Source organism: Tachypleus tridentatus, chromosome 8, assembly GCF_004210375.1.
Source record: "Tachypleus tridentatus isolate NWPU-2018 chromosome 8, ASM421037v1, whole genome shotgun sequence".
NCBI lineage: Eukaryota > Metazoa > Arthropoda > Merostomata > Xiphosura > Limulidae > Tachypleus > Tachypleus tridentatus.
The window spans coordinates 3,881,767-4,943,541 of NC_134832.1; the positions used below are offsets into that span (position 1 = coordinate 3,881,767).

The window sequence follows — 1,061,775 nt, forward strand, 5'->3', positions numbered from 1 at the left end:
CAAATATTCAAGCTATCATACCAAATGTCAAATGAACTTAATGATGCATACACAGAGAACCACTGGCAACAAGAAAGATGCAAGAAATATTGAAGACTGTGCTGGATGAGGCAGTGAAAGTGGATAATTTAAATTCAGAGACAGGCAATATGCACAAACAACTGTTCTTATATTCTCAAGTGGGTTGGCTATCTTGCAGAAAAGTACTTATCTACTTATTTGAGTTACATGATAAAATAAAAATATTTATTTGTGATATAATATTTCAAGGAAGCAAGTGTTTCAATAATTTTTCATGGCCAACAATGGTTGCATATTTCTCTGATATTTTTACATATTTGAATTGCTTAATTTGAGCAAACAATGGAGAGCTGTAACTAATTTTAAAGTCGAAGATAAAGTGAAAGCTATTATTATGTGATTACAGTTGTGGTCAAAATGTCTTTGAACGGGTGTGTCTGAATAATTTCCAACAAAACAATTTTCTTACAGCATCCAATAATGACCTCTCTCATGAAATAAGAAACCTTATCACTCATCACTTCCAGGGTAGGAGGAACAGCTTTAGAGATTATTTTCTTCTTTCTGATTCCAGTAACAAATGGATTAGGGATCCATTTAGTATAAATGAAACAAGTATCAAATATTTAACTGCAACTGATGAAAATAGCCTTGTTGAACTTCCATATGACATCTAATTGATTTGAAATTTCATTCAGTACATTGTATCAAAACTTTGGTTGCATGTGAAGAAAGATTACCTTGAATTGGCATACAAAGCACCAAGATATTTATTGCCCTTCCCAACACATAATTATGTTAGCACACTTTCTCCCAGCTGCCTTATATAAAATCAAAATACAAAAACCACATGAATATGGAACCTGATCTATGCTTAAAACTGTCTACAACTGAGCCTGAAGTTCTGAACACAGTATCAACCATCTCATTAAACAAGTAAGTTTTAATACTGCTGTTTGTTTAATTGTACACTTAGTTATATATTGTCTTTTAAACAAGTTAATTATTAATTAATAAAAACAGTTTGTTGGTTAAACAATATCATTAAGCAACATGGGGTCTGTGGGGAAAAAATAATAATAAATAGGATCCTTGGTGGTGGACCACTAGACTAGAAAAATATTATTGATAGAATAGGTTTACTAATAAATTTAATACAAGTAAAAAATAAATCATTTATAGCATGCCTTCTCTTGTTGAAACATTATGAAGCATATGTGGTTTGATTAGATAAAAATACATCTTCATACACTGCACTGACTTTTGTGTCACAGTATATATGGATGAAGTAATGACATAACTTGTGCATACTTTTAGGGTCCTTATTACAATAATCAAACAGTATATCATTGAAAACCTCTGGAGTATAATTTATAAGGCTAGAAAATTCCCTTTTAAGGGACATATTTCAACTTGTACAAGGCAAGTTTTAAATGTGGTTTTCTTATAAACTGCTCAAGAAAAGCATCATACCTTACAAAATTTACTACCACTTGAAAGTTTTACAGGTGAAGTAAGCTTTAAGATACATCTTTATATTAGTTTTCATTTAAAGAAGAAATGCCATACAGGTCTTGATGTAACCTTTATTTTGCCACAAATATGTTGTACAAAGTGTGTTTGAAAAGTTCTGAATTAGCTCTAACAATGTGAAGGATGGATTGTTTAAAATGCATTTTATATATTTACTTAATTAAGGTACTTGCTCTGTTTTATGAAAATATCATCCATCCTATTATATTACTGAATAACTTGGAAAGCACAAGTCAGCCACCCATCCTAGTGCCTTGCAGCATCTGTTCAGTGTGGTATATTTTACCAAGTACCAGGTACTCTCTGAGTATCTTGAAAAGTGTTGGGCAGTTCAGCAGCAGCATCAGAGCTGTAGAGACCATGTAGTTCCATTCAACTGATCGTATTAAGACTAATAGCTGCATAGTTATTAAAACCATCTGTAATCCTAGCAAGCCACTGATAGCTCCCATGGGGTCATTGAATACTCCCTAAGAAAAGGAAAAAAAGGCTCATATAGAAATAATATACTTACTATAACCAAAAGAACCTTATAAAAATAAACACACACGCACACACCATAATATATAATATTTTCATTAAAGTTAACAATTTACTTCTATATTTATGTCTGCCATTTTAGCACACAAATGTTCTTCATGGTGTAAATGCAATGAGCTGAGTCAATATTTTTCAATAAATAAAATAACAAGTCTCAAAATGAATCTACAATAAATATGTGAAACTTGTAACTTGCACCATAATATACTGCTCACTAGGTATAAGATCAATAAATATGCCTCTTAAATACACTCCTGATCCACATCAGTGATTACTCTACCAAGTATTCCTTTATTACATTTCAAGAGTAGTTGTGTAGTTACATTTTGTGGGTACTATCTATGTATCTCAAGTAATTTCTCTAATGCCTGTTAAGTAAACATGTACAAACACAAGTACAATATCTTTTCTTTCATGCAACTATGGCTCACATTCAATGTACTTTCTGATTCAGAAAACATAAACTGCTTATAATTCTCTCAATCTTCAGTTGTGATTAAGTCAGATACCTTATCTTTGCTTCAGCACCAAGACTGACCCAAAACATTATGGAAGCTAACCAAGTTCACATAACAAAGACAAGAGCAATCATTTTGGTACAAAAATAAGAAGTTCTTTGTCACACATGAGACTTTCCTTTAATGTTTGAGTTCATTAGAGTTTTTTAAAGCAAATCTCCTTTAATTCTTCCATTACTTTAATATTTAGTACTATCTGTTGAATATCAGTAAGTTTAAATGTCACAAAATAAGTTCATAGTTTGCCATTTAGATGCTACGAACACAACTTTTACATTTTATTTTAAGTATCCTTATTTGTTGTGCTTGACCATCTGGATACTGTAAAGTTTGCAAAATAATGATTAAGGGTAGGTACATTAAAAGATAATTCAGAACTATGGTGGGTATCTTAAGCTGCAGTTTAAGTTGTCACAACATCAGAATGTGAAAGAACAAAAATAGGCCCCTCATAGCCCAAGGATTTTACCAGCCGAGGAGAGAAACTGATGGAAAATCTGAATGTTTCAATAAATAGTTGAGTATAGTTAACAAGTACTGCTATACAAAGCCATGAGTCTCCCACTGGGACAGCAATAAGTCTATGGATTTACAAAGCTAAAATCAGGGTTTCATTTTCCAGTTGATCTTAGGCTGAGGTCAATCCCTGATATCTGTGATTTTTGCAGGATCAGTGTACACTTCACCCAAATTACCATATGACCAAGCAGTTCCACCTGAGATGGACATTATGGATGATTATTCTGGAACTTTGGGAAGAGCTGTTGCAGAAATCAAACACAATTTCAATAACTGGATTGCAGAAAAATCAAGTGCAACAGTCACAAACTATAGAACACAGTAATGGCACCAGCAGTTATAAGACAGGAGAGACTTTGGATACCACGTGACAGAAAGACTGAAGAACACTGGGAAGTGTTATGCACCATCAAAAATATGCAGAAGCATTTTTGTAGTTCCATTCATTAAAATATTTTGAGTTATGAAATGTGCATTACAAAGAAAAACCAACCATACTAGATAAAACTAATACAGAATTACAAGCTCTTCACTAAAGAACATCACCCTTGATATAGTTGATCTTCTAACTAAAACTAACAGGGATACATACTGATGTTTTTCTATTACTTCCTCAGGTGAATTAACACAAGTTCATCTACACATCTGCACATGTTAAACATTTGCAGTATAATTTTGATACAGCAGGTTAGTTTCACAAAATTTGATAGACTAAGTAAAGATTACATGTATACTGTATACCAAAAATATGATTTTTTAAAATAAATATTTTTACTAAAAATTTCTTTGTGAAAATAAAATCCGTTTCATTACTAGTATGAGTGCAAAGTGATTTTGTTATGATTCAAAAAAAACTATTCTTTCTCTCAAAATTCTCAAATGTTATTTGCATAATCTCTAAAACCTCTTTAATACATTTCAAATGTTTATTTTAAGCAAGATTTTATAATTTATGTTATTTTCTATACTCTAACCATGTGGGATCTGTCATTTGACCAACCTTATAACCACCATAAAGAAATAAGGAAATAAATATTGATTATGCTATTTTTGTGCTAGAGTGACTACATATTATAAACATAAAACTACAAATGTTTAGGTTAAGTGGCTTAAGTTTCATAACACTGTATATTTATAAATATATATAATGTATATTCATGCCATATACTGAAGTAAGTGTATTTTAGGGACTGATTTCAAAAATAGAAAGAGGTCAATAGGCTATAAACCCATACCTTGGCAAAATAAAAAGATACAAGGTTCTTATTTTATATTCTAGCTAGTTAAAATTAGTAGTTTGAGTATCTAATTTGTAAGAAACTACATACTTAATATTTTGGCATCACAAACACCTAATTTTAAACAATGCTGCATTCAACATACCATGCAGCTCACTAAAATCTATATTTAAATGTTCTTTGAATAATTACTTTTAAATTAAGAAATTAACTCATGTACAATTTTAAAATTTGAATTGTAATCTGCAATTTGATTCTAAACTTACTGACACATATCCAAAAAACAACAGTTCAATAATGCAATGACCCATTGCAAAAGGATTAAATCATGTCTACTGGTTGATACTTTAATACAGAGTATCACCATCACCCCTGATATAGCCAGTCCTCTGCCTAAACCTCACAAAGAAAATCAGTATATGCTGATTTTTACTGATTACTTCACTAAATGGACTGAAGCTTATGTATTAATTGATACTTTAGTACTGTCCATCATGAAATGTTGGCAGAGTAGGAGACAATACAATACAGAGCAAGTAAAGAGATCCATATGGATCAAGGAGCCAACTTCAACAGCTAGTTGTTTGCAAGGTTCAATGTTAAGTGTGTGCTTTATCATTTCCCCTTTGGCCTGACAACTTAGCTGAATGAGCAGTACAGATTATCAGGTAGGTATCTGCTCTGTTTCTTAACACTGAACACAAATTACAGATTCAATAGGGTCAGAGTTAAAATGCACATAAACCAACAAGACCTGGAGATATCAATTCTCTACAAGCTAAGCTTGTTCCAACTTCTCAGAATAGCATGAAAAAAATCCTAAAGAAACAGAGGAATCATAGAAAAATATTGTACGCAAAGTCTCATGAAAAGTAATATACACCACTGTAGGAATTTCAAAGTTTCAAATAGAATGTATAATATGGGAATTGAAATTGTATGAAGTTTATGTTTAATTAAGGCATCATCACTTGAACATTAATTAGAGGTTTTCATTAATACAATCAGTTACACCTACTCACATGTAAACACAATCAGCAATACTAATATCGGAACAATTAATACATTAACTGACATATTAAGATTTATTGTATTTTATTCAAAGCATGATGTATATATATCTGTCATGGAAACATTCTTTCTCAGGGCTTTTGAAGTAGTTAATTAATAATAAATTAAAGGTGATTGTATATGCTGCTAACAATATGAACATGTAAGTTTATAAAAATTAAATATATTTTCTTGTGAAAGTTTAACTACAGTAGACTGTATAAAGCATTACAATGAAAAACATTCAATTTTTGTTTAAATTGTAATACTACTAAACAATTTAAAAATTATACAACTTACAAAAAATCGGGAATGAGTTACATTTCCTGGTTCTGCAGCATTAGTCAGTCCTTCCGCTTTAAAAAGTCCTTTGGCGTGTTTTACCAAAGCTCCTTGGTGCCAAAGGGTTGAGTCTGACCAGCTGAGGGGTAAATATTCATAACATCATGCAATTCTGAAGTTTTATCAAATTCTTTACAGTATACATAGCACTGTATTATAGTACTAGTATAATAAATATAACTTAAGATTGGCTTTGACCCTCAAGCAATTTGCATTAAATATGTGCAAATAAAGTTACCATGTAATGAAATACATTTTAAAGATTGTAGTGATGAAAATAAAATAAAAAAATAACAATCAATCAATCAATCAGTTCCTCGAAATGTGACATGTACAAGAAAAACAAAGTGTTTCAGTTGTTTTCCCTATATTCAAACTTAGCCTCTTATGAAACAACAAAGTTAGAAACAAACAAATGTGATAGTGACATTTTGATTATTTGTATAGTTAGAATAATCAAAAACAGTAGTAACTGGAAACTCTAATTTCAATTAATCAGCTATTTTCATGACATTTAAATTAACTGTATTTTGGTTAAACAATAAAAGCAATAACCCAAAATACTAATTTTGATTAATATATTACTTTCTTAACAAATTATATAAACAGAATTTCAATTAATCATTTATTGGAATAAACAAAAACAGTTATAACTGAAAACACTATATTTGATTAATCATTATAATCATAAATTTCAGAGGTCAATTTATTTAAGTGGTACTAATTGATGTAATTACTACTTGTAAGCAGTCAATTATATCAATTAAATCATCAACCAAATATTGAAATAGGACTAATTACTTACTATTTAATTGTAATACCAGCATACATACACAGATTTTTATACCTAAACAAACCTAAATTTGTAAGTTATTTGAAGTTTCTTTAGCTAATCTTATATTTTTAAAAATTAGTTTGTATTATTTTATAAGCTGTATTGCAGAATACTATTTTGCAGTATCATTGCAAATATACTGTAGATGAGGCTAATACTAAAGTTAACATTAAAATTAATGCTGATGGTTAAATGTATAAAAGATCCATAAATACCTAAGTTCTTATGGTTAAATATTAAAGTAATAAATTGAAACTTCAAATAGTTAGATTGAATTATGGCTTGAATAGTATCATTGTTTAGTATGTGACCTCTAGATGTTGGTAAAACACTGATAAAGCTTCGTGCATTTGCAATGGACCAAGTATGGCCTAGTGGTTAATAAACTGAAATATGAAGGGTTCATAATAGTAATGACAATTAAGTCAACAATTCCTTTAAAATAACCCAAGATATACCAATGGGTATTACTGACTAGCTGCCATCGTCGAGTTCGTAAGGAGAATAACCCACAATAATACATCAGGTATTACTTACTAGTTGTCATCATCTGGTCCATAATTTATATAATTACACAAAGACACTGGTAGCACGGTTTATCAAAATATTTGCCAACATAAAAAAAATACATATTCAAAGTTTATAACAACAAAGTATGAGAACCACCACTTAATTCTAACAGTTCAAAATTAGAAACTGTTAATGCAAGTGGTTCTCTTGTAGGTTTGCATGGTTATATATATATATATGCTGTTGTAACCTTCTGTTTTTTTCTGTGTCATATATAAATTTCTAGATGCGGAGGTAATGAAACAATACAGTTGTTCATTTTCCCACCCAAATATTAGGTGGTTGGTAAGTAGACATCTGTTACAATGTGTTGTCTAGTTAACATTTTAATTTGTAACTGTTTTTCTGAACTATTGGGAAACAGGTTTTTGTAAAATATATTCTGTAAATTCTGAAAGACACAGAGATGTTACTTCATTTTCACAAATTATTATTTTAAATCATAAACCTGGTCTGTCAATTTTTTACTGTCTTTGAAACAGTTTGTCTGGCTGACAGGAAGTAACAACACAACTCCCAGTCTTCATTTGTGCATTTAAAGCTAGCACTTTCACAATAAATATACAGACAACTTTCCACTCTCTATAAACACATGCTAGAACTTCCACAATAAATATTCACACAACTTTTGACTCTCGATAAACATAAGTTAGGCTAGCACTTTCACAATAAATACAGACAACTTTCCACTCTCTATAAACATAAGCTAAAACTTTCACAATAAATATTCACACAACTTTCTACTCTCTATAAACATAAGTTATGCTAGCATTTTCACAATAAATATTCACACAACTTTCTACTCTCTATAAACATAAGTTAGGCTAGCACTTTCACAATAAATACAGATAACTTTCCACTCTCTATAAACATAAGCTAGCACTTTCACAATAAATATTCACACAACTTTCCACTCTCTATAAACATAAGCTAGCACTTTCACAATAAATATTCATACAACTTTCTACTCTCTATAAACATATGTTTGCACTTTCACAATAAATATTCACATAACTTTCTACTCTCTATAAACATATGTTTGCACTTTCACAATAAATATTCACATAACTTTCTACTCTCTATAAACATAAGTTACGCTAGCACTTTCACAATAAATATTCACATAACTTTCTTCTCTCTATAAACATAAGTTACACTAGCATTTTCACAATAAATATTCACACAACTTTCTACTCTCTGTAAACATAAGTTCAGCTAGCATTTTCACCATAAATATGGAGACAACTCTCCTCTCTCTATAAATGCATTTAAAGTTAGTACTTTTTTGCACAATAAATATGCAGACAGCTCTTCACTCTTCATAAACACATGTAAAATATAAAGCTAGCACTTTCACAAGAACTATGAAAACAACTCTCCCCTGTTGAGACACATATATTAAGCAAGCATTTTCAAAAGAAATATAGAGACAAAACTCTGCCCTTATAAATGTATGTTGAGCGAGTGATTTCATAAGGAATATAGTGAAATTCTCCACAAATAAATCCACAGTAAATACAGAGATAACTTTCCATTCTCCATAAACACATTAAACTGGTACTTTCACAACATATATGAAGAGAACTCTCCATATATGTATTTGAAGCTAGTAATTCTGTGAAAAACAGAGATAAATCTCCACTTCTCAGTACATGTAAATTTCTTGTCTTTCAGAGGTCTCTCAAAAAGTTAACTTATGACACCTTACATTTTAATGCAAAATCTCAATGTATTTTTCTCACACCTCAACTATTCATACATCTCAGTTTAATTACTGCCCATACAAATAGTGCTAAATTATTGTTTCTTTAAAAATGCATAAAGTGTTTACATTTGTGGAAGATAAATGAACTTTCTGTTAAGATAAACTAAAAATATCATAATAGTGATATATCCTTCTACATTATTGTTATACTCAAATTAGTATAGTTTAGTAGAAGCTAACTTCTTCATGTTGGATACACAAGACTTTTTAGTGTAAGAGTTATTATTTAGTTAATTTAATGATCTAATATATATATTTAATGATTATTTAGTTTTCACAACAAACGTGTTAAAAATAATTATTTTAAAAGAGATAGCTGTCACAAGTTTTGCTATGTAACTCGTTAGGAGTCATACATTTAAAGAAATATATAACAAACATAGTTACAAAAAAGAACTCACATATTATATGGAACATGAACATTTCTTGTTTCCAAATGTCGCCAACGGCCCAGATGTAGAGCAGATCTATGTAAAATATCACAATAACGAGGAGGGAAGCAGTGGACAACATACAATGTGAAAGTCCCCAGCCATACAAAAGCAACATGCTGAACAACCCACCAAAGATCATAATGTATGGCACCCTAGAAAAAAAAAAAAAAAAAAGAGCATTATTCTGTAGTGATATTAATGTTTTAATACCATGTATTCTTAAGATGGCTAGTATGGATATTAAAACTTTAATCAAAATAAAGTACAAAACAATGTTTCAAATTTCTTAGGTTACCTTCAGGTTAACTTAGAGAGTTTGCAACTGACCACTGACAGGCATGTCTTAGGGACAAGAGTGTAAATGGGTATGGGATTATAGGAGGCATTGCAGTTAGATATTAGGTTACTAATTAGTATAGATATAAAGTTGTTCTTTTATATTGGTTTAACTATGGTTTGAGTCGTTCTATAAGTAGGGCTTCTTTGATTCTGCCGTCTTCTTGAGAATACATTTTTACTTAAAATGGGTTTCTCATGATCACAAACACATCCATTTAGTAGTTCCCTTTCTTTTATCATTTTGTTTCTAAGCCCAATCAGCAGCTAAATATTACCTTTGTTACTTATTTCTACCTGTCCCAGTCTGTGCTCACTGTGGATGTATTTGAAAAGTATATAAGTATCAGGTTATCCCTTAAATAATGTCCAATTTTAGGTTCAGAAAAATGGAGAGGGTTTCAAACTCTTTTAATGTTATTTAAACAATAATGTATGTTGCATTATTATTAATTACTTCCTGCCAACGATTCACAAGCTTCTAAATACCACTTCTATAAAATTATTGGGGTTTGGAGGAAAAGAATGTTGAGATGGTAGTTTTGACATCTTCATGTGTTCCAAGCTCTTTTCCATCAAGATAGTTCTGCAAACTTTGGAATAGATGATAATCAGAAGGGGTAAGGTCTGGAGAATAAGGAGGATGCAGAAGTTTTTCCCAGTCTAGCTCTTCAATCATTGGAGATATGATCCTTGCATTATCTTGGTGTAACACAACACCTTTACAACTGAACAAAGCAGGCCTTTTTTTTTTTTCAGTGCAACATTCAAGCACTCTAACTATTGACAATAGAAGTCTGATGCAATCATTGCATTGAGTGGCAGCAACTCAAAGTGGATCACACCAGCAATATCCACCAAATGCTTAACAAGAGTTTCCTAGGGTGGAGGTCCATTTTTGGCTGTGTTTTAGCCAGTTTACCTGCACTGAACCATTGTCTGCAGTGCTTAACACTTTTAGAAAATATCCATTTTCCATCTCCAGTTACTAACCTGTCTAAAAAAGGTGAGTTATGTTCACAAGGGTGCAGAGAAGTGCAAATGTTCACTCTTGTTCTAAAGTTGGCTTCTGTTGAATAGGTTGAATTAAGCTTATGGGCTAGTTCTTCAACTGCTACAGCACAATCTTCATCAAGTGCAGCCAGCAATAGGTCATCATTAAACTCAACAGGACGACCTGAATATGGTGCATCACTTAAGCTGCAGTCACTTGATCTGAACTTCTGAAACCACCTTCAACATTTTCTTTCACTGAGAGACTCCGCACCATAAACACCTTGAATGTTTTGTATAATTTCTTCTGCACTATTGCCTTTTTTAAACTCATAAAGCATTATATGCCTAACGTGTTCCTAAGATACATCCATTTTCATAAGGGTTTATCAGATTAATGATCTGAAAAAGTGGAGTTGGGTTAGTTTCTTTTATTTGTCTGAACATTTTTATAAACGTCCTACTACATATTTTAGTCAATTAAAGCCTTCTACAAAGACAGAAATGATGATGCACTTTCTGTATTAAATTTTCAGACATTACTTATGGGATGACCTGATATTTAAGAGCTAATCTTATTTTAAATGTTTGAAAAGCATATACAGATAAGTATTCTGAATGTGTGTAACTATATATATACATTGATAGGTATACCTGCATCCATATAAAAACACATATATTGCATTTTTATTCTGTATTAATTTTTCTTTTGTATCACTGAAGGCTTTAATTTCATAGCCTTATACATTACATTGTATTATGATCTTACAGTTTGTAATATTGATTTTAATTTCAAAAGGGTTTTCATTCCTTTATTTGTTATATGATTAGTAAGCACTGTGTGTTAGGAAAGGAGACATGCATGTAAGTTTTGAATATGAATGACCATTTATTGTACTACCATACTATAACTTTTATTGTATTATATTTAATTTAGTTAAAGCCATCTTGGGGTTCAGACTAAGATAAGGAAGATAAAGGTTGTTATTTGCAAATGACACATACCTCACTCTCCCATACCATTTACATATCGACAAAACTTTTCCAAGTTTAATTTGGAGTTGGTTAAACGAGGTTGGGAAAAAGTACTTAAGTTCACCCTGGAGTACTACCTTCTGTTTACTGTCTGTCCAAGGAATATATCTGCTGTTTCATAAGGAAGTTGGGGTGTAAGGAATGGTGCAGAGACATTTTGGTGCATGTTTTCTGATTGGTTAACTAGGAAATATGTATTGTGGATGTAGGTTTAGATTCGTATTTGCCTCACCTCACCTCTAAGAATCAATATATGCTGTAAAAGTCCTATCACTGTTTTAGCATTTACTTAAATTTAATTTAACCTCTTCTATACAATAAAATAGTGACTACAACACAAGATCAGCTATTCTTATTTCAACTCAAGTTTCTTTTTTTCTTTGATTTCAACATATAAGATTTGTTTCTTTTCACTTGTAATTAATTTCTGCATGTGTTGTTGCACACACTTGATCCAAAAACCTTTAATTTCTGCATAGGTCTACTGTCTCTGTATTTACTATTTAGATTACCACAATACTGCCTGAAAAGACTACGAGCAGTGCTAAAGCAACTCAGTTCAAAAAGGTAAAAAACATTGAAGAGATACTGATCATTAGCTTTTATATCCTAAAACCATTTTTACGAGAAGACAGTTCTGTTACGAAATTGAGTACCAACAGCTTGACACATATGAAGCTATAGAGAAATTTTGTTCCCAATAGTTAATAAAAGAGCTTACAAATTGACACAGAAAAGCAGTAACATGGAAAAAGAACAAACAATGACAAAATATACATCACAACTTCAAATGTCAAGTCTGTCAGTAAAAATAAGTAAAAGTATAACATAAAAACTACAGCCAAGTGACTGCTTTATTATACTGCTCTGCATTGCATAAAAGACACAGACAATGTTGTTCTGAAATGTAATTTATTTACAAATGTTTGTAAGAAATTTGATGAGCAAATCTAAATAATCTCACAAGAAAAGATAAACCAGAACAAGTGTGAATTTATGAAACAATGACCACTTATAATAGTTGCTAAGACAAACTTTTTAACAATGCTGAAACACCGAATATTTTGCACTTAAAATTTATCATTTTTTTTATTTTCAGAGTTAACAGCACTTTAATGATAGTGACACTAAGTTTTGTGATTTGAAAAGAATAAATTCAGTGTTCAAAAACCAGATGCAAAACTGGAATCCATACTGTATGAAGACTGCACTAACAAGCCTAACAGCAACATTACTTATAAAGGGCAATGTAACATATGCCACAACTTCTGTATTGTAAAAGCAGGCAGGAGAATAGAATCCAGATTCAGGAAGCACAGGGGAACATCTTCCCATATTTTTGAGCACTGTAAATTAGATAAGTAGAGAACAGCCATGGAAAGCAGTGACATACTGGGTAAGGAGACAAATGCAAACAAATGTGGAATCAGGGAGGTTCTACTTGTACAGCAGCTCAAGCCAAGATTGAACCAATATAAAGAAACACCTGTATACCTATATTAATTAATAACCTAACATCTAACTGCAATGCCACCTACAATCTTGTACCTTTTACATTCTCATCCCTAAGACATGTACCCAGTAATATTCAGCTGCAAACTCTACTTTTAAACCTGAAAATAACCTAAGAAGGTCAAAATGTTCTGTGTACTTAACTTTAATTGAAGTCTTTAGAATACATTTTTACTTCAAATGGATTTCTCATCATCATGAACCACCAAATATTGGAAAGAGTGATAAGAAATATCATACAAAAATCACTAAAGGTAGATACATTTGGAAGACAATTTGTATCTATAATGATAAAAAATTATATGAGAATAAGCACTGAAAAGAAAAATGTCAATTAATAAGAATGCACCAAAGAAGAAAATACAAGTTTCAAATACATCTATAACTCAGCTGAAACAAATATTACCAAAGTAAATTAATATTCATTGGACAAAGTTGGAAAAATACAAAATTTTCAGACTATACAGTTTTTAACCTTTTTTGCAAATATGTAAAATTTTGCAAAAATATTAGGTTGTCCAGAAATAAATGTCATTTTTGAACTGTGGAGTTTGGAAAAGCATAAACCAGTGTTGTAAAACATGCTTTAACCAAAGTAAGCACTATTTGCTTCAACACACTTTTGTCAACACGTAAAAATGCTGTTTACACCACTGCTGTAGAAATCGGAGTTTCTATGGTCAGTGAGTTCCCTGAAAGCTTCTTCTGCAGCTGCCTGGTTTTGAAAGCATTTGTTATTCAAAAAGTTGTCAAAATGCTTGAAAAATGAAAATCTGTAAGGGAAAGGTCTGGGGAATAAAGTGGATGAGACAGAACATTGATTCCCAATTCATTCAATATTTGGAGCGTCATCCTTGACAGGTCTCATAATGCCAATTTTGTTGATTTTAAATTGCTCATGCAGAACCCACTTATCCAACTTTTTCGTCTTTCCAATTGCACTCAGGTGGTTGGCAATGCTCAATTTGCTTGTGCCTAGCTTTTCTACAAGCTTTCATGCTGTTGTGTGAGGGTCTGTCTCAACTGCTTCCCTTAATGTGTTTTAATCTAAGGATGGCTTCCTTTCACAATCTTTGTGGTCTCCATGTTGAAACCTTTACATTCAGTAACAGATCCATGACTAAATGCCTGGTTGGTATTCCGTGTAGTTTTGGTAGCTTTTTGTCCAAGTTTGAAGTCATAGCAGAAAATCGTACAAAAGTCCTTCTTGTCCATGCTGCCTTGGAGGTTGCAAAACTTACTCTGAGTAGAGTTGTAACAGCAACAACTAAGACACCTTGTAAGCAACAAATGTTGGATTAAACCAACCAACCAACCAATGATAAGTTACTCACACACTATTGGAGTCTTGAAATATTAACTGGTAAACACCACTGTTGTTGTACTTTTCTATTCTGTCTTTGTTGTTGGGCAACATTTTTCCTAGGTTGTTTTTACAGTAGAAGGCTAGTATGTAGATTTCTTTATTCAGTGTGTTATACATTTTGTGAGGTTTTCCAATGTAACTCATCTTAAACAATTTCTTTTTCTTTTTGATATTGTTTCATACATGTGGGTATATGGATTTCAAATTTTCCACTTTCAATTTTCAAACAACGTGCTAATTAACTTTGTTATATAATCACTGCTGACAACAATTTATATTATGATTTTAGATTCAGTTTTATAATCTTCACATGACAACAATGCATTGATAAATTTGTGTAAGAAACTATGGAACACAAGTTTGTGAGATATTGGATGGCTTAAAGAAGCATGTATGATGGTGTCACTCGAAGTCAAATTTACGAAGATTTTGAAAGAACATATACTGTTATGCGTGTTAATACTTAAGTCCAAAAAATTATATTTTCATTTCACCAAATTCCACAGTACATTTAATAAATTTGTTTTGGGAATTTAGAAAAGTTAAAAACTATTGAGTTGATGTTTGATTGTTGTCCAGAGACAAATAATGTCATAAACATATCTGTACAAATATTTAATGTTTTGTATTATTTCCATCACTAAACAATCTCTTTTCTAAATTATCCATGAAAACTTCTGCAAGGAAAGGAGACAAGGGAAACTCATAGATAATTCATTATTCTGTTTATATATTTGGTCATTAAATTTGAAGTTGTTCTAACTGACACAAGTGATTATTATTTTTTATACATTTTGGGCTTGAACAGGGTTTACTTTATCTATATCCATTACATTAATAATAATTTGTTTACATTTACTGATGGGTATATGCTGGTGAACAAACTATGAACATCAAAAGAAGCAATTTTGGCATTATTCAATATCCCTACATTTTTTTAGTTTTTCTACCAGTTGCCAAACAGATATTCACTTAAGTAAGCATGTGACTTTTCCAGACAAGAATACAGAACAAATGATGAACCTCATTGCTCTAACTATTTCACAGAACTCTTCCGTGTGAGGTTCCACTGATTTCTTCCTTGTACTGGAAAGGATATCATATATTTATATAAAATGAATGGTATGCTACTTTGAAAGTATAATTATATTTTAGGGTGCACTGGCAAAGATCCTGATCAGTAAATAAAATAAAATCCAGTATTGTGTTCCACACTTGGTATATAAGTTCTGACCTTCTTGTTTCAATACTTTTTGTAGCATTAAAACCTCCTGTATTATTATAGATAGCTAGATTATGAATACATCAATCCCTATTTATCTTTATAAAATTTAATCTTTTATTATGCCTGTTCAGTTTTGAAACTTTTCATGTTTCAAACATATAATGAGAAAGCAAAATGCTCATAATGATTTATTTTCAGACCTTATACTTATAAAACTAAAAATGACTGAAAATTCTTTCATACAATATTCCAAACGTTCACAAAAAATATGATCTTTTTTTATTTGTGACCTTGTTGCATTAACAAAATAACAATGACTAGTACAAAACAATCCTAGTTTGTAAATTACAACATTTCAATGTTATTAATGAAATGTTATTCATGCTACACATATGATTACTCATTTACTTAGACCTATCCACTTATATAAGGTGTATTCTACTAATACTAAATTATGTACAACTTCACACTTTACACACATAACCACGTACGAGTCCCAACAGTAAAGAGTGGACAATTTAAGAGTTATTAATTAACAATGATCTTGGTTATAAGTGAATGACTGAATACATTGATAACAAAAAGTGGGGATTTACCCATACTGTGAAGTTTCTCAAGTATAATAAACCTGCTTCTAAGTGAAGACCTGAGAATACAGATAAAAAAAAAAGGGGTGGGGGGGGCTTACACATATTGTGAAATTCTCCAAGTACAGTGATTCAACTTAAATATCTTAACTTAACACTACTACACTGATAATAAAGTAAGACATCTTGTTGCAGGGTATAAGATCATTACTTGTTTTACAGGGCACACAATTTTTAAAAATTGTAATTAATCAACTGTGTTGTAATATAGGTGCTGAGTTGCAGGTGAAATGTTTATATGGATGTCCATAAAAAGATACCAATACTGCCCATTAATCTGCTGAATGTTAACATTTTCCAACACCAAAAATATATTTCTGATAGATACTTACCTTTTCTCACCTAATAGCTTTTCCTAATTTTGTTCTGCCCTCAATACATCCAAATGTTTCACTACTCTTGAAGCTCCAACCTAAACTTGTGTTTCCACATGCTGTTGTTACACTGTAGCATGCAAATGAGCAGATAATAAGCCTCCACAAATAGAAGTGCAACACACGTAGTATATTTATTGTTCATTTTCACTTCAAAAATAGGCAAGAAAAGATGCACTGGAAGTAGGAAGTGTAGGCAGAAAAAATACGTTTTGAGCATTGGAAAATGTAACTTGCAAAATAGTATCTTACCCCATTCTCATATATTAGTTAGAATACCACACTGCAGTAGTAAAAGGACCAGTGCAAAAGTTAGATACATCAGCTCCCTTTCAGAAATGCCTGAATTTCTTCAGGAAAATGACATCCTATTCCATACAAAGTATAGGGACACAACTATGGGAGACAATACCCCTTTTGTACCAACATATACACTTTGCCTATAGTGAATACATGTCACTAAATCGGATGAAAAAGAAGCACTGTCACAATGAAAATGTGCCACATGATGCAGCATGAGAGCTCAGCATGGCTAGTGGAAATAATAATAATAAAAAAAAGGAATGTAGAGAGGGCAGCACAAAATCTGCCACATGATGTAGCATGAGAGCTCAGCATGGCTAGTGGAAATAATAATAATAAAAAAAAGGAATGTAGAGAGGGCAGCACAAAATCTAGAAAAGCTAATATGTGAACAGGGGTAAAGTATCATATCAGAAAAATGGTTAAAAAACAAAATAAATAGAGTAACACAATCTTCCCTTTTCAGTATTGACTATAAAGTTACAAAATTCTTATATTAACAATTTAAAACCTTTATTATTTTATCAAAGAAGTTTTTTTTATTTTACTATAATAAGCAGTAATCCCCTTGGACAATAAAAACTCAACACGAGCCATAACGCTGTGTCTGGCAAACCTTTTAGTTTTATCTCAGTAAAGTTTGAGTTTCGAAGGAAATTTACATTTTCTCAACAATATCTATAACACAAGCCACTTTTGCCAAACTCAAACAATCAAGGGGTTGAAGGAAAATAACGATATTTTGATGTGAGATATATGTAAAAATTGAGATTATAAATATTTCCTTTTGAAATTAAGAATTCAAACTTAAACAATATTAAAATTTGAATAATAACATGTTTTTATGTTAGGTTTATTGACACAGGTTCATTAATAAGGTGTGGATAAAAAAGTTGTGAGATGAGCAATTCGTAGTTCAATGGAATAATAGCATGTTCAGTAAACAAATGTGCAATGAATACCACTATTTTTGTCATATGCAAAGACATTTTTATTACTATATAATAGATAAGTATATATGTGTGTGTTTATATTGTTAGTATTTAGTCATAAATGCTTAAATTTTAGTTTTATTGAAACTTACATTTCTAGTACTTATGATGTTTTAAAATCCACCTGTGCTCATGAAACAGGAAATGTGGTTGCTAATCTTCATGCTAAGTCGTGTGATTCTCTCAAACTGAGGCAGACAAATTAATTTTTGTAAATTTTAAGTATGTATTTTAGAAAAGAATTATCACTCATTAAAAAAGAGCATAAAATATTACTACAGTAGATATAAACAATTTTAGTAAGCATGTTTCCATATCTTGTTATTAATTCTGGTTTTGCTTTCATTAAAATTGGCAAACAACTATAAGATTCATATAGCTTTGAATGAGCTCTTTCTATTGGATATGAGCATGTACTTAAAACAGGTAGGTATAAGTAAGTGGCTTCAACAGAATATAACGGATGGAAGCAGCTACTCTGATAGATTTGCTGAAAATACTGCCATCTCAGCAAACCTAAGATCTACTTCATTTCCATTGTATCATAATAAAAAACAACTTTAATATATGCAATAAAATAGTTGCAAATGTACTTCAGAAATTTATTCTACCCTTTTTTTTTAGGGGGAGGGGGGAGGTAGATTTATGATGAAATAACAAATTCTATATAAGTTATATATTTGGCAATAAATAGTGATGTATGCAAACAAAACTCAAAATGTAACTTAGAAAATCAAACAGTTTATCATTTAATTTAATGAGAAATATGTCATTTTTCATTATATGAATAATTCCTGCAGCATATCAACTCTTCTAAAATGAAAAACAAACTACTGCTTATTGTTAGACATTCCCTTATTTGTTAGCCTCAACCTACAAAATAGTAAGAAAAAAGGTTCGTATGATAAGTTAATTAACCTAAATATTCCAAACTCAGGCCAGACTTGATTTCATGCTTAAAAGGCAAAGACATTTTCATGTAATTTAGCTGTTACTTCAAATAAATAAGGAAGTTAAATAAACATTTCAGCATGTTTATAACAAACCAAATGCAACTGTTGTTTAAATACCTCATAAGCCATTTAACTGAGCTCATCTGGTTTCTTTCAGAGCTCCATTTTAATATTTACTGATGAGGTTACTTACCTGAACAAAGCAGCAAGGAACAAAACCAGCATAATATGCTACAAGAAATGAATGAAACAGGGCTTTCTTCAAGCGAGAGTTGAAATCACTCTTTAATATCTCAACTTCTTCACGTATAATTTCTGGCGAAGCAGAACAAATATGACTCAAAATGCACACTCCAATTCGGTGGGAAAGAGTTTTCCCTTTGCTGTGATTACACCGTTCCTGCTCATGTGTCCAAAGCTCAAAGAATGGAAGAAATTCAGCTCCAAAAACAACCATGTACACCACTATCCTGAAATAATCAGGCGAACATATTGTTGTTTTTTTTCTTTCTAAAATATCAATGAACTTAAGTAAAAACTGAAATTGTAGAACATTTGTAAGAAATGCACAACTGATATCTATACTATATCTGAGGAAGTATTTGTTGCAAATGAAATAAATCCTTAAAAACATCAACCAAAAAGTAAAATAATTTACCATTTCAGGTTAACTTTTATACAGAATTAATGCAATACTTATAAGTCAGAACTTTAGTTGATTGAATAAATTTCTTTAAAGCATTTGGTCAAAAGAAGGGTATAAGAAACATAAGACATTTGATTACTGCAACAGAGCACATTATTATAGATAAAAACACATTTCAATTCTTTTTGCTCAAACATGGTAAAATTGAGACCAAAATAAAATATCTTGTTTTATTCATTTTCATTTACAATTAAATCAAGAAATATGGGAAACATCATAAGATCAGCAGAAAAATATTTAAATTATTATACTGGACTTGGTAATTCACATAACAAGATAGGTTATACTGTAAATTAATTACTAAATATATACTTAGCTTAACAACAAAAGTACGATACAATACATTTAGAATCAGTAAACAACCTGTTTTTAGCAGTTTTAAAATCATGGATATTTTTTTCAGAATTGAGTAGCTGAAAAAAACCCACACATATCAGGTTAGTTGGTCATATTATTGAAACAAACAATAACCCTAGAAGATAGAAATGGAATAAATAATTGCCTTCACATATAATAACTAAATGTAACTATGGTTCGAGAAAAAGCTGAAAATAATCTTCTTTCTTTTGTTTTTAATTAGCCTCCTAAACTGATAAACACTATATACCTTTAAAAAAAAAAAAACTTTATTTTAATAATACTATTGTGCTGATGCATCCTTTCAATAACTAACCAGGGATGAAAGACACATTTAGTACAAATGACTATTTGACTTAACACTATATATAAAACAAGATAGGATAACCAAACATGTACAGGGTTTCACTCATTAACATCATGAAGTACTGAATGTCCTTTAGAAAGAAAAATGTCCATTTTATGGGAATGAGAAAAAAAAGCTTTTGATTTACTACTTGAATGATGAACGACTTTATAAAAGCACGTAAAAATGTAGTCAACTTATTGTCTTTATTATAATTGTCCTTGAAGAATGTAAATGTTCTCCTCACTACAGAAAAGTAAAACATTAGAAAAATTAACTTTCATGAATAAATATAACTATCTTAGATTCTGATCACACTTTTGAAGTAAGTGAAAATGATTCATATAACTTGTTCTGTTTTCTTTACTAACTACTGTATGGCTACAATAATTTACATGGATAGAGATTTATCCACTCTGAACTTATCCAATGATTCATTACCTGGTTATAAATTAACTTTTAACAAGCAAAACTATGATTCAGAGTAACCACGGATATACTGACATCCTACAGAAAAGTATCTAGATTTTTAAATGCATCAGGTTCCAGAAAATGTTAGAGTATAATCTTAAGCATGAGCAGCAAAGAAAAATCAAGAAAACAAATCTTTATTTATGCAATCAAATCTGTACTGAGGTTTTACCTGATACCTATAAGTCACTAAGTTTGTTGTAAATATTTCTAGCTGCAAAAACAGAGAAATTATTTATATATTTTGCCCTGTATGAAAGCCAAAATCAGAATAATGATGGCAATAAACTATTAAGTCAGATCAGAGTCCTAGTGCAGTATCTTACAATTTCTAGAAAACTATGATTGTTCTCATTATACATATACAAGATAAACCTCCAGTTCATACTAACTTATACAAGTCTCTAGTGCACCAAAAAAAACGAGTAAAACCTCAGTTCAGCAGGGAAAGATACAGAAACAGTGAGAGATAAGCATAAGCCCTATTTAATCATTGTGATATGGTTTGGTTTTAATTTCATGAAAACTACTTGTGAGCATTCTGTGATAACCATTACTAATTTAGCATTGATAAACTTGTTGGAAGGCACCTAGTCAACACCACCTATTGCTAATTTTTAGGTTACTCTTTTACTAACTAACAGTAGGATTCACCATTACATATAATGCCCCCATGGTTAAAAGGCTGAGCATGTTTGGTAATAAGGATACATGCCTGTAACCTACAGATTGTGAGTTGAGTACCCTAAACTCTAGGCTATGTCAAGCTATGTGATACGTAACCTTTGTCTAAGCTCAACGATTAGCATAAGTTTGTACCCAATGTACATCCAGTTTACAAGGATGTCACTAACAACATGCAGAACACCTGTACACACACACACATACACACACAAAAGACCAATTTATGTAAAACGTAAATTCAGCACTTCTTTCAACTACAGAAATTCTCTCTTACTCATCTCAGGGCCTTCCTCAATCTAAGCCTCAAAATTAAACATTAAAAAGCAAATTTCTAACAGGGTCATATTTTCTGGTAATCATATCAGTATTTATTCAACTCCTCCTCTCGTCTCCTCTCTACTGCATCAAAGCCCAGACCTAAAGTCAATTGACTGCCTGGACCTGACAATGATAAAAACAATGGTGAATGACAGAAAGGTTAAAGCTGGCTGTACTTCAGACTGTGATTGGAAATTTGTGAATTGTAGAACTTGTGATGAAATCCTCCCAATGGCCCAACCTTTCAGCTGGTGTTTCCCATTTATTCTTTTTCAAGATTCAATACTTCCTTTAAAGTCTTAGATACACTTCTCAAGTATGCAAGATCTGGTGCTCTTCTTGATGATGCATGACCACTTCCTCCTGTGCTGCTCTTGGTCCACAGTCATAATGGAAATTTATATTTTAAGGATGTGGCAGTAACTTGAGATGTCTAGATGATTTTATATTCTTGAATTGTCTAAGGAATAGGTTCAGCAGTGAAAGCAACTAGTTTTTCATTCCTTACAGCCTTGCACTGATTACAATGACTGTCCCTAAATGGTTCAAAGCCTGCAAGATCTCTTCTATTTACTTCAACCCCGTCTCTACTATTGAAGCTTCTGGAATCAAAGATAAGCTTTAAAAGCTATTGAGGTCTGTAGTCAGGTAAAGTTAGTGTTCATGACAGTAATACAGTAAGATAGTCAGGCTAGTCCAAAGTTAACTTCATGACACATCTTGTAGTCCCAACAGCTAAAATCCATCTTATTCATGTAACATTGATGCAAATTTTGAGTATTTTATCAACAATAATGGGTATCCAGACTATACTGTAAGCATTTTTTGGCTACTGTCAATGTTTTGGAGCTGACTTCAGTTCCATTACACTACAATAACCACCTAATGATAACATTAATAGAGGTTCAACCTAATGGGCAAACTCTCTACTAACAGCTTTCTTTGGGATCTTGCTAATATTTTACAGGATACTGATTAAATGGTCTTTAAGACTGGAGTAATCCTTCTTGGGTTTTGGAAAGAATTTCATAAATATTAGACCATATTTCAGGGATGCAACCTGATGCTCAGCTGTACAGATATTTTGACACTAATTTCAACAAGGTGGCTTGTTAAAGTAGGACACTGAAACTACATCTTTAGATGTATTTATAGTTGTGTGTATCTCATTCCAAGTTAAAAATGGTTTCCATATCCACAAGTAGTTGTAGCTTGTGTTTCTTCTGAAAATCATTATAATTACATTGGCTAACCATTTATTTAAGGGCAATCAATATGACAGACCCTGTATCTGTGAAACTATACAGAATGTTTTCTACAATTATGAATTTACAATGTGTATTGTTACCAACTCTGGTAAGTTTTTAGTGAGTATTCCAAGTCTGTTAAACACAAAAATCTTTTTTTTAATAAAGTATTTTTAATAAATATTTGTCTGTGAAATTATGAAGATTCCAACAAGGAAGTCTAAGTGAAAGGTGATTTTCATGTTAAGAATAAAAATTTCTTTATTATTAACTATAAAGGGCATATTCCCTGGGTCACTGCATTGAAAAATGTTTTTATGCTCTTTTTTTTTAAATAATGTTCAACAATATACATTGTTACATAGCAACAAAACTATCATGTGATTGTTCTTATGCTATCTATGGTGTTTATATTAAATGCTAAATATTTATGTTAATTTGTTAGAAAGGTTTGTTTTTTATTTGTTTGACAACTTCAGTGATATAAGAGCAAAATAGTTTAAAATTTCTACTATTGGTGGGTGGATTCTACCCAGTCCACATCCCCAAAAGTAGCCATAAACCAGTTATACTCTAACTTTAAAATATATACATATCTTCATGAGATTTGACAGATTATCAGTAAACATTACAAGGTATTCAATTTAAAAAAATTTATTCTTTGTATATAAGTGTTAACATTTTTAATTAATTATTTGCTTGTGCTTTTTGAATACTGATTATCCAACAGGCAAAATAGTTTTGATTGTAATATAAAAAATAATTTTATACATGAAAAAATTGTCAAATTTCACATGCAAAATATTGATAATCTCTAAATAATTATTGAATGTTTCTTTTAGAAAAAAACTTAATATTTTATCTATTATTTTCACTATTGTATCTTTATATGGGTTTGGTTGATTTGACTGATATCGTAACAACCATAAAAATTATGAAATAGATATAACTTATGTTTTTTGTTCTTCTAGAATGATTACAAATATTCAGTCTAAACTGCTCAAATTTCATAACATACCTATATGTAATTCTTATTTTATTGACCCTTCAGTCATGTCTGACTAATATTACATAAATTGTAATGACACAAAGCATGGGCACTCATGTTACAATGTCCAATATTATAAAAATGACCTTCACAAAATAGCCTGTTTTGTTTTGTGAAAAATAATCAAATTTCATTTATAATACATTATACTTGTATGTACGTTATTACTGTTATACTTAAGTTCTTGAGTTCCACTTATTCTTTTAAAAACAGAGAACAGTAAATAAAGAAGCATACAAAAGAATTATCTCTTCTAGTTACAAACTTTATACTCATTTTCTGCTTGCCATAATTTCCTAAAGCCTTGTCAAATTTTGCACATGAAGGATGTCAAACAAAGTAATTTTTGTTTGGTTTTATATAGAGTCAAACACCATTTATCTGATCAGTTGTGGGTCTAAGCAATTAATAGTTGCATAATGGGTTGGCCATACTACCAAGTGACACTGCATGGGGTCAAACCTGGGATTAGACTGAGGCCATAAAGGCACAGCACATACCTCTACAACTCACTCATAATATTCACTTTTCTATGTTCCTGTTTCATACAGAATGTTGTAAACCTTTAAATATCTGTTTATGAATTTCTTGTATATAAAATAAGATTCTTCACTGCATGTTTGATTGACAGATAGATAAATGCAAAACTCAGGACAAAAAACAATGAGCTTCATAAATTTTCCTTGTACCATATACGAGGGCTGTTCAAAAAATACGCAGACTATTTGAATTGTGTGGCTCCAGTTGGTTCCAGGGGAATCCGCTTGGAGTCGCTAGGTTCACACAGATCAGCTGATTACGACGCCATTTCCTGATTGCAGATATCTTCATTTGTGTATTAGCTACGCGGTTTTAAGTGAAGTATGAATTTTTCGTTTGGTGGATTTCAGAATGAATGACCTGAAGGAGCAATGACTTGCTGTGAAATTTTGTGTTAAACTTGGAAAATCTGCGACTGAAACTTTTGCTATGCTTAACACGGCTTACAGTGATGTTGCTATGAAGCGTACGGCATGTTTCAAGTGGCAGGAACGTTTTAAGGATGGTCGACAGTCCATTGAAGATGATGAGCGTCCTGGACGTCCTTCCACGTCAACTGACGTCCCACACACGTCGACAAAATCAACACCCTGGTGCGGGCAAATCGACGTCTGACTGTCAGGAAGCTTGCTGAAGAGTGTGGGATATCATTTGGATCTTGTTACGAGATTTTGACCGAAAATTTGAAGATGCACCGCGTTGCTGCGAAATTCAGTGCTCAGAACTCGTGAGTTTTTGGCCAAACACTCGATCACTGTTCTTCCCCACCCCCCCTACTCACCTGACCTTGCTCCTTGAGATTTTTTCTTGTTCCCCAAACTCAAAGACCCTTGAAAGGAAGAAGATTTGAGGCGATTCCGAGATTAAGGCAAATCGCGACGAAGGAGCTGGAGGACATTACAAAAGAAGCGTACCAGGACTGTTTCAACAAGTGGAAACACCGTTGGGATAAGTGTGCGCGTTGGGGAGGAGAGTACTTTAAAGGGGTCCCAGACCTGTAACTTCTAAATTAAGTACATTTTGTTTTATGACGTCAGTCCGCGTATTTTTTGAACAGACCTCATATAGTATCACAGGACAAGACACTGGTATTGTTGTATATGTGTTCATTACTGTGATAAAAGAAATAATCTTATTTGAGTTCTGGCAATTTTGAATTCTTGTGCCAAGATACAATGACTCTTGTCTTCACTCTTGCAGAAGAGTTGGACTTTCTTATGGAGGGTCAAGTTCCTTTCTCTTGGGATGCAATCAGACATAGATAAACCAGAAATGAATAATCCATGTCACAGTACATGTTGAGGAAACACTAAAGTCTCATAGGAAATAAGAATTCAACATAACCACAGTCCAAAAATGACTGCTTAGCAGTAATTCACAATATGTGCACAGTGTGGAAAAAAAAAAAAGAGACAAGTGATTTGACTGAGAAAGCAGAGTTCTATTTATTGCAAAATTGACAAAACTTGAAATGAATGTGCAAATTTTCCCCTTTGAGTAAATCTTTTGTTTACAAGAAGACTAAAGAGATGCCAAACTAGAAGTATCACAAATGACAAAGTTTAAAGAAGGGTTAAAAACATACTGTTTGATTGTGTATCTGTAATTATCAGTGCAGCTTGAAGTGCAAAGCATCAGGTAGGATTAGTGCACCATTAATAGTCACCTGTTTTGTAACACCTACAAGATATGGCTTATATCAGTCAACATATGGCAGTGGTTTCAACTGGACAGCAGCAGGTGAGTGCCAGTTTGGGTAGCCACAATACTGATTTCAAAGAGACTGGGAAACAAGCAACCACAGTTGACTGTAATATGAATGCCCATATTTTACAAACATAAAATTGCTCTAATTAAGTGTTGACCACTACATCGCGTTGACTGATATGCGAGGCTGAGCTGCAAGCATTTTGAAATAACAAAAAAAATCATAAATTACTATATCAATACCCCAAACTTCCACTATAAATGTATCAGATTTAGTGACTAAGCCATATTTAAGTCTAAAAAGTATGATTAGTTGAGCTCTATAATGTCTACCTCACTAGTTGGATTCTACCATGTAAAAAAAGGGTTTCACAAATAAATACATTGCAGGGGCTTAAAAAACCATGTAGAGGATAGTTTGAGCTTTCAAATGGTTACACACACACACACACACACATCACTGGATGAAGTAGGTATATGTAAGCAAGTACTTCTAAAAATGGAAGGGATGGGCAGGGCCACCTAGGCTGATTCACTAAATATGATAATATCTCAGGAAATAGAAAAGACAGGAGATTTTATCTTATATTCTTACTCATCAATACTGGTAATTTGATTTTCTAATTCATAAGAACCTACAGGAGCACAGCTACATTCAAGTGACATACAAAAACTGATATTTCATATTTTTTAATACATACTTTCAAATTAAGAAATTAACTATTGTATGGTTTTAAAACTTGTATTTTAATTTATAATTTTATACCAAATTTATTGACATACATTCTAAAATTGCAATCCAATAAAATTTTGAATGTAAGTCTACAAACATGATTACATGGCCTTTGATCCATGACCATAGGAAGACTCATCAGACCTGTCTCAGTGGGGTTTATTCAGAGGTTTTATGACATTGAGTTATAGCCAAAAGCATTTGAGTAAACATTCTTCCTTAAATCTCAATTGGATGTCCAAAACGAATTCATGTAGCTAACAAATATGCATTTTAGAATACAAAAATACATCAGTCTCCAGTACAGAATGTCACAAAATTAATGTGATATATCCAGCTTTCTAAGCAAATTATAAATAGGTTAAAAAATTTCTTTCACAGCAAAATATGGCAAGTAAAAATTACACATTTCCATTAACTAACAGTAAATATTGAAAAAACTACACAAAAACTTTAAAGATTTTCATAGAGGAGAATTTCCTTATCCAACTAATTATAAACATGACTATCTTTCATGTAAAATTGATCAGCAATCATTGAAGAAAATCAGAGTAAGAAAGGCTTCTCTGGCAAGTTTGGCAAAGTTTGATTTCTCAGTAAATTAAGAAGGAAGGAATAATTATGTAGTTTATGTTTCCAACTAGTTTGAAACTGTAGCAAGTCATCTTTGACATTACAAAATTTTATATGGGCAACATTGGAGCTCAGCTGTATCATTACAAAATTTTGTATGAGAGACATTGGAGCTCAGCTATATCAAATGACACAGAAAAATGAAGATTGATACTTTTCTAATTCTACTTTTTAAAATTAAAAATTAGAAAGTGAAAGAAAGATAATATACAAACTTGAATTATAAATACATTTTCATGCAAAGATAATAAACATACATTCCTAATAAAGTTGTTTAATTAAATTTTAGGGTGTCACTGTAAAAACCATAAAATCTGACATTGCCATAGTGAATTAGTTAAATGTTTTTCCACATTTCTCTTACCAGTTCAACATGGTCATTACAAACAGTAGCTATGATATTGTAATGATATATTATGTTTTCTCAATAAATACTGTTGAGCTGTACATCTTATGTATTTTCACTTTTTTAATGAAAAAATCAATTAGAGTTCAGAGAGAGTGAAACAAACCCATACTCTGTTGTGTGGTATCTGCAAAACCTCCTGTTAGCAAGCCCTAACTGACTGCTCTGCAAAAAATCCATGTGTAGAAAGAAGTACACCCTAACAAACTGCTCCTGCCAACAGAACTCAAAATACACAAACATCCTGGAGTAATGATCCAAGACTGTTTATTTTTGTAAATATAGTTGATATGATAATTATTGCCAATAAATTGAGTTTTAACCTCCTGGATACAGGTGTGTGAAGTAACATTTTCATTACCAGAAAATGAATTTCCAATAAGTATTTACCTCTCTTCACACAATAGTTATTCTTTGCACTGTTGCCTTTCAGATTTTGTGCATGTCACTAGCCTTGAGCTGTCTTCTACCCAATATGCATGTTTTAATATGAACTGCACTAGTGCACGATATAATCATCACACAACAACAGCCCTCCAACAACAGGAGGGGAACACATGAGAATTTATATTGAAAATTACCTTCATTCTTAGACAAGACAAGAATAATGTGTACCAGTAATGGGGGGAAAGATGCATAGAGTTAGGCATCTATAGGAAATGCATTTTCAGGTAAGAAAAATATTAACTTCCAAAACGATATCCATATCTCTCTTCACATGAAAAGTAGATTGAAAATCTAGATAAACTCCCTACAGAAAAGGCAACTGAAGCTTAAAGCCCATAGAGTGTTACACACTATAGTGGGAGCTTTACCACAGGAACAACACTTGTGGGGGACCTCATCCATTCTAAGCATCTCTTTGCCCATATATAAGTATGAAAGGAGGAAGGCAAAGAAGCTAATGTATCACAGGGGTGGGTAGAAAACAACTTCGCCATTTGATCATTCACACACAACTGGTAAGTTTCACATAAGGTGTAGTGTGGCTGGAGCATTGACCACATACAGTTTGGCATATGTTCTGAGAGGAATCAAATTCCTGATTTTATATTAAGTGAAAAACACAGAGTTGAGTATTTACATAGTTCATTTGTTTAAAGCTACAACACAGTAAAAAAGTCATCAACATACTTCTGCAAGACACCTGTCAAACCACAACGACAAACAAAACTTGCAAAGGCTGGCTACAGAGACAAAACTATCACCCATACTATCTATTTGATCATAGACCATCAAAATATAAATAATTATTCCAAAGCACTAGTTTGAGTAACAGTTAACGCTATTATTTGTTAAAACAAGTGTGAAAATTTAAATGGATATGAATATTTTTTTATCAGGATGTTTGTGCAAAGTAATGTATAATTTATTTATCACATACTCTTGATGTCTGACAAGTATTTGCTGATAATATTATAATAGATTTTTTAAGTTCTAAATGGCCAAAAATAACCTTTATTTGACTGTCATGATATTTCAATTTTTCAACTTCATCTTTGGTTGTATGTGAATAATTTTCAAAGATGGTAACCACAGACCCACTACAAGCAGCAATAACCTTGAAAAAAACGACATAGTAAAGAAGTTGTGATATAACCAATAATCACAGAGAAAAGTGCATGAGGGATAACAAAATTATGTAGAGATATAGTCAGTGTGCAGGGGAAATCAGGAAAATTCAAGTATGTATATGTACAGTAAACTAAAATACCTAGCAATGTATTACATAATTATGAGTTAACTTCATATTAAATTCCTTTACTTTTATCAATAAACAAACAGCAACAGTATCTCTTTAATCAAAGTGCTATATATAATACTAATAAAAATGCTAGTGCTGTATACAAAACTACATATCTATACGAGATAGAACACTGTTTACTTACGGATAACCCAAGCAAATAGTGAGGAAGCCATGTCTCAGTATAATGTTGTACACACACCACACCAAAGATATTATATGAGGAGTAATAACAATAGCTCGAAAAAACTGAACTGCCACATTGTAAGCTATTAATGGCACACACCATAAACATATCTGAAACAAATCAAAACCAAAACATCTGTGTGTATACTACAACAGTAAAGGTTTCATACCAAACTAAAAATTTTAATTTTTACATATAAACTGTATAAGGAAGTTACAAATTATTAAATATTTAATTTCCTAATTTACACCACTCCTTTTACCCAATCATAATACAGATTATACTCTTGTTAAGCTCTAGGATCTCTCTCATTTCTCTTTCTTTTTCTTTCTTTCTCAAACTAAATAATATTAATAGTTTCCAATGATCATACCTAATATGATTTACGTTTATTATCACTGCAATGTGTTAATTAACCCTCTCGCTACAGGTAGGCTAGAGTGTTCACATTACAATTTCATTAGTTACATTCAAAATTTAACTATACTTTATCATCACTGTATACAAATAAATTTGGTAGCAAAATGGAGTTAGCATTTCCACTTTTAATATTACATAATTTTAAGTTTTTACTTGCAGAAAGCAATAACTTAAAAAATCCTCAACCACCTCCAATATGAGAATTATGACATTTGTTCTCTGGGTTTTCTCCAAGTTATTTATTATCCTTTGAAAATTACAGAATTCAATATTAACCACTTATTATTATAAAAATATTATTAATGCAGAACTTAATTTTTATAACCTTCAATTTTATTCATTTAAAGAGTCATAAACAAAAAAGTTAGATCCACTTGCCATCCCTACTTTTCATGTCCTCTCTTTCACAAATTGCCAAGAGTTCTCACATTTTATACTATGTTACTTATAACCAGTGGAAAGCCAAACGTTTTATCTATCAAATAACATATTATATTATGTTGCTTTATGTACAAATAATTGTTCATTTCACCTCTCTTGCAGCATTCATATAAACAAGTTTAGCTAAATTTTAAGAGGCTCTTATTGCATAATTAGAAAGCCAGATAAATTGTGGAAGTTATAGGACATTGCTTTATATGTGTCATTATTCTGTATTCTCAGATACATTATGTAACTGAATAAAAATTATTTAGTACACAATTACTATTAGCATAAAAAAGTAGGCTTAACTTTCATCAACAGTCAACAGCAAAAAAACAGCAGGACACAGATAAGTATTTACTGTTTGCATAGATATGTTCTTTATTATTATAAAAGTATCTAAAATGTAAAGATAAAACACTTATTGAGTTAGATACAATCAGATTAGCTAAGATAATGAAAAAAATAAACATCAAAAAACAATAAAATTTAAGTATAAACACATGTATACTGTGAGAAACTTTAAGGTATTTAGGATAAAACAATTATTTGTAGTATCAATTTACAATTTACAGTTATTCTAAAAAAAAGATAATTTAGTTTTCTTTATGGTTGTTATGTGGTCTCAAAGTGACATTCACATATAGAATTTAGGTAAAGAAGATAACATAAAAAATAAGTTTTACTGAAAATAACGTTTGATATTTATTTAGGAGGTTTTAAAGATTTTGCAAATAAAATATAAAAATTTTCAGATGAAGAAAAGTATTTTTAACAAAATGCACTTTACACTTTAAGAAGTCAACACTGACTATATATATTCACAGACATATTTTAAGTAAGAATACTAAAAATAAATATAATCATTTGTACAAAAGAGTTTTAGTGCTTACTAAACTTGCCACATTTCATTAAGATACACAAAACATTAAATATTACAGTACAGAAACTCTGATAGTCATTACTGAGTCACAGTTTTGACAAAATGTATGAGGTCAGTAGCAAGAGAGTTAATTCAGCATTTTTTATGCTTCTTACAGTTTCTCTTTAAAAACATTCTAGTTATTAATTAAACCCATAAACTAAATGATGAGATGAGGTACAGCATTTGTTAACACTTGTTTTCATAAAAAAATGTTTAAAAAATTTACTTTGAAGTTTACATAAAACATGTAAGTCAGTGCAGGTCTAATACTTACTTGTTTAAAGACATTAAGAGGAAATCTTCTTCCTAACATCAGAAGGCTGAAAGCAACAACATATGGGTCAATGAGGTAGAAATTCTGCAAAGAAATTATTTATTGACTGTTTTGATAAGTTGTATTACATTCAAACAAAACTCAATGTAAATATATTAATCACTTCAAGTTATTCATATTACAAATGTAATTGAGAAAAACATGTTAGCGACTTGCACTTATGATTCCAATAAAATTTGGTAACACAGCAACAAAAATTCAAGCAAATTCAAGTTTGATTATGTTAACAGAAATATTAGATGCACTTTTAAAAGAAACAAATATATCTAATTATTAACTTATATTACAGATAAGTAGGTATGAAAATATTCCTCATAAAGCAATAAAAGTATAGCCTACTATCTCTTTCACTCAATAAACTCTGCTAATTCTTTTATAGTTATCAAAATTTGCTTAGTATTATTTAAAAAGTTAATAACCTTGACCTATCAGGTTAAAAAATAGTTTGTTGGAAATAAAGCACATTACAGAAACACCATCCACTCACTGGGTGCTTATAAAGAAACCTATACAACTATGATTTAAATAAATAAAGATACCGACTCGAAGAAAATAATTATTACCTATCCAACAATAATTTTTGTAACCAGCTGTACAAAACTGATGTTCAACAGCAGAGGAATTTTCTTTACAGTTTGTGTTATTTACAATTATATTAAGGTTTATATGTAGAAATAATATGAAAACAAATTTTAACATTTTCTACATACTTCGTAACTTTAGTATTTATCACAGAAAAACTATAAAAATAACTATAATTAAGATTAATATTCCAAATATATGTATAAATACACAAATTTATTCACTCACACACAAAACCACAAGGAAACCATGATAGCACTCTTTTATCTTACTTGTATTTAATTTCTCTATATTGTGGCTGAAAATAATATCATATAAAGGGTTAAAACAAAGATATTAAATTTTTTTCTCTTCAATTTCATTAATACTGTGTTGACAAATGTAATACTACCATATACTATTATTTCAACTTTCAAACTTGAAACACTTAAAATTCATGTTCCATAACCTTTTATGAACTAAGTATCATTCAGAACCATTAGAAATGACCACACAAGGAGACAACTTCTGTAAAACAGTCTTTTTCCAGTAAAGCAATACAAGTATTCTAATTCAACTAATTTAAAAGTAATGTGTGTGTGTGTGTGTGTGTGTGTGTGTGTGTATTCTAGTACAGAGAGTACAAATCAGAAAGCAATCATATGACATAAATGTTAATATTTGTCTGAACTGAAAAAGTATTTCTGATGGATATTTATATCTTCTCACAAAATACTTTCTTGACTTATACCACCTTATATTGGCACAAATTTTCACTTGCTGTTAGCCTTGATACTCCATCTTATTTATGCATGATAACATGCAAATGATTTTGAAGTAATTCTCCACCAACAGTGCCCCTACTGTAACTAGCATCCTCCCTAATCTTGCAGCTGTTAACCATTTTGAGGTTGGTCAGGTAGGTTTAGTTTAGTTGGTTTTAAATTTTGCAGAAAGCAACACTAGGGCTCTCTGCACTAACCGTCCCTAATTCTGGAGTGTAAGATTAGAGGGAAGGTAGCTAGTCATCACCACCCACCGCAAACTCTTGGGCTACTCTTTTACCAACGAATAATGAGATTGACCATTATATTATAATGCCCTCACAGCTGAAAGGGTGAGCATGTTTTGTGTGACAGGGATTCAAACTCGCAACCCTCATACTACAAGTCGAATGCCTTATCCACCTGGCACAGCTTCAACACCAGATCCACTAAAAAATGACATCCAGCTGACCTATGAAGAGCATCACACCATTTAACCTGCTGAATGTCACTGCCCTACTCTCAACTGAGTAGTATTGTACATGTTCAGGAGTACAGGTCTTCATGGTCCACCAACCAAGCAGTTAGAAACTAGTGAGTGGCAAGTGTAATGGTGTATGGGTAGCCCATGGGGTTCATCTTTGAGTTTGATGTCACATTCATTACAAAATAACTTAACTGGATTTTAATTGGCCTCAAGGACAGAATTAAACTGTTGAATTAAAAAAATTTATAAAAGCTAAAATTTAGTTTTATAAAATTTAAACTTCACAAGTAAGTTGTAAAAGAATCTAAGAAGACAAAAATCACTAGTTAAATTCTATCACAAAGTTAAACATTTTTAATGCCATGAGCCAGTGAACTCTTTACAATTTTAAAGCTACAAATTCATACAAATATCACACAGTACCCTGCAGAAAGCTTTTATGAAGTTTTAAATTATTTCATCCACTGGCTTTTTTTTTTTTTAACTTTTGTTGCAATATGATAAACTAGACATGTATGTTAAATCAATGCCCTGTCTCTCACAAAGTTAAAAGTGTGGTTATAATTTTGAAATAAACTATGCAAACAAAGTAAATGTAACTAATGTTTAAATATTATCAGTATTGTGTCTGGGAGTATTTAAGACTGCATGTTATAAGCAGGTTCACACATTGCAGCACTTATGTACTTAATCCATTTCTAAAGTTAATTTTATTCTTAAACAAGACAAGAATAATGTGCACTTGTAGTAAGGTGTGAAAAAATGTAGATCTCTACTGGAGATACATTTTCAAGTAAGAAAAATATCTTCAAAAAATGGGAGGTTTATCTCTTTGCACACAGTACCAAGAATCCAACTTTGATGTAAAGGGGTTCTGGTTGCAATTAAGAAAACCTAACTGAGCTACCTTCAGAGATGATAACTGAATGGTAGAGCCTATTGATAGTGACACCCTATAATGGGGACTTACTAGAAGAATAACACCCATGTGAAATCACATCAGATCTCATGCAGGGTATGCTCTTCAATTGGATGCAAATATAAAATGAGCTTAAATCAACCCAAATCACAGGTATGGTTGAAAAAAAAATGCTATGCCCAGCTAAGCATTTACACACAAGAAGTTTGTTGGACATGGCATATAGTGTAACTAAGGCAACGATCAGATGGTATGGTTTGGTATGTATTCTATTGTGTAATTGACTTACCTTACAGGAATAGGAAGTCCCTTTCTATCACATAAGGAGAACATTTTGCCCCATCTAGCTGGCCTAATCACCAGGAAATTGGCATATTATGTACAGAATGTGACCTGTACCACTTTGAAATGCATATCCTTCCCCACTTACCCTGGCATTGTGCTGCCAACTCAGACTTCTTCAAGATGGATTACATAACCAGTAAGAAAATCTCTAAGTCAACCATTTGAGTGCATAGGTGATAGTAGTAGCAAGGGTATGCCATGTTCCACTCAATGACCAGATGAGCAAAAAAGTTCATCTTGAGCAGACGCCAGAGGCACCAAACCAATTAGACCAAACCACCACAATTTTTTTTTTTTTTACCTGGAGAAAATCCAATAGGTTACTGCAAAACCTAATTTGAAAATCCTGCATGCACAAGGTGCTGGCATTTTCAATGGTAGTCCATGGAAGGCACATACACAGTACTGTTGTGGTCTTGTAACAAACCTAATTTCAACATTGGGCACTTTTTATGCCAGAGGACATAGGTTTTGATGCTTTTCATTACCTTTAAGTCAATATGTTTTTCAAGAAAGAAGTATATACTCTGAAGCAACAACAACAACCAGGTGGATTCTAAGAAGGTTACAGGTAGTGGACAATGGAGACTGGAGGAAGATGAAACTGTCAGATGGTGGAGATAGTTGGAGAGTAAGTGTTGGGTATAGTCTACATTACAGTCTAGAGTAACTTGTCCAAGGGGCATCAAATGTGTGAGGACAGAAAATGAGGCAAGTGGCTCATTTAACGTGGTGAGACATCACACAATGTGTGAGAATCTTCATATAGAAGAACAGATAAATATATCTGGTGAACATAAAGCAAAAAAGATCTATGAAAAAAAAAAGATCTCATGGCAAAAACTAAACAATTGTAGGATCCTTAAAATGAAAACATGAAAGCAAAGTAACTCCTGGCCACCTGAGCTGGACACAAAAGGTAATCAGGGTCATGAAGAACATAAAGGGTGAAGATAAACAGAAGAGATTTGGTAGAAAAGGTATAATCTTCCTTTCAAGCAACACAAGAGTAAGGAAGAAACAAATAGTCAAAAAATAAAATCAAGGAAAACCTGTCAAGCAAAGTATGAGAAGTGTCCAATGCACAAGTCAGATCTGCAGCAATCACTAGCAAGAAGAAGAATGTTGAGAGAAACAGTATAAGGAAAAAAATGGCAAGAATTTAAAAAGAACTTGTGAAACCACATGAAGATTAATGTTTGGCAAATGAACCAAACAAAGAAGACAACAATTTAAGAACTGGAACAATGTGTGAAGAACAGGGAAGGAAAAGATAGAATCACTGGAAATGAAGAAAAAGGTGGTCAACATAACTATCCATAGCCTACAACAGTAAAAACCAACAATCCCTGATCAAAGAACCAGGTAAAGAAGACAACAGCTGGATGATCTGGTGGAAGAGAGCAGTGAAGGATATGTTACTTTTCTTCATAGAGAGAGAGAGAGAAGGGCAACACAAGTTGCATAACAGAAGAGTTTTACAGTTATAGAAACCTTACCGGAAAACAAAGAACTAGACAAATCTCACACATGAAGATTAAACTCTGATGAAAGAGAGATGTACGAGATTAGAGCAAGAGTGACTGAGGAAGAAGCAGATCAAATACAAGTCCATGAAGAAGAGGAAATCAAAACTGAACAAGTCAAACAGTTGCTAGTGCTACTAACAGGACTTGATGAGTGTTGTGAATCAATGTCAAGACCTTTTGGAGAAGACAAAAAGAAAGGTACACAAACAGAAAGCGATGAAACCAGTTGTGGCTGAAAAGCTGCTGAATGAGGTATCAGGGATCAGAAAAAGGGGAAGTTTGGTATTGATAGTAGTAGCAAAGGCATTGATCACTGTTGTGCCAAACTGAAAAAGAAGTCCAAAGAAATACATGAGGATGAAGTAACCACTCCAAATGAAGAATCCTGTCCAGTTGAGAGAATCAATCAGACCCCAAATACAAAGTTCCCAGGACACAAGCCTTCAGATGAACCCAACAGATCTAAAACAGAAAGTCTAACATGCAAAAACAAAGGTCTTTGGAGTGTTTCCCATTATGACAATTGATACAGGAAACAATCATAAAGCTGTTAAAATTGATTGTAATCGAGTGATCCACAATATGAGGTAGGAAATAAGTACACAACCAGTGGACACTTAAGTGTTCCAGAACACTTATGTGGAAGGTACATTCCACAACAGACAAACTCATAAGAGCATGAAGCCATCCAAAAATACATTCTGGCCTGTAAGAGAATTACCAGTGAAGAGATGGAAATGTGGATCAAAGGGTAGCAGTGAGGTAGCAATATGGTACTGGCATAAGCCAGGCACAGAGACAGGTCCTTGTGAATAGGAAGAAGCAGCATCACAAGATTAGACCGAGTACTGAAAAGGATTTTCCTCTTGTCCACTGAAAAAGACATGTGAGCCCAGCCTAGAGAGACATGATGTTCCAGAGGTGCAAGAGTCCCAAATAATATAGAACTTTTCCTGTAGGAAGTATAGGAGAGGCATGAGTTGAGATAACTAGATGCACCATTAACCTCATACAAATGGGGGAAGACAAAATCCAATTGGATTTCAAATTGAAAGACTTCAGACCAAGCACTGAGTTAGAGTCAGGAACAATTTGGAAAACTTGACCGGACAAACAGCCACTTGGGAGAGAAGTAGAATGGCTGAGAAGTAGGCCTCCTGTTAGGAGGTGAGATGAGCCAGTCCTTCATATAATAATAGTAACAAAATCAAAGACTGAGAAAATACAAATCATGGGACACCAGTCCTTGGTCTTTTTGGGAACAACAATAAACAAGAATAAATCTTGGAGAATGTCAAACAAAACTCTAGATGGCTCTCTTTGAGACACAGAAGCCACTGAGGACTGGAAGGAGAGGAAAAAGAACACAGGAGGAAGAGACAAGAAATAAAAAGAAAGTTTGAAATAACCTGAATTTCCCACCAATTAGCTATGAAAGGTATAGATAGCACTGTAAAAAAAACAGATGAGCCCTTACAGGGACTGAGCTGACCTGGTATTAAGGGAGGAAATCATCAACAGGATGTGCAAAAGCCAATCTAATGAGAGAAACAACACAAATCTGTACAGTAGCAAGAAATGAGAAGAGAGAGAGGGAAGAAGGATTCATGACATTGAAAAATAGCAGTGGACACACAAGGTTGTGAGAAATGAGGCAACCAGGTAGGAAAGGAGGACTGATGTTAGGCAGCCTTGTCCTATCTCTCCAAGGTGTTAAGAAACACTTTAGAGCAAAGAAAAAGAGCCAGGTGGAAATCAAGATCAAGGAGGTTAGAATGAGAAAGACAAAAGGTGGAGAGAGAGAGAAGTATCACACCTCTCCAGACTTTTAGACAAACAGGTCACCTATAAACTCAGAGCTCTTTTGAATTTCTTCTGATGTCCATATGGCATTACACTTGACTACTTACCTTGCTTCCCAATTGAGAACCATCTTTGTATGGCAGAGTCAAGATTGTAGTTCATTAATGTGTAATCTGATAATTCAACACATATAAGATCGCAGAGTGTGCTTGGTTTGAGTTTGAATTGCAACTCTGATTTTATTCTTTTAATCAGATTAAATCTGCTTTTATATTCTGCAGATTTGATTGGTTGACAACACTAAAATCAACTTCTAAACAAGAAATATATTTGACAACCTGTTCCAAACATTGATGAGAATACTTTCCCCACAAATGTATGTAGTCTATGGTGATATCCTGTTCTTTCGGGTAGCTTTTCAGGATTATTTTATATATTATTTCAAATAGTTCATTTCACTTATAAAGACAATCTAAAACAACATAATTTCTCTTTTCCAGGATCTGCATGAAATGTGGGGTAAGTACCATAAATCCTAAATGTTTCTATATCCACAAGCTAACTGGATGCCCAAAAGACATCATCATAGGTGCATGAAAAATCTATGATCAAACGTACTAGTATTTTTTATTAACTGATATGTGCATGAAATATTTGCTGCTGATGAGATTGGATTCCATCACTTTTGTTTGTCATTGCTAAATACCTCCTATATGTGATATTCCCTTGTATTTGGTGAATTCATTGTTAAATTCTCTATTTGGTGTTTTCTGAATGTTTTCACAAATAATTATTTCCTGAAAATGTTCTTTAGTGGACTTCACATTTAACAGCAAAATTTGTATTGACACATCAATGCTCTGCAACAACAACAACAAAGGCAAAATTTTGCAAGCATTCTGTATATTAGAAGTAGGAAGTTCAGGAGTAGAATGGATGTAAAAGATTTCAAAATATTGAGTAACCCCTTCTTCTTAGCTTTATTGTCACTAGTGGATCTATGCATTATAATTTGTTCCAATATACAACTGTGGCAGGAAATGTTCTATTCACATCTTGTAATGTTCTCGTACGATGGACTACCCTTTGTGTGCCAGTGGCTTTTGTTGAATGCAGGAATTTCAAATTCAACAATTTCCTGAATCTTGCTCCACTTTAATGCCTGTTAATGGTAGAAATTATAAATATCACACCAGAATGACACAACAGTTTCATCCACGTATGTACCACAAAATGCATCTTTTACAGCTAATTCCAATGTGTACAGTGTAAAGCAATGGATACTGAATAAGAAAGAACACCTGCTTCAAGTTTTGCACCAATACCCTTTCAACAGCCAGTGTTCAATGATGCACCATCAACACCAATTATTTTGCATTCTGAAGTAATAAATTATAGTCTTGTACTTTGTGGAGTATCAGAAGGCAGTAAGAAAAATGTGTAGTAGATGCTAATACATTTTCATCATTATTGAATGAACTTTACAATCTTCTTTTCACCAAATACTTCACAAGAGCCTACAAAACAATAGAAGCAATTACACCTATAAATTATTACTGGAAAATGTTTTTTACACTTAGTGTGACTAAAGACAAAATTACTCACTATTCTGTGAGTAGAAATGAATAGTACAGAAGTAACCTAGTGATTTGAGGGTTAAATACTTTTCATGCTATTTTAATACAAGTTAAGTACATAGTATAACATTATAGCAATCACTTCAAAGTGCCAAAAGACAACAAATAAAAACCAAGTGTGTGTGTGTGTGTGTGTGTGTGTGTGTGTGTGTGTGTTTGTGTACTTTTTTTTCTCAAATACATTTCTTTTTTCTGCCATAAAATTAACATACTTGGCATTCTACAGACCTCTAAGTACATGGCCTTAACCCTAACTTTACAAACCATTAGCAAATGGTTGCCAGTTTTTGTATCCCACTAGTAAATTCAGAATTGCTGCTAGCAACACTATTATTATTCTCTACACATAACTGTAAATGTGTGATAATTATTTTATGCATTAAATATTAACAATATCTTAATTGTATATATAAACCTTCTGCATCACATTTTATTTTCAAATATCAAATCTTCAATTACAATTAAGAGTGTTTTCATTGTAATTATTTCACAAAGGCTAAGACACTTGATTTCAGTGAAACTACTCATCTAATTAATATGTACCTAGACCATCAAATGTGCAGTTGATGAGTTGATAGCTCATCCTATACAAAACCTGGAGAAGCATTAGAAGCCAATAAGCCTAAAGTTACATTTGTGTTAATCATGAACAAATTACAAGAAGTCTATAAAAATTCCTGCAGGTTGTAATTTCTATTTCATTACTACTTCCAATGAACACTCACTTAATCACAGTATTTTTAACCAAACTGTAGCAAAATTGCATTGTACAGGCAAGATGGTGTGTGTCTAGCTAGCTGACCATGTTAACTGTCTTGAAAACCATCAAACAAATTGAAGTTATGTTCCTGTTATTCCCATTTCCTGATACTTAGCCTGGGTATGCTGTGAATCACAAAGAGAAGGAAAGCAAAACAAAAATGGAGCCAGAAAATAAAACAATCTGAACCTTTTGCACCCATAATCTTGCAAAAATAAATGACTAACATACAAGTAACATAAGTGTATTGATAACAAATAGTAATAATCTGTGAATCTTTATTCTGGCATGAGTACAACCAATTTCATTTTCTTAACAAATCTCCAACACTAACCAGCAGTTTGCTAGCTTTAAGTTTGAACTTTGAATGCACACATTTACAAGCAATTACCAAAGATAAACATCTGCTGATTGGTTAATGATTATTTTATAAGAATTAATAAAAAGTGTGGATGCCTTCAAGTCGATGCAAAGAGAAGAGTGACAATGGAATATTACATGTTCCTGATAAAAATATTCTGTGATATAAATTACATCAAAAACAATTTTCTTACCAATCCTTCAAGAAAAGTTATTTCATAAAAGTCACAAAATTAAGCAGGGTAGAAAAGTTAATTAACAAAATTAACTGAGATTCAACCTCTTCAAAGGAGTACTGAAACATTAACTAAGATCCACAACACTGGTGAAAGCATAAGCCACAGCACAACCACTTCCATCATCAGTTGCAACCAGAGACCACAGTTGTTTTGGTGTCCATACAATATGACAGTCTCTGGTAGCCCCAGAAATCAAAGTCAAATGGATGGTGTTAGACACTGTGATGAATCCTAGTAATGTCACCTGGCCTGGCACCATACCTATGCACAGCCTGCAGCATCCTGAAGTGTCAATTCTCACTTTAGCTGCTAGTCTAATTCTATTTAAAAGGTATAGAGATGGCCAAGCAATGGAATATTTGCAACCAACCTCTGATGGAAATATTCCATACTTTCAACCCTGCTTCCTGCTTCAACTCTTTTTACCTTAATCTCTTATGCTCATGATAACGTTAGCTCTATCATCAATACTGCCTTAGTACTCTGTGCCCTCACAACTATGTCTGGCCATAGTCTTGTGACAGCATTATCTAATGGAAGAGTGAGACCACTGTCTAGATCTGTACAAACCTCCCAATCCCTTGCCTCTTCTAACACATCCTGTTTTCCTTGACTTATCACCTTATTACACAAAGCTAATAAACCTGATTATTTTGGTTCTTCTCTCTCTAGTGTTGATTTCCTTACATCTTTTCTTCATTATTCTTCCCAACACAGCTTGTACTTGATTATGTCACAATGTATACAGTTGCAGAAACATGGGATAACTAGATAATCTATGCTTCAATGTACAACAGCAGGTGCACCATTTGGTCTTAGTCACACCCCATCTCTTCAGAGTAAAAGTTGTTGCTAACTAATTTTATAATGAACCAAAAGAAAATTAATTCATGCTCATTCCATTTTGCACAGCATGTTTTGAGATATCTTGTAGTGCTTAATGCCTTCCCATTTCAATCACTCATCCTGCTGCCTGAGCTACCCTTCTTTATTATTGTTTTAATTTTACCTCATCATTTCATCGAGTCATCTTGATTTGAAAACCAGTTTGCAGGACTCCATGATAATCCTTTCCAATCTTGTTGTGTTGCTCCCAGAATCTCCTTAAACTTGAGCCTAATGCTTGCATTCTTTGCTGTATCTGAAGCTTTCCATTTACAACCTGTTACTATATCTGGATGGTATCCTCTCACCTTAGCATTATTTGGTTCTATGCCATTATCAGGTCACCGTTACATTTGCAACTCTGAATTCCTCTACCAGAGACTTCAGTGTTAAAACAAACTTAAATAATCTTGCATAAATATATTCTAAAGATGGCTGGTATGGATACTAAAACTTTAATTAATATAAAGTACAAAACAACATTTTGAGCTGCAAATCCAGGGACCCCTGCCTTCCGAGTCAATAAATCAATGTACTCTTTGTCCAACATATAATTTATCAATGACCTTGCAACTGTTGTGAAAATCTTCCCTTCAATACTTAGAAGTAAGATTGATTAAAACTGTGACAGTAGCTCAAACTTCTCTACATTAAAGATGTAAATCCCATTTGCCAAACACCACACTTCAGGTATATCTCCTTTCTTCTGTGTTTAGCTTTACAATCCCCACAACACTTTCCTTAGACCTAGACACTACTTACACACCTTATATGATATTCTATGAATACCAAGTGCACTCTTAGCTCTTGCTGTCCCAACTGCTGCCTCCACTTCCTCAAGCCTGATGTCACCTTGAGACAGCACCCTGGACATACTTGGAGCATATCTTTGAATCAGCTATGGTATCAAAATATATTGTGGAACTCTGTATGTCTGGCATAAGATTAAGCTCAATTACTTTTTTCACTAGCTTTCAACTCTTCTCCTTTGTTGGAATAACTGTTGTGCAAAGCTGTCTGGATTTCTAATAAACTTTCTAAACCATATTCTCTCTCTCCCTTGATTACCTACAGGAAACCTCTTCTCTTATTAGTCCTTTGTTTCCATTCAAATAACACCATCAGACCTGCCTTTTCCTCTTCAGCACAAGTTTCAAGTCACTCTTCATCATCCTCTGTTGTCCTTTCAATCTACCTTTCTTAATTTGGTTTGCCCTCTATTTGCTTATTTTGGCTTCAATGCTTTATCCTTCTATCCGAGCCATTCATAAGCAACAAGCCCAAGAAGAACTCCCATTTCTCTGTAACAAAACCATAGGCTTACCCATAGAAATGATACAATCTAACTGTCAAAGTTGCTCCAGATGCAGTCATTCATTTTTGCCCCTTCAGTTTCATGAACAGGATTCACTCAAGTACTGTGAGTTAGTTCCTGACTTTGCATCACCAGTGGTGCCTGATATTCCAGGAAACTGCAGTGTTCATTACAGACATTTAATCTTAGCTTGATGGATTATCATTCCTTGCTCTGTCTTAAAGCCTTCTACACACATACACCTGTCCATATTCAGTCCAGGTCCAGCTACACTGTATCAGTCTTTGTGGATTCATTATTCTCTCCTTCTCTCAGAGAATCCTGATGGAACTTGTTTCACCAATCTTTGTAACTTAATGTCAGTGTATGTATCACAAGTTGCCAGTTGTGATATCCCATACTGCCTTTTATCAGGATTTCAACAGTCTTTCTGTTTGTCAATTGGTTACCCAACATTTTGCATAAATCCATTACTTACAAAACACAGCACAACTGCTTTTATCATCAACTAGTACCACTGACCAAAGTCATTTTGGAGCCCACAAGTGAAGTCACATGGATGGAGTTGAGAACTGTGATGAAGCCTAGTAATTTCATCTGGAATTGTTCCATGTCCATGAAGATCCTTGATGACTTAACAAGTATAACTGGGCAATTAGGAAAATGCACCAAACTCTTCAAAAGAGGACTATAACAGTGACAAACCTGAGTGAAGGCAACACTACAAGTATAAATGGGAGATTAGGTAATTCCAACAATCTCTTCATAAAAAAATTTTAACTAACAAACCTGAGTGATGACAAAGCTACAAAATAACTTTGAGTCTTAGCACATGCATTCTTATAACAGTATCATTTATTTGTTTCACAAGCTAACAGATTAAAAAAACATTAAGTATACTATAGTAGTGAAATGGTAAATTTGAAAATAATTAAAATATCAATTAAAAAACCATGGCTCACAAGTGCCAGTACAATACTAGACAACAACATGTGTTAATACATTTTTTGTACTCTTACCATAGCTTGATCCATGTGTGAATGTGGTAGCCACCAAACTGTACGATAAATATTTAAGTATTGGCTAGCTAATGCCACTGCTGATAAAATGAGAGCAAGTAGTTCAAACAATGTCTCACCATCTGTGGGAATATCTGGAATATTTATATGTCGTGGCATTACCATGTGAGGTGAAGACAATCCTCCTCTATGACCTCCCAAGCCAGATCTGTTCAAGTAAAGAAATAATTTTATTGTCCATTACAAATGTATCACAAACAATAAAATATTCTACAGTACCAAAATATTTCAAATAAAAACAAGATTATTAAAATTGCTAATTTAAAAAGAGGGGGAACAGAGATCTTCAAAAAATTACAGAAACGAGATAGGTAGTTTAAAATGCAATTTCATAAACAAAAACAAACACACAAGCTTAAGGTTTTAGATATAGTGTTGATACTATTTCCAGAAGCTAAGTCCCTGTTTTGTCTCTCCTAAACATTATAGCTTTTAGACAAAGAGTTAAAATAAGGATTCGATGCTTGAAAATATTATGTCAAAACAATGTCTCAAACCTTTATACTACCTATCTTATTTCTTTAATTCTTTCAAGATCCTTATTTTCACTTTTAAAATTATTTTTGAAACAGTTTTGTTTAATGAAATATATAGTTGGTGAATGATGCTCTCTTGAAAAACAGTGACAACATTTGGAATTGTTTCATGCAGTTTGAATGACTATTGCTACCAATATCCATTGCTATAATGTTACCATTTAAAGTGACATTGCATGTGCAATCAATAAAATGCAGGGTGATCAATATACCACATTATGTATATGCTCATAAAATATATATAGTTACTGTATTTATACCCAGTAGCTATATGGGAAGATTGTAAACACTGGATTGGAAGGGCTACTAAACTATATTGGAATGGTGCACAGACTGGATTTTGTAACCACACAACTTTTGTACATGCATGCACATGCAATGAATGTTTTCTAGTATTTATATCCATATATATACAGATGTAAACTTTATAGTTTGTACAAGTTGTAAAGCAGTATATATATATATATATATACACACACACACACACACACACACACAATAAAGAAAACAGCTTCAAAACCTGTTTTTGTTAAAAATGCAGCAGTTTATACTTATATTTTAGACCTCCTTTATTATGTTTTCTCTTAACCTTCAATTAGTCATTTAGTAAAATGGAACATGCAGTTGCCTGTGGTCATCATGACCCTGTTAAAATTATTATAAAGCTCAAACTCTTATGTTTTTTGTCCAAACCCTTATTTTTAAACAAAATAGAATAATGAAAGAGTTAGGTTATGGTTTACTAAAATGTATTGCAAGACAGTATGTCCTTTTCCAGCCATTTGTGTAAAATAAAAGCTGAAATGACAATATGAAGATGTACAAGAAGTAACTTGAAATCACTAAAAAATAATTAAACAGAAAAATGGCAGAAAAGATTTTTTTTAATCTTTAAGCTATAAAAAAGAAAAAATAATAAAGTATATTAAATTACAGGAAAACAAATTGATCTTCCAGAGTTATAATTTTCCTATATTAAAAATATATTTCTGATAAGTACTTACAGATATAGTTATTCTCTTTCAATACTGCCCTTTATATGCAATATTTTTTGCATGCCACAAGCATTGGGCCCCCACATTCCCCACAATCATCATGACTCAACTATATCTTGCATGTAAATCATATGACAACCCTACACCAACAGAACTGCAACACACCCATCTGACACATCTGATTTGATTCTACCAATCAACCACTTTAAGTTCTGATAGAAAATGGAAGCACCAGGTTTTAGCCAGGACAAAAGGTGGAAAATGTTATGGGAGGTAAGTACCTATTGGAAATACATCTTCAATACAGGAAAATAACTTCTGATACTGTACATTACTTCCTCTGGCAGATATGACTGGAACCACTTGCTCAACAGATAAATGGACCAGGAAAAAAAAGAAGCATCTTTTGAAAGTGTCTGAAGAACACAAGAAAAGGGGAGATCCATACAGTAGAGGATGGGACATCATACCACTTCTACACTCAGTATGGAAAGAGGTGTAGCAAACATGGACAGAAAATGTGGAGAAACACATTTGAGAGAGAGAAAACACTGAATGAATATGGATTTGAACTACATGACATTGCAAGCTCAATCCCTTTGATGATAATAATGTTGATAAAAGTAAAAAGTGGCTTGGGTACAATGGATCATACACAGCAAGTAAACTGCATCCAAAACCCAACCACCATGAACCAACATCCATGTGGGGGTGTGAAATAGGATCATACCATCAACAAGTTGCTATAATCCAAATTCCAGCCACTGGGAATCAAAATCCACGTGAGGGTAGGAGAGAGGATCATACTGGTAGCAAATCAATTGCAATCCAAAACCCAGCCATCTGATGGGAGTAAAAAAAAAGGATAGTACCATCTTAACCTCAAATTAAGCAGGATAGAGTGAAATATCATACCTACCAATTTGCAAACAGGACACATGATAACAAAGTGATAAAATTTGTTTTCCAATTCAGGAACTAACATCCAGACAGTTGGAATAAAAAAGATATCTCCGTATTGTGAAGACATCCACTCAACACCAATCAGACATTGGTAATATTTGTAATATTAAATCATATAAATATATAAATCATATAAATATATTAAATATATAAATAAATTATTATATTTATATTATATTATAATATTTATAAATATTAATTTATAAATTATAAATAAATTATTATATATAAATAATTAAATATATAAATATATTAAATATATAAATCATTGGTAATATTTTTGATATGTAAAGATATCTAAGGAATAACACAAGAGGAAGAACCATAGCTACTAGCAAGTTCATCCACTGTGAACCACAACATAGTAGCAGTGAACATAAATCCAAATAATTGAAAGAATAAAAACACCTGTAACATGTGTGAAAACCAACAATAATTGATCTAGTTCTGAATTCAAAACCCAATCATTGGGAACCAACATCACATGAGGGTAGAATGAGGGATCCTAATCAAAGGAGAGAATGTTAATGGCTCACTACAAAGATACAACATCCTCTTGAATATACTCATTCAGAGATGGAGCATCAGACTGGAGAATATATAGTCATTTATACTAGTAAAATACTACCACCCCACTTTCAACTGAATGGATTTACTGTTTTTTGTATTGTATATCACTATCATATTATAAGGATCCTCCATGGTCCACCACCACAACTACTTGGAACTAGAAAGTAGTCAGGACAGCTGCATTCCCATGGAAGAAAAAGGGAAAGAAAATGTGGCAGAGTTTGAAGGAATATCAACACCACAGACAGTGCAATGGGTGACTATGAAAACTTTATTTTCAAAAGCAGACCATTTCTGATTCAATTTCAGAACTAAGCAAGGGCAGGGATGGGCAGCTATCCTCTTCTGCTTTAACCATGGCCACCATTTAGTGGCCATAGACAGTATAATTGTTAAGTCATCATGGCCTTACACTATTGTAAACTGTAGTGCTGGTCTAGGCAAAATACAGTATAAAGTGGTATCCTGAAAAATAAGAGGTATATATATATATACACACAAAAGATAACTGGGAAAGTTAAACACATCACAGTACCAGCAGGATACTGGACTCCAGCAATGAAGTTGGCTCACAAATACATTGTGGAAAAACACCTAAGAGCAAATAAGGCAGCAGACAATCACCAGCAACTTTTATTAGCTGGGGGTCATCAAAGATGTGACCAAATTCTGCAGGTCTTGTGATAACTGCCAAAGGACAGTATCTAGAGGGAAGGTAGGTGAGAAGCCACTGGGTGAGATGTCTCTCATAGAAGAGCCATTCAGAAAGTAGTTAAAGAATTGATTGGACCACTAGCACCTGTATCTAATAAGGGCAATTGGAACATGCTGACAGAAGTTTAGTATATAACAAGTACTTGCACTGAAAATAGAGACAGAAAGCAGCAGAAGCCCTCCTGGAAGTGTTCTGCAGAATAGGCTTTCCAAAAGAAATCTTGAGTGACAAGGGGGTCCAGTTTACCTCAGAATTGATGCAGGAAATGTGCAGACTTATCAGAACTAGGCAGCTCCTTACCAACCCATATAATTCCAGATATAAAGGAATTTGTGAGGAAATGATCAACAGAATGGAACATAAGGTAAAAGTGGATGAGAAGATAAGAATCTACCACATCAATCTGTTGAAGAGGTAAGTGTGAAAATCTAATGGGTGCAGTTGTTGAAGTACAGATGAACATTGCATGTGTGGACACAACAGATGCAGAACAAGAGTACAGTGGCCTTTTCATTGAAAATGAAGACCTATTAGATCTAAGCTCACTAGTAAAATATGCAGGAACATCAACATCAGTGAAGAACTGATTGGAAAGCAAAAGACAGAGCAACAAGATCTACTGAGACAGTATACATCACAGATGTACCATGCAAGACAGACCATGTACAACCAAAGATTGCGACTATGTCCAGGTATCCACTGAAACAAGAGACCTGATCAAGTAAGAAGTTAGAGTTATGTTAGAAGCTGGAATTATTGAGCCTTCAAATTCAGTCTACTGTTCACCAGCACTAATCAAGAAGAAAATGGACAGCTCAAACCACTTCTGCATAATTTCCAGAAATTAAACTCCAAACATATGAGCAACCTGAAGACTATCATGGTGAAACAAGACTAGGCCAAGTTCTTTACCAAGTGAGATCTCAGAAAAGATTATAAGTAGATCCTGATTGATAAGAATCTAAAGAGAAGACAGCATTCATGACACCAGACAGATACTACCAATTCACAAGGATAGTGTTTGAGTTAGTCAACTCCGCAGTAACATTCAACTGCAGAATAAGAAGGATTTTGCACAAAACCACCAAAAACGAGCATTATGTGGACAACATTCTAACACACAAGGTCAGATTGGAAGACCAACTGAAGAAATTCATAGCTCTTTTGGCAAGTGAGGGCAGTAGTGCTTCATCAATTATTCAGTGCTAGGCTTTGTTTGACACAAAGTGGGCAATTGACAAATAGTCAGAGTAGAGGAAATGCTGTAGAGGATAATGAAGTAAATGTTGTGCCACCAGTTCTGCAATCAGACCACCAAGGGAACTGCGACTACTAAAACACATTGTATGAGTAGTCTTTGTGTGTGAAAAGAAAATAGCCTTTGTATAAAATATTTAAAAATATTATAAATATTTTCATTGAAGAGATGTGTATTGTTAGATACACACAACTCTTTCAGTTTAAATTTGATGTGAGTTTTAAAATTTTGATAGTTTGTATGGCATGATTTATAAATGTAGTTATTTTGAGAAGCAATGGTTTATTGAAAGTTTGTTTACATAACTGCTTATGACTGGTACATTGTGTAGTTCACTAGTTATGAATTGGTGATTTTATAGTCTTGTATTCTGTTAGTAGAACCTTTCAAGTTTTTTGTTTAATTCATTATTATTGCATCACAACATCAAGTAGCATGTACAATGTTCTAAACTTTTGTCAAAGTATAAATACACATCAAAAATGTACTTTGAAAGACAGACTTAGACTGAGTGATTGTGAGTTTAGCCACAGAGGGCATTTTAAAGTAAAATTATCACAGACTGTATTGTAAAAAGAGAGTAAGAAAAATAAGTTGTGTTGTCATATTATAATCTAAAGTATCTGAATCAGCCTGTTGGATTTTAATGAAAAGGAAACAATTATTTAAAGCTCTGGATACAACTGTGATGATCAACAGTGTAAAAAACATTTGTACACACATGGCTTGTTTTATTAGATTATTTTAAAAATAAGTGGACTGTGTTTTTCTTTATTTATTGTTGAAATTTATTGCCAAAAAGTCACACACATCTACATAAAGAAGAGATGGAGGGTGGAAGATGATGCAGAAGAGCACATATATGTCTGAAATACATTTTCAAGAAAGGAAAATGTTAACTTCAGAAATTCTACTTACCTCCATGTACCACTAAGGGCTAGAATGCCATAATAAAGACAGTAGACGTCTAGTGATGGTCATTTACAAAGATGAGCTCCTTTCTGAAATAGTGAAAGAAAGGGAAAGCTCATGAGGTGCAACTTTCACAAGTGATGCAACACCTAGTGGAAGACCACATCTTTCTTGGGCAGAGAATACACTTTGCCCATTGGTTTTACATTTGTTATACTACTGAGACAGTAGAGGAAAGGACATGAAGAAAATCCAGTGCTGGCAGCTCTGTCTCACAAATGGTAGTGGAATGTTATAATGTGTATTACAAATAGAACTTCAAGCTATTCCCCCTCAGTTAAATACTTAACATAAAATAAATACTGTAACAAAAGGTCGAGAGAGAAGAAGCCCTCATCTACATCCTAGGAAAAATCTAAGCCTCACCTAACTGGATATATCCACCAAAAATTGCTTCATAGATATTGTAAAAAAAATGTCCTATAATACACTTTCAGTTAACACCTTAACCTTAGAACTCACAGTAGGGCTGGACCAAACTAGTCTCTTACCAGGTGAAAAGCACCACTAACAGACATAGCTCTCCATATCAACTTCCCCAGCATTTTCAATTTGGGAAGTAAGGATTCTCCTTTGCTCCACTAGAAATCATGTGTACATAGACCACCAGATGAACTGTTCCAGTAAAACTGGGACCACTCCAATTTTTTTCTTGTCTTTTTGTCCTGATCAAAAAAACAAAGTATTAAACTATCCCAATTTTTCTGTACAACAGTATAAATTTCATGTATATGTTTTGTCAATACAGTTAGGCTCTTTAAACTTTAGTTGAAAAATCATCTAATGAAGATCATACAGTACATTAATCTCTCTCTCTCTACTATGTTTCTTAACCTAACCTGTCATTGAACAGCTGTAAGAATTAAGATTTGAAGACCTACAAAGTCATAAAAAAGAAAATGAATAATCCTTTTTCAAGTCAAATCAAGACAACTTAGGCATCAAATTAGTTAGCAAATAGTAAAAATTTGGATTGTTGTAATTTAAATTTGTAATTTCAGAGCTGATAAGTGTCACTCTGCATGGAAAAAAGTTCCAGTTTTTCACTCTAGAAACCTGGTAACCCTAAGCCAGATTGACTGTTCTGTTGTGATGGAAATAATTTTGTTGTCATCTCTTATGTGGTTACTGTGTTGAACTGTATGTTAAAAGATGTGTTTTCTAGTTTATGTCACACATCATCATCTGGATAGACAAATACAACAGAAAGGGTCATTTGTGCTTATTAGAATCTGTAATTGTTCATACTTCTGTAATGTAACATCACTAGTTGGAGTAATCTAACCCTACGGGTAGTGCTTTTTTATTTGCTTTAGTACATACAAAATTTTAAACATGCTCAAATAAATTGCCATACAAACTGAACTAACTACTGAATGATAATGTCAAATACTGCAAGTATTCTTTAGTGAATATTAGACAAATAGATGGATATGCATGTGTGTGAGTGTGTACTTATGAGTATATAATGTTTTTGACTACATGTGGTCCAGTTTATGTAACAATATTTAATATACGACATCACATCTTTTTACACAAACAAAAATTTGGCATCAAATACTGATATGCAACATGTTTAATGACCAGTTACATCTGCACTGGGAAAAAAACAATGTAGTGTTAAGGCAAATAAAAAGATATTTTCAGTTTGGTTTCACACTGTAATATTCGTGAACATGGGATTTTTCATAATGAAAAAACCACACCAGGTAAGAAGCATGATGGATGCATTGCTCTCATTAGTGTTAGTGAAGGACTGTATTTCTTTGTCTTTATGAAGTGAAATCATTATTACTTGTCTCCTCCAAAATGGTGCACCTATTGTTTTTCAACAGTCTTTATTTACAAATATTTGATTTACATGATCAAACAATTTCTAAATTTTGCTATATATTACTGAATGTGTTGAACAAAATAGTCATTGTACATGAATTTTGTATTACCTGTATCAATTTATAGTGTTATAACAGCATTTTACTTACTTAGATTATATTTAACTTGTGTTATAAGGCAAGCTGAAGTTTGGGGTTGTTTGATCCCCAGGACTAAGGGCAGTTTCAAACTATTTGAAGTCTTACTTTCTTCAGTGGATCTGGGCTCTTCATAAGCAGTCTAACATTGGAAGGAGAATTCACATTCCAAAGATGCGAGCTGATCAATTTATTTATACCATTTATTTTTAGCCTTAAATTCTTACTTATATACATTTTTGTACAATAAAATTATAAATTTTATTTTTTAAATTTATACTACAACTTTAATTTAAAGGCATATAATATATTTTCCTAGTCACAACTGTAAAAGACTGCCAGTACCTCAAGAAGTAATTGAGTGATGTATGCAGCCACACAAGTTTTTCAGATTTATGTACTAGTTAACACAGATGCACTAAGTAATGTAATACAATAAAAAATGTGAAGTGTTCAGTAATATTTAATTTACAGGGATGTCCGAGTACTTGTAAATTATGTAACGAATAACGTAATACACACAATTCTATGTTTACACTTTAAATTACAGTATTTGGTTATACATTTTTTCCTGAATAATGGTAAAAGCACCAGTAACAATTTTTTGTAAGAATGGTAATAAAGTTCTTGAAATAAATAATGTCCTTCCTTCTCATAACCTCCATTAATTTAAAATAATATGAAATACTCACACAATACAATTAGCACATGCTAGCAAATTCTAAGTATAATGTAGTTATTAAGAAAAAGTGTATAAGCTATAATTTTAATATTACAGTGAGTTAGAGATGAAGATAAACTAACTTGATTTTACAGAAATGTGTATTCATTTTTTAGGTTACTGTTAATGTCCTTATCATGTGAAAACCTGGTAACTTAATTTTCTGCCACATAGATTTAACACTAAATAAACCTTAAATGCATTCACAAAAACCACTGACACTATATGTGTACACAATGTGAACTTCCACTGCATCAAACTAAATTTGAAAAATGACAATTAGAGCTTATGCATACATTTATTGCCTGCTGCAAATGAAAAACAACAACAAAAAAACAGTTAAGATTGCAGGAACTAACTACAATAAATAAGTTAGAAAACTGCTCAGTATTTCTGTTTTAAATTGAATATATTCAAATTAATTTTTACTTCCTCAAAGTAAGTGCATGTGCAATGATAGCTTTTAAAGAACAAATTGGTCCTTTTTAGTCATATGTTATCCTCAATGATGCCACAGTGATTAATAATAAATCTAATTTCCTTTTCCATCTTGTATAAGAAACCTCTGGATGAAGTTCAAGAGATCTCTCTTCTTCATTACTTTAGAATGGCACCATATATAGCCAAATCAATCAAAGGGATTACATCATTAACCCTGCCATTTCTTTTCAATATAACATGCCTTTTAGACTGCATGAGTTTATATTGGATAATGTAAAATTTAACCTTTAAAAACTCATATAATCCTTCTTAGATCTAAAATGATAAACAATCCAGGTCATTTTATGTAGTGGGATGAGTTGCACCTTAACATACCCATGAAATTTGGTACACATCCAGTCACACTTTACACTGCCTTATATTACAGTTATTAACCAAAAACTACAAAAATGCCCTATCCATCCATTATAAAAAAAAAAAAAAAAAAGAGGGAAATGTGTAACTTACTGACTTCCTACTCTATGTAAAATGTTCGTGTACACTGGTCTATTAGTATTACCACTAATTTTTGGGACACAAGCTTGGAAACACAGACATAGAAACATACAGACTTAATTTCAATATTCATGTACGTGGGTAATAATCATTCAAACCCACGTGTCAAGAGCTGTGTACTGTAATTATTAGTAATTGTCAAACTGTAAACATAGTAAGTAGCCCATATCTAGGGGCTAAGTATTAATACTTGCAATAATTATACATTATATCTTGCACTTATCACTAGTGGAAGTTTTAAATTTAAGACTTGATAATTGTAATAAATCTTAGGTCTTACTGAGTTTTAATTTTTGACTTCGAAAGAAAAGAACTTACAGAACACGTTATTCGAATATATCTGATAATGATATAAACAAAACTATAAATACAAATCGTATACCCACCTATCATCACTTGTATTTGGATGTACAACGGGCTTTGGAGTTCCAGCTTTTGGTACACTTCTTCGTCCTCCTGCCATTTTCGTGATTTCAAATCAATTCCAGTTATATTACGGATCTAAAGACTAAAGTATACTCCACGTAACAAATAAAATCAGTTATCTACGTTAATCGTCATTGCAGAAAACAAAAACAAAAAACGGTCGAGTTAAAACGATGGCGCTTTTTGTATTACATATATATATCCTTATCACTACGAGATTACAAATCTTAACAAATCGAAAAATAATATCGTTGAGTTTATAAAGTAAATTACCCAATTCAAAATGTAATAAATTTTATTTTAAACTTTTGTTACAGTTGAAAACGGTGTGTTGTTGTAAGTCTTATTTTCTGTGTTGTAATTTGTTTGTTTTATAGAGGAAATTGCGGGTCGTAATAATGACGTTTAAGATCCAAGGTTCAATAATACAGACATACAAAGTTCTAAAGATTTGAGTAAAGTTTCCCAGCAAATTCTAATGTAAATTATAAGTTTGTTTGTTGTTATCAAACAACTACGTAATGGTCTGTCAGTGCTCTTCCTACTGCAAGTATGGAAACTCGGTTTCTAGCAGTGTAAGTCCTCAAATATAACACTTTGTCCCTAGAGAGCGTAAATCATAAGTTTTGTTTTTGTTTTGAATTCCGCGCAAAGCTTTACGAGGACTATCTGCACTAGCCGTCCATAATTTAGCTGTGTAAGACTATAGGGAAGGCAGCTAGTCATCACCACCCACCGCCAACTCTTGGGCTACTCTTTTACCGACAAATAGTGGGATTGACCGTTAATTATAACGTCCTCACGGCTAAAAGGTCGAGCTTGTTTGGTGTGACTGGGATTCGAACTCACGACTCTCGGATTAAAAGTCGAGTGCCTTAACCACCTGGCCATACCGGACCGAATTATAAGTCCGAGATTCAGAAACGATAGTTAATAACACATAGAGTTGTTTAAAGCCGGGTTAATCAATCAGTCACTATAAAAATATATATATATATATATATATATTGATTTTTGCTAGCTATTACGCTTCCTGTGTTACTTTGCGCAGGTAAATTTATTTTTAAATCAGTCAGTTTGTCTGTTTCGAATTAAGCACAAAGCTACAAATGGTTATCTGTGTTTCGCCCACCAAGGGTATCAAAAGCAGATTTTAACGGTGTGAGTCTACAGAACTTGGTATATATATATATATATACACACACACTATGTTTCCTAACCAATTAATATAAAGTTATTTAAAAGTTCAAAACATGCTGTGCATGTACTCTTAGCATTAAATGCCCGTCTTCTAAACAGGGTGTTGGTTTTCATTTGTCTGCCACCATGTCTTGAGTTACTGCTTCGTCCGGAACTAAAGTTTGCCTAGTCTAATTAAAAAAGGTGGTATTGAATGCTGTGAATGTTATCACAACTAGTCTTCTTACCACTAGTACAAGATCCAAGCCTTTATCCATTTTGTGAATATGTTTTGCCAATGCCATTAGCAGCTTAGTAAAAAAGATTATCAGTACTACTGTGGTGATGGTTAGGAAGATCATTGGTATTTAACTCTCAGTTATCACTCAATTATCTTTTTGGACTTTTTAAAAAGAGGCTGTTCAGCTTTAATGTCCCAAGCTTGGTTGATCCTATGATAAGTGCCTTCATTTAAAGCTGGCCCAGCATGACTAGGAGGTTAAGGCACTCGACTCGTAATCTGATGGTCGGGAGTTCGAATCCCCATCGCACCAAACATGCTCGCTTTTTCAACCGTGGAGGCAATATAATGTCACGGTCAATCGCACTATTCGTTGGTAAAAGTATAGCCCAAAAGTTGGCGGTGGGTGGTGATGACTAGCTGCATTCCCTCTAGTCTTACACTGCAAAATTAGGGACGGCTAGCACAGATAGCCCTCGTGTAACTTTCAGCGAAATTTAAAATAAGCCAAACCAATAATTTAAAGCCATGATAGTAGCATTCTGACCAGTGGCAAAATCTTCATATCTTTAAACTAATCACAGGTGATGACTTCATGAATCACAATCGTTGTCACTGAAGTAGTGGTGATTGATTAATAATTGACATATTTTATTTCCTGCTTGCACTTGGTTGCTCATTATTCGTTTTCGTGTCTGATAAGATCTTCTTGTGTTTCAGGATGTAATGATCCTACCAGAGGTATGCACACATTTGAAGGGGTAAGAACTTAATGTGGATATACCCTCAAACAAAGCATCCGAGTGAGCTCTCCCAATGTCAAAGCAGTGGATCTTTCTCTTTCTTTGCCACTGGTGTCATAATTATTGTTGGCTGTGACTGAAAGGCTTGTCTTGACACTAATGATACGAAGCTACTATTGTAATGTGGTCCCTTGTGTTGTCACTAGCACTCTTTAAGACAAGATCAAAAGTCCATTGGTTATTCTAATACCTTAATGTCTTAATCACGACAGAAGTACATTCCTGGTGTCTTTTAACTGTGCAAAGTTCAAGCTTATTGAGTCTCTGGTTGATCAATACCTATTTAAGCATTCTATCCTCTATTGCTATACCTATGATAATGTCCGGCACATTAACTTTAAAAATCTAACACTTAAGTTTAACCATTAGCATTCATCAACTTTTCCATTTTCTTTCATCAGGGACCTTCTTTCACTTATAAGTTCATATGAGCAAATGTGCAATTTGCAAAGTTTTCGCCATGTAGATATTACATTCTTTCTTCCCTCAATAAATCCACAGTCTGTATTTACATGCATTGTTACTGTATCTTGTTTTCCAAATATATAATTAATATATTTTAAAAACTGTGAGTTTTTCTCAATGTTTATAATTATAATGAGTGATAATATTTTATCACAATCAAATACTGGGTATACCAAGTTTATATTTGTTATGTGTTTTAAATTATGGTCTGTAAATTTTATATACTACTCGTAAATTTACCTGCACAAACATATTGACTCAGAGCAATCAAAATCTTGCACTACTCTTACCGGAAAACAACAGATAAACTATATTCTGTCTTAAATGTGGTGTTATGTTTTTTGTTTTTGTTCACTGAAAAATAATAGATAAATTATGCTTTTCTTGGACACAGTATGAATTTTACCATCATTTTTATCCTTCTATGACAATTCAATACATGCTGAATATTTCAATGTCAAAATGTGAACATTTTCTCTTGGCTATTAATGAAAATAACATGTGCATTGTAGTTTTTCATAATACTTTAAACGTCAGTAATCACAGTTAATTTTATATTGCAAAGTCTTAACATACATGTCAGATTGTTTATTTCCATTAACATGTGACTTAATGTTTATGATTATTATGTAATTGGTTCATTCATGTTATACAACATTTACAAACTACTTTGTGTAATATTCCTTCACACATGTGAAACCACATACATTTATATATTTAAATATGTATGTATATTTCAATATACATCTATCTCCATAACATGTTGTCACGTACCCTAATACCCTTTCAAAATACTGTCTAGTTCCTGTTCAAATTACTTCATAACCATCTCAGGTAATGTTCTGAAGCTACTGTTTAAAGCTATCGTTCAGTAAGGTACTACAACCTATGAGCAATCAAATATGAGCGTTTTTTTTTCAGGCTTCATGAAGAAAGTACTCACAGACTGAGCTTGGCTAAACTCACACAATTCATTTGCTATGTATGAATAAGCATACATCTTTTAAAAATACTGGCAGCAAAGATCTATTAAAGATTGTGGAGAATTCTTCTTTATGAATCTCTTGATACTCTGCAAGAACAGGTGGATCAATCTTGTAAAGTTTCTCCAATGTTACACTTCGTAAAAACTCACTAAGGAGCATAGAAAGCAAGGATTAGAAGGCCCTTTGAACTGTGTTTTTATAATTCCTAGCTATCATTTTCAGTTATGCAAACTAACAATTCATTGGGTATTATGTCTACTGTCGCCAGTCTTTCTAAACTAATTTAATTGAGCAACAGTCCCATGTTTTATTACTATCTTATCATGGAATTCTATTATCGATAACTCTAACTCAGAATTTATTATTGCAAAGCCTTTTTATGTTAAGCTCGTGATTAACGAACCATCCCAATTCCATATGATTGAATGGTAATAGCTACACAGCGCACCTTCCTGCATTCATTATTGATTGTACAAGTGTCATAGGTTATTGCATCCATCGAAGATTGAGAAATGTAACAATTTACTTTACTAGATAGGGGGCAGCATCCATATCAGATTTACGTTATTTAGTTGCTATTCCAAGACCACCTATATCATTAATCATTGTATTCATTCACTAATAAAATTCCTTACTGTATGGTTTGTTGTTATGACAGAAATTGTCCTAGTTTGCACAAGGTATACAAGATTCATATATTAAATACATTGAAACGGTATACCTCTTTTTTCTATGTTCTGGGCATGGGTAATAGAGCACGTTATTGTGACACTTTATCCAATATATTATAAACGTTTCATACTTTTTTTTAACTTCATCAACCATTCCAACAATACATGGTTCACTCTAACAAAGTTGTGATGGAAGTGTTCTACTAAGACAAGACTTCAATCATATTTTTCTATATATACATCTTTAGGCTTGTGTTTTAGAGCAAAGCTATATTGAATTATGTGCTATATCTATTGTGGGAATATAAACCCAAATTCTAGTGTTGTAATTCTGTAAACATACCACTTTCCCACCGGAGAATCTTCTTTTAGGAGTCATAAGCATGTGACTAGTATACACAGTTTATTCCATCCTGCAAATGCAACAGTACGTTTATGACTTCATTTTTTCTGGCACCTGTGTCTAGTAGGAATCCAAAATACTGTAATGGGTATGCCAACACTATAGAGTTTCTACTAAAGCACATTTCTAGAACTGAAATGCTAGCTCACGTTCCTTACTCCACCTGAAGAACATTTCCACTTTAGTAAAAGCAGATAAATGCAAAACTGACAAATAAGTTCCAAAGCACATCCATTCCAAGAGCGCTCACCAGAACTGATTGTAAACAGCTCCCTTCCACAGAAGTGATCGAATTATTCTACACATAGTCGGAGCATGACTTCCCCATTTATGTGTAGTTTATCTCCATTTGCTAGAAAAAAGTTCTTGTTGACAGTCCAAAGCGGTGATTTTGTCCAGTTTACCTAATGTAGTGTGATATCTATTAATGTTTGGGCCTTTCCTGGCTGATACTTTATCCCCTATATCCTTATACTTTGATAAGTACAAACAAAAGCTAGTCTAACCCTAAAGAAGCTGGACTGATAACACATATTTTAGTGCAAGTTGTTCATCTAATTTCCTTCGAAGTCGGTAACTATATACGACTTGGCTACTCTAGTTTTCCAAAGCTACAACTGAAGTACTCATTGGCTGCTGTTAGCTTTCGTGATCGAGTTGCACTAACAGAAAAAATAATACTATCTCCACTCTTATCAAGGTGGGTACAGTTCACTTGAAAGTAATCCAACTTTTCACAAGCAAAACATGTGCTTTACTCCTTCTTTCTTGGCCAGAGACATCAGCATCATGTATTATAGTATAAATACTACTGAATGAATGAGATAGCATTGTCTATTCACAGAATACCAGATTGGCCATGTCACAATACAATGGTGCCCGGGATAGAGGGGTTGTCATAAGGGAAGAGTTTGAAATTTCTCAAATTGTTTTCTTTTGAAAAAAAAAAAGAAAAATGAAAGTTGAGAGATATTGGATTCAAATGATTAAGATTGTAAAAGGAATTTATAGTGTTGTTGAATCATCTTTTTTCATATTAAACAGTGATAACACTAGACCGAGGGGACATAAATATAAATTTTGGCCTGGTTGGGGTAATCTCCAGCTAAGACAGTTTTATTTTTATAACATGGTGGTTGACCTTTGGAATGGGTTACCTTTGGATGTTATAGATGAAGTAAATTTACTTGGGTTTAATAAAAAAAAAAAATTGTTAAGTATATGAATAATAATAACCAGTTTCAATATTCATTTATTTTAACTTAGTTTAGAGGATGGACCAGTAGAAATGAAACAATAGGTCCCATGTTGTTCAAAACTTTATGTTATGTTGATATTGACCATCTTATGTGCTTGCTATAAGCTTTCGAGAACGATCCTCTAAGTACTAGATATCCAGCAGTGCATAATTTAACGATCATGAATATTTATAAGTTTCAAATATTATAATTTATATTACATACTAATGATAATTTGAAAAATATATTATCACAAATTATTATATGTAGTTTTATTATTATAGTAGTTTATCAATATCCAAATTTTGAACTGTCAGGTTTTTGAAAGATCATTTCCAGCTGTCGGATGTCTGGTCCCAGCAGGGCCCGGCATGGCCAGGTGGTTAAGGTACTCGACTCGTAATCCGAGGGTCGTGGGTTCAAATCCCCATCGCACCAAACATGCTCGCCCTTTCAGCCGTGGGGGCGTTATAACGTATCGGTCAATCCCACTATTCGTTGATAAAAGAGTAGCCCGAGAGTTGGCGGTGGGTGGTGATGGCTACCTGTCTTCTCTCTAGTCTTACTCTTCTAAATTAGGGACGGCTATCGCAGATAGCCCTCGAGTAGCTTTATGCGAAATTCAAAACGAACTAAACAAAACTAGTCCCTGCAAACTTATATAACAAAAAGCTTTTTTACCAAGAAGTTTATTTTAGGGCAAAGCAACACAATAGACTAAACACGCTTTTTCAAATATATTTTCAACCACATATAGAATAAAACTAAAACAGGGATTTGTTTTCCGTCGGTGGGCTTAGCGGATAGCCCAATGTGGCTTTCCAACAAGAAAGTTAGTATAAAAAATAAATTTTCTTAAGTAATTAATAAGAACAAACAAAACTAACAACAGTATAAAAAACTCATTATAAGTTTGTAGTTAAGCGCAAAGCAACTTAATATATATATATATAAAGCGTGTTTTTTTATAGCAAAGCCACCTCGGGCCATCTGCTGAGCCCACCGATGGGAATCGAGCCCGTTGTAAATCCGTAGACTTACCGCTGTGTTAGCGGGAGCCGCAGTATAAAAAGCTATCTGTGCTTTACCTACTCAGTTTTTAGTATTGTAAGACTCCACACTTATCTCATTGCCATTTGGGGCGACCCGTTATAAAGGGTGGCCCGTAAGTCCCTACTCATCCATAAATCTTATGTATCCAGTGTATCTGTGTGCTGTCCCTCATTCTCGCTGCATAATATTATGCGACGCCATGTTCTGCGAAACATTTTCCTTAACATAGCAGGGGTTATTGTTCCAAATGCCGCGGTAACAGCAGCCTTCAACTCTTCATTAGTATTATTGAATATAGGCCTGGCATGGCCTAGCGCGTTAAGGCGTGCGCTTCGTAATCTGAGGGTCGCGGGTTCGCGCCCGAGTCGCGCCAAACATGCTCGCCTTCCCAGCCGTGGGGGCGTTATATTGTGATGGCCAATCCCACTTTTCGTTGGTAAAAGAGTAGCCCAAGAGTTGGCGGTGGGTGGTGATGACTAGCTGCCTTCCCTCTAGTCTTACACTACTAAATTAGGTACGGCTAGCACAGATAGCCCTCGAGTAGCTTTGTGCGAAATTAAAAAACAAACAAACATTATTGAATATAACATAATAACATATGGATGGGTAGGGACTTACGGGGCCTAGCGCGTAAGGCGTGCGACTCGTAATCCGAGGGTCGCGGGTTCGCGCCCCCGTCGCGCTAAACATGCTCGCCCTCCCAGCCGTGGGGGTGTATAATGTGACGGTCAATCCCACTATTCGTTGGTAAAAGAGTAGCCCAAGAGTTGGCGGTGGGTGGTGATGACTAGCTGCCTTCCCTCTAGTCTTACACTGCTAAATTAGGGACGGCTAGCACAGATAGCCCTCGAGTAGCTTTGTGCGAAATTCCAAAAAAACAAACAAGGGACTTACGGGCCACCCTGTATATCAAATAAAATACTGATCGCGCTAAATAATTAAAATACAAAATAAACACGTTGAAATAAATCCCAAAATTAAAATTTCAAAAATACAGAAGATGAATAAACCTCAATAAAGAATCAGAGGGGAAGAACGAAATAAAAATGCAGATGTGCACACAGAAGTTAAATTAAATTAACATTAAAAAAAAAAAACATACAAAGTTTCTCAGGAAAGTTATGAGATTACTATGATCATGAGTAGGAGGCTATTGATATCAAGAAATGATGATAATAGTGTGATAATTAATATAACTTAGTGTTTTTGAAAATTAAAGAAAATGTTGCATTGAATGTCGTGTATAACCATTAAATAACTGAATACGTAACCAGGTTCAGAATCCTAATTCTAAACAAGAAGTAAACTAGAGGTAGGTATTTTGGAGCTTTTATTTTAAAACAATGTTTAGCAACAAATGCAACTTACAAATTATCAAATAACATAATTGCAAGAGCATATTTGTTTTATATTATGACTTATTCAGAGAAAAATGCATAAACTATGACGAAATAGCTCACAGCTAACGTCAAAAATAGCGGAAAAGTTGCATTAAGTGTTTAATGTTTAATTAAACCGGTGGTGACACAACTATTAATACTAATTCGCGAAAGCCACAGTTCAAACTAAAATACTGAAATGAATAATCAAAAATGAAAGAAAAAATGTTGCTTCTAATTTGACTTGGTATTAATAACACAAAACTTAAACCTTTTTAACAACAACATACAGAAAATGTTACCATTATCTATATATTACCCAAGCTATGTAGTACCAGTCTGATGTTGTAGAGAACAATGTTTCACATTCACAAGTGACATTCCTACCCAAGTTATGTAGTACTAGTCTGATGTTGTAGAGAACAATGTTTCACATTCACAAGTGACATTCCTACCCAAGCTATGTAGTACTAGTCTGATGTTGTAGAGAACAATGTTTCACATTCACGTATAGTCTTTATGTTCAATTTCAAGGTTTGGTAACAAATAGTAAAAAACTCATCAGGTCCTATCATGGTTCCTCTCGATTTTTTTGTATCTACCTCATTCGAAGGCAAACTGTGACTCGGCACAGGCTGTGCATTTTAGAAGAAATATTGATAAAACATATAAAAACTGGTTTACTGAGATGATGTATTCAGTTAAAAAAGATTATATTAAATAATTTAAAAAAATTGTATTACTATTTTAGGAAGAAAGAAGTAATTGATTTTCTTTCCTCAAGAAAACAAGTGTGGAATGCTTGTTTGTAATTTGAATGTCTTTTGTGCTTTGGTCTTCACATCAAATGTCAACATAGTGACTAATAATACTATGTAACACAAATTTTGTTCCTGGATAGTATGTGTTATTTCTTAATTGCTTATGTTGTAAAAGTACAGAAAATGGCCATTATTCCCTTCAAACTTTGCTTAAGTTCCAGAACATTCTAGAAAGTTCTTGAAAATTCTTGTAAGTTTGAGAAAATTCTCTGTCAGCTACTCGGTACTGAAACTACCTGGAATGTTCTGGAAAATGGGTAAATTTGAAAATTTCATTACCCAGGTCACAAAAGCAAAGTTTGAAGAGAAAAATAGTTTTTTTTTTTCCATTTACTTTAGACATAAGCAATTGGGAAATAGCAGTTTCTACCCAGGAACAAGAAAAAGTAAAAATTTTATTACATCGTGTAATGTGATGTAAATGCAAGGGATATAGGGCATGGCTTCTTTCATTTTAGGTTAGTATATAGCCATAACGTAGATAGGTCTAAACTCCACAGACAGTACTGTTTAGAGCTTGAAATGTTTCAGAAGATGTGAAAATTGAGTTTGGAGAGATTCAAACCTATGACCCAGCTAATCTAGTAGGTGCTTTAACCACTTCATTATGACATCTTGAATTCTGCAGATGTTAGGTTTTTCCCATTGCTGGTTATTAAAGACAAAATCTAACAAGTTATGGATTTGTGACAGTTAGGTTTTAGAGTTCAGGTTGTAGAAGTTGTTTGGTAGAAGAATATTCTTTAAAGTGTTAGGAAGAGGAAGAAAATGTAATTGTTTGCAATATTACATGTGGACATCAAGGGACCATTTAGGTTTTTGAGGCTCTCCTTTCACATACTGTATAGGAAATAAGTAAAAATTTAAACCTGCCTTTTATGACTCAAGAAATTATCAATTTTTATCTTAAACTTTAAAAACTATTAACCTAAGAATTTTACTGTTTGCAATTTCTGTAATTATTTAAATTAATTAGTTTTGTGAATTATTTAATTTAGAACATATGAACAGTGTATTTTACAGATAAAGTTGATACTGAGGGCTTAGATAAGGCAGAATTTTATTTTTATTTTGTACATATATATACTGATACATGCAATCAATTTTTAGTCTTTACAAATTCCAATGTGCTCTAGGTTTTATAGGTAAAAATTATTCTAATATCAATTTGTATGTAAGTTACATAGATACAGTATAAAAGTACAAATTGCAGGCTTATGCAACATGTAATATAGGTTTTGTTAATGTAAGTTTTAATTTAAAATTAATATATGTTTAAATGACATTAAAACTATTCATGTGTACTAGCTAAAGTTCATTAAAGTAAATTTTATATGAGTTCAACATAATATTATTAGAAACTACCACATTTGAGTTTTATTTATTAAATGAGTTTAGTATTTGAAAGTCACTTGAAGTTGAACTGCAGTTTATGTAACATGTTAGTGCTGAGTTGGGTCACTTCTGTTTTGACAGTAAGTAATCACCAAACAACTGTCTTTTGATTTGTTTTAATCTCTCTAACATATTTACTCTGTAATACATTTTAAAATACATAAAATATCTCTGATCACATGCTACTGCATTTGACCATTTAGAATAAATTTAAATAGTTATTTAGAAATAAGTTTTGAATATTACTTTTATGCGAGAATTGGCCCATTTTTTTTTCATAAAGCTTCAGCTTAATCTTTGAGTGACAAGGATTTCTTCAACATTGCAGAATGGCAAAAAGACCCAAGTATCATCACATCATAAGTTCTGTACAGAAGATTGCTTTGTATGAGACAAAGGCTGTATGTATAAATGTGTCTGTAGTTGTAGTTTTGGATGTTTTTTATTTTGTTTACCTACATGTGAAGTAGAACTGATTAATTGTTGTTAAGGTGTGTAGAGTATAAGATCATAAAAGTCAGTTATTCATTTATTTATCAGTAACTAATTTTGTTATTTTTGATAACTCGATACTAAATGTTAATTAGTCTTTATCCTATTTTTTTATGTTAATTTGATCCTGCCTTCAAGGAAACATAGAGGATTAATTCTCCACTTCACTTAGGCCAAGCTTAAGAATGTTTCTGGTCGCTGTAATCTGACTGACCATCTGGAATTGGGGCTGAGTGAGATATTATTTCGATATTATGACGTAGGAAGTTATCATTTTCACCAATTTCTGCCAATATATCAACACATCTAAGAAAATTTACTGAAATTAAAATGTTTATTTCTGTACTATGGATAAAATATTTTTTCTTGGAAATTCATATAGTCTGTGATAATTGAGCAGGGCATGACCTGATCACCAGTCAACAGTTCAATGTTGATTGGTCAATGCACTGAGGTTTGACAGCATGGCTTATCTCATCCCCATGACCCTTCATGCTAAATTAATAAATGTATGACCTAACAGGGAAGAATTTACTATTCACTAGCATACATCAACAACATGGCAAACACAAGTCTGTTCAGTGTATGAATCTCTGAAAAATGTTCTCGTATATTGAGAATCAGAATAAAGAACAAATTTATTGTTTGGAGACTTATCCACATACTTGTAGATTTACTTGGCAAATGAGATGAAATAGAAAACAAACTATAAAATTGTTAGCAACAGTCAGTTTAACTCAATTGAGTGAGGTCGGTATTGACCAGTAAGTGTGTGTTGCAAAAGAAGTTGAAATTTTTGTAATTATTTTCATAGAATAAATATTCGTAGTAATTGTGTTGAGTTTTTGATGCATTATGTCTCAGGTGACAATGGAACTGGTAGTTTTTCCTTTTTTTTTTTTTTGCCAAGCAAGTTGAATAAATTTACCTTCCCACTCCTACCCACATTTTAAATCAAATTAGTGTTACAGCAAACAAAACTATTTTTAAGTTTGGCCTTTAGTCTATCTTGTTAGAATTTGAATTTGCTATGTGAATATTTTAAGAGGGGTATCCAGGTTTTGCTGACTTCTTTGCTAGGTTGACTGAGCGTGTTGTCAGTTGGGTTGATGTATAAGAATTATTTTCTTAATGACGAGAAACCCACTTGAAATAAAAATGTATCTCAGAATAGCTGGTATGGGTATTAAATACTTTTATTGATAAGGAGGTTGTTCTCTCCTTATCAATAAAAGTGTTAATACTTATACCATCTGTTCTGAGATACAGAATTATTTTCTGTTTTTTTCACGCAGATGTGGCAGTAGTTGTAAATGACCACTACACAAAAATCAAGACTAGTCCGGTTGCTACACAGAAAAAATAATTAACCAACTCCTCAAGAAACATCGGAAACATTTTGGAACAGAACTGTAAAATAAACTATATAACACACATCACCTCGTGCATCTATGATCTACCAAGAAATTGCAAATAAGATTGCTTTTTTTTTTATCTTGGGTAGTTTAAGTACAGAGATTCATCACATCATCTCTTAGCTAGGTATGTTGTGTGTATATATATATCACCATTAACAGCTAAAACATCTCTACATATTAAGATCTCATTCCACTTTCAGAGAACATGACAGTAACTGTAATAACCTTACCAGACACATTGATCAGCTTTGACTTATTCAATCTTTTCATTGATATATCGACTCTTGAAACATTACAGATACTTCACCAACAACTTGAAAATTATAGAACTCTCAAAGAATACAGCCAATCAACAATCACCACAATAATAAAACTTAAAACCTACTGTGTCAACAGAGCTTACTTTTAATACAAAGCTAAGTATTACCATTAACAAAAACTAGGCATGAGCTCACCCCTATATCATTGCTTAGAAATCATTATGTGGAACATTTTGAAGATAAAACTATAAGCTGCTCTGTATTGTAAGATTTGTTCAAGATGTGTTTGATACATTCATGATACATTAACACGGTACAGGCAAGATTAAAAAAATCACAAATTATCTGAATAGGCAACATCCAATAATACAATTCACAGCAAAAATAGAAAAAAGATAATGAACTCCCATTCCTAGATATAATGGTTACTAAGACATAACTTTTATACCACAGGAATTTATAGGAAATTCAAAAATATGAGAAAGCACCTTGACTGTAAACCAAACATTTACAATATTGTAAAGACAGGTATCATAATTGCTTAGTTTCCAAAATAAACAAGATATGTAATACTAAAGATTGAGAGCAAAGAAAAATAAATTGCAAAATATGAATCTCCACTTTTTGATTTCCTGAGACATCAGCATATTTTATATACCTTTGAGGATTGCCTTGCCAAATATTCCATTTTTTGAAACCTCTGTATGCTTGCCTACTTCTCTTTAGTATATGTTTATAATCAATAGAAAGAGCACATTCCAACTAATGTAAATATCACTGACAGTCACTTATAATTGGCTTGAGGAAACAACTTGTATACAGCTGTAAGTTTTGGATAAAATTGAATAAGCCATTGATCTGAACAGAAATTAGACTTCTTTTATCTCACATATATAGCCTAATTAGAACAACAAATAAATTACGATGGCTTTATGTGTACCAGTATAGTAATTTAATAACTTTGTAGTTGTGTGTGTGTGTGTATGTTCATAAGCACATGCACACTGTATATACATAACAAATTCCAAACACTCTGGGAGGATAACTAACAACCACATACCTACCAAATTTATTGTATCGGTACAAACTTTGTGCAGATCTATTTCATAAATGTGTTTTGGTACTTTTATTACTTCAGACAATTCTTTTTGCAACCACTGTAGTATAAGCAAGCCAATAAATCCTCAACCACCATGTTCTCAGAGCCAGAATTAAGATAAACCATGTAGGAAAGTTGTGCAGCATGAACTTATTTGTTACAATTGGTGTCACATTAACAATTTAATGGTAAGAGCAGTAACTTATTGCATTAAGATCAGCAGGTTACTACTTCAGCTACTAACAATAAAATATACATGGAAAATATATGTGAAAAGGTTAGGAGCAAAATCTCTTGGGAAAAGTATTTTGGAACTTCATGATTAGAAATAATGAGTATAGAATATTACTACTCACTTTATCTTGCATTTTTTAATATTTAATGTTTTATGGTGGTTAAAAGGGTTGTCAAGTTGACTGACCCTCTAAGTGATAAATGAAGTTTTTCTGATAAAAATATTTAATATTTAGAATGTTTTAGAGATTATGCAAATTAAATTTGAAAATTTTCAGATGAGGAAAATATTTTTAATTTTAACATAAAAATCACTTTACACCTGGAGCAATCAACACTTTGACTCCATATATTTATGGGCAAATGTTTTGTAAAAATATGTAATTAAAAATTTTGAATTTTTGTTTACAGAAGACTCGTAATGTTTAATGAAAGCTTATAACATATTTTGAAGATACACAGTATATGATAAACTTTATAGTATGGAAACTCCAATAGTCATTTGAAGGTCACTGGTTGGTTTAATCCACCAGAGCAGTAGCAAATGAGGTGAACACTTGAGATTTAATAACTCTGATCTAAAATAGCCTATCATGCCAGAGGAGAAGACCATGTGATAAAATGAAACAATATTAAAATAATAGGATATGAACCACACATGAGAAAAAGAAGTCAGAAATAAGCCTTCTACATCCACCTGGTAATACACTTAGTTGACCTAGCACAGAAATCAGCAAAACTTTAATACCTTTCTTGAAAATACTTAGTCACTTGTATCAAATTATGATGGTGGAATCCAACAGAAGGGACTTTTTATAAAAAAGAATCTAGCATCAAACCCCAGTCACTACCAACAAACGTATCATCCTACACAGGACTTTCCTGAAGAGACTAGCAGAATAGCAGGTGAAATTAAGTACAAAAACTAATTAATAATTAGTATCTAATTGTATAAAAATAAAATAATAATTATTAATTAGACTCGGGTGATCATACAGGCCACATCACCATTTGATATTTGATTTCAACAGTTTTACTCTAAGGTACTTACATACTTTTTCTCACAATAAACTGTTATTATTGTTCTTAGTAAAGTGTAACATGAATCATATTCATTTTGTTTATTAGTTAAGGTTATTAATCCCTTTTTAGTATACTGATTTTGTTTTTTATATTAGTTTTATATTCTTGCTTTTACTCCTTATAATGTATGCTTCCTTTGTTGTAAAGAAAAGCTGAGTTTATATGTATATATAAATATATACTTATTTTACATTGTTACTTTCTTATGCTGATTTGTCATATTCTGAGGATATTTATTTATTTGAAGAAAATTAACAAGAAGGAAAAAAAAGAAATGTTATTGAGCATAACAGTCTTACTGATAAAATAACAAACTGATGAATTCAGTGATTAAAATTCACAATAATTTGATTATAAAGTTAAAAGTAATAACAAAGCTAAACATCTTTCTACATGTTTCAGTGACATATTTTCCACTATCATCAGGAGACAAAAAAGACAATTTCATTTATATACTCATGTAAAGGTACATTTATATTTTGTACAGTGGTGCCATTTATGATACCAATTTTCAAAAATTTACTTCTATGGCACCAGTACCCAAATTTGTATTAAAAACAAATTTCTTTAGCAATTTGTAATGATTCTCTTATATTTAATTCATTTTTTAAACTACTTTAACTGTCTGTACATTGTCCAAACCAGTAAATATTTAAAATGTTTTCCACATTCTGACAAGGGTAAGTCACTAGTTTTTAATTGCTTCATCAAGTGAACTGTTAGTCTATAATCATAGTAAAGCATTATGATATCCACACATTAAAACTATATAGAAATGCTGAAAAAGCATACATCAAATTTCTAAAGAACATATTACTCATTGAGTTTCTAAAATAATACAAAACTTTGGAAGTATTTTCTAAATTCTTGCATTTCAAAGTTTCCAACATCTACCTCAAGTTTAGTAAACAACACTATGAACCCAGAAAAAAATTTTAAACAAAAAATTACTTAATCAAGTTAAAAACAGATTACTTGAGACATTTGTTTCCAGCCTCTTAACGTTAAAACAACACATTAATTGCTCAGATTGTGTGTGTGTAAACCAAGCCATTGAGGCTCGGAATAGGCAAAAATTATTACGGTGTAAACTAATCCAATTAAAAAAAATGCACAGGCTAAAAAGAGGCAATACACCCATAACTACGTTTACTTAGAACCCATCTGAAGTCTAGCATAACATAACCTCCCTGATCATGTTTTAAATGACCCTGAGAAATGTGCTTTTTCACATGGTTTAAACTTCACTATCACTCCTGAAAAATATCAGATAGTAATTTTTTTTAAATCTACAAAGAAATGAGTATAACTGGTGTTAAACCATTACACATTTGGACTGAAAATGTGTAAACTTTGATAACTTTGTTACAGATGTATGAAGATTAATTTTATCTTGATTATGTGACTGTCAATTAAAAAAAAACATAATAGTAACCTGTCCAGTGATAGAACAGCTGCCTTGAATAATCTAAAACCTTTAAATAATGTAGTGTTCTCTAATCTGTACAAAGGAAATGATGTTGTCAAGTCTGTCATCTTAAATGACTCCAGCATGTTTAAAGTTTCCGATAAAGATGCCACCCAACAGAGAGAAAATAAACTTGAAAGAACCCTATTAAAACTAAAGAAAGGGAATACCATTTCTAATCAAGTATACAGCCAGGTTAGACCTGTTGGATCACAAAATGGCATTATGTATGGTCTGCTTAATCCAGGTAAAGCAGATGTATCGATCAGTCCCATTGTATCTAACATAGGAGCACACAGTTATAAACTAACTGCTTGTAAGGAAGTTGTTACTTCCATTTACTAAAAATAGCTTTACTGGTAAAGACTCCTTTGATTTTTCTAATTTTATCAAATCCATGGAATTTGATTCATTTGTGTGTATCAAAAGTTTTGATATTAAGTCACTATACACTAACATTCCACTTGATGAAGTAATCAAATTAAGTAATGATTTAGTATTTCCTGATAACACTAGTTTTTAATTTATTAATAGTATTTTTATGTTATTTCTAGGTTTCAAATATGTACCAGTCTGTTCAATATAACTTAAAAATTACTACTAAAAGAATTTTATATAGTCCACATTTATTCTTTCACACCATTAGTAATATTAATCAGCTTTAATTGAGGGGTGAAGATTATTTGGCAACCTGTGTTTTGTTGTGAACATGTTGCATGTTTTTCTTGACAACCATGTAAGGTATGCCAAATATATTTTTTCTGTATTTCTCTTACCTATTATTTGTAATTTGGTACATCCAGAAATTCATAATTTATTACAATATTTTTGTGTAGATCCTATCTATTATATTAAATTCATAACCTCTATCAATTGCTATACATTTCAAGTAATTCATTTCTTGCATCATATCTTCATTACCAGAAGAGACGTTAATGCACTATGAACAAAGAACGAAAATGATGCATTTTTTTTGTGATAATGATTGACATGATTTTATGTATGGTAGCATGGCAACAGAAAACAGCTTCTTGTATCCTGGAAACAGAAAACCACCTTTTCTTTTTATAGAAACATCTAAAAAATTCAAACAACTCTTTCTTTAGCTTCTGAAGTGAATCTAATTACGATGTTTCTGGATATTTGTTAATGCAACATTGCTGTTGCACTGCATGAGAAATGTGTGTAATCTACAAATCTTTGTCATACTTCAGGTTTTTTCCACCAGTTTTCAACATTGAATATAAAAATTTCTTTTAACAAAGATGAACACAAGGGCAACATTCTATTTTATTTTTATCACTACCAACCTTAAAATAACTTTGTTATATTCATACTATCATGTACTTCTAGGTATGAAAAATTTGTTATTGTATAACCTATTTTCAACAGGCAGTTGCTGTCCATTCTACAAAGTTTCATTATTAATTATATTTCTAAACTAGCTGTTTCTTCATTAAACATAAATTTGGATGTTTCTTTGTTGTTAGGTGCAAAGAGATGCAATGGGCTATCTTTTCTATGTCCAATGGTGGTATCAAAACCCAATTATTTTTTTTTAACATTTCAAGCCTTCAGATTTACTGCTTAACCATGGAGGGACTAATTTCAAATAAACAAAAATAAAAATAATAATAAATCCATTACTGATATAAGAAGTAATTTTCAGTTAGTTTCCTATGATTTGATTAATTCTAACCACTTGATTTCTTTTTATCACAGGGCATGGTTTCTATACTGTAAAATATTCCCTGTACTTTAAGATGTGGATTCACTGTAAAAAAGACAGTCAGTTCCTTGGTATGGATGATGGGTTGTAGGATGCTGTTGTTTGATTAGTAGTTTAAATAAAATCAGGAATAATGACAAATAGATTTCAGTAGATTTGCCATAAATAGAAAATTTTGTTTAATATATATGAACTAAACTAGTCAAAACAATACTTCTTATTTCATTTTATAGGTGTTTTTCTAACAAAGGTTATTGGAACATTGTTTTAAGAGCTTTAGATAAACCTAAAAATTTGCACAATTTATGTAATATAGCTGCTGAAATAAGATATTAAGAAAAGATCAAAATGGTCTGGTAATATAACTATTTTTAAAATTGTATGAAACCGATTAACTACATCACTCTGAATTGTCCTACCAGTGAACAGCAGTATGATTATGAATTTACAATGCTAAAATCAGGGATATGATTCCCCTTAGTGGGCACAGCAGATAACCTAATGTGATTGTGCTATAAAACATACACACTTTCTCTCTAAATTTGATGTTTATAACTTTAGTTGAATTGTTAGTGGAGACGTAATTTGGGGTGAGACATCTGTTAGTTTATAAAATATATCTTACTACTGAAATTAAAATACCAAGAAAGGGTGAGAATCATGCAGTAATGTTCATATTTTTAAAATTATAGGAAAAGTAAAGACATATAAATCTAAATTTCATGTAAGTTATTTTTATGTGTAAATTTGTTATTTTGTTAACAAAATTTAAAGGTATGTTTATATTTTAACCTTTTCTAGGCTGCTTCAGTGTGATTAATAAATTTTATATCTAATAATTATATAACAGTTAATAGTAAACAACTTCAGGTACGGTTATCAAAACCTGGATACCAAAATATCGAGATAAAATATCCAATTTTCTTATTTAACTCGGTTAAATGTGATCAAGTTATCTGTAAACTGATAATAGTTTTTTGGCTAACTTTTTATGGAATGTTATTTCCTGCAACAACTGATTGAAAAAGCTGTACATATTGATATGACAAAATTATTACTAATTTACTATGTTATTTAAAACTAAGTGTTGTAACTGTCTCCTGGACAGAAGTTGTGTAAATTCATGATTAATAAAAGGTTATTTTAGGACATAAAAAGTTGCTTTTCTTATATGTAATTATAAAAAAAAATTCAAAACTGCCCATAAAAACTGCAAAACACAAAATGTGAAACTGCAAATTCACATGTATTTCCCCATTGACCCATGAACCTCAATAGCAAATTTGGTAAAGATCCATCTGCAGGGGGAAAGCAGTTACATGGAGATGCAACAGACGTACAATTATTATTCATATACATTCAGACAAATTAATTGTAAATGTATGAAGATATGTTGTAAAAATAATTTTTTTTAACAGTGAGTTTAGAAATAAGATGAAAACCCTTTGTCAGCAATAAGTGGGTGAAATGATTTCTCAATTTTATTTACTTTTGGAAGGCTTATTCCTTGTAGCAGTACAACAGGATTGTACAACTGTTTTTAGTTTACTCTGTACTATATTCATAGGGTCTTTTTGTTATCTAAATATATGAACCATCATTTAAAATATTTTTCATATTCTTCTTGTATTTACTTTTTTCTTAAATAAAAATCACATTTTTAAATCACATTGTTTTTATCATTTTTAATTGGATGAAGTTGTTTCATCATCATTATCATAGAAGTTGGTTTTTGGTTTTTTGGTATCAGAAGTTTGTTACTCTTATTTAAACAGTGAATTTTATATTATTATCATCAATGTAAGTTGTTTTAAACTGGTTTAAACAGGTATTGGATCTTCTTTCATTGATATATTGTTATATACAGAAAAATTCAAACTCATATAAAGAATTTTAATTTTCTTTGTTGTATTAGTTTCTTTGGACAGGTTTTATACTGTAGGATTATTCAGTAGTCCAGTGTACTTTTTATTTAGCACAATATTAGCATTTTGCTAGTTTATTTTAGAACATACATCTTTATTAATTACATTATTTAATTTATTTTCCAAACTGTTTTTAAAGTTTCAATCATACCTTTTCTCATTTCCACCAACTGGATGCTTCAAACCAAATGTATCTATTAACAACTTTTGTATATTCCTACCTAATTTTAATTGTGTAAGTATATATATTATAGATTAGCTTCAATTTTTGCAATTTCACTCCCTTTGTCTTGGGTAATGCCACTAAAAATTTCAAGCCACATTTTTTTTTATAATAATTTTAACACTATTATTTTTTTAAATTACATTTAACATTTATACTATAGTGTACAATATAATATTTATTGCAATTTTTCTCCCTTTTGGTATACAAGAAGCTGTTCTCTGTTGCCATGCTACCATAAGCAAGATTGTGTTTTCCATTTTCAGAAAAAAATATTCTAATGTTTGTATTTCATTCAAAGGACTATTATCATTTAATCTTGTAATGAAAATTGAATGTTAAAATTGTATTATTCAAAATGTGTAGAAACTGATAGAGGTTATCAATCTGATGTAATTGATAGGATCTGTAAAACATAATAAATTGTAATTTTTTAGATTTATCACATTACAGATAGTAAGTAAGAGAAATATGGAATTAATATGATAGCTGTACATTTCATCATTGTCAACAAAATTAGGTAGCATGTTCATGACAAATACAGGTTGTCAAATAACCTTCACTCCTCAGTTAAATGTAATTAATCTTATGAATGATATGAAAGATACAATTGATGTAAAGGATAAATGTGAAATATGCAAAATTCATGTTGTTGTAATTTAGGTTATCTCTTTCAGTGTAGGCTCAGGCAACTTGACTGATCATATAACCTATTTGTACTCCTTTCAAGTCTTTGTAGGTTTAGTACTTCTACTTTTCAATATAATGTATACATTTGGCAGCTTTTCAGTTAATATTACAAGTCTTTCTTATACAAAGAATCATGTTTATTCGTGAAGTATTTCTAATAAATTATAATACAAATTTGTCCATTAATACATTATTTTCAAAGTAATTTTCATGTTACAATACTTTTTCTCATCTTAGAATTCTCAAATGTCCTTTGTGTAATCCTTAAAACCTCATAAATAGATTTTAAACATTTTTTTTCTCATTACAACTTTATATTTATGTTTTCCCTACTCTACCATTGCAATAGGATCAGTCAATTTGATCGACCTTGTAACTACCAAAAAAACACAAAATAAATATAAATTACCCATTTTTGTTTTTAGGATGACTTCAACTCGTCACATGACAATAATATGTTTATCCTAAGTAGCTTTATGCTTGTAACGGTATACATCTGTTTATAATTATGTTATATTGTTTTCTGCCTTTTGATTATACTTTGAACAGTGGATTGTCAGCTAAGAATTTATATTATACTAATTGGTATAACTTAAAGAAAAAGTAGTTTAATAAAGTTTTGAATATAAGACATTAAAACTTTCTGTCATGTAGTAAAGGATACTTGGGTTGAAAGAGTTGTATTGGACACACAAGTATAAATCTTTGTTTTAGAATTAATGCACAAGAAATGCTGTTGATAAATTAAAAACTAGTCATCTAACCTTGGTGAAATGTGAAAAACACTTTACATATTTATTCATAGGAACAATGTACAAATAGTTAAAGAAGTAAACTTATTGTTACAAAAAGGAATTAAATATAAGATAATCATTAGAAATTGGTAAAAAACAAAATTAGAGATTTAGGTCCTAATACCACAGAAGTAAATATTTGTAAATCTGTGTCATAAATGGCACCACTGTACAAAATATATGTGTATGTTTACATTGATATATAAATGTAATTTTCAGTCTTTCTTGTCTCCTGATGATGGAGAATGTTACACAAGCATTTTTAGACACAGGTGCAGGACACCAGTCAGAGGGGATTTAGTATTCACAGAGAGATGAACTGTATGAAACATATGTTATCTTTTGTTTGTGCCCTTATTCTTCTTGTAGTTTTTTAACCTTTTAGTGGCATATGCTGACTTTTTAGCTTTTTATTGCTTTTAATATTATAGTTAAATTATTGTGAATTTTAAAACATTGGAATTGTCAACTTATTATCTTATTAAAACTTTGCACAAGAATTGTTAGTCAAAAGGATTGAACATTTCATTGAGTCTGGACAGGAAATGTGTGTTATATAATGGTTGTTTGTCTTATATCAAATTTTAAAGTTGCAGATACAGTGAACACACAATCAACTAGTTGTGTATCATGCAATGAATAAATATTTTCATTTCTGATATGGTCTGTCCCTCTGCTCACAAGATTAGCTTTTCTCATTTCATGCTGCCCTCTTTTGCATTTGCAAACACTTTTTTGAATGCATGCCACAAGCCTTCAACCCTCTCTCTGCTGGAATCCAAAGTTCCAACATGTTTCTCATGTTAATCACTATGTGTCATTTCTCCACCAACAGGAAAGCAATACTGTCACATCAAACATGCAACTCCTTCTGTGCAATACCACCAAACTACCACTTCTCTTCTGTGCAATACCACCAAACTACCACTTCTCTTCCGTGCAATACCACCAAACTACCACTTCTCTTCTGTGCAATTCTCTTCCGTTGCCATACCACCACTATCTCTTGCCAGTGCTACCAATACTACCACCAAACTTCTCTTCTGTGCAGTGCCCATAGGCTACCACTACCACCAAACTCTCTCTTCTGTGCCATGCCACCAACCACTACACTGTAATACCACCAAACTACCTCTTCTCTTCTCTGTTACCAGTGTGCCGCCATATTACTGCCAAACTATACTTTCTCTTCTGTAATGCCAACCACCAACTACTAAAAGCTACCTTCGTTCTGCCAAATACCACCAAACCACTATTTTCTAATACCTTAAATTCTAATGCCAATTAACCACCAACTACCAAACTACCAATTAAAGCTTCTCTTTGCCATCTACTGCTCTGCTTGTGCTATACCATAATACCATAGATACCATGTTTCTGGTCTGTGCAATACCACCAAAGCTATACCACCAAACTACCATTTCTCTTCTTTGTGCCACCAGACTACCACCATATTTCTTAATAGTACTACTCTGTGTGTGCCATAGTACCATAGACTAAACTATTCTTCTCTTCTGTGTTGCCAGTAATAGACTATTCACCACTACAAAAGCTCTCTTCTGTGTTCTGGTACCACCAAACTACCAGCTATCTTCTTCTGTGCAATACCACCAAACTACCACTTTTCTTCTGTGCAATACCACCAAACTACCACTTTCTCTTCCGTGCAATACCACCAAACTACCACTTCTCTTCCGTGCAATACCACCAAACTACCACTTCTCTTCTGTGCAATACCACCAAACTACCACTTCTCTTCTGTGCAATACCACCAAACTACCACTTTTCTTCTGTGCAATACCACCAAACTACCACTTCTTCTGTGCAATACCACCAAACTACCACTTCTCATTTGGCAGTGCTTTTTGAACCTACTACTGTGTATGCTGACTATAAGTTTGATCTACCCCCTGGAATTTTCTGTGCTCTCCCACAACTTTCTAAGGATTATGTATAACCCTTATTGTCTTTCCTCAGGTATATGTCATTTTGTTTTTCTATATATTTTTTGTTTCTCCATTCCTTTCTGTTTAGATTTATACTGTGCTTTTGCTGTCCCATATGGAGATGGCATTGATATACCTGTCTCCCATGGACTTCAGGTTAGTCCTCCCTTATGAATATTTGAGTGGGCTCCCACATTTTAGACAACCAGTTGTAAGTGATTTTTACCTATTAGGGGGAATGGGTACCAAAAATTTTTTGTTAATGATACTTCTGATCCATTTTCCGTGTTACTCTTCCTATTTGATGTTTTTCACCAGTATCCTCTGAGGTTTTTAGAGACCTTTCTTCTCTTTCCTTCCACTGTTGACTGCATGTTGTCTTTAGCTATGGCTCTATATACATGGTTCACTTCTCTTTAGCCCTTTCTTGGGCTACAATGTACTCACTTACCTGTCACCCAGTTCCACATGTATGGGTCATTATTATGGTCATTTTTTATGAAATTTCAAGTTTTACACAGTCACTGTTTCCTTGTTAATGTGGATGGCTTCTGTTCAACAAGGAACTACCTTTCCTTGTGAGAGATCCAAAGTTCTCCAGTGTGGCTCTGAGTTTCATTTCCTATCCTTATTTTTTCTGGCTCTAATAATCACAGTTTTCCATAGTACTGCAATTCATGATTAGTCACATCTCTTCCTTTATGTTTACCCTCCCATCCACTTCCTTCTTTGAGTTGTCTCCTTCAACTATGCATGGCCATTTTGGTTGCTCCTGCCTGGCTTGCTAAACCTTGGTTCCCTCAGTTCCTCCAACTACAGGTGGTTCTTCCTCTTCCCTTCCATCGTGACCTGTATCATCAATCTAGCTTTTGTCAAATCCTTGTTTAAATTTTCTGGTTTCTGTTGCAGAGTAGTTTGACATTTAGCCTGTTCCATTCACCCTTCTTTGACCATCTCTTCATGCAAGTCAGGAATTTTTTTTTTGCTCCTGGGCATTGACTTGGGGTTCCTGGCTTCCAACCCAACAGTTGCCTGTATCTCTGAGTGTTTCAAGTGGTTCTTTGATATCTTTGATTTCAGTTATTGAGTGGTGTTATCTCGTACATCCTGTTTTTCTCACTTTTGAATGATCCTTGCTTCCCTTGTCCTTTTCATGTTGATCCATTCCTTCTGATTCTGTTGGCCTGTTGCTCCTGGTCTGGAATATTATCATGGTCATTTCTGCTCTCATCTTACCTCTGCATACATCTCTATCTCTATGTTCCCTGTTTCACTACTCTTTGATGGTGTATTTCTTCCTTCTCCTGGCTTAAGGCCATTGTAGGTCAGGTAATTCCACTTTCATTCTTACTAGGTCCTTGTACTACTTCTTCCTCCTTATTCTTTATGAGGTTTATGGTTTCTTTCCTACAGCCTCTGCTGTTCCTGATGTTTAGGTCTTCTTTCTCAAGTCTGCCTATTCTCAGTTTTTCATTTCTTCCCTCCTCCTGATCTGGATGGACTCCTTTGTCCTGTCTGTGCTCTACATTGTTATACTGCCTGCTTTGCTTGCTTCCTTGGTCCTTACTCCCACCTGCTTTTCACTCTGCAACCTTCCTTTTCCCATAATCTTTCCCCAGTTAGCCTAATAACTGGGGTTCAATGTTTGATCCAGGTGGCTTCTTCCTTCTTGTCTCTTCCTAAGGTGATCTTCACATCACGTACATCACTGTTTTGTCTTCCTTGCCTCTTACCCTCATCAGCCACTTGAAGGAGATTTTATTATAGGGCATGTGCAAAGTAATCCACATTGTCTGGAGAAGAGCCAGACTTTGATGCAAAGTAAGTTTTTACTAATGCTTTCTTTTCTTTCAGGAGCCCCTGCTTCAGCTTCACATTAGACCACACTCTGTTATATGTGGTGCCTGACCAAGTATTCTATCTGTACTCTGAATAGATTCCACTTAAATGGCTATAACCATTCACAGACATCCTTCCATGAAATCCAAACTGTAGGTTATGTTGATTCCCATTTTTCCATAGCTATGTATGCTCACCCTTAAGATGGGGTGTTTCACAAGATTACTTGAGTGTAAATTCTTTGTGAGAGTTGCATCATAATATGCCCATCCTAGACTGTACCAGTGGTGTTCTGCTGATGAAGAGAGAGCTTCACGATCCTCCAGATGGGTGATTTTCCCAGAGTTTAGATGTCCAAATGCAGTTTACCCTCCATTTGGGTAGTCTTCTCCCACCCTTGCATGGATGTCAGTTCTTTCTGCGTGAAGTTTTGGAAATCAAGTGAATCAATCACATAAGTCCTCACACAGGTTTTGGGTTGTAAATCTTTTCCTTTTAATTGCTCTTCTACATAGTAGGATGCAGAAGGTCTTCATGGCATGCTTTCATGTCTGTCATGGGTTTTCCCTTATTATGAGGTTGTTGACAACCAGGGTAATTTTGGGCTGTTCTCCTTAATTAAGGGGTGTTCTTCTGATGCTTCCATAATATATGCCTGTGCTTCCCTCACACTGGTCTCTCCTCTAATTCAATGTGGGATTCAAGTTAACCTTGTGAGTGGAGGGAGAGTACTATATCAAAAATTATTTCCTAAATACATGTTCATTTAAGAAAAATGTATCCTTGGTTTAATAAATAGATATATATATATATATTCCTTTTTATTAAGATTCACCATATCCATTACAACTTTCTCTAATATCTTAAATATGTATAAAGATGAGAAGGTAATACAGGAAGAACTTTGTGTCAAATAAATTACTATATGTGTTTTGTCATGTAGTGAATTATTGTGAAAGATACAGACTGCTTGATATATAAAGAAGGAGGGCTAAACTGAGTTTTTTCTTCAGAGATATTTCTTGGTTGGTTCTAACAACACTCAGACAAAGTTTCGTGTTTTGAAGATAAATCGTATGGAGCCTACGGAGTTAAGTGTGACAGATGACAAGGTTGGTGTAATTTTTGTCTTACATTATTATGTAGTAGTGTATTAGCAGCTTAAATATGATTTAAAAGATTAAAGTCAGAAAATAATTATTACAAAAAACAAGATTTTTATAATTTTTGGATTTTATTTAAAGAAAATATCTAGTAAATACAAAATTTTATTGGTTAGTACAGTTTTATACTAATTTGTTTATATAAGTGTTATAGGTTCTGAATATTTACATTATCTTTCAAACAGCTAGAGTATGGACTGAAAGAAATAAGAGATCTACTTAAAATGCTAAATCTTGGAAACAGACAAAAGCAGGGACAGAAGACAAACACAGGGTTTAATCGTACTGTTTCAGCATTTGGAATTGTTGGTAGGTTTTAAGAGTTTGTATCTGATCAATTAAACATGATGTATGCTTCATATGAAATTTGTGTGAAGATTTTGTTTTGTGGAACATACTTTAATGAATACTGTTATCCTGGAGTATTGAGGAATTGAAATGAAAGCATTGCTCAGAGACTTATATGCCACTTAACCCCATAAGTTTTATCATTTGCTGACCACATTGAGTTTTCTGAATTATTTGTACTCTACAGATGCATCTGTATGTTTCTTTAATAAAACTTAGTGAAATATTTTATGCAAATAACATCATTTTCATATTTCTTTTCAACTTAGAAGTTAGCAACACAAATCATTTTTGTTATATTACAGTATGAAAAATAATGTGTATATTTTTTTGTAAACTAAATTACCAAAATGTAAACATGTTTTGGTGTGACTTTCACAGGTTTTGTAAAGTTTCTTGAAGGCTACTATATTATACTAATCACCAAAAGGCGTCGTGTAGCAGAGATTGGTCACCACACAATTTATAAAATTGAAGACACTTGTATGGTATACATCCCTAATGATGGAGATCGAAACACAAATCCAGATGAATCCAGGTTAGTCTGTAAATAATTATTAGCAGGTGATTCTGATTCACCAAATAATTTGAAGTAACGAAATCCTTTAGGTCAAATTATGTTCTGCTGGCTAAGACTAAAAAAATGATTTGAATGGAAGTGTTTTGTAGTTAAGGTAAAAAAACTTAAGAATTAGATAATGCATTTGCTGGCTGTAACTGAATAAAAATCAGCTTCAGGCTACCAAACTTGCTGCAGGTGGTAGTGAATAATGTTTCACTTCTTTTGGTTCAAATAATTTTTTTATTTGGTGTGAAACATCATAGTTTTTATTTCGTATTTAGGTTTGTTTTTAATGTAAGTAGGTATGTACATCTCTCTACTTTTTCAGATTTGAGTTTTAGTTATTTTTCTCAGTTAATTTTTGCAGAAATTCATACTTCATTATGTTACATATTTCCATCTTCAAGCATCACTCTTTTCAAGTTGTTAGGTTTGTATCTTCTTAGCTGTTTGTGTTATGTGTATTTTTAGTTGATTTTTTAAGAATACCAATTTCAGTGATTAGCTTTTTGGATTTATTTAGGGTTAATAACTGTTCTATTCTATGTAATGCATCTTGATGATTATCTTTGAAGATTAACTATTTTTGATGATGTTTATATTTTTCTAATGATTATTGTTTTAATTTATTACTTTTATATTATCATTAAAATACTTATTATTGTCAGTATATTAGTAAATATGGCTATGAAAAAAAACAGTCTGTATTTTTCTAAAACATGAGCAAGTCTAGGAAGGATACAAGTGCAGAAGATGATGGTATCTCTTTTTGTTTGTATGTGAAATTTAGATTTTGTACAAAGTATACAGAAAATGGTCCAAAGAAAATAACCTCAGAAACTAATTTATGTGCTTCACATTTATGGATATAAATTGTTAGTACACCTGTGTATCAAAAATGAAGTTATCTAGCACTCTGTTATGAAAACACAGTTTACAATATTTATCAAAGTGTTTAGGTTTTTCACATGTTCTATTTGTCCCATGCTGTCTTGAAACATTTAATTTTAAATATTAATATAAAAAATTTGCAAATTTTTTACTAACCTACTTTCACCAGTATTTTTTTATTGCAGACATGTTTTACATGTTTTTCACAGGTAGGTTTAACATTCTAGAACTGCAGAATAATTAAATATAGTTTTTAATTTATTTCAGATACCTGAAGATGTTCCAAAACATAGATCTTTCTAGTAATTTTTATTTTAGGTAAGAATTTTATTTATTTATTTTTCCTTTTTGTCTTTGGATTTAACTATTTGAGTGGTATTGCAGTTTCACCTTTTTGTTTTGTGCAGAAAGATATCAATTTTTTTACTGATATAAAAGATATACCTGTAACTTAAACATTTTTAAACACTATATTTTTTATCTAGTCCCTTAAAGATTTCCAAGAATTAAAAGAGTATATAATAATAGCATTCCAACCACATTATATTTGTCATATTCATTACTAATAGCATGTTTTGCTTAATCCAGGGTTTACTAGGCTGGATGGGATATAAGAAACACAGCAATGGTTTGAACTCTCTTTGTATAAGTCATTTAATACAACAACAGTTGTTAGGGTGTGTATACCTTTTACAAGTTGGCAAAGAATTATTACAGTTACACTTGTTATAAACCATTAGTATTAGGCCTATAACTAATTGAAAGGTTTAAGAATTTTTTTAATTTTAAAAATATAATTACTCATCATTATTTGATGGTATCAATAAATGTGTAAGGTATGCTCCTGTTTATCTCAAAACAAAATATGCATAGAATGCTGGTTTAATTTCTGATTTTCATTGTAAATGAGCCCTAATGAATTATTTTCACTGTACTGCAAAATACAGAAATCTGCAAAGTTTTGCTGTTTATATGACTCTCAAGTTTTTATCTCTAAGTGACTAAAATCTTACACATTATGCCCACATTCTTTTTATAGAGTTAAGCAAATTGTAATTAAGCCTAAATGGATTTGTGTGCTTTCAGTGTGCTGCAAAACATTGCCACTTATAAAGTTATCTTGTGATGTCTTGCATGTATCAATGTTGTCCAGCTTTTAAAGGAACAGTATAAAATGTCTTGCACCATATAATGCACTTGTGATCAGTCATGGTAAATAATTCATGCTGGGGGGTAGAATAATTGGAAATGCGGTTCATGGCTGACTTATATAAAAGATTTTCATCTTACACTTCTTAATAGTTCATGAATGTGAATATATTCTGTATTTTATACTGTTGCCATCAATTCTTGGTGCCATTTTGTGAGCTGTTGTTCCACTTAGTATGTAGGTGTGAACTTCATGCCCACCAATTATAGTGTTTGGGAGCATAGAATGCAGTTGCTAAAGCATTTTTTATGAACATGAATCAATTTTACTAAATAGTCAAATATAAATTTTGAATATTGAATTGTAATCCCCAGGAGCTCAAAATTTGGCCATTTTTTGTGTGCAAGAAGCTCTACATTATTGGGAACAAACCATCCTTTTTGGAAATTAGTTTGGCATGATACTTTCAAATTTGTTGTGAAACTATTTTCCTAAAACATATGAAATTTTCTTCCATTCAAATTTAGAATGGTACTTGTTAAAAAAAAAAAGAAAGTCATTACTTGCACTCTTTATTGAAAAAAATTGGTGGCAAACATTATTATGAACTTTAATTATTCAAATGCATGTTTTCAACTTATTAATAACAATATCAACAATATTAAAGGAACTGAGTTTTATGTTGTATTTAAAATCAGTATTATGGATATCTTGTGTTTTAACTACTAACCTCTTTTGTAAAGCACATAAATATCAACATGCAAGTTTTTACAACTTAGGAAAGAAGTTGAAGCTACATAGAATTATATCTCAATCTGTATTGGTGAAAAAGCCTGAGAATTTTGCAAGTTTGTTATAGTTTTGACATTAAAAAAACGTTTTAATTCTGCATTTTTGTTTTAATATACACATTCTCCCTCTTGTTACAAGCATCATTTTCTACACATGACACAACATTTTAGTGAGATGTAGTCAAAATTTAATTGAAGTACTTTCTTATCATGGTACACAAATAAATCTGGCTAAAAATCATAGCTAATAACTCAAATGTTAATAATATACAAGTTTTAAGTTCTTAATCTTATAAGGCAGTATTTAAAAAATATTCTGAATTTTCCCTAGCATGAGAATTCTGACATTTGCTCTCTAGGTATTTCTTCTTCTTTAATATGTTTACCTCCCTTCCAGAAAGTATTAAATTTAATGCAAATTACTCACAATATTGTCATCACTCAGGCAAACCATAATTTTTAAGGCTTTTCATCTTATTTGGTTACAGAGCCACAGAATAGAAAATAAGATCACTTGCTACACCCACCTTTCACATCCTCTCTTTCAGAAACTGCCAATAGTTCTTTCTAACATTTAAGACTATTATTTATAACCAATATAAAGCCAAAGTCTTAGTTTATTAAATTATGTATTATGTTACATTATTTGCTGTACAGAGAATTGTCTATTTCATTTCCAGTTCATACTTTATTCCCATGAGAAACACATTGATGAGCTTAGCTGAATTTTGAACAGCTCATGTTGTGTAGTTAGAAAGCTAGAGAAATTGTGTAAGTTATGAGACATTTTGCATTTTTTGCATGTTATTATTCTATGTTCTTTAGTGCATTGTTTAAACAAATAAAAAATATTTTGTGCAGTAATACAATTAGTATAAAAAAGTAGGTTAAATTTCCTTGACAGTTAACAGCATATAAAAAGGAAGTCTCAAGTAAGTACTACATTTATTGTTTTTCATGTGTATTCTTTATTATCATAAAGTAACTAAAATGTAAAAAAATTACAAGCTTCTTGGGTTAGATTAGGGAAAATAAATAATAATAATAAATATTTTTCATGGTATACTCACGAGCAACTCGTTAGTAGCCTTTGCTTAATATAATTCGATAGGGTAATGTGATCTCCGTGGTTGCCAAATGTAATTAAGTTTCTATTAATTAGTTAGTCTTATAGTGGTTTATGATACAAATCACTTCTAGTGGTACCACTTTAGTTTTAAAATAGATGTAACATTTAATTAATTATTTTTTAGTCTTGGTTTGTAATCTTCATTTTATTTATAGGCTGTTTTAATTACTGTTATACTGATGTGTACCATATAGTGAACCACCTTTTACAATAAATCTAAATAACTAAATTACTAAGATGTGATTTTAATAAAGCAGGTAACCTAAAGAAGGTTATGTTTTTTACACAATGCTGAAAAATACTTAATTCATCATAATAGTGAATTTTATAATTTTTCTTAGATTTCTTTAAGGTAAATCTAGTATTTAAGTGCAAACAAATTAATATTAGATTATAATATTTTATAAAGATATGTAGAAGAGGAAACATTATAACAAAATTTCTTTAAATTAGGTATTTCAGGCTTTAAAGAAAACAATACACATAGATCCAAATTCAGCTACTGAAACATGAAATAAGGAAAGAAATTTAAAAAATGATGTATTTAGGATTTTGAAATGAAACGAGAAAAATAGATAGATGAGATATGTTTAGTAAAATAGTAATACATAATAATGAAAAACTAAATAATAATAGAACCCTTTCGCAACAGGCTTGGTATAAAATACACAAGTTTTTCCACACACCTGAATGTGTTAAGTATTTTTACTACAACTTTTGATACAGCATGAGTATATTCACAAAATGTAGTAGACTTTGAGTGAAGAGTACAAATATTTTGTGTACAAAAATCATATTTTTTAATGAAATATTTTCACTAAAGATTTGTTTGTGGAAACAGAGTATGTTTTGTTACTTGTCTGAATGCAAAGTGATTTCATGTTATGATTTAAAAACTAATTTTAATCTGAAAAATCTCAAATATTATTTGTGTAAACTCTAAAACCTCCTAAATATATTTCAAGCATTTTTTTTCCAGCAAAATTTTATATTTTTTGTTATTTTATACACTCTAACTATGTGGGGTCTGTAGGAAATGTATAAAATGTAGGAAATAAATATAAATTATGCTTTTTTTGTGCTAGAATTAATACCTATTATAACATGAAAATACAAATGCTTAGTCTAAGTAGCTTAAGTCTTATAATACTATATATGAACATGTATATTTATTATTTTTTATTATATTGACCTTCCAGTCATACCTACCTAACATTACATAGCTTGCATTAACTCAGTGCACATACACTCAGACCACGTATCCAGTAATATAAAACTGACCTTTAGTCTTCCCTGTCTTTGCTGTGTGTTTGCAGACTAGTATTTTGTAATATAGTCAAATTTCAGTTATACATTATATATAAGTATATAGATTATTACTAATTAGAAATAAATTTTTAAACTTATTTTTCTTAAAGTATAGAACAATAAGTTAAGAAGTAAAGCAACCAAGTTCAAAGGCTGTAGGAAGAAGAGGTAATTGTTTGCTTTAATTCTTGATTTGTTAAGCTTTTTAAAATCTGCATGTGAAAGATATCAAAAACAATTTTTTTTGGGCTTTGTATAATAATTGATTAACCAAAAAATTGTAGATAACTACCCTCACACCATAGAATTCCACTATAATTTACTAGGCCTAGTAACTATGATTTATTTAGATGTAAAGAAATATTAAACTTTGAGTAGAGAATGCTTATCTAATTCAAATTTTTGATTGAAAGAACATTGCAGCATTTTCAAACATTAAAATGGTAGGAAAAACCACTCTAAAAACATTCTAAGGTGTTTATTGGTTACTCATATGTCATATATTGAAGTTAGTGTATATAAGGGACCATTTCAAAGAATGAAAAGAGATGAATGGAGCTACTGTATATGCTTTGGTACATAATCCATATCTCAGCAAAATAAAATGATGAGAGGTTCTAATTTTATATTCTACTTTAATAATATTACTAATTTGAGTTCCTAATTTGTATGAAACTATAGACTTAGTATTTTGACATTATAACTATCTAATTTTAAACAACGCTGCGTTCAACATATCGTGCAACTTACTAAAATCTATATTTAAATGTGTTCTTTTAACATTTACTTTTGAATTAAGAAATTAAGTTAAATTTATAAAATAGTAGTTCAATAAAATGTTGAATGCAAGTCAATAAATGCAGTGACATGACCATTGAACCCTGACCCATTGCGAAAGAGTTAACTTGAAAAGTACTAATACTGATTTTTTTATACGTTGCCCTGATCAGGTCGTCTTAAATTTTATTACACAGATTTCAAGTAATGTAAAAAAAATTAAACATTAGGATTACTATCTAAAGCTTGAGAAAGGCAGATTATTTGGTAAATTTTGAATAATTTCTGTTTCATTTTAAAACAGTTTAAAAAACTTGATTATATTAATATAACAATGAAGGAATTGATTTGTACTATTGAATAAAATAACTTGTATATCAAGAAATTCATTATATTTTGAAAGATAAACTAAATAAATAATGGTTAATAAATATTAGTAAGACTGATCACACATAGGCATCTTTTATGGGTTACCTAAAATAAAGAATATACAAAAAAAGATGAACTATGTTTAATAAAGGAGTATATAACCGTGTACTGGCAGATATATTTGTGAAATATACTAAGTCATTATATATTAATGAACTTCCTACTGTGATAGCTTCAATACTGAATCATTATTCTCAAGTAAATCATAGGATGAAATATTTGTTTTAGTTGTTAAACTGACTTATAATCAGGAAACACAAAATATATTTGCTAAAGAAGTACACATAAAGTTACAGAGTTTAGCTGTTAAACAGTTACTTTGTGTTTAATCAAGAGATGTAGTAGGTTTAGCACAGTTTAACACTTTATGTAAAAAAAAGCATCATGAACATTATAAAACAATAAAAAACTATCAGAAATTCCTGCTCCAAAAATTTGTTATACATTTAGTGGTCAGAAGTTTCTGTAGGAATTTGAAAAGTTTACTGAACAACCCAGCATGTTTGGTAAAGCATTCATTCACACGACCATTTTAAAGCCTATAGACTACTCACAAGGATAGTCATTGTTTACCTTGTATGCATTTTTGGAAGATGGCATTTAAATTAGTTAGTTGTTAATGGGTCACTGTTCTTCTGAGATATTTCTCCATGAGATTATTCCTCAAAAACACAACAATGATCTATCATAATGTTTGTTTATAATAACTTTAAAGTATAGGCTTTGTCCTTTATCTGTAAATTAAAAGCTCACAATATGCTTACAGAATATAACTAAATAAAATAAGACATAAACATTTGTCTGTTTTGACAACAAAATGTCAGTTGATTGTTTGTAAATTTTAACAGCTGTCTTGCATTATTTCAGTATCTTGTATCAGTTACTAATGAGAAAGTTCTGTTTATGATGCCTTGAAATAAAACATTTCTTTCACTCACTTCTTCAGCTACAGCTATGACTTGAGCCACACACTTCAGTATAACTTAGCACCATTAAAGGTATCATCTCATGCTCATTCCTGTGACACATTAGACCAAACTGAAACAGCTCTAACATGGAATCTGCAAATGAAGACCACCCAGAGTGCAACAGTAGAGGTTGCTGAAAATTTCTTAGCAAGTTTGCAGGTGGGATATGTAGATATTCCTAGTAACAGTGGTGTAAAACTGAAAACCTGCAGACTACAAACAAATTAGTGTAAATTTATAAGTTATAAGAACAAAGTGTTGGGATCTTAGGATTCTGGACGAGTCACAGCAGTAACACGTCTAAGTGGATGAATTCCAGTGTAAATTATTCAAAGGCTGTGAAAATGACCCTGAATGACATGTCTGTCAGAAAAAAAAAAGAGTATTTTTGTGTAAATGTATAAACTGCAATGATATGTGGTATAGAGAATTCAGCTGTGTAGATATGCAAATTAGAAGTTAAACCTGTGTAAGCTGTGTAAGTATATTATAAATAATTTTAAGCTGTGTATACATGTACTATGTAAACATGTTTTAAAAGTTGCAAACTGTGGGACTGACCTCATAACCATTTTTTGCTTGTTATAGTTTTCATACTATAACTTTTAATACCGTGTGTGTATATTTATAAAATTTCAAGTGTTCGTAAACCTAACAAGGGTTTCACACACAAAATTTCAGATTTAAAAAAAATAAGTTTTAAGTTTCTTTAAGTAATGATTTGCTTGTACATTTTTCTTTTTAAATGTTGGCAATCCAACATGCAAACTAATTTTGATTTTAAAATTAAAAATGCTTTTATACATGTTGGGAACTTGTCAGATTTCACTTGCAAAATCTCTCTAACATCCAGGTAATTATCAAACTTTTTATTTGTTTAAAAAAAAAAAAATTTTTTTTTATCTGGTATTTTCACTGTTGTATTTCTGCATGGGATTGGTTAATTTATCTGACCTCATAACCACCATAAAAAATTAGGAAATAGATATAAATTACGCTTTTTCCTTCTAGAATGACTTACAAATTATAATATGAAACTACAAATGCATAGCCTAAATGTCTTAAGTTTCATAACATTATACATCTGTTTATATTGATTATTTTTATTTTATTGACCTTTCTGCCATGTCTGAGTATCATTATGAAAGTTGCTACATTTAACATATCATGTGACATAAAAAAATCAGTATTTAGGATTATTTTAATATGTTAGTTTTAAATTAAAAAAACAACTAGTGTATAATACTAAAATTTGAATTGTAATCCACAATATAATACAACTTTAGTGACATGTGTACATTCATAAATTTGTACTTCAATAAAATTTTGAATGTAAGTCTATAAACATGAGGACATGCCCTCTGACCCCTGACCATAGCAAAATCTGTAGTGGTAAGGTTATGCTATTCATAATATAATTTGAATAGTTTTATGATATCTATAATGTTTAAACATTATATAATTTTATCTGGGGTGGGGGCATAGAAGGTTTTCTTTACATTATAGATAATGAAACACATAGTCTACAGAGTCTGTGTACATTAACTTTTTTGACATAAGCGTGGTTCAATTGACCAACCACATTATCACTTTCTTCTTATTTAAAGTCATTACAGTTTTGATACTACTATCTTTTAATATAGGATGTATATCTTCACAAAATTTGGTAGGATTTCAGTAAATGTTCTAAGTCTTTCACATACAAAAACTCAGAATTTTAGTGAAGTATGTTTAATAAACTAAGAAAAGATTGATCCATGAATAAATCAAGTAAAAAGTTAATTTCATGTTAAGCTTAAAAATACATTCTTTATTTAAACAATCTGAGAACACGAGATTTGTGTGATGTTTAAAATCTCCTAAATACATTTTAAACATTTTTCTGTCAACCTTTATATCTGTTGTTTTCTCCACCCTAACCCTAGAAAAAGTTGACCACTTTGACCAATCTCATAACTACCAAAACAAAAATTGAAATAAATCTAAATTGCCTTTTTTTTCTTTCCAGAATGTTATCAACTTGTAACACAAAACCACGTTCATTAATCCTAAATAGCATTAAACTTATAAGAGTATATATTTATTTATACTTACATTTTATTGTTTTATTGTCCTTTGACTGCCCTCTGAACCATATGTAATGACAATTCAGATCACTATAAGTTGTAAATCATGAGGAATGTGGAGCTCATATTATGCTCTCAAATTATCAGGTCATCCCTTAAGTAATGCCTGATTTTTGGTTCAGGAAAATAGAAAGATTTCAAACACGTTTAATGTTATTTAAACAATAATGCATGTTCCATTATTATTAATTACTTCCTGCCAACGATTCACAAGCTTCTGAATGCCACTTCTATAAAATTCATGGGGTTTGGAGGAAGAGAATGTAGAGAAGGGTAGTTTTGACATCTTCATATGTTCCAAGCTTTTTTTCATCAAGATTGTTCTGCAAACTTTGGAATAGATGATAATTAGATGGGGCAAGGTCTGGAGAGTAAGGAGGATGTGGAAGTTTTTCCCATTCTAGCTCTTCATTCTTTGCAGATATGATCCTTGCTGTAACACAACACCTTTATGACTGATCAAAGCAGGCCTCTTTTCTTTCAGTGCAACATTCAAGTGCTCTAACTGTTGACAGTAGAAGTCTGATGTAATCACTACATTGAGTAGCTGCATCTCAAAGTGGATCACACCAACAGTATCCCACCAAACACTTAACAAGACTTTCCTATTTTGGGCTGTGTTTTAGCCAGTTTATCTGCACTGAGCCATTGTCTGCAGTGCTTAACATTTTTATCAAATATATATTTTTCATCTCCAGTCACTAACCTGCCTTAAAAAGGTCAGTTACGTTCACGAGAGTGCAAATGTTTACTCTTAATTTAAGGTTAGCTTCTGTCAAATCATGGGGACCCATTTTCCAAGTTTAGACACCTTTCCAAGCTGTTGTAGATAATGGTGACCTTTTGAATGTGTTGAATTAAGCTTTTGGGCTAGTTTTTCAGCTGTTACAACACAATCTTCATCAAGTGCAGCCAGCAATAGGTCATCATTAAACTCAACAGGATGATCTGTACATGGTGCATCACTTGAGCTGTAGTTACCTGATCTGAACTTCTGAAAGCACCTTTAACATTTTCTGTATTAAATTTTCGGACATTCATTATGGGATGACCTGACACCTTACTCATGAGCTACTCCAGCTGCTTACGTATATACCTCATGAAATATTTTTATTATTTTATTATTACTTATTTTACTGAATCTAACTTTAATTCACCTAAAAAACTTCTAGTTGTTACATTTTATTTATTTTATAATAATAATCAAAGAAAATAAATGAAAAACAAGAAATAAATTATTTACCTGGGTATTATCTATTCTTGTTGTCAGATGTCAATTACAGTTAACCCTACTTTTATATACTACTGGTAGTAATGCACTAAATAATTTTTATGTAATTAAATGATATACCAAAGAACATAGATTAATAACGTAAAAAGTAAACAATTTCCCTTAACTCATATAGTGTTTAATTTCTTTAGTTTTGGTAGTCTTGCTGAAATTTGTAGGGAGAAACCCATGGTATGCTATTAATTATATATTCAGCTTGTTGCAGGTTTTTACTGTAACAGGCACTATGAAGAGGAAAGTTATTTATTATAAATAGTACTTATTTGAAAATACTAGGAATGGAGTCAATGGCATGTTCACACAGATCACCAACTTGAGAAGATTTTTGTGAGAATTAGAAATGAGTCAGAGGATTTTTACATGTAAAAATACATTTATTAATAATAATTAGCACTACAAATTTCTATCTTTGTGCATACAAATCTGTAAGGTTTTTACTTAAAAGGAATGTTTAATAATACTTTAAAAACTTTGTTACAAATGTACAAGACTCTTTGTGAAGCTAAAACTTGCATTGTGTAGAGGGCATAGTTAACTGTTAGCTCACCTCTTGTGCATGCTAGGCAGCTTATAGTGGCTCTCTGATGCATACTGGCTTACTCCAGGCTCTACTCCTTGTCTGTAGATGATGGAGGCAGATGTTTTGGATGCTTACCTCTATATTTGCATTTCCTCCAAAGCATCTGCCATTTCTGGGCTCTTCTCTTTGAGCTTGCTTTGGCTCTTTACATTTTTGTTGGGTGGTCAGGGCCTTTTTGTTCCACCATTACATGGATAACTGGCTGCTTGTAGCTTCTTTGCATGCTACACAAATAGGTTAGCTGATTAAGGTGGAGAAGTCCTTCCTTTCCCCTAATCAATACCTTGTCCATCTCAGTGTAATTTTCAGAAACTAGATACTAATAAGTAAGTTTGTATCTAGTTTCATGCTTTTCAGTTAAGTATACCTTCAGCAACATATCTTGAACCCAGAAAGGGTTAAATGCAAAGAGTTATAAAACTTTGCACAAATTTTGCTAATTGTTTACAGGATTTTGGTAAATTTTATACTTCAAGCTGAAAAAAATGCACAAACTACATGTAATTTGTTTTAAAGACAGTGCCAATGTGAACATTGTTTTTGGCTGCTTTAAGTATGTTTTTAGTTAAAATTTTGTGGTTACATTTCTTGGTTTTCTAACTATATTTGGTATTAAATGAAAGGTATTGATAAGAATGGCATATAAAAACGAATATGTAATTGAAGTGCTAATGTATGCAAATATATATTTCCCTTTTTCATTCTGAGAAAACTGTATATGGCTAATTAAAATGCTTTATTAAAACTTATTTTCTCTTATTTTGTAACAATATTATTTTGCAACAAATAAAGTTATTGTGCTTCATCAGTTTTTATTAATAGACCTTGAAAGTAATAGCAATATTTTAACAGTCTTCAGGCAACAAACATCATCAAAAAATTTGGCAGAGTAAATCCACTGGTCCAGAAGACTCTTACAGTTCTACTGGTAGTGAAAGTGAAGTCTGGTCAGAACTTCGACAAACAGATGAACATCAAGATTCTTCAACTAAAGATTCAGAAGAAGGTAAAATGTTGTGTTTCTGAAGTTCCATAATTTAGTGTCTGTGGGGTGCAGATTTTAGCTCATAAATATAACTTATCTTTAGGAATGTAACCTCTGTATACTAATCATTCACATTTTATGCACCAAACTGAATTGCCATTGTTCTATATCAAAAGCTTTGTATCTAAAAGTGCTAGAAAAGTTGAGTATGTTTTAATAAAACAATTTTAGGACCTCATCATGTCATTACATGTTGCTACATTTGGTAGTACTCAGTCTAATGACTGTGCATTTTAATTACAACCCAACAGTGTAGCTTCTATTGTAGAAGGATCTGCTGTAAGGCTGTCATGTCCAAAACAGGGTTTCCATAAATTCTTTAGTGTATGATGATGATTCATTTTCCATAGCCTGTTTCAACAGATGTGTTGCATAGAAATTCATAGACACTGTCTCGCAACTTGACCAGTATATCTTTCATATGGAAGAACATAAACACTCACTTCATTCTCTAGCTGCTTGAGGTATGTTATAGATAAATCTGAGGTATTACTGGAAGGCTTTTCTTAGTGAACCCATTCATTTTAGCCTTGTTCACAGGCAGAGATTTTTCTTCTTTGTTATACTGCATACATATAATACAGCTTTTGTCACTGATCTTTGTATTCATAGATATTTCACACAGGCTAATCATTTTAACCAACCTTGTAATTTCAATGGCTATTAGCTTCATCCCATTCAGTAAATTAATCTTCACTTCCATTGGTTATAAGTTATCTAATAGCAAATATACTAGAGAATTATTGACAATTTTAAAAGGAAAAGGATGTCCTAATTGAAGTGTGGCATTTAAGTAGAACTTTTTTTCTACACAAATATGTGTATGTAATTTCATATTTATATGCATTTTATCTCGTAAATCATAAATATAGGTGTTTGCTTGTCTTAAGATTATTTATCTTTGAGATTTGTTCCCTTGTTTTTAGCTGTACATCAAACAACGTTTTCAAAAACTTTCAAGTAATCCTTCATATTTCATCATGAACCATGATAGTGGTATATAATAGGAATTGGCCAGGAATTTCAGAGTGACCAATTAAACAGATTGGCAAAAAACGTAAAGGCAGATTTGTTCTTGAAAGAATAAAACTTCTGTCTCAATAGTTAAGGGTCCTAAGATATTGATAATAGCAAAAAAGTTAATTTTCTGATTGTTAAACAAAATTTGAAATTCATTCATTTGTTCTTCATATTGTTTTTTTCATTATTTGTATTATTCTTGTTCCACAAGTCTACAGCAAAAAATAGCTCTTCGATATTTTATTAAAACGTAGGCAAACCTACTAAAATGACTTTTTTTCAAGTCATGGGACTTATTTTAATGCTGATTCTTGAAAGAGAAGGAGGGATTTTATCAGCTTTTATCATTATAGATCAAACTTCTTTTCAAAGCCATTTAAACACCAAACCTACAGCAAAAATGGCTAGGCATACTGTGCCAAAATCTCTTCCAGCTGCTAAACAAACTTCTGCAAAGGTTGTAGAGCTATTTTTAGGTTGATTCATGAAATTCAAGATTTCTACCCTCTAAAATGTTTTGAGATCTTCACTATCAACATAATCTCTTTGAAGTCATTCAAGAATTGTGTAAATGTATAAGACATTTAACTACTATTATACTAGTCTGAAACAATTTTATTGGAGTATACAATGTGTGTACTTATAACAGTGTCTTAATCCTTATTTTTATCAATTCTAGTTTTACAAGCTACTACAGAAAAAACAGGAATGAATTTTTTTACTAAAACCAGGACAGTAGTAATGAATGCTGTATGAAGTGTGCCATAGGATAGTTTTTAAAATTAATTCAACCATCTTTGTTTAATTGCCCTGAAGAATTTGTCTAAATCCTCTACTTTCTGCCATTGAAAAAATCCAGTGTTTAAATAATGTGTATTAATTATAAAATAATTTGTGCAACTTATAACACATTAATCAAACTGCCACATTGAGGTTTCATCATTTCTCGAGATCACTGTACTTCATTGTTTGCTGTTCCACTTTGTTTCTGCATAGTTTTCTGTGACTATTTTAGTGAGTGTTTAATAACAGACAACTACCATAGTAGATTTCTGTACTCTTGTATGTAGTGATTTATTCTGGTATTTATTTCATTATTATTTTATTTTATTATTATTTATATTTTTTCTCTCACAAGCCTGGAGCAAAATTGGCTGGGTATTTTGCATAAACACTTGGGCAGAATTACTATGTGAAATTCTGTGAATGCTCATGACCTATTTAAAAAGTTGACTTATATGGCTATATACATACGTAACATGTTCGACTTTGTTGTGAGTGGAAGCCTTTGTACTCCAAACTTGTTTACATGAAACCTCAAGCACAAAACTACCTGGTTTAGTAAATATAATGGTTGTGTGGGGGAAAAAAGCAAATGCAACAGTAAAATATTGAAAAACAGCTGGCATTGATACTATATTTTTTAAGTATAACAAGTTACAACTTAATTTTATCTAAGATAAAAGGAAATTTTACTTCAAGGTATTCTTCACAGTATTTTTTTCCATTTTTTGCATTCCTTATGACATTCTAATTCATGCATGTTTATCTGATTTTTTAAAATTTTTCTATTTTTTATGAATTCCCAATTTATATTTATAAATTTTTATAAACTCTGGGAAACAATAAGCATTGAACTTTGTGTATGATTTGTTTTAACACTATTAAAACATCTTTTGCTTCATCTAGGGCATCATTATGGAGTCCGATGTAAACCTCATTGGAAATTTGTGTGGAACACAGAACTGTTAGAGCCTTTTGACATACATTCAGACTGGAAATTATATATCATTCATGGCTTTATTGGACAGTCAAGTATCCTTTGTTTAGTTTTAGCTATTAAGACATTACAGAGATCTAGTTTTTATTAAATTAAGAAATTCACAAAAATCAGTGAATAAACTATAAGATTACTGAAAGTAATATCTTTAAGATTCTGAGAAAAAGTAACCACCCATAAAACTTTTACATCTTTCTCCTAAGAAACTCAGAAGAGTACACTTAAAGTATATTCATCACAATACATTAATAAGGTAGTTTTTCTTCTAGTTACAGTTTATCCTTAAATTCTCATTACATGGGGTATTTGAAGTAGTTTAGAGAATGATAATTGTTTTGCCATTTATGAATTATAAATTATTCTTGTTCCGAGAATAAAATGATTTTTAACAAGTTTTGTATAAGTGTTAGAAAAGGAACATGTAGGATTCTGTACAATGTGGTTATCTAACCATAAAAAAGGATTATACATAAGCAAAACGTTAGATCACACTCAGAATTGTTCATTGTGCTCTGATAGAGTTCAGTGCCCCATAAACCCTTTCTAAACCACTGAGCACTTTTTAGGTGTTGCATAAAAATTTAAATATAAATACCAAATTTAAGCACACATAACCCTTATAATGCTCATTAAACAATGTTTATGAGTAAGAAAGATTAATAATTTGTCATTTTGTAATGACAATTTCAAAACATAGGTTTATAGTTGATATACATGTGTGATCCATTTACAATATTATTTTCAGAGTTGTGTTTCTCACATAATTTTCCTTCTCTTTCTGTCACTTTGAAAGGATTATCGTGTCTCCACCCATACATGACCTCATGTCACATGATTAGAAGAATTACTGTCTAGAGTAATTAGTGGTATTTGCAATTAAAACCCATTAATGGATTACTGCTGATTTAGCAGTGTAAGACTAGAGGGAAGGCAACTAGTCATCACCACCCACTGCCAGATCTTGGGCAACTCCTCTTTTACCAATGAATAGTGGGTTTGACTGTCACATTATTATGCTCCCACGGCTGAAAGGGTGAGCATGTTTAGTGTGACGTTGATTCGAACCTGTGACCCTCAGATTACGAGTTGAACGCCTTAACCAACCTGGATATGCTGGGCCTGTACAAAAAGAATTTATAATTGTAAAACAGAGCAGAGCAGTTATTGCCCATTATATAGTTTTGTGTTTAACAACAGACAAATGTAATAGCAGTATTTTGATAGGTTGAATAATTGAAAATAGCAATAATTAGAAACCATGATTTGGGTTAGCTGCCTAATTTTGTGACATTTATTTCAGTCATTAATTTCAGTTAATTGATTCTTGGAATAATGGAATAGGTAATAATCAAAAACACTAAATCTGGGATAATACCTCACTGGTATGGACAGAATAGCTATATCCCTTGCATGTCTGCCTATGAGATTTGTATGTTAGTAGCTTTGAGTTAACTCCTATCTAAAATGTGTGTGTTTAACACAAACTTTTCTTGTGCATGATGCATGATATCATCATGCTGCAAAAAAGTGTCCTCCACCAATAGGAATGTGACACTATCTTCATGCATAATAACACCTCTTAAGCATTTGCACTCATATTAACTTAATTCTTTTCCTTGGCATGGTCTTGTACATATGTTTTAATTCTCCAGTCTGAGTTACCTGAGATTTACATTTGTGAAAAGACCTTAAGTTTAATTGTATCTTATTTTTGTTTCCAAAGCATTGAAGATTATTATGAATTATCAAGCTAAGGTAAGGGTGATGAAGTTAAAAATACTTCTTCTGTTTCTAGTATGGCTTATGGAAGCTGTTGAGGATGTTACAGCTATTGTGCAACATGCGAGTTTTTTCATGCACACTGGGCCTACTCCCATTCTCCCTACCTGGGTTTGCCTAAAGTAGCACTTTGCATATTGAGGAAGATTCTCCCTCTCTCTTTTCCTGTTTTCTTTTATTCTCCTTCTGGTCCTTATCTTTTAACATCTTTAATTTGTGATTTTAGATCTGATCAAACATGCAGGTTCTTACTCTTGTGTCTTTGTAGTCCTCAAGAAGACCAAGAACTGACATCTGGTTATTTATCTATCAGCTCTCAACCAGTTACTAGTCTTTTCATAGTCTCAGATAGAGAATGTCTTTTATCTCCAGTTATCATTTTCACCTGATCTGTCCCTTGGTGTGGATTCCTGTACGTGGTGAGGGGACCTACCAGGGAAGGTTCTGTTCTTTCAGTTTACCTCCTCTGGGATCTAACCATCCACCCACATGTTTGCCATGCATGGTGACCCATGAAGGGGAGGAGAGGATCCTGGTGGTTGAGGGGTCCAACCCTAACAAACCACTTTGGCCTTGAATTCCTGTAGACGGTCGGCCTTGGGGTGACCCCTCTTGGGTCAGTCAGCTGCTCCACTTAGGCTAGGGTCAACCAAGTACTAGTGTTGAAAGTTTTCAACAGGTATTGTAGACATTGTATCTAATGCTGGTGTTTGGGTATAATGCTCACGAAACCCTGGTGTTGCTGCAGTGTCCTTGTTTGATATTGTTGTGCGTCCCCTTGTACGGCTCCATGATGGGTGGGGTTAGTAGGGACCAAAATATTCCTTTTTCATTATGGATCCTCCAAATAAAAATTTAAATAAAATAATAAAAAACAATCCATAGGTAAACGACCATGTCTTGAAAATTTTGAACAGCAATCTTCAGTATCTGTAACATCTATTGTATCTCATTTTCTTATACTACATTTTCAGACAAACCTTTATGGCAGATGTGTCCCTTTTTCATTCAGAAGGGACGAAAGGGACTTACTGGCTCTCCAAAGTCAGTAAAGAAGTTTCGAACTAGTGACATATTGGTAGAAACATCCATATCTCAACACAGTGAACTCCTGTTGCATTCAAAGGTAATTGGGGATATACCTATTGAGGTTACACCTCATGCTACTTTGAATTCGTCATGAGGAATTATTGTTGAGAGGAATTTGAAGAACATCCCAGAGTCAAAGATTCTTACTGGTTTTTCCACCCAAGGAGGTTCTGCAGTGAGGGATATCTCTACTTGCAAAGATGGAATTACAATGCTGACCAACGTCCTCATTCTGACGTTTACTTCACCACGTCCACCTGCCAACATTAAGGCAGGTTATCTCAATTGCAGGGTATGGCCATACAGTCCAAACCCTCTCTGATGTTTCCAGTGTCAGCAGTTTGGTCACTGAAAGACGTCATGTCGTAGTTCCTTGATGTGTGCTCGTTGAGGTGGCAAGGACCACGATGCCTATGAATGTGAAATGAACCCTCATTGCATCAATTGCAATGGCTATCACCAGTCCTACTTTTGTTCTTGCCCTAAATGGTTGGAAGAAAAAGAGGTGCAGCATTTGAAAATGATTCAAAATATTACATACCCTGAGTCTCAAAAGTTGCTGTCCACCACTTCATTTCGGACGTATGGTGCTGCACTTCATTCCACATCTACAGTGGGAGTGCAGATGCATTTCTCTGTGACTCCAAAAGAATCGTTCTCAAACCAAATGAAAAGTCTTTTGACCTCCATGGTTAAAAAGTTGAAGAATCAACTTCAACACCCATTTCTGTCCCTAACATACATTTCAGCAAATCCCAAGATCCACTTCCTTTGGTTTTGGGTACGGGCATTTCCTCGGGTACATCTTCTTCTTCCACCCCAAGATGCAAAACGATCATTCATTCATGTCCTCAGTCACTGGAATACTCTTCACAGCAAAGACCTGCCCAATCGACCCAGGGCAGTATCAATGGAGGTCAATCGGTCTCCCTGGTATAAAGACAGTAAAGGAAAAAGGCATGGTCCTGAACAGAAGAGTTCTCTACCAAATTTGTCTACACATAAATAAAAATGGCAACTTTGATACAATGGAACTGTCGAGGTTTACATTCTGATCTGGATGACATCAAAACATTGATTTCTTCCTACCACCCTGTATGTCTTTCCTCACAGGAAACATTTCTGAAACCTGCTGATACAGTCACCTTTCGACGGTTTTCTTTAAATAGAAATGACATCTAAGTGATGGACGAGTGCATAGAGGGGTTGCATTATTGGTTGATCAGCATGTGCCCACCCTGTCTTTGCCACTCGACACACCCTTACAGGCTGTAGCCATCCATGTTTGCTTGCGTCGTGCCATCACTGTTTGTTCTCTCTACCTATTTCCTGGAGAGACCTATGATCAATCAGACTTTGATGCCTTCATTGAACAATTGCCATCTCCTTTTTTAATCCTGGGGAACTTTAATGGACATCATCCCCTCTGGGGAAGAGCTGATATTGATAGGAAGGGTCACTCCATAGAGAGTATGCTCTCTGATCACAACCTTTCTCTTTTCAATAGCAGTTTCTCTACTTATTTACATATACCTAGTCTGTTCTTTACTACTATTGATCTCTCAATTTGCTCCCATTCACTATTCTCCCATTTTTTATGGAGGGTTGACAATAATTCACAAGACAGTGATCATTTTCCTATAATTTTGAGAGAGAATGGCTGTGGTCAATGCCACCCAACCTGCATGTCTCGGTGGAAGCTGAATCAAGCAAACTGGCCCTCTTTCACTGCTCTCACAGAACTTGATTCGTTCATTGTCTATAAGCCATCAATAGACGACTGTGTGGCAGCAGTAACTGGCTGTATTATAGAAGCAGCTGTTTAATGTATTCCTAAAACCTCAACATGTTTTCCACGATATTCTTGGCCATGGTGGAATCCTGCCTCCCACATGGCACAGAAGGCTCAAAAACGGATTTGGGATTCTTTTCATAGGTACCCCACACTCTCGCACTGCATCTCTTTTCAGCAGGCCCGTGCACATGCTTGGTGGGTAAGATGTCAAAGCCAGAAGGAATCTTTCATTAAGTTCACAACCAACATATCTTCTACCACCAGTTTCAAACTCATATGGGACAAGATTCGAAAGGTCAGTGGGCAGTGTAATTCTGTCCCCCTTTCGATCTTGCTCTCTGGTGGCTAGGAAGTAGCTGATACTCGGAGCATCACCGATACTCTAGGTGAAGGCTTTTGCCGAGTATTTAGCACATCTGTATCTTCCTCAATCTTCATAGCTATCAAGTCTCAGGCAGAGTGATCATCTCTTTTCTTTCGAACTGATCGTCTCTATCACTATAATCATCTCTTTACACTGGTGGAACTCAAACTGTTCCTTCATCGGTCTGGCAGTACATCGGCTTGACCTGATGATGTAAACTATGAAATGCTGCACCATCTATCTTCTGCTTCTTTTACTATTCTTCTGATTGTTTTTAACCACATCTGGCTTACTGTTCTACCTTTCTCTAAGCGTGGTAAGGATCCCAAGATTTCTTCAAACTACTGCTCATCTTGTTTGGTTCCTTAAATCAAACAACCTCCTCTTGCTCACCCAGCATGAGTTCCAATGATAGTGCTCCACCATTGACCACCTGATTCGACTTGAAACATCAGTCAGGGAAGCCTTTCTCAAATGACAACATCTTGTATCAATATTCTTTGACATTGAGAAGGCTTATGATAGAACATGGAGGTATGGCATTTTGCGAGACCTCCATATATATGGCCATTTACCCATTTTAATTAAACATTTTTTAATGTACAGTTGATTCCAAGTTTGTGTGGGTTTGACACTTTCCCGTTCTTTTCTACAGGAACTTGGAGTCCCCCAGGGCTGTTTTGAGTGTCACACTTTTCAGTATAAAGATTAATGGCCATCACTTAACAACTTCCTTGTACCATTGCAAACGGGCTTTACGTCAACAACTTTCACATTTCATGTCAGTCATCAAACATGAGGTTTATTGAGCAGTAGCTACAGACTGCCCTCAATCATTTACTGAAGAGGATCATAGCATATGGCTTTAATTTTTCTCTCTCTCTAAAACTGTTTGCATGCACTTTTGCTCCCAACAGGGTATTCACCCTGATCCTGAACTCTGTATTGGTAACGTTGTGCTGCTTGTGGTACATGAGTTTTTGGGGCTTATCTTTGACTGTAAGCTGACCTTTATACCTCACATCAAGCAGCTATGGGTCAAATGTACAAGAGCAGTGAACATCCTCCATGTCCTCTCTTCCACCTCTTTGGGAGTGGATTGATATTCTATGCTAAAGATATATCATGCTCTTGTTTGATTGAAACTCGACTATGAATCACTAGTCTATAGGTCTGCCAGGACCTTGGCCTTAAAGATGCTGGACCCCAATCATCATCAAGTACTTCGGCTCTGCACTGGGGCTTTACAATCTTTTCCAGTTCAGAGCTTATACATAGTCTCATGAACCTTCTTTGCACCTCCACTGTTTGCAACTGTCTCTACTATATGCTTTGAAACTTTGTTCCTGACCAAAGCATCCCAACTGGGGTTATGTTTTCCTTCCTCGATGGGCCATACTTTTTCAGAACAGACAATCTGCCATTGCTCCTTTCAATTTCATGAGTTATGCACTCTCAATTTCAACAACTGCTGTAGGAGAATTACTTATTTCTTCCAGTGGGTCAGAATCCTGACTCCATGAAGTGATGGCTCTGGTCTGTCAGTAGTTGACCAGTTTCATGCCACAAATTGATTATTGTCCTATTAATGTTTTCAATGATCTGAAAAATGTTGGATTTGGATAACTATTTTTCCTCTATTGAATATGCCTGTTAGAAGTGTGTCATTTTGGGGGACTTGCTCAGACCTCTTTCCCTTTTAGTGGATTTGATTACTGAGGTATGTTACGCCCTTATCTTACATTCCTTGTGTTCCACCTCTGCTCTTCTCAGGATCTGACCTTTGTGGCATTATTTTAGTTTTCTTCTTTCCTGGACATCAGTATTCATGCAAGTTATTTTGGAGAGCATTTGTATTTTGTGGTCGGTATGTCACGACCCCCATATAATGTAGACAATCCTGCTTTTGATTATCTTCATTCCAACTTCCCTTATTTGGATTCACAATGCTGGTGTCTCTTCTCCCTATGTGGGGATTGGACCACAATAATTTTATTACCTTTTCTTGTATATATATATATATATTACTCTAAGTACCCTTCTTGGGACAGGGCTGGGTTCTGAAATTTGTTTTAGTAAATATGGTCTTCTACTTCCACTCATTTTTCTCTCTTTCTCACAATTCCATTACCTTCCCTGCTCCTTGGGATCCAATGTTTTGCCCACCTGGTTCATTTCTGGGGGCCTTCATTTCCATTGTTTTATGAAGATATGGCTGTTTCTTGTTTCCTTACAAAATGACTCAGTTTTACATCCTCAGTTTCTTCTCCAGGACACTGTCATGGTAAGCTGACTTGTCAAAATGGAGTAGTATTTTGTTTCATCTTGGGGTGTTTTTCAACTTTCTCCTCCATCAGGACCTACATGTTCCATTTCTTTTGTGAACTATGGAATTTCTTGTATGCAGCATCTCATCATTTCCTTCTGTTACTATGTGAGAGGTTCTCTCTCTTTTTGAGACATGGGCTTCTCTCAAAGCTGTCATTCCTTTTTATCACACCTGTAATATTTGCACTGTCACTTTGTGTTTTATTTATAATGTATTTATATCATGTAAAACACATTGTTTACACTACTAGCACCACTTGGGCTTATGTATTACAGATATTTACCGAGACAGACAGTTTTTGAAGAGCACAGTGCCAAGAGCATATCCAGTGTGTGAGGGTCTTTACTGAGAAAACATTTCATTTGACAATGACAATGGGATTCAACTTTCTAGCTAAGTATGTCTAGAATATTAAATTTGACTTTTCTTGTGGCTTTTGACTGCATTAATCAAAACAGTATTTCTCAATTGTGGAAATGCTGGAAAGAATAGTTCACCTATTATTTGACTGCAATAGGTGATGTTTGGTAGAAAAGAGTTTTTATTCTCCTGCATGCCAGAACAGTTTCTTGATTTTCACAGACACCAGATTCGTTTGACACTTATTTTAACCTGCTAAAGAATAGCACATTTTAAATACATGTTTCAAAACATGTTCAGCAAAATGGCAAGAATATTGATGGTTATGTTACTTAACTTAGAATTTATCGTGTGAATACAGAAATGTAAATAATAACAGATCAGGGATCAAGTTATAGATAAGTGTAAATTTCATAGCTTATATAGAAGATTCTTGAGACAAGAAGGTATAACTTTAAAAAAGGTGCTACAGATCAGTTAAGTAGCAGACGAGCAGCCAGCTTGGATAGAAAGAACACAATGGAGTAGAAACTGTACAAACCACGAGTGTGTGTGATAAGCACAGTACGTCAAAGCTGCATTCTATTGCAATATATAAAACTGACTCATGCCAAAGGAAGATCACTGGTTTGTTGTTATCACTGTTATTGTACAAATCACGTAACTCACAATTGTCACATGGTTAAAGACAAGATTAACAATAAATATGCCATTTTTAAGAGCATTTCATGGCAAGACAAAGAATGTTTCAAAAGAGGATAACCATTCTCCTTATAATAAAAGTGGTGAATTATACGGCTGGTCATGATTTGCATGATGGTACAGGGTTACTAGAAAATGTGTTTGTTTTGTTAATCAATAATGACAAGACCTTGGTAGTGGTCAGAGTGTCATTGATAATACTTATAGACTCTAGTATGAGCTGTAATTCTGTAAATGAAAGCATTTAGAATTATCTCAGACAACATTATATTTCATGCATACCAGGTGTTGCTTGCAAGGTCCTTTATGTGTATGGAGGTAAAATTCTGATTGAAATAGGGAAAAGAATTCCCCAACAACACTTATGTTAAATCTCTTAAGAACAAAATGATTAAACAATGAGTTTTACATAGCTAAAGATCCAAGTCAGTCATTGTTGGGCTGTAATACTGTGTTACAATTAGATATTGGTAAATTAAGAGATTATCAATTAGAGCTACAAAATTGATGATACAGTGAAGCCTGTAGTACAATCAGTCCATTTAATTTTCATCAGAAAGTCAGATAAAAATTAAATGGGCTAGAAGAGAAGGATACAAGTGAAAAAGTATTAGGTCCTACTCTGAGGATTAGTCCTGTGATTGTTGTTCCCAAACCTTTGGGTAAGGTAAGGATATGAATAGATATTCAGAGATCTAATGAGGCACTGCATTGTGAGAAACATCTGATCCTGACATTAGATAAGGTGTTGCACAACATGAATGATGTGACTACTGTATTCAGTAAACTAGATCTCCTCTGGGTCTATCATCAGGCTGAGCTCAGTGAAAAATCCAGAGAGATAACATTTGTAACACAACAAAGGTCTTTATCATTACAAATTACTTTGTTCTTTATTCGTTCACATCCTAAAACTTATCAGCGTATTATGAAGCAAACTTTGCTGGGATGTGAAAGTGCTAAGAATATTGCATTCAATATTGTTATATGGATTTAGTAAACATGATCATAGACTTGAAAAGGTTTTTTGTCATCATAAAGAGAAAGATTTGATGCTAAACAAAGATAAGTACAGTTCAAACTTCCACAGTGCATGTTCATGAGACATTTGTTATTCAAGAAAAGTATTAGTCTAACCACTACTCGTGTTCAATCTGTCAAAGACATAAACATTTCCAAAACACTGGTGGAAGTTCATGGTTTTCTAGGCTTCATAAATTTCAGTGCTCATATTTCAGAACCATTGCATAGTTAACTTGCAAAAATATTAGATTTGTTTAGAACAGCCAACAACAGGAGACATTTGATGCATTGAAATCTAAAATGGCATTTACAGAATTTTGGGTGTATTTTCATCTAAACACTAAAACCAAAGTAATCTGTGATGAAAACCTAGTGGGCCTAGGGAGCATTTTAACTCAGGAAAAGCATGGTAAACTGAAAATCATATGACCAGGTGTTGGATACAGAACTCTACTATATATTGCAATTTGCCCCTCCAGCTGAGACAGTTTTTTTCCTACCATCTACTGGATGTCTTTCGTTTGTTATATATCAAGTGTTGGTTGAGGCTGGACCAGCCACATAAGTCCTTATGTGTATTTGGATAGTACCCTCTTCCTACTGCAGACTGGATTATTAGGTTTTGGACTGAAGGTGTAACCACAAATAGCAGTCTTTCTTCCTACTATCCTCAGGATGTCAGTTCCCTGTAGATCTGGTGTTGGTTATAGGTGGATGAGATTTATAAATTCTTGCATGTGTAAGCCTAGGTACCCCCTCCTTCTGCAGATTGAAAGAAAAACTCCTAATGCAGTCATGTTTTGGACTGAAAAGAACACCCATCTGAGCCACTTCTTACCATCTGCCAATTGTTGGTTCCCAGTGAATCTTGTGTTGGAGGTGAGTGCATGTGGATGAAATTTCTGGTACAAAAGCTCCTTTTTAATGCAATTACCAGTATTTTACATGAAAGGTAGAGAACCCTCTTCCTACAGCATACCTGATGTACAATTGCAGATGGTACCTGGTGTTGGTTGAGATTGAACTCGTATTTACAGTCTGTAAATATTTCTATAATTTTTTCTTAGGATCCCTCCATCTTTCCACCCATTACTAATGGACAAAGTGTATGCCTGGCTTAGAAGTGGTGCAGTCTCCTATCTGTGTGTGTGTTGTTTTTAATTCCTTGTACAGCATGGTTTCCTAAATGAAAATGTATTTCCATCAGATATTTATCTTTCCTCACATTTCCTACCTGCTTTTCCCACTTCCAGTGTGGCTTAGTATGATCTGACCAATCTCAAAGTGGTTAACAGCTACAAGATTGCAGAAGGCACTAGTTATCACCCTCCTATTGGTGTAAAGTTGCTGGATAATCATTTTAGTGTTATTATGCATAACTAAGTGGAAGTATCAAGGCTAGCAGTGCGCAAATATTTGCACCTATAGAGGGAACAGTATAAGTCAAGAAAGCTTTATTATGGGAGGGGGTAAGTATCTATTGGAAATACATTTTCAGCTTAGGAAAATATTCACTTTTTTCAACTATATGATAATCATTTACAAGTGAGAATCATGGTGAGAATTAATAACACAATTTTTTTTTTTTTACTTACTTATATACTTATTTCACAAATAAATTACTTACTTATTTACTTTGATTATTTACTTAATTATTAGTATTTTGTACAAAAATTGTCAACCACATTACTATATTCAATATTGACAAAATCTTTTGCCCAAATGGTAAGGATTTATTTATTTTAATAAATAGCCTAATATAAATACAATGTCTCCAACTTTTTTGGTGTCACTTATGTTCTTAAAGTTTTTCATTCTATCTGTGCAAGTGATGCTAACCAAATGGAATGAAAGTGTACAAACTTACTTAACAGTATCCTGTTTCCTCTGTAAGAAAATTAATATAACCTGACTAGTGTTATTATTATTGTTTGCATTGTGAGATTTCCAAAATATTGTGAGAGACTGTTCACAAAAAAAAAAGCATTTCTTTGTTTTAGAATTCAAATTATTGTTAATCAGAAATTATCAATTCAATTTTCAACTTCAACGAATTTCAGTATTATTTTTCTTTACATACTTTATTTTGCCAGTTTCAGTATTCATTGCTGCTGGCTATTAATCATAAAAGTACATGGTTTGCCACTAAAAAAAGATTTATGGTGACCTCAGTTTTCAAAATGGCGTCATCATTATCTGTAAGGCTAGGTATCTTGATTTTTGCTAAAGGTAATCTTGGTCAAGATATGTATATATATGTAATAAATACAGTTTGTTTTCAACTGGTTGTTAGCATTTTTTTGTGCTTTATTTGATTACAATAATTTTAACATTAAATAAGAATTTGGTTCATTAGATTATTTTGCCATCATTTATCATACAAAATCTAAATGAGCCTATCTAATGCCTTGCCATATATGAAAAAAATATTCTGCAGCTTCCATATATATATATATTTAAAATTTGTTTTAGTTATTTTTCAACACTGCTCTACATTACTGACATTTAGTAATATTATAAAAGGATGTTAATGGAAGGCTGAAGTGATTAAAATACTGACACTGAAGGATAATTATATATGAAAAACAAGACATGAATAAGCTATTCATACTTCTGATTGTTTTCTTAAGTTTTTTAAACTTACCGTTGAGGTCTTATCTTATCTGTGTAAAAGTTATGTCTAGTCACTTTCCTAAAAAAAAAATCGCATAAAATACTGCTTAACCACTTTATCAATTATACACTAAACAAGTGGTTTATAACTTGCTCTGTCAAAATATATTTAAATGTTGCTTGTAGCTGTTTTCAAAGCTGTTTTTCAGTAATTGTTCAGACATGTTGGGGCATCATAAAAAGGTAGGAATGAAACTTATAGTAATAATATCATTAACAGACAAGGATAATCATGTGAAAGAGATAGAGAATTATGTTCTCAAATGATGGTAATTAAATTTTGTAAGAAACCTAAGTCTATAATTTTAGATAGGCAGAAAATTTGTAAGTAAATTGATAAGTGTATTGTATACAGGCAAGATTTCTCAGAGTTATGCATAAATGAAAACTAGAATGACCACTTTTGTCATTTTTTAAAATTACACTGAATGTTTTAAAATTATAAAATGTCACTTTATTTTTAAATCATGCAATACTGAAATTGACTTTATTATGTATATGTTATCCTTAAAAAAAAAGATATTAGTGTTTATGGGAAACCACTATATCTGACTTTAATTGCCAGAAGATCTCAGAAGTTTGCTGGTACCAGATTTTTGAAACGAGGCTCCAACTGTGAAGTAGGTATACTTTGTGAATAAAAAATAATAGCATTTTGTGAAGTATTCTAGTTTAAGGAAATGTCAGAAGAAGTTCCAAATAAGAAACCACATTTAATTTTTTTCCACTGTGGTACTTCTCTCCATTCACAAGGTTAGCTGTTCCCTAAACTAACTAAACTAAACTAACGTGGTAGGGGTTCAGTTTAGAGAGAGAGAAATCAGAAGAGTTCTCTCTCCAACTGGGGTGTTCAGGAACCTTGTGGTTCCTCTTCGTCCCCTTTCGTGGATTGTTATTAAGATTAAGTGGTGGTTGTTTTTTTTTATTATTATTTTAATAAATTAATTATCACTATTATTCTTGACTTTTTGGGTGGAGGATGTCTCTCTAAATGTTGTTTTGGGTGGAGGCAAAGGCAGCAGTGGAAAGAAAGGCCGGGACCTGTCCCGAAAGGAAAAAGTTAGGCAGATGTGAACATGAATGTAATTCATTCAAATCCAGATCAAATCAAACGGCACGATTGAGGGTATGGCAAAAGAGTTGCCTGGGCTGGGATCTAGAAATCCAATGCCCAAAGATTTTGATGTGGAGGGAAACGGGAGTGCCCCGAGAAAACCCACTTTCACACGACAGGCACCGAAAGTTTTGCCTGTCGTGTGCCCTGTACCTGAAAAAAAAGGAATTCATGTTAATAACATGGATTTTATTTATTTAGATTCTTTGTTGAGTGGATTGTGATTCTTGAAATATGTTGTAAGGTGATATGTATTTTGTTGGTGCACTTGATAATTTGTGTAGTGATGCCGTTAGTTTGTTTCTATTTTCTGCTTTTAGATAATATTTGAGAGAAAGTTCTGTTATTCTATCTCTTATAGTTGGTAAATTACTAATTTGGTGTAGATAATTTGTTGGCGTAAATGATGGTAAACTGAATGCGGATTTTAATATTCTGTTTTGTTGCACTTGGATTTTTTGGAGTGTGTTGTTTGACATATTGTATGTTACTTGACATCCGTACTCTATTAGTGGACGGATGTAAGCCTTGTATATTTGTATAATGGTGTTCAGTGCGCATTTCGATTGTTTACCAGTTATAGTCTTTAGATATGAAATCCTTTTTCTGATTGATGAGTGTATATTGTTTAGGTGTTTTTTCCATGTTAGTTTTGTGTCGAAAGTGACGCCAAGGAATGTGATGTTTCTGCTCATGTTAATGGTTGTGTTTCCAAGTGATAGTTTTATTTTTAGAGCTGTTCCCATTTGTTGCTGCCCTCTATATGACAACTTTTTATTAAGTATGCCACAAGCCTTATGCATCCCTATTGAAATCAGATGGTTCTATCAATATATCTCATGCAAATCATTGTGCATCAGTTCTCCTCTAATAAGAGCATAATACACTCACGTGACTTCCTCTACTTGCATCTACTGAACTATCACTTCTCATTTGGCAGGGCTTGCACTCACACATCTTTCTTTTTTCATCTTAATTAGTGTTTTAGATTTAATTCACTCTTGAAGTGGTTTAATTTCACATACTCATTGTTTTTAAAGCATTTAGGGTCTATTGTCTTTATTCCAGTTGCATTTATTTCTTACTTCAAATGCTTTTTTTTGACTGATACAACATAAATTCCAAAGTTAATATCACCACATTGGGTGTCTCACAGGCTTCAGGTGCTGGTAACACATTGGGAGATTTATTTATGTTTATTCACAGTGGGATTGAATGTTATATGAGTTAATCTTTATCTCCAGACATTGCTGCACTTCCTGCTGTACATTTGGAACCTGGGCAGGCTGAGAAGGACTTTAATCATCTGCTTCCATCTCCTGGAATTACTGTGCCTTTCCATACCCTTCCTGAGGATTCTGTTTGGCTTTCTATGTTTTATTTAGAGTTTATTTTTCAGATATATCATGTTTTACTCCTTGTTTCTACATCTTATGACCCAATTTCTTCATTCTTGCACGAATTGTTTTTTTGTTCCACCTTCAATATTCAGGATCTTGCTGAATGATTTCTCCCTCAGTTGGGTAATTGTGTTATTATGCCTTGACCCCCCAGGCTTTGGATTGGTCTGCTCTCTCATATCATATAGCTGACTATCCATATCATGACCGACAATTGTTTAGATTGTTTTACCTATTTGGGGGAGCAGGACCCAAATCTTTCATTATGCTCATCCAGGACCAATTTTCCTGCCTCTGTCTTTCTGTCATGACTCTTTTGTGGTACCTTTCCACAATTTCTCTCCTGCCTGAGATTCTTCACAGAAATCCTGAGGGATTTTCTGGGGACATCTTTTCCCTCCATTTATCATCTTTGGCTCTGTATTTGTAAACATGATTTATCTGTTGTTGGGAATTTTTAAAATCATGATGGTGTCTTACTTCGAAATTATTTACCTGGTCCTTATCTCTGGGATTTGCATAGTGTCCTGCAACCCTTGGAGTTGCAGGAGCATCTGTCCAGCAACAATCTACCCTTTCACATCTGGTGTCTCATTTATCCCTTCCTTTCACAGTGCCAAGGTTTGTCATTTTTTTTGATGATTCATAGTACAGTTTCTGGTGTCTACATGTTGCTCATGTGGCTTTTCAACCAGAAGTCTTTTGTCTCTTTGATTTCCAATTATTAAGTGGTTTTATCCCAGCACTCACCATATTAATCCATTCCTTCAAGATTCAGTCACTTGCCCTTCCAGATTGGAATGTTAATGCGATCCTTTATTCCATTTTTTTACCTCTGTTCGAACCTGTTTCCTTGTGTAATTTGTTTCACCTGTCCCTCAAGGCATCTTTTCTTATTCTTTTGGCCTGTGGTTGTCTGACCGGTTTGCCATCTACGTTACATACACATGTTACCACCACATCTGCCTTCTTCTTTATCCTGATTGTTACTTCCTCCCATACCCATATGAGGATAACTCATCTTTTTTGCCTGTTTTTCTTCCCTCTATTTCTCATCTCTACCCACATCCCAATTTGACTATTATGTCCTTTGGATGCCCTTCATTGCTATATTGCACAAATGGCTTCCTTCTGTGGTTCCCACTCCCATTTCTTCATCCTACGGAAACTCTCTTCATTCAGAGATTGCTCCCCTTTAGCCTAACCATTTGAATTTGCTGTTTGATCCAGTTGGCTTATTCCTCTTTGTTCTTCTCTTCCCACTGCACTCGGTTCTGTGTTACTTTACCTTTTCCCTCATTCCTCATCTTTATTGGCCTTTGGAGTATATCTTACGATTGTTCATGTGGACAAACTGTAACACATTCTTTTCCCGTTAGGTACATCATATTGCAAATTTGGTTTCCACTGGTTTTTGTCTTCCACCTGTGGCTGTACTTTAGCCTTCAGTGTGACTCTAACAAAGGAGAAGTCTTTATTACTGCTTTCATCTCTTTGAGAGGCTCATTCTTCATCCCTTCACTACATAGATCCTGCTCTGTGATGAGTGGTGTCTGCCCAGGTATTCTTTAATGTTAAATCAGAACTGTATGCTATGTTGATTAGCACTTTCCTTTCCATGGCTTCAAATGTCCACTTTTGAGATTGAATGTTTCATAAGATTGCTTATAAGTGTTTAATGTTGTGATATTTGCATCAAAAATTGGCCTGATTCCAACTCTATCACCCATAACTTCATATTCATAGATAAAATGGAAAGGGATAGCTGCTCATTTCTGCCTTGATTGAATAAATTGGTATGGTCCACTTTTCAAAATAGAGTTTCTTGATCATTCATTGCACTGTCTTAGGTGCCAATGTTTCTTTGGCTCTCTAATGCTTTCTCAGCCCACCCTTTCTTCTAGTTGAGTACAGGAGTCCTTACCAGTTCCAAGTTGCTGGGGTGACTGATTATGAAGGCACTATGCTGTATTGGTTTCACATACAATGGCTATAACCATTCATTTCAGAGTAAGGTAGTAGTGTTCTGCCAGTGTAGATAACTTAATATCCTCTGATCTGCAGTTAACCATACAGTGGATTAAGATGTCAAAATGCAGTTCACCCCTTTGTTTAGGAGCCTTCATCCTACCCTTGCATGGATGTTTGTAAACTGCAGGCTTGATTTAGATTTAGACTGAGTCAATCAACTTAAGTTTTCATACAGTTTTGGGTTGACTATCTTCCTCTCTTAATTCTTTTTCTGTGTTGTGGGTCAAGCAAGGATACACGGGATTGTTTATTTCTATACTTTGCTCTCTCTCATTCTTTTATTGTGTGATTGTTATTGCCCTATGAATATTTTCAACCTGTTTCACAGTTGCAGGAGCTTATTGCATGCAGTAGACTTCCCAAATTGATTGCCCAGAGATTATCCTGTGTCATGCCTAGGAATCAGAGTGATTTTCAGTTTCCTGGTTCATGGGTTTGAGATGAAAATAATATGATCTTCTTCTTACCCTTGCTCAGATGTTGATACCCATGGTCTGCTTTACCATAGACACTCGACACCATCAGATGCATCCTCATTTACCAACTTATTGTGGGATTGAGTTACTGTATTTTTCTTCAGTTAGTATCACTTTTTTACTACATTTTCTCCCAATCAGATGTGCTCCTCTCATTTTCCACCTTTATTTCTTACATATTTACACAAATGGGTAAAAAGTATATGATCAGAAGTGTTCTGGTTCCCCTCTTTGGGTTTTCAGATCTGACTCTGTCATCTATAGAGATATTTTTGTTTCGATTCCCCTTGGTGGACTCAGCAGATAGCCCACTGTGGCTTTGCTATAAGAAAACACACACACATACATGCTTTAGATGGTATTCTTCCTTTACACTGGTCCCTCTCTCTAGTCAGTGAGTGATTGACAAGCTAATCTTGTGAAGGAAGAGAAGTACCATATTGGAAGCTATAATTTTCCTATACCAAAAATGTTTTTCTGATAGGTACTTCCCTACAGTCATACTACCCATACTTCCTCCACACTCATTCCAGCGTTTTCTTCATCTTCCAAAGTAATAGTTCAGTATAGAAGCATAGAGGGAGCTAAATGTGTCATATGAGTGTGCTATGCTCTTAATGGAGGAGAAGTGATGCATGATGATTTGCGTGAGAGACGCATTGGAATTATTTGATTCTGATAGGGATGTATGAAAGGCTTATGACATGCATAATAAAAAGTTTGAATATAGATCAGCAACAAATGAAAATAGCTAATCTTGTAAGCTGAAGGAAATACATATCAGAAATACATTTTCATTGTAGGAAAATTATAACTTTAGTTTATTTGTGAGTGGTTAGAAAGTCCGTATGTAATTCATAGAAACGGTGATGTATTTAAAACTGCTTGTATTACCATTTATAAAAGAATAATTATATCAATTCAATGATTGTTTGACAGTATTGATTTTCTGTCTTCTTTTCAGACCTGCAAAGGATAGAATGATAACATGTAAAAATGATAGTTATTCAACTTATAGATGTTATTACATTAAAACAAACTTAAAGAAAATTAAAGCATTCCTAAGGCTTTATTATGGAAAGTAGTTGTATAAATATGATTTTTAAAAGGTTCAATTATCTAATTGTTGGTTTTGAATTATTGTTTATAATATGTTTTATCTAGTTACTAAAATGAATGAAGATAACCAGTGTTTTTGAAGTTTATCACATGACCAACTTTGCATTATTTCATTAATTAATAGTAAGTTTGTGACAAGAAAATTGATGAAAGGTATTTGCTTTCAATAATATAAATAAAAGTACAGGAATATGCTAAAGAGAAGTAATAGAAGTGTAGGCTATGTTGACAGTGTTACAACTCCTCTGTTTAAATTAATTTACGTTTAGGATGGATAAACATATTTAAATGAGTATTTAATTACTAAGACAGTGATTAAGCAAAGAAATTGTTATTCCAGGGTCATGTTGCTAATGAAGTGGAAACTGAACAGATTATTCATGATTCTTCAGTTTCATCATTTACTTTGGGACATTTCACTGCTTTTGTCCAAATGAGAGGGTCTGTCCCTTCTCATTGGTCCCAGGATATTTCTAAGATGGTGCCCAAGCCTCCTATTTCCTGTAGGTTACATATAAGTTTTTAATTTTAATGTAACATTTTATATCAGTTACATTAAGGTTACTGAGGGAATTACTAATGGTTTTTCATTTTCATACACAAACTAACTACAGGACAATACTTTTTTCTTATCCATAAGATGTAGAGAAAAATGTTTATAAAAAAAAGTACTGATTTAAATTTTTCTTTAATGTGAAAAAGTAATGTGTAAGTCCATAAACATGCACTTTGTACCATTGTGCATACATTTCTGTTTCTAATTAACGATGTGAAATATCTTGCAGGAAATATCACATTGTGTAACATCTCTGTTACCATTCAATAATACAGAATACCACTTGGAAGTCATTACATGGTGCATACATCTTTGTTAGTAGTCAGTAATACAAAATATTATGTAGAAGTTGTCACATGGTGCATATGGCTCTCTTATCAGTCAATAATACAAAATGTCACTTGGAAGTTATCACATGGTGCATATGTCTCTATTATTGGCCAATTATACAAAATGTCACTTGGAAGTTATCACAATAATGCATGTGTCTCTGTTATTGGTCAATAATGCAAAATTATCACTTAAAAGTTATCGCATGGTGCATATGTCTGTTATTGGTCAATAATGCAAAATATCACTTAGAAGTTATCATATGGTGCATATGTCTCTGTTATCAGTCAATGATACAAAATATCACATGAATGTTATCACATTGTGCATATGTTTAGGAGGTTTAGAAATTATTCAAATGAAATTTGACAATTTTCAAATTTGTCAAATGAAAAGTATTTTTAATCTTAACTTAAATCACTCTACACTTGGAGTAGTCAACAGTTTTATTCCTTACATTCACAGAGGAAGTTTTTATGAAAATACTTCTGATATTTTGTCTAAAAAAGACTCGGTTGTTACTGAAAGCTTGTGGAACTTCATGAAGATATACAAAACATATTAGAAGTTCTAGTATGAAAATTATAAAGGTCAATTGGGGTCATGAACTTATTCAATTTGACTGAGTCAATAGTGAGAGTGTTAAATTATAATAGGTTTTGAATGAAACTTTGTATAATAGATGGCAACTGCCTGTTGTGGAGACACAAGTGTAGAGGATGACGTTTTGAAACTCTTCCACCTTTTATCGTCAGGTCAGTGAAGATGAAAGGCAGAAAAAAGACTTTTAATATGTCGTCCTCTACACTTGTGTCTTCATGCAAAAACATACAGACATCATCTTTTCAGCCAGCAAAAGATATTGCAGCTGTACTTAAATGAATCATAGATTAACATCTTCTCAGACAGATTAGATACTATCTGTTATATAGAGAATAAATGAATAAAGCAACTAAACAAGGTATAAAACATTTTATATGCCTGTATACCACAGTTTAGAAGCCTATAATTTGTTATTGTATTTGTCTTTATCAGTTTATGATTATATTCAAAACCCTTAGCGAAGGAAAACAGTGCCTATTCTGTTTTTTAATGGATTATAGAGTGAGCATGTTATGTTAAGATGGTATTGTAAAAAAAAATGTCTATTGGTGTTATTTTGAACAAACCTTATTTCCTGTCTTAAATATTGTATTCCTGGTTGATAATTATTTTGTTTTATAATTTATATGTTGAGTTTTAGTTCCATCTTACAATTAAAAAAGAATAAAACAAATTTGTTTTGACTTCCAGTGGACAAATGTGATCCCTTTTCATATACTGCTGGACAACATTTCAACCAATTGCTGCGTCGCTATGGAGCTCCTATTATCTGTCTAAATTTGGTGAAGAAACGAGAAACTAGGAGACATGAAAGCATTCTAGGAGATGAATTTACTTTTGCTATTGACTATCTCAACCAATTTTTACCTCCTCAACATCACATAAAACACATTTGGTTGGATATGGCTCGTGTTAACAAGCTGTAAGTAATTTGTTTGGCAAGATCATTTTGTTACTTAGCTGTTCGTATTATGTCTGAATACATTTGGCACCTAGAACATATCTGGCTCTATTCTTATTATACAGTGAGTTATATCATCTACCGTAACCACTCAACATAAATGAAAATGTGTGGAAAACAAACTAAAGTAAATACTTCTAGTAATAGATGTGCTTATAATAGTAACATTTCAGGCTACCACCCTTTTATAAAGCTAAGAGTAAGCTACAATTTGATCCTTATATTGTAAGTAATAAGCTTGACTAGATCAGGCCGCATCTGTTGTATTTATGTATGTAACTTGCTTATTGCAGCAAATTGTATGTTAAGTGTGGCTGGACTGGGATGGTATCGTTTGATTGTATGTAATTAATGAAACTGAAATACACACACACACAAAATACTTGAGTCACTTCAAAATAGATTTGCAAGGAAAACTAAACGGATATCAAAAATTTTTTTCATTCTCACATTGATTTAACATTAAAAACTTAACTTTTAAATATATGCACGTGGTGAGGGGACCTCCCAGGGAAGGTTCTGTTCTATCTGGTTACCTTCTCTGGGATCTAAACATCCACCCACGTGTTTGCCGTGCGTGGCGACCCGTGAAGGGGAGGAGAGGATCCTGGTGGTTGAGGGGTCCAACCCTAACACACCACTTTGGCCTCGAATTCTTGTAGACGGGCGACCTTTGGGTGGCCCCCCTTGGGTCAATCGGCTAGTCCACTTGGGCTAGAGTCAACCAAGCACCAGTGTTGGAAGTTCTCAACGGGTATTTTGGACATTGTGCCTGATGCTGGTGTTTGGGTATAGTGCTCACGAAACCCTGGCGTTGCTGCATTGTCCTTGCATGACTTTGTAGTGCGTCCCCTTGTAGGGCTCCATGGTGGGTGGAGTCAGTGGGTACCGAAATTTTTTCCTTTTTCCTATGGATCCTCTAAAAAATTTAAATAAAATTGTAAAAAAACAGTCAATGGGTAAGCGACCATGTCTTGAATACTCAGAACAGCAATCTTCAACATCAGTAACACACGTACCTCATTTTCTTATATTACATTCTCTTTCGGAAAAACCTGTAGGGCAAATGTCCCCTTTTTTTATTCAAAAGGGACTAGAGGGACTTGCTGGCTCTCCAAAATCAGTAAAGAAACTTCGATCTGGTGACATATTGGTTGAAACATCCACATCCCAACACAGTGAACTCCTCTTGAATTCAAAGGCAATTGGGGATATACCTATTGAGGTTACACCCCATGCTACCTTGAATTCTTCACGAGGAGGTATTGTTGAAAGGGATTTGAAGAACGTTCCTGAGTCAGAGATTCTCGCTGGTCTCTCCACTCAAGGAGTTTCTGCAATGAGGCATCTCCACTGCAAAGATGGAGTTACACTGCCAACAAATACCCTCGTTTTAACATTTACTTCACCACGTGCACCTGCCACCATCAAGGCAGGTTATCTCATTTGCAGGGTTCGGCCATACATACCAAACCCTCTTCGATGTTTCCAATGTCAGAGATTTGGCCACTCAAAGACATCTTGTCGTGGTTCCCTGACATGTGCTCGTTGTGGAGGCAAGGACCACGATGACTGTGACATGAACCCACATTGCGTAAACTGCAATGGTTCTCACCCCTCTTACTTTCATTCTTGCCCAAAATGGTTGGAGGAAAAAGAGGTGCAGCGTTTGAAAACGACACATAACACTAGTTATCCTGAGGCTCGGAAATTGCTGTCCACAACTCCATCTCGGACATATGCTGCTGCACTTCATTCCACAACTACAGTGGGAGTGCAGACAGGTCTCTCTGTGCCTCCAAGAGAATCGTTTTCAAAACAAATGAAAAGCCTTTTGACCTCCGTGGTTAAAAAAGGTTGATGAATCGACTTCCACACCCATCTCTGTTCCTCCCATACCTTCCAACAAACCTCAAGATCCACGTTTTTCAGTTTCAAACACAGGCATTTCTTCTGATACATCTTTTTCTCCCACCACAAGAGACAAAACAATTATTCATTCGCGTCCTCAGTCACTGGATTCCCCTTCCAATAACAAAAACCTGCCCACCCGACCCAGAGCAGGATCCATGGAGGTTGATAGACCTCCTCCGACTAAAGACAGTAAAGAAAAAAGACGTGGTCGTAAACCGAAGGGTTCTCCAGCCACTTCACCTACCCGTTCTTAAAAATGGCCACCTTGATGCAATGGAACTGTCGAGGTTTACGTTCTAATCTGGATGATATCAAAATGCTGGTTGCTTCCTACCATCCTGTTTGTCTTTCTTTACAAGAAACATTTCTCAAAACTGCTGATACTGTCTCCATTCGGCAGTTTTCTCTGTACAGAAATGACAGGTTGTGTGATGGTCGAGTACATGGAGGGGTGGCACTGTTGGTTGATCAGTATGTGCCCACCCTGTCTTTTTCATTCAACACACCCTTGGAGGCTGTAGCCATCCGAGTTTCCTTGGGTCATACCATACTGTTTGTTCTCTGTACCTGTCCCCTGGAAAGACACATGATCAATCAGATCTTGATGCGCTCGTTGAACAATTGCCATCTCCATTTCTAATCCTAGGAGATTTTAATGGACACCATCCCCTCTGGGGAAGTGCTATTATTGATGGGAGGGGCCGATCTGTAGAGCGGATGCTCTCTGATCACAATCTTTCTCTTTTCAATACTGGTTCTTCCACTTACTTTCATGCACCTAGTCAGTCCTTTACTGCTATTGATCTCTCAGTTTGCTCCCCTTCATTATTCTCCCATTTTTCATGGAGGGTTGACAGTAATCATTTTCCTATCCTTTTGAGAGAAACTGGCCGTGGTCGATGCCACCCTACCCGCGTGCCCCGGTGGAAGCTGGATCAGGCAGACTGGTCCACTTTCACTGCTCTCGAAGAACTTGATCCTGCCATCGTAAATCAGCCATCAATAGACGACTGTGTAGCAGCGGTAACTGACTGTATTACACATGCAGCTGCTCAGTGTATTCCTAAAACCTCGACACGTTTTCCACGATATCCTCGTTCGTGGTGGAATCCTGCTTGCCACTTAGCACGGAAGGCTCAAAAGCGGGCCTGGGATACTTTTCGTAGATATCCCACACTTTCAAACCGGGTTGCTTTCCAACGGGCCCATGCACATGCTAGGTGGGTAAGACGTCAAAGCCAGAAGGAATCTTGGATTAAGTTCACAACCAGCATATCTTCTACCACCAGTTCCAAGATAATATGGGACAGGATTCGAAAGGTTAATGGACACTACAATTCTATCCCCCTCTCGATCTTACTCTCTGATGGTCAGGAGGTGACTGATGTTCGGAACATCGCTAACACTCTAGGTGAAAGCTTTTGCCGGGTATCTATCACTTCTGCTTGTTCCTCCAACTTCCTGGCCATCAAGACTCGAGCAGAGCGATCACCTCTTTCCTTTCGAACTGACTGCTTCTTTGATTATAATTGTCCCTTTACCCTGGTGGAACTAAAAATGGCCCTTCATCGGTCTGCCAGTACGTCTGTTGGACCTGATGATATTCATTATGACATGCTGCACCATCTATCACCTGCTTCTCTTGATGTCCAGGAGAATGTTTTTCCTGATGCCTGGTGCCAGGCTATTATTTTACCTTTCTCTAAGCCAGGGAAAGATCCCAAGATTCCTTCAAACTACCGTCCAATTGCTTTGACGAGCTGTCTCTGTAAGACATTAGAAAGGATGGTTAATGCTCGTCTTGTTTGGTTCCTTGAATCACACAACCTCCTCTCGCCCACCCAGTGTGGGTTCCGTCGACAGCACTCCACCACAGACCACCTAATTCGTCTTGAAACATCTATCAGAGAAGCCTTTCTCAACCGCCAACATCTTGTATCAATATTCTTTGACATAGAGAAGGCTTACGACACAACATGGAGGTATGGCGTTTTGTGAGACCTCCATACCTATGGGTTACGTGGCCATCTACCCATGTTTATTAAAAACTTTTTAATGGACAGGAGATTCCAAGTTCGTGTGGGTTCGACACTTTCCCGTTCTTGTGTACAGGAACTTGGAGTCCCTCAAGGCTGTGTATTGAGTGTTACACTCTTCAGTATAAAGATAAATGCCATCACTGAACAACTCCCTCTCACTGTTGCGAATGGGCTGTATGTCGATGACTTTCACATCTCATGTCAGTCGTCAAACATGAGATATATTGAGCGGCAACTACAAACCGTCCTCAATTGTGTACGGAAGTGGACTCTGGCGAACGGCTTTAATTTCTCTCTCTCCAAAACTGTATGCATGCACTTTTGCAGTCGACGGGGTATTCACCCTGATCCTGAACTTCATATCGGTGAAGTTTTGCTGCCAGGGTCCTGGAGACCAAGTTCTTGGGGCTTATCTTTGATCGTAAACTGACCTTTATACCACACTTAAAGCAGCTTCGGGTCAAATGCACAAGAGCACTGAACATCCTCCGTGTTCTCTCTTCTACCAGTTGGGGGGCAGATCGCTGTTCAATGTTAAAGGTATATCGTGCTCTTATTAGATCGAAACTCGATTATGGATCAATGGTCTATGGCTCTGCCAGACCCTCGGCCTTAAAGATGCTGGACCCCATTCATCACCAAGGACTTCGACTCTGCACTGGGGCTTTCCGTTCCTCTTCAGTTCAAAGTTTATACATTGAATCTCATGAACCTTCTCTACACCTTTGCCGTTTGCAACTATCTTTACAATATACTTCAAAACTTCATTCCTTACCAAAGCATCCCACCTGGAAATGTGTTTTCCTTCCTCGGTGGGCAGTACTTTTTCAGAACAGACGATCTGTCATTGCTCCGTTTGGCCTTCACATCCGGGGCGCAATTGGATGAATCGGGTCTGTCCTTGGATAACATTGCAGGTTCCACAGGTTGGCCCATCCCACCATGGCTTATTACAGCTCCCAAATGTGACCTTTCTTTCAGTCACCTAAAAAAGGCAGATACTCCAGATTGGAAGTACCGTCTTTTATTCAATGAATATCTTTCAAACAATCATTCAGTTCCCATTTATACAGATGGTTCCAAATCAGGTAATTCAGTGGGCTCTGCTATGGTTTGCTCTGGGTCAGTAGTTGCGTGCAGAATCCCTTCTACAGCTTCTGTGTTCACTGCTGAACTGTATGCCATATCTCTTGCCCTGGATCATATTGCAGTGGAGCAGTACTCCAACTGCACTATTTATACTGATTAGCTTAGTTCTATACTTGCCTTGGAATCGCTACACGTTAGCTCACATCCTATTCTCGCTGATATTCGAAACCAACTGGCCCATTTCTCATTAGCAGCTACTTCAATCCAGTTTTTTCTGGATACCAGGCCACGTTGGTATTCGCGGGAACGAGCTTGCAGACACAACAGCTAAATCTATCTGTTCAGGCACTATCACCACTGTGCCTAATCCGTACATGGACTATGGTCCTGTATTCAAGGCTCGGCTCCGTGCCAGCTGGCAGTTTACTTGGAGTGAGCAACGTGATAACAAACTTTTTCAAATCAAACCCAAAATTGGACTTTGGCCATCTAGCTTCCGTAAAGTTCGGAAGGAGGAAGTTGTTCTCACTAGGCTATGCATTGGTCACAGTTTTTTTAACTCTTCATTTTCTTTTATCTGGAACTGATGCACCAATGTGTAGTTTGTGTAACACTCAAATCACTATCAGCCACGTTTTACTTTCTTGCCATCGTTACAATTCTCAACGACGGCAATATTTTAAACATATTTTTTCCCAGGGTCAGTCTGTAACATTGGACAGAGTTATTGGTGATGGTGACTCTGTCCACCTTGATAATGTTTTTAATTTTTTAATGGCCATTAATCTTTTTAATCTCATTTAAGTGTTGCATATTTATTCATTACACCTTTTTAATTGTGGTTCCTTTTTTACAGTTTTAATCTCTCTCCTTCAATTTGACATTGGACAATGGCCAGAACATTAAATAACTCGACACCAGGACTGGAAAGGCCAACTTCAGGTGACTAACGCTACTGTTTGAACTATCCGTTTGAACTACTCGTTAGTCATCCTGGCGAGTTGTTATTATACTTTTGCTGCATACCATTTCACACTTTTACTACTTAACTTTTTAGTACTGGACATATTGACTCATAACCCAGAACCAGGACTGGAAAGACCAACTTCAGGTGACTGATGGTGGTTTTTATACTGACCTGTTAGTCTTCCTGGCGGGTTATGATCATTACCATTCTGCTACAGGTAGTTCTTTACAACTTTGTTGACTGGATGTCAACATTGGTTTTTGCACCATTTTCTGTTTTAATTGCCGTTTTGCTTTTATCTTCAATTACTTTTACAAATTTTACTCCATTTACTTGACTTTTATCTTTTTACTGGACATTTGGCTACTCATTGTTACAATTTTGCTATGTATCTTTTAAAACTTCTATTCTTTTACATTTTGATACTGGTTGCTATGACACATAACCCGGAACCAGGACTGGAAAGACCAACTTCAGGTGACTGACGGTGGTTCTTGAACTTACCTGTTAGTCTTCCTGGCGGGTTATGATCATTACCTTTTTGCTAGAGTAAATACCTTACAACTTCTTATACTCTGCCTTCTATCTTAACATTGTAGACTAGGTGTCAACATTGGTTTTATACTTTTTTGTTTTACCTTCATTTCCATTTATGTCTATTACTACATTTATTTATTTTTATTTTTTTTACATTTTTACCGAATGTCTGGCGCAGATAGCCTTGCTGCTTTGTGCCATAAAACACTAAATCACTCACTCACTTTAAATATATTTCAGATATTGTTATTAGAGTTTTATTAACAAATCCTGAAATACTAATTTCAAATTCTATGCAAAGTTACACTATTATGAAGTAAACAAACAAGTGATAAGTTGTTTTATATATAAATTACAATTCTACATTTTGGTCTTTTTATGAAAGAAAAATTCAGAACAGGCGTACTCAATTCTGAAATACAAAAATCTTTTCCTTGGCTAATTGCTCTCATGCTGTTAACAGACATGTAATTAATTAAAGTTATAAAAGTCCCTTATGTGTTCTAGTGCATCCATCAAGTTGTCCATAGTTTCCCATTCTCCCACCTTTCACATAATTTACTGCACATGTATAAGGAATGTATATGAAAAGCTTTTCTTTCTTTGCATAATTCTGATTTTATGTTGACAGTCATGCTGTTATTTGCTGCAATGAATTAGAACTTTTATAACTTCTGTAGGGGCCTTACTCATGCAGTCTGCTTCTAGTATGCATGTGATCCTGTGTTTGCTCATTTGGGTTGATTATTCAGGTTCCTTAGTCAGTATTAATTTCCATTTAGTATCTGATGTATTATGACCTTATTTTTGGGTAATCTTAACCTTCTCCTTTACACTTCCAAAATATGAAACTTGTGGTTTTCAAAGCTCTCGTGTCTCCCTTTTTAGTATACATAAGGTTCTATCTCTTTTGGGATTTCTTACTGCAGATAATTGTGACAGATCAATGAAATATACCTTGTGATCACTGTCTACTCTCATTTTTTTAACCTCCATCTCTTTACCTTTCACCATCATAGTGGCTCTAAATTTTCCACTTGGCTGTAAAATTCAATTCATTCTCCACCCCTCCCAAACTTATCCCTGTTTATAGATATCTTTCTATTAGAGTGCAGTTTCATTCTATATACCTTCAGCCCTTTTAGTTTTTCATTTCTTGTTGAGCAGTCTTTCTATTTCACTGTCCATAAGGTATAGGCAGTTCAGTGGCCCAACTACCATCTGTCACTAAAATTGTTAGGACATCCTGTTTTGATCAATTTCAACAACTCCATTCTTATTTTTTATATCATTGGACTAGGATTTACACTCTATCATCACTGGTTATACTTCTTGACTTTCCCTTTTTGAATCATGAAAGTAATGTCTTGTGATTGGCCTTCATAATGCAAGTAGTTTTAAATTTGGAGGTATTCAGCTATCTTGCCCAAAACAACTTGTTGGGGTAGAATATTCTGTCATCTCCTGGTGTTTCTGTAGATTTGTTTCTAATTTGGGAGTTCTTTTATTAATACATTTGTGACTCCTCTTGTCATCAAACTTTCATAGTTTGGATCATCGTGTGCAAAATTTCCTGACTCTGGTAGTATTCCTTTTGTGTTTGTATCAGTTCACTTTCTTTTTCTATACCTATTTATCTTTTCGTCTTTTTTTCCAGGATGCTTTCTTGAATTCATAACCACCCTTTACCAGTTTTCATTATCACTCTTTGCCAGCTCAATCATAATTTGGGTTCTTTCATTGATTCCGAGGCCTCTTTTTCTTCAGAGATCTTTTTATGTTAGCCTCAGATTTCCATCTTTCACCATGATGCTCCACATTTTTATTTTCACTTGTAGCTTTTGTTTGATCATTTGCAAGATGGGCAGGATATTTCCTGCAGAGTAGCTTTATTCTTGCTTACTTCTGTTGGTCTTCCTTCACTTAAAATTATCAAAGCAAAATTAATAAAATGATAATGGTACTTTCACCATTCCCTACCTTATACTTTCTTATCTCCTTTTTTTCTTGGCTTTTTGAGGATAGTCTTTCCATTTCTTTGATCTCTTTTTATAGTGTGGCTTTGTCACTGACCTTTCATGATTTCTCTGATCATCTTTGTTTTTCCTTCAATTTCTAAAGACCTATTCTATGCCTTTATTATCAGTTTTCTTTATCTTTCTCACAGTCTTCTGGACTGGAACATTTCTTTAGTTCTCAAAGTTTTTGCATTTCATATTCTTTTCATTTTTGGGAGAAATAGCTTTGATTTTATGCCTTGGATGCCTCCAGAATTAGTGTCTAAGGGAAATGTTTATTTTCCTTCAATAATTACCACTTCTTCTGCAAGACTTAAATTAGTTGAATGAGTAACTCAGTTTTTTTCTTCAATTGGCCTTCCTTCCTCTATATAATCATTTAGATCCCATTTTTATCTTTTGTCAATTTGGTCAGTTTACAGTTATCTCACTTCTTCTTAGTGTCAAGTTAGGGCAGTTTACAGTTATCTCACTTCTTCTTAGTGTCAAGTTAGGGCAGTTTACAGTTATCTCACTTCTTCTTAGTATCAAGTTAGGGCAGTTTACAGTTATCTCCCAAGTACATCTTCCTTTCAAAATATCCAGCAGAGTTTTTTTGTTGTGGGATACCTCTTCTTCTGGTGAATTATCTTCAGCTGGTTGGGTTACACAACTAATCTGGTTTATTTATTCCCATACAGAAATTGACTCCTTTTGTTTTCTCCTGTAATTTTCATCACCTTACAGTTTCTCTTGAATCTGATCATTGGAATCTTCTAGATGTGATATTGCAGACAAGATGTATGCAACCCTCACATCATGTCATTCTTTATACCACATTTCAGTTTCTTCAACTTCTACGTTTCATCTCTCTCCAATTTATATTCTCTCTTCAATCTTTCCAGATGAGAGCTGTTGGTTATTTATTTTTCTTGCAGCTCCCAGTGTGAAAAACACCCAAAAATGAAAACAAATATTGGATACAGTTAAATCGCATGGCTTATGTTGCCTCACAAAGAATACTTCTCTTTCTTCCAAAATCCACATTTAATATGGAGGTGAACCAATGTTAAGCCCTTCTAGCTTTGCTCAGTGCTCACTGTTCAGATAAAGTTTTCCACAATATTTCATTGGAAGTATTTATATTTACAGTATCATGAAAGAGTGTTAGGACAAGATACTATTTAGTCATTCTTTCCATTTTATGGGGCTAATTCTTCCTTTCCATCAAATAATGTAAATTTCAACACTATGGTAATGTTTCAGTGATCCCTGTTGACAATTGAATGGGCTAGGGTGAGAATATGTATCATTCTCTAAAATTCCTATATACTTGTACCGATTGCACATCATAAAAGTTCTGCTTGAATGAACACACTGATCAAACTTAGGGTCTGAAATACCTCTTATGAAACCCCATGCAGTGTCTTAACTATATCGAAAAAACTAGCAAGGAGCTACTATAAGGTACTGGTATATGCTAGAAGAAATCAATTTAATAGCATCCCACAAATAAACCTTGATAAAATCAGTTATATATCAAGCTTTTTTGTCATGCCACATTTCAAAAAGCATAGGGAAGTGTCAGTAGAGCAGAGAGTTTGCATAAAAGCTTTATGTAATGCTGAACTCTCCAACAAATTGCTGCAGACTTGACGTGCTCCCCAAACATTGTCAAATACACCCTGTGTCTTGAAATTGAGACAGGTAGATATTGAAAAATAGGAAATCAAGAGATGGAATACCTAAACTGAATGATATGGATGTTAAGTACCTTTGTTTATGCAGCCTTCAGAACAGAAGAAAGGTTGCCAGTGGTCTCAGGCATGAAATTATTATCAATGTTTCAAATGACCGAAAAGTGTCCAGGTATTCAGTATTATTGGTAAATGTCTCTGCTGACAAGATATGGCTCCAAATACTCATTTAACCTATGCAGAAATTTATTAGCCAAGAAAGAAGCTGCTGGAGTTGTTCAAATAATGCAATGGCCTGCAGAGTTTCTGATTTCAACACAGTTAAGCATATCTGAGATTTGATTGATCAGAAACTTGACAAATCAAAATTTGCTTCCAAAGAAATTCTATGGGAATGTATGAGAGGCATTTAGAGTAAAATCTCAAACAAAACTTTGATTAGATATGTTGCAACAATGCCTTTCAAGTTGTACTGCTTCTTGAAGAAAAAGATCACAGCTGGTGTGGCTCTTGTCTTTACATCTGATTAGTGCCCAGTGTTCCTCTTTGTGGTAATCCATTGCACAGTCTGTCAGTTGTGATTCCTGTTTGGTTAGCACACCCTTTAAGTGTTCTCCCCTCTGCAACTTCCTCTCTCTTGTTTCTTGAAACAAATTGGGAAAGATTTTGCTTTTCCAGTCCCTAGCTGCAGGAAAGGTCAGTATTGGGATTTATCCTTTGGACTGGAGTATTTTATCTGTTATTAGACCAAGTGGATACACTCCTTGATCAGAATGAAGACTGGATTGTTTACCTAGACTGTTCTTAGTGTTTATGTTAGCCACTTGGGCCTTGCATTCTCTTGAGTATGCAGGTGTGAGATGATTCACCTTTGCACTAACTTATTCTGGTATTTCTAATGTACTATACAGCTAGAGTTATTGCTATAATCACAACATTCAAGCATTTCTGCGTAACTCCTGAAATATTCAGGGCAGTTGAGTAGTTGATACATTATGAACAACTGCATAACACTTTTTATAGTACTTTTTGCTGTAGTACTTTTATTTCACAAAAAGCATTCCTTGCACAATATGGATGTAGTCTCCTACCAAGTGAATCCCCATCAAATAAACCCCATCCTCTCCTTTGGTTAATACAGTGAGTTTTCCATTTCTGTTGCTATCTTCAGAAAGGACTTCTTTCTTTTGATTTATACCGGTACAGCTACCATTTTATCAATGTGAAATTTCTAGTAAATACATAGAGCTGTGCAAGTTAACATATTCTTCACCTGAAAATTTATTTTAGATATCATAGATACCATTAGGATATCATAGTTGTATCTAAAACTCCACATAAATTCTCTTTTCTTGTCAAAAGTCTACACAGACTGATTAAACTACTTTAGAAACCAAATAACAAAGTGAATTATTTTGTTCTACTCTGTTTCTTACAAAGCAGTCTGTGATAAACTCACTTACATTTCTCTGTGGGTTACCACAGTTGTATTGAGAACTTTAAATAGTTGTCTCCTTTTCATTAAAGACCACACAGGCAGATTCAGTTACCATAGAACACCATTTAACAAGACAAATTATTCTCCTTATCTCTGTTAAACTGTGAAACTCACTTTAAAATATCACTTGTTACAGCTAAACTAACAATTGTGCAGTTGAACTTCACTTTCACTTACTTAACTTCTTTTGATGGTTACCACAGTTGTATCCTGAGCTTTAAATAATTGTATCTTTTTCTTGTCAAAAGTCCACACAGGCTGGTTCAGTTACTTTAGAACTCACTTGACAAAATAGATTATTTTTCCTATCTCTTTGGCCCGGCATGGCGAGGTGATTAAGGCACTCAACTCATAATCTGAGGGTCACGGGTTCGAATCCCTGTTGCACCAAACATACTCGGCCTTTCAGCCATGGGGGCATTATAATGTGATGGTCAATCCCACTATTCGTTGGTAAAAGAGTAGCCCAAGAGTTGGCAGTGGGTGGTTGTGACTATCTGCCTTCCCTCTAGTCTTACACTGCTAAATTAGGAACGGCTAGTACAGATAGCCCTCGTGTAGCTTTGTGTGAAATTTAAACTAAATCTATCTCTCTTGTTATAATACAGCTGTGAAACTTTAGGAATCACCCGACAAGGCTAATCACTCACTCGCTGGCCAACTTCATGTTTTCCTTTGCAAAATAACTTTTTTTCTAACTGATCTTCACTTGCATCCATTTATTCATTTGTATATAGAACTTTCTACAAACTATGAGATGCTGTGATGTTACTATACTTACTTAGTGAGAAAAACGTACAGGCTTCAAGAAAGATGTCAACAGTACTACAGCAGTTAAAATGCATACACAATGCATGGCTCATGCTAAGTTACGTGACAAAGTTTGTCATAACTAATGCTTTTAAAACAGTCAACCTTCAACACTCCTGTCATGAAAATTAAACAACCATTAAATAATAAGTCACAAACCAAACAACAACATTTCTACTAAACAGTCTTGTATGTCCAACATCAACCTTTACCTGTTCCTTCAACATGAGGATCTTCTTATTTTATTTGACACCAAATGTCATGCTGCCAGCAGTATTGGTGACTACTACCCATTGGGTTCTGGTCTGGTAGTGGTTTGCTTATCCAAGTTTGTTCATCTGTAGTGAGATTTTGTCAGGGATCTGTGGATCTTTCATGTTCTATCCAAGGGACTTGTCCTCTGTTTCCTTCACTGCCTCAGATACCTGTTTTTTTTCAGTTGTCTTGGGATCCTTCCACATGTCAGAATCTGTCCAAGGCAGTAAAAGTTCCCTTCTCTGAGAATGCCACCAAACCTAATATTTTTATTCCAGGCTCTTTGTTATCCTCAAGAAAACTAGAGATGGGCAGGCTGTGATTGATCTGTCATACCTCAATCATTTTATGATGATACTTCATTTTACCATGGAGTTGTTTCTCTCTTTCAGGTAGGCTTTTTTTCAGGGTTTATCAATATCAGTCAATATCTTGAATGCTTATCTCCACATTCCCATATCATGACAGTCGAGAAGATACCTCTGATTTAAGGTTTGCAACGGCTCTGTGTATCTTTTATGTTGTAATCAAGACTTTAGCCAGACTTATGCAACCCTTAGGTTTGTGCTTCTACTATCACAAAGATTACTATCTTCCATTGGCTCATTCTGAACTGGAGCTCAACTGAAACACATATTTGCATCTTTTGGAAATGACTTGGGTCAGTTGGTTGATTATATTGGAGAAATCCTTCTTTGCTTCTACAAAATATGTTATCCATTTGGATGTTTTTTCAACACTCATCTCAGTTAGGCCCAACTTTGTCCTCCTTGTAAAGTCCTTTTTCTTTTCATGATGTGATCTTCTATGGTGTTAAGTATCTCTTAGGATCATGCTCATATGATATCTCTTAAATATACTCTTTATGATTAAGGAACCTTGTGTGTGATCCCTTAAATATTCCAAGTATCCCTCCTCCTTCCCTTGTAGATGATCTGCATTGGTGGTGGGAAAAGGTTAACACTTTGGCAAGAGTTCTTCTTCCTTCCCTTCATCCAAATTTATATATTTTTATGGATGCTTTGCCTCACAGCTGGAAGGAATGAGTCAAGCAGCAATAGTTTCATATCAATGATCTATTACCAAATGATCTTACCGTATTAATATCCTGGAACTTCTTGCTGTTCATTACACTTTGGATCTTTTTCTTCTTTTAGCCCAGAATAGTCTGATCGTGATACATGCTAGCAATACTAAGATAGTGGCATATATCAATTACCAGGAAGGCATTTGTTCTTATTACCTTGGTAATTAAATTTTAAATATCCTTTTTTTTTTGTTGCCCACGTGCTCAGTATTCATCTACTTGCATTTTATGCTCTGGGTGCTCTCAATTTTGTCACAAATCTTCTATCCTGCTCAGACAAAACTTATCTGATGGAGTGGTCTCTAGATTTTCAGGTTTTCTAGTAGTTATGTTCTTAGATGGATACCCTATGCCTAGATCATGGCATTTGCTACTATTCTCACAACAAACTTACCTCAGTTTTGGTCTCCAGTGCCCCATCCACTTACTCTGGATGTTGATGTGCTCAGTCAGAATTAGAAGACAAATTCCTTTATGTATATCCTCCCATCTGACTCCTACCAAGGGTGATTCCTGTCATCCATTCCATTCCATGTCCTTCTGATTTTTACCTTATAACCAGCCTAAATTTGATTTGTTTTGTATTTTTTTATAGTGGTTATGAAATTGGTCAAATTGATCTAGTTTATATTGAGTAAGAATAAAATAAAAACAAATCCAATATGAAGACTTTTCATAAAAAAAAAAAGAGAGGTAGTTTGACTGTCCAGATTGTCAGTGTTGGGTCTCCTTGTATCTTGGGGCCCTGCAGCACAGTTAATGCAACCTTAGATCTTGGTGTAACAGTTTGTTAGTCTCTTAAATCATCCAAGCAGTGTGCTCTTGCTAATGATAGGGCAAATAGGATTTTAGGTTGTATATACATAAATACTGAATACAAGCCAAAAAGAAGTTAAAACTTCATTGTATATGGCACTGGTTAGGCCACATTTGGAGTACTTTATCTAGTCCTGGGCTCCTTACCTTAGGAAGCACATTGAACTGTTTTAAAAGGCTCAAAGAAGGGTTACTAGAATGATGCCTGGGATAGAGAGGTTGTTACATGAGGAGAAATTGAAATCTCTCAAATTGTTTTCTCTTGGGAAAAAAAAGTTATGGGGAGGTCTGATTGAGGTGTATGAGATGATACATGGAATTATATTATCTTTTTTTAATATTTAATAGTGAGAATAGTAAGACTATGGAACACAGATATAAATTTTGGCATGGTTGGAGTTATCTTCAGCTAAGACAGTTTTTTTTTCCTTACAAGATGAATGGTATTTGGAATTAGTTACCTTCATATGTTGTGGAGGCAGTAAATTTAGTTGAGTTTAAGAGAAAGTTTAATAATTATATGAATGATAAGAGCTGGTTTGAATTTTTTTTTTAAATGTTTAGTTTAGAGCAGGGGTTCCCAACCTTTTGGCACTCGCAACCCCTTACCTAAAAGTTTAAAACCCATGTGACCCCCTACTTAGGGCTTACTATCAGCAGCTTAATTTTTTTTTTTTCTGTGAAGGAGAGGGAAAGAAACATCTATAAATATATTTAAAAATTATGTAATTATTTATTAGCAAATTAAATCACATTGGTCCAACCTGAATTCACAAAAAGAACATATATTTCTTAAAATAATATTAATATAGGTATGAACAGCTATCCAACCCAGCTAGTGAGATGCCTGATGTTGCATTTCAGCAGCAAGCTTTGAAATTCGTGGCCGAACGTTTGTTAGAGCCAGTCTCATGTCATCTCCAACATCCAATCTGTTCCTATTATTTGTTTTTATGTTGACAAGAGTGGAAAATCCTGCCTCACACAAGTAGGTAGAAGCAAATGGAACAAGGACACGTAAAGCTGACTTTGGAGTATGACTGATACATAGCGCACCAGAACTGAGTCACGGATTTCACCTTGAAGAGATCACGAGCTGAAGAGTCGTTCCTTAGATCCAGAAATTCATCTTGGATATCATATGGGATGCTGGATACATCAAGTTCAGTACAAAATGGGTTCCTTACCAGGGCCTCCTGTTCCTGTGATAGCTCAGGGAAGTAACGCTCGACTTCCTTTTCTAGAGACTGAAGATGTTCGGTAATCTCATCCTTGAGGAACTGATCCAGTTGGATCTGAGACTCATCCGTCACTCCACAAAGCTTTTCAAACATAGCGATGTTTCCAAGATTGGTTTTCCGATGCCAGTTCTGCAGTTTGGAAACAAAGGCCTGAAGACTATCTTGAAAAAGAAGAACATGTGTTTCCCTTCCTTGAAGCTTCAAATTGAGCTTGTTCAGCTGGTCAAAAATGTCGGCTAGGTACTCAACCCTTTTATTCCATGCTTCATCTTCGAAGTGAGCTACAAGATTTTTCCTTTCTTGAGTTTCCAGGAATAGCTTTATTTCATCTTTCATTTCAAAGACACAATTAATAACGTTTCCTTTCGACAACCAACATACTGCTGTGTAGAAGAGAAGGACTTCGTGGTCACCATTCATGTCTTTGCATAGTTCTTTGAATAGGCGAGTGTTGAGTGCTTGAGTCTTCACATAATTTACAATTTTGATTACAGATTCAAGCACTTTCTGCAGAGAGGCAGGGAGAGTCTTAATGGCGAGAGCATATCGGTGAATCATGCAGTGGATGCCCTTTGCTTGAGGTGCTAGCTTCTTCACTCTCGACTGGAATCCTGATTTCGATCCCAGCATAGCCGGTGCCCCCATCCGTACAAACCCTACACACGTTTTCCCATCGATGATCTTCATCTTGTTGAAAAAGTTGAAACTTTTTCCATGACATCATCAGCTTTCGTTGTGGTTTAAAGTGCACTGCAGAATAAGAATTCGTCTTTGATGTCACCTGTATCTCGCGAAGACAAGCAACCGAGAACATGAACTTACATCTGTTGACTCGTCGAGCTGAAAGGAGAACAAAGGGGAACCCTTGATTTCAGTCAAAACCTGTTTCTTCACATCCATAGACATTTTAGAAATGCGCCTCTGTATAGTATTATTTGACAGGGATACTTGCTGCATCTTCTTTGCATTGGCTTCTCCAAGAATAAGATTTACTGCTTTCATCGTGCAGGGTTTAAGAAGTGTTTCTCCAATCGTATGAGGCTTTTTTTGTTTAGCAATTTTGAATGCAATCTCATATGAAGCTTCCAGTATGGCTGCACTCTGCTGCTGAAACGACCCACTTCTATCGATTCTTTGGCTTTTAAGACACCGTTCATGCCGTTTGAAGAAATCCAAACCCTTCTTTGCGTGTTCTGGATGTTTCAAAACACTGTGGTTTCTCGATGCCGTCGTTGGCGAGCACAGTGGTGAAGCCAATGTTGAGGTAGCATTCTGAGTATCTGCGCCGTTTAGCCATGGACACAACTCACCTCTACTGCTTACTTATCTCCTTGTTAAAATAAAATAAAAATGTTGAATAATGAACGCTTTGGCAACTGTAGATCTTACACTGACTATTTGCGGGGGGTGCAGGTAGAGTAATGAAGGGGTAAGTATTGGGAGGGAAGGGAGCGTGGCCAGTCGCGCGATTCGTCATCCACCAATCAGCAACGGACATGTGACTCACGTGTTGACAGCGAGCACACACACACTTAATCACAGCTAAACAGACACACAAGCATACGTACATGCGCGTGCACTCACATACTCGCTACTCACTAGTACACACATACATACAGTTGCAGACACATACACATTCACACAGGCACATTCACTCATAGGCATGCATACATACACCCATAATATCACCTAATGACATTGAACTAACGTAGCACACGTTTTGCTTTGCACCGAAACAAAAAAATGTAAGAGCATGAAAATGTAATTGATGAAATAAAATTAATGTTATCCCAAGCTACTTCTAACAAGGCTACGCGACTCCCCTGCCAAGGCTTTGCGACCCCCCACCAGTTAGGAACCCCTGGTTTAGAGTGTGAAATACCTGAGATGGACCAATAGGTCCCTAAATGTCATATTAAAAAACTTTGAACACTGGCTGATTTTTTTAAAATTTCATTTATCAATAGTTTAGAGGATGGGACAGTCAAGATGGACCAGTAGGTCCCATATAGTCCTAGATTATTTTGCAGTGTTAAATATTCTAATCAACAGTGTGTGTCTGCACTACAGTAAAATTATCACATGTTTAAGCCAATACCCAAGTAAGAACTAACACAAGATGGTAAGTTGTACTTGGCCTGATTAGATTAGATTTAAGTTTGTCCCAAATTCATAAACTGAATAGTGTGGAATTAGTTATAATGAATATAATAACTGATACTGTTAATGTAAGTAACCTTAAATACAGGATAAGGTCTAAGTAGCCTACTTTTGTTGCTGGAAAATAAATAATTAAATCTGCCACTATTGAGATAGAATTACCCACTGTCAGAACACTGTCTTCACTTCCAAAGTGCATGCAAAACTTGTCACTTTTGATTTTTCCATTATAAATAACAGAAATATAGATATCTGCTGAAATCCATTCTGTTTCTGTACAAGTCTTGATACATAAACAAGTTCTGATACTTTTGATGTATTTTATTGCTCTTAAATACATTTTTTAGTTAACACTGCAGCTATATCTTATTTTCTGTGAGGCATACACTGCATCTTCTTTTAACTTTCTAAACAACTGTGGGTAATCCTACCAATACTTGAGTCTCAGAATTACAAATGCTGCATTGTTACTGAGAAAAGGATCTGGTCTGCTATGAAGTTGAGGATTGACAGCAGGAGTGATCAGGTGATGAAGGCTTTGTAGGGTGATGCCAGCTGGTTGGTCTGCAGTACGTTAGTATTCATAGTTGTCAAGTCCAGAAGTAAAGAAGAAAGAGTCTTATCATTCTTTATTTTATTTTCTACAGACGAATAGTAACTTAAGCAATTGTCATTCATATTCACCCTCATAAATTTATAGTTGTCACCATTTAACTGACAGGTCACGATACTAGAATATTAAGTAGAAAAGGTGTAAATGTCTTATTTATCAGTCCACTTTACAGCTGTGAAGTATCCACGTTTAAAATAATTGTGCTTCCCCTCTCTCTAAGTCTATATCTGTTGGTTCTTGTAGGAAATAAAGTTCATGTTTCCTGTATGTTTCACAAGTATGAGTTTCAACATCAAATAATTTGTCAAATAAATTAAGAGATATGTAAAAGTTATCTATGGAAATCCAGAGTCCTAGTTTGTTGTATTTGTCTGCTAGGCCTCTAGCTAGGTTTTCTCCCTCTTTGCCTATATAGATTTTAAATTTAAGACAGTAGCTACTCAAAGTTTCTGCCAGAGCTCATAACTTGGTACCTCATTTGATATGTTTATTTAGTAGGTACTGGAAGAAACCATTTCAACCCAAACCAGCCATTTTTACAGATATATTTTTTTCTACAAGTGGGTTTTCTCGTCATCACTAATTTCTATATTTTGTACCCAACTTTTGTTTATTTGTGGGAATTATTTTCTAGGGTAGAAGTAAATTACAATAAATTTCAGAAGAAAGGGTATGGTAGATACAAGTTCAAAGTTCTAATCAGTGTCATTGGTCCATCTGGCAGTTTTCTCTTTCCTATGTGGTTTACTCTCGTGTAACAGTTTATCATATGCACATTTATTGGTTTCTATTACTATACTCCACAAAATTTATATTTAAGGAAAAAAAAGTTTATAGAAATTCCTAACACTAATTACCTGACTAGCTTGCTGAGACACAGTCCCTCCCCTTGAAAATGACCTTATTTCATGATGCTCTTCCTCAGTGACTCCACCCAAGCCTATCTTGCTTTGAAGTTGCAGTCCTTCTTTACTAAGTCTCATCTCTTATTGTAGATGATGTTGGTGTAGTTTTCTTTGACATACGTGATCTGAATGATTTGGGAGAGTACTTCTAAATCACATAGTGAAACTGTCATGCACTTCAAATGGGTCCGTATTCAACAAAAATTAATTTAGCAACAATAATGACAAAGTGATTTCTTGATAAAATCTATAAAATCTAACATTGTAAAGATTGTATCTTCATTCTATCAAAGGATCCAAATTTTGCTACTTCTAAGTAACTAACATAAAAAACTAGACATCAGGTCATCTCTCTATCAGTATTTCTGTAAATTAAGATTTTGTAAAACATATGTTCTGATTGAAGATAACAGTCTTGTAAATAATTATAATGTTTTTCTGTTCCTTTGATTTTCCCAACCTGCAGCAGACTTGGAAACCGAAAGTTGTTTTTTAAATTATTATGTTCGACTAAATTTTTCTAAAAACAATGGTTTTCTATTAAAGACTTCAAAATAATTTTTTGTTTTTGTAAAAGTTAGTGATAAATGCACAGATTTTTTAATGTTATACCCAAGTTCTATACAATACAGATATTCAATCCTAATTTTTTGATACTTTTTGCATAAACGTTTAGTGAGGGGTTTGTTGATAAAGTTAAATTGGTTTCTAACTGTTGCGTGTAATATTTTTAGTTATCAGTTTCTTTTATATAAAATTGTAACCTTTGAGAAAGGCATAAACCTAAACATTAAGTTTGAAAAAAAAGTTTTGTGTGTAATGTAATTAGATTTATTTTTAAATATGAATATCCATAGCTATGCATAATTTGTGACTGAATTAACATAACATTTTGGAACAATGTGGTACCTACTGTTCTATCTCATCTGTTCCATCCTCTAAACTGCATTAAAATAATTACAAAAATAAATAAAAATTATTTAAGCCATCTCTTATCATTCATATACTTTTTTGTTTTGTTTTGAGTAGTAAAGAAGTCAATGTGATGGATAGGCTATCTAAAATTTCCTATGGAGTTTTGCGGAAAACAGGAATCTTTCAAAGTTGGCCTCGATATTATTGTCAAGATTTACCTTATAGTAAGCAGCATCGACTAACTGGAGGATTTATAACTGAGAGTGGATCTGTTCTGCAGACTGGAGTGGTTAGAGTCAATTGTATTGACTGTCTGGACAGAACAAATACAGCCCAGTTTGCTCTTGGAAAATGTGCTATGGCATTCCAGGTTGGTCTGTGACATTTTTCCAGAAATATTTCATGTTTACAAGTACACCTCATAAAGTTTTTCTGTAAAAGTGTCATTAATTACTTTGACCAGATAATAACTTATTTTATTTGCAGCCTTCATGAACAATATAAATTTCAAAAAATATTCTGAATATACTCAGTACCAAATAATTGGTATCTTGAAGTAGCTGTAAAAGCCATGTTATCAAATTCAAGATATAACTTTGCAGCACTTATTATCCAACTTGAAGTTTATTATACAACATTTTGAAACTAAGAAATTAAAACTTAGATAATGTATAAAGTTGAATTGTAAACTATATTCAAGTACTTTATTTTATTTATATTGCTAACAATGTTGCTTAATTAAATTTTGAATGTATTTCTGTAATATAAACATCATGACATGTGCAATCAATTGATGCCATATATAGAGGTTAAGTTTAAAATAATTTTATTAAAAGTAAACATTAAAATAAAAAAAAACTTAAAAGTTACTTAACTTTTTAAAAATTGCTCAAGTTATTAAGAATTAAATTAGTCATTAAAACCTTCTTATGAGAGAAAAATCTTCCTTTACAAAAGTACATTAATATCACACAAAGCCATGCTTGCACTTGACTTCACATTGTGCACGTTTCCTTCCTCCCCAGAAATCTGACAGTCTTAACCATTATCTGATTCACCTACAAAAAGAAAAGGACAACTGTTTGCATAAAAACTTTAAAGAGTTATTTTTCCTGTTAGAAAAAGCACAACTAATTGCCAATTAGTGAATTCACTAATGTTGTAGTTTCTCTACATCCAAACTGAATTGAAAGAAAATACAGAAATGTAAAAGAATTTTACATTGTTACTAAAGAGAGAACTAACACATAATACAGCCTTCAAGACGGCTGATATTTTTATTGAAATAAAGTAGAGAACAAAATTTCAACATCCTTAGGTCATCTTAAATTTAGTGAATTTCTTCCTGTTTTCATATTTCAGCTCTCACTCTTTCTTTATCCAGAGAAAGGAAACCAGATTTCTATAAAACTATGACACTTTTATTTCTCCTTATTTTGGCATGTTAAGTTTTTGTATTATATATTTTTAAATTATTTCAATCTTCTTGCTTTATTATGTGACCTTTTACACATACATTTACTTAAATTCCAACTTTTTCTCCATCTAGTTGTATGTCAAAAAAGACCTTGGGAGTCACTTATTTTTACTATGTAGATGATATCTTAGTTGTAAAATATATCATTAAATACTGCTCTTCTTTTTTTAGCTTTATGCTTTAGGAGTTTCAGAGAGTCCACACTTGGAATTTGATACAGACAGTGTCAGGTAAGGTCAAAATTTACATCTAAACTTTTAAGTTGTCATTTATTTTAATGTTTTCCCCACCCTCTTACAATTTATTTGTTTTTCTAACAACAGATGTTATATAATGACCTTACTCTTTAATGTACAATGTTATTAAAATGGATTAATGGTCTAGTCTCTTTATTAAAGTTTATATTAGCTTTGCACTTTTTTCTTTTTGTTTTAAACTGTCACTGGCATACTTTTTTGTACTATATAACTTTAAGACAATGATACTTTAAAATATAATATATATCATAATTAGATATTTCTACTAAGATATTGTTTATTCTTGCTTAGTTGTTCTTGCAGATTTCAGTAGTCTAACATTATTTTCTCTTTTTTTACAAACTCTGTTCTTCCAACATATTTTCAGTTATTCCTGTTTTACAACATGTTAACTGCCCCATGGTTCTGTATAAAAAGTCAATTTTTTTTAAAGAAGTTGCACAAGATTTTGTCAAATTAGCTGTCTGAATATTTTGTTCCTTGAAATTATGAACTCATAGACAATGGTTCTTTATAGAATTATTGCTCATATCATATTTTTTTTTCCCTCAATTGTAAAGTGTAATTGGAATCTACTTATACATAATTATCTTTTGTTCCTTTAAATATCTGCCAGTATATCTGCACATATAGCAAACGTAACTGCTTTACACTATTTTATTTCAGGTTATAAATCAACTCCATACAACTCTTTTCTCTCTTTTTACCAGAAATGAACAGTGTAATGTGAATTTTAAGATAATTTTTTTTAACAAGTTTAATGTATGTTTTTCCTAAGTCTTTCTTTATAGCTTAAACGCCTTGAAAGTATCTGAAACTTTTTGTTTTTTAACTTACATTTACTTTTCACCAGTGATGTTTTGAAAATGTCAAGAAATTAGTAACTTCTAATAAAAGTTGTGGGATGATGAACATCAATAACCCCTGACATGAAAATAATCTTCAGTTATTATTGGTCATTCATGAAATACAAGTCTGTAAATAACACTCTCTACTTAAGTTTGCTTGTATATAAAACTCATGGCATTTTTGTTAGTTAGACAGTTAATAAATTGCACAAAGATGTTTGAAATTCAAGCTGCTAGCATTATTTAAGATTTGCCTCATTATTTTTGTGATGAACAATTTTTAAAAATGTGGAAGGTCATTGTTATGTGGTATTAAAGTTTGGAACTGAAAGGTTTGAAATAAATAGGCATTTAAAGTATAGTTATTAATATTTCGGTAAAATGAATGACTAATGGATATAACTATTACTAAAGTTAAACTGATGTTCAAGAATGCACTTAAATCCTTTTTTTTCATGGATGATAGCCCCCTGCTAGTACAGCGGTATGTCTACGGATTTACAATGCTAAAATCAGGGGTTTGGTTCCCCTCGGTGGGCTCAGCAGATAGCCCAACGTGGCTTTGCAATAAGAAAACACATACACACCTTTTCATGGATGGTGAACATTATTGAATGACAAGTATGAATATATTGTTTAGAGTTGTCAAAAAAGGTTGTAAGCCCAAAAGCCTTTTGTATTACTGCTAATTTATGTAATCTAGGGTATATTTTTTATCTTTTAGTTTTTTATGAACAACTTTTTAAACTGTAGAATTTTGTTTTAAAAATTGATCATGAAATGCAAGTTATTTTAACATTTTGTCTTGAAAATATAATTAGAATATTAATTTGTTAAAATTATTTAAAAGACATTTTCATAACTGATCAACTAGAATGCTAGAAGAACTCTATGAAGACCATGGTGACACACTTGCTTTACAGTATGGTGGCTCGCAGCTTGTACACAGAATAAAGTCATACAGAAAAATTGCTCCTCTGTCCTCTCATTCTCGAGACATAATGCAAACTGTCTCCCGCTATTATAGCAATACTTTCTCAGGTGAGTTTACTGTCATACACCTGGAATATCAAGCTAATAATTTTATTCAGTTCAAAGTTGGCCATTGTTCTTTAAAGACCAGATACAAATGAACTGTCTGTTTTATGAAAAAGGAGAAAAACTGTTAAGTGAACTTTATATACATGCTATATTACAAGAAAAGTTATTTGTGTTGTTGGCACTGGATCGTATTAAAATTAGAATGAGGTTTATATGTTAGTAACAACTTGGAAAACTACATTCAAACTGACATCTTTTATTAATAAGTAGCATTACATCTAGTTTTTATATCAAGGAAACTAAAGCATCTTTAGAATGATTTGTGTTATTGACAGTTAATATTACATCTAGAAGCATTCACTAATTATATTTAAAATTCACAGGATTTGGGTGAGTGAGAGTGTACATGTCACTGATTTGGGTGAGTGAGAGTGTACATGTCACTGATTTGGGTGAGTGAGAGTGTACATGTCACTGATTTGGGTGAGTGAGAGTGTACATGTCACTGATTTGGGTGAGTGAGAGTGTACATGTCACTGATTTGGGTGAGTGAGAGTGTACATGTCACTGATTTGGGTGAGTGAGAGTGTACATGTCACTGATTTGGGTGAGTGAGAGTGTACATGTCACTGATTTGGGTGAGTGAGAGTGTACATGTCACTGATTTGGGTGAGTGAGAGTGTACATGTCACTGATTTGGGTGAGTGAGAGTGTACATGTCACTGCTTTTTTTTTTCACAGAGTTAGAAACGAAACTTAATTAAACAGCCTTATTATTAGTATATGTCATTTTAGCTTCAAAAATAAATTTATGATTCAAATTTGGTATTATCTAAGTTTTAATTTCAAAAGGAAATATTTAAATAAATTTTCAATCTTCATATTTAACACTCCTTCACTATGAATTGCAAATGCCCATTTTAGATCTCATTTCTACCCCTGTATGATCTTCTGAGTTTAGCACACTCATCATATAGGTATGATGTAAAGTTATATCCTCCAGACTTCTCAGTTTATTAAGATATAAACAAGAAGGTGAAACCAGCATGCTACACCACTCCTATTCTACTTTGTCTTTTAAAAAATGTTTATAATTCTTTCTGAAACATGATATTGAATTATTTGTAAGAACAGAAAAATAATTTTCTGCTCTACTGAATTCTTTACAAGGCTAGAATTCTGAAAAGACAAGTTTTGAAATAAAAACAAAATATTTATGCCAAAGTGAATTATCCCAGTGCAGAAGCTTTTTGCAAAGATGGCATCGAGTTATCAGTAAGCTCGGTACACTTGCAATATACTGTCTTTACAAGAGGTGCTTCTGCTATTAAGTAAAAAAAATACTTAATGACAGAGTAGTTACTTTTGTAAAATAAATAAACATATACATAAAAAAACAATAAATTTGGTAATTATTCATGTGTGTTGTACATTTTTGCTTAAAAAGTCTTAATGAATGTCAACACTACTTTTTACAGGGATATTATTAACACTAAAACATTTATAATTTAACTGGTATTCCTTCTTAACTATGAATGTATCAATATAATTTTCTTACTTTTGTTGAGGTAAGCTCAGTTATAGCAAACTACGAACTGTAATTTTGATTAATATTATTTGAAACTATGCAAAAGGTTATTAGAGTTTCCTTTAATCATATTTTAAGCCATATCTGTTCATTTAATGGTATTAAATCATAGTTGAACCTTTTATAGATGCAGACAAACAAAATGTTATCAACCTTTTTTTGCAAGTTTACCAACCATATAAGCACCACACTCCATTGTGGGACCTGCCAACAGATTATTATCTGCATAATCCTACTGCAGCTGGAAAAATTGTATGTCACAGAAATCTGTAAGTATTCAGTTTTTTGGTACAGAAACCAATAATTTCTTTTGTGCTATTGCAAATTCAAAGAGAAACAATGTAATTTTGGATGTTTATAAAATATTATTCATGTAGATAGCTAAAAAAAAAAAAGAGAGAGAGAGAAATTGTTTCACCATGTATTTAAATGTATCTATATATTTCTTTAGATTAGGCATACTACTCTGCCACTTATATTTCTTGGTTAATAAACAATAATTATAATTGGACCTAAACTTAGCTTATATCCTAGATCCCATATTTCTTTAGTACATTACCTCCTCTCATATAAATAGCTATTCTTGTTCAGTGCTTCCTTCTATATTCAAACATTTTTTGTATGCCACAAAACTCGAAGCTCCCGCCCATCTCTGAATTGACTGATTCCAAGCACATCTTGTATGGAAATCATTATGTGACAACCTTCCACTAATAAGAGTGTGACACACACTCTTGACTCATGTGATAGTACTCGTGTTATAATGTTTAGTTTGTGCTTTCTTCGAGTGTTTTTTTTCCATATCTTTGTATTCATGTCTCTATACATTTACGATTTATTATACAATAATGGTATGAGTAACTTGTTGAGTTATTCATAAGTGGAATTATTTTATATTTTTATCTGGTTATGGAACTTATTACTTCATTACAACAACTTTTTATTCCTTTCAGCCAGCACAGTGGTGTGTAGTTTTTCATTTTGAGGTATGAATTCTACATTACCACTTTGGAGGTTGTGTATTCTATCAGCATATTTACAAAGGCTTCAGATGGTAGTTTTCCTCTGGGAATTTATCAGCTGTAATTTGTTGGGAGATTGATCGTCTAATGAACCAACCTTTGTTTGGACCTTGTTTTGGGTTTTTGAACCCACACATTTTGAAACAACAGTCTGCTGACTTTAGAATGACAAGACCCTATATTGTTATGGTTTTTGAATAATTTATTTTCAACATTATTTGTAGTTATCTGAGTTCCATAACACAAGTTTCATTAGATTGGTCAATACTCAGACATGTTCATGTTGGGTATTATTCTTAATTCTATCTTTTCTACCATACCATTTGCTTTGGCTTACTATAACAGCAAACATATTTACATAATAAATACATATTAAAAACATTGTGGTTTGGTAGTGCTTGTGTAGTTAATTTACTTAACTTTTACGTAAAAGTGTGGAATACTAGAGAAGTTGTTATTACGTAATAATGTTACGTGTGGAACTATCAATATGCAATCCACTTGGTATGTTAAAATACCAACATCGTATATTTTTATTATCATCATACTCCATCGTAAATACCTTCCCACTATCTTTTCAGCAACTTGATGCAACATTCCATTTGCTTTATACCTTTTCTTAGTACCTTGTTTATACCTCTAAGCTCCACACAGAATACTTTCAATACATTCATTTGCATTTTTGTGTTTTCTTACAGCAAAGCCACATCAGGTTATCTGCTGTGTCCAATGAGGAGAATTTAACATGTTATTTTAGTAATGTAAATCTGAAGACTTACCACTGTCTCACCAGGAGATATATTCATTTGTGACAATAAGTAAAAAGTAATCTAATTTATACAGTATCGTTGTTATAACATTACAAAATCCAATTATATATTTGTTTGATACAACATTACAAATAACTTTTTTTTATACAATGTTACAAATTATGAAGACAAATTATATATTTTTTCCTCTCTGTAATTCTGATATACTATCTGTTCATCTGAATCAGATTGTATTGATGTGGGTGCCCTGGGAGGCATGTAAAACAGGTCATGCATGTAAATATAGAAAATCAATTCATTTTGACAGACCAATACAGCTATCAATAAAATCACAAATCAAAAGGTCTGAGATTTTTATTATCATCTTTCTCCCAAGCACTATGAGTATATTCCAAAATAATGTTGATAAAATTGACTCTCTCAACCTGGGCTGATCAAGTGGCCTCTATGTACTTGTATAAAGTCCTTATAAATTTGATACTATCAGGACATGCAGATAGCCCTCTTGTAGCTTTGTGTGAAATTCCAAATAAATACTATCAGGTCATCCCTTAAGTAATGTCCAATTTGAGATTCAGAAAAAGAGAAAGGATTTCAAACGTTTTTAATGTTATTTAATCAATAATGCATGTTCCATTATTATTAATTACTTCCTGCCAGTGATTCACAAGCTTCTGAATATCACTTCTATAAAATGTTTGGAGTTTAGAGGAAAATAATGTAGAGGGGGTAGTTTTGACATCTTCGTGTGTTCCAAACTTTTTTCCATAAGATAGTTCTGCAAATTTTGTAATAGATGATAATCAAATGGGGCAAGGTCTGGAGAATTAGAAGGATGCAGAAGTTTTTCCCATTCTAGCTCTTTATTCTTTGCAAATGTTATCTTTGCTGTAACAAAACACTGGTGGATCACACCAACAGTATCCCACCAAATGCTTAACAAGACTTTCCTAGGGTGGAGGTCCATTTTGGGCTATGCTTTAGCCAGTTTACCTGCACTGAGCCATTGTCTATAGTGCTTAACATTTTTATAAAATATCCATTTTTCATCTCCAGTCACTAACCTGTCCAAAAAAGGTGAGTTACATTCACAAGACTGCAGAGAAGTGCAAATGTCCACTCTTGCTCTAAGGTTGGCTTCTGCCAAATCATGGGTAACCCATTTTTCAAGTTTTGACACCTTTACAATCTGTTGCAAATGATGGTGAACTGCTGAATGGGTTGAATTAAGTTTCTGTTCTAGTTCTTCAACTGTTGTAGCACAATCTTCATCAAGTACAGCCAGCAACAAGTCATTAAACTCAACAAGGATGACCTGACCATAGCACATCGCTTAAGCTATAGTCACCTGACCTGAACTTCTGAAACCACCTTCAACATTTTCTTTTATTGAGAGACTCTACACCATAAACACTTTGAATGTTTCGTGTAGTTTCTGCTACACTATCTCCTTTTTTAAACTCATAAAGCATTATATGCCTAATGTGCTCCTTGGATGCATCCATCTTCATAAGGATTTATTTGATTAGTGATCTGAAAAAGTGAAGTTGGGTTAGTCTCTTTTATTTGTCTGAACATTTTATACACATCCTACTATATATTTTAGTCATTAAAGCCTTCTACAAAGATAGAAATTATGATGCACTTTTTGTATTAAATTTTCGGACATAACTAATACTAACTTTTAATATAGTGTGTATATCTTCACAAAATCTTTTAATTACAAAAAATCATACTTTATAGTGGAGTGTTTTAAATAATAATAAAAAATTGTCCATGAATATATCAAATTTTTGTTTTGAATAGACTATGTGCAAAGTAATTTTCGTGTTAAGATTAAATATACTTTCCTTGATCTCAAAAACTTCAGATTTGATTTTTGTAACCTCTAAAACCTGCTAAATATATTTCCAGTGTTTGTTTTCATTGAAACTTTTTATTTCATCTGTTACTTTTACCACTGTAACTCTTATACAAGTTTGGTGAATTTGATTGACCTCGGAAGTATACAAAAAAAAATCAACATAAATCTAAATTACCCTAGTTTTTTTTTCTTTCTAGAATGACTTTGAATTATAACATGAAACTACATTCGTTTATTTTAACTATTTTTAAGCTCATAACAATATACATCTGATTAAAATTAAATTTTATTGTCTTATTGCCCTTTGAACTGTCTAACTACTATCCCCACATTATAAATTGTAATTTACTTGGGGAACACATAGCTCACATTATGCTATCAAATTACCTTACCCACGAGCTGCTCATGAGCATGCCTCATTGAACATTTTTGTGTTATTATTTATTTTACTTAATCTAACCTTAACTATTATAAAATAACCTTATTTTTACATTTTAGTTACTTTTATAATAACCAGTAAATAATAACTGTGAAAAACATGAAATAAAGTACTTACCCAATCTCCTTTTTTCTTGTTGTCAATTATCAAGGACACTTAACCTTTTTTTCTTGTACTAATGGTAGTAATGTATTAAGTAACATTTATTTAGTTATATAATGTGCTAAAGAACATAGAATAATAACATTCAAAAAGTAGACAATTTTCTCTTACTCTCAAACGTATTCTAGCTTTCTGACTACGAGGCAAGAGTCATTACAAATTCATCTAATCTACTCATTAAATTTTTTACAGGAATAAAGCTTGTACAATAAGTCATTTGATAGATTAAAACCTTTCTCTTTGTATTGGTTACAGGTAATATTTAATTAATCTTAAGAAAGAAATATTAACAAAACCTGAAAGAGAAGATATGATGTGGATGTGGCAGGAAGGGTTTGATGTTTTTATTTGATGAAATATTAACAAATCCTGAAAGAGAAGATATGATGTGGATGTGGCAGGAAGGGTTTGATGTTTCTATTTGATGAAATATTAACAAATCCTGAAAGAGAAGATATGATGTGGATGTGGCAGGAAGGGTTTGATGTTTCTATTTGATGGCTCTGTAATCAAACGAAAGTAAAGGCAATGGAAATTATGGTTTATCTCAGCAATGGTGATTTTAGAAGGAGTAGTTTACATTTAATTTCATACTTTTTGGAGGGGTAGTGGATAAAATAGAGAAGACAAGATGTGTAGAGATAATGTGTCACGCTAAGGAAAATTCAGGATTTATTTTTAGAGTTAAGAACATAAAACTTGTATGTTATTAAGATATGGATCATTAGCTAACATTTTATGCTATACTAAGTAGTTTAATAAACCTTTGAATATAAGACACTAAGATTTCGTGTCATGTTCAGAAAAGGATACCCATGGTGACAGAACTGATTAAATAATGCCCTAAAGAACATAAAGATCATATGCAAAAAATAGACAATTTTCTTTAACTATAACAGTTGTTCTCTCCTATGGCACTCAGCACATCAATCTTATATTACACCATTTTATCAGATGGATGCTTGATTACATCTACAAATAGGCATACATTTGATATGTCCAAACTATTTATATGCATGACAATAACTATCAATGAAAAAAAAAAGTTATTCATTATAAGGCTGACCAATTTTGTTCCTCCTGGCCTGGGTTTTCTGATTTAATCCAGTTCTTCCCATGTATTCATTGGTTTGTCTACTGCTTCCAACTCTTGTACCTGGGCTTGTGAAACTACTCTCTTTTTTACCAGCAAGTTGTTGGAGAAGTTCTGTGTGCTTTTTGTGGTTGATGATAATTCCATATAGCCTCATTATGACTTGCCAGTAGTAATCTAGAGGAATAATACAGAAAAAGGAAAAGCAGCTGTACAGTTAACATAATATTGTGTGGAGATAAAGCCAGTGCAGCCATTAACTGGTGATCTGTGTGCTGATTTAGTTTTGATAAGCTTTAAGAATTTTTCTTTAATTGGTTCCGTAAGAGTTTGTTTTGGTTAAAATGTCTATTAATGTTAATTCTAATATTTTACTCACTGTTAGTGAAGTTTCTCTTTATTCCTTCATTATTCCCCATTGGTGTACCTACAAGCTTTGTCACAGGTGAAATATGTAAAACAAATTATCACATAATAGATCAATACCATATCATTAGTACTGACAGAAATGTATATAAATGTTGTTTATTGTGAAAACAGTTTCTTATGAAAATCCAATTATTCAAGTGATAGTAAGTTTATTTTTAATCTGAGCATTAGGGCTAATACGTAGACATAATGTGAGGCTTAGCTGAAACACTACCTGGTAAATTTTATTTTGCTTTTGATTATAACTCAGTGTCATAAAACTTTTGAACTAAACTATTTTGTTGTTATATCACTGAAGTTATCAAAAAATAAATAATAAAAAATAAACCTTCCTAATAAATCAACACAAATATTGATCATATAACATAAACACCATCACTAACTGTAAAAGGCTGATTTCCTCTGACCACATCAAGAACATTTTCACACTCCTTTTTTAGTTAGTGATTTTAAGCTTTCTACAAACTATAAGGTTGTTAGGAAGTGTATCTTGTTATGATATACTTATGGATGAAAAAGTATTTTAGAGAGTTAAAGTTACTATTCAAGAATGATGATCAGTTGATACTTTATTCAAACTTGGTATAATTAAGCTATGTGTATAATTCCTAAGTTTCACACTTATCCAAATTACAACAAATACACTGCTGGACAAAATCTTAAGGCCAATGAACATAAAGAAAAAATATGCATTTTGCATTGTTAGAATCAACCACTTACTTGAGTAGAGCTTCGAAAGTTTTTTTCATTCCATCAGTCATCTTCCCCAAATATTTGTACATCCCTGTCACTCTGGTTCAGGTCTTTCTGATTTATCTTTCGTGGCCAGCCCTTCAAGGTGGATTCCTGTATGTGGTGATGGGACCTCTCAGAAAAGGTTCTGTACTTTCAGTTTATCTCCTGCAGTATCTGAACATCCACACACGTGTTTGCAGTGTGTGGTGACCTACAAAGGGAAGGAGAGAGTGGTTGAGAGGTCCAACCCTAACACACCACTTTGGTCTTGACTTCCTGTAAAGGGGCAACCTTGGGGTGGTCTGCAAGGGTCAATTGGCTGGTCCACTTGGGCTAATGTCTACCAAGTACCAGTGTTGGACATCCTCAGTGGTTGTTGTGGACATTATGTCTGATGCTGGTGTTTGGGTATAGTGCTCATGAAACCCTTGTAGGGCTGTATGGAGGGTGGGGTCAGTGGGCACTGAAATATATTGCCTTTATTAAGGATACCCCCATTCATGAAAAAATAAATAAAAAAAGACAGATTATTGGAAAACGATCACACATAAATGACTGTTGTAGAGTCAGTATCACGGAGGCTTAGCATGGCTAGGTGGTTAAGGTACTCACCTCATAATCCGAGGGTCATGGGTTCGTATCTCTGTCACATCAAACATGCTCGCCCTTTCAGCCACAGAGATGTTATAATGTGCCAGTTAATCCCACTATTTGTTGGTCAAAGATTAGCTCAAGAGTTGGGGGTGAGTGGTGATGAATAACTGCCTTTCCTCTAGTTTTACACTGCTAAATTAGGGACGGCTAGCGCAGATAGCCCTTGTGTAGCTTTGTGCAAAATTTAAAAAGCAAGCAAACAATATCACAGTCCGGTTCTGTACCTCAATTTCTAATTATGCATAACTTATCTAAGAAATCCTTGGGACAGATGTCTCTCTTTTTCATTCAAATGGGATTAGAAGGGCTTGCTGGCTCCCCTAAGTCAGTGAAGAAGTTATGCTCTGGAGACATTTTGGTGGAAATGTCTTCACCACAACATACCAAACTCCTCTTATAATTGAAAGCCATTGGGAATATTCTCATCAGGGTCACTCTCTATGCAACTATGAATTCTTTAGGAGGAGTTACAGTTGAGAGGGATTTAAAGAACATTATTGAGTCAGAGATTCTTGCTGGTTTCTCCAGCAAAGTTGTTTCTCTGGTGTGCCAAATCTACACTTGCAAAGATGGAATTATGATGCTTACTAATGTTCTAATATTGACATTTACATCACCATGTCTTCCTACCACAGTCAAAGCAGGCTATCTTAACTGTAAGGTATGGCTTTACATTCCCAACCCTCTCAAATGTTTCCAGTGTTAGCAGTTCAGTCAGTCAAGGACATTGTATTGTGACTCTTTAATATGAGCTTGTTTTGTTAGCAAAGACCATGACACTTGTGAGTGTGAAGTGGATGCACTTTGTATTAACTATAGTGGTTCACACCCTTCTTACTCTATTTCTTACCCCAAGTGGGTGGAGGAGAAAGAGTTGCAATGATTGAAGATAATAAACAAGAGGGTTGGAAGTTATTGTCCCCCCACTCCATCTCAAACATATGCTAATGCGCTCCATTCCACTGCTGCAGTGGTTGTGCAGACATATCTCTTCGTGCCTCTAATTGGGTCGTTTGCATATCATCTGAAGAGTCTTTTGACCTCCATAGTTAAAAGAGTTGATGAATCTTCATTTGTTTCCATCTCTGTCTCTGCCATTCCTTCCAATGGCTGTCTGTGTCCACTTTCCTTGGCTTTGGGTGTTTCCTCAGGTCCATCTCCTCATGCAGCCCTGAGATGCAAAACAATTATTTGTTCATGCCCTCAGTCACAGAGACAAACCTGCCTACTCGACCCAGGGCAGAATCTAGGGATGTCTATAGACCTTCATCCAATAAAGAAAAAAACATGGTCAGACACAGAAGGGCTCCCCACCTCATTCTCCTCCACATTAATAAAAATGACCATTTTGACACCACAGAACTTTTGGGTTTTCGTTCGAATATAAATGTCATTAAGGATTTAATTGATTCTTACCATCCTCTGTGTGTCTCTTCTAAGAGGGAGTGTTTCTGAAACCTGCCAGTCCATTTGCCTTTCAGCAGTTTTCTTTGTACAGAAATGACAGGTTGTGTGATGGACAAGTGCATGGAGGGGGTGACACTGTTGGCCAGTCAGCATGTGCCCATTCTGTCTTTGCCACTCAATACACCCTTAGAGATTGTAGACATCAGTGTTTCCTTGGGTCATATCATCATTATTTGTTCTTTCTACCAGGGTTCTGAAGATACCTATGATCAATCAGACCTTGATGTCCTCAATGAACAGTTACCATCTCCTCTTTTAATTCTGGGGGATTTTAATGGACATAATTTCCTCTGGGGTGATACTAATATTGACGGGAGGAGTTGTTTCGTAGAATGTATGCAATTGGATCACAACCTACCGATCTTCAATTCTAGTCTTACACTTATTTTCATGCATCTAGTCAGTCTTTTACTGCTATTGATCTTTCTATCTGCTCCCCTTTACTTTTCATGGAGGTTTGATAGTAACTCACAGGGTAGTGATCATTCTCCTATCATTTTGAAAGAGACTGCTCATGGTCAGTGCCACCCGACCTATGTGCCTCGATGGGAGCTGGACCAGGCCAGTTGGCCCTCTTTCACTGCTCTCCTGGAACTTGACCCTGCCATCATCTGTAAGCTATCAATAGATGACTGCTTGGCAGCAGTGAATGACTGTATTGTCCAGGCAGCTACTCAGTGTATTCCTAAAACCTTGACTCATTTTCCACACTATTTTCATTCGTGGTGGAATCCTGCCTGCCACATGGCATGGAAGGCTCAAGAATAGGCCTGGGATACCTTTTGTAGGTATCCCACACTTTTATACTGCATTGCTTTGCAATGAATCTGTGCACATACTCAGCAGGTCAGATATCAAAGCCAGAAGGAATCTTGGATTGAATACATAACTAGCATTTCTTCTACCATCAGTTCCAAAGTCATATGGGACAAGATCCAAAAGGTTGGTGGACAGTATACTTCTGCCCCTCTTTTGGTCTTACTATCTGATGGCCAAGAAGTTGCTGATGCCCAGAGTATTGTTGGAAATCAGAGTAAAAATCTTTTCTTCTGCATGTAGCACTTCTGCTTCATCTCCCACCTTCTTAGCCATCAAGATACGGGCAGAGCAATCATCTCTTTCTTTTCAAGCTGATTGTCTCTGTGACTATAATTGCCCCTTTATGCTGGTGGAACTCAAACTTGATCTTCATCGGTTTAGCAGTAAATCCGTAGGACCTGATGATATTCACTACAAGGTGCTACGTCATCCCTTTTCTGCCTATCTTGCTATTCTTCTCGTTTTTAACCAGATCTGACAGGAGAATGCTTTTTCTGATGCTTAGCACCATGTTATTGTCCTCCCTTTTCCTAAGCCTGGGAAGGATCCCAAGATTCCTTTAAACAGCTGTCTAGTTGCTTTGATAAGCTGTCTCTGTAAGATTTTAGAAAAGATGGTTAATGCTTGTCTTGTTTGGTTCCTCAAATCAAACAACCTCCTTTTGCCCACCCTGTGGGGATTCCAATGACAGTGCTCCAACCATGCACCACCTTATTTGACTTGAAACGTCAGTTAGGGAAGCCTTTCTCAAGTGACAACATCTTGCTTCTGTATTTTTTGACCTTGAGAAAGCTTATGATACTACATGGAGATGTAGCATCTTGTGAGACCTCAAGTTGTACAGGTTACATGGCCATTTGCCCATTTTTAATAAACATTTTTTAATGGACTGGCAGTTCCAAGTCTGTGTGGGTTAAACCCTTTCCCGTTCTTTCCCATAGGCTGTGTCTTAAGTGTCACACTTTTCATTATAAAGATTAATGTTGTTAGTGGAGAACTTCCCCATAGAATTGCAAATGGTCTTTTTGTCAATGACTTCCACCTCTAGTGTCAGTTGTTGAGCAAGAAGTGTATTGAATGGCAGCTACAGACTGCCTTCAGTCATTTTCTGAAGTGTACCACGGTTTTACCTCTTCTCACTCTAAAACCATTTGCATGCACTTTTGTTGTCAATGGAGTATTTGCCTCGATCCTGAGCTCCATGGTGGGGAAGTTGTGGATCCCATGGTCTCAGAGACAAAGTTCTTGGGGCTTATCTATGACTGTAAGCTGACATTTATTCCCTATATCAAGCAGCTATGTGACAAGTGTATAAGATCACTGAACATCCTCCATGTCCTCTCTTCCACTTCTTGGGAAGAGGATCAGTGTTCTATGCTAAAAATCTATTGTACCCTCATTTGATTGAAACTGGACTGTGGGTCTCTATTCTATGACTTCACCAGAACCTCCGCCTTGAAGATGATGGACCTTGTTCACTATCATGGGCTTCAGTTCTGCACAGGGGCCTTCCAAGCTTCTTCAGTCCAGAGTTTGAACCTCTTGAACCTCCTCTAAATCATTGCTACTTGCAACTGTCTTTATGTTTCAAAACTTTAATCCTTACCACAGCATTCCATCTGGGGTTGTGTTTTCTTTCCTCAGTTGATTTGCTTTTTCAGAATAGATGGTCTGCCTTTGTTCTTTTTAGCCTGATCATCCAGGCACAGTTGGATGAATTCAGTCTGTCCTTGAATAACATTGCTGTATTTACTGGTCAGCCCATCCCACCATGGCTTATTACCATCCCCAAATATGATCTTTCTTTGAGTCGTCTGAAGAAAGTGGATACTCCTGATTAGAAGTACTGCCTTCTATTTGCTGAATGTCTTTCGAACCATCCTTCCATTCCTATTTATATGGATGGTTTGAAATCAGGTAATTCTGTGGGCTCTGCCATTGTTTGTTGTGGTTCAGTGGTTGCACATAGAATCCCCTCTACTGTTTTTATATTCACTGCTGAATTGTATGTCATTTGTTTTGCCCTAGATCACATAGAAGTTATGCAGTACATGAACTGTACTATTTATACCAAGTTGCTTAACTCTCTACTGTTGCTGGAATTGCCTCACATTAGTTTTCATCTTGTTCTCTTCTGTATTGAAAACCAACTGGCCCATTTTTCTCTATCATCTAGTTCTATCCAGTTTTTCTTGATACCAGGCCACATCTGTATTCACAGGAAATAGCTCGCTGTCACCACAGCTAATCTGTCTGTTTTTAAATTTTTAAGGACCAGTGGCCTTTTTAACTCTATTTAAGCTTATAATTTGAAAATTGGACTTTGTTTTGTTTTCCCATTATTCCTTTTTACATATTTTAATTTTCTTTTATTTTTACTTTTTACTAGTTGTTCGGCACAGATAGCCTAGTTGCTTTGTACTAATAAATACCAAATAATGAACCAACAAATCCTGGTCAACACTTCTTTAATGTTCTTGGGTCTTTTGGCTTGGTTTGTTTTTGTTATGGATTGATTTTATTAACCTAAATTTTAATGGCTTGTGTAATATTTTTTTTTTTGAATTTTTAATTTCTTACCATCTTTCATATTTCTTCTTGGTAGGATCCATGCTATGGGTTGCTTCATTGTTTTTAAGGTTTCTTTCTCTTGAATCCATTTTCCATTGTTTCCTTCTCTTACTCCACTACTTTATCTTTGATTTTTTTTCCCTTCTTTTCTTACCCATTGAGTTTAGATTGTGATTTGATTGGTCTTTTATTCCTTGTCTCTTACCTCCCCCCCCTTTTCACTCCAGTCATGCACCTTCCCTTTTCTCTTTATATCTACACTGTTCTGTGGGAGAACTTTTGTCAAGAACTGTGACTATATCTTATACATTCATCTTCCATTCACTGCTTAGATAGTTGTTTCCTCCTTTTCACAGTTCTGTCATCTTTCTGTTGCCATCTTTCACTCTTTCATAAGACTGTTATTTGGGTAAATTACTTTTCAGAAAAAATACCAGTTTTCTGCTTGTACAGCAGTAAGTCTATGGATTTACAATGCTAAAATCAAGGGTTTGATTCCTCTTGGTGGATTCAGTAGATAGCCCAATGTGGCTTTGTTATAAGAAAAGAAAAACACACACACACACAGAGTATATGTACCTCTTATTTTTAAGGGCATATCACTGTTTGTTTGTTTTTTCCTTCTGAAGCCTGCTCTGTGGTGAGTGATGCTTGTTCACGTGTACTTAAAGTAGACAAAACCATACTGTAAATCCTGTTGACTTGCATCTTACGATTTTCACAGTGTAGATGGGATGTTTCACAAGTTTATTTGTAGATTTATCCTTGTAGTATGTGTACTTCGTTAGTTTCTCCATTCTGGACCATACTCACTAATGGACTACATAAGTAAAGCAAAAGGGTATAGCTGTCCATTTTTGCCATGCTTTATACTGAGTATAAGGTATACTCAGTATACCTGAGTATACTGTATACTCCATACATAGATATGGAATGCTTTTTAGAATAGGGTTTCAAAGTCACCCATTGTCTCATGTGATGTCATTCCTCCAGAAGTCTCCACCATGCTTTCTCCCTCCTTTTATGAGTCCTTAACACTTTCCATTTCCAAGCCATTGGGGTGGATGGACTGTGGAGGCATCCTCTTCAATCTGTTAAAAATGTATATATAGGTTGGGGGTACAGGATTCTCTCCAGTCTCATTGAGAACTTGAGATGAAAATGGTATACTTTTCTTTCCTATCTCTACCAGATGGCTTGGTTTTTTGGATTGTAGTTGACTTGCTTTGTATGGTCTGTCATGCCATAGCCACTTTATGGCTAGGAGTATATACTTTTAATCTTATCCACTGTAATGTTTTCTGGGATTGAATGTAATAAATACTGTATGGTTTGGATCTCTGTCCTCCTATAATTCCTCCCATTTTAATGTACTCCTCCATCTTTTTGCCCATAAGTATTGCATCTTTCCACAAAGAATGAAGAGTATACCTGGTACAGAAATTATGCAATCTCCCACATTTGAACTTCTCCTTTAAGGATCTATTTTTTGGAAATATACATTGAGCACTTTCGAAAGATAGTTTGTTTGTTTTTTTCCTTGAATTGCTCCCTACGTGTTTTTTTTGTGTGGTTCCTAGCTATTTATATGAGAGGAGGTAATGTACTGTATTGGAAATTATAATTTTCCTATACTGAAAATGTATTGTTGACAGGTACTTACCTCTCTTCCTCCCCTTTAAAAACTGGTACATCAGTTTTCTGCCAAAGTGCAAAGTGATAGTTTGGTAGAACTGAGAAGAGGGAGTCCCACTTATTGTTGCATGGTGATTTGCATTCAAGACACATTTGAATCAGTTGATTACAAAATGAGTAGGAATTTCAAGGCAGGTGACATACAAATGTTTTTTGCAAAAAGAGGGCAGCACTGAATGGGAATAGCTATTTGTGTGAAATGAAGTAAGTACCTAATAGAGATATGTTTTCAGTATGGGAAAATGATGTTTTTTCAACTGATAATGTACTATTCTCTTCAGATTCAGAAATGAGTTATGTTTTGTAGTGGTAGTTGTCTGAATTCAATGCTGGGTTTTCTTGATAGAAAAGCTGGTTTATTGTTCAAGATCTCTTCTGTTATGAGTTTAATCTGGTTTTGCTGGCTTTGTAATACAGCCAGACATTATAGTCAAATTTCCAGATTTCTTGAATCACTTGGAAAGGCAATAACCACTAATACAATTCATAATAGAAATAAAACAAAAATGCCCATTCTTAAACGTAATGGTTACCAAAACACACTAATCACATTCCTTAGGGGCTTACAGGAGGCTTAGAGATATTGTTAAGTGCCTCAACTATAAATCAGACCAATTCGACAGGTTAACATAGGTATCACAGACTAATTGATTCCTAGACAGACCAAGATACTTCATGAGAAGATGGTAAGAATAAAGAAGAAAAACACATTTCTACTATCATTTTTGATAGTGGATACCCAGTGAACTTTATAGGAATAATTAAAAAAAAAAGATAAATGCCAAAAACAAGTTGGAAGAAAATTGCAGACTAATGCCATATCTATCTATGTCAAAGATCTTTCAAAAATATACAGAGCATATGGGGACAGAATAAATATATAACAGTGTTTAGAAGCCATTACAATGCAATGTGATTGTAGTTGCTACACATCACATCATCTAACAAAATAAATGGAGAGCAAATACACCATATACTACATCTCTTTTGAAAGTGGAGTCCTATTAACTGGAAAAACAAAACAGAGTGCCAAAAGTTCAAATTAAATAGAACTATAGACTTAAAAGAACTTGTAATACAAACCTGTATATAATAGTCCATCATACAAGAAAATATCATGCAGTTAAATGGAATAATATGAAAATAGTGGGTTATGAACCACACATCAAGAAAAGCTTTTTAGATTTACTTAAATGATGCACAAACAGGCAACCTAGTATAGAAGTTGGCAAAGCCTGGATGTCCCTTTTGAAACATTTATGTAATTACTTCAATCAGGTCCTAATGGAGGAGACACTAGATGAACAGGTAACATGCCCTTTCTATCAAGATGGCCCCAGATTGAATTCTGGCTAGCTACTAACACAACTAAAACAGTCTTTCTTAAGGATTTTCTGAAGTGTACAACAGATTAGTGGTTAAAATTTGAATTACAAACTAGTTAACAACTAGTAATTGATATTAAATTAGATTTAATAATTACATAGTGGTTAACTTCAATAGTGACATATTGTTTTATTTTTGGTTGAATACCTAATTGTATTACCTTTTATAAATAACATTTCAAATAAAAGCCTATCATTTTCTTAAAAGTAAAAGAGGTGATGTAATGTTCTTGTAGTTCAAGCTCTTGTTTTTTATGTTGTGTAGTTACACAAGGTGGTGGGACGAAGATGTAGCTGGTTGTTTGCCATTAGCACTTGATGAAGGTATGTTTTAATGTGGTTTTTGAAATTATACATAGTTATTTTGTTTTTTTACCATGTTTTATAAACTGTTACCTATCATTTTTTTTGGTATATAAATGAAAATTTTGTGTGAAACAATAGAGATTTGCAAATGTTACTAACAATGATATAATTATGCATATAAATAACAAACATAAATTGTTCTTTCCAGTATGGTGCACTACCTCTTCTCACATGTATAGTTATTCTCATTTAGTTCTGCCCTCTGTATGCAAAGAGTACAGCATAGTATGAAAAAAAGATGATGCATGTACACTGTTAATTCCTGTCACAATGTAACTTCCTTTTTCAAAATACAATTTTCAGGATCTTAATTTCTCCTCATATACAACCCCTCCATCCTAAGTATTCAGGGGCATAGCTGGGAGGGGTTACCCTCCCTCATGGACCCAAACTTTTTAGACAAGTTCAGTTGCCACTTGTAAAGTTTCATAAATATCCGTGATTGTATGGCAGACACAACAAGTGGTCAAATGCAAATTTATGATTGAACACACTTTTAATACAGCAAGTTTTGTCAGAACTAGAGAACTGCAATCGAATATCTATGAAAGGCTCAAACACCTGTTCGTTCTTGTCAGGACATCTACAACACAGTTTGGTTCAATTTTAATATCATGGTGCCCGAAAATTGTATTATTTTGAAAAAGGAAGGTATATTGCAACAGGATAATAATGATGGGATCCTCATCAGTTTCACCAACAAACATTGGACCAGAATCGTATTTTCCCCTCAAAGCTAAACACTGTCTCCCACACAGCAATACAGTATCAATAATAGGCATTAAATATTGCTGGTTCTGTTCAATTTCTTACTTATAAGTTGCATCAAGCTGCAAGTGCACAGAGGAACTTGTGTTTATGACCTGTAGAAAATTGTTAGCTTTTTCTTTGCTGTCTTGGTGGTACTGTTTCAATTCATGTGCCTTCAATAGCCTTCTTCCAGTTTGTGTATGGAAATTTCACTAGTTGTCTCAATATCTGGCTTCTAACACCAGTACCATCAGGAGCAAAAAGACAGCAATACTTGCAGAAAGCACCCTTTGCATGTTGACTGTAGAGTAGCCATCTCCACTGTGAAAGCCAATGATGCTAAAAACACTGCTATCTTGGACAACACTGGGGGAAAACATAATCACTCCCTGGCTTTCAGGCATTCTCAAGGAGACATTTTTTGGTTTCAGCATTTATCTAAAAGAGACAGAAAGACAGTTCTCATTAAGTTATTTTGCACATAGGAAAGTTTGTTATGAGAGTGCAATAACCTCGAAGAGAAAGGCTAAGAGCTGTACTTCACAGAGCAGGCCTAACATCCTGTGGCTGTAGGCCTACAATCACTAGCAGCAATGAATATTCAGTCTAAAACTCATCAGAGTGTTTGCATGATTTTTATTACAAAATTAATATAATGAGGAGTCGACGTACCTGTTTACCAATGCTGACATCATCAGAAATGTAATTTCTAACGTCCCAGACTGGACCTGAGGTGGTAGTGGCAGCACTGTTAGAAGGCGACGGTGATGACTGACAATTCTGATTCAACCTGATTGGCTGCAGCAGATTGATCAGGTTCAGCCTCATGAATGGGTTTAAAGAACCCATGCAGTGTCTTTTGCTTTTTCAGGCTTGACATAGTGAATGATTGTTTATCACAACCTCTGTTTGTCAACATCACATTCTTTTTGTCAACGTCACATTGACATTACCATTGGCACCATCTATAGTGAATCATTCACTATAGTTGGTGCCAATGGTACTAGGTTAGTGCCATGGTGCTGCCAGCCTGCCACGGTGCCACCCACTGTTTATTTGTGAAGTTAATTCTTAAAATTCGGGGAATCTGAACATACACTGTCCATGATATTTGAATACAGATTATAGACACTATACATATATTTTGCACTCTCCTGAGTGACTCTATATTTTATATCTTGATGACAGGACTGTAGGCCTATATATTTATTTATGATTAAAAAAATAAGACAAACACCTCAGTGTGCCATTTTGAAATTTGCCAAAAAGGTGGTCTCAGAATGCATAATTCAGGCTTTTTTTTTATGTTTTTACTAAAAGAACTTCCCAGGGGGCATGCCCCTGGACCCGCCTAGCATGACTTCACGCCTGCACGCTTGCATCAAGCACTCAAACTACCCCCCCATGGCCATTTTTGGCTATGCCCCTGCAAGTACCATTTTGTTAACCCTTATTTAAAAAGTTTTTACATTTGTCCAGTGTCTCCAAATAACTTGGCTATCCATTTTACAACTGATAATTATTGTTACTTCTCTTCAAAATTTGTAATCAAAATATCATTATTCTTGATCTCCACATGCAACAAAACATCAAATCTAATATAGCAATGATCACTTGTACCTAGGTGTTCCTCAATTTCCATTCTATCAACCATTTCTGTGTTAGAAGTTAACAATAAATCTCAAACAGCATTAATTCTAGTAGGTTTTTTGATCAATTGGTGAGGAAGTCCATCTTGAACAGTTTCCAGAAATCTTTCTTTCTCATAGTTTGATAATAGCATTTCCATATCAATATATATGAAATTAAAATCACCCATAATTATGACTAAGCAGCATGTACATTTTCTGATGATGCACGTGTGTATAAAAACTTACCATCAATAACAAACAAACACTGTGCAGGTGAAGACGTTTTCAAACAGATTTTATCTTTTATAACTTTATCAAAGAATAGACTAGGCCTCTATGTCACAAATTAAATTTTCAATTTTATCTTTCTTGAATAGAAACTTGTAATATCATCATAAGTTTTAAGGCATAGAAATACCAGTAACATGAATTTTAATTCATTAGCATAGAATGCCTAAACTTAATTTAAAATGAACCTTTTTAAGCTTAGCAAAATGGGTCAAATTAAAACACAACATGACCCAATAATCAATTTTTTTACTTTTTAACTCTTTAACTCTTTAAGCCCATATTTTTTTGTGCATTCTGATAGAATTATTTTCATTACTTCCTAATAATTATTGCAGTACCATAGTAAATTTGTTTTTTTTTTAATTTTGTTTTTCCTTCAACATTAAGGGTACCCACATGTAGCACCGTTGAGTGAATAGCCTCAAATCACGTCCTATTGGATATTTGGTGATAGAAAGGTGTGTAGAACATCAGGGGTATCCACATGTAGCACTGTTGAGTGAATAGCCTCAAACCACTCTCTGTTGAATATTTGGTGATAGAAAGGTCTCTAGAGCATCAAGTGTGTCCACATATAACATTGTTGAGTGAATAACCTCAAACCACTCCCTGTTTAACATTTGGTGATAGAAAGGTCTGTAGAGCATCGGGGGTACCCATATGTAGCACTGTTGAGTGAATAACCTCAAACAACTTCCTGTTCAACATTTGGTGATAGAAAGGTGTGTAGAGAGATTGGTTGGTGGCAAAGTAATCTCAAATACTAAGTAATTTGTCTATGCCTATTGATGTTGTTATCACAAGAAATTTCACAACTCATAGTCAGTAGAGGGAGTCCTGTTCAAATACCTTGTATCTCAATTGTTTCTAAGCATGTGTTTTCTTTGCAACTTGTGCTTTGGCATTGCTGTTAATAGCAGTGATAAGAGAATTGCTTATATCTTCTGTAGAAAGAGCTCTGAAACATTTGACAGACATTGAGGTTTTGCCAAATAACAGCAATGATCCTGGTGTACATACTGTCATCAATGATAACCCAAAGTCATTACTTATATCTTAACGGATTTACTTCAGACTAATCATTATATCTGGCTCTGGTAACAGATGTAGAATTAGGAAAAGGATTAGATCTAGCTGGGGTTTGCTTTTATGTCTTATTTGTACTAATAGGTCCTTGTTGGGGTGATTGAGAGGCACTGGAAATTGATCTTGATGACATTTTTGAGTTACTTTTGTCCCAGATTCTTTAACAAGGTCACATTCAAGATTAGAATCATCATTCTTATCACTCCTTCCTTCATCTAATTCATTAAATAAAGTCATAGCTTGCTCAGCAGTAAAACATTTTGGTAGCCTCTTTCCACTCACCATCTTTGTTTTACAACTGATGGAAACAATTTGTTATATTTTACAAGGAAACTCTGAAAATATTGGTCTCAAACACAGCTTCCTATCTGTTTATAAAAGAGGGATAATAATAAAATAGTTTGGATTAATTTTCAGCCAAACAGGTAATACTATTATAAGACACTGTTACCATCCAAGGGGTAAATTGGCATTTTTGGCTAAATAGTAACAGCTTACACTTAGGTTTATGGAGCTAAAATACCATGAAAAATATTTATATTTGAAAATGTTTTACCTCGCATCACAATTAACAAACAAACACCATAACAAAGTGGTTGAGCCAGCATTTTATTCACTAATTCAGTCACTTTTTTATGACTTGACAGTTCGTTTGCTTTTGTAATTTACTCTAATTTTATAAATTTATAGACTGAATTCTCTTATAATTTGATTGTTTTGGTTCTTTACAAAAACCGTTTTGTGTATTTTATCATCATCTGCAAGTGTTTCTTGCTTAGAATTTAGACTTGTATATATTTCAGTGTTCATTTTTGATTTTTGATAAAACATTATAAAGTTGACCATGAGAAAAACCTTATTCTGGAAAAAGAATTCCTACATCATCAAATATCAGAACCTGCAGTTTATTAATTGTGATGGTAGAGAATTGGAGAGTAGAGGGTAAATCCAAAGATGTATAACATTTCATAAAAAAATATTTATTAAACTTTGTACTGAATTTTTAATAAATCTTTAAAAAGTGAAAAACAACAAGAATAATGTATTTAGGTATTATCTGTTGGTACATAAAGATTTTTAAGTTGCATTTCATACAGACACACTAGTGTTTTTATATACGGTAATGAATATTTGTATCAGTGTGATTAGTCCTAATTAATTGATTTTCAGGTACTTTTTCACTTGATATTTGTGACCTCGACAGTAACTTTGACCTTATTGGTAAATAATTTGGTTTATAAATTTTTACTGCATTGGTTATTGACTCAAATTACTGGTTTTAGTAGCAAGTTTTTAGTGGGAAAAATTATTACTTCTAAAATATGTCTCTCAATATTTTAAATGCTGTTAAACTCTTCCTGTAATCTTAGTGAGTCAGTAAGACATCTTTATCATTTAACATTATATATGAGATTTTTGTTTGTTTGTCTAGTGATCAAAGGACACAAAAATACATTAGTTGAAGTTTATCAAGCTATGTTTCCTGATGAGAGAATTGATGGATTCTTTGAACATTATCGGCCATATGAGATGTCAGTTTTAAATGAAATATATTCCTTTATCATGGCTCATTCAATAAGGTTAGTCATAAGCAGTAATTAAATTTTGTATTAAAAACATAAGAACTTATTTCACGAACAAATTGTTTTCAACATAGTTAAAATTCAAAATATCTCTATCTCTAAAAAAAATTTCTATTAGATTTCTCTCTCAAGATTAGTAATGGTTTGATTAAAACATCAAATTTGTAATACATTGGGGTAAAACAAGAAAAAAAATTATTTATATGTTGTGTGTATATATATAACTTACTTACTGATATAAAACAAGCCTTAATAAAATGCTGCTCATCAAAACAATCACCAGAGCACAGGCTATAATGCAGGGCATAAGATGTATCCTGATGTTTGGAGATGACTGATGAAGTAAAACCTACATTGCTGTGGGGATACACTGTCTGTTAGTCTTAACCTCCATTTATGAAGCCTCACATCTAAAAAAAAATAGAGAAAAAAGAAGAAATTAAACAAAAAAAAAAGACATGAGGAAGATATGGGTGCTCAAGCCTAGTATATCACCCATCTATATTGCCTGACGCTTGTGTGAAGGTGACTGTTCTGAGAAAAAAAAATGAAAAATAAGTAAAAAGAGAAAAACCTGTCCTACCATTGCAGGTGGTGAATAAAACAGTCTTACCACTTGAAGATAGCATTCCAGTCTTCATTATAGTAGAAAAAATTCACATTCTTCTCAAGTGATCCATATTTATGTTGTTGTTTTTTTAAAAAATTAGGTTTCATGTAACTTTTCAAAATCCTGGTTTCATCTAGAGACTTCATGCCATCATTTACAAACAACTGTAGTCCTTTTTCTGTACGAGTCCAGCCAGGTAAGAGGCGAGAGTCAGGAGGAAGAACTAAACCTCCAAATCCATCAGTGTCGGGAATATCTTCCACATCTTCAACATCAAGTAGTACAGAGGACACCGATACAGATGAAAGTAGCGATGAAGATTTCATTCTTACAGATAGCAATGAATCAAACACTAGTGACTCAATACCAAAACACGTCACTTTTAGTGTGAGTACTTGTAATTTTTTAGCATGCACTTTAATGCACTCCACTGCAGTGTAATAATGCACTTCTTTATATGTGAATTTATATCAATATCATTGCTTTTAATTCTCTCCTTTCTTGAGTGACAAGGCTCATTATATTGGGTAATTTTTAAACTCTGCTCACAGTTGTATGTAGTTTAGTTTTTGTATTGGCAACAATAAATAAAGTTCTGAATGTTCTTGACATAATTCAGAGCATGCATTAACTTTCTTAAGGTTTTACCACTTCCACATTTTACATGATTTATTGCACCTACAATCATGATGATATTTAGATGGACAAGCTCTGTATTCTTGCCAAAATTCATATTTTCTTCTTGACAGTCATGCTGTTATCTTTTCTGGACAAGAAAGATAAAGTGAACATTAGCTCTTGATTTGAATACTTCCACCAGTATTGGAACATTACAACCTCTTTGGAGGTCTTACACATGGAGTCTGCCTCTAATGTCCAGAGAGATCTTTTGGGTACATATATTGCCAACACTTATTCATTGGTGTAATTGAGCAATTAATGCTGAATTATCTTTTAGTGTTTCTGGAAGATTTCACGTACATGTGGATATTTAAAGTGTGGAACACCCACCATATTCTCATGGTTAAATTTTGATTAGATCTACTTGTCTTAACCATCTGCAGAGCAAAATATGTTTTCAAGTGGTCACCTGCTCTTACTCATTATTCACTTTTTGCTTTGCATGCTATGATTTATCTATTTTTGAGACTATTATTTTGTGTAGTTATCAACTATTAGCTATTTACTTTTTCCTTGATCATTTATTCAGGATCAAATTTCTGTTACCTCATTTGTCACCGATGTAATTTCTTTTACCACCTGACTCCAATTTGCTGATTTGCATGATAATTGTCTTCCCAAACATTTCAGCTCACCTCTTTACAATGCTAAAATCAGGGGTTTGAGTCTCCTCAGTAGACACAGCATATAGCCCATTATGGCTTTGGTATAAGAAAAACACACATACCCAGCTCACCTTAGAAGAGCTTCTTTTCTTTGTAATTTTGCCTTTCCAGGAAATCCCTAACTAGTTTCCCATTTACAATAAGAATGCCTGTAGGGGCTACTTAGGATTTTATCATCTTGATTTACTCTCTGTCTTCATTCATCTTTTGAGATGATTATCTAGTTATGTTCTTACTCATACCTTGTCTTTCTCATCTAATTTTCAGCCAACATCTACTACTTCTATTCATTCCATTTTACCCTACAGAGTGGCCAGACATACTAGGTGAGCTGGATCTTGTCAATAAACTCATGTAATCTGTTCCTGATGCTTCCTCCATCAGAATTTTTGGATGTCATATTAGATTACTTGTTCATCTGTAGACTGTAGGTGTCCTCAGAATCAGCATATTTCTAGTCTCGTCTTTAATTACTTTTATTGTCCTTTTATTCCTTCTGTGCACCCAACATCTCTTCTTTCCATTCCAGTTTGCCTACATATTCTTGATCAGGAAGTCTCATCTCCTTTAAAAAGGAGCAGTTCAAAATTATTTTTCATACTTCTCCTGGGTTTTATTGCTGTCTGTTTGAGATTCTTAAGAAATCAAGAAATTGGGAACTTGTCACATAGACTTATTTCAGTGTAATCTTTACATGGAAACGCCTCATTTTATGATGAAAAATATGAGACGTTACAAAATATATTCATTTCAACCATTGAAAAATGAAGATGGAAGTAAAGAATGCCCGTCTTCGTATCCATGTTCGTCCGTTATCACGCCATATTCTTCATTTTTGCTGTCAGGAGCAGTTTTTCATTTCAGTTTTCTTACCTTCAACTTGTTTTTGGTTCTATTCATGTTTTAACAAATGGACAAAGCTACTGTTAGTCTTCTCCTTTCTCTCAATGGATAAGCTAACACTCAAACTTAATAATTTGATCTTGAGGCTGATATCAAGACTGAGACCTGGTCCAGTTATCCCATCTTTGCTGTACAACTTTATTTTTTCACAGATGCCTGTCTGAAAGATTGGGCTACTATGTTGGAGAATCAGAAGCTTAGGCAACAGCTCTTATGAATGTTAAAATCTTGTGCTGTATAGTGTGTTTGTTATATGTTTTTGTCCCTTCTACATAGCTTTTCTATTTTAGTTTGAATAGATAGTTCTATTTTGAAGGCTTACATCTGTAATCAACGTGGTACTCGTTTTTGGAGCTTTTGATTTGCCTACATTTTCTCTACTTCTTTAGCTTCATTCTTACCATTGTACCTGTCCTGGGAACTCTTTTACTCTCTTTCTATCAAAATCTCCATAAAATAGACTTTCCAATTTTTGATTGTTCAATGATCAATGTCTTTGCTACACCAAACAAACCTTTACTTCCACTGTATTTGTCTCCAGCTTTAGGTCTAAATCATTTGGCAATAGACACCCAAGAACTGTAAGCATAACTTCTATCCACTTTCTTCTTTGAGTACTTTTTATGGTAAATTAATTGAAGTATCACATTAGCAGCTAAACCTTAATTTCTTTCTATTACCACCATGGAATCGTCATCTACTTTGTCCTCAAATGTCTTTATGATTCTCTTCTGGTCTTTCCTTCATCTTATGACTGTTCTGGCTTTTTAGATGTCAGAGCTAAGTCTGGTCTTTTTGAATTTTAAATTTTAACAGTTAAAATGAATTTCAAACAGGTAATTACCTCTGAAATACATTCTCACCAACTTCCCCACAAGTAGTAGATATCCATAATGACTGTAACTACAAAATCTAGATTAAGACCAGAAAGTAGAACTTGTATACAACTTCATGTTATGGGTGAAACAAGTCAAATTGAACATGGTATAATGGAGAACTCTGGTTAAGTTCACGTGTACTGTATATTATGTCAAGGATAGTCAGAAGTTTAGTCACACAGTTGTTTGTAGCAACAAGGAAAAGTTTTCAGCATTTCAGGGATAATTACCTGTTGGAAATTAATTTTCATCTTTAAAATGTGAAATTTTATTTGCCATTGCAAGTAGTTGTGTTGCAGTTTTATTTCTCTTATCTTATTTCTTCATGATGTTCAGAGTTTTGTTTTCTGTTACATTTGTTTATGACACTTAAAATAATAAACATTAACTATTATTCTTATTAAGTATTTCAGTGTTCTTGAAGATAGTATTGTAGTATTTTTGATACTGTTACAATCCCACATACCATACTGTATAATACATAAAAACAAAAAAATGTCAGTTCTGCAATTTTGTAGTTATATATAAACTGCCCAGAAAAATTAAAGGAACAAGTATGTTTTCTTATATAATTTATCTTAGTGTTCCAAATGTGATTATAGTTTTATTTTTGTAGGAACAAGTATGTTTTCTTATATAATTTATCTTAGTGTTCCAAATGTGATAATATTTTTATTTTTTTAGGTAATTTGCTTCATTTCAGTTCCATCTGTATCCGTTTTTTAATGTGTGGTGAACAGTAAAACATGGAGAAATAAAATTTTTAAAAATGACCAATATCACCAAAACTGATATCCCATATGAAACAATACTTTAAACAGTTTACATACATTTATTCAAGAAATGTTTGAAACATTTAGTATCTAATATGGCTTCCATAGGCTGTGACACACTTCTGACACTGATTTGGCACACTTTGAATCAGTCTGTCGATGTTATCTTGGGGTATGGCAGCCCACTCATCTACTAGGGCTTATCGAAGTTCCTGTACATTCTGAGGAGGGTGCTGGCATTTATTAGCATGCCTCAACAACATATCCCAACAATATACAACCTGATTTAAATCTGGAGATCTGGGGGTCCACTCAAGTCTCTATTCCTTCCTCATCAAGAAAGTCCATACACAGTCTGGTGAAGTGGGCTCCACATTAACCTGCATAAAAATGAACCCACTGCAGATAGCACTGGCAAAAGGTCTCGCAGTGAGTTCCAGAATTTCATCTCTATATCATTGTGCATTCAAAGCACCCCTGTAAAGTATGAGTAAGTCCATGTGACCATACAAGCATGTGCCTGCCCAGACCATTACAGAACCTCCTCCATAAGCATCAACTTGCACAATGTTACAGGTGGAAAATCTCTCTCCTTGGTGTCTCCACACTCTTGCATGTCCATCATCTGTCCACAGCACAGTGGTCCATTGACGAAGTTCCCAGTCCAGGTACTGAGGAGCAAACTCCACCCAGGCTGCACAGTATTGTGCTGTCAGAATAACTCCTTTTGCAGGCTGTCTGGCCCTGAGGCATTCTTCTTGCAGAGGATTTGCAAACTATTTGGGTCGACGCACGAGTTCAAGTGAAATGCTGAAGGCCATTTTGCAGGGATCGAATCGTATCTAACCTGTCCCACAGAGCAATAGTCACAATGTAGCGATCCTCTCTGGCTGTTGTTCAGTGATGTTGGCCTTGACCTGGTCTCCTGGTAGCATCGCAAAAGTCGATTGATGACGCTTGGTGACACGCTAACCTGCTGTGCCAACCCTCCTTTAGGTTTGGCCATCCTCCAGCATCTGGACCACCCTGGCCACCTCGTTCTCTGTCAGATGGCACCTGACTGCTTGGGTACACACTAACAAAATGAGTCACAGAAGATCCATGTTGGTGTTTGTTTTGAAAATTAATGAGGAATGTGTAGTTTCACATAACAGCCTTATTTTGGGTACCTTTAGTTGTATTCTCCTTGAGTGAGGCGAGTTCGTTTGAGTTGCTTCAAACTTCATTCGTAACTTTAAAAAATACTTGTAGATGAGCAGATATGTTTTTCCAAAATAAATTTAGTTATGACAAAAATATATTGAAATATGTACTTGTTCCTTTAATTTTTTTGAGTCGTATATATATGTACATGTATATTTTAACATAAAAAAATACAAACATCAAATATTAACATATACACAGTAATGTACAAAGGTCACAATACCAAAAAAATCATTCTTTCTTGGTAGATCCACATAGAAACTCATTCTCCAGTTCGACACAATAACTTCAAACATAATACTTTGAAATTGAGATTCAGGTTGTAAATTCAAAGTTGTAATTCACAATAGATATACAGTTACAAAAGTTCACTGTTCCATTGTCAGTTGCATCAAAACTTATCAGTATTTTCCAAAATAGTTTTCAGTAGTTATCAATAAGCACAAGGCTTACAAAACTTAAGACTAAACCTCAAACTTATTAACCTTTTAGAGTTATAAACAAAAAGTTAATAATAGCTTACAACAAAAAACCTATGATTAATATCTAGGTTCAAAAATTCTTTTGAGTTTTATACAGAAAATTTCTGTCTGCAATGACCACTTAAAGTAAAACAAACCTCTCTCTTCTAATGGAAACTTGAGACTTTTTATGTAGAACCAAAGGAAAAAAAAACTGTTGAAGACAGTTAGTTATATTTCAGTGAACAAGTGATAACCTGCAGGTCCTCTCAAATAAATATTTTTTTACAAAAATTCAGAATTGTGACAGTACACAAAACATAAAATGTGTATTAAAAATTCCAATTTTGTATACATACCTGTGACTTGTCACTTTCATATTTTTATCATATTTTCTGTTGGTTGTTCTGAAATTGTGTAAAAAAGTCTAGTTTGTTAATATATTTTGATACAATAATACAGTTTTGTGGGCGTATGTGATAACTAAGATGAATAAATGCAAAATTAAGAACATAATGGAATAACATACATGATAAACATAATAACAAAAGATGTCTAAATAATATATTGCATTTTTTTTGTGTATGTGCATATATTCCAGTCTGTTTTCACTACAATGAAGGAAAGCTATGGAATTCACATTATGAATCCGTCTGTTCTTTCTGATTCATTATACAAAAGGTAAGTTATACCTGTTTCATCATTATAACAGTCTTACTTATCTCAAAGTTTAATGAAGTATGAGTTACACGAAACAATATTATCATCTGGGACTCTAAAAAAGATTATTAATTTCAATCAGTGCTTCACGATCATCATAAAGTACATTACACATGAAATGTTCATGTTTCAATGTCTGTAGAATCACCACAAATGATTAGTTTTAATGTTATACCCACCCTTTCAATGTAATTCAACATGCTATTACTAATGTGATAAGTTTATCTGGCCATCCCTTAGGTAATGTCCAATTTTAAGTTCAGAAAAAGAGAAAGGATTTTAAATGCTTTTAATATTATTTAATCAATAATGTATGTTCCATTATTATTAATTACTTCCTGCCAATGATTCACAAGCTTCTGAATGCCACTTCTATAAAATTCTTGGGGTTTGGAGGAAAATAATGTAGAGGGGGTAGTTTTGACATCTTCGTGTGTTCCAAACTTTTTTCCATTAAGATAGTTCTGCAAACTTTGGAGTAGATGATAATCAGATGGTGCAAGGTCTGGAGAATTAGAAGGATGCAGAAGTTTTCCCATTTCTAGCTCTTCATTCTTTGCAGATGTGATCCTTGCTGTAACACAACACCTTTATGACTGATCAAAGCTGGCCTCTTTTCTTTCAGTACAACATTCAAGTGCTTTAACTGTTGAAATTAGAAGTCTGATGAAATCGTTACATTGAATGGCAGCATCTCAAAGTGGATCACACCAACAATATTCTACCAAATGCTTAACAAGACTTTTATAGAATGGAGGTCCATCTTGGGCTGTACTCTAGCCAGTTTACCTGCTAGACTCCAATGCTTAACATTTTTATCAAATGCCTATTTTTCATCTCCAGTCACTAACGTGTCCAAAAAAGGTGAGTTACATTCACGAGAGTGCAGAGAAGTGCAAATGTCCACTCTTGCTCTAAGATTGGCTTCTGTCAAATCATGGGGGACCTATTTTCCAAGTTTTGATACCTTTTTAAGCTGTTGCTGATGATGGTGAACTGTTGAATGGGTTGAATTAAGCTTCTGTGCTAGTTCTTCAACTGTTATAGCACAATCTTCATTAAGTGCAGCCAGCAGCAAGTCATCATTAAACTCAACAGGACGACCTGAATGTAGCACACCACTTAGGCTGTAGCACCTGATTTGAACTTCTGAAACCACCTTTGACATTTGCTTTCATTGAGAGACTTCACACCATAAACACTTTAAATGTTTCATGTAGTTTCTGCTGTGCTATTTTGTTTTTTAAACTCATAAAGCATTATATGCCTAATGTGCTCCTCAGACACATCCATCTTCATATGGGTTTATTTGATTAATGATCTGAAAACGTGGAGTTGGGTTAGTTTAGTTTATTTGTCTGAACATTTTTATTCATGACCTACTACATATTTTTGTCATTAAAGTTTTCTACAAAGATAGAAATGGTGATGCACTTTCTGTGTTAAATTTTCAGACGTTACTTATGGGATGACCTGATATAACATGTTGATTGATGCTACTGTAAAAACCATTATAGGAACATAAATAAAATAACAATACTACTACATTCTCTTTTATTTCCAAAAAGACATCTAAACATTTTACAAATATAGAAATTAAAAATACAGAAACCTCGAAAGGAGTTTAAGACAAATGAGTACTCAAAGAAATTTTTGCTCATTTGAATTCAAGTTGACAGTTGCTTGTAGTAACAACTTCATGTTGCAAGTATGAATGGCATACAGAAATTGTACTTCTAACACAATACTTCACCTCTTCTTTCATAATAGCTTTTGTTGATTTCTGCTGCCCTCTACTTTCTATATTCACAATTGTACCTCACCACTAGCCTTAAGAATACTACCTAACATCACATATGTACATGTTGTATAGTTGCATTGTAGCATTCAACAACACTCCACCGATAAGAGTGCAGCATGTCATTCTTGTGCAACTGACTCCCTCTATACAGTCATCACTTCTTGATTTTACACTTGTGTGTAAAGAACTTTCTTTTTGCTCGTGAACTTTTTATATATGGATTTTTTTCTCCCTAAAGTATCTACAAAGACATAACCTGTTGTGAAAAAATATATATTGTTGGATTTTCATTTTCAACCATTTTTTTTTGTATCTTCATATTGTATGATCTTTTCTTTGTTCACTGTTACTCAACAAGTGTCAGTACATCCACTTTGTCTGGTTGGACAACAAGATAGTGGTCTTGCTAGACTAACAACTAAAATGGTGTCATGTATGTCTGTATCTGTTTCGGAAGTAATGACTTTTGCAAAGTTGGTGGTTGGGTGTGATGTGGACCTTCTATTGAATTTGAAATGCCTTCACCTATATTTCCCATTCATGACAGAAGGGATTTTTCCAGTTAATTTTTTTACCACCTGCTTTTGCTTAATCTTATACCCATGATGACATAAGTCACCTAAATATTTTTCATACTTTTTGACAGAGTTTCTCAGGTATATTTTTTTTACTCTTTCGCTTTGTAATTCATTCCCTCTTTGTGTTTTTGTTTTCTGTTTCTGTCCAGATATGTAAGTCCATATTAGATCAATTTTATCCAAATTTGTTTAGTGCATTTATGTTTCATCCTCCTTCCTTTGTTATGTCATATCCTGGACATAACATTGGGCTGTATTACCTTTCTTAGACTCCTAAAGTCTGTTATTCAGGCTTGATGGTCAGATCCTTTGCATTTTGTTTGACTTTTTGAAGTTTAATTCTTCCCACTGTCATCTTCCACTCTCTCCTGGTTTTTGCTATTTTTTCCCTACATTCACCTTATTTCCATGTTAGTCCATAATTCTACTGAGAGGTTTTTGACAGGTAATCGTTCTCTAATTTTCTGTACAATGGCATATTTATCTTCTTTGGCCTTCTTACTTCATATTTGGTTGATCTATTGCTAGACTATTGAGTTAACATGCTCTTTTTACTCTGGCTTTGCCTTCATTTTATCTACAAATACATTTGTCTGGCTCCTTCCTTCTGCCAGTGTGATTTTATTGAAGCTCTATTCTTCTGGAGTCATATTTTTTAGCTGCATTCCAATGTTTTTCTTTATCTACATTGGTTTTCCATCTCTCCTTTAGTTCCTTCTTTACCTCTTTCTGTTTCACATCATCCTGCTTCTTGTCCCCATTTCTCTCTTCTCATTTGTCCTTTCATTGTTCACAGACTTCAGTATTGTTAGTCTTGGTGGTGAATGTCCTATAGTCTCAAGAACAGTTAGGCCCACATAGATCAGTTTGTGTACTTTTGCCCTCCATTTGCAACTCAGGTATTCTTAAAGAACCTTATCCTTCAGTTTTTCATTTTTTTCCCTCTCTTCCTTCACTGTTTCACGTTTTTTTTACTTTCTCTCCTTCAGGGGATTTTGTTTATTGCCAGTGTCTGTCCATGGCATTGTTGGACTTAATGGCTATAGACACTATCAAATGGATTTCTGATCGTTTTTCATGATTTATTTTTGTCTTTTATGTTGTTCCTAAGGAATTAAGGGACTGATATCTGGTTATTGATATGACAAGTCTAAAGTGGTTTCTTAACCTCTATCAGCTTACCATGGAGACTTTTCTCACCTTATGGTGCTCTTTTGCTCCTAGTCTTGGTTGACAAAAATGGATGTATCAGAGTCTTATTTTCACATTTGATTCCATTCCAAAAGCCTCCTATAGTCACTCTTCTCATCCTTTGGGAGTTGCAATGTGTGGGTTTGTCATCCTGGAGAAGTTGCATCTCATTTTCACACAGTAACTTATTTATTTGGTTGTTTTTCAATTCACATCTTTGCAAAGTCAAGCTTTTACCTCTTTGTTTAAGGAACATGGATATATTAGTTTCTTATACCATATCCTCTCTTTCTGTCACTTAGTGGCAGGTTTTTTTTTTTGTTTTGGGAAATTCCATGGAATCCCTTTTCCTTTCAGGTCATGCTCATTTGTGACATTTAAAATGACATTTTTTTATCATGAAACTAATCGGTTACAGTCCTGTCAGTATGAATCTAAGCCTTTAGCTTATAAGAGATGTATTGATGACACTTTTATTGTATTCAGGGAAGAGAACCTTGTCAGAAAGTTTAAAAATTATTTAAATTCTAAACTGAGGAATATCAAGTGTACAGATGAAGAACAAAAATCATCTGAATTTCCTCTTTTAGATCTAGAATTCATTAACCTGAACAACTGGTTTTTAAAACCAGATACTATTATAGACTGTACTATTGTTTCACCATATTCACACCTGACTGTTCTAAAATTAATTTAATGAGCATTGTAATGCATAGAGCTTAAAACCTACAAGTTCTTATTGTAATTTTCATAATGAAGTTATAAGAAAGATTTTTTTTTTTTTATTAAGAATGCCTTCCATCTAGCATTCACCAACAAAAGTATTTTTGAATATATTAATAAATACCATCCCAAGATTCCAGACTTAAACATTTTCAAATATTCTATCACCTTGATGTTAGCCTTCACTGGTTCTTATGATATCAAACTAAAAAGGAAAATCAAGAACATTCTGCAATCAACTTACCCCCAAGTCAATCTAAAGTGATCTTCAAACTGAACAAACATTTTTTATTTGCTTTCTTTGAAGACAAAAAACCTTGAAAAATTTGCTGTGGGGTATCAATACACATTTTCTTACTGTAGGCATGACTATATATATATTGTGTCAGTGACACAAACTTTGTATACAAGAGTTAAGGAATATGTGTAAAAAGCCCTTCCAAGAACTTTGGAATTTACAACCATCTAAACAAAGGCTGTAGTGAGTATGCATGTTCCTCCCTATTTCCATTCTGTCCATTGATCATCTTTTTTTCTAGGTCTGATCCCAATCTTCCTTATCACATATGTGCTTTTCATTGTAATGTGACCTGCATTTTTCCTTCTCCAAAAGAGTACCCAGCACTTTATCCCATACAACCCCTATTTTACTTGATCTCTCTTTTGTTATTCTTACTGGTTGATTATGTCAACTTATCAGTCTGGCTTATAATACATTATTGGACAGGGATTCTCATTGCATATTCCAAATTTCTTCTCACCAAATTTGTCATCTTTCTTTCTCTCTCTGGTTCCTTACATCCATTGTCCATTACAATGAATCATACAAGCTAGAGTTTGGAATGTGAACTGCACCTCATGCTTTCATCACACATTATCAGCATCACATGACTGTTTCGTCTTTGTCTGGTTGTTGTTTGCCTCACATCACCTTTATCCATCCATCATACTGGCTGTGAATGGGCAAGTTCTTTTTCTATATATCTTATAATGGACTATTTCCATATCTTTGGATTTTGCTGAGTGGTATCTGTCAGGGTATAATTAACTTTTAATCTGCACTATGTAACCTTTAAGGTCTTTAACGCTTACTGGTAAGATGAGACATCCCACAAAAATGCTTGAGTTGGATCTTTTTTTGTATGATATACTTTTTCATAAGTAAGATCCATTCCAGAATGTACCAATTTGTGTATTGTCACAAGTTTTAGGGTTTTAAAGTCCCCCACTGTACAGTCTGCAAGTGTTGCATTTCTCTGGACTACTCACCCTATTCTAGTAGAGCGTAGGAGTCCTTATTGCTTACCAGTTCCTAGCCATTGCAATGGTAAAACATAGAAGCTTTACCTGAATGTGACTAATTTCACTCAGTGGTGTTCTGTTGGTATAGAGGTGTGTACTCTTTTCCTTTTTCAGAATGACTAAAATTCCTGATGCCAACTGGTTTTGGACTGAAGGAATCAACCACAAGCATTTCACCCCTCTTGATGTCTTCCCCCCCATTTTACCATTACCCAGATTTTGGTCCTTACATGTAGTTGATAGGGACCCTTATCCTACTGTGAACAGGACAAAACATTCCCAGTGCCACCTTCATATCATTGCCTGGATGTCAGGTTCTCAAGTGGCTTATTGAGAGTGTATTAAGTATTATACATGTGCCTCACCTAAATTGTCAGAACATAAGTTGCTTTTCCCTTTCGCTTCTTGGTGTTCAGGTGGACAGTTGGTACCCTCCTCTTACCCATACACCAGAAGACACATATCCAATGCAACTGGGTTTTAGATGGAGTTGACACACCACATACTGTCTATTGTGCCCTAGCTACTATTCACCATCAAACACATCCATTTCTTCCATTGGGCTTGCTTCCTTTTCATCCTGCTTGGTGGCACGTACCTGTACTGCAGGCAAAGAATATCATCTGGTACAGAAGTTACAGTCTCCAATGTATGTATCTCAATATTTTCATTATATAGTGTATTATGCTCCATGAGTTGTCTTCAGGCACCTTCAAAAGAGAGCTCATCTAGGTAGTTTTTGCATCAGTCCCTCCATTGTTTCAGTGTGGGATTTTAGCTTTATATATTAAAAGTTGACATTTTTCAACACTGAAAGTGTATTTTCAATAGATACCTCTTTTCATAGTTCCTACCCATCCTCACCATGCCAGACTGCCAGATAGTCAAGTATGATTCATCACTTCAGAGAACATGTTTCCACTGCTCCAGAGTCCAATGGCAGTGTGCTTTACAACACTCCAGCCAACACTTGACATTGCACATGGGGATTTTAGGCTTGTGTGGGGCTGCTCAGCCATGGAATCCCATTTTATGAAGCTCTCGATGAACAGTTCTTGTGCTGACATTGCTTCAAGAAGCAGTTTAGAACTCTGTAGTGAGTGTTGCAACTGTGGACAGATGATTTTTACAAGCTACATGCTTCAGCACTTGGTGGTCCTGTTCTGTGAGCTTGTGTGGCCTACTGCTTTGTGGCTGAGCTGTTGTTGCTTCTTGATGTTTCCACTTTACAATAACAACACTTACAGTTGACTGGGGCAGCTCTAGCAGGGCAGAAATTTGATGAAGTGTCTTGTTGGAAAAATGGCATCTTATGATAGTGTTATGTTGAAAGTCACTGAGCTCTTCAGTACAGCCCATTGTACTGCCAGTGTTTGTCTATGAAGATTGCATGGCTGTATGCCTGATTTTAAGCACCTGTTCGCAGTGGGTTTGGTTGAAATAGCCAAACCCACTAATTAGAAGGGGTGTCCACATACTTTTGGCCATGTGGTGTATCAAATGTCTCTAAATGTTTACAGAAATGAATGTTGAAACTACACATTTCTAACTTATACTTGAACAAGATAATTTCAATTTTAACTTTAATGCACTTGTTCACCTTTCATCATGCTTTATCTAACAATATTTTACTTTAATATAAAACCTACACTAAATAATGATGATCTGGTGCTGTTAGATATACACAGTTTCATCTAATGTGAGGACTGTGATTTAAATAGTTTAAGTATGGCATGAGTGTTAAATTTAATTATATTTAGAAGCGATAGTCTATTGCAAGTTTGTTTACATAACTAAATGGATCATAAGCTGTGTACTTTAATTGTTGTGAATTGGCATTTGTTGTGTTATTGTATCATACTACTTAAACTTTCTAAGTTTTTTCATTCTTTTGATTGAGTTTTATATCATCATAATATATTGTAGTGTGTAAAATGTTCTAGGCCACTGCCAAGCTATAAATATTCATACAAAATGGTGTTTGAGAGATATATTTAGGCAGAATTAGTTCGTTAGATAGATAGATCTAAACTGAATGTTTGTGAGTCCAACCATAAAGGGCATAAGTGTTGATTTCTAAAGTGAAATTATCACAGATTGTATTGTAATAACAGAGTAGATAAGAAATAATTTGTCTTGTCAGTTGTGTTTTAAAGTAATTAAACCTGTGTGGACTTTAATGAAAAGTATTAGAATTTAAAATTTATAAAAACATTATGTAAAAAATTCTAACATTTATTGAGTGTTAACAAACAATTGTTTAGTGTTTTAGTTTGCTTCAATTATGTTATTAAGATTGATATTAATTGTATAAAATTTTGCATTAGCAATCTGAAAATTTGAACAACTGTATTCTTGACAGGTTGTTTACAGCTCTTTCATATGCAAATGTCACAAAGTATAAACATATATGTACTTTTTTATAAGACAAGAATAGTTATAATCTATAAATAACAGTATTTAAATTGTAAACATGCATGTATTATATGTGTACCAACATTTGAAAGAGGAGGCATTAGAATGACCATCAAAATGGATTTGTTTTCTATTGTTTTTAGATGTGCATTGTATAAATATACACATATTTATATATACACAAACACACACACAAACTGACAGTTAAATGTCTTAATTATACGTGTATAATTAGTATTTCAGTTACAAGTGATAGTAAAGTCCAGGTAAGTTTTTAATGAGAAAACAGGTGATACCTGATTGGCTGTGAAAATGTTGATTCTTCTACATTTGTCCCTAACTTACAGATGGTATAGAACTGTTGTAGGCTTATCCTTTCTTCTGCTAATAATCTGTCTCTTGGTAACCTCAAGCTGTGAGTTAACCTCAACTAGTCACAAGTCTTGATAAACCTTTTTGCCTCGTGCACAATTCATAATTTTACTTTGTATTCTTTGCTATCTAAGAATCTAAGAAACATTCTATATTCTTATCTGTTATTCCATAAGCTATAGAATTGCATTTGTAATTGTTTTGTAACCATTCATTCTTGTGGGTGTTGGCATTACAAATAATAGCCTAAAACTTACAGGAACTGTTCACAGTGATGGGAGAGAAGGTGGTGTTCTTTAAATTTAATACATTTTTCTGTAACTTCCTTAACTCCTTATACTTTTCTACTTTTATCTCAATTGCATCTGTTGGTGATTGGCATAAATTCTTAATCTTGAAAGCACCTGGGGTGGTTTGTAAGAAACTGGTATTACTGTTATAATGATTACCTCTTCCAAATAATACTGGTTTAAAATATCTAGAAGATGCATTCATTGGCAAGTTATGCAGATCTAACTTGAGAAGATTTATACATAAAGAAAGTTGAACACAGAGTGAAGGTTTACAGCACAGAAATATTTGTTGAGATTCATCATTTGCAAAAGTCATGATTCTTAAATTGTATCCATTAACATTAATATATCTCACTTATAACACAAGTTTTTAAATTATTTCAGTTCTTTGTTATTCAAATTTAAAGATGTCCAATGAAACCATGGTCTTTTCAGCATGTGGTCTTGTCATTTTCAAAATATTGTATCCTTGTTCAGTGACTACATGAATCTTATTTCAGAGCTTACTATATAGTATAGTTTCAGACTTAAGGGCTTACTTTTTATTTAAGGCCTCCTAACTAATTTTGATCAAAATTAACTTTCATATCATTTTCTGGCACATTCATCCTCCATTACTGCCCAGTTACTTAATTACACCCAACAAAATTAGGACACATTCCACTCAGGAAATATGTCATATCCTTCTACAAGTTATCCATCAAACTCCTGATTAAATTGTACCCAAAGTAAATGTCATAACTACTGTTTAGTACTACCTTGTGTAGAATCAGGTTAAAATGTGGTCTTTGAGATGTTTATTCCTATCTCCACAGGATTAATCTCCCTTTGTATGTGATAGACAGTTTTATTTAAATCACTGAAATATTTTAAACACTTGTTAATTTATTGTAAGTGGTCACTCGTGTGAGATTAGCATAAGAATATTTGTGTGTTTGTTCACCAGTAGGAGCCTGGCATGGCCAGATGGTTAGGGCACTTGACTTGTAGTCTGAAGATTATGGATTCAAATCCCCATCACACCAAATATGCTTGCCCTTTTAGCTGTGGGGGTGTTATAATGTGATGGTCAATTCCACTTCATTGGTAAAAGAATAGCCCAAGAGTTGCTGGTGGGTAGTAATGACTAGCTACCTTCTCTCTAGTCTTACACTGCTAAATTAGAGATGGCTAGCAAAGATATACCTTTTGTATCTTTGCATAAAAATTCAAAAATAAACAAACAAATGTTCACCAATAGATGCTAATAACCACTTTGTTCTTCAGAAGTGTTTGTTCAGCATAGACTGATGATCATTGTGTTACTCTTATTAGAATTGTCTGCTTATATGGTAAAGATCACTAAGGTATTTTTATAAATTTTCCTGTTCTTCCACTTTATTAAAATAACTCGTACCTTCAAAACTTCTAAATAGTACACAAGTTAAGATTAAAATTGTTCCACAAGAACAAAGAAGTAATTTCTCTGATTATTGCCCAGAAGTTAATTCTTATTTGAATTGTACCCAAGTCATGTTATTTATATTCACTCATTTATAGAACATTAAATCAGCTCCATTTTTAAGTCGCTTTGTTTTTCCTTTAAAAAAAAAGAATATCTGTGGTTCCAAGGTTAGTTAGGCTAAATATTTTCTTTATACCTTTCTTAGGTATGTTACTATTGGTGAAAGGGCCATTCTGTACAAAACTGAAGAAGAAAGAAAAGATGAATATCCAAAAAATGCTAACCTCAGGAAAACGTTATGGTCCCAAGGTCACATTAATCTGTAAGTAAAAAGACAAACAAAAACATAGATCTTTCAGGGAAAGTATAAGAATTAAATTTTAACTTTTTTTTTTAAATTCCAGTGATTAAGATCATAAATATAAATTTGAAAGATTTGTTTCTAATTTGATATATAAATGATTCATTTGTTATTTTTATGGATTAACTTTTACAGAATGTTACTGTGTACGATTTGTTAATGGTTTAATTTACAAGAGATTATTATACAAGAATTTTTAATAGTGTAATCTATAATAATTTATTTTGTAAGTTTTTATAGTAGTGTATTTTATAAATGATTATCCTGTAGCATATGTTAGTCATTTAATTTACACAAGATTTGTGTGGTATAATTTACAAATATAAATGGCTTAATGTAGAAAAAAAATATAATTTTGAATATTCTACTTGTGGTTGAATTTATAAATGACTTATCTGTACGTTTTTGTGTCAGTTTATAGTAACCTTTATGGCATAGAAACTACCTTCATGAATGTACAATTATTATATACTGAGCGGCATTAAAAATGCAAGAAGTAATAAAATGAATTGTTTCATACAGGTTGAGCAGTAAGGGTGCAAACATGCCTGGATTTTAATCATGAGTATTCTCTGAAAACAGTTCAATAGTTCAGATAATTTTAATAAACGTGATCATGTGTCAGTATTTAATCTGGTCAAAACTCACCCATCCCTTGCTGTTGTACATAATATGATAGTATGGAAAAACTTTTGTAATGAGTACACACTGTTTTTTCAGCCTATAAAATGCCAGATTTTAAAAGTTTAATTTCACCACAAAGAAAGATGCCACAGCTGATGCAAGAAAGCAGAAATCAGGTGGTCGGGATGACACCAGCCAGGGTCACAGCACACTTAGGAGTGCACCTTCATGCACGTCTTCACATGGCAAGGATGTGTACAAATTGTTTTAATGAGAACAATGTGAATGTTCTGGACTGGCCTCCATATTCGCCTGATATGAATCCCATTGAGCATCTTTGGGACATTCTGGATCAGCACATCTGTCAACAGGATGCTGCCCCCAGCTCTCTCACTGCTCTATGTGCAGCACTTCTGGCTGCTGAGTGGGACATCATTCCCCAGAGGCAGATTGACAATCTGGTGACATCTATGCCACGCAGGATCCAGGCTCTTCTAGCGGCAAATGGAAGACATATCCGTTATTAGTGTTCTGGACATTGAAATCCTGATTAAACTGTGTGTGCAGTTTCTAATCAGATTTGAATATTGTGTAGTGCAAAGACATGATTTTATGATATGTACATTCAAAACTTATACTTAACCTAGCACATTAAAATTGTTTAACTGTATGTATGTTGTTGGGTTTTTAATGCCTCTCAGTATATGTTCAGATTAATTTTTGAGAACTCTAGATCAGAAGGTAATTACAGATATGTACTCCAGCATTCTATTGAATTAAAAGGTGAGTTATAAATTAATGAAGACGTTGTGTAAAGCAAATTCACAAGAAATACTTATTACCATAAATTAGTACATAAATGAAAACTTTTAATGATTAGAATGCACTGAATTATCAGTTATCATTGAATTAAATAAGCTATCATTGTAAGTATGCAGCTATTGTATAATTTATTATTTATTTTATGATTACCCATATGGAACATCAAAATTTAATGACTTGTCAGGTTAAACACCTGTCTAAGGGTCAACAATAATGCAGTTTAGTTATTTCTTTATATTGAAATTATTAGGTATTGGACTCTTTGTTAAATAATTTTCAGTTAATCCAGAGAATTGGGTATTTTTGTTATGGTAATTTTAAAGTTTATTTATTTCAGATTTCTTAATTGTTGTTATTATTCTTTCATGTTTGGAAGTATAGGGGGTAAATAGTAAAATTTCAATATGGTACTTAAACTCTACCCACATAAGTTTTTCTTATTCAGTGCTGCCCTCTATATGCAGATTTTTCTCATAACACTAGCCTTAGGTTCTCTGTTTGAGGATGTTTCATTTTTCATTCATCAAGAAATTGAACTTTACATGGGTCATCCCTCTTCTCCTGAACCTGACAAGGCATTTATAATACCAGTGGAACAACTTTTATGATAAGAATTTTAACAGCCTTTTTCCTCTACTTTCTGCCATGCGAGCCTTCTTCTATTTGATTTCGTAGGTACTTTACCTTTCATCAGTATTCCCAGTTTCATTTCCTACCTTTTCACTGTTATATGCCGTAACATTGTCCAAGTAATTTGTTTTTCCTTCTTCCAATTAATATTAAGGTCCATGCTGATCATTTCCTTTTTAAATTGAGAACAGGGGGTCTGCATGCCCTTGCCTCCACAAGATTTAGATAATTCTGACTTGCCTTACTATCAGGCTTATTCTCCTTTTCTATACTCTCAACAGTTTAAGTTTCTTCTGCGTGTGTGGGGGGTCTGGCCCTGCAAGTTTTGTGCTTCTCCCAAGCCCATTTTCCTGCCTTTTTCTTATCCTTACTTCTTTCCTTTCTACAGCTATCCACAGTTTCCCTATGCAGTTTTCAGAAAATACCTTTACCATAATTTTCTCACACATTGGTTTTTTTGTTGCTGGATTCTCTTGGGTGAGGATTCTGTCTTGTCTTGGGTTCACCTGCTATTTACATATTTTTGCAACCAGTTTCTGTGTGAATCTGTTTTTGTGGACACCTTTAACTCTCTGGAATCAAAGTCTGTGAGACAACACTTATTTTTCTTTCTTATGGTTGCTTATTTGTCTCAACCCACTCCCATTCCAGCTTCCAAACCTCTATTCCCTTCAGTTTAGGTTCTTTGGTGGGGCATTTACACAACCAGTGGAAACTCTGTTGGGATCCTTTAGACTCCATCATTACCCTCCCACCTTCCATTTTGGTTAATCTCAATTGGTGGTTGTGTGAAACATCATGATGTGGGTGTCACTACCTTCAGCTCACCAATCCTTCTATCTGTTGTGGGGTTAGTAGATCATCCATCAGAAGGCTTCTGGACAGTGTTTTCTAGTCAAACCTCTTTCTATATCAACATCTTGGAACATTTAGCAGCACATTATGCTTTGGATCTTCCCTTCCATTTGTTCCAAACAAATTGGTTATGATCCATTCCAACAACTCCACTGTTGTCTCCTTTATCAGTTGTAAAGGGATACCCATTCTCGTTCACCTTGTTCTTGGACATTAGAACTTTGCTATTGTAAAATAAAAATATTAAAGCTAAACTATGTCAGTTTTATTAATCTGTGTTTTGTTATGTGATATCACTGTACAAATTTGATGAGGAAATTAAACTAATTTAGTTCTGTAACTTTTTTTCAGTTCATGTCATTATCTTATAATCATGTCATTAATACTCTTTACACTAAAAACAAAACATTCGTCAGTTTTACTTTAATGTATAATTAATCTGTTTAACAGAATTTGTCATAATAAAAAATGTTATACTTTATGGATAGGTAATATAGGTGGAGAATCTATATTTTGATTATGTTTATATGATTCCTCTGTGATAGTTTTATATTTTAACTTTCTCAGAATTTGTCATAGTGCCCTGCCATTGGACAGCTCTTATGAAGTAGTTCCACCTACAGTCGCAAGAAAATACAAGGATATTTATCAAGACTATGTCTTTCGAGGACAAAAAGGAGCAAAGAAACCATCCCCACACAGCATTAATGTATATAAACGCTATGTGACTAGTAAATTCAAGTAAATTCCACTAATGTCAGCCATTTTGAATTTCAGTGCATTGAAAAAAAAATTAATTTAATGTAACTAGGCAATTTTTTATAATAAGTTTTAGTACACATTTACAAGTTGTACGATGTATTGTAAAAAATAATATACTTTATAATAAGAAAAACAATTAAATGAGACCTGGTTTTTAGAGTACCAATGCAATAGGTTTTGGAAAATTACTCTTATAAAAGGTTTAAAGAGTGAAAAATATTTTTACAGATTATTAAAATATTTTACTATAAAGCAGAGAAAACTTATTTTTTTTTAGTTTTTTTTATTCTGGACCATCTCATGTCATTCAGAAATTGTGAGTATTTTGATTTTAATTACTTATAAGTCATTGCAGGGAACTACCTTGCTTAAAATAATTTGAAAGTATCTAAGAAATTAATATTAAACATAACTTGATCAGTGAAATTTGAATTATAACATTTTATATTGCTTTTGATATTCTGTATTCAGGTTTATATGTGGAAATTATTAATGTCTCACATAGTTTTAACAGTTATGATTTCAAAATTTTATGTTCCAAATGGCTTAACTAATTTATCTGAAAATATTAATTCAAAATAATGAATTACGAGTACTTTAGAGACTTCACTGGGCTAGCTGAAAATGTGATTTTATATTAAGTGTATTTGAGTTGTATTCAGAAGTTAACTTGTAGTAAAATTTAGAAATAGAAATTTCTTATTTTTCATAATATGCTTGTCTTTTTATTTTACTTCTCTTTAACAAGGGTGCACCTTCATATTTTTCTTATTTTATTGTAAGTATGCTTGTAATACAAGTCTCTTTCTGACAGTATAAACACTAGGCATATTGAAATCAATCTTTATATGATGCTCATTCTGTATACTGATTTAATGTTAATTGAAATTAAGAGACTGATATTATGCCTAAGTAAGAAACTTAATCACACACCCAGATGTTGTAAAAATATTTCTGGTATACTTGTTTACAGAATTTACATGATAAACAGATTCAACAAATTAACTTAAGTTGAAGAAATTGTGTAACAGAACATATGTTTTATTTGTATAAAACACACACATTAAATAAAATGGATATTCTAAAACATAAATTAATTTTCATTGTCTACAAAACTGTTTGTTCAGCAGGCCTAGTTGAACACCAGTAAATTATAATTTAACTGTGAATGATGGGTGAAAGCAAAATTGTAAAATGGCATGATACTTATAGCTAAACATTTTTGTAAAAAAGATTTTTCACTAACAATATTTTCTTATACTGCAGAAGTACTACTACTCGTGGGTGCTAACCCAGGCCTATTGCCCCCTAGCTGCTCTCACAGAATCTTTCCATCTCTCCCTGTCTTGTGTCATCTCTGACAAGTCCTCTTATTCTACACCAGTACCAAAGATTTCCTGTGCAATGTCATCTCACCGTCTTTTTCTCAGTTTTCCTAATAGTTTCCTACTTATGATCTTCCAAACATAAAATTCGTGGGCAGTCTTCCATTCTGACAACAGAGTCAGCCCTTCTCATTTTTCTTGCCTTTATGTTATTTGTAACAGAAGTTAATCTGCTAATATCCATCAGCCCTTGATTGTTTTGCCTCCTCCCTCTGTCCTCATCTGTAACATAGACAGAACATAAAAGTCTTCATAAAACTACATTCATAAAATCCCAAACTTTCTCTTTTAAATATCTTGTAAGTGATGATACTTCAGGACAACTGGTGACATAATGGTGTTGCATATTCTAATATTTGTTTTTTTGCTAACACTCCATTTACTTAGTATATCTTTTAAGCTCCAGAACCTTCTAAATCTGCTTGCAATTTTATTTATCACTATTTTCATATTGTTATCTCTTATCACTGTGACTCCCTAATACTTAAACTCATTCACATATTCAGTATTCTCCCTTGTTGTCCAAGTGCATCACTTCTGCATAACTTCATAATCTTTGTTTTTTCTCATTTATGATTAGTTCCAACTTCTCAGCCATCTCTTTGAAAGACAATACTAATTCAGTAACTTCTTGTTCTATTTCAACTGTAATGTCTACATCATCTGCATAAGCAAGTAGATTCATAATTTGATTTTGATTATCCAAGCTCAGGATCTGCAGTATTGAAGAGCAGTGGTAACAGGAGACATCTCCTACCTTAGGCCTTAGGCCACTCTCCGTCTTGAAATAATTGGTTTGATTTTTGTTTTCTCATTTGCATTAAGCACTTACTTCTCTCATAACAAACCTTAACCATTTTTATTAGTTTGTTTGGAATTCCAAACTGTTACACGATCTTCTACATGGTTGTAGGTCTACATGAAATTGCTAAATAATGGTCACCTTTCCTTATCATAATCCAGTGTTTTCTCTAAAATCTTCCTCACCACAAAAATTTGATTTATAGTTGGTTTCTTGGCCTAAAATTATGCATGATATTCTGTGACAATTTCAACAATGTATTGCTTTAGCTTTTTGTTAATAATTTTAATGAGTATCTTGTACAATAATGATAATAATGTGATACTTCTTTAATTCTTACATTCCACTATATTTAATTTTATATATATGTTGGTATTAATAGTCATTTTCTAATCAAAAGTTATATTTTCTTAATTAATTTGGTGTGTGTTCCATTGTCATGTTACTACCATTTTTAATCAGTTCAGAATTGTATTATATATCCCTGTAGCTTTATAATTATTTCTGTACTTTCCTCACTTCAACTACAGTTATTATGTTTTCTCTTTCTCTCTTGATTTCCTTGCTGTTTTTTAGCAAAATAAAATATACATTGCAGTTCTGGTCCATTAAGAAATAATTCAAAAGAGTTTGACTGTGGGTTTGCGACTTCATTTTCATTTGTTTTTATATTGCCATTAGCATCATTAATCATTGTCAGTCTTCCCTTATATCCTTCTCTTAGCATTTTCAAAGCTCTTTAATGTTGTCTGATTCTTTTACAATTCAGATCATTTTCTGTTTTGTCTAACATGTCACTCAGTTCTTGTCTTTTCTTAATGGTTTTGTCTTTCTTACATGTCAACTTGTAATTTTTCTCTTTTCTTCATTTATTTCTATCACTTATCCATTTCAGTACAGCACATTTACTTTTCTTCTTAGCCTGTCTCTCTTCATCATCAAACCATTCTTCCCTTCTTCATAGGTGGTAATAATCTAATACAACTTCTACTGATTTTTAAGGTCTTCCCATTTCTTTTTGTTATAACTTACTTCTTCATCTTTGAAAATCTTCCTCCATTTGTTGGTTCTTCAATTTTTACAGATCCACCGACCTCATTTTTCTGACTGATTTTTCCCTTAATCTTGACTTTTAGAAGGTAATGATCTTTATTACAGACAGTTCCTCTGTGTGCCATTACATTGTCTAAAGTTCTAAACTTTTTATTTATTACAATATGATCTATCTGTTTGAAGATACCTAAGTTCATTTATGAACTTTCTTATGGGGAATTATCATACTACCAATGATGAAATCATTGATATTAGCAAATGAGGCCAGTTGTGATCCATTATCATTGCTTTTGTTTCTATTGATGGTGCATAAAAATATATACTTCTTTGGCTTTGAAATCTCCTATTGTCAAGGTAATATCATGTATTTAGATGCAATTGAAACATCCTGCAATTTCCCATAAAATTCAGCTTCACCTTCTGAATCCAGTGTCCATATGCTAAAATTATTGTCATTTTAAACTATCAACATAGTATTCTGATCTTGGCAGTTCTTTTATTGAATTCTGCAAATTCTTCCAAATATTTTTTAAATTTTAGTCCATCTGTTTTGCTACTGTAAAGAATTGTTTTGTCATCAATTTTATATCCTCCAGAGTCCATCCATCAGATTTATCACAGGGTAAAGTATCTACCTTACATTTGTGAATCATTTTCAACATGTTCTTTACATGACCTTTTTCTTTAGAGACTCCTAATAATCCATGATGCAAATTATAGATGCTACTGTATTTGTGTTGATTAAGCTCACCCATTTTGTCAACAATGGTTCCATAAATCTGAGGCTCAGCTTGAAATTTATTAACAAGTAAGATTTTTATGGAATAGAATTATTAGCCCTATTCCAACTTATTTCCAATCTATCTTGACTTTGATTGGTTTGGATCCCACACTGGGGTAAAAACCCAAAGCTGTGTTTCCTGTAATGCTTTAAACACTAGCTACAATTATGTCTAATAACTGGGACTGTAAACAACATGGAAAATCTGTAATGAATGTTTTACTAATAGGAAATATTTTTTACAGTTTTTTGTAAAAACAGTTTTATAAGCTGATATAAGATTTTAAAAACATTAAAAATCATTTACAGAAACATGCTGACTGTAGAATTAGAATAATCTGTGAAAGTAAAACAACAGTGTAGAATTAGGTTTTAAAAATATTTATATTAAATACAAATTATGTGAAGAGTAGTTAAAAAATCTGTTTCATAATGTTTGACTTTTTAAAGAAAATTATTAGAGTTTACTTATATTTACTAGTATTTAACATTTCTTTATTAGTGTGTAATGTATGTTAATGAGTAAAGTTCATTAGAGACCAGCTTTGAATTCCAAATTACTACTCTTCATGTTACTTTTGATAAGCTTGTTCCATCATTGTGTCAGTTTGATGTTTCAAACATACAATTTTTCTCCATCTTTTTTTTTTTTATCAGACTTTATACTGTAGAGACAAATTGATTTACTGAATAAAGTTGATGGGAAATCGGCTTTGACTTCCAAATTGGTGTTTGGAACATTCTTTAAAAAAAATTCTTATTCTAAATATTTTTAGATGTCTCTTGATCTGAAAAAAGTTTAGTACAAATAATTATTAGCTTTTGGAGAAAAACAAATTTGGGTTTGCTACCAGTTTATGTTTTTGTTTGGTTGGTTAATAAAACAACTAGCATTACAAAAAACAGTTTTCTACATTAGTTTAGCTACATACACCTAAAAACAGAAGGTGAATCAGTCACAGTTTGATTGGTAAATGGTTTGGACCCATTTAATTGTGTTAGGTTCAAGCAGAAGGAATAATCTTTAGTTAAATAAAGTAAATAATAAAACTTTTTAATGGAAGAAAATTTAAATATGCTTGTATTTTACTGTGGATTGAAAACTGTCAAGAATTAACTTTAAGGGAAATCATGATTAACACACTGAACAGCTAGAACAAAAATATTCACAATCTAGGCTTGGTTTCTTCACGTCGGAAATGAGTGACACCAGAAAATGTCGAAATTATTTTCAGAATTCACATTCCTACAACTGGTCAATCATACAATTTGATTACAAATATCCAGTGACATTTTTGCTCTATGTATAATTGAAAAAGAGTTTGACATAGAGAATGTAATATAAAATACAGTGTGCAACTTCCTTAACCAAATTCTCCTATATAAGGTAACATTAGCAAAATTATCATTTGGTGTTAACCACATTTACTGTGTTCCTAATGAAAGCTTTAATAAAATATAAAAATTGTCTGTGATATGATATATATATATATATACACACCATAAGATTGAGATATGTAATATTTGATGCCACAGTTTTTTTTTTACACAATGATAATGACAGGTATACATGTTTAATTAGTACTGTAATAATAAAAGAACTGAAATAGCTATGCACTGAAGTTTCTGTCAGTGCATTTCTTTACTGTTTTTACCTTAATGGAGAAACTGATTTATAATCAGACTATTTCACACAGCCAGATGTCATTGTGATTAAAACTAAATTTTGAGGTTCACATTCCCATCCCATCAACCATGTGGGCATTATAATGTTATGATTAATTACACTATTCATTGGTAAAAGCATTGACGGTGGATGGTGATGACTAGCTGCCTTCCCTCTAGTCTTACACTGCTAGACTAGAGCTGGATAATACAGATAGCTGTCAATTGTAGCTTTGCACGAAATTCAAACTAAACTTTCTCTCCAACATACAAACATGATCAAAGATTAAAGGTAAGTACATTTTATGAAGAGTTCTTATATTTTCAAATGTTAATATATAAGGCCTAAAATTAACATCCAAGATTATTATCTTCTGGTCCAGAAAAACATGGTACTTTATACTAAAAACATCATTGCCATTCTTATCAGATTATGAACCTTATACAGGTGACACATGGTCACTCTAACTACAAAATAAAGAACGTTGTATTGTTAAGGCTTCACCCTAGTTTCTAGTGGAAAAGATTGTTTTTGAATTTTGTGCAAAGCTACCCAGGGGCTATATGCACTAACCATCCCTAATTTAGCATGGTAAGACTAGAGGGAAGGCAACTAGTCATCACCACCTACTGCCAACTCTTGGGCTACTATTTTACCAACGAATAGTGGGATTGACCATCGCATTATAATGCCCCCATGGCTGAAAGCACAAACATGTTTGGTGTGATGGGGATTTGAACCCACGAACTTTGGATTTCTAGTTGAGCGCCTTAATCTGGCCATGCCAGGCCTGTGGAAATTATTACTGTCTATATAACAATACATCTTGTTCAACAGCCTTTCTCATGAGAAAGTATATACGTGGTACTCTAGTTATCTGACCTAGTTTCTTGAATTACTAGGATGACAGACATTTTATGGCTCTCTTGACCGATGTCCTATATTAAATATAACCATACTGTATATACAAATATTTGAAATAAAATTAAATAAGAAGGTAGGAAGAATATGGTATTTTTACAGTTTTCAATATATTGTTTCATCTTCATAAATGTTTGTTTTTTGTTGTACCATATGTCTACCTGTTCCTTCCATCGCTTCACCTTTCAGACTTTTGTCCCCTAGTTGGAGTGCAGTTTTATCTTTTGTATATTTTAATAGTATTAATTCTATATTTGTCGACGTTTCACATAACACGTGGTAGAGAAAACATTAATATCATTTTAACTGCTTTCGTTCTGTTGTTATTTTCTGTTTCGTCCAAGGTAGATATTACTGTAATCCTACACTTTGTTCAAGAATGTCAAAATCAGGGTATTTTTAACAGTAGAACTGATGGTATTTCAAGATCATGACCTGTGTTTTAATAAGAATGACTAGTAAAATGAGTTGCACTAGTTGATCTGGGTGAATATGTAATTTCTTTCAATGTTAGGTTTAAACAGTAGTATGTGATCGTGAAGAGTAAATACTCTGGAGGAAGGTCCAATAAAAGTAACAGTTCACCATCCAAAACAAGCACACATATTTCGTTTGTGTCTAGCGTTTTAATAAAAAAAATTATTTCATATTTATTTTGTGTCTAATCACTATTTAATTCAGTTATTCGGAGATCCAGTAGTATTCCATAATAATTATCTTCCTTGAATCTGTGGTTATTCTATGAAACTATCCTATGCTCTTAAATAATATAAGTTTGACCTACATATTAAATATGGCTACCAAAATATAAAAACAAACTTGTCATGGTAATTTATCTCGCATAGAAAGCTACTTTACATTTACACTATTCCAGTTGTTGGACTATCTTTTATCGCAAAATGTTGTTTGGAGGTATTTTGTGTAGTTTTGCTTTTACTGATTTCTACTTCTTCAAGAAATATTAAATCTACAATTGTACATGAAACGTAGGCAATATATAATCTATTATTCTTTATTAATGTTAATTAACAGTGTTTGTTTAACATTTTTAATTATTATAACTTTTATTTTGATTTCTGAACTTTATATGTGTATTTAGAATTAGCTTAAGCTCTTAGTTGACCCAATCTCCTAAGATATCAGTGGAATTATGGCCAAAAATATCGCTAACATCAATGCATTTTAATGCATCTTATGTATTGTAATGTGTCCCAGACGAGTTTCCGATTTCTTATGTTACGTATTATGCTATCAAATAGCCGGAAACCGAGGTAGCTTTTAATTTGGTTTAGAATTCCATTAAATGCCGATAAGTATCAAATTTATGGTATTTAATAACAGGATTGATACACACATTTTTTCTTGACACATGACTTTTAATATAGAAACTACAATATAATTTATAACAACAAATAATGATTTATATACAAACTTACGCTTTTCAACCTTCTTTCTGGTCTGGAACTGAATATTTTATCGACACTCACGATAATTGAGTGAATTTCGAGTTGACATCGGAACAGTTCGCTTAATAGCTTAGCTGCTTCACTATTCTGAAGTTATTTCTTTTAAGTTAAACGATTTATAATGTTTGAAATCTATAAACGTTCCCGGTCAAATATCTATTGTTAGTTGATTGGTAAATGATTATCACAGTTATAGGTTCTGAGGTTTATAGTATACTAACTGTAGCAAACTAACAGTATATATAATACTATCCCCCTCATGTTGCAATGACTACATTTTATAAACATAGGCCGAGGTTTCAGAAATTTCAATTGACAATAATACTGACAATCCCTAGTGTTTTACACACACACACACATATATATTGTTGATTCTTATGCTCGAGAATCTTCTACAAATTTAGAGAACAAGCGGGACTTTCACAAAACTCATTTAATTAACAGTACAAGTTATATGAATTTCTAAATATATTTTTAACTAAAACAAACATCGATATTAAAATAAATATATAATAGTAAATCCGTTACAATAAGTATTAACATGAGAGCAATGTATATGTCATATATATGCATATCACATATGTTATACTTCCGTTAGTAGTATAGAGCCACTTTAACTCTTTGTTTTCTACAATAACTGATGTTACTTGTACTTGAGAGAATATTACAGTATTATAATGCATCTATGTTAAAGGACTGGCACTTTAACGGCGTTTACTTTACGATCATTACGATGGCAAAATGTAACAGCCGGCTGGTGTTGTGAAAGAATAAAAATCACGAGGTGATGCTATCAACTGGCTGAAGACAAGTTTACTTGCTGAATTCAAGTGCGCTTTCTTTAAATAATTTCTCCTACGTAATCATCATGGGAAGAAGAATATTAAACTTGAGGGAGAAAAACCATGACTTTTAACTTTAGTTTCTGTGTGTTTGTAACAGTAAATAATCAGCTCATGTGTTTAGATTTATATAGATTTATTATTTTACAGGAAGAGGAACTAAGTCACACTATCTACTAAGGCGTGTGCGTGTTTTAAATTTTGCACAAAGCTACAGGAGGGCTATCTGTGCTAGCCGTCCCAAATTTAGCAGTGTAAAACTAGAGGGAAGGCAGATTGTCAACACCACCCACCACCAACTTTTGGGCTATTCTTTTCCCAACGAATAGTGTGATTGACGCCCCCATGGCTGAAATGGCGAGCATGTTTGGTGTGACTGGGATTCGAACCCGCCACCCTCAAATTATGAGTCGAGTACCTTAACCGCCGGGCCTTATTTGGAGATTTGTCTGTCCATCACTTCTCGGAAAATTGGCTTTACCTGAAAATGATAGATATGGTCGTTATTAGGTTGATTTTTAATTTTCATCTATGCAGGTAACTTGTTTTTATTAGATGACAGTACTGTTGTGGGCTATATTTTCATTGCATCATGTTAATATCAAGCTTATGGGAGTAGGCCTAGAGTGCTCTAAATTCTGCGTCATGAAAATCTAGTAAATTCAGACACTCAAGAGACGAGGTTAGGTTATAAATAGACAAATCAATGTTTTAATTTGAGCAATCAAGAAATATGGAATGAGTTTTGAGTCAGTAGTGTTTATTAGTCAGTTTGTAAAAGTATTTAGCTTTCGTGAAGTATTTGGATCAGCATTAGTTATTGTATATATCCAGTTACTTGATTGATTAGCTTCAGAAAATGCAAACGTGATTATAATTTTACGTCAGTCATATTCTCCTCAGCGAAATATTTCGGTTGAAATATGTAAGTTTATGTTCTTAGACATATAACATGTTACCGCCCGGCGTGACCGGGTGGTTAGGGCACTCGACTCGCAATTTGAGGGTCGCGGATTCGAATGCCCGTTACACCAAACATGCTTGCTCTTACAGCCGTGTGGGCATTATAATGTGACGGTCAGTCACGTTATACGTCGGTAAAAGAGTATCCCAAGAGTTGGTGGTAGGTGATGATGACTAGCTGTCTACCCTCTAGTCTCACACTCCCAAATTGGGGACGGCTAGCACAGATAGTACTCGTATAGCTTTGCGCGAAATTCAAAACAAACAAATTACAAAATAATACAAGTGAAAGATGTTCATGAGAATGTCAAGGAAGAAATAAACTAAACTAATTTGTTATGGTTAAGTGACTGGACTTGGCTTTATTTTCCCCTAATAATTAATAGAACCAGCCCAATGAAACTACACTGTTAAAACCCCAGAGTCAGAAATGGGATCATTTTAATAAAAACAAGATATAACTTTTACTCAATTTTAAACAAGTTAACACAGCAACTAGATGCAAAAGCAGAATGAAGCATTACCAGAACTGGTGAAATGGGTAAACAAGTAAAAATACTGAAACTTAGAGGGAAGAGACAGGAATTTAGAAACAGGTACTTAATATAAGAGTTAAAAGGAATAAAAGAATTAAACTAAATAATAAATCTGATTGAACGAATGATACCGATGAAGCCGTTGGAAATGTACAGAGATATTATACCATTAATATTGAAAAGTACAAAGAAGCGGTAATGTTTTGTTTTGAATTTCGCGCAAAGCTACACCAGGGCTATCTGCGCTAGCCGTCTCTAATTCAGCATAGTAAGACTAGAGGGAAGGCAGCTAGTCATCACCATCCACCGCAAACTCTTGGGCTACTCTTTTTACCAATGAATAGTGGGATTGACCGTAACATTAGAACGCCCCCACAGCTGATAGGGCGAGCATATTTGGTACGACGGGGATTCGAAATCCCGATCCTCAGATTACGAGTCGAACGCCTTAACCCACCTGGCCATGCCGGGCAGAAGCGGTAATGACAAAATTAATTAAGTAAAGAAAGATATCATCAAGGTAGAAGAGAAAATCAACCATATAATAGAACATTTTGAAAATAAATTTTTAAATTCAAAGACTAAATCAGCAATATATCGTTCTGCATCATCCTAAAACACCTTGTAATACAGAGTGTTGAATATAACTTATTTGGTCTACAGTCTACACCTATTGCCACTACTGCTGAGCCATCTGTTACTGCAGAATATTCTCTGACGACTATACCCATGTTACCATCAAATCTAGTTTTAGATTTGAACTGGACAGTTGAATATCAACATATCGAAAAATGAAGGACTTTGGTGGAAAAGTACAGTGTTAGGTATACCATGTTCATTTCAAAATAATTTCGAGAATGAACAGGTGGAATATTGAACAAGTATTATCCTACTGTTCATTTAAAAGAATTTGATTGAAAAACACTGAGTAGCCTTCAATTTAAAGATGTAACAACTATTAACGATTAGTAGCTGTCTTTTCCAATAGGTTTAAAGTGGCACACCAAAAGGAAGTACTCCAAGCAAAGTGCCAAAACAGGGTATCAAAAAAAGAAGAGACTTTAGCCAAATTTACAGAGGATTTGAAAAAAAAACTTACCCAGTTATATCCTACTAGATACTTCTTGTAAAGTGATGGATTTGTTGATATGTAACCAGTTTACTGATCCTTTACAGTTGACAACGGAACAAGAATCCATTAAAATCACAGAAAACATCTGAAAACAACTCTCGAAGTTACAGGATGATCAGATCAAACAGTATTGAAACATTAACTTCTGCTAACAGTAATCTATAAAGCTAAAAGGATTAGTTAGATAACTAGTTCTGCAAGATGGAGGGAATAAATCACAAGAAAACAAGTGTTTCAAGTGTAATTTGAAAGGAAATGTTGATAAACACTGCAGACAATTTCTAGTAAGTAACAAGAACCTTTCTCAATGGATATTGAGAAATTGTAAATTGTGTTATATTGTGAAACTTGGTCACTGCAATCACGATTGTGAGTAATCGAGAGCTGTTAAGACTAGCTTCAAATAGCTTCACAGTCTATAAAGAGGAAACTCTCTGTACTACATAACAATTATTACACAAGAAGTTAAATTTCAATAGTTGCAGAGGTCTAACAATTGTTTAGTGCTAAAAACGGTTCCATAAATTGCTCGTGGAATATCAAGACATTTTCTTCAGTGAACCATATAACTTAATACAAACAAGTAAAATATCTCATAGTATTTACACTGGCGATGCAATTCCAATAAGCAAATTAGCGAGACGACTCCCACTTACAAAACAGACTAAGGCTTTTAAAAAGGTAGAAATCATGAAGGAACGACGGATAATAAAATATCTTATACAGAACTTGTTACAAAGAAGGTTAGACTACTGTACGGTGAATGAACTTAAAAAAGGAGCATGTATTTCTACTGCCAAAGATTAATATCACTGTAAATATTTTGTCTCAAAATGTTTTCAACATTAAATCTTGAAAGTAGATATTGGCAAGGGGAAGTCAATAAAGAAAGTACAAAGAATACGGTATTCAGTGTAATAAAAGGATTGTGGCAATTTGTTGAGTTGCCATTTGGACTATGTAACTTAATTCAATGACTAACAGATTGTGTTGATTTTGAACTACCCAGGCCCTGCATGACCAGGTGGGTAAGGCGTTCGACTGGTAATTTGAGGGTCGCAGGTTCGAATCCCCTTCGCATCAAACATGCTCGTCGTTTCAACCGTGAAGGCATTATAAGTGACGGTCAATTTCACTATTCATTGGTAAAAGAGTAACTCAAGACTAACTGCCTTCTCTCTAATCTTACACTGCTAAATTAGGGATGGCTAGCGCAAAGCCCTAATGTAGCTTTGCACAAAATTCAAAACAAACAAACTGAACTACCCTAAACATTATACTCATCTACATGGGTGACACACTTGCATACTGTAAAATACGTAATAATCCTTGGGATGGGCTAAAAAAGCCTCTGGATTAAAACCTTAACCTAAATTCACAGAAGTGAACACATGAATTACATGAGACACATTTTCAGAATAGGAGAGTTTACAGAGCCCCCCAAAATTGACTCTGTCCAGAATTGATCAATATTGGAGAATCTGTGTAAGACAAAATGGTTTCAATTTCATGACTGTACCCTTAATACCTTTGTTTTGTAAAAAACATCCAGTGATGTGACTTGTCCTCTACAAAGATTTCTTGAAAAACCAAATATATTTTTGGGCTGTTTATTCGGAACAAAAATTTAAGAAACTGAATAATAAATAGACCTGTGTTGGCATATCTAAGTCTAGAAGACCCAATAATTTTAGATACATGTGCCACTAATTTTGCAGTAAGAGCAGTTTTATCACAAGCACAACGTAGGAAGAACACACTATTGCATACTAAGAGAAACAATGGATACTATAGAAGGATGTATTGTACAACTTAGAAATCATTATTAAATGTTGTTTAATCCATTTCTTCCAATACCTATATGGACAATTGAACATTGTCCAAACATGTAACATTGAAATAGCTAAAGAATTCTCACAGCTAAGAAGGTCAGACAGAAAGATGTCTCCAAAAACTCCAGGAAAAGAACTTTAACATCATTCATCACCCTGCTGATACATTTGTGAGATAGTAACTTCTATTTCTGTTTTGTTATCATTTTGTTTACTGGTAGTTTTTTTATTATTTCTAACATTTAGTTCAACAATGATATTTTAGTTATATTAAAATGCTAACTTACTAGGACACACTGAATTTGAATATATTTGTATTATGAATCTGACACAAACTTCCCCTATTGGTGACATACAAATATTAATAATGCAAAAGATTATGTAAATTAGCTATTCACATGAAATATAGCCTAGGGGTCTAAACACTAAATAAAAACCCTACTTTTGGCTTAAACGAATTAATTCATGAGATATAGTTAAAACAAGTATTTTCTTATGGCTCTTGGATAATATTATTGATCTTAAAATGGTTTAATTTTGAAATATTGTATGTTATCAGAATTAGGTTTTCCTTCATCTGATTCTTTAATAATTTCTTTCTTTATTAATTTCATAATTTGTTTTCTTATTAAAATTAATAATAGTGATATTTATATGGTGTTGCTCATTAATGCTAGTATCAAGTCCTGGCCATGCATGTACTTATTAACTGGTTTTTGTTTTAATTTTTGTAATTCATAAAAGTTGTATCCCAAATGTTTAATTTTGTTTTGTTTCTGTAATTGTTAAAGTTTAATAAATTCGTTTTATTGACCTTGATTGTAGTGGCATCTTGATTTAGTCTGTTACAAATTGTTTGGTCCCGCCACTGGTACAGCGGTAAGTCTTCAGATTAGCAACGCTCAAATTAGGGGTTTGATTCCTCTCGGTGGACTCAGCAGATAGCCAAATGTGGCTTTGCTATAAGAAAACACGCACATATTGTTTCAGCGCCATTTTATGAACTTAGGCTCTTAGATGTAAAGTTACAACAGCCTACAAGTGAAGAAAGTGTATAGGAACATCAAGAAAGAATAAATTATTTTTTTTAGTTAAATTAACTGATTTGGCCTGTTTTCATCCAAAAAATTAAAAGAATGAAATAAGCAAAAGAACAATGTTACAACAATATTAATTATGTATCTATGATTTCTATGTAATCGAAAAAAATGAAATACATTGGTTTATGTTTTGTATAACATTTTTAATGATGAAGTCAGTTTGTTAAGGACGTGTTATAATAACCAATAATACTAATAACTTTTGACAATAGTTAGACACAAAATGGCTTCCTATAATGTTTCACATTATTTAATCCTTAAGACATCCTGTTAGGAAAAGACTCTCGGATCACGAGATGAAACGTTACTCTCCACAAATTTGCGTGGATCGAAGTCACGAAAAATTTTCGATTACACTTCCATTAGACCATCGGTATCATTACTTGTTTAGTGTTATAACACAGAGAAGTAACGTATTGGAAACCATAATTTCAATTGTAACACTTTGTGAGATAAATAACAATTTGCAAAGGAGTAGAAACTTAATAATCAGAAAACAGATAAACGTCTATCGTGATTTTTATTATTTGTAAAGTAAGTTCTTTGTTTAATTTTGTAATAAATCTTAAATATGAATTTTATAGCAAATATCTGGAAGGGTACTGGTAGCAATAAAGAAACGCGTAAAGATGAGCAAGGGATAGGAGGAACTTCGTCAGAATCGAAAACCTGCAGTGAAGAATCATCTTCGTTGAAACCTAAAGGTAACACGGAAAATTTACTAAAGGAAGGTCGGACAGAAAGTAGTGGAAAGAAAAGAAGAGAGAGCGGTAGCTCTGGCTCTACTTCTGGGCCAGATTCTGATCTTCCAGAAACTCCAGACAGCCCAGCATTGAAGGATGCTGCTGATGGAACTGAAAACTCAAAGCAATCCACTGGTGCTAGTAGTAGTATTGCAGGTGACTTGGAAGAGGTATCACATAAAGCAATTGAATCAGCAAAGTCATTTGGAAGTAAGTTCAATACCTTTCCTGTACAATGAAATTTCTGTTCACAGGTTATGGAAAACTTATCATTAGGGAATTGAATAATGAGTTAAATATGATGTGGAACATATCTGGGAAATATTTAATAGTGAATTGATAATGAATTCACCCCAGGAACTTTAATCTTATTAATTTGTTATACTTTCAATTTTATTTTTTAAATCAAAGTGTTTAAGAAACTAATCCCTTAGAAATAAATAGAATTATCACATATGTGGGGGTTGTGTTGTGAAGTGATTAGATGAGGGAAATAACAGGTTATTATTGATGGAATCCACTCAGATCTACAAGACCCTTGTGTAGGGTACCTGCCTTGTTACTGATCGAATTCCTGCTTATTAGTAGTTGAGCGCCTTTGTTACAGATTGTCTTCCTTACTACTGATTGAGTGTTTACTATGTTACTAGTGGAGTACATCTGTTTTATTATTGATTGAGTGCTTGTCTTGTTACTTGTGGACTTTGTCCTTTGTTACAAGTTTAGTACTTGCAGTATTATTAGTTTAGTGCTTGCTCGTTATTAGTGAAGTGTCTAAGAAGTCATAGATTAAACTTTTGTTTTATTCTTATTTATACTAAAGATACTGATAATGGTGTAACTAGTAACATTGTATACTAAAATTCATAATTTTGAGGTAATACAGAATGACGTGGATCACATGAAAGTAGGGCATACATGTGGCATATGATATTTATAGTTAGTGCAAGATAGTGGATTTGGGTTATCATAATTTGGTTCATGTGTTTGATACAGGTGAAAACAAATTCAGTAGCATGAGTGAAGAAAATAATCATGGTATATTGGTGAATAAGTTACTCAAGCTACCAAATCAGTGCTCTGAAAGCTAGTGTAATTTTAGTGTGTCTTATATACATTAATGGCAAGTCATTAGAGGCAATCATCTCTGTACACAAACCCATATATGTTAGGGATTCACTTGAAATACAGTGCTATTCTGTGTTCTATTATTGGCACTTGATTTACAGGTGTAATTTATACTTGATACAGATGTTATGAGAATATATTTTATTGAAAGACACCTTGGTTTGCTCCAGATACATTCAAAGCACATCTTCCTTAAAATAAACCTTGCTGAAGAGATGGCAGATGATTGGTCAGTTATGTAGCTTGTTTGAATTAAATTCCTTATAGTCAAAAATAATTTAATGAAATGACATACTTCTTCTTAAGCAGTAGAAATTATATACTTGAGGAAGACAAGTAATTTTTGTCTAAAAGTAGTTAATTGTCAGATTAACATAACATACTCAAACTTGTCCTGATTTAGGCCTAAATTAATGCCATTGTGGCCTACCAAGTACCAACAAGTCTGTGTACCTTATAAACAATGAGTCAGTACAACTTTCTTTTTCTTCAGTTTTCCTTTAAAAAGTCATTACAGTAGAGGGAAAAGCTGTTAAACTGTGTTTTTTTTTTTATTTCTACATTTGTGAAGGTCAGGTTTGTTTGATATAACTTGCTTCAGAGATAAAACTACTGGGATTATGGGTATGTGATGTAATGCTACATGATTAGTTGACTAGTTTTCTCTTGTGGAGGAAAAGTATACGTACATGAGAAGCTTACTTATGTCAAGTTACATTAGTGACATTTGTTGATGGATTGGGTTTGGAAATATATGAACATCTTTTAAAACAGTTAAAAAATGATGTAAGAGGATTGAATTTGTATTCTTTTTTACAGGAAACTTTGTTTCATAAAGTATGGTCAACAAACTTTTAACTATAATACACAAAAAGAACAACAAGAGTTTTTATGTATGAAAGACAGATTATTTCTCATTTAAAAAAAATAAAGTAATATTTCTACCAAAGCTAAAGTGATAGAAGAATCATATGTCATCACTTTTGGGAAGTTGATAGAGAAATTAACTTTTTTCTCAAGCACTTACATATATAATTGGGTTTTAATATTTTTTAACAAATCAAAGATTCATTGAGTAGGTTTGTTTAAATGCCAGAAACATAGATTATCTTTACTAGCTAAGGAAACATTAATTATTACTCATGAAGAACATGATTAAAATTTGCCCTTAATTTATTGGGGAAATGTAATAGAGTTAGTATGTAAATTTTTATTGAGAGTTTGTAATGTGTATGTTTATGTACAGACTTTCTCTTCTCTGTGGCCAACAAAGCTGGAAAGACTGTATCAGAAACAGCTAAGCAGCTAAAGAACACCGTAGGAGAAAGTGTAAGTGCACTTGTTTGTAAAGGTTTTTTGTGTATTTGTGATTGATCCATGATGAAATGATGAAACCTCTTTAGTACAAGATGTTATCAATCATCATAGTGTGGTAGTTATGTGTTAAGACAGTATCACTGTTGTTAACTCATGTTTAGACATATATTGTTTTTGGTGCTCTTCCTGTGAATTATCATCATGTTTTTAATTGTTTAATTTCTGAAATGAGATTTCATGTGTTTTTGTTTTTTTTACATTGAAGAAATAGTTAATTTAACTTAAGTTTCTATTCTTATTTTTTCTCACACTTCCATATTTTACATCAACCACTTTTGTTTGACTTGTGTATGTCTACCATGAATCCTGAGTTTCATGTTCCCAATTTAGGCATTATAACTCTAGAAGTATTTTCACAGTCTACAGGTGTGTTTTTTTTTTTTCTTTGGCTATTACCCATTGTGAGATTGATGGTTACATGGGTCAACTGCCTACTCCTAAACTTGTCCCACTAATACTCTTGAGTAGGCCAAACCTGTTTATGCCCCTGAAGATTTGATAACCTTTTTGCAACACCAGATTTGGCTGTCTCTTTCTACCCTCTTGTAGAATCAACTAGGCCTAATACAGCATTTTTTGACATAATTTCTTGGATATGTGATGTTTTCTCCAATTTCCTAATTTTTTCTGTCATTCCTTATTACTTCCCTATTGGCTGTTTTGCCCTCTTCAGCTCTTGCTTTACATGTGAGGTTTCACAATTGTAAGGATATTATGGGTCAGAATGCAACCTTGTTCCAAGTTAATTTATCACTTTTTTCTTCTAGGGATTTACATGTGGCCTTTCTTTTCTATGTTTTTGATCACATATTTGAGACTTTGGGATTGTAATCTGTGTGTAAACATTCTACCCTTTCCTTTCTGGTTGCATGTTTGTCACAGTTCTCTGTTTCAGCTTCTGTGGGTTTCTTGTCTTGCTGTTTTATTCAGTGTTGATGGGTAGAGACAAACCAATAAGTTTTTGTCGAGTGAGAGCTGGACTGTATGATTGTTTTACCCTTTGGCATTTTTCACTACAGATCAATAGGTTTTCATATTTATCAAAGAGACTTGTACTATTTCTTTCCCCACCTCCTTTGTCTCTCATACTCTTTTCCTTCCCCATGGTTTGGGATCCTGCCACCATCCATTGTCTCTCTGAGGCAGTACCAGATTTTCTTTTTCAAAAGGCCATTGCATCTATTCATCATCTGTCTTCAGGATGCCCCATTTTACCTTGTAGTCATTTCTTACACTTGAATGTTCTTTTTCTTGTGGTTTATAGATGACAGCAAGGAATATTGAGAATGTTTATTTGCATATTCTGATATCTCATCATTCACAACCCTCTATATGGTTTGTTCATCTCAGTGTGGTCTACCAATTTTGGGCACTGATCTACAGACCTATCTTCGGACTTGCTTTGACTCTTTGTGCTTGTCGAGTGGTCAGAGCATTTGTGTGTCACTTATGTGCTCTTGGATTGTGCTTTCCTCTTTTTTTGATGACAGACTACTATTAGTTCATTCCAAACAGGAATCCAGCAGTTACTCTTATCACCTGCTCTTGAAGGCAGCTGTAGTGAGGTTAATGAGGTTGGAGAAGTCCTTACTGCTACTTATCCAATATCTTGTCCATTTGTGAGACTTTCTACACATCACAGTTGGGCCTATCCTTCTCCTCTTCAACTTTGAGCAAGGGGTTTTAAGTTGGATTACAGCTTGTGAAATTCATTGGCTATTGAGGATGTAGGCATTTCATGGCCAGTAGAATTTTACTGGGATTGTTTGTTGGCTCTTATTACCCTTCCTCATACTCTTGTCAACAATTAATGTTGGTGGTTAGACACGAATCACACATCACTGTACTGTATTGGGAGTTATTTTCTATGCTGAAAATATATTTCCAGTAGGTACTTACCTTTGCTTACCCTTCCCATCCTTTCTCACCACTGAAAAGTATTTCTCTCCTTTCTGCCTAATCTCAAAGTGATTGTTTGGTAGAATCATGTAGAGGGGAGTCAGATGCATCAAGAGGGTATGTCACACTCCTGTTGGTGGAAGGTTGTCACGTGATGATTCCATGCAAAACCCACTTGAACCATGTCGATTATGGGGTAAGTGGGAGCTCAAGGCTTATGGTAGGCAAAAAAATATTTTACATATAGAGGGCAGCACTGAATGAGAACAGATACACACACAAGAGGAGGTACGTACCTTTTACAAATCTATTTTCAGTATAGGTAAAGAATAACTTTATCAGGTTACATCTTGTTTTTCATGTTTTGTACATAAAACAAAATTAGAACTTTCATTTTTTAATTATAAACAGATATTGAACCCAAGCTTTAAAGTTACAAGTGCTTTAGAAAGCATGATTGGTTAATAACATGACTAAAATGCAGAATTAAACTTTGTACTTCACATGTATGTTCAAAAGTAAATCTCAATGTGTGTGTTATACAGCATGTTCAGTAAATAATGTACATGTGTGTTTTTTAAGTTTTTATATAGAAGGTAATTTATTTCTGTTCTAAAGATACTTCAGAAAGTATGACTTGATGGAAAAAATGTTAAATTATTGGTCTTGGTGAAGGCACATTCTTGCTAAAAGTTAACGATAATACTTATAGAGGTGAAAAGTATATTTTTTATTTATAATCATACCAAATATTATTAATCAGTACAGTATTTACTGAAGTTCATTAAAAGATTTGAGCAACAACAAAGAAAAAAGATTAAGTAGGAGCTGTTAGTTGCACACAGACATAAATATACAGGCACTGTTGTGAGAAAGTGATTTTTGTGTATGTATTAGTTCATGATATCACAGTTAATGTAACATCTGCACTGTCAGAAAATCCATGTGAACTTACATTTAAAATGTATGTTTTTCATCTGTAGAGCCTGATGGGGGACAAAGAACCTTCCAAGAAAACTAATTATTCAAGTCTTCAAGACACTTCTATACTTCCATGGGTTGGATGTGAAGATGAAGTAATGGTGAAAGAGCAGATTTTGTCTTTGTCTCAGGTGGTGTAATAGCTGTGTCATTATACATCAAGCTTTTATCATAGTATTCCAGCAAACTTATATCATCTGATAGAAATGTCTTCATTTTACTTGTTCTTGTCTGATTGTAGTTCTGGCATACTGAGTACATGTTTAGAGAAAAGTTCTAAAAAGCTGAAATACAAAACCTCATATCAGATGAATGACATTTGTTACAAACATTTTACACTTGTTTTTGCTGCAGTTTAAATAAGTAGTTGCTTATATTTCTAATGGCATGAAATTGCTAATACCTTTTAAATTACTTTTATTAGTTTCTGTTTAAAAATTTTTAATCCTTGCTTTTTGTCTTGTTTGAAATAAATAGCTAGTTTTATCATGAGTTTTCTAGTATAATTGTAGATAGAATTATGTAATATTTACTGTTGAAAGTTCTTGTAGTTAAAGAAAGAAGTCTGAAAAAATACAGTAAAAAGTTGACCTTACTTTTTCAGGATAAAAAGAATTTCTTACGTAGCCCTCCCTCTAGTGCTCAGTTTGACTATGACCATGATAGTTTTCTTCCTGTAACCAAAGCACTAATTGAAAATGATCCAAATTTGGAAAGCATGAAGCAGGATCTGGTTCCCAAATTGTAAGTTACTGGTATAAAATTAAAACTAGTGTGTCAATGTAGCATCAATATTGAGAACTTGCTATAATCTCAACTTTGCCATCTATCAGTGTAGTAAATTTATTGATAAATGTTTCTAAAATAAACTATGTATCATTCAGTTATTTCTGAAAACTTTAGGTACAAAATAAGTGTTTTGCAAATGTGAAGTTATCGAGACAAGTTAATTTTGGAAAAAATATCCTTCAACAGTGAGTATTCTAAGAGTAACAAACTATTAAAAAAAAAGTGAAATGCTTTTTATAAGGCTTTGACATTTCAATCCAGAAAAGAGTTAAAGTGAGTGACATACTCAGATAGTAAGTTCTGTTCATACAAACATAAAAACATTGTTGAAACTACATTAACTGGCCTCTTTATTTAAGACTCGTACCTACTTTTGAATTGTGCCCCCCAGTGGCTAAGCGGTTTGTCTGTGGATTTACAACACTATAAACCGGGTTTCAATATCCGTGGTGGGCAGAGCACAGATAGCCCATTACATAATGGGCTAAATTCAAAACAGTAACAATAGTACTGAATTGCACTATATCTTGCCACAGTAGTAATGTGGAATGAACAGATCATTGACTTTTTAAGATGACAGAAGGTGTTTTTTATATAAATGTAGCTTATCCATTAAGGAGTATGACTTGCAGTTGGTCCACAGGTGTTTACAAAAGGTTAAAGTGAAGAATGCAATGACTAAGCTGTTCATAGATAATGAACTTTATTAAGATTTGATAATTTGCATGCTGTAAAGGATGACTGAAGTCATTTGATTGTTCTTTGGATCAGTTTTGAATAATACAAACACAGATGGTTCTTGCATTGTTTTTTTGGAAGAAAATTTGCTCATTAGGGTACTGCATTTTGAGATGTATGTGATTCAACAACATTCGAGTTCACATAATTTTTTTATAATTTAAATAGGGTAGGGGCTGGCTTGTTTGCTATGGCTGTTAATTCAGCTGAAGGGAACTAGACAGTGGTGAGGACCAGGATAAGCTAAATGTAAAAAGGTGCAAAGAAAAGTTTAGCATAGGAAATTATTTTAGAAGTAATAATAAGTATAGACTTAATTGTTACTATTTTAATGCTGGAAATATAAGAAATAAAATTGAAGACTTTAGATCACTGGTAAGAATGGAATATTTGATACAATGGGTATAACTGAAACAGGGCTAAATGTAGATGATTTTGATTACAAAAATTTCTTTGAAATACAGGATTATAAGTTATTTAATAGGGATAGAGTACTAAAGAGAAGACAAGTAGTGGCTATGAATGCAAAATGTGAAAATCCTGTTGAACTTGAAGACGTCAAATATAACAGCAAGGAGACTGAATTCATTTTGATTTCTAGTTTTTTTGAATTGCTGTGTAAAATGCAAAAATCTCTGTCTGCTGTGTTCACTGTGCCGGTCACATTTCCTTCATGTGAAGGTACACAAAACAACAGTTTTTTGTTGATGTATGCTTGTATCATCTGCCAGCTGAAATGGCAATTTTATCATTAACATATATATTACACAAAAATTCTATGCAGACTTGACATTTTATGGTAACTTTGAGTTAACATTTAATCTAGAATATAGCATTATAGGCCCATTTATTTACAGATCTTTAACTATGCATCTACTAAAACATCATATATTTAACCTCATACACGAAAGAAATGTATTCAGAATTAGAATGTTATTTGTAAAAAAGCAAACAGTAGGCCTAGTGTACAAAATAAAATTATGCTGTATACCATGTATTGGACTATGTGAAAAGAGTAAGGTTTGATAAATCGCAAACACTTGTTGGAGTCAACTTGTATAGTTTGAGACTGTTTTTTATTCTACTTTTTTCTCTCCTAGAAGTGGGTGTTTTTTCTTTTGATATATTATTAAGTACAATATTGCATTTTCTTTGTACTGTATTTTATATATCAATGTCACAATGTGAATATGTTATCACATTCATAAAAATATGTTAAATTTACATTAAAGCAAATTCATTATAATGTTCCATACATATATTTGTGTTTGAAATTTTAAAATTTGAAGAGGGATGATGGGGGAAGAAGAAAATGGATACTTGTGTGTATAAGATAATCTAAATATTCTCCATAAGGGCCTATTTATGCTTGTCAGTGAAGGAAAGCAAAAACATTATTCAGAGGAATCTCTGATTTAAAGCAGGTTCATAGTTTATTATTGAAAATCAAACCTAGTGTTTTTTTTCACAAATTCTCAAAATATTTTTATGTATAAGAAACATAGAGAGTAGGTTTTTTCTTATTTAGAAAACTTGGGCAACACCAAGTAATGCTGATAGTAACTTATAATACATTACAATGTACTGTATATATAATACTGAAAATGAGAAGTAGTTCCTTCATGCAAGGAGTAGATGTTACTAAATTTCCATGCTTAGGAGAATCAGGTAGCACCTGAGCAGCATTTGACTCGAGTTGGTTATTGCTCTGGGTGTCTGCTCTGAGTTTTGCTTCTCCGTTTCTTCCTACCAGTCCTGGGCTCTGTTTCTTTAATTCCCAAATGTTAGTGGAATAATGCAACAATATTACAGCATAGCTGTGGACCATCATCAGCTGTGACAACCTTGGAAATCATAGCCCAAGCATAGGTCAAACTCAAGACCTCAGTATACTTTCATTGACTGATTTATTCAAAGATAGTACAGATCATGTTTGACAGGTAAGTTAAGTGTGAGCACACAGGAATCTATAGAAATAGAGCTTATCTATGGGTATATTTTTTTTAATTTTTGTATTTTGTCTTATCTGGGGCATTAAGACTGCAGTCCACTTTTTTTTTATTACTCTTTTCACCATGCATTTTTACTCCTAACTTTTCCTGTTTAAAAGTAAATTCTGGACCCCTTTGGGTATTTTACTTTTTCATCTGCTATTTGAAGTATTCTCTGTTGTTGCTTATTCTTTTCCATACTGCTGCATAAATCATGGAAGGAACTGATAGCAAATCATTTCCTTTTTTACTTTTCTGATGAATTCCTTCCATGCCTGGGTGAAAGCCTTACTTTTATATTAACAGATCCTATTGGATGAAAATAAATTATTAGATTGTGTGTTTGACATGTAACCTTTGGAGGCCTCTACTTTAGGGTTAGCTTTCAAGAACGTCAGAAATTGGCACCTGCTGCCTCACCATCAGTGGTCCTGAACATGGTGTCAGGGATTTTGGGTTCAGATAAGCCCATAATGTCTAGTATGCCAGCCATCTCTCAAATTCATCCCATGCTAGATTCACCCACCTTGGAATGAATGAGTGTAGTAAATCCTAGTAATTGAAGACCAAGTCAGTATCAAAGAACAAGATAGTGATGGAGCTCTTGGATAAAGAGACTACAAGGGCTCTATCAGAATGTATTTCAGGCAACAGACAATTGCCATGGAATGTTTATCCACCTTGATCAGAAACCATTACATCATTCATCCTGGTAAGACCTTCCCAGACCTCACAGATAGAAGTAAGGATGGAGAAGATGGTGTTCCCCACAGAACCCTGAATGAGGCAAAAGAGCATATTTTGTTCCATCAAGTGGCATTTTTAAGGTTGCATTGTCAAGAACAAGAAGCCAGGTTATTTCCTGGGGGTAGTATGTTTTCAAGGAAGACCAACTAAGAGGGATGCCAGAAGTGAGGGAGGAGGTGTATTGCTTTTGAAAAGATCTAGTGCTTACTTGATAAGTTCTTGTGAGAACCAGAAAGATCTTTCACTAGACCACCATTGCACATTTTAAATCCATGGCTGTTTTGGAGGCTTTACTGTCAGGGGTCCTTTACTGACAGTTCTAGTGTTCCTCCTAAATTGTAGATACATTTCTGCAAACTTGTATATATTTATATTCATAGAGGAAGAAGTTTCATTTATCTTTATACATATATATGCATATTTTATTGTTTCAAAGTTGTTTAGATGCAAAAACCCTGTGTACTGTGTGTGTGTGTCCCTGTAGTATATTTGTTTATTATTATAGTGTATTTCATGAATAGATGTATGTTAAAACATAGTGTATTAGGCAACCCACACTTAATGTGGTTAAGTAATGTATTTTGGATTATGTTTATATGATTTTCTTTGTTAAAGGGTTTATTTTTGCATTTCATTGATTTTATTTGTTAACCTTGTGTGCATAGGTAGGGATCAAAGTGTTCATGCTCTGTTCTTGTTCAGAGTGCCATTCAACATGGTATTATGCATTTGATGACAGAATTATCAGTATGTAATTTCACCCATATTGCCGATTGTGTAACAGTTTGTGATAAGAGTATGGAAGTACCAGCCAGAATATACTGGAATACTGAAAAAACTTCAGATATGCATTAAGAAGGTTGTTGAAGCTAGGTGAATGGAATTTGAAAACTGTACAATAGACAAAGTTATTTTTACTTTTCATCATTTTGCACTCCAGCTTTTCAACATTTGATTCACACTGATTTTAGTGTGTCACAGTCATATCTTTAATATAAGATCTAGTGATGCATCTAATTTTGTAATCCCCTCGGTGTGGATTCCTGTACGTGATGAAGGGACCTCCCAGGGAAGGTTCTGTTCTGTCTGGTTACCTTCTCTGGGATCAAAACATCCACCCACGTGTTTGCCGTGCGTGGCGACCCGTGAAGAGGAGGAGAGGATCCTGGTGGTTGAGGGTTCCAACCCTAACACACCACTTTGGCCTTGAATTCCTGTAGATGGGCGGCCTTTGGATGGCCCCCCCTTGGGTCAATCGGCTGGTCCACTTGGGCTAGAGTCAACCAAGTACCAGTGTTGGAAATTCTCAACGGGTGTTGTGGACATTTTGCCTGATGCTGGTATTTGGGTATAGTGCTCATGAAACCCTGGCGTTGCTACATTGTCCTTGCATTACATTGTAGTGCGTCCCCTCGTAGGGCTCCATGGTGGGTGGGGTCAGTGGGTACCGAAATTTTTCTTTTTTCCTATGGATCCTCCTTCAAAAAATTTAAATAAAATAGTGAAAACACAGTCAATAGGTAAACAACCACGTCTTGAAGACTCTGAGCAGCAATCTTCAACATCTGTAACACACGTACCTCATTTTCTTATATTACATTCTTTTTCAGAAAAACCTTTAGGGCAAATGTCCCCCTTTTTTATTCAGAAGGGACTAGAGGGTCTTGCTGGCTCTCCAAAGTCAGTAAAGAAGCTTTGATCTGGAGATATATTAGTTCAAACATCCACAACCAAACACAGTGAACTCCTCTTGATTTAAATGGCAATTGGGAATATACCTATTGCGGTTACCCCTCATGCTACCTTGAATTCATCACAAGGAGTTATTGTTGAGAGGAATTTGAAGAGCGTCCCCGAATCAGATATTCTTGCTGGTCTCTCCACTCAAGGAGTTTCTGCAGTGAGGCGCGCATCTCCACTTGCAAAGATGGAGTTACACTGCCAACAAATACCCTCGTTTTGACATTTACATCATCACGTGCACTTTCCACCATCAAGGCAGGTTATATAATTTGCAGGGTATGGCCATACATTCCAAACCCTCTCTGATGTTTCCAGTGTCAAAGGTTCAGCCACTCAAAGACATCATGTCGTGGTTCCCTGACATGTGCTCGTTGTGGTGGCAAGAACCACGATGCCTATGAATGTGACATGGACCCACATTGCATCAACTGCAATGGTTCTGACCCTTCCTACTTTCGTTCTTGCCCAAAATTGTTGGAGGAAAAAGAGGTGCAGCGTTTGGAAACGACTCATAACATTAGTTATCCTGAGGCTCAGAAATTGTTGCCCGCCACTCCATCTCAGACATATGCTGCTGCACTTCGTTCCACAGCTACAGTGGGAATGCAGACAGATCTCTCTGTGCCTCCAAGAGAATCGTTTTCAAAACAAATGAAAAGCCTTTTCACCTCCATGGTTTAAAAGGTTGATGAATCAACTTCCACACCTATCTCTGTTCCTCCCATACATTCCAACAAACCTCAAGATCTACATCCTTCAGTTTCAAATATAGGCATTTCTTCTGATACATCATTTTCTCTCACCCCAAGAAGCAAAACAATCATTTGTTCATGTTCTCAGTCACTGGAATCCCCTTCCAATAACAAAGACCTGCCCAATCAAACCAGGGCAGGATCCATGGAGGTTGATAGATCTCCTCCGACTAAGGACAGTAAGGAAAAAAGGCGTGGTCGTAAACAGAAGGGTTCTCCAACCACTTCACCTGCCCATCATTAAAAATGGCCACCTTTATACAATGGAACTGTCAAAGTTTACATTCTAATCTGGATGATATCAAAACACTGATTGCTTCCTCCCATCCTGTATGTCTTTCTTTACAAGAAACATTTCTGATACAGTCGCCATTCGGCAGTTTTCTCTGTACAGAAATGACAGGCTGTGTGATGGATGAGTACATGGAGGGGTGGCACTATTGGTTGATCAGCATGTGCCCACCCTGTCTTTGTCACTCAACACACCCTTGGAGGTCATACCCATCCGTGTTTCCTTGGGTCATACCATCACTGTTTGTTCTCTCTACCTGTCCCCTTGAGAGACATATGATCAATCAGACCTTGATGCTCTTGTTGAACAGTTGCTGTCTCCCTTTCTACTCCTGGGGGACTTTAATGGACATCATCCCCTCTGGGGAGGTGCTGTTATTGATGGGAGGGGTTGCTCTGTAGAGCATATGCTCTCTGATCACAATCTTTCTCTTTTCAATACTGGTTCTTCCACTTATTTTCACGCACCTAGTCAGTCCTTTACCACTATTGATCTCTCAGTTTGCTCCCCTTCATTATTCTCCCATTTTTCATGGAGGGTTGACAATAATCCACTAGGCAGTGATAATTTTCCTATACTTTTGAGAGAGACTGGCCGTGGTCGATGCCACCCTACCCGCGTTACCCAGTGGAAGCTCGATCAGGCAGACTGGTCCACTTTCACTGCACATGCTAGGTGGGTAAGACGTCAAAGCTAGAAGGAATCTTGGTTTAAGTTCACAACTAGCATATCTTCTACCACCAGTTCCAAGGTCATATGGTACAGGATTCGAAAGGTCAGTGGGCGCTACAATTCTGTCCCCCTCTAGATCTTGCTCTCTGATGGTCAGGAGGTGGCTGATGTCCGGAGCATCTCTGATACTTTAGGTGAAAGCTTTTGCCGGGTATCTAGCACTTCTGCTTGTTCCTCCACTTTCTTGGCCATCAAGACTCGGGCAGAGCGTTCACCTCTTTCCTTTCGAACTGACTGTCTCTTTGACTATAATTGTCCCTTTACACTGGTGGAACTGAAAATGGCTTTTCATCGGTCTGGCAGTACATCTGTTGGACCTGATGATGTACACTATGACATGCAGCACCATCTATCTGCTGCTTCTCTTGATGTCCTTCTAATTGTCTTTAACCAGATCTGGCAGGAGAATGTTTTTCCTGATGCCTGGTGCCAGGCTATTATTTTACCTTTCTCTAAGCCAGGGAAAGATCCCAAGATTCCTTCAAACTACCGTCCAATTGCTTTGTCGAGCTGTCTCTGTAAGACCTTAGAGAGGATGGTTAATGCTCGTCTTGTTTGGTTCCTCAAAATGACAGCACTCCACCACAGACCACCTAATTCGACTTGAAACATCAATCAGAGAAGCCTTTCTCAAACGCCAACATCTTGTATCCATATTTTTTGACATTGAGAAGGCTTATGACACAACATGGAGGTATGGCATTTTGCGAGACCTCCATACATATGAGTTACGTGGCTATTTACCCATGTTTATTAAAAAAATTTTAATGGACAGGAGATTCCAAGTTCGTGTGGGTTCAACACTTTCCCCGTTCTTTTGTACAGGAACTTGGAGTCCCTCAGGGCTATGTTTTGAGTGTCACACCTTTCAGTACAAAGATTAATGCCATCACTGAAGAACTCCCTCTCACTGTTGCGAATGGGCTGTGTGTTGACGACTTTCACATCTCATGTCAGTCATCGAACATGAGATATATTGAGCGGCCACTACAAACTGCCCTCAATCGTGTACTGAAGTGGATTATGGCGAATGGCTTTAATTTTTCTCTCTCTAAAACCGTTTGCATGCACTTTTGCTGCCAATGGGGTATTCACCCTGATCCTGAACTTCATATCGGTGAAGTTTTGCTGCCAGTGGTCCCTGAGACCAAGTTCTTGGGGCTTATCTTTGACTATAAGCTGACCTTTATACCACACTTGCAGCAGCTACGGGTCAAATGCACAAGAGCACTGAACATTCTCCTTGTCCTCTCTACTACCAGTTGGGGAGCAGATCGATGTTCTATGTTAAAGGTACATCGTGCTCTTATTCGATCAAAACTCGACTATGGATCAATGGTCTATGGCTCTGCCAAACCCTTGGCCTTAAAGATCCTTGACCCCATTCATCACCAAGGACTTCGACTCTGCATTGGGGCTTTCCGCACCTCTCCAGTTCAAAGTTTATATGTTGAATCTCATGAACCTTCTCTGCACCTTTGCCGTTTGCAACTATCTTTACAATGTTCTTTAAAACTTCGTTCCTTACCAAAGCATTCCACCTGGGGATGTGTTATCTTTCCTCAGTGGGCCGTACTTTTTCAGAACAGACGATCTGCCATTGCTCCTTTTGGCCTTCGCATCCAGGTGCTATTGGATGAATTGGGTCTGTCCTTGGATAACATTGCAGAATCCACAGGTCAGCCCATCCCACCATGGCTTATTATAGCCCCCAAATGTGACCTTTCTTTCAGTCATCTGAAAAAGGCAGATACTCCAGATTGAAAATACCGTCTTTTATTTAATGAACATCTTTCAAACAATCATTCCATTCCAATTTATACAGATGGTTCCAAATCAAGCTTCTGTGTTCATTGCTGAACTGTACGCCATATCTCTTGCCCTGGATCATATTGAAGCTGAGCAGTACTCCAACTGCACTATTTATACTGACTCGCTTAGTTCTCTACTGGCCCTGGAATCGCTACATGTTGGCTCACACCCTGTTCTCGCTGATATTCAAAACTGACTGGTCCATTTCTCGTTAACTGCTACTTCTATCCAGTTTTTCTGGATACCAGGCCATGTTGGTATTCGCGGGGACGAGCTTGCAGACACAGCAGCTAAATCTATCTGTTCAGGCACTATCACCACTGTGCCTAATCCGTACATGGACTATGGTCCTGTATTCAAGGCTCGGCTCCGTGCCAGCTGGTAGTCCACTTGGAGTGAGCAACTCGACAACAAGCCTTTTCAAATAAAACCCTATATTGGGCTTTGGCCATCTAGCTTCCGTAAGGTTCAGAAGGAGGAAGTTGTTCTAACTTGACTACACATTGGTCACAGTTTTTTAACTTATCGTTTTCTTTTATCTGGTACTGTTGCACCAGTGTGTAGTTTGTATAACACTCAAATGACTGTAAGCCACATTTTACTTTCTTGCCATCATTACGACTCTCAACGACGGCACTATTTTAAACATGTTTTTTCCCAGGGTTTATCTGTAATATTGGACAGTGTTATTGGTGATGGTGACACTGTCCACCTTGATAAAGTTTTTAGTTTTTTAATAGCCATTAATCTTTTTAATCTCATTTAAGTGTTGGATATTTATTCATTACACCTTTTTAATTGTGGTTCCCTTTTCAAAGTTTCAATCTCTCTAGTTCAATTTGAAATTGGAAAATGGCCAGGACATTAAATAACTCGACACCAGGACTGGAAAGGCCAACTTCAGGTGACTCACGCTGCTGTTTGAACTACCCGTTAGTCATCCTGGCGAGTTGTTATTCCAATTTTGCTCCATGTATTTTAAACTTTTATTACTTTACCCTTTGGTACCGGCCATAATGACACATAATCTGGAACCAGGACTGGAAAGACCAACTTCAGGTGACTGATGGTGTTTCTGGTACTTGCCTGTTAGTCTTCCTGGAGGGTTATGACCATTACCATTCTGCTACAGGAAGTCCTTTACAACTTTATAGACTGGATGTCCACATCGGTTTTATGCATTTTTCTGTTTTTAATTGCTGTTTTGTTTTTACCTTCGTTTACTTTTACAAATTTTACTACATTTACTTTACTTTTACCTTTTTATTGGACATTTGGCTACTCATTATTACAATTTTGCTATACGTCTTTTAAAACTTCTATTATTTTACATTTTGATAATGGCTGCTATGACACATAACCCAGAACCAGGACTGGAAAGGCCAACTTCAGGTGACTGACGGTGGTTCTTGAACTTACCTGTTAGTCTTCCTGGTGGGTTATGATCATTACCATTTTGCTAGATAAAGTACGTTACAACTTCTTTTACTCTGCTTTCTCTCTTAACATTGTAAACTAGTTGTCAACATTGGTTTTAAGTTTTTTTTGTTTTTCAATGATGTTTTATTTTACCTTCATTTCCTTTTCTGTATTTGACTACATTTAATTTGTTTTTACCTTTTTACCAGACATTTGGCACAGATAGCTTAGCTGCTTTGTGCCATAAAACACTAAATCAATCAATCAATCAATTTTGTAATATTATCTGAAAGCTTACCAGATTTGTAGTCAATATTTTCTCTCCAATATAGGGTTGATCTGTTGAACACATAGACCCCTTGCAAATTGCTTTGTGTGCAGTGTTTTTGTTCAACTGTATTTTTTGTTGCTTTTGTGTTTTTGGATTGTGAATGTACTGTGTTTATAAACTCCATTCCAAAAAAGGTAGGTGAACTTTGTTATCCTTTTTCGTTTAGCGCTTTGTTTTTGTGAAGTTGCATTTGCACACATTGGTATTGTTGGATGAATACTTTTACTGGGGCAAGGGTAAATTATTTTGGTTTTATTGAACAATACACAATTAAAATTTGAGGGTTTTTTTGTATAACTTTAAAATTTGTGACATCTTGAAGGAAGAGAGAAAAAGAAATGTGGTACAGGACTATGCCTTGTGTTAGGATTCCCTTCAACTTTTCTATGTTGCACACAAAAAGTGGAATCACTAATTAGCAACTAGCCTAGTTTTTTTGCAAAAAAAAGACAACTTGTAATAATTTGAGATTAACTGTTATCTTTTCTTTTGGATATTCAGATAATAATGAGGGTCTGCTCACCCTTTCACTCGAATCCCAGTGGATGAATGTCACATGTTTGAGGTGTGAGCATGTACAACCCTGATTTTGTGTTTTGTATATAAAACTAAGTTTACTCCAGTACAAGTAATATTTTTGTTTAAATGTCGACTTGTAGTACCTTTTTTAACTTCATACTTATTGACAGCCTAATTGTCAGTGTGTTGTAATTTATTTTCATTTGATGTATAGTTTAAGCTCTAGGGTTATTTCTCTTAGATTTTATGTTGGGATTTTAGTGTAGCTTAAAGAGAGGAGCACACTGAACCACTAATAGAAATCTATTCAATATATAAAGAAGTACTTTACAAAACTTCATAAAAAATTATAACAACACACCAGCATAATGCACAAATAATTATACAATCAACAAAGTGCACTAATTTTGTCATTTTCAAGGATTGGATTAAAGTAGTTCTCATCATTTGCATTGGTTGGAAGATTCAACATAGGTTATAAAAAATTTAAGAGGAGAGTTTGTGTAATTAAGTATTGCAGGATATTATAATTTTCAATGTTACTTGTGAAATTGCATTTATTCCTGGAGTTCATGAATATCTAAAGCAAAGTGCAAATAATTTGTGTGTTACATCACTGAAATAGTAAGTAAAAGTTCTGTGGAATGTTTTAAAACTGCCATGATCAAATGACTGTGTCATTCAGTGTTTTATTGTACTGAGAAAAGTTTTATGAATTGAAATTTTATGCTTATTGTAAACAGTTTTGTCTTATTTGCATACACCGTTATAGGCTTAATAATTGAAAATATTGTGAAAGAAGCCTAAAATTCCTTTTTTTGAAGATGTTATATGTATTATGTAAAACAACATTTTACAAATAACTTAAAATTATCACATTGAACAAATATTATCATTACGGTACAAAAATCAAAATCTGAATATCGTTTTTGTTCTGTTTGGTTTCCTATGCTTTCATACCTACATTGTAGCATTAGTACAGGCCTATACTGCATGTACTAATTCAGTTGAATGATTTGAACTAAACATGTATCTTTAAGTGTATTAAAATTTGTCACCAAGGTTTATTTCTTTATCTACCATCTAACTGAATTTAAGTTATAGGATCCATATGCATTGCCACGTTAGCAGCAAATGTTTGTGATGTTAACTGTAGTCTTATGTTTGCACTCGTAGGACTTTTTTTGTTTTGATAGATTTGTATCCAATATCTTTTAAAAAGAATCTTTAGTACATAATTTATCATTCACTAGATTCCCAGTTTGTTTATATTTTATTTTATTTTCATAATATTATATTAAGTAATTTCAGCTGAAAAGTCATAACCTTATTCATCTGAACAGTATTGTTATTATATGGTGACACTTAAATCTTTCACTTCTTTTAGAGCACTGCCATGGAAGTTTCAAACTTTGTACTACTTTGATAAAAAGTACTTGACCCCAAACTCCCCATAGATTACCATTTTTCATTTTCCGATAAGTATTTAAACATTAAATGGGTCTTTTTATTTTTGTTATTGCAAATGTGTTCAGTAGGTTTATTCACTTCATCCAATATGATAATGTTCTAGACATCATTAGTAGAACTTTTGACAATTAATCTTTTGCTTTGCTACGTGCAGTGGCTTGTGAACACAACTTTTGTGATGCTTAAATTCTGTATGAATTGAATTATTTCATTTATGCTTTTAAGAGAAATTCATTCTTTAGCTACAGTGGACTACTATGTTTTTGGGTTAACACTGCTTCTGGCATGTGAGTGGTAAATGACTGTGACATAGCCTGATTTTTCTCCTTGCTGGTATTACCTTTTCTTGCTTTATCAATATAGTGAAATACTACAGGCATCTTTCTTCTCTTTTTTTCAAAATACAAAAATTTCATATCATGCATTCTTTAATAATTGCAGAAGAGAAGAACATATAATTTCTTGGTCCTGTAATGTAATCTTCCCAGTAGAGGTTAATTTGAAGAACAGTCTGTCATACTTCAACTGAATTGCAACAATATGGCCAAGGCTTTTAACTTGTCTCAATACATGAGAATATCCCAGAGAATGGTTACTGGAGGTGCATTGTTATTGCAAATCTTTAGGCAACCCTTCAATATCCACTTGTCAACATATTTTTGTGGAAAATGTTTAAGCTCTTACTTATGAAACACAGTAAAAATGGTCCATGATACCTGTAACTATCTGTTAAATGTATCATATTAACACCTGTTGTAATAGTCAAATCTTAATAGTAAATATTATTGCATTTTACTGTGAAACTGGACTGGATTGTGATTTGGAACTGTAGATTTCTTGTAATGAGACTCATTTTTTCTTAAATGAATAAAAATGTCAATATGAATGGAGCTCAAAGTACCAAAGCTTCATAATACATTTTGTATTCCAAAAGTTCCAGTTAAGGCTGTTAAAATAATGTTACAGTACTTCACTTAATTGATTCAATTTAGGACCTAACATTGTAATGCTCTTTTATAACTAGGGTTCATTGTTTCTTTTATGTAATCTACATATCAATTTTGTTTTAAAACTCAATAACTGTTACTTTGCATTATTAGATCTAAGTATGGTAGTTTTTTTTTGTTTCACAAATCAAAATTTTTTCTTTTACCTCAGAGTCACAGAGGAATGTTTTTGGAAAAATTACTTTTATCGAGTGTCCCTGATCAAAAAGTCTTTCAAGACAGATGTTCAAGCTGAAGGCAAAGGTCAGTGTACCAATTCCAATAGAAATCAGATATTGCGTGTTAATGGAAATAACTTTGACATCTCTAGATGTAGTTGCTTTACTGTGTAATGAACTTTTGTATAGATAAGATATATTGTGATCAGAGAGACAGAAGTTATAAGCTTTTCATGTTAATATGAAAATACTTTTTAATATAATTTTTAATGTTTAATCAGTATTAGCTGCTTATATTGTGTTTTGTGTTTATTTGATTTATTTTGCAGATACGCGTTTTTGTCAATTTTTTTTTCTATTTGTATTAAAAACTAAAAATTTTTGTAGTTTTATTTTTACTTTGTGGTTTATGCTTAAATATTTTCTTTCAACATTTTTTCTTTATTTTGTGCTAGTGGAATTTTAAATACTGCCTTCATTAATGTCAATATTTTATAATTACTCAAACTTAAAGCTAAATATTTTGGTAATTTTTTCCTAGTTTCTTTTTAAAGACTGTTTTGAAATTAATGTTTCTGCAGTTTATGTTAATGTCATTGAACAGTGAATAATGTGATAATTTTGCTTATCATAATTTCAATCAGAATCAGTTGGATTCTACAGTTTGTATTAATTTTCACTAACCTTAATGACACAGGATCATGAATTTTACATTACCTTGTAACCACCAGAAACTACTTAATGTTTCTGCCTTTCGTCTTCAAGTGGAAGACTTTCAAAACGTCATCCTCTACACTTGCGTCTCCACAACAGGCAGTTGCCATCCATTCTACAAAGTTTCATCAAAAGTGTTGACTACTCTGAGTTCAAAGTGATTTTCGTGTTAAAATTAAAAATTGATCATATGATATATGTGTCAGGGGATTGCTAAAGCTCACTCACGATTGATATGGGTCTTACAGACCTTGGGAACCTTTATTATTGGGAATATATTTGAATTTATGGAACGTGTTAACTTTTGTACTTAGTTGTACATCAAGTTTTGTCAATTTCATTCATATTTGTACAATATGGTTAAAACTATGATAAAAAAAATCCTAGGAAAATAACTTTTAGATCACAGAACAAAAAAGTTCTTGAATGTCATGAAACTTATTAAACTTGAACCCTATAAAAGTGAGATGTATTCATTATCATAGCTATTCAGTAAATCATCAGTAAAAAACAATGCCTCATGTAGTACTGCTTTATTTGTTAGCTTCACGTACATCATTATATTGGTTGTGGGATAATCTTAGATCAGAGGTGAGATTAACTTTAGTTATTTTTATTGTCAAATTTTAATTACATGATTAAATAATACCCCAGGGTATGATGGTTATGGAAAAAGAATCTTCTGTATTGTGCAACCAAAAGCTGGGTTTTATTTCTAACTCAAAAACAGCAATCATTGTTTGTTACTTCATCAATTTAATAGTTACAAAAAATAATTTTTCAGTAATATTTTGGCCTTTCTGACAAAGTCCTGACCCTCCATTTTAGAACTTAAACTTATCTGAGAAATAGTCTTTTGGCCTCAAAAAAAGATGGAAATCTATGGAGCTGTAGTAAATTTATCAAAGAAGCTGAGCAGATGAAAGTAAGGGTAATTGTATTTTAACTGCCTTTCTCTTCCTGTGATAGGTTTCTATCATGTTGGTAATATGCTTATGATCATCATCCATGTAAAAGATTCCCGTGGCCAGTTAAGCACATACCTGATGCCAGTTTGTCTGTACTTCTCTGTTGTCAATCTTACTATGTCTTCAACATAAATGGAGTAAATGCTAGCTGCAAATTCACTCTAACACCTTCTACTTTGGTAGTGGCACTTTTCTCATTTCCTTTTTCTTAGCATTCTGCAGTTCATTATTACAAAGTTGGACATGCTTATTAAGAAAAAAAAAGTGAGGGGTCCTCTGTCAGGCTTGCTTATACCATTCTTTCATTAACTTATTTTTACTCCACATTTCCAATTGTTTCAACTAATCAAATAATTCAAACCCTAATGTAAACTGTCATGTTATTACGGCTTTTCCTAATATTGTACTACTCAAAGTGGATTTCTATACTTGATGAGGGGACCTTCCAGAATAAGTTCTGTACTTTCAATTTATCTCCTGTGGGATCTGGACATCCACCCACTTGTTTGCTGTGCATGGTGACTCATGAACAGAAGGAGAGGATCCTGATGGTTCAAGGGTCCAGCCTCAATATGCCATTTTGGCCTTTAATTCCTGTAAACAGTTAGCCAACGTTCATTTGGCTAGTCCTCTGTGGTTAGAGTTCACTGAGTACTAGTGTATTGAACATTGTGTCTGATGCTTGTGTTTGGGTATAGTACTCATGAAACCTGGTGTTACTGTAGTGTCCTTGTTTGGTATTGTAATGTATCCCCTTGTAGGACTTCATGGTGAGTGGGGTCAGTGGGGACTGAATCTTTCTTCTTTTGTTATGGACCCACCAAGTCCAAATAACAATAAAATAAAATAAACAGCTCATTGATAAACAACCATCTCTTGAAGAGTTTGAACAAAACTTCTACCTCATTTTCTCAGACTACTTTCTTTATCAGATGAATTTTTAGCATAAATGTCTCCTGTTTATTCAAAAGGGATCAGAGGGGCTTGCTGGCTCTTCCAAGTCAGTCAAGAAGCAATGTTTGGGGACATCTTGCTGGAACTACCAAGTAAACTCCTTATATTTGAAGACCATTGGAGATATACCCATTAATTTACTCCATATGCCACTTTGACTTCCTCATGATGAGTTATTGTTGGGAGAAATTTGAAGAACATCCCCAAGTCAAAGATCTTTTCTGGTTTCTCCAGGCAAGGAATTTCTGCAGTGAGGAGTACCAGGACTTGCGAGAATGGAGTTATACTGCTTACCAGTGTTCTAAATTTGATGTATTCATCACCACATCCACCTGCTGCTGTCAAGGCGGATTATGTAAGCTGTATGGTATGGCCATGTATACCCAACCCTCTTAGATGTTTTCAGTGCTAGCAGTGTGGACCCTCACTGTGTTAATTGTAGTGGCTCTCATCCCTGTTAATCTCATTCTTGCCCTAGGTGAGTGGAGGAGAAAGAGGTAGTGTTTTAAAATGGTTCACAACATTTCTTATCCCAAGGCTTGGAAGTTATTCTTCCCAGCAACATCTTGGACAAATGCTGCTGCACTACATTCCACTGCTATATTGGGAGTGCAGACAGATTTTTCTGTGCATCCAAGTTGTTCTTATACAGTGTCGTCAGTCTTTTGCCCTCATTGGATAGGAGTGTTGAAGATGGGCCTGAGATGTAAAATTATTATTCATTCTCACCCTCAGTCGCCGAAATCTACATCTACTGACAGAAACCTGCTTACTCTATCCAGGGGCAGAATCCATGGAGGTCATAAGACCTCCTCCTAATTAAAAAACAAAAAAAAGTGAGGTGGTCTAAAACCAAAGGGTTCTCCACCCAGTTCTCCTATATCTAAATAAAAGTGGCCACATTGATACAGTGTAACTGTTGAGGTTTCCATTCTAAACTGGATGACATTAAGGCCTTGATTGGTTCCTATCATCTTGTGTGTTTTTCCTTACAGGTAACTTTTCTGAAACTTATTGCAGTCATCGTTTGGCAGTTTTTGCAGTTTTCTCTATCAGTGAAGTAAATTCTGAATGTTTTGTGCATGGTCACTGATCCAGCAATTGTATTGTAGCTTTCCTTGTTTAGTTTGTGCAGTTTTCTCCACCTCTGAAGTAAATTCTGAAAATTTTGCATGTGGTTACTGATTTGGCAATTTTGTTGTACTTTTTGTACATTAGTATGTACACTTTTCTCCATCAGTGAAGTAAATTAGTACTAAAAACGTTTGAACTCTTATCAGATATAAATCTCAATAAAACACATGAATTAACCTTTCTTAATTAAAATCTGTGTGAGAGTAATAATTTTGTTGTATTCAGAAAATGTATCTCATCAGCATAAGCAGCTAATCAAGATTAAACATCTTGTATGCTTGTTTCTTAACAAATAAGGACCAGCAAAGATCAAAGGGCAAGAAAATCAATATATGAATTAAGTAGCATCTCATTGAAATATATAGAAAAAAAAAGACTTTTGCATCAATTTCAGGGCAGTGCAATCAACAGATACAGAATTTTTTTTTCATTTTTTATATTAATGAACTATTCAAATTTTTAGGAATAATAATGACAATAATAGTTGATTTTTTATATCTTTGACTTAAACAAGATCAACATACAGATGTATTTATTTGTTTATAATAATAAAAAACAAACATAAATCATACCTGAAAGATGATGAATTTAAAGATCAAGATAAGCATAATAATAAACTGGTCATTCAAAGTGACCTTTCTGACCCCAAGGGTGTATCATGTAAAGAGAATAAAACAAAAGCCACATAATATGAAATGCTTCTTAAACAAAGTTCACCTCTTGTCACATTCAGAACAATATATTGTCCTTGTGTTGTAAAATAAAGGATTCTGTCTGTGCATCTAAATGTGGAAAACAATCTATTACTCACATTATTGAGAAAGTTTAACACACCAACGTGGTTTAAATATCATGGACCAGTCAGTTGTCAACTAATTGTTTGATGTGCTGCATATATTTCTGAGATTGAATTCTTAATTGTTTTAATGTGTATGATTTATATTTGTGTACATTGCTTACAGTCTAAGAGATTGCTTGTAATTGTTTTTCTTGGCATCTTGAAAGACAAAAATTCTAAAATCTGCATCATGTCATTCAGAAAAATTTGTTTCAGTTTGGACATTCTGTTGTTTTTTTTTGTTTGTTTTTCTTCTTCTTCCTCTCTCACAGTTAAGAAGAGTTTATAAATGTGAATTGCATATTGGATATTTTATTACTTTGAATATTTTTATATTTATCTTACTATTTTGAATGTGGAAAGTTTCTGTAAATTAATGTTCATATGTGTGTGTAGTTTATTGTTTTAAATCTGAGTGTTCCAGTAATTTTCGTTACTTTTATTATAGTAGTATTTTATCAGTTTGAACTTGGTACTCTTAAAAATTTATTTTCATACATTAGTTAGGTGTCTACAGGAAGGTTAGTTATGCTGATTCAGTCAGCATTCTGATACAAATGTCTGCTCTATTCAAATTTTCAAATGCTTGCAATAAGAGTCAAGAGTATACTCATAAAATGAAGTTACGTTGTAGAAAGCATAGAAGTTTACACAGAATGAATTGATAATTCTAAATAAAAAATATGAAACACTTCCAAAATATTTTTAAACTGTTTTTAAGCCATAAACTCCCAGGTTTTATTATTTTTCACATATTCATAATTTTGCTGACTATATTGTAAGTAATACATTTATGCAAATTTTGCATTAGGTTTAGAGGTAATATTTTATAATCTTTACGTAGCTGATGTAAATGAATTTCTATTTAAAGTTCTGTATTTTCTGGATATAGATTTTTCATAATACATATTGTTAGCTCTAAGCCATCTACATTAAGTACTTCTACAAGTTTCACTTTGTACTTTCAATTTTCTAAATTCCAAAAATTACACATTTCCTTCCCATCTTAAAACTTTTAATTTATACATTATGAAATTGATTTTTACACTTCAAACATCTTCTGATTCCTCGACCAACATCTCTTATGCTATCAAATTTAGCAAGGTCCCTAACGTATGAAAATTACTTATTTATTTATTCCCTTCATGTTAGTATATTTCTAAAATTTTTACTTTATTGCAATTCCTCAAATATAATCATGCAACACTTCCAAAAGTGACTATTTGTCACATTTAACTTGTATTCAGAATAATTATGTAACTGTAAATTTGTTTCTCTACATTGTATAGAAATAAATGTGAGAGGTTGGTGCTTGGGCCTTTACTATTTCTTATTTTCATTAATGTTATTGATAGAGACATAATTGGTAAGCTATTAAAGGCTTACTTTATAGGATAGGTTGAGATATATTTAATTTATTTTCTCTGTACAGCAGAGTGATAAGAGTTGGCCTTACTGAAGTTTAACACATTATCTAAGAAATCAACAGAGTAAATTCCTATGATTTAGTTGTACTCTGAATATAGTTACATAAAAGTATAAAATTTGAAAACAAAAAACAGACTTAGCTCAATTTAAGTTTTATTTTTCTGATAGTGTAATTGTTTTATGGAATTAATTTCATAATGGAAGCAAATGTCCAAGAACTGGAGTAGGATATTGATGATTTCCATAAAAAAGTTGGTCTGCATACATAATTTGAAAGGCCAAATGGTACCTTGTTGCTTTGAATATATGATTATACAGTATCTCAATTTGCATTAATTTTCTTCTAGGTAGTAGCAGTGAAGGTTCTTACAGTTCTTACTCAGTTTCCAGTTCTTCTGAAGAAAGTGTTAAAGGTAACGTAGCTCTCATCGTTTCACTAATATATATTGTTTGATGAAAGCACATTTATTTGAAATATTGGCATTATTCTGTTTATCACAGCTTGTAGCTATCTTTTCTTATTTGTATTCCAGTAATATTCAATTCACATTAAACCTTCTTATAAAAACATAAGGATAAAAAGTTGTCCTTCCTGATATTTTGTGTTTGATTAATTGATCACGGTAGAATTAAGAAATTTGGTAATTTTTGTTTAAATTGTTAATTGTTGCTGCTTGAGAAGTAATTTAGAAAGTTCTTATAACTCTGACTTTTAATAAATAACTCTCAAAATTCAAAACAAGTTTAATGTGTTGTTACTAATGGGTAAAAATTTTACTGAATTTTGAAGCAGCCTTTATACTGTGATCAAAGTACTTCCTTTGTAACAAAGTAGTTATTTTTTTACATTGTTTCCGATGCAATATGTAACTTTTTTTTTCATCTAGTTTTTCCCAATTCATTGCTGCCATCTATATATGTGAACTTTTCCACTCTCTACCAGCTTTGAAGCATTGATTGAAATAGTTGATCCTTTATAGAAGTTAAAACATATCAAGAAAATTAGTATTATGATGGTGATTTGTTTTCATTTTTATACTTATTCAGATATTTAGATTACAGTTTGTTTTATCACTAGATGTAAGATACTAGAGAATGTTTTCAAGCTGCAGTAAAATGGAAAATATGTCAATGTATGTGTGAAATTTGTGGAAAATTTTGTTTTATATATTATAATGCATTGTTTTCATTTGTGGTAGAGAAGCAACAGAATATTCATGATTATGAGGAGGAAATGAAACTGCTTGGGAAAGAACCAACACCAATGGATGGTTAGTAAACATATCATTTAACCAACAAATTTATGATATGAAAATATTTCTCCAAGTTCACTATTGTATTTTGCTGGAAATAGATATTTGATGTTATGAAAAAATATAGTATTTAAAGGCTGTTGATCTTTCAAGAAAACAATGAAATTGCTCTGTTAGTTTTAGATAGTGTCTAAACATTGATTTGTGTCTGTAAATTGTTTGTGAAACATGGATATTTAAAGATTTTTGCTTTAACTTTTTGCAAACCGGGGAGTACTGATGGTGAGTACATATATGAAATATTCTTATTATTTGAGTAATAGAACTACACTAAGTTTAATATGTTTTCTTACATAGTAACTTTTTAGTACTAAAGTTTTTGTGTCTAGCTAAAAGATAAAATTCACTAGTTACTTAATTATATGTTGGCCCATAGTGGTACAAATTATAGGAAATATGTAATTGCTGAAAGCCCTCTAATACAACACATTTGTCAGGTTAATGAATTTCAACCACATAATATCTTCTGGTGTAAATAAACTAACAGACTGACAGCTTATTTTGTACTTTAATACACTTACTCTTCTTCTTACAAATAAAATTAAATTAGGAACATCAACTTATCATTTGCAAATACAAGTTTTGTTATTGACCAGAATAGTAGGCAAGTATACAAATATACAGAACAAAAGTAAAGGAGTAAAATACAAATTTCAATTTGTTTTATGCTTGGATGTGAATGACTCTTTACAGTAAGTGTCTGTGACTTGTTGGCAATAAATTTCAACAATAAACAAATAGCACACAATCCACTTGTTTTAAAATGATATATCAAATCAAGTCAAACATCTATACAAATATTCATTACACAATTAATTACCACAGTTGTATCCAAAGCTTTATATAATTATCTTTTTACATCAAAATCCTTAAAACACAATTGACAAGACATATTCTTCTCTAATCTTATGTTACAATACATTCTGCAAGAAGTTCACTCAAAAAAAAAGTGCTACTATAAGTTATCTACTGTTAAACCTGCAAACACACAATCTTACTCTAGTTGTCTGTTTAACTAATTTTTTATCTTAATTGAGCTACATTTTGTATGCATATTTATAGACTGGTAGAAACATAGAATGTCTTACACATTACTCAATAATATGATGCAATAACACTCTGTCAAAACAAGGAGAAAAACAAAAAAGCTTCTAGTAACACAATGCAATAATGTAACAAGCACCAATTCACGATGATTAAACTACACATTGTATAATTCATACACCTGGGATAAGCCATCTTTTCAAAAAATAACTAAATTTAACACTCATGCTATACTTAAATGGATGTAGTCTTCTATATCTACCAACAAGTGCCAGTATTAGAACTATAATTCTTATAAAGCAGGAAATATTTTTCATAAATTGAGCTTTGAGCTATAATTCAATCTAAGACTTACGAACTAAAAAAAATTTTGAACAAGAATGAGTAAGAACAGTCTGATGTTTAGAATTTGTACAAAAAGTTCTTTCATTAAAAAGTATTTTAGCACTGAGTGTTACACAACAACTTGTATAGTTTAATAAGAATGAATGAATTTATTTGTAATAAAATGCTACAGCTGTTTCAAAACACTATTTTAACCTTACATTGTTACTCAATATATTATTAAATATTTAATTAGTAAATACATTACTTAAACATTAATCATTTGAAACTTTTATTTTATGTTTTCATTATAGTTCAAGAATTGGAAGGTTTTGAGGTGATTCCTAAAAACTTGAAGCTGTGTGGTTATAACTGGAAGCAATGATTTCTTTAATTTTTGGGATGCATAACAAACATTTCTAAGGTTGTCTACATACATGTGATATTATATGTTTAACTTTTTCTGAAACTTCTTGTTTATAATATTATTACTTTGTATTATGAGGTCAGTGCATATTAATTATAGATAACTTATGAAATGACCTATGGGCATCATTCATGACTTCCATTTAACACATTTTGTTGAGAAATATTGTCACTTGAAAACAGAAGTTTAGAATTTTGGAAAGACTGTTTTGTTAACGAAGTGTCTGATTGTTTTTAGAATGTACTTAATGTACATATAACACATTTCCAACAGTGTGAGTATTTGCTATTTAGTTTGCCTATATCAGAATTGCTTTCAGAATAGTAGACAAAGACTGACTTTTATATTTATTGAAGTGATACAGTTACAGATTAGAATATATCTTTTGTTGTTGTTAATATACAAGTTTCTGCATTAAGTGAATGTATTTAACAGAATAATTGATCTCTATTTTGATTAGATATTGGAATGCACAGCAAGCCAGTAAATAGTGATCTTGTTAAAAAAAATAAACTATTTCATTGTCAATAAAGTATGTGGCACCACTTTATAACTGAAAACTTCCTGTTTGCCTAAATTTATAGCAATATTTTTTTCTTTTATAATTCATATTTAAATTCTAGTGTCTACCATTTTAGAATTATGATGTAGTTTGGGTTTTTAATTGTATTTGTTCTGCAAAAAGAACAAAAAACATTTCTCTCTTTAGAATTTTTTACAGAATGGATGTCAGCTGTTCATGTATTGAAAGTGGTTTTGTCACAAAAATGAGTGAACATTTCATGCTATCTAGTCAAGTTACAATCTTAAAATGTGATAGTTTTTTTTAATTTGAGTACATTTTTGTCCATTTTGTTTGTTTTTTATTTTACAACTATCAGAAGTGCTTTAAGAATAGTAGACAAGGATTAAATTATGTTTTATTTATTGATGTGGTACAGTTTAATAAAGTTTTAAGGAAGGTATTTTGTTTTAAATTTTTTTAATATGTCAAAATAAATTTTAAGAAATAACTTTGTTTTTCATTAAATTTTACTTTATATAATGTTTAAGAGTATTTTGAAGAATAAAATGTATGGCAAAAATATTTTTCTGTCCTAATGTCATTTGAAGTAATACTTAAGTTTCCATAAAATCAAGTGATTTGTTAGAGAAAAATTTCCCAGTTGGTACATTTTATGATTTGTTAATTTGTAGAAAAGTGAAAAAATGTGCACATAAGAATAAAATTGTGTGCTGTTTATAATGTTGAGTAATTATATTTGTGTGTGTTATCTGTAATCTTCAGTAACCATTTGTGGTTGCTGTATAAATGGTTATCTAGTCAATGGCAGTGCATCAAAACCTATAGATATTTAATTTGATGTTTATATACACCCACACACACATACAAAGACCCAGGTTTTTGTTACAATGGAGCTAGATGTTGTGTGTCATTTAGTACAAATGTTTGTATGCAATGGTTTTACAGACTTATCAAGCATCAAAAAGGTTAAATAAGTTCAGTCATACTGATGTTCTGCTATGAAAATTAAGAAGACTTTGTTTATGTACAATATATAAAAAATGTCATTGCAGATTTTATAGATTTATTGACAATGAATGGTTTTGAATTTAATTGGTGACTTTCTGATTAAGCCTACCTAATTTCTTTAACTAAAACAAGTTTATGTAATGAAAACCTGTTTATCCATCTTAGTAGCATTAAATAGTATGCATTCAAAGTTTAATGATATATGAAGTATCACTTTTGATAACTTATTACTGACTTAAAATCAAGTTATTTTTCAAATTTCATTTTCTAAGATAGGTTGCATTTTTTTTATGCATAGCTGTAGGTGGTGGCATGTGGAAGCATTGTTTTGATGTTCATGCTCCTGTTATTTGCATGTGAAATTGGATAGTCCTAGTATGTAATTGGTGATTACCTTCAGTTACATAAATTATTACCATATAAAGCTAAAATCCATACTTGAGGTTTAGATAATAGTTCCTTGTAACTGGTATTTTTTAAAGTTATTTTATATTTTCTTGTACTTGATAGTTTAATATATTAAACTGTTGTAATAATTAATTATAGATATGGTTTGGATGTGTTGTGTAGTATAAATGGATAAATATCAGTGTTTGTGTTATATCTTAAATGCATTTATTTTGTGTGGTTGAAATCAAACTGTCATTGGTAAAGAGAAAGGAATGGGTAACACATTACAAACCACTAATTGGTACAGAAGTGTATAATTTTCAGGTTTACTATTCATGCTTAATGGTTCCACTACATTACCTGTCTAAATATATGAAATGTACAACTAAGTAAAATGTTAAAATATTAAGTGTATCACCTTTTGTCTTGCATTCTTTGTTCATACTTTTCATATTTAAACAAAATTAAAGTCTGAATTTAAAATAACAAAATTTTATTATCCTGTAAATAACTTCAGTTACATTTTCTCAATGCATTTCCTTAGAGTATGTAGGGGCTAAGAGGAGAAGCAGGAATAGGCTACTAAGTGATTCCTCAGCATATTCCTCAAAGCATTTTTCTCTACAATACATAAAGATATGAGAGATCTGTCTTTTTATTTTTTACATTTTTGTATTACTTCTCCAGAAATTGGTGAGAAAGACACCAGCAATAGGCAACTCTGTCTGATGGGCAATAATAATACATGTAGTTTGAGGTTTTTGACTTCAGAGTAATATTAATAATAAGGTCATTAAATCACATAATCATGTAAGAGTTGATAATTTGTAATTATTTGATAAAATATATGTATGCATACGTATATAATTAGGAAATAAAACTGAAACACTCATTTGAGAGTGATATGGACTAAGGAACAGAAGTGATAATTCTTTCCATTGTCTTCACCTGTATGAAAAATAAATAGCTTATTTTAGCAAACAGAGTCAATTAGATACAGGTACGAGTTTCTTGGAACTAAATTCTTGCAGCTGGGATAAATATTGGTTCAGAATATGAATGTCTCAATATATCATTTAAGTGTATTAAGTATTTGTGACAATTTTCTTTATGTTAAGCTCCTTTTATTAAATGTAATGTTTCTATTGGATTTGGTGTAATATTTCTTCTATGAGTGTAAATAAAGAATTCAATCACTGACTGTGCATGTGCTTGTTTTAATTTTCTGCTGCTTTTAGCATTTGTGCTGAACAACATTACATCAAAGTTATATGCAAGATTTAGTTATATTTCAGTAATTTATACTCTGTACTGAATTTGCTATAAGTTATCAGTTGTTTCAGAATTAGTGTAGTACTAAAACACTGCTAACTATATGATTATTTATATTTTTAACATAAATAAAAAGGTGTAATGTACACAAATAATAATTCCTCTCAAATTAGATACAATCTATTATTTTTATATATTGTAGTGATATTGATGTACTCACATTTGTGTGTATTAATTTTTGTTGGCTTTTTATGTGGAATATTTTAGTAAAATAGCTTAGCAAATTGTTAAAAACAACCAAGTGATTTCCTTCTATAGTAAAAATATGGCGAGTGATAATAAGGGTTTGCCTTGATGAATTGTGGTATTTAACAAAAGGCCTTGTTCGCATTAGATAAAAGCAAATGTTATGTGGTTGACGTATAGGATGATATTCTTTATTTTCACCTGTTAGTTGTTAGAATTATTTTAAAAAGTTCGTGTTAATTTATCACAGATCAACTGATAACCTACACACCTTGAGTGGTCACCAGTAAAATGACATGTAACTGAGAAGAACACTTGATAATAATTACACTGAATACCAAGGGAAATACTTTTCCCTAATGCTGGGGAAAATATAACAGAAAAGATAGTATTAACTAAAAAAAAGTAATGAAGAGATTGAAATCATACAAAATCTGTGGCAAAAACTAATAAATGCCTCATCCAAAACATTGGAAGTGCCTAATGTACTCTTCAGGATCAAACACTGAAGAAAATTTTTTTTTCTTATAGAGAGTAATATATTTTATGTCAAAAAAGGTTTTGGAGAGGTTTTGTGTATGAAGTTGAGTGAGAAAAGGTTACTCCAAATAATTTATAAATCAGCTTATTTATGGAAAAGAACAAGAAGTATATATACCTGTTGTGACAGAAGTCAGTTTTTTTTATTGTTAATAAGAATAAGCCATGGATAACTATGTAACAATGCTCTGTTTCAGACCTGATAAAAGATTTGTAAATAATTCAAATTGTATGAAAATATATATTGGAGTTTTAATAGCAATTTTGAAAATATAACTCACTGTGACATTTTGCCATGTTATGCTGAATTACAATTAAAGTTAAATGTCAACCTAAAATTTAATAAGGAAGAGAAAAGTAAATTCTGTACCATCAAGGGAAAGTTTTATTTGAATTACAAGGATTAACGTGAGTTGTAAGGCAATGGTCTATAAGGTTCATGAGTCCCTAAAGCACTTTAAGTCATTAGTAATATTGTAATAACATGCACCACTGGTGTTCTGAGTAGGAAATGTTTTGAACACGAAGTGCCTCCAACAGATAGGCGAAAGTATCTGCAATACAACATTTAGGAAATATTTAGAAAATAATTTGCAACATATGTGGAAAGGAAATAAAAGTGATTTTAAAAAATATAAAATTATTGTTACTAAACGTGCTGGATGAAGAACTGAAAGACAAGAATAAATGAGAGCTCGAGATAAGAAACAGAACTGTGTGAATGTCCCATCTCAAATAGTCAGACCCAAGATCCTAGTGTGTTCTCTGTATTCCTTAGGTTCCATACCTTAATCATTGTTTTACATCCATATTCCAAACTAGTTTATAAATGTTTCTTAATACACTTGATAAGGTAAGCTTCTTAAAAGTCCATACATGAAAGATGCATGTGCAAACTTGAGACTTACAAAGAAAAGTTGTACTATATAACCTTACTTCTGTATGAGGAGTAATATATGTTTAAACTTTGTGACACATGGTTAACATACAAGTAATTAACACTCCTACGAAAAGTGGGGCCTAATAGGCCCCAGAGTAACTTGAAAGGTTATTAATATTAGGCTAATAATTTTGTATTTAAATGAAATTGCCATTTGAATGGATTAACGAGATTCCCACTGTCCCTATCTACTATCTAGCGAAACCACAGCCAGGGGAACGGGCTTGGAGAAATCAGGACTAGAAACGTCTTTTCGTAGGAGTGTTAACCTACAAGCAGAAACTGCATGGAAATTTAGAAAAATACATCCACATAAAGATTCTGCACCTGTTTAGAAAGAGTGAAGTGTGATGGCTTTAAACTACCACATGTAATCCTTCCATATCTTCAGGGTTTACCCAAACCTTAACTATAAAATAAATATGAGACTTCTTGTCATAAAATGCTCTAGTATCTCCTTTAAGTGACATCTAAAGACAATGAATAGAAACACAAAACTCCATCAGCCAACAAGAAACAAATATTAAAAAAATAATAATGATAATAACTTGAATATAATTATGGTTAAAGTTAGAAAAAGATGAAATTACAATTTAAGAGAGAATAAAATGAAAACTCAGCTTCAAATGAAATTACAGTATACAAAATTATGACAGTTTAAAATACTCATCAAAATAAGGATACAAATCACAGTTATATTTCCAATATTAAAAAAAAAAGATACATATTACAGACCTTTGACCTGACCAATGTATAACATACAACACAAAACTCCACTCAAGCAAAAAAAAAAGAAAAAAAATCAGAATTTAAATAAATTACAAAGCATTAATGCCAGTACAAATTTGGACGTGTATGAAGTATACATCATATAAATTAATTTTAATCCACACAAAATAATTTAACGTTAATAGAAAATTAAAAATAAAATATAGAAAGTTAATTGCAGAGTGAATATTAACAGCAAGCATAAAAAGAAACAATAGTTTATTTATATAGACTCCTGCCTCTTAGCATTGATTATATGGAAAACTTCTATACCCTTTGTTTGACTATCTGCAAATACATTATCTTTTTTTAGAGCTGAGCATTTCTTCTGAAGGCTCTTCACTGGCCAGTCACTTAACCATGACAACAGTCACTATTCAATGAATACAACAACATACATAAACGAAGTTTGGTTGCCACTGAGATTAATTCATATCCAGTGTAAATGGTATAGGATTGCAACAAACAATTTACAGTGATAACTGAAATTAACTATTTCACAAGTAGTGACAAATATTTCTAACCTCTAGTGATTTCATAACTTTGGATACAAGTTAAATATAATATGAATAAAAAAAGTGAGATCATGTTTGACTTCTCAAATCTGAAGTTATATTTGAGTATTTTATACAAAAAAAATGTTATGACACTATAATTAAATGTAGTTAATAAAATTTGTGGATAACAACTATTTTGTATAAAATAACACTAAGCTAAAATCATTCAGTAACATCTACAAAATGCAGAATGAGTTCAATGAAACTAACCAAAATATCTATAGATCAAAACCACTGAAAAATAATAGGTACCTTAACATCTCATTTGTTCTGAAAGAGTAAGTATTCATGATTTCAATCTACAAAACTAAGTCACAAAATATACAAATATTGTGGTATATGGAAAAGTACTTTCTTCCTTTCTTAGTTTAGAAAGAGAGATAACTGTTTAGTTTACTATAATTTTCAAAATGTTTCCGTTACAGATGCTTTCAGTGTGCTTACAGACTTTCAATACAGGAAATCCATCATGTACAGTTTCTACCTTATTTCATTTGCTAGATATACCTGGTCAAGGTATCTGTCCTCTTAGGTACAGTGGAGCGCCATTAAGCCGCGGACCAGTAAACCGCAAAATCGCTTAAGCCGTTGTAGCAAGTCTTGAGAGCGAGGATTATCGCGGCTCACCGCTAATTTAAGAACGTGTAAAAATGCGGCTTACGAATTTAATCCTGGCTTTATAACTTCAAGGGGATATTTAAAAAAGGATTTGCTTTAATTTGGGAAATAAATAAAATATATTACAATAGAAATCGACCGTTAATCTACCTCATCCGCTCTCTGTCAGCTTTATGGTGGCCACCTCTCCATACATTAAAGTTAATCCGCGGTAAATCCGTGAAAAAAGTGATCAATAATTAAAGTATTATTTTTAATTCGATAATCCGATATAATGATCACGCAATGGCCCGGATGAGGCTCCTTGGCGGAGCTGTTGGCGACTTCGACTTTTCAGTCACAAAGGTTTAAGCCGTGGTTAAGCAGGTTGACCCCCCTAAATACCGTGGCTTAACAGCGCTCCACTGTATTTTTATATGCTTCTCGTGGATAATGTTTGTGGAAATTCAGTTTCAGATCTTATATCTCTATTCCCTACAGCAGCATTGCTATGTTTAAGTTTAGAAGTCCCTAGGTGATAAACTCTTTATTTGGGATAACCAATAACTACACTGTGAGAGAAACTATTGTTTCCTTGTATATATCCTTTTTGATATAATGTCTTACTCTCTCATTCTAGAACAGAATATTGAAGTTTCTAGAAAATGTATTGAAGATTTCAAAATCTGCCTCACTTTGTTTTTTCAACTCATTTTAGTCAAATTTTCTGTTTTAATTCAATGAATATTGTCCTGTTTCATTTTAGTATAATTTGGATTACTATGTTTATCTGCAAGGGAAATTAATGACAATTTTTCTTATTTTGATGGGTGATACTTTCTATGTTCTTTGTACCTCTGTAATGTAAGTTTTGTACTTCATAAATGGTATTTTAAAGTTGAAAGACTTAATTCAGTGTTGAGGATAGACCATGATTCAATGAAATAATTAATAGGGTCCAGAAGTCCCCTTCTGAACATAGGTCTTTTACGAATGCTGCATAGAATACTATATACTATCTTCATCTTGCTATAAACTCAGGAAGAAAAGCTGTGACCAGGGGACCTTCAGAATTGCTTAACAGGATCTGTCCCTAAACAGTACTCTTGCACAGACAACTGAGGGATTATGAAATGACTTGCAGCTAGAGGTATTGAATCTAAATGGAGAGTACAAGAAGAATCTCAGATTGTTACTGATATGAGCAACCCAATACCAATCCTGGTTATTGATGTCTGTGACTAGCCAAAGAAGACTGGCAGTGCTGCTGGTTAATGAATCTCACTGTCAAGAGCAACAGCAAGCATTGGTAGTGTTGGTAATTCACAGTGCAGACAAAAACCTTTCCAAGATGAACGAAATGCAACTGGTACACATTGGTCATGAACTTTGAGGTCACATAAAGTTAAAAGACAAGTTTCTACAGCAACTTTTCATTCTGTCCACAGGAGCAGGAATCAAATGTTAGTCCAATTGTAGGTACCCCTAGTCACCAACACCACTATATGCCTTAGAAAACCATAAATGAGTCAAGTTGGTGTTGACATAAACTCCACTTTGACTTTTTCCTTATATATTTTAAATAGATCATTGCTTGCAATGTGTGGAATCATAGACTTTAATGCACACAAGATATTAACTCTTGGCATGCTAACTTTTACTCTATTGACCACTTAAATGATAAAAAACTTGTTAACTGGGGAATTTACCAGGATTGTAAAAGAGGCCTGCCTCAGAAAGTTTACCACTTATGTTGATGATTTTCTTTATTTTACTTTGGTGTAAGCAGATTACAATAATACCTCCATGGATGATTTTGAGAAGGAACTATCAAACAAAGCTATATAACATCACTTAGATGTTTGAGACATCTGCACCTTAAGGGAGGCTGTGTTTTAAATGACTAGGTTTGAAGAGGTAGCTTTGAACAAGGCACAGGAGTGGTAGAAATCTATTGCAGCTGTACATTAACCAGAATGCCATCCTGAGATGCCAAAATCATAAAAAGTCCATTTTACACTGAAGACTAGTCAGCTACAGAAACATCTCAGCATTATAACCACCACAATGTGAATAAGTGAGTGAACAATGCTTCTGAGGGCCTTTAATGGTGTTTGTACTGCAGCAAATGTTTCCAATACCTGTAAACAGACATTACTGCAGAAAGAATGACTGAAACATCTGCTTTGTTTGTGGGCTGGTAGAACACTGTATGTTAAACTAACCACAGCTTGCCACAGTAAAAGATGTGCAAAATCCACACCATTGTTCAGCAGAGCAGAAAAGTTGTAGGCAAGCTATAACTAGTATAACTCCTGCTTCAGGAAACTAATGGAACCTATGCCAGGCCTTGCCACCAACCAGGAGAAAAGAGAGGTGCATGGGTTAATTTACATCAAAAATTTTTAGGGCCAGTGCAGTTCATTTAAGCAGGACAGGATGGTACTTATTATATGCTAATAAAGATATATGGACATGAGCTGGATATCTGGCTAACACCAATGTTGCCACAATCTTGGTTGACCTTGCTGAACTACAAGTGTATCCACCACTTCATTTAGTTGATACTTACTTTATTTTGTTGAATAATGATCAACTACATGTGGATGGAGAAACAAAGTTACTCACAAAACAAAGGCAATTGCCTTCAATAGTGGTTCAGGTGTTGGAATCTTACAGATGGTCCTACAAAAAAAAACGTCTGTTTCAGCTGTGCAACAGATATATGGAGGAAAACTATCCAACGAATTAGAACAGGCCCAAGAACAGTGTACGGCATAAATGCATGTTGAAGAGAAAGTTACTGTATCTCCAAATACATAACTGATGTTTTGTGATGTACAATGGAGTATGTCTAGTGTGTTTTTATTATATTTATTATTCAGTAATAGAACAAATACATTAAATACCCTGTTGTTGTTTTTTCTCAGAAAGTAGGCTTCACTTCCACAAATACCTATCTATTCAATGTTGTCCTGTAATTATAGACATTTTTAAGATCAAATCTCTACTGAAGTGGCCATCAGCATTGTAAGCAAAGTGGAAGTAGCTGGAACTAGCTGAATAGCCAGGATGCTTCTTTCACACCATGTCCAAAAGATACACAGGGCTGCCAGAATATCTGAAATCCTTGGTTTATGATTATGCAAGTAATCTTAATTCGAAACTGTAATAGTAAATTTGTGAATTGCTGGTTGCATATGTTGATCTCTTTGGGAAATAAAAAGGAAATTTGGATTGGACACCATTAACTCACCAGCACATAAATGCAAAAGACACAGGTCAAATAAAACAATCACTGTGCAGGTTCCACTGACACACTAGGGATATAGCTAGTGCTGAGATAGAAAATTACCAGAAAGTGCCTGGTAATTACTAGTGATGATTGTCAGAAAGAAGGACACATCAGCGCTCTTACTGATCTTAAAAACGTGAACTTGTTGATCTGCAGTGATGCATTTACACTCCCACAGAAAGATGAATATCTGAATTCATTGGTATATGCCCAGTGGTTCAATACTTTAAACATGCCCTTCAAGTGCTGATAAGCTGAGTTGAATGAAACAAGCAGAGTCAAAACTGCTATGAGTGCCTAAAATTGTATGTACTAATTCCACATTGTGTCATTTGGCCTGTGTGTAATGTGTCTGCAACTTTTGAGTGGCTTATTCAGCTTACACTGAAAAGGTTGCAATGGGAAATGTGCCTTATCTGTGTCAAAAGCTTCTGTGTTTTGTTACACATTTGTTTGCTGCTGAGAACCTGGGCATGCCTCTTTAGCAGGTGAGAGAAGTTTTGAAATTCAAATCCGAGCAGTGTGTACTTACACACATAGAGGTATAATTCTTTGGTTATGTTGTTAGAAGGGATCAGGTCTCAAAAATTGCAGTAATTCAATACCGGCCATAACCAGGAAGGAAACAAGTTTGCCAGTTTTCTAGGTTTTAAGTTATGGCATTGGTGATTCTTGGTCAATTTCTCCAAGATTGATGAATAATTGTTCACTCTGAGTAAAGCTGAAATGCATTTTAGGTGGAGTGTGACCATGCATTTCACTCACTAAAATGTTCTTTAGGAGAAGCTGCAGTATTGGCTTACATCAAGAAAATATTGTATATTCCTTCTGGACACCGACATCAATGATAGTGGTTCTGGAGCATAATGTTATTGGTGCAGTATGAATTAGAATGTATATTGATACAAGCTAATCATATTCTTATGACTCCTAAATGCAGTTGTAGTATTTGTAAAAAATTACAGACACTACTTGTGCAGCAGAAAAGCACATCAATGAAATGGATTATGAACTTTAAAAATCCAAGAGAAATAATTTCATAGTGCATCACAATGTTTCAAGAGAGTTACCTCAATCGATTGTCTTTCCAAACACCTCTTCTATCTCCTAAAGGCCTGATCTTTGACATTACATTGGAGTGAAAGGCATTGCAATGGCAGTGACATCGAATCGTACAGCAAATGTTGATTCCAATGATGGATGCATACCACAAAAAACTCCTGGGAAAACATACAAAGGACCCAGATCTAGTTTGGGTGTTACTTGCCATGAAGCAAGGTGAAATTTGACCATTGAAGATCTAGGAATGTAGCCAGATGTAAGTAGCTTGTACTAACAATTACAAGTATAAAAAGGTGTGTTGTATTATTTTTGTGGGCCACCATAACGTCTTTCGTATTATGTGCTACAGTACTTTAATTGTCCTTGTAGTTCTTAGGCAGGTACATCATACCTAGAATAATACAAGGATTGGGGGTTACATGGGAACAACATGTGCATGTATTACTGTGTGAAAGTTTTTTTCTGAGTAGTATCATAACTTCTGTGGAGCAGGCCTACTGAACTATAAGTATAGATAATGATACATGATGTTTATATGCACATTTTTTGTGGCATTATACATACGTATTTATATGGGTACAGTGTATCACACACACCTGAACATTATATAAAATTGCTCATGAATGTCGTATCACTTACAAGGGTCACTTGCACAGATAACATCATTGTCAACCAATGAATGAAAAATAAAGAATTTCATCTGAATGTTAAAAGTGTTTTATATTTGAAGCAGAATTGGAAGTTACAGTGTACCCATAAGTTTCATTCATATCACTAAAAGGATAATTTTAGTTTTGACACTGAAATATTTGGCAGGTAGTGGAGCTTTGTATTAAAGAGATATAAGTAACGCATAAACTCTTAACAACATTTGAAGGAAGTAATAGTTTTACCTGGTGATTTGTTTGCAATGTCAGCAAATGATAGGTTTGTTTGGAATGAATGGAAATATTCAGGAGAAAGTGAAATTATCTATCAAAATGAAGCTCACTGAGAAATAGTTTCATGCATCCTACCAAAACTGAACTTGGTGTACTCAATGTTTTATTTAATTTTGCTATAATATGATCAATCTTGCAGATTGGAATATTTCATTAGCACACATTTTTCACTAAAAATTTTTAACATTTCCATTTTGGTACAAGTTGTAGTTAGAAAACACATTATGTGACTTGTACATGACCTGAAGCAGAAATCAACATTGTTTTATAGTTTATCTAAGTTCTACTTCATCTATATCCAGAAGTAATCATGTACAGATGGTGTGTTTTGCTTATGGTTAGAAGTTCTTACATGATATTAACCTCTACTGGTTATTTGTATAGGGATCAGTGCTTGCAACTTTATTTCCTTCTTTCCCCATTGGAATTAATATTTGTTATCCTAACAACTAGACAGCAATAGAAGGCTCACTCACATACAAGAGATAGATGTGTTAGCTGTAGTTGTTTGTTAATGAATCAGTGGGAAGCAAAGCTACATGCTTGTGACACTTGTATCACAGGTGCAAAGAATACATTTATCACAACTAATGCACACGTGAATAAATATTCGCTTACGAAAAGTACACCTGACAAGGGTGATTGTACTATAGTGTTACAAGTCAGCTAGAACACTCCATACATACACTTATGACAAATTAGTGTCCACATTGCTCAAGCACTTTATACTCTTAACATTTTTTCATTAAAAACTAAATTCTTTACTCTTCTGATCATTTCATCTTTTGACTTCATTTGCAGAAACTGCGTATCTAGAATCACGTAAAAATGTAATTTTCTATGCATTGAAATTATATTATAGAATAATATCATAACTTGATCTGTTTGATTGTTGAAACATTTCCCTTATTTCACAATACTATCATTGTGTTTATTGTAAGTTTTGTCAGGTGCAAGAAATATGTAGCTAAGAGAATTTGGCTGACAATAGTTTTTGAAAATATATTTTGTACTGTGGTATCGCGAAGATTCTCGGCAAAGCAGAGAAGTCCAGACCTGCCAAAATGGGAGGTCTGCGGCTCTCTTATGCAGATGTTTTTTTTTCCAAGGGTTGCAGTGGTTGAGTCACAAAGAATTAGACAGTAAATGCAAATTTACAAAATCTAATTTAAATCTGGACACTTTTACATAAGAACAACAAAATAAAACTGCACGATATATGACAAGATATCGTGCTTCTTTTTGCATATTAAAACAAAAACGTGTGTGACTAGCAACAAAGGCTATTAAATAATATGTTCTTGCTAGTGTGTGTGCTAACCCCTGAAATTTAAACCATCATATAAAATAGAATTACAAACAGAAATTGTCTACAAGTTGTAATGTAACACAACAAAAGCCCCGGCATGGCCAGATAATTAAGGCACTCGTCACACCAAACATGCTCGCCCTTTCAGCCGTGAGGGCGTTATAAGTTACGGTCAATCCCACATCTTACATTGCTTATTAGGGACGGCTAATGCAGCTAGCTCTCGTGTAGTTTTGCGCGAAATTCTAAACAAATCGAAACACAACAAACGTAACTATCGACTCAACCTCACCAAATAACTTCCCTCGCTGGAACAGCGGTAAGTCTAAGAATTTACAACACTAAAATCAGCAGTTCGATTCCCCTCGGTGGACTCAGAATATGGCCTGATGTGGCTTTGCTATAAAAAACACACACACACTACCTAACAATAACAAACCATGTACTTTTTATTTTCAAAATATTTTGTGTTCCACTATCTTGTGGAATAACTTTTACCCTATCCGCTCACTAGTGAACTTGACAATTACTTAAGCACATAACTAAATTATAGGCAAAATTCAAATGGCACCAACAAGAACAAAAAGGAAAATTATCTTTGAAGTTACAAAAAGCTTGGAGAGTTCTCGTTAAATAATAAAAAAAGTATAAACCTGTCTTTTACAATCACAAGTGGGTCCTTTAGAGTTCTCACTTAAAATGGTAAGATACAGTAGTACTGGGTGAAATCTGGTGAAAATCTATGTAGAATCTAAAACAAGCTCTTTAAAATTGCTGCAGGTAAATTCCTGTGTGAATTCTATGATAAAGTTGCTCTTTCAGGCCACAATACTATTTTAAATAAGAAAATAAACTCTTAAGTTTCTGATAAAAAGAAAACAGTATTGGATATACAAGACTGTTTAGTTTAAGAGTTACTATTTTATGTATTTAGTGATTTGAAATTTAATAATTATTTAGTTTTCATAACAACAGTGTTAAAAGTTATTTATTTTAAAAGCGATAGTTATGACAAGTTTCGTTACGTAATTATGTACGAATCTATGTAGTGTATGCAATTTCATTATACAGTTGTTTTTTCTAATGCCTTTTTTTGTACATACACTTGACTTGCTTTGAATACATAATTTTGAAACAAGTGGATTGTGTTCTGTCAGTTTATCATAGAAATGTATCGCCAACAAGTCACAGGCACCTATTTAAAGAATTCACGGCCCTATAAAACCTGTTTCTTCAGACAAATAAGTGGTAGCACTGGGCCTAGCAATGCAGATACATGTTTTAACTTTTTATATTTTCAGTTTTCCTGAATACTTTTACACGAACCTCATAATATTTGGTAATATTTTAATATTTATGCATAATATAGGTATTGTAACTATCATTACAATATTAATGTATAATGTACAATACTTCATAGATTTTAATGTATTGTATATAGCACTTATGTACTTGCACTGAAAGAAAAGAGACCTGCTTTGATCAGTCGTAAAGATGTTGTGGAAAATGCACGGCCTCATACAGCAAGGATCACATTTGCAAAGCCCAAAGCCCAAGAATATTGTAGAAGTGGCATTCAGAAGCGTGTGAATCGTTGGCAGCAAGTAATTAATAATAATAATGTTGCCCCATATGAACCCACACGACGATCACTGATGTTTAAATGGAATTTGATGTGACGAACTACATTCATACCATCCACACCGTGAAACTGTAACAATCAAGAATTAACAAGTTTAGTGACATCGCCAAAGTTCATATAAGCAAACACGAATACATATTTGAATTACAGGCCCATAGAAGATAATTGTACACAAAAGCCTTTTTGTTACTGGTACGACCACTGTTACAGCTTAACAGACATATTAATTCAACACGGGATCATGGCAAGATAGAAACAATGAATTAAGACCTCTACTAAATATCTTACACATTTCGACTCTTATGTTATCAAAATCAAGAAAATCTTTGAAAGTTTCCAAAAGACAAACAACTCAATACCTCGTTCGATCAGCAGGTACATGGGGAGTTCCTAATTCAAATTCCAAAGCCTCCAGTGTCTATTGTAAGAAATCCCACGTGATTTGTGACCGCGCTAAACGAAACAAAACGAAACGAACTTGGCAGGGGCTTAGTTTAAAGCAGGGGTCACCAAACTACGGACTGCGGGCCGGCTACGGCCCTCGTAGTCATTTTGTCCGGCCCGCCAGCAGCTAGCCGCTTGGAAATAAAAAGTGACATTTCATCAAATGTCCGACTGTCATAACAAAATAAATCACACCGATGAGCGTTTTAAGCTGACAAACACAAGACGTTATGATAAAAAGAAACAAGGCTGTCACGCGCATTTTTAACCAATAGGAAAATTCTTCTTTCGTCCTTGCTGCCCATTTATTCATATCGAGTCACGTACCTATGAAAGCATTAGGATTTCTAAAACAAGTATAGACTTAACCCTCGTCCTATCGACTCGTCTTGTAAATTCAGCGGCCTAGGGTTACCGCTTCAGCAAGCTCATTTCTCTTACTAGTCGGGTTATGCGCTTTTCGAAACTCGTTCTTAGGTAAGTGTCGTGGCAAACGTACGTTTCAATATATTTTGTTTGTGCGTTCTTGGACCAGTACAATACTTTTTTCACAGCGTTCTGCATTTTTCATTTTTAGGTCCTGTTTTTTTTTTCACCCATCGTTATGGCTGCTTTTAAAAGAAGAAAAGTGGACTCTGAGTGTCGTGCTTTCAATGAAGAATGGGGAGAAAAGTATTTCTTTGTGGAAACAAAACACCAGAAAGATACTTGTGTGATATGCACCGAACGAGTTGCCGTTTTGAAAGAGTACAATCTTCGGCGTCACTATGAAACAAAACATCTATCAACATATTTGAAATTTTCAGGAAAGTTCCGTTCTGAGAAATTTCAATCCATGAAACGTGTTTTTGAATCTCAAAAGAATCTCTTCACGAGAAAGTTTGCTGAAAATGAATCTGTCACTCGTACAAGTTGCATAATAGTGCATAGGATGGCAGAGCGAGGAAAACCTTTTACTGACGGCAACTTCATCAAAGAGTGTATGATGGAAGCAGCAAATGAGCTGTGTCAATTTCTTTGAAAGTATCAGTCTTTCAGCAACTTCAGCTGTACGAACTTGGAGAGCAGAAGAACTTGGAGAGAACATCGCATTACAGATATGTCAAAAACCTAGAAACTTTCTATGGTATTCTCTGGCACTGGATGAGTCTACTGATCTCTCGAGTACGTCACAACTTCTCGTGTTCATTCGTGGAGTTAATTTGGACTTTCAGATCACGGAAGAGTTGGTTTCAGTTTGCAGCATGCACGGAAGAACAACTGTAGAAGACATTTTCATGGAAGTGCATAAAACTTTGCAAGACTGTAACCTTCAGTGGAATCAGCTTAGAGGTGTAACGGTTGATGAAGGAAAAACATGGCTGGAGTAAAGAAGAGTCTGGTGGGGCTGATCAGGAAACAGTTGGAAGATATTCAACTCCCAAGCACTGTTCATACACTGCATCATACATCAGCAAGCACTCTGTGGAAAAAGACTTAGATATTTCTTGCGTACTGAAACCAGTCATTTCTGCAGTGAACTTCATTCGGGGTCAGGCAGTTAATCATCGCCAGTTCAAGGCATTTCTTGAAGAAATTGATTCGGATTTCTGTGACTTGCCTTATCACACGGCGGTGAGGTGGCTTAGCTGCGGTAAAGTCTTGTCTCGTTTGTATAAGCTGAGAAGAAAAATAAATATTTCTTATCGAGAAATATAGAGCCGATCCACTTCTGTCGGATCCAACCTGGTTGTCAAAGTTGTCATTTTTGGTTGACATCACATCCCACATGAATGAATTGAATTTGAAACTTCAGGAGAAGAATAACCTTGTCTGTGATATCTATAGAATCATTAAAGGATTTCGGAGAAAGTTGTCATTCTTTGAAGCACATTTGGAAGGAGGAAACCTCTCATTTTCAGTGTTTCAATGAGTTTCATGCTGGAACCACAGAAGATGTCAACATGGAGTTTTAGAAAAAGATTATTGGTGATTTAAATAAGCATTTAGAGAGAGAGGTTTGAGGAATTCTCTCCCTAACAGGGATGGTCAGAAACATTGTGGTTTCTCATGGAAGATTATTTACTTTTATGTGGAAGTTTTATTGTAATTTGATTTGGTTTGTCTAAGGTGATGAAGTGAGATGGGGCATTATGAAAATGATGGGTGAGACAGGGGGAGCGAGATAAAGGCGGCATAAGGGAAGTAGGCCAGGCCGGAGCCCACAGGCAGAAAAGCCGACGAGACATCAACTCAAACTGCACGATTCGAGGCCGGGCAAGAATATTGTCTTGGCTGGGATCTAAAGATCTAATGCCTGAGATTTGGATGTGGTGGAAACGGGAATGCCCAGAGAAAACCAACTTTCACAGGACAGGCGCCGAATATTTTACCTGTCTTGAGCCCGGATCTGAAAAAAAACGAAACATATAAACACAAACATATATTCACCTTATTTATAATTATGCATTTTGTTGAGTGGTTTGTAATTGTTGAAATATGTTATATGGTGAGATATATTTTGTAGGAGCGCTGGCTAATTTACATAATGACGCAGTTACTTCATTTCTATGTTCTGTTTTTAAGTAATATTTGAATGATATTTCTGTGACCCTGTTTCTGAGGGTAGGTAGATTACTGATTTTGTATAGATAGATGACATGTGTGTATGTTGGTAGTCGGTTTGCTGCTCGTAATATTTTATTTTATTGTATTTGGACCTTCAGTAGTGTGTTGTTAAACATATTGTATGTGACTTGACATTCATATTCAATCAACGGACGGATGTGAGCTTTGTATATTTGAATTATGATTTCTGCTGAGCATTTTGAGTGTTTGCTAGTTATGGTCATCAAATGTGAAATGCGTTTTTTAATGGATAAATGTATGATGTTAATATGTTTTTCCCATGTTAATCTGGAGGTGAAAGTAATGTGCTTGTTTATATTAATAGGCGTGTTGCCGAGTGAGATGTTTACTTTTTCTATAGTTTTTCTGTGCCTTTTTAATTTCTTATAAAAAGTGATTGCTTGCGTTTTTGATGGGTTTAAAACCACTCTCCACTTGCTGCTCCAGCTCACGACAGTATTTAGTGTTTCTTGAACGTGAGACATGGCCATTAGCGTATTTCTAGAAATACTCCAGATAGCAATGTCGTCTGCGTATTGTTAATTGTAAGTTAGACTAGGAAAAGGTAAATCACTGACGAAAATAATGTACAGGAGTGGAGAGAGGACGGATTTTTAGGGCACGCCTGCAGTTATTTTGCAAGATTTTGATAAGGTTTTGTTGACTTACTTGAGCTGTTCTATCTGTTAGGAAGTTTGGTATCCATTTGATAATAGTTTGATTTACTTTCAAATTAGTTAATTTATACTTAATTGCGTTATGCCAAACACTCTCAAATGATTTTTCAACATCTAAAAATACGCCTATGGTAACCTGATTGTATCCATTTGATAATAGTTTGATTTACTTTCAAATTAGTTAATTTATACTTAATTGCGTTATGCCAAACACTCTCAAATGATTTTTCAACATCTAAAAATACGCCTATGGTAACCTGATTGTATCCATTTGATAATAGTTTGATTTACTTTCAAATTAGTTAATTTATACTTAATTGCGTTATGCCAAACACTTTCAAATGATTTTTCAACATCTAAAAATACGCCTATGGTAACCTGATTGTTATTGAATGCTTTGTAAATTGATTCAGTGAGTCGTGTGAGGTGATCTATTTGTTTTCGTGGAAGCATTTTGAGATTCGGGGAGTATGTTATTTATTTCACAGAAATGAAGGAGTCAATTTGAAATTATTTTCTCCATCAATTTGCCAAGACAACTTAACAGACTGATAGGATGGAAGTTGTCAGGATTAGTCCTGTTTGTTTGTTTCTTTGGAATCGGTGATAAATAGCTTTTTCCAAGTGTCGGGGTAATAAGCTGGTGTTAGTGAGAGATTCATGATGTTTGTGAGATGTTGTAATGAATCTATTTGTATATTTGAGTGTTTTGTTATATTGACTTCATACATGTTATATGTTTTGTTATAATTATGCCATCATTGTTAACCAAGCGTGTAAGAATACCGATAAGTAGATTCACTCTGAGGTTAGCGTGGTCACAATCACGTAGGATTTCTTATAATAGACACTGGAGGCTTTGGAATTAGGAACTCCCCATGCACCTGCTGGTCGAACGAGGTATTGAGTTGTCTATCTTTTGGAAACTTTCAAAGATTTTCTTGATTTTGATAACGTAAGAGTCGAAATGTGTAAGATATTTAGTAGAGGTCTTAATTCATTGTTTCTATCTTGCCATGATCCCGTGTTGAATTAATATGTTTGTTAAGCTGTAACAGTGGTCGTACCAGTAACAATAAGGCTTTTGTGTACAATTGTATTCTATGGGCCTGTAATTCAAATATGTATTCGTGTTTGCTTATATGAACTTTGGCGATGTCACTAAACTTGTTAATTCTTGATTGTTACAGTTTCATGGTGTGGCTGGTATGAATGTAGTTCGTCACATTAAATTTCATTTAAACATCAGTGATCGTCGTGTGGGTTCATATGGGGCAACAGTGAAACTCGGACACCTATAGGATTCGTCACAACTTGTGGTAACTGAGACAGCCATCAATATTCTTCCTGCAGACACTGGATAGAAATCAGTTGCATGTGTCATCCCTCTTCAATCAGCAAGCCAAAATATGGAAAAGAATAACAATGAGAGAACACCAACAACCGCGTCTGCACACACCTCACAATCCTGCCTAGAATATATGGACATCATGAAACTAGCTGAGACATTGGCCACAACAGTTAGCCTCAGTCGCCTCCCATCTCCTGAACCCTCAGTATTCACAGGCGACCCACCCATCTATCATGACTGGAACATGACATTAAAGTCCCTCGTCAAAATAAAGAAGATGAGCAATGCAGAGAAAATATAATACCTCAAGAGATATGTTGGCAGAGCAGTGAGGAATGCGATCAGAGGTTATCTCATGCTCAGCTCAAACAATGCCTTCCAGCGAGCTAAGGCAGTCCTGGAAGATTGATATGGCAATCCATTTGCTGTAACTGAGGCATTCAGGAATAAGCTAGACAAATGACCCAAGATCACAGGAAGAGATGGAGAAGGACTCAGGAAGTTCTCAGATTTCTTGAATCAGTGCAAAGCAGTCATGACTGGAGTGAAAGGTCTGGGCATCTTGAATGACAGCAGAGAATACCAGAAGCTCCTCAGAAAACTATTAGATTGTGTCATGACAAGATGACTGAAGGTTGTGTATACAAAAACAAACAAACACCGATTGTGAATACCCATCATTTCACCAGTTTGTGAAATTCATGATGAGTGAAACACAGATGGCCTGTGATCCCATCACTTCACTAGGATCTTTGAGGACCAATGGAGATCAGTCATTAAACCAAAGAAGGAAACAGACTACAGCTGCCAAGTTTTTGCATCGACAACTGACACACTCAAAGAGAAAATGCAGAATGAAACCTGCCTCCACTGTGATGGTAAAAGTCACTTTATGGCTGAATGCAGGACTTTCTCCAACAAAGCCTTGTTAAAAAAAAGGACTACATTAAAAAAAATGGCTTATATTATGGATGCCTCACAGCGGGACACTTATCATGAAAATGCTCCCAGAAGTGCATTTGCCAAAAATGCAACAAGAAACACCCAACAAATCTTCACCATGAGACAACATCCAGTGAGACAAGGAACAGCTTGGTCGGAGACACATGAGACACTGGCAGAAGCCAGGTTAAGAAAGAAACTCAAAGTGCAGTGTGCCATAAAGTTTTGATATCCAGGAATGAACCTGTCATCTGCTCAATGTTTGTGCCTCTTTTGTTGCTAGTACACATGATCCAACCAGTATGCACTCCTGGACATGCAATTTGATACCACCTTCATTTTGAGAGACACAGCAGACAAACTTGGAGCTCAAGCAGAATCAATAACTTTGAGGCTCACAGCAATGCCGTCTAAGGACCAAAGGCTTAGCTGCCTCTGAGTCCAGAACATGACGGTACGTGGTTTGTACTCTTCCACAAAGGTATATTTGCCAACTGCTTACTTCAGGAACTACATCTCTATCGACGTGTCACATATTCTGACCCCCAAAACAGCTAGATCTTCGTAAAATAGCGCACAAAATTGTACCACTGCAAGACTGTGAGATTGGCCTTCTGATTGGGCACAACTGTCTACAAGCTTTGGCCCTGAAGAACTTTATTACTGGTGAGGGCAACCAGGCATTTGCCATAGAGACTGAATTGGGATGGAGCATTGTGGGGCACATAAACCTGGCAGAGGAGTCAGGGGACGTGATAGGAGTTTCTCACAGAATACTTGTGAGAAAAAATCCCAGAGGCATTTTAAGTGGCACATGGAGAGAGCAACAAATATGAAGTCCACTGCGTGTACAAAACATCCGTACGGGAAGAAATGTGCACCCCTCTAGAAACCAACAGGGCCCTTGAGTCAGATTTCAATGATATCAATGCAGAAAAAGGTCAACTATTTTCATAGGACCACTTGAAATTCAAGAAGATCATGGGTCAGTACATCCACCAAAATGAAGAAGGGTATTATGAAATGTCATTACCTTTCAAGGAGAATCTTAAATTTCCAAACAATAGAGCAATGGTCCTGAATCGCATGAACCATCTTTATAGAAGGTTTTCAAAGGACTCGAGGTACCTCTCAGATTATGCTTCATTCATGAACAACATGATCTGCAGCGAGGACGCCGAGAGAGTTCCAGACTCAGAAATTCCTGAAAAATTGGCTTGGTACATTCCCCATCATGGAGTGTACCACCCAAAAAAGCCAAGTAAGATTCGGGTCGTCTTAGACTGTGCAGCGAGTTTCAAGGACAAATGTGAGGAAGAATTTGGTGGAAGTGCTCTGTCGATTCTGAGAAGAAACTATAGACTTCACCTGTGACATTGAGAAAATGTTCCACCAGTTCTGGGTCTAGAAAAAGAACAGAGATTTTGTTTAGGTTTCTGGGGATTGAAGACTTGTCTGGGGATGTGGTGGACTACTGAATGAATGTGCACCTCTTTGGAACAGTGTCTTCACTTGCCTGTACCCGTTCAGGTCTCAGGCAGGAGGCATATGACATCACGGTAGAAAGCCCCCAAGCTGCTTGCTTCATTCAAGAAGGCTTTTATGTGGACGATGGCCTAAAGAGCGTGAAAACTGTCAGCAAAGCAATCCATTTCATAAAGGAGACTCAAAGAATCTGTGCAAAGGGAAATATCCATCTGCACAATTTATTATCTAACAAACAATTAGTTCTGGACGCAATTTCCCTAATAGGCAGGGCATCAAAAATGGAAAACTTTGATCTACCAGAGAAGGGGACCCTATTGGAAAGAGTGTTGGGCATACAGTGATGTTTTGAGTCTGATCTGCTTCCATTCCAAGTGACCCTCATGGGTCGACCCTTGACACGACGAGGCATTCTCTCTACAGTAGCCTCTGCATATGATCCACTGAGGTTTCTCGCTCCATTCATTTTGATCAGAAAACAGTTCTGCTGCAAATGTGCAGAGATGCTGCCAGATGGGACGACTCTCTCAGCAACGACTTGCATCCAAGATGGGAACAGTGGAGATCTGAACTCCATCATCTAGCCCAGGTTAAAATAAACTGCTGCTACAAGCCAGTAAACTTTGGTGGAGTTACACGTCGTGAGATACATCACTTTTCAAATGCTAGCATCTCCAGGTATGGTCAGTGCTCGTACCTAAGGCTCATCGATGAACTTGGAAATGTGCACTGTTCACTTTTGATGGGAAAGTGGCACTACTGAAGTTCGCCACCATGCCTAAACCAAAGCTCCAAGCAGCTGTGGTGTTCACAAGAGTCAGCAAACTCCTCAAGCGTGAGCTCACCTGAAAAAAACGTAGAAGAGTACTTTTGTACTGATTCAAAGGTCTTGCTTGGCTACATTAACAATGACATGCGTCGCTTTCACGTATTCGTGGCGAACCGAGACTCCAAGCCATCAGAGAAGCTTCGGTCCCTCAGCAATAGAACTATGTTCGAACAGATCAGAATCCGGCCAATCATGTATCACATGGTAAAACTATACATTATTTATGTGGTGGTAATTGGCTCAAGGGACCTTTTTTATGGGAAAAAGGTGATGTCAAGCCAACTCCAGAGGCTCACAATCTTGCATCATATGACCCCAAATTGAGAAAGGGTTAGTGCTCTTCTCTTCAGCCTAAAAGGTTCCTTCTTCCTCACACACTTTGAGAGGTTCTCTAGATGGTCAAAATTGGTAATGGCAGCATTAGCACTACTGAAAGTCATCCATTGGAAACAGACTGCTTCAACAGTAAACACTTTCATCAGGAAGCAAACATTAGAGCATGCGCATACTGCACATGGTACAAGAAGACCATTTCTATGAGGAGCTACAAACCCTGCAGGATCCCAAAGGAACACTGAAAATAAACAACCCCCTCTGCAAACTTGATCCATTTATTGCTCAAGATGGATTAAGTTGAATCGGGGGCTGCCTCAACAGAACAGATCTTGACTTTGAAATGAAGCATCCAGTCATCCTCCTTAAATGCAGTCATATAACAAAGCTCATCATCCGACACCACCATGAGAGAATTGGTCATCAGGGTCAAGTATTTACAGTCAATTGGCTCCATTTCAATGGGTATTGGATTGTAAACTGTACAGCTGCTGTCTCCTCCATGATATATAAATGCGTGAACTGCCATCGCTTATGGGGAGAGTGACAAACACAGAAGATGGCAGACCTGCCAGAAGAAAGAACAGAATCAACTCCTCCCTTCCATTTCATCGGGTTTGACTGCTTCAGCCCATTCATTGTGTAGGAAGGTCGTAAAGAATAAAAGAAGTACAGTCTGATCTTCACATGCATGGCATCATGCACTGTCCACGTGGAGATGCTAGACAACATGAGCACTGATGCATTCATCAATAGTTTGCAGTGCTTCATTGCACTGAGGGGGAAGTGCATTGACTGTACTCCGACTGAGGAAACAACTTCACTGAAGCCCATAGAGAATTTGCCAACCTTTTGGAGGAATGCAAGGAAGATAAACTCAAGAACGTTCTGATCAGCCACGGATGTGGAATTGTCCAGCATGTTCCCCAATCCACCCACATGGGTGGCATTTGGGAGAGACAGATCCAATTGATTCGAAGCATCCTTACAAGTCTCCTTCACAATGCCACTGGAAGAACTGACAGCTCGACACTGCAAAGTTTTTCTACGAGGCAATGGCAATTGTAAACAATCGCCCCTTGTCAGTGGAGAATATCAACAATCTGTGAGGTCAAATTCCCATCACCTCAAATCATATGCTCACTCTTAGAGACTGAGCCAGTGATTCCTCCCCCGGGAGAGTTTGTTCATAAAAATCTGTATGCCAGAAAAAGGTGGCAGAAAGTACAGTATCTTGAAGAAAGATTCTGGTAGCAGTGGCACAAAGAGTATCTGCTAAATCTTCAGATGCGTCACAAATGGACAACCAAGCATATAAACCTAAAGTTTGGTGATATAGTTCTACTCAAAGAGGAAGAACACCCAAGAGGACGCTGGAAATTGGCAAAAGTCGTGGACACTATGCCAAGCAAAGACGGTCTATTGAGGAAAGTGAAGATACTGGTGGGAGACTCAAGATTCAACAACCGAAGACTTCCAACTAGGAAAGCCAGCTGTTTGAAAAGACCCATGTATAATCTCATCCTGCTGTTGGACAAAATTTCTTCTGAATAATATGTAATTTAGTAAATTGAGTGATTTAGGTGAGAGTCCAGCCACAGCTAGCTCAATTTCATTTTTTTAATCTAAATCCTAACAATATCTTAGTTTTATGCCCTTCCAAACGAATCCAGTTTGATCCGAATTGGGGAACGATCCAGAAACTCAATCACACACATGTTCATCCCCATAGACAATTAATTCTCTCATGCACAATACTTGAATATATGAAAATTGATATTTACTCTTGAGGTAACGCATGCATTTGTATATTTGAGTGTTTTGTTATATTGACTTCATACATGTTATACGTCTTCACAATTTTGTTACCTTATAATTATGCCATAATTGTCAACCAAGCGCGTAAGAATACCCGACTAAGAATATCTATATGTAGATTCACTTTGAGGTTAGCGTGGTCACAACAACGTGGGATTACAATAGACACTGGAGGCTTTGGAATTTGAATTACGAACTCCCAAAGTACCTGCTGGTCGAACGAGGTATTGAGTTGTTTATCTTTTGGAAACTTTCAAAGATTTTCTTGATTCTTTTGGAAGGGCATAAAACTCAGATGTTGTTAGGATTTAAGATTCAAAAAAATAAAATTGAGCTAGCTGTGGCTACAGAATTTTACAGAAGTGACATTCACAAGCTTGTGAATCGTTGGCATGAAGTAATTAATAATAATGGAACACACATTGTTGATTAATATTAAAAGCGTTTGAAATCCTTTCTCTTTTCCTGAACCTAAAATCGGACATTACTTAAGGGATGACCTGATAATTTACAACATTTAGTATGTAACACAGTTGAGAATTAGGTGTGTTAGATTTTCGGTTCATTTAATGTTTCTTGTCTTTTCAAGTCATATAATAGTTGTTACTTATATCTCTTATTGAGTTTTATTACCAAAATAATTTTTAGGAGAGTACTGGATGGAGACGAGTATATGACAAAAGTAATGTCAAGCGTCTCAAGAAGTTAGTTGTGTTAACAGAAGTAATAACATTGATAACTTGGTGTTAAGTTGAAATGTAAAAATAGTAATATTATTAAAATAAATAATATACATACACAATAAATAAATAAAATGCCACTGCCTATGATCAGTGGCTCAGAATTATGAATAACACCGCGCCATCTGGACTACCTATTAGTTTGCTGTGAGAAAACTTCAAAACTGGAAGGAGAAGAACCTGTGCTAATTCATCTTACGTGTTAATCATCAATTATTAATCTATACCTTTATAATTATGCACAGTTTGCCGTGAGAGATTTTTGTCTTTTTGTATTTCTATTACAGGTACAAACTTGCCATATGATTGCATAGAATTTGTTTGTTTGTTTTTGAATTTTGCACAAAGCTACCAAGGGCTAGCTGGGCTAGCCATCCTTAATTTAACAACTCTTGGGGTCCTCTTTTACCAACGAATAGTGGAATTTACCGTAACATTATAACGCTCCCACAGTTGAGAGGGCGAGCATGATTGGTGAGAAGGGGATTAGAACCCGCGGTCCTCAGATTAGGAGTCGAGCGCCCTAACCATTTGGCCATGCCGGGCTCTGATTGTATAGCGATTTAATTCTACTGTTACCAACGTTTAAGTTATAAGTGTGAATATAATGTGTCATGTGCTTATTTTAAGTACACTGCAGAATTAATTACTAACAGATTTATTACAAGCTATCCTATGTTTGAAGTACAAAGTTGGTTAATTTTTGTTTTTCTAGTTACAATGCTATCATCAGTACAATGTCACTATGTGTTGGTTATAGCTCTAGTATTTAGTTTAACGTATGCTACAGTTACTGAGAGTTATTGTAGATATAAGTACAGGGTTATCACTAGTGTTAGAGTTAGCTTAGTTTGATGTATATATTTAGGGACTAATCTCTTGGCAAAATGGTAAAATCAGCGTCAACATTAATTATTTAGAACTTAGTTTTATGCAACATTAGGGTAGATGAAACCCTTGATATGGAATTTAGCCAACAGAACTTCGATCTGTAATTTGTACCAGATGGTGCTGCACATATTGGGTGGGTTGACAGATCATTGATCAGAGAGTATGCTTTACTATACTCTTTTTATTTTAAGGTGGAAACAATATAGAAATGCCTAGATAATTGCTTATTAGAAGAGCTGATAAGCATAAGGTGGGTTGACATCGTTACACAACACTAGATTGTGCAAGAATGGATATCCTATTACAATATGCTACTGGTTCTCCGTTATGCACTTACTTTGTTAGTGCAGATATTATTAGTATTTTAAAAGTGAGAAGTTAATGCATTGCCCAGAAACTGTGACACACTGAAAACACTGTTTTGATGGGAGCCACAACGAGAGCAAAAAAGACCTTGCATGCAACAGGGTACCTTAAATGTGTAGCAGGAGAATGGAGGGACTGAGAAAAAGAGACCTAAAGATTATGCTGTTAAGTAATGCATGCATACAAAGTGTACAAGACAATGTCAGTCTCATATTATGATAGATTACTGCAATGTCAAAGAGATCATAGCAAGCAAATATTGCAGTGAGAAGATCTCTGAATTTTATGACATTATACTCTTTTTGGAGAATAAAATCTCAGACCATGAAAAGTTTCCATCAAAATCTTTATATCAACCCAAAGGCTAAAATGGCCATTGTTGTTCGACAAGACAGCAACATCTGCAGTTAACATTACAACAACTCTTAGTAACACAATCATAACTGCAAGCTACAAACCATTCAGATAGCTCACTCAAACTTATGCACACAAATCTGAATAACCAATAAAAGGTAACACAGTACATTGGGATAAAGACTGCACATTCCATCTTAACCTGTCTGGCAACACTCTTATGTATGTAGTGGTAAGATACTTTGATGCCAGACACTCTACCTAGAAAGTATGTGGAAATACTGTCAAAGGATTTCATTCTTCTAGACTTTGATGAATCAACAAGAATTACTAAGCATACCAAGATAACAGTACCTCCTATAAGACGTTGTATCTGCAACCATATCATGACTGTGATCACTACCTGGCATTGGAGACATAATGTTTACAGTTATAATCTCATATACGAGGTGTATGTGAAGATTGGAAGACAAAGTGTGAGAAGACAATCCAGAAATCCACATAAAAATTTCAAAATTTCTGGTAGCACTCAAGCCCTCAAGCATCTCTTCATTATCAGTTAAGGTCAAATCAACAACTTATGCAAAAGAATTACCTCGTATTTATGAAATAGTGATAATGATAAAGCTTGAAGGTATTTGTGTGAATAATGCATAAAACATTCTGAGCAAAGGAAATAAGGATTGCACAGAATAAAGCCTCTGTTTTTGAAGGTGACGAAATTTCAAAGGATGCAACATAAACTGTAATGTACTATACAACAAAACCAATCTCATAAGCAATTCATTTACACATTAACCAGATGCTGTGTGTTAATTTTTATATATGATATTCTGGTGTATAGCATAGACTATCAAAGCTAAAATCTAAATCAAGATACAACTATTCTTTAACAGGGTAAAGTTTACTTATTTTCTTTTGAATTTTGTACAAAGCTATGTGGAGCCTATCTGCGATAGTCATCCCTAATGTAAGGCTAGAGGGAAGGCAACTAGTCTTCATCACCCATCATCAACTCTTGAGCTACTCTTTTACCAATGAATAGTTGAATTGACGGTCACATTATAACACTTTCACGGCTAAAAATGCGAGCATGTTTGGTGTGATAGAGATTCGAATCCGCAACTTTCAGATTACGAGTCGAGCGCCCTAATCAATTGGCCATACCGGGTCTAGTATGGTAAGAAAATTGTGTAATGATAAATGATAATTTGTACAGCCATTTCTGCACACTCAACAATACACATGCCATTACCACCCTTTGTAGGCACTTCTATCTCTCTGAAAACAATTAAAGTCATTGGAGGTTGCATTTCACAGATAACACAGCTTTATCAGTCACATTAATACCACGATAAAAAGATGTATCAATATATTGAAGATTGTAACAATAAATATAGTTGAAAAATAACATCTGCTTGTGTTAACAAGAATGTTATACAAATCATTCTGTATTATGTACTACTGGTAGTCAATATTTGTGCTATACAAGTAGATAAGGTACAAAACATTTACCTGTTTATGTTTGATCAAGGGACGTACATCTGCCACGCTTTTCAAAAATATGTTACATCTAAAATCCTAAGTAGCATCATAAAACACTAACAATGAGTACAAGGAAAATTCTTTACTAAGACTTTTTTTAGTATAAAAACCATTCATTCCGTATCCAAGCTGCTGTTATTTCCAGTTAGAACATTTCAGTACTAGAAAGGCCCACAAACATAAATCAAACAAAAAATTGCCTTAAAGGTGCATCAGGAGACAATCATGAATGGACAAGTACTATACAGCCACTAATTAGATAATTAATCACCACCAGATCTTAGATTTTCCACGTGGAATAAGCATATAGGTTAACTGGGATCAGTGAAAATCTGCCTATATAGAATATTGACCAGTTGGCAAAGTTGAAAATGTCTGTCAACATTTATTTAAAGATCATGGTTGACAGTCACTTGTCATTATATGCATAAATAGTTTCTACAATAATGATCGTGAGAGGACTAGTGGATATTCACCATCTCATAGAACAACAACATTGTGCATAAAACAAGGTGAATATTAAAGTTACCAGTAAAATGTAGAAAGATAAAGCTGGAAACAATAACCAACTTTCTTCTGAATCACTAAAAGCAATGAACTACAAATAGTCAATGCAAGAAACATATTATCTGCAGTTAGTTCACAGACTGTACCATTCAAAGTGACTGGTCGTTAGTTAAATGGCAGAAAGCAAAGCAATCGTATGGTAAATCTATGACTTGCCAAGCCTTTTAGTGCCAAAGGTAAATTGGAAAGTTGACAAACTCACAAGAGGAGTCATTTTGTCAATTTCAGAACATCTTTATTGGCAGGATATCGACCTATTCTGTTTAACTTGGATGAATTGGCAACGAAAAAGTTCTTCATCAGAATTTCACATGAAATAGTCAGACAAAGCAAAATCTGTGAAATTAACATAACCGTTTTCAACCAGAAGATTACTGGGAAAATCAGTAAAAGAGCTCCTCGTGAACCAGCTGGTCTTTATATGATATAGAGGGTCAGCATTTGTTATTGCAACTTCAAGGATTGTTACTTAGTGCTCAATAAATAAAATAATTATGCCCACTTGGATTCCTGAAAGTCCTTTACAGACGCTATACTGATGATACTTTTTTGCTGTTCCGACAATCAAGCTACGCCTCCAAACTCCTTTCTTACCTTAATTCCCAACACCCAACATCAAAGTCACATCCGAACCTGAAGAAAATGATTCTTTACCTTTCTAGATGTCATGATCACCAAAGGCGGCAAACATTTTTCTTTCTCTCTTTATCATAAAATAACCTTTACTGACCTCCACACCAATGTCAGTAGTTCTATCCCCAACTTAATAATCATGTTATTATATTATTATTTTAGTAATAATCATCTTTGTCACACAATATTTAGATTTCGCTGAAGATGAAATAAATTATTCCGAAACGTTTGAACCTGGTAAAAAAAAATGTTTTATCAACCGTCTTCATCTTCATTATTAAACTTCGTTTTACCCATCATGAATCCATAACTTGTAAATAAATACAAAACGTGTACTGAAATTTTGAAAAATTGTTCAAATAAATCGCAAATTTTTATTTTCATACTTATCCAATGCTATTAGATGTCGACTCTTGTAAACTGTTAAATTATTATTATTGCTTCATTCTGTACGACAAGTTGGCTGATTTATTTCCGTCTATAAGAATTATGTTTTTTGTGAAGTTAACTGTTACTGTATCTATTTCAAACTTTTCTTGTAAGAAAGATTTTTGGTAAAGCGTGTAGTATTATACTCGAATCATGAAAGACTGTATATACCTTGACAGTGTTTTGGTTTATGAAATGTCTATCATAGATTCACTAGACAAATGCAGTTCACAGGAACTTCAACTCTTAAAATTTTGGTATATCCAATCGATTAAACGCAGTTTAAGTGAATGAGAAAGTATTCTTTGGGTACGAGCATTTGCTTGATCAGCCTGCACTCTAGTGGTTGTCCTGTAGGCTTTTTGGCGAAAATGTTAGTTTTAAAATTTTATGATTAGACGATATATACTTTTTTCAATTAACTTTAACTGCTAACATTGTTAATTCGTCGGGCAGCAATAGAAGTTTAGAAATGAAGAAGAAGGAAAGTATATTCTTAAAGGTTTTGAATTTGCCAGTTGGAGGATGTCGTTCTCAAAATCCTCTGCAATTGTTTGACGTTTCTAAAGGTACGGCATAAAATTTCATTTTTAATTAACATTGGTTGTTATTTTTATCTCTTCAAAGGATTATGTTAGTTACCACCACTTAGTACTAATAATACAGCTACCTCATCCCCCCTAATAGTAGGTTAAACTTTATAAAATTGTCATTATTGATGCGCAGGTGTTTAGTAATGTTAATAATAACAAGTGGAATTGCATTCAGTATTTAAAATGTTAATAAGTATCTTTAGTACTAGTGTTCGTAGTCATACTGGAGTTGCTTAAACTCGTTACATTTAAATCCAGTACAGCTGATAACTCCTGACTTTGTTAGAACTGATATTATAGTATTATTAATAATAATAATAAATGTTACATTGATTCAAAAATACAATAACAACCATACTTAACTATGAAAGTTGTGATTTTAGTGACTACAATTTTTCAACAATAGTATTGAGTTATTTACCAGATGATGACTGATGTGGAGCAAAATATTATTAAAACAAAACTTGCCTTCTGTAAAAATTTATTGTCGTTGTATTTTTGAATTAATTATTCAGTTTATAAGGATAATCACTAAAAATAAAAATAAATTTTGTATTGAATAATGTTAATGAATTTTAATATTTCTTGAGAAGTTATACCTCTTGTTTGGTAGAAAAGATTTAAGGTACTGATAATTTTTAACTGTCAGAAGTTCATGAAAATACAATGAAGCTGTATGAACAACTCTTTATTTAAAGTAAATAAATGTAAAAAAAAATCTGCAGTGCAAAATGAAATACTTTCACACCAAATTAATAACTTTAATGACTTGGAAAAGGCTTAGAAAACAAAATTAATTTTCATATATAGGAAATGTATTTATGTTGCTACGTTAGTATATGAATTTAGAGATTTAGAGCTAACCTAACTTTTTTGAGGCATTTCAAAATCTTAAAATATTATTGGAATATTGGCAAAAATGAGCATTGATAACAAGTGTATGAAATTAGTGATTCAGTAATGTATTCTACTTATCATGGGTTTTAGTTTTCTTGTACATTGATTTGTGCCTTTATATCCTTGTAGTTTTTCATATAGAACTTGCAGTCTTAATATATATGTTAATTTCTAATTATGACCTATATCGCTTATTTTATATAAAATATATTAATAATTATGTTAGTAGAAATTATTAAATAAAATTACATTCACTTAAGGGAAAACTATTTGCCATATTACATTCTCTCATACAAAGTTGCATTTCCTTATCAATTGTTTTTTTAATTTTTTTTCATTTAATTCTTGCTATCTGTTCACTTTCATTGGTCATAATTAAAATAATTCAGATGGACCATGCATTTTCAGTTGGGAAAGTTAACTAGAAAGATAAAATTATTTAAGTATATTTAAATTCCTCAGGTATGTTGGAATGTAACATTCCATCCCTGAATTACTGTATTGCCTTTTCTATTCTCAAAATTCTTTTCATGTATACTTTCAAAATTGATGGAAAAATGTAGTGTTATATTTAAACAAAGATAATTTCACACTTCTCAATATTACTGTACTCAGGGGTATAGAATGTATATTGTCAGATACCCAAAACAATAAGATTTGTCTAATTAACATCAAGTTTTTGCCATTATGCTATTCCAGTTAGACAAATAATTTTATTGTTTCCCATTGTGTTTTGTTGTTAGAAAAACACTGGGTAGATTTCTATTAAACCCTGCAAGTTTCTGAAAATACTGAACTGAACAATGTGTAACCTGTATGCACAAATATACATATTTTTCTTATTTACAAATTATCATACACATATATGGTTACTAAAGTTGTTTCTAGATACAAGTTTTTTTAAGCATCCTCACAAAATGTGTTTGAAGAAGTGTACTGCATAAAATCAGTTACTGATGTGTTAGCTTTGTCAACATTCACTTCATCAAGATGTGTTATATGTGTACTGATATTTTTATACATAAAATTACATTGATAAATCACTGCAGTTACACCTGTATAAAAACTTTGGATGTTTTTTTTTAATTAATTGTGTTTGAGTTTGTTATATTTTAGTTAAGAGTAATTCATATTGAATTGGGTTGTATAGGTTGGTTACTATATTGAATATTTAAGATACATTTGAATACTTATTATTTTAAAAGTCTGAAATTAAAGTTGGATAGGTTATACTTTCAAACTGTTCATTAGTGTAGTTTTATAGGGATTTGTTGCAATGCATATTTGTATCAAAACATCTTGTTGCGATTAAATGTTATAACAGTTATTATATCCATAAATCTTACATGAATTTTGCTGTATAAAATGCATTTTTATATGAAAATATTTTGTAATTTTCACACAGAAAAAAACATTATTTTGTGAGAATTCCAGGAAAAAAAAAACCTTCAGGTATAATTTGATGAAAATATAACCTCAAGATATAGTGTCTTGAGAGGAATTACTTATATTTAACTAGTAAAAGTGTGAAAGGTGGCTATGTACTACAGGTATCTTGCTTTTTATTTTATTTGAATTACAGATATTTGCTTTGAAACTTTTGATACTTGTAATTTAATGATACTTATACATAACAAACAAAAACATTTTTCCATCTCGGAATATTATATTGCATTATTTATAAATGTTTCACTGTCATATTATGCACTGGTATGTATGTATATATTTTCTTATTGGCATATTTTCTGAATGGCAGAGAGCCAACTTTAGTTTAAAACAGGCTCTAGTGACTAAGAATGCTGACTTTTTTTTATTTTTGTTTACTTGTACATGTAAATGTAATGAAACCATTACCTTAGACGTATAGTTCTACATATGTATCAACACACTTAGTTTGATGAACATTTGAAATCTCAGGTGTCTGATGCAACAGTTTGGGCTCTTTCTTTTTTTTTTATTTACTCGTAGATATAACATACAATACCCAACAACAAGATTCTTCACAGTGAAACCATTTATTGGTGCAATTTTCCATTGTCTTTATTACTGAAGTTTACAACTAGGAATCATTTTCACAGACTTCTTTAACATCTGGTTTATACATCTTTTTCTTTAAATTTTTTTAGACAGACAAGACAAATGTTATAAAAAATTGTTATACTTGTAGCAGCAAATATAGTGTCAGTATGTTTCATTTGACTTTTAGATTCACAGATTTAACTCTTGTGTCGTGTAATGTCTGTTAGTTGCTAATATATGAGAATTCTCAAGTTTATGAATGATTGAAAGATTGCAGCTACTTTAGCTATATGTCAATATATATGTATGTTGCACTGTTTTGTTTAATTATTTACTTTATCAATATTGTCCTTTTTGTACATTTGAAGTGACTTGACTGTGAAGTAATAACATTTGTAATGGAACTACAATTTGATAGAGCAAGGTATTTGAATTTGCAGTTCTTTTTGTCAGATTTAATACTCATAGGTATATGTGATAGGTCTCAAACAAACTAAAATTATCAGAATGTTACCTGGGAGTTTATTTCTTTTCAAAATGGAGAACTATTCTATCTTTAAGAACCTTATAAAAACACTTTTTTTTAATTCCTATTCGGGACCTTATATTCAAGATTCTGACGAACTTCCTAAACTGAAATAATAAATCCTAGTAGTAGATGTGTATGATTGAGAAGTATTTGTATGTTCTGTCTTTTACTGAAACTTGTAAGTTACTATTCTAAGGACATAAGTGTACATGCATTATAAGCCTTTTTTGAATTTTGAATTATGAAATCAGATTTCCTACGTAAAACATTATTTTTGTAATTTTGAACTCTGTATTTATTACCTGATCATGTTCAATGAAAATCTTTCAAAATACCTTAAAAAATGTGTAAGTTAATTTTCTCTAATGCTGGAATTTTTGTTGTTTAACAACACAGTATATTTTGTAAAAGGTATTATGGTCACTTTTAATATATTTGATCATGTGTGTTATTATGATGTCATGAGATTCTAGTTGTTAAGCATATCTACTTTAACCCCCTTCTTTTTTTTCCTGTATACTGTCAACTGCCACAATAAAATAATCAGTGTATGTCATAGCTAAGGGTTGTTTGTTCTTAAAGTTAGGTAGACTCTATAATGTTACTTTCATTAATACTAATAGTACTGGTTAGAATGTTTAAAATATCTAGTCTTTTATTTCTTATTTTTCATTATTATATGTTTGTTATAGAGATTATTTTACAATGTTAGCTTCATATGTGGATTTGGGACTAACCTAAATCTCATAAGCTGGCCAAAGTTTGAGATATTGTTAGGTTTGTGGGCCAACATTTTGTTAACAGCAATAGTACCCAACTTATAAAACAAAGTATTCTGATCTTTATAAATAAGAACTTAAAGAAAGTATATTTGATTAGTTATTCAAAGAAAGAATATTTGATTAGTTATTCTGATTACCAGGTTGATGTTTAGTTTTGACCTAAGTAGGCAATTTGATCTCATCAGCAGCCAATATGAATATCTTCAATTTTGTGTTTAGTTAAAGAACTAATTTGGTTTTAGTTTACAGTTTGTATTTATAATTTTGACTTTTAAATTCAAAGCGGAATGTGCAGTTATTTGTAGTAGATTGTATACATCGGATCTACTTCTAGACTTAACATGTACCTGAAATAAAATGTTCATATAAAACAAAAGTAATATAAAAGTATTCATTGTTGTGTCCATGTATGAGTATAATATAATTTATTAGTAATTTATTTATTTATTAATAAGGGAAAATTAAATTGTGTGTAAGTGTTGAGTTTATAAACGTAAAATCATTTAGAATTAGACAAGTATGAACAAAAATTTCATTATGATGTGTATTGCAGAATCTGTATGTAAAATAGCTTTAAACTGTGCTTCATGTTTGAAAAATTGATGGGAGCTGTAAACAGCTTCCATGAAATAGTTCAGGGGGACAGCATTCTTTGATTTTTTTAGCTGTAGTTTTTAAGAGGTTTGGATGTTGTAGATGATAGATATACAACAGGTACTGAAGTGACACAGAAAGTACTTTGACAAGGTGACATAAATAGTTCATGTTTGAAGTTTGAAGTTTTCTTTAACCCTATTGAGACAGGTCTTCTAGGGGTTAAAGGGCATGTCATCATGTTTGTTGACTTACATTCAAAATGTTATTGAACTACCATTTTATGAATGTGCGTCAGTAAGCCTAGTATTAACTTATAGATTTTAATTCAAACCTTAGTATTGTATATTTGTTAATTTCTTAATCTAAGAGTAAAATTTAATAAGATATCTAGATATTGATTTTTGTATCACATGGTATGTTGAATGTAGCTTTGGTTAAAATTAGATGTTTGTGATGTTCAAATACAAAGTATATTCTTAACTGAAATTACCAATATTGACAAGCTAGAATATAGGGTAAGAACCTCCTACCTTTTCTGAAATATTTATTGAATCAAATAAGGTAGTCCCCATCTCGCTCTTCCATTTATGTAAATATGTGTTTATATATACCTGCTTTACCTAGTAAAGTGTGTATAACCATTTGAAAGCTCAGAATGTCTCCCATGTATTTCTCTCAACCTCTGCAAAGTAATGATACAGGGAACCCCCTATTTTCATGGTCCAATTAAAGAGATAAGACATTTATGGAACTTAAAAAAATCATTTTTAGACCCAAATACAGCTTAGTTACTAATCCTGATAAATCATGGTGGATGCATAAAAGTAATTTAATCTTAAAATAAAAAATTACTTTGCATGTTAGATGATCAACATTTGAAAAGAGAAAATGCAGAAACAAATAATTTAAAAACCTGATATTTTATGAATGCCTTGTAATGTTAACTGATAATCTGCAAAATGTTTTACATTTTAAAAAGTTGCAGAATAACTGCATTATGCTTACTTTGGAGGATGTGGGCTAGATGGAGTCCATCCACCCATTGTAAAAGGTTTAACATATCTTTTATTTTACGTTGATAAGGTATTACTACATTTTCTTCAAATAATTTCAATAAAATATAATGAACTGAAAACTGAACACCACTACAGACAATAATGTTTTCATGCATTTCAGGAAACTGGACCAATCAGAGTTGTGCTTGTAAAAACCAAGGGTCACGAAATGTACAAATTGCCACATTGCTGTGGAATGAAAATCTGTAATATAATTTGACACAAAATTATTTCCAAGATGTGCAGTATTATCATATTGTTTTTGTTTTTAAATCTTTCTTGGCTTTGGTGTGGCCAGGTCATTATGGCATTTGACTCGCAACCTGAAGGTCATTGGTTTAAATCCCTATCCCAACAAACATTATGGGGCATTATAATGTGATGGTCAATCCTACTATTCATTGGTAACGAGTAGTTCAAGAGTTGATGATGAGTGGTGATGATTAGCTGTCTTCTCTCTCGCTTTTCACTGCTAAATTAGTGATGCCTTGCACAAATAGCTCTTGTGTAGCTTTGTGTGAAGTTCAAAACAAATTAAACCACACTAATGTAAATCTCTCTCAGGACGTTAAAAGAAAACCCCAAACAAAACAGGTGTTATGACATTTATTGACAAAGGCTGTCAGTAAATGAAAAGCATTTAAATTGTATCTGAATATTATTTGAGATATTTACCAAATTTATTTATGCTATTTCAGCTTATTGCAACTGTTAGTAATACCAGCTATACTTGGAAAAAGGTTTTAGATAAGCATTTTATGGAGTAGATAGTTATATAATGCAGAATTTTATTATGTTTTTGTATTATTACATGAAATGTAAAAGTACCAATGCAATGCTTTGAAGACAGAGCTGTATCAGTGAAAGACTTTTATTACCATTAGATATTATTTATTAATAGATTTACAAATATCTCATAACACTGAGTTATTAAATAAAGATTGTATAGTTTTGAAGCAGTGTTATTTTCAGACAATTGTGTATACACTATAACCTCTAACTTGCATGTTAAAATAGACTGTTGGTTTATGATAATTTTATGTGGAAAATTTGCACAGCTTTTCACTGAAATTTGTATTTGTTTTTCTGTGAATACAACATTCCAGGCTACAGAAGTTCAAAGAACATTTTGATGACTATTATAGTATCTTATTTTTAGTTCCTACTCAACACTATTAAGGTAAATTTCTTCAAGGGCACTCTTACCTTATTTCTTCAGGCAAAAATGATTATGTAAAAAGAGTGAACATTAATGTTAGTTTTAATATTGTAAAACAAATACAACAAGATTATACTGTAATTATGAATTCCTCTGGAGGAATGTATAAACTTACCATTAATCACAAAATCTAAAAAAAACAACAAAATGAATGAAAATATGAAGTGTGAGACATCTTAGACAGTGAAATTGTGTTTTTATTTAAAATATTGCTAACTTAGACTTTTAAATGATTTGTTCAAATTGGCTAAATTTGGTAGAAAGGATTTTGACAGCCAGAAATCAAATGGGCCAGTTGTGGTAAATTTAGCTCACATTGATAGCGAATGTTTTTTTTCTTTCTTTCCAGATAGTAAAGACTTAGTTCAACGATTATGTCTTCAGACTAAATTACCAGTGCATAATGGTTGTGTAAGTTGGTCTTTCTAATCTATTTTATGTATCTGGTTTAAAAGTAACAGTTGTAATTATAAATTCATTTCACTTATATATTAAATGGCCAGTAGTAATGTAAGATTGTCACTTGAAAAGCTATACTGTTTTTACATGATTTGACATAAATCATTAAATGTTATAAAATAATAAGCAAATGTATGAATTTGAAGTATGTAGATATAACTTTCTAGTGCTCTCAGAATAACCAAAGAGAGGAGATCAGTTTTATTTCTCTTACAGTGATGGCTGTAGTTTGTTTACTTTTGTGGGTAGCTTAAATTTGTTTTTGTGATATGTTTTTCAATTAAGATCCAAAATATTAAATTAAGAAATTTTAGTTGGAAAACATTTCTGTAGAATATGAATACTTGTAAAATTAATCTGCTTGAATGTTTTTATAATAATAACTTATCTGCAAAAATATAAAACTGGAGATGTGAGGAACATTGAAACTAAATCATATCAGTAGATCAGGAAATTTTCTTGTGCATTTACTGACCAAAATATTAGAATATACTGCTCACCACATAAAAAGATATTTATGTTTTAGAGAAATAACATTATCAGGTGGCTGTAAATGTAGATGATAAATTTTGTAAGTATCATTTGTTGTTTGACCCTATCAAGACAGGTCGAGTTCAGAGGGCATGTCATCACATTTGTAGATTTACTTTCAATATCTTATTTAATTATAATTTCATAAATATGTCAATAAATTTGGCATAAAGTTGCAGACTGTAATTCAAAATTTATTATTGTACATTAGCTAATTATTTAATTGAAAAGTAAATATTTCAAAAAAGTATTAACATGCGAGATATTTGAATTGTGTCTTACGTTTTTGTTGTTTTTTTCTCTGTAAGTTATTGTTCAAATATTTAAGACATCAATACAGATATGTGACACTTAACTTGTGAGAAAGGGGAAAACGTAAACAGCTGATAATTCATGGTATTCACCTGTAAAATATGGTCATGTTTTAGTGAAGATGTTACTACAAATAATGCAGTTTTAGGTTTTATACTTATAATTGTCAGTTTTGTTCAACATACAGTATATATGTTCATCGAACCAAGGGTGGAGATTTTTATAATTTTTTTATGAATATAATTTTATACATCTATTTGAAAGTTGATTGCACAAAATTACAAATCAAAAGAAAGGAAAGAGGTTAGTGTAACTAGCAATGTTTCAAGGTCCTTTTGACGTAATTTTATCTGTTTTGCTACTTGTAGTTTTAGAGCCACCGAAACAGGTTATATATGATTTTATAATAAATTATCATTAAAGTCCATCAAAAATGATAGGAAATCACTGGAAACCAGAAGTATTTGATATAAAATACTGGTAATACATAAAAGAAATACAAAATTTTATTTCTCAAGAACATGCTATATATTGCCTCTGAATTCACTACATACAACTGAGCAAACATGCTACACTGTGGTGCCTTTGCATAAAATATTAAAACACACTATGACCATGTGATTACAAAAACACCTGATTTTCTTCTGAGGAAAACAAGGAGTTTTTCATAATTATTCCTGAGCTGAGATTTGTACTAAATTTTGGCTTATTTTTCACAGGTGTTGATTGTGTGTGAATTCACTTCCATGTCTTTCATCACCAGATTCTTCTTAGCTTTCATGTTTGGATCCTACCTAGCTTACTATCGTAATGATGTGCAGCAATATGTGTAATGCCAGGCCTGATTTGGTCCTGAAAACTTCCTTTTTGATTGGCTTTTATGTAGCAGAAAAATGTGTTAAAACCTATTTGCATCTACATTAACAATCAAATTTAACTAAAATGAGAATAGGCTGTTGAAACCATAAGTATTATAGGAGAAAAAGTGGAATTGGACTCAAGAAATTAGCAAAATTGAGCTCAACTAACCAACATTGCATTTGTGATTGTGGGTTTTTGTTTTATGAAAACATATTCAATCATTAATTTTTTTTAAAAGCTCTCAAAAGTTGCTTGCATTAAGTTTGTTGGTCTACTGCTTTCATTTAAGTAATTTGTTCATGTTGATATACACAAATAGTGCACACTTTACAGAGTATATTGAAAACTTGTAATAAATCTTGGGGTTCCTTAGTGCCCTAATTTTTATGGGATGATGTGGAAGGAACTTCTTGTGTGAGTAAATAAGTAAGTATATTCTGTTTTTTGTTTCACATATATTATGACAAATAGCAATACAGAGTCACAGAAATGAAGTGGTGAATGTTGGAGAAGGTCCAGGACTTAGTTCGAAACTTCTATGAAAGCATGTTATCCTGCTGAAGGTATTTAGTAGTTACATTACTTTATTATATACACAACATACATTGTAACTTCAAGAAAACTCGAAGATACATTATATTCATTGCCAAAGAAAATATATTTTACAAGGGTATATGGAAAGAAAGTTTGTAACTGCTTAAGATTATATAGACATGTGCACATTAGCAAGCAAATATCATGCTTTAGGCTTGATGGTACAATGTTCCAGAAGAGTGAACTGAACTAGTTTGGTGATCTAAAACAGTTTTGTGTTGCATTTAGAAAACTTCATATTTGCTATTCTTTTTTACATTACTTATTTTGAAAACTAATTCTCAATAGTACATGTATCTTGTAATGAATTGTTTGCAGGCAAATGCTACAAAGTTTTATTGGTAATTGCTAATGCATATTGTATTTTATGTTTTGCAGGTAAACACAATTTGCTGGAATGACACTGGATACTACTTACTTTCAGGGTCAGATGACCATCATCTAAGCATCACTCATGGATACACTTACAAGGTAAACTCTAGTTTCACTTTCAGAGTTTTTGCATTTTTTTTACACTGATTACATAAACATTTTTTAAGCTTCTCTTAGGACATGGAAAAAATAAACTTTGTTCTTATTATTTTCATGATGTGTTATGTGTTAACCCTATCATGACCCTTATGATCACATTCCTTACATAAAGGACCCTCTGTTCACTGTGTGTTAATTGCTGGTGGTCATAAGAATATTGGTTCAAGGTTAGTCCCCAATTCAGATTTTAGCCCATCACACATTGATTTATGTTGTTATTATGACTTCTATCACTTTTTCCCTTTTAAATTTTTGTTAGTCTCTCTAGCAGTCTTGTTAGTTATCTGTGGTTAACAAACTGTTAATAACTCTTTGGGCAATGAACTTATACTTTGCATTTGTTCTCACAAACTTTTTATATTTCTTTGCATTAAATAAATTTAATCTTGAAGTACATAATCTGCCTTCTTTGATGACAGATTGTTTAGGCTAAGTATTCCTGATGAAATTTGGTTGAATGGATGGAAATTGTTTGTTTAGGGATACAAGTGGAGTGGATGTTGTTTGAAAGTCTTCTGCCTTTCATCTTCAGGCCAGTGTTTGTATGATCATGTAGTCAGTCTTTGTAGTATTTTGGTGGATTCTGGAGAACTTGTTATGTGATTGGTTGGTTTATTTCTGTCTCTGATTGGTGGAGAGGCTCTTGTAGATTCAGTCATTGGTAGATACAGGTGAATTACTTTTAATCTGGAATCTCTGTATAGTTAGTTTTATTTTGTTAATGTAAAAGGATTCTTTAATTTTGCTTTTACAAAATTTGTCTGTGTTGATGATTCTAATTTTTTCCCAGTTTATTTTGTGTCCAGGTGACATGGCATGTTCTGCAATGGCTGAATTTTGTGTTTTAATGAGTCTTTTACTGTTTTTGTGATATTTTATTCCCATTATGAGTTTTGTTCCATTTATGCAGTGTATGCTTTGTTGCAGAAAGTAGAATTTTATAAATGAAATTTTTGTGTTTCTCATTGAAAGATTTATGTTTCTTTTTCACCATAATGTCTCTTAATGACTTGAAGGATTTCCACTGGATCTTGTGTATTGAACTTGACTCTGTGTTTCAGTTATTCACTAACATTTTGCAGACAGGGGAGGTAAATGGTAGTAGTGTTTTCATTATCTTTTCTTTTTGTTGTTGTTTTCAGGGAGTTTTTGATGAAGATGTGTAACTGTTTTGTTTAAAACACTAATCTTTTGACATGACATTCTGTGTTGATGAATGTGTTAAGGCAAATATTTTCTGCTCTCTTATTTAGGCATTAGATTATATCATGCATTATCGAGGTTGAATGGTAAGACTGGAAGTCTAGGTATCTGTTTGTATGGTGGGTTTTCTGTACACAGTTGTGGGGATTTTTCTTGTTTTTCTATACATATATCAAGAAATGATAGGTTGTTTTGTTCCTCAATTTATGTGGTGAAGTCAGTTCTTTTGTCTATAGAATTAAGATGTTCTCGGAAAAGCTGGTAAAATTTTATAACCATGGGGGCCAGCTAATTAAGGTTTCATCAACATAACATCAGTAGAAACTTGATTTTATATCTGATTCTCAACATTTTGGAGAGATTTTGGATTCACTTCTATCTTCTTTTTAATCTTGTGGATCTTTCAGTTCCCCTGTGCATCAGTGGTAAACTTATGGATTTGCAGCTCCTGGGTTTAATTCTCAAGGGTGGACGTAGCATATGACTTGCAGTTGGTTTAGTGTAACAAAACAACTTACTTTACCTTGGTTTTAAGTGACCCGTGAAAAATGAAAAAAAAAGGTCCCTCTGAGATAAGCAGCCTTTCACTTGTTTTTCTTCTATTGGTTCTATGAATGTGTGAGGTTTGGGATTTTTTGTTGTTGCTTTAAGCATACATCTTAATTGATGTCTGAAAGGTCTGGGAGCAAATTTTTATTTTTATTTCCATACATAGAAAGAAACTGTGATTCCTACTGGAAAGTTTATTTCTTAGTTACATAGTCTAAACATTGTGATTTTGCCTACTACCAATGTGTGGAGGCATTTTTCTGACACATATAATATTTATTCCTTGAATTTTTTGGGTTCTAAGACAGTTTATAGCTCATCTATAAATGTCTGTGTCTTCTAATAGGCCAGAGTAAGTCTAAACTTACAATTCAACTTCAACATTATTTTCTTTCACTTCACTCATTGAGGATGAGCTGGATCCATTGTTAGCATTCATGTTGGTTCAGTAATCAGTTTCTACATTTTTCTTGGTTATTATTGGAGTCTCTGATTTTGTGGGTTCCTACAGGGAGATTATAGTTCTACCCCTATTTGTGAGTATCTATCCTCAGCATCAGCTCCTTAGTGTATTAATACTGAGAATAGATTCTATCTATATCCAAGGTTTTCACTGCTTAGTTGGACGTATGGTAACCTTAACCATCGATTCAGAAACCCCACAGGTCACATCTTCACCACTATTATCTACCCAACCTGTAGGATTTTCACCTCTTGCACTTTATCAAGATTTGGATGTAGTGAGAGATTTGGGCTAGTTCTTCAGAATTTTTATTGCTATTAATTGTTGGTCCTATGAAGACAGTAGATTGAGGTCCAGTCATCAATCTTTCTTGTCTGTATCAATGACTACATTTTTACAAGGTTCACAGGTTAATCATCCTCAAGCTGTTTTGATTTTTTTACTGAGATTATGGATGTCCATGTTAGTTGTAGTCAGTTTCTATCTGTACTTGGTCTCAGCAGTTGAGTCCCACCACTACTGACATTTGTGGTTCACAAAGGTCAGGTACGGCAGTTCTGAATTTTTTCTTTAGGTCTGCTTATTGTATGAGTTTTTTCTTTCTTTCATTCCATTGTACTGTGTACACATCATTCCAAGGATGATTGGTTACTGCAGGCAATATATTTTCAATTATTAGATCATCGCATCTTGATTCTACTTTCGAATACAATCCAAATAGGCTTCTCTTTCAGGACTGCAACATCTTTTTTTTGCTCTAGCTTAATATGTCATTAGTCTGGATATTTTTTATTTTTCATCTCATCTCTCAGTTGAGCTTATCTGTTTCCCATCCTCCTTATCACTATAGAATAGGATGCCACACTTTTACTCATTTCTCCTTCTTCTATAGCACAGATGACTTTCTTTTCTGAGAATGCAGGCTCCACTTGAATCGTGGCTTTGGGACACGTACACAAGTGATACTTTTATTGGTCTTTAAGCAACCATAGACCATACACATTTATTTCTTTGTTTCCTCAGTTGTTGTTTTTTTAAGTCAGGATCATTCTTTGATCACCAGGGGTTAATTTGGGATGCTATTACAATTTGGGTTTCTCTACTGCCACTATCTAGAGTTCCATTCTCTTCATGAATGCTTTGCTTCAGGGATGTGGTACTTATATAAACAATTAAGAATTCCAGAGTCTTTGCATGAATGAGGATGGTTCTCTACACAATGTTTTTGTCCTTCTTGCTCTTCAACAGATAAGGTCTTGTGACCAAGGCTTTTTACAGGGAAATAGTCAGGTTTAATTCTGGCTGTTCCAAGGTGATGTTTTTCATCAAGAATGCATGTGGTCTAGGGCTCCTTATTTTTGAATTTTGGACTTTGGTTTTCGATAATAGTCTTTATCTTTTTGCTCTTCTAGCTTGCCATGTTCCACAGATGATGTTTGTGGTAGTAAACACAATGTCTCAATTTAGACAGATTTCCAAACAAAATAGAAGTTGCATTTCAAGGTTCTGTGGGATTGTCTCTCATTTTGTAATGCTAGTTGTTGGGTTGGCTTCTCATTGGATCACCCAACTACTTGCAGTTTGGTCTCCAGTACTTCATCTTTGGACTTTGGCAATAGATGCTTTCCATTTGGACATTTGATGTGTTATCTACAGATTTATTTGATTAGGATGTTGAAACAGGCACTGGGGAAGCACCATCCTTATATGTTAGATGTCTTGTGAGAACAATACAGATGGAAGTAGTATGCTTTGGAATGACAGCACTAAGCTAAGCTAGAACATTTTATAGTGAGATCTATGCTGCATTCATGTCAAAATTATGATACTGTTATTTTTTTCTTTCGTGTTGGAACATCAGACTTATAAAATTTGATTTATCAGACTCAGCTAGAAAAATGACTTATTACTTTTCTTGTGTAGAGGTAAGGGAAAAAATAATAAACTTTTGTTTTTAACTGAAATTTGCATAAAAGGTAGTAAATGAAAATTTCAAAGCCTATTATGAAATAATCCAGTTTAATTATATATAAAATTATTTGGATTACCTGATGCTTGTATGTGTAAAAATGGTGCTTAAAATATACAGAAATGAGAAATGAAAGTTTTAGATGTAATAGTGTTGGAAAAAACTTTAACTTTAGAACGATAATATATTAGTCAATTTGTTCGCTATCAGTACGAGACATTTCTACAGTATTTTCGTATTACATTTTTGGTTAACAAGATTTGCATAAGTGATAAAGTACTTCAGAATTAGCTACAATGTTTGTACAAACTACATACCGTAATTTAGGTGAAAGTAATATTTAGTATTTTGTCTTTTTTTTTCTCTTTTTAATAGGTCTTGGCTTCCATACGAACAGGCCATAGAGCTAATATTTTCAGTGCAAAGTTTTTGCCAAATACAAATGATCACAGAGTAAGTGTATTTATATTACTTTACATTAAATTTAAAAACAATTTCAAACATTTCAAAAATTAGAAATACATGAAATGAAGTTGTCTTGGTATTCTATGCTTGTATTAATTAACTGTAAAAAGTTGTTTTACTTTAAAATATTTTATCTGTGGATTTGAAAATGTGTAGTAAGAAAATGGGAGGTTGAGCATAGTGGTGTAGTTTGTATTTTGAATTGAGAATTGGAGGGCCAAGTCCTTCAGGGTTTGAAAAGTGATGTTACTGAATATGCTCTATACATTTATCTGTGGGTAGCAGTACAAAAGTGACTGTAAATCCTGTTATTTATTATAAATGGCCAGTATGTGCCAGAAGTTTTTGCTGGCTGAATATAAGCTGTCTCTGGTTAGTAATTCAAAATTAATAAATAATTTATTGAACTGTAAGGATTTCTGCTCTGGCTAATATGTAAGTAAGGTGCCACTTAACTTAAATTCAGAATTCCAGTCAGAAAATTTAAAAAGTGTTTCTTTTAAATCTTTCTGTAGTGATACTTTTTTAATAAATCAGAAACTAGTTTGTGAAGAGTATTTTGTATTGTCAAAACTATCAGTACTGTATCCTATTTAATAATATGCCAGTTTTACTTTTGGCATATATCTCAAAACATGACAGTATCTATCCTAATCCTGTTTTCAGTCCATTCATTAAGTTGGTGCCCATTCTTAGTGCTCAGAATGTTTATTTAATGCCTAAAACATTCAGTTACTTGTTACGTGATGATGCTGACGATGCAACATTTCTACACAAAGTTAATGTTGACAGTCAGTTCACCATTGAACTAAGTAATAGTATGTTCATAGTAATAAATATAGATTGCATATGCTTGTATATTTAAAGAAAAAGTTTACCATTTCATAAGTCTTTTATTAGTTATTGGTTTGAGTTTATCAATCAAAACCTTTTCCAAAGTTTTTTTTAAAATTTATATCTGGTTTCTTGCAACATATTCACTGTAGTTTAAAGGTAAGTCTGGTCTCTGTTGATCTTTATGTGTAGCTGGATAACATATTCTAAACAAATCACTGGGGTTAATCGATTCCTTAGTATGAAGTTATGGGTTGGTTTTGTGATTTCTTCAACATATCTGGAACCACACAATATTCAACATGGTTTTATTTAAAAACTGTTCTATGGGCCAGTTCTATAAACAGTACATTTTTGGCTAGCATTACAAACAGTAATGTTTAAAGCCAACTGTACAGTAATTTGTTTTCAAAGGAGTACCAGATTTTTTTAGGTGTCTAACACTAAGGCTGCTCTCTTTAATTTTATGATATACTTAGGCATTTGTAAAAGGTAAAAAAAAAAAGAAACCCATCATTACATGGAAGCTGCCCTCTGACATTTCATACTGGAGGGTGTAATATATGACTTGCCCCCTCTTATTTGCAATAAAAGAGTCGAAAATAGTTATATTTTTATTATTATTTTAATTTTTTAATGATCAACAAGTTTGAAATGTTCAGCTGAAAATATATTGATTTTGTGATAACTGATGGCTGTTTAAATATATTAATCTTGTGGCAGTGGGCACTGATGAATGTTTCATTCTGAAAGGGGGGATTCTGACTTGACTGTTTATTCTGTGAATTATAAAGGTGCTGTTCAGGTTGAATATAACAGTTCTAGTACCAGAACAAAAATTTCAAGAAGCAATGCAAGAAGATCTAAGCATTTGGGAATACTGCAGACTAAAGCAAGACTGGAAGTTAGAAAGAAATTGTACTTTTTTTTTCTGTGTTTGCTGGATATACAACTCATGAGTGAAATGTTTATCTCCCTTGTTTATATTTGATAGTGTATCACAGTAAGTGATTTGATTAAAGCTACTTGAACTTAATTTTCTTAGAATTCCAACATAGGTATATATATGAATGTAGTTCAATTTTAAGAGCATATTATGAATATTTCTGATGTAGTACATTACCTCCTTTCATATAAATCACTATTTTCAGTCAGTGCTGCCCTCTGTATGCAAACAGGTTTTTACACATGCCACAAATATTTTATTTTCCCTCGATTGGAATTGACTGATTCCAATGTGTGTATCAAGCAAATCATCATGCAACAATCATTCACCAAAAAGAGTGTGACACTCTCTTGATAACTCCCTCTATTCAATTCTTCCAAACTGTTACTTCTCGTTTGGCAGTACTTGTGCTCTAACATTTAGTTGTGCTCTCTTCAAGTGTTTTATTTTAATTTTCTTCCATATCATAATATAATGGAACTTATATTATATGATACTGGAAAAACTTTTTTATTACACAATGTGCAAACCCCAACTTCACAACATTTTTATCCTGTGTGCATGTAGATTTGTAACAGGGGTCACAATTTTGGATTTTGCTTTTGTTTCCTATCATGGAGAACTTTATTTTTCTTCATTCTCACTCTGCAGATATGAAATCATGGAGATCTAATGCACGAGTGCCATCTTTATTAATATATTAGTTCTGTCTGTTGTATGTCCATTTAAAATTTTGGAGAGTGTGGATGGATCTTTGCCAAAATTGGTATGGAGGTTATTAGGTCCTTGAGGAAATGCACAAAAATTTTCAATTTTGCAGTTTTTATGAGTGTTTTTGCAAGGGTTTTCTACCACTGCTTCACTCCTGTTGATAGATCTTCTCCAAATTTGATTTCATATTTGTTGTTTCTGTTTTTATATTCATTTCAGGGTTTTTTAAAAATTATATATATAAAGGAAAAACCTTTCATCTTCTAAGATAACCTTTTATTAATCATGAATTTACGTAACTTCTGTCCAGGGTACCGGTACTCCAGCTAGTCTTTTCATACATTTATCTCAACATGTTTACTCTTTATTATACAATTTTGATATTTATAACTTTTTGAGTTATTCCAAAGTGGAATTATTTTTTCAGCTTTACTTTATTGGAAAATTGCTTGTTCTGTGAACTGACTTTCTTTGGGCCTCACCACCAGTTTGGGAGCACACACATTTACAATACAGTTCACCAACTTTGGAAAGATAGAACATTATATTGTTACAGATTTTGTATATTTTTATTGTTAATATTATCGTTCATTATTAACATTGCATAAGTTTCTAAACATGTTTACCATCTGCTGACACTTATAGCTATTACTCATTCTCCAGGGTTTCTACTTCCTTGGCCATTTCTGCATTGCTTCACCTTTGTTTTTGCTTGCTTCAGTATTTTATAAACCTCTCATCTTTTTTTCTCAACAAGGGTTTTACATGGGTTTCTCTACAGGAGTGCTGTGATTTGTAACTTCTCAGATTGTGAGTCTAGCATCACCTTGTGGTTTTTCCACACCATTATATTTTACTAAGAAAAAAAAAGAAAGTATTTGACACATTGCTACTCCACCTCTGTTACATGGCATCTCTCAACAGTCAGGGATGGGGTCATTCTCAGTTGAGGCTATCTGTAATTTGATTCGTTGTAAGAAAGAGACATATTTGGACTGGAGGTGACTCTCCTGGGGGTTCTAAGGCTATTTTTGCCAGTGATCTTGGACAAACTAGGGAGAATTTCAACTCACTTTTTCCAGCACATTTGTTTACTATGTTGGATTGTCACAGGATCATTCTCGATCTGTCAACTCCTTCTCCTCTTTTTTCAGTTAGTCAGTTGCATTTGTGAGATTTCAGGCTTTCCCTGGTTACCTAGCACAATGTGTCTCCTGCAAATATACATGAATATTTTCTCACCGTCTTTATTCTTTGAGCCTGTATATATATCATTGTATGAATAATTAGTTAGTTCTGGCAACATCTTGCCATTTGGCAAATCAACACACCCAAGTTCATTTTTCCAAATCCACTAAGATAGATTTCCTTATCAGAGCCAAGAAATCCATTTTATTGCCAATTCAGTACTTTGTCCATCATGATTTCTTTTTCAACACATACATAAGTTGGCCTCAGCCAACTCCCATCAGATACAAAGCAATGGAATGAGTGGTCAGTCTTTTAGTCATGTCTACTCCTCCTACTGTGCAGATGGTTCTCTCTTTTTTGGATTGTGAGCATCCCTTGACTCTCTTTTTTTTTCTTAGGGATGAATACATGTGCAATCCCTTCAGTGGTCATTGCATGACTAATTAATCTTAAACTCTGATTCTTCTTACTTAGAAATGACTCCTTAGATTTTAAGTGGTGGTTGGATTGGAACAACACTGTCATTGATGTTTCCTTTATCACCTCCTTGTCCTAAGATGCATCTTTACACAGCAGCCTCACTTCAGGGATGGGGGTGTATACTGAAGATCAGAAATTCCAATGTATGTGGACAGATGACAGGTCTCCCCTCCACACCAACATTTTGGAATTCTTTGCTGTCCAGTGGGAGACAGTTCAAGATCTGCCTCTCTTGAGGGGAAAAACTGTCATGGTTCATTACAACAGTTTCATAGTGATATTTTTATATTTCACATCAAGGAGACGTGCATTCTCTGAATATGTGTTTTCAAACTTTGGATCTCGTCTGATGAGCTCACGCCCATATTATAAGTCTTCTGGCTTACCATGTTGTAGAGGTTAATGAATATAATAGCATATCTGTCTTGGCCCAACAGGATTCTTCTGAGGGAATGGATGCTACATCATAAGGTTTTCCAGTGAATTTACTTTCAGTTCAGGTCATCAATGATTTGTGCTTTCATCACCCATTTGAATTCCCATCTAAAGGTGCTTTAGTTCCTTGTATGTCATTCTTGGCCTTTGGCAATAGACATGTTCAGTCAGGACTGGATGGGTTTACATATACATGTCTTTCCTCTTCTGATCCTTCTGTTGCCCAGAGTTCTGGCTATGGTTTGTTCCACTCCTTGTCAAGTGCTTTTGGTAGCCCTGTATTGGCCAGCCCAAACATTGTTATCTATTTTTTGGTATCTTCAAGAGTGCCCTCCTCTGCCACTTCCTCTTTGGCCATCTCATTTCAGGCAACCTCAATTCAACATTCTACACTCAGACATTTCAAAACTAAAACTTCATGCTTGGAAGTTGCTGATTTTTTTGAAGATATATGGGTTTAACTTCTGAGGTGGTTTTGTATTTGCCTAAATCTCTGTAAACTCACTGTGGTCATGTATCAGTGGAAATGGCACACTTATTAGATGTGTATCAAAAGCAAACAAAACCCACTTTGCCTTAATGTGTGTACTATATCCAATTTTTTGACTTGGAACTTTGAAAAAGGCCTTACTGCTACTTCTCTTGCCTTATATAAGACATCCTTATCTCCTACTTTTTAGTAATCTGAACATACGAAGAATTTTAACTACCCAGTCATATCTGGTCCACTTCAACCTTTTTGTGTCCTTTGATCCAAAAGGTCTTTTCCATTGTCCAGCTGGGATTTTCTGGTAATTTTACCTGCATTCTGTCATTATAACTTTGAGCATTTAGGCTCTTGTTCTGTGTATTACCTTTCTCTTCAGGTGCATTTTTTGTTGTTGCTGTTGTGTGGATGTTGTTTGCACTGCATGTGTACAGGACTCTTTATCATTCTAGCTATACCCTGCTATACCAAGATAGGTCTTTCCTTCTAAAGACTGGTAGCTAGAAAAGGCAAAAAAATCTTTCCTGGCAATTTGTTTGCCTGGCATTTCTAACCTTTACAACCACTTGGATCCTGATCACTTGTTAAGACTGGTTAGGGTCCTTAGATGTTTTATGGATCTCACTAACTCTTTTCAAGGTACTAGGAATTGACTATTTATTCATCAGGATTCTACATATTTCTGTGAATTATTTCCAATTACCTTGACAAGGTGGCTTTGCAAATAGATCCACGTTGCTTATTCTAGACTGTCTTTATAGGAGAGGAATCTGTGAGAAACACATTTCATTAGATTTCTATATCATTAGTTGCCCATTTGATTTGTCTGCTGAAGAACATTGTGTGAGCTGGTATGTGGACTTGTCCCAATACTTTTCTCCCCCATTATTTACACAGTCTGGCAGTTTCTTCTTTTGTGGGTTTTTGCCTACCTTCAGTGGCTGTTTTTTTCATGTCTGTTAGATTCTAATGAGTCTTTTTTTTTTTATGGCTTCTTTTCTTTCTAGGGTCAAATTATTTTTTCACTGGATTCCACTTTGTGGCAAGTGTTTCCCAGACAAGTATGCTTTTATCATTCCAATTCTGCACTAGCAACCACTTTTTCACTATTATTAGTACCAGGTGCCAGAGACTGTAGAAATGAGGTGTTCCATGAAGCTACATAGGAACTCACCAAGTAATATTGCTATTTTATGGTGAACTTCCACTTGTATAAAGGGGATCCTCCCATCCCTGATCTTCGAATTGAATAAATCAAGGTCATTTTGCTTTTAAAAATTTGGGGAAGGTGGTTCATCTATTGTACTGTGCCTCAGGACTCCCCAGCATGCATTACCTCTTCAAATTCTACTAGTGGAGATAGGGAATCTTTACCATACCTAACTTCCAGTCACTGGTGTGGTAGACAGAAGTTTCCTCCAGAGTTTCAGAGTGAATTTCTACACTCTTGGAGAAGAGTGGAAAGTTAGTAGCTCTCCTACCCAGGTCTTCATGTGTTTTTTTCCTGGATGTTGATAGGAGCAGCATCAGTCTACATGGAATCCTACTTGTAATATTGGTTCAGATTTGACACTTAGCTATCTGATTGAGGTATACCTAGCACTTCTTTCTGATCAGTTTTAATTCAGTACTTTGATCATAATGGGGGGTACATTAACTCTTCATAATTCTGAATGTGGAGTGGTCTCCTTCTAGGTCATTAGTGGAGCACATTCTCTCCATAATTTTCCTTGCCCATTCACAGGGTAATGAGGATATAGGTTTATAATTCCGGATAAGATGAGTCCTATTCCTTTGGTTGACTAGGGCATACACAATCCCATCTTTTTTAGTCTGGGACGTTGCCTTTTGGACTTCTTCAAGTTGAGGAGAAGGTTTGCCCCCTTCATTGTTGCTCATCGTGATTCAGCTGGTTCAAAATACACCACTCTTTGGCTATAGGTTGGGGTCCACTCAAGCTTATATATAACATTGTGATTGAATTGTCTTAACCTCCAACATGAGATATAAGGACCAAGATTTCTCAATTCCAACCCTGAGTTGTGGAGTCTTGGCTATCTCTTTGGGGCTTTCCTATAATGATGATTACTTGTTACATGAACTGGATTCCAGGTGAAGATTATACCTGTTCTGCATGTAGTATAGTTCTTCTTCTCAGATAACACTCTTATCTGTGCTGAAGTTTTCTGTATGGGTAATGCCTTCACTGGCTTCTCCACCTCTTTAATATGAAATTCTAGCCATAAGTATCAGCAGATGCTAAGTATGTTTTGGAAGTTAACATTTTCCCAAATTGAAAATGTATTTCTAATAATATTTTCCTCCATGGTCACTATTCTGTCTTTGTTTCCCACTAAGATCCAGTGTTAGTCACTGCTAAATATCAGAGATTCAATTGGCCTCATGCTAGAAATATTAATTCAGGAATTCATACCATAATTGTCTTGCTGACTGGAAGGATGAAAAATTAAGTTATGAAATCAACTAGATTATAAAATAACATTCAAAGTATATCCAAATGACCATAATATGGGGAAGCCTGTTAGTGATGCTTTGTTGAGAAAAAGTGACAAAATTATCTGAGTGAGATACTTAGATACAATACCAGGTTAGAGAGCACATTGATGTAAATGGTAAGTATATTGCCAAGGACAGTTGAGTATAAAAGACTGGGGCAAGGGAGTAAAAATCAAAACATTGCTCACACGGGCAAGGAAGTAGCAACCATGGATGTCGAGTAATAGCTCTAAGTTTTACATTATACATTTTCAATTTGGGAAAACGTTAACTTTCATTAACTTGGTTAATACTTATAGTCAAATTTTACTCGTTACTCTTAGTTGTATTTTTCTACGATACCATTTGCTTAGGCTTACAATGGTCTGCTATTTTAGGAGTACCTGTAATTAATCTTACTGATATATCTATCATTAATTTTACTATACTGTTTTTCTTCATTTTCACTCATCCCAATATTATATATTCTTATTGTTTGGGTAAATTTTTCTTTTACTGGTTAGTGATACTCTTTGATATGTACTTCACACTTAAGGTTCACAAATCTTTTATTTTTGGGTCATTGGTATTTCTACTTCTGTCTTAATCAATTATAAGATTAAATATATTAGTTGATTAGGTTTAACTTTCTTAATGCAAGCTGGGTCAATTTGACTGACCACATGAACTTTTTGTACTTGATTAAATCTTTTTAAGTTTAGTACCTCTAACTTTCCATACTTTTTCTCATCTCAAAAATCTCATATTTCCTTTGTGTAATCCTTAAAACCTCCTAAATACATTTCAAACGTTGTTTTTTGTTTTTTTTAAAGTAAAACTTTATATTTCATTTGTTATTTTGTTACCCTAACTATGGATGGGATTGGTCAATTTGACCAACCTTACAACCACCAAAAAAGTCAAAATAAACCTAAGTTACCTTTTTTTATTTCTAGAATGACTTCAGATTGTAACATAAAACTACATTAGTTAATCTTAAGTAGCTAACTACTGTTTGCACCACAATAAGTTCCAAATTACTCAGGGCACATGCAGCTTATGTGATGCTATTGAATTACAATACCTACATGCTGCTTGCATGTGTGCCTCATGAAACATTTTTATTATGTTACTTTTTATTTTACCTAATATAATTTTATCTAACCTAAAAAAAGATTTGTAATTTTACATCTTAGATACTTTTATAATAATAAATTAAAAATAAAAATGAAAAACAGGAAATGAATTACTTGCCACATCTTCTTTATTCTTGCTGTCAATTGTCAATTATTTCTAAGCCTACATATTTTATACCAATGGTAGTACTGCATTAAAGTTTTTCTTTCTAATTGAATAATGCACTAATGAACATAGACTAATTACATGCAAAAATCATACAATTTCTCTTAACTCGAAATTTTTCTGGCTTTCTAACTTATGCGATAAGAGTCTACAAATTAATCCAAGCTAGTTGTTAACTTTCCTATGGGAATGAAGATTGTATCTTGAGTGAAAGTGATGGTTACCTGTTCAGAACATAATCTTATACAGTATGTCATTTGAAAGAAGAAAACTTTGATTTTCTAATATATAATTAAATAAAAGAGAATTATTAACAAAGCATGAATGAGAGGATGTGACAAATAGATATGGCAGGAGGATGTGATTTTCTATTAATAGCTTTGAATCAAATTAAAATTGAAGGGGATATAATTATAATTTGTCTGAAGGTATTATAGGAATAATATATGTTTAATTTTATACATTTTGAAGGGGTGGTGGGTAAAATAGAGAAGATGCCTAGAGAAAATGTGTATTGTGCAACACTAAGGGAAGTTCAACATTTGTTTAAAATTATTTCCTTATAAAATTAAGAATTTAAAACATGTTATTAAAATATGGATTATTAGATAAATATTTATACAATATTAATTGGTATGACATGAACAAAAAGTAATTTAAAAATTTTGAATGCAAAATACTAAATCTTCCTGTCATGGATAGTAAAGGAGAACTGGTGCCAAAGAGTTAGTGTCTGTTGTTTGTGGTTTACCCAATGTTCTTTTTTTGTGGTTTATCATTTTGTAGGTTATTTATCTTTTCTTCAACACAGAACATAACAGTCATTTGTTTATTTCACTGCACAATTTTGTAACATTTTTACTCGTTCTATTATTTCGTTTTTAATTTATACTTTTTACTCTTAATTTAATTTGTGAGGGCCTTTCGGGGCTAAGGCCTTCTCTACTTTTTCCTAGTACTGCTTCTCTTCCTCCTCTAAAGGTGGAACCCCTTCTCAGATGATACAGATTTTGTCAATTTTCCTCCACCTACTGATGGAATGCCTTCCAGGCCTCTTTAAGTTATTTTTTTCAACACATTTCTTCCACTTACTCCACTTCTTTCTCTGTTATTATATCCCTTCCATTCTTGCTTGTTGGTTTTTAGATTGTGATTTGGTTGGTCTTATCTTTATTGTATACATCTTCTCATCCTGATGTATTTGCTCATATTGTACACCTTCCTTTTTCCCTGCATGTCTGCTCTGTTATCAGTTGGAGGCACTTTGTCTTTCAAGCAGTAGGACTACAACTTGTACGTTATCTTCCATTCTCTGTTTTGATAGTTGTTATTTCTTGTCAGTGTCTCATCATTCACTATTCCATGAGACTGTGGTTGGGTTAGTTGCCTTTTCTTATATATACCTCTTTCTTTTTTTTTTCAAGGAGCATGTCCCTCTTTTTCTTACTGTGTGGTATTTTTCAGTGCTCAGATCTGCACTGTTAAGCTATGTCAATTTGCATATTACAATTCCATGGCCGCACAACACACATTGCAGAGATGGTGTTCCACAAGATCTCTTTTAGGTTTAGTTTCTTAAAAGAATTGCTTCATAAGTTTGCCAATCCTGGGCTGTACTCACACACAGACTACATGGGTAAAGCAGAAGGAGGTAGCTGCTTATCCCTGCCATGTCTTGTATTGAATAAATAAGTATGATCTGTTTTTCAAAGTAGGATTTCATGATTGCCCATTGCACTGTTTCAAATGTTGTCTTTTTCTTTTAGTGGAATTAGAGAGTCTTTACAACTTTCCATTTCCAAACTACTGGGGTGGTTGACCATGGAGGCATCTTTCTGAATGTGATAATGAAATACAAACAAAATATAGAAATTATTATAAATCATTCAGCTGATAGTTGGGTGGTAGTATTCTGGTGGTGCAGGTGACATGATATTCTCCAATACTTAAGATAAAAAACAAAAGAGTGAGAAGCCAAGTTGCAGTTTACCCCTTTAATTGTAATCTCTCATTCTCCTCACATATGAATGTTGGTTCTCAGTTGCCAGATTTTGGATAGTAGAACCAATCAATATAAATTCTCAGCATGTATTATGGATGTGTATATTTTTCCCTCAGTATTATGGGTTATGGTGGAAGTTCTTGGGATTGTTAATATTTGATATTTCTTATTCCAAGGATGTTAATGCACTTGGATTGATTCCAGTCAGTTTCACATTTGAAGGTTTTATTTATATTATGTAGACTTCTTTTTGATACTAGATAATTTTTACATATTAGTATATTATTAATTTTTATAATTTTTATATATTAGTACATTATTAATTTTTATAATTTTATCAATAATATTATTTATTTATATTAGTATAATTTTTAATTAAAATAGATTGATTTTTGCTTGATTTGTTTTTGCATTTAAAATAAAGATTACATCCCATCTATTAATGTAGTGGCATTATACATCAAATGTTTATTATACATGCAAAAGAAAGATTAGGATCTTTGCTTACATATTCTAATTAGAAGTTTTTAGTTGAGTAAGTATTAAAAGTGTTTGTGTTTTTTCTTAAATAGAATTTTAAAGAATTTATTGTTATACATTTATTTTAATGTCTATGTAGGTTCCAATTTATTGCATGTGATGTATGTTGTTAAGCATGCATTTCACATTTCCAACATATTCTCTAAACTTGTAGAAGATTCTCGAGCATAAGAATCAACAATACATGTTTTACAAAAACACAAGCGTATTGTTGGGCCAACTGAAATTTTGAGAATTTGATCTAATGAGTATAAAAGGTAGCCTTTGCAACATGGAGAGACAGTTTAATAAGCCTCGGAAGCTATAATTGTGATAAATGCTTATTAATCAGAAAATTAGAGATGTGTAACCAATAACATTTATAGATTTTGTAGATTACTACAAACTTCAGTGAATAAATTTTGGACATTAGATATTATTGTTGGGAAGAAACTCGCATGTTAAGAATAGAGATAGCTGACATTCTTGTCAAGTGAAGTGCATCAATGTATGAACATTTGCTTGTTGTGGGCCTGAACTACCAAAAAATATTCAGTGAAAACTTAGTATTGTTTCTAAGTTTGTAAAACTCTTGTATACAAATCATTATTTGTAATAACCAGTGGTAATGACCGTTATTATAAATCGTATTGTTGTTTCTGTATTAAAATATATTTGTGTTAAGGAAGAAAATTGTGTGTATCAATCTATTTGGCAAATGTTGTAAATTTTATATCACTGACATTTAATTAATTTCTAAATTCAAATTTAAAATTTTCAGTAGTTTGAAATTGTAATACATATATGTAACATAATAATCGAAGACTCATCTGGGATAAATTATAATGCATAGCAGAATGTATATTTGAAGTAAACAAGTTTAATTTGGTATTTTCAGTAGTTATAGGATGATGATAATGTTTGATTAGCAAGGTAGTGTTATACCTGTTTTAATAATATTATCATTGTTTCATTTTTTGAAAAGAAATTGTATTGGTTGAACTTGTTATATTGCAGGCAATAAGATAATCATTCTGTCTTTGTTTATAAGGTGGTGTCCTGTTCGGGAGATGGAGTTATAATTTTTTCTGAAGTTGAGAATCCTTCCACAAGTGTCAATAATGCCTTTAATTGCCATTTTGGAACTGTCTATGAGATTCAGACTGTTCCAAATGACCCCAACACATTTCTCTCATGTGGTGAAGATGGAACAGTACGTTGGTTTGACTTGCGTTTGAAAACTAGTTGTTCTGCAGAAGAATGCAAAGAGGTAATGCTAATATGTTTCTTAAAATATGTCTTTAAAAGGTTCTCCCAGATGACTATGTGAAGCATGGATCTGACCTCTTATTAACTTGAATTCTTGTTGTTATGCTGTTTTTCTAAGATGTTTCTGTAATAAACTGTTTTCTTTGTTTATATTTGCCTACTGAAATTTTATGATTTACATTGCACACACAAAAAGCACTGTCCTACTTCACATTTAACAGAAAACACATGGTGTGTTATGGACAGGTCAAGGATATATAAAACTTTAGATGTTGTTGCCTACATACATGCTATTTAGCAGTGAAATCACATGTGACTTCGAATCATTTTGAACACCAGAAGGATGTGAATATGTTCATTAGTAAAGTAGTTTTGTTTATGTTCAGGTAGTTGTTGTTCATGGTGAGTAACTCCCTGTTGCTGTTAAGTGAGATTCTTGTCAGAATCACTTAACGACTGGCTGAATCTAACAAATCACAGTTACATATGTCATGTTTTCAACAAGAGCGAAAACAGACAAAGTTTTGCTCTCAATGATACTTATATGGACTATATCACAGGCATAAACAGATAAGGGCATTTTTTGTGATGACTAAATCATAAAGTTGTCAATAATACAGCATATTTTGTAATCTTATATTTATGCCTTATCATATTTTTACACCTTACGCATAGAAAGCTAATAAATCACACTAAGATTTGATACTTCTATTAAACCACTTCTCAATAGAAAATACTATTACAACAATATCGTAAATGGTTCCTATAGCATTATCTGTTATTAATATCAGTGTAAATGTTTAATTTTGACAACTTTGTAATTGTAGTACATTATAGCATCATGATCTTCTGTAATACTGTATTATAATGTTTTAATTTTAAAAATAAATTGATTCATTTAAATATAATTTTTGTTGCAATGTTTGAAATAAAGATTTTATGTATGATAGTTTTGAACTGTGCAGAAAATATTTGTTTAAATAAAAATTAACAAATCTGTCGAGTACAGATACTCATTATTATCTTATACATTATACAGTAAATAAAACAAACCATTATTATGTATATGTAGGGTATATAATGCATGATTAAGAAACTATTTAAAAGTATTTCATGTGGAAAAAAATGTAATAGTAATTGTGTATGTGTCATTGATGACTACCACTTTTTGCTGCTGTTTGTTGTGTGTGTTTGGATTTGTAGTTGATTGTTTATCATTCATAAACTTAGTTATATATCTAACTATATGATAACACAATATGCATTCTGTATTACATATGAAATATTTTAAAAATTATTTTAACATTTAAACACATAAATAGATGAATTTCTCTATAAGATTATGGCAGTAATTGTAAAGGGATACAATACAAAAATTTGATTGAGAAGTAACAGTGAGATGGTAAATTGATTTTGGATAAAACTGTGCTTCACATTTGTATAATATCTAGAAAAATCTTAAATGTTTATGCTGTGACCACCTTAGTTGCATGGAAAAAAACTTGAAACTTAAATAAATTATGCTCATCTAATGTTTATTTAATTCTAGTCTGAAGATATATACTTACTATACTTACATTTAAAGTTCAGTTTTTATGATTTTTAAAACAGATTTGAGTGGAATATTATTACCTTTATTCTTAGGGTTTATCTGTATCTCAACAGTGTATGAATGCTACATTAGAATATATATATATATTATACACAAAGTAGTTGGATATGTTTATACAGGGTGTTCGGAAAGTCATTCTTATTTTATTAACAAGTACTTAACTTTTGATTTTGAACTTTCTTGATGCAAGTATCAGGCACTGCATCATCTTACCCAAAGTCTTCTAGTTTTCCACCTTCCAGTCACAACACAGAGTTTCTTGTTGCTAATTGTGTTGTAAAATTCTTGTTTTCATTTGACCTGTTCATAAATTTGGGACTCATTATCATCTGTCTTAGTGCTTTTGTTAATATAGAAATTTCTACACTTTTTCCAAATTCTTGAGAGGCTTTGTTTACACAGTTAATGACAAATTGTCTGTTGATGTTCCACTGGGTTTTCCAGTTATGTTGATGTTTCTTCTTTGGCTTAGGAGCAGGATGTTTCTACTTGTCCTAATGCTTGAGTATTTTCAGTTTGGGCAGACTAATGCTGTTGTTGTCAGTGTCTGTACCAGGGGCAGGGGGAGCATATTTACATTATTTCCTGGACATCTGGAGTTCCCTCACCAGGGATCAGTGGGTATTTCATGTTCTGGCTTCAGAGTTGGTCATTCAATTTACATCAATTTCACTATTGTCTGCTCAACTTGTTAGTTTTTGACCTCCAACAGATTTATGATGAGTGGAACTTCACTCCCAGGTCATAAGAAAGTTTTAGTCCAAAAGGCAGTAGAGAGTGTTGATATATGCATTTCTAAATACTAAGAAATTATAAATGACCATACTGATACCACAAAAATCTATTGTAATTTACAAGGCTTCAAAACTATGCTGTAATGGGATCTGAAACAATATCTGTTCAGAAAATAACACTTGTCCATAATATGCAAACTCTCCAATTGTATAAGAGCTTTTCTGTCATAAATAACTTAGAAAGATGAATAGAACTAGGTAGAGGAAATGTAGAACTCTTAGTTCGTTATAAACTTATAGGTATAAAAATGCACGTATAAATGTCTTCTCAAATGATGAAGTGGGAAGGTGTAGCCAATATAATGAATTTGTTAAATACTATGATATTTCACCAAATAGAAAAAGTAGGAGGTTCTTATTTTATATTACAGCTTGCCAATATCATACATTTGAGCTTGTAATTCATATGAAACTATAGATCTAATTTTGGTATCATAAAATGTAATCTGACCAAATCCAGAAGATGATGTTTCTGTATAACACACAAGAATTGATATTTAGTAATCTTGTTTTTATATTTACTTTCAAATTTAAATTAAAATCTACAATTTGATACCTAGTTTATTGATACATATTCATAAAATAGTAATTCAATAAAATTTTGAATGTAACTTTACAAATGTGATGATGAGCCTTCTGACTCAGAGCTACCCGTAACACTAGGATTAATGGAATTTCTGTATGTATGTTATTATTTTGTTCAAGTAATTGCTTTTGTAGTTCAGTTTCTACATACAAAAATTCTTGTTGTGATAATATGACACCCAGTGAAGAATATAATCATTTGTAATTGCAAAAGTCTTCAAAAAAGAAGAAAAACAGCATAGATCAGATGCTTCACTGTGTGCTCTAGTTCAGTGGTGCATGAAATCTTTTTCCTATGGCACTCACCATCTAAGCATGCATTTTATCATGCCAATCATAAAAACTGAGTATATACTGCACATGTCATTTCCCCTACATTAATTGGTGTTGCTGTATTTTTTTGTACTGCATTTTTAAAACTTTATTTTAAACTGGCATTTCAGATTATATGTTCCTACAGTCATAAATGCATGTTCCTCCACTAATTTTTTGTGCTCCCACAGGAGAGGCATGCTTCACAGCTTGCACACCAAGGCTTTAGCCTATAGTATTTGAAACAGTTGTATAGGACAGAGAAGTTTTATGTATAAGATAGAATAATATAAGTATTCTGTGTTTAAAGTAGTTCTAGTGATATAGAAGAAATTGCACAATTTTTTTTAACTGTTGGGGCTAATGCGTGATGTGTTACTTGTAACAACTACTTGTATTTGCTTGGAAATTTGTTTTATTCCTGTACAAACCTGTATTAAGTTTTATATGTGCTTATTAGAATGAAATAAGACATTTATTCCCATTGTATATAGATTTATTCAGAGTTTTTTTGTCTACAATGCCACTAAGCACTAAACATTTTTCAAAATGGAACTAGGACTTAGTTTAACATTTCTTAAATTTTCTTATTTTGAACAGTGAATGACATGTTCACTTTTTCAATTTTCTCATCAGACATATTTCATAGGTTTGCTTGCATTGAAAAAAAAGACATTCAGATATCTATGTCCTCAATGCATCACACATCTTTTTTCTTGGAAACTTCTATACCTGCATCCAAATTGAGCCTTTCAGTGTATGACATGGGGTTTGAATGAATGTAATCACCATTCCTCACCTGTTGTGTTACCTAATTTAACTGACTTGGAATGTTGTTTAGAAGATTGCCTTTTATGACATCTGAGGGCTATTTTTGTTATCGCACTTGTATCCAATCATTCAGAGGATCTCAAAACATTTTATGCCTTATGTTTTGATCAGATAAAATTGTCAGATTGGCTATTCATATGACCAGTCTTTTGATGAGTCTTGCATAATCTCGTTGTGATTACATTTTGGATTTTATTTATCCAAGTTTGACATTTGTTGATGTCTTTAACATTTCAGTCACAGTTTCCTTCAAAGGGCATTCTGTAGGCTGGTATATAAATGAAACTAAATACATTTTTAGATTTTTAGTTACATCATACTTCTTTCTTAAGCTTTAGGATTCTGTTTACCTCTTGTGGTAATTTTCCCAACAAGATGGGAATCCCTAACAGATATGTTCATTTACCCTCCTTGGAGGGGAAAAAAAAAAAAGAGTGGTTTCTCTCTTCTAACTTGAGATTGGTCTTCTTAGTTTCATATGATGGAGATCTAACCCTAAGAGAATGCTAAGTTTCTATTTAATTTTCTTGCTACAGGTTTAGTCGATTCGACTTAAAAATTTACCATTAGAATATTCATCCTATAACTTTTAGTATGTTTTTTTTACCTTCACAAAATTTTGCAAGCTTTCAGTAAGCATTAAGAGTCCATTTGTAGACACACACACACACAAAGTATTTTTACTAAAAATGTCTCTGCCAATGTATGGAGTCAGTGTTGACTGCTCCAAGTGCAAAGTGTTGAGATTAAAAATACTTCATCAGAAAAATTTCAAATTTTATTTATTTAATCTCTAAGCCCTCCTAAATAAATTTCAAATATTTTTAGTAAAGGTTTATAATTTGTTATTTTCTCTACACTAACCATAACCTCATACCCATCAAAACAAAATTCAAAATAAGTTTCAATTAACTTTATTTTCTTTCTAGAGTGATTTCAAATTGTAATACAAAACTTCATGTGCTTATCCTAAATAATTTTAGCCTTATAACATTATATATCAGTGTATGCTTAAATTTTGATGTTTTATTGTTTTTTAAACCATGTCCAACTAATATTTGCTCCATATGGGTTGTAAACTACTTAATGAACATGTAGCTCATGTTACACTATTGAATTACATTACTTGCAAGTTGCTCACTAGGCTACCTTGTGAAAAACTTTATTATTATTCTTTATTGTACTTAATGTATCTTAAAAAGTTTGTAAGTCTTATATTTTAGTTACTTTTGTAATAGTAAATTAATAACACACATTTAAAACAATTTATTTTTTTTGTTTTTATCTGCTCTGAAGGAAAACTTAACTGTACATTTTTATACTAATGGTACAGCTTCACTAATAATGTTTTATTAAATTAACTATTGCACCAACAAACACACAATACTAATAATACTGCACTAATATTTTTTTTAAATTATATATTGAACCAAGGAACACAGAACAATAATCAGTAGACAATGTCTGTGAGTATTACAGTTTTTGGCTTTTTAACTTTGTTTCAAAAGCTGTTAAAAATTCAGTCTCTTCGAATAAAGTTTGAACTGGAAATGAAAAGTTCTGTGTATGAAAAACAATGTAATATAATACATCATTTCATAGATTAAAACTTTGGCTTTTAGTTGGTTATAAATAATACAGTGTTAAATGTTCAAGAGAACTATTGGAATGTTTTTGAAATGGAGGGTGTAGCTAGAATGGTGCAATTTTATATTTTTTGGTTCTGTAACCACATAAGATTGAAGATTATGAAAACTATGCTTTGCTTGAGTGATTATAACATTCTAATGAATAATGTGCATTAAATTTTATTATTTTGGATGGTTGGTAAATAGAGAAGAGGACATACCTATAGAGAAAATGTTGTGAACCTCATACGAGAGCAAACTCAGAATCTTTATTAAATATTGCTTTATAAAATTAAGAATTTAAACCTCTTATACCAGTAGTTACATTTTTTAATCCAAATTTATTCATGTACCATGATAAGAAAGTAGTATAAATAAATTTTCAGTGTAATTCAGTAAAATCTTGTGACATGTGCAGAAGATGATGTCTGTGGAGAGAAGGTTAATTTCTGGAGTTTTCTCTTAGTCTTCTGCTAACAAGCACATTTGCACTCTGATCATGGTTATCTATCTAAACAGCATCTGGGACCACACCTAATAACTTGTATAAACGCCCTTGTATATCCATGCAGGCCACCTCTCCCTTATATATTTTGAAACAGAGGAATATAGATCTGAGGGCTACTCGTTTAAGAAGAATACTTTAAATTCTGAATTTCAGCTTTTTTTTAGTTTAACATTATTAGAGATTGGTCTTTTCTACTAAATAATTCCAAGCAAATTCAGTTCAATACCTGTTGCTATTGTTCTGGATTCTGCTGAAACTTTCTTATCACAACAACAATCAAGGTCTTTGTGGTTTGGGCTTACAAGTTGTCTTTTATTATGACAAGCTGTTATCTTCCTAAATGTCAGTTTGGGTATTCTGGTTTATGATATTTCAAAGGTAAGTCAATTGATTTGAATTGTTAGAATTAAAGTGAATTTTCAAATAGGTTTTCAGATCTGAAACATATTAATACCCACTTCACCACAACTGAAAGGAACATATTCCATCACAACTTCAAACAAAAGAATATGGCTTATGACAGAAAAATGGATTATTTAGTTTTCCTTGGTAATTGCATGATAAGTCACGTGGAAGAGTGAAAAACTTTGGGTAAGGTGATGCATGGAATGCATTGCATCAAGAACAGTTAGAACCAAAACTCGTGCAGTTTTTGACAGAGGAAGAATGACTTGACAACAACAGGCTTACAGATTTTATAGGTAAATAACTAATTAACGTTCATTTTAATGCTAAAAATGTAAAAATTTACATCTAAGCATTTAGTAGTCAAAGACAATATTTAAAATAGAAGTAGGATTAAAAAATAGATAAATATTTCAGAAATAGGAAAGTGTAATTATTCAAGTATAAGAAATAAAGAAAATTACTTTTGATCCAGTGGGTTTAAGTATGCTTCATACTGCACACTTTTCTGCCAATGGACTTTACAGATTTTAAAAAAGAAAATCTATAACAATAATAATTGCTTTATTAACCTGATAAACTCCTATATTTAGCTATATTCAACAGGAAAATTATTGGAAGTACATGTTTTTCAGTGCAGCTTGTAACCTAGGAAGTAAATTCACTTAGCTGTATCCACAGACAATAAAATTGATCTATCTGTAAAAACTCTATGGCCAGTACACAAAGATACGACCAAAATCATGGTGCATGCAGTGAGACAATTCTGTTTGAAAGTAGTTTATACACTATGCATTCTAAGTTGTTAATATGGTTAGTTGACTTATTTTCTAGTTGGGATATCTTGCATATATTAAGTAGTCCTCTAGTTCTTTACACCTATTAGATTTGTTATAATTGTGATAAGTTTATTTGTAAACTATAAATATAGTTACTAGTAAGATTTGAATTTTATAAGAAGGAAATGTTTACTGTATCTTAATTCAAAACGTATCATTTTCCTGGATACTTTCATTGTGGACTTTGAACAGTATAGTTTTACTGTATCTATGTCTGAATTACATGTTTGTCTTGTACAAATTAGTAGGATTGAAATGATCCAAGTAATGCTTTTTTGGTGTGCATGCCAAAGTCATTGTTTAATAAGTACTGACGAATAATGAAACTTTCAGGATATTCTGATCAACTGCCGGTGTTCTGTGACCTCTTTAGCAGTCAGTCCATTAACACCTTATTACTTAGGTGTCGGTTGCTCTGATGGTACAGCCAGAATCTTTGACAGAAGAATGTTAGGCACGAGAGCTACAGGTATGGTGCAATGTATTTTACTGATAGTCAAGATTGTGTGCATTAGTATATTCATGTATATGAGTTGTAAACTACTTACATATTTCTCTGTTGTGTGGTGGTTTTAAATTTTTAAAAACTGCAAGAATATTATGTGATACACTAGAATTTAGAAAAATTAGCTTTCAGCTGTTTTTTTATATTATATTTTTGCAGTTGTATTTGGACATATATACATGTAAATGTATTTTCTTTTTTTTCCCCCATTCAGGAAAAGCATACCAGTGGGATTTCAGTAGAATTTTAGCTTCTTGTTTTCTTCTGGTTGTTATTCCTGTTCTATGTGATGGACAAGTAATGTTTGTCCTTCTGTACTACTTTCATCACCTACTCCTCATTTGTTGCCTGGTCTTTTGATGGGTTACTTCAGATAGTTTTCTAATATTTGAAAATTTGGCTTCATGGTCCTTGGATTAATCATATTCTTCAGTTTGAATTTTCTATCCAGTTTTTTCATCCTCTTGCATTTTTTATTCTTTCCAGTTTCTTTTCTTCATTCATCTAATCCAGTTTGTATTCAACTTTTGGATCAGAAAGTTTCAAACCTTTAACAGAAAGAGACAATTCAAACAGTACTTCATATTTTCATGGATGTTTACCCTTTTGTTTTCATAGTGCTGAAGAAACCAGGAGATTTGAAAATGATAAAAAGTGTTATGTGGACATTTTTCATTTCAATATCAGTTTGTATTGCACATAAACCCTGACAAAGAATTTTTCGTAAGATTCTCATTATTTTCATTTTGAACATGCTTACTTGCATGCCCCAATTCACCTGTTCTTGAAAGTTTCTGAATATTCTGGTTTGTCAGTTTATGATCCATATTTTTGGTCTGGTTTCAGTACTTTTTATCTTCACAAAGTGTTTGTTGGTGCCCTACACACTCCTAGTATCAATTTTTCATGAATATATTACAGACAGTTTTATTATTCTCATTCAGTCATTGATTCAGTTAGCTTCTTCTCTGGGATGGTCTGTTCACAAATTCCAGTCTTAGATAGCACTTACTCTGTATCTGGTGGAACCAGGATTTTGGATAAACACTTTTCAAGGAACTTTTTAAAAGCTTTTTTGACTTTGCAATTCCTAAATTCTTGTTATGTCTACTTCTCTCCTTTGCCAAAAATGTCCTGTCACTATGAGTAATGTTTCTATGAGACATTTTCAGTAGGATCTTGCCTGTCAGTGGCATCCTTCTTCACTCAGATCCATTGTCTCGGGAGTTTTCCACTTCTTTTGCTACTCTCGGGTGCTTTCGTGTTTAGAGAATTTACCTTATAGAATCCTTCTTTGCTTTCACCTCATCAAGATATGTGCATTTTCGTAGATGTATTTCTTGAGGGTTGTGGTGCTGTATTATTTGAACGTTATTTTTCAAGTTTATGGCATCCTCCAAAACAACTTTCATTTTCACCTCAATATTTTGAAGCTTTGAGCAGTTGAGTATGTGTGTCTGGTATTATTACCATACCTTTATTACACCACCCATATTTTTACATCATATAGACAATTCTTTGTGATAGTATATATCAACACTTGAGGTGGTATTTAAGTCTGTTCATATGTTCAGCTTCTCCTCCTCTTAAACTATTAGCAACTTTTCACTTTTTCACTTTTTTTTTTTAAAAGACATTATTATACTGCTTGCTTTGTGTAGGAGACAGGTATTTTTTCCATTGATAATTCTTGCACTTTTTCTTCTTAGAATGCTTTATACTTATATTTATAATAAGAGTTTTTCTGCCAACATCTTGGGCTATATTGGAAACTAACTACTTTTTTTCTTCGAATTGTGTTATTCATCTTCACTGATCAAGGTTTTCATTCAGAAGAATGTCTTCTATCTTATGTCTCTTTTGTTTATATGATATTGGAAACCTCACTCCACAAATCTCGCTTCGTTTACATTAATAATTTGACTTGTGCAGCTTAATCATCATTGGTCAGTATGAACTTGAGTTAAATTGCATCTCCTATCATTTGACATCTTTTGGCTTCCCAATCTTGGTACCATTGAGAGAACATTTTACAGGCTGGCATGTTGATCATTTTAAACACTCTTCCTCAATTTTACCTTTTATCACATTGCATCTCTTCAGCTTTAGGGCTTCATTTATCTTCTATAGTTACTGTGTAAGACAGTGGTTCCCAACCTTTTTTATGCCCCACATCCCTAAAAACTTTTAATATGTTCTTGCACCCCTCACAGTAATTATTTGTTTAAGAATAAAGGTGAAGGTGGCCAAAACAAATTTTTATAATTAGTTTTTAATGATATATAAACAAAAACGAAACATTTGGAAAAGAAAAAATATTACAACAAACTAAACGTTTCATAAACCCTACGTGGCCTACAAAAAAATAAATTTTCATCCATGCATAAAATGAAATTTCTTTGAATTTGAAATGTTCAAATGTTCATAAGCCAATTTAAGTTTAATGACTCTTTTGTTCCTGTTTATTTCTTACAAGTTTTTTAAAGTATGGCACTTTGTTGCTGAAAGCAATCTGCAAGTCTGCTTGTGCACCCAAGCAATTTCTAGATTTTGTATTGATTGACCATAGGGCACTAAATCCAAACTCGCGTAAGTATGTCATTGCGAATTGGATGAGCACATTTAGTGCTTTTTCACAAAGTCTTGGAAACATGTCCATTGCTGAACACCAATATTGTTCCAAAGTTGTGCTTTCAAATTGCATTTCAAGAACTTGATTTGTGCACAGTTCAATAAGATCTTCCTTCAGTTCTTCATCATTCAACATATTATCCAAATTGAAGGAGTATGGATTCATAATCCATTCTTCAGATGTTTCCAGTTCTACTCTAAAGTATCCATCAAATAACTTTGATAGTATTTTCAAATGATCCACAATTTCTTCACACACACATGGAATTAGGGACTCATCTTCATCTATCATTTCTTTGAGTGATGGAAAATTTGAAAGATTCCCTCTTTTAACTTGTCAACACCAAAGATGTAACTTTTCTTTGGAAGCATTTAACTTTTCACAACACTTCAATATATTTATGTTTTTCCCTTGAAGAGCTACACTGGTCATTCATATGAGTGAAAATATCACTCAAATAGGCTAGTATTTGGTTGAATTCTTGTGATACTATTTCTCCAGGCAGATTATAGTCATGTTCTTTCAGAAAAGTTTTGACTTCTCGTAGTTCAAAGAAGCACGTTAAAGCTCTCCCACGTGACAGCCAGCGGACTTCTGTGTGGAAAAGCAAAACTGAATGCTCACTTCCAAAATCTTCAAGAGGCGGTGGTTCAGAGCGTGACCCCTAATCCGGTTGATGGTCTTCACAGAAGTGTGAAGGACCTTTTTCAATTTTGGAGGCAATGTTTTTGATGCCAAAGCATGTCGATGAAGAAAACAGTGAGTACCTTGCAAGTGCAGAATCTCTTGTTTCATCAATGCAAAAAATCCTGATTTATTTCCTAGCATAGCAGGGGCACTGTTGGTACACAAAGAACCAATAATTTGTATATCTAAATCATATTTCACCACACACTGGAAGACATCTTTCCCTTTTGTGGTTGTTTTCAGATCTTCACAGAACAGGAAATCTTCCATTATGGCACCATCATGGACATACCTCACTAGTGCGATGAGTTGACTGCAATTTGCAACATCAGTTATTTCGTCTAATTGGAGAGAGATTTTCAAGTGACTAGCCCTGATATCTGCAATAACTTGGTCCAAAATGTCTGAACTCAAATCACCAATTCGGTTTTGAATAACATTGTTTGGTAATGGCACTAATTTAAGCTTGTTTGAGGCTTTTTTTCCCAGAACAATTATAGCCATTTCTAATTCACACGGTTTTATCACCTCTTCTGAAATTGTATGGGGCTTCTTTGACTTTACTACTTTATACACCACGTGGTATGAAGCCATCAGCAGTGGTTTGTTAGCAGATATAAAACCTAATTTTGGAAGGGTTGCTCAAGAATCAGAGCGGGCCCTTCTATCTTTCAAAGATTCAACATCATCGCCTACAACAGCTGCTCCACCATGCTGGTTGTTGAAGTGTTCCTGCAGCTTAAATGGCTTCAAATTTGCGTTTGAAAGGACAGCGTTACAAAGCATGCACTGGGGTTTTTGCGGATCCTTAGTTATTCCAATGCAAGTGAAACCAAACTTCATATAATCATCATTCTATTTCCGTTTCTTTGACATAATGAAGTTGTTTTGCACGAACACAGAATCAACAATGCACTGACTACCATAGTGTCACACGTGGGTTTATATACTCTGCGAAACTTTCTGGAACATTCTCGAATATACATCACATGATGTCATTGATTAATTGTGTATACGATCATGTGAATACATAACATAAATAAATAATAGACACTTTAAGACGGCGTTCACGAACTTAACCTAATTAGTTGTGTTGAGTATTTAGGTCACGTTTATGTTTCATGTGTTGTTTGTTTACAGTTGTACATTAAGATTTCTATCTGCACTGGTGATAGTAGAAAGAATAGTTTATCATAACAATGTAAAATACTACATCTGTAACAAGAAAAATAAGAAATAAAAATCACACGTAATTTTTGAATATACAGGACAATATAAACAATAGATGCTATCTCGCACCCCTAGTTGGGAACCACTGGTCTATGACATACGAGCTACTTTCTGTTCTACCCACTATTAAACCTTTCTATGGTGTCTGGTATTATGAAATATTTTGGGAAATAAAATTAAAAAAATAAATACAACTTCTAGAGTATGTCCACCCATAACATTTGACTAGATTAGTCCCCCTAGAACCTTCTGCTACAGTAACATTACAGCACTCCTCCTAACTGTTTATGCCACCACCTGTGTTTCCATTATAGGCTTCACAGATAGAATAAACCATTACTATCCTTATTGAATGGCATCAAGAACAAGGATGTGCATTGCTGAGAATAATGCCTTGTTTCCGAGTATCTTTAGGTCCAGTCTTTCTATAAGGCTGGCCTGCTTTACTCCCACAGGCAAAATAAACCATTATTACCCTTATTGAATACTCTTTTATGAATTGAATGACAGTGAGGACAAGGATGTATCTTGCTGAGAATAATGCCTTATTTCTGAGTATTTTTAGGTCCAGGTATACCATATTTCTACTTGTAAAGATGGAATAATGCTGCCTACAAATGTTCTTATTGTGATGTTTACATAGCCATACCTGCCTACCACCATCAAGGCAGATTATTTGAACTATAGGATATGGCCATATATTCCCAACCCTCTCTGATATTTCTAGTGTCAGTGGTTTCGTCATTCAGAAACTTCTTTTTGTACTTCTTTGATGTGTGTTTATTGTGGTGGTAAAGACCACAATGCCTACGAATGCAAACTTGAACCCGAGTATATTAACAGTTGTGGTTCACACCACTCTTACTTTCATTCTTGTCCTAATCTGTTGGAGGAGAAAGAGGTCTTAGGTCCAATGTTTAAAAAATGGTGAACAATATTTCCTACACAGAGGGTTAGAAGTTACTGTCAACCACTCCAAAACAGACATATGCTGCACTCCATTCCACTGCTACAGTGGGAGTACAGCCACATCTTTCTGTGTCTCCAACAGAATCTTTCTCCAATAATGTGAAGAGTGTTTTGCTCTCCATGGTTAAGAGAGCTAGTGAGTCAAAGTCTACTCAAATCTCTGATCCCACCAGTCATACCAGTGGCTTCCAAACTCCAGTTTCTTTGGCTCTGGCTTCTGACATGTGTTTGGGTCCATTTTCTTCTTCAGCACTGAGATGAAGGACAATTATTCACTTACGTCCTCTGTCGGTGGACAAATATTCCAGTGAATGAATAATCTCACTAGATCCAGAACAGGATTCATGGAGGTCAAAAGACCTTCTCCTCCTAAAGGAAAATGACATGGTCATGAACCAAAAAGTTTTCCACCTAAATAAAAAATGACTACAGTGATACAGTGGAACTGTTGAGGTTTTTATGTTTGAATATAGATGATATAAAGGAATTGATTGGTTGTTATCATCCTGTGTGTTTCTCCTTACAGGAAATGTTTCTGAAATCTGCCATTGCAATCACCTTTTAGCAGTTCTCCTTGTACTGAAATGACAGGTTGTCTGATGAATGACTGAATGGAAGATTGGCACTACTGATCAGTTAGCATGTGCCTGCCCTGACTTTGCTACTTGATACTACTTTGGAGGCCATTACTAGTAGTGATTTTTTTTATCATACCACCGTTTGCTCTCTCTACTTGTCTTCTGGAGATACCTATGATCAGTCAGACCTTGATGCTTTCGTTGAATAGTTGCCATCTCTCTTTTTTAATCCTGTTGGACTTTAATGGACATAATCCACTCAAGGGTGGTGTTGATATTGGTGAGAGGGGTTGTTCTGTAGAGTATATTATTTCAGATCATGATCTATATCTATTTAACACCAGTTCTAATTTTCATGCACCAAGTCAGTCTTTTACTGCTATTGATCTATCTCCTCCCTCTTACTCTTCTCTCACTTTGTTTTTTGGGGTTGACAATGACCCAAAGGACAGCAATCATTTTACTTTCATTTTGAGGGAGACTGGCTGTGGTTGATATCACCCAACTCTGTGTACCTCAGGGGAAGCTGGACCATGCCAGTTGGTCCACTTTCACTGCTCTGCTGTTGTCTGTGAGCCATTGATAGCCGATTGCATGGCAGCAGTGACTGACTGTATTGTCCAGACATCTACTCAATCCATTCATAAAATCTTGACCTGTTTTCCATAGTATCCTTGTCCATGGTGGATCATTTTGCTAGAGTAAATACTTTACAACTTTGTAGACTGGATGTCACCATTGGTTTTTACGCCATTTTCTGTTTTAATTGCTGTTTTGTTTTTACCTTCATTTACTTTTACAAATTTTACTCCATTTACTTGACTTTTATCTTTTTATTGGACATTTGGCTACTCATTATTGCGATTTTGCTATGTGCCTTTTAAAACTTCTATTTTTTTACATTTTGATACTGGCTGCTATGACACATAACCCGGAACTAGGACTGGAAATGCCAACTTCAGGTGACTGACGGTGGTTCTTGAACTTATCTGTTAGTCTTCCTGGCGGGTTATGATCATTACCATTTTGCTAGAGTAAATACTTTACAACTTCTTATACTCTGCTTTTTCTCTTAACATTGTAGACTAGGTGTCAACATTGGTTTTATACTTTTTTGTTTTACCTTCATTTCCATTTATGTCTTTTACTACATTTACTATATTTTTACATTTTTACTGGATGTTTGGTGCAGATAGCCTCGCTGCTTTGTGCCATAAAACACTAAATCAATCAATCATTCAATCAATTGATCCAAACAGTACTATGGGTCTGTGGTCCATGGTTCTGCCAGGACAGTGGGGGCTTTCAGTACTTCTGCAGTCCAGAGTTTGTACACTGAGTCTCTTGAACTTCCTTTACACCTCTGCCTCTTGCAACATTTTTTATTCTATGGTTCAAACCTTTTGTGCTTTCCTTCCTCAGTGGGCTATGTTTTTTCAGAATAGATGGTCAGCCATTGATTCTTTTGGCCTTTGTATTTAGGCACAACTGGCTGAATTGGGTCTGCCTTTGGATGAAATTGCTGTCTCCACTGGTCTGCCCATCCCACTATGGCTTATCATCATCTCCAAATGGGACCTTTCTTTAAGTCATCAGAGGATGGCAGATACTCCTGATCAGAAGTATCATCTTTTATTTTTTGAATATCTTTTTAACCATCCTTTCATTCCAGTTTATATGGATGTTTTGAAATCAGATGACTCTGTGGGCTATGCCATGGTTTGTTGTGATTTGGTGATTGCACACAGGATACCCTTTACAGTTTCTGTGCTTGCTGCTGAATTGTATGCTATTTCTCTTGCTTTGAATCATATAGAAGCTATGCAACACACAAATTATACTATTTATACTGACTCCTTAGGTTTCTATTGGCTTTAGAATTGCTTCACATTAATTCTCACCCTGTTATTGTTGATATTCAAAACTGACTTGCCCTGCTTTTCATTCTCATCCATTTCTATCCATTTTTTTCTGGATACTGGGTCACATTGGTGGTATTCACAGGAATGAGCTAAGTCTCTCTGCTCTAGTGCTATCACTGCTGTGCCTGAACCATATACGGACTATGGTCCTGCATTAAAGACTGCTTCTCATCACTTGGCAGTCGACTTGATGTGAACTATGTGATAATATGCTTTTTACAGATCAAACCCTCTATTTTTATTTGGCTGTCTTGTTTCCATAAAGATCAGAAGGCGGAAGTTGTCCTGGCTAGGCTGTGCATTGATCACAGTTTTTTATTCATCATTTTCTTTTATCTGGGAATAATGCAACAATGTGTAGCCTTTGTGACACACAAGTCCCAATAGCCCACATTCTACTGTCATGTCATTGTTATGATGACACCATTTTAGATGTGTTTTTTCCATGGGTGTACCCCTGACATTGGACAGTGTCACTGGTGATGGTGACATTGCCCACCATACTGATGTTTTTGAATTTTTAAGGGCTATTGGCCCTTTCAGTTCTATTTATGTTTTATCTGCTATTTGAAGTTTATTTGGTTTTAACTTGATTAAGTTTTGCATTTTACAAGGATTTTAGTTTTTTACCAGTTGTTTGGTACAGATAGCCCACTTGATTTGTATCAATAAATGCCAAAGAACAAACCAACCAACCATTTTAACTGTGAAAAAAAATATATAGTTATTAGTTTTTAATATTTTGTCAAATCATTATAGTAAGTGATTAAATTAAAATATTGCATTTAATATATTCAGAGTTAATGTATCAGAATTTATCAACTTATAGAATGAATTGTATTATTGCAGATTAATTTTGAAAATAATAATTGAATGCAAATAGTTTCATTGTGTTTTTGCTATAAGCAGTAACTTGTATGCTGATCTGACTTGATTTAGTTATGGCTTTTACTTATTTATTAGCAAGTCCACTAATTATATAGATGTATTACTCATCATTGGCCTTAGTTAGATCTTAAAGTGATGACCATGCAACACTTTGATAATCAAGCAAGACTTGTGAAAACTTTTATTAAATTTTGACTTTACTATAATAGTGAGTTATTTGTTTAAAGAAAGCATTTACTTTTATTGTGCAGTAGTGGTAGTAATAAAATCTACCAAATGGGAATTACTTTGGCTTATAAAGCTATTGTTAGTTGTACTTTATTTACTTGAATATTGTAGTTATGTTTTGCAGAACTTGGATATGGTCTATGGTTATTCTGTATAACATTTGCCTTCATTTAGTAAATGTACATGCAATTTAGTCTTGTTGTTCATCTGAAATTGAATAAAGTAATAGTGAGACTTTGGAAATTTTGAGTGTCTTTTTGATATTATTGTTTCAATTTTTATATAATGCTTGAGTAGAAAAAATACTGAAAATTATTCTTTAAATAAAAATCAACTAGGCAGAGATGAAACTTTCATGGACTGCATTTGCCTGTAGAGTTTAGAAAAATGTTTAAAATTGACATTGCAGACTTAATATGATTAAACATACAGAGTTGTAGGGTGTGACATGGAAGGAGGATGCAGCTATGGGTGAAAGTTGATGAGAACAATGGAACCTAGAAAACTGTAAAATGCCAAGTAAAGGTAGATTTTAAAAGTGAAGAAAGTGGCTACAGAAGAAAGCAACAAAACTTTCCATGCAGACCAAATACTGACTAAAATCTGAAGTTGTCCTGCAGGCTAATTACTTGTGGGTTCTCTTCTAAGGCTTCTTCCTTCACTGTTTCATCTATCATTTTGTACTTTTACAGATTCAATGGTACTCTGCTAGCCACATCTTCTTCTGCATTATACCATAAAATTCATCATGTTTTATCTGATGAAGACCTTTTCTAGCATTTTATATTGTCCTTACCTAACATGGAAATGAAGCCCATAAAAGTTGCCAATCCATTTGATTAAAAATGTACTTAAAGTACTAATGAAAAATAACGTTTAAGATGTGAATTATTTTATTTATCTGCATTAGTTGTTGTAGTAGCTGTTACATTATTCTTACAAAAACTATAAAATACTTTGGATTGGAAAAAGAAATTAGATGGTGCTCATATTTTATTTGTGTAATATAAAATAATGTTACAGTAAATAATTACATATAATTCTAGAAACCATTTTATTTATGTATGATATTTTTACATGAAGTCTTTATCATAAATTTTAGCAACATCACACGTGTAACTGTAAGTTTTTAGAACATTTTAATAGATGGTGTATTTAATTTCTACAGTAGTCATTTATGAAAACAGCTAAAAGAACAGAGTTTAAAAGTAGCAAATCTTTAAGAAATATATTTTAAGGTTACTTCTGACTTCAGAAAATAATATTTTCAGAGTGACTGTTTATAAATTCTGTTACACTTGCAAAAGGCTAAAAATATTCATTGTGTTTAATTACATTTAACAATGAGGTTAAAATATCAATAATGTAGTAAACACAATATAACCTGACATATACAATAGAACTTTAAATAAATTTAAGTAAATAATAACCTGAATTCATTTGCTTTCTAAATAGATAAACAAAACGTTTTTTGAAAAGCTATGTAATGTATTGCAAAAATGAGCTCTCAACTGTCCAGTCTTTTCAAAACAGAATGAGCATGATTTATGTACACCCAGAAATAACTGCATTCAAATGCAAATTTGTGCTGTCATAGGTCTAATGAAACTTGATTATGTAAATTTCCAAAGCTTGTGTTTTTAAAGAACCAGTTAACTTGTATAGCTGCAGTGATAAAGGCCAGATTCATGTTTATAAATTAAAGTATCCTACTTTCATCTTCTGTGCATGGAGTTTTTCTTATATAATGATTATCTATCACATAGTCACTGAATATCTTCATTTTCTACTGGCTACCTTCAGCTATATAGATATTCTTGTTACTCTCAAGCTAGTTATTAGGTTATTCAAAAAATAATAGCAGATTTAAATTTTTAACTGTGGTAAAAAATTTATAAATTTCAAAAGCAACTTTATTAATTGAAATAGGAAACAAGTGGATCTATACACTTTTGCGAATGAGAAATGAGACTATTTATGCCATGACGATAAAACTGAAGTCCTAGAACTCAAAAATTCCACAAAGCCATTCTCTGCTGCTGCTCTGTTGTTGAATTTTTTGTCCTGTGAAAAGTTGTCCAGATGCTTGAAAACGTGGTAGCTGGTGGGTGACAGGACTTGAGAGAAAATATGATGAGGCAGTGTTTTGTAGCCTATTTTGTTGAGCTTCTGTAGCTCCATTTGAGCCATACGTGGTCGAGCATTATCATTAAGCAAGATTGTTCTTCTTCAAATGACTAATGCTGGTATTTTTTCATGCAACTTTCAGTGAATTTCTTCCAATTCTTGTTAGTAAACCTCTGCAGTGATATTCTGGCTCTGGCTGATCAAGCTGTAATGGATAATACTGGCTACAGACCACCATACAGTGAGCATAGTCTTCTGTTGGTGCAGCGTTGGCTTTAGGAAGCGTTTTGAAGCCTTGTCATGGCTGGAAAATCATGCAGATTGCTTTTTGTTGTTGTAAAGGTTCCACTTTTTGTTGAAAGTGACAATTGGACCAAAAATGGGTGATATGTGCAAAATCAGTATAGAGCACAGTTTAAATTGGCAATTTTTCCGATTTTCACTGAGTTTGTGTGGAACCCACTTGTTAGGCTTTTTCACTTTTACAATTTGCTCAAGATGGTTCAGAATTGTGGAAATACTAACACCCAATCCTTGTGCCATTTCTTGAACAGTTTGGCGTGGGTTTCTTTCCACTAATGCTCTCAGTTGGTTGTTTTCAATAGCAAAAGGAAGTTCTCTGCTCTCCTTATCTTCAAGACTCGCATTTCCATAATGAAACTTTTTAAACAAACATTGCTTTGTACATTTGTAGGTGGTTCCTTCACCTCATGCTTGATTGATGATGTGACCAGTTTGAATTCATACAAAAAATAATACAAAACTTTTTTTTTTCCATCATTAATTGTAAGGGTCTGAAATATTGGAAATAAAGTTGTAGAAAATAATAAAAGTACCAATTAATAGAAGAAAGTTTAGTTTTTCAATGATATATATGAAGTCAGGCCAGGTGATTAAGGCACTCGACTTGTAATCCGAAGGTCTTAAGTTCGAATCCCCATAATTCCAAACATGATAGCCATTTCAGCTGTGGGAGCATTATATGTGATCATCAATCCCACTATTTGTTGGTAAAAGTGTAGCCCAAGAGTTGGCGGTGGGTGGTGATTACTAGCTGCCTTCCCTCTTGTCTTACACTGCTAAGTTAGGGATGGCTAGTGCAGATAGCCCTCAAGTAGCTTTGCATGAAATTCAAAACAAAACAAACCAATATATGAAGTTGTAAAAAGGACAGGTTTCTTACCCCTATAAATGACAAATTTTAGTATAAAAATCTTCAATTATTTTTCAAACAACCTAATATCTTTATATTAATCATAAATATAATTTTTATTTCTTGTTCTGTAATAGAGGTAGCAGATTAAGTTTTCATTTCATCTTAATAAACATGCAATTCAACAACAACAATACAAGACTGAAGACTTTCTAAAAAATTTCATAAGAGATTGAAGCAAAGAACTAACATACTTGTTATAGGTAACAGTTTTATTTTGTTAACAAAATTATGTTAAAAACACTTACTGCAATATATTCAGGTATATAATTAAAACATCTCATTTGTCAGTTTTATTCATTTAAATTTTTTGCACATTTAGCACAAAAATGTAATATAAACATTGTTGGGGAAACAGATTAGAGCATTTACAGTTTCTCTTAAAATATTGCTTCTCAGTTAGAGGTATAAACCCATGTAGCTAACTGAACAACTCTGTACATGTGTTACTGTACTTCAGTTAAAATGTTTTGAAATATAAGATGTATCAAGAACTTTTTAACATCATCAAGGCTTTTTATAGTTAAATTATTACAGTTATGGTATGTACATTACGTGGCATTGAACTTGATGTAAGGCTATATAATTACACTGAAAACATAATTTTTAAGAAATATTTGATGAAAACATCTTAAACTGTTATCACTCAACAAGAACTGGGCTTCAGTTTGATGCAGTTTATGTTTTATGTGCTTGACGTGTAGCATAAAAGGTTCTAGGCATAAATTTCCACTACTACTGTTATATTCCTCCTGGAAGGTAAGAAAATGCATGAAGTATGTAATAATTTTATTGACTGAACATATACAAGTTTTAGTTAATCATTAGCATTTTTTAGATTAATAAAGCTAAACTAGTTGGAGGACAACAAACTGCGAAGTTCAGTATTTTATATCCTATAGTGGTACAGTAGTAAGACTATGGATTTATAATGCTAAAATAAGAGGTTTGATTCCCCTCATTAAGTAAAGTGGGTTGCGTGATGTGGCTTTGGTATAAAAAACACAGTAATGTATATAATAAAACATTTTTTTGTAGATTCTATACATTTGGTTCTAGTCATACCACTATTAAGATTTTTAAGAGGTGAAAGAAAAAGCTACATTAGGGAGTTTTGTGTTACACTTTCATTCTGTTGAGTATCTTACTCTTCATGATTTAGTTCCTTGATTCTGTTTATCAGGATTATATTGTACCATTTATAACTTTGATACATTACTTGATAAAAGCACTGCCTCTTTGAGCTCTTCCAGACACAGGAGTTTGACCATGTCTGTATGTACCAGTTGATTTTACATTCAAACAGCTTTGCATCTAGAGCACTTCACTGGCAAATTCATATATATATATATTTTTTTTTAATTCTGGGTATTAATAAAAAAAATTTGTCCTGTGATGTGGGTTACTAGGTTGTAGGTACTAATCAAAGCAGCAACTCTCACAGACCCATATTGGATATTCTACTGAAATAGGTCAAAATTAGAGCTTAAGAACTTAAGTAGTTACTAGAGGCATAAATGTCATTGTTAATAAGAATTGTTTATGTTACCACGTCATGAGTACTAATCAAATCAGCAGTTCCATTACCTTATGGCTATTCTATTTAAATAGCCCAGAAAGGAAACTTTAAGAATTTTGTAAAGCAGCAGTTCCATTACCTTATGGCTATTTTATTGAAATAGCCCAGAAAGGAAACTTTAAGAATTTCGTAAAGTAGTTTCTAATGACATAAATATAATTCTAAATAGGGAATGTTCAAGTTATAAGTATAGATTATTAACTTTCTCACCATGGTCTCATCCCAGAGACCAGTCTTATAAATAATTTGTAGTTGTTATAGTATTCATATTAGAACTGTTAATACAGTACGTCATCATAATGAAATTTTACAGATCATCAGTACACATCACAAGGCTTTCTTATGCAAAATATTAATTTTTAAATTACGTTTTAAGATTTTTTAAATAATGATTTATGCATTTTTTCTTTTCGAATGTTGACTTTCCAACATGCAAAGTAATTTTAATCTTAAGATTAAAAATACATTTATGCATCAGTAAATTATCAAATTTCACAGGACAAAATCCTTGTAACCTTCTAGTGTCCTTCAGATAATTATCAAACATTATTTGTTAAAAAAGAACTTTGTATTGTACTTGTTATTTTCACTTTTGTATCTCTGTATGGGTTTGGTCAATTCAGCTGACCATGTAACAACCATAAAAAATTAAATAAATAAAATGTATGCTTTCTGTGTTCTAGAATAACTACAGGTTATAACATGAAACTACAAATGTTTAGTCTAAATAGCTCAAATCTCTTAACATTATACATCCATGTATATGTATTTTTCATTTTATTGATCTTTCAGCCATGCTTGACTAACATTAGAGAAGTTAAACTTATATGGTTCATGCTCACTCACATTTCCATATTTGAGAACATAAAACTGGCCTTTACAAAGTGACTTGTTTTGGCTTTGTTCTAATGGACCAATATTTTGTAAAATACAGTCACATTTTGTTAATAATACATGATATAAATATATACATTGTTACTATTTATGAATAAATTCTTAAATTTCAGTTACTTTTCTAAAAAAATAGATCAGTTGATAAAGAAGTATAGAAAATAATTTCTCTTCTAGTTTAGAATTTTGTACTCATTTATTGCTTGCCATAAGTTGCTAAGCCTTATTAAATTTTTCACTTGATGGATGTAAAATAAAATAATTTTTTGAGGTTTATATATATGCATTTTGAATAACAAAAAATCAAATTACTATAACAAGATTCCACTATAATTTATCAAGCTTAGTAACTGAGCTGCATTTGAGTCAAAAATATTTTTCAAGTTCACTTATGCCTTACCTTATTTCTTGGAATCTGCTATGGAAAGAAAAGGCTTCCCTCATAAATACTTCACAGAGTCTGGAAAATCCACTAGGGAGAAATTCTGAGCTTGCAGTTGACTAAATGTATGTCACTGGGTGAAGTAGGTGTACAAAAGCAAGTATTTTCAAAAATGGAAGAGGTGGGCAGAGTCCCCTTGGTTGATTCACTAAGTATGTTAACAAATCAGAAAATAGAAATGTTAGGAGATTCTTCATTATATTTTAACACATTAATATTGTTCATTTGAGTTTCTAATTTATAAGAAATTACAGACTTCGTATGTGGACATCACAAATGTATAATTTGAAGTAATGCTGCATTCAGTATACCACATAACACACAAAAATCAATAATTTGGAATTTTTAAAATATTTACTTTTATATTATAAAAGTAATTAATGTATAACACTAAACGTTGAATTATTATTTGCAATACAATATCAAACTTTATTCATAAAATAATTTTTCAGTGATGACGAGAAAATCCACTTGTAGAGAAATATATATGTAAAATAGTACTTTAATAAAATTTTGAATGGGAATCTACAAACATGGTGACATGGCCTTTGATCTGTGATCATAGGAAGGGTAGGATTAATACAGAAACTTATTATAATTATATATAGCCTAAACACAGTTCCATAAAGTAGGTTAGGTTAAATCTGCCTGATGCATAAATTCACTGGTATTTTATATAGCTTAAATTCAGTTGTATGTAGCAGTTGACCAAGATGACCAAAGGTAGATCAGTTTGGTTTGAATTTAGTGCAAAGCTACATGAGGGCTATCTGCACTAGCCATTCCTAATTTTGCAGTGTAAGACTAGAGGGAAGGCAGCTAATCATCACCACCAACTTTTGGGCTTCTGTTTTACCAACAAATAGTGGGATTGGCTGTAACATTGGCTGATAGGGCAAGCATGTTTGGTGTGACAGGGATGCAAACCCGTGGCCCTCGGATTACAAGTTGAGTGCCTTAACCACTTGGCTATGCTGGGCTAGGTAGACCAGTATAGATAAGGTTAACTTAGTTAATTACCTCTTGAGAGAGAGGGATCAATACTGATTTAGTAATCAGAAATTTGTCAGAGCTTTCATAAATTATATTCATATTTTTCTTTATCCTAAAACATAAAACTAGACAACTATATAATTCATCTGAAATGAATGGAACAAAATACAGTAAAAACCTAAAAAAGCTTCTCAGCTTTCAGCATTCAGAAACATGCATTATGATTCATGTCAGTAGGTAATATGGGTACTAAAGTACACTGTTACCACACCACACACCATAAGATATGTTCATATAATCACATCAAAATAATCTTTTATGCTGTTCTTGTGTGAGATATGTATATGTATATACAGTGGCCAAACTAGAGAGCAGTGTAGGAGCACACATACCCCTATTACTTTTATGAGGATGAACACTTTATTGTATATAAAGGGTTGTGTAAGGTATGAAAATTGGTAGTTACTGGGGACTTAATTGGTGGTGGTTGAGAGATATAATAGTTCATTTAAATAACTTGCTTGGGCTTTTATTACTCTATACTAGTGTAATTTACTTACTGTGCTACTAATTAAGATAAATGAGTGCTTTACTACTATAATGGGGGCTGAAATGCCAACCCCAGGAGTTAAGTATTTCCTAAGTGGTAGTACCTGATTTCTTTTTTACTTTGGAGAACAGTCGCCTTCCCACAACTGTTTGCAGGCAGTTAAGAATGATGTACATATGGGACATTGTAGGCTTAAGCATCAACATTTCATTCTTTTAACTTTAATTTCTTTTGAAAACTTTATTTTTATGAATTTCTTCGTGTGATACTCGTGAATGGAGGTTAAGAAAAATAGACAGTGTATCTCCACAGTTACCTCCAAAACTTAGGGCACATTTTATATTCCACATTATAGCCTGTACCCTGGAGAACCTTTTAATTTATATAGCATCTTCAATTTAATTTTGTTTTGTGTTTGTATGTATATGTATGTGCTACAATCTAGTGGTAACAGTGTTTCAGATGCTAATATTTCCCAAACGTACTTGTGACAATATTTGGTTTTATCTTTTAAAATCTGTAACTTGAAATTTAAACATAGCAATTAATCTTGATACTGGAGTTAAGTTTTTTTTCCATTCGTGTTTTTCTTATCACCAGTGGTAAAAAGATAAAAGATATGTAATTACCACTTTAAAATGGCAGACTCCTTGAAAAGATAAAATATAGTGTTTTGTGGTACACTATTGAAGTAATGCTCTTAACTAATTTTTTAATTGCAAAAAGTTGTATTTCAAATGGAATCTTAATTTATTACTTGTACTCTGATACAATGACAAGAATGGAATCTACAAAAGGTTTACATATTTCTTACACTACGTATTGTTCAGTAATGGTTCTTTCATCTTAGTTATATTTGACCTTGCATTATTTTAATATCTCACTAGCCACATTTGTACATTATTCCTGAGTTTATAAAATATTTATAATTGCATGTAACATAAAAAATGTATCTCTTTTTGTAATATGATAATTTGAAAATTAGTTTGGTGTTTGATAAAACATACACTCAGTTAAGAATAATAAAGTCAGTTGTGAAAATTACACATGAAAGTCAGACAAAAGAACAAAAACCAATTGTTTGTTTTTGCTCATAGAACTGATGTTATTTTATTTGTTGGTAGAAGTGCAGTTTAAGGTAATTTAAACAGTTTGTTTTTAATTATGCATCATTCACTGTAAGTGTGGACAATGTAATTTTGATACGTAATAGAATATTGGACAAAGATATCAACATGTCTTTTGTGCTAAATAATTCAGAGTAGTAGATTGTTAGTAATTTATTTAATTACTTTATTTAAAATCTGATTGAGTGCATGTATTAAATTGGTCAAGATCATGATTTATGTGATAGAATTACTGTTCTGTGGTCAAGGTGTCAAAACATGCAGAGGTAGAAATGTTAAGATTACCAAATATTTTGCATTACTGATAATATTAGTAATTCATCATTGCAAAAAAGTTTCTTCTCTGCTTATTTGTCTATTATTTTCAGTATAGCTCACATGAATATCACTAATTGTAAAACAGTGTTATTGTTATTAATTATGGTGTATTGATTTAGCCCAAAGATAACATTTTGTTTGGTGAAACAAAACATTTGTTTCAAAATTAAATATGTCATAAAATATACAAAATCAAATTTGACCAAGGCTTACTTAATATGTTACAGTTTTCTACATGTACAGCTGTCCCTGTGATTTATGGATGCTTTATCTCTAGCTGTATATAATTTTGTGTCTTCTATATGCAGCTTTCTGTAGAAATATGAACTAAAACTAAATAATACAAATAAAGTAATTTTAGAAACCTAAGTTAAAACTCTGTTAACACACATTGTCATGTAATATGACAACAAGGTCTCGCTTAGTAACAAGTATATGTCATACGACAGTATTAGGCCTATTACATTTCTAAGCAATACATTCATTATATAAATTCATTAGGGATGTTCAGTAATAAGGAGGGTGTATATGTGATGAATGTAACATGGTCAAAAACCAATAAATAGTCAAGGATTAACTCATAGACATCCTCTTGACTATGTCCACATCTGTATGCTTTTGGGATTCCACTATTAAAAGGTAATTGGAAAGTTTGGTTGGCTTCCATTCTTTCTCTTATGGCTATGTTGTTTTATATATAGTTACCATCTAAGTTGAAATCAACATCTTGGCCCCTAAACTTTTATCTTTTCAAAAATAAGTGTATTATGCTCAGTTTTAAGTGCTTAGTTTTTGGTAATCCACATCTTGTTATACTACAGTTTTTGTAGTATTTGGGTGTCTTATGTGATTCTCAATGATTTGTACACACATGATCTTTATGCCTAATTTTGACAGTGGAACAGTTTTATCTTAGTTTGTCAGAGTCTCTCATTTTGTTATTTTGACAGTGTTGTTAGAAGTGAGATGTTATTAAAATATACTAAATATACTAAAATTTGTGGAATGTGATTGAAAAAATCTGCACGTCTCATGAATCACTCTCCTACTTCTTTGCTATTCATCAAAGTTAAATTACCTGAATGATCTTTCTTGGTTTTTAACCGAGAATCTTAGCATTACTAGAATAGTAATTAGCTATGTTTATATTTTGCTGATTAATTGATATAATCAATCATTTATGAAGATGAATTACATTCATTATCATAATGTAAAATAATCAGTTAACCAAAATTGTGATTAAATCAATTAGTGTTACAAAATAACAGACTAGTTTAAATTAGTGTGTATGATTGTCCAAGTATTGTGAAAATAATCAGTTAATTAGATGAATGTCTTTTTTCACAGTAATAAACTAAAACATATATATAAAGACAAGACAAACACATATTTTGATTTTTAAAACTTGTGTGGGTGAATCAGATGTTCAACATCTTGTACTGTGAATTTATTATTTTACATTATTAACAATGAGTAGGTCCATCATGGCCGAGTGGTTAAGATGCTTGGCTTGCAATTTGAGGGTTGCAGGTTCGAATACCTGTCACACCAAGCATGCTCATCCTTTCAGTTGCTGGGGAGTTATAAGATGATTGTCATTCCCACTATTCATTGGTAAAAGAGTAGCCCATGAGTTGGTGGTAGGTGGTGATGACTAGTTTCCTTTCTTGTAGTTTTACACTTCTAAATTAGGGATGGCTAGGTCAGATATCCCTCCTGTAGCTTTGCACAAGATTAAAAAACAAACAAACATTGGCACTGGGATTATTTAATTGTGAACTAAATTCTTATATTTCAGCTAGCATAATCTTACTGTAATATGTAGAGAGTTACTGATATTGCTGCAGCACAGTATTTAATTAGAGAAGGTGATTTAATATGATTATAAATCTTGTTTCTGATCATACTTTTTATAGGAAGTTTCACTGGTGAAGGTATACAAGCTGTTATTTCTCGGTTTACTGTCCCAGAGTTTGGAGGTCGCAGTCATCGTATCACTTCCTTGTCATATAGTCCAGATGGGCAGGAAATGCTTGTTAGTTATTCTTCCGATTACGTATATTTATTTAATGTTCAGGTATGAAAATAAATATTTTAAGTTTTTTCATCATTTCTGACAATTGTTTTTAATGCATTATCAAGTGGTTGTTGATTACAGTTTGAAAAAAAAGTTAATAATTGAAATAGATGGTGTTTTGTTTCTCATACAATAACATTTTACATCTTTTTATTATAATGTAAAATGTAATACTTATTATTTTTGCTTCTTTCTTTGTGTTATGAGTGCTTTAGATGGTAGTAAGGCACGTTTATTCTTTGTGCTTCATACTTAATTTATAGTATTTTCAACTGATCTTGTATAATATTTATCTAAGGAATTTTGCAGTAAGTAAACATAAAATTTAACTTGTAATGATATTGGGCTTTTGTGATTAGAAAGTTATTATACAATTCAAGTGAAGTTTAAAAAACATTACTTTAGAAAAAACAGAACAGTTGGAATTTTCATTATTTCTTTCCAACATTATTAACGAATTGTATAACTCATACCTAAAAAAACAAACATTTTGAACACACAGTAATGAAACAAAAATTGTATTTCACTAAAAAACACATGCACAAAACAAACTGGCAAGTCAACTAAATTATGAAATAACAAAGAAATAAAAACTTTAAAATACTAAAGCTTATCAGAAGACTTGAAATGTAAACTTCTACTGCACTTTTTTTCATATCTATATCTTTTTTCATTTTGAAAACTGGTCATTGTGTTGGTTTATGATATGCTTATTTAACACCAGTGTGTTCATTGTGTATTAAAATGTTGAAGAAACTAAAATTTAAGTTTTTTTTTATTTCATTCAGATAAGTTTATAATGAAGTAACCTATGTTATGTTATTAAGTTCTTTAACAAAATGATACTTCTTTAACAGCTAGAAGTATTATATCATTCTGTTATTAGTCAGTGTTAATTTTTTTTAAACAATAGTCATTAGTGAATTTCTACAAGCAACAGGTACTTGGTCATAAAACTGCATTTAAAGGTATTTTTGTAAGCACTAATCGCCATAGCTAGCTCTAAGCATTAGCTCAGTAGATTTCAGTGTTTAAAAGGAAATTGAAAACTGTATTTTAAGTGAACACAACTTATAAAATATACCAGAAAATGTTTTAAAAGACATACAAAAGTTTCTGTATTAGACATGTCTAATCTAACCTGCTTTTTAGAATCAGGTTTACATTATATAAAGTACCAGTGAGTTTATGTATAAGGCAGATATGATAAACCCTGCTTTATCAAACTGAGATTAAGCTATATAAAATACTAATAAGTTTATAGGTTAGGCATATTTCACCTGAACAGTCAGGTATACTTTATGGAATTAGGTTTAAACTATATAAAATACTAATAATGTTATGGATTAGGTATATTTCACCTAAACAATCAGGCCTACTTTGTGGAATTAGGTTTAAGCTATATAAAATACCACAAACCTTTTTTGTAGTAAACAGTTTTGATCTAACTACTTTATGTAATTGGATTTAAACTGTATAAAATACCAGTGAATTTATTTATGAGGCAGATTTGACCTAACCTACTTTATGGAATTGTACTTAAGCTACTTATGATTACAATAAGTTCCTGTATTAACCCTACCCTTCTTATGGTCACAGGTCAAAGGCAATGTTATTGCATTTCTAGACTCACATTCAAAATTTTATTGAACTATTGTTTTATGAATGTATGCCAATAAGTTTGGTATCAAATTGTAGATTATAATTAAAATTAACAAATTTGGTTTACTTTATGGGTAATGTATAAATTAATTAATATCCTAATTTAAAAGTAAATAGTTTTTAAAAATCCTAAATATCAATTTTTATGTGTCACATGGCATGTTGAATGCAGCATTAGTTCAGATAAGATGTTTGTTTTGTTTTAAAATTTTGCATAAAGCTACACAAGGACTATCTGCATTTGATGTTTGTGATGTCCAAATACAAAATCTATAGTTTCTTGTGAATTGGATACTCAAATTACTAATATTGACAAGAATATAAGATATTCTAAGATATTCATATACGTAGTGAATCACCCAAGGTGGCCCTACCCACCTCTTCCAATTTTGAAAATAGTTGTTTATGTACACCTGCTTTGCCCAGAGAGTTGTGTATAACCAACTGAGAGCTCAGAATGTCTCTCAGTGTTTTCTCAGCCTATGCGAAGTATTTACGTGGGAAATCCTTTCTTTTCATGGTAGATTCCAAGGAGTAAGGTAAGACATTAGTGAGCTCCAAAAATTATTTTTGGACCCACATCCGTATTTGTTACTGAGCTTGATAAATTATAGTGAAATTCTATGGTATTGATATAGTAATTTATGGACATTTCTTTTTCAAAGTGAATATACACGAAACCTAAAAAAATATTATTTTGTTTTACATTCTCCCATGCAAAATTTGATAAGGCTTAGCAATTTACAGCAAGCAGCAAACAAGTGTGAAGGTCATAACTTGAAGATATAATTGTTTTCTCTACTTTTTAGAGACTGTATTTTGTTTTAAGAAAACTGAAATTTTAGAACTTGTTTGTAAGTGTTATTAATGTATATACTTATATAATGTATCGTGACCAAAATACTAGTCCACTAGAACACAGCCAAGACAAGTCACTTTGTATATGGTAATGTGAGTGCATGTGTGCTGAGTCATTGTAAAATCTGTAATGTTAGTGAGGCATGACTGAAGATTGAATAAAATAAAAATAATAGCTACGCATAGGTGTATAAAGTTATGGGACTAAAGCTACTTGGTCTAAACGTTTTGTGTTACGACCTATAATCATCTTAGAATGAAAAAGCATAACTTGTGTTTATTTACTAATTTTCTGTGGTGGTTACAATGTTGGTCAAATCCATCAAACTGGTACAGAGATACAGTGATGAAAATAAAAGATAAAATATAAGGTTATTTTCTGAAAGAAATGTTTGATAATTATCTGGGAGTTATAAAGGTTTCACATGAAATTTGAAAATTTTCTTTTGCTTGAATATTTTCAATCTTAAAATTACTTTGCATGTTGGATGGCCAACATTAAAAAAAAATACATGAGGAAATTATTATTTTAGAAAAATCTTAAAATTTTGATATGGCATTTCCACTCACACAATTAGCTATTCTCATGCAGTGCTGCCATCTACATGCAAACTTTTTATTTAATCATGCCAAAAGCCTTTTACTCCCCTTGTTGAAATTGGAAAATTCCATCATGTCTCTCATGCAAATTATCATGTGTTACTTTTCAACCATTAGCAGTATGACATGATCATGTGATGCAAGTGGCTCCCTCTGTGCTCCTTTAACAACTTCTTGTTTAGCAGTGCAAAAGTTCTAGTTTTGACTCAGTGTGGTTTACTTTAGTTTCACTTACACTTTATTTCATTTAATTTCCAGCATTTTCACTTTCCTTTTTAAACCATTTATTTACCCATGTTTTGCCATCAAATCTTTTGCTTGTTTGTACAATTTCAAGTATGCATTTCTAAGTTTGTGTTACTAATTTGAGCCCATCTAATTCTGCTGAAGGCCACAGGTACAGGTGATGCATCAGGGGTTTTATCTGCATTTATCTGTAGGGAGAGTGAAATTTATATGGACAACCTTTGTTTTCTTCCTGTGCTTTTCAATCTTAGCTGTGGTGACAATAATTTTGATAGTGTTTCTCTCTCCTTTGGAATTCATCATAACTTCTCACGACCTGCCTGAAGATTTTGTTTGGCGCTTGTTGGCTTTTTTGGATTGCATTTGTCAGGTGTGTGATTTTTTGTTAAGTGCTCCTAGAATTTATTACCCCAAGTCCTTTTCATTCATGTGATTCTGCTTCCCAGCTTTTGTTGCTCCTCCTCATTCTGTGATATTTGGGTTCACACTGGGTCTTTTTTCTCCCTTATGTGTAATTGCATTACTATACCTTATACCCAATGGACTTTGGATCTGTCCACTCTATGTCATCAGTGAGTAGACTGCCCTTATGCATACCACTTATTATTGAGGTTGTTTTTTCCTGTTTGGGGAGCAGTTCCCAAATTTTTCATAAACTTAACAGGTACCATGCTTTTCCATTTCTTTTACCTTGCTTTATTTTTATGAACACATTATCCTGGCTCCTTTTTTATGGGACATTCACATGGCCCTGTTTTTGTGGCATTACATGTTTGATACAATTTCAGTATCTTTGAACTTAAGGGTTATTTCTGTCCAATAACAAGTCAGCACTTTCTTTTCTAATGGCTTCTTTGTCCTTCTCAGGGGCTGAGTGTGGCACCAGTTTCTGTCTCTCAAACTTCCCCTTCTCTGCTTTTGATTTTCATGGCAGTGGAGGGTATGCTTCCAACAGTTTTGGTGACTTACACAGTGGGAGCTTGTTTGATGGCCTTCATTTGTCAGTGGAGCCCTTTATATCTAATGTTTTTGATTCAGATTACTGTCAGAAGGTTTCATCATCCCATTCTTACTCTTTTTAGCATGTCTGTTTCCTTCATCCTCCTCAGAATCCCTGGTCATGCCAGCATATTTTAAGGTGGTTGAAGCCCTTGTCACACAACAGGCTATGTAACCAGCCACATGTGATTTGAGTGGGTTGTACTCCTGCTAGTTTGGAGTTCCCAAGAAAATAGGGAACTGAAGCCCGGTCATTGATCTGTCCTGTTTCTTTGGACAAACAAGATGGACATCTGCCATGCTTATCTGCACATTCCCATTTTGGTGTTCTTATCCTTCTCTCTTGTTGGTCCATTGTGGAGTGGTGTACCAATTTTGCACCCTACCCTTTGGACTAAATTTGGCACCTTGCATCTTTTGTTGATTGGTGTGAACCTTTTCTGTACTTCTGCAAGCCCTAGGGAGACATTTTCTTTTATCATGGATGACTGGCTTCTTTTTGCTTATTTCAGTTTTGGTGGATTGATAAATCAAATTGGTGAAGTCCTTTCTTTGTCTTATGACACAGTAACTGGAACACCCATCTCAGTCTGGTCCAACCTTCTTCTCTCTGGCTTTATTTTACAGGATAGTCCATTTATAATGCCATGTTTGTTCTCTACTTTATTTTACACTCGTGAAGTTCTTTTGCTCTTGAGGATGGGGCCTTTGATTCTTCCTGTTCTACCCCTTGGTCAGACTCACACGATGTTCCTTCAATGGGTCCTTCACAACCAAGGGAACCTTGTTCTGGATCCTTCGAATTCTTTCATCTTCCTTTCTTTCTATGTTATGAATGATTTCTGTTAGTGGTTGGATATGGCTTATATTTTGGTGGACATCCCACTTCCTCCTTATCAGCCAAATTTACACCCAATCACTGTGTGGCTTCAAGTCATAAGTTTGTGGTGGTGAGTTTGTAGATTTTATTCCTATCATGTCCTCAAACTCTGCTGTTTGTTGGTTTTGGATATTTTTTCTAGCTGTCAAGAATTGGTTTGTCATAATTCACTTACATAATTTAATAGAAGTGACTAATATCCATTATAAAGGGTGCACCCATTCGATATCCATAGATTTCTTACCTTGGATCTTATTTTTTTGGCCTGTGATCATCACATCTGTTTGATGGCATATCATGTACTGGTGGCTTTCAACTTTATGGTGAGTCATCTTTTTTGACCAGACTGGCTTTATCAGCAGAGTAGTCTGTTCACTCCCTTATTTTTCAGTGACATTGCTATGAATAAAATACCCCTCATATTGATGCATTTACCACCTCCCTCATAACCAGTTACCTTTCTTTTGGTCCTCTATTTCCCTTCCTTGAGGTTTGGCGACAGCTGCCTTCATCCAGGATTGGTGGAACAAGATTCTCATGTTTATCCTCCTATTCAGTTACTTCATTAGGTAGTCTTGCACATACATATTACTCCTTCATCCTTTACCCATGGTTATGTATTAGTAAATATGGGATGTTTCTTGCATCTGGGCCCTGGCTCTTGGCTTTATGTTTAATGGTTGCTGTTAGTTTTATTTCATGGCCTTTGAAATGAGGTCTTAGTTTCCTTGATATCTGGGTTTTGAGCATCCCTATTTCATACCTTTCTTTTTTTTTTCACTAACACAAAGTCTTTCCTTTCACTATCTTTACCATTTTCATCCATTTTATACAGATACGTTGGTCACCTTTGCATCTGGTACTTCCAGATTGGAACATTAATGTTTTACTCTATACCATTACTTTACCTCTGTTTGAGCCCATTGTCTTGTATTTTTTGTTTCACCTGTCTCTTATTTTACCTTTGTCCTGACTTGTAAAGATTTCTATGCCCAGTGAATGCACTTCGTTGCTATATTGCCAACATGACTTCCTTCAAGGGTTCCTGTTCCTGGCTGTTTATTCCATGGCAATTCTTTTTCTCTCAGGATCTTTCTCTTTATATCCTTACAAGTTTGGTTCGTTGTTTCATCCAATTGGCTTTTTCATCTCTCTCTTCCCATCTTCTGTTTTTCTGACCTCTGAAGAAGATTCTGCAGTCTGGTATGTTGGCCACCATGCTGACATTCGTCTCTCATTATCTCTATCACTTTGCAGTTTCTACATTCTTGAGGTGTTGCTTACCACCTCTAGCTAAACTAAGACTTTGGTGCAGCCATAACACTGGGTAAGTCTTTATTAATGCTTTCTTTTCTTGCATGGGCCCTTGCTTTGAATTTATCTCTTGGATCTCACTCTGTGGCAAATGGTGCCCTGCCAGGTATTCTTTAACAACAAAATATGCACTGTACCCCATGTTGACCACACACTGTCATCCACGGCTCTGCCTGGTCACTGTAGATATTTGCTGAAGATTATCTACCTCATGATAATTGCCTAGTAAACAAGACTGTTCTGGATTGCATGAGTAAAGCTGAAGGTGATTGCTGCCATCCCTTGAGGGAAGAACTTGGTATGGTCTGCTTTTCAAAATATGATATAGTGGTCAGCCATTATACTGTCTTAGGTAATAATGTTCCTCTGGACTCTCCAACTCATTTTAACCCCCTTCTCCAAGTGGTATATGGGAGTTCTTACCACTTACCAATTCCAAGTCACTGGGGTGATGGACTATGTGTTCCACTAAACAGTTGGCTATAACTGTTCAGTCGAGAGTAGGGCAGTTGTGGTCTATTGGTATAGATGCAATGTAGCCTCCATTGGAGTTGATCTGTCCCATTACTGTTGGAAGTGGCTTCCTGATACTATTTCTGCTATTGCAGGAGTTGATCTGTCTCCTTCCTGGATGATGTGTTATCCTCATACTATTTATGCAAACACGAGTTGATTTGTCTCTTCTTGGATGATGTAGCCCCTGATTATTTGTGCTATAACAGGAGTTGATCCATCACCTTCCTGGAGGATGTGACTTCCTGATACTATTTACATATTTAACAATACACACAACTGCTGGAGTTGATTCATCACCTTACTATTTGATGTGGCTTCCTTATCTTATGTATACTAAAATGGAGTTGATAAGTCATTATACTTGTTGATGTAGTCTCCTTCTGTTCATTTACATATACCCTGAGTTGATCTGTCACCTTAGTGTTGACTTGTCTTCCTGTAATACATTTCATACCACTGGGGGTTCATCTGTCTCACATGCAGTTCATTCCTTTTGAATGGCTGCTCTCATTCTGCCTTCATGTGGATGTCAGAGCTATGTGTTGAGGTGTTGGATTTGATCAACTAATCAACATAAGTCCTCACACAGGTTAAATCCATTTTTTCAATGCCAGATGGCCAGTCTCTAATTGCTGTAGGATGTTGATACCTGTATTGTACCTAGGAATTGGTGTGGAACTTAATCCCTAACTTTTGGGTTGGAAGTGACGATGGTACAATCTTCATTTTACCTTTGCGTGAATGTTGGTACTCTGTAAAGGAGGTTTTGGATAAATTTTACTAGCCAAGTATGGTTTGATGTGTGCTATGTATTCTACATCTTGTGATTTTCAGCCTTGTGTTTTATGAATTTCTATGCACATATGAAAAGTATACCTGGCTTAGAAACTGTGTAGTTCTCCTATTTTGATCTTCAGATCTGTTTTTATCATGGTCAACGGTATTCTTTGGATGCTTCTATGGGTGCTTCTGTTTTACCCTTGCACCAGTCCCTCCTTCTCAGTGTGATATTCTAGCTATTGTTGTGAAAGGAGGTAAGTACCAAATCAGAAATTAAAATTTTCCTGCACTGCAAATGTATTTCTGATAGGCACTTAGATCTTTTCATAACAATTTTCTAGTGCTTGTTTCTTCTTTCAAACTTCGAAGTGAAGATTTGGTAGAGGAGAGTAAATGGAGCGACATGCATCACATTAGGATGCCATGCTCTTATTGGTTAACAACTGATGCATGATAACTTGCATGAGAGACAGGTTGTAATCTTCCAATTTGAATGTGAGGGAGTGTAAAGCTTGTGGAATGTGCAAAGAAAAGGTTTGTATATAGAGGGCAGCATTGAACAACTATAACTAATCTTGTGAGTAGAGGTAAGAACCTATTGGAAATACATTTTCAGTGTAGAAAAATTATAACCTTAATAAAAACAAATGGCATTTTGTATCCAAAAGCTTTGTAATGTTTATTGATAATATGCAAAAGTTTGTGAAGGTATGCTTACTATATTAAAAGTTATAGCATGAAAATTAGAAGCTCAAAATGGTTACAAGTTTGGTCCCTAGGACCAAGCCTGTAGTGAGAAATCTAAACAGATTTGTTCTAACTTGTTTTATTGAACTGTGTATTAGATATATAAAATATCACTAGGTTTCTGTATTAGACAGATTTGATCTAACCAGACAGTTTTTTATGGAATAAAGTTTAAACTATATAGAATACCAATACATTGCTATATTAGAGAGATTTGAAATTGGATTTAAACTATAAAAAAAGCATTAAGATTCTGTTGTAGATAGATGTGATCAAAGCTGCTTTATAAAATTGGGCTTAAGCTATACAAATACTGCTAAATTTCTTTATTAAACAAATTTAATTTAATCAGAGAGTTTTATGAAATAACATTTAATATGAGTTACTTATACATCTGCTGTAAATCTAAATGTTTGATACTTTATATATAAATGCTAGGATCTTTAAGTATTCTAATAACAGTAAAATGTGGAATAAATAAATACATTTGCTTTATTTTGGAGAATTTCTTGGATCTTTTCACTATATCTGATTCGTAATTACTAATCAGCATCAGTATTTATTAGCTTTTATATCTTTTTATTTAACAAAAGACATTAGTATGCACTTTCTCTTCATTGTCGTGATTGGTATGACCAAGTACTTTCTAAAACTTACTATGATTTCATACTTTATGTTCTGAACAACTTAGTCTTTGCTTTGTCACTGTTAGTTTAAAGAAACCATGCGTGGTGTTTTATTTATGAGATGCTCATCAAGATATGTATGTGGTGATATATTCAGCTATGTCAGGCTATACATTTGGTCTTTAATACATCAGTATAATTTGACAGAAACAGAATTTTTGCTGCTGATTGATCAAAAATATCAGGACATCTTCTGTCAGCTGGGTTAGTACATGGACATAGCTGTTAATGTAACATTACTTATACAATCTTTCTTTAAATTCTCTTTCACATAGTGTGATGAGTAATGTAAAATTACATGTGTTTTACTTCTCTTTCATCCAATGTGATGAGAAATGTAAGATTACCTTTATAGCCTGTTTTTTTTTACTTTTCTTTAATGCACTGTGACGAGGACCACTTATGCTGATAACTTCATGAACCTCTCTTCATAATAACATACCAGTTATTGATTGTATCTTCAGCTAGATATAACTTGATTCTTAGACATGAAATAGTGTATTTCAAGGGTAGGATCTTCTACTATATTAGTTATTCTGTGGAATGTTGCTTATACACATCTACTTTTCACTGTTGCTGGGCATAAATTTGATTTGTATTGGACAATTTCTGTAGGTAGTATTAACAGCTAAGTCATGCACTACACTAACATAAGGTACATTTATATACTTTATAATGATTGTCATAATTATAAAAAAAATTAATAATTTGTAAACTATTTGCTTATTTTGAACGAAGCATTGTTCACTCAAGTTATCTGTTTTTTTTTAGGGTGATAACAAAAGTGATGTGAAAGTTCTCAGTAAATCTGTTGAAGAGAAGTCATCACCATCAACAGGTGTAAGAATGTGAAACATATAATTTAACTTTCTGACAGAAGTACTTTTGGAATTTTTTTCAAGTTTATGTTTTTATTTTGATCTTGGATTTTGTTGGGCATAATCCAAAAGTGTAAAATGTTTCAAACATGTTTTAACAGTGTGTGTGTGTTATTAATTTACATGAGTATTTTAAAATAATGACATTTCATTTTCTCAGAGCATTATGGAACAATAAATATACTACTAAACATATGGTTTGCTAGGTCTTGAAAATCATGGAATTTTTTAAACAAATTTTTCAGTACTGGGAATCCTGAAAATTGATGTTTTTTATCAGAAGGTTTTGGAAGAGTCTTTGAAAGTCTAACACTCTAGTTTCCATATCCCTTGTTTTTATTGAAAACATGCTGTACCATTTATATCATTTTCACAGGAAAAGATCTTAAGGGATATCTTGACTTGTGAATTAGGAACGTGCTGTTTTGGCAACACCTATCAATTACAGCTTTTGAAGTTTCTATCTCTACTATAAAATTATTTAAAAAGCTTATTTGGCAGAAAGTTAAAATCCAAAAATTGTTGGAAAAAATGGATGTTTCAGAATCTTCCTATTTCTGTATTTAGCATAAACCTTCATAAGTTATTAACAACACTTCTAGCCTAAGTTTATCATCAATTATTGCTTAAACTTTTTTAATACAAAGAGAGAGAGAGAGAAAGAAGTAAAAAAATTAATTGTGTAATATAATGAGTGTCATGAACCTAATCACCATGCATAAAATGGTGAAATATTTGCCATTAAAAACAACCTGACAGCTTGTATCTGTATAGGTCACCCATTATTTATGTAGCAATCAGTCTAGGTAAGAGTATTTCTAATGACACTTTGGGACCCATTAATAAATATTTTAGAGACAATCTTTTCCTTATAAAACAGAACTGTAAATACAGTATTGCAATATAAGTTATTTTGTCTCTTGGTAATCTTGTTAATTCTTTGTTCCAAGTCTAAAATGAACAAGATTCTTAAAACCATTGATTTGTAGTGCCACTTAGTAATTATACCCTCTGGTAACTGGTACACATGACAGTACTTGTGTGAAATTATGAAGTGTTATTAATGTGTGGAACAAAATAAAAGTGGTAGTGCTTTCAGCAGTAATAAGAGTGTTAACCCTTGCTTTTTTGGCTCAGTTGGCATGATCATATATGTTCAGCAGCATATCGGGTACAGGTCAATTTGTTACATATTAGAAAGTAGAAGTAATGTGTTAGATAAATATTTGTTTTTTATTATATGTTAGAGGAGTTCTTAGCTCTGGCCAAATCAGTAGTTTGAAGAAAGATGCAAGGTTTTATCTTTTGTTATGGAATTGAAGTTTGAAAAAGTTAAAATATACTTAGGGGACTTTGAATGATGAAAAATGAAAAGATTTATTCAGTAATGTGCAGTCTCTTAAAATTTCTTTTAATGATTTGTTTCATTGTAAATTTCTTTTCATCATAAAGTATTTTTTTATACCCCAGTTTCTGTAACATCTTGTGCAGCTGTCAGTGGATTTTTAAATAAAATAAAGTAAAATATGTTTAACAATATTGGTGGAGTTCATGTTTTTTTAATCATAAATTAAATCCTTGAAAATGATGATTCAGCTTATTGGTCTATGTGAACTTTCTAAACAACTAATAGAGTATAGAATACCAATAAAAGTTCATTTAATGATTGGGCCTCCTGAATGTCTTGATTAAATGGTAAAAGCTCTGATACAGTATCTTAAACCATAAACTTCCAGTAAATATTATTTAAATATTTTTCTCCTTTTTCTGCCAGTAACTTACTAAAATCTTCATTATTGAAGTACAAGTTTTATTGTTCTTTGGTTCAATAGTAACTTACTACCCACGTCATTGTTAAAGTAGAAGTTCTAATTTTCTTTGGTCCAGAACAGACTTACTACCCACCTCATTGTTAAAGTAGAAGTTGTAATTTTCTTTGGTTCAGAACAGACTTACTACCAATTTCATTATTAAAGTAGAAGTTGTATTGTTCTTTGGTTCAGTACTAACTTACTACCAACCTCAATGTTAAAGTAAAAGTTGTATTGTTCTTTGGTTCAGTACTAGCTTGCTTCCAACTTGATTGTTAAAAGTAGAAGTAGTTATGTTCTCTGGCGTAACACCAGTTTACTACCAGCTTTATCATTAAACTTTGTGGTATTTTATAAGGAAAAAGTAATTATTCATAGAGTCTAAAAACATTGAACTAATGAAGAGAGAGTTCTCAGTACAAAATTAATTTCTACCTTTTACAGTTTGTGCACTTTTACATTTTGTCCACTTGTAGACACGTGCCAAAAGCTCAATTAGTCAGTCAGCAATGAAACGAGTAAGAGTGAGAGGTGATTGGTCAGACACTGGGCCAAATGCTAGACCTGAAAGTGAATTGAGAAGTAAGTCATCATTGCAATTAATGTAACTTAAATGATATTGTTTCTGAGCTGTAGTAATTTTATGCATTCATTTACAGAATGTTTTATTTTAAGTACTACAGTAATACTGGAAAAATGATGGGGAAAGAATGCAGAAGCAATAAGAGTTGATCAGTAAAAATTACTTGAAAATATGCGAAAATGTTTGTAGAAGCAAAACTTGTATGTACAATTATTAATAGTATTGCAAGAACACACAAGTTCAGGAAATCAGTTCAATACAAAAATGTAAAAACTTATAACCTGAATGCTTTTGAAATGTGGACCTTTCTTCTTCAGGGGCAAATTGGAATATTGTATTTTGTGTTAATTTGCATATACAAGGTATTGTATTTTAAACAGTAACAAAAGTTTTATCTTCATTTAAAAACTATTAAGATGCTTTGGTAACTATTTTCAGACTTATAAGATTTATTGGAGTTCTGAATCTATAATAATGAAAGGGTGTATTGTGTGTGAACACCATACTTCCAATAGGATATTTTGCACCCATACGAAGTGGACTCTGAGAGTGTGCATTAGGATGTTAGTTTTTATCCATGTTCTTGCACTTATGCATGTACACATCTTTTTTGATGAGGCAAGCTAGCGAAAAATCACATAGAAAAGAAGTCATTCCTTATGTTACAAATAGAAATGACAGACTTTCATGCTCTTTTATTATAGATGTATAGCCTGCTAAAAATGGCAAGGCAAGTACTAATACTCCATAGTATACTATGTAGTATATTGGTCAGATTAAGATTTTCTAATATAAAGAAAGTGCATTCCAACAGTGATTTTAGCCCAATAATCATGACCTGCTTATAATGTAAGTAGGTATGTAACACTTGTGAAAGTTCTTCACAAAAATGAAATTAATTGATGAAATAATTTTACATTTGACTTAAATTATCTTAAGATTATGTAGTTTTAGAAAACAAGACATTTAATTTTGATTTTTTTCTACAATTTATAATAAAACATTTGCTATTAAATGTAGTTTTAAATTTATAAGTGTTAGAATCTAGTTTCACATGGACAGAAATTCTTAGAAGTTTCTGCATAGTTAATGAGAGAGAGCTGGAATTGTAGTTTAACTGTGTGTGCTGACAGCATGTATTAGCTACACACACACAGTTGATTGTGTAAGACCTCTTGGTGAAAACTTTAACCATGAGTGAATCATGTAACAGTAAGTACTGCATTTTTAATTACTGTTTTAGATGTTTTTTTTTAAAATAAAGAAATAAAACTTAGATAATAATAAAACCTTAAATTAAAACATATTTGATAAGTTTTTCATTAAAATATGTTTGCTGTAAAGTGGTTTAATCCAGTTTTTAATTTAAGTAAAAAATGAAAGGTGTAGACAACAAAAATGGAAATTTTTTTTATTCTTTAATTTAGAGTCTTTATTGACCAAGGAGGTTTATTTTTTATTAAAAATGATGATGATATATCAGAAAATACCTTAATTCAAAAATAATTTAAGTTTAAAATTGGATCAGTGTTTTTACTTTCATGATAAATTTTATGCACTTGCCTCTTGGCTAGGTTATCTCACACTGTCTTTACTTTAGGCTTAGTTATTAATTTCTTAAAATCCTACCAGTATTCATTGCAGTTAAAATGTTTCATGGCCCTTTCCATCCCATCTTAAAATCGTAATTGGCAAATCATAATGTGTGCAAAAACTGAAACAGTAAGGCTGCGACTTATTCCCATAAGCTAAAAGAAGCTTTGAGTTAACTATCTCAACACAAGCTTGGTCAATTTAAGCACCAAAAAAAGAAATTAAAGTAAATTACTCTTTTTTTTTTTTATTTCTTTCTAAAATGACTTCATATTGTAACACTAAACTACATTTGTTTATCCTAAGTAGCTTTAAGTTCTTAACAGTATATATCTATTTATGATTACATTTTTTGTTTTATTACCTTTTTAATTGTGTCTAATTTCTACTTGCACCATTATATGTTGTAACTCACTTGGGAAACATTTAGATTATGTTATGGTATTAGATTAAATGTGTGCCTTGTGAAACATTTATATTATTATTATATATTTTACCAAGTCTAATCTTAACTGACCTAAAAATGTCTATTTTTACAATTTAGTTACATTTATAAGAAAAATAAACATGAAAAACAAGAAATAAAGTATTTACCCAATTTTTTTTCCTTGCTATCAATGACAGTTAACCCTACTTTTTTGTACTAAACATAGTAATGCACTAAGTAACTTTTATTTCATTAAATAATGAGCCAAATGATATAAACTAATAACATGCCAAAAGTAAACAACTTCCTCTTACTCTCAATTTTTCTGTCTATCTAACTTTGACAAGAGCCATTTCAAATTTATTCAAGCAATCCAGTAATTTGTCCAGAGGAACTAAGGTTGTACTCTGAATGAAAATGATGATTTTCTGTTCAGAACACAAGATTTATAATACATCATTTGACAGATGAAAATCTTGACTTTTTATCAGTTAAATGTAATATGTAATGAAACACAAGAAAGAACTATTAACCAATTCTAAAAAGGAGGATGCGACAACTAGGTGTGTCACAAGTGGTCTGATTTTCTGTTTGATAGCTCTGTATCCGAACAAAATTGAATGCTGTAAAATTATGGTTTGTCTAAGCAATGAAGATTTTATAGTGAGTAATTTACATTTAGTTTCCTGTATTTTCAAAGGGTGGTGCATGAAATGAAGAGAGTATGCCCAGAGAAAATATGTCTTGTGTGCCACACTAGTGGGAATTCAGGATTTTTCAAAAATATTGCCTTTTAGAACTAAGGACATAAAACTTGTATAAAATTAAAATGTGGGTTATAAGCTAAGATTTTATGCTATACTAATTGGTATAACTTAAACAAAAAGTAGTTTAATAAAAATTTGAAAGTAAAACTTTGTGCCATGCACAGTAACTGACACCTGGGGCAAGAGGAGTAAAAACTAGGTCCATCTGAGGGATACTAAAATAGGTTCAGAATACACATACTAACATAGTCATCTAGAATTTATCAACCTAATAATCTGAGCAGAGCCAGGTATTTTTGCTAGTTGATTAACATATAATAGATAAAGCACTTTTTTAAAAGTAAAAACTACACATATTTGGATTTAAAAGCTTTTATAATACAAAGGAAGTTCCTTTGTGTTGAAAACCTTAAAGTCCAGGTCTTGTTTCATCTATCTGTGTTTTGTGGAAGTTGATTTGGAAGTAATTTCTGAAGGTATTAAACATTTTTTTGTATTCTGGAACAATGCAAAATCCAAGTGTAAAATAAGCTATAGAACAAAAGTAATTACTAAATTGTATATGTTACTGTATAGAAAACAGTTCTTGATACTTTCTTGAAATCAGCAGAAATCATACTTGTGAAAAAATGTTATTCAACATTTAAGACCATACTTTTTTATTATTGAAATTATCATCTTTCTGAGCTGCTTTCAATATCTTTTACATTTTTTTATTTTCCTTTGCCCTTCGTGATATGTTTTTTCATTATGATAAATGGCTTAGAAATGTATCACATGAAATAATCTTTTCTGACAATTAAAATATTGAAATACTTCAAAATATACATTTTTCATTGTGAAAATGGAAACATTGAACTGAGTTATTGTCAGTCTTAGTTTGATAACATATCTATAGAGTGTGTTGCATAGAATGTAGTATAAAAATATTTTACATTATATAAAAGCCCAAATTTAATCAAGTTATTCATGCTTTCTGAATTTAAGCCGAACAGCAGGGTCAGCAGCAGGCTCAACCTGAACATCAACCTCACACTCTTCATGCAAGTCTGATGCAGAGAATGTCTGATGTTTTGACAAGAATGTTCAATAACCCTTCTCGAGCCCGTAGCAGGTCCAGTAACAACCACTCTGATGAACAAGGTATGTTTTTTGTCATATTCTGCTGTGTTGTACTTGTTAGTTTATATGTTATGAATGCTGTTTCTGTTAACTCTCTCAACATGGGCTTGGTTGGTATGACCAACCATGTGACCTCTTTGTACCTATTTACTTCTAACTTTCAATATAGTGTTTATATCTTCACAAAATTTGGCAGTCTTTCAGTTAACATCATTTATAAGTCTTTCAGGTACAAAAAATCATTTATTTTTAGTGAAGTGTTTTTAATAAACTAAAATAAAGATTTGCTCCACATATATATTAAGTATTTGTTTTGAACAGTCCATGTGCAAAGTAGTTTTCATGGTAAGATTAAAAATACTTTTCCTCATTTCAAATTGTCTTTATGTAATTTCTAGAACCTTCGAAATATATTTCAAACATTTTTTGTTTTTGTTTCAGTAAAACTTTATGTTTTATGTTATTTTCTCTACCCTAACTTAATATCGGATTACTCAATTTGACCAACCTTGTAACCACCCAAAAAAATCAAAACAAATCTACATTACCCTTTTGTTTCTTTCCTGAATGACTTCAAATTGCAACATGAAGCTAATTTCCTTTATCCTAAGTATCTCTAAATTTGTAACAATATACATCTATCTGTAATTACATTTTATTGTTTTATTGCTTTATGAACTGTGTTTAACTACTGTACTAACCATAATAAATTGTTAATCACTAGGGACATGTGCTGCTTGTGTGAGTGTCTCATAAAAGAGTTTTATTATATTGTTATTATTTGTTTTACCCAATCTAATCACAGCTAACCTAAAAAGACACCTATTTCTACATTGTAGTTACTTTTATAAGAGTAAATAAATAATAAACATAAAAAACAAGAAATAAAGTACTTAACCATGGTAGTAATGCACTAAATACTTTTTATTTAATTAAATAATGCACCAAAGAACATATATTAACAACATGCAAAAAGTAGACAATTTTCTGTAACTCTCTCAGTTTTTCTTGCTTTTGAAGTGTGTGACAAGAGCCATTACAAATTCATCCAAACTAGCCTTTGAGTTTCTCACTGTAATGTTTTTTGTATTATAAGTGAAACTGACTTTTATCTGTTCAAAACACAACACTGTGCAATAGATGTAAACCTTGTCTTTATATTGGTTTTATTCTTCTCCACAAGTTGTAAACCACTTGGTAAATGTGTATAGCACACATTATTCTATTAAATTTGTAATACACAGGCTACTCATGAGCATACCTCATGAAAAATGTTTTTTCTTTAGTTTACATTATCTAACCTGATGCATGTATAATTTTTACATCTTAGTTAATTTTATATAAATGAATAGATACACATGGAAAACAGGAAATACAGGACTTACCTGGATCTTGTTGTTGTTGTTGTTGACTGTCAATAAAACTTGGATTCACCCAACCTGTAATGGAAGGGTTAAAATAACTATTTACCTCTAAATGGGCACATTTAACCTTCCTGTATCTCATATAAGAAACGTTAAAGAGTCCTGCTCTGTAGTAAGTCTAGATGGAACCTACTAGTTGGTGTAGAGAGTGTATTATAATCTGTATAATAATCAGTGATCAAATTATTGTACAAAATAGTGCAAGAATAGATGGTTTATGTACACTTCCAACTGGAGGTAAGTATTTATTTGAATTACATTTTAACATTAAAAATTTAATATAGACATTAGAATTAGATTTTTTAAATAGTGCAAGTTGTAAGTTTAGCATGCGAGTGTTAATTCTTGGGAGAAGAGTAAATATTTTTGGATCTTTCTGTCATAAACAGATTTGTGGAGGTGTTAAACAACATCATCAGAACTGCAGGTGTTTGCCCATTTATTGTGTTCACCATAATTCATAATTTTTGAAAAATCCTTTTTTAAACTTGTAAAAAGTTAAAACTGTTTAACCTTATCAAAATAAGTTTTTGATATTGTTTGCTTCCAATAACATTACTAAATCATTACATTATATCAGTTCAAACATATTTTAACCATGTTACTTGATGCTAGGAAAGATGACAGTAAGTTACTTACAGAGAGCTTAGGTGAGAAACATTGGTCAAGTTTTTCATATGGGTAGTTATGCTTCTTTTATTGGCCTTGGATAATCTGCCTCGCAATGCCTGCAACTTCTTGATGACTTCTGAGTTTTCAGCTCCTTTCCAAAACCTCCCAACAGTAACCTGATGAAAACTAACTTTTGAGCTTTAAACATAGATATTTGTACAAACCTTCTCTGGTATTCATGCAATCTTCCAAGTAGTGCACACAACTACCTGCAAGTAGACCTAGCACTTAATTGGTTATTTTTCTTTGATTGTTTCACAGTTCTTAAAACCAGAATCAAAACTACATGTTCATGTGTTGCAGGTAAAGTTAGTAAATAGTAGCTTTCTTACTTGTATCCAAATATACACTATTGAAATATATACTGCATCAATGTTCTGACTCATTTCCTTTCCTGGCAACTTTGTGTAAGATAATATAAACATTCACTGTAGCTTTCTCACTGCTGCAGTGATGCTAGTCTTTTAAATACAAATATAATTTCTGGTTTCTCTTATGAGGCTTTCATAATTCTTACAACCTCAGTAGTGTTGTTTGTAGATAGCATAAAGAAAATGTTTCTCAACATATTTCTCTTCTTAGTTGTTATATAATTATTTTTCATGCATTTGTAAACATGCATTACACTTCTCTTTAATGCATGCATTTGCTCAATACTTGGAGCATTTGAAATGCCCAGAAATGTTTCAAATATTATTAGTGAAACAAAAACTTGAAAGCTACTACTGAAAAAGATTTAAAAAACAGCAAAAACTTCTTCGGTGTTTATCATGATGTGAAATCCACAGTTTTAAATGTTGAAACTAATTCTTTTACAGAAATACATCTACATGTGGTACTTCATGGTATATATCAAAATATTTAAGTGATACAAGTTAATGAGTGGTTTAAATGCAGGAGCCAAAAGTCAAGGAACATAGGTGAGCATAATAAAGGAAATTTAGTCCTGTGAATATAAGAGGTTAGCCTGCCTGATATATTCTTGTTACTTGTTCCTTGTAAATATAAGAGTTCAGCCTGTCTGATATATTCTTGTTACTTGTTCCTTGTGAATATAAGAGTTCAGCCTGTTTGATTCATTCTTGTTACTTGTTCTTTGTGAATATAAGAGGTCAACTTGTCTAATATATTCTTGTTACTTGTTCCTTGTGAATATAAGAGTTCAGCCTGTTTGATTCATTCTTGTTACTTGTTCTTTGTGAATATAAGAGATCAATCTGTCTGATTTGTTCTTGTCACTTGTTCTTTATAAAATGTATTTTCTCTGGGGATACTTTAGGTGTTAGTAAGATCATTCTGGATAATCACTGTATTGTTGCACATTTTCCATCAGTGGCATTAGCACTGACCTTGTGCAGTTATATGTGTATATCAGACCTTTTACACATATGATTCTCTTGTATACACATTGTGAACATTCTATTAGTATTGATTATTATTTTTCTTTGATGTGAACTTGTTTTAGAATTGTATTTGATCCTATATGAACCTCCCTCCCCTTGTCCCAGTGGCATAACTTGCAATGCTAGTAACCGGATTTCAGTATCTGTGGTGGGCAGAACAGAGACAGCCTTTTGTGTAGCTTTGTACTTAACTACAAACAACAAGAATAAACTTTGTGCATACAATACTAATTTAATTTTTTTTTGTAGAATAACAAATTTCTCTATCAAACTAATCATATGTATATATGTACACATTTAATAATTTTATGTTTTTTAGTAAACTATCAGCTCTTTAATACTTATTATGTTTTAGCAGAGCCTTCAAGCTCAGGAGTTAGCAGACCTGTTTTTGAAGATATGCAGCACATGGAGGAAGAGGAATCAAATGATGCTGAACTTACTGAACAGAGAGAAGAAACACAAATAGAAGAAACAGATGCCAAGTCTTTTGCATTATCAATGGACTTCAGTGATCTAAAACCCCCAAGTAGCTTGTTAGACTTTTCGGGTATCAAAGTTGATGTTGCCCAGTCTGAAGCTATATCTAGTGATGATAATGACAACCCAAGGTTAGGTTCATCCTTATCAAAGAAACTTGTAGTGGAAAAGAATAATGACAATTGTATGTCAGTTGAGACAGAAGTTGCTTCTCAAAACAACCAAAATAGAATAGTTGCTTCAACAGTTGTTAATCAAGATAGTTTTTCTGATAGTAGCACTTGCACTGCAACAACAATAAACAATCAAGATCTGTTATTAGAGAGTAGCACTAGTACTGCTGCATTAACAATAAATGATCAAGATCCTTCAGTAGAGGGTTTCACTAGTGCTGCCACATTGGCAGTAAATGATCAAGATCTTTCAGTAGAGAGTAGCACTAGTGCTACTGCTTCAACAGTTAAAGATCATGATCCATCATTAGAGTGTAGCACTAGTACTATTGCATTGACAGTTAAAGACCATTTGCCAGAAGATATGGGAACTACATCAACAGTTCAGTTTAATAATATCACTTCAGATTGTATAACTAAGGATGAAGGTGTATCGCACGATGGTGGAATTGAAGAAGAAGGTTCAGGGAAAGTTGTTTTGGAAGAAAATATGCAAAGTTTGAAAAAAGAACTATCTAATCGACGTAAAGCATTTTTAGAGACGTAAGTAAAGTTACTTCTGTTTATTATGAAGACATTGGTAATCCTTATTGTAATGTTGAACTGTATGTGCACACGTTCTTTGTTGCAAACTATGAAATCTTTTATAATGTAAATTTTCACCATACTATATGAAAGCAATATGTATATATGTTTTGATGAAACATTTATGTAATGTATGAAGCATTTTCCCTTTGCTTTGACAAGAAAATAAGTGCATTTACATGTGGATACAGATCTTAAAGAATAAGCTTTTATGCATAATTTATAATTTTCATCAGACAGAGATGTTGACTGTACCTTATGATTGAAATTTATTTAAACATCATTTTATTATGTTTGTAAGCAAGAATAATGTACTTTGCATGTGCATTTAATGAAATTTAATGAAATTTTGTTAAACATTCAGAAGTGTTGCCTGATGGAATTTTTACTCATGATATTCTAGTATGATATAGTTTTTATTTCATTACTTTTCAGGGTCATTTCAGAAATTTTGAAATGACTCTAGCACACCTTTTAGAATTATGTTGTTATGAATTTGCATAATTACACACATAATCTTCTGTCTTGCCCATAGCAAATACTTTTCAATATTTTTCTGGGCAATTTAAAAATAAGAACAAAGGTCCATTTTCAAAGTTTAATATCTAAGTGTTATTCATAGTTCCAAAACATACTTACTTCCATCAAACCATAACTATTACTTGACAGCCAGGATTTCTTTCTTTGCCCATCTAAGCAGAGGTCTGATTTCAACCTCAGTTGAGACTGTCATATATCCTATTTTTAGTAATATTGAGACATGTTTTGTTTGATAGTGCCCATTTAGGGAGCTCTGAGGGTGCAATAGAGGGAGATCTTAGATATTGTGGAGAGAATTGAGATTTGCTTTTCTCTGTGTCATCTTTTATTTTGTTGGCTTCTCTGGAGGCCACTTTGGAATAAGCTACCTTAGTCTTCTTTCTTCGGTTTGTCCATTGTGTATGTGTGTGATATTTTGGATCTTCATCCCATTGCTTTTGAGCCTGTACCTTACATGATGGCTGAAGTTTGTGGGAGCAAGTATTTAGTTTTCCCTCCATCCACTGACATTGTGGTTCTTGCAGGGAGGCTAACTGCTCAGTTACTTGAAGAGAGAGTTACACCTTGTCTGCCATGGCTGTTGGAACTATGTGATTTCATTTACCTAACTGGTATGTTAAGAGGGCATTAAATGCCCTCTTTCAATACTTATTTGAAACCTTAGCCTCATCTACCATATACCACTTTTCCCTAAAGTTTTATTTTGCATTGCTGCTTACTGACACATATTGCTTGTCACAGTGGTTTTTGCTCATTGTGAACAGGATGTTTGTCATTTTACTTAAACCCTTAGACTGGTTCTTTTTCCTTAAAACACTGTTAGCCAATGTAGGAGATATTTCCTTTTCAATGATTGATTTGATCATATTTCTCACTTTTATGACTGACCAAATCTCGACTGTTTGTTATGTTCAGGGAAGGTCTTGAAGATTTTGTGGCTCACACCAGTGCCTTTGGAAATACTAGACAATGACTTCTTATTTATTATAATAATTCAGTTTTCTAGGATTTACTCCTGGTTACTTTGATGAGATGAATAAGAAATTGATCCATATAGCTTATTCTGGGCTATCTTTGAATGCAAGAAGACTTCTATGAATCACATCTAATCAGATTTGTCACATTTCTATATCCTTTGCAGCTCGATTGAATTATCCTCTAGAGGACATTATGCAGGCTGGTATATGGACCTTCCCCAATAATTTATCTCATATTATTCACATGATCTGGTAGTATCTTCCTCTTAGGGACTACTTCCCTGTAGCTATCTTAACCACATTTATTAGATTATACAGAAGGGTGAGTATTTTCTTTACTGTATTTGTCTCTTCTTTACCCTTTAGGGTCCCTAACTGTTATTTCACAGGATCTCACTCTCTAGGGAGAGTTATCCAGACAGGTGTGCTTTAATTGAACCAATTCCTACTAGCAACCAATATTTCAATATAATTGATATAGGATGTAACAGGCTCTGTAGAAATGAGGTGTTCCATAAGACCATCAAGAGGCTGACCTAGTTGTGGTATTACTATTCTGTGCTGGACTGCCACTCGTGGACTATCATAAGTAAAGCATAAGGGGTTCCTGCCCATTCCTGTTCATTACTGGATTGAATAAATCATTGCTGGTTTGCTTTTAAAAAGTTAGGAAACTTGATTCATCTATTGGACTGTTTCTCAGAGCTCCCCAGTGTGTATTACCCCCCAGATTCCACTAGTGGAGCTAAGAAGTTGTTTTACCACATCTGGTTACCAGTTGCTGGGGTAGTGGACAGAGTTTTCCTCCAGAATGTGAATTTCTTTCACTGTTGTAGAAGAGGAGAAGAACCACCCTATGCAACAGCCTACTCATAATACTGTTTCATATTTGATGCTTGACTATCTGGTGGGGTTGAGTGTGGCCTTTCTTTATGATCAATATTGGTTCAGTACCTGTTCATGGAAGAGGGTCCATTGTTTCCTTGTAATTCCAAATGTAGAGTGGGTCCATCCTGGGTCCTTAGTTGAGCACAGTTTATTCCACATCATCCCTATAATCTCAGAGAAAAGAAAACTATATGTTGCTCACTAAGCTGGGCTTTGAAGTCAGGTTTTTTAATTCAAGAGTAGGTGAGTTCTGTTTCCTCAGGTTGAGTATAGCATACAGGATCATGTCATTTCAAGTCTGGAATGTTGCCTTTTGAGTTGTTTACATTGAGAAGATTTGTCCATTTCAGTATTGCTTCTCATCATGATTGTGGTGGCTTAGAACACATTGCTGTGTAGTTACAGATCAGGATCCACTTATAAATGTATACCTATATCTGTAATATTGCTCTCCAGTTGTCATACCCTCCAATGTGGGATATAAGGACCAAAAATACTTAATTCCCACCCCAAGTAATGGAACCTGGACTTTCTAGTTGAGGCTTGTCTATAGTAATGATCACCCATGATACAGTACTTAAGTTTTGGGTGAAGAGCATGCCTATTCTGGGTGTAGTGCAGCTCAACCACTAGGGTGCTAGGCTTTTATTCACATGTCCATGATATATGCAGATGCTTTCTATATGGATAATGCCCTCACTTTTCATTCCACTTTAACATTGTGGGATTATAGCTATAATGTGAGAGAAGGTAAATGATTTGAAAGTAAAAATTTTTAAATCAAAAATATATTTCTAATAATACCTTCACTCATACTTTCCTGCCCTTCCTCTCTCCACTGAGGTTGGAGACTGCATATTGTGTTGATCTTGAGAAAGTTGATAATATTATTTTAATGAAGTGCTTATATACAGTATTAGGATAGAGGGTGCATTGTGACAAATATCACCAAGGGAAATTAAGTGGTATATAAAAGACTGGAGCATGTTGGAAAAAATGAGACCAATGTTTAGATGGGCAAAGAAAGAAACCACTGCAGTCGAGTAATAACTGTAGTGTGAAGAGTGGTGGGGTAAATATTATTGGAATATACTTTGAATTTAAGAAAATGTTAACTTAATGGTAAACTTAAGTTGTTTTGTGGTTAGATGATTGACTTAAATGCCAGATGGATAAATTGTCATTTTTAACCAAATGAAACAGCCCAGTAAATCTACACTGAAATATTGAAATACTGTTTTATAAAACAAATCTGTTTAAAAAAAATTATTATTTGTAAACTGTCACAAATGATAAGTAAGGGCTGTGTAACAAATGTAAGTGCAATAACGTTTTTGGCTTAGATGCTTCACGAACACTTTAGAAGAGGGTCAGGTTACTTTTCTTTCTAGTTTTTGAGAAGCTGAAGAGGTGGTCAAATTTTTTCTCTTTCACTTCTTTGTATGATTGTTCAGACCCTGGTGTCTCCTTTTTCCTTTATGGCAAGTATGTTGTTACCTTGTTTGCAAAGCATCCTTCTTTTGAGGCAATCAGACTTGTCTTTTCCTGTCATAGAAGCCCCCTTCTTTTCAAGATGCATTTTTTTAATGGCACTTCCAGTCGTGGTTGTCTTTCCGTAGCTTCTCTGGCCTTTGGCCTTCAAAATCTCTCCAATGAGATGTAGACATCGTCTAATACCTTGTCATATTATTTACACCATACTGTGATTTCTTCAGTTGCTGGGCTTGTCTCTTTTCAAAAGGGAAGATTATTTCTACCAAAATTTATATTGTGTGGGACATGATAGATAGAAGGTGTTAAACCTGTATGCTCATGTTCACTTACTGTTGGTAGTGTGTGTGTGTGTATCAAAACACACAGTAGTGTCATGTGGCTAAAACAACCTTCTGCAGAACACACCAAGTGTTATCAACAGTAGTGGTAGTTTAGCACTGTTTCTTGAACTGTGATGTTTCAAATTATCACACATTTTCTGTGGATTTCCTCTACTGGACTCTTATTTCACACCAAATTTCAAAGCAAGCAATTAAGAAATACCTCAGGTATAACATTTCCAATTTTGATTGAGTTTCTTATTCTTTTTCTTCTTTCTTTGCACCAAAGGAATGGAAACTTTATTTAATAGAAAAATATACTAAATTTTTATAGATTTTTTTCCAATTTAGTACACTCATATATCTTTTCAATCTACAATTAAGAGTCTCATTTGATTTCAGTAAAATAAGCCTCACATGCAGAGTTATTCAACAATGTCCACTCAAATTTGATGAACATTTTTGTGCCTGTTTACACAAAAAGTCTCATGAGCAATGAGTCTAACATTTTTAGTATATCTATACCTAAAAGTAAAAATGGAATGTTTTTAGTTTCTTGTCATTTGGATTAAAGATTGCTAATTCAGAGCAGCAGAATTATGAGGTAAAAGGATGTGCAGATACATAGGTATTAGTTATGCCAAACAAACTAGATTAGCAGATTCTAATTCAAATTTTTTAAAAGAATTATATTGATGGATAGTAATTATTGATTATTTATTGCTAACATTCAGCATAGATTTACTAAATTTTATGAAATTATCCTTACTAAAAAGCATTTAGCATCATTTAATTGATGTTTGATACAGCTATACTAGGGGGTGATGACAAGGAATTGTTAATCTAAATTCAGTGGTATTGCTGTGAAGGAAGCTATTAGTTCTGTTTTAGGGAAAACTATCATCATATATTTCAAAGAATGTTGTTGGTTCCATGAAATGAAGGTCTGCTCTAAATAATAGGGTTATGATTCAGAAGCTAACTTGTAATACTGTTGGGTGTTGCTTAATTTCTTACTTTCTGTGGTTTGTTTGTGTTTTGAGACAAAAAATGATATCTAACCAAAATTATCTTAGGCTTAAAAAGAAGGCACAGTCAAAAAGTAATTGAGTGTGAGACTTAAAGGAATGAAATTAAAATTGACAGTCAAACTGGTAGCTACATTTAATATTGATAAGAATTTTACAGTAGATAATTATCTGTCATTTACCTTGGCTGCATATTTTGTTTTACCTGCCATCATGCCTCAAGTTAAACAGAAAATGCAACCTAGCTAATAAATTAATATTTGCTTTAATAATCTTATGAATACTATAAGTGTACCTACTAGTTTGTCTGCCAAGTTTGAGTTCATTCCTGCCTTCAAGTTGCACACTCAGTCATTTTTTTGCTCCACATGTTTCACACACACCTAAAGTGGTTTTGATAAGACAGAGAAATTGAGCTTTTCAAGTCATTTATACACACAAATTAAGAAGAAAAAAGTGTGGTTTCAAAACCATTTGAGGAGCTTCTTGCTATCCTAGTTTCAATAACCCGTTGCTCAGTCTTTCATGTGAGATTTTATATAGAAGATATTTCTTTTTAGTCCATGGCACTTCTCTGATTTTCTCTCATATATGATTTGGCCATTCTCAGTTTTTATCATATGACTTTTACTTCCTCATTACCTGCCAAGTGGAGTGGATCATATAGAAAGTTCCCCATCAGACTGGTTTAATTGCACCAGTATGAGACTGAATAGATGCATTCTTTCATGAAATGTAGGTTAGGGATTTATACCTATAGTCTTTTACAACACTAAGAACAGTGCAATATCTATTGTGACCAGCTGGGTAGTTGATTAATGTGTTTTGGAGTTGACATTTTCTGTACTTGAAAATATATTTAAGACGGTTACTCACCTCTTCACAGAGCTATAACCCTACCTGTCCACTTCCAGTGTGTTTCTTCTGTCTCATCAAGGATGAGATTTTGATACATAAAGCACTTAAGGAGAGTATTGTACATGGAGAATATGTCACCCACCTGTTGGTGGAGAAGCATATATAGTCTAATACTGATTGCATCATACACTGGAACAGGGCATGTTATTAGGAATTGGAGTGAGAGATTCTCTTAAAAGCTTCTCGCTAAACTTTTCTGACAATAGTATAAGGTATTAGCTACTTGTAGTGAGATGTTTGTTTAGAAAAGATATTCAAATGAGAAAAGAATGTTGACATTGCTTACTTTGTTTCTGAGACTGTTTACATTAATTATTTCTGCACTTTATATGATGGAATTTATTGCAACTTATTCTACATAGTACATGTATCACTAGCTATGTACATCTACAGTGTAATAGTTCTGTATTTAAATATAATTCTACATAGTACATGTATCACTAGCTATGTACGTCTACAGTGTAATAGTTCTGTATTTAAATATAATTCTACATAGTACATGTATCACTAGCTATGTACTACGTCTACAGTGTAATAGTTCTGTATTTTAACTATAATTCTACATAGTACATGTATCCTTAGCTATGTACGTCTACAGTGTAATAGTTCTGTATTTAAATATAATTCTACATAGTACATGTATCCTTAGCTATGTACGTCTACAGTGTAATAGTTCTGTATTTAAATATAATTCTACATAGTACATGTATCACTAGCTATGTAATAGCCTACAGTGTAATAGTTCTGTATTTTAACTATAATTCTACATAGTACATAGTACATGTATCCTTAGCTATGTAAATATAATTCTCACACAGCGTCTACAGTGTAATAGTTCTGTATTTAAATATAATTCTACATAGTACATGTATCCTTAGCTATGTAATAGTTCTGTATTTAAATATAATTCGTCTACAGTGTAATAGTTCTGTATTTAAATATAATTCTACATAGTACATGTATCCTTAGCTATGTACGTCTACAGTGTAATAGTTCTGTATTTAAATATAATTCTACACAGTACATGTATCATTAGCTATATACGTCTACAGTGTAATAGTTCTGTATTTTAACTATAATTCTACACAGTACATGTATCACTAGCTATGTACATCCACATTATAATAGTTCTGTATTTTAACTATTATTCTATGCAGTACATGTATCACTAGCTGTGTACATCCACAGTATAATAGTTCTGAATTTTAACTGTTATTCTGTACAGTACATGTGTTGCTAGCTATTTTTACATAAAGTATAATAATCTTATATCTTAAATGTTATTCTATACAATCTGTGTTGTACTAACTATTTCTGCACATAGTGAACATCAGTTAGAGATCAACAGTGAAGATAAAGAAACTTTTGCATGTGTGTGTGTGTGGAAGGTGAAACAGTTTGATTAATTAAGTGTATGGAATTAGATATTTCAGTATCTGAATATTTAATGTTATTTTGAAGAAACATGAGAAAAAATTTATTTTGATATATAGTAATTATTGTAGTTGAGTTAGAAATATATGCATACATTATGTATTTTTTTAAATGTTTTCTTCTTGTGGCTAGACATAACATTGAACCTGTGGTCAATCTTCACTTCAGTGGACAGGGGGTTAACAGTGGACTCATCACTATGGCTGTATCAAATGCTAGTGAAAGAGAATTGTCAAATTCATCAGTGAAACCTGGCAGTGCTCAGTGTTCAACCCAGAATCCACTTTTGCATAGGATGGAACAGGATGATGGTTCTGAAGTACTGGTGACAAGTTTTTCTGACCATTTTTTAAAAATGAAATTCATGTATTTTGTTTTAACTACAAATCTTGCATGACTACTGAACATTCAGTTTAACTACCTTCTTCAGTTTTTGTTATGTGATGCTAATTTGTATCTTTGTGTGATTTTAACTCTCTCTTAAAATTTTCTCTTTATCATGATACTTTGAGGTTTCAATTATCTACTGTGTATACTGGTGTGGAGTTGTTATAGTCCACTTCAGAACTATCACTTTTACTTCACTTGCAGTTGTGGATTTCATTTTATGCTGGACTTTTTGAATTTCTATATTATTTAAGATTTTGATTAAAATTCTTATTTATTCTCTACAAGTTACTGTATTATCTTTGGATTGTCTTCAGAATACAGTAGGTAATTGGATTTAATATGCCTAGGTTGTAAAATTTTATAGCCATTTAATAATTCTAACCAGGATTAGCAAATATTTGTACTTCTATCATGGTTTTAAGTGTCTAAGTGGGTTAATATTGTATGTAACCTTCCTTAGAGTCTATATTTAGCATGATCCAAATTTAAATAATTTAGGCTTTGAATCTTTGCAAGTCCAAGCTGAGCATATTCTAACTTCATCCAAACAGCTTAGGCCTAAAATTTAGAAGCTAAATTTTTGTGAATATGGGCTAATTATTATTATAATTCAGGGCACAGAGTTTTTGTAGTTTATGGCTCCTTTAACCAAATAAGATTGAAGGCTATAAAAATTATGCTCTGTCCCACTAATAACAACATTATAATGAGTAATTTACATTAAATTTTGTACTTCATGTAAGGATGGTAAATTAGAGAAGGGGTGATTGATGATGTTTTATTTACTACTAGCTGGGGTACCCATAACCAAGGTGGAAGTTATGTAACTTCATAGTAAATGAAAAGTTATCTTAGACATGAAAAGTTGTTTCCATTATATATAATTTAAAAACAAGCTCAAAATGCCCATAAATATTGCAGAACACAAAAGGTGAAACCGTTAATGTGCACGTATTTCCTCGTGGACCCAACAAACCTTCTTGCCAAATTTGGTAAAGATCCATCAAAGTAAAGTAGAGTTAAAAAACCATGCAAAAGCATCAGAAAAACTGGATAATGCAAAATTTAAAATTTTGTGTATTTCCTCATGGACCTAATGGAACCTCCTTATCAATTTTGGTGAAGTTTCATCTGCAGCCTGTGAAGTATTTACTTGGACATACAACAGTACTATTATATTTATATAGATGGCGCCAGTGCATTAGATCCATGTGTGATGTTTTCATGATGTCATATCTTCACCCTGAGAACTTATTTCATGATGTCATATCTTCACCCTAAGAATGGAGGGAAATAAAGTTCTCTGCAATGGGAAATGGAGATGAAACATGAAAATCATGATGCCTCTTGCTGATCTACATACACAGAGGATAAAAATTTCACAAAGTTGGGGTTGCACATTGAATAATATAAAGGTTTTTCCAGTATTATATAAGTTAGAGTTCTATTATAGTATGAATGGCTTATAAAATTAAATATTTCAACATTAGCACTTGGATTATTAGCTATGCTTTCATGCCAACTTTATTCAAATAGTATGTTAATAAATAGTTTACTTAACTTATGAATGTAACTCAATAAAACCACATGACATCTGGAAAAATAATATCTTTGTGGAAAAAGTTAATTCTTCAGATCTATGAGAGCTCCTCCTACCATAATCCCTCAAGACATGCTGTAGTGTTTCATTTCACTATACTCCAGTCACTAGTTGAATATTTATTCCTAATAATTCCTGGTACATGTTACTTCTTGATGGTGATTGCCTTTCAATTTATATTTAGGATTTTAATAATTTTTCATGGTCATAGACTGTGAAACTATTTGATGCTAGCCTGACCTTCTATCCTTGTCTCTGGATAAAGCCATTTCCTACTATGTATTTTCCTTTGATGACAATTACACACACATCATGAAATGTACAGAAGTTTCCTGTAGTAAGGGAAATTTTCAGTTATGTTTTTTCCTGGAGCTTTATAATCTTTTCCTATTCACATAAATCCTTCTTTTGTCAATTCTGGAGGCAATTTCTCACCCTTCATTATCATATCGGGTGAAACAGTTAATTGTAGCAGTAGAACCAAAGTTGATCACAGCACTGCAAGAGTGTCCATTAATAAATCCATGCACTCATTTATTGTTTTCAAAAAATGAACTTTTCAATTAATTTGGGAGAGATTTAGTATCCATAGCTGAACTTTTCTACACGAGGCCAGCTAGTTCCTGTTTTCTTGGTGTTTTATTAATACTTTGTTGTTCCTTTAACATATTTGAACTGTATTTCCTTCACTGTTGTTTCCTCACAGTTTAGGCTATAATAGACATGTTTCCCACATTTATAACAGTTCCCTTTTTCCAACATGCTTTGGGAGAAGATTTTATTTCTTACAGGCATTTTATTACAGTAGGTTTGTTTCATCCATTTTTTATCACTAGTTGCATAACTAGTACCTTTAATTCTTGTAGACTATCAGCAGGGAAAGTTATGTTTCAGTGCTGCTTGTTCTGATGGTTCTGTGACTTTAAAATGGTACCTCAAGTAGGTTATCTACAACTTTAATGATTTCATGTTCACTTCCATCTGCAGGTCTTCAACCTTTGTCATATCTTTATCTGTTATGGTATCTATAAATTAGTTATATGCCAGTGAATTAATAACTTCATGTTAAGCTTTTCCAAATCATCTGCAAGTTTGGCTGTGGTCTCTTCTTTCCTTCATTCCCTGTTCTGGAACATTGATTTGTATATTTCTTTTGGTGTGTCATTCTGAACTTGTTGGATAAAGTAGTTATTGATGCTTGATAGTTGTTAGGCTTGCAGAGGTAATCAAAACTGGTTCTTTGAAATTGGTAGTTAGATAAGTAACTTGTTTGCTGTTTTATCTACTTTCTCCATAAATTAGTTGATTCAATTTTTCTATTATATCATTTCTTCAGAAAGTTCGTTGACCTTATCTTCAGTAAGATTTAGTTTTGCTTTTCATTTTCTTCAAGTATGATGTTTTTTGTTTTGTTTTTTAACTACCCTCTTAAATTTCTGTTTCTTAGCTCTAGGACTAGTTTTAGCTTTCTATCTTGTTCTTTTGATTTGCATAGAAACCTAAAGATTGACCTAAGAGATAATACCTTGTCAGTGTTTGCTTTTCTTCACATAAAGTAGTAAAGCCATAAACGTTTTGTGGATTTTTAGCTCAAACAACCTAGGAGGATACATTTGTATATATCACAGTCAGATGAGTAGTCATGTAATATGAGAATAGCTTTTCCATGACAGTGATCAATATCTCACGCTTAATGAAGTTTGTTTATTAGTTGCTATTGTAAGTGCATTGAGAGAAGGAAATTGTTGAAGTTGTTCTTTGCTAGTGCTATGAAAATAACGTGGTGAACAATATTTGTGATCAAATGTAGTAACATTTTAAGATAATTTGTTTTTGTTTTGATTTAGTTTTTTCACTTTTTTGTTTATTAGATGGGTTCTTCCATTGAAGTTATCCACCCAAGGATTTGTGAAGTTTCTGAAAATCAAAGCATACAGAATCAGGGTATTTCAGATGTTGAAGACAAAAATACAGGCCATGAAGGCAATGGAAAATGGAGCAAAGATATTCAAATAGATTTGAAGCAATTGGATGAAAGAAATGAAGAAGAAGGTGGTACATCTGCTACTGAAGAGGGTTACAGTAATAGAGAAGAACATGATTACCTCCACAGTACAACTGAATCACCTACTGTCAGATCTGTAGTTGAAGTAGATTCACAAGATGATGAATTAGCATTCAGCAGAAATAATGAATGTACAGGTAAAACAACCATAGGTAGATTAGTTATGGAAGAATCAGAAACAGATAGAGTAATATCTGCTTCTATGTCATCCACAGAAGATGAAGAGAGAGAGATAAGCAGTAGACCTGAGGGTGAAAGTCACCAACAAGAGGAATATGATGATCCTCTGATGATGGAAGTAGAGAACTGGGATGTTGACACTAGCAGTGATGATGATGATGGACGAATTTCTTCACCACGAAGGTATTACAATTTATAAGTTCTCTATAATGTTTAAGCAAACTGTTAAGTTTTGCATTTGAATAGTAATGAAAGAGGTTTTCTAGAGTAGTTTTAATGTTTGAGAATTGTTGTGAAATTTTAAGCATATACAAAGTTTGTGTGTGTAAATAAATAAACTTCTTTATTGATTGTCGTAACTATTTTCATCCAGAATTACCATTGCTTAAACAAAATTATTAGGTGAAAAACAGGGTAAACATGTGGAAGAAACTAAGTTCTGTTGTCTTTTTAATGCTTCAAATTATGTACCATTGTAGATTTCTGGGATAAGAAAATTGTCAATTGAATGAGTAGATGTATTGTCATGAAATTGATATTTATAATAATATAGATGGAATAGTTGTAGTTTCTCTCTAAGCTCCAATTATGGCTAGTGCCTTTTGTTTTCATGCAAAAAAACTAGTTACAGACATGTCTGGATAAATTCAAGCTGATAGTGCACAAACATTATGCAGGTGACATACTTAGTTTCCAAACATTGGACATTTTAATAAATTTGGAGGTGACATAATTGAGGGGGTCACAAGGTTATTAGGCTTACTGATGAAGAGCAGAGTAAAAGACCATTTTTAAATAATTTAATTGTGTGAAAAGAAAAGAAGATACCTTTTGTTTGAACCTAGGTTTAAGATATTGTAATCTTGTCTGTATTTTTGTTTTTCAATGCAGTATAAAATTAACCCTCTTGCTGTGGGCAGGTTGAAGTGTGCATGTAAGAACTTTATGGAAAGTTACATTCAAAATTTAATTAAATTACTTTATTTTCATAGTATAAAAATAATAAACCTGACATAAAAACCATGGTTAATAATTCATCTTTTAATGTTATATAAGTTGTAAGTTCTTACCTTTATTAGGAAATATTTTTAAAAATCTTTAATTTCACTTTAGTATGTGAATTGTGACATTTGCATTAGAAGTATCCTCTCTTCTCTAATTTATAAAAGTAGTTAAATTTAAAAAATTAGAAACACTATAAATTATGTAAGATAAAGAAAAATAATAAAATAGTTTTTTTTTTTTTATGGTAAGCAGCTGGCTAGTGCTCATACATACATAATGCAATAGGGTAACATGACCTACGTGTTTGTCGAGGAATTTACAACTTATGTGGTGGAATTATAGTTAAACATGGTTCATATAGCAATGAAATAATAAACTGCAAGTAGAAACAGATTGTATTGTTACCTATTTTAAGTTAATTAGGATAAACAAGTCCAGTTTGCTGTTACATTTAAATTAATTAGGATAAACAAGTCCAGTTTGCTGTTACATTTAAATTAATTAGGATAAACAAGTCCAGTTTGCTGTTACATTTAAATTAATTAGGATAAACAAGTCCAGTTTGCTGTTACATTTAAATTAATTAGGATAAACAAGTCCAGTTTGCTGTTACATTTAAATTAATTAGGATAAACAAGTCCAGTTTGCTGTTACATTTAAATTAATTAGGATAAACAAGTCCAGTTTGCTGTTACATTTAAATTAATTAGGATAAACAAGTCCAGTTTGCTGTTACATTTAAGTTAATTAGGATAAACAAGTCCAGTTTGCTGTTACAAATTGAAGTTAATTAGGATAAACAAGTCCAGTTTGCTGTTACAAATTGAAGTTAATTAGGATAAACAAGTCCAGTTTGCTGTTACAAATTGAAGTTAATTAGGATAAACAAGTCCAGTTTGCTGTTACAAATTGAAGTTAATTAGGATAAACAAGTCCAGTTTGCTGTTACAAATTCAAGTTATTCTAGAAAAGAGAATGGTGTAACTTAGATTTATAGTTGTGATGAGGTTGGTTGATTTGACCCATGTATAAAGTTAGAAAAATTAAAGAAAACAAAAAACACAGTTTCACTGAAAAAATGTGGAATTTATATAAAATAGGAGATTTTAGGGATTATGCAAATGCAAGTTGACAGTTTTCAGATGAAGAAAAATAATTTTAATCTTAACATGAAAATAATTTGACTCCATATATTCATGGAAAAAGTTTTGTTAAAAATTCGTGAAAAATTCTGATTTTATGTTTATAAAGGACTTGAAGTGCTTACAGAAATTTTGCAAAGATTTCATGACGATACACACAACTTGTTAAATATTATAGTGTGGATACTAAAGGTCAACTTGAGGTCAAGATGTAGGTTAAAATGATTGAACTATGAGTGAGAGAATTAACTTAGTACAGATGTTTCCTACCAAGTGTCTCTCACATTTGAAGGTTTTTATATTCAGCCTCAACAGTTCAAGCATGTGTCACAAGTCAGTGCCTTCTTGGTGCATTTTAATGATTCTGTAATTCATAGTTACTTTATTAAAGTTACCATCTCCTTCTAATGATAGTAATACAAGACTCTCAAGTATAATTAAGAAAAATATTCAGATTTCATCTTCATTTGAGAAAAATTTTCACATTAAAAGACTGCATTCTGAAGCGACTGGTGTCAACTATGATTTATATATTTTAGTGTGTCTGTTGCTTTGCAACATACATAGGCAATGTGAAGTACCACCTGACTTGTGGAAAATGTACTTTTCAGATGCACAAAGAATAAATCAAACTTGGCATAAAGCAACCCTATGGTCATGGCACAAAAACTTTTACTTTACTACGTCAGTTTCCTTATTGTTAGATGAATTGAGTATATTACAGGTAAGATAACAAAAAATGCAACCAGAATGGCAAAAAGTTAAGGTTGAAGGTTGAGAATAAACACACATTTTGCATGACAGGTAAATACAACAAAAGATGTTCACACTTTTAATTCTGTAGCAGACAAAATTCTGAAAAAAGAAATTCATATATCTTTAAACCTTTACAGATTTGATCCATACTAAATTATTATCAACAAGTCAGTTAGTTGTCAGGCTAATGCAATGTTTGGGTTCCTGAAACATAAACGTGTTTTGTTTTTTTTTCACTTGTAAAACAAATTCATTGATCACAGGAGTCGAGATATTCCTAAACGAATACTTCAGTCTGTTGATGATGAGCTTCGACTTCAGCGGGAAGAAGATGAACTGGATAAAACTGAGATGATGAATGTACCTCAGCCTGCTGTCAAACAAAGGTTTATTGGACATAGGAATGCTCGTACCATGGTGAGCATTTCAAGAAATCTGTATTTGTGTAAGAAAAAATATACTTAGTCTACTCCTGAATTAACAGCTTATTTGCAGATATCTATAGCATAATTAAATTTCTGGTTTTCTAGAACATTTCACAGATTATATTTTTATTGGATAAGTAGGTATTGTGTAAGGTTATTCACAAATCTAATAATAGTAATTATTATTACTGTTATTATTACTAATTATTTATTGCAGTAAATCTTTACTGCAAGAGGTAAAGAAAACTATAATGTGTTTTTATTTTCTCACTACTTACCATGGTTGGTTTGAACAGGATAATACAGTGTTGTTTCTCTTGACAGATTACTGCTTTTATCTTTTAAAAGTAATCTAGTCCCATAGATCTTAGAGACATAATGTATAGTGTTGTTTTCTTTTTATTCATTTAAAGGCTATCCTAATCCCTTAAACCTTGGAGAGAGAGGATGATACAATATTGTTTCTTCTGACACATTAGCACTTTTTTTTTCATCTTTTAAAAGTACATCAGTTTTTTTAAACTTTGGAAACAAAATAGTACAATGTTCTTTCATTTAGTAGATTACTACCTTTTTCTCTTTAAAGAGTACCATAATTCTTTAACTCTCTCAACAGAGGCTTGATCAAGTTGACAGACCTTGTGATCTCTCTGTGCTCATTTGAAGTTTTTATAGATTTAATACTTCTAACTATCAGTATTATGCACATATCTTTACAAAATGTGGCAGACTTTCAGTTTATATTACAAGTCTTATCATATATAAAAAAAATCATATTTTTTAGTGAAGTACTTTTAATGAACTAAAATAAAGATTTGTCCATGAATATGTTGAGTGTTTATTTTGGATTGTCCATGTGCAAAGTAATTTTCATACTAAGATTAAAAATACTTTTCCTCATCTCAGAAATCTTAAATTTCATTTGTGTAGTTCCTAAAACCTCCTAAATACATTTCAAATGTTTTTTTTTTCTAACTGAAACTTTATCTGTTATATTCTCTACCCTGTCTCTGTAGAGGATCAGTCAATATTATTAACCTCATTACCACTAAAAAAGTATCTAAATAAATCTAAATTACTCTCTTTTGTTTGTAGAATGACTTCATGTTGTAACATGAAACTACATTATTTTATTTTAATTACCTTTAAGCTTGTAACAGTATATATCTATTTATAATTAAATTTTACTGCTTTATTGCCATTTTGATTACCCTGTGAACTAGGTATAACTACTATGTAAACCATTATAAGTTATAAATCACTTGGGGTATGTGCAACTCACCAATCAAATTTTGTTATCCACAAGCTACTATGTGCATGCCTTTTATAAAGACAGAAACAGTAAATAAACTATTTAATCAATCTTTTTTTTATGCTGTCAGTTGTCAATGACAGTTAACCCTATTTTTTATAATAGTTGTAGTATTGCACTAAAGAATTTTTATTTAATTAAATATTGCATAAGAACATAAACTACTTGCAAAAAGTATACAATTTTCCCTAACTTGCAAAATTTTCTGGCTTTCTAACTATGTGACAAGAGCTGTTACAAATTTATCCAAGCTAGTTGTTAACCTTCTCACAAGAATGAACAGTGTATTATAAGTAAAACTGATGCTTATCTGTTTAGAATACAGCATTGTACAGTATATCATTTGATGTATGAAAACTGACTTGTGCAGTAACTTTCAACTGGTTATTTGTAGTGTATATAATTAAACTTGAGAGAACTATTGACAAAGCATGAAAGGGAGGGTGTGACAGGTGGGTGTGGCAGGAGGGGTTTGATTTTCTATTTGATGGCTCTGTAACAAAAGAAGATGAAGGCTAGGAAAATTATGATTTGTGTGAGTGCTGATAATGTTATAATGATTAACTTACCTTAAATTTTATACTTATTAGAGGGGTGGTGAATAAATTAAGGAAGAGGGATACCTAGAGAAAAAAATTTCATTTCTCACATAAGGAAATATATAGGATCTTTTGTAAATATTGTCTGTTGAATTAAGAACTTAAAAACTTATAACTATTAAAATATGGATTATAAGCTAAGATTTTATGCTATACTAAGTAGTATAAACTAAACAAAAAGTAGTTTAGTAAACTTTGGAATATAAGACTGAAATTTTGTGTCATGTGCGGTAACTGATATACAGGGCAAGAGGGTTAAATCTTGGAGACAGAATAATAGTGTTCTTTCTCCTAGCAGATTACTACTTTTTCCTTTAAAATTATCCTAATTTCTTAAATCTTGATGTAGTGTTGTTTCTTTAACAGTTTACTGACATTATTCTTTTAAAAGCTTTTCTAATTCCTTTAACTGTGGAGAAAGTGTGTTATATAAGTTTAATGCAAGATTTAGATAGTTTTAGAAGCATTAGTTTAGTGCAGGTTTGTTTATGTAACTATGTATAAATCAAATGTGTAGTTCATTTGTTGTGAATTGGTACTTGTATGATTGCATCACGTTACTAGAAACGTGTAATCTGTTCTTCTTGTTTTATGTGAATATTATTGCATCATGATATTGTATAGTGTGTGAAACTTTCTAGGCCTCTGTCAGTCTATAAATACATGTCCAAAAATGTAGTTTAAGTTAGTTGTATACTAAGAGTTGGACAAAGGTAGTCAGATGTGGACAGTTAGTTAGATAGTTTGATACCTGGATCAATATTGCATGATTGTGAGATTACCCATAAAGAGTGTATAGTAGTGATTTTAAAGTGACATTATCACAGATTGTAGTAATGCAACAGAGCTGGAAAAATAATTCATCTTGTTAGTTGGGTTCTAAAGTAAATGAATTAATCTATGTGGACTTTGACAATAAGACACAATTGTTTAAAGCTCTGGATACAATTGTGTTGATCAATAGTGTAATGAAAATTTGTATTTTATTTTGGCTTCTTTTAACATATTATTTTCAAACAAGTAGCCTGTGTGTTGTTTGTTTATTTTTGAAATTTATTGTGAAGTCACAAATAACTGTTGTAAAAAGGTTTTACCATATATACCGACAAAAGAGAATGATATGTTTTCCAATATCATACCATATATCCTCTCACATAACAGTTTTCTCCACTTGTGCTACCATCTGTCAGTGCAGTATTTGCTCACTACTAGCCTTTATTCTCCTTATGTGGTATGGCAGTGCTGTGGCTTACAAATGATCATATGATAACCCTCCACCAATAGGAGTGCAATATACTCTCCCAGCACAGCTGATTCCCTCTATAATGTAGAACACTTTTGAATTTGGCTTTATAGTGTACAAATCATGAATTATTTTTGCTCTGTTATTTTTTGCTGTGTGGACAACTTTAGTTTGTTATCCTTTTTTTCTCTTAGTTTCTTTTTTATTTTTCACATAATGAACTTATATTTTAGTACAACTACAATGGTTTCTGTTATGGTTCATGCCACTACTGATACAATAATACTTACTACTACTATGGGTTCAGGTTCACACTTTGGTCAGAGGAAGTCTTGGCCATGGGGTGTTGTGAGTTAGAGTTTATCATATAGCCAACTATGTCTCTAGAACTCTAGAGGGATCTCATTTTTCTTGGAGAAGCTGTCCCTGAATAGGAAGATTTGGAAAGTATTTTTACACCTCATGTCTTTGCTATGAATTCCCATTCTACCCCTCTCAATCTGTCTTATCTCTCTGCATTTTTAGATATGATGATCTCAGATATGTAACCTAAAGCTTCTTTCACTTGTGTCTATGATGATTCATTCTCTCCTCTTCTTCATTCTATTCAGATGTTGGATTGTTTTATCCTCTTCCTCAACTGATATTTCATATTGGAGAAGTTATTTTAAGATATTTCAAGCATAAACTGAGATGAATTCCAGGAAGCATAGAAAACTAACTATGTTATATACTTAAACAGATGCAACTGTAGCAGAGAGAGAGTTTGTATTAACTTCATTAAAGGTGTGAAAAAGTTCTATAAAAAAGTATTAGAATGCATACTAGAGACTCTTGGAAGAACTTTGATTGGAAGGAAGACTAGGAGAAGTACATGCAAACATGCTGCCATTTTCCTGTCTTCAGTCATAGCTAATTACTGAATTAGTTTTGGTTCTAGTTTTTAGAAGTATGATGAATCAAAAAATTGATCAAATAAAGTGACCAACACAGATTTGTACACTTCTTGGAGAATTGTAAGAATACAAACAAAATTGTGTAAGAACCCACAATTTGGGGCTAAAGTTAAGTTATCTGACTTTGAAGAAAAAACCCATTGGTCCTACTGCCACAAAGTTCTCTGATTGTTCCAGATGCTACTCAACCCACTCATTTTTAAGCCAAGAACATTTTTGAAGATGTCTGTACTCCAACAAGTCCTCAGTAATCACTGTTCAACCACAGTGTAAGTAACAATTACTATTTCTCTCAGCCAAATAGCATAGTTAGGAAATTTGTGTAAGATGTTTAATATTAAGGGGAACTCATAAAGTATAGTATGCTTGAGCACAGTTCATATAATATATTAATTTATAACTTCTCAATGAATTTTAGAGAGTTTAATTAATGAAACTTTACTTGCTCAGCATGAGACATTTGATTCTTTTGATGTGAAAGCATATCAAGATTGTTGCTGATGTTAAAGTTTATGAGTATTAATTGTACTCATTAATTTATTGTATTAATGATTGATGTGAGATTTGGTACCAGCCTCTGAGTCACTTCTTTATTCTGACTCAAGTTGGTGTCTCATATAGTCCACTTGCAACTGTATACCTGGAATTAAAATATGCCTATTTATAGCTGCACTTAAAATTAAACTCTAAAAAACAACTAGTCTAAGTGGCCTCCCATTACAGCATGTGGTTGGTGGGGCCAAAATGGTTCCTACTGCAGACCAAATTAAAAATTCCCTACATCACCTAGTTTTGGACTGGAGTTAACCTGCCATGTTTGTATTCTCCCTTTCTACTATTGCCCAGATATCAGGCTCTTGGATGGTCCAGTGTTGGTTGTGTACTGGGTCTGCATACGTGTACTGTGTCTGGGTTGCTGGAACAGAAATTTTTTCCTTTTGCTTTCTGGTCTTGAAGCAAAGATGAGATTGGTACCCTCTTTCTGCAGACAAAATGACAAATTCCCAATGTCGCATGGGTTTGGACTGGATTTAATACATCGAGTATGATTTGAAGCACCCTAGCTACTCTACACTAGTTGATATAGCCAGTTCCAGATGTAGGGAGCATATTTTTCTGCCTGATTTGGCTACACATACCTTTACAACAGGTGAAGAGTGTACCTTTTACAGATGGGGTGTGGTCTCTCAAAACAGTGACCTCATACACTAGGTTATTATTTTCCATGTGTCTTCTTCAGACACTTTCTGAAGAGAGCTGATCTAAGTAACTTTTGTATTGGTTCCTCTACCATTTTAAAGTGTGATTCTAGCTACTTTGCAAGAGGGAGTAAGGTATCATCTCAGAAGTTAACATTTTCTAGAGGGAGTCAACTGTGCTAGGAGGGTGTGTCACACTTCTCTTGATGGAGGATTGTTGCATGCTAAAGCACATGTGAAGTTAACTGGGAGTATCAAGCCTAATGGCAAGCAAAAGTTGTGCAAACAAAAGGCAATACAAGAGATATTATATGAGTTGAGATATCTTTTGGAAATATGTTTAATGTTGGAAAATGTTAATGTTTAATGTGATAGATGACTACTTTTTCCCTTGAAAAATAATGTTAATCCTTTAAACCTTGAAGACAGATTGTTACAATGTTCTTTCTTCTAGCAGTTTACTAATTCTGTCCCTTTCAGGTGTACTCTAATCCTTTAAACCTTGGAGACATAATGGCACAGAGTACTTCTTTTTTCTGTTGTTAGGCATGTTGTAATGTCTAGAACTTAAATTAATTTATTCTTTAAAAAATATTGCAGCACATAATTGTAATTTTCTCAAAACTTGAATTTCAGAATATGCATCCTGTCTAATGAAGAAGCAAAAGTCATAGTTTGAAAACTTCTAATTCCTTTTTGGCTAGTAGGGATAGAACAGTGATCCTGTACTTTCAACATCAGATGAATAAACTAGAACATTAACACTCATTTACACAAAGTTATATAATATTTCAAATACACAAGTGTTAAATTGAAGCATTAAATATGTAACTACTTTATTCATATTATAAATGCAAATGAAGTGTTAGTAATTAGTCATCCAGTGTATACTTCTTGATGAATATGTTGTAGAAGCATATTTTCATTTGGAAAATGCATGATATTTTATTTTTAATATTGAGTATGGTCCCCACAAAAAGCAAGGTAGCACCAGATTACTTATTTAAGACTAGAATGTTGATAAGATACTAAAATATTGTTTAAAACTTCTTGGAGAAAAAAACAACCAGTTTACTTCATTTAGTAAATCCACTGCTCTTCAAGGAATGTGTCAGTTAGTTTGGCATGGTGTAACTGGACAACATCACCCAGTAAGTTGAAGTCAAAGCCCATTGTTTCACTATATGACAGCATAAGGTATGGAAGGATGTGTTCACTATAATATATGGCATTAATATTACCTTCCACGGGTCGTAGAGGGCTATACATGAACCAATGATTATTCCTGCTCACATTTTACTAACTGAGTAGATCTGTTTGGTTGGGGTTCCAGATTCTCTTCAGATGATTTTATACATATTATCTAGTTGTAGAGTGTTGCAGATTTAAAATGAAAATGAAACTTGCTTCACATATTGTTTGTGATACCATATTGTTATGTGCATTGCTGTGTAGAATATTCCTTACAGGACATCTAGCATACAGCCAGCCTTTTTTTAAATGTCAGTACACTGACAAATGTGAACATCTCATTCATTCAGTCTTAGTGAATCAGAACCAACAGTTAGCAGTCATCTGCTTATTTTTGTTTTGACCAGATATTTTAACAACTTTACAGTTAACTTGATTATTTGGAAGAAGTTTTATATTCTGCTTATGACAGTTGGAGATACTTGATCAGTTCACAACAGCTTGCTCTAATTAATTGGCTTCATTTAATATTATGGCTTTCCATATGAGTGAAACATTCAGAAGTTTGTTTTTGAAGTTTACCCATTGGGAGCCATTGTGTGAGACCAACGTGTCATTTGCAGTTCATGATAACTAACTGACCATCAGATGCCAACTGCATAATAAGGAACTAAAGGGGTGAGTGACATTGGCTTATAACAATGCTTTGGCTTTGTTACAACTATATTATAAAGTATGATTATCATTTATTTGTTTGTTTTTCAGTGTAATTACAGTATCATTCAGTGAAATTAACCATACTGTATTATATATTCAACCAGCAATATTATTAGTGTCCTAGAAAAATGCTTGTCATTATTATTCATTTTTTGTCTCAAGAAATCATTTGTAACACATGTATGATATTTAAAATATATGCTTTGTAACTGCTCAGAAAAACTAACAGACCACCAAAATAATTCACATCCAAATGGTTTAATGTAGTGATACATAGAAGAAAAAATGTCAAATAAATAGCATATTCTCTGTCAAAATGTTCAGTTAATGGTACTTCAGTGCTTCATTGTTGTAGTGTAATAGTGTTACTGCACATTCACATGCTTAATTTTAACCAGACTGGTACATTTTTTTGAGTGCTTTAAGTTTACTGTGTATTACAGGATTTGTTCTTTTCTGAGCTATTTGTTTTGTGAAAGTTTATATGGGTATAAGAGAAATATCAATAAAGTATTAAAAAAACAAGAATCTAATTCAACAACTAGAGACTACTTGCTAAACACAGGAAAGTAATTTTTCACTGTTTAATAAGTTAATTGTTGAATGCTTATGTATTTTCGTTTTTTGCCTGATTTCGTCTTATAGTGACATAACTAGAGTGAAGTTCCAGAAGTATTGCTAACTATCAAGTGGATGAACTATCATACAAGTACCATAACGTTTGAAGCACATAATATGAAACTAAATTATTACCTAAGGAATATTTATGGTGCACGTAAATGCTTCTTGTAATAAATATTCAAGTGTCCATTTTTATAGTGGATAAAGGAACTTGAAATAATATAATAAAGGTTATTTTCCAATGAGTGTACTCACATTTATGGAGATGTAACATCTTTTTTGAAGTTTTAGTAGTCGCTCTATAACCTTTTTGCCATAGTCATCATTTATTTTGCATGTCACAAGGTATTTAGTGAGGTTATGTTCAAAAAGTAATTAAATATTTTGTTTAGGTTATACCATTTGGTATAGCATAAAATCATATCTAATATTCCATATGTTACTAGTATATAAGTTTTAAGTTTTTAATTTAATGAGGAAGAATTTTAAATGTGAGAAATGTGACATTTTTTCTCTAATGATCCCCCACTGGGACAGTGGTAACTCTTCAGACTTACACTGCTACAATTAGAGGTTTCGTTCCTCTTGGTGGACACAGCAGATAGTCTGATGTGGCTTTGCTGTAAGGAACCACACACACACACAGTTTATTCACCACCCCTCCAATAAGTACGAAATTTAATGTAAGTTACTCACTATAATATTATCAGCATTCAGACAAAGCATAATTTTCCTGGCCTTCAATCTTGTTTTGTAACAGAGCCATCAAATAGAACATCAGACCCTTCTTGCCACACTCACCTGTTGCATTCTTTCTTTCAAGGTTTGTTAATAGTTCTACTTTGCATTTAATATTATGTCATTTATAACCAATAGAAAGTTGAGTTTTTTGTCTATCAAATTATTTTTATGCTGTTTCCTGAACAGAGAATTGTTAATTTTTCTTTTAGTACAAGTTTCATTCCCATGGGTAGGTAGGTAGGTATTCAGTGTTTATTGGCACAAAGCTTCAAGGCTATTTGTGCCAGACAAGATGTGGTACAGTATAGGTATAGGGAAATTAAGGTAAAAAGTAAAATATGTAAAATTAGGAACTGCCAGGAAGACTAAAGCAAGAAGTACATCCTTGCTGTCAGTCACCTGAAGTTGGCCTTTCCAGTCCTGGGTTCAGTTCAAAATAAAATTTGAAATATGTAATAGAAATTGTGTTAAGACATTAAAATGTGTAAAAGAAATCATGCTATAACACTATATAATCCAATAAAAAATCTTAAATTAAGTGTAAAAGACCAATGGCTCTTAAAAATGTAAAAACATGAGTGGGATGGGCATTATCACCTATAACATGGGCCAAAGTCATGGGCAAACCTGCCTTACAAATATCTTTAAAATGGTGTCATCGTTCTAGGTTGTAATGACGGCATGATAATAAAATGTGGATGATTGTGATCTGAGTGCCACATGGACCACATATTGGTGCAGCAGTACCAGAAAAAAGGAATTGGTGGGTTAAAAAACTGTGACCAATGTGTAGCCTTGCCAAAACAACCTCCTCTCTTCGATCCTTACAGAAGCAAGGGGGCCAAAGACCTAGAGAAGGTTTGATTTGAGAAAGCTTGTTATTGTGTTGCTCATTCAAGATTACCTGCCATGTGGTGTACAGTCTGGATTTGATAACTGGACCATAGTCCATGTATGGAATGGGTACTGGGATGATAGATCTAGAACAGACAGACTTTGCTGCTCTGTCGGCCATCTCATTCCCACAAATACATTCCCATGGAAAAAATAAGAACTAGCTTAGTTGAATTTGTAACAGCTCTGATTACATAGATAGAAAGCCAGAAAAATTGTGATAGTTATAGGACATTGTCTGCTTTTGCATTTTATTATTCTGTGTTCTTTTGTGCATGATTTAATTAATTAAAGAAGGGTTAAGTGTCACTGACATGATCAGATGCTAAGAGTATGTTCACCAATTGTCAGTCAAAGGTTTTTAGTATAAATATTTTCTGTGTTGTTCTTAGTTTTAGAACACTGCGACTTGTTGGCAATAAATTTAAAGATAAATTAAAAGTATGCTTTCCACTTGTTTTCAAAGTGATACATGTGTATATTTGAATTAGTTAAATGTATATAAAAGAAATTATTTACACTATAAAGGTCCATAGATACATCATAAACACTATATATAGTTTTCTTCTTGTTAAAGATCCACTTAGGCCTATTTATTTGCTTTAGAATTTCAGTTGACAAGCCAAATTACTTTTCTCTATTTCTATCATACTAGTGTTTCATATGTAATTTACCTACACTGTCCTTTACTACTCTTTCAGATTCAATTGCTTTAAAATTTCAGTTAACAAGCCAAATTGCCTTTCTCTGTTTCTATCATACTAGTGTTTCATATGTAATTTACTTACACTGTCTTGAGTTACCACAGCCTTTACTACTCTTTCAGGTATCATCTGTTCCTTTTGTCAAAGTGCACTCTGGCTGGCGTAATTACTCAAGAACTTGATTTGACTGAATAAGCTATACTTCTTTTCTCTTTTAAAACTTTTAGTTTTCTTCTAACATTAAAAGTTAAGCCTATGTTATTCGTTAGGTGTATCAATTTTTGGGCAGTTAACTTTTTCCTTGGCTATGACTTTAATCTCTTATGCTATTGGGTATGCATTCCGCTCATGTCATTCTATTTATATGTTAATTTTTAAATCGTCTTCTTGCTGTTTTCAATGAGTTACAAAAATAGCTTCCAATAATCATTTGCTTTCAACTTTCTTATAATAAAAAAAATAAATTATCATAAAATATTCACAAAATAAACTAAATAATAATATTTATGCTAACAGTCTTTTATATCATGAAAGATACTCAAAAGCAACATAAAAAAAGGTCAAAGTAGTACTTTATTTTGTTTTTTACGTTTATTCTTTATTTATTATAATAAAAATAACTGAAGTGTAGAACTAGGAATCTCATTAGGTTAGATAAGGTAAAATATGTAATAATATAATAAAATTTCCGTAAGGCATGCACATGAGTAGTTTGTTGGTAATGTAATTCAATAGTGTAATGTGAGCCCAAGTTACCCAAATTATTTCCAGTTTATAGTCATGAGAATAGTAGTGAGACACAGTTCAAAGGGCAATAAAACAATGAAATTTAAACATCAATAAACGTATATTGTTATTAGTTTAAAGCAACTTATGACAAATAATTGTAGTTTCATGTTACAATTTGAAGTCATTCTATGAAATATAAAAAGGTAATTCAAATTTATTTCAATTTTTGTTTGTGGTTACAAGGTCAATTTTAAGTTTAAGTATAAATTTAGGTCACAGAAAATAACATGAAAAATACAAAGGTTTATTGAAAAAAAGAAGTGCTTAAAAGTTATTTAGGAAGTTTTAGAAATTATACAAATGAAATTGAGGTTCTTGAGATGAAGAATGGAATTTTAAAATCTAAACATGGAAATTACTTTACTCTTGAACTAGTCAAAGGGACTCAATATATTTGGGAACAAAAGTTTTATCTGCTTTTTAAAAATACTTCACAAAAATTCTGATTTTTTTGTGTGTAAAGGACTTGTAATGTTTACTGAAAAATCTCCCACATTTTTTGAAGATATATATTAAAATTAAAAATTATAAGATCAAAATTATAACAGCTTCAAATGAGTACAGATTGGTCACATGGTCAATCAGTTCAAACAATCTTGTATAAAGAAAGTTAACTGAGGACATTTTTTATGTAACTTCTGTGAATTTGTTGTAGAGAAACTTCACAATTCAGAAGGTTTTAGATTGTTTAATATCAGAAATTTATGTATGGTTTTGTTCTTTATTAAAGTTGGTGGTGTTATCAAATACAACATTCTTGTCACATCAGGTATTATAATATCATTCTGAATTTGGACATTAGAGTTCTAATCTACAAGAGACTATACACTAAGGTGTTTTTTTTTCTGTTGGGAGTGATGTCACACATTGCATTTTTTATGTTTATTTCCAAGATGTTATACATTGTGATTATTTTAATGTGCAGGGTAAAGTCATACATTAGGTTTTTTTTCTTTTATGTATGTAGGCTGAAATCACATACTGACATCATTTTAACATGTGTGATAATTTCATACATAAATTTGGATAATGTGTGTAAGATAATATACAGTGGCATTGTTTTAAACTGTAAGATAGTGTTATGCATCAAGATTATTTTCATGTACAGGATAATGGACTATCAGTTTGTATTAATTTTGTAGATATTGTCTTCCAGTTTAAACAAGTTGGCAACTGGAATAAATAAATTTGAAATAGTGCATAAAGTCCACTTTTACTAAAAAAGTGGTTGACCTTTTTATGCAACTGTTCATTTAGACCATCTTGGATAAACATAATAGACTATTCCCCAGCTAAACTTAATATTACAGTAATTAAAAAAATAAAAAGAATTTTATGTGGGTAGTGGTGAATTCAATAATTAATTTTGATAAAATATTTAAAAATTAGGGTAAAGCACATACTTACAATTAATTAACATTATTTTTAGTTATGTAGGTGTTTTCCTTTTTATGTACACTGTGATTTCCTACAATTTTTAGTTTATTTTCCAATTAATATTAACTGTTCAATAGAAGAATGTTATTGTGAACATTCTAATAATGCCAAACACTTTTTTTTATTATTTTCAAGTTAAAGATTGTCACAAAATCTTTTTCCAGATTAAGGAAGCAGCATTTTGGGGAAACAATTTTGTGATGAGTGGTTCAGATTGTGGTCACATATTTACATGGGATAGACATTCTTCTGAGTTGGTCATGATCATGGAAGCTGACCATCATGTGGTTAACTGTTTACAGCCACACCCATTCGACCCAAGTAAGTCTCTTTGTGTACAGTGTTCTTCTGATGAGCAACTTAATTGTGGCCTCAAAGTTTTCTAAGTAGGTGTTCCTTGCTTTTAAAGTTAATAGCAAAGCTCAGGCAGTAGAAGATAAGTTAGTATCAATCAAGATTAAAATTAAGTCCTTTAAGAAAATGCTAATCAAAAGTCAATGTTTAGGTACTCTAAAACAGGAATTACCTGACTTTTAATGAATTGGCTCTGGAAGATATAAAACAAGGGTGTTTATGTTGTATCTTATTAGTTTTTTGAAAAAGTTTATGAGTGAAACTGGAAGAAATGTAAGAATAAAAATGATGGCACACATAGTGCTATTCTCCTGTATGTGAGATACTGAAGTCATAAAATTGACTGAGAAAGAGGAATGAAGTCATAAAAGTAATGTTTGAAATGGAAAATTACACACAAAAAATTGTCAAAACTTTATTTATAGAAAGCTCACTAAATTTGAATTCTTCCAAATGCCTTTTATAAATTGAACTATTTGGAATACCTGTGCCATCAAGGGAAATCTAAAAGTTTGCTGTTGCATAAGTTCTGTGAGCCAGTTTCTTCCCAGAGGACATTTATTATTAATTTCTGGTTAGAGCAAGCTACAAATGTAGGTAATGAGTGTAGCTAATGAAATTAATTTTCTTATGTTCTTTCTTATAAAAACTAGAATGCTTTGTTTTGCCATTGTAAACAGTTTTCTTAGCTGTAAGTGGACATGAATGTGTCAAAACTAATATTCTTTTACAAATCTTTTTGATGGAATATGTTTTGTTCCAAGACTGTTTTTTCTCTTACACTTAAGTGTTAAACATGATATTGTGCTGTGTTTTACTACTGTATGATTTATTTTGATATATTATGATAGTTATTTCTAATTCAAGGAAATTTGATTTTATATCATTTCTATTGTAGTTAACTGCTAACTCATCTTTATATATCCTAAGGAAAAATAATGTTTTTGGCTTGTTCAAATCAGCAATTTGAGATGTAATAATTTGGACAGAAAATGAAAACATTTTTAATGCTTAGGTTTATCAAATCAAAATTACAAAAAGAAAAATGTACCAAATTTCCAAAAACTCAGTAAATCATCTCAAACAAATGAATAAAATTGAGTGCCAGACTTCAAACATCATTATCAACCTTCATGTTCAAGTCTGGCACTCAATTTTATTCATTTGTTTGAGATGATTTACTGAGTTTTTTTTTGGAAATTTGGTACATTTTTCTTTTTGTAATTTTGATTTGGTAAACCTAAGCATTAAAAACGTTGTCACTTTCTATCCCTTGGTAGAAAATGTAAGAAATAGTTTTCATTCAATTATCTTTCAGTTTATCTTTAAAATTTTAATTGTTTTGTATCTCTGTACTGGGAAATTACTTCTAAGTATTTTGTCACTGTTGTGATGTGTATCCCAGCATGATACTTAATCTGTACCAATAAACAAGTAACCTTTTCTAAGTGTCATATAATTCATATGAAATCTTGAAACTTATTTACATATGTTGTAGTTTGTGGAAAATTGGCAATTCTACTGACTATTACAATAATATAAAAATATAATTATATATAATAAAACATGTTGAGAATGTAAGTTAATTTCATGTTATTTAGTTAGTTCTGCTATATTTATAACTTTATTTAATGGTTAGTAAAATTTTTAAAGTATTTTTGTGAAAGTTCTGATAGAAATTGGAAATTAAAAAAAATGTTACAGATCAGTCAAATATATGAGATTAATTATTATAAAACATGTGATGATGGTTTATTGTATGTTGGAATATAAATTATTATAAAACATGTGATGGTTTATTGTATGTTGGAATATAAATTATTATAAAACATGTGATGATGGTTTATTGTATGTTGGAATATAAATTATTATAAAACATGTGATGATGGTTTATTGTATGTTGGAATATAAATTATTATAAAACATGTGATGATGGTTTATTGTATGTTGGAATATAAATTATTATAAAACATGTGATGATGGTTTATTGTATGTTGGAATATAAATTTTTAAAAGTTACTTTTTTTCTTTCTTTTTTTTAAATTGAAACCTATTACTTTCAGTGTCACCAGTAGGATTGGAATAACCACTGGTTAATACAAGGTTTAAAACCAACAGTTTATAGGAATATGTGTGGAAATATTCGAATATTAAAATTCAGTGTAGTGATTTTTTGGTAATTAATTGTACAAAATGATCAAAGCAAGTTACCTAAACAAAAAAAAAAAAGCTATACTTAACAATGAACACAATTAAATTAAATATTGCATTCAAGCTATATTACCTATCTTGATTAGAATACATTCTGTAATTGTTTGGATACCTTCACTGCTAGCAATATTTGTGGAGGTACATTCAATAGTATATTACAATATATGATCAATCCAGAAGGCTTGGACTGGACTTAAGTTCTTATACTAAGTTGGCAATATGTAGGAATCATTATAATAATAATAGTCATAAAATTGAATTACAAATAATTAAAATAATAATAAACAGATATGTTAATATCCTAACTAACATTGTGTGTTTATCTTCATTATGGTAAAGCTCTACTGTCACAGCAGTATGTCTATAGACTTATACCTATAGAAACTGGGTTATGATACCTGTGGTTGGCAGAGTACAGATAGCTCATTGTATCGCTTTGTGCTTAACTTCAAAAAACAAATTTACTGTGGTAAGAGTTATGTAGATTTAGATGAGTTTTAAGTTCACAAACCAAGTAACAATGTGAGATAATGTTTTGAAATAATAAAACTTGAAACTTAAAATGAGTTTTAATAAATACTTCAAAACTGTTAGTTGAAGTAACATCAAAACAAGGATGGGGTATAACTAACTTACTGTTGTTGATGGAAAGTAAATAAAACTCACTGTCCCTAGAGTATTTTAAATACTAAATGGACTTTTGCAGGATCCTCAAAGTGTTCTGTTTCAAAGGTAAATAAAATGAAAACTAAGAGTAACAAATATTTTTGTTTCTTGCTTTTGAAGTTCATTTGCTATGTTATTTTGTAGCCTACAGAATTCAGAACTTCTCTTGGGATTCATAGCATATGCGTGCTTTACTGATACCATGATAGTACAGATTCCAACATTAAGTGACCATTATATGGTGTCATTTTTGTGTCTATCAACTCACTGACAGACAACATACTATTGTATAGTGGTGTAGGAGGTTAAAAGAGGTGAACACCTTCCAGGTGGCTTTTGGCCACCTATTGGGAAATGAGGGAGATAACCACTATATAAACAGTATTTTTATTCTCAGAGACTGAGTGTAAATACAGACAAAGCATATCTCTCACTGGTACTTCATAACACCACCCATGAGTTGTATTGGAATACTTTTTTAAACTTTCTATTATCTTTTAGTTGTTTTGAGCCTAGTATTGTGATCAGTAGGGTGTTAATATCCTGAAGAAATTGCATGGTGAAATCTCATAAAAATAGACCCTTTTTCTGTTAATCATGATTAGTGATGATTAAATGTTTGTTACGATAGCTTTGAATGTCAAGAGTTCCACTAGTTTGCTATGTTCCTTTTAAAATCCTTGCTCATTTGAACTCGACTGTTTGCTTTTTATTAGTTTGTTGGTTAGAACTGAATTAGTAAACAGAATTATGTATACTCTCGTGTTGGAACAAAACCTTTATGTGTTGAATTTCTAACTCATTTCTGAAACTAGAAGATTTGCCCTTTTGCTCTATGGTATGTTTAAAAATATATAAACTGTTCTTGCTTATTAAAGAACTATGAATGACAAACTTCTACAACACATCAGCAGTGTACAGTAAACATTTTTGGTGATTTTATGCAAAAGTGAAAAATAAAAACTATTCATAACTTTTACTTAAATAAGAAAACTAGAAGGTTAAACCTTATTCTAAAAGTTACTGTGCTCTAACTCACTATCATTCAGGAGTTTGGCAGTTATAAAAGACAGTAATAAGTAAACAGAAAATACAATAATTTTATCTCAAATTCCTTGTTGTTAAGGGATATATTCTGGAAGAATGTGGGAAAATCAACAATTTACAGTTATTATTTTTAAATGCACTATGTGGGTGATATTTTCACTATATGGACAAGTGATACAAATGTGTTCCATGATTTTTGTGTGTTTGAGTTTTCACTACCTAAAAATTAATTTTCACTATAGAAAGAAATCAGATGTAAAATTCCATTTCCAGACATTCCCATCACTAAAACATTAATTTGTTTTCACTCTTCTATGGATGAAAAGCTTATATATTTTATCTCTTGTATTTTGAAACCTGTAATACTGTAGCTGCTAATTTTACATTGTACACCCCCTTATATCTGTACCAATGATTATATCAACCAAGTTATTTGTAAATTTCAAGAAAATGGATAAATTTACTTAAGTTGTCAATGCATGCACATGCTGTCACTTACATGCTATTAAAAGCAGCATCTTTCAGTACAGTGATAAAGACAGAACTGAAGATTTCAGCCATTTTCATAAATCCAAAAATAAATAGTTAACCTGTCAAGCTCTTTGGGTACCCACTCTCCACCCATCAGGTTACATTAACATCCCATTATTTAAAGGAAAGTGGATTAATGTTGTTATCGCTTTGAAAATGCAATATTTTTATTATTTACTTAGTGTAATTCACAAAGGAATAAGAAAACAATATCACAGTCTGGAAACAAAAATAAATCTGTATAACTCCAGAAACAGTACACACTTAAAATTACTTTTTAGAAATTTTTTGCTCATCTCATAAAATAATTATATTAACTAAGAAACCATCTATTTGATGATTTATTCCCCTTTTATTTCTCTAATTTTATGAATATGGTTTTTCATTCCCACCCATTTATGACCTCACATCATGTGATCAAGATAGCTGAAAACACAACCATGTATAACAGCTACAAAGAGAGTTGAAACACTATTTCATAAAGCATATTATAAATTATGGTGATGCAGAGTGGATAAGGTATTGTAAGACATGGAAAACAATAATAGAATATAGTAAAAAGTTTAGGAGATTTGGGGACAAATCACAAATGTAAGATTTTTTTACCCTTTATTCATATATTCATTTCAATCCTAAAATTTATTTTCATGTTAATTTATATGTTTTTTAAGATTCTGGAAATTTTCCTCTAGCACATCTGGTAAGTCTTGTTAGGTTAAGAGAGTATGGTTGCTCAACTGTGATACAAAGCCTAATTTGTTGAATATTTTTATGAAGTTCATCATATTTAAATAATGCAGTTTATAAAAAGTAAATTTAATAGATATAAATTTCTTTTGATGAAGAAATTATTAGCAAAGATATTTTGATAGGTTCTGGATCATCATTAAATCTCTGTCAGTTTCTGCACTTTTTACAATTTAAAGTTGGAAGTGATGACTACTGCAGTCTGGGAAAGAAAGTACCATAATAAATATGTTAGTAAATATCAATCAATATGAAACTGGATAAATATACTAAAAATTTGTAATCAGTATTGAAAAAAATTAAAATTCTAAAATGAAGATAAGTTTGAATATTTCACACTTAAAAATGTAATTGAAAACTTAAGTCCAATTATAGTAAAGTTTTAGAAACAAAATTAGATATTTTTATTAAGTTTGTACTAAGTTTCATGCAATGTATTTAAGTTTTTTTCATTTTTAGAAGGAAAAAGATAAAGGGTTATCAGTGACATTCCCCTAGTCTGGAAATGGCTAAAGAATTAGTAATGGTAGATCAGTGTGTTAAGTATGGTAAAATAGGTTAGTTTGTTCTAAGGTCTATAGAAACAAAATTTAATGAAAGACTTAACCCCAATCTATGACATATGTTTTTGCAGTTTTAGCATCTAGTGGAATCGACTATGATATCAAGCTGTGGGCTCCAGTTCGAGAGGAGCCATTTTTTGACCGGGAAAAAGCCAAGGAGGTGAGAAGAATGTTTTATGATGATTAAAAGACATAATTACAGTTATATACATAATTTTAATTATTTTCTTTAATAATACAAATAAAGGCCTTTTTCAGGTGTGTGATGTAACCTGCAATGTTGTAGTTCAGGATATTTATCGTAAAGAAAAATTTTTACTCTGGTGTTTTTGGCTAGTGGATTAATCTTTTGGTGTTTTTATTGTAGATAGAATCTTCTGTTATGCAGACATAGTTAATTTTATACTTAAAAACAAGATGAGTGACTATAATTCATGTTAGGTAAACAGAGTTAAGGTTATTACATCTAAAAGTGTACCTTTTTTGTGTATTATTTTTTAGGTTTTGATTTCAGTAACTTTCAAATTTTGAAGTCAGTAGTTTTGTTTTGTAATAGCAAAGTGAGTAGAAGAATATCAATACAAGTGGTATTAGAACTCTTCCCATTGAATGCATGTCTCACTAGATAATCATAAAACACAAAAAATAAAACTGACTAGTATTTATGGTTAAAGTATATTCATTTTAGTTGTTGAATGACTATAGAAATCCCATGAAACCATCTGATCATGTGAAATAAACCACTCTCGAAACACGAAGTGATTCAAATTATACGTTGTTAAATATGTATGTTAATGACATCTTAAATCGTAATTGTTGTATGATCTGTTCCAACTTGTTTATGTTAACAAATTTTGTTTTTTAATTACTTTTTCATTTCATTCTTTGTTACTGTTTGCTGTTTCATGTATTTTTAGTTTTTGTTTTTAAAAGTATTTATAAGTTTGGATTTATTTTGTTGAATGAAGGACTTTTTAAAGTTTTGATGGTCAAATCAGCAGTGTGGTAAGTATGAATTACCTTCTGTGTTTCAGAATAAGGTTTTATTCACTCTCTTATTGTACACTTTGTGTTACATGAGGCTTTCAGTGTCTTTTTTCATTGACTTTTAAAAATATTTTTCAGTGATTAGAATTTTGTGGTTTTTAAGTTTACCTATTCATGTCTTTCATTATTTTGCTTTCAACTTTTACTCTGTTGTACTGGGATTTGATATTGTTTATTTTTATTTGTGCTTGAAGTATGATTCAGTCATCTCTCTTTCTTAAAACCTTTCATTTTAGGTATCAATGTAGAATTTTAGTGTAATAACAATGCAAAATCTCTCTCTGTATATACAACTTGCACCACATTATCTTTATTTGGTTGTTTCTCACTCAGCTACCCGAATAATCAATTTGTTAGGTAGAGTAGCTAGTTTTCTCCAACATTTTAATAGATGCATTGATCTAGATGATTTTGGAAACCATTAAATAGTTTTATCTGGCTGTGTCCTCTGGTGGATATTATTAACTTCATGTAGCAGTTCTACATGTACCATTTCAACTTTAACGTGGGTTGACATCTTTTTTCTGGTATATTTCTTTCAGTAGCCTCATTTTCAGTTGATATATATTTGGATCATACTCAGTGTTGCCTGATCAGATATTCTTTCCTATAAATCTGCACTGAATACCTTCAAGTTTATAATACTGCTGAAGTGGGGGTGTTCTACAATTTTAGTGGTGGCTTATTTTGTGGGATATCATGGACTATCATGATTCAATAAATCAGAAGTGATAGACTTTTCAAAATCAATTTTGCATTCACCCATTGCTTTTTCTTTGGTTTTTTTGAACCCCTTAGTGCCTTTTACCCTTTCTTCCTGGAATGGAGTTTGAGAGCCTTTGCAACTTCTCAGTTCCTAAGGTACTGGGCCATGAAGGTTTCCACATGAGTGTAGAAAATGCACCATAACATTACACATCACTCCATTCAGTTGAGAAGAAGGCAGAGATGGGAACTTTTCTTCCTTTTACCCCATGGAGGCTTAATCTTAGGTGTGCTGATGTTGATGGGAGCTGGACATACCAGTACTGGATTATTTTTGTAATACTGGGTTCAGGTAGATAATACCCAGTTCCTACAGGTGAGACCAGTAGATGCCCCCTTCTTGGTAATTCCAGTTGAAGGGTGATTCATTTCTCTGTTACTGTGGTTGAGCTCAGGAGACTTCATTCACCTTATGATACCAGTTACAGTACATACATAATACTGGTTGTAGGAATTCATTATATTAGCACAGGACTGATGCTGAAAGTTGAAGTTTTGTAGTGGAAAGGTATGTAACATTGACAGCAGGGGCGAAGATTTTTTGCACCCGATGTGGGGGATGATTTTTGCAACCACTTATGTGGACTGTTCAATTTGCAAATTGGTAATCTCTTGGTAATCCAATTGGTAATTGGAGTGTCAGACTTTTCATTAGTGCACAAATTTGTTTCACAACTATCTGGTGGTTCATGATGTGCAATAGTTGCACGAGCATTTTTAGACTCGTCCTCTGATGAACATGGTATTGCCACTGTATGGCAAGTTTCTATTCCTTTGCTTGAGGTTGTTGGACTATCTGCATCTGCATTGTCACTTGTAGTACTAGTAACTGGCTTGCAGAACTGTCTGATATTGGAAAGTTTCAGATACTTGCTTGTCATAATTGGAATCTGTTTCCCAGATGACTCAACAGGCTAAAATACAGTCTTTATTGAAAAACTCTAATGTACAACGAACGAAGATAGAACAGAATGGAAGTAGGACTGAACTGTAAAATGTATTTAAGTCGAACGCTCGAACCTCACAGTGACTACTGAGCCGACTGACTGCCTGGGCATTGCTGGGACAATAATGTATGCTAGTTACAACAGAAGTAATTGCAAGTTTCTCGAAAAATACATAAACAATCACAAATATATTATATTCCTGTTAAAGCTCATCAAAAGGTAAACACATTGTGATATAATGTCTATAAGCACGTCTATTAAATAAAAACACCTAAACAAAAACCAGCAATACAATTCGAGTAGAGGCTTCAGGCCGTTGAAATCGCTCCTTTTGTGTTCTAATTATGCAAGAAAATACAATATTTTTACTATCTGTGATAAGAGAATATATTGTTCTTTTACCATAAAGCACCAGCTCTTTATTAGAGAGCAGTGATAATCTGAAATTTCATGGATTAATGAGGGCCACAAACACAGGTCTAATGAGCCCTGTTGTAAAATCGAGGCTCAGACTAAAGGGAGCAGAGGGGGGTGATGTAGGGCATGTCTGGATCCAAACGGCCCGAACCTGTGTACACTAAACGTACACTATGATCAGCGGATTTGGCAGCTAAGGAGAGTAAGGCATTCAACAATAAAACCGGCTAGACATGCATAAGAACAAATGGCGTAGGAAAACTGCACAATATACACATAAGATTCAGTGATGTCGAGAAAACCCACTTGTAGAGAAAAATATATTTGTAAAAACGGCTCGTTTGAATTGAGAAAATATTTTACGTAGAGGAACGAACTCTACGTAAAATATTTTCTCAATTCAAACAAGCCGTTTTTACATATGTACATATAAGATTGATGCAGCTACAAGCTGCAAATGGCCTGCCAGATCTAGATCACAGGAGTTTACACTTGGGAGTAATATTTTTCAATTTCATGCTGTGTTCAATCTATTATGATGAAAATTTTACTTAATCTTACACTACATACAAGACGGTAGATTCTGTGATAGTGTTTGCAAGCCTTGTATGTATACCTAGCCCTACTGACTGATACTTATGAACTATAACTTAGATTGAAAAGCTTAGAAGCACGCCTATATTAAAGATGTACATTTCGGCTACTGAAAAAGCGTACACCTAGGCCTAATTATGTAATTCAATTGGTAAGAACACAAGAATCACAAGAACAAACACACAGTTTGTAGGCCTGTGATGCAATAAAACAATTCAACAGACCAAACTGTAGGGGGGGATGATTGTATGCACCATATCCCCCACCTAAAATGAAGGGGGGATGTATCCCCCCATCCACCCAGGATCTACGCCCCTGAATGATAGTCTTGCAAGCAGTGAGAAATAGTGATACTAGTATAGTGTTGAGAATTGTATATTGAAACTATGTAGTAGAGTAATATTTAACATTGATAGTTTTGAGTGGATAGAGGTTAGATATTAACACAGGTCTGCTGCTGACAGCTAAGGTTGAAGTTATTTAGTGGAGGAGTATTTAACTTTTAAAATTTTGAACTGGATAAGAGCTTCTAACTCTGGACTGGTACTGAAAACTGGATGTTAAAACTGTGTGTTGAAGTATTTCATAGCACTGACAGTCATTGTCTGAACTGTATATCAAGTGTAATATTGACACTATGGAGTGAAGCTGAAAGTGAGACATGTCTCTGCAGTAGTGAGATGTTTGACACTTGACATTCTAGGCTGAAGTGAATGTTAGTGTCTTTCTGGATTAGAGCCTATAATTGGAAGTTTAGAGCAAAACTAAAAATTAACCTACTGTCATTATAGCTTATAGTTCAGCAAACCAATTAACAAGAAGAGCTTCTTTCAAATTTGTTAAAAGTGCAAGATATTTAGAGCTGCAATGCCTGTAACCTCTCATTCAATAATTGGACAGTGAGAGAGTTAAAGAACCACAGGTTGTCAACCCTTGATATAGCTAAGTAGATATATCTTTCTTATCTTTCTACTTATAAAGTTTAAAATTCATTGTTTCATCAGTTGAGGGAACCCTTGTTGTTAACAATATTTACAACTGTAATTTGTATAATATTTTGTGAGATTTGAGCAGTGTAGGATTTCCAGGTTTAACACTAAATAAACAAGTTAAGCTAAACATGCAAAACATTCTTTTATATTAAGTATATTATATTAAAAATAAAACTCTAAAGTAATAGATTTAGATTTATTTTAACTATCTCATGAATTATGTTAATGAAGGTAGCAATAAAAGAATAATGTAGTGTGTCTCACTTAGGGAACACAAAAAACAGTTAACTTGAACTTCTTTCTCATAGAATTACTTTTCATTGAAAAATATAACATGCCTGAATTCTCCTCAACTGTCTGTAACATGTCTTTTGACTGATGAAAAACTGTGACAATGAAACTTTAGAAGAGCTTGTCGTCTGTGGAAAACTTATTACAATACACGTTATGGTTTCGAATGTGTCAACTCAAGTAACAGGTTTATGAAAATAAGTAGTTACCCTGAACATTGAGACAAGGTACTGATTGGCTACCTCAGAGGGAGGGCAGAGATGATGGGGTCATAGTTTTATAAGTGAAATCAGATAGTTCATTGCTTGGAGCAAGTTTCTAGGTGGCAATAAAAGGTATAACATCATAGTTTGAGTATTATTCAACAGAGAGCTTGTTGTTAGTGTCACAAGATGGCATTACTGATCACATTATTATGATGAAGAACCATCAGGGGTGATCAAGATAAAGAGTAATCACATTTAAAATACTAGCTTGTATGACAATACTGTTAATAAATGTCATAAAGGAAAATTATAGTATATTTTACTTAGGGGAAAAAATATAAGCTGCTGTTATGAGCCATTACTGTTCATTAATATTTTGGAATGAAGTGGAAGTTAATAGGTTTAGGCACTTAGGTTTATGAGTTGGGTACTGACCTTCTTGATTGGAGTAGAATATTGAAGTTAGGTAGTGCAGTTGTATACAACACTGAAATTTTTGTTGAAGTAGGAGTTAGGTATTGACCTTATATTGGAGCTGGGAATTGAATGTTCAAGCTTTCAGTTGGAGACATGTAACACTGACATTTTGGTTTGGTTCAACTTCACACTTTCAGTTGGATCTCTTTTTGTCTGACTTCTTTCTTCTCATATAAATTCTCACAGTACTATTTCCAATGTAATTTTATATTTTCTCTCATTCTCTTAAAGATGTTTCCATCTCTAACTACATTTTGAAATTGGAATGGTAGCAATTTAGGTTTTAGCATAAGGTAATATATTTTTCTAAGACACAGGTTTTGTTTTTTAAGGTAGGGAAGTATAATTTTCTTTTTCATAGATTAATCTATGTAGCATTTTACTGATAAAATTAATATAAACTTTACATGTAACATGCTAATTTTTAGAGAAACTTTAAACACAGTTGGAACAGCCAATTCATTAGTTTTCAGTTCATTTTTTTATCGTGACATTATTCAGCAAAGCAAGTCTACATGGACTAGCTTAAGTACCTGCTGTTTGTTGCTGACATATGTCATGACTGAACATTTATATGATGTTTGCATGTGATGTGTCTTTTCCACTGGAATATTTCTAATGCAAAAAGACCTTTTGTTGCTTTTTAACTGAACTGATAATGTATGAACAATTACAGGTACTATTGCAGGTTTTTTTCTCATGTTTTATCTCCCATACTCTTCATATTTCATCAAAGACCAGATTTTTAAATCATGATGATCTAAGAGTAAAAATAGGACTTTTAAATTCAGTGAAAAATCGTCTTTTATCAGCATTCCCTTCATTACTTTACATAAGTAGTTTTTGTATGATTAAAGTAATAAATTAAAAATTACATGAACAGATAAAATAGATCAGCTTTAAAATACAATGTAATGGTTCAAACAGGGTGTAAAATTACAAGTAATTTAAAATTGATCATGTGAAGCTTCAGGAAATTAATGTTTCCATACATTTTATAAATATTTATAAGTTTATTTATTTTAGTTGTAGAATTTAATATAAAACATTACTTATGAAATTGTTTTTCTTGTCAGTAGGCCTAATATTCATTTATCCTAGTGCAGAAGTTCAGAAGGTTGTGTAATACTGAAACTTTTTTTAATTCAGATTATGCGACGTAATGAAATTATGTTAGAAGAAACAAAGGACACAATCACAGTACCTGCATCCTTTATGATTAGAATGCTAGCATCTTTGAATCAGCTCAGATCAGGAGGTAAGCATAGAAACTTAAATGTTTTGAGAATTCTCTGTCAGTGAAAATGGAAATTCTGAAATTTAACCTTCTTGCTACAGTATCCTTTTCTACACAATATTTTTGTGAATTACATTCAAAATTTTATTAAACTGCTTTCTCTTATAGCATACAAATAAATTTGACAAAGAAACATAACTAGTAATCCATTTTCTGATATTATAGTATGTGAATTGTGACATTTTCTCTCTAAGTATCCACTCTTCTCTAATTTATTTACCATTACTATAAGAAGAAAGAAATTTATTGTGAATTACTTAATATAATGTTGTCATTGTCCAAGTATAGCATATTTTTATAGTCTTCAATCTTATTTGATTACAGAGACATGAACTAGAAAACCAGACCCCTCTTGCTACACCGACTTCTTACATCCTCTGTTTTATAAATTGCCAGCAGTTTTCTTCCAATGTTTAATACTATATTATTTATAACCAATAGAAAGCCAAAGTTTTAATCTGTCAAATTACATGTTATATTATGTTGTTTTTCTGAACAAAAAAATTGTCTATTTTACTTTCAGTTTGAAATTTATTTTTAAGTGAGACATGTTGATGAACTTAAGTCAACTTTTAATGGCTTTTGTTACATAGTTAGAAAGCCAGAAAAATTGTGATAGTTATAGGACATTGTTTCATGCATATTGTCATGCTATTATTATATTAAATTCTCTGTTAATTTAACTTGTGCCTAATTTTCCTGCCAACATTTTACCTTCATGACTCTTTTGTGGTATCTTTCCACAATTTATATCCTGTTTAAGGCTCTTCACAGAAATCTTGAGGGAGTTTTCTGAGTACATTCTCTCTTTCCTTACCTCTACATTTGTTGTCTTGTTCCTGATTGTGGACCATGTATGATCAATGGAACGTTGCTCAGGATTCCAATTGTACTTCCTCCTTACCTGGTAGATGATCTGATTTTGTGGTTGGACGAGACTCACGCATAAGTGAGAGTCTCGCTTCTGCTTTCTCATATAAATTTACATATTTTCAGAGCTGGAGTACATAAGTTGATCATCAGAATGCTGTGAGTTATTGGTATGTATACAAGCAGTTATTATGTATCAATGTCCTAGAACTTCTAGCCATCTCTAAGTAGACATTGCCGGTTGATGATTTGTTCTGACATTTTGATGGTGGTGGCATAAATCAATCACCAAAGTGGCACCCAGTCGAGATGCCTTTTGTTTTTGTACACTGGATTTGCTCTGTCGGGACTTGCGTGCATCACGTTCATTTAATTGCATGTCATGTCCTGGATGCTTTCAATCTAGTGGCAGATCATCCTTTCCACAGCAACAAGATGCATCTGATGAAGTACTTCCTCCATCCTCTTGTTTTCTGGTAGTTTTGCAATCTGTAGGGTTTTCCTGACATCAGGTCATTTGCCACTACCCTGAATCACAAGTTATGCCTCTTATAGTCCCCAGTACCTCATCTTCAGGCTTTGTCTATCAATGCTTTCAGCCAAAAGGGGTCACACAAATTCCTATATGTTTATTCTCCTATCTGATTTTTTCATCAGGTAGTTTCTCTAATCCATATCACTCTGTGCCAGGTTGTTGTTCTTGTGATAGCTTTCTATTGGCTAGCCCAACTGTGGTTTCCTTGTTTGCACCAACTCCACTTATTCCCTCCTTTACCTTTTCCCTTATTCGTCAACCTCCTTCGTCAATCCTAGTTACTTGTTCTACATTCCGCAGTTAACATCCTATCTTCACACCTGGCTCTTGTTAGGCCCTCAGTGAGGAGATCTGTTTTTTCCAATCTTGTAGCTTTTCATTTGGCTCAATTTGTACATCCTTTTACCATGGAAATATATCAACATAAGTGGAAAGTCTTTCATACATGGTCCCACATTTAGGAATTTCCATCTGTTCCACCCTACTATGTTGGTGTCTCCAAGTTTCTCTTATGTGTTTTTTGACTGGGAGTCTTTGGCCTTCTTGATTTGAGGTGATTGAGCAGCTTTATCCCATACTTTTCATCTGTTCCTTTACTGTTGAGATTTTACTTCACCTGTCCTTACAATGTTAATCTGTTCCTTCTGTATTCATCATCCTCCCTGTCGACCTACGCTACAAGACTGGGATGTTAGTTTTATCCTCCATTCCCTTACTTTCCCTCTTGTTGAACCTTTTTTCTCATGTTTTATTTTTCACCTTTCCCTTAAAGTATATTTCCTTCTCTTTTGGCTTCTTGTGGAATTGTAAGAATTGTTCTCCATCAATGCTCTTTACCACCATACCTTGCTTTTCTTTTATCTGGATTGTTCCTTCCTCTGAAAAACGTCAGTGGCTTGAAAGGGTAACTCCTCCGTTTTGCCTGTTTCCTTCTATATATCATCTCTACTGTCATCTTGACCTGGATAGACTTCTATGTGTGGCATGTGCCCTTTGTTGCTATATTGCTCACATGGCTTCCTTCTGTGGTTCTTGTCTCCTACTCTTTAATCTGTGGCATTCTTTTTTGTCTAGAGATCTGTACTCTTCTACCCTTATAAAGTGGGTTCATTGTTTGATACAGTTGGCTTATTCCTCCTTGTTCCCTATTCCATCAGACTTTGTTCAAAATAATTTCTAAGATTTAACACTTTGCCTTTTCCTTCAGTTTTGTCTTCATTGGCCTTTTTAGGAAATTCTGCTATCAAGCATGTGGACCACCATTAACACTTTCATCTCCAATTATTTACGTCATATCATGGTTTTAGTTTCCTAGGGTTTGCCTTTTACCTGTGGCTGTTCTTCAAACTTAGGTGCAACTCTAAGACTGGGTAATCTCTTTTAATGCTTTATTTCAGGAATCCATCCTTCATACAGGTATTCCACTCTGTTGTGACTGTTGTCTGACCAGGAATTCTTGTAATTCTAATTCTGCATTGTACAGCCAAGTTGACTAATGCTTTATTTTCCATGGCTTTGCAGTGTGCTCACCATTCACACAGGGTGTTTCACAAGATTGTTTGCAGGTGAATAACTTCCTGATTTTCGCTTTATAAATTTGCCTGTTGAGGACTGTACCACTCATGGACTTCCTGGGTATAACAGTAGGGGGATAGTTGTCAGTTTTTGCCATACCTCATTTGAATACATCAATATGGTAGGCTTTTCAAAATAGGATTTTTTGATAACCCACTGCACTGTCTCAGATAATGACATTCCTCTGGCCTATTTTTCACATGCTCACCCCTTCTTTTCTTCTAGCAGAGTATAGTAGTTCGTAGTACTTTCCATTTTCAATCCATTGGATGGGTTCCATACAAAGATAGCTATAACCATTCAGTGCAGAGTAGGACAGCAGTATTCTGTGGGTGTAGATGATGTACTGCCCTCCTCTTTGTGATATACAGTTTATCAAAGAGTGATATATCAGAATGTTGTTCATCCCTTTGACTGGGAACCCTCATCCTACTTTCACCCTGATGTAGGTACCCTGAAAGCAGATTTTGGATTTAGAATGAACCAATTAACACAAGTTCTCCTCTTCAGATCTTTTACATCTACAGAAGTTTTGTTTGGTTGCTTTTAGGGATTACATCTGTTATCTCTCATACTGGCCCCTCTTCTTAGTTAATGCAGGATTCTAGCCAATCTTGTGAGTAGTGGGAAGTACCATATTCGATGCTGTGATTTTCCTATGCTGAAAATGTATTTCCAATAGGTACTTTCCTCCACCGACACTGCCAGTTCTTCCATTTTCTACCAAACTACAAAGTGATAGTTGGATAGAGGATCACGTGAGAGTACTATGCTCCAATTGATGGAAAAGTGACACGTGATGATTTACGTGAGAAACACGTTGGAATAACTTAATTACAATAGGAGGGGAGCAGAAGACTTGTGGCACGTGTAAAGAAAAAGTCTGCATATAGGGGGCAGCAATGACCAGGAATACCTAATTTTGTGAGAAGTACCTATCAGAAATTCATTTTCAGTATGAGAAAATTTTAACTTTACTAAAATATTCAATTCATTAATCTGTTCTCTCAGATCTTATCTTTCCACAATACTGTCTTTATTTTCATGAAAAAAAGTGGTATCTTAACTGATATCTTTATTGCTTGTAGTAGTACTGTCAGTCTACATTTGTTATTATTCAGGCTATTGAGATTAGAAGAGCTGATGTACATTATCTAAAGCTAGAGAGCCTAAAACTCTTGTTTACTTGAATTAAGTGTAGTGATGTTTGTTTAAAGGAAACCTACATAATTATTTTCCTTTTGTAATTTGAGATAACTTAACTGACACAATACTTATAGGTAAGTTTTTGTTTGTAAACAGCATAAGAACTATATAGATCACTAAAAGCTAGTTAATGCATTTAGACTGTAAAGATGATGGTTGATTGACTATTCAAGCCAATTGAAAACGACTATTGTGGGGTGCTTAGAAATTTTACAGGTTCATGTTGACAAACTTATGAAAGAAGAAATTAACATGCAAATAAAATTAGCCATGCTTACCTTGTGTCAAAATGTAAATATTATTACTATTAGAATGTAAATAGACCTTTTCAGGATGAAGTTGCATCTCACGTAAATGGATTTGTAAGGTTGTACTATGTATATGGGCAGACAAAAGTATACTTGTATTTTAAAACATATAATAAAGTAGACATTATAGCAAAATTAAAAACAATAGCCGAGATAAGACACTGGCCAAAATGTATTTCTATTAAAACAAGTTTAAAGGTATTCTAAAGAGATACTTTTCCTTAAGCATTTGAATTGTTAGTAGATAACGTTTTCTTTTTTGACCATTACTTAGGTGGGTTGTCAGGGTGGAGACGAGCAGCACGTCACAGTAGAGAGGAGCCAGAAGATAGTAGTCAGTAGTTGCACATGTGGTGTTCACTTACATGCTTAACTTTTTTTTTTAGTTGAATGAGTGATAACAGATTAGTGAGAAATTATTGTGAACAAATATATATATTCTGATATACATGTTTATGCTAAATATACGTCTATAACTGTATTAAACGAGTTTTTTTTTAAATGTATTCTTTTTGAAAATGCTTTACTAACATCTACATTTATGTCTAAAATGTTTTGCTTCTAACTTCAGTCTGCTGTCTTCCTGTTTTTGGATAAATACAGCACTTTTTCAGAGTTGGTTATATCTAAACACTGTACTTTCTGTTGCATCCAAATTATAATTTATAAGGAACTGGTTAAACTTGTACATTTCAGTCTTCTATAGAAATGTGAATTTTCTCTCTTCTTATTCTAATTATAGATATCCAAAATACATGATTTTTAAGACTGTGAAAAAAGTAAAAAAAAATATATATATTTCAGTTATTATTTGTATGCATTGACAATTAAATACTAATGAAATGAATTTTATCTTTTATAGTTTGCATTTTTAAATGGCTGCATCACAAAGGCATTATATATATAAGTTAAAAGTTATTTGAAAAAACAACTTAACTTTCAAGTTGGTGGTTCAGAAATTCTATGAGAAAGATCTTGTAAACATTAATAAAAGAAGTGTCTGCTTTTCATTGAATTGTTTGGATCAATGGCATCTCATTTAGAGTTATATTACAGTTAACTTTCTACCACAAGAGACGATGGCTGTACAAAGTTAAAGCTAGCAAACCAGTTTATCAACATGGGTTTAAAAAAGCAAATACTTTGTATAGAAACAAAAAATAATTTGTTTCTAGATTTTCTACCAGTTCAAGAAGTACTGTTGATTTTACTTGAAAGTTACTTTGATGGAGGAGAAAGAAGAAAAACAAGTCTATAATTACCTGCCAGTGTTAATAATACCACGATAATGTTGATGAAAAATGAACAAATAATTTTTGTTTTTGCTAAATATTTTTTTAAGGTTTTACTACATGTAACAAAAAAATATGTTGTAATTGCTTGAAAATTATTTTCATCAGGTTATTAATGTTGAACTATTTAAGTGTAGGGTTAATGACCTGTGTCCTTTAATTATATAATGGTATTTTATTCTTATTGAAATTGTGGACCTATTTCTAGTGAACTTTATTTTTCAAAAGTCCTTTTTTTCAGTCCTGTGCACTAAAAGAGACTTAGGTTATTAGTCCTTTCATTGTGACAAAAAAATTGACTCTATTAACAAGCATATTTTTATCTAGAATATACTAACCTATTGATGTGTAACTTAGTTTCATTTAAGGTGTTTTGATTCCATATTAATGTGTGACTAGAAGGTTCTCTTTTATTCATAAAATTCACAGTGGTTTGATTCCAAGTTAATGTGAAGTAAACCCTCCAAGGTATGTGCTTGTCATATACTTTAGAACTTTAAGAAACTAATTGTAAATTTGAAGACTCTAAAGTGCAAATGTTTATACTTATGACATTACTGTGGAAATAAAATTGAATGTAACCACTTGAAGGTTCAAAATTTAATAGAATACTTCTCTTCTTGGAACATATTCTTAAATATTTTAAGGCTTGTTAATGGAAAGTTTCCAAGTGAAATTTATATAATAGGCAGAAATTAGTGCTGTATAGAAAAACATGAGATGTGGTGAAGATAACATTTGATAATATAAGCTGAAAGTAACAAGTGAAACATTGTTATTTGGAAGACATATCTGGAATTTTGAGCTGATAATATGTCATTGAATATTACTAGGTTTGGAATGTGTATATATCAGGATACTGTTTTGTTGAAAACATATTTAGAATAACATGTTCTAAAAGATTCAGATATTATATTGTGTACTGTAATATTTTGCAATTAGAAAAAATGAGAGTTTGCAGGGGTTTGAAAGAACTTGGAAGTACGTGTTTGAGAACCAATGTGTACTAGTGGTTTGAAAGTTTACATTTTAAATAGTTTTACATATAAAAACTATTTATTCTGAGTTATATTTTGGATTCTGTGGACCATGTTTTAGAATGTATACAGTTCAGTACTAAAATGTGAAATCAATTCTAATATTGTAAGAATGTTGTGTAAGCTTCTAGTCTAAATAGCAGGTTAACCAATATCTGCATGCCCAGTATATGGAATGTGGAAGGAAACAGTATTTATTAGATTTGTAAATATACCAAGTTTTCTTGTGAAATATTCAAAAGTAAGAATATTGTACCTAACATGGTAGTAAACTTACATGGAAATCATGTGGTATTCCCACATGTAATTTGTGTAATTAACCATTAAAAATAAAGCTTTGTTGGCAGGAAATGAAAAGCAGTATAAATTCATTAGCTCTTTAAAAATATGTTGAGCAAAGATCTTGTTAATATGCAAGAAAAAACTTAAATAATGAAATTCATTCTTTCTCTATAAATTATCAATACAACAAAATTCCTGTTAAACAGTGATGAAGTTACCATGGAAATAGAAAACCTTGACAAAATATATTTGAAAAACTAAACTAGAAGGACAAAAAAAAGAGCCCTAATAAAAAATAACCCCTAATGAACTGTCATGCTATAGTTTTTTACAAACAAATTTGAGGACTGTATTATGAAAATCCCTTCACAATTACTGTTTATAGTTAAAAAAGAATGATAATTTTATTGTTCCAGATATTAGATAGTCATAATTAAAAATGTTATAATTTTCTACAAAAATGATTAAGATGTTTATCCTGCTTCACTTTGAAAAAAGCTTTAAACATAACTTTATAATTTATACTTATAAGAATGCAGTTGCCACTGGTTTGTAGATTATTTAGGTTTGAAGGATGAGTCCTTAGATTTTTTAGGTGATGGAGGTGTACACAAGGTAGCAGCTTATGAGAAAAAGCCTAAGTAATTCAGATGTGATTTCTTGGTTATTATTTACAATTTTGAAAGAAAATTCAAATTGTTACATATTTATTGCTTTTCTAATCTGTTACACTAATGGATTGTTTTTATTGTTGTACAGATGCAAGTAAAATAAATAACTTAGACTTGTGAAGAAGTCTTCTGTCTGATATGAATCTCTTTTAATATTTCTGTAATCAAGATTTTTATACAGGGTGACAAAATTTTACTTTCAATGAATAATGTTGCATGATATAGAGAAGATTGGTTTTAACATAATGATTTAATTTTTCAAACATCATTGTATTGCTAAAACGTTATTTGTAAGATTGTTTCTTTGTTGGCAGTGAATACTGCACAGTATAAGTTTCTATTCTCATTTTATGTCTGTATTAAATTTGTCAAATTTCTGACATTACATTATAAAACATGCTTTAATTTGTAGGTTGGTTGCTGTAGAAAAAATGTACTAGATATTCTTTTTTCTGAAACCATAGTTGATTAAATCATAACTTAAAAACTATAAATTTTGTAAAAAATTGGAGTGACTCCAGAAGAGTTGACAATAATGAAAGATGTAGTAACAAGTTCATAATAGCGGGTAGATGTGTAAAACAATATTAATGTGGTTATATGTAGCAAGTACTTTAATTATACTATTATTAATTACTGCACTGAAGTTGGTGGATTGACAGAAGATTGAATATGTTTTTAACATTTTTATTTCAATGAAATATGGAATCAGCTCTATAAATATACAAAGAAACACTCATATGCTTCTTGTCTATGTTTAAAAAAAGGAGTTAATAGTCATAATAACTCTTGAATAACCTCAAGACCCAAGTAAAGACAAAACTTTTAAATACAAATCAGTCATCTATTTTATTGCATTAACAGGTGATATTTAACTTCTTTAGAACAGTTTTATTATGAAGTTTATAAATAAAAACAACATTATCAAATCAGTGACAATTTAAATCCACATTAAGGATAGTGCTCAAACTGTATGTATCAGTTACAATTTTGTAAAACTATATTATATCAACACTGTAGTAGGTGCTAGAAATAAAATTATTTTGTCACTGCAAATATAAAATATTTTTACTGGGCAATTCCCACATATATTTTATGAAGCAGATTAAAAGACTGAGAAAAATTATTTTTATTGAAAAATACACAACATGTCGGACTTAAAAAAAACATTATTAAGGGTATTACAATCAATCGTTTGCATCCCAGAACAAAAGTAAATGGAATGTTACTATCCCCAAACTTTATTAAAGGAACTATAAGATATACATTTACAAAATTATCATGTATTCTACTAAAATAATAAAAAATGACAATCACCAATGCTATGAAATGTAATTTAACAGTAAAATATTAGCAAGATGATTTACTCAAGGATATGTATCATTAAAAAATCTCAATTTACAGGATAATAGTATTGGAAAAGGGAAGGAACTACACAAAACTACCAAAGCAAATTTCACTTAGGTGTTATCTATTCATAAATACCTATCACAACAGTGCATTTTTAATAACTTTAAATACCAATAACATCAATTGTAACTGTTTCAGTATAAATGTTTTTCAAAGACAAATTTTATATGAAACATCTACAAACTGTTTAAAGGATGCATAACATTTGGTGTTTGTTTCCATATGAAATAAGCTCTTTTTCATGACTGCATTAAGGATAGTTTTCTTATCTAAACACACACTTAATACAAATAACTGATCAAGTATTGCCTTGCCTCGTCTTCTCCACATCCTGACATGTGAACAATCTGAAAGAAGTTCTAGACTGCATAAACTCAGTGTTTTAATCAATTTACTCTTTCAATTGTAGAAGATATTTATGATGATATAAATAACATTTATACCATACTAACATGAAATTAGAAGCTTAAAGCTTCAGAGAATTTTGTTAATCCACATAAACAGCATTCTTACTTTTATCATATTTAACTTGCTGCCCTTCATGCTTTCTTATACATATATATATGTATGTATGTATACACACAGGGCCCATATGCTCCATGGATTTCCTATAAAACCCTGAAAAATGAGATTGTGATCCTGGAAACTCTTGTACATTGGAAGTAATGGCTTTCAAAAATGGATCAGCTGCATCACACACCCTCAGCAGCCTTTACTGGTACACCAAAGATAAAGATACACCAACTAGAAGAGAGGATTACACCAAATGCATAGGCAGCAACATATTTCTTGAAGTTTTGTCAACACAGATGCCTAGAAAATGGTGATGGCAAAGAGAGTACTCAAGGTCTGCCCAAATATTAAGTTTTATGTACAAGTATTTGATCAGAAGAAAGTGACAAACTCAAAGACAAAATCCTTTGACATAGTTAAGAAAACCCATATTACCTTTTGTAGTCAAGAACGTGACAGAAATGCTGACTGAGCTAATGGCAGTATTCATGAAACATGAAGAAATTAAAAAAAGCAAATACAACACAACCTAACACAAAAGAAACTCACTGTCTTGATGTAAAAAAAAACAAAAAAACTTCAAGTGCCACAATAAAACAGATGTGGGCACTGAGACAGAACATGCATTGGAAACTGCTTAAGGTATCATCTTTGCAGTTAATGGAATTTAGGATGGCATGTAAAGGTTTTGTGCAAGGAATAGTATAAAAAGTACAGCTGAAGGCACTAATCAAGTGTTCACTGGTGAGGAACGTACAGTGTTTGAATACAAGTCAAATGACTACAGATCCTGATCTATGTGTCAGTGATGTCGAGAAACCCACTTGTTGAGAAATTTATATGCAAAAACGGCTCGTTTGGGTTGAGAAAATATTTTACATAGAAGAGCGAACAACGTTTCGACCTTCTTCGGTCATCGTCAGGTTCACAAAGAAAGAGGTAACTGACCGGAAGCTTGTTTGCTCTTCTATGTAAAATATTTTCTCAACCCAAACGAGCCGTTTTTGCATATAAACTGATCTATGTGTGTCTCAAATGAAACAAGTACTGATGGTCTTGTGCAACCATAACAAGGTTTCAATAGATGATTGTGATGCAACACTGCATTGAAGTGGTTTCTTTATAATAAGATTCTTAAATAAAAATATGTTTTTATGGACTTTAATATTGGAAACAAGCTTGAACACTTTCTTCTATGAACTGTTTTCTGCACCTTGAAAAATGGAATATGCCAAGGTTTGACATTTGCAAGATTTGCTTTGGTTCTATCCCATGATCAGACTAGCAGTGAGTGGGGACTTTTGATTAACAAAGCACTGGAAAGAGAAAATCTATAGAAGGATCATTTGGGATCAAATAATTATAAAGTACCATATTAAACAATGGGGAAATTCTGAACATTCCTGTAACCCCAAAGATGATGGTAGTACCTTCATCTGCAGAAACAAAGTATAATGCTTGTCTAGACAATCAAGAAAAGAAGTAGTTAACTGAAGGGGCAAAAACTTCTGGATGACATTGACAATTTGAATAAAAAATGAGCATGACTGCAGACCCATAAAGAATGTGAAAAAAAAACAGATGTATTAGCAGATCAAGCAGACAAAACTAGAAAGTTAACCCTAATAATAGTTTGAGGAAGACAGCAAAATCTAAAACTTGAGAATTATCTCAGCTCATTGAAGAACAGAACTAGAAACTTAAAAAAATTAAAGAACACTTACTCATGCTGTGTTTTTTATTTATTCTAAAACTTGGGAATTAGCTCAGCTCATTAAAGAACAAAACTAGAAACTTAAAAAATTAAAGAACACTTACTCATGGGGAATATTTTGTAACTTACACATATTTTCTTAATTATACCTTACATAATCATTGAAATGTGCCTGTTAATAATAACACATGGAAATTTGTATTTGAGGTACTGGAAAAGTCCTAGAATTCATTTTTGGCATTACCAGTATGAACCCTATATGTATATATATTTGTTACCCTTCAACAATTTTACTTTTATCATATATTTAAGATGCCCTTCAGGCATTCGTACTTTTATCATAATGTTTATCATAATTGTCTCCTTGATGTGACTTGCTGCTATTTAAATAATTTGGAAATTTTAAAATTCAGTGCTGATATTTATGTACATATCTCTTTTTAATAGACCTAAGTTTTTCATAAAATTAGGTTACCTTACGATCTTACTCAGTGAGACATTATTATAGTTAGATCCTCCATTAAAACTTTATTTTGATACTTCTTAAAAATCTTGTAGCTTTTGGTATTTCATTTTGAAGACCGTAGGTATTTTAATTTTTTAAATATTTCAAAAACTAAAGTTGAATTATGAATTATTCTTTTTCATTTTGAAAGTTTAGAAATTAAATAAAAACTAGCATTAAATGTCATGTTGAGAGGAATATAAGTATTTTTTATACTTTAAGTGAGGAGAAATACTTTTCCAACAAAGTTTGTTTGTTATTAAACACAAGGCTTCACAATGGACTATTCTGGCTCACCGTGAGTAAGAAAACCCAGAATTTAGCAGTGTGTGCCCTAAGACTTACCAAGGAGCATCCAGGAAAGACAAATTACTCGACGATATTCATCTGTTTAAACAACCTGGATCTTTTATTTTTTTATGATAATGATGGACAATACGTGACACATACACATTTTAGAGACATAACAGCTTGAACTAAAACATTTAATAGAGGTTTAATTTGGTTTACATTTGACATTTTCATTCTACACCTATAAATGTATATCACTTGACAGTACTTTCAAACATTCTTTTAATATAAAAATAAAAGTAAAATGAACATATAGACTAAAAATGAAAAACAACAAAGTATCAAGCTGAAAAGCATTGATATATATTTGTTACACAGCCTATTGTAACATTTAGCGAGACATCAATGAATACTGAAATCGTTTGTGTAAACACCTTTAAGTTGTACACCATGCAATTTTTTTTTCTCTACAACTGATGCACTGCTTCTATAACACCTGTGTTTCCATTCATAAGCTCATGTTTTCATTTATCTCTTCCTTCCTTTTCAAGTACACAGTAAAAACTAAGTCAATGCAACTGTATTTATTTGGTAAGTTTCCTTTGAATGTTTAGTCATTTTAAACTTCAATCTTTCTTTTATAAACCATGTACTAAATAGTACTGATTTGTTTTATAGAATTTCAGCTGATCACTTGTAATTATTCTTGCTTTCTAATAAATAAATTCACCAATTGGGTTTATGGGGTAGTATGGTTGTTTGTTTGCATTAGAACAGTAAAAAGTTATAAGATTCAAACTGCGTGAAATCTAGAGGTCAAAGTGCCAAAACGTTTATATAGACCCAAGTAATAGGCAAGAGTGTGAGTGCATCAGAAATTGCATTATTTGCATGTGTAGTCCTAAAAAAGAGAAGGATTTCTGCTCTTGGTGACATGAATATTTTCAACATTATTAGTTATTCTGTACCTGCAACTCTTAAGTAATTAACTTTTAAATTACACACACACACAAAATGATAACTTAAACCAAACTCTTATATTACTATTTGAATGTTTTCAATGATAGTTGAAGTTTGTCCAAACTGTAATTTTTTATCATTATATTTTCACTGTCTGTTAAATAAATCTTGTCACACACACACATGCTGTTCATCAGATTAAATCCAACAAACAACACAGAAGTTAAAACTGTACACTATATTTGTTAAATTCAAATATAGATATATGCATATATACAGAATTTAATTTTCTATTCAACAATGGTAGTGTAATGTATGTCTTACAGTCTTATTAGTTACATTATCTGTGAAAGGAAATGTCTCCTGAGATTGGATTATATTTTGACATTATGTTTTTTTTCTGTATGCTGTTTTAGTTTGACTAAGACATTTTTAATACTTAAAAATATAAATAGTTTTCCCTTATGAAAATAAACCATGCAAGTCAATGCACACCATGAGTTTTTGTTTCATCTTGAATAACTACCAATGCTATAAATACTCAGAAGTGTTATCATGAAGTCACCCGTGGTTCTAAAAAATCATGTTCCATCACACGTTCAATTTGTTGGACAATAGTCAGTGGCTTGCAATCCTCTAGAAGATTTCCTAATTGGTGCGTTTCACTGAGGTCAGGTGCTGACCTTGACTTGGTTATATTAATGGTAGGAAACTCCTGGTCTGAGGCAAAGTTTTGATGTTTGATAGGTGGCTGTTTAGCTTGGTTAACATGCACATCAGCTAAAGCATTGAAGAATGGCTGGAGTTGGTTTAAGGAGTTAATGGTGTTCATCTTTAGCAAGAGGCATCCAGGAACATAAGCTTTATGTTCATAGCCTTTCACCTGAAAAATAAAGAATGTTCACATGATAATGTTGGTGATGGCACACATACATGAATGACTTTATCATTTATATGCAAATCTCTTTGTAATAGAACAATACAACAAAGATTGGTAAAAAATGAAACAGAAACCCTATAACCTGAGTGCTTTCAAAAGATGGATCTTTTTAATTCAGGGGCAAACTGGAAGTGAATCAGTTTGCCCCTGAAGAAGAAAGGTCCACCTTTTGAAAGAGCTCGGGCTATAGGATTTTTATTTAATTTCTATCAAGGCTTCTTGAACCTATGTGTTTTTCTAACATCACAAACAACAAAGCGTGGTTCAAACATGTCCATTTATCTACACATACCACCAGAAATACATTATCCTGTATATTCAGATTCCTTTTTTTTTAATTACCTGAACAGCCACACACAGATACAGTTGATAGAAAGTTAGTAAAACTGATAAAAACATCTTAAAAGTTGTAGGTGGGACCTACTCTTTATCACTTCACCCAGCTCAATCCAATTCCCACTATAACACTTGTTGTTAAACAATATGCTAATATAAACAGTATCTCGATTATTGCTGTGTCTGTTATATCTCAGCTGTATATTACTGTTTAATATGGATTCACTGTACAACTAACTGGCCCATAATTCTTTTCACTTCTTTAAAAAATTTGGGTAACATAAGCAGCTTTTCAATTCCCTGTCACTCTCTTTTCACCCACTGAGAACTCAAATACATGATCTATAACGTTTCTCCTCCAAAATCCTGAGAAAGAACTTTGCCTCATTTTAGTACTTTATATAATCTATTAATCTTTGTACTTGCTAGTTATCAAAGGCTTAATATTTGAACCAGGTCATTCCTAGTACCTTACATAGGATACTTGGTGTCGGGAAAAAAAATATCCAAAAGCTCAGCAATCTCACTGTTTTAAACAAATGTCATTTCATTAGCATCCTTTAATAGCCAACCTCCCACCTGCATATTTTACTTAGCTTTAAAATACTGTTAAAAGCTATATTTGTTATTATAATTTAGATGTCTGCTAGAGAGATCATCAGGTTAAATCAAATTAAGCCTAGAATATTTGGGAATATTAATGAACAAAGAGCTATGCAAGATATCTCTAACAAGGATTAGATTATAAATACAGGTGAGCCAATCAACTGGTTAGGTAAAATTGGAGTGAAAAAATAAAGCAGAAAGAAGATAGAGTTGCTTTCTAGCTGGTAGAATGAATTAGTTATTGTATTTACATTTTTGGATCTGTGTTAAGTATTGGGCATACTGAGTGACTTTGTACAAAGTGATTTTTTCATGACTATAACCGCATGCCTATACCAAGTTACAAAACTTATTCCTTTGGATTGTGCATACATTCACTGTTCTTTCTGTGACCAGATATACACCTTATGGGATTTTCGGATCTCACTGGTTTTCCTGATCTACTATAGTATTTGTAAAGAAGCATCGAGGATGAAATAAAACTAATCTGTTAGATATATGTAGACTGGAATTATTTTAACCAGATTACCTAAAAGAACATGTAGAGAAAGAGCAAAATTACAACAATATTTTGAAAATATTTTTATTTTCAGTTGGTTGTTTCTTTTTAGACTTGGTAAGTCTCTCACAGAGTGTGTAACTCTACCTTCTGGTCCTTCTACTCTTAGAAAATGCCATTTCCTAAACCATAACAGAATAAACTTACTAATACAAGGGTTTAAAAGAGTACAGACAAATGCACTCATCAAGAGAAAACAGGTACTCTGCAATAACAAGTCCTGTGGTCAAAGCACCAAATTTTCTTCTTCCTACCTACTCTGTGGTGTTCTCAAATATACTGATTTCCTTTAGAGTAATTTGGTATAAGCCACAAAATAACACAGTTCTGTGAAGCAAAATTTAAATCACCATATCATAACCTTAAGTAAGTTTGAAGCAAAGAAAGACTGTTGATATCATATTTGAGATATACAGTTGAGCTGAGAATAAGCAACAATTGTCAGTTTAGTGGCTGCTAAATTGCAGGGAATTTGTCTTACTTTAAACCAACAAGGGGATTTAGTTTATTGTTAAACAATAAGGAGACTTTACTGACTATGAAGGAGCAGGAAAGTTTATCTTAAAACAGGAAAGAGAACTAGTTTACTTAACACTCCTACGAAAAGTGGGGCCTAATAGGCCCCAGAGCAACTCGAAAGGTTATTAATATTAGGCTAATAATTTTGTATTTAAATGAAATTGCCATTTCATTTAATGAAATGAAATCAAATGAAATGAAAATTTCATTTAAATACAAATTTATTAGCCTAATATTAATAACCTTTCAAATTGCTCTGGGGCCTATTAGGCCCCACTTTTCGTAGGAGTGTTAAAAAAAAAAACATTTATTGACCCACAAAATTTACCAACCATTTGTATTCTGTTGTACACATTACTCACAACATTTAAAATAAAAATGTCCATTTTTACCCTTGTGTTAATCAACCTTGCCAGTCTGACAATATGAGGTATAAAATCTGAAGTTCCATTCCTGTCAATGTTATTACAGCTTTGGTTTTCTGAGGAAATAGGAGGGCTATCTCCAACAAAAGCCCAGCGATACCTGAATAATAATGATATCACAAAAAACATCACTCAGCTGTCAAGTTTGTGAAATGAATCTCATGTTGTTAGCCTCTTTTACATATCCAAAAAAAGCAGTAATATTTATGGATAAAAAATAATTGAATTAAAAAAAGAACCTGCCTTTACTTTTTCTAATTTGATAAAAAAACAATACATCTACCAAAATTTAAAATATTAGCACACAAATACATACCTAATGGTTAGAAGATATTTAAAATTCAAAATGTGTCACATTTCCTAGGTTTAAAACTTATTTTCCATGGTAATGATTCAACAAATGATTTTACATCTAACATGCCAAATACTATAAGACCCAGTGACTTAAACTTATCATAATTCACATTCCTATCAAAACTTCAAAGAAATAACTGCATATTCACTGTTATTCTAATAGATACAAGTAGGTATTTATGTAACATGTGTAATTTTATGTTTTAAAATGTATATTTTAAAGCCACATTAATCACTGTTGGACAATACAATGAGAAAAAATAGTCTTACTAAACCACACCCACTTGAATGCAAAAGGCTTCAAGGCTAAAGTAAGTGCTAAATTTCTTGGTTTTTATGTATATTTTATTTATTGTTATATTTTTCTTAGCAGAAGTAATTAAAATGTAAAAAGTAGAAACTTATTACAATATGTACAAAAACTTTAATGTAAAAAATTAAATAAACACCTTTGAACAATACACGTGGACTGCCAGCTGGTGAGGAAACATAATATATTATTTACCCTAAGCTCTCACCAGATGACATTGTTTTTTACACCAGTATGACACAGTTCAAAAAACAATAAAATCAACTAAAACAGATGTGAAACTGTAAGAGCATTATACTATTTAGAATATGTAATTGCAATTGTTTATTTCATACAAGCTGTGGTATCCATTATTTGTTCAGGTTATGATATTAACAAAATGTGTGGGTGGATGCAATGATAAACAACAGAAAAAAATCCCAAACTCCAAACAATTTAATTACAACATATCACTACAGTATTCGTTAATACCCATTAAAAGTTTTGTAAAATCTTTAAAAACTCAATACATATATACTTAAAATATGATATGCATTGTGCAATGGTCAGGGAAACTTTGTATGAAGAGTAGCAGCCAAATTAGTGGCAGTAGGTATGATTTCCATTTCCTGTTTTCAACACTCAGCTCTTAATGTCCTTCTGTGATATTTCATAGGATTTATTAACTGACAATTACTAGCCGCAGAAGTGTCTTATGAACCAAAGTTGAAAGGCCACAGGTCAAAGTAGGAAGAGGATATAACTCAAGGAACAGCATTATGGTGGTTGTTGGAGTAGAAACTTCATTTAAGTTTATGTATTATTGCAATAGCAGTGGCCAATTTCCTTGAACTACTTTTTTTAAACAGATATTGCTTGGAAATCTCTGAGACACATAATACCTTTGTGTGATCTCTTACCACACTGTGTTTATTTCCATTATATAAGGTTAATGAAGTTTATTTTCATTTTATTGTAAGGACATGGTACCTTCTATGAATGTAGTTAATGTTAACATATGCCAAAGATAAAAAATGCTTAACAACACCAATAATGGAGGTTGCAAAGCCCCATTAACATACCTCTTGTTCCAAACTATCATACCTCAAAATTTTGTTAAAATTGGCCCAGTAACATAGTAGTAGTTAGATAACAGACAGGCAGACAAAGATTTTTGTGCTTCATGTGTAAGTAAAATTAGATTTCTTAATTTTCCATACAAATGATTTCACTTCAGCTAGTGCTAGGGTAGAGAAGGTAAGGGATACACTATAGAGTTTTACAAGAAAACATCTTTTGAGGATACAACAGAAAATATCTTAATTCACAAACAATTTAAGTTTAAACCTTGATCTATATTTTTACTTTCATGATACACTTTATGCACTTGGCTATAGGTTAGGTTACTTCACATTATGTCTTTACATTAGGGTTATTTATTAATGTATTTAAACCATACCAACCTAATAACCTGAGCGAAGCTATATACTTTCTCACATCTTTTTAATGAGACAAACTAGAATAGAGCCATATACAGCTCCAAGAATAGGAACTTAGAACTCTGAAATTTTATGCTCACACTAAGTAAATCTTGAGTGTGTGAACCGAGGTATTACTTATCCATATGCATGCACACCACCTGTATGTGTGACTGCCATAGCTCCAAGAAAAAAAATATATAAAATTTCTCACACATACTAAGTGGATCCTGAGCATGTATATCTGGGTGTTATTAATTATCCACATGTGCACACATTTTTTTTAATGAGACAAGCTAGTGAAAAATCACATTTAAAGAAGTGGTTACTTTTATTATAAAGAGAAATACAAACATATATTATCCACATATGTGCACGTCTTTTTCACCCAATAGCCATGGGTGTCACCAACACCATTTTTAACCTGTTCAGTGCCATAGATGAGATAACTCGTCCAAGCCGATTGGTAACACAGTGCCATGGACGAGTTAATTTGTTCTCAATAATACCCAACTTCAACGCCAGATGTCAGCACCATACATGCATCTGACCTACTTACAAATTGTTTCACTTTCGATCCAAAATGGCGTCACAAAAAAGTTACAAAATGAAGAAGCATTAGAGTTGTATTTTGAACTTGGTTCGAAGTTGCTGTAGTAGCTGAAATACTTGGCAGTCAACAGGTTAAACTCCTTATGTGCATGTTACTGAGTTAAAAATTTAGTTGAACCACTTTAATATGAATGTATTTTAATGAAATTACCATTATCCTGTACTTTATAACTTAAAGATTTGTATTATCTAACTTTTATTCTTTAATTTTAAAGAGAAACATTTAAACCAGAAATTAAAACTGCAGATTTTTGCTGTCACATAATCTACTCATGGTTACAAATCTAAACTTTATGAGCTGTTATACATGATCCTACAAAAATAGAATAAAGACTGTTGGCATAGAAGGTCAAATTAAAGTTCCTTCTGCATTTCACTAGCATTTGAAAAATTTCCAAGAATTTCTCGATGGGGTTTTACATTCTAATATTTCTGAGCTTAAGATCAACCACACCAGCCCATGTTGCCAAGTGACAGTTTGAAGTTGAATGACATGCTTAAACCAATAAAAAGAGGATATTTTTCACTATTCAGTTATAGCCTGAAGAAACCCTCTACTAGTATAACAATTTATAGCATGAGAGAGAAAAAAATCTAAGTACATTATTCTTTTGAGATGTATCTATTGCTTGGCAAGTAGAAAACGGGAACATACCCAGTTGCAGAGTCTGCATATGAGTGATAAGATTATGGAAAATTGCCAAAAGAAACAGAAATGAAAAAAGAGTCATCTGGAAGTGAAGAAGATAATGGAAAGATAGATAAACCTGTGAACAGACGGTATTCTTCACAATAAGATCCCATCAGCTGCAAAACTACATGGGATAGGAAAGAGCCAAAGAGGAAAAAAGCACCAATGCAGAGTTAGTAATAAGGAAAGTATATCCCCAACAAAACCCCTCAGGGGTTTGGTAGAGTGTCTCAGAAAGTAAATGTATTTGGACAAGTACTGTAGGAGAGCTGTGAAATTGAGACAAAATGAGGAAAATGGACTTGGGAGAAATGGACAGAATTATCAGGAACAACCCCCACATGAGCAAAGGTGATACTAACTGCTGAGAGTCAAAAAAAGGTTGATCAGCTTCTGATAAGCCAAAGCATAAAAATCAGAAGTCCATGAATGATGAGGCACATTACCATCAGCCCACAATAGAGAAATTAAATGTTCGTCATAAACCCAGATATTAAAGATAGAAGGAAAATAAAGAAAATCAACAATGAGTGTCATGCTATAAAGAGAAACAGCATTATATAAAAACTGTAAAACTGGAACATGCCTAAAAAAGCATATCCAATAAAACCAAGTTAAGCTTAGTATATTTCATAGGTGAAGCACGAGAAGGCATGACATAGGTAGGAGGAGGGGAAAAAAAAAAAGCTGTCAAAATCCTCCTCATCGTGAATATTTTCTGAAAATACAAGAGCCTAAACACTGTTGGGAGAAAAAGGATATCTTGTACACCAACCTATCTTTAAACAAGTGATACCCAAAAATCTTCAGTTGAGACCTGCAAGCCTGAAGCAAGCAACCACATTTGAATTAGCAACAATAATATCAGAAGTTGTAAAACACAAATGTTAAAATTTTCAATAAATTAAAAATGTATTTTCAATAAGAGTTATCTCCTCTCACACTGATAGTTGGTATTACTTGTCTGCCAGGTGTTCTCCCCTTGCCTTTGGTCTTATTTTTTTCTTGCATGCTCCGATCTTTTATACCCCAATCAATTACCCTCAGCAATATCTATCTCGTGACCCTGTCTACCTATGTCAATAAATGCTCTACCCTGGTATTGTATATGAGCATCTCATTCAAACAAAGCTATCATGTGTTTGAGACTGACACAATCACAGTTTCCAACACTGACTCTCAGTAGGGAGGAAGCATGGAAAAGTGAGAGCAGGTAAGTATTATTGGAAATACATTCACAATTTAGAACAATGCTAAACTACAAAACATATTTACCTCCTCTCACACTAACGAGGAGAGAGACCAGTGAAGACATTATCCATACAGAACGTATCTGCACAGATCATGGGTGTGGCAATGGACATTCAACAACCTAATGGGGGTTAAGCCACGTTACACGGGTATGCTCTGCTCTTCCTCTGGTACTTTACCGTAGGTGCTGTGGGTAAAGTGTGACACATTATACCATCCCTACAAGTATGGCTCCACCTCTGTCTGTCTCTCTCTCTCTCTGTGTGTGTGTGTGTGTGTGTGTGTGTGTTTGTGTGTGTGTGTGTTAAGTAAAAAACCCATAACTGTCTGCAGGCAGCGAAGGGTGATATAGATGTGGGATGTTGTGAGCTTAGGCACTCACATCTCGCTCTCCTAATTTCTTGCCATTCTTTTATTTCTTATGTGAGACTGGTGAATGGAGGTTAAGACTGATAAATGGTGTATCCCCACTCAATGTGGGTTCTACTTCTCAGTCACCTCCAAATCCCTAGGGTATATTTTATAATCCCATATTATAGCTTACACTCTGGGATCTTTTCAATCAGTGCAGTGTTTTTGTTTATTTTGGTTTCAGCTTGTTTTTTAAGTAATAACAAACAGACACACACATACTTATAAATGGATCCCAACTTCAAGTGGTACATTCTGATCGCTGTAGTCATGACAAGAAAGTAAGCAACACCATAGTGGACAAACTTTCTCCTCAACCTGAAGAAGTCTGAAAGGCAACATCCCAGACTCAGAATGACAGGATTGTGTATGCCTAACATGGGAAAACAAAAATTATCTGATCTGGATTTATGAACATTCATTCTCATTCCCTAACCATGTGAGCAAGTTATATACTACTTGCCCCATTGAATTATTGGGTGGGTGTGAAACAACAGTGCTTAACCAAGGACCACAGATGGGACCACTCTGCATTCAAAATTAAAAGAGACAGTGAACCCTCTTCCATAAGCAATGTACTGAATCAATATGGATCAAAGAGAAGGACCATGCTAAACCCAACCAAACAGCCAAATGTCAAATCAGAAGTGGTATTACCATAAGGCTGGTACTACTCCCACCAACATCTTGGAAAACATGTCCAGGAACTTAAGTAAAAGGGGCCCCAACTTTGCTCTCTTCTCAAAGAACCTCTATCTACCACCCAAGTGACTGGAAACTAGACATGATAAGGACTCCCTAGCTCCATCAGATGAATTGAGAGAGTTATGTACATATAGGAGTCCTGAGAAACAGTGATCTGGAAACAGAACAATGGGTGAACCTAGCTCCTCAAGTTTTTAAAAGCAAACTGACCTCAGTTTATTCAATCCAATGACTGACAGGGACAGGCAGAATCCCCTTATGATTTACTCATGATAGTCCATGATTAGCAGTCCAGCATGGTACAGCAATACCTCATTTCTACAAAGACTGTTACAATCTGTATAAAATATGTTGAATTATTGGTTGCCAATGTGTAATTGGTTTGATAAAAGCCCACCTGCATGGGCAACACTTCTCACAAAATTGGATCTTGTGAAAACAAGATAGGAGACACTAAAAGATAGCAATGAAAATACTCACCATTCTGTATAATCTCAAAGAAATAGTTAAGATAGCTAGAGGAGGTAGGCAAAAACCCTCAGGTGAGGAAACTGCCAAATCACAAAAATAATGTGAGATAAAGGTATAGAGAAAGGTTCATATACCAGTCCTCACAATGATTTCCAGTAGAAAATCCAACTAGGCTACAAGTAGAAATGTAACAAAATCTAATTAGAAGTAGCTCACAGAAGTATTTATAAGTAATATGGATCTATTTCATACCAATCTTGTCAATGTAACCATGGATAAATACAAGAAACTCAATAACCAAAATAAATAAAATGTCATTGTCTTGCATCTCCAAAGGGATTAATTAATGTAAGCAATAAAATATTCAAGACCGTCTCTGAACATGACCACGACTAAAAGCTGATCAGACACAGAAATGAGAAATAATAATAAGATAAACTAGTGAAAAGGATTTACCACATTCCCTTTCTGGCAGTGTCTTGGGTATAGAAAAAAAATATTTTGAAAACAGTGAGAATAAAAAGGTGGTTTGTAGACAAACAGTGCAAACTATTCTGGCCAATCAAGTTTATAGGATAGCAGCTACGAAAAATAAAGAGAACATAAACATAGAAAATACCCAAATACTAAATAAAGAAACAAATATAAACAAGTGAAAATTAAAGAAGCCTTACTTATAAAACAACTCAAGCCCAAAATAAACCAATACAAAGGAACACCTTTACACCTATATTAATAAAAATGATAAAACATCTAAGAACGCCCTCTACATTCCTACACTCAATTACACAACTACCTTCAAACTACTGGTCAGTAACCCATTCTCTCTTTGTGAACCTGATGATAACAGAAAAAGGTCAAAACGTTGTTTACTCCTCTGCTAGTGCTTTCTCTACTCATACCAGCTCTACACAAGTGGAAGTAATGTACTGTATCAGATGTTGTACATTTAAGTAACTTCTTTTTAAAAGCTTTAAACTTTAAATACTTGTCACTTGTCAATAATTTTAATCATAAGTAACAACTGCAAACTTTAATATAAAAACTGATTCATAAATTGAAAACCTTTTATAATTTCTTGTATGTTCACTTCAGAGGACATTTATAAACAGTTAATGGGCTCACGAGCTGTAACTAGTAACTAATAGCTTTAATAGAGTTTGATATCACATTTACCTGTCGTGCAATTTTAGTGATGTGAAAAAAACAGGAGGTAATTTAACTAACTGTACTGACATCAGGAAACTGAGAAGACTGTTAGGAGACGAACGACAGCTACATGTAAGAAACAAATCCAAGTTTTTATTTTATGAAATAACTATACTCAGATTTTGAAATCCAGAAGAAAATATGAACAGATAATATCAAGGTTATCTGTTAGAAATACATGTTGTTTGCTACTCAGTTCAAGCCAATATTTTTTAATAAATTGCACTTCAACTGAAAGGTAAATTCTATTCAAAGCAAAAGCTTATTATGATCAAAACATAATACCAGTTTGTTAAGTACTCTTACTTAAATTCAGAATTTTGGTACGATATAAGCTTATTTGTTATGTGTAAAACCATAGTAACTAGTCAGAAGACTAGTAAATGACTACTTACATTTGAAATTGTGGCAACATATCAGCAGGTAAGGCTACTGCTAAATCAACTAGCTTGCAAGCAGAAAGATACAGTTGAAGCCATGCTGGGTTGTTATGAGCATTTAATCCATTGCTTGTACTGGTCACCCAGGAGCTGTCAAGAGTCGAGAGACGACGAAGATGTGAGCTGCAAGCAAAGTCAAGAACTTAAATTTTACAATATAAGAAACCAATGAAGCCAACTTACTTTTACTTCAAAATAACATAAAAAAGGAACAACAATTAGTTTTAAAGATGTTCTAACCTAATCAAATATGTGATTTTAATGTAATAATAAGTGAAAATTAAGCTTCTGAAACACATACAAGATGCTTTAAATCTAAAGAAAGCTCTAAATTTATACTAATGGTCTAAAATAGTCAGATACCTATGTTTAATGAGAAACTGCATTTATTCTTACTAATTGCTTTCTATACATCATGTACTACAGAAAATACTTTTAAAGCTCCCTAAATTAACAATAAATATATGATTCAAATACAATAAAACTGAGATATTTGTATGCTATGCTAAGTATTATAAACTACATAACTGTACAAAACTACACATGAAGTTGTTTTCACCAATTCATACATGCAAAACAAACAATTTTAGGAGGAGCTAATAAATTTTGAACCCCACAAGTATATGATGAAATAAACTTATTATGAGCAAATAAGCCTCCAGCTCCATAAGCATAAAGAGAGACCATCAACAACAGTGCACTCCATTATTCACAAGTTCACGTGTACTTGTTGCATGACAGAACATGTAGAATTCACCATCTGTAAAAGTTCATGTAGGGTTCATTGTGTGGTTATTTACAGTGTACAACTTCATGTGTCCTTGTTGCATGACAGAACATGTAGGAGTTACCATGTGCTTATTCACAGTGTAGAAGTTCACATAGGATTCATCATGTGGTTATTTACAGTGTAGAAGTTCACACAGGATTCATCACGTGGTTGCTCACAGTGTGCATATTCATTTGTCCTTGTTCCATGACAGAACATGTAGGATTCACCATGTGGTTATTTACAGTGTTGAAGTTCATCTAATCTTGCTGCATCTGTCTATTGTATCTTAAATTAAATCTGAATATTTCTTCAAAGTTACAGGAACCAAGTGTCTTAGGTCCATGAGTCTAAGAAGGCCACAAATGAACCAAAAGACTTTAATTTATCCACTCTTCCTAAAATGGTAAACTTATTCATATTAACATAAGTATTTCCTTAAATAACATTCTCATACAAGGAATAACTAGTGCTGTTCAGAAAACAGGTAAGAAAATTTTAACAATATTCTTTACTGTTTAATTTTTGACAGACTGTAAACAATTAAAAAAGCAATCATTGCAGCATGCAGTCTTAAAGAACCAAAATATATACAGTTTAAAAAAAAAATCTTGTTTAGACTTGTTCAGTGAATTCTAAATGTATTTATCATACTACTTATATATCAGTGGTGCATTTACACAAACTAGAGAAATTTGTGATACAAAAATTGAAACAAGTACAAAGAGAACAAAAACAGATATACAGTACTTTTGTAAGTCTTGTGTAAGACTCACTAAACAAGTAACAGAATAAACAGTGGAACATACCATGTGACATGCACAACAGAGTTCTAAGAGATAACAAACATTACTGATTAGCAGAAACCAAAAGTTAATGCTGTTTCACCATGATTACCATTACGTTTTGGTCATATTTTTGCATCTACTTAGCTCATAAACTTTGTTATTTGTTCGAACAGTTCAAACTGTTAACACAAGAGAGTTGCTAAATTACACGTGGTACATATGTTTGAGAGGAAAACAATTCCTATTGTACTGAGATTGATTTGTGATACATACTGATTCACTTTTCAGGTTCTGTTAACAGTTTACAATACTGGGTTCCTTTCTTTTTTTAATCAAACACAAAAAAATGTTAAACTCCATCTTTTTCAGTAACATTTTGACTTGAAGGTTGGAGAAATCATAGCACAAAATGATTACCACAAGAAAAAATGGATGTTTCATCAATATGCATGTAGGACTTGAGATGATGAAGAAATCATAATACAAGCATATTACCATAGGGACAAATAAATATGTCAGCACGTAGGACTTAAAGGTTGAAATCATGGAGAAATCATAATACAAAAACATTTTCAAAGGGTTAGATAGATGTGTAACAATATGCACTCTTTCTAACAGTGGCATAAAACTATAAGATTCAGTATGTTTTAACAAAACTACCAGCTTATTCATGTTGTTTTTTCTTTAAACTGAAGTAGTCCTTGTTTCATCATCCTATAGCTCTCAGTTAATAAGCATATGGTACTTTGTTGGTGTGGCAAAACTCAAGCCATAATTAATGTGCTGTAATATTTTTCAAAATGTTTTATAATTCCTGGAATAAAAAAAAAAAAGTAATAAACTCAATAGAGGCCTGATGATGAGATGGTAGATGTCATAAAAACAAAAAAATAACAGCATTAAAATTAATACAGGCCTGATGATGAGATGGTAGATGTCGCAACATGTAACATGCACAATTTAGAAATGATTTTAATTGTGTATTCATTTTAATGTTGTGTTGTTTATTTATAATTTTAACATTATATAAAATTACCAAGAAAATAATATCTAATCGATAAAAGTTGCCATTCTAATAAGTTGGGTGTTTGGCCAGCCATGTTAATGAACTTGAGAAAAGATTCCTTTAACATTATTTCTAATGGTTTGTTAGTTTCTCCACACAAAGTTCCAGGATGGTCATTACATAGAATTCTGTATGGATAACATATGTTTCATCTGGTGGGACAGAGATTTTAAGATATATTTGTAGATGACAATGTTTTGTACAAATCTATTTCCAAGACTACAAGTTTTTATCCAGTTATGCCATCATAATAGTACCATTTCAGGTGGTGTAGTAAGTCTTTTATTTCTCATCTCAGGTTGATAGATTTCCAACATTACAGATGTTTGAATGAGACTTACCATGTAACATGGTTTTTGTGGTACATTTTCCTTCTATTACAACCCATTTATGATTGTTAAAATGAGACTTCAACTTAAATCCTTAGCATGAAACTACAGCAAAGCTATCTTCTTTTATTACATATTTGATAACTTCATTAGAATTACTCAAGTATAACAATGCTAAAACACTATTAAGTTTCATTAGCTTAGAGACTGTAAAGCAAACTGAGGAGACAATTAACAAAACAAAATTTGATCAACACCTCACAAACTTATGATAAACATCAAATCTTTTGTGAATAACCATGGTATACATGCATTTCATTTGTGTTTATTATCTCTTTCATGTATTTACAGGATGACATTTTAGAGATTAAAGAACCAATTGTTTATTTTAAGCACATTAAAACTAAAACTCCACTCGTCTATTCTTATGCTATTGTGAAATTAACAATTCTATTATGCTAGTATTTTAACCTGGATAATTGATTTAAATTGGGAAACTCTAAGACAGCATGCAACATTATCACAATGAAAGCAAGATACAGTACCTGGGAACCCTTCTGCCCACCACCAAAGGAAGGAAAGACAACACATCCGCCACCGCCACACAGGAAGGGAGAAAAAGGTTTACAAAATAAGCAAAGTGAGCAATGTCGGAGAACTTCTGTTCCTTCATCTCTTTATAAACTATTGTATAAAGCTTCTCAGAAGTAGCATGAATGTTTTATGCAGCTTTTACCTTTCTCAAATTTAACCTTTTAAATATCTTATAAAGAAAAACACTTTTTACCTGCTGAACAATGAAAAAAGCAACATTAATTACTTTCTTCTAGTGTTTAAACTTTAGTTGTTAAAATATTCCTCTTGTGACTTGTCAATAATATATTAATACTAATTTTTATAATTAAACTCCTAGAAAGCTTGTTTTAAGGTGGAACATTATATGCAGTGCTATCAGCATAATTAGAATAATGATGGTTAATAGATACTGTTGTACAATAGTGGATTGATATAATTTATTTATTGTAATGTTACATGATAGTCACACTGCACTACTACTTCTCTTTTTTTAGTATATTACTTGAGAAAATATCCAAGCAAGATGCTACAAAAATGTTAATTTACAAACTTCTAATTCTAACTATCTTGTTCTAAATAAGTCATTCACTAAAAATGTCTTCATTAATCACAATTCAAGGTATAATTCAGTAATACTTACTTTTACATCTTATTATCTGAAAATTTGTGTTTGAAATGTACACAAAATACTGAATAAGAACTTATATAAATTGTACTCTGTAAATGGCTTAATTCAAGTACAATAACCACCTACAAGGCATCTAACAATAATCTTTATTGCCCCAGTTAGAATAAGAGAAAAAAAAGGCAGGGAAGAATTATAAATTAATATAAATAAGATATACTTGAAAAACATATAATATATGCAGATATATACACCTTAGTGTTGTAAAGTCATAATCAATATGATCCATCACATTTCATAAAATCCAATCAACAACTTTACTCAGGTCAAACTGTAATACATATGTCTACACTTAAACATGTATCAGTAATTGTATGGTGATTTAATCACATGTTATTGATAATTATAACAACATATTTAAATGTCTCCAGTTAAAACCTGGATATACATTTTTTTTCTTCTCAAAGAGAGCAGAAAAAATCATTTTAAGTTGCATGTAATTAATAATAACATCCATCATTATGCTCTCACATACTGCCCCTCAATTTTTATTTTTAAACACAGCTATAAGAATGTGCTTAACATCTTTGGATGTAGTTTAAAAAAAAAAGATCACAAGAAGTATTTTAGATAAATAAAACAAAACAGGTACCAATTATGTTGTTTTTTTTAAACATTTTTGCTACTAAAACACACCAACTTAAGAAGATATGATAAAATCATGTTTAGTTTAGATTAATTAAAATTAGGTGCACACTTAAAGAATAGCATAATCAAAATGGCTTACATTATTACAAGAAACATCAAACTGTCTTCTTTCGGAATTCACACTAACTGAGAGGCCAACCAGTAAAAATTAATGAAATTAAAACAAATTCCATAAGCACATTCTCATAGTGTTTTTTAAAATTAAAAATATAACATTTATTAGAATGTGTATGTGCATTCAAAATTAGTCCAAACACCTACATAGTTTACAGCTGCACTGACATAGTCTAGTTTATCAGAGCTCTAAAACCCTAACTTGTATTCTTTTTATATTTTTTAATATTATTATCAAATAACACTAAACACATTTCACAAAGCCAATGAAAGACCACGTACTGATGCAAAAATATAAGTCTTAGAAAATGAGATCAGTTAAATTTACTTACTCATTAAATTTACAAAAAGAATCTATATTAACCTTTGAAAATTCTGTTTCTAATATAGATTATATTTATTTGAAGAATAAAAAAATTATTTAAATGTGTTGATATTAAATACGTTAATAAATTACATAAATTAAACATGTATCATTCCACATAGCATGGAAACTGTGTGCAAATAAATTTGATGATGTTTTCTCAAACTAGAGAGTAGAGAGAACTGAGCACAATAACATGAACTATTCCTTTTAACTTCTTGTCACATTGCAATTTGATATTTCTCATTATTTGGAGTTTTGTTAAGGTATTTAAGAGATGGATATGTCTCATTATACTGTTAATATTTTGTTACACTGAAAATATATTTCTAGTACTACCTCTCACATGATAGCTTTTCTTGTTCAGTGCTGCCCTCTATATGCATAAATATTTTGACTTCCCACAAGCCTTGAAATTCCCACCCACCCCTCATAGGATCTATGTGGTTTAGCAGTGTTGAAATATGCAAAGAGGCATCTGCCAACATGCCACCAACAGGATTGCAACACGCTCTCCTGTTGCAGCTGGCTTCTTCTATACTGTAGAACCCAATCTTTCATTTGCAATTAGGCAAAAAAGAAGCACTGAAAGGGGAAAGGAAGAAAGGTAAATGTAAGAAAAAGTAAATATATCTATTGGAAACATATTTTCAGTGTACAAAAATATTAACTTCTCATATGATATCTTACCTCTTCTCACATAATAGATAGAATTCTACATTGACATGATGAAGGAAATGATGAAAAATGTACCTAGATGATCATCCTTTTGAAAACATCCAAAGAAAGCCCACTGTTAGAGAAAAATACTCATGGGAGAACACACCACATCTGAACCAAATATATTCTTCATCCTTGATAAAAGAATGTGTCACTATATGAAAATTATCCATTAGCACCCCAGGTATAGAGTGGATAGTACATGTCAATTCATGATAAAAATCAGTGGAACTGGGTATGGATCATTCCACCCTTAACACGAAGAGGATCCTCAACCATTTTTTTCTGGACTGTAAATGGTAGGTCAAAAGCAGAATATCCAGGAATAGAACACCTGGTCAATGAAAAGAATGGTTCCCTGACTAGCTCTAGCTGAATGTACCCATGAGGATACACTGAGCTGTAATCAGGAGATTTACTCCAGACCCAAAACCATTGGGAATTTATCATAAAGTCCAAAATAAAATGAATGTCCCAGCCCACTCACATGTGAGGAGCTTATGCTGACTGGTTCAGCTCCAACCAATACCAAATGTCTAAAAAACAGCATCCATATGGCAGTAGGATGTAGTATTTCCAGCTGAAGTAGTGAACTGCATTTGACAAAACAATATAGTTCAAAACCATACATTATCTGAAATAACACATCAGGGCCACAGTAGAAGGATACTCATGTGATATAAACTAGCAGAACACCAACTGAGTGGGACTGAGCCCACTCAAATGGAAGCTTCCATAGTCCACCATCCCATAGCTAAATTTTTTATGGCTTTGGTGTAATAGCACCATTACTATAAAAAAGTAGCATCCAGTAAAAGAAAAAAACCTAGGTGAGTATCATATTTCTTGTTTATCATGCACATCTTTTATCTATTATTATAAAATAAACTTTAATTTGAAAACTAAAAATCTATTACGTTAGATAATGTAAGATAAAAACTAATAAAACATTATTCACAAGTATGCTTGCAAATAGCCCTTGTCCTAGATAATTTGATAATGCGAGGTACACATTCACCAAGTGATTTACAACTTGTGTATAGGGATAATTAGTGAGACATGGTTCAACAGAGAATAAAACAATAAAATTTAAGTAGAAAAAAAAGAATACTGTTACTATATTTAAGCTGTTTAGAATAAACAAATGCAGTTTCATGTTACTAGTTGAAGTCATCCTAGAAGGAAAAAATTTGACCAACCTCATACAGAGTTAGGGTAAAGAAAATAACAGATAAAATAAAAAGCTTTACTAAAGAAAAAATTTGAAATGCATTAAGGAGCTTTTAGAGATTGTGCAAATGAAATTTAACAATTTTCAGATGAAGAAAAGTAATTTTAAACTTAACATGAAAATCACTTTGTGCTAGGAGCAGTCAAAACTTTGACTCAACATATTTTAATGAAAATACTTCATTAAAAATTTGGATTTCTTGTGTATAAAAGACTCTTAATCTTATAAAAAGCTCATGAAATATTGCAAAGTTACAAAAAACATATTTAAAGTTATATTACAAAAACAATAATGATTAATTAAGATGGAGGCTCAGCACACAAAGGAATTGAAGAAAAAGATGGCCAAAATGGTCAAGAATTCAACCTCACATAAAAAAAGACCAGCCAAAAAATATAAGGTTAGATGAATTGTGAAAAAGGTCAGACAAGTGTGTGGGCTGAAAATGGATGATAACTGTCCAGATATAACCATCACTACCTTCTAAAAACTACTTGGGATTACCTTGGTCAAGTAACATTTCTATGTGGTTTACAAGTGCTCATGCTCTAATTGCTCCCCAGTAACATATTCCTAACACCCATCAACTTCATGGTCTATTTGGTTCTCACATAAAAGCTTCTGATTCCATGAGGAAAGAAATGATTGAGACTACCAAACTGGATTCTACATATAAGATGACTTTAGTGAGCAAAAGACAACATATACTAAAAACAACAAATTCTAACATCATCTCCCCTTTAAGATTTTCTTCCAGATATACAGTCATGTGAAAAAGTTAGGACACCCTATGAAAGTCTGTGTATTTGTGTAACATTTTTGGATATATAGATATTTAATCTCAATTTCAACAATACTGAGAGATTATAGGAATATAACTAAACAATTAAAACTGAAGAAAAGACTTATCAAGATCTTCTGTAAATGTAATTCTACAAAATTGCATATTTGAACTGAGGAAAAAGTTAATAGCTAGGGTTACCCCCTTTGGCTGAAATAACTGCAGTGAAATGCTTCTTGCAGCCATCTACTAGTCTCTGACATCTGTCTGAAGAAAGTTTGCCCCACTCCTTAATGTAGAATTCTTTCAGCTGTGAGATGTTTGAGGGGTTTCTTGCATGTACATCCTGTTTCAAGTCACCCCACAGCATTTCAAAGGGATTAAGATCTGGGTTTTGACTCGGCCATTCCAGGACTCTCCATTTCTTAGTTTTCAGCCAGTCCTTGGTGGATTTACTGGTATGTATTGGGTCATTGTCATGTTGCAGGGTCCATTTTCACTTCAGCTTTAATTTTCTTACAGATGGACTCACATGTTCCTCAAGCACCTGCTGATACACAGTAAAATTCTATTATTGTGAGCTGTCCAGGACCTGCTGCAGCAAAGCAGCCCCAAACCATGACACTTCCACCTCCATGCTTTACAGTTGGTATGAGGTTCTTTTCCTGGAATGCTGTATTTGGTTTATGCCAAACATGTCCTCTGTTCTGGTGTCCAAATAATTCAATTTTGGACTCATCTGTCCAAAGAACATTATTCCATAAGTCCTGGTCTTTGTCTACATTCTCTCTGGCAAACTTCAGTCTGGCCTTGATGTTTCTCTTAGAGAGCAAAGGTTTCCTCCTTGCACACCTCCCATGCAAGTTAAACTTGTGTAGTCTCTTTCTGATTGTAGATGCATGCACTTTCACATCAACAGTAGCCAGAGCCTGCTGTAGGTCCCATGATGACATGTTAGGGTGTTTAAAGACCTCTTTTAGCACCTTGCAGACTGCTCTCGGGGTGAACTTGCTTGGACGACTAGACCTGGGCATGCTGGCAGTTATTTTGAAAGCCCTCCACTTGTTGACTATTTTCCGGACAGTGTAATGGCTGGTTTCAAAATATTTTAGGATCTTTTTAAATACCTTACCAGACTCATAAGCTGCTACAATTTTCTTTCTGAAGACCTCAGACAGCTCATTTGCTCTCACCATGGTGCTCACTCTCACTTCAACAGTCAGGAGCACACCAAACTAAATGTCTGAGGTTTAAATAGGATAAGCCTCATTCAAAATGCTGAGTAACGATCTTCTAATCATGTGCACCTGGTGTGATACACCTGTGTGTGAGTTGAGCCATTTTAAGTGTCCTAACTTTTTCACCTGACTGTATGTGTATTAGAAGAAGAAGTCACTTTCTAACTCTCCATTTCACTTACAGCCTAGCATTTTCATGCACATTATACTAAAACAATGTAAATAATATATCTGGAAAACTATTTTTCCTAAGTTGCAGAAAATCTTGTATCCCAATAAAATAAAACACAAGGTATACGAAGTTTCTATTTCCTGAGGTATTGAAACTATTTTCTTTGAATATTTTTTAGACTAATAACTTCATTATTTCATAAATATTTCAACTTATTCCAGTTGAAATATTTTGGACTGCTCTTACCAAAATATAATGTGCAAAATTTTGTTTCCTCTCAATCACAGTGTAAGTCTGTATCATACTTTTATTATTAGATATACACAATTGTTTTAACTTAATAAATCATATGTATTAAATTTAATTAATTTTAGAAGTTACAGTTTATTACAGGTTTGTTTAGGTAATTGTGTATGAATCATACAATGTGTAACTCAATTTTTGACTGCTGTATTATTGTGCCATGTTACTAGAGCCTTCTAAGTTATTCTTCAGTATTATTACATCATATATTTTATAGTGTGTAGAAAATTCTAGGCTCCAGTTGGGCTATTTATAAATAGGCATCCAAAATGTACAAGTGAATGTGAGAGATAGTCAAATAGATCTGCATGTTTTTGAATTTAACCATACAAGAGCATATATCCATGGTTACAAAAATAAATTATCACAAATTGTTTTGCAGTAATGAAGTAGAGAATATATAATTCCTCTTGACAGTTCTGTTTTAAAGTAACTCAACCAACCTGTGTGGACTTTGAAGAAAGAAAGATGATTATTTAAAATTCTTGATATGACTGTGGTAATAGACAAACATCTGAAAGGGCAAAAAATAAATTTGAGAAGAGTAGAAATATCACAATTTTCATACTGAAGAAAATCTGAATTTTTTTTAATACTGCCATATAAAATTAAGATTTTAAAACCTTATGTTATTAATACTTGGATTAATGTCTGTGTTTTATGCCCGATTTATTCATATATAAGAAAGTAGTTTACTTTTTGAATGTAGCTCACTACAACTTCATGACAATTGAAAGTGACAGCCTTGTCTACCTTGCTGCACAAGGTATGTGCAGTTTACTTGATAGTAATTTAACTCTATAGGTAAAACAAGTAAACTGCACATACCTTGTGCAGCAAGGTATACAAGGCTGTCACTTTCAATTGTCATGAAGTTGTAGTGAGCTACATTCAAAAAGTAAACTACTTTCTTATATATGAATAAATCGGGCATAAAACACAGCCATTAATCCAAGTATTAATAACATAAGGTTTTAAAATCTTAATTTTATATGGCAGTATTAAAAAAAATTCAGATTTTCTTCAGTATGAAAACTGTGATATTTCTACTCTTCTCAAATTTATTTGTGCAGTTTACTTGATAGTAATTTAACTCTATAGGTAAAACAAGTACTCTCCCCTCTTCCAGGATGATGTCCAGGTAAAAGTATCAGTGACATAGGTAAACCATAATAGGATGAAAGAGCCATGCCCACTTATCTGTTTTCATCAAAATGATCATATTTGTGTCTGGTTAGTTAACCTCTTGAGAGGACTTGAACTTGGCATTACAGGTAGGTTAGTCTGAGGTAAAGTCACTTCAGCTTCCACTGCAGACATCATTTGCTCTTGTAACTGGTTTAAAGATACCATTTTGTACCACAGTGCCATAAAAAATGACTCCATAATGGTGACAAGACCTCTCAGACCAAGGTTAAGATGCATCCTTTCATTGAGTGACCACTCCAGGAACTCATCTATAAGGATGCCATGATGATCAACAGAGGCCATCACAGGGTAAGCCTTACTAAGTAAACAGCTTAGAATAAAAAAAAACTGAACACAATGTAAAATACATTTAAAAATTGTTATAAATTAAAAAAAAAACAATGTGTTTACTTCTTTTGCAGACATATGATGGTCACTTCTGCTACTGGAGCAGGAAACTTCCTTTCTAAATTGATCAGGCCAAGATCATCTACTAGTGTCTAAATTCACAATTTCTTACATTGCAGGTAAAGTCAGTTTTCTTCCAAAATGATTAGTGCTACCTATGTGATTGGTCATTCTAATTACAGTATAACTTGAGATACCAACTGAAGTACTTTTGAAGAACACCAGTTATTAATCTTCTTCCAAGGTGTGCAGCATTGCAACCATTCTCTCCATGGACAGAAAAGCATGACCTCAATCGACTGACAAAGGCAGCTTGAACAACATTAATTCAGTGACTTTCTTGACCATATGCTATTTAGAAAACTGTACACATACATAATAAATGACAAACTGGGAATGATTCAATATTAATAAATAAAGATATAAATGACTTACATGTCACACAAGTAACTTGTTTACCATTAAAGATTGCATTGCATTTTCAACCTCAATCCAGAATATGAAACCTTACCAGTTTTATGTAGGGTTTCTTTATACTAATATCTCATTTCAAGAGACTATTCATTTGTGTTCAAAACTGGTTTTCTTGCTATTCTAACACAGTGCATGTATTATATAAGTGGATGATGTTTAAACCTAAAGAACCACATTTTTTTTAATACCAGTTGACTGGTATGACTAAATTATCTTTGAAATTTTACGTAAACAGTGTTTAAAATAGTCATATAGAATCTAAGTCCCTTTTTATAGATCACACATTGATGATACATTAATTCTTTTTCTTTCAATCACAAAAATATCCAAAACACTTTTGAAATATCTGAATAAACATAAAAGTACAAAATTTACAGCTTAATGTGACCGAGAATGTACTTTAAGATTCTTAAATGTTTTAAAATATAGTCAAGTGGAAAATTTTAAGTATGTGTGTACTGCAAACCAAACTTCCTCAAAACATTATACTCATTTTATTATTTTTTTGTAAGTAAATGACCATGCTAATACAATTGTGAGCAATTAATGTAGTTTGAAGGATGAAATAAACTATATTAAAAACATTGTAAAATAAAATAAATGTGGCAGTACTTTCCTTAAAAGCACTATCAATACTGTTAAAGTTCTGAAACTTGTGTGCCATGGAAACCAATGGTAATATTATTATATTTAAGATAACAATAAGAATGTATAAAAAGGAAATTAACCTTAGCTGTACATAGAGCTTAACAACAAGTTTAAATCTGAGGTATATTTAATTATATCATGAAAAAACTTATGAATAAAAAATAATTTGCCATCTATTATCTTATATTCTATTCTTGTGAAAAGAAATATGTGGGCTCTACCATTAAATGGCTCTTAACTTGTACAAAAGAGCACATCAGTGGAATAATTCCCACTTTATCATGTATTTCACAATATGTTTCAACAAAGTTTCATAATCCTATCACCAATCAGAACTTTATCATAATGGGTCAAGCTAACAATTAAAGATTATTAAAAATTTGGGAGAATTTAATAATTACAAATTTGAAACCTGAATCAAATGCAATTCAGAAACAGTACTCAAAAAGTAAGTTAATAAGTAACATAAGATGTTGCTACTGAGACTGAAAACCAAACAAAAGTGTTTTAGTTTGAAACATCACAATGTAAGATTAAATTTGCCCAACCTGAACTCTTCTGTGTCTGTCATAAGTTCGTGCTCAATTTGCAGGAACACCTGGACCTGTAATAACCAGTTATAAAATTAGTTACACATACTAAATATAATCGACAAATATCCCTTATCAAAACTTTACAAGATGTTAAATTTAAATAGTTACTTGTATAAACTTACTTAACTTCCTCATCTGTTAGAGGAATAGGAGTGATGATTCAAGACATGATTCAACACTAAAGAATAATCCATTCCTACTCCTCAGCATCAAAACTAAGAAATCAACACAATACCTCAGACTTCTGAATCTAACTCTTAGATTTTCAACTGGTTGAAATAAAATTTAAAAAATGTTAATGTGCTGATGTTTCATCGAATATACAATAAAAAAGTGAATATTGTTTTCTTTAAGTGAAAAAGTATATCCCACAGATACTTACCTCTGCTTTCAAAAAACTTTCTGGACTTATAATACCCTCTATCAGTGCATATTTTCACTTGTCACTAGCCTTGATACTCTTATTTATCTTTGAACACTAACACGCAAATCATTATGAAACAACCCTCCACCAACAGAAATACAAACTACCCTTATTGTAACAAGTACCCTCTCTAATCTTGCAATTTGATTTGTCAGATCACACCAGAAGTAAGAAGGACAGGTGGGAAATGTCAGAGGAGGTAAGTATCTATCAGAAATATATTTTCAGTTAAAGACAAGGTTTAAATTCTGATACAATATCTTACTTCTTCTGACAAAAAGCTAAAACTACACATTGAACAAATGGAGAGCCAGTGAGAAGATAATCATAAGGAAGCAGCTAAAGAAAAACCATGAAGTGTGAGAAGGAACTAAAAACAACATACCCATGGGAGATTGCACCATTTATGAGCCAGGTATACCCTTCGCCCAATAGTAATATGTAACTAAAAGAGTGGAAAGAAAAAAGTGATTCTAAAAAAGTTACAGTGTTGAGTGTATAAGGTACAACACACCAAAAGAGGAGTTCAACCTCAACCAACACTTGGTGGCACAATGAATTGTATTTCAGTTCTGCAGTAGAAAAAAGGGTCTCCAACCTTTCACCTCAAGTAAAGATACCAGCAGAAAAGAGGAGTTTCTGTACCAAGGCCCTGCCTCTGCAGGCACGTACCTCCAACACAACAAACACCAGATTCACCAGTATCTGACATCTGGTTGACAGTAGGAAGTTGGAGGGCCCAGATGGGTGTACATCCCAAGTCAAAAACCTGGCAGAATTTGGAATGTGTCATACAATCTGCATTAAAAAAGAGTAATCAACTTGACATCTACTGAAATTAATGTGTCTTTTCCACTTTCAACCAACACCAGATCTACTAGAATGTGATATCCAATGGACAGTACAAGGAGGGATGGGTAAATGGTCTGTAACTACAGTTCGAAACCTGGAAAGCATTGGGAATTTATCATCCAGTGCAAGGTAAGAAGAGAGTAACAATCCAAACATGCAAGGCATTTGTGGCTAGTCTAGTTCCACCAACACCCAGGAGTTTACATCTGACAGACAGTAGGAAAGAGGGTGCCACAGTCAGAGGGGCAAACTGTAATATATGTCAGAGTACTACATCCAACAACTAGTAGCATCTGGAATTGTACATTAGTTCTGTGGTAGAAAGGGCATTATGTCATCTATGCCAGCAAAATGTTACCACCCAACTCTAAACTGAGTGCTATTGTGCACACCCAAGAGGAAAAGCCTCCATGGTCCACCATCCCAGTGGCTAGTAACTGGTAAGCAGCAAGACCTCCCACACTCACCTAGAATAATAAAAAGTGTGTTAGAGAGTCCAGAGAAGTGAAACACTTGAGACAGTGTAAATGGTTTCTGCAATACTCTTTTTTGAAAAGCACACTGATCACATTGACAGAGTTGATAAAAAAAACACCCACCACCATCTGGAATTTAACATCGGGTATGTGGTAAAAAGAGTCACAAATCATCAAAGATAGATAGTAATCTCAGTCTGTTTTAGTTGTGTTAGTCCATGAGTGTACAGACCAGGATGAACATATTTATGAAGGAATGACTACAAGATATATCTATGAGTGGTCATGCAGAACACCTCATCTCAGTAGTGGGCAAAATATGACCTGGATATGTGTATGATATAGTAGTTTGAAAGCACATAAAATACACTGATGGAGTTGATCAACCAACACTTGTTAGCACCCAGAACTGTAACTGACATTTGCATTAGGAAAACCCTCAACATCACAGTTTTCTAGCAAGGTATAAAATCACAGGTTACACAGAGCAGATATAAGACTAAGTATACCTGTTCAGGCAACACTCACCATAGAGCAGAGCCTAAATGTGCAATAAAAGACCCTGAAAAAAAAAATAAGAAAATGAAAGGAGCACTGAACACCCACAAATAAACAGTTTCAGCACTGATATTCTCCAGGAAAAGATGGAAATGTGAGTCAGAAACATGGTAAGGTTAAAAATCTGATGAGAAGAAAACAGAAAAAAGTAACGATCATCAAAAGATACCAGCAAATTCTACTCAGAAGGGTAATAGGAGAGGCAAGACTTCATGGAAGAAAAAATGGACGTGCAAACTAAGTGTAATATACCATTGAAGAGCCCTGACCAAGTAAACTAGTTGAGTAGGATCAGAACAATTATAATGGTGGAAAATTGAGGGAATGGAAGATGGTGTGAAGGTAGAATTACTCTCTCAAGCAGCCAAAGTCTTGGGCATAAAGGAATGAACAGGAAAGAGAAGAACCTAGAAATTAAGAAAAAAAAAAGTGGCAAATATCAAACTCAATCATATCAGAACAATAATATTTGCATGGCTACAAGAGCAGGAATAAGGACTTCAAGGAAAGATGATATAAAGAGCACAGAGATAAAAGTTCCAATGAAGGATGGGGAAAAGCATGGAGGACTACAAATAGGAACTAATCAGGAAGAAATGCTGGATAGAGAGAGTAGGAAAATTTGAAGGAATGAAATAGCATGGATAAGACTGGCAACTGAAAAACAAAAGCATAGTTGGTAAACCAAAACATAACAGATAACATGCCCAATACCCCACAACAAAGGAAACAACAAAACCCATGCAAAAAAAACAAGGCAAAAGGGATGGTATTTGAAGAACTGTAGAATGGGAAGGAAGATAACCTCCTGCCATAGAGGAAAGAAGTATAGGACAGAAAACAATGGAAGCTACATGCAAAAGTCCAGCCCTTCAGGTAAGAGGCCAGACAAAGCCATGCACAAAAATGGAGTGCAGCTCCAGATGGAAAATGCATGCCACAGTGTGGACAATGGAGTAGTGTTAAAGATAAAGGAAGAAAAAGGGGAGATAACATCAACAATAAGCACTGCATTAGAAACCATGTGCAAGCTGGCCAAAACTGAACTACCAGTAAAACACTACACAGAGTGGTCTGAATTATGGCAAGGACACACAGGAGGAGATAAATAAGGGAGGGGATATATATAGGTACAAATCTGATGAACAGCAAGAAGTTCCAAGAGATTGACACTGAGAGAAAGGATTTAAAAAGAGGCCATCAACCCAAAACCTCCGAATTTCAAGACTTGCTAGCCAAATAGAAAGAGAAGCATTTGTAAATGGTGACATTCTAGTCAAGAAAATGTAAGAGAAACACCCACAGTAGTATTTTTCCAATCCACCAGATGAAGTGGGTCTGTAAGAGAAGGAATATGGTAAAAGGGGCATCTTAGATATCTAGAACATGGCTTCACTGTTATATCAAAACCCATTGCAATGATGCATGAACAAGAGCAATGAAGAACAACATAAAGTGAAAATTTGTGGATAAATGAATCAAATCACAAGCAATAGTGCATCTATTCAGTAAGACTGCCACTTGAGAAGTGATTAATAGCTGTAAGATTAGAGGTAGTAGTACATTCCTATTAGTAGAGGGTTGTTTAACTATCTGCATGTTAGTATACAGAGACAAGCTGGAGCATGAAGGATAGTGGCAAGTAAAAACATCTGCCAATAAATAGTACTATAAGTCAAGAAAGATTTTTGTGAGAAGTGTGATGTTGTTTCAGAATAATCTTCATAGTTTTAAACCAAACATAAAAATTCTAAGAAAGAAAAAGGATTCTACAACAGATAGGAATATGTGCTGATATTTTCAAATTAATATTTAATAACATTTACACTAAATAAAAGAGAACAAAAAATTACTTGTTCTTACCATTTCAGTGACTATCACAGGCCAAAGTGAGGTCAGATGATGTGAAGACATCCTTAGCAATAGGACACGAAAGCACAGAAACACCTGAGCTTGAACTGATGGTACTTGTGGTAGTCGGAGGCTTTCTGCTAGACGCTCTACAATCAGTAACAATAAAATCCCAACCCACACTTTTCTAACACTTAGATTGCTACTGATACAAACATGCACACATCTGAAAATACTACATTAATCATTTCAGGATGAATACCCCTTTAAACCATCTTCTGCACAACTCACTGAGTTACATTCAAAATTTAATTAAACACCTTTAAAATTAATGCAGGTGAATGAAATTAACATTATAACATATCTTATGACTCAAAGTTTGATGTTATCTAAGTCTTAAGTCCTTTATTTGACAAGAAACAAAAACTATTTACACTTCAGATGTACTGTCACATCACCAACAGACAATGAAAATTCTCTTCTATGGCTCTCTGTGTCTTCAATAACAGAACGGCAGTTTAATAAAGGTATGTCTAGACAACAAGATGCTTACACAACCTCTTTTGTAACAATTCATAGAATTTTAAAATGTGTAATAATTTTTTCAACTCCTGACAATTGCTGTACTCACCTTTAGATCTGTATGAACTGTTACATACACATATATAATTATTAGAAAGAGCTCATTTTACAATACAATTTAAAATTGGTTATTTTGAAATTGGTGCCAAGATGTTGTCTTGGGGTATACATAACTGACTGTGGTATTGTTGGCTGCTTGGTCGACAACAGCACTTACAGTTGTTTCTTACCTAAATATGTTACAGTTAAAGATACAGTTTAAATTGTATTTGGATCTTATTATTATATTTTAGTTAATTATGTGTTAGTTATGTTTTAAAATGCATAATTAGAAGATTTAAACATTTTTCAAATATATATCATACTTTGCTTCTGTTCTCAAGGTTTATGGCATTACATGCTGAATGAAAATTTTGCAAAAGGGTTGTGCTCTTTCCCAAAGAAACTGCAATATGTCTCAAGGGCACTGTTGACTTATGTCGAAATGTATAAGTAGTATTGAATAAGAATGAAAAATAAAATATTAGAAGTATGTGAAAAGGAAAAACTCAAAATTATGAATGGAAACAAAACATCTTTAAAGATGTTCTATAAAAAAATTTAAATAACATTTTATTAGAAAGACATAATTAGAATAACATCATTCCTTGTGTACAAAGCACTTATAAGCTTTAACAAAATCTTATGAAATTTTGTGAGAACCACACAGAATTACTTTACTTTAGTGGCATAAATGTCCTTCTCTAGTTGAGAGGATGGTAATTTCATCCATCTGTGTTTAAAGTACTAAGACAGATTCCACATTACTTTATAAAGACACACCTATTTCTCTTTCACACACAATACAGAATAGAGAAATAAATACCCTATATGTTAAATAGTAATCACAATTTATCCAGTGTAGAGAATGGGCATCACTGATCATAGTTTATTCTAATACAGTCTATCACATGTAGATAACAGGAACTATAGATCATAGTTTATTCTATCACAGTTTAACTAGTGTAGAGAATAGTTATTATGGGCCATAATTTGTTCTGTCATAGTCTAGCTAGTGTAGAGAGCAGGAAACACAGGTCATAGCTTGGTTTATTAAAGTCTGCCAAGTGTAATAAAACAGGCATCATGGGTTAGCTTGTTCTCTACAATCTATCCAATGTAGTGAACAAACTTTCTCTATAATAATTTATTCAATATAGAAAATAGACATCATGGGTCTTAGCTTGATAGATCTCATCATATTCAGTGTAGAAAATATGCATAATGGGTTATAACATGCTTTGTAACAATCTATCCAGTATAGAAAATAATGCAACACGAGTTATAACTTGCTCTATCACAATCTATCCAGTGTAGAAAACAGGCATCATGAGATATCAAACTATCACACTTACCAACGTGTGATTAATTCATGCATGCCAGAATGTCATTTAATAGGAATTTGATAAAGTATCTTATACTTTCATCATTAGCTTTATCTTAATTGACAGATGGTATATACAACCAAATCATACTCCCTAACACAGAACTGTAACCAGAGGAAGGAAAACCTGTCACAAAACACTAACCACCTTATCTTAATTGAATAGCAGGAATGACTTAAGTTTGTCACATCTTATTGGACATGCAGAACTTGTCCAGTACCATATCACAACTTGCAGCCTAGGTCACATCTGTCTGATAAAGTATAATTTTTTTATCCACATTATTTACACCTTCAGAACACTTCTGTTATCAAGATCAGTATAAACAGTCTGTCTAATAAGCAATAAGTTTTGCATATTTTAAACTTACGCAAAATTTATTCTGTGCATGTACAAAGTTTTTACACTTAAAACTAAAATACTATCCAAAAATTTTTTTCTATAGTTATTCATGTCTTTTTATTTATAACTGCAGTATACACACATAATTGTTTGTAGTTGTCATATGGTTTTAAGTAGTTCATTCAGTGACATATTTCAACCCTTTCTCAGTGTGCTTGTGTAAAATAAATGCACCCATTTGGAGAAGGATACGTGTGCAACAATACATACAGTAACTCTGAGCTTTCTTGACGTATCCTCACACAATCTGGTGAGATTTTGTTAAAGATTATAACTATATTGTACACAAAAATGATGTTATTCTAGTTAAGTCAGTCTACTAAAAATATGCTATTTATTTATTGTAATTATTTGCAATCAAACTTTGAATACTTCGAGAGCAAGGTGATTTTCATTTCAAGCATAAAAATACTTTTCACCTTACAGTTTAAGTTCTCTAGAAATGCTTAAATGAATATCAAATTTTTTTAAGGAAAATGTTTAAATTTCAATTATTCTACTATATCACTAACTGTACATATCATAAACATACAGTGCAACGAAATGCTTAACATTTAAAAAAATCTAAAAATGTACATATCTTGTAATTTTTTGTATTATATATAAAAGATCTTTTCATTATATTTGTAATTTCAGGTCTTTTCCTTGTCACATGTAATTAATTTTCAATGTTTTATTTTCCTTCCCTGTCCTTTATTGTTTATTATTCAGCTCAGCTCAAGTCACCTATCCCCCTTGGGCATGATAAAGTATTTTCAGCACTTGAACGATATTATAATCCTTGAGAACTGAGGCAAAGTTTAATACATATTTTTAAAAAAATGTTTAAACCTTTCACTTATGCATTTTAAACATAAATAATATGTAATTAACTAAACTGTAAAAGTAAAATCTAAATACAAATTAACTGTCTCTCAAACCATTACATGTTCAGGAGTGAAACAACTACTAAGTGCTATTACAGACAAAGCAACCAACAATGTTACTTGCAACTACATCTACTCAATGATGACAATTCAGCACTAATTTCAAAATAAAAATTGTAAACAGTGTAAAATGAGCTCTTTCTAATGATTATAAACATATGTATCTAATACGTACATGTGGCTTGTAAATCTCAAAATTCAGTATTGAAGGTGAGTGTGGCACCTGTCAGGGGTTGGAAAAATTTATTCTTCTTTCAACAGAACTCTGTTAAAGACCCTTGAAACATATATATATATATATATATATATATATACACACACACAAATAGTGCAGTAAATGTAGTTTTGTCTAAATATAACTGCAGTTGGTAGTTTAAGTTAACGATTGTGAAAGTTCAGAGTTATGAAAGATGTGATAACAAAACTGAAATGTAAGTTTTTTTTTGTTGTTTTAAATTTCTCTTGAAATGAAGGAAGGGAAATTATATAACAAAAAACTTCAAATTATACATTTTAATGTTAATTTCACTGACACAGATTGATAACAAAGTTGTTTAATTAAATTCTGAATGGTACTCAGTGACTTGCACAGAAATGTATTTAATAGAATAATCGTGTTTAAATAGTAAATAAGTTGTTTCCATGTAAATATAGTATAATGGGTCTTAATAAATTAGTATCAGACACAGGGAACCAACTGGTCTTGGGTTTTGGAGGCTGGCAAACATTCTAATGTTATGCAAAATAAAAAAGGTCATAAATAAGTACAGTATTTAATGATACCACTATCTTACCTTGTCTATTTTCAAACAGTTATTTCGTAATAAATCAAATCAAATGGAATGCAGTAGCAATGTTCAAAACTAATGACAACAGAATAAATAAATATTTATTGCATGACAAATGTGTTATATTTACTTATAAGTTAACAAACTATAGTAATATGTTAAACTTTAATGTCAATCATATTTATCTGAAAAGAATGAATTATAATTTCTTAATTATTTTATATAATGTGCTTTCTTATCCATCTTTAATTATTTTCAGCAAAAAATGGTTAATATGATGAAAAAAATAATTTATCTTGATGTTTCATACTTTATCATAGAAAATGTCTTTTAGTGCTTACACCTTAATCCTTTATCATCCATGGAAGGGTTATTTCTGTTACTGCAACTGACGTAAATGTTCTGGTGAAGATGTCGTCTAGTGTGCAATATATATGAATGAAAATGATAAAAGGTTAAAGCCGAAACTTTGTAGAAATGATCGCAACTGCCTGTTGTAGAAACACAAATGTAGAGGATGACGTTTCGAAAGTCTTCCACTTTTCGAAACATTGTCCTCTACGCTCGTATCTCCACAACAGGCAGTTGCCATCCATTCTACAAAGTTTCATCATGAATACTCTGCCTAAAAATCTATCAAAGAAGGTTGAAGCCAGTTTCACTGAAACTTCATTATGTGGCATTTCACAGACTCTTCATACCTCAAGCTGCTTAATTTTTTATCAAACATTGATCATGCCATTCATGTGAACAGGCTTTAAGGAAACATTTTATTTATAGCCTATAATAACACTGCTTAAAAATTACAATAAAGTATATAACAAAAAATAGATTATGTTTCATGAAAATTTTGTTTTATACTTCTGGTAGTTTCTGTGTACTGTAATAATATAAACATGCGAGTCTAACGTCAATAAAAAATGATATTTACTAAGTTACAAGTATTGTGACAAAAGTACTTCCTGCATGGCATTACATTCATAAACACCACCAATAACATGAGGATTATACATGCTTTGGTCAAATAGTTTTATAGTGGAACAACTGCTTACTTATTTACATGCTCTCATCACTATCTATTGTCTAGTTTATGAACACTTTATTTATATAAAGATGACCCATTACACGTGTGCGTGTGTGTTAGCATTCATCACACAGAGGTGACTAGCTTGGTAACCATCTTTTGTACAATACTTCTCAACTATTGATGATAAAATGCATGCAAGACCAACCCTTACTGTATGCCAGAGTCGGGCTTTAACAGACAAACATTTGTTCCCAACAAACATTCACTCCAATCTGCAACAATCTCAAAAGTGATATTTTGTTGATCTATATCCATAGAATTACTCCACAAAATGATGTTTCAGATTTTTTTTTTATCATATTATATGCATTTAAGATTGTGGCATATTTTTCAACATACATGATTGTAGCCTGGAAAATGTACTGAAAATTCTATAATACCAACAAGCAATCTTTTCATTTTTTGCATGCTATATTAAAATTAATACAATCCCTTCATTTTGTCTATAATATTTACACTGTGTGTAGAATTGTATTTACCTGTTGTTTTTGTTTAATAACGAATTGCAGGAATATTCAATAAACTTAAACAAAACTAGCAAGAAAGAAGGATACAGTATAAATATGTTTATGACTAAATTATCATTCTTGATAGAAATGGCTAATAGTGATTTAAACTTTCTTAAATTAAAAATTAAAGATTTAGAACATTAACAGTATAGAAAAATGTAAATGTGTTATTCATTAGTTTATTTCAATACACTCTACATTTACATTAAAAGTTAGCAGGACTTCATCAGATTTTATGACGATTTACATTATTTTCAAAGATGTATCATTTGGGTATATTAATTTCGAAACTAAACAGAATTATGTAGGTGTTGCACATTACTCTTTAAGGCATTAACATTTATTCTATAGTTACAAAAGAGAAAACAAAATGGGAAAGATTTGAAACAACTGTTTCTTGTCATTAAAAAAAATCATTTAGATATCTTAAATTTAAAAAAACAATTTGTATTTATCTATCCATTCATAAATCTACGTGCAAATTTAAACCAATATATAGTTTAAATCACTGTTTAGTACAGCATACATTACATACATATTGCTACTGTTTACAAACAAAAATGTACAAAGGAAGTGTGTTTCTTACCCTGTATATCTGGCATGTACCTCTGATACTGATCAGTTTCACTACAGAACAAAACAAATGCCAATCTTTTCAGCAACTGAGATCTCTGTTCATACTCTTGCTCTTTGCTACTGAAGAGATTGAGGGAGCCTGGATGAGCCATGGAAGCCCGAGCTAAAAATAAAAAAACTTTTTGAGAAAGAAAGGTACTTCAGTAATAATTATTTAAGCAATTATAATAATTTGGTTGGTTTTGTTTTGAATTTCACACAAAGCCACACGAGGGCTACCTGCACAAGACGTCCCTAATTTGGCTGTGAAAGATGGAAAGCAGATAGTCACCACTACACACCACCAACTCTTGTGCTACTCTTTTACCAATGAATAATAGGATTGACCATTACATTATAACAACCCCACAGCTGAAAGAATGAGCATGTTTGGTGTGATGAAGATTTGAACATGTTACCCCTGAGATTGCCAGTCAAATGCCCTAACCACCTGGCCATGCTGGATCAATTATAATTATTCAATGAATTGGTCCACTACAGTTTTTAAAAAATTTTTGATTACACATTTACAATGTTTTTTGATCTTCAGTACAAAAAGCTAACCTCTGACATTCAAATTATTACAAGACCGAAAAAAGATAAAAATTACGTGTATAACATAAGGACAGAAAGGGACCATTTGATCCACCTAGGATGTCGTATCCTCTAAATTAAACAATCCCTTAAAAAACATAGAATTCCAAGCTAGGCCTTATTTCAATATTCATCAAGCTTTCCATTAAGTTCCCTTGAATTAACTTCATCTAACACATCCAAAAACAGGCTGTTCCATAGGCCAACCACTATGTCACAAAAATAAAGCTCTCTTAGCTGAAGATGACTTCTTCCATTCTAAAATTCATACTTATGTCCCCACTCTTACCATTCTCAGCATTAAATATGACCAAAAGACAATGTATCAACACTATAAATTCCCTTAACAATCTTTAACACCTGAATCAGATTGTCATTAACCCTTCTTTTTTCAAGAGAAAACAAGTTTAGCGATTTTAACCTAACCTCACATGATAAACTTTCCATTCTTTGTATCATCCCAGTAGTCCTTCTCTGAGCCCTTTCCAACAATTCAAGGTTCTTTTTGAGGTAAGGATCAAAGACTGACAAAACAATACTCCAAATATGGCCTAACCAATGACTTATACAACTACTTTATAAATTCTTAAGATTTGTAATCAATATTTCTGTAGATACAACCTAAAGTTCTGCCACAAACAACAGCACTTTGTTTAGTGTTAAGAGACTGAATAACCAGTTCACCATGATATTTTTCTTCCACAATGCTGTTCAGGTTATCCTCATCTCATAATTCAAATTGTGATATCCAAATGCATTAGCTTGCATTTATTATAGGTAAAAACCATCTGCTATTTATTTAACTCATCAAATAATCCAAATCCTTTGTTGAAACAGAAGCATCCTCTTCACAGTCATCAATACTCAAAACTTTAATATCATCAGCAAATTTAAGTAACCTGTAACATCAAACTCTTATATTTTATAACATTATTTACAATAACAATAAAACAGCAACTCTTAATGAATGTGGTATTCTTGAATACAAGTTATAAGAACAGAGACAAGCCAGGTGGAATAATAATGTAGATGATGAAAGTACTAAAATTTGGTTAGCTTGACCAAATGTTAAGTAAAAGAAATACTTTATTACCAACTTCAAAAATAGATTAATGGGCAGAAGGATAATGGAATTAAATGGCTGTTACTGAATATAACTAACATGTATCTAATTAAATATAACAGGCAAGTGAAAGATACTTATAATTAAAACATAAGAAGTGAAACTAAAGTAAAAGAAACACATGCTTGGCTCCATTAAAACACAAAATGAGAAAACATCAACATCTAATAAGTGTTTTGAGTTTCTAATTTACAAACTTAGTCTTTGATGGTTTGACCAGACATAAAGATGTCATACAATGTAATTTAGACTTACATTTTTAACATTACCTGCGTTATAGAAGATTAACATCAACAATCAAGTATAACAAGTGATTTCCTGATTTTCAACTTTGTAGAATGTTTACATAAGTAACATATCTACACCACACATCCTTTTTTCTTCTTTCTTAATCTCAGCTTATATTTTAGCTGCATTAATTTGAAATAATTTTAAGTGTTCATCATTTAATTCACTTGAAACTGCATATTTAGGTTTGACAAAAATGAAGTGAAGATATTATAATACAACAAGAAAGTGTACAAGATGGCAAAAATGAAAACCTTTAAAATATATATAAATACAATAAACTTAACACTAAAAATGATACATAATAAATAACTATTTGAAATAACAAAAAAAAATCAATATTCCAGTTTACAGTATACCACCAAGAAAAACATATTTTAGTAATAGTGCACTATGTTAATCATGGCAGTGAGTAATGAAAACAGTATTAAGATAAAAGAAAGAACTTAAACTGGACCTGTGGCTAATGAGAAAAAGAATTACCAATTGATAAACTTTCACTTTCCTTAGTGGAGGGTTATAAGGAAATAAAAGATAATTTTTACCTAAACTGTTTTTTACAAGGGATGGAAAAAATCACATCTTGTCTATTTAAAATCAGATCATTTCACATTATTACTTATAATTACATGAAACTTAACAAATATTTGATTCTCAAATGATTTTTAGGTGTAATCCAAAAAAAGATATAACACGGATATATAAACATTTTGACATGAAGTATGACACTAAATGATTTTGAACAATTAAATCATAGAATAAAGTACAGAAATATAGTTCAAATAACTTTTCCTTCTTTAATTTTAATTTCATTAATTATTTCATTTTGGTTCATAGTAGAAGAAATATACAGTTTTAGAAAAAAAGAACTCTGTCAAAATATTCTCTCTTTATAAAAAAAATTAAGTTGTTGCTACATGGGGTACCATTGTGTTAGTAGACAGAAGAATTGGTGGGTACAAAAACTGAAGCTAGGATCCCCCTTACCTCACATAAGTTCAGTGCTACTAAAGGTAAGAAAATTTCACATAAACACATTGAATGTCAGAGTGAATGCTGCACAAATAAAGTTACAGAATATTTCATTAAAATCAGGTGACTTGCAATATGGATTCCAAATAGCTTCCTAGTATTGTTATGTATAACAATGCTTTTGTTAATTCAATGGAACATTCAATTTATGGTTGAATTCTGGTCATACAATAAATAACAGTAATATGAGAAAAACGATTATTTTAAACAATCCTGTTTTTTATGATAATAATAAAACAGCAGTACAGTAATTCAGTTTTGGAATATATTTATCCTGTCAGAGAAAACATTGCACTTTATTACAATATTAGAAGAGTATAAATCAGTTTATTTGTTATTATAGTAAGAGTTAATATTCTGTGTTCAACTATTTTGTATATTTCCATTTAAATTTAATATTTATTAATCATAATTTTACATAGCTTCTGTCACTTACTACATGATTAGTCAATTAATATAACCTCATAACCATTTTGTACTCATTGTAGTTTCCATACTATGACTTTTAATGCATTTGATATATATTTAAGTGACTTTATGGATAACATAAATGATATTTGAGATTTTTTATATAAAGGAAAGTATTTTTAATCTTAATATGAAAATAACTTTGCACACGGACTACAGAAAACAAATACTTGATATATTCATAGACTCATCCTTTTTAGTTTATTGAAAATACTTCACTAAAAACATGATTTTTTGTATTTGAAAGACTTGTAATGTTTACTGAAAGACTGTCAACTTTTATGAAGATAAACAAACTATATTAAAAGTTTGTTGTGTCACAATTTATAAAGAATTTAAATAAGTACAAAGAAGTCATGTGGTAAGTCAAATTGACCAAAGCCCATGTTGAAAGAATTAAATAAGACACGGATCAACATAAAATAAGCACATGCAAAATGCAGAGAATTTCCCATAACTATCACAACTTTTCAGGCTTTCTAACTATGTAACAAGAGCCTTGAAAATTTATTTAAGCCCACTGATGTGTTTCCCTTAGTGTAAGAGTTATTATGTAGTTTATTTAGCGATATAATATTTCATAAATATTTACTACAACAAGAGTGTCAACTATTTTAAAAGAAATAGTCATGACAACTTTCATAACATAGCTCTATATGAGGTACAAGTTATGTATGCAATCTAATTTTTTTACTAAGCTTTTGTTACATTGTCAATGTCACATTACTTGAACCTTCAGTATTTTTCTTGTTGCCTATAGAAGGTGATTTCTATAGTGTCTTCACAGCTGTAATGTAACAATAGGCATAGGAAAAATAATTTGTCTTATCAGTTGAGTTCTAAAGTAACTGAACCAGCCCATGTGGACTTTTTGACAGAAAAAAAATAAAAAATAGACAACTACTTAAAGCTATGGATACAAATGTAGTAACCAATAAAAGAAGTAAAAGAAGTCAAAAACGTTAATTTACTGAAAGAGAAGTTAGATAATGTGATTGTTAGTTTAGCCATAATGGGTGATATCTTAAAGTGTGTTTCACAGTTTAACAGAGATAAAGAAAATAATTAGTTTTGAAAAAGAGTGTTTTAAAGTAATTGAACCCATCCATGTGGATTTTGATGCAAATAAAACAATTATTTAAAGTTCAAGGTACAACTTTGGTAACCCACAAGTTAACGTAAGCAAATTTATTACAGATTGTATGGTGAGAAAGAGAGATAGAGAAGAATAATTCACCTTTTCAACTAGGTTCTAAAGTACCTGAACTAGCATATGTGGACGTTTGACAAGAAAACTGCTGCAGTTTAAAAAAAATTTTTGTAAATATTAGGTTGAGGAATAATTCGTGAGCGTTTTTAAATAATTTCATTCAAGCATGACATGCAAGACTATACAATACTTCAATGCATGAACACATTACACCCAAAACATTTATTATGATACTTTATTTCATGTAATACCTAGGTATATAGTATGCATTGTTGTAAACGAAATTGCAAGAAATTAAATGCGAAAAGCAGATGGTGTCGAAAATGCTCGATTTTGTCCACTTGACATTCCATTTAATGAGCTGAAAATGAAAGCAAGAATTAAAAACATATGAAAATCAAATACACCATCTATTAGAGCAAAAAATTATCTACGAAATGACATGAAATATTTTGCGAAAGCGTTTCATTTATGAATATATTTTTTTAACTTGAAAAAACGCTCACGAATTATTCTTCAACCCAATACAATTATCTTGTTGTTAATATATTATTTTAAAACAAGTGGATTGTGTGCTGTCTATTTATTGTTCAAATTTATCATTAACAAACTACAGCCACCTACTGTAAAAGAATCCCAACCCACATATTCAAAATTTGACATACTAATTCACAAAAATAAAGCAATTTACCATTAATAATTTCTGCATTCTGCTGGTATTTTAGTTACATTAGTAATAAAATTCTGCAGGTGAAGGTGTTAAAATATCAATGGGTCATCATAATACATTTAAGCAGCTGCCCAGACAGCTAACACTCTTTGTTTCACTTCTACTAGTGAATTTTGTGCATGCTGTACACACAAGTAAGGAATTATTTTCATTAGAAACTTTATCATAAATCTACAGTTCATCTAGCAATAGAATAATAAAATAATTTATCAGCAACTAACTTTTAAAGTTTAAACATACCCAAAAAATCTCTGAATGTTGTTTTGTCGTGGGTCATCAAATGATCAATAATAGCCCTCCAATGTCCCATGCATGTAATGTCCATTTGGAAGAAAGTAGAGTCCATAAAAAGTTCCAGAGCATCCTTTTTCCAGGCCTTTCTTGTATACTGGTAACCAGACATACTTGCAAGAAGCTGAGAACATGCTCGGAAACTTGGTGCATTATGAGTACTAAGTAAAATAAAACAATAAATTACCTGAAACCTTAATAACTAGAGGCCCCTTTTAGCTTTAAAACATTCAACATTTTAGTTGAAACCAAAAACAGAAATATAAAATAAAACCTAAAATAATACATTTTAATCTCCAAATTCAAATAAGTCCCCAACATCACATATCTTTAAAAAATACTTCATGGTATCGATGAAAAACGACAAAATTTAACTCATACCTATGATTCGAGATATGGTGTCACATAGTACATGATGCTTGTTAGTAGAGGAATCACTTTTTCCTTTTCTTCACTTACGTAGACAATGTCCAAAACAGGAATCAAAAACTGTAACAAAAATATGCTAGTCAAAAATATCCGAAATTCAGCAGCACGTATTCTGACTGCAAGTTGAGAGTTTTGCTTATGAATTTCAGGAAAATAAAGAATAAAGCTGTTCTCCACCTAATATACACACACTTTTGTAATAAATATACATAAATTATCACATGGAGAACAGAGCCTAATTAGAAACAAAAAAACTAATGTAACAATTTTTAGCATATTTATTAAATGAATATTTTGGAATAAACAAATTTCAACAGTAATGATATCTAACAATATACATGTAATATCACAAACCATGACAACTGTTCATAATATAAAATGATAAAAATAACAAATGAATCAAAAGGCAAATACAATTGATAAGGGAGGAAGGAAAATGTTATGAACAGATGAATGGTACAGAGGAATGAAACTATGAGAAAAGAAACCAAGAGAAAGAAACCCTTAAAGCATCTAAGCAACCAAGAGTGTGTACAAGACTCTAAATGTAGAGTATCAAGGAAAAAGAAACAATATGCCTTACAGTAAGCTAAGGCAAAATGAACCCAGGCTCAAGAATGGCAAGCCATGCAATGTCCTTCCCTCAGAATAGAAAAAAGGTCTCAGAAGAAACCATAATGTTAGGAGAAGTGGAAAAAAATTACCATGTCTAAAATAAGTTAAGTAAGCTTAATAGACTCTGCAGAAGAGGTCTAGGAAGCAAAACATATTCAGATAGGGGAAAAATGTGAAAATCTACACCTCTGATCAGATTCAGTAGGTTTAGGAGGAAGGCAAGCAATACAGGGAGAAGTATGGGTGGACTCTTGCTCTAGGGATCCTCACAAACCAAATAAATTGTGAGATGTAGAAAAGTACTAGCCAGGAAGATAAACTAGAAAGACTTAACCTGGAGAAATATGGATGGTCAAAATCACCTTGGGAAGAAGACTGGCAAGATGAGAAAACCAAAGGTATAAGGATTTAATCCTTTCTGAATGTATCAACAGCTATGACAAGTGAATTATATACTAGAAACCAAAAATAAAAGAGGAAACTTGAAATAGAGAAAGGTGTTCAATGCTTCCAGTAGAGGAATACCCCACACGAGGCAGAGCCACTTAAAATTTGAAAATGAGATGCCCACTCTTTGATCCTCCTTTGGTGTGATGGGATCAGAAAGGCAATTTGCAATAAGTAAAAAATAAATGGAACAGGGCACACTAAGAGATGTTTGTCGTAATATGAGAGATCTATTCTCTATCACAAAGAGGGAAAGAATGATACACTACTGTTGAGTGAAATAAGTCACCATTATCTAATAGTCAGAATGGTACATAATCAGTCAAATCCAGACAAGAGAACGAGAGTGAAGTAAAGCATGTTGGACTTCTGGAAGAGCCAGGGCATTAGCATGGTAAGACCATTGTCCTGAAGCCTTCTGCTAATTGACCAATGCCCCCTAAGTTTGTAGAAGAGTATGATAAAATAAACAAATCCAAACAAAGGGAAGGAAGCAATAAACTCGATATTGTGGAAGATATGTTAAACCAACCTCACACATTGTTGAAGAGGGAAGGAGAAATGTTAAAGAGGAGAATCCAAAGGAACCCTATTATTGGTTCTATGTCTTCTTTATTATTAACTGAAACAAGTTTTTACATATTATGGAGATAGTCCTGACTAGATTTCTATTTCTGTAACATTAGAGTTTATTCAATATGTTACATCATCTATACAGTCTTTGACCAAGCTTAATCATCCACAGACAAAAGTTCAAATAATTATTTCGAACTAACATTAGTGATTCTTTTATACATGATTTAAACAGTTTTCATGATGAACAAAGTTAAAATGGATAGCAACTGTCTAGTTCAAAGTTATACTTGATGAGAGTGTCTTGGAATGGGAAAATTATGAACAAATGACTCAAATAACTTCTAGAAAAGAAGAAAAACAAAGAATCATTATATAACAACATGATAAAACCATCACAAACAGACAGTCATGACAGGAAATTACCTGTTTATGACTACCACTGGTCAAAGCATTTCATGTTAAACCAAACAATTTATAAAAACCATCAGTAATTACATTCACACTTAACTCCCTTCCTCAAGATACCAAAAAAAACAAAAAAACATGTAAAAACCAGTTGAAAATGACCTGAAAATGAAAGTATTTCCAATGCCATTCTTTACATCTGAGCTACTTTTGTAGGTTAGTCCTCCAAGACCATCTTATGTTACACCAAATTAAATAATTGTTGCCATTTCAACTTTGTTAATTAACCTTCAGTGACATTTGTGTTTCCTGTACATATACATTCACATATAAGTTAAAATTCTTATGTATTCTTTTCACAAACTCATAACAATGACAAGTAAATAAGAAAAGGTTATTGTGAAAAACCAAAACTGAGTTTTTCCATAACAGTATGCATCCATACACAAAATCTTAACTGATTAACAACCTTTTATTTGAGAACATTTTTAACTGATCTTCTATGAAACTAATACAAGTTTCAGTAATTAATTTGCTTAAAAGTAAAACTATTAATGAGTATAGCAATTTAAAATTATTTCCTAACTGCCCTCTTAAAAATGATTAAAAACGAAATATTATACATTTAACAGCAGAACAAATCAATGCCTCACATAGCCAGAAACAAAAACGGTTTCTCTAAATAACATGGTTATCATTTTACAATTACATGTGGGAAAATTTAGAAGCCAAAGGTTAAAAGCTATTATAAAACCAAAGTCAAAGCATACCTCTGCAAGAACAAATAATGCTTGGACAGTGTATTGACCAACAAAGGAAGTTAAACTACTGGTATTGTGAATAGTGGCTACATTAACTGTGTTTCCAGTGGAAGATGATGAAGTTGTTTGTGTAAGGTTTTCTGAAAAAAAGCAACCAAAAAACATAATATAATTGTTTATCACACAACGTTTGTTATAAAAAAAACAATAACACTTAAGAGGACACTATATGTAATTAATGCAATTTAACCATCAAATGCACTTTTAGACTCTAGAAATTTCTCAACAGGTAATTAATTAGACTGTCTGGCTAGTTGGTTACACTTGCAAAACAAAAAGAAACTAAGTTATAACAAAGTCAAATCTTACAAATCTGGCTACTTTACTAAGTATATGATATTAGTTTTTAATTTTTCAATCAACCACTGATTACCTAGTCACATTTAAAATATGGAAAACATGGATTCAATTCAGGGCCCAGTCATGACTAAGTTATAATATGATAGTTCTTAACCATCAAGTATAATGTAACATCTATATTATTTATTATTAATAATACACAAAGGCAATTATGTAGATCAAGAAAGATCAAATATCAGCAGTTTCTGTATATATGAATTAGATGTAATTTTGAAGCTTAAATGATATATTTTTAAACCAATAATGCAAACTGATAAAGACCCTATAACCCAGCACTTCGGTTTCATACACTTGTCACATAGTTTGTTTTATTGTATTGCAACAAAAAGAATAGAAAAAGAAAATGTTTGAAACTTGAAATGAATTTCCTATGGATTATATAGCTTCTGTAAAATAAAATAATTTTGTTCTTGTTGTGATATTTGTATGAATTCTCAGTTTTTGAATTCTGAAAAGATTTCTTTGTGAAAATGGTTTTAAAAAAACAATTTTAAATGTTTATTATTGGTATAAATTTCAATAAAAAAAATGTTCATTCCTTCCTTCATTCTCATAAAACTTTTATAGCTTTTATTTTTATAAACTGTAACTTAGATTTTTTTATTAAAAATACAGCACACACAGTTTCATGTGTTTAAAGTCACGACTTTTCTAAAAATACTAAATTTATGAACAGACCAATTTTTTAATTTGTTAATCAGAAAGTTTCATTTGATTAGTTTTAGATTTATTTTTGTATTCATTGACATACACACACATATATACATATTTTAATACATTTTAAGTGTATTGATTCATCATTCAAAGCATTTACTTAGGCCTACAAACATTAATATAAACACACATTCACTTTATCAGTGAAACATAATTTGATTTTACAATGAAAGCTTTATAATAATTTATTTTACACAGATATACTATGTTAAACCAAAATGATATGCACATTGCTCCAAATACTGTTAATGTTATTCTGAATACAAGCTCAAACAGTTCATGTGTGAGCCAAGAAGAGTCTAAATATATACTATTGCCTACTAACAGTATAAGTCAAGAAGGACGAAATGTTAAATATGTAATTAAAAATCAACTTTCTCACTGTTTTGTTGGTATATAATATATTCCTATTTACATGTTTAAAAACGTTTTTTTTAAAGTACTGGAACAAATAGAATGTTCTTTAAATATAATTATACTGAAAAGTGCATTGTTGAATTAATACTAAACATTATTATTAACATTTCTATTTTCCATTAAATGATTGATTACAACTACTTTTAAGTTCATAATATGATTCAAATAACCTGCTGTAAGTTCATTTGACAATACATGGCCAGACCAAGAAAAGTTAACCATTGCAGGATAGTTAGAGAAAGATTTAAATTTTGTGAAAGATCTTTTTGTAGCTACCTGAGATTATGAACAACTGAAAAACTTGCAGAAGAAATAGTTTACAACACTCCAAAATTGGAAACAAAATAGAAGGTAACTCAAACAAGTTTTGTTTCTTTGTTTTGAATTTTGTGCAAAGCTACATGAGGGCTATCTGTGCTAGCCATCCCTAATTTAGCAGCATAAGACTAGACAGAAGGCAGCTAGTCATCACCACCTACTGCCAACTCTTGGGCTACTCTTTTACCAATATATAGTGGGACTGACTGTAACATTATAATGTCCCAACAGCTGAAAGGGTGAGAAAATTTGGTATGATGGGGAATTGAACCCTAAACCCTCAGATTACAATTTGAACACCTTAACCACCTGGTCATACTGGGTCCTTCAAGGGGTAATAATAACAGCGTTTACACTAGAATTATAATATTTCTAACTTATGAAAAATACAGAATAACTTAAAAAGTACCATATGCAATGGACAATGCTTGCATTTAGTAATATTTTCCAGGTCTGATTGTAATACTCACATCAATTTGTTGATATATTTTCGTGGGATTAGATAATCATTTTTGTACCATTTGAGCATGGATTATATTTGTTCAGATATTTTCATTATTTCATTATATGTACACTAGAACTTGAATATATTTTTTTATTATTTAAAGAATATATGAAACTGATTTCAAGTTAACAATTTATTTTTGTTGAAAAATCATTTATTTAAATCAAAACAATGATTATCATATTGGTATTCTTGTAAGAATATTTTTCAACAGAAATATAACATTTAAATGCACATGCGTTTTCTTATAGCAGAGCCAAATCAAGCTATTTGCTGAGTTCACCAAGGAGAATCAAACCCCTGACTTACAACTGTACTACCAGGATACTACAGCATTTAAGGGCTACATATTTCATACAGCTAAAACTAAGAATACACACCTAAAGTTTCAATTTTTTAAATACTTTTTTCCCTCACTATGCTAATTGCATAGTTTCAGTTTGTTAAGTTATATATTTTAGTAAAAATGACCCTTGTGCTTATTAATCTTAATACATAATAACATAAATGAATCTTCTGCATTGCCGTTTTTTAACCAGTTTTGGTTAAGTTGTGTAGAACAAGCACACTAGCAAATGTATACTAAAAACTCAAAGCAGAAGAATTATTCAAATAAGAAAACAAAAATTTTACAGTAAATCCATAAGTTAATCAAATACATTGTCAAGTGTATATTAAGAAGTAGAAACCAGTAGTCTGTCATTATCTACATTAAATAGACACAATCAAAACACAGAGAAAAGAACAAATCCTTATGTTTGCTACACTAAATTAGAGGAAGTGAGCAGTATAAAAAATAAGTAGCAAAACTGATCAGAAGAAACAAGTGGAGAAATATATATGTAAAAAGACCAGCATTAACTCACTTATCCAATCAACTAAACGACAAATAGTTTTGGTTCAACAGAAGGGCAAAAATTTGCTAATTAAAAGAAAATGACTAAAACAACAGTTGTGGAGTACCTGATAAAATATTGAATAAATACTACAAAAAGAGCTTAAAACATCACGTCTTTGGCTTGGAAAGAGAGCTCCTCTACTAAAATTGATGACAGAAAAATGTGGTGCCTAACAGTGTCCTAATTTTCCAAAACTGTTGTAAGATTATGGTGAAAACCTTTATCACACAAACTCTCTGTAAGTTGTCATTACTATCCCTCTCTGATAATATATATCCTTTGTAATAATGCATTGGTAAAAATTGTGTATATGTCTGAAGATGAAGTCATGTTATAAAAGAATTCAACTGTAGCATCAGCAAAACTAATTGAAGAAGTAGGAAAGTTATTAAAGAATATTCTCAAAGAAGTTAACTAAACAATTATTATTTCATAATGTATTTCTTGTATTCATGTAATTGGCAACTTGTTTGGTATAATTTTTATGTTAATTAATCCTTTTGAAGATTTAATCAATGAACAGTTGCTTGCTCAGAATAAAGAATTTGATGTAGAAATATTTCATGATATTTTTGAATTGTAGATATTGATAAACATTTGAACATCTAAAATTAAAGTTTATTTTTATTATTTGTCTTTTAATAAATTATTTATTCCAGATATAAATTTACTTGAGTTGGTGGCTTGTGTGCTTAACCCATCAATTATGCTAACAAGCCAATTGTTGCAATCATTAGTAAACAAATACTTCTCACAAAAGAGAAAAGGGTATCACAAATAGAAACACACCTGGTAAGTCACAATGTTACCAGCTACGGAAATAGTAGGAATATGGTTAAGTAAAGTGTATATGATAAACTTATGCTCTGCCTAATAGTATATTTTTCTCTTGGTTCATTGCACACTTTCTGATGTTGATGGTGATATTTTCTTTTATTTCATAGACTACTCTGCCTGAGGTCTACAAAATAGTGATTCCCTTACTTTTAGTATACAAATTATCTCTTGTGAGATGATACACAGAGAAAGTTATTCATGGTGACTTCAAGGAGTGTTCGAGGATATACTTGCTCAGTGCTTAATATCTGTGGTTATGTCAGTCTTTCTATGCTTTTCCAAATCAAGGTACACTATTTTATTAAACATTTTGTGTTGCTAACCAACACTCCCCCCCAGCATGTTATCAAAACATGGGACAATATGTGACTGTTATTAACATAAAAATCACAAAGTCATTAGAGTAGTATCTAACCAAGCTTTCTTTGATAGATTGTTTAGACAGAGTATTCATGATGAAACTTTGTAGAATGGATGGCAAATTCCATATCATGGAGACACAAGTGTAGAGGACGACCTTCAAGACGAAAGGCAGAACACTTTTGAAACATCGTCCTCTACACTTGTGTCTCCACAACAGGCAGTTGCTGTCTAAGCTTTGTTTTAGTGGGCCAGTATTTTGTGGTAAAATCACATTTCAGTTATATTACCTTAAATATATTATTACTATTTAGAAAGAAATACTTTAATTCTTCTGAAAACATGGAACAGTAAATAAAGAAAACAACAACCTCTTCTTCTTACGAAGCTTATACTTGCTTGCTGTAAATTGCTAAGCATTGTCGAATTTCACACAGGAAGATGTAAAAACAAAATTTTTTTTCAACTTATGTATGCATTTTGAAATAATGAGAAAACAAATACCAATACCACAGAATTCCCTGTAATTTATCAGGCTTAGTAATTAAGCTGCATTAGGGTCTAAAACAATATCTCTTTTTGATCACCATTTCTTCTTACCTCTTCTCCTCAGATCTACAGCAAAAAAAAAAAAAAAAATCCTACAATGATTGAAAAAGCAATGTGATTACAAACATACACAATGGTAAACATAAAGTACTTCAAAAATTGGAGAGGTACGCCAAGCCACCTCATTTTATTCACCAAATATAATATTACTGAAAACAGAAAATATAGGAGATGATTGTTTTATATTCTAGCTTGTCAATATCAGTGATTTATATTTATATTTCATCAAGAACTACACTTTGTATTTGGACATCATATACAACTAAACTGAACCAAAACTGCATTCAAAATACAATATGACACAAAAAAATCTGTATTTAGGAATTTTGTTTTGATATTTACTTTTAGATTAAGAAATTAACTATTATACATAATACTAAAATTTCAATTATAATCTACAGTTTGATATCAAACTTACTGACATAAAGTCATAAAATAGTAGTTATACAAAATTTTGAAGGTATGTCTACAAAAGTGAAGACATGCTCTCTGACCCCTACTCATAGGGTTAATGCCAAAAGTAGTTACAGCATAGGTTCAATACAGTAACCACTTTGTTGAATTTGATCAATAAATTTAAAGTGATATAATTTTCAGTTCAGAGTAAACCAAAAATAGGTGTAATAGCCGTGTAACTAATTTGTATTTTCCTTTTTCTTACTAAAACTTGTAATTTCAAAAGACAAAAGAAAGAAATATGAGAATAATATATAGACCTAATCTGTTATTTCATTTGTTACTTCCTCTGCAATAGATCACAGTTTCAATAAATCACAGCTTTTTTAATGCTACTTGACAGAGCAAACCAGAGATACAGTAAGTCTCCATATAGTAGTGAAATGCACACAATTTGTGGGATTCTTTATAAAAGAACTTTACATCAATACCCCAAATCACCAGATAACAACTCATCAACAAGTTTACAATGAGAATCATCTCCCATGTTTTGTGCTTCTTTTATTAACCAATGTATGTTTTTGTTTCTTTCAAAAATGGTGATGACATGTGTATACATGAATAATATATGTACCAGAAAAAGCAGGTGCATTTGGCACACACAACTTCTAATACATATTTTTATTAAAAAATGTATATTTGTATACATATGTACCTTATCTGGATAACTATTATTAGCAGTACAACACATCAATTGAGCAAACAAGTCTCTGAATGCTCCAGGAATGCATCAATGAATAATTCACATGCACGTCATGTAATAAAAGTGTAGTACAGCATTTCAAACGAAAGATTATGTTATTCTCTACAGCATTTGCATTGAGAGAGTAATACATAAATAAAAGAGGGTCTTGAGTTCAAATAGCTGGAACCAGTAGGAAAAGCATAGACAGCTGGGATTGGTAGAGAAATAGTGACCAGCTCACCAACAAAAATATAGAGATGAGCTGGAACCAGAAGGATTATACTAACCAGCTAAAACCAATAGGAATATAATGACAAGATGGAATCAGAAGGAACACAGTGACCATCATGAACAAGAAAGAAGTTATTCCAAGCTAATACCAACAGAAAATTCTAAATTTCCATCATCACCTTGTCCCATTTTCACCAATAGGAATTGAAATTTCTAGTTCGGAAAATAATTTAATAAGAATTTGTCTCATCAAATTATTTTCTTGTTACCTACCATGTCTGATTAACCTAATTAAATTTACTTGATGTCTTGTTACAGTAGAAAATTTCTCTAGGTTACAAAAATACATGGTTTAAACTAAATCGATTTCAGAAATGAAAAAATCATTTAACTAATCTATAAAAACATTTTGAAATCTGTGTTAAAGCCCAGGAGTTTTGAATTTCCTATTAGATTCATTTATTCATCTGTGTAGAAGTTCAGGATAATGAGGAACTAAAAAACAACAATACATTACTGCTCCATGCCACTACATCAATATATATAGTTAATAATCTTTATTAAATCATGTTTAAATTTTTACTCTACTCTCAAACATGACCTTCATTACTAGATGTTAATCAAATATCAACACATATATTTTGTTTACAGGCAAGACTCCTCAGGGATGTGGAGGAATTAGAGATGGAACACTTTATCAGTTATCTTTGTGTAGTACACTAAAATCTTGCAAAGTATTGCAAGTATCAAATCTACAACATTATTGAGTTAAAAAGTGTTAAAATGTGGTTCATATTATTATTTAATTCACATTTTGATAGGTTATATGCAGATGTGCATTCAGTACTCTCCAGTCAAAAGACAGTTAACTAGTTTCATAAGTATTAGATGTAAACTGAAATATTATTTAATATTTAATACTTGATAACACCCACCTGAGCCATATTAAAATATTTAAGAAAACATTAAAATGATAAATTTAAAAATTTGTAATTAAAAACTAATTTAAGCTTATTTTATTTTTAAAAAAATAAGTTTTTCTGGATGTTTTATAGAAAACAATCAAGTGGACATTACATTAACAAATAATAACATTTATGCTACACAATTTGCCACAGGTTTAAATATTGCATATATTCTAGTACTGCACCTTCATTAGAGACTGGAAGATCTTGTTGAGGCCCTGGTCTCACAGCAAGGTTCCGTCGTAGCCAAGTTGTCTGCTCTAAACTTGCAGCTGCTATCGTACTGCAGGCTTCTACTAGTTTCTGTGCTATGTCCTGGGTTTAAGACATCATAGCTTAAGTATATAGATTTACAGTTTAACATTTACTTGTACACCACATGTTTTTAAAACTGAAATGTTAATCTCAGGCAAGATATAACTGACTCTTGATTTCAAATATGAACATGTATAACACACTTCAAACACTGTGGTACAGGTGAACCCATATTCAATAAACATTCCACTAAAAACTAAATCAAAGTGCATTTGTTGCTCAAGTTACAAAAAAAAATGCAAAACAGCAACAATGCAAAGCAACCAAAGAATATCAGAGACAAATTATTACAAACCTTAGCATACATATTACTATACAACTCATCTAATTAAATAGTTAATATTTCTAAAACCATTAGCAATTAACAAATGTACTTAAATCAACTATAACACTTGAGAAAATTTGATCAAATTAACAAATTAGGAAATATCTACCATTTCTTTAGCACCTTGTTAAAAGCAGTAATGCCCGTATTTCTAACATTTAACTTTCTCATTAGATGTAATAATCTTTTATCATGAAACACACAAGATATATCAACATATAAACATCAGAAACCTGCAGCTCTTTCTGGTCTTTCTTTTCTTCCAGAAGTGGTGCTCGCTGGACAAATTCATGCAAGATACTAAACAAAGTAGATAAGAACAATATTTGTTACAGCTTCTTTCCACATTGTATCATGAGTCTTACAGACTGATATGACAGCTGTTAATCTTTATTAACTATACCTACCAATTATACATCTGAATATCAAACATGTTACACTACACACATAGTATAGTTATGTACATAAATTTTCTTCTATCAGTAATAACACATAATTGAATATAAGAAACTTTATATATAGAAAGTATTAAAAAATTACATAAAGCAAATTATTCTACTGTGAAAATTAAAACTTAAATTACAAAATTCAACTCACAAAACTTTAAACGACAAAACTTTACCAAACACTACAAATATGTACCAACTAAAATCTTATATCTACAAATACTCATCACTTAAACTTTGTTCCTTACACTAGAAGGTGAAATTGAACAGGTGGTAGGGAAGTAAGCTGTAAACCATCACGCCACAAACTCAACAAAGACTGGAATGACTCCACCAACTGGCTACCAGGAGTGTTCTGGACATATCTCAGGAAAAACTGAAGCATACTAACTTCAAGAGGAACTCTCTTCTGTGAAAAAAAAAAAGTAAACAAATTGATTTGGATAAATGTAAGCAAGTGTATTTTAAAGTCTTCTGTGAAAGGATGTTTTTGGTTTGGTTTGTTTCGAATTTTGCATAAAGCTACACAAGGACTATCTGCACTAGCCTTCCCTAATTTAGCAGTGTAAGAGTAGAGAAAAGACAGTTAGTCATCACCACCCACTACCAACTCTTGGGGTACTCTTTTACCTATAAATAGTGGGATTTACTGTCACTTTATAAGGTCCTCATGGCTGAAAGAGCAAGCATGTTTGGTGTGATAAGGATTCAAATCCGTGACCCTCGGATTATAAGTGCTTTAATCACCTGGCCATGGCTGGGCCATGAAAGGATATAAAGAATAGATTTGGAGCATACAAAACAAACTATCTGAGCACATTCCTGTATTAACCATGAAATAAACTGATGTAAAAAATTGGTAATGGGGAGTTTCACAATTGTAGATATTAAGGATTGTTTCTCATTAACAGATACTTATACTATAATTCCATGATTATAATAATTTTAATCATATTAAATTAATAGTTTTTCCAAACTAACTACCATGCCTCCAAGATAGCTGCAGGCATTGAGTGGTAATGAAGTTTGGGACATTGTGATTTCTGGAGCCCAAGCCCAGGTATCTGTTTGTTTTTTCTTGATAGTTATCTTGTTTTTATCTATATATTTGGATTATGTTTCCCAGGTGGGATGCTCTTAGTAGCTACATCTGCAGACATTATCCTTTAAAAAAAGTAAAACCTTTTATAGTGGAATTAGAAGTAATGTTATCATATTTGCAAGATGGAGTAGAATGTTTAATAGTGTAGGCTAGTTGCACACTCACACCTCCTGAATGCAAATGCCATATGGTAAACAAAGGACTGCTTAATGTTGTGGCCTTCAAAAAACATTTTCAATACTAATTCTATGGAAACTTTATTGTTTTACTGGACCATGCACTGATGATATGGTTGATTAGTTTTAAAATCCTGAATGATGATAGTATGTTGAATAACAATATTAAATGAGTCTGATTAAATCCCACAAAATGTAAACACATAGAGATTGTCTCAAACAACCCTGAGACTATCAGTTCATTGAATGTCTAGATTCTGGATATTGTGTCAGAGTTGAAACAATTTTTGCAATGGCAATAAGTCATACAGAAGATTTCACTAGTGGATGAGTGCCACAGTTAACACTTTAGGAGCTCTGTAAAAAGCATATGCAAGACCAAGAAACAGCAAGGGCACTATTTGTGCTGGTGTTCTGGAGGCTTTTACAGGCCACCCTCACAACCAACAGAAACCAATACCACTCTGATTATATCTAAACTATCTAAAGAGAAGCCATTGGACCCAACACTATTAACATAGTCAAGCTTGCAAGAAGCCCAAAGATCAAAGATGTGTCCAACCCATTTCTCAGCCCTTCTGAAACAGAAATCCTGATGGTCTGCTAAGAACTGGGAGTTGCTCATTAAATATCTTGAGGAAACCTTCTACAGATGTATACCCACTTCTGGCAGAAACACAAAATTTGAAAGCCAAGAAAGAAATTTACAGAGTTGAAATTAACTCAAAGATCAGCTTGGCTCTAAAGAAGTATTTTAAAACCAAGGAATAAGAACCATGTTATGGTACTAAGATCATTCTCATCATCACTAACAGTGCAGCTATCCACAACATCAAAGTGAGCCCCATTCCATCAGCACCAAAACTGTCAGTGGTTAAAAAGACAGAGGTGAACAAATGGCTCTCCACTTCAACAGCAGTCACCCACTGACAAGCATCATTGTACATTTGACCTTGCACAAAGTCCTGGTGGTGAAATGAAAAGACACTTTTCAAAGTACATACATATCTTCATATTTCTTTTACTTTACTTCTGTTCTATTCAGTTATCTATGTCAAAGAATGTTATGCTAAGACTAGACTGTCATTCATAGTTAACCCTCTCACCATGATCAGCTCAAAGTTTTGAAAGTAACTCTAAAAGATTGATTTTGATTTTTAGAATTATGTTTAAAACTTACTTAAGCCACTTTACTGCCACAATATAGAAATAAACTAGATATCACAACACAATTAGGAGATCAAGTTTTAATACTGTACAAGTTTAATGTTTTATTTATAAAAAAATATCTTCAAAAATCCTGAATCTCCCCTAGTATGAGAATTTTGATATTTGTCTCCAGCTCTTCCTTCTTGTTAGTTACAACCCTTCCAAAGTGTTGAGAATTTAATATAAATTACTCATTATAATATACCTATTACTCAGAAAAAGAACAATTGTTGTAGCCTCCAATTTTATCTATTTACAGTGCTATAAACTAGGAAATTACATTCCTCTTTACATAACCACCAATCATATCCTTTCTTTCAAAAGACAGGCCTATCTTAACAATAAGGCATGTCCATATATTCCTAACCCTCTCAGATATTGCCAATGGCAATGGTTTGGGTGTTCTAAGACATCTTGTCGTGGTTCTTTGACATGTGCTTATTGTGGTGGCAAAGATAATGATACCTACGAGTATCAACTGGACACTCATTAAATCAATTGTAATCATTTCCATCCCTCTTTTCTGTTTTCCTTCTTGGCTGAAATGGGCAGAGGAAAAAGAAGTACAATGCTTTAAAAAATGTCAATAACATTTCATATTCAGAAGTTTGGAAGTTTGTGTCCCCTGATCCATCTCAGATATATGCTGCTGCACTACCTTCCACTGCTACACTGGACAGATTTTTCCATGCATCCTTCAGAGTCCTTTTCATAACATGTTAAAATTTATTTGACCTCAGGGTTACACACATTTGCAGATCAACATCTACTATTTACAACTGTATCTGTCCCTAATGCTACATCCAGTAACTGCTTGAGTCCATCTCCTCTGACCTCTGACCCCAAGGTGAAGAACCATTATTAGGTCATGCCTTCTGTCTCTGAAGTCTTCATCTTCTGGCAGAGATCTGCACATCTGACTCAAGGCAGGCCCCATACATGTCAAAAGGCCTCTTTCTACTAAAGAAGAATCTTAAGGTTGCAGACAGAAGGGTTCTCCACCTAAATAAATAGATATGGTGGACTGTCAAGATCTTCATTCCAATTTGAATGACAATAATGCTTTGGTCAATTCCTATCATCCCTTGTCTCTCTCCTTACAGGAAACATTACTAAAACCTGCTGATACAATTTCATTTTGGTAGTTAATTTCTATCAGAATGACAGGTTGTGTGATGGATTAATTAATGGAGAGGTAGCACTACTGGTTGACCAGCATGTAACCACTTTGTCTGTGTCACAAGATACACTCTGAGAAGCTGTAGCCATCTGTATCTGTAGATTGTACTATCACTATTTGTTTTCTCTATCTCTTGGAGAAATTTACAAACAATCAGCCCTTGATGCTCTCATAGAACAGTTGCTATCTTCCTTTCAAGTTTTGAAAACTTTAATGAACACAATCCTTTCTGAGGTGGTGGTAATATTGACGGGAGGGGTCATACTGTAGAGTCTACACTCTCAGATAATTTTTCTCTATTCTACATATTTTTATGCACCTGCTCAGTATTTTGCTGGTATTGATTTATTTATGTTCTTATTTTTCTTGGAAGTTTGATAGTGACCAATGGGGCAATGATAATCTTCCCAATGTTTTGAGGGAGACTGACTGTGGTAGATGCCACCCAACCTGAGAACCACAGTGGAAGCTGAAGCAGGCTTATTGGCTATTCTTCACCACTCTCTTTAAAACAGAACCTGCTTCTTTAGTCTTCAATCCATTAATGATTTAGTGAAAGCAGTAACGAACTGTATCATTCGAGCAGCTGTTCATTCTATCCTCAAAACCTCAACATATTTTCCACAGCATCCTTCTCCATGGTAATCTCCTGCTGCCAACAGGCTCAGAAGGCTCAAAAATGGGACTGGAATATTTTTTGCAGCATTCACTCTTTCTAACTCCATTGCTTTTCAGCAGGCCCATGCCTAAGCTCGACAGGTCAAATGTCAAAACCAGAAGGAATCTTGGATTAAATTCATAACTGCATTTCTTCTATCACCAGTTCCAAAGTTGTCTGAAACAAGATTCATAAGATCAATGTGAAGTATACTTCTCGACCTCTTTCCATCTTACTCTCAGATAACCAGGAAGTCAATAATGTACAAAGCATCACTGAAACTCTCTTGAAGTGCATCTCTTATTTTTCCAGATCTTCTTTTTTTGCCCTGCTTTCTTAGCTTTCGAGTTTCAGACAGTGATCATATTTTTCTTTTTGGGCTGATTGTCTCTATGACTGTAATTGCCCTTTTACATTGGTGGAAGTTCAGCTTGCTCTTCATTGATCTGGCAGTACTTTAGTCGGACCTGATGACATTCATTATGAGATGCTGTGCTACCTCTCCCATGCTTCTCTTGCTCTTCTAGTTGTTTTTTAACTGAATTTAGCAGAATAACATTTCTCCTGATGTCTGATGTACAGCTACTGCTCTACTTGCTTCCCATGCCTGGGAAGAATCCCAAGATTCCTTCTAACTATCACTATTTCCTTGACTAGCTGTCTCTAAAAGATATTGGAGAGGATGCTTAATGCTTGTCTTGTTTGGTTCCTTGAATCAAACAACCTCTGACATGGCCATTTACTCTTTAACATTCACAGTTTTTTAACTAAAAGATTACTTCAAGTCTCTGCAGGTTTAACCATTTCCTGTTCTTTTTCACACAGGAACTTGAAGCCTTGAGTGTCATGCCTTTCTATGTTAAAACCAGTGCTGTTACTTCACAGCATTCTCTTACTATTGAAATAGTTTCTATGTTGATGACTTCTATATTTTTTGTCTGTTGCTGAGCATGAGATTTATTGAGAAACAGCTTCAGGCTGCCTTCATTCACTTGTTGAAATGGACCACAGCAAAAGGTTTAACCTTTTCTTCTACAAAACCATTAGCATTCATTTTTGCCAACAACAAAGTTTACACCACAATACCAAGCTTTGTCTCAATGTTATCATTCTTCCTGTGGTTCCTGAAGTAAAGGTCTATGAAACTTATCTTTGATTCTAAGTTACTTTTATTCCCCACATCAAGCAGCTAAGTGTACAAGGTCACTGAACATCCTCTCAGTCCTCTCTTCCACCTCTTGGGGAGCAGATGAATGTTCTATGTTGAAGATCTATAATATCATATGTTCCAAGTTAAACTATGGGTCTTCGGTTTATTGTTCTGCTAGGCCCTTTGCCTTGAAGAAACTGGACCCTATCCACCATTTGGGACTTTAGCTCTGCTCAGGGGCCATTTGAACTTTGTTGTTTCAGAGTCTGTACACCAAGATCCATAAACCACCTCTTTACTTCCACTTTTGTCTTGCAACTAAGCTTTAAATCTTTACCACATCATTATTGAAGTGGGTCTGTCATTTGATAACAGTGCTGAGTCCAAAGATCAGCCAATCCCACCATAGCTCTTTACCAGCCCCACCTGTAATCTTTCTTTATATCATCTGAAGAAGACAACTACTCCCATCTTCTCTTTGCTGAACATCTTTTGAAAAAATTGTTCTGTTCCTGTTTTTACAGATTGTTTCAAAATCAGATGATTCTGTGAGTTCTTCCATGATTTGTCATAGCTTGGTGGTTGCTCACAGGATCCACTCTACAGTTTTTGTGTTCATTTCTGAATTGTATGGCATTTCTCTTGTCTTGGATCATGCAGAAGCTAAATAGTTCAATAACTGTGCTGTTTACACTGACTTTCTTAACTCTCTACAAGCCCTGGAATCATTTAATGTATGTTCTCAAACTGGTCTTGACACTAATCAGATATAACTGGCTCACTTTTCTCTATCTTCTATTTCTATCTATTTTTTCTGGATGCCTGGCAATGTTGGTATTCAGTGGAACGAGCTCATTGACACCACAGCTAATTCCATCTACTCTGGAACTGTTACAACCTTTCATTTTCCATTTATGGATTGTGATCCTGTGATAAAAGCACAACTTCACACCAGTTGGCAGTTGATTTGAGGAAACTAGCTTCATAACTAGCTTTTCAAGAATAAACCTACTGTTGCTTTTTGGTCATCTAGTTTCTGTAAGAATCAGAGGGAAGAAGTTGCCTTAGCTAGACTATGTACTGGTCACAGTGTTTCAACACATTATTTCCTTTTATCTAGGTCTGATCCATCAATAGGTGATCTTTCAGTGAGCATAAAAGACTGTCGTACACAAAATATCAGATTTCTTAATAAAGTGTTTTTGATAAAGATTTTTACATGCATTTCCAAAGCCTTTACCAAGTCAATCTTAGAGAGAGATGATTTTTCATCTCAAGACAAAATGACTTATTTTTACATTATAGTTTTTATATATCATTTGCATAATTTATAGAACCTCCTATATGAATATTAGAAGTTTTTTTGGTAAAACTTCATATTTTATATCATATTTTATCTACCCTAGCACTAACTGAGGTAAAATCATCAAAACTTTAAAATCATAAAATTAATTGCACCATATTTTTTGTTTAAATTGTTAATATAGGTAAAACAAAATCTCAAAAATATTCACTGAAAGACAAACCTTAATTACAAGGTAGATTCAAGGCTGGTTGAATCAATCATGTTCAAACGTAAACAGTAAAAAAATACAAAAACTATTATACATTTTGAATGTCATATACTCTTCAATTCTACTGCTTCTCTTGAACAGTATTTTTTGTACTAGCATTTTACAAAAACAACATGCTTTGTAAAAGGATAACTTATTAATCACTTCATTAAGAGAGATATGGTGATCTTAATTCTATGAATTTTTATTAAAAACATAGCTGAGCTCTAAATGAACTGAAAATATTAATAACAAAAAATACTTACATTTTTGTCATGAGATGTTGGAGGAGGTTGTTTAATTACCTGTCGAACAGTTTGAACGACAGACTCCATAGGAACCACTTTTATAGCTGCTACTAACTCCACCAGCAAAAGCTGATTTTGAGTCCAGGGTGGAATCACCTTTCAAAAGTAATAGAATGTAACTAAATTAATGTAAACATGAAGAATAAAAATACAAAATATCAAGAATGATGAGGGTAGGTAACTGATGGTTCAATTTCATTTAATCAATTAACATTTTTGGTCCGCAAACTATTTTGTATTGTGGATAATAATAATACTCTCAAAATATATGATGTGGTACTGTAATTAACTAATAATAAATCTTTCTTATACATACCTGTATTTATGTTAAAAATTACCATCAAAACAAAAAAAAATTTATTGTATTTCAAAAAACAGACAAAAAAATTTCCACTTAAAGTGTAGCAGTAAAGCTAACACTGATTTTAAAATTATAATTGACAATCACAGTTTTAATTTACTGTTACTCTACTGGATAACTGCCAGAACACAAACCTTCCAACTTCTCTGTCTTACAATTTCTTTGGGTAGTGTTTGAAATTACAAAGTCTAGAAAGTTCTTTCAATTCAAAATATGATTGATTAATCATGGGTTTTACTTCCTCTGTCATGATAATCTTACTCAAATGAGCATTTACAACTATTTTCCTGATATGTCTTAGTCCTTCTAACAATATATAGACCTTTTATTTCTTAGCAAATGATTGGACATACAACATTAAATCATCCTTTAATTATCTTGTGCACAGTATAAAAGGGTGTACTAACTCTTTCAGCAAATCTACTTTTCTTTAAACAGAGAACAGTAAATAAAGAAGTAAAGCAAATAATTATCTCTTCTAATTATGACCTGTGTACACAGTTACTGCTTGTTGTAGCTTGCTATGCCTTAAAAAATTTTGCACTTGGAGGATGTGGAATGAAATAATTATTTTTAGGTTTTATATGTACAGTTGAATAACCAAAAAAAACGTAAATTACTTCACTGACACCACAGTCTTCCATTATAATTTTTCAAGTTTAGTGACCAAGCTGCATTTGTGTCTAAAAAAAATATGAAATTTTGAATAGGCTAAAGAATCAACTTATCAGCACAAATGTTTGTATCGAAGGAAAGAAAAGACACCATTGTATTTAAAAATGACTGAGAAAATCAATAAAGGGGCATTCTAAGTTGTTGACTGGTTATTCACATGTGGTACACAGAAGAAAGTGTACATGAAAAACCATTTTTAAAAAATTAAAGGAGGTTAGCAAGGCTACTATGTATAATTCATTAAATATAGTGATAGCTCAGCAAATAAAAAAGATAAAACGTTTTAATTTTATATTCTAGCTTGTAAATATTGGTAATTTGAATTTCTAATTTGTACAAAACTACAGACTTTGTAGTTGGACATCACAAATGCCTAATTTGAACCAGTGCTGCATTCAACGTACCATACAACACCAAAAAATTGATGTTTGTGTTTTTAATATTTACTTTCAAATAAAAAAATCAAATAATGTATAATATGAAGGAAGGCAGCTAACCATCATCATCCATCACCAACTCTTGGGCTACTCTTTTACCAATGAAAAAGTGGAATTGACCATCATATTACAAGTATCCAAGGCTGAATGAAAGGGCAAGAACATTTGGTGTGATGGGGATAAATACCCGTGCCCCTCAGATTACAAATCTATCACCCTAACCACATGGCCATGCTAAGCCCAACTTTGATGGAAATAATACTCTTAAAGTCTAGATGTATTATTTGTGTCTGAAAAAAATAAAGCACAAAAATATACTATGGTAATGTTCAATTATGTACATGTTGCTGTATTAACTTAGAAATGGATTCATGATGATGAGAAACTCACTTGAAGTAAAAATGTATTCTCAAGACAATCCCCCTACAATCCTGTACCATTTACACTCTCATTCCTAAAACACGCCCAGCAATAGTCAGTTACAAACTCTCTTTGTTAACCTGAAGACGACCTAAATTGATTGAAACATTGTTCTGTACTTGATTTTAATTAAAGTTTTAATACCCCTATCAGCCGTCTTGAGAATACATTAGAAATTGATTGCTGTAAACTCCAACTATCTTGATTTCAGAAAACTTCAACATTATTTTTATGGTAATTAATAACCCATTCATATACAAAAGCTGCCATATAATGTCTCTTTTTGACACTACATAGTAGTTTTGGTTGATTTTATATTAACTATAGACATGTATAATGCAGTTAATCATTTCCTAAAACAATTAGGTGGATAGGGTTTCCAGTATCAGCTAAGTAAAAGTTCATCAGCAATAGATATTTCATAATTTGTTGTTTTTTCCTTCTGTAATTATTTCCTGAATATAATAAAGTAAATAATATTTACAATGCTTTATTTCCCACACATTCTTACCTTTCTTGTGGGAAAAGTACCTTTGTGTCTTCTATCATACCAAACAACAGCAACAGCAGCCATAAAGCTGATTCCATGATGTAGAGCAATAGGACTGAGGAGACTGAGAATATTCTGTTTAACAGTCTACAGAAAGAAAGAAAAAAACAACTTAGGACATTATAATCTATAATTTCACAAAGAAAATTTATATCTACTTACATTCCCTATTCACTTTTGAAAAAAAACAATATGACTTTTCTGAAAGTGCATGGTTATTGATTTCTTGCTTTGGCTTAATGGCAGTGGACAAGTGCACGACATTCACCAAAAACAAAACCTTGTCAGAAATAAATATATTTGAAATGCTCAAAGCAAATTTCATCAATAACATATATTTAAAACAATTTGAGATATTATATTATTTATACACTAGCTTCAAAAAACATTTGCAGCAGGTATAATGGCCTTCACTTGAATATTAACAAATTCCTACAATTAAAATTTTTTTTCTGATAGATACTTACCACCTTTCACAAATAGCTTTACTCAACTGAACTGCCTTCTATATGTACAAATATTCACTTGCCACACTAGCCTTGATACTCCCACCTATTCTCACATGTATTCACATGAGGACATTACATGATATCATGCAACAACTGTTCACTAATTGTAATGAAACACAACTCCTATTGTTACCAACACCATTTCTTCTGTGCAGCCTGTAATCACTTCAAGATTGGGCAGCACATACAAAACTTATACTGGAAGTGGGGAGGTCTGAAGGGAAATATGAGAAGTGTTGAAAAATGTTAACTTCAAATAGCTAGAATCCCACAGTGAGTTAGCAGATGGTCCAGTTTAAAGATAATCCCTGTTTAGAAAGCACCCAAGGATAGAATAAATTAGGCAAAGATGCTGGAAAATCCAACTCATAAAGAGATTAGACAAAAGTACACAAGACTAGGAAAGATTCCAAAGAATAAACAAACAGAAATGAGAACCATGGAAGGAACCAGTGCATGCCACATAACAGTAGAAATCCCTGCCTAGGTAGAGGAGACAAGCAAGGTTGTAACATCCATAAAGGTGTGATAGAAAAATAAGGAAGATACCACCCTGAGTGGTAAAAGTTTTTGGCAGAAAAGAATGTTTGGGGAAAAGGAGCAGACAGGAACAGTGAAATAACATTTAGTTGATGTCAATAGCAAACATATACAATAAATGATGTCCACCTACCAACAGGAGGAAGAAAAGGAACATGTTAAACAAAGCTCAAAAGAAGGAAGGGTAAGGACATATAAAATGCCACTGAGGATCCAATCAGGGAGAGGCAGGGCAAGAGGGACAAGTGAGGTGGAGTGGCTAAAACCAATGAAAAAAAAGACAAAAAGAAGACACAAAAAACATTATGTAGAATGAAATATGACTGGAAAGAATCTTATACAGAGAGATCTGACTGATGGAAAGGATATGGAAAAGCAAATGGATGGGAAAGTAAGCATTCAGGTAGATGCCAGTCCAAGTCTGACTAAGAGCATTTACTGCTCCAACCAATGGAAATGGAACAAGAGACCAAAACTGAGGGAGCTGAAAATCGAGATAAGTGGCAAAGGCATCAAAACATGGGATATCCAACTGGGAATAAAGACATTGAAACACCAGTAAATCCAATATCACTCTATATGGAGAATCCTGCCAGGACAAGATATACAGTCCATGACTAGATTCAGGGCACCTTGAGTATGACAAGCTTTCAAATCAATAGAATTGAAATGGACAAGACAGTCAAGTTGTCAGAATGTACCATCTCTGAGTGATGAATAGCCAGAAGGAAGTGTACCAAAGCTCAATGAGCAACAATGTGCTCCAAGAGACTAATATGGAGAGAGGATTATGTTAGAACCTACTTCTCCAACACCACCTAAGCATCTATGTGGGGACTCCAATCAGAAAGAGAAGCATCAAGAAAGAGGTAACATACCAGATGAGAAGAAAAACACCCATAGTTTGTTGTTTTGATCAAAAGGTGAAGTTCATTTATATGGAAGAGAGTGGTGTCCAAGGTGTTGCAAACAAGGGTTAGCTGGTCCAACTAAACCCACCAAAGGAGATGCTTGTGGGCACAATCAAGAGGAATGAGGTCTTCTAAAATAACCCTTGTTCCCAAAAGAAAGAGAACCTCCACATAATGGAAGAAAGAGAAGAGAGGCTGTGGACTAGAAAATTCATAGCCCAAAGCCAAATTGAAGAAAGTTGGGCCCAAATGAGTATGAAGTTGAACACCCTAAATAAACTAGGTACTGCATGTGGATGAGGATAGACATTTCCACTTTGCCAACCAACCAACCTAATTTGTTTCTCTTAAAAGAAACTGGGTGTGAATGACAGAGTTAGCCTGTGAGGAAGCTAGAAGTAGACAGCTGTCTACTTAATGATGGAAACAAAAACCCCAGGAATGAAAAAGACAGCAAATACCTGACAAAAAATCTTGGAGTCAAGGCTAATTTAAACAGAATGGCTCTGAGCCAAAACACACAAAACAATGACAATGAAAGGAATGTGTAAGTACACACCAGGCAATTGAACTGTCATCATCCACAGACCAGAAGTGAAAAACCAATGAAAAACTAAAGAACTCCATGGTGAAAATGGAGGGGCCATGAAGCAGTTCAAAGTAAAAAGATCAAAGACAGGGTGTCAGTTTCTATCTTCCTGAGGTCAACAGACAAGCAGGAACAAAAGCCTGGAGGAAAGAAAACACCCTGTACAATGACACTTTAGAAGCAACTCCATAACTGGAATTCCAAGAAGGAGGGAAGGAAACAGAATGCCAGAACAACAAAGTTGGAGAATCAAAGAGGAAGATCAGACTCTCTGACAGGGCTGTTAGAACCCAAAGACTCATGGTTTAGTACCTTTATATGTGGGCAAAGCAGAGGAACCTCGATCCCACAGGATCCAAACCCACAGTGCAGTCACTGAGAGCATCTTTTGCTTCTAGGATGGTGCCCCAACAACTAATGGCAACTCTCAGAAATACAAGGAGCTGAAACTAGTATGGAAAAGAAAAGAGGAGAACAAGACATAGGAAAAGGTTGAATATGGGGTGAAAGAAACAGGAGGCCAAGGAGGAAAGGGATGTATACAACAGTGCAGACTCAACTCAAAAGAAAATAGGAATACCACCAAAAACCTCCTGGCACAGTGAAGGACCCAATTACAAATTACACATGGAAGAGGGAGGCAAACTCATCTGAGAGAAAACACTGTACTGGCTCAAGAGGTCTCAACAATAGAGGAGTTACATGTGCAAGGAAAAGTTAAAAGAGAAGAATTGTGCCAGAGTGTAAAATAGGATATTCCGAGTGAAATTTTGTAAAACTGGGGATGAGAGAATAAATACTGAGGTATTAGAGTCCAACCCCAAAAATGGACAACTAACTTGAATCACTGCAAGTAAATGTAGGGAAAAAAATGTAGATATGCCAAAGCACCTTTATGCAGAGTACATGGGAGTTACATTACAAAATGACCCCAGGAAGTGCCTAGTCTACAAATCAACCCACATAAACCCCAATGTCTGGTAAGGGAAGAAACATAAGATACTGCCTCACTGAGAAGTGCAGGGAGGAATCATTAAAAACAGAAGACAAGGAAGAATTATACCCTAATGATTAAGTCAACAAAGGAAGGAGGAAGCCTGGGCACTTCCCTTGAAAAAAAACATGACTGTGAGGGATAGGCTGGAAGAAAAAACAGGGTACCAATTCCTCGTTCCCATGTTCAGGCATACCTGCTCATAGTATGAAAAAACAATAATTAAGCAACATAAAAGCTTGTATAAAGGCAGGAAACTTCCTTTGAATCAGAGCAACTACCTCTTGATTGAATAATGCTTGCCCTGATGCCACTGAAGTGGTAGGAAAATCAGCTATAATTATTACAGCAGCAGTGTTAGGTGCGATGTGGAAATGCTAGATAAGGATGAGTGAATATGATTGAGAAAAAGGAGAATAAAAGTTTTAAAGGCAGTTCTAAACAGCAAAAACTCTAAAAAAATATGGTTTGATAAGCCCCCCTCCAAAAAAAAAGTGGCTTCGAATAATACAGAGCAGAAATAAAATGTCGTGTCTGAACTTTCTTATTCTGTCTTTCAAATGAGCATCATTCAAATTACATTTTCTTGCAGGCATTGTGTGTTATATCAAAAATTCGAAAAAACGTTTATGAGTAGAAACAAACTAATGTAGATGTAGCTTTACTTAATAAAGCTACATGTAAATTGATCAAAAAAGCAAAGTATTAGTACTTTTAACAGTGTACAAAAGTAAGAAACATTTATGAGCATTCAGTGTATAACATGGTTTTACAAGATCAAACAAAAATGGAAACTAAAATCTTTAGGAATGAAAAAAGAAGCTAAAAATGTTCTTAGCAGTCTATGAAATGAACTGAAGCTAAATTATTGAAAAGTAAATGTAAAATATAAATAAAACCAAACTTACTTGAATGTGCAGAAATGTCTAAATGTATGTGATTTTGAACAAACTATGCATGCATATTTTAAGCCTAAATAAGTCGAGAAAGCACAAAGAAACTTTACTTAGTGTAACATTCATTTTGTAGAAAATTACATGCGGGTTAAATGCTGTGTACTTTGCAAATAAAAAAAAATACAACTGAAATTAAAGCCAGTCATCACATTATAACAATGACACTGTACAACTGTGTACCATACTCATCATACTGAAATGTTTGACAAAGCAAACAACAAATATGCAATCCAGGCTTTTTAACAAAAAGTCTGAACTGTATATTGGTTTTTGAATGAACTTACTTGAGAGCTGTAGCATTTTATCAAGAAATTTGTGAGAAAAATTCCAGATAAATGAAAATAAGTGTATTACTTATACAGATTACTTTCTATTAGCACATCATTCCATAAATATTTAAAAACTTACAAACTGTGTAATTCTTTTGTATCAAGTTGTGTGATTTCAATGATAATAAAAAATAATGGTATAGAGAATGTGATAAAACCAAAAACCTGCAAACTGATAATAAATTGTTTCACAAAATTAATATATTCTGTGAAATTGAAAAAAATTTAATTTTAAGAAAGAACTATAACTGCACATTTAACATGAGGGACTCTACTTAAAATATGACAAAAAAAAAGTCCCAGTATGTATGCTCCTCCCTTACTATTCACCTAAATACTATCCAAACAAAATAAGATATAAGAAGACAGCACCTTTGCAGAGCCCATTATCCACCATGAGACTGGTTGATTTTGGTTATTCTTCTCTGACTCTGTAACAGCTTGCCAGACTAATGTAAGGGCAGCCAAAATACGAGGCATGTTGCTCAAAAGAGCTCGTCGGGTTGTGAGAATTGGATCAAAGGCACTCCCTGGTTCCCTAGTTCCTGACTGATCCTATGAGAAAAAAAAAAAATTAAAAGGGCACTTCAAATCAGATTTACCTCTCAAATAACACTTTAACTTCATAGCTATTGGATTGTTCAAATTGACCACATTTATAACCATGAAGTACTTGTTTCAGTTTCCATACTATAGTTATTAATACTGTATGTGAATTTTTAAAAAATTAGCAGACTTTCAATAAATATTAAAAGTCTTCTGCACACAAAAAAATAAGATTTTTTAATAAAGGAATGTATTCCTAATCTCAGTGCAAATTGAGTTTCATGGTAAGATTAAAAATATTTTTTTTATGTCTCAAAGTCTCAAATATCATTTACATAATCTCTAAAACAAATTAACTAAATTTCAAACTTTTTTAGAAAAAATTTATATTTTGTGTTATTTTATTTATCCTAATTCTATTTGAGGTTGGTCAATTGGACCAACTCCATAACCCCACAAAAATATTTCAAATATTTTTTTCCTTTTTCTTTTTAGAATGACTTCAAATTCTAACAGGAAATTACATTTATTTCACATAGCTTTAAACTTGTAATAGTAAACATTTCTATGTAACGTAATTTTTACTGCTTTAAATAATTACATAGGCTATTCCTGAGTAAATCCTTGTACAAAATTATTTATTATTCTTTATTTTATCTATTCTAACCAATAAAGTTTTAAATGTCTATATTTTAGTTACTTTTATAATAATAAATAGAGAATACCCAAAAGAAACAAGAAATGGTGCTTTTAACTGTCAGTGAAACTTAATTCTACTTTTTATACACTAAGGCTACTACTGTATTAAATACTATTTTTATTTAATTAAATAATACACCAAAGAATACAGAATAATAACATGCAAAAAGCAATGTTCTATAATAATAAATTTTTCAGTTTATCTAACAAGAAGCAACACGCTTTGCAATGAGAGTCACTACAAATTCAGCTAAGTTTGTTGATGTGTTTCAAACAGATATAAGGCTTGAACTTGAAGCAGAATAGAAAATTTTATGTACAGAAAATAGTGAAATATAACACATCACTGGATAGATTAAAACTGTAGTTTCATATTCGTTATCAATAATATAGTATTAAATATTAGAGAGAACTACTTGCAATTTCTGAAAGAGATAATGTGACAAATGGGAGTGGCAAGAGGGTTCTGATTTTCAATGTTATGGCTTTGTGACCAACTACAATTGAAGGCTATACAAATTATGCTTTGCCCCCCCCTGATCACAACTTTATACCGAGTATTTTATGTCAAATTTTGTACTTCTTGAAGGGGTGGTAAATACATTAGAGAATATTGGAAATTCAGGTGTTTTTGTTTTAATATTGTCTTATAAAATTAAGAACTTAAAACTTACATAATGTAAAAAGTTTAATTATAAAATATGTTTTAATACCAAGTTTATTTGTATACCATGATAAGTAGTTTAACTAAATTTTAAACGTAACACAAAAACATCTTTATGATGTGTAGAAAAGAATACCTGAGATGATTAAAAGGCATATATCAACAAGAATATCTGTAAAAAAATATTATTATTAATAGTCTAAGTTTGTTAGTTCATAAAAATTATAAGGAAATAAGTGTCTGTTTTATTCCTTATAAAATGACTTATTGTTTATAACAAAAGCACAAAGGTGGAAAATCGAAATTATATAATAATAGGTAATACTAATTCTATCATAAAAATGATAAGTGTAGATTTTAAAAATATATATATAGCATAATATACACACTCAAAAGATATAAGAATATTATAACTCAACTTAAATCTGGGACAAAACAAGAAAAAAACTTTTGTATGTTTACTTTACATGCTTATTACCAATGAAAGAAAACTTCATTTTAATTTCTGAACTATTCTTAATCTTTCTATCATAATTTCTCTGCATACATATTTGCTAATACAAACAATTTCTCAATATCACTAACATAATATACTTAAACATATAAAGATTTGTGCATATTGAAGACTTATTATAAAATCATAACTCTTACTTTCTGAGAGTCTGAAGTGGAGAAGACATGTAAAAGGTTGGATATGATCTGAGAGGCATTAATTCCAGGTGCATATGGTTGAGAAGGCATAGGCGGTAACAGTGGCTGATTTACAGGAGTGGAGATTGGAGCAGGTGTATCCAGTAGACAGTGGTGAGTGAGGGTTGTCAAGCTCTCTATTAATGTAACCAAATAGTCTGGAGGAGGGTGGAATTCTTCTTTAGACATAGATTGTTCCCTAAATTACATAATGCAAAACTTCTTTTAAACATGGGATATCCAATAACTCTACACGAATAAAGTATAACACAAAGTATCAATATTTTAAGTCTGCACATTGTCTACTGCAGCAAAACATAAAATTTTGTACAGATATTTCAGTTCATACACAAGAAGACAAAACTAGTACTCTTAACATAGCAATAAATAAGTACAGCAAAATGAATGAGTATCAGGCTTAAATCTGGAATCTGTCATCAAAATGCAAAAACAGAATGGCATGGACTCAGAAAACCTCAAAGTAATCTAGTTAAAATGCAGAATTAAACTTATAAGAATTACTTCAAATTAAATGGAATTTTTTAGATATTGAAATAAAGAAATATACATTGATTGACAGGCTGAAAAACAGACAGATAGATACCAATAACAGTTTGTTTAATTTACTCCAATTTCATAGGGAAAAAATATAAAAAAATAACTTTTTTTATTTCATTCATTGTTCTTTTGTGTTAGAAAAATATTTCATTTTGTCCAACTTGTGTATGTGATGAGGGGCAGATTATGGCAGGAGTTACTGAGACTATAGCCACAGGGCTGAGCTACAAAATGTCCAATATAAACAAAAAAGGCCCATTTGCAGTTTATTTTGGAAAATACATTAACAAAAACCATTTAACCAACTCTACTTATTTTTTGAGACAAAGTTTGATTGGCTAGCCTACAAATAATGTGATGAGGTCCAGCCCAGCTTGGAATTAGCACATTTTTATACAATTAGCAATACAAATACATTAAGTCTAAGTAAGGCTGTATATCCTCAGTTTAATCATATAACAGGTCTTGACCAATCAAATTCTCTTCACTCTACACATTTGTGATGATATAAGCTAGGATCCTCCCTCACGGGTTCCACCTGATATGCTATTTCTTATTGTATGACCAAGCAGTAGGCCTAGAGTATGACAAAAATTTGTTGGGCTAGATTGGCAATATCTCTATTTTTCATTCTCAAAGATCAATTATCACTAATGAAGCAAGATAAAGTAATGAGGTATTTTAAGTATTTAGGATAAGTTGTATCAATTTTCTCTATTTCTTGAAAGGAAGATTGTCTCATGAAAAATCCATAACAACTTGTGGACCTACATTGTCCCACTTGTCAGTTGTAAATAACTCTGTGACAATTTGACAAACATCATTAACTAAAGTTTATATAATATAAGGCATCCATGTAAAAAATTATATATGTTTGAAATAAGTACAAAAATAATATGCAATCATTTGTTATGAAACTATTGAGTAGTTCATTCTGACAACTCTTTTACACTCAAATACACACACAAAAGTAATACAAATATCCTTATATGTGTCACATATACAATATTCATTAACTCTCTCTATATATAAAGATCTGCTTTGAGTTTTCTTATGGGTAGAGGTCAGAGGGCATGACTTTTCTATACTTACATTCAAAATATTATTTATCTATTATTTTATGGATGCATGCTAATAAGTCTGGTACCACACTGTCGATTAATTTTAGTATTATACATTAATTAATTTCTCAAGTTAAAAGTAAATAGTAAAAAAAATCCCAAATATCATTTTTTGCATGTCATGTGGTATATTGAATGCATATTTGGTTCATATTGAATTTTTGTGATGTCCAAAGTCTATAGTTCCTTATGAATTAGAAACTCAGATTACTGAGACTGAAAAGCTATAATACAAAACGAGAACCTCATTCCTTTCCTATTTCACTATATCTAGAGAATCAAACACAAAGTGGGCTTCACACACCTCTTTTATTTTTGGGAAGTAAATGATGGGACAAAGAAGATCCTGAGGACAGTGATTTTTCACCCTCTACTCCATAAGAAGTTCAAACTTTCTAAACAATAACTGACCAACTTCCATTTGCATTAGACAACAGAGTAGTGGCATAGGAAAATGACAGTTGCAAATTTTGGCTTATACAAAACATAAAAGTCACTGTCTAAAGAAACCTTCTACAATGCTACCAAAATGCTGGTTAGTAGATGTCCTCTGGATTTGGAGGGTTGCACAGAGGAAGAAATTGTACAGTTTCCCACCCACTTCAAGGCAGGGTTCATTGATAAACCATTAGAATCCAATGATCAAAATATGTTGAGAATGATACATGACCGATCTCCAAAACCAAATTTCCAAAACGACTTGATAGTCTTAAAGATACCTGTGGCTCATGTCAAGCACCTGTGTGGAAGAAAAATAATTCCCAATGCTATAAAGAACAAAGAACACACTTTGATCAACAAAGTACCAAGACAGGCTAAATGCACTTGCACTTTTGTGCATAGAAAATGACTTGTTAAAATTCCTTGAAATAAAACAACATAAAACCTTTTGCTTAAAAAAAAAAATCCAGAAAGTCATTAGTTTTGACCAAGTATAAATGACATGGCCTGCTAATACTGTTATGCATACTGAATATCAGTGTGATCTATGCACACATGTCTGTGTGAAAGTGAATGCATGAGGTGTTGAGTCTATATGTATGTGGTTTCTTTCTGCCTATCATCTTTGCTGTCTAAATGCGTATTTTGTCTGTGTTGGAGCACCACTTTTCCAATTAAAGAAATATGCAATATTGGTCATTAACTTGTAAATGAGTCTTACAAATTTGTGGGTATAATTTTCCTACTGTATCCAAAAGTAAAACATAAACATATCTTGAGGTTTAGTTTGTTTTTATTTCCTTAGTCTTTAATAAAAATTGTAATAACGCCTGTATAAAAATTTTGCCCCAGGCCCTTCTGACCCTTAATCCAGCCCTGCATCACTTACCTAACACAAAATTACAAAGATATTACTTTCTCGTAATCAAATATTTTAAAAGGTCTATTGTATCACAAAATGTTAAATCCAACAAGCACATCCAATATTCATGACTTAATAAAATTACAGTTGCCAATAGTTTTGACAACAGAAAATAAGTGGAATTATGGTGCTGATCAGAACAAAATCAGTGTCCTTTTCACACTCTACTCATGATTCCATTGGCCATACTCATGTTAAAATCTATTATGCATTAGTTTAATCCACAATGGAAATGACTGAAGTCGAAAGAAGCATGATTCAAAAAGAATTGTTATTCCTTCTTCATTTCATGTGTGGGAATTCTAGCCATTCTATTATATAAGAAGTAGGATCTAATTGGACATAGCAACCTGACAAAAAAATAAGCAAAAAAAAAAAAAACAGCAAAATGAAATTGAGATAGATGAAAGAATTGCACATGTGGTTTGTTCTTTGAGGAATCATCAGGTTCCATATATGGAACAGCAAATGGAAGAGATGAACACATTCTACCTAAGAATTATCACCTTGATTCACTGCTCAACTTGGTGGAAAGGAAAGCTTAAGAGAACATTATAAATTGCACTACTCAGCCAAGCATATGAAGACTTGGGAAAAGCGCAATGCACATAATTATAAAAGCTCATACCTTTATTCTGCCCAGATTAAAATGATTGGAAAAAAACAAACAGAAAGAAAAACACTTTATAATAATTCATTGCAAATACTCATAAGCTTTTGTTACTAAAATATCTAGAAATGATTAAAACTGAAGAGAGAAGGTTAAACCTAAAACAGTTAATCTGGTTTAAAGCAGCTATCTCTCAACTTGTGGTATTTAAGATTAGTCTATCTGTAAGAAAATTACTACAAATAAAACCTATGATGAAAATCCTTGTTCTATCAATGATGTCAGTAAAACATGGAAGTTCAAGAGATCTTAATATAAAAACGGTAAAAACCCTATAACTCAAGCACTGGAAATCAGTTTACCCCTGAAGAAGAAATGTCTACCTTTCAAAACCATTTGGGTTATAATGTTTATATTAATCAGTGTTCTGTAATACTGTGAAATTTTAACATTTAAACTTTAGATTTACATATGATAGTCAAGTGCTATAGCCACTGTAACACCCAATATTTATACTCTAGTGGGAACAAATGATTTAAATTCCTGATGTAAAGTGTTGTTTTTTTTCCTAATATTGTAGTATCTTTCTCTAAAGGAGACCAATTACTAATTTAAAAAAAATATACAGAAATCCCTACTCAACGGGGATTTGAACTCAAGACTTCTACATGAGACCAACCACTGAGTCTATCACTAACAGAGAATCAAACATTATCTATAAAGGGAACATTCCAAACAAAGTGACTTTAATTATGTAGATATTACACTCATGGCATAAAGCCTTGCCCTCCAAAACTGTAGTATTTAACAATGGCCTCCCTCTTACCAACTATAATCAGTATCCACACGTATAGTGTGCAGCACCATTCTGTAAGACTGTGGTATTCCCATAAACCTTTTTTCTGTAGCAAAACTAAATATCCTTAAGCTATGATATTTAAGCTTAACTTCATTTCTGTAATCAACTGATTATACTTAATATCTACCTGCATGATGTAAAGCAGCATTCTCCAAGACTACAGTCCTTAACATTAGCCTCCATTCTGTAACAAAGCTAACTATAATTAAAAACTGCATGTATGGTGAAAAACAGCATTCTCTAAGACTATGATATTTATCCCTAATATCCTCTTAATAAGCAAACTGAATGTAACTGATATCTACACATACAGTGCAAAGCAGTATTTTGTAAAACTGTGATGTTAAAACTGTAACATTAATTTTCTATTTCTAATTAAGCACATAATATATAAAGTTCATTTATACATCCTGTTAAACAGTATTCTGTAAGGTTGTGGCACTGACACCGTATATAGCAACTATACTGTGGTTGACATACTGTTATATATTCTTCATTTTCAATCACAAGTTCTTGCAGTTACCCTCTGTTGTGAAAACAAAACAAAACAAAACATGACTACAATAACTTAAACATATTTTTGTGAGATGGGATTTTTTAGCAGTAGTGATCTGCTTGCAATAATAGAGATTATAGTTTATTTATCAAAGACGTTTATGATATTGATTGCAAATATATTTATAGCAAGTTTCCTATCAGCAAAAAAAAACTGTGAGCAAAAAGTTTACAGTTTCTTTCCTGCTACTACAACAATATACTCACTTTATTGTTGATCTCTGTATGTCAGACAAATGAACTATATTCATTTGAAAGAGGCAAAGGGAAACCAATTCAACTGTTATTTCCCATGGCAGACATTGTGCCTTCAGGTGTCATTGTATCCAACTATCCCTGTTTTTAATGTTTTTAAAGCATTCGTTATAATGTCAAATGTGAATATTTAAGAAAATGATAATATTCTGAAAAGCATAAAATTGTAACCTAACTACAGTAAGTTGGCCTTTAGCATTACCCATTATTTTTATGTTCTTTAAAGAATTCACTATTATTTATTTTAGTTGGGACAAGTAGAATAACAAACTTACCTATTACAATCTTTTGTGATAATGTGAATTTTAACAGCATCTTCTAAGTTGTGACAAAGCTGGCTGACCACAGAAAAAACAAGATGAGCGAGCGAGCGACCAGCAAATCTCAGTGATGATATAAGTAAACCGAGCCAGTGTGTGTGAAGATGAGCTTTATGATGTTGTCTCAAAGCACAAAGAAGGGCTGTGAGGAACATGGGTTGTGATGGAATAGAGATTCCTAAATATGAAAACATTATAGTCACTTACTGTATACAGAAATGGTAATCTTTAATGAAGCAATGATAACAAAACATCACTACAATTATCCTCTGAAAGTGTTATATTAACAAAAAAATAAGAAAAAGTTACTACATGTAAACTCCATGTAAAATGTTCAAGTTACAGTTCTGAAAGCTTTTATCAAAATAAAATAGTTACCAATTTCTAAAACCTTTACAGGCAAAGGAAACACTGTTGAGAAGATCCATAAAAAATAGTCTTGCTGCAGGAGAAGTTGGATAACATTGTAGCTGAGTCTTTTGACTCTTCCTAACTTAGTTTTTTTTCTTTTTCATACCCAATATTCATTACATAAATTTGTAAGTGTATGCTAAAGTTGCAACTATGTTTATACAATTACCTTCTATTTTTTATAAAAATAGGGTTTTGAAAAAGTTTTAAATTTAAAGTTTCTTCGTTATTGTTAAGCACATGGGTAACAAAATCAGGTATTTGGCCTTATAAGCCTTCAGATTTATCACTAAGCCATTAGGAGGGTCCAGCTTGAATCTATGAGTAACCAACCCATTGACTGTAATTACTGAGATAAACTTCTAGCAAGAAGAAAATAAAAGGAAGTAATGTTGCAGTATTTCAAGACTAAATCCACTATACATTTATCTGACCTCTGAAATAATGAGAAGTTCATGGATATAGTATGAAAAAACTTCCAGTAGTGATCTGTTTCAGGTCAAACAATAGAAACTGTACCAACTGCAAAACCATTAAAAACAAAACATCTTTTTATTAGCTGAAAACAGAGTAATCATGTACTAACTGATTATGTTGTGGTTGGTTAAAATACAACAATTAAATTGTACTCATATAACAGGAAAGTGTATTTCATTATAGATGACAGAAATAAATTTGAATACAAATGAAGAATAAAAATGATATGGCAAGTGATAATCCCACTAAAAAGAAATAACAACAATAAGGTTTATGGTATCATGCAGTGAGTTCTTTCTGTTGGTTTCAAACATGCCCATCAAATAAGGATACAGTTTAGATGCATTCCTTTAAAGTTATGATAGGAATGAAGAAACTTCATGAGTGGATTTGAATTTATTTACATGTTTTCAAAAAGAGAAGATGGAAGGTACAAGTTTTATATTTTGACCTGTCAATATCTATAGGATATGTTTCTAATTGGTTGGACATCAGAGAAATATGAGAGAAAATGTCACCTGGCACAGTAAAAATTAAAAATATATTTAAATATTTCCTTTTGAAATTATGGAATCAAAACTTAAAATAATATAAAAACCTGAACTATAAACTATATTATGGTGCAAAATTTATTAACATAGCTTAATAATAAAACTGGTTAATTAAGTTTGAATGTAAAAGATCATGACTTTGGAAAAGCAAAGTGTATAGGTTTAAGACAATGCCAGTTGGTAAAATAATTTTCCATCACCTAGTGAAGCAACAGATCACACTATGTAACACAAATTTTGTTCCTGGATAGTATGTATTATTTCTTAATTGTTTATGTTGTAAAAGTACAGAAAAAACTTTGCTTTTGTGACCTGTATAATGAAATTTAGAAATTAACCTATTTTCTATGTAAAAATGGGCAAATTTGTACATTTTCATTTACATAAGGTTTGAATAAAACAACATATGAATCAAGATTTACATGTACTTATAATAACGTTATACAAAAATGTTTAGAAGTGAATAGTTTTTGAGATTTGCAACTGTAATGTAAATCACTTTCATGTATCAGGCCCCAAGTATAGTCTCCCATCATGTTTTCGTTATACGCTCCTTGGTAGCAGCATTCAAAGTCCAGTATATCTTGGTGAAAGTGCTTGCCTTGCTCCTCTGAGTATGCTCCCATGTTCTCCTTGAATTTTTCAAGATGAGCGTCAAGGATATGGACTTTCAGGGACATTCTGCAGCCCATTTTGCCATAGTTCTTCAACCAGTTCCACATAATTTTCAGTCTTGTGATTGCCCGAAAAGCCCTGAACCACTGCAACAAAGCTGCCCCAAGCTTTTTTTTTCTTCCTAATGAGCTTCTTGGGAATTCTGTGCACTCCAGGATCTTTTTTATTTGTGGTCCAATGAAGACACCAGCTTTGATCTTTGCCTCAGACAGCTTAGGGAAGAAGTCTCAAAGGTACTTGAAGGCTGCAGGCTCCTCATCAAGAGTTGTGACAAATTCTTTCATAAGACCAAATTTTATGTGCAATGGTGAGAACAACACCTTCTGGAGGTCCACTAGTGGCTCACACTTGATATTGTGTCTCTCCACAGAGAACTTGGTCCATTGTGGCCAGTGGTTCCTGTTGTAGTGCACTGCAGTATCCCTGCTGTTCCAAAGGTAAAGATAACAGGGAAACTTGGTAAAGCTTCCTGGTAGACCCATCAAGAATGCCACCATTTTGAAGTCTCCGATAAGGCTCTTCAAGGCTTCTAGCAAGGTCTTGACACTGTTGTATTCCTCTCTGAGGTGCACCAAATGAGCCAGGAGAAGATACACATGCTTATTCCCGCTATGGAGCAGCACAGCTTTGAGGCTTCTGAATGAGCTGTCATTGAAGAGGTGCCATTCGTTCAGGTTACAGGCAATTTCAATTGCCTCTGCACAGACCACATACATTATGGCAGAAGCAGAGCCCATCTTGACAAGTGAAGAAGCTTGAAAAATGTTGGTGATGCTTCCTCTGACTTGCAAGTTAATACACTTTCATCTAACAAATCGCACTCCTTAAGCCTAGATGCCAGAAGCTCGGCATTCGACTTTGTTAGACCAAGATCTCTGATCAAGTCATTGAGGTATCTTTGGTTGAGATGTAATGGGTTTCTTTCATCAGCTTCACCTCTGAAATTGTAATCTGGATCTTCAACATCTACCTCCTCTTCTGATTTGCTGCTTTCTCACTGGCAGAGTGGGTGCAGGAGCTCAATACAATGTGGCACTGGGGTGAGAAAATTCTCTATCAGCTACTCAGCACTGAATCTACCTGGAATGTTCTGGAAAATGGCTAAATTTAAAAATTTCATTACCCAGGTCACAAAAGCAAAATTTAAAGAGAAAAATACGTCTTTTCCATTTACTTTAAGTATAAGCAATTGGAAAATAACACTTTCTGCCAAGGAACAAGAAAAAGTAAAAATTTTGTTTCAGAGTGTTGTTATTATTAAAATGAAATGATTACGATGGTCCATATTTATGAGAGGTATGACAATACCCAGTATACTATTCTATGGACAAAGTTTTCCCTGATGCAAATATTTCCCTCTCTCTCAGCTCTAGTGCAATGTTTACACCAATGTTGTATATGTCTACAGAAATGTGGTCAGTAAAACAAATTCTAAGGATTTAGAGCAGTATAAGGCACTTTCTGATACCCTCAAGTTTTCAAGTTGTGTAATGTTCAGAGAATCTTGAGTATCAGAGAGTTCAGAACCACTAGTTGTATCACAGTTCAGACAATTCTGTGTGGGTGGCAGTAAAAAGTTAATGCTCTTCTCTGTAACTCCAACTGCCAAAGACAATGAGCTTCCATTTTACATTCATCAGTCTTACTGCAGGAGTAGCAGGGTCTAAGTTACAGCTAGCTCTTTTAATTTTCCTGTGTCTATTTCAATATTCATTCATAAGTAAAATACTGACAGTTACACTGGTTATCATCAGGGATGAAAACTACTGTAAAATTGTCATTGCTTAAATAAACCATAATTTTTGTAGCCTTCATTATGTTTGATTACAGAACTATCAAATAGAAAATCAGCCAACTCACCTGTTACATCCTTTCAGGTTTTTTCAATAGTTCTCTCTTACATTTAAATAGATATTGCCTATCATCAACAGAAAGCCAAGATTTTCATCTATTAAATGGCATATTGCACTATATTATTTTCTGAATAGATAATAATCAATTTCAGATGGAAAAAATAACAACCAGCTTGGATGAATTTCTAATGGCTCTAGTCACATTTCATTAGAAAATTAGAAAAATAATGATTGTCAGAGGAAACTTTCTGCTTTTTTTGGCATGTTATTAATCTTTGATGCATTAGCTAATTGAATAAAACTACCATTAGTGTAAAAATCTATGATGTTAGAAAAATGTGTAGATTAAAGAAGTCTTTATATAAATGAATAAAAATCCTATAACCTAAGCACTTTCAAAAGGATGACCTTTCTTCTTCAGGGGCAAACTATATCTCTTTATGAGTTTGGCTGATTTGACTAACCTCATAACCACCATAAATTAGAAAATAAACATAAATTATGCTTTTTTTCATTCTAGAATGACAAGAAATTATAATAAAAAACACAAATTTTGTCTAAATAGTTTAAATCTCATAACATTATACATTTGTATGTATTTATTATTTTCATTACACTGACCTTTTAACTATGCCTAACTAGCATTAAAGAAACTGCAATGACAAAGCTCACATTTACTTACATTACCATATCCAAGAATATAAAGCGGCCTTTACAAAGAGCTGTCTTGGCTGCACTTTAATGGACTAGTATTTTGTAAAATACAGTTATGTTTAAGTTATATTATCTATTTATAAACATTATTACTATTTACCTACAAGTTGTTAATCTTATTTTTCTTAAAACACAGAACAGTAAACAAAAGAGTTTAAAAAACAATTATCTTTTAAAGTTATGAGCTTTCTACTTGTTTAGTGTTTACCAAAGGTTGCTGAGCCTTATCAAATTTTGCATGTGGAGTACATGAAATAAAATAATTTTTTTAGGTTATATACACACATGCTCACACATTTGAAAAAACAAAAACCATAAATCACTATATCAATATCATAAAATTCCACTATAATCTATCAAGCTTAGTAACTAAGCTTTATTCGGGTCTAACAAAATATGAAATTTAAACCTCACTGAAGCCTTACCTTATCCCTTGAAATTTGCCACGAAAAGAAAGTTTCCTGTGTAAATAGTTTGCAAAGGCTCAGAAAACCATGTAGAGGACATTCTCAGCTTTTGATTGGTTATTCATGCATCATAGACAGAAGTAAGTATATGTAATTATGGGTTTCCAAAAATGGAAATAGGTAGGGATGGCCATCATGTTTGATTCAGTAAACATAGCAATACCTCAGCAAAATAGTTGAATAGTAATAATTAAGTTCATTTTTTCCCACTCCAAATATATGTTACGTAAAACAATCATGAGAAGGACATATAAAACATGTTAGCCATCTATGTCTATTTGACAAATTGGTAATAAAAGTACAGTAGATTAATACTCTATTCAATCAACATATTATGTTGAAGTAATTTCTTTTTTATGTTCTATGCAAGTAGAAACATTAAAGTTCACTTTTTTCTACACCAAAAATATATCTCCAGTAATACTTACTTTTGCTCACTCTCTAGTTTTATCCCAAGGAAAGATTTTCTTCTTTGCTCATCTAAACATTGGTATGCATTCTACCTCACTTGCTCCAGTCTTTATACTCCACTATATCACCTCGAGTGATCTTAATCTTGTGACTCTCTCCACCTAAATCAATGTAGCCTCTATACACAATCTGTATATATGTTGGTGAGGGCAAGATCCACAGAGAAAGCATCTTCACAAAAAACCAGGTGTGTATTTGTTGGGGTCCAAACAACTTCTGGAATAAGTATGCTCTTCAACTGGATAAAGTAAAATCTAAATGTGAGCAGGTAAAGGCTGACCAATCACAGTGACAAACATTGTTCATTATTATGAGATTCAACTAAACTCCAACCACAAAATTCCACATTTCATCACTTTTCAGGGCACTGGATGCAAAGCTAGATCCAAAGTGTATTGTCTAGGGCATGGAGATTGTGATCTGAAATAATTCAGGACATTCCATGTCAAGCCACCAGAATTTAAATGAGAAAATACACACAATCTAAATGAGCAAACTCTCACTTCAACCTGAAGAAGTATAAAATGCAACAAACTTAACTCAAAATTACAGGCCCAGGCATCCAACCTGAAAGTTACAGAATGTAACATGCAAGCCACCAGAATTACAAAGAGAAGGCAAGCAGCATCCAACTAGACAAGTCTCCCTACCAATCTGAAGAACCTCAAAATGCAACAAACCAAATTTGGAATTACAGAGTCAATTCATGCCTCAATCAACCTGAAGAAACAGAGATCATCTGTCCTAGGATTATGACCCCAAATCCCAGCATCTCAACCTGGGAGGCAAGGTTAAACCTCTTGCCCCCAGAACTACAAGAAGGATGTGGAACAAACAAAGTTCAATCTGTGGCTCATAGACATAATACTCTTCCATGGACATGAATAGCAAGATAATGACTAATAAGAAGGGTCATGCTGACAAAACTGAATAAGAATGTATCATTTCTAAGCTAGAATTATGAGCAGGTTCTCATCTAGGCTGGACTGGCTTTTCAATTAACATCCAAGAAAACCATCCTGGATTGAGGGCAGGAGTGTTTTCTTCTCCTCGAGTAGAATAAAGAATACAAATATCACTCAGAAAAAAAAACCAGATATCTGTCACTGCTCCAGCAACTGGAAACAGAGAGTAATAAAGACTATCTTGCTCCACTACAAGAGAAGAAGGAAGGGTGCCTCACATTGAAAATCCTGAAGAATGATGCTTCAGAAAAAGTCCAATAAATTCATCATGTTTCTTATTTTGGAAAGCAAATCAAACATGATTTGTTAAATTAAGGGGCTGGCAGGAATGGGTAAAGTACGTTTTGTCTTTAATCATGAGTGGCATTTCAGCATTGTAATCATATTTGATATAGAACAACTGTTTACCACCTGGAAATCTTATGGAACACTCCATCTCAGAGTTCACTGGTACTAGAAATTTATTTATTAGTCTACTAGTAACTAGTGTGATTTGTAAAAGCATACCTGATCAGGCAACACTCAGCATTGAGTGGGATTCAAAGGAATCTGACGAGGCCTTTGAAAAGGAATAAAGCTAGTCACATTTGTCACAGTTGAGATGGGTCATGCAGACTAGCCATGGGATGTGCCAAAACCATTCTAAGAAGGAGACTGCTACACCCTGTAAACAGTGCAATATAAAGGTGGTAAGTGTGGTCCACATACCAGTTTGTACAATTCCCTCCAGCAGGCAATGCAACTGAGTTGTTAAGAGTACACTACAAGTCGAAGTCAACGAGATGACACCCTAAGAAGTCTCTGCTCTTCCATTGAAAGACCAGAGGAAATTATATGAACCAAAGTGGAAGGGAATAAGCTATGTGATACCAAAAGGTCTCAATGAATAAATAATTATGAAGTGCAAGGAGAACAATTTGATATTCATGCCTAAAGAAAAGATCTGCCATTCAAAAACAAAGATCTGGAGTTTGTGCCCCCTTGCTTTGAAATGTATGAGACAACTGTTAAATTATCTGAATAAAGTAATACAGCCTTCCCTTATAACAATTTGAGACCCTCACTGAAAGCTCCTTGAACTGCTAAAAGTTCTAAGACACTGATGTGGAGAAAAGCATCTTCTACTGTCCAAAGCCCACTAAATTTCATATTTTCTATACAAGCAGCTCAGCCCTGAAGAGAAACATCTGTAAACACATATATCTCTGGCCATGGAGATGGTAGAGAGACATCTACTGTCATGTTGTCCCTGTTCAACCACTAGCTAAGATCCAGCACAGAGGAATCCTACAGTCTAACTGGACAATCGAGTACATCTGTGCAAATGTTCCATAGGTCCCACTGAAGGGTCCTACCTAAAGGAATGAGTGATTCCAAGAATGCCCACATCCCCAAAAGAGCTAGAATTCTGCACAATGGTGGAAAAGGAAGCAACTGGACTTGAATAACTGCCAGTTCCATATCCTGAAGGCACAGGTTGAGTGCAATGGAAAATAATCCTAAATAGGTAAGGCACTGTGTGGTAATAAGAACAGGCTTCTCCATTTTGATAAGAAACCCAACTCTCACAGCTTCTGATGACAGAACTTAAGTGTGCAGGTCTGCCAAGTGGTAGGAAATGGCAAGAAAAAGCCAGTCATCAATGTGATGGTGAGTGTGAGTGCTGGGGAAGTGGAGAAGACATAAAAAAAACTTGAATATCTGGCAAAAAATGTGTGGAGCAAATGCAAGGCTGAATGGTAAAGCACAAAACTGAAAAATGTGGTTGCCATGCACAGAGGTAATGCCTTGAAATGTTGGTGATCACATTCTACAGCACACATCTGTGATATCAAATTTTGTCATCTGTAGCACAGGTGAAAAGAGCCACTAAAAGAAAAGAAAGACTCCATTGTAAACTGAGATGGCTAAACACATATGACCATCTTCATAATTTTTGTACCTGAGAAAAACGGAGTACAAAATGAGAAGCAGCAGCTTATACACAGATCAGGAATACAGGATACACTGACCTAAGTGGAAAGAATCACAAGAGTAAGATCACTAGGAGTTATATAATGGAGTATAAAGATTGGAGCAAGCAAAGTAGAATTCATACCAATGCTTGGATGGGCAAAGTAAAATCTTTTATGAGGATGAAGCTAAAATATGAATGGAGGTGTGTTTTAGAATGTCCTATTACACATGTAATAAAAAAAAAAAACGTCTACCTGGTTGGTACTTAACCGAAGACATCTGTGCTTGCAACTGGATTTTTGATGGTCTTGGGTCTGCCTTGGTTCCTGATCCTTCAGAAGTACTCCAAAGGGAGACCTGATTCTCCAGCACAATCAGTGTAGTTATAAGCCTCAATATATGTACCTATGAAATATCATTTAACACCAAGTTAGAAAAACATTTCCATGCTATACAACTTTGTATTTGCATATTAAGAATCAAAATATCAATCATAAAATATTAATATATGTACTATGACTTAACCTTAATTACACCAGTACTTCTTGTAACAACTTGATTATTGTTTAATTACTTTGTCCTATTCACAGGTACAACATATAAATAATAATCAATCAATACCAATTTTTTAAAATTTGCTTTTCAGTAACTATATGTTGTTTTGACTACTAACAAAAAACACATAAAACAAAAACGTTAACTTTATGCCATATGTGACTTTTTGAAAGATTAAAAAGAAAACCACTATAATTACCAGTCAGTTAAGTAATTCTGTTCAGTTCATTAGTTATTTTAATGCCATAAACTTTTGTACAAAAAAATGGTTTTATTGGAAATATGCTGAAGTATATCTCAAACTCATATTTCCAACATTAGCTTCAATGGTGAACAAATCAATGTACAAGTTTCATATTTTTGAAACAAATTAAAACTAGATGCCTTTAACTTACATACTATTTGTAGTGGGTTTCTAAAACTTATTGTCTTAAAGCTACATACTATTAACATAGGCCTCAGATGGCTTTATCGTCTTGAAAGTTTTACATTAAACAGTAATTCCTATATAATGAATGTGAAAATAATACCTAATTTTCTCCATCACGTACAGATTTTTCTCAAAACATCAAATATACTTGCAAATAAGTGAATCATTTTCACTGAAATCAGATCACATTTAGTTATGCTTAAACTGTTGACAACCATTGGCTATAGATTTCTATAAATGAATCTTAATGTGCAAGTCTTATCAATCATTACAGAACCCATGGAAAACACACTCATGATATATAAACATTTAAGAAGTAGCATAACATCTTATTTCTGGAAGGTGTTTATTTGTGTGCACTTTGACATTGCTTTTTTTATGTTATTTATTCATCATTATAGCAACAAAAGGTTGTGTAAGTCTGTTCCAAACTTCTTAATAAGATCAAATACAAAGAACATGGCTAGTTACTTTGTGGAGACTTAAGTCATTTGTACAAAGTTTCCCTGTTTCCTGTGTGAAAAGGGCAACAGAGAACAAAATCAGCACTGGGTGAAGAATCAATGGCCACACAGAGTCAGCATGATACCAGGATGAAAAAAACATTGATTTGAATAACACACAAGCCATATTACCTCCATTTCACACAAAACTGTGCTTGATGAAGCAGTCTGTAAAAACTGTAGACAAAAATGGTAACTGTTTGAAATACCTACACAGGCAATTCCCAGCTCTTCTGGAAGCAACACAAGAAGAGATTTTTGTTGGTCCTCAGATTAGGAAATTGACTTTTTATCAATAGTTTGAAAGGTCAATGAGGAAAATTAAAACAGAAGCATGGATTGCCTTTAAAGATGTTATTGACAAATGTTTAGAAAATAACAAAGACTCCAAGTTATGAAAATATTGTCATTAATATGCTTGATAAATTTAAAGAATTGGGTTGTAAAATAAGATGGAAAGTTCATTTCTTACACTCGTATATAAACACTATTTCCCTGAAAATATTAGTGCCATCAGCAAAGAACAAAAGGAAAGATTTCATCAAGATGTCAGGAAAATGGAGAGGAGGTATGTGGAACATCAGCATGATGGCTGATTACTGCTGATCATTAAAATTAGAGGCTCCACACACAATATATAAAAGAAAAACCACAACACACAGTTTTGAAACGAAATAATGTAGATTTCACACACACACAAAGATGAAGAATGAATGAGGATACATATTCATTTGACATCAATGTTTATTTCTTCTCATGAGAAAAGTATACAAAAGTGGACAATTGAGAAAAAAAGAATAAAAAGGAATAATGGAGAAATTATATACAGATCCAGGAATAGACAGAAAACTATTCATGGTTGAGGGTGGGAGGGTATTCAGTTTCACCTTCTTCTTTTTAAGTGGAATAAAGAATATAAACATCAATAAGAAAAAAAACAGATCTCTGTCCCCACTTCAGCAACTGAAAACTGAGAGTAATAAGAACTATCTTGCTCCACTAGAAGAGAGGAAGGAAGGGTGACTGTTGTCTTGGGGAAAGTGAGAAATTTTTATCTTAGTGTTTTTTCTTCTTCCCAGTTTGTAAAAAGTCCTTTTATGATTAAAAAATGAATATTATTTTCAAAACCTGCATAGTTGAGTTATGAAAAATCTGTTATTAGAACCAAAACAACTTTTATAAAGTTTAAATTTATAGGCCTGTGTAGTTAGTTTGTGTTTATTAAAACTAGTTGTCTTCAAGCTACACATTATCAGTTGGTAAATGTTTACTAAATATTGTTGCTTTAAAACTACATAATATTGGTGATTTTGTGTTTATTAAAACTAGTTGTTTTTAAATTACATACAAGTATCAGTTGATTTGTGATAATTGAAACTAGTTATTTTCAAGTTGCATACAACTATTAGTTAGTTTGTGTTAATAAAATCTAGTTGTTTTTAAGCTACATACCACATAAAAGATAGAACTTTTTAATACCACTTCTCTTCAAGCTACATATTAGTATTTATTAAAACTAGTTGTCTTCAAACAACAAATGATTAGTTAGTTTGTGCTTATTAAAATTAGCTATCTCCAATCTACATATTATTAGTAAGTGTATGTACACGAAACATTAGTTGTATTCAAACTACATGCTATTACTTAGCATATGCTTACTAAAACTAGTTACGTTCAAATTACATACAATTTGATCATGTTTATTAACCAGGCGTGATGCTATAGACACTACACAAGCCTTTGCTTTTTTAAAGTTATACACAGCAGTATTTAGTATAATTCCAAATTAGTAGACAGACTTAAACATAAGTATGTCGTACAGAAAATATTTTTTTTATACATTTTATTTTTTTTTACTGAAGATTAGTCTGTGAATTTATTAAAACCTTCACTGAGTCAGTCTTGGTTAAAGGTGCTAAAAATAAAAATACTTATTTTCATCTTATAGTTTACACACTTCATTTACCTAGTCTCTAGGACATCCTAAATGATTTTTTTTTTCTTTACCATAACACTAACTGCATATGTTTATATATATTAAATAAAATAAAAAAACATGTTATTTCAGAATAACTGCAGATTGTAACTGATTTTTACGATTATTGACCTTAGCCCTTTCAACTTTTCACAACTACTTTTATTTAATTTTAATGTATTTTTGCTCTTTGGACCACATTTAACTACTGTGAAAGGTGTGTTCGTGTGTGTGTTTTCTTACAGCAAAGCCAAATTGGGTTATCTACTGTGTCTACCAAGGGGAATCAAACTCAATTTTAGCACTGTAAATCCGTAGACTCATCACTGTACCAGCAGAGGACCACCGTGAAAGGAAGCAAATCACCCAACAAAAATTTGTAGATTTTTGGTAAACAATATTTCAGGTTACATCATACAGTGTCTCTAAACTTATGTTCCTCATGTGTTACTCAAGGCAATAAAATTAATTTATTTATTTTTTCATGTGATTCTCTTATCTGACTTAATAACTTGATTTTTACACATTAATTATTTATGTTAACAATACAAAATAATAATTAAAAAATATACATAAAAAACAAGGACTAAAGAAATTACCTTAAGTTTAAGCTAGTTTGCAGTTGCATTCTGCTTTTCTAAACCATCTTTTTATGTTAGTTGTCCAGAAAATAGTTCATATAACTATTAAAATATGAATTTTAGAAAACTAAACACATAACACTCATAACACAAGTCTAGCCAAAATATATTGTAATTAATTTGATTCTCACTTAATCTAAAAACAGATTACTTCCAAGATCAATCATTTTCATCAAAACTTATTAAGTTTTGATGGAAAATTAATAAAATTTTACAGTTAATGCAGAATAGTAGATTATGTTACTTACAGAGTGCACAATTTGTTTTTGTTTGTTTTTTGCTATTGTTTATAAATAAATCAACAATAACTGTCAGAGTCATATTGCCTTTTTTAAACTAATTTGCAATTTTTTAAAACTAGTTGTCTATACGTTATACAGGGTGGCCCATAAGTCCCTACCCATCCATATGTCTTATGTATCCAGTGTATCTGTGTGCTGTCCCTCATTCTCGCTGCATAATATTATGCGACACCATGTTCTGTGAGACATTTTCTTCAACACAGCAGAAGTTATTGTTCCAAATGCCACGGTAACAGCTGCCTTCAACTCATCATTAGTATTATAACGTTGTTTAGACACAATGTGGATGGGTAGGGACTTACGGGTCACCCTGTATATTAGTACCATAAATTGTACTAGAATAACGAAGATCTTCATCTGAAAACACAAATCGCATGTACACAAGTTGCTGACAGTGCTTATCCACTCAAATTTTGTATACTTCAAACAGCAGAAAAATAGGACAGGTACACATGCTATTTCTTATGAAGACATACTAGTCATATCATTGGAAATTATGCCTAAAGCTTTCTGTGTAATCAAACTATTGAAACATGCACTGGAAAAGTGTTATCCTTATACACTTGATGAATAAGGGGAAGTAATGATGGGTAACAATGATACACTTTAATACTCAGATACTGCAGTTCCAGCACTGTCCATTCTGGAAATCCATGGTACTATTGTGGTAGATGGTACTACCATGGGAATACTGCCACAAACGATGATCCACTGCATGGTTTGATAGAGAAACATTAATCACAGCTCAGTACTTATAAAAATACATAAAACAACTCTTATTTGAGATTATTCTGAGTTTAGACCAATAAAGCTGGTCACACTATTAAAAGTGAAAAGCCTAAATGATGAAGACATTTCCAAAAACATTTTACCAAAAGGAGACAATACATCACATTTTTGCTTAATTTAAAGACTGCATTTATTACTATTGGTTGGAACAACATTTAGTCAGGTATGTTTCTTTTGTTAGAGCAAAGCAATGTTGGACTAGTTGCTGTACTCCTTATAGGGAATCAACCCAAAGATTTGAGCATATCAAGTCTGTATACTTACCACTTTTCCACAGGGGAAATGAGAAGCCAACATACTAAAATAAGGCACAAGAAAAAGTGAATCTAATATATCTCCAAAAGTCAAGGATAGCCTTCAATTGCATTATCAGAGCCTCCTGGAGGGACACCATCAAATCAAATATATATATATTTACATCTCACTACAAATAAGATCACTGACAGTCTCAACTGAGAGTGATCCCCAACTGTTTGTGATTTGGGAAACCCATTATTAACACTTTGTCAAGAAACAAAGATAGCATTATTTAAATGAAGTACTTACATACAGTACCAGAATAGATGCAGATGAAGAGTACCATAAGAAAAATAACACAGTAATAGCTGTAGTGTGAAAGGGGGCAAGTATGTTTTGAAAGAAGTTTAAAATTTATTCGCTGTTATCAACTTGAATATATCAGTCCAAATAAGTGTAAGGTTAAAACTCAAAATGTTTAAAAATCAGATAATGCATAAACCTTGGTAATAAACAAATTCAAAACACCACAAAATACAGTAAAAAGCACTCCTGAAAAGCAAACACACTCCTGAAGTTAGTGATAAAGTTAAAATATTTTGCCTATGTATAAGAGAAACTGGCTTGAGGATAGTCTAATTTATGAGTACTATCAATCAATGAACTATATATTGGGCAGTGGTGATAATTTATAAATACCAAACTAAATTATATGGCTGTTAACCATGTAGGTTGTTATACAATAGGAGCTGTAGAACTTGTACAATAGACACATACAATTAGTGTTAGATCTTGTCAGCAATAAAAAGTCTTTAACACACTTTTAATGACTGCTTTTCTATTATGTAATCCTACTTATGTTCATTACACTTTTATAAAAATTATTTTGTTGCTGGCTTAGCATGTATAATATGAACAAACTAAAATCTTCCAAACTAAACAACCTCTTGAGAGAAAGCATTGAAGTTCATACTTGTTAAATCTCCAAAACTGGTTAATTTGTTCTGATGATTATTACATTTCATGCTAATCAAAATCTTCAAAAGTGCATGCTTTTAGTCTCCTGAAATTCTACACTGTAAATGTAGATTATGGTACGACTATGATTCACTGTAAATGGTCATTATGGCATGATTTGTTTCACTGTTACTATAATTTTAGTAACTAGTTTTCCAAGGTATACTGTACTAGCTACCTTAAACTTTATTTGTTATATAAATTGTTAATCTAGTGTTCTCTAAAGTATATCTTATTTTAATTTACTTATATTTGATAGTTCAGTCTGTGTTCAAACACAGTTATTACACACTGTTTGTGGTGAAACAATATGTACTTAGTCATATTTTACATTATATTTTTACTATACATGATTATGTTTATGCAAGTACAGTTACAAAACAAAGTACTAAAGAATATTATATACTGACCTACACAGGTTTCTGTTAAATGTAAGTCAATTTCACATTCAATGGACAATTTCTAACAAACAAATAAATGACACAAAGCTAACAGTCCCATGTGATGATGTGCTCTAGAAAGATCTTGTGAGCTAGTGGTTAAAATACAAAAATTCTGAACTAAGTATCTTTTATGGAATTAAAATTTCACACATGCAGTCAATGACAACAAAAGAAAACTAAAAAACAAGAATATTACTCCAAAAATTCTCAGACTCATTTATATTCAATTATTCATTTTTAACTGCCCTTAGGTCTGCCTTTGGCTCATTTGTTCAATACGAACTAGTTTGCATCACATTATTCTAAAAAATTAATGTAACCAGCGAACTGAACCCAGATGCAACACTAGGCAGTTTCAAAATTATTTATTCATGGAAACATAAGAAGAAAAAAACACTTTTAATTATGTAATAACATATTTAAATACTGACACAAAAATGTTAAAAACAAATTCTATTCACTATCTCAGCATAAATAGTCTTTAGTGAAATTGAACTAATAACATTTCTAAACATTACCACAACTTTCCAGTTTTCTATGCAAGATGAACAGTTTTGAAAACAAAGAACAAATAAATGATAAAATCTGTACATCTCAGTAACCTACCCTGAGTGAAGTAACACACTTAAGTTTTTTATTATTTGCAAAACAAGCTGCATGTTCCTACATGTAAAAAACTGTTATATTTTTAAATTATACACTTATATAGTTATAACAAAAGTCATTAATGACCAGTAGCTTTATATATATACATCCTAACTAAAAACCTTGCTTACAAGAAAAGTATCTTGGAATCCACACTCTCCTGAATCTTCGCCTTCCTTCATACAAAGTTCGTTAAAGTTGACAATAGTTTCAGTGAATGTTTCTTCATCGGGAAATGTTTAGTTTGAAAATTCACTACAGTAGCTACTAAACAGTGAAGAAGTGCTTTCTGTACCTTACACCTTAACAGCAGATCATTCAGATATATAGCAAAACTTTTGCCACTATCTCTGACAATAGCCACAAGCTCAGAGAAAACTAAAGTAAGAACCTCGATGCAAAGCAGTCGAACATTTCGGTTCCCAATAATCTCTTCTGTGGTAAGATGGACTTGAGGCAAATTAGGATAGTAACTTCGAATGTAATACAAGCAGACAGAGACAACCACTTCTACAAACATGCTACTACGGTAGGCAGTAGCAGACTCGTTACTTTGGTCTCCATTGAAATTGTTACCAAGAACAGATCTGCGGTGGCGAGCCATTAGATTTTGAAGATGTTGACCCCGGAAGCTCAAAGAGCTACTAATACTGGTAGTGGCCATATTACACAAAACAACCCGAGGGTTTGTTAGTATAACTGCTTTTAAAGAGGATAAGGCATACAGTGTTTTTTCAGAATCATATACTTGACAATATAAAAGAAGGTGACTATGAAGAGGGTGGATTGTCGCTTCTTGAGACTTGCAAACTCCTTCTTGGTCATTCTGCTGTCTACTAATCTCATTTACAATTGTTACACCAGCCTTTTCACTATCTTGGCTGTCATTATCCATAAACACATCATCCAAACCATATTCTGAAGATGATGCTGAGCTCTCAGTTGTTTTCTCTTGTTTTTCACCTTCAACAACAGCAGTAACAAGTTCAGAGACAACAGCTGCAACAATTTCATTTACATCTGTTTGTTTGCCTTCTATTAATTCAGCTGCTGACCACATTTCACAATCATCAAATGAACTACTTTTTCTTGCAATATATGATGCATCAATTCTTTTAGCATTACTTAAATCTGGGGTACCTGTTGTCTCTCCAACAGTGTCACTTGTCAACGATGTTAAAGACCCAAAAGGGTTCACAAATAAAGATATTGGAAGTGAAGCATCTCGCTCATGACAATATGGAAGTTCTAAGTCTGGAATCAATGACTTGGCAGTGACAAACTTTGACTCTCTCTTGTTTTCCATATTAATAATTGATGTAAGAGCAAGAATTTTCTTTTCTGGGCTGTTCTGCTGAGAAGGTGAAACACATTCATCATTAACATGGTAGATAACATTCCCTCCTTCACTGCTTATAGCATAAATCTTAGTCTCAATACTTCCTTCTTCCTTAGTATTCTCATCTGTAACCCTAAGTTTATGAGAGTGGTGAACATTCACATGTTGAATGGACACTCTGGCAGTATCAGGATGAAGAAGAATCAACAAAATTGGTTCAAGGATCCGTGCAATGTCCCCACGTTGTAAAGCATGGTTTAACCAGCCCTGTGCAACAGATTTCTGGGGACCTGTCTCCCTGCCTAGACTATCCAAAAGCAAGAACAAACACCTATACAAAGAATACTTGATATCAGTAGATTATCTGTGGATTATAAACTTCATTTCAGAATAAATTATATTTATATCTTTCCATCATGTAAAGTAGTTGTAAAACAGCTCCTGCTATGTTTTCAAGCATACAAGATATATATATAAAGTCAACCATTATTTCTATGAAATCAGTTTATTCTCATGTATTATGCCCATTGTTACTTGCAAAAAACTGTTGCACAAAAATTAAACAAACAGTAAAGAATAACCTTACACAAGATTGCAATACATAAAAACCAATAAAAATGTAACCTGCTATTCTAAAGTATTACTGACACCCTCTGGCCAAGAAGGTAAACAAGTTGTAACTCTTAAGATTTATTACAAGAAAAACACATAATGTATAGTACTTCTTTCAGTGATAAAACAAAAAAATACTATTATCATCACACATTTTAGTCTTTAGTTCAACTTATATTATTTTTTTTAACCTGGTGAGCAATTACACCAGTTTTTAAAGTAATATCCAACTGCAAAAAATATTTTACAAACACAGTAACACACAACTTTATTACTAACAATAATTACCTATCAAAAGCTCTCATCATGCTACTTGGAGTTGATTTTAGTCGAAGATCTCGAGTGAGATGCCACAAAACACAAAACTTTTTCTGAGCTTCTGTCTGAACCTAATAATACACATGTTTGTACACTGTTCATGGTCTTTATTCACAAAGAATTTAATTAGCATTTATTAATTTTCATTAAGAAAAATTTCACAAATAGTGAGAATAGTTATATTGTAAAGTATTATTTTAACAAAAATGGTTCTGTAAATAATAATATATACAATAACTTAGTAATACAGTTCTGATAAAATCTCTGGTGAACAGCTGCATAAATGTAACCTGCACATTTATGGAATTATTTAAAAATCGTTATTTTTTCATGCCACCTTAACCTGGTTGTGATAATGGCATTATCAGGACCAATTTCACTAATTTCCATCTGTGTACAGAGTTCCAATCTTGCAAGCAAAATAGGCTAAAAGAATGGATTGGACGGCCTTTTGAATAGTGAAAACAGTAATCTGGATGCATGTGAAAAAAGTTTCAGTTTTAATGCTAAATACAGGGTGTTCAGAAAGTCACTGTGCAGTTTTGTAATCATACGTCTGTTCAGTCTATTTCAAGCCAGCAAATGACAGCGGTGTTTAGAAACAAAATAAGAAGGATCCAGGCCTGTATTGATGCCAACAGAGGTCACTTTCAACATTGTTTATAATTTTCATTCATATTTGCCTCCTGTATTCTATATTGAAACATGTTTGTTAATAAATATATAAGTGCACAGTGACTTTCCAAACACCCTGTATTAGCTGAAACTATCTTTGACTGACAGTAACAGTGTATATTTTCCGTGGCTTCACAGTACAAATGTATAAAATTATATTCTGTAAGCTTCATACAGTCTGATATTTTAAAATTTTAACAATTTTTTTAAATACTCTTTAACTTAAGTTTCAAATATTTCAATGGAAATATAAAATTATTTAACGTTCACAGAAAATATTTCTAGCCTTTTGCTTTGTGTTCAGTTACAACTGGTGGAATTAACAATAAAATAATTGAAGAGAATATCTCATTAGCAGTTACTGACATTAGTAATAAATATTAGTGGTGCAGTTCAGTTTTAATAAAGTTAATGTAATTTTTTTTAATACCAAAGTTTTTATTCGATCAATTTCATAATTATGTCTGTGATTTAATCGGGTTTTTTTTTTGGTAATAATAACATTATTATGCAAATTGAAACATTTTGTACAATGCACGTAAATCTCCAATATTAAAATGCTCTCAAAATTTTCTTTTAATTATGATTTAAAACACAAAACTTCTTAATGCAATTCTGTTTCCTTCCTGTAAATATTTTGAAATTTGAAACAATCACTGTATAATTTTAAACACTATTAATGACTGGTATTAGTTTGATACTTATTCAAGAAAAAAGTGGAAAAATTTATAAAACTATATTTATACATGTATGCAAAACATGCACCTGTTCCTTTTCATCGGCTAAGGCTCTACACATGACAATTTCACAGATATCCCCATTTGGTGCCAAGTTGTGTAGCTGCTGCAGTAAGTAAACAGTTCGAAGATGAAGTCTTGAACCACTTTCAGCTAAGAAATGCCACAGTTTGGCAGTAGCCACTTGATAAAACACAGTTTCTTCTCCCAAGAACTGCAGATTGGACTTTGGAATGGCTGGTATAATAACCACTGAAACAACACCTGATGATGATGAAGTTTGGAGTGCTGAGGAGGTGGACAGTGACTCAGAATCAGTCTGAATGGTCATTGACTTGGTCAGAGCTATCAGGTCAAGTGCTGTCATCATGGAAGTGAAAAGGAAATTCTCATCATTCAAGAAACAGGCCAGAACCAAAAGCAGTTGGAGCCACTCTGGTAGTGAAGTGTCATTATCTGTGAAATAAAGTTATTTCCTAACAATTAGAGTACACACAGTAATTTTTTTTAACATAATAACTTTGAGGTTTTGGCTAATGTTTTTATTCATACAGTTTCACCTTTCCAGAAACATGCACTTACCCAACCTATCTAACAACATTTTCAATACTTGCTTCTTGACATAAGTATCAATACAATAACTTCCAATTAAATACAAATGACAAATAATTGTCAAACAAAAGTTTAATGACAGTATCTTTCATGTACATAAAAAAATTATGTGAGTGGCAACAAGTTGTCACCTTCCTGGAAAAACTTCTTTCTCCTGTTGACTGAAATGGTTCTATGCAGCTGATGTACTGATATGTTATCCAAATAAATTATGTATAAATAAATTTGTGACTGAACAAAACATAATGTTTGAATAGTTTTACCTCTTTTTATTTATTGGTATGACACTATATTCTCATTATAAAGTTTGAATTAACAATTATCATGAGTCAATGTGAACTGATATGCACATGAATAAGTAATCACAATCAAATCTCTAATTAAAATACATTATTTCCTAACTGATATTTTGTTGATTTAACTACAAAAATCTGCATACTTGCGAACATCCACTTGTACACAGCTAAAGCCTTCAAACAGAATGCTTTCAAGTTTTCTGTGTAAACTTCACAACACAAAAGGGCTCTATCCCCATCCTAACATTTTGTTTGCCCCTAATGTGCTTTTAAAAATCCTTTTGTTAGTTTCACATTTTCAGCTAAATTTTTTTTTTCATACATCGTTCTAAACGTTTTAATTTTCTTGATCTTCTATAATACCAGTCAATTCAAACTTAGTAAATTTGTGATGCTTTTCTTTACTTTTATCTTTTATACCCTTTGTTAGTCAACCTGGTTTTTTACTTGCAGCTACCCTTTTTTTTCTTTAAGGAATATATTTGTTTTAAACACTGAAAAAGGTTTTCTTTAAAAATTTGTCAAATTTGATCAGTGTCTTCATATAACCCAAATACCAAATTAACAACAGATAATTCTTGTTGCATCCCTTCAAAATTTGCATTTTTGAAATTGGAATCAAAATACCATTATTCTTAATTTATATATGCAGTGAAACATCAAACTTAACACAGGGATGATCGCTTGTTCCTTGGTGTTTCCCAACTTCCACCATCTCAACCATTTCTATATTGGAAGCTAACAATAAATCTAAAACAGCATTATTTCTAGTAGGTTCCTTAACTAATTAATGAAAAACTCCATCCTGAACAGTTTCCCTCATGTTTTAACTCTAGCACTTTCTAATTAACATGTCACCCATAATTAAGGCTTCATAAAGACCTAAGATTTAAATCACAATGTAAAGTTTCTCACTATTTTCATCAGTGTCATCAAGTTGTCTGTAACAAATTCCTACTAAGAGCTTTTTTCCTTGATATCCACCAACAAAAAAACCCTTTCAAAAAACCTTGAACTGTCACACACAAAACTTCTATATAAAATGTACCATAATATGGTCTTAGAAGTTTACACTAAATCTGTGATCACTTGTGAAATAATTCATGAAACAACATTTACACTTATTTAACCTTGAAATAGAAATGACCTTTATTTTAACAGTATGTTCACTTATTTACTTCTCTTGGTGACAGTTATTAAATTTGTTTCTATTCATTAAAAAGAATCAATATTTCAAAATACTTTTCAGACTGAGATTTTAATGGTGTTTTCTATTAGATGTTTGCATTATGTTTTACATTACAAACACTCTCAGAATGAGCCTTTAAAATCCAACTAACAAATAACAAGTGAAAAAAAAATAGATACACCTGTAATTAGGATGAAATGGCAATCATTTACATTTAAATTATTTTATAATAGACATACCACTAAGTTATGTCAAATAATGGCATTGTTTACATGCTACTGTCACTGCATGGAAAATCATATTTCACTTCATGTAAATAGCCTTTCAAGGTAATTCAAATCTACTTTTTCTTTTAACAAAGCTGAAACCTAAAATTAACATTTACTACTATAATCATATTCATCTAAAATTAATAGATTTATGATAATATTACCATACTGAAATATGGTTATACATACAATGAGAGACTGCTAAAACCATATTTCAACTGGCAATATATATAAAATATGAGAAACTGTTAAACCATACTTTAGTTGGTTACCAAGAAAACTACTATGCTATAGAAGATGGAGTTCTCTAATCAAATATATGGAAAATGATTATTGTCATCTCATGCAAGTGAGGTTGCATAAGCTTTCATGAAAAACTGTACAATTTTCTCTAAAAATCATACCCAGATAGCTACTGAAAGATTTACAAGGTCAAAGAAGCTTTATTCAGTTAAATTACCAATCCACTACTAGAAGAAAATTTCAACTCACTAAATGCAAAATTTTAATGAAATATTCTCTAAGGAAGAATGTGACAGATATTAAAAGAATGATTTTAAACCTTTTAAAAATTCCCTTTTTTCCTTCTTTCATATAGAGAGATAACATTCAACCTGCTAACCAACCTAAGTCTCACATCCGAATAAACTTTGTACTATTCTCTACATACAACTAACAAATATTACAACTAACCTTCCACAACTGTTTCTAGTAGGATCTTGTCTGAGGTGCAGAAGGTTGGAAAGGAAGACATATCCACAAGAAGCTGGCAAATTGACTGAAAACATTCCAAAAATGTATGAGCTTCTTCTGCAAGTTGAACTGAATTTTTGTTTAAAATAGCTTCTGGCAAGTTTTCAACATGCTTATCATAAATATTAATGAGGAAACTGGCTCCATCTTCATGTATTCTATGACACCTACTATCTCGTAAACACATGTTGAGAAGTTGATCAAGTTCTTCATTCCTTGTCTTTTTGCTGGTTTTTCTGTTAAGCCACAGTTTTAAAAAACAAGACACAGCTTCTTCAAAGTCTTTCAGGATTCTATTTTTGACAAATTTAATGAAGAATTCCTGAAACTTTTTTATACATTGAGTTACAGGTGATTTGTGCTGTAGTTTTGTAGCTGAAATCTTTGTTTTTGATGAAATCTGATTATCAAGCTTATATTTATTAGGTACTGATAATTCTTGGATACCAAATGTCAAGTTTGCTGGTTTCTCTTGCAGGCTTTTTGAACTATGACCTGACTGCTCTTCTAGTAGTAGCGAGGTATCACATTCATTATCAATATTTTCTACAGAACTAGATGACAATTTATCACATTCTGAAGTTTCTTTTGCAAGATGAAAATCTTGAAAAGTCTCAGTTGGAACATTAATAAACAGGGGCTGAGCTTTACTAAGTATATGGGAACATACATTCAGACAATCACATATCTCCATTGAAGATAGGGCTTCACAGTGTTCAGCTAATGCACTACCTAACTGATTTAGTAAATCTGGAAGATGCTCTGTTGGTGTCTCAAGATATGTTTCCTAAAATAATTCAACAAAACATTTAATTGAAAAATCCAAATACTTTAAATAAATCTAAAAGCCAGAATAGAATTTTGTACTAAAGTATATATGTTTCCTACAATCTTCTGTCTTAGATGAATTATCCAGCTAATATTTCTAAAGTGTGATTCAAATCTTATTTTTCCAACCATTCCTTCAGTTAAGAATTACACATGTCTGACTACTGATGTTGTTGCATAGTAAGATGTGTGCATATTTGTATTATTCATCCATTTTTGTCTTTATGATCTTTCCAAATACCATTTTCTGCAAAGGTTCCTGTGCTTCTCTGTAATTTATTTACATTACTCTTGAAACTCACTTTCTGATACTGATAAAAACATGCTAAGTAATGCGCAGTTTCAATCAGTATTTATAAACCTACCACTTCTACAGACACTAGTGTTTGCTGTGCAATTCATACATGAAAATGAAAACATGTCTATTGTCAAACAGGGTATATATATTTTATATAAGTAAAATTTCATAAACTACACATACGTGTAATAATAACCAGTAATTAACTGTGATTATTATTAGCTAGCCTCAAAACTACAAACAAAGTTTTCATAACCAAACTGGAGGAATTTTCAAGAACACTAAAAACATACAAGAAAAAACTGTAATTAACCAATAACTTAAAACCCAAAAATATGATTGAAGTAGCTTTTATCAGGAAACAAAATATGGATACACGGGCACAAAGTAGGCTAATTAAATGTTTTGAAATAATAAGATTTGCATTACTTTATCAGTAATATACAGAAATGAGAACAAATATGCAAAGGTAAATGAAAGTCACCATTTTTTTCAATCAAAAATGTATTTCTAATAAAATTTACCTCTTCCCATACCACAGCTATTACTTGACTGCTAAGGTTTTTTTTACCTTTGTAAACATTATCTAAACATTAGCCTGATTTTTTCTTACTTGCTCCAGTCTTTTATTCCCCACTTAATTACCCTTGGAAATATGACTCATAACACTATTCACCTATATTAATGTGCCCTCAATCTTGGTATTATATATATATGCACAATATTCAAACAATATCTTCAGTTTTTCAAGACTGACCAAATCTGCAGTGTCTAACATTAGCTCCTTCTGGGAAAAAGGGTGGGAGAGTAAGAGCAAGTTGTTATTAGAAATACTTTTTTGATTTAAGAAAATGTTAACTTCCAAAACATTCCTCCTATCAAACTAAAGATCCTCACTTGACAAAGCAAAGACTTGGGATCTGATCAGTCAAAAAGGTGAGATATATCAGTGTGATGAATTGGTAAAAAGGACTTTTCCCTTCCCAGGCTGTCAGTGTCTGAGGTAAGAAGGACGTGAACGTATAAAGAATAATAAAGCATCCTGTGTATATACAGAGCAAACAACTCTGAGTTGCAACATCCACAGACCAGCAGCAATAAAAAATAGATTTTAAGGGAAAGTTGATACATGAGGCTAAGGGTTCAAACAGATGTAGAGAAAGAGCATGTAACACCATCTTTATATCTCAGTTAGGTAAATGAAATAGTTGTTTGGGAAGGACATGAAGAGACTTAAGAAGGCTGAAGAGCACTGTGGGTCTCAAAGAATTACCATCTCATCAAGTCTTTAAAGGTAGCCGATAAGACCACCTGCTATAAAGCACTGGTTAAACCCTTGTCAAAGAGCCAGGTCAAAAATATGATAATCTTAGAGTTAATTCTCAATGCAAAGTACTATATAATCTCCATACAGAGATAGCAGCAGAGGAACACCGACTGTAGTACTGCTCCCATCTAAACACCATTGAGATCAAAGATTTCAATTCTACATAACAGGATATCCAAGAGATTAGTGTTCATGATCCACTGGTCATATAGAGAGCACTGGAGGGATCTCATGTGAGCTCATCCCAAAAGAATGGGGGACTTGAGTGATGTCCACATTCCCAAAAGATAAAGAACCATGGGAGGAGAAGACATGAGTAAGAATCTGACTGCCTGTAGCATAACATGGAGCCAGCAGAGTCTGATCAGGTCAGGAATTGAGAGAGACACCCAGATAGATAATATATTATGGTGGAGTAAGAATAGATTTCTCAGTTCTGATAACAAAGCTTGCCTTGGTTGCTTCTGAAAGCAAAATTTGGGTGTGAGATTCTGCCAAAATGGTACCAGCAATAACCAACTGTTCATGTAATGGTGTGTGAAAAGGCCTAGAGAATGGTGGTGATGAGATAAAAAACTTATATAATTTTGCAGAACACATACGGTACCAGTGCCAGACCACAGGGCAGAGCCATAAACTATAGTATGTGACCCTTGTGCAAATATCACAGATAGTGGCAGGACAACTCCACTATGGGAAATGTGCAGATAGGCATTGAGAATATTAAACTTGTTTATCTACAGTCCTGGTTAAAAATGCCAATGAAGAGTTAAAAATTACTCTATCTTAAATATTCAAGGATCTAGGAATTGAAGTACACAAGAAAGATCAATGACCAAACTTTGATCCTGTATTCTTAGATAAAACCAAAACAGATGAAATAAAACCCAGGAAGAACTGAAATTATTCTCTCTACCACCACCTTGTCCAACAAATATCTGATAGTCATGGAAAAGAGCTCTGAAATCCAAGTATTTGGAGGAGGCTGAAATACTACAGGTTGGGGGAATAATGGTGGTGGATATATGAATTGAATGACTAATTCTGATGAAAGAACATATAGAACTCATGGATTAGTGGTAAAGGTTTCCCACATGTCCAGAAATTCTTCAAGCCAAACCCCCACAGATCATAAAAACATCCAGTAGTCACTATCACAGCTGGCAGCATTCCGAGTGAGTGTAGAAAAACTCATGAATATGAACAGAATCTATTCTGGGTACCTACAGACTGAGAGGCTAACATCAGAGGTCAAAACACTTGAATGGGAGGAAACTTACCTCCTGTAGGAACCAAGAAAAGTCAAGAAGCCAACAATGGCAGGGATGAATGTAGACTTTAACCCTCTAACTCAAAGACTCTAAAATGCCTATAAAAATTAAGGGTTGAAGAAAAAAATCTAATGTAACTTACAAAGAAGGGGGCAGTAGGTAGACAAACTTCCTCCAATAACTTCCCTATCCAACAAATCCCATAAACATACCAGCCATAAGACTAGGAAAAATGCAGAAGCTGACAACTAGACCAAGGAGGATGCTAACAATGGTCCCAACTTGACATTAAAGCTGAGATTCTTCCTAAAAAAGGAAAGGTATTGATATGATAAATATCTCTGCAATGTAGAAAGGGTCAAACAAATCCAAGAAAATTGTGACCTATTTGGGTTAACCACTGAGTTTGTTCTAGAACCCTACATTTCTGTTCTATGGGAGTCTAAATATGTTTCCATCTTACAGTAGAAAATGAAAGAATGTTGTTCAGACAAAGCATAGCTGTCCCTTCATGTACTTAAGCAGTAAATCTCCCTATATTAACCACAATTATAGGAGATGGAGTGAGAACTAAGTGCTTGCCCACAGACCTACTTGCCATCAAGAAAGACAGACTCAAAATCAACTGTGGAAAGACCAAGAATGTCTCCCACTCAATGTAGCAATGGAAGAGAAAGAGCCAGAGGTGGATGATTCAAACTGGCTTCATGAGAAGCTGACAGAGTAAAGGAATGAACTGGAAAAATAAATCTTAAATCTCTTCAGAATGTCCAGGATCACCCAGAATTGCAGCCTCAGAGTCCTCCTAAAGAAACACCATTAGACTGAATGTACATCTCCATCTCATTACAAACAAAGTCACAGGCAGCATCTCCCAGTTTGTGAGAAAACCTAGATATCAGAGGAGGGATAGGAGAGACTTGATTTGCCTCCATGCTGGATACACTTATCTGAGAATACATGACAAAAATTGGCTTGATAGAAATATATTTTGTTTTTTAATTTTATAAAAATTAAATAGGTAACACAAAGAACACCTAAAGCACCTCCAATGGTTGCACTACAGATAAAACTGTTAGTGAATGCTTTGTTGAGAAAATGTAATTAAATATTATCTAAAGGTAGTGCTTATATATACAGTACCAAGATAATGGATGCACTGGCATAGTTGGAGTGTTACAAAACAGGTATCACCAAGGGAAATTAAGTGGAAAATAAAAGACTGGAACAAGCAAGAATAAATCAGACCAATGCTTCAATGAGTTGAAAGAACATTGTTGCTATCAAGTTGAATACAAGATAAAATGAATTTATCATTTTGATATTCCATTCAAAGTTAGCTATGTGAAATGAAGACAATCCATACTCATCATGAATATGAAAACAAGAAAAGTTTGAGGTTTTTTTCCTTCAGGAAGGATAAATAAATGAAGAGGATGAAGGATGTAAGGATTTCAATGAATGATTGAGAAATAATTAAAGATAAATTATTCTGTCTCCTTTTTTTTCTTATTCAGTACCTAATAACAGTCATCATCATAAAACATTACAATGGAAGACAATCCAGAGAGAAAGAGAGAAATGAGTCCAAGGTCAGAATATTTAAGCAAAAAGGTCACCCAAGAAGTTTGAGAAGTACAACTCTTGTTAGGTTGAGACACAACTAACCAAAAATGTATTATGGAGATTTTCCAATATAAGAGCAAGGTAACAAAAAAAAAATAGAAGAACTAATGGAGTAAAGAAACCAAACATACTTAACAAAATACAATCTGAAAAGAGGACATAAAAACAAGTTCAGAAGGAGAAACCCAATTTACATGCAAAATTTTTAATCTATGGAAATTAATAAAACAAGCATTTAAAAAATTATATCACAGTGATGAATATTTTTCAATACTATCACCAATTCTGTTTAGGTATATTATATCCATATCTTGGGTTTAAAAGGTAAAAGGAACAACCAGCAACCACATCTCAGAATGGCTGGTATGAATATTAACACTTTTACTGATAAGGAGACAACAACTTGTTCTCTTTATCAGTAAAAGTGTTAATACTCATACCAGCCATTCTGAGTTACATTTTTATTTCAAGTGGGTTTCTCATCATCAAGAACCAGAGACTGCAGTAAGGACAGGAATATCACTTAAGAGTGTAACTTGTTTCAATACAACTCTGTCAATAGATAAAATGACAATAAAACCTCAAGGTCTCATTACATATACTTAAGAGAGAGAGAGAGATGCTATATTTTTTTCAGAGGAAGAACAAGTGATTCCAAATCTGAGGAGAAATGGCAAAAGTATTCCTTTCAGAAGAAAAGTTCTAAAGAAATTTATCTGACATACCCAGAAAAGCTAATAAGGAACACAAAGGATACCATGACAAAAAAAAATTACAGAAATGTGACATGATACTCAGAAAGTGAAAAATCTAAAGTCATAACAGAAATATAAATAAATAAATGATACATTTATAAAAAATAAAGGTGATATACTTCTCAACTGTTATTCGAAAAAAACAAACTGGAAGCTAACAAAGGAACCCAAAAATACATTATAAAAAACAATATGGCAATACAATTGATAATTAAAAATAATAATAATAACCTAAGAGTGAGTAAAGCAGGTGACATATGCTATTAAAGGCCATATGCAAGTAGGTACTTGGGAGAAAGGACACTCTTGTGACTAATGAGGAAGTTTAGCACTAAGTAACACATTACAGGTTGAAAGTGGAAAAACCTGGTTGTCTATCATATGAAAAAAATACTTAAATATGTATTATGTCAGATATACTGCACTTCAACTGAAACTATATTTAAAAAGTGTAGACTCAATACTGCAAAAAAGACCATTAAAACCTAGTATAATTTTAAAGTGTAGAAACTTTTCAGATTTCTTTCTTTCAACTATAATCATTCTGATATTTAAAAAAAAAAAAGATTACCATAAACTACAACAAAGAAATGTAATACAATTACAAACTTAATAAGTGTTCATATATCAATAAAAATAATTACAATTCTCAGTATTTTTTGAAATATGTTCTAAGTAAAATAACTTGTGTGTTTCAATGCTCATTGGTTGGAAATATTATTTTCCTATGAACTTTAGATACCTTGAATGACAGAAAATTAAAAATTCAAAATCACATGCAAGTAAATAAAAATTATTTCTATCATTAAAAAAAATGTCTTACCAAAGAAACAACATCTAAAAGAAAGTCAATAAGGCAACAAACTTCTTGAATACTTGGTTCACCTGCTCCAACATGTTCAACAGCAGTTGAATTTCTTTTGGGGCAATTGCCTCCACTATCTGCAAATGTTTTTTTATTACAGCTCTCTTTAAAACATCTAGCAAGATAATGCCACAAATAGCATGGTTCGAGTGTGCTAAATAACAGATTTGCTGTCTTGACAAGTTCCTTATGGTTTCTGGGAGTTATCTGGTCCTTAATTATCATGTGTTTTTCTCCAGTGTTCTCAGCTGATGTAGAACCTTGTCGAGAAGAACACTCATGATAAAGTGATCTATAAAGATAATTGTGAAGAGTCAGGAAAAGTTTAGCATATAACTTATAATGAATAATGTAGTGGCAATTTGAAAATAAACAATTACAAAACGGGCATAAAAATATATACTAACACAAATTCATACTAGGCTAAATCTTCAAATTTTACTGGCTTTCAGCACAATTGATTGGGTACAGATGGTACCTCAATACAACCAAAACTTATGAATTACTAGCAACTGAGCTGTCAGGGATGACTTTGAAGCACACATAAAGTGAAGACACTGTTTTACCTAAACCTTTGATGTTTGTAAAAAACATGTTGTAGGTAGCAGCACCAACTGATGATGGCTGGTGTTTAAAGGTTAACACTCAAACTTGAAATCTACCATCAAAAGGAATTTCTAAATATTTCTTTTACTCAATAATAACCAGTAAATTAAAATTTGTTAAAAATTCAATCAACCACCCTTTCATTTACAGGAAGCTGTTATTTTGTAGTGCATTTAGAGAAAATATACGACAGTTACAAAGAATATATATATTTCATATTACAAAAATTTTGAAATGAAGTCAGAGCACCTCTAGCCCAATACGGGCTTTGGGAAATGAGCATACCCTGGAAGGTAACACCAGCCACCTGGCAGAGTACAATAAAAAGAACAAGGTTAATGAAGAAGACAGTGTGTAAATTCAAGAACAATGACTGGAAGAAGTAAATCCCTGCAGGATACATAATAGCCAGATGATGAAGATAATAACAGAAGAAAATTGGTAGAATCATCCACATGGCTACCTGAAAGTTCTTGTCTAAAAGATTTGTGAAAGTGAGATGCAAGAGAGTGAGACAGGTGATGTATTTGATACAATAAAATGTAAAAAGAGCTTGAAAAACAGGGAAGAATACACCAACTGGAGGAGTCAGCAGACTCATCATGTAAAAGTAGAAAGTGAGAGGACTCTGGATGAAGAAGGGTTACAAGATAGACACAAGCAATGATGGGAATCTTGAAAGGAAGATGTATGTACCAAGTAATGCTGAACAGCTCAAATCAGATACAGCAGCCAATCTGAGTTTCAAGAAATCAAAGGGTAGGGTACAGGAGAGAAGGAATGATTGTCTTCCAAAACAACCAAAGTCCAGTCAGAATAGAGAAATAAGTAAGTACAATGAAAGCTAGTGTGGGAAGCAACAATGGTATGTATGTAGGAATGACAATGACAGACAAGAAAAAGCAGGAAATATGTCTACAACAAAAGATGGTATAAAGAACATGAAACCAATGTTTCATTAAGGTCCCAGTTAGGCATGGGAATAAGACAAGAGGGTCAGAGAAGAAGGAAGAACCTGAAAAAAGTGGAAAGGATGGGGAATAAATATCCCAACAGTAACAGGAAAAGCAAAATGAAGTTGATAAAATCACAAAATAATTAGCAATGGTAGAAACACAAAGTCCATGTACAAACAATTCTAGTGAAAAGAATGAGGGGGTGGCACAGTAGGACAGCCTGAAGAGAGTGGTAGATGGATAAACAAAAAAAAAATTCTACTGATAGAGAGGACAGAGTTGAAGAATGCCAGAAATGGACTAAATAAAAAGCAATGGACCAGGCAAATCCCACACATCAAACAAATCAAGTAAAGACAGTTTTCAATAAAAGAGAGATGTGTAGTTGGAACATCAGAAAATGGGAATAAGTTAGAGAAAGAGGGGTTTCAAACACCTATTGACAAAGCAGATGAAACCAGGGTTTCACAAGCCATAGAGGCACCACCAACAGGTCCCGTCAAGGGGTGCCATGTATTAAAGTAAAAACACAAGAGAATAGATGAAGAGGGATGTAAGCATACAGAAAAAATAAAACTATTACTGACTGTCAAGGCCATAAGATGAGAAACCAGGGACCAGAAGAGTGGAAGTTTGGTGTTGAAAGGATTGGCAAAGGCATCAATGAGAGATATATCCAACTAAATGAAAAAAAAACAAAAACTAAGAATCAATAGATTACTTTGCAGGTAAAATTTTGTCCAGCTGAAAGAAGTGAGCCGTCAGCAGATTTAGAGCACACAATATATGAAAAGCCATGAGATGAACCCAATGAAAATGAGTCCAAAACAGCAAGTCTAATGTACAATCAGAGAGTCCTGCAATGGATACCCAATGACACTTGACATACAAAATAGCCATGTAATTGTCAGAGTGGATCACAAGCATTCAATATTTGAGAAATAGGAAGAAATGGAAACCTTGACGACGAGACATTCCACTGCTTGTAATCAAAGCAATGAAGGCTGAGCACATCTAAGATGGGAGACAAATATGTCCCAAGTGTAAAACAGGTATGAAAAAAAAAAAAAAAGAGTTGGAAGGCAGACAAGCCAGCACAGCTGATAAGCCACTCATGGAAGAATGCAAGAATGAGAGAAGAATGTCTCTGAGAAAGAGCAAGAAGAAGCCAATCATCCATGAGATAATAAATGCTAAACCATGTGACTACAGCAAGCAAATGCCCCAAGACATTATTAAAGATATAAAAAGCACATGCAATGCCAAAAGGAAGAACAAGAAACTGGAAGACTAAATCCTGATGAACTAAAAACATAAAACAAATGGAAGACAGGGAGATCAGAAAATGTAAAATGACATATTTGTTTTTGCTTTTTACTTTTCATGTAAAGCTACATAAGGGCTAGCTGTCCCTAATTTAGCAGTGTAAGTCTAGAGGAAAGGCAGCTTGTCATCACTACCTTCTCCCAACTCTTGGGCTACTCTTTTACCAAAGAATAGTGGAATTGGCCATCCCTTATAACACTCCCATGGCTGAAAGAGCAAGCATATTTAGTGTGACATGGATTCAAGTGGCATATGAAACACTGACCATGATCATTCAGAATTTAGGTGAAAAGAACCACTGGAGAGAAAGATCCCCTCTATATGGAACTGAGAGATAAGAAACCAATTACATGATGACAAGATGATAACCAAATACCAGTTTCTAGTCTTCTTGGGAGAATTTTAGAAACAATTGTAATAACCCCAAGAAAAGGTAAATACTTTGGAGATGTTGTTCTTGGTCAACAGATCTGAGACACCATCATCAAGGTACTGAAGATAAATGGGACTGGAGGACTCAGTAGCCACAGGTTCCTTGTTAGTAACATTGTCACTATGACAGAAAATGTGAAAGTTACTGGCACTTGAAAATTTATAATTGTGGGAAATTATCAAAAGTTTAAATACATACAGAAAACTTTTCAAGTGAAATTAAAGAAACTACACTAGTTCCATAAAACACAAACACTAAACCAGGTAAATGTGAACAAAATGTACCTTAAGTCATAATGTGTCACATCCTGATTAACAATGCTATAACATGTCTGTTCTAAATAATGCCAAGTTAATTCAAGTGCAAGTACTTAGCAGGAGAAGATACTACACAAAGTGTTACCCTTCTACTAGTGGAGGACTATCATCATGATATAGTGTAGCTTCTGTTAAATGTGTTTTTTAGGTGGGAGGTAGCTCAAGACTAGTGGCAGGCAAATCTCATAAACAGATGTGTGAAGGAATCAAGCTATTCTATGTGTGAAGGTAAGGTATTGTCTTGGAATAATTGATAAGTTAAATGTAGCTAATTTATGACCCTATGACTAATTCCTCCATGTATCTACTTCCAATGCACATACATCATGCATCACTGGTGACATTTGATTTATTTACGAGAATAATGATAGCTTCTTGCACGTCCTGTCAAACTGTTTTTTAGTAAGTGTGTGAAAACCCCACAAAAGAACATTATCCTTCTTCATTCTTCATTTGAATTCTTCTCTATGATCTACAGGTTTTCTTAGGCTTTTCTATTGTTACTGCAATGAATGCCTCACTCACAAAAATACAGCTACTTACAACTTTCTTGAATAATACTGATGTAATATATAGGCATACCATGCATTTACTACATTCTTATTTCAATTTATAAAATTTTAAATTTCTAATTTATTTAAATTCACTTAGTTTTTGGTTGGATTTGTTCTGAATTTTGTGCAAAGCTATTGAAGGCTATATGTACTAGCTGTACCTAATTTAACAGTGATGGACTCGAGGGAAGGCAGCTAATCAACACCACTAACAATTAGTAAAATTAAATGTTAGAAAGAACTACGCTTCTTTTTTTAAATTCACACAAGTTTTATCACCTGTGCATAGTAAAACTTTTATTTTATTTATAATGTTTTTATCAGGCTCACCTGGCATCACCAGGTGAAATACAAAAAAAAATCATATGAAAATCTATAACAATAGTAATCTACAAGCAGATAAAGCAATTACAAACTTAGTAAACTGTCAAATTTATAAATGCATAAATAAAGTCCTTTAGGCCTAAGTAAGTATTCAAATTTGTTTTATATACAAGAAAGAAGAGAGTGATTAAAATGAATTAATATTTTGTATTTGCTAATAAGTTATTAAACAGTATTCCATCTTTCAAACGAGTTATTAATCTAAATTTTATTTTAATATTATCCTTTTTTTCATGTCTCAATATTTTATGTGAAAGTAACAGTTGGATGTGGAAAGTAAGGAAAAAAATAAATATACATCTTATATTATATACATTAAATGTTATTTCACAAAGGTATGGGATTAGTTTCATTATTTGTATGCTACTTGTAACCCTAATTTACAATGCTACTTCATTTCAAGTCAAATGTTATTGACAATAACTGTATAAAGTATCTGCACTATCTTGATCAAGTTTTTTTAAATCAATTTTCCATACTGAATACCCAGTATCAATATCATTTAGTTTATGTACAACATTAATGAAATAGGATAAATGTGGTAACTAATCACAAGTGTTATTCTGTCAAGAACAAGTAATTAAAAATAATTATGTATGTCACCCATGAATCAAAACAAACAAAACAATCTTTGTTAGGCTCTGTTGAGCAACAGCCAGAGAGAGAACATCAAATTGCTCTTTTTAAATGGATTTTTTCCTATTTTCCACATGCAAAAACTCGCAAATGAACATCTTGAATAGAGTCTCCATAATCAGAAGACACTGCATAGTTGTTAAAATTAATTAAAATTATTATGCAGGAAACCTATTTCATCAAGTTTACAATAAATGGACTTTTTTATCTTGTACTGGGGTAATAAATGTAGCATCTTGTTCTGTTACTTTAACTGTCCAAGGCTTCCACACTTGTTCTCACGCTTTCTGTCTATCGACTGTATCCTTAAATTTCTTGTTACTTGCAATTAAGTATCATCTGTAGATATTATATTGATACACACTAGTAGAATTTACACCATTTGCTGTTAAGAAACACCCCAGTGTATTAAAGTACAAAAAAAACATTTTTTTTTAAATTATCTCACAAATTTTCTGGTTTGGCATTTATCCTATGTAACAAATATTTATTTTAAGTTACCATTACATTCATGGCTTTACATCGATTTTCTCCAAATAAAGAATTATGAAATTTGCAGTTAGGTTGGTTTACAAACATCAGTGAAACAAAAAAAACTTACTCTTATCCATTAACAGTACACTGCAAGCTTTCACATTTGTTTTATACAAGCTTTCTGCATATCTAATAGACATATTCACTTTCCATGAGAGAACACAACATGTATTATAAATTATATTTTGCTGAAGTAAAAACAAAAAAATTTAAATATCTCAATTAGAATATCCAAAAATAAAATAAACTTCATCCACTAATGAAATGAAAGACAATATACCACAATTCATTGTTTTTCATGCCATAAAAAAAGCTTAACAGTTTTATCTCATTTATTACAAAAAAAACAACCCAATTTCAAGTGTTTTATTTATCTTATTCAGGACAAAAATGTGATTCTACCCGTAAAAGTTAAAATGAGAGTTATAATTGCTTTTTACAAAGTTCTTCTAATGTAGGTGTAGAGAACACAAACCATATTTTAATTTAAAACACCTGATGCATTTACTACTATCAAGAAAATAACAGATGAAAACAAAAATAAAGAGACTGAAGGTACCACTGAAAAGCTCGGACCTATACTTCAGGAACATTTTTACTTTCTTTCTAGATTGTTATTTACAAAAGTGTCACTGTTTTTTGTATATGGTCCTAAGCACTGAAGGTGAAAAGTATGCTATTTACAGTGTGTAAAATAGTTCAGCTATTTCTCAAATGGAGCATTTTAAAATGCATCATGCCATTTTAATTAACCCTTTATCACTTTTTAATATTGTTGTGAAATCATCAGGGTCAGCTTCCTCCACATATTTAATGTTTGGGCTACTAAAAATACAGAATGTAGGCACGTGTTTCTGTATAACCAACCCTATTAATATTGCTGAAGGAACAGCTTCATCTCTAGAAAAAAAATTTCCTGGTATTAAAACTTCCAAAATCATACACAGAAAATTTATGAAATGTAAGAAGCTCCAGAAAAATATTAAATAACTCAAAAATATTCCATCATGAAAAAAAATGCTGATGTTGTGATATATCATTAATGTAACAAATCTCTCAGATATATGTTGAACAAGGTGTAACAAGAAAAAAAACTACTTTACAAGTAAATCAAAAGATGTAAGCTGCAATTTGTTTCCTAGTATGAAATACAACAGATAAACACAAATGTATTTTACCTTGAAATGTACATTTCTTGTACAATTTCACACAAAAAATGCAAAGGATGTGTCACTACAGCATAAAGGATATTTGTGGCCATAAAATCTGCTGAACAATAAAATAAAGTACAGTAGGTGGTGCTTTCAGTAGTCCTGATATCACTTTACTTCCCAGCAAGTCAGAATGTAATATTTATTGATATGGGTGCATATTATGAGCATTATATCAATTTCTGCCAAAAATTACTCACTTACATAAAAACAAATACAACTTTAACCCTCACTAACACCTCAGGTCCACATAGACCCAACAACTTTCTTGGTTGTGTATCAATTTATATGATCATTACAAATTTATATCCATTCATGTAATGGATATAAATTTGATAAACCTTGGATTAATATGACACTACTGTTTTCAAAACAGACAGATGGAATGTCATGTAACAATCTAGTATTTATTTGTGGTCCACAAATACCCTATACCATCATTAAACATCACTATACATGCAGTCAGCCATTTATTGTACAAATAAAATTTCTAAACATTTCCTTCATTATGTAGACTGTTATATAAAATAATCCATCAAAGTTGTACAGTATCATTTTATCTGCTTGTTTATAACATCACTTTGGTAAGCATGTATGTCCATTTCATTCCTCATCAACAAATGGCTGCTTATTTCATAGAAATCTCATCAAATAATTGGTGTAAATAGTCTGTTTATTGGATTTTTAATCCATAGCCTACTGTAAAGATACATTTGTGTTGGGATCTAGCTGGACCCAAGGTGATATACAATGTACACTTTCAGTTTTCATTTAGTTGAATTTTACAGTATTCTTGTAATCTCATCATACATTGGCAGTTAATGACTTGAGTATACTAGTATAATAACACTTATGCATTTTTTAATATACTGTTTGTATAATTAATGGTTTAATACCACTTATTTGTATACTAGGAACAATAAATTTTGTAATTTCTGAATTTGTCAACATACTTCCTCTAAAATACATATATTTTATGTTGTTCACATTGCATGCTAACCCTAATAAATGTTGTATTGCATCTGGTTTTAAAAAGTTCAATCTACAGCTTACCACGATGGTAATTTTGTGCTTAGGCTCAGATGGACCCCAGGTGTTATGTAACATACTGTTCAAAGATGTGCTGACACAGGTAAACATAAAGCACATAATATTTCCACAGTATATAATAAATAATTACTTCCCATCAAAGTGAGATACTTACTTAGAACACAACCAGAAATGAACCTGGCCATCATCACAGATAACGAAACACCTTTCATATGTTTTTGTTTATAAAGATTACAATGTATTGTTTCATGAGTTGGGTACCTTTGCTGTTAACAACATTTTCATTAATAATCTCAACAACATCTTATTAGGTTCAGCCAGCTTAGGAGGTTTAGATTAGTTAGTTCTAAATACATATATTAAACTTACAATGCAAATCATTCTTCATAATTATAATAATGAACAATAAATTAAACAGAAATAACAACATTTGATATACTAAATATATAATTACTATTTACTGTGAATGAAAGTAAAAGTAAATAAATACCTTACCCGAGGAACAGAAATATCATATATGAAAATAATGTGGTGCTTACATTTACTTACTGCATGAGAACAATGAATATATCATCAAGAATATTAAAAAACTCAGAAACTGTGATATCAGATGCATTCTGACCTTTATAATACTGTGACCTTTTAATATTCATACTCAACACTGATCAACATCACATATCTTCTGAGCACTGTCAAGATCATATAACTCATGTGAAAGACTGAAGCAGTGGTTCTGATGTCACTGGTGGCTATGGTTCCAGCAATAGCACAAAATTGACATTATGGATTTTAACATTTCACATCTTTACATATTATTTCACATTGTATCCATGCTTTAAGTTCAATTAACAAAGGTATTTTTGTAGTTTGTAAATGTGTCTATAATGCAGAGATGCCAACTACTTCAAATGACTGAGCGTAATGATTGTAGACAGAGCCCTTTATCATTTGCAGCTACTAGGCCTGACCAATGTCTCTAAGCTGTTTATTATTATATTATTATTATAACTATTATTATTTATTACTGTTATAGATTGCTCATTTATGACTGTGTTTTGTGTATTTAATAAATAAATTTAAAAACTTCTTATAAAATTATGTCTTTTATTTAGTTCAGAGTAACAAATATACTGGTAAAACAACATTGAACATGCACAAATAGTAAGCAGAAAAAGCCTTTCTGTAAGGACTAGTTTATATCATGTTTATGACACTTATTGTAATAGGTTTGCAGCTGTTGCAGCCTTTGCCTTCATGAGAATGTCTCTGGATGGTTGGGAGTTATAACAACATTGCCCATTTGACTGCATACACATCTTGTGTGTTATAATACTGCTCAAAACTGAGATGACCAAGTTTGGTCTGAACTTGCTTTTGTTTTTAGTCACTAAACTAAATATCCTTTCACTGTCAGCATTAGAATGGAAGACTGTAAGAATTCCAAGCATAACCCTACACAGAATGTCACACTTCTGGTTGCCATTTCCATCCTTAACTGTAGACAGCTGAATCCAAAACTTGTCAACATTCAACTGAAGAACAGTTTCTGAGAAAGTATCAATTTGATAGTTCAAATATTGCCCTTCCAACTTGTCAGTAGTGTCGTGCTCACGTGAAGAAGCAGAGAGAAGAGAAATCTTTGCTGACTTTCAGTTTTGGATCAGCAATCTCTGCGTGAATCAGAAGTTCATCATTTAGAGGGAAACGTTTCATCATGTAATTTGTAGCTGCAATATAGTATTTTTTGACACTGTTATAGAAGCTGATCAGGTCCAGGTCCTTTTCATATTTAACAATGTATTCCTTGGCAGCATTTCCAATAGAAACTGCCTCATCAGATTTGTGTAAGGATTCATTGTTGTAGTCAAGTTCAGTGATGTTGCCTTCAAGATATTCTGGCTTGATGTATCTGACAAGTATATTTTTAACTTGTGTAATCAGAGTTCTATGCATAATGTGTATGCAAGGTTCTTCTCTTTGCAGTATCAAATTGGCTTGCTCAAATAGAGGAATTGCAGACTGAAGAAAAAGACAAAATAACAAGTTCATTTTGTTGTCCAAGAAAACTGTTAACTTATCTTACTTGCTCTGCGCATAACTTTTCTTGGTTATTTCCTTGCTAGCTTTCGTTTCCTTCTCTTTTCTCATTGATTGTCTCTTCTTTAGTTCAAGGTCAGACTGCCTAAACATATATTGAGTTGTATCAAATGTTTCTTTGTCTGCTTTTGGAGACTGTTGTCTTGTGACCCTGTGTGGCTGAGAGGATCTCTTGACCATGTCCCTATATGGCTGAGAGGATGTCTTGACTGTGTCCCTATATGGCTGAGAGGATATCCTGACTGTTAAAGTCTTGCTGCCTGACTGAGCTGCACGTTTAGATCCTTTAGAATCTAGTTTTTCCTTTTAACAGTGAAAATACTTCTTCAATGGCTTCCACATGTCCAATATTCTGTTGAGGTACACCCCAAGTGATAGCCATCTTGTGTTAACAAGTTGTAGAATTTTTCTTGTTTCTTTGTCATACAATCCTTGAAACTCTGTGAAATGTTGTTTTCTGCTTGCACGTTTGTCCAGAAAATAGTAGATATCTATCAATATATCAGAAACTGGGCACGGCAGTTCTCTGGAAGCTTTCTGGGCAGCAATATTCATGAGGTGACAGGCACAGTCCATGAAGTAAATGCTAGGCTGTCGTCTTGAGATGTGTCCCACCACATCTTTACCTATACCAGACATAACTGAGGCATTGTCTGAAGAAAAACTAAGACAGTTTTCCCATGGAATTTTCTTTTTTGTCAGTTCGTGGTCCAAAAGCCTGAAAATATTCTCTCCCGTTGAAGCTTCTTTCCATTCCACCATTGTCAAAAGAGAACAAACAATTTTTCCAAGCAAAGGATCAAAATATCGTACAACCACTGGATACAGTTTTGAGTCATCCGTGTCTGTAGATCCATCTGTGGCTAAACTGTAAACACTGCTTAGTAAGTATGCTTGAAATCATTTTGTGATCTTCATAACCCAATATTTGTACAATGGCTGTAGTTTTGGTTCTAGCATAGCCATATTTTTTCTTTATATCAGAGTCTGGGAACATTTTTCTGAATAGATGTCCTACATGATCGGCTACAGCTAGGGGTAAATTATGAGCAATGACGATTTGTGTGAACATCACTTCTGCATTTATGGTTTCATATTCTGAATTCTTGCTCATAAATGTCATCATCTGCATCGTTTTTATCTTCACCTCAGCGTTTTGTTGGTAAGATGCTAATTTTGTATGTCTGGAGCAATCATTTATCCCACCATGCACCACAGAAAAATCGATGTGAGAAACTGTACAAAATGCATGACTGTCACTGACTTTTGATGCAATGACCGGATATTTTGTGCTATACTCTTTCCTAAATTTTTGATTCACAGTTTTAGTCCTTTTAGATTTGTCAAAACAAGAATCTGGTGAACGAGGCCTCTTTTTTTTTCCATCTTGTTAACGATCACATTGGTATTTCTATGCCACTTAGAGTGTGTTTTCTTAGAGCAAAGCCACATCAGCCTATCTGCTGAGCCCCCCGAGGGGAAACAAACCCCTGAATTTAGCATTGTAAATCTGGAGACATACTGCTGCACTAGTGGGGGGCACATGCCACTTAGAAAACGAGAAATACCCATCTACACAAGAGCTGATCGGCTGACAAGCACTGATGACGTAACTATGGATTTCCTCACGTGCCCAGTATGGAGAAGCACCGCACTCAAACTTTTGGTAGACGTCAGAGATACAAATATGTTTTATTATTTCAAGTACAAACATGATTATTGCAAGTAGCCATTTGGACGATGTCTTTTATTTATTATCAAAATTTATTGGTATCTCACTAGAAATTTTCTTTTTACCCCTTTCAAGCCCTGGGGGAACAATTTAAAACTTTATTGTATAGGCCTACATGATATATAATAATTTGGGAGTTGCAACAAGTCATAATATTTGTCTGTATGAGCATATAGTCATAACGTATACACCAAACTCGTAATGATTATGCTCAGATCATAATGGTTGGCATCTCTGGAGTTCAGTCATTGGAACACATTATCAAAGTATAGTTTTCATGGGGATATATACATATCCTTTTAATTCCTAATTTTTACCAAACCACTCAAAAATATCTTACTTTAATGAAAATAGTTTTTCTAAAGAAGCAGAGATTAACATATATATATAAAAGACTTAAAACCCTAACTTTGCTAATTAGCATATTTTGGCCAACTTTGCATTCCATATGACAAGTACTGCATATATCAACTTTCACTTCATTGAATGAATAGTTTTTTTAATATGTTAAATAGCATATCTTGTATTATCATTTAACTAAGAAGTTAAAAAAAATACACTGATTTAATCCAGAATTTTATAATCCATATGACATAGCAGAAACAATTCCTACCAAGCTTGTTGAATAAACAACCTGTGTTAAATCTATGTTACATTGGTTGGACTACACTAACAAAGATTAGCCCTTTCACTGCAACCACAGTGAATGAGATAAATGAAATAAGAACACAAAGCACAAAAGTAAATTTTCAGTATATGAATGACATTGTTATGAAAAAACAGTTTTTCTATTGTTGGTATTTAGGTTTGGATCTTCACACATACTGTACAAAACTGAGTTATTATAACATTTCACCATGTAAGCAAGGTCTTCAAATTTTAACAAAAACTTTGCTAATAATTCAGCTAATGAAATGAAACACTATATATTTTGAAGATCCACTGGATAATATTAATTTCTCTTCTAGACATACCTAGCACAAGATACCAACCTAAAAACTTCTATAAGAATGTCATCCAAAATGCTCGTGCTAATCTCTGGCCTGTCAAGAAGACTGATAAGAAGGCGGTATGACCACAAATCAGAAGAAACAGAATGACCAAATGGTGATGCTAACACAGAAGCAGGATCCTAGTAAGAGAAAATCACATTTCAAATTTTAAAAATTAATCAAAGATAAAAAGAAAGTTCAGGTATAATAAAATTAAAAATCTAAATATAAACATGTTAAAATATGTCTTCACTGTAGTAAAATGTACATTTTAGCAATTCTAGGAAATTCAAATAAAATTGTGTGGTGATGCAATGGTGTACTTTTTAAAGTGAATTCATTTTTATACATGTATATTTACTTCCACTGCTACTTAGCTATATGTTGTTGTTTTTTATTTTAAATACTCATGTTTCCCATTGCTTCGCTTAGTATTCAACTCTGGATGTAACTTGCATATCAGTGAAGTCACTTTTATTCTTAAAATTTCCCAAATAGAGCTTTCTCCACAATATAAAAATCTGTAATGGAAGATAAAACATTATAGTATCATGAACCATGTCAAACAATAGCTTACTGGTTGTTTAAAGCATTTTTGAATACTCTCTAATCCTTGGCCTCAATCAATGAACTGTTTGTGTCCACACAGCCATGACTACATCTTGGATATGTAAATTTACATATAGTATTAAAAGTTCTGCATTTTACAAACAGCCTTTAAACTGAAAGAAATTAATCATATGAAATACCAGCTTAAAAACAATTTCAAGTTGAATTTGAAAATAAATCTTTGGGATACAAAACAGATGTAACAGGCTGAAAATAGTTTTCACTTAATGTAAGACCTTCAGAAGACATTTTGGTGCACCTGTAAAGATTCAATATTCTTTTATCTTTTACTTAAATTTAAAATACTTATACTCCATAAATGTTTAAGAACTTATTTGTCACAAGTTAAACTACAATAGCTGCTTCTTCCACATAAAATGGCTTAATGTAGTTTCAGGTTTCTGCTTTTAAGTTATTCAGAGGATTGGTTGGTTGGTTGATTTAGTGCTTTATGGCACAAAGCAGCTAGGCTATCTGCACGTCAAATGTCTGGTAAAAAGGTAAAAATAAAGTAAATGTAGTAAAATTCATAAAAGGAAATGAAGGTAAAACAAAACATCATTGAAAAACAGAAAAAGCATAAGACCAATGTTGACACCTAGTCTACAATGTTAAGAGAGAAACTACAGTAAGAGAAGTTGCAAAGGACATTCTGTAGCATATCTGTAATTATCATAACCCACCAGGAAGACTAACAGGTAAATACAAGAACCACTGTCAGTCACCTGAAGTTGGCCTTTCCAGTCCTGGTTCTGAGTTATGTGTCATTATGGTCAGTATCAAAATGTAAAGTAATAAAAGTGTTAAAAAACATGCAGCAAAATTGTAATAATAACTAGCCAGGATGACTAATGGGAAGTTCAAACAGCAGTGTTAGTCACCTGAAGTTGGCCTTTCCAGTCCTGGTTCTGAGTTATGTGTCATTATGGTCAGTATCAAAATGTAAAGTAATAAAAGTGTTAAAAGACATGCAGCAAAATTGTAATAATAACTTGCCAGGATGACTAATGGGCAGTTCAAACAGCAGTGTTAGTCACCTGAAGTTGGCCTTTCCAGTCCTGGTGTTGAGTTATTTAATGTCATGGCCATTTTCCAATTTCAAATCGAACTAGAGAGATTGAGACTCTTAAAAGGGAACCACAATTAAAAAGGTGAAATGAATAATTATCAAACACTTAAATGACATTAAAAAGATTAATGATCATTAAAAAAGTAAAAACTTTATCAAGGTGGACAGTGTCACAGTCACCAATAACACTGTCTAATATCATGGACAAACCTTGGGACAGAACATGTTTAAAATAGTGCTGTTGTTGAGAGTTATAATGATGGCAAGAAAGTAAAATGTGGCTTACAGTGATTTGAGTGTTACACAAACTACACACTGGTGCATCAATTCCAGATAAAAGAAAATGATGAGTTAAAAAACTGTGACCAATCCGTAGTCTAGTTAGAACAATTTCCTCCTTCCGAACCTTAGGGAAGCTAGACGGCCAAGTCCAACATAGGGTTTTATTTGGAAAAGCTTGTTGTCGCATTGCTCACTCCAGTGACTGCCAGCTGGAACAGAGTTGAGCCTTGAATACAGGACCATAGTCCATGTATGGAACAGGCACAGCTGTGATAGTGCCAGAGCAGACAGATTTAGCTGCAGTGTCTGCAAGCTCGTCCCAGTGAATACCAACATGTCCTGGTGTCCAAAAAAACTGGATAGAAGTAGATGTTAATGAGAAATGGGCCAGTCGGTTTTGAATATCAGCGAGAACAGGGTGTGAGCCAACATAAAGCAATTCCAGGACCAGTAGAGAACTAAGCGAGTCAGTATAAATAGTGCAGTTGAAGTACTGCTTAGCTTCAATATGATGCAGGGCAAGAAAAATGGCATACAGTTCAGCAGTGAACACAAAAGCTGTACAGGGGATTCTGCACGCAACCACTGAACCACCACAAACCATAGCAGAGCCCACAGAGTTACCTGATTTGGAATGGAAAGATTGTTTGAAAGATGTTCAGTAAATAAAAAACGGTACTTCCAATCGGGAATATTTGCCTTTCTCAGATGACTAAAAGAAAAGTCACATTTGGGGCCTGTAATACACCATGGTGGGATGGGCTGACCAGTGGATTCTGCAATGTTATCCAAGGACAGACCCAATTCATCTAACTCTTCCTAGATACGAAGAACAGAACCTTCCCTGAGAGGTCCCCTCACCACATACAGGAATCCACACCGAGGGGTTATTCAGAAGAACTTTCATCCCTAATGTTATTCAGAGGACTTATTTTTAGCCACAACTAGCACAACCACATTTTTATTGTCTCCATTAACCACTTTAGTACAAATATCATGATCAACAACATGGTGCACCATTTTAACAACCTTCATGCAGAGTTTCATTGAATAGGATGAAGGTTATAATCAATACCTGACAAACTTAGATTTTTGCAATCAATACAGCAAAGTTTATCTTGGGATTGCAAGGTTATATCTAACCAACAAAGTTAACCCACCCTATCCTCTGAACCTTTCTTATATCAGCTTACAAGTGTCATCAAATCAGTCCTGGACAACTAAGGGGGAAAACAATCATTAACAAATTCCACTAGAAATTTAAAAATTATGGATTTATTGGACAGACTTCAGCCTGGCAAAATCATTAGTGAAGTTCTTTTTGAAAGAAGAATATAAGAGGTAGCTTTTACCAATAAAACAGAGTAAAATAAATACAATCTATTTATCTTAGTTTTATGATATGTATAACATGGTAAAATTTACTTCAAAAAATTGGATTAAGGCATGACATCAGAAAACCTGATATTGTATTTCTTGTTACTCAAAATCATGCATGTTTGATGAAAACAAATAACTTCCTGCGAATTCACTCACAAATAGCAACATCTTGCTAATTTAGTTCTGGTTTTAGTAGTCATCTAGAACAGTAAAGGTATTTAACATATTTTAGTCTAAGTATGTACTGATGAATATGGTAATGACAACATGAATATTAATCCAGGCCAAAAATCTTAACATTAATATAGTTGAATTCTGTCAGTGATAATGTATTTTGTGATGTGCCAATGAAATAAGTTCAGTGTAACAGCTCATAGATGCGTGTAACTTTACACAAACGCAAAAGTAACAATTTTGATCCAAATGTCAAGTTAATTACAGTTACTTGTCTGTGAAGCGCTATTTGAAGATACAGTATTCCTGATATTTTCATAAATGTTGATGAGAGGTTGTTTCAATTTCAACATGGAAAAATTCGGTGGGTAGTTGAAGTTTGATGAAAAAGATAAGAGTAACGGTTAGGCTCATGCTATCCTTGAAAGAAAACACAATTCATCAAGTTGTTTCATTAGTGATAGCAAGTAATATTTTCATGAAACTGGAAAAAAAATTCATGAGGTAGTTAAATTTTCTGTTAAAAGTCAAATCCATGAACAATAGCTTCTATAATACAAAATGTATATTGATGTACCCAATGTTTAATTTTTTAGATGAAAAAGAAAAAAAAAGTACAAGTGTCTTTAACCACATATTCAATACTCTTGAAATTTTTTCAAGTTATAAAATCAAAACAAACAACTCTAGACTTACGAGTCATTTTGATAAGATAATTAATTTATTGGTATTAATTATAGTTGCATCTCAATGTTTCTAGTGATAGTTATTACCCATACTTACGTATCTCCTTCATGATAATTACTACCAAGTTTTTCCTGTAAATCTAACATTTATTTTCTGAGTATCTGAGTGTTCACAACTGATCCAACAAGTTCAAAGGATGCAACTATTAAAAATGTTTTTATCTTCTAACTTAAAAGTACAGAACTTGAAACAATTATTTATAAAAAGATTAAAAAATCTATAAAGTCTTAAATTATTGGAAACATTGGCATGCTTTGCTTATGTGTTTTCTGCAACCTATAAGAACAGTAATTCACAATGTGAAAAACTAGTGTTGTAAAGTAAGTATACCAGTCAAAAGAAATTGTCACTCTGAGTTGTAAGAACAAAATATGGAGTACATTAACACTTTTACTGGAATAAGCTATTATTTAATTAAATATTTTAAAATGACGTGTAAATCCATTTAAGTTAAACTACAGGTTAACTGGTCAAATTACATGTATGACAGACTGTTTTCCAATACATTATATCTTAGCCAACATAAATATCAATACATTTAATTTTACAATGAACATATTCCTTGAGTTACTATTTTCAGTTAATATGGGAGTTACGGGCATAATTTCCCTATTCTGACAATACATTTCCAGTTATAATACAGCATCATGATCCAAAAACATTCCAACAACAAATAAACCACATATGCAATGTCAGAGCTGAAGTCAACAGGTGGGCCAACATCAAAGTGAGGAGGGAAATAATGTCTCCAGAAAACCCCCAAGGTTCTTGTAAAGAGCCTCAAACAGGAGATGGATTGAGGAGAGACACTGCAAAAGAGTTATCACAATAAAACAATGAGGAATACTGCAATTGGTAGGGTGAATGGAAGATTCATGTCTTTCTGTCCAAATAGGCAAAACTGAATCCCATAACTGTCGAACCAGATATGAACAGGTTGCCCTATGATAACAGAAAACAGATAGTAGGGTGAATGGAAGATTTATGTCTTATCCCTCAAATAGGCAAAACTGCACCCCATAACTGTTGATCCAAATATGGACAGATTGCCCTATGATAATAGAAAATAGACTGATCTGAAGTGCATGAGGAACAAGGCATCACAAAAACATCATCATCTAACTGGGAGGTGAAACGTTCAATGTGAACTTGTATATAAAAAAAAACAAAAAAACAGAGAAAACTAAATAAGTTTAGGAGACAGAATTAGGTAAGAGGGAACAATATGGGTCATAAGAAATAGGAGCAACAGACACAACATCCCATACCTGAAAAATGAAATCTGAAAAAGCTGACAAGAGCCTAACAGAATCTTCAGGTAGGGTTAGGGAAGGCACAGCAAACTCCAGGGGAAGTGGGATCAAACAATCAAAATCATTGTCAGATTGGCCAAGTTTGAAAATATTAAGATGATGATGTACAACCGCAGAAGACTCAGGTTGTCTCACTTAACATTCTAGTTCCTTGTGAATAAAGGCCAATAAATCTCATGACAAGATGAACAACAACAGGAGATTAATGCTATCTCGTATAACATTCTATCTCCCTGTGAATGAAGGCCAATAAATCAAATGACAAAATGAACAACAGCATGAAACTAACGTTGTCTCATATAACATTCTATCTCCCTGTGAATAAAGGCCAATAAATCAAATGATAAAATAAACAACAGCATGAAACTAACTTTGTCTCATATAACATTCTATCTCCCTGTGAATAAAGGCCAATAAATCAAATGATAAAATAAACAACAGCATGAAACTAACTTTGTCTCATATAACATTCTATCTCCCTGTGAATAAAGGCCAATAAATTTAATGACAAAATAAACAACAGCATGAAACTAATGTTGTCTCATATAACATTCTATCTCCTTGCCAATAAATCTTCTGACAAGTCACCCATATCTGTGGCCTGAATTATAGTATAAGACGAGTGAGGTGTACCCAAAGTGGTCACATTTACATCAAAATTCATGCTTGATACCAAACAACTAAGTGAAATTATTCACTGCAAAATACAGGTAAATCACACCTTTTGAAACTAATGTGTAATTCTTGAAATAAAGTAAAACTACTTTGAGAAGTAAGAAACAAAAAGAAAGATGTCTGAACTGAAGTATCACCAAGCGAGAAATAAAGGATCAGTAGAGAAAAAAAAGAGTGCAATCCACTAGGTTGAAGGTTAAGTTCAAGACTTGAAAGCAGGGTACAACAGAAAGCTTGATACTTATGTAAATTATCTACACCATTCGTACGAAAATCCTAACCCTACAATAGCCTCAGTGGATCTTTGGAATATTCTCGACTACAAATTATTGGAATAGCTGCTCAGTAGAACAGAATATTTTTAACTGTTGATTAAATTTTTAACATGTTTATATAATTATATTAAATAACACCACATAACTATTTTTTTCTATAACCTTCCATACACTACTTTGCATAATGATTGACCACAAAGTGTAAGTGTATATTCTATTCATCACAAAATTGATTTAAGGGGCTTAGATCACGAATATGCTAAAAAACCTACAAATTTACATTTGCTTAAATATTTAATAAAATATGAAAGAAGCTCTCTAGCTTACATGGAGGCATACTCTTATGCCTTTTAAAAGAAGATCTTTGGAATGTGTCTCAAAATAGAGATTGTAGACATCAGAGTCTGTGCTGTTCACACTCTCAGACCGATTAACCATGTGCTGGTCTCCTTTAGCTAAATTGGTCTCTGTTCCCAATAGCCAGGCAAACAGGCGTCTAAGGAATTTATAAATAAATACAAACATAATTTGACAAATGTATTCTCAAGACAGCTGGTATGGGCATCAAAACTTTAATCAAAATAGAGTACAGAACAACCTTTTTGACCTTCTTAGGCCATCTAGGTTCAACAAATTAAACTAATTTGTGAAACAACACTAAAAATAAACTCACTGAGATGTAATTACTAAAACAATAATGAATTTCATCCTTGCATCACTAGTTTAGAATATATCTTTAATCATAAAATTTTTTGTTTAATTTTAATATACACATTCTACATTTAAGGTGATGTTCTTGTTAACCAAATGTTAAGAGGTCCCGAATGATAACTAATACTTTTACTGTGGTAAAGTGTGTAGCTAACAGCTTCTGAGCTAAGCCCATCTCAATTGGTGACTCAGAATCTAATGTTCTTCAAACAGGATGTTCCAGATTTTCAATAAGAAAATTGTCTGAAAAAGTATCAGCATTTAAAGTGATATCCAATATGCAATTGTTAGGTACAGTATGAAGGTTGGAAAAGAATAATTAATGTAGAGGCATTAGATAAAGAGAAGTGTAGACTGTGGTAAACAGTAGCAGGATTTCAAGAGGAGGTTAACTATTTACATGTAACAAATACATCAGCCAACAACGTGTTTTACACAGTTATAGTACCATTAGGGCTAAAAGCAGTGGAAGTAATTTTAATAAGCCTATTAAACTACTGGGGAACTACTGAAGGGAAGGAAAACAAAAGGGTCAGAGAAGGATGTGCATGATAAGGTTATAGTTATTGGTGATTCCTTGACAAGACATGTGAATAGACTAGTCTGTGGGTAAATAAGGAGAAAAGAATCAGATTATGCTACCCAGGAGAACAGGAGGAGGATATAACTGACACAGCATGAGATATATTACAGGTGGACAGCAGGAATGCAGTATTTATATGCATGTAGGAAATTATAATGCTGAAATATAGGTCAAAGGAGCTTATCAATAAAGGTACAATGGGTTGAAAAAGAATTTGAAAAAAAAAGCCATAACTTAATTTTTGTCAGGGATACTGTCCAGAATTAACTGTAAGATAGTAGTTAGAAGTAGATCACTAGGGATAAATGTTAGGCTTAGGTTAGCACATAAGGATGAATAGACTGACTGGTTGGACATGAGAGATCAGTACAGTGATATGAGAAGGTTTTTTTTGGAATATATGATTTACATTTAAATAGAGTAGAGGCTGACTTCTTTGCTATGGTTCAGCTGTAAGGGAAGTTTTATGCTAGGACTAGATAGTGATGAGGGCAAAGATAAACTAAATGTAAAAAGAATAAGGGGCAGAGAATAGTTTAGCATAGGAATTGAGTACAGAAGTAGTTATAAAAATGATTAATTGTTACAATTATAATACTAGAAGTATAAGAAATAAAACAGATGCCTTTACAGCACTAGTATGAATGGAGAATTTTGATACAAGGGCAATGACTGAAACATTAAAGCAGGTTATTTTGATGTCAGAAATTTCTTTGAAATACAGGGTTACAGGCTGTTTAATATGGATAGAGTATCAAAAAAAGAGGGGAAGGTTTAATACATAAAATGTGAGTTACATCCTGTCAAAGTTGAGGATATCAAAAATAGCAAGTTGTGCAAACATTAAAGTGAATTTAAGAAAAAGCTTTATACGTATAAGAATGGATTTTTTTTTATAATTTATTTATTAATACTTTTAGTTTAGTTCAGAAGATGGAAAAGCTGAGATGGATCAATAGGTTCCACATTGTTCCAAAAATATTACGTTATGCTATTCAGGTACAATAACATAAAGCAAAAAAGTCAATGTTTTCTGCAAAATGCATGTTCAGGGCTGTTAAGCAAATATAAAAATAAATTGAACAAGGAGAGCAAAAGAAAACAAATAAATACAAGTGTAGCTGAAAAGAAAAACAAACTGTATAATTGCCAAATCTGACCAGACTTCTTCTTTTATACTATTTGGTTGCCAAATACTAAAAAATAAGTAGAACAGGTGAGATAAAGTGGAATCAGAATGACAGAAATACACACCTTGAACACCTGAGTGAAACGAAGAAATTAAAAATATCCTACAAGACTATGGATTATGATTTTCAACAAATGAGTTACATACAATTTTAAACTACCACTAAATAACTCGTACAGGTTTTTTATTACCAGTTTGAACAGATTACTTTCTAAGAAGATCACACAAAAGCATGTACACGTACATGCCACCTTTAGACCAAAGAACAAAGACAACAGCATGTAATCTTTACCTATGTAAAAGCAGTGGCACATTTACAACTTTGAGATATTCTGTCAACAAAGATGCGATTAACTACATGTAGAAACTAGATGCAAAATTAGAAAAATATTACATAACTAAATATATATTCTATATCAGTAATGGAAGAATGAAATTCATGACTATTTCAGTCATTACAGTTTTTGATTCTAAACAGTTTTAGTATTCACATGTACCACAAAAAGATACATTCCAAAGATATGCAGTCATAAAAATGATTTATTGTTCACAAATATAAAATATGACTATGTGATTATACATAAATATACATTACAACAACCTACCACAAATGTCTTTAATGTAAAGCACATAGCATCTCACTAATTTTTTTTCCCCACACAGGAGTAACATTTTAAGATATATTTTTCCAATTAGTTTTTATAATAATATTTATATATAAATTACAAATGGAATGAAATAGAGAAGAAAAATGTTTATGTTCTCACTATTTATCATATTTCTTTTAACATGCAGTTAAAAGCATATCAGTAACCAGAACTCTACTAAAAGTAGTTACAAATTTATACAGGTACAACAAATACATTAATGTGAAGTTGAAAAGCAGCACTGAATGGAAAATACATCACACACTGGATAAACAGCAAGATCTTTAAACCTTCAAGTTTTATTAAATCTATAAATACAGGTAATACAATTAGTCCTCATACCATCTCACATTTCAATATAAATGAATAATAACCCTATATTTCTTCACTTATTCATTTCTATTACGACTTTTTGAACCTAACATCATGAATCTCACATTTTAAGTTGTTATACATCACTTTGTTTTTATTCCATATAGTTTTATCATATACATTCATATTAAGATGAGTCTAAAAAATCTTAAAGGCATTGTATACTGTTCATCTGTAACAATATTTATTGATATTCTTAGATTTCAACCAAACAACTGAGTTAATGTCCATCATACAAAATTTCTTACTGGATGTCTAGTTGAGTATGGGTCCATCTAGTACATGTATGCTGTAGGTTTAAGGTTTATGGAAAGATTCATTAATGAGAGTAACTTAAATTTTGTCAGCTTCACACAGGTGAAACTGAAAATCAAACGTTGTCATATTTTTACTGTAAGAAAAGGTGATAACTTACATGCTTGGTTAATTAGCAAACAGAGTCCCTGTGATGATAATGTAACCATTTCATTATTACAGCATTTACCAAAATGTATACAATGATCATATACTAAACCTTTTTATTTACAAGCATGTTATTCACAAACTTTATTGTGTCATGTTTTAAGCTCAGTTATGTTGTTTCAGACATATTTATTTCATAAACTGAGGAGTTTATTGAACTCAATTATATTTATTTTCAAAACTGAGATGTTACAAAAAATTTCTTACATAAATTTCATCACTATTTACTAAGCTGAGGTATGAACAATGTAATGAATAATAAAATAACTCTTATTTTTACTTTCAATATGATTTTCAAATTAATGTAAAAGTTATCACCTTTTTTTTTTACATTACTAAGAACTGTACAATATTTTATTTTCATTTTCTAGTTATGTTGAGTATACCAGAAAGTCTGTTTAATATAGTTATCTCAGTTTATGAATTTACATGCCTAATTGGCTCAGGAATAGCTTAGTGATTAAAATAATGAACTGTACATTAAAAGTTCCAAAAGTTACATTGCAATATGCTGCCACTAAGCATTCCATACTTCCATCTGTGTATATCACGAAAGACAATTCCACTTGTCAGGTACGAGCAGCTTTTTTTTGTCATCAAAAGCAGTAGGTGCTACTAGCTGGTTTCCTTTCTCTAGTTTATACCTAAATAAACACTGCAGATCTATGATTCAGCTATTTAACCCATTATATTGCATTAAATGTCCTTCAGGTTCAAAAACTAATATCTAACATTAAACATTCTTTGTGAAGTATTTTTAATTATGAAAGATTTTCTACCACAAGGCACTGTCCTTTATTAAACCTTTAATGATAACACCAGGTGGTGTTATACAACAGTTTCTGCTTCAAGGTGTTCCTTGAAATAGCAGTTGCTTGATAGTCAGCATACCATGTTTTCTGACTTCTTATTTTAATGTGTATCTTTTCACAAGTATTATTTCAGGTATAGGCAGCTTTCACATAAAACATGATCAAGAAAGTCAAGTTGATTCTGTTCTATTTGCTATTGCCTTTGTCATAATTCAGAGATAAAATCTAGTTTGCCCATGGGTAATATTGCTGTAAAGCTGCATCATCAGCCTGAAGGTGGACAACAGTCTCCTCCAATAGTAGTTCACTTCATGCCTCTACATTAATACCTCCCTTATAGTTGAATGAAAATGACCAACTAGTCACTTTGAGTTTGTTTTGCATCACCAATTAATCTGAGTAAGTGTTTCCTCTACGTTGCACAACAACCAATCAAGTGCAATGCACACACCTCATTATTCCCACCATGCATCACCTTGATACTGATGCATATGAAAAATGAAAAAAATTCATCCCTATGTAATGCAAGGTTTAATCAGTTTGGATCATCATCTTGAATGAGTCAGTTATGAAATAAGTATTGATGGAGTATAGCATAGCCATTAACAGTTTATAATTTTATGTGATATGTCTTCAAAAGTCTGAAACTCTTCTAGTTTGAGATATTTCATTTCTATTGTTTTGTCTTTACCCATATGTCAGTCAGAACTGGTCTTTCATAATCTGTATATTTTATCTGATCAAAATATTTTACAGGTATAAAAACAGACAAGTCACAATAAAGGTGTCAGCCATATAAAAACATGAAATCATATGAAATGCTATTATGTAAACAGGCAAAAATGTAATGTAATATAAAACAAGAAAAACTGAGGACACTTTAGCCATCTTTTATATTCCTGTTTCTCCCTGTTTCTGTTACCCTTAAGTCATTAGTTTCAGCCGAGTGGCTTTGAAAAATAATTCAGCATTAAAATTAACAACAATTTTCATAAAAATAAGAATACATGTACTAAACTTGCCAAACCCTAGCTCACGTTAGTATTCTCCATTAGTGTTTTGTTTCACACATGTTTTGTGTTTACTTGCCATGTTTTGCCTCTTGCACAAGAACAGCAATAATTTACCACTTTTTTGAATGCTTATTTCTCTTAATCTAACACAGATATGAAGCTCCTGTCTTTAATATGATGTAATTCTGTTTAGATTTGTTTGGAACAGCTGGGACAGTACTCTAGATTTGGCCTAAAATTTGGTTCTCTATTCATAGTTACAGCTTAACATATTTAACCTTTGTATAACACTTTACCATAAAGACATAAAAGTGTATATATACAACGTTCACACAAACTTCACCTTACCTATTTAAAGACATATCTCTTCGCAACAAAACTGTAATAGCAGCTGTAACCACACGAACCATATCAGTCTTCACCAGCTGACTATTATGCATTGGAAAGCCTAACAGAAGGAAGTCCAGAGTACTTCTCTGGACTAAAACACTAGAATCCTGGACTGCTGCACATAAAGCCTGGACCTAAAAAGGTAAATAGAAAATAATAAACACCAAATTTAAATTTTAATTATGAAAAAAGCCTGCAATAAATGCTATGTAGAATATTTGTAACATTTGTGTTAAGGGCAGTATAAAAGTAAAATAGTTAAGCCCAGCACAATTCTTACACTATGCACTCTCACTTTAGCAGCTACTTATGTACAATATATTCTAAAAGCCAAATTATAGGTGTTCACAATTGTAAATGAGAGAGTCTGAACTGGGAACTAATGCTTCATAAATTCATACCATTTGTGTTTGTTTATGTAAAGAAAAGGTGTGAAAACTCCTTTTAAGTGCTTGTACTTTTAACACTTACACTGTAGAACAATAAACATTAAAGCTACACATTTCAGTGAAGTAATATGTATGCTCATGTATAAACTACAAAAATTCCTGAATAAACATTTTACTTCCTTCCAAATGTATCAGACTCTCCAATGGATCTGAATAATCAAGATATGTAATTCATTCCTAAGTCTTCAAACATAGCAATGACATTTATTAAGTTGTTTTGTTAACATACACAGCTAATATTATTTTAAATGTGAAAAAATCAGCTTATATACAAAAACCCTACCAACAAAAACCAGAATACACTTAATGTAATTTCTTTAACCTGAGTCACCTACATAACACTATATTTAACAAAAACAAGTTTTTCATATTAGTGCTAGGATAAAATTTGTTTGCAAGCAAAGTGCGAAACAAATTTAAATTTGTAATAAATATTTCATAATTTATATTGATGTTCAGATAAATCCAAAGAAATATCCAAATCTGTAATCATATGGGAGATCACATACGTATATGTGTGTGTTTATGTTATGTGCCAATTCAAGCATAAACATGTACATAATAAATTGATCATCAGAACAATAAGAGGTTCCTTGGCTTAACATGTGGAAGAGGCAGTAATTTCTTCCAAATGGATTCAGAAACATAACACAATGCTAAAGCCTGAATAACAAAATGCTTTATTTTCTTAGGAAGCTAAAGGTTAATTGGTTGTTAGGTAGAACATGCATAACGAAATAGAATAGAAAAGTATTATAACTTACATTTAACATAAAAAATTACAACATGGATGAAGGTTCAGGTTTAAGTTTTGGTTCTTCAAGGGCATAAATGAGTCTTTCTTTAAAGGCTACAATGGGTATCTTTTGAAATATGACAAACCTACAATCACAATGCACATTCTCTCTACAAATAACCAGCACACTCATCACCACATTATTTTATCATCTACAGACATGCATAACAAACAGTATTAACACAAATACAACCCTCCACAAATATGAGTGTGATAAACCATTCAGGTGCATGTGACTCCCTCTGTAAAATTCTACCAAACTATCACTTTGAGTTTAGCAGAAAATAGAAGCATCAATTTTCCATAGGGAAGAAGGGAGGTAAGTACCCATCATAAATACATTTTCAGTATAAGAAGATCATCTTCTGATACAGTGCATTACCTCCTTTCACAGATATAGCTAGAATCCCACACTGAATAAGTGGAGTGGAAGATATAGGAATCCTGCAAGGGAGAAATCCTTGCAGGAGACCTCACCACTTCTGTATAAAATATATTCTTTACCTAATGTAGAAAAAGGTAATGCAGACACAGGAGGAAAATGAAAAGAGCACACCCAAAAGGGAGAGAACAATAGTTTAATATGGACCCAAACCACATGATATTGAAATCTCAATCCCTTAGAGTACGTTAACTTAGTAACCTAATGAGTAAAAGGATGTGCCAAAGGTGTGACAAACTATATATGAGAAATGAACTACTTCCAAAACCCAAACTGCTGGAACCTGACATCCATGTGGGTGTAGGTAAGAGAATCAAACTAGTGGCATGTCAACTGCAATCCAAAACCCAGTCAGTAGGTAGGGGTAGAAAAGTTTATCATACCACCTTCACCTCAAGTTCAGAAGATTAGAGGTTTTTATTCTTTGGTAGGTTTTTTTTAATCTCTTGTAACTAATGAATTTATGGGAAATAATAATTTTAAGTTTTCCAAAGATATATCTAAACTCATTTTTAACAAACCTATTTATGTTGCCAGTCTTGTTATTGAGTTTTTTAATACAAATTTACCATTCAATGAAGTAATTAAGCATTAATTTAACTTTTCAAAATTCTGATCCTGTTAGGGGAATAACTAAACCTGGTTTTATAAGACTATTAGAAGTTGACACCAAAGAGTCAAATTCAGGGCCGTAGATTTTTTACACCCAATGGGGGGGATGGCTTTTGCAACCACTTATGTGGACTGTTCAATTTGCAAATTGGTAATCTCTGATTACGTGAACTTGAAAGCTGTAAACAAGCAGTCACAGAGTAATCTTGTTGCCACGATACTTCAAGGTTTCCATGTATGTTTGTTTAAGTGAGATGTTGTGAACAGTTTCCAAAATGTTAATAGAATAAAGACAAATGTGTCACAAATTAACTGCCACATTAATTTATTCCTGCACACTGCACAGTATAAAAGATGGCCATTATACTTGACAAGGTTACTAATAACTTTCATTGCGTGAATTACATTTTCAAATATTAATAAAATTAGTAATTACCCTTGATAAGTTTATATCTACTGAAAAACTGTTCATGTTGTTTGATAAAAATAATTAAAATCTCTTTGCGACTCTTGAAAATTATACATCAGTACAATGTAGCACATAATTATTCATACTTTTCATTGAAGTAAGATTCATTTAGTCCTCTGGTCTACATGTTCCCAAATGTAGACCTCCTTTGTCACAAATATATTATATTCCTGTTAAAGCTCATCAAAAGGCAAACACATTGTGATAGAATGTCTATAAGCATGTCTATTAAATAAAAACACCTAAACAAAAACTAGCAATACAATTCGAGTAGACGCTTCAGGCTGTTGAAATCGCTCCTTTTTTGTTCTAATTATACAAGAAAATACAATATTTTTACTATCTATGATAATAGAATATATTGTTCTTTTACCATAAAGCACCAGCACTTTATTAGAGGGCAGTGATAATTTGAAATTTCATGGATTAATGAGGGCCACAAACACAGGTCTTATGAGCCCTGTTGTAAAATCGATGCTCAGACTAAAGGGAGCGGAGGGGGTTGATGTAGGACACGTCTGGATCCGAGCGGCCCGAACCTGTCATTAACTGTACACTAAACATACACTATGGTCAGCGGCTTCAACAGCTAAGGAGAGTAAAGCGTTCAACAATAAAACCAGCTAGACATGCATAAGAACAAACGGCATAGGAAAACTGCACAATATACACATAAGATTGATGCAGCTACAAGCTACAAATGGCCTGCCAGATCTAGATCACAGGAGTTTACATTTGGGAGTAATATTTTCGAATTTCATGCTCTGTTCAATCTGTTGTGATGAAAATTTTACTTAATCTTACACTATGTACAAGACATAGGTAGATTCTGTGGTGGTGCTTGCAAGCCTTGCATGTATACTTAGGCCTACTGACTAATACTTACGAACTATTGCTTAGATTGAAAAGCTTAGAAGCATGCCTATATTAAAGATGTACATTTCGGCTACTGAAAAAGCCTACATCTAGACCTAATTATGTAATTCGATTGGTAATAACACAAGAATCACAAGAACAAACACACAATTTGTAGGCCTGTGATGCAATAAAACAATTCAACAGACCAAACTGTAGGGGGGGATGATTGTATGCACTATTCCCCCACCTAAAATGAAGGGGGGATGTATCCCCCCAGGATCTATGCCCCTAATCAAATTTATTTTTTAATGGTAGTCTGCGGGTTTAGGTATTGCACCATATTTTGCTGATTTGTTTTTAAGTTATTATGAAGAAAAGTGGTTAAAAAAGTTGTCTGAAAAAACCTAAACCATTATATTATAGAAGATATGTTGATGACACTTTTTTTAGTGTTTAAAAATAAACCTGATATTCAAGAATTTGAAAACTATCTGAACAATCAACCTAACAATATTAGATTTACAACTGAAGAACTAACAGTTAATAGCTTACCTTTCTTAAATGCCAAGACTGTTAAATTCAGGTAGCAGTTTTAATACTAAGTGGTATCATAAGCCAACTTTTACAGAACCATATTCATTTTGATAGTTTTTTACCTTTTGAATTTGAAAAGAACAAAATTAGTTTTAATTCATCAGGTTTATAACATAATTAGTTCTGTATCCTCATTCCATGAAGAAATACAGAATATAAAAATTGTTTAGAAAGAACCATTTTCCTATACAATTGATTGATAGCATTATCATAAATTACTTAAAAGCTTTGTACACTCCAAAAATTAGTAAAGAGACTGAAAACAAAGAATTGGTTTATTTCAATCTACTATTTACTGGTAATCATTCTATAGAATTAAGGAAACAAAATCAAATCTGTTGTGAATAACAAATTTTACCCACATTAAATTTAAAATTGTCTTTAAATCAATGTTTCATTTAAGTAATTATTTTAAATATTATATACACACACACATATATATGTATGTATATATTATCTACATATTATATAATGACAGAATTCCTATAATGCATCACTCTTACATCATATATAAATTTACATGTCCAAGGTCTGAGCATGCACATTAAAGAGCATGAACAAAACACAGCATACGATCAGTTGTCCATCTTTTGCCACTGTTTTTAGGACTTTGGCAAAAAATGTCACTTCAAAACACTTCAACACATTGAGGAATGTAAACAATAAAGAAATACCCCACAAAGAAAGTTTGGATATGAAAGATGTGTCCTGAATTAAATGTTAATCAAACAGCATCATCTTTGCTTTTGAGACCAGAGGGATATATAACACTACCCATGTTTAAACAAGGTGAATAATAGAAAAGTGAGAAAATGTATCAGTCCAAGAATCCAACATCCAGATGACTGGAAAAGTATAGATGTCCCTGCACAATGAAATATCCCATTCAAATCAATCAAACAGAAACCATCCCAAGCACAGTAACATCTTCAGCATAATAAGATTTTCAAGAGATAGTACCAGAGAAAGAATCTTGGTAACCTGCAAGTTCCTTCACTGTGACCCACAACATAGTACTTTTGAACAAGAGTCCAACTAGGTGAGGGAGCATAGGCACCTGTAATATACATTGCTTGGTCCAGCTTTGAATCCAAAACCTAGCCAATGGGAACTTACATCCATGTGAGGATAGAAACATTTAACAAAAGATTCTGAGCAAAGACAGAATCAAGCAAATAAAAAGGCAAAATCTAGTGAAATAAGTTGAGATAAGTATTGTTTTACACACCAATAGTTAGAAAGGGAAACACTAAAAAACTGTCAAAATAATGGAGAACCATTTACAGCCATAACAAAAAGTGAACTGATAATAAGTTAAAAAAAAAGTAAAAGACTATAAACCTTATCAATATGAACAGGTGGCTGATAAAACAAATACAAACAATCAAAACAAGAATTTAAATATAAAAACTGAAAAATCGACCAAGACTAACATATCTCTTAATGATGAAAAAGCAACATAGACAAAAACATAAACCCAAGAGTTAGAGGATGCTTATATTGTATTATGTGATGAAGATGTAACAACAGAAAATATTCCAGTCAGTGACATTAGTAGTAAAGGTAGTGTCCCAGTAACTGATAATCATGTACTAAATGATGACACAGGCTGATGTAGTGACCCATGATTATAACCTTAGATTATGTAGCCTTATATTAACTCAACCAAAAGTGATCCCTATAATTAGGAGGAAACAAGTAAGGTTAACTCCTTAAGTAGTTGTACACAAACTCCAAGAATGATATAAAGGTAGTTAATACTGACTCTAATAAAGTAAGAGACAGTGTATTAGAAGCCTTAAATAATATAAGACTCTTTAAGAAGTTGTAATTAAGGTATGTAGGATAAGTTGTATAGGTGTGTAATTACATTACATATTATACATGTTTCATTAGTACTCTAATTATGTGCATTAGTAGTAGACATATCTGTAGGTATACCAGGATCCTTGTGATACTAATGGTCAGAGTTATAGCTGGGCAGAATGCAAGTATTGTTCCAATAGAAAATAAGGTTAGTATGGTATTTGTTAAGATTGGAAATTTCATACTGTTTTGAGATAAAAGGCAAATATTGAAGACATACCATTTCTGCAATACATTTGGTTATCAATCCATTTGCAGGAACTGGTAGCATTCAAGATTGTTTGGGGTTGATACTTGTGTGAGATTTGACCCAGAAAGTTCAGAAAATATGACATCACACCGTACAACATATCAGATAACAGCTACCTTTAAAATAGTAAGAATCTTACAACACGGATTAAATGAAAATTTTAAGATGCTAGTTAAAAGATATCATGATAAGATAGGTGTTTCATAACTAGAATTAAAAGATAATAAAGATAGTGTATCAATAATGGACAGAAATTGATAAAGATGTGGTTTAGTAAATGCAAGTGGAAGCATTTTAATATTCTTATTTGGAATAACAACTACAGTTAATATACACAAGTTAAATAAGAAAGTAGATTATAAGAAACAGATATCCACACAGATGATTCTTTATGACCAGGTGAATATAATGAATTATTTAAACTATACAACTGAATTTCATGATCAAGAGATAATAAAAGTTCGTAGAGCATTAGTAAATATCACCAGCACATTAATACATATTAAAGTAGAACAAAATGAACTTCATAAACCAGGAGCTGAGATATCAATTTCTAATATTAGGATTCAGAATAATCTCCAACAATTATCATTTACTGTAGGAAGAAGCAGTAATGACTTAGCTAAGTTAGTACAAGCACTGTACATATCAGCAGGTAAAAAGTTGAGTTCATATGTTCTGCCCCTGAGCAAGCTGGAAAAAGTACTAGATGAAATTGAAAGAAAATGCCCCCACATTTACAGTTTGTGATCCCCATACACGGTGATCAAATATACATTTATTGTATGAGGGTTGATGTAGAGACAACTGCAGTAAGGAACAATTTAAGAATGTTCATGGAGTTATCCTTGAAAATAATGGATAGAATATTTAAACTGTATGGAATTGTATTCCTATTATTAACATTGAATCACTCTTTGATTTAATTATAGAGGATTGAAAACCCATATTGCTGTTTCAGGTGAACAGTATAATTATATAGAAATGACAGAAGATATCATGAGATGTAAAGAAGGACCAATCTGAGTATGTGTCCTTTACTCAGGAATGTATTCAGTACCTATAGTAACTTGTAACCACATAATATTTGCAGAGATTCGAAATAGAATAGCTTAGTTATGTAAAAAAAGAATAACTACCCCTAAACCATTTCATTCCCATAAGACAAGGATCCCAGAAATCTGGTTGTTTAATGTAAGAAACAAACTTACCTTATCAGTATGTCCTAAATCAGATGTACATCAATTTGATTATTACACTTAAATGTTTAAGCTAAGAAATAGCTGTGATCTAAAACTAGCTAGAAATTGTTCTGCAAATGCACAGGGAATAATGTTACCTTCCAGTTTTAGAAGTAAAACTAAGTATAAAGGAACTCAGTTAAACATAAGAGTGTCAGATCTGCAGGAATTATTAATGAAAGAAGAGTCACAGTAACTTATAAAAAATATAGCAAAATATTAGAGAGTTGACAAGTATACTGAAAGATATGCAGCACTTACATCCTAAAAAAACAAGGTTGTTTATTAAAATATTTCAACAGCAAAAAGAAACAGGTTAGATAAGTGGAAGATATCTAATTCAATGATGGCAGAACTATGTTTAGTTGTAGTACTACTAAGTATAACATTGTAAAACTCACAATTTTTTGAAATTATATAGGTTGTATAAATTCAAAAGAACAAAGTGTTGTCCTATTCAGAGGCTATAGAAGTAATTGAACTACACGATTATGACCCATCTAATTACGATGTGCAACAATTGCATAGACTGATGACAAAATTAATTAGTATAATAAATTGATGAGGTTAACAGATTATAAAACTAAACATTGTTGTACAAACTTAATGGGCAAAATTAGCAAGCTTATTTTAGTTATTGATAAAGGGAATAATATTTAGAGACAATATAATCCCAAAGATATTGTGTATGACATGAATAAACATGTACAAATTAAAGTAACATAAACTCAATGAATGAAAAGTGAATCAACAACAACTTGGAAAAATCGGAATAGCTCAACAATGATTGTGAATATATCAGAACAGCAAAGAAGAAATGTGATGTTAACTAGAATCATGTTACTGTTAAATGTTGATGATACCTTGACTTATGCTGATCACATGTATTGCTATTATAAGAAAGAGAGGGCAGTTACAGATGAAGTAGAAGGATTCCAGGTAACTGGAGAATATGTTGTAAAAGAACTGGCAATATAGGATTCTTTTACTCAAGGGATTGATATAATTATAGTTTCATGATCCTGTTTACAAGAGATTTATTAATCAAGGATAACATCTGGTATGTAGAATGGTGTACTACTTACCTCCACAACCTTTTCCTGGGAAGAAGGTAACTACAATTTTTTAGATACAATTGATTTGTGCCAGGAATTTAACAATACCGGCATTAAACTATATTCCAAAAATACACAACTCTTCAACAGAATAACAGGACTTCTGTATATGGATAATTTAGATTTATTTCATACTTTTTATGGTGGTTATAAGGCAAATTAAACTGGCCAAATGCATAGAGATAGGGCAGAGAAAATAACACGTTTTACTAAAAAGGAAACACTTTATATTTATGTAGAAGATTTTAGAGATCAATAGAAGTTTGACAATTTTAATTGGAAGAAATGTATTTTTAATCTTCACGTGAAAATCACTTTGGACTCAAACCAGTTAACACTTTCACTCCATATATTCAACTGTAATTTTCTGGAAAAACACTTAATTAAATAAATATGATTTTTTGTGAAATAAAAAGACTTGTAATATTCACTGAAAGCTATTAAAATTTTGTGAAAATATATAAAACATATTAAAAGTTATACTGTGGAAACTATTATAGTTACTTTGGGATAATGATCAAATCAGCCAAACCCATAGTAAAAGAGTTATTTAGAGTTTGTAATTACTTGTTAATATATTCTCATTATCTTATTATTATTGAAATACTTACCTTAGGTCAACATCTAAAAACAATTTTTTTTATAAAAATGAATATTTTTGAAATAATTTCTTCAAAAATTATCTCTTCTATCAAATATTACAAACACAAACAATTCTATAAACTAAATTTTAGTACGATTATAATCAAGAAATACTAAATAAAATAATCAGTCTAATGAACACAATAAATACCACAAATGATATTAATATCACACATTAAAGATACAAAGTCTAATTTTTGACCATTAGGTCCACAAATATTTTAAATGATTTACTTACAGAATAGTTTCACTAAACTTGAGAAGTGAAATAAACACAATTTACTCATTAAAATAAAAAACATATAGTAGTTACCAATAAAAATCAGGTATTCCTATAAAATATTATTCACGAATACCACTGTACCAAACCAACATTGTAAATTTATGTATGTATAAAAAATTTAAAACATGAATGCCTTTAAATAGTCGACTATTCCTCTTCAGGAAATTAAAGCTCCAAACCTACAATTTTTCAAGAAATATCGAGTATCATCATTAATTTTCTAATTACTTGTACACTGAAATTTCTTTCTCGTGCTTTAACATTAGTAAAGCCTCATAGAATGAAAGTTCTGTCAACTTCATTAAATAGATTAGTGTCTATACTAAACAATTATATATTACTAAGGTGATCATATATCACAATTACTCACAAGTTTTTATAAGTTTCAGTTTTGAAAAACCCTTCCAAATGGAAGCTACTCAGAGAAGAAGGGTAAGAAAGAACAGAGTAACAAAAATCAGAAAGTAAAATCTTACAAGAATTGCAAGCACTTCTTTAGAATTCTTGGTTTCCAATACATAATTGGAAAAACGTGTGTCAGATGACAACACCTGAGCTATAATATCCTCTTATAAATCATCTGAAAGTTATCTTATGAATTAAATCCTCATCTGACAGCCCTAACACTGTTGTAAAGAAAATTAAAAATATTCACAATTTAATGTAAAGATTCAAATATTTTTACCTGGCCACAACATGTTAATGGTTTGAAAATGCACAGTGACATAATAATGATTGTTTGTTCTTTTCTATTGTCAACATAAAATTTTTAAATTTCCTTCTAACTATAAATGCTTATTGATAACTTACCATTGTATCAATATCTGTTCCAATGAGATAAAGCTGGTCTTCCATACTTAATTTCTTGTTATAATGTGATGTTATAAAACCTACAGCTGGTAATCGTACACTTTGATTAGACAGTATACATTTCCACATGCAACCATAAAAGTAACTGCTCTCTACTGTATCACTGACTTTTTGCAGTAGTAGGTCTGTCCTGGAAATAAAACAAGCAACAACAATTCAGCAGAAAAACCAAAAATGTAAAAACTATGATCTAACTAGAACAATTTTAACCAGGAAATACAAGAATTCAAGAGAGTTGAATATAATATTTTGAAATGTTACATAATACTTTAAACTTTATTACTGCAATTCTTCTAAATTATTGATATTAAAACAAACACACTTTTCAAAAAGAAATATGAAAAATCACAGGTTTTAAAATATCTCAAACTATATGAAAATTGAATACATTACGTTAAAATGATTTTGGAGTGATGCTACGTTACCAAGTTCCACATCGCATTGTCTGGTTGTGCTATATATGATGAATATGCATCTCAACAATATCCTTTTAGAATAGGTTCCTTTGCAAAATACTCTATCATAAGACTGTCATGTCCAAAGCAAACCACTCCTCCCTGTTTGCTTTCAATAATACTTTTAGCCTACAAAGACAACAGAGTCACAGTGTCTATTTCAACAATCCAATCATACAGAAATCCACAGGTTCTTTCTTTGATGATTTGAATGGTATGTCTTTGAATGTAATAGCATGAATACCTGTTTGTTCTCCAACTGCTTAAGGTATATGACAAAAGTTATGTCATAAACCAACAAGGAAATCTTTCATTATTCTGTTAGATACTGCCCTCTGAAACAAATGTATAGCTTTTATTACTGACCTTTGAGTTCATAGATTCACACCCATTGTAGGATTCCACACTTTGCTTACCATGAGTAGGGTTCAACTTTTTTCCAGATCTTCTTCTGGATGAAATAGTAGTCTGTGATGACAAGAAAACCCACTTGTAGAGACAAAATTATGCATGTAAAAATGGCTGGTATGGGTAAAGAAAGTACTATGTAGAGGAACGAACAATGCTTCGACTTTCTTCTGTCATCGTCAGGTTCACAAAGAAAGAAAGAGGTAACTGACCGATAGGTGACCACATGTTTGAAGGGGGTTGTGTAATTGAGTGTAGGAATGCAGAGGGCATGCTTAGATGTTTGATTATATTTATTAATATAGATATAAAGGTGTTCCTCTGTATTGGTTTATTTTGGGCTTGAGTTGTTGAATAAGTAGAAAAATGGAAACCAGATTCAAAGAACACACAAAGTCACCTTCACACGCTTTCGAACACTGCAAATCAAATAAACACAACATGACCATAAAAAACACCCAAATACTAAATAAAAAAACAAACATAAACAAATGCAAAATTAAAGAAGCCTTACTTATATAAGAACTCAAGCCCAAAATGAACAAATACAAAGAAACACCTTTATACCTATATTAATAAATATAATCAAACATCGAAGCATGCCCTCTACATTCCTACACTCAATTACACAACCCCCTTCAAACATGCGGTCAGTTACCTCTTTCTTTCTTTGTGAACCTGACAATGACCAAAGAAGGTCAAAACGTTGTTCCTCTACACAGTGCTTTCTCTACCTATACCAGCCCTTTTTACATAGATAACTACTTCTGGATGGTCTTGGTTTCCCAAGTTGTTTCATATTCCTCTGTTTTCCAACATCTATAAGTATGTAAGGTATTGTCATCTTGGAAATTCTAAATCCCTGATCTGAATACATCTTAATAACCTGAATGTATGCATATTTTGTATCAGAAAGGGCTGTTACATATCATTTCCAAAAACAGTCAATTTTTTGTGACTTCACACCATTCCTAAAATAGCAAACAAAGTTAAAATGTAGTTCTGATACATATCATTCCAACACATCTTTGCAATGGTTGTATTTGTGATGTTACATACTGATTTGCATATTAAAAATTATTTTAACATCATTTACTCAACCATCTGCATATAGTGCTTTTTTTTTCCTATAATGAGCCTCTAACTGCTTCACATTCAAATTCAGTTATTTTTTATGCTATTGTTAAATGAACAATTGCGAAGTTGTGATTTTTATAGAATTTAAAGTGTAACCTTTTACTATAATAAGATTGGATAAGTTTTGGTAGTGTATTAATGAATGAAGAAATGTAGATGGATATTAACATTCTTTTGCCACCATAACCAATATAATAATGGTGATGAGTCACATTCATGAAACAACTCAACAGAGGTAATCATTAAAAAGAAAGAGAGTTTGTTCAAGTTGACATGAAAGAATGATTTCATAAGCAGGACAAGCATGGTCAGAAAAATCTTAGTACAGACATACTTCTAGTCATGAGTTATTACAAGTCAAAGTTAATACCTGCACTAAAAACGGACTTAGCATATATTGTCACTAAATTTGATTACAGTGAGTACAGTACAGGTACCAGGATGACTGTTTTCTACATGGCTCTTTAGAAACGTACCTCTTGATAAATCCACAATTCATTGCCTTACAGTTATTGAAGCATCCAAGACATAGATAACAGCTGTCATATACCATTACTAAACATAGTTTTGATTTGATTGTCTTGGATTAAGACATACGATGTTATATTTTGGCAAAAGCCCAATAAATCTGCTGGAAAGATAACATTACATACCACATTATTAAATGGCTGGGTAAGTTTCATATTTGCATATCCTTTGCAAAATGTAAATAACTGAAAAACACTCCCACGAGCCAGATTTACAAGATATACTTAATGAATCTGAAGTTATTTCCCAAAGATCCATCAACAGTGTTTTACATGGTACTACTATAACTGGAATGTTCAAGTATATAAACTAAAGTATAAATTACTACAATGTCTGAGATTTGTCAATTAAAGAGGAAAATGAATAATCACTTTCACAAATGTGATTTATGATGGCATTATCCCACAGTTTTATTTCCTTAAATGTTAGCATCTGATAAGATGGCCATCTTGATGTTATGGTACCAGGAATTGTCAATAGAATCCAGGTGAATCCAGTATTTACTCTAAAGAGTTCCTATGATGACATATTCAAGTTTCATCAGAACAACTCAAGAGTAACTGGATGCCACATCTTTCAGCACTTTGATCCATGATACTTTAGTTTTTCCCATTTGACAAAAATCAACTATGTATTTATTTGTTCAAAATGGTCAATCTACCAATATTTTACACTGAATATCACTAAGAGCTTTCAGTTAAAGGTCTGTTGATGGTGTAGAATCAAGATAAACATTTAATGTCATCAGTAACATGTGAATGAACAAACATGCATGATTCAAAAACATATAGAGATCTAACAGGCACAACTCTGAAAAGTGATGTGGATTCAATTTCAACCTGTGCAAACTGCAAAGACATAATGTAAAATGTGGGTAGCTCTGAAAGTGAGAGTCAGAAAGACCTGGAGAGACTGAAAACTAAGAATGATGAAGCACCTGCAAGGTCTATCATCTTAACTACTGACTTCATCAGGACTTGAGGCAGAAAGGAAATAGCACTTAATATATGTATCAAAATGTTCAACAGTAAATCTCTTTTTACCTATCTAAAGCACGAAGCTCAAAACATTTGGAAACCAGGTAAGATCAATATAGTATTGAAAAACAAAGGCTGGTTCTGAAGAGTAATAAGGAACTCTTCGCATGGTTAAAATCACTGGGTAGGATTGAGACAACAACCTGTGTGAGATATTGTCTCATCCACTAGGGGTTTGTTTCTTTTTCTATTGCCAGCAGTAATGGATCACTAATGAAATTAACTAAGTCAGGCTTGCTTGGTATCTTTGAAACTAAAGATGGAGATTATTTTTGTTAATGCTATATCTAAAAATGCAGCCTTTATAATTAATGATATTGTGCTGATTTAGTAATTGCACAATACTCCAGCAGCATTTAGGAAACACACTTACACTGTTTTTCTACAAATTATTAGCTTTACTCTAAAAAAAACAAGTGTTTTGGTGCATACTTTAAATATTTAAAGTTATAAGGCTATAAGTTAAACAGTAGCTTATATTCTGCTTATTAAAATGAAAAAATAACACAGGCTAGGATATTCAAAATTTTTAGGGCAAGGCCATTTGGTCTTGGATTTTCTCTCATTTTCAAGGTTACCAAAGCCAATAGCTAGGGCACCAAGACTAAAAAAATTCACTGGAGGAATTAACACCACAGTTCACATTAATATTAACAAAACAGAGATTAATTTCTAAATTAGTTTAGTAAATATGACATTTTACTGGGGGCTTGGGAAGTTGCCCTATCCTTCCAGATTATGTTTATCAACTAGGTAGGTATTAACTTTAGCCAATAAAACTTATAAAGTAACAGTACATCAGCTTTAAGCCTGGAAAAAAAAAAGGGGGGGGATCATGTTCATCTAAGATTCCTTGTTTTTGCCCACTTTTCAAGATTTGACATCTGGTGCTCTAAGATATCATGAACAAATTTCAGGCATCTCTATCTACTTACTAATTTCCCCAACTTTGATAAAGATCAAAGCAGAACATGAAGAGAACAAGTGCTTTATAAGATTTCTAGCATTTACTCCCTCCTGACCCCAAATAGCCTATGACCTAAGAATTATATACAGCTTTGTTTAACTTTGAGAATAATCAGACAAAATCTCTAACTTAAGGCCTAATTTCTACCAACAAAATTCAACCTCAACATGTTTGGATTACTTGACTAAAATTGATGAAAATCGGTTACACAATCTCTCTGAACAGCAGCCTTTTGCCTTTAAAAATCTTGATGAACAAACAGACAGATAGAAAAACACATTGCCATGACATGAGGTCAACATTCTATTTTCAAACAATACTACAACTAGTATTCTTTTGCATAATTTCTAACATAGTCTAGTGCTTATAAACAGCAAACTAGACCTACACTATGTGGTTATAACCTATAATGCATGGTTATAACCTATAAATCATATGTTGTAATATACTGTATTGTGCAACTTGCTACTATAATTCAATAACATTAATCCTTACTCATCAGGATTTCTACCAATCTACCCTCAAATTGAAATTCTTTTGGGCAGGATAAGAGTAAATCAATGTGTGAGACTTTGGACATGATTTGACCTCCTGAGTCCTAAACTGTAATTAGATCTCAAATCAGTCAAGAGATGACAGAGCTACAAAATAAAAGTCTGTACTTGGAAAAGAATTTCAGAGCCATTCTATAAGCTGCTATGCTGTGGATAAGAATCAGAATATAACCTACATATTTACTGATAAAAAAAAAATTATAATTTCTAACACTTGGTCCCAAAGAAAAAAAAAACATTTCACAGCATTCTCCCTCTTAACTTAATCCTTTTTATCCCATGTTTAATGCAAAAAGTATCTGTAGTCATGTGCTTCACTTTGACTAGTGTATCTACATGCTGACTTTGATTGTCACATACTGCTATCACTATGAATTTTTGTGCAAGCTCTGTTGGTGTGTTGTTTGATCATAGAGTTAAATTGCTTGCTTCCACTAAAAGCCTTCAGTATGGTATGACTCAATAAACTGCACAAATTTACCACCAACATGGATAAAAACTTCACTTCCTCACTGACATGCATTTTATGTGATACATTAATCATAACAAAGTAGGTTATGGAGGTTGTAAGTCCAGTTTTTGTGATTCCCAATGATTCTCCCTTTACTGTGGTATGCAGTACAAATGTAGATTGTGAGAACATGACAAAGGGATAATAAAGGGTGGCCATTGTAGCTGTGGATTTTTTAGATTTCTTCTATGGGCAGCATTGCCAATTTGAAAAATACAAGAGCAACTGCTGCTATAAATTTTCTGCCCTGATAACATTTCCAGTATTTATTACAAAATCATGAAATTTTTCAGTCTCCACTTGAAAAGACTATTGCAAGCACAACTTCCAAATTCACAAAATCTGTAGTGAGTACTAATATGCAACTAGTCCAGGAAATTTACCAATGTATTTCAACAGTTTTTAAAATTATTCGTATCAGAAAATGATCTCAGACACAAAAAGAGCACATCAGGGTTACTATGCACCTCCCTTCACAAAATGTTGTATGATAACTCTGTCAAAAAAAAATGGTATTCTTAATTTGCTTGAATAGAATTATTTTTATAAACTTGTTTCTCATATAATTCATATCCTACTTAACAAAGCTAATCCTTTGCTTAAGATACATAATGAAACAAATACTGCTGCACTTTTAAAACTACTTATGACAATAATTTGGAAGGTGTTTTCTTACTGATCTGTAATTGAAAAACATGATGAAAGATTACTGGGGTCAAAATATTTTGCAAAACAATTGATTAATACAGTATAACCTGTCATAATATTCTGATCCTTCTTCTAATCCTGGAAGTACCCCAGTCAAAAATCCATTAAGTCCAGGTCGTAACATCTCTCCAAGAGGAATGAAATGTTTCTCATATATAGTTAGAAGAGGAGGTTTTACATTCATTGCAGCATTTCCAAAAAGTGGAAAGAGGCCAGCACTATAAATGAAGAGTTCTTGACTAAGACGAGCAGTTTTAATGCACTTGAAAATCAAATCATAAGTCTCTAAAGCCTTAAGGTGGACACCTCCAGGAAGAGCAGGATGCATACACTGGGCAAGCCGCTTGCTAATGGTTATCCTTCGAGGTATCACAGGGTATTTGATATGACTGAGAAGGACCTAAGAGCCAGGAAATTAAAAACAATTTATTTAACATTTTCTCTTTGCTTATACATACATTTAAAAAAAAAGCTGACAAAAAACTACTATAAATTGTTTATTACTAGTGTTACAAGTTGTTAAAATATATATATATGTATAAATTAACACTGATATTTCAAACTTTACCAGTAAATATACATGCACACACGTGTTGTGTGTGTGTGTGTGTGTGTGTGTGTATAATATTTGAAAAGTAGAATTAATAATAAAAAATAAAAAAGTAACAAAAATCACACAACTGACAATTATTTAGTTGAACAATAAATGTCAAAAGAATTGTCAAGTGTGTGTATACAGATAGATACACACACACAAATATATATCCATATATTATATCTTCTGAAATTCCCTTTCCATAATTTTAACAGGAAAATGTAGCTGTTTATCAATTTTACAGATATGGCTGAAACATGGCATCATGACATAATTAATTATTTACTTTTTGGTTTCAGTATCACATAATGAAAGGATTCAGACTTTCTCCAAAACCACCAGATCACAGAACCACAGCTTATAAAAATATGAAAGATGCAGTAAACATAGTTTGTGGCCTAATGCACACACTTTGGTTTAGTTTTTATATTTTCATTTCATTGCATTTCATCAAAACTTATATTGTTATACATCATAACTGGTTTCAAACATTGTTCTGTAAGTGATTACAAAAAAAACGAACCTTGTAGTTGAAATAATACACCTTTACAGAGTAAAATTCAGTTTATAAAAATTATCTACAAATCAACATCCAACAATGTGATTTACTCATTTGTTTTTCTGTTACTTGTTAATAATATAGTTCAAGATATTTAAGCAACTTTGTTACCCACTATAACTAATGAATATGGATATTTTATTTCTTTAGAAGGTTGACTTTCTATTTACTACTGCACAATAACAGCTTTCTTCCTATAAGGTGTATTGTATAGCATATTTATAAATATAGCATATTTGAGTGCTTGAATTGTTATACATTTGTTTTTATGTTTAAGCAAGCTATTTTTGAATATGTTACTACATTTCTATTTCATATTTTTTTCCTTGTTTCTTAAAACATAACTTATTCTGTGTTTTTGATAATAATAGGTTTTCTGGCTAGCTTTCGAACAAATGTACTTTTAGTTAGAAAGTAGCATAAGTGTTTTTTTTTTAAATCCTTGACTTTTACACATAAGCTGTTATTGTCGATCCAAGTTTTTTTTTCAAATATATATAGAAAAATGTAATCAAAAGCCCCTAATAAAGAATCAACTAAATATAAATACACTTCAACATGTGCCACACAGACATTAACTCTCTCCACATGGGCTCAGTCAAGTTAACCAACCACAAGACGACGTTGTACTCACTTAAAGTCTTCGTAATTTTGATGCTACTAATTTGCAATATAGTTTATGCATATATTTACAAAATTTATCAGACTTAAATTAAACAAGACAAATTTTTCACATACAAAAATAATCATATTTTCCAGTGAAGTGCTAATCAAATCAAATCTAGTAAAAAATCATTCAGAATCACATTCTGAAGACGAGATTCCGTTCTACCTTGAAAATATGATGCAGATTTACTGTTCTGATAACATGAAGAACTGGGATGAAGAACTTCTTTTATTGTTATTTGCTGTTGATGAGTCATTATGATTTAGCCCATTTGAGTTGGCATTTGGCCATTTAGTGCGTGGTCTTAGAAGTTGCTGCCAGAACAATAGTTGTATGATTACCCAAAAGAAATACACTTACTGGATTACATTTTCAAGTTTTGGTCCAGACTCATATCAGCTTGTGAACCGGCTCAGGAAAACTTGAAGTCATCACAAGCTAAACTGAAAAATGTTTATAGGTGCAAAGCTAAAAAAATGTAAGTTCTGTCCTGGTGTTATAGTTTTAGTATTGTTGCCCACTATGGGATACCCCACCCAAAGCTATGTATCATGGTCCCTATGAAGATGTTCAGAAAGTTAATACAGACCATACTGTAAAAACATCTGATTTTCAAAAGGCTACCCAGTTGTGTCACATTAATATGTTGAAACCCTATCACATCCAAGATTCATCTGAAAATATTTTAGCCTCTGGATGTTCTTCTGATACTGATGATAGTCACTTTGACTCAGACACCTGTAAATTTAAAAATACTGGACACGAATACAACATCAAACTGAGTTATTTTGACATTCAAGCCAAACTTGATTGTACTGTGAATTATCCTACTCCTACCAACAAAAAAGGTTTGAGATTTTTTGAGAATGCCTGGTTATTACAGGTAGTTTTGTGAAAATTTTCCTGACATCACTGTACTATAAACAAAACATATCAAAGAAAAATAAAAAACTCGAGTGGTCTGAAATGTGTCAATCTGCTTTTTAAAAAGGTCAAATCTTTATTGTGAACTTACCACAAATTGACCACTAATAATCACGCTACTGTGGAAAAAAAAAAGAAACTGGTTTTAGAGTTAACTTCAGAACATTTCAGTTTGTATGTATTTGAATCACAACAACCTATCATCACTTCACTGGTTGTAACCCACTGGCATTTTTTTAACCAAAGCAAAGACAAAAACAGAAGACTGTTAAATTGTAATTTATTATTACAAGAGTATGATTTGAAGATACTCCATGTCAAAGAAGTTGATAACATTATGTTTGTGCACTTTCACATGCTATGTAACTTTATGACCACAAGGCTGTTTGCATTGATTGTGTTACGTGCTTTCATGGTTATTGAAGTTGTATAATTATTGATAATTTATTATATTTAATGTATTGTTATCAGTGTATATATAAATTAGATAAAAAAAATGTCTAATGCCAATTTCTAATTTTCTAATGAGGGAGGTACACCAGATTTACTATCATATACCTACTTTAATACTGATTTTTGTTTAAAGTTGCATTCAGAAATGTACCTAACATACTATTAAACCTTATTGCAAAATTGCTGCCTATTCATTAAAGTTCTAGAAGATTCTAGAGTGTGAAAAACAATAATACCACGTGTATGTAAACACTAATGTATTGTCAGTATTGTTCTACACACTGAAATTTCTCAAAGTTTTCCTCACACCTACAAGTGAAACCAATGCAACTTGCCAAGAGACAGTATTTATTATTATTATGATACAGTTGGTATGCTATCAACCTCAAAAGCCAAAATTGTGATTAATGCTTATTAACCAGGAACTTCAGATATTCTACCAGGAATGTTCATAAATTTTGAATACTACAAATCATTCAACTTCAGTGGCTTCACCCCAGACATTAAATAATTTTATGAAGACATTACATAACTACAGCAGTGAAAAACATAACATGTGATTAATGAAAACTGAAAACCTCAGAGTTAGTTAGCTAGCTCCTTATTAAGTAAATTGCATCTAAATTAACTCAAGATTAATTTGCTTATTTGGAATCCTCAATAAGGCATCAAGAAAGTTTCAGATTAGAAAGAAGGCTCAATATTGTTTGCAAGTTTGTAAAATTTTTGTATACAGATAGTTATTACTTGTAATAATCATTATTGTAAATTGTGTTATTGTTCATACATTAAAATATATTTGTATTAAAACAGAAAACTGTATGTAGCAATCTTGTTTGCAAATATCATAAACTGGATATGTATCAACATTTATTTAAATTGTATATTTAAATTATCAATTAACTCAGTTTCAGGCAATTTGAAATTGTAAAACGTAACAACCTGATGACATGGGGGCTTTGGTCAACCGCCATTACAAAATATTTGAAATGGAAGGAGGAAAAGTAATTGGAGAATCCAAGAGATTTTGAACAAGATTCCATCAGTTGTGCAGTTTCCACTAAAGAAACTGCACATGTGTCTGACCCTAAAAGATAAGTCTCTCTATAGAAGCCAACATTCCCTAAAGTAATAGAACCTCATGAGCAGAAAAAAAGAGGAAGCAGCAAGGACATGGAAAATTGAAAGCTCCAGCAAATAGAATTGAAGTAGTAAAGGTTGGGTGCAACTAAGATGAAGTTTCTAGTGTGGAATGAGCTGACAGAAATCAATCATCCAGAAACAAGTACCAAGCCAAAGTAAAACCAAAAGACAAGGTGCAAAACTAAATATAATATCATGACTGATAAGAAAAAGGAACATGAAGATAAGCAATCAAGGCTGCTGGATTTGTCATCCACAGTCATGGAGAAAAAGCCACCTCAGTGTGAGAAAAGACTATGTTAAAATAGAGATTGGTTGATTGTTTGATTTAGTGTTTTATGTCACAAAGCAGTTAGGCTATCTGCACCAAACATCCAGTAAAAAGTTAAAAGTAAATTTAGTAAAATTCATAAAAGGAAATTAAGGTAAAACAAAAAGTTTAAAAAAACATGTAAATAGCATAAAACCAATGTTTACATCTAGTCTACAATGTTAAGAGAAAAACTACAGTAATTCAACTTGTAAAGGACTTTCTGTAGTGTAACTGTAGTTATCATAACTCGCCAGAAAGACTAACAGGTAAGTACAAATACCACCGTCAGTCACCTGAAGTTGGCCTTTACAGTCCTAATTCTGAGTTATTTGATGTTACGGCCATTTTCAAAAAGTAAAGTAATAAAAATGTGTTGAAAGATGTGTAGCAAAATTATAATAATAACTCGCCAGATGACTAACAGGTAGTTCAAACAACAGCGTTACTCACCTGAAGTTGGCCTTTCCAGTCCTGGTTTCGAGTTATTTAACATTACAGCCAGTTTCTAATTTCAAATCAAACTAGATAAACTGTGATTTTTAAAAGGGAGCCACATTAAAAAGGTGTAATGTATATATTATAAAACTTAAATGGTATTAAAAAGATTAATGGCCTTTAAAAAAATAAAAACATTACAAAGGTGGACAGTGTCACCATAACTAATAACATTGTCTGATGTTATGGACAAACCTTGGGACAGAACATGTTTAATATGGTGCCATCATTAAGAGTTGTAATGACGACAAGAAAGTAATATGTGGCTTATTGTGATCCTAGTGTTACACAAACTACACACTGGTGCATCAGTTCCAGATAAAAGAAAATGATGAGTTAAAAAACTGTGACAAATGGGTGGTCTAGTTAGAACAACTTCCTCTTTCCAATCCTTATGGAAGCAAGATGGCCAAAGTCCAATAAGATTTTATTTGGAAAAGCTTGTTTTCGTGTTGTTCACTCCAAGTCAGATAAACTTAGTTGCAGTGTCAGCGAGCTCATTGCTGCGAACACCAACGTGGCCCGGTATCCAGAAAAATTGGATAGAAGTAGATGTTAAAGAAAAATAAGCCAGTCAGTTTTGAATATCGGCGAGAACAGGATGTGAACCAACGTGAAGCGATTCCAGGGCCAGAAGAGAACTAAGCGAGTCAGTATAAATAGTGCAGTTTGAATACTGCTTAGCTTCTATGTGATCCAAGGCAAGAGAAATGGCATACAGTTCAGCAGTGAGCACAGAAGCTGTAGAGGGGATTCTGCACGCAACCACTGAACCACAATAAACCATGGCAGAGCCCACACATTCACCTGATTTTGAACCATCTGTATAAATAGGAATGGAAGGGTGGTTCAAAAGATGTTCAACAAATAGCAGACAGTATTTCCAATCAGGAGTGTCTACTTTTCTCAGATGACTCAAAGATAGCTCACAACTAGGGACTGTAAAAAGCCATGGTGGAATGGGCTGACCAGTGGATACAGCAATGTTATCCAAGGACAAACCCAATTCATCCAACTGCACCTAGATATGAAGGCCAAAAGGAGCAATGGCAGACCATCTGTTCTGAAGTATGGCACACTGAGGAAGGAACGAAGTTTCGAAGTATATAGTAAAGACAGTTGCAAACGGCAGAGGTGCAAAAAAAGTTCAAGAGACTTTATGTATAAACTCTGAACTGGGGAAGTGCAGAAAGCCCCAGTGCAGAGCCAAAGTCCTTGATGATGAATACGGACTAGCAACTTTAAGGCCGATGGTCTAGCAAAGACATAGACCAGTGATCCACAGTTGAGTTTCTGTCGAATAAGAGCACGATATATCTGTAGCATAGAATGTCGATCCACTCCCCAAGTGGTGGAAGAGAAGACACAAAGAATGTTCAGTGTTCTTGTATATTTGGCTCATAGATGCTTGATGTGTGGTATAAAGGTCAGCCAATGGTCAAAGATAGACCCCAAGAACTTTTGTCTCAGGGACCACAGGCAGCACAACTTCACCGATACGGAGTCAGGATCAGGGTGAATACTCTGTTGGCAGCAAAAGTGCATGCAAACGGTTTTAGAGAGACAGAAAAGGTAAAGCTGTTTGCTGTGGTCCACTTCAGTAAACAATTGAGGGCAATCTGTAGCTGCCTCTCAATATACCTTATGTTCGACAACTGACATGAGATGTGAAAGTCATCAACATAGAGCCCGTTTGCAACACTGAAAAGTGTGACACTCAGAACACAGCCCTGAGGGACTCCAAGTTCCTGTAGAAAAGAATGGGAAAGTGTCGAATCTACACAAACTTGGAATCTCCTGTCCATTAAAAAATTTGTAATAAAAATGGGCAAATGGCTACATTTCCCATATATATGGAGGTCTCGCAAAATGCCATACCTCCATGTTGTATCATAAGCCTTCTCGATGTCAAAGAATATTGATACAAGATGTTGTTGTTTGAGAAAGGCTTCTCTGATTGACATTTCAAGTCGAATCAGATGATCCATAGTGGAGCGCTGTCGTCGGAATCCACATTTGGTGAGCAAGAGGAGGTTGTTTGATTCGAGGAAAAAAACAAGATAAGCATTAACCATCCTCTCTAAGGTCTCACAGAGACAGCTCGTCAAAGCAACTGGACAATAGTTTGAAGGAATCTTAGGATCCTTCCCAGGCATAGAGAAAGGTAGGACAATAGCCTGGCACCAGGCATCAGGAAAAACATTCTCCTGCCAGATCTGGTTAAAAACAATAAGAAGAATATCAAGAGAAGCAGGAGATAGATGGCACAACATATCATAGTGTATATCATCAGGTCCAACTGATGTACTGCCAGACTGATGAAGGGCCAGTTTAAGTTCAACCAGTGTAAAGGAACAATTATAGTCATACAGACAATCAGCTCGAAAGGAAAGAGGTAGCTACTCTGCCTGAATCTTCATGTCTAAGAAGGTGGAAAAAGAAGCATAAGTGCTAGATACCCAGCAAAAGCTTTCACCTAGAGTATCGGCAATGCTCCAGGTATCAGCTACTTCCTGGCTATCAGAGAGCAAGATCGAGAGAGGGACAGAATTATACTGCTCAGTGACCTTTCAACAATATAACTTTGGAACTGGTGATAGAAGATATGCCGGTTGTGAACTTAATCCAAGATTTCTTCTGGCTTTGACGTCTTACAGGCCCGCTGGAAAGCAATGAGGTTTGAAAGTGTGGGATATCTACAGAAATTATCCCAGGCCCGTTTTTGAGCCTTCCATGCCATGTGGCAGGCAGAATTCCACCATGGATAAGGATACAGTGGAAAATATGTCGAGGTTTTAGGAATACATTGAGCAGCTGCTTGTATAATACAATCAGTTACTGCTGCCACACAGTCGTCTACTGATGGCTCACAGACAATGGCAGGATCAAGTTCTGCGAGAGCAGTGAAAGAGGGCCAGTTTGCCTGATCCACCTTTCACTGGAGCACATGGGTCAGGTAGCATCGACCACGGCCAGTCTCTCTCAAGATTATAGGAAAATGATCACTTCCTTGTAAATTATTGTCAACCCTCCATGAAAAATGGGAGAATAATAAAGGGGAGCAAATTGAGAGATCAGTAGCAGTAAAAGACTGACTATGTGCATGGAAAGAAGTAGAAGAACCAGTACTGAAAAGAGAATGGTTGTGATCAGAGAGCATAAGCTCTACAGAGCGACCGATTCTATCAATATCAGCACTCCCCCAGAGGGGATGATGTCCATTGAAGTCCCCCAGGATGAAAAAAGGAAACAGTAACTGTTCAATGAGAGCATCAAGGTCTGATTGATCGTATGTCTCTCCAGGTGACAGGTCAGGTCTTTGCTGTTGAAAGGTAATTCCAGTGACTGAAGATGTGAACGAATGATTATTTTGCATCTTGGAGAAAAAGATGTATCCGAGGAAATGCCTGTACCTGGAACCAAAGGATGTGGATCTTGGGGTTTCTTGGAACGTATGTAAGGGACAGATATAGGTACTGAAGTTGTTTCATCAATTTTTTTAACCACAGAGGTCAAAAGACTTTTCATTTGTTTGGAGAATGATTCTTTTGGAGGCACAGAATGATCTGTCTACACTCCCACTTTAGTTGTGGAAAGAAGTGCAGCAGCATACATCCGTGATGAGGTGGTGGACAGCAACTTCCGAACCTCAGGATAAGTAATGTTATGAATCATTTTCAAATGCTGCACCTCTTTTTCTTCCAACCATTTAGTGCAAGAACAAAAGTAGGATGGGTGAGAGCCATTGCAATTGATGCAATGAGGGTCCACTTCACACTCGTAGGCATCATGGTCCTTGCCACTGCAACAAGCACATGTCAAGGAACCACGACATAATGTCTTCGATTGACCGAAAAGCTGACACTGGAAACATTGGAGACGGGTTTGGAATGTATGGCCGTACTCTGCAATTAATATAACCTACTTTAATGGTGGCAGGCAAATGTGGTGATGTAAATGTGAGAATGAGGACACTGGTCGGCACCATAATTCCATCTTTGCGAGTGGATATTTGCCTCACTGCAGAAACTCCTTGGATGGAGAAACCAGCTAGAACCTCTGACTCAACAATAACTCCTCATGATGAATTCAAAGTAGCATGAAGTGTAACCTCAATAGGTATATCCCTAATTGCCTTTGAATGCAACAGGAGTTCACTGTGTTGAGATGTGAATGTTTCCACCAATATGTCACCAGATTGAAGCTTCTTTACTGACTTTGGAGAGCCAGCAAGTCCCTCTAGTCCCTTCTGAATGAAAAAGGGAGACATTTGCCCTAAACGTTTGTCTGAAATTGAATGCAATATAAGAAAATGAGGTGGTACAGGTGGTGAGGATTGTTGCTCAGAATCTTCAAGATGTGGTCGTTTACCTATAGACTGTTTTTTCACTATTGTATTAAGATTTTTAATTGGAGTATCCATAATAAAGAAAGGGAAGTTTTGGTGCCCACTGACCCCACTCATCATGGATACCTACAAGAAGATGCACTACAATGTCAAACAAGGACACTGCAGCAATACCAGGGTTTCATGAGCACTATACCCAAACACCAGCATCAGATACAATGTCCACAACACCTGTTAAGAACATCCAACACTGGTACTTGGTTGACCCTAGCCCGAATGGATCAGATGACTGGCCCAAGGAGGGGCCACCCCAAGGCCTCCCGTGTGCAGGAATTCAACCACCAGGATCCTCCCCTCCCCTTCACAGGTTGCCACACATGGCAAACACATGGGTGGATGTTTAGATCCCAGAGGAGGTAAACTGAAATAACAGAACCTTCCAAGGGGTAAAATGGAGAAGCTAAAAAAATAAAATAGTGACAGAGGTAGGACAGATTGAATTCCAATTGCCAGTCCCCAGTTTTCTTGAAGACCACAAAAAGTCCAGAGTAAAAACCTGGCAAAGGTTTTTGGCTGATATGATCAATAGCTCTCTGTGATATAAAAGTCCACACTGCTTCACTTTGTTTGTTTGAAGTTCAGCACAAAATTACACAATATACTATCTGTGCTCTGCCCATCATGGGTATAAAAACTCAGTTTCTAACACTGTAAATCTACAGACATACCACTGTGCTAATGAGGGGCTTGCACTGCCTAGGATAGATGCTGATTGGTAGCATGATTCCAAGGTGATGGAAAAGATATCAGTACATAGGACAATGGTGGTGGGGAAAGAGAAGACTAATGAAAATTCCTTCAATAAAACCTAGATGACCTAAGAATTGGTAGCACATTTCCACCATGGGAAAACAAACTGACCAAGTGGGCCATCTGTAAGTTCCAAAGATGACTGGACGATAAACAAAACTGGGACAAAACAACATCCTTCAACAGAAGATCCCAATAGCAAAGAAACTACATGTAAAGGCATATAGTCAAAGAGGACAATCATGCCAATGTGTAAATAATGAGGGAGAAGTTATCTCCTGAAAATTCCATAGGATATCATTAGAGTGCCTCAGAAATTAGGTGTATGATGGATAAGTACTGCAGAAGAACAGCAAGAGTAAGACAAAGATGGTAAATCTGTGCATGGAATAAACTGATAGGATTTCCAGGATCAACCCACATATAAATGAAAGTGACTACAAGTACTGGGAATCAAGAAAAAGTTAAACAGCCTGATGGTAAGTCAAGGAAAAATCATATCTAAAAAAGGGTGGTTAGACCTAGCACATTCCAGAGAAGTTTGGGAAGGTATACCATAGTTAGATAGAGAAAAAAATTTGTCAAAATCCTTTTCATCATGAAAGGTCTAGCACCATCACAATGAAATCAAGCAATATCCCACTTGACTATTGTGCAATATATATATAACCATTGTTTTATCCATCCATTTAACACTTTTCTTAATAAGCAAACTAGTGATTACACTATTATATTTTAATATTAGCTAATAATCATCTTTCTAACACAATTTTCTGGTTTCAGTGAATATGAAATAAGTTATTTCAAAACATTTGAACTTTGTGAATAAAACATAATCAACCTCTTTCATCTTCATTATTAGAATCAAGATAATATTATCAGTATTATTGTTATTTCTTAAATTATCAGTAAGTCTACATCAATACTTGTATATGATTCTTAATGAACTATAACCAATTTTCAAAAACAGGGAAACCCACAAAATCTAACTTTCTTAAACTCAATAAATATAACAGCTACAGTTTAAAAATCCATAGAGAAAAAAACTAACATTTACCTTATTTAATTTTCCAAGAGCAGATATTAGATCTGCCCATTCACTTGTATACTCAAAATTTTTCAATGCTTTATCCACAGCTGAAACATAAGATCGATACTTTGGATCTCCAAGCAGTTCATACTCTTCCAGAGCTGGACTGTTTAATGTGGCATTTTTAGATGACTCCATCTTAGTTGTACGTTTAGCCTTCAATCATTCTGTAAACAATAAAATTCTAAATTAATAAATCACATTTTTACTTCTTATGAAGTTTGATGAATTATATTTTAAAAAGTAAAATTAATCACAGTTTGAAAGCACACCTAACTTTTAATCTGACAAACAAAAAGGTAATTGTGTGTTTGTGGTAACACTGCCACAAAAAATTATGGTAGGTAGGAAGGCTTGTTTCATTCAATTTTTTAACTGATCATTACTATAGCCTACCATTATCAAATAGGTACTGTTTTGCATGATTTAAATTAAATAAAGAATTTAACTTTTCTTAGGTTTTATATCCATTCTATAACAAATATTAACTGTTTTTTTTCTCCTTTCTTAAGTACTATGGGTTGGATGCTGAAGTCTTGTTTGAAACTTTTTCTTTTTTAGAGGAATTAAATGCTACTAAACTTAGTAGTAGTATGTAATTCATTTCAGTTTATATTAAACAACTGGATATCAAAAAAATGTTAGAGATTGATGCTTTAAGAAACTCTTGCACACAAAAAAGAGGATGGAATAATTCCTCTCAAAAGAAATGAACAATTAGTAAAATTGGATGGCTGTCAGGCTCATTAACTGATTACATTAAACAAAATAATTATTCTCTCATGACTTGGATAGTTTAAATAATCAAAAAATAGTAATTATCAGAAACATTTGTCAATTAACCCTTTCACAATGAGCTCAGTATAAAATACGAGATAGTATACACATTTACAAACATTAAATATCTCTAACTTTTAATGCTGTAAGTGTATCTTCACAAAGTTTGGTTGACTTCTGGTAAAGATTCCAAGTATTTTATACACAAAAAATCAGATTTTTAATGAAGTATTTTGCAAAAGATATGTTTGTAAAAATAAAGTATGTTTTGTTACTAGCCAAAGTGCAAAGTGATTTTCAAGTTATGATTAAAAAACTATTCTTCAAATGAAAAAATATCAAATATTATTTTACTAACCACCTAAATACATTTCAAATGTTTGCTTTCAGTAAAACTATATTTTGTCTGTTATTTTTCTCTACTCTAACTATATGGGATCTGTGAATTTTAACAACCTTTTAATCAGTATAAAAAAATTAGAAATAAAACATAATTAAGCTTTTTTCCTCACAAAATGGCTACAAATTATAACACAAAAAACATAAATGTTTACTCTAAATAACTTAAATCTCATAATGTTATATATTTATTATTGTTATTATACTGACCTTTCAACTGCCTGACTAACAATACAGAAGTTATAACAGCTAGGTGCATTTGCACTCATGTTACCATATCCAAGAATATAAAGTTGATCTTTACAAAGTGACCTGTTTGGCTGTATTTTAGTGGAGTACTAATTTGTAAAATACAGTCATGTTTCAGTTATATTATACATGTATATACATTATTAATATTTACAAACAAGTTCTTAAAATTTTTCTCACAACATCGAACAGTAAATAAAAACTAAAGCCAACAATTATCTCTTCTAGATACGACCTTTTTACTCAGTTGCTGCATGACAGGTTGCTAAGTTTATTAAACTTTTGCACATGGAGAATACGAGACAAAATTTGTTTTAGGTTTTATATAAATAGATGAATAATCAAATATCATAAATTACTATATCAATACCACAACAATTTATCTAACTTAGTGACTATGCTGTATATAGGCCTAAAGTAAGAAATTTTGAGCAGATTAAAATACAAACTATCTCCTTGAAATCTGGTTTTGAAAGAATGAGTTGGTGTCTTAATCCTTGAAAATGGCTGAGAAAGACACTAAGGTGACATTCTTAACTTTTGATTGGTTATTCACATATAACATACACAATTAAGTGGGGATCATTTCCAAAAATGGAAAGAGGTCAGAGGGACCACTGTGTTTGATTCAGTAAATGACCAATATTTCAGCAAACAGAAAGACAGGAGATTATTTTATATTCTAGCTTGTTAATACCAGTAACTTGCATTCCTGATTTCTACAAAACTATATACTTTGTATTTTGACATCACAAATACCTAGTCTGAACCACTGCTGCACTCAACATACCACATGAACACACAAAAGTGGATGTTTAAGTTTTTAATATTTACTTTTAAAATTATTTAAAATAATAAAAGTTGAATTATAATCTATTATTTGATGTCAAACTTACTGACACAAATCATCAAATAATAGTTCAATAAAAGTTTGCTTTCAAGTCAATAAACATGATGAAATGGCCTTTGACCCATGATTTGTAGCAATAGTATTACAGTGAATAACTCTAAATTAATTAAAGGTCATAATAAGAAACCATGGCATTAATATTTAAATTATTTGAATATTTACAACAAAAAGAAGCAACTGGACACATTAATCTTTTAATCAAAATGATAATTTATGCTACATGACAATAATCAATACTCATAAATAATGGATAATACTGATTAATAGAGTTAATCACCTTGTTCTACTTATTCATAACCTGAAATAAACATTGTTTTTAAAGTTGATTCCATGTATTTCTGACAAGTACTTACCACATTCAGTGCTGCCCTCTATGTGAAAACTTTTACTTTACACATGCCATAAGCCTTGAAACTCCCTCCCCATTATAACTGGTATACTCCAACATGTCTCTTATGCAAATCATCATGCATCATCCAGCAACCAATAGTAGCACAGCTGTTCACATGATGCATGTGACTCCCTCTATACTATTTACAGAACCTTCAAAGTTCGGCAAAAGGTGTGAGCACCAGAGAAATAGGAAGAAAGGGTTGGAAGTGTGAGAAGTTAGCACCTATTAAAATTACATTTTCAGTACAGGAAAATTATAACTTCTGGTATAGTACTTATCTCCTTTCACATGATTAGCTACAATCCCACACTGAAAAAGAGGAGGGCTAGTGCAAGGGAATAACAGGATCACTCCTGAAAATATACAAAGAATAGCCCTGACTATAAAAGAAAGAGACATGAAAATCTGAGGAAAAAGACCTCCACACTTCTGAGCCAGGTACACTCTTCACCCAAGTGTATTATTTGTAAAACATAAGAGCTGAAATCATTGGATTTCAGGTGCATTGGATCATATGAGGCAAGTGAATTACATCCAGAACCTCCTTTACAAAGTACCAACATCCATACAAAGGTCGGATGAGAATCATACCATCTTCACCTCCAACCCAAGAGATCCACAGCAATTCCTGGGTACTATCATATGTAAGGGTCAACACCCTACAATCCATCACTGACAATATGGCATCTAGAAGATTGATCCAAGATTTTTGAGGACTTGTGTTGATTGGTTAACCCAAATCTAACACCAACACTGGGAACCAATGTCCACACAAAGGTAGGATGAGGGCTATCATCCATAAAGTGTGAAACTGCATGTGTGACAGATCAACTCCAGGTGGTATGGAATATGCAACAGGAGGCCACATCAACTTTAAGGTGATAGATCAACTCAAGTGGTTGTGAATATTGTTGAATATGTGAATAGTATAAGGACACCACAGCATACAGGAAATAGTATTAGGAGTCCATGTCCACCTGAATGGTTATAGCCAACATTTTGTGCAACACATACAGGAGAGTGGCTCCATGGTCCACCAACCCAGCAGCTTGGAACTGGAAAGTGGCAGGAACTCCCATACTCCACTCAAAGAAGAGGGACAAAGATGAGTTTGATAGTCCAGTGGATCATCACTACTGGAAACAGTGTAATTGATGACCATGATACCCTATTTTGAAAAGCAAACTTTCCTCAAATTATTCACTCAAGGCATAGCAAGAAAGCTATCCTCTTTTCCTTCACCCATGCATTCTATAGTTAGTTTGGAATGGATATATTAATGTAGCAACTACTGCAAGGTAGATAACCTTCTAGCATTCTGTTAGAATACCCCATCTCTATGGTGAACGTGCAGAGCCTTGAACAAGAGCACATTAACAGGATGTACAGTGCAAATTTTGATGTTAAAGAATACCTGGTCATGGTGTCACTTGCCAAAGAGCAGAACCTGTGTGATGAAAGGGAAAAAAAAAGGCACCTGAAAAAAAGAGGAAAATGAATAAAACTTACCAGTTAAAACTGCATCAAGGTTTAAAGGTGGAAGACGAAAACCCTATGCAGATGAAAGTGTGATGTGATGAAGATAATTGGAAACAAACATACTGGGTGTTGTCCACATGCCAGCACAGAAAATCACCTCCAATGAAAATGAAGAGGATAAGTGAGAGCAAATGTGAGAAGATGAACTGGATGTGAGGAAATGTGGAATAAGGTATAGGATGTAAAAGATAGAGAAGAGTATACCACACAGACAGAGAGTTAAGATGGCTGTACATAACTGAGAGGGTAGCAATACATGCAATACCACATCTTAGAGCCCAGACTAGACACAACAATTTGTCAAGGTCTGGAAAAAGGTAAAGATGGGAAATAGAAGGTAAAAAAATAGGAGGAAAGGAGGAACAACCCTACCAAGCCACCATGGTGTTAGGAAGAAAGGAGAAAATAGGTTGGATGATAAAAGATAAGTGAAAGAACAATGACAAAATAAACAGACCAGTAATGTATGCAGATAAAGAGGAGGAGGAAATATGTCTTAAGAGATAAATGAAACAAGGAGCATAAGGAAAGTGGTCCAAATGAATATAAAATCAGGGCGTGTAAGACCACATTAAAGACTCAATAAGCAAACCATTCTTCTCCATAGAACAATGGTCCAAGGCTTTGTGGCAATTGATCCAAGCCCTCCAACCCTGAGGAGAAGCATCCATGACCAGATATGAAACCTGATGTGGAGGAGAAGGAAGTGAGATACCCAAATATTTATGGCCTTAGTTCAGCCATTACTGCAGATCATCTATCAGGGAAGGAGGAAGATAAATAGTGGTGAAAGAGGATTCCATGCAAGATTCTATCATGACCAGTATGTGAAAGAGCCAAGATGGCACTATGAACTAGAAGATCCATGGAATGTAGATGAAAAAAAAGTAGAATGCAACTGATGGTGGTGTCAAAGGAGACTCCCAAATGCACAAAGATTGGGTGGGTCGAAGTAAGGACATCGTTATCATGAACAACCAGGTATTAGAACAATTACAGGAAGGAAGTGGTGAGTGTGAGTGGCTGACTCCTGCTTGAAGTGAATTAAAATGTAATAACAGAACTGTAACTCCAAAACCTGAAAATGATGAGCAAAAGCTTCTACAATGAAACAAAACACACATGGAGCCTAGGGAAGTCCAAAGAAAGTGCCCAAAATAGGTAAATCATCCCAAGATGGAAAAACCAAAGGGAAGGTCAAAACTAAAGCACTAATGAGATGTGAGCACAGTCAATAGAAACATTCATTACTAGCACCTATCACCAGCTGAAAATGCCAATCTCGTGGTGAAAAAACTTCAGGGTGAATTTAAAGAGTGTGATGAAGCAGTTGAAGCAAGTAACTGATGATTGTTTGTCAATCCCCACTTGCCATGGGAAAAATAAAAATTAAAAAATGAGAAGAAAAACCCCAAAGGAATGGTGAACTGGACCAACTGCTTGATGCAAAGTAAATCATGAGCCTCCAGTAACTGACACTGATGAAGGGAAGCCATCAAGGTAGAAACATCAACAGTATGCCCCTCAGGGTAATCACTGGCACCTGTGGCAACACGTGGTATTTCCATCAAAGAAATAAATAAAAAGAAGAACCCAGAACTGAAGTAACAGGGAAAGGTTGGGTGGAATAGGTGGCATATGAGATTCCAACAAAGACAAAAAGGTTGTAAAAATGTAAGGGTAGACTGCTGTTGGGCTGACATCCCTCGCATCTTGATATCCTCAGGAGCTGGAACAAATATGTGAAGCCTCAGAAAAAGAGAAAGATGTGAAACTCTGATACGCTTAAAATGTAAAATTTCCCAAGCCAAAATTGAGTTCCTATCTAGGAGGTCCCAACAACAATGAAACCACATTAACACCATAGTTGAAGATGAAGTACAAGCTAAAGTGAAGGAGAGAATGTGAAGGATATTAACAAATATCCCACAACATATGTATGTTGATTTTCTGAAAGCTAATTTAAGGAAAAAGGATATCATAAATGGGTATGTATAATATTAGAAGTACCCCTCAAGCAGTCAAGAATGAACCATTTCTCTCCACCTTCTTGAGAAGAAGAAGCATCCTATATGCATCACCCCTACCCATACATCTGTTATAATCAAAATTTATATTCTAGTTATTTGTTCAGCTCACCAAATGGCCTAAATCCTTTTGTAAAGTAGCTACATCCAAGACCATAACACCAACAGTATGTTTAAGGAATTTACTGACCTCTTTTGTTTTCAACAATGCCACTGAAGTAAACCTAAAAAAGCAAAGGTTCCATGATTTGTGCTACTAACCTACAGTTTTATAATAACATATTTCCCAAAGATATTTCTCTTATTTCAAATTAACAAGCTTTGCAAATTATTTTTACCTATATTCTACAGAATTTGCTAAAGTCAAAATTAATTAATTTCCCTTCCATTTAACATTTAAAAACATACTAGTCTATCTGAGTTATCCCATCAATTAAACTAAATTAAAACTACTTAAAAAAGTAGTCCTTAAAGCCCTTATCATTCATATATCTATCAAGCCTTCCATTCAACTCACCTAAAGTTACTGCCTCTATCACAACTGAAAGCAACTTTTGACAAAGGCCAACCACTCTGTTAGAAAAGTAAAACTTAGTGAAAGATGATTCCTACCTTGATAAAAATTATATTCACATCTCCTAATCCTACCATTCTCACCAATTTAGTATGAAAAAAATGATACATAAACACTATCAATTCCCACAATAATCTTAAAAATCTCAATAAAATTTCATCTAATTATCTTCTTTTTTTTTCAAGAGAAAACAATTTTCAAGATCATGACATTTTCATCCTATTAAATACCCTATAACCCTGTATTTCAAGGGAAGTTCCGACATCAAAATTGTCTACTTTTAGCATGTTTCAGTTGTTCCCATTCTATAAAACCCTTCATTCCTGACAGTACTCTAAAGTCATCTGTTTTATATCTTATGCTTCTAGCATTACAATGGTAACAACTAAGTCTACCCTCAGAACTCCTTCTATATTTTGTTCAAATGTTACTTTTTCTACATTTAGTTTATCCTGTCACTCACTACTCTCTAGTGCTAATTTAACACTCTCCTAGAAAGTCTGAAGATTTGTTGCATAAAAAAAATCTTAGTTTCATATGGAGAAAATCTTGTCTCCAACATCTTGGGATCCTTCTTTGAAGCAAAAAAAATGGTTAGAGAGGATCTGACCAATGTGTTCAAAATTATATACGAAAGAGATAGGATTGATGCATCAGTTTTGTGTTTGAGGACAACTGATAGGGATAGGTGAGACTGGTTTAATTTGATAGACTATAGGTCATCTGCAAACTCGTTTGATTTTTATGAACAGGTGATTCTTCTTTGTAATAGATTATCTGCATGGTAGACACAAAAGGATTGGGATAGTTCAAGAAAATGTTTGACAAGTACTTATAACATAGTTGATGGATACAATAAGTTGGAGCAAGAGTTTCTATTCCACATAACCACAACTTGCCAAATTGACTCTTGCTATCCTGTCCCATTATGTTATGCTACCAAAATATCTGCAATGAAGTTCATTATGCCTTTTTCACTATAAGTAACACCAATCTACCCATTTAATCATTTTAAATCAAAGTTCCAAAGCTTAAACTAAACTGTAGATAAATTTCACACTAATATCCCTGTATTTACTACTAAAATAACTAGTCTGTAAAGTTATTAAATTTAAGATTAAAATAAGGAACTATCACAATCCTTGACAAGTATTTACGTAAAAAAGATAATCTACTTACCTCAGGAGTTGGAATTATTGTTTTAATTGTTACATTACAAATTACCAATTATATACATGTGATTAAAAGACACTACATACAACCTTTTCTAAGTTAATAATTAATCTATCATATAACTTAGTAGTATTCAAAAATACTGGACTAATTCCTTATTGTTATAACTAACAAGTTAGATTTCTTGTGTGGTGTACAACCATTCACATTTTATTTATGTGAGCTATATAACTCTATATTCACAACTACTTCCATGGCTGGGAACTTAATAAATACCCTGTGACTCCGTGTTACAAGTGTTTACTAAATTGTTGGTCCACGTATATGATTTTAAAAACAAGAAATGTACATTGCACATGTAGGTTCAGTGAGAAAAAAAGGAGGGGGGAAGATACACTGTTTTCGTTGTTTTTTGTTTAGTACCGTGAAAAAAATTTGGCAAATGTCAAGCTGCACTTCTCTTTCTACTTTGAGTTCTAGTTCTACCTTCTGGGCATGCCACAAGAAATTAATTTCTAAGCATCCTCATTAACCAACTAAATAATATAATTATATAAAAAGTATAACTCGCCTTTTCGTCTAACATCTTGTTTCGTTACGCATTCTAATACAAAAAGAAATACTATTAAAGTGTTACACTTGCAACTACTAACGACATCAAATACATTTACAAATTATAGGCCTAGTGTCTAATGAAAATCAACTAAAATTATACTTTCTTAAATGCTTTTAAATATAACTGTCATTGACAAACAAACACATAATTCAGGGCTGAATACGTATGACTCATTGTAGACTGTTTTATAGGGCTACCAGCTACAACTGCGTACCATCACTAGTATTTACATTTCTATTATTATTATATACATTATATATTCTATTGCTCTTAGATACCAATTTCGATAGTTGGAATCACTTTTAACCTTCAATAAGAAAATTCACCTCTAAATCTCACCTAGCTATCAAAATAAAGCACTTAAAGATATAATTAATATTCCAAAACTTACAGTTAACGCTACAGGTGTAATCACATTATTCAGATACGACGAGTACGAACATCGGCGCTCGTTAATTAAAGAAAATCAGATGACTGAACAATCAATGTTTACGCCACAAATATGACACACCAAGAAAACAACTAACACGTTCTTCCGGGTTTTGGAAAACTACTTATTCCTCACCTACGAGATTTAAATTGTATTCTAAATCCATTAACGTTAAAGTTGATGGTAGAACAAACAGAGACGAAACAATAAGTTAGCTTGAACATGTGATCGATAATTTTGACTTAAATAGTTAAAATTATGTTTGCCATCATATACTAAGGTTTGACCCAGGAATGACTTACTGGGATAGTCGCAGGGTGAGGTCCAGACTGGACCGGCTTACGCCACCAGGAGTATCTCGCAGATTATATAAGTGACCACCACTAATTATTTGTGGAACATGTTCATATTTACTTTGACTTCTACCTTTCGGGACGGGACCTGGCCGTTCTCTCTGGTGCTGCCTTTGCCTCGGTCTAGGATAACATTAAGAATGACCTCCTTCACCCAAAAAAGAGTCAAAAATTATTTAATAAATAAATAAATAAAACTAAACCTAATAACCTTTCACGAAAGGGGACGAAGAGGAACCACAACGTTCCTGAACACCCCAGTTGGAGAGAGAATTCTTACGATTTCTCTCTCTCTAAACTAAACCCCTGCCACATTAGTTTGCGTTTGTATTTGTGGAGTTAAGCACTCCAGGAACATAGACCGAGGTCAGGATCGTTGTAAATTCTATCTCTTATCTTGATAACAGACATCTACTCTACACCAGTACTATATGACAAAATTTGGTGAACCCTGATATTTTCTAAAACAACAAGTTTAGGCCTTAAAGCATGCATGGTATTTGAAAGCAACAAGAAAAATTCTCACTTTGGAATTTTTTATTATTTTTTATCTTTCGCAGATCAAAGTTAGGCCTATGCAAAAGACTTTTCTGTGTAAAAAAGACAACTGTTTAATATTTCAATATACCAAAGGACTTTGCACTGAATTTAACTCATAATAATAATTTCATAAAACTTTTAAACATAATTCTTTCTTTGAAACTTCAATATTTTATTACATTAAAGCTTCTAAAGAGACCTGAAATTTTTAAATTAAATATGGCAGACATATTTAATATTAGTAAAGGCTACATTTTAAATCCGTAACGAAAACAGGCACTAGTGATTATATTTGCGGATAATTATATTAACACTCTTACGAAAAGTGGGGCCTAATAGGCCCCAGAGCAACTTGAAAGGTTATTAATATTAGGCTAATAATTTTGTATTTAAATGAAATTGCCATTTAAATCCATTAATAAATGGATTAACGAGATTCCCACTGTCCCTATCTACTATCTAGCGAAACCACAGCCAGGGGAACGGGCTTGGAGAAATCAGGACCAGAAACGTCTTTTCGTAGGAGTGTTAATTTAGTATAATGTTTTGAATTCAATAACCATGTATGAAATGCAAATATTTAATGAGTTTCATACAACAAACGTCAAATAAATTTATGAAAAAGTATTTCAAGAAATGCGTAAAGATAGTTGCAACTGTTGTTGATAATATTAATGCTCAGCTACTGTTTGTAACAATTCCACTTCTGCTGCCGCTGTTACTACTGGTGGTGCCGCTACTATTGCCGTTACATCAACTATTAATATACTATTATTGTTTTTGCTCTCAGTTACTTGCTATAATTTTGTTTCGTTTGATTACAGGTAACACATCACCATATCTGCTGTGTCACACACAGATCTTTGTGTAGTGTTTAGTAGAACAGTTAGTAGTAGTGGTGGTAAAACATTAGGTCCAAAGGGATTACCTTCGCTGCTTGAAGCGTCACAAAAGTATGGCGCTGAGCTTCACAGGAAAGTAAAACCATCGTCTTCTAAAAAATACAATGTGCATGACAAGTGCACAAGACGTACACACTAGCAGGAAAAGCAGTACGAGCTCAACACAATATTGCTAGACTTGACAAACATAATTCTTCAATTCCAAGACTAAGGTCTGAAATCAAACAATTCGATTATCATACACATTGTCTGGTACGTTCTGAGAAATTGGACTTTGAAAGCTCACAAATGTACCCAAGACGCAGTATCAGCATCAACAATGTCGACGCTGTAAGCCAACAGAAAACCAGACTTTTGCAGGAATTCATACTCAAGAAGTGTGAAAAGAGATCCTATCCCCTTTCAATGAGTAGTAAGGCCAAAATACTTTTCACGGATGATATCTACTCTTTCAAAATTAGATACCACAGTATATGCGTGCAAGCTTTCTTATAGCGCAATATCATGTCACTTTTTTAGCGTAAATGAAGAAGCTAAATCATCGAAACCTAGATGATGCCAACGTCGAAGCATTCAGTCATCAGTCTGTACTTAGTCGATATTATACTTACCATCATACGTATCTTTTTACGTCAAAACATTATGGACAACACATCATACAGTAATCGAACTCTTGCTTATATGATACTGAAAACACTTTTTATTACACAATGTGTAACCTTCAACTTCGCGAAATTTCTATCATGTGTACATGCAAATTTGCAATAGGGATTACGATTTTTCCGTTTCGCCTCGCTTCCGCTTGCTATCACGGACAACTTTATTTTTCTCCGTTCAAATATTATTGATGTTGGCCCGGTATAGCTAGGTGGGTTAAGGCGTTCGACTCTTAATCTGAGTGTCACGGGTTCAAATCCCCGTCGCACCAAACATGGTCGCCCTTTCATCCGTTGGAGCGTTATAATGTGCGGTCAATCCCACTATTCGTTGGTAAAAGAGTAGCCCAAGAGTTGGCGGTGGGTGGTAATGACTAGCTGCCTCTCCTCTAATCTTACACTGCTAAATTAGGGACGGCTAGCGCAGTTAGCCCTCGAGTAGCTTTGTGCGAAATAAAAAAACCAAAAAATATTGATGTTGCCTCGTCACACCATACATCCTCGTCTTTTCAGTCGTGATGACATTATAATGTGATGGTCAATCACTCTATTATTTGGTAAAAGAGTAGCCTAAGAATTGGCGGTAAGTGGTGATGACTAACTGCCTTCCCTCTAGTCATACACTGCAAAATTAGGGAGGCTAGCTCAAATATCCCTTGTTTAGCTTGTTCATGAGATAGAGATGCAATATATTAAATAGGCCTAAAACACAAAACGGCGTTCTAAGAAAGATACAATAATGGAACTCTTGTTTGTATGTTTCATATTGAAAAACAAAACTAAAAACAACTTTTTATTACGCGGTGTACAACCCCCAACTTCGCGCGATTTAAATCCTGTGTGAACGTAGATTTTTCCGTTTCGCATCCGTTCCAGTCACGAAGAATTTCATTTTTCTCTATTTGAATGTGTAGAAAAAACTGGGCAGCTGAATTTGTTGTGCGTAGCGGTGCAAAACGAAGACAGAAAGGTCACGCGCAGATTCGACGTTTACGAAGTTATAAAGCGATAAATAGCATCAGAAACAGTTCTGTATTATCAGTTTTTCAAGTATCCACTGAGTATTCAAACTAGAAGCATTTGTGGCCAGAAATTGAGAAAAACTTGGGAAAATGTTCTCGAAGCAGTGCTATTTGTTTCCAAGTACGCAGGGTGCAGATTTGTTGTCGAAATGAAACTTTGTAGAATGGACGGCAACTTCCTGTTGTGGAGACACAAGTGCAAAGGACAACGTTTTGAAAATTTTCCTCCTTTCATCTTCAGGTCATCAAAGATGTGATGTCATTAATATGTCACACATGGATCCAATTTTGTTTCGTGAATTACAGAGTTACAAAACAATGAAGAGTGTCAGGAATATTTTTGTATTATCAGTTTTTCAAGTATCTACCCATTTTTCAAGAGAAATACTGTCATTTGCGATATTCTTTACTATATTTATTTAGTTTATATTCTCTTAATTTTTATGTGATTTATTGTACCCTTCTAACTTATATCCTTCTTTCAGAAAACTCGTATTCCAGAAAAAAGTTTCCAGGACTTCAAAAAGTGAATACCACCAAATGAATGGTGTATGATAAGGTAAGGTGCAAGCTCTGAAGCATCTAGATAAGTATTACCATTAATTAGCACGTTGCTCATTAATAACTAAGTAAATGTATTTTGTCTTTGGACAAGAAAAAATAAAAGATAACAGAGATTACTATATAAGAGTGGCTATGAACTATTTGCATCCTTGATAAGGATGACATCATATCAGCTCCTTTATTAAAGAAACCATTTATAGCATAGAAACTCAAACGATATACATCCTTCTTCAAATGATATCAATCTCGAACAACTGAATAAAAACATCTCAAATGTTCCAAATGTCCTCATTTCAGCCATGTTTACAGGATTTCTAAAACAATCAGCAAAGATAAAAACTCCTCAAAATTACAACTTGTTACAAGATCATATAATTTTTAGAACATTTATTTGTAAAACAACGAGGTTCTGATAGCTGGTTGATGTTTTATCATTCTTAGGTTTTTGTGTATCATGTGACCAAGTTGTGGCATTTGAAAGAGCAACAGTGGTCAGTAAGTCAACTGATGTGCTTCATTCTTGTATCATTGCCAAAGAAAAATGCAGAGGTTCCTGTCAACGAGTGATGGAAAATTTTGACTATGATGAGGATATTGTCAGTAGACATGATGCTATGAGTGTCATAACTCGTCAAACTGCTATAGACTCGAAATATAAGTCAGCAATAATTGTTGTTCAAAGAAACGCTTCACCACAGGACATCATGAAAGAAGGTGAATTTGGAATCATATTCTAAGCCTGCAAACAGTTACTCAAGAACAAGATGGCAGACCTCATGGTAAGAAATATTAAGTCAATACAGATACCTTTTTCAAATACGAAATGTCAGACATATTGTGGATATAGTGTAGTTGACTCCCTAAAACCACACTAAACTAACAGAGCTTTATTTCTGAATTCACAAATGGCATTTCTCACTGCATACCAATTTTATACAACTCAATGTTTTATCAACAGAAATATTGAATACAAGTGTAAAAAGATTATAATTTCACTGTATAAGTCACTGGTTAAGCTACATTTGGAGTATTGTGTTCAGTTTTGGACTCCTTATTCTAGGAAGGACATTGAATTTTTGGTTCAGAGAAGGGTTAATAAAATGATATCTGGGATGGAGAGGTGGTCGTACGAGGAAAGTTTGAAATCTCTAAAATTGTTTCCTCTTGAAAAAAAGAAGATTTAGAAGGGATCTTATTTCAGCATTTAAGATTGTAAGGGAATTAATAATGTTAATGCATCATCTTTTTTCATACTTAACAACAGAATAGTAGGACTAATGGACATAAATATAAATTTATATATTCAATTTTTGCGGAGTATTAAATTTAAGTGAGTTTGAGGGAAAGCTTGATAAGTATATGAAAAATAATGGCTGACTTTAAGACTTATTATTTATTTATTAATAACTGGTTACGTTCAGAGGATGAGACGGCCAAGACAGACAAAAAGATCTCGTTATCCTATAACATTATGTTATGTTATTAAAAACAGTACAAATATGGACATTTTGTCTGGCACAACTGTTGATTCCTTTTAATTGTCAGCCCATAGTATTTAGATGCCCATGTTGCCACTCCAGCTGTTTTTAACACATATTACAAGCCTCAATACAATTAAAACTTATATTTAAAATATTCTTAAAATATATTTCACATATTTTTGAATGAATATAAACATTTAAAACATTATCTAGATTTTTTTATTTTAAAGTTTCTTTTCCCGATTCTGTTACTGTTGACATTGCCATAAAACTAATAATAAGTGTTAAATGTTGAAGGTCTGGCATAGCCAGGTGGGTTAAGGCGTTCGAGTCGTAATCTGAGGGTCGCACGAAATACGCTCGTTCTTTTAGCCGTAGTGGCGTTATAAAGTGACGATCAATCTCACTATTCGTACCCCAAGAGTTGGTGGTGGGTAGTGATGAGTAGCTGCCTTCCCTCTAGTCTTACACTCCTAAATTAGGGACGGCTAGCGCAGATAACTCTCAAGTAGCTTTGAGCGAAATTAAAAAAAACAACAAACAATTAAATGTTGAAATTAGACAAAAGACTCAGTAAACCCTCTTAGGTTACTGGAGGACCAGAAAGGTTTTGAGAGATTTTTTCACTTCAAACATTTTATTTAAATGAAAATCGGTAAATTTTGCAATAACATAATTTCATTTTCTTCTTGATGGCAATTTATATATGTTTGTATTGATCAACTGATGGTTTCTGGTTTGGTGCCTTTTTTCCCCTTTTTGTCTATGCTATTATGGAAAAGATGGTTGAAGGGTTGTCTGTAATATTTCAGATAATCGTACTACTATAGATAAGCAGATGATGGTTTTTGCCGTTTTTAGAAACTTTGACCAAGATTTTAAATTTTTCGAGAACTAACTTGATAAATAAACATAACAGTATAAAAGTTTCTGTTGAATATGTTGCAAAAAGTCCAGTGTGTTGTATTCTAAATTTACAAATTGTGTATCAACCTGAAAGAGTTGATAAGCAATGCATGTCCTCGTAGGTTGAAACTTCTGTGGCGAATACTGAGAAAATATGATGACCTTATAAGAGCAGAAAACATTCGGGTGTGCTGTAATTACGTTTTTCTGGAGCATCGGACCCTAACTCACGTTTATACATGCGAGAACATGACAGGAAGGACAGCCATCAAGAGAACCATGGTGTTCAGCAAATTATCAACCGCTGGTCTGCAAATGATGACTCAAACAAGTACGTCAAGACAAAGCAGGGGCAAATCAAAAGGAAGTCTACAACAGACAGAGGAAATGAGCTTCAGAAACTCAAGTATGATACTGAAAAACAAACAGATCTCAATTACTGTCACATTGAAGATACAAAATCGTAAGAATCTCAGGACCCAAATCATCAAAGTTATCATGATCCAAGTGTTTTATCATCACCATATAAGTCATAATCATACTCGTGTGTGAATCTGGAAGAAGAACATCATCATGTTATGATGTCTTCAATATCAACGTTAGAATAATCAAATATAAATGGATTTACGTGTGAGAAGTGTGACAACTGTAAATTTACCTATACGAAATTAAAACAAGAAAATGAACTGTATTTCGAATTAGAGTAAATGCAAAACATTCTGAAAGGGACAGAACAGGTCAGTGCATTATTAAAACAAAGACTTGGCATAGAATGTATGAAGTGATCTGATGAAGTTATTTTACTCCATACTGGACCTGTCTCTTGTAAACTATTCGCATGTTTTTTTAACATGTGTTGCTCCCTAACAAGTCTATAATGCACTGTGCAATGTAGTCACATGGAGTACTCTTACATACGTCAAATGGGTTGTGGAAAGTGCATATGATGCAATTTCTATAACGTTTTCAAAATCTTCATATAAATATGGCCAGAATAACCTATTATAAGCGTTTCCAGTGAGTGCATCATGACATTTTATGCTCCTTTCCCCCAGTTTTTGGATGATGCAATATTCAATCTTTCACCTACTTATGATCTCAGGGGGCAGTTAGCTGCGTCACAACTGTTGACTATCTGTTTCCCTCCAGTCTATAAATTCTAAATTAGGGATTGTTAGCACAGATAACCTTCAGTTGTAGTCTTTTGTAAAATGAAACAAATAAAGACAACAAAATGGCTCTAGCCGTCAACCGCCGAAATTCTTCGGTAATAAAAATTAAACTTTTTTTCTTAATATATATATAATTTAACAAAATCACGCTGTGATTATCCTTGAAAAAGTTTGGATGAATTGCTTGAACTCATTATTATTTTAGTATAATATGCTTCTTCACTCAAGTTATCACGATTATTTATGTATATATGTAATTTCATTGCAGTACCGAAAATAATTTCTATTTTCATCAGAGGTGATATTAAAATTTATGAAAAGTAAAATCCTGCGCGGATTTTGTTTATTATTACTTTGTAGACATACATTGAATATGTGAAATCCGTGAAACCCTGATGATTGAGTGGAAAGTTTAACAACTTACGATGCTAAAAATCGAGTTTCGATACTCGCTGTGGCATGTCACAAATATCCAACTTGATAGCTTTGAACTTAAAAACAAAAAAATAAAATTAAATAAGGTAAATGCATAACAACATATTATCCACTTAATACAAATTCGGTGGAACATAGTCGGCACACGACAAGAATAATTTTGTTTTGTGTTCCTCTAACGTGATTGGTATTTAGAGCAATGAAACGTAGTCACACTAATAATTACAGCGTAAGCTAATCAATTTTCAGATGTCAGTGTGAGATCTTTCATTCAAGAGAAGTAACGTAGTATCTTTATTTCAGTTGCAAAACTGATTTATTGTATAAAAGGAGCAATATTTAATTTTATATTTTAGGAAACCGGTAGAGAATAAATTATCTACAATTGTACCTTCTATGTGTATTTGTGAATTTAATACAGAAAAGAAAAATAACCAGTGAACAATTTAATGAGCAGTAGGTAGGCCTAAAAATAATAAAAATGGAAGATCTACAGACTACTGAAGAGGTTTGTGATGGATATTTGTCAGTTCCTTTCGTTAGGGTTATATAATTAATTACGTTTAACATTAAGTTTTTTAAACGAATACTTTTATTGTTTCGTTATAAGGTTGCTGTTGTACTGAGATTGGGATAGTGTTAACGTACAAAATTCTCATGGTCAGTGATACTGACAGTAATAATATTACGAATAGTAATATGACACTATAAGTATGAATATAAAATGGGATTGACAATGACAGAATGAAAGTTTTACATTTTACGGAACCTAAAGGAAAGCGAAGTATTTACTTTAAAATAAAGAGGATGCAAGAGAAGAGATAAGACTATATATACTGTCGACATAGTACTGTTTTGGTATTTTATTGCTAGGTGAAAGTTACATTAATTATTTACGATAGTCACACATGACTGTCCATAGTACTTAGTAATGTGTTATTACATACGCTGTAATGTAATGTCATGAACACAAGTTATGAGAGACTGTTATGGGACATCTAGTATATATTCAAATAGAAGCTGTACAGAACCGTCACAAAAGTAGTTTACAGCTTTTACAGTATGTACATATATGTTACAGTTTTGAAATATTAAGTAACACACTGCATGCAGAAGAGATGCATACCAATCTAAATTAAAGTTATCTGATCAAATCAAACATTAAATTTGTATATAAAGAATAATAGAATACAGCATTAATGTAAATTTAGAGGTAACTTTCTCAATGTCACAATTTTGTGAATAAAAAATAAACTTTTTTTTTTAGATTTAAAGGTATACTTAACATAATGTCTTTTAATATGAACATTAAAATTACATTTTAAGTAACAACCTTGAGTTGTAAAAACAAGAGTATAACTACAATTTAGACAAATATGATTGAAATCTGGTCCATGAAGGTATTCCAGTTTTTCAGATTTTTGAAAATGCATGTTTTTTTAATTGTTTTAATTATATTAATAGTTACTGCTTATTTTGATTTTATTTTGCAAAAGATCTTGCTCAACCAATTTCAGTTTTGAACAAAACGGTTCATTGGTTGGTAAGGAAATTTGAAATGGATTTTGGAAAACTCCAGTAAAATGTTCTCCAAGTATCTTATAGCAACTTAAGCAGGTATTTCAAGGAAATAAATGTCTAATTTTTGCAATTTTAGTTCAATGTGTTTTGTTTTTTTCTAGTACTGTATTTTAATCACAAAAATTATACTGCAGGGTGGTCATAATCCTATAAAATCTCAAAAAGTTAATGAATCTGGAAAAAAAAGAAACTTTAATTAAAATTGTGTATTTCTTTCCTCCACTCAACCCTTTTATGCACTTTCAGAACCTACATGCATGTCTTTGCCAATTATTGATATATTTTGATCAGTCATTCTAAGTTATATTTGGTGATAGGTTAGATTAAGTATTCTTTTATAAACAAAAGCTCAAAAGCTACAGTGTTATTTTTAAATATATTTTTCTATAGTGTAGTCTGAAATACGTATGTTAGAACCTGATGATGAGCTAAAGTGGGGTTCATAAGGTGAAATGTGGTGAAAAGTTGAAATGGCAATATGTTATATGGCTGGGAAAAATTTACAATAATGTGATGACTTTGTACTGTTGTGTAAAATACTGAGCATATTTAGGCAAGATTTCACACAGACCAGACTTATGAAATCACATGTACTTAGAGCCTGAAGTTAATATTGTGTTAAAGCATATTAACTGTAATATGTTTTACTTTCCTTTCATTTGGGATCATTTTTTTATCATTGTTTTTCTCTGTGAGTCAGAATACATTTAATTATATCTTAAAGCTTAAGTAAGTACAGTGAACAAAGAAGCATGAAGGGTTAATTTTCATGTACTTTGAACTTGGTTAAACAGTTGTATTTTCATTTCATACAGAATTTGTATTTGAAATGAGTTCTAGTAATTTAAGGAACAATTGAAAACATACACGTATAGTAAGAAATACAGGTCTGAATAATTAGTGAGTAAGATGAATGTGGATGACATGGACGCACATTAAGTAATACCATACAGAGAAATAGTTGTAAAATTACTGACATCTTATTTGTGAGAATGTTTACATTTTTATTGCCTTTTGAAAAATTGATGTATTATATTAATTTATTTTGAGTCTGTGACATGCATGTTGATTATAATCAATAATTATAGGTAAATATGAGGTATGAGGAATGCATTAAGAAAATATTTTGTGTGCTTTTTTATTCATGAGTGTTCTTGCTGTCTTGAAAACATGAAATCTGTATGTATTTCTCACTTTCCAAGCAATATCTGCAACTTGAAGGTACTAGATAATAAAGCAGTGGAACAATTGATTGAATTAGCTGGTCTGTTCATCATTGTTAGATGGGTGTACTTTCAACTGCCACTTCAAGCCAAAGTTTGTCAGTAGCTTTATAAAATGTTTTCAACTATTGTATCCTCATGTACTCTGGCCAAACACAATGCCTACTTGAAGTAGGCAACGCTAGTACTAATATAAGCTTCATTTGGTAGTGTAGTGCTAGTGTTAATTATTCCAATCTTACTGTGTACTTTAACAATTGCAAAACTTCATTATCCCACCTATGACATTTGTATCTTTTTGTACACTATTATTTTGAGAGTTTCAAAAATGTTTCTTGCCGTGCTGATACATAACAAGCAGTTGTGTCACATAGCTTTAATGTCAGAATGTATTGAAGTTTGTATATAGTTGGTCTGCATCTACTTGTGTGAGGATATGTTGTTAAAAGTTTGTATTAGCCATGTAACAAATTATTATCTTTTTATAAGGACTAACATTTTTTGAATCACAGTGCTAGTTTGAAGAGTTGGAAGCTTGACACTATTTTAAATGTTTTAAAGAAAATTTTAATAGACAAATCAATTTTGCTGTATTTGATGTGGCATCTGGTAGTATACATTTACACATTACTGATCCTGAGGTTTTCATATTGCTCAAATGTTTTTGACTTTGCATTAATACTTGTTTCTTAAGTACTAATACACTCTTAACCAAAATATATGCATAATAAATGAAAAAGACATGACCAAAATGATATTTTTTATATTTTTGTGCTTGTTGTAAGCATTGCTGTAACTGAAAGTTGATTTCAATAGAGAAATAACAGTATCCTCATTGTGGTTGTTGAAAAGTAGGTTTTGTGTTTTTTTATTAATAATATCTATGTAGATTATTAGTTTTTTTATTTACTTTCACAGACAATGTTTGTTGTTGATGAAGTCAGCAATATAATAAAAGAGGTAAGTAGTAAGTTTTTTTTTTTTTAATTGCATTTGTTAAACGTAATGATATCCAAAGAAATTGTCATTCTCTGTTTTCTCTTTAAATGGTAGTGTCAATTGATATAAGATTTTCAGTTAAATTATTCTTTAACTTTAGGTAAACATCCACTACAACTGTCAAAATATAAAAATATTTTTATGTTGAGTAATTACTACAAAGCTCCAGAAAGTAGAAATTGTAGTTTGTAAGATTCTGATTTTCACTAGTTTAGCTTTTGTCCCTATTGTTGCATGGAGCTATTAATCAGATACGTATAGCATTGTAAGTTGTCAGTTGTGTTGTAACATGAATGTGTAGTCCATGGATGGTAGCTTCAACTAGCTCAATAAAATAGTAATCTCTGGCACTGTTTGTTAACATATGAAGACGAGTTAAACAAGACATTCCATGAACACTGGAAAAGTGACATTCAGAAGCTGAGTGGTGAATCCAGTCAGGCATTGGTAGATAAAAACATATATGATAATGCCTGCAGAAGTAATAATAATGAAAAATGCAAATTCAGTTTTCTCTTTCTTTTTTCTTTTTTTTTTTACTGTGACTTAGCAGTGAAATATTTACATCTCATATTTCAGCATCATGTATTTACAGTTATTAACACAACACTGTTAATCAGCAATAACCATCTTTTGTCATATGTTTACAGTTATTAGCATAACACTGTGTCACAAGTTAGTCAACAATAAGCACCTGGTAAAAAATGCATGACAGTTGAGTTACATTATACACTGTATGTTTGTATTTGATGTAATATGATAATATATGTAATGATTGGGTGTCAACTGGTTGTATGCATCCAGAACAAGAAATAATCCTAACTTAATTCTTCAAAATATATAGAAATAAAACATCACACTGTATAAAAACTCATTTCTCCATTTCTTAATACTGCAACTCTTAATATTGTATACTTTATTATATGAATTCCTTGCCCTCCTCATGCAGCTGGTGTTGGTTTAGGAGTTTGACAGTTAAGGCAAGCATCACCAAGATTACACATTTTACAGCATGAATTCTGTGCCATCTTGCATTTGGTGCAAGTCTAAGAGTCTGATGATAGAGTTGAGGTGAGCATGCACAAATATTACACACACATACACAAGCACACACAAAGCATGAATTTCTTGCCCTTCTCCCACAGCATGTGTTGGTTTGAGGGTCTGAAAGTAAAGTTGAGGCAAGCATGCAGTTTTATTTTATCTGCCCTTCCCCTACGGCTTTTGTCAGTCCAATAATATCTAACAGTAGGGTTGACATGTGCACCAGGTATGGTATGGTATAAATGCACACTTACCATGCTGCACATAGTGGCTCTCCAGTTTCTTGTGTACAAGTCCTTGGATGGCCATATTCCTTTTCCCCCATTTCCATGCCACATGCCCTTCTATACTGCATAAGAAGTGTACCCTACAAGGTATGGGATGGAATCTCCTATGGGTATACTCCTGCAGAGCTTCTGTCATGATTCTCATACCAGAAGAGATTGAAGGTTTATTTAAATATAATTTAACGAAGTTGAGAAATTAAAACTTGTATTAAAATATGATATATGAATTACATTTTGGTGCCAAGTTTATTTGTATACATTGATAATAAAGTAGTTTAATTAAATTTTGAATGCGACTCTGCAAAAGGTTGTGATGTACAATTTGACCTAACTGTAGCAACAGAATTAACCCTTTCACAGTGAAAGCCCCTTTAAACAAATTTCTGCACAACTCGTATTACAAAATTTCATTAAAACCCTTGACTATCAATTTATGTAAATGAAATCAATATAATAATGTATCTTGTGATTCAAAGTTTTATTTTATTCAAGTTTTAAACCCTTTATTTCAAAATAAACCTTTATCAAACTACTTAGAACTTCAGTTTCATTGTCACTTGACAGACGAGCTATGAAAAGTATTTGCTCTAACTCTGTCTCTACCTTCAATAATACAATGGTAGTTAAGTAGTGGTATGTATGGACAATAAGTTGCTTATATGATCTTTTGACTTCATTTCAAAGTTTTAAGAATGAATTCTGATGAAACAGCTAGTAAACCTTCTCAGCTCTCAGTAGATTTATTTGAGCTTTATAACCTACATGTAGATGCGACATACACGTTAAAACCTTTGAAAAGAGCATTTTTTACACATTTATCTAACAATTATTATTTTGAAATTGGCACACCTCTCATCATGTGTTATATGTAATTGACTAATACAGTTGACTGCTTGATCATTTATAACACTTATGGCCCCTCGGTATGGATTCCTATACGTGGTGAGGGGACCTCCCAGGGAAGGTTCTGTTATTCAGTTTACCTCCTCTGGGATCTAAACATCCACTCACTTGTTTGCTGTGCATGGCAACCTGTAAAGGGGAGGAGAGGATACTGGTGGTTGAGGGGTTCAACCCTAACACACCACTTTGGCCTTGAATTCCTGTAGACGGGTGGCCTTGGAGAGGTCCCCCTTTGGTCATTTGGCTGGTCCACTTGGGCTAGGGTCCACCAAGTACCAGTGTTGGATGTTCTCAACAGGTGCTGTGGATATTATGTCTGATGCTGGTGTTTGGGTATAGTGCTCACGAAACTCTGGCATTGCTGCAGTGTCCTTGTTTGACATTGTAGTGCATCCCCTCGTAGGGCTCCATGGTGGGTGGGGTCAGTGGGCACCGAATTTTCTCTTTCTTTATTATGGATACTCCAATTAAAAATCTTAATAAAATAGTGAAAAAGCAGTCTATAGGTAAACGACCACGTCTTGAAGATTCTGAGTAGTAATCCTCACCATCCGTACCATCTCATTTTCTTATATTGCATTCAATTTCAGACAAACCTTTAGGGCAAATGTCTCCCTTTTTCATTCAGAAGGGACTAGAGGGACTTGCTGGCTCTCCAAAGTCAGTAAAGAAGCTTCAATCTGGTGACATGTTGGTGGAAACATCCACATCTCAACACAGTGAACTCCTGTTGCTTTCAAAGGCAACTGAGGATATAACTATAGAGGTTACACCTCGTGCTGCTTTGAATTCATCACAAGGAGTTATTGTTGAAAAAAGATTTGAGGAAAGTCCCAGAGTCGGATATTCTCACTGGTGTCTCCACCCAAGGAGTTTCTGCAGTGAGGCTCGTAAAGATGGAATTAAGATGCTGACCAGTGTCTTCATTCTGACATTTATGTCACCACATCTGCTTGTCACCATCAAAGCAGGTTATCTTAATTGCAGACTGCACTATTTATACTGATTCGCCTAGTTCTCGCCAATATTCAAAACCGACTGGCCCATTTTTCTTTAACATTTACTTCCATCCAGTGTTTCTGGATACTGGGTCACGTTGGCATTTGCGGGGAATGAGCTCGCCAACACCTCAGCTAAGTCTGTCTGCTCTGGCACCATCACCGCTGTGCCTGTCCCATACATGGACTATGGTCCTGTATTCAAGGATCGGCTCCGTGACAGCAGGCAGTTGACTTGGAGGGAGCAATGTGAAAACAAGCTTTTCCAAGTAAAACCCTCTATTGAACTTTGGCCGTCTTGCTTCTGTAAGGATTGGAAAGAGGAAGACCAAACTAGACTATGCATTGGTCACAGTTTATTAACTCATCATTTTCTCTTATCTGGAACTGATGCACCAGTGTGGAGTTTGTGAAACGCTCAGATCACAATAAGCCACAATTTACTTTCTTGCTGTCGTTACAACTCTCAACGATAACACTATTTTAAACGTGTTCTGTCCCAAGGTTTGTCCATAACATTAGACAATGTTATTAGTTATGGTGACACTGTCCACCTTGGTAATGTTTTTAGTTTTTTTAAAGGCCATTAATCTTTTTAATACCATTTAAGTTTTATAATATATACATTACACCTTTTTAATGTGGCTCCCTTTTAAAAATAACTCGAAACCAGGACTGGAAAGGCCAGCTTTAGGTGACTAATTCTGCTGTTTGAACTATCCGTGTGAACAACCCGTTAGTTATCCTGGTGAGTTATGATTATGATCTTGCTACACACCTTTTTATTACTTTCCTTTTTGAAAATGGCCATAATGTCAAATAACTCAGAACCACGACTGGAAAGGCCAATTTCAGGTGACTGACGGTGGTTTTTGTACTTGGCTGTTAATCTTCCTGGCAAGTTATGATAATTAGTTATGCTGCAGAAAGTCCTTTACAACTTGAATTATTGTAGTTTTTCTCTTAACATCGTAGACTAGATTTAATCAGGTTTTGTGCAATTTATGTGTTTTTTAAACTTTGTTTTGTTCTACCTTAATTACCTTTTATGAATTTTACTAAATTTAGTTTTAACTTTTAACCGGATGTTTGGCCGCAGGTAGCCTAACTGCTACCTTATTCTATGGCCACTTTGTGCAGATTTCATAAAATAGTTAAAAAAATAAAAAATGCACAATAATTTATTCTGTAAAGTTAAAAAAAGTAAAATATACAATTAAAAATTAAATGTTTTGGTGGAAAAATTCCACCATCTTTAGGAGAACAGAAGAAATAGGAAATATATATTGTTTATATCAGAAGTACATGTGTGTAATTATGACAATGATAGGCTTCTTTCTAATTTGGTGTGCAGAAAGCTGTACATAGTTGCCATGCCACCACATACCAGACCATGTCACCAATTGTTACAAATGATGTCTTCTTTTTTCATCATTTGTTGATAGGGTCTTTAAAGTATTTTCAAGTAGTGAATATTTTAAGTGTGAACTGTATTATTTAAAATATGTGTAGATGAAGTTTTAAACTGTGTATTACAGATTGTATTGGAAAAAGTAAATTACACATTTTAGAATACATCAAACTATAGATAATAAGTAAGGTTAATAAAGAATGTGTTCAGCAAGGTATTTATAGAAGATATGATTTTTCTATTAGCCTTTACCCCTGAATTAAAGGATAAATATGGAGTATATAAAAGATCTTGCACTTGTGGCTGGAATTATATTGGATAAACAAGCAGAAATTTTGTGTTTTGAAGTAATGAACATGAAAATGCTCTCAAGAAATTAAAAACTAGTGATTCAACTTGGATAAACATTACCAAACTCTGAATAACATTGAATGGGACAAGTTAAGCTAAAATATGAATTAAGCATAAACTAATTTCTCAAACTTATTAAACATGAAATGATTTTGAATAGAAATCTTGGTCCAGGTGCCACAGGAATGAATTTTAGGAAATTTATTTTCTAGATAGCACTGTATAATATGCAAATTATACATGTGCTTTGGCTGGGATAAGAAATTTCCCTTGTTTTTTCTGGTCTCCTATAGGTGGTGGAATTTTTTTCACCAAAACATGTAGTTTTTAACTATACTGTATATCTAATTTTTTACAATAAATCATTGTGCATTTTTATACACTGAATGTTCTTGCTTATTTTACTAAATTATGTAGGTGATCTATGGCATCTTAATCTAGAAAACCTGGCTTTAGCTTCTAATACACGAAGTATGCTTGAATACCATATACTGGTCATGATTTGATATTCATTTGGTAGTTAGATATCTTCATTGGTTCACTGACAGTTTAGTATCATGCAAGCTTATCATAGGAACTGGTTTATGGTATGGAGGTGATGTACTGTCAGTTACATGTGGATGATGAAGATGTACACAGTGAACACAAGGAGATGTGAAAGTTAGAGCAGAGCAGTTTGATATATTTTGTGATGTACAGTGGTTCCATTTATTAGTGTCACATGAAATAATAATTCAGTTAAAATTATGATTACATCAACTGATCCAAATTAATGTTTCCAGTTATTACTGTCATTATTCCAACAGTCAATTAATTGATTGTCATGAAAATAACCAACTAATCAAAATTAACATTTCTGATTCTTAATATTTTAGATTTTTCCAACAAAACACGTAATCAAACTATTGCCACCAAATTTGGTTGTCCTGTATTTTTTATAGCAAAGCTACAAAGATTATTTACCACTGTCACTAATTTTGAACTTCTAAATAGAGAGAAGGCAACTGGCTGGGAGCACTTTCCACCAACTTTTTCTATTTATTTGTAAACAGCATAGTTTGAGAAACACTGTACTTGTTGATTAATGGAATACGCCACTTAATTATTCAGGAAATAATATTAATTGCCAAGCTCCAGTGAAAGTTGTTACAGACTAAAGGAAATGTGGTTTGTAGGTAGATAATAGAGTGATTTGAAGGGTGAGAAAACAACATATTGAAAAAAGAAAAGAAAAATATGATTTTTACACTTCTGTAGTTGTGTTAATTAATGATAAAACTGCTATGAATGTAACGCCCTTCTTGTTTCATACACAAATTAAACATTGCAACACTGGTGATAATTGTACTTGCAAAGTTTTCTGAAAATATTTCTTAACTTAGGCAGTGGAAGGCACTATTGGGGGAAATGCTTACCAACATAGTAAAGTGAATCAGTGGACCAACACTATTGTGGAACAAATCCTGGGGCATGTAACGAAACTCAACAAACCCTTCAAGTACATTGGTAAGTGGTTACATGTTACCAGTGGAAGTAGTATTCAGTGAGAAATGTTTCTACAGAGAAATATATTTCCTGGTTTAAGTTGGTTAGTGATAGTCATCTCTGAATATGTTTCTGGGTTTGGTTTCATGTTGTATGTGAACTTAATTGAAATATAATTACTAAAAAAATTAATATATGCACAACTTAATTAACTTAATCATTGCTTTATACCCCCACACAAGTGGTTTGGGTGGAATTAAAACTTAGTATATATGAGATTTAAAACTACTGAAGTTTAGGAAAAGTAAATATATATAATTTATAAATAGCCTGTCTCAACTATTTCTAGTGTTGAATTGTTATAAAAGTATTAATGCTCAGTGTTTTCTGTAATGAATTAGTAGGTAAATGAAATTCAAGGGTTTCACCCAGTTTAAAATATATTTTTTTGTCCTCCAACTCAGAAAACTAACCTTAAATATTATAATTGTAAGCTCGTGTGTTTTAGATAAATAAGAATAAAAACATAAAAGGGATACTAATTCTGTTGTGTTTGTGCAAGCTAGCTATTAGTCAAGCACTGACTATTAACATTTACTACAAGAAAATTGTTATATCTCATTGACTGTTTTCAGGTAAAAATAAAATTACATAATTAAATAACAAATGTGTCAAATTATGTTGACATGGTAAAGATGTATGGATAACTTGCATATCTTTCTCATCTTACCATTTTGGGTATCACATTGTATGACTTACATTGTACAAAGATAAATATTAAAAATTTTTGTGTGGTTTATAAAATAGGTGAATTTAAGTTTCTTTTTTTTTCATTATATTTTTACAGTAACTTGTGTAATTATGCAGAAAAATGGAGCTGGACTTCATACTGCTAGCTCATGCTATTGGGATAACACTACAGATGGTATGTCATTAACAGAATGTTTTCTTTTTTTGGATGGAGTTGACATAATGTTGCTTACTGACACATAATAATGATTGAGAAGGAAAGATAAACCTTCTTAATTTTTAGGATATTAAATAAACTGCACTATACTCATTATTTATCATATATAAGTTTGGCTTTAAAAATAACATACTCTGTGCAATGAAAGGCAAATGCAAATCTTGTGAAATTTTGACATAGACCAAACATAACCTGTGCATGCAAGAATCTCCGAGCACTCAATTAACACTTATTGTAAGGTGTTTATTAAAACAAAATACTCTTTTTATAGAAACTATCACCTATGTATGAATGTTTAGGCTTTCTGAAAATTAGATAATAAACTGTAATTTATTTTACCTAAAAATGTAGAAAAAACTCTAAAGGTGACCATGCAATGGTCATAGTCACTCTGGCTCAAAGTCTTGTAACTATATAGCATTAACTCTCAACATGTGCTTGGTCCATTTAATTGACCACATGACCTTTTGTACTTGTATCAAGTTTTTATAGATTTGGTACTAGTCACTCTCAGTATAGTATGTGCATTCACAAAATTTTGCAGACTTTGAAATAAAAAAAACAAAACTAAAATGAAAAAACTAAGAAAAAGATTAGTTCATGAAAAAATAGTTTTTCTGCTGTATTCTTTAACCTATCTCTGTATGAGCTCAATCACTCTGACTGATCTTGTAACATAAAAAAATAAGAAAATTGAATCAATGTAAATTCTTCTTTTTTTTAATTTCTAGAATGACTTCAGATTGCAATATGAAACTACATTCATTTATCATAAGTAACTTTAACCTTGTTACAGTATACATCTATTTATAATTATAGTTTATTGTTTGATTGCCCTTTGAACCATGTCTAATTACTAATTGCACCATCATAAGTTGTAAATCACTTGGGGAATGTGAAGCTCACATTACACTGTAGATGTACATTACCCATGAGCTGCTCATGTACAAGTCTTGTGAAACATTTTTATTATATTATTTATTTTACCTAATTTACTCTTAAATAAACAATAATCATGGAAAACATCTTGTTTGTTGATTACATTTAACCCTACTTTTTTGTACTAATGGCAGTAATTCACAAAATGTATTTAATTAAGTAATACATACAGAACATAGAATAATAAATTGTAGAAAGTAGATGGTTTTCCATAATTATCAAAATTGTTCTGGCTTTCTAACTGTGAGATAAGAACCATTACAAAATCATCCAAGCTAGTTGTTATCTTTCCTGTAGGAATGAAACTTGTAGTAGCAGTGAAATTAACAATTTTTCATTCAGAAAACAATGTTACATAATACATTATTTTACAGATTAAAACTTCGGCTCTCTGTTCGTTATAGACAACATAAAATTAAACATAAGGGAGAACTATTAATGAATCCTGAGAGCAGATGTGACAGGTGGGTGTGATGAGAGGGGTCTGATTTTCCATTTGATGATTCTATATTCAAATGGAAATGAAGGCTATAAAAATTATGGTTTGCCCGATCAATTACAATTTCATAGTGAGTAATTTACATTGAATTTTGTACTTATTAGAGGGGTGGTGAATAAAATAGTGGAGAGGAATTGGCTAGTAAAATGTGTCGCATGTGACACACTAAGAGAAATTAAAGAATTTTTGAAAAATATTGCCTTATAAAATTTAGAACTTAAAACTTGTATGCAATAAAATATGAATTACTAGCTGAGATTTTATTCTATATAAACTGATATAACATAAGCAAAAAGTAGTTTTATTAAAATTTGGATGCCAATTAAAACCTTGCAATGTGTGCAGTAATGAATGCTCTTTTTGATAGGGTTAAAGGATAGCAAGAGATCTTTGGGCATCTGTTCTGTAATGTCCACTAAATTAAACTAACACTTTTTTAAAAAACAAAGCACCTTAGAGACAGACTTTGTTACTTTGTTACTAAAACTAATTTCAGCAATCTTAATCTCTCCTCATATGATAATATTTCCTTCTCAGGTGTTATCCCAGTTGCTATGTTTTGAACCTTTTCCTATTTTCCAATCTCCTTTCTTAACTAAGAATCCCAAGACTCTCACTCTGTATTCCAAACATGGTTTAACCAGTGACCTCTAGAATGAAACTGTAATCTATTTAGACTTATATTCAATATATCTGTAAATACTACAACCTAAAATGCTGTTTGCCTTAGCACTAGTGACACCACACTGTTTGGATGGCTTAAGAGACTGATCAACCATTAAACCAAGATCCCATTCTTTCATAACATTGTTAAGGTTATTCCCATCCAAATTATGCTTATAATTCAAATAATGATAATCCACGTGTATTATTTTGCATTTACTATCCACTGAAGTCAGAAAGGAGAAGCTGAAAATATGTTAGACATGTTGGCCCTTCTGGAAATCTGTTAGACATACATCCCTAACCAGAAAATGAAATAAACAAATACTTTATAGATATTAAAATTTTATTGAAGAAGAAAACATATTTAGATTAGCTGTAATGTTGTACTGTAACTAAATATTTGTTTATAACTTTCCGATATAGTACTTCTACTCACAAGGTTAACTTTTTTTCGCTATGTGCTGCCTCCTTTTTCCAAACATTTTGAAGAATAAGGCATGCCACAAGCCTTTAAAAAAAAAAAAACATAACACAACTTGAAACCATTAAGAAAAACCTGACTTCTGGAAAACGCCCACGTATTGATGAATCAGTACAGCCTAACTCACCACTTGAATCTGTCCCATGATTCCTAATTTCGCATTCCTTAAGTGACAAACCTCTAGGGCAGATGTCCCCATTTTTTATTCAGAAGGGCTTGCTGGCTCCCCTAAATCAGTAAAAAAGCTATGTTCAGGAGACATCTTAGTGGAAACATCTTCATCACTGCATTCCTAACTCCTCCTGACATCAAAGGCCTTGGGTGATATACCCATTGAAGTTATTCCTCATTCCACTTTGAATTCTTCCAGAGGAGTCATAGTTGAAAGAGATTTAAGGACTTTCCCCGAATTGGAGATCCTCGCAGGTCTCACCAGCCAAGGTGTCACAGCAGTATGTTGAATCTTCACTCGAAAAGATGGAATTCTGGAACCAACAAATGTTCTAATACTAACATTTACTGTACCACGTCCTCCCACAACAATAAAAGCAGGATATCTGAATTTTAATGTGCAACCTTATATTTCAAATCCTGTATGATGTTTCCATTGTCAATGATTTGGTCATTCAAAACAATCTTGCTGTGGCTCCTTGACCTGTGCGCATTGTGGTGGTAAAGACCATCATGCCACCGAATGCGAACTCGAACCACATTGTATAAACTGTAATGGTACGCATCTTTTTTATTTTACCTCTTGCCCGAAATGGGTAGAAGAAAAAGAAGTACAACGTCTCAAGACAGTTAACATTCTCACTTAGGCAGAGGCTCAAAAATTATTATTACCTATTCTGACCAGAACTTATGCTTCTGTAACCTGTTCTACTACTACAGTAAGAGTCCAAACAGACCTTACACTATCCTCTACACAATCTTCACCAGCAAATATTTATGACACACTTCCCAAAATCAACACAGTTCACAAATCAGTGTCTCCTTCCATCTCTGTCCTGACCACACCTTCCAGTCATTGCCGAACTTCACCTTCATCAAGTCAGGATGTTTCCATGAGGTCTCCCCTCTCTTGATACCCCAAAATTAAACAAACCACTCGCCCACGCTCTCGATCATTAGTAATGCGTACCGATAAATTCAGACCTGACCATTTGAGCTAGAGCAGGATCCATAGAGGGCGATAGACCCACATCCAATAAAGAAAAAATGTTGTAAGCAGAAGGACTCGTTACTGTCTTCTCCTCTGAAATAATTATATTTGGCCACACGAATCCAATGGAACTGTCATGGTTTCCAATCAGATGTGACTGACATCAAAGATCTGATTGACTTTTATCATCCCATATGTTTTTCTTTGCAGGAAACATTTCTACAGCGTACAAATACATTTACTATCTGACACTATTCATTATATTAGAATGACTGGCTATGTGTAGGATGGGGACAGTTGTATTACTGGTTGATCAGCATGTGCCCACCTGGTCAGTGTCATTGACCACACCCTTGGAGGCAGTAGCCATCTGTGTCTCCTTGGGTTGTACCATCACTATTTGCTCTCATTATAATCAATCAGACCTTGATACCCTCATTGAGCAACTGCCAACCCCCTTTTTAATCTTGGGAGATTTCAATGGGCATAATCTTCTCTGGGGTGGCTCCCATATTGATATGAGAAAGCGTGCCATAGAGCACAACCTGACTCTGTTCAATACTGGCTCTTACACATATTTTCATGCACCTAGTCAGTCATTTATATCTTATGTAAATCATCCATAGATGATTGTATAGTAGCAGTAACCAACAGTATACACAAGCTGCTACTTGATGCATCCCTAAAACCTTGACATGTTCCCCACAGCATCCCTGCCCTTGGTGGAATTCTGCCTGTTCTATAACACGAAAAACTCAGAAACTTGCTTGGAATAAATTTCAAGATACCCCATGCTCTCAAACCGCATTGCATTTCAGCCAGCCCGTGCACACGCTTGGCAAGTTAGACGTCAAGGCCAGAAGGAATCTTGGATTAAATACACCTCCAGCATTTCTTTAACCACCAGCACAAAAGTTATATGGGATAAGATCCAGAGGGTGAGTAGAAGATATACTTCTGCCCTCCTCTCTATCTTAATATCGAATGGCCACGAAGTTACAGATGCACAGAGCATTGCCAATACTCTTAGGGACTTCTTCTCTCGTGTACCTAGCTCTTCGAACTTATCCCCTTCCTTTTTAGCCTTTAAAACACAGGTGGAGCATCTGCCTCTTTCCTTTTCAACTAACCATTCCTGTGATTTCGATCGCCCTCTTTCACTGATGGAACTCAAACTTGCAATTCATCGGTCTGGCAATACATCAGTCGTACCTGATAATATACATAATAAGATATTATGCCACCTTTCCCAAATCTTTCTTACTATTCTCCTAGCTGTCTTTAATCGTATATGGCAGGAAAATGTCTATCCAGATGCTTGGCTACAAGCTATCATACTCCCTATTCTGAAACCTGGGAAGGATCAAACGATTCCTTCGAATTACCGTCCCATTGCTTTGACAAGTTGTCTCAGTAAGATCTTAGAGAGGATAAAGTCTGCATTGTTTGGTTTCTTGAATCAAACAACCTCCCTCACCTACTCAGTGTGGGTTCTGAAGACAATGCTCTATGATAGACTACTTAATTCACCTTGAAACATCAATCAGAGAAGCCTTTTTAAGGCAACATCTTTAGTTTTTTTTATTTAAAAAAGTTTACGATACAACATGGAGATATGGCATCTTATGAGATCTTCACTCGTATGGATTGCATGGCAACTTACCCCTTTTCATCCAGCAGTTCTTAATGAAGCGCCGATTCCAAGTCCATGTGGGCTCTACACTTTCTCATTTTTTTCCACAGGAACTTGGAGTCCCTCAGGGCTGTATTCTGAGTGTCACACTTTTCATTATAAAGATTAATGCCATCAGTAAACAGCTACCCTTACAGTTGCAAACGGTCTTTTTGTTGATGACTTTCACATCTCATGTCAGTCATCAAACATGAGGTTTATTGAATGGCAGCTACAAACTGCAATCAATCAGATATTGAAGTGGACCATGGCAAATGGTTTTAAACTTTCACTCTAAAACCGTTTGTATACATTTCTGCCGCAGATGGGGAATCCACGCAGATCCAGAACTCTGTCTTGATGATGTTGTACTTCCTGTCATCCCCGAGGCAAAGTTGTTAGGTCTTATATTTGATTGTAAATTAAATTTTATATTGCACATCAAACAACTTCATATCAAATGTTTAAAAGCATTAAACATTCTCCATGTCCTCTCTTCTACTTCTTGGAGAGCAGATCGATACTACATGCTCATAATTTATCGTGCCCTCGTCCGATCCAAACTTGATTATGGGTCTGTGGTTTATGGTTCTTCCAGAACATCAGCACTGAAAATGTTGGATCCTGTCCATCACCAGGGGCTTTGGCTTTGCATTAGAGTTTTTCGTACTTCTCCCATGCAATGTCTGTATGTAGAATCTCATGAACCCCCTCTATATATTCGCCATTTGCAACTGTCTCTAATGTATGCTTCCAAACTTCAATCCTTACCACAGCATTCTACCTGAGTTGTGTTTTCCAACCACAATGGACCACACTTTTTAATAACAGAAAATCTGCCATTGTTCCTTTTAGTCTCTGTATCCAGGCACAATTAGAAGAATTGGATTTATCCTTGAATAACATTGCAGTTTCCTCAAATCAGCCTGCTCCACCATGGCAAATTACTGTCCCCAATTGTAACCTATCTTTGAGTCTTCTGAGGAAAGCAGATACACCCAAGTATTGCTCTTTCTTTGCTGAACATCTTTCATATGATACATCCATTCCTATATATAGATGGATCCAAATCGGGTGAATCATTGGGCTCTTCCATGGTTTGTGACAGTTCAATTATGGCACACAGACTCCCCTCTACAGTTTCTGTTTGCACTGCCAAATTGTATGCCATCTCTCTTGCCCTACATAATATTGAACTAATGCATTAATCAAACTGTACAATATATACGGACCCATTCAGCTGTCTATTGGCCCTGGAATCATTCCATGATAGTCACCACTCTCTTCTCATCAATATCAAAAACAAACTGGCCCATCATTCTCTCTTATCTGTCTCTGTCCAATTCTTGTGGATACCATGTCATGTTGGTATTTGTGGGAATGAGCTGGCTGACAGAGCAGCAAAGTCTGTCTGTTCTGGATCTGTCATCCCAGTACCCATTCTATACATGAACTCTGGTCCAGTTATCAAATCCAGACTGTACACCACATGGCAGGTAATCTTGAATGAGCAACACAATAACAAGCTTTCAAATCAAACCTTCTCTAGGTCTTTGGCCCCTTGCTTCTGTAAGGTTCAAGAGAGGAGGTTGTTTTGGCAAGGCTACACATTGGTCACAGTTTTTTAACCCACCAATTCCTTTTTTCTGGTACTGCTGCACCAATATGTGGTCCATGTGGCACTCAGATCACAATCATTTACATTTTATTATCATGTCATCATTACAACCTAGAACAACGAACCATTTTAAAGGTTTTTGTGAGGCAGGTTTGTCCTTGACTTTGGCCCATGTTATAGGTGATTTTGCCCATCTCACTCATGTTTTTACATTTTTAAGAACCATTGGTCTTTTACACTTAATTTAAGATTTTTTATTGGACTATATAGTGTTTTAGCATGATTTCTTTTACACATTTTAATGTTTTAACACAATTTCTTTTACACATTTCAATTTTAATTTTTATTTGAACCCAGGACTGGAAAGGCCAACTTCAGGTGACTGCAAATTTGATCTTGATACTTCAGTCTTCCTGGCAATCTAAATTTTACACATTTTAGTTTTTATTTTTCTTTTGAACTGAACCCAGGACTGGAAAGGCCAACTTCAGGTGACTGACAGCAAGGGTGTACTTCTTGCTTCAGTCTTCCTGGTAGTTCATAATTTTACATGTTTTACTTTTTACCTTAATTGCCCTATACCTATACTGTTCCACATCTTGTCTGGCACAGATAGCCTTGTAGCTTTGTGCCAATAAACACTGAATACCTACCTACCTACCTCTCATGCAAATCATCATGAATCATCTCTACAAATAAGAAATCTCCACTGTCATGTGATGCATGTAACTCCATTGTTGTCATTCCACTGGAATCTTTGTCACAATTTCTTCCCCTATTTTCTCTTCCAGTAGAGTGTGGGAGTCCTTACCACTTCACAGTTCCAAGGTACTTGCAGGTTAATGTAGTTCTGCCTTTTATCTTATCCCGTGATGATTTTATTATATCAAGGATGTCACTGCACTAGGGGTGGTTTCTGTCAGTTTAGTTTTGAGTGAGATGGTTTGCATTATAAAGACATCTTTGCAATACTGGAAGTCAGCTTCGTGGATCAGTCAGTCAGTTTCTCACATTGCTACCATGTGTCCCATATATAGATCAGGGGACACAAGATTCCTTATGATCTTATGAATATATTAAGAAGTTGTGATCTTCTTTTGATGGTTGAGTTTTGATTTGTAGTTGACTTTGCTGCTCTGTCAACCAGCTCATTCCCACAAATACCAACATGACATGGTATCCACAAGATTTGGACAGAGACAGATAAGAGAGAATGATGGGCCAGTTTGTTTTTGATATTGATGAGAAGAGAGTGGTGACTATCATGGAATGATTCCAGGGCCAATAGACAGCTGAATGGGTCCGTATATATTGTACAGTTTGTATCATGCATTAGTTCAATATTATTTAGGGCAAGAGAGATGGCATACAATTTTCCCTTTTTTTTCCCTTTTTCTATCCTCGCATGATGTCAATTGCCAGTGTTCTGGGTTTTGCCATCTAGTTTAATTACAGATGGTATGATTCTTATCCACCCCTGTGTGGATGTTGGTTCTCAGCAGCCTTGGTTTTGAATGTACTTGATTTACTGTGTATGGTCTTATGCGCTAGCCACTCTACATCTGGAGGCACATTCTTTTACTCTCATCCACATTGATGTATTCTAAGAGATTGAGACTCCAATATATTGTGGTTCAGTTCTATATGAAACCATTGGTCATTCCCCTTTTGGATGTGCTCCTTCCATTTTCCACCATGCATGTAACAACATCTTTCGATACTGTGTGAAAAGTATACTTGGGGTACAGAAGTTGTGCAGTCTTCCATGTATGATTCTCTGTTCCAAGTATATATTCTTTCAGAGTGTCCTTTGGATGCTTCTTTCTTTCTTTTGCACAAGTTCCTTCACCTGTTTAACATGGGATTCCAGCTATTTATATGAGAAAAGGTAATGTACTGAGATTATAATTTTTCTGTATTAAGTATATATTTTCCATAAGTACCTGCTTCCTCAATTCACATTTATTCTCTTAAGCACTCTGTTGCATTAACATTTAATTCTTTATACATAATGTAACTGTAGGAATTTCCTAGGCAAATGAATATTTTATTCAATGTTGACAACTGTCCTGGGTAAATTTACAACTCACACATGACTACCTTTATGACTGCAGTAGTTGTATTAACCAAGGTATTTGAACACTGTGTTATTCAGTTTGACATCGTTTTTTTTTTTTATTTTCAGTATTTGATAAATAAGGAGAAGGAGTTTTTTGTTGTTTTTTTTCGCTTTGACTCGCCAGCGAGATTTTGTCAGCTTGTAAAATTAAAAAGAAACAACTTGAAACCGAAATTGCACATCTGACATCACTGGTGCTAAACATTAAGTTGACAACTTAACACATGAAGGAGGACATAAAATAAATCAGTTATGCTATAACTAGTTTTTTGAAGCAGTTACCTGTTAAATAATTATTGTAAATATAATATAAACATTATCTAAAGGAGTGATTGTATCACTAAATATTTGAGTGTACTTCAGTTCATAAGTAAATAAATATTTTTTTTCTGTGTTTTAAGCAACATATAAAATTGAAGAGCTCTTGCTTGAAACAGAATTTTCTTGCTTTGACTAAAGCGAATATTACTTAGATATATTTTATTCATTATTCTCATTTTCTGCCAATATCTTCACTACAAGGTTTTAATGGCTTTGGTGTTATAAATGAACAATTTATAAAAGTACTTATATGAGAGGTAATTAAAAATAGTTTTTTTTATATTATCTTCTGAATGAACTTATAAATTTTATGACATTGATAAAAGTTATTGGACGTAGGTGACCGATGCTTATCACATGCTATAATGATAATTAAAATTCTTTCTTACACCGTCTTTCCAATCACTTATCTAATGGCAAAGGAAGAAAAGTCAGCAATGTTCTAATAATGGTTTATTAAAGAAAGAAATATTCTAGTTGTGATATGAGGTAACTAACTCATGTGAAATGTTATTTGATCAACTGCTATATCTTAGTTATAATTGAAATTGTTTATATCAGTCCCAGATGTATAGTACTGAATACTATTAACACAAATGGGTGGAGGGTGTACATTCATGTTACCTGCATATTCCATAGTGTGACCTTGCAGAATTATTGCAGTTCTGTTACTAAAGTCAAGCAGCATGTTACTGCACGAATGTTAATTTTTACGTTTTCATCATTGTATATATGGGAAATTTCAGGAACTTAGGTTACTTCCAAAATTTTTTCCCATGTTTTCTCCCTTTAATAAATATACCATTTGGAAAAAGTACAGTTGTGTGTGTAATTATTTCAATTGTTTCTCAGTCCAACTGATAACCATGAACTACTCTTAGCATGAATTAACAGTTCTTCTAGGACTTTGTCAACTCTGCAGATAGCCCTCGTAGCTTTGCACAAATTTCAAAATCAAATAAAACAAACTTTGTCAGCTCTTGAAACATTGCAGTAACTCTTGTGGTTCTCTTTATCCTCATTTGCTAGTTTCTGTTGTGATTTTTCCACCTTTATATTGATTCCATGTTGTTATTTTATGTAAAATGTTTGCTTTTGGTCATAAAGGTTGTTGGATCTAGTCTTGCTTTATGCTCGTGTTCTCTTATTGCATCCACTTCCTTCTTTATAAGTTCCTGATGTAAAGATAAATAATATTAATCAGTTAATGGGATATCTACAGTGTGGTTTTTTTTATTGGATGGATGTGCTTCCCACAGTGAAGACAAAATTACATCATTGAATTGAAATATGAATGAAAATAAAATAAACCTTCAATAGATAATTTTTATCTATTTAATTTTATATGTAAAAGTAACAAATTACAAATTTACATTTAAGCTTGATTACAGTTGCTTTTAACAAAATCATTAGCGTTTGGAATTTCTTTGAAGTTTTTCCAAACATAATATGACAGTTGTATCTCCCTGACAGAAAAGTCATAATAGTTTTGAACAAAATAGCACTGGTTAACTTGATCTTATAACTTGAGTGCAAATTTTATATTATTAATTTTTAGCAAGTATCTGTTTAACAGTGTCAGATGTCATGATTTAAAGTAATTTCTTATATCTCAGCCTTGAGATGTTAGGGATTTTTGTATTAACATGTTACAAAAGCTTTTTCTCTGTTATTTTCAGCTATAAAACAAATATTGCTTCCAATTCAAAAGAGATCAGATCAATGTAATAAAGGCTTAGATTGATGGTATGCTGTAAGAAGAAAGAATGTCCTTGGACAGTTTCCACCACCATTGCAGTTCTGTTTTTTTATTTGTTTTATAAATATTGTAAAGTTGTAGTATAATAGGAAAATAAGTTTTGGTTTGGGCAAGATTAAATAGGCTTAGTTTTTTTTTGTTTTTTTATCTGACCATATCAGGTTTCATTTTGACAACAAGTCTTCTATACAGGTCTTACTGGCATAAGTGCTTGCTTGAATGTAGAAAGACTTTTACTGAAAAGAAATACAGCCAAACTATATAAATACATTTATATTTATGATAGATTTAAAACTAATTACATGTATGAAATGAAACTGAATTAGAAAGTTTCAAAGGCATTTTGCTTATAACCTGAGTGTGGAAAAAAAATAAAAACTGTGTGTAGTGTTTTATAAAACAAAAGAAAGGTAAAATAAAGTTGTATAAAGTACAAACTTTACAGGAAATTCTACAATAATTTAAGATGCCATAAAAACCAACAGTGAAAATCTATAAGAAATATAACCATTTCTAATTGTTTCCATAAAACAAAATGATTTCATTTTTAATTCTCAAAGCTTCAAATGCATACAAGTATCACTTAAAAATAAGGTATTTATTTGCAGAATCTACTTGCTGTGTAAAAAGGCTAAATATATCAAACTGTTATTTCATGAAGTATTTATGTGAGTGTGTGTGTGTGTAATGAAAACAAAACATAGAGCAGCTGCCTTTAATCAATGATCCTTGGTTTGGTAGAGTTTAAATGAAACAATTTCTTATCTTCCTGTTACTTTTCTTTTGTTGCTATAATTTTATTCTTTGAAATTAGGTTCTTAATTTATTTAGCTTATATTTGTTTGGATATCCAGTTTGCATCTGTTGGAAATTGATGTAGGTTATTAATTAAATGATTGGATAGTTCTGATTTATTGCCAAAACTTACAAAGTGAGCTGCTTACACTAGCACATCCTCGACTTAGAAAGTGAAGGAATAATAATCCCACTTCTGTTCAAGAATTTGTAGATTTTACTGGGACACTGATTTCTGCATCAACATAGTGCTATTAAGAATGGCATCTCAACTGGGAAACTTGGCTTCAAAACAGGAGGATTCTTGAAACAGTCTGTCAGCATTCTGATAGATGTACCATTAACGTCTGCTGTGGACGACACTATTGGTCAAAAGTTGAATTTTTGGGAATGTGTTTTGTACATATTTACAAATGGTGAAAAGAACAAGAATAGTTAGAATTAAAGATAATTTTAATGGTAATCCTACTCTGTGTTGGAATACGTTTGAGAGACGATATTATTAGTATAACATTGATATTTTAATCGCATATATATTGTTATTTACAGTACAGCATATTTTATGTACAACATTTCTATGTAGTATTTTTTTTGTCATATTTTTTGTAAGTTACGTATGTACTAATTGACCTTTTTATTGTGTGTATTATAGGCAAATGTGTACAATAATATTCATAAACAGCAGTTTTTATAATAATAAATCTAGCATACATTAACAGTACAAAATAGTTGTGATAGTGTAATTATTGACTTGATGATTTATCTGTATTATTTCAGGTAGTTGCACTGTGAGATGGGAGAACAAGACCATGTACTGTATTGTTTCAGTTTTTGGTTTGGCTATTTGAAAGCTGATATTATATATACCAACATTGTGACTGTTTGCTTCATGAGAGGGACGTCTGATCTCTGAATTGCAACAGATTATAATACTGTATATTATTTCTGTTATATCAGTTTTTAACTGCAGATTGATTTTTTTTTTGTAAAATTTGTACTTCAGAATAGTTTTCTTTCTGGTATATACTGTGATTGAGATAAATGTATTGGCAGTTTTCTGTAGAAAGGTTAAAAATATTGGTAACTATTTCAATTGTTGTTATAAAAAAATTATTTTGGATTTTACTTTGATAATAGTTCTAGTGAAATTAGTGTACAGTTCATGTACTTTAATCTCACAGCATCTTTTGGTAGAAGGTACAAGTACTACCTAGTAAAATGTGTGTAATAATATTTGGCTTTAGACAACATGTTTTTGAAATATACTATAAACCGTAAGTTTGCCACACTGGGTTTTTGGTGTAGAACAAAAGCTGACAAGTTTTCTGTTGTTTCCACATGTGACCACAAGTCTTTATGAGAACTAGTAACTTGGATTTGTAGAAATATAGAATAATAGCGTTGTCCAATATATATTTTCTTGTCAGCCTGTTATTGGTGGGCTGTTACATTTTAATTTAATTGTATATGAATGACTGAATCTTATATCCAACAGTAACATTGTTCATTTTAAAAATTCCTATTATGCTTTATTGTTTCGGCCACTGAAGAGTTGAGCTAAATTTTTACAGCAACAGTTTATACGATTTTCAGTTTATTAAATTTTGCAATAACTGCTCTAAACAGTGTATGTATTTATTATTTAACTTACTACCTTTAATTACCATTCAACATCAGAGTTTGGTATAAATTTAAACTGTGTCTTTAGCTTTTGTAACTTCCAGTGTGTAATAATAATTTATAAGTGACATTATATGGGATAAACAAAATAAGCACACAAGAATTATTAGTTGAATATTAAAATGAATGCTGGTTGTTTCAGTAAATGGTGTTGGGGACCCTGTACTTCTGTATGCTCTTGCTTGGACTGGATTCTGATACGATTAGCATATCCCCATGTTGGATTACCTGTGTGTAAAGTTGAAGAGTGTCATACTTTCTATATTCAATATGCAATTTTCACATTTGAAATATTATTCTACACAAATTAGAAAAATTAGCATTTTGTCAGCCAGTAATTTTTAAAGATGGGTATTAGTACAATAATCATTTTTGAGACTATTTAGTTTAGAAATTTTTAACCTTTGAGTGACAGCTGAATTTCCTACAATTTAGCTAAACATATATTTTAATAATTTACTGTAAAGAATTTAGTACTTATACACCTTAAACATTAGACTAATGAAATTTTAGTGTTATGTTTTGTAAAATTATTTTAATTTACTCAAATATAAGAAGGTTAGTACAAGTAAAATAAAAAAAAATATATGGTTGGTGTCGATATCCTTACTCATAAGTTATAAAAAGTATTTTTCACATACGGTACTTTAATGCTCAACTAGATTTAAATATCACTAACTCTTCTGTTTCAAACTTTGTCCATTAATTTAGAGGTCAAAGGGTTTGCTGGTAGTCAGTCAGTACACGAGCAGCTATCGAAATGAATTGGTTCAGTTTTTGAGTCAATGCCTTATTGATACATGTATGAGATGGCACAAACAAGTGTTAGTCACTCTAGATAGTTAATAATTAAATCTTATAAGTGCACACATTTATATATTTTACAGCTTATGTAGTAAAATAGGAATAAATGTTTTTGTATAGTGGCCTGGCATATAATACTGACATTATCAAAATATCTGTTGTGAAATAAGAAAATTCATTACTGTTTAAAGTCAATTCATGAGTATAATAAATGATTAAATTGTGAGTCGTTTTCACTTCCAAAGTTTTGAAAGACTAGATCTCTTATGTAGTCCATTTTTTTTATAACAACTATTTCATAATTTATATTTATTGATCCTTAGTTTATAAACAGTTTTGTTATTTTTATTTAAAAAATACAGTAAATTTAAAACTGATTTATGTTTCAGAAAATGTTTCCAATTACTTTTATTTTGCTGAAAGGAAAGTTCAGCTGATAATATTAAAATATTTAAGGTTTTATTAACCCACAAAGTTTCCAACTTTTTAGAGTTCTCTGTCATTACCAATTACCTTATGTTTAATGGATTTAATGTGAAGTTACACATTGCAAATAGACAGACTTAATCAAAAAACTAGATATATACATTATTGTTAGTGTATGATCTTGTGGTTTTCTCACATGAATTTTATTTTTTATGCTATCTGTTAATTTTATAGTTCTTCTAATGTTTTACTGATCACATCACAATTGGAAATCACTAACTGCCAATTTTGTGCCACACAATCAGCCAACTTTAAAACTTCATTAAATTTGAAATTATCAGTAGTTAAAGTAGTTGTCAATAAATGTTACATGAAAACAAAAAACACCATCTCCCATTTTTATTAGAATGAACACGAAATAAAATGGAGACAGACCATGTGGCTGGTACATGATTGATATATAATGTTACGTGACCATTGTGAGAGAGCGTGTTGTTTAGGTTCATTACTTAAATTTGTTAATCACTTTTGACACAAGTTCAAAGACTTTTATTGTCATTCTATACATTTAAACCAAACAAAGTATTTTAATAAATTGTTTGAAAATTTTCATAATTAAGTGTGTTTCTAAGGCCTCCATGTACTATAGGTTTAACACACAATGAGTTTGTGCACATGGCACAAATGTTTGCTATTCAAAGGGCATTTGTGTACTAATTCAGCTTGTATATTACTGGGTTTACTGAATGCTGTAACATACATGGTTGTGTTGTTCTGAGAAGAAGTCATGCCCCATATCAACCTTTCCAAAAGTAAATCTAAGGTAATTCTACTTTTACAAGGTACAGTAATAATAAGAGTTAAATGTTTTATGTTGATATGAATTTGAGAAATGACCAGTGCTTTAAGAAAAGCAAACAAACATGGATACTCCTAAGAACTAGTTACTGAGTATAAAATTTCCAGTGTAGAAAAACAATGTGGTACTGATGGTGAATCATCTCAAAAACTTCATAGGAAAAGTCCATGTAGATCTTTGGCAAGCACATGGTGTGTATTAACTCTGTGCAAAGTGCCATTATTGACAGTTTCCATAAAGAAATGGGTGTGCTTTGTGATGGGCATAACATTCTTTTTAACCTTTCTACTGTGCAGTGTATCAGTTTATGAATCAATTATATTGGTAAAACACTTTCTGATGAAGAACTCTTTAAAAGACAAGAATAAAACAACAGGTTAACAACATAAAATGCACTAGTTTAAGCTTGAAAACATACAAGTACAAATTTGTATTTCCGTAATAAAACTGATGCACCACTAGACATTAATTAGACAAGTTTTGGAAAATTATGAATTTAACCCATTATGTTTCTTATGGATAGTCTGGAGAGGAGAAAGAAGTATCTAAATTGAATAAAGGCCAGTACTTTGGAGGTAAGAAATATCAATAGCATTTATTCATATGCATATTACACAATTTTGTGTGAATAAAAATTAAATAGATAAACATCTTTTTTTTTTCTTCAATTTTTAACTGGTTCTCATATGAGCATGCCAGTAAGCTTTGTCAAATGTATGTGTCTAAAGGCAATTTTCTAAAGAACAACACAGATAGTTGTGTACCTGTGTGTGTATTTATTTATCAATACTTAAATTTTCAGCATTAAGCAGTTGAGGATAAACAAATAGCATTTTACTTATGAACACTTTCAATGAATCAAGTTTTATCAGCATTTTGATCACAACTGCATTTTCTTTGAAATAAATATTTCTATAGTTTATGTTGTTATATTATTGTTTTAGAAACTCACTGCCTTCCTTTTTTTTTTTATTTTTGTCCGCTCAGGCAGTTCAGGGTATTTTCTCAAAGGATAGTAAGAAACTAAAGACATTTTTCTCACAATTGAAATTTAAAGTAGAGCTACTATTAAACATGAATATAAAAAGAAACATTATACTTTAACTACATTTAGTATTTTGCATAAAAGTAATTTTATGGAACTGTTTCATTCAGTCTTCTCATGGAGATATTTTTTATTGTGCTGTACAAAATTGAAATACAAATAACAAACTAGCATGTTTTACCTCTTACTAAACTGCTAAACTTGTGTGATTTTTACAAGTGTAACTGATGATTTGTTTATTTCAACCACCAGTAAATGCTGTGTAAAATTATCTTGGATATTATGATAAATTGATAGCTTCATTGCCTTTTTTTTAAAACATTATAAAAAAACATTTTAATTTTTATACATCAGACTCACAGTGCTTAAATTATTTATATTTGTACTTTCACAGAACTAGCTCTTGTTACTCATAAGCCTCGAGCTGCTTCTGTCTATTCAGTCGGTGATGTAAAATTAGCATGTAAGTATTTTTTTATATTTTTAAACTAATTAGATTTTGCACCCTTGTGAAAATATTAGTGTACTTTGTTCTGCTCAGAACCTAATTGTTAAACTTGTATAAGAGAGAAAACTATTTTGAGGAGTGGTAAATTTTATAACCTAAGATAGCAGTAGATTTGTGCTGTGACTTTGCTTACTGAGCAGGTATTTTGTGTCCCAAGTGCTAATGATCTCATTTTCCTGTTACTTCCTTTGTTGTTGTTGTTTATAGTGATAGTTAGAAGAAACTTTGTTTTATTGGGGGGGTTGTTTTCAATTTCAGTAATTTATCTTTATATTTTTAATCCATTCTTACACACCTGCAGTTTTGTGATTATTGTTGTAAAAGAAATTAAAACCAATCAAAGTATCCCATTTCTCCTACCAAGTGAAGTTGTTATATTCTTAACTCAAAATATTACGTTTCTTGTTTATTACTATATATTAAAAAAACTAATGAGGTGAAGTTTTGGATTAGAACGCCAGTCAGTTTATTAGGGAGGTAGGTTTCAGGCTTTTAGTTCTTACATTTTGTTTTCTTCCTAACAGGTGGGTTAAGGCATGCGACTCGTAATCCGAGAGTCGCAGGTTCGCATCCCCATCGCACCAAACATACTCACCTTTTCAGCTGTGGGGCATTATACTTTGACGGTCTATCCCATTATTCGTTGGTAAAAGAGTAGCTTAAGAGTTGGCAGTGGGTGGTGATGACTAGCTGCCTTCTCTCTAGTCTTACACTGCTAAATTAGGAATGGCTAGCACAGATAGCCCTCGAGTAGCTTTGTGCAAAAATTTAAAAAAATCCTGACAGTTACAGAATTTTATATGATATAACAGCTTCCATAAGTTCTAATTCATTTCAAGTTGAAAGGTGTGGCTATAAGAATTCTCTATTTTGATGAGGCAAAAATCTGAGATCCAATGAATAAAGATTTGATTTCTAAATGCAGTCAATTTTCACTTCTTCAAATTAAAAATGTGAATTGCTGTGCTATAGAAGATTATGATAAAAATATAATTATTATGTATATATAGTTTTGATTAAAGTAGTTTAACTAGTGTTCCAGTCTCTTGACTTTCACATTTATGAATATTTCTTTGGATATGTAACCTATACATTATATTAAGGCAAATCCAATGATGTACATTTGCTTAAGTGCTGTGAAAATTGCCCACCAGAGGCTTAGCAATAAGTCTTCAGTATTTACAATGCTTAAACTCAGGTTGTGATACCATTTGTGGATACAACACAGGTAGCTCGTTTTTGATTTTGTGCTTAATATCAAATCCTACAAACCAAAACCTACATAATCCAAACTGTATAACATGGTAATACAAAAAACAATTATTTTGCTTTTCAATGTCTAATAAAAAGTTCTTTATTACTAAACCAAGTATACCATCATAACTTTGTAATCATACAACCAAGAAACTATGTTAAAATAAGATATTTATTATAAAACAAAGTATGCTATCATAACTATGTTGTCATACAGCCAAGAAACCATGTTGAAATAAGGTCTTGTCACACCAACAATCCCTCCTTCGGTTAGAAGCTCATTTACTTCCTGTCGTATAATAGTTTGATTTCCCATGGTGTCTTAAGCTCAGGTAACCTATTGCATTGGTTTGAGCTTAAGAAAAAAACATTATCTGTATCTTTAGTTATCTCCACTAATATAAGTCATATAAAAGAGAGACTTGATCATTGAAACTTGCAAAGAAAACAATAACCATGATTTTTTCTCTTTACAAGTTTCCTATGTTCATAAGTTGGTGAAGTTTATTATCTGTTATTCTTTGGTTCTTAAACTTTCCATATATACATATTTTTTAAAGATAATAACATCATCATTTCTATAAGTTACCTTATACATACAGAACCATAATTTCTTTAGATTCTGTTTAAGGTTAAACATTATTTCATAAGTGTAATAATCATTTAGCGTGATAGATTTTAGTCTGTAGTTACAATATATAGATCCTGTTTAAGGTAAAAAATGATTTCAAAACCATAGAAAATATAAAATATTGTAAAGTTTAAAAATCCAAGACATGCATTCATAACCACTTCATTTAATTCCCACCCATGCAGCATTCAACATAAACTCCAGTTTCAGTATCTTGAATTTTATGTAGTAAGCAAGAGACCCCCAAATGTACATTTCAAAATTGGCATAGATTTTCTACTAAAATATCAAGTACTTGTATCATAACTTATTTAAACTTTATGCCCATATAATGCAAATAAGACCATAAAATTGTCATTTTATATTTCAAAGTAATATTGATTTTGTTTTTAATTTCAGTTTTGATGTGCAAGCATTTGAACGTCTGTTAGGTCCTTGTATGGACATTATGAAGCTTAACATTAATGAATATGAAGAACAGTTCTTGAAAGTCTTTGGTTCTAAGACAAACATCAGTGACTTGCGGTGAACCTTCCCCATCAGCTTTATTCTTTCCTTGTGTCTAGAACCAGTGTCAACCCTAGTCACCTAAGAAAGCTGCATGTCAGCTGACTTGAACTCGTAGAATATATCCCATCTTTCTCTACAGAAACTAGGTGTAGCTTCACAGGATCATAGTCATTGTAACAGAAGCAACAAGAGCTGTGTTAACTCAGCTAAGCCTGAGGTATTTTTGAATATTTAAATTAAATTAGCAATTTTCTACCATAAATACTCACTGATGCATGGAAAGTTTACAAATATTGTAGTTGTACATGGTCTTTATTTATGCAAGATATAATGCTTCATTAAAATTGCCCCGGTTTAAAAACTTGTTTATAATTTTGAAAGAAAGATAAAAGATGATGCTATTTATTTAACATGTTGCATAATAGTTATTTTTCACCAATTTATTAGTGCTATTTTCTGGGTTTTATTAATATTCAAAGTTTTGTATTTTAAAATCTGAAAATAATAGTTTAATTTAGTCCAGTTGTTAAAAGGTATGTGGTAGTAATGTCTAGAATAGGAAAGATGAATGAAAGATTTATCATTATTAATAGTTTCTAAGCCCTGAGGATTTTACTTATTCTGAATAATTTGGTTAGCAAAGAAAATAATCATTTTGTACCTGGATGTTTGAAACAAAAGCTCATAAATATGGTTTGAAAGAAGATATTACAAGTGTTGCTAAAGTAGTTCAAATCTTCATAAAAAATATACAGAATTAATTTCATGAATATTTCATTTAACAGATAATAATTTGATAATCACATAGACCTAATACTCATAACAGTAAGTGTAAAGTACATGGTCTGCATGTTTGAGTTTTAGTTGGGAATAACACTTATCAATTGTGAAACGGTCTTCAGATGCTACTTACTAAAGCTTCACACACAAGATGAAATTATAGCTATTTCTGCTTATCATACCAGAATTTAAAATTCTGTGTTAGAGATACATTTCCATTAAAAAATGTGTTATGTGTTGTTTTTTTTTGTACGTGTCCACTGTGTATTGGATCTTCCATTGAACTTCAGCATCAAATATTGTTGAGTGCACAGTCTCAAAAGAGTAATGCAATAGCTGTCACTAATCATCAGTAGAACATTGTCAGATCTCAGCCAATTGACTATAATTTCTGTTTTTAAATGCTGTAAAAATGTAAGTTCAGTTCATGAAGGAGACCATGCTTACATAAACAAACCATGAAATAAAATCCCTGTGCTGAGGAATATATTATTAGTATTCAGGAATGGTGCTAACTACATAAAAGGTTAACTATAAATTTGTGAAATTAATTTCCTTGAACAACATGAATTACACATGCCTATTTTGAAGTTTTTACTTTACATGTAGTAAAGTTTCTGTGGGTGGAAGCTGGAAAACTTTTACTCTATATCAGTAGTGACAGTTAAAATGAATAAACCTTGCTGGTAAACTAACACCACCTTTTGTTAATGTAATGTTTTAGGTATATTTTGAATAACTATGTACATTGTATTATAAATGTTTTGTTGTAGGTTGTGTTAAGATGTCTCTAAAACTATCACTTTCAAAACATACAGAGAAAGTATGGTAGTTATGATTCTGTTACTTTGGCTTCGGACTAGAAGGTTCTAGATTCTTTAGGGAATTTGTTTGATAAAGATTATTCTGTTTTAAATGTTGTAACATCAGTTAGTGTAAAGTATTTTATTTAATTTTCTGCATTATCACAAAAAAAGCACCTGTGTCATTATCTCCTCACTTTCTCAACAAGTAGGTATGTTAGTTTTAAAGTTGGTTAAAAGTATTTCACTTCGATACTTTTGTGTACTAAGGTAAGAAGTAATTTTCTCTTTACTTTCCCAACATTACTGTCTAGTAAAGTATTTGTTATTTTGATTTTTTTTATTTTGTAGAGTATTTATAGTAGAAATTACTGTAGGGCAGTTTTTAATAATTGTTTTTGATAATAGTATTCAACTTTCCTAATTTATTTTTGCTGATTAAGTATTGATAACTGCTAGTATTTAATTATTCAGAAAGTAAAAGATGCAATTTCTTTGTTATACATGTATTACAAATGCACTATTTTATCGTTACATTTAAATTTTAATGGAGTAATTTCTTTGATTGGATTGTTCTTTGCAAGTACCAGTTTTTTGAACTTGGAAGATTCATGTGTTGATTGGTATACTGTTTTTTGATTTTAACACTGACCTTTCCAATGGAAAGATCTCTGAAATACATATTTTGTTTGTTTGGATTTTCTTGTAGTAAAATAAAATCTGACTCCCATATCTTGTAAAATTGTATATTTTATTGAGCTAGACAGAGCTTTGTCTTTTTTTCATATTAGTGCTTACTAAAATAAAATCTCATATATTTCATATTACTCCTATAAATGGGATAGTTTCAGCCATTGTTTTAAAATCATGGAATATATTTATTTTCAAGTTGAGTAATCTTAATTACTTTAAACACAACCATCTTTATGAAAAGATAGACAAATATTTTTTTTATTCAAAGAGGTCCTCAACCTCACACTTTCATATTTCCACTGGAATACATGCTTTTAAAGCAGATTTCGTTAAAGAACTCATTAAAGAAAAATCGTACATCATAATTATTCACTTGCTTACTTAACTGACCAATAATAGTTGAACGTTTCTTTGTAATTCACCTATAGCAGTTTTAGAACTTGACCTCAAGAACAAAACTGAAATTCAATTTCTTTTTTAATTCACAAAACTTTATCATTTTATTATGTCCCACAGTCAGAATGTGCTTGCCTTTCAGTTGTATCGATGTTATAATGTGATGGTCAGTCTTACTATTTGCTGATAAAGAGTGGCCAAAGAGTTGAAGGTGGGTAGTGTTCACTGGCTGCCTTTGCTGTAGTTTTGTCACTTCAAAATTAGGGATAGCTAATTTGTGTAACAACCAATCGCTATGTTCCACATACAGTTACTACTTAACATTGTTTTGCAATTTATAAATTGATAAACTTGAATGAGGTAAAGTGTACGATACATACACACTTAGAATTCTGAAGTCTCACTGTATCATTACAATATACCTACCTATTTATTATTCAGCTGCTTGAGCTACACTACAGTTAAATGTGAGGTATGGAAGCTTTGCCTTGGTGAATATATATTGTATTGGTCTCATTTCCATACACAGCTGGTATTTATGTGTGGAACAAAGGAACCAGAATATTAGCCTGATGGTAAGCTGACCTCATATTGACTTTTGTATCCACTTTATTGATCTTCAACTTGCTACTCTTGCAGTATCCTGTAATTGTTAGGAATCCCTTTGAAAGAGTTTTGCAACATGCTGTGTATTATGATTTGAAAGGTTTATCACCTGTTAGTCAGTAAAAAATGGCATGACACTCTTACAGCTATTAAGTTCACATACACACATATATAATTAATTTAGTATGACCACTACCACTTGTACTCAGCTACATACAATTGGTCTTCCTCTTCTGCATATGTTGCAGAAGTAACTTATGTTCATGTTATCTGTGTTGCTTTTCGATGCAGAGTTTATTCTTGATTATATTATGTGGAGCATATGAATGGCTTTTACCACTGATCTTTAAGTTCTTGGAGTCTTACTGCAGCTGGTCTTTTCTTAATAGTCCTGATGTCTCAAGTTGATCCATTTTATTTTATTTTCCAATATTATGTACAAAGTATATTCTCATGTTGAATGTTTTAAATCACCAATTCGAACACATCTTTATGATATAAGTACATGAATGTTTTGTGTCAGACAGGACTGTTGCATACACCTTCCAAAAGTGACCTGTTTTGAACTACAAAATGCCAAACAATGTCAAAATGTAGTTTTGATGCATACCATTCTACCACAACTGTAATAGCAGTTGTTCTTTGGAAACTTGCTGATTCTTTTTTTAAAAACTGTTTAAAATAATGTATTCTAATGTGTGTGTGTGTGTATTAGTTTGTTATAACCCAAAAAGAAGTTGAAACAAAAATAAATTAAAAAATAATAAACAAAAAATGCTCCTCTAATTAAAAATTTTCCAGGGTACAAACCTACTGCTGTGCCACTGAAGGGCAGATTATACTTCATATTGTACTTTAACAATATTTTACAACAATAACAAATTATGCTTATTACTCAGTGTTGTGCCAGACATCAGTCAAAGGTCTAGATGCTGTCAGCCAGATAATGTAGCATAAAATATTTTCCAAAATGAAAGATAACTGGAAAACAACCAATTCAATTCCACTTTTAATGTTATATCTAGTTAGATTTTAAAAGTACATTAGTATGTGAAATGTATGAAATTTACAATTTAGTTACACAATGCAAATGATATTTGTATGTACCAGAATGGTAACAGAGTTAGTTGTTTCTGAGTAGTGTTTATAAGCTCAGTAACAACTTCAAACATATTCTAATTTTTAATAACAGTCTAAATTTCAGTCAAATTTAGGTTGCTTTTCAAACATAAATACTCCATCCCTTTTATCATTAATAATCAGACTGATACAGTTCTACTACATAGAAAAGAATGATAAGCCAACCATTAAACACAAGTATATTGTTATGTGTACTTCTTTGCTAATAAATTTATTTTTTCTGTGTTTTTTTTGGTATAGTAATGTTTCTCTTAGTCAACTCCATTATGTTAGAGAATAACATTGCTGTCTTTTACTAGTTATATACTACATTATACTTTTAGTCTATTAGGGAAAAATGGGACATACTTCTGACATTGAAGAAGTGTCAAAAAAACAAAACAAAACAGATCCAGCAGAGAATTAGAACCAGTAAAACACAAAAACGACAAATTGGTTCCTCTACTATTATACAATGCAAAGAAGCACCTAATTCATCTCATGCATTTCCTATTGGGAATAATAGCTATATCACCCTATCAACTTACAAGAATAATTTGAATATTCATATTTAGCAGTTAAAAGACTTTGTAAAAGGAAAATTATATCCAACCAAGGAAGGTATCACATTTTTTCAACAGAAGGGGAGGAATTTAAATAGTAGTTTCCAAACATTAGCATAGCTGTACAGAGTGATCTAAACATGATTTTTTTCTAGAAGACCAGAATTGTGTAATTCTCATTACTGTGTTTATAATATTATCTCTAATTTATTTAAATACTGATTTGATTATCATGGTGTTGATATGACATATGATAAGGATCTCTGTTTCAGGAAATTCAGATTTCTCATTTTGTTGCTTACTTAAATATTGTAGTTCATAATGAAAAGAAATTGAATAATTATATTAAATAAATTCTTATTAATATATGCTCTGAGTTTTCTTGCTTCTAATTAATAAACCCAGACAACACACAAGAACCCCAACTGTGCTGTTAACAAAGAAATTTATTTTTCAACATAGACTTGTATTTACTTGTTTACCTTTATTGACGTCTTCAATTTATTCTTAGCTTAACAAACTTGAACCCGTAATTAATAGAAACTTTTGGTTTTTCTGTTGAACATCAGTGAACCTGAATACCACACGAGTAATTTTTTTTTTTTTTTTTTGCTGCCTCTTATCTTCCTTACTTGTCAATTTTAATTGATTTAGTTTGAATAAGTTTACATATTATAACTTATTCCAGCTCTGTCCCCATTTTATTATGTTATATATTATAATTTATCTCGAACGAACCTCCAATTTATTAACTTACATATTATTATATTTCAAATAGGCTGAAACTGAGTTAAATTGTATTTAAAGTGAGAAGTTAATTAAATACCGAAACGTGTCAAATTTACGATATTTGCCAACAAGATTGATACACGGAGTTTTCTTTCTTAATACAAATATATTACAAACTTACAAATAATGTTGAGTCTTCTATCTGATGCGCAACTTCCTTGATATCCCATCAAAGGTTTACGATGAATAAATTAATTTAAGAGTTTGCATAGGTACAATTTAATTAACGGAGAGATGGCTAACTCTTCGATGTTCACACGTGCGTCTTTCATCGTTTAAGTTATGTAATGTCTTTGTAAAAATACTAACACCCGATGTTAAACTGCTGAAGTTAGTTTGTAATGTTCGAAATGTATAAACGTTCCTGGTCAAATATTTGAATTTCCCGATTAGTTACCCTTAATAACAGCCATAACCACCGAGGTTTATATCAGCTGTAGTAAACCAACAATATATTCCCTCTCTTCGCGTTGCGTTGATCACCTTTTATACACTTGAGAGGAAGTCTCTAAAAAGTTATAATGTTACGGTCAATCCCACGATTCGTTGGTAAAAGAGTTGGCGCCGAGTGGTGATGACCAGCTGCCTTCCCTCTAATCTTAAACTGCTAAATTAGGGACGTCTAGCGCAGATAGCCCTCGAGTAGATTTTCGCGAAATTAATAACGAGCCATTCCAAATATTGTTACACACCTTCTTCGGTGGATCAGCATGAAATTTATATCTTTATAACAGAAAAATCCGGAGTTCAATTTCCCGCTACTGATAGAGTGCAGATAGCTCAGTGTGTAGCTTCGCGGTAAGAAAACAACTTCCTCACGTACTTTGCAAGTAACTCACTATTATTTACCAAAATGCTTTGCTGCTTCATAAAAGTTACTCATAACAGTTGTCTTGGTTTGTTTCCACCAGGCTGATTATTTGAGGCACGTAACAGGTTATTGATCAAAGTTAAAGGTCATTTGTTTTCTATTTAGAGAACCACTAAAGAAAGATGTAGTGTAGGATTAGTTTTCTGTGAGTCCATTTTGTAATAGCGCATTATTTTTTACTACGTGCACTGATCAACATTCTTACTTAATCAAAGAAGTGCAAAAACACCGCTTATATGGCAGAAGTAGAACGCTGAGATTTTTTTTCATGCCACTTTATCTTTCCCTTCTTAAACCTACTTCCACCGGGCTTACCGATGTGCACATACAGCACATTCATTCATCACGTGAACTGAGAGTAGAGTTTTCCTATTCATTCGACCACGAACATTTGATAAAGCAGGCAGTAGTCGCTCAGGTAACAGCTTAGTCAGCCAAAGAAATATGGAGCTTCGAGGAAGATTGTGGATATGGCTAATGTGTGTGATGGTGACAACCGGCTCAGGTTAGTATACAGTTTTAACTCTAGACGTGAAATTCAGTACAGTACAGTAAATTCGTTACAAAACCGTAAAGATAAGAACATTTTTATACGTATGTCGTTGAACCACAGTATGATAATACACCAGTAAATCAACCAACAGCAATTTGTAAACTTTGTAATATTGAAAATAAACCAAGATCGTACTGTTAAAACACATTGTATGTTTTGAATAATAAATATCGCTATACTTATAACTTTTTTTTTTTTAAATTTACTACGATGTTTTTATAGGTCATACTTAATCTTCTATTGGTAACAGGAGCGTAGGTTAACAAGTTTTTACTATTATGTAGTCAACCTGTTTTATGCGTTATCTACTCACCTAGATTGCTTAATTATCTACACTCTACATATAATCCCTGACCGGAATTTGAGATTCGATCCATACAGTTAATACTTTGCAGCTATAACGTTCTCTAGCTTTTCGCTACAACAAATAAATACACAACAATATATAAAAAAAAAAGATCTTATTTCCCATACAAATTTTTCATTTTACATCTTATTGATATAGAACAATTCTAGTTTCCTGCTTTAACATGTAATTCATAGGACATAGATTGAAAATACATTACTGTATATTAGCTAAAGTATACATTGATTTGGTTCCATTCATCGTTCACTTCTTTTGCACCATTTCAAGTAACATTACTGTAATTTTGAAAACAAATTTTTTCTTAGTTTAGTTCAGTGGTTCGCAATCTTTTCTGACTTGCGTCACACTACGACAATCTGAAAATTTTCGCGGCACACCTGGAAAGCCTTAACGATTTTTTTTAGGTACACGCTATACGGCAAGCGTTAAAAGCCTTGAAACGAAAATCACGGCCAAAGTAAGCGATAATAATGTCATTGTGCATCACGTTTAGATAGACGTAACACAAAAGAGTTAACTTAAAAAGCCTTAGAACGAAAATCACGGAGAAAGCAAGCGATATTAATATCATCCGCACATTGACAATACTATCGCTTGCTTTGGCCGTGAGTGTCATTCTAAGGCTTTTAACGATATTGTGGTATAACAGATAAATCAAAACTGTTTATTTGTACATATGTTTTCAATGTGACGCTTGTGCCTGCTTCGGAGAGCAAATTAAAGCGAGGCTCTAACGTAGACAAACAAGCTCGCATTTCACCATCGACTATAAGAAGCCTCTCTCTCTTTCTAGCTTTAATTTCAGTCAATGCTGAAAATCCAACTTCGCAAACTTACGAAGATGCAAATGAAAGCAGAAGTTCAATTGCTTTTGAACTGATTGCAGGATATGAATTTTTTAATGGAGATCCAAAACTCAACCAAGTTCTTTTCGGGAAACAATGACTGATAAAATTTGTCGTTTCGTAAATCAATGAGCTGTTCTTCCTCTTCAGTTGTAAGATTTGATGTCTCGTTGATTCCGACAGCAAGTGAAGGGAAGTAATGCTTTAGTGTGGACTGTAGGTGTTCATAATTTGAGGGACAATTTTCTTCTTTGACGGACATTCGTTAACAGAAGGACATTGAAGGACAGCCATCTGTGCAAACGCTGAGACAGTTATTCCAATATAATTTGAAGAGCAAAATGTTTTCATTCACCAACTCGAAAATGTCTTGGCCTTTCGCTGTACTTTTTAAATCTTTGCAAAATAAGTATTCGTTTACGATCTTTCCATCTTTTATGAATCGAACAAAAGCCAGAACTTGAGCTTCTCCACCAACGTCAGTAGGTTTATCAACTTGAAGAGACCATAGCAAAAACAATTCATCTTCAGGCGCTTCGAAGTGTTCGCAAACTTGATCCTTCAAATCCGACGACAGGTCTACAATTCTGCGCGAATTTGTGTCATTGGACAGTGGAACTTGCTTAACCTTTTTGGCGGCATCCGTTCCAAGCATAGCTTCAACGATGATTGTTAACGCTGGCGCAATGACTGATTCAACACATTCTTCTTTGCAGCATCAGACTTATTTAAATATTTTTCCATGGATAAATGATAAAACTAATTCATACACGATAAGCAGGAAGTTCTGCAGTTGATATAAAATTCCTACCTACAGCGTAGTAGCTGTAGCTTACTGCAGAATGAGAAAGTGTTCCAGAAAGCAGTTTGATTGTTTGATGCATCATTTATGACGTACGAAGCGCTTGTTGTGCCACAATTAAACTAACAGTCGAACCGTTGCAGTCGAGAATGAAATTTAAGTATGAACTTCTCAGTGCCCGAGTTCAATGAAAACCATCAAATGTTTGGAAGGTTCCAGAATGTCTCTATAGTAGCTTTATTAACTGATGTGTTCGACCTGCTTGTAAAATCCCAAGAAAGTTGAATGTGTTTCAGAAACACCGCGGCACACAGGTTGAGAATCACTGGTCTAATTAATTTATCGAAAATTAGAATATTTGTAAGTTACACTAGTAACTGTGCTTATGTTTCTAACTCGTAATTATAAGTGTTTGAAATCCAGTTTTCTTAAGGTTTTAATCACGTGACTGATGATTACCAGTGTTTGAATCTTATTTTCTAATATTTTCATTACGTGAAAGATCGTTACCAGTGTTCGAAATCCTGTTTTTCTAACGTTTTTATTACGTAACTGATCATTACTAGTGTTTGAAATCCTGTTTTTATAATGTTTTCATTACGTGATGATCCGTCACGGGTGTTTCTAAATCATTTTTAAAACTTCATTTTAGAGTATTAAAATTACTTCCATGTCAAACATGTTTTACAACTGTCGAAACTTAGAACTATAACATGAGTAAGGAATGACTACAATGGCGCTGATTTGCTTGACTATATGCAGTAATTTGCTTAGTTATATAAGTGATTGCAAGTCAAAGTGGGAAGACAAACTACATTTCAGTTTACACTGAGAAAGGATGGATCTCGTATATAGTTTCAGCAGCAGCAGCTAACTACTATTATATATATAATCTTCTGCTGATTTCTTCCTTTCCTGGTGGCTCAGCGGTGAGTCTGCCGACATTTATAAGATCAAAAATCAGGCTTCGATATCTTCAATGGACGGAATAGAAATAGACAATTACACAGCATTTCACTTTACAACAGCCTAAGCATCTAACCTAAATTCTCCAACTAGAAAAACTAAACGTTCTGTATAATTTAGTTTTAACAATGGGGGGAAAAAATCTGCCCATTAAATAATATGTACTAGCTTAATAGATGTATAAGATAATGCATAGAATAAATGGAAGTTCTCCCCCTTTCTATTGCGACTGGTGTAATGATTTTGATGCTCTCGTTGGGATGTGTTTTTATGTACTACAGTTAAGAGGTAAATATGTTATACATAAAGTTGTATATGCGTGGTCTACTAAAATTGTGGTTATTTAGACTGTGCACAATAGTTTAGACATGATTATAAAACTAATTATATTACGTTTGCAGTCTTAATATTTGACAATGGGTTTGCAAGTAACTGTGGGATATCATTTTACTTAATATATGTTATGTGAATTTCAATGCAAACGACTTAAAGCTCAACATCTCACGACAGCTATTTAGGTCAATCCACCTTAATTTAATTGTTTATTTCATGTTTGAATATTCGAGATAACATGCAATAGGAACAAACAAACAACTAACAGTATAAAGCAACTAGTAATCTCAGGTAGAGGTAAATTTTTGTTAAAATGAGATCGAAACTTTTCTTTCATTTTATTCACATTTTTTGGACAAGTTAAAGTATCGAAATTAGCAGCCACTGTTTTTCAGGTTATCACTGAAATATTTTAAACATATGTGGCGACAGCAAACGATTTAAAACCTCTGAAATAAATAATTCAGTTTTTTTTCTCTCGCAGTGACAAATTACGCATACCTCACGCTTCACTTTGAATTAGAACCCCCTCAGAATAATTATTTGTGCTATCTTCAAAATAAGATATTAAAATAGAAACAAACAAAAGACAAAAAAAAAATAAAATGCGAATTCTATTTCACTTAAATCTGTATAATTTTGTCAGTTATCAATTCATATTTGGTTCCAGTTGCTATGACCTGAACTCAAGTATTCCAGGGGGAAAACAGTAAGTTTACGAATTTCCCAAGGTGGATACAGCACAGAACTAAATGTGACTTTGCTCTAAAACAAATAAATTGAAATGAGCTGTTAGACCTGGCATGGCTAAGTGGTTAGGGCGTTCGACTTGTAATATGAAGGGGCGTTATAAATTAACGGTCAATCCCACTATTCGTTGGTAAAAGAATAGCCCAATAGTTGACGCAGGGTGGTGATGATTAGTTGTTTTCCTTCTAGCCTTACACTGCTAAGTTAAAGATGGCTAAAGCAAATGGTCTTCATGTAGCATTGCGAGAAATTAAAAACAAAACAAATAATTCATATGTATTGTGTTAAGGAATTAATTTGCTCTTTTATGTATTAGGCCGATGGTAGTCTTGTTTTTAGTGTGTTCAAACTGTGATCTAAAATTCCATGATTTTGGTCTCGTTGCTGTAATATCTGAAAGCTGAGGGGGCGTTCTATGTTACTTTTCGGTCAGACAACGGAAACCTATAGCAGGGGTGGTTAAACCGCAGCTGGCGAACCAAATGCGGCTCTTATAATGTGCGGCTCGCTGAGATATATTGGCTGAGCTCCTTTTGCATTACAATTAATATGAAAGGTAAATAAAAAAAATGCAAGCTTTATAATTATTTACCAGGTATAAACTGAGAATCGACTGGATTAAAACGTAAATTTAATGTTCATGGCAAATAGATATATTTAAGAATTTAAATCCTAATTTTAATACTAGATTTGAGTTAGGGATTAAAGAAATTTCGGAGGATTACAGAGGAGTTGTGCTGGAGAATCAGCAATCATACAAGCAAGGATTATGAAGGAATTGTGCTGGAGAATCAGTAATCATACAAGCAAGGATTATGAAGGAATTGTGCTGGAGAATCAGTAATCATACAAGCAAGGATTATGAAGGAATTGTGCTGGAGAATCAGCAATCATACAAGCAAGGATTATGAAGGAATTGTGCTGGAGAATCAGTAATCATACAAGCAAGGATTATGAAGGAATTGTGCTGGAGAATCAGTAATCATACAAGCAAGGATTATGAAGGAATTGTGCTGGAGAATCAGTAATCATACAAGCAAGGATTACGAAGGAATAGTGCTGGAGAATCAGTAATCATACAAGCAAGGATTACGAAGAAATTGTGCTGGAGAATCAGTAATCATACAAGCAAGGATTACGAAGGAATTGTGCTGGAGAATCAGTAATCATACAAGCAAGGATTACGAAGGAATTGTGCTGGAGAATCAGTAATCATACAAGCAAGGATTACGAAGGAATTGTGCTGGAGAATCAGTAATCATACAAGCAAGGATTTCGAAGGAATTGTGCTGGAGAATCAGTAATCATACAAGCAAGGATTACGAAGGAATAGTGCAGGAGAATCAGTAATCATACATACAAGCAAGGATTACGAAGGAATAGTGCTGGAGAATCAGTAATCATACAAGCAAGGATTACGAAGGGATTGTGCTGGAGAATCAGTAATCATACAAGCAAGGATTACGAAGGAATTGTGCTGAAGAATCAGTAATCATACAAGCAAGGATTACGAAGGAATTGTGCTGGAGAATCAGTAATCATACAAGCAAGGATTACGAAGGAATTGTGCTGGAGAATCAGTAATCATACAAGCAAGGATTACGAAGGAATTGTGCTGGAGAATCAGTAATCATACAAGCAAGGATTACGAAGGAATTGTGCTGGAGAATCAGTAATCATACAAACAAGAATTTCGAAGGAATTGTGCTGGAGAATCAGTAATCATACAAGCAAGGATTACGAAGGAATTGTGCTGGAGAATCAGTAATCATACAAGGAAGGATTACGAAGGAATTGTGCTGGAGAATCAGTAATCATACAAGCAAGGATTTCGAAGGAACTGTGCTGGAGAATCAGTAATCATACAAGCAAGGATTACGAAGGAATTGTGCTGGAGAATCAGTAATCATACAAGGAAGGATTACGAAGGAATTGCGCAAAGCTACACGAGGGCTATTTGCGCTAGCCGTCCCTAATATAGCAATGTAAGACTAGAGGGAAGGCAGCTAGTCATCACCATCCATCGCCAACTCTTGGGCTACTCTTTTACCAATGAATAATGGGATTGACTGTGACATTATAATGCCCCCAACAATGAATGGGTGAGCATCTTTGGTGTGACGGGATTCCGAACCCGCGACCCTCAGATTACGAGTCGAGTGCCTTATCCTCCTGGCCATGCCGGGCTTTGGCGGAGTGTTAGTGTGATATTGGGTGCTATAGAGTTTGGTTGCATTGCGCGTTTTGGAGCTTATTGTTTCTTTTCACTTTAGGCCCGGCATGGCCAATCAGAGGGTCGCGGGTTTGCATCCCCGTCGCGCCAAACATGCTCGCTCTTTCAGCCGTGGGGGCGTTATAATGTGACAGTCAATTCCACTATTCGTTGGTAAAACTGTTTTTTATTGGAAAAAGATTGGTCGAAATATATCTGATGGAGGTTCTTTAAGGTTAAGGGATTAACTGTGTGGATTCATCATCTTTTTTTCTCAATTTAAATGGTAATAATGGTAGGACAATGGGATATAAACAAATTTGGGCAAAGTAAAAATTTCATTTTTCTAACAGGGTGGTTGACCTGTGAAGTAGATTGCCTTCAAATGTGGTAAACAAAATAAATTTAGAAATATAAGGAAGGACTGAATAAATATTTGAATGACAAGGTTTTACTCTGAGGTTTTACTTTTTTAAGTTTAGTGCATGGGGCAACCTAAATGGACCAAGAGGCTGTTGTTTGTTGTGAAAAGTTTTGGTAGACATTTTAGGTAGCATCCACATCCCCTTGTCTCCTGCAACTTTGCCACTATTTAGAATGTTTAATTTATTTGGAAAAATTGTTGTACAATAATACATTTAAAACTCTAGCACTCAGGCCTGCTTGAGGAAGGAAAGGGGGCAACTGTCCAGGGCCCCAGACAAATGAAACCTGATTATGCCATAAAGCTCACTTTTTACACTTATATTCTTTTTAATAAGTTATTTAAAATATTAAAAAAAGAAGAGAGAGAGAGAGAGAAAAAGGAGGGCTAGCAAGGATGTTTGCCCCAAGGACCAAGCTAACTCTTGATGCTTCTGCTAGAATTAAAAATGTAAAAGTGACTTGATGCTGTAATCAAGCAGAACACATTGAGAAAGACATTTCATAACCATAGTAAGTGACTCTCCAAGCAACAGTTTGGTTGTATCAGAAGATAGAAAACTGTAGAAATAATAAAGTTAAAAACAGTCATTATAATTCTTATACTATTATTATTATTTAGCTGCTCTAGTAATGTTACATTATTTAGTATTTATGTTCATTTATCATTATTGAAAAATTCATTTTTAAGGAGGTATATAAATAGCTTTACTTTTATCTATTAAAATCTAACTTTCCTGCTCAGATAAAAAAACCCTATAAAACTGTCTACAAAAATGCAGTTTTAAACCAAGAATAAAAGTTAATGATAAAAACTTTAAACACCTGCAATTTCAAGTATAATGAGAAAAACATCACTGATGTTTGCAAAGTCCAAACTAATCACGACTTATTTAGTATCATTTAAATAAAATAGAAAGTAAAATTAATTAAAATACTAATACTAAGTAGCGGCCTTCACGATGTTTTTTTTTTAAAGATAAAATGTTTAATTTCTGGTTTCCTTCAAATTGTCAAACTTAGTAATAAAATTAACAACAAGCCAGTGTATTAATATACACTTTTTTGTGTAACTGTAAATACATCTTACCTGGCTCAATGAACGATGCGTTGTTACCTTTGCATTTACAATTGAGCGAAAAATGAATGGCAGTAACGACGAAGAGACAAAAGATAACCTAGCCTCATTTAACAAAGAGGACGGAACTATTGTTGTTGCTTTTTTTAAAAGGTTAACTGATGCCATTATTCGTTAAAGAAAAAAAAAGTAACAGACCTTTACATCTACGTATATTTACACCATAAACTTTATTTCTTATCATACCATCGCTGGAAACTTTACGAAAATTATGTGAATTTAACCAACGTTTATTTCGCCACCTAGTGAATAAATGGATACACAAAAAAATCATTCTGTCAAGGCAACATTAAAACTTGTTGCAAAATTCATGCACTACAATGATCTGGCTTTAAAGTAAAATTAAGGAAATAGCCGTACACATATCGTTGGTTTATTTAATTAAAAGCATATTAAAAACCCTCGAATTATTCGCTTATTCTATATGTATAAAAAAGAAAAAAAAATTCAAGCTATAATGCTTTTTCACTCCCTTGCCAAACTGTCAAAGAAAGGTTGTTGTTTTTTTTAAATTTCTCCGGCCCGGCATGGCCAGGTGGGTTAAGGCGTGCGACTCATAATTCGAGGGTCGCGGGTTCAAATCCCGGTCGCAACAAACATTCTCGCCCTTTCAGTCGTGGAGGCGTTATAATGTGATGGTCAGTCCCATTATTCGTTGGTAAAAGAGTAGCCCAAGAGTTGGCGATGGGTGGTGACGACGAGCTACCTTCCCTCTAGTCTTACACTGCTAAATTAGGGACGGCTAGCACAGATAGCCCTCGAGTAGCTTTGTGCGAAATTAAAAAAAACAAACAAACAAATTATTCATCGTGAACACATGGCAGCCAGATACTTCAATGAAGATATTATGAAATTTGTTTTTGAAATTTTTAATTTCATACGCTTAAATAGGAAGACCTATCGGCAGTTCAAAAATTTTATTGAAGAACTCGAACTTGAAAATAAACTCAATAATGTCTCTTTCTACTGCATTATGAGGTGGCTGTCAACCAGCAATGTCTTAAATAGGTTTGTGGGTCTGTTGGAGCCTATTATTACTTTTCTTGAAGAAAAGAAAAGATTCTATCCTTAACTAGAAAATGATAATGGATGCAAGATCTAATGTTCGTTACTGATATAATGAATCATCTACAAACTTGGCATTCCACGGCAAGGATAAGATTGTTTCTGATTTCACTCAGACAATGTTCACCTTTGAGAATAAAATAAGACTTTTTCTTAATATTGTCAAAAAACTTTAGTTACTTTTCCATTCTCAAAAGGAGAGTAAATATATTCCCTGATATTGAAATAAAAGAAGTGTTTGGAAGAATACAAAGATAAATTACAAGGACTGCTTGACTGTCTGAAGCCCAGTTTCGCCTTTCTTGTAAATCCATTCATGGTTAGTTAATGTGATCAATGATGGTTGTCTAGTTTACGAACCTCTGGTTACAGAATCATCTGCTGTGGAAATGGAACTAATGGAACTACAGGAGGACCTGGGTCCAAAGATGATCCATAAATCCTATTCTACAACTGAGTTCTGGAAGCAAGTTCTAGAAATAAAATATCCTGAAATGAAGAAAACCAGTGTGCTACTCATCTCAATTTTCAGCACAACACACTGCTGTGAATCACTGTGCTCTGTAATGAAGTTTGTGAAGTCGAAGCATCGTGCAATCCTTACAAATCAACACCTGACGGAGTTAATTCGTACAGCCTTGACAACATATCAGCCGGAATTTCAACGACTCACAACCAAGATGGAACTCACAAGACCTCTACTAGCAGTAATGAGCCTGATAATTGTATCATTGACTGTTTGTGTCAGAAAAATATTTTGATAAAACTAAAATTTTGTAAGGTGGTATCTGATTAAAATTTCTCCTAATTTTATTGTTTTACATATTTTCCTCCATGTTTTGACCAGATATTTACTAAGATAAATAAATATCATTAAAAATATTCTGTTTTCACCCCTTTTATTTTTGGTAGTCTCATTTAATGTTAATGAAATGAAAGTTTGCATATTTTTCTTAGATGTTTCCGTAGTTCATTACCGTATTAAATACAAGTTAAAACAATAATTAGCCAGGATTTTCAAAACATTTTGTATATATATGTGTACTTTGTAATTATTGAAACTAATACAAATTAATAATTTAAAAACTATATACATGAATAAATATTATTACGCACATGTATTTCTTAATATTTATATAAAATTTATGTAACAAAACATGCATGTAACAATAAAAACGTGAATGTAATATTTGTTCATGGCTTGTGGCTCTCAAACATCTGAAGTTCATCGTATGTGGCTCTGACGTTAAGCAAGTTTGGCCACCCTTGGCCTATAGCATGGTTTTTCAAACTATGCTCGACGGAGCCCTTGGGTTCCGCGAGGAAATTTTAGAATGTTTATTTGTTTTGTTTTTTGAATTTCGCGCAGCTAGTCTTTACCACTCACCGCCCACTCTTGGGCTAATCTTTTTACCAACGAATAGTGGGATTGACCGTCACATTTTAAGGCCCTCACAGCTGAAAGGGCGAGCATGTTTGGCGCAACGGGGATTCGAACCCGCGACCTTCAGATTACGAGTCGAACGCCTTAACCCACGTGGCCATGCCGGGCCTAGAATGTTAATATTTTTTCCTAAAACTATAAAAAATTGAATCAGAATACGCTATACAAAAGAGTAAAAAGTAAAATATATCTTTAATATAACACGTTTATCGCGTATTGGGCCTTTTAATATTTTATTCTGCCTAATGCCAGACTATTTTACTTAGCTTAAGGGAAATTCTCGCGATGAAAGTGTTAATACAATCTCAATTAACTTCGACAGTGGTAATACCGGTTGCTAGTAGATAAGGAACCATCTCAAGATCGCATGCGTCATTGGAGATGCAAGGTAGCCTGGTAATTTTTGTATGAAACATCGGTCAACCTGGAGTAGTGATGTTAGCTGTGTTTTAAAAGCCAAACCTGGATTAGTGGCTAAATCCTGAGCGAAATGAAATAAAATGAAACATGACGTCATAGCTAAAACTTGTCGAAATTTGAAACATTGTGATGCAATTAGATGCAGTATCAATTCTTTCAATTTCAAAGTATATTTATGTGAAGTATAATTATATTTATAAGAATTACAATTGGTAATTGTTAGGTTAGATTCGTTGCAGTTTAATCAAACAAACTTGGTACCAAAGAGCTCTATGACGTCATTCGCTCGCATGACGTCATGTTTCGTTTTGTTCGAGATTTAGAGGTACGTTAGATCTGGCTTAATATTTTGTTAGTTGGCTTAAAATTGTCATCATAAAAAGAAGAAAAAGTAAAAATAAGAGATCACCCTTTTCCTTTAGAAAAATATATATTTATTGCGGCCTAGCCTTTTTCCAGAAATTCTTATTTCTGAGTTCGTTATGGCAACACTGATCTCAGGTCAACATGTCATTATATGATGATAAAACTCAAGTGCTTTAACGAGTTTTCATTAAGAAGATAATTTGTGTCCGTGAAAACACTTTTGGAGTGTCAAAGATATAAGAATACGTTTTTAGATAAATTAATAATTAGTTATCCCCTTACAATGGATAAGTGGCTGAATATGAATAATAAATCTGATACGAGTAAATATCTTCTTAGGCCTTGGTCTAATACGAATTTATCGGCATTATCGTCGTGAGTGAACACTTCAACACAGGATGATGCAAAACGTACCGAAACACTCCCAATTAAAAAATCTAACTTCCGAGTATTTCAAAAGAAAGTGTTTGCAATTAAATGCAAGGAAATCTACATTTCGTTCGTTTGTTCATAAGGACAACAAAGATGCTCTTATTGCTTCATATTGTGTTAGTTACCGTATTACAGAAGCAGGTGAAGCTCATACAACTGTAGAAGATTTAATAAAATTATGCGCAAAAGATTTGGTAGAGTGCGTGACTGATGAGAAATTTCTTAAAAACATTAGCTCTGTGTCCCTTTCTGACAACTCAGTTTCTCGAAGAATTAAGGATATGTCAACAAATTGCTTAACGAAGTTAATAAGGCGAGGAAAAGCGAGTCTAACTTTTTCGCTCCAAATGAATGAATTAACAGATGTCGCAGGTTATGCGATGTTGCTTGTATTTGTTCGCTATATTCATGAAGCTAGTTTTGAAGAAGACATGCTAATTTGCAAACATTTGCCTACTCAAACAACAGGCGAAGAAATATTTAAACCAATCGATTTATTTATGGAAGAACATGAGATCCAATGGTAGCTTTGCTCAAGTATTTGCTCTAATGGGGGTGCAGCTATGATTTGGAATTTTCAGGCGCAGTGGCACGTATAAAAAAGAAAAATCCGGAAATCGAGAACATCTACTACTGTCTTCATGGTCATACACTTGCAATGAAACGAATGCCAAAAGACTTAAAAAAGGTATTGAGTGATGCCGTAAAAATGGTTGATTTTATAAAATCAAGACCACTCGATGCGAGGATTTTCAGTTTATTTTGTGAGAATATGGGAATTTTGCAAAAACATTTGCTGCTTCATAGTGAAGTCCAATGGGTTTCTCGGGGAAAAGTGCTTGCTCGGTTTTACTAACTGCGTGAGGAGATAGATTTCTTTTTATCTGAATGCCTTTTTGAAATTGCACACAAATTAAGGGACAAATGCTGGATGCAGGGTACCAGAGTAACGTACTTCAAAGCTCAGAGTAAAATGGAAGCGTTTCAACTTAAGCTAAAACTTTGGGGTGAATATATACTTATGAAAGAATTTGACTGCTTAAAAATCTCAGTGGTCTGTTACTTATGAATGAAATTTCCTTAAGTGAGGTTGGTAAAGTTTCAGTCTTGCAGCACTTATCTCATTTGTGTGCAACTACTGGGGAGTACTTCCTTCCTCATTTAGAAAAATTACTGTGGATTCAAAATCCCTTTGTTGACTTTGCAAGTACCAACGATTTATCTTTAAAAGTGAAAGAACAGCTTATAGAAATTTCAACTAATTACACCCTAAAAACAAAACTTCAGCAGGAATAAATTATACAATTTTGGATTCAAACGGCCATGGAATACCGTGAAATAGAGCTTTGAAATTTTTTATGCGTTTTCCAACAATATATCTTTGTGAGCAAACATTTTCACTGTATACAGCTACAAAGATCAAATTTAGAAACAGGTTAAATATTGAAAATGATTTGCGCTTACAAGTAACAGCCATAACTCCAAATACTGAACTACTTTATGAACAAAAGCAAGCCCATCCGAGCCATTAATAAATAAATAAGTACACTGTACTTTTTCTGATATAAATTTTGCAAGCAGAAAATTTTGAACAAGTAGAAGTAAATTTTTTTTCTTTTAATATTGATATTTTTAATAAATTTACATTCTAAAAGCTTGAAGTAATCTTTATGTGGTGCTAGTGACCGATTATTTCTATTTTTGTTTTATTAAGGCTTCGGAGTGTTTTTTTTTCTTTCTATTGCGAAACTTCGCAGTTCTAAAAAGTTTGGGAACCCCAAAGCCTATAGGTTTAGTTATTTTACACAAATATTCTATAAACAACCAACAAACTTCGTGGTCTGTTTTTTTTCCCGAATCGAACACAAAATAATTCGTTTTTTTTCTCTATACGTATAATTCACTTATTACTTTAAACTTATGTATCTTTTTTGTTTTTATTTTGATAAAAAAATAACACGTTTTAGCCATAGTAGAGCTATCGACTGTTATGCAAATTACATTAAATCATATGTATTTTACGGACGCTATTTCTCTGTGTTCTGGTTAAATGTATGTGTGGCATTTTCAAGGGCACTGATTTCACCTGAAAATATTCGGGTAGAATCCGCAGAATAGCTGAAGGTTCGACAAAAAATATCTTAAAGAAGTAAATTTAAATTTTCTGATCCTCAGTGAGTTCGAATCAAAGAAAAATATTTGACGTAATGTAAAACGCAACGAAAACAGTCTTTAGCCCGTATCAATCACAAGGATAAAAATCGCAACTTTCCTGGGTTAACTCTAAATGCTCCCAAGAGTCCGTCAGAAAGCTTATGAATAATATGTTGACTTTAGTTGTTAAACTTGAGAAGAATTTACTGTTTAAACAAATAACTAAAACTTTATCCATTAAACGTAGTGCTTGAGAGAAAAGCGGCCTGCTGAGAGAGCGTACAAAACCCTGTAATGTCATTCCTCTACAGGAACGTGCGACAGTTACGTTATTGTTGTTCATCTTAATATCAAAATAATGGATGTTGCGAAACTGCTGATATAATCACACTCGCCAGTAGAAAAGTGTTCCTCTTGTACAGCGGTAAGTCTTCGGAGTTACAACGCTAAAATCAGGAATTCGATTACCATCGGTGGATTCAGCAGATGAATCACTGTCGACCTTTACATAGTATTTTCTATTTTACGGTAATTTATCCCTGAAAAAGGTCCACTTGATACCATAAGTCAATGATCCAGATCAGCAGAAGGAATTTAGACACATTCCCTTACTAAGATTCTACGTTAAACTTAGTTAATTTTGAAAATGTTCATATTGAACTGGTATATGACAGATTTAGTTATTTAGTTATTTTTCATTAATAAGTATAATAATTATTTTATTTAATACATTTATTCATATATTATTTGTTATAGTAACCTGATACAGAATCAGAGATTTGCATGAAAACTGTGAAAATTTTGAAATCAACTTTAGATTAATTTAGTAAATAAAAGAAGTAGAAAATATCTACTACACCTGCATGCCACATCTAAACATTTTGAATATACAAATCCGAAAGTAACATGAGAACACAGCCGATATAAAGTTGCAAAGAAATATCATGTGTCAGATCAACATCTTCACATATTTTGGCATTTCATAGGTAGTTTGACATCACCAACATTTTACCATTTTTAGGAAGGTTATGTAATAATCTTTTCTATGCAAAATATTTATGCACCCAGATCATAAAATGTAATCATATCAGATATTTCGAATTTTCAAAAAGCGGTTATCATTTGTAGTTAATGGAATTTGAAAATATAAAGAAAAATGAAATGATTAGGGGCACTAAGACCATCCAGAAAAAGATTTGCAACAAGTTGTATCCCAGCTGAGATAAGCATGTACGGCGTATCGTAACAAGTGACAATCTACGAATTCAAAAATCAGTAGTAAAAAATGTTCATTTGTCACAGGTAACAGTATGCACCATAAGCAAGAATAATCTCCAACTGTAAAAAAAATACATAAATCACATGCACTTAAATTGCGTCCATGATGTTCCCGTTTAACTGTTACGTAGCAAAGAAGTGTTGAAACTATACATTAGGAAACACCTGTTCTCATACACTAGATTGCTAATTTCATCTTCTATAAGGATTAAAGACTAAACAAGTGAAATACGGGAGAAAAGTTTATTAGCCATACAAGATTTTACTATGTCAAATTGTACGAAATTATCTTTCAAAATATTATTAAGTTATGATATGCAGTTGGGGTGTCAAAATATGTGTAACTAATTTGGAAATAAACTACATTATTTTACATCTTCTGATTCATTTATTTTTAATTTTGTTTTTCTACAGAATTGTACGGCTCTGATAGAAGCTGCCAAGCGAACAGACTTCATACCTGCATGACGGCGTTTGTGTCGCTCTCGAGTGGGTTTGATCTTGTCTTACCTACCACAGGAGAGGCTATTCAAAAAACTTGCGAGTAAGTTTGCAATTGTTATCATAATTACTGTATGTTAACCACAAAAAAAAATTGATATAATCAGCTATTTCAAATAATCACTATATTATCAGGAATGTTAAGACAATTTTAAAAATTTTTTTATGCTGTTTAAGTAGGTGTGCCTTTCTCTAGGGGCACAGTGGTACGTCTGTGGATTCACACTGCTAGAAAACAGGGTTTGGATACCCATAGTGGGTAGAGAAGAGATAACCCATTGTGTAATTTTGTGCTTAATTCCAAAACAGTCAATAAGTTGGAGTGAAGTATGTGTGTGTGTGTGTTTTCTTAGAGCAAAGCCAGATCGGGCTATCTGCTGAGTCTACCGAGGGAAATCGAACCCCCGATTTTAGCGTTGTACACCCTTAGATTTACCGCTGTACCAGAAGTAGGATTTAACAGATATCTAATTTTAGTCTTGCTATTATCTATACAATAGATTTAACTGTCACAAACTGAAAATCATGTTTTAACCGGAAAAAAAGTAAGGTGAAACAAATATGACTGTATTTAGATTCTTGGAGCAGCTTTTAGAAAATTACCAGTTAAAAATTAAACATTCCTAGTAATGTGATACAACTGTTGGATGATGATAAATATACAAATTTATAAATTTAATAAATGCATTCATATTTTCTTTGTTTTGTGCGCGATAGAATTAATGTTTTTAAAACCATGAATGAGATTACACAAATAGGCATTGTTATATAAATGTCAAATATTGTTAACTAGTATGCTCATATCTTGGAAAAAAGTGTTTTTAATATTTGTTGTTTTAATAGTAGCAAATAATTGTTAATTTATTCAATGACAATATTACCTTAGGTCGTATTTCTTACCTTTCAGAAATGCTTCTCGAGGCTTAGACTGTATCGATGACTATGTAGAAGAATGCTTTTCTCGTGGTCATTGGCGAGCTTATCGTATTGTCGTTTCTGGTGCCAAAGGAATTATCGACGAATTATGTGACAGCAGTGGGAATAGTACCTTAAGGACAGGTCAGAAAATGGCGTGAATTTTTAGAATATATTTCTTCCCTTAATATATTTTATACAAGTTTAAAATGGGATTGAAGAGAAAGAAAGAGAAATAATAAGCACAATTGTAACAAAAACCAGTTTGTGTGTGTGTATATATATACATATATTTATACACACACATACATAAAAGAGGAAAACCACACCTCTGACCCGACGTGGCCAAGCGTGTTAAGGCGTGCGACTCGTAATCTTTCAGCCGTGGGGGCGTTATAATGTGACGATCAATCCCACTATTCGTTGGTAAAAGAGTAGCCCAAGAGGTGGTGGTGGGTGGTGATGACTAGTTGCCTTCTAGTAGTCTTACACTGCTAAATTGGGAACGGCTAGCACAGATAGCCCTCGAGTAGCTTTGTGCGAAATTAAAAAAAAAAAAAAAATCAAACGTCTACGGAAAAATTAAATGAAGGAAAACGGAAACGCTGTTAATTTTATTTTTGCCGTACTTTAAATTTAAGTTACCTTATTATATTAAATTATAAATGTAATAAATTATTTTTTAAATTTTGCGCAAAGCTACACGATGGCTAATTTAGCAGTGTAAGACGTAATGTCAGCAGGTCATCATCATCCACCGCCAACTCTTGGGCTAATCTTTCACCAATGTATACTAGGATTGAACGTAACATTATAACGCCCCCACGGCTGAAAGGACGAGCATGTTTAGTGTGACGGGGACTCGAACCTGCGGATTATGAGTCGAGTGCCTTAACCACCTGGCCATGCCGGGCCTAACGTATTTTAACATTTACCTTATTTACGTAGTCCTCCTTCCACATATCATATAATTTGTAAACATTTAACTATAATAGGTTGTTTTAACGCGTTAAATATTTTGCAGTAGCCTTCGTATTGTCAAATGATTTGTTCATGTATATCTCTTGCTTACCAATAATTTGATTCTAAGGCACATTTTTATTCGAAACGAAAGTGTATCAAATCCAACTGTCTCTGCTAGTGAATTGGATAAACATACTCAGATTTTAATTGCAGATGTTTAATATGCATTGAAAAACGCATATGAAAGATTTATGTTGTTATAGTCTAAAAATCATGAAAAAATATAAATTAACCAGATATTTCAGTCTGATGTCCACGTGAAATTCCGCTAGCGGAGTTAATTCTGAAGAATAATATATTTTCTGCAATATATTAACGTTTATTTGTATAAAATACAAACGTAATGGGATTGGATCCTCTATATTCTAAGTCAATGAACTGCATCTCATTACTCACATACTGATAGCTTACACTGTGATTGGTGTCATCCAACCAGTCATATAGTAGAAAACAGCCATAATATCTATAAACGTGTACGTAGCAGTATTGTAGTGAATGCACTCGTGGATCTCAGGACAGATATGTCAATGACATATATTATGTTAAGTCAAAGTTATGTAACATGTAACATGGTGAGGCGAAATTTTATGTTCCAGCAAGAGGTGTCTGGTAACTCTGGAAAGGGTACTTGAAACTAGCACCCAAACGTGGTGTTAAATAATTCGGGAATACATTGTATGCCAATGACTTAACTATCAGTACAAGTGCAAATGTTACCCCCGAACAGTAAGGTAAACATCAATACAAAAAGTTCTGAGTGAATTTATGTCTGCTTGAAAAATATTGCTGAGGAAATATGACTCTTATTTCAGCCTTCGGTTTAGTCATATTTCCTCAGCAATATTTTTCAAGCAGACATAAATTCACTCAGAACTTTTTGTATTGATGTTTACCTGTTTGATGACTCTTATTTCAGCCTTCGGTTTAGTCATATTTCAGGCAATGAAATGAGAAAAGCTGAAAGAGGATGCTCGTTATAGGCGAAACCAAATTCTAATTGTTTGGTAACACTCAATAATAGTTTGTTCGAAGGGAGAGACGAGAAAATGCTATCACGCCTAATTTTCCACATCTGCACTTGCTAGGAACTAATGCCTGCGTGGATTTTGTCTGAGACAATGGTATTGGATATCCACACAAAACCGATGGCTCCCCCTGACTACTGACAGGTGCATGCAGATTCTTATCCATAATATCATCTCCTCAAAAATAAAACATATTGGGCAGGGATTAATCTGTCAGCAAGACAGTGATCTGAAGTATGTTGCAAAATGTTGCAATACGATATATGGACTAAAAAACAGAGCGATAAAACATTTGCAAACATGGACTACACAGTATTGATATGAATATTTTCAAAACTGTATGGGCTCATATGGAAAATGAAAGTGTACAATGGCAACCAAATAATTTGGTTGAATTATGGGGAGTAGAAAAGAACAACTGGAACTATATTTTGCAGTGGTATATTAATAAACTAACGGTAACATAAAAACAAGGTGTACTGTTCTGTTTAAAGAAAATATAAAATACTTTTGCTTTCTATGGTGTATTTGTTTTACTTTTGAATTTTCTCTAATAGAACATTCTTGTAATGATAACTTGACCATTTAGTTGCAATTACTCACTGTATGCAACTTTCTCTTGTGCGTTTCTATAATTATTTCTAATAATATACATGTATGTAGTGTATTTAAGTATGTATTTGGGCAAGAAGAGTGACTGAAAGGTCCTAAATTACTCTTAGATTTACAGTTTCTTCACACTTGCCTCCAAAGTACAAATACAACAATGTCGTCTGAAGATGTATGTGCACACCACTTGAAATATGGATTACTAAAACTGAAAAAGAACACCCAAGCATTTTCTATGCTACAAGGTTGGATAAATTCTTGTTGGTAAGTTTGTTATTTTTTTCTTTACATACACAGACGTATATAAGAGTAACGTAAATGAATGTCTTGTACACAGTTAAAATGACATTAAGAGTTCTACTGGCTTATTGATAACTCTAATTGTCTTTAAGGTGTAGGAACGTTTCGATTGTTCAGATAGCTTTGTTTTTATCTGTAAACATCTTTTGCATGAACTAATAAAATTTTGTAAATAATATAAAAAGTACATGACACACTTTGTTGTACTACAAAAATAGTTTCTAACCCCATTAGCTTTTAATTGTTTTCAATAATATTTCATTCTAGTATTGAAAATAAGTCCACTTTATAAACACTTTCATATATCATGCTTATATTATAAAATGTTGTTTGCTATATATATATATATGCATATTAAGGCCGATTCCTAATATATATTTACATATTATCATTTTTAAATATTTCAAATCAACGATCAAAATTTAGTTTCCAAATATACTTTTAATGCTGTTTCCTTTTCTTTATCTAATTTAAAATAATAAAGTACATTTTTAATGTCGTAATTTAAGGGTTAATAAGAGGAAGAAAAATCTGAAGATTCGACCTGAGGTTTTCTAGTACATTTGAGGTGTATTATAAACAAGTGATAAAAATAATTTTGTAAATATAAGGTCCCCCGCTGGCACATCGGTAAGTCTACGGATTTATAACGCTAAAGTTTTTAGTTTTTTGTTTGTTTTGAATTTTGCGCGAAGCTACACGAGGGCTATCTGCGCTAGCTGTCCCTATTTTAGTAGTGTAAGACTAGAGAGAAGGCAGATAGTCATCACCACCCACCGCCTACTCTTGGGCTACTCTTTTACCAACGAATAGTGGAATTGAACGTCATATTGTAACGCTCCCATAGCTGAAAGGGCGAGCATGTTTGGTGTGATTGGGATTCGAACCCGCCATCCTCAGATTACGAGTCGAGTGCCTTAACCACCTGGCCATGCCGCGCCTGTCTGAGCCATGAAGTAGTTTGAGTTAGTTTAGCCACTGTGGCTATGTGACTCCAGTCTATATAATAGAAAAACAAAATCGATAGACAGTGGCATAGTTAAATGAATTATTAAATCGAGTCTTTAAATGTAAAATACTAACTGTTAAATTGAAGTAGATAAAAATAGTTTTAAAAGGTGAAAAGTACAGGTTTTCCAAAAATGAACTAGTTAATTAATATTTTGATAAAATTTTAATAACTTACAAATGGGAGCAAGAAAATTTCAGAAATATATAAAATAAATGTATTTGAAACAGAAAACCCCAATTTATGAAGACTCACAGAAATTCAGCTACTATAAATAAATAAAAAATGAAAGAGAAATTTTCTTTTATATCTCAAACATGACACCAAATAAATAATATTTTTCTTTTGCGAATTAGTAGTCAAAAGCCATTAAACACAGACACGCAAAAAACAGCATTTTTACAATTATAAAAGTACCTTTATAAAAGTAGAGTCACACGACAGATGGTCCATGTATGCTTTAGTTCGTGTTGTAAATCTACAAAAAAACGAAAAAACAGTAGAGCGGGATTCGTTGGTTTAAAAATATAAGATAAAATTGCTTTATCTGTGTGAATGTTGTTTTATACTCGTAAAATAAGAATAAGAGTTTTTAATATAATGTAAATAGTTCGTTTTTAAGTCAAAATGTAGAGAGAATGCATTAAAAAGACCTAATTTTGCAATATGTAACCTAGACCAGCGGTTCTTAAACTTTGGTAACAAGAGGGCCCCTTTTCATTTAAATGTTTTCCCGGACCCAAAAGCGTTTTGATGTTTTTGTTTTGAAAATAGATTTCATGTTCCTAAAAAAGTTGTATTCCAAAAATCAAATGTTTTAATTCATATATATTTAATTTTACTACTTTTTGTATTCTATAAATCATATTTTGAAATTTGTTATGAAATTTCGGACTAAAATATTATTTTAAAAATGAAAAACTTAAAGTATTTATAAATAAACTGTTGTAAACATAAACCTCTAAAAATTAGAGACGAGTTTTTATCATTAGCTAATTTTTGGAAATCAATTAATGGTTTACACCAATTTTATTAGAAAATTTAGATTAGGTAGTTGAAGAATGATATCGTTCAAACATAAAATATAAATAAATATTTATCATTTTATAAATTCAGTAGTGTGTGCGTGTTTTTTCTTATGGCAAAGCCACATCGGGCTATCTGCTCAGCCCACCGAGGGGAATCGGACCCCTGATGTTAGCGTTGTAAATCCGGAGACATACCGCTGTACTAGCGGGGGAGCAAATTTAGTAGTACTATGTGGCATAACTTAAGTTAAATATTCCCTTTGTAAAATATAAGTATACATGAGGCACAAAAATGTCTGCTGGCAGTTTCAGTAGCTTTTTTTTTATGAAATGCTATAAAAATGTCCCGTGACAAAAAAAAATACATAATAATAAAAATATTCGTGATTTCCTTAACTTTAACTCAATTCGTTGATAACTTGAAAAAAGCAAACTACTACGTTTATGTTTTTATCCTAGTAGTCCAAAGAATTATTTTGCTTTTGTTTGCGTTTCCATTCAATCAATAAGAAATCTATTGTTATTTATCTTCTTACAGTCCATTTATGAAGTACGTAGAGTGCAAATCTGAAGGGATTACAGTCAAATGTGGAAAGAAAAGTGGCGAAGTAATACACTCGTTTATCTGGAGTTTAGCGGGACCACTTTTCGAGGTGCACTGCAATGTCGAAGATCCATGTTCATCCGCTGGTTTGGTCACTAAACATAAAGTAACTGCGATATATATATATTTTTTACTTTTCCCTTGCTTGATTATCAGCAAGCCTTACTGATATAATGAATCAAGAATCACAAAAACCAGTTTTCAAGCTAATGAAATAATTTACGATAGAAACATAGCTAAAGACCAAAACGGGCCTTTACATAATATCACCGACTGAAAAATAATAACAATTTGTTTGTGTGTTTTCCACGTGAAGCTTTGTGTTCTGTATAATAAATAGCGTTAATAATTTTGTACGTACATTATCTTACTTCCTGCAAAAATCTGTTTTCAGTAACTTGAGAACATAGTTAGAGGTATTCTCGAGTAAACAGTTTAAAACTAAAGCAACTGTAATATAAATCCAATATATCACATTTAGTTCACCGTCACGTTCAATTACTGTTTTTACCGCGAAGTTCCGTAATTAAAATGTAAGCTTTCACAACAAACACACACACGGACGACCTTTCTTCAGTTCTGCTCATTGCAATGCATTACACAATACAAACAATAATGGATGGGTTGTATGGACTTAACGCTCATAAATGACAGTGGTATCTAATAGTTATATACCAAAGCCCACAGGAAGCATTTTTTAAAATTCAACCACATATAAAAACTTTATTTTTAAATTCATTATTCTTTTGAGTTACTGAAAACGTTATTTTTAGAATTTAATATTAATTTCTCATTTTACTCTTTGGTTATATTACCAACATGGTATCGTCACACGTCTTTTTTTTTTTCAAGTCGCATGGCAAGATGGCGGCAAAAGTAGCTGACCTTGCGCTCGTGGGGAAGTACATTTAGATACCATGTTGTTTTCTTTATTCGTTGCTCCTTGCAGTTTATTTGGAAATATTTTGTTATTCTTATAAACAGATACTGAACTCTTCCAATTTTGTCTTAAATCATTAGCGTTCTTAAAATGACGTTTGTTTGTTTATGGCAAAGCTACTAAAGCTATCTGCCATTTTAAATATGGACCAGATGGAAAGCAACCAGCCGGCAACACCCATCACCAACTTTTAGGACACATTTTACCAACGAATAGTTGGTTTGACCGTCGCATTATAACACTCTCATGGCTGAAAGGACAAACATGTTTGACACTAGCTTTCGATCCCATGGACATAAGGCCGAACGCGGTTCAGTGATTGGTATGCTAGACTGTGGATCTAAGGTTATATGGTTCGTTTCTCATTATCACACACACATAAAAACACACTTCTAGTTGTGCGTACGTTGTAAGAGTAATAGTCAAATTCCACTATACAATCAAAACAGCCTAAACGTTAGTGATGGGTGGTCTTGACTGGATGCTTTCCCTCTATTTTATCACTTAAAAATTAGGGATGGTTAGCATAGATGACCCTCTAGTATTTCTGTACATATTACGACCTTAGAGATAAGGGTGGCTTAGTCATTATTTTCACCATACATGTACAGAGCTTAACGATGTGTGTACTCAAGAATAAATATTTCCTCTTTTTTTCTTTTCTGGAATATGTGCTATCCTTCCATCTTATTCTAACATCCGTGGATTCTGTTTCTTTCAACATTTTTAATATTCTCCTTACATTGTGAATCCCACTAACATTAAAGTGTTCATTGTTTTGACATGTGGGGAACTAGTACTGTGCAACTTTAACCAAAAGAAGTGACTCAAATGGTTCATGGTGTTGGTGGAGAATTTATGGAAATTTTAACAGCAGCAAAAAAATCGCAAAACTGTGAAATATAAGAATGAATAAACATTTGTTAAAAGCAAAAACAACAACACCAATTTCTGTTGTATTTAACAATACCTGACCCTCTTCTGCTCCCAGTACTTTTTTCCCCCACCTAAAATAAAAATTCTAGAAATTCCACTAGGTCAGGGCTGTTGCACGTGTCTGCTGCTGAACGAGGCCTTGTGCTAGTAAGTCGCTAATATTTCTGTTCAATTGTGTGACAGGTGTGTGCAAAAATATAAAAGGAAAGACATTTTCTTTCTTTAACAATAAGATTAGTCTCATGACGTAATTTTGGCAGATTTGTTCTTTAAACATTCTCGTGATCCTTGTCAAATGCAATTGTTCTGTCCTCACTTTCTGTAATACACAGTATAGCCAGTCATCAGTTTGAGAAAAAAGCATATATAGCTTACAAACTGTTTTTCAATAAAGTATCCTCCTTAGTTTCAGATCAAAGAATTTTATCATTTTCCTCTCTTTTGGCCAAATTTGACTTATTAACATTCTGCAAAAATTTCCTTCGAACACCTTGTTATTGTGGTATCATACCTGTTTGGCCAAGAACACCAAAGAATGCATGAACTTGTACTGTAACAAGTATGCTAATAAGTTAAAATATATCATTACGTCATATCTATTGCCGCCTTTGAGGAAGCCTTGAAAATAAATGTATGTGGTGGTAAGAACCGAAATACAATATTAGGTCATCCTATCAGAAAAGCAGTCATATTGTCTATTTGCCCCTCTTAAGATTTCTCTGAAAATAGTATCTTTTTAACAACTGAAGTTACGAGTAATAACTGAATTGGTAATTAGTATATTATAGTAATCAGGATAATGACTAATTATCAGTTACACTTGGGTAGCAGTATATACTACTAATCATGACAACGATTATTTATCCAATCACCGTAATCTTATCGTAAATAGTTATACTTTATTCATCGCTCTTCACTGTCGACAAGATATTCCGCTCAGTTCCAGAGCTCATCAGACTTATCGGTTGTTGAAAGGTCATTTACGAGATATCATGTTCTGTTCCTTAGAACGCCTAAACTATTGTGATAATAAAAGAAAGTGTGATTTAAGTTATTCTTCAATATTATTTTGATATAACACACATAACCTACCAACGGATTATACTTTGATATCTTAGACATTCTCATACGACAGAACTATACTTTTGTTAAACACCAGTAAAATACTATTGTAAAGTTATTTAAAATGTATTATAACACCAATTTTATTGCTGCAAAAAATGTAAGACTAATTTTGACGGTAGATTAAAAATAGTTTGCAGCTATAATGAAAATATCGAAAACTATCATGTCTGTTTTCATGTGCATGGACGTAAAAGGACAATAATATAAATCTACTGTATTTCTAGGTCCTTAAAAGGTTATGTTTATCTCTCTTTCTCTTCCTTTTTGTTTTTACTGGTTAAAATTATAGACAAAATATTGAGAGAATAGTTGTTTATTTGAGGAATTATGGGTAACATCTTCGAATAATTCCTTGCAATTTCATCCTCTCTTTGAGATTAGTGACTGTAAGGAATGTGCAGAAGAATGAAAGTGATTAAAAAGAACCCATATTTCTCGAGTACTTCCATCAACTTGGGCCAGTAGGTTAAAAACTGGACCAGATATATGATCAGATTGGTTCTATATAAATATTTTTCTCTCTCCGCACGTTAAAATTATTTTAATACGTACAATTCAACATTGAAGAAAGTAATATTAAATTTTGCTTGAAAACTTTTAATACAGAACACTTAAATATAATAACAAATAACCAAACGTTAAACTAAAACTAAACTCATGTCATTCCAACTGAAAATGGAGTTGTCTTATTCGGCGTAAAATATCATAATTATATGTATTTTTATTATCAAGTATCCTTTACGTACTCAGTCTAACGTAACAATAAAAAAAGGATTAAAAAATTGTAAACAACACTGCTTTTGATTACATTTACATGCCATTTACAGGACTCAACAGTTTCGAAGTTTGTTTTATGAATAGTTCCTATTCTGAATAGTAATGTAATATTACCCTCAACTTATTTTACCAGAGGCGAAACATCAAAGGAATTAGTGGATTACAAAAAATCATAATGAAATATTAGCTTAAAATGGCAGTAGAAGATGTCAATATTTTAAACTTAGACACAGATGAATTTGAACCACAACTACTGGGGTATCCAAATGAATCAATAACCTTCCTGGAAATGAACAAAACAAGGGCGAATAGGCCTTACTAGCGAGGTTTTCAAAAATGACCTGGATAGTAAATTTATTTAGCTTTTTTCTGTAAAAAAAACATTATTTTTCAAACTCACAAACAGATAATAACAAGCATAAAGTATCATATTTAATTCCATTCAGTGATTCTTACACATACACAGAGAGAAACGCGTATACAGTAGTGGCACCAGCACCAATATTTGAAGGTGTGGGCAAAAGGGGGATAAAACAAGACATTTTGTACTCACGTGTAATTTTCAAGGAATTTATTTTTTTCCCAAAATTTTAGCGTTCTAAGTTACACTGAGCCAACATTTGGTGTCAAAATGTACTTTGGTTTTTGAAGCCTCCAAAAATTCACAAACCTTAGAAAGAATTCAAAGGTTTTTCTAACCATTCTACCACATCTAGCTTTTTCTTGCAAAGGGGGAAAAATAACGACTCCTTTTAAAAGTGAATTGATGAACAATAGTCAAAAGCATGAAATTATCAAGATACCAACTTGAACGATCCCTCTCTTCCACTTTAAACCAACTTTAATATTTTATTTAGAAACAAACTTGCCAATAACGTCATTATGATATGTAGAAAGAACACATTCTCTGTACATGCTTATTACTGCTAGATTATTTAGTCTCTTATCTATCATTTTAGTTTTAAGGAACTTTCGATCAGTTTTAACCTACCAAAGCTTTTTCCACAGTTAGTTGTGCTAACTGAGAGAGTTATTACTATCTTTATAACCTTCAGTCAAAGCCATAAATAGGTGTTTGAGACTTTCTGCAAACTTTTCGATTTCTCCAAATGTCGCACCTGAATTCTCATTCGTTTTCTCAGCTTACAATTTTTCATTTTAATATCTTCAAGACTCAGCCAATAATGGGCTGCAAGAGGTTCAATAGTTTCAAAATCTATGCAATTTTTCAAATTTGCGGTCAACTGCCGATAGGGAACGGAAGTTTGGAGATTTTCCCCACTAAATCGTATGTTTGGTACTCCAAGAAATCTATCAGTGGTTGGAATCAAGGTGGCTATTCATATACCATATGAATCTTGTATGGCGTCCCACTTCCCAAATATGGTTAGAATTATAAAGTCGTCCATGTTTCAAAACGTATATCTCTGTAACTGACGCCAACAGCAATATTTCAGGTTATTTCTGGTAACAATATTACAATAACGTTGAAAATAACATGTAACTTTTTCGTTACATCTGCAGGTTTTCAACTGTGCTAGAAGACTCTCAATGAGATCTGTTGCTTTCAAGTAGTATTACTTAGAACTTTGGATCATAACTGTAAGATGCCGTTCAGTAATAGCATATAGTATAATAGTGTCACAATGGATCGGGTATTTAATGAATGTGTTGATTGATGTCAGTTACGACAATATGCTGTTTAAATTTAATAAAACAATCAAACCTTGTTACAATTGCATTTACAGCACACACATGACAACCCCAATGTGTTTCCGACATTGTTTTAAATTCTACAAGCTTTTCATTTGGGTGCTGGCATTTTCTTCTTTGAAAAGCAATCCAATGTGCATGAACTTTAGAAGCACTTAAAAAATGTAGCAAGTCTGATGAGCCCCAGACCGCTTGCTCTTCCTGACAGCAATCAGTTTCTGACATCAAGTCCGTTGTCCTTTAACTCCTCCATATTATGCTTGGCTAACGATTCTGAGTCGACTTCAAAATCAAGAAATTCTTCATGAACTTCTGAATTATTAAAGTGTCTAACTCATATGCTCTTCTTCAGGTAGGTCTATAGTGTCATCGATTAAAACTGAAAAGCAACGAATTTCTCTTATTTCATCCAAAGTTATAACACTAATGATATCTAAAATGGAATCTTGTGCACTGTGGTGCGCATATTTGATATTTTTAGGTCCTTCGCAAAGTTGCTCATCTAGGATCTTGAAATCTTTAAGAAGTTTAATATTTCCAAAAAAAACATTTCTTTTTAGCTGTCTCTACCTCACAAAGATTTCTCCAAGCTATTTTTTTGGACAGCTGTAAGTTTCAAAGTATCTGCAAATATTTTGATGTATTTCTTTTTTTTACTGGTGAATGGTGGCTCATAGAACGGCCACATATTTCTGAATTGTTGCTTTTTTACCAAGTACAAGCGTTTAGCCCATAGCTTCGTCATCTCTTGACCAATTTGAGATCTAGTTACGGTTTTGGACTTAGGAAGTCAAACCTTTCGATTGAACTACGTATACGTGCGCTTCACGCTTGATAATTATTTTTATTATAGCTAGTAAAAGGCATGCTTTTTATGTATTCCCTATTTTTTTGCTTTTCTACAATCAACTGGTGAGCTTCATTAACGCGATCCCCTGCTGCTTTTCCAAAAAGCTTTTATTCTCAATAATCATTATATTTCTACGTGTAGTTCAAATAAGCATCAGACAGCTTGTATTTGTGAAGTTTATTGTTTTTTGGAAGATTGACCAATGAGCTTTTATTCAACGTGTTAGACTCTTTAGACACAAGAGTTTGCTCATCTTGTTACTTAGCATCTGTAGTAAAATGACAACAGACAAAACAATACACTTTGCCAGTAGACGCGGAATATTCAAGCCAAAGGAAGATTGACCAATGAGCTTTTATTCAACGTGTTAGACTCTTTAGACACAAGAGTTTGCTCACCTTGTTACTTAGCATCTGTAGTAAAATGACAACAGACAAAACAATACACTTTGCCAGTAGACGCGGAATATTCAAGCCAAAGGTATACTTTATATCATTCAGGTATGAATTTTCGTCCACGGGTGTTTCTCATTAATACCGTGTAATGCATATGTATGCAGCACTAATTTCATGTTGCAATTAAAAACAGTAAAATATATCGTTTAAAGATACCAACGACCTCTTTACTTGGTAATTTGAAGAACAGCTTTACAACAAATACTGAGGCACAAAGTAAACGCGCCGATGATAGTTTGATGCACGACAAGCTCGTACCTGTCACAATTGCTTACTAAAAACCAGTCTGAAGTCTCTTTTCAACCCTTTTTCGGTGGGGTGGTCAAGATAAAAGTGTCATCATTTAGGCAAATGATTATATTTATAGCCTTCAATCTTAATTAGTCACAGAGTTACCAAATAGAAAATCAGACCAATTTTGCTACATATACCCATAAATCCCCCCTTTTAGAACTTGCCACTAGTTTTCTCTGACTTTTAATCCTATATTATGAATAACAAACAGAAAACCAAGGGTTCCGTCGTTGAAATGGCGTATTATTCTACTTTCTTTTTTCTCAATAGACAATGTGTAGTTTCAGTTTCAGTTTTAGTGTTGTTTCTACGGGAAACATATCGACCAACTTTGCTATTTATTTCTAACGACATCTGTTGCATAGTTAGAAAGCCAGAAAAACTATACTAATTTTAGGGTATGTTCTGTGTTATTTCGATCATTATTTAATTAAGTAAATAATTGCCATTAGAAAAAAAAAACGGTTAAAGGGAATACTATTACTGCAGGATATATCTAGTTGACTTATAGTGTACACGTAAAAAAATGGATAGAAAAATGTCTGTCACCTGTAGCGCCACCACAGTATTTATGTGTTTAAATTTTCCTTCACATCCTTTCTGTGGTCGCTATTCTTCAGTAGATTATCAACGATGTTCTTCCTTAAGGAAAAAATGCTCCCTAGTAGCACAGCGGGATGTCTGTAAATTCACACCGCTAGAAACCGGGTTTCAATACCCGTGGTGGGCAGAGCACAGATAGTCCACTATATAGATTTGTGCTTAGTTCTAAAGAAACAAAGAAAATCCTTGAGGAAAATATTCTTAATCAAGCTACTGCGAAAAAGAAACAAAAATAACACTTTTAATGCAACAAAGTTTGGTTTTAAATTCTGAATAAATCCACAAAAGCTATACATAATATAATAAAGTTGAAGAAGAAACTATATGCAAAAATAGTTGAGAATAAATATTTGCTTCCGAAACTTTTCTTTGTCTATGAGAGCCACTTATTACCACCATTCGTGATTTATATTCGCAATAACGCTAATAAAACCAACAGGTAAGCTGCAGGACGGCCAGCTTCGACTTTGTAACATGTTAGTTGTTTACATACTCTCGTGAAAAAGATTTACAACCAAACACGTTTTCGTCAGAGCAAGTATTACTTACATTGACTTGAGCTTCACTGAAAAGAGCAGACAGAAAATTAATTACCAGATAAGAGCTAACATATGTTAAAATATAACAAACACTGTTTCAGGCTCATTTTTAGAGACATCAGCTCGGAAAATCTTTGAAGCTACTTGCATGTTAACGTTTTATTACCAATAAAAGTACTAAAGAGTAGCTTATATTTTCATTATTACCAACCTTCCTGTGAGGAACGAATGATACAATATATTTTAGACTTGTTTTTGCGAAAGAAACTGAAACAGACTAATCAAACTATTTTCTCTCACGTAACTTCAAAATCAGAGAAATAACGTAAGTGACTATTTCACTGTACTATTTCTTACAACACTAAATTAATTATTTCTAATCAATTAAATTATTTAAAAAAAGTCTAAAGTGCTATAATCTCTTGACATATTCCAGTATTTAATGTAATCCAAGTCATTTTCACAATTCGCCATACAATGATAACAATAACAAATGAAAATTAACAATAAAGATTCTACTGATTCTTCTTATGGTTAAATTGTACAAATTCAGGATGAAACTATTGGTAAACAAATATTTTAGCAAAATCTTTAATTTATCCATGAATTTCTGAGTTAACCTCGTGAAAGAGTGTTGAGTTAGGAAACTTAGGAAACATTGCATTCTAATATTTGTAAAAAAAAGCATTATAATAACCAACCCCCCCAGGTGACACAGCAGTATGTCTGCAGACTCACTCCGCTAGAAAGCAGGCTTCGATACCCGTGGTGGGTAGGGCACAGATAGCCCATTGTGTAACTTTGTGCTTAATTCCAAACACCAACAACAAAGAACGTAATAAAATATATTTAACTATAGTCATTATTGTGTTGATTCTTTTTGTAACTGCGCAGTTTGCTTTGATTGGAAGTTAATATTAACAAGTTAAACAACGAATACTGAAAATCTACGGTACACCAAGATAGCTTGGGTAAAAAAAAAGTGTGTGTTTGTGTGAGTGTTTTTCTTATAGCAAAGCCACCTCGGGCTATCTGCTCAGCCCACCGAGGGGAATCGAACCCCTGATTTTAGCGTTGTAAATCCGGAGACATACCGCTGTACTAGCGGGGGACTGAAAAAAAAAAAGACAATTAGCAAAACGCAGCAATAATTTAAAATAACTAAGTAAAATAAATAAACTTCAGAAATTATACCCTTAATATTTTTGCCAGTTTTATTTCTTCCTTCTTCAAAAAGTTTATTCTAGCACAGATCAAAAGAACTTATATATTTTTTTAAATAAATCTAAAAATATCAGTTTATACACGCACAACATAGGAATAGGTCTGCGTGGTATGGTTCCCGAAAATAAAAGTTAAAAGAGGACTTTATAACAAATATTACATCATTTCGAAATTAGAAAAACAATGTTAAATATAAAATAATCCAAACATGGTTTCGATTGATTGGTGGTTAAGTTAATTTGTAAATATTGCTTTTGTATATATTTTATCGTGGATAGTGTGCAGAAATACTATGCATTTTATACCTTATTGTCTTAATCCGCACTTTTCACACAATATGTGGTCAGGAAAATTGTTCAGTTGTTGCGTTTTTTCTTGCTGCCTTTGTTCTATGTTATTCACAGAGCGGATAAGGAGAAAATTCAAGTCTTTCTTCTTTCCAGTATATTATTTGGTTAAATAATGTTCTAATGAGATAATGTGGTATAAAGACATACCACGCGTTTTTTTTATCTTCATACTTTATTGTAGACTTTTTCGAATTGTTTTTATTCACTTTAAATCTATGCAACTTTTACAAACACGTGGTTCAGAAAACCGTTAATTTTATTTTGTTCTAGTTGGCTTTATTCTTTGGAGATAGTACCTGTTACTGCACATGGAGTTATTGCTGTAATATCACACCTCGTGCAAGAACGTTAGTAACAATGACTTTCAATGATAACCTAGGTGATTTAGCTTCCTCTTGGTTGTGCAAGTAGATATGGGTAAATCCAAAACTTTCTATTAGGTAAAGAACATTATACTTAAAGTCAACACAAGCTCTCAAATGAGTTGGATAATGAAAATAAAATGTGGGTAAATTTCAGTGTCCAGAAAAAGCAACCATCGCACGTGCGCACACCATGTTTGTCTTTTAATAAATATTGTTCTCGCTTTGCATTACACATCGTGTCTAGTTTTTATTCCTCACCTTAAAATTCAGACGTTTTAGTGAAATTCTGTTTTATTTCGTTCTTTATCTACCATTCTATCTTAAATTGAAAATACCAAATACTTTTTTGCGAAAATTAATTAACCCAAAAATACCACTGACATTTATTTCCTTGGTTTATTGCTTAATATTTTCTCAAATCCAGTTCTGTGCCAATTTCTCCAATCTAATATTCACCACAGAACATGCTTCTTTATGAAAAAGAGTAATTGGAAATTTTTGTAAGTAAAACTAAAACAGAAGTTATCTATTTGTAGAGCTAATTTGATATGCATCTCCGATATTTCAATGAAATTTTAAAATTCCGTGATACAATATTACCGATATAGGGAATTGTTTAAACATCCTGCAAGTTTTTTATATACTTGAAATACATTTTTGTGGGAAATACAAGTTATTTCAAAACCAATGTTCTTTCTAATGTGGTTCAATGTTTATATGATTGTTTATTAAGTGATATTTTAATTTATCGTTTTTTGTTATAAAAACTTTGCTAGAACTTGAATTAAAGCTTACGCAATAGCGCTTCCTATTAAGATACTTTTTTCGAGAACTCAATCTGACATATGGGTAAATTGTGTTGTCCTGGAACTGTTGTACAATATGATACGAGATGTCTGCTTTCCTTTTTCTCAGTTCGTATTCATGGGATTAGTTTTTAATAAATTGCCATGGAAAGTTGTTTATGGAAAATATTTGAATTCTTTTCTGATTTCTAACTTAAGATTCTTCATCGCTGCATACAAAGTCATCATGGTTCAATATTTCCAGGATACACCTCTCTTAATATTACCTCTATGGCAGGGGTTCCCAAACGGTGGGTCGCGAAGCCTTGGCAGGGGAGTCGCGTAGCCTTGTTAGAAGTAGCTTGGGATAACATTAATTTTATTTCATCAATTACATTTTCATGCTCTTATATTTTTTTTGTTTCGGTGCAAAGCAAAACGTGTGCTACGTTAGTTCAATGTCATTAGGTGATATTATGGGTGTATGTGTGCGTGCCTGTGTGAATGTATCTGCAACTGTATGTATGTGTGTGCTAGTGAGTAGCGAGTATGTGAGTGCACGCGCATGTATGTATGCTTGTGTGTCTGTTTAGCTGTGATTAAGTGTGTGTGTGCTCGCTGTCGACACGTGAGTCACATGTCCGTTACTGATTGGTGGATGACGAATCGCGCGACTGGCTACGCTCTCTTCCCTCCCAATACTTACCCCATCATTACTCTACACAAGTAGTCAGTGTAAGATCTACAGTTGCCAAAGCGTTCATTATTCAACATTTTTATTTTATTTTAACAAGGAGATAAGTAAGCAGTAGAGGTGAGTTGTGTCCATGGCTAAACGGCGCAGATACTCAGAATGGTACCTCAAAATTGGCTTCACCAATGTGCTCGCCAACGACGGCATCGAGAAACCAGTGTGTTTTGTGCCATGCTGTTCTGAGTGCAGAGTCAATGAAACCATCAAAACTCAAGCGTCATCTCGAGACGAAACATCCAGAACACGCAAAGAAGGGTTTGGATTTCTTCAAACGGCATGAACGGTGTCTTAAAAGCCAAAGAATCGATAGAAGTGGGTCGTTTCAGCAACAGAGTGCAGCCGTAGTGGAAGCTTCATATGAGATTGCATTCGAATTGCTAAACAAAAAAAGCCTCACACGATTGGAGAAACGCTTCTTGAACCCTGCATGATGAAAGCAGTAAATCTTATTCTTGGAGAAGCCAGTGCAAAGAAGATGCAGCAAGTATCCCTGTCAAATAATACTATACAGAGGCGCATTTCTAAAATGTCTATGGATGTGAAGGAACAGGTTTTGACTGAAATCAAGGGTTCCCCTTTGTTCTCCTTTCAGCTCGACGAGTCAACAGATGTAAGTTCATGTTCTCAGTTGCTTGTCTACGTGAGATACATTAATTCAGGTGACATCAAAGACGAATTCTTATTCTGCAGTGCACTTGAAACCACAAAAAAAGCTGATGATGTCATGGAAAAAGTTAACTTTTTTCAAGACGAAGATCTTCAATGGGGAAACGTGTGTGGGGTTTGTACGGATGGGGCACCGGCTATGCTGGGATCGAAATCAGGATTCCAGTCGAGAGTGAAGAAGCTAGCACCTCAAGCAAAGGGCATCCACTGCATGATTCACCGATATGCTCTCGCCAGTAAGACTCTCCCTGCCTCTCTGCAGGAAGTGGTTGAATCTGTAATCAAAATTGTAAATTATGTGAAGACTCAAGCACTCAACACTCGCCTGTTCAAAGAACTATGCAAAGACATGAATGCTGACCACGAAGTCCTTCTCTTCTACACAGCAGTACGTTGGTTGTCGACAGGAAACGTTATTAATCGTGTCTTTGAAATGAAAGATGAAATAAAGCTATTCCTGGAGACACAAGAAAGGAAAGATCTTGTAGCTCACTTCGAAGTTGAAGCATGGAATAAAAGGGTTGCGTACCTAGCCGACATTTTTGACCAGCTAAACACTCTCAATTTGAAGCTTCAAGGAAGGGAAACACATGTTCTCCTTTTTGAAGATAGTCTTCAGGCCTGTTTCCAAACTGCAGAACTGGCGTCGGAAAACCAATCTTGGAAACATCGCTATGTTTGAAAAACTTTGTGGAGTGACGGATGAGTCTCAGATCCAACTGGATCAGTTCCTCAAGGATGAGATTACCGAACATCTTCAGTCTCTAGAAAAGGAAGTCGAGCGTTACTTCCCTGAGCTATCACAGGAACAGGAGGCCCTGGTAAGGAACCCATTTTGTACTGAACTTGATGTATCCAGCATACCAGATGATATCCAAGATGAATTTCTGGATCTAAGGAATGACTCTTCAGCTCGTGATCTCTTCAAGGTGAAATCTGTGACTCAGTTCTGGTGCGCTATCTATCAGTCGTACTCCAAAGTCAGCATGATAGCTTTACGTGTCCTTGTTCCATTTGCTTCTACCTACTTGTGTGAGGCAGGATTTTCCACTCTTGTCAATATAAAAACAAAGAATAGGAACAGATTGGATGTTGGAGATGACATGAGACTGGCTCTAACAAACGCTCGGCCACAAATTTCAAAGCTTGCTGCTGAAATGCAACATCAGGCATCTCACTAGCTGGGTTGGATAGCTGTTCAAACCTGTGTTAATATTATTTTAAGAAATATATGTTCTTTTTGTGAATTCAGGTTGGACCAATGTAATTTAATTTGCTAATAAATAATTACAGAATTTTTAAATATTTTTTTTAGATGTTTCTTTCCCTCTCCTTCACAGAAAATAAAAAAATTAAGCTGCTGATAGTAAGCCCTAAGTAGGGGGTCACATGGGTTTCAAACTTTTAGGTAAGGGGTCACAAGTGCCAAAAGGTTGGGAACCCCTGCTCTGTGGTGAAAATTAAAAATAAGTATATTACGGGACATGTGGGGGTTATGGCATACAGATACGGAAATATGTCTGTTACCGATAAAAAGTGTCAATAAACGATAATGTTTTAGGGACGTCATTATTCCAAAAGATCTTTTCTGGTTTGTGAATGCAACATTATGACAATGTCACAAAACCACATAACAGCCATCACAAAAAACCACATCACATAAGTCAGCCCATGTAACATTGAAGGGGTTGTGTTGATAAGGTGTATGATCTAATGATTGTTACAAATTTTTAATTTTATAAGCTTAGGCCATTGTGGTGGTTCATAAGCACCTTTTATGACACTTTAGGCTAACTCACCTGAAATTTTTCTGCAACCTCACTTAATTTGTCATTGCTTGATAGTTTCAAATACCTTACAATATGTTTGGTTGGTTTGTTTTGAATTTTGTGTAAAGTTACACAAGAGCTATCTGCACTAGCCATCCCTAATTTAGCAGTGTAAGACTAAAGGGATGGCAGCTAGTCATCATCACCCACCGCCAAACTCTCGGGCTACTCTTTTACCAACAAATAGTGGGATTTATTGTTACATTATAATGCCCCCATGGTTGAAAGGGTGAGCATGTTTGGTGTGACAGGGATTCAAACCCATGACCCTCAAAATATAAGTCGAATGCCTTAACCACTAGGCCATGCCAGGCCCAGAAAGACTGATGTGGTTTTGTTGACATCCATTGAGTCCTAACACAAAGCGAAACAGGATCAATATGCTTAAGGTATCAAAGTCATAAGGTTATGTCATGAGTCAGGTGTAAGTGGTGATTTGAATATAGTTTCAAACATAGACTCCAAGTTCCTAATGGTGCCCTGAAAAAACAAATTTCTGTTAAGTCTCAAACTGTGGAAGCATTAAATTCAATAAAGATACATACAAAGCTAAACATGGTGCTCCCAGAATTCAGAGGGTTGAAAGTGGGCAAAAACACAAAATCTGATGCCACATTCATGTTGAACAAAAACTAAAACCCATTCTAAGAACCTTGCCACATCTGGATGACCTTACAAGGGGGTCTTAATCCTCCTTAAAAGGAGGATCATGCTATGTAGATAAGAACACCTCTAGGGCATGCCAAGTTTAATGCTGCTAGCTCCTGATTTATGGAAGGAGTAGTCAGCTGGATATTATACAAAGCTACAAGTCCATTTAGTATGAGAAAGCAACAGGCTGGCTTTCAACCCATGTGTAGAGAAAGGTCAAAAGTAAGAGAAAATATATGGAAACCACTGTTTTTCAGGAATAAAAAAATCTTTTATTTCATAATAACAACATATAAACAATAACTAACTTATGATTTGAATAGCATATTTTCTCTTATTATTCCATTACAAAATTTTTGTCCAGTGGCTATGAATTCCATTGTAAATATAAAAATATGTCAAATAATCGTAAAGTCTTTGGTATTTTATTCAGTGATCAGAAAATATTGCACACTGCTATTTCATGAATTGTTCCAACAGACTTAATTAATCTTTCACTATATTATTGAACAGAAATTATATTAAAGTAACATCTGTAGTTTAAAATTATTACTAACAGAAATAAAGTAATAAAGTATAATCTACTAAATTACATATACCCATGATAAGACTTGGTTATGACTGCCTCATACATGCAGGAAAATAGTATATTATACACACAGCATTAGTGTTGCCATGGAAATAATTATATATATCTTCACAACCACACATTCTCCTTACTCAAAGTTTGCAACAAATTTCTTCTTGGTGATGCAGGGCTATTCTTTTCATATTCAGATACATTTTCTATATCTTACATTAATAGAGAGATCAGAGTATTAGATACTAATATATTTGTACTAGACTGGCACAAAATGACAAAATATAAACACACAAACAAGACAAGTGGAGTTTGGTGATTAGATTTTACTAGGTAGCTGCTGAAAATAACTAAATATATTTAAATGAGGTTTTATAATAAAAACAATAACAAAAAAAAAGAACTATTCATTCATATAACTGTTCACTTTTTAGTAAAGTATTTTGCAGGTACAAATGGCATCTTAACCACTTCAGCTGGTATTTGTTTGTTTCTTACTTCACACTGCAGCTTAGTTCCAAGTTTTGCATATTCACTCGGTACATATGCCATGGCAATGTTCTTCTTAAGACATGGGGAGGGTCCACCACTAGTAACTTCCCCTATCCAGTTCCCATTCTGATCTAGCACTGAAGTATGGCCTTGAAACAAATTTTATAACATGTTTACTTATGTTTATTTGAAATCATTCTTTTTATCTTACTTAAAACGAGTTTATAGCTTTACATATCTTGCAATGCTTGTTACTACCAACTACAAGACATTTGGAATGCTTTATAAGTACAAGTGATAAACAATGTTACAACAAATTCTAATTCCCATATCACTATAATTCAAAAAATGTTCTTTACTAACATTTTTGCACAATATATTGTGTATCATCATAAATGAAAATGTTATATTTTAAACAAAGAGTTTTAATTGAATGAAATAAAAAACAAACACACAAAAGTATTAGATAATTCAATATCTGAATCATAGCAAACTGGATGCAAAACTATGCATAACATATGTGGTTAACATAAGAAACACACAGTCACAAATAATTCATCTTCAGTTTCAATTAAAGTAAGTTATTTTTCTAGAAAAAGATGAACTTGTTGTACATGTCCAAAAACGTCTTACTTATTAAACATTGTGATTATACATGAATAATTATGAAACAAGATATTTCTTACTGGATAACCTTGAAATTTGGGCTGTGGTGTAAGAATCCAGTAGAGTATGTCCATTGTAAATATGTTATAGTTTGGATTACTGCAGTCCAAGTTAGAGAAGGTGGAAAATTGCTAAACTATCACTCTTGTTGCTAAAACACAGCGTGTCCTACAGCAGATTATTTTATTTTGATTTTTCTTGTTTAAGACAAAAAGGTTTATTCAATGCCACCTTCCAATACTTCCCATACAGCTAATTACTGTAAATTTTCTGTATGAACATTACTGTCTCATGACTAGGTCTTCATTATGTTTTATTAGCTCTTAAATGACTAAGTGCATCAAAATGATGTACCTATTACATGATTTGTTTTATTGCTTTATAAAAACCTATCAGATGAAATTGTATGGAACTTTAGATGGAGTTTCTACAAATTATGGAGCCTCCTATTTGATAATTGTAAATTTGCAGCTTTTGAAATTCAAAAAAGATTCTATTGCAATACTTTATAAAGAAGAATTTAAAGTATTTACTTTACCTAAACATTTTAAATAGTAATTTTTATGTCTGACTGCACTTTAAGTGAATCTTCTCATAAAATTTTAATTACTGCTAAATTTTATCTTTTTTATCATTAAAAAACACTGCCTGCTGTTTCACTGTGTTTACAATGAACTTTTTTTTACTATACCAAAATTATAAACAAGCTAACTTTTCTCCCATTGTTAATCTGGTTTCCTGAAATGTTTTTTAACAGATAACAAGTTTTAAAGCTGCTATTTATTATTATTATTATTATTATTATTATTATGAGTGATTTGTTTCTGCCTATTCAAGTAATTGCTTCCAATAAGGCCTAATGTAAACATGGCCTTTATTGCAAAATTAAACTTGATATGGTTAAATTCGTTTTCTTAAACTTATTTTTCTATCATAGTGTAACATCATAATTCATAAAAAAGTATAAGTTTATGAAGCAAGCTTTGGAAAAACAAAAAATCAGGAATGTAACTGTGGCAGAAATTACTGATGAAAACTTCCTAGCAACATACCACCAAGAATTTAAACAAAATCAAAATTTGCAAATAAATGAAAAAAAAAATATGTATAAAGTAAAATTCATATTTCAACTTAATAAATTTCTATTAAAAGTTTTTTTTGAAATATATAAACAAACAACTTCTATAAATTTTTTATTCTATATTCCAATTTGGCTGCATGTGATGAACAGGTGCTCTCCACCAGGTGGCAGAGAGTTGAAGATTGAAAGATAAGGCATATAAATATCCAAACCATCTTGCTGAGTAAGTGATAACACCATTAGTATTATTTAATATCGAGCAAAATTGTAACCTGTATATTTTGGGTGTGCAGTTCAGGCCCTTACAATCTTCATGCCTAATATTTTAGACCCATACCTTAATCAATGTTAACATTGCTTTCATAATTTAAATTTCCATTTTACACAAATTATGGCAAGTAAAACTCCCTCAAACACCTATTATAGCAGCCCCAAAGCCCAACATTCACCCACCCACTGACATAAACAGTTCAACTTACGAGTCAGTCAAGCCTTACACACTCCTAATTAGAATGAGTTTGTAACAAAACTTATATTTATGAATATCACTGGTGGTTTCTCAGCCTTGGTAAAAGGTAAATGAGAACAAACTAATAGTTCTATAAGATAACAGCTGAGTTCAATCAAACTTTATCGCAAACATATACCTTCAGTACAACAACTACTCCATAGTCGTATATACTCAAAATTAGGATGACAAGGAGAGTTTAACAATTCATTAAATTAAATGATAATTCAACCTAGCATATGTTTTGTGCCTACCATGAGCTATTTGAGTGCACCAAGTGTATATTTAGAATATTAAAAACTAGCAAGATTTATTACATTCACCTCTTGCAGGAGCCCCAGATGAAACAAGACCAACTCTTCGTTTAAGAGGTTTATCCTTTAGCTGTTTTAGAATAATAGATGCACCAGGAAAATCTCCAGTTTCTCTGCGTTGTTTCCCTGTAACAAAATAGAACTGTTATTTAATATTTTAGAGCTATATTAAACATACAGATTACATTTGTACCATTGTGACTAAATACTGTTATTAAATACTTAAAAAAAAAAAAGGTTACCAATAACTAAATAATAAAAAAACTGTTTTCCTGTTGGGTATTTTTCAGTCACATTGTGTAATTCACTGGTTAGTCAAAAACTTTCTGGGAAACAGACTTGCTATACATAAGTCAAAATGGAACACAACCTGCACATGTTAAATAGGCTAGACAGTGACATAACAATGAAAGTAAAGTAGCAGAAAGATTCAAGTCTTTCCTTATTTAAATAAAATTCTGAAATTGAAAAAAACAACTATAAAAAGGTATGGAAATCAACAAAAAACACATAATAAGGAATATACAATGCCTAATAAACTGAAAACAATCAGTGAATCTAAAAAAATATATTTTTATTACAGGCATGACTCACATATTTGTTATATTTGGGAATTATTACAAACATACAACTTGTGTTAAAAGAAGTGACTACACCTAAATGATTGAAACAAACATTTTAAGTACTATTACTGATTAAAACCTGAGTTTAATTATGCGTCAGTCTTTAAATCACTTTTTCAAACTATCAACCAATTAAAACCTGAATTTTGCCAAATATAAAATATTAAAATCTCTTACCACAAATTAGGAAAAGGACACTGCAATAATATAAAAACAGTATGTAACACAAATTTTGTTCCTGGATAGTATGTGTTATTTCTGAATTGCTTGTTGTAAATGTACAGAAAATGGCCATTATTCCCTTCAAACATTGCTTTTGTGACCTGGATAATGAAATTTAGAAATTAACCTATTTTCTATGTAAAAACAAGTAAATTTGCACATTTTCATTCACATAAAGTCCAAATAATACAACACATGAATCAAGATTTACATGTATTTATACTAAATTTATACAAAAATGTTTAGAAGTGAGTAGTTTCTCAAGATTTCCGACTGTCATGTAAATTACTTTCACGTTCAACCCCCAAATATAGTCTTCTATCATGTTTTCATCATACACTCCCACGTCACAAAAGCAAAATTTGAAGAGAAAATTAGGTCTTTTGCATTTACTTAAGGCATAAGCAATTGGGAAACAACACTTTCTGCACAGGAACAAGGAAAAGTAAAAATTCTGTTACATTGTGTAATTATTATACACTCATTGTTCACCAACCCTACCTGCCTCTTTGTCAAAAACTAATTTTAAGCTAATAGGACAGAAATAAGCTATATGATGAGATGTTTGAGGAAAGTAAACTATATAATCCTCTCCCTACTGATCATTCCTAATTACAATAAACAGTTATCCTTTAAAATGTTAAATAAATAACAATTCTCATCTGCAATAGTCCCAATCAAGTTCACAGAGAGCAACCTGTTATTTTATACACATCATGTGAACATTGAATAAAAATAAAAAATAGGTTGAGAACTTTACTGATGACAAGTACAATTATAATCCATCATATGCAGAGTTAGACTGATATATGTACACTGCAGCTATGAATAGACAAACATGGTTAAAAAAAGAAATTAGGACAAGTTGGCCCAGAATACTGCACTGAAAAAAAAACACACTTTATTTTATAATTACTAGTTTAATACATACCAAACGTTTAAACTTTGAAATGTATCACAAACGTTTACTCATCAGCAATGAATAAAACGTTTTACAGAGAGTGGCCTTGATCAATATACTGTATTAATATAAAAATTTATGATATACTCATTTAACACAAAAATAAAGCTAAAACTAAACTGTGTGTCATTTGCCTTCTGTTTAATTTAGAATAGCCAATTTATCACGTGTGTTTGATGAGTTAGTCATTTATAATTAAATATATTGTTGAGCATATGTATTACACTAACGTTGCCAAGTACATGTTAAATATGTGATCTTCTACATATCAATGAAACAAATGCAAAATTGTTGAACCCATATCTTGAAACAGCTGGTTTGGTTATTAACAGTTTTACTAATAAAGCAGAAAACGTTTCAACCTCACTAGAAAGAGTTTGCATCTGACCATTGCTGGGCACATCTTAGGGACGAGAGTGTAAATGGGTAAGGGATTGTAGGGGGCATTGCAGTATATGTTAGGTTATTAATTAGTATAGGTATAAAGATGTTCCTTTATATTGGTTTAATTTTAGTTTTAGTTGTTGTATAAATAGGGCTGATTTTATTTTTCATTTGTTTATATTTGTTTCACTACTTAGTGTCTGGGTGTTTTCTATGGTTATGTTGTGTTTATTTGATTTGCAGTGTTCAAAAACGTGTGGTGTTTCTTCTTGGGAGGGGGGGATGTTCTTTTAATTAGTTTCCATTTTTCTGCTTGTTTCTCCAATATAGAAGACATGGCAGTTGTTGCATTGTATTTCATAAATAATGTTGGTTTTGTGTAGTTTTTACATAATATGGACTTCAATTTTGTACCCAGGTTTTGAATATATTTGGTGTTTATAGGAATGTTGTGTTAAGTTTTAACTAAATGTTGTTCATTATTTTTTTTGTAATGCCAGGAACATATGGTATGCTGCAGTGTAGGGTTTTGTAGTTTGTTGCATCTTGGGATTTATTACTGTTTGTTTGTTATTGATCTAGATGTGTGTGTATAATTTTTAAAATGTTTTTTGGAGGAAGTTTGTTGATGTTGATGAAGTGTTGTTTTATTTTGTTGATTTCATTGTTAATTGTATTGGGTAAGCATAGTTTTGTATTTATTTAGTTTCTTAATATGTTGAGTTTTTTTTTTTTGTTTCATGTGCTGAGTCCAAGGGAATGTATAATCCAGTGTGGGTGATTTTTCTGCAGATTTCTGTTTTGAATTGTGTATCAGTTCTACTGATTTTGAGGTTAAGAAATGCTACTTGGTTAATTTTTCCTGTTCACAGATGAACTTAATACTGAGGTGTTTAGAGTGAATGTGATTGGAAAAACTAAGTGTGTGTTCTGTAGATGTGAATCCAGCAATCGGCAACATACCATAACAGTATAGTGGTGGGTGTAAGGCTGAACAGATCTCTTGAGATTCAATCTGTGTCATAAAAATGTTGACTAGAACTGGTGACCCTGGATTCCCCCTACTCAGGCCATTTGGGGGTAGTTTTGGTCATTGAACATAGACTTAGTTTTGGTGGTAGTGAATTCTATAAGCAGAAGTGTAGATCCTGGGGGGATGGAGGGTATACATCCCCCCTTCATTTTAGGTGGGGGTATGGTGCATACAATCATCCCCCCCTACAGTTTGGTCTGTTGAATTGTTTTATTGCATCACAGGCCTACAAATTGTGTGTTTGTTCTTGTGATTCTCGTGTTCTTACCAATCGAATTACATAATTAGGTCTAGATATAGGCTTTTTCAGTAGCCAAAATGTTCATCTTTAATATAGGCGTGCTTCTCAGCTTTTTGATCTAAGGGATAGTTCGTATCAGTCAGTAGGCCTAAATATGCAAGTATTGTGGCAACAAGATTACTCTGACTGCATGTTTACAGCTTTCAGGTTCATGTAATCAGAGATTACCAATTTGCAAATTGAACAGCCCACATAAGTGGTTGCAAAAATCATCCCCCCTTCATTTTAGGTGGGAGGTATGGTGCATACAATCATCCCTCCCCTACAGTTTGGTCTGTTGAATTGTTTTATTGCATCACAGGCCTACAAATTGTGTGTTTGTTCTTGTGATTCTCATGTTCTTACCAATCATTGATTGATTGATTTAGTGTTTTATGGCACAAAGCAGCGAGCTATCTGCGCCAGACATTCGGTAAAAATGTAAAAAAAAATAAAATAAAAATAAATAAATAAATGTAGTAATAGACATAAATGGAAATGAAGGTAAAACAAAAAAGTATAAAACCAATGTTGACACCTAGTCTACAATGTTAAGATAGAAGGCAGAGTATAAGAAGTTGTAAGGTATTTACTCTAGCAAAAAGGTAATGATCATAACCCGCCAGGAAGACTAACAGGTAAGTTCAAGAACCACCGTCAGTCACCTGAAGTTGGTCTTTCCAGTCCTGGTTCCGCGTTATGTATCATAGCAACCAGTATCAAAATGTAAAAGAATAGAAGTTTTAAAAGACACTCTGCAAAATCGTAATAATGAGTAGCCAAATGTCCAGTAAAAAGATAAAAGTCAAGTAAATGGAGTAAAATTTGTAAAAGTAATTGAAGATAAAAGCAAAATGGCAATTAAAACAGAAAATGGCGTAAAAACCAATGTTGACATCCAGTCAACAAAGTTGTAAAGGACTACCTGTAGCAGAATGGTAATGATCATAACCCGCCAGGAAGACTAACAGGTAAGTATAAAAACCACTGTCAGTCACCTGAAGTTGGTCTTTCCAGTCCTGGTTCCAGGTTATGAGTCAATATGGCCAGTACTAAAAAGTAAAGTAGTAAAAGTGTGAAATGATATGCAGCAAAAGTATAATAACAACTCGCCAGGACAACTAACGAGTAGTTCAAACGGATAGTTCAAACAGTAGCGTTAGTCACCTGAAGTTGGCCTTTCCAGTCGTGGTGTCGAGTTATTTAATGTTCTGGCCATTGTCCAATGTCAAATTGAATGAGAGAGATTAAAACTGTAAAAAAGGAACCACAATTAAAACGGTGTAATGAATAAATATGCAACACTTAAATGAGATTATAAAGATTAATGGCCATTAAAAAATTAAAAACATTATCAAGGTGGACAGAGTCACCATCACCAATAACTCTGTCCAATGTTACAGATTGACCCTGGGAAAAAATATGTTTAAAATATTGCCGTCTTTGAGAATTGTAACGATGGCAAGAAAGTAAAACGTGGCTGATAGTGATTTGAGTGTTACACAAACTACACATTGGTGCATCAGTTCCAGATAAAAGAAAATGATGAGTTAAAAAACTGTGACCAATGCGTAGCCTAGTGAGAACAACTTCCTCCTTCCGAACTTTACGGAAGCTAGATGGCCAAAGTCCAATTTTGGGTTTGATTTGAAAAAGTTTGTTGTTGCATTGCTCACTCCAAGTGGACTGCCAGCTGGCACGGAGCCGAGCCTTGAAGATAACACCATAGTCCATGTATGGAATAGGCATAGGAGTGATGGTGCTGAAGCAGACATATTTAGCTGCCATGTCTGCAAGCTCGTTCCCGCGAATACCAACATGGCCTGGTATCCAGAAAAACTGGATTGAAGTAGCTGCTAATGAGAAATGAGCCAGTCGGTTTCGAATATCAGAGAGAATAGGATGTGAGCTAACGTGTAGCGATTCCAAGGCAAGTATAGAACTAAGCGAATCAGTATAAATAGTGCAGTTGGAGTACTGCTCAGCTGCAATATGATCCAGGGCAAGAGATATGGCATAGGGTTCAGCAGTGAACACAGAAGCTGTAGAAGGGATTCTGCGTGCAACTACTGACCCATAGCAAACCATAGCAGAGCCCACTGAGTTACCTGATTTGGAACCATCTGTATAAATGGGAACTAAATGATTGTTTGAAAGATATTCATTGAATAAAAGACGGTACTTCCAATCTGGAGTATCTGCCTTTTTTAGGTGACTGAAAGAAAGGTCACATTTGGGGGCTCTAATAAGAAATGGTGGGATGGGCCGACCTGTGGAATCTGCAATGTTATCCAAGGACAGACCCAATTCATCCAATTGCGCCCGGATGCAAAGGACAAACGGAGCAATGACAGGTCGTCTGTTCTGAAAAAGTATTGCCCACCAAGGAAGGAAAACACATTTCCAGGTGGGATGCTTTGGTAAGGAATGAAGTTTCGAAGTATATTGTAAAGATAGTTGCAAATGGCGAAGGTGTAGAGAAGGTTCATGAGATTCAATGTATATACTTTGAACTGGAGAGGTACGGAAAGCCCCAGTGCAGAGTCGAAGTCCTTGGTGATGAATGGGGTCCAGCATCTTTAAGGCCGAGGGTTTGGCAGAGCCATAGACCATTGATCCATAATCGAGTTTCGATCTAATAGGAGCACGATATACCTTTAACATTGAACAGCGATCTGCCCCCCAACTGGTAGAAGAGAAAACACGGAGGATGTTCAGTGCTCTTGTGCACTTGACCCGAAGCTGCTTTAAGTGTGGTATAAAGGTCAGTTTACAATCAAAGATAAGCCCCAAGAACTTGGTCTCCGGGACCACTGGAAGCAAAACTTCACCGATACGAAGTTCAGGATCAGGGTGAATACCCCGTCGATGGCAAAAGTGCATGCATACAGTTTTGGAGAGAGAGAAATTAAAGCCGTTCGCCAGAGTCCACTTCCGTACACAATTGATGGCTGTTTGTAGTTGCCGCTCAATATATCTCATGTTTGACGACTGACATGAGATGTGAAAGTCATCGATATACAGCCCATTCGCAACAGTGAGAGGGAGTTGTTCAGTGATGGCATTTATCTTTATACTGAAGAGTGTAACACTCAATACACAGCCTTGAGGGACTCCAAGTTCCTGTACAAAAGAACGGGAAAGTGTCGAACCCACACGAACTTGGAATCTCCTGTCTATTAAAAATTTTTTAATAAACATGGGTAGATGGCCACGTAACCCATATGTATGGAGGTCTCGCAAAGCGCCATACCTCCATGTTGTGTCGTAAGCCTTCTCTATGTCAAAGAATATTGATACAAGATGTTGGGGGTTGAGAAAGGCTTCTCTGATAGATGTTTCAAGACAAATTAGGTGGTCTGTGGTGGAGTGCTATCGACGGAACCCACACTGGGTGAGCGAGAGGAGGTTGTTTGATTCAAGGAACCAAACAAGACGAGCATTAACCATCCTTTCTAATGTCTTACAGAGACAGCTTGTCAAAGCAATTGGACGGTAGTTTGAAGGAATCTTGGGATCTTTCCCTGGCTTAGAGAAAGGTAAAATAATAGCCTGGCACCAGGCATCAGGAAAAACATTCTCCTGCCAGATCTGGTTGAAAACAATCAGAAGGACATCAAGAGAAGCAGGAGATAGATGGTGCAGCATGTCATAATGAATATCATCAGGTCCAACAGACGTACTGGCAGACCAATAAAGGGCCATTTTTAGTTCCACCAGGGTAAAGGGACAATTATAGTCAAAGAAACAGTCAGTTCAAAAGGAAAGAGGTCATCGCTCTGCCCGAGTCTTGATGGCCAGGAAGGCGGAGGAACAAGCAGAAGTGCTAGATACCCGGCAAAAGCTTTCACCTAGAGTGTTAGCGATGTTCCGAACATCAGTCACCTCCTGACCATCAGAGAGTAAGATCGAGAGGGGACAGAATTGTAGTGCCCATTAACCTTTGAATCCTGTCCCATATGATCTTGGAACTGGTGGTAGAAGATATGCTGGTTGTGAACTTAATCCAAGATTCCTTCTGGCTTTGACGTCTTACCCACCTAGCATGTGCACGGGCCCGTTGGAAAGCAACCCGGTTTGAAAGTGTGGGATATCTATGAAACGTATCCCAGGCCCGCTTTTGAGTCTTCCGTGCTAAGTGGCAAGCAGGATTCCACCACGGACGAGGATATCGTGGAAAACGTGTCGAGGATTTAGGAATACACTGAGCAGCTGCATGTGTAATACAGTCAGTTACTGCTGCTACACAGTCGTCTATTGATGGCTGATTTACGATGGCAGGATCAAGTTCTGCGAGAGCAGTGAAAGTGGACCAGTCTGCCTGATCCAGCTTCCACCGGGGCACACAGATAGGGTGGCATCGACCATGGCCAGTCTCTCTCAAAAGGATCGGAAAATGATCACTGCCTAGTGGATTACTGTCAACCCTCCATGAAAAATGGGAGAATAATGAAGGGGAGCAAACTGAGAGATCAATAGCGGTAAAGGACTGACTAGGTGCATGAAAGTAAGTGGAAGAACCAGTATTGAAAAGAGAAAGATTGTGATCAGAGAGCATCCGCTCTACAGATCGGCCCCTCCCATCAATAATAGCACTTCCCCAGAGGGGATGATGTCCATTAAAATCCCCTAGGATTAGAAATGGAGATGGCAACTGTTCAACGAGAGCATCAAGATCTGATTGATCACATGTCTCTCCCGGGTACAGGTACAGAGAACAAACAGTGATGGTATGACCCAAGGAAACACGGATGGCTACAGCCTCCAAGGGTGTGTTGAGTGACAAAGACAAGGTGGGCACGTGTTGATCAACCAACAGTGCCACCCCTCCATGTACTCGACCATCACACAACCTGTCATTTCTGTACAGAGAAAACTGCCGAATGGAGACAGTATCAGCAGTTTTGAGAAATGTTTCTTGTAAAGAAAGACAAACAGGATGGTAGGAAGCAATCAGCGTTTTGATATCATCCAGATTAGAACGTAAACCTCGACAGTTCCATTGTATAAAGGTGGTCATTTTTTAAGAATGGGTAGGTGAAGTGGCTGGAGAACCCTTCGGTTTACGACCATGTCTTTTTTCTTTACTGTCTTTAGTCGGAGGAGGTCTATCAACCTCCATGGATCCTGCTCTGGGTCAGGTGGGCAGGTTTTTGTTATTGGAAGGGGAATCCAGTGACTGAGGACGCGAACGAATAATTGTTTTGTCTCTTGTGGTGGGAGAAAAAGATGTATCAGAAGAAATGCCTGTATTTGAAACTGAAGGACGTGGATCTTGAGGTTTGTTGGAAGGTATGGGAGGAACAGAGATGGGTGTGAAAGTCGATTCATCAACCTTTTTAACCATGGAGGTCAAAAGGTTTTTCATTTGTTTTGAAAACGATTCTCTTGGAGGCACAGAGAGATCTGTCTGCACTCCCACTGTAGTTGTGGAATGAAGTGCAGCAGCATATGTCATAGATGGAGTTGTGGACAGCAATTTCCGAGCCTCAGGATAACTGATGTTATGTGTCGTTTTCAAACGCTGCACCTCTTTTTTCCTCCAACCATTTTGGGCAAGAATGAAAGTAAGAGGGGTGAGAACCATTGCAATTTACCCAATGTGGGTTCATGTCACAGTCATAGGCATCGTGGTCCCTGCCTCCACAATGAGCACATGTCAGGGAACCACGACAAGATGTCTTTGAGTAGCCGAATCTCTGACATTGGAAACATCGAAGAGGGTTTGATATGTATGGCCGAACCCTGCAAATGAGATAACCTGCCTTGATGGTGGCAGGTGCATGTGGTGAAGTAAATGTTAAAACGAGGGTATTTGTTGGCAGTGTAACTCCATCTTTGCGAGTGGAGATGCGCCTCACTGCAGAAACTCCTTGAGTAGAGAGACCAGCGAGAATCTCTGACTCGGGAACGTTCTTCAAATCCCTTTCAACAATAACTCCTCGTGAAGAATTCAAGGTAGCATGGGGTGTAACCTCAATAGGTATATCCCCAATTGCCTTTGAATTCAAGAGAAGTTCACTGTGTTGGCATGTGGATGTTTCAACCAATATGTCACCAGATCGAAGTTTCTTTACTGACTTTGGAGAGCCAGCAAGTCCCTCTAGTCCCTTTTGAATAAAAAAAGGGGACATTTGCCCTAAAGGTTTTTCCAAAAGAGAATGTAATATAAGAAAATGAGGTACGTGTGTTACTGATGTTGAAGATTGCTATTCTGAGTATTCAAGACGTGGTCACTTACCCATTGAAAATTTTTTTTACAATTTTATTTAAATTTTTTTGGAGGATCGATAGGAAAAGGAAAAAATTTCGGTACCCACTGACCCCACCCACCATGGAGCCCTACAAGGGGACGTACTACAAAGTCATGCAAGGACAACGCCAGGGTTTCGTGAGCACTATACCCAAACACCAGCATCAGGCATAATGTCCACAACACCCGTTGAGAACTTCCAACACTGGTACTTGGTTGACTTTAGCCCAAGTGGACCAGCCGATTGACCCAAGGGGGGCCACCCAAAGGCCGCCCGTCTACAGAAATTCAAGGCCAAAGTGGTGTGTTAGGGTTGGACCCCTCAATCACCAGGATCCTCTCCTCCCCTTCACGGGTCACCACGCACGGCAAACACGTGGGTGGATGTTTAGATCCCAGAGAAGGTAACCAGATAGAACAGAACCTTCCCCTGGGAGGTCCCCTCACCACGTACAGGAATCCACACCGAGGGGTCTTACCAATCAAATTACATAATTAGGTCTAGATGTAGGCTTTTTCAGTAGCCAAAATGTTCATCTTTAATATAGGCGTGCTTCTAGGCTTTTTGATCTAAGGGATAGTTCGTAAGTATCAGTCAGTAGGCCTAAGTATGCAAGTATCGTGGCAACAAGATTACTCTGTGACTGCATGTTTACAGCTTTCAGGTTCACGTAATCAGAGATTACCAATTTGAAAATTGAACAGTCCACATAAGTGGTTGTAAAAATCTATGCCCCTCTCTATAAGGGTTGCCAATTGTTTGCTCGGGATGTGTATTAATGGGTTGGGGTCTTGGATATAAAGTTCTAAAGCTATCTTGCTTCAGTCATTGGGACTTCTGTGAAGAGGGAGATTACCTCAAGACTGGCTATTAAGGCATTAGGATTTAGTTGATTAAGAATAAATTTAAAGTTAAAAGTATTTGAAAAAGGACCCAGCTGATGTTACATATTTAGAAAATGCCCACGCTGTATATTTACTGAGGTTGTAGTTAAGTGATTCATAGGTTGGCAGTATGGGTTATAGTGGAGAATCGGGTTTGTGAGGTTTGGGGGTACTGTATAGTTGTGGTTTTCTGAGATCGTGTTGGTTTTTTTCATTTGTAGTAGTATTTTATTTAATTGGTTTTCATGTGTTTTTGTTGGATTTGTGTTTATTAGTTTAAATTTGTTTGTATCTGATAAGATATTGTTCATTTTTTGAATGTATTAATTTTTGTTCATTATAATTATAGCATTGCCTTTATCTGCTTTTAGAATTTTGATTGATGTTTTGTTTTAGTGGCTTGTAGTACAAACATTTATCATAGAACATCATCATTATATAAAATTAACAAATATATAATTTCTTAGATTTCATTCAGTTTTGTTGGGCATCTTTAAAAAATTCCAGTTGTTTACATAAATTTCAAACTTGTTCTTTCTACTCTTTTAGTATAAGCAATGACAATATTAGTTTCATCACAAATGAAAATTAAAGACCTAGAAATCAACTGATATCAAGTGAAACATACATTATTCTGATTTCTTTGTGGAATTTTGTTCAGATATTTTCATTAAAGATGGTCCTTTAATGTTAGCAACTAAAAAGAAACTTTCTTAATGTTACCAATGTTTTTTTCAAAATAAAGAGCATGCATTTGGCATCAATGATTAGAATATCCTTTAACATGGGCAGAGATATTGTTGTTGTTTGGAGTTTTATGGCACAAAGCAACTAGACTATCTCTGCCAAACGACTGGCAGGGTTGTCATAAGTGTGCAAATTATAGGCTCTGTCACAGAATAATTACTTCTACTAGTTTTATTTGATTACCTTGTAGTTGCAAAATTAATTTCATGGTGTCTAAGTAAATCCAGTAAAATAATTTTAAATGATGCTATAACCAAATAACCATAGAACTCTTTGGCATGATTTTACAGACTAAGCCTCAATGTAGTCTAACACTGGGTAAAGAGTACAAAGCATGACCAATCCAAAAACTGTAGTTTAAACAATACCAACTGGAATGATCACAGTGATTGTGATGTAGCAAACGTTTATATAAAACATAAATGTTTTTTACCAACTCTAGCAATATCCTCTCATTTATATGAAACAACGTTTCTGCCCAAAGTACTCTAGAAACTGTCTAATTGTTGCTGTACCTATGGTCCAAGCTAATCCTGCTTCAATAGGAGTTGTTTTCTCATCAATATCATTTCCATAGAGACATAGTCCTGCTTCTAACCTTAATGTGTCTCTTGTACCTAACCCAGCTAACTTCACATCATCTTCCTTCGAAGCAAGAATTTCTTTGACAATGTCTACTGCTTTATTGGCAGGAACAGAAATCTATGAGAAGAGATAAAATAAAATCCCAATTCAAATCTTTGCCGTAAATATTTTAATAAATGCAGTTACTTAAATATTACTCTTTCTATCAGTTAACAACCATAAATATTAAGTACAGTTATAGTTTAATTACTATATTAATTAAATATAACACACTTTGAGCAGTTTCAGACATTCATTAATGCATTAAAGTTTTTATTCAATAGGAAAGCTAAATGAGTAATTACTAGATTTTAACTTATTTGTCAATTGTGAAGCATAAACCTACATAATGGGATATCTGTGCTCTGCTCATTTTTGGTGTTAAAGCTTGACTTTTAGCAATATAAGCCCTCAGACTTACAATTGAGGGACTAAAGAGACTTTTTATTTTTAGCTTATCAAGATTTATATTATTACTTTGTTCAATGTAACTATAGTTTCTAAACACAGATACAATTAGAACACAGTAACTTAAGAAATAAGCAAGGTTTCAAACAAAGTTTTAATTAAATCTTAGGAAGACATGTATCATTATGTAACACAAATCTATGTAACAATGCTGAGACAAGGTGAATTGTAATGTTAATAAACTATTAATATTCAATTAAAATAATAATCAAATAAAAATTACGTGAAATCAATTAAAACCAAAACATAGTAAAACAAGAAAAAAAATACATTTTTCAAGTCTTTCAGGACCTGAAGTTTTAAACACTGTGTTCCAAAACTTTCCATGAACAATAACTATCAATAAAGGTTATCTCAATAGTAAAAATAGCTTTTACTGAATTTCATACAAGATTTGTTATTAAAATAAGATTAACCATTACTACACAAGTGGAGATCAAAATTATATATGCCATACAACATTACAGAGTGCCATTAAAACTGATACTACATATTTGGCATCATATTTATCTAGTATTCATTACACCTTATATTGCTGAACTGTTTCATGGTAGAGAAAAGTAAATATCAGGAATACTGACAAAAACTGTAGATATGCATTTCAAAGATTCTAGAGACAATGCAGATTGTAGGACGGGTACAAGAAGTTTTCACAAGAACATCACTTTATACTCCAACTTGTCAGTTTACAGTCAATATTCCTTCTCTAACATAGGGTTGTTCCAAAGGAATGACTCCGTGCATGCTTAAAGATCACATATAAAATTTATTTTATCCAATATTTTGTGCTCCATGCTTCTGATGCATTCAGTTTTAATGTCCATGCTGAACAAAGGACCTTTCATGGTATAAGAATGCTACTTTGTTATGGCTAACATATCCTTACCTCAACCCCATCTTCTCCAGTGTAACCACAACGTGTCACTCTACAATCAGAAACATTACATACTTTGGTTATGGTAGAAGTCATAAAAGTTAGTTGTGAAAGATCGCAATCCACCAGTGGCTGCAATATTTGCATCATACCTGGTCCTTAAAGAAGAAAAAGAATATACAAAAAACAATTACAAATATAATGTTTTCTTATCTTTCAACTCATTAATAGCCTCATTACAAGACTAAAAACTGAGAAATGATTCTCCTTCCCTGTTTTTCAGTTATTTACAAGTTTTTTTAAGATAATTTAATTAAAATAACTAATTACCTTCTTGATATGAATTTTATTTGATTACTCATTACACCAAAGTAGATTCTTTCTTACAAAGAGCTAGCAATATAAAGCTTTTGATGCTTCTATGAGAATTAACCTGAATATAATTAATAAGTAGACAAAGGCTGCAACTGAGAAAATTCAAATACACAAAATTGTGTTCTTTAAATAAAACTTCAAATGAGTTGGGAAGACATACAGAATGCTAATTTCATTAATGAAGATCTTTGGAAAACTGGAAATGTTACTGAGGTTAACATCAGCTAATTTAATTTTATAATTTTATTAAGGCTTATAGAGAGTGAAAGTTGTTGGAAAAGTTAGGTGTTTTCCTACACCAAAAATGCATTCCCAATAGATATTTAACTCCTCCTCTCACAGAATCTCTTAACTAGTACTGTCCTCTATAACAAAACTTTTCAATACAAGCCTTCCACCTCCCACTTCTATATTTTCACATGCCAATGATCATGCATTTTCCACCCATAGGAAGCATGACACCACTTCTATTATAACTAGTGCCCCCTTCACAGCTGCACTCATTAATAACTTCAAGATTGATAAGAAGACCTACACCATGTATTGTCAGAAATGGGGAGGCTGGGTGGGAAACATTAGAAAAGGTAAGTATCTATTAAAAATACATTTTCAGTGTAAAAAAAACACCAAACTCCCAATACAATATCTTATCTCTTTTCACAAAAAAAAAGCTAGAATCCCACAATGAACTGGTGAAGGACCTATACAAAATATAAATAAAAAAAATGATCCCCCATTAGGAAAGGGCCAAAGAGAGACTAGGAGGCATGGAATATAAAGAAAAAAAACATTATACCTCAGGGGGAGACCTGTACCACATCTCATCCACGAACATTCTTCACTCTTTTATGATAATGTCATGAACATAAAAGGTGAAAAAACAAGAAGGAACCTCAGAATATATAAGAATGATGAATGAAACTCCTGAATGTCAAGTGGCTAGGGACAAAGGATTGTAGTAGTTTGACCACATCCAACACCAGGCAGTATATGGAACGGTACTTCAGATCTACAGTAAGCAGAGGATCATCTATCTTTTCACCACAAAACAGGAATTGGTAGATAAGTCAAAAGTTTATAGCAAATCCATCTTCACTTGCATGCATTTCCAACATAATTAACACCAGATCTGCCAGGAATCGACATCTACCAAATGACAGAAAGGAGGAAATCCCTGACAGGATGACATCTGGTCAAAACTGGTCTGTAATAAGAGAAAAACATAAGAACAGGGTTGTGTCCAGCTACAACCAATACCACATCTACCCCAAACCGACATCCAGCAGATCATAAGAAAAGGGAATGCAAACCTGGAATGCATCTTTAGTTTAAAACCTGGGAAAAATGAACATTTGTCATGCAGTCCAAGGAAGGAGGAAGGATAACAGCCAGCACATGTGTAAGGACTTACTTAGCTGGACCATCTCCAGCCAAAACGGAACCTGCAGGAATGTATATCCAAAGGATGGTAGGGAGGAGGATCATCTCAGTCTAAAGGGCAATAATACATAACCTGCTCTACAAAAAACATTATTTACCTAATCCAAATGTCACAAATACAAATTCCAACATGTAGATTATACCAAAACAACTATACAGGAATGTTTTAAAAAACACAATTCAATAATCAAGACAAACAAAGAACTTCCAGTGACAAAACCTTTAACATGCCTAGTGAACATTGCCTTGTAAACATTGAACTGACAGGAGTAGAGACAAATTGTCCACTTAACAGATACAGGGATATTTTAAAAAAACTTACTGTATAGCATTATTAAATACTATAATGCCAAACAGCACAAAACTCAATCCCAGGATTGATGACCTTCATACATCTCAGAAAAGATTTTCAAAACTAAATTCGTAATTACGTTTACTTTATACTATTAGTGATATTATAAAAACACGGGTTCAAGAAATCTTGAGAGAAATGAATAAAAACAATATAACCTGAGCACTTTCAAAAGGATCACCTTTCTAAAGCACTCAGGTTATAGAATGTTTATTCATTTACATTATTAGTATTATTCATGCTTTAATTTCTCTATATTTGTACTATATCTTATATACTGCATCATATTATTATTTTCTCCATTTCCCATCACCTATTGCCATTATTTTATTTTTAAATTTATCTTTATAAAGATTGCTTAGCACTTCTTATCACTATTATCACACTTAAGTCTTTTATGTACTATAAACACTTCTTTGGCACAAACTAAACCTGACACTAAAAACTCTAGGTCATGACTGTCTAGTTCCAAGACAAACTCATACTAAGTATCTGGTTTATAAGAAGTTGACATCCATGCCTATATATTTCATCACATTCAATAAACATAATCCTTTATTTTCCTGAAGAAAAACAGAGAATTATTCAAAAGTACTCCCATCATGCTATCTACACATAATACTGATCATGACTTGGCCACTTCCAACTAAAACCACATTCACTGGGAATGTATGTCTACAGGGTGGTAGGAATGAGGAATGTCACAATAGGAGAAAACAGTCAAATATATAGATATGGAGTAGTGCTACAAAGCTGGTAGCATCTGGAATTGTACATCAAGTCCATGGTAGAAAGTGTTACATACCAGCAACCCCTGCACAATGCCACCACCCTACTCTCAACTGAATTGTATGATTCATCATTTACAAAGATGGGCCTCCATGGTCCAACACCCTATGTGACTAGAAACTATTAAGTGGTAAAGACTCTTACACTCCACTAGGAGGAGGAAGAGGGAGACACACTGAAGAGTCTAAAGGACTGCATCACTAGAAACAGTGCAATGGATGACTGCAATACCCTATTTTGATAATCAAAACTACCATGTTGACAGAGTTGATCAACCAAAATCTGAAAGCATCTGGAGGTGTACATCAGGCACCAAATGTCATGTACTGGGATCCAAATACAGTAGCAAAAATGTCTTTGAAAAAATAAGAAAAGTATGAAAGTAAACATTTCACAATATTAAAATGTGAAAATTTAAATAAACAGTAAAGAAAACCTAAGTTAATAGTATAACAGAAAATATCAATAAGTCCACAAGAAAAAAACCAGACTATCTAAAAGATACTACTGTCAATTGAGAAATGATTAATAAGTAAAGATGTGAACAGGGTGCTGGTAATAACAAGAATAGTGTCTTCTCCTGACTGGTGGAGAGCTGCTGCATGACCATTTCACGTGGATATGCAGAAGTGGGAGATAAAAGGGAGTGTTTTCTTATAGCAAAGTCACATCGGGCTATTTGGTGAGTCTACCGAGAGGAATCGAACCCCTGGTTTTAGCATTGTAAATCTGTAGACTTATCACTGTACCAGTGGAGGGCAAGAGGTGGAAGGCTAGTGACATGTTGAAAATTTGCACTGATATAGGGCATTACCAGATGAAAAGAGCTATTTTGTGAGGGAAGATGAGACATATCAGAAATTTTAGTTTCTCTTTTGTGTTAAACAACTTACTACAACTGTTTGATTAAACTGTTCTTCTAAAGTGCAAACTAATTGTTAATTTGAAAATGCAAAACAAAATTGTTTTCCTAAAATTTAAAGGAGAAAATTTAAAAAAATTAACAATATTAAAATAATAATCATTGAAAAATTACTACAAAGAGTTTAATATTTTTACCCTGAACAGCAACTAAACCTCGATCAGTAAGAATTTCCAGATGAACATCACCTCCTTGTTTCTGAAACTTTGTCAGCTTTGACTTCAGACAAAAAAAAAAAAAAAAACACCAGAAGCTGATGAAATATTATTTCTAACATACATGTAAAAATAAAACTTTTTATCACAAAATTTACCAAAGATTAAAATCATTCAAGTAAATGCAAACATTTACGAAAAAATTAAGGTAACTTAAAAATGTGAACAATTTAATGTGTGTGTAAATATTTAACATATTGGCTCCCAAGCCTATTTTGCCAATACTTTCCAGGGTCCCACTAGTCATTTTACAATTTTTCTTTTTTTAGGAAGAGTGTACATGCAATCATTATGTCCCATCCAATAAGTGGCCCTTTAAAAAGAAAATAGAGCACAACTCACCAGTGGGTCATGCAGGAGACAATATGTTAAATTGGATATCTTAATTAGGTAAGGACAAATAACCATTAAAAAGAAAGAACTGATTTTAAAAATCTTTCAGTTCAATTTTCATTCCTGCAAAAAAAATATATATATATTTTTAAGACACCTATAGGAATATTATGAATTTCCAAAAATATTTTAAAATTAAAAACTAACATTGAAATAAGCATTGGCTTCCCAATATATATTTAGATATGCAATTATACAAGATATAATGAGTCATTAAAAAACAATAATTTGCCAGAAGTAATTAGCACAATCAACGTATGGTACATAAATACAATAAGTACACTTTTTTTTAAAACTGTTAGAAACTGATATTCATTTTAATGTATCACAATTTTCTGCAAGTGCATTATTGTTCACACGTTATTACATTTGTACTGTTTGGCTGTTAATACGAGTTTTCGGTCTTTATATTATACTAGAGACCTAAGCTTAACAAAATGGAATATTTAGATAGGACAAAAAATATAACAAACTAATATCAAACTTTAACGTTCCTGTTCATACATTTTGTTTTTTCAATTCTAATTCCTACATGTAATATTTCTTTAATTTTGAATCAAATTTACAAAAAATAAATTGTGGTAAGGCAGATACAATGCATAAATATTTTATTTTTAGGGTTAACAGTTCAAATGAGGAAATAATTAAAATTTACATGTAAATGAAACACACACACACATGAAAAACAAAAACTTTAACAACAAAACTAAGATACAAGACTATAAAAAATTGTATTTCAGTCTCAAGCCAAAAACGCAAAACAACCATCTTATTATTATGTGTAGAAACAAACTTATATTTATGTATAACTAGGCACATTAACAAGCAATCTTTAACTAAACAACAAGAGGGTAAGGCACTTTGTAACAATTATATGTGGCATGTAGTTTTAATTTTTTCCTTCTGAAAACCTATAGGAATATTTTATGAAATCCAGGGGTGACACCAATAATTGGATAATATCCAAAGAAGTCATGATTGATTTTCTGTGAATAAAGCTGAACAATTATCACTCTAATTCAGACAATGATCACAGCACTGTTGTAGACATCTATGGAATACTTATAAATCCCAAACTTTTTGCAAAACTGGTTAGGAACTATTGAGACAAGAAGTCAAAAACCTATGAGTGTTTGTTCCTAGGCTTTTTTCCTAGTGAAGTACAAGAATAATACAAGGATAAGAAGAGAAAGCAGTAATAAAACAATGATAAATAGCAATGACCAAAACACTACTACTTTGGTAGGATAGAAACATCTTATATAATTATTGAGTTTAAATAAAATAGAGTGGGCAAAATGATCCCTGGATAGTGCCTTACAGTGTCACATACCTCACTCTTAGGTTTCTGTATCTGATGTGATACACTACACTGCCTACAAAAATAGTAATATTTTCTGTCACTGAGCCAGAAATTGCTTGTTAACAACATGTTAACAACTTTAAATATATGTGTTACACTGTACACACAAAAAAACAACTCATAAGTTTATTTAAAAATACAATTCTATTCTTGTCTTAGAATCATTTACTTTATTTGACAGTTAAAGATTTTATGTTCATTTCAAAGTTCAACAAATGATAACGTATGTGACACTGAACCAACAAGAAGCATAGTTATGGTTTGGTTTGTTATGAATTTTATGCAAAGCTAGTCATCACTGCCCACAACAAACCCTTGGGCTACTCTTTTACCAACAAATAGTGAGATAGACATAATTTCCTCAAGACTAAAAGGACAAGCATGTTTAGTGTGACAAGGATTTGAACCAGCAACCTGCAGACTGAACAAAATGCCTTAACCACCTGGCCATGCTGGGCCAGCACAGTTATGTTTTCCTTTCAGTAGCATTATGATAATGATAATGAATCTATGATGTTACATTAGCTAATGTTGAAAATTATGTTTCAAATACTTGGTTAGTGTGTTCTTTAAAAAATATAATGACAAATGATCTGCTTCCAATTAAATCTTATTGATGACTTTTATTCATAGTTAATTCTTACATTCTGAATACAGAACTACATTTAAGAATATTAATTAGAACAGCAGCTGCTGTTTTTATAACAATTAAAATAATCTCTCTTTTTAAAACCTAACATCTACTTTCATAAAATTCCAGCTGATTAATCGGCCTGTCACTGAAAAGTACTTCTGAGAATTCTAAGTATTGAATAGATCACATAATTCTCTAGAATGTTTTTGTTGTTTATATGTATGCACTACTTAGTTTTATCTTACTTGAACATGAGCTAAATCCTTGTCAATACATCCAGAATTTGATACCACATACAGATATTCTTGCTCAGTCTTAGTTACAATTAGGTCATCAATAATGCCGCCATTGTCATTTGTATACAGTGTTAGGGTCCCTTGATTGATACATAGGCCTATAAAATAAATAATAAATAAATAAACCATATAATAACACACTGAACTGCTGCCTTTTACTATATACAATATACCAATTACAGATTTAAAACAATAAAAAAATGTGTATTAAAAAACATTGGCACCATGGGAAATAGTATGGGAGAACCTTACATATGTTATTAGTGTGTTAAATAACCCACGTGAGTAGTTAATTTCATCATTAACTATCATATTAGCCTTAATTAGCATATTATCATCATAATTTGTATCAGTAATACTAATTCAGAAATTATATTTATATATTTTAAAATTCTGAGAGAATCTGTAGTCTTTTATTAGGTTGAGGTAAAGTTATGCAAAATAACATTTTATCTGATAAAATATATATTTATGACAATGTTTCTTTTTCAGCATAATTTAAAAGCATTTTTAATGTTTTCTAAGCTTCTATTTACTCACCTCTTGGCTTCTTATTACAAATATGTTTAATGTAGTACAGTAGTACTAGCATTTAAAGAATATCGAAGTTAAGATTAAACTGAGTTGAAGGAAAGTTTTGGTCTATGGAAGACTATCATAGATTCTAGAAATTAAGGAAGTTATAAACTAGTTAGTTAAACTGATAACAAAGATAATAAAAAAAATAGTTTATTCTATAATAATATTAAAACTACTTGCAATAACTAGATACAAGTAGAGACTTTTCATGTTGGTAATGTTAGATGCCAGCAGTATTACTAAGTCTTTGTTATGTGAAAATTATGAAGACATTTTCAAATGGTTTTACTTAATTCCATCATCGACATCTGTACATTTATACCAATCATTGTAATGGAAAGTATCCTTCCATGGATTATAAAGGGTACAGGTAAGATAATCTGATTGAACTTGGAAATGTTATGTTTTTATAATAAATTGGCTGCAAGCTTGAGAGAAGTGATTAATTACAAGCAAAATTAAAAAATTCAAATATCCTACCATTTAAATTTGCAAATTTATCAGTAAGAATTTGTCAGGAACATCAGAGAAGCTATCCATCTCCCTGTCTCTGACTTTTATTGTTTACTAATGTTCTTTACAAACTGATGGAGGATTTTTATAATCAAAGAAAAGCAAATTTCCTTATATAAAAATCTTGTATGTTCAGTTTTCACACCATAAGCAATTAGTCAGAGTCATTTGATATATGGTAATCATGTTCTAGTGCCCTGAATACTAAAGGAATTTTTAACTCATTTAAAGCTTACTTAAAAAGCTGGTTAATTTATTGTAATTTCAGAAACTATTTTAATTATACATTATGTTCTAAAATGCATATTTAAAATCTATATGCAAATTGTTTTTTTTACACACCCAAATGTATGAGATTCTACAAGGGTTGTGAAATGTGGGGTTATTTTATCAGCATATAAGAGTAACTGGAAAAAAAAAATGCTATTTTACAGCTTATTCTTTATGCTTCAGAAGATAAAGAAATATAGTTTTGATCATGTGTTAATTATTATAAATTATAAACATCATTACTAGACAATGATATTTTCATATTTACTAAAGTTGCTTTTGTTATTAAATTGTGCTAGACTCTCCTATGACTACATCTGAAGTACGTTTTTGGTTTTCTTCTAAAATATTAGAAAGAAGGTATAGTGGCTACCAAAATAACTACAGTTTTAAACAGTTTGTCTATTTTTAACTTACCTTGAATGTCACCAACAACTAAACTTTCCATAAATTTCTCTCTGTCTTTTCCAAAAACTTTTGTTTGTAGCATATGTGACACATCAAATAAACTGACATGTTCTCGTGTGTGGATGTGAGATGCAGATATACTATGGTTGCCATATTGCACTGGCATTTCAAACCCAGCAAAGGGTACCATTTTACCTTGATTTGCAACATGAAAATCATATAAACACGTTCTCTTCAGAGGTAGCTGAAAGTACAGAAATAAAGAAAAGTGAAAATCATAATCTTTCTGTATTGAAAATGTATTTCCAATAAGTACTTCCCTCTCTTCACAAGATTAGATATTCCCATTTGTTGCTGCCCTCTCTACGCAAATGTTTTATTATGCTTTCTACACCCATTTACTGGAATTAAATGATTCCAAAGGGTCTCTCATATAAATTACCATGTATCACTTCTCCACTAATATGAGCACAGTACACTCACACCATACAAGTGATTTACTCTATGCGTCTCTACTAAACTATCACTTGATATTTGGCTTATGGCAGAAGTACCAAAAATGAGGGAGGAGGAAGGGTGGGAAGTGTGAGCAGAGGGAAATACTATCAGAAATGCATCTTCAGTATAGAAAAATTATAACTTATGATATGGTACTTCTGTTTGTTCTCAAGATCAGTTAGAATTGCACATTGATAAGGAAGATAAACTGGCATTAAGGAAGAACACACATACCCCCCACAAAGCATTTGAAGGATACCTCCATTGAGAAGAGAGTCAGATCTGAAGGGCCAAACAGAGCCACACTACCTCTGATCTAGGTATACCGTTCACCCATGTGTAATCAGGGTGGAGAATGAGGGGAACACATCTGAGTGGGTGAAAATACAGTAGGAAAGTGATCCTAACCACAGAAAAATATAGTAACTCAATCCCACCATAACAAAAGGGGGTAGATGAGGATTCATCCTATGGTGTAGAATGGCTAGGGCATAGCAGACCACACTTGGTAAGTCAACTACATCAAAAACCACCTTGTGGGGTACCAATATCCATGAAAGAGTAGGATGAGGATCATATTGTCTTAACCTCAAACCAAATAACTGAGGAATTGAGAACCAGTCTAATTCTTGACACACAATTATTTCTGAATTATTGATTCAGGAAGTTGACATCCTGTATCCAAAGGAAATCTATCAGATGCAATCAACTCCTGTGACTGTGAAACAGATCTAAGCCATGGAAAGAGCAATAACATCCATGTAATAAGGGAACAAGGAAGAGCCAAGGACAGAACCAAAACATTCCCACATATCTCTTCCATGACCCAAAACACAGAAGGAGAAATTGAGGGAAGGAGATGAACAACCTGAAACCTGTGGGAGATATGTTGATTGATTCACTCAAAATCCAAAACCAGCCTGCAAGGTAACTACATAAATGGGAGGATAGAATGAGGGTTCCCATTCAAAGAGGTGAATTGCATTTTAACGTCTTGCTGTACTGTATGATTAGTTGCAAATTGGAGGATATTACACTATCTACACATGCAAAACACCACCACCCTCCTCTCTAATCAATGGTTATAGGAAACTTTGTGTGGAATCCATTCAGGAGGGTGCCTCCATAGTTGACCACCCAAGCAGCTTGGAACTGGTAAGTGGTGAGGACTCCTATACTCTACTAGAAGAAGGAGGAATGAAAATGTATTGGAGAATCTGAAACGTCAAATACTCAAGAGGGTGGAAAAGGGTGATCATGAAACCTTATTTTGAAATGCAAACCATACCAATTTATTCAATCATGGCACATCAGGGATAGACAACTAACCCCATCTGCTTTATCCATAAAGTCAATGGATGGTACAGTCCAGGATGGGTGAACTTATGAAGAAAATATTGTGAGGTTATTCATCTCCAAGCAATCTTGTGGTACACCCATCTCAAAGGTGGACATGTGAAGCCATAAAAAAGGAAAGTGCTAGTCAACATGGCATACAGTGTGGATTTAGTGTTAAAAAACACCTGTTCAGACACAACTTCCCACAGAGCAAGATCTATGTGTTGAAGATCATAAAAAAAGGAAAGCATTAATAAATACTCACCCACTGCAGAATCACAAAGAAGTCTGAAGTACAGACTCCCACAAGTGAAAACCTGAGGAAGCCAAAACTGCAATATGATGTTAATAATGGAAGGTGAACATTTCAGTGTTGGTTATCATGTCTGATTGTACGATTTTCTCTAAAGGCTGACAAGTGCGAGACGAGAAAGCAAAAATAGGGTGTCAGATTTTATTAGAGGTAACACAGAACAAAGTATGGTGAGAAGGGGGCAAGGTTGGCAAATAAGCCAACTGGATCAAATGATGGACCCAGTTAATGAGGGTAAAAGGGGAGAGATCTTTGCAGAAAAAATGTTCCCATGATTTAATGACATGAAAACGGACACCATAAATGGCAGCTGTGTTGGCTGTATAAAAACAAAGCACATGCATAAGGCATGGAAGTCTATCCAGATTGGGAAAAGAGAGTAAAGATGAGAAATAGGCAAAAAGGAGGAGTAACCCTCATGAGCTGCCAAGGTTTGGGAAAGAAGGAATAATGTGGATAAAAGAGAAGACACATATGGTGGTACATGAGTGTAATTTTGATGGCAAAGAAGTCAGACAGCTAACACCCATAGGTCAAAATGAGAAGAAAATATGCCTTAAGGGACAGATAAAACAAAGTACATTAAGAAAGAAGTTCAAATGGAGATAAAGTAAGGGAATGAAGGACAACATTAATACCCCAATATGGAAGAACATGTCTCCAAAGAGGTTAAGAATGTGGAATGAATGAATTAACATGGTAAGTACAGATGAAAGAAAAATTCCTCAGTTACAGAAAAGATGAAAAATATAGGATAAAGATGGCTTATAGCCTGAAATTGAGGAGACAGAAAACCCCCAGTCAAAAAGCCATGCAAGGAACTTGGAGACACCAGCAACAGTAAGACAAACAGCAGGAAATCCTTGAGTTTGGTCCATGTGTGAAAGATCTTCAACTTTTAGCTGATATACTTCCATGGAGGAAGGATGTATGGTCTGAACCAAATGAAAATCTACACAAACTAGATCTCCTTATCAAGGACCAGACAAAACCCAGAAGTGAAGATGGAGGGCATGAAGCACAAGATACAGAACCAGTGACTAAAGTTGATGAAGTAGTTTAAGTAATAAGGGAAGTGGTAAAGAAGGGAGTAAGTTTAGTTGAAGAAATGGAGAGACCATGGTTGAGCCAGCCAATATGTAGCAATCAGAAAGAAGGATAAACATAAAGGAATTTTTATGATCAATCCTGGCTTAAAGTATATATATATATCTCTAAAGCCAGAAGATGAAGCACCAGGAACAAAAAGATAATTAATTGGTCATTGAGAGTGATGGCAAATCAAGACCTAAAAGAAAGACATCTAGGTGCAAACGCTGCCAAATAAGAAATAACAGTTTGGTAGAGATGCATAAAGGGAGTCACATGCATCATGTGAGTGTATTATGCTCCTACTGGTGAATTAAGACATGAAGATTTGCATGAGAGACATTGGAATCATCCAGTTCCAACAGGCAAAAGGCTTATAGCATGCATAATAAAAAGTTTGCATAGAGGTTAAGTGGCAACAACAAATGGGAATAGCTAATCTTGTGAGTGCAGGGAAATACTGTATCATATTTACATGGAGCTGCAAATCTAAAATTTACATAAAATGTTAGATATGACTATGCATATTGAAACAAACATGCTATCATAGTGACTGAGTTTTAACATGTTCCAAATGTTCACACTGGTCATTGGTGCTAAACTGTTGCTTTTATGCTACCATTCTTTATATATTACTTGATTTACCACTCTTTAGTAACATAAAATGAAATTTTACATCTTTCTACATTTTATTTAGTTTCAATGCCCCATAATGCTGTAAATAGCAAAATTAGTAAATTATAGAGAACATTAAATTTCTGGGTATGTCTAGCTGTACTGAAGATGTTGAAGTACTACAGAATGACTTGGATTAATTAACAAATTAGCAAATTGAACAGATATTTAGTAAATCACCTTTAATTATATTAAAAGCAAGGTAAGCCATTTGGGTTATCATAATTTTGTTCATGTGTTCTACACAGATGGAAACCCTCTATTAGTGTGACTAAAGTTACTAAATATGATGCCAGATATGACATCAAGATGGTATCCAATGTTGATGCTATAGCTCTACATAAATGAGAAACAATAAAGCATATGGAGGAGAAAATAGACCATTTGATCCATGTTCAAAGTAAATATTTAAACCCATGCCATCAACTTTTCTCTTAAACTATCATAAAATACAGGTCTCCACTACTGCCCATGGTATAAAACTATTTTAACTGGAGACTTATCTATCTTTTCTCAAAACATATTTATTTTTATTATCTTCACAATATGCCACGAAGGAATCAGGCCCATTTATACTGTCAGTCATTAGGATAACCTAAACTTATAAACTTCAGTGGGATCACCTCACACCTTTCTTTTTCTCAAGAGAAAATAAGTTAAGAGCCTCTGTCAAGGATAATTAGCCCATATTTCTCTTGATCTATCAACAAAAATATATGTTAAGTAAAGCCCTCCAACTACATATAATTATCTAACAAATCTATGCATAATTTAGAATAATGTACATATTTTATCAGATAAATAATTCCAAAAGTTTACTACAAGCTGTTATCTTGGCTTTCACAATTTAAACATTACATTAAGATTTCTTTCTTTTTTTAATTCCATCATTCAAAAATTACAAAAAAACCCAAACCTCTAATAAGTTGGAACATTTGAATCAACTTGCATCTAATCCTTTTATGCTACAAAGAAAAAAAAAGTCCAAAAGTGTAAGCCTCTTTCAAATTAATATTTTCCATACCTGAAAATTCATTTCTGATGGATATTCATCTCTTTCTACAGAATAACTTGACTCCTTCCTACTTGCATCAGCCTATGAGATTTGCATACCACTAGCATTGAGCTATGTCCCACCTCAAAAACACTAGTTTAACATGAACTGCACTAGTGCATAATACCATCATGATGTGACAATAGCCTTCCACTAACAGGAGAGTGACACAGCCTCATTGCACAACAGTTCCCACTGAGCAGTTATACTCAGATTAACTTCATTCTTATGTGAGACAATACAAAGTATAGAGGATAGGGAAGATGAGTATCTCTATTGAAAAGACATTTTCAAGTGAAAAAAATGTTAACTTCTAAGATGGTACCTCATGTTTTCACACAAAACAGCCAGAATCCCACAATGAAATGCTAGAGGGACTGGTGTAAACATTAAATCTAAATGCATACCCTCCAGAAAGCAACTCAAAGGAAACCCCATTGAATGTGACATCCAATGGCAGAGGTTCAATAGAAAGGTACACTTGTGGAAGACTGCATCTTGTCTTGACCAAAGTATACTTTTCACTCAGAAATAAAGGTAAAAAGAGCCAAGTGTCACAGGGATAGATGAAATGTGTGCATGGTCTACTAAATACTAGAACACAACTAGTATTTAGCCAAGAAGTGTAGTGTAGTTAAGGTAAAATCATTTGTGCTGTGTCCGACATTTGACAGACAAATGGCAATAAAGAACCCATCCTGCTACAGAAAGAGGGTAAACCGGCTGTTCAAAGAGTGACTCACATAACACACACACACACACACACACACAAAAGAAACAACTGTTCTACTTCCAACTGAACTGTGCTGTACCCAATTAGTGGTTGGTTGGTTGGTTGGTTGGTTGATTTGGAGTTTTATGGTGCAAAACAACTAGGCTATCTGCACCAAACATCCATTAAAAGGTTAAAATTAAAGTAAAATTATTAAAATTCATAAAAGAAAAATAAGGTAAAATAAAACAAAGTTGAATTTTTGAATTAAAAACAAACAACATTAAATTCAATTTTTACATCTGGTCTACAGTGGTAAGAGAAAAACTAGAGTAATACAAGTTGCAAAGAACTTTCTGTAGCATAATTGTAATTATCATAACTTACCAGGATGACTAACAGGTAGGTTCAAAATCAGGATAAGTCACCTGACGTTGGTTTCGAGTTATTTGATGTTATGGTCATTTTCTAATTTCAAATTGAACTAGATGTACTATGATTCTTAAAAGGGAATCACATTAAAAAAAGGTCTAATGTCTAAATTAAAAAAACTTAAATTGCATTAAAAAGATTGATGGCCTTTAAAAAACTAAAAACATTTCTAAGGTGGACAGTGTCACCATTGCCAATAACACTGTCTAACGTTACAGATAAACCTTGCGACAAAATGTGTTTAAAATTACTGTCGTTGAGAGTCATGATGACAAAAAGACAGTAAAATGTAGCTTATTGTGACCTGAGTGTTACACAAACACAATGGTACATCAGTCTCAGAAAAAAGAAAAAAATGAGTTAAAAAAACTGTGCATAGTCCAGTCAGAACAACTTCCTCTTTCCAATCCTTATGGAAGCAAGACGGCCAAAGTCCAATAAAGGGTTTTATTTGGAAAAGCTTGTTTTCGTGTTGCTCACTCCAAGTCGACTGCCAGCTGGTACAGAGCCAAGCCTTGAATTCGGGACCACAGACCATTTATGGAACAGGCACAGCAGTAGGAGTGCCAGAGCAGATAGATTTAGCTGTGGTGTCGACGAGCTCGTTCCCACAAATACCAACATGGCCCAGTATCCACAAAAACTGGATAGAAGTAGATGTTAAAGAGAAATGAGCCAGTTGGTTTTTAATATCTGTGAGAACATGATGTGAACTAACGTGAAGCGATTCCAGAACCAGTGGAGAACTAAGCAAGTCAGTATAAATAGTGCAGTTTGAGTACTGTTTAGCTTCTATGTGATCCAGGGCAAGAGAAATGGCGTACAGTTCAGCAATGAACACAGAAGCTGTAGAAGGGAATGTGTGTGTAACCACCAAACTACAACAAACCATGACAGAGCCCACACAGTCACCTGATTTCAAACCATCTGTATAAATAGGAATGGAAGGATGGTTCAAAAGATGTTCAGCAAATAACAGACAGTATTTTTAATTGAGAGTGACTGCGTTTCTCAGATGACTTAAAGATAGGTCACATTTGGGGACTGTAAGAAGCCATGGTGAGATAGGCTGACCAGTGGATACAGCAATGTTATCCAAGGACAGACCCAATTCATCCAACTGCACCTGGATATGAAGACCAAAAGGAGAAGTAACAGATCGTCTCTTCTGAAAAAGTATTGCCCACAGAGGAAGAAAAACACAACCCCAAGTTTCGAAACATGCAGTAAAGACAGTTACAAACAGCATAGGTGAAGGGAGTTCGTGAGACTTTGTATAAGCTCTGAACTGAGGAAGTGTAGAAAGCCCCAGTGCAGAGAAGATGAAGGCTTTAGAAGTTTCTTTAATTACAATAAGGCTTAAATTTTCCTCATTTAACCATAAAATCAGCTATCTAATCTCCCAAAAATCCTTTTCATAAGCACCTACTTTTAAATATTTAAGCTAATTTTCAACATTCTATTTCAATTGCTATGATTTTCAAGATCCTTCTAAATAAAAATCCATCCTCAATTAATTCAACTCTTTCTACCATCTTTATATTAGTTTTGACATCAGAATACTAGAGGTAAGGGGATGCAAAGGGGTGGCAGACAATTGAGTTTGGAAGGTTAAGTTTCATTTAATTTCAAAAAGATAATGGGAGACTCATGAAAAGTAAATTAGCAGTTTCATGAATTTTGATGTTCTTTTTTAGTAAGGCCAGAACAAAATAATTATTTGATTACCATCCTCACTCAGATTAACATAAAAGGTGCCATCTCAGATATTATATTTTAACATTACAACTGATATAATAAACTAAACAAATAAATATTATTGAGTTTGTCAAATGAATACTAAGGTATTAATGACACTATGAATGCCATGTCACTATATTTTATTCTCTTTGAAATACTGAATACAGATTTGATCTCTATATCTAAGGATACAGATTTACTGGAAAGTGTTCAGAAGAAAGACAGTAGGATATTTTCTTGAGATGGAAGGTGTCTCTTACAGTTTCAGTCTTCTGAAGAAAAATTATAACAGCTATCTCACTAAAGTTTAGATCATATGGGGAATAGATTGAATTAATGTTTTTATTTCTTTATATCTTGAAACTAATACGATGAAAGTACATAAATTTAGGATTTGTAAAAGAGACAGTCAAGGCTCCAATAAGTTCCATTTTTATAAAAGGCAACTGACTTACAGAATGAGCTGCTATCAGAAGTATTGAAGGCCAGCACTTTAGAGTAATCAGTGATTTCCTGAAAAATAAAAGGTGGGATTAATGTTTTTATTTTTTGCAAGGGCAGGTGTGAAAAGGCAACCTTGAGAAATCAAATGATCCCTTGGTGTTTGTAGATGATATTATGTTATCAAAGTTAAATGGAATTGATATATGAATTATTTTTTCTCTTCCACACAAATTACTCTGTTAAAATGCAAATGTAACAGAACTAGCCAGTGATTAAATGATGTTTCTTTAGATGGTGTTTTTTTGTTGTCTTGTACTTGAAGACATAAAATAACAGGTTAAAATGTAAGAAACTGTTTTTTATTGGAAAAAGATTGGTCGAAATATATCTGATGGAGGTTCTTTAAGGTTAAGGGGATTAACTGTGTGGATTCATCATCTTTTTTTCTCAATTTAAATGGTAATAATGGTAGGACAATGGGATATAAACAAATTTGGGCAAAGTAAAAATTTCATTTTTCTAACAGGGCGGTTGACCTGTGAAGTAGATTGCCTTCAAATGTGGTAAACAAAATAAATTTAGAAATATAAGGAAGGACTGAATAAATATTTGAATGACAAGGTTTTACTCTGAGGTTTTACTTTTTTAAGTTTAGTGCATGGGGCAACCTAAATGGACCAAGAGGCTGTTGTTTGTTGTGAAAAGTTTTGGTAGACATTTTTAGGGTAGCATCCACATCCCCTTGTCTCCTGCAACTTTGCCACTATTTAGAATGTTTAATTTATTTGGAAAAATTGTTGTACAATAATACATTTAAAACTCTAGCACTCAGGCCTGCTTGAGGAAGGAAAGGGGGCAACTGTCCAGGGCCCCAGACAAATGAAACCTGATTATGCCATAAAGCTCACTTTTTACACTTATACAGTGAGCTAAAATTGGCTGTTGCTATGACTATCTTGTTTATGAGCTTGTTCCTGTCTTGATTTAAGATATTCTTTTTAATAAGTTATTTAAAATATTAAAAACAGAAGAGAGAGAGAGAGAAAAAAAAAGGAGGGCTAGCAAGGATGTTTGCCCCAAGGACCAAGCTAACTCTTGATGCTTCTGCTAGAATTAAAAATGTAAAAGTGACTTGATGCTGTAATCAAGCAGAACACATTGAGAAAGACATTTCATAACCATAGTAAGTGACTCTCCAAGCAACAGTTTGGTTGTATCAGAAGATAGAAAACTGTAGAAATAATAAAGTTAAAAACAGTCATTATAATTCTTATACTATTATTATTATTTAGCTGCTCTAGTAATGTTACATTATTTAGTATTTATGTTCATTTATCATTATTGAAAAATTCATTTTTAAGGAGGTATATAAATAGCTTTACTTTTATCTATTAAAATCTAACTTTCCTGCTCAGATAAAAAAACCCTATAAAACTGTCTACAAAAATGCAGTTTTAAACCAAGAATAAAAGCTAATGATAAAAACTTTAAACACCTGCAACTTCAAGTATAATGAGAAAAACATCACTGATGTTTGCAAAGTCCAAACTAATCACGACTTATTTAGTATCATTTAAATAAAATAGAAAGTAAAATTAATTAAAATACTAATACTAAGTAACGGCCTTCACGATGTTTTTTTTTTTTAAGATAAAATGTTTAATTTCTGGTTTCCTTCAAATTGTCAAACTTAGTAATAAAATTAACAACAAGCCAGTGTATTAATATACACTTTTTTGTGTAACTGTAAATACATCTTACCTGGCTCAATGAACGATGCGTTGTTACCTTTGCATTTACAATTGAGCGAAAATTGAATGGCAGTAACGACGAAGAGACAAAAGATAACCTAGCCTCATTTAACAAAGAGGACGGAACTATTGTTGTTGCTTTTTTTAAAAGGTTAACTGATGCCATTATTCGTTAAAGAAAAAAAAAGTAACAGACCTTTACATCTACGTATATTTACACCATAAACTTTATTTCTTATCATACCATCGCTGGAAACTTTACGAAAATTATGTGAATTTAACCAACGTTTATTTCGCCACCTAGTGAATAAATGGATACACAAAAAAATCATTCTGTCAAGGCAACATTAAAACTTGTTGCAAAATTCATGCACTACAATGATCTGGCTTTAAAGTAAAATTAAGGAAATAGCCGTACACATATCGTTGGTTTATTTAATTAAAAGCATATTAAAAACCCTCGAATTATTCGCTTATTCTATATGTATAAAAAAGAAAAAAAATTCAAGCTATAATGCTTTTTCATTCACTTGCCAAACTGTCAAAGAAAGGTTTGTTTTTTTTTAAATTTCTCCGGCCCGGCATGGCCAGGTGGGTTAAGGCGTGCGACTCATAATTCGAGGGTCGCGGGTTCAAATCCCGGTCGCAACAAACATTCTCGCCATTTCAGTCGTGGAGGCGTTATAATGTGATGGTCAGTCCCATTATTCGTTGGTAAAAGAGTAGCCCAAGAGTTGGCGATGGGTGGTGACGACGAGCTGCCTTCCCTCTAGTCTTACACTGCTAAATTAGGGACGGCTAGCACAGATAGCCCTCGAGTAGCTTTGTGCGAAATTCCAAAACAAACAAACAAACCTAATTCACTTAAGAGTTTTCGTGCATACAAGTGAATTTACGTATGTAGTAGAACATATGTCCAGGAAGTAGTTGTTGTTGTTGTTTTGAATTAAGCACAAAGCTACACAAAAGGCTATCTGTGCTATGCCCACTACGAGTATCGAAACGCGGTTTTTAGCGGTGTAAGTCCGCACACATACCGCTGAGCCACTGGGGGGCCCAGGAAGTAGCTAAGCTACCTTTTCATTAGTTAACCACCGTTCTAGGTAATTTCCATAGAAGATTGCATGCACATTCTCGTTAGAACGATTGAAGTAAAGTGGGTTAGTTGTTTGATTGGCGTTTTATGACGCAAAGCAGCTCGGCTTTCTGCGCCAAACATCCGATAAAAAAAAATTTAAATCAAAATAAAATGATTAAAATTCGTAAAAAGGAATCAGGGTAAAACAAAACAAATCTTAATTTTTGATTAAAAGCTTAAATGTTGTTAAATCAATATTTTTAAATCTAAGAGAGAAAGTAAAGTAACACAAGTTTCAAAAGACTTTCTGTAGTATAATTTAATTGTTATAACTCGCCGGTATAACTAACGGATAAGTTTTACAGTAAAGTACACTGCCACATGACTGGCTAACTTTATTGGAAATACAGAAGGAGAAAAAAAAAGCCAATCAAACAACGTTGTTAATAAAAGCGTATGTAACCTCAGTGAGAAAAGTGGGAAGGGGTGTGCCATTTCTGCATATATGTATTCTGTCCAAAATTTAAGTAACAAACACAATAGAACAAACGTTTAAAGCAGATTTATGTAAAGAATGCTCAGAAGGGGAGTTATAACTTGCTAGATCACAAACCAACACATATTTTGTGCACCAGTTTTTTAGTTACTCTTCTCGGAGCAGATGTTCGTGGTGCATAAACTACTAGATGTTAGGCATATAAACCTTTCTAATGAATGCTTCTGGCTATAATATGTTTTAATACAGGTGTTTCTGTAGCTATGGATAGCACTCATGTAAATTGGTTAATCAATAATGATTCTATGTCATCTGGCAATAAGAGCTATATAACGATCATCACGAGGTTTTGTGTTTCTAAGGCTTTCTTGGCAACATTTCTTGCCTTCTCATATCATTTTCAGAGTTTAGATACCACACATCTAGAGACATTTAATCTTCTTGTAATCTCAGTCTGTTTCTTGCCTATCATCCTTCCATTATATTTCTCTCCACAACAATATGTATATGTATATTGTTACTGACTGTTACAAAGATTTTCCACAACCAACGAAATAAAAAGATTGTGGTGTGAGTACTTCTTGTAGAGTGCATAAGTAACATACTTGCAAATTACACAGAGGACATCTATACATTTTCATATGAGATTAAAATTTTATTGATAACAGTCAAGTAGTAACTCAGTTATTATTGAAGGTGCATGTGGTCCGTCCATTGAACTGACCCGTTCTAGAAAAAAAGCGTTGACTATACTTCCAAATTTACTGCATATAACAACTTGAAATTACGTAAACTTTTAGTACTGTATACAAATATTTTTATAAAAAATGATATGTTACAAAAATATTTGTATTGTAAAATTGGTTATGTCAGTCTGACTCAGACTTCGACAAGTTAGAATTTTTCATGTGAAAAATAAATATTTTTGACTAATATATTGTTTGGATATTGTACTTATAACCTTTAGAGCCTCTGAAATGCATATTTACAGTTTTTCCAGCATTCCTGTGTACTATATCTTGTATTTACTTTCCTTTACCGTTAAATGTTACAGACTATAGATGTTGGGTGATATAAATATTTGATAACTCTGACATTAAATACATATCATTTGAATTGCACTCTGTAAAAAATCGTGGTATACGTACTTTGACTCATTTTGCTGCTCATAGCGTTAAATCCATATTATGTTTTAAATAGTCAGTGCTCAAGAAAAGTTTTTTCTATAAATGTTAGAGAGAAATGAAAGTAAACAACTCAAGTAAATAGTCGAATGAAGAATAGAGATAAAGGTTCATATTTCTATTTCTATAAGTCGTATTATTAAATGTATGAAAGGCTGTATGGTTGTTAATTGCTTTCCTATCATCACTAACGAATGTGAATAAGCTGTTGTGAGTTAAGTTATTGAATATATACATATATATATTTATCAATACATATCATGAAAATGTCAGTTTTAAAAGCGCCGGTAGTGATGGTGCCACTATATTTATAAGTATGTAGCGACAACAGTAGCATCGCAAAACTGAATTACTGTAGCGAATTAATTTTATTCGGATTTTTTTTTAAGGAATGTGAAATGATCTTATATAATCAACTAAGTATAGTAATTGGTGACCAAAGCATAAAAAATAATGAAATTGATTCTTTAGTGCCAGCAAACAAGCTATATATCAATTATTTTTATTACTAAAACAAAATATTTACAAAAACCTTTTCACAAACTAGTGTGTGTGTGTGTGTGTGTGTGTGTGTGTGTGTGTGTGTGTGTCGTAAATCAAAGCCACAAAGGGCTATTTGCTCAGCCCACCGAGGAGAACCGAACTCCTGATTTTAGCGTTGTAAATCCGGAGACATACCGCTGTACTAGCGGGGGCCACAAACTAGTTAATTTTAATGTTTAAATAACAGAATTTCTTCAATTGATAAATAGTATTATTTCATAATTACAGTGTGTGTTTTCTTATAGCAAAGCCACATCTGTCTATCTGCTGAACCCACCGAAGGAAATCGAACCCCCGATTTTAGCGTTGTAAATCCGTATACATATAGCTGTACTAGTGGGGGGGCTTCATAATTACAACCTCGTGTGTTCTCACTATTTATACGATCATACAAATTCAGACGTACCACTTCTAATATATTTTAAAAACCTACAGTCAATAAATATGATAAAAATTTTACAAAATAAAAATGAAAACGTAAAGTGACGAAATTGTAGAATAAGTATTTTTTAAATAATTCGTAACATTGAGAAATAGAGAAATGTGCCTTAACATACTGGTGGTCAGAATTCCGATTACTCCCTGCAGGGCACTTTTACATAACTTTAGAAATCACGCGCACCCTACCTATTAGGTGACATCGAGGCGGGAGTATTCAGCCAATCATATTTCAGAAACTACCCAAGATTCTCTTGTTACATCTGACAAAGAACGACAGCCATTTTAAATTAAAAGAGAGGACAAAGGGCTAAAGTGAATTGGCTTTAGGGGTCGATGAAAAATCTGTAATGATTAAAATATCATTTTTCTTACTCTAAGGCTTTAATTACGCAATGGGAACTCCACAACAACCAGCAATTGCAGCTGCAGAGCTCGAAGTTGGTACTGCAAATTCAACAATTCTTGCTATCCGACGGCCTTTTGACCCCATTGCACATGATTTACACGCAGCGTTTCGGCTTACTAAATTCTCTGATCTAAAAGGATGAGGGTATAAAGTCCCCCAGGAGGTTCTGCTCAAACTCCTGGAGGGACTTCAACAAGATAGTGATGGTGATGCTGAACAAGTCCAATATATGCATTTGGGTATCCCTCGAATTGGTAAACATGTGTTTTGGATAATATTCACCGGGTTTAATATTAATTAGTAGTGGTAGCATTCCTACAGAGTATCATATTAATAGTATATTACTACTATAGTGAGTATTAGTAACGTGAATTGCGTTAGATAATATTAATACTACCACTTAAACCCCTATCACATGTAAACCAGTTTTTCTCAGCTCAAGCATTACCTAATTTGAGGGACTAATGAAACATGCATTTCATATCTCATTGGTCCCACAAGTTAGGGAATGCTTGAGCTGAGAATGAGACTGGTTTACACGTCTTAGGATTTAACTGATTGTATTAATATTATTTTATTTTTTAAAATTGTTTGTATTTGGTATAGGATCAGATATAAATAAATATTTAAAAAAAATAGATCAATACATATGTAAAGACCCATATTCCTCGTCATCACGGATTAAAAAATTAGATAAATGTTATGGAAAGTATTGCTCTTACTGTAGCTCAAGACAGCTGGTATGGATATTAAACCTTTTAAAAATAAAGTAAATAACATTTCGACCTTCTTTGGTCATCTTCAGGGTAACTGAGATACAGTTTTACTTCAAGTGGGTTTCTCGTCATCAGAAAGTAATACTTTTAGCTTGGTGGAGGGGGTCTTCTCTTGTGTCGGTTCTATTGCAAACAATTAACTGATAATTAATATATCATATACTGTTTGGCTCTATGATTAATATGAGTTATGACTATGAGTAGACTGAGTTTATGACAAACCAGTAAGCAACTGATCATATCTAGTAGTGGTAATGGTGTAACTATTAGTAAACTAAAGATTGTCTAATCAAAAGTGATTTTGTTGTGTTTTTTTTTTGTAATAAATGGCAATAATTATAATGGGGTAAATGGTTGTGCAAGATAGGCTGTTACTTAATTTCACAGATATGTTTTTAAGCAAGTAAAAGTTTTCACTTGTTAAGTTTATCTGAGGGTGTTTCAGGTTAAGTGAAAAACTTCCATGACTTTAATAATGGTTGCTACTGGTAAGAAATTTTACAACTTATCTAGTTATTTGCATGGTACAAATCAAAAGGGTGGTGAGTTCAAAATTCATATCAGATATACAAGATATTAGTTTTAAAAGGTAAATGTTATCTGTATTTTTCTCTTGGTTACCTATGTGTATATATCATTGTTATAATTCTAGGCTTAAAGTTTATTCCAGATACATAATGTTGTTGACCTAAAAATTAAAGGCTACTGTAAATAAGATATACGTGTGTGTGTGTGTCTATATATATATATATATTCACGTGTAAAGTACATTGTGGTTTTATATGTAACAAAAATATATGTGAAACATAATTAAGCAAATAGTTTCTTTGAGTACTAATTCAAGTATTCTCTCAGGCCTTATTTATTTTTCCTTATAGTTCAATTAACAAAATACTGTTTAAATGCTTGAGTTAACAGTTTATGATTATATGGAAATATATAATAAGTTAAAATTAAAATTTTATTTTAATTGTACAGTCAAGTTAATTTACAGCACTTTCCTGCTTAGGGATTGGCATGGATTGCAGCATTACCCCCTTGAGGCATGGTGGATTGTCATTAGTCCAGACAACTGATTTCTTGTATCCTCTTGTGGAAGACCCCTATATTATGGTACATGAAAAGTTTATTTTGTGTCCAAGTAATATTTTGTTTTCTTATCAAAAACTTGTATGTATATACATGTACATGTATTATAACCATAAATTTTAAGCCATAAATAAAACACATTAAAATTAAACAAAATATGCAGCATATTTTTAAAAAGATCCTAGGGTACAAGCTACAAAGTGGGATTATAATATGTATTCTAGGTTTTGGAGGTGACTGCTGAATTAGGACCCCCATTGTGGTGGGGATACACAGTCTGTCAGTTTTAACCTCCAATTTGCTAGTCTACCTAAGAAGATTAGAAATTAGGAGAACGGATGTCGGTGCTGTAGCCCACAACGTCTCTCATCTATATCACCTTTCAGTACCTGCAGACAATTGTGGGGAGGTAACTGCTCTCCCAAGTTAAAATAAAAATAAGAAAAAGATAAACATAAAATAAAATAAGGAAAATAAGGTACAACCATTTGGGGGAAAGTAAGATACAACTTACCTCTTGAAGCTAGCATTTCTTCCCCCAATATGGTAGAGGCACTAATTAACATGACACTGAACTATATCAGTAAAGTGATAGTTTACTGTGACTGTCTTGCTTTTGTATGTGGTTCAAGGTGTACATCCATATAAAGTAGTGACAATTTCTTAAATTACCTTATTTCTACCTAAAACTAATTTAGTAATTTGTAGTAAAATTTTGGTTACTTATTTAACTTCATTTAAATGTAATTATTTAATTTCATTAGTGTGTGTGTGTGATAATAAATGTATGGAAAATGTTTGCATAATTAATAAGGGTAGCTGTTTTAATCTTTTGAGTGAACTTGGAAGTTAAAATTATATACTCTATTATGATAGGTGGACATAATTTTGTCAAAGTGTACAGATATATGTATTGCAGTATTCAAATACGATGAAAGAGTTCCATACCTGGGTTGCCATCATAAAACTCTAGAAAAGAATGAAAATAACAATCAATTACATAAACAGATCACTATCAAAAAATACAACCAATGTGAGGATTAGATGAGTAACTCAAAAAAAGAAAAAGAAAAGTTGTTATAAATTAGAATAATAATAGATCAGAAAAAAGGAAAATATAAAACCCTCAACCTCAAAACATAAAATTACTACATGACAATTACATTAATATAGTTGGAAAGGAAAATAAATTATTTACAGAAAAAATATTCTACAAGTAACATGTACCCATAAATGAGAAAACACTAAGTTATGAAAACAGCTATACCTATTAAAACTATCTTAGTTTTTTAATGATGAAAGTGCGGCAAAAAAATTTTGTCGGGAGATAAATTTACTCACCAAGATACAGAAATGCCTGACATGTAAAACAACACTAACAAAAATGAAAAACGTAGAATATATCTTGAAAGAAAAAACAAGTAATAGATTCAAATGCAATGAATGATGTTGTGGAGGAAAACAAAATGCAATAGTCCTAGCTACATTATATGGTTTGAAAAATCAAAAATGTTGAAAAGAAAAACGAAACAACTAGTATACATATTTGGTATGAAATGCATGTATGAGGAAACAAAAGTAGAAACAAAGATAGAGAATGATACAGATATACCACAAACACTGCAAAAAATACTGCCAGACAATTACAGTTACATAAAAGAAGAAATATGTAAAATCATTGAACAAGCAGAAAATAATCAGTTGTTTTAATTACACATTTTGAATTAGAATTCTTAAAAAAGAAAATGTAGTAGAAGAATACTAGAAGGAATATAGGCTTCAGGAAAAATTTGTATAGAAACAAATGATGTTTTAACATGGGTAAAAGACAAAATTTCAGAAACATTAATAAAAAAAATATTGAAAATGTAACTAGAGATTATTGGAAAGCAAATTAAATAACAGTTAGTCTACATAAAACATTATAGTAAAAAAAAAATCCAGGAAGGTGGGCAAATACAAATTTAACATAAAATGCACAGTGTTAAATAGAAAACTGCCAAAAACACAAACTCATTAAAGAATTAATATTATTATTTTGCACATCATCTAGCAGAATAGTTTACTTGTGGAGAAATAAACATAAACAATTCAGTTGCTAAATAAATCTCATAATAAGTGCATATATATCACACCATAAACTGAAATAATAAGAAAAAAAACAATAACCATATTATATTACAATTTTCAACTTGGAAAGGAAAACATGGGTGTTAATAAATTATACCAAGGTGAAAAAAAGATTAGAAAAACAAAAACCACAATACGAAAACATGGAGAAAAAAGTGAAGGAGGCAGAAAAATTTGTAAGAATGGATTATTGGGAAATAGTGATAAGTATAACAAAATAACTGATTGGTAAATAAGTTAACAAAAGAAAACAGTGTCACTCTATTACAGAACTCTAAACAAATAAATCTTTGTGATTTATTAAGTACATTGTAGCTATTTATGGTATTAGCCAAATCTGTCTGCATGTAGGAAAAGGTCTTTCAAAATGTGTGCTCTTACAATGTTTGTTTTCCCATGAGATCTTTCTATGTTATGTTAGAATCTTTGTTGTTTTAGATTTACTTGCTAATTGTCAGGAGATCATCCAACAGTGTTAAAATAAATGAAGAGTAAATGACATAATAAATTTGTTTCCTTTGACTTGTATATTTGTTGTAGGGCAAGATTGCCTGTGCCAACGTTCTCAGTGATCTGTATGCTTTGGGAGTTACAGAGTGTGATAATATGCTTATGCTGTTGGGTGTCAGTACCAAACTATCAGAAAAAGAGAGAGATGTTGTCATACCTTTGATGATGAGAGGTTTCAAAGTAAGTATTTCTTATGAAATTTTAAAGAAGCCTAAGTTCCTTAACGTTTGTAGCTTTCTTTTCTTATACAAATGTTAGGGGTGTATTTTATGTAAAAAGAAAATGTGTGTAAATGTATTTCTCACTTATTTCATTATTTGTAGACAGATTTTCATTATGAACTTCAGAAAATTATGTCTGAGAATTGTATTGTTCAATTATCATTAGAATATTTTGTACTTTTTATATTTAATCTGTAAAAGTTGCTATTGGAAAAAAGATTTTATATAGTGCTGAAGGAATTCAGGTTTTTGAAACAAAGTTGATAGGGGTGCATTCAACTTGTTACATGAAGCTTTTATGGTTTGACTTGACATTAATTTTAGTCTGATGCCCTGGGACAAGTAAGGTGTGTAGACAGCTTGCTGATATGACACACTAATCTACTAGGCAGTAGACATTATGGCTTGAATGTGTGTTTCATTTTTACTTTTCTTTTACATTAAAAATTTGATTTAATGTTTTTTTCATGGTGAAATAGTAGCATTAATTTCCAAAACTTTCATTCTAATTTTGTATATTTCTGAAAGTATACAATGAAGTAACTTACCAGTCAGCCAGAAATATTTTTTTAATGTGGACTGGCATCAACACATTTCTCATTTTGTCATTATCAAAACTGGAATTGCAATATCATACTAGACCAGTGTGTGTCTAGATTTGTTTAAAATATTCAGTCTAATTATTTCTTAAATAGGTTAAGTATTGCTCATAAATTAATCTTTAGTTGTACTTTCTAACTGCCAAAACAACAACTTTTGTTTTTATTTTTCATCACCCTTATTATATATCGTCTTTTTTATTTTTCAAATATTTACCAGCTACAATGTACCTTTTAACATTAAAGGGCTTTTGTATCTCATTTTGGTATACAACAATAACACTTATCCAACTTGTACTAACTCTTTCATCAGAGGCTTGGTAAACATGACCACTTTGAACTCATATAACATCTATAGAGTTAATACTTCTACCTTTTCAATATTGTATGTATATCTGCACCAAATTTGGCAGTCTTTCAATAAACATTGTAAGACTCTCATTTACAAAAAAAATCATAATTTGTAATGAATTATTTTTAATATAATCCAATAAAGTCAACATTATTCCTTGTAGCTGTTGTTGGTTCTCTAGATAGAATATGATAGTTTCATAAGGTAATCTAGGCAATTTTTGAAATGGTCCTGCCACCATTTCACTGTGAAATTTTAACTGATCTGTGTACAGAGGTGAGTTACTGTATCAGAAGCTCACATTTTTCTTACCTGAAAATGCATTTCTGGTAGATATGTACTTCTGTGTACATTTGTACCTAGCTCCTTACTTTCTTGGTACACTTTTCTTTTTTATCTAATCTTGTCATAGAATGAAGATTTTTGTGTAAAGTGTGTTGCACTTCCGTTGTCAGGAGTATTCCTGTATGATACATAATTATGATTATTATGTGAAGTTTAACAAGGCATACAAATATCTGTGGCATAAGAGTACAACTCTATGAAGAAATAGCTAATTTGAGCATGGAGGTAAGTATCTATTAGAAATACAAATTCAGATAAAGAACAAGTTAATATGTGCATCAAATGATCTTTTGTGGTATAGCTTATTTACTTAGTAAATTAAGCTAGAAAGGATTATGTTAAAACACTGGATATTTAAAGAAATGTTGTTCATAATTCAAAGTTCTATTTTTTCATGTTTTTTTAGGATTGTGCTTATGAAGCTGGTTGTAATGTAACAGGGGGACAATCTGTGCTAAATCCATGGATTACAATAGGTGGTGTTGCAACTAGTGTTTGTCAACCAAATGAATTTATTATGTGAGTACAGTATATATTTTATAACTGTGACATAAGATACTGCAAGCAGTTTAAAGCTGTGTAGAATTTCTAGAACTTTCTAAGAGATTTAAAGAATAAGTTTCATTAATAAACTAAAAGATCAAAGTATTAAAAAACAAAGCTTTTTGTTAAATGCTTTGCCAACATTTACCAAACACTAGATTTATATTCTCTCAAACTTGCCACAGAAACCTTTTTATTATAAGTCCTGGAAGTAAATTGGAAATCTGCGCAACTAATGGCAAACAGTCTTTTCTGGAACAGGCTAGGCTTCTTAAGTCAGGGTTATACCACAATTAACTTGTGTACTTTTGTCATATTTATTTTGAGATCAAAGTAATGCTGAATGTTGGGGATGAAAATGCACGTGAAGTGAGTTTGATAGTGGCTACAAGGTGAAATTCTACCAACCATGATTTTACAAAATACTCCTGCTTAAACTATAAAGTGGCAGTTGAAAATATGGCAAAAAACTTGGTGGTTTTTATCTGAAGTGAATAATTAAATTGAAAATGTCAGTGTTATGTTGTAGAAAGTTTTAAGTGTCTTTCCTACTCATAACATTATACAAATAAAGGAAATATATATAGAGGCATAAATGTTAATTCTTCATAAATATTTAAATAATGAGTTGAAATGCACTTGATATATTTAAAAAATAATGCATTTTTTTCCCTCCTTTACTGCATCTCCAGATTACAGCATTAGTTATACAATTGACTGCGCTTGCCATTAGCCTCTATTTTTTCATTCTGATTTATTCACATCCCAGTAAAACAAATAGTAAGGTTTTGCTTGGAAGGTTAATTAGTATTATAACCTGATCAGCACAGTAGCACCTTTTTATTGATTACATAGAAATACTTAAAGCAGGCAGTATCATAAGCATTAATGGCAACTGAAAATACTTCATTAACATTTCTCCACAATTTTTCTTTGTTACTTTATGATGATGCAAAAAAACCAACAATAAACAAACAAAAAAAGAATTGTATACTGATTACTCAATTACACACCGATTACAATTTTTGATTAAACTGAAAATTATGAAAACAATTTTCATGAAAGCATAAATTGTACTGGCTACTAGTTTATATGTATGATTGCGCTTCCATTTTAATGCATAGAGGGACCTGATGAAACAATGAATGGTAGGTGCAAATAGTTAATCCATTTATGAGTCCACTCCTTATATCAGTTTAACAAGTATTTTAAACACACATTACTGCCCTAGTGTATAAGAATATGATAAAAAATTTATTTCATTTAAAAGGCCTAAATAAACATGTCGAATTTAAGTTGTTTTTCTTGTACTATTAAAGATACTTTTTCTTAATTTATACGAAATACTACAATTCCCCTTTACCCTCCAAAAAACAAAAACAATTATATTCTCCCCAAATGATGTGATCATTATATGACCACCATTGAGGAAGTCATGCACTTGATTGTAAAGTCTTTAATTAAATACCAAATGTTCAAATTTCTATTTTCTGTTGACGTACAAAATGCATATAATACTTGCATAATGTGAGAGATGAAATGTTTATTTTGATCTTTAACTGAAATATAGATCTAAACTTTGATAATTATCTAGACTAGATTAACCTTTGATAAATTGTTTAGGCAGAGTATTTGTGATGAAACTTTGTAGAATGGACAGCAACTGCCTGTTGTGGAGATACAAGTGTAGAGGACGATGTTTTGAAAGTATTCTGCCTTTCACTGACTTGAAGACAAAAGGCAGAAGATTTTCGAAACAGTATTTACACTTGTATCTCCACAACAGGCAGTTGCTGTCCATTCTACAAAGTTTCATCACATATTAACCTTTCCTGAGTAATATTTTGCCAGTCTTCATAATCTATGAACTTGCAAGTGAAGTGACTGCAACAGTCCCTGCCTGAAAATATAGTAACAAAAATATTATAAACTAGTGTGAAATGTCATGCTTAGTATTTGCACTTTTCTTATATTACTACACAAGATGCATATAAATAATGTAGATAATTTTAGTATGGGATGGGGAAAACAACAGTTGCTTTTGATTAATAACTCATTTTAAATAATTCAATTATTTCTCAAAGTATTTTAGGCTATTGGTGCACAGGAAAATGTATTAAAGTTGGTCTGGTGTTAAGAGCTGGGGAAAGCTCTGAGTATAGAAATCCTGAAGATAGGTACCATATTTCCATTATATAAAGGCAGTTTGGTTTTAACTTACTCACTGCAGATGAGACTTGTATATCCCACTGCACTGGGAAATATACATCCCACACACAGTAGAAGGGTTAATGGATGTATAAAACTTACTACAGTCTGTAATGTCAGTTATTCCTAATTGAAAATGCAGGAAAGTAAAATTTTGCACTCCTAAGACATCTGCAGCAGTGTGATTACACTGCTTAAAAGTTGCCCTCTCCAAGAAAGTTTTCAGATTTACAACTTCTTAGTTTTCACTCTGTTGATGTAATAAAGAGACTATGTACATTACTTTTGGCACAAAAATGTGTTTCTGTTAGAAATATGACAAGAGGGCTGGGAAACATATTTCTGCAACATTTATAAATTGAAAAATGTCTCTCTCTGGGTCAAAGTTTGCATGAAGATGCTTGGACAGGAAAATGAAGCAGTTACTAGTTAAAGGTCATAAAAGTCAATATAAATAATTTTTTTGAAAAAAGAAATGTAAATATTGGCAAACGTGTTAAGGTTTTTGTCTCTCTCTCTCATTTTTTTTTGTTTCTTTATTAATGTGAACAAATTTTATAATGACGTTGCCCAGAGCATATCACTTATTCTCTTTGGATGTGCTTTGAAACAAAAGTTGTTCATACAGGCAGTGTCACCTAGAATAAAAGTTTTAACTATATTTTATTCAGCTGTGATGGAATTTGTGTATTAATTAATTATTGTTAAAACCTGTTTTTGTTAACAAAAAAATAAGTTTGGGAAGAGAATGTTTAAAATTAAGTTTTATGAATATTTTTACATTGAAAAATATTGGCCCCCAAAATTGCGTAGATTCATTCCTTCACTGTTAATTGTATACAGTTCAGTCATTTTGACTCAACTAGCAATCACTATGTAACCATGAAAATAACATAAATTTCATTATAGTAAATGTGTCTTTGTGTAGCTTGGCAAGCTGTTAGTAAAAATTAAGTTTTTGTTTACAGAAAACTAGATTTTTAAAATTATCTTTACTAATGATTTGTCTGTGAACTTATGGAGTCAGAATGACTCAGTTTCTGGCTTGTCTTCAGTGCATGGTGGTTTTCAAGTTAAGATTAAAAATAATTTTCTTTATCTTAAAGTTTTCAAATTTGTATATCCTCTAGGACTATCTAAATGAATACCAATCCCTGTTTTTTCATAACATTATACATACTCAGTATGTTTGACATTGTAACCACCACAAAATATATGAAATTACTCTAAATTACATGAAATTACATTTTTCTTACTAGAATGACTACAGATTGTAACAGAAAATTACAATTGCTTGTTCTAAACAGTCATAAGCTTGTAATATTTTACACCTATATTTTTATTGAATGTTATTGTTTATTACTCTCTGAACCATATCTACCTACCAACCTTCATTACGAGTTGTGAAAACATGGAAAATATATAGCTCAAGTTGAATTTCACATCACACTTGCAGTTCATGTGTACACTTCATCAATAGTTCATTTGTGTTTTCTTTCCTATCTTAGTGAATTTCTATTTTTTTGTATTTTATTTACCTTTATAACAGTTTAAAAAAAGGGGTAAAATTAAAAAAAAAATAGTACTTATTTCTAGCCTGTTTTACACACACAAACATCTGTCATATATATGTGTGTATGTGTATATATATATATAATTATTTTTATCAAATATTCAATTAAGAACACAAAATAACATTCACAAAGCATACTATAAAAGTTATAAAACATTGTATCATTCTTTTTTAGTTAACCCTATCGTTATGGATCACAGGTCAAAATTCATGCCGTACTATGTTTGTTAACATGCATTCACAAGTTTATTGAACTACTGATTATGAATGTATTTTAATAGGTTTTGTATCAAATTGTAGATTATAATTAAATTTTTAATAAGATCCACTAATTACTTTCTTAATTTAAAGGTGTGTGTGTGTGTGTATTGTAATTAAAAATTTTAAATTTAAAGTTAGGTGTTTAGTGAGTTTGAAATTTCATGTTTTTTTAGATCCAAATACAGCATAGTTACTAAAATTTATAAATAATTATGTAATTATTTGGTAATAGTATAGTAAGATATGACTTTTTGGTTATTTCAATACATGCACAAGTACTAAAAATTTACTTTCTTTTACATCCTCCATGTGTGAAATTTGATAAAGCTTAACAACGTACAGGAAGCAGCAAAAAAGTACAGAGTTCATTACAGGTTACTTTGTAAAAGCCAGTTTTATATTCTTGGATGTTGTAACATGAGTGTACATGTGCCACATCATTGCAACTTCTATAATGTTAGCCAGGCACTGCTGAAAGGCTGATATAATAAATATCTATAAGTATATAACATAATATTTCAACTATATGAACTAAACATTTGTGTTTTCTTATTATAATTTGTAGTCATTCTAGAACAGAAAAAGCATAATTTATATTTCTGATTTTTATGGTGGTTATAGGTTGGTCAAACTGACAGATCATGTATAGAGTTAGGGTAGAGAAAATAACAGATTAAATTTAAAGTTTTACTGAAAACAAAATGTTTGAAGTATATTTGGGAGGTTTTAAAGATTACACAAATAATATTTGAGATTTTTAGGATGAAGAATAGGTTTTTAATCATAAATGAAACTCACTTCACACTTGGGCTAGTAATGAAATAGACTTGATGTATTAACAAACAAATCTTCAGCAAAAAATTCCTTAAAAATCTAATATTTTGTGTACAAAAGACTTGTAATGTTTACTAAAGATACCAAATTTTGTGAATATCCATATAATATGCTAAAAGTTATAGTATAAATATTTAACTTGTATACGTGTATGTGAACCTGTGTATTTTATACTGAGCCCATTGTGCAAGGATTAATATGTGCCTAGTGAGTATGAACTTGATGGCATCAATGAAACTGTTGGTCAGATAACTCAAACACTGTCAGGAATGAGTTATCCTTATATGGAAATCAATAAATCAAAATCTCTTTCTGTTATAAGTAATCTAAGATGAAACATCACAGATAATTATTGACATTTTATGAATGAGAGGATGTGATAAGAGGCTATGGCAAGGGGTTTAACTTTCTATAAAAATATAATGCCGTTAGTACTGTGCTGTATTTTGTAGGTTTATATACACTTGGAATTTATGTTAACTTGTGATGTCATGTAGGAATGATAAGAAAATTCAAAATTGACAAATCTGAGTGAATAAATGTCATGTGATAAAGACAAGTGAAAATTGATAATTTATTTAAATATTTCATTTTTAAGTCAAAAAGTTAAATTATCTAATATTAAAATTTCAGTTAGAAACCATGTTTTGGTATCCAGTTTATTGATATACATTGATAATATTAATTTTGGTTGTAACTGTGTGAAAAGTTGCAATTTGTATTTCATGCAAAACAAGACATTTTGTGCAAAAGTAATGTTCCACATGCAGTGAAACTTTGTTTTGGAGCATTGAGGTGTAAGGTATAAAAAGTGTCAACTGCAAGTTAATGTGAATAAAAATTAGTTTTTGAACTGTATTTATGTGTCAACTTCATTATTAAACATCTCTTTACAGCCCAAATGATGCAGTAATTGGAGACGTTCTTGTGCTTACGAAACCATTAGGCACCCAAGTAGCAGTCAGTGCTTACCATTGGCTTGAACACCAAGATAGATGGAACAGGATCAAACTAGTTGTTAGTGAGGAAGATGTGCATAAGGCATATCATCGAGCTATGGATATCATGGCAAGGTTAAATAGAACATGTAAGTGTTTTTGATGTCCACAGAAACGTTGTATGTTTTTAACTTACATCTAACAAATAAGAACAGTAGTATGTCTCAGATTATTATGATAAAAAAAGTATGAGTGAAATTGAGTATCTTATTTTTTTAAAGATGTGATATGTAGCAGTGCCATGTATTTGCAATCCACTTAGTTAATATAGAATATTTCAGAAGGTGTATGCAGTTTTAACATGTCAATCAAAGAAGTAGCTATATTCCTTTTGCTCTAACAACCTATTATTCTGGGTTAATTACCTGAGGTTCCACCTGTATCCTATGGGAAAGATTTAGGTAACAGTGTATGTGCTATAAGAAAGTAGACTGATCTTTTCCACTGGCAGATCAGTCTACCTTTTCAAAATATCAACTGATCTGCCACTGGAAAAGATCAGTCTACTTTCTTATAGCATATATACTGTTCCTAAATGTTTCCCACTGGCAAATCAGTTGATATTTTGAGGGTATAATCTCCTTTATTTTGTGATGGGAATGACCAATTGTCATAGATTTTTGAATGTTATAAGATGATTTTTCAGTTTGGGAAGAATTTTACAGAATTAGAGATTTTGACATCTTGTATCTACATAAACAGAGAGTACTGTTTTCACAAAAGATGTCTTGCTTTTTCAATACCTTTTAAAAATTTGTTTGTTACCTGAGTAAAGGTAGTTTTATTTTGTATTAATTATACATTATGTTTAGTCTTTCATTATTTAAATTTCACGAAGATCAGAAAATTCAGGTTCATTCCATTCTTTTCGACCTCCTGTTATTTTGGGGAAATCTCACCTTTAACTTTTAAGGGAAGTCAGTACATCCACAAACTCCCTCCCTCCCTCTTTGGTCTTGGAGAGATACATACACGTTTAAACTTGTTAATTTGAGGCTCAGTATGAATTAAACTTCAGTTGACAGATACTTTCAGTTGTTGACTGTTAAGCTGTTGTGTCTAGATAAATTAATTTACACATACCAAATAAAACAGTTTTTTTGTATTAAAGGTCATTACTAGAAAAACAGATGTTTGTTGATGGATAGGACATTATAAAAACCATATTTTCTTTATACGCTAAAAGGTATAGATCTATTTCACAAATTAACTTGGAAATTTGGACTTTTAAAACCATTATTTTGTGAAACTGCAAATGTCTTGTTAATTTTTTCAGAATTTTTGTTAAGTTCGAATTTATAAGGAATTGTTAAATTGTGAATGTTCACATTTATGGTGATTTAACAAGACTACTGAAAATGGCCAGAGAAATTATTTATATTAATTATTCGTAATGGACTTCAACTAGTAAATACTGTTTATTTCTATTTTGTGGGCTTACATACATGGGCTACTTATGAGCTAGTTCAGAATAAATGTATTTCATGGAACAAGTTTTGAAATGATAATTTTATATCAATTAATTTAAGGATGCACATGCACACATGACATTTTAAAATATCCTTTTCTGTTAAGTTAGTGCAAACAGTTTTCTCAAAGTTGAAAAAAGTTGAATTTTAAAGCTTGTTCTTGAAAGTGCTTTTTTGATGAGAATTGAGAAAAAATATGTGACGTGTTTGATTTTAGTTTAAAGTTTGAAAAACTATGCTTAAATATGTTATACACATCATTTCTCATCTATGAGATTTCCCTTGGTTGCATCTTCATTCTGTAACAATTTGATTATAATGCATTCCTTGTTATAACACTATAGTACTAGTAGTGGTTATTTCCAGACAAATGCTGTTACCTTCAGAAATAGCAGTCATTTGTTCACACATTTATGAATAAGTCATCTGTTTTGCTTGATTTCTCTGGAAAAGTGTGTATATAATAATTTTCAGACTTAATATACAATATATAAGTAGTAAATTGAATATTATAAACATATTAAAGGCATGGTTATGCGTATAATTTAACAGTAAACACATTCTTCTACTACGAGAGGGTAGCTCAAAAACATTAATGTTGTACATTGAAGATGATAAATACAAAATGAACATGGGACATTTTTGTCTGTATCTGAAATTACTAGATTCTTATCCCTGCTTTGGGTTCTTTTAAGACAAAGAATTGATGATGAATGTAGTGTAATTGCTCTTAAGATTGACCAAGATGATTTACATATGCAACCATCAACCCCAGCAATATTTCTTACTTTCATACCAGTTCATGGTCAATACAAGTCAGTAGGTAAACTTATTGAAACTGTATGGTCTTGCACTTAGCTCTGCATTCAGTTATATTTTGGTGCATATATATAGTTAGTGCTAAAATGTAAATTACTTAAATTATTAAAACCAGGAATAGGCATGTGATATTCACAAATTTTCATTATAGGTAAGAAACTTGTTTTCCAGTATTTCCCAATGAGTATATTGATTACTTCTAAATATTTCGTTTCACAAGTGGGATTGTTATGGATAGTGCTATGCTCACAGTTTTGTTTCCTTTACATCAATTAACTTTATTTAGGTTGATCTTACTCTCATCAGGAATTGACTCATACCAATTTAAGCATAATATTTCAATCTATTACTGGTAATTAATAATGCATAGATTTAAAAGTTGCTTTGTTTTTTACAGGCAGTGTATTACTTTCTACCTTTTATCATTCTTGATTTGTTTATTCTCTTACAGCTTGCAGTTGTCATATTTGTTCTTTTGTTAAACTTTTCTTTGATATTCCTTTCTTAAACCTCCACTGCAGAGGTTCCTCTCTTTGACTCTGCACTTGGTTTCTATATATCAGTGTAAAGCATTTTATTATCATAAGGTTAAGGGTATTGTATTTTCTGTACTGATTAACTTAGATTCCATTCTTCAGTTATTTTTTAATGACTTAGAGATTTGTAATTTTCTAATTGCTGAGAGACTGACCAAAAGTTTGTTGCCTTCTCACCTCTCTCAACATTGATATTTCTTACAGTTAACTTCATAAAAAACAAAAGTATTACATTGTTATACAAGTATTTTAATCTACTCTCTAGTGGCACCAGTAGTTCAGACTTTTTTATTTTATAATTTTGCTTCAATCTTGATCAAAAAACTACATATCTAATTAGTACATACACTTTTTATCTTAAAAGTAAATCATACAGTAATTGTAAAAAAAACATTTTACCATTGAGACCAAAATTGATAGATGGATAAATGTACTAATTTCTGTCCTTTGAAATGAAAATGTTAGTTGTAGGAAATGCTGTAAAAGTAAAACTAAGTGTAAAAATATTGTTTCAGTACAACATGCTGATATACTATGTTTAAGTATAGTTAAACCTGTAAGAAAATTATAATTGGCATGACAAATGATGGCTCTAAGAGGTATGATTGAGCTGAGAATATTCATCTAAATAAATTATTTTTGTATCAGTAGTTTAAAAATAAAGTTGTTAGAGAAAAAAAATAATTATAACATAACATTGAATGGTTTTATTTAATTAACTTGTTTGTGATCATTCTGTCATTAAATATGTATATCTCCAAGTGGCAAAATAGTTGTGTAAGGTTCCTGAATTACTTTTGATTTTTAAAATATTGAAGTATGAAGAATATTGAGCCACATGTTTTTTTATTGGAGAAATATAAAGTGTTTGCTTGTACTTCGTCAAAACACGGGTGAAAGGAGGTTAAGGTGGTTCATTATGTATTTATGATTATTTTTATTCTGATTTCTAGGTGCCAGACTCATGCACAAGTACAATGCACATGGTGCTACAGATGTGACTGGTTTTGGTCTTTTAGGCCATGCTCACAATCTTGCTAAGAGCCAGAATAATGAAGTGTCATTTGTCATCCATAATCTTCCTATTATTGCTAAGATGGCAGCTGTTGCTAAAGCTTGTGGCAACATGTTTCAGTTACTTCAGGGACATTCACCAGAAACTTCAGGTGATTCTCAAAATTGATTTTTTTAAAGTTTTGAATTAAAAAAACAACTTTGATCATCTATTATGCTATTTTTTTAATTTGAATTTACTGTAACTGAATCTTAAAATGAGATAATTTGAAGTTGTACTGTCTGACTATGTATATAAAGTTTCATTAAAAGTATTGAAATGTATGAGATTTTTAAATTAATTGACTTAGTTTATTCCTTCAAAAGTATAATGTGATACAAGTTTGCTACCATGTATTTCCAGGAAGATATAACAGTATAAGAAATGTTCCATGCTCCTATGTAATCCCAAGTGTGTGAAGTCTTAAGGTTTTTGTTTGTTTTTGGTTTTTTACATCATAAATGTATGTATCTACTGTAATAGTTCATGGAACATGAACAAGTTGTAAAACATGTACACTTATCTGGTTTCCAGTTGTACCATATAAAAGTACCTCTTAGAATTGAAATGCAGCTGAAGGCAACTAGTGTAAAAATGATATTTACTTTAGGATATCACTGTATATTACCATCTATGTAGTGAATCCTTTGTAATTTGATACATATGTGATGGAAATTGAAACAGTTGCCTTTGAAAAGTTACTTTTTTCTTCTATTACATTTTACTAGTAACTACACAACACATAGGCAACTAAGTTTTTTTAGTTTTAATTAAATATTTTTAAAATTATTTTTCAAAAGGTGGTTATAATTTATATTTTAAAATAGAACTGATTGTAAAATATCCCTTTATTATTGTTTGTTACATAAATACTTGATTTAAAGCAACATTTTGTATAAAGGAAACTTTTATGCAGAATGCATCAGAAGCAGCTATTTAACAAATTTCTATTTTCACAAATTTTGTGTGTTCATTATTAAACAGTACAATTCATTTTTTTATTATAAAATCATAACAAGAATAAAAATGTAAATGTTCACTCTTTAGGATCCATTTACCTATGGGGAAAAAAAAACAATAGCATATTAAAAGAACCTTGTAAATTCTGCAACATGTGAAATAAGTTGTGGGTTTGGATTGGTGTGAAGTGGTTCTTCTTTTAACCAATCCATATCTGTTTTAGTCAAGTGCTGGAGTGTTTGTCCTAATGGGTATTATGAAATGTCTATAACTTTTATTACATGTTGCAAGTTTAATTTTCGATGCACACACCCACCCTTAGAGATTTTACTTCATTTGGTTAAACTATAAAGTTTAAACAACTTATACCTGGAATACTTGAACCTCACAATTTCAAGATATTGCATATAATTTCCAATGATAAGTAACAATCGTGACACTTAACACAAAAGCTGATTTGTGAATGTGGGATTTATTTTTTAATCATCCTCTTCAGAGCAAATATGTATTAAAAACAATTGCAGATCATATTCTTGCTCACTTTAGTTCATTCTACTATTTTTATTCTTTTATTAATTTTTTCCAATATCGAAAACTTAAAATCAGTCAAGTGTATCACATATTTAATCTTGGAAGTTGTAAGGACTGTTTGCAATTCAGTATGAGTAATGTAATGATGCTTGGTACAGGTTCTAGAATAGTTCTGAACAGCACTAATTTTTTATGAAATAATTGTCTTGACTTGAAAACAAAAAACAACAAAGTTTGAAATTAGAATCGGGTTTGTTCATATTGCATCTCCATTGTGTATCTCGTACCTTGTAAAACCAAAGTCTTTCAGTTTCCACTGAAATGCACGGGTGATGAACATAAAAGGTCAGGAAATGCCAGTAAAATTCCTGCATGTTAAGGATTCAAGATTTTTATATTCAAGCATGGACTTAGGAAAGTCTTTTATAACATCTGTATCAACTGGGTTACATAATAAAGTTGCTGTTTTATTTATAGTTATCTTGTTTCAGGTGGCCTCTGAATATGTTTACTGTGAAAATAGCAGCTGCGTATTGTATGATAACAGTTACATTGCTTCAAGTGACCTTTTGATATGTCTGTTATAAGAACCAGCTTATGTATGTTATTTATAATTGCACTGATTTGGGTGGTATTACAATCTGTTATAAGAATAAACTCTTGAATGTTGTTTAATTAATAATAGTAGTATTTTAGGTAGTTTTATACTATGCTTGATATGCAAACAAGCAACTGTATAGTAATATTAATGATTGTGTTGTTTCAGGTGGTGGTCTGATCTGTTCAACATTTAGAACAAGTAAGTGTGTTCTGTAACAATAATGGTTGTATTGTTTCAGGTGGTCTTCTGATCTGTTTGCCACGAGAACAAGCAGCTGCATTCTGTAAAGACATAGAAAAAAGTGAAGGTTATCAAGCTTGGATCATTGGAATTGTAGAGAAAGGAAATAGAAAAGCACGTATTATTGAAAAGCCCAGAGTTATTGAAGTTCCTGCTAAAGAAAAAGATGGAGAGATTTGGTAGCATTATTAACTAATTTTGCACATTGTGAACTGTTGTGGGAGCAAAGGTTTCATTCCATGAACTTTATTCATTTTGAATTTAATCCATTTCAGCCCTCTTATATTTCTAAAACTTTTGGATGCATTTTGCTTCATTATTTTATTGTTTTTCATGATACAACAACCGTTTTAAGATACCACATTTTGACAACAGCTTTCGAAGTCTGTTTGTAAACCTTGTAGATATGTATGGTTAGGTTAATCTGGATTGAGCAGCAGATGTTTCCTACTATCTATCAACAACCTCGTGTGATGCTGCATTGACTGTCCATGGAATGATTCTATTCTGAGAAATCTCCCATTGAGAACTAGAATAGATGAAGATTAGTGGTTCAGTTATTAAAATGGAGCTCTTGAGTTGCTATTTCCAAAGATATAATAAATTAATTTGAAGACTTGCAAAAATGTGGATATTAAAATTTTTTTTTTCTTTCCTTGATTTTGTTGTGCTTGCAAATTTAGTTTAATGCAAATATTGTGTACTAAGAGATTATCCTGTAATTGGACATTATTATTATTATTATTACAGTATTAGTTTTAATACACTTCTTTTAAAGAAGAGACAACACACAAACCCATTCTGTATGTAGAAATCCAGAAGTTTAAAAGTACTATGTCTCTATCATCATGAATGAGTGAAAATTAGTTTGTTTGTTTTTTATTGTTTCCAGGGGCATTGATAAGTTCCAAAAGATTGGAACTTGGGCCCATAGGCATGGAAATTTCAGCATTTCAATAAGATATCAATCATGTTTTTTCTTTATTACAATTTTTCAAGACACTGACCAGGGAGTTGGGGCACTGATAAATAGAACTGTGGCATGGACCTTGTGTGCCAGTGGCTGTCAATGTCTCTAATTGCTTCATTCCTTGTATGTAGCTATAAATTTATTTATCTTTGAAAATAAGTTGAATGTATTATTTGTAAAAATGATTTCCTTTTAAAGTAATATAACATTACTGTCAAATAACTATGAATTGATTCTCGAAGGAATTTTAATACATTACTTGTATTGAATACTTGGGTTTGAGGGAAATGTGCAACATGTTTTATTACCTCAGGATAGCTGGTATGGGTATTATCACTTTTACTAATAAAGCAGAGAAAAACGTTTTGACTTTCTTAGGTCACAAAACAAAGTTTGTATATGCACACATGCACATGAATAAAAAGTTCTGAATTTTCTTATTGTTGTGAAGTAGGCAGGGAATATTGAAATTCTGACCCAAGCCATTAGGCATAGTGGGAAATATTATTTTATTAAACATGACATTTATATATACAAATGCATAATAAATCACTCCTGTATTTATTGGTAAATAGTGCCATTTTGCATCATTTATAAACTTTCTGAAAATGGGACCAAGGAGAATTCATTTGTGTGGTTGTTTATATAAGTGATACATCACTTTTCTGGTGTTTGTGTGTGTGCACGCGATATATATATATATATAGTATGGTCAGCTTTGTTCAGCTTTAAGTAGAGTATGATCATTCCATTGGTTAAACAAGTATATTTTAAAAGAGGAATATTTTAGAAATGTTACAACACAATTTTGTACAACTTTGTGTCCAGTAAAAATACAATAATTCAAAGTTCTAGAATGTTCCTTTGTTATTAAGTACAAAGTTGCACAAAGGGGTTCTCTGTGTTCTGTTCACCATGGGTATGGAAAGTGGGTTTCTTGTGGCATATGTTCATAGACATACCATTGTGCCCTTTGGCAGCATTTTAGACTGACTTGAAAATACCACAAGTATATCTGTTTTTCTGAATTGAAACATCTATCAGAACAATACAAGAAACTTATATATGCAAAAACGGCTTGTTTGGGTTGAGAAAATATTTTACATAGAAGAGCGTTTCTCAACCCAAAATGAGCCGTTTTTGCATATATATTTTTCTACAAGTGGGTTTTCTCGACATCACTGAGTACAAGAAACTAGTTGTTTGTCTGTGCATGAATATAAAGAGGAACAAGAGAAAAACATACTAAAAATAATTATAGTTATGAATGGAAGGCCTACTATGAGCGAGTCTCATGGATGCCTATTAATTTCTGCATGTTTGTGTTTTTAACATTTAATAAAATACTTTGTACTGCAAAATGTTTAAATTCTAATTTTCGTATAAATCTTTAACATCAAAATGATTTTTTAAAAACCAGTATTTGTTGTTTTATGCTTAAAAAATGCTATATTTTTATTTTTCAAAGTAAATGCACATCCCATTATTTTCAATGTTTGAAAATGTTTTGAATAGGTTTGATGTGTAATCTTTTAAAATTTTTATTTACAAATTCCATGTTTTGTGACATTTAAGAATTCTGTTAACAAGTGCAAAAACCTAGATGATTAGTTCAAATATTTGAAGGAAAGGTGTTATAAAATTGTTTTGCTGTTAACAAGTACATAAACAGGGATAACTTGAAGGTGGGGTGGGTACTCACAATGTCAACATTCTCGAGAGATGTTTGCAAGATATGTATTATAATTTCATGCTCTTATTTAACTTTGGGCTTATCTGGCCATTCCTAACTTTAAAAACAAAACAATTAAATTCTCCCATGTATCTTACATTTACACCTGCAAATATTACCCAAACAGTACAAATAAAACAAGAACTACAAATATACAAAACATAATTAATGATTACAAGCTAATTCAGATGTAAAACTTAACAATCTAATTTTAAAACAAATTACCATATCTGAAATAGCATTACTCTTTCAACCTAAAATCAGATGATAAAATACAAAATGTACCAAACAGTAAAGCAAACATGTCTTTAATAATAGACTGGGGCATATATTTCTTTGTATGAAATCAGTGGAAAGTAAGACAGATTGGTCCAGTAAGGTGTAATAGTTACAATTTTGGCAAGGTTATTATATTCTTCTGCTTGTCATAATCAGTTCTATTGATAGGGCTGTAGGAAGTAGTAAGGCCAGTTAGGCCATGACTTGACCACTTTTTCATCACATCTACAGCTGCAACTTACATATTAAAACTTTCTTTTTTTAATTCAGTACAATATGTTATGCATATGCAGCGTTTGTAGTTAAGGTGACCCAAAATTCAATCTTGTAGCATTTATTTATTTGGAATTCAGCACAAAGCTAAACAGTGGGCTATCTGTACTCTGCCCATCACAAGTATGAAAACCGGGTTTTTAGTAGTATGAATCTTCATATGTACTGCTGTGCCACATTAAACTTTCAAACATTTTCTTTCTTTCTTTCTCTTAACTCTAGTATCTGTTAATATATTGAAAATTATACATTGAAATATTGAAATTCAGTTTATGCAAATCAGCAAGGTTGATTTGGATAGAATGTATGTATGTAGATGACAAACACTATTATCATACAGGTATGAAATTAAAGTTACTTTCATTACATTAGGTAAAAATAAACCATTTGTATTACAAATTTATATATATAAAACAATACTCTTCAAAATCAATTTGTTCAACAATCCTTTCTAATATATAGAACATTCGATATAAGTTCAAGCCCCTTACAGAAGTATATCACACAATAACTGTATACATCCCACACTTTAAAAAAAACAAAGAAAAGATACATATACATTCATATATACTATTTATAAGATTGTTGTACGTAGAGTATTTAAAAATATTTTATATATTCATGAAAATAGGCAAATAAATGAAAATAATAAGTAGATTACAATAAATACGTTATACATTGGCTAAAATATAAAGCTTTCACTGGAGCCTTCACAACTGGTGCCCCAGCATGGTAGTTGACTTTCAGTGAGTTCTGATCAAATGGTAAATACTTGAGGCCGCTTGGAATAAAGGCGTTCAAGTCTCTGTTAAATCACTTTGGAGATGGCGTTCTTCTTCCTCCGGCCCGGCATGGCTTGGTGTTTAAGGAGCTCTACTCGTAATTCGAGGGTTGCTGGTTTAAATCCCCGTCATACCAAACATGCTTGCCCTTTGAAATGTGGGGGCGTTATAATGCGACATTCAATCCCACTGTTCGTTGATAAAAGAGTAACCCAATAGTTGGCGGTGGATGGTGATAACTGACTGCCTTCCGTCAAGTATTACATCGGATTTCGATACCTATGGCGAGCGGAGCACAGATAGTCCATTGTATACCTTTGTGCTTAACTACAAAAAACTGTTTTAATTCAGTTTGAATGCAGAAACTGATTAACTTTTTCTTACTTGCTGCACACGGAACTAAAATTCATTGATTTATGGCCAGGTGGATAGGGCGCTTAACTCATAACTTGAGGGTCACGGGTTCGAATCCCCATCACACCAAACATGCTCACCCTTTCAGCCGTGAAGGCGTCATAATATTAGGGCCAATCTCATTATTCATTGGTAAAAGAGTAGCCCAAGAGTTGGCGGTGGGTGGTGATGACTAGCTGCCTTCCCTCTAGTCTTACGTTGCTACTAACTAATTTAGCTACGAATTGGATGGCTAGCGCAGATAGCCCTCGTGTAGCTTTGCGCGAAATTCAAAAGAATGAACAATCATTAATTTAGGCCCGACATGGCCAAGTTGTTAAGGCGATCGACTCGTAATCTGAGCGGCGGCTTCAAATTCCCGTCACACCAAACATGTTAACCCTTTCAGCCGTGGGGACTTTATAATGTGACTATTTGTTGGTAAAAGAGTAGCCCAAGAGTTGGTGGTGGGTAGTGATGACTAGCTGCTTTCCCTCTAGTCCTACGCTGCTACTAATTTAGTATTAACCAAGTTTTCTTCCTTGAAGGGTAGATAGCTATATTTCTATGCACGATATATCGAAAGGTTATCTATTTTCTTAGTTTTATGTACTTTTATTTTTAGTGTACAGAGGGGCTTACACTGAACTGGTGAGAGAGAACCAATGTAAAGGTTTTTGTTCCCGTTATCTCTCCAGTTTGACACATCCACAACAAACACCCGTCCTTATTTAGTATATTGTTTTTGTACCCTGATTACCTTTTGTTGTTAAAAATTGTTGTTTTGTACATTTTGTGGGTTGACTATTACTTTTTCACAAAGTTTGAAAGTATTGAAACAATACTCTGTAACGTGATATTCGTTAGACGTCTTGTTAAGTGGACCTTGTATATTGTTATATGGGGAACCCGTGTACGTGAAAATAATAGAAACCATTATTATGGCGTTAGCCAGGCATGGCCAAGCGTGTTAAGACGTGCGACTCGTAATCCGGGGGTCGCGCCAAACATGCTCGCCCTCCCAGCCGTGGGAGCGTTATAATGTGACGGTCAATCCCACTATTCGTTGGTAAAAGAGTAGTCCGAGAGTTGGCGGTGGGTGGTGATGACTAGCTGCCTTCCCTCTAGTCTTACACTACTAAATTAGGGACGGCTCGGTGCAGTGGGCTAACAACCTATTCATTTAAATACCTGTTGATGAATCCGCAAGCGATTGCGGCCCTATGTTCCTTGATGGAATCGAGTGGTGAATGAATTATGGCGTTATTATTCGTTGGTAAAAGAGTATCTCATGAGCCGGTGGTGTTGACTGTCTGCCCTTCATCTATTATTGCACTGGTAAATGAGAGCTGGCTAACGCAGATAACCTTCGTGTAGCATTGCAAAAATTAAAAAAACAAACAGTCATATAATTTTTTAATTTAATCTCAACTTGAAAGCTGGTGTTAATTTAAACTTCAATATTTTTACTTCTTTCAGGAAGAGGTTTACTGCTATTTCTTTTATTTTACGGTACCTAAAATGAGACATAATTGTGTGGCTTTTTTTTAGGTGATTGAAAGTTACAAAATAATTAGAGTGCGTTGACTTTTAACGTCAAGAGGGTGGATAATGATTTCTTATGAAAGCAGCCAATGAAAGGATCCAAAACCTGCTGACCTGGTATGGCTTGGAGGTTAGGTTGCTTGATTCGCAGTTTACAGGTCGCAGTTCCAATCCACGTTGTGTAATACGCTCGTCCTTTGAGGCGGTAATGTGACGGTTTCTTGTTATAAGAGTAGCCCAAACGTTTGCAGTTGGTGAAGTTGACTAGCTACTTTCACCTTAATCTATAAATTAAGGACGGTTAGCGCAGATAGCCCCCGAGTAGCTTTACACGAAATTCAAAAACAAAACATCGAACCTTCTGTTACGTTATCGGAATGTAATGTTTTTCTTGTAGCTTTTGGAACCTCTTAAGAAATCACGCTGAAATTTATTTTTGTTCCTTCAGAAATTAAATAATTATAGCCAATCACGGAATATCCGTTAGTTTGGTATACATTCATTTTAACTTTTTTTTTTAATCATCTAACGTCCATAGTCCATCCTGGATATAAACAGACCCAGTTTTTTGTGGTTGATATTTGGCAGACATCCGTAGACACATTACTGAATTGTGTGCCAAGATAATATTAAGTTTGTATTTCTACCGGAATAAGCGTCTACAAAAATTGAAAACCAACAACGACTTAAAATTTTAATAATTGTGTTTCGATTAGAAATATATTTTTCTATTTGTGAACCTGCTAGACTTGTTGGTGCTGCTACCTTGACGTAAATTTTTCCTTAACACTTTTTAAACTCATGTTTAATGTTAACACGACATCGTCTGCTTAATAGTCCAGGAACCATTTCTGATGTTTAAAACGTACATTTTAACAACGTTTTCAACTAAGGAAACATTTTTATATAACTTGTATATATTATTACCAAAGTTCAGAATTCTGAAAAATAGTGTACACGTTTTTGAAATATTCCGTGTGTTGTGGTTTCCTTTCAGTTTGATGATCATCCAGATGTTGCTTTTGGTATAGTGCCTTGGTGGGGCAGTGGTAGTTCTACGGACTTACAGTGCTAAAATCCGAGACTCGATCTGGCTTTGCTAAAAAAAATCAAAGAGACAGTTTGTTTGGTCTGCGATTTTTACATGTTATTATTACATATTTTTACGTTTTATCTCATGATGAATATAATTGTAAAATTCCTACAACCTGATAAATCATTCCCACCTTTGTGTTTAGGTCATTGATGAGGAGAAAACCCACTTGTAGAGAAAAATATACAGGGTGAGCCAAAAGTAGGTGGACAGCATTTGGAATAGGTTTATGTATCGGTTATATTAATGCAATTGTATATTATAACTATGTTGCAACTATATTATTTGTGTTATATAATTACAATTTTATAATTACATTTGTTTTAATTTAATCTGTTTTCTTTTTTTTTTTTTTTAGATTGTTAATAGAACCCATAATGTCAAATACTTTAAATACAGATAATAGAATATGGGTGTTAAAAGAGTATTGGAAATCTCAAAATATTGAAACCGTAAGGAGAAAGTGGGTTGAAACATTTGATACTCCAGCTCCAAAAAGACAAACCATTTACCGTATCCGTGACAAATTCGACGCCACTGGCTCAATCCTTAATGCTGCTAAAACTGGTCGACCCAAAACAGTCTGTACAGAGAATAATAAGCAACGTGTTGCCGATGCATTTGTTCAAAGCCCAAACAAATCCACCAGAAGAGCTTCTATGGAATTGAACATACCACAAACCTCTATTAGGCGAATTATAACGCAAATTGGGTTGAAACCCTATCGACCACAACTAATTCATGGCTTATTGGAGGATGATCCAGACAGGCGACTGCAATTTAGTGAAATTATGCTGAACAAGATTGAAGAAAACCCAGGAATTTTAGATAACATTGTGTGGAGTGATGAAGCTTCTTTTAAATCATCCGGTCATGTCAATAGACATAATTGTGTTTACTGGTATAGTGAGAACATGCATTTAACATTAGAACAACAGCTAAATCAGCCTGGTGTCAATGTTTGGGGTGGTATTTCAAGTTCTGGTGTTTATGGACCATTTTTTTTTTGACGGAACAATTACAGGAGATAAGTATCTCGAAATTCTAAGGAATCAAGTTGTTCCCCAGTTACAGCAACAACCTAATTTACATGACTTTTATTTTCAACAAGATGGGACCCCTCCACATCATTCCAAAGGAGTTCGTGAGTATCTTGATGAAACATTTCCATTGAAATGGATTGGTCGAAGAGGTCCAATCGATTGGCCGGCACGTTCACTGGACTTGATCCCTATGGATTTTTTCTTTTGGGGAGTACTCAAGGAAAACGTTTATAGACAAAAACCAAGAAATGTCGGTGATTTAAAAAATTACATAAGAGATGCATTTCAAGAAATTAATGCCCAGAGTGACTTGTGCAAAAATGGTTGTCGAAGCGTAAGAGGTAGACTTCAAAGCTGTGTAAATCAAGAAGGAAAACAATATGAGCATTTGCGTTAATAAATAACATTTTATTTTCATTAATATAATTGTCTTATTACATATAGTTGTACGTATACGTGATCTCTAAATAAATGTTTTTTACTGTCCACCTACTTTTGGCTCACCCTGTATATGTAAAAACGGCTGGTTTGGTTTGAGAAAAAAATTTTTATGTAGAGGAGCAATCAACGTTTCGACATTCTTCGGTCATCGTCAGAAGGTCGAAACGTTGTTCGCTCCTCTACATAAAAAAATTTCTCAACCCAAACCAGCCGTTGTTACATATGTATGTTTATGTCATTATTATGTTGAAGAAATAACTATAATAAACTATTTTATAAGTAAAACTGTGTAATATTACCAAGTTGAGGAAACTGTTTGGCTCTAACGCTCTTGGTCATACACAGCTTAACTAGCAAGAAACATAAAATAAGGACCTTACCTAGTTTACTAATTGCATGTGCTCCTCCCTGTAGGTCAGTTTTGGTTGACTATTTACCAGTGATACACATTCGTATCTTAGTGCATATGTATATCTATACACATTTCAGACATACCTAATCATTGGAGATAAAACCGTGAGCAGTGGAAGAACAAGACATAATATTTATAGTCTTTTTATAGTTTGTGACGATCTGAGAGAGTCAGGTTCTTAGTAGTTTCTTCTTTCTCTTAAATGGTTATAGAGCTATTAAACAGGAAATCAAAGCCTCTTTTACCACGCCCAAATTCCCATCTTCCCTTTCAGAATTTCCCAATAGTTTTCTCCGACTTTTAATCCCATATTATTATAACTGACAGAAAACTAACAGTTCTGCCTTTGCAATGGCACATTATTCTACTATGTTTTTCCTAATAGACAGTGAGTATTTTCTGTTTGAGTTTTTCTTTTGTTTCCACAGGAGACCTTTCGACCAGTTCTGCTTAATTTCTAAGAACCTTTGTGGCATAGTTAGGAAGCCAGAAAACAGTGATAGTTATGGGACAAATTCCTCTTTTTTTCCATGTATTTATTCTATGTTCTATCGAGCATTAATTAATTAAATGAACAATTATTTGATGTTTTAGTACCGTTAGTATGAAAACGTTGGGTTAAAAAGTAACCCATTATTGTAGGACATATCTGGTTGACTCCTTATATACAAGTAAAAGACAAAAAGAAAACATCCAGTAAAGATGTAATGGCGGTAATGCGCCTGCGTACGTGTTTTCTTTTTATATGCATTACGCTTGCTCTATATATGTAGGATTGAATAACCGTAGGAGTGCAAGAAAAACTTTGGGTAGGCAAATACCCTCCTTGCCCCTATAGTGCCGCTAATTGCCATAAGACTTCATGAAATAACAAACATCAGGAGTATTTATATGGAGATGTTTTATTTCATTTTACTTATAAATTGTCATAGTGAATGGTGTCACTTATTGTTGTTATAAGAAAAATATCAAATCTAATTGTTTTCTAAGAAATATACAGATATAAAATAATTATTCGATTTAAGTAGGTGTACTAAGTTCCTGGAATAATGGGTAATGGCCAATCAGCTCATAAACATGTACACTATTTGAGAGTGTTGAAATGAATTAATCTTACAATAGCTCTGTTTTACACGACATTTTAATCACTGCGTCTTTAGCATTGTCGATGTTTAATGCCACATGTAGCAGACAACATTTTGCTTCAGACGAACTGTCAGTGTACTGCAGCTCAAAATAGTAGAAAAGGGCCATTTCTATCATTACTTTTTAAGCTTGTCAGTGTTGTGTAAATAAATATTGTTTTAAGATGTACTCGGTTAAGCAGATCTTTCATTCAAAACATTAACTGCATGTTACTTCCCTTATGCCCTTTAATATAATATTTGTTAATATTTTAAAGATCAATTAATGTATTCTAAGGAATGAGAATCTCGTATACAAAGTATAATAATTTAAATTTTGAAAAATTAAGATAGAAATAGGTAGGTAGTGCTTTATGGATCGTAATTTCCCGAGATAACCAGTTTAACCATTAAACTAAAAAGGTAATTCACACTGACCAAATTCTTTGCTGATGTTAACTCAAGAGGCCTTATTGTACAAATCCGAAAGGTTATCGATAAACATTTAATTTTCTATTTAAATATAAGAAACTGTCCTCTGAAAATCTCACCTTGAATGACTCATACAACAACAGCAAAAAACCCAAAATTTATTTTTTTCACATTGTTTTGCTTACTTGTATTGGGTGATATATTGTATCAAACTAAATAATTTCGCAGACGTCTTGTCGAGAATATTTGTCTGTGGTAAGCCTATTTCGTCTTTAATACGATATCATTACTGCTGGAGCTGAGGTAAGTGACCTAGGCTACTGATTAATTTAAACGTACAATATTGTAATATCTAATCATGTGAAATATGGTGACGTATGGACTGAGGAGTGTAGGTTTGTTATGTTTCGAATAATATTGCTGCATCTCGTATAAGTTTAAGAATAGTTTCTTACGTACTTGATTAGTTTCTTTGTTTGTTTTGAGTTTTCTCGCAAAGCTACTTGAGGGCTATCCGTATTAGCCATCCGTAATATCGCAGTGTGAGACTAAAGAGAAGGCAGCTAGTCATCACCGCCCACCGCCAACTCTTGGACTACTCTTTTACCAACGAATAGTGGATTGACCGTCACATTATAACGCCCTCACGGATGAAAGGGCGAGCATGTTTGGTGTGACGAGGATTCGAATCCACGACCCTCAGATTACGAGTCGAGTGCCTTAACCATCTGGCCATGCCGTGCAAGGAGTGTAGAGATAATAAAGAAGAAGTGTACCTTAGTACAAATGTAGTTTAATATTTTAGGGCACTTTTTATGATCTAGAAAGTTTAACAACGAAGTTAAACAATAGATCTTTCAATTAAGTGATGCAGTCTTTATTTCACTAAAATGTAACGTTTTACTTTCAAACTCGAGGAAAGCAATAGCTCTGCCATGCATAAAACAAAGATACCCTTGTTGGCTCTAAAAACAAAACCAGAAACGTTGCCTCCCAGAGTTTCAAAATGTGATTTCGATACCCGTAGTGGTCAAAACACAAATAGCGCATTGTGAAATGTTGTGATAAACAACACGAAACAACAGAAAAAAAGTTTAGTTTATTGCATAAAAAGCAACTAGAAAGGAGATTTTTTTCCAACATTGACGACTCAGGTTAATGACACTTTCTATCTTTTGTCCTCATGTCCCTGTTAAAGAAGGCACAGTAAGTCAAACTTAAAATAAATAAAATAAAATATATCAAAGGAACAAAGTATGAATGTGACTTTAGGCCATATTTATTTTAATTCCCCATCATCCTCGTAGGTTTAGAAGAAATATAAGCTTTTTATCGTGTGGTAAAATCTCAGGGCCTTACTTTATCTCAACTTGAGTAAACATTTGTTGAAAAACTCAGTGTAATCAATAGCAAAGGTTTAATACACACTAGGCAAAATTATTTATTGGCATTTCCTTGTAAAGTGCATAATACCATGTTCTTATGCAAACGAAAAGAGGTGTTTCAAAAATAATGGGTTGTAAACCCAGTCTCACAGAAAAGTTTCCTCTTTGGTGATCCCAGTCGAGGAGTATATGATGTTAAACATTCCTATGATAATATCGCACCTCATGCACATGTACCAATCTCAAGACTTGTTTGATGATGCCTTATTAAATGTCTTTCAACTTTAAAACTCGATAAGTGATTCCATGTTAGAATTTTGATGAAAAATAAATTTCAGCTACTCAGTCTAAATGCTATGATATAGAAAAAGCATAAATACGCGAGATCGAAGTTCTGATAGACAATACGTGATCAAGTTTGTAGGCTAATTGTAAAAGAAAAAGTACATTGGTAAAAGATGTCAGACCCATTTCATAGCTTTGTGTTTTAACCATACCAGTTGTTATCATGCACTAACTACAGATTTACCATTTTTTTTGTGTTAGGATGTGATATGAGTGAAAAACCTAAATATTTACATCATTCTTTTTTGAACCACTCAATCAACACCAGTTTCAGAAGATCAATGTGAATGAAGGGTATTTGAATTTGGTAGAAAAAATACTATCATCAAGGCCATGGATATTTTCGGTCTATATCCCTATATCTCTGTCTCTCTGTCGGTGTTTGGGTAAGAAAAGTTCATACTCTGGAGGGTCAGGTTCTCTATGACCTCTTCCTCCTCCCCGTGCTTATGTTCTTGCGGATTGATATTTGTAATTGTAGAACTGAATATTATTTTGATACTTTTCAGGGCAATGTCCATGTATTGTGGCTCATATATAGTGATTATTTTATTCTATCAGCAGAATGTCAAATTTGTTGGTGGCATTGTTATTATTGTTTAATACATATATATATGTGTGTGTGTATATATTTTTATTATTATTTTCTTATATATATTTTTTATTTATTTTTATATTTAAAATATAAATTAACTGGGGAGAGATCTTTAGGACTAGCTTCATCATGTATGAGGTACCTGTCTAGTTCGCATAGTAATTCGTTTTTCATCCAATTCTTATTAAAGTACATAATTGTACTATGTAGGAGTCTATCTGGTATGGTTGGTATGTTCGAATATTTGTGAATGAATTGAGATGATATAGTTCTTGGAACTTTGTATGCAGTTGTGAGGAATGTGTTTTGGATTGTTTGTAGTTTGGTTTCAATTATTTTATTGCTTACAGTTATCCATGCTGGAGCTGCATAATCTATTACAGGTCTAATATATGTTTTATAGATTTTTAGTATGTTATCTGTAGATGCTCCACTGTTTTTACCAGTTAGACTCCTAGCATAGTTAGTTCTTCGCCAGAATTTATTTTTAATTTCGTTCACACGATTGATCCAAGTTAGTTTTGAATCATAGGTCAGACCTAAAAATGTTGCCGATGGGACAGTCTGAAGTAGTGTGCCATTCATATATAATTCTGGCTGTTGTTTTTTTGTGTTTTGTTAATTTCGTAAAGACTACGAGTTGTGTTTTTGTTGTGTTTATTTTTATTCTATATTTTTGACAGTATTCACTTATTCTATTTAGTTACGGTTGTTTGTTAGTGGCTGCTATCGTGGGTGTTGCGGCACTTTTCCAGACTGCCACATCATCTGCGAACTGTGAAGAGAATCCATGATTCGGATCCTTCAGTGGCATATTGTTTACATACATGATGAAGAGTATAGGGCTAACCACCCCTCCTTGAGGGACACCTTACTTCTAGATATTTTATACATTACCAATTTTGGAATACCCGCCAAAGGAAAAGAAAACAACAAACGAACCATTATTTATAAAGGCAGTAAATATCCAATACGTGAGACCCAGTTTAAAAACAAGTTTTGCTTGAGACGCACTTCCTTGGAATTTCACTTGAGCCATTAAATATATAAAAACGTCAAAGGCAGAGAGAAAATGACATAATTTGACAAGATATCTACTGAAAGATGGATAACCTAAGTACTATTCTCGAATTTCAGATGAAAAAAAAAAAAGCGTTCCCTGACGTTATAAATGTCGTTGTTTATAAGATTCCCAGTAGGTTTCAGATAGATAACAATCAAAGTGGCGTTAAAATCATTATTTTCTAAGCCTTGAACGAGTAACTAGAGTTACAAACTTGACAAAAGCATTAATATAGTCTAAATATTCCTTTAGGCATATAACGTATTAGAAGGAGGTGCCACTTCTTATAAAAGTGCAGGTAGAGATTTAAAACAAATTGTGTAAAATTATAGAGGAATATCACGTAATTTTAGCACGATTAATATAATATTTTCAAACTTAATGAAAACACTCAAAGTTATGATTTTCCTGTATTATATGCACATTGTACGGATAATCAAAACCAGTTTTATTGAAACTAAATTACATGAAATTTTAGCAACCTTATTTCCAACATCATGAGTAATTCTGAAATTAGATGTTATGTTCACATTATGGCAAAACAACACTTTTCTTTCACTAAACCATAATAAAACTATTTCATTAATATATAGTACTGAGAAACATAATGAGAAACATGTCTCAAGTGGAAATACAACATAGTACTATTTCATAATAAAGTTCTAAGTAATTAAAAATGCGTAATAAAACTGTTTCATTAATAAAATCCTGAGTAATGAAGATATGTATCTAATAGAGAATAGAGCTTTAAAATAGATTAATCCTGGCAATTTGTTTGAAAACTTGAAGTCAGAATTTTTCTTGATTGTTTGTTTAAGGTTCCCTCTTATTGTTTTTAAGGGCTTGGTCATCAAGAGACTTTCAAAATCATGAAAGTTCATGGTGGCTTCTTTGAACAGGTTTTTCAGTCCTTCGTTGAAAATAGGCAGCATGTTCTTGCTAACAAATTGCTCGTCCAGAGAATGTTACAGCGACTGTAACATTAGCCTGATTTTGTTGGTATTTTTGTTTTTGAGCTTCGACATCCGAAAGACAACTCTTGTAAAGGTCATGCAGCTCAGACAGCTTGAAAATGTTATTGCAAGACAACAACTTGTCTTTCCTGTGTCTGAAAAGTACCTTGCTGTATATAGTACTCAGTACTATTTCTTGTACCAAGTGAGACAGTCAAGATGGCGTTCTACTTCAGTTGTCACCTGATATTTTGGCAAGTTAAGCTACATTTTGTATATCTGTGGCCATTCTCCTGAGTTCATGGTCAAGCTTCATTGGTCCAATATATATGCAAAAACGGTTCGTTTGGGTTGAGAAAATATTTTACATAGAAGAGCAAACGTTTCGACCTTCTTCGGTCATCGTCAGGTTCACAAAGAAAGAGGTAACTGATCGGAAGCTGACCACATGTTTGAAAGGGGTTGTGTAACTGTGTGTCGAAATGTAGAGGGCGGTATTAGATGTTTGAATATATAATTTTATTTATTTATTATATTAATATAGGTATAAAGGCGTTCCTTTATATTGGTTTATTTTGGGTTTAAGTTGTTGTATAAGTAAGGCTTCTTTGATTTTGCGTTTGTTTATGTTTGTTTCTTTATTTAGTATTTGAGTGTTTTCTATGGTTATGTTGTGTTTACTTGACTTGCAGTGTTCGAAAACGTGTGAAGGTGACTTTTTATGTTCTTTGAATCTGGTTTCCATTTTTCTACTTGTTTCTCCAATATAGAAGTCGTGGCAGTTATCACATTGTATTTTATAAATAATGTTGGTGTGGTGTTTGTCAGTGTAGTTTTTACATAGTATAGACCTCAGTTTTGTGCCGGGTTTTTGAATAAATTTGGTATTAACTGGAATGTCATATTTTGTTACTAATTTTTGCTAAATGTTGGTTGTTTGTTTGCTGATGTCAGGAATATATGGTATACAGCAGTATATGATTTCGTGGTTTTTTGATTCGTGAGCTGTATTTACTGTAGTTGGTTGATTTTGCTTTCTGTCTAGGTGTGTGCGTATAATGTTTTCTACGGTTTGTGGAGGAAACTTATTGATGTTGATTGTTTTATTTTGTCTAATTCATCGTTAATTTTATCTGGTGAGCATACTTTTATGGCTGTGTTTATTTGGTTTCTTAGTATGTTGAGTTTTTGTTTTGTTTCATGTGCTGAGTCCCAAGGAATGTATAGTCCAGTATGGGTGATTTTTCGGTGGATTTCTGTTTTGAATTGTGTGTCGGTTCTTGTAATTTTGAGGTTAAGAAATGATATTTGATTGCTTTCTTCTTGTTCACATGTGAAGTTAATGTTGGGATGTATAGAGTTAATGTGATTGAAAAAATTAAGTATGTGTTCTGTAGATTTGAATCCCGCAACCGTGTCATCTACAGTACCAGCATAGTGGTGGATGTAATGCTGTGTTAATTGCTTGTGTTTCAGCTTGTGTCATAAAAATATTGGCTAGAACTGGTGATACTGGGTTGCCCATGCTTAGGCCATTTGTTTGTATATAGTTGTGGTTGTTGAACATGAAGTTTGTCTTTATCGTGGTGAATTCTATGAGGGTTGCTAATTGGTTACTGGGAATGTCTGTAGTTGGGTTAGGGTCTGGGATATAGAGTTCTAAGGCTATCTTGCAGGCTTCAGTGGTTGGAACTTCTGTAAAGAGGGATATAACATCGAAACTGGCCATTAAGGCTTTATGATTAAGTTGATTTAGATTAGACTTGAAATTAAAAGAGTCTTTGATGAATGAGCTGGCTGATGTTACATATTTGGAGAATGCCCGTGCTATGTATTTTCCAAGATTGTAATTAAACGATTCATATGTGGACATTATTGGTCGTAATGGACAATCTGGTTTATGAGGTTTGGGGATGCCGTATATTTGCGGTGTGCGTGAGTCGGTTTTACGTAGGTAGGAATAAAGTGTTTGTGAAATTGTGTTGGCTTTTTTCATTTGTAGTAGCAATTTGTTCAGTTGCGTCTCGTGTGTCTTTGTTGGATTTGTGTGTATTGGTTTAAATTTGTTCGTGTCTGACAGGATGTTATTCATTTTTTTGGATGTATTCATTCATGTTCATTATGACTATAGCGTTACCTTTATCTGCTTTTAGAATTTTTATGTTTTTGTCTTGTTTTAGGTTTTTAATGGAATTAATGTCTTTTTTTGTAAGGTTGTTTTTTAGTTTTCTGTTTTGTGAAATTATGTTGATGGTTTTATGAGAAAATTCTTTGAAAAAATCGTTTAAGATGTTGTTTTTAGGTGTTTCTGGAAAATATAAATTTGTAATTTTACCTGGGAAGTTTGGTTGTTGGATGTCAATAAAATTATCTAAGTTGTCTTCTTTCTGTTGGTTGTTTTCGGTTGTTTCCTTGTTTTTGTTCTCTGTAGAAAGTATCACAAGTCTCCTGGCTAGATCTTCTAAACATGGTTTAATTTCTGAGGTTGAAATGTACCTAGGTGCTATTGCGAAGTTGAGTCCTTTGTTAATTAAATGTATGTCGTCTGTGTTTAATTGTCGGTCGGATCTGTTAATTATGAGGTTAGTCAACGGTTTGTCATGTTGATGTCTTTTCTGTTGTTTGCATCTTAGTTTTTCTAGTTTTTTGTTGTGGCAGATCTTTTTGTCTCTGTCGTTCTTAGTATTGATATGGTTTATGTTTCGTTGTATAAGTCCGTAAATCTCTGGATTAATGCAGCATGCCAGTTGATGGTCTAGGTTCATTTTTTGTTTTTGCAAGTCATGTAGTTCTTTGTATTTCGTGTTCAACATGGCTTTAAGTAGTTTTTTTCTGTAAATTTTGAATAATGTTTGTATATTTATTAAAATTTTTTGAAAGTTTTACATTTACAAAATTAGGTGTTAGTTGTTCCTTTCTACATTGTTGAATAAAATAGATGTCATTTCTTCTATTGATAATAGAAAAGTTTTACATTTACAAAATTAGGTGTTAGTTGTTTTTTTCTACATTGTTGAATAAAATAGATGCCATTTCTTCTATTATCAAGTCAAATAAACACAACATAACCATAGAAAACACTCAAATACTAAATAAAGAAACAAACATAAACATACGCAAAATTAAAGAAGCCTTACTTATACAACAACTTAAACCCAAAATAAACCAATATAAGGGAACGCCTTTATACCTATATTAATATAATAAAATAAATAAAATTATATATTCAAACATCTAACACCGCCCTCTACGTTCCGACACTCAGTTGCACAACCCCTTTCAAACATGTGGTCAGCTTCCGGTCAGTTACCTCTTTCTTTGTGAACCTGACGATGACCGAAGAAGGTCGAAACGTTGTTCGCTCTTCTATGTAAAATATTTTCTCAACCCAAACGAGCCGTTTTTTACATATATATTTCTCTACAAGTGGGTTTTCTTGACATCACTTTATTGGTCCAGTTTTTTTGAAGATTTTGAGAAAAAAAATGAGGGCGTTTTGGTTGGGAATGCCAATGGGCTGATGTTATAATTTCTGCTACTAAAAAGGCAGTAGCCTTTTAGTAGTTATCTCTTGTTTTCGTTTTTCCTTCAAGTTTTCAAGTTTTGGAGAAGATAATTTAAAGTGGAAAGACTTATAACCTGTGACAAGTAGCGCTGTTTTATATAAATACTTTTACTTTCATCACGAAATATTTCCACTGTTAGTTCCACCTCCTATAAAATCCACATCTTCTCGTTAAACGTCCAATTCATGAAACTCTTTCACTGTACTTACGAATGTTGTGTATACTGTGAGTCCATTTTACTGCAGGTTAGTTAGTTAAAGGACATGACAAGTCGCTACCGACATTACAGTAAATTATGCACAATTCCTACTCCGTTTGGCCAGGTGGTTAAGGCACTCGACTTGTAGCCTGAGGGTCGCAGGTTCGAATCACTGTCACCCCAAACATGCTCACCCTTTCAGCCGTGGAGGCGTTATAATGTGATGGTCAATCCCACTATTCGTTGATAACAGAGTAGCCCAATACTTGGCGGTGGGTGGTGATGACTAACTGCCTCCCCTCTAGTCTTACACTGCGAAATTAGAGACGGTTAGCGCAGATAGCTCTCGAGTAGTTTTACGCGAAATTCAAACCAAATAATACTCCGTGTTACTTATTTTGAAAGATTTAAAAACTCGATAAGTTTTAATCCTAAGCATTTAGTACATAATAATGTTCACGCTAGTGATAACTCATTTATATGAGTCGAACACGTATACATTATCTTTTTAGCCACATATAGTTTCTCTCTCATAAACTTGAACTTTACTGGTTAACTATATAAAGCAAGTAATAAATCTATGTGTCATTAATAAAATATACAATATCTTATGTGTGTTTTTTATTAAACATTTGTGTTTGGTGCACACCTCTAGATGATAATTCATATTACAACTCGTTTTCCAAACCTCTCTATTATTTACCTTCCTCAAAACAAAAGCTAATTTCCGCGGTTACACACACGTATTCAGTGTGAGATCTCAGTGTTGAACCCTTTCACATCCCGCCATACACATCATCTAGTAAGAAATAAATAATACATAGTCTACACAACGAAACAATTTTAAACACAATTATCTTCAATTACAATAAAGACACAAAGCAACGCTGACTACTCATAATGAGTGTATAATGTGTTTCAAAGAAGAATAAAAGTCATCAAATGCGCTACCTCAATTTCATTGATAATTCATATGCAGTACAGCAGTTATTTACTGTCGACTTGAATTTTATTATTTAAAGTATGTGAATAATGTACACGAATGTTGTCACGGGAAGGGGAGAACCGATAGATGTATTATTCACCCCACTTATGTTTACAATAGAAAATACAAAACCTGAGATATAATTTGTATCGTCATTTTAATTTTTAATGACATCCACTGACGACGTGACGTTGTTGTATATTTTAAGGCATTATTTCTGGTGGTCACGGTCGCAGAGAGATCAGTTTTTATGTTACATTAATTGCATTAAACACAAAGACAAATTTGAAGCTACTTTATCATGTAAATATTTCTCCGTTGTTTTGGTTACATCATATCATACTATTATTACTGTGAGAAGCAAAATTTTCGTTGCAGTGTTTGTATTTGAGATTGTAATTTCTTTGTGAGAACACAGAGAAGAAGGAAGGGTATATGTGACAGTAATCTGTACTGCTAGACGAAGTGATCTTCAAAATGTAATAAATTAAACTTTTATTTCGTTACAAGAGACGTTTTTGGTCTAAATTATATATGTACAGTGCATAAACAACAACAAAAAGGATGAAATTGTACCTCTTCCCCTGACAAAAGTGGTCGGACTTTAGGTAGTGTAAAGATAAGAATCACAGTCTCGTTTCTAATCACTCTTAAAAATCAATCATCCTTCTATTACTACCGAAAAGAATGCCGATTGCAGAATTCTGAGGCAATCTGTTGTGAATACTTTCCTGGAAATACATACAGATAAGAGGCACGCAATGAGTTTCACACTAAAAAGAAAAGTAGAAGACAGCTCTGATGAATATCTGTGCACATTTGAAGGTGATGGGGTTGTAGGATCTAAACAACGATTTATGTTAACATTAAAGGTCCACCAACCTAAACCATTGACAGAACAGATAGAAAAAAAATAAAGAAATATATATATATATAGTTCTTTGGGTATATAAATTTTGTATACTCGAGAGGGTCAGGTACACTAGACCTCTTCCTCCTTCCTTTTCATTGTTAGGGCGGACTGCTTAGTATATTTAAAGTTAATACATGAGAGCTAGAGTGATGAACATTACTCAGGCCCTTTTCATGGCAATATCCATGTATACTGTACTTTCAGATTCACTAAGTCTAGATCATAGGTGGCTTGTTTTATTTTAACACTAATTTATTATTTTTATAATATTATTTATTATTATTGTTATGTATATATATATTATTTTTTATTTATTTTACTTATTGTTTTTATTGCTATTTTTATTTATTTTATTTATTTTTTAACTTAATGATCTAATGTATAAATTAATCGGGAAGATGTGTTTAGTATTTTCTTCATCATATATGCAATACCTGTCTAGTTCACATAACGGTTCATTTTTTCTACAATTTTTTTTCAAAATATTTTATTGTACTATGTAGAAATCTATCTGGTATTGTTTGTGTATTTCAATATTTATGCATAAACTTTGAGGAGGTGGTTTTTGGGTACTCTATATGCTGTCGTAACTAATGTATTTTGTAATGATTGTAGTTTGGTTTACAGTTGTTTTTTATTTACGTTGATCCATGCAGGAGCTACATAGTCTACTACAGGTCTCATATATGTTTTGTATATTTTAAGGATGTTCTCAGGTGTTGTTCCATAGTTTTTACCAGTTAGACTCCTAGCATAATTTATTTTTCGCTAAATTTTAGATTTTTATGATCATGGTTTGAATCTTGGATTAAATGGCGCTTAGAAAGTAACATGGTGTCTTACAGCACCTGTAAAATGTGTTATGAACTGAAAACGTTGCATTTTTGAAAGTGTGCCAGTGATTCAGTCATTAAAAAAGGATTCTGTATTCTGTATACAGAGAATTTTCTGTATATCACATAGAAGTGTCAGTAAAGTGGTTAAAGTATATGCTGTCACATTCTGTGATGAATTATTTTCATTCTTAATGAGTAAATCTCAGCTATTACTATCAACCAGAAATATTGCTTCAGAAAAAAGCAAAGGATGTTCAAACTCCAGCAACATGGTTTTAGAGACTGGACGCATCCTGTCTTCATGAAATACAAAATTAGCCTGTGAATTATACGGCTCTACTATGTTTAGTGAAATAAAAAGCAACGAATGTTTTAACCTCACCGTTGACGGAACAGCAGATGATTCAATACCTCCTTAAAAAACAACAAGAAGAATAACAAACAAACGAAACTTATTCATCGTGTTTCAGATACTCTTGAAATAGATCAAGACTGCCTTGGCAACTGCTATAAAGTTCTGCTAAATATTCCATAAGAATGATAAGAGAAACATTAATTCGGATTGATACAAATTTAAGAAAACTTCAAGGTCAATGTTGTAATTCGGCAACTAATATGGTTGCTCATATTCAAGGTATTAGATCAAAGGTGGCAGTTAGTGATCAGAAGCTCTTTTTTTTTTTTTTACTCTGTGCAGCACACTCTGAAGGAAGCTGTTTGTTTCGTATCTACGGCTAGAGATACCAAGCGTAAATCTGTTTCTTTTAAACAATCTGAAAAAAGGCCTAGTTGTTGAGAAATGTCAGGATTCAGATTCTGCTAGATTTGGTAAAGTCTGTGGATGAGAAGTATGTGTCACTCTGTAGTATAAAACAAAACAGCTTGATGTAAATTTACCATGGCTTCCCAGAAGGGCAGATTCAAAGTTTGATTCAGCTTACAGTTTTATCACCAGAAAGACAGGTTCGAACTGTGACTCAGCTAACAGTTTATTAGCCCAGAAGAATACTATAGACAGATCTATTTTCATATTTTAAATGTTTTAATTAACCAAATTAATGAAATATTTGTTCGGGATAGCTATAATATGTATATGAAGAAACATAGAGCTCAATGTTTTCTGTCACATTGCTCAATAATATGTCTCTTATAGCATTCGAACAAGAGACTTCTTATTTTGGAAATTACTTAGGTTCTTATAGAATGCAGAACCAGCTAGCTGTCTTGTCAAAGCTTGTGTGAAAAAGATATAAATTCAGTACATAACGTACCTAAAGAAATAAGTGAGCTTGGCCTTGCTGCCCATTTATATTCTGAAGTGGAAAACTGATTATACATTTCCTCGTTGTCCCAGCTTTTACAACTTCTATAGACGGATCTTTTTCTTGATTACGGAGATTAAAAAACTCTCTAAGAGTAAATAAAATTGCACAAAGGCTTAACAGTGGTTTCAGCTCGGCAGGAGAAGCGTACCACCCTTCATATAAGAGGAACTGGTCATATACTTGTGTCAAAAAGAGAAAAACGAGGAAATATTTTTGGGAAATTTTGAAAGTAATTAATTATTTATATTTTGTGACAAGTGTTTCGAGTCAGTCATTGCTCTACTGGTGTGTTTTTATTTTTCTAACATCTTGTTTAACTGACAGAATGGTAGTTGATATTCATAGAAGTATTAGCTACAGTGAAGATTTATGGAGATTTGTGATTTCTTCTGTGGTGTAAGTCTGCAGTATAAAGAAAAGAACAAACTTGTATGTCATTATGAAAATATATATAGTATTGTAGTTGTTATTTATCAATTACAAAAACAAAAAGAATTTTATGCAAATAAACGTACTGGTCGATTATTAGCTCTGGTTACCTCCGTTGTTATAAACATACATACGTTGATTCTGTGATTGTAATCAGATGTCAATTTTTATTCCCCTCGCGCACTCTAAAGTCTGAAAGTTGAGGTCCTTATGTATCCCCAAAGCTTTGAATAAGATACTTTTCCAAACAGCAGTACACAGTTTTAAAGCTCAAGGGACACGATGCTACTTTTATTTATTTTTATCGTAGGAGAGAACTTTTAAAGGATTTTGTGTATACCTCGAAAACATTATTGGCTTACATTTTACCAAGAACAGTTCTACTTCAACGCATGCGCCTTGGCATCTAGCGTCCTTCATGTTCCTGGGGATGATAAAAGAGAAATGGCACTCGCTACGACCTTATTTCATCTTCTTATATAAAATTACTAACTGTCCATTATGTCCATCAGAAGAACATAATTTTTGAAACAACTTTCATACCCTGTAATTTCTGAGATTTTGCTTTAGATATTGTAAATTTTTGGTTTCCTAAAGAGTGACATCTCTTCAAGTACTGATAATTATGCACCAGAGAATGTTTGTATCAAGTTTAGTGCTTTTGTCACCTGTGTCACAATTTTGACAAAAATTTAACATAAGCAACTAGTTTACTAATCATGTATGCGAGACAATTGAAAAACATTCTGGAAGAACATACATTTGAGTGTGTATTCCTCAGACACGAGTAAAACATTCCCATCTTCCACGTGCTGTGTCTATTGATAATTTTGTGTTTCACCGGGCCAATAGGGGTCAATGCGAACAATTTGATTTGTAAATGTATGTTTTTGTCCAGTCTTCAAAATTATTTAACACTTTCCATAATATAAAGAACTATCACCTTTGCTTGTCTGTGGTCATCGCTGATTTTTTTTTTTTAACATTTTGGTGTAGTTATATCTTTTCAAAGGTTTCAAAGTTTGACAAATTGAATTACCAAGTTCAAATACTATAACAATTCGGTTCGGTATCTTGAAGTGACAAATGTTTTTCGTTATTTGTTAATAGGCATTAGACGTTTATCTTTTATCCTGATTTTCCTGGAGCTTTGGAATCAATTTAAGTATGAGTAATGCTATAATAATTCTTTATACAAACTATGATTACTCTATCCTTAAAATATGAGTAATGCTATAATAATTCTTCATACAAACTGTGATTACTCTATCCTTAAAATCAGTAATATTGCCAATACTTTTTCGTTTAGTGAGATTGGAACCAAAAACATTAATTAGTGAATTGTAATATAACAGAAAAAATCATATTCGTCCAGTAGAAATTCTTGTAGTTTTAACCTACATTCAAGTGGGTTAAAACTAAGATTAAAACTTCTGATAATTTAATTTTCATAAACAAGGGTACCAATGCCAGGATGGCATTTCTTTCTCAGATGTCTGGCGAGACTGCATGGGTGTAAGTCATTTACCGCCACGAAAGTAGTCGTAAGGAGGGAAATCGTTACGGTTGTCAAACGTGTAAAAACTAGTAAATAAAAAACTATGGGTTTTTTATCCCTCTGGGACGTACTCAAGAACACATGAAGGGGCTCGTCATGACCACGTGGTTAGGGAGTTAGATCTGTAATCTGAGAGTCGCGGTTTCGAATTCCCATCACACCAAACATGCTCGCCCTTTTAGCCGTAGGCACGTTATAATGTGAAGATCAATTCTACTATTTCTTGGTAAAATAGTAGCCCACGAATTGACGATAGGTGGTGATGACTAGCTGCCTTCCCACTACTCTGAAAGTGCTAGGCTAGGGATACTCAGATAGCCCTGGTGTAGCTTTGCAAAAATAGAAAACAAAGACATAAAAGTTTCGTGGTGGTTAGGAGTAAAGAAGTAGGAGGATTATTCCGGCGTACAAACAGAATAGAGGCAGAAGCCATTCTGTAGTATAGGTTCACTCATATATCTATTGAATATTTATACATGAAATCACTAAGAATCTTTATTTCCTCTGAGATCTTGTGTTATGTTCCTTTCAGATGATAAGACCATTCAGTGTTTAAGTTTTTTAATTTGGTGTAATACTAAGTTCTTAATGAACATGCTGAAGTGTGTTAAATATTTTTATTATTCTATTGTAGCATGTGGTATGCAGGTGTGACATACGTTGTCTATCTTTGTATTTCAATTTTTTTCTTGCTTTTATAGATATGTGTTGTCTTTGCACAACATGTGATCAAGAAAGTCATTATGTTAATTTTATGCTAGCTACCTTTGTTATTCCTTTAGACATAGCATTTGGTTTACCTATGGATGAAGACTGTAAAGCTGCACTTTATGCATGAGAATAGACAGCAGTGTCTGTCAATGGCTAGTCAGATGATATTTCGAGTTTTCATCCTCCGTTACGTTTGAATGGGGATGACCAGTCACATGAGTAACGCTAGTTACTCTAGTTGAGTCTGATGTTACGGATTCAACTAATTAACATGAGGTTTAATCAGCCTGAAACATCGTCTTTGGTAAATCAGTCAATTCATAAATAACTCTTGAGACAGTAGAGTCAACCTGATCGTCCAAAGTAAGTACACACATTGTGTTTATGAAAATAATAAACATTGTACCATGCTTTGTATCTAGTCCTTTTATTTCATAGCATAAACTCAGTTAAGTTCAGCAGAACTCAGTATTATCTCGAAATGTGTTTTGCCGAACCTCCCTGTATATAGCAGATTTACCTAATTTACTTTTATGGGAAATCGTTTTACCTGAAAATACTAGAAGTATATTGTAAACAAGGAACATGAACTACAATATTTTTATGAATGAAACTAAGAGTGTAACACAATTAACCTTTCAAAAATCTATAATGTAATTGAAACTGATAGACTAACTTTCCTGTCACTGAAAACGGGTGGTTTTGCTTATGAACTATATTTTATACTCTAACCATTTTGTTTTTAGTAATTTATAATGTACAAAGGTAACTATGGATTAAGTTTCGTAACCGAATTTGTGGGAATAATGAAATTAAAATTATCTTACCCAAAGTTACATAAGAACTGTTATATCTTACTGTACTATTACAGCTAAATAAATACTTTATCCATAACTTTATGTCTTCAGAGTACCATTTTAGCAAATTTCGAAAAAAAAAGAAATTTTGTAACTCCTAATAGACGTGACGAATTTTTATGAACTGAAAAAAATGAATAGTTTCTTATATCAAATTCTCTGTGACAAAAATAGGACACAAAAAATGTAAATCCTTAGGCGTATTTTTCTAATTTAAAATTAAAAGTTTATACATTCATTTGAAAGGCAGCATATTTCAAAACTTGTAAAAGTTTAGAGGCACTGAAGCTGTTGGTATACATTTCAATAATTTATGTGCCGCCAGAATTTAAGTGTGCTTAGAAATGAAATAATAAAGCTAACTTATGAAATATCGTAATATCTAATGATATGCCAACCAGCGTTTGTTAGAAACTAGAACTGTAATAAACCGAAAGCCCGAATCTAGCTACTGATTTATTCAAACTTTTTTAAAACAAAAAATACTCTATGGAAACAAGAAATAATAATTCCCTACTGTAATTTTTATCTCAATCAGATAAAGTTCCTATCCTAATATAAGGAATCGTTTTATCATTGTTAACGTTCCGCTCTGTTTGAGCGCTAAAAATAACTTAAATTGTAAACAAATCTTCTTATTTTTTACCTTTTCGGAATGATTTAAATAAATGGCTGCGCTAGAAAGTTATATATCTGAAAGCATTTTAACTCTTGGTATAGAAGATATAATGTGGTTGAACTATTATCGCATTTGTATTTACTTTCGTAAGTTCATATAATACAACCAAAACTTATTGCAAACGTTAAAACTTTTTTTTCGCACATATGTACCATGGCTTTTTGAAATATTATTTAAATAGTAACAAATATATATTTATCACCAGGAAGACAGACAGTAAGAAACAAAAGCTGTTTCTGTAAAGAACTTACTTTCTTTATTCAACATTGAACTTTTGGACTTTTCGTGACGATCTTATTGATACACGCCTAAGTACGAAAGCAGAAAGAAAAAGCACACAAAATGACACTGTGTTGTTGATTCTAACAAGCATCTTATTGTGTGGTAATTCAAATGCACGACTGTGATATTATTCTATTTTCCTGCTCTTTGTATTTGTTGTGGCTTTTGTTGTAATCCCGCTATTTGATATTTAGTATTCACTCTCCTGGTACAACCTTTCGTTTATGTCCCAGACAAAAACTGTATTATTTATACTACGTATTTCAATGGTGTGTGCAATGTTTTACCCATTACATCAAACAATATTCTTTAAAACATTTGAATACTAGGAAAAAATTCATCCTATCTATTAGTAACAAAGCTCTTTTTTTTCATTAATCAAGAAATTTTCCTTTGAACTGTTTTCAAAGTAAATATATGAAATTCGTTTGACTAAGCCATGATCTGAACGTCTTTGTTTTAACAAAACCGTTTATATAATTATTAAACAAATCCGACCAAGTAAAAACTGATTATTTATTGTAAAGGAAAGTTTTGTTTTTAATTCTGTTTGAAGTAAATCATCCGTATACATTGATAATGAAGCTAAAGTTACAACTACGTTTATTTATCTTTTCTTTCAGTTTGAAAGTAGCTGAAAATACTTGTTTATTTTTATACTAGAAAATAATGTAGTTTTATTCACGTATGTTCAATTATTGTTTTTCATAGTTGTTCTTACAGGTGTTATACAGTTACTGTACATGTGGAAAGTCGTAAACTTTTCTAAATCCTCGTTTCAAGCCAAGGTTGAAATCTTATAGGCCTCTGTCCTAAAAGTACATGCTCTTCCTTAGATACTTCAAGCACAGAGTGTGTGTGTTTTTTCTAATAGCAAAGCCACATCGAGGGGGGGGGGGCGAACCCCTAATCTAATTTCAGCGTTGTAAATCCGTAGACTTACCTCTGTATTAGCGGGGGGCTTCAAGCACAGAAATTTTATAACTGCAACATAGATAGAAGTTAGCTTGTCTGAATACAAAGATATTAAGATGTCTTAGTTTTGTACTCGTTTGAAAATGAACCCAAAGTTAAAACAATATTTAAAGGAGAGAAATGACAAAGTTTCAGCTAAACTAAATCAACATTATATCATATAAAAATATTCTGTCAAGAAGTTAATACGAAAATCTTACAAAATTCTCTGTCTACTAAACGTTTGTATAAAGAAGAATCTAAGAAAAAAAATCTGTCTAACAGGAGAGAGCTTGACCTTTAATAGAAAAAAAATATAACAACTTAATCTGCCCACGAACTACTGCTGGAACGGGATAAACCCCGAAAATCATTATTTGGTTTACTAAAAGACAAGAAAACTTTATATTTTTGGACGTTACTTGTTATCTTTTCTGCAATAACTTCAGTTAATTGCCAATTAATGGAAGAACTTTTGAACAGAGTTAGCAAGAAACACCATTAAGAATCGTTACTTGATCGACTCTCCGTGTCCGAAATGAATTGAAGAGAAATACAGAAATTTCGAAAATAATCTAAAAATTAACTAAGAGAATACGTAACACATGGTTCTGTCGTGTACCAAAGTCCTCAGTTTGTTGATTACAGTTGTGCTGATACTAAGTATTTAGCTGGTACAGTTAAATTTTGCTTCCTCCAAACGATAAGGATTTTGCCAAAACGTTATGACATCCTATTGAAGGTAAGGCAGACACTATAACACATTTTAGAGCAGAGCCCCAAGATTCCACAACACAATAAGATCTTTCCAATATCGAAAATGTCTGAAAAGAAAGATAACAAGAAAACCAAACCAAGATAAGTTAATTTCCAGTATGATAAAATTACCTATTTTGCTAGCTACGGCCTATATGATCATTCCAGAACAACTGACATTAGAAGTAGTCTGGTAATGGCTGTCAGGTCCATGCTATCAGGTGGACAGAAGTTTGTACAATTTGTCAGTGGAAATGAGAACGCCAACGTCATCAAGAAGTAATTTGTCTTGAGAGAGATGTTGAGAAAGCCAAAGAGTCCATCTGTAAAACTCAGTTGGGCACGATTTCTCTAGATAGGCTCTTAATTTTTTTTTCAATTCTCTGAAAATGTTCTACACTGTGTAAGTATATGTACGGTTCAATATTTTAATTTATTTTGTTCATAATACGTTTTAGTGTTTTTGGTTTATATAATCTGGAATCTTTTTTTCTCTTTATCGCTGACTAAATATTAATTTGTTTTAGTTTATTTCCATTTTTATTTTAATGGTATTTATTTTTCATTAATTTTACTATCAGTTCTTGTTATGTTACTTTACAGTTGAGGTATAGTTAATTTCAGACTCTTTTTAATTTGAACTGTAGTTATTTTAAGCTTAACTTGATGCTATTTTTAGTTTGGACATATGAGTTGTTATGTTTAGGCTTGCATCGCGTCTACATGTGTAGCTTGGTTAAAATTTCACTTTCTTTTTAGTTTATATAGAAACGTATTTGTACCTTATTGGCAGTTATTTAATTTTTCTGTATCGGGAATGGGTCAAGGAGGATGGGTATTGTGTAATTGTATTTTGTATTACCAGATCGAATTTTATGATTGAATAGAAACGTGGATCGAGAGAAAGGTTTCATAGTTTTCAATACGATTCTTGTCAAGTCTTGTTGTAGAAAAAAATTTTGTATGTGTAGGTGTTTCGATAATTTCTGTGTTTGTTTTTTAATTTGCATTGTAACACCAACAACAAACTTTTAGTTGCTTTTAAAATTCCATAAAGGTACAATTTTTATTATATTTTAATCCAAGTACAACTTGGCTTACTATTTTCTTCAATTCTGCCAGTGTATTTGGCTTTGCTTGACCAGGTGTTTAGGATATTCGACTCGCAATTTGAAGGTCGCTGGTCAGAACTCCCTTTTCACCAAAAATGCTCATGAGGGCGCTGTGAGAAGGGGTGACTGTTAAATTAAAGACGGATAGTTGTGATAGCCCTCGCGTAGTTTTAAGCAAAAATTCAAAGAAAAACACTTTATTTTCCTTTTAACATACCAGTTTTTTTGTTGTTGTAATCTATCTTCATTTTTTTTAAAATGTATCTTAAGACGGCTGGTATGAATATTAAAAGTTTTATTAAAATAAAGTAGAGAATAATGTTGACATTTTTATTAATCTGAAGATGATCTAAGAAAGTCGAAACGTTGTTCTCTACTTTATCTTAATAAAAGTTTTAATACCCATACCAACTGTTTTGAGATACATTTTTACTTCAAGTGGACTTCTCGTCATCAGGAATATCTTTAATTTACTTTGCAAATAATGTGTTTATTTTTACCTGTGTTTAAAACGTGTTTTACCTATCTTATTCAGTATATACTTTTCCTTCAATATATTATATCTAGGAACCTCTCGTTGCAAAGTTTAAGCAACTGTGTGCTTGGTCGATCTCGAACCGCCCTATTACAGCAGTACGTTAGAAATTGGTTTTCGATACATGTGGTGGGCAGAGCACAGATAGCCCATTATGTAGTTTTGTGCTTAATTGAAAACAAATTGTTCACAACACTCGAATACCACACAAAAAGGAACAAATATGATCCAGATCTTAGACTCCATTGAGAAATTTCGTAACGATAATGATGAATTGAATAAAAAATATATATTTTTTTTAAACATGAAATGACGAATTGAGTGTAGAAATACTTATAATAATTCGACGTATGAATGAAGATATAACAACACCGCTGACGAATTAAATAATAATGTATTAAGGGTGAATTTTTCAAGTTTCTTGATGTTTATTGTTTTTTTTTTAGCTTTCATAAACACTGTTCTTGGTGCAAAACGTCGATATTGATTCCTACCTTTCTTTACTACTGTCACTATTAGAGTTTGAAATAAGACAAAGTCCTTAATCAGTATTAAAAGGACTTGACCTGACTTACTTCTAGGGCGAGAGTTGTTGATAATACTTTGAATTCCATTCCAAGAGAGTTTGTTTGTTTACGTTACAATTTTCGTACAAAGCCTCACAAGGGTTAACAACACGAAATCGCCTCTAGTTTTAAACTGATATTCTAAAGAGAAAGCAGCTAGCCAGCAGCGCTCACCGCTGACTCTTCAGGTAATTTTGTCCGACTGAGATGAATAGTATGGTTTAGTTTGTTTTGAATTTCGCGTAAAGCTACACGAAGGCTATCTGCGTTAGCCGTCCTTAATTTAGCAGTATAAGAGTAGACGGAAGGCAGATAGTCATTATCACACATTGCCAACTCTTGGGCTACTCTTTTTTTAACGAATAGGGAAATTGACCGTTACATTATGATGCCCCCACAGCTGAAAGGGCGAGTATGTTTGGTGTGACGGGGATTCTAACCCGTGACCCTCAGATTACGAGTCGAGTGCCTTAACTACCAGGTCATGCCGGGCCCCATGAATAGTGTTGCTTGACCATCACTCTTATAGAACACCCAAAGCCCTGAAGAACGTAAAGTACAATTTCGGTTTTATTTTGTGTTCGTTCTCCTAAAACGGTACTTCTGAAAAATCATGTAGAAAGATGGAGTTTAATTTTTCATCAAAAAGATTGTAACTTTTATAAACGAGATCTCGTCACAACAAATAATGGAAAAAAAACTGAAAAAAACGTTTGACGAGAAAAAAATATCCTAAAACAATCATAAGTATCAGATATAAAAGCAGAAATATGACTAAAAATCAAGATATTAAAAACGGTCACATTTTGGCTCTATGCTTTTACCTGAAAGTACGTTTGGTGAAGTTAAGATAGGAATTTGTAGTTTGATTAAATAATGTCTACAGTAGTTTCAACCTTATTTGTTACTTTTTACGATCCCTATTTTTATTCATTTTGTTTGCTAGCTTTTCAATGTTCAACTACGGGCAAAGGATTACTTAGTATGGAAACTAATTAGAAGCTGTAATAATAATAAACATAGCCAGTAACTAACTGATACGGTTCGTGATGATTTACTGTAACTATTGCCTTTATGATCGCATTAATTCGAGTTGTAAAAAGTTAGCTGTAGCTGCAGATTGTCATAGAGATTTTTGAGATTATATAAAGCAGTTATAGTTTCTGTGTAACAAAATTCTCTATATGTAATGCATAGAAATTGGCAAATAAACAAAAACATGACTCTTACTAAGCGCGTATAAAATTTTACCAATAGAAACCCAGCCTTTTCAAATGAAACACACGTCTAAACAATCGCTTTAAATACATCTGTCTTTTAAAGTAAGTATTCAACGATTGTATGTAATAAAATTTAATATTATGTGTACTGATTGTATTTATTCCTTTGCTTCATACATAATATAGGGGTTGGCTCCCTAAAGACATCATTCAGATAGTGTACAAAACGTTGAGTATCTACATGTTACAGCTATCTAATACTCTTCTCTTATTGGCTGGTAATTTCTGCTTCGCCCTGTACTTAAGCTTTTTAAAAGAATGTCATATTTCTGCAAGAAAGTTAAATTTGTGGGGTAATAATAACATCTTTTATACTAGAATTATTGTGTTTTTAGTTTATATGAACTATAGAAGCAACAAATCAACTTTCCAATACCCCTTCGACCTTTGCACTATCTTGTTTAGTATCTTCGAAATACCAAACCGTTTTGTTGTAGGCTGGCAAGAGAATGATTACACTATGTAACAAAATTTTTACTTTTTCTTATTTCTGGACAGAAAGTGTTATTTCCTAGTTGCTTATGCCTAAAGTAAATGGAAAAGACCCGTTTTTCTCTTCAAACTTTGTTTTGTGACCTGGGAGCATATAACGAAAACATGATGGGAGACTATATTTGGGGGCTGATACGTGAAAGTGATTTACATTAGAGTCGCAAATCTCGAAAACTACTCACTTCTAAACATTTTTGTTCATTTTTGTATAACTTTAGTATAAATACATGTAAATCTTGATTCATATGTTGTTTTATTCAGACCTTATGTAAATAAAAATGTGCAAATTTGCCCGTTTTTAAATAGAAAATAGGTTAATTTCTAAATTTCATTATCCAGGTCACAGAAGCAAAGTTTGGAGGGAATAATGGCCGTTTTTTCTACTTTTACAACATAAGCAATTAAGAAATAACACATACTATCCAGGAACAAAATTTGTGTTACATAGTGTAATAAACATAATTACAAACGGATCGTTTTGAGCTCATTTTCTTATTTTGTGCATTTTTGTACGGTGTTTACCATTCTTAATAATCAGTAGTAAAGGTTTTAAAGTAGTGTTTGAATTGAATTTTTACTGTTTAAGATGCACAAAGGTTTTATTAGCGTTGGTGCAATTTCTTGCAATCCCTATTATGATATGAAAAGAATGAAAGAACCAAAATAGAGGTTCACGATATTTTAAAAACTATTCATTTTATGGAAACTAAATTTTCGCAGAAGCACAGTAAAGATCATTTGTTTTATTCAGAAAAGTTTTATGTTCTGTGTTTGTGTTTTCGAAAAACAAAACAAAACAGGAAAACACGGCAACTGTACTGTATTCTACGTTTCTCAACTTCCGTCCCGTAAGATACATTTTTCGAAAATTACATTCCAACACACCTCCTTTTCTTCTTCCTTTTCCTTATTGTGTAATACTTGACATGAATAACAAACACATGTTGAAAGTTACAATATAAAAGCATGGTGTTCGAAGAAGGTGTGTTTTGGGCAATTTTTTATTATGTTTCATATGCCACACGTCAGCTACTTGTCAAGCGCGTATAGTTTCCTCAGTTATAACCCTTACTGATGATGATTCTCTTCCTATTAGAGGGATGGACCGGAGTGTACAGATGGGCCTAAGGAGCTGGTTGTCATTAACAAAGTGTCCGGATAAGAAAAAAGCAAGAATCACTTAGTAACGAAAAATCACAGAGTTACAAATACTATCTTTTTCAGTAATGCACACATGATTAGTGTTCACTTATTAAAGAACATACTGAAGCGATGGATACGTGATTAACGTAGTATTTGTTTACGATTGTTTTCAGAGTGGATTTTAAACTGTAAAAAAGCGCAAGGATTGATTGGTTTGGTTTGTTTCGAATTTCGCGCAAAGGCAAGGATTGTTTGTTTGTGTTTTTGAATTTCGCACAAAGCCACTCGAGGGCTATCTGTGCTAGCCGTCCCTAATTTAGTAGTGTAAGACTAGAGGGAAGGTAGCTAGTCATTACCACCCACCGCCAACTCTTCGGCTACTCTTTTATCAACGAATAGTGGGATTGACCAAACTTTATAACGCCCCCACGGCTGAAAGGACAAGCATGTTTGGCGTGACGGGGATGCGAACCCGAGACCCTCAGATTACGAGTCGCACGCCTTAACACGCTTGGCCATGCCGGGCCGGCAAGTATTGATACCTACTGCTAGTGGCTTTTTTTTTTTTTTTTCTTTTACTGTCACAACGACTATTATGGTTACTTACCGTAAACTGATTTGGTTTAAATTCTGCTTATACATACCCGAGAGCTGTATGCGATAGCCGTCCCTCATTTAGCAGTGACAAATTAGAGGGAAGACATTTAGTTAACACCACCCACCGCCAACTCTTGGGCTACTCTTTTTTTAGAAACGAATAGCGGGATTGACTATAACTTTATAACGTCCTGGAAGGCTGAAATGGCGACCACGTTTCGGTGACGGTAGTTCGAACTCGCGACCCGCAAATTGCGAGTCGAAAGCCTAGACCATCATCAGGCCTTGCTGGGCTCGACATGAGCTCTACCTAGTGTGCGTTCCATGTGCAACAGTTTTTCCAACTTTCATTCTAAGTTCACTCTATGTGGCGGGTCTCTTATAGGTATGTAGTGAATTTCATCAAATTGTGTGTTCAGAACTACCTCAAACCGTGCTTCTTTCTTCTTCTTTTTTTTTTTTTTTTTTTTTTTTTATACCGACGAAAGAATTTACCTTCTTTAGCCCTGCCTTTAGTCAGCACAGTTTTGTTTTGTAGTGCGTTCTGTAAGCAGCAGCACGTGTCTCTGTGTATATAATACCCCAGGGTTCCAGCTGTTTGAGTTTATAATCACGACGTGGTTTGGTTGGGGTGTGAACTTTCACGTGCGTTAGCTCTTGAGACTTCACTTTCGGCCAAGGCGGCTGGCCTAATATGGAATATGAATCTAAGTGGGCCGTGCCATTACTGAAGTCCTTCACACTCAGGCACGTCTTGTTCATGCACATATTGACGTTTTACACACTGCGCTGGCTTATTAGACTTTAGACCTAAACCTAATTTTTTTTAAATTCCTGAACGCGATTAGAGGTAAAAGGATGCGTGCTTGTTTGTCCATAACTACATGTAACTCCGTCACTGCAACGTAGTCTCGTTCTAAACCCTTCCTAAAGATGCAACAACCTATAACCAGGCTTAACAGTCGCACCGTATTGTTTAGTTGAAATAACCCATCTGGTTGTTGAGCTTCAAACGTGCACAGTTTCAAGATTATTTATCCCGTATTCTTCGCTCAGGGTCACAACGGCTAGACCTTTCTTGGCGGGAAAATTAGAGAAACCGAAGAGCGTACAGCTATTCCCTTCTGAGGAGCGGGCGACGAACAATCGCTGTCAGGTTCTGGAACGAGATGAAACGGTACAGGCTTTGGGGTTGTCTAATGCTAGTTACAGTTTTCGTCTTTTACGCTAGCGGTAAGTGCGCGCACTTTGAAATTCTTATCTCCATAAAATGTTGGTTAACTTTTAATATTCATTAATAATGTTATTTTTGTGTGTGTATCGGTCAGGTTATATCGAGTAGGTTAATTTTCAATGTGTGGTACATTCATACTAATTTGTCATTTTACAGTAACTTTTTTTATTATTCTCGGTATTTAATGCATGTATCAAATTTAGAACACTTACGCATCTAATCTATTAAGATAGTACAATGTTTTATTCAACATCAAAGTAAGTTATCTTGTAATCGCTTTCTTTTACAAACCATAGTCTTTTTTCTATGCCATTCCACAAAATTTCTAATTTGGCATTTGAGGCGATGTTTTCCATGAAATTAATGTTTCATAAGTTTTAATCGGGCTTAATTTATTTTATAAACACGTTGCTACTCTAAAAGATACTTCAGTAAAAAAGAAAAACAATTATGGACAGCTTGTATACGAGTGAAACATCATATAAGTGTTGAGAACATTTTATTAAGTATCTTAGGATCTTAGTATATTTTGGAAAAAGATGAAACTTATATTGTGGCAATGGCATTTTTTTTTTTTTGGTTTTATTAAATTATTTATACAATCTGTCGACGAAACATTGTTTTAGTGAAACAATGCACTAATTAAAATTTCTTGTTGCTACTTTTTAAGACGGATTTATAAAATCTAAAATGTTTGGTATAATACTTCTATACATTGAAATTATCATATAGAGAACATTTCTTTATCTTTACGAGCTATAACATTGTAATTTTTATTGAAAAATTTTTGAAAAACTACATATCGATAAATAAGCACTATCTTAACCGTACTTATATTTTGATATGTTTAAGATTCTGTGTTATTCGTGAAATGTGTATTTGATAGTAGACTCGAGTTACTTGAGAGTATTTTGTGTTTTGCAGTTTTATCACTTCAGTCATTTCTTAAATGTACTCGCTAATTTACATATGTATATAACAAAATTGTTTGGCTATTTCTATCCAGAGGTGGAGACTTGCATGTGTTTTATTTTTGTATATATATATGTATTTAGCACTACACTGTAACTTTGTTCATAAGGTTACATTAACATCGATACGAAAGGCAAACAACAATTACTACTGAAATTGAAACCCGAAATTAGGTCTCACGAAGTTTAAAGTCCAAATAGTTTGCTGTTTACAAGGAAATAAGATTTCATGACAGATAGGATTATCGCTAGAGGTTCCAGATAAGATCGACATATGAATTTACCTTACAATGTCTAAAAGAGTAAATTTAAGGAAAATCTCATTTAGATGAATCATTATGTAGAAAAGACTTATAAAGTCTTGAAATATAATTTTAGTATCAATTGTCAATTACATTTCAGGAGCGTGACTTAGGACTAGTATATTTAGGTTCATTTTGGTTTTTACATTTCAAGAACGTAACTTAGGACTAGTGTGTTAATTTTAGTTTTGTTTTTATGTGCTGTAAAGTGTGCTCATTACAAAATCATTTCAAGAACATGACTTAGGAGTCAAGTGTGTTTAGCTTCATTTTTGTTTTTACATCTCAGGAACGTGACTTAGGTCTACGTGTTAGTTTCATTTTCGTTTTTGTGTGTTGTAAAGTGTATTCGTTACAAATTGATTTTCATTACTTCCAATAAGACTTGATCTTTTTCTGATGTTTTGGTTTTCCCCCGAATTATTGTCGAAGTTGTTCTGAAGTTTATCTAACCCACGGGAGTGATCTGTATAAAAAATTAAAAACAAAATATACAAAATATATAAAAATGTACAAAACAAAATAAATCTGTGTGCGTCTCTCCAATATTGGGGAGTTGACCATAAATGTAATAGCTTCCTATTATTCTTCTATTACCATGCTCGTCCTTATAGCTGTGGGGGCGGTATAATGCGACAGTCAATCTCACTATTCGTTGGTAAAAGAGTAGTCCAAGAGTTGGCGGTGGGTGGTGATGACTAGCTACCTTCCCTCTAGTCTTACACAGCTGAATTAGGGACGGCTAGCGCAAATAGCCCTTGAGTAGCTTTGCGTGAAATTCAAACCAAACCAAACTGTTACTAGCTCTCCATTTTTTATCTTCAGGAATTGTTGCCAACTCTTCCTCCTATGTTGTGTTCTTTGTCATTCATATGCTATTTATTTTACTTATATGCTCTTCAGAGACCCTAGTCTATTTGGATAATGTACATTCTCAAGGCATTATTTTTTTTAACCTCTCTATTTATACATTGTTTGATCTTTCTCTCGTTCTTTTAATGACTTTGTATGTTTTGTGTGCGACTATAACAAAAAAAGATTAGTTCCATTTAGAGTTAAAATTATGTATAGCTTACCATTTGCTCATTTTTAGACAAGTATAAGTTAAAGGCTAGACTTACATTAAATAAGCGGATGTTTGTATAAAACTATTTTTCGAAGTAATTAAAGAAGCTAACCCAGTATCGTAAGACAACTTTTAATGTTTTCTCATTAATGTGCAACACATGCCAGTGACCATCTGAGTAAGTGAGTTTTCGCAATGTTTTCTTGTTTGTGTGTGTGTAAAAGGTTGTGGATCATCCAAGAAACAAATGATAAATTTTGGTATACGCAGAATTATGATTTTCGTCTCTCGGCCAAACATATTTTTTAGAAAAAAACTTCACATAATTGAAGATATTGATTGTAGTTGTATATCATCAAAACATAAATCCAATTTTTATATCATTTTGTGTTTATTATTATTATTATTCAGTTTTACTGAAGAAAAATTAAATTAAATTATTTAGTGAAGAAAGCCAAACAGTTAGGCCTACACAGCGTGTCAGATCTATGAATTCAAAGGCTTACGGTTTGTCCCGTTGTCGTAAAAAAAAAAGCGCTACGTTATAAAAGTGACAGTCAAATCTTATTATAGGTTATATAAGAGTGATTGATGCTGTTAACTAGTTTCTTTCCCTCTATTATATTAGACCAAGACCAGGGACGGCTCTGAGGAGACAGCTCTTGTGTGGCTTTGTAAACAAACATGTAATAAAAGTAATCTATCTCTTCACTAAGTTTATTTTCTTTACTGGATAAAATTTCGATAGTATGTTTTAATCTATGCAAAACTTTAATGTCAGCAACTCGATTTCGTTTAATGTAGTTAAAAGATTATGGACCGTGCGCCTCGTCGTTACTTCGTAGGATATGCAATTTCAAAAACTAAAAGTCTGGACGTAATATGCTAAAAACATTGATTTTAACCCTCATCATCAACAACAACAACAAAACAGCTATGTTTTGGTTATGTAGATGAAGATCGAGGTTTACATCGAATAATAGCGCTTTAGCTCTGCTGTACAAATATTCATGTGTATTGATTATGGGTGGAAACGTAAACTATAGAGAATGACCTTGTCCTCCAGCGTCCACTGCTTTCTGCTAGGCACCTTAATTAGTTAAAAAAAGAAACATAAAGAGACAAGAAAATTGGTAACATTTAAACAAGTAGTTAATTTTGTTATATAGTGGACACAGAGAAAACTGCTTGTCAATTTTTAGTTTAACACAAATGATATTCCTTGGTAATGCAATACATTTAGTGCCTGCTATCACCCCTTGGTGTGCATGTGGGTTTGGTGAAGCGCTGTGGAATTCGAAACACATAAATAGGGTATATACCTTCGGGGTACCTTTAGTTATTCTTTCACTTTTTCGCTTCACTGGTATTTACAGTGTACGTTTTTCAATATACCTGAATGACTGTACATTTTTGAAACTACTAGTGGAATAATTTTCACTATACTTGCCTTTTGGTTTTTTTAGTGCAAAATGTGTCATTCGTTTTACATGTGCTTCTGGTGTATAAATTTAACCTATATATCTGACTATTAGATTATGTCGACCGTACAAGTTGTACGCTCACGTTCAAACCTGGTATCTGTGGCGCCAGGTGTTCCCACCCCGCCAGTAAGCTAGAAAATAATGGAACGTGAGCATTCTATTTTAGCAATTAAGAAATGTGATCACAATTTCGTCTACATCTTAGTTTGATAAAAAAAAAATTTATCGGAGGATGAAGCTATGTGCAATGTTTTTCTTGAAACCTACATCACTTTTTTAACAAGTGCTTAAGTTCCGTATTACATAAAACCAGTTTATAAATATTGGTAGGAGACTTAGAGTCGCCTAAATATATGTTTTTATATTTTTTAATGTATAGCGCTTCAGAAAAAAATTGCGAACAAAAAGATATATATATAGATTTTGAAAAAGCTACAAGAGTAAATCAAAATCTAACTATGTTTCAAGTGGAATGGATTAAAGAGAAACTCATTATTTTTTAGAATAACTTAGACGTATTTACCCAGACAGGCAAATGTTTGATTTGTAGAGCGTTATACTTTTGTACATAAAAACATAGGCTATTCAGACACGCTGAAACTTGCATTATTAAGTAAATTATTATATTTAGAATAAATATATGTATCAATTTCGAAATTTAAGAATCATTCGGGTTACATAGGAGAAGGGTCAATACCAATACCCTAACGTTTGTAAAGGACCGTGATGCCTATTTATATAGACGTGCTCACGCGTTTATTATTTGTTTTCTGCCTTGCGTATATTATACATAGCTTGTAATCCTGCCCGAGTTCCTGTTTCGTTCGTTATGTGCATTTGCCTCAACGTAGGCGTTGATGTATGTGAAATCTTATAGGATTTGAGTATAATGGGCTTACAGATTTCCAAGCCCATTGTTCAGAACAACGCTTGACATTTTTACACTCGGTTGACTTCAGTCATCTTTCTAATATTTATATATAGATCTAACAATACAGTAGCTTTAGCAAATATTTGTTAAGAATACATTGTGTACTTGGGATAGTTAATTTATGTTATGTGTCATCTCATTGGTTTAACCTATATGTGTGTGGTTTCGACTTTATCAGTAGAAAATAATTGCTGCCCGCTCTTGCATGCATTGATTACATTGTCCTTAAACAAAAACCATTAAAAAAGAATTGCTAAATTTTTTAAACAAAAAGCATTATTGTCAAAGTAATAGCGAAAAGATAGGTGTCTCTTTTAAGTTGGTCTAGGCTTAGGGTAGTGTTTAAAAAGTAGTGTAAATCAAGCTCTTTCAGAAAAGCCATTTATTTTGCAATTATTCGTATATACACAAGCAACTACATCATCTCACGCTACTCTTGTTACCTCGTGAGAAAATAAAACATTAAAGTTTTCTCTTAAATTAAAACAAAAATCTTACCATTGTAAAATTTTGATGTAAGGAATTTCAGCCTTTTTACAGAGATGTTCATAATGGGTGTAACATCTTGGGCTGTAAATACACTGTCTGAACACTTTTCATTTCAAAAGGAAATCACATGTACAAAATTAAGGTGTTACTTAAGCTACATCCTCTGAATTTTGTATTGTATCTATATATTAATACTTACATAGTCGGTAGTCTTATGTTTAAGTTTCATTATGACAACTTCAACTTTTCAGTAATTTCTTACTACAATTTCGATATCTCTTGCGCGGTAACTATATATTTTCTGTAGACACTTTAATTAAAAAGACTGAAATACCGGACAACAACATCTAAAGCCTCTGTGTGTATAATAATGTTGTTAGTAAAGTATAAGTCCTCCACTGGGACAGCTGTAAATATTCGGATTTACAAAGCTAAAATTAGGGGTTCGATTCCCCTCAGTGGACAAAGCAGATAGCCCGATGTGGCTTTGCTCTAATAAAACACACACAGTAAAGTATAAACATTAGTGAAAGTATTCTCACGGTCAGAAGATAACACTATGTAAATAAATGCTTGCTCGTGCTTTTCTTATCACAAAGAAAGTATCCGTACCAGCAGCATCCAAGAGGAGATATAAATTGTCGGTTTTACTTTGACTTTCAGATTATGTTGTAGCCAACTGAATTATATAAAGGGATGTTGAATATGTAGAAAACATGTGTGGGTTTAAAGAAACCATGCAGAAAGAGTTTTGGGCCTGTATCGATAACATATAACATCCGTCCCTCATGTTTCATCTGAGCCCTCCTTGAACACGTACCATGGAAGATAACTAGAAAGATGTAGTTTGTTCAGCGTGTAGACTTTGACTAAACCAGAGATTTTATTTCTGTAAATAAACTGATTCTTTGAAGTCTCCCAAGTGCAAAATCGTCACATCGTCAGATTGTCAGTGAAGGAGAAATATTATTACAGACACCACGTGATCTTACCTATAATTAAAGGTTGCCTTGTTTCGTTACTGGATATTCTCATCTAACCTGAATCCAGCATTCATAAACCCTTGCCCTGTTAAGCTCTTCTCGTTAAAGCATCAGACATGTCAACACATACCCGCATTTTGAAGAGTATAAAATGCTTATAATGGTTATAATGGTCAGTCTCTCTATTCGTTGGTAAAAGAGTAGTCCAAGAATTGGCGGTGGGTGGTAATGACTAGCTGCCTTCCCTCTAGTCTTACACTGCGAAATTAGAGACAGTTAGCGCAGATAGCCCTCGTGTAACTTTGCACGAAATTCAAAAACAAATTATTTCGAAAAACGATTTAAAAGTCCTTGTCATTTTTCTAAACAATCTATTCAGCCGTTATTGAACATACCAAAAAAACTTTAATTTCATGCTTGGAATCTTCACTATAAAAATTTAGAGTATTTAAATATAGGTTCTTAATTGAAGTGATCTGTTACACATCCATGTCAGTTTCTATATAAACACGTTAATTCAGTCCTGAAAACCCCCACAAGTCTATTTAACCTTAAATGAACATTTAAAAAATCTGAATTTGCTTTAAAGTTAATATCGGTTTTAAGGGAAATCAGTTCAATTAAATCTAAAAGCTTCACTGATATTCCATTATTGGAACCCTTCACAATTTCTATGAACGTGTATTTTTACTCTTACATGCTAGGTATAAAATTTCAGAAAACTTTGTGAAGAATTCAACAATCAAGTAAACAGTGAGACATTGGTACATTTATAAGTGTAACTGAGAATGTTTATATAGATACCATAGCGGGAGTCTGTGGCAGTAAATGTAAAGTTTGTTTTCAATGTTTAGGATAGTACTAAAGTAATAAATACAATAACCACTATACCTGAATCCGAACTTACTAATGAACAAACTTCCAGTCCCCTGCTGGTACGGTAAGTCTACGGATTTACAACACTAAAATCAGGGATTCGATTTCCCTCGGTGGACTCAGAATTTAGCCCGATGTGGCTTAGCAATAAGAAAATGCACACACAAACACACACAAACCTTCACGACTACTTCAACGATAGTGATTCCAGTCAGTGTTTTACGCTCTACTTATTACCCTAGCAAACCGTTCAGATACACACGATACTTGTGCAAACTATTGAATTAGTTCTGACTCGCTGTTGAGTAAGAATAATGAGTTTTGGAAAAGTAAATAATAACTTAAACTGTTTGCAGTACTTTGAAGTATATGACTTTCTACGCATGTCAGTGAGTATTACCGCATCTGAAACGGTTTGTTGAATATCTATCAATGTGGTGTTTCAGTTCTTGATAAACCATCAAGGAACACGCACACTTACAGCATTTTAATTTATGTTATTGGTAACCCTGGATACTTCTTCAGAGACACAAATCTAACAAACTGTCTCAAAGTTTGTCTCGTCTGGTTCTTTCGGGTTTGGTGATAAGCTTCTTATCAAAATTAGAACCTTGTTTCTATTGTTGAACATTTTTTTACTACGCTACTTTTGTTTTCATTTGATTATCCAAAATGAGAGAGATAACAAAAATCAACCATAACACATATTTATTAAGCTGAAATACTATTTCGAGGCTGGCAGCAACAATAATACAATTTTATTTGGAAACTTCACTGACTAGTTAACTTAAAAAATAATAAAACGTTCAACAATAAATGAATCAAATGAATTATTAGCTTTTGGGATAAATTAAATACATTACGAATTTTAAAAAAATATTTGGTGATGTGATATGATAATGGGTCGTTTGTCCTGAATATATTCTACGTTGTTTTGAAGCAGACTGACACGTGGAAGTATTCCTTCTCTTACGTTCAACTCTCTTGTCTATGATATACATCAAATGTTTATAGGCTCAAGTACTAATCGTTAACTAATTTTTCATTATAAAGTCTATGTAAAAATATCTTATGGCTAAGTGACCATGATAAACATAACGAACATACGTAAGTTTAGCAGGGTACAAATGTGAAATGACTAAACTATTGATTGTTCAGGAAAACTATTCAAGTGAATATGTGTTGTATAACGTAGAAGATACAAAGTGTGTTAGAAAGATTACTATTTGTTTAATGCGCAACTACCAGAAAAAAAAGAGAGTAAAATGTACAATATCTCACTGTGTTGAGGAGACCTGAATAATTTACTGTTTTCTTGATACCGCACAGTAGTAACCATGTGTATTATAAAAGTTTATAAGAATATGTGAATGAATTAATGTGTCTTTCAAATTTGTACCGAATTATTAATATATTTTAACACTAAAACCACACAACCTGTTTCAAGATGACTTACACGTGTTATAAGTACGATATGTAAAGGTGGTAAGATCGACATGATGTGGTATGCACGGTGTGCGAAACATTTACCTGTGTACTTGATGAGAGTTAAAAACTGACCAACAAGTAATAGTCAGAAAACTCGAAGTAGAATTTGTATTTTTCAAAGAATTTGGTTTTCCTCAAGTAGAAACGGAAAAACTTTAATGTTGAGTAACAGGCTTTTTTTCAGCCCACACCTTATTAACAAGATGGCAAATACAACAGAGAACTCTTATAGGTGCTTTACTTTTTAGGAAAATACCTGAAGATTATTTCTATGATTAAAAATCTCAGAAAAAATAAATTCAGGAAAATTAAAAAGTGTTTCTTACATTTCTACCGAAATGAAGAACTACAAACAAAAACTATCGTAGCATAAAAATTGTTGTTTTTTTGTTGTAATTTTTTGTTTACATGTAATACTAATTCGACACCGAAATATAGTTCCATTGAGAATATGATTCAAAATATCTTGAAATATCTTAAAATTCTTACTCTCAACGTCAAACCTAAAACTACATAGACAACAGTTAATTCTTTCAGTAAAATTTGCTGCATTTGTGTAATTTTAATGTCTTCCGCTGGTACAGCGGTATGTCTAGTGATTTACAAAAATCAGGGGTTCAGTTCCCCTCGATGGACTCAGCTGATAGCCTGATGTGGCTTTGCTATAAGAAAACACAGAAATACAGTCTATATTTAAATATTTGCTAAATAAAAAACAAGTAATCATTCATTTTTAAACATAAAATGAACTTTATTGTACAATTCGCATGATAGCTTCTGTCTTAAGAAAATAAATCGTGAAATCAGTTTACTGGAGAAAAACAACAACAAACAAACTTCTCTGGCTTTTACTGACTGTAAGTTATGGTTTTATACTCGGCGCTATCATAAAGCAGAAGGCTTGTTTATAAAAGTTGGACTACATGTAGCAAAGACATGAGTTGGCACATCTGTAGGATTCTTCGTGCTACATGTTGAGTAACACACTATTTGAATAGTTTGTAATGGTTCAGTTTTACTGAGCCACGTGTCTATCACACGTGCACTTAACGCTGTAATATACAAGTATAAATCACATATTAGCAAGAATTGAACATCGTAAAGAAAGTTTACGTTGGCTTAGTTGGATGGAAAGTATTTTTGGATATATATATATATATACATACAAACATAAGTTATTAAGTGAAGAATGTTTTTAAACATTCTGATAACATGCACGTAGAATCAAAGATTTATTTAAACAACAACAACAACTGTAAGTTAAGTTTATTTAAACACACCTTCTTGTATAATAAAGTAATGACTTAAAAATAGTCTCAGGGACTAATCGTATTATTTAAAGTGTCGAGTCTAGGATTGTTGCAGTAGCGAAAGTTACTTGCTGGTTATACACAATTGAAGTTGAGTGTAAGTTTCCAAGAGCTATGTCATCAATAGGCTCTTGTCTTCACTAAGTTATGTATTTCGTTGGAACCTATAATCAGTTGAACATAATTGTTATAATCCAATGAAGCATTAAAGCTAAAAGTTTGAATTATATACACAATAATATATTTAATATATGAAATTTAATATTTTAAGCCGATTTATCAAAATTAACAACAGGAACTTTTCCTCATTATTCCTTCCCCCCCATCATGGGAGGCACGGCACAAATGCCCATTGTATAGATATAATCATAATGTATTTTTTCTTGTTAGTTGAAACACAATTTACTGTATTCTTTCAAACATTTCAGATATGTTTGTAATTTTTTCGGCCTATCATTTATCATTTCATGTCAAAATGATCTATTGAGTTATTTTGTCTAAAGATGATCAAAACATGAACTTCATAATATTTTGTTTTCTGTTTTTTTTTGCAATTGAAAAAATTTTGAAACAATTCTTATTTATTAAGTTGATTTGAAACAAGGATTTTCAGTTGTCTTATACAATCATGTTAACATAAGTTTAGTTGTAGTTTTTAGTGTATTATAACATTGTATTATTATTATTGTACATTATTAATGGTACAGTACTAGTCAAGAAATATTTTAAAATTAAAAGATGAGTACGCTGTATTAAAACGATTTTGGAGCTTCACTACGTCGTTGTTGTCCTTGTCGCCACGTCCAGTTATGCTCTCTCTAACAACTGGACATTTTGACAATAGCCCTGCATTGTAGTTTCTGTTGTAAAAGGCTTCATCGTACGTTTGTCACGTACATAGAATAACACTCCTCTCTGTGCCCTTTCCATAACCCAGTAGTGGGAACTAAGCAATATTTTAGGGTTTCCAACAGTTCAAGAGATCCCCAGTTCACATGGATTTGTTTTTCAAGAGAGCTTTTACTTTACATATTTAAGTGTTGTACTCATTTGAAAAAAAAAAAGTGTAGAATATTTAATTAACTACTTATTAAAGTTCATTGGCCATACAAAATAGCTCTCTGTTTTTAAACTTCGCCTACACTGCAAGTCATCACAATAGTCACATAATTCCTACTATCTTGCGAAGGCCGTAGCATAAGAAAAAGTTCTAGCTGCTAAAAAATGTAGGGAATCAAACTCGGGACATCTACAGCTGTTAAGGGGTATGTCAATAGTAGATGTAGGGCAAAACGCAAAGAAATTAGGCAAATGTGTAAGACGCTTAACAATAGTTAATACTAATATTTTGGTTCAGCGATTGTTCATTGTTGTTCTGTGTTACAGATATTTTGCCTCTGCCAGGAGCTAGCTAGCATATGTAGTCACAGTACAGATATCACAAATAAAGTGTAGGGGTTGCAAGTGTGACTCCTACATGATGTCACTGCTGAATCATTAACGATCTAAGTGTATTAATATTTTGCATCCGAAAGAGCTGTTATATACCCTTAGCAAAAGCAATTAATATTCGATGGCATCCACCAGCTACGAAACTTCAAACAATATCAACATATAGTTCTGATACGTTCCGTTCTACCTTAATTTTATAGCTGCTATGTAAGTCACTTTAGTTATTCATTCGCATATTCAAAATTGTATCAATATAACGTACTTAGTCAATACCAATTGAAACGTTTTTTCACATATTATGGCGAAAATTCGTATGCTTCACATAAACAAATCAAACGTTTAAGTAAAATACGAACACGTACAACCTTTTATAACAGTTTCTAATAAAAACGTAATGCACCAGTAGAAAATAAAACTACTACTGAGAAAAAATCGGTCTTGTTCGTTAAGCTTTAATAAACTAGTATGAATTTACTGAAACAATAAGGATATAATAGGAAAGTTATCTGTAGGATAAGAATTGCAACGTGTCGTCATATAATCCACGTGAATATTTTTACCCTCAAGTTATTAACTTTTATGAGATTTTATACGATAATAGCATACAACCCTCAATGAGAATGGAGCAAATGCTACCACCCCAACATATAGTACACTATAACGTGAGATTTCATAGCGATGTGTGTGTTTTTTTATAGTAAAGCTACATAGGGCTATCTGTTGAGTCCACCGAGGGGAATCGAACCCTCTGATTTTAGTATTGTAAATCAGTAGACTTACCGCCGTACCAGCGGAGGATTTTCATAGCTAACTGAAATCAAGCTTGACCAGCAAAGAGGAAGAAAAACTTCGGTAAATTCCTTTGTAAGCCAATCAAAATTCAGATCATTCGTAAAATGAATTCGAGGCATATTCGTAGAATGATTGCTGGTAAAAATCAATTAGATTAACAATTTCTAATATATCGGAAAGCCAGTGCGTTTTGGTTACATTACGCTTCAATAATGACTTTTATTTCGTGTTGCTTTGCAAAAAAAGTATATCACATTATTATTGTTAGTTTGTGTATTGAAAGTATAAAATGAAATGTATAGACAATAAAACTGGAAAAAATATTTGTTAGTTTTTTATTTTAGAGTCTCCGTTTATTAAATAGGTTTCTTTTATTAAAAACGTTGGTGATATAACAGAAAATAGCTTAATTCAGAAGCGATTTTAAGTTTAAAAGTAAATCGATATTTTTACCTTCAAGATAAATTGTATGCATTTGGCTTTAGACCAGGTGGTCCCACATTACGTTTTTCCTTAGGCTTATTATACCAACACTTACTACACTTATAAAGTTTTACGGCACTACCCCGTTGCAACTCCGCCACTAAAATCGTAATGGGCAGACAGTAATTGAACTATTTTATCTAGATAAATGCATTTTGGATTTTATGACTTGTCTTATTTCGAGGAATTAAACATGACATAACATGCATTAGCTTTTATGTAGGTTAGATAATCAGTTTGCACTCTTATAGTATATAATAGTATTCCAGTAATATAGAAATACATATTATTACATCAGAGTTACAGTCGACGTTTTTCTTTTAAGTGCGGCACAGTGCGGATTTATACCGCAAAATAAACCGTTTTTGATACCGTTTTTGGGGGCAGAGCACAGATAACTCTTTGTGTTCAATTACAAACAAAAACAAAACAGCAAACTTTTTAATGCTCAATTTCGTAAAGAAGTAAATGTTCATTATTGCACAATATTTCTTGTTATACATTATAATTCAGTTCGCCAAGTTGTAATTGCAACATTTTGAAAATGCTGAAGATCTATTTATTTCCATCTGTTTATTCATTCTTGGTTTATTTTGATATATAATAATTTTTAAGGTACAAATCTGATTTTTTTTCTAAAAACTAACTCCACCATGATTCATTCAAAATTAAAAATATTAATAAGATGTGAAAGCGCTGCCAACATGTCAGCGAATAAATACAAATCAGCAGGTCAACAGTATGTGTCTTTCTTTTTTATTAACACATGTTAATGACCGATGAATCTTAAATTTTTTCTACCCATATTTACTACTTCACTAGTGACTGATCCGCCATATTCAGAGAAAGAGAGAGTGAAACAGAATCCGAGGAAAGATATCTTCTCAGTGAAAAAGAGCTCTGTAAATAGCTCATACATTGAAATGCTAAGTGAGAAAAGAGAAGCGATATTATATACATGTATGTGTGATGTTATGTAAGTAAACATCTCTCATGATTTGATTTCAGTTCAAAATGAAAATATTGTACATAAGACTATAAAAGTCGGTCTTCAGTTCACTTTTTGTTGCCAGAGAAACAGTGTGTGTGCAATTTTAAACGTTAGTGAATGTTAGTTTAGCTGGCACATATGGCTAAGAGACATGTGAAGAGGATTTAACTCGCATGTGCTTTCTATTCTGAATCTATGGCTTTACATATATAGAGAGATTGGCCTATCTTAGTGAATCCATGTTTTGTTTTTCGAGTAAAAATAGGAGCACGTGTAGAGTGCATTTAACCAATGTTTACACTATGTTAATGTGCACTGGCTCATATGGTCATCGTGTGTGATATATATATGTCTGTCTATCAAATTATTTTTTTTTCCTTACAGAGCATTATGAAAACTTTTGAAGATATCCGACTGTTTTTACATTAAATAAAATGAGCCGAATCTTGTTCAAAAACGTGTGCCGAGCAGAAAATTAACCCTAATCTCAGTTCATATTAGCGTCCTGCTCCTTCCCGAGATTAATATCAAACGGATTTAATTATAGTTTACACAAGCCATTTGTATGTGCAGTAGGATTTTGAATCTTTAATTCGTATCTAACAGGACAGGCTTAAAGGACGGTAACTAGTTGTGACAACTTTTACTCACACATTCTAATAACAAAAAATCATTTATTTCGAGTCTTAACAAAAACATTTATGTTTTCCTGTTAAACCACCGAATAACCAATATTCAAATGTAATCTTTAGCCTTTCATAATTTATTTTTTTTAATTCATGAACCAAAACAATATCTTTATTTTCCCGTTCGAAATAAACGCATTTTATAAATATATTTGACACCTGTACTTCGAATAGATATAGTTGAACACACTGCTCAAGGAGATTTTTTAGTTCTATACATAATAATATCATTCTGGCTATGTGGATTGTCATAAAAGGGTTTTTGACTGCGAAAAGTCACACTTTTTAAAAAGTGTTACAAGTTTCAATGATAGAACAAAACACCAACGTGATACAGGAAGTATTTATTAAAAGTTTCGAAATCATCATAATTCTACCATCAGTATCTAGAGGTACAAAACAAACAATATTTGTAATTACAACAGAAATATAAACATAAGAAGTAAACAATTCGAACATACAAATTATAACAAGAGAAAATCTAAAAAATATGGTACAAATGAAATAGTTAAATTAAAATATGTTTAAAACAAGTGAAAACTGCATTATTCAGGGATGCAAAGAAAGATTTTATCCATAGTGTTTCTTTTATAAGAAGTTCAGTGTCATGTTTGGCTGTTGAGAGAATTTTAAAGTTGGAGAGAGAAGTCATATGTCCTGTTTCTCTATTGTGCAGATTGTTAGTGGAGTTGGGAGGGTTTTTAATCTTCTTTCCGGTTTTTATAGATATGCCCATATGTTCATTAGCTCGTACTTAAAGGTTATGTTTGGTTTCACCAACATAGATGGCCTTGTAGTCTTCGTACATCTGTAAGTAGATGTAATGTGTACAATGGATAGTTGTCAAAAGATCTTTGTACTTTATTATGAAATGGGGTTTCATAATAACTTACAGGTCAGTTCGGGGATAGTAAATGTTACATAATAACCATTAACAAGTTTGACAACAACTCTAGAAGTATGGGAAATACACATAAAGCCACATGATAACTAGAGCAACTCAAGAACTAAAAACAGGACTTTGAAACTAATTGGGTGCAGTACATTTGGTATATTTTGCATTGATACTAGCGAACATTACTAGGTTCCTTTAAAACCAAAAATAAAACTAAAAAGATCTCACTGTAAGCTGTGTTCATTCATTAAAAATGCAAGTATAATTTCATATGAATATCACATCATAGAGGTAAAACAAAGGTCATAAAGATATATTGAATCTTTTATTTACTTACAAGTCTGTATTTAGAAATTTCTGGATTTATTAATTTTCTCTTTTTCACTCGTCTTCTCACAAATAATTGATAAATCAAAGCATAATCCCCTTATCACGGGATGTTTCTCTGTTTAGATGAGATTCTTGCTTACTACATTATTGATTATTACAACATAGCTAACCAAAAACACTTTAGATAGTAAAAAAACGTGCAGTCAAAAATGGGTCCAGCGTACAACTTAAAAAATGAAATCACAGTTGGCGACCAAACTGGTGACTACACTTACAGCACCGATAATAATTTTACAGCAGATATTCATTCATCAGCTAGGCCTCATTTTTCTATTCAATTTGGGGCCTAACGGTGGGTAAAACAGATATTTTTCTCTCTAAAACAGTGTTAATACCTTCCATAGTAAAACCGTGAAATTTAGATTAACAATTTTATGTCATCAACCTCATGCAATCGCTACAGCCACATCAAGCATCATTATTTATGCTAATTGCTCAGTGTAATATCATGTGACGCGAAACGCTCTTTAATTATGATAATTTTATAGAATTTAGTAACAGTTGGCAATGAATAATTAATAATAACCGTTCACCCGTCGATTATTTTGAAAACTTGAGCTAGAGACTGCTGATCCAGTTTGCTTAGGCAAATACTTATGCATTTGCACATCTTTTCATCTTATTCTCTGAATCAGCCATCTATAGTTCGAGTGACAAAAACTAAAAACGTTTCACATTTAATCTCAGGTGAAACTGTAGTAAACATTTTAGACCAATAACTCCCATGTCTTTTTTTTTCTTTACGTATGCGTGCTCACACTTTTCATTGTTTGAGCATTATTTTCAAATTTTAATAAATTTGGACACGTGACTTATGTTTACATCAAATGAGATTTCTAATTGTAGATTGCAAAGATCTATTATAATACCAACTTTGAAACAAATGTATAAAAGTTGAGTGCGTTTTCCTTTCAAATATTATGTACTTTTGGTATGAAGATAAAATAGGAAGAAACTCAATCAAAACTGGAGATGTAACATCTCAGGAATTTCTTAATGGATTGCCCTGAAATTTGGTATGTGTTGTAAGGGCCCAGTAGAACACATTCACTGGAAATATGTGACAACTTCGATTGCCAAAATCTGAGATACAGACGATGGAAAATTGCCAAACTATCATTACCGTTAATAACACACAGCGCGTTGTCTTCCGTTTGAACAGCGTTAAGTCTTCGGATTTAGAACGCTAAAATCAGGGGTTAGATTCCTGTCGGTAGACACAGCAGATAGCCCAATGTGGCTCTGCTATAACAAAACACACACATTCACACACTATATATTACTGTGTGCGTATTGAATACATAAAACTTCGTGAGATAAAAAACTTATCAAAAATACACAAAACTGCACGTTCTGTGTATATTTATTAATTATTCAGTGGCGCTCAATTAAATTTTGAGTGTTGTAAAACAAAAACAAATTATTTGCACATCAGTTAACATATTACATAATTTAGCGATACACATCGTCTAAATCTAGCGAAAAATGTGCCTTTTTTTAGATCTAACAAAAGTGATTAAAGTCACGTTTGACTATACGTTTAATTTGGTCATTGAAACATTAACAACAGAGCCTTGTTCCTTTTGAAATGAAAGTATCTGTAAACCAGCACTTGTAACACACAACCGGGAAAATAGCATTTGTAGCTAATAGTTACATCGCAAAATGACCTAATATTTTCTGTTGTTGTCAGAATGAGAAAAAAAAAGCTTTAAAATGCAAGGTTTAAGATGTTTCACTTTTCAACTTTGCATTACAGTGATATTAGTGAGTAATAACTGCTGAAAGGAATGTAGAAGAAAACATGCTATAAGCTTTTGAAGAAGTTATCTTCTACATAACTAAATCAACAATTCTATAGCAGTTTAATTTACAGTATGTGTTTTGTATTCAGTTAAATTTAAGTAAATGCAAATAAGTTAGGAAATAAAAAAACGCATACATGACAACCTGAAACTCAACATCGCCTTGTTTATGTGTATTTGATATAATAGTTAATAGATGAGGTCGTGTCGGTTGTTCATTGCACGCAGATTAATCTGGTTTAGAAGTTAACGTTTGTTTTGTGCACTATTTGAACAATAATTCTTTGTTGTTATTAATGTTCGCTTTGAACTCAAGTATAGAGCCTTTTATTCAAAGTTCATACCATTAACCCAGATGCTTCTCAGCACCTCCACTTCAGAAATCAAAACGAAACCTTTGACCTCTAATTTTGAACTGTATGAGTGTTGAAAACAGGGCATTTTTTACATGATATTAAGTAGGAACAGCTCGGATGAGGATCTCATGGTTTCATTGGCTGACATTTTTGTTTACCTTATAAAATAATGGTGCTTTTGCGTCATATTTAATCACTAATTTATCATTTCACTTATTTTTTACAACTAGATTCGTTATTTGATTTCACAAAAGAAGTTTTAAACTTTTAACTTATCACCTTATTTGTTGAGACGTTCCAATGAGATTACTTGAACAGTTTTAGTCAAAGAATAATATTACACAAAAATAAAATTTTAAGTTTTTATGGTTGCTCGAAAATGTTTCATATTTAAAGAATTCCAAAAAAATCCAACTTTAGGTGAGTACTGGTACAGCCACTTAAATGTTATGACATCAGGAGAGGAGCAGAACAGTTATACGTGTACAACTTATACAGCACAAATTCAATAGTCTTAGCCACCCCCACATCTGTTCAAGATACTTAGACAATGTTAAATGTCTTGTCACGCCTTCAATCTTCTTTATCAACACACTCCACCCATGATACCTCCGCCAGAAATTCAACAAGCGTATATGACTTGTTATTTTTTGGATCACTTCATATTGTCGTAGAAGCATCCCGCTGATAAACGGATAAAATTTAGTCATTAAACTTAAAGTACCATTTCGTAACTACTAGTTTATGTTTTCAGTTGACGTCATTAAGCTTAAGGCTTAGTTTCTAAAGAAAGTTTTAAGAGAATTTAATAATTAGATTATCCTTATAAGTGCTTATTCCCATTCAAGATTAGATTACTTACAAATTAACATGTGGCAAGTCTACTGTCTATTTGTTTGCAAATTGTGCTTCTTTTTCTTTCTTTTTTCCATAATGATTCATTACATGCAAGTACAAGCACTAAACAACAGAGTAGTTCTAGTATAGTTAGTGACGTGGATAGGGCGTGCCACATAAATAAAGAAACTTTATCAAAATTGTATTTGTCAAAATACCACCTTTTCGACACATAGGACATGAAATCACCACATAAGATGTCAATATCACCACATAAGATGTTAATATCACCACATAAGATGTCAATATCACCACATAAGATGTCAATATCACCACATATGATGTCAATATCACCACATATGATGTCAATATCACCACATAAGATGTCAATATCACCACATAAGATGTCAATATCACCACATATGATGTCAATATCACCACATAAGATGTCAATATCACCACATAAGATGTCAATATCACCACATAAGATGTCAATATCACCACATATGATGTCAATATCACCACATAAGATGTCAATATCACCACATAAGATGTCAATATCACCACATATGATGTCAATATCACCACATAAGATGTCAATATCACCACATAAGATGTCAATATCACCACATAAGATGTCAATATCACCACATAAGATGTCAATATCACCACATAAGATGTCAATATCACCACATATGATGTCAATATCACCACATAAGATGTCAATATCACCACATAAGATGTCAATATCACCACATATGATGTCAATATCACCACATAAGATGTCAATATCACCACATAAGATGTCAATATCACCACATAAGATGTCAATATCACCACATAAGAGTACACTAGCAACATTGGACAAAATATTATTAACGTTACCAGAAAAACACTTCCGAGAAAGGCTGTGTGAATCATGTTCTAGAAGTGATATCAGCGTATTTTGAGGTGCCACTAAAACCGGATACAGCTCTTTGAACGCTAAGACTGGTGTTTTACACACTCCTTGAGGTGATATTTCCAATTTCTTAAGTGGTAAGAACGTGGTTACCATAAGGGACTAAATCTCTTTATTTTATTAATAGAAGAACCAAGTAAATATGAGGATCGAAAGTAATTGTAAGAAGATGAACGAAGGCAACCTCAATGATATTACTTCATTTAGAGATAAAATATTTCATGCGAACATCATGCACAGGTTTTTGTGGTTTTAAAACTAAGTGTGTGTAGAAAAAAAACCTACAAACTAACACTCTTACACATAAGCTGACATAGATCATTACTAACAATACCTTTACGGCTTTTTATAATCAAAACTTAACGATTTTTAATCATAAACATATCTGTTGATTACACGTTTTGTGATTTAATTGTGACGTACTGGAATGAGTGAATCAGGTGCAACCTTATTTTATGATCCGATGAAGCGATTTAAGTACGTGGTTGAGTAGTATTATGAGTAATAACTGTGAATTTTAAGATGAAAAATGAATCACTGATATTTAAGAATAAGGCTGTTTTCGCTTGTCCATGATATAATCGAGCAAACAGAAGGACTGTGCGTATCCCAAAGAATAATTCATTATGATTCGCCTCTATATAAATAAGTTAAAGAAACAGAAATTCCATTTCTAACTGAAGAAAATACTTGTTCCATTTCCAAGTATTAACAGGGTATCATGAAGAAAACTATTTCTACAATTTTACATTTTAAATTATACTTTTATTATATGGGACCCGGCGTGGCCAAGTGGTTAAAGCATTCGACTCGTAATCTGAGGGTCGCGGGTCCAATCCTCATCACACCAAACATGCTTGCCCTTTCAGCCGTGGGGGCGTTATAATGATACGGTCAATCCCACTATTCGTTGGTAAAAAAAGCCCAAGAGTTGGCGGTACGTGATGATGACTGGCTGCCTTCCCTCTAGTTTTACACTGTAAATTAGGGACGGCTAGCGCAGATAGCCCTCGACTAGCTTTGTGCGAAATTCAAAAAACAAACAAACAGAAACGAAAGAAAAAGACAAAACGCACTTGTTCGAGTAAAGAAAAATTTTGTCCATGTCAATGATTTCTTGTTTACATATTGGTGAAAATTTCTTCATGAGCTTCTTCATGAAAACTCAGTTTTAATGAAAATATTTTTAAAGGAAAATATGATATGTTTTTAAAAGGGGTTGTACCATGATTAAACCTTTCTGGAATGGATATTGCTGGTGTTTTTTTTTTAATGCTCTTAATGTTATCAGACGCTAGAGGTAAACTGTGTTTATCCATGTTCTCAGAAATAAACACTTTTTTATCTTTTTTATTTATTTCTCCATAATGATGAATGGATTATAACTGCCTCCATTGCTAATGCACTAATATTTATTTCTAAAACTTCGACATTCATAATCAAAGACTTCTTTTTGCTTTTCATAATAATACAGAATATTTATCTCATATTTCCTGTAATGTCTCATTTGTTTCATTCTTTATCCCTTCTATAGCCCCCTTCCCCCCATTGACGCAACGGTACGTCTGCGGACTTGCAATGCTAGAATCCGGATTTGTATGCCAGTTATGTACAAAGCACATATAACTCATTGTGTAGCTTTACGCTTAATTACAAACAAACAAATCTTTTCCTTCTTCTCAGTTGCGCACATTTTTGCTTTAAATTGTTCATGACTTCCATGTTATGACTTTAATGGCTCAGTTCTTTATTTGTGGAAATTGTCGTCAACGGCTTTTTCTTGTAGACCTTTACACTTTATAGAGCCAGAATATACTCCACCTTCTAGATGCCATTTTTCCATAAATTCTAGGAGGCTCTGCAAACGCTCACTTATGTCCATTCTCATCTTCAACAAACAGATTCCGTGTCTTAACTTTAGCTTTGTTATGATTTTTCTCTTAACGGTGTTCTACTTGTTTGTCCAAATAACAGAAGTTTGTCATGACTGATATTTTTGATGAAGCGTATATAATCAACCCAACAAACTTGTTTTGTTCAATATGAAGTTAATGCCAAATCATGTTATTGCATAAAATAAATGCTTTTTATTATATTCCAAGGAAAACCCTCTAGAGAAAGAATATCACACTGCTACTTTAGCAATAACTTCTGAAGAAATACTTGTGACTAACAGAAACGTCAAGAAACTGTGTAGATATGTATTTCCTCAATACTACATTTTTTAATGGAGAACAAACTACGCAAAAGTTTATACAAACCATGTAGAAACTGGAATTATCCGTGAATTAAAATTGCATTTAATTCAAAAGTTTGTTTTCAAAATTGTTTTCATGTTTGATAAGGAAATAAAATACAAGGACAAGCTTCTAATAAAGAAAACTCTTTCAGTTTCAATACTGACTTACATAAATGCTAAAATAATGTTCCTTAACTGCCTTTTCTGGATTGAAATTCTGTTGTTTATAGTAAGGTAATCAAGGAATTGGAACTTCATTACGTAATGTTCTTCAGTTGCACGTCAAATTCTTTGGTATAACGTTGTAAAGGAGGTAAGATAAGCCAGTACATTGTTGATGCGCGTTGACATTTTTATACATACTTATAATAAACTGATAATATAAGGCTAAAAATCATTATAAAGCCATCGAAGAAGAGTGGAAATGAAATCTCGAGAACTTTGTAAATTCGCCAGAGAAGAACAGAATTTAAGGTAGAAGAACACCATAGAGCCATTAGAAAAAGTGGAACTGAAGGCTGAAGAGCACTTTTAAACAAACAGAAATGAATTCACCTGAGTAGATATTATTTTATTTATTTTATTGCAAATATTACTGTTTAAGATAGAATACATGGTACAGTAATGTTAGAGGACAATAGTTTTGGCTTAGAACGATAATTTGAGTGAAGTAAATAGTCCTTCATTTTCATGCTACAGAGTTCGTGTCTGGCTATGCATGATTTAACAAAAGGTTTTGTTGTTTTCAGTGACACATTTTTCCCTGTTGCTTTTAAGTTTTGTGACATTTTATGCTGTAACCACGTTAAAAAGGTCATCATTACAAAAAAGCTTCAATTACTCAACGTTATATTAATTAAACTATAATTAATTGACACAATTACTTTCCAACAGATAAAATCGGTTAATATTACTTAAGTGCGGAAAATGAGAAAAAACACACACCAACAAATCAATATGGGTTTTATAATTTTCTCTATTAATACTTTAGAGAAGAACATAGTGAAATCAATAACCTTAACAGGATAAAAATGATATAAAAAAGTGTTATACGATCTGTATATCATAGCTCCTAAGTGTGGGGATGTTTCACGAACTATTAACCCTCAAACTCACATTAAAGACTTACTAACCACTTGGTCACTTCTGGCTTCATGCAAGAAATTTTTTTTATTCATGTTTATGTCATTTAAAAAAAAATAGGAAGCTGTCCTTTATGTGTTCACCATACACGAGGAAAGATGTATCGGGACACAACGTTTCCTCATGTATGAAAGGTCTTTTCGTGCTTCTAGAAATAAAAGCATGTATCACGGATTAAATCTGGCTTCTGCTTTGGTAACTTAAGAAACGTTTTGCCTTTAGCCAATCAGGAAAAACACTGTAGGGGCAAGTGCTTCATATGCTTTGCAACATGTCAACTTAAACATAAGATGGAAATTTTTTTAATTTTTCTACTGTTAATCATTTCATTTAAAGGTACGGTGACCATTTTTCTTTGGTATTTTTGAAGATATGTATGAATAAACATTTTCTAGAAGCACGTTTTCTCTTGCATACTGGTTTTAACTGTGTATACACATTCGTATACGTGTTTAATGTTGCGTGGCAACAGAAATGATAGAATACTAGGATGTATTTCACGCTATGGATGCAACGATTTGAAAAAAATGATGTTGCAGTAGGTGTTAATTTTCCGAAGACAAAATAAAATGAATAATTCAAGTGAAAAGTTTACGCTAGTGAAGCAGCGTGGGTTTAAAATGGATGAGACATTGCCACAGCAGCTAAGAATGCCAAAAGAGGGAGCACGTGGATTTGAAATGGGCAATACGTTGCCATAGCAATTGAGAATGCCAAAATATTGGAATTTTTAACGCGCGTATCGTATAACGTAATCTATAATGATGTAAAACATGATAAATATTATATAGTATCTTTCCCAAGGACTGATTCAGATATACTGATAACAGTAAAATAGAAAAAAGTAATAAGGTCATGAGTGTTAGTTGCAACGTGTGACGAGTTTAAACTTGTAAACAATTTAGAAGTTTTGTGAGTTCTTAAACCATGCTGTGTAAGGCATATTAAGCTACTTGTTTATAACGAAAGTTTTAGTAACTACTTGTTTTGCATCTTTAACCAGCTACGTAACTTTTTGAATAGCAGTCTCGACCCTGTTCAGGAGAGAAACAATCGTTATATTGTGCGAGCTAATGAAGTGTACGTTTTCCCCGTTCCATTTTGAAACTTAACAAGTGATGGTGATCAGTTACATTACATGTTCTTGATGGATTATGTAAAACCTTAAATATAATATCAGGAGTGTAAAACCTTAAATAGATATAGTAAATATGTATAGTGGTGCAAAACGTCGATAATATTTCTAAGTGTATGTCCAAGTGAAACTAGAATGAAGAAGTACATGGAATGACACGATCAGTTATTTGATACTTGGAACTCCGCAAAGCACGCGGATACCATAAAAAAAATTGACCCGCTTGAAAGCTACTAAACATTAATCTTTAGAGCACGGCTTGTATAACTTAATGACCTATGACCAGAGTGCATTCCAATAATTTAATTGGTTAATCTAGAAAAATCTGATATCCGCAATCGGTGAAAACTTTAAAGAAAAAACAGTAAACCTTTTTATAATTTGAAAGTTCAACACTGCACACTTCCTAGAAGTGTGGAATAATTAGGTCCCCCTGTCTTAATATGTAATATGTGAACACAGAAATTTTTGAAGCTCCGTAAAAATAATCATTCTACTATTAAGTGTTTTTTAGAGTGTGTGAACAAGGACTGTAAAATGGTGTATAACTCTTAAAAATAAATTCAACGATTTTGAGAATTCTGTTAAAGAATCTTAAGATAAATGTGAATAATGTGGCGATTAAAATTTCCTGGGGTCGTTGCCTGGTATTGTTAAATTACAAGTAAAGAAATGAAACAAAAATAAGGAATAATCTATTAAAATTTCAAAATAATTTATAAATTATTGATATTGAATTTGGGAAAGAACGATTTAAAAATTAATATTAAATAAAATCATCAAATAATATAAGTGCGATGTTCTGATGCCACTGATGGTTTATGGTCGAATTAAGATGTCTGCAAAACAGTTTTGCTCCTATGTATGTTAAACAGGAAAAGACGGGGTGCACTTTACGACCAGATGCACCTTATTACCTAGCGCCTTGGCTCGTTATTTTAGATAACTTTATTGTAACGTGTAAGTCCCGATGCTATTTGCACACGTATCTCGTAAATAAACGTTATGGTTTCATTTCTTAGAGATTTGTTGTTTTCGCTTGTTTCTCGAAATGTATGCTGAAAAGCAGGAACGTACATTAGACTTTTTGACCTAGAACACCCATGGTATATGTAATATAAGCCCTCTAAATTTCACAGACTCTTCCTTGTTCCATCACTTGCTGAAGAATTCACATCCTGACACACTGCAAGTTCTAGAGAAACGAAGTATTATGAAAATGTTTTCTTTAGCAACTTACATTTAGAATAAATAATCATTTGGCAGTTTGTTCTCATTTTAGCAATTTTCGTCTGTTTTATTGTTAAGAATCGTGGCTTAAACATTATACTAATTCCTTTCAAATAAGGCTCAATTTCTTTGATTCCATCTGTCTGTTTTGTTTGAATATGAGTGAACTTTTCCCAGAATATTTAATCCTGTAAGATTAAAAGCATTTTACAAGCTCATATTTTTCTAAAACTTCTTATTACAAAGACTAAAATAACTAATTAGATTTTATATTGTATTTCTTAGAATGATTTTTGTGATAACATTCAGTGAAAATTGTCCTGTAAAGTAGTTGATGAGTTTTGTAAGTTTACTTAGTTTTCAGCTATGAAAGCTGGAGGATGTATTCTTCATGAAACACGCTGAGCAGGAAAGTTTCCGCGCTTTTAAAACTACTGAATAAAATAATACGCAGAGAATGAAGCATTAAAAGATACATTAACATCAATTCTCTGTAAAAAATTAATACAAATTTCAGATTTCATTATATAACACATTTTACGGTTTTTTTATATAGCCAGTTAAAATGAAAATGTTCTTAAAATTTATTTGTTATTGTTTTAATGTACTGGAAGACGTGTATGTTTTAAGAATTTCAAAAACCGTTATATTTAGTCCCCTCCTGGGTTTATTTATAATGTATGATAATTTCAAAGAGGCTAGTATTGTAATGTGATTGTTTGTTTGTTTGTTTTGAATTTCGCGCAAAGCTACACGAGGGCTGTCTGCGCTAGCCGTCCCTAATTTAGCAGTGTAAGACCAGAGGGAAAGCAGCTATCCATCACCACCCACCGCCAACTCTTGGGGTACTCTTTTACCAAAGAATAGTGGGATTCACCGTCACATTATAACGCCCCCACTGCTGAAAGGACGAGCGTGTTTGGTGTGGCGAAGATTTGAGCCCGCGATCCTTAGATTACGAGTTGAGTGCCTTAACCACTTGGCCATACCGGACTGTATTTAATGTATTTGTTTGTTTTTGAAGTTCACCATAGCTACACGAGGGCTATCTGCAATAGTCATCAATCATTTAGTAGTGTATGACAGCTAGTCAACACCACCCACCGCCAACTCTGGGGCTACTCTTTTACCAACGAATAGTGAGATTGATCGTAACATAATAAAGAAGCAGGTGATTTAAAATAATATTTCCATGCCATCACTATTGAATTGTAAGGGAAAAAAGAATGTTTTATTGCTTTGTGTTTAGTTCAGATCAATATTTGGTGTACAACGTCTGAGTTATTGCCGGCAAACCATACTTGAATTTGGTGTTCACCAATGTTTAAGAACGCATTTATTTGCTCTGTTATCAGTTAGTATTGAATTAAAAACTGAAACATCGACTTTCCGTGATATTAATACATAAGTATTTTCCTTTCAAAGGGCACCTCAGTGGTGGGTCAAAAATGGGGAAAGCACGTGCCCTTTGTTCCTTATCGGTCTTACCTTTTAAAGTATGAGACTGATATGATACCATGCTAAGTGATTGATCTTCAGCGTTTCACAACAATAACTGTGACCAATCATCTGACAAGTGTTTACAGTAGTGTTTCTTTTTTTCTAATTTCAGAGATTATGGATTTTATGACATTGTTTTACTTTGAATGCGTATTACCGATGCTGTAATGCTGTCACATTATTATAAATAGTTTAACTCATGCGTAACACTTATGATAAAAATGCTGCATTTAATATGCAAAATACATACTTTAAAAATGTTGAATAAACAGTTTTTAATTAAAAATGTTAAAACTAATCAGACTAGCCTTGACATATTGTATGCACAGTAATTCAAAACTATTTGTATCCACTTACGAAACGCTTTGTACAACAGCCAGTAATACCGAAACTGAAAACTTCGTATGTGTAATTCGAACCATAAACAATATTTACTGCACTAATAACGTCTGAGCATTCAAAAGGAAGACATAATATTACACTTCGATAGAGTATATGCATAAATTCCAACAATACACGTACGTATACACAAGTTTTTGGCCCCGGCTTGGCCAGATGGTTTGGCACTCGACTCGTAATCTGATGGTCATGGGTTCGAATCCCCGTCATACCAAACATCCTCGCCCTTTCAGCCGTGGGGACGTTACAATTGGACGGTCAATTCCACTATTCGTTGGGAAAAAGAGTAGCTCAAGAGTTGGCAATGTGTGGTGATGATTAGCTGTCTTTCCTCTAGTTTTACACTGTTAAATTAGAGATGGCTAGCTCAAATAGTCCTCGTGTAGCTTTGCGCGAAATTCAAAAATCGAAAACAAATAAAGAAACACACACACATGCATAATTCTCAGTAATAGGGAGGGGGATATTGTAAAGCCTTGTTCCTAATGAGGAATGGCCGTAGTAACAGTTGTGACCTTTGTTGCAACATGCTTTGCTTCAATCACTGGTACATACATAATCGTCACTTCTTTTAGAAAACAGCTTTAAACGTACTGAAAGTTTAAAGCCTGTCTTTCCTTGCTCTGACGTATTGTCCGAAAACCTTCGAGAATAGTTGAATTCATTTCAGCTTGGGATGGCAAAGGCAGTTTCTGAATGTTATTGGTCTCAAACTGCTGTCAAACTTGGCGAGTGTCAAAACATGGTGTACTGCCCTACTGAAAAAACTTGACCTTTCCTTTAAAAAAAATCCAAATTTTGCTAGCTAACGCTGCAACATTATCTAAAATACAATAAAGCAAATATTTATGACTTTTTTAAGATTACTGATGAGTTAAGACGATCCCCTACAAACCTAGACATTCGTGATCGAAACGGCATAGTCCAATAAAAAACGTTCTTCAAATGAGTTTTAAATCCACACTCGCAGGCAATAAGAACTGATATATAGTGATACCCATAACAGGTTTGCTTAACCTCAAACCTCAGAGTTACCATTAGTTATTAGAATCTTGTATTTAGGTCCATAGATCTTCCATTTCTTTGTCATATCATCCACAAAGGATATGGGAGTCAGACTACAAATTGAAATGGCTCAAGCATACTTACTCACTAATTTTGCATACAAGAAATTTCTTCTTACTGGGGTATAGAATTCTTCCTCTTTTTCCTCGTGAAGTATTGTGTCTGGCAGACTTTGACTTCTACGATTCTTATGCACCAATGCACCGTAAGATCCACATGGAATATTTTTTAGTTACGAACTCATTCCTGGATATAGGTTTTCTGTTGAAAGACGTTTTGTAATATAGTTTATATGTACTAATACATAGCTTAAACTAATAAAATTATTTTTTGTGGAAAAAGTAGTAGAAATGTACCTCATTCTGTGAATTTCAATTCTTTGAACTGAACTCTCTTTCTCTGTATCGTAGATCGCAAGATCGAAACTGTATCGAAAATGCAATCCGTTTCAGCCACGGGCACGTTGAATACGACAGTCAATTCCACTATTCATTAGTAAAGAGAAGCCCAAGAGCTGTTGCTCAAAATCTGAAACTACTGCAAATAGCATCTCTGCCTTTAAAACTCTCGAAATATCTGGACTGCATAAAACAATCAAAGAACAATTTAACTTTGTAATGTTATAGCTCTGATAAAACGTAATCACTATATTAAAGTAGTATAAACCACCTTTTCTCAGTTCATTTTTACGTAAATCAAGTAGCCAAGAAACTGTCCTTACATAAGCTAAAAAAAAAAAAAAAGACATCAAACTTATTCAGCCAAGACCTCAGGTAACTCATACATTGAAATGTATTATGCAAAAGTCAACATAAAGTAGGAATAATTATAACAATGATTAATTTGGTATGCATAAATTATGTTAATGATATAAATTTCACATTCAAATGTTGAGGCAATGTGAAATGGTAGTCACTCTAATAGAAGCGTTTCCTAATTCGTCATGTAGTTACTCGTCGTGAAATGACGAAAGAATGCTTCGCTTCCAGCTTTGTAACCAGTGGCAACGGTTTAATCGTGGACTGACTAACTTCTCTGTACCCAGTGCAGGTAGTTAGTCCTGAATTTTAGCCTTTTAAGCTCTTAAGCTTATTACTAAATCAGAGGGTGAATTGTAACTTAAGTTTCTGTCATTTTGTCACTTGTTTTTTGACAGAATTTTCACAAAATATAATCAAAGAATATCTGCACATAGTCCAATTTGAAGTGATTGATTAGACGGAGAGTATCCAGCCATCTCTTGGTCTACGTTTTTCTGACCGACTAGTGAGATCTGACAGTCATTTTTATAAATATTTTGCAACAACGGAACGCGTACCACGAATCCTTGGACTGACAGTCCAGATACGCTAGTCACCTGCATTCCAAGTTTTCTAAAATACAAAATAAATGACTGAAATATCTATGTAGACATTATTTAAAGATATTTTTAATAAGAGGTTCGAGCGCTTATCGGACTTGGAATCCGAGGGTTTCGAACTCAAGATGTGGTGTTACCAAAGGTGCTTCATGCTTTTAGCTGTGAGTCATTATAATGTCAGTATTCCTTCTGGTATGCATTTCACAAATATGGACGGCTCTGTCTAAACCAAAGAGGTCTCTGGTTGTTTAGCCTATCGTTTGTATAAAATGTCGCTCAGGCGAATAAATAAACAAACGAAACTACTTCTATATCCACGTACACAAATTCGCTGCTGTTTCCAATGTAAGGTATGGTGTTACATTTCGTAAGAAGCTATTTATCCCGTTAGGCACTGGCCCGGCATGGCCAGGTGGTTAAGACGCTTGATTCGTAATCGGAGAGTCGCGGGTTCGAATCTCCGTCATACCAAACATGCTCCCCATTTCAGCCGTGGGGGCGTTATGATGTTACCGTCAATCCCACTATTCATCGGTAAAAGAGTAGTCCCAGAGTTGGTGGTTAGTAGTGATGACTAGCTGCTTTCCTTCTAGTCTCACATGCTAGCCCTCATGTAGCTTTGCGCTAAATTCTAAAAAAAAAAAAAAAACACAAAAAAATCCGTTGGGTACTATCTACGTTTTGTACAATTTGAAGTCTACATTCTTAAAGACCCTGACACGAAAGTAAGTTTTATCCTTACCTGTTATCTCAGTGGAAACATTAATAACGAATGTTATCGCTGACAGTCATTTGACCTCGGTTAGCAGTATTCTTAGCGTGGGTGTAGATATTCGAAATAATGAACGAATCTCATTATGTATACTACATTGCAGATAATTCCATATTAAATACAGGAATGTATGCCCCTCTTTAATTCAGTATAGAAAAAAATATTTGTTTTTTGCAATGCTTTCGTGATCATACCTTGTAGAAAGTATGTTGGTTACAGTTACACATTTCTCATCTGACGTGAAAAACGTCCATGTAAGTTACATCTTTTCTGTCTCTTTTATGTGTTATCTTTTTATGATCAGTATTATTTAGGCAGAGCTCTTTACACATGTCTTCTTTCCGTAGACATTAACTTTAAAATACGTTAGAGGTTGGCCTCGATTCACGGAATTCAGTGCGTGGGTGTGGATGCTTTCAAAGATGAAGAAACGATCTCATTATCCGTACCACGCAGCATGAGGGTTCAGAGTAAATTTTTAATACATGATTCTGTCTAGGATATCTTAAAGGAACCAAACCAGCTATATTCTTTTTTTTTTATATAGTTGCCAGACAGAGCAGAAAATAACAAGCACAATAATGTTAAGTTGTAAAAATGATACGAAGAGGGAATTATCTTTAGCAAAACAGAAAGAAATTACTTTTGAAGGAAAGTATGTGAGGTAGTTGTTTAAAGTTGGATTACCATGTACAACATCATGAAATTGATGTAATCAACCAAGCCCAGAACACGTAGTAGTTGTCATTTGCAGGACGATTTTCACGTTTCTTGGCCTTGGGCAGGAGGGTAACTGGTATTCTGTGTGACGTGTGTGAGACTGACGCTGCACAGATAAGTTCATATGAATAAGATTTATCGAACAGCACGAGACGTTCTCGACGGAAGGTCGCCATGAGTGAGGCCCCTGCTTTGTTGAGAGTGAATGGTGCACGCGCCTATACAGAAGAAAGAAAGTAGGCCGAATGAGTCACGTTGTTAAGATACGCACGTATGATAACTATCGACATGAACGTGTTTTTTGTTTTTTTTCCTTTCTGTAAATAGGCTGATTTGCTACTACATAGCAATACCCATCGTTTGTCCTTCTCAAGCCCATTACCTTAATTTAATGGCTGGGATAATTTTATTCTTGTGCTGACACCAATAACTAATTTGTTTTAGTCATTCATGCTCAAGATTATCATAACCATTAAACGATAACGCTTTTAAAGGCTTGTCGTAGAATGTGTCATATTTACGTCACGTGGTACTTTTCCTACAGAACATAAAACAGCAAATATTTATGTACATCTTTCTCAAACTCGGCCTTTATTCATTAGCATGATGACAATTTACAGGGTGGTCCAAAAAAAAAAATTCTGACGCATAATTAAGATATTGTATTTATTCACTTATTTATTTAGTTGCAATCAGTACAAGAACAGTAATGTGAGAAATTTCCACGATCAAATAAATCTCTTTAGACTGATTTATTCTCTCCTATTTTGGGTGTGGGTGTGGATAGAGATGGCTGTCAATGAACATTGATTTTGAGCTTGTTCTCGTGTCCTATTACAGCACTGCTGTGTATAGGTTGTTGTTGTTGAATTAAGCACAAAGCTACAAATGGGCTATCTGTGCTCTGCCCACCACGGGTATCGAAACCCGGATTTTAGTGTTGTAAGTCCGCAGACATACCGCTGAGCCACTGTGTATAGGAAAGTGAAACTGATTTTGGTATTCAGAAGAAATGATGCTAATATGATGTACATGATTGGACACAATATTGTTGTTTTCACACATTTTTCTGTTGTCTAGGTTCCTAATGGAGTGAATGGGCAAGTATTATCTTTTTCAACGAATACCTGTTTATATTGTTATCTGAAAAGCAATTATAAGAGAGAAATGCACATGTGGATCTTAATCATAGTTTTCTTTTTTCTTAAAAGGAGACGCGTTTTAGGAATAATTGCCGATAAAGTGAAGTAAATATCATAAAGTGCAATAAGTGAAATAGCAGTGTCTGGAGAATTAAAATTAATTAAAATCTGAAATATATAAATATGTACGATTTAATGTGTTGTTACTCAAGATTAGGCAAAATACACACACACATCTGCAATGTATAGTCTCGGTGAATTTAGTGTTGAAAGAAAATTTCAACGTATGAGTTAATAACCCAGCTTTTGTTTATCATGACCGCAATATATTAGATCTTTTAACACCTATGTGCTGATAGCTTTTAAAGATATATTTTTTAAATATTGAAAGAAAGCAAAAGCATTAAAACACTTATTTTCTAGGTACACGTGCCAAATTAACGTTGTCCTATATTATATTGTAGTTAGTAAAATGAATAACATCACATAAAATGAATCAGTTGTGAAAGTAGCTGTGTGTGATATTCAGTTTTAATGTTTCTCATAAATGTCATTTCTATGACATATTTAGTTATCAGCTAATATTCCTGTTGGGCAAACTTTATATCTATGTAAATAAATATAAATCCTTAATTGGATGTCATTCAGAAAATTTATTTTAAATCATCTTCGTAGAAAGTGTTGTTTATTTGTTATATTTCACGTGAAGTTATACAAGGGCTATCTGCGCTAACCGTCTCTAATTTTCATGAGATAGACTTGAGTGAAAACAGTTAGTCAACGTCACCCACTGCCAACTCTTGGACTATCCCTTACTAATAAGTAGTGGGATTGACTAACACATTTTAACGCTCCAATAGCTTAAAAGGCGTGTATGTTATGCTAGGGGATTCGATTCCACGACCCACAAGTTGAGCGTCCTAGCCACAAGGCCACGTAAAACCTTCGTAGAAAGTGAAAGAGAAATTTTGAGTTTAAACTTAAAGGTTGGAGCCAAAATTAACTTATTATGATTTCGAGGTTTTATATGGATGTGTATAACTTTTTACTATTGCCTTGATGACATTTTTGAGTTGAAATACAAGGAACCTCTCAACATTCTGCTTGATTTTCATCATTTTGTATTGTACTATATTTGTTTGCACTGCCTTGTTAAAAGTGCTTGAACACGCAATCTCAGGTATATCTCGGTCAGGGTCTGATTAAGAGAAAGGAAAAAATGGGTACAATTTTCCTAAGAACCTTGATCGATAAGACTCGCGCTAAAATAAATACAAAAATTAGCAACTATATGCCTGATTGAAAAGCTTATATATGAAAGTAGAACAACTGTTTTAGTCATTTCTTAGGAATCTGTTATTTTGTGGTTTAACTTGTTCGTTCACAGATGTATGCTTAGTCATTTAAAAAGTAAACTCTTTGTCATTTCTTTATATTCATTACAATATTAGAATTGATATTTTACATATTATCTACCTATGTTAATGCTTGTAAATTGCTCAAATTGTTTTTAACAACTAGTACTGAATTGTATTTTACTTATTTATGAAGTTCAGTTTTGAGGACCCTTTGAAAATTTGTCACAGGCCCCAAGTTTTTAATCCAGTCCTGATCCCGGTAGCCACTGAACTGATCGATGATTTTAGTTAATAACACAGGCTTGCGAATTTAAACTTCATGAAAGTTGTTTTGGTTTTAATAACGACTTTTCCATAATGTTTGTTGTGGTAAACGAAATAATAATTTGATCTCAGTAAGAGTTTTTTTTTTTCCTGATTTGTAAAAAATTCTTACGTGATTGGAAAAACATGAATGATATTTTTGAAATCCTCGTAGCTGAATTATGGAAATATCGTTATTAATAAAAACAACAACTTTAAATGGATAACACAATATCGATGATTCAACTTACTAAATGCTATTAAGCTTATTGGGATAAAGAACTAGTGGAGAAGATGAGGGAAGCGTGTGAAATATCTGTAGAAACAGTCAAATCATATACGTAACTGAAATTTCCTGTTGTTTCATCTTTCCGATGCTTTATTGCATCTTGTTAATATATAAGATACACACACACATATACATTCCTGCTGCGTTATCTACAGTTTATATGGCTTTCTCTATTTTATCGCCCTCCAGCCAGTACAGCGGTATGTCTCCGGATTTACAACGCTAAAATCAGGGGTTCGATACCCCCTCGGTGGGCTGAGCAGATAGGCCGATGTGACTTTGCTATAAGAAAAACACACACACACTCATTTGTTTAAATGTTTTGTTTTGTGTGGTTTGGCATAAAGACGAAACATCCGCGGCGAGTAGGAAGTTCACTTTTTACATGCCCTATTTTCCGAGATGTAGAGTGGACTTTGGCACATTTTCTGTACAGTTTGTCTTTCTTATGAATGCTTTATTATCATAACATTTTTACGTTTTTAAAATACCTACATACGTACACTCACATGCCTGTATATCTGTCTCTGTTCTCATATGCACTGTTCTCTTTTAGTTCTTTCACACTTCTTCTAGAACTGAATAGCTCTTTGTTCTAAACAATTGAGATGTCATTGAAAGAGTACGTAAAGAACACTGATAAAGAAAGCCAACAAGTTGTACATCTTTATTTTAATTAATTAAAATTTGTGAACTTAAAAAAATCATTTACCTGTTACACATCAGTTTTATGTTACACAATTTTTTTCAAGGTTGCTTAAAATTCCTAATTAATTCAAGTTAGTAAATTTTGTTTTGAAGATGTCAGTGGCAAGCAGAATGAAGGCAGATCAAGATGGTTAAGAAACAGAAGAAAACAGGTGTACGACATTAGAGGTATTTAATGATTTACTCAATTAAAAATATGGCTAAAACTGTATAAAAACAGTAAGTGGTAATTTGTAATATATATTTATAAAAATCAATCGAGCTTAAGATTATGTATTGAAAACCTTGTGTATGTGTACGAGTGGAAGATTAGAATCTATTTTTGACAATTACACAATCAAAATGGAACTGTTGATAAATCGTTCTATTTGCGGATTTTAGCTCTGAAGGAAAACTGATTTATATCATGTTTTATGTTATGATTTTATAATGATCATTTAGGCTTGAAGTTTATTTCTTTGAGTTCTTGCAGTCTTATGTGCCAAATTTTGTTGTAACTTAAACATTTGTATAAAACGTGATTGTTTCAAGTATGGAAAACATGAATTTAGACCTCATGCACCCATACGGTGGCTCAGCGGTAAGCTTGATAACTTATTTACAACGCTAAAATTGAGGGGTTGGTCCATACGATTGCCGTGGTGGAAACTGTAGTTGTGCGCTTGACAATAAACAATGCTCTCCACTTATAGAAAATAGTTGCGATAAACTTCCAGATTTCCCAGAACAGCAACCATCTTAGACTATTCGTTAGATATTTATATCACAGACGTATAATCATCTTAAAACCTCATTACAGTCTTCAAAATGTAGCTGAAAGCCTACAGTGTAATCACATGTTTGTATGCAAACTAGAAATGACATTAAAATAACGCGAGAAAAAGTAAGGTTTTGCAGTGGTTTATGTAAATTTTAGTCCCGCGATTAATGATGAAAGTTAAGGAGTGTGTGTGTGTGGAAAATGTGGAACTTAAGAGCTTAAAAACATTACATGAGCCATTTTGAAAATCCTTTTTTTCAGTGATACTCGATTCGCTTAACATGTAAGAACATCCTTTACTTTTTAGTTATACACCCACCTTTATCCTTCTTAATTACTAAAGAATGTTTGATGTTGTCCAGCTTTGCAGTTCGCTCAAGTACTGTGTTTGTCGTTAAGGTTGTTCATCAGAATAAATAACATACCATTTCACATCGATTAAAAGCCTATACTGTACCACTATCATATGTCATCAGTCGAACTAGGTCAGTATAGAGATGGGCAATGATTAGTTAATGCTAGTATTCCACTTGGCATCTAATGGAATCATCATAAAATCACTAATCGTTCCGGTATCAAGAAGAATAACTTGTTGATTCATCAGTTGTTCTGAACTGTGAGCAAGGTTTTTTTAAGAAAATAATATACGGTGTTAAGGAAATAGATAGTATAGCGTTAGACAGTCCTTACCCTCGTACAGACGTGACACGACATTTATAAAATTTTATGAAAACTTAAACTTCAACATATTAACTTAGTTTGCATCATAAAAGTTGTTGTCAAGTGATTTGTTTTGCTAATTCAAATGTTATTTCAACCCCGGCTACGCCTATCGTAACTCAGCCTTCCAGAATAGCCCTGGTATTGAGTCAAAGGCTTTGAAGGCACTGGATATGTTATATACAGCTTTGTGCTTAATTCAAAACAACAACAATGATTCTGCAATGCATACTTCTAGAATAATAATTTATTTTCTATCACATAAAGATGTTTCAAAAATTGAGAAGAAAAAAAACATTTCCTACATCAAATTATTATTTCGTTTACCACAGTGAATAGTTTTTATTATTATGTTTGAGTTCTAAAACAATCAATTAGACTCTAACGTCACGATTGGTTTAGAGAAATCTATAGCCAGTGTTTGTCAACATTTTAAGCATAACAAAATGTGACCTGGTTTAAATGAAAATGATTCACTTATTTTAAAGTACTTATGACGTTCTGTGCATAATCTGTGCGTAATGAAAAAAAATTAATATCATTTTCGGATTTAATGTACAGAAGATATTACTGTAGAATATGTAAACATTTCAAAACAATAAAACCGTCGCGGGCCTGTGTTATTTCTTATGGACGTAAGCATAAAGAGGTTAACAAATGAATTTGATCGATAAAAAATTTACGAATATGTTTTGAAAAACTATGCGCCATGTAAAGTAATACTTGTGGAGACCTTACTGATTGTCCCCAGTGACACAACAATATGTCTACGGAACCACACCTCTAGAATCCGGCTTTTGATACCCGTGGTGGGCAGAGCCCAAATAGCTCATTGTGAAGCTTTGTGCTTAATTACAAACAAAATGTTACTGATTTGTAAAATAGCAATAATGGTCAATATTGTTTCTCTTCAAATCGTAATTAACCTGTAAACATAGAAAAATATTACTGGCATGAAATAACATTAGTTTAAAAACTAAATTTTACTTATTGTAAGGTAGTACTGAAGTGTTTGTTTTGAGTTTGTAAGCCATATAAGGTAATTTTCTCTTAACAGGTTTTAATTAATAATTTCTTGAGGGATTTAGTAAAACTATTCATACAGTATCAGTTAAAAGAATATTTAAAAGTAATCCATTTATCAACCTATGTTAGTGAATTTTAACATAGAGTCTTCTTCATGAAATTGGGGGAGGGGTGTTGCATCAGATTCAGCTGGGATGTGACCTCGGATCCTACTTCTATGGAGAAAATTAAAGACTGAATAACTTGAAAAATTCCAGTCCTTTGGCTGTACGTCGTTTAACAGTCTAGTGATATCAATGTTTCAATTTACAAAGACCTCTCATGTAGCTACAAGGCAATATCGCATTGTTGACTTTTAAGGAAACTGCTCGGAACCAAATATATAGGTAATAAACATGTCGCCTGTAGCGCAAGAGCTTGCATAAGCATAAGCACATCGCTCTTGCAAAGAGAAATTAATACTCTGTATATAATGGCTGCCTACTTGAAATATCTTAATATTTATATATAATTAAGAAGAATTTGAGCTTCAAGTTACAAAACAAAATATGTCAACTGCTGCATATTTTCACATTCTCTTAAGCATTTAAACTTCACATGTAAGATTCTTAACTGACTGTGTACATATTTTGTGTTTTTTAAACAAAGAACAAATAGTATTTTTAAAAATGTTCACGTCCATAGCTACGCACAAGAGGAATTTTATTTCTGAGTTTTTATAAAAAAAATTTAAATTAAATACAAAAGTTGTTAAGTGATTCTGGACATTTTATACATCTCTGGTTTAAAATGACGAATAAAAATATCTTAAATAAGTACTTAATTTTTGGGAATCTTTTGTTTTTGTTTTGTTTTTGAATTTCGCGCAAAGCTACTCCAAGGATATCTGCTCTAGCGTCCCTAATTTTGCAGTATAAGACTAGAGGGAAGGCAGCTAGTCAGCACCACCCACCGCCAACTCTTGGGATACTCTTTTACCAACGAAAAGTGGGATTGACAGTAACATTATAACGCCCTCACGGCTGAAAGGGCGAGCATGTTTGGTGCGACGGGGATGCGAACCCGCGACCCTCGGATTACGAGTCGAATGCCTTAACCCACCTTTCGGGAATCACATCTAGTTTTTCTTACCTGTATAATTATACCCTAAATTTCGTAAAACTTGTAAATTCGGTTTGTTCTCTTCTGTCTTAATTTTATAAGGTTCTCAATATTTCGTTTTTATTATCTTATTTTTGTTTAAAACTTTCGTCCGTATAAATACAGTTTGATTTTTTTATTTCTTCATTTACATGTGAGCCGTTTCTTCGTTGCATATTTTACTTTTGAGTCAAAAGTGGTCAAGTAGGCAGTACACTGAACTATGTATGGAAAGGTTTAATGTTCGCGACGTGCTGTTATTCAATATATCTCACGCTATCGACTTTGGGTGCATTATAAAAGTTGCATTTAATTTCGCTATTCGGCTGAAAAAGCCAGACAATAAATACCGTTGTAGCAGCAGGCATTGCTAGCTGGGTGCCTTTCGTTTGGTCAGTAGTTCAAAATTGTAGTTTTCTGATCTTGTCGTTTAGTTCGTGTGAGCAAGAGCTACCGTTCATTTTGAAAATCCTAATTGCTTTTTATTATACAGTTTTGATGTAATTAAGTATAATAATTTCCAATACTTCAAGGCTAATATTAAAGCATTAACATTCTTTTCTACTTTCTTAATATGTTCACAAGTTAATTTTTGCTGAAGACGTCTGGATTTTAGTTTTCTAGATTGCGTTTTTATATTAGTGTTTAACGTAAGCTATTCGGTAGTAATCCATCATCATTGCAGTGCTCCAAAATTAAGTGACGATTATTTTGAAAACGCTATCGTATACTTGTGCAATCAATCAACTTGAAGTATTTCTAACTTAACTCTAAAATTACAAGCAAAGATTCTAAATTATTTATACACTAACGCGCTTGTTGATGCATGACTTTGTTGGCCACAGAGTTCCTAATAATATATAGGGCATATAGAAATGTAAACAAAAATAACATTAATATCGCAATTAATCCCATTGGGGATATCTATGTATTTTATATAAGAAATGAGCCAAATAATCCAACATTCTTTTGGTCAGTGTTTTTTTTAAAGACGATCAGTGTTCTAATAGGTAAAAAAATATAAAATTATTCAATATTATGCAATGTATGGAGCACACCAGTAATGACTGGCATACGTACAAAATGGAAATAACTTAAGGGTTAAACAAAGAATGGCTGAATTTTGAGCTGGATAACTTCTTCCAGATATACTATTACTATTAAGACTACAACTGTAAATCAAAATTTGGTTAGTATTAAACACAACGGGCTATCTGTGCTTTTCCAAACATATGTATTAAAATATTAAAATGCGAATTTTACCACTATAAGCTGTGGTATTTACTGCTGAGCTACGACGTGTGTGTGTGTGGGGGCAAATCAAAGAAACACTCAGTTATACTAAAATTTTAAGTTGTAATTTTGTTGTACTAAACCAAAGATTGTAAAACATTTTTCGCAAACGAATCCAAGATGTTTTTAATCTTCGAGTAAATGTACACGACGGATATCTGCGCGAGCCGTCACTAATTTAGCAGTGAAATACTAGAACGATGACAGCTAGTCATCATTATTCGACACCAACCCATAGGCTAGTTTTTTAACAACAAATATTGTGATTAACCTTCACATAGTAATGCCCCCATGGCTGAAATGGTGAGCATGATTGATGTGACAGAAATTCGAACCCGCGGTCCTCAGATTACGAGTTGAGAGCCCTAACCATCTGGCCATGCGGGCCAAAATCTAACAGATATATATTTTTTTAAAATAATATACTCTGTCAATTTTATTACCTCACAATTTCGTGATGATGAAAAACCCACTTGAGATAAAAATATATCTCAGGACGGCTGGCATGGGTATTAACACTTTTACTTTTAAAGCAGAGAACAACGTTTCGACCTTTTTAGGTAATTTTCAGGTTAACGGGAATCTTGGATATAAAGTTCTAAAGCTACCTTGCAGGCTTCAATGGTTTGGACTTCTGTGAAGAGGGAAATTGCATCAAAACTTTCCATTAAGGCTTTATGTTAACCTTTTTGTTAACCTGAAGAAGACCTAAGAAGGTCGAAACATTGTTCTCTGCTTTATTAGTAGAAGTGTTAATACCTATACCAGCCGTCATGAGATGTATTTGAACTCACAGCTTATTTTTTTGTGCATTTATCTTAGCAGCTGGAAGGAATCCGTACCGGCCACTACGAAGAATACCAGAACGGAAGATTGGCCGTCGGTTCCACATAATAGACGAAGGTAATGCGAAAATGCAAATCTGTAATTTTGTCTTTCACAATCTTTGCCCTATCTATGAACTTGTAAAATTGTCTGCGGATTAGACGGGGAGACACTAAAGACTCACTTATTAGTTGAAGGGTTACTACTAATTTTCATATAGACCTTCACCTTCTCACCTGGATTTGATTTACCGCTTTCCTTTCTGTCTCTCAGTTGCTGTGTTTTTTCATTGTTTCCTTAGTGTATGCTACCGCTATTACAAATCCTGGCTGTATATTGGAGTTCCCCCCTTTAATTTGCACGGACTTTAATTCATTTCATATCAACTATCATCAGATTTCTCTGTTATATTTATTCATTTTAATCAACATTCTAAGGTTAGTATGCTATATATTTAATTAAAACATCACGAAATATTCCATGTAGTGAAAAATATTTAAGTCAGAATTTTAGAATTTTTGGTTCTGTTTCTCTCAATCAGGGGTTCCATTCCCTTTCCTACGAACTGGACATTAAATAGAATTTTTTAAAACTGAATTTCGTTTTTACAGTATGAAAAAAACCGTTTCTTAGTTTTTTGGAAAATCTATAGAAACAAATAATTTGATGGTGTGTGAAGGACATTTAAATCGCATTAATTAAAACAATTGGTTTCGAATCGATGTGTTAGAAACAAAAACAAGAGTAAAAACACATAATTTTCTTCAACTCTGACCATAAGATTTTAATTGATGAAAAATGTAATGAAAATGATTATGCTTCTGTCCTGGTGGGATGACATTAAAGTTACTAATTCACAACGCAGAAACCCAGTTTTCGATTCCTCTCAGTAGACACAACATATAGTTCAATGTGGTTTAAACAAACAAACCCTATCCTAAAATACTAGGTAAAATATCTTAATAAACACATTACTAATTTGTATTTCAAGGAATATTACTCATAACCTAATTACAATTATTACACAGTCTCCTCTTTTATGGGCCCAGTGTGGCCCGTGCTTGCGTGTTGGGCAAGGGTTCAGGGTTCGACACACGATGCGGTTGAATACGTTCAGCATTTTTGGTTGTTATAAAAGTGATGCGCAGGCAATTTTTGTTGGTTCAAAACAGCCAGGAAAACCCCACGTGGTTTTGGTGCTGCTGCTGGCTGTCTGTCTTTCTTTTGATTAAGTGTGTGTGTGTGTTTTCATATAGCAAAGCCACAACGAGCTATCTGCTGAGTCAACTGAGAGAAATCGAACCCCCAGCTTCAGCGTTGTAAATCCATAGACTTACCGCTGTATCAGCGGGGAACATGTATTTAAATTTAAGTTTAGGTTTGACTAACACACACGCATATATATATATGAATCTTAAGGGTCTCTGACCTCGTCATTTAGAAAAATATGTGTATAAAATGTAATTTCGGCTGACAAAATAAATTTTATTCTCGTTGGACAACATAAAAATACCAGAATAGGAAACAAGGAAAGGTCTATTAATTTCCTATATATTTTATATATACATTTATGTGTTATAAAAACATTTTCAATGTAACATTGAGCTATATTTTGGAATTATTCTTTAATGTTAGTTTTAAAATACTAGTTTATTTTAATTAAAGTTTGCAGTTTTGTAGTTAAGAATAAGGTAATTCATGCTTAAACAAAAAATGCTTGTTAAAAAATATTTAGAAAATTGATACTGCAAAGTGTTCAGACAACTATTATAATTAAAACAAACAAACCATTCAAAACCCGAGATCACATCAACCTTATCTAACTGTTATTGACTAGACTATTTTGTGACTTTTTGGAAATGTTTGTTTTTGTTTATATGTATTTGAGCACAAAGCCGCACAATGGGCTATCCGTGCTTTTCTCACTACGATTATCGTAACCCTGTCTGCAGCACTGTATGTCCGCAGACGTGCTGCTGCACCACTGGGGAAGGGCTTACAGAAACATACATACATCTAATCGTATCTAAATAACGGTGACATTTAAAAAAAAAGTGTTTTATTTGGTTTTTCTTGTGATATTTTCTTCATTTAATTTTCTTTTCATTAGCCCTTTGGTGGCACAGTAGTTTGTCTGCGGACTTATAACGTTAGAAATCGGGTAGTGGGCAGAGTACGTGTAGCCCATTGTGTAACTTCGTGCTTAACTTCAAAACAAACAAATATATCGTTTCATTATTACACTACAACAACACTAAACTAGTTTGTTTTTCGCAGGTGTTAATGATGAACGAAATGAAGGCAGGTCAAGAAGATTAGGGACCAGAAGAAGGCAAGATCGTCGACTTCACGAGGACAGTGGCAGTGGAAGTAAGAAAGTTGTATAATGTGTTCTACCAAAAACCATTACAGAAATGTACACAGTTGAAAATGTTTAGTGTCTCTCGGTGAGTCAGCGCTAAGTTTACGGATTTCTAACGATCAATTTCGAGGTTAGATTCTCCTAGATGAGCGGAAAGAAAACAAAAAAGACCCGTTGTGTAACTTTGCGTTGAAAAATCGCGTACAAATACAAATGTTTGCTCCAGTCTAAAATAAACTTCTGTACATTAAGCAGGCAGAGAAATGCCGTTGATAATGTATAAGATGGGTGCGACGTAGCCATAGAAAGTAATTACGTCATGACTGTATTTTGGTATTGTAAGTTTCTATACGCAAATAACAACGTTGACAAGATCTTGAACACTCCACCAATTAAAATACAGAAACAAAACTATCGCGTGACCATCAGACGCCTGTATGGAGTAGGAAAAAAAAAGACTCATTTTAGAATATTAAGACAAACTTGACACAGCGTTTCTTTAGTTATAATTGTAGTTGAAATTTCATGTGTAAGTACATAATAAAATCGTTGTTTTTCATGTCAATAACAGAAATTTGATATTTGAATTTCCTAAAATGTGTTGTGGTGAATATTCGCACGATTTGTGGTAAACGATGCCAGACATCGTGTTATGGCTCATAACTTTCTGATGAAGGACGTCTAAAGCTTTAAGGGGTTTTCAACTTATCAAAGCCAGGCTGTGAGGCATCCATTACGTTGCTGTTAGTGCAAGTTATATTCTCCTTGTGTTGAACTAACTATATATTTATATCCTTCTACATATAGGTGAAGTAGTACCGCTGAACTTTCTTTCCGCTCCCGTCTCTAATACATCAAAATTTGTAGACCCATTGCATTAATTGCATTAAACGTGCGAGTCATGTGTCAGAACCTCTCAGTTGTTGATTAAAAAATAGCAAGAACAACAACAAAAATATAATGAAGTACATTCCGCGATTATTTTGTAACTAGGCATAATTTAAGTTAAAACCGTTTTTCAGTTTAAAATGATCTGAAGAAATACATAATCTTTATTAATCTATAATTAGGGCACTCGACTTGCAATCAGCCGGTTACGAGTTCGAATTCCGTCACTGAACATGTTCCTCTTTTAACCGTGAGGGCTTTATGATGTGACGCTCAATCCCACTATTTGTTGGTAAAAGGTAGCGAAAGAGTAAGCAGTGAGTGGTGTTGAAAAGCTGTTTTATAGCTTATTGTTTAAAATCAGGAATTGCTAGGTAGAAGCTCTCGAATGGCTTGGCGCGAAACTACAAATAAACAAACTATAGAAACAACGAACAGCGAATTTATTGAAATATTGGTTTGATTATTACTTATATAAATATAAGGCACTTTTTTATTACTTTGCGAATTTAGTATAAGTCTTGGGACACCTTTAACTTTGTACAAGTAAGAAAGCTGGTTGTTTCTAATTTCTTCATTATCAGAAGTGGAGAATTTTTGGAAGATTTTATGTCGGTTTGTGTTTTAGACCAAAGCCATATTGGGCTATCTGCTTTGTCCATAGAGAGAAGTCAAACCACAGATTTAAGTCTCACAAGAGGAGACGTGTTTAATACGTCCTCCGTCATTTTAAGAAGCGTTTTATAAATTAACAGTAAAGTAAGTATTGTTAAACATCAGTAAAGTACTAAGTTTAATACAATATAGAAACATCCTTTAAAATCATTTGTTGCTTTTGTTTACCTGCCGTAACTTACCTCCTGCTTACCACTATTCTATCTACTTTTTGAAAACTTGCTAATGTAAAGAAAAGAAAAAGAAAAACTCATTAATATTATAGATACAAAAGAATCATAGTGTGGGAAATTAAAAAAAAGAAGAAAACATATCCAGTTACTGTTTTAGTATTGACGTATACTATGCCATAACGTAGATTGAATAAGTAAGTATTAAAAACTAGTGTCTCTTTTTCCATATTAATTTATTATTTTCTTGAACTTTATTATTTTCTTGAACTTTTGGTTATAATTTCGGCAATCGTCTTCAAGTGCTATTTTTGTTTACTACGTTCTAAATGGCTATCCAGAAGGTTAGTTTTATGTTTCATTACAAATATTTAGCTGTATTTTGTTTTTAGGAACCTATAGATATTCAACGAGAAGGTTGCGTGAAGAAAGGAGAAGAGGTCGTCCGTTCCACGTAGTAGGTAAAGGTAAGAAACGTCTTCAGTTTTTGTTTTATATTGCCCATACAGCCAGAACTATTTGCTTTTGCTTAGCTTAGGGTGCTCGACTCGTAATCTGAGGGTCACGGATTCGAATTCCTGCCACACCAAACATGCTCACTCTTTCAGCCGTGGGGACGTTATAATGTAACGGTCAATCTCACTATTCGTTGGTAAAAGAGAAGCCTAAGAGTTGGCGGTCGGTGATGATGACTAGCTACCTTTCCTCTGGGCTTACACTACTAATTTAGTGACGGATAGCGCAGAGAGCCTTCGTGTAGCTGTGCGTGAAATTCCAAAAAACAAACAATTGCTTAGTTTGTTACTTGACTTTGATTTGGTGATTTTTTTCATTTTGTTTTTCATATTTACTGTTCAGTTTGAAGTATTTTATATTCATTCCGTTGTTAATGACATTTATTTCATTCTTTTGACGTTTCTATTTCCGTTAGTTGTTCAAATAATTTGAGTTACATAATTTTCATTCCACTGTATTTATTTTAATCGTCTATTTACTTTGCGGGCTGAGCGTCAAACTATTGCAAGAATATTAGAATGCAAATCGAAGGGTTCACGTTTCGAAATTTGTCGTTGAATATGCTCCATGGTTACGGATTGTGATGCTTTATAAAACTGATAATTAGTCTTGTTATCTGGTTCAAAGAGCGGGGCAAAATCATTGTGGCAATAGATAGTGCAAAGTGGCTACCAATCTGGACCGTAATTCACAAATAACCCTTAAACAGCGGGAATATTGCAGGTAGCAACATCAATTGATGATGGCAACCGTTTAAGGGTTAATAATAATAGACGTGATCCTAGGGGATCTCTGAACTTATCTTTCAGCTCAAGTACACTTAGATTTCACTCAAGTTGAAATTTCCATTTTAGAAATTATAATTTCCGTATTTTGCTAAGAGCAATTTTTTTTTTTTCCATGTGTTTGTTTAAAAGTGTGTCACTGGGTGGATGGAGGCTGTTGTTTTTCATTTCATGACAGATTTATATTTAGGTAATGTTAAAATTAAATGTCTATTTTGATATCAACTTGATCAGATATGTTACGAGCAAGCTCGAAATGCACATGTTATTAGCACGTGGTTGAGGTGTTTATTTTGATAAACAGCTTAAATACGTCATGCTATTTCTGAGAATCTTTTGCCCTGACGATGATTTCTGGTACTAAACAAAAATATTCTTTGGCAATGACTCATGGAAAACAAAAGATTTTTGAATTTCGTGTGAAGCTGCACGAGGGATATTTCTGCTAGTCGTACCTAATTTAGCAGTGTAAGACTAGAGGGAAGGCAGTTAGCCATCACCACTCACCGCCAATTCTTGGGCTATTCCTTTGCCAATGAATAGTGGGATTGACCGTTATAATGTTACGGGCGCCTGACTCGTAATCTGAGAGTTGCGGGTTCGAATCCACGTCACAACAAATATGCTCACCCTAACCATCCTGCTATGCCGGGCCTCGAATTTTAAGTCTATTGGAATATAACATTTCGCCCACGTTCTACAACTAAATCGTGACTTTCAAGAAATTATTCTGCTCGTATAAATCGCGTTTGAGAGAATCTTTGTCTCTCGTCGTCTGGAACAACTAATAAGTTATTGTATTGAATGGAAGGGCTCTTGGATAGTGACTAAAGAAGGACAAAAGATAATTTTAAATGCTATTTTCTCACGCCTCTGATTTGAATCCTCAATGGACGGATTGGAAAGAATGTCGAAAAATCCTATGCATAAATTTTAAATGTTATAATATATATATGAAGGTTTAACATTTTTCTTTAAGTATAAAAATAAAACACATTGCGTCTCTGCTTCTTACATTTTATTCTATTTCCTGTTGCAAGCACACGTTGAGAAAATTATAACCCTGAGAAACCAGTCCCTTACATTGAAAAGCAGATCTGCATACATTTCATAACAATAAGCTATTTTTAAGCTTAAATACAGTTTATTACGTGTAAAACTTAAGGAAAACTCGGTCGATGCCAAAGTTTCTCGAATACTTCTTCAGGAATGTTTAGTAATCAAGTAAAGGCAAACGTCAGTCATGGCAAGGTGGTTGGGGTGCTCTACTCGCAATCTGAGGGTCAGGTGTTCGAATCCAATCCCATCAAACATGCTCGCCCACTTTTAGTCGTGGGGGTATTATAATATGAGGGAGTGACAGAATGAAAAATATTCCATGGAGTATATCCCACATTATTAGTATTAATCTACAAAGAGATGAATCTGTTGGTGGAAGATCGTAACTATGTGTATACAAAGGCTAATTGATCCACACTTCTGTTTCTATAACACATGATTTACAGGAACAAAATTCACTGGTCATTTGGCAAAAATAGTAGATGGTTCTGGAACAATTCATTTTGGCTGGTTTCTACCTCATTTTTCTTCTCCTTGAATTCCATGGTATATCTTTGAAAGTTTATTAGTAGTATTTTCAGTCGTCATAGATAGGAACGTTAACATTAACATGTTTAACTGCAGTTTACTAAACAGAATCTGAATACTGTTAGCAATTTTATGCCTTTTAATATCAAAACGTAAATCGTTATGACATCCAACTTGAGAGTTAAAACAATGTTGGCGTAAGTATCTGGAAGAATTTTACGCCTGTCTTCCGCTAACTGTCAATTTAACTTTTTGCCTGGGTGTGGACCGTTACACTATGTAAAAAAAGAAAAAGAAAAAAAAAAGAGGTGAGTTAAGTGAAAAACTTCGTGAAACATATTTATTGTCCTAAGCAACTTATTTATTCCTGTTATACCATATAATTGTATAAAAAATTATTCATATCTTATCCTCTTGCATTGTTTTGGGAACGGGGAGAATAAACAAAACAGTATGACAGCAGTCTGAGTGTTAAATGTGAATTCAGTTTTAATCAAATAAACTGTAGGATGTTTTACAAATCTTTTTTGCAGTTATATACCATAAATTTCCAGACAACAGATATTTCCCTTGTGTTAGTTGGCTATTTTTAAATTGTATATTGTACCAATAGTTCTGCACTTAGCACGAAGAGTTTCCTGTTTGTTTGTTTTGAATTTCGTGTAAAGCTACAGGAGGGATATCTCTGCTAGCTGTCCCTAATTTAGCAGTGTAAGACTAGAGGGAAGGCGGCTAGTCTTCACCACCCACCGCTAACTCTTGGGCTACTCTTTTACCAACGAATAGAGGGATTGACCGAAACATTATAACACCCACACGGCTGAAAGGGCGAGCATGTTTGGTGCGACCGGGATTCGAACCCGCGACCCTAGGATTACGAGTCGAACGCCTTAACACACTTGGCCATGTCGGGCCCGAAGAGTTTCCTTTTTGTTGCATTTGTGCATATAATCATATTATACGATGACGTCAGAATTGGTTCAATGCGTAAAAGGTTGGGTAGACTTACGTCAAAACGATCAGGACAAGCTATTTGTACAGCGAACTTTAAGGTATGTATTTTTGCATACAGTACAAGATAACGCTTCACGTTTTAATTAAATACTTGTAGGCAGTTTTCATTTTAAAAATTGTTTTTCAAAAGTTATTCCATTTCACTAAAATTGAAGGTTACAATAGATACACTAATAATTCTATGATAAATCAACCTGTTAAAAGAAAAATGGAGATTGTAAAAACCTGGGCAGAAAATTCAATCTTTATATATTAAAAATTCTGTAAAACAACAAACTATATAAATACTTTAATCCGTTTAACACACTTGAATCAGGCATAACGTCTTATAATCTCGACTGAACGAGCGTGTTAAGGCGTGCGACTCGTAATCTGAGGGTCACGGGTTCGCATCCCGGTCGCGCCAAACATGCTCGCCCTTTCAGCCGTGGGGGCGTTATAATGTTACGGTCAATCCCACTATTCGTTGGTAAAAGAGTAGCCCAAGAGTTGGCGGTGGGTGGTGATGACTAGCTGCCTTCCCTCTAGTCTTACACTACTAAATTAGGGACGGCTGGCACAGATAGCCCTCGAGTAGCTTTGTGCGAAATTCCAAAACAAACAAATCGACTGAACGAATCAATTTAGTGAACACATTTACAAACGAGTTAAATAAAGTAACAACGTGAACGTTTCGGGACGGAGATAATTCATTCCCATTGCGTTGATTTTACGTTTTATGAAGTAATACATAAGATACGTACACATGTATATAAAAAATAAACGTTTCTAAAATTTATTTTTAGCGAGTAGAGTCATTTTTGCATCTTCAAAATTTTCCTTTCATTCACCATTTTCGTACATTGTAAAGTGGCATAAAGGAACAGCAGATAAATATGGCCGCTTTGTTGTACACACACAAAGAAATTTGTGAAGTGGATGTGATGCCGTACTTACACGTTCACAAAAGTTTGTGTTTTTAACCAGTTACTTATGCTCAATCAATGAATGGTTGCTTTGTTCCCTTTGAGGTCAGTAACCTTCGTTGTTATTTATGTTTTAGAGTAATACTGAGGACTTTATATTAAAGTCTCTATTATCTAACCACTTTTCTGTGCAATATGGCGTTGTACATAAATATGCTATCTTGGAAAACACGTCTTTTTTTTATATGAAAAAATAATGCGTTCCATATGTAGAGTTGGAAAGTAGAAAATTACGAATTTCAACTTTCCCGAAAATATATTTGCATGTATTTCTCAAACAGTTTCTGACTCATAGAAAATTGTCTGTCTAGACATTCTATTAGATACTCAAGAAACGCGTCTTCTCAAGATACAGTGCAATGTTTGCATCCGTTTTACGTAATAAATTGCTTTTCCTGTAATTTTTTTTTGAAATTCACTTCACTCTTTATACATGATAAAAGGTCACAAATTAATTTTTTATTAATAAGGTTTATATCATTGTCAAATGATGTTTCTCGGAGAGTTTCTTTAAGTGAATTAGAAGTTTTTCTTATATTACTTTATTTTGAAGGGAAAATTCATTTTAGAATGTATAAAGTAGGCACTTAATTCATACTCAACCTGGTTGACCGTTAGTTTTGTTTAGGATCAAGGAATTTATAAATGACTCGAATCTTTGTGAGTTTTAATAAATTCGAATCAGATATCGTGTAAATGATTTTCAAACGCTGGTTTTTGCTTTACACTGATGTATGTTAAACTTTAAACGATGATTTGATTAAAAGATCTGTTTTTTTAGAGCAAAGTCACAGTGGGTTATCTGCTGTGTCTACCGCGGGGGATCGAATTTCGAAGTTTAGCGTTGTTAGCCGGAAACTTACCGTTGTCCCACCAGGGGACTAGGTAAAAGAAGTTTTTTGTGGAATTAATTACCTTTTAAGAGTTACACAAACTTGAATTTTGGCTTTAAAATGTCGAACTACATATTATCTAATAAAATGCAGGATTGAAACACTCTTCAAAACGAAATTTAATAAGTCGTTGATGATGACTGTTCGTTTGTGATTTAATTTTAATTAGAAAAAAATATTTGAGGCATTGAATTGTTGTCTAGTTAAATAAAATAAATTAATAATTGTTAATTTTGTAATCGTACAATCAATCGATGTGCATTCGAGGTGATTGTTAGTTGCACAATTAACGCCTTCTACACTATAAAAAGGATCCTCTGAAATTCTGTCACAACAAGACTCGCTCATACAAAACAAATAATGATTAATGGATTTCTTGGTTCACCATGATGACTCTCCATTATTCTTCGCGTTAATTTCAAAGTTCAGTGTATCACGAGGGCCGACTGCTTCCGTTCACAACTATTATTAGCCGATTATGGGCTGCATCCCCTTCCCCCCTTTAATATTTAGTAGTCTTCACTCCCCTACATATAGTGGTGAATTGGTTTGTAGCTGTAGTTTAACTGTTACTTAAAACTCAACTCTGGCGCGTGGAAGTAGTGTTTCAGTGCTTCAGTACATTACGTCTGGCTAGTGGATTTAGGCCTGAGAAACAAAACGCTTTATTAAGTCCAAAACGGCCTGGCATGGCCAAGCGCGTAAGGCGTGCGACTCGTAATCCGAGGGTCGCGGGTTCGCGCCCGCGTCGCGCTAAATATGCTCGCCCTCTCAGCCGTGGGGGTGTATAATGAGACGGTCAATCCCACTATTCGTTGGTAAAAGAGTAGCCCAAGAGTTGGCGGTGGGTAGTGATGACTAGCTGCCTTCCCTCTAGTCTTACACTGCTAAATTAGGGACGGCTAGCACAGATAGCCCTCGAGTAGCTTTGTGCGAAATTCCAAAACAAACAAACAAACCAAACAAGTCCAAAACATTTTGACTGATAAATAATCTTTCATTAGGTGTTACAAAATCCCAAACAAACAATATAGAACTGATTAAAATTTGAATTATACACTCTTTAAATACAGAAGGATAAATACAAGGTATATAGCAGCATGAATTCACATGATTCGTATACTTATACATCGTGATAAAATTAATGTGAATTAATTGATAACATGTCAGATCAACATGTATAGGTAAAGATATACATATATATATATATATATAATATGATAACTGTTGGTTTGTGATTTGACGCGAATTAGAAAAAAAATCATTTGAGGCATGGAATTGTTATCTGGTTAAATAAAAAGAATTAATAGCTTTTAATTTTGTAATTGATTATCGATGTGCATTTGAGGTGATTATATATTATATGTATAATACCTATAATTTTGTAAATGTATGAAGTAGCCGTGTTAAAGTATTTTGAACAATCATGTTTCCAATCTTGTATTCAGTATTTTTGTTTTGAACATATGTTATTCTCGTGTCTTTACTACAACTAGTCATCTGTGGAAACTGTTGAATGGAGAGGTGCATATTGGAAAATTCTAGGACTATGTGTGAATTTCCTAGATAGTGGTCGGGTGCTTCAATACCCATGGAAATACATTATTCTTGTGTATATTCCATACTACTAAAAGAAAATTGTTGGCTTGCTTTTGTTCATACGTTATTCGTACTTCTGAACGTAGTGTATAACTTGTCCTTGACATATACTGTAAATAAATAACATACTGTTGAGGTCCAAAGTCAAGCTGTTAGACATTTGAAAATTGTATTTATGAATTTCGCGCAAAGATACACGAGGGCTATTTACAATAGTCGCCCCTAATTTAGCAGCGTAAGACAAAAGAGAAGGAAGCTAGTCATCACCACTACCTTGTAGGTTATTATTTTACCAACGAATAGTGGGATTAACCCTAGCATTATAGTGCCTTCTCCGTTGAAAGGGTGGACACGTTTGGAGGGAGGGTGATTCGAACCCGCGACCCTCACAGTACAAATCGAGCGCTCTAACAATTGGGCCATGCCGAGCCTGTAAATTGTAAACGGGAAGTACGAACAAGCATATGACTAAGTCGTATTTCTTAGGTGTGCTGTTTGTAATACATTTAATTACTCATCACAACTATTAATATACATTAAGAAGGCTAGATTTAAATTGGTTTGCCCTTGTTGAAGGTCACTGGTAAGGAAGATAACGCTTTAAAACCAGTCTAGTTTAATGACTTGCTAATCCAAGAATAAAGTGGGACGGCATGTTTTTTCTTTTCTAAACTCGTAATTTTGAGAAGTATAAACATTATGATCTTTCAATGATTTACATTTAGCTCAAACTAATTTTGCTTAAAATAATAACAAACAGTTAATTATCTTGTACGAAATATGTAAAATAAACAAGACTTAGTGAATATTTTTTCTAAGAATTTGTTCTCGTATTTCTTCAGAATTCAAATTAGGTAATTTATCACAGCTATACATCTAATGTTCTATTTCGCTTTGTTTTTACTTTAACACGTTGTTTCTGTTCAAATACGTTAACATCATGTCCGAGATCACAGGAGAAGTTAGTAAATTCTCGCTGATAACGTTGTAAACGATAAAAATTAAAGTGCAAATATGGGTAAAAGGGTGTCAAAATCGGGAATACCAAAACAACATGTAGAACTCACTGTATTTCTCTTGGGTTCTTGAACGTTTAGAGATGTCTAAATTTGGTCTTTGCGAAGGTTTAATATTAAGATGTTTTTTTATCATCTTTTCCGCTATCACATGGAGAAAAATAATTACTTTAAATGAAATATACATGTACACAAACAGAAATATATATATATATATTATAGATGAGCTTTTCCCTAATAAGTTTCAAAACATCTCGTTTGAATACAAGTTCAAGTCTAACGAGATATTTTAAGTTTTAACCTATATTAACGTCACACTGATTTAAGTATTTCAAACCGAGAATATTAATTAAAAGTATAAGTAAAACTCAAGTTTACGGCATGTTTGTAACACGTTTTACAATATTTTGTATAGTGCACATAAAAGTCATTTAATCGAAACGCTTAATATGTTTTGTTTTGCTTACATCTGTGTAACAATTTTACTAGATGTTTTAATGTATTATAATTACGACAAAAATGGTCGCAGCTACTTACACATCTATCACTTATACCTTTTAGAAATATTCATGGCCTCGACATCAATTGATTGCAAAACAGCGTCCGATAGCGTCGACATAAATGAATTACAAACAAAAAATAGATAAATTAATACTACTACTACCTACATCAAACAGTCTTATATATATCACAAGCCTCCAGTGAAATGTAAGTGAAAAACAGTATAGGAGACTCGGTAGTCATTATTGTGGTTAATTGCAATACTGATGGTATTTGTTTTTAATTTTTTTTAGATTTTTCGATGTGCATCTTTAGGGATCTTGTAAACATGGATCAATATGCTATTTTATGCTTTAGAAAAAATGCATATAAAATGCCGAAGGGATATATATAAACCCTATTGGTAATTCAAGAGTTAACATAACAAGCATGTTGCAATTTAGTAATCGTATAATGACAATAGTTTTTTAAAGATAAGGTAGATCTTTCACAAATCATTTAAATTTTGAATTCTGAACGCCCTCTGGTAGCATCACTATATCTGCAATGCAATTGATACTCTTACTTCGACAAACAAACCATGTTTGGCACATTAAAAAAACACAACAACCTTATTTATATCTCTTGAAAAGTGTAGTTAGTACACTGTGCATATCATAAAATGGCTTATGTTTTTTCTCTCTTTGGAAGTTTAACTACGTCAGAAATTAGCCTTGCTTTGTTAGTGGGAATATAGCTCAGAATTCGAGTTAATGAATTGGCAAATTTTCCTACGACCAACCCAAGGTCTGGACTTTCAGATAATTTATAAGGCTGCTCGGTCTGACCTCAGGATAACTAGGTTTCAGGTAGGCGTAAGGATATTAATTGCTTCCCATAAAGAACGAGTTTCATGTAAAATTCAGAACATCGGCTATAGTAAATAACGCACCTCATTAAGCCTTACAAAAGATAAGCTTGTCTTCTTCTGACGTATTCTACGACACTTGATGATTGAACATACTTGCTTTAAACTACTGCCATCAGGCAACGTTCTTAAATACTAAGAAAAAAACATCAGTCGTGAACAAAATATTATGTTCTGGTTTGGGCTTACAGTATTTTATAGGACTAAAATAAACATTAGGAGTGCAATAAACACCATTCAGATACTATATATAAACAAGAGAAACGAACTACTTGTACGTATATGTATAGTATTTTGGTAGGGTGGTGTGCTTTAGGTAGTCAAAGTATCTGCAAAACATTAGATAATGACTTTTAAAGTACAAATAAATGGAACACAGATAGTAAATGGAAAAAAGAAAAAAGAAATGAACAAATAGAAACTGTATTCACAGTGGTGAAGAGGCTTGGTCGAACTCAAAAGAAGAACCTAGGGCTACAAGCCAGTGTCAGTAGCCCAAATCAACAGAAATCTGTGTAGTATCCCAAAATCCTTTAGATTACATACGCCAGCAACTATTTGGTACGTAATACTAATCATTCCGAGCCAGTTTATGCAAGGCTTCTCCAGCCTATGTTTGAATAAACGAACTTTCTAGAAGCCCATACATAAACGTGTACACGTTAGCTTGAAACTTAAAAACAAGTTGCAGTATGTAGCATTTACTCATTAAAAGGATTAGTACATTTTTATGACCGTTGGTCAACGCAGATGAAATCAACTACGTGAATAAACTGCATGGAAATTTAGAAGAAAAATATATGTATATAAATGTATATTTTTCCTTAGTTATTAAATGATGAAATATGACACATGAACATTTTACCCAACAGTCACGGCGTCTTGGACATAATGATTTGCACTTTCAAAAAATGAAGGGTGATATAAAGTAATTTAGGTGGATAGATTTTGTACGCTTATATCTGAATGATTAAATTAACAATTTGTTCTGAAAATTCAATTTTACATCAACCAATAATAAGCGATAACGAAAATACTGTATTCGACGTTTCTGTGGCAATGCAATTCACCTTGATCTAGAAAAAATGACCACATTCTCAAAAGACGAGTTAACAAATGAAAACCGGTCATCTGTATGTGGGTTTTATGTTAACACATTGTTATACAAGTGGTTATGTTGGAAATGTTTCTGATGGGCTTAATAAGTACTCTAAAGGTCTCATTCGAGTGTACCTTTATGTGTGACGCATCGATACATATATGTGTGATGTTTGCTTACTGTAGAGAATAAACAGTGATTTCCAGTGACAGATACGCTTGTGCGTTTAATACTCGTACATAAAATTAACTTAACTCTGATTTGTTTTTCTTTTTATATCGTTGTTTGGCCTATTTAAGATGTACACATATAACTGTATTTCTCATCCTAACAATACTTATTATTATTAGCGCATAACGTTTGTACAATCACAATTCCCTACCACCCCTCGTTGAGAGTATAAATTGTATATTACACAATAAAATATTTTGTACTCTAAAACTTCAAAATTATTTACTCATTTGTGGTTCCACTTTTTTTTTTTTGATATTCTGTCATATCTGACTAAGGGTTGTCTATATGATTATTTCCAAAGTATGACACTTTTTTATTTCATTGAAATAGATGAAAATGGTTGTTATACCTTGGAAGTTATGTTATATTTTTGTATTAGCTAAGCGAGTTTCGAAATTCAAGCACATTTAAGCATCTAATTGCGGTATTTACATTTACAAACCGCAATAGGAGGAAGTAGAAAAAGTTATGTTAAATCTAACCACGACTTCTGACTTTGACTTAGAAAGACCAAACATCGTGTAAACTAAAGGGAAAAGTATGTTTGTTTAAAATCTTTGTGCAAAGCAACACGATGGCTAATTGCACAAAGTCGTTCCTAATTTGCAAATGCTAGACTGGAAAGAAGGTAGCTAGTCAACAGTTCCCAATCCTAGTTCTTGGACTACACTTTTCTGAGTGAATAGTGGAATTTGACCGTCACTCTTATAACACACCCATGCCCTTCAAGTGCATTCTTGTATCAGTGAAACAAAAGCAGTGAAACCTTGGATTCAAATTCCAGGTCTTTAACGTAAATAAAACAAATTACAATAAAAATGATTATTTTGCCTTGTTTGTTTGTTTTTAATTTCACGCAAAGCTACACGAGGACTATCTGCGAGAGACGTTCCTAACTTACCAGTCTAAGACTAGAGAAAAGGCGGCTAGTCATCATAACCCACTGCCAACTTTTGGGTTACTCTTTTACCAACGAATAGTGGGATTGACCGTCACATTATAACGCCCCCACAGCTGAAAGGGGCGAGCATGTTTGGTGCGACCGGGATTCGAACCCGCAACCCTCAAATTACGAGTCGAACGCCTTAACCCACTTGGCTATGCCGGGGCCTATTTTGCCTTATCTTCAATGAAAAGTAATATCTCATTTACATTGTTACATGAAATCACCCCAAATGTAATTTCATTTATTAACGTAAAACAGAGAATAATGTCATATGTACTCTGTACACCAAGTCACCATAAATGTAAATATCTTAGTTAACCACAAAAAAACGTCTTGTATGTTTATTGCAATATCTATAAAAAAAGAAAGCTCTTTGTTTTTGAATTAAGCACAAAGCTACACAATGGGCTATCTGTGCTCTGCCCACCACGGGTGTCGAAACCCGGTTTTTAGTGTGTAAGTTCGCAGACATACCACTGTGCCTCTGGGAGGCAACAGAAAGCTGATATTTCATTTACAATCATATTAGAAACTAGGAAGAGTAGAGCCATACGTTTTAAACACCGAAAGTACAAGTTAAGGCATTGATAGTCCTTGTGAATTATCGACGACTAAGAGTAAAACGAAACAGTTTATGCACTGATATAGTTAGAAGTTTAGTAACAAGTGTAGCTTTCAGAGTTGTGATAATTTGGTCACAACTGGTTATGTTCCAAAAGAAGATTTTAGGCACAAATTGTTAAAAGTATTGCCTTCATAAAGTTCAAAGCCTACAGACAAATATATACCTATTTTTACACATATGTAGCTCGATAACGTAACAGTTCGACAATGTTGTTAACCAAGTGATCACAGTTAACACAGCTATCACTCACATGTACATGCGTCTGCTCACGATGTTATGTTTCGTTGTTACAAAAACATAGCCTGAGTTCAGTAAGAAAGGAAGAGGGGTAACGGTGAAACTTTAAACACTGGTTCCTGCATAAATAACTATACAAATACTGGCCTGTAGCTTCTTGTTTGTTTGTTTTGGAATTTCGCACAAAGCTACTCGAGGGCTATCTGTGCTAGCCGTCCCTAATTTAGCAGTGTAAGACTAGAGGGAAGGCAACTAGTCATCACCACCCATCGCCAACTCTTGGGCTATTCTTTTACCAACGAATAGTGGGATTGACCGTCACATTATACGCCCCCACGGCTGGGAGGGCGAGCATGTTTAGCGCGACGCGGGCGCTAACCCGCGATCCTCGGATTACGAGTCGCACGCCTTACGCGCTTGGCCATGCCAGGCCCGCCTGTAGCTTCCAGCATGGGATTCCATTAAAGCAAGTGCATTACTTCCATAAGATGTTTTTCTGGTATAAGCATAGTACAGCTTATATTGACTAAGAAACGATGTGCGTTACTTTCTGTCTCGAACCGTGCTTTCACAATTCTCACTATTGTATGTTCTCACTACAATTTGTTCCAAAAATAAATATAGTTGTTGTTTTGAATTAAGCACAAAGCTACTCAATGGGCTATCTATGCTCTGCCCACCACGGGTATCGAAACCCGGTTTTTAGCATTGTAAGTCCGCAGACATACCGCTGAGCCAGTGGGGGGCTAATAAATATTAAAAATTTAAATTCAGTCAAAGTGCATGAACGCGAATTTTTTTCAATTTGGACGATTAAACATAGGTTAAAGCAAAATAAAAAAAAACAAAACACATTAGGTGAACGAAGTTTATGTTTGATATAACGCGTGAATTACTTTTGGCAAATCTACTTCCTGACCGATATTCCAGCTTCAATATTAGGAGCGAAAATATTCTTTAATCAACATCGTTGAAAATACTGCTCCACAGATCGGTAATTACAACTCATTTCATGTTCTAAACCATTCAGACTTAATGTTTGTTTGTTTTGAACTTCGCGCAAAGCTACATGCGCTAGCCGTTCATAATTTAGAAGCATAAGACTAGAGGGATGGCAGCTAGTCATCACACCCCACCCCCAATTCTTGGACTACTCTTTTACCAATCAACAGTGAAATTGACCGTAATATTATAACGCCTCCATGACTGAAAGGCAAGCATGTTTGATGTGACGGGAATTCGAAACCGGGACCTTCAAATTGCGAGTCGCGCACCCTAATCATAATGTTACGTCCATATATATGTGCAGCACTACTCACATATATATATATATATATATTCATACACGTAAATTATCACACAGTATATATGTCAACATCGTGTATAGTCCTTTATGCCTTTATTATTAGATAAACTGCCTTACGCTTTTTGCATGGTATGTACCAGCTGCTTTTGATAATTATATTTTGACAACTCTTACCCCAATACCTACCACCATTTATGAGCTGTTAAAATTCACTTTTATTTTAACACCGGAAGTAATCACAGAATTCACCTGAAGTAAATCTTTTGATCAGAATGTTTTCGCACACAGGATTGATACTCATGTTGTTCATTACAGAATACATTATTACTCATTCACACTGTGACACAACATTCACAGATTGAATGCATTTGCTGTATTAGATGACCTCAAAAGCCAACAGCAAAATTATAATGACAATACATCGACACTCACGAGTAAGTCTGTTCATTATTGTCAACATTATATAGAAATAATACAATAAAGTGAAATAGGGACTTTTCCATTAATTTTACGAGAGTTTGATTCATACTCTGTGTCGATTTAACAGAATCATTTTCTCACTGTACATAAGAAAGCTATGTACGGGTCTCAGAAGCTCAGGTAAAGACTATTTATGCGCATTCAAGCCATCTCAACTGCTTTCTTAAGTGATAATTCTGCCAGTGTTTATCACAAAATTCCATCTGAGTACTTGAGCAGTCACGTGATACTTCCAGCATCTTCCTTCTCATCTACTGAGTCGAGGTAACACAAAATAATTCTTACACTATTCAATAACAACCTTTGATTCTTGACCTACCTAGGGCATGAGAGATTTATGAGTGGCGTATGTACACACTTATGAACACCATGCAATTCCTGCAGCTCAGCATATGAGGCATTAAATTGTCGGAGAGTGATATAAGAACTTGTCCAGCCAGAAATGAGCTACTTCCATGTCACAGATACATATTTAAATCACAAAAGTCTATGTGCTCATATTATAATTTCTTTATTGTCTTATCATAATAGATCTTTTGCTATATGTCAGCCTTTTCTAGTTGATGATACACAAGAAATGCATGTACATCAACGAAACTATTTCATATGTTCTTGTGCACATCATGGCACATCTAGAGCAGATCATGATTGTACACAGGAAGCTGTATTTCTTGGCATGTCATGAACATGTTTTCAAAAAAAATGTCGATTTCTCCTCTTTAGCATGATACATGATGAGCATGAACAGTACGTGTTTATTCCAGTTAATTTGTCAGATTAAAAAGCTTTTCAAACATCAACGCGATAGTCTGTATTACCCATTCAGCCAAAACAACATATCGGGGCGATATATTCAAGTGCATATATTTTCTTCATCGAACACTTTACATACTCAGAAAATAATTTAGATACCTTAGTAAAGCAAGATCATCTTTGCCACACTTTAAAAATTACGCTAAGTCAGGGATTAACTCCAGTTTCCTGTGGAATACGAATGGAAGGGAATAGTGACAAATAACCCATGGATGGGATGTAGTCCATCGTTAGCTAGCTTTCAACAACATACAAGTGCCCATTATGCAGCTGAATATACTGAAACAAATGAAGGTAAGCTTTTTGCAGAGTTACACAACACGTAGTACTTAAGCATTAAACCTTTTTACTAAAAGTCTTAAACACTAATCAATAGATCATGCTACTCCTTGAAAAGAATGGCCTGTTAAAATTAATTTTTTGGTCCATTTGACTTTCTTCTTGTACTTCAAATCATAAAACCCATTGTTTAGCCAATACATGAGAAATAATTGCTAATGTATCAACAAATGGATAGCTTTGTCCCAGTGGCTATGCAATAAATAATGACTAACACATTCTGATTAATTTGTTCAGTCACGTGGAGGGGACCAGTCATATCCAGGGCTTTTCTCTCTAAAAGTGTATACAAATGTTCTGTGGACTTTTCCCTTTTGATAGGCCTTGATAAAGCATTCGACTCTTGATCCGAGAGTCGCGGGTTCGAATCCCTGTCTCATCAAAAAAGCTCGCCCTTTCAGCCGTAGAGGCGTTATAATGTGACGGTCAATCCCACTATCCGTTGGTAAAAGAGTAGCCTAAAAGTTGGCGGTGGGTGATGATGACTAGCTGCCTTGTCTCTGGTCTTACACTGCTAAATTAGGGACGGCTAGCGCAGAAGCCCTTGTATAGCTTTGTGCGAAATTCAAAACGAACCAGACCTTTTCCTTTTGGCTAGTTTCATTTGGGATCTACACACAGAATAGTGTTTACACTGACATTCAATTATTCGAAGCAAATACGACCAGAAAACCATTTTTGCATGGTAGCATTGCAAGTTACACACAAATGTCCTCTAATTCTTGACTTATACAATTTAAAATATTTCATGCCAAAGAGCTCTGGAGTCCACTGGCTACAATATCATTTCTCGGTGGTTTATAAAAATTAATACAGCTTAACTCTCAGCATATACAGCTGCTTTTACAAGTTTACAAGTTGCATATAAATGAGATATATTCCTCGATCCGCGAAAATTATCTTCACTTCACTGTATAAGAAATAGTTCCCAAGCTAGATCTGGGTACTTTAAATATTTTTTTTCAGAGTAACTTAAATATCATTTTGTGGAGTACACCTATCATGGAGTGATCATATACTGCATGATTTGTATCATAACTACTGTAATAATTTTCTTTACAGATAGGTCTATGGTTACAACATTCGATGAACAAATAGGTTTCCACATTTCACCATTTAGCAAGAGAATCTGTTGATACTTTCATATTGTGTGCCCAGACAATGGTATACTCTTGTAACTTGAGTCTAGTGTGCAAAAATATCTTCTGGGATTTTAAATTAATAAACAATATCAGTTACGCATGGTCTACACAAATGGAAAGCTTTCTACTATACAAGTAATGTCAGTAATACTTGACAAATACCACAAAGTTAAGCAGCTCTTTTAATGTCTGTCTTCAGTAACATAAATGACTACAAGATCTATTTTGAGAATATTGATCTAATTGCAGTATTACAGCATTCGTATTTAGCAAGACTGAAAAATTTTGCCTCATATGCGTTAAAGTCAAAGCTTTTACTAAAACATACATGGTCATAGTGTTCAAGCCATCTAAAATTCCTTTTGACTTTAGTTAAAACAGATAATAGTATAGCAGTCTTGAAGATATTAGTCATGAATCGTTGATCCCATAATATGAACCCTGAGAAAGAGAAGACCACTAAATTAATCATGGGTTGTAGCTAAACTCTGAATGCTGTAGTCTAATGGTACTCTAAGAAAATTTGCACAGTGATTGCTGGAAATGTATATCATCTGTATCTGCGGATGAGTTACTGTTGTCTGGCTTAAATGACTATTTAATTCAATAAGTACTTTGGCATAGCCAACCATAAATTTATTAAGTTTATTTTATTATGTTGAATACAAGTTGCTTACATAACAATTATTTAATGAACCCAGGTGTCCTGGCAGCCATATATTAATTTTTGGATGTGTCATAAAAGAAGCAACCCTAGCTGAACCATTAGTTCCCTCTGCTTTTATTTTACTAACTATGCAAATAACAATTCCAGCAGATGGCGATAATGCATTAAGCTTTGTATGCAGTAAACCGTGCAACAACACTTGTGTACTTGAGGGTAAAATAATTCCATCTTCACCATAAAATCACAAAATACACTGTTATTTGGTCTGATCTGGAAATAGTGATTTACCAGCCCATAGTCAAATATCACATTCATGGAGAGATGCATTAGTAACACATGTTGTAGCACAATCATAAGGGATCCCTACTGATTCAATGGTATCCATTGTGGTTGCATCGAGGTATCAGGATGTGTCTGTTGTTGTGTAACCCTAGGAATAACATGAGCTTTCTGTAATATAGTTACTTACCTTAGGAAGTTAGCTTTGTCAAAGAGTAGTCACAGCAATAATTTCTGCAAGTTCTTGCTCTCATGCAAACTGGCCACTGCGTATACTACTTCTGCACTATTGCTCAATGCATGGCTTGACATTGCCTGGATTGTATGTTGAGATCCCATGTGGTGGTGATATAATAACAATATGGGTGCTATTGGTCCATCTCGGGTGTCTTATCCTCTAAAATTAAACTAAAATTACACTATGTAACACAAATTTTGTTCTTGGATAGTATGTATTGTTTCCTAATTGCTTTTGTTGTTAAAGTACAGAAAATGGCCATTATTCCCTTCAAACTTTGCTTTTGCGACCTGGATAATGCAATTTAGAAATTAACCTGTTTTCTAAAGGTCTAAATAAAACAACATATGAATTAAGGTTTACACGTATTTATATTAAAGTTATACAAAAACAAACAAAAATGTTTAGAAGTTAGTAGTTTTCGAGATTTGCGACTGTAATATAAACCACTTTCATGTATCAGCCCCCAAATATAGTCTCCCATCTTGTTTTCGTTATACCCTCCATGGTAGCGAAGTTTAAAGTCCTATATATTGGTGGAAGCGCTCGCATTTCTCCTCTGAGTATGCTCCCATGTTCTCCTTGAATTTATCAAGATGAGCGTCAAGAATATGGACTTTCAGGAACATCCTGCAGCCCATTTTGCTGTAGTTCTTCACCAGAGCATCAATCAGTTCCACATCATTTTCGGCCTTGTGATTGCTCAAGAAGCCCCGAACCACTGCGACAAAGCTGCCCCAAGTGTTTTTCCCTTCCTACTGGGCTGCTTGGGGAATTCTATGCACTCCAGGATCTTCTTTATTTGGGGTCCAACGAAGACACCAGCTTTGACCTTTGCCTCAGACAGCTAAGGGAAGAAATCTCGAAGGTACTTGAAGGCTGCAGGCTCCTTATCAAGAGCTGTGACAAATTGTTTCATAAGACCCAATTTTATGTGCAATGGTGGGAACAACACCTTTTGGAGGTCCACTAGTGGCTCACATTTAACATTGTGCCTCCGTTGTGGCCAATGTTTCCTATTGTAGTGCGCTGCGGTGTCTCTGCTGTCCCAAATGCAAAGATAACAGGAAAACTTGGTAAAGCCTTCTTTACTCATCAGGAATGCCACCAATTTGAAGTCTCCGATAACCTTCCAGCCATACCCATCATACTTCAAAGCTTTTAGCAAGGTTTTGACGCTGTTGTTTCCCTCTTTGAGGTGCACCGAAGTTTGGAAGGTCTAAATTTGTATAATATAAAATTTTACTATTCAAGAAAGCAAAAATTGTCCGTCTTACCTTCTAGAGTTTTTTGCAGTGCTCGTATGTAAAATGAGGTGCCCAGGGTTCGTCTTGTTTCCCGACAGGCATGTCGAAATATGCATTTCAGTTTTCACAAATTTTAGCAGATGCTGTTGCAGAATAATTTTTTCACTCTTGCCTTGATAAATTGGCCACATACATAGCAGAATGGGTCTGGAGAATATTTGCAGCATTTTGATGCCATCTCTGATAAAATCAGATAGGTCTGTTTGTTCACTTAGGTAGTTAGAACTAAACTAAACTATGGAAAGTTCTAGATAATTCTAAAAGGTTCTTGAAAATTCTCGTAAGTTCTACAACCTTCTTGAAAGTTCTTGAAAATTTTTGTAAGTTTGAGAAAATTCTCTATCAGCTACTCAGCACTGAATCTACCTGGAATGTTCTGGGAAATAAGTAAATTTGAAAATTTCATTATCCATATCACAAAAGCAAAGTTTGAAGAGCAAATACATCTTTTTCATTTACTTTAGGCATAAGCAATTGTGAAACAACATTTTCTGCCCAAGAACAAGAAAAAGTAAACATTTTGTTACATAGCGTTATTAATAAATAAAAAAGTCACTTATCATTCACATATCTCTCTAGCTTTATCTTAAACTCACTTAATTTTATTACCTGCACAACATCAAAAAACAACCCATTCCAATGTTAAACTATCCTATTGAAAAAATAAAACTGTCTTCGCTGAAAATGACTCCTATCCTGCTAAAATTTATATTTGTGCCCCTTAGTCCTACTATTCTCAAAGTTAAGAAGGATTGTTTATTTGTTTGTTTTTGAATTTCACGCAAAGCTACACGAAGGCTAACTGCGCTAGCTGTCCCTAATTTTACACAGTAAGACTAGAGGGAAGGCAGCTCGTCGTCACCACTCAACGCCAATTCTTGGGCTACTCTTTTACCTACGAATAGTGGGATTGATCGTCACTTTATAACACCGCCATGGATCAAAGGGCGAGCATGTTTGGTACGACGGTGTTTCGAACAGGCGACCTTCAGATTGCGAGACAAGTGCCCTAGCCACCTGGCCATGCCAGGAATAGTAAAGAAGGAAAAACAGAAACATCAACACTATCAATCTCTTTACAATCTCAAACACCTCAGTCAGATCCCACTCTAACTCTTATTTTTCAAGAGAAAACAATTTTGAAGATCTTAATCTCTCCTCATATAGCAACTCTTCAATCCCAGGCACCATTCTAGTGACTTCCTCTGAACCCTTTCCCACAATTCTGGGCCTTTCCTTAAGTAAGAAGCCCAAGATTGAATACAATACCCAAATTGTGGAATAACCAGTGACTTATACAATGAAATTATAACCTCATTATACTTATATTCGATATTTTTGGATACAGCCTAAAATCCTATTTGCTCTATTTATAACAACAGCACACTGCTTGGATGGCTTAAGAAACTGATCAACCATTACACCACGTTCCATGACATTTTAAATGTTGTTTCTATTCAAATTATACTTATAATTTAAATTATGATAATCCAAATGTATTATGATCTTTGATTTATCATGATTAAAACCCGTCTGCCAATTATTTGCCAACTTACTAAATGATCTAAATTATTTTGTAAAGCTAAGTTAGGGAGAGCTAGCGCAGATAGCTATCGTGTAGCTTTGCGCGAAATTCAAACCAAACCAAACCCAAGAACTTAGTATCATCTGCAAAAATAAGTAATTTATCCATCATTTATATATCTATATCACTGATGTAAATTAAAAAGAGTAAATATCCTGAGACTGAACTCTGAGGTACCCCACTTGTAACATTAATTCATTTTGACTAAATTCCATTTGTAACAACCTCTGCTTTCTCTATCCAACCACTCCTCTACCAAATCCCCCATACCCATAAAGATAATTTTTAACAAACCTTTCATGTGGCACCTTATCAGATGCTTTCTTTAAGTTCAGATACATCAAATCTACATTCTTACTCCTATCTACATAAGCAGTATTTTTCAAAAAATCTCAACAGATTTGTAAGGCAAGATTTTCACTTTGTGAAACCATGTTTACTATCTAATAAAATAATAAACTTTGTTAAATGACTTTGCAAAGCATCTTTTATCAGACTTCCCAAAACTTTTCCCACAACTGATATAAGATTAATAGGTCTATAAATACTGGAGCAATTTTTATTACCTTGAAAAGAGCAATGACCTTATCGAACTAGTAAAATATGATGACCAACCGCACTGTCCGTTGGTAAAAGAGTAGCCCAAGAGTTGTCAGTGGGTGGTATTGACTAGCTATCTTTCTTCAAGTCTATTACTGTAAACTTCAGGAAGAATAGCGCATATAACCTTTGGGTAACATTGCTCTAAATTCAACAAACAAGCAAAAGCGCAAAATACGCCACAGTACATACAGTAAGTGTCTGACTCAAAGAATTATTATTTCAACACACAAATTTCTGAAAAAATTACCAGTATTAAAAGCGGCTATTTATTTGATTTAATACACATTGAAGTTTTTATAATTTCACACAATAACAAAACAAGAAAAAAAAACATTCACAATTGTAAGGTATAAACTTCATAACGTATTATAAGTTTTCAGTTTAATAGACGAGTTGAAAGTTCTGTTACCAGGTGGCGTGGTTGAAATTTTATTAGACCGTTATCAAAGTGAAGAAGAATGTCGTCGGTGTTTGGGTAAGAAAAATTCATACCGTGAAGGGTCAGGTTCTCTGTGACCTCTTCCTCCTTCCCGTACTTATGTTCTTGACGGATTGGTATTTATAACTGTGGAACTGAATATTATTGTGATCCTTTTCAGGGCAATGTCCATGTATACGGTGATTATTTTATTCTATCAGCAGAAATGTCAAGTTTGTTGGTGGCATTTTTTTTTATTGTTTAATACATATATATATATTATTATTATTTTTTCATTATTATTTTAAAATTTATATTTTTTCTTTTTTATTTATTTTTATATTTAAAATATAAGTTAACTGGGGAGAGATATTTAGGACTAGCTTCATCATGTATGAGGTACCTGTCTAGTTCGCATAGTAATTCGTTTTTCATCCAATTCTTATTGAAGTACATAATTGTACTATGTAGGAGTCTATCTGGTATGGTTGGTATGTTCGAATATTTGTGAATGAATTGAGATGATATAGTTCTTGGAACTTTGTATGCAGTTGTGAGGAATGTGTTTTGGATTGTTTGTAGTTTGGTTTCAATTATTTTATTGCTTACAGTTATCCATGCTGGAGCTGCATAATCTATTACAGGTCTAATATATGTTTTATAGATTTTTAGTATGTTATCTGTAGATGCTCCACTGTTTTTACCAGTTAGGCTCCTAGCATAGTTAGTTCTTCGCCAGAATTTATTTTTAATTTCGTTCACACGATTGATCCAAGTTAGTTTTGAATCATTGGTCAGACCTAAAAATTTTGCCGATGGGACAGTCTGAAGTAGTGTGCCATTCATATATAATTCTAGCTGTTGTTTTTTTGTGTTTTGTCAATTTCGTAAAGACTACGAGTTGTGTTTATGCTGTGTTTATTTTTATTCTATATGTTTGACAGTATTCAGTTGCGGTTGTGTGTTAGTGGCTGCTATCGTGGGTATTGCGGCACTTTTCCAGACTGCCACATCATCTGCGAACTGTGAAGAGAATCCATGATTTGGATCCTTCAGTGGCATATTGTTTACATACATGATGAAGAGTATAGAGCTAACCACCTCTTCCTGAGGGACTCCAGCTTCTGGAGTAAAGTATTCAGAAAATGTTCCTTCAACATTTACTCTGCACTTTCTATTTTCCAAAAAGTTAGATAACCAGCGAATAATTCCTCGCGGTAGTTCCATTTCACTCATTCGGAACCTTAGACCATCATGTTATACAGTGTCGAATGCTTTCTCGATATCAAGGAAGCAAGCGACAGTACATTCTTTTTTATTGAAGCTATCTGTTATGGTTTCAGTTAATCTGATTAGGTGGTCTGTCGTTTGTCTAAATTTCTTGAATCCATTTTGTTCTTTTGGTAATTTTGATGTTATCTCCAAGAATGTGGAGAGTCTATTACTGATTATTCTTTCAAGAATTTTGCCCACACAGCTGGTCAGGCTAATTGGTCGGTAGCTATTAGGTTTATTTGCTGGCTTTCCTTCCTTATGGAACATTAATATATTTGCAAGCTTCCAAAAAACTGGGATGTATCCTGAGGATAGAGATAAGTTAAAAAGTGAATTTAGGTGGTCAAACAATTTCGGAGTGCCCTTTTTTCGAAGGATAGCTTGTATTTCTTCTTCACCTGGTACTTTGTTTTTTGTGTTTTTTATTGCTTCGAGTAGTTCTTGAAGGGATATTTCATTTTTTGGTAACGTGCTTGCATAATCTGTGTCGGAACTTGTATTTGTATCAGTTATGTTTATTGGAAAAATTGGTTCAAATTGATGTTTATTGTTTAATATGTGATTAGTGACATTATTGTAGAAATATGTATCTTTATCTGGATCAGTGTGAGTTTTAAAAGTATTTTGAAGTTGATCTTTGAACGCTTCGGCTATTTCTTTATTTGTGTGTGCTATTGTATTATGTTCAAGTGAAGGATATTTCTTTGTGTCTGTGTTTTCATTTGTGAGTCTTTTAAGATGTGACCAGAATTTTTTCGGGTCAGTTTTATCATTTATTTTAGAGCAGTAATTGTCCCATTTATCAAAGTGAAGGTAAAATTAGTGAACGTTGTTTAATTCTTGGGGAGTTGGAACATGGGAGTAAACGAATATTTGAGCTTCAAAAGTTTAAAACTATGACATGGCAGAAGTAAACATGGGTTAATGATGTAACAGCTACGAGTTTTTGTTTTCATTTAATGATTGTTTAGGTGGGGTATTTATGACGGAACTTCGTAAAATGGATGACAATAGACAGTTGCCGTGCATTGTACGAGTTTTTGTAAATTTATTTGTGTTTTTACCACTGAAAGTGAAAAAAATGTATCTGGAGGCGAGTGAAGAGAACCTAAATTATTTTAAAGTGAATTTGTTTTAGCTTTATTGTTCACAAGTTTTTTAAAATATAGAAACGTCGTGGATGGTTGTGGGAGATTGCAGTTTATGATTTTCAAATAAAATTTGAAAGGAATGAATCGGTTGAACCTGTAGAATTATAGGTCCATCATATTCGTAACCATTGTTGTAACTTGTTTAATGAAGGACGTTGAAAGTCATACAAAAGAAAAGCCTTCTAACTTGGCAGTTAATAAAACATTCTTAATTATATTTTAGAAAGTACCTTTTTACCTCTTGATTAGTGTAGTCTTCTTTTTGAAATAACGGTTCTTAAAATATAGAAGATTGGCCAAGGATGGTGTCAATCTTAAAACCAAGGTAATACCATCAATCTTATCATAAAGCTTTCCATGCAGAATAAAATGAGATTTTTTAACGCCAAAGTTCACTAACTTAAAAAAAAACAAACTTATTTGGAAACGTTGTAAATGAAGTTGACATTTCACTGTGTGGTTTCTTCCAGTGATATATTTATATATTATAAAACCTATCCCTGTGCTCATTACTACCAAACGTAATTGTATACATTGTGGTAGTCCAGAACTGTATTTGTTTGCAAAATATTTTAAAAATTTACCTAAAGTATGATTATAAGTTTTAAAGTTTGAAACAATAGGTTGTAGTGAAACTATGAATTTTAAATGAACCATAGAAGATTCCTGAGCAAATCTCTAATATTTAAATATCTCTTATTAAGAATGTTAACGTTCTTCAATTCTGGTAAATATCTTTACAACTTTGCTGGATCATTGTGCAATTTCACAAATTTAGTAAGAGTTGCTTCAAACAAATAACCATCTTATCAAATATTAGAAAGCTACTTCACTTATAAATCACAATACTCTTGTATTTACTTAAAATGCTTAAAGATGCAAGTTCTTAAGGACTTAAATTGATGAAATTTTTATATTCACAGTTATAGTTATCAAAAGCAGTAAGGGCTATACTGCTAACCTGAGATATATTATTATTGATGGATTAACCAGATTTATATTGTATAGGTTGATCTGACAGTAATTACAAAAATTGTTCAAACTGTGAATAATCTTCAAATTTAGTTTATTAAGAAAACAATTTCAAACCATGAGCCAACACTTTCATTTCAACAGCATTTGACACGTACTTTGAGTAATTAAAAATAACGTTATTAGGATGTTCTGCAAATGAATTTTTTATCTTATTATTACCTAAAATTATTAGTAAGGTTACTTCTGCTATATATTAAAACGAGTTGAACTTGGGTGTGATACGTATCAAGAGTGTTTCATAAGATGTACAAAAATTTTTATGTGACATTGGGGAATAGTTTAAACTTCGTGGAAACTTGTCTTGTTGGTAGAAATCAAAGTAGTAGTTGTAATTAAAGAATAATTTATGGTTTAGAGAGACCTGAAATGTCTTGTAGTTTTAAAACATTGGTGTGACTGTTGAAGCTTGAAACTATTGGCTTAGTGTTATTTGTGAATTATGGTAGTTTTGAGTTATTAAAGAGTAAATTACTAATAACAACTGGAAAATTAACTCCTGAGTTTCATTAATAGAGAATCTGTTTTGGCATGACACAGGCCTTAATTTTGATTTAATTCCAAAATGAAGAAATACAATAAATTGGAAGATTTTCTTGTGTGTTCCTCCAATTTTTGTTATTTCCTTAGCTAGGAATGGTACACAAGCTCTTTCTCCTGCCAGGAAAGTGCTCTGCTAGTTACGTTATTTGCCATTTTTGGTAAATATACTTTCTAATAACTTGAAACATCACAGGTGAACAGTGTAAAGAGTTAATAGAAGTGTCTAATATCAATATTTACAGAAGGTTTAAATGCAGAACGTGATGAATCATGAAAAATAAGACAGGAATCACTTGATTATTTTCACAGGTAGATAGAAATAAGGCTGTATCTGATTTTTTCAATACTAGAATAGAATTAAAAGAGTTAATCATCAGGTGTAAAAAAAATAAAGCTTTGGAATTTTAAACTTACCCTGTAATTAATTTACCTGGTAATGTGATGGTTCTGTTAGTTTGAATTAATTTATATGTATTATATATACATACATAGAATAATAAGCTACATTGTGTTTGAGTTTAGTGTCACTTTTATTTTTTAAGATGTTAGTATTCAATTTAGAATAGGTAATAATTTATATTTAATAATAAATGTATTATTATGGACTAAGTAAAATACTTGTGAACAGAACAATGTTTTATTGATAGTTTATACACAGCATATGTTAAGAAACAATTTTATGTTGAGAAACTTTTTGTTGTTATACAGGAATTTATCATCAGGAAAGGCCACATCCACGTGCTTGCCACAAGTCAAGTTGCTATCCAGCTGTGGGAAACTTGCTGATTGGTCGAGAGATGTACTTAAAGGCTTCTTCAACATGTGGACAAAAGAGAAAAGAACGATTTTGTATTGTTAGTCATTTAAAAGAAAGAAAAAAGTGCTTTATTTGTGATTCACGGCGTCGTAGAAAGTCTCATGAAATTGAAAATATAGTTTCTAGGTAATGATGGTGGTATTTCTATTCACTTTTTCATTTAATTTTGATTTCCTTTTTATAATGTAATAATTTTGTTAACAAGCTTAATATTTTATTTCAGTTGTAAAATTTAAGTTTCTATTATTGATAAAACACTATTATAAAATAATAATGATAAGAAACTTGTGTTTTTAATTTAATCAAATAGGTTCGGTGGCACCCGCTTGAAATGGTGGCAGGCAGAAAATGGTAAGGAAGATGTGACAATCCAGCTGGACCTGGAGGCAGAATTCCATTTCACTCATCTCATCATATTGTTTAAAACATTTAGACCTGCAGCCATGCTTATTGAAAGGTCTTACGACTTTGGAAGAACATGGAAAGTATGTATGGAAAGCTAATCTTAGCTGAACTTTGTCCAGTCTTTTTGTTTTATGAGAATACTTGAACACAACAATCCTGTTCAGAGATTGGTAGCTTCTATAATAAAGTATTATTATGAATGGAAAGCTAGTAAAACCATGTAATGGTAGAAACAAACAAGAAAACTAACTGAAATTACTAGGTTTGAGCCACTCTTGTATTTTCTTCAAACTAACTAGCCATAATTGGCTCCAAACGCCCAAAAACCCAGATAGAACATTTCAGTTTCCATGCATTAAGTAATTTCTTCTGTATGTTTTTAAGTAGTTGTTAAAGAGTAAAATATAGTTAGATGATTGTATTGTACATAAGACCAAAATACTAACCAATTTTTCTACTTGCTAAGGATTGTTTTGCTCAGTTAAGTAGTTAAAAATAAGGAGAAAACCCTGCATTTAATCATGTAAGTTACTCCAAAATGTGAGTTATTATTGATGCTGTAAGAAAAAAATGCATAAGGTATTTAATGTTATATGTACTGTTTTTATCATTGAAGTCTTTGCTGCTCATTCTATCAGTCAAGTACCCAACTAGTTTTCCCACATCCTGCCTGTTCAAGTTGGTGGAAGATGTAAATTTGGATATTATTTCACTGGTAATTTTAAGTAAGGTGTTTGGGTTTGGGTGTTTTTTCTTTCACAGCTCAGGTAATATGATCCAGGAGTCAATCTATTAGTCTTTTGTTTCTCACTTGTGTTGTAAGCATACCTTTTGTAATGAAAAAAAAAAAGAAACCTACAGATTGTTTTGTGAAGCAGAGTTTTATTACTTCACATATAGATACCTCTTATTCCCTAGCAATTATTTTTATTATGCAACTTCAGCTGTTTAGCCCAGTATATTAATTCTAGCCATTTTTATTATAAAATCACCCTCCAAAAATACCACATTTTTAGAATTGAAAAATAAAAGTCTGTAGATGTTTTCCAGTGAGAGATTTTTATATGGTTATTATTTTGTTTATTATTGTATTATATTCAAACAATTTTTATCAGTGTAATTGTACTCTTACATTAAAAAATACACATTAATTGAAATGTATCTTCCAAACCAGATTGATAATGTAGTTGCAGTTTTATCAATCTAGGATTATGAGTAAAATGTTTTAAATGGTGTTTTTGAAAGTTTTTGTTAAACAAATTATTGACATTTTCACAATATCTGTTATAATTTAAATACTATAAATGATAATACCAAACTAGCTAATAATTCCAAACCATGCTTCCATCTAAGCATTTGTCTAAATCTTGCCTTTCTGCTCAAGTATTTATACCCCACTATATTACCCATAGCAATTTAAAATTTGTGATTCTCTCCACCTCTATGAATGTATCTCATATATCAGATCCATGCATAAGCTTCCCATTATTACTTTCTATTAACATTTCTCAATGGCAGAAAATTATATTATTGGGAATACCCAGCTCCTGTCCGTCTGGTCTCCTGCTTCTCGCCCTCTGGCCCTGGACATAGATACTCTCAGTTAGAATTGGGTCTTCATCTTTATGTTTTCCCCCATGTTTCTCTTTTCTCCAAGATACTTGCACTGATTTTCTTTTCATTTTGTCAAGTTCTTCTGATGGTACCATATTGGCCAGGTCAGCCTTGGTTTCAACTTTCTCAATATCTTCAGGAGTGTCAGTCTCTTCCACTTCCTCTCTGGCTAGCTCTCTTACACCAGCCTTTGTCAGGCATTTTTCATTCAGTCTTCACGTCTGTCTTTTAACGTGGTCCATTACATGAATTTGGGGTTTGATCATTTAGTTGGCATCTTTATTAATGAGATTCATGTGGAATTCTTCATTGGATCATTACCAGTGGAAATTGTTTACTTATCATAAATGGTCTCTCAAACATAATTTTAATCTTTCTTGTCCAACTGTGCCAAATGTTTTTCTTAATTTCTGATATGGTTATTGAGCAGGAGTACCTTTGTCTGTTTCTCTGAATAAGCAGCTATTTTTTATTTTTCTGTAAAATGTAAAGTCTCTGAGTCCCTGGTTTTGTCATTGTTTCTAAAATCTTTTCAGCCATTCTCTCTTTGTCATCCCTCCATGTTCCTAATTGAGATACCTCAATGGTTCTCATTGTCTTATTATGTCCACCCTTTGAACTTTTGGTGTTGTGTTTTATATATCACATTTTGATGAAGACTTAGTTTTTCCTGTTGTTGGCTAGTAGATATTGATGTTTGGACTTGTTTGCAATTTGTGTCCATAGAAATCTTTATCATTCCTCTTATAGTCTGTTGTATCTCTATAGGTCTTTTCTTTCCAAACCTTTAGCAGCTGGAGGAGGGGATAAGGCTTTCTCTTCTATTCATCTTCATTCTAATTCTCATGTTTATGAACATATGAATTCAGATCAACTTTTATGCCCATTTAGGGGTTTTCAATCTTATGTTGCATGCACTGAAGAGTTTTGGGCTTCACATCACCATTTGTTTATCTACTAGGATCCTAAGGTGCAATGTATCTTATCCCCTATCACTTTGACAGGTTGGGTTCATCAGTTGGTGTGTATTGCTCACTCTGGATTTTCATTGAAGGAAAGGACATTTCTTTGGGTTTTACCACACTAAGCTCTCCATATCTTAATGTCTCTCACAAGTTTGTTGCATCATCCTTTGGCTGTTCTCCATGACCTGGCTCATTTGTAAAAGAAGTGAGTGACTTCATTTTTTTTATGGTTGTTTCTTTTTTTCTCAGTGTTCCCCTCCATCATTTTCCATAGGATCCCACTTTGTGGTAGATGTTTCCTGGTTAGATATGTTTATTTCCAAATTTGCACTAGATACCAGTCCCCCATTCAATATTTTTTCTGGTAGCAATGAGCTCTGTTGAAAGGGGTGTTTTATAAGACCACCTGTGTGCTTTCTGGATGGCACATAGTCACAACACGAAAACAAATACACTACTGGACCACGACTCATGGACTATCACGAGTAAAGCTTTAGGGGATTTTTGCCCATCTTTGCTGATTCCTAGATTGAACAAATTGGGTTGGTTTGCTTTTCAAAATAGGGAACATGGCTCACCTTTTGTATTGTTTCCTACAAATAATTCTGGATGGTTTTACAAATGTATAATTGAAGCAGGGCCAGACTATGAAGAAGCCTCCTTGTGGTTCTGGTTCAGAGGTGACTCTTTATCTCTCTGGTTGGGTAATGTGCAGACCCTCTTTGGTCATTCTCTTTTATTCAATAATTATGGAAGAGGGTCTTTGGCTCCTTGTAATTCTGCATTGGATTATCCATTCCTATGTCATGTGATGAATTTTGTTTGTTGTACATTCTCCTCATAATTCTTGGGGCAGATGTTACCTTACCTCACAGGTTGGGAAGTTAGTATTTTGGTTTGTAATACTAGTCCAGATAATCTCTGTTTCTTTAGGTTGAGTGATGTGTGACAAGTTTTGTAATTATGGGTTTGGTTTGTTGAATTTTGTGCTTCTTCAGGTTGGAGCAAGGGTTTGTCCACTTTGGTGCTGCTTGCCTTTACTTCATAATTCTGGTGGCTCAACATGCAACGTTCTGTAACTTTCAAGTTGAGGTCCAATAATACCACCACATTACCAAACAAAGTAAAAATAATAGAGTCCTCATATCCTACCCACTACACCTTGGATCTTGTTTTTGAGTCCATTTCAGGTTTGTTAGATGGGCAGAGAAGAGAAACGTTTGTTAGGATAAAGCTAATGTATGAGAAGAAGTATTATTTTTCACTGTGTTTATAAATTAATGAGTCATTTTTGCACATTTTATTTTAAAGTCTAGAATTTGTGTGAAAGGCATTATTTCAACTGCCGTAAATAGCATTAAACTGTGCATGCAAAAATATGGAACATGCTGAAATATTATAGACTGTTTTTGTTTTTTTGTAATAAATTTGATAAAATAGTTCCACTGACTTATTCCTGCAGGTGTATCAGTATTTTGCCTACAACTGTGCTGAATCCTTCCCAGGGATACCACTTGGACCTAGACAAAGAGTGGGTGATGTAGTTTGTGACAATAGATATTCTGGGGTTGCTCCATCAACAGAGGGAGAGGTAGATAATATATTCAATGTAATTACACACTAATATAAACAATGGATGTTTTATTGGTTCACTAAAAGTTATGAAACACCAAAAGTATTCAAAAACACAAATATAAATATGTGAATTAAATAAATATGAAGTATACATCACATCAAGAATTGAAGATTTCAACACTCAATATAATTTTGACAATTACATGTGGCTGCAGTAGTAAAAATTTATATTTTGTTTGATATGTCCAATTCCACGTGCCTTTTAATGAAACTGTAGGGCTGTATCAATATATTATATGTGTGTTACCTGCTTTGGAAAGACAGTACCTACATTTTATCATGATAATTAGTAACTTGATTTTTAGTAAAAATTTACGTTTTGGTTATATTTTCTGTCAGATGAGTGGCATTGACACACAGTTTTTGGGAGGTGGACTTTTGAGGGAAATATAGATTATTAAAGTTGTTCATTTATTAAAAACCTGTTAAACACTGTTACAAGAAGTAGTTCATTTTTGTTTATCCAAGTTCAAAGTGGAAAGGCTGTATATAATTAATGTAAGGTCCTGTAATATGAACCAGGTAATATTTCTGCTGTGTGTACAAAATGCCCATTTCAAATCAGTGTTTCACTGTCTTTGGATTCAGTATTGATCACTTAATAGTAGTTGAAATTATTATTTGTGATCTAACACTTAAGATATAGTTTTCAGAAGTTTAGCTTGAAGATGAGAAGGTATGTTTAAACTTTGCAGTTGAGCATAGAGCTCATTTACACACCTGCAGTTTTAGACATGAATGATACTTAATTAAATATTATTGAAAACATGACCTCTTTTGGTGATGATATGGTTACAGTTTGAAGAAGCATTACCATGAATGTATTTCATATTTCAGTTGCTCTTCTGAAGTATAGCTTTACTGTTCAATATATTGGAGTGGATTTGGACCCAGTTGTACCTTCTGATGACACATCCTTTTATTTTACTGACTTGATTTTAATAGACTACCTTGAACAAGAAACAACAGAAGTCTTGGAGTTATCACAAAATGCCCCAACCAAAGTCCTAGAGATCACTTTTGCAACCTCTTTAAACGTTGTGTATATCAGCAATTTAACCCATCATACATTGTCAGAGAATCTGTTCTCACACTGGTTGAGGAACAAGACAGCTGAGTGATCAGAAGTATCTTCTGCAGATTGGAGATTGTGTTAATACGTGGAAGGTTAATCTGATTGCTAAGTATTTCCTTGTGCTAGAAATAATTCTAACCTCTCAGAAATGTTAAAATGTAGTTTACTAGAATCCAGTGCTGCATACATCACAAATTATTCCAGAAAAACCCTAAAAAGTGTCAATTTATAGACATGTTTGCACTATATTTTTGGGTGGGTTCACCAGTGAGTAAGGTGCAAGGCTATAGTAATACTTCAGGTGTTAGTAGAAGCAGTGCTTCCCCAAGTAAAAGGATTAGTATATGTTTATGACTTTGGGATATATGGTTAACAAGAATGTCACACTACATGCAGGACACCACATGAAAATTAAAAAAAAAAGAACAACCTGAATACATCTGAATAATGATATATTTTGAATTAGTTTCAGAAGAGTGATATTATTCAGTTGTGTGCTTTTCATTGTCTTTGTAAATTGAAAGACCAACGTTTGTTAAATTAAATGAAAGAGTTTTACTGAAATATGTGCATGTTTCAATAAAAAAAGAAGTATAAGAGAAATGAAAAATTTGCTTTTTTAAAATAAAACATTATGTAACTTATTGGTAGAGGTAACAAATGAAGAATTAACTTATGATTACATTTAAATTTAAATGTTACAGTCTATGTTTTTAGTTATTAAAGCAAAACTTTAATTTTTGATCATATATAAATTCTGTTGCATTGCAAGTTTCTTTTTTTTTCTTAATTTTTTTTCTAAAATATATCTGTTTTATGGTATTTTCATTTGGCAGGTAATATTTAAAGTCCTACCTCCAAACATTCAAGTAGCTAATCCTTACAGCCCTGAAGTTCAAGATCTTTTGAAAATGACAAATTTGCGAATAAACTTTACTAAACTTCATACACTTGGAGACAGCCTTCTGGACTCAAGTAAACACATTAAAATGAAATACTATTATGCTATCTATGAGATGGTTGTAAGAGGAAGTTGTTCTTGTTATGGCCATGCTAGTCAGTGTGTAGCTGAACGTGGACAAACTGCAGAGCCTGATATGGTAAGTATGCTGTCAATTACTTGTAATAGGCACCTTTAGCAAAAAATAAACAATCAAAGATGACATAATCAGAATATTAATTATTGGTATTACATTTCTTTAAATAGAAAATCTCTTCTGTAATTTAAATGACAACTGACAGTTTAATATAATAACATTTTATAACTTGAATGAGAAAAAAATCTGACTTAATTTATATTTTCTCAGGACTTTTTTTTTTTTTTTTTAACATCGAATGCAAATTTCCTGAACTTGTTGTAGTTATTAGTATTAATGCATTTTGTCCTTGTTGGGAAATTGTATTAAACTAAATACATGACTTCTTTGATTGTTAGCAAATCAGTAGTTATTCACTAACTGTTTCTAACGTTTTTAAAGTGTGGTTTAAAATTTCATGTCTTTTTAAAACATTGTTAATTATATGATGTAAACAACAGAGCATAATTTTAGAGGTAAAAACTTGATAAACAGTAATGATTATTAGATAAGTTTAGTCAATGGTAGATAAGTAAACTTTAAAGCTGTAATTTAAATTAATATTGGTACGTTACTACTAGATTTAATGTTACTGAAGTATAGAAGACTGGCTTATTTGTTCCAATTACTTATTGATTCAAAGGGTTAGTAGGGAGATAACTGTAGGGAAAGGAATAAGACATTGTAAGGTAATGATGGTTTTAAAAAATAAATTTAAAAGCTGTATTATTTCTGATGTAAAATTAATTCTTTTGATGAGTTTGTGAGTTACAAAATTACCTCTGTGTTTTGTTCATAGTTTCATTTGACAACTGTGAAATAGTTCAATTTGAAAAAAAAAATTTATTATGTTTATGCTTGCAGCAGAAATACATAGCTAGCTTTATGTTTAGTTGTAAATCATTTTCATCTTATTTGAGGACTTAATGATATAAGATTGATAAGCTTTCACTTTGGACAGTGTTTCTTTGATAAAATGTTAATATAGTCGGTATTAGAAGGAGAGGTAGTAATTATCACAAATCCAAGTGACAAGAAACTACAGTATTCAAAACCTTAATATAATACAATCTATGTATCTTATTTTACTTTAGCATAAATATAAACTTCTTAAACCTTTCTTAAGAAAAAGTATTTATTGCAATGTCAAGGACACATTTTCTTATTTCTAAAGAATTACAACTTGCTGTATAAAAATATAATTAAATATAATCATATATATAGTACTGATTGAACACAATAACAGAAAATCTGGTAAAAGAAGTTAGAAAAATTCTTAAAAAATTATAGTGTAAAATTTTGAAGTAATCCAGTTTTTAATGCTTTGTGCTGTCTACAGCATTGTAAAGAATAACAGTTTTATAAGCACAAATTTGTGCTTATAAAACTGTTAATCTTTACAAAATTATGATATATTTTGCTATTGGTGTGTGTGATTTTTGGTTATTTGTGAAAGTTAATAAATTGTTTGTACAGGAAATTTACTAAAAATTGTTTTTTTCTGTAAATAGAATCCTTGTAAAAATTTGGAATGGTTGTGTATCTGTAGCACAATTTTAGAAGCCCAATAAAATATTTTTACTTACTCCACTTTTATTATAACTTTATTAAACCATGAGATAAAACACTGTGTGATTTAATAGGTTTATGGAAAATGTCAGTGCACTCACTATACCAAAGGATTAAATTGTGAACAGTGTCAAGACTTCTACAATGATTTGCCATGGAAACCTGCAATTGGAAACATGACAAATGCTTGTAAAAGTAAGTATGTATTTTGAAAGAATATACAGTTGTACTTAATCTTTTAAGGTCCTTGGATTGACTTAGTTTAAAATTAGTATTTGCAGAATTTGAAGGATTTTTGGAATTAGATCATTTATTTAAAATGTTATAATTTCAATAATTTATTCAAGGAGTTCTTTATTATGTGGTAGAAATTTGTAATGAAGAGTTCATATTCAAATGAAACAAACAAATTTTAAGAAATTATTTAACTTTTAATTATGCCTGCTTTGTTCAAAACAAATGTTTTGGAAAAAGTTAAAAGCAAATTTAAGCAAGATGCATTATGTGTGTGAATAGTTTCCAAGTTTCTTCAAAGTAAAGAAGTATCTATAAATCATTTCTGTACTTTTTTATATGAAATTATCTTGTACAGTGCATGGACAAATGAATATGTTCTCTAGACCAATTATGTCTGACATGAAGAAGAGATAGCAAGGACTATATGTGAAGAGATTACAAGGACTATAGTTTTCAAAACAATAAATCAAACTCATTATTCTATCACTGCAGTACGTTTCTTATCAGTTGTGTTAACTGTTTATTCAGTCATTTTCAAGATTGCATTTCTTCTTTATTCCTATAATCATTCTTCAAACATTTCTAAGAACTAGGATTTTTGTATTTATTTTGAGTGGTACTATCCTGTTTACAATATTTTATAGTTTTCTTTTGTGAATGCAACTGTTATCATTTTTATTTATGCTAATATTGAAATTCCTGTTTGTTTTGAACCATACTGTAGTGATATCACTCTGATTTTTATTATGCAGTATAGTTGTCCATTAAATTTCAGTATTTTTTTAAAGACGTAAGTAATCCATCCTGGATATTATTTTTCTTTATTACTGTGGTATTTTCTGGTAAAACTGAATATACTTTTGACCAATGGGATATGTCTGCTCATTAACAGGAGATTAGGTCCAAATATTGATTACAAAGTGATGTTAAATCTCAAATAACTGAGTTATGAAGTGGAGTGAAATAAAGAGATTGGACACAAAGTTGAAATGGCAACATTAGGGCTTTTACTAAAGTACATTTCAGTGACTAGAATGCTTGCTGACATTTTAAATTTAATCTGAAATCCATCTTTGTTGTAGTAAGAACCAGTAAAGGTGAGATAGTCTCAGAGAAGTTGAACCACAAGTGGTTGTGGTGCAATGAAAAACCAAGGAAGCTGCAGGCTTCGTGTTTGGTCCCAAGTTGACACCAGTGTTACAGACTTATTTTGAGGCTTTTTTCTATCCATAATATGATTAACAAATTTAATTTCATGAATATATATATTTTCATGGCTCCAGTTTCTAGTCTGTTTTGTTTATGTGCTAGAATACTATTTTGAGGTTCTCAGCTGCAGACTTGAATGTGTAACTAAACACCAGAACATTATTGATGTAGATCAGGCATTTCTTCATTTGTAGCCATTTCAGTTTAAGCTTCACTACCTTCTTGAAAGATGCAGGCACGTTATACAGGCTAAATGACATGATGGTAAACTTGCACAAGTCATCTCTAAAACTGACATAACTTTGTCATATGATTCCACTCTTTAACATCAATGTTACTGCAGTTTATGCTACTACCCTAGAACTTCAGGAAAGTCTACATGATCCTTGTTTCATCAGGCATGGCTCATCTATGTGTGCAACTGTTGCTAGATTTAGTTGGTTGTCTGGTTCCAGAAATATATTGGTATATTTTCCCAATACATCCCTTAGTTCCTGTCACTATACTGAGTGTAAAATGTGTGTACATCAGCTACTAAAAAACTATAACATTGATTTAGTTTTTAAAAGAGAGAAACTTTCTTAAACTGTGGTGTTCAGGAGTATTGATATCTCCCTTTCATACTCTCATGGACCATTTTAATAAAGCCAGCATTAAAATTATGTAAAGAAGCAAATATATGTGCATAGATGTACATAAACATTGTCTTGTTTCTTTGTCTACAGGATTAAACAGTAAAATAACCAGTGGAGGACTATTAATAATATAATGGAGAATATACTGATATACTGTGAGTTTTAAGTCTTATGGCCACTGCTGTATGAACTAAGAACTGTTTTCTTTAATCTTGTATTCCAATAGGTGTGTACCATATCAGCCAGCCTTGAGAATGCTCAGCTGACTGTCATACAAGTTATTTATTGCATTCCCTAAAATTGGTGGCCAGGCCTGACATTCTCCAGTTTTCTTGATCTGTAGCTCTAGGATTCATTGCTTGTTCTTGGTTCTCCCGTACCTGTTGCACCATCAGTCAAAACCAGTAATTTTGTTTACTTTGTTGCTTGACAAGATATGTGTATTTCTCTTAAAAGTGACCCAATATTCCATGTGCAAAACAAATAGCTCACTTCTCCCTTTTAAGGTGATCCCCTGACAAAGGCACTTGTGGCATAGTTTGCAGCGTATAAATTATGGAAAGACTGAGCTTGTCTTGCCTATTCACAGGTATAGTGTGCTGCAAGGATGTGTTTGTGATTGGTTGACCCTTAACTGGGTTCAGACTTGTCATGATGCCTGTGTAGAACAGTGTGTCCAAAGTGAAGTTACTGTAACTGCCATAACAAGCATTTTCTTTTCTTGCAACTAACTCAAAGTTATTACTTTGTACCACATTGTGACAGAGACTTTCTCATTAAGGGTAGGAAGATGTCTCACACCCAGGTTGATGTCAGCTCATCTTGCTGAATATTTCTTTTGCAATTTGTTAATGTGGATATTTTCAGGATCTTATAAGGTCATTGCAGGGCAAGTTTTAGCATGCAAATTATGCTGATCATATTCTCCTTGATAGATTTTTGTGTCTTCCACTAGGTCAAACCTCCAGCATAACTCATTAATTATTGCCTCCAGTCCCAGAGTTGATCTCTATTTAAGTGTGAAATGGAATCAAGGGCCAACTAATTAAAGTTAGATCGAGGCATTATACTACCTGTTCTAGAGTTCAATCATTCTAGGCAGTTACCTGCCTGAAATGCTTCAAAGAATGGTCCAAGTCATTTTTTGCTGTACCTTCGAATTTTGGAGGAGTGATCTGGTTTGTTTTACTTATGGAGAACCATGATCATAACCAAATACTCCTCTTCACAACTGAGAAAACTTAACATTCTGAATGGGTCCCTTCATAGGGCTGCATGGTGGGTGGGGTCAGTGGGCACTGAAATATTCTTTTTTTTTATTATGGATACCCCTCAAATAAAAAAAAATCAACAAGCATGACAGTGTAGAGAAAAATCTGACTACTGGCAAATGACCCTGCATTGATGACTCTGTACGGTTAAATGTACAACTTAAATCTGTCCAACGATTCTTAATTATACATTGTTTAACTGAAAACCCCTTAGGACAGATGTCTCCATTTTTTATTTGGAAGCTTTTGGAAGGTCTTGCTGGCTCTCCTAAATCAGTAAAAAATTATGGTCTGAGGACATTTTAATGAAAACATCTTCATCACAACATTCCAAACTCCTCTTGAAATCAAAGGCCATTGGGGATATACCAATTGAGGTTACTCCTCATTCTACTTTGAATTATTTCAGAGGGGTTTAAAGACCATTCCTGAGTCAGAGATCCTAGCCAAGGTGTTACAGTTGTGAGCTGAATTTTTACTTGTAAAGACAGGATTCTGGAGCTGACAAATGTTGTAATATTAACATTTACACTTTTGACACCCTAAAAGCTAAACAAACCAATCATTCATGCCCCCAATCACTGGAATGTATGCCTACAAATACCGACCTGCTTACTCAATCCAGAGCAGGATCAATAGAGGGTGACCAAACCACATCCAGTAAAGAAAAAAAACATGGTCGCAAGCAGAAGGTCTCTTTGCCATATTCTCCTGCAAAATAAATAAAAATGGCAATGATAATCCGATGAAACTGCCGAGGTTTTCAATCAGATGTGAATGACATCAAGGATTTGATTGACTTTCACCATACCAAATGTCTTTCTTTGTAGGAAACATTTTTAAAACCTACTAATACAATCACAATTTGACAATACTTCTTATACTGAAATGACAGGTCATGTGTAGGGCAAGGACATGGAGGAGTGGCATGGCTGGTTGATCAGCATGTGCTCACCAGGTTCTTGTCATTGAAAACGCCCTTAGAGGCTGTAGTCATCCGTATCTCCTTGGGTTGTACCAACATTGTTTGCTCTCTGTATTTAACCCCTGGAAAAAATTGTAATCCATCTGACCTTGATGCCCTCATAAAGCAACTGCCAAACTCCTTTTTAATTTTGGGGGATCTTAATGGACGTAATTTCCTCCAGGGTTATTTTAGTATTGATGCAAAGGGTTGTGCTATAGAGTATATGCTCTTGAATCACAACATGTCTCTCTTCAATACTGGCTCTTACACTTATTTTCATGCACCCAGTCAGTCATTTACTGCTATAGATCTTTTTATCTGATCCCCTTCACTTTTCACTTGCTTTTCTTGGGAGGTTGACATCAATCCACAGGGTAGTGATTATATTAAGAGAGATTGGTCGTGGTCAGTGCCACACAACCTGTGTGCCAACTGGCCCTCTTTCACTGCTCTCTTGGAACTTGATCCTGTAATCGTGCGTAAACCACCAATAGATGATTGTGTAGCAGCAGTAACTAACTATATTGTTCAAGTGGCTATTCAGTGCATCCTCAAAACCTCAACATCTTTTCCATGGCATCCCTGCTCTTGGTGGAATTCTGCTTGTTATATAACATGAAAAGCTCAGAAACATGCTTGGGATAAATTTCGTAGATATCCCACACTTTCAAACTGCTTTGCATTTCAGCAAGTCCGTGCACGGGTTCGGTGAGTTAGACGTCAAAGCCAGGAGGAATCTTGGATTAAATACACCTCCAGCATTTCTTCAACCACCAGTTCAAAAGTCATATGGGACAAGATCTGGAAGGTGAGTGGACAATATACTTCTGCCCCCTTTCTATCTTAATATCCAATGGTCATGAAGTAGCTTATGCTCAGAGCATTGCTAGTACTCTTGGTGAATGTTTCTCTTGTGTATCTAGCTCTTCAAACTCATCCCCTTCCTTCTTAGCTATTAAAACATGAGTAGAACATCTGCCTCTTTCCTTTTTGACTGGTCATTCTTATGACTACAATTGCCCTCTTACACTGGTGGATCTCAAACTGGTGCTTCATCGTTCTGGCAATACATTAGTTGGACCTGATGATATACATTATGAGATGCTATGCCACCTTTCTCCTGTCTCTCTTTTTATTTTCTTGGCTGTCTTTAATCAGATATGGCAGGAGAATGTCTTTGCTGATGCTTGGTGCCAGGCTATTGTACTCCCTATTCTTAAACCTGGGAAGGATCCAAAGATTCCTTCGAATTACTGTCCAATTGCTTTGACGAGTTTTCTCAGTAAGATCTTAGAGAGGTTGATTAATGCTTGTCTTGTTTGGTTCCTTGAATCAAACAGTCTTCTCTCACCCACTCAGTGTGGGTTTCAAAGACAACACTCCACAATAGATCATTTAATTTGTCTTGAAACATCAGTCAGAGAAGCCTTTTTGAAGCAACAACATCTTGTTTGTATTTTTTTTATTTAGAAAAAGCTTATGATACAACATGGAGATATGGCATCTTGTGAGACCTTTACTTATACAGATTGAGTGACAATATGCCACTTTTTATTAAACATTTTTTAATGAACTGCCGATTCCAGGCCCGTGTGGGCTCAACACTTTCCTGGTTTTTCCCACAGTAACTTTGAGTCCCTCAGGGATGTGTTCTGAGTGTCAAGCTTTTCATTATAAAGATTAATGTCATCAGTGAACAGCTACCCCCTACAGTTGCAAATGGTCTTTTTGTTGATGACTTTCACATCTCATGTCAGTCATCAAACATGAGGTTTATTGAGTGGCAGCTACAAACTGCAATCAGTCATATACTTGAGTGGACCACAGCAAATGGTTTTCAACTTTCTCTCCCCAAAACTGTTTGTGTACATTTCTATTGCCAATGGAGTATTCATCCAGATCCAGAATTTTGTATTGATGATGATGTACTTCCTGTTGTCCCTCAGGCAAGGTTCTTAGGTCTTACATTTGACTGTAAATTAAACTTTTTTTCATATATCAAGCAGCTTCATGTAAAGTGTATAGGAGCACTGAACATCGTCCGTGTCCTCTCCTCCACCTCTTGGGGATCAGATCGATACTCCATGCTTAAAATTTATTGTGCCCTTATCGAATCCACACTTGATTAGGGTCTATGGTTTATGGTTCTGCCAGAACCTCAACACTGAAAATGTTGGATCCTATCCACCATCAGGGGCTTCAGCTCTGCACTGGGGCCTTTCGTACTTCTCCAGTCCAAAGTTTGTAAGTGTAGTCCCATGAACCACTTCTCTATATTCACCATTTGTAACTGTCTCTTATGTATGCTTTCAAACTTTGCTCTTTACTACAGCATTCTACTTGGGGTTGTGTTTTTCATCCTCAGTAGGCCACACTTTTTTATAATAGAAAATCTGCCATTGTTCCTTTTAGCCCTTGTATCCAGGCACAATCAGAAAAATTGGATCTATCTTTGAATAGCATAGCAGTATCAACAGATTGGCCTCTTCCACTATGGCTAATTACTATCCCCAACTGTGACCTATCTTTGAGTCATCTGAGGAAGCCAGATACTCCCAACTGGAAATATTTCATCACTCTTTATTTGCTAAACATCTTTCAAACAATCCATCCATTTCCATATATACGTATGATTCAAAATCAGGTGACTCTGTAGGCTCTGCCATGGTTTGTTACAGTTCGGTTGTAGCACATAGAATCCCCTCTACAGTTTGTGTTCTTGTATGCCATTTCTCTTGCTCTGAATCATATTGAAACTATGCAATATACGAATTGCACAATCTATACTGATTCACTCAATTTTCTATTGGCCCTGACATCATTCCATGTTAGTTACCACCATATTCTTATCAATATCCAAAACAAACTAACCCATCTCTCTCTATCATCTTTCTCTGTCCAGGTTTTTTTGGATGCCAGGTCATGTTGGTATTCGTGGGAATGAGCTAGCTGACAGAGGTGCAAAGTCCATCAGCTCTGGCTCTATCACCACCATACCTGTTCCATACATTGACAATGGTCCAGTTATCAAAACTTGACTGTACACTTGTTGGCAGTCGACCTGGAGTGAGCAACAAAATAATTAAGCTTTTTCAAATCAAGCCTTCTTTAGCTCTTTGGCCATCTTGTTTCTGTAATGGTCGAAGGGAGGAAGTTTTTTTGGCTAGGTTACACATTAGTCACAGTTTTTTAACTCACCACTTCCTTTTATATGGTACTGATGCACCAATGTATGGTCTTTTTAGCACTTAGGTCATAAACATACATATTTTATTATCATGTCGTCATTACAACTAAGAATGCTGCTGCATTTTTAAACATATTTTTAAGGTAAGTTTGCCCTTGACATTAGCCAATGTCATAGGTGATACAACCCACCTCCCTCATGTTTTTACATTTTTAAGAGCCATTGGTCTTTTTAACTTAATTTAAGGTTTTTATTGGACTATTTTAGCATGATTTCTTTTACACATTTTAATTTTAATTTTGACCTGAACCCAGGACTGAAAAGACAAACTTCAGGTGACTGACAGCAATTTTGAATTTAATGTTTCAGTCTTCCTGGCGGGTCTTAATTTTACATATTTTATGTATTTTTACTTTAATTTCCTTATACCATTATAGTATACTACATCTTGTTTGGCACGGATAACCTAGTAGCTTTGTGTCAATAAATATGAAATACTTACCTACCTATAGATTAATTACTTCTAACTTTCTGTATAGTGTGTATATATATTCACAAAATGTGGTCGTCTTTCACTTGACATTCTTTTATCTATAAAAGAATCTTATTTTTTAGTGAAATATTTTAATTAACTAACATAAAGATTTGCTCATTAATATATTGAGTACTTGTTCTTGAATATTCATGTTAAGAGTACAAATACTATTTATCACAGAAGTCTCAAACTTCCTTTGTGTAATCCCTAAAGTTTCCTAAATAACATTTCAAACATTTTCATTCAGTAGAACATTATATGTTATTTGTTATTTTCTCTACCCTAAGTTAAAATTGGATCAATAAATTTGACTGAACTCATAATTGCCAAAAAAAATCTAATTAAATCTAAACTACCCTTTTCTTCTTACATTCTAGTAATTCATTCTAGACTTCAAATTGTAACATGAAGCTATTTTTCATTTATCCTAAGTAGCTTTAAGCTCATAAGAGTATACCTCTGTTTATTATTAAATTTTATTGTTTTATTACCATTATGATTGCCTTTTGAACTGTCTAACTGCTGTTTACTTCATTATAAGTTGTAAATCACTTATTCATGTGCAGCTTATGTTTTACTGTCAAATTACATTACCCATGTGTTACTTGTTTGTGTGTCTTGTGAAATGTTTTTATTATATTCTTGTTATTTATTTTAAATAATCTAATTTTAACTAACCTAAAAATATCCTTATTTTTACATTTGGGTTACTTTTATAATAGAAAATAAAGAATAAACATGAAGACCAAGAAACACAGAACTAACCTAATTTTCTTTTTTTCTTGGCATTGATTGTCAAGGACATTTAAACTTACTTTTTTATACTAATAGTAGTAATGCTTTAAATAATGCACCACTAATAACCTGCAAAATTTTTCTGGCTATATAACTACAAATTCATCCAAGCTAGTAGTTAAGTTTCTTACTTGAATGTTGCTTAAACTCTTGAGTGAAATTGACTGTTATCTGTTCAGAACACAGCATTATGCAATACATCATTTGATAGATGAAAATCTTGACTTTCTATCAGTGATGTGTAATATATAATTAAATGTAAGAGAGAACTATTAACATATTCTGAAAGAAAAGATGGGACAGATGGGTGTGGCAGCAAAAGTGATTTTCTGTTGATAGTTCTATAACCAAAGAAAATTGAATGCTATAAAAATTATGGTTTGTCTGAGCAATTATCATCCTGTAGTGAGTAAGTTACATTTAATTTCTTACTCTTTCAAGGAGTGGTGGAGAAAATAGAGAAAACAAGATGCCTAGAGAAAATATGTTCATTAGAAATGCATACTACATAACAATCTAAAATGGCTACTGCTTTTTTATGGATTAATGAAACAATAATTTGTCTAAATTTTTTTTATGAAAAATCAGCAAAAGTTAATGAATAGAATACAAGAGGGACCCAGTGATATTACTGACCTTTTGATGCCCCTGTATATCACATCTGTTATACTAGTAGAAATTCAGTACTTTGTTTTATATTTTCTTGTAGAATTAGGAACTTAAAACTTGCTTACAATTAAAATATGAGTTATTAGCTAAGAGTTTATGCTACACTAATTGGTATAATGTAAACAAAAAGTAATTGAATAAATTTTTGAATGTAAGATACTAAAATTTTGTTATACATAGTAAATAATACCTAGGAAGAAAGGGTTAAACTGATTCTCCATCGTGATCCTGTTTCAGACTGTCTTATTTTTGGGTTGTCTCAGTTATTTGCAGAATTGAATCATCATTATCCATCTGCTCTTTTGAGCTTCTTCACTAGACCATATTCTTTTTTGTTTTAATTCTTTGTTTGAAGAGCTGTCTTGCTATTTCAATTTTGATTATTGAATTTTTAGGATTACTTGCAGCCTCAACCTCACTCCAGTCTAATGAACTTGTATGATATAGCAATACTTTTCTCTCTACAGTCTTTTTTTTTATTTTCAAAAAATTGAAATGATTGAATTGTTATGTTTTAGATAAGTTTTTATTTCCTTTTGATTACTGTATTATTACTGTAGTTTCTGAATTGTGATTATTTATAACTTCTTTGGAACTGTCAGGTCTCTGGAAAAATTGAGAATGACAGTTTATTGTTTACTTTAAAGAATGACAAATAAGTATTAGGAAATAACAAGTATTAGCTAATAGCTGTACAAAAGGAAACATTTGCTTCAAGGATTTTGATGTACAGAAATGCTAATGCTAAATATAAATACAATATAGTGCAAGCTAGTGTAGAATTAAGTAAACTGAGATTTACAATTAAATTGTTATTCTTTGTTCTCTAGATAGTTTGCATTTTTTTCAGTCTTTTTATATGAATAAAAGTAACAAATTTTATGGGTGCTATATTTAAATGGACATTTTTTTCATCCACTTTTAACAGGATGTAATTGTAATGAACATGCCAACAAATGTCACTTTGATCCAGCAGTATGGGAATCGACTGGTAGAGTGAGTGGAGGTGTGTGTGATGGCTGTCAACATAATACAGTTGGTAGGAACTGTGAACAGTGCAAAGCATTTTATTTCCAGGATCCTAGACGTCATATAACAGATCCAAGTATATGTCAGCGTGAGTTTAAGGAATTTAAGATTATTTCAAAAAACGAAGTTTTGCTCTTGTATGAAACATCTTTTATTATTTATTCAAAAAACACTCTGTCTTTTGTACTAGCAGATGCACATGTGTGATGCACAGTGACAGGGTTGTGAAAGTTAACAACTTGTCTGTATGATTCATTTATTGATTTTATAGAGAAGGGTCATTGTTTCTTTTTATCAAAAAGCAATAAGTAATGTGAATTAAAAACATTTCACTTAATATATAGGTGTGTATCTTAAAATTATGTATAAAGAATGTGTTAAAAGTAATTTCTTAAATGACTGATGAGATTTGAAAATGAAATGCATTCATAGAATTAATGTTGTGTCAGTTATGAATGTAAATAGTGCTTCTGTTTGTGTCTTAAATATTCCAATAATGATTGAAGCATATAGACTATGTATACCTCATGTAATGAAAGAGGAAACTGATAAGTTCTATTAATACCGCTAGTGGCTACCTCTGTGATTGATCTGTATTTAATCAGCACTGGAGCTATGAATTCTGTTCATGTTAAAAGAAAAATAACTTCTTTTTGACACATCCTAAATCATTCCTAGTTAATTCAACCACATTTGCTGAAAAATTTAACTATTCGTTTTGAGATGTAAGGTAAAATCATTAGATCCTACAAATGTCATATTTCTTGTGAATGTTTTTAATTAATATTTGGAAACATCTTGTAAGTTACCTTTTGTTAACCCAATAATGGTAGGCTTTATTTATTATCCTAGCCAATGTGATTCCTTTAACATTAATGACCCGGCATGGCCAGGTGGATAAGGCACTTAACTCATAATCTGAGAATTGCAGGTTCTAATCCCCGTCACACCAAACATGCTCACCATTTCAGCTGCAGGGGCATTATAATGTGATGGTCAATCCTACTATTCATTGGTAAAAGAGTAGCCCAAGAGTTTGGCAGTGGGTGGTGATGACTAGCTGCCTTCCCTCTAGTCTTACACTGCTAAATTAGGGATGGCTAGCACAGATAGGCCTCATGTAGCTTTGCACAAAATTTAAAACAAAGCATACCTTTAACTTTTCTTTTAGAATAAATGTAAATGTAGAACATTTATTTCTTGTGTTTTAGTTTTTTAATCATCAAAATGACATAGCAATAGATTTTATTAAAATTAACTATAAATATTTTTGTTTTTATTTTTTAACTCTACAGATGTATGTTTATTGTATTTAAATTATAACAGTGAGCAGATAGAAAATGGTCAGATCAATTTGATATGCATTGAGTCTGGCATTGTTTTTTTTAATATGTCTACACATAACATTCAATTACTCAAAATGTAAGAGGTTTAAGATATATGTTATCAACTAGTGACTGTGTATAAGCTATACTAAACTTTGTTTCACATACCAATGTTCACTACTTCATCTACTGATATAAAATGAGAACTAAGTGTATTAAAATAAGTCATATTTGAATTAGATCAATGCTAAAATGATTTATAAAAACATTTTTAGGATGAAAATGTATGTTTTTTGTAATTTTGCAAGAAACACAAAGCTTTAATAGTATTTTTTTTAATTACATTTATATTAAAAGTAAGACTTTTTTTAGTCTTTTTTCAATGGGAAATATTTCTGTATAACTTAGAAATAAAGACTTAAAATATAAATATCTCAATGTAAAATATTCTTTATATAGTTGAATGTGGTTCATAAGCTGTCTTGATGTTAGATCTAAGAATTTTTATGTTTTATTTTACAGCATGTGATTGTGATCCCCGTGGTTCATTAGAGGAAGGTAATTGTGAGCCTCGAAGTGACCCAGCTAATGGAATTATTGCAGGGACATGTCACTGTAAGAGCAATGTTGAAGGAAGACGATGTGATCATTGCAAGAATGGGTTTTGGAACTTTAGATTTGACAATCCTAGTGGATGTGAACGTGAGTTATAGGTGGTACTTTATAAATTATGTCATTGAATAGACACTGATATGATTATAGTGGCTGTTGATTAAAATGCTAGTATATCATAACCATAACTCCTAAATATGAATAGTTTGACACAAAGTTTACACTTTTAATTGGGGATCATATCAAAACAACTCATAAACCCATTTCATGGTAACAGCAAAATAAGCAGCTCAACCTTGAAGCATTACTGAAATACTTTTTTAGGTGGAATAGGACAGCCTGATTTGTGTGGTAGCTTTGATAAAATAAATTACATGGCCATCCACTATGTAAGAAAGTGTAATTATTGTGATCTTATGGCTCTCTTACCAGAGCTGTAACTGGGCAACTGAGCAGTGGTTTGTTAACATTTATGGAAAACACTTAAGATACATGGTCGAATAAAAATACATATAATATCTGTTTTTTCACCAGCATTTTATAACCTGAAGGTTAACAATAAAAAAAATTATTTTTAATGTAGTAAATGCTCATGTCATTTATTTAATAAAGTGCTGCTGTTATTTTATGTAATTATGTATGTTAAATAAATTCACAGGTTGCCATTATGGAAATTTATTTATTTAAAGAAATCTTTCTTTCAAAAGACTGTTACAAATTAAATTTATTTGCATATGATAAAATTCATTTGTATAAAAATACAAATTGTCAAAAATATCCACAACTGCAAAAGAGGGAAGCTTTTCCCTCTGACATTTTGGAAAAAAGAGAATTAAATAAAAAGAATTGTTTTTAATTATATGATGATTATAGAGAACATGTTGTTACTTTGGATTCAACAGTAATTTGTAAAACTACTGTACTACACTGTGACCACTATTTTATAATTCTTGTGATCATAAAATCATTACAAAAGTCGTTCCTTCAACTCAAAGCCAACTTCCAAAGTGCCCTATGAATTTTAGAAACATAAAGTACATGCTAGTGAGGGTTGATGTATGTATGTTGTTATCTTTAAATAAGAAAATTATCCTTTTTTGCTCAAAAACGAATTATTATAATCTTTTCATATGCCAATTAATTTTTTTTTGTATGCTGAGCTATATAGGTATGCTGAGCTAAAGATTCTTCTGTAGTAGGTGTCTGTGACTTGTTGGCTGTACATTCAAAAGTAAATTAACAACATTCACACCACTTGTTTTCAAAATAATATATATATATTTGGAACTAATTAAACTTGTGTATGACAAATTCTTTATACTACAGAGATCATAGGTGTATCATAAACACTATGGTTCTCTTCTTGCCAAAATTCCACATAGGCCTATTCAGTTACTTTAGAATTTCAGTTGACAAGCCAAACTACCTTTCCATGTTTTAATCAAACTAATAATCTGTGTATAATGCACATAAAAGTGTGATATGACTTACTGCAGTTGACTATTACTTTTCTAGTAATTGTTTGATTTTATTTCTTCAAAATACCCTATGTTTATTTTGTAAAAGTGTACCCAGGTTTATTCAATTAATTTTGAACCAAGCTTTAGTGGAATAAATTATTCTTTTAATCTCCTTTTTATTATTAGTCTTATTGTAACACATTAAATATTAAGCCTAGCACTTCTACAGCAGCTAACTTCCCACTGAACTTTTCCTCAGCTGTGACTTTTCTTTCTTCTGTTATTCTCTGTTTTCTCTTTCCATTTATCTCATGCTATTTATATCTTTATCACTTAAAGAATGATTCATGAACTGTTGCAGCTTGCAATTGCAATATGTTGGGTATTGTTGGGAACCATGGCTGTAATGAATTCAGGGGAGAATGTACCTGTAAAAGGAATGTTATTGGAAGACATTGTGATCAATGTTTGGTGAGTAAAAGATCTTTTATTTAGTATTGCAAACTGCCAAAGAGTCATTTATTATATAATATTTTTCAAAGATCGTTCTTTATAGGATATAAGGATTTTAATATAGAATAAGAATTTTAAAATGAAAAAAAGCATTAAGACAGTTTTTACAATTTTGGTTATTTTGTTTCATACTTATGGATATTCATTACAACTTTATGAATATAGAAACTTAAATATAATAAAGTGAAATCTTAATATACCAGTAATTGTTTATTTTCAATGAGTTTAATAATTCATGCTTTACTAAATTAAAGTAAGGAGAATCTTACTGTAATCAACCATACATATATCCTTGGTAAATTCACATTTTTGTGTATGTATATATTGAGGATAAAAGAAACTGAGATAATACAAAATAAATAAAAATTTGCACAAAGTTACCTGCCACAGTACAAATACAATAAATCATACCCAACACTTAAATTGAAAGTAACAAAAAATTGTTGAAAAATAAATGCTTTACCTCTTTGTTCTCTACAGTATTGTTAGAAATATCTAAATAACAATATGAAATAAAACTGAACAGCTTAAACATATGTTAAAAGACTGTTATTCTACATAGTACTTACTAATACATTAACCTTGTTGATAGTCTGAATTCTGGGGGCTTGGCTCTGATGAAGTTGGCTGTAAACCATGCAGTTGTGATCCTGGTGGTGCATATGACAATAACTGTGATGTAGTGAATGGTCAGTGTCGCTGTAGACCACATGTTATTGGACGACAGTGTGACAAACCAGAACCAGGTTATTTTGCTGGAAACCTAGATTACCTTGTATATGAAGCTGAACTTACAAGAGGCTGTCGAGTAAGGGAAACTGATAGAATCGTGCATTACAGTTAGCTCATACTGTGTTTGTATGTTTAAAACATACATTTGAAATGTTTACATAAATTGAAATAATGGGCAGTATTCATCGAGAAAGCAATAAAATCTGAAACTTTTAAGAATTTCTTTTAGTGGGTTATAAATTATCATGAAAAAATGCCTACCATAAGATGAGTCTGAAATAATTTTTAAGTACAACATTCATTATAGTTATGTTTGTGTGTCTTAAATATTTTTAATTATATTATAACTTAAAGGTGTATGGTGTATAAATGATTAAGTGTGGAAAGTGCAAACATAAAGGCATATACCATGTTCATAAAAGGCTTTAAAACCATCAGATTTACTGAAAATGTATTTTTTATATAAATTGAATATATTTTAACATTAATAAAACAATTTTAGTCATGAAATATTCATTACAATTCCAAATGTATTGGGCTGTAGACCAAAATAAAATATTTCAATATTACATGAATCATTGAGCATGCAGATATATATTTATATATACTGAAATGAATTTGGTACATAATCATTTTCACAATAGAAAACAAATTACAGACTCTTTTTCTTATTGGACAGTTGTCATATGATGATATGTTTTTTGTAAACTACAAATCAATTGTTATTTTTAAAATTCTGTTACAATGGCCTAAATTTATAAGGTTTACTTATTGTAAGCATTTTTAATGGTAAGGTATAAATGTGATCTGGTAATTGGCTTGGATCTTGTAAGAGAATATGTAAGATTGAAAAAAATGACTGACTTTGTCAAAACATTACAGTATTACAAATAACAGTAAAGTAGTTAATACCTTCATTTCTACATCCCTGAATGTTCATTTGAAGCAAAAACTGTTATTATTGAAGATATCCAATTGAATTCCTCATTTATTCATGAGTGTGATACATTTCTTCTTAAACCAGATCCTTTTTAGTTTCCTGTGTTTACTTCATTCATTGAAAAATGAAATTACCCTAAAAAAATTGGTTTATATGTTAATTCTTTCTTTCCTTGTTCATTGATTTTGAATTGATTGGTTAATTTTTCAAAAACATTTTCAGGTATGTTTTATTATTCCTCCTTAGAAGTTTTATTTAGATTTACTAGTTTGTTTTAATATTGGTTAGATTATACTTAGTTTGTTGGAACTTAATTTAAACATGTTAACACTTAAACAGAAATGAATTAAGTTTGAGCAAATAATCACTTAAATCTCAAATATAAGCCCATGTGTGAAAAAATGTGCTTTTTGTATTTATAACACCACTGTTTATAATAGATCTCCCATAAGAGTGTCTAGAAATATATAAATATATTAACTTTGGATATTTTCTTTCTTTTTTTAAAAACATTTTTTATAGTAGTTCTCAATTAATATCAACAGTAAGATGGATAAGTTCCTCTCTCACTTTACTGTGATGTTAAACATGTTTAAATTAAGTTCCAACAAACTAAGTATAATCTAACCAATATTAAAACAAACTAGTAAATCTAAATAAAATATCTTATTGTATGTGACTATGTGAGGATGTTTCTGTTTTGTCCTTGTTATATGTGAAAAAAATTGATGCCATAAACTTTGATTTTTGTGACATAGAATTGCCAAGTAAATGTAAGAGAACCAGAACCTGGTAAAAGACCAACATGGACAGGACTTGGCTTTATGAAGGTGTATGAAGGTTCCAGTTTAACATTTAATATTAGCAATCTTCCTCAAACTCTGGAATATGGTATAGCCATCCGTTATGAACACAAGGTTGGTAAGAGTATTCTCATTGTTATTGTTTTCTTTAATTTGAACTTCTACCTAAGTTTGAACTTACTAGCATACTTGATATTTGATTTCATTTGTAATCTGTTTATCTCCAAAATTATGTTGAGAATTCTGAACAGACAGTACACTTTATTTACATACTTTGAATCACCAGTTTTATATATATAATGGTGATAAGTACATTGTAATAAACATAATGTATTTTAGGATATCTATTCAGTTATAATGTACCTTTTTGCTTTTTTTTACTTAGGTAATGATTTTGTCAGGATTTCTGTAATTATAAGAATTTTTATGAAACTGATAATGCTCTAGTCATGTAGTAAGTAAATAAAATATTGTAATTATTTCTTAACATATTTTTAATTAATATTTTTCAAAGTTTCCTATATATTTTGTACTTTGTTATATTAAGTAGGATTTTGAAAGACTGTCAAAATTAAAATTGCCATTTCATCACCAGAAGGGATATCAGTAAAGAAAGTGTTATTAATTATTAAGGATAGTTTCATGAGCATGTGTTATATACTTACTTGGATTTCAAAGAACTGCTAAACGAATTCAAATATATTTTGGTTTCACTGAAATTAAAAATTACGAAATAAATGAAAGTATCAACAAAAATATAAGAAAGAAAATTAAAACTTAAAAACTTACCTTTTCAAAATAGGTATGGTAATCATATTCATGACAGGTTTAACTTTTGTTTTTCAATTATTTTTTCAACTTTTTTAATTTAAGTGTTTTTGTAATTTGAATCTGTTTTATACACTTTTGTAAAGTAAAAAAAACAATGTAAATTGCTTTACAATCATATTTGACAACAAACACACCATGTTTTGTGATTGTGCAGTTATTATAGTGGCATTATTAGGGAAGTACAATGAAATTGTATATACGTGTAAAAGAATGTAATATATTTGTTGTTTTTACAAGATGTGGTATTAAAGCTAGTTTTTTCTGCCATATCATACTTTGAAGATTACTCTATGGCTAAAGAATACTGACAAATAATGCTGATTGTTTTTTTTACAATTATATCGTAAAAATATTTTGGAATCCTAATTCTGCTTAGCTCAAAAAATAAAAAGTACTGCTATTAACAAACTTCTCAATCAATCATAAATGATTCTTTCTCTTTTTTGCACAAACACAAGTTTTTACTCTTAGTGTATTTGCTTAAATTATAAGATGTTTGATTTTATCTGTTATAAATTGAATCTTTTGGCAAAAAGAATTAGCAAGTGTATATATCATATTACATGGTTAATAAAGTGCAAGAGACCACGAAAGGAGATTTTCAGATAATGAGCTTTTCATTTTTTAGCAACCTATGGATTGGGAAAAAGCTGTAGTAATCATTGAAAGACCAGGTCCAATTGATCAAACAGGTCCTTGTGCTAATACAAAACCGACAGATGACATAAATACAGTTAATTTACCCCAAAGTAAGGACGTTTTTTTTGTTATTCTTTCTACCTATCTGTTAATTTTCATTTTATGTGCTTACACAGATATTGCAGTTCAATGAACTGTTATGTTCACTCTTCTATAGTTTAAAGGATTTATCTTTATTTTAGGTACATTCAGGCAAAGGTTTTTAGCTATTTTAAACCAATGTTTAGTAGAGCTCAGAGATTAGTGGAATTTATTAATCGAGTAACAATTGAACTCACTAATTGATTGCTATAAACAAATCAGTCGTTCTTATGTGAAGCTAATCTTCCTATTTTGAGCTTATTTTGGACGTTTTAAAAGTTTTTAGAAGGTTAATCTCATAAATGCCCTTAGGTATAACATTTTAGGATTAAGTTACTTTTTTTGGTGCTGAAGTGTTGTACATGAAAAGTATCATATACAAAATGCAACATGAAACTTGTAACACACACAAAATATGATTTGTATTGTTCATTGAATGTCTGTCAATAGATTTTTACAAGTTTACTAAAGTTACTGCATGTTTATGGATGAAAATAAACTGAACTTTGTGATATTAATCATAAAAAAGAAAAATACTACACATAATATTAAATTGTGAGGTTACTACTATGAGGTAAAGATTAACACAGGTAGGTTTGGTTCTGGATATTGAGTTTATGATTCAATAGGAAAAAAAACTATATCAAGTATATGGTGGTAAAAAGAACATTCTCAACTAGATTTAGGAGATATGTTATTTTAGGTTAATCTTTACTGTTAAAAATGATAATAAATTGAGTGGTATATATGCCACTTCACTCTTTACAGATAGTAAAGAGTAAGATTATCTGGGTATATTAAACAAGCCATTATTTTGTACACAATGATATTCCAATATTAAATGAGCCAAACATTATTATGTTGAATGAGCAAAATGCCAGTCTGACCCTTTTCTGATCAATAATAATAATGAGAAATGATAATAGCTTTATTTAGATTACTTGGATAACTGGAATAATGGAAAACTGTAACATTCAGAAACACTCATTTTCATGAGTTCTTTATTTTTGGGACATCTATTTAATATTAATTTTGATTAATCAATAATTGTACATGACACAAATTAACAGATACTTGTAGGTAATCAATTACTTGAGTTAATCATCCAGTTTTTTTATCTAGATGGTTTGCCTCTTTATAAACAGGATGTGAAAGGTTGTAAACTTGCACTAATTACTTTCTTAACAAAGGTTACAAACCATTATAAATACCCAGTTTCTGTATCATCTTTCTGAAATACTTATACTGTAATACTCATACTTATTTAAGAGATTTATACAAGTTACTATCAGTTGTAACTTTATCTCCCTGAAATGTTTAGTGGGGAGTGCTCAGTGATGATGTAGATAACCTGTGATTTTAGACACCAAACTAAGATTTTTGCTTGACTTAAGTGTGATATCAATATGATTCCTATTCCTATGTGTGGGTTATGCAGGTGTTCTTTCTGCAGCAGACAGAGAGCTCCCAGTTATAGAATATTGGAGTTGCCTAGATTTGTAAAATACTCTATTAATCCACTGTGTGATTAAGAAGAGAGACTGTGTACTTTCTTTATTGATTTGTATTTTCTTCTTTTAATTCATTGTGTTTTTTTTTTTTTCAGTTTTAACAGTTCTTTAATATGGATCATATGAATTGAAGATAATTGTAATTTTATGTTGGACATTGACATTATATGTGTATATTTATGCTTGGATTTTGTCTACATATGTAAGCAGTTTGAAGACTGTTGTTTTGATAAATATTTTGAACAGTTTAATACTGTTGTAATTTTTGGATGAGACATTATGTTATTGTTATTATTGTTTTTTTGGTTTTGTGTTTTGAAATTATGCATTTAAAATTACTGAGCTTTTGATTAAAGTACCACACTTAGTAGACAGTACTTTAAAATATACCTAGTTTTTATCACTTGTATACCATTTTTCAAAGAAAATTTCACATTATTTTATTTTCTCAGAAGTAATAGGCCAGTTTTAGCTAAACTTTGTAAATTTTACAGACTTTCTGTGTTGTATGTCTATAGATATAAAAGGTACTGTTGATTTTGTAGTTTCACATCATATCACTATTACTCTTTTATTTGGTAACAGGCTGAAACTGAGTTTTTTTTCATCTAGTAAAGGTGATATATATTAATATATCTAAGGCAAGAGGTGTAGAGGTTCATGTCAGTGTGTTGAAGAAATACTTATTTCTGTAGGAATATTTAAGATACTTATGTTAGCTCGATCTATAATATGTTTTTGGAATCTGAAAATGGTTTAAAATGGCTTTCTTTTTGGTCTTTTTTTATTTTTGTTACTTGTGTATATTTCAGGAGAGAGGTACATTGTAGTGTATCCAAAGGCTTGTTTAGAAAAAGGAAAGGAGTACCATGTTCGGCTTGAATTAGAATATTATAATCGACAAAAAGATAGTCCCCATGCTGTTGTTTACATTGATTCTGTAAGTATGTGAATACTTTCATATATTAAGTTAGAAAGTTTGAAAACATTTAGAAAAAATGAAAATGTAAGTACTAAACAAATATAAGTACAACTGTGACAAAGATAAAATTCCTGAAAGTTGCAATTTCATGTCAACAAGTTACTATGAAATTAAACAAATCAGGTATGATTTATGTTATAAATTGTTGTAATTTAACAAAATTCTAATAAAAATGCACTTAAAATGTTGCATAGCAAAACTTTACTTATAATTGTAGGTTTTTTGCTATAGAATTTTAAATAAATTTAAAGTTAAATTTATTGGTACTCACACTTTATACTTCTGTGGTATTTACAGCTCAAGTATATAAAATCAAATCATAAAGAACTAATTCCAATTACTAAAGATTTAATTGACTTAGTTATGTAAATGAATCCCTAAATATTAGCTCTGTGTTAAATTAGTTAACAGGTTATTCTTTGATAGATTGTTTAAGCAGAGAATTCATGATGAAACTTTGTAGAATGGACGGCAACTGCCTGTTGTGGAGACACAATGTAGAGGACAATGATTCTAGTTTTCTCTCAGTTTATTCTGTATCCAGTTGATGTGGCATGCTCTGCAATAGCAAATTCTGAAATCAAAGAATCATTTTATATTAACACTATTAAACTTTCACTAAACAGAGATTCTGGATTAGAGGTGAGTAACCTGTGGCTGCTATTGGTTAAATCTACAGGAAATCTCTCCTCCAATCAGAAACAGTGATAATCCAACCAATCATAACACACTCTCCACAAAACACCAGGACACTATAACACTATAAGACCGACAACACCTACACACAAATATTATCTAAAAGCAGAAAATAGAAACAAACTAATGGCATCACTATACAAATTAACTAGTGCACCAACAAAATACATTTCACCTTACAACATATTTCAAGAATCACAAATTACACAACAAAGTAGCTAAAGAAATAAATTCATGTCAATAATATGTATTCCATTTTTTTTCAGATATCGGGCACACGACAGGTAAAACTTTCGGCGCCTGTCCTGTGAAAGTGGGTTTTCTCGGGGCACTTCCGTTTCCCTCCACAGCAAAAACTTAGGCATTGGATTTTTAGATCCCAGCCCAGGCAACTTTATTGCCAGACCCTGAGTCGGGTCATTTGAATTGAATTCATGTTCATATTTGCTTGACTTCTTCCTTTCGGGACAGGAACTGGCCATTCTCTCCATTGCTTCCTTTGCCTCCGTCCAAGATAACATTTAGAGTGACATCCTCCACCCAAAATAAAAAAGATTAAAAAATTATTTAATAAATAAATAAATAAGACTAAACCTAATAACAATTCACGAAAGGGGACGAAGAGGAACCACAACGTTCCTGAACACCCCAGTTGGAGAGAGAATTCTTACGATTTCTCTCTCTCTAAACTAAACCCCTGCCACGATAGTTTGCGTTTGCATTTTGCACACATACTGACTTGAAGATGAAAAGTGGTAGGCTTTTGAAATGCCGTCCTCTACATTTATGTCTCCACAACAGGCAGTTGCCGTCCATTCTATGGAGTTTCATCATAGTTAACAACTTTTTATATTATTTTATTATTAGTGATGCAAAGACAAGAAAAAAATACCAACAATATTTATGAAGAGTTTAAATGCAATTTTATATGTCAGTCATATGAGTATGCTTTGGCATATTGTTAATTATACTGAAAATAATGTTTTACATTGAATTTGTAAAGGTTTATATATATCTGGATTTTGAATATTTGTCTTTTATTTATAATTCATTTATACAGTATTTAACTTTGTTGATGATATAACCACTGAAAATAGCTAATTTTGTGATGGTTGTTTTCAGTCTATTATGACGTATTGTTTGAGCTAACTTGTACATTATAGTTCATTGAATATATTAAAAACAATTAGAAATATAAGATGGTTGCTGATAGTATGGTGCAGTTAAATTTTGATTGACTTATGAAAATTGGTTTTGGGTGAAAACTGTAGTTTCTAGGTGGTCGTCGCATGACCTTTGCTATCCATTGAAAGCTAATGTATATAATGTTATTAAAATATATAAATGGTTTTTAAGAAACAAACAATTTTAGTAATATTTTCTTGTGTTATTTTCAAATAAGTTAATAAACAAGCCATGGTAAAGAATGCTATTATTATTTTATATACAGTGGTATTAATATCATATTATTTGGCATTTCTGCTATATATTTTTATAAACAGATACATTATTTTTAGTATGTGTATTTTAATTTATTCAGTCTGTAATCAGTATTGAGATGGAAATTTGGTTTGCTTGTTTTTTTTAGCTTGCACTGATACCTCAGATTGATAGGATACCATTTTTTAATGAAATTCCTGGAGGTGATAAACACCGTGAAGAATTTCAAAGATTTCGCTGTGGAGAAGTTTTTTTTTCTGTCTCTGACAGAGAACCACCAGAAGTATGCAAAAAGTTTTTTTACAGCATCAGTTTCTATGTATTTGGGGGAGGTCTAAGTAAGTTCTTTTGTTTGTACACTTATAATTTATTTTATCATTTTTTTGTTTTGGAGAATTTCTTATAATCATGAAAAAAAAAATTATTGGAAGGAATTTTACAAAACAAAAAAATGCCAAAGCAATACATGTGAACAATATTATTCAGGCAAAAATGGTAGAGAACTGAATGCAAGGGTCGAAAAACACTCGAAAAGAACATCCTATGCTTTTCAACATTTAAAAGAAACCATGTAAATAGAAGAAACATCATAGATGCTATACTGATCAAAGCATTAAAACCTTATTTGAACAGATATCCCAGAACTCTTATCTGTATTAATTAAATTCTGTATAATTTCACACTACAGTTTTTATTTTTATGTATTTGTATGTTTACAATTTTTATAAATAGATTTTACTATCTATGTTAAATATTTATAATTCAACACTTGCAGTGCTGAGAACAACTATTAGACTTTGAATATGTAATTGTTCTTGCCTGAAGATGGCCTATCTCTATGGACTGAAACTCTGTTTGCAGAGTTTTGAAGATTTTGTATTGTCTGATCATTGTTTTATTAAAGATTGTGAGGTTACCGAATCATATAATTGTTGAACTGGCAAAAGTTTTGAAAGTGGCTGTGTCTATTAATCATAGTACTGGCTCATTCAAATATTAACAATTTCTTAAGCTGAAACTGTATTTCTGATAGGTACTTACATTCTCTCACCTGAGTCTTAGAGTCCTCAGTAGTACAGTGGTATTTCTGCAGACTTTCAATGCTAGAAAATGGGGTATGATATGCGTAGCTGGCAGAGCATAAATAGTCCATTGTGTAACTTTATGCCTTCCTTCTAACAAACAATAAACCCTGGACTGCCATCCAAGCATTGCTAAAATTTTTCATTAACAGCACATCACTCTCTTATATCCAATCAGTTCCATGCCATTTCAGAACACGTGCTAATTATGTGACTACTTTCCACAAATCATACTGTACCATCCATACTGGTGCAGCTAACTTCTTTTACTCTTCTAGAGCAATCCTCAGTATTGAGAATTGGCAAGTAAAAACCAGAAACGTTGGCATATGAGTTGGTAGGAAGGGTGGGAAGTAGATAAGTTGAAGTAAGTACCTAATGAAAATACATTTTGAGTATAACAAAATGTTAGCTTCTGAAATGGCCTTACCTTCATTCATCCAGAGCTAGAAAAATCCCACACTGCAAAGGTGAAGGAACCAATGGGGGAGCATCAGTATCCAAACAAGCAGAAAATGACTGCAATGAAAAACAAACATGCAAAAAAACTGAAAATAAAGCATACCTATGGGATATAGCACTACTTCTGGAACAGGTATTTTCTTCACACATTAATTAACACAAGAAAAAACAACAACAATGCACTCAGGAGAGAGATGTATAGCACTAAATAATGGAAAAGTGCTGTATAACCATGACTTGAAATTGCATGGCATTGACAAACACAGAAAGTCTAGTGAGGAAACAACAATGGGCTTGTATAAGTATGTGCCAAAAGCAGTTAGTACCTTGGGCTACATCAGGGTATGCCAAGTGTGGTTTATCTAGCCAAAACATTCAGGGGAAGTGCCTTGAGCTATGTCAGGTTATGCCAAGTGTAACCAATCTGGGCAGAAAACATCCAGTAAAAGCACCTTGCATAAGAAATTTTTTTATCAATAAGTGCAGTTTGCCCACATAAAACATCTGGGGGAAATGTTTTGGATACTGAATATTATTGGATAATTCATTGGCTAGTTTTGCAATGATTGTAAAACTCTAACCCTCTTCTCACTGTGTGGATACACATGGGCTACAAAGTTTAATTTTGTTTTTCAATACCCACTCAAGATGAAACTTCCAAAGTCTAACTGTCTAGAGTGGTGAGGACTCTCTTGCTTCACTAGAAATTGGGAATATATGATGAGAAGCTGGAGGAATGCCATATTGGAGATAATGAAATAGGTGTCTGCAGTTCTCTGTTTTGAAAAGCAGATACTCTCTGATCATAAGAATTAAGTAAATAGGAATGGACAGAAATATCCATCTGCTCTACTCATGAGAACCATGAGTGATGGTTCTTTATAAATGAAACTAGTAACTTTTAGTAAAAATTATATATATAAATACACATACCACTAGACAAGTTGCTGGTTATCTTAATACCTCATTTCAGTAGTTAGCAGTATACAATTATTCATATTTAATGAAGCATGTCTGACAATGCAACATCTACCACCAGGTGGGATTCTGAAATATGATATGTATAAACTAAAAAGATTATAAAAGAGTACTATATTGATTTACTCCAAGAAAGGCAAACGAATGTGTAGAATTGCAATAGGAGGAAGGTGATACCTGCCCAAGGAAGATTTTGCAGATAATGTGCAATGAATGTATTAGGAGTTGTCCACATCACAGCCTGAATGACTTTCTTCAAAGGCTGGTGAAGGTGTGCAGCTAAAGACATAATTAGATGATGAATTGGGTGCAAATAAACATTGTGCAGATAACAACTTTCCATGGAGAAGTCAGAATATGCCAGTTGTATGAGTTGATGAACCCAACCAGTGAGTGCAATAGGGGATAGTTCATGGGACACATAGGAAGTATTTGGAATAAATAGGCAGGAATTATAATATAAAAGGGGGTCGTATGAGCCACATAACTTCTCACAGAATGAACTAGACAAATAAATTATCCAGAACTGAACAGGAGTACAGGTGGGAAATGGAAAGTAAGAAAATAGGAGAGAAAGCCACTTTATCTGCCCAAGTAGCAAATGTTTAGAGAAGGAAGGCCTTATCAGGATACAGAATAGCATAAAAGGAATCAGGAAGGATATGGTAAACATTCATGGTGTAAATATTGGAATGCTAACAATCTCCCAAAGGATGGGAGGGGCAGAAGCCACTACAAATGGACCAAGTTTGAAGGCACACCACTGTTTTTGGTACAGAGACAAGGAGGAAGGTTGAATGGAATGGGAAAAAAAATAAGCAACACAAGGGGTGAGTTTAGAAGCTGAAGGCAAGGAACCAGACAAAATCCATGTGGGAAGATGGAGTTTGGGGATGTAGGAATAAACTATTTCTGGTTGTAGTTGCTGGAGGAGAGACTATAACTTTCTTAAGATAGCCAAGTGCCTCATCATCTGATTAGTGATGTGCATGAATGGATTAATGAAATTCCCACTATTCCTTTCTACTACCTAGTAAACCCACAGCCTATGGTATAGGCTTGGAAAGCAGAGGGAATCACATCCAAACAAGCAAATATGGGCAACAGGTAGGACACAAAAAGGAGTGGTCTGGATAAGTGAAAAGGCTGGAAAGAAGGCTGACTGGAGGTTGGGCATGTGGGTGAAGATCCCCTCCAATCCTAAATGAATGCATCTACTCTCAGAGTTGAATGGTGTGAAACCAGAGACCAAAAAGAAGGAATTTTGGCAATCCAGTGAGAGGTAATTAGGTTTATATGCAGTGTTCCCAGTTGAGAACACACCCACTTAAATACCTGTGGAAGAATGGACAACACCATGGGGTGAATCTGGTTGGATCAAGATAAACATTCAGATACCACATTCATAATGCTAGAAATGTGACACACCAATATCACCATGTAGTGGTTGTGGGCCCAGTGAAGAATATCTGGAGTCTGAAAACACAGAGATCTGGCTTTTGTTTCCCTATGCTTGGTAATGTAGCCAACAACAGTGGAATAGTTGGAATGAACCATAATCATCCAGCCCCTCAGGAACATGAGAATATAGTACAGGGCCTGTAAAACTGCCATAAGTTCCAGAATTTTGGAAATGGAGAGTATCCTCTTCAATTTACTATCATTTGGAAGTCTCTTTGGATTCAAAGAAAGCCCCAATTCATCAAGGAAACATAGATAAACAGATGAAACACCTGACAAGGTAAAGGAATGACAGCTTTCACTATGGTCAGTTCCCTATTGAGCTGCCAAGTAAGGCCAGCCCTGATTTCAGGAAGATGAATAATGGGATGGTCCAAGGAATTATGAGAGAAGTTCCATTGTTCAAGAAGCTTCCACGAAAAGGAATGTATGTGAGCTCAAGCCAAGGTAATGAGAGCTTCTAAAAAAGCCCGCATCCCCAAAAGCAGTGAGAAAAGGAGAGGATAGGGCTATTGAGACTGCCCACTTTATATCCTGGAGCCAAAGTGAAGAAGGCTGGGCCCAGTGAAGATGGGAATTGAAGAAAACCCCACAGTGAAATAAAATATTGATTGGAGTTAAGAATGGACTTTTCCAGTTGAATAAAAAAAACCCTACCTGCTTAGTTCCCTGAAGAAATAAGCAGATGTGACTGACTGACAAGATTTGGAAAGAGGCAAGAGCCAGTTATTAATGAAAAAGTGAGTAGAAAGACCTTATGAGGGAGAATGACAAGCAGAAGAGAGTACCACTAAACAAAATTCATGTAGCTGAAAAAGGATTGGAAGACACAACTCACGTGAATAAACCAAATAAAATGACATAAAACTGTTCACTTGGAAATGGAAGATAGGCACCTATATATCTTAATGATTTGGTCATCCAAAGTCCCATGGGAAAAACCATGAGGTGAGAAATAGGACTTCATGGTGAAGCAGGGTGGCTCCAGATAAGAGTTTAACCAGGACAGGTCCTTAGTGTTCTGTCTTTCAAGGGGCAACAATTGGATTGGAGTAAAATACTAGTTGAATGTGTACTACCCATGCAACAGCTTCTTCATGTAGTAGGTCTGAAACAGAATAGGCAAGATGAATGGAAGAAGTATGACACCAAGGAGGAGGAAAGGACATTTGGGAAGTGGATAGAGGGGGATGAATGCAACTGAAAGCAGAAACCCTCAGACAGAATCTGTAGAATCCATGGAACTGTTGTGATGTCTAACAAAAACATCACATAACTTCAGACCTGTAATAACATCTTAAATTACAAGGCAAAAAGTTTTATTTTTTTAAATTTTATCCATTAATTTAATATGATTGGTTTTATTATTTACTAATATTTACCATTTTCATGGACATTACCTTTTTTTTAAAGAATACAAATATTGTATATAAAAAATGTACTAAAATAACATAAAAAGAAATTGATGTTTTTAGTAGTGCTTTGTGCTATATTAATGCTTGCTGTTACTCTGATATTTCTTTAGCAATTTGACAGATCTAATGTAAATGTTACACAGTGTCAGTCATAATTTAAACTGGCAAATATGATTGCATATATATGTTGCAGATTTCTTTTCATTCTCACTAAAATTCTCAGCTAAATTCAAAAAGATAATTTGTGACCTTGAGGCTTTCGTTTGATTGGCTGTACCTTTTGTGGATTGCAGTTTCACCTCTTCAAGGCTCATCAGTACAGTTTTGGCTGGTAAACCACAGTTAGGCCTCTTATAATGGTGACTTGTATATAACATTAATAGTATTAAGCCTGTATATTAAAGATTATGTGTTTGAGTTAGCATTTGATGAGAATGAGAAGAAATGTGTAAAATATATGTGTAATATGATCTAATGTGTAACATAGAATAATTTTTAGGCATAAGGTCAAACACCTAAATTACTTTAGCTTACTTTATTGGCAATTCAAAAGGACCTAAAAACCTCATTAATGAAAAATATGGCGAGATATGCAGCACACGTTTATTCCAAAATATTCATAAAATTTTATGGACCGTAATTTTTAAGGTGGAACATTCCAACTTGTTGACATTAAGTTCATGTAATGATAATTATTAAATGTATCAGCTGTGTATCTTGTTCTATTGTTCTCATATCACATTAGAGTGTGACTGTGATCTCACTGGATCCTTGAGTGAGCAGTGTGACCCATTAGGAGGTCAGTGTCAGTGTAAGCCAAATGTTGTAGGAAGAAGATGTGATAGATGTGCTCCTGGTGCATATGGTTTTGGTCCCAAAGGATGTACTTGTAAGTATATATATGTTTTTTTTTTTTCAGAATTTATTCTTTGTTGTATGTGTTCTTGTGGTGCAAACCAAAAGCTTCCATGTGTAAATTATGTTATTTGATTAAAGTACATACTTTATATAATATAAATAAATGTAAGAGCATTTAGAATAGCCACTTTTACAACTTGAGTATTTGGTAATAGTTGGTACTGCTTGTTTATGATTATTTCATGATAGTATACAAGTATGTTATAACATATAGTATAAAACAGTATTTATTACAAAACTTATTGAATTCATATTACTGGCTTACTGTATAATATGTATGGTTATTTATGACTGAAATATGTAAAGCTCAAAAAATTGATTTGTAGAAACAATATTTCAAATTTAATTTTAAGGCCATGTTTACACTGCTCTTGAATGTGGATACAGATGAGAAGTTACAATATTTCAAAGTTCTCTGTTTTATTGTGAAGTACATCATTTATGTAATAAGCTAGCTTGAACGCTAGTATGGTTATTTGTTTGCATCTGAGGGTACTTCAAAGAAATGATAAATGAATAATTTTGAAAGATGCTGTACATTCCATCATAAAAACATTATACTATTTATTTCATGAAAGATTACTGCAAAACTAAAATCAGTTTACAATTAAAGCCTTCAAATAAAATATTCTTAATGGTCTACTTAAGTTATATGATAAAAATGTACAATAAAAACTTCAAAAAGTAAACTATTGTTTTATTTGGAAGCTGTGAATTTATTTCAACAAACAATAACTACTTCACTTTGCACTAAGTAACCTGAAAACAAAGTTTTTATTTAAAAACTGTTATCAGGTTAATGTTATATGCTAATGAGAGTTGTAGGTGTAAAATACAAAGTAATTAGAATTAACTTCTTAACTTTACTTAACTGACTATGATAAAACTATTTTATCCACTGCCTTAATGTATGAAAAAGGCACTAATATAAAAATTAAAATTTTCAATTGTTCATAATTTAAGTTAGATTCCTTTTCACCCCACTTTTGATTTGAGAGAAATGAAAAAATAGGTGACTAAATTTAGAGTTACCTGAAGTGTTTTTCATTTGTATTATAAAAGTATGTGAACCCTTCCACTTTAAGTGATATAGTAAGAGTTGGATACAAAATGTAAGTAAGGTAATTTGCATACTAAAGTGATGTACATTTAGTGTGAATTAGGAATGCAAGCCTGGTAAATAGTTTTAAGAATTTTAAATTATATATCTATCAATTTCAAGTGAATTATTCAGATTATAGCTTTTCATCTGATTGTGTGTATTATATGTATTAAAACAAAGGTAAAACTTGCTGAGGTTTATGTTTTTGTTTAAATAAGGTTTAAATGTTTGATAACTACAGTTAGTATAGACTTTGTGCAAAATTTTATTTGTGTACTTTAGATAGCAGAAAAATGGAATTGTGCCTATAAACATGAAACATCTGATTCTCAGAAACCTAATGTAGAGCTTCATGTAGATTGTTTAAACAGAATACTTCTTTTTTTAACTATAACCTTAAACTTTTTAATTCCTATCCTAACATAGATTTACCATAACAGGAACTAGGTCTTTTTATATTAAAATTACTATCACATGTTTTTTTAGCATGCAGCTGCCATAATTTTGGCTCTGTGGACAACTTTTGTGATATAGAGACAGGACAGTGTCGTTGTCGTATTAACACCTATGGTCAGCATTGTGATGAATGCCAACCTGGTTTCTGGAATTATCCCAACTGTAGACTTTGTGAATGTAATGGTCATACAGAGATTTGTGACTCTAGAACTGGATATTGTTTGGAATGTGAAAATTTTACTACAGGACCAAGATGTGATAGGCAGGTTTTTGCATGCATATATTAACTTGGATACAAGTGTACAGTATGATTTAGTAAAAATCAAAGTAAAAAAATATAGACTTAGTTATTTAAAAACTGTATTGTACTTAAGTAATGTTATTATATCATAATAATTAATATCAAATATTTTACCTATATTTAACTTAACATTTTATGCTAATGAGAGTTGTAGGTGTAAAATACAAAGTTATTAGAATTAACTTCTTTACTTTACTTAGCTGACTATGATAAAACTATTTTATCTACTGCCTTAATGTATGAAAATTAAAATTTTCAACTGTTCATTATTTATACACATTATTAATGGCTGATAAGGCTGTTTAAACTTTTATTTAAAATGCAAACAAGTAACATTGTTTTGACCTTCTTAAGTCATCATCAGGTAAAGAATGATATTTGAAAATGTGGTCATGATTGATTACATGTTGTGAGTATGACAGTCACAATAGGTATAATAACATTGTATATGTATTTAATCTATTTTTTGTGGTAGTTAAAATTTAGAAAATAATTAACAACACACAGGTATAGAAGTGTTCCTTGGTGCTGGTTCAATGTGGGTTTTTAAGTTCTTATGTTAGAAGAGCTTTAACCTGTTCAGTGCAGTAGACGAGATAACTCGTCCAAGCCGATCGGTAACACAGTGCCACAGACGAGTTAATTCATTCTCAATAATGTCTAACTTCAACGCTAGATGTCAGCACCATACATGCATTTGACCTACTTACAAATTGTTTCACTTTCGATCCAAAATGGCGTCACGAAAAAAGTTACAAAATGAAGAAGCATTAGATTTGTATTTTGAACTTGGTTTGGAGTTTGAAGATAGCAGTGCGATTCAGAAGATTTGGATTTTGAAGATTCTTTGAAAAATAAGGAAATACAAGGCTCAGATGTTAGTGAAGATAATAACTGACCATCAACCAGCACTGGTAAACGGGCGATTATACCAGGAAGTTAAATTGCAAGTCGTGGTAAGAACAGTTCCAAGAAAAACATGGTGTCCAGTACAACGATTTCAGCCAAGACTCAAAGCCCTTTCATTGTTTTCAAAAGTTCTTCCCTCCCACAATTGTCAATCATATTGTAACAGAAACCAATAAGTATGCAGAAACTATGATGGCCTGTGCTGATTTGAAGGAATATTCTAGAGTAAAATCATGGAAGCCAACTAATGAGAAGGAAATGTATGAATTTATGGGTCTGTTAATGCTAATGGGCATAAAAAGGAAACCAACTATTTCCATGTACTTCAGTACTGACCCTTTATTTGCCACACCCATTTTTGGTCGGTGCTTGTAGAAAAAACCGGTTTCTTATGCTGCTATTGATGCTACACTTTGCTGACAATACCCAGGAATATATTGTTGACCAATGACAGCACAAGATACAGCCCATTATTGACCATTTACGGGAAAAATTTAGAACCTCATATGTACCAAACAAACATGTTTGTATTACGAATCTTTGATACTATGGAAGGATCAACTGGGATTTCGACATTACATTCCATCAAAAAGGGCTAGGTTTGGAGTCAAAAGTTATGAGCTATATGAAAGTGTAACAGGCTATGTTTGGGACTTTTTCATCTACACATCTACACAGTACAGCACTAAAGAGGGCAAACAGGGTGAATGTGTTGTATGCACATTGATGGAACCATTGTTTGGACAAATTATAAGCTCTATTTGGATCATTTTTTTTTACAAGTCTCACTTTAGCAAATTCATTGCTTGATCGTGCCACCTATTTGTGTGGGACAGTAATGAAAAATCGAATTGGGATGGCGAAATGTTTCACAAATATCCAAAGGGGAGAAATGGAAGTGGCACAAAAAGACAGTATTGGTGTTTTTCACTGGAAGGATAAGAGGGGCATTTTCATGTTGAGTACAAAACATGACAATGCCATGCAAAAGACTGGAAAGATCAACCGTGCTACTGGTTCAGCTATTGTAAAACCAAAATGTGTCATTGATTACAATGGAAGGGATTGACTTATGTGACAGTGTGCTGCATGCTTATCCGAGTATGCGCAAGGCTGTCGAGTGGTACAAAAGAGTATTTTTTCACATGATGGATATAGCAGTGCACAATGCTTTGGTAGTTTACAAATCACTGGGAAACAACCTGTCTTTCCTGGAGTTTAGACTTGGTGTCATCTGTACCCTGATTGAAGATTACCACACCCAGCGCCCAAAATCCACCAGAGGCCGGCCTTCCTTGGAAAACCCCCTTTGCCTCACAGAACGTTACTTTCCAACACTTATTCCACAAACAGAAAAGAAAAAGTACCCCACTAGAAAGTGTAAAGTGTGCTCTGACAAATCCATGAAGAGGGAAAGCAGATATTAATGTACTAATTGCAAAATGGCTCTTTGTGTTGACCCCTGCTTCAAAACATTTCACACAAAAGTGAATTATTAAATGTGTCATGTATTTCAATACCCAAAAATGACATTTTGTGCATTATTATTTCATGTTTTGTACATATTTCTTCATTTTGTGTACTACTATAAGTTTGGCTTTGAGAAAAAATAGTATTTGTTGCTTGTTTCCTTTGTTTTAAAAATTACTCAATTTTGCTGAAAAAACCCAGCATAGGAGCTGAAATACTTGGCAGACAACAGGTTAATTTATTGTTTATTTACTTTTGTTTCTCTACTTAATATGTTAGTGTTCTTTATGGTTATATTGTGTTTATTTGAAATACAACATTCAAAAACATGGTAGGGTGTTTTTTGTGTTCATTGAATCTAGTTTATATTTTTCAACTTGTCTCTATAATATGCAAATCATCAGTATTGTGTTTGTCAAATTAGTTTTCACATAGTATACATTTTAATTTGGTACCTGGTTTTTGATTGAATTTAAAGTTTACTAGAATGTTATATATGGTTATATGTGTATTCCAAATATTAATTATTTTGTTGTGGAAATCAGGAACATAAGGCATGTGGCAATATTGTATTTTTTGTTAGTTGTGTCTTTGACTTTCAGCTGTCTCTACAATATATGTATATGTACTTTCTTCAAGTGGATTTCTTCTAAATTCGTCATCATAAATATTTCACATAACAAATGTTGAAGTAGAAGTAACTCCTTCAGGACCCATGGTTTGGCCAATAAAGTATATTAATAATAATTAAATGGTTCACTGTTTGTTATGGAATACATGATGGAATGTGTTATTCTGTGAAATAGCAAGACTTTATTAAAAATGTTGGAGATATGCAAAACAAATCTTTTAAGACAAGCGGAGTAACTGTTATAATGGCATCTATTTATTTGTAACTCATACAGCACAGAGCTTTACGTATCAACAAACTGTAGAGTTTGTAGGTACCATGTTTTGAGATCATAAAAAAATAATTGCCTTTTACACATATAGTTATTGTAGGAATCATGTAGGAGTTACTGAAAGAAATATGGTAAACACTTTATTTCCATCTTTTATACATTGTTTGAAAGTATTAAGCTTTAGAAATATTATTAACAAATGAAATTAAAATTGACTGGTGGTTTTGCCATATAGATGCATATCAGGTTACTACGGTGACCCCAGAAGTGAAGTGAACATTCCGTGCCAACCTTGTCCTTGCCCTTGGACTGTAGAAAATGGAATAAATCATGCTCGAGGTTGTTATCTTGATGCACATACCCAAAAAGTCATTTGTCGTTGTAATGAAGGATACAAAGGTAGAGCCTTCTGCTTTGATTTTTAAAATAATAATTAAAAATGTTTATTGCTTCTACATGTAAAAATATTAAAATGTTTAAAGCACAACCGTACTCATTTTCAACTAAGTATAACTCATTGTATTATTACCATGGTTATTTCCAAACTTTTAAGGGTGGAATCCACTTCAATATATATATTAGTGTTTTTTGTTGTTTTTTTCAATGATGATTTATTGCTGTGAATGTGCATGACTATAAACATAGCATACTGCCATAATGTAGTCTGAACATGGCCTGATAACCTGGAAGTTGTAGTTTGCAACTTATTGCCATACAAATTTACTCCTCACTTTGGGATCAAGGATACATTAGAATAGTGAGGATCAAATCCCATTAAACACTCAGACAATGATTGTCTAAGGAGGTGTCCAGCAGTGGTTGCTGTTGACTAGTTGCCTTCCCTCTAGTCTATCAATTAAGAACTAGGTATGGTAATGCAGAGATAGTTTTTTTTCAAACAAACTGACAGCTATCCTAAATAATCTAGGTTATTTTTCAAAAATATATTTTTGAGTGTGTTCAGTCAGTGAGCTTTGGATGCTCTTGTACCATTCTGAGTATGTATCATATTGAAATTATCTTTTATTAGTTATTTTTAACATTTTTTTGTTTGCTTTGAGTTTAAGGTATATTAATTTTTATGCCTTTACACTTAATTCTCTTTGTAGTGCCCCTCATTAGTACAGCGGTATGTCTCCGGATTTACAACGCTAAAAGTAGGGGTTTGATTCCCCTCGGTGGGCTCAGCAGATAGCCCCATGTGGCTTTGCTATAAGCAAACACACTTGTAGTAATGTTTTCAGTTTTTATGTGATCAAGCTAAGACCTTTTCACCAAATGTTTTTTTTTGTAAAGTGTTACTAAATTTCCATTTGTGTTGGTTTTTTATTCAGTAAATAGTCACTTATATTTGTTTCTATTTGGGACTTTAATATCTTAATGATCATCCAGAAATCCACATGATTATGTTCTGACTTAAGAAATGCATCAGAGTCAGCACAAATTATGGTTGCTTTACTCATAGTAAATTGGAAAACTGAGAAAAAGTTAAATGTATATTAATGTCTTGCATGAAAAAAAAATTGGTATCTTAATATGTTTTATCAGTCAGTAATGAGAGACCTTGTAACTAGTTTTACATGGCTTTCTCTATTGTAACATGTTCTGTTTATATTCATGTGTTTATTTTATTTTATTATCCTTTTTGTGTTCTTTTTAGTAGTTGCTAAATTAATACACATAACATTATATGTATAAAGTCATATTAATTAATTCTGATATGGTACTTTTCTCATCTCACAAGATAAGTTTTTCTTGTTTTGTGCTGCACTCTATATGTAAACTTTTTTATAATGCATGCCACAAGCCTTCCACACACACTCACCCTTCCTTATTGGAATCAAAGATTCCAAAATCTCTCGTGCAAATCAATGTGTGTTACCTCTCCACAAACAGGAGATCACCACCCTAACTTGATGCTTGCGAGTCCCTCTATGCACCACTACTAAACCATCACTTCTCATTTTGCAGTGCTCAAGTTCAGACGCCTTTTTTTTTCCAGAGTTATTTATTTGATTCATTTATTTTCAATAAATTTTAACGTTTATTTTGAAAACAATTATTTACCTGTGTTTTGCTGCCAAATCTCTCACTTGTTTGTTTTCTGTAAAACAAATTCTGAAGTTAACGTCCCTACTTTGGGTCCATCTCATGTTTTTGTTACAATACTTCAGACCAAAGGTGCAGAAAACTCATAGGGGGATTTATTGGCATTTATTCACAGGGAGGTTGAGTATTATATGGAACAACCTTTATTTCCTTCTGTTACTCCTCTTCTTCCTGAGCATTTCAATCATGATGAGGATTTTGATTGCTTGTCTCCCCACCACTGGAGTCTACCATGCTTTCCACACCTTTCCTGAGGGTTCTATTTAACCCTCATCAGTTATTTTAGGATTTTACTTCTTAGGTATGTGATGTTTTGTTGATTGCTGGTATTTCTCATGACCCAAGTCCTTTTTTATCTGATTCTGCATCCCAGCCTTATTTAGTTTTTTTTCTGTCCCCTGATATTTGGCATCATGCTCAGCATTTTGTCTTTCAGTTGGGTGATAGCATTAGTATAGCTTGACTCTCACGGGCTTTGGACCAATCTGCTTTCTTTTATCATAGGGTGGACTATTCTTGTCTGTACCATTTGTTGTTTGATTCTGTCTGCTTGGGGGTCGGTCTTAAACCTAACAAGTGCCCTGTATTCCTATCTTCATCTTACCATAATGACTCTGTTGCAGTACCTTTCCTCTCTTTGTCTCCTGTAAGAGGCTTTGCACAGAAACTCTAAATGATTTTCTGGGGATGTCATCTCCCTCCTCACTTTAACATTGGTCCAACTGTAACCTTCAGATCTGGCTCTGAAAACATGGTTTCTTTGTTATTGAGATTTGTTTAGTCATAATACCATGTTGTAGTGGACACATATCCCTGTTTCTTATCTACAGGACCTTCTAATTGCCCCAATTTTGAGTTGCTACATGTATGACACAATTTGGGGGTCTTTGGAGTGGAGGGTCACTTTGGTCCAGCAACAGCCCACCTTTTCTCATCTGGTGGCCCATTAGTTCCAGTCGGAGCTGAACACAGCACTGATTCTTGTCTCCCAGCCCTTGCCTATTTCTTCTTCCTGTGGTGCCACTGTTTGTCACTTTCCATGATGAAGCATGTTATGCTAATAACACTTCCAATGACTTTCCAGTGGGAGCTCATCTGAAGCTTCATTTATGATAGATACCTTTCATATTCTATGTTTTGGCTCACAGAATATTGTCAGAATGTTTTGTCATTGCATTTCTTACTCCTTCTCCCTTATTCACCATGCCTGTTTCCTTTCCTCCTCATCAGGGCATCTTTTCATGCCAGTGTCTTTCTGAGGCAGTGCAAGACCTTCTTACACAATAGGTTATTGAACCTGCCCCATGCAGTGTGGGGGGTTTAATACCACCTGTCTGTGGTTCTCAAAAAGACCAGAAACTCTAGGCCTGTCATCAACCTGCCCCATCTCAATCAATACATTCACATCTCACTAGTCACCATGGAATCCTACCTTACTCTTCAATGGCTATTTATCTGGGTTTTTGGATGAACAAGATAGATGTTTCCAATGCTTATCTGCATATTCCTGTCTCAGTTCTCATCCTTATCTTCCGTTTGTCAATTGTGGGGTGATGTACTCCAGAGTTCTTTTGGTCATGATCCACTCCAACAGTTAAAAAGAGGTGGCTCATATCAATCACCAAGGGACACCTGGTTTAGATCCTTGTGTTTTCTCATCTTGGATTTTCTTTGTAGGACTCATGATTATCACATTTGTTTAATCATATATCATGTAATAGGTGCTTTTAACCTTGTGGTAGATCATCCTTCCTGACCAGACTGGGTGTACCCAATGAAATGGTTTCTTCATCTCTTTGTTTTTTTGGTAGCTTTTTGATTAGTGGGATACCCCTCATATTGATGCATTTGTCACCTCTCTCATTCACCAGTTACCTTTTTTTTTGGTCTCCTTTTCCCCGTCCTTGATCTTTAGCAACAGATGCCTTTAGCCAGGATTGGTCAAACAAGTTTCTTTATGTTCATCCTTCTCTCTGATTACTTCGTCAGGTAGTCTCACTCATCCGTACTGCTTTGTGCAAAGTCATCCTGATTGCTACTAACTGGCCTCCTAAACTTTGGCTTCCTTGCTTACCTCAGTTATGTTTGCTCTCTCCCATTTCTCTCCCCTTATTTCCTGGACTCCTTTCTTAACCACATTTAGTGGTTCTGCATCCTGCATTTCATGTCTTCCATTTTCCTGTATGGCTTGGCAAGCAGATCTAATTTCTCATGTCAGGTGGAATTTCGTTTAGTTTATTCCAAATATTTTATATCAATGGCTTTGTATCAGCAGAAATGGAATGTTTTTCACATCTTAGCCCTGGCTTGGGGGGTTTCAACTTCTCATCTAGTGGTTGCTGGTGTCTACAAGTTTCTTTCATAGCTTTTTGAAAAGGGATTTGTGGTCTTCTTAATATTTGGGTATTGGGCATCCCTATTCCATATGTTTTTGTTGTTATTTTTACTGCAGGGTTTTCATTTCTTCTGTCCTTAGTCATTTGATCTATTCTTTCTGGATTTGTCAGTTTCCTAGGCACGTAGTATTTCTGGATTGGGACATAAATTTTTGTCCTCCATTCCCTTATTTTACCTCCATTTGAGCCCATTCTGTTGTACTTTTTGTTTCATCTATCTCTTTAGGTGTATTTCCTTCTCCTCTCAGCCTGCAGTTGGCATCAGTTGGATATATTCACCATCAATATCACTCACACTCTGTATCACCTAATATACCTTCTCCATTATCCATATCACTTCTTCCTTCCCAAGACCTAGGTGGCTTGTGAGAGTAACTTCTCTTTTTCATTTGTTTCCCATTCTTCTATTTCTCATCTCTACCCTTGTCCTAATTTGGATAAACTTCTATGCCTGGTGTGTGATCTTTAATATATTTCCATCAAGGCTTTCCTTTAAATTTTCCTGTATGTTTATTCCCTGGTAACCCTCTTCCTTTGGGGATCTTTCTCCTTTTACCCTTTCTAGGTGGGTTCATTGTTTAATCCAGTTGGTTTATGCCTCTTTGTCCCATTACAAAATGTATGTTTTACCATGTTACATCTCATCAAATCCGTCTGTTTTTTCAAAACAGTTTCATAATCACCCATTGCACTGTATTGGTTGTAGTAGTTTCTCCAGGTTCTTCAAAGCTGTTTTTTAAAGCAGTGGTGTTTTACCAGTGATGGAAGACATACTGTCCTCTGGATTTGATTACAGGTACAACAGAATAAGACATCACAATGCAGTTCACACCTTAAATTGGGTTCCCTCACCTTACCCTCACACAGATCTTAGTACCTTGTTGGATGGTGTTTTGGACAGGGAGTTAACTAATCAGTATAAGTCCTCACATAGGACTTTGGTTTTCCATCTTCCTTGATTCTTCTCTCTGTGTTGTTTCCATCTTTGTCCTGGACATTCCATTGTTTACTTTTGCAATAGTGATGTTATTGACCTTTGAATGTTTTGAACCAAGCTCATGGTCATGGGAGTCAATTGCATGAGATGGCCTACCCTCAGATACCATATGCCACATTAATAGATCTTTGGCCAAGTGCCACTTCTGTGTAATGCCCTGGAGTTAATCATTTCTTCATATCCCTTATTTTAGGGTTTCAGGTGAAAATATCATGATCCTCATCTTCCCTTTGATCAGATATCAGTACCAAAAGACGAGGTTTTGGATATAGTTAACTTACTGAGTATGGTCCACCATGCCCTAGTCATTCTACATCATGGGACACATCCTCCTTTATCCACTTTCCTTTTGTAGAATTGTGTAATTATCTATTTTTATATCTGATTGGGATCACTTTCCTAATTTATCCTCTCCCATTCAGATATTCTCTCTTCCTTTTCTGCCATGTTTGTTCATAACTGTTTGTTGCAAGAAAATTTTCTGGTTCAGAGGTGCCCCTCCGCTGATCATCTGATCTGTTTCTCTCATGAATAGAAATATGTTTTGGATGCCTTTAGAGGGTGCATCTGTCCCTCCTCCTTTTCAATGTAGAATCTTAACTAATCTTGTGAAAAGATGGAAATATTGTATTGGAAGTTATAATTTTCCAAAATGGAAAATATATTTCCAACAGGTACTTTCCTCCACTCACATTTTCCATTCTCCTCCCCACCACAATTTTCCAGTGCTTACGTTTTCTGCCAGACTTTAAAGTGATGGTTTGGTAATAGTGCATCGAGAGAATCACGTGTCACATGATGGTGGTGCTCTCTTATTGATGGAGAAATGATGCATGTTGATTTGCATGAGAGATGTGTTGGAATCTTTGTTTCCAATAGGGATGTGGGGAAGGCTTGTGGCATGCATTATAAAAAAAAATTGCTTATAGAGGACAGCTCAAAATGGGAAAAAGCAAATGTTGTGAATGGAGGGAAGTGCCTGTTGGAAATACATTTTCAGTTTAGGAAAGTTATAACTTCCCTGTAGTATAGGAGTAACAATGAATATTTAAAAACAGATTACAGCTTCTCAGTGAATTATGTTACACTGCTATTTCAAAATTGAAAACGAGTATGATGATGGTTAGTTTTGACACACTTTCATAAAACATGACTAACATCCATGTTCTGTTCTTTAAGAATATGGAATATAGAGCAACAAGAAAAACATTAATCTGTCATAGTGTTCATCAAGTAAGTTTTAAAATATTTCAAACAGCTGAGTGACTGTTCCACAGATGTAAATATAGGTGTAACCAGGAACACTTGTTGAATTAAGTATTGGGGACCAAGTACACAAATCATCCAGGACTTCATGAAGGTCTTTTGCATTAACATAGTTTAATTGGATGTTTTCTTTCCTCATGTGAAGTCATGATATACTGCTCATACTCCTCCTTCATTAAAACCCAGGTTGTTTTAAAACAAACAAATATTCTGCATTGATTCATGGAATTTTACTACAAGATGTGATCAAGAAGTTATAAGACTTCACTTTTATACTAAAGAATAACATACATACATCAGTATTATATGCTGTACCCTTCAAAGTAGGTACAGTATCCCCAACTGATACACACTTGTTCCAACGTTCCTGCCATTTTTGGAAGCAATGCTGGAAGTCTTCAACTGTTATGTGACCAAGTTCTGCTTTCACTTTATTATGGATAGCTGAAATGTCATCAAATCTCTTTCTTTTCAACTTAATTTTGATTTTTGGGAACAGAAAAAAATCACATTGGACAAGATTGGAAGAATACAGGGTGTATGGTGACACAGGAATATTTTTTTTGTCAAACATTTTTGAACAGACACAGCAGTGTGCAAAGGTTCATTGTCATTATAAAGACACATATAGAGCTTTTCAGTAAAAATTACCTGACACGATCCAAAGGAAATGTCCAGTTCATCAGCAATTTTGTGGATAGTTGATCGTCCATCACTTTGAAATTTTTCTTTCACCTTAGGGACCGTTTCGTCAATGGATGATGTCAACGATCGCCCAGAAGGTAGGTCATCTTTGACTAACCCCGGCCATCTTGGAAGCGTTTTTTCTATTGATAAATGAATAAATGACAGCCTTACTTAAGCAGTCATTACTAAGGCAGTTCTTAACATTCCAAGAATTTCTGTTCCTCCTTTACCATTTTTCACACAAAACTTGATGCAAACACGTTGCTCTTCTTTTCTGTCCATTTTTATTACAACAGGACAAAAGATACATCTGTCTTTGTACATGTTTTTTGCGACATGGGTGTAAGGTCTGGAGAAATGTCTTGTTTGTGGAATAGATCACTAGATGTACTTTGTACACACTTCAGTGAAGCCCATTGTATCTGCACCAGCACCTGTAACAGAAGAAGTCTTAGAACTTTTTTTGATCAAACCTCGTATACAATTTCTCTTATGATATTGCAACATACACTTTTTGGTAATATCATGCTGTGTAAACATTCAGGCACTTTTGCTATACAGATTTGAAAGAGTAGTATTTGTTCTTACATTATCTACCTACTGAATTACAGAATTTGTTAGTGACAAAGTGCAGAGCAAATTGTTTCTCTGCACTCAAGTTATATGAAGAAGGTAAAGTTTCTACTATTGTTAGAAACTTTAATCTTAACCATTGCAGCTAAATAGTCACCACATATTAAATGTCTTTCAGTAACCTCTGAAAATTTACTATATTCACTAAAAGTCTTTGTGATTAATTTTACTATTATTTTATCAAAAAGCATACAAACATTATAAAAAAAATAACACAATTTTTTTCCTTATGACATTTTTAGATATTTAAATTGATTTGAATGGAAAATTCAGAACTTTCCTTTTATTTTTTTCACAATGTGTTGAAGAAGCTTCTCAACCATTACTGGAAAAACATTTTATACTGAGCATCAGCATGCTTACATTATCATTTAATTTCCTATTCTGTTGCTACACATCATCTCAAATAATTAAGTACTGGGATTACCTTGAATCATGATTTCTTGGTATTTTGGTAAATATAAGTAAAATTGAATTAATATTAGAACAATATGATAAGTTTGCTAAATAACAGGAGATTTGGTCAAGCCACTAATTGTAAAGTAATTCTAAATCTCTGAGTAACTGAAATGATAAAATCAGTGTAATAGAGAGACTGAACACAAAATGAATAATCTTTATTGTAACAGATGTTAACAAACACAGCATACATATTTGTTTTTACTTACATAAGATGATTGCTTCTATTGGATCCTATATATTCAACTGTTCAGACTGAATCCATATTATCCATATGAATAAATCCATGATTCTTTAGTTTACAAGAAATGCCATTTTTATCTATAGCACATAATTATATTCTTTTGACTGGTAATTCTTATTCCAACATAGGTACCACTTGAACTACCATTAAAGGACACTGTTGTTGATGTCCACACACAACATACAGTCATGCAGAATTATTCCACCCTGGGTATAACAAATACTATCTAATTGATAATAAGAAATGATCAAAGGCAGCTAGAAAGAAATTAAGTGTTGTTTTTTTTAATCTGCACATTCACAAAATAAATAATAGTCAGAATAAATACTGTAATATTACAAAGACATAAAAATGCATGTGTTATACTATCACTTGACACTATAGTAGAACTTAAAGTAGAGAAGTTAGGAGAAACTTCATCTGAGTTTTCACTACTGACTGATCTTTCATTATTTATTTTTTGGCTGACAAAGGTTGCATGTAGAAAATAATACCTTTTTGTAAAATACTTGACTCCAAAACATCCTGTTTTGAAAGATTTATAATGCAATCATTCTTCTGAGAGGCAGATGTTTTTGAAATTTTTGAATAATATAAATTCACTGTCATTTGTTTTCTTTTATTCATAACTAGCCTAGTGTGAAATATTTGTGTAAGTAATACTACAGAACACACTGACAATAGTGTGAACTGTGTGAAGTTTAAAATAATAAGCCCTATGAAAAGAAAGGTTAAAGGCCATCAGTTCACATTTTTCTTTTCACTAGTGTTTTTTATATATTATGTTATAATTTTTTGCAAGACTGTTATTTTAAAAATCTAATCTTGGTAGTTTTAGATGGATATCATAGCAGGTTTATTACTGCATGTATTTAGTTCTCTTTACACATTTTCTTTTAACTGGTGTTTTTTTATACAACCCTGCCTTCAATATTGGTGTTTAGTAATACAACAGGATGATTTTTTTATACAACTCTGCCTTTAATATTGGTGCTTAATAATACCACAGAAAAGTTCCACTGTCATTGTTTTCCTTTTATAAAAAAATAAAAATAAAATAGAGTTCACTTATTTTTGTAACATCTTTCCATCCTGTGGCATCAAGAAAACTTGTGTCAGTGTTTGAATAATGTTCCTGGTGTTTACTGAAATTAAAAGGGTAACTTGGAGAGATACCAGATATTTATGTGGAAAATAATATTGGTTATAGTTTTAAGTGATAATGTTGTTTCAGTATATTTAATGTTTCTACTTATAGGTGAAAGGTGTAATAAATGTGCTGATAATTACTATGGGAATCCAACTTTGCCTGGAAGCAAGTGTCAGAGGTGTATGTGCAATGATAACATTGACATCACAGTTCCTGAAAGTTGTGACTCTGTAACAGGAGAATGTCTTCTCTGTATGTTTAATACTGAAGGACCTCATTGTGAATATTGTAAAAAAGGACATTATGGAAATGCTACTCAGCATTATTGTCCAGGTAAATGTGCTTGATGTTGTGTCAGAGAAAAATACTTAGATAAATATATTGAGTAAAAATATAAAATATTTTTGATTGCATAATGTTTGGTAAATTTAAGTGTGTAACTTGCAAGTATTTTAAGTATCTTATTTTCTCTCACAAAAAGCTTTCTTGTCTTGTACTGAACTGCCCTCTGTCAGTGCAAAGTTTTGCTTGCCACTAACCTTGCTACACCTACTTCTCGACTGGCAGCCCTACTGATTAGATATGTTCACTGTTTGTGGTAAATTAACCTATCCATATATTTCTACTTTTTTGAATTTATCATTTAGTTAATTTGTTATTTCACATTTTAGTTTTGATTCTGGGAGAGTTATGATTTATATTATCTTCTCTCCTCTTTTAAGTTCGGGAGTTTATGTATTTGCAACTACAGCTGATCTTACTGTGGCATCAAAATTCCCAGTTACATATAATGGGTCGACACCATGATTTCAGTCCATGAAATGACGGCTTTGGTTCATTGGGAGTTGCTCATTTTCATGCTACAATAAAAAAAAAATACTGATGATTGTCCTAAAAAGGCTTTCAGTAATTATTTAGTTTTGGATTTGGTCACTCCTCTCCCCTTTTGAATATATCTCTTTATCATGTGTTGTTTTGGGAGACTTGCTCAGACCTTTCCCACCTGTGGTGAATTTGTTATTCAAGTATGTTCTGGAGTTATCTTTTGCTTCCTATGTTCCTCCTCAACCTTTATAGAATGTTCCAATTGCATCACCTCCTTTGGTAGGTCAGGGTTCTAAGGGTATAGGACATGCACTCTTCCCTTTCATGGTCCTCGAGTCTGTTTGATTCATCTGTGAAATTCTTACCTTCCCCTGATATTTTTCCATCACTCTACTGGATTGAATTTGTCAGTTCATTCACCTGGCATTTTTTTCCCTTTCTCCTGATAATTGTCATCTTTTGATATTTTCTTCCCATCAGACCTGTCACCTTACTATGTTTGTGGCTGCACATTTTTATCTTCATTTGAGGAACATTATTAGTGCTGTAACTGTTTATCTGTGATGGTAAGTACCCTGCCCATTTCTTTTTCTTTGCAGGGGTCTTTATTGAATCACATATTTGTATCCCACTTTGTTGAAAGTGTTGCATCAGGTATACTTAGTCTTAAGTAAGCAGTGTATGATCTGTGCATATGCTAGATGACTATGATATTGAAACTTTACCTACCATGAACCTGATGTGTATTATTCCAGTTGCTGTCAAGTTTTGGTTTATTGACTCCATTCGGTATGTCCTCTATGAGTCAATATAATATATAGAAAGAGAGACACAATTACATATCATGAGGTCATTTTACATTTGCCACTGAGATAGGATGTTTTGCTGAACTGCTACTGTGTGTATCTCGCAACATTTTGGTTTATGAATGTGTTTGTCCTGGACTATACACTAATGGATTAACTTGAGTAAAGCAGATAAATGTTGCTGTCCATCTCTGATGATCCATGGCATTTGGTGTTTGTCCTATTGTGGACCTCAGACTCTCTAACACGTTACTTCTCTATCCATTGGTGTTTTAGAGTCCTTGCCACTAACCAGTTCCTAGTTGTTGGGGTGGTGGACCATGGAAGACTGTCCTTCTGAGTGTCAAAAATACCACTCAGTTTGAGAGTAGGGAGGGTAATATTGTTTTGGTGTCAATGGCATGATGTCTTTCCTACCCCAGACCTGATGTACAATTACAGATGCTACCAAATGCTGGATGTAACAGTCTGTCATATATATGATAAAAATTGCAGTTTGTCCCTTCTTCCTACCATCCTCTAATCCTCCGTATGTTGGTTCATGGGACTCTGGTGTTGGTTGAAGACAGTCCAGTCACATAAGTCCACATGTGTTTGACTGGTATCCTGCTCCTACCATGGACTGGACAATAATTTGCCAAGGTCACCAGATTTTGGACTGAAGATGCAACCTCAAAATTATGGTCCCTATTTCCACCATCCACTGGATGTCAGTTCCCAGTGGATCTGATGTTAGTTGTAGCTAGATGAGCCCCATGACTTCTAGCTTGTGTAAGGTTGGGTAACCTCCTCCTACTGCAGACTGGACAACCATATTTCCAGTGCTGCCAGATCCTAGACTAGAGTTGAACACTCACTTAGGCTCTCCTCCTCCTTACCATCTGTTAGATGTCTGTTCTGGATGCATCTTGTGTTGGAGGTTCATGTATGCAGAGAAGAGTTCTTGGTATGAGAGTTTCCTCTTCAACATGGAATAAAGAAGTTGTTAGTTATTTAAGATCATCCTTGGCTTATAATACTAACTTTAAAATATCTAGATATTTTAGACCAAGCTCAGGTAGCTAAGCTTGTCTCAGCTTACCTGGTTTACATGTGAAAAAATTTTCAAGAGGAAGATGGGGTCTTAAAAAGTATTAAGGTAAAGATTTTATTTCTGTTTAACATCATTTTGTAATTATAAAATAAAAGGGTTGAGGTTAGGAGCTTCACTTTGTAGAAATATAGAGTGATTTATTCCTACTTTAAGGTTGTATCTAAATATTAAAAGTAACTGACTTCTCATTTTGGTTGCAAACAGTGAAAGGCAGTAGAAGTAGAGATGTAGGTTCAAGCACTCAACTCCTAACTCTTGACTGATTTTACTTAGTTGTTGATCAGTTTGACATTGGCAGCTGGATCTTGTAATATCCCCACTATGTTTGGGTGTTGTAGTTACAGACATTATCTGTTATGAGTTTTAATGATTACAACAAGGACTGATAATGGAAAAATTAATTTTGATTTGTAATGTTTTTGATTTATATCAGTTTTATCATTGTTGTTTTATAGTGCTGATTAAAAAAATACCTGTTTACTATTAATGTATTTAATAGTTTTAGAACCATTAATTTATGTGTACAATATATATATGGTGAGTTGACCTTGTACATGTGTAATCTATATACCTTGTATCTGTAATTTTTATAAACACCTTCTCAGTGATTGGTAAAGTGGTAGTATATTATACAATTCTTATTTTAGCTTGCATATGTAACCCTTTGGGAACTGACCCTATTGTCGATCATTGTGACTCAATAACTGGCCAGTGTACTTGCTTGCCCAATGTTATAGGAAAAGCTTGTGACCAATGTTCTCTCAATCATTGGAACTTAAGCAGTGGAGAAGGATGTAAATCATGTAGTTGTGACCCAAAGGGGTCATTATTAGAAGACTGCAATGAGGTAAGATGAGTAACTGTGCACCTATAAAACAGGTTCCGAAAAAAGCATGGAATGATTTTTCAATGAAGTGGATAAAATATTTGCAAATGAAAGATAAATATATTAAAAAAATTATGGGAATATTATTTGGTATATTTTCAGTATGCTGTGAAAGGCAAAGTAGTAAATAAAATTTGTTTTGTATAATTTTTTTTTCATATTTCCTTTGTGATCTTGAATAATCCAAAAGCTTTTTAAGTTGGAAAAATGTATGTTAAAAATTGAAGTATATATCAGAATTTGTTTTATCTAGTATCATTCAGGAGATTGATGAGTGTTTTAAAATATGATTAGGTATGGTATGTAAAATATATATTTTACTGGGTGTGGTATGTCAAAAATGTATAATGAATATGATTAGGTATGATATGTTAAAAATATATGATGAATATGACTGGGTATAGTATGCCAAAAATATATAATGAATACGATTAGGTCTGGTATGTCAAAAATATATAATGAGCATGTTTAGGTATGACATGTAAAAATATATAATGAATATAATTAGATATGTTAAAAATATATATAATGCTTGAGTGACTAAGATTAATTTTTAAGTAGCATATTTTGGTTTTTTTGAGCCTTTATAATTTCACAGGTTTGTGACAATTCTTCGATAATAATTGTTTTTATAAAAGTCTAAAATGTACTAGTTGCTATAATATGATTATTTTAAAAACTTATTGTTTAGATGTTATTATGTGCAGTTCCATTCATTAGCATTATCTTTCTTTTTTTTTTGTATGGATGGCCTATTCTTGTAATGAATTATACAAAGGATATAATTATAGTTTTTTTTTCTTATTTTGTAACTTTTAAGATATTTATGATGTCGTATTAATTTTAATTTAAAAGTATTATGATTTACAAATGCTGTAAAATTGCTTCCTAGTTTGATGGTCAGTGCCTTTGCAAAAAAGGACGTGGAGGTAGGACCTGCAGTGAGTGTGAAGACTACTACTGGGGTGACCCGGAAGTGCAGTGTTTCCGTAAGTGATGATTAATAAATGATACATTTAATATACCATATTTCTTACATGTATTATTTTTTTTCCAGTAACTATAATCCATGACCAATGATTAAACTATTTACTTGGCTAATTTAGATAGTTTTAATGTGTAGTGATCTATAATTCAGTGTGAATTGTTAACTCTTTATTAAACTGACTCTATTCTCTTAATGTAGAGTATGCTACCAAATAATTTTTAAAGCTATTTTATTACTAACACATTTTTAACTTTTTTTTTATGAAGATATGTTATTTCTCATCTATTTCAGTGCTATCAGGATGCTTGATCACAAATGGATAGTAATTTGAATTGTTAAAAACTGATTTTCCAGTAACTTTTATCATCAACTTTTCTCAAGTACAAATGTTACCATAGGAGATGAGCATCCATAAGTAATAACAATACCTTTGTGAAAATACATGCTTCACACAACATTAAAAATGGCTTTTTACAGATGAATGATAAATAAATAACTGGAAATAGATCTGCTGTATTTTGGTGAAAACACAAAGTTAACATTTTAAAGTGATATTTCTTGAATTAATCAATGTAAGTTGGTCTTTTTGAGTAAGTTCTAGGAATAAGGTTTTTCAGTGGTAAAAATTTTCATTAAAGTAGTTACATTTCAGTTTTCTCAATTTTAGTTGTTTGCCTTTTAAACACAGACTAGCATCATTGAAGCTGATAACAGTGTAGACAAAATAAAGAAATCCAAAGACATTCACAGTTATTTTTTACATAGTGTATAAGAATATGAAACTCTTAAACCTTCAGTGTTATTTTTTATATAATATATAAAAATGTTTAATTATGCTATTTATTATTACATTTTTGTAATTCTTTTATGTAAAGATATTTTAGATTCATCAAGAGCAATTTAACTGGAGTACCTGTATTACTTTGTATGTTTAAACAAATGTTTACTTAGCAGAGAGTTTGATTTCAGTTAAAAACTTTCACTCTGTAACTAAAGTTTCACATTTCTGCCCCTTGGTGTGGATTCCTGTACGTGGTGAGGAGACCTCCCAGGGAAGGTTCTGTTCTTTCCGCTTACCTCCTCAGGGATCTAAACATCCACCCACGTGTTTTCCGTGCATGGTGACCCGTGAAGGGGAGGAGAGGATCCTGGTGGTTGAGGGGTCCAACCCTAACACACCACTTTGGCCTTGAATTCCTGTAGACGGGTGGTCTTTGGTTGGCCCCCCTTGGGTCAATCGGCTGGTCCACTTGGGCTAGAGTCAACCAAGTACCAGTGTTGGAAGTTCTCAACGTGTGTTGTGGACATTGTGTCTGATGCTGGTGTTTGGGTATAGTGCTCACAAAAACCTTGCCTTACTGCAATGTCCTTGCATGACATTGTAGTGCATCCCCTCGTAGGGCTCCATGGTGGGAGGGGTCAGTGGGTACCGAAATGTTCCTTTTTTCCTATGGATCCTCCAACAAAAAATTTAAATAAAATAGTGAAAAAACGGTCAAAGGGTAAACGACCACGTCTTGAAGACTCTGAGCAGCAATCTTCAACATATGTAACACCTGTACCACATTTTCTTATATTACATTATCTTTCAGAAAAATCTTTAGGGCAAATGTCCCCCTTTTTTTTACAGAAGGGACTAGAAGGAGTTAGTGGCTCTCCAAAATCAGTAAAGAAGCTTTGATCTGGAGACATATTGGTTGAAACATCCACATCCCAACACAGTAAACTCCTCTTGAATTCAAAGGCAATTGGGGATGTACCTATTGAGGTTACCCCTCATGCTACCTTGAATTCATCACAAGGAGTTATTGTTGAGAAGGATTTGAAGAATGTCTCCAAGTCAGAGATTCTCATTGGTTTCTCCACTCAAGGAGTTTCTGCAGTGAGGCGCATCTCCACTCACAAAGATGAAGTTACACTGCCGACAAATATTCTCGTTTTGACATTTACATACCACGTGCACCTGCCACCATCAAGGCAGGTTATCTAATTTGCAGGGTACGGCTGTACATTCCAAACCCTCTCCGATGTTTCCAGTGTCAGAGGTTCGGGCCACACAAAGACATCCTGTCGTGGTTTCCTGACATGTGCTTGTTGTGGTGGCAAGGACCATGATGTCTATGAGTGACACACGAACCCACATTATGTGGTTTCCACCCTTCCTACTTTCGTTCTTGCTCAAAATGGTTGGAGGAAAAAGAAGTGCAGCATTTGAAAACGACTCATAACATTAGTTTTCCTGAGGCTCGGAAATTGCTGTCCGCCACTCCGTTTCAGACATGTGCTGCTGCACTTCATTCTACAACTACAGTGGGAGTGCAGACAGATCTGTCTGTGCCTCCAAGAGAATCATTTTCATAACAAATGAAAGCCTTTTGACCTCCATGGTTAAAAAGGGTTGATGAATCGACTTCTACACCCATCTCTGTTCCTCCCATACATTCCAACAAACCTCAAGATCCACATCCTTTGGTTTCAAATACAGGCATTTCTTCTGATACATCTTTTTCTCCCACCCCACGATGCAAAACAATCATTTGTTCTCGTCCTCAGTCACTGGAATCCCCTTCCAACAACAAAGACCTGCCCAATCGATCCAAGGCAGGATCCATGGAATAAGGACAGTAAGGAAAAAAGACGTGGTCGTAAACAGGAGGGTTCTCCAGCCACTTCGCCTACCCGTCATTACAAATGGCCACCTTGATACAATGGAACTGTTGAGGTTTACATTCTAATCTGGATGATATCAAAACACTGGTTGCTTCCTACCATCCTGTATGTCTTTCCTTACAAGAAACAATTTTAAACCTGCTGATACAGTCACCATTCGGCAGTTTTCTCTGTACAGAAATGACAGGCTGTGTGATGGACGAGTACATGGAGAGGTGGCACTATTGGTTGATCAGCATGTTCCAACCTTGTCTTTGTCACTCAACACACCCTTGGAGGCTGCAGCCATCCTTATTTCCTTTGGTCATGTCATCACTGTTTGTTCTCTCTACCTGTCACCTGGAGAGACATATGATCAATCGGACCTTGATGCTCTCGTTGAACAGTTGCCGTCTCCCTTTCTAATCCAGGGGGACTTTAATGGACATCATCCCCTCTGGGGAAGTGCTGTTATTGATGGGAGGGGTCGCTCTGTAGAGCGTATGTTCTCTGATCACAATCTTACTCTTTTCAATACTGGTTCTTCCACTTATTTTCATGCACCTAGTCAGTCGTTTACTACTATTGATCTCTCGGTTTGCTCCCCTTCATTTCTTTCCCATTTTTCATGAAGGGTTGACAATAATCCACTAGGCAGTGATCATTTTCCTATACTTTTGTGAGAGACTGACCGTGGTGGATGCCATTCTATCCGTGTAACCCAGTGGAAGCTGGATCAGGCAGACTGGTTCACTTTCACTGCTCTCGCAGAACTTGATCCTGCGATCGTGAATCAGCCATCAATAGACGACTATGTGGCAGCAGTAACTGATTGTATTATACAAGCAGCTGCTCAGTGTATTCCTAAAATATCGACACGTTTTCTACAATATTCTCGTCCGTGGTGGAATCCTGCTTACCACTTGGCACGGAAGACTCAAAAACGGGCCTGGGATACTTTCCGCAGATATCCCACACTTTCGAACCGCATCACTTTCCAATGGGCCCATGCACATGCTAGGTAGGTAAGACATCAAAGCCAGAAGGAATCTTGGATTAAGTTCACAACTAGCATATCTTCTACCACCAGTTCTAAGGTCATATGGGACAGGATTCGAAAGGTCAGTGGGTACTACAATTCTGTCCCCCTTCTCCATCTTACTCTCTGATGGCCAAGAGGTAGCTGATGTCCGGAGCATTGCCGATACTCTTGGTGAAAGCTTTTGCTGGGTATCTATCACTTCTGCTTGTTCCTCCACCTTCTTGGCCATCAAGACTTGGGCAGAGCATTCACCTTTTTTCCTTTTGAACTGACTGTCTCTTTGACTATAATTGTCCCTTTATACTTTATCTGTTGGGCCTGATGATGTACATTATGACATGCTGCGCTATCTCTCCCTGCTTCTCTTGATATTCTTCTAATTGTTTTTAACTGAATCTGGCAGGAGAATGTTTTTCCTGATGCCTGGCACCAGGCTATTATCTTACCTTTCTCTAAACCTGGGAAAGATCCCAAGATTCCTTCAAACTACCATCCAATTGCTTTGATAAGCTGCCTTTGTAAGACCTTAGAGAGGATGGTTAATGTTCTTCTTGTTTGGTTCCTCAAATCAAACAACCTCCTCTCACCCACCAAGTGTGGGTTCCGATGACAGCACTCCACCACGAACCACCTAATTCGACTTCAAACATCAATCAGAGAAGCCTTTCTCAAATGCCAACATCTTGTATCAATATTCTTTGACACTGAGAAAGCTTATGACACAACATGGAGGTATGGCATTTTGCGAGACCTCCATATATATGGGTTATGTGGCCATTTACCCATGTTTATTAACAATTTTTTAATGGACAGGAGATTCCAAGTTCGTTTGGGTTCGACACTTTCCTGTTCTTTTCTACAGGAACTTGGAGTCCCTCGGGGCTGTGTTCTGAGTGTCACACTTTTCAGTATAAAGATAAATGCCATCACTGAACAACTCCCTCTCACTGTTGCAAAACGGGCTCCATGTCGACTTCACATCTTGTGTCAGTCGTCGAACATGAGATATATTGAGCGGCAACTACAAACTGCCCTCAATCATGTACTGAAGTGGACTATGGCAAACGGCTTTAATTTTTCTCTCTCTAAAACCGTTTGCATGCATGTTTGCTGCCAACGGGGTATTCACCCTGATCCTGAACTCCGTATCGGTGACATTTCACTACCAGTGGTCCCTAAGACCAAGTTTTTGGAGCTTATCTTTGACCGTAAGCTGACCTTTATACCACACTTAAAGCAGCTATGGGTCAAATGCACAAGAGCACTGAACATCCTCCGTATCCTCTCTACCACCAGTTGGGAAGTGGATCGATGTTCTATGTTAAAGATATATCGTGCTCTTATTCGTTCAAAACTTGACTATGGATCAGTGGTCTATGGCTCTGCCAGACCCTCGGCCTTAAAGATGCAGGACCCCATTCATCATCAAGAACTTCGACTCTGCACTGGGGCTTTCCGCCCCTCCCCAGTTCAGAGCTTATACATGGAATCTCATGAACCTTCTCTGCACCTTTGCCGTTTGCAACTGTCTTTACTGTATTCTTCGAAACTTTGTTCCTTACCAAAGCATCCCACCTGGGGATGTGCTTTCCTTCCTCAGTGGGCCTTACTTTTTCAGAACAGAGGATCTGCCATTGCTCCTTTTGGCCTTCGCATCCAGGCACAATTGGATGAATTGGGTCTGTCCTTGGATAACATTGCAGAATCCACTGGTCAGCTCATTCCCCCATGGCTTATTACAGCCCCCAAATGTGACCTTTCTTTAAGTCATCTGAAAAAGGCAGATACTCCCGATTGGAAGTACCGTCTTTTATTTATTGTACATCTTTTGAACAATCATTCCATTCCAATTTATATGGATGGTTTCAAATCAGGTAATTCTGTGGGCTTTGCCATAGTTTGTTGCGGCTCAGTGGTTGCACGCAGAATCCCCTCTACAGTTTCTGTGTTCACTGCTAAACTGTATGCCATATCTCTTGCCCTGGATCATATTGAAGCTGAGCAGTACTCCAACTGCACTATTTATACTGACTCGCTTAGTTCTCTACTGGCCTTGGAATCACTTCATGTTGGCTCACACCCTGTTCTCTCTGATATTCAAAACCGACTGGCCCATTTCTCATTAACATCTACTTCTATCCAGTTCTTCTGGATACCAGGTTATGTTGGTATTCGCGGGAATGCACTTGCAAACACGGCAGCTAAATCTATCTGCTCTGGCACTATCACCACTGTGCCTATTTCGTACATGGACTATGGTCCTGTATTCAGGGCTCGGTTTCATGCCAGCTGGCAGTCCACTTGGAGTGAGCAACGTGACAACAAGCTTTTTCAAATAAAACCCTATATTGGGCTTTGGCTGTCTAGCTTCCGTAAGGTTCAGCAGAAGGAAGTTGTTCTAACTAGACTATGCATTGGCCAAAGTTTTTTAACTCATTGTTTTCTTTTATCTGGAACTGATGCACCAGCGTGTAGTTTGTGTAACACTCAAATCACTGTAAGCTGCATTTTACTTTCTTGCCATCGTTACGACTCTCAACAACGGCACTATTTTAAACATGTTCTGTTCCAGGGTTTGTCTTGAACATTGGACAGTGTTATTGGTGATGGTGAAACTATCCACCTTGATAAAGGTTTTAGTTTTTTAATGGCCATTAATCTTTTTAATCTCATTTAAGTGTTTGATATTTATTCATTACACCTTTTTAATTTTGGTTTCATTTTCAGAGTCTCAATCTCTCTAGTTGAATTTGTAATTGGAAAATGACCAGAACATTAAATAAATCGACACCAGGACTGGAAAGGCCAACTTCAGGTGACTAACGCTGCTGTTCGAACTATCCATTTGAACTACCTGAACTACCTGTTAGTCGTCCTAGCGAGTTGTTATTACAATTTTGCTGCATGTCTTTTAACACTTTTATTACTTTACCTTTTGGTACTGGCCATAATGATACATAACCCGGAACCAGGACTGGAAAGACCAACGTCAGGTGACTGACGTTGGTTCTTGTACTTACCTGTTAGTCTTCCTGGCAGGTTATGATCATTACCATTCTGCTGCAGGAAGTCCTTTACAACTTTGTAGACTGGATGTCAACATTGGTTTTACGCCATTTTATGTTTTAATTGCTGTTTTGTTTTTAATTTTGTTTCCTTTTACGAATTTTACTACTTTTACTTTACTTTTACCTTTTTACAGAACATTTGGCTAATTTTTATTACGATTTTGCTATATGTCTTTTAACACTTTTCGTATTTTACCTTTTGATAATGACTGTTATGACAACATAACCCGGAACCAGGACTGGAAAGGCCAACTTCAGGTGACTGACGTTGGTTCTTGTACTTATCTGTTAGTCTTCCTGGTGGGTTATGATCATTACCATTTTGCTAGAGAAAGTCCTTTACAACTTCTCTTACTCTGCTTTCTCTTTTAACATTGTAGACTAGGTGTCAACATTGGTTTTATGCTTTTTCTGTTTTTCAATGATGTTTTGTTTTACCTTCATTTCCTTGTATGTATTTTACTACATTTAATTTCTTTTTACCTTTTTACTGGACGTTTGGTGCAGATAGCCTAGCTGCTTTGTGTCATAAAACACTAAAACAATCAATCAATCACATTTCTGCGCACTCAATAAATAACATTTTCAATGAACATCTGTGAACACATTTCTCCTAGAAATGTTTTTTATAATTACTGTGTTTTCCTTAACAGCATGTAAATGTGATTTTGAGGGAGCTGCTTCCATGCAGTGTAGACATTCTGATGGCACATGTTTCTGTAAAAAGGGGGTAATTGGAAAGTTCTGTGATCAGTGTGAACAAGGTTATTTCGGAACAGCACCAAACTGTAATCACTGTGGAGAATGTTTTGACAAATGGGACTATACCATAGAAGACTTAAAAGGTAGGTTGATATTCTTATATTGAAACACTGGTGGTAAATTAATGGCATGAACCATATGCAAAAATTGTTTTTTTAAATAATTATTGTAATGCCTTAAAGTAAAATTATATAATAATTTAAAAGAAAGTGTTTAATTTTGTATTTAGCTTTTGAAATAAAAATAGTAACACAACTTGTTTAAGAAGATTGGAAGAGTCTACATGTACATATCAATATTAAAATGGAGATTGAAAAGGATTAATTGGTTCTATCCTTTTGATATTTATTTTGAATATAAGGCAGTCCTTGAAACTACTTTTGACAGAATTATTGAATATTAAGTTTTGATTATACAAAATTTATCATCCTATAGAGTTTTAACCCATGCTCAAGTCTCAGAAATAGGAATATCAGAATGTACTATATTATTTCAACAACAGTTGAAAATTAACAAAAGATAATGTACCTTTATTAGTGTTGTTTTTTTAATAATGTTTTATCTACTTTTATTATTGCAAAACTAATGAGCAAATCATATTGTGCTTTAGGTGTATGGTACAAAGGCATGAACAAGAATAACCCAATGCTTTTCAGGTGTAACAAAACAAAATAAGGGAACTATGTACAGTATTAATTTGCTGTTTGCTTCACCAAAAGCATGTATAAGTTTGTTTGTCAAATATAGATTGAATTACATCCATGGAAAATATTGCATACACATAAAGAATCTTGAAAAATATCAAATGTTTCATTCCATTTTATGCTCAGAAAGTGTGTGTTTACTATCATTATGTCCCTTAATGAGATACTGCTGATATTCTTTCATACTACTTTAACATGTGTACGGTCAAACTTGAACTTTATTTTATGGTAAATATTTTTTTAAAACTTGTTGTTGAAAAGGTTGTGAAGGGTGCTGGATGCTCTTCTAATGCATTCTGCTATGACTTGAGCACTGTTTATATTTATTTATACACTACCTGTCAAAACGGTTCTATCTTTTTTCATAGCTAGACTTGTCACTATGTATATATATATATTCATTAAAATACCACTTACAGATCAAACATTCACATTGATGGAAAAGTTCAAAGAAGTGAATGACACTGGAACAACAGGACTGTACACCAAAGAATTTGAAGAAATAGAAACAAAACTCAATGAAGTACAGTTTATTTTAGCTGGAGAAAATGTAACCAAACTTGACACTAGTGAAATAGAACATCTTTTAAGTGTGATTAAGTAAGTTAAAGTTGTTTTATTTATCTTTTATTGCAAGATGTGAAATTGAAAGAATAAAATCAATAGATCAGTTATTATGTGTGAATTATATATTACACTTGAAACTAGTTTTGATTGTTCAATATTCTCAAAACTTATGACTGTACTAAGTACTTTTGTTGATATATAACAGTATCTTTACTCTTTTACATGTTTATTTTATATTGTGTACATAGGATATAACAATATCCAAATTTTGTGAGTTGTCATGGATTGTGTGTGAGATTTATATTCAACAATTATTGTTTATTTTTAAAAAAGGAGAAATAGGTGAAAGATAATGTAAGCTTGTTCTTGATTGTTGATGTTATTAAACATATGAACTCCCTTTGATTTCCACAAATTAAAGAAGTTTCTGTTCATTATTTTGTAGAATTTTGAAAAGTGTATGTATATTAAAGTTTAAATATCTTTTTATTTTTCAATCAATCATCACATTTCTAAGATATCTTTTGATCCCTAAGTTACTGAATGAAAACATGTCATAATGAATAATTTAGATTGTACATTGCCATATTAATTTAAATGTCTGTCTGTTTGCATACAGGCACACACAGTAATGGTATGCAATGAGTTTTCAAGTAGGTCATGCAGTAATAACTTGTTAATATAATGTCTCCAAAAACAAAGTACAGTTGACATGTTTACTTACCCTATTTTTCGATGAAATCCAGTTGATAAATAGTAGTGGAGAATATCATTGAATGTAAAAAAAATATAAAATTAAGTAAAGCCGAGCATGTGATCTGCACACTGTTGACATTGGACTTCTGTATATACACCATTTGTCATGTTGTTTTAATGTAACATGACTTGCATGGTTTTAATAACAGGTATCAGTGAGAGAACTCCATTGAATAGAATGCTGCTGAAAGTGCAAGGTTAAGCATATAGATTTTATGTAGCATGACATGATTTCTTTCAGTATGAAATGAGAATGCTGTTGCAGTGCAAAGAAACATACAATAAATAAACAGTAAAATAATGATGAAATTAATAATAAATATAAAAGGTAGTGAAGAACACAAAATACAGTGAAATAACAATGTAATCATATCTGTCTTACATTTTTAGATAACTTATTTCTCCAAAAGACCCAGCATATATCAGTAGATACATACACAGTTAGTAAAGGGAGAAAATAACTTCATATCTTCTAAAATTATAATACTTTTTATTCAAAACTGAATAACTACAAAATACACTTTTCTGTTGAACAAAAAACAAAGACTAAATTATACAGTATTTGTAAATTATTTCAAATCTGATAATTTTTCTAATTGACTCTGATTATCATATTCATTTCAATATCTATCTATACATGAAAAACATTTACACAAAAGTATGAAGACCATTAATGTAAGTAGATCATTATATTATTAGAAATAATAAGTTTTTTCAAGTTTTTTCTGAGTTTGCTAATTGGTCTTTGTATAAATCTAGAACCAACGTAACACACAGTGAAGCTCAGTTAAACAGCACTAAAGTTAAGCTGGATAACACAACACAAAGAATATATGATGCTGAACTTGCTCTAACAGACTTGAGGGGGCGAGGAGATAATCTAGAGATGGATGCAGAAAGCTTAAAGAACAATGCAACACAACTACAAGAAGCTGATATTGAAGGTAAGTAATAGGAGATGTGTTTTTAGTTCTTACAATTAAATTATTTAATTAACTTACTTGTTAAATATTCAACTTTTGCTTCATGTCTTTTTTTATGTCTATGCAAGTTTTATGTTTTTCTATTGTATTTTCTTTTTTCCTTCTATTTCCAAATGCTTTTCTTTATTTCTTTGTAGATTGACTTGAAGCTTGGTAGGGTTATACTTCATTCCAGTGTTCTTACACGTATTTTTCATTTCTTTGATTTAGAACATTTTAGGGGTTATTTTGAATCAAAGGTATATTCAAAAATGTATATTTTGGGCTTCTGTACTGTCATATTTACAGCAACCAAGATGAAAATTGCCACAAATATAAATTTTCATGCTCCCAACATTCTTACATACAAAAAAGTTGTACTTGCCCATTTTTTGTCATTAGAGAAGGGGGGGCAGCAAAAGCTTATTTCCTAATTTTAGGAGTTTTGGTCAATTACTTAGCCTTATTTTGATCAACTTGCATGGAATTCAGTGCAAAGACACATTCCTACAGGCAACATTTTTTGGGAAATAAAAATGTTGGACTTCCTCCTTTTTAGTAATTATTGGTGGGTGAAGAGCATAATTGTAGGATTTCCTACTGTATTTGGCCAATTTCCATGGAATTTAGTTTGAAGATACTTTTTTATAGATCCCAGGTAGAGGTATAGACAATTTTGGAATTTTTGTCTTTTGCTCAATTTTTTCAGTGAGAGAGCAAATTTAGGGTTTCTGTGAACTATTCATGTGTCTATTAACCAACTTACATGTGATTTAATACTAACATACCTTCTTCCAGGTCTCCAGCAGTAGTGTAGACATTTTCAGTTTTTCTGTGTTTTTCATGATTACCTTGGTGTGATAATTGGCCATTTTGGGATTGTATGGTAGAGATGTTGCATTCACCCATGAATGTTGGCCTCTCTAATTTCAAGTTTTATTGGCCCGGCATAGCCGGGTGGTTAAGACACTCGACTCATAATCCGAGGGTTGCGGGTTCAAATCTCTGTGACACCAAACATGCTTGCCTTTTCAGCCATGCAGGCATTATAATGTGATGGTCAATCCCACTATTCATTGGTAAAAGAGTAGCCCAAGAGTTGGCAATGGGTGGTGATGACTAGCTGCTTTCCCTCTAGTCTTACACTGGAAATTAGGGACAGCTAGTGCAGATAGCTCTCATGTAGCTTTGTGCAAAATTCAAAATCAAAATTAAGTTTTATTTCTAATTGTTATGTCAGAAATTATGATTATTGTAACTGAGACAAAAAAATAAATAAACCTTTCTAGAAATATGTAATGAAGTACTTTTAGTAGTTTCACAAAAGTGTGAACTGTTTTCTTGTATTTGTATAAACCAGTTCTCTACAATGGCACCCAGTTAATTTAATATGAAAATTGGTTCAAACAATGCAACCATGAATAAACACTGTAAACCATACTTTTTTATGGTATAAGATGTTATCCTTGAACATGATAATATCAGGCCACATATTACTCTTTGGCTAAAACTGAAAAATTTTGAAGAACAGTCTTTCTCTCACTTGCATATAGTCCTGACCTGGCATCATTCTAGCCCTTTAAGGTTGTGTGCATGGAAAACATTTCCAGACAATTGATGTTCTTAGGACAGCTACATTTAATCGGATTTGTAACATTACATCTACATTTTACAAACTATGGTCTGTTTTTAAGGTTATGTGCATAGAAAACATTTCTGGACAATTGATGTTCTTAGAGCACTTACATTTAATTGGATTTGTAACATTACATCTACATTTTACAAACTATTGTACTTAACTACATATCTCAAAACCACAGACGTTTATTTATTGACTTTATTCTGAAAGAGTTTGTCCATACAAAATAAAATTCAGTTTATTCTAAATACCTCATAATTGCCTAAAGAAGAATTAAAGTTATAAATAGTAAATTTGTGCATCAATAAGTGTTAATTTTTTTTCATGGATCATCTTATCTGAAAACAACTCTTTGGTTATCACCTTTATCAAGTTTAAAAGAGGTTTTGTTTTTAGGAGTTTGGAATTTTACAAACTTATTTTATATTAACAATTTCTCCAATAAAGGAGCTTTCAACATAACTAAGCAAGCTCAGACCAAGTCTAAAGCAGCAGAAGAACAAGTAGAAAATGCTCAAACTGTTCTTGACCAGTCTGCCAGATTGAGATATGAGACAGAAGAGTTATTGGAACAGGAGCAAATTCACTTCAACAGAACGTATGATGAAAATGTAGCTCTTCTGAACAACATTTCTGACCAAGCATTTTCTATAGATGCTGGTATAGCTGACATTAATAGAATGGTAAGTATTTATATCTAGTTTTTTCTCAAATGATGTTAACTTGTGATCTTTTTTTTTATTTTGCTTCTCAAATCAAACTTTTACTCCAGGTGAAAATATTTAATTATTTCCTTAATTCTTTATCATTCTGTATATATTCGAATGAAGTTGTGCAATGTTTTCTTGTTTTTTTCTGATTCTACATACCTCTGAAATTACTACACACACACACACACACACACACACACACACACACACACACACACACATATATTTACAATAATTTTTTTTTTTTGTACAACATATCTATAAAATTATAAAACTTTGCACCTAGAATGTAAATAGTAATATTTTCTTCTTTTCTTGAATTTATAATGTGAACAAATGATTTTACTGAATAAAATTAATAAATTGTAGACTAAATATTTATTTGAAAACTGGTGTATTTATCAAGAAATATAATTCAGTTATACTCAATGATAAAAAGTATTTTAAGTAATGTATAAAATTTCCAATGTATTACTGTTTTTTACACTTAGATTTAAATCATATTTATTCTTTTATTTCATTGTTGAATCATGTAACAAACATTAACGGCTTAACATTGAACAAATGAGAGTATTTTTGAGACTTACTATTAAGTGTTATAAAAGTGACATTTTTACTCCTGTCAGATGAGAATTTCTTGAATATCATCTCACCATTCAGTTTTTAAAAATAAGAGCAGCAATATGTTAAGCATTGAGCTCAATATAGACAATCTATAATGCCCTGTTTACTTTGTAGGTGGAGTTCATTAAAAGAATCTTGATTGGTAGTTGATATAGCTTCTGTTTAATGTTAGTGCTAATGTACTTTGATTGTATAGGTGTGTGATGGAAGTGGAACAGTTGACAATTGTGACCTTCTCTGTGGTGGAGCTGGTTGCAGAAAATGTGGAGGAATCAGCTGTAGAAGAGGAGCTGTTACACTGGTTAAAAATGCTCTTGATTTAGCTAGGGAAGCAGAAGATATCATATCTGTTAAAGAAGCAGCTGCAGATGATTTGCTAAACAAGGTTTAGAACATGGAATTGTTTAATTTTTATTTTTGTAAATGTGTTGTTAGATTGGTAAGGGTATAATGTGTGTGTGGTTGTGATTGAGTGACACAGCTACTCGTTTGTCTGAGAACAGAGTTGAAGTGCCAGTCATTTATAAAAAAGAATTGCCTTTTTGGTGGAGGGAATATTTTCTGTTATTTTATGTTGTTTGTAAAGATGAGTTACTGGTTCACAGTTGAACCAGTTATGAGGGCTAATTGGTGAAAAGATCCCACTTCAGGTTTAAGCTACCAGTGGATGGTGAATGAATGTTTCAGCTAGGATTAATTTCTTGTGAATATTGTAATTAATAATTTTGAGTTATTTTTAGAATACAGTAATTTTTGTGAACCAGTTTGCATAGTTTGTACAATTATCAGGAACCATGATAATGGTTCATAATAGGGATTGCAAAAAATTGCATAGATTCACAATAGAACGTCTGATCAAAAAGCACTTAAACAGTAAAGATGCATTTCAAACAATGCTTTAAAATGGTTATTATTGAATTCTAAGGCTTTACCTATATAAAAATGTGCAAAAAAAGCATGCACGTGAGATTTACAAGGTAAAGATATTCATTTAAAACAGCTCATTTGTAATTCCACTTATTATTATTCTCTTGCCAACCTTCAACAAAAATGGTTTGGTATATTGCACCTGAACATTTTGTAGAATACTAAATAAGGTACTGTGAAGGTCACAGGACTTATGGTTTTTCTTTATAAATATCTGGTATTCCTTTGAACAGAAATTACCAGTCAAACAGATAAACATTAGATGACTTTAATGTCTAGATGCTTAATGCTTTGTAAACAGTACAATCAGAGTCTTTAGGAAGTCAAGTTATATATTATGTTTGAATTGAAGGAGTAAAAGAAAATGAATACACATAATACAAATTTTACTACACACATTAGTAGAATAATATCTTTAAAAGACGTGAAGGTTTATCTAAAGTAATACCTTAGAAGTTTATGTTTTATATAAAAAGGCTGCTTTTCTACTGGTGAACTTTTAAATGTGCTTAGTGAGGATTGTGTTTTGTCTAGGCATATATTTGCCCTTTACTATGCATTATAGAGAGAGTAGTTTGTTACACAGAACTTATAAATGCTCACTATATTCTCAAACAAATCTCCATGACAAACTGCAGCTTAACATTTTACATCTCAAAGTAATGCAATCATATAGTCAATAGCTACAGTAAATCATCATGAACCATATTAACTAGCTATTAGCTATGTGTATTACCATTACAATGTATGAAGTTAGTTACCATATCGAGTAATCCTCCTTTGCCCACAGTTTAACATAAAAAGCCTGAACAAGATAAAAAAAGAAATTAGGAATTTAAAAACTGCAAATAGAGATTATAACAAGAAGCAACCAGAAAAGGCTGAAGATAATGTACAGATTATTTACTCAAACTCTAAATCCCAATTTTGACTCCACCAAATGTAATTTTTTAGTAACAACATAAAAGTCAAAATAGGGGTTTGTAGTTTGAGCAAATAATGTCTTCAGTATATCCTGTGTTGTTTTCTTAGTGTTTTATGATCTCTATTTGTAGGTTTATAAATTATCAATATTTATTAATCATGTAAATTACTTACTGATAACAGTCTGAGCTTGTATTTATTTACCTTGTTGCTATAGTAACAAGCAGTCATGATCTCTACTTTTTTATGCAAAATCACATTCCACTCTTACTTATTTTGGCAACTTGGTGTAAATGATACAGAATAATAATAATAAATAACTGAATACATTAAAAATTAATTAACAAATAAGTAACGTATTTATACGTATAAATAGAAGTATATTGCTGCTCCTTGTGGTGTGTAGTTCAAATGTACTGAGATAGGAAACAACTATTGGACAGAGGGAGAGCCTGTGCTTTCTTCAGTGCTCAAAACTCTTTTAGCATATAGTCATAACCATAAAACTAATATCTAAAAGAATGTACACATTTTATTTTTGTGGGATGTATAGTTGTTAAACATTTCTTTAATTTTATGTAACATTAGGAAACTGCTTAAATTTAGTTATCCCTAAACTGTTTGTTGAATTATTGCATTTTGTGAAGTGGTAAGTAAGCAGGACTTGGCTAATTATATATTCAATACTGATTCTAGTGCATGAAAATTGATTGGTTTGTTGCACTATATGAACACACAAGTCTTGATCATGACATTGGACATAATATATTGTATAAAAAATGATTTAATACTTGTCTAATTTTACATTGTTGTGACAAAATATTTTGTGATGATGTCATAATAGTTCTAGATCATAACTGTCTTCTACAGGGTGTTCAGAAAGTCACTGTGCACTTATATATTTATTAACAGACATGTTTCAATATAGAATACAGGAGGTAAATATGAATGACAATTATAAACAATGTTGAAAGTGACCCCCTGTTGGCATCAATACAGGCCTGGATTCTTCTGATTTTGTTTCTAAACATTGCTATCAGTTGCTGGCTTGAAATAGACTGAATGAAATATGATTACAAAACTGCACAGTGGCTTTCCAAATACCCTGTATAAAACAAATGAATTAGTTTCCATTGTTAAGACTGTATTTTTCACATGTTAAACTATTTGTTCAATTAAAACATTTTTGTTCCAACTGAAAATTGTTAATCATTTCAAAAATCAACTTGTGTTTGACATATTGGTAAAAAGTAAAAACAAGTCTTATGTCACAGATGGAGAAACTGAATACACTTACAAATGACGCTTTGAAGGAAGCAACTGATGCTTTCAACACAGCTAAAAATACTGAACTTCAGTCAGGAAATACATCGGCAGATATTGTAAATTTATTGGATCGAATTGAGGAGTTTCTCACTGCTGAGGGAGCACAGCCTGCAGAGATTAGAGTCTTAGCTGAAGAGGTGAATAAATATTTTTCTCTGTGCTGTCGTGTTTATTTGATATTGTTTTTGTTCATTAAATTGCAGTTATGATAAGCAAATGCCACTGGCTTGAAGTATTTGTTGATTACTTGTGTCTCTTTTTATATATATTATTCATCTTTACATTTTAAAGGATAAGTTTATGACCAAGTTTATCATTAAGTAAAAAAAAAGTAACTTTAAGGCAATGGAAAAAAATTAAACTATCCAAAAAATAAATTTTTGTATTATATTTATTCATAGGATTAGAATAACTCATAAAATATAAATTAATACTTTAATATTTGTTTAAAGTGCTTGTTAAGATCTAAACAAAATAGCATAAATGTTCATAGTGTTTACAGTGAAAGCAATTTTTGTTTAATTTTCTGCAGTTAAAAGCTGATCTGATGAATTATTAATTTCCTGTAGCAAAATTCAGTTTGTGAAAGCAAGTTGGTTTACAGATAGCACAATTTGATGCCACTATCTATTGTTGTGAAACATAATAAATACTTTATAGTTTATTTTAATTTAGTAACGCAATTAAGTTAGCTTTTAAATGATAATTGTTCCACAAAAGGAGTGGAAATCTCGCTCAAAGAATACAGAATGGTGAGATTGAATCCTCATTGCATTAATTCTTCATCAGACACTTTTATCCTTAAGCAGCAATACCCATCTTAAAGGCGTTAATGCTTAAGTCCAAAAATAACAATTACTTATGGGGACTGTAATTATGACCTTACATGTATGGTGTGAAATAGTAGCGAATCAAACAAATTTGTAGTATTAGTAGTACTTATTACCAAAGTTAAATAGGTGGGTTAAAGCAGTTAAATTGTTTTCACAAAGCCTTTAACTTCTTGAAGCTGTGAGAGTTAACTGATCAGTTGAATTAAATTGTTTAGTTGATAATTCCAAAGTTTGTCAGTTAATGCTTTAATAATAAGAGCTGTTAGTACCATGTTACAGTTAAAGTAAGTAATTTTTATTACTGTAAATTTAGTATTATTAATGAGAAATCATTTTTATTCAAAAACAAATGCTTCCAAATATACAAGAATAATGTGAGTGTTCTAATGTAATGGTGAGTTACTATGCATATGTGATGTGATACTGAAAACGACAATTTTTAGCAACTATTTATTTGATTTATTGGACATATTTGTGACCATTCAACACATTTCAGTGTCTGAGTCTTCAAATGTCTCTTGGTCCAGAAGAAATTGAAAACCTAGCCCATGAAATCACTGAGATTGTTAAGAATCTGACCAATATTGATGCAATTTTAAATGATACTGCAAAAGATCGTAAACTAGCAAAAGATCTGGAAGATCGAGCAGTCAGAGCAAAGTGAGTTTTTTATTTCCTAATAGATATTTAGTTAACATGATAACATTAACAGATGTTGATAAATTGTACTCATTTTGTTTGTCCATCTGGGAAAATTTAGTTTTAATTTTAATACTGGTATGACTTTCTAAGTTTGATAAACATATTAGCTTCAATGCAACTGAAAGTAAGGTCTTAATGCTAAATTCTAAATTTAGTATGACAAATTTGTTTGTTCTAACTTGACTTGGAGCTGTGTTTTCTGTTTTAATGGTATAAGACATTTGAAGAGAATCATTGCAATTAATATTCTTTGTTACCTTTATGACTGTAACAAGTACCAAATATGCAAGCAAACTCTGTAATCATCGAGTGAATGAATTGTTGGCTTCTGTTAAAATTTAAACCATTATTACTGGTTTGCTTTGGTACTGATTGTGCAAATTATTTTAATAATAACCAAGTTTTACAAGGACATATCGAAGCGTCTTACAAAACAAACAAACAAACAAACAAAACAAATTTGACCATATCTCACCTGGGTCTAGAAATATTTCTTGCAGATATGATCTTCTATACCTGACTGTATTCTTTCTATGTTTGACATTTGCTCTAGATTCAAACTAAATCTGAACCCCAGTGGCACAGTGTTATGTTCGCGGACTTGCACACTAAAAACCGGGTTTTGATAGCACAGAGCACAGATAGCCCATTGAGTAGCTAACTAACAAACAAACTAAATATTTTGAAAACTAGACATATCTGATGAAGGTGTGGCTATGTTTATACTAAATATTAAGAATATGATCATAGTATCCCTGGGTTTAATAACATGAATTCCATATCTTAACCAGATCAGGCAAACCTAACCTCATTTATATATTGATGACTTTAGATCTGGATGCATTCTGCATACTGCTATATCTGCATCACCTTTGTTAACCCTTTCACAACAAGTACTCCTTTAAACCCATTTCTGTACAAGTCACTGTGTTATATTCAAAATTTAATTAAGCACCTTTAATATCAAATGTTAATAAAATTAACATATGTTATGATCCAAAGTTTTGTTATTTACATTTTAAGTCCCTTATTTCAAAAGAAACCTTAAAAAAAAGCTACTTATAAACTTCAGGTGTATTGTTATGTGATCAAGAACTATGGTAATTCTCTACCTTGGCTGTTTGTATCATCGGTAATACAGTGACAATTGAGAAGAGATACATCCAAACAATAAGATGCTTACCTAACCTTTGTACTCATTCATTTCAAATTTCTCTGAATGAATACAGTTGAAACAAGTAATATTTTTTTTTCAACTCATGACGGTTGCTACTTTAACCTTCAATAGATTTGTTTGATCTTTATAGTCTACATGTAGATATCACATACCCATGTTATGCTCAGTAGAAAGAGTTTGATATACACTATAGTCTAATCATTATTTTGCATTTGGTGCCAACTTGTAATTACAGAGTGCATGTAACTAACTGCAGTATTGTTGGCTGCTTGATTGACTATAGCACTTAAGTGCGGTATTATGCACTTAATGAAACTTGTGCTGAAGGATTGCACATGTTTCCCAAAGAAACTATAGTATGCACTGAAGGCACCATTGGCTTGTGTCAAGATGAATAAGTGGTAAAGGACAAGAACAGGAAAAAAACATATTAAAGGTTAACTATATATGAAAAGTAAAAGAACTGAAAGTATGTACTTTTTTATTTCCTAATTTTAATATTTTCTTACATTGTTGATGATAATAGCTACAGTGATATGGTAATGAAAAATAAAATATAAACATTCACTTTAAAAAACTTTTATTATTAAATTAGGAGGTTCTAGAAGTTGTGCAAATGAAATATGAAGACTATAATATGGAGAAAAGTATTTTTATACTTAAAAATAGACAAGTAACTTTTATTAGAAAGGTATAATTATAATAACGACATTTTTTGTGTACAAAATATTTATAAACTAGCAAAGTCCAATGAGGTTTTGTGAGGAACACACAATTACTGTATTTTTGTTGCATAAATATCCTTCCCTAGTTGAGCAGACAGTAATTTCCTTCAGCATTGTTTAAAGGGTTAATCATTGTTTTATGAACACAAAGTGATAATTTTTTTTATTTTAGAATTATTTTTTTTGTTTCTGCACTAATTGTCCAAGTTGTATTGAGGTTTAGTCAATTATCTCTTGTCAAGTGTTATAAATATAGTTTTAGTCATAACTTTTATTTAATTTCAGTTAAAATGTTGAGATTTTTTTTTCAAATTTTAAGTATCATTACATTTGTTTCATAGCCTATATTTTTTATTGTAGTTGTAGTATTTGAGATCTCCTTATGTTTCAGCTTTATTCAGGTTTTCATCAGTATCAGTGTTCTTCAATTTTTCATTCAGAGTAATAGTTTTATTTTCTAGACATTTAATGATATTATAAACTAGTAAAGACCTACAGAACACTTGTTGCAAATTATTATCTTTATCACAAGAATACTTCTTTAAATATAGGATTTGTAGAATATCACAAATAAATTCTAATTAAAGTAAACACAAAACCTATGTGTTCACTTCTTTTAGGCCTAACATTAGTTAAGCCTTTATTAAGTATGGCCTACATTTGATAAAGAAATAAATTAACTTGTGTTTTTTTTTTTGCTTTGGTTATTCAGGGCTAAATTGTTTTGTATATTTTTATCTGCCTTTTCTTTATATCTGTTGAAATGCAATGCACACACATGTGCATTAACAAAGTAAGGAGGGCAGTCATCTTCAGGAAAGACAAAAACAGAGTATTATAATAATAGATGCTCTTTGTTTGCTATAAATATAACTTAACTGTTTTTGTGTTAATTCTCTCACTACTTATGGCTTCTTTTAGCTAACTAAGATTGTTTTGGTGGTTAGAAGAAAGAAAAAACAATAATTGACTTCCCTGAATTTCAAGTAATGTTAAATTATTACTTTTGGACAAATAATATTTCTACAAGGGAAATCCAATTAAGAACTCAAGTGAAAAGATTAAATTTTAGTCCTTTATCTCATTTCGTTCAAAACCACTTTTTATTCTTTTCTCAGTAATCACCTGATTTTAGTTTTAATACTTTAAACTTATATAATTAATACTTTCAGATTTTAATAATAAAAATAATTGTTTACTTTTCTACCAGGCCTAAGATTTGCCCTTGTTAATCATTATTTTTATTTTCAAGAGTTAAACTTACCATATTTTTCAGTATATAAGACGCACCCCTATTTTCAAGGTTATCTTCAGGGAAAAAAAAAAATTCACAGTTACCATTTATTTATTTATTCAAGATCAGTATAATCTTTTATTATTATTTGGAATACTTCAACAATAATAGCAGCATAAAAGTTTTGACCTTCAGTGTATAGGATGCAGAAGGGTTTGAGACCTCTTTTTTGGAAATAAAGTATGTTTTATACACCAAAAAATATGGTATTTTATAATTTTTTTAATCAAAAAGAAAATGAACTATTATTGACATAACTAAATAATCTTGATTCTGTTTTTAGAAATGCTTCTAATGCTATTCTAGAAAGAGCCAAAGATGTCCAGAAAGCTGTTGAAGAAGCTAAAAAATTTCAGGACCAAGCAAGCACAGCTATCAGCACATCTAAGGAGGACATTGCAACTGCAGAGAAAGATCTTGTAGAGGTACCACTGTTTTGAAAGTACTTAAATAAATATTGATATTATAAATATCTCTTAATTCTTGAGATACATTGTGAAAGGAGAGTTGTTTAATTGAGAATTTATATATTAGGTCACTGATGTAAATAAAAATGACCAAGTTCTAATTCAAGAGAGTTTAATAATGTGTGTCATTGGGATTAATGCAAATTAGTTAGTGTAAAAATAAACCACCACACTGTTTTCAATATTTGTAAATAGATCAAACTAGTATATGGGAATGGAACTGGTTAACAGCAGTATATGTTGTTTCTGGCATTTCAAGCTAAATTTGGGATGATACATTTCATTCAGGAAATAGTTGTTACTGTCATTGTTCGAACACTTCATAACTATTGCAAATAAAAAAAACAAATTACTCTTGAATAATTTTCTTTTTTTACTGTTTATGTCTTCCAAACTTTTCAAAAAGGAATTTGCTGTAATTAGATGTGATAAACTTATAATATTACTATAAACATTAATTAGTCTGTAGATTTTTGCATGTAATCTATATATAACTTTTTACCAGCATAAAAACATAGTATCTGAAGTGTTTTGTATAATTCTTGCAGTTGTTTGGTTTGTGTAAATTTGTTTACTGTTCCAGTTATTATCCAGTGAAATCAAGATTAATACTGTGAACATTTTACTTTCTTTATTTTCAGATAGAGAATCAAACTCAAGAAACCAAGGTTGTAACTGAAAAGTCACAAAAGGAAGTTGACACAATGAAAGATCAATATGATGAGCTCCATAAAAAATATTTAAAAAATCAACGTTCTCTGAAACAAGCTGTGCAAGAAACAATAAATGCTACAGACTTAGCTAAAAAAGCAGACAGTGTGAGTCTTATAAAATATATAAGGTTTTGGATTAAAGAAACAAAATCTCAGAAATAACATTTACAAAATAAATATTGTGAAACTGTCATGATTGTAAGTGCTTTGTATTATTTATAAAAGAAAAATAAAAAAAAGTTAAAAAACTAACTTTGCTGGACTCCAAACACCTTAGCTAAATTCTTGATGATGAGGAACCCACTTGAAATAAAAACGTATCTCAGAATGCCTGGTACAGGTATTAATACTTTTATTGAAAAGGAGAGAACATTGTTTCAACCTTCCTAGGTCATCTTTTTTGTTAAGAAAAAGAGAGTTTGAATGTGACCATTGACGGACACGTCTCAGGGATAAGAGTATAAACAGGTACAGGATTATAGGGGGCTTTACAGTTGGATGCCAGATTATTAATTAGTATAGGTTTAGAGATGTTCCTTTATATTGGTTTAATTTTGGTTTTTTGTTGCTGTATAAGTAAGGCTTCTTTGATTTTGCATTTGTTTATATTTGTTTCCATACTTAATATCTGTGTGTTTTCTATGGTAATATTGTGTTTATTTGATTTGTACTGTTTGAAAATGTGTGAAGGTGTTTTTTTGTGTTCTTTGAATCTGGTTTCCATTTTTCTGCTTGTTTCTCCAATATAGAAGTCATGGCAGTTGTTGCATTGTATTTTATAAATTACGTTGGTGTTCTCTCCTTATCCAGCCTTTCTGAGATATACCTAACTAAATCTTTGTATTTTATGAAAACCTCATTTAAATGCTGTTATTTGTAAGGAGTGTGCATGATTTTGTGAACAGCTCTTGTATTATTTATTTCAGAAGCTACATATTTATCTATTACTGATGAAATACCATCTAGTTAGGTTACTCCATGGGATCAGAATTATCTGTTATATTGGACATTATTTTTTTTCTCACAGAACGGAATCTTAAAGCAAAAACAATGAGTAATTTTGGCATATATATCAGAATATAGGACATCCCAAAATATTTTAGTTTCAAAGATTATATTATAACTAGTCAAAATCAAAATAACAGGAATACAAGTAGGGGAATTTCTTGCTTAGATTGTATTGTTTAGAAAACTTGTAACTTTTTTTTCTAGAATGTTGTACATGATAAATTAAGTTTATAGACAGATTTGTATGTGTAAGTTAATTTGTATATAGATATATACCCGTGGTAAGTTGTAGGTTGAAAACATTATTAATATTGTTATAAGTTCTATTGTTAGGTAGGTTTTTTTGGATTATTATGTAAAAAGTATAATTCAAATTTAGTTCACATAACAACAGGTATTTTTCACCTTGAATTTCAAGTTCTGTGGTTTACCTAACTAAGGTTTACTGATAAAACTAATTTAACTTTAAAAGTAATCTATGTTTAAACAGAAATTCCATTTTCTTGATAATTTAATATTCTGCTTTTCCATTGAAACACATATTTAGTATTCACAACACTGTATTAACAGACTGCAGTAATAGACAAAGTACCTAAATCTGCAACTGATTACTCATTAATGAATTAAACAGCTCACCAATCCATTCTAGCCTAACTTGTTTATGTCTCAAATTATTTCATAAACTATCAAGAAAAATCAAATTATTAAGGCAATGGCCATAATATTATACTAAACTTCCCTCTGGCTGACCAAGAACATAAATTACGAAATATTTCTAGATTAAAAACAACACTGCCCTCTCTCTGGACCCTGAAGTACCTCGAACCATATTACACACACATACACAAAAAAGACAAACCAAAAAACAATAAAGTAATATTTAACAACAACATTTTTAATATTCACATACCTCATACAGTTCAGCTGTGAGTCTGAGGGTTTATAATGAAAAAAAAGTGTTTTGACACTCACAATGGTCAGATCACAAATAGCACATTGTGTTACTTTGTGCTTAATAACAAATTATATTCACAAATCTAAACATTTTTTAAGTACTGTCAGAGTTTCAGTTGACACAACAAATACTTCTTAATTCACTGTATTATTGTTCTTAGACTGTCCAAGTCGTGTATAATTTTTGTACATAGCTTGTGGTATGAAGAGTGAATGATACCATTGTGCCTTATTATATACAATGTATATAATTCTTCTCACTAGAGTAATTCTCTTCAGGTAGCTGGTTGAGTGAATCTACTCATGCTGCTAGTCCTGGTGTGATACCTTAGAAATAATCTGGACAGGGACCCTGAGTATTTCTAAAGATTGTTTTACTTTTGGTGAATTCATCTCTGCAGCTGTCCATCCTTTTATCAACATATTTCCAAAGGTTCTGCTATGTTGCACTTTATGTTGATTGCCTTTGTTATCTTATACTTGTGTTCTTGTTGTCACAGAAAGTTCAAACTATGGTACTATAACTGAGAAGTTAAACACAGGAAATTTATTGTTATAAACTGTGAAATTATTTGAAGAAGACTGATTTGACATTGTGTTTCTGAATGAAGTCAGTTGCCAGTATGCACTCTTTCTCAATTTCATTTACCCAAAAAAGTTTCCCATGATGAAGATGACTTCCAGTTATCCTCAAATGTTAACTTTCTAACCATAATTGATCATCTTATTTCATATCTTAAGGAAATTACATGCTTTTATTACAAGATTCAAATCAAATAACAATAGGTGTAGACCCATCAATATGATGCAAGACATCCCATTAATTAACCTGTTGGTGCTTTGACTAGTTTCTTTATTTACTACTTACTGCATTTCATCTGGGGAAGATAAAGTATTTCTAGCTGGTCTTTGTGCCTTGAGCTAAGCTAATTTATGTTTCCTGTAGCCCATTTAATCTAGTTGGACTCTGGGACTCGTCTTCTTGGCTTATTATTATTAGTCAATTCCTCACTCTTTTAATTGTAAACTCCCTGTTTTCAACACTAAAAGTAGTTTCCTTTTCCTCTGATCCTTTCATAGTATGTTCCATTTTCTAAATGCTTTGTCCTGTAGTTCCTAGTTATGTGGCAATTTAAGTTGCAGCTAAAATACTTACTGTAGTCTACCTCTTCTGTTCCAAGTAGAGTTTATCAAATTCATCGTGCTTTCTGCCTACACCGCCATTAGAGGAAGTGGATGTTTCTATATTATTTGATTGGAAGATCCATTATTTCCTGGATGGTACTATTATTTGTTTATATTTGACATTAATTTATTCTAGTTCTATTTCCCTTAAAGATGTGTATATACTTTGCTTTTAGACTAATTTGCATATCCTCTTCCACTATGGTGTCTATGAATTGATCACTTGCAAATGAATCCATCATTTTATGTGGATCATCTTGATAAGATAATTGGGAAGCTATTCCACATCTACAGCTCCTAAACTTTACTTTGGAAACTTCCTTCTGATGCAACACTTCAAGTATGTAAAACATTTACCAATTCTTTGTAGTTTTTATGGCTCTCTTGGAAAGTGTTTAATCTTGTTAAAGCTAACTAACCCTTATACATGAGAGGCAAGATAAATAGCTCTCATTTAACTATTCCATCAAGTTGTTGTAGAAATTATATCAAACTATGCAAGATATGCCTTCCATGGCACCTTCCCTTCATAGTTTCTTGATCAGGTGAAATTGGTGAACTAGCCTACTAAATTACATAATTTGTTGCGGTAGCTGAATAGTTCAGGAAGATCCTACAGTCATGTATACAGTTGTGGTAAGAGTTGTAGACTAGTTAGGATCTCTTGTTCCATAATGCATAATAAACATTTGTGATCAAAATTCTAGAGCAGATGCAAAGAGAGAGGTGTGGCTGGTTTGATCCTCAGTTGTTTTTCAGCTCAATTTTCAGATGTTCTATCTTGACATCAAATCACTTTGTACATTCATTCTTACTTTGTTGTTGTCATTCTGTAGTTTTTATTTTGATATTATAATCCTTCTTTACACTTTGACTTCCTTTCACTTGTTTTCAATCAAACTGATTTTTGTTTGTGAATTTTTTCTCTCATTTTTGTAATTCCTCCTTTCTTTCTTTCTCTTCCTGATCATGTTTCCATCGAGAGGCTTTTCATTAAGTACCAAAACTCATCATATGGTCTAGATGTTGAGAGATTAAAGATGCTATTTATTTACATTGTTTAATATTTAAAAAATATATTTAAACATCAAAAACTGGCAAAACTTTTGAAACCAGTAGACCTAAAATCTGATCAAAATCATGTTTATTGTGGGTGATTTTGAATCCAAAATGGCTAAGAGAAATGTGAAGTTAAAAATATCTACAGTTAGCATGATTTTTATCACAAAGGTTTTTGATTGTCTCAAAGTTAACATATAAGTCTTTTTCAAAGTTATCATCATTGAAGGAAAATTTTTTTTTTTAATGGTTAAATGTTAAGCTTGAAGCTCTTGTCATAAGTGTGCTACTTAATGCAAACAATTAAAATTATTGTGAACTTCTATACCATGTTTAACCAGCAATTTTCAATAAAATAATGCATAAAGCTACAGTTGAGAAAGAACTGCATATACTCTGTTAATATTAAAATGTCTTAATTTAATTTTGGCTTCCTATTAAACAGAAATGTACAACTATTAAAATGTAATATGCTGATATACTTTCTTTATCTGTAGACCAATTGTTGATATTTACCAAGTTGAGAAGGGTGGAGTAAGGCTTCACTTAATTTTTTAAGAAGTCACAAAATTTGTAACTTACCAAACCAGGATGGAAGATGCAATATGTTACAGTCAGCATTGAATTACAATAAAAAAAAATTCACAATCTACATTAACTATACATTATACAAAATAATGATTATACATAATAATTTATTGTGGAAGTTTTTGGACTAGTATGAATACTTTGTTATATAGCCTTTTTTATATGAGCTTGTTCTTCTTAACCATAGGATGCTCAACTGCTAGAAGAGAATTACAACAAAACTAAGGAACTTCTGGACGAGAAAGCTTTAGAAAGTGACAAGATAAAAGCTCGTACAGAAGAACTGAAGAAAAAAGCCAAAGAACTGGCTGAGCTTGCAACCAAAAAATATCAGGATTTTAGAAGTAAGTAGTTCTATTGTTTATTGAGATTAAATTGTAAGAAAGTTAATGTTAAGTAAAACAGTGAAAAGGGTACTGTTGAATAATAGTGAGTCAGAGATTTAATATTTTGTTAAACTAAGGAGTGAACAATCCAAATATTTAGTGAAACTAAGGAATTTGAATGTTTTGTATGACTAAAGAGTAAGCAATTGATTATTTATTGTGACAAATGAATTCAAATCATTTGTGAGACTTGAGTAAATATTAAATATTTAGGGACTAAGGAACATTAAGTTTTGTAAGACTGAGAAGTAAGTTTTAGTATAGTCCAAGTAAAGACTGTGTTTATTTGTAATAAATATGTTTTTATATAATTTTTATGTTCATAAGAAGCATCATCAATTAATTCTTATAGAGCTGGAGGGTGACTTTGAGAGGAACAACCAGACTCTGACCAGATATGAAGAGACGCTAGATAAACTGCTAAAGGAATTGGAAGAAGCTCTTGCCGTAATCAAAGCCCGAAGTCAAAAGTACAGAGAATGCACTTAAAGAGTGCTTTACATGAAAGAAAAGTAGGATTCTCACTATATTAAGTTAGGCAAGTCAGGTTTTTTTGGAAAAAAGAAAAGTGAGAAGGAAAGTTTTTGTCATATAGCTACACACGTTAAATGTTATAAAGTGCCAATTCTAGTGTGTCATGAATTTTGTAGACATTGAGTAGAGCAGCTGTAAAATTTAGCTGCTTGTTTTTACCTGGTGTAGAAACTGCTTATCAAACACTGCCATAATACAAACTTAGTAGGAATTTTATAAAAAACCCATTTCTCATAAAAGAGAAAGAAATATGCAGATATGCATTTACTTGTCTTTTTGAAACTACAAAAAGAATTAGTACAAATGCAGTGGAGTAGATGGATTAGAAAAGGAACATATACCATAAATAAAAAACAAAAAACTAGCAAGACCACTTGTTAAATGATGTCAGACATGCAAAAAACTGATTTATGATTGTGGAAAAAGTACTGAATAGTTATTCTTTAGGTCGTATTTTTCTATTGTGTTGTTGTTCAAAGGAAGTAACATTTGAGTTAAGTATCAAACAGAGATCATAATTTGTGCCAATTATTAATATTTAAAAAAAGTACAAAAATAACATGCACTTGATCGGTACAATTATTTTACCATTGGTAATTATGTGTGTCATTTTCTCTGGCCATTTTAGTTAAAAAGAATTTGAATCAGACCAATTGCCAGCCAGTAATTAAGATAAAAAATTTACTTTGGACATACTGGCAATAAAACTTGATAAGAATCCTTATTTCTCTCTAATTTTTTTTTATCCAATATATTTTTCAAGTATCATATTGAGTTAGTAAAGTTACATGTAATATACAAAGTTGTACAAGTTTAGTTAAATAATGCGTTAAACACATCACTGTTACTAGTATATTTGCAGGCATAGATACTTCACATCCTTTCACTTATGTTTTCAGTGTTTAAATTTAAGCTGTTCAGTAACTTGCATCTGTTTGAAATTGTTAGTGAACTTTACTTAGAATTTGAAGCTTAAATATTTAAACTGTTGAAAACAGTTATATTTATATTGTATTGTTACTTAAGTTTGAGGGTTTCCTTTATGTACCTAAGTGTCTTTAAAATCAGATTGTAAAGTACAATATGGCAATTATGCAGCTGATATTGAGAATATGTGTAGGAAATTTATTAAACAATGTACCAAGTAGTTACTGTTAGTGGTGTATGCTTAAAGGTTTTGTTTTTCTACGTGATGAAGTATCACAGAATTGAAAAAATACTAGGGTTAACAGGTTTTAGGCACATTCAAAATAAAAGTTTAATACAGTTTTATTTTAAACAGTAAAATTAATAGAAAACAAGTATAATGAAAATATGTTGACTCCATAAGATATACAACACAGAAAAAAAAAAGTCCATTTTTGTCAACTAAGAAGTAAAATATTTTCTTTTGAACTTTATAATGATTTTTGTACATTTAGTAGCAAATATAACGCTTTCAAAATTAATATATTCCATAATGTACAAAATTTAATTTTTCCTTGTTTTATCGACAGAAATATAGATATCCTCTGAAAGGGAAACAAGTTTCACTTAATTTCATTTTTCCAGCCTGAAGTTTAATGGACAGTAAATGAAAAAACAGATTACTTCAACATTATGTAACACTAGCATAATAAGAGGTTTCAACCTAATTTATTATTTCAGAACAGCTACAAGGAACTTGTGGTGAATATTAGTTACTTAAAAAATATAGCATTTGCTACTTTCTTTCTCATGTTTGTAAACTTCTCACAATATTATCATGTGCTAGGAATTACATTAGTTACTACTCTTATAAAAAAAAATCAATCAGGTTTTATGAAACTTTTTTTTTTGTGTATGGCTTGAGTGAATTTTTCTTTGTAGTTATTCATAAGTATTCAGCAGTTGATACTTTATCTAGTTAATTATTTATTATCATGACATCACCAAAACATGGTAAATTGATTGAAAAGAACATTTAGTAATGTTCTGAACAAGAAAGTCCCTTTAATAAAGTCTACATTTTAGCAGTAACATAAAATAGCCCTATGAGTTATCAATGTGTGCTTTATCTGTATGTAAAAAGTGCAGATATCTCTAGCTTACCCTGACTGTAGTTGTATATAGATATTTTAGTTTTCTAACTTCATAATCACATTAAAACTAATTCATTTGAAAACTTCTATTAAATAATGCTTTATCATCAAAATAATCAAGTTTTGGTTGTCAAATTTAATGTCACTTGGACATTGAGTACACAGTTTTTATAATTAAATTAAATTCCTATTAATTTGTAAGTTTAAGTGTACAATAGGTTAATATATCTGCAGAAGTGTATTATCTTATCAGGGCTAAAAAATAATGTTCACAAAAACTGCTACTTTTGAAGTCAAAACTGTTTTACTCAGTTCATCATTTTATATTCAACTGATGGTATAAATGCATTATTTATAAAGCTTAAAAATTTTACCTGTTGTAAGAAATAAGCCATCCTGTATGTATACACAAAAATTAAAGTTTCTCCAAACTATTTATCAATTTTTGTCTTGTTTCATGTTTTACAGTAAAATAGTTGTATGGCTTTAGGTATTAATGTTACTTTCTTAGCAAGTTTGTGTACAGAAAACAGTAAATTCATTTTTCCTATTTAAAGGATTTATTAATACTTAAATATGGTTTCACTTAATAAACTATGTACTGAAGGCAATTCCCTCCCTTTTTTCCATCTGAAAGTCAATGTATAAGGTATGTCACGTAGTATGGGTTATTTGCAGACATTTTATCACAATTTTTTAAACTGATAACAGAACCCTTACAGAAATATAAATTACTGCAATAAAAAATTTCCAACAGTAATTGTTAGAATTTCAATATACTTTAAAGAATTTCTCCCATCTTTGCATGTTTTAGAAAAGAATAACTTAAATCAACATACAAAATTCCTTCAAAATGTTCAACATTCTTTGGAAAATGGCATTACCTCTTGTGATGAAAAACAAAACAAATTATACTGCATAGTCTTGTCAATGTTGAACTATTTCACATTCAAATATTTAAACTACATTTAAATTATACTATACATTTTATCAGCCCAGTATGATCAGGTGGGGGGTTAAGGCATTCCACTCGTAAGCTGAGGGTCACAGGTTCAAATCCTAGTTGCACAAAACATGCTCATCCTTTCAGACATGGGCTTATTTAAACGTGAGAGTCAATACCCTATTTGTTGGTAAAATAGTAGCCCAAGAGTTGGCAGTGATGACTAGCTTGCTGCCTTCCCTTTAGTGTTACTGTATGGCTAGCACTCAACTAGCTTTGTGCAAAATTCAAAAACAAATTTTTATGAGCTTGCTTTCTGAGAAGTAGCACTGAAGATTTTTGGCTTTTATTAGGTAATTATTGAGTAGATGAAAGGATAACTAAGGATACAGTTCTTATACTGTGTAACCTGACAATTAAGTTATTTGGACAAAAGTTAATTTACAATATTGAATGAAAAATAAGCCTGAAGTCTCATGTTTTAAAAACCAAAGGCAGTATTGTATACTTGACAATTAACTGTTCTTTCTAAACACCATACTTAAATTATGTGATGTTTGATTTAACATTAAGATTCTGGAAACTTCAATGTATAATAAAATTACATCAGAGAGGTATCTTGTTATTCTTTCACACTATAAAACTTTTACATAATGCTGTAACCAACTTTGGTGCTTTGTTCACATTTAGTACCTAGGATCTATCTTACAATGAAACAAACTTCACTATGGAATTTTAAAAGTTGTTTACTAAACATTCAACATTTCAGGAGTCACTGAAGATGCAAGTAGCTAAATTTAGTTACACATAGATAAGATTCACTTTATCCCATATTTTTAGTGTTTAAACAACTATTACCAATATAAAGTGTTGATTGTGCCAGATAGTTTTAGCATTTTCTTGTGGGGAAATTAGTTTCCCATGAAGAGTTTGGTTGAGTAGTCATTTCTCTGAACAGAAACAATGTGAATTATCTTGGTTAAAAAGCTAAATAAGTTACAACAGTATTTCAATGTTCCATTTCAAGTGGTGAGCAATAACACGTTATGAAATCCATGTCTGAAATCTTGATTCACATTTGCCTCAATTTGAGATAACCAATGTTTAGTAACTAGACATACTAACAAACCTGCATAACATTACAAATATTTGTAGGTTTTTGTGGGAAAAAACTGCCATAAAAACTAAACCCAGGACATCAAGTGCCTCAATTTTCTGAAGCAAAGTACAAATCTGTTAAACAATTTTGTTGGCCTAATGTTTATACCACCACTTGGCATCTGTAGCCAGAAGATAAAGGTTGCATTTTCTTTTGTATTCTTATATTGAAAAACACATGGAGAAGTCAAAATGTCACCATTTGGTAATACTGGCCAATCTTTGCTTTTTAGGCTAGTTTTACTACAAAAACTGGTCTGAATTTTTAATTCTCTGCTTTGAGATACAATGAGAAAATGGTACACTAGAATCTTCACAACCTACACAAAAGGTTCATTCAACACTTCGGAAAGATTTTGCATTGAATTTTATGTAAGTATAAATGTTTACACACCAGAAAACAGTATTACTGTCCACATTGATCAATGAATGTTTAACTTATATAAAAATTTACAAACACCTTAAGAATCACCAACCCACAATATAAAATTATAATTAGGGTAATAACAATGTAAAATCAGATGGTGTTTCGCAGATCTTTATTAATAGGTTTACAGAAATCAAGATAACTATGTACAGTTAATATATACAGATTACAGTTAATCACCAGTTCATTCACAACATTGTTTGCAGCATCTCCAGCTGCTATATTCTTTCAATTTACAATGTACAAGTACCATGGCAAAACAGACCACACCTCTTACTGTAAAGGTGTAGTTTCATGATGTAACTGTCCTGTGTGGTTAAAGAAAATCTTGTTTAAGATTAAGACCTTGGTTTGTAAAGATTCTAACAGAGGCACTGAAACAGAAAAATCAACTTCCTTAGTTTCAGGGTTCTCCAACAAAACTTCCTTGTGAAACAATGCACTGATAATATTACCCTACTTTTCTTCTAAGGGAAAGCTTCATTATGTCCAGGAAAACTTCATTATGTCCACAGCTTTCTTTTATGCTTTGTTGAAGTACCATTCTAGATGAGAATGAGAAAAATGCATGTTATGCTCAAACACAACCAGTGTTTAGGATCCCCAAATATATACTGAACTTATTAAGTATATATAATTACATATCTTGTATAACCCCATAGTATGCTGAAATATATGGTCACTAATTCTGATTAATGATATACTAAAACTATCAAATAAATTAAGTATGAAGTGCTTTTCCAGGCATCCTCTTTCATGTTAGAAAGAATGCTACACTACAGAGATACTAACTAGTATTACAATAAAAGTCATGACCTTTTAAGGTTCTTTTTAAAACTTGTATTAACAGAACCTTAAAGTGATTCATTACTTGTACACTATCAATCTAAACTCCCATGAACATTTCAAAGTCATTTAGAACTACCAAGTATAAAATTCACAAATCCAATATGAACACTTAAGGCTCATCTTAAAACTACTACTACTTGCCCTCAGCTCTCATAATCTTCCATCTCAAGGCACTTTCCTTGACCAGCTATCTCAAAATGGTTAAGAAACATTGAATGAGAGAATTAAAATGGTTAAGAAACATTGAATGAGAGAAAGTATAAAAGGGTAGGAAGAAATTGGAAGGATGAGAAAGCTGGTGTACAAGGACTGCCCTCTGGATTTTTTTCTCATCATTGGGCAAACTATCACATATTTAAGTTTCAAGTTATCCATTTCAAACAGTTAAGTCTCCCACATGAATCTGAAAAATAAAAAGAAAGAATAATATTATATGCCAAACATACGTCATGTAGTATCAAGTATTGAGGCCAATACCATCAAGCTGGCTGAGGTAGTTGGAGTGCTACACATTTCCATGAAGGCAGAAGAAACAGCAATATGAAAACAATTCCTTTCTTACAATATAATCTTCAATAATGTCAAAATTAAAAGTCAACCTGGTTGAGAGTACAACTAATTATGCATGCTCTTAAAGATTAGAATGCATTGTTACATAAATTAATGTCACTTCTACTAAATAGTGATTCACACTCAAATGTTTAATACCATTTAACAACATGCATGAGTTAATCTAAGTTTAGCATACACATTGGTATGAAATGTTGCTTCAAAGCTTCCACTCTTGATTAATAAGTAATGCCAATTTTTACTGGATTATTAAAAATCACTTTCAAACAAATTCCTTATAAAGGTAGCATGTTCTGAAAAGATATCTAGCCTAAAGTTCCACTGTTGCTTTCACCTGGATAACAGACCATGCAATGGAATTACAACCTATTTATTATAGCTTAGCCAGAATTTCCAATTAATTTAGAGCCAAGTTAATTTTGTTATTGATTACACATCTGAATTAAGTTTACATACAACTACCAAAAATGTAGACTTTAAAAGACAATCAAGTGATAGAAGCTTATGAACGTACTACATTTCATGTTATGTATATTAAAGAATCTAAAACTCATTAGGTAAAATTTATCCAAAAATATAAAGTTTCTCTGCAAGCTACTCATGCACTAGTACTTCAATATTTCATTTACTGTTAACAAGCTGTAATTGGTTAGTGTTTACATAGCTCAAAAGGTCAATAAAATTAAGGCATTTGTAGAAAGGCAACTTGAAATTGGTAGCATATACTGTTACAAAATGCAAGCATTCTACAAAAGTATATACTCTCCATTTTAAATATTTACAGTATAGTTTAAGTTAAGGAAGAACAAGGATATTCTAACTAGAGGTTGTAAATGAAAACTACAGAAAATTTTATTAATAACATGAAAAAATTGAATTATGGAGAAGTGCTTAAAATTAAGGACACTTCACACATCTATCAAATATAACATTATACGAGGGTCAATCACTTAAAGAATTTAATTATTCATTAACTTACATTTTAAACTAAAGTTACGATATTTCAGTTTAATAAAAACAAATGAAAGGTACCATAATGAGTAGAAAAATAAACAAGTTCGATTTGACTGCATACTTAACACTCAATATGGAATCAGCCAATTCAATACTTTAACTATAAAGATTTGTCCATGAAAACATTGATTTATTGTCTTACTGTCTGCACCATTAGATTATTTACACTTTTACAGTGCATCAGGGTTCAAAGCCCATGTCACAGCTATTGACTTGCATTCAAAATTAAATATTATGAATTTGTCTAAGTTTGGAATAAAATTGTATATAATTCACACTTTAATACACAAGGGTTAATTTCTTAAAAGTAAATATTAAAAGCACAAGTCAACAGATTTGAGTGAATCATGGTGAATTCAGCACTGTTTAAAATTAAATGTTTGTGATATCAAACTACGAAGTTATAATTTTGTACAAACTCAAATTACTAATATTAATTATAAAGCTAGAATATAAAATAAGAGCCTTGTCTATTTTCCTGAATTATGGCTTATGCACCAAATCAAACATGGTGGACCCATTCAACATTTTTTGAAATGGTCCCTTATATAGTCTTACTACAATATATGATAAGTGAGTAACCAATCAACAGTTCTGATTTTCCACACCATTTTAATCTTTGAAAAGACTTCCATGTTCTTTTTATCCAAGTTTTAAAGGACATAGGTTGTCTGTTCTACTCAACATTTCATATTTTTTAAAATCCAAATCTTAGTTACTAAGCTTAATTATATAATTATGGTATCAGTTATTTAGAACTTAAATAAATTGATATCCTCAAAGTGTAAAATTTTAAAAGGTGTAGCAACCTATGTCCAGCAACAGATGACTAAGATTGAAGAGAGTTGTTTGATTTACTTGATTTATTGTTCTAATATTTTAGGACAAAAGTTTAATATTTCTAAATTTTTTGTAATATACTTGTTGAAATGTGACTTATAAAATACCAGTTCATTAAAATAGAGTTAACATTTGTATTTGTGTAGCCATCATAGCATGAAAAAAACTTTATCTCCTAATGTTATGATGGTTAGGAGGTTGGTGAAGTGACAGAAGACCCACAAGTCTTACTGAAAAAAACATTTGAAATGTTAGATTTCAAATTATGTTAGATTATGCAAATATCAGATTTTGAGTATGAATAGTTTTTTTTTCATAACATGAAATTACTTTCAATTCAGCCTAGTAATGAAAGACTTGATATTTTCAAACAAATTTTAGTAAAAATTAAAAGATCTGATTTTTGTGTACAAAATACTTTTAATTGTTACCGAATGTGTAAACATACGTTATACTGAACCCATCACAAAAGGATTAATTCACTGGGATGAAAGAGTTAGAACTTTGTAATTTAAAAAACTATCTAGTCATACAAGGAAAATGAATATTTCAATTAACCACACAGCAACAGTTCATGGGTCAAAGGCCATGTTCTCATTTGTTTATTGAACTATTTTATGAATTTATCAAGTTTGGTATCAAACTGTAGGTAATTCAAGATACCATATCAAACATTTAATTTCTTAAAAGTAGATAATAAAACAGCTTATCTCATGACAACGAATGCACTAATGGTTAAAATTAGATGTTTGTGATACCAAAATAGCACGTTTGTACAAACTAGGATTTCAGATCACCAATATTGACAATTTGACTATTTACTGAATCAAACAGTGGCCCTCTGCTCACCTCTTTCCACTTTTGGAAGCAGTCTCTTACATACAGTATGAATAACCAATCAGAAGCTCATGATGTCCTCTTAGGGATTTTCTTAGCCATTTTCAAATACACTTGTTTCCTCTTGAAACACCTTCATACTGGTAGGCTAAGTCTTTAGCCTATTGGAGATTATTTTTTTTTTTAAATAAAAGTACAGCTGGGTTTTAAACAAAATAATGGAATTATAATGATGAAACAATTTATGACTTTTGCTTATTCAAATACATACATACAAAAAACCCCAAAAAATTGTTTCACATCTTCCACGTCCAAAATTTCTTAATGCTTAAGTTATAACAAGCAGCAAAGACGTAACCAGGTGAGAAGTGTTTGCTTTATTTTTAATTAATGTTTGGTTTTAAGCAAAGTTTAAGAACTTGTTTGGAAACAGTGATAATCTACATACATGTACAAATTGACATGCAACCATTTCATCAAATACTAGTCCACTAAAACACAGGCAAGAGGCCATTTTGTAAAAACTATAGGCCAGTTTTATACTACTGGATACAGTAACAAGTTCACATGCATCACATCATTGTAACTTCTGTAGTGGTCAATAAAATTATTATATATAAGTTGAGATTCAAGCTATTTAGAGTAGTTTATGAACTGTAGTAATTGTAGAACAAAAAAAGCATAATTTGCATCAATTCCCTAACTATGTGGTGGTTACAAGATTGGTCAAATCAATTGAACCCATGCAATTAGTAAAGTTTCTTTAGAATATTTGATAAAACTACCCAGAAAATTATGTACAAAATTTGATGAACAAGTTTTTAATCTTCAAATGAAAATTACTTTGCATGTTGGACAGGCAATATCTGAAAATAAAGGCACAAGGAAATCATTTAAGACAATAAAAAAACCTTTATAAATGTTTACTGATAATCTGCCATATTTTATGAACATGTGTTTACTAATTTAAAGCAATAGCATGAAAACTATAACAAGCACAACATAGTTAAGAGGCATCCCATGCTGAAAGTTAATTACATGCATCTTTAATAACAGATGACATTTTGAACAATAGAAAATTTTATGCTCACACAGCATGAATTACAAAACTTAACTTTTTTCTTTTTATAATTTTGTAACTCTTCTACCAATAGGAAGAATGTGTGGAATATTTAACAAGTGTCAAATGTATGATATTGTCAATTCATCCGATCTGTCTCAAACACAACCAGGAGCTCAGGAATGGACAAGTTGGCTCCAACGATGCTTAATGGTTTGGATTTAATCTAGCATTGCATTACGAACAACATCAATACTGCTGACCGATGTTGTAGATACCAGTCAATGCCAAATATGCTTGTAATAGAAAAGTAAACAATTCAAAGTTGTAAATAAAACTTAAAGCAACCCATATTAATTTCCAGGAATCCTAGCATTGTAAGTTAAAATAATTTAACCAATAAAAACCAAATTATGTTACTACCTAATGCATCCATTTCAAATTACCCATGCTTTGGTACACATTCTCATTAACCTAGTGTCGACATCAAGACCACTGTAGAATAACAAAACTTACCTTAATATTTCCTGCATTTCTACAGTTGACTTTTCTTTTGCTGTAATTAAACAAAAATGTATTGTAACTTGACAAAGTCACAAGTTCTCCATTTATGAAATCAAGCAACAGTATTTAGCTTTTTGTACCACAAATAATCTACTTTCAAATGTTTGATTTTAGAAAGTAAAAAATGTCCATCCTTTCAAACAACCAGATTAATAAAATCACTGGTATTGATAATATTCATGGATAAAACTTCTTTAGCACATACTTTATACCAGACCCACAATTTTAAAATTTGTCTGGAGACCAAAGTTGTGCAAAACCTTTAATAAAATATAATTCCAGTCAGTAATATACATCATTCTGCCACTGACAAATTTCAACTCTCTATCAAGCATTACAAAACATGAAATAAATTTCAGTTAACAATATCAGTTTTAGTTTAGTTCTAAAATTGTGAAACAAAAAAATAAAAGTAAACCCCATAAAACTTTTGGGAATGAACAACTTAAATTGACCTATTCATTCCTAAAATCTCAGGACTGCCTTCAACTTGTGCCATGTTATTTAAAACATTTTTCTGGCAACTATTGAATGGTTAAATTGCATGCTTAACAAGTTTACATTTTTACTCTAATCACAACATCACATCAGCATAGTTTATTGTAATTTACTGGTTAAATATGAAACATGTTTATAGAAATTTCAGTTATTTATTGCCTATTTATGATTGGTGTGGTAGTCTCAGATACCCAAGTTTTGGATTATTTGCTGCAAGCTCTGTTATAATAAGATAATCCAGAACATTAAACACATTTGGATTAATAAGGTTACCATACAACTCTTAAATGTATACATTTACCATTCACAGAACTCAACCATTCGATCATGGTCATCTTCATTCAGAGCATGAACAAGCGATGGAACGACACTTTTGAATTGGGAACGCTTCAAAATGCGATGAACACTGGATTTAGGGATACCTGTTTCACGAGACAGTTGGCGCACTGATTTTCTTGGAGAATTCAGAACATTATCAATGACCTCTTACTCTCTTGTTGATCATTTTCGACCAGAGCGACCCTTTCTCATATGGAGTGTTCCATGTTCAAACTTGGCGATGATGTGTGAAATGCTGGGGCAAGATGGCACATCCATACGGAACTGTCTAGTGAAATGTCTTTGCACTTCAGCTTTGTTTTCGACTTTCCAAAAGGTTTTTAACAAGTCAAATCTGAAACAAAAGAAACTATTAACTATACACAGTCAAAGAGTGTAAACGTAATTTTGGGACACCCTGTATGATTACAAAACTGCACAGTGACTTTCTGAACATCCTGTATCATCAGTGACTAGAGGTTCAAGTATATCTGCAACTAGGACAAATATAAACAAAAGTAAACAACTTTAATATGGAAGTCAAGAAAAGAAACAATTGAAAATTTAAATGTATGAAAACTGCATTATTCAGAGATGGTAAGAGTTTCTTTTATAAAAAGTTCAGTACAAAGGGAATTAATTAGTTGAAAGTAATAAAGCTAGATGTCAATGTGTAGGAAGGGAGCTAAAAAAATTGGAAGGAATCAGGCATTTGTTCTTAAAGGAATTTAAATCACAACTGAGTGCTTAAGGCACAAAGTCCAAGTTCAAAGGCTTCATTTTTGTTTGATTTCCACACAAAGCTACATGTGAAGACTATCTGCACTAGCCATACCTAATTTTGCAGTGCAAGACTAAAGGAATGGCAGCTAGTCACCATCCATCAATTCTTAGGCTATTCTTATCAATGAACTGACCATCACATAACTGAAAGGGCAAGTACGTTTGGTGTGACGGACTTGAATCCATGATCCTCAGTTTACAAGTCAAGTACCTTAACCACATGGTCATTCTAGGCTCTAAGTTAGAAGGAGAGGATGATTCCTTTGTGCACTTTTAGATCACAAAATATCCCAGGTTGAGAGTCTTGTATACAAATTTGATATTATGGTCATTAAGAATGTTAGGAAACTCAACAAAACTGACTACATGGAGAAAATGCTTGTCTTGTTTGGAAACATTTGTTTCCACTTTATAATGGAGAATATATTTTGTATGATACAGACAAAGTTTTTTTCAACTTTGTAGTTATGCTTTTTCAGAAGTATTCTTGGAAAAAATAAGTAAAGATTGTCTAGTCTGATTACAGATTTCTCTGGAAGAGAATATTGGCATGGAGTTTTGAAGACATTATGAGAAAATCCTTTGGCCAGTGCAGTGTTAAGAGATATTGGTACAGTTAAAGATGACTTGGTCAGGGGAAATCTTTCTGCAAATTTTATTTGAAAAGTTTAATTTTTTGCATACGTTCACATATAACAATTTTCCTCTCATTACTTAGTTAAGATTCACAAGATGGTTGAAGTCCATCCAGAATGTGAAATTAGATAAACCAGCTTCGATGACAGATGTTTCCATTCAAGTGATTTTGATAAATATGGTATGCTATTTTGAGTTCTGAATGTCCATTAGCAAGTTCGAAATTAAGAAACTTGAGCTTATGACCAATGTTAATTTTTGTAGTCCAATTTTTTCAATAGTCCTTCAAGTTCTGAGACAATAACCTCTGTATGGTCTTGAGTACACTAGTAATGAACCCATTTTACAGAAAACAATAAAACAAAACATGAATGCAATAAAAGGGAGTATTTATTAAATGACTCAATCCAATTCCATAATCAGTACCTATGAAGGAAACAATTTTAATAAACAAATTGAAATAGTTTAGATCTACAAGACTTGTTAAAGGGTGGAAAGTTGAATTCCAGACTCAAGAACAATGTGCAAATGATCTTTGTAGCAGAAAAAACAGTTGAAACTTTTCCTCCATTCCTACAAGTCTTCACTTAACTTAAGCTTATTCTAACCAATTCAATTGTTCCACATTTTATTCTCATCTTGTATATTTATATTACTTTTAACAAAATAAATGCTTCCTATCACCACATTCATATTTTCAAAAGAAATTAGTTGATTAGTTATGGCAATAGAAAAAATTAATATACAAGCCACATGTTACGAGCAATGCCATGTAATATTACAACACTACAACTATGTTAACTTTATACCATTTATAAAGTTTAAGTACTTTGATAATAAACTCAATCCCAGAAGTTAGACTATTAGCCAAAATTGAAAATGTAGCAAACATTCAAGTCAGTCAAGCAGTAACCAGCATTCTACCCACCGTGCCTGTTTGCATCTATCTAGCACAGATACTCAACACAGTTGCAATAAGCTACTATGTTAAGAGTTATGTGCATGATACACAGCTTGATTTGTTGAGTATTTTGATTTCACAAAATCTAACACTGAAACACTTCAATAATGAACAATCAACTTTTATAATGAATAATTTCTAAAGTAATATTAATTTTTGCACAAAGCTACACAAGGGCTATCTGCACTAGCAATCCCTAATTTAACAGTGTAAGATTAGAGGGAAGGCAGCTACATCACCACTCACTGCCAACTTTTGGGTTACTCTTTTACCAAGAAATAGTTGGATTGAATGTTACATTATAATTGCCCCAACAGCTGAAAGGGCAAGTATGTTTGGTGCAATGGGGATTTAAACCTGTAACCCTCAAATTACATTAGAAAAACATTCAGGTTTGCTTCTAGTAGAAAACACTAAAAACAGCAGAAAAAACAAGTCTTGAACACTTAACTGAATAATTTTTTTTACACAGTAACTGTTCTATTTGTCACACAATACAGATGGAACACTAAACGCCTGTTTCAGTATGTGTACAAGTTATGGCCAAAGCTTGTAGTTTGATTTCAATTTTAGGAACTAAGTGAATTTCTTACTTTTAGACACAATAGAAGTTTATTAAAAATTTTGTTCAACTGAAATTTAGACCTAATATTAAAAAAATTACAAGTACTGGAGTACATTTTCTACAGATAACCATTTTTCCAAAAATACATTAATCTGTTCATAGAAGTTTTGGTATGCAAAAGACAATTAAGCCTAAAAGACCCATTTGAATTTTTAATGTCCTTCCAATCTCATACCCAACCTAAAATGAAAAATTTATATCCATTATAAACTATCCACAAAATTCCCTCTAGAATTCCCACAAAAAAAACAAAACAACTGGCTGAATATTATTACACAATCCATTACAAAAGTCAGTCACCCTTATTGGAAAAAACAAATTTGCCAAGCACTAGTTTTCCTCAATTTTTTCTTTTTATACTGTTGTCTTCAAGTCCATAATACACATGAAATCAAATTTTAGCTAGTAACTTCACACACTCATCACACCATGTTAAGTCTTTTATGATACTAACAGTTACCAGCGTACAAACATAACATTTCATCTCTTCCTATACTTTAACCACAAACTATTTTAACATCTAAATGATACTCTTATATTTTACATTATTAGCTCAAATATCACTGCCACAACGACTAGGTACGTTGCCATTTAAAACTGTAAAAGCATAAATTAGGTTAATTAGTACTACGTTTTGATAAGCTTAAACCATTTCATAGACATTAACAATAATTTGCCTTAAGTCTCGATTCACGTTTCCTTGATTACAATCGCCTGATAACTTAATGAGCTCCTGAAACAACTTCTCATGACAACTCTTCAGCTCAAACTTTATACTGCGTAATAATTTTAATACAAATTCCATTACGAACAAATCCACTACAAACTTACCTGCCTCTACAACAACAAAGAGATTAAAAATATAGTCGACTAATCTTTTATACATGTGTTTCAGCGTCCTCTTCCGGGTAAAAATATAAAAGCTTAGGCCTCCATTTTCTCTTTAATTACGTTAACGTTCATGAGTGAAGTTTTTAAAAAGCAGTATATCAATGCTAAAATTATAAAATTTAAAACATTATCAACATATATGAGTAAACATTGGGTAGGTAATCACTTAAATCATTAACATTTCCAGTAATTTATCTGACTGTAATATTCAAATATTAGGATGTAAGGGTTTCGTTACAAACAAAAAATATATATTTGTTCTTGCATATTAATATATTTAAATAATTATTATTGGTTAATTGCACCTAGCTTGACGTTTTACATAAAAAGAAGTTTCCTAGAACAACTGTTTTGCGCTAATCTTATCATAGCCTTCTTATGAGACCTGATTTTAAGCGAAAGGCTTTGGCGGCACTAGGTAACAAAATACATACTGTTATTGATATACTGGTATACATTATTATTTTAATTTAATTCACAGCCTCTTAGAATTTCTAATATAGTTTTTTCCTTCGTTCCTAGGCACTTTTAAATTATCTGGCGAAAATTATTTAATATTCAGTCCATAAGACAAGGGATATTTACCTCATTTCCTAATCAGTGATGACGAGAAAACCTACTTGTAGAGAAAAATATATATGTAAAAACGGCTGGTTTGGGTTGAGAACATTTTTATGTAGAGGAGCAAACAACGTTTCGACCTTCTTTGGTCATCGTTTCTGAACCTGACTATGACCGAAGAAGGTCGAAACATTGTTCGCTCCTCTACATAAAATTTTTTTCAACCCAAACCAGCCGTTTTTTGCATATATATTTTACCATATTTTCTCCCTTAGCCTTTATTTAAGCAAGATCATGGGAACCGGGGATGCTGTAACATATTTGACTTACGTAGCAATTGTAAATTATATCATTATATTAATTTTCTGGGGAGGGGCATGCTCCAGATCTCCCTGTATTGAGATGCCTCAGGCAACACAGGAGTTACTTTTAGAAGCTTCTTATATTTTCGACCTCTTACTGTAAAATTTGTGTGTCTAACCATATATTCCTACTTTATAACACCTTACACCACTGTTAAAGTTGAACACTGACGCATTGTCGTAAATTGTTGTATGTCTAAATCACAAAAGACGTTTGAACCTCCTCAGAAATATAAGGAAAAACGTAAAATTATCTTATTTGTAAAAGGTAACTCAGTAGACTCGATAACAAACACAGGTCCAAATATTTTACATGAAACACACTGACTGGTTCAACTCTCTATCTTGAAATAACACCACACCCGCTTAACTATATCTTTAACTATTTTTCAACACATGCTGAACGCTTTACAGTTATCTTACACATATTTTTATATGTATGATATATTTTCGAATACATGAGAAAAACTTAACGCCAATTTAGAACATTCTAGACATTCTAGACCTACCTTAGCATCGTGAGTTATCTATTTGACATATAAATTATAACATTCAAAAAATATTGTAATTAATTAAAACACTAGCTTGCTGATTCGTCCTTCTTCTGTAGCTTAACGGTAAATCTTATTTTTAAATAACTCATATGATAGTTATTGTTCATGCAATTTAATAAAATAAATAGCTTCTCAACCTTATTGAATAATAATTGGAGAGTGTGCTTGCACTATCTGTCTATCTGTGTTGAGATGGCATGGATATCCGTATTAAAACAATGCAAAAATAATCTGGATTTTCTTCTCTACAGGCCGTCCGAAGCTAGATATAAAAAGTTATGAGACATTATCATATTTGCGGTGTATACGCCGTTTTTCAGTTTTCCAAGGCGTTTCAGAGAAGACCAGCGAATAGCTAACACCAATATTTCTTATTTTCGCACATCATCATTGTTTTTTTTTCAACAGGCTTAACATCTACCTAGTTCTAGCAGTGATTATAGTTTTACTATCATCTGATAGAGTAAACAGTTTTCATAATATTTGACTATCTATGTTATTATTATTGAATGAAAACTTAAAAAAAAAAAATTGTAATTTAGTGTAAACGATGTTATTACTCCTTGATGATAGCTTTTTTACAGAAAAATGTTGTTCCTTTAATTTATATATAAGGCAAAACAAAAATTACCAGCCAATGAGAGATGACTGTAAAATGTAGAACATTCAAAGTTTTGTATACTATACAATCGATGGATTTAGGGAACCAACCCCTAAATTATATACAAAATAAAGGAGCAAAAAAATATCAGTACAGATATAGGTCATCAAAAGTTGAATATAGAGATCTACCTTGCATGGTTGCTCTCTTTCTGGCGTATATGCTGCTTTTCAGTTATCCAGAACATCCCAAAGTCGAAAACAAACGAAAAGCCATAAACCAGGTTCCTAATTTTCGTTCATCATTATTTTTCTTAAACTGGCGTAGCGCCTATCTAGTTTTAGCTGCAACTATAATTTTATCATTATTTGATACAGCAAAACTGTCTTCAGGATCTTTGATGATCTGTTTTGTAATTATAGTACGCAAAATTTATAAAGCTTTAGAATACTCTATAATCTAGTAATCTACATATGTCATCTTCTAAAAGTAAATAAACAAGTATTAGGAGAATTTTTATCAATAAATAACCTGTTATTGTTTGGTATTAATCGAATAGGTGAACAAACACTATTTGTGCTCTGCTGCATTCCACGTGTAATGAAACCTAGTTTCTAGTAGTATTAATTCGCAAACATACTGCTGTACTATTGAAGGATCCTATTTGACCATCTTTCTTGATCTTCTATAACCTTATAAATCTCCAATCGTACCAGTCAGTTTAAATTTCTTAAATTTGTAATGATTTTCTTTAATTTTATGTTTTATGCTATTTGTAAGCCAACCGGTTTTTTTTTCTTTACTTGCAGCTACTCTTTTCTTTCTGTAGGGAATATATTTGATTAGAACATTGAAAAAATTTTATTTACAATTTCTTCACATTTACTCAGTGTTTCCAAATAACTCAACTGCTTAATTTGCAATAGATAATTCTTGTTACATTTCTTCAAAATTTGTTTTATTTTGGAATTTGGAATCAAAATATCATCATTCCTGATTTCCATATGCAGCAAAAACATTAAACCTGCAATAGAAGGTAACAATAAACCTAAAATAGCATTATTTCTAATAGATTCGTTGGTCAACTAGTGAAGAAATCCATTTTGAACAGTCTTCAGAAACTTTTTTCCCTCATGATGTGACTTCAGCATTTCCCAATCAATGTCTCAAATTAAAATTACCCAGAATTATGACTTTATTAACAGCTGAGACTTAATCTCACTGAAATCTTACTATGAAGTTTCTCACTAATTTCATCAGTTTGATGTGGTGGTCTGTAGTAAATTTCTACTAAAAGCTTTTTTCCTTGACATTCACAAACAGAAACTCAAATGGATTCGGTTGCCTTACTATTATCTTTAATATTCTCAACTTCAACTGGATGTAACTCACACTTTACGTACAGAGCTGCTCCTTTCCCTTTCTTTAATACTCTATCCTTTTTCAATAACCTATAATCATCTATTTCAAATAAATTTCTGTTATCAAAATCACCTACATTTAAAATGTTTCAGTTATTTTTATTATATCAAAATCCTCTACTGCCTATAATCATCTCTTTTATTCCTTATACTTCTAACAATTAAGCCTATACTTCTACACGTATTTATTATGCTAAACTTTTCACATCTTATTATTATTTTTTGCATTTAGGTCAACCTCGCCCTCACTACTGTCTAGTTCTAGTTTAACTTTTCCCTTATGACTGAGTTAATAGCCCTTGTAAACAAATTAGATCCATTCCTATTTAAATCTACACCATTCATTCCAAAGAGCTCCCTTCTCCTATTGAATTGATTCCACAGCACAAGTCTTAGAGGGTTACTAGAATGGTTCCTGGAATGGAGGGGTTATTATATGAGGAGAGATTAAAATATTTGAATATTTAAATTATTTTCTATTGAAAAGAGAAGAATTAGTGGGGATCTGATTGAGGTATTGAAGATTGTAAATGCAGTTGGTAATGTTAATGCATAATGTTTTTCCTTATTTGATGGCAATAATAATAGAACTAAGGGACACAAATATACAATCTGGCAAAGCAGTTTTATTTTTTGAACATGGTGGTTTGCCTCTGGAATGGATTCCCTTCAGATGTTGTGGAGACAGTAAGCTTAAGTGAGTTTAAAAGAAAGCTTGATGACAGTCACAATTAATATTTAATTTTTTTCCAATTGCCAAATGAAAGGCTTTTACTAATAGTTCATAATAGCATAAATATATACTGTGTTGTTGTTTGACTTGGAATTCTTCTACACCAGATGTCTACGACTTGTTGGCGGTAAATTCAACGATAAATAAACAGAACGAAATTTACTTGTTTTCATTTAGGCTCGTTCCCCTCGAATTCTACGTACGAGTTGGATGTCTTTCGGCATGATGATCACCCTCTTTGCGTGAATGGCATACAGGTTAGTTCTGGAGGAAGAGGTCACAGAGAACCTGACCCTCCAGGATATGAACTTTTCTTACCCAAACACCGAAAGAGATTTACTTGTTTTCAGAAGAATAATAACATATATACATATTCGTAGCAAATTAAACTTATGTACAACAAATTCTCCACACTGTAGAGATTATAGGTATATCATAAATACTATATATATAGTTCTCTTCTTCATGTCAGAAGTCTACTTAATTAAGCCTCTTCAGTTACTTTAGAATTTTAATTGACAAGCCCAGCTATCTGCTGTATTAGTATCGCACTAGTATCCTGTGTGTGTGATTCGCTTGCACTTTTGTAGTGTGACGGGGATAATTGTAATCGTTTTATCTTCTTTCTTCGACATATTCTCTATTCTTACCGTCAAAATGCTCTCAGGCTGATACAGTTACTATAGAATCACTCTGTGATGAAATAAACTATTATTCTTATATCTTATTCTACTGTTAGTTTTACTCGAACGTATTAAACGTTAGGCCCATCACTTCTACGGTAGTTAACTTTACACCAAAATTTTCTTTGCGCATAACTTTACTCTCTTCTGCTGTATTTGCTCATTTCACATTATTTATATCTTTATCACTTGTCTGCTAGCCTTCTAGAAATCTTTATATTCTCGACATCAATGAATCATAAATAACTCTTCCTACAGTCGTCTGCTTTTAACTCTTATTATAACAAAAATTAAACAATAATAAAATGTTTACTCACAAAATAAATTAATCAGTTATATCTAAACTAAACAGTCTTTTGTATAATGGCAATAACTATATGAATAATAAGGGCTAACTTTAATATTTTTGTTTTATTTGTTTTATTATTCAATTATTTCAAAGTATTAAGTTTGTTTCGAAGAATGGGACAGCCGAGATGACTAACAAGTGTGATGTTGCCCCTTAATATTATGCTATTATGTTATGTTATTTTATAATAACACTAAGATGGAGTAATCTTATTAGCTCTTATTTATCCTGGTTTGAACAGAATAACAGTGAAAAATTCCTTTCCTTTTTGAAAGATGGCTTTATTTTCTTTAACTTACAAGGAATATGTAAATATATATGTTGTTTTTACATAGATTTGGTAATTTATTGTAATAAATTCTTGATAATAATTACAGTTTGCTGTCTTTAAGGATTTTAATTATTTCTGTATGCTTAATTGATACCCTTGATGTTATTCATATAACATATATAATAAGCTGTACAGATTCATACAAACATTTTATAGCGTAAATAAATCATTCGTTTCGAGGGTTTAATATTACAATTCGGGTTTAATCTCTGTTGTGAACACAGCACAAATAATCCATTATACAGCTTTGAGCTTAAACACATCGGTCATTTAATTAATTAGCGAGCTGAATTTTATAGGTAATCATTATGGGATTTGCCATCCTAGAGTTTCAGAAGAGCATCTCATTCAAATTTCAAGGCCATAACCTACGCTCTGCAATGGCTATCATGTTCACAGGTTGTGGGCTTTCCCTATCCTGGAATAAATTTTGAGGACGTTCATGCTAGTAATTCCTTTGATTTGGTATTTGCTGTTTTATATTGCAGCAGTTTTATTAACTATAGAACAACTTTGTTTTAATTACTGGACAAAATAAGAGATCATTCTTCAGTCAATCTAAAAACTTCTTAAGAGTTTGTTGTTTTCCAAATTCGAAAGGTTGGTGATGGAATTTACTAGACTTAGTTAACCTTCAAAACAGCATATTTTGGATGAACTGAAATCACGTAATAAGGTCCAACTTTATTCAATAAGATAAGAGAGGTGCATATAATATCGTCGACGCTCAATTCACTTTCTTGAAATAATAATTTGGTTAGTGTGAGGTTTAAACTTGTGTATACTTATAAAGATGTTTACTATAAAACGTTGTATAACATGACAGCAAAAACTATTTTTGTAAGCTTTATTTTTTATTATAATACAGTTTTTTGGTTTTGTTTCGGGGTGATTGAATTATTTTCATATATTCAAATAGTAGACTTGAAACATCTCTGTACATTATATGTTTTGAGTTTCAACAGTAGACTGGAGGATGGTTTTAATATAAGTTTTGTCAAGATACTCCTATTTAAGAAAGAAGGTCCACAGCATGTTTTATAAAGTCTTTTGTACTGTCAGCTACTAACTTTACACTGTGTTTAAGGAGATCTTCCGCGTGAGGACCAATGGTTTTAACATCCTGAGCGAGTTTATTGAATTTCTCCACAATAGAAAGCACTCGGACTATGGTTCCTATACTAGTCCCATCAGTCAACTTGCCTAACATATCCAAGAAACCATAACCTTTAAAAGACAAAAATACATAATTAGTTGATAATCACCAAAGTATATTTTAAATAGTGCAGTATGTCTTATTTGAATAAATTCAGCAAAGGATATATGCGAATGAATTATTGATCTTTTGACCAACTACATGTACGATATTCTTAAATTTAGTTGTAGCGGAGTACTTTTAGCTTGAGATTAAAAATTTCCATCGTTTGAGTTAAATAAAAAAATTAGTTACACTTCTATATTCACTTGATACAGTTTTGATGTCATGTGTGTGCTAGGCTTCACAATTTACTCTATATTAAACATTTTCCTCGAAATCTATTTGCGAGTAAAGAAATGTGTTTAAAAATTAAATATTAATATTAGTTCGTGGTGAAAATAAGTTTATATTAATAGTTTCGTTATGTGTCTTCTCTCTTTCTCTTTCGATATGTTCTTTTGCATGCTGAAATATTGCGTACATGTGGCTAAGGGTCAACATGACCCCACACATAGTGGTCTGACTTTCGAGGTTAAACTCACTTAAGGTTAACTTAAATACTAGTGTATTTATTTCTTGCCTATTGAGCTTTGTTGTTTAAGTTTGAGTTTGTAAAACTCATTAAAAACATTCAAAACTGAAGTAATATAAATCTTGTAGCTTTTGAACACAGAGACCGCAACGATTTGGAAAAATGGAGAAATAACTTAAAATACATATTATAGTTTTTTCTGTGAAATTTTCAGCCCAATTTGTGCAGAAAATGAGAAGCATTCTTCTCCCTTCAAACGCACACATAAAGAGGGAATAAAATTATTGCTTGTTAGTTACGTTTCATACAAGAGAATAACTTTCCTGTTGAGAGTTTGTTCTCAGAAGAAAATAAGAGTACTTAAATTGCTTTTTGAATTATTCAACTTTTACTTCTAAAACAATACTTCAATCACCCTACTAATTATATCGTGATTCAAAATGGCCGAAAGATGCAATTTAATTTATTCCAAAAAATTACAAAATCACAGAAGTGATTTTGGTGGGCGGTTCTTTTCTCACCACTAACACAGTGACACTAGTCTGCTGCAGCAGAAGTAGTCAATCAAAGAATAGATTTGATTTTGATGACATCTTTCTTTCACTGAAATTCACATTTTGACGACTCAGCTATACAAAATTATTGTTAATTACAAACTGATCATACCCAGCGTTATATTGAAGTATTTTGCACATTTTGTATAAGAAAGACAAGACTAAAAATAAAATATGGAGAAAACAAAACTTCAAATATATATTAGGCGTGAACGTGCTTTATAGTCACTAAGAGAAACACTATACACAAGATAGGTTTTTCTGATAGTTACTAAAAAGCACATACACACCAGCTGAATATTTTTAACTGTGATATATGTACAGCTTATCTCTCTTTGGCTAACTTGTGTTCAGTGTTATTAATGAAAAGTGTAATTCTCCGAAACTAGTATAATCCAATAACTCACGTTAATCAAAGTGTAGATTGAATTGAACCCCTCTCAAACGTTGACTTTGAGATTAACCAATTTTCTGAATACTAAGTTTATTTATTATTTATTAAAACAATACCTACCGACGCCTAGTAATTCCTTGATTTCGTTTAAAACTTCATGGATATCTAACAATATTTCTTGAGCTAAGTCTTTGACTTCAAGGTAGATTTCGGGAACTTTGGATTTGATATCGTTAATAGCTTTTTCAATTTTGGTGACCAGATCCAGAATCTATCCAAAAACAACAACAACAAAAACAAAGTTAATAGTAGATGGGTAAATAAATACGATACATCTAACTGCTAACAATATATTTCGTTTTGTTAACGTTCTAAGCATTTGTGTCAAGCCTAATCTACGTACCATAATTAACACCACATGACATATTTATTCCTTTATAAACTTGTTTAATGTACTACCTTTTCTAAATAAAACACTGTATACAATTACAGTGGAATTAGTCATTTATTTAAACTATGTAGATAAAACGTTATAGATTGGAACAACACTGAAATTTGCCACTAATGATAAATTAAACAGTTGTTTCGTACACGACAAAGGTAAGTTATTTAAAATGTAGTGCTTTAAATATACATTTTGTATCACGAAATTTTAATGATGTTCAGCAGCTTCCAAATAAGGGCCACCCTTATTTTATTACGGCCCTTTTTACGAAGAAAGTCATGCACCCGTAAGGAATTTGATTCATAAATAGTTTTAAAAAATATGTTTAAAAACAAATGCTTGGAAACTCTCCCCCCCTCAATGGTTCAGCACTGAAAATCTGGTTTCGATACCTAGAGTGGATAGAATGCAGATAGCTCATTGTGTAGTTTTGAGCTCAATAGCAATAACAATGGGAATACGAACCATTAAAATTTTTAAAAAATACTAACAGCGTTTGAATGAGCGATTTCAATAAATATTTCTTCCATCAAGGAGCATCATAAACAATAGCTAGTAATTTGAGGATTAAGATATATCAGAGATAATTCTTATATATAAATTGTAATATAAATTTATATTATAAATTCTTATAATTATGATAAAAGTAAGAACAGATCAGGAAACTGTTTCTGAGTGTTCGCCACTGAAATACTTGGACACACAAATGTAAGGAGAGAATTCTGGTTAAATATAAGCAACCAAGTGGGTGTGCTACAAGATAATTGTAGTTCACAAGATTAATAGGTCAGGCAGATGTCTTTATTAGACTATCTAGCTGGTACTGAAGAAATCACCAAATACATAGGAGAAGTTTTATTTGTACTTAAGCACAAAACTACACAATGGAATATATGTACTCTGTCCCTTACAGGTATCAAAACCCGGTTTGTAGCGTTGTAAGTCTGGAGACAAACCGCTGTGCCACTGGTGAGGCGTATAGAAGAAAGATAGTTTATGACTTTTAGTCTGAATTATTTGTAATTTTTCGGCTGAAATTTATAGGTGGTGAACTAACACCGAAATGAGTGACATTGAACACTTTTAGTATCTTTCTTTTTTAGTGTTTGTTATTCTGGTAGATTAAAGGTAATTTTACAGCCTTCCAACCTCAAAGTCCGGGGTTCGATTTCCCGCGGTAAAAGAGTCCAAACAGCTTATCTTGTAGCTTTACACTAAAGCCAACAATACCTCTTTACGTGGACCTGACGCTTCTATTACGGTTTTATTTTATATATGCAAAAACGGCTCGTTTGGGTTGAGAAAATATTTTACATAGAAGAGCGAACAACGTTTCGACCTTCTTCGGTCATCGTCAGGTTCACAAAGAAAGAGGTAACTGACCGGAAGCTGACCACATGTTTGAAAGAGGTTGTGTAACTGAGTGTCGGAATGTAGAGAGCGGTATTAGATGTTTGAATATACAATTTTATTTTATTATATTATATTAATATAGGTATAAAGGCGTTCCTTTATATTGGTTTATTTTGGGTTTAAGTTGTTGTATAAGTAAGGCTTCTTTAATTTTGCGTTTGTTTATGTTTGTTTCTTTATTTAGTATTTGAGTGTTTTCTATGGTTATGTTGTGTTTATTTGACTTGCAGTGTTCGAAAACGTGTGAAGGTGACTTTTTATGTTCTTTGAATCTGGTTTCCATTTTTCTACTTGTTTCTCCAATATAGAAGTCGTGGCAGTTATCACATTGTATTTTATAAATAATGTTGGTGTGGTGTTTGTCAGTGTAGTTTTTACATAGTATAGACTTCAGTTTTGTGCCTGGTTTTTGAATAAATTTGGTATTAACTGGAATGCCATATTTTGTTACTAGTTTTTTGCCAAATGTTGGTTATTTGTTTGCTGATGTCAGGAATATATGGTATACAGCAGTTTATGGTTTCGTGATTTTTTGATTCGTGAGATATATTTACTTTAGTTGGTTGATTTTGCTTTCTGTCTAGGTGGGTGCGTATAATGTTTTCTACGGTTTGTGGAGGAAACTTATTGACGTTGATGAAGTATTGTTTTATTTTGTCTAATTCATCGTTAATTTTATCTGGTGAGCATAGTTTTATGGTTGTGTTTATTTGGTTTCTTAGTATGTTGAGTTTTTGTTTTGTTTCATGTGCTGAGTCCCAAGGAATGTATAGTCCAGTATGGGTGATTTTTCGGTGGATTTCTGTTTTGAATTGTGTGTCGGTTCTTGTAATTTTGAGGTTAAGAAATGATATTTGATTGCTTTCTTCCTGTTCACATGTGAAGTTAATGTTGGGATGTATAGAGTTAATGTGATTGAAAAAATTAAGTATGTGTTCTCTAGATTTGAATCCCGCAACCGTGTCATCTACATATCTGTACCAGTATAGTGGTGGATGTAATGCTGTGTTAATTGCTTGTGTTTCAACTTGTGTCATAAAAATATTGGCTAGAACTGGTGATACTGGGTTGCCCATGCTTAGGCCATTTGTTTGTATATAGTTTTGGTTGTTGAACATGAAGTTTGTCTTTATCGTGGTGAATTCTATGAGGGTTGCTAACTGGTTACTGGGAATGTCTATAGTTGGGTTAGGAACTTCTGTAAAGAGGGATATAACATCGAAACTGGCCATTAAGGCTTTATGATTAAGTTGAGTTAGATTAGACTTGAAATTAAAAGAGTCTTTGATGAATGAGCTGGCTGATGTTACATATTTGGAGAATGCCCATGCTATGTATTTACCAAGATTGTAATTAAACGATTCATATGTGGACATTATTGGTCGTAATGGACAATCTGGTTTATGAGGTTTGGGGATGCCGTATATTTGCGGGGTGCGTGAGTCGGTTTTACGTAGGTAGGAATAAAGTGTTTGTGAAATTGTGTTGGCTTTTTTCATTTGTAGTAGCAATTTGTTCAGTTGCGTCTCGTGTGTCTTTGTTGGATTTGTGTGTATTGGTTTAAATTTGTTCGTGTCTGATAGGATGTTATTCATTTTTTGGATGTATTCATTCATGTTCATTATGACTATAGCGTTACCTTTATCTGCTTTTAGAATTTTTATGTTTTTGTCTTGTTTTAGGTTTTAATGGAATTAATGTCTCTTTTGTAAGGTTGTTTTTAGTTTTCTGTTTTGTGAAATTATGTTGATGGTTTTGTGAGAAAATTCTTTGAAAAATCGTTTAAGATGTTGTTTTTAGGTGTTTCTGGAAAATATAAATTTGTAATTTTACCTGGGAAGTTTGGCTGTTGGATGTCACTAAAATTATCTAAGTTGTCGTCTTTCTGTTGGTTGTTTTTGGTTGTTTCCTTGTTTTTGTTCTTTGTAGAAAGTATCACAAGTCTCCTGGCTAGGTCTTCTAAACATGGTTTAATTTCTATGGTTGGAATGTACCTAGGTGCTATTGCGAAGTTGAGTCCTTTGTTAAGTAGATGTATCTCGTCTGTGTTTAATTGTCGGTCGGATCTGTTAATTATGAGGTTAGTCAACGGTTTGTCGTTTTGATGTCTTTTCTGTTGTTTGCATCTTGGTTTTTCTAGTTTTTTGTTGTGGCAGATCTTTTTGTCTCTGTCGTTCTTAGTATTGATTTGGTTTATGTTTCGTTGTATAAGTCCGTAAATCTCTGGTTTAATACAGCATGCCAGTTGATGGTCTAGGTTCATTTTTTGTTTTTGTAAGTCATGTAGTTCTTTGTATTTTGTGTTCAACATGGCTTTAAGTAGTTTTTTCTGTAAATTTTGGATAATGTTTGTGTATGTATTAAAATTTTTTGAAAGTTTTACCTTTACAAAATTAGGGGTTAGTTGTTCCTTTCTACATTGTTGAATAAAATAAATGTCATTTCTTCTATTAATAATTCGTTGGTTTAAATTTCTTAGTTTCTTAACGATCGTGTGAGCATGTACTGTTAATAGTGGTGTACGGTTTGCTAGTTCAGACATAATGGTAACAGGTAAGTACAAATACACTGACAAAAACACAAAAACTTACACTTCTCGTACAATCGCCGTGATGAAATAATAATCAGTGATGTCGAAAAACCTACTTGTTGAGAAATATATATGCAAAAACGGCTCGTTTGGGTTGAGAAAATATTTTACATAGAAGAGCGAACAACGTTTCGACCTTCTGTTTTCTTTATGTTATAACTGAATAACTTGAGATAATGGATAACTGTATAGATTGCAAAGTTTAATATTGAACAAGAGTACGGTGGCTCAGCGGCAAGCTTAAGGTCCTACGCGCTAGAGTTCTGTGGTGGGCATAGCGTAAGTAACCAGTTGTGCAGTTTTGCGCTCACCCAAAAAACCAAGAAAACTGTGTTCAGCTTGCCACTATATCTCATGGTATGGCTTACCTTAGATCAACAGGTTTTTATTCACTTCAGTGTCAGTGTAGCCGCTCTCTGGGTGTTTTCATCACTGCTGATAAACTGTCCATGAAGTTGTACATGAGATCTTTTCCTTGTTACTTCTAGCTGAACCGTTAGATACTAAATTATATGAGTATTCAAAACAATCTATGTATGTAACTTTCCACGCACGTAGTTTGTCAATCACTTACCTTGAAAATAATTCCTTTCCCAACATGTTCCAAGAGTTCATTTACCAGCTTTCCGATATCTTTACGAAGTACACCGTTCTGGTTTTGTTTCGAGTCAAGACCCAACTCATTGAGTGTGTGGTGGAGTAGGTCTTTCATTGATTCGGTCAACTTTCCGGTTAAATTTTCAAGATGGTTCTTTAAGTTCGGTACGAACTGAAGAGACACATTAATAAAGCAAATAAATAAATATAAATAATTCGAATATGATATATACTCGATCAATATTAGATTTACAGTATGTTATCCTATTAAGCATTCAGATGGAGTATTTTTTTTAGTAAGTTATTAATCAGTGTTAATGTATATGGTGTTTTCTATCTCAACAATACCGATTGTGACACGCGTTAACTGCGAAGTCAGCGACCTCCAGGGCTCAGGTAGAAAACTTCTTAATTTAGAACTACTAATGAAAAAGAGGCCGATAAGTCAGCAGCACCCACCGCCCACATGTCTACCATTGACGGAATAGCAAAACTGAGTGTTACTTTTACAAAACATCTATAGAGGAAAGTGCGGAGTTTGTCCGGCGGTATAATGAAAACTCGAACCTTGGATCTTAAGATTCGACCACCACTATAACATATTCCCAGCCCAACTGTTAATAATCATTAAAAAGTATAAAAAATCCTAATCTACAATATTTTCTTATCCAGTTATAAATAATGTTCTGTTGACCAAACTGATTACGTAATTTAAGCTCTTAGACGTTAAAGATTTAGTAGCCAAAGCAAGTTTGTTGTTATAGAAAATGTACATCAACTTGTTCTGCTACATTACATTTTTCAGGTCTGTCACCACTTTATGGGCCTTGTCAGCGATGCTAAGTATCCTCATAATTGTTCCCAACTTGGTGCCATCTGTTAGCTTGGTGAGACCGTCAAGAAGGTTAAATCCGTAACCCTTGGGATCTAGTGAAAATACAAGTATGATGAACGCATGCAGATATTTTATTATATAAATATGTATATATTTATATGTGTGTGTGTGTATGTGTAAACTTAACTATCAACAGGCATTTCAGTGAAGACTTTGTAGGTCAAAATTCTGTTTTGTGAAACAAATACACACTTAGAACAACACCAATAATAACAAAAAAGTACTCCGTGTAAATCACAAAAATAACAACACCATTCTGAATTACATTATCAGTGATATATGTAGTCTACTGATAAGTTAATCGATTATAAAAGTGCCAGCGTAGAATCTGCTGGGTAATAATGAATAATATTTAGTGATTAAACCTACTTTTATGCAAGTTAATACGAAAACAAATCTAAAAATATGCGTTTGTTTTGTAATAAACTAAGCATCAAGTTACACAGTAAGGCATCTGCGGTCTGCCCACCCTGAATATCGAAACGCGGTTTCTGGCGTTATAAATCCGAGGTGTGACACTTAGAAATAAAATATGCGAAACACGATGCAAACTAGAAAACGTGACACTAACACATAAACATTGCGTTTTTTAGTTGTTTAAAATATTAATATTTTTTGTTCCATGGTATTCATTATTTATATAGTATGGTGCAACTTACGTGTAGTCAATCTTCTAAAAATAAATTGTGTTTCAAAGTAATTTTATAGTTTTTCGATTTTATATTTACATTTACTCTATGTTTTTGAGGAGAAAAAGTTTATACTTCACAAATTTAATATAAAATTTAAAATCGAAATTTGTTCGAGACGATGATTTTTAACTAAACATAACACTATGTAACACAAATTTTGTTCCTGTATAGTATGTGTTATTTCTTAATTGCATATGTTGTAAAAGTACAGAAAATGGCCATTATTCCCTTCAAACTTTGATTTTGAGAACTGGATAATGAAATTTAGAAAGTAACCTATTTTCTATGTAAAAACAGGCACATTTTCATTTGCATAAGGTCTGAATAAAACAACATATGAATCAATATTTACATGTATTTATACTAAAGTTATACAAAAATGGACAAAAATGTTTAAAAGTGAGTAGTTTTTGATATTTGCGACTGTAATGTAAATCACTTTCATGTATCAGCCCCCAAATATAGTCTTCCATCATGTTTTTGTTATATGCTCCTTGGTAGCGGTGTTCAAAGCCAGTATATCTTGGTAGAAGCACTCGCATTGCTCCTCTGAGTATGCTCCCATGTTCTCCTTGAATTTATTAAAATGAGCGTCAAGGACATGGACTTTCAGGGACATCCTGTAGCCCATTTTGCCGTAGTTTTTCACCAGAGCATCAACCAGTTCCACATAATTTTCGGCCTTGTGATTGCTCAAGAAGTCCCGAACCACTGCAACAAAGCTGCCCCAAGTGTGTTTCCCTTCCTACTGAGCTTCTTGGGGAATTTTGTGCATTCTAGGATCTTTATTTAGGATCCAACGAAGACACCAGCTTTAACCTTTGTCTCAGACAGCTTAGGGAAGAAGTCTCGAAGGTACTTGAAGGCTGCAGACTCCTTATCAAGAGCTGTGACTAATTGTTTCATAAGACCCAATTTTATGTGCAATGGTGGGAACAACACCTTCTGGAGGTCCACTAGTGGCTCACACTTGGCATTGTGCCACCCCATAGAGAACTCGGTCCGTTGCGGCCAGTGATTCCTGTAGTACTGCACCGAATTTTAGAAAGTATAAAATTTGTATAATATAAAATCTTACTATTCGAGGAAGCAAAAATTGTCTGTCTTACCTTCTAGAGTTTTTTTTTTTTGCGGTGTTGGATGGTAAAATGAGGTGCTCAGGGTTTGTCTGGATCCCCGACTGGCATGCCAAATTATGCCTTTCAGTCTTCACAAATTTTAGAAGATACTGTCACAGAGTATGTTTTTCGCTTTTGTCTTGATAAATTGACCACATACATAGCAGAATGCGTCTTGAAAACGCTTACAGCTTCTTCATGCCATTTCTGATAAAATCAGATAGGTCTTTTTGTTTACTTACGCAGCTAGAACTAAATTGAAGTGGTGATTTGTTAGCCCCAGTATATATATTACTAGGAAAAGTTCTAGGAAATTCTGAAAGGTTCTTGAAAATTCTCGTAAGTTCTACAACATTGTAGAAAGTTTTTGAAAATTCTTGTAAGTTCAAGAAAATTCTCTATCAGCTACTCAGCACTGAATCTATCTGGAATGTTCTGAAAAATTGGTAAATTTCATAAGCAAAGTTAGAAGAGAAAAATAGGTCTTTTTTATTTACTTTAGGCATAAGCATTTTCTGCCAAGGAACAAGAAAAAGTAAAAAATGTGTTGCATAGTTGTTGTACTTAGGACACTATGATAATTTGATTTAATACAAATCCTAATAAAAAAGAAAACAAACAAGACCAATTTTATATACTAATTTTATGTATTGATATTTAAATTTACGTACACCCAGCATGGCCAGTTGGTTCAGACACTCGACTGGGTGTGGCTGTGCTGTGTAAATATACTTAAAAAATTAAGATCTCATAATATTTTATAGCGCAAAAAACAAAATATAAAATAAACAGTAAGCTTTATTACTGAATTCTACTTATTTAGAACCTTACTCTTATGCAAGAGTTGTTTGATTTCTTCCACAACTTCTTTGACATCTGCAATAAGTTCTTCGGCCACCTCGCGGATTTCTTCGTAAGCTTCAGGAACCTTTGTGCGAATTTCCTTGATTATGTTTTCGATCTTGTGAGCGACGTCAATTACCTAGACCAAGCAGTGGACGATTTTATAAGGGATGGTTTAAGTATATATTGGAACGGAATAAACCAGATAATAAATACAGATTAAGTTATCCTTCCTTTAAACTAGTCTATAAACTATTCCTAATTAATTAGACAATAACTACAGATTATGTTACTCTCCCTTTATACTGGTCTATGAACTTTCTTAATCAACTAGACAATAACTACAGACTAGGTTACCTTACATTTAAAGTAGTCTATAAATTTTCTTAATAAATTAAATAATAGTTACAGATTACGTTATCCTTTATTTAAACTAGCCAATCAATTTTCTTAATTAACTAGACAATAATTACAGATGAGACTACAAATTTCCTTAGTTAGCTGGTTTTACAGAACTAAAATATTTTTTGAGTTTTAGTTGATTTTTTGGTATAAACTTTCAAAGATAAAAGATATGAAAGTTTAGTTCAAGTATTTTTTCAGTTTATATATTTACATTTTAAATACTCTAAACTCTGACACGGTGATAGGTTGTGTAACTTAGTTCGAATACTGACTTACAAAAAATGTATATTACTTTTTTTCACGACAGGCTATTTTTTGTGATGAAAAGAACACAAGACATGCAATTTTAGACTTTATAGTTGTCATAAAAACGGGTATGTTCGTGGTATTAGTGACATCATAAAAGTTTGTTTTTTTGTAGCTTGCCTTTATAACTGTCTCAAAGCCATCTCCTTTCATTAAATCCTCCAAAAGCTCCATCAGACCAAGGTCGCTTGAAAAGGATGATTTTCTGCTTTGATGTAAATCATCTGGAAATATTCGTGCTTGAAATTAAAGTAAATAATTTAAGGAAAAGTAAAGGTACAATATCATTAAGGAAAAAAAATAATGAAGCAAATGGAGTTGTAACAAATACACTCCGTTTTATTTCATTCTTGGAAGACAGTGAAATCGTAAGAAATATCAACGGCTACTTTAAGGAATTTTCAGAGTTGCATAAACTATTCTTAAAAAGTGTACAATATTGTAAGAGGTTAAAAAGTTTACCACATTGTAACTTCCTCCGAAGAGTTCAAGGTATTGTTTTACGTATTTATTGATATATTTATTGTCGATTTCATTTTGGTACGAAAAAGTCAATTTTTGCGCATAGTGGAGATGTTAGTAACATCATACATATTCTTTGATATTAGATGTTCCTGAAAGTTTTATTTCATGGTAGTAAAATCTACATTATACTGTAGCGTCCATTATAGGCCTGGCATGACCAGGTGGTTAGTCGTGGGTTTGAATCCCTGTCACACCAAACATACTCGTTCTATCAGCCGTGGGGAGGATATAATGTGAAAGTCAATCTCACATTTCTTTGTTAAAAGAGTAGCTCAAAATTTGGTGGTGGGTGGGGATGACCAGTTGCCTTCCTTTTAGTCTTACACTGCTAAATTAGGGACGGCTAGCGCATAGAGCCCTCATATAGTTTTGAGCGAAATTCAAAACAAACTAAAGCGTCCATTGTTATACATCGTTTGTAGTGTGGTGTACATCGTTTGTAGTTGTAGTTCTGTGGCTATGTAAAAATTCGATTTTCAACTGTACATTAAATTTTGGAACTACACAAAATTGTTTGAGGAATACAGAAATAAAGAATAAGAAACAACTGACCATTAATGGGGTTGGCAGATACTCCTAGAAAAAGGAGAACACAGATCAATGACGTCTTCATGTTGTTTTGATACAGGAGCGAGGCTATAAACACAAATAATATTAGAATGTTTAAACTTCAATGTGTAAAATATTAATTAAAAAAGAATACATGAAAAACAGAATACTTTATGCATGTTTAGCTTTCGAATAATCTGAGAATCCTACACAAATCATTCCTGTTTGTGAAAATTCCGTGGTAAATATATTTCAATACGTTCGAGTATCCCCATAAAAAATTACAAATGAAGTAAAGCAAAACAGAAAATATTATTATAAATTTTGGGAACAAAGGCTATCGATTTTTGACAGAATTCGTTTTATCAGCTGCATTTATCTAATAAACCCTGAATGTACCTTCATAAAATATAGTTTACTGTATACTGTATTAGTGCCTTGACTTTCAGGTTGTAATAAAAGTGACCGTGTTCTTTAAATATAAATCTATATGAACATGTATATTACGAATGGTTTTATTTTTATAAATACACCAAATTTATATTATTGGGATCTTTTACATGTAAATAAATCCTACCTTGCAGACGTTTACAAAGGATAAACATTCAGAAGATGAACCAAAATTTATATATATATTCGTGTTCTGGAGCACCTGTGTTTTCCCAGAAAACCGGACACTGCTGAGATGAGGCGTACCTGCTTTACAAATGGCACCTTGATACGATAAGATCCCTACTCTAGCCTTACTTTATTTCGATTATACTTCTGTTAAAAAAACATCTGTACAGGTTGCTTTGAGTTTGTTTGTTTGTATTTTTAATTTCGCGCAAAGCTACACGAGGGCTATCTGCGTTAGCCATCCCTAATTTAGCAGTGTAAGAGTAGAGGGAGGGCAGCTAGTCATCACCACCCACCGCCAACTCTTGGGCTACTCTTTTACAAACGAATAGTGGGCTTGACAATCACATTATAACGCCCCCACGGCTGAAAGGGCGAGCATGTTTGATGCGATGGGGATTCGAACCCGTGACCCTCAGATTACGAGTTGAACGCCTTAACCACCTGGCCATGCCAGGTCAGGCTACTTTGAAAAGATATTTCTTATGTAAAAAGGAGTTTTTTTTCTGTCTCTGTCGAAATGTTAGCTTTGTGATGACGCAACTTTTGTAGCAGATAGATATTTACAAATATGTATCTACACATATAGGTTATTTATAGTAGTTAAAATTTGGATTTTAAACTGTGTTTGCAATTCTTTCTTCCATCTGGTATATAATTCTGGCCGAGTAGATAAGCTCCAGTGTCATATCGTAACTCAAACTGACAGATTTGTGATTTCAAAATTTGAAGAAATGTGACTGAATTAGCTAACATCAACTGAAAAATAAAGAAACGGAAAAGAAACATGTTTCACTGGAACTTTAGTTTAACTTCAATGACTGAAAGTTTAACATAGACTGCTAAGACTGAATAAAATTTGCACATCAAGTCATTTTAGAAATAATTATGGAAACGGAATTATTATTTGCTTTAAATATTTTCAAGATTAATTAATCTTAATAGGTCTAACAAAGAATTCACACGTTCGGGTTTGAAACTTTTCGCTGACACTCAAATAATACGTTTTTTAAGTAGTAATATTGTTTTCCAAGCATTTATTTTCTTTAATACTACGTTAAAAATAATGCTTAGCAGATGATTAAGTCTGTGAAAAGAAAAACGACAACAGATCGGTGTGAAAAGTAATTAGTTTTACTTCTGTTTTCCGGACGATGATGTAACGAACGGATTCTTAACCGATGAATAGAGTGAATGGTTTTCCTACTTTCCGTTAAAAACTGTCAAAATCTTGATAATTTAAGTTTTATGTAGAGTTTTCTGGTTCAGTAAATTTTTCTTAAACAGTCTTAATTAAGGTTATTCAAGCATATACAATTATTCTTTACTCTCTGAACAATTATGACACGTAACTAAAGATTGATTATATCCTGTTGACGTCAGGCTAACTTCGTACGCGTATACTGCTGCAAATGTTTATCAGAATAATCCGCCAGGACTACTCTTTGGTTATTCTTTGTGCTAATATGTTGTTAGATCATTGTAAGCAGCAGAATAGTGCTTTTCTATTCCTGCTGACGACAAATTCTAATAGAAGGTGTGTTTTTCATATCAGTAGAAGGTCGAATAAATCATTTTTATTTCTTTTTTCTATCGTGTTCATTACCTAATAAATTTTATTAAAACAATATGCTTTTATTTAGTTCTGTTTAACAATCAATGAACATTGTATATACTTCTACATATGATGTGCGGCCAGTTTTGACAAATTTTTGTTTGTCATGTTTCTGAGGATGTAAATTTTACTTTTTCTCGTTTTTGAAGGAGTTTTTAGTGTGTGTCTACGTAAATTAAAAGACTGTTAAACCTCTCACTGGACTGTCAAGGATTCAATAATTTTATTTTAGATATTATTCGCAGTTAATATGACGTAAATTGTAAAAATATCATAACAGGTAATATTTTGTTTTATACAGATAACTTCTGAAACAGTCGGTACTTAGTGAAACTTTATAGTTACAGAATTACAAAAAACAAAGACGTGTCACAAATAGCACATTTGTTTTTACCACAGTTTCTCTGTTAAATGCAATATCAGGTACTTTTTCTAGCGAAACCATGATGGTAATAAATGAAATATTTGTGAAACGTACAATTGTCCTTGTTTTCATAAAATTATTATTCAATACTTAATAACACGTTTCGTCAGTTCATGCATTTTTATGTCATTAAGATCAATCGTAGAAAACTAAAAAAGTTTGATGTATTTGAAATGTGGTTTTGCGTGTCCTATCTGTATAGAAACTTCAATCAAAATAAATATTATGAACAGAGGGTATTAGTAATAACTATGTGTTTTTGCGTCAGTTTCTTGTACCAACTAAGGCAGATACGAAACTAAAAGATGTGGTTGTATGAACTCTCAACAGTTACTCCTTTTCGAAGATGCTTAGCCTTAGGAGTTCCAAATAACTTAATTATGCGAAAGCGAGTTTTACTAAGTTAGCACCTGATTTTATGACAGCCATATATAAAACACTAATTAATTAATACAAACGCCCTTTAGAAAGGTTGTTTTTATTTTGAATTTCGCGCAAAGCTACTCGAGATCTATCGGCGTTAGCCGTCTTTAATTTAGCAGTGTAAGATTAGATAGAAGGCAGATAGTCATCACCACTCCATGCCACCTCTTGGGTTACTCTTTTACCGACTAATAGTGGGATTAATCTCACATTATAATGCCCCCACGGCTGAAGGGATGAGCATGTTTGGTGTGACGGGAATTCGAATCCGTGACCCTCGGATTACGAATCGAGTGCCTTAACCACCTGGCCATGCCGGCCCCCATTTGGAAAGAACATCATGGCTAAATATAATAACTTAGTAATGCCGTCTAATAGCATCATGACATCTGAAACACTATTTGGTTAATGATAACTCTCTTGAGTAGAATAACGCGGTTAAAACAACAAGTAGTTAATGTTGATCTTCATGCTGAAACAGTATCAACATGATAAAAATTCTGCAATAAACAGAGTAACCACAATTAGATATATTGAGGTGAAAACGCAGAGAAAGGTACGCAATTAAATATCTATTTTCTTAATATTACGACAAAAGATGCATATTAAGCTTTTTATGTAATATTTTATGTAAAAACTGTCGATAATGGAAGTATCAAAAAATGCGAGTACGAGAAAAATACAGTTGTAGTACTTTTATGATAGATATTTTTTATAAATTATTCATATTTTCTAAAGTTAAAATAATTAAATAAATGGTCAGTCTTATTGGTAGCCACAACGGCTTCGATACTCGTGATGAGCAGAACACAGATAAGCCATTGTGTAGCTTTGTGCTTGATTTCAAACAAACAAAATTATTAATGCAAGATTAGTAAAAACTTGGGAATTTAGAAACCTGCAAATAGGGATAGCAATAAAAAACAAACAAACAAAAAACAAAACAAAAAAAGGCTGGACATACTGTATGCATTATCTATTCAAACTATAAAGCCATATGTTGGCCCCATGCTGTTACCTCTAATTACTTCGGTAGGATTAAAACAGGGATTTGTAGTTTGAGTAAATAATATATACAGTATTTCTAGCCGTATTTTGTTATGATCACTATGTGCAAGTTTGTAAATTTATAATATTTTATTTATCTTGTTTGCTGGCTATTTTATGCTCAACTGTGGGGAAATAGCTACTTGTTGTGGTGGTTAACTTTATAAACTGTAATGATAATAAACATAGCAAGTAACCAGCTGATTTACTGTAACTATTGACTGTTTGATCGCATTAATTTGAAATGTAAAATGTTCAGCTGCAGCTGGAGATTGTCATGGAGATTTGATAGAATATATATTGAGTATTCATAGTTTCTGTGTGATTACATTCTGCACAACCCCCACTAAGCGCATATAAAATTTACCAGTAGAAAAGCAGCCTTTTCAAGTGAAACATAAACATCCGAAACATCACTTTAAGTAAATTTTCGTGTTCTTTAAAGTAATTATTCTACGAATATGTGTAATAAAATTAAATATTATGTGTAATTTTTTTTTACTCCTTCACTTCGTATATAATGGTACAGCGGTAAGGCTACGGATTTACAATGCTCAAATTAAGGGTTTGATTCCTTTTGGTGGGCTCAGCAGATAGTCCGATGTGGCTTTGCTATAAGAAAACGCACACACACTCGTACATAATACAGCAGTTTACTCTTTAAAGACACCACTGCATAACGCCCAAACATTAGGGTACATGCTACATTACATGATTGCAGCATGTACATCTACTGTTTTACGTGCAAAATTCAGTGTACATGCTACTATCAGGTAATGTTCATCTTTTACTTACTTGGTAATTCCTGTTCCATATTGTACTTGAGCATTTTAAAGGAACACTAGATACTTCTAAGAAAGCTCACTTCAAAGAATCTTACTATAATGGACTTAGCATGTATGTCAATGTCTGTGAAAGTAATTAAAACTCATGCGCCTTCTATTGAATGGCACCACAATTAGAAATCCTTAAAAAGATTTACACTTCGTGTATTCAAGATTCAGACAATTAGCAGATTAAGTGCATGTGGCATGTAAAACATTCATATCTTTATAAGAGAACACAATTTTAAACAAAATTACTCTCCTTACAATAATACACGACTTTCACTGAGAAACTGGAGTTCCTAAAAAAAACTCTATATTTTTAAACAAATGGTACCACTTTTAATATATAAAAACAGTACACTTTATTTCACTAAAATTTATAAAAATTTTGAGCTCTGTGCATTGAATGACTTTGTTTTTATGTGCTGTGTATGACTAAAGAGCACAATCAAAACACTTTCCAAGACAAAAATATTTTTTTTTAGAAAATGGTCACTTTTAATCAAAAAAAGAGATATGATTACTATGATTAGATAAACCCCGTTCTTACTATTAATAATAATAAAAAAAAGAATTACACCGACCGTTTTTAGCGGATTTTTCTTTCCTTACAAATTTAATTAACATGAAGGCTTTTTTGTGCATTTTTGTACGATGTGTAAAAACACAGCAGCCAATAGTAACGATTTTAAAATGTTGTTTGAGCTGAATCTTTACTATTTGAGGTTCTTTTTTCCCGGTCCCGGCATGGCTAGGTCTTTAAAGCATTCGACTCGTAATCGGAGGGTCGCGGCTTCGAATCTCTGTCACACCAAACATGCTCGCCCTTTCAGCCGTGGGGGCGTTATATGTGACTATCATTCCCACTATTCGTTGGTAAAAGAGTAGCTCAAGAGTTGGTGGTGGGTAGTGATGACTAGCTGCCTTTCCTCTAGTCTTACACTGCTAAACCAGGGACGGCTAACGCAGATAGCCCTCGTCTATCTTTGCACGAAATTCATAACAAACTAAACTTTCTTCCCGAGCATTCAATTAGGATTTTGTGCGATTCCATGCGATCTCTTTCGTGGTTTATGATATTTTAAATTTCTACTATATTGAGATACAATAAGTGGAGTGAAAAATATTTTTGCTCAAAAAAAGAAAGTAGAATGATAAAAAATTATTTTGAGCTTTTACATTTTTTTTAACTAGTGAGAAAGTCGTGATACTATTGTACTTAATAAATTATGTTGTCACATGTTTACTTGTAAGCTAAGAGAACACATCATTCACCATACATACATACATTTTATATGGAACAATTGTAAACTTGTTTGTTTCATTTGTTGAGCTTACCATGGCCAGATGATTAGGGCGTTCTATTTGCGATAAACAGGTCGCTGATTCGTGTCCCAGTCACACCAAACATGCTTGTCCTATCAGCCGTGGGGGCGTTATAATGTGACGGTCAATCCTACTATTCGTTGGTAAAAGAGTAGTCCAAGAGCTGTCGGTGAGTGGTAATGACTATTTGTCTTCCCTCTAGTCTTGCAATGCTAAGTTTGGGACGGCTAGCGCAGATAGCCCAAGGCGAAATTAAAAAACAAACAAATTAATTTGTTGATTTTCGCTCAAAACTACATGAGGACTATTTGCTCCAGTCGTTCTTTATTTTCAAGTTGATAGGATAGAAAGAAGACAACACCATCCACCGCATGCATCTTGGGCTACTGTTATCAGGGTGAATAGTGGGATTTATTAACTTCTATAACGCAACCGCAGCCTCATCTTTTTCCGGTAAATGGATGAAAAAAACGCAAAATTTCAGATCCAAGATTCGCATCTAGCCACTGGGCCGAAACTGTAGACAAACTTAAGAGGTTTAAAAATTTCTGTTAAGAATAATTTTTTGTAGCAACTAGAGTATGTTAAGAAACATCACTGAGTATACTTCTGAAAGAAATAAAGTTAATTTGGATTTTCCAGTTTGTATTCAAATTCTCTAAACAATTCATACATCTTCTAAAATATGTTTGGAAAACCAAATTAATTAAAAGTAAATTTGAAGCATTCAAAAGTCTACTGGTACTGTTTGTTATAAATTAACTCACCTATTTTTCGAACTTTAAAACTCCGATCAGTTTTAGAGGTCAGAAAAATACACTATGTAACACAAATTTTGTTCCTGGATAGTGTGTGTTATTTCTTAATTGTTTATGTTGTAAAAGTACAGAAAATGGCCATTTTTCTATTCAAACTTTGCTTTTGTGATGTGGATAATGAAATTTCGAAATTAACCTATTTTTTCTGTGAAAACGGTCAAATTTGCACATTTTCATTTACATATGGTCTGAATAAAACAACAGATGAATCAAGATTTACATTTAAAGTTATACAAAAATGAACAAAAATGTTTAGAAGTGAGTAGTTTTTCGAGATTTGCGACTGTAATGTAAATCACTTTCACGTATCAGCCCCCAAATATAGTCGGGGCATTCGACTTTGTTAGACTTAGATATCTGGTCAAGTCATTGAGGTCTCTTTGGTTGGGGTAGTATGGGTTTCTCTCACCAGCTACACTTCTGAAATTGTAATATGAATTTTCAACGTCTATCTCCTCTTCTGATTTGCTGATCTCTCTGAGTGTGGCTGCTCTATCTCTGGCAGAGTGGGTACAGGGAGTTCAGGGCGGTGTGGCACTGGGGCGATGAATGATGGAAGGTCCGGATACATGATAGCAGATGCATTTTTGCCAGCCCGACGTTTGGAAGGGTCCACGATGCAGAAATAGCAATTGCTTGAGTGGTCAGTGGGTTCATGTCAAATTCTTGGAATAGCGAACTTCATTGCTTTCTTTTCCCCTCTGTAACATCCTGTAAAAGAGCAAAATAAAATTGTTGTTATGATTGTTTGTTTATGAATTTCGCACAAAGCTACTCGAGGCTATGTGTGCTAGCCGTCCCTAATTTTGCAGTGTAAGACTAGAGGGAAGGCAGCTAGTCATCACCACCCACCGCCAACTCTTGGGCTACTCTTTTACCAACGAATAGTGAAATTAACCGTAACATTGTAATGCCCCCACGGCTGAAAGGGCGAGCATGTATGGCGCGACGGGGATGCGAACCCGCGACCCTCGGATTACGAGCCGTACGCCTTAACGCGCTTGGCCATGCCAGGTGTTGTCACAGAGTACTTTTTTGCTCTTGCCTTGATAAATTGGCCACATACATAGCAGAATGCGTCTGAAGAATACTTGCTGCTTCTTGATATCGGCCCGGCATGGCCAAGCGTGTTAAGGCGTGTGAGTCGTAATCTGAGGGTCGCGGGTTCGCATCCCCATCGCGCCAAACATGCTCGCCCTTTCAGCCGTGGGGGCGTTATAATGTGACGGTCAATCCCACTATTCGTTGGTAATAGAGTAGCCCAAGAGTTGCCGGTGGGTGGTGATGACTAGCTGCCTTCCCTCTAGTCTTACACTGCTAAATTAGGGACGGCTAGCACAGATAGCCTCGAGTAGCTTTGTGCAAAGTTGAAAACAAACAAACATTCTTGATATCGTCTCAGATAAAATCAGACAGGCCTGTGTGTTTGCTTAGGCAGTTAGAACTAAACTGAAGTGGTGAGTGGTGAGCCTCTGTATATATATATATTACTATGGAAAGTTCTAGAAAATTCTAAAAGGTTCGTGAAAATTCTCGTAAGTTCTACAACATTGTAGCAAGTTCTTGTAAATTCAAGAAAATTCTCTATCAGCACTGAATTTACCTGGAATGTTCTGGAAAATGAGTAAATTTGAAAATTTCATTACTCAGCTCACAAAAGCAAAGTTTGAAGAGAAAAATAGGTCTTTTCCCTTTATTTTAAGCATAAGCAATTGGGAAATAACACTTTCTGTCCAGGAATAAGAAAAAGTAAAGATTTTATTACATTGTGTAATAATTATAAAGAAACTTATAATCAACAACAGGAACTTTAAGTATTGAAAGAAAAAGATTCCAGAAGATTTGAAAGTCGACAGGAACTTGCAGATGCTTATTAGCTCTGACAGTTCTTCACTAGATGGCGGTAATATCACAGCTCTCAATATGTTAAAAAACGTGTGTATGTATTTTTATATAGCAAAGCCACATCGGGCTATCTACTGAGGTCACTTTCTGGCCACTCAAAAATTGCTTCCTACGGCAATAAAACAAATCATATTTCGCTAGTCCCATATTAAGCATAATTTCTTTTTTGGAAAAGAGATACTGAAGATATTCTAATTTTATATAAAACACAACACAACTTAAAATGAGTAGTTTATGAAATTTACTGGAGATTTAGTTTCTTATTATGCCATTCGATATAATATTTTTTCTGTTAATTTTTTAAATTAACTTCCCTATTTCTTATGTTATTCTTTTCTCAAATGTCGAACTTATAAGTGTTTTTTATGAAGTGTTTTGCGATATCCAGCTGCACGTAATACACGTTTTTCTGCAGTTTACGTTATTTATTGTGTTGTGTCGCCACTATTTTGTTATCACCAAGCAGTACAACGGTATGTCTATTAGCATAGATAGCCTATTGTGTAGCTTTATATTTAATTACAAACAACCAAACGAACGATGTCCTGAAAAGTCGAGATATTTTATAGAAATTTTTAAATGACTTTTAAGTTGTTTTTAGTTATCGATAGTCTACATTTTTGTACGTTATAGTACAAAGCATACCGATTTACAGTTTGTTTTGACTTTCGCGCAAAACTACTAGAAAGTGACGAATTCAGAAATTGAGAAGTTTTGAAGTTATTAGACTATATGCTATCTCTAAAAATTGTAATTTTTCTTCCGTTTCCAGAATTTATAGTAATTGAAGTTTACCTGCTCTTTTCCAGATGTATTTAATTTCGAGTTTAGTATATTTTTAACAAATCCGAGTAAAGCCTCTATAGGGGTTAATCTCTATAAGTTAGTGATATAGTAGCTTCCTTGAATGTTTTTTCAGTAAACTACATATTAATCAAGGTGATGACACACCATAATTCTACACCTACATTAATAAATTACTGAAGGTGAGTCAATTGAAATATACTAGATGTCATAGAAATTACTCTGTTATTTCAAATCTGACAAATGATGAACATTTTGACGTATAACTACCAGTCTAAATCCACGTACAACAAATAAGAACTTTCACATTGCTAAAGTACTTTGCTAAACAACTTTAATTTAAACAAACCTTTCACAGAAAACCATAGGATATATTGTTTACTTTGGATTAATACAGAGCAAAGTGTTAGACCACTTACAACGTGTTGCAACTATAGATAGTAAGAGTAAAGAGATAAGTGTTTATTCAATACACAGATAGAAATACGTAATCAAAACTCACCATTTATAATAAAGGACAATACAACAAAACTGACACAAAACCACATAAGTGATCCTGTGTGTGCTTTGAGCTAAAATGTAGCAAGAGCTACAAGAAAGGCTGTAATATAAAAAAAATGTTCTCGGTACGTGATCTTTTCACGCAAATCAAATTAAACTAGAATACAAAATAAAATACGAAATGGAAAACAACCGTAATTTAAGTTACAGAAAGTTACTATATGGTTCAATAACTATGTGCTCTAACGTGACTACGCACGATTTTAAAACTCTATACTACATCTGGACAAACCGCTACGATACACTGCTTCACGTTTAACATTGAAATATCTGTATTCGCTTTTACAGAATGTAAACAAAACTGAAGCAAGTGCGAGAGACTTACTGGAGCTCGCCCAAAATGTAACAAAAAGGCTGAGAAACAATTGTTATAGTAGACAAAATATTTACGGATTATTGTGAGGATTTAAGAATTAAAGGTTAAATTTATGGACCGATTTGTGAAGTTCGATGCAAAAGCTTTAAGAGTTTTCACTTAAACATTAAGGAAAATCTATGTAAATCGAAGTTAAAATCTCTATATACATTTGAGCTTCTGAGTAATAACATAACCTTAAATATTCTAATAAACCTCTGTTCCTTAGTACTCTAAATACCCTTATTTTTCTCTAATGTGTAGACTAAAGACCTGAATGTTTGCATCTTATATCTGATTCGTCAACAAAAGTAGCTAAGCTCCCTAATTGAATGGTCTCGCCATTCCTGTAATAAAATAAGAAAATTGGCTAATTATTTGTTTGGAATTTCACATAAAGCTACACAAGGACAATCGGCACTAGCCGTCCCTAATTTAGCAGTGTAAACTAGATGCAAGGCAACTAGTCACCACTACTCACCGCGACATTTTTGGCTACTCTTTTACCAACGAATAGTAGGATTGACCGTAACTTTATAACGTCCCCTACGGCTGAAAGTTGTTTATTAATAATAATTTGTTACAGTGTTGCAGTGAGCAGAGAAATATTGTATTTGTTCAATATTTATATAAAATCACACAATTGTGAACAGAGAATTTAGAGAAAAAGTTGTTAGTCAGTCAACACCGCCCACAGCCAAACTATACTGTACTCGAATAATATGATTGGAAGGTTACTCTTATATGTGCCCTTGGCCACAAACTGGTTTGTTGTTTTCAGGCAACGAGATGCTAACCATAGACCCTCAAATTCACAGTCAGGTTTGCTAATAATCAAGCAATACTTGCTTTAATGTTTGTTGTTGTTTGTGAATTTCATGCAAAATTTCTGTTACAGTCCCTAATCTTGAGGGGATAATGAGAAAGTTACCAGTCAATACCACTGATCACCAGTTTTTTGGAGCTACACTTTAGTGGGAGTCATCAAAATCTTATAATGCCTCTACGGCTAAATGGCGAGAAGAGGATTCAAACCTAGGATCATATTGAAAATCCAGCATCCTTACCATCAAGACAAACACAGATCAAGCGGATTACGAATATCACGAAAAAAAAAATTATAACCTGTTTATGTAATCTGAGCACTGGTTTAAAAACTTTACACACATGACGTGAATTGCTAATTTTGGCTTGAAAATTTATGTTTATCATGATTAGCTCGATAATTGTAGAGAGTAACACATCATAAAGAATTCTAAATTATTATTATTTGACATTCTATGAGATTTTCTTCTTTTCTGATTGAACAACTTCCTTATATCTTTAAAACGTTAGTGTTCAGATATTGTACTTAAATCTAATTTATAGGAGTGGATTCCACTGCTATGTTGCCGCAGAACATAAAATATATGGAAACAAAGAAACATCTTAAAGAAAATATAATGTTGAAAAATAACTTCAGTGTATCGGTGATATCTGATAGTTTTCACTTTATTTCACATATTGTTACAGTTTGTTTCTTAGGTTATTTATTATTAAGCACAACACTACACAAGAGATATCTGTGCTCTACCCGCCATGGATAACGAAACCCGGTTTCTAGTAGTATAAGTCCGTAGACATGCCACCGTGCTGCATTTATTAAAATAAATTTTTAACATATAACACTGCCACATACTATAACCATTCTTTTAATTTTTGGAACAGTAAAGTTCTTTCTGGGTGGAAAGACAAAAAATGTATTTGAAAACAAAGGTGATGATTTAATTTTAATTCTATATAAACAATAAAGCGGTAAGAATTACGCTGAATTAATTATATGATGCAGTATGTCAAAAGGAGATGTATTTTTTACCACGTCTAGTTTTGAGAAACCATGAAAGTTGTAGGTTGAGAGGGGGGCTCAGTTTTTTAAAATTCACATCAAGAGAGCCTCAGACTACAAGAGGTTGGGAAACACTGTTCTTGAATAAACGACTGAACTACAATATTAACTCGTATTATGTCATAATGTCTTTCAACTGAAAACTGCTATATTTAATGCAAAATGTAATAAAGAGAGAAATGCGAAATTGCTTAATTATTTTAAAAATAATGCGTTTATTATGCTTTTATGTTTGGGCCGATATAAAATTTCAATATCAATGTTTTATACGGTTGACGCAGTTACATATATTTATTAGTTTTCCCCCGTTGGTAGTATACCTAGTACTCTGGACGCACTGATAAAGGGAATAGAGGAGAGGTAATGTCATCAAAAATGACGAGATAATACACCCACTTTTATCACTCAGTTACGCCTCATAATAAAATACGAATACATCTAAGTTGCAAAAGTAGCCACCAGGAAGCGCATCGGTAGGCAATCATGATTTCATTTTATCCATTTTTGTCATCAGAAAGCGCACTGTTAGGCCGTTATGAGAGGTGGCAATGATCGATGATTACGTAACAGTACGTGTTTCAAGTAAGCAACCGTGATGCAATAACTTATCATGAACGTAATTAATCAATGATTCGATAGTTAATTAATTCATTTATAATAAATTAGTCTTTAAAGGTATGCTTAACAGTAATTAATTAAATAATTTATAGTGAATTAATTAAATCAATTATAATTAATTTATCATAAAAGGATGCTTATCGTTAAATTAATTACACTTCCTTACCATTTAAATGATCCTAAAATGACAATATCTTAATTCAAATTTACTCATTAAAGTAGTTAAATATTGCCAGCACTAATTTTTCAGTTAATTACATTTCCTGTCCTAAAAGGTCTATCTATGTCTTATTCAATCAAGTGATTAAAGATTTTCAGTAACTTGAACATAATTAAAAATTCTGGACAAAATAATTAATTTTTAATAATTTATTAATTTAAAAGTAAGCATAGTTCTTTGCATAACGTTTAAATGGTTATTTTATTACTCAGTATAGATTATTACTTAAGCCTGTGATACTTACACTATATTTGCGGAAATGTTTATTAAAATAAAAGTTAGTTATAACACACTGTTGCTATCTAGATGTTTACAATATAGCTCGGCATGGCTCGTAATCGACTCGTAATCTGAAGGTCGCGGGTTTGAATCCCCATCACACCAAACATTCTCGCCCTTTCAGCCGTGAGGGTGTTATAATGTAACGGTTAATTCCACTATTCTTTGGTAAAAGAGTAGCCCAAGAGTTGGCAGTGGGTGGTGATGACTATTTGCTTTCCCTCTAGTCTTACCCTGCTAAATTAGGAACGGCTAGCACAGATAGCCCTCGTGTAGGTTTGCGCAAAATTCGAAACACACCAAACCATTTACAATATATTTAATATTTACGGAAAACTTCTATTAAACTAAATGAAAGATCGATTTTATTTCAATATGTTAGGTTTCATTATTATTTTAATTATCTTATGTATAGAAACATTAGAGGAAGATTTAAAACATCGTATGTTGAGGTAATTGACTATTGACAGTTTTGATTTATCTAACAACAGTGATAAATTCATTTTATGGCACTTTTCAAAGGCAGGACAAATACAGGACAAAGGGTTTGTTTGTGTAAACATTTCAACTGACAATCAATATTATAACAATTACACACAGAAAATGCTTCTTGTCTAAAATATATTGGGAAACACCAATCGCCATATTATTTACACAAAGCCATCCACTTTCACCTTCATGTCATTTGTCTAGTAATTCATTTTTGCTTCAACTGACAATATTAAATAAATGACTTACTGTTTATCCATAAAGGTTCTAGTAAAAGTTCACAAAACATTAAAACTGACCCATAAACCCATGCGTTCTCGTACTTGTGTCAAAGATGATCACGCGGTCACACCAATACACTTATGCTATGCGTGAAAAATGATTTCTTCATTGTCTCAACTCGTCATCAATGGTTAGGAAAAAAGAGGTTTCACTGTCTTAGAGGTCGTCACATTATTCTTTAACCCATTATTTTATTAATACTTAATAAAGCAAAACTTACTATTTTCTATAGGTTATTCACTTCAAGTTTAACTCATACCATATAAATAAAACTCGTAAAACTTTGCAGCCATCTTTCTTTATCATTGTAAGGTATTAAATAAGAATAAAATTCAAAGCTCTATTTGATAAGTAATATTTCAATAAAACTTTGACACTGCTCTATTCCTAGGTGATCGTCATGTGGTCAGTAACGCAATAATTGAAAGTAAGGTTAACCTGGAGTGTGATACATGCTGTGCAGACTTGTTTTATCACTTTATTGGTCTTGTAGAAAAACCACCACAGTACCGAAGATTAGTTGACAATCACAATCGTAAAAGAAACTTTCGTTATGAATTTTCAACTATTTCAAAACAGTTATATTTCCTCACGTGGATTTTGAAGCTGTACTGTAAAATGAACTATCTTTCATTAATACTTCATCAAATGAACAAAAATCACCAAAGTTCTATGATATTTTGTATGAAATCTTCCACTTAAGCATCACACACATTGAAACATTTTTTGAAACTTAAAAATGCACTAGGATTCTTTTCATGAAAATTTCTTAGTTTATAAATAAATATCAAGCTTAGTATTTTATGTTTAAATTATGGATTTAAAATGGTGGGAGTTTACAGTTAGGTGCATATTGGCTCAACCCGTATACTCTCAGATTTAAATTCCAGTCCGCCAAGTACTCGGCCATGAGCAGTATTTATGATTTTTGTTTTGGTTTTGAATATCGCTTAAAGCTACATAAGGGTTATCTGCGATAGCCCTATCTAATTTAACAGTGTAAGACTAGAAGGAAAGCAGCTACTCATCACCATCCACCGTCAACGTTTGGGCTAGTCTTTTACCAATGAATAGTGGGATTGTATGTCACATTTTAACGTCAGCACAGCCGAAAGGGCGAGCATATTTTGGTGTGAGGGTGATTCGAACCCGCAATTCTCAGATTACGAGTATACCGCCCTAACCACCAGGCCATGCCGGGCCCGCTTAGTGTTTAACTTGTAAAACTTTCCTATAAAATGCTTCAGTTAGAGTCCGCGTAGTGCGCGCAGCCAACAAATGTTTTCTATAATCTGGAGTGTTGCGCGATGCTCTGATTTCAAAACAACCTTCCTAATACGTTTCTCACTGTTTGAGAAAGAAATGAATAACTTTTCTTTTGCCTGAAGAATAAACTCGTCCCAGTTACTCTCAAATATGTACAATATCTTTAGTTAACAATAAGTTAGTTTTTTTTTGTTGAGCGCAAAGCTACACAATGGGTTGACTGTGCTGTGCCCACTAGGAGTATCGAAACCTAGTTTTTAACGTTATAAGCCTACAGAATTATCGCTGTGTAATTGAGAGCCTGAAAATATATTTTACAAAAAACAGAAAACAGCTTATTATTGATTCTATTATAAGGTTTAGAACATTAAACTATTTGTTCTTTACCCAGCGTAATGAATAACAATTGAGAATCAACGTGAACTTGTTTTGTGTTTGTTTAATTACTTCAGTCTTCTGAAAGATACTGGTTTTACCTTCTTCCATTGATGTATTTGTATACATTGCATCAAAGAGTGCGACATTTCTTTTCTAAGTCCAAGTTTGATATACTGAAAGAACGAGTCAGTTCCATTGATTAAGGCGCAATGTTTACGATAACGACTGAAACCACGTGATCAGCATCGCGGTAGAGAAAGTAAGAAGAAATAAGTTTCTTGGAGGGAATATCTTGTTACTTTCCCCAACATGCTTCATAAGACTGATACTCCTTTGGGCATCGTCATGTAAAAAAATATTTTTTTATAAGTTGTAAATGTTGTCAGGGTAGCACCGTCCTCCTCCTACAGATCGATGTCTGGGTTTCACTCACCACAGGCGCGAGCTGCAACAATTGCGCGGTATGTAATTCGTGGCCGCGCTCGGGAAGATTACCTCGGATGCTTTCACAGCCATGCATCTAGTAAGGTAGCGCATTAGATGGAGAGAGGATCTCAGAAGGAAGAGGAGAATTATCAAAACGTTTTTATGTCTTCAAAAGTGGGGGTCGTTCTTAGAAACATACCTTCCACCTGATCGTTTTTTTCCCCTATCGTTTCCTTGTGAACATAAAAGATTCACGAAGCTTATGTTGAGTGAATTTTTGTATATAAAAGACGATAAACAAAACTTAGCATTCTTTTAACAGTTTCGAGTTTAATAGCTAAGTAAGTACCTAGAGCAAAAAGGCAAACAACAAAACCTAAGAAGTGATCTATTAATTATTTCTGAAGAGTTTTGAAAACATAGCGATTAAAACAACTACCTGGTAGCAAACTGCGTTTGGAGACGTGTCAATTTCAAGGTGTGTATGAATTTTTGTATACTCACTTTTTAAAGCTCTCTGAGTCATAAATATTTGCGATTATAGTTATTAAGTCTGTTAATCCTCAATGAGACGGGCTTATTACGTTGTTTTTAGGTTTTCAACAAGGTCACCACAATAAATAAAAACTCCTTTAGTTTGAAAAAAACTGAAATATGTGTGGTTTACTGGAATCCACACCAAGTTTTCTCCTACACCCCAATGCATATAAAATTACTTATAATAACATTTCTAGTGTTGAATGAGGTGAGTTATAATTTCTAGTTAGTCTTGTATTTTATAGAGGTTAGTTGTAATTTTTTTGGTCTTGCTCTCCATTGTTATTCAATAGAGGTGAGTTATAGTTTCCCTTTGGTCTTGTTATCCAACAAATGTGAACTACAGTTTCCAGTTGGTCTTGTTATCCAACAAATGTAAACTATAGTTTCTAGTTGGTCTTGTTATCCTTTTTTATTCAGTAGAAATGAGTTATAATTGTCCTTTGGTCTTGTTATCCAATAAAGGTGAGCTGTAGTTTCCAGTTAATCTTGTTATCCATTGTTATTCAGTAGAGGTGAGTTATAGTTTTCCGTTGGTCATGAATTGTTATTTATTATGAAAAAATAGGTTTCATGTTACAGCTAACTTTTTATAGTTTTGTTTTTTGTTTTAGTGCAAGGTTATATAATAGGCTATATGCACTACGTTCACCATGAGAAATCGAATCTCAGACTTTAGCATTGTAAGTTCGTAAATTTACCTTTTAAGCACTAGTAAATTTGATGATTTGGAAACTTACAGATTTTATACTTTGATATCTTATATAATTTCTATTTAATCCTAATTTTTATATTTTGTTTCAGACGGCCAATGTCGCTACTCTTAATGTCTAAGTAAGTCCCATTGAGAACATAGCTCATGGGCTAAGTGAAGAAGATTATCTTATAGGTATTAATCGCTCTGAGCTAAAAGGTTGTTTTCACTGCAATAGTGAGAAATTTCCTTATGTCTTTGACAACGAAAATTAATTCATTTGACCTTTTGTAGAACTATAAAGGGAGGGAAAATTGTTTACTTTATTGATGTTAACTTATCAGTGTGGTATGAGACGCATATAACACTATAGTAGTTTGTTGATGAAAAACACAGATATTCTTGATGACAAGAAATCCACTTCAAATAAAAATGTATCTCAGAACGGCTGTTATTGGTATTAACATTTTTATTGATAAGGAGAGAGCAACGTTTCGACCTTACTAGGCCATATGAAGACCTAGGAAGATCGAAACGTTGTTCTCTCTTTATCAATAAAAGTATCAATTCCCATAAGAGCCGTTTTGAGATACAAAAGCAAAGATAGTTAAATAAATATGATCGTTAAGAGTTTCAACATAATACGGTATTTCACATTTACAAGAAACTCTAATGGGATATTAAAAGTTGCATACTAAGTAAATTAATGATTAACAATTCTTAGAGCAAATGTACATGAGTTTTGAATTTCGATGTGACATGTTCACTTTCTTTTTAAAAACCCTACACTTAAAACTATTATCTAGATAATTGTTTTTCATACTTTTCAGGCTTTCATGCTACTTTTTGTTTAAATGTTTTTTAAAATACAAACTCAGGAATAATTTTAAAAAAATACAAAAACTAGTAGTAAAAATTAATATTTTTAAACTATATCAATTAATGAAAAGGATATAATAAATTTCTCTGGTTCAAACAAAGAACACATGGAGCGCTTCTTGTCGATTTGAAAGGAAGAAAACTTTGTTTGTTTTCGGCTAAAATAAGGTTAGACAGTGGACTATCTGTGCTATGCTTACCGCAAACGTCAGTACTTTAATTTTCAGCGAGTTTTAGCCTACTGACCTAAAGCGAACAGAAGGCGAGCCTAGAAGTGGAGAAGTGGGAAGATTAGTGTATACAGATACGCGGGAAGCTTGCTTTGTATTTATTACAAATGTTGTAAGTTTTTCATTAATCTTTTCCACATTAGCTCCATGCACCATCTGTGCTGAACGCACCACAGTTAGAGAGTCACTGATATAGTAGCTTCTTCTATGTCTTGATTTTCAATATTTCGTCATGTCTCTAGTATTTTTTAAACAATTTCAATAATTTATTTTTTCTGTATTTGTTTATTTTATTATGCATACTGAAATTTTGCGATTTCCTTTGTTCTATTGTTTCTATGGTTGTTTCCTAATTTCCTGAAAACAGCTATTTTCAGGTATCCTTTGTTTACTTTACCAATTCCTTATAATTTTATATTTTCCTAGGACATTTTGCAACTAAAATTTTTAAAGAAAAAAACTAGCAGCATTCTGATTAATTAGTTCAAAAGTAGATCCGTGAGTTTTCCTCTCTCATATCTTTACGCTACGATGGGTGCTCTGTGATTGGATATAATCGTCTAGTAACCATGTAAAAACAACAATAGTTGAATGGTTCTTCTTGTAATGGAAGGGATAATCATTCACATTTTTTATACATTGGTTGTTTAAGATGGTTATCCTCTTTAAAAAGTTTCTTATCCATTTTTGTTTAAATCTTCTTCAATTTCTGCTCTAAATATTTATATTTGAACCACTGAGAGACAGTTGGAGCAAAAATTTGATTTTTAAAATTGTTTAGTTGTTAGAATGTGATGTCATATAACAAATAAAATGGAAATTATTATCTTATCCTCATCTGGCATGTGTAGCTTGGAGTCAGTTGGAAACAGCAATTGGTTTTTAAAGATGTACTACGCGCATTTTGTTCATAGCAGGGATATCACGTAGCTGTTAACTAGTTCACGCGTGAGTAATGAACAACTTGTTCGTAGGTCTGTAAATCTCGTTTGCACCTCTATTCTTCTTTTTAAATATTCTTATATAAAACTGGTCATAAAATGTTGAACATGTTTTATACTAGAGCTATCAGAAAATAGTTTGTCACTAAAAGCAGTAATTAAATTGACTAAGTAGAAGCTTTGTCTGAAAGAACAAAACTTGCAACGAAAATTATTTGATAACATTTTCTTTGGTTGGAGAAACTTACTGAACTTGAATATATAGGTGCAACTTCGCTGCAAATTAAACTGACTTTTTATGTATCTCATTGAGATAAGTGAACTTTAATTTAAACTACTAATGAATGATAAATATTTATAAATAGATGATGACGGCAGACGAAAACAAGGACGAGTTCAAAACAGAAACAAAAAGCTCCTTTAATGGTCAGTCTCCTCAACAAGTAACCAGCCAGGGATCTGACACGGAGAATGTAGAATCTATCTTGATGACCAAAGCTCCAGTGGATGACCTTCCTGATAGAGGAAACTGGGTTGGCAAGTTGGACTTCGTCATGTCTTGTGTTGGCTATGCAATTGGGCTTGGTAACGTTTGGAGATTTCCATACTTATGTTATAAAAATGGCGGAGGTAATAAAATCAGTTATTATATTCTATTTTTATAACAGACAAAACACTAGTAGAAATATATTTTTTAGGTTAACTATAAATTTTATCTTCATAATAAGGTTTACTTTAAATTATTTCTCGTTTAAAAATGAATTTGTATTCTTAAAGTTTATATTTCTTTCCTTATAAAGCAATTAATTTTTGCAGACTGTTTAGGCACAATTTGAATTCATTAAAGTTATTTATCACTTTTTATTTCAATACCTTTAGTATCTAAAAAAATCATTCATATAAAAAAGTAATTTTGTTTGTTTGTTTTGAATTTCGCTCGAAGCTACAGGAAGGTTACCTGTACTAGAGAGAAGGCAGAGAGTCATTCTCATCCACCGCTAACCTTTGGGCTACTCTTTTACATTATAACGACCCCACAGCTGAAAGGGCGAGTATATTTAATCTGATGAATCCGATTATGAAGCAAAATCCCGTAACCACCTAGCCATGCCGGGCCCAACTATGTTGTAAAACATATATAGACAAACTTTACCCGTGGCTTGCACAAACTAACGTTAAAGCTTCAATTATACGTTAAATCAATCAGAAAGCTAATTCACTCAAAATTCTTTGGAACTCTTTACACAGAAAGCAGGTAAGACAGATTAAATATATTCTCTCATTTATGTTTTTTCTTTCGTTGAAAATTAAACAAACACAATTATGTTCATATTTGAAATGTTATTTATGAGAAATATTACGTTTTGATACTCAGTGTCTGCAATCGTCACATGAGCAAGTCGAAAATCAAGATAATATATTTTGTATGTATTCAACCAGTTTTAGATATTACCTTTGTAAATTGATTGTTACAAACCGACACTCTTAAGTTAATGTGAATAATGATGAACAACTACGATTTCTCGGGAATTACTGTCATTAAGCCCGCGCGCAGTCACTTTGCCAAATGTGTGTGGAAATGTTTTGCAGGCTTCGGTACTTCCTAATGTGCCATGAGCGGAATGTGTGATATTTGCTGACTTAATTTAATGTTGATACTGCTAAAAGCTATTAGGACGCTATATATTGTCTCCTGCTAGATAAGCTATTCGAACACGCCATTTTCAATTCACAACAAATGTTCATGAGCCGTGAGGTATCGTCTTCTTTTTTAGTGTTGTGAAGAGCCCGTATGTACGACGTAGGTTTAAAATATTTCAATTTATTTGTTTTCCAGTTTCATACAAATGCCTACGATCGGTTATAGAAAAAAAAGAACCTCCAACAAACAGTTTTATTTTAAGATGTTTGCATGTTTTGCTTGTTTGTAGTTAAGCACAAGGCTACACAAGGGGGCTGTCTGTCCTCTGTTCACCATGTGTATCGAAACCTGGTTTCTTGTAGCCGCTGTGCCACTGAGGGGCATTTGGATGATATCTAAGACTGTAATTGTTTTGTTTGTTGTTAAACAGAGAATAGAGTGTTGTATTTATTAAATAGGTAATATTGAATAATTATAGTTTTTTCATCGTGTTTCATACTGTCCGCTGTAAAAGTGTAGCAAATTTTAATTTTGTTTTATGCAAGACCCTCGTGAGTCGACGTGTTACATTGTTTTGTTGTAAATCTCTTGTGACACTACTTAGTTGTACGTCTCTTCTGATATAACCAGTGGCGGCACCAGCACTAAAAAAAAAAAATATTATTTTGGAGGTGCGAGCAAGTGAAGCATACCAAAATTTATGGGGGCAAAACAAGACATTTTACATATGTAATTTTTAAAGAAACTCGTTATTCCTTCCAAACTTTAGCGTGCTAAATTACATTTAGTCAACGTTGGGTTTCAAAAAGTGCGTTGTATTGATTTTTGAAGCCCCAAAGAACTCGCTGTCTCTGGAAAACATTAAAATGTTTGTAAACATTCTAGAATATCTGTATTTTTGAGGAGGTGGGGAATAACAAGCCCGTTTGAATGTGAATTGATGAATAACGTTCTTTAGAGTATTATTTAATTAAAAAATAATTATTTAGTGCAGCAGTACAATTAGCGTAAAAAAGCAGGGTTAAAAGGAATACCTATTATTGTAAGCTATTTCTGGTTGACTTATAGCATATAAGAAAAGGAAACATCCTCTAAAACGTTAGTGCGCGTGCGGACATGTTTTTTTGTTATACACATTACATTTGCTCTGTGTATGATTTTAAGTAAGATTACATTTTTGGGGGCAAGCCGAGGAAACAAGAAAATATTGGACAGGTAAACACGCCATTGCTCCTTGTAGCGCCACCTCTGGGCATAATTGTATTACAATTGTTTTAAAAGACTTTGTTTTAAATTGTACTGTACTCGAACTTCACTTTCCCTTCAACATTATTAAGATTGAACTTATTTCTATTAGCAATTGATCTCCAAGCAAGTAAAATATAAAATTAAGTTATGTTTATTATTATATTAATAAATATAGGTGTAGAATTAGTTCTGTTTGTTACTAGAAGCATATTTTCGTTCATCTCTTTTGTGTTTTTTTTCATTTGTCTTTTATAAATATTTTTCCAAATCACGCCAAACAATATATCTTTTCCTTATATTGGATTGAAAAATCTCATAACCATACAGGATTTTGTAGCTTTAAAATGGTATGAATCTATAAAAGTGGCTGTTATTCCAGTAATATTTTAACTAATAGGTACAGTGATCTTTTCATTCCTTAGGGACTGACCAAAGTCTGTTTCCTTATCATTTATCTCAACCCCAACACGTTCTTACTCGGAACTTCCTAACAAAGACTAGTCTGCCATGTTAATTTGACTTTTGAAGTGCGCAATTTATTTACAATCAAACAATTCCTTGATGGCAAACCGATCTTATGACATAACTGAAGGTGTTTGAGAAAATACTGAGAAGTAAAGATAACTTTAGTGTTTCTTTTGAAAATGAATTCTTTGTAATGGAAACCTACAAAACTAAATAACTAAGATATACAAATAATAACATATATTTTTGAAAATCGTTTAGTTAAAAGCTAAATTAATTTGATTACGTCACTTCTTCTCTGTGACAATCGTTTAATTCTTTTTATTAAAATTTCGTATACTTTTCTTGATGAGTTATGAATGAACCCTAAATTTTTGTGATGTAGGCTTTCAGGTCTATCACTGAGCTACCTTGTATTAATGTTTTTGGAAAGATCCAGTCATTTCCAAACAAGCGAGGGCCTTCAGTCAATAAGGATGCTCTCTTCAACATGCCAATGTAGCTAGCTGCTGTTTGACGCCCCTGTATAATTGTGTTTTCAACTTTATGTATATAACCTGCTCTATATCTTTGGTATATTTGGTACAATAGGTACCAAAAATCAACATTTCAAGTTGAAATTCTTGTCAATTTTACAGGGGCGCCATAGGATACAAGTTTGACTAGGGCTGGCTCTAATTATGTATAGAGCAAGGATCTAATAACACAGAAAGTTTAGTCTTGTGATAGAAGGTTAACTGATCTAATTTTTACTCTTTGCCTTTATTTCTTGGTATTAATTATTTTGATACTATTTTTGAAGGTGTGTTTTCTTGTAGCAAAGCCTCATCGGGGGTATCTGCTGAGCCCACCGAGGGTAATAGAATCCCTGATTTTAGCATTGTAAATCCGTAGACTGTACCAGCGGGGCGCAATACTATGTTTGAATGAGTTACATTGATATTCAATATAAGCTTTTAATGTTTGATAAATGATTTATAGGAGTCACATTTAACAGCGTGGTTTCCGTACGTATTCGCTCTGAACGATATAAGAATGTGAAACCAAATTAATTATTCAATCAAATGAAATCACGTATTTTTTATAAATAGTTAAATAGAAGTAAACTAAAGGTAGGTCTTTAGTAGGTTGTATCCATATACCCATGCTGATTTAATTAAAGAACTACACATAAATAACACATATATGCATGTGCGTTAAAACTATTTTACTCTGATGAAAACAACCACTAACAAGGCAGGTATAGATCTGGCTTTTTCTTTTTTTTTTTCATATCGATCAAACCACTAGAAGAGAATACCAACGTTGCAGTATTCTTATTAGATATTCAATTTTAATTGTTTGTTTGTTTTGGAATTTCGCACAAAGCTACTCGAGGGCTATCTGTGCTAGCCGTCCCTAATTTAGCAGTGTAAGACTAGAGGGAAGGCAGCTAGTCATCACCACCCACCGCCAACTCTTGGGCTACTCTTTTACTAACGAATAGTGGGATTGACCGTAACATTATAACGCCCCCACGGCTGGGAGGGCGAACAAATTGTTTCACAATAAAACTTTCCTCCTGGTTTATAGCACTTCGTCTAAAGGGTGGAGTCACTAAACTTGTTTGTTCTACGAACAAGCACAAGTGCTGTGTTTTAACCACTTTGTTTAAGCTCTTCATTGGTTGGTTGATTTTCCTTTACAACTGATTAGAATACATTAGTCCTCGTGTTTCGAAGTCTCGTTAATCCAATACTTCCCGTCTAACTTGGTCACTAACGCATTTCGTAAGCTTGGAATAAAGTTTAACGTATAGTACAAAAACAAAATTAAAACAGCTTGTAACCAGTCGTAGGCTCTGTTGTTTACATTACGTACTGATATAAACAAACTGGTTTATAATTAACTGTAGGCTTCATTACTTACATTAAATATTGAGGCCCGACATGGCCAGGTAGTTAGGCGCTCAGCTCGTAATCTGAGGGTCGGGGACTCGAATCCCCGTCACATCAAACTCGCTCGTGCTTCCAGCCGTGGGAACGTTATAAAATGACGGTCAGTCCCACTATTCGTTAATAAAAGATTAGCCCAAGAGTTGACTAGCTGCTTTTCTCTAGTCTTACACCACTAAATTAGGAACTGCTAGCGCGGATAGTCCTTGCGTAGCTTTGCGCGAAATTAAAAAAACAAACAAACATTAAATACCGATATAAACAAACTATAATACATCATGTTTTACATTTCTTACATTAAATACTGATATAAACAAACTATAATAAACCATGTTTTACATTACTTATATTAAGTACTGATATAAACAAACTGGTTTATAATACGCATCAGGTCCCAATACTTTACTTACAAGTGACGAGAACGGAAGTACAAAAAAAAGTTTTTAATTCATCTCAAGATTAGATATTAATATTGTATACTGATATAAACAGAACCGGTTTATAATTCATCGTAAGATTCAGGAGTTATATTAATTACTGACATAAACAAAACCTGCAAACTCTCTCTTTGTTAACCTGAAGATGACCTGAGAAGATGGAAACGTTGTCCTCTGCTTTATTAGTAAGTTTTAATACTCGTATTAGCCGTCCTGAGGAACATTTTAAAATCAAGTGGATTTCTTGTCATTACGAAAACCTGTTTTTAATTCATTTTAAGATCCGATACTCACATTAAACAATCTGTATAAGCAATAATAACGTCAATAAGAGATTACTCACTCAAGCTACTTGACCAAAGAAAACAACAAGAAATATAATCAACAGTTTGTGTATCAACAGTAAATATAACAAACCGAAACGTTTAAAGAAAGGTGGTAAATACTTATCGGGAAGAACTGCGAAAGCAAGACAAAATGAAATCTCAATCTTTCAGGAAAGGATGGCTCCATCTAGATAAAACATACAGGAAGAGATGTAAGATAACTCCTTTCACTTCTTGCAGATTATATGTGAGAGTTTAGGTTATTCAGAAGAAGTTTCAATATACATGTCTGAGCTGTATTTTTAAACTTACATGGACACAGCTCGACTGTTTATCAAGCTTTTGATTTTCAAACACTTTTTTCTTTTCAAGTAAACTGTTTAAATATCAGTCCTAATTATTAATAAAACATAAAGGTAATATTTTCCGAGATGTTTATTGATTGATGGGTAATATAATTAGTAAGATATATAACCGCTTTAAAATTACTATCCACAACTACTAACACAAAATGGAACATTTGTAGGCTATTGTTTACAATAAGCATAAATTTCTCTGCTGTTGTTCACGAAATGTCGCCCTTTATTCCTATCTCTCATATCTAAATATAAATCGAATGTCAGTATGCCCCTCATACAAATACCTTCAGGGCCTTGATTAACAAATAATTAAAATGCACATGTACCACAAATTTGTGTCACACTACTGATTATGATGTTGAGTAAAATCGATTTGATTTTCATGTAAGTTTGCAGATTCGAGATTAATCCCGAGAAATGTGAAAAACACGAGGTAATTTATATATATATATACAGTCATGTGAAAAGTTAGGACACCCTATGAAAGCCTGTGTATTTTTGTAACATTTTTCGATACATAGGTATTTAATCTCAATTTTAACAATACCGAGAGATTATAGGAATGTAACTAAACAAATAAAACTGAAGAAAAGACTTTTCAAGATCTTCTGTAAATGTAATTCTACAAAAATCCATATTCTAACTGAGGAAAAAAGTTAGGACACCCCCCACATTTATTTCCACTTAAAATGGCTCAACTCACACACAGGTGTATCACACCAGGTGCACATGATTAGAAGATCGTTACTCAGCATTTTGAATGAGGCTTGCTCTATTTAAACCTCAGACATTTAGTTTAGTGTGCTCCTGACTGTTGAAGTGAGAGTGAGCACCATGGTGAGAGCAAAAGAGCTGTCTGAGGCTTTCCGAAAGAAAATTGTAGCAGCTTATGAGTCTGGTAAGGGATTAAAAAAAATCCCAAAAGATTTTGAAATCAGCCATTCCACTATCCTTAAAATAGTCAACAAGTGGAGGGCTTTCAAAACAACTGCCAACATGCCCAGGTCTGATCGTCCAAGCAAGTTCACCCCGAGAGCAGACCGCAAGATGGTACAAGAGGTCTCCAAACACCCTAACATGTCATCACGGGACCTACAGTAGGCTCTGGCTACTGTTGATGTGAAAGTGTATGCCTCTACAATCAGAAAGAGACTACACAAGTTTAACTTGCATGGGAGGTGTGCAAGGAGGAAACCTTTGCTCTCTAAGAGAAACATCAAGGCCGGACTGAAGTTTGTCAGAAAGAATGTAGACAAAGACCAGGACTTCTGGAATAATGTTCTTTGAACAGATGAGTTCAAAATTGAATTATTTGGACGCCAGAACAGAGGACATGTTTAGCGTAAACCAAATACAGCATTCCAGGAAAAGAACCTCATGCCAACTGTGAAGCATGGAGGTGGAAGCGTCATGGTTTGGGGCTGTTTTGCTGCAGCAGGACCTGGACAGCTCACAATCATAGAATCCACCATAAATTCTACTGTGTATCAGAGGGTGCTTGAAGATCATGTGAGACCATCTGTAAGAAAATTAAAGCTGAAGCGGAACTAAACTCTGCAACACGACAATGACCCAAAATATACCAGTAAATCTACCAAGGACTGGCTGAAAACTAAGAAATGGAGAGTCCTGGAATGGCCGAGTCAAAGCCCAGATCTTAATCCCATTGAGATGCTGTGGGGTGACTTGAAACGGGCTGTACATGCAAGAAACCCCTCAAACATTTTACAGCTGAAAGAATTCTGCATTGAGGAGTGGGGCAAACTTTCTTCAGACCGATGTCAGAGACTGGTAGATGGCTACAAGAAGCGTGTCACTGCAGTTATTTCAGCCAAAGGGGTAACACTAGCTATTAAGGGGTAGGGTGTCTAACTTTTTCCTCAGTTAAAATATGCATTTTTGTAGAATTACATTTACAGAAGATCTTGAAAAGTATTTTCTTCAGTTTTAATTGTTTAGTTATATTCCTATAATCTCTCAGTATTGTTGAAATTGAGATTAAATATTTATATATCCAAAAATGTTACACAAATACACAGGCTTTTATAAGGTGTCCTAACTTTTTCTCATGACTGTATATTTTTGAGCATGCAATGAATGTGGTGATACTTCGCTAATAATTGTTCATTTTTAAAAACCTTTGTTAATAACACTCTATACTTGGAGCAGGGTCTATGTTTACTCGTCTATGTGTAGGTAATGATGAAACTAATCAGACATGTTTAATTATGATCATGATAAGAAGGGGATAAAACTCAGACATGCAGCTTAACACAGAACGCCATCAAGTGGCAGTGTCTGCGGACTCATACTGCTATAAACAGGATTTTAATACTTGTGATGGGCAGAGCACAGATAGCCTATTATGTATCTTTCTACTAATTCCAAACAAACAAACTAACTAACACAGAAGTTTATTGTTTGTTTGCCGAAATTCGCTCAAAGATACTCCAGAGTTATTTGTCTGGCCTACTCTAAGTTTGAAGTTATAGACTACAGGGAAGAAAGCTAACAAGCATCACCCGCTTCCAGTTCTTAGGCTATTAGTGCTCGTGAAAGACTCATAACGCACCCACTGCTCAGAATGTAATTTTTTTGTCGGCAATGAGGCGTGAACCAAGAAATTTTGGGTTTACTTGTGTAAAATACATTTTAATTATTGAGAAATAATAAGATAACAATCATTTATGTTAAAAAGAATCTTGCAAGGCTTGGAGGTTATATTTTGTTCTACTATGTTGTCTGTGGATCGTGGGATCAAATCCTGCCACTGAACATGCTCGCCCTGTATAACGTGATTGCCAATCCCACCATTCATTGGCATAGACTAGCTTAAAAGCTTGTGGTGGATGGTGTTGGTTATCTGTTTTCCATCTACTTTATTACTTTAAAGGCCCGGCATGGCCAGGTAGGTTAAGGCGTTCGACTCGTAATCTGAAGGTCACGGGTTCGAATCCTCGTCACACCAAACATATTCGCCCTTTCAACCTTGAGAGCTATCTGCGGTAGCAGACCTTAATGTTAAGGTAATAAACTGTTTTTGTTTGTTTTTTAATTTCGCGCAAAGCTACTCGAGGGCCATCTGCGCTAGCCGTCCCTAATTTAGCAGTGTAAGACTAGAGGGAAGATGGCTAGTTATCACCACCCACCGCCAACTCTTAGACTGCTCTTTTTACCAACGAATAGTGGGATTGACCGTCACATTATAACAGCTGAAAGGGCGAGCATGTTTTGCGCGACGGGGATGCGAACCCGCGACCCTTGGATTACGAGTCGCACGCCTTAACCCATCTGGCCTTTTCTTAATTAACAATACAACATTATCTCCGTGTACGTGGTTCCCCCTTCAAGTACTTCAATATCCCTGTTCTCTCAGTGGGCTAGTATATATTTGTAGACGCAAACATTGGTTTAGAATGCTCAATACAGGCGAAAAAAAAAGATTGTGTTATTACACGTACACCTAAATAGTGTATAGTATTTTAAACATTTAATTCCGCATGGATCTCTAATTTAGCAATATCGATTACGGCTTTTAGGATTATGAGTTTTTAAGTATTTATCGCGAGTCTAGTGTTAAATTGTTCGAGAAAAGCTTGGACTGTCTCTGTACGTCCCTACGTTCATTCTTCAAATGGCGATCTTCATCTGTTTGATTTAACGCACTAGCGACGCGACGTTATTTAGACGCTGTACGCTCAGACGATAACTGTAACGTTCATTATTACAGCAACATGAGAATTCCGTAAATTATTTTATTGTTTACGTTGATTAAATATTGAATGAGTTTGGGGAGAAATTAATTAAATCACACATATTTCTATCAATCCCACAAGGAAATAGAAATATACCGTTAACTTACAGTGGCACTCGAGAGTTTATAGAAATATATTGCTATCTTATTGTAATACTCGAGAGTTTATAGAAATACATCGCTAACTTACAATAATACTTGATAGGTTTTATACTTTAAATATTCCAAAACAATTGAGACCTCTTTCCTACCAGGTATTTCTCTTGAGCTAACTCTAATCAGGAGTTAATAACTTGTTTGTTTGATCGTTATTGATATGGGGCAAAAATAATGCTTATCCATCATTCCATACTTTGCATCTGTAGAGGTCGTCGCTGTCTTTTGGTTCCATACTTATGCAGAAGAGTTACATATCATACGTACGAAATAGTATTGGTTTGTTGAGCATGATTAACAACTAACAATGATTTAAAGAAAAAAAAAACACGACCAAAATTAATCAAAATAATTTTATCAACAATAGAAACAAATTATGTACAAATTGTATAATAAAAGTTAGATATACTCGAAAACTAATGCCAATGAAAGAAGCATTTACTTTAAAGTTATTAATTCTCCTTGCATAACTTCTCGAGATACTTCAAAAAGAGATCTGTGTCGTTGCAAAAATATCGACTAATGAGTTATATGGATATTATGAAGCATAATTAACTTTCTAACCCTTACAGATAGCTAATTCCCTGAATAAAGTGAGGTCGTAAGTTATAGATATTGTTTATAGAAAAAAGTCTCTCTCATTATCTGTGTAAATCGTGCATAAAGTTAGCTGTGCGTTCGTACTAAATTGCAGTACAGTAAGTTCTGTGCTCGTATTGATTTGCCTTCTCTGCAGCAGACCAGAATGTAATTCGTGTCGGCATTCGCCATTCGGATAAGCGCTACCTTTCTTTGCTTTTTTCGGATGCAATCTCTAGTAGAAATGTCTCGAGAAAATCCAAGGAAGAGACGATAAAATTTTACTTTAAGGTGATAGGAAAATCAATGATCTCAAAATAACACAAGAAAGAAAAATTGAAATTTTCTTTTATGATTTTTCTTTGTTTTATTCAACACAAATGTTTTTGTTTATGTAAAAGATGAACTCTCAACATAAATGGGGGAATACATTAAAATGACTATTTCAGTTATGCTAGAGCTAGGCTATAGTTTCCATTTATGACATTAGGAAACAAAATGTGTCTGTTAGATATGACAATTTTTTCTACTTTGATTTGAATTAAAAGCGCAAACATTGTTTATATTCTTATGCTCATATAAAGAACACACAGAAAAAAGTTTATTATTTAATTTTAAATTTTTATAGAAAGTCAAAAAATGATGTACGTAAAAGGGAAAGTTTAGCGTACAAATATTAGATATCCTTTCAAATGATTAGCAGTATACTGTATAAACTGGTTTGGTTTGTTTTGAAATTCGCGCAAAGATACTCGAGGGCTATTTGCGCTAGTCGTCTCTAATTTAGCAGTGTAGGACCAGCTAGTCATCACCACCCACTGCCAACTCTTGAGCTACTCGTTTACCAACAAATAGTGGAATTGACCGTAACATTATAAAGCCCTCACAGCTGAAAGGACGAGCATGTTTGGTGTGACGAGAATTCGAACCTGTGACCCTCAGATTACGAGTGTCTTAACCACTTGGCCATTCCAAAACCCTTTAAAAGTAGGTAACAGTAAGTAAGAAACTCCAAAAAGATCGAAAATAGGTGAACAGAAATACTCCGAGTTATAAACATAAATATCCTTTAGAGTTCTAAATTTATAATATATGAAAATAAAAAAGATAAAAGGTTGAAGTGGTAGAAATTTTGCGTGAAGGAAGAGGAAACAAGGTTATACACTGCTGGTTAAAATCTTAACGCCAATGAACATAAAGAAAAAATATGCATTTTGCTTTGTTAGACTCAACCACTTATTTGAGTAGAGCTTCGAAAGATGAAAATACGAAAAGGGAAAATAAAAATAGAAAACTTTTTAGCATTTAATAGGGAAAATGTGAACACTATGAAATTAGCCTAAATACTAGCTGGTCAAAAGTTTAAGACCACACCAAAAAGAAGTCCTAAACAGGGTAGGAAATGCCCAACAAGAGATCTCAGTAGTGAGTTGCACGGTCGTCATTGCGTGTATAGGTTTTTCTTATAGCAAAGCCACATCGGGCTATCTTCTCAGCTCACCGAGGGGAATCGAACCCCTGATTTTAGCGTTGTAACTCCGCAGACATACCGCTGCACTAGCTGGGGGCGCCGTCATTTCGAATAACTGCAAACATTTTCTTTGGCAAGGTCGATATAAGCGTTTGTAGAAGGCTGACTGGAATGTTATTCCAAGTGGTGAAGATGGCTTCACGAAGATTATGCACTGTTTGAAATTGACGTTCATTTCTATAGACTTCCCTTTCTGTCCACCCCGAAACATTTTCAAATGGGTTCAGTTCGAGTGAACACGCTGGATGAGCCAAAAGAATCACGTTATTCGCCATGAAAAAGTCCTTTGTCCTGCGGGCATTGTGGATTGCAGCGTTGTCCTGCTGAAAGATCCAGTCATTTCCAAACAAGCGAGGGCCTTCAGTCAATAAGGATGCTCTCTTCAACATGCCAATGTAGCTAGCTGCTGTTTGACGCCCCTGTATAAATTAATGCTCCATTGTTCCATGGAAGGAGAAATCACACCAGATCTTGATGGAACCTCTTCCACTGTGTCGTGTAGAAAATGTCTCCACTGGGATATCCTTATTGTGCCACTAACGTTAGAAGGCATCTGGACCATCCAGGTTAAATTTTTCTCATCAGAGAACAAAATCTTCGTCCATTTTTCCACGTCCCATGTTTGATGCTTCTCAACAAAGCTTAATCGGACTGTTTCGTGGTAGGTAAGGAGGCGTGGCATTTGAAGACGTTTACGGTTTTTAAAGCCTTTCTCTCGTAGATGCCGTCTTACTGTTCTCGAGCTGCATTCTGCGTCCGTAAAGGCCTTAATCTGATTCAACGATCGGCTGGTGTCTTGCCGGACAACCCTTCGAATCCTCCTGCTCAACGCCAGCGAAATTTTCTTGGGCCGACCGCTTGAAATTCTCGTTCCGTATCCCTCAGGGTCTTTTAAGAAATTTGCAACAGCAGTTTTACTACGCCCAATCTCACCATGCTTTTGCATCTAGACAATTCTGCCACGTTCAAACTCTGTCAACCTTTTATCCTTTGCCATGTTTTTACCAAATGTAAAACAGGAGATTTCAGTGGGAGATTTTGACAACGCTAATGCTTGAACACAAATGACTAAATTTCGTTACATGTTTACAGATTAACGCTTCGTTTCAGTATGGTCTTAAACTTTTGACCGTTTTGTGTTAAAACTAATATTTTCTATAAGAAAAACTGAATTAATTACCAGCTCACCTTCGACATCTGTCACTTTGTGAGATATCATTTTGAACAATCATCTGACCAGATCTTTATGAGCTACACTAATTGTAATCAAGTCCAGTCATAGACTTATCCTCGTTCAATCGGACACAGTTTTTCTACGTTAGGTTGGTTGGTTTATTTAGTGTTCTATGGCACAAAGCAGCTAGGCTATCTGCACCAAACATCCGGCAAAAAGTTAAAATTAAAATAAATTTAGTAAATTTCATAAAAAAATTTAAGGTAAAAGAAAACAAAGTTTAAAAAAGATAAATAGCATTAAAACCAATGTTTACATCTAGTGTACAACATTAAGAGAAAAATTGCAGTGATACAAGTTGTAAAGAACTTTCTGTAGCAAAATTGTAATTATCGTAACTCGCCAGAAAGACTAACAGGTAAGTACAAAAACCACTGTCAGTCACCTGAAGTTGATCTTTCTAGTCCTGGTTTCGAGTTATTTAACGTTACTGTCATTTTATAATTTCAAATTAGATGGACTTTGATTTTTAAAAGGATATCACATTAAAAAGGTCTAATGCATAAATTAAAAAAACTTAAATGGTATTAAAAAGATTAATGGCCTTTATAAAACTAAAAACATTTCCAAGTTGGACAGTGTCACTGCTACCAATAACACTGGCTAACGTTATGGACAAACCTTGGGACAGAATGTGGTTAAAATGGTGCCGTCGTTGAGAGTCGTTAGGATGGCAAGAAAGTAAAATGTAGCTTATTGTGATCTGAGTGTTACACAAACTACACACTGGTGCATCGGTTCCAGATAAAAGAAAACAATTAGTTAAAACAACTGTGACCAATGCATAATCTAGTTGGAAGAAGTTTCACTTTCCGATCCTTTCGGGAACAAGACGGCCAAAGTTCATTGTAGGGTTTTATTTGGAAAAACTTGTTTTCGCGTTGCTCACTACAAGTTGACTGCCAGCTGGCACGGAGCCGAGCCTCGAATACAGGACCATAGTCCATGTATGGGACAGGCACAGCGGTGATAGTGCCAGAGCAGATAGACTTAGCTGCAGCATCGGCAAGCTCGTTCCCGCGAATACCAACGTGGCTCTGTATACAGAAAAAATGGATAAAAGTAGATGTTAAAGAGAAATGGGCCAGTCGGTTTTGAATATTGGGGAGAACCAACGTGAAGCGATTCCAGGGCCAGTAGAGAATTAAGCGAGCCAGTATAAATTGTGAAGTTCAAGTACTGCTAAGCTTGTATGTGATCCAGGGCAAGAGAAATGGCATACAGTTCAGTAGTGAACACAGAAGCTGTAGAGGGGATTGTGTGTGCAACCACCGAACACAACAAACCATGGCAGAGCCCACACAGTTACCTGATTTCGAACCATCTGTATAAATAGGAATGGATCTTGAGATTTATTGGAATGTATGTAAGGAATAAGATGGGTATTGAAGTTGATTCATCAACGTTTTTAACCATGGAAGTGAAAAGACTTTTCATTTGTTTTGAGAACGATTCTTTTTGAAGCACAGAGAGATCTGTCTGCACTCCCACTACAGTTGTGGAGTGAAGTGCAGCAGCATACGTCCGAGATGAAGTGGTGAACAGCAACTTTCGAGCCTCAGAATAAGTAATGTTATGAATCGTTTTCAAACGCTGCATCACTTTTTCTTCCAACTATTTAGGGCAAGAACGAAAGTAGGACGAGTGATAGCTATTGCAATTGACGCAATGAGGGTCCGTTTTACATTCATAGGCATCATGGTTTTTGCCACCGCAACGATCTTACGTCAAAGAACCACGACATGACGTCTTTTAGTGATCAAATCGATAACACTGGAAACATTTGAGAGGGTTTGGAATGTATGGCTATGCCCTGCATTAAGATAACTTGCCTTGATTGTGACAAGTTGACGTAGTCATGTAAATGTGAGAACGAGGATATTGTTCAGTATAGTAATTCCATCTTTGCGAGTAGAGATACGCCTCACTGCAGAAACTTCTTGGGTGGAGAAACCAGCAAAAATCTCTGACTCGTGGATGCTCTTCAAATCCCTCTCAACAATAACTCCCCGTGGTGAATTCAAAGTAGCATGAGGTGTAACCTCAATAGGTATATCCTTAATTGTCTTTGAATGCAAGAGGAGTTCACTGTGTTGAGATGTGGATGTTTCCACCAATATATCACCAGATCGAAGCTTCTTTACTTTTTTGGAGAGCCAGCAAGTCCCTCTAGTCCCTTCTGAGTGAAAAAGGGATACATTTGCTCTAAAGATTTGTCTGAAAGAGAATGTAGGATAAGAAAATGAGGTAAAACAGGTGTTACTGATGTTGAAGATTACTGCTCAGAATCTTCAAGACGTGGTCGTTTACCTATGTATTGTTTTTATTTGGAGGATACATAATAAAAAAGGGAAATTTCGGTGGTCATTGACCCCACTCACCATGGAGCACCTACGAGGGGTCACACTAAAAAGTCAAACAAAGACACTGCAGCAACGCCAAGGTTTCGTGAGCACTATATCCAAACACCAGCATCGGATACAATGTCCACAACACCTGTTGAGAACATCCATCACTAGTACTTGGTTGACCCTAGCCCAAGTGGACCAGCTGATTGACCCAAGGGGACCACCCCAAGGCTCCCCGTCTACAGGAATTCAAGGCCAAAGTGGTGTGTTAGGGTTGTACACCTCAACCTCCAGGATTCTCTCCTCCCCTTTACGGGTCGCCACGCACGGCAAACACGTGGGTGGATGTTTAGATTCCAGACCAGGTAAACTAAAAGAACAGAACCTTCTCTGGGAGGACCCCTCACTACGTATAGGAATCCGCACCGAAAGGGTCTACGTTAGGTATGATACAATTTGTAAAATCAGTATGTATTAAAAAATTCGTGGCACAACTGTACCCAGAACTGAAGGTGACACTACGTTACACAATTTAAATTCGAAAGTTTTTTCCGCTTTTGTTTTAAATATATAGGAAGAATATCGAAGATTAATTAAAATAATGACAAAATAAGACTCCCAGTGGTACAGCGGTACTTTTACGAACTTATACTGTTAGAAATTGGGTTTCGATACCTGTGGTGGCAGAGCACAAATACTCCATTGTATAGCTTTGTGCTTAATTACAACCAATCAATCAACTAACAAAGATAATGGGCAAAAGACAAAATAGTTAAATAAATAAATACATACATTGCTGTAAGCTGTCTGTTCATCAATCTAGCATCAGAAATTTCACGACTGAGTTACGACTTGTTGCAAGTCTTTTCCTGGATGGTCCTGTTAGCTAAAGGTGATCCACATTATTTTGTTTTCTAATGCCACTAACTATAAAGGATATCTCTGTCATGGAAATTCTAAGTTACCGAACTGAACATATCTTTATGATCTGAGTATATGAATATTTGGTCTGATAGGGCTAGTACACACTCTTCCCAAAATCAAAGAATTTTTGGTGACTTCACACTACCTCAAAAACAAAAAAAAACACCAAATAATATCAAAATGTAGTTCTGAAACATATCGTTCTACCACAACTTCATATTTGAAGCGGATTTCATGTGACTTACTGATTTGTTTATTGAAATTTGTTATAATAAAAGCACCCAGCTTTCTGTTGTTTTAACATTATTGTTATTTACATAGCAGAATTGTTAGTGATACGTTTCAACTGAGAGAAAAAGAAAATTATGGTGAAAATTGTGGTTAAAGAACTAATTTGTTTCCTTAATGAATAGTTATGATTAAGATACTAATTGAAAGTTGTATTAGAAAATCGATAGTTTAAATTTCACAAAAACGAGAATACACGGAAAACTAATTAACTATGTTGAAAAGAATCGATCGTCTACTTAGTAAGAGATAGTTTTCTGTTCTGTTATTTGAAAACTTGGTATTCAACATTTTTGTTGTTTGCTTTTGGAAACAGAAAATCCTTGGCTGTGCCTCATATACTCGCTGTTGATATTAAAGAAAAAAATAAAAGTGTTTGTTTGTTTTTGAATTTCACGCAAAGTTCCTTCAGGGCTAGCCGTTTTTATTTTGCAGTGTAAGACTAGAGAAAAGGCAGCTAGTTATCATCACCTAGCGCCAACTCTTGGGCTAACGAATAATGGGATTGATCGTCACATTATAACGCCCCGACGGCTGAAAGGGCGAGCATGTTTGGTGCGAGAGAGACTAGAACCCGTGAATCTCCGATTACGAGTCAAACGCCTTAACCCCCCTGACCATGCCGGGCCGACTTAGTAGTGTGTAATCTTAAATATTTTTATGCAGGTAACCTGGAATAACATATTAGAAACTGAGATAAAAGTACAATTAATACTTTTATTCTTTATGAAAAGGCTAATTTGTTGTTCTCAGTAGAGTACTTTAGCTGTAATTATGCTTAAAAATAAAACAAAAGAATTACATTCATCAGGATAAGATATATAATAAGTAAGTTAAGAGCCACAGCAAAAATATAGATCAGCACAGAACTATTATTTTTTGTTGTTTTTGTGAATGAACTGCGCAGGTAATTTTTAAATGTATGTAACCAAATAAGCTTTTACTACATGCCATTCTAGATAGCTACATAGTTAGCTAAGCATTTTATGCGAAATATAATTCAGAATATTTAGAAGGTGTGGATACACTCAGTCATTTCTTTTCTAACTTAAAATATGTTTTTTGGAGTTAGTTTCTCTCTTTCTTGTCTCGCAAAATAATACTTTTATATTTTCTATCATTTATTTCAACTTATGAACTTTCTCGTGATCTGTAGGTTATATTTTTATTCTAATGATCAAAACAAAATTAGTAATTCCTTCTCACAAGAAATACAGGTTTAATCACGTTATATTACATCACTTAGTAACCATATTCAAAAAAGGCCTGGCATAGTCAGGTTGATAAGGCTCTCGACTCTTAATTTGATGATCACAAATTCGAATTACCGTCACACCAAATATGCTTGCCCTTTCAGCCGTGGGAGCGTTATAATGTGATGGTCAATCCCAGTATGGTGGTGGGTTGTGATGACTAGCTGCCTTCCCTCTGGCCTTACACTGCTAAATTAGGGACGGCTAGCGCAGACAGCCCTCTTGTAGCTTTGCACGAAATACAAACAACCAACCATTCAATATAAAGTCGTGGTGGAAATGAATGCATCAAATTCAAAATAAAAAAAAGTAATTATTGTTTGAAAAGTTATGTAATAATCCTCTTTTGCTTCAAAATAGTCATACAAACAGATCATAAAGATGTGTTCATATTAGGGATTTATAATTTCCGAGACAGAGATACCATTATGCTTAATAGCATTGTAAAACAAAGTAATACGATTCTATCTGAACCACTAGAACAGTGCAGAAAGTCTTCGAACAAATTCAACCATAGCCGATATAAACAAATTGCAATGTCTTGTAACAAGAGAGAGTTCACGAAAACTAAAATCAGTGTCAAAAGTTACCCACTTAATCCAACAAAGAACGCAGCATAATCAAGAAGGTCTTCGTTTGAAAAAGCAACTAAAGATGTGTGTACACAAGCTGCTTCCTCAACACATTCACTCAACCGTCACATGCCTCAAGCAGCTGGTGAATGAAACGGTTGTTCATACTATTTAGTATGCAATCATCTCAGTCAAACCACGAAACATAGCATGTATAGATCTCTGTGTGATAGGGCTGTGGAAAAGGGCACTGGACAATTGTTGTCCTCGTACACTATGTGGATTATGGAAACAAGCAAAGAGGAGTAAAGCGCTGTGAACCCGACAACCTTAAAACAGAGCTTTGTGCAATAGAGCTGTTGGCGAGATGCGTAGTCGTTAATATCTAAACTATGCGTTTAGATATTTCAAAATCATTTTAAAATAACTTCTTGAGCCTGTTAATATCAAAATTTATAACATTATTGTAGGACTTCCCTAAATAACACAATATTGCATTTTGGAGAGGGGACATCTTTAGATAACTCGATAAACAAATTAGAATGTCCTGGCATGGCCAAGCGTGTTAAGGCGTGCGACTCGTAATCTGAAGGTCGCGGGTTCTCATCCCCGTCGCGCCAAACATGCTCGCCCTTTCAGCCGTGGGGGCGTTATAATGTACGATCAATCCCACTATTCGTTGGTAAAAGAGTAGCCCAAGAGTTGGCGGTGGGTGATGATGACTAGCTGCTTTCCCTCTATCTTACACTACTAAATTAGAGACGGCTGGCAGAGATAGCCCTCGTGTAGCTTTGTACGAAATTGAAAAAAACAAACAAACAAGTTAGAATCACTTTTTTGTTACATTACGAAAATGCGCTTGTAATCACGGTAACAACTTTACCAAAAATAATTTAAATATAGTTATCATTAAAGGTAGGCTTTTAAAAGAAAGTGTCACAAGTCTGTTTTTTATTTCTTGTCAGTTACAAGACGCTATGTTGGAAATTTTCTAATCATGGGAACGTTCTTACGCTGATTAATTTGTAGAATAATTAGGACTTCTCTGTTACGTTATATACATGTAGACGGCTACTTTTTTGTGGTTTCAAATTAAGTCTTACAGAGATTGGCTGATTTGTCGAATCAAGAGACGACTGCAAATGACGTGACTGATTGATGTCCGTTCCAGTTTAAAGATATTCTAACTTTCGGTTGTTACTCAGAGTTTTTAACGAGATCTGGCTCATGTACAGTTCCTGAAAGCATGAACAAGTCATATTATATATTTTCGAAATTAAAAGACTTAAAATAGTTGACGGTGAATTGACTAAACGGATAAAAAGTTGTTGTCATCAAAATGCATCTAAATACGTTATTTTGCTTTAAAAACGTATAGTTATGAGAAAACAACGGATTTGGTAAAAGCAAGAAAAAAGGATAAGTTTATTTTTTATTTACTTACTGTTTTGCTACATTATCACAATTTACAATTTTGGGCAATCATTGCGAAATAATGATTCCTTTCCTAACTTAGATACGTTTTCAAAGATGACATTGGAGAATTATTTGGAAAACTCGAATATGAATCTGTCAGACATATGAAGATAAACCTATGTAAACAATACAGCACAGAATAAAAGAACACGAAACAGGTCAACGGATGATAACTTAAAATGTATTAATTACGCATCGAAATTGCAAACTTTAAAAAAATTAAAAATAGCCCACAGTGTGACTTTTTGTATTGCCTTCAGCTCTGAATACGGTTGTTTGTTGTTATTAAACGCAAAATGATGTTTTTTGCGCTCCTAGAGAATATCCCGGGGTTTGGCTTTGTAAGCGTCTGAACTTAACGCTGAGCCACCGGGGATATTTGAATAGATATATTTTAAATTCAGTTTTTTAAAAATTAGGAAATGAGCTTAAGTTTCGGGTTAAACTTACCTTTTGAAACTCGCTGCTTGAATTACTAATAAAGGCAATACATTTGGATTTGATACTAACATTTAAAGCAAGATCAACTTTTATTTCTTCGCAAAAATAAGTGAGATGTTAACGAAAATAAGGATTCCAAACATACAAGGATCAAAACATGACCTTTGGTGTAAGAGGTAGTAAAAGAAACTAAAAGTTTTGATCAGTATGAAAACATTATTTATTCACAGGGCTGATAATACAGTTTGATGTTTGTATGTTGCTTTGTATTTCTATAAATAAGCTGTATTACAATTTGCCCATTTCTGACATAAATCTTTAATTTGTATATTTTGATGACAAAAGTATTGTGTCACGCTGTGTGCGGAATTTTTTTAAGTTGTGTTAATGATTATTTGACGATAAGTTATATTTGTTAATTTTCATTGCTCAGCTATTATAAATAAGTACCGCTTATAAACGATTTATGGGAAAATGGTAAAAAATATGAAGCGGTTTTACCAATAGTTAGTTCAAATAAATTATATTTCAATAAGAACAGACTAATTCAACTAAACTGTTTGTGTCTACCACATACAATCGATACTTACTTCTATGTTTTAATATATTACTGTTTGACAAACAATAATATGTCAAACAAATGCAGGTGCTTTTGTTACCCTACATGTATGTTTGCTATTATGCATTAACAATATAATTTTATGAAATTATGTCGATCCAAGGATTTCAGGATTCATTTTAAGAATATATTATCTCTTTTTCTTTCTCTCTCTCTTTTACAGCAAATATTTTAAGCAATAATTAGATTAAGAAATATCAAATACTAGAAATAAACAAAACGTTTCTTATTTGGCTTTTAATCTTTCTCAGCTACGTAAATAACATTTTCAATGCATCAGTGTTGTTACTGTATCGCAAGGTAAAATACAACACAAGCCTTATGCTGTTAAAAGATCTCTATGAAAACTTGCCGCTAGGTATAGCTTCCAAACGACTTCCTTCTATGGTCGTATGATTCTCATTCACACTTTTGCTTTTGTTCAATGTGGTTCAGACTTCCTCCGCTCTGGGAACGGGCTGAGAGGATGTATCGATTTACCTCACTCGTGTGTAGAACAGTGATATACTTATGTTCATTGTAATTTGCTCTTTCATACTTGCTCGTTTGAACAGGATATAAGTCACATAATATTTTTTTATCATTCTGTACTATCGAAAGAAAGCAACACATTTAAAACTTTCTCTTTGATAACAGGTAATGTTTAATAGTTTAAACATAAAAACATCGAACATCTGTTATCACTGCTTCAGTGATTCGCATGAGGTTCTTGAAGGAATTAACCTTGCATTATGACAGCCAATCAGGACACCTCCACGTGTTACAGAAACTTAGAAATAAATAAGAGTTACAGCTGTTCGATATAATTAATCACAATATGTCAAGCGTGGAAACGTGTTAGAAACAGAAAGGAAAATGATCAAGTAACTTATGCGTTCGCAGTTTTGGAATAAAATATTCTTATCTTTATATAAACGACAACAGTTATGGAATGCATAAATGAATTAGTAAAATAGCAAATTAGGAATGATTCTATAACTAGGTAAGATTATAAAAAGGCTGAATAAATTCAACTCTTCAAATAATGAACGGACTACAGCTATACTTAAATCTACCCTTGACCTGGAGGACAATACCTAAAATGCCCCGCATGATCAGGTGGTTAGGACGCTTGACTCACAATCTTAAAATCGCGAGTTCAAATCCCAGTCTCATCAAACATGCTCGCTCTTTCAGCCTTGGGGACGTTATAATGTGTAGCTCAAGAGTTGGGGGTGAGTGGCTATGACTAACTGCCTTCCCTCTAGTCTTTCACTGCTAAATTAGGAAGGCTAGCGCAGATAATCATCGTGTAACTTTTTGCGAAGTTCAAACCAAATACCCAAAAGGTTGTCTTTAAAGAATTAAGCCCTTTGACGATGGAGTTGCCCTGTCGTTTTTATAATTTTAGAACCACATTTCTTCACAGATTACTATAACTGATGTAATTCATGAATAAAGATTTTATATGTGATAGAAAGATTGTTTTTTTACGAATTTTAGGGTTTCATGCATTCGAATCGAAGAAGCGGCTTTTGACAAGTTCTTGAAAAAGAAAATGTGATAAAGGTTAATCTGAAAATGACCTAAGAAGATCAAAACGTTGTTCTGTACTTTATTTTAATCAAAGTTTTAAAACCTATAGCAGCTGTCTTGAGAATACAAAATATAAATTATGCCGTTAATAAAAGGTCACCTTTGGAATACCACACCATCTGTTTCTTTACAGCGCAGAACATGAGAAGGGTCAGGGGCTACTTGAGAAGACATCTTTTAGTAGATTAAATTTAACGAGTACAGTTGACCAGTACAGTTTGTCCCGTTTCTGACGGGACTCGAGTCTCCGACGCTGTAATAGCTCAAATGAGAATTGAACGCTTAACTATTAAGTCAAGAAGACCATAAGTCAAATATCGCCGTCCATAATTATGAATTATTGAAGATAGTCAGTCAGCTGTGAGCCCGCGTCACTACAAGGACTGTTTTAAGTTCTGTGAATTGAGTAACTTTCACTTTTATAACGCAGAGTCTATTCCGCACCATCACGCTTTGATACTTGAATTTTTTAAGCCAGGGTCGAAACGCCAATAGCTAAGCCACGCCCATCTCAATAAAGTAATGCAGAATATAGAAGTGAGTTATCCCACCAACGTAAAGCGTACTTTTAATTCTAGTTCCTCATAAATACCTATGACTGAAGGGTTTCCAAATACAAGTAAAAACACGACCAAAGTTTCTTCTTCTCTTCACATATTATACATACACATTTTTCTTATGTTTCAAAACGTTTGAATATTCTTGATTTTAGATATGTTAAATGGAAATATTAATATTTGCTTATTTGTTGTTAAACACAAAACTACACAATGAGTCATTGGTCTAGGTATCGAAACACGATTTTTGCGCTAGAAGCCAAAGACTTACCGCTCAGTCCCTTAGACTAACAAGTGAACTTTAGTTTCATAAATAATACGATTACTGGAAAAATGTTACTACGTTAATGAATCAGCAAGTCACCATGAGGAGAGAGAGAACTAATATTAAGAAAGTATGAATAAAAGATATGAGTTTCAAAAATATTTAATTCAAACTTCTTGTTTTATTGTAAGTCAAGATAACATGATCATGGGAGACAAAATGTCCAAATATAATTATTTATAACGATCAGTTGTATTTGGAGTTATGCAAAATTATGTTGTTAATAAAATTTTAATATGAATATATTTCCAATAGATATGGAAAAAACATTTAGTATAAACAACTTGTAAATTTCTAGTTTTGAGGGTGTCAAAATTAATTACCATATTCGATCAAATCTCAAGCAAAATAAGAGCTGTAATACTATATATATACATATGTATTGTAAGTTTCAAGGGATTTTGAGTGAAACTTCACGTTATTGAAGCCAATGTTGCTAATCATTATTATTTCACTCTTAATCATTTTGTAGCAAAATCATCCCATCTAAATGATAATGAGTCACGAATCACCTGGAGTAAAGAGAGAGGATTTAATTAACCTTGGAAAGTTTTAGTTTCGTCAAGTACACACACACACATATATGTAACGGATTGCTAGAGAAACAAAATGTTTCAAATGTGTTATTCTACAATAAAAATACATTTCTCTTTTGTTTGTTTGTTTTAAAGAATGAAGTTAATAGTTCTCACTTTAAATTTACAAACAGAAGTTTAACTTTGCCTCACTAAAACTGGCTCACAGATATCTGTAAGGGGTCTATAACACTACAACTCGACAAACACAACTAACATCTCTGATTTTGCATTAAAGTAACTATATTCTACAAGGATTTAACTGTTAATAAACTTTCGCTGTAACGTTTAAAATACATGCAAAACTCAATGCTAATAACTGAAATGTGTCAAGCAGAAGTGAAATTTCAACTTTAATATTAACACATGAGCTGTTATGCATCCATAGAAATTGTGAAGGCTTCTCTTGACTTTTTCCATGAAAAGCTTGGTTTTTAAAAAGAGAAATAAATTGTCTCATTTGAAAAAGAAAGGAACACCGAGTAAAAGTATAATCTTTGCAGGATGCAAATTATCAAATATTTCAGAAATATATTTATAGAGAAGGAGAACAAATTATTAACTGGTAAATAATGACGTAATTTATTTTTGATATAACTACTTTGGTTTATTTTCAAACTTTTAGGCCTATAGGTTTCAGTAATGGGTCTTATTTATTTTATATGACACACAACCTCTATCTATTTTTTTAATAGAATCGAACTGGAACACTCACTGTCATCATCATTTTTAATACATAACCGCAGCTGTAACTGGAAAACTTGCAATCAAAAATCGCTTGTGTGACAAGCTCTGTTTCATTTCTTTGGTGTTCAGTAACGTGTTCCATTTTTTACCTTTGGTATTTAATGACATGTTCTTTTTTCTTATCTTTGATGTTTTGAGACACTTTTTATTGTATTATATTTGGTATTTAGTGAAGTGTTTTATTTATTACTATTTCTTATCTGTGGTGTTTATTGGCATGTTCTATTATTTACCTGTGGTGGTTAGTGAGATGTTATATTTTCTTATGTTTAGTGTTTAGTGACGTGTTTCTTACCTTTGGTGTTTAGTAACATGTTTTATTTCTTATCCTTAGTGGCCCGGCATGGCCAAGTGGTTAAGGCACTCAATATGTAATCTGAGGGTTGCGGCTTCGAATCCCCGTCACACCAAACATGCTCGAACTTTCAGCCGTGGAGGCGTTATAATGTGAAGGTCAATCCTACTATTCTTGGTAAAAAAGAAGTCCAAGAGGTGGCGGTGGGTGATGATGACTAGCTGCCTTTCCTCTAGTCTTACATTGCTAAATTAGTGACGGCTAGCGCAGATAGCCCTCGAGAAACTTTGCGCGAAATTCAAAACAAACTTATCTTCAGGTCGATATCTTATGTTCAATATCTTCTAACACGTTTTTTGTTTCTTAAAACGGAGCAGCTTGTGGTAAACAGTATATTTTAAAAACAGTTAAGAATAAAAAATAAATTAATGTGGTGATTAAACAATAGATGTGAAGATAGAAATAAATAAAAATAAATTGATAATTGTAAGTAACATTCGAACTCACAGATGAATTGTTTATTAAAACCTAGAAGCTTTTTGTATGAACACAGCGTACAGACCTAATTTAGCAGCGATAGCTACCAATCTATCAGAGTGTGTTTGTGTTTTTCTTTCAGCAAAGCCACAACGGGCTATCTGCTGAGCCCACCGAGGGGAATCGAACCGCTGATTTTAGCGTTGTAAATCCGTAGACTTACCGCTGTGCTAGCGGGGGGCCCAATGTATCAGAGCCTGTCATCCATACTTTGAGAACTTGTCAAATATTCTTTGAGTAAATGAATAAAATATTTAATGATTCAGGAAGAAGTAAGTTAATGTAAATTTAGGTTTACTCATTCTCTCTTACTTTTGTTAATTTATAATAACTTGTGACTATAAATAAAGATAAATGTATAATAAACTGTCAACCACACCATATCTGCTGAATGTGGGTACAGAGCTATCTTGAATGGTGTGACGTTTGCAACAGCGAACATAACTCGCCAAACATCGCCATCTTTAGTGTCACCAGTGAATTACCTCACAAACGGCTGTCACGAACAGCAGTTTTTAGAATAATGGACCTTCTATAATTATGATGTAAATGAACCATTAAAGTTACTTAAGGTTTCTTTACGGCGCCATAGAATTTTTTTCTTTGGTTCGAAAGTTTTAAACGGTTGCACAAACAACATGAACTTAAATTTTGCATGATAATATTTTATTATTTCTAAACATGACGATTAATTGTAAATTTTTCGAATGCTAATAACAAGTAGCTTATGCTGTACAGTAATTTTTATTAAATTAATAATAAGTTAAAAACATTACAACTTTACGAAGGCAAAATATTAATACGTGTTCCAAACTACATGTTTGTTTTTCTTTGTTGCTAAGCGCAAAGCTGAACTGATTTTTCGGTGCTGTGATCATCGCGGATACAAAACACATATTTTTCGCGTTATAAGTCCTCAAACTCACCAGTGAGTCACTTCGAATTTTCTCAAACTGTCTCTTTCTGCTTTTGGGGAACTGTAATGTTTAGACGTTTTCTTAAATTAGTGAAACTATCGTCATCATCCTTTAAAATCTTAAATTAACGAAGTTATAAGCTAAAAGTAGTATTCTTTTAAAATCTATTAATAGGCAACAAAAAGTTAATTCTTCGAAAAGAAGAGGCCATTTTTTCTCGAAACTTCAAAGATCTGGCATTAACTAGAAGTTAGGACGTTCAACTCACAATCTACAGGTTCGAATTCTTGTCCAACTGAACTTGCTCGCCCTTTTAGACATGAAAGCGTTATAATGTTGATAAAAGAGTAGCTCATGAGTTGGTAAAGTGTGTTGTTTAACTACCTTCTATCTAATCTATCTCCGCCAAATTAGGGTTGGATAGCGAAGATAACCTTCTGGAAGCTTTGCGCGAAATTCCAAACAAACGAAACCATTTAAAACTTCAATGTTAACGGGATATACAAATGTATTGAATTCAAGCCTAATAACTAAGTCTCATTTATAAATTGAAGTTAATCTAAACCTACCGCAAGAAGAAAGTGTACATTGTAATAAAATGAGGAAATTGACTTGGTATACTTTAGTTGATCACAAGATTGTAATATTAGGACTGAGTACAAATAAGTTCTATGCAGTTTTGAGTTACACAATATTTGTTTCATAAAGTTATGTCTTCTTTTACAAACACGTTTTAGGTGCATTCTTGGTGCCGTACCTAATGACCTTATTTTTTGCTGGGATTCCTACATTTTTTCTGGAAACTTCTCTGGGGCAGTTTCTGAGTGTGGGTGGACTGGGAGTCTGGAAAATATGTCCTATATTTAAAGGTGAGTTAATAAAAGTGTTTATATTTTCATACCATTGAATTAAGAAAAACATAAGTACTGTATTACTGTTCCATCAGGGTCTCATTAATAAATAGTTTTATTGATTGAAAAATTCGTTTAAGCTTTGTTTTGCTATATTATATTAAAATATAACGCATTTCAAGCATGGAATTTCCTAATGCATAATTGATTACACATTGTACACCTGTAAAAATATTTGTGAAGTTGCAAACCCCCCTCTATAAGTAAGTACAAGTGGATAAATATTAGAAAAAACACTTTAAAATTATAAATTTTTATTTCAGAGTTTCTAAATAAATATATTTACTAGAATATTTTTAATCATTTTAGATTATTTGTTACTAGGCCTGTATATATATAAGGTACATTAAGGAGTCGTCTATTAAAAAATATTGAAGTTAAAATATAAATGTGCAGTTGAAAAAAATCCTTAGGAAAAGCTTCGATTTCTAGAAAAAAATCGATCTCTTGAAATTACACTTAGTATTGACTAACACACGAGTAATATTTGTACTCAAATTTCTTGGATATTCAAGAGTGAATGTTATCTCTATAAAATAGAAGTCACCCGCGAAATTTAGGCCTGTCGAAAAGAAATATGCTAGATTTCACATTGATTTTTATCTCTAACTCTTTTCCTCTTTAAGTTAAAAACAGTTTCTTCTTATTTCTTCTTAATCGTCTGGGAACAGACGTTCAGCTCTCAATAACACTGCACTTAATGTAGTTTTTCTTCCGTGGCTGTCAAAGCAATGATTTATTTTAATATACAGAGATGAAAACTGTTCAAGTTTATATTTTAAATATCTATTGCATGTAAAACAATAATGGAAATTTTCTGGACAAGTGATAAAATTTATTCTGCGTCAATGAACGAACCTTTGCATCATAAAACTTACTTTTGTATGATTTTGGTATGTGCGTCTTAGTATTTTATTAACGTTTTTATAAACTTAGTAATTCGTATCGATTTTAGTATTTATTCAAATACTTGGTAGAATGGATGATTGCGCCATATGAAATAAAAGTACTTATATACAAACAGATAAGTCCCACTTAGTGGATGAGTAAGTGTTCAAATGGTTTGTTTGTTTTTTTCATCGTTAGTTTTGGACAAAAGAATTTTCCCTATAAATATGTTAAAAAATATATTTTTTTCATGAACATGAAATAGAATATTACATCCATCAAGGGACATTACTCAGTTTCTTTTGTTATGTAAATAGCTATGACTATCCTATTTTTTATCAACTGTAAGAGTTATGAGATTTTATCAATTAGGGGAAGTTACACAGTTTCTTTCGTTGTGGAAATAGTTATAATAATCCTATTTTTCATAAATTACAAAAATTATGAGATTTTATCCACTAGGGAACATTACACAAATTCTTTGGTTATTTAACTAGGTAGGATAATCCCTTTCTCTATCACCTATAACGTTGTGAGATTTTGTTCCATCAAGGGACATTGCGTAGTTCCTTTTCTTATTTAGCTAGCTATGATTATTCTGTTTTCTATAAATTATGAAACTTACATTATTATTAGATTTTTTTGCATTGTCATGATATATTAAATGATGTAAAACTATTTGTATAACTCTTTCCTTTCCTTGAGTATAATATAATATTAACATAATATATGAAATTATTGGCGTCCTCGACTCATTTGATTTCTTAGAGCTTCATTGTATTTACACATTTCAATGCAATGTTTTGATTATAAGTAGGCATCACGATCAATCAATATGCAGTTATATGAGGGTTTGTTTAATGATAAGAATTTGGTCGAAGTTGATAAAGAGAATTTAATGAACAGTGACCATACAGGAAAGTGAGGAAAAAAAAAAACACAACGATAACATAACTAATATTTGGCCGTCTCCTCCTTGTACAAATATATAAATACGAATATCATAAACACAGAAATGGCATACATAGGCGAAGAACAATGGTCGGTTAATTTTAAGAAATTGTATGACATCAGTTACAGAAATAGTGCTGCAGTGTTGTTATCTCGGACTTTTTATGTACTTGTCAATGTCATTAGTCTAGTCTTAATGCACTATTCAGTATCATTGGTCTATATTTAATGTATTATTCAATATTATTGGTCTAGATTTAGTGCATTGTTCAATATCATTGAATATTTAATATCTACCTTTAGTACGAATGAATTTCAAAGTCTTGTTTCAAATAGACTTTAAACATTTGAACGTTTTCTTCTTTTTTCCCAAAGCATGGAATATTTTGTTTATGAGAATTATTAAAACTTTTGTTAAATTACTACCTTTAGTTATATCCACATTGCTTATAAATCGCAACGGTAATTTAGCTTAATGTATAGAAAATATGAAAGTTCTGACTGACAAAAATTGAAAGTAAAATTCACAATTCACACTTCTTACAGTTGTCTTGGAGAATCTGACCTTTCGTTAATATGGTGGCGACAATTTATTGAATCTTAAAGATGAAAAAAACTTACATAAAACAGCTCGAAGCCCCCCAGTGGGTTAGCGGTACGTCTGCGGACTTACAACGCTAAAAACCGGGTTTCGATACCCGTGGTGAGCAGAGCACAGATAGCCCATTGTGTAGCTTTGTGCGTAATTTTAAAAATACTACGAACTGTCCTCCGATGATGCGGTAAGTCTATGGATTTACAATACTAAAATCAGGAGTTCGATTTCCCTCGGCGGACTCAACAGATATCCTGATGTGGCCTTGCTATATGAAAACACACACACACACTAAGAAACTATATTATTAGACAGATCAATATTTTTAATAATCACATTGCAAGATATGCATAATAACATGAATAGTTGCTACTGAATAATCACATATACAGTGTTTTAATACTGTGCACTGTTATTTAAGAAAGTATTTAATACTGCTATGGACTACATGACTTAAATACACACAACTACTTCTAATCAAAACATGCTTATACTTCAGGTTGTATTTTGTTGTAACTTTAATTTTTCTTAAAATTGGCCTAATGCACCTAAAAATTATTCTTATCGAACATAACTCGTCATGACGCAGTAAATTTACAGAGAACATATTTAAGGGACAACGAGCATATCTGCCTCATACGGATGTTTTTCGTCCTATCTTTTTAAGACAACATTGAACTGAAACTTCCTTTCCAAGCAGCTGGACATTTATCCCCAATTGCTGAGAAAAAGTTTTAGGTGTTAATAATGAATATAAACAGCGACAAAAGAACTTACAGACTTCGTTAGTTTTCACATCTCTGATTAACTTATAAACAAACTCTAAGTATTAAACTAGAAAGCTAAGGTGATTAGGTTTAAAGTCTTTACTAATAATGGAGTATTTGATTCAATTAGAAGTAACAGAGGTGGTTTCTAAACTACTAATTAAACGAGACGATATCTCAAAATGAAATGGATATCTGTTATTTGTTACTTTTAGAATTACAGTTTGATATTAACAGCCTAAATACCTATAATAAATCGCACGTGCTCCTTGTGTCAACTCTTCTGTTAACTGTTTTATTTTTAAATCAGTTTTATAGAGAAATAAAAACTTACATAGACGATTGAAGTATTACTTGACGTTCTGCAACAAGCACGTGAATGATGGATTTTATGAGCACATATTTTCAGCTCCTTGAAATTAATTATCATTCTGAAATGTATTTAGGTGTGGGTTATGCTGCAGCGGTTATGGCCTTCTGGTTAAACTGTTACTACATCGTGGTACTGGCATGGGCCATCTATTACATTGTGTCCTCCCTTGACATTGACATCCCCTGGCGGACATGTGACAATTGGTGGAACTCGATTTTTTGTAGGTCAGAATATGATGAATTTGTGACTCCTAACTGCACCGGTAACACACGGTTAGATCCTCCAATCTGCGCCTTCAACTTTTCAGATCATACCATTTACAAAAGCACAGTGAAGGAATACTGGGAGTGAGTATTGTAACACAACAGTGTAGTAAACTTCTGAAAATTTAAGTTTTTCTAAAGTAGTACAATGTTAATGTACGCAATATTTCTAATACTTTGATTTATGTGTATGTTTTCTAGAAGGATCATTTCATAATATCATGATGACAAAAATCTAGAAATATCGTTTAAGTTAAGGCCTAGTAGAATCTGGAAGCTTTCTGTATTACATATAAACTATATTGTATATAAATGTCGGAAGCAGTGAACGAAAGTGTTAGTAAATAATACACTTCAATGTTAATTAATGAGTTCTTTAGTTTAGTTAGTCAGTGAGTTCTAAAGTGATTTAGTTATTGTTATTAAGTTAAACAGTAAGTCAGTCAGTGTATTTGTTATCAATGGATTGGTAGCGACGTTTTTGCGTACATTGACTTCGAATTTCTGTTGAAACATTTATGAAGTTAGGCCTATCGACAAGTGTAGCCTGTAGCAAATGATATTTAAGGAAGAAATTAATTCATTATCGTTACGTAAATTGGAACTTGCATTACTTTTTACAAAATAATCGAAGATAGCTCTCACAAATATTCAAAGTTACAGCAAGATCAGAATGACGTACTGGATAGTGCTGTGAGCTCGTAGTCGAGAGGCTGCTGGTTCATAGGCTTGCCGACAAGTTGTTGCCATATATTTTAGTAATACACTTTATCTAGCGATAAATGGTTAGCTGAGGGTTAAATTATGATTGAATGTGTTGGGTCAAGTATCAGCTTTATGCCTTTAAAGGCGTGAAAAGGGTTAATTTACGTTTTCTATCTTCAGCAAGCTATATCAAAGAAAGTGAAATTAAAGAAAGTTTATCCAACATAAATCATTTGTTGTTGTTGTTTTGAATTAAGCACAAAGTTACACGATGGGCTATCTGTGCTTTGCCCATACGGGTGTCGAAACCCAGTTTTTAGCGTTGTAAGTCCGCAGACATACCGCTGAGCCACTGGTGGTCCCAACATAAATGAACTCCCCACTTCGGATTTCTTTGTTTGTTTGTTTGTTTTGAATTTCGCGCAAAGCTACTCGAGGGCTATCTGCGTTAGCCGTCCCTAATTTTGCAGTGTAAGACTAGAGGGAAGGCAGCTAGTCATCACCACCTACCGTCAATTCTTGGGCTACTCTTTTACTAACGAATAGTGGGATTGATTTCACTTATAACGCCCACACGGCTGAAAGGGCAAGCGACTGGGATTCGACCCCGCGACCCTCAGATTACGAGTCGAACTCTTTAACCCACCTGGCCATGCCGCCCCCCCCCACTTTGGAAAAACAACAAAAACACAACTTCGCTACAATTAACTCTGTTTCGAATAACTTGTATAATATTATTATAATTGCTGCATTATCCTGTTCTTTATTGATTTTTTAATTTACTTCAACTTTTTTATTTTTGAATATAAACGGGTGCAGTAAATTTTTAATATTGAAAAACATATTTAGAAACAGTAATACTTAGTACTTTTTGAAGTAGTTTTAAGTAATTCAAATTGATTAATGAAGATAATAAAGCTTTACAGTAGCAAGATCAGTAGCATAATGGAGTGTGTACTGACCAGGTGTAGTTAAATATACCGTTACTTACTTACTAGATGGGGTTAATATATCATAATGTACCGACTACGTGTGGTTAAATACATCATTATGTGCTCACTGTATGTTCTTATATGTATAATTACGTGTTCATCACATGTGTTTTTATGCATGTATCGTTATGTGTAGTTATGTACATCATTATGTAATGATTATTTTTGCTTATATATGCCTTTGTGCAGTAATTACGTGTGCTTACATATATATCGTTATATATTGATTACATTATATATTTATGCTTATTTGTGTATATTTGCCTTCAGTTAAACTTCAAATACCTTTATCATTGCAAAAATATTTTAAATTATATTTTATAATTCACAATCATTAAACATAAGTATCAATACCATAGATGATCCATGAAATTGTTAAAACAATGTCTGGATTGAGTTTTGACTAACATATTTGACATGTTTTTACAGACACGATTCGGTAACGTAGGGAAAATATTTCAAGTTCCAAGAACAGAAATAAAATTAAAATTCACTTTTATTTCTAATGGACAATGTTATTCATTTTGATGTCTTAGGTTTGAATAAATATCTAAATTAAGGTATAAGTACACGTTTATAAAAGTACAAAACCTAAATCTCTATTCGCAAATGTTTGACTAAATTGATCTGCTTAAATACATATGTAAAAATAAAACGATATGCTAGTCAGGTTCTGAACTTTACTGCTGAGAAAAAAAATACAACTGTTGTTTTATTTTTTTGGAATAAATTTGTTTAAACAAAGTGAAGAAAATGGGGCTTCCGAGAGTAACGTACTTGAGATGAAATAGTATGCTGATATGAATAAAAAAATTATGTAAATAAGAAAAAACATGTTAACTTTATATGTTGCATTTTAATTTTCGTGTAAATCCTTATAGTTTTTTCCAGAGGTTTTTTTTCAAAACGATTATTTTGTCTATTTTGTTTAAAAAGAAACTATCGTTCTTTCCAGGCGAAACGTGTTACAGATAACCAGTGGGTTAGACGAACCTGGTGATGTTCGGTGGCAGCTGGCCATAACGTTAGCAGTTGCTTGGGTCATTTGTTATTTCTGTATCTGGAAAGGAGTGAAATGGACTGGCAAGGTAAGTGTCACTGAAAGAGCTATATCTTGGTTATAATAAATCATCATGATGTGATAAATATGGAAGGAAGTACAGCATTTCTCTTCTTCCTTGTGAAGACCAATGTACACTTGCCATTCATTTAGCTGTGCCTTTGAAGCAACGGTAAATATTCCTCCTGCGAGTCTTTCTTTAATCAATTATTATTTATTAATAATAATTTTATATCAATCTTTATTCTATGACCACTTACTCAATGAGTACTTAAATGTTTTTAATTCCAACGCCTTATAAACTTTAATTTTTTTTTGTCTAGATGCAAAAATATACTGTGCTATCTGCGTTGTGTTAGCTTTGTGATAGAACCTCGAATTTTCGTGCCGTAAGCCTCAAGAGATTCTTTAACGTATTTTAATCCATTGATATATTATAAATGATTTCGAAAAAAATGGAAAACATCACAAGAATAAAAAATAAATTTTTATTTACGATATTTTTTCTATTTGGTTTTTGTTTGCAGGTGGTTTATTTCACAGCCTTGTTCCCATATTTTCTACTCTTTATTTTACTAATTCGAGGGCTGACGTTACCCGGCTCTGGAGAGGGAATAAAATTTTATGTAATGCCCAAGATGGACAAGTTATTGGACTCAAGTGTAGGTAATTTTTGTGTCTTTCTTGCTTAAGTACTTGAAAGTCAAAAACTTCGAGATCAATTTCTGTAAAGTACGAAAACAGATTTTTTTTTTCAAAGAACGCTTGGTAAGGGAACCAAAACTATTTACTTCGATTGCTATGCAGCATGCTGTGATATTTCTTATAATAATAATCGAAAGCAACGTGCCACATGATCCAGATATGGACGTCATTTATTTTCCTTTTAATTCGTATGAATTGTTTTTGTTGTAGTTTAATGTTCTCAATAATTTTAACAGTTTTGGTAATTTAAGTGGCCCTGATAATCTCTTACTATGTATACTTCTCTGACGTTTACACTAATGTTAGTTTTTAATTTACCTATATTAATATTTACGGACGCGAAAAAACTTTATGTCTCTGCACAGAGTTGTGACTAATGGCGATTAGTGGTTAAAATATTCAAATGTTTTCCAAGTATAATTAGATAGTTTTAAACCTAATAGATTACGTAGCCATTTTACAGTATGATCTCATATTTTAATAAATGCCTTTACTGATATTTACGAACTTAATATACGGTCTTAATAGGATATTCGTTTTTAATTCAGAATTAGAAGTAAACCACTCCTGACAGGGTAATTTGTTTTTTTTTAAGTTCGACAGTTAACTGAATTTTGAAGGTGGATGATAAGTAATTAAGAACGTTTTGAAACCTAATTTGATGAGAGATTTCCAGAAAATAGCAATAACAGTGTTAAATTGTTATGTTATGAAAAAATGCAAAAATTGATGCAGCTTTAGGTTAGAAAACCTCAAATATCAATGAAACATTATTTTATCACTTTGAGATATAATGAATTTTGATGTTTGCGATCTGCAAAGCAGTATTTAAAACACTTTTTATACTAACATTATATTAGTCACTTAAGACTGCGTTTTATTATGTTATTACAGCACTATCTATAGTAAAGGTACTAGATTAAATGAGACATTAGAAGTAATACTCTTGAATTTCAACTTAAGCCTTACACTTTTAGATAACACAAAAAAGGGAGGAAAAACATTGATAACGAAATCCAAAATACACACAAGTAGTTTTCAATCTATGATATACAATGTTTAACTTGGTGAAACGATTTTTGTTAGAGTGTAATACATGTAATGCTACATTGCAATTGACTTGGTATCAATTATAATTATGGCCTTCTTTCCAAGTTTAACTTTTAACGGGTAATATGGTGAAGTGTCATACATTAGTTTGTAAAAGCTTGCTATGCATTATGATTTCAAATAGCTTGAAACTGAGTTAAATAATAATTTAAATTCAGAAGGCAATTAAATATCGATATGTATCAAATTTATCTCATTTATCAACAAGATTGATACACACAGTTTTTCTTCTTAATATAAATAAGTTTTAATAAAGAAACAACAACAAACAATAATACAATTTCAATAATGGTTATTACAAATAATGATTCTATACAAAAGTTTTACAAACAATATTGAGTCTTTTATCTGATACGGAACTGGATATCTTATCGAAGGTTCACGATGAGTGAATTAATTTCAAATTGATATAGGTACAGTCATTTAGCGGGGAACTAGCTAGCTCTTTGCTGATCACATACGAGTTTTTCATCACTGAAGTTATATAATGTCTTCGTAAAAAATACTAACGTCCAATGTTAATCCACTGAAGTTAAATTGTTCGTAGTGTTCGAAATATCTAAACATTCCTGGTCATAAATCTGAAATTCTCTATTAATAAATTTCCAAGGTTTATTGTATACCAACTGTGGGAAAGCAATAATATATGCTTCTCTTGGCGTGTCGCGTCGCGTTGCTTAATTTTATAAGCATGAGACAAGTTTTTAGAAATTTCAGGTGACACAGCAATACTGACGATATACTAGCATTTATATACATACATAGTACATTGTTGATTCTTACACTCGAAAATCTTCTACAATTTTCGTAAATATACGAGATTTTGCAATGTAGATTTAATATTATAATTTATGTACATTCCTAAATACAAGTTTAACTCAAACAATCAACGATATTAAAAATAAATATAATACTAAACTTATCACAAGATATAATGTTACATTACAGTAAGAATGATAGTAGTTCTAATCACGTCCCTCTTTATAGTTCATGAATGGTGTACAATCCGTACCTTGGTGCAGCGTCATCAGTTAATTTGTAATAATTGTGGTGCTACATTACATTAAGACTGATAGTAATTGTAATCACCTCCATCTTTATTACTACTACTTCAACTTACAGAGTTGAAAAGCTAAACAGAAAAAGTTAAAATGAAACATTATTATTAGTTCATAAAATATGTCACATTGTTTACAATCTTAATATTGATTTTGAGTAAAAAGAGTGTGTATTTAATATAATTTCAACCAAATTTTATCTCCATTACGAAATATAAAGCTTTTCGCTTATTTTCAGGCGGAAACAATTATGTGAAGATCAAACGTCTAGTACAGTTTATCAAAAATAGAAGCAAGCAATTTTCGTTACTAAAATTGGCATAAATAAAATCACGAAGCTTTAATTTACAACACTTCACATATTTAAAACAAACAAATATTCGTAATATTTCAGGTGATTTTTCAAAGCGCTTCAGTAAATTTCATGAAAACAACCACCCTTGGTAAAATTCAAGTTGTTTACAAAATATCGTTTCATGTTACGAATGTCTCAACGTATAAAATGTAGCTTGCAATGCTTTAGGTGTTCATTCTATGTAACACCTCAGTACTTGTGATTACATGAAACTTCTGTTTCTCTTATTATAAACAAGGAGAAGTAGTTTTAGCAAATCATTAAAATCGATAATAATTTATTTGCACAAATGAAAATCCATCAAAATCAATAATAACTCATCAGGATAGTAATATATCAACCAAAACATTTTGATATAACTCAAACCTCAAATCAAGAGCATCAAAAGTTAAACAAAAGACATTAAACCTTGTGTTTTCTATCATTATCCCCCCTTACAAAGAACCAAGAGGGAATTTTTAATAGCGCGGATGTAATTAAACCTCAAACTACTCAAGAGATGATGGAGTTAAGAGTTTACTCTTGAAGAAATAAACAATTTCAGATTCATTCTAGAGCTGATATGCCGCGGCTGAAAAACAAACTTTACCCACATTCAAAACTGCACAAACAAGGTTTACCCTTCAGTCCGATTGTAGCTTACAACAACATTCTGGTATATCCTTTGGTCAAATATTTAGGGAACAGATTATCATCGATAGTGGATTTAAATACATATACTGTAAAACCTTTTTATAAAGTTAACAAACGTAAAAGGAAAATAAAAGACGCGTGATCTCCTTCAACATAAAAAGCTTATTCACCAAAGTTAGAAGTTAAAAACCCTTGAACATTAATTCATGTAATTAGAATTTTTTTTACAGAACTTACGGTAAAAGATTTACATAATGAGTTGGAACGTATGTTACCAATTCGTATCTCCGGTTTATTATGGCTTATTTTCAATGAAATCACAGTTTGAGTATAAGAAATCAATTATCCACTCTTCTTTGGGACATCATCATAAATTATATTTAAAAATAAGTTCTTCAGTAAATTGAATGACAATCTAATTTCTACGTACGACCTGTTGATGACCTGTTCATCTTACTTCCTAATGATAATAAATAAATTAAATATTTTCATGACAAATTAAGCTCAGTTCATCCAGACATGGAATTCATTTATGAATTTGAAAGTAACAACAAGATACCTTCTTCTCAATATTTTGAGTACACGTTGCCTAGATGACAAGTTACGCACACATGTCTATAGAAAATTAAAAACAAAACATGTATGAGCCTACTTCTCTATGAAGTTTTTTTTTTTATAAATCAAAATTGACCTTTATTTCTCCATTCTTCCATTCTCAGTTGGTGATAGGCCCAGCATGGCCAAGTGGTTAGGGCGAGGGACTAGTAATCTGAGAATCGCAGGTTCGAATCCCTGTCACACCAAACATGCTCACCCTTTCAGCTATGGGACCGTTATAATGTGACGGTCAATCTTACTATTCGTTGGTAAAAGAGTAGTCCAAGAGTTGGCGGTGAGTGGTGATGACTAGCTGCCTTCCCTCTATTCTTAAACTGCTAAATTAAGAACGGCTTATGCAGATAGCCCTTATCTAGCTTTGCGTGATATTAAAAAAAACAAAAACAATAATTGTCAATAACCTTAACATAAGATATATTATAAGTATGATTTTAATTAATGCTACTCATATGAGGTATATATTACGTGCCGATAAACGTGAGATGTGTAAATATTGAACATAAAGTTTTGTTATTTGAGGTTTGCTATCTTAATACATTTTCTATCATTGATGTTTGAATGAGTGAACTGTCTATGACGTAATGATTAAAGTCGTTTTTATGCAGGTGTGGATTGACGCTGCAACCCAAATCTTCTTTTCCTATGGTCTTGGTCTTGGATCCCTGATAGCTCTTGGAAGCTACAATAAGTACAATAACAACGTTTACAAGTAATTGTTTTTAAGTGATTAACAACACAATATTTTGTTTATTTTTAAGCAAAACAGTATTTTTGATTAATTATATGCTATTTTTGTGACCGTGCACATTAACAAAATAAGAAACGTATTTGTTTTCATCATAATGTCACTGACACAAGTAATTTTCTTTGCAACTTCATAATGAATAACAGTCTACCGTTCGAAAGTTCTCATATTACCAAGTTTATTTAGTGACTCAGCGGTAAGTCTGAATATTTATAACACTAAAAATCGGGTTTCAGTACCAGTGGTGAGCACAGCAAAGATAACTCATTGTACAGTTTTGCGTTTAACGACAAACAACCATGTATTGCTTTCCCAAAACCACGACAGTAAATGGATGAATACAGTTAGATTAATTATATTTTCTCTTTAGGAGGAGCAGTATCAGTTCCTTCGTATCCAATAATTTCTATTGTTACAACTAACTTCTAAGAACTTTCGTTACGAAATAATTGTAAATGCTCTTAGTTTTTTATTTCAATTCAAGTTAATATAAAAATTCTTACAGCAAGATCAGACGAGCCTTTAACTATGCTTGGCGATCTTTTATAACAAGGGAAAGTTGTTATCGACACAAAATGAGTATTACTATTACGTATAAGTTATAAGGAATAAAAAGGCCCAAGTAAGAGTTAGTAATATTATAATATCGAAAGATGTATAAAAAATGCAGCTCGACTCGTAGTTTGAGGATCGTGGGTTCGAATCTGTCACACCAAACATGCTCGTTTTCTCAGCCGTGGGGATGATATAATATGACTATCAATCTCACTATTCGTTGGTAAAAGAGTAGCCCAAGAGATGGCGATGGATGATAATGACTAGCTGCCTTCCTTCTAGTCTTACACTACTAAATTAGGGACATCTAGCGCAGATAACATTCGTGTAGCTTTGCGCGAAATTCAAAACAAATGAACAATACTAGTAATTGCTAATAGGTTAATTAATCCTTTGGGTTAGTTGCAGCGTGAGAGAGAATTCTGGCTCAGTTCTCATTGGGGAAAAGTACAGTATCCAAAATCATAAATTACCACCGATAACCTGAGTCCAACTACTGTTGTCCCACGAGCTTGACAAACGGCTCAGGGACAAAACGCTTTATAAGACGGAAATAATTTGATAATTTCAGCTTTTAAAAGTGCCGTACTATCAGTGGTATTATATATATAAAAAAAACAAAAAAACAGTTGATGGGCAATAGTCTTCTCTTGCTAGCGGGAAACTCAAAATTATATTACCGCTTGCATACCTCTAAACCGGATTGTTTCTTATTATTGTTCTTATAGATATAGGATAGAATACAAATGTACAGGACAGAATACAAATATACAGGATAAAATACAAATGAGTTGGTGGATCACCTTTGGTTTGGTTTATTTTCTTACTTGTATGTGGCAGCAAAATAACTTGTACAATGCAATCGAAACAACTTTTAGTTCAAGAATATTAAAAGATCTCATGTTTGTAGAAATAATGCCAGTGCTACATTTTACCACCAGGGATGCCTTGATTGTGTCTTGCATCAACACAGGAACGTCAATGTTTTCTGGATTTGTGATCTTTTCTGTTGTGGGATTTATGGCGCATGAGCAACAAAAGCCAATCGAAGAAGTTGCTGCCTCAGGTAAAATTGTAACTAACCATTAAGATATTTTATGGTTTTCTAACAATACTGCTCTTTCTTTACGTGTCAAACTATTCATCTTTTGTTTGGTCTTTTACCACACTAAAAAATACATTTCACATTTTACCAAAATCAACTTTGCAATTTCAAGCTCAAGAATCTTTTAGCGGTTGTAAATTACATATCTCTTTTTAGTCTGAGCCTTTTAACTGTTTTTATTTTGAAATTATTTTTGTTCAGGGCAAAGGAAGTTACCGAAATGCAAACTAAAAATTGCACATGTTAAAGTTGAAAAAAAGCCTAATAATATCAATAAAGATAAAAAACAACATAATAGTGGTTGTTATGTCGAGTCTTCTACTTACAGAAATGGGTTTAAATGTGTGTATTTTGGAGATGAGAGTCTCTGTCATAAGCTAACTTAAAGAGATATTAACTGAGAGAGTTTTTGGGTCAGAATTCGATAAGTGAAGAGGTAAAAAAGTTAGTATTTTTCTCGATGTATTTTACACGAGTGTCTTTGAAAAGTGCAAGAAATAAACAAAGTAAAATATACATTCATGTAAAACGTTTTGTTTAATTTTTTTAATGTAAAGTTGGTTGTTTTATATTGAGTTGTTGAAATAAATTGTTTATATGACCCAAAATAAGTAATCAATAATTGTTCCTTTTAATTTAGTTTTTTTTTAAAACATAAAAATCATACATTTCTCCAGGCCCAGGGCTGGCTTTTCTGGCTTACCCGTCTGCTACCATGAAACTTCCAATATCACCCCTCTGGGCGGTTTTATTTTTCTTGATGATAATGATGTTAGGTTTAGATAGCCAGGTAAGGATGTGTATCAACGGGTGTAACGTGCTAAGTCAGGTAGGTCTGTTCTTACTGGGTGTTACATGTTAAAATGAATCAACAAAAAGTAGTTAATGAAATAAATAAACACATTTGTCTGCTTTCTTTATTTTTAAATTAAACAGCTGTTTCAATTTAAGAAAACTGCTAGGCTCAAAGAATGAGACGTCTTGTTGAAAGTAACGGTGTTGTGAATGTTTTAAATATTCGTATATTTCAACAAACTACAAATGTGAAAGGTTTAAAATATACCATAATTCACTCCAGTAAGTTCAGATCCTTCATAAACAGAAAAGTTTGGTAAATAACTTTTTTTCTTTTTTTAACTAAACATTACAACCTGTGGTTGTTCAAAAAATAGTCAAATATGTTAATCTCAAGTTTTGTAAATAATCACTCTATTAAAATCCTATTAGTAGTTTTTCATTTTAGACTGTACTTAAACATATGAAAGGCGATACGAAAAACATTATTGATAAAGAGATAATGTGGCACATGAAAGAAGGGTATTTTAGTATTTAACCTACTTTTTATAAGGCTTGGAGACTAAAATTAAGGAAATTCTGAAAGTTACATATAGCTCTTCGAATCTTTTGTTTCTTTGAACTGGAATGAGCTTAAATGATGAAGTACAATAATAAAAGAAGAAAATATAAAAAGCAACATTTATTATTTCTCAAGAAATTAAATAACAAAACAAAAGTGGTTAAAATCATCTGAAAAAATTCTGAATAAATTGTTTACGTAAAAGAAATATCAGTGGAATTCGTGTAAGAAGCTAGAACCATTTAGTTAAAATTCTTTACACACTTTAATTCGTAGCTGGCTGATTTAAACTACAAATGTAATATTCACTTACCATATTTTTTCTCTGTTTATGGAAATTTCAATTGCCCGAATATTTACTTTCAGAATCACGTGTTTATAAGCAAAAATAGTTGAAATATTTACTAAAAACAGGTACATAAAATAGAAGATTTGTTTGCTAACTTGAATTCTTTTTTTATCTAGTTTATTTTTTATTTTTCAGAGCCTTGATAAATGACTAGTTTGATTAAAATTTTATTTTGACAAACCTAGGTCTAGGATTTTACTAACTCCAATAATTGTATATTTAAAAAAAAACAAGTGAGATGCAATTTTGTTAAAATAGATTATATTAATATGAAGATTGTCTCTAATGACATTTATATCAATTTTATCCTACGAAATGTTATTTGACGTTGTAATTTGTATTTAAAATGGAGTTGTATATACCGCTTCTAACTGCACTGACGTTTCAGTCGAAGTGCTTCAACTGCATACAATTTGTTTGTATACGTGAACACAGATGTCTCTAGCGTATTACATATTTTCTAGATCATGAGTTACTAGGACTCGAGATCAATACCTGCTATAAAATGTTTTAATACTTTCCTAGATTAGATTTATAATTCTACTGATATATTCTACATTAATAATACTTGCATTTTTAGTTCTGCACCATGGAAGGGTTCATCACAGCTGTTGTGGACGAATGGCCGCGATTGCTGCGCCCTCACAAGGAGATTTTCATCGCAGTTGTTTGCCTAATATCTTACATCATCGGACTGGGATTTGTATCGCAGGTTTTATTTTTATATTGTAGTAATTAGTTTGTAACTCATTAAATCAAAATGGAATAACATCTTCACCCCCACAAAAATATCTGAACTAATTTTTCAAGGTTAGAAGCACAAGAAACAAATTCCCTGAACAAAATGTAAAAATAACGTTTAAAACCGGTTTTCGTCTCTTAGAGTGGTTCCTGTGTGCTATTTATTGAATTAACCTATCCATCAGTGTTCAGCTATATCAGAGTGACATAATTTATTTTTCCCTCGGTGGACTTAGCTATAAGAAAACACACATAATTTATTTTTAAAGTATTTTAATTTGTGTAAATGCATAAATTATTCATATTATAAATATTACATATGTTATGCTCAAAAATCGAAGAAACTCACAAAAACAAATAAAACGTAGCTCGTTGTGGTTCTTTTAAAACGACAATTTGGAATGAAAAAATATTTTCGCATTTTGGTTGTCTCAAACAACCACAAAACAAAAAAGCTTTGTATAGCATTTACTATCTTCTAGGCTCTTTGACCATAACGCCTTTTATGCTGTTTTTAAATCGAAGCAATAAAAAATATAAATATATTCAAATGGCTGCAAAGTTCCTGGCTTTTATTTTCAGCCCTGGAATTTTGTACTTCCTTGACCACTCTGAAACCTGTTTTTCTTAAGCTTTTGTAAAATTTCTAGGAAAGTCCTATTGTTTCGATGCGTATTTTTTCTTTTTTACCTTTTAAAGATATTTTGTTCACTAAATGCACATCCATTGACCAATCTTTATTTCTGTATTGCATAAAGTTCAGAATTTTGAAATATATTTTCTTTTAACAGATTAATGCTATTTTTAAACTGTATTCTTTAAGTTTCTCTTGCATTTTACTAGGGAGGTATGTACGTCTTCCAACTCTTCGAGTACTATGCTGCAAGTGGTTATTCTCTTCTCTTCTTGATTTTTTTCGAAGTGGTTTCGATCTCATGGTCGTATGGTGAGTTATTATCGCGTAGACTTCATTCTTCAGACAATTAACTTTTGGAACTTCGTTTATTAGAGAAGTTTAATTTTACAGCGCTAATATGTTTTTCCTCAAATTCTCTTTGTACCTCCAAACAACGAAACAGCCGACATGAAATAGCACATTATGTGCATTATGTATATGTTTGTTTATTTGTTTTTGAATTTTGCACAAACCTACATGAGGATTATCTGCGCTAGCCATCCCTAATTTAGCAGTGTAAAACTAGAGGAAAGGCAGCTAGACATCACCACCCACCGCCAACTCTTGAGGTACTCTTTTACCATATCTGTGAATATATTTTACCATATATTTACGGTATAATTTACCGTCACATTATAACGCCCCAATGGCTGAAATGGCGAGCATGTTTGGTGTACGGGGATTCGAACCCGCGACTCTCAGATTACTAGTTGAGCGTCTTAACCACCAGGTCATGCTGGGCCTGTTATAGTTTGCGCAATATTGTGTAATGTTTTGAATTATCATAAATATGAGTAATTTAAATAGCCTTTCGATCGAGGTTATGTGTATTGCTTACTAATATAACCCGAAGAGTTTTGGTTTGCCCGAAAGGTCTCGTCAGTAATGGCGGGTAATATGCAGATTCTACGATCGAGAAGCTAATATGCTTTTCTTAATAGAAGTATCTATATGGCCAGTAAAGAAACATTTGATGAAAATTATTGTAAATGTAATATCACATAAACCACATTATATTAAATGTCACAGTTATACATGTAAAGAAAAATAATTAATTCAGATAATTGAAATTAATTACGCGTTTTCCTCAAAGTTCACCTCTGTAAAGTTAATTATACACTGCACAATAATTTTTTTGAAAGTTTTGCTTCCTAAAACGTTTTTGCTGATTGTGACAGGTATCTGGTTTGTGTGCACAAATATAGTTTTGGTTTTGCTTCATCACGTAGGATCTCTGAGAAATAGACAGTTAACTGTTTACCGGCAATAACGTATTTCATTGCCTTTACGCTATTAATTTCAATATAATTAAAAGTGTTTTGCTCCTGATTTTCGCTTGTATTCAATGTCCGGTGCATCACGTTGCAGTGTCCAACAGTAGTCAGCAAGCATTGACGGATTCCAGTTGCCCTGATATCGTTTTTCCATTGTAGCAATGTTCTGGTGAAACCTTTCACCGTGTTCGTCACTGACAGTACCGAGATTTGCGGGGAAAAAGTCCAAGTGTGAGTGGAGGAAATGAATCTTGAGTGACATGTTGCACTTCATTTTTTTGTATGCTTTGAGAAGTTTGTCTACCAGCTGAATGTAATGTGGGGCTCTGTAATTGGCAAGAAAATTGTCAACAACGTCTTTGAAGGCTCCAGACAATCTTTACCGGCCCAACTAACAGATCTTTGAACCGCTTGTTACTCATAACATGTTTGATCTGAGGGCCAACAAAAATACCCTCTTTGATCTTGGCCTCAGTTATTCTTGGGAACATCTGTCTTAAATAAACCTTCGCCTTCTTTGTTCATTGCTTTCAGGAAATTCTTCATACGTCCTAATTTTATGTGAAGAGGAGACAAAAAATCTTTGCCGGGTCGACAAGTGGTTCACGCGTCACATTTTCTGTCCTGAAACTAACTTTTTACGGAGTGGCCAGCTCTGTCTAGAATAATGTGACTCTTTGGCACGACTGTTCCATTCACAGATGAAACAACAGTACTTTGTATAGCCGAGCTGCAGTCCCAGTAACAGAGCAACGACTTTCAGATCTCCACAGATATTTCAGTTGTACTTGCTGTACTGGATGTGCTTCAGCAACATTTCCATGTTCTCGTAGGTTTCTTTCATGTGTGCTGCATAGCCAACAGGTATTGAAGGGTGAACGTTGTCATTGTGTAACAGAACAGCTTTGAGGCTTAAGACCGATGAATCAATAAAGAGACGTCACTCTTGCGGGGCATGGTCACAACCTAAAGCAGAGAACAATCCTTCTATGTCAACACAGGAACAGAGACTGTCAACTTGTGCAAAGAATTTGGTTATATCATTTTGGCGGCTTCGAAAAACAGACATTTTCGTACCTAGTGACAGCAAACGCCATTCCTGCAGTCTCGAACCCAGCAATTCGGCTTTTGCTTTTAACAGATCCAAATCTCTGACCAAATCGTTTAATTCTGACTGTGTTATGAGATGTGGATTGCCTGAGGAACACAGTTCAAAATCCGGATCCGTGTCACTGCCTGTTCCATTCATTGCAGTTTCTTCATCTGGTTCATCTGAGGTCCATTCCTCTGGTGGTTTTGGAATTGGAAGACTGTCATCATGTGGCACGGGTCTCATTGCTGAAGGCAGATTAGGGTATTCAATTGACTTCTTGTTTTTGACAGAGAAACCAGACACATTAGTCAAACAGAAGTAACAGTCCGTCACATAGACTTTCTGTTCTCGCCATATCATCGGACAGTAAACGGCATTGTCTTTCGAGTGCCTCTGAGCCAAGCTCTCAGATAGACAGCACATGTCGCACAACAAATGTGAGGCGCCCATTCCTGGTCTTGATCACCAATTGTACAGCCGAAGTACAGATGATATGCTTTCTTCACAAGAGCAGTCATTGAGCGTCTGTGATGAACAAGCGTATACTCGCCACAATTATAGCAGAATGTATCGCGGCTATTACGACATTGACGAGACATATTAACCGACACCAATCGTCCTGTAAAACGTCTATAACATCTAACTTACTCGTTACAGTGGTACTGAGGCAATGCTATATTCTGAAACAATACTACACACTATAACGTCTATATTAATCCAATGAGCAGCATCTGTGTATGCAAGCCACTTTTGTCGCCTGCTGAGACAGTGTCAAGCTGGCTCCGGCCTGCCCAGGCTGCATACTTTCACAGAACAGCTTCCAACCTGGCCTGATTTCATGCCTGGATATGCCCAGACTGCACAAAACATTGTTCATAGGTCTCTTACAGAAACGAAAATTATTGGACACAAGTATAAGAAAAAACATGACAAAACTGGAGATTTCGCTGAAACGGTACGTGATGGGTAAATTTGGATGTGATTTTTGTGATCAGCAACCAAAAATCTATCACGAACACCCAACAGTGTTCAAGAAGCAAAAACTTTGTTGTGCAGTGTTATGAACTCCTATATTTAAACTAGAAATTAAATTTCTATAAATTATGATAAAAAATATTAAAATGTCTGAAAACAAAAGAAAATGTAAGCCATGAACCTAAAAAATTTATTTATAACAAAATCTTGACTAGTTTTGCTCTAGAAAGTAATTAATTTTTCGTTTTCAAAGAACAAACATTTACCAACATAATCTTCAAAGAACACTACATCTATTGGAACTAAGAAAACATAATATTTTATCAGTTACGATATCAAAAGGTACAATAGCAGAAAGTGTTCACTGAATCCTCATGTTGTTTTTACAAGTGTATAATTAATGTTGTGTACTTTGATTACAAACGTTACATTATTAAGAAAAACTAATATATCCTTACTCTGACCATTCATTTATTTCAACACTTGTGTGAAAGAGAAGAACTTCTAGTTTTGAAAGTCCAAATACTTTTAACTTTCGATAATAATATTTATGTAGGAACTACTTAAATAATAAAATAAAAATACGAACATTGCGGAATGTATTTTTAAGTACACCGTTTTCTCTATGACAGGCGTCAATCGTTTCTTTGACAACTTGAAGGACATGATAGGGTATTATCCTTGTATATGGTGGAAACTATGCTGGCTAGTGTTTACTCCTCTGATCTGTATGGTGAGTATTTAGTTGCAGGATTTAAAGTAAGCAAAAACATATTCTTAAAATGTTTTTATGTGTGAGTTACAAACAAAATCTTAAAATCTTTGTTTAGCGAGTGATATAAAATTTCAAAAAATATTTTGTTCGTTCAAATGCGTTCAAATTAATTTTTAGTCATTCCAAAATAACTACAGGTCTCGGCTTGCTTTAATAAACTTGGGCTTTGGCTTTATTGTGTCGAACCACTTTCATCATTTGTGTTTTGCCTCCTTTATTGGAACTTTCCACAACATCGGTTACGGGTTGCTTTGGTTTCTTAATTCTTTGTTTGTTAAACTACTTTTATCATTTCCACGTTGCCTTCTTTATTGGAACTCTTCCAAACCATAGGTTATTGGATTGCTTTGGCTTCTTGCAGCTCCATTCTCTATGTCAAACCATTTTCATAATATTTTGTTTCAATTTATTTATCGAAATCCTTCCACACTACTTTTCACCTAGTGTCTTTTTTCAATATTCTCGAGACGCTCTTTTCGTTCTTGCTCTGTTTGTTTTGTACATCTTCACTCTTTATAGTCATACTTTTCTTTGCATTATTTTATTTATTTTATTATTCTTATAAGATGTTATATTTAGAATTCGCAAAAGGAATCTATCATATCCATCTAGTTGTTGTTTCAAGACTTTAAACCTAACTTTCGGCATAATACACCACTACTGATGTTACAACGTTACAATTGTTTGAAAATGTCCGATCATTGTTATAAGCAACAAAAGTTACAAACTAACGCATGGTGTCACTTTAAGTTTGATCAAAACTTTTATTGGTCTTTCAATATGAAATAATATATTTAATGTATCCATAATAGTAAAAAATTATACGAGGACTAATAAAATTCTTAAAATACATTAAAATATATATTAACCAAGATAAAACCTTTGCGCTGTCGACAGTTCTAGGATTTTATAGTTGTTTTTTTAAATGTGAAATACGTAAGGAAAGAGCTTCATTTTATTCTTTATAAATAGGGAGTGTTCCTGTTCAGTTTAGTACAGTATAAGCCATTGGATTATATCGGCTACATTTATCCCTGGTGGGGTCAGCTTATTGGCTGGCTATTAGCTTTGTCTTCAATGCTATGCATTCCAGGTTATGCAAGTTTCAAATTTATCGTAACCCCCGGAACATTCAAGGAAGTAAGTATTTTGTTTGTTATTCAGGGTCTAATATCACTTCATTCTTTAACTAGAAGTCATCTGACCAAAATGATTGCAAACCGCCAAAATATTCCCAATAAGTCAAAATAGTTTCTTCCGCTGGATTGTATTGTAACTGTATAAGTGATAGTTTCGACGAGTTGAGTGTTTCTATGTCACCAGTGAAATATTTTACCATTAATCTTAAGAGGACTTAAAGCATTATCTGAACAAAACAATTATTTTTATTTACCTGTAGTCAGTAGTAGTGTTTAATTTTTGCCTCTTTGTGGTATATAAACTACCAATAATCTCCTGTATTCTGTTCTAATACAATCTCATATACATCCATTTAGCGGTGCAAGAAGCTGTTCCGGCCTGACATTGATATCCAGTCTGAAATCAGAGAAAGAAAATTACGAGAAGACAACCTGATTCTAACAACGGCAGTCTAGGCTGTTTTTAGAAAAAACAATTAAACCTTTGGCCAAAATGAAACACTAAACATACTTTGTAGTCTAGAGATCAGCTTTCAAACTACTCTAATGAAATTTAAGGTTTGGTACACAACTGTTAGGAAATTAGGCAGTGAAAGTGTTTGGATAACACTTAGATTTGATTTTGGCCAGTAGACGGCGCTAAAGTATTTGTTAGTAGAGGACAGTTTTGTTTTATTTTAAATTCTGAGAATATTTATCTAATCAAATACTTTTTAGATGGAATATCTTAATACATTTGTACTATTTCCGTAGGATACCGTTTGCATATTTCTTTATATATGTGTCTTACTACACAGTTATAAGAGTAATAGTTATAACTGTTATGGTGTAATTTCAGAGTAAACAAAACATGATTCATTCATTATTCAAACTCTACTCTTAATACTTGAATAGCCTTTAATTTTTCCACCATATTTACAAAAGAACATCCTAGTAAGCAATTGTATTCGACTGTAACACACAATCTACTATTCATTTCATGTCTTGTTCCCACTTACTGACCAATGGAAAGCAAAACGCTGCACAAACAGTAGTTCTATGTATCCTCGTTGCCACTGTCAATGGAATTAATTCTTATACCGTGTTGACAAACAGTTCGTCATTTTATAAACGAAAACGAGGAAAACGAGGGTTGAGCAGTCTTCCTATAGTCTAATTGTCTTTCGATTTTTATACTTATTGATGTAAAATCAGAGTGACATGTCTAGAAAATCGATGTAACTTCGAAGTCTTTTTCTACAGTAGGTCCCAGTTCTTCCTATTCAAAATGTAGATTTATATCTTCGGAATAACATAGAATCTGTGCAGTAGTGAAATAACTGTTTTTAATTGGAAAGCTCGTCGTTTTCATCGTTTAAAAGTATATGATACGTGATTTGATTGTCCTTCAGCCTTATACTTTAGATGGATGAAAGTTAAGCTGAAATTTTAGCTTAAGTTTAATTTGATATCGATGTTTTCAAAATTATGGAATTTAATGGTGTCTAACGTAATTTACAGAAAGTTATTTACACTTTTTTTTATACGATCGATACCAGAGCAAGTGGAAATAGAGCATATATAAATTCAGTCACAATATATTTATGTTGCATATTTGACTCGAAACAAGTTTAAAGACAAAGGCTCTTCTCTCTCAATAAATACAAAATTTGTTGCCAACGAACGAAAGAAAAGTAATTTATTGAATTACCTTCTTAGAATATTACAACTCTTCGTAAATAATATTTAATAACAGAAAACGTTTATTCACGTGATTTCCGTTTCTCTAGACGTGTTTTTCAAATTTTGTTGATTTTACTCTGGTGTTCCAATATTCTTAAAAGATTAATAATTTTTTAAATTACGAATACAGTTTGTTTTTCATAACGAACTTCACTCTGTACAATGTGATTTGAAACAGTTAAGCGTGAACAGCACTTTCAAACTTTTGGTGAAAAAATACTTAAATATGATTAAAATAAGAACAAGCACAAAGATTCAAGGTACGTAACTTTATTTTGATTTAAGAGGTAACTGTAAAACGTATTACTCTTACAGGGGTAATGATAAACTGTATAACACTCAACCTTTATTTACAAATTCAAGTAACTAGATTTAAGTCAAAAGCAATTGTTTAAGCTCAGAAAACTTCAAATCTTGACCACTTACACTATTTGTAGTTAGTTCTGAAAAAAATAAATAATAAGGCTGATTTGTATGGTAATACCATGAAACTGGTTTTCCGGATCTCTTTATATTCCCCGGTATACAGATTAATTAAACAGCAAGTACCAAAAGAACTAAAGAAAGCCGGTGAAATGATGAAAACTCAATAGGGCTAAAAAAGTGGTGTAAAGGTTAGCTAACTTCGGATTTTTTTCTCCACATTTCTCTTAATATGGCAAATTCAAAATCTGATTTTGAGCAGAAATAAGCAAGTTAAGAGGCATGGAAGAGGAGACATCCGTAGTTAAATATTATAAATATAAATATACGCAACCAAGATTTGTAATAAGGTAGAAAGAACGACATTATATTTACCGCTAACGGCTCATTATCAACCAATCAGACTTTTGGATAAAATTTCCAATTTTGATCGTGCACAAATAATTAGATAATGATTGGTTATTAGGTGTGGGATAAGTGCATTGCTATGTTATTGTTGGGCTTACTTAATATTGAAATTTTGCAATTAGTAATATAAAGCTCAATGTGAGAGTCAGAAGAGTCAAACAAAATATTTAACTAAAAATATACTTAAAAAGGATTTTTATTTCCTAACTTTACCAAGTATAGGGATTTTAGAAATACATTTAACTTACAACTTTTAATCTTGTCACCAGGTTTAATGTGAAATGATGGACGCGATAGTCAGGACAAAAACTTGTAGGTCTATGTTAGTTCAATTTATATATAAGATAGAAATTTTGGAGTTTCAATGTTTGTAGTCATGTAAATAAATACTTATGATACATAAAAACTGTTAGCAAGCTGCATGTATTTTAGCACATAGCAGTAATTAGTGTTCTGATAAAAAATGTTATTTGATGGTAACTTTTTTTACAAAATACTCTTTCATAATGCATTAATGTTTGTTGTAAAACCTTTTTTTGTAACAAATACGAACATTACGTAATTAAGATTACTGTCTGCGAAGCATATTTCGAACTGCGACTGCTTCTCGTTTTGATCTCTTTAGTCTTCCATAAATTTACTGTCCGCTGACATATCAGTGAACTTTATATATACAAATATTAACATTATTCATGTTGGTTATTTATCTACTGAGATTTTGTATTTTATGAAAAACTTAAACAAACAAGAACTTAACTTGAGACACATTCACTTTTTGCAAAATAATATTAAATAAAGTCGTAAATGAAGTGAATATTGACAGCTTTTAGCAACTGTTATAAAACGCTAAGCATTTTTTATTTTCAGATTTAAATTTGTTTTTAATGATTTTGAATAACAAAGTTTGTTATCATTTAAAAGAATTATTATGTTATTTTACATTTGTAAAAAATGCTATAAAGCCATAAAGTTATTATTTTATATTTTTACATTTTATTTAAATACATTTACACTGTTTTTTCCACATAATTTCAATACATACTGAGTTGGAATATATATATTAGAAACATTATTCAACAGTGTATTGTTTATATAATGTATGGAGAAGACAGTTTTGCAACAGAACAATTGGTTCAAGCATAGTCTTTACTCTGTTTAATTATAATGGCTTCATTGTCGTATTATTGTAAGTCCATTTGTTGTAGTCATAATTACCATCTTTGATATTTGGTGACAATAAATTGTTCTGGTTCACGTTTCCTATGACGTATTATTCTTTTGTTAAAGTACATTACACTTGATATTTTGCCTTGTCAATATATCTCCACTGAACATACGAGGCGTTTTTACTTTTAACATTTTATGTTTTAGAACACGAATACCTATAAAAATTATTAGTCAAAAGCTTTAAGCATAGTGTTTGACTGGATTGATGATTCTGGGTGTAATTACGTATTATTGTATTTTGAATGACAGTAAATAGTAATAATGGTTTAATCGCTCAGTATTATTCTTCAGATCAGCTGCATTCATAATTATGTTTGTTGAGTCAATTGTAAGGTATCATACTTACAGTGCTAAAATCCTGGGTTCGATTCTTCTCGGTGGACAGAACACACACAGCTGTGTAGCTGTATACTAAAACAACATTAACAATATATTCATAACCAGGAAATTTACTTTCCAGTTAAGGAGAAAAACTAGGGTTATCTGTCGTCATAAGTTGTACTTATTTAGTTAAAATTGGAATGTGGAATGTTTAAGGTCAAACATTACACTATGTAACAAAATTTTTAATTTTTCTTGCTCCTGGGCAGAAAGTGTTATTTTTCAATTTCTTGGGATCATTACTCACCACTTCAGTTTAGTTCTAGCTGCCTAATTGAACACATAGACCTATCTGATTTTATCAGAGATAACATCATGAAGCTGTAAGCATTCTCCAGGTGCATTCTGCTATGTATGTGGCTAATTTATCAAGACAAGAGCGAAAGGTACTCTATAACAGCATCTGCTAAAGTATGTGAAGCCTAAAAGGCATATTTTGGCATACCTATCGGGGATCAAGATAAACCCTGGACACCTCATTTTACCTGCGAGCACTGCAAAAAAACTCTGGAAGGTAAGACGGACAATTTTTGCTTACTTGAATAGTAATATTTTATATTATACAAATTTAGACCTTTTAAAATTTAAGTATCTTTTAATTTATTATTTTTTAATTTCCAATAGCATAGAAAAATATCACATATAAAATATTTTGCATGAACCTCTTACACATTAGTTGTGGATGAAATAAATTTATTCTTCATAATAACAATTTTATTTTGCTCTTTTGCAGGATAGTACAGAGGGGGAAAAAAGAACCATGAAGTTTGCTATTCCAAGAATTTGGCGTGAACTTACTGACCACTCAAGCAATTGCTACTTCTCCATGGTGGACCCTTCCAAACGTCGGGCTGGCAAAAATGCATCTGCTATCATGTATCCGGACTTTCTATCATTTATCGCCCCAGTGCCACACAACCTTGAACTCCCTGTACCCCTCTGCCAGAGAGAAAACAACCATCCTCAGAAGAGAGCAGCAAACCAAAAGAGGAGGTGGACATTGAAGATCAAGATTACAATTTCAGAGGTGCAGCTGGTGAGAGAAACCCATACTACCCCAACCAAAGATACCTCAATGGCTTGATCAGAAATCTTGGTCTAACAAAGTCGAATGTCGAGCTTTTGACATTTAGGCTCAAGGAGTGGGATTTGTTAGATGAAAGTGTGCAAGTCGCAAGTCATAGGAAGCGTCATCCACATTTTCAAGCTTCTTCACTTATGAAGATGAGATCTGCTTTTGCCATAATGTATCCGGTCTGTGCGAAGCAATTTTAATTGCCTGTAACCCTAACGAATGGCGCCTCTTCATTGATAGCTCATCCAGAAGCTTCAAAGCTGTGCTGCTCCATAACGGGAATAAGTATCCGTTTCATTATCCAAGTCGCAAAAGCAAAGTTTGAAGGGAATAATGGCCATTTTCTGTGCTTTTACAACATAAGTAATTAAGAAATAACACATACTATCAAAGAACAAAATGTGTGTTACATTGTGTTATTCATTTCCATGACGTACACATATATTGTTAGATTCTTCTTTCCTGTATTTTCGAATAAGTATTTTTCTTTATAAATTTTAAATAAATATTTTGTTTTCTTACTCATATGTACGATGTATTTAAGAATAATTGTTCGTCCGACAATTATTAACCTACCATCTTAAGGAACCAATTCTTTACTTTGAAACTCATGCAAATATTTTGATCAAGTATTTCATATGAAGTCAAACATTTCAACTTTTCTCGAACTAGATTGATTTGATTATTGGAATATGATTGAGAAGAAAAACCATGCACATCAAGAGAGAGAACTGATTGTCAAAACTGTCGGTTCACGCAGTCTTTCAGTAAAGTAACAGAATAGCTAGAACCACAGTAAAAGTTACCGTACATATTAGTATCTCTAAACTAATGTCACTTTTTTAATGTGGCAAAACGTCATTTACCTGTAAATAAACTGCAGACAGATGATGCATTAAGGCCATTATTACAAACAATGATGGGGGTTTTATGAATCCGTTACATTTTATTTGCGTTCGTCTGTCGGCTCAGTAGAATACTAAAGATATTTGCATCTTTTCATAAACCTTTCTGCTGTTTTATTCATTAGAAAACTTTCTTTGAACATTCTTCACAAGAAAAAACACCTTCTGATAATAATGTAAGTAAGTAAAGGGAAGGTATAATATTTTGGCTCATATTTCTGTCTACAATGTCACTCAGAAAGTATATATGTATATATGTGTTCGTAAATAGAACAGCGTTCTTAGAACCTTTTGATAGCTTTCAATGACATAATATTTGCTCGCAAATGTTTGTCCAGGAAAAGTTATAACAAAGGAAAACATGAGTGTAGATAAAGTCAACTTAAATAACGTCATCTAGCTATTGATCCATAAACTTACAACTTCACTGAAGTCATCAAACTGTTGATCCATCAGTTTATCGTCAAATTGCAATTTGTTTTTAGGAAATGAACCTTGAAAAGATATGTGTTATTCAGGCGAAACAAATAAACCGAAAATTTAGAAATACGGTCTTCTCGAGTTATTCTAAAATACATGTAATAAGGGAATCTGAATTTTGTTGACATCGATGACAGTTGTAAGATTGTACGCATTTTTAATTTAGCAATTACTGAGGAAAATGCGCTCTGACTGTGTAACTTAGAAAGAGACGTTCTTGTAAAAAATTAAGTACATTAAGAAAAGTAGCATCTTATCAAACTTAAGATAGTAAACTGAAATAAATGTTATAAAAACAGTCGTGTAAAAAGAGTACAAATGACAATGATAAGGTGTAAATCATTTAAAAGCATTTATAAGATACAAATACAAAGTAATTTGTGAGATTTTTAACATAATAACATATGACATCTTTAGGATTGATATTCCTGATAACTAAGTAAGTTAAATAGGAAATTATGCAGAGAATCAGCATCTATGAACAATTATTGGAAACTATAAGAAGGTGCCTACAGTGAGTCCCAAAACAAGAATACCAGAAAACAAACTAGATGATATACACTAAGAAATATACTAAGATCTTAGCAATAAAAATGTGTCAAAACGGCTGTGAACCTGAAAACCTGAATAATTATAACAGTTGAATCAAAGGTGCCCAACGATCAGAGATATTCTGGACCTGATTTGATTGATTCCTGATAAAACAACTGGGTAACCCACAGTTTCTATTGCACATTCAAAAAACTTATTTTTACTGTTTATTTTATTAAACGATAAAAAATTATCATAATCTTTTACCTCTTAAACAAGATCAACATAATATTTTTATCTGAATATCTTATTGAACGACGCTTACCAGTGGCACAGCGGTGTGTCTGCAGACTCACAATCCTAATGAACGGGTTTCGATATTGGTGGGGGAAGCAGAGTACAGATATCCCATATTATAGCTTTGTGTTTAATTATAAACAAACATATGAAATGATAATCAAATTTCATCATGATCAGTTACTTCTTAAACTCTACCAAAATAATCTTCTTAATTTGTTACCTGCAAATTAATCTTATCATTATTGATTAATTTACAGACTGCACAGTCGAAAAGAAATTGTGCAAATGATTATCCTTTAAATAGCAAAAAATACATTAATACAATTAATTATTCTTTCTGTTGTCTTACTGCTAAAATACAGATTTCGATTCATCGCGATGGAAATAGTGTAATTTTTAAATTGTATGGCCGAAATAATCTTTTCACTTGGACTTACTAAACTGGACTGCAGTTTGGCAATTTACATTCGATGATATTCTTTTATATTTATTTGTCTGTAGCTGACTTAGAAAACGGCCCGGCATGGCCAAGCGCGTTAAGGCGTGCGACTCGTAATCTGAGGGTCGCGTGTTTGCATCCCCGTCGCGCCAAACATGCTCGCTCTTTCAGCCGTGGGGGTGTTATAATGTGACGGTCAATCCCACTATTCGTTGGTAAAAGAGTAGCCCAAGAGTTGGGGGTGGATGGTGATGACTAGCTGCCTTCCCTCTAGTCTTACACTGCTAAATTAGGGACGGCTAGCATAGATAGCTCTCGAGTAGCTTTTTGCGAAATTCCAAAACAAACAAACAGACTCAGAAAATAGTCCGATGTTGCTTTGCTGTAAGGAAACACACACACACACATAATTTGGTTAGAGGTATTGATGAGAAATACCTTCAATTTATGAGTTTTCCATATTTTTAGCATATTTTTATTACGTAGCGGAGAGTCATATTGCTCTCTGTGTGAGTGGGAAAGGCACGAGAAAAGGAGAGTCCCTCAGACGGGTCAGCGGTAAGGGTGCAGTCGTACACTGTTAAAATCCGGGATTCAATTTCCCGCGGTGAACACAGCAAATTGATCAATGTGTCTTTGCTCTAAAACAAATAAACAAAGAGCATTATTTGGTGACCTTTTCATGCCAATCATTAGGAAACCGAAACAAAAGAGGGAGTGGATCTGCCAGTTTTATTGACTCCAGTACACCTGCTATATTCATAGCTTTAGCTTTAAACATTAGTAAAACTGTATGATGTAGTTACTGGTTGTTCTTGTTTTAAGTTTTATGAAGGGTAGAACGAGGTGTAACAAGTTAGTAAAACTGTAGGATATTTGTCACTGATGATCCTTGTTTTAAGTTTTATGAAGGGTAGAACGAGGTGTAACAAGTTAGTAAAACTGTAGGATATTTGTCACTGATGGTCCTTGTTTCAAGTTTTATGAAGGGTAGAACGAGGTGTAACAGGAATGTTAATAAGCCCATAGGATGTACGTCATTTATTGTTATGTCTTTAATTTTATGAAGGGCAGATTGAAATGTAATAGATTTGTTAGTAAAACTTTAAAATGTACGTCACTGACTGTCATTGCCATAAGTTTTATGAAGAGCAAATTGAGTTGTTACAAGTACGTTATTAAATATGATCGTGTACTGATTTTCTAAACCTTTTAGCTCTCAGACTATTGTATGTATTTTTATAGTATTTTATAACTAGTGATAATCAAATGTGGACACTGTGTACAAATTTAAGTACGAATTGTACCTTGGATCTTTACAATAACGAAACTAAAGTATCTTACTTGACTTAAATGAAAGTAGTGAAGAAGACATTGGTTTAATGAACTTGTAAGATATTGATAGCTTCTGACGAAGCTGCAATAGCGAAATATTGAGCTTATAAAATTATATTCTGGAGATATAGATCGTGATTTTATTTATGTTTACGTAAATTTCTCACAATGAACTCAAATATGTGTTGAACAAAGTTAGAAATAAAACAATATAGAGATAATAGGAAAATTTATCTTTTGAATCTATCCGCGATATCCTTATGGAGGAACTATAAAATTATTAACTATTATCTTTATTAAGTAATACATTGACATCTTAACGTGCCATAATTATTAATCCTTGGGTATATAATAACTGTGTTTAATTTTACATCGACTAATTTTCCAGTTTATTTTAAAGCCTAAAATCCTTTACTGAAATAGCTTGTGAACGCCTCTCTCCCAAGTGGCATAGCGGAATGTCTTCGAACTCACAACGCTACGAATTTGGTTTAGATACCCGTGATGGGCAGCGCTCAGATAGCCCATTGTGTACCTTTATTTTTCATTACAAACAAGCTTGCAAACTTCAAGATAACTTAATGATTTTTTTTATATGCTTGGAAAGGAATTGTCAACAATGAACATTTTAAAATATAATTCTATACTTAAGTAAATATAAGGTAAAGTTTTCAAGAAGACAGTCTATTTCATACGTAGATACGTTTGAGCTTATTCAAAGTGGACGGAAACATTGATATCGCTGCTCTACAGCATCGTTTATTATTTGTGTAAAGTTTTCAGATATCGACGATATGCTTCAAGATATACACTACCTGGCGAAAACTATGTGGACCTTCCCCAAACTGTTCCCACAAAGTTGGAAGCACAAAATTTTTTAGAATGTCATTCTATGCTGTACCATTAAGATTTCCCTTCATTGCAACTAAAGAACCCAGCCCAAACCATGGAAAACATTCCCAGATCATTATTACTCCTACCTAAAACTTTACAGTTATCACTATGCATTCAGGCAGATAGCATTCTCCTCTTATCCTCCAAACCCAGATTCGTTCGTAAAGAACGCGTATTTACTGATCCAGAGTCCAATGGCGGTGTGCTTTACACCACTCCAGCCGACGCTTGGCATTTTGCATGGTAATCTTAGGTTTGTGTGCGGCTGCTTGGCCATGGAAACTCATTTCATGAAGCTTCCGATGAACAGTTTTATTGCTGATGTTGCTTCCAGAGGCAGTTTGGAACTCGGTGATGAGTGTTGCAACTGTAGACAGACGACTTTTACGTGCTTCAGCAGTCGGCAGTTCCGTTCTGTGAGTTTGTGTGGCCTACCTCTTCGTGGCTGAGCTGTTGTTTTTCATAGACGTTTCCACTTCACAATAACAGTACTTGCAACTGACCGGAGAAGCTATAGCATAGCAGAAATTTAACGAACTGACTTGTTGTAAAGGTGGCATCCTATGACAGTGCTACGTTGAAAGTCACTGAGCTCTTCATTACCAACCCATTCTGCTGCCAATGTTTATCTAAGAAGATTGCATGGCTGTATGCTTGATCTTATGCACCTGTTAGTAATGGATGTGGTTGAACTAGCCGAACCGATTAATTAGAAGAGGTGTATACATACTTTTGGCCATGTAATGTATATCGTCATAAAAAACAGCAGTGTCTTTTCATAAGATAGGAAAATACCTCATATATAAAAGGTGATGATAACTTGAAATAACAAATAAAATTAATCTTTGCTAGAAACTGGGAAACAATACTATTCTAAATATGAACTTTTCTTAAGCAATGAATCTATAATTAAATAAAGAAAATTAGTTTGTGAATTATATTTGTGTTTTTTTGAAATTAGAATTGTTTGTAATTATATAAAGTATGCATTTTTTGTTAGCTCTAATATATACAAAAGCTATACTTTAAGATTAAAATCAACAATGTTCTCATACTACGAACTGAAATAACTACAATTCATGAACCAATAATGCTCTCATATTACTAAGTGAAAAAAACTACCATTCTTGAACCAATAACGCTTTCATATTACTAAGTAAAAAACTACCATTCTTGAACCAATAATGTCTTCATGTTACTAAGTGAAAGAACTAACTTTTTTTAGCTAATAATGCCCTCATATTATTAAGTAAAAGGACTAACATTTTTAAACCAATAATATCCTCATATTACTAAGTGAAAGAACTAGCATTTTTCGAGCCTTTGTTATGTTTACACTACTAAATGAAAGAGCTATAATTTATTTTCCACATCGTGCAGTTATTTTATATAAAAAACAACAACTTTAGCTTGCTATGACATTTTTGTTTTTAATTTTTGATTGTGCATCAAGTAGATTTGTTTTAAGGTTGTCATATCAATTTTTGATTTCTACACTCGGTTACTTTTTATGCATTATGTTAAAAATATTAGTTAGTTTGATAAGAAATGAAAACAAAACAAGTGTGATGTTTTTGGATTAAGCACAAAGCTACTCAATGGGCTATCTGTTCTCTGCTCACCACGGGTATCAAAACCAGGTTTCTAGCGTTGTAAGTCCGCAGACATACCGCTGAGCCACTGGGGGGGGGCAATTAAGTGTAAAAGAAAAGTGTGATAAAAAGTATTAATTCTAGTTCAGAGATATACTTATTAATGCAATACTTTGAATTTTATTGCAAAATTAAACCATGAGGGTTTAACATTTAAGTTTATTTACTTCATATTAGTAGTTGAAGTAATTAACAGTTGGTACAAAACATTTTCTCGCGCAAGGGGCAAAATAATATATTATATAAGATATTTCCCCATCTTTCAGTGACTTTGTCTGGATATGCTTGTATATTTATATATGTCTGTTGGCTTTCCTAGTTTTATTCAATAATTGAAACAAGGTGGACAGAAAATATTGTTGATAATTCACAATATCAGTAACTCTGAAAATGGATCTCCCATATTATTGAATATATTGTCCACTTACTTCCTTTTGCTTAGTTATTATTCAGAGGCTACCGAATATTAACTGCTGTGTTTTTAATCATTTTAAATACTTTGTATTAAAACAAATCACCAAATCTCTTCTTCCTTCGGACTTTACTACTTTCGACATTACGATATCGACGAGTGTTTCGTATGTAAAGAGATTCGTTATATAATGCGAACTTTTTCTTAGAAATAAATGTACAGTACTGTGAATTATTTTAGAAAAGCAAACGAACAAACAAACATCATTATACCGAGTAAAGTCTTTAAAAGAATTTACCCGTTGCCCCAGAGATGTGATCAGCACTTTGGGGTTGGTTCTGCACTATAAAAGTAATGGTAAACTCCTATTATTCGACCAGGAAAGAGTAACCCAAAAGTTGAAGGTTGACGCTGTTGACCAACTGCCTTCTTTGTAAGATCTGTAAGTTGCCTTCTCTTTAAACATCAAGTACTTTAAAAAAAAAATTAGCTTGTATGACCATCCTGGCTGAAAATTCGTTGTACAGTCATATACTTTTGTTGCTCTTGAAAGGATAACTTGTCTGAATTTTCTGATCAATGTGTGTGTGTTTTTCATATAGCAAAGACACAAAGGGTTATCTGCTCAGCCCACCGAGGGGAATCGAACCCCTGATTTTAGCGTTGTAAATCCGGAGACATACCGCTGTACTAGCGGGGGTCACTGATTAACAATATTTTGTTGTACAGCTTTATATGTAAGTAATTTTGCAATTGATTTTTGGGAGTGATGTTAAAATATATTATACACGTTAAAAATAATCATTTCGTGGCACACGTTCGAGTAGCAGGTGTCATTGTCTTTTTAATGTTTTTATTCACATTACAGGTTGACAGCAACGCTATGTCTAAAATTTGTCTTAAAAATTTGTTCTGTCATACAGAACGTAGCATTTGTTTAGTAGTTGTTAATATCTGATATTATTAGAAATTACGACCGAAATTAAAAAGGAATATATAATAATCTGTTAACCATGTAATGTGTAAACGATTAGGCAATAAAAGTAAAGTTTGTAACACCATACAAATATGGCGTAGCATTTGTGTTCAAATCAACGATTACGATTTTAGAGATATTGTTATTTATTTTCGTGCTTCTTATATATCCTAAGGTTGTGGATGAAAACCATTTAGAGTCTGATTTGTTAGAGGTGGGAAGAAAGAGGAAAACTCGATGTATAAATAAACACAAAATCAAACTATTTTTAGGATGGTAGAAGATGAAAACAGATAATCGACTGGTCATAATAAATTGAGGAGTAATATAGACGGTACTTAAATGAAGAAAGATATAGAAAAAAAATGAAACAGCACATAGCCTCTTGATCGAATCCAAATAGAGAAAGTAAAACCTTGGACTGAATTATCACACGACCTTAAGATGATTTATCATGCTCTGAACTAGACTTTAGGATAAATCAAAATTTCTGCAGTATCTGTATAAAAATAAAGTAAGAGACTTATCTACACGTGTATATTTAAAGTTGGAATTGTGGTTTTTTCTGAAACCTGGAGAAAGTGAAATTGCAATATCCTACTTTCTGTGAAACTTACTTTACCTATATTGTTATAAAATAAACATATTTTTAAGTTACCTAATGACACACCAAGATTATATACTTGAATATGTGCGTGAATCGTATGTTAATCCTACTTGGAAGTCCAATACATATTACATCTTACATCATACCAGACATCAACGAGTTTATATCTTTGAATACGAGTGTGGGTCATATGTTAATCTCAGTTGGAAGTCCATTGCATATTGCATCTTATATCATACCAGACATCAACATTCTACACTCTGAAAATAATCCTCGACAACATTCATATACCAAATATATATGAGAACTACTTATACACTGAATAGGTTTTTCTTACAGTGATTATACAGTACGCTAATACCAACTATATGTTTGATACTTTTCACCATAATATAGAGAGCTAGCTTATCTCTCTTCGGTTAACTTGTGTTCAATGTTACTGGTGATAAGTGGAATTCTTCGAAACTAGCACAACCTAATAACACACATTGATTGATTTGAACCTCCCTTGAACTTGAACTTCGAGATTAAACAATTTTCATAATACTAAGTTTATTTATTAATGTTAAGATATGTTTAAAAAACTGTGGGGATTAATGAGTATTCCTAGTCACGTGCTGCCACTTTAAGAGTAAAGTGACTGCGTTATAGCTAATGTCATTATACTTTGTCGACGTACGACTTGACTGACAGTTCTTCAAGAAATATAGGTGGATATTTCCTTTATTTCTATACAGTAGTTCACCGTTCCTCTTGAAATTATGTGTAAGAAATACACTCGCACCCTGATAAGATCGTCGAGTCTCTGTTAGTGCCATAATGTTATCAGAGAGTGCTCAAATATTGTAAATGTTCTCCCTTATTAATAATGTTCTCTGAGATACACTTCACTAATCCTCGTGATAACACACGTGAAGAGTTCTCCACTGCATTTTATACTGTTTAAAAGTTAGATAAAGTAGTATACTCACTTATAAACATGTGACACTCAATCAAAATTGTGCGTCATTTATGTCTAAGGTAATCTATTTGGCATTGCATGCAGTTGCTTACAAACTACTCAGGAAAATTTATTAATCCTGCACATGCAATAGCTTTGATATATGATAACAAAATATACGTATGCTTCTCTTGACTGACTAAACCCAGCCACTGTTATGGATATCGTTCCTTTCGCGCTTTTGAAGGCTGCATTTTAGTATAACTACATTATCTAATTACGTATCACTTCTTCTAACTGTTGAATAATTTTTAACTTTCAACATGTTAAACCATTATTAAGAATACATCTAATGGTTGTCGTATAAACATACTTGAAACCACTTTATTGAGAATATCGCTGTATAATTGGTTTTCTTTTTGTTATTAAACGTTTTTGTATTGGAAAAGGACTTAAGGATATATAGAATGGTTGCGCATATGTATTTATGTGAATGTATAAATTACCTTATGGAGAAGTGTGAAAATATGTGTACTGAAAACCATTCATATCGAAGAATAATAATATAGAATACGCTGCAACCAATATAACAACTGGGACAAGTGCGTTTATTAGGACTGGATGTCCTAATTAGAAAACAGAAGATTAAGAGACGAAAGAAATACCACCATATATTGAGGAATGAGTACTTTATACTAAAACGATTTTGAATATGCAAACTAACAAGCCATCTGACAATAAGAGTTGAAATAAAGTTTCGGTGGAACTCCATTCATATGAACTACATTTTGACATTGTTTAATGTTTTAAAGATTGAGCGATGTCACCGAAAATCGGTTGTTTTTTTAGGAGATAACATCCATTTCTGATGCAAATTATTCATTTACTTAGAAACCGAAACTATCGGAGATTTAGAATTTGTAATACAAGGATATTCCTTGTACTTAATTTCATTCCAAAATAAAAGAACATGGATGAGCTTTAACTACGAGGACCATCTAGAAAACGACTTACAAAAGATTTCCTTGTGCCTCAGGTTACGGTGTGGATCATAATCAAAACGGATCTCTGTGTGAAAAAGTGACACAAGTCATGTACATTCAAGTTGCTTCTACAATATACCAATTCAACTGTTATATACCCCAAGCAACTAGAGAATAAATGGAGTATTTGCGCTATTCCTTAGGAAGACATACCAGTGAAATTGCCTTACACAACATCTATATATTTCCGTGAAACAAAACTGCTGAAACAGATACTGGGAAATCGTTGTGCCCGTTCATTAGATAACTTATGTAAAGCAAGCAATAGTAATGGGGTGCTTTTGACACAACAGTTTTATGACGGAGCCTTTTGAAATTACACTACAGAGCTATTGTCAAGATAGACGGAAACTAGATGGAGCACAACTAGATGTGGCAGCGTGAACTGTAACGATTTGGTGAAACTCAATCCCTGTACAGCACGCATGATAAAAAATAGAAACAACAAATAGACGTGAATATTTAATATTGCATTTAATTTTATTGGTAATATTTATTATTAACGGTAAGAAATTGATAAACAAAAGACAAACAAACCAAGAACATCATAATTAAAGTTTGTGGCAGCTTTCTCTGAAATGAAGTTCAAAAAGATAGTATTTCTGTAGTTTATACCTCCCTTAGATTTCCCAAGTAAAGGTAATAAATATTATAACAAACATCAAGTAAAGTAAAGATGGTGAGTAAATATTATCCGTTTATTATTAATTAACATAGCCACTGCTTTAAGAGTATTTTATATATTCGGGTCTTTTTCAGTTACTTTTTTTACTGTTTCTATAAATGCAATGTGCGGACTGTTAACGCAAGGATTCATGATAGCGTTCCTTTATCATAGATACACGGTCCGCATTTTGAGACTGTGGATGCAACATGAGAATGACACTCAAAGTCTCAGTATTTGGTCAGATTAAATTCAAGGACGATGACTAAGTAAAGTATCCACCACCAGGTTACTCACACCAGACCGAATACTGACGCTTTGATGGCCCTTTGTGTAACTTGTGAAAAATGTCTGAAACTATAAGAACAAACCAATATAACAACACATCAAATGTAATTTATTGTTGAATTCTTGTGGGCTAGTTAACAAGTCAAGAATGCAATAAATTAATCTTTTCTAAATCATTATTTGACTGAAGTCTGTGTATGCGTCCGCTTATAACTGATGAACAGTTTACTGATTACCATCAAATCTGGCATATACCCTAAAGCTTCTTTAGAGACTAACAAAGAAGCGCCTGGCTACCTCATGTATTTTCTTTACTTTGGATGGTCACATACAAACATTATCTAACTCAAGTGTCCATACATTAAGAAACCCAATGATTATAGTCTAGTGAATAAACTTACGTAGCTTCGTATGTCAAGTTTGGGAATAGTTACACCTTGTATAAATGTTATATTGTGTATTTCATATCATTGCTCTTGCAAAACATTTGAGAGTTAGAAGACAGCAGAACCACTATTCCAGGTTTTCCTTTTATTGACATGGATTTGAAGAAAAGGTGGAATAACTTAATCAATCAACAAAAATTTCTTTATTAGATGTATCCTAATACAAGCAAAACCGTTAAAATATTCATTTTACTAATACGTTCTTCATCACAACACAATATTTATCAATGTTTTTGGTCATCAACTATAGAAAACATTAATTTTGACAAACATTAATACAAAATTTAATGTGGCCCGGCACGGCTCGTAATCTCAGGGTCGCGGGTTCGAATCCTCGTCACGCTAAATATTCTCGCCCTATCAGCCGTGGGGGCGTTATAATGTGACGCTCAATCCTACTATCCATTGGTAAAAGAGAAGCTCAAGAGCTGGCGGTGGGTGGTGATGACTAGCTGCCTTTAGTCCTACGCTGCTAAAGTAGGGATGGATAGCGAAGAGAGCCCTCGTGTAGCTTTGCGCAAAGTTCAAATCTAACTTAAGATTAGAGAGATGATGGTGCATTTTGCACGATTATTACAACAACTGTGCTGGAGGGTGAAAACGTCTTTGATGGAATTACCTGACATCACCCACTACCAGCTCCTGGGCTACAAGATGAATAGTGAGATTAACTATCATTTAAATAACGCCCACACGGATGAAAAGAGAAACATGTTAAGACCAGATAATGTGCTGCTGCGTTAGTTTAAGTTAGATTGAATAAACTCTTTATGGGCATATACTTAGTTTCTTGTACTATGACCACATGACAATGTGCCAATAAAAACTGCATTTTACCTAAGAACAAAATCGTTATGTTCATTTGCTTGTAAGTTTGACAAGCTTTGAATCTATACAAAATTATTTGCTATAGTACATTCTTCACTATGCTCCACTAATATGCATGCAAAAAAATACCATTTTTATCATATTTTGACTTGATTGAGTTGTTTTCTGTGCTATTTGCAGCTCGGGTATCGAAACCCGGTTTCCAAGAGCATAAGTACGAAGATATATCACTGTGCCACTTAGGGGGTACTAGAAAGTAACAAAAGATATATCACTGTGCCACCTAGGGGGTACTAGAAAGTAACAAAAGATATATCACTGTGCCACGTAGGGGGTACTAGAAAGTAACAAAAGTTTATGAGACCATTTCCTTTGATATTTAATAGTAGACGATATCCCAGGACGATAATGAATCTACAGTAAGATGTTTTGTTATATTCATATAGTCGGCCCGGCATGGCCAAGTGTGTTAAGGCGTTCGACTCGTAATCCGAGGGTCGCGGGTTCGAATCCCCATATCACAAAACATGCTCGCCCTTTCAGCCGTGGGGGCGTTATAATGTGACGGTCAATCCCACTATTCGTTGGTAAAAGATTAGCTCAAGAGTTGGCGGTGGGTGGTGATAACTAGCTGCCTTCCCTCTAGGCTTACACTGCTAAATTAGGGACGGCTAGCGCAGATAGCCCTCGTATAGCTTTGCGCAAAATTCAAAACAAACAATATTTATATAGAAAACGTCTTTCACATTGGAAGATATTTTAATAGTAAGTATATCCGATACAAAACAGTTGAAACACAGAAAAAAAAGAAACTTCATTAAAAAAAAAATAAAGCTAATTTATATTTACAAACTTGGGCTCTTAGAGGTTTTAGCTTCAAATCAAAACGCTTAAATGACCGTAACCAAAATCATAAACTACAGGCCAGATAAACTAGAGTAGCAAATATAAAAATGTTTCTGTAACAGAAGACTGGATACCAAATACATTAAAGAGTGTAAAATTATAACTTTGAAAGTTTTTCATTTTAAAATATACAGTTGTAGGAACTGTGTTTAGATTAACAGAACATAGAAAGGAACATCACTAAAGGTTAATTATGTAAGGGATTGTTAGCAGGTTTTCATAATGTAAATTGGGATATCACAATATAACGAAATCTCATGATTTGCGGATTGTTAAAGTTTTATGAAGACATTATTGTTTCTATGTTTATTTTTTGTTCATTTGGTAATAGTTAGTGCAAGAAGTACACAACAGACTATCTGCGCTGTCCAAGGAATTGAACTCTGAATTTTAGCAATATACATATTTATAAACTTATTCTTGACCTACTGAGAACTATTTTTTTATTTATAAAAATACATTCCAAGAGCAAAACATATAATCAACTAAAGCTTCATACATTTAGACATGACTTCTCTTTCAAGCAAGATGAACATACTTGAGTTTATTTCAAGACTTAACCACCAAAAAAATTATTTTTATTTTTACCGTGAAAGCTTTAATTTTTTTAATCACTCTAGTCTCCTTATCTACTAAATTTTCAAACGTTATCTAGGTTATCAGTGAATCAAACTAATTTTCACTATAACCACATCAACTGATAGCATATATGTAATTATAGTCTTCTTGGGGCGCTCTTATAATTAGATATGGTATGGCTGACATTTAATATTTTTAGGTTGATTGTCTTCAGAGCAATTTAACCTTGGAAACCGTTTCGTTCAACGAATATCGGATTGCTCGGTAACGTTTTTGATCATATAACACAATGGATTTTCAATGCTTAATATCTCAAGCATGGGAAGTTACTCAAAGAAAATAGACAAAAAAAAACGTTAAAAATCGAAAACATCATAACACGTGACACTTAAGTGCTTTTGATGCTTTTATTTTGAAAGCGAGAACGCACTATTATATAAAGGCTTTATGGTTGAAACTATAAAAATATCACTATTTCAGAAAGACTAATCCGATGTAAACTGTATGTACATATGTTGTATTAAATATCAGAAATCAATAATAAGTAATATTTTATATGTAACGCACATTGAAAGTTAATGAGTAAAAACAAAGTAAACCATGAAGTAATGGAAGTTAGTACATGGAATTCATCATATTTCTCACGGTAAGCCATAATGATTCCTCATTTAAATTGTACTTATCACACACACATATGTATAAACAAGCCCAATTCGCATGCTTAAATGTCTATACCATCTATAAATGATGTCTATTAACTTGTCCAAATTTTTTGTATTTTAGATCTGAATGACTGAAATTATTACAAACAAACAAAAGCAGAACACATAAGCCAAATTTAGCACGCTATTGAATTGTTCGCAAAGACCTCTGCATAATAAATACACTTATTTTTATGTATAAATAACATAGCCAAACGTTTGATCACGGTCTGTTTATCTAAAGTTTTAATTATTTTACTCTTATTCCACGTAAATAACGAATAAAGACGTACTTTTTGTGTGAAAATACACCAATAAATTTACTCAAACGGTATGTGAGAATAGGTTTTGTTTTGCTTTTTACACAAAGTTTTGCAACAACTGAACACATTTCACATCATTCCATTTATTATAACTTAACAAAACTGTTTTTTATATGAATATCATAACTATATAGTTTTTTCCTCTACTCTAACGAACAAAATACGAAGGAAAATATTAACTACGAAATTATATTTATATCTAGCCTTCTTATTCGTAATAGCTTGATCACATTAAACTGAAATAGCTTGCAGCTTATGAGTAGATAAACCTTTCTAATATATAACAATGATAGATTCGAACCACAGCTACAGTTCGCCGAACATACTATCCTAGGGGCGTTATAACATGACGGCATAAAAAGAAGAAAAGAAAAACGTGTTTGTTGATAAAGAGTATCCCAAGAGTAGGTGGTGATCAGGGTTACTAACAGCTTTCCTCTAGGAGTAGGTGGTGATCAGGGTTACTAACAGCTTTCCTCTAGGAGTAGGTGGTGATCAGGGTTACTAACAGCTTTCCTCGGTGGCGATCAGGGTTACTAACAGCTTTCCTCTAGGAGTAGGTGGTGATCAGGGTTACTAACAGCTTTCCTCGGTGGCGATCAGGGTTACTAACAGCTTTCCTCGGTGGTGATCAAGGTTACTAACAGCTTTCCTCTAGGAGTAGGTGGTGATCAGGGTTACTAACAGCTTTCCTCTAGGAGTAGGTGGTGATCAGGGTTACTAACAGCTTTCCTCTAGGAGTAGGTGGTGATCAGGGTTACTAACAGCTTTCCTCTAGGAGTAGGTGGTGATCAGGGTTACTAACAGCTTTCCTCTAGGAGTAGGTGGTGATCAGGGTTACTAACAGCTTTCCAAGGTGGCGATCAGGGTTACTAACAGCTTTCCTCTAGGAGTAGGTGGTGATCAGGGTTACTAACAGCTTTCCTCTAGGAGTAGGTGGTGATCAGGGTTACTAACAGCTTTCCTCTAGGAGTAGGTGGTGATCAGGGTTACTAACAGCTTTCCTCTAGGAGTAGGTGGTGATCAGGGTTACTAACAGCTTTCCTCTAAGAGTAGGTGGTGATCAGGGTTACTAACAGCTTTCCTCTAGTCTACCACTTCAAAATTAGTGTAACTATACCTCAAGTAGCTCTGTGTGAAATTCAACAAACACAATCTATCACAATTTTTAATTGTTCTTGGAATACTTTAAATCTAGAAATATTTAAGACAACCCTTGATTTAGCGAATTCCTACGATATATATAGCACTTGCATAAAATGCTCTTTATAAATGTATAAAATTAAATCGTTAAAAAATAGACTTCTTTATTTCCTGGCGATAAGTTGGCTTATCTTTCAAGAACATTTATTGTTAGAATTAATGTGTTAAGTAATTAATGGGCTGTTTAGAAAGGATCTTTATGCACTAATTAAGAAACGGTTCTCCGTATACTTTTTAATATGGTACCAGTGCTGTCGGTAACATATTGATGAGGAACCAGTTGATGGAGAAAATTTGCGCTTTCTTAGTACTCATGTTTTACTGGATTTTATTTCTGAACTGAAATGTGTATTTGCTTTCAATTTGAAATTTCGTTTCCAGCTGAACTTTGCTTTGTTTGTTTCTGATTACATAACCAAACAGTTTAAATTTCTTGAACGAAAATTATTTCACGCTTAAGTCTGAAATGGTAACTTACTAGTTTCATCTTGCAGTATTGAAGAATTATAGAGTTTCTCTTTCAGAACATAGTTTTCTTTGTGTATTTATGAAAAGTCAAACTTACGACACATATGGTGCATAATAACTAATGTCAAGAAACATTAAAAATAGTTATGTGTTACTTACATTTTCTATGAGTAGCACTGACAAAGGAAATACTAGACACAATTTTTTCTCAAGTATGCAACTTTATAAAGCCGCAACTAATACTTCGAAGTCACAACTTTTAGTGTTTACAATACCAAGTACACATGCTTTCATTGTTGACCTTGTATCAACGTTTAAATTTTAAAATGTTCATGTGAGTTAGTTTTTCTATTCACAAAGAATAGCTGTTTGAAATATCTTAGAATTAACATTAAGTTAAGGCTTTAGCAAAAATGTTCATTATCCTCTGAACATCTGTTTTGACGAATGTTTCTGAATACTAATGTAAGAATCAACAAAAGCCAGATTACCCTGTTTCGATGTGTTTTAAAAGAGAGTTTACTAGGTCTTTGGTGTGTTTTAAAAGAGGGTTTACTAGGTCTTTGGTGTGCTTTAAAAGAGGGTTTACTAGGTCTTTGGTGTGTTTTAAAAGAGGGTTTACTAGGTCGTTTTTTGTTATTTTTTTCACAGTCAGGTCACTGCCGCAAAATTAAAACCATGAATTATAGCTCAATGTCCGCCCGCAATTTCCACACATACACACAAGGTAAGGTTGTGAGTAGGTGTAGTTAAATCTACATGTTTTGTGGGGTAGAGACCTATTTTACGAGTATACACATATACAAACATAGGCTTACATCGATAGTTTGAACGTCTTATTGAGAATATATATCTTAAAAGTAAGAAGAATGGGATGAACTGGGTATGTTGCTAGAATGGAAAGCGATAAACTGCCCAGGATTGCTTTACTTGTGGTACTACAAGGTAGGAGACCATTAGAAAAACTGAAAAAAAGATAACGAGATAACGTTCCAGAAGACGACTTTAACGTTGATATACGAGTGCGTGACTGAGTGAGTACCCTGAATGTTGCAAAATAAAATGTGTAAAACGAATTATTTTGGTTACTAATCAGGTTGCACAACAGGGTTTTCATATGGTTAATTTCACAATTTTTTGTCACAAATGAATAAAACGTTATTGTGTAACCATAGCCAACAACAGTAACCATATATTGTTAGTTTAATATAATCATTATTATGCATGCATTAACAACAGTAACCATATATTGTTAGTTTAATATTATCATTATTATGCATGCATTAACAACAGTAACCATATATTGTTAGTTTAATATTATCATTACTATCTATGCACTAACAACAGTAACCATATGTTAGTTTAATATTGTCATTATTATACATGCACTAACAACAGTAACCATATATTGTTAGTTTAATATTATCATTATTATGCATGCACTAACAACAGTAACCATATATTGTTAGTTTAATATTATCATTATTATCTATGCACTAACAAAAGTAACCATATATTGTTAGTTTAATATTATCATTATTATGCATGCACTAACAAAGGTAACCATATATTGTTAGTTTAATATTATTATTATTATCTATGCACTAACAAAAGTAACCATATATTGTTAGTTTAATATTATTATTATTATACATGCACTAACAATAGTAACCATATATTGTTAGTTTGATATTATCATTACTCTCCATGCACTAACAACAGTAACCATATATTGTTAGTTTAAAATTATCATTACTATCCATGCACTAACAACAGTAACCATATATTGTTAGTTTAATATTATCATTATTATCCATGCACTGACTTATAGTTTCATGCTCCTAACATTTTCTAAAACTAAGCTTAGAATATTAGGCGGAAGTGAAATGTGTTCATATGTCTTCTACAAAATGTATTATTATTATTATTATTATAACATCAGATTATTTATTTTTATTATATAACCATTTCCTCTAGTACTAGTAGACTTTAATATCATCATTTAACAAGATCAAATACAGCATTTGGCATTTTAAGTCTGTTAAACACATGATGAGACACAAAGACTAAATGGCTAGCCCTAGAGATACCCAGTGTTTAGGGATAGCCGTTCCTATTTTAAAACTCTTACTTCAGAAGCATTCGTCTACTATACCGCAACTCTTAACCCTGAATAACAGAATTGTTCACCACGTTTACAATTTGTTCGTAAAGTAGGAAGCAAATTCACTAACACGTCGAAGGTTTGAACCTTCAACCTTTGGAATTCAGCCCGGCACGCGAACCACTAGGTTATGCCTGTTCTTCAGATATATGGACGAAGCGCGTTAATCCTTGCAAATCAAGGTGTGTTATCATTCAGTATAAAATGTATGTTTTTGTAGTTACACCTTTCAAACGTGTGACAAAATCATTGGTCAGAAATATGTAACATATATATTCAAAAACATTATTAAACAATTAATAGTCTAGAATAAGATACTTGGATCCGAACTTCAATACATTTAAAGTTTTAATGTTCTTCCTGTATTATTTTGCTTTTGAAATTCATTGTAGTTGATAAAATATTTTGACATATTTTTTTTACAAATAGTAGCCGAAGATTTTAGGTGTTCTATTTCTGGCCCTACAGTGACACATCGGTATGTCTGCGGACTTACAACGCTAAAATCCGGGTTTCTATCCCCTAGGAGGCAGAGGACAAAAAGCCCATTGTATAGTTTTGTGCTTAATTACAAACAACAACTTCACTTTCCTGTATTTTGATTTTTTCCAATATTATAAATTGTTTTAGTATCTCGTTTAAACAATTCCATATATGTTTCATCTGCATGCATCATCACAGGCGCAGTGTGAACTTTCAGTTAGTAAACTCTGTACAGTGAGACAGAAATTCAAGACAAACGTTTATAGTTCGTATGTAGAAATAAAAATTTTTCAAAATAAATTTTCAGACAATTCTGCTGCATTGTTAATTAAGTGCGATGTATCACATTTTAGCCTATTTTACTCCCATCTATTTGCTTTGCTTTTTTCAGTATTCCGTGTCAAAGCTACACGATGGATATTTTTTTAAATTAAAATACTTACTTTACTGTTTATTATCTTTATTATGACAGCGAAATCTGCATTAAATACGATAATAGTAACACTGAAAAACACACACATAAATAAGGTTTGCAAATTTACAAAAATGTAAACTAATCAGCTGTTCGAAATTTCTGGATCCACAAAGCTACATTTAGGTATTTTTCAGGAAACGCCCGTAGTAACTATCACAGAAGCTTATACATTAAAAGATGCACTCATCTTAAACGATGCAGGAACACTATGATTGATTTTTGACCCTAAAATGACAGTCAAACAATATACACGACTATTTTTAACTCATTCTTTCTGTGTAGACACCATCACGTACTTTAGTACCTCGACGCATGTTTTTTACTAACCATTTATATGAATGGCTAGCTAGAAACTGGGTTTTGCGTAATGTTTTTGGAGTTGAAAACGCCCCCCGCTAGTACAGCGGTATATCTCCGGATTACAACGCTAAAATCAGGAGTTCGATTCCCCTCGGTGGGCTGAGCAGATAGCTCGATGTGGCTTTGCTATAAGAAAAACACAAACACACACAAGGAGCTGAAAAACGTATCAGTTTTATTTTGATAGAATTAATAAATATATTGTTCCAATTACGATATTTATTTGCTTTATTAAATTCAATCAATTTATATATAGTGTTATGAAACCTCTAAATCTAATTTGTTACGTATTATAATTTATCTCGGACGAATCTCCGATTTATTATGTCACGTATACGTCTTACGATATCAAATAACCGAAAATTTTAATTTAAATTTAAAAGTTAATTGAATGTCGATATATATTAAATTTATATTTGTCAACAAGATTGACACAGTTTTCTTTCTTAACAAAAATATATTTTAATATACAAACAACAATACAATTTATAAAAACGCTTATTATAAATAATGGTTTATATGCAAGAATTTTTACAAACGTACACGCAATACTGGGTCTTTTGTCTGGTCTGAAACTGAATATTTTATCGACAGTTCAAGGAGAGCGAAGTAATTCTATGTTGATACACAGGTACGCTTCCCTTGACGGCTCCAAGCACACGTAAGTTTTTCATCAGACCGACATGGCCACGTGGCTAGTTTGTTTTGAATTTTGCGCAAAGCTACACGAGAGCTATCTGCGCTAGCCGTCCCTAATTTAGCAGTGTAAAACTAGAGAGAAGGCAGTTAGTCATCACCACCCACTGCCAACTCTTGGGTTACTCTTTTACCAACAAATAGTGAGATTGACCGTAACATTATAACGCCCTCCCCCGGCTGAAAGGGCGAGCATGTTTGATTATATGGGGATTCGAACCCGCGACCTTCAGAATACGTAAGGCGCCGTGGGGGCGTTATAACGTTACTATTCGTTGGTATAAGAGTAGTCTAAGAGTTGGCAGTGGGTGCTGATGACTAGCTGCCTTCCCTCTAGTTTTACCCTGCTAAATTAAGGACATCTAGTGCAGACAGCCCTCGTGTAGCTTTGCGCGAAATTAAAAAAGAAACCAATTTTTTTTCTCTCAGACACAAAATCAATGTGAAATAAAATTTATATTAAATTTAAAAACAATTCTCGAGATGTTCACGTTCCTTTTCAGTCCGACAGATTTCATTATTGCATAATAGTGAATCTTAGCTTCGTTTTAGATTACAGAGTACTGTGTTGTCAGGTTACACGGTACTTTGTTTTTAATCATAAGTTACTGTGTATTTATATTACACGATACTGTGTAATTAGATCACACGGTGGTGTGTATTTATATTACACGATACTGTGTAATTAGATCACACGGTGGTGTGTATTTATATTACACGATACTGTGTATTTAGATCACACGGTGGTGTGTATTTATATTACACGATACTGTGTATTTACCTACTAATGCAAAGTTACTGACATTTATACTTTCATTCTGCCCATGTTCTTTCATAATATTCTGTGTTGTAATTTTGTAATAACATGCTGTCTACATTTTGGAGGAAAAAATCTTTGCGCATATTTCCCTCTCAGATACTTTTTAGTGATGGTTATACCTATTTTAAAAATATTCAATAGATTTCTTTAATTGTAAAGTTCTTGTTTAAAGCATGTTTACTTAATGTCGAACTAATCTAAAGAACAATACTATTTTTAACATTTATCATGTGAAAATCGAATCTATATTTGTGTTAGTTTTACTTACAGACCTCATTCTCTGAGCGATGCCTTATTTTACGACGCCGTTGACACTTCCACTTTTGAGCTATATCATCATTCCTTTTCATCCTGACTGTTAAACTGCTTCATACTATTATAACACTTACAACTTTTTTCTTTTCTATTGATAGATGTTTTTCATTAATCAGTCTCAGTTATTTCAACAGTAGCAATATTAAACTTAACATTTCATTGAATATCTCTCCAATAGTATATTAGTCATACACTTGGAACAAATTTGACTTGATGTGTTAAATTCCATAGTAAGTGTCTATACCTCCCTTTCAGAACTTGTCGTGTATTATCCTCGACAATTTATCAAGACTATTTATAGATTATATTTATGAAATATTTACCTAATATTCTTGTTTGTTTGTTTGTTTTTAAAGAAAAGCAGCTCTGGTTGTCTGCAGTGTCCACCGCAAAAAATCAAACTCCAAATTTTATGTCTGCCCCACCAGAAATATTTACTTATAATTTTAGGTTTTAAATCTAAGTTAGGCCACTAGCATTACTTTCCTTATTCTTAATTTTGAACTGATAGACTAGTAGAAAGACAGCTAGCTAATCAACGCATCGACGGTTTTTGGATTACTGATCGAACTGTACGATTTAGTTGTTACTCTTGTAGCGTATCCCCGGCCACAAAATACGGACAACAAACTGCGGATCATGGATCTTCGGTTTCACAGTCTATGTATATATATATATATGTTTGCGTGTGTGTATGTGTCAAATACTTAGACGGCTGTAAATTATTTTTGCTTAACTAATGTTTTCCTGCACAAGCCATCCTGTATTGTTGAACTAATTATCTGTCTATAGAGCTGATTGAATCTAATTAAGCGGTAAAAATAATTAATGACAATCGTTCCTCACAAACTTCAAATGGACATGATTACAGTTCTTTATTCCACACATGTAGGACTCTAAACATCTATCCAACCATACACGGGGATCACTATTCATTCGTTTGATATTTTATTATTCAAAACTTTATCAAACACCTGATTTATACACTTACACAACCAGATCACTGTTTATTTGTTGTCTTCGAGATCTTTCGTTATTCAAAACTTTATCAAACATCCGGTCTATCCACATCACCGTTTTTACGTTTTCTTTACGAAATTTCTTCTATTAACACTCGTCAATCAGACCACTGTGATTAATATTTGGGAGTGATGTCGTTTTCGATTGAGAAATATAGAGATCACTCAGTTTCGTTTGACTGAACGAGTTTCGAGAGCGACACAGTTTTCGATTGAAATCAGGTTGAGATTAACTCGGTCTTTCCTGACTAATTGTAGAATCCACGTGGGTATTTATAAGCTTTAGTTTTATAAAGCTGCTTTCCGCTGTAAGAAATAACTTCAGAAACAATATCGAACAGGAAAATTTCACTCGCTTATAATCGAAATATTTCAATCATCCAGATTGTAAAAGGATAGTGATTCATACAGTTGCTTTGTTAATCACAACAAGCGCCTAATAGACGATGACGTCATCTTTGTTCCATGCATCGATGACAATCACCTTTCGCCCATTTAATGTCAGTTTAATAAAGCAAACACAATTAAGTGTTGAAAATTTTACATCCTTAAAACAAAACAAACAACGCCACGCTGTAAAACGTTACTTTTCCGACGGGCTCTTGTATTTAATAACATTAAGATGTGGAATTCAGCTGAAAGTAAACATCTTTTAAATACTGCTTAATATGTATTGAAATTGTATGCTTATCACACTGTAAAAAAAAAAAAAAAAAAGACATATTGAAAAGTCCTAAACCACTTTCTGTGAGCCAGGCGATATGGTTTAAAGGTTAGTGTGTCAAACTGGGGACCTGATAGCTTGTATCTCGTTAACACACACACAAATCACTCTCCGCACTTTGGAGCTTGGGATACGTTACAAGTGTGACAGTCAAGTCATCCAAGTGTTGGCTGTGGATGCTTTTGACTAATTGCCTTCCTTCTGGTCTATCAATTCAAAGGAGTTTGTTTGTAGTTAAGCACAAAGTTACATAAGGGGCTACCTTTGCTCTGCCCACCACGTTATCGAAACTCGATTTCTAGAGTTGTCAGTCCGCAGACACACAGCTGTGTATTGGGGGGAGCACTTTTCGCGAATATCCGAAATAAACAAGACTGCTTGTAATGACACAGTTAAGGTTACATACCTACACTAATGTGTAAATAGCTTATCTATGCAGAACCCACAAAAAGGATAACTGTGAATAATAAACGTACTAATTATCGGCAATTTCTTATAAACAAAATCATAAAAATAATCAAATGTTTTCGGTCACTCTATTTTGTACCTTAGTAATGTGTCTTAGATCTTTTATCTGATGAACTAAAGCCATTAATTAGTTTCAAGAAACAATACCATGGTGAGTATTTAATTTGAAATCCACTGTGATAGCAATATAGAACAGCCCCCAGTGGCTTAGCGGAATGTCAACAGACCCTAAACCGCTAGAAACTGGGTTTCGATATCCGTGGTGGGCAGAGCATAGATAGTCTATTGTGTAGCTTTGTGCTTAATTTCAAACAAACCAAGATATAAGTAAATTTGCTGTAAGTTATGTCCACCTCTTCTGGTGGTTTTAAATCCTGTCTTTTAACAAAACATTCCACTTGGAGATTTCATCTGAAAAAAAAACAAGTGGTTTGAATAATCGCAAAGAGTGAAATCAATTATGTCAAAGACGTAATGATAGTATACAAGTACCTTTTTTTTTTCTTTGATACCTCTCCAGTTACTTAATAAAGTCAAATACATACGAGAAAACATTCTTGGTGCTAAAATGTAATTGGCAAGTAATTTAGTCTTTCTTCTAAAAACTTTGTTTCTAATTACATTCTGTCTGATCGGTGAAGTTCTGAAAGCTGACGTCATTAAGTGAACGAAGCACTTAGCGCGTGAGAGCGTAACATGTGCCTTTCGTCACGATATTGGATCAGGTATATACTTTAATTCTAGCCGGCGCATTAATATTGTCACTTGAGGGTAGCGCTCTTATAGCGAAGGAAGAAACAGTTTTAACAAGATAGATGAGAAGGCTGTAATTCGTGTTTGTTAAAGTTAATGGAGGTGTGATAAAAGAGTAGTTTTATTTAATAAGAATTAACTGATTTTGTCTTAAACTGGATAAAAAGTGTTTGAAACCACTACATGGTGTTAACATTCGTAGCAGTGTTTCAGTCCCAAACGTTATTAACTTACAATTCCGAGAATAACGTTTATAACAATAGCCAAGATACGAACTATGAATGTTTGCTATAAATATTTCATGACAAGAAGTTTAAAACATAGGAGTGACTAATAAAGTTAACAAAGAAAATCGCCCTGTAAAAAAGTAACTAAATACTGTTAACTTTTCAGTTTCGTGGTATCTTACTGCATGCTTTTAAACGTGTAACGCAGTTCTTTAGGAGTACAATACTAAGTGAGATATTTAATTAAGGAGTACGTCAATATCAGCATACAATGGAGAGTGAGAAGTTTAAGAGTCGAAATATTACGTGGTGTTCGACCTCATTACACGTATCAAAAGAAGTGTTTATTGCTAGTAGTGTGTTTCTGTGGCTTGGTCTTCTATTAGGATTGCTGTGCAACTCTGCTGTGATAATGACTATACTCCACAGATGGACGCTTCGCTCCTCCACAGTAAACATTCTTGTTGTAAGTTTATGTGTAGCTGATCTCCTAGGTACTACTTGTGATATTCCTTTGATTATAACGATCCAAATATCAAATTATCTACAGTTTCAGCTGCCACGTGTAATCTGTTCCCTACAAGTTTTCGTCCACGCTTTTGCAAGTGGTGTACAGGCTACAGGGTTGGTGGCCGTGGGGTTCGAGAGATACCATTCCATTGCTCGTCCATTAGAAGCTGATATCAAACGCACGCTTTGGCGAATGAAAACTGGAATTATGAGCACTTGGGCAGTTGGACTTCTGTTGGGTATAATCAATTTGACGCTAGTTCCAGACACAATCACTTATGATTATTGCACACAACTTCGTGGGCACGATGATCTGACTCATGATGCACTACTTTATCTACTCTTACCCTTCGGCTTAATTTGCATTGTGCTAATTACATCCTGCTATGTTTGCATCATCATGTCTGTTCGCCAGCACTCGCGGGCAGTTGGCTCGTCTCTTCAAGTACCCCCTACTACAAGAGTGATGACAAACATGCAATCGCCGGATGACATGAGTCAACCTCACGTATTTACAGTCTCCAATGTTTTCCTATCTCCTGCAACAAGTCATTTGGATTTAAAAACAGATCCAGAAACACTTTGCTCCAGTCCGTGTAATCACCTGGATCCAGGTTCTTATCGAAATAAAAGAACTTTGCTATCAAAATCAAAGATGAAAAATACGTTTACTACATTTGGACCGTCAAATATAAAAGATTCAAACTTGATGCTATCAGTTTGTAATTCCTTGTCACTTTCAAATCGGGATAATTTGTCATCGAACTGTATCGACTCTCATAAAGACTTTCAAATTTTGGCCAATGAGACTACAGTTTCTGGGGGTACAGAGTATCAACCTCACCAATCAGGAAATCCTACATTACTCCCAGACTCTTTACAGTCCTGCCAAACTTCCGACCTGTTTGTCTCCATGAAATCAGCGAGTACTAATTCGTGTAAATCTGTCAAAGATAGCGTCATCAATGCTGAGAGTGTTTCTTTGCGAAAAGCGACTCGTAAACAAAATTCACCTGAACGTCTGTGCTCAAATAGCGATGCTAATTCGATTACAACATCGGTCTCTGAAGATATTTCGCCATTATCTACAGCGAGAGGTAATGAAACAAATTCAGCTACAAGTCTGTTTAACGATGAAGCAACGAGTCACAGAAATTCAACCCGAACGAGATACTGTGAATTAGAAAAGGAGCAACATAGTAAACTTACACCCCCGCTCCTTTTAGAGCGGTTCCATTCAAATGAAAACAGCATTTATCAAGAAATATTTCTGGGTACAAAAAACAATTGCGAACGAGGGAAGAGAAAAATGGAAACTCAAACTGCTAAACGCGCTGGATATATCATTGCCTCTTTTGTACTTCTATGGCTGCCTCAACCACTAACAACGTTCCTGGAAAATAGCGCTTTCACGGATATAGCATACGCTCACAACATTCAGATGTTCACTGTATCAGTTGCTACGTTCTCGGCCGCAATGAACCCGATCGTCTACGGATTGGCTATCAAACAGTTCCGGGCTACTTTTATCACAATGGTAATGAACCAGTGGCGAAGATGGAAACAAAGATTGCTTTGGTAATATCTGGGAATGTACAGTAAATATTAAGTTATAACTTATTTAATATGATAAATACGTAATACGTACTTGGAAGGCGTTACCTACTCGGCGACGTTTCAGGTTGCTAGCTCTAGTAGTTCGAAACGTCACCCAAAAACGAAGTTCATTCATCTTTAACGTATAACCTTTCCTATCTAAAAGTGTACTTCAGAAATTAGTATTTGTACATTAACGTACAGTTTCATTATGACTGGATTAATTTCTATCACTGTGACATCACAAGTCTGGTTTCCTAACAAATCTGTCTCTATACTGTAGAGTCCAAAACTAAATATATTCTAATTTGGATAAAGTACATTAGCTTTTAGGATTGCCATGCAATTGTTTTTCGAAAATGTTAGAAAAATATTCTTTTTTAACGAATAAAGATGTGGTTAAAGAAAATAAAAAGTGTATTTTTTCGATCTTAAACGTTTATTATCAAACCAAAAACAAATTTATTTAAAGCATTATTCGTTGAACTTGTTTTTATTGTGGACGGTTTGTTTTGAATTTTCGCGCAAAGCTACATGAGAGCTATCTGCATAAGCCGTTCCTAATTTAGCAGTGTAAGAATAGAGAGAAGGCAGCTAGTCATCACCACCCATCGCCAACTCTTGGGCTACTCTTTTACCAACGAATATTGGGATTAAACGTCACATTATAATGTCTCAACAGCTGAAAGGGCGAGCACGTTTGATGTGACGGAGATTCGAACCCGCGAACCTCGGATTACTATTGTGGAAATAATATTGTTGTTCGTACTGATTATCATGTTCATGTTTTTAATGTCTTTTTTGTTGTTGTGGCCCAGCATAGACAAGCGTGTTAAGGCGTTCGACTCGTAATCCGAGGGTCGCGGGTTCGAATCCCGGTCGCACCAAACATGCTCGCCCTTTCAGCCGTGAGGTCGTTATAATGTGACGGTCAATCCCACTATTCGTTGGTAAAAGAGTAGCCCAAAAGTTGGCAATGGGTGGTGATGACTAGTTGCCTTCCCTCTATTCTTACACTGCTAAATTAGGGACGGCTAGCGCAGATAGCCCTCGAGTAGCTTTGCGCGAAATTCAAAACAAATTGTTGTTTTTTTTAGCGACATCTACAAATAAACAATATAAGAAATCACATAAGAACACAAATAAAACAACAAAAACAAGATAAATGGGACAACTACTGCTCAAAGCTAAATGATAAAACTGACACATGGTAAAAGACTCATCAATGATAACACAGTCGCAAAGAAATATCCTGCACTCGAACATAATAATACAATAGCACACACAAATAAAGAAATAGCTGAAGCTTTCAAAGATCAACTTCAAAATATATTTAAAACTCACTCTGATCCAGATATGAATACATATTTCTACAATAAAATCACTAACCACATATTAAACAATAAAAAACAATTTGAACCAATTTTTCCAAGAAACATAACTGAGACAAATACAAGTTCCGACACAGATTATACAAGCACGTTACTAACAAATGAAATATCCCTTCACGAACTACTCGAAGCAATAAAAACACAAAAAACAAAGCACCAGGTGAAGAAGAAATACAAGCTATCCTTCTGAAAAAGGGCACTCGAAATTGTTTGACCACCTAAATTCACTTTTTAACCTATCTCTATCCTCAGGATACATCCCAGTTTCTTGGAAGCTTGCAAATATATTAATGTTCCATAAGGAAGGAAAGCCAGCAAATAAACCTAATAGCTGCCGACCAATCAGCCTGACCAGCTGTATAGGCAAAATTCTCGAAAGAATAATCAGTAATAAACTCTCCACATTCTTGGAGATAACATCAAAATTATCAAAAGAACAAAATGGATTCAAGAAATTTAGACAAACAACAGAGCACTTAATCAGATTAACCGAAGCTATAATAAACAGCTTCAATAAAAAAGAATGCACTGCGCTTGCTTCCTTGATATCGAGACAGCATTCGACACTGTATGGCACGATGGTCTAAGGTTCCGAATGAATGAAATGGAACTACCACGTGGAATTATTCGCTGGTTATCTAACTTTTTGGAAAATAGAAAGTGTAGAGTAAATGTTGAAGGAACATTTTCTGAATACTTCACTCCAGAAGCTGGTGTCCCTCAGGGAGGGGTGGTTAGCTCTATACTTTTCATCATGCATGTAAATAATATGCCACTGAAGGATCCAAATCATGGATTCTCTTCACAGTTCGCAGATGATGTGGCAGTCTGGAAAAGTGCCGCAACACCCACGATAGCAGCCACTAACATACAACCGAAACTAAATAGAATAAGTGAATACTGTCAAAAATATAGAATAAAAATAAACACAGCAAAAACACAACTCATAGTCTTTACGATATTGACAAAACACAAAAAACAACAGCCAGAATTATATATGAATGGCACACTACTTCACACTGCCCCGCCGGCAAAATTTTAAGGTCTAACCTATGATTCAAAACTAACTTGGATCAATCATGTTAACGAAATTAAAAATAAAGTCTGGCGAAGAACTAACTATGCTAGGAGCCTAACTGGTAAAAACAGTGGAGCATCTACAGGTAACATACTAGAAATCTATAAAACATATATTAGACTAGTAATAGATTATGCAGCTCCAGCATGGATAACTGTAAGCAATAAAATAATTGAAACCAAACTACAAACAATCCAAAACACGTTCCTCACAACTGCATACAGAGTTCCAAGAACTATATCATCTCAATTCATTCACAAATATTCGAACATACCAACCATACCAGATAGACTCCTACATAGTACAACAATGTACTTTGATAAGAATTGGATGAAAAACGAATTACTATGCGAACTAGACAGGTATTTCATACGTGATGAAGCTAGTCCTAAATATTTCTCCCCAATTAATTTATATTTTAGACATAAAAATAAATAAATACATTATAATAATAATAATAAATATTAAATAATAATAATGATAATAATAATAAAAAAGTGCCACCAACAAACTTGACATTCTGCTGATAGAGTAAAATAATAACTATGCATGTGCCACAATACATGGGCATTGCCCTGAAAAGGATCAAAATAATATTCAGTTACACAATTACAAATTCCAATCCGGCAAGACCATAAGCACGGGGAGGAGGAAGAGGTCATAGAGAACCTGACCCTCCAGGGTATGAACATTTCTACCCAAACACCGAGAGAGCGACATCTAGTTTTCAAATCTTAATCTAATAACGGCTTAGGCGGAATTTAATGACTTTTAGAATTCTCTTGTCGCAGTTCCGATAATATAAATATCATTGAAATAGCGTTAAACTCAAAAACAAGACTTGTAGAACTGAATTACTGTTTTTCAAATAACCTTTTCGGTATAAGCACTGTACGCATATGCTAAACATCAGACAAAGAACTGAATTAAACAAACTTTGTTTTTATAATAAAGATGCTCTCTGGAGATTCTACCATTATACTTGGGTCACAACTCCCCCGTGGTACAGCGGTACGACTGCGTAGTTACAACGCTAGAATCCAAGTTTCAATACCCGTGGTGGGCAGAGCGCAGATAGCCCATTGTGTAGCTTTCTGCTCAATTACAAACTTGGGCCACAAATAAATAAAACTAGATATTGCATTTAAAATTACCGACACACGCACACATATAGAAGTAGGAAATAAACTTTAAATCCCAAATCATTATTTATCTTATTAACGGTACTGGTTAAGAAATGTTTATTATGTATCCTTAGTAATTAATGATGTTGTTCTTTTCTGAAGTTATATATTCAAATCTTATGAAATTACATCTAAACCAAAGTGGGCACGATTCACATATGAAAAACAGATACAATGTTTAAGTGTAAAGTACGTCCCTGAACAAAATTTTCTATTTTTAGACAACAGTACATAATTCATATCATGGGATGCTAGTTTTAAATATTATATAATTTTTATTTTATAATTTCGTAAGAACGCGGGTTAATTAATTTAGTTCAGATATTTGCAAAGTTACGATAGGCCTCTCTGCGATAACCATCCCTAATTTTCAACTGATAGGAAAAGGGAGGAAAGCAGCCAGTTAAAAGCAACCATAACCAACCTTTTGGCTATTCTGATTGCTTGTTGGGATTTGGCTGTCATTTTTGTAAAGCTCTTACGGTCCGAATTGAGAAACACAATGTTCTGCTTTGCGGCCACAGGATGTGAAACAGGCCTTCATACCCTGGACTCTCACCATGTATCACTACTATTAAATTACTGTTGGTGTTTCATTCTAACAATGATTGGTAGTAGAAGTAATTATGTTTGTTTTAAAACACTATTATTAATAGAAAACAAAAAAGCAAATTAAATTGTGTCTCAATACATTTTCAGTAAAATTTAAAGAGCAATGAGAGAAACATTATACGTTTTCTTTTCTAACCAGGTACTGGTTGAATTATGCATATTTTAAAACTATATACATCTTTTCTTACAGTTTGTCTGTTCATACCGTCTTCTTGTTTCAGTATTACACTTCAGGCAAGGAGAACCATGTCAAAATTTCAAATACAGTGTCCACAAGTTGCCCGAAATAGCCAGGTGGTTAGGGCGCTTGACTAGTAATGTAAGGGTGGCAGGTTCGAATCCCCGTCATACCGAATAAGATCGCCCTTTCAGCCATGGACCATTATAATGTAATGGTCAATCCTACTATTTGGTGGTAAAAGAATAGCACAAGAGTTTGCAGTGGGTGATAATGGTTAGCTGCCATTCCTTTAGTCTTACACTGCTAAATTAGGGATGGCTTGAACAGATGTCCCTCATGTAGCTTTGCACGCAATTCAAAACAAACAAACAAATACTACCTGTAAGTAAGATCACAATTTGGATTTTCTTCTATTTAAGTATTAAGATAATTTGCAAATTGTTGGTTTCAAGGTTTCATATTGTCGAATTAAGATACGAAAAATTAAATTCTTATGCTATTTTTAAAAAAGCGTTAAATTTATCAAGACACACTGGTGATGTGTCATGTAGCCAAAACAATGTGTTCAACACACACCATGTGTTATTAACACGAGTAACAGCTTGGTAGTTTTCTTCTTTCTGTAGCTAAGAGTGATAATTCAAACTATCACATATTTTCAATGGATGCACTCTAGTAGACCCTTACTTCACATACCACATTTCAAGACAACCCCTGAAAGATTACACTACATATATAATATCTACACCTTTGATTAAATTTCTTCCAATTCAATAGAAGAACATACTTTCATGAATTTTTTTTTCAAATTTTGTACACTGATAAATCTTTACAACTTACAATTATGTGTGTTCTACATGCAGATCACAAGTGAAAAGTTATTCAACAAAACAACACAACAGCTATTGATCTAAACTCTTCACTACAGCTTCACCTGAGAGTAGAGATGGACTGTTTTTAGATTCTGTTCTTATTCGAAATATAGACAGCTGATTTAGGGCAGCAAAGCTATGAGGACGAGAGCACATGCAGCTAGATGAGTATTGTTTAACCCAAGCAACTGGAGTAACAGTAGGTCATGTTTTTAAAAGAATCATACAGGTGGATGGTTATTATTCATTCCCAACTTTACAGAACATATTTGCTAAATATTATGAAATTATTCTAATTAATGAGCATTTAGCATCATAAAATATTAGCTTAAACAATTAGCATAAATAATGAAACTTAATATAGCTGTACTGAGTGCATGCCAGTGATGACAAGAAACTGTTAATCTAGATCACATGGCATTACTATAAAGGAAGTTATTAACATTTTTTAGAGGGGAAAACTACCACATGTTTCAAAGAATCTGGCTGGTTCTGTAAACTATAGGTCTGTTCCAAATAATAATGTTGCAATCCCAAAGCTAATGTGACATTTTGGACATACAGTTTGATTCTTGTGTAAATTACTTTTTGTGTAATAATATTAAATAGAGAATTTCCCACTTCCTTCCATCACTTGAAAAATTTTAAGTATAAACTTTGGTACCATATGCAAGTTTATTTGCACAATAAACAGCATATTCCCTTCTCTCTTGCCATTTACCATACCTAGACAAGACACTGGTGACCATAGTCTTCCAGAACTCTCACCTCCTTAAGACACAAACAATTTCCAATGTCAATACAGTCATCCATTTAGATAGACTCTCAAACAAGTCAACTTCTATCTTACATACAAATCTTAATTAACTGTAAAGTTGTTTCTTTTTAGGTTTATTAACAAAATATTCATATATTTTGTTGTGAAATTTTAATACATTCAATGATTTAAACTTGCATATCTGGCAAATAAAAAACTTATATTACATTTTATCTTTTTTAAATTGTTTGTAGAGTTACAGTTGTTATCCCTAGTACATGAGCACCACATAATATATAAAGAAAATGTGTAAGAAGTTTATTTTATAAAAAGACTTTTGGAATGTTGTTTCATTTCACTTTTTGGAAAAAAAAATCATTCTTTGATCAGTTCAATAATCCATAATGAACCTTTTTAATAATTTCATTCATTTTTTTAGTAATCTCTAATGAAGCCAGAAACTGATTCTAAGAATTTTTAAAAAGTTTCATCAAATTCATTGAGTGGCATAATGGTTCGGATTTTTTTTTTTTTTAATTTCCTTCTGTATCAACTGTTTTTCTCCTTGGAAAACAATCACGAAACTTAGCTTTAAAGTACTGACATACATGTATAGTTTAGCGCTCATAATGTACTTAAATTAATATGTAGACTTACACACAGACTATTCTTTCCATTAAAATACTTTACTTTTATTTGCGAAATTTAACCCTTTTACTAGAAGTTTCATCTGGTGATAACGTACCGAGTGTTACATAGTAAATTTATCTGGGACAAGTCTCCAATTAATTATGTTACGTATCACGATTTCAAATAGGCGGAAATTTTAATTTTAACTTAGAAGTTGAATGTTGATATGTAGTAAATTTATGATACTTGTTAACAAGATTGATACACACAATTTTCTTTCTTAACACAAAAATATTTTATATACAAACAACAACACAATTTATAATAACGATTATTACAAATAATTTATATACAAAAGTTTTACAAACTTACAAACAAAATATGGTCTTCTATCTGGTATCAAACTTAATATTCTATTGACAGTTCATGATGAGTTCATTTTGTTTCACTTTGCTTAATGGTTAGCCTCATGCTGTTTACAAGCTGACTTTTCTCCAACAAAGATCTCTAATATCCTCATAGAAATGCTAACATCTGAAATTAAATGGTTTGTAATGTTCGAAAGTTATAAATATTCCTGATCAAATATCTGTGGTTTTTTTTATTAAGAAGTGCTTAACACAGTTAAAGCTTCATTAGTTTATAGTATACTAACTGTTGCAAACCAACAACAATATATAAATTGTTTCTTGGCTCATTGATTTATAAATTTTAAGTGAGGTTCTTGAAAGTTCAGTTGGCAACAATGTAAAACATATACTGTTGATTCTTACACTTGAGAATTTTCTAAAAATTTAAGAACAAGATGACTTTTGCAATACACACTTAACAATACAAGTCATGCATTTCTTAAAATATATTAAACTGAAACAAACATAGATATTAAAATAAATAAACAATAAAAAATTATATTACATAAGTAATACAAATTATTAACATATCTGTATTGTTCAGTATGCTGTTGCCCAATGAAGGCTCTGGCAAGAGTTGAAAATTTGTAAGGTATTTGATCATAGAAAACAGTCCATGTATAATTCTACATATATGTGTATACAATTGTTACTACTATGTCATAAGCACTATGTATGCAAAAATGATTTGAAAAAAGTTAGTTTAAAAAGGACTTTCTCAGATCATTTCACTATACCTACCTCTTGTGTAAAAAAATGTGATTCTTCCAACTGCAATTTTGGTTTTTAGAATTTTCTAAAAGAATGTGAAGTTTGATGATCTAATAAGAAAAAGTAAACTTAATGATAAAAACCAAAAAAGTGTTTATTTACATACATTTAAGCACCAGCTATTAAATATACAGTACACACAAGAAAAATACCACACAAGTATACAAATGCATCTAATTCCCATAAAAAAATTTTCGTTTTAAAATCATAATTAGTTGCTCACGTAAATGCATCTTAAAGTTTTCATACCATTCCACAATCTTAATCCTTCTTGCCTTTTTTTCCTCAGATGATAACAGAAATTCTTTTTGCATGACTTGGGACAGCTCTGACCAGTGTTTCACATAAATAACTGGTGCATTATATAGCTTTAGTAAGCGTAAAGGTGATTCAACACCTAAGATGGCTGATGCTTTGGAATCAGAACAGTCACCAGGAGTATTTACATCTTCAACAACAGGGACGGAACCAAAAGACATGGCTTCATAGATGCGATAGCATTCAGGATTCATACCCACAGGATTTAAAGTCAAGTCACTAAGTTTTAAGCTCTCAATGTAGGACTCTAAACTTTCTTTTGTTTCTGCTGCCTGCCATCTATCAAAAACAAAAATTATTCTTAAGAAAGCAAGAAAACTGTTCACCAAAACTTTTATACATTTATACAGACAACAAACAAAAGAATAAACTTTGGTATTTGATGTACATACAGTGCTCTCAATTTTATTTAAGCATTAAAAAAAAATCTTGTTTGATTTAATTAGCTAATAGTCATAAAGTTAAATACTGAGCCACAACATTGAATCCTAAGTTAGTGTTACTACCCCTGAAATTTATTACCAAGCCAATATGAAGGGAAAATCTTAAAATGTCAGTTATTTCCTTTACAAATGTTAACTTACAGCAAAGCATTTAAAATGACAAAATACTAGTTGTCTTATAGCCTGTAAAACTTCTGAAACACAAGTATGTGGTTTGTTTCAGACATTGGTAAAGAGATCCACAAAAACTGTGCAATAACCATCCCTAATTTTTCTAACTGAAAGACTCCAGGAGAGGTAGCTGGCTAACCAATGAAAACTTTTGGGTGAGTCTACTCAAATAATAGGATTTGACTGCCATTCTTATAACACATCTGCAGGTATGAATTGTGAAGAATACTTTTGTGGCAAAAGAAAGTAAACCATGGACCTTCAAATCCACAGTCTTGCACACTAAACTCTAGTTCACACCATTTGTCTTACAATACAAATCTTGTATTCATGATTCTGAATATTTTATGGAAAAAGTCCAGTCTGTTGAATATCTTTTTCTTGCTAACTACTAGCTCATTATTGTATTGTTGATGATAAACCTTTATAAACACTAATTCCAAGATAGTAAGGGGATGTTAAAAGCAGGAAATTTCTTCATACCAGATCATAATACAGTTAATCTTTAGAAAAAAAAGTGTAATCTTTCCTATTTATGTTATTTTAGGGACACAAAGTTTTGCATATGATAATTTATTTACTAAGTTAAAAGAACAAAAATGCTAATAAACCTCATTGAGTCACATTCACATGCAGTAATTAAAATGATGTATGATGAGGAAAAACATCAGTCAGCTTACGAGAAAGTTGAAAGAACTTTTTTCACTGAATTTCACAGAAAGAACTGTCAACTATATTTTTAAATATAATAGTTACTTTAAATAATGGCTACAAAAAATTTCCATCTTGTCAAATCCTTACTTTGTTCTTTAGGTAGAGATATTCAAATTATTTTGATAATGAATGTGGCAAACCACATGATACATTTAATTACCATGGATATCCACATTAACTACAGTCCAATCATATAACTAAATCAATTAATTACAATACTGAACCACAAAGAAAAACAAACAAGTGTGAAACCATCAACTTGGTACTGCACACTTTTGAAGTGTTTATTTCACTAATGTATAAAAAAATCATGCTAACAGTCTCTCCCTTTCCTAAAAGACAAATACATTTAAAAACCACATGGGTGACAAAATTAAATAATATTTTTATTTAAAGAAAGATGATGTTTCGTGCTAGTGTTTTTCATCATTTTGTATAGTCCGACAAAGAGTTCTAGCTCAAAATGACATCTTTCTTTAAATTTTTTAACAAAAAAGACCAGACAATTGGGTTGTTTCTTTTTTTTCCCCTTTGTTTTGAGCTAAGCCTCATTATACAACTGATTTGTTATCTTGCAACTTTAATTCACTTAATGTATTTCAGTAAACTAAACACAGTGCATATCTATGTATCTCAAAATGGCTGGTATGGGCATTAACACTTTTACTAATAAAGCAGAGAAGGACTTTTCGACCTTCCTAGGCCATCTTCAGGTTAACAAATAGTGCATATCTACAGCTGTTAAATCTTGAACTGCAAGAATTATAACACTTATAAAAACACTGAACTGTAAGAACTTTAATGCTATGTATTTGTTTCCTCTACTTTTCTCAACTGGCGTGCATTTCCTACATGTAAAACTAGATGAGCTTTAGGAGTAAAAAACACAACTGTTCAGAATTAATCACAAGAAAGAAAACCAGTCAGTGCCTACTGAAACTTATAATTTGGTATCTTTTAAAACTCTTGTTACTTTTTTAAGATTAAGGACCATGCTTTAATATAAAATGTTATCATCATGTTTTAGTTATTGACTCACTGGGTCTTAATTCACAATTTCTTCTTTTGCTCTGTTATACTTGATGTGGTGTAATTTCATTATGATCACAGGCTGTTGTGAAGTACGTTTCAGTCACTAAATAATATAGTTTCTTCATTTTGTTAATTTTGTATCTTTACTTTCATGCTTTATTCCATTTACATTTTTCTGTGTTAACTGAATATTTATTTTTCTGATGTCAACATTAAGATTTATATTTTTATGTTTATTTTATTCATGCTTAATTGACAAAGGCCTTTCAAGTTTATACACATCATTCACTACTTGGCACAGTAAATACTCTATTATTATTTATTTATTCATTTTTGAGTATTGGATATTTTGTTTTTGATCAGTGCATAATTAATGCTTATATTTAACAATATAAACAATATAACAATGGTAAAATTTAATAGTTTAGCAACATTAACAAAAAATCATAACAGTTATTGTATTAGAAAAAATATCTTCTCTCAATTGTTTGTCCTCTAAAGTATACTAGGAATTTTTTCATATTTTAGTTGACAAATTTCCTTTCATATGTACTTTATAAAAAAACAGATCTGATGTACAATATATTCTCTTACTCTTTTGGTATATTGAAAACATTTCAACTTAAAGTTTTGACTACACATAACTGCAACCACTCTTTAAATGAAACAATGCAACATAGCTGTTTCTTACTCTTTCCTGGGCTTGACAATACAGAATTGGTCTAATTTATTCTGCTGAATAATTTCTAGCAGTTGCTGTCTAGAGGAATGAGGATAAATTGTGCCCACATAATTACACGTGAAAGGTCGATTTGTGTCAACATCCAAACTTCGCAACTCAGGCTTGGGAAAGTTACGATAGCTACAAAAACAAGACTTTTATTTATTTTATTTGAAATAACATTAAAAACTTACTACCTTTTTAATAATGTTAATAAAAATCAAGGAAAGTGGATAATGTATAAGAAAATACTTACTTTTTTGATGCCAGTTAATTACACTGTACAAAATTGAAACTGAAGATGCTAATAGATTTTTCTTTCAGAATACATCTAGTTATTGAAACTACAATTTCAATACACATAAAACATTTGTTTACTAGTTTAAAAACATTATTTACATAAAAACATTTTTATCTTAAGAGAAAAGATACAACAATTATGAAACTGTTTTCTCTTCTAGAATGAGTCAGTAAGCACTCATCTTCTAATTTTAACTTAAGAGAGGAGGTGTACTTATGGAAGCTTACAATCTGCTATACCAAAAGCCTCCATTATGAAAAAACATCTTTCATGTGCTCAGTGGTATTTGTACATGAATAATTAGAACTTCAACACTTGTAACAGCTATTAAATTCTAGCAAAGAAAACTAGAGGTGGGAAATGAGGTTAAGAAAGTCCAGAAAAACTCATAATTGTTAGCTGGTTACTTGGAAGGCTCATAATAACTCCACTGATTTGTTGCAACACATGTTAATCTACCATTCAAAAACTCATTTTGATATTACAACCCTTTACTGTTTATACAAACTATGTGTATATATTTTTGAAAGTTCATTTTTTGTCTACTGAAAATATAAAAGGATCACAAAACTGACTTAATACTGTTACATTTTGAGTTAAATCACAACAAATTAAATGTAAATTTAAGATTTAAGCAATACTGTATGCTTACTTCAGTTGTTTGGTAATTTACCCAGAATTCTTTTCTTGAAGCAAATTTAACTAAAAATAAGTTATCAAAGACAACAACATTTCTGTTAATAACCATTGTGAAATTATTAGTGTAAAATATCACTTATTCTCAAACACAAACCCTCAACAGTAAAATGGTGACAGATGTATATGAAAATTAAATAGCAAAACATCATAAAACTTATGGTTTGTTTGTTTAATAAGTATTTAAGAGAAACATTCAACTTACGTAGCAACTCCTAAAGGCCACTGAAAGAAGTGAACATTATCAATGAGTGGACTATCGTAGACAAGAAAAGTTATATTAACACGACCTCCATTAAGTGACATATAAGGTAAAAGCCAGTCATTATGACATTGTTCATTGCCTAAAAGGACAAGTGCTACATTTTTTAAGTATTTCAATTTTGGAAGAAACTCCAACCACACTTTAGCAAATTTCACTTTTTCTTCATTTCTTCCATTTAATATAAGGATGAGATTCTCAACATCAAAAGGTGCTTTGATGGGAATTAAACCAGGACCAGTGCGAAACCTAAATATAAATTGATATACATTCATATACAATTGAATATAAGAATACTCACTGAGCACAACAAAACCAAAATTAATATTTAATTTATTGAAGTCTGTTAGACCTCAATAACAACTATACAAGATACAGTGTGCAGAATCTGTATACACAATTTCACTTCTTTTTTTGGTTGGTTGTATGGAAAGGTAACATGATGAGACATATGGTTTCAAGCCTTATAGATATGTAGAATATTATAAAACATTAAGAAACACACACTGAGATAATAGCTAAGTCTGAAAAATCAGTTTAGCTTTTCATATTTTATACACAATATTCCTTACTGAATACAACTATATCAACTGTTTATTAAATTTAATAAGTTATTATACACTAGGATTAACAACAAGGAAGCAGCAGCCCATTGATACATTTAATAGGTTTTTTTAAATAGTAATAATATCAGTTTTTTAGATTGTACACTTTTCTTATTATGTTTTTCTATTATCAATATAACAAACACAGTTTATTATTATTTAAGAATATAACACTGATGAAAGGCAAAACTTCCATAATAACAAACATTTTCATAAAACAGTGCATCATGTCAGTGTTTAAAGAATGTGGAAGGACAGAAAATATTTACATATGCTTTATTGATTTCATCTGTAAAAGATATACAGAATCCTCTATGTATTGATTAAATAGAAGTAAAAATTTTAAAAATATTTTTTTTTAATTTGGAGAATAATTTTAGATGTGAATGCTGTCAAATACTAACAGCTAAATAAATGTACAGGAATGCATATCTGTTTGAAAATAAATTCTATAAATATCTAACATTTTAATAATCTTAATTTGAAAATAATTGCAAACAGATTTTTATCTTATTTTAGATTCTGACTGCCCTTTACAGAATGCATAGTGTGTTTCAACTTACAAAAATACCCTCATGCTCACATCTTATTGAGACTACAACATGAGAATATCATAAGCTCTTCTTTCCTGCAATAATTTAGATTTCTCAGTTGTAGTCATGATGAAAAACTGCAAATCTCCTGGTTGTTAGAAAGTGGATGGTAAAGTACTTAAGAGGAAACAACCTGTTTGAAACTACTTTTAATACTGAAAATTTCACATTTAAAGTAGGTAGAATTACCTCTGAAATAACAAAAGCTAGAATACACATGTGAAGATTAAAGAGGGAACCAAAAAGAGTCATAAAGACTATTGGCTCACCAAAAAGGGACTTGTAGAAAAGAAATGCAAAACTCAGACCACTACATGTGAAAGAGGTGATCAAACAAATTATGAGTAGAATTCATGACCAGAGAAATAGCAAATGAACTGAACAGACAAGCCTCATAAGAAACCAAAATGTAGACACTCAAGAGATGTATTATTTTCAATAGAATAACTCGCTGATGTAAATACCCCTGAACTGATATATAAAAGTGTTTTGGATAGCATATACGTACCTGTGGAGCAATTCACCTTCACAGGTGTGGTTACAGTTGGTGGTGTTACACATGTAATGGGGACAAAACAACATGCATTATTCAGCAACTGTAAATGAAGATTTCTAGAGAAGATCAGTAATAATTAAAGAATAGACATGTTCCTGGAACTAAGATTTACATCATTCTAAATCTTTTTTATTTTCAGCTTTCCCCTTTAACAAGGGGTCACTGTTCTTCACATGTATTACCTTCCTTCAACCACCTTTATTCATTGCCAGGTTGTTCATGTCTTTTTTACTCCTGTTGTTACAATGCCTCGTGCACTTCTCTGCCTTCTCTTGCAGATTACTGACAACTCTATTTGTTCTCCTTATTGTCTGTTCTTCTTCTATTCTCCTTACATGGCCAAACCACCTCATTTCTCTTGCCTTTTCCTCTTCCATTGTCTTTCCCTTGTCCATTCTTTTCTCTTTGAGCAACATTTTTAACAGCTATCTCAGCATTTTTATTTCTACCTTTATTATCAATCCTTCTTTCTTCTTCAGGGTTCAAGTTTCACCTCCATAGAGGAGCACAGGTCTAATCACAATCTTATAAACTTTGGCTTTCAATGCCTTTGGTAACCTTTCATCACAGGAGACTATGGCTACTTCCTCCAACCCGACTGGATTCTATTTCTCACAGCTTTTTTATTTCATTCTTCACTTTGAATTGTACTTCCAGAATACCTAAAGTATTCTACCTGTTCTAGGAGCTTCATGTTTACATCTTTCCAAACATTCCTGCCACACCTTAGCTTGCATTTGTAACTCCTCACTTTCACTCTTAGGGAAAGGTTATCAGCAGATAAAAATTCCCAAAAGGGTCCCTTTATGGCACTCCATACTAAAGACATTAATGGCAATGACAAACAGCAGGCCCTACGTGCAGCTCAACATGTACGTCAAACTCATCCACTTCTCCCTATACCTTTCCATAACTGTTGTTGTTCCTTTGTAAGTGTCTACCACTAGTCTGATGAGATCTTCAGGTACTCCTTTCCATCAGAGGTACCCGTATGCTGATTCTCATGGCACTCTGTTGTAAAATTTTTCCAAATCTACAAACATGGCAAAACTTCTCATTTCCTTCTTGTTATTTCCCCTACAACTGTTACAGAATGAAGAATATGTCATAAAAAACAAATAATCCAGGTTGCCATAAAAATATATCCAAGGCTAGATCCTCTTGAGAAAGTTGACATAAAAAGGAAATAAATGGTTGAACTAGCCAAAGCATGAGGATGGTAAGAACCCAGAGCTTTAAGAATGACTTGGGGCATCTTCTATAAGAGTATTTGAATATGAAACAAGAGACAAGTAGTTGGGGAATGCATACAAGCAAGTACAACGGCATCAGAGAGAGTTAAGTTTTTTGCATTCAAAGTTAATTTATATACACTGTACAATGAATACTTTAATCTTTCACAGGAATCAATTCATTGACTCTGTAACAGACTACATAATGTATTATAAATAACATTTAAAATTTCTAATCTCAAGCCTAAACCACAAACATGGTATTTGTGTTACTTAGTGTAATTAATAAAACATATTTCCAAATAACTTCTTTTTTCACCTGCAGTAAACATATACAAAATGATGATAGTTTTAATTATAAATTCAGAAGTATGTCCAGCTTTAAACATCATTAAAATCACTTTTTAATTACTAGAATAAATTTTCTTGCAGCTAAAGTTTCAAATATGCCAGATTTAAGCTAGATGGGTTACCAAGTGGTGCATTAAAAGAGGTTGAATGAAAAGTTAAGAATAAACTGATCCTCCATGTATAAGTGAATGATGAGTGTATGAAGAAGCAAACACCATTTTTAACTACTAAATACAAAACATACAAAATTAAAAATGTTGACTGCTAAGCAACCTCCTCATTGCATAAACAAGAATGACGACAAATGAACAGGGATATAAGTATCATGTTCATCCATCTTCATCATCCAATGGCTAAAAAAAAAAGACATTCATACAAATCTCATATTTTTAAATGAGGTATCTCCAGGTAAGGATTGAGTTGTGACAAGTCTCCAATCTTACAACATCTTCAGAACCACAAAAGAGTACCTGAAGAAGTATGGTAACCTACTTCTGGAGAAAATTGTAGATTTTCTGATCCAGATGTTTTAAACAACTGAACTGGAAAGAACCAGAAATAATCAAGCTGAAGGATTTATGGAATCCAAGAATACCAAAATCAAGTGTCCCATATATGAACAAATGATCCAAGATGGTTTTCTCAATTGTTCAGAATGAAGATTTACTCAGAACAGAAAAGTCATTTGGGTAAAAAAAAAAAAAAGTAGAGGAAGGATGTAAGGCAGACGGATAAATATTACTTGCTGCTTGTCTTAAGGAGACACATCTGCCAGCATAAAGTTAAACTGTAAATATCCTAATCAGCTTCTGTTTGCATTCTTCTCCTAAATGTGAAAGTAGTGCAAATAAAATTCCTCCAAAGACAAATGATGAAAGAAAGCTCTTCTGAGCTCAGCTAAAAAGATGAGCATGGATGGCAAATACCTTATAACACTGTATGACAGGTTACGGTGTCAAATAAAAAAAAAAAAAAAGCCACATGGAGGTAAGAGTTACATTCATGAAAGCTGATGAATGCAGAATGATAAAAATTTAATCCTGGCTAACAGAAACTGAATAAGTAGCTAATAACTACTAATTGTGTTAAAGAAGAAAGCTCAAAATGCAGCAAATCAACTTGACTTTATCCAGTAACCAATCTGATGGTTGAGAACTTAAGAATTAAATCTAGCAGAAGAAGATGAGTCTGCTAAAATGCTATTAAAACAGGACAAAGCTGAGAATATAAGAGAAATCTGACCAGCAGAAATTTCTTTGAAATTAAGGCTAACTACAATTTTGCACTTCAGACGATGAATATGAGTAGGCATGAACAATTTTTTTTACTTAAATTTTATTTCCATCATTATGAGAAAACAACTAGATATTCTGAAACTGAGTATCCACATGAACTAAAAACTTGCTAGGGATACCAGAAGCTAATTTGAAATTAACAGCTTAAATGCCTCGATCAATAAGAGTTGACAATGCTATCACCTTACATGTTAAAGACAGGTCACATGAATAAAGCCTCCAAAAAAACTATAGAATTTACAGTACTGGTAAGAACAAACTTTTAGTAGAAAACAATAAGTTTAACATTCATAGTAACTAAATAAGCAAAGAAAACAACAAAACTGTCAACAAGAAAATCTTAATATTATTGGGAAAATATAGATCATGTATGTTTTCCTAATGCATGTACAACAAGTCAATTGGAAGATGGGAGAGTGTAGAAACTGGGTAAGTTGACCCATGTTATGCATTATATCAGGGACATTCAGAACTTAAGGGTGACATGATTACTGACAGTTTGAGATCAAACTCAAGAAGGGATTTTGATATTTTAGGAATAAATTTACCAAACTTGAAACCATTACTACAAATATATTAAAAAATTATCAAAATTATTGAAAAGAGACCTCACTTGAATTTGAAATTTTCAATTTTACGATACCCATAACTCCAAACTCCTTTCATTTTCTTTTCTAACTTGCCATTGAAAATGTGTTCCCACAAGTACAGACCTGAAATGGAAGATTGTAAAAGTGAGAAATATGATATACATTAATCACATATAATCTATGACATCATATGTCACAGATTAAGCACATATGGTTACTTTCTTTGCAATCTAACTTAAATTGTACACATCATACATTGAATACTTAATCTTTCACAAAATCAATCCCATGACTCTGTAAAAGTCTACATAATATATTATTAATGAAATTTAAAATTTGTTTAATTTCAGGCCTAAACCACAAATATGGTATTTGAGTTACTAACTATAATTAATAAAACACTTCCAATTAATGCATATTTTTTATAGTTTTAATTATAAATTCAGGAGTATGCCTAACTTTAAAAATGATCAACTTTACTTTTTAATTACTATAAGTACATTTTCCTGCAGCTAAAGTTTAAAAAGGTAAGATTTAATTAAGCTTGAGAAATGCTAAAAATACTGACATTCTTTTATTTTGTTTTCTACGTTCAATATTGGTTAGATACCTTAATATAAACAATTTACATTTTTGCCAGATTCAGTGACTTCACATCATAAAGAAGATTCATTAAAAACCTAAGTATTCTTTCAGAATTTTAATTTAATTAAGCTTTGATAGTGCAAATGACTCCTGAAATGCTAACTGCTCCAACATCTAATTTCAGCAAATACTTCTAATATCAGTAAAACAAACTTACATTTCTCCCCAATATAGCTAGTTAATTTTTACACCTCTTATCTTCTAAAACCTATGGCATGGTTATCAGTAACAGTCACAACAAAGGTCCAGTATTAAAGCTGTATTTTAAGCTGACCTATAGTTTAAAAACACCTAAAAACACAATAAAATTTTAAAAACATTACATATAAAGATGTTACATATAATATCACCAATAGCAGCCTTTCCCCAGATTTCAATGTTATAACTTCTGGTTCCTGATTCACTCTGAGCAATGATATTTTCCTTTTGTTTTCCAGTCTGTTTTCCAAAGTCCAAGGAGTGATTAAACCACCATTTATGTTTTTGTTGCTCTGGGAGATTTTGGTATTTATTAAGAGGATGGTTTTGTTTTTCATTTTCAAATTCTTCTCCCCATGGATTCCAATTATCTTCATCATCTAACAATGAAATAATATTTTATACACATGAAAATATTTATATGTTAATATCTTCCCTACCTTCATTTCTAGTATAAATAAATATACAACAATAAGACAGTTATGAGAGTTGCAAAGAAGGAAATAATTAACTCATAAATAACTCATCTTCTAGGAAAATAGCAACTGGAGAGAGTTGAAAACATAAAGCAGATAAAATTACAAAATGGTGTAAGAAATGTGTTTCAAGACTACTCGGGTAATCCACACCACTGCCTGCAAAATCACATCTAAGGTACAATATTGACCAGAGCCAAAAGATCCTGTGAGATGATGAAGTAATGGGAGATAGCATGAAAAATATGAAAGTGTTATCAACCATAAAAGGAAAAAAAACACAAATGGAAAGAGATGAATCATGAGATGAAGAGGAATTCTATGATATGAACAGAAAATGTAAACAGTCAAGAAAGGAAAATATACAAGTAAGATAAAAAGGAACTGTTCAAACAGGACAAAGGAGATTATGGGCATTAGAACAACCATGCAGCACAAATCATGAGAAAGAAGCATTCTAGAAACAAATCAAATTACTCTTAGGTTAAATGTACAGGAGGTCCAGAACATAATGTTAGAGCAATGTCTCCTGCAAGCACAAAGGAAAAGAAAATACAACTTTTCAGTAAGAAGGTACAGGAAACATAGTAACCAAGGGTTGAAACTGGAGATGTGCAAGTCCTCAGAACTAATGGAAGGTTTTAGTGCACAAGAGGAGCTGAAAAAGAAGAACCATTGATTAGAAAGGCCAGAATTTCATTGACAAATACATTAAAAGGCATCTGACTACTCCTGACTCAAAACATTCACTGCCAGACTTCCTTCATTAGTTATCTCATACAAGTTGGCTGAAAAGCCAAGTCCATCTTGCCTTATCTAGTATCTGGTACACTTAAATAATTTCCCCAGTAACACATGTCGATAAATTGTGTGATGAGTTACCATTACCAACATGGAGATCCCTAAGATAAGACTAAGAGAAATAACTTCAGAAAGTAAAGTATCCTGACTATGCAAATCCTAAAAGCAAATGAACCAAGTTAACTTGACAATGCAGAAGATTTTAAAAGATTAAGCACAAATTGGAAAATAGGTATATAAGAGTTCACCCTGTAAGCAGCAAATGACAAAGATGGTGTTATGTGGTCCTCATTAGAAAAAAAATAAAATAGGCAAGTTGTGGGAATAAGGATAAAATCATAAAGAAAATACAATACAGGTAATAGAAATGTCAGATCAGGCAACATTACAGACTGATGGAGTGTCACCATTAGCTAATGAAACAGTAACATATAATTCCTTACACTGAATGTCAGAACCTTAAGAGGTTTCAGAAATATGGATATGCAAGTTCATAGATGAGCCAATCTATGAAACTATCTGTATGATCTTTTATTTTGTTTTTTAAAGGAGGTCTAGTATATCCATGATTGGTACATAGATTTTAGTTATAGTTGTAATAACATCATTTGAGATTAACATTAAAAACCAATTAGTGCTGTCAAAAAATATCACAGATCCTTGAACACATTCCAAAATATCAATCTTATTAAAAGAAATTAAATTCATGTAGAAACAGTTAATAATTCAAATGTTTATAATTTTATATCTCTCTTTATTTTTTAAAATCAAGAAAATCAAGATTAAAAACACAGCACTTTAAATAGGAGCTACAAGTTCAAAACAATGAAGGGAAAAATTCCATAATTTATAATGAAAAAATCTGAAGCTTTGTTTGTTTGTTTTTTTAATTTTGCACAAACCTACATGAGGGCTGTCTGCACTAGATGTCCCTAATTTAGCAGTGTAAGACTAGAGGAAAGGCAGCTAGTCATAACCACCCACTGCCAACTCTTGGGCTACTCTTTTACTACTAATAAACAGTGGGATTGACCATCACATTATAATGCCCCCACGGCTGAAAAGGTAAACGTGTGGTGCAATGGAGATTCAAACCTGCAATCTTCAGATTATGAGTCGAGTGCCTTAACCATCTGGATATCATAGGCCCTGAAGCTTGGTAATGCAAAGGAAAGAACAAGCCTTTGTTAATAAGTACAGTAAGAGTTAATGGTACGATAGACAAAGTTGCCAAACAATTCAAATGCCAAAAACCTGTTCACACAGGTCAAGCTAGCCCTAGATGGCTTGGACTATCACTACAAGATTTTCCCAACCTACCAGACTTGTCTGTGGATATCTGCTTTTGATATTCTGATAAATATATACAGATTTTTAAAAATTGAAAACATATCATCCACATACTTGAATATTTTTAAATCCAATTAAATTCAACAGGTGTATCTATATACTGATCGATAAACATGAGACAGTTTTTAAAAATAAAGTGTATACTTTATACAGGTATAACACAAAAAGTAAACAAACAAGTGTTAAAAATTAATTCTAAAATAAAGTGGGGATGCTGCTACAATACGTAATGAAACAAAAATTAAAACCACAATAACTTCTGTATAAAATTTAATCCTACTTTGGCACTTTTCTATTTGTGGATCAAATTAAGGATTACATTTTACAAGTTTGTAATTGTGGTTTTAATTCTTATAAAAGTTAGTTATCATAGATATGACTTACTGAACTTTTATAGATGTTGTGTCTATTCCATGGATGTATAAAAACTGAACAAACAAATACGGAAAAAAAAATTGAAATTTTAACATAAAGTAGGGATTGTTGGTCATTAACAAAATTGCTACAAGTATTCAGTGAAAACTATATGGTGCAATGAAATGTATACAAACAAAGTGGTACCAACTGGATATTTTAAAATAATATTAATCCCTACTTTGTTTGGCAAATTTAGATTGTTTCATTTAGCAATATGGATAACAACACAACAAGCTACATTTATTTTGGAAATGAGCTACACAAATGAGTAATTTTTGAACCACAGTCCCTCCGAAAGATATCAAGTTACTGACTTTTTTATTTTAAGATTTAACTAATTTTTTAATCTTGTGTAAAGTATTGGTGGTATGAATTTTGAACAAGAATGATACAGATGATTATTATAGTAAATGACAGATACTGTAGACACAATACAGTTGATATATTATTATATATTCTTCTTCGTTCACTCAATTTCTTATAATAATGAAATATGACAAGGGCTATTATTGAGGGAAAGAGAATTCATGATGGCAACATAGAACATAAAAAGCAAAATAGAGATTTAGTAGTTGCAATTTTGTTTCTAAATAAAGGGAAAAATACCAAATAACACACTGTAAAATCTAATAAAATAAGTACTTTATAAAGCAAGATGGAACTTGTAGTTCCAAAGAAAATATTCAATACTATACCACAAATATTTTATGCTTCTACATTTGTCTCAACAATGTGATTAGTTTATTACAGTTATTTCTTATGTTGTTTGCATGTTAATCTTTAACCATAAGTGCTGGAAGGCCTTTTTTTTTTGGTATCACTCTCTCTTAAATATAATTAACATCTTAAAAGAAATGTCTGTAATGCTATAAAAGGACATTTTATTTAAACAACAGTACAAATAAAGAAATTACTTTAACAGTAAGGCTTTTCGAAGCCACAGGTTAAGTAGGTTTGGAAGCAACTTAGTATGTAACTAATGTTGGCAAATACAACATGCTCAATTAGATAAATGACTAGTATAATCAATGGAACATAAGAACTTCAATTTACTAGTCAAAGCCTAATTTGAAAAAATAGTGAAATCTTAATTACTATTAGCAGGTCTGTTTTTTTTGTGTTTTTTTTAAATATATAGTTACAGTGGAACCACTTGCATCAAACTACATCTTGACATTGTTTGACATTTTGTAGGTTTCTATGAGGATGATACAGGTACTCCAAAATACCCTTCAAAATTACTTCAAATCAATAATAGAAACAACATTCAGAAAATTATAGATAAAACATAGAATCCTTGGCTAATATCAAATCAGAGCTTGCTTTTTCCAGTAATGACACAACAGATAACAACAAGGTGGTCAAGATCAAAAAGACGTTCCCAACCATGTCATAGAAAACCTATTCTATGAAAATAATCAAGTACTTCCCCTCCTTCTACTCCAGTCTTTTCAGGTTGTAACACTACTTGGAGGAAAAAGTATTAAATTTTCTTTCTCACAAATATAAGAAGATATGCTTGTTTATAACTGCAAGGTTTTTCTGCTTCTGATTTTATGATGCATGTATTTCAACATAAACCAAATATCAGGTTGTATACTTTTTATATGAATATGGAGAAGGGTCTAGCTGTTGATATGATTTTTTTTTTACCTGAGTAAGTACATTAGAAAGAAGGTAAATATGAGATTTCAGTGATTTATAACTCGTAAAAATAACAAAAACTTCACACACCACTGGATTTCACAGTCAAAACTCGTAGAATTACACTGAAAGTTCAATTATGTAATCAATAATTAATGAAAACAATTAAATATCACACTTGCAAATTGACCCACTCATTGGAACAATGCTACAAAATGTAATGTCTGTTATCAAGTTATAGTTTTAGCTAAAAAAATGGAGACTGCATGAATCTCACATCAATGTAAGATAAAATGTGGTCCTATTATAATCCATCAATTTCCAACTTGTACACATGGATTCATACTATGAAATGAAAACCATCAATGACCAAATGTAAAAATGCAGTACAAGTTTACTTATACAACTATGAAAGTATAACAGGTATTTTGTAATCACACTGGTTGTAAACTTGAAATATCATAATTTACAGATACATATATACCAGTAGTAACCTCTACTTTTTCTTTGCCAAGCCACAATGTAATTCATAAATCATTCATACCACTTGATCACTAACTACTGCAACCCCTTATTTTTAGCTCTTGCCACACCAAATGATATAGCATATAACAAATTATGGTCAAAACAGTATATTGTCCATTTACACCTGATGGTATGACATCACACAAGTTGTTCCCAAACCAACATATATTCTTCTTACAATTACTTCTCTTCATCATTTTTTAACATGCTATCAGTTCAATTTGGGCAGAGATATATAACAGTTTATGCATTATGTAACATACACCACAAAGTCTTTATAGAGCATTGTCTGTACAAAATCAATGGATATAAAAGAGTTACAAATGGTTTTAAAGTTTTGTTTGTGTGTTTTCAAATAGACAATGCTTTTGGATCCAATGATGTGGTATGTAGACCAATGTGTGGAATGAAGAGTTCTATTGCTTGATGTATCACTGATCTAATTGGTCCAGCCAATTCCAACTGACATCCTGAACATGGTTTTAACACTTTCTTGTTTGTCACTGCCAAGTAGCAGAGGAAAAGTTTAGCAACCATTGTAATTTTTTTAAAACCTATTTACAACTATACGGAATAAGTTTACCTCAAAATAAATCATATGAACTCAGCATGTATTAGTGCTGTTAAAATTTTTCATTTGTTGTTCAGTGTACAATTATTAATATTTTGCTTATGGAAGATTTATATATATTTGCAACAATGATTTTGCATTAATATATTTTTGTGGATGGGAACTATAATTCTCTGGAATTTCCCACTATAAAATATGTAAAGAAAAATGTTTTTTAAAATTCAAACTTCATAACATTTTTTTTTAATTTTACAAGTTATAACAATAGAAATTATAGTAAGAAATAACAAAGGAAGTACAACCACCATACAATTTAATGCAATGGCATGGCTAATGGCTTCTTAATACTTAATTTTTAAACTTATAGTGCCCTTTACATATCTCTTAAAGTCATTTGCTCTCTATTGATTAAATACAAGTCAAAGTTCTTATGGAAAAGTTAACCTTACAGTTATAAGTAATACTCAATTGCAACAGCAACAAGAAACACCAACAAACAACAACACAGAGTTGGAGCCTTTCCCTTCATGATAATCGTTTTATAGTTTGACATAACAGTATCAGTACCACAGTAATAAACAAAAACAAGTCAGAAACAAACAAAAAGGCTTATTACGATATTTGTTTTTGAGCTGAGGCTGATTTAATATTATGATTAATAATGGTGTCAACAAATAGTTCAGAGGGCGACAGATGTGAATATAAAAATTTAACAATAAATTTTATACTACTATTAAAATTCCTATCTAGAATCTAGAACACGATCGATGTAATTTACAAATTCTATGTAACTTTTACAAATATAAAAACAGATTTCTTGGGCAAGATATTTTGTACTAGAGCTAGCCCTAACACCCTAAGACTGCTAGCATGAGCGATAAAAAGAAGTTAGGTCAACATTATAAACATTCTCATTAATAAACTCACCTGGTAATGTCCATATTTTTTGAGAACTTTTCTTGTCCTTTTTAAAATTTTTTACTAATAAAATATATGCAGTATAACATGTTAATACACAATGAATAGCGAGTACTATTATTGCTATTTTTTTCAAAGACATCAACATGACTCCATGTCAAGTAAATTAATTACATTTTTAATCGGTAGGTAGCAAGCCAGTTTCTATGATTTACTTAAGCTTTGTTTATTTATGTTACAAACAAACTACCTGCAGATTATTTCTTTTCCACATTATTTTTGGTTCATCCATAACTACTCGAAAGTATATGTGTGAAGAGAATAGCATTATTTGTTGTTAAACGTATAACTACATAATGGGCAATCTCCCTAACAATGGTATCGAAAGTTAATTTTTGGCTTAATATTGAGCCACCGGCAGGCAAATTTGTTATCATTGTAACCAGTTATGATCTTGTTTAATCCTCTGAAGGATAAACGGTGAGTTTACAGACGCCTCCCGCTAGTAGAGCGGTATGTCTCCACATTTACAACGCTAAAATCAGGGGTTCGACTCTCCTCGGTGGGCTCAGCAGATAACACGATGTGGCTTTGCTATAATAAAACACACACACAGTTTACAGACCTTCAATACTAAAATCGATTCGATTCCCTGCAATAGATAAACTTCAAATGTCTTGTTTAACCATTCATAAGTCAATACATGTTACAATCAAGCTTTGTTTATAAGTCTTTCCGAGTCAAAAACAAACTCCTTAAATCGAGATGTTGGTTCAGCGTGTCTAATTTTGAATTTTCAGTTGCTAAAGATTTAATTGATAAGCTAGAATTTTTGTTCGGAAAAGAATAAAAAAAATTGTAAGTAAAGCTTTTGGATTCTTTAGTATTAAAAATACAATCAATTATAGATTGTTGCTATGACTATTGCTTGCTTTCAAAACTTTTGATTGTTTGCTCAGTTTTCGTTCAAACTTTCAGAAGGGTTATCCACAGTGGCGGCGCCAGGATATTTTCGTTGGGGGGTAGGAGGGTGGGCTGAGGTTAACTGTGGAGGGGCTTCCCAAAATGCCATCAATATGAAGTATAGATGGTAAATTATAATAATGTAAATACTAAGGTACATTTCAGAAAGATGTGCTATTTTGAACTGCGTTTTCAATGCAGTTTTCATTGGAAACTCATACTCTGGTTAATAATTCATTATTACAAATTAGAAATAATCTGTTTATGAAAATATGCGTATATATAAAAGACGAAGCTCAACTAAATTCCACCCAAGGTAATACATAATAATAAAGAAAATCAAGAATAGCTTAGATTGAACATTTAATATACCATTAAGAGTAAAGCTACAAATCAAAAGAAATATAACATAAAGACATAGTTTGCATAGCAGAAACGAATTATCCCATGTGAAGTTAATACACTCTGAGAAAAAGTAAGGTCACTATCAGACTAACTATCTTTCACCATGTTGTGTTTATAGTCAATATTACTTTAAAACAATGCGCCTGTTATGGTGATTGGCAGCAAATGTGTCTATAACAGTATCAACATCGAGTTGTTTTGCCCTCCTGGAGTTTACTGATATGACAGCAAGGTTGCTGGTGCGGTTGTTGTTACTGCTGTTGCGCAGGTATGTCTTGAGAAGCTTCAGACATGAGAAACTTCTCTCACAGGCAGCTGAAGTGACAGGCAGGGTCACAGCGATGCATACAAGTTTGTGGAGATCCATGAAGGCATCCTTGTATGGCTCCAGCATGGTTGCAAGCTCCAATGGTGTGGATACTTCCTGTCCCTTGTCTTTCTTGGCTGATACACAATGCAAAATGATCTCACAGAGGACACAACACTGGCTAAATGCTTCATAGTTTTGACCTATACACAATACACTTATACATGCATGCTATGTTTTACTTTTCAATAAAAGACAAATGAAATTAATGGGTACTTGTGAAACCTTTGGTTTATCAAGTAAAATCCCTGATGCGTTAGCCCATTTTACTCATTTGTTAAAGCACTTGCCTAGAATACCAAATATCTGGAGTCCAATCGCAACTGATTTTCTCCTATCTGATTATTTGCCTTCTAGTTACCGAGTAGGATCGAAAATAGGATGATGTGAACAGAAAATAGATTACAGAGTTAAACAGATCGTTCTCGGTTTCTACCAAGTTTACAAGATGGAAAAAAAAACAAACTGGATAGAATGTAAAACAGATTGGTAATAATCTTTATTCAATCCTTTAGCACGTAGTCAAAAATAAACTAGTGTGCGGTGACAAGACACCATTTTTGCTGAAACTCAATGAAGATTGTTTCCAGACTGAGAAAACATTATCAGAATGTATGTGCTTTTTATGCATCACTTCTAATCATTCCAATCGAAAAATAACAAATATAATAACCACAGTGTATCACCTGACACAACAGGAGTAAGACTATTTGTATACCTTTGCATAGTGTGTTCTATTAAAAATAAAGGGCCTGGCATGGCCTAGCGCGTTAAGGCGTGCGCTTCGTAATCTGAGGGTCGCGGGTTCGCGCCCGAGTCGCGCTAAACATGCTCGCCCTCCCAGCCGTGGGGGCGTTATAATGTGACGGTCAATCCCACTATTCGTTGGTAAAAGAGTAGCCCAAGAGTTGGCGGTGGGTGGTGATGACTAGCTGCCTTCCCTCTAGTCTTACACTGCTAAATTAGGGACGGCTAGCACAGATAGCCCTCGAGTAGCTTTGTGCGAAATTCCAAAACAAACAAACAAACAAAACAATTAAAAATAAATATTTCTTACGCGAAAGTGCACGTCATACCGCAGGGAAACAACTCAGAAAAAACATATATATAGGGAGAAAAGAGTGTGTGTGTTTCCTAGCAAAGCCACATCGGGCTATCTGCTGTGTCCACCAAAGGGAATACGTAGAATTACTTCTGTCCCAGCGGGAAACTATCCACTTCATCAATGTTCTATATTTCATAAATACACTATACATGAAAAAAATCTTAAGCCAACTTAAGAGTTTAATTTAATAACTAGATAAAGTAGAAAATATAAAGTATGCATTCAAGCTACGTGCATACTGAGTTAAAAAAGGAGGTCATCATATACTGATTCATTGCTATTCGTATGTGGTATTTTTATGATAAACATATTTATGTATGAGTACTAGATAGATCCATTTTATGACAGTATATTAGTGTAAGTGTGGTATTCTCTGATAAAATTATTTTTGCGCAAGTATCAACTAAATCTGCTGAATAAGTTGAGGATGAAGTAGGAAATTTGAATTTCTAAATATATTCCATTGAATTACCGAGTTTTAAGCTGTTAGAGAAATAAGAAGACTGGACATATGATGTGAAGCATAAATGATTTTCATTACAAGAAAAAGAAAACAAACAGTGTGTGTACTTTCACTGACGTATAAACAGTCACCTACTGCTGAATTAGATGCAATTACCATGTTACTGGTCATTCTCATGCAATATGCATAGGTCGTAATATTTTGGTATCATCCATTCAGCGAATGAAGAGAATTGCTATAAATATTCCATTTCGATACTAAAGAATAACAAAGACAGGGAAGTAACTAGAAAGAAATAGTTTCAACAGATTTATGGGCCACGTGTTTATGTCAAACTGTTCGTGGCAACTCATCAAACAACCTTGTGTGGTTCACATTTCATTGCAAGGCATGACCATTCTGTCAGAAAACCTCCCAGCTCGGAGTAGATCACTACCACAGAGCTCATTGTCTTTA

The 1,061,775-nt window shown here is 33.0% G+C and overlaps 14 protein-coding genes and 2 long non-coding RNA genes across 57 annotated transcripts; 9 read left to right on the plus strand and 7 right to left on the minus strand.

Moving 5' to 3' along the window:
• Positions 1 to 1,589: 1,589 nt before the first annotated feature.
• On the minus strand, positions 1,590 to 55,316 carry LOC143258424 (transmembrane protein 39A). Of its 3 annotated transcripts, XM_076517338.1 has the most exons (9): positions 55,096 to 55,302; positions 51,514 to 51,687; positions 44,954 to 45,161; positions 32,271 to 32,354; positions 30,187 to 30,338; positions 19,295 to 19,571; positions 9,333 to 9,517; positions 5,720 to 5,840; positions 1,590 to 2,024 (listed from the first exon to the last, which is right to left on the minus strand). In XM_076517338.1, the coding sequence occupies exons 3-9, from the start codon at positions 45,116 to 45,118 to the stop codon at positions 1,788 to 1,790; spliced, it is 1,221 nt and encodes a 406-aa protein (XP_076373453.1). In that variant the 5' UTR covers positions 45,119 to 45,161; positions 51,514 to 51,687; positions 55,096 to 55,302; the 3' UTR covers positions 1,590 to 1,787. The 3 variants fall into 3 exon arrangements, with proteins under 3 accessions (XP_076373453.1, XP_076373452.1, XP_076373454.1); XM_076517337.1 differs by lacking the exon at positions 51,514 to 51,687 and having other exon boundaries at positions 55,096 to 55,316; XM_076517339.1 differs by lacking the exons at positions 51,514 to 51,687; positions 55,096 to 55,302 and adding an exon at positions 46,554 to 46,610.
• A 7,936-nt stretch (positions 55,317 to 63,252) lies between these two features.
• On the plus strand, positions 63,253 to 187,748 carry FIG4 (polyphosphoinositide phosphatase FIG4). Of its 12 annotated transcripts, none has more exons than XR_013032274.1 (23): positions 63,253 to 63,486; positions 66,053 to 66,170; positions 81,913 to 82,081; positions 82,318 to 82,441; positions 82,862 to 83,018; positions 84,201 to 84,251; positions 90,464 to 90,644; positions 95,335 to 95,488; positions 98,237 to 98,362; positions 110,961 to 111,061; positions 116,922 to 117,084; positions 118,761 to 118,992; positions 139,686 to 139,941; positions 141,220 to 141,278; positions 143,028 to 143,194; positions 144,910 to 145,051; positions 160,153 to 160,211; positions 165,444 to 165,591; positions 166,342 to 166,591; positions 172,370 to 172,449; positions 182,813 to 182,929; positions 183,732 to 184,375; positions 186,467 to 186,601. XR_013032274.1 is itself a non-coding variant. In XM_076517342.1 (22 exons), the coding sequence occupies exons 3-22, from the start codon at positions 82,046 to 82,048 to the stop codon at positions 186,642 to 186,644; spliced, it is 2,781 nt and encodes a 926-aa protein (XP_076373457.1). In that variant the 5' UTR covers positions 63,255 to 63,486; positions 66,053 to 66,170; positions 81,913 to 82,045; the 3' UTR covers positions 186,645 to 187,748. The 12 variants fall into 12 exon arrangements, 6 of the variants coding, with proteins under 6 accessions (XP_076373457.1, XP_076373455.1, XP_076373456.1 ...); XR_013032272.1 differs by having other exon boundaries at positions 81,983 to 82,081; XR_013032275.1 differs by having other exon boundaries at positions 66,098 to 66,170.
• A 13,697-nt stretch (positions 187,749 to 201,445) lies between these two features.
• LOC143258427 (uncharacterized) lies at positions 201,446 to 234,037 on the plus strand. 2 transcript variants are annotated; one of them, XM_076517346.1, is made up of 8 exons: positions 201,446 to 202,093; positions 204,258 to 204,340; positions 207,271 to 207,399; positions 207,873 to 208,012; positions 221,762 to 221,853; positions 228,152 to 228,217; positions 229,004 to 229,075; positions 230,800 to 234,037. In XM_076517346.1, the coding sequence occupies exons 1-8, from the start codon at positions 201,712 to 201,714 to the stop codon at positions 230,868 to 230,870; spliced, it is 1,035 nt and encodes a 344-aa protein (XP_076373461.1). In that variant the 5' UTR covers positions 201,446 to 201,711; the 3' UTR covers positions 230,871 to 234,037. The 2 variants fall into 2 exon arrangements, 1 of the variants encoding a protein (XP_076373461.1); XR_013032278.1 differs by having other exon boundaries at positions 201,447 to 202,093; positions 229,009 to 229,075.
• Positions 234,038 to 253,504: 19,467 nt separating this feature from the next.
• On the plus strand, positions 253,505 to 253,855 carry LOC143223861 (uncharacterized). The gene has a single exon (XM_076452338.1). The coding sequence runs from the start codon at positions 253,505 to 253,507 to the stop codon at positions 253,853 to 253,855; it is 351 nt and encodes a 116-aa protein (XP_076308453.1).
• An 8,103-nt stretch (positions 253,856 to 261,958) lies between these two features.
• LOC143258428 (DDB1- and CUL4-associated factor 6-like) lies at positions 261,959 to 388,606 on the plus strand. Of its 7 annotated transcripts, none has more exons than XM_076517349.1 (18): positions 261,959 to 262,585; positions 270,057 to 270,118; positions 272,843 to 272,935; positions 277,555 to 277,632; positions 290,099 to 290,317; positions 298,164 to 298,299; positions 318,626 to 318,786; positions 328,846 to 328,914; positions 331,240 to 331,345; positions 335,121 to 335,276; positions 339,113 to 339,950; positions 347,724 to 347,916; positions 351,453 to 352,009; positions 354,993 to 355,146; positions 367,722 to 367,878; positions 373,748 to 373,836; positions 380,562 to 380,670; positions 385,478 to 388,606. In XM_076517349.1, the coding sequence occupies exons 1-18, from the start codon at positions 262,489 to 262,491 to the stop codon at positions 385,543 to 385,545; spliced, it is 3,342 nt and encodes a 1,113-aa protein (XP_076373464.1). In that variant the 5' UTR covers positions 261,959 to 262,488; the 3' UTR covers positions 385,546 to 388,606. The 7 variants fall into 7 exon arrangements, with proteins under 7 accessions (XP_076373464.1, XP_076373466.1, XP_076373469.1 ...); XM_076517351.1 differs by having other exon boundaries at positions 347,724 to 347,910; XM_076517354.1 differs by having other exon boundaries at positions 347,760 to 347,910.
• A 702-nt stretch (positions 388,607 to 389,308) lies between these two features.
• LOC143258429 (protein DOP1A) lies at positions 389,309 to 562,017 on the minus strand. Its single transcript, XM_076517355.1, is given in 33 exon segments — positions 389,309 to 394,761; positions 397,231 to 397,363; positions 405,130 to 405,297; positions 418,225 to 418,280; positions 422,443 to 422,579; positions 428,735 to 428,887; positions 434,449 to 434,686; positions 434,881 to 434,988; positions 437,742 to 437,872; positions 442,803 to 442,817; positions 445,334 to 445,463; positions 446,022 to 446,088; positions 446,483 to 446,643; positions 453,529 to 453,666; positions 455,975 to 456,100; positions 461,214 to 461,396; positions 463,402 to 463,639; positions 468,079 to 468,135; positions 469,037 to 469,259; positions 477,876 to 478,026; positions 485,290 to 485,396; positions 485,399 to 486,828; positions 487,398 to 487,498; positions 488,868 to 489,295; positions 491,899 to 492,745; positions 498,887 to 499,220; positions 511,757 to 511,896; positions 518,608 to 518,776; positions 524,418 to 524,593; positions 534,887 to 535,076; positions 541,299 to 541,651; positions 552,616 to 552,815; positions 561,698 to 562,017. Coding segments are annotated over 32 exon segments (7,389 nt in total). The 5' UTR covers positions 552,787 to 552,815; positions 561,698 to 562,017; the 3' UTR covers positions 389,309 to 394,431.
• A 7,866-nt stretch (positions 562,018 to 569,883) lies between these two features.
• Positions 569,884 to 595,787, plus strand: LOC143258430 (dynein light chain Tctex-type 1). Of its 2 annotated transcripts, XM_076517356.1 has the most exons (5): positions 569,884 to 570,275; positions 573,490 to 573,531; positions 579,947 to 580,070; positions 580,897 to 580,974; positions 593,825 to 595,787. In XM_076517356.1, the coding sequence occupies exons 1-5, from the start codon at positions 570,249 to 570,251 to the stop codon at positions 593,893 to 593,895; spliced, it is 342 nt and encodes a 113-aa protein (XP_076373471.1). In that variant the 5' UTR covers positions 569,884 to 570,248; the 3' UTR covers positions 593,896 to 595,787. The 2 variants fall into 2 exon arrangements, with proteins under 2 accessions (XP_076373471.1, XP_076373472.1); XM_076517357.1 differs by lacking the exon at positions 573,490 to 573,531 and having other exon boundaries at positions 570,021 to 570,275.
• An 11,708-nt stretch (positions 595,788 to 607,495) lies between these two features.
• On the plus strand, positions 607,496 to 632,930 carry LOC143258432 (uncharacterized). Its single transcript, XM_076517358.1, has 5 exons — positions 607,496 to 607,889; positions 623,347 to 623,476; positions 624,341 to 624,492; positions 627,119 to 627,269; positions 629,881 to 632,930. The coding sequence occupies exons 1-5, from the start codon at positions 607,829 to 607,831 to the stop codon at positions 630,113 to 630,115; spliced, it is 729 nt and encodes a 242-aa protein (XP_076373473.1). The 5' UTR covers positions 607,496 to 607,828; the 3' UTR covers positions 630,116 to 632,930.
• Positions 632,931 to 645,051: 12,121 nt separating this feature from the next.
• On the minus strand, positions 645,052 to 680,692 carry LOC143258434 (aminomethyltransferase, mitochondrial). 2 transcript variants are annotated; one of them, XM_076517362.1, is made up of 8 exons: positions 680,403 to 680,692; positions 670,356 to 670,590; positions 668,526 to 668,674; positions 665,813 to 665,894; positions 661,810 to 661,955; positions 660,347 to 660,533; positions 648,453 to 648,569; positions 645,052 to 646,023 (listed from the first exon to the last, which is right to left on the minus strand). In XM_076517362.1, the coding sequence occupies exons 1-8, from the start codon at positions 680,556 to 680,558 to the stop codon at positions 645,806 to 645,808; spliced, it is 1,290 nt and encodes a 429-aa protein (XP_076373477.1). In that variant the 5' UTR covers positions 680,559 to 680,692; the 3' UTR covers positions 645,052 to 645,805. The 2 variants fall into 2 exon arrangements, with proteins under 2 accessions (XP_076373477.1, XP_076373475.1); XM_076517360.1 differs by having other exon boundaries at positions 648,447 to 648,569; positions 680,403 to 680,690.
• A 3,637-nt stretch (positions 680,693 to 684,329) lies between these two features.
• Positions 684,330 to 703,844, plus strand: LOC143258437 (inactive selenide, water dikinase-like protein). Its single transcript, XM_076517378.1, has 7 exons — positions 684,330 to 684,794; positions 686,326 to 686,429; positions 689,076 to 689,225; positions 690,969 to 691,081; positions 696,878 to 697,068; positions 700,757 to 700,969; positions 703,188 to 703,844. The coding sequence occupies exons 1-7, from the start codon at positions 684,527 to 684,529 to the stop codon at positions 703,370 to 703,372; spliced, it is 1,224 nt and encodes a 407-aa protein (XP_076373493.1). The 5' UTR covers positions 684,330 to 684,526; the 3' UTR covers positions 703,373 to 703,844.
• Positions 703,845 to 706,636: 2,792 nt separating this feature from the next.
• LOC143258439 (uncharacterized) lies at positions 706,637 to 746,452 on the minus strand. Its single transcript, XR_013032281.1, has 2 exons — positions 746,176 to 746,452; positions 706,637 to 710,262 (listed from the first exon to the last, which is right to left on the minus strand). It is a non-coding gene; the product is annotated as an uncharacterized LOC143258439 (long non-coding RNA).
• Positions 738,545 to 899,027, plus strand: LOC143258435 (laminin subunit beta-1-like). 14 transcript variants are annotated; one of them, XM_076517363.1, is made up of 35 exons: positions 738,545 to 739,057; positions 774,063 to 774,137; positions 779,731 to 779,811; positions 782,011 to 782,103; positions 784,221 to 784,295; positions 810,639 to 810,873; positions 811,058 to 811,232; positions 815,194 to 815,322; positions 817,278 to 817,541; positions 819,161 to 819,281; positions 829,520 to 829,708; positions 831,468 to 831,647; positions 833,379 to 833,488; positions 834,123 to 834,338; positions 835,961 to 836,119; positions 837,465 to 837,585; positions 839,940 to 840,067; positions 842,394 to 842,583; positions 848,389 to 848,532; positions 850,150 to 850,381; positions 853,937 to 854,100; positions 863,751 to 863,975; positions 867,014 to 867,213; positions 868,145 to 868,241; positions 875,653 to 875,844; positions 876,885 to 877,065; positions 878,548 to 878,732; positions 880,837 to 881,072; positions 881,920 to 882,108; positions 884,849 to 885,037; positions 886,230 to 886,393; positions 889,915 to 890,056; positions 890,740 to 890,916; positions 895,793 to 895,949; positions 896,344 to 899,027. In XM_076517363.1, the coding sequence occupies exons 1-35, from the start codon at positions 738,994 to 738,996 to the stop codon at positions 896,478 to 896,480; spliced, it is 5,616 nt and encodes a 1,871-aa protein (XP_076373478.1). In that variant the 5' UTR covers positions 738,545 to 738,993; the 3' UTR covers positions 896,481 to 899,027. The 14 variants fall into 14 exon arrangements, with proteins under 14 accessions (XP_076373478.1, XP_076373479.1, XP_076373486.1 ...); XM_076517364.1 differs by having other exon boundaries at positions 738,564 to 739,057; positions 779,734 to 779,811; XM_076517365.1 differs by lacking the exon at positions 738,545 to 739,057 and adding an exon at positions 770,360 to 770,405.
• Positions 899,028 to 901,208: 2,181 nt separating this feature from the next.
• LOC143258438 (uncharacterized) lies at positions 901,209 to 908,021 on the minus strand. Of its 2 annotated transcripts, XR_013032280.1 has the most exons (4): positions 907,647 to 908,021; positions 906,800 to 906,839; positions 905,236 to 905,384; positions 901,209 to 901,658 (listed from the first exon to the last, which is right to left on the minus strand). It is a non-coding gene; the product is annotated as an uncharacterized LOC143258438 (long non-coding RNA). The 2 variants fall into 2 exon arrangements; XR_013032279.1 differs by lacking the exon at positions 905,236 to 905,384 and having other exon boundaries at positions 901,430 to 901,658.
• Positions 908,022 to 917,088: 9,067 nt separating this feature from the next.
• On the minus strand, positions 917,089 to 930,925 carry LOC143258433 (uncharacterized). The gene is made up of 8 exons (XM_076517359.1): positions 930,788 to 930,925; positions 930,214 to 930,297; positions 929,257 to 929,360; positions 928,414 to 928,564; positions 925,674 to 925,804; positions 924,855 to 925,049; positions 919,953 to 920,103; positions 917,089 to 918,381 (listed from the first exon to the last, which is right to left on the minus strand). Exons 1-8 carry the CDS (start codon positions 930,813 to 930,815, stop codon positions 918,167 to 918,169), a joined length of 1,059 nt encoding a protein of 352 aa, XP_076373474.1. The 5' UTR covers positions 930,816 to 930,925; the 3' UTR covers positions 917,089 to 918,166.
• Positions 930,926 to 946,759: 15,834 nt separating this feature from the next.
• LOC143258440 (sodium- and chloride-dependent GABA transporter 1-like) lies at positions 946,760 to 1,003,472 on the plus strand. The gene is made up of 14 exons (XM_076517379.1): positions 946,760 to 947,254; positions 950,423 to 950,687; positions 977,909 to 978,040; positions 981,730 to 982,003; positions 984,572 to 984,704; positions 985,204 to 985,338; positions 989,761 to 989,864; positions 991,397 to 991,521; positions 992,238 to 992,350; positions 993,847 to 993,978; positions 994,851 to 994,953; positions 998,658 to 998,758; positions 999,773 to 999,940; positions 1,000,297 to 1,003,472. Exons 2-14 carry the CDS (start codon positions 950,423 to 950,425, stop codon positions 1,000,393 to 1,000,395), a joined length of 1,884 nt encoding a protein of 627 aa, XP_076373494.1. The 5' UTR covers positions 946,760 to 947,254; the 3' UTR covers positions 1,000,396 to 1,003,472.
• A 36,209-nt stretch (positions 1,003,473 to 1,039,681) lies between these two features.
• LOC143258441 (ribitol-5-phosphate xylosyltransferase 1-like) lies at positions 1,039,682 to 1,058,200 on the minus strand. Of its 6 annotated transcripts, none has more exons than XR_013032283.1 (8): positions 1,058,026 to 1,058,200; positions 1,051,467 to 1,051,694; positions 1,050,495 to 1,050,594; positions 1,045,193 to 1,045,498; positions 1,043,961 to 1,044,131; positions 1,040,841 to 1,041,188; positions 1,040,562 to 1,040,641; positions 1,039,682 to 1,039,944 (listed from the first exon to the last, which is right to left on the minus strand). XR_013032283.1 is itself a non-coding variant. In XM_076517383.1 (7 exons), coding segments are annotated over exons 1-7 (1,305 nt in total). In that variant the 5' UTR covers positions 1,058,165 to 1,058,200; the 3' UTR covers positions 1,039,682 to 1,039,943. The 6 variants fall into 6 exon arrangements, 4 of the variants coding, with proteins under 4 accessions (XP_076373498.1, XP_076373497.1, XP_076373496.1 ...); XR_013032282.1 differs by having other exon boundaries at positions 1,051,455 to 1,051,694; XM_076517383.1 differs by lacking the exon at positions 1,040,562 to 1,040,641 and having other exon boundaries at positions 1,051,455 to 1,051,694.
• Between the last annotated feature and the right edge of the window lie 3,575 nt (positions 1,058,201 to 1,061,775).

Coding starts and splice junctions, on each gene's coding strand:
- LOC143258424 (XM_076517337.1), bottom strand. CDS start 55,172: ATGGCAGGAGGACGAAGAAGTGTACCAAAAGCTGGAACTCCAAAGCCC. Junction 30,339..32,270: donor CTCTTAATGTCTTTAAACAA/GTAAGTATTAGA, acceptor GATTTGTTTCAG/ATATGTTTATGGTGTGTGCC. Junction 19,572..30,186: donor ACTATTTGCTTGGGTTATCC/GTAAGTAAACAG, acceptor TGATTATTTCAG/GATAGTGGTGTACATGGTTG.
- FIG4 (XM_076517340.1), top strand. CDS start 66,099: ATGGCAAAAAGACCCAAGTATCATCACATCATAAGTTCTGTACAGAAG. Junction 82,442..82,861: donor TTCAGCATTTGGAATTGTTG/GTAGGTTTTAAG, acceptor TGACTTTCACAG/GTTTTGTAAAGTTTCTTGAA. Junction 90,645..95,334: donor ATTTCTTAGCAAGTTTGCAG/GTGGGATATGTA, acceptor ATATTTTAACAG/TCTTCAGGCAACAAACATCA.
- LOC143258427 (XM_076517346.1), top strand. CDS start 201,712: ATGAATTTTATAGCAAATATCTGGAAGGGTACTGGTAGCAATAAAGAA. Junction 204,341..207,270: donor AGAACACCGTAGGAGAAAGT/GTAAGTGCACTT, acceptor TTTCATCTGTAG/AGCCTGATGGGGGACAAAGA. Junction 207,400..207,872: donor AGATTTTGTCTTTGTCTCAG/GTGGTGTAATAG, acceptor TTACTTTTTCAG/GATAAAAAGAATTTCTTACG.
- LOC143223861 (XM_076452338.1), top strand. CDS start 253,505: ATGAATGTGCACCTCTTTGGAACAGTGTCTTCACTTGCCTGTACCCGT.
- LOC143258428 (XM_076517348.1), top strand. CDS start 262,489: ATGAAGAAGAAGGAAAGTATATTCTTAAAGGTTTTGAATTTGCCAGTT. Junction 290,318..298,163: donor CTGCAGAAGAATGCAAAGAG/GTAATGCTAATA, acceptor TGAAACTTTCAG/GATATTCTGATCAACTGCCG. Junction 298,300..318,625: donor GTTAGGCACGAGAGCTACAG/GTATGGTGCAAT, acceptor TACTTTTTATAG/GAAGTTTCACTGGTGAAGGT.
- LOC143258430 (XM_076517356.1), top strand. CDS start 570,249: ATGGAAGATCTACAGACTACTGAAGAG. Junction 570,276..573,489: donor ATCTACAGACTACTGAAGAG/GTTTGTGATGGA, acceptor TTACTTTCACAG/ACAATGTTTGTTGTTGATGA. Junction 580,975..593,824: donor TTGGGATAACACTACAGATG/GTATGTCATTAA, acceptor GTATTATTTCAG/GTAGTTGCACTGTGAGATGG.
- LOC143258432 (XM_076517358.1), top strand. CDS start 607,829: ATGGAGCTTCGAGGAAGATTGTGGATATGGCTAATGTGTGTGATGGTG. Junction 607,890..623,346: donor GATGGTGACAACCGGCTCAG/GTTAGTATACAG, acceptor GTTTTTCTACAG/AATTGTACGGCTCTGATAGA. Junction 624,493..627,118: donor GAATAGTACCTTAAGGACAG/GTCAGAAAATGG, acceptor AATTACTCTTAG/ATTTACAGTTTCTTCACACT.
- LOC143258434 (XM_076517360.1), bottom strand. CDS start 680,558: ATGGCATCAGTTAACCTTTTAAAAAAAGCAACAACAATAGTTCCGTCC. Junction 665,895..668,525: donor AGGATTTAGCTCATGTTCAA/GTAAGATAAAAC, acceptor TTTTGTCTGAAG/TCAAAGCTGACAAAGTTTCA. Junction 648,570..660,346: donor AGGATTAGCTTGGACCATAG/GTACAGCAACAA, acceptor ATTTTGTTACAG/GGAAACAACGCAGAGAAACT.
- LOC143258435 (XM_076517363.1), top strand. CDS start 738,994: ATGAAACGGTACAGGCTTTGGGGTTGTCTAATGCTAGTTACAGTTTTC. Junction 840,068..842,393: donor CTGTTGTTTACATTGATTCT/GTAAGTATGTGA, acceptor TGTTTTTTTTAG/CTTGCACTGATACCTCAGAT. Junction 848,533..850,149: donor TGGTCCCAAAGGATGTACTT/GTAAGTATATAT, acceptor ATGTTTTTTTAG/CATGCAGCTGCCATAATTTT.
- LOC143258433 (XM_076517359.1), bottom strand. CDS start 930,815: ATGTTTATCCTTTGTAAACGTCTGCAAG. Junction 929,361..930,213: donor ATCTGCCAACCCCATTAATG/GTCAGTTGTTTC, acceptor GAATATTTCCAG/ATGATTTACATCAAAGCAGA. Junction 920,104..924,854: donor GGAAAGGAATTATTTTCAAG/GTAAGTGATTGA, acceptor GTTTTTGGATAG/ATTCTGGATCTGGTCACCAA.
- LOC143258440 (XM_076517379.1), top strand. CDS start 950,423: ATGATGACGGCAGACGAAAACAAGGACGAGTTCAAAACAGAAACAAAA. Junction 982,004..984,571: donor ACAGTGAAGGAATACTGGGA/GTGAGTATTGTA, acceptor CGTTCTTTCCAG/GCGAAACGTGTTACAGATAA. Junction 991,522..992,237: donor CGAAGAAGTTGCTGCCTCAG/GTAAAATTGTAA, acceptor ACATTTCTCCAG/GCCCAGGGCTGGCTTTTCTG.
- LOC143258441 (XM_076517380.1), bottom strand. CDS start 1,058,164: ATGTTGATGTCTTTGAAAAAAATAGCAATAATAGTACTCGCTATTCAT. Junction 1,051,695..1,058,025: donor AAAAATATGGACATTACCAG/GTGAGTTTATTA, acceptor TTTCATTGTTAG/ATGATGAAGATAATTGGAAT. Junction 1,045,499..1,050,494: donor ATTGAAAATTTCAAATTCAA/GTGAGGTCTCTT, acceptor ATTTATATTTAG/GTTTCGCACTGGTCCTGGTT.